General features: G+C 39.8%; 11 protein-coding genes and 2 non-coding genes across 67 annotated transcripts; 5 read left to right on the forward strand and 8 right to left on the reverse strand.

The window, feature by feature from the left end:
* ADORA1 (adenosine A1 receptor) lies at positions 904-41524 on the forward strand. Of its 14 annotated transcripts, none has more exons than XM_013977657.2 (4): positions 904-1183; positions 2365-2429; positions 19922-20048; positions 36838-38725. In XM_013977657.2, the coding sequence occupies exons 3-4, from the start codon at positions 20011-20013 to the stop codon at positions 37475-37477; spliced, it is 678 nt and encodes a 225-aa protein (XP_013833111.2). In that variant the 5' UTR covers positions 904-1183; positions 2365-2429; positions 19922-20010; the 3' UTR covers positions 37478-38725.
* MYBPH (myosin binding protein H) lies at positions 38064-50169 on the reverse strand. 3 transcript variants are annotated; one of them, XM_005653726.3, is made up of 11 exons: positions 47839-50169; positions 47597-47731; positions 46727-46894; positions 44189-44277; positions 43607-43802; positions 43286-43425; positions 42241-42400; positions 40579-40715; positions 40237-40423; positions 39850-39900; positions 38064-39359 (listed from the first exon to the last, which is right to left on the reverse strand). In XM_005653726.3, the coding sequence occupies exons 1-10, from the start codon at positions 48143-48145 to the stop codon at positions 39884-39886; spliced, it is 1536 nt and encodes a 511-aa protein (XP_005653783.1). In that variant the 5' UTR covers positions 48146-50169; the 3' UTR covers positions 38064-39359; positions 39850-39883.
* Positions 51166-60658, reverse strand: CHI3L1 (chitinase 3 like 1). The gene is given in 10 exon segments (NM_001001540.1): positions 51166-51804; positions 52004-52120; positions 52848-53030; positions 54309-54432; positions 56575-56696; positions 57455-57605; positions 58342-58398; positions 58900-59101; positions 60256-60285; positions 60568-60658. Coding segments are annotated over 10 exon segments (1152 nt in total). The 5' UTR covers positions 60593-60658; the 3' UTR covers positions 51166-51663.
* CHIT1 (chitinase 1) lies at positions 93340-107070 on the reverse strand. Its single transcript, XM_003130296.4, has 11 exons — positions 106998-107070; positions 105713-105742; positions 103551-103752; positions 102955-103011; positions 101224-101389; positions 100893-101017; positions 100095-100218; positions 96949-97134; positions 96279-96392; positions 94319-94445; positions 93340-93775 (listed from the first exon to the last, which is right to left on the reverse strand). The coding sequence occupies exons 1-11, from the start codon at positions 107020-107022 to the stop codon at positions 93531-93533; spliced, it is 1401 nt and encodes a 466-aa protein (XP_003130344.2). The 5' UTR covers positions 107023-107070; the 3' UTR covers positions 93340-93530.
* PRRC2C (proline rich coiled-coil 2C) lies at positions 138910-233180 on the forward strand. Of its 20 annotated transcripts, none has more exons than XM_021063629.1 (36): positions 138927-139172; positions 158346-158511; positions 160095-160272; positions 162261-162370; positions 163464-163589; positions 165421-165641; positions 169245-169327; positions 170280-170413; positions 170494-170581; positions 171612-171756; positions 173328-173381; positions 178724-179357; positions 187757-187926; positions 188378-188630; positions 189727-189937; positions 191591-193834; positions 195493-195701; positions 199234-199388; positions 200503-201397; positions 201825-201910; positions 208626-208814; positions 208955-209206; positions 211417-211509; positions 213577-213678; positions 217587-217788; positions 220050-220253; positions 221940-222052; positions 222305-222441; positions 225109-225340; positions 225560-225667; positions 226957-227175; positions 227571-227674; positions 228064-228190; positions 229024-229260; positions 230750-230802; positions 231243-233180. In XM_021063629.1, the coding sequence occupies exons 2-36, from the start codon at positions 158400-158402 to the stop codon at positions 231313-231315; spliced, it is 8553 nt and encodes a 2850-aa protein (XP_020919288.1). In that variant the 5' UTR covers positions 138927-139172; positions 158346-158399; the 3' UTR covers positions 231316-233180. The 20 variants fall into 20 exon arrangements, with proteins under 20 accessions (XP_005653792.1, XP_005653795.1, XP_003130351.3 ...); XM_005653740.3 differs by having other exon boundaries at positions 225560-225682; positions 231243-232942; XM_005653735.2 differs by lacking the exon at positions 230750-230802 and having other exon boundaries at positions 138910-139172; positions 160101-160272; positions 225560-225682.
* Positions 252995-264390, reverse strand: MYOC (myocilin). Of its 2 annotated transcripts, NM_213986.1 has the most exon segments (3): positions 253003-254352; positions 256000-256125; positions 263696-264357. In NM_213986.1, coding segments are annotated over 3 exon segments (1470 nt in total). In that variant the 5' UTR covers positions 264255-264357; the 3' UTR covers positions 253003-253567.
* VAMP4 (vesicle associated membrane protein 4) lies at positions 303975-340621 on the reverse strand. Of its 4 annotated transcripts, none has more exons than XM_021102024.1 (8): positions 340267-340355; positions 337053-337171; positions 328555-328601; positions 324817-324867; positions 316090-316190; positions 315088-315167; positions 311707-311758; positions 303975-308492 (listed from the first exon to the last, which is right to left on the reverse strand). In XM_021102024.1, the coding sequence occupies exons 2-8, from the start codon at positions 337116-337118 to the stop codon at positions 308464-308466; spliced, it is 426 nt and encodes a 141-aa protein (XP_020957683.1). In that variant the 5' UTR covers positions 337119-337171; positions 340267-340355; the 3' UTR covers positions 303975-308463. The 4 variants fall into 4 exon arrangements, with proteins under 4 accessions (XP_020957683.1, XP_013833079.1, XP_005653776.1 ...); XM_013977625.2 differs by lacking the exon at positions 340267-340355 and adding an exon at positions 339683-339911; NM_001244707.1 differs by lacking the exon at positions 340267-340355 and adding an exon at positions 340438-340593 and having other exon boundaries at positions 307871-308492.
* METTL13 (methyltransferase like 13) lies at positions 368119-383996 on the forward strand. Its single transcript, NM_001244726.1, is given in 8 exon segments — positions 368119-368584; positions 370080-370839; positions 372421-372620; positions 374411-374606; positions 377229-377396; positions 379261-379476; positions 381968-382099; positions 383516-383996. Coding segments are annotated over 8 exon segments (2100 nt in total). The 5' UTR covers positions 368119-368431; the 3' UTR covers positions 383791-383996.
* DNM3 (dynamin 3) lies at positions 428407-970877 on the forward strand. 15 transcript variants are annotated; one of them, XM_021063644.1, is made up of 23 exons: positions 428423-428757; positions 498208-498281; positions 555988-556137; positions 557344-557547; positions 590361-590459; positions 591103-591263; positions 594109-594251; positions 597798-597933; positions 600473-600540; positions 603872-604010; positions 618533-618619; positions 623621-623691; positions 635875-635926; positions 636764-636793; positions 682559-682672; positions 802677-802786; positions 858193-858304; positions 872865-872876; positions 931730-931894; positions 940211-940437; positions 940687-940923; positions 969533-969577; positions 970690-970860. In XM_021063644.1, exons 1-22 carry the CDS (start codon positions 428597-428599, stop codon positions 969552-969554), a joined length of 2574 nt encoding a protein of 857 aa, XP_020919303.1. In that variant the 5' UTR covers positions 428423-428596; the 3' UTR covers positions 969555-969577; positions 970690-970860. The 15 variants fall into 15 exon arrangements, with proteins under 15 accessions (XP_020919299.1, XP_020919296.1, XP_020919305.1 ...); XM_021063635.1 differs by lacking the exons at positions 969533-969577; positions 970690-970860 and adding an exon at positions 960819-965720 and having other exon boundaries at positions 428421-428757; XM_021063639.1 differs by lacking the exon at positions 969533-969577 and having other exon boundaries at positions 970690-970877.
* MIR214 (microRNA 214) lies at positions 693617-693726 on the reverse strand. Its single transcript, NR_038497.1, has one exon. It is a non-coding gene; the product is annotated as a microRNA 214 (primary transcript).
* MIR199A-1 (microRNA 199a-1) lies at positions 699408-699483 on the reverse strand. The gene has a single exon (NR_038596.1). It is a non-coding gene; the product is annotated as a microRNA 199a-1 (primary transcript).
* Positions 990420-993356, reverse strand: PIGC (phosphatidylinositol glycan anchor biosynthesis class C). 3 transcript variants are annotated; one of them, XM_005667778.3, is made up of 3 exons: positions 993297-993356; positions 992947-993172; positions 990420-991819 (listed from the first exon to the last, which is right to left on the reverse strand). In XM_005667778.3, exon 3 carries the CDS (start codon positions 991601-991603, stop codon positions 990710-990712), a length of 894 nt encoding a protein of 297 aa, XP_005667835.1. In that variant the 5' UTR covers positions 991604-991819; positions 992947-993172; positions 993297-993356; the 3' UTR covers positions 990420-990709. The 3 variants fall into 3 exon arrangements, with proteins under 3 accessions (XP_005667835.1, XP_005667836.1, NP_001161126.1); XM_005667779.3 differs by lacking the exon at positions 993297-993356 and adding an exon at positions 992598-992774 and having other exon boundaries at positions 992947-993009; NM_001167654.1 differs by lacking the exons at positions 992947-993172; positions 993297-993356 and having other exon boundaries at positions 990710-991603.
* C9H1orf105 (chromosome 9 C1orf105 homolog) lies at positions 994039-1015892 on the forward strand (the record flags this gene model as incomplete). The annotated part of the gene is made up of 6 exons (XM_021063651.1): positions 994039-994130; positions 997511-997601; positions 1006805-1006879; positions 1009467-1009534; positions 1012636-1012703; positions 1015519-1015892. Coding segments are annotated over 6 exons (540 nt in total), but the record flags the coding sequence as incomplete, so codon positions are not given.

Here is a 1074231-nt window from a genome sequence, read left to right on the forward strand (position 1 = left end):
CCTTTCCCAATATCCGTGAACTAGAATTTCTCAGGTCGGGATCTTTGTAGGGCACCTAGTCTGAGTGAGCATCTGCCCTGGGGTGGTCCTTAAGCAGTACCAGTGGCCCACCTAAACTAAAACTTCAGCAGGAGACAGCCAAGAGAGGGATCAGGATGGCACACAGTGGGGAGAGCACAGTGTTGGGAGTCAGGAACCTGATTTCTTACTCTGATCCTGCTAGGATTTGCTGTGGGAACTTGAAAAAGTCCTTTCCTTCTTCGAGTCTGCTTCTTTATCAGTAGCATTAGGAAATTGGAATGGATACCTTATGGCTTAAGTTCTGTGCTATGAAGAGAGGGAAGGAGGAAAGAAAAGGGGCACAAGGGGAAGTGACATTATTGGAGATGACCTTGAGAAGGTGGGTCACTTCTCTGAGCCTCAGTGCCCTCATCTGTAAAATGGAAATTGCTGATAGACTGAAAGGCGGTTCCGAAAGAGGAGAAAGGAATGTCATGACTCAGGAAAGAGCCTGCAAAGCAGTGTATGCAGGAAGGATGTTCGCTCCTAAGAACATGCAGGGGCTGATTTTAACGGAAGGCAGGATTTCAGGATTCAGGGGTTGGGGAGGTGCCAGGGCTTCCAACTGACTGGGCGGGGGGGGGGGGGGGGGGAGTGGAAAAGGGGAACATCCAGGAGTTTTGCAGGTGAGATGCCTTGCTTTGACCAGTGGAGGGATCACGGAATCCAGACCCGAGCTCCTGGGAATCCCACATTTGAGAAAGGAGAGAGCGATCCCAGGAAGGCTGCACCGCTGCCCACTCCTGAGAACGGATTCACACATCAGACGCTTCGAAAAGCTCACATTTTTTTTCCAGTTTTTCTCACCCAGAATCACTGCCTTTGTTTAGAGGAGGGGATGGAGGAGGAGACAGAGCCAGGAGGGAGGGGCCCGCGGGTGCCGCCGCTGCCGCCTCCGCCCCCTCAGGGTGTGCGGAGCCGGATTGCCACTCAGCTCCCGCGCCAGGGGCGACGGAAGCGCCTGGTGCCGGGGTCCAGTCGCATCCAGCTACCATCCCTCAGGACCCGACAGGCTGGCCCTGGATTCTCCAGGCATCCCCGGAGCCAACAGCTGCCGAAGGCGTCGAGGTGGGAGGGCGCTTGAACAGAACCGTCCAAGCCCTGCCAGTTTTAGTGGCCTTGGGTAAGTCTCAGTTCGCCTCCTGGGCATTCCCAGTGGGGATGCAGGAAAGGGCTGAAAGAGGCGATTAGAATGCCCCCTTGGAGCAGGGTGTGTGCAAGGGTGCCTGGCAGTGCTGGACCGGGACCGGGGTGTGCTAGGAAGCAGGCACCAGCAGCATCTCAGGTGGGTGGGTGCAGGGTTTGTGCGCGCGGCAAGCTGGGGAAAGGGGACGCCGCGCCCTAGCCTGCTGCTGGCCTCAGTCCCCCAGACCCACGTCTGCGAGCCCCGTCCCAGGTGCGAAACAGGGGCGCTACCTCTTTAAAAGCGTCCGGGCTGAGCCTCTGCCGCACCATGTGATTGCCTGAAAGGCCGGGCTGGGAGCGCTGCGGCGGGAGCCTGGAGGACGGTGAGCTGCCTTGTGGTGTCCGGAGCCCAGCCCTGCCTGGCGGGGCCGCGAGCCCTGGGCGGCACCAGGTGCCCGGAAGTTTGGGCACCGCCTCTGGAACTCCTTGGCCACCAGCAGACAGGATGGGAGCTCCCTGCATCCTGTTCTGTGGGCATGGGTAGGCAGAGCCAAGCATGGGGGACCCCTGTGGGGTGTGTGTGTGCTAGGAACTGCCTCACACCTGATAAAAAAGCCAGTGGAGGAGTGAGTGCTGCTATTTTAAGTTGTTGAATGGATCCTCTGAGGATGATTAGGGGAGGGAACAAAGATTAGGCAGAGAAAGTGTTAGGGTACCCCACCAGGCTGGGCAGGCACTGGATGTGCCAAGTGGGGTACACCCCAAAGGGCAGCTAGAGTTCCATAGCTGCCTGGGTTCCCCTCCCCCTCTAGGCAGGCCTTCCCACCCCAGACTTCCGTGACCACAGGTGCTTGCCTCCTGCCCCTTGGTGCTGCCTGCTGATGTGCCCAGCCTGTGCCCACCATGCCGCCCTCCATCTCGGCCTTCCAGGCCGCCTATATTGGCATCGAGGTGCTCATCGCCCTAGTCTCCGTGCCTGGGAACGTGCTGGTGATCTGGGCAGTGAAGGTGAACCAGGCACTGCGGGATGCTACCTTCTGCTTCATCGTGTCACTGGCAGTGGCTGATGTGGCAGTGGGTGCTCTGGTCATCCCACTTGCCATCCTCATCAACATTGGGCCACAGACCTACTTCCACACCTGCCTCATGGTCACCTGCCCTGTCCTCATCCTCACTCAGAGCTCCATCCTGGCCATGCTGGCAATTGCTGTCGACCGCTACCTCCGTGTCAAGATCCCGCTCAGGTGAGTCCAGAGCAGCTGAAGGTACCTGCCATGCCCCGTGTTGGGTGGCTTGAGGGTCATTTAGAGAAGGTAAAAGGTAGAGCGTAAGACCCCAAGTAACCAGATATTCTCTGGGCCATTGTTCCCCAGCCCTCACTCTGCCTTCCTATTCTCTGCTCTGCAGTACCCGGCTAAACTGCAGTTGAAATAGGAGAGAGCTGGGTGGCTGGAGGAATGTGAACATGGCAGTGCCCAGGACCCCAGGGCTGAAGCTGCTGCTCTTCTCCTGACTTGACCAGGGAACCCTGAGGCTGCCTGGCAGCCTAGGGTGGGGCCACCGAGACAGTCACAGTGAGTGCTAGGTGGGAGTAAGCTGAGCTCCACCAGTGGAGGGACGTGGAAGGGACGGCAGATTGCTCGGGTGGGCTGAGGGTAGATAGGAGTGCTGCTTTTCGACCCGGCCTAGACAGGTTTCCTGAAGACACTCTTCAGTTCCCTTGTTCTTTAGACATCTCTGTGCTAGCCAGCTCTTTGCTCCAGGGCCGTCCTGTTGAGCCCTAGCAATCTGATGACCTCTGCCCAACTCCCACTTATGGAATCTCTGTTGCAGGCAGGAGGAGGGAGAAATACAGGCTCCCAGTCTTAATATTCCTGTTTGGTTGCAAAACCGAGGTTCTTTATAGTTATGGCAGAGGCGCTTATGCTGTGTCCAGAGAGTACCAGGGTGGGTGGCCTAAGAGAGGCAGTCTTCTCATGCAGGTGTCCAATCCACATTAGGGCTCCTTCCCCGGGCCTGCCAGGCCAGGATCTCGTCACCAGGCAGTGCCTGGACCACCAAGTGCCAGCAAATGCCTGGGCACACTGCCAGCGCCGGCCTCACTGGGACACTCTTGTGGTGTGCTTGCCCCTTCTTTAAATCTTCTCCCCAGCAGATTCCCTTTCTACTGGGGAGTTCTGGCCATCTCCAGCACCTGCCATTCCTGGGGTAGCTTCCCTATCTGGGACATGTGGCCTCTGGCCGCATTTGGCACCTTGCCCAGGCAGGCCTATGGCATCCATGTTTCTCCTGTTTGCATAACATTTGTGCACATTTAATTTTTCAAAGCTTTTAAAATGCCCCATATTTTCCCCTCTTTTCACCATGATCCTGTAAGGGAGGTGAAGTAGGAGCTGGTAAAAGGGAAGCAGATCCAGAGACTCTCCCGAAGCTGGTTGGAAGCAGAGCCTTGATCCCACTGTCCCCCTTCCTTCCCGATTCCCCCACACCTCATCCCTCAGATGCCAGTCTCTCTGCCCTGTTCACTCCCCTCACAACCTCCAGGTTTTCCTGGCGAAGTTAGGTGAAAACTGCTGCTCAGGGGAGAAGGGAAGCCATGGAAGGCAGCCCAGAAGCCCGGTAAGCTCAGCCCCTGAGGGGCCTTCATGCTGCCATTAGTCCCAGGTCATGGCTGGGCTGTGCCAATAAAGCTGGTTTCAACCCATTAGAGTGGGCTGGGCCTCTGAGCCTGGCCATTATAACAAAGTGTTGCCACATTAGGAAAGTCATACAGATATGTGGATATAGGAAGGCTGCTTAAGAAATTCAGTCTACTGAGTGGTGCCAAGGCAAACCAAAGGCCTGGTCATGATGTGACGGCGGTCACGGGCCCACAGAATGTGCCCTGCTTGTCCTGTGGAGATGAGGATGGATGTGCTGGCAGGAACTGCAGGCTCATTCCTCCAAAAGGCAGTTTCTGTAGCTCCTTGCTCCAGCCTCAGAGAGCTAAGGGTCTTGAGGAGCGGTCTTTGGAGGGCCAAAGCAGGGGTGTACATAGAGGCTGAGAATACAGGCCTGGGTTCAAATCCTCTCTATGAATTCCTAGCTGTGTGATCTTGAAAAAGTCCCTTGTTAACCTGCAGTTTTACTTTTCACATCAGTAAAAGGAGACAATAATGATAGTACCTTCTTCCTGGGATGATTGGAAGACTATAATAAACTCCCTCATAAGTGCAATACACTTAGTATTAGATGCAAGCCATAAATGGTAGGTTTATATTTGTAGTTTTATTATCATTATTAACATATGGCTCCAAGTGGGTCTGAATAGAAAAGCCCTGTGCCACTGCACACACTCATGTTCTTATATAGCAACACCTATGCCCATACACACATGCACACACACAACACATCATATGTCCCAGGAGATGTCAAAGGACTATTCAATGATATTTATACATGGTTTTTGTCCCTCGCTAGATTGTCATGCGTCAAGGGCAGCCACCTGGGAGGCAACCACATTTTGTTCGTTTCTGCAATTTCTCCAGAACGCCTAGCATAGTGTCTGTCACACAGCAGACATTCAGTAAATGTCGACTGAATTGAATGAGTTTTCAGAGCTCACCCGCATGAGCCTCAGGCAGGCCTTCCAGCAATTTAACCTCTAATCTTCTTGCTGGGGCCTATGCCTTCCCAGGATTCTACCTCAGGGCCCAGACGGTGGCGGCCTCCACATCCACTCAGGTGACTCCTTCAGAGCCACACTCCAGCAGTACCTGAGAGAAGAGTCTTTCTCTTGAGTTAGAGAAAGGCTGCTGGAGCTAGCTTCCAAAACTGGGATCCTAGAGGCTAGGCTGAGGTGATGAGCCAGTCCAGCCCCTTTTTGATCATTGCCCAGGTTCCCCTGCAGAAGGAATAGCTGCTACCCTCTGGGCAGCTGAAGTCAGCAGGTTGCTGGGTCTGGGAGTCCACCTTTTCGCCGGAGGTCTCCACATGCCTGGCTCTCTGCCCTGACAAGCCCGTCGGGAGTGTGTGCAGCCCCAGGCATCTGGGAGTGATAGTGACCAAGCATCAGTGAGGGATGTTTGGGGCATTCAGTGACAGGTGTCATCTGGGTCCTTCACCAAGCAAGGGATGGTTTGATCTGTCCATCACAAATTTTAGTTCCTTCCACTTGGCAAAAAGCCAAGAGAAAAAAAAGGTTCGCATTGTGCAGTGTGATCCAATTACAAGAAAAAAAAGAAAAAAAAAAGCTTAAATTGTTGATTTATCCATAACCTGAGGTCATTTACATGTATTTTGCTGGTTATTTGCATAGCACCTCCACATGGCTTAGTAATTGATACCCTATTCTCCTCAGCTCCTACTTCTAGGGAATCTCCAGCATGCACTGCACCACCCCCTCACCCTGGGTTTTCTTTGTGGCACTCTGTGCCAGTTTGATACCTATTCCAAGAGGCTCATTATGGGGAGGAGCGCCAACCATGGGCTCCCTCACAAAAGCCCTCTCTGTGGGAAGGTCTGTGACCAGATAGGTTGAGGTGGGGTGAAGGGGTGATGGGTATTTGGGAGTCAGAAATATTTGAGTTTGAACCTTGCTTTGTTGCAAACTAGCTGTGCAACCTTGAATAAATTATTCAACCCCTCTGAGCCTCCTCTCCTCCCACAGCTCCCCCCATCAGTTTATCTAAAACTCAGATTCAGGCATTAGCCCAAATATCTTGTCGGAAGCAGAGACAGGGTTTGAAACCAGGTCAGTCTAACAGATGCCTTTAAGCAGTGAGCCCAGGTGCATTTTGAATCAGCCTCAAGAAACTGTAGGGTTTATGGAGGAGTTTCCTTAAAGATTTCAGTGGGGGTGATTTTTCTCCTTTGATTTTTGCCAGTGGCCTCTGCTCCAGTCCATACTTAGTGCCTCTTCCTCCCCCTTCACCTTCACTCCAGTGGGTGGTTGAGCCCTGGCAGTCCTGCCTTTGTCCAGAGCTGGAGGCCTGCCCAACTGGGCTGCTGACCAGAGAAGCACAGTGTGGAGTAGGGGAGGATGGTCTGTTGGCCAAGAGCTCTGACAGGAAAGAGATCTGGTAGATGAAGGTGGGTTTGCTTCGGGGGATCAATTCAGCCCCCTCCCCCACCAACTAACTGGGCTTTTCTTGACTGCTAAACTACATCCTGTGCTTGTACCCCTTCAGGCGACCACCTGTGGCCTCATGGTCCCAGAACAATTGCTCTCTAGGGGTGTCATCTGCTTTCAGCTGAGGTAGGCTCTCTCTAGCTCTTCTGTCTAAGGATGGGGATTAGTTATCAGCCTAGGGTGTCTGAGACAGAGAGGAGTGCTAGCAAGCCCTGCAGCCCAACTCCGTCACATTTGCAGAGGAGGAAACAGAGGCCTAGGGTTCCAGGATGTTCAAGGTCACTCAGCCACAGGCTCTTTTCTCCTCCCAATTCTGAGTCTTCCTCCCCAGCTTCTGAGTAAAAGGCAGTCACCCCTCAAGGAATAGAACAGAGAAATGCAGCCCCTACAAGTTAAGGCAGCAAATTAATGGTGGGCTTAGAGGGGGGAAATGACGGAAGGATGTCAGCTTTGTGATTATAAAGGTAATTTCTTTGTTCGAATTAGGGATGGGCTTCAGGTGGTTTTTTCTAAAGATCATGCTGGGCCATCTGGATTAGTGTCTGTGGTGAAAGCATCTCCCGGCTGGTATTGAAGAGGCTTCTAGGAAGCCTCTGAGAGCTTTAGGAGCAAGATGCTTGGGTGTGAGTGCTGCTTGGAAGCAGGGGAATGATTAAGACACCTTCTGGAGAACCGCTCTACCCAGAGGTCATAGGGTGGAGGCTTAGAGGCTGTGCCTTGACATTTGTCATTTATTTCTGAGCATAAAAGCAATCCATGTTTATTGTTAAATGTTTGAGAAATATAGAAAAGAATAAAGATGGCAAAATCACCAGTAATTCTATCATTACTACTGTTAACATTATGGTGTTCTAAGAAAATTTTTTCATGCAGATAGATAGATAGATGATAGATAGATAATTATTTTTATATAATTGAGTGCCTCCATGGTTTTTATATCCCACTTTATTCACTTAGTGTTATCTTATAAGCATTTCCCCCATGTCAGTAAAAAAAGATTTTGTAAGGATTTTTATAGTGGTATAATATCGTGTTGTCTTTTTATTCATCTTTTAGGTCTTAGCTAAAACAGCTCCTTCTTAGGGAGGACTCCTCTGACCCCCTCCTCACCTGGACCAGGTTAATTTCCTCTGTTAGGTACTCCGGTTGGATCTATTTCTCCCTCCCCATCTCTCCTGGCCCAGGTAGATTTTCTGGGCTTGGTAAGCACCAAAAGAGCCAGGACCACATATGCCGCATGCACATGTATCCCTCATGCCTGGCACAGAGTAGGCCTGCTGTAAACATTTTTTTTTAAAGAAATGATTATCATATTTTATTGGCTCATAATTTTGACTATTTAGATTGTTACTGATTTTTAATTTTTACAAATAATGCTGCAGTGATGCCCACAATTCACATTGTAGAATCAGGGCCAAGCCTAGAACTCTGGGTTGTGCGTCTTGGTAAATAGCAGACCTTCCATCTGTAAGGATTTTCTTATAAGGTTAAATATTTCCCAACTCCCTTTCCTCTAACTCTCCTTGTTTGTCCCACCGAATTTCGCCAAAACTGCAAATCGCCAGAGTGCCTCTGGCATTCCTCAGCCCATTTGCCCTGCTGGGCTCCGAAGAGCAGGACCATCTGGGTCCTGAGTCTGGTCCACATTGCTGGTCTCTACTCCCTGAGACCTGGGCATCCTTTTTCTTTGCCTTTTGGTTAGGAGAAAAGTACCTAGTGTAGAGGGCTTGGAGTGTGGTACTTCCTGGCCCCATTTTTCAGGGTGGTCACAGAACTGAGAGGAAGGAGGATACCTGGTTCCTTGAGCTGCGTGAATCACCCCTTCAGCCTCACCTTCCTTAATTCACGGCTACCAGCTGCTGTAGAACAAAGAAAAGGCTGGCAGCTGATGGTGGGATGGGGAGGGAAGGGGAAGCAGGAGGGTGAGCCTTGGCATTTATGTCGCCTTGGGAATACTGGCTTGGGGGCGGGCAGGGAGTTGGGAGCAACTGGCAGGGGGCTTCCCTGACCCAAAAGAAAAGGAGATTGGGTGTCTTATCCTGCAATGCTCCTCACCCCACAAGTTTTTTCCTTAGCAGGATTGTAGAGAGCTGTGGGGTTTAAGGAGCTGGAGGCATCAGTTTGTCTATTAGATAAACATGCTTTGAGCACTGACCATGTACCAGGTACTCTCTGGGACCTGTGGATACAAAGATGGGCAGGCTGGTCTGGTCTCTATCATTATCTGGTTCTTAGACACTGTTAGGACTGTGGATTCCTACAGACCAAGGTGGCCAAGTTAAAACTCCCAACCTGCCCATGGTAGGAGTTGGGGTGGCTGGAGACTGGCACCAGACACCTTGCAGTGCTTGGGCTGGGCAGCTGGACCCAACTCCACACACACTCTCTGCAGCCCTGGCCACGTAGCAAAAGACCTTTGGGACTGTTCCTGATGCCTGCCTTCAGAGCTTCCCTGTCCTTGAGGAGGGCAACTGGTCACCCTGATTTGTCTTCACATGCAGAGAGCCCTAATATAGAAAGATCTATTCATTCATTCATTCAGCAGTACTTATCAGGTGCCTCCTTTGTGCCAGGCATTGTTATGGATACTTGGGATATATTCATTAACAAAACAAAGGTCTCCTTAGAGTTTCCATGCTAATGAGTTGGCGGACAGATGCTAAATAATAAATATAATACAACAGGAGTTCCCATAGCGGCTCAGCTATAAGGACTCCAACTAGTATCCATGAGGACATGGGTTTGATCCCTGGCCTTGCTCAGTGGGTTAAGGATCTGGCATTGCTGTGGCTGTGGTGTAGGCTGGCAGCTGCAGCTTCGATTTGACCCCTAGGCTGGGAAGTTCCATATGCCATGGATGCAGCCCTAAAAAAAAAAAAAAAAAGACCAAAAAAAAATCTATAGTACCTCTATGTAGACTGTTATTAAGTGAAAAGAGTGTAGCAAATGGGATTGGGAATGCCAGGGTGGGGTGGAGAGAAATGTTTGCAGTTTTAAATGGTATGGTAAGAGAGGCGTCCTTGAGAAGCCTTTTGAGCAGTCTTGAGGCTGAGACTCTGCCTTGCAGATATTGGGAAAATATTCCACAGAGAAGAAATAATTAGAACAAAGGTGCTAGGAAAGGACCATACTCAAGTGTTTGAGGACTAGCAAGGAAGTCTGTGCGGCTGGGATAAAGGGGGAGGAGTGGTCGGAGATAGGGCTGGAAAGTTAATGAGCTTGGAAGCAGCTGAAAGGACATTGGCTTTTACTCTGAGAGAAATGGGAGCCATTGCAGATTTAGGGCAAGAAAGTGACATGATCTGACTTAAATTTTAAAGGCTCACACTGGCTGTTGTGTTAAGAATATGCTGTAGGGGTAGCATGCTGTAGGGACTAATTAGAAGCTATGGCAGTAAGTCAGGCAAGAGGAGGAAGGTGGCTTGAATCAGAATGATAGCAAGCAGAGGAGGTGATGAGAAGTGATTAATTCTGGATGTGCGTTTTCAGATTTTAACTTTTTATTCTTTTTTTTATTGAGGTAAAATGTTCATACAGTAAAGTGCATAAGTCTTGGAGTTCCCTTTGTGGCTCAGAGGTTAACAAACTCAACTAGGATCCATGAGGATGCAGGTTTGATCCCTGGCCTCACTCAGTGTGTTAAAGTTCCAGTGTTGCCATGAGCTGTGTAGGTTGCAGATGTGGCTCGGATCTGGCTTTGCTGTGGCTGTGATGTAGGCTGGCAGCTACAGATACATTTTGGGAACTTCCATATGCCATGGGTGCGGCCCTAAAATGGGGAGTGAAAAAAAAAAGGCATGAGTCTTAAATGTATAGGTCAATAAACTTTGCATGTGGATATATCTATGTATCCACCACCCAGATCAGTAGTTGGAACATTTTCAGTAATCTAGAAGGCTCCCTTGTGTCCCATCCAGTCAGTATTTTCCAAAAGGTAACCACTATTCTGACTTTTATCCCCATAGATTGATTTTACGTGTTCTTGAACTTTTATAAAGGGAATTGAGCAGTATAAACTCTCTTATGTATGCCTTCTGAAGCTTAAAATTATGTCTGAGATTCATCCCTATTATCAAATGAAGTAGTATGTTTTGGATTTTGTTTTTGTTTTTGTTTTTGTTTTTCTTCATTGCTGTTAGAATCCCATTATATACATGTGCCAGAATTTGTTTAAATTCTGGATGTATTTTGAAGAAAGAAAAAAGTTGCTTATGGATTTGATGTAGGGTGTCAAAGGAAGACAAGTCCAGTATGACCAAACTTTTAGTTCTAAGCAACTGGAAGTATGGAGTGGGCATTACCCAAGGTGGAAAAGTCTGCAGGTGATACAAGTTTGGAGAGTAATAAAAGGAGTTTGGATTTAGAAAGGTTGAGTTTGGAGTGTCTATTAAATACCTCAATGGAATGTTGAGCAGGCAGTTGGATGGACATACAAGGATGGAGTTCAGGAGAGAGGTCTGGGCTGGGGATATAAATGTGAGAGCTTTTGGCATATAGATGGTGTTTAAACCCGCAAAGCTGGATGAAATCCCCAAGAGAGAAAGTAGCAATAGAGAAGATGATGCAGATGACATGATACTATACATAGATAAGCCTAAAGATGCCCCAAGAAAGCTAGTAGAGCTCATCAATGAATTTGGTAAAGTCGCAGGACACAAAATTAATGTATAGAAATCTACTGTATTTCTATATTCTAAAAGCAAAGTATCAAAAAGAAGAATTAAGGAAATAATCTCATTTGCCATCACATCAAAAAGAATAAAATACCTGGGAATAAACCTACTTAAAAGGCAAAAAGCCTGGAGTTCTCATTGTGGCACAGTGGAAATGAATCCGACTAGGAACCATGAGGTTGCAGGTTTGATCCCTCGCCTTCTTCAGTGAGTTAAGGATCTGCACTTGCCATGAGCTGTGGTGTAAATTGCAAATGCAGCTCAGGTCCTGCGTTGCTGTGGCTGTGGTATAGGCTGGCAGCTGTAGCTCCAATTGAACCCCTAGCCTGGGAACCTCCATATGTTGTGGGTACAGTCCTAAAAAAGCAAAAAAAAAAAAAAAAGGCAAAAAACCTGTACTCTGGAAACTATAACACACTCATACAAGAAATTGAAGATGACACAAATAGATGGAAAAATATGCCCTGTTCTCGGATTGGAAGAATCAATATTGTTAAAATGAACATACTACCCAAGGCAATCTATAGATTCAGTGAAAGCCCTATCAAAATACCAATGGCATTTTTCATAGACCTGGGGTAAATAATTTTAGAATTTGTAAGGTAACGCAAAAAGATCCAGAATAGCCAAAACAATTTTGAGAAAGAATAGAGCTGGAGGAATCAGGCTTCCTGTCTTCAGACTATACCATAAAGGTACAGTAATCAAAACAGTATGGTAAGGGAGTTCCCATCATGGCACAGCAGAAATGAATCTGACTAGGAACCATGAGGATCCAGGTTCAATCCCTGGCCTTGCTCAGTGGGTTAAGGATCCAGCGTCACTGTGAGCTATGGTGTAGGTCGCAGACTTGGCCCTGATCCTGCATGGCTGTGGCTGTGGTGTAGGCTGGCAGCTGTAGCTCCAATTGGACCCCTAGCCTGGGAAACCTCCATGTGCTGTGGGTGCAGCCCTAAAAAGCGAAAACAAACAAACAAAACCAGTATGGTAATGGTACAAAAACAGACACATAGATCAATGGAACAGGATAGAGCCAGAAATAAGCCCAAGCACTTGCAGTTAACTAACCTATGACTAAGGAGGCAAGAATATACAATGGATAAAAAACAGTGCCTTCAATAAGTGTTGCTGGGAAAATTGGACAGCTACTGTAAAATAATGAAATTAGAGCACTCTCTAACACCATACACAAAAATAAACTCAAAATAGGTTAAAGACCTAAATGTGAAGCCAGATAATGTAAAACTCCTTGAAGAAAAAAATAGGCAGAATACTCTTTGACATAAATCACAGAAATTCTTTTTTGGATCTGTCTCCTAAAGGAAAGGAAATAAAAGCAAAAATAAACAAGTGGGACTTAATTAAACTTAAAGGATTTTGCATAGCAGAGGAAACCATCAACAAACCCAAAAGGCAGCCCACTTAATGGGAAAAAATATTTACAAATGATACGGCCAATAAGAACTAATATCTAACATATATAAACAGCTCATACAACTCAACATCAAAAAAACCAAGCAACCTGATTAAAAAATGGGCAGAAGTACTGAAAAGACATTTTTCCAAAGAGGATATGAAGATGGCCAACAGGCACATGAAAAGATGCTCAACATCACTAATCACCAGGGAAATGCAAATCAAAACCACAATGAGATATCAACTCACACCTGTCAGAATAGTTATCATCAAAAAGAGCACACATACAAGTGTTGGCAAGGATGTGAAAAAAAGGAGCCCTCCTACATTGTTGGTGGGAATGTAAATTGGTGCAGCCCCTGTGGAGAATAGTACGGAAGCTTCTCAAAAAAACTAAAAATAAAACTACCATGTGACCCAGCAATTCCACCCCTGGGTATATATCCAAAAACCCCAAAACAGTAATTCAAAAAGATGCATTCATCTAAATATTCATAGTGGCAGTACTTACAATTGCCGGAATATGGAAATAGCCTAAATGTGCATGAACAAATGAATGGATAAAGAAAATGTGTTATCTGTGTATACAATGAAATACTACTCAACCATAAAAAGAATGAAATGTTGCCATTTGCAGCAACATGGAGGACTTGGAGGGCATATACTAAGTTTAAAGAGTTGAAAAGAAAAACATACTGTATGATATTACTTATATGTGGAATCTAAAAAATACAACAAACTAGTGAATATAACATTTTAAAAAAGCAGATTCACAGATATAACAGAGAACAGACTAGTGGTTACCAGTACAGAGGAGCAAAATGGGGCAAGGAGGCACAAACTATTGGGTATAAAATAGGCTTAAAGATGTATTATTCAACATGGGGAATATAGCCAATATTCTGTAATAACTGTAAATGGAAAATAAGCTTTCAAAATTGTATAAAAATTTTTTAAAAGAAGAGGAGAGGACCAAGACTGAGCATTGAGAGGCTAGAGAGAGTGCTTTAATCAGCAAGAGGGACTGCAGGAGAGTCACAGACAGGAAGAAACCCAGTGCCCTAAGCATGGTGTCCTAGAAGCCAAGTATAGAGAGTATATCCAGGGGAAACAAGAGACTGGCTGTCAAATATTGCCACGTGGGTCAAGTGAGATGAGGACTGAGAATTACCATTGTATTTTGCAAGAGCCATGTTAATGTAGTGGTGGGAACAGAAAGCCTTATTGGAGAGGGCTCAAAAGAGAAGAGGAATGAAGTTGAAGGCAGCTAGCATAGATTACTCTTTTGAGGAATTTTGTTATAGAACGCAAAGTTGTGGATCAGGAGCTGTCAGGAGAAGTGGGAACAAGGCTTTTGTTTTGTTGTTTGCTAAGATAGGAGGTATATTAATATGTCTGTATAATGACTGAGATAACCCAGTAGAGAGTGCAAAATAAATGATAGGGCAAAAGAGAGAATTTCTGGATTGACATCCTTGTTTATAGGCAAGCAGGGATGGGACCTAGGACAGATAGGTCCTAGGGACTGGCTTTAGAGGAGCCCAGAGATCATCTAACAAGCCGGAAGGCAGCATGTGTGGGTGCAGATGCTGGGAGGTGAAGTTCTTTCTAAGTGTTTCAGTTGTCTTAGTGAAGTGGGAAGCAAGGTCATCAGCTGAGAGGGAGGAAGTGATGGATCGAGTAGCAAGTGTGAAATAATTCTTTAGGAAGTGGGAGAATGACTAGACTCAGAAAGTCTAGTATAACTGGGGGCAGCATTAAAGGCCCACCTAAAGTTTGAGGTGATAAATTTGTGTGTGCAGCTGCACAGGCATAGACATGGAGGAGGCAAAGAGTTCATTCCTTCACTAATTCAGAAGTGCCAGATTCCGTGCTAGGCATTAGGTCCAGAAGTCGGCCCTGGTCCCTGCCCTCATGGAATTTAGAACCTAGTTGGGTGGCGAGCCAAGACACAGATAAACAAGCCGGTAGCTACAGTTACAACTTGAGAAGAATTTGAGGAAGGAAGCCATCCTGGAATTCGTTGTGGCTAGCCCTTGCTGGCTTCTCCAAAGCCTGTGTTAGTGTCCAGAGAGACCCATGGGGCCCAAGGACTAAGATAGGGCCTTGTAGGCCTTGTGGTTCATGGTCAAGGGTTTGGATTGCATTCTAGGTGCACAGTAAAGCCCTTGAGTGCTTTAAGCAGGGAATGACATAAACCAAATTACAGTTTTTAAATGTCAAAAGTCCTTAACAAAATATTAGCAAATCAAATCCAGTGATACATAAAAAGGATAATACATCACAACCAAATAGGTTTTAGTCCATGCAAGTATGGTTTAACATTTGAAGAAAAAAAAAATCAATTGGTGTATTCACCACATTAACATAAGAAGGTCACCCTGTCTGCTGTGTGGAGGATGTCTTCTGGGGGGTGGGGGGGGAGGGGGACTGGTGGCCAGGGTGCAGATAAGAAAGGACAGTAGGAGAGCATGATGTAGGGGGGTTTTGGCAGGAAGGGAGCTGAAGAGGTGGTGAGTGATAGGGAAAACAGCAGATTCAAATATGTTGGAGTTAGAACCAACTGGCAGTGGACTGTCTGTGCAAAGTGGGAGACTGATCAAGTGTGAACCCCAGGATTAAGGCTGAAGCCACAGGGTGGATGATGGTACCATTTCTGGAGATTGAGAAGGGTGAGGAAGGGAGGAATGGGGGTGAGATTCAGATCCTAGCAGGTACTCAAGTGGAAGCGATATATTGGCAGGCCCACTGGTGGTCTCTCTCTTGCTTATTCCCCACTCTCCATCCCTTCCTGTGGTTCCCCCAGATGGACCCCTCCTCACAGAGTCCTTCAGATATCCAGCAAGTTTCCTGGGTGCCTCCAGCTTCTCCATCCCCTCTTCCCACCTCACTTCTCAGGAGGCTATTGGCTTTCTTAGGCTGAAACCACAGCAATAAGGACATGTGGCTTTGGACACCCTAAAGTTTCCGGAAGAAGGCAGCAGAGTTGGGGGTTCATCTTTCCTGCCAGGCTTTTATTCAGAATGAGACAGAGTAGTTTCTATGATAGGTGAGGTCCCCCAAGCCTCTGCCTATCCTCAGTCAGGTGGGCCCTCTCCTTAGATACTCTGTGCGCCTCCCCAGCCTCATTTCCCACCCTCATTGCTGGAGCCTCCTGGTGGCCTGGCACTGTGGACAGGTGAGTCCCCTACACAGTAGGTGTTCCTCCCCAGCTCCACAACAGGCTCTTCTCCTGGCTGCTAGATTGGCCCTTCGCTCAGTTTCAGCTAATGCCGCAGAGAAGATGGTCACCCAATAAGCAGGCAGTTATCAAGTATCAGCTCAGCCTAGCCCTGATGGGAGAGCAGGTAGGATGGGCGAGCCCCAAGGCTGACATAGGGCACACAGGGTCAGGGTCTCTGTCTCCATGGACTACTTGCAGAAGCACTGTCAGCTCTTCCATGCAGAAATGATCTCCTTTAGCCTTGTGTATCTGAGAAAGCTTCGCAGTGCAGTTGGCAGGGTTGGCCCAAGCCCTGAGAGCCAGACCTCGCAGCTCTCACCATGCAGCTTGCTCTCAGAGTCCACAGGCTTTCAATTCTCTGCTTCCCACCCCTGGGAGAGCAGGAGCCAAGACTACAGCAGGGCAAGAGCTGCTTCTCAGCCCTTTTTTTCCTATCTCAAAGGTACCAAGGGCTCTGATGCCCACTCACCCAGTTGGGATGGGAACTCACCCAGCAATGATTCTCTTGTGGGCACAGGAGAAAGGTTGCTGGAAAAAAGCCTTTCTACCCCAGATTATTTTTCCATTTTGTTTATTGAAGCATAATTGACTTAGAATATTACATTAGTTTCAGGTGTACAACAGAGCAGTTTTTTTTTATTTTTATACATTACAAAATAATCAGCAGGATAAGTCTAGTTATTGTCTGTCACCATACAAAGTTATTACAGTACTATTGACATATTTCCTCTGCTGTATATTACATCCCCATGACTTATTTTATCCCAGTTGTTTTTAATGATCACCTTTTCAGAGGGACATTTCTCTCCCTTGCTGTACGGAGGTACACCAGTGGAATAAAGTGTAAGAGAGAGCAGTCTTCCCAGACAGATGATTCAAGCACTTAGAATTGTGTTGTTTTGAAGTTGTTACTTAACCTTTCTGAGCTTCCATTTCCTCTTCTGTAAAACAGGCTTCTTATTACTTCCTTCCACAGGTTGTTATGAGGCTTAGAGATGAGATACACTCAGGGGCTAGCACATAGCAGGCACTCAGTAAGTAGAAGCTGTTACTCATGTGGATAATCCAAACTTGGTTTTCATTTACCACTTGTTATATGGCTGCTGTAGTCCCACTCGGATCAAGCCCTTGTTGGGATGAGCTGCACGTTCCGTGGGAGCAGGATGTGGTTTTCTCCATCTGCCTGGCTCACTATATTTCAGTACCTGACAGCACACACCTGGCTGGCACTTAGTAGGTGGCTGAATCAGTGTCCATGGGGGGAAGGAAGGCTTAGTGGGGGTGACTGAGTCACCAGGTTGGGAAGAAGTCAGTTGGCTATTTTATATTCACCCACAGAGGGTAATCGCAGGTACTGGAGAATGAAGGGTTATTTCAGTAAAACATCCCCAGGAAACCAGAAGAGTGAAGGGTCTCACTCCAACTTACCTGGCAAGTTACAGGGGGAGTAGCCTGATCTCTTGACCCCAGCTTAGCTCCCGTCGGTCCCCATGCTGCTCCTGTTTCTTTGAGGAAAGGGTACCACAGCCCCTCCTGAGCTCTGTCTGTCTTCTCCCGAGGGCCTCATCCTGCTTTTCCTGGAGGATTGGCATCTGAGGGAGTTGAAGCAAGAGCTCCCCTGGGGACTGGCGGCTCCATAAATCCTCTCTGGGGAAGAAAACATTCACAGTGTTTGGGAACTCCCTGTGCTCAGAAGACACACCTGCCACAGTGGTCCATCCTCTGCAGAGTGAACACAACACCCCCTACCCCACATCAGGGACTCCCGGGGCTGCCTTGATGAGAATGGCCCAGGAGGGAAGAGACACAGACACCACCCAGAGTGACTGTGTCAGGCCCAGGGGCTGCCAGTCTGGGAGCAGCCAGCAAGCCAGCAAGGGGTGTGAAGGCATGACACCTTCCCTCTGCCACCACCACCTTTCATCATGGCAGGAGGCCATGGCAGCTCCAGGCTCTGGGAGGGGAGCTATAGCTTTTTATTTTTAAAATCAAAAAATTAGGAGTTCCCGTCGTAGCGCAGTGGTTAACGAATCCGACTAGGAACCATGAGATTGCGGGTTCGGTCCCTGCCCTTGCTCAGTGGGTTAAAGATCCGGCGTTACCGTGAGCTGTGGTGTAGGTTGCAGACGTGGCTCGGATCCCGCGTTGCTGTGGCTCTGGCGTAGGCCGGTGGCTACAGCTCCGATTCAACCCCTAGCCTGGGAACCTCCATATGCCGCCGGAGCGGCCCAAGAAATAGCAACAACAACAACAAAAAGACAAAAAAAAAAAAAAAAAAAAAAAATTAGGTTCTGGGTTTCCAGACCTCTCATTTAATTCTGCTGGCTCACCCCTCCCCCCTCCCATCCCAATCTCTCATTCTAGGCCTAGGGAAGAGTCCCAACCAAGCTAATCTCTTTCCTGTTTGTGCCCACCCAGTCCTCATGCCCCACCCCCACCATTAATCCTCCTTGATGTAGGAACATAGTTTATATGTTGAAGGCAACAAGTGTTAGACCTGCCCTCACAGACACAGTCCCACGCTCTTGTGGGCGAGGCTGACAATTTACCAGCTGCCCTGTAGCAGGAGGCCTGAGCAAGCCTGGCCCACACACAGGCGCACAGTGATACTCCTCCAGCCAGTGATGCTCAGCCCCACCCTTCCTTTTGCCTGAGCTCAGAACTCACTTTCTCTGCTTCCTGCTCAGTTACATCTTAACTTGTCCAGGCCTTGGAGTTCAGGAGAAGAATGAAAGAAGAATATTTAGGAGTTCCCATCGTGGCTCAAAGGAAACAAATCGGACTAGCATCCATGAGGATGCAGGTTTGATCCCTGGCCTCACTCAGTGGGTTAAGGATCCAGCATTGCCATGAGCTGTGGTGTAGGTCGCAGATGTGGCTCGGATATGGTGTTGCTGTGTCTGTGGTGTAGGCCAGCAGCTACAGCTCTGATTCGACCCCTAGCCTGGGAACTTCCATATGCCACAGGTGTGCTCCCCAAAAAAGAAAGAAGAATATTTAACACCTAAGACCATGTCTTTGTTGTTGTTTTTTTTGTTTGTTTGTTTTTTGCTTTTTTTTTTTTTTTTTTTTTGGTCTTTTTGCCTTTTCTTGGGCCGCTCCCACGGCATATGGAGGTTTCCAAGCTAGGAGTCTAATCAGAGCTGTAGCCACCGGCCTACACCAGAGCTGCAGCAACATGGGATCCGAGCCGCATCTGCAACCTACACCACAGCTCACAGCAACCCCGGATCCTTAACCCACTGAGCAAGGCCAGGGATCGAACCCTCAACCTCATGGTTCCTAGTTGGATTCGTTAACCACTGCGCCATGACGGGAACTCCTAAGACCATGTCTTAAACACACACATACACACACAAACATACACCTCAGACAGCTGTTTCTTTCTCTTGTCTAATTCCTACTTATTATTTAAGTTAGCTCAGGAAGACTTCCTTGTTTTGTTGTGTTTATAGCTCTCCATGTCACTCACTAACACAGCCTCTGTCAGATTACAGTGAGCTAACTTCCCTCACTGGCCTGTGAGCAATTTGAGGGTGGGGTCCAAGCCTGTTCATCTCTTCTGCCCATTTTTGGTGTTCAGTGCCTGACCCGATGAATCAATAGATGAATGGTAATAGCAGAAAGTGACTCGTGAACACCTAATATTTGCTAGGCCCTGTGCTAATTTATATGGATTCCCACAATGTTATGAAAAGGGATTAATAGCATTTTATAGCAATAGTTATATTCCTATTTTCCACATTTTTTGAGAGATTAAACATCCTGTTATTAGTCCCATAGCAGCTAAGTGTAATTGGAATTAATGAATGAATAATTTAATGGATGAATGAAAAGACCTGTATTTGAGCCTTTTCTCCAACACTTGCTGCTGGGTGATTTGAAGTAAATCATTTACCCTGTTGGAGCTTAGTTTCCACATCTATAGAACGGGCACAATTCCTATCCCCACTGCAAAGAGTTGTCTGTAAGGCAGTGCTCTTGGAATAGGAGAGAAGAATGGCTTCATTGTTCAGGGGTGAGATGGTTCTGTGGCAGGGGAGGGGGAGGCAGGTCCCCCAACCCCCCACCCCAGTCTGTTCTCTGGCCTGCAATTCAGAGCACAGCCCAAGGGCTGGCCTGACTGTCTGGCACTGAGGTGGCAGAAGGAGCTAACATTGGCTGTAGGGCTGTGGGCATGTGAGTGGAGCAGAGCCCCGAGAGACAGACACAGCTGCAGCTGGGATCAGGAAGTGGGTGTTGCCCCATGCCTGGCAGAGGGACCGAGTTTGCCTTTGGAGCTGACGTTTAAAGAGAAAACCTCTTCCTTCTCAGGTGTCGTGCCACGCTGTCTACCATCTGCTGGAGCTGTAGACAGCTCCCGGCTGCTGGGAGCTGAGCCAGGCACCTCCAGCACTTGTGGAATGGAGGCTCCACACCAACAACTCCCTGACCACACTAGGTGGGGAAGTGGGTGGTATCTTGGGTTGGTGGGAAGGAATTACCAGTGACTGGATGTGCTGGCTGGTGCTGGGCTTTAGCGCCTCGATGACAGGCAGCTCCAGGTCCTCAAGGGGTCTGTGCAGGGGCACGTGTCACCTCCCACTGCTGACGTCCACACAGGCAAGGAGGGAACATTGTCTAGGTCCCAGTCTTCCCGTCAGAACATGACCTGACTCAGCTTGATCTGCTGTGAAGATTTGAAGAAAAAAAATATTCAAGGAAAACATCTGAGAGGAGAATCAAGGACAGGGGATCCCCCTCCCCATCCAGGGGAAAGTGATTCCCCAATTTGCCCAATACAGAGGGAGACTTGGAGCTAGGAACCCAGAGGCTGGAACTCAGGGCCCAGTCTGCCACTGTGTCCATTTGGACAAGCCATCTCGTTTCTCTGGCCCTGGGTCCTTATCAGTGAAGGGGGTTCACCATCCTTGCCCAACTTCCCAGGGTTGCTGCAAGGATCCAGTGAGCAGTGCGAGTGCTGAGTCTAATGAAGGTGGGGATGTTGAGAGCCACAGAATCCTGAGGGCCTCCCAACCCTGGTTCTGGCTACTTACTGCTCTATGACTCTCTGTGCCTCAATTTCTACATCTGTCAAATAGAAATAATGACATCTTCTACCTCATGGGATTGTTGAGAGGATTACACAGGAAAATAATGTAAACCCCCCATCTCTCCCCAGAGGGTTCACTCTTCCCCTTTCCTGCTATTTCGTGGGAGGGTGGGTGATGGATGGATAGCAGTGTGAGCACGTGCATGTATGTCTCTGTTGTGGTTGGGATGGACAGCTGACACACCCATCCACCAGCATGGCTTAAGGGGTTCCTTTACATGCATCCTTTACAAGCCTGCTGTTGGAGAGCGTGGCCTTGGGGACATGGCTGTGGCAGGGTTGGGAGTCACATAGCACTGTATAAGGTGCTCTGTCACTGTTCTGGGTACAGTGCCCGGGGTACCTCCCTCCCTTCTTCAGGCTCCTTCATGAACCTGGGGGCTGCTGGCAGGAGGGCATCCTGAGGAAGAAGGAAACATGAGGTCCCAGAGGAGAGGGAGCACCTGCCTGCCTAGTATCTCCTCAATGTCAGGAGCAGCACTAAGGACCTTCTTTGGTTGCATATTTAATTTTATTTAGCACTGAAAGGCTGCTATCAACACCATTTTCCAAGTAAAGAAATAGAGAACCAGGGAGGTAAAGGAACTTGCAGTTTGTTACCCAGCTAGTAAGTAACAAAACAGATTTGAACACCTGCCTGCCAAATCAAAGTGAATGTTATCTGTGATTACCACCGCCTCTGGCCACTATTCTCAAGGATGACCAGACTGTGGGAGACCACAGCCCCTGTCCGCAGGGAGCTTCTAAGCTGACATGAAGAGAGAACATAAGATTTTGAAGATAACAGAAGAAATCAGCTGAGTGAAGAGGGCTGAGATTTCTGGGACAGAGGCTGCTGGTGGGCACAGGCCTGGCCTGACCTGCAGCCTGGTTTCCTTTAGGCCCTGCCTGCTTTCTTGCAGGTTCTAGGGCCTGCACATGCTCCTTCGCACAGCTGCCTTGATCACAAGTGCAGGGAAGCTAAATCAGGAGGTGTTGCTAGCATCATAGCAGCAGAAATAATCCCATGCGGTCCATGGAAGTGAGAGCGGTGAAGATGGGCTGGAGAAGCTGCCCAGTCCTGGGGCTGAGTGCTGTGAGGGTTCAGGGAAGACTTTTCTGAAGTGGCATGTGTCTTGCAAGCAGCACTGGGCCAGAGGCAGAGGAACCTGGGTTCAGTCTCAGCCCAAACAGTCTCCAGCCAAGCAGTGGCCCCGGGCACACACCAAACCTTCCTGGGCCTCAGTTTTTCCATTTGTAAAATGGCACCAACAAAATCTGCCCTTTCTGTAACGCAAGCTGATGTGTAACAAGGAGGATCCCTGGTTGGAAGTGCTTTGTAAGGAGAGCTGTGCCATGCCAGTCTCATTTCACTGAGGTGGAGAGTCCCTTGCCTGCTCCCTTTTTCCTTGCCTGGCTCCCTGCCTTGTGGTGGAGGTGACTGTCCATTAAGAGAAATAGGTCACACAGGTGGTTTGTAAGGGACCTGGCAGGGATTGAGTTCCTATTTCCTGTAGGATCCAAGACAATGCCTTTCCTTTTTCTGGGCTCCTCAGATGACCTCCTCACCAAACAAGGATGGGGAGGGTTGCTTTTGTGCCAGCCATTAGCCTGAATGCCACTGGGCCCTGCTATTCACATACACTGCCATCTGAGAAGCTTGAACAATAAGGAATTCTGGGGAACTTAGACTATAACCCCTGCCCCTCAAAGTCCTTCCAGCCTCATGGAATGTGAGACACAAAACACTGGTTTGGGGGCTGGCTGGCCTAAGTTGCAATTCCAGTTCTGGCCACCAGCTGTGTGACCTTGACCGAGTTACCTCCTGCTCCTCCTCTGTGGAGCTGCTGCCTTCCTCCCAGGATGACTGTGAAAAGAGGAAAGACAGTAGGTAAAGCTCAATGCCAAATGGTTACTATAGAAACACTGGGAGGTGGGCTGGGCAGATAGCATCTCCATTTTAGATGAGGAAGCCAAGATTCTGAGAGGTGATGCAATCTGCTAACACAGTGAGTTAGATTCTGATTTGAACCCAGGCCTTCTAATGCCTGTCGACTGCCTGCCAGGCATTTGTTACCTTGAGCCTCTTGCTTCCCTGGCCAAATGGTGTGACTCTGTCAGAGACAGTGAGTACCAGCTATGGAGGTCAGAGAAGGGGGAGTCGTGGGTGGTCAGGCCTTTGTGGGATTTGAAAGTTGGTGGACCTTGAGTTGGACCTTCCAAATGACCCAGATTGTTAGTTTTACTGTCCGCTGAGGAAGGGAAGCCACTTTGGTGCCCCCATCCCATGGCTGCAGTGCCTGACCTGCCCATTCTTGCTGGTTGAATCCCTAAGGGCCATCATGTGCAGCAGTCTGCATTCCCTTTCTGAAGCTTGAGCTCAGCACTTTGAAGTTTTCATGAATGGTGGATGGGAAAAGGGGGGGGGCTTTGATTTAATAAGCTTCCTCCTCTCCCACACACTTCTTAATATGAGATTCCCTTATCCAAGGTCGTGGCAGATGTGAGTGATTTATTGGGTTTTGCAGAAGCGACTGGAAATGAGGTCATTGAACACCCCTCAGAGAAGCTGCCTCACCAGGCCCGTGCTCTGGGATGCTGCCAGTGGCTGCGCGCTGCTCCATCATCCTAGTGCAAATCACAGGGGTCCAGGCCAGCTCCCTGTAGAGGATGAGAACAGGCTGTTCCCTCCTCCTACCCAGAGCCAACAGTGAGAAGAAAGAGCTGGTCTTGCAGCAGGAGGAAATGTGGTTAGACTCTTCCTAGAACCACCTAATTAAGTGGCTTAATGAAGCTGGATATCTTAGAAAGGGTGACTGAGGCAGAATCTTGAAGTGGAAATCTCCAGGATTCTATGGAAGGCCCCTCATCTGGCTGAATGGAAAGCAGGCTCTCCTACCTGCCAGGAGGGATGTTGTAAAGGGAAGCAAAAAGCCTCAGGCTGGCTTCCTCTTACCCTTCTCCTTACTTTATTCATGTTTAACGTGATTATTGATACAATTGGATTAATACCTACGACGTTACAACTCTTTTCTATTCACTGGGTTTGTTGTTTGTTTCTCCCCCACCTCCTTTTTTTTTTTTTTTTTTTTTTTTTTTTCTGCCTTCTCTGGTTTGAAATGAGTGGTTTTTTTCCTTTTTTTTAATTATTTTTCTTTTTTCCATCATAGCTGGTTTACAGTGTTCTGTCAATTTTCTACTGTACAGCAAGATGACCCAGTCACACATGCATGTATACATTCTTCTTCTCACATTATCATGCTCCATCATAAGTGACTAGATGTAGTTCCCAGGGCTATACAGCAGTGAAATGAGTATTTTATATGAGTCTGTTTTCCTTTCTAAAAATAATATTGTGGCGTTCTCGTTGTGGCTCAGTGGGTTTGATTCCTGGCCCTGCTCAATGGGTTAAGGATCTGGCGTTGCCTTGAGCTGCGGCTTAGGTCGAAGATGCAGCTTGGATCTGGTACTTCTCTGCTGTGGCTGTGGCTATAGTGTAGGCTGGCAGCTGTAGCTCCCATTCAACCCCTATCCTGGGAATTTCCATATAGCACTGGTGTGCCCTAAAAAATAAATAAAAATAAAAATAGTATTGTGTGCCTCCTGTGTGCCAGGTACTATGGTAGGTGATGGGAATATAACACTGACCTAGACCTGACTCCTGCCCTGGGGGAACTTGCAGTTCTATGCTCAGGGAGCAAAATGGATAATTTTACTGATTGTCTCACATGGGGAAGAGGAGGGCATTGGCCCCCACCTTGATCCAGGAGATCCTGCTGCTGCATGCTGGCCCAGGAAGGGGAGTCTAAACCCACCCTGTATCTACCTGGGCAAGCCCAGGGCTTCTCCACCATCCACTGCATCAGGGCCTCCCCGACAGCTCATCTCTGGGACTGGGGCAGAAAAGAGGAAAATGTGGAGCAGGGAGTTTGAGGGTCAGGGTGGGGTAGGGCTGAGGCCTGGCAGCTGTTGCTAAACTCTTTGTGCTCCTGCCTATGTGGCTGCACTGGTTCACGGATTGGGCCTGGCCTGTGGCTTCATGCAAATGTTCTGAACACTTTAGGACTTAGTAGATTGGCTTGTCACAGGACACAAGACAAAGAAACAACAAGAGGCACCAAGAAGGAATGATGGGACACAGCTGGGTGCTGGGGCTCTTACTGCTGTTATTTGGGCTCCTAACCCCATCAATTTGGATGTGAGGTGGGGAGAAAGCCAGACCTGGAGAGTATGACTGCAGCTTCTTCCAAGTCCCAAGAGCAATACTGCCTTGGGTTGTGATGGAGCAGGAGGGACTGAAGTTAGATCTTGTGTAGGACTTTCTGATGTAAAAGTACAAGCTATGGGAATTGAGGGTGGGGGTGAGCCCTTTCTTTGGAAAGATTTCCAAGGTGGAAAGTCTCCCTGTCTTCTCTGTCCTCCCACAGCCTGCCGTCTGCTGCATCTTTTTCAGAGTAGAAAGCTAGATATTTTAAGGAGCCCTAAATGCCCAGGCAGCAAAAACAGAAGAAGAACCCAAGTCCTGGGAGAGCAGTTGCTTCTTTGAGGCGAGCCATCCCTGTCTCGCAGGCTGGGGAAGGTCTGGGCGGAGTAGCGCCTCTGACTCCAGTCTCTGGGCTCTAAGGCACTGGGTCTGCCACCTGGCTCTTAGAGGGCTTTTGCCTTTGGGCTGCTCTGGAGTCTGCATATTGTCAATCCCCTGGGGATGGATCATAGTCCCTTGAGGGAAACAGGCCTTCAGGAAGATGATGAGTACTCTGTGGTTCCAGACAGGCCAAGAGATGTGCAGAAGGAAGGTGAGAGAAAGGGCATAGGCTCCACCTGAGTCTTCCTGCCTGTCTCCAGTCTACAGTAGCCACTTACTCAAGAGAGCTTTATTGGGCTTAGCCAGGAAGTGTGGCTTCTCCAGGGCCCTCTGCAGGGTTTAGTGCTGGGCTCAGAAAGCTTGAATGTCCCCATCTGCTCCCCACCCCAGACTCAGAACAGGGAACACAGACCAATTCTGTACCAAGGTTGAGTGAGGTGGGAGAGCTGGCTGCAAAATAGATACTAAGGTCATGTGACCGGCCTTCCAAAGTGAAACAAATTAACTTTTCATTTGTCTCTGTCTCTGCAACCTGTTTTGTATCTCTACAGGAACTGACTGTATTTTTTGTGGTGTCAGGGATGTCCTTGAGTGGGGTGGGTGCAGTGATAATAGTAGGCACTAGTTGCCACTATTCACCACTTGCCTAGGTAAATTAATGCACTGATGCCATGGTCACAGTGAACCTGCCAAGCAAGTCATCTCCTCCCACTGTGTTGATATAAAACACTGTTGCAAGGAATTGTTACTTTGTCAAAGCTACAAACTATTAACTGGTGATGCCACAGAACTCTGACTCCCTAGCACTCATCATTCATTCATTCACTCACTCACAACAAATGCTTCTTTCTCTTCCCATGTTGCTCCCCATCTTCCTTTCATGGATCATGTGACTGGAGCATGAAATACTTAGAGGGAGGATTTCCTTCTGGGGAGTTGTAAGTGCCTTTCAGCTGCTGCCCCCCAGCTCCCCATCCCCAAACTGGTTTTCCGTGTTCCTCTGTTAGTGACTCTCCATATAACATGATCTGGCAGGAGTTCCTGATGTGGCTCAGCAGAAATAAACCCAATTAGTATCCGTGAGGATGCAGGTTCGATCCCTGGCCCTGCTTAGTGGATTAAGGATCCAACATTGCTGTGATTTGTGGTGTAGGTTGTGGCTTGGATCTGGTGTGGCTGTGGCTGTGGCTAGCTGCTATAGCTCTGATTTGATCCCTAGCCTGGGAACTCCCATATGCCATGGTATGGCCCTAAGAAGCAAAAAAAAAAAAAAAAAAAAAAAAAACCATCTGACACATTCTAGAAGAGGGGAACTTGACCTGCCAGGGCTTGGGGAACATCATTAGCCAGATGAAGATTTAGAGGGTTCCAAATGGAAAGAGTTTCACCCAAAGCCAGCTCACTCCCTCCCCACAGAGCTGGACCAGAACCCAGGTCCCGTGGCTCCCACCTCAGTAAGGTATTTCAAGGGAGACTGCCTCGCTATGAAGTCCTCATGCCACTGCTGACCACGCAGGCATCCATGGGCTGTATGGGCCCCTGCTCTCTGAGGCCCTGGGAGCTCTGCACATTTCCAGCTCCCTCCTGCCTTCACCTTCCTGGTGCACCAGCCAGGCAGCAGGATTCCTTGCCACCTCTCGAAAGTGACCACTGTCTGAGAGACCTATGGGGAATGATCCAGTCAGCTCCCTCTCCCTGTCACGTCAGGTGTTTCCACTTCATTGGAGAAGGAATTTGACTCCCTCTACCACCACAGTCATCCTGGTAAGGCCTCACTGCACCAGCCACTCATAGGTCATTAATGTATACGCACACAGGATGGTTTTTTCCGTACCAACGAATGAGTCAGAAAGTCTCCCACAGCAGGTGGGGCCATTGGCCTTGGTGTTTTTGCCCTCCTGGCCTTTATCCTCAGAGCTAGAGAGAATCAAATCTCAGAGCAGGAAATGGCCAGGAATGCTGAGGTCTGGGTCTGGTTTCCTGAATTTATGGTCCAGGTCAGACACCCTTGCCCCTGAGGGACCACCCTGTCACTCGGATATGGGGCTGCACTGGCCCCAGGAGTCAGAGGGCTGGGAGTGGGGAGGAGGTGGCCGCATCTCAAAATTACCCAAAGTTTATACAAGCGCAGTGCCTGGGCCACCTCTCATCTGTGTGGGGACATTCTGATGGGCCCTGGACTAGGAGAAAGAGTTGAGGATTTTAGGCAAACCTACTTTGAAAATATGCCTTCCTCAAACCTGAGAACCTCCCTCCAGCCCCTGCAGCCTCCTCTGGATCAGACCCACTGAGCAAAGGCCAGCCCCTCCTTGTAAAATGAGAGGAAGTGCAAAGAGGAGAAAGACTTTGTCACAGACACGCGAGCGGGGAGTAGAACTTGTGAAGTCCATTACCTGTGCCACCTTGGAGTCTGGGGACAATGCTAGGAACTTTGACCTTGTGTGTTTTAGCCTGGGCTGTTCTCCCGTCAGACTGGCACTCCCCCTGCCAGGGAGGGTGGGGGAAGTTGTTCAGAAAAGGGGACGTTACTGAGTCACATACATAGACATAATTGTATTTCCCACCAGGCTGTAGAGTTAATTGTCCTCAGAATGTGACCAGGAGTTATTTCCAAAGCCCATTACACTAATGACCTAATTAATTTATCCAGCTCTATTCTTTCAAGGAGTTCTAGTGTCTGCTTCCCCCTCCCTGTAGCCCTGCAGACTAGCCTGAGGGTGTTGGATGGATCCCCCTTGTATAGATTCATGACACTGATAGAGATGGTGAGTGATGCCACAGGACCTGAAGCCAGCAAGATTTGAGGCAGGATTCTTAGTACCCAGACATCCTGAACCTTCCCCAGGGTCCCTGATCCAGACTCCCCTGGGCAGTGTTCCTGTTAAATATATGGCCTCTGGAGTGTGCCCAGCGCCTTTGATTGTATCCAGGTTCCTCTTTCCTTTGAGAGGAAAAATTTCTCTGCAGGAAGTGCTGTAATAGTCTGAAAGCCTTACTTCCCTGGTCTTGAGATCCAAGTTTCCAGTTACAAGTGGCTGAGATCCTTGATAAGAAGGGAGACAAGGACAGAGGTAAGCAGAGCCGTGGAATATTGCCCCTTCTTAGATGTCAAGGAAGAGGAAAGGGAAGATGGAGTCAGTGCCTGTCTCCACGTTGCATAAAGATGTGGACCCCTCCTGCCCCCACAGAGCCCGAATGCCCAGTGCCTAGGTGAGGAGCGGGGCACAGCCAGGCTAAGGTCCTGCCCTGGTCTCCACAGTTCACAGGACACTTCTCCACCCCTTCAAACAAAACCATGTTTAGCCTTTTCCAACCTACCCTGTGGATTCTCTCTCTTCTGAGTTAACACATATTTATTAAGAGTCTGATGGGGAGTTTCATTGTGGCTTAGTGGGCTATGAACCCACCTAGTATCAGTGAGGATGCAGATTCAATCCGTGGCCTTGACCCCTGGTCTGGGAACTTCCATATGCTGTAGGTGCAGCCCTAAAAAGAAAAAAAAAAAAAGTCTGATCAATTCTCTCATCCCTCTGGCGGGGATTCTTTGTGATTACTGCACTCAATTCTTCCTGCTCTAACTTCATTGCTGAACACTTGGGATCTAACCAGGAACATGGAAATCACTTAGGTGTTTACAAGTGAGGACGTTTAATGCCAGAAATTGATCACATAGGTGATGAAGCATCTTAGAAGCCAAATGAGATAATGAAATAACTTGGATGTTAGCATCAACAGGAAGCTACCTCCAGGCTGAAGGACAAAGGGAGGAGGTGGTCCTGGATCCCAGGGGCTGCAAGGGGCAAGTGAAAGCTGGAACCATAGTGGACCTGTCTAGTGGGAGGTAGAGCCAAGGAAGAGACGTAACACTGCCTGAGACCCATCTACCACAGCGAGAGGGGTGGAAATATCCTTCCATCTCCTTCCTCCAGCACTCCAGTCCTCTGATGAACCCTAAGACCCAGAAGCTTGGGGAGCTATCCCAGAGGGGTAAGCCTCCAGCCTCTGTGACACAAGGCAGGGAAAGGAGAGAAAGCTAAAGACAGCTTCAGGTCCAGCATGTTCCAGTCTTGTTTGTGCAATGATGGAGCAACTTCTCTAGGCACCTTCCTCTGTCAGTCAGTTCTCCACTACCAAAGAAATTTTTTGGTATGGGATCTATGCTCAACCTTTCTCTTTTCACTGTCAAAGCTTCTTTCCTCCAAGGTCCCCTGGTCTGTTCATCACCAAATGGCATTCTGAGTTTTCCTGTTTGAAGGAGGCTTATTGTTCATGTTCTCAGAGTCAGCTTAAAAATCAGCCCCCAGGGGTGTCCAAGAAGAGCCCTCCTCTGGGGATGGAGGCAGGGAGAGGCCACCAGTCAGGCCTCCAACTGGAAGCAGTGTCCTCCATGGAAGGCATCTATCCATAGGCAAAGGACCAATGGAGAGCTCAGGCACTTCCTGGCTCTTGCTGGAGTTTAGCTTGAGATGGAGATACTACTTCTCTGGAAGACTGCAGGGAGGCTAGTTCTGGCCAGGGGAGCCTCTGGCGGTCTCGTTGTAGGGGCCAGCTCTGGGGCTCAGAGCTGCCATGTGTGTGTTGGAGGCTGGCTGGTGGCCTGGTGGCACTCATACCTTTCAGAAGAGGCCCGCTTCAGAGCAACCTTATGTCACAGGACCTAAGCAGGAACTAGTACTTATCTGGCTTAGCAGCAGATCCCCCACAGCTGTAGCCCAGAGAGGAATGAACAGGGAATGATTTTTCCCATCTGGGGCACTGTAATTGCTCCTAAGGCTATGGCTATGGCTTTTTAATCTCTCTCTAGTTGAGCACCTACCATTTAATCCTTATCTATGGTTCTTAGAGATGTATTCACATGGTACTCAGTCAATCATGAATGAGAAATAAATCATTTTTCGTTATCATTGAATAAAATGTACTTATCGAACAAATCCAAATGATTGAATAAATGGATGTATGGATTCATGTATCGGTTTTCACATGTATTTTTTCATTCATTCAGCAGATAATTATTGAGCACTGTTCTAGGTGCAGGGGATGTAGTGATGAACTTGCAAAAGAAAGTCTCTCCTAATGAAGCTTACCTTCCACTGGAGAGAAACAAATAATAAATTCATAAACATCTGTCAGTCTATATCTGCCTCCAGTTGAGAGAGGAAGAGAAAGGGGGTGGATGGATGGATTCAGACAGTTAGAAGTGATAAGGTCTATCAAGAGAATTAAAAGTGGCAGGAGACTATGTGACAGGAGCTCCTTTTGCCGGTGGTCAGGGAATCTTCTCTGAGGAGGTGACAGCTGAGCTGAGATGTAGATGAGGGGAAGAAGCCTTCCCAGTCCTCTCCAAGTTCAAAGACCCAGGTGGGAGGTGCACAGAAAGAGGTGTCCAGGAGGTCCACAGTGAGCACGGGGTGGGGTTGGGATTGGGGGTCAGACCCCTGGCAAGAGAGGCGCCAGGGAGGCTCAGGGACAGCGCCACCCTCCCCTCCGTGGTCGGGATCAAAACCCAGCAGCAGGAAGTTCCCAGTGTGGCTCAGCACTAACGAACCCAATTAGTATCCATGAGGACTCGGGTTGATCCCTGGCCTCGCTCAGTGGGTTAGGATCTGGTGTTGCTGTGAGCTTCAGTATAGGTCGAAGACACAGCTTAGGATCTGGTATTGCTGTGGCTGTGGTGTAGGCCAGCAGCTGCAGCTCTGGTTTGACCTCTAGCCCGGATGCAGCCCTAAAAAGCAAAAAACCCAACAAAACCAAAACAAACAAACCCTGAGCAGCAGCCTCATGGTGCTTTCTCTCACCTGGGCATCCAGACTCAGCAGCAGGCCCTGTTGTCTTGGTTCCCAAATACATCTCAAAGCCATACACTTCTCCTGGCTTCCCACTGCTGCCCACCAGAGCACACAGCCTCGTCTCCTGCCTGGACAGATAAAATAGGCTCCCTGCTGGTTTCTTGTTTCCCTGCTCCATACAACACATTCTCTGCACGGCCACTCAAGATATCTATCTTTTTTTTTTTTTTTTTTTCCCACTGTACAGCAAGGGGGTCAGGTTATCCTTACATGTATACATTACAATTGAGATATCTATCTTTTAAGAACAGAAATTGGGTCATGTTACTCTTTTGCTTACAGTGGCTTTCCCAGCACAGGGATAAACCTTGGAATCTTTCTTGTGACCTGCCCAGCCTCAGGTGGCCGTCCCTGAGCGTGTCTCTGACTGCCCCACCCTGGCCCCTGCCTTTACTCCCAGGATGCCCCTCACTAGCCTCTCTCTCCCTGAGCCCACTCCAGCCTTTACCTCGTGCCTGGCTGCCCTCGGAGGTCATCGTGCTCTCAGCTCAGCGTCTTCTCCCCAGAGAGGCCCATCCTGCCTGCTCACCCACCCACCCAAGTCAGCACACTCCACACCCAGCCACTCGCTCTCAGAGTCTTGATTGGTTTATTTCACTTGATTGGTCTTTTCACTCTGTAATGATCTGTTCATTGGTTTCTGGGTTGGTTTCTTATCCCCTGCCTCTACAACGTTACTTTCAATATTCTTGAGCCCTACCACTTGGAACTGGCACCTAAGGACCCCCCGGGAATGAAAGGGAGGCAGCCTCAGCTGCCTAGTTCACAGACAGCTGAACACCTGACCAGATTGTGAGCAGCTCAGTCTGAGGGCTACAAAGAGGTCAGACTTGAGCGAAGGGGAGGCTCCCAGGCAGTCTGCTGCCGTCTCCAGAACTGCCTGATCCGGGAGTTTCCTTGAAGCAGATGAGACCCACCATGAGCCCCCATCGTGGTCCATCTTCCTGGTTTGGGCTTGGTCAGATCTCAGTCTTAGAAATTCCATCTCTGCCTCTTATGCGCTGAGTGACCTTGGACATAGTTCATAATCCAAGTCTCAGTTACTGTAATTAGAAAATGAGAATAGGAGTTCCATTTGTGGCTCAGCGATTAACGAACCTGACTAGGAACCATGAGGTTGCAGGGTTGATCCCTGGCCTTGCTCAGTGGGTTAAGGATCCGGCATTGCCATGAGCTGTAGGTTGCAGACGTGCCTCGGATATGGTGTTGCTGTGTCTGTGGTGTAGGCTGGCAGCTGTAGCTCCAATTTGACTGTCTATAAAGTCAGTACCAGCACAGAAAAAGGATCAATAAATATTAGCTTTTATTAGCATTGTTTTTTTTTTGGGGGGGGGGGTGTTTGTTTGGCCATGCCTGAGGCATGTGGAAGTTCCCAGCCCAGGAATCGAACCTGTACCAAATAGTAACCTGCGCTGCTGCGGTGACAATGCCAGATCCTTAACCTGCTGTGCCGCAAAAGAATCTGACATTGTTACTATTATTGATCAATTATTATTTTTGAACATCCGCCTTCCTTAGCCTCCAGAGCAGCAGGGTGCCTCTCCTGTGGTAGCCCAGCCAGGGTATTCCCAGAAGTAGCAAAAGCCTCCTCTGCCTTGGCCTATCTGGGTGCAGGATTTGTGGCTCTCCTTGCCTAGTTTCTGCCTCTAAACCACACTAACTTTCACAGCAGGTAGGCTATGAAATACTTGTCTGTTCTGCTAGGCCTGCTCTCAGCAACCAAAGCCTCTGCTGCCTACATACTAAAGGTCTCCCTTTCCTCTTGGAGTCTCTGCCACCCCTCTGCTCTAAGTCTCAGTTTTTTCATGTTATCATCATCAGTAAGAAGATACTGACGAATAAAGTAGTTCATACTATGGAGTTAGTCTTATCTTGGCTTTAGCAATAACACACAGAGAGGGAGATTCTTAACCCAAAGGAACATCTCACCCATGGTGGGATTTGAGGCACACGAGGGAGCTTTGGAAGGGGGCGGGGCTCTCCTCATTCCTTCAGTGGCATCTTTAATGAGCTGTCTGCCCTGCTTGCCTGTGGCAGGGCTCCCCTTGGTGTCTCAGTGCCTCCATGCTGCTGCTTCCCTCCTGTGTCTGCCTGAGACTAACCCTCCAGAGGGGAGCCACCTCTCTGGCTAGTTCTCAGCATATCCCTGGGGTGATAAGGCTTTGGTCCAGGACTTGGGAGGGACAAGCATTTGAGGCACATTCAACATACCCTACCCCATGTGCACCCTGGGACTTGTAGCCTCTGCTTGTCTTTCCCACATGTAGGCAGAGGTGAGCTTCTCTCACAGCCCCGGGAGGCAGCCCTTCCTGTGAGAGCCTGCCCCACCTCAGCTAAGGTCCTGGATCCAGCCCTTTCCCACCATGGAGAAAATAGCAAGAAAAACAGATGAGAACTGATACCCTCAGCTACAGGGTCTGCTGGGACTTGGCCCTGGAGGAGCCCCAGGAAAGCTTTAACCCCAGGGCTCCAGGCAGTAGGAAGGGTGAGGGGAAGAGGAGAGGGAGACACCTCTCTAGCTAGAAGGTGCCCCCTGCTTCTCTCCTACTTGGGACACTGTCAGTGTTCACCTCCTCTCTTGGGGGATCACCATTGCCTAGACGTGGGGTCTGTGCTGGGACCCCCCTCCCCTCCTGCTGGCAATACCAGCAGTCACTTTGTCTACCCCCCTTCCTCTGGGCAGTACCACCTTTGAACAGACATTCCCATTTTAAAGCTCGTGTAGGAAGGGGACATCCCCAGTCTCTCAATCATCCACATCTAAACAGCCCACTGTCAGCCTGGTGCCCTGAGGATCAAGAGATCTGGGCAAGTTGTTGACCATTTCTGGACCTTGAGCTCCTAATCTGTGAAATGGGGATACCATTATGTGCTGTGCTCACCTTGCAGGTGGTTACAAGGATGACCTGAGACATGAATGTAAAAGGGCTTTGTAAGTGACAGATATGATGTAAACTGTAAGTGTGACAGGGGGCGCCTAGCCTCCAGCCTTTCTCCTGCAGCTGCAGCCCTAACCCCACCCACCTAGTGACAGCTGTGGCAGTGTCCTTTAGTCTTTTTCTCTTAACAGAATGATCTGTGTTCCTTTGGTCTCACCCCCTAGACTCACCCAGAGCTTCTTTCACCACAGGGCATGTGGGGAGCACTTTGAGCTCATCAGATACAAGCCCTGAGCCAGATGTTTGCAGAGCATTTGCTGAGCATCCAGAGAGACCAGTTTCCCAGGCGCTTGGAGGGTAGGAGCTCAGGCACGGGAATGTTGGTGGGTGCTCACATCACATGCTATCTCATCTGACGTGGGCCCACAGTTTCATGTTACAGAAGGATTGACCCAGCAGGTTGCAGACCCAGGGCCCAGACATGGGTCTCTGACACTGAAGAATGCACCGGGCTAGTAGCCTGCTGGGGTTCCAAGAGGCGGAAATGGGCTTTAGTTGCAGCAAGAGAGTAAGGATTAGCTCTCAGAAAACTTCGGAGAGGCACAAGCAAACTGGGCTACTTTCAAGGCCCCTTGGAGCTCTGGGGACACAAGGACACTGTGATTACTGAGTAGGGGACAGGGCACCGCACCGAAGATATCGAAGTCATCTAGCGGCCTTAGTTTCCCCACAGGAATGGTGAGATTGGAAGTGAGGTATCCAAGGTCCCTTCGAGTGCTTGCTTTCTAGATGGGGTGGGGTGCAGTCTGGTTTCTCCCCCCGCCCCCCGCCCCGACCCAAGGCATTCCCCTGTAAAGCCTTCCAGAAGTCCAGAGTGAGAGAGATCTTACATATCACTGCTGTGAAGGAGAAAGCCACAGTTCTGCAGTCATGGGACAGAAGAAAACAGAATCCAAGGGCAGCTCCCCCCACACACACACCCACAGGTCTCGGTGGCTATTTACAAGCTCACCAGGGCACTCCATCCATCTCAGAAGCCGCATTGGAAAATAACAACTGGGCAAGCTGCTGGGCTGAGCTAGCTCCTCGGCACAGAGCTGGGCGGGCCTCAGCCCTTGGCACTTGCTCCAAGGCCAGTGAATTGGCAGAGGACACACTGGCTGCGGCTGGGTTGGTTTAAAGAGAAGTGGGGAGCCCCTTGGAGCATCCTCTTAACCCTGGTAATGGGAGCAGGGGGAGACTCCCTGCTCAAGGGCAGCCTCATCTCTTTTCTGTGTCATTCTAATGTTTTCATCACAGAGTTCCTGTTACGGCTCAGTGGGTTAAGGACCCGACTCAGGGTCTGTGAGGATTCAGGGTTTGTTTTTTTTTTTCAGGGTTTGGGTTGTCTTTCCTCCTTATAGGGCCACACCAGTGGCATATGGAGGTTCCCAAGCTAGGGGTCTAATCGGAGCTGTAGCTGCCAGCCTACGCCAGAGCTACAGCAATGCCAGATCCAAGCCGCATCTGCGACCTACACCACAACTCACGGCAATGCCAGATCCTTAACCCACTGAGCCAGGCCAGGGATCAAACCCACAACAGCATGGTTCCTCGTCAAATTTGTTTCCACTGCACCACTGTGGGAACTCCGAGGATGTGGTTTTGATCCCTGGCCTCGCTCACTGGGTTAAAAGATCCAGCATTGCTGCAAGCTATGGTGTAGGTCACAGGTGTAGCTCAGATCCAGTGTTGCTTGGGAGTTGCTGTGGCGTGGGTGTAGGCTTAGGCGGCAGCTGCATCTCCAATTCGACACCTACCCTGGAAACTTCCAACACTGCAGGTGCAGCCCTTAAAAGAAAAGGAAAAAAAAAGGTTTTTATCTTCTTTGTGTGTCATGACACGAAAAAGGTTGATAGCTCTCTCTCTTGACATCGTCCTGTTTATCTCCTTCACATGCCATATCACAACCTCTGGTTGTCTTGTTTATTTATTTCCTTACATTTGTGTTATCTGTTTCTTCACCCAAAATGTGAGCTGCATAGAGGTAGGGATTATTTATCTTATTCCCAACACAGAGCCCAACGCCTGGCACAGAAAGCACACAAAAATGAATGAACGCACCCAAACATACCTAAATAGGAGTCCCTCCTATGTAGTATTTGCTCAGTGAACATCAGTTCTCTTCCCTGAGAATAATTCCCAATTAGCTTGGGGGTGGAAAGCTGGTTCTTGAACTCAGTCCCTCAGGAGATAAGCACTGTACAGTGACTGAAGGGGCAGAGAGGTGGGGTATGTGGGCAGAGATGGGACAGAGCCAATGCTGGGGCGGGGGGGAGGGGGATGGTGGGGAAGAGCTGGCCCCAGGGGAGGGATAATGTGTTAATCACCTGGTTGTTGTGGGCAGTGTAGATGTGTGTTAGGAAGCACAGGACAGCGCCGATACCCTCCACATGGTCTTGGGCAGAACACGTGTCTACGTTGAACCTCAGTTTCCTCAGCTGTCAAATGGGCCCTCATTCTGCTGGTGCTTTTCTACCCCATGAACACAAAGCACGATGCAAAGATAAGGTCTCTGGTGAGGGTGTGCCAAGTGCATGTGAGCAATTTTTACTTTGGTAATTTTAGTATAACTCCTAAAGGAGGTCGTTTGTTTTTTCTCCTATGATTTTTTTCCCACAGGAGACATGCACCAGTGCATTGCAAAGCTCTGCCCTAAATTTTAGATCCCGAAGGCTTGGCCTTCTAGCTGAAGACATGCACCTCCCCACTCCCTGGGTCCTGGCTGGGCAGGGGGCCTCCTCTTAGAAACCCTCAGGGACTGGGTGGGCTGAGGAAGGGGCCTCACGCTCTGCCCTCCTCTCCCCCAGGTACAAGACGGTGGTGACTCCCCGAAGGGCTGCGATGGCCATCGCTGGCTGCTGGGTTCTCTCCTTCCTGGTCGGCTTGACGCCTTTGTTCGGCTGGAACAACTTGAGTGAAGTGGAGCAGGACTGGGTGGCCAACGGCAGTGTGGGTGAGCCCCTGATCAAGTGCGAGTTCGAGAAGGTGATCAGCATGGAGTACATGGTCTATTTCAACTTCTTCGTCTGGGTGCTGCCCCCACTGCTGCTCATGGTCCTCATCTACCTGGAGGTCTTCTACCTTATCCGCAAGCAGCTCAATAAGAAGGTGTCAGCATCCTCGGGCGACCCGCAGAAGTACTATGGGAAGGAGCTGAAGATCGCCAAGTCACTGGCCCTCATCCTCTTCCTCTCTGCCCTTACCTGGCTGCCCCTACACATCCTTAACTGCATCGCCCTCTTCTGCCCTTCCTGCCACAAGTCCAGCATCCTCATCTACATCGCCATCTTCCTTACACACGGCAACTCGGCCATGAACCCCATCGTCTATGCCTTCCGCATCCAGAAGTTTCGGGTTACCTTCCTTAAGATTTGGAATGACCACTTCCGCTGCCAACCTGCACCTCCCATTGATGGGGATCCTCCAGAAGAGAGGCCAGATGACTAGACTCCACCTCCTGCTCCCACCTGCCCACATCTGGGGCATCTCAGCCCAGTCCTCACTTCCATACTGTCCCACTTGTCTCCCTTATCTCCCCGACTCTTCCCCACTGGGCTGCGGGCTGTGGGTGCCTTGCACCTCTGGGGCTTGGAGGAGGTTTGGGAGGGCAGTCCTTGGGGAAAGAACCAAGTAACCTGATGGGAGGAGGAAAGTTGTCTGGGTAGAGCCTGGGGACTCTGAGACTGCCAAGGGGCCCTGTGTCTGAGGGTGAGCTCAGCTCTCACAGCAGGCAGGGGAGTGTGCTTGTCTTAGGTGGTTGTGGTGTAGCCCTGGGACCAAGCTTAAGGAGAAAAGAAGATACCCACCAAGATGGAAGGAAGGAGAGAAGCTGGATATCCTGGCTTTCTTTCTCTCTTTTTCTCTAGGAAAAAGTGGCCAGAGCCACTGACAAGCAGGAATCAAGGAGCTTCAGTCCCCACCTGCCAGAACCCTGCGTTCCTGGCCATGCTGGGTGCCAGGGTGCCTGTTCTCCTTCACCTGGGTATCCTGGGGTTATACTTGGTAGAGGAAGAAAGAAAGAGTCCAGAAATAATTGCCAATATTTGTTTTATTCTCCACTAGCCCTTGGGACCTGAGTGGCAGCTCCAAGCCCCAGCGCTAGTGTGGAATGGTAGATGTGGACCTCAAGGAGCCACTAGGTGGCAGCATTGAGCCCTCATTCTTGCCTGAGCGTCCTAAGTGGGAGCCTGGTGGAGCCTGTCATCCGGGCCACCAGCTCCACCAGCCCCTGATGATGGGCCTGTACCCTCCTACGTGACACCCATCTCTGCTGCTTCTGGGCCAGATGGTGAGGAGAACTCCAGACATGCCAGCTTTGGGGAGCATTCTGCCTGCCAGGGGACGAGATGGATGAGGGAAAGCAGGCTGCCGTGGACAGTCTGGGATGAAGTGAGACAGGCTAGTCAGGCCAGAGGAGACTAGCCTCCTGAGTGTGTGGACAGGAAAGTCTTGCCAGCATTTACGTTCCCTCAGTAGCCCTGGAACTTAGCACAGTTTTCATGGGCTTTCTAGGCCTTTAGCCTAGACCCTTGGGGAAGGGTTCACTCCCTGCCAAGTCCAGAGCCCCTTATCAGAGGGGAGAGGGGCCAGGTTCCAAGTGTGAATAGCAACTCTAGGCCTTGCTTTCAGGCCCTTTCTTCTCTCAGATGTGGGATGTCCCCTGGCCCCCTGACTAATAAAAGATTGTGAAGCCTCCTGGAGAACGTAGCTACCACTGTCCAAGGGCTGCAGACAGCTTCGGCAGAAAAGAAGCAATGATGAGGGATGGAGGAGAAGTGAAGAGAGGTAGGATGTGGGGGTGATTGGAGCAAGGAGTGTTCCAGAGAAGGCCATGTCTGTTCCTATAGTTATCCTCTTAGGGGAGCAAACCCTAAATGTGAAAGGAGATCCTAAAAAATCTCATACCCGGCAAACACCCATAACGGCTTGCGTTCCCTCCCTCCAGCACCTTCCTCGTGGTGTCATAGGTGGAGACCCCCTCGTAGTGACACATTCAACATCCCCCTCATGGTGACACAGGGCCGTGCCCACACGGATGATGCTCACTGTCACAGAGGCCCCTGTACTGTAACACCACACACCTTTATTCAAGTGCTTCACGCCCAGCGCACTACTCTCTGCAGCAGTGCTCCAATCTTAGCACCTTCTGGGGCCCCTTGTGTCCAGGAAGCCTGGCCTGAGACCTGCTAGGCCCACTCTTGGGGGAGGAAGGGGGCTGGCAGGTACCAAGGAGCAAAGCCATCAGCTGTCACTGTGGAAACGGGAATCTGTGGTATCCGTGGAGCTTGATTCTAGGCCCGGCTGCCCTGACCCCTCAGGCCTGCAGCACCTGGCAGAGAACAGGTTTCATGAGCCCCTGCTGTTAGCGGAGCTGGGCTACCTGTGCCTGCTGAAGAGGTGAGATGGGGTGGGCAAAGCAGCACCCCTTCCCCTTCCCAGGCCTTCCTCCCTAAGGGCCCAAAGCCCAGGTCTGAGCTCTGCCCATTGGACATTTTCACTTGTCCAGAATCTCACCTGGGTAGGGAAGTCAGGGGGTGGTTAATGCCACCCACTGCATTAGGTCCAAGGGAATTCCCTGGCCTAAGGTCATTCTGAGCCAGGACTAGACCCTGCATGGTGTCCGTCCACTGCATCACCCACTTCAGGCCTCACTAGCATCAGCCTGCCCTGCAGTCTCTGGAACACTCTAGGACTGTGCCAGTGCATTGCCTGTGACTGCAGATGTGTACCTAGAGCTGAACGCCACCCCCTCTCACCCCCACCCCTGCTCCTGGCCTCCACTGGCAGGCGCAGCAGGGGGAGTACATGCAGCCACTCACCTTTCTCCTCATCACGGCCTCCTCCAGGGGCTCTTCAGTGTGTGGCTGAGGCTGGGAGAGACCCAAAGGTTAGAGCTCCAGAGGGGATGGGTGTCTGCTGGGGACCTGAGCAGGGGAGGGGGCTGAAGGGGGGTGAGTGAGGCTCACACCCTCACCCCAAGGATCCGTCTGTCCACAAGGTGGACTCTACCACCTCCTTTCCCCACACTGAGCCCTCCTTCCTCGTGGAAAGTCCTTCTGACCGCCCGACCTCAATCTTTACTGCTCCCTGTCTTGCCTTGATTTTCAGGGCTCAGCCCAGTGCTCTAGGCCACCAGAAGAGGTGGCTTCTCCTGTTCTCCCATCCATGGGAGGGTTTCTAAGGAGCATCCCCCCTCAAGCCCTCACCTTTGACCTCCAGCCGGCAGTCCACAGATGCCTCCCCCAGCACATTGATGGCCTTGCAGGTATAGACCCCGGAATCGAAGGGGCTGGGTTTCCGGATCTCCAGGGTACAGACACCTTGCTCAGAGATGGCCCGGTATTTGGGGTCACCCTGGATGTTCATCTTGTTTTTCATCCAGATGATCTTGGGCTGGGGGAGCAAGGTCAGAGGAGAACTCAGAAAGTTGTGGATTAGGTCAAGACTCTCGAAGGCCATCAGGCCATCCTCAGGCTTTGGCAGGGATGCCTGAGAAGATTCTTCAACCCCACTGCCCCCACCAGGGCACAGCAGGCCCTGCCCCTCACCTTGGGTGATGCTCGGACACTGCAGAAGAGCTGAGTACTGTAGCCAGGGGTAGAGATGTGGTCAGCCAGGGGTTGGGTGAATGAAGGGGCTTCTGAGAAGTCTCGCTCAACAAAGCTTTTAGGTTTGGCAACAATATCTGGTTTTAGGAGAGAAAGTGTGGTAATTTCGAGGTGACAGGAGGAGCCCTCTTAGGACTGACCTCATCTGTTTTCCTAAGTATCCCTACAGCTTACAGCTGGGTGTTTCATTGAATCTATACAGCATTCGCCCATAAGGGTAGGTTTGTCATCCCAGTTCACAGGTGGAAAACTGAAGCCCTTCATGGATGAGGGACTTGCACAGTATCACCTAGTGAGTTTGGGGCTTAAGGGGTGGAAGGTCATGTGATGACTATGGCTCTCTGGGCAGAGAGCTGGTGATCTGGAGGAATATTGAGGGCGGTGCCAATTCATTTCATCCTGCCTCCTCTGGAGCCTCCTGGCAGGACCCCAGTCCCCTAGGATCTCTGGGAAGCCAGGCACAGCCCACCTACAGGAACTTGGAGACAGAAGGTCTCAAAGGGGCAGAGAAAAGCCGAGACCATGGCTGGGCGAGTCAGAGAGGGGAACAGAGAGGAGTGGGCAGCAAAGCCAAAGAGTTGCAATGATCTTGGCTGAGGGTAGAGATGAAAAACCCCAGAGATTCCACATTTCTTTTCTGTTTGTCTTAGGAGAACTGACTGGCTTTCCTCTTTTAAACAAAAATGTATTCCTAATTCTGTGCAGCTCAGGCTAGTGTTTAAAAGAGCATGCTTTCTGCAGCCCACACAGACTCATGAAGGCGGGGGTGGGGGTGGGGGACTGGGAGCGTGCAGGGTGACAGGGAGAAAGGGCTTGGAATTTCACATTTGACGCAAGAGGGCCATGTGCCTGTGTGGAGACAGTAAATACCCATATCTCTCCTTCATCTTTGTGGCGTCATATTAGGGTCAGGAGGTTTGTGCTTTTAGCAGACTCGCCAGTCTGCCTATCCTTGTGCATTCCCTTCACAGTAGCTCCCTCGGGGACACGCACATGAAACCCAATGGCCACTATGACGTTGGCCATGTGGCATCTTTAGAATATGTGCACAGCCTCCCAGGGGGTGCTTCTTACCGGCATGGGTTTGCTCTGACATGTTTGTTACACTCAGTCAACCACATTCTTTTTTTTTTTGCCATTTCTTGGGCCGCTCCCATGGCATATGGAGGGGGTCGAACCAGAGCTGTAGCCGCTGGCCTACACCACAGCCACAGCAATGCGGGATCTGAGCCACGTCTGCAACCTACACCACAGCTCACGGCAACGCCAGATCCTTAACCCACTGAGCAAGGCCAGGGATCGAACCCGCAACCTCATGGTTCCTAGTCGGATTCATTAACCACTGAGCCACGACGGGAACTCCAACCACATCTATTTCTTTACAGTCCCTCCATATGAACGTGTGTGTGTGTGTGTGCACACGTACCAGCACTTGTGCCCCACGTAGCTGTGGAGAGAGCAGCAAAGATTATGGCAAGTGAACACCCACAAGAAACACACAAGGGAGGGTGGCTGACAGACACATCAAAGAAAAGGCAGAGACGGGGAGAAGGGCAGCATGACCAGGCCTGGCTTGGTTTCCAGTCCTGGGCCCAGACACACCTGTCTTCTGGATATGGGCGAGCTCTTTGGTGACAGCGGCCGAGTCACTGAGTCCACACAGGTTTTCCGAGAAGACCCGGAAGGAGTAAGAGTTGCCCACGATGAGGTCAGAGATGGTGCAGGTGGTCGGGTGGTAGCGCTCCAGCACCGTGAACCATTGCTGCAAGGACCCAGGCCCCGTCATGCACCCCCTGCCTTCGTCCTCCCTGCTGGCCCTGTGACCACTTCCTTAGAGGGGCTTATTCTATGCCCCATCCCTAGGAAGCACGACCATCCACGTTTGAGCCTAAGGGACTTTGAATTGGAAGGAGCCCTGGGAGGAGGTGACCTTTCTGGTGTCCTCAGGGAATTCTAGAGACTTCCTGGTTGAAATGTGGCTCAAGGACCTGCAAACTAAGAATCACCTGGGAGGAGTTGCCGTTGTGGCTCAGCGGAAACAAACCCAACTTAGTATCCATGAAGACGTGGGTTCAGTCCCTGGCCTCCCTTAGGAGATTAAGGATCCACGGTTGCCATGAACTGTGGTGAAGATCTCAGATGTGGCTCAGGTGTGGTGTTGCTGTGGCTATGGTGTAGGCCGGCAGCTACAGCTCCCATTCTACCCCAAGCCTGGGAACCTCCATATGCCATGGGTATGGCCCTAAAAAGACCAAAAAAAAAAAAAAAAAGAGAGAGAGAGAGAGAATCACCTGGGAATTTCATAGAAATTCAGGGTCTCAGCCCCCACCTCAGAGCTACTGAATTAAGATCTGCATTTTAGCCAGATTCCCAGGTAATTCATGTGTACCTTTCATTTTCAGAAGCACTGCTCTGGAGCTTGAAGGGCCTCTGAGAGTCCCCCTTGCAGTCCTCGGGAAGAGACTGAAGCCCAGAGAGGAAAGAGATTTGCCAAAAGCCACACAGGGAGTCAGGTTAGCAATAGACCAGAGCTCCTCAGTCTCTGGACTCTCAGTGGATGGGCCTTCCCAGCCACCTAGGCCACTCCCCCCACCACCGCCACACACAGCCCTTCCTCCTCCCCCTGGTCTGCTCTAGCAGGCCTCACCCCTGTCTTTTTGTCTGCCTTCTGCACTGTGTAGCCCAGGAGCTCTGTGTTGCCTGTGTCCTGGGGTGGTGTCCACTCAAGGGCAGCATTGCAGCCCCAGACGTCCAGTAGCCTGATGCTGCTGGGGGATCCGGGTTTCTCTGTAGGAACAGAGTGTTGGGGGGCGGGGTGAGGGGGAGAAGTGGGCTTGCTGAAAAATCCCCCCACCCAAGATCTGGCTCCCATCACTCTCCCTTGGCCTGACCCCGTCAGCCATCAGGTCTAGGGCAGGTGGGGCCTCGGGGTTCCCACAAGTCAGCCCCGTCTCCCTTGGCTCCATACCAATCACCAGGATGTCAATGGCTGCCTTAGCCTCCAGGCCTTCCAGCTGGACGGTGAGCTCGTAGCAGCCTGAGTCCGAGCGCTGGGCTGAGCGGATGAAGAGGATGGAGTCCTGGTCCCCAGTGCGCACGTTCACCCGCTGGCTGTCCAGGGCGTGGCCATTATGGGTCCATGAGGCCCGAGGCGTGGGATTCCCCTGGGAGGGCACAGACCTCTCAGAGTGGGTACAGAAGGTACCAGCAACCCACACTCACTCAGGTCCAGGGCTCTCTGAAGCTGTGCCCAGAAAAGACGGCCCCATCAGCCCTTCCTAGGAGGGGTGGCAGAGACTAGAGCCACAGGTGCCGCGCAGACCCCCATTCATCAAGTGTCTGACCAGGCCCTGGACCATCTGCCCTGTTCGCAGGCTGGAGAAACACAACTGAGTCAAGTGAACAAGAGAGGGAGATGAGGTCGTCTTGATGTGTGGCTCCCAGGCAGACCCCCATGGGGATCCCAACATTTCCTGGGGCTCCTCCAGCACTCCCAAATGGGGGCCTGATTTCCACCCGCGCTCTTACCCTGGGCAGGAGGCATACCCACCTGGAAGGGGATTTGCAGGTTAATTGCTTCTCCCACCTGACGGATATAGGTCTGACGAAGGTGGCGGGGAACACGGATCTTGGGGGCCTCTGTATTAAAGTAAGGGTCTAGGCTTAGCACAGTGGGGTGGGCGAGGGGGCTGCTGATTGGGGGCTTCTCTGGCAGGGGTAGGAGACAGCTGGTGAAGACTGCTGGCTGTGCAGGAGGGCTCCTGTGTGTGCTCTGAGGCTGCCTCCTTGTGGGAAAGGCAAAGTTCATGCCCCAGTTCCAGGGGCCCAAATCCCCTAAGGCCCTTGGGGAGTTGAGTGCCAGGAGGTTCCAGGAGGGCAGGGCCTCCACGGTGTGAACTGGTAGGCATCCTGGGCACTCCCTTGGCGCCACGACCCTGCCAGGCTGGGATTTGCCTTGCAGCCCAGGCATTCCTGGGCTCCAGATGGGCCCTGGCTGGCTCTCTGGCTCCCCCTAGTGGGAAGCAGGTGCTGCACCTGTCGCCTTGCATTCCTAGGAAGGATGACAGTGCTGTCTTTTCTCCCCCTGCCTTGTACCAGCTCAGGCCTTCAGAGAAGCCCCAGTGAGACCCATTTGCCCATTGCTGTCTCCAAGCCATATGGGAGGCTTGGGATATTTCCCTTTCTGAATGAAACCAGAGTAGACATACCCCCTTCCTTCTCTGTTCCCCCTCCCAGTACCTTTCAGTCTGATGGTTGGGAAGTCCTTCCTGACACCTTACTTCAGCCTTATGCTACAGTAGAGAACCACTTTCCTGACCATCACCAGATGCAACCGCTGAGGCTGTGAGCCTTCCAAGGGAAGCTGCAACAACCATGCCACCATCCCCCTGGGCGGGGGCAGGGGTGGTAGTGGCTGAGGCTCCTCGGTAGCAAACAGGTGGCAGCAGTTGGTCCGTGGCACACAGGGTGGAGAGGGAGGAGACAGTAAGAAGGAACACTGTGTCTCTGAGGATTAGCTGTGCAGGCACTTGGCCTGGGAGCATCAGGCCTGGAATGTTCCAGGGGCAGCTGCAGGGGGCCAGGCATGCTTGGCAGCTCCAGGTGGCTGTGGAGGGACAGCTGAGTAGCTGTGGATTCTGGACAGGGTCCCCACCCTTCCCTGCCCATGAGGAGGCCCTGCTGCTCCCTGTTTATTCATGGCCTCCTTCCCCTCTTCTCTCCAGGAAATCCCCTTCTCTCCTGCCAGAGGAATTTTAATGGAGTAGTGGGTGCTGAGTCTGGCTGGCTCCTTCAATGAAGGCTCTCAGAAACCTGCTCTCTACAGGCTCCCAGGGTCTGAGCTCCCCGGGCTCCCAGAGAAAGTCAAGGATGCATCTGCCCCAGCCAGGAGGGCTTCCTGGCACCTCCAGGCTAAAGTCAATGTGTCCATATTGAGCTGTCAAGAGGGGCCAGGTCTCACCCAGACTCAAAAAGTGCGAATGTCCTCTGGTTTTGAAAACCACTAGAGAAGACTCCCTGCTTACTGGTGGGACATGAGGGGCCTGTGTGGGAGTCAGGTTCTGAGGCCCCGTTAGTATGTTGGGTGACCTCCAAGGAGTCCTGGGGTGCCTTGGGACCTCCTTGGCTTGGATTGACTGGCCATGACAATCTACACTTCTACATTCTCTAGCCCTGTGGTTCCCACATCTCCAAGGCCTTAGGATTGAGAAGTATTTCCTTGAATCCAAACTTCACCCTTTTGTGGCTGTGAAGCCCCCTCTTTCTAGAAACCCTGTCCAGGACTATGGGGTCCCACTCTGGGAGACACAGGGGGCAACAAGGAGGAAGGTGGACAAGGCCTCAGGCCACCTGCTGGCCTATATCTCTCATCACCCTGGGGCTCTGGGCTGTCCCCAGAGACCTCAGATCAGACCAAATGACTCACTGCCATTAACAGACTGAAACCTGATCAGCCCTGGGACGGGAGCAAGGGTAGGCTTGAGGCTAATGCACCCTACAAATAGAAATCTTTGCAAGGGGACAGCAGCTGGCTTCCCAGGTTCCCAGTATGGCACTGGCCTCTGGGGATGGAGAAACTTTCACGGGCCTTTTGCAGGCATGCGTCTTCCTCCACTAGGGATGTGGTGCAGCAAGAGGCAAGGAAACACCTCTTTGTTTCAAAATTTGGGGGAGAATCTGGAACCCAAGCACTATGAAATGAGCTTCCGTGGTCTCTGATGGGATTAAGATTGGATAGGAGGAAGAACTGAATGACTCTAAGCACTGGGACCCTGAGGCAGGTGACCTGGGGAGCTTGAGCTTTCATTTCTGAGGGTCAAGAAGCCCTTCTCCCAACTCTTGGGGGCAGGGCCACTCAGGGAAATGGCCTCTTTGACCTCCAGAGGCCCCTTGCTGCTGAGGAACCTGGAGTTCTCTTGAGGCAAGATGGTGATAGCAGGTGGCTTGTGCACGTGAGTGTGGGATGGGGGAGAGGGCTGCCCTGCTCGCTTTGCCCATTGGCTTCAGTTTCTCCACCCATTAGACAAGGATCCTGGCAGTGGGGCGGGGGTAGGGGTGCGGTGCAAGAAGATGAAGGGATGAGCTTTACCAATGGTCTCTTGGATGTGGACAGGCTGATCCAGCACAGCCGGTGGGCCAGCCCCTGCAGAGCTCACCGCAGTCACACGCACGAAGAACTTGTCACCCAGAGCCAGGTTCCGCACGGTCTGCTGGGTCACCATCATGGGCCGGGTGTTCACAGGCACCCACTCCAAGGCTGAGGGAAATGAAGAGAGTGCATGGCCATGGCTCCATGGCCGTGGGCACCCTTCTCAGTGCAGCCACCCTTCTCAATGGTGATCGGAGGAAGCTGAAGTTTTGGAGCCTGCATTTCCCAACGCTCTCCCTCCCTGCCTCTTATTGTTAAATTGCATCAAAGACACCTGATGTTAGAGCCCTCAAGTGGTGACCAGAGAGAGTTGGACACATCTGCCAAGTCACACAGCAAGCTAGGGGCAAAGGCAGAGGCCAGGCTGAGCTTGACTGTCATGGAGATGGACAGCAGGACAGTGGCATCAGGAATTTGGCCAGAGACCCCGCCGCTGCCTATTTCTCTTCACTGTCTCCTCCTCTGACTTAGCCCTCCCCCTCAGTTTCTCTGCTCTCAGCCTTCTGCTTGCCCTCCCCAAGCAGTGTCCTGTGAGACTTAGCACAGCCTTCGTTCTCACGGAGCTGTGCCCCGGTGTCCCCAACTCTTCTTTCGGGAGCTCAAGGACAAGGGGCCTCCTTAGGTGGTTTGGACATCTTCCTGCTCTCAGAGGGGCATTGGTGGAGCAAGAAGCCTTGGGTGAGTGGGTTGAAAGCATTGCTTCTCCCATCCCTCCTCCTGGACTGACCCAACTGCAGAACTGGGGGCTTGTCCCTGCTGCCCTCCAATCCCCCCTCCCTGCGTGTATTCAGGGCTCAGCCCAGAGCTCACCTCCCTCTCGGCGGAGTTCCAGCACGTAGCCCTGGAAACCCAGCTTCCCTAGCCACTCCGGGGGCTCCCAGCTCACAGTCACCGAGCTATCACCCACGTCCTCCACGGCCAGCAGCAGCGGGGCACTGGGGACATCTGAGGGAGAAGCAGGGGAAGGGGAAGAGGTTCATGGCCAAAAGCTCTCCACCCACCACTCCCTGCCATGCCTGCCACCCTCCTCCACCTGTCCCCCCTCTTGTCACCTTCACTCCGAGGTGCTGGTTTACTGGCTGCTGGGGCATCGGGGGCAGGTACATGAGGGGCAGGTTCCTGTGGCTTGGGAGTCTGCTCTTCCCCCGTAGACTTCGGAGCTGCCACTTCTCCAGAGGGCTCTGTGGCGGGCACATTTGCAGATTCAGAGGCAGTCTCCTCTGGACCACAGTCGGGGGCCTCCAAGGTGGCTTTTCCTGTCATTGCTGGGGCTGGCTGAGGGGTCAGGCTGGAGTGTGCAGGGATTAGCAGTGGAGGGTCTGTGCTTCCAGGGTGCCTGGGACACCTAGGTCCAGGCATATATAGTCAGGGGGGCTGCCCCACCCCCAAGCAAGTGATTCCCAGCTGTGGGGTCAGGTCAGGCAGGGGGACCAGAGCGTGGGAGGAGCCTAAGCCAGGAATAGCTCTGGGGGAGGAACTGTAAGGGTCCCTTGAGGAGCACGGGACCTTGTCCATCACCCTGATTGGATCTCAGTAGCTGGGGTTCTGGTGCCCAGATGGGAGGAGGGTACAGATGGGTGAGATGGGACTTGCCGGGAGCCTGTGCCAGGGGTCAGGGCATTTGGGAACAAGAGCTTTCATCTGGAGAATAAACCCAGATCAAGCTCTGCATGTTTGGCTTCTGTGGGGCCCTTGTGCTCAAGGCTTCTCAGCTTGGGTGCTGGGGTCCAGACAGCCTGAAACAGGCTTCCCCAGAGAGCACTCCCTGCTTTGTTGCCAGGGAATTCCCACAATTCCCTGGTCCTCACGTTCCCAAGGAGCTTCACCTGTGCTGTGTGAGGTTGAGGGCCAAGAAAAGGAGGGCATTGGGATGCCTGAGGCGGGGATGATTGGAGGAGGATCTTAGGGCAATGGGACCCCAGGAAGGGAAACTAAGTCCCCTGGTCACCCAGCCTCCCCAACCCCTGGCCTGGCCCTTGGTCTCCCTCTCTGCTAAAGACAGCACCGTGAGAATCCCCCACCTAGCCCTTGAGGGTGGAATAAAGTCGTAAGGAAGATCTGGAAGAGAACTTGGAGGAGGACAGCACTCTGAGACTTCTAGAGGCTTCAAAGCAGGGCATGGCATGGACACGTACATGCCATGGGGAAAATGAGGCAGGCAGGACCAAATTGCTAGTCATTGAGTCATTCATCCAGTAAAACGTTAAGACTGGTGATGATTTAATAACCCTGAAAATAACATGTGTTAGGGAGGAGGGGGAGGAACGAGAACACCCATTGCTGGTGGGAGTGTAGATGGGAGCATTCTCTTTGGACAAAAGTGGGTGAGCATCTGGTCAAGTTGAAAATGTTCAAACTCTATGGCCCACCCCAGAAACCCTCACACCTGCACCCCAGGAGACACACATGCCAATGCTGACAGCAGTGTTGTCTGCAGTCGCCAAATCTGGAGAAAGCAGCCCTCCCTCAACAAGGGGATCCATAATTAACTGTGCAGTGTCTCTGCACCTAGAAACCAAAACTAGAATAAAAGCTTCAGCTACACGGGTGATCTAACAGACATAATGGGGAGCAAAAGGAGCTGGACACACAGAGTGGTGTGATTCCCACTCGTGTTCAATTCACACACAGGCGGCACCAGCTCTCTTCTTCAAGGGGCATCTCTACAAAAGAAGACAGGGAGAGTCAGGAGAGTGCTGGCCTCTGGGGGCAGCGACGGGGATGTATGTGATTGGAGCTCAGGGCCACTAATGAGGTCTTGATTCCTGTCCTGCGTAATGGTTACACAGGCTTTCACTATAAAGGAATTCTTTCAATTAAATAAATACATTTTATGCACTCTTCAGCATGGATGATATAGCTCACAACTGAAAAATAAATACACATGGAATTTATTTAGGGTCCTCAGCCACACATACCTTCTCCCCCTTCCCTGGGGCCAGGGGCACAGGAGTGTGGCCACATCTTACCACCTGCTGTCCTTGTTGAGGAGAGGCCACAGAGGGCCTGGGGAGCCTCCAGATCCTGCCCCGCTTGGGTGCCTATGCCCTTTGCCAGATGACAAATGTCCTGCCCAGTAGGGGGCGGGCCTTGGAGACCCGATCCCCATCCCTGGCCTCTGACTCTGCAGCTATAAGTGAATGTGACTAACTCTGCAGGACCCTGAGTCAGCCCTGCAGAGCCTGTCCCAGGATGGGGGAGGGTGGCCAGGGGAAGGGGGTGGGGGTTTGCTGCCCTGGAGAACTCACAGACCCTGGGGTTTCAAAGATCCCTATGTGGTGGGGTGGGCAGTGGGCTGGGATTAGGGAGTGCTTGGCCCACTGGCCAACAGTGACATGCCAGGTACCCCTAGAGGCTGTGGCCAAGTTCTTATTCCCTTTGCCTTGAGCAGGGCTGTGACCTTGGGATCGGTTGCATCTGCCCAGCTCCAGCTGGTTCAGATTTCAGGGAGGCTGATAGGTATTTCCTTCCCCACATCTCAAACCAGTGTCACAAGCCACTAGGCCAAGTCACAAATAATCTAAACATCAGGGAATAAATTCACCTTGGTTTTGGAATAAGCATCTATACTCTCTTTGGAGGTAAGTCATGTCCAAGGCTCTGGGAATTCACAGGAATTGGTGCTAACATCTTACTTCGTAAAGGCTGGCAGGCTGGCTGATCTTCTGAGCCCCTCCCGTCCCACCCATCTGCCCCACACCTCCTGTCCCCGGCTGAGCCGAGGAGCCCTGGTTTCTGCATAGGCTGCAGGCTGCTCATGTCCTGAGAGAGGAGAGACAGAGGGCTGGGCTCTAGTCCTGGGACTTCTGACAGATTTCAGTCCAGTAACAGAAAGGGCTCCTCTAAGGTAATGAGCAGCTGGCCACTGGGAGCATTGCGGGAGGCTGGAAGGCCACTTCTCACAGGCCCTACAGAGACTCCAGGTCTAGGATGGAGGGAGGGTATGTGAGGTAACATTGGTGTCTCCTTTTAGCCTTGAGAGACCAGGGTTAGGGCTCTCTAACCTGGCCCTATGTTGGCTCCTCCACCTCCCCAGGGTGAGAGAAGATGAAGGGTTGGGGTTAAAGGGCTTCCTTCCTGGTGCCTGCTAGCCTCTTGGAAACAGAAAAGGCTTCTTTCAACAAGCAACTGCATTAAGAAGTCTGGACAGCAATGCCTTGAAGATCTGGACGGCCACCAGCTACCTTGGGTGAAGTCTACGACTGATGGATCTGAGGATGCCGGCCTCCTTTCTGGGGCCCAGCAGAGAACAGGATGGTCTCATGTTCTGCAACTCAGGGCTCCTGAGCCTGAGAGGGGGGAATCCCGAAGAGCTGGGGGAGATGAGCCCAGTGGGTCCAGTGAGGCCACAGAGATAGACTGAAGCAAATGGCAACAAATGATGAGCGCTGGTGCTTTATTGAGCAGCTGCAGAATTAGGAAAGGAAGTGGGAGGGGGCCATGAGTATGTTTCTGGGTGAAAGTTTCAAGTCAGGCTTTGCAGAGGATATAATTAGTGTGGCTGCTGCTTCTTGTGAGATGGTTGGCTGTGTGGTGGTGGAGCTTGCCAAAATGGTGCCCCCTAGCACGGAGGACTGGGGGCAAGGGAGATGAAGAAATCTCCTTGGAGGGGGGAGCCTGGAGTCCCTGGGCATTCTCACTAGTCAGCAGGTGTGTGCTGACCCATGTCTTACATGGTGCCGGTCCTGCAGCACCACTCCTGCCTGCCTGTCCACTAGAGCTGCTCTCAGGTGGTAGAGCTGTGGCCTCTGCATGGGCCCCAGGGAGGGAGCCTGAGGCTCAGCAAGGGACCCATCAGGGCAGGTACTCCGACTCCTAGCCAGTGAGAGCCAAGGGGCAAGGGCCATCCCTGCCCCGCCATGTGCCAAGGACAGAGGCTACGCCGCAGCAAGCACATCCTTGATGGCACTGGTGAGAGGAAAGCGTAGGTTCTGCCCACAGAAGTTGCCCCGAAAGTCATCCAAGTCCAGGGTCCACACCATAGCACCAGCCAGCTGCCTGCTCTTCAGGTACTTTGCCTGGGAGGGAGACCCAGAGGGGGCAGAGTTGGGGTCCCAGGCCAGGGTGTATATGTGGGGAGTGTGCTATGTGGGCACCTCCCCAGGGGAGAGAAAAGTAGCCACCTGAGAGCCAAAAGACACCTGTAGCCCAGCCCCACCCTCAGGGCAAGGAGCTTCCCTCCCCCTCTTCATCCTGGGTGTGGTCTTAGGAACCTACCTTGTTTTTGACGCTCTCCTGGTCATCATACCCCACCCACTGGTTGCCCTTGGTGGCATAGGGGACCTGCTGGCCAAGGGGTCTACGGACTGTGGCTCCTTGGAGGAAGTCACAGATCTGAGCAGAGAAAACAGCAGGCGTGATATGGGGGACCGCGCTAGACTTTGCAGGTCACGGAAAAGCTGCCATTCCCCAAATCCCCTTCAGCCCCTCATTTCCTTCTGCAGGGTACACTTGCCCCTTGAACTGCAGGCTTCACTCAACTTGACTTAAAACAGTTGTAAATATCCCAGGGTTCTGTGACTGAGGGCATCAAGGGGACTCTAATTAGCTTCCTGCATCTTAAACAGGGATATGGGAAAAGGTGGGCTGACACTGAGGACTGGCCCAAGGCAGCACAGACAGCAGAGCTTGGGCCAAAATAGAAGAAACTGCCTCTTGTCTGGAGAGGGATGTAGACAGGATATGCCTGCCCCCCACCTCTCTCTTCACCAAAGTGCTGGATCTGCTGGAACTTTTTTTTTTTTCCCTACACTCAGGGTATGAAATTCCCCTGGCCACAGATCGAATCTGAGCTGCAGCTGCAACCTGCGCTGCAACTGCGACACCAGCCAGATCCTTTAACCCACTGTGCCTGCGCTGGGCTGGGGATTGAACCCATGCCTCCACAGCAACCCAAGCTGCTGCAGTCGGATTCTCAACCCACTGTGCCACAGCAGGAACTCCTGGAATTTTTCTTTTTTTAATTCCCAGTGGAGTAAAAGTGAGGGTGGGATAGGAGGCTTACCTTCCCCAGGGCTGCTGGCAGTGTGGGAAAACTTACCTCCCCCGCCTCAACTCATACCTCATAGTAGGCAAGGATCCCTTTCTCCTTGGTGAACCGGCCTGGTATTCCTGGCCCTGATGCCGGGGCTCCCACGTCTGTCTTGGAAGAGGCCAAAGTGAAGCTCCTCCCAAAAGTGGGGATACCCATCACCAGCTTATTGGCTGGGGCCCCCAGCCTCAGCACATAGCTCACAGCATAGTCCTGGATGTGGGTGAGGAAGGACAGGTTGAACAGTTAGGTGCTGGTGGTGCAGGAGGAGGAAGGCTGTGCAGATCGCACTGCTGCCTTGAAAGGTAGAGTGCTGGGTCATTTGGACTTCCCTCCTTTCTGGGGACCCGTAAGGTCAGTCTAAAATGCATTGTATAGGAGTTCGCATTGTGGCTCACTGGTAATGAACCCAATTAGTATCCTTGAGGATGCGGGTTTGATCCCTGGTTTTGCTCAATGGGTTAAAGGACCCAATGTTGCCATGAGCTGTGGTGTAGGTTGCAGATGTGGCTTGGATCCCATGTTACTGTGGCTGTGGTGTAGGCTGGCAGCTGCAGCTCATTTGACCCCTAGCCTGGGAACTTCCATATGCCTCAGGTGCAGCCCTAAAAATCAAAAAATAAACAGATAAAATGCATTGTATAGTTTCAATCTCAAAAATATCCTTTTAGGTATAGGAAGGGATTGGCAGTATCTGACAGTTGCAGAATTCAGGTGATTGGCTCAGGATACACAGCAAAATCTAGACTAGACTCTTGCTTTCTCAGCCCCCAGCCCCCTTTGTGTTCCCTCCCATCTGCCCTCTGCCTTCACTTGGCCCTCCCTGTAGGCCCAACAGGAGATGTCCTGATTCTTTTTTTTTTTAATAGTTGATTTACAATATTCTGTCAATTTCTGCCATATAGTAAAGTGACCCAGTCATACACACACACACACACACACATATATACACATATTCATATATATACACTCGTTTTCTCATATTAGCTTTCATCACGTTCTATCATAAGTAACCGGATGTAATTGCTTTTTGTTTGTTTGTTTGTTTGTTTGTTTTTTAGGGCTGCACTCATGGCATATGGAAGTTCCCAGGCTAGGGGTCGAATCAGAGCTACAGCTGTTGGTCCCACAGCCACAGCATCACAGGATCCAAGCTGCTTCTGTGACCTACACCACAGCTCATGGCAATGCCGGATCCTTAACCCACTGAGCAAGGCCAGGGATCAAACCCGCATCCTCAGGAATCCTAGCCAGGTTCATTAACTGCTGAGTCACTAAGGGAATGCCCTCCCTGTACTGATTCTTTAGGGACATGCCATCTCCCCAGTCCCTGAGCTTTGGAGATGCATAAACTGCGGCCTCAGTTTCCTCATCTGTGAAGTCATCCCTTGCAGGATTACTGAGGCGTAGAGAGGTTGGAGTGTGAGCTCCGTCAGGTGGCAGGTCTCTGTGGTACCCCCCACCCGACTCTCCCTCCACTGGGGCACTCACTGCATTGCTGAATCTGTCGGAACTTGCATCCCCCTGGCCTCGGAACAGGGGACTGTGGTGTCCTGTAGTTTGGCGCCAGGCACCGTGGAAGTCATAGGTCAAAAGGCTGATGAAGTCCAGGTGTCTGTGGAAGAGGGGATGGAGGAAAACGTGAAAAATTAAGAAGGTTCTTGGCCACACAGGCCCCACCCCAGGGGATGTGAGCAGGAGTAACAGGTAACCAGAAGAAACACATTAACCCCCAACCCAGTAGAACCTGGCAACTCACTGCCTAGGCTGCTGGACCACCTCACCTGTGCCATACTGGGGAGTGGGCTCAGAGCCCCACAAGTGCATTTAAGACAAGAACAGTGTTCTTCCGTTCTGCCCCCAGCACACAGTTAGGAGCTGGCCTCCATCTCACCTCACCCTCTCAACTTGGGCCACATTCACCTTGGTGAAAGCAGATTAAACGTGGCATCAACATTGATTGGTCAAAGGGGACCTGCTGTACAGCACAGGGAACTCTACCCAATAGTCTGTGATAATCTATGTGAGAAAAGAATCTGAAAGTGGAGTTCCTGTTGTGACTTAGAGTAATGAACCTGACTAGTATCCATGAGGACACGGGTTCGATTCCTGGCCTCGCTCAGTGGGTTAAGGATCTAGCATTGCCTTGGGCTGTGGCATAGGTCACAGACGCAGCTTGGTTCTGGTGTTGCCGTGGCTGTGGTGTAGGCCAGCAGCTGCAGCCCCGATTTGACCCCTAGCCTGGGAACTTTCATATGCTGCGGGTGCAGCCCTAAAAAAAAAAAAAAGAAAAGAAAAGAAAAAAGAATCTGAAAGTGAATGGATATGTGTACATGTATAACTGAATCACTCTGCTGTATAGCAGAAATGATCACTATGTTGTAAATCAAAAAAAAAAAATTTTTTTTAAAGTGAATGGAGTTCCTGTTGTGGCTCAGCAGAAATGAATCCGACTAGAAGCCATGAGGTTGCAGGTTTGATCCCTTGTTCAGTGGGTTAAGGATCCAATGTTGCTCTGAGCTGTGGTGCAGGTCGCAGGTGTGGCTCTGATCCTGCATCGCTGTGGCTATGATGTAGACCAGCAGCTGTAGCTTCGATTCAACCCCTAGACTGGGAACCTCCATATACTATGGGTACAGCCCTAAAAAGGAAAAAAAAAAATTGTAAATCAGCTCTACTTCAAGAAAAACTTTAAAAAATAAAATAAATACTTTAAGGACAAGTTCAAAAAAAAAAAAATAAGTTGCATCAACAGCCTTGTGCAGAAAGAGCAGGACCAAATGATGACCTGAACTTATGATTCCTTGTGGTGGGGAGATTGCCGCACATGCAGTTGGAAGGTCTCCTGTGGATTACATGAACATGAGTTTCAGGTGCTTGAGGCAAATGGTTGAGAGCCATCTCATTCCCACCTGCTAAGTGATCAATTAAAACACCTTGTCTACGTTTCCCTAAGACCCTAAAGAAGATTCTAAAGTCAGAGTGAAGAGGAGTTCCCATCATGGCGGAGAGGAAACAAATCCAACTAGGAACCATGAGGTTGCAGGTTTGATCCCTTGCTTCATTCAGTGGGTTAAGGATCTGGTGTTGCCGTGGGCTGTGGTGTGGCTCGGATCTGGCGTGGCTGTGGTGTAGGCCAGCAGCTGTAGCTCCAATTAAACCCCTAGCCTGGGAACCTCCACATTCCGTGGGTACAGCCCTTCGGGAAAAAAAGGAAAGTCAGAGTGAAGAGCTTTTGTTTCTTACTCTTGGGTTTCCTAAGACCCATGGCTTTGTTCCATGGGGACAGACTGTTTGACTGGGGACTGCTCATTCTCACATGCATTAGAGGGCTGGCTAGGAGGAGGGGCAAGGCAAACAGGAGAGGGGTCCCCTGCACCTTGTGGACCCCAGCAGTCTAGAAATGGAAGGAAGGGTTCCTGCTGTGTTGCCTCTCCAGAGACTAGCACTCTGCTCAGGCAGACGTGGAGCAATGCTTGTTACTGACTGGCTGTTTAACTTTCCCTACCTTCTCTTCCACAGATACATACATTCATAGCAACTGTCTCAACTGGTCAGCATAATACCCCAAGCGAAAAGGAAGAATAGGGATTATTATGCCCATTTGACAGATGGGGAGGCTGAGGCACAGAGAGGGAAAGTGACTTGAGTGTGCTCAGGGTCACACATCAAGCCTTTGGAGGAACTAGGACTGGAAGCCCAGTCTTCTGACTCAACATGGAATGGAGAGTGAGGGCAGAATGGGTTGGAGACTCACTGAGATATCTGGGCGATGTCATAGCCTCTGTCAATGGCGACCTTCCCTGCAGACACCGCTCCGCTGAGCAGAAGCCGCTCTGTTCCAGGCAGGGCTTCCCTTACAAACTCAGCCTTCATCTCCTGGTTGGGAGAGAAGCAAATGAGCACAAGCCTTATAGAGAAAGATCTCTGGGCACATCATTGGCCTTCCTGTCTGCCATCATCCCCAACTTGACTGGGGCTCAGTGGGAATGATAAAGTGGTTCCGTCCTCAGGCTCACCCATCCTTTTCCTTCAAAACTGTTTGGACCAATCTCCTCCCTACACCCCATGCAGACCTATCAACACTCAATTATTCTCTGTCCTGGAGGGTCCATAAAAATAGAGGGTGATCCCCCTTGGCCCACAGTTGATGTTGGAAGAAATTTGCCTGTTGGTCTGTGCCTTGTTCAAGCTTGTGCATGAGAACACAAAATTAAAACGATTTGTATTGTTTTTGTGAACGATTTGTTTAAATGATCACTATGTCCCTGGGGTAACTAGAGATGCTTGGGCTGCCCCAGATGGGGCTGTCTCCGATGCAGTGCATGCTGGAGAGTAGGCAGCATCCATGTGGGAATGAAGAGGGGCCAGTGATGCTCCCCTATCTGGGCAGAGAGGAGCGGGCACTCTGCTTAGTGACCTCTGCCTCTTAGAAGCCCTATCCATCTCCCACGGTGTCATGTGATTCTTCCTCGCTGGGTAAGATCTCAGGACACAGACCAGTTCGGGTCTTATCTCTGGTCCAGATCTCAGGATCCTGCAGCCAGGAGGCCTCAATCCTCCCTTGCCTGCCTCAGGAGAACATCCCTGAAGACAGCTTGTACCCTCCCTGTTCCTTTCCCCAACCCGACCAGCACCTTGACTAGAGTGGTGAGATGCCGCTTGTCTCTCCGCCCAGGGAAGATCCAGGCTAGGTCCAGTCCATCAAAGCCATGGGTCCGCAGGAATGGTGGCACCGACTTGATGAAAGTCCTGCGACTCTGAGTGTTGGAGGCTATTTTGGAAAATCTGGAACCGAAATCACCCCAATAGAATTCTCAGCACCAAAATGCTGAATGCCTCGGCCCTCTGGGGGTAGGTCTCTGGGACATATGGAGCCCAAACCCACACAGCTCTAAGAGGCCATGTTTGGGACAAGACCCATCTCTAGGCATCTTAGAGTGTACGCTTTGGAGCCAGATATCCTTGGATCTATCATCTACTATCCAAGACACATTGAGCAGGTTATAACCTGAGCCTCAGCTTCCTCATCTCTAAAATGGGCATAAATATATCACGTAGTGCTGTTATGAGGATTACATGTGATAATGGCTGGACAGGATGCATGACATGCATGGGAGCTCTCATGGCCATACCTTGTCCCCTTTTCAGAGCTCCTACTCTACCCACTCCATGAAGTCTTCCCAGGGCCTCCACTTCCAAATGTTTCCTTTCATTTCATCTCTCTCTTTCCAGCCCCTTCGGATAGTAGCCCCCAAATGTCTTTGCTTTCATGTCTGAGAAGCAGTTTAAAAGAGCATTTGCAGGAAATCAGAAGCCTTACCTTGCTGTGTGACTCTTGGCAAGTCCCTTTCCCTTTTGGGCTCTGATTTATTGGTTGTACATGAGGTAGACCCCTGAAAACCATTTAGGACCCTGTGCCTGACCAGTTTGGGATCCCCGTGACCACCTGCCCCACACATAGCAGGTGAGGAGAAACTTACGCCTCTTCCTACTCCATCATCCTCTGGGGAATGTGTCCTACCTTTGAGAACCAAAGTTCCATCCTCCAACAGACAGGAGGGTCTTCAGGTTGGGGTTCCTGTGGAGCACAGGGAAGCAGGAGGGTAGGGGTGAAGGGAAGTTGTTGGAGCATGGGGTGGCCCCATGTTTGGGAGGCTGTGGAAGGCTTCTAGCTTGGAGTGGGAGGTCCTTCCTTCCAACCCTGAGATTTAGTAGGCTAAGAACTGCTAAGTATTTGTGGCAGTTACTCCTAGGTATGCTGCCCAATTTCATTCCCTCCAATGGGGAAGCCAGGCTATGACAAAATAGAGCCATGAACACTCTGATGCTCCATGGAGAGGTGATGAGAGACATGCCTCCCTTTCCCAAGGGAGCTCAGCTGCACCTTCTTCTACAGTCTGCCTCTTTCAATAACCTGCCACTTCCCCTCATCACCTCCTCTCACTGAAGCCGAGGCCCTCCTACTCTCCACCCAGAGGGGAGTACTGAGGGCCATCCCCTTGGGCAGAGGGACTCTGCCCTGAAGCCAGCCCGGCTAACCCTCCATCTTCCTCCAGCCCTGGCCAGCCCATGGCCCAACCTGTTCTTGAGTGTGTTCAGTGTGTCATAGAGCGTCACATCATTCCACTCCAAGGTGTCAATCTCATTGTTGCTTATGTTGGCAAAGCTGTAGATGATGTGGGTGCAGAGGAAGGGGTCGATGGCATCTGGGAAGCAGCTCCCATCACCCTCCCGGTACTGAGACCAGCTGGTATAGTAGCAAACCAGCTTGTAGGCAGCACCTGAAGGAGAAGGCTAGGGTGGGGCCTGGGCCAGGATTGAGCCTGAGCCCCAAGCTGCACACCAATGGGATTTTAGGGGGCGGGATAGATGGACAGAATTGTGAGCAAAATTAGAATCCTAAATGAAAGGGTCTGGCTCAGGTGCCTCTGCCTTTTTGTTCTTGTTTGATGAAAATAAGGCCCTATTCCGGAGTTCCCATCATGGCACAGCAGAAACAAATCTGACTAGGAAACATGAGGTTGTGGATTTGATCCGTGGCCCCTCTCAGTGGGTTAAGGATCTGGCATTGCTGTGGCTGTGGTGTAGGCCAGTAGCTGTACCTCAGATTGAACCCCTAGCCTAGGAACTTCCATATGCCTCGGGTGCAGCCCTAAAAAGCAAAATAATAAGGTCAATTCTGAAAACGCTTAGAAAAGATCAAATGCAATGGATAAATATACTGCCAGGGTGGGGTGCGAGGGGAGCAGGCTGATGAATAAAGATGAAATGGGACCTGGTGCAAGTAAAGAAGGCTTCCTGGAGGCAGTGGCTTTGAAGGAGAGGAGGTGCCCAGTCTTCAACAGCCAGTGTCAGAAGACCCTGGCCTTCAGGGGAGATTCTCGCAGGACCTTCAGTGGAGTATTTGATCTGAGATTCTCTGGCTCATCTCTTCTCTGCCTTCCTGTGGGAGTGCCCCTAACTTGCAACCCACCCAGAACAGCAGTCCCTAGGCTCTCTTGGTCCATCCCTCAAGCTGGGGTACAATAGCTCAATGGATCAATTCCTCCTCTCCTCTCATTCTGATTTCTCCTGCTGCAAAGTAGGCCTCTTCTGCCCTCTGGCAGTGAGCATCCTTCATCGTTGCTGTCTCTGGGCTCCTGTTAGTGGTTCCCACCAGACCCTTAGTTGAAGACTTCACTGAATCTGAGTCTTTGAAAAATTTTAATTTTGAAATTGTTTAAATATATAGAAAAGTAGTAGAAAAGTAGGGAGTAGTAGTATGATAAACATCTATATACTCATTACCTCATCACCTGGGTTTAACAAATGCTAATATTTCTCAGCCATTTAAGCCACAGAAGAAATTGGAAACACACTCTGTCAGTGCTCAGGTCTCCTCCTCACAGCCCTTGCCACACCCACACCTCCTGGGACTTAAAAGGGGGTTACTTACAGCTCTGGAGCAGCACCAGGGCCACAAAACCTGAAAGGAAATGCAAGGTGAGACCACCTCCTGCAAGTATCTCCTGCCCATCCTTCTGCTCCCCATCACCGCACCCCCCCCCGCTACCCCTCCACCCCATCCCCGGCCCCCAGCCACCCCAATCAGGGAATCAAGGTCAAGGGCCTCCTCAGACCAGGCTCCTCCTCCCTCCCTCCCCATCTCTGCTTTCCACCCCCTTCCCTCTCCTTCCCACTGCCCCTCCCACTCTGCAGGTAGGAGGCCAGTCCCTCTGTGCAGTGGCTCAAGGGCCAACCCAGAGACCTGTCTGAGCCACCCTCAGACCCATCCTGGCTGTAGAAGAGGGGTGGCTGTGTGGCTTCTTCCTGTGCCGTCAGCCTCCTGCAGCCCACAGCGTAGGCAGGACACTTCCTCAGACCTTGAACTTCCTCTTATACCTGTCCCACTCCACTCCCCCACGCCCCACACCATCCCATTTATGGGAACTGAGCTATGTGTCAATGAAGGAACTACCAGGCTTGAAAGTGGTGGGGGTGGAGCCCTGCCACCAAGGCGATTGAGAAACCCTGGAGAGTTTTGAAAACTTGGGCCAGATCTCCCTGAGGCATCTGCCAGCAGAAGAGCTGTTAAGGCTATGATCTGGGGGCTCCCGGGGCCAGTGACTCAACCTCACACTCACTTTTCTCTGTTTTCTCACTGGCAGTTTCTGGGCTTTTCTGGCAGCTTCTACCTTTTCCTCTCCAGCACTCCATGCATCTAGGCCCTTGGCCGGGTTGAAACTGGTCACAATTGAGTTCTGTAATCCATGGTGCCCCAAACAAGGCTGCTATTTAGTCTCTCCCTGAGCCCAGCAGCACCCTGCCTGACCTACTCTCCTTCTCCAAGCTGTTTCCCACAGCCAGGCCTGAGAGTAGAGGGTCAGAGAGCAACTGATGTACAGATTATTTAAAGGAAAAGCTGGAGACAGTGGGAAATTCCCAAGAATGCTCTGAGACCTGGTGCTGTTTTTCTTCCTTTTTGAAAAGCCAGTGAAAATGAGTGAGAAAAGGAGTTCCCTCTGTGGCGCAACGGGATCAGTAGTGTCTTGGGAGTGCTGGGGTGTGGGTTCAATCCGCAGCTGGGCACAGTGGTTTAAAGATCTGGTTGCCACAGCTGTGGCTTAGGTCATGACTGCGGCTCAGAGATCTGATCCCTAGCTTAGGAATTCTATAGGACTCAGGGCGGCCAAAAATGAAGAAAAAAAAAAGGTGTGAGAAAGGATCTGGATCTGGCAAGACTGGGACTGCAACAAAGTAGCAAGGAGTAAAAATGAGACAACTTTTGATAACTTTTGATTTCCCCCAGGAGAGGTTAATCTCAGAAGATGAATAATCTCCATAACTTGAGCTCCTCTCTCTTGACATGCAAGCTCAACGAAGTTATCTCTTTCTAGATCCTTCAGTGATTTTGTATCACTCTTCAGATAAGAACAAACTTCTTTTTTTTTTGTTTTTGTTTTTGTTTTTGTCTTTTTCTAGGGCCACACCAGCGGCATATGGAGGTTCCCAGGGTAGGGGTCTAATTGGAGCTGCAGCTGCTGGCCTACACCACAGCTCACAGCAATGCCAGATCCTTAACCCATTGAGCAAGGACAAGGATTGAACCTGCAACCTCATGGTTCCTAGTCGGATTCGTTAACCACTGAGCCACGACAGGAACTCTAAGAACAAACTTCTTAACAAGCCTTTGCATGGTTTGTCCCCTGTTTGTGGAAACTTTTTGGCCAAAGATTCTGGTCAGCTCAATTCTTTGCAGGCTATATATTAATTAATAGATAGTGAGTGAAAGTTCTGAATTGCCAGCGTGGGTTGGAGGGCTTCTCAACAGATACCTTTATTTTTACAATAACATTAAGTAATAATCCGATGTTAGCCACATTGCTTTCACATCCCTCTCTTGGTGGTCTCTCCCTCTGTCCCCCTTCTCTTCCTTCCTCTTCCTATAAGACTGAAACAATTTCACCCCTTTATTGTAAGAGAAGAGGACAGAAGGTGGTTTGTCCAGAGTCATACTCACAAATGCTAAAGGGACATTGTTTCTCCCTGTTAAAGCAACAAGCTTTCTTTTGTAGCCTAAATGATTGACAACGGTGATAGTCCACGAAAACTTATCCTTGTTTGTTTGGGTGGTTGGGAAGTGAACTTCCTCTCATCCCTGATAGAAGTATTACAAAGTAGCAGGCATGCAAATTTTTTCCTAACAAAGTGCAGGATGCTAAGAAAACACCTATTTTCACCCTCTTTCTTTGTTAAGAATTATTTCATAGATTCAGAATGGCCCAAGCCTTGTCCTGTGCTCCCCCCAAACCAGTTTATTAATTCCGTAATGATGGAATTACATAATAATGATATCGTCATGACAAATATCCAAGACATCCCCTGGGCCTTCTCCAGCAGGATTGGCCAAAAGTCCCCAGGCACATCACCTCGCAGCCTCATCTCACATCATTCCATGCCCAGTTTACTCCCTCTAACCCGCCCATGCATGCCTTCTTTCAGATCCTTATATTCACTCTACTCTCTCTCACCTCAGGACCTTTGTATGTGCCATCTACTTGCCTGTCAATAACTATGATGGGCCTTTTTTTTTTTTTAAGCTATTTCTTGGGCCGCTCCCGCAGCATATGGAGGTTCCCAGGCTAGGGGTCTAATTGGAGCTGTAGTCACCGGCCTACACCAGAGCCACAGCAACGCGGGATCCGAGCCGCGTCTGCAACCTACACCACAGCTCACAGCTAACGCCAGATCCTTAACCCACTAAGCAAGGGCAGGGACCAAACCCTCAACCTCATGGTTCCTAGTCGAATTCGTTAACCACTGCGCCACGATGGGAACTCCGGGCCCAAGATTTTATACTGCTTGCAAGCCAGTGACACAGACAGCCACAGCCTCATGGATTCTGGCAGAAGACAAGACTCCTAGGTCAGAGACAAAGGATTTGTTCATGGCACAGCAAGCAGCAGGAACTTCATGTTTGCATCACTTCTTGTGAAAAAGAAACAGCTATTTTGAATGGCTACCTAGGCATTTTATAGTATAACACTGCTTACACCCAGAGTCTAGATATTTAGATAGGGATCCACGTTTAGGATACCTGCCATAATGTCCTGCTTTGCATCTTTTAAAATAGGTACTTATAGGAGTTCCCATCGTGGAACAGCGGAAATGATTCTGACTAGGAACCATCAGGTTGCAGGTTCAATCCCTGGCCTCACCCAGTGGGTTAAGAATCTGGCATTGCCATGAGCTGTGGTGTAGGTCGAAGACGCAGCTCGGATCTGATGTAGCTGTGGCTGTGGTGTAGGTTGGCAGCTGTAGGTCCGATTCAATCTCTAACCTGGAAACTTCCATGTGCCACAGGTGTGGCGCTAAGAAGCATAAATAAATAAATAAATAAATAAATAAATAAATAAAATAAAATAAAATAAGTACTTACAGTTGAGCTATCAAAAAGTTAGTGGGCTGCTCCCTCAAGCACCTTATAAGTAAAAACTGCTTGCTCTCTGTCTCCTGATGGCCTTTGACCCAGGACTGAGGACAGTCCCTCCCCTGGCTCATAGCCCACCCCCCTCCTCTGTTTCTAGAATCTGTAAGTAATAAATCTTGTCACTTTACTTCCTTTGAGTGAGTGTATTGAAACTATGCCTACTATCAAAATGGCCCAGGGTTTTCATTTCCCCAAAGTGGAAGCCTAGACCATAATGGAGCTGACTGCCCATCCTGTGTGGATGCTTGGTGCCTCCTCATTTGGCAGGTCATACCCTGCATATTCCTAAACACACCAGCTGAAGGTCGACTTAACACAGTTCCCTTGGACCCAAATTCCAGGAGGTGATGCTGGAGCAGCGCAAGAGATTCTGTGCATGCAGAGAGCAGCATCAGAGAAGAGGAACTCTGAGTTTAAGGAACCTGAATCTTCTATAATGAGCAGTAAATCTGCCTCTCCTTTCCCATGATGGGAGAGAATTTTTATTATACTGGTCAGTAAACAAGCCTGCCTTCTGCTCCAGGGGAAAATGCTATTTCTATCATACCAGGCTATTTGCTCTAAAAACATTGAGAAGTAGCACAGAAAAGGCAGCCAGAGCCTTTGGTCATACGACATGCAGCAATGCAAGAGACCCATGGAGAAATGTCTCCCAACACTGCCCTTCCTTTTTAAATTTTTTTTTCTACTTTTACTTTTTTACTTTTTAGGGCTGCATGTGCAACATGTGGAACTTCCCAGGAGTCGAATTGGAGCTGCAGCTGCCAGCCTACACCACAGCCACAGCAACACCAGATCCGAGCCACCTCTGTGTCTTAACACCATAGATCACAGAAACTTCAGATCCTTAACCCACTGAGCCAGGCCAGGGATCCAACCCACATCCTCATGGATACTAGTAGGATTCATTACTGCTGAGCCGCGACAGGAATTCTGCAATACCGCCCTTCTTTGACCAGTTCCCTCTTATTCATCCTTCCTACTGCAGCTCAGCAGGCATCTTCAGAAAAGGCAGGCCCTCTGGTGGGGAAAACCCCCTAATGGAGCTGTCAGAGTACTTTGTGCCTCTCTTTCTAGTACGTGACCCAGTTATAATTTTACATTTTGAATCGTGAGTGTGAATGTCTTATTAATATCTGCCTCTCTCACTAGACTGTGAACTCGGTAAAGACAAGGACTAGAGTATAGTATTTGCTTTTGTATCCATTCCTAACGTTTGACACATAGTAGATGCTTAGTAAAGGATGTATTGAGTGACTGAATGAATGATCTCAAGATTGCACATAATTCCAAACTCTTAAATCTTGAATTTGGAACCTGATATTCTAGAAATTTCATCTCTTTCAATAGCTTTTGTCACCCGGTGAACAACCAACTCAGGAGGTACAATGAAACTGCAAAACAAAACGTCCTGACTTAATCTTTCCCTGATCCAACCTTTCCAAGCCCTCATGCTACCCTCACTGCTCATTTGCTCATTTAATCAATGCTTAGTGAGAGTGGATAGTAGCCTTGCACCATGGGAGGTGGTAAAGGCAGAATCAGTGCCTATCCTCAAGAAGTATATGGTCTGGCAAAGAATATGGACATCAAACAAAGAATCACATAAATAAGTACTTTATTTCAACCGTGAAAAGTTCATCAAGGCCATTCTGAGGGTTAGAGACTTTATGAAAGTTGTGGGTGATCAGGGAAGGCCTGGGGAAATGATGTTTCAGCTGAGGTGAGAAGGAATGATAGGTGCTAGCCTGGCAAAAGCTTGTGAGGCAGGAGAAACAGAAAAAGCCTGGGGTGGGAAGAGGCTGCCATGTTCCAGGACCTTGAAGGATTCAAGAGTGGTTGAAGCATGGAGCTCCCGTTGTGGCTCAGCAGAAATGAATCTGACTAGCATCCACGAGGATGCAGATTTGATCCTTGGCCTCACTCTGTGGATTAATGATCTGGCATTGCCATGAGTTTAGGTGTAGGCTGTAGATGTGGCTCGGATCTGATGTCGCTATGGCTGTGGCATAGACAAGTGGCTACAGCTCCCATTCAACCCCTAGCATGGGAACCTCCATGTGCCTCAGGTGTGGCCTTAAAAAGACCAAAAAAAAAAAAGAAAAGAAAAGAGTGGTCGAAGCACAGGAATGGGGGCAAGGAAGGCACAAATGAGTCAGGAGCCTGCGGGTAAATAGACCCACCAGAGAGGACAATTTCCTGGGTCTCAGGAGCACCTCTTGTGCTTATTTTGAGGAACCGTTCCTTTTGCAGGGAGTGTCAGAGCCAATGAAGGTGGTGTTAACATCCCACCAAGTATTTGAGGGGAAGTTATTTATTTACAAGCAGGTCTCTTCCTCCAAATTCATTCCCAAGTCCTCAACTCCAGCATGGTATTAGCGTCAGCACACAGCAGATGCTGTTGAGGTCTCAGAGACAGAAACATTTAGACGAGAAAACAATTTACTGCAAAAAGTAAAAGGAAGTCCAACTTTAGAATGAAAGATTGGTTTGTCAAATACAAAACACAACAAGTATTAAAGGAAAAAAAAAAATGACCAAAGCTACCATGTTCATGGTAGAAATCAGCAGCTTGTTATTGATCTGGGTTCTTGACCTTCCTTAGTCATTAGAAATTGATAAGAGGCCAGGCAAGAAACTCAGGCAAAGAGTTCCTGTCGTGGCTCAGTGGTTAGCGGATCCAACTAGGAACCATGAGGTTGAGGGTTCGATCCCTGGCCTCGCTCAGTGGGTTAAGGATCTGGCATTGCCGTGAATTGTGGTGTAGGTTGCAGACGCGGCTTGGATCCCTCTTTGCTGTGGCTCTGGCATAGGCCAGTGGCTACAACTCCGATTAGCCCCCTAGCCTGGGAATCTCCATAAGCCGTGGGAGCGGCCCTAGAAAAGACAAAAAAGAAAAAGAAAAAGAAATTCAGGCAAGGCTTTATTGAGACCCCAGGTACAGCAAAGGGGAGTGAAAATAAGCAATAGATTCCCTTGCTCTCTCCTCAGGGACAGAGGGGGGAGCTGGTTTCTTATGTGGGGTGAGGGTAGGGATGGGTCCAGGAGTTAGGCCAGAGGGGTGGCTTAGGTTGTCTTCCCACCTCTTTGGGGGTGATGTGTGCAGGAGGCATGTGCAGTATCTGCTTTTGCTCTCCACTCTTCAGAAGTTGTAGGTTGGTTTTTTGTTTTGGGGTTTTTTGTTGGTTTTTTTTTTTTTTTTTTTTTTTTTTGTCTTTTTAGGGCTGTACCCTCAGCATATGGAGGTTCCCAGGCTAGGGGTCGAATCGGAGCGGCAGCCACCAGCCTACACCACAGCCACAGCAACACCGGATGGTTAACCCACTGAGCGAGGCCTGGGATTGAAGCTGCATCCACTGGATGCTAGTCAGATTCCTTTCCGCTGAGACACGACAGGAACTCCAGTAGTTGGTTTTTAAGGTTTTTTGGTATCTTCTGGTCCCTAATTTGCCCCAACTGTGCAAGCACACAGTTATGTTTAGTCCCTTATAGTTTTTTGTATTTTGTTGCTCCGGATGTTTATCCTGGTGCAAGCACTGCAGCAAAGGGCCCCAGGTCCCAGGTTCCAGCCCGTCTCATTCTCAAAGGCCCACCATATTCTCCAGATTAGCTTGTTAGCATAGTAAAAACCAGGGAGAAGATTATTTTTGTCAGAGAGTCCACATTGATGAGAAATAGTGAAGGTTTATTACTTTGGAGTCCTGAACAAGTCAGGATAACCTGTCGTTTGGGGTTTATCTCTACGTGCAGAATGTCCCCACCCTCACCCCCGTGTTACCCAGTCATGAATGAAGAAGAGCTAAGTCAGTTTTTGCTTCTGTGGTTTTTCTTTTCATGTGGGCAAGTTCTTGCTATTGAGATAACTTAAGTTGACAGTTTTCTGACTCAGTGTTATCGAATTGATAGTTCATTTTATGTGACTGAGGTTTATTTCCAAAGGCATAACAAGAAGTGATGTAACACATAAACACATTCTCTTTGGTGAACAGAACAAGAGCCACCTGTTATTGAGGCTGGAGAGAGAACTTCTGTCTGAAGATTTGTAAAACTCCTAGGGCTGGGAATACTTTTACATGTCAGAAAATTTTTGCTACACTTATTCTCACTGTTTTTTCTAAGATTCCCGTATTTGTTAATACTGTTGCCCTGCCAAGAAATGAACATTTTACTACCTGTGAGGCTGAAGTTTCATAAGTCATAAAGTTGTCCCAGAGAAGTTTTCCTGGAAGGACTTCATAGTTGTCATTCCCACATGTAAAATTCAGTCTTTGTTCCTTGATAATGGGCTTATCATACCTAATTAAGTAGAATTTTTGGCATAATTGATGTTCAGTTAATTATATTCTGGTAAGAAAAAGGAGAGTTCTTTTTTTTTTTTTTTTTTTTTTTTGTCTTTTTTGTCTTTTTTGCCGTTTCTTGGGCCGCTCCTGTGGTTTATGGAAGTTCCCAGGCTAGGAGTCGAATCAGAGCCATAGCCACTGGCCTATACCACAGCCACAGCAACGCAGGATCCGAGCCGAGTCTGCAACCTACACCACAGCTCACGGCAACCCCAGATTCTTAACCCACTGAGCAAGGCCAGGGATGGAACCCGCAACCTCATGGTTCCTAGTCAGATTCGTTAACCACTGAGCCACAATGGGAACTCCAGAAAAAGGAGAGTTCTTGATGAACCTATATAAATAATCTATCTGACCATAAGAAGTAAATGTTATATCAATTTGTTTGATTACATTGCCTCAAATTTATAAAAGAGGAAAATTGGCCATAAAAAGTATAGGATCTTAGTAAAGACACTTTCCATACTACTTAACCTGTGTTATCATTGTTTTGAATGGAAAGGTTCTAACAATTGTGTTGCGCTAATCAATCACCTGGAGAAGGTCCAATATAAACTATTTTTCATACCTCACCTTTTATAAGGTAAAAAGTAACTTGATCCTTAACCCACTGGGCATGGGCAGGAATCAAACCCATGTCTTCATGGATACTAGTCGGGTTTGTTACCACTGAGCCACAAACAGAACTGCATTACATCATAGGCATTTAAAGGCAAGAATTATAGCATTTTGTAAAAACACAGAAATTGGTAGTTATAATTATTAGAAACATGAACTCTTACAAAAAGAAGCTATTTTTATTAAAATGTAAAAACACACCAAAAGAACAGAGAGTTAACAGACTATGTTGATGATAAAAAGAGACTTCTGTTTTGGAATAGATTAAATTGATTATATATAGGCAGAAAAATCTCAGTAAAGAATACAATACTAATGAGTAAATTAATTCACATTGGGCTGACTTCATTTAAAAATTTAACACATATCACTATGCCTTTCAAACTTATTATTTGTAGCTATTTTAAACACAAGAAAATAAAGTTTACTTCCCTTCAGACCATCTAAGCTTATGGTATAACTTTAAATTTATTCCATATTATCTTTTCTTTTATACTTTGTCACAACTAGAACATCTTTAGTTTAGGATAAAATTATTCTTTTTTCCCCTTGATAAGCAAAAACACATCCATTATCTTGCACACACATCTTCCAACTGTCACAGTCATTTTGTACTTTTCTTAATACTCAGTGTGTACATTATCATAATCCAAAGGCATTTGTATAAGCTTTCAACCTGTTACTTCTGGCTATACTAGGATGTATTAAGTAACAGTAGGAGTGTTTTAAAAATTGTTGTTCAGGTATCCAAAGATAGTTTATTGCTACCTCAAATTAATACAGTATTAACTTAAGGACATAAAGTTATCTAAGGATATGGAAATTATAATTTAAGTTGACATATCAAGGCTGTCTTCTTTCAGCGTTCTATAAAATAATTTCAGAATTCCTGCTGTGGCACGAAGGGATTGGCAGTTTCCCTGCAGTGCCAGGACACAGGTTCAATCCCCAGCCCAGTACAGTGGGGTTCAGCATTGCCACAACTTTGGCATAGCTCACAGCTGTGGCTTGGATCTGATCCCTGGCCCAGGAACTCTATATGCTTCCAGGGAGGCCAAAAAAGAAAATAAATAAATCAAGTAAAATAATCTCCTTTTACAAAGATATTACTCATTATCAACTACTTAGCTGAACTTTTTATTTTGCAATTTTATAATCTTAAATAAATTGATGTTAAGGTGTATGGCCAGACAAAACAGTAGAGGAAATTTAGGCAATTCAAAATAATTGGGTTTTGACTCACTTGTCTGCCCACCCTTCCCCTGAGATCATATTCCTGCTTAAATAAATCCTCACTTTACTTTCTGGAAACAAAACAAAACAAAACAGAAAGCAATTGGGGTTTTCATGAGAAAATAAGCCCAGGAGTTACAAACTATAATAGTGTGTCTACATTATTTTTAAATGGTGGTAAAATCATTGTTTTTAAATGGTGGAGAAGACATAAAGTTGCTTTAAACCAAAATTATTAAATCAGGTTTTTTTTTCCTTAAGATTTTTATTTTAAGCCAGTGTTGTAGGCTTTTACTAGCTATTGGGACTATAATGAGTTATACACTTTAAAAAAGCATAAGGTGCTGTATATGATTGTGTCACTTTGCTGTACAAGAGAAATTGAAGAAACATTGTAAATCAACTATACTTTAATTTAAAAAATTTTTTTTAATCCAGAACTTTTGGATGAGGAAGAAGGCTCTGTATTAACAGAATCCCCACTGGCAGCAACATAAAACATATGAAGATGGAGAATTCTATCAATAGTCATAGAAACACACACACACAAAACCCAACCCCTTTTCTACTCTATATTCTCAAATGCCAGGAAATATCAGAATCCTCAAACAAACACATTTTCCCCCAAAAGACTACTGGGGACTAATGGCTATGTACCACTCCTGCGGGCACTAGTGTGGCCACAACCAACCATGTTCCATCAGAGTCAGAAACAAGATTGGCTGAGAATCAGCTTCAGTTCCATCACCTCACATGAGATTCCCCAGAGGAGTCAGGGAGGGATGAGCCAGGCACCAGGTCTGGACATGGTGCCCTGCAGGTTCCATGTATCTGTTGGTGTCAGTTGTCAAAGAAGGACTGGAGACTGATGCATTTAGAAAAGGGAAGAAAACATTCATTTGCAAAATCTGTGAATGAGTTGGCCTTCAGACAACTGGCTGGCCAAACACAAAGCACAAATAGTTAAAGGAAAACATTGCTAATGGCCAAGATGACCATGTTTCCATTAATCTATTCATGGTGGAAAAGAGCAGTTTTCTCACACAGTCATCATAGTCACATCAATCCCTCAGATGCCAGCATAGCACAACTTGGGGATCAAACTGTTTCTGTTAGGGAGTCCAAATTTCTGGAGAATAAGCAAGGCTTGCTATTTGGGGCCACCCCTGTTTGTTTGTTTTCCCCCTTTTTCCTGACTGTGGTGTGTATGTGCATGTTTAGTCATTTTGGAAACAGGGCAGTGTCAGCTTTTGTTTCTGCAGTGCCCAACACACATTTATTAAATTAACAGCAGTCCACAGTCCATTACAGGATACTGAAAACCATGGTGTCTCTGGAGAAGCCACCCGAAGATAGTGAACGAGTGGTTGTACAAGGTCACCTTGGCTGACCTGAAATCAGTTTCTGGGTTAGTAGACAGGCTGAGAAATGACCCAGGAGCCATTTCTCCCTGGACAGGTGGGACGGCCATGCCAGGAGTGAGAGTCGGGGGGTGGGTGTCTTTCTCTGAAGGGAGCAGTGGCTCCCTGCGGGTCTGTGTTCTGAGATATGAACTGGGAAGAGAAAGCCAGGTGAGGAACCACTCAAGATCTTGGGGCCAGCAGTCTTCACCTATCTAAGGGCATGCGTATTCTCCTCTAGGACCCATCTAGTTAAGGACAGGATGACCACACCAGTTGATCTCGGCGAGTCTCTGTCCAATGCCTCGGCTGGCTTGCTCCTCGCTCCCTGTCTCCGCTTCGCAGACCTCTCACGTTGGCGAGCTCCTCCCCCACCCCAGCACTCCGGCACCAACTCCCCACTTGAGTTTTCCTCTCCCTGCTTCCAGGCTTACCTCCTCCTCTTTCACCAAGCTCACATCTAATGGCTCTTTCCCCAACTCTGGCTTTACCACCACTGCCTCTTTGGTGATGTGTTTAGTGCCTGTGTGTTCCAGCTTTCCTCTCAGACTGGGAACTCGCTGAGGGAATAGGTTGTCTCTTTTCCAAATGCCGCCCACGGATCTCCCTGGAGGTAAATAAAGCCTCTCCACTCCTTCCCATCTCAGATCTGGTGCGTCCTAAGGGTCAGGATTTTGTTTCCTCTGCCAGCTTCACCACCATGTCTGTGCAGAGGTATGACTCTCCACAGCTCTCTTTAGCTCAAGGACCAAAGTCTCTGACAAATGTCTTTGGATGATGATGATGATGGTAGTGATGATTTCAAGCCACTGCTTTGAGGGGTGTCTAGCACTCATCTACAAAGTGAATTTAGAGGGGATTTTAGTGACTCTTCACTGGACCTCCCTTCCTTTCCAGGTGACAATCTTCATCTCCCATCCAGAACATTCTCCCCCTTTTCCTCTCATTTGGATATCCAGAGGTAAGTAAGAGTTACTATTCCTCTTTCTCCCTCTCTCTCTCTCCTTTATGGAGGCTCTAAATCTCACCTACAAATGTGTAGCTCCAACCTGTCTAAATAGCCATTTTCACCATAAGCAATGGTCCTCTCGTTGGGATGGCTTGTAATGCCAGGAGCGAAGAAGTGTTGGTAAAATATAAAACCATGGCCCCAGCGACCCCACGCCCACACTGTGCTGAGGAAGACTCAAAAGAACACTTTCCCTCTTATTCAGCTCTGCCCCTTGCTCACCTTGGGAACATTATTCTATCCCTTTGAGCCTCAGTTTCCCCCCAGGATTAAACGACTAAACTGTATGTAAGGGTTGCATGCAGTTTACCTTCCTTCACCACTCCCCACCTTAATTTCTGGCTCTTCTGTGGGATTTCCATCGTCTGCAGTTGAGATGTTTCTTGGCTTCCCCACTAAGTACTGAATTTGTGTAGCACTCGGGCAGAGCTACACAGATCTCATATCATAGCCAGGAGATGATTCAGAGAATAGTAAATTCTTTTAAGAGTCTTCAATACTGGAGTTCCCGTCGTGGCGCAGTGGTTAACAACTCTGACTAGGAACCATGAGGTTGAAGGTTCAACCCCTGGCCTTGCTCAGTGGGTTGAGGATCCAGTGTTGCCGTGAGCTGTGGTGTAGATTGCAGACACGGCTCGGATACCGAGTTGCTGTGGCTCTGGCATAGGCCTGATGAGACCCCTAGCTTGGGAACCTCCATATGCCACGGGAGCCGCCCTAGAAAAGGCAAAAAGACAAAAAAAAAAAAGACTCTTCAACACTAAAACAAGCAACTAGAAGCATCTATAGACCCTCAATCCTTAGAGATCTTAAGCTAGGCCCTTTGGCCTGAGATGAGATTAGATGAGATAACAAGGTCCCTTCTGGAGCCTGAAAAACGGATAAGGTTTGAAGAGAACAGATTATATATAAGAAGACTATGGTAGACAGAATAATGGTTCCCCAGAGTTACCCATATCCTAGTTCTCAAACCTGGGAACATAGTACCTTACATGCAAAAGGGGCTTTGAAGATGTGTCTAGGTCAAGAATCTTGAGATGGGGAGATTACTTCGGATTATCTTGTGAGCCTGCTGTAATCACAGAGTCCTTCAGACACAGAAAAGGAGATGTAATGAAGGAAGCAGAGGTTGGAGTGATCAGCTTTGAAGATGGAGGAAGGGGCCACAGGCCAAAGACTGCAGATGACTTCTTAAAGGTGAAAAAGGCAAGAAAATGGATTCCACCCTGGAGCCTCTAGAAGGAATGCAGCCCTGCTGACACCTTGATTTCAGCCCCATAAAACTTACTTTGGGAGTTCCCTTGTGGTGCAGAGGGTTAAGCATCCAGCATTGTCCCTCCAATGGCTCGGATCACTGCTGTGGCACAGGTTCAATCCCATACGTGGGAATTTCCAGTGTGGGTCATTCTGGCCCAGGAACTTCCACATGCCGCTAGTGCAGCCAAAAACAAATTTGCTTTGGATTTCTTAGCTCCAAAACTGTAAGAGAATAAATATGTGTCATCTAGAGCCACTAAAGTTTGTGGTAATTTGTTGCAGAAGCAGTAAGAAACTAACACAGAAATCGTTTTCTCCGGCTGGCAACAAGGAAACTAAGAATAGTTGACATTTCCAGGTCATTCATCCACTGGTGACAGAGCCTGCCCTAGAGCCCAGACTTCAGTTTTGTTTCACCAGGCACAGTCCAAAGCAGACCTGACTTCAGAGACAGTGAAAACATGCAGTGGCCTTGGAGAGGTGAAACCTTCATAGTGTGAAATGAATGCCTCTGATAAGTTGAAAGAGGCATTTCAGCTCCCTTAGTAAAAACAAACTCCAGGCAGGACTGTCAGAGTTGTTGCTTGGAGAAGAATTCCCATGTGGGAGAGGCACTGGGTCATGTGATCCCTGCTCCGTCCCTAGGATTCACTAGGATGCACCCTCCCCTCAAGAGACTATCACCAAGGTGCTGGGGACACTGGCTGTCCCTTAACACTCCAGCCCAGAAGGTGGCACACCTTCCCTCCGCAGAGCTGAGTCTGAGCCACAGCATTCAAATGAGACTCTAGGGAGGGCTGCAGTGTATCAGTGGGAAGTGCACAGGGAGATTTGGGCTCTTCCCCACCCCACCTGGTGAGCCCACAGGAAGGGCACAACCTCATAACCCCTGTTCAGGGAGGGGCAACTGCTCCCAAGCTGGGGCCAAGAGAACCAGGCCCAAGATACGGGAATCCCTCTCCTGTCTGCCTTAGACCAGTCTTCCCAGCTCTGATTTCCAAGATTTGCTCTTTCCCCCACTTAAATGCAGCCCTTCGTCCTATTGCTGAAACTCGGCCTCTCTTCGCCATTGCCGAATATAAACGTGGAGAAAGAGTTTTGGGTGAAGGAGAAAAAGTAGCTGCATTGCTTTGCCAGGCAAAGGGGGCCAGAGCAGGCTAATGCCTTAAAGACAGTACCCCCTTTGGGAGAGATTAGGAGGTGGGTTTTTTGTTTTTTTTGGGTTTTTTTTTTTTTTGTCTTTTATAGGAGGTGGGTTTTTTTTTTTTTTTTTTTTTTTTTTTTTTTGGGTTGTGTGTGTGTCTTTTTGCCTTTTCTAGGGCCGCACCCATGGCATATGGAGGTTCCCAGGATGCGGTCTAATTGGAGCTGTCGCCGCCAGCCTACACCACAGCCACAGCAACGCCACATCCGAGCCACGTCTGCGACCTACACCACAGCTCACTGCAACACCAGATCTTTAACCCACTGAGCGAGGCCAGAGATGGAACTCGCAACCTCATGGTTCCTAGTCAGATTCATTAACCACTGCGCCACGATGGGAGCTCCCCAAAGAGGTGGTTTTGATAGGGATGGAGTAGGCACAGGTAGTTGTAGAAGTCCCAGTAAAAGATCATAGATAGAGAGGCATATGGAGGTTCCCAAGATAGAACCTCCCAAACCTAGAGGACTTTGGGAGATCACGCTAAGTTAATTGCTCCAGAAAGGCATCAGAACAAGCCAGGCTTGGAGTTCCCATTTTGGCTCAGTGGAAACAAATCTGACTAGTATCCATAAGGATGAAGGTTCAATCCCTGGCCTTGCTCAGTGAGTTAAGGATCTGGTGTTGCCATGAGCTGTGGTGTAGGTCGCAGACATGGCTTGAATCTGGTGTTGCTGTGGCTGCAACAGCTCTGACTTGACCCCTAGCCTGGGAACCTCCATAAAATGAAATTTAAAAAACAAACAAACAAAAAAGAACCAGGCCAGCTTGTTTGACTAATGGAGGCACGAGATTTGCCTCAGGTTGTTGCGTAGGGGATGGAGTGAGGCCTGCATTCAGGTTCAGACCTAGAGCAGGAGTTTAAGGACCACCCTTCCGCTGATTTGAATACCGGATACCAAGAAGGAGCTACTCCCAGAAGGGAAGAGGCGGTCTTTTCCCACCCCACTCCCTTTGATGATAAAACTAGCCCACCTGATCTCCAGGGCAGAGCCTCCTTAACTGCCCTCCCGCTTGCATCTCTCGTAAGCGTCCTATCTTAATAAATCTATTTCTTGTCTATTGCTCTCACTGAATTCCTTCTGCTCCGAGGTATGAAGAACCTGAACCTCAGGGAGTCCAGCCACCCGGTGAGTGATTCTAATTTAAAACTGGGTTCGAGTCCCAATCTAGATTTTGGCTGGGTTCGAGTCCCGGCATGTCGGTATGAGTCCCCATCTGGGTTTAGGCTGCGTTCAAGTCTCAGTCTGTGTTCTGGCTAGGTTCAGGCCGTTAGTGCTGTCAGTTTCAGTTTTATGGTTTGGGGAGTGGAAAATAGGGCCCTGGATAAGGATCATGGTAGAGGCAAGGCTTGTGTTGTCTTTCAGAGCTGGTGTTTAGTGACCCTGGTTCTGGTGGTCCTCCTTCTTCCCAGAATGAAGAATGTTTCATCAAGTATTCTTCCATTTGATGGGGGTTTTAGTTCTGCAGAAAGGCTCAAAAATATTGTTCTGTATATTCCTTGCAGAGGAACCAGGACCCTGCCCCGAGGCTGCGCTCTTGTCTCCTGACTGCTCCCCCCTGGTCTCTGTATCCCCTCCCTTCTCTGATTGGCAACTGCCCTTTGGAACTCAGGGAAGGTCATGGAAGCTGACGCTCATTCCCTAAAAACAAGAAATGGAGGCCACAGAAAGGCTTGTGTGTAGCTCGGTTATAGTCCCAAGCCAACTCCTCTTCCCTTCCCTCTTCAGGGAGACTGGGCTCCTGACCTACAGACGTGACCTGGCTCACCATTCAGGCCACGAGTATGTCCCAGCCATCCTGTACCGTATCAGTTACACGTGTACACTGTTTGCTTAAAGCACTAAACTGTTCACTAGAGCCCAGGCATCTGTTGGTTGAAAAACATCACCCTGTCCATCCTGAAGGGGAGAGGAGCACATTTTATGGGTTCCAAATATTTGACACATACGATGCCGTCACCCTTTTGGCAATTCCTGGAATGGAGATACTGTTCTTATCCCGATTTTGCAGATGAGTGAACTGAGATTTGGAGAGGATAAGGAATTTGCCCAGAGACACACAGATGTTATATGTCAGAGCAATAACGTGAACCAGACTGTGGCCTTTCAACTATTGAGTGTGGGGGCGGTTTAAGAAAGGTTGCTCTCATGGGGAGAACAGGAAGAGAAGGGTAGAGTAGACAGATGGTAAGAAAACTCATGATACGTAGTCAGACAATAGAACAGGAGGGTTGAAATCAGGACTGTCCTAGATAACTGGTAAGATCCTGCCAAGAAAAGCAGTCAGGAGCTAACTATAGAGCACGACCATGTCGGCAGGAACTGTGTCGAGCCCTGGACTCTGCCACTTCTCCCTGTTGGTGATTTTCCATTCTCCCCACTGTTCCCTTGCCGTGACTAGCTTTTAAACCTTGAAACTGAAGGTGACAGCCAGGAAGCAGGTAGAAAGGGGTTTTTGTCCAGGCATGTAGCTAATTTTGGAGGAGAAACAAACTCCACAATATGGTGCTTGTGTGGGCAGTTTTGAGAAGGTGTAAAAACGAGAGGGGGGTGTGCTGAATCCCTGATGGTGTGGAAGGAGGAGGAGAAGAGCTCACAGGAGCTGGGACCCAGGGCTATACCTACCTGTTCTTTCAGGAAGCAGTTACTGAGCCTCTGTTAGGTGCCAAGTCCTAGGCTAAGCTGGGCGGGGTGAGGAGTGGGTGGGGGACTTCCTTTAGCTTGGATGGTCAGGGAGGCCTCTTTGGGAAGGTGAACTCAAGCTGAAATCTGATGGATGAAAGGGAGCTGGCCACATTCAAGAAGTGGGAAATGATCTAGGTAGAAAACACCATATGCAAAGCCTGAGAGGTGAGAAACAGCTCTGGTATTTAAAAAAAAAAAATGTAAGAGAAGGCCAGTGTGGCCAGAGTAGACTGAGCCAAAGGGAGAGAGGCAGGAGGCCCAGTAGAGAGAGAGGAAGGTCTGGGTTAGGGGGCCTTTATTTTTAATTTTTATTTTTTATTTTTTTCTTTCATATGGCCACAACAGTAGCATTTGGAAGTTCCTAGGCTAGAGGTCAAATCAGAGCTGTAGCTGCCAGGCTACACCATAGCCACAGCAACAAAGGATCCCAGCAGAGTCTGCGACCTACACCACAGCTCACGGCCACATTGGATCCTTAATTCGCTGAGTGAGGCAGGGGATTGAACCCGCATCCTCACGGAGGCTAGTCAGGTTCATTACCCTGAGCCACAACGGGAACTCCCTAGGAGGCCCTTATAAACCAGGGGAGGAGTTTCATTCTATGTGCAATCAGATGCCACTGAATGTTAAAGCAAGGAGGTACACAATAGTGTTACCGGAATCCAGGTTCTTGTATACAGAGCAGAAGAATAACTTCGTGAACACCCACAGGCAGCAAGCAAGCAAAAAGTCTTTATTACAGGAAAGCAAATAGCTCCCAGAACAGACACTGGAAAAATCCCCCTCTCTATTGTTCTATGGAGGTTTTTATTTCTTTTTCTTTTTCTTTTTCTTTTTCTTTTTTTTTTTTTTTTTTTTTTGTCTTTTTGCCTTTTCTAGGGCCTGCTCCCGCAGCATATGGAGGTTCCCAGGCTAGGGGTCTAATTAGAGCTGTAGCCACCGGCCTTCGCCAGAGCCACAGCAACGCGGGATCCAATCCGCATCTGCAACCTACACCACAGCTCACGGCAACACCAGATCCTTAACCCACTGAGCAAGGCCAGGGATCAAACCCGCAACCTCATGGTTCCTAGTCGGATTCGTTAACCACAGCGCCACGACGGGAACTCCTGGAGGTTTTTATTTCTTAAGGACAGGGATACCAACATGGGGTCCTTCTATCAGTTCTTCCCCCTAATGGCCTTGCACAGCACCTATATCGGGCCTCGTCCAATAGGGACTTTAGAGTTAGGGTGTGCTCCATGAGTTTTACGATCCTTTTGCTCTTCTTTCCCCTAGACTTAGAGGCACCACTCTTTACATTCTTTTGCTAACAGTCAAATGTATAGGTCAGGGGTTAATTCCCACCTCGACGTAAAACAAATGTATTTTCAATAATTAGTCTTTCAACAAGCAAGGACTGTTTGTCTTGATTAGTTTTTACAAATCTTAAACCGTGGGCATTAATCAGGGAATATATTGAAACCCATTTTCCTGCACTAACTACCTGAATTATTATTCTGCCTCAATAGGATTTGTTTTGAAAACCCACTCTTACTGCTCTGTTGAAAGTAGATATGGGAGTTCCCTTTGGGGCTCATCAGTTAACGAACCCGCCTAGGATCCATGAGGATGTGGGTTCGATCCCTGGCCTTGCTCAGTGGGTTAAGGATCTGGTGTTGCAGTGAGCTGTGGTGTAGGTTGCAGATGCGGCTTGGATCCTGTGTTGCTGTGGGTGTGGTATAGGCCATCAGCTGTAGCTCCAATTTGTTACCCCTACCCTGGGAACTTCCATATGCCGCAGGTACAGCCATAAACAGAAAAAAAAAAAAAACAAAAAAAAAAGGTATGGAGCAGGAAGAAGTGAGAGCATAAATAGCTATTAAAGAGGTACAGGCAAGAGATATTGTGGCCTGGACCAAGCAGGTGGGGATGGAGATGATGATAAGTGGGCAAATGAATGCTAGCCATTCATTGGAGGGAAAATTAACAACCTTGCTGATGAATTAGAGGTAAAGGGATGAGCGAAAAGGATGAATCAGGACCCACCTTGGGCTTCTACTTTTAGCAACTTGATGAGGATTGCAGTAATTTTCTAAAAAGTAAGGAACACTTGGTGTGAGGATAGATTTTTAAAACAAGGGGCTCTGTTTCAAGCATAGTGAAGATGAGTTGTTTACACTTCGTCTGAGTGGAGATGGCATGTAAGCTAGTAGATAGATGCATCTGGAGCTGAGAGGGGAGCCTTGGGCTGAAGATATGTAAGTGTGAGAGTCACTAGAATAATGATGCTATTTAAAGTCATGGGAATGGGTGAGATTATCTAGGCCCAGAAGGCAGAAGTCCCCTGTTACATTTAGAGATCAGACAGAGAGGAGAAAGTCAAGAAGGTTCAGCTGCAACTACTTCATTCACCCAAATATTTATCAAGCCTATAAGCTTGTTCCCACATGCCACAGATACTGGGGACACCAGGGTAGTGGAAGAGGCCCTTGCTCTCAAGGGTCCCTCAGTGTATGGGAGCAGGTATATGAGCTGGTAATTACAGTACAATGTAGTACCACAGAGATGGGCCCTAGAGAAGGGACAAGAAGATGGTCCAAGGTCTCAGGTCCCTGAAACTAGAGATGTGGGCAAGTCTGTAGTAGGGGCCCTGGGCCTCCAGAAGAGGAAGAGAAAGGACATAGAGGTTTGGAATTATTCCAGATCTGGTGGATCTCCCTTGAGACTCCCTGAGTCCCTGTGAGCCCAGCTTTTCCCCCATCCTCCACACCCTTGTCTTCCTCCACCAGCGACCCCACTGTTCATGTCAGCAACCACAGAGCCCTGCTCTGTTCTTCTTTTCCAGCCCCATCTTCAGTCCCCCAGGGCTCCACCCCTTCCCAGACAAGCTAGCACCCTTAGGAGGAGAACTGTTTTCTAAAAACAGGATTAGCTTCTTAGCAAAATGACCCTTAGGCTGGAGCCTTGCCCTCCATCAAGGCAGGGTGTTGTCTCAAAAACTGTTGCTTCGTTTCCTGTTGTTGAGAAATCATGTGTGTTGACCAGGTTGTTTTGCTCACTGCTTGAAGGAAAGAGAGAAATCTGTCTTACTGAGTTTCTCAGAGAGAAGCCAGGTCAGCCCCCTGTGACTGTAGGCGAGGACCCTCCACTCACTACCATCACTGCTCCCATCCACTTCTGAGTGTAGGGCTCTGGCTGCACTTGTTTACTTTGCTGCCAGGGTCACAGTGGCCACATGGCTCATTCTCCCATGGCTGTGTTCAGTCCATGAACCTAAGTCCACGGACGTGCACAGTTTGGTCCCAATCTCTCCTTCCACCCTTATCTTATGCTGCCTGCTTCCTGCACCCCAGGTCCAGTCAGTCTAGACAGGCCCTGGGGATCCTGGCTCTCAGTCCTTGCCTGAGTCATGCTCTGCCTCTGAGACTGAGAAAGGGCTGAACCCACCTTCAAGTCCTGTTTCAAATCTTAAATGACCCATAAATTCTGTGAAGTAAGCCACCCATTTTGGAAATGCAAACTCCTGAGTTTAACAAAGGTGTTAAACTCAGGAGTTTCAACACCATTGAAGCAAGGAAAGGACAAAGGAGCAGCTACAGAGGAGCTTTAGGTGTTCTCTCAAACCTGTGAGATGTCAGTGTTGCCAAGGGTGGAGCTTATCTGAAAAATTCAAGGAATTGTTTGAATTAAAGCCACACTTTTGGCTTGCAGAAGTTCTGGGAGCCAGGGATCAAACCCCTGCCACTGCAGTGACCCAAGACATACCAGTGACAGACAGGAATAAGATGGCAGAATAGAAGGACTGGAGCTCAACATCTCTCATAAAAAGAACAAAATTACAACCAAATGCTGAGCAACCTTCAACCAAATGGACTGGAAACTTTCAAAAAGATACCCTACTTCAGAAGACAAAGAGAAGGCCATATCAAGAGGTAGTAGGGGTGATTACATGATATAAGCAAAAACCGCATACCTCCCAGGTGGGAAGCCCCACAGACTGGAAGATAACTGTATCACAGAGACTCACCTACAGGAGTGAGAGCTCTGAGCCCCACGTCAAACCCCCACGCAAGGGGATCTGGCAATGGGAGAAAGAGCCCCTGGAGCATCTGGCATTGAAGGTCAGTGGGGCCTATGTGCAGGAGCTCCACAGGAATGGGGGAAGTGGAGACCCCATTCTTGAAAGGCACACACAAATTTTCACGTGCATTCGGTCTCGGGGCAAAACAAAGTCTCCATAGGAATCTGGGTTGGACCCAACTGCAGTTCTTGGTGTATCTCCTGGGAAAACAGGGGATGTATATAGCTTGTGTGGGGGAAGGAACTGGAGGTAAAGCTCTTGGGAATATTCATCAGCATGCCTTTCTCTGGAGGTGGCCATTTTGGGAAAATCTGGCCCCCTATCAGTGCTGAGAAGCCCCAGGCCAAACAACCCCACCCATCAGTAAACAGGCTGCCTAAAGACCCCCCAGGCACACAGTTGCCTCTAAGCTCACCCAGAGATAAAACTCCACCCACCAGAGGGATAGGAATCAGCCCCACCTACCAGTGGACAGGTACCAGTCCCTTCCATCAGGAAGCCTATAGCAAGCTCCTGTACCAACTTCAGCCACAAGGGGGGCAGACACCAGAAGTAAGAGAAGCTACAACTCTATTGTCTGCAAAAAGGTCACCACACCAAATACCTATAAAAATGAAAAGACAGAGAACTATAACCCAGATAAGGGAGAAAGAAAAAATCCCAGGAAAGCAGCTAAGTGATCAGGAGATTCTCAGCCTCCAGGAAAAAGACTTTAGACTGTTGATTCTGAAGATGATGCAAGACATTGGAAATAAACTGGAGGCAAAGATGGATAATTTACAGGAAACACTGAGCAAAGAAATACAAGATATAAAACTTAAGCAAGAAGAGATGCAAAATACATTAACTGAAATAAAAAATTCATTAGGAGTTCCCGTCGTGGCGCAGTAGTTAAGGAATCTGACTAGGAACCATGAGGTTGAAGGTTCGATCCCTGCCCTTGCTTAGTGGGTTAAGGATCCGGAATTGCCATGAGCTGTGGTGTAGGTTGCAGGCATGGCTTGGATCCTGCATTGCTGCAACTCTGGTGTAGGTGGGTGGCTACAGCTCCAATTGAACCCCTAGCCTTGGAACCTCCATATGCCACAGGAGAGGGCCTAGAAAAGGCAAAAAGACACACAGAAAAATTCCTTAGAAGCAGCTAACAGCAGAATACAGGAGGCAGAAGAACAAAAAAGTGAGGTGGAGGACAGATTAGTGGAAATCACTGATGCAGAACAGAAAAGGGAAAAAAGATTGAAAAGAAATGAAGACAGTCTAAGAGAACTCTGGGACAATGTTAAACACACCAACATCTGTATTATAGGGGTGCCAAAAGGAGAAGAGAGAGAGAAAGGGACAGAAAAAATATTCAAAGAGATAATAGCCAAAAACTTTCCTAACATGGGAAAGGAACCACTCACTCAAATCCAGGAAGTGCAACAAGTAGCATATAAAATAAACCCAAGGAGGAACACCCCAAGACACATGTTAATCAAACTGACCGAAATTAAAGACAAAGAGAAAATATAGAAGGTAGCTAGGGAAAAGAAACAAATAACATACAAGGGAACCCCAATAAGTTTATCAGCAGATTTTTCAGCAGAAACTCTGCAGGGGAGAAGGGAGTGGCATGATATACTTAAGTGATGAAAGGAAAAAACCTCCAACCAAGGTTACTTTACCCAGCAAAGCTCTCATTCAGATTTGAAGGAGAAATCAAAAGCTTTATAGATAAGCAAAAGCTAAGAGAATTCAGCGACACTAAACCAGCTTTACAACAAATACTAAAGGAACTTCTCTAGGCAGAAAAGAAGAGCTTTTTTTCTTTTCTTTTTTTTTTCTTTGTTTCAACCAGAAACAAAAATACCACAAATGACAAGGGTCACCAGTAAAGGCATACATATAGTAAAGATACAAAATCATCTACGCACAATTACTCTAGCAAAATCAGAAATCGTGAGAAGTGGAGGATACAAATGCAGGACACTGGAGATGCATTTGCAATTAAGAGACCAACAACTTAAAACAATCTCATATATATTGACTCATATAAAAACTTCAGATTAACTGCAAATCAAAAATCTACAATTGATGCACAGATAAGAAAAATCAACTCTAATAAAACACTAAAGATAGTCATCAAACCACAAGAGAAAAGAACAAGAGAAGAAGGGAAGAAAAAAGAGCAACAAAAACAAATCCGAAACAATTAATAAAATGGCAATAAGAACATACATATCAATAATTACCTTAAATGTTAATGGACTAAACACCCCAACCAAAAGACGTAGACTGGCTGAATGGATACAAAAACAAGACCCATATATATGCTGTCTTCAAGAGACCCTCTTCACTTCTAGGGACACATACAAATTGAAAGTGAGAGGATGGAAGAAAATATTCTATGCAAATGGGAATCAAAAGAAAGATGGAGTAGCAAAACTCCTATCAGAGAAAATAGACCTTAAAATGAAGAATATTTTAAGAGACAAGGAAGGACACTACATAATGACCAAAGGATCAATCCAAGAAGAAGATATAAAAATTTTAAATATCTATGCACCCAACATAGGATCACCACAATATATAAGCCAACTGCTAGCAACCTTAAAAGGAGAAATCAACAATAACACAATCATAGTGGGGGACTTTAACACCCTACTTACAACGATGGACAGATCATCCAGACAGAAAATCAATAAGGAAATGCAGGCCCTGAATGAAGCATTAGACCAGATGGACTTAATAGATATTTATAGGGCATTCCATCCAAAAGCAACAGAATACACATTCTTCTCAAGTGCACATGGAACATTCTCTAAGATTGACCACATCCTGGGCTACAAATCAAGCCTCAGTAACTTTAAGAAAATTGAAATCACTTCAAGCATCTTTTCCAACCACAATGCTATACAACTGGAAATCAACAAGAAAAAAACTGCAAAAAATACAAACACGTAGAGACTAAACATGATACTAAATGACCATGGATCACTGAAGAAATCAAAGAGGAAATTAAAAAATACCTAGCAGCAAGTGACAACAAAGATACGACACTCCAAAACCTATGGGATGCAGCAAAAGCAGTTCTAAGAGGAAAGTTTATAGCAATACAAGCCCACCTCAGGAAACAAGAAAAAGCTCAAATAAACAAGCTAACTTTACATCTAAAGCAGCTAGAGAGAGAACAGACAAGACCTAAAGTTAGTAGATGGAAAGAAATCATAAAGATCAGAGCAGAAATCAATGAAATAGAAACAAAGAAAACCATAGAAAAGATCAATGAAATGAAAAGCTGGTTCTTTGAAAAGATCAACAAAATTGATAAATCCTTAGTCAGACTTACCAAGAAAAAAAGAGACAGGACTCAAATCAATAAAATTAGAAATGAAAAAGGAGAAGTAATAACGGACATCACAGAAATACAAAGAATCATAAGAGACTACTATATGCAACTATGCACCAATAAAACAGAAAACCTAGAAGAAATGGACAAATTCTTAGAAAAGTACAGTCTTCCAAGACTAAACCAAGATGAAATAGAAAAGATGAACAGACCAATCACAAATACTGGAATTGAAACTGTGATTAAAAAACTTCCAACAAACAAAAGTCCAGGACCAGATGGCTTCACAGGTGAATTCTATCAAACATTTAGAGAAGAGCTAAGACCTATCCTTCTGAAACTATTCCAGAAAATTGCAGAGGAAGGGGTACTCCCAAACTCATTCTGTGAGGCTACCATCACCCAGATACCAAAACCAGACAAAGATACCACAAAAAAGAAAACTACAGGCCAATTTCACTGATGAACATCGAGGCAAAAATCCTCAACAAAATACTAGCAAACTGCATCAACAATATATTGAAAGGATTGTACATCATGATCAAGTGGGATTTATCCCAGGGATGCAACGGTTCTTCAATATCTGCAAATCAGTGTGATACACCACATTAACAAACTGAAGAATAAAAACCATATGATCCTCTCAATAGATTCGGAAAAAGCCTTTGACAAAATCCAACACCCATTTCTGATAACCCTTCAGAAAGTGGACATAGAGGGAACCTACCTCAACATAATAAAGGCCATATATGACAAATCCACAGCTAACATCATTGTCAATGGTGAAAAGCTGAAAGAATTCCTGCTGAGATCAGGAACAAGACAAGGGTGCCTGCTCTCGCCATTACTCTTCAACATAGTTTTGGAAGTCCTAGCCACAGCAATCAGAGAAGTAAAAGAAATAAAAGGAATCCATATTGGTAAGGAAGAAGTAAAACGATCACTATTTACATACGACATGATACTATACCTAGAGAATCCTAAAGAATCTACCAGAAAATGGAGTTCCTGTCGTGGCGCAGTGGTTAACGAATCCGACTAGGAACCATGAGGTTGCGGGTTCGGTCCCTGCCCTTGCTTAGTGGGTTAACGATCCGGCGTTGCCGTGAGCTGTGGTGTAGGTTGCAGACGTGGCTCGGATCCCACGTTGCTGTGGCTCTGGCGTAGGCTGGCAGCTACAGCTCCGATTCAACCCCTAGCCTGGGAACCTCCATATGCTGTGGCAGTGGCCCAAGAAATAGCAACAACAACAACAACAAAAGACAAAAAAAGACAAAAGACAAAAAAAAAAAAAAGAATCTACCAGAAAACTGTTAGAACTCATCCATGAATGTGCAAATTTGCAGGATTCAAAATTAATACACAGAAATCGATGGCATTTCTATACACTAACAATGAAAGATCAGAAAGAGAAATTAGGAAAGCAATCCCATTTACCATCACATTAATAAGAATAAAATACCTGTACTCTGAAAACTATAAGACACTGATGAAAGAAATCAAAGATGATACAAACAGGTGGAAAGACATATGATGCTGTTGGATTGGAAGAGTCAATTTTATGAAAATGACTATACTACCCAAGGCAACCTACAGATTCAATGCAATCCCTATCAAATTACCAAGAACATTTTTCACAGAACTAGAACAAAATATTTTAAAGTTTGTTTGGAAGCACAAAAGACCCAGAATAGCCAAAGACATCCTGAAAAAGAAAAATGAAGGTGAAGGAATCAGGCTCCCTGACTTCAGACTATACTACAAAGCAGCAGTCATCAAAACCATATGGTACTGGCATAAAGACAGGAATATAGATCAATGGAACAGGATAGAAAGCCCAGAATTAAACCCATGCACCTACAGTCATCTAATCTATGACAAACAGGGAAAAAATATACAATGGAGAAAAAACAGCATGTTCAATAAGTGGTGCTGGGAAAACTGGATGGCCACATGTAAAAGAATGAAATTAAAACATTTCCTAACACCACACAAAAAATAAACTCAAAATGGATTAAAGACCTAGATATAAGACCAGACACTATAAAACTCTTAGAGGAAAACAAAGGCCAAACACTCTCTGACATAAATGACAACATCTTCTCAGATCCACCACTTAGAGTAATGACAACAAAAACAAAAATAATGGGACTTAATTAAACTTAAAGTTTCTGTACAGCAAAGGAAACCCTAAAGAAAATGAAAAGACAACCCACAGAATGGGAGAAAACATTTGCAAATGAATCAACTGACAAGGGATTAATCTCCAAAATTTATAAATACTTCCTACTGCTCAACAACAAAAAAACAACCCCATCAAAAAATGGGCAGAAGATCTAAACAGATAATTCTCCAAAGAAGATATACAGATGGCCAAAAAACACATGAAAAGATGTTCAACATCACTCATCATTAGAGAAATGTAAATCAAAACCACTATGAGGTACCACCTTACACCAGCCAGAATGGCCATCATCAAAAAGTCTACAAACAATAAGTGCTGGAGAGGGTGTGGAGAAAAAGGAACCGTATTACACTGTTGGTGGGAATGTAAATTGGTGCAACCACTGTGGAAAACAGTATGGCAGTACCTTAGAAAACTAAAAATAGAACTACCATTTGATCCAGCAATCCCACTCTTGGGCATCTATCCAGAGAAAACCATGACTCGCAAAGACACATGTACTCCAGTGTTCATTGCAGCACTATTTACAATAGCCAAGACATGGAAACAACCTAAATGTCCATTGACAGAGAAGTGGAACAAGAAGCTGTGGTACATGTATGCAATGGAATATTACTCAGCCATTAAAAGGAATGAAATAATGGCAATTGTAGCAATATGGATGGACATAGAAATAATCATGCTAAGTGAAGTCAGTCAGACAATGAAACACCAACATCAAATGCTATCACTTACATGTGGAATCTACAAAAAGGACACAAAGAACTTCTTTGCAGAACAGATACTGACTCACAGACTTTGAAAAACTTATGGTTTCCAAATGAGACAGGTTGTAGGGTGGGAGGATGCACTGAGGGTTTGAAATGGAAATGCCTTAAAATTTGTTTGTGATGATTTTTGTACACACTATAAATGTAATAAAATTCATTAAGTAATAATAAAAAAAAAGGCCCATTTCAGTGCCGGCACCTCTATCTGTTAGAGCTCTCACCAACTACCCAACCAAAGAGCATTTCTCCTTCCTTTGCACACATTTGCTCTACTTTCATTGCTTATGGCTCATTTACTCTTGAATTATAATCATTCATGGGCATGCTTATTGCCCCTTCTAGACTCTATAAACTCCAGGAGAATAAGCCTTGAGTTTAGAGTCAAATCTCCTTTCTCTTCATCCACAGTTTCATCAAAGAGCATGAACAGGTCTATAGAATGGATGTTTGTTTTGCTTTTTGTTTGTTTGTTTTGGCTTTTTAGGGCTGCACTTGTGGCATATGGAGGCTCCCAGGCTAGGGGTCGAATCAGAGCTGTAGCTTCCAGCCTACACCACAGCAACACAGATCTGAGCCATGTTTGCAACCTATACCACAGCTCATGGCAACAGCGGACCCTTAACCCACTGAACAAGGCCAGGGATCAAATCCACATCCTCATGGATACTAGTCTGGTTCATTACTGTTGAGCCACAATGGGAACGGGAACTCCAAGTTTTGGTCAAAGTTGTAGTGGATGGAACATGAACTGATGTGGGAAATGCAGCCTAGGGCTTGATTTTATTGGTTCTCTGTGAAAATGCACCTCTCTGCTAAGAAGAGAGTCTATAAAGGGATAGAGAGCAATTTATTCATCCATCCATCCATCCAATCCTTCACCCATACATTTATTCAACAAACACTTATTAAGTATCTATGTACCAGAAAAAATGTTAGATGCTGGAGATATAGTACTAAGACTGATAAGTTCTTTCTTATGTGAGGATTCTGTTCTAGCACAGAAAGACAGATGATAAAGAAAACATCATGGAATTGTAAGTTCCATGATAAAAATAAGTCAGAATGATGTGGTAGTGTGACTGGGAAGTGTTTAAAAAGTCTTTTTCAAGAACAATACTTAAGGAGAGACCTGAAGGCTGAGCGTGGGTGGCCACAGGAAGGTCTGGGCATGAGCGGGTGCTGAAGGGAGAAACACAAAGCTTTGAGGTTGGGGAAGATGGAGAGAGAGATAGGATGAGTTTAATGGGTGCAAGGAATGAAAGGAAGGGAAGAGTGAATGGGTCATGGGGAAAAGGGGGGTGATGAACAAAGATAAGCAACAGTTCAATTGGGAGGTAAATGGTAATACAGCCAAAGAGAGATGGCATGGTGGATAGAGCTTTGGGCCAAGGTATGAATATGAGTCCTGATTCTAATTATGAAGAGTGTGTGAACTCAGGCAACTTTTCTGGGTCTTAGTTTCTCTATTTATAAGATATTGAAATTTTAGGAGTTCCCGTCATGGCTCAGTGGTTAACTGAATCTGACTAGGAACCGTGAGGTTGCGGGTTTGATCCCTGGCCTTGCTAAGTGGGTTAAGGATCCGGCATTGCCATGAGCTGTAGTGTAGGTTGCAGATGTGACTCAGATCCCGCATTGCTGTGGCTCTGGCATAGGCCTGTGGCTATAGCTCCAATTAGACCTCTAGCCTGGGAACCTCCATATGCCACGGGAGCAGCTCTAGAAAAGACAAAAAGCCAAAAAAAAAAAAAAATTGAAATTTTAGAGTTTTTGTGAAGATTAAATGATGTAATAGAAATAAGCACCTACCATGTTTACTCTTTATAAATGGTAACCTATGTGCAGGTAAAAACCCAAAGACCAGCATTACTAGGTTAGGGATGACCAGGAACACAAAGTCCAGAAGATGCGAGTTAGCAGCTGTCCTCGTGAGCCTTCCTCGCTCTCTCCTAACTTCATCTCTCTTTCTCCCTAAGCTTTCTCCTTCATCTTTTTTCTTAACTTTTTATCTTTCTTTTCTCCCATCACAAATTCCTTGCTTTTGCTTTCCTTCACATTATTTCAAGTTGCAGTGTCTCAACTGTCCAAAACTTGGAATGAAGACATACTTTAAAGTATTGACTATTTAATACAATCTTGTCTTCCTTTTAAAGTCAGGTATGTTTAATTCTCTCTCTTTTTTTTTTTTTTTTTTTTTGGCTTTTGGCCTTTTTGCCTTTTCTAGGGCCACTCCCGCGGCATATGGAGGTTCCCAGGCTAGGGGTTGAATCGGAGCTGTAGCCGCCGGCCTACACCGGAGCCACAGCAACGCGGGATCTGAGCCGAGTCTGTGACCTACACCACAGCTCACGGCAACACCAGATCCTTAACCCACTGAGCAAGGCCAGGGATTGAACCCGCAACCTCATGGTTCTTAGTCGGATTTGTTAACCACTGAGCCATGATGGGAACTCCAGGTATGTTTAATTCTTATACATTCTCCTAGTTAAAAAGAAGGAGGAGCAGCATCCACACCTAAATTAGGTAATTTTATATGATTATATGACCCTTGGGTGGATTTTTCTTTCCATTGAGGTCACTGTCTCTTAATAGAAAATGGCTCCTACATACTGGATTAAGGGATTGGAAAGAGATTGTCTCAAGGCATTTGAGGACTGGTGTGCCGAAAGATCTCTCCACCTCTGGGGAATGGAGGTCTGGATGCCCGCCAAAGGCCAGTGACCTCTGAATCACTCCACGGATGCTCTGGAACACAGCCAGAGTGCCATGCTCAGCTGCTGGCTGGCTTTGGCCCTGTGGCTGCCCCTGCAGATGTGAAAGAGATAGGAAGGCAGGGATAGGAGATAGGAAGGCAGGGAAGGCCTGGCTGGAGTCTGCTAATGAAGGTGGAGGCTCGAATAATGCGTAAAGACAGACTCTGGCAAAAAAAGGCCCCGCCCCAATGCAGCAGCTCCCATGGCCTGGCCAAGAACGCACAAGTTTCCCGTGCATGTGTGTGCATGTGCTTGTGTGTGTGTGTGAGAAAAACAGACAGAGAGACAGAAGTGGAGGAGGGAGCCACAGAGCCTGCCTCCCATATTCAGCTCAAGACTTATATTGAAAGAAGCTTTGGAATTCCCTTGTGGCTAAGCAGGTTAAGGATCTGGTTTTGTCACTGCAGTGGCTCAGGTCACTGGCGTGGCGCAGGTTCGATCCCTGGACTGGGAACTTCCACATGCTGTTGGTGTTACAAAAATGGGGCGGGGAGGGGAGGAAAGAAAGGGGTCTTTCAGTTGGGAGAGCAGGATGAAGGGACAATACTTAGGCGAAATGGAGGCTCCAGTCCTCCCCTGCTTTCCTGTTTCCTGGGAAGGGGTGCTCAGTGGTGACTAGCTGGGACCAGTAGGTCAAACCTGCCCACTGTAAAGTGACACTGAGGACTCAGAATGAGAAGTGACTTGCCCAAGGCTACACAGGGAGGTAAAGGTCTAGTATACTCTCTACCTTATCAAGTCACTTTCGGGTCTGGGTGACAGTGGTAGGAATATGATGGGGTGACCATCTCTCTGTACTCTGACTTTAGGCATCCTAGATGTCCAGCCTCAAGTCCTGCCCTGGCTCATATTACAGAATCTGAGCCCCTCATATGTGAGGTCTGCCTTTCAGTGGGGCAGGGCTGAGTGAAGAGCCCTGGGTTGTACTCTGAAAGGCAGCCCCTGACTTACGCATGGACACAGATAAGCCCCATGCGGCAAATCAAGAGCTAACTTTAAATAGGGTGAAGGTTTCCATCCCTTCACCAAATAAGGTCATATAAACAATTGCTACAGCTCAAGGATCTCAAATTTAACAGTCGGAAGGAGCTTAGGGAATGTGGTCTGGGCTGCTTTAGACATGTCTAGCTCCTCACTACCCCAGCTGCTCTGCTTCAGAGGAAGATCAGGGGCAAGTCATGGTCATGATGAAGGTTATGGGCAGTGAGTCCTTCTGCTCTTTCCCTCCAGATGCCTCCCCTTCTGTGTCCCTTCTTGGCATGTGGACTCCAAAAAAATGAAGGAGCTGAGGGGGTGGGAGGACTGGAAGAGTGTCCTCAGCTAAGCCTGGGCTCCTGGCTGCTTGGCGTTGTCAGTTTATTATTGGCCTGGGCAACAGCTGGGAATGGCAAGGACATTGTGAAGGAGGGAGTGGGGCGCTGGGGCCATCCTAAGCTCCCCAGATCTCTCAGGCCATATGGCAGGGGCCAAGAAGGAGAGGAGGAATGCCAGGAGTGCCTGGATGTGCTCTTCTCCCCACTCCCATGCTGAACAAAGTGAGGCTAAGCCCAAGAGGAATTCAACAGTGAGCCTTCAAAGATGGTGTTTTTCTACTTGAGATGTATTTTTAAAACATTTTTTTTTGCCTGAATGACTGAAATAATATTTGGCTTAATTAATTCATTTATGACTGGCTATCTTCCCTGATCGTGGGGAAATGGGTTTTATCTCTATCAGAAGATGACAGAAGGAGCTCTAGGAGTGCTTGTTAGCGGTGAAGATGCTTAGAAAAAGTAGCTGCCTGGACAGCATGATGTGGCAAGGCATTGAATGTGGTGCTCAGGGGACCCTTGAGCAGCTCCCCACTCCTGCCATAGCCTCCACCAGCCTCTCAGAGGCAGCTCCATCTAAAATGCTTTGCCATCCTTTTCCCTTTTATATCTCTTTTATCTGTCATTGTGCTGGTCGTACCCTTGTGAAGGGCCAGCTCCTCTCCTCTCTCCCCACCTGTCCCCATCCGCAGCTGCCTGCCTGGGTCCCATCCCCAAAACTAGCTTCAGTGATTGCATGGCAAGATGGACCATTAGCTTAGATGGAGATTTTCTTCTAATAAAATGACCAAGATTCAACCAAAAGCTTCAAAGACCATTTGGATTACTCTGTCCAAGATACTGTGTATACAGGCCCTTCTGGCACATTTTGGCCCGTTTAGGCCTCAGTTGTGGTCTCTGAACTGGGTTAGAATCAGTCTTCGGTTTAAATACCTATAAGGCGAGGGTAATAATTGTCTCTACCTCATCTGGCAAATGAGCACTTAGCAGGGTCTGGATTCTCCTTTTAATGCCGATGGCTGTGAGCAGAGCCCTCAAGGCAGGGGAATGCTCTTCTCTGCTGCCATCTAGTGTGCATCTTGGGAGTAACACCTGAGTGGAGGTCACAAGGAAAAGCCTAAAGGCTTCTTTTCCAGCCAGTGAAGAACTTGTCACATCCAGGGCTATGCTCCAGATGCAGTCATATGTGCCCTGGAAGCTGCACACTGGAATGTGGAGTCCTCAAGGCGATACCTGACACAGAATTTGGCACATCCTGAATGGCCCACCTTCTCACCTGGCTTTGACCTAGATATGCCTGTGTCACCACCACTCCCCTTGGCACCACTTCCTCAGGGTAGTTTTTAAACTAAGAGTGTGCTTAGACAGCATCTGTAACTCATCACATCTGGATGCAGTTGGATGTAAACCAAAGATTTATTTTTACCAAAAATAAGCAGCCCAGTAACCCATGACTGAGAACAGAAAGCTTGAATTTGGAAAGTCACAAGAAGCCAGATTGCATCTGCCACGGAGAGCTGGGGAAGTGGGCTGTGGAGGGGTCCTGGGTGCTTACCCAGGTGCTGGGGTCTATAGGGCCTTGGAGACTCAACTCCAGGTACAGCATTTGCAAGAGGAGCTGAACACCAGGCTCTTTGGGCAGCTTTGCTGGAACAGCCTCCCCTCTGCACAACTATAGTACCTGGACCGGTCCAGAGGGTTGGGGTAGAGACCATTAGCTTTGCCCTGGCAGAAAATGTCTTGTCCAAAGCTGGAGCCATGCTCAGCTTCAGAGGACTGGTCTGGTGCTAGAACTTCAGGCTCTGGTGGGCCTAAAGGCATGTAGGGAAGATCTGGAAAAACATCAATGATTCTGTTAAGGCTCATCCAAAAGACCCCAAACCCATAGGCCAAGCACAGAGGCAGCAGCTCATTACCCCATACCCTACAAGCAGGGCATAAGCAGATACCCCAGGCAGAGAACAGCCAGACAACAGCCCCAAACTACAGCTGGAGCACAGCTCAAGAGAAAACACTGGGGCTATGTGTGTCATAGGCAGTCAACAGCCAGCTAAGCCCAACCAAGTTTTGGTGAGGCCAGTGTGGTCTGGGTGCAAGCTTTCTCCTTGAGAAGAGAGGAGCCAGCTGCTCTTCCCAGGCTGAGGGCCCCCTAGAGGGAAGCCCTGGCTACCAACGCCCTGGGCTGGCATTGGTACAACCAGAAAGGAAGAAGAAGAGTGTGAAAAGTATCATTTCAATAGTTTCCTCAGCTCCTGGGCTGGGGATAAAATGTGGGAAATAACTATTTAGGGGCAAGAGCCAGGACCTGAGGTTCAGGAAGGGGCGTACATACGCTACCCTGAATTCTGCCTCTGGTCCCTGGCCCCCCTACTCACTCAGCTCCAACTGCAGTGTCTTAATGAGGGGATATCGTCCTTGGTTACAGAAGGAGCCAGCAAAGTCATCCATATCCAGTGTCCAGACCATGGCCCCGCCCAGTCTCTTCTGCTTCAGGCACCTCACCTGTGTAAGGAGCGAGATGCAGGAGGAAGAGCTCAGGGAAGTAGAGCCTAGAGCCTGCTTCCTCATCCAGGCAGGGCCCTCTTTTCTCCAGCACCCCCAAGCCCATGAGTCCTGTCCGCTGCCAGACAGGATTCTTTCTTGAATCCTCCTGTCCTGACACAAGCATGAGGGTGGAGATGTGAGGCGTCCATGGATATGTGGACTTCCTTAGGTTGGAAGCCTTAACATCTCAGCCTTTTCTGGGCTGCGCTGCTGTGTTTGGGGTACGGTGTGCTGGTTATGGTGAGTTCAGTTACCCTAGGGAATGACTGAGCTTCGCCAAAGATCTGAATCAACTCCTTGTCTTCTTTCTCCCTGAGGGCCTTCTCTCCTCCACCAGATCCCTGAGGCCTCCTCAGGGTATGGCTGTGTGTCCCCTCAGAGTGGTCTTCCCTGGCTCCTAACCCTGACAGAGGGCCATGGCTCACCTCTGGTGTGAGGCTGCGGTTCACAGATAGGGGTGGTCCAGAACTCTTGTCGGCCCCAGCCTTGCATCCAGCTGCCTCCCTTCCTACACCAGTGCTCACTCAGGGTTCCAGCTGAGGGTACATCCTGCTCTCAGAGGCCACCCCCCCTTTCCTCTCCATCATGTCTTTGTCTCTGTGCTTTCCTCCAGAGAAGCCCCACCTCCTCTGCTCGAAGACTTTCTCAAAATCCCTTCCACCGTGATCTCTTCTCTCATCTCCCCCAGCCAGATTCACTCTACCTCCCCAGTCCCTTCAGAGCACTTTGTCTACACCTTCAGAAGAACCTGCCATCATCTGCCCTGCAAAATAACTGACATGAGGGAGTTCCCATCGGGGCTCAGTGGTTAATGCCACGAATCCAACTAGGAACTATGAGGTTGCAGGTTCGAGCCCTGGCCTCAGTGGGTTAAGGATCCAGCATTGCTGTGGCTGTGACATAGGCTGACCCCTCCAATTAGACCCCTAGCATGGGAACCTCCATATGCCACAAGTTTGGCCCTAAAAAGACAAAAAACAAAATAAAAAGTAAATAAACAAATAACTGACATGAGATAAGCAGACGAATAAACAAATGCAGGCCCCTCTGCAGGTGCCAATGACCTCGTCAGGGAGAGAGGCATGGAGAGAAGTAGATGCACTCATGTTTCAAGCTACCAACATTGAGCGGGAGCGGAGGGATAGGGTCATATAAATAAACTGAAAGGTCTATAATTTGTGGTTTTACATTTTATTTTGTTTTAATTTTGGCCATGCCTGCAGCATGTCTAAGTTCCCCACACCAGGGATCAAACCCACACCACAGCGGTAACCAAAGACACAGCAGTGACAGTGTCAGCTCCTTAACCTATTGAGCTACCAGGGAACTCCAAAAGGTCTATAATTTGAACATGCACCAAAAATTGTGAATGGACTGAATAAAATTATATGCCTCGCTGTCCTCTTCATATGTCTGTAGAATCTGTGTTTAATACAATATAAATAGGAGTTCCCACATGGCTCAGTAGGTGAAGGATCTGGTGTTGTCAATTCTGTGGCTCAGGTCACTGCTACGGCACGGGTTTGATCTCTGGCCCAAAACTTCTTCGTGCCACAGATATGGCCAAATAAATAAATAATAAAATACAAATATTTTAGTGTAGAGCAATTTTTGGTCATTCTGCCTTAATAGGTGATAAAGATACAGTGTTATCACATGGAGATCTGTGAAATGCTAGGATATTTAAGAGGACATTGCTCCTTGAAGAGGTCCTGAATGCTGTCACTGATTGTTATTGACAGGCCTTAGGCCCACCCAGAACCACCCCCTCCCTGCAGGGCTGAGCCTTACCTTGGTTTTGAAGCTCTCCGTGTCATCAAAACCCACCCACTGGTTGCCCTGGAAGGCATAGGGCACCTTCTGTTCCTTGATTCTGTGCTCAGAAGCCCCCTTCCAGGAGCAGACCTGTAGGACCAGAGGGCAGAACTGGGAAGGAGGTGACTAGATACTTGTCATGAGGAGACCAGACATTGGACAACTCCTGTCTGAGAATCCTGGAGAACCTAGGAGGTTCTAGATGAGTGACCATGGATTCAATGAGGCACCTGGGCTTAGGAATAAATCCAAGATGACAGGCATGGGATGGAATTCCCCAGGCAGTATTCACTGTGCCTGGCATCCTCACTCAGAAACTGAAGGAGGGAGTTCCTATTGTGGCTCAGCAGGCTAAAAACCCAACTGGCATCCATGAGGATGTGAGTTCGATCCCCAGCCTTGCTCAGTGGGTTAAGGATCTGGTGTTGCCATAAGCTGTGGCATAGATCACAGATGCAGCCTGGGTCCTGCGTTGCTGTGGCTGTGGTGTAGGCCAGCAGCTGCAGTTCCAATTCGCCCCCTAGCGTGGGAACTTCCATATGCCACAGCTGTGGCCCTTAAAGGAAAAAAAGAAAAGAAAGAAAGAAACTGTAGGAGAACATGCCCCTGCTCCCCACAGATCTAGGGTGGCTTTGGGTTTTCCTACCTCAAAGTAGGCCAGCAGTCCTCCCTCTTTGGTGAAGGGGCCAGGAGTTCCAGGCCCTGTGGCTGGGACCCTTACCCCAGTGTCCAGTGAGGAGGCCAGGGTAAAGGACCGTCCATAGGTGGGCATACCAAGGATCAGTTTGTTGGCGGGAGTCCCTTTCTGCAGCCACTGTTGCACAGCAGAGTCCTGGTGGTAGAGGAGGGTCAGGGCTAATTTTTTTGCCTTCAGACTGGTTCTTGTCATCTGAGTCTGGGGCCTCCAGAGGAGTTTCATGGGCCTTTACTAGAGTTCCCACCCCGCCCCCCTCTTCTTTAGATCCTGTCTTAGACCCTCAACCCCAGTGAGAGAAGCTCAGGACCTAGAGCCAAGAGCATGGACTCTGGGGTCAGACAACCATTCGCCTGGTAAATATTGACTGATTGATTGGTACGTTTATAAATTTAAACTTATTTATTTATTTATAAATTTATTTATTTAGGAGTTCCCATCGTGGTGCAGTGGTTAACGAATCTAACTAGGAACCATGAGGTTGCGGGTTCGATACCTGGCCTCCCTCAGTGGGTTAAGGATCTGGCATTGCCGTGAGCTGTGGTGTAGGTCGCAGATGTGGCTCAGATCCCGCATTGCTGTGGCTCTGGCGTAGGCCGGTGGCTACAGCTCTGATTAGACCCCTAGCCTGGGAACCTCCATGTGCCACAGGAGTGGCCCTAGAAAAGACAAAAAACAAAAACGAAACAAACAAACAAAAAATTTATTTATTTATTAATGGCCCACTGTGTTCTAGGCACTGTCCTAGAATACCTCAGTACACAAAGATCCCTGCCTTGCTCAGCAAATTATTTCGTCCAGCTGAGCCTCTGGCTTTCAGTCTATAAGTGGAAATAATAAAAATATCTATCTCAGAGTTCCCATCATGGCACAACAGAAATGAATCTGACTAGGAACCATGAGGTTCCGGATTCAATCCCTAGTCTCGCTCAGTGGGTTAAGAATCTGGCATTGCTGTGAGCTGTGGTATAGGTGGCAGACAAAGCTCAGATCTGGCGTTGCTGTGGCTGTGGCATTTGACCTCTAGCCTGGGAACCTCCATTGGCCGTGGGTGCTGCCCTAAAAAGGCAAAAAAAAAAAAAAAAAAAAAAAAACTGGGGGTTCCCGTCATGGCGCAGTGGTTAACGAATCCGACTAGGAACCATGAGGTTGCTGGTTCAATCCCTGGCCTTGCTCAGTGGGTTAAGGATCCGGCGTTGCTGTGAGCTGTGGTGTAGGCTGCAGACGCAGCTCGGATCCCGTGTTGCTGTGGCTCTGGTGTAGGCCAGCAGCTGAAGCTCTGATTAGACCCCTAGCCTGGGAATCTCCATATGCCACAAAAGCGGCCCTAGAAATGGCAAAAAGACAAAAAAAAAAAAAAAAAAGAAAGAAAGAAAGAAATGCATGTATAAAGTCTGGCACAGTGTGAAAAGGAAAGCCTTAAGCATGATCTTTCCTATCACTGCTGTTTCACCTTCAGTACAAGAGCAGGAAGTGGTGTCTGTTTTATTTATCTCTGTATCCCCAGTGCCTAGAACAGTGCTTGGCACTTAGGTGATCAAATAGAACAAACAAGCACAGGGCTTCGTCCCAGTTCTACACAAGATCTTCCCCCATCACATATTACTTGACATGACACCCCCAGGCCTGTGACATGAGGAGGTACCCAATATAACTCTGCAGAATAAACAGATAATGAAGATTCTTCTCTCAAACCAAGATGATAAGATCACTTTCCCCAAGAAGCCACACTGTCGGAGTCCAGGTTTTTTAGTCACTCTCCAACCTCTTAGCACTTAGGAACAATTTTCACTGTATCAGTTTATGTGTATTTCTTTTTGCTGGTCTACATGATTTATCTTTGATCAGACTCAAGCTTTCTGAGGGCAGTGGGCAGAGCACCCTGCTAAGCTCTGTGGCATTTTTATGCATGTTTGGAAAAGTCACCCCTCTGGTTAGCAGCAACCTGGCAGGGCACACAGTATGGAGAGTGTGCAGGAGGAGAAAGGCCTTCTTTCCTGGTGTCAGTGGGACTTGAGCCCTCTCACCTCACAGCTTTGTATCTCTCCCCACTTGTCTGCAATGGCTTCGTCTGAAACCCACAGTATCCAGATCAGGGTGGAAGGGCTGGGCTCAGTGTGAGGTCTAGACACCTGGGTCAAGTGCCTGAAGACGTGCACTTTAGGAAAAGCACCCGACTAGTATCCATGAGGACATGGGTTCGACCCTGGCTTCATGCAGTAGGTTAAGGATCCAGCATTGCCACAAGCTATGGTGTGGGTTGCAGATGCGGCTCAGATACTGCGTTGCTATGGCTGTGGTGTAGGCCAGCAGCTGCAGCTCCAATTCAACCCCAGACTTGAAACTTACATATGCCTCGGGTGCAGCCCTAAAAAAAAAAAAATTTTAAGTGCACTTTATTCGTGTAAGAACCATGGAAGTCCTAAATGTGCCACCAGTTAACTCAAAAAGATGTAGGCTCCCCAGAATTAATAATAAACATTTTAATGTAGGGATTTTTGTTGTTATTTATGTTCAGAAAGAGAAATGGTATGGTCAATCCTGACATAAAACATAGGGTGGGCTTATAGAAAATGTCTAGCCTACTCAATAAGGAAGAGTTAGGCAGGCACTGCCACCCACTCCAGTCTAAAACCAAGCTTGCCCTTTCAAGGAACTGGGATGGGTCAGGGGTAGTTCTGCCCTGAGTGACACACCCTGAGATGTTAGCAACTTGGAAAAGCACTCGCCTCTGATAAAAACGTTCTGGAAGGTTAAGCCGTGATAAGGAATAAAAGTTAGCCATTGCCTTGAAGGAAATGGGAGTAGGAGCCATTTGTGCTGGAAACTCAAAGGCAGCTTCCCAATTAGTTGCTGGTTTGTTTGATGTTAGACTGATTTGCTGTGTCTAATATCAGCCAAGATGCTACACAGAAGTGGTTTCTCCTCGGCAGTGGTATGGGACAGGAAAATAAATAAGCATGAAAGAAACAAAAAGTCCTAACTTCTCCATGCCCTGCTTGGTATCCTGCTTTTGCCTTCCATAAGGTTCCTCAAGCTCCAGAGAGGCCACCTGTCAGGGCCTGTGCAAGGGGAGTCCTGCTTCATCTGACACCTGCCACATTGAATTCAGCTGCTGCCCCGCTCTCTCCCTGCCTCCTGTAGAGGGGGCTATGATGCCCGGTGGTCTTCTCCCACAAGCCATGGAAGTCATAGACCATGAGGCTGAGGAAGTCCAGGTTCCTGCAGGAAGGAAGAAGGGTGAGGGCTAGAGAGGAGGGTGGAGCCCTCCCCCTTCCTTGCTCCCCCCCGACACACACACACACACACACACACACACACACACACACACGGTTTGTGGCCTGGGAGAGAGTCTCGTGGTAAAGGGGGGCTCAAGCTTCTGGCTCTAAGAAAGGTGACATGGGCAGCACTGCCAGTCCCCCACCCCATCCAGGACACTCTCCTTCTTGGCAGCTCATGTCTTTAGTATCCTTCCCTCCCACAGGAGCTCTCCTCTCAGCACCTGTCAGGACAGAGTCCACTCAGGACACCTAGCGCTATTTCGCTGCTTTGAAGGGAACTCTAGCTCAGTGTTTCTCGAACTTTAGTCATGCATATAAATCACCTGGGAATCTCATTAAGGTACAGGTTCTGATTCAGTGTGCCTGGAATGGGAAGGATCATGACAGTGCATCCTCTTGGAGTGAGTTCTTGGAGTGAGTTTTAAGAGTGGGTTCTTAAGGGAAAGGGCAAGGCTCCAAAGAGGGGGACTCTGGAGTGGTGGAGAAGCAGAGAGTGAGTCTCCTGGGTCTGCCAGTGGTACCGGCAAGCCCCTTCTCCATTGTCGGGAAAGCTCAGCCTGCTTTTGGTCTTTCTGCAGAGAACAGCAGGGCCCACACCATTTGCCTGAGACTCACGGAGCAATTTGATCCACCTCATATCCAGCTTCTATACTGGGTCGTGCTGCTGAGACAGCTGCGCTCAGTAGGAGGCGTGCCTTCCCTGTGATCTGGGCTTCCTGCTTAAAGGCATTGGCCAGGTCCTGCAGAGGCAGCTCAGGGTGAAACACGGGCAGGGACCAAGTGGCCCTGGGAGCCCCAAGCAGATGTACCAACTCAGGAGTCTGAACAAACTGCCCACAGGGCTGGTCGGCACAATGCCAACACATGAGGCAGCTGAGCCTGGTGGCAGAGCAGCACCCACGTTGCCCCAGGCCAACTAGGTGACCCCTTCTCCACCCAGCCACACCTGCACCAGGGCTGTGAAGCGCTGCTTGTCTGAAGGGGGACTTACTCGGCTTCCTGGGTACTCCCAGTCAAGGTCAAGGCCATCAAAGCCATATTTGCGCAGAAACCTGATGGCTGAGTTGACAAAGGTGTGTCGGTTGTTGACTGTAGCCACCATGTCCGTGAACCTGTGCGGTGATGAAAAGCAGCATGGCCTCACTCTGGACTACAGGTTACGCTTCCTCAGAGGCCGCTGAGAAACCACTCAGGATATTGGCGCTCTGCTGTCTAGGCCAGGCGGGTGCTGGGAGAGGCTGCTGGGATGTTTGCTGGTGGGTTACAGGCCCAGCCGAGGAGAAGGGACAACCTAGAAGTGTGCTCTGTCCCCAAACATTGACACCACCAGGGACACACCGACTTTCTAGGAGCTCTGTTTCCCCAAAATTCCCTCCAGAAGCCTATCGCCACACCCCTGCCCAGAGATCTGTCCTACCCTGAATCAGAGCTGGCTGTCAACCTAGCTTGGAGTTTGAAAAAGGAAGAGGAATCAGTTTCTAAGATAAAGAGGAAGAGAAAAGTGCAGCAAGGTTAATGAGGATCGGGGTCAACTTGGGGGCCTGCCGCTCTAATTCCCTGGTAGGGTAACACGGTCATTTTTCTTCTCACTCTCATGTGTAGACTGCTCTGTGCTATTGCTGTTACTGTGACTAGTCCCCAGCTCTTTAAAATCCGTAAAGTGCCCTCAAAACCAACTCCCCACATTCTACTTTCCTGGTATCAGTCGTGGGTTTTTTTTTTTAATAGACTGTTCCTATTTTAATGTATTAATTTATTTAATAGCAATTCTTAGTGAGGTTCATGTGCCTGGGAACCCCAGGCTAAGAAACCAGGCATTTCAATGAAAAATCTATGTAAAAAGCAGTATTTTGGGAAGGCGAGTCATTAAGTATCATCAGGGTCTCAAAAGGGCTCATGATTCCAAAAAGTATTAGAAAGATTGGTTTAGCATTTGGGGGAACCAGGGTTCCCGTTGCGGTGCAGCGGAAACGAATCTGACTAGGAACCATGAGGTTGCGGGTTCGATCCCTGGCCTCACTCAGTGGGTTAAGGATCCAGCGTTGCCGTGAGCTGTGGTGTAGGCCAGCAGCTGTAGCTCCGATAAGAACCCTAGCCTGGGAATCTCCATATGTCGTGGGTGCAGACCTAAAAAAAAGACAAAAAAGATGAAAATAATAATAATAATAATAATTTGGGGGGCCACATATTCAGGACTTTCTAGGAAAAGTCTGGTTCCAAGTATACCATTCCTTTGTCTCCATAAACCATCAGAAATGTCCTAGGAATGTTAGTATTTTGTTATTTAAGCTCAGTCTCACAGACTGACTTTGATACTCAAAAGAGAAACAAAAATTGTCAGACATCCTGTTTCAGAGCTCAAAACTGTCTGGGATTAGTTGAGAACCTCCCTCTACCCATTTCATGGAGGAAGAGACCGAGGCTTGAAAAGAGGTCAGAGTCTTTGTGCTGCATTTAAAGCAAGACGTAATAGCTCAGCGCTAAGCCCACTCCACTGCCTCCCCATGTGGCACCAAGAACCCAGAAGGAAGGTCAGCCCCAGAGTCCACTCTTCCCTCCCCCTCCCCCTCCCCCTAGCCACCCCTTAGCCTGGTGGATTCCCTGACCCGGGGTCTCTGGCCAATGAGCCGGTTCCCTACCAGTGGCCCTGCCATACAGGTGCCCGCAGACAACTCACTTCTGAGTGCCGAAGTTCCAGCCCCCAATGGCCAGCAGTGTCTTCAGCTTGGGATTCCTGGGAAAGACAGAGAAGTGCCAGAATTTACCCAACCAGCTCCAGGGCTCACGTCACTACTGGGGAAGCAGGAGCCTGGCAGGGTCGAAGAGGGGAGGTGAGAGATATATAAATCCCTATGCCCAGAGCCTGTAGAAGAGGAGCCTACGTTAGGGAAGAAAAGACACGTTCCTGCCTTTGAGGACCTCTTATCAAGGAATTCAGAAAGTAAGAGGTCAGGGCAGAACATTTGAGAGGTTTTATTGAGGTGGTAATAACACTTGAGCTGAAAGACAGATTTTAGGAGAAAGAAGGGCTTTCACTTCCAGCAGGGGGAGGCAGTTTCACAATCCAGATTCCGCTGAGACCTAAAGTGGAAGTGTCTTTAAGCAGGCTCTATCTCCCTCCTCTTCCACATAAGCAGGAAAGCCCAGAGAGGGAATGAGACTTTCCCAATGCCACACAAAGTGTCTGCAATGGCTCGCGGCACTGGGGAAGGTTTCTGGCTCTGAGAGGAGGCACCAGCCTTCCTGCCTCCCACCCCCTCCACTACAGCTCACATCTTCTTCAGGCCATTGAAGTCTTTGTATAGCGCCTCATCATTCCACTCTGTGGAGCTGAGCTGGTGGTTGTTCATGCCAGCAAAGGCATAGATGAGATGGGTGCACAGATTGGGGTCCACATCCTTGGGCAAGAAGCGAGCAGCCCCCTCTCTGTACTGGGCCCAGTTGGTGAAGTAGCAGACCAGTTTTGCAGCAGAGCCTGGCCGGTTGGGGCAAAGGAAAGAAATAGCGATCAGAAGGGCCTGCCATGGACTGGCACCCTCTGCCTGGAGGCAGAACCCATGTCAGGCCAGAGGGTGTTAAACATGGCCCTTCACCTGCTGAAGGAAGGGAGGCAGAACTTTTAAAACAGCTTGGAAGACTTCAGAATGTTAATTAAAATGTAAACATAGGAAGTAGCAGAGAGGAGGCCCCAGTTACCAGCCCCCGGGTTTATGTTACTTTAGTCCTGCTTTAAAGAGATTTGCGTCTACTACCCTCCTGTAGAGAATCTATGTTTATTAACATCATTGACAAGGTTCTAATAAAGAGCGTATTTTCTCTAGGAAAAGGCAGCTTGTTTCTGGCATCTCGACAACATGTGAAATGGCTTTGCACGTAGGGGTGGGGGTTGTCTAGCAGTGATGGCTCCTCCAGCCACGCAGACTACAGTTATATGGTTTATATACACCAATATTTTATGCCAGGTGCTTGGCAGAATGGTGGGTTTGGAATATATCTTGTCTGTGGCCATGGTCTAGGCCCTAAATTTCCTTTTGCCCAGACAGGGTCTCTCTGCACCCTCCTCCAACCCCTTTGTGGCTGGATGAAGAGGGACAGCAGGGCCAAGTGGCATGAAGGAGGGTGTGTGGGAACCCAGAGCATGAGGGGCTGGCAGAGATGCCCCTTGGGCCATGGACTGGATAGGGTCACTAGCCCTAACTGGATGTCACCCAGGATGAAGCTTGCTCATGGGGATGGGAGGTGTAGCCTGGAGTGATATAGAAGGAAGACTGGTAAATTCTCCAAAGCAAAAGAAGGAAGGAGGGAATTAACTCAGAGAACACATCCCGGGGATCATCTAGAAAGGAGCCAGGAAGCTCTTTTATTCTGTATCATATCCTGCCATAACATATCAAATGTCATGCAGAGAGTTTTGTACTATAGTGGCAATAAGCTCTGGTGGTTAACAGTGGGGACTCTGGAGCTTCAATGCCTGGGCTGAAATCCCAACTCTGCAACTTTTTAGCCAGATAATTTAGCTTTCTCCTTCATAAAATAGGAATGATCCCTGTTCCTCTTTGAAGGACTATCACGTGGGCAGAGAGTTAATGTATGTAAAACACTCAGAACAGGGCTGGCAGATAGTAAGCTCTGTCCCTTAGTGCTTTATGTATATTAACTTCATCCACACAAAATTCTATTATCATAAACATATACTGTGCCATATCATAGCATTCCATATGACCAGAAGTAGCTTGGGCTAAAGCTTTTTAGGAAATCTTCAACCTCTCTCTCTTCCCCATGTTTGTTATTTCTCTGGCCCCTGGCTGTTCCCTCTGTGAGATGTAGAAGGGAAATGTGTGTCCAGTGCCACAGCCCAGCCTCAGGATGAGGGGCTGAGTATAGGGAGTAGGGTGGGGTGGGAAGGGAACCCAGGAGTCCAAGTTGCTAAAGATCACCCAGAGAGTTCTCTCCTCTTGCATGAGCAGGAGCCCATCCTGGCTCTCCCATGCTGCACATGCAATCAGTGCAACAGACACGGGATGACAGTGTTGTTCTTGCTGAGCCGTGGGACTAGGACATGGAGGGAGGGACACTCAAGCCAGTAATTAGAAACACTGCGCTATACACTGTAAAATGGGCTCAGGTGCCATGAGAGCACAGAGGTTGGAGCAAGTGACCTCAGGAAAGGCCAGAGAGAGGCTGAAATTTGTCGGCCCCACAGACATAGATGAGTTGAGCTAGTGGGTGAGGAGGCCAGAACCTTCTTGGGAGAAGGAACTGCAGGGCTAGTAAGGTGATAAGGACACTTGGGGGAAGCTGAGCTTTGGAGGAGAAATCTGGCAAGAGCTCTTGGGGTAGGAGTAAGGTTGGGGGAGTGAGTGGAAGAGGGTAGCCAAGCCAAGGGAATGGGGCTTAGGAAATCCGGGGCTAGTCTCAAGAAAGGTGCCACTTACCCCACTGGATCATCAGCAGCACCATCAAACCTGAATAGCACAAAAGAGAAGGGAGAGTTTACAATGACATTCTCACTTTCCCAGGCCCTGTTTAGTTACTGAAGCACGGGAGGTAGAGGTAGTCGGGGAGGAGTGGGCTCAGGACAATTTCCTACAAATCAAGCTTCTTCTGCCCAGAAGGGACCCAGGGGAAGGCCCAGAGCTGAAGGGAAGTTTCCATGAGCTGAGCCTGCTCCCTCTCTAGAGCATCAGTGGAAGGTGGTATGGATTTAGGAAGACTCTAGGAAAACCATTGGCTTTTAAGGTTTTTAGAAAGTTTCTCTTTTGGAACTAGAAGAAAACCTATGCTGGGCCTGGAAGGAGATAATTTGAAAGAGTTTGGCCAGACATTCCATCTCTCAGTAGCCCCTGTACCTTACAGCCACTATTTACTGCTTTGTGCTGCTTTCCTGCCACACCGCACAAGACGCTGGCTGAATTACCAACATCCTTGGAGACCTAGCGCTCAGCAGGACTCCTTTTGACATACATCTTTCACCCTTCTGATGACCTTGTGTTTTCCCATTAACCTAGTGAAACTTGCGTGAAAACTTGTGGGCGTTCCCTTTGTGGCTCAGTGGGTTACAGACCCAACTAGTAACTATGAGGACTGGGGTTCAAATCCCTGGCCTCGCTCAATGGGTTAAGGATCCAGCATTGCCCTGAGCTTTGGTGTGGGTCACAGATGTGGCTTGGATCCTGAGTTGCTCTGGCTGTGGTGTAGGCCAGCAGCTGCAGCTCTGACTTGATCCCTAGCCTGGGAACTTCCATATGCCTTAGGTGTGGCCCTAAAAAAGAAAATTAAAAAATTGTAAGGACACCCAGGATCATGGCCCCTGGCCACCCTTTGCTGGGCAACCAGCAGCAAGTTGAGGAAGAATCCCTTGGCAGTGGGTGCCTCTTGGAAAGCAGGAGCCCTAAGAACACAGGAGACACAAAACCAAACATGCTAAGGTGTTCACTGACTCTGGGCTTCCAGAACAGGAGGAAAAGTCATTTTCAGCCTTTTGAGAAATCTTTTCCTTGCAACACAAAGGCTCATGGGCTGAAAGACCCCAGAGGGATCCCACAGGAAAGGCAATGAAGGATTGCAAGCCAGGCAGCAGAGGAGGAATGAACTTGACCTTCCTAAGTTCTGAAAGCTCCCTCTTCCTTACTGATGGCCATGGAGCCATTTCACAGACACACCCTCACCTCCCCACAGCTCCAGGGGCCCAGCTCACACTCCCTGACAGCTCCCACTCACCTGCCCAGGCCACAGACCATACCATGGTGCTGGCACAGTGACAGACTCCAGTCCCAGCAACAAGCTACCCAGCACTGCCCCCCCTTTTATTGGGCCTCCCTGTCCCAGCACAGCCAGGGGTGTTGAAATCAGGTGGGGCAGAGGAAGGACACAGGACAGGGGATGTGGTATGGAGAGCTAGGGTGTCAAGCAGCATGGATTGGGCAAACCTGACACAATGGCCTTTAGCAACCCTTGGTTTTCTGGAACAATCACAGGGTGTAAACTGGGCTCTCATCATTGCCAAATCAGGAGGAAGAGGAAGGGAAGCGGGAAGTGTTTCTGAACTTTCTGCTAGAGGAGCATGATTCTGACTTTCTCTGTGTGGCTTGGTAAGGACCATGAGAGCTCACAGAGCCTGCCTCATGAGGCAAGGGAGCTGGCCTGCCTGCTCGCTTGGTCATGGCCTTCTCTGAAACTCATGTAACTTCTCTGTAAGATGATGGTGTTGCTGAGTTCCCATCGTGGCACAGTGGTTAATGAATCCGACTAGGAACCAAGAGGTTTCAGGTTCGATCCCTGGCCTCGCTCAATGGGTTAAGGATCCAGCATTGCCATGAGCTGTGGTGTAGGTCTCAGATGCGGCTCGGATCCTGCATTGCTGTGGCTCTGGCGTAGGCCAGCAGCTACAGCTCTGATTAGACCCCTAGCCTGGGAACCTCCATGTGCCATGGGAGCGGCTCAAGAAAAAGGCAAAAAGACAAAAAAAAAATAATAAAATAAAAAAAAAGATGATGGTGTTGCAAATACAGTTTATATTTTGTAAGGTATTTTTATTGCTATCCATGTGATATGCTTTTATATCCATTGAGAAAACTATATAATGATAACGCACCCACGGTACATGGAGGTTCCCAGGCTGGGGTCAAATCAGGAGCTGCAGCTGTGGCCTACACCACAGCCACAGCAACATCAGATCCAAGCTGTGTTTGTGAGCTCCAGCACAACTCATGGCAGCACCAGATCCTTAACCCACGGAGCAAGGCCAGGGATCAAACCCACATCCTCATGGATACTAGTCAGGTTCATTATCACTGAGCCACAAGGGGAACTCCTCTGCCTGTGTTTCTCGTAAGGAATAGTATGGACTTCTATTAGTTTCCTGTGGCTGCTATAACAAATTACCACAAACTCGGTGGCTTAAAACAACAAAAATGTATTCTCACAGTTTGGGAGCCCAGAAGTCTGAAATCAATGTGTTGGCAGGGCCGTACTTTCTCCAAAATTTATCAGGAAGGATCTGTCCTTGCCTCCTCCAGTGTCTGACAGCTTCTGGAGTTCCTTCTTTGTGGAAGCATCACCCAAGTGTCTGTCTGCATTCTCACGTGGCTTTTTCCTCTGTATCTTCTTCTTTTCTGCCTCTTACAAAAACCCCTGTCATTGAATTTAGGGCCCACCTAATCCAGCATGATCTCTTCTTGAGATTCCTACCTTAATTACATCTGCAAAAATCCTTATCCAAGTAAGGTCACATCCTGAGGTGCTGGCTGGAGATATTAGGGGGGACATCCCTGAGCCACTACAGGACCTAACTGGCACATGTTATTTATTATGTCTTGCAGATAATGGACCATGCACCCATGAACTCTGGGGTCCTGGAAAAATTCTGCAGCATCTGAGCAATCCAGTCCTTGGTCTTTGGCCTTCATGTGAGCGGCCTGGATGACTGAGCAGCAATGTCCAGTGGCAGCAGACTCCAGAGTCAGGTTGCCTGGGTTTGAATCCCAACTCTGCCATTTACTATCTGTGTAACCTCCAGCACGTTCCTTAATTTCTCTGGGTGTTGGTTTCTTCATCTGTAAAAAGAAGTCCTTAGAGGATTGTTGCAAAGGCACTGGTCACTGGCTGCTGTTATTCCTGGGGCTCCCTAGCCCACTTCTGCCCAGTCTCTGTGGGTGTCAGAGATCAGGGCTCTGGTAACCTCTATGAGGCCCCTGAGGGGTCAGACCTCTGTGCCCAGATGGACGGTCCTTATGTCCTCACCTTCCCTCTCACTTGATGATCTTGCAAAGGAGCCCATTCAGAGTCACCTGATGTCTATAGAAGTGCCTCAGGTCCTAGAATGTGGGCAGGAGGGGAAGGGTGAAGGTGGGGAATGAAAACTAGGAGACCTTGAGAAGCTTCTCCAGAGAGGCAGGTGGCCTCCTTATCTTGCCACCACCCCATATACACAACTGACCTGTCAGCTTTGAGGTTTCCTGATCATTTTCATGTCACCAAAAGGACCCTGCAGATTCTGAGTCACTCCAGATCCTGACCTGCCCCCAATCATCCAAGGTCTCTGCTGTGTCCAGTAACCTCACCATTAGCACCACTACCTTGGTTAATGCAGCTGTTTCTTTTCATCCCCCTGACCTATCTATTACTGTTATTCTCTCCTGAAGCAGCATGCTCCTTCCATCCTTGCCCTTATCTTAATTTGCAATTATGTAATTATTTTGTGATTTGCCAGGTCAAATGTGTATCTTTCTTACTAGACTGGAAGCCCCGAGAGTGGGAACCATGTCTGTCTGTTCACTACTGTGCACTGTATAATAGACCTCAACAATGTCTGAAAATATTGAGTCAATTGATGATTGAATGTTATTTCCTCAGTCCCCTCACCACTCAATGACAAGTGCTCAGTAAGTAGCTGGTTGATGTAAATGCACTATCTCCCTGCTCCCCCAAAACAAACCTCATCTATTAGTAGAAGCCATTCTTCCATATTGCAGTTGAGAAAGAGAAACCAAAGAACTTGCAAACTTGCTCAGAGCTTGAGTGGAGCTTCCCAGGCTCTTCCCTTTCCCGTCTGGCCATCTGCAGAAGGGCCCAAGTCCCAGGCAGGAGAGGACCTTGTGGGTGCTGGCTGCTGTGGCCTTTGGTCATGTTAAAAAGCAGAGCTGGGAGTCCTCACCGCCCTTTGGGGACAAAGGGCACACTGAGTCCTCTCTGGCCATGCAGGTTGCAGCCTTGCCTGTCCAAATGTCTGCTTGTTTCCTGATCCTGGGGGACCATGTCCCTGTGGAAGCTTCTTCTCTTACCACTAGTAACAGGTTTGAGCCTGAGGCAGTAGGCGTACAGTGGGTACCACACTGAGAGGGGAGGATTGGGTCTAGGTAGTGTGGGCCAAGACCCGAACTACAGGCCATCCAGTCCCCAAGCCTCTCCCCCACTGCCTCCTTCAGAGCCTCATATAACGTGTAGACTCCTTTCCTCCTCCTTTCTTCTCTCATTCTCACTCTCTTTCTCTCTCTCCCTCTCCCTCTGTCCTTTTATTTACTTCTACACTCAATTACTGGTGTAAAATAATGTGCATGGAATTCATTGCAACATTAAAAAAGCATAAGCCTGGAGTTGCCATTGTGGCTTAGCATGTTAAGAACTGGACATGGTGTGGGTTCAACCCCTGGACTCGCTCAGTGGGTTAAGGATCTGGCGTGGCCACAAGCTTGTGCCGTAGGTCACAGATGTATCTCAGATCCAGTGTTGCTGTGGCTGTGGTGTATCACATAGGAAGGTAAGTGCCACCAGGCCAGGAAATTATTTTAATGTTTTTATTTTGATATAATTTAAATTTACAGAAAAGTTTACAAGGATAAATTGATAGATTCAATATATTATTTACCTAAATTATTCAGTTGTTTACATTTATCCCATTGACTCCGTTGTCTTTATCTTTATCTTGTGCTGGCTCTCTCTCTTGTATGTATGTCTATATAAATGATTATGTACAGGAGTTCCCGTCGTGGCGCAGTGGTTAATGAATCCAACTAGGAACCATGAGGTTGCAGGTTCGATCCCTGGCCTCGCTCAATGGGTTAAGGATCCAGCATTGCCATGAACTGTGGTGTAGGTCACAGATGCGGCTCGGATCCCACATTGCTGTGGCTGTGGCGTAGGCCGGCAGCTACAGCTCTGATTAGACTCCTAGCCTGGGAACCTCCATATGCCCCGGGAGAAAAAGGCAAAAAGACAAAAAAAAAAAAAAAAAAAGATTATATACATATATGTAAACATATAATGTTTAAATAATATACAATTTATGATATAAAGAAAATGCGTGATAAATATATTGGTATTTATATTAATATATCATACATGTGTTATATATCAATTTATTATATATTAACATATATTCATATTATATTAATAATTATATAATATATTCATATATTGTGTTCTATATATCTAATTATAACATGTATTATCAAAATCTCAAAATTAAACATTTATACAGTATTTTTACTTAATTCACAGTCCATTTCAAATAACATCATTTGTTTTAATAGTGTCCTCTACAGCTTTTCTTTTCCTAATCCAGGGCCCAATTCAGGATCATGTGTTGCATTTAGTTTCCAGGTATCTTTAGTCTCTTTTAATCTAGAACAGCTTCTCAGTCTTTTTTTTTTTTCTTCCCCAGTTTTTCTTCATTTTGACATCTCTTAAGAGCTCAGGCCAGTTATTTTGTAGCTGCCCCTCAATTTGAGTTAGTCTAGTTCCTCATGATCAGATTATTTCAGCAGGAATACTGCAGAACTGATGTGTCCTCAGAGAGACAAGATGTTGCTCTGTCCCAAGGCTAGTGATGTTACCTCTCTCTCTCTTTCTCTCTCTCTCGGCCACACTTGTGGCATGCAGAAATTCCCTGGGACACGGGTTGAACCTGCACCACAGAAGTGACCTCAGCCACTTCAGTGACTGATGCTTGTGACTCTTGCTTAAAGTGGCATCCATCAAGTTTTTCCAAAAAGGGTATTTTCCATATTTCATTTACTGCTGTATTTCCAAAGCCTAGAAAAGTACCCGGCATATAGGCACTCAAAAAGGACATGTTGAATGAATGATTAAATGACTTCAACTCTGTGGAGTTGAAAAGACAAACAAAAGAGTTTCTTTTGTGGCTCAGTGGTAACAAACCTGACTAGTATCCATGAGGACGTGGGTTCGATCCCTGACCTTGCTCAGTGGGTTAAGGATCCAGTGTTGCCATGAGCTGCAGTGTAGGTCGAAGATGGGCTCAGATTCTGTGTCGCTGTGGCTATGGCATAGGCCAGCAGCTGAAACTCTGATTCGGTCCCTAGCCTGGGAACTTCCATATGCAGCAAATGCGGCTCTAAAAATACAAAAAAAAAAAAAAAAAGAAAGAAAGAAAGAAAAGACAAAGAGAAGGAAGAAGTAGAAGGACAAGAAAGAAGAGGAGTGGGGGAAAGCAGTATGCTTATCGAGTAGATCATCAGTAGGCACGTTTTAGGTTCATCAATATTATTCAGAGAATTTCCAGGACATTTGTATTAATAATAATGCCATCCATATAATGAGATTTCCAAACCCATTTATACTCTTGCTAGCATACTGAACATATCTTCTTTTTTTTTCTTTTTTTTTTTTTTTTTTTTGTCTTTTTGCTATTTCTTGGGCCGCTCCCGCGGCATATGGAGGTTCCCAGGCTATGGGTTGAGTCAGAGCTGTAGCCACTAGCCTACGCCAGAGCCACAGCAACGCTGGATCCGAGCCACCTCTGCAACCTACACCACAGCTCATGGCAACGCCGGATCGTTAACCCATTGAGAAAGGGCAGGGACCGAACCGCAACCTCAAGCTTCCTAGTCGGATTCATTAACCACTGCGCCACGATGGGAACTCCCTGAACATATTTTCTAATGTATTTCTTAGTGACATAGACTTGTTCCCAGTAATTACACCTTTTAAGATTATTTCAATCCTTAAAAGCATCTTCAACTATTTCAGGAGAAAATCTCCTTAATAATATATTAAAGAAATTCAGCAGTATGTTTCATAGGTCATCAACTTTTGTTGGAGTAAGCAAGCTTTCTCTTAAGTAAATATAATTTACTATTTACTTCAAGCCATCTCTGATTTGGTTTATTGTCTTGTAGCTATAAAACAAACAGTGTCCAAAAAAAAAAAAGGTCTCCTGCTGTGTAGCACTGGGAACTCTATCTAGTCACTTATGATGGAGCATGATATTGTAAGAAAAAGGAATGTATACATGTATGTGTAACTGGGTCACCCTGTTGTACAGTAGAAAATTGACAGAACACTGTAAACCAGCTTTAATGGAAAAAATTAAAACCATTATTAAAAAATGGCCATGGGAGTTCCCTAGTGTTCTAGCAGGTGGGGATTCAGTGTTGTCACTGCTGTGCCTTGGGTTGGATCCCTGAAGAAAAAAAAGGTCATATGTTCAACCGTCAAGATTTACAAATAAGTGAAGAGGAAATTTGTGTGAACTATTTTGTTTTAAATCATATTTTAAAAGCAATGTTGAAAGCAAAAATTTTAAGCTTGATTTTTTTTAACTGTCAACATAATTAATAGATTTTTACCCTGTGTAAAGAATAATTTCTTTTTCTTCTAATTAAAAAAAAATTACTGAAAAACTTAAATTATCTCTGCTATTATGAGCCTTTTCCCAGCTCTCCACAATGGAAAAAGAAGGTGGGGGAAGCCCTTATAAACAAGTCTGTGAAGTGGTGACTGTTTGAAAGCCAATCTTTCTAAAATAAAAATTTTCCAGGCTAACTGTTCAGTCCAGCAGGGATAAAAAAATTGTGTGCAGTTATTTCCCATATCCCTTTGGGACTTTATTATATACTCAGATAATGACATACTCAGCAGACAATATTCAACTGAATGATAGGTATATATTCTCTTATTTGTAAATTCTTTCATAAGAAAAATGCAATTCTCTTTATCTGCTATAAATGTGAACACCATAAAAATGAATTCTGCTAACATGGATTAAAAATTTAGATCGAGGTTCCTATTTTGTAAATGTTTCTTCATGCCTCTTCAAATAAATTAACATTTGGCCAGCAAAGTTATTTTCCCCCAATATGATGAAAAAGGGAGTAAACTTGGGAAACATCTACAAAAAAAAAATTAAAATTCCCTAAAAACTACATGTGGATATAATTACAAGAGGAATTTCATTCACATATAAATTTTTCTCAAGCAATGGTCTAGAGAGAAAAAATCATCTGTACATGAATAGTTTACACTCAATGGTCACATCTCACCTAAATGAGTGATTTTACTCCCACCAAATACTCTGAATTTTTTCCTGGAAGATTCGTGTGTTTGTTTGTTTGTTTTTGTTGTTTGTTTGTTTTTGTCTTTTTAGGACTGCACCCACAGCATACAAGATCCCCAGGCTAGGGGTCGACTTGGAGCTACAGCTGCCAGCCTACGCCACAGCCACAGCAACACCAGACCTGAGCCATAACTGTGACCTATACCAGAACTCACAGCAACACTGGATCCTTAACCCCCTTAGCAAGGCCCGAGATCGAACCCATATCCTCCTGGATACCAGTCAGGTTCGTTACCACTGAGCCATGATGGCAACTCCCAAATACTCTTCGATATACGCCAATTTAATTTTTTATGTTTCTACTCTGCAGTGTTGAGTCCCTCCCTGACCTTTAAGGCAGTGTTCCTTATTCGGTAATCATTCTTTCAATTTTAAATATATCAGGAAAGTAAGTTGCACAGAATTATCAAAGGAAGTGAAATAAATTCAGGCTGAAATAGAGCCAGAGTGACCAATGTTTCACTCATGAAAGAGTTTTTCAAATCCCAGGACAGCATCCTGGTTTTCCACTAAAGGGTATGGACAATGAAGGCCACTCTAATATCCAGGGATCTTCTTTTCTACATTTTCCTGAACAAAAAAAAGAAGTTCCAACCATTGCCATCCCAGTTAGACACAACAAGCGCTATTCTAACCATTTCAAGATGCCATTTTTATATACAGCAGCCCACAGGGAGCAGCACATAATAACATCATCCTCCTCCTCCCACCGCCCACTCCCTTCTGAGGGATGAAACACCGAAGAACGTGAACAAGTGCATAAGCCAATTTAAGAAATTGTGGGTGAGGTTAGAGGATGCAAAAGCTTCCAAACTCTTAGACTCCAAAACCATGGAAAACCTTGGTTCTAATCTGAAATGTCACGGCTCTTAGAATCTGAACTAGCCAGTTTGCCCTCAAACTTATTGGTAACTGATATCGTTAGTTCTCTTTACATATAAACCCTCACATTTTTATAGTCATTAAGAAAGAGAAACTGTGCTGTACAGCAAAAAATGGCACACCATTATAAATCAACTAGTTTAATGAAAATTTTTAAATTTTTTTAAAAAGGAAAGAACTTCACTTTGCAAAGAATTTTTTCCAGGAAAATTTTTGTGTAAATTATATTTATATCTATAACATGTAATTGAAATAAACTACCAAACCTAGAAATTTAAAGATTATGCAATATATTTCATCAATCACTATTAAATATTTAGTTAGGACAACTTGGTGCTTTGTACTCTGAAAATCTCTCTGTATTTGTTCACTTGTTTATTATCTATTTCCCACATCAGAATAAAAGCTCAGTAACTTCAAGAACATTTAAAGTTCCTCTGCCTTATCTACAGCATCAAGAACATAATAGAAGCTCAGTAAATATTTGCTGAGCAAATGAAAATGTGCCAGCGCCTAACAAAAATGTTTTTTCTCCCTCTAGAAAGCCAGCTGAGTATCTCTCTGCTGGCCATAAAATCCCAAACTGCTTTTACCTGAGTGGCAATCGCATTGCTTTATGGAGTTTGAACAACAGTTCACAACAAACTGGCTCAAAAATACTCCCAAGACTACAATTTGCTTTTGTTGTCAAGGTGCTCCCTTGGGCTACTCATCGTATTCCCTTGGTGCAAATCTGAGAGATACACAAGAGTGAGTTTAGACTCAATGTTAATTCATGGAAACCTTTGCAAGTTTTCAAATTATGATGTTAAAACTAAGAACCCACAGTTACTCTGACATAGACTGTGTTACCTCCACTCCAAAATATGAGCATCAGCAGATGCCCAGGGGAAGTGCTGAGCTAAGCTTGGCATTTTTGAAAGCAGAGCCAAATAGGGATTTTCCGTTGGTACGGTTAGCCCAGAAATGGAATTAGGCAATTTTAACCCATCTATCTCACCCTCTCTCGGCTTGCGTAGAGACTCACAGATGCAGGCGCTGCTCTGGCAGACAGTGGTTAATGGAACAATTGATTCTTCTGTGTGTAACCTGCTCCTAGGCACCAGTCTTCTCTTGCCATCAGTGCTTCTGCTTCCAACCTTACCCAGATTTCTGGATAATCTTTCTCTTCTCAGAGATTATCTTTGATGTTATTTTGACTTGATTTCATTCAGATAGAAATGGTAAAAAGTGTTTTCCAGACTTGCCTGATCATAAGAATATCTGGAATATTTATTTTTATTTATTTATTTATTTTGGTCTTTTCTGGGGCCAAACCTGCAGCATATGGAGGTTCCCAGGCTAGGGGTCTAATTGGAGCATACACCAGAGCCACAGCAACGCCAGATCCGAGCCACATCTGCAACTTACACCACAGTTCACAGCAATGCTGGATCCTTAACCTGCTGAGCAAGGCCAGGGATCGAACCCGAAACCTCATGGTTCCTAGTCGGATTCGTTAACCACTGTGCCATGATGGGAACTCCTGGAATATTTATTTTTAAATGTGGCTCATAACGAGCTTCCAGAGTAACCATAGCTATATAAATCAACAATCAAAGCTTCCTGGAAAGCATACAAAACAACAAGGAAGGCGTTCCCGTCGTGGCTCAGCAGAAGCAAATCTGACTATCATCCATGAGAATGCAGTTTTGATCCTTGGTCTAGCTCAGTGGGTTAAGTATTGGCATTGCCTCAAGCTGTGGTGTTGGTTGTAGATGTGGCTCAGATCTGGTGTTGCTGTGGCCATGGTGTAGGCCAGCAGCTACAGCTCCAATTGGACCCCCAGCCTGGGAACCTCCATATGCCTCAGATGCAGCCCTAAAAAGACAAAAAAAAAAAAAAAAAAAAAAAAAAAGCCAAGGAAAAGAATAATAGAACACAAAACCAAATATACAATTTGTATACACAAGTATTCGTAGCAGCATTATCCACAGTAGATTAAAAGTAGAAACAACCCAAATGTCCAACATAGATAAACAGAAAGTGGCATATACATACAGTGAGATACTGTTCTTTTAAAAAGGATGAAATTGATACAGGCTACAACATGGCTGAAACCAGCCAGACACAAAAGAGCAAGTATTATATGACTCCACTTATGTAAGGTATCTAGAGTACTCAAATTTATAGAGACAGAAAGTAAAAAATAGACCATCTTCCTTTCGGGGCAAGAGGCAGATGTGGAGTTAGTGTTTAATGGGTTACCAGAGTTTCGGACTGAAGTGATGACAAAGTTCTGTGGCGCAGCGGAAAAGAATCTGACTAAGAACTATGAGGTTTCAGGTTTGATCCCTGGCCTTGCTCAGTGAGTTAAGGATCTGGCGTTGCTGTGAGCTGTGGTGTAGGTCACAGACGCGGCTTGGATCTGACGTTGCTGTGGCTGTGGTTGTGGCTGGCAGCTGTAGCTCAGATTAGACACCTAGTCTGGGAACCTCCATATGCAGTGGGTGTGGCCCTAAAAAAAAAGTTCTGCAGATGGTTAGTGGTGACACTTGCACAATGATGTGAACACACAGAGTGTCACTAAAATGTACATTTTTAAATGGTTAAAATAGTAAATTTTATGTTATATATATTTACTACAATTTTTTAAAGCAAGCAAATACATAAACACTCCATTTTCTCTGAGACTAGGTAACCGATATAATCTGCAGATGCCAGAACATACCAGGGCAGCTAAAAGCAGTTGGGAATGGACAAAAGGGTGAGAGAGAGCCTCATATTAGACTCAGAAAATAGTGGGGAGAAAAAATCACTTTCTAAAGGTAAGAAACTTGGAGTTGCCGTCATGGCTTAGCAGAAATGAATCTGACTAGTATCCATGAAGCCAAAGGTTTGATCCTTGACCTCACTCAGTGGGTTAAGGATTTGGTGCTACCATGAGCTGTGGTGTAATTGAAGATGAGGCTTGGATCTGGCATGGCTGTGGCTGTGTCGTAGGCTGGCGGCTGCAGCTCTGATTAGACCCCTAGCCTGGGAACCTCTGTATGCCATGGGTGTGGCCCTACAAAGACCAAAAAAGTAAAGATGAGAAACTTACTCTGTAGCTCAAAGGCCCTATCACTTCTTTGCAGTAAGTGTTGTGGAAACTGGGATGAACAAGGCCCTAACCAGAAGCCTTCCTGGATACTGCATGGTCCAGAGAAGTTGGGGTGAAGGGACTCCCCAAAGAATTGCACAGCTAATCCAAATCTTTGGGAGCAGTATGTGTCTGTAGTAACAGAGGAGAATACCTTTGGGGTAAAAAAGCATCTTGCCTCTCTTGCTGTGCAAAAAGTGGTTTATGAACACCTAACTCATTCATTATTAGGCAATAATAAAAGGTTCTGGTGCATCATTGATATATATATGTGTGTGTGTGTGTATATATATATATATACTTTTTTTTTCCTAGTCTTTTTTAGGGCTGCACATGTGGCATATGGAGGTTCCCAGACTAGGGATCAAATTGGAGCTGCAGCTGCCAGCCTACACCACAGCTATAGCAATGCCAGATCCAAGCCTCATCTCACAGCAACACCAGATTCTTAACACACTGAGCAAGGCCAGGAATTGAACCTGCATCCTCATGGATCCTAGACAGATTCTTAACCCACTGAGCCACAGTGAGAACTCCCAAGGAGTTGTCTTATTGATGCTAGGAGAATATTTCTCTTTATGGTTAAGGAGCAGGTATTTCTGCTGATAAAGAAGGTTTGGTCAATACATAATACAGATACACAAACTCAATGGAGGGAGAGAGGAGGCCAAAGGACAGAGAAATTTTTTGTTTAAATTTTTCTTGTGGAGTTCCCATTGTGGCTCAGCAGAAACGAGTCTGACTAGCATCCATGAAGACGCAGGTTCGATCCCTGGCCTTGCTCAGTGGGTTAAGGATCTGGCATTGCCCTGAGCTGTGGTGTAGGTTGCAGCTGCAGCTCGAATCCCGAGTTGCTGTGGCAGTGGTGTAGGCCAGCAGCTGCAGTTCCAATTCGACCCTTAGCCTGGGAACCTCCATATGCTATGGGTGTGGCCCTAAAAAGACTAAATAAATAAATAAATTTTTCTTGTCTTACCACAAAATATGAATTTTATTTCACAAACACATCCTGGGGAAACTATTGGACTGAGAATAGAGACACAGAATCCTTTGGAGAGGCAGGCAAAAGATTAAATCTCTTATAAGGGAAAAAAATCAGGATGACTTCAGATTCCCCTCAGAAATATTCAATTCCAGAAGACTCTGTAGGTCTGATTGGATCCAGATTTCACTTGCTTAGTTTGTGGCTGAATTTGATAGTTCACCGATGAATTAATTTAACAAACATTTAGAAACCATTCAATAAATGTTTGTATATGTGGACAACAGAAGTGTCATCTGACAACCTATAATTTTTCTGAGGATTAAAATCACTTTCTATTTAATTTATATGCCCTTGGGAACTTCAGAAGCTCACAGATTAATGGGAAAGATGAATATGTAACCAACTATCACAGCACAATTTGATAAGGGTCAAAGTCAAGATAGTAACAATAGGGAAGGTGTGTTTGGGAATGGCAAGAATTTCAGTGAGAGGTGAAAGGGCCAGATCATTATAAAATTTGACCTTAAATTATTGGTGACAGACAGTCAATGAAGGGTTTTAACTTTGGGAGTAATAAGGAGAAAGTGTGGGTCTCTGTGTGCTGTGTACTCACATGTGTGGGATCTGATTCTTATTAGACTGATGCACAGGGATGAGTTAATCACACTTGTCAGGTCCATGGCATGTTATCATTTTCTTTTTTGTCCAAACAAAACTCTCCTCTAGCTTATTCTCTTTTTACCCTCATATTCTTTCTCATTTCACTTAACTCCTACCATATGCAATCATATTATTTTTAATGAAATTTTTTGTTATGAAATGTGCATGCATTTTTAATTATGTAAATGATAGTGTATCATATAGCTCTTTCTCTTTAGTGTGTTTTTTTTTAATACGGTTTTCGAATATATCCATATGGCTCTGTGTATACCTAATTTATTTATTATAGTTGCAATACAGTACATAAAAGTGTACATCCATTACCTTTTACTATTCACTCTCCACAAGTGATATATAACACCCAATTGATACAACCTTTCCCTCACTATCATACCAAAAAAGAAAAAAAAAAGCTACAATGAATATCCTCTTATGTGTTCTGTTACATAGTCATAGGAGACTTCCTTTGGAATATGTACTCAAGAGCAGAATTGCTGGTCACACAGTATGCATATATTAAATTTGACTAAATAGTGCCAGATTGCTCTCCAAAGCAGCGACACTGCTTTTTCATATTCTTTCCTTTGTTAACTTTATTTACTGAAATATTCAATTTTTGTCTTGGGTGTTTTTTGACCATGCTTGTGGCATGTGGAAGTTCCTAGACCAGGGATCGAACCCTTGCCAGTGACAATGCTGGATCCTTAATCTGCTGAGCCATCAGGGAACTCCAGAAATACTCAGTTTTGATATAATCACATTCGTCAGTTTTTTCCTTACAGTTGAGGCTTTTGCTTTCTTTAAAAAAAGAAGTCCTCTCGGACTCCAAATCACAAAGATACTCTCCTACATGTTCTTTAACTCTGTCATTTAACTTTTCACTATTAGATTTTTAATCATCCATAGTCCAGTCTTCATACAGTGTTAGGTGAGAATTCAGTTTTAATTTTCACTATATAGTGAGCCAACTTCCCCCAAATTAACTTTTTTAACAGTCTATTCTTTCTTCCTATTGGTGTGGGGGCAAATTTGATTTTTTGTTCTGCAGAGAAGATTAGAAGTAGGAGTGCCAGGTAAAATATACTTCTGTGGTCCAGATAGAAATAAGGATCTGACCAGGAGTTCCCATCGTGGCTTAGCAGTAATGAATCTGACTAGTATCCATGAGGATGCCGGTTCAATCCCTGGCCTCACTCAGTGGATTAAGGATCTGGCGTTGCCATGAGCTGTGGTGTGGGTTGAAGACGTGGCTTAGATCCTGAGTTGCTGGGGCTGTGCTGTAGGCCAGCGGCTGCAGCTCCGATTTGACTCTTAACCTGGGAACTTCCACATTCCGAGGCCATTAAAAAAGCCCTAAAAAGACAAAAAAAAAAAAAAAAAAAAAAGAACATGACCAAAGACAGTAGCTTGGGGATTTGGAGGATGGAGGAGAAGAGGTAGAGAAAGGTATCAGATTTGAGAGATATTTCTGAGGTCGGAAATGTGAGATGAAGGAGAAAGGAGTCAGAAACAACTGCAGAACATTCTGTGGTTAGAGATGCCACAGAGGCATCAAAAGCCTGTAGCCTGTCCTTTTTTTTTTGTCTTTTTAGGGCCACACCCATAGCATATAGAGGTTCCCAGGCTAGGGGTCGAATGGAGCTGCAGCCGCCAGCCTACACCACAGCCACAGCAACTCGGGATCCAAGCCACATCTGCGACCTACACCACAGCCCACGGCAACACCAGATCCTTAAGTCACTGAGTGAGGCCAGGGATCAAACCTGTGTTCTCATGGATACTAGTCAGGTTCATAACCTGCTGAGCCACAATGGGAACTCCCGCATCTTGTCTTTACTGAGGTAAGGATGAGAGTATGAGTAGGTTCTGAAGAGAAGAGACAATACTGTTGCAGAAGTGTTGAGATGGGGATGCCTGTAGACATGCTTTGGCCCACACATTATTTTATTTATTTATTTATTTATTACGTCTTTTTAGGGCTGCAGACATGGCACATGGAGATTCCCAGGCTAGGGGTCAAATCGGAGCTGTAGCTGCTGGCCTACACCACAGCTACAGTGACGCCAGATCCAAGCCGCATTTGCAAGCTACTCCACAGCTCACAGCAATGCTGGATCCTTAACCCACTGAGCGAGGTCAGGGATCAAACCCATGTCCTCATGGATACTAGTCAGGTTCGTTAATCACTAAGCCACGATGGGAACTTCAAACACATTATCTTAAAATGTGTGTATAGTTAAATAGTGTCACTTAACAACTGGGAGGTTTTATTTTAAAAGCCTATATTCAGCTCCTTTCAGAAGATCAGGACCACCATAATACCAAAACTGCATTTCCATCTGCAGCAGGTCAGCAGCTCCCACCAGTTAATGTAGCAGGAGCTCCCCAGATCACCACAGTTTACACTGGATCCTCAGTTCCTATAGACAATTCAGACTGGGATACTGGTATATGCAGAGTGATGCGGTGGGGGAAAAAATGGATGTCTGCATCAGATAGACTTAATTTGAATCCAGAGTTCAGCCATTTACTTAATTTTTCTAAACCTGTATCTCCTTGTTGCAAAATGGCAAAATGGGCAGAATATCTGTATTACAAGGGTTTAAGAGAGTTTAAAGAGAGAATGCATATAAGCTCAATAGCAATCGTTAGCAAATGATAGCTAGAAAAGAATTCAATTAAAAACTGGAAAGGTGATTCCAGAGCTGAGGAGAGAATCAGAGCTATGAGCCATGGATTGGAAAGGCAGTGGTGTATAGTTCTGTCCTATAATTCATGAGTTTCTTGATGACTATAATGTCAGAATCTCCTCTCTACTACAACCCTATCTTCACTTCTTTAAATCCCTAAAAGTTGACACATAGAAAAAATTTAATTAATGTCTGTGGAAAGAAGGGAAAGAGGAAGAATGCATAAAGGATCTGGAAAAAAAACAAAAACAAACAAAACAGGCATTTTCTTTCTTTTTTTTTTTCTTGAATGGGTGCACCGCAACATAGGGAAATTCCCAGGCCAGGAATTGAATATGTTGCAGCTGCGGCAATGCCAGAGCCTCAGAGGCAACCTGTGCCTCTGCAGCAATCAGAGTTACAGCAGTCGGATTCTTAACCCATTGTGCCACAGTGGGAACTCCAGGCATTTTCTTTCATTTGTAAAATAGAAGAAAAACAGAAGTTACCAACAAATTTGTTTCTGTCAACCCAGCCGCACCTCCTTGCCAATAAAAAGGCTAGCTAAGGCATACATTTTCACTCTGTACTCCCAGTTCCCAGGAAAAGATTGCAATAAGACACATTTAGTCATGCTGGCTGCAAAATATATCTCTAAGCCTCCCCAAGCAAATACTATTTGGACAGTATGTAATAGAAGTATTGCTATACATAATTAATAACACCAACAAAACCCAATCAAAGAATACAAAGACATAACAATTCTGATTTAGTGCAGAAAACATAAAAAAAAGATGATTTGTGGAAGCTGATTTATCTTTTTCTGTTGTGAAATATATATATTACATATTTATAGTTTTGAATTCTCCACGGCAACATTCAATTCCATAAACATATTTTTGCTAATGCTTATGCTAAACACATTTTAAATAGCCACAGTTATTTTGAATTCATTTCTTCAGGATACCCTGGTATTTACTCTTTTTATAGTAGGGAAAATTAAAGTTTCAAGTCTTCCCAATGTTCTAACACTAAATGTACCAAATGACACTGTTAGTGCGGTCCTATCTCACTCTTTGTAGCTAGGAAAAATAATCATATAAAGTTTGGAGTTCCCATTGCGGCTCAGCAGTAACAAACCGGACTAGCATCCCTGAGGATGGGGGTCGATCCCTGGCCTTGCTCAGTGGGTTAGGGATCCAGCATTGCCGTGAGCTATTGTGTGTGTTAAAGACGCAGCTTGGATGTGGCATCGCTGTGGCTGTGGCGCAAGCCAGAGGCTACAGCTCCAGTTTGATCCCTAGCCTGGGAACTTTCATATGCCACAAGTGTGGGCCTAAAAAGACCAAAGAAAAAGAAAAAAGAAATGTGACTTGCACAGTTCCCTGGTGGCTCAGTGGGTTAAGGATCCAGTGTTGTCACTGATGTGGTGCAGGTTCGATACCTTACCTGAGAACTTCTGCATGTCGCAGGTATGGTGCATACACACACACACACACACACACACACACACACACAAACGACTTGTTCTCGGTAACCAGGCATGGACTCCTTTGCCTCAGCAGTAACTGCACCAAGCATGAGTTATTCAATAAATGGTGCTAAGCTAATATCCATGAGCAAAGCATGAGAAGGGTCATTTTCATGATATTTATATTCTAGATGTGCTGGAAAGTTTGCCAAAAGAAAGATTTCTCAAAGAGGGAGAAGCAAAAATACGATATAGAATGTGTCACTGAGATAAACCTTCAAACATTTTTTTTTTGTGTGTGTTTTGTCTTTTGTCTTTGTTGTTGTTGTTGTTGTTGCTATTTCTTGGGCCGCTCCCGCGGCATATGGAGGTTCCCAGGCTAGGGGTTGAATCGGAGCTGTAGCCACCGGCCTACGCCAGAGCCACAGCAACGTGGGATCCGAGCCGCGTCTGCAACCTACACCACAGCTCACGGCAACGCCGGATCGTTAACCCACTGAGCAAGGGCAGGGACCGAACCTGCAACCTCATGGTTCCTAGTCGGATTCGTTAACCACTGCGCCACGACGGGAACTCCCCAAACATTTTTTTATTGTGGAAATTTTTTTAAATTCGTGAAAAGGAGTTTCCGTCGTGGCTCAGCGGAAACGAATCTGACTAGTGTCCATGAGAATGCAGGTTCGATCCCTGGCCTCACTCAGTGGGTTATGCATCCAGTGTTGCTGTAAACTGCAGTGTACCTAGCAGATGTTGCTCAGATTCTGTGTTGCTGTGTCTGTGGCTTAGGCCAGCAGCTACAGTTCCTATTTGACCCCTAGCCTGGGAACCTCCATATGCCACGAATGCAGCCCAAAAAATAAAACAAAATAAATAAAATTCGTGAAAAGGGAATACACTGAATCCCTATGTATCCATCACTTCCTTAAACAATTGACATTCTGTCATTCTTATTACATATGTATTTCCCCATTTGCTTTTTTTTTTTTTTTTTTTTTGGCTGGAATATTTTCTCTTTTTTAATTTTATTTTTTTAATTTTTAATTTTTTTATTTTTGCTTTTTAGGGCCACGCCTATGGCATATGGAAGTTCCCAGGCTAGGGGTCAAATTGGAGATACAGACACTGGACTACGCCACAGCCACAGCAACGCAGGATCTGAGCCACATCTATGACCTATACCACAGCTCACGGCAACGCCGGATTTTAACCCACTGAGCAAGGCCAGGGATCGAACCCAAAATCTCATGGTTCCTAGGCGGATTCGTTAACCACTGAGCACAACAGGAACTCCTTTTATTTTATTTTATTTTTCTTGGGGGGGGCTGGAATATTTTTAAAGCAAAACAGAGACACAGTATTATTTTACCTATAAATATTTCTATAATGTATTTCTAAGAGATGAGGATTTTTAAAACAACAAAACCACAATAACATGGCCATATCCTAAAAAATTAACAATAACAATAGGATAACATCTAGTCCAGAAGAAATTTAGCTCCATGGGAGTATTCATGAATGGATCAAGATCTCAAGTCTTTCAATAGGCTTTGATAGTTTTTCACTAAGGCTAAGAATTCAGAGGGAGAGAACTTCAAAACTTAAGATTGCAGTCTCATTTTTTTTTTCTTGTATTGCTTTACAAATACAAATCTGGATACTCATATTCCAGATGAGGATAAAAATAGTCTATGAATCAAAACCATTAGTCATATCCTGTTATTTGTAGTTATCTGTTTCTTCTTGATATTTTAATTCAAAAATCAGTTTAACATATTTAATCCCACTTTTTTTTCAGGGAAAAAATATTTTGGATTGATAGCGGAAATTTTAAACCGAAAGATAAACTTAAAGCTAAAGTAGAGTGGTTGTCAGAGCCTGTATCCTTGACCTTGGATGAAGTGCTTACTTAGTCACTTGGAAAGTCCTGTGTTAATTAATAGTCTGTCCTATGACTCAACTATCTACCACATAGAAATAGTATAAAAAAGTCTCAAAAAACTCACACCAAGAAATATAAAAATCACAAAAAATAAAGAAATGGTAATTGGGTGATAGGTCACACTACCCTCCACACTAAAAGCCGACACTGATAACAGGAATTTTGAAGCTTGTAAAAACATTTGGCTCTGAGTAAACTTAGTCAAAGTGAAGTACCAGAGTTTTACTTCCGTTGGAATGTTTAAAAAGACCACTCTACACACAGTAGGTACTCAATTTTTGCTGACTGGATTTAATGTTGGAACCAAATTCTTCCAGCACAGCAACTATTAACTTCCTGATCATGTAAAATACAATGGATATGTACTATTCCACACCGGAACTGAGCAGAGGTATTTTATCATACATGCCTTTGCTCTGCACTCAGCACTTTTTCTGCTATCCCAAATCTGTACATTCATATTCAGAGTTCATGCTGAATTTGTGTGGACTGAGACATCCAGCATCTCTATTTCACTCCTATTCCCAAATTTCAGGGAAGCTGGAGGATTGTCCACAGGGTGGGTGATAATGACGGCATTTTCTGGACCCTGAAAGGCACATATCAACACTTTATCTTTACACTAATTCTTCCAGATAGAGGGCCTACTTGGGAAGGAAGTCAGACCTCTCCAGACAATTCTATTTCATCTTTTCCTGGAATTCAGTAGACCTAAGTAGAGTTTATATTATCATGTATACTTCTAGTTACATACTAGCTTGTATGTAAACACATTCCATCAGCCCACATATTTGTCTACCAGAACATGTTCACTCCCAACAACAGTAATATGAATAAAACAATGGTGCATGGCCTCTCTTTGAAGCCTGAGGCTGTATTTTGCAGGAGAGATGATACAGGCAAATAATTTTATATTCTTTAGAGCCGAAATAAATCCACCAAAAAACAAAAAAGAAAAACAAAAACTGGTATAGGTCACATTTTCTTTATTGGCTATGCTCCTCTCCCAATCATCTTTGTGAAAACGAACAGTGCTTTCAGTATATTTGCTTTCCTAGAACAGTGCATCAGAATCACATAAAGAATGTTTTAAAAATATGAATTCCCAGCACCCCATCCCACCCCCAGCCCTTTATCAGAAATTGCAGACTGTTAGACTCAAAAGTCTGTGATCTTGGAGTCCCCTGGTGGCTCAGTAGGTTAAGAATCCGGTATTGGGATTAAGGATCCAGCGTTGCTGTGAGCTGTGGTGTAGATCGAAGACGTCCTCAGATCTAGTGTTGCTGTGGCTGTGGTGTAGGCCGGAGCTGTAGTTCCAATTCAGCCCCTAGCCTGGAAAACTCCATATGCTGCAGGTGTGGGCCTAAAAACCAAAAAAAAAAGTAAAATAAATAAAAATAAAATAAAATGGGGGTAGGGTGGGTGAAGAGAGGATTTCATCAAGTCAAGATTTTCAGGAAAGGCTGAAGAAAAAAAGATGATTGAGTTAGAACTGACCAAAGGAATTTGAATTGGGAGAAGAGGGCGGGTACCGTGTTCCAAGCACAGGGTACTGCAAATAGCAGGTTTGAGAGACTGAAAGAAGGTCAGTGTGGATGGACAAAGAGTGAGTAGATAAGAGAGACAGAGATAGAGGAATTAATAAAGGCTTATGTGTAAGTCCACAGACCACCTCAACAAACATTTAATAAGCTTCTACCACATCCCTGGTAGGTGTTGGGAATGCACATAGAATATGGCCTCTTCCTTCAGGAGTTTACTGGTAACTTCACAGTTATCTCCATGAACCTGCTATATCAAATAATTAAAATAAATCCTAAAAAATATTTCTCCTTCTCCTTGCCCCAAACCCTTATAGACTAAGTGCTACTTAGTAGGAAAATATCGAAGGCGAAGACAGAAATAAAATTAAGTCACAAAAAATTATAAACTGCAAAATCAACCTCTGCTTAGGAGAGAACAAAGTTTTCATTGTTGGTATATTCTATTACACTGTATTTGGTAAAATTCAGCATATGCATATATGCATGATGTATAAACATCCACCACACACATATGCATGTGCATTGAAAAGAGTGATATTATAATGTCACTATTCTAAAGATGAAATACAAATTTATTGGAGTTACTGCTGTGATGCAGTGGGTTAAGAATGTGACTGCAGTAGCTTGGGTTGCTTCGGAGGCCCTGCACAGTGGGTTAAAGGATCTGGCATGGCTGCAGGTGCAGTGTAGTTCACAGCTGTAGCAAAAGAAAAAAAAATCTGGCATTGTCACTGCTGTGTCTGGGGGTTGCTGCTGTGGCACAGGTTCTATCCCTGGCCCAGGAACTTCTGCATGCTGTCGGTGTGCCCCCGCCCGCCCAAAAAGACTGTATGATCTTTGCAATTCCTCAAACACTGTTTCTGTGCCAGCACCAATAATGTGTGAGAATCACTGCCAAGAATATCTAGAGCAGCATTCTACATATAGTCATTTTATATAAATGTTTGATGAATGAATAAGTCAAGATTGTGGAAAGAAGCAAATCCCTGAGCTCTAACCACACCCAAGCTCCACCGTCTAGGTATCTTCTAAATATCTTGCATCTTGTATTGTCTGGCCTAAATAGATACTGATTCAACTCTGATCTGTGTAACCTCACCCAACTTGACCTTGAGCAGCCTTCAACAATCCCAGTCTACTGAGAAACAGTGATAAGAGCTCTGTTTTTGGACCTCCTGGTGTGAGTTAAAGATCTGGGCATTGTCTCTGCCTGCAGCTGCTCGGGTGCTACTGAGATGCAGATTAGATCCCTGGGCCAGTGCAGTGGGTTAAGGATTCAGCTTAGTTTGCAGCTGTGGCTAGCATTTGATCCCTGACCCAGGAATTTCCATATACCTTGGGTGTGGCAAAACAAATAAACCAAAAAAAAACTGCTTTATTTTCACCCCTTGACTGGTAAGGTAAACTGACTGAAATCATAAACCCTAGCCTCACAGAAATTCCTCCTGGCACTCACTATACTTACTGGTTATCTACTATAGAATTTTATATGTCAGGCACAGCAGAGGTTACAAAATAATTACAAAGCTTGATACTTGCCTTTGAATAATTTACATTCAAAGCTGATAGGACAAAAGGTTGTGTCACATCCTGTGCCGAGAACTTTTTGATATCATCTTTTTTTTTTTTTTTTTAAGGGCCGCACCTGCAGCATATGGAGGTTCCCAGGCTAGGGGTCAAATCTGAGCTGTAGCTGCCAGCCTATGCCACAGCCACAGCAACACAGGAATCTGAGCCACATCTGCAACCTAAACCACAGCTCATGGCAATACTGTATCCTTAACCCACTGAGCAAGGTCAGGGATCGAACCTGCATCTTCATGGATGCTAGTCAGATTCATTAACTGCTCAGCCACGACGGGAATGCCTTAATAAATTTTATTCATTCCTCAGAGCAATTCTATAAGGGGAACAGTATTATTATATCTAATTATAGATGAAGAAATTGAGGCTTAAAGAGGTCAAATACCAAAATAAATACGTACATACATACAGAAATACATAAATTTAAATAAAGTAAATAAGTAAATAAAATACCATCTCAAGGTTGTATATTGGCAGAGTTTGTAATTTGAATTTCTCTTCTTTCTGATTCCAGAACTCAAGCTGCAGGCCCTAAACTATTACACACAGTGCAATGGAGATTGCTGTCCATTCATCATCCACTCCACAAGTATGTAATAAACATTTACCTTATACCAGGCCCTGGTATAGATGCAGATCACACAGGGTCTCTGTCTTCATACAGCTTCTAGTTTAATTAGAAAGGCAGATATGGAGTTCCCGCTGTGGCTCAGCTAACAAACCCAACTAGTATCCATGAGGATGTGGGTTCAATCCCTGCCTCCACTCAGTGGGTTAAGGATCTGGCATTGCTGTGAGCTGTGGTGTAAGTTGCAGATGCAACTCAGATCTGGCATTGCTGTGGTTGTGGCATAGGCTGGTAGCTACAGCTCCTATTCGACCCTTAGCCTGGGAACCTCCATGTGCCAAGGATGTGGCCCTAAAATGACAAAAAAAAAAAAAAAAAAAAAAAAAAGAAAGAAAGAAAGAAAAAGGCAGACATTTAACAGTAGGTGCAAATAGGATTATAAGGGAACTAGAGGATGTTATACAGAAGCCTGTAACCAGGAACTTATTTTGGTCTAAGGAGTCAGGAACTCCACTTCCTAGCAGCGTGATTTGGGGGAAATTACAGTTCCTTATTTGCAAAATAATGACAATAATACCAGTTACAGGTTTTGTGAGGGTTAAGAGGTATAATGTATGAAAGCACAGAAACTAACAAAAAGTAAGCTCTTGATAATCATAAATTAGCAGTTATTTAAAATATTCATTCATATTTAAGAATGTAGAAAAGCAGGGGTAAAACAGAGAAAAGAGCAGGAGAGGGAGAAGGAAGAAGAAGGGCAAAGGCCCTGAGACAAGAGGGGCAAAGCATCCCATAACTTGGTTTAAGATCCAGTCCTACCTGGCTAGAAAGTAGAGAGCCCTGTTAGAGACAGCTGGAAAGGTAGGTGAGGGACTACATCAAGCCTTCAGGTAAAGATTTTTATCTTTATACAAAGGCAATTGAAGCAAAGAAAGGAACTTGAGACGAAGAAACTTGTTGAGGTTCAAATTTTAAAAGATTAACCCAAGGAAGGGTGGAGAGAATTTCTGTCTCCACTTTCTTATTGTGTATATCTATATAAATGTATAGTTAAGTATATATTCACATACTTACATATGTATAAGTATATATGCATATGTATGTCAAAATGTATCAACTTGTTCACTCTATGCAGTATATTTTTGTCGAATATATCAATAAATCCATTAAACAATTATTTTAATACATAATTTTGATCAAGTTAATAAAGACAGACAAATTAGCAGCTGCAGAAATAGTCTACTTAGATAACAGGTGGGGAATTGGATTATGATGGTGGCAGCTGGTAGGAGAAAAAAAGGATTTGGGAGTTCCCGTCGTGGCGCAGTGGTTAACGAATCCGACTAGGAACCATGAGGTTGCAGGTTTGGTCCCTGCCCTATGCTCAGTGGGTTAACGATCCGGCGTTGCCGTGAGCTGTGGTGTAGGTTGCAGATGCGGCTCGGATCCCGCGTTGCTGTGGCTCTGGTGTAGGCCGGTGGCTACAGCTCCGATTCAACCCCTAGCCTGGGAACCTCCACATGCCGTGGGAGCGGCCCAAGAAATAGCAAAAAAAAAAAAAGGATTTGGAGATTGACTAAATATGGAGGGTATTGGATAAAGAAAAGAAAGGAATCTGGGGATTTTCCAGATTACTGGCTTGAGCATGCTGGGTAGATGATGATATTGCATGTTGGGTTCCCTGCAGAACAAACAAAAACTAACATGCAGAACTTTAGACTGCACTGGGAATCAACACCAGAAGGGGAGAAGGAAGCAGAATTAGACACACGGTTTGAGTAATGCATTAAAAATTCCCATTCCACTTATTTTCTGTGATCTGCTTAAAGGTGGATCCCTGTCATTAGGTCATCCTTGTGATCTAATAAAGTTCTCTGCAATACATACTTGCAAGATAGATGCCAATTCTCTAAAGCAAAATTCCCTCTAGGTTGATTTAAGGATATTTTCTCTTTTTAAAAAAATTATTTATTTATTTATTTACTTATTTATTTTGCTTTTTAGGGCCGCACCCGCGGCATATGGAGGTTCCCTGGCTAGGGGTCGAATCGGAGCTATAGCTCCTGGCCTATGCCACAGCCACAGCAATGCAGGATCTGAGCCACGTCTGGGGCCTACACCACAGCTCACTGCAACACTGGATCCTTAACCCACTGAGCGAGGCCAGGGATCGAACTTGCGTGCTCATGGATGCTAGTCAGATTCGTTAAACCGCTGAGCCACGATAGGAACTCCAGGAAATTTTCTTCTAATACAAGGTGACAACAGTTAGTCATGATTTGTTAACAATGCACTTCATCCCAATAAGCTCTTAAATCCTCAACTAGTACCATGGGCTGGTTGGCCAATCCAGAAATCACATTGCTAGAAAACACAACAGGCTATTGCTCATTGGTTTTTTTCTCTGCTGTTCCTGGAGAAAAACATCTTTTGCAACTATGGGTACTGAATTAATAATAACAATAATAATAATGAGCCAAAATTTTCTTTCATATTTTGACCATAGATAAAGGTCAAAATGTCAAGCAAATAACTAGAACTAATTTTGCATGGTACCATGTAAGCATAAATGCTTTCTTTTTACCTCCTTATTTCATAATATTGATAATGTTAGATAATTAATGCATTGCTGAATTGTTGTTTGAATTTTAAGGAGTGTTACTGGAGATTTCATTCTCTAAAACAGTAATCTAGTTTGTTTAGTGTTTTTAATTTTATCAGATAGATAACCACATTATAGATTATTTATTACTTAAAGATTTTAAGCAGCAATGTTTCTTGCTTTTAGTATTGATGTTAGTTCATTCAGTTGATTCAGACTGCAACTGAATGAGGGCATCAGCTTTGTCTGAAGTTATACTTCAGTTCAAACACCAACTCTAGTACAGATTAGCACTGTAAGTTCAAAGCAAATCCCTTATTCTTTTTGAACCCATTTTATAAACTGCATTGCAACTCTCCATGTAAAATGATATGTGTGAAGGACTCAGTGCTGGCCCCCTGTAAGCATGTGGTAATTTGCAGCTGTAACATAGTAGAAGTTAATGCAGCAATAACAGCCAAGTGAGAACCACAGCAAGGATGTGTTCAGCTGCTGCCAGTGGCCCCTCAGACCTCGCTTCTTGGTTTTCTGCAGCCTGGCTAACCCCTCAATATTAGAAGAACCTTCTCTCCTGGAATTCCCATCATGGCTCAGCTAGCATCCATGAGGATACAGATTCCATCCCTGGCCTTACTCAGTGGGTTAAGGATCCAGTGTTGCCATGAGCTGTGGTGTAGTGTGGTGTAGGTTGCAGATGAGGCTCGGATCCGGCATTGCTGTGGCTGTGATGTAGGCTGGCAGCTGTAGCTGCAATTAGACCCCTAGCCTGGGAATCTCCATATGCTGCAGGTGTGGTCCTAAAAAGATAAATAAATAAATTAATTAATAATAAATTAAAAGAACCATCTCTAGTATGAGACAAGGCTCCCTTCTGTTAGTGGTCTCCAGAAAGGGCATCTTCGAAGGCAGATTGTAGCCATCAAAATGAGGTTTTAATGTAGAAGAAACTGAGAACTAAGATCTACATCTCCTCTTCACTGTAGCCAAGTAGGACCGTGGACTACATCATCGGACCTTCAAGTACTAGAATCATGACAGTTTTGCGTGAGCAAATCGATTTGATTCATCATCCTACCAGCATTTTCCAAGGTTGGGCAGGTGGCCTGGGAACATGTGGTGCTATTTTATTAATCATTACAATGAGTAAGACTTTCCAATTAAGAGTGTCATATTGGTAATAATGAAATGAAGTTTCATACCACTGCAATTTACTCAGACTGTTAAATACTTTGAGGAGCTTTTTTTTTTTTTCCGATTCACTTTCAATCTCTATTCCTCTTTTCTCAAGACAGTGTCCTATAAACTTAATAACAATCCAGCCCCTCAAGCACCCTGCTTATTATTAATTCCCATTTGAAGCAATTATCTCACTGAGACTCCACCACTCAATATTTCTGAAATAACTGTTTAATTAACCCCAGCAGAAATAAGAACGGAGAATACAAAGAAACAAAATCTGAACTAGGCCTGAACTGCTGATACTTTGTTAAAGCATGAAATTCTCTTTTCCAATGGAAGCCTAAAAGTTATTCAAACTACCCAGACGCAGTGCTAACAAAGAAATGTACTATCATGAAATAATGCCATTTGCAGCAACATGGATCGACCTAGAGATTACGACACTAAGTGAAATAAATCAGAGAATGACAAATATATGATATCACTTATATGTGGAATCTTAAAAAATGATACAAATGAACTTATTTACAAGGCAGAAACAGACTCACACAAAAAAACAAATTTAGTTACCAAAGGGTAAGGGGTGGGGAAGGGATAAATTAAGTTTTGGGATTAACAGATCTACACTGCTTCATATAAAATAGATCAACAATAAGATCCTACTATATAGCACAGGCAACTGTATTCAATATCTTGTACTAACTTATAATGAAAAAGTATATATATGTATATGAAGCACTTTGCTATACACCAAAACTAGCACAACGTTGTAAGTCAACTATACTTCAATTTTTTAAAAATGTACTATTCAACCTTACTTCTCTTAATTACCATGTAGCAATAAATGATTTGATTTGGTGGTTCCATTTATACATTTTCCTTCCTTCCTTCTTTCTTTCTTTCTTTTTGGCCGCACCTGCAGTGTATGGAAGTTCCCCAGCTAGGGGTCAAATGGAGCTGCAGCTGTGGGCCACAGTCACAGCCACAGCAACGCCAGGTCCAAGCTTCATCTGTGACCTTCACCAAAGCTTGCAGCAACTCTAGATCCTTAACCCACTGAATGAGGCCAGGGACTCAAACCCACATCCTAACGGACACTATGTCAGGTTCTTAACTCACTGAGCCACAATAAGACTTCCTACACATTTTATATATAATTTGTCAGGCAGCAAAAAAGCAAAGGTGACATATATTTGAGAAATGGTACAGAGAGCAGCCAGAGTTACAATTTTAGAGGTAATAATTGAGTACTGCATTTATACACATCACCCATATCTCAAGTTTCTATTATTTGACCCAAAACATTAGGAAATCACCTTTTTGGTATCTTCAATTACCACCTGGCTAGTTTTCCTTGTAACCTTTTCTGCTCTGCATTCCCTAGACCCACTTTCTCGGGTCTGAGCCTTTTATCATTACTCACTTCCCGACTCAGGTGAGTAAACTCCAGCCTGAGGCAAAACTGTGAACAAGTAAGTCTCCTTCCTCCCTCTCCTTCCTCTTCTCCTTTTTTCTTCTCTATGATAGTCTCTGTTAATTAACAACACTATACTACCTTGAATTAAATCCACTGCTCCAAGAACTTAGTTTCTCCTCTCAGCTAAGAAATTTTGGGTGGATGGTAAATCCCAGTTAATTCAAATTTCATTGACATATGACTCGTGATAAATGAACAACACTTTTAGATGAAATGTACCTTTTATTCCATTATAAAAAGGGTTTGCTGAGTAAATTAATGTAGTCTGATAAAAAATAAAAATATTTATACTATTTTACAAATAATGTAACATTTTAATATAACATTTAATAATTTATTTAGGATATAACCTCTTACAAGTTGGCAACAGATAATTTTATGAAGCACTGGCAATATTTTCTCTTTATTAGCAAACTACAACCAACATCTGTTGAGGTTTATAAAATGAGATTATGTCTTCATACAATATTTGAGTATTATAATTTTCATTACATCAAATTTACACTATTTCACAATTTTACCAAACATGATTTGCTGGACCATTGGTGAAAAGATACCCAAATTGTCATGCGCACATAGACATTTAAGAAACACTACTACAGGAGTTTCCATCATGGTGCAGCAGAAACGAATCCAACTAGGAACCTTGAGGTCATGGGTTCCATCCCTGGCTCAGTGGGTTAAGGATGTGGCGTTGCTGTGAGCTGTGGTGTAGGTTGCAGACCCAGCTTGGATCTGGTGTTCTTTTGGCTGTGATGTAGGCCAGCAGCTATAGCTCTGATTAGACCCCTAGCCTGGGAACCTTCACATGCCATGGTTGCGGCCCTGAAAAAAATAAATAAAAATTTAAAAAAAAGAAACACTACTACTCATGAAGCATGTTATCTTCATTAGTTCTTCTAATTTTTCACCTCATCCCTCATAAATCTTTAGTACCTACAGCCTGATACAGTTACTCTCAATGAGACGGGTAGAGACTCAATAAAACCACTAGCAAATAAGGTTGGGAAAACACAAATAAAATAGGTCATATTGTTTGGAGAATCAATTTGTTTTCAGTAAGAAACTAGATTGCCTGATTCCATGTATCAATTGGCAATTTGATAATGTTGCCCTAAAATTAATGTTTAAAAAGCAGAACTGGAAATTAAATGCAAGTTTTCATTCAGCTGGTCATTTCATTTTGTTATGACAAATTTATCAATGCTGAAAGGGTGTAAAGAGAGATGCAAATAATCCAAAACAAAAAAAGTTTTAAAAAGAGTATTATTTGACTTTGGATACTGTACTAATATCTAGAGATTGCAGACAGAGATTCCCCCAAATATTGGAAATAAGAATAAGACAACTGCTTTCTGAGAGCTAAACTTTAAGATCACAGACAATGGATATGAGCAGAACTATATCAATCACCTTTAAAATATAAACTGGCCTGACTTGACTGTAACTTGTTTTTATTGAAGAATATTGCTGGAGTTCCCATCGTGGCTCAGTGGTTAACGGATCCAACTAGGAACCATGAGGTTGCCAGTTCGATCCCTGGCCTTGCTCAGTGGGTTAAGGACTCGGCGTTGCCATGAGCTGTGGTGTAGGTCGCAGACACAGCTTGAATCCTGTGTTGCTGTGGCTCTGGTGTAGGCTGGCAGCTACAGCTCCGAGTAGACCCCTAGCCTGGGAACCTCCATATGCCTCAGGAGCAGTACAAGAAATGGCAAAAAAAAAAAAAAAAAAGAATATTGCTAAGAGGTTTGGGTAGTCATGGAAACAGAGAAAAGAGCATAGGGGGCACTTCAGGGCCAGTGCCCATCCAAGTGCTGTCAGGGGAGAAGAGGTCCAAATCAACAGTATGGCACGATGTCTGTACTGTATTCGAGATCAATGTAGAAAGTTGTGACCATTGGAAACTGAGTATTTTTATCTTTGGGACAAAAATTGTCCTGTCATGAGGATAGATGAATCAAGAACAGTCTATACACACAACTCCACTTGTTCTGAATCTGTGCTTAACAAGCAGCCTTCAAATAACAACTCTGGTTCCCTGAGTAGGTTTGTCTACCTAGAAAATGTACTGGCTTTGTGGGGTAAAAAATGTAATTGTAATGTATACATGTAAGGATAACCTGACCCCCTTGCTGTACAGTGGGAAAATAAAAAAAAATAAAGAAAATGTACTAGCTTTGGAGTACTCGAGTCTTCAGAGATATAAATTATAACTCAGAAATTAATTACTGTTCTGGTTGTATATATCAGTCTAGTGACCTTGGTTAATGCAAGCTCATACGAGCTGTTCTACATTGCTAAAGAAAGGTATTTCTGTTCTAAGACACTCTAGTCCATATCCTCGAGTGTTCTGGAAAACTCACCAAAGTAATGCTTCCCTGTCTGCTCGGAGACAGTCAGCAGGCCTTTCCCTGACCACAATGGCCCTATATCAGTCAAGATTTTCCATTTCAAAAGATCATTGATATCAATGAGGTGGGGGTTGAGTGCTTATGATTTACCTCTCTTTATTATTTTACTTATTCTAACATTGCTACAGTGACACTTCCATGACCATAATGGGGTAGAAGATAGCTCAGACCTGGAGAGGAGGTGGCAGGTTAGCCTTAGATCTAAAATATGGGAGTTCCCTGGTGGCTTAGAGGGTTAAGGATCTGGTGTTGTCACTGCTGTGGCTAGGGCTCAGTACCTGGCCCAGGAACTTCCACATGGTGTGGGTGCTGGCAATAAAATAAACTGTAAATCATATATAAAGTGGATACAAAGTACCATTTACTACACATCCATCATGTGTTTAAACACAATATTATCAGCACTATAGTCCCTCACTTACAGACATCATCACCCCCTACATTACACTTGCCTGGTAAAACTCAGCATGAGTGAATCTTACTATCTGTCATCTCAGTGGCTGTACCAAAGAGCTGGCACTCTTGGAGAAATCATGTAAATAAACTGAATGACATATTTTACAAAGTGAGAAAACTGCATCGAAGAAATGTTAACTTACTCATATTACACAGCAATTAATAAGCAGAACTGGTCTTAACACCTGTTTGTTTTATTTTAAAGGCTTAAAAATATGTAATACCTTTTAAATCTTAAACACATGCTATATATATTCTAATATGCACACATTTATCATTTGTTTCTCATAATTTCATGACTCAAAAAATTTTCAAATTATTGAAAATCATATTTTTAAAAATCCGATGGCTCTAAGAAAATTATTGTCAACAAGTTTACTATTGTAAACATCTGAGTACATTTTAAAGTCTTTTTTCTCTGAATATGCATATATGTGTGTGTTTATAGCATATTTATGGCATAAGCATATTACATCTTAAGCAGTTCCCTGCTCTTTAAACATTACTCTGAATTTAATGGCTTCAAAACATTCCACAATATGAATGTATCATACTGCATTTATCTATATATATCTTTATCAACAGACAGGTTTTTGTATTATGAATATTCTGAATTATGTATGTACATTTCTGGAAAGTACAAAGATCTTGCCAATGTCAAGGTTAAAGATTATGCATAGTTTTTTGTTGTTGCTGTTGTTTTGTCTTTTTTTTAGGGCCACACCCGCACATGGAAGTTCCCGGAATAGGGGTCCAAACCGAGCCACAGCCGGCCTACACCACAGCCACAGGAATGCCAGGTCACATCCAGGTCTGCGACCCAGACCACAGCACACGTCAACCCCAGGATCCGTAATCCACTGAGCAAGGCTAGGGATGGAACCCGGTCCTCATGGATACGAGTCAGGTTCGTTACCGCTGAGCCACAACGGAACTCCCCGCATAGTTCAATTTTGATACACACTGCCAAACTGCTGTTCGAACCAATTCATACACCTATCCAGCACCTACAAGTGTGCTCATTTCGTTGAGACATGTCAACCTGTAACCGAGATCTCAAGAGTTCCTTGAGAGATCTCTGGCGAAACCTTTACCCTGTAACGTGAGCTCGGCTTGTAGGAACTCCCTCCGTCCAGCAAGAGGCGCCGTCGCTTTCCGCCGGGGTTGGGCCGCCACGGAGACCTCACGTGATGCAGCCGTCTCTGCGCCGAGGGGCGGTCTTGCGGGGATTTGCCTTACGTACGCCGCCGGATGACGTCGTACGTAGGGGCTGGCTAGCCGCCATCTTGCTTCTTTTTCTCGCTCGCTATCTCCCTCTTGGGAAGCAGCGAAAGTGCTTTGGCGGTTTGTCCATCTGCAGCTTCGGGTTCCGCGTCGCGTGGTCCTTCCAGCCGCCCCCTACCCCCAGTCTCCCTTCCCCCTTCCCTGATCAGAGCACGGCGGAGCCCCTAGACGTGCGCAAACACACTCAGCTTGACACTCACCCTGGCCGGTAAGAAAAGCGAGGGCGTAGGAGCTGCGATCAAAGCGGGCCCCATCCGGGAGGGCTGGCGAAGGGCGCCCTGGGACGTGGGAGCTCACCCCGACCCTGGCGCCCAGAAACTGGGGAGACTTGTGGCGAGGACCTTCGGCCCGGGCATCCCCTTCTCTTTGGCTACCCTCTTCTCTGTGCCTGGGAAACCTCGGCCTCTAGCTCGGGGAGCGGGAAACCCGAGTCAGACCCGCCCCATGTGGTCTGCAGCGTGAGTTCCGGACAGTCGGTCTTCTCCCACCCAGGCCCTGGGGGGTTAGGGCGTGGGGAATTAATGTGCGTTGCCGGGTAAAGGAAGGGAGTTTCCTTCCCGTGGGGCAGGCGGGTGCGAGGTCGCTTTCTGGCGTGGGGTTGCGTCCCCTGAACAACTCCAGGGCTCCTCTAAGGCCTTCAGTGCCTACCTCTTCTCCGTGTATGGGGAGGGTGAAATTTGCCGTGAGAAATGTGCGGGAGGGACAGGGTTAAACACCGGACTCGGTGAGAGGCTCTTGGGGGAATCAGGACCAGTCCTACTTCCGCTAGAGACGTGCTGCCCGAACTCCAAAGGCGGGTTCGGATAGTCTTTTCTCACCCTAGGCCTCTCCATCCCCTAACCTGCATGATGAATCCCACTCTGCATCTTTCTGTCTTTTGAGATAGATAGCTCCAGTATTGATGTTCCGGTAAAAGCCCCACTTCAGGACTTGAAGAAAGGGCATGGGAGGGCCAGTGAGAACGCTAATGAAGTCTTCCTTTGCTGGAGAGGAATGCGTCTAATACCTTTAAAGGGATGTATATTTGTTTTGACTTGATCTGAGCTTTTTTCGAGGTTTCCGACATGCCTGATGTTTGCTGGCTTCTAAAGCTACCCGGATTTCCGCATTGGCCGATCTTCAGCCTAGGTCCATAGATTGATAGCTCGCCAGGGTACTTGGAATTGTACAGTAGGCGGCTGTGCCGTAGGATTTTTATTTGGAATGCACCAGAAGAATCAGCATTCTTGATTAAGAGTTTGATAGTATACTCTTGCAAATAAAAACTATAGAGTGATACTTAAGTGCACACCAAGGCTAACTCCAGCATTTGTTAAAAGTAAATTTAACCTCCTCTGTTGGTAGTTAAGATGCTGTTCTGACTGGAGCCATTTTTTAGGTGTGTGTCACAGATGCACTGCAGCATCTTTCTGGCCCACCTCAAGTGCATTGATTCCCCCCCCTCCCCCGCAAAAAAAAAAAAAAAAAAGAGAAATTTGAGTTTTTAGCGTATAGTCAAATAGTAATTTGACTTTTCTACAATGGAATTTTCTACATTGGAATTTTTTGTATTTTGGTCTAGTAAGCTTCTACATGTGGCTGTTCTCCCTGCTCCATTAGTTGACCTTTTACTATGTACTCAGCACAGAAAAAGCCCTTTACACACATTCTCTTCGTTAATCCTATAGCAAGCCTTTAAGGGAGGTTCTATTATCATCCCCATTTTACAGATGAGGAAGTGAAATCTGAGAAAAAGTAGTTTGACCAAGGTCATACAGCAGTTATTGATGGTGCTGTATAGATTCAAACCCATATTGTCTAAACCCAAAGGGGATGCTGTAAGCTGTCAAACTGTCTCCCTGTTCTTTGTAATTTTGTGAGCTATAGTTAACTAAGATAAAGCCTTATTAACCATGTTTTTGTTTTGCTTGACTCAGTATAGAAACACTGTTGCATGTGAAGGTTAAAGTGTTGCAAGGTGTAACAAAGATTATAGCTACTCTGGCTATGGGATAGAGGCTAATTTTTGTACCTTCTTTTATTTAAAGCCCAGATGAGAAAAATTCTATAGTATGATAGATAATTAAAAATTTTTGATATCTGGTCTATATTATTGATAAAATATTTCCTCATCTGTGAAATGGTGATGATGATAATAACAGCAGTTTTTTCAAAGGCTTGCTGTAGAATTTTAAAAGATAATGTATGTAAAGGGCTTTTTTCTGTGTTCAGTACATAGTAAAAGGTCAACTAGTAGTGGAAGGAGAATGGCAGGATACTGGTAGAAGTAAACACTGTCTTTTAAGCAGTAGGTAATCTGTATAATTCTCTGAATGGTGTATACATTTCTTGGGAACTTAAAAAATTTTTCTTCTTTCCTTTTTCTTTTTTCTTTTTTTAGGCTTCTTAGCCTTAAATATCCTTTTTTTTTTTACACCTATATAAATGGATTTTGCTTCTTAAAGATTTCTTCATGTTCTAGAGGCAGTACCCCTGGAATCAGTGTATTGCACATAGCTGAAATAGAGAGTTCTAGCGCCTTCCAATCCCTCTGTCCCCTCTCTACTCCTTAATCCACAATTCCTACTGGTAAAATGTCTTTGAAGATTGTACTATGTCCTCCTCTCCCTCCAAGTGGTCTCCTTCCTACTCTTATCCCCTAAACACCAATTTGTAAGTCGTTTGAGTAACTTGCTATTTATGCCATATCTTGTGTAAGGCACAGATTGATCATTGATAAAATGTTAACACAAATTGGTATAGAACTCTATTCTTACATGAAGAAAACCCAAAAGTTGTGTCTGGGTGAGTTATGACTAAGATACTTTCAATCAAGCAAGACTTGTCACCTTATGAATATAGTAACAAAATGAAAGCTTATCTTTGTCTAAGTTAAGTGTTGCCTAGAAGTCTTGAGAATTAGTAAGTTAGCTTTGAGTCATAACATTTAAAAATTCTCAGTAATGCCATAGATGCATTAGTCAAAATGGGTAAAGGTCTTCTCTATACAGAGGGTAACTTAAGTAATTGTTTTATCATATGTGTCCCACCCTCCTCAAAGGCTAAATATAGTCTGACCTTTTTGTCAGGTATATTTCTAGTTATTGTTTTGCTCTAGATTGACAAAATGCCTGTCACATTTCTGGGCCTGTGTGTGCTCGTATTTGCTGGGAAATCAGACCAAACAAGGACTATTACTGAGTTTCAGCAGTTGTCTAGTTGGCAGACAGAAACTTTTATGTGGTTATTAGCATATAGTTGAACAAAATAGCAGTACAGTTTTTTCTGTCAGTGTAATATAATGTATTCACCCATATGTGGTGCTTCTACATTAAAGGAGGGTAGAACATAATCAGCATTTGTGGAGCATATCTAGTATTTAAAAAAAAAAAAACCTATTGTGTATTATTTACACAACATATTATCTATTAGTGTTCTATTTACTTGGTTTTGTTTTGTTTTTGTTTTTGTTTTTGTTTTGTTTTGCCATGGTGTGCAGCAGATTGATGTGGTATCTCAGTTACTGGGCCAGGGATTGAACCCAGGCTGCAGCAGTGAAAGTGTTGAATCCTAGCCACTAGACCACCAGGGAACTCTGTACTTGTCTGTGTTCTGATATTTGTTTGTTTTCTTTACTAAACTGTTTCCATGTCCTTATCACTTTTTACAGTGGTTGCCATATACTTGCAGTTTATTATATGTTATTGAATGAATGTGATTAGGAGATACTAAGAATAGACCCACAGCTAAGGTTCAACTGACAAAATACTCTGTCATTCCCTTCACTCCCCCCTTATTTACCTATTAGAATAGTATCAGATGCTTTCAGATAGTTTCTATTTGTATACTATGCATTGTGAGGTTTATTTGCATCACATTACCCTTCCTAGTTTTTAGATTTATTCAGTAAATATTAAAGATTCTTTTAATTTTGTAAGGCCCAGTGCATCAGAGGAAAATGGCTGTCAGTATGTTCACAGTCTTAAGAATTAATGTTAAAAGTTATGTGATCTTTGTATTCATACCAGAAGATAAAAATATACAAGTAGGTAATGGAAATTCCTGACAGAAAATTTATATATGGAAGATTATAAGTCAAGTGCCCATTTAATTACAGGTAAAGGCATGATGGCAGGAGAGACTAAGAATAATTGTAATTATTAATATTCAGTAAGCACTTACTTTGTCAACACTGAGCTAAGAACATGTTGTGGATTATTGCTTTCATTCCATACAGTAAGCTTAGAATGTGGATTTTATTCCCATTGCATAACTAGAAAATTAGGACCTAAAGAGATTTAGTAATTTGTTCAGTTACTTAGCTAGTAAGTGCGATTCAAATCACTGACCCAGAGTTTGAGTGCTTAACTTCAATATTACATGTATTTTCCAGTGGCCATTGTTTACCAAACTTAAGTCATTAGCAATTTTTACTTTCTTTTCTTTCTTTCTTTTTTTTTTTTTTTTTTTGGTCTTTTGTCTTTTTGTCTTTTGTTGTTGTTGTTGTTGCTATTTCTTGGGCTGCTCCCGCGGCATATGGAGGTTCCCAGGCTAGGGGTTGAATCGGAGCTGTAGCCACTGGCCTACACCAGAGCCACAGCAACGCAGGATCCGAGCCGCGTCTGCAACCTACACCACAGCTCACAGCAACGCCGGATCGTTAACCCACTGAGCAAGGGCAGGGACCGAACCCGCAACCTCATGGTTCCTAGTCGGATACGTTAACCTCTGCGCCACAACGGGAACTCCTTTACTTTATTTTCAAACCATCTGTCAATATTTTAATTTAGCTTACTCTCTTTTAATTAGGTGAATTTAAAAGAAAAGTTTACATCATTATTTTACAGTTTTTTTCCCCCTGAACATGTCTTAAAATAAACAAATAATTTTAAATATTCCTCTATGGACCACATAAAATCATCTAATACACCATCAGTAGTCATTTATATCCCACCCCTTGGGACATAACTGCTATAAGAAATAAATATTGGATAGGATCAGGCAACAGTTGGAATTAATGAAGGCCACAAGTGATGAAAGCGTAGAAATGGAATAGATTCATCAAATAAGAAATGGCAGCATTACAGGGGTTGATATATAAATTAGAGCCTCAACTACATACTTGAAACAACCATTTCCATGATGAACTGCAAAATGGAGTGGGTTTATTTGACAGAAATGTAACAGAATGCCTAAGACAATCTATGGCAAGAGAAGAAGAACAGGAATGAGTAATTGAAGAAAGACATCACTACAGAAATCAGGGTGGGGAATTGTCTTGTGGCGCAGCAGGTTAAGGATCCAGCATTGTCACTGCAGCGGCTTGAGTCACTGCTATGGCATGGGTTTGATCCTTTGCCCAGGAACTTCCACATACCATGAGTATGAACCCCCCTCCCCAAAAGAAAAGAAAATAAATCAGGGTGGAAGAGAATTATCTAAAAAAATAGAATCATTGGAGCCAAATGTAGCAGAGTTCAGAAAAGTAGATGAGAAATGGCTCTTGAATTTGGCTTCAGTGTTCCATGGTGACCCTCAGAATTTAAATCAAGTAGTGAGAGTAGGGAGGAATAAGTAGTGAGACCTCTTGATTTTTAGGTGTGTTGAATATTCAAAATGAGCTTTTGACGAGGAGTTTTAAAATCTAGGTTTAGTCCTTTTGTCAGTTTGTGCCAGCTGTTAAACTTTGGGGGCAAGTGACTTGCCTTCAAGTTTTAGATATACTGTATTCATCTGAGAAAGAAAGAAAACTGGTTTCCCTTTCTTAGAGATTGTTACAAAAATCTCATTAAATGTATTTCTGTACTTTATGAACTTAATATTCTTTGATATTACATGAGTCTTAAACACATTTAAAACAGAAAAGAGAACCATGAAAAGTAGAAAGTTGAAGATAAGGAATAGGTTCCCAGTGAGATTGGAAAATCCCCTCATGGATTCATATGTAGTTAGAGAATGGGTATCTGTGGAAGTTGATGATTGATCTTCCTTCCTCCTTTCCTAATGAATAATCTGACAGTGCAGGACTGCTGTATATGGTTGTACTATTTGTGCACTGCACAAAGATGCCAGGCTGCAGAAGGGAGCAAGGACTGAAATTCAGCCCATGCTAGGCTTGCAGAGTCCTGTGCCCGCCCTCCCAAGGCATCAGCACCCTAACCAAGAAGAGTAACTGTACCTTCCCAGACTGTTTTTCTATTTGCGCAGGGCCCTGTGTTGGCCAGTGGATGCTCTGAAAGGCTCTTTGAGGGGACATCAAGGGTTCATTTAGAACAACCTCAAAACCAATTGGGAGACTGGAGAAGTGGTCACTGGAAACAAAAAGCTTAGAATTTTTACCAAGGTGGGTTAAGTAGTTGCCCAACAGCAAGTGTAGAATTCCAGTTTATCCAGTGTATTTTTTTTTTTCTTCTTGGTTGCACCCATGGCATGTGAAAGTTCCTGCGCCAGGAATGGAACCTGAGCCAGAGCAGTGACAATCTTTAACTGCTAGGTAACCAATCCAGTGTATTTTAAAGATGGCATTGTAGCTTGTTAAATATTTCTGGTAATTGAGAAACAGTATATTAAAATACCATATATAGATTATCAACTTTCAAAGAGGAGATTATAGGAGTAAACTTTAATACAATTTAATTTCCAAAAAAACTATAATTTTTCAGTTCTGATTATAATTTACATTTTTGTCAATATGACTGTTGTTACGTGCCTGTATTTTTACTGTTTTTAATGTTAGGTTTAAATTTTGTACATTTTAATTGAAGAACATAATGTGAACAATTACTTCTGAAATGGGACAAATAGAAGAATTTTACTTTAAAAGCAGGGAAAAGATGTTATTGAAATAAGGCTTTTGACAGAGCCTGTTCCACATCTCTGTCAAAAGCCTCAAGGTTGGTTATATTGCTGTATGAGTGTTAAAATTTAGATTAAGAAAAATTGACCTTTGGAGTTACTGCTGTGGCACAGACAGATCCAGCTTGTCTGTGGATACACCAATTCTACACTCGGGCCCTGCACAGTGGGTTGAGGACCCTTCACTGCTGCACCTGTGGCGTAGGTCCATAGCTCCAGCTTGGATTTGATCCCTGGCCTGGGAACTTCCATATACCATAGGGGTGGCCCGGGGGTGGGGAGGGGAATTGGATTTTTTTGATTTACAATTCTTTAAGTATTGATATGTGTAGTTACATGAAGTCCGCACCACAATTAGGATACAGAATGTAGAAAGATGAATTAGCTCCCAACCCTAGAACCAGAGTCTTTTGACATTTTAGAGACAGAAAGTATTTCTCCTGCTGAAGAAAGAACTATTGAAAAAGGTTTTAAAAACTCAGGAGTAGTCTGTGTGTGCTAATTGCTTGATTTTCTGACCAGAAAAAAAAAAAAAATTCTTTGATTGTGTAGTTATATTTATGACAAATTTGAAAACACGGAAAAAATGAAAGTAGAAAGTAGGAGAGAGAGATGGTAGGTTTACATGTTTCAAGACAGAAGATTTAATGGCAGAAGAATAGAGCCAGTGCTTGGTGGGAAAAGATTCTAACCAATTCTCTACACTTAAATGTTGATTGATTGATAGATTGATTGGCTGCACCCCTGCAGTTCCCAGGCCAGGGATCTATTCTGTGGCAGCGACCCAAGCCAGCAGTGACAATGCTGGATCCTTAACCCACTGAGCCACAGGGAACTCCAACACAAAAAATTTTAAATTTCAGATTCTAGCCCTTAAAGGTAGCCCTTTAGTTATATAAAGGGTTTAGAATAATTCATGATGCTGGATGAGCATCTTGAAGAGAATGCTTCTCTTTTTCTCCTGTAATATCCAATATACTTACCTTGCAAAAAATAAAGTTGACTAAGAGACTATTTATACTTTAGTTTCTGTTTGCAATGTATATGTTTTGAAATGTTACCATTTATTAAGCTCATTAAGTACCAGACACCATCTTATACACACTTCAATCTCACAACACACTAGAAAGAAGCTATAGCCCACAGATGAGGAATTAAAAATCCAGATTTATATTTAATGACTAGGGGGAAATGCTTATGCCATAAGGTGCATGTGGAACAATTATCCTATAAAAACAGTTACTAAGTGTTAAAGGCTGAGATTTAAACTGAATCTGTTTTAAGAGAAGTAATTGTGTAATATGAACAGTTTTAAAATATTACAAGTTGTCAAAAATAGTGCTCTGGCAGTCACCTTATCAAATAATTGAGAGACAAATAGCTTTACTTTGCTAGAACAGTAACTTAGAGTACAGAAGATTTGATAGCTACATTTCTTTTCTGATTGTTAAGGCTGTCTTGGCCCCAGAAATTTAGTTCACATGTTTTAGCTTCTAAGAATAGCCTGACCCTTCTATTATTTTGATCAGAACTCCAACAGATTTATTTATATTACACTTTGTTTTAAAAATGACAATTTTTAATGTCTTTGCTGTACTGCTATTTGTAGTAGAGGCATTTGACATATGGTGATATTCATAATCATAGCATTATTATAGTGGCAAATATGATCTTAGAAATATTGGATGCCATTCTTTGTTTTTGTTGACGTGTGATTGATTTAAAATATTGTGTTAGCTTCAGGTGTACAACGAAGTGATTCGTGGAGTCCCCACTGTGGTTTAGTGGGTTAAGAATCAGACATAGTGTCTGTGAGAATGTAGGTTTGATCCCTGGCCTCATTCCGTGGGTTAAGGATCTAGCATTGCCATGAGGTGTGCTGTAGGTTGCAGATGCAGCTAGGATCCATTATGGCTCTGGCATAGGCTGGCAGCTGCAGCTCCAGTTTGGTTTTTGTTGTTGTTGTTTTGTTTTTTGTCTTTCTGCCTTTTCTAGGGCCGCACCCACGGCATGTGGAGGTTCCCAGGCTACGTGTCTAATCAGAGCTGTAGCCGATGGCCTACACCACAGCCACAGCAACTCAGATCCAAGCTGCGTATGCGACCTACGCCAAGCTAATGGCAACACCGGATCCTTAACCCACTGAGCAACGCCAGGGGTTGAGCCCGAATCCTCATGGTTCCTAGTCAGATTCGTTAACCACTGCGCCACGACAGGAACTCCTGCAGCTCCAATTTGATCCTCTAGGCTGGACACTTCCACATGCCGCAAGTGCCTCCCTAAAAAGAAAAAAAAAAGTGAAACACTGTAAATCAACTATACTTTATTTTATTTTTGTTTTTTAGGGCTACACCTGCGGCACAGGGACATTCCCTGGGCTAGGGGCCTAATTGGAGCTACAGCTACTGGCCTATGCCACAGCCACAGCAGTGCAAGATCTGAGCTGTGTTTTCGATCTACACCACAGCTCATGGCAACGCCAGATCTTTAACCCACTGAGTGAGGCCTGGGATCGAACCTGCAACCTCATGGTTCCTAGTCAGATTCGTTTCCGCTGTGCCATGACGGGAACGTCCAACTATACTTTAGTAATAATAATATGAAAATTAGAAAGTGATCCATATATAATTCTTTTCCATCGTAGGTTATTAGAAGATACTGAATATAGTTCCCTATGCTACACAGTAGGTCCTTGTTGTTTATCTGTTCTGTGTAGTAGTATGTATCTGTTAATTCCAAACTCCTAATTTATCCCTCTCTTCTTTCCCCTTTGGTAACCATAAGTTTGTTAGGGGTCAAGTCAGAGCTACAGCTGCTGGCCTAAGCCACAGCAACCTCAGATCCAAGCCTTGTCTGCGACCTACACTACAGCTCCTGGCAACACTGGATCCTTAACCTACTGAGGAAGGCCAGGGATCGAACCCCCAACCTCATGTTAACTAGTCAGATTCATTTCTGCTGCACCACAGTGGGAGCTCCTGTACCATTTTTTAAAGACTCTACATATAAGTGATACCATTGTCTTTGTCTGACTTGTTTAACTTAGTATGGTAATTTCTGGATATAGTCATGTTGCTGCAAATAGGCATTATGTCACTGTAGCTTTAAAATTACTAAGTAATTATAACAATTAGAGATGGAGGTGACCAGTTCAACCTCTCATTCAAAGCACGAATTACCTTTTAAAATATTTCTAATAAAGTCTTGTCTTGTCTTCGCTTGAATGTATCTGGTACCCAGGAGGACCCTGTAGTCAGCCTTTAATGTTCATATTTTAAAATCTTCTAAATTCGAAATATTTGAACACTGCAATAGCATTCAAACCTCTTTACTTTCTCTTGGCTTCCGTCATCTGCACCAGGATTTGGCTTTTTTTCAGAGCGCTTTTTTTTTTTTTTTTTTTTCCCACAAAGCAACAGTTATATATCTCTTCACAAGAGTTATTGTTTCTCTAGAACACAAAACAGACTCTGGGGATGGAACAGCAGGAGAGATAGGGAGGGATGTCTATTTCTTAGAAGCATCCTTTTCTCACATACCTCATGGCATTGGATGTAAATTTTGTGTCTCAGCAAAATTGACTGTCATTTCATTTCACAGCTCTTTGGGGTTGCTTGGCTAATGTTGCAGTAGAGAATGCTGTGGGTGAACTGAGCAGTGAGAAAGTTTTTATTTCGTATCCAGCTTAGTTTTTTTTTTTTCTTTTCCTTTTAATGTTTGTCTTAATGAAGCTCAGGATTGAGTGTAACATGCTAAACAATGTGATAAACACAAGTGAAACTCACAATTCCATATTTGTGCATTAGATTTCTATTAAAATAGCAATTTTTGTAAAGCAATGCTGTCACACTATTAGCTGTTATATACTGTGCTGTTTCATATGAAATAGGCTGGGTCTGTATTCTCTATTTATGATTTTTTTTTTTTTTTTTTGGTCTTTTTAGGGTTGCATCTGCAGCATATGGAGATTCCCAGGCTACGGGATGAATCAGAGCTGCAGATGCTAGCCTATGCCACAGCAGTGCTAGATCTGAGCTGCAGCTGCAGCCTACACCACAGCTCATGGCAATGCCAGATCCTCAGCCCACTGAGGCCATGGATCAAACCTGCATTCTCATGGATACTAGTCAGGTTCTTAACCTGGTGAGCCACAATTCCTGAAATTCTGTTCCTGAACTCTATGACTATGTAATTATTTATTCTTAAATCCAGTTTAATTCTGCCAAAGCTTCCAAGACCTAGTTTATTTTATTTTGGTTATTTTTTGTTTGCATCCGTGACATGTGGAAGTTCCTGGGCCAGGGATCTGGTGGTGCCACAGCAGCAACCTGAGGCACAGCAGTGACAATACCAAATCCTTAACGTGCTGTCCTACAAGAGAACTCCCTCTAAGACCTTTCTATATTTATTTATTTATTTATTTTATGAGCATTGCAACGTTTATTTCAGGTTCTCTCTTGGTTTTTGTTTTTTGTTTTTTGTTTTCTTCTTTTTTGCCATGCAGGCAGTATGTGGGAATTCCTGGGCCAGGGATTGAACCTACTCTGCACAGCAGCAACCAGAGCCACAGTGGTGAGAACACAGGAGCCTCAACCCACTAGGCCATCAGAGAACTACCCCTCTAAGACCTGTTTAAATCTTTAGAGTCATTGCATGCGTTGTTTCTCTTTCAGATGTGTTATGTGGTACCTACTTTCTAGATTTTTTTTTTTTTTTTTTTTTTTTTTACTTTCTAGGTCTTTATTCAAGTTTTCGACAAAAGACTTTGAAAGGGACAAGGTCTAATTAGTTTTTCTGGCCACATTACTTTATATTAACCATTCAACCATTCTTTTTTTTGTCTTTTTTTGTCTTTTTGCTTTCTCTAGGACCACACCCGTGGCATATGGAAGTTCCTAGGCTAAAGGTCTAATCGGAGCTGTAGCCGCAGGCCTATGCCACAGCCACAGCAACACCAGATGCAAGCCAGGTCTGCAGCCTACACCACAGCTCACAGCAATGCCAGATCCTTAACCCGCTGAGCGAGGCCAGGGATCAAACCCCAAACCTCATGGTTCCTAGTCGGATTTGTTAACCACTGAGCCACAACAGGAACTCTGACCATTCTTTGAATTTTTAACCTCAAATATTCTGTAATTCTCATTTGTTTTATATTTAAGTATTACATCAAGACTAGGGCTTTGATTAATTAATGTGTTTAAAATCAAGTGGTGGGGGAGTTAATCAAAATTAAACTTTTTAGGAAGGTAATATTTTGTGAACACTGATTGACCTAGAACTCAGAGGAATGTGGTGGATGTCTTCACTCTTTTATTTTAAATGGAAAATTTAGTTAGAATTTGAGTGATAAATAAAACGCTGTTTTCTAAAGTTAACATCAATCTCCTCTATCTTTGTTAGTTCTGGCTACCATGATCCCACCCTCATCACCTCACTTAACCCTAATTGCCTCACCCCCAAATCCTGTCTCCAGATACCATCAATCATGTTGTTAGTTAGGGCTTCCCCATGTGAATTTGGTGGGGGTGAGGGGAGACACAATTCAGTTCATAGTAACCCCCTTTTATAGTCTATGGTGCATTGATTCTTATGCTTTTTACATTATTATATTTCTTTTTTTTTTTTTTTTGCTATTTCTTTGGGCCGCTCCTGCGGCATATGGAGGTTCCCAGGCTAGGGGTCGAATCGGAGCTGTAGCCACCAGCCTACACCAGAGCCACAGCAACGCGGAATCTGAGCTGCGTCTGCAACCTACACCACAGCTCACAGCAATGCCGGATCGTTAACCCACTGAGCAAGGGCAGGGACCGAACCCACAACCTCTTGGTTCCTAGTCGGATTCAAGTTTTATTTCTTTAAGGTTGTTTTCTCATTGGTAAGTTTTGGTGACTTGGGCTTTGAGCTTTTCTTATTCACAATCTGATATTTGTTTACAATATTCAATATCTCTGGAGCTCATTTCTAAAATAAAAATTTGGTTTCAAGAGACATTACTAAATTAGAATGTATAGAACTTGGGTCCCTTTTTATGTTAGAAGTTGGAGAAATGTCAAAGATTACTTAGGGTTTTAAACTGGAGATTAGTGAAAACGATTATGGTGAAATTGAGAACATGTTTGAGAAAAGCAGATGAGCTTTTTTTTAGCTTTATTGAGGGAAGGGGAGTAATCCTAATCTCACAGAAGTGTAAAAAATGTACAAAGAATTTTTCTTAGTCCTTTATCCATATTCTCTAGTTATTAATAGTTTACCATATTTGTTTTATCATTCCCTGTGTGTACATGTACATATGCACACAGTCACACATATGTGTGCCTGACTCTTACCTTTTTTGTTTGGTTTTTGGCTGTGCCAGCTGCATGGAAGAAATTCCCAGGTGCTACTGCAGTGACAACACCAGATCCTTAACCCACTGAGCCCACTGAGCGAGGCTAGGGATTGAACCTGCGTCCTCATGGATACTAGTCGGGTTTGTTAACCACTGAGCCACAATAGGAACTCCAAAAAATGCTAGTTATTAACTAGCATTGCTCAAAGTCTAAGAACCTTGAATTTAGAGATATGATTACTTTCTCTTTCCTTAAACAGAGAAAGGGGCGTGTTATTCAAAAAGTTTTGTTTTTGCAGACTGACCCTCAGGCCTTAATGTTTTAAATTTTTAGGAACAGAGTAGACAGATAGTAAGATAAAAATATTCATAATAGCATCCAAATAATAAAAAGCTTTTCAAAATTAAAAGTGATACAAGTAGAGTATATAAGTCCTTTTGTTTCTTACTAACTGTGCCTCTGGGTTTTTTTGAAAAGTAGCTGGCAAATTTGAAGAGAAATGCTATTGAGCTTAGGTTTCAAGGGTTTTTTGAATTACTAATTTATGTAAGTTGTACAATTTTGTTACTTAAGATATGGTCTGCAGAATGCAGGCATTCATTTACTCAGCGATTGAGATTTTTTTTGAATTATTTTTTCCCTCCATTGGCTCTTTGTGGCATATAGAATAAACTTGAGGGCAATACTCCTTATCTTCTAGCATAAGAGGTTCTGCAAAATTTGACTTCTGCCTACTCTGACTTCCTGTCCTGCTTTGTTTCCCTCAGGCATGACCTTTACACTTGAACATTCCTCTCCCAGATCAAAATTAGTTTTTTTTTTTTTTTTGTCATTTGCAACTGTAGCTATACTTTAGAGACATGTGGGATTTTCAAAGAATACTGTTGCCAGCCGCAGCCCCAGAAATTGATTTAATTGGTCTAGCATAGGATCTGGACATAATAGTATTGTTTGCAATCAACCTGGATAAGTCTGCAGCCTGGGTTGAGAACCACTGACTGATTTTCCTAACTCATGTTCCCTTTTCATAGAGATCTTCCAGACCTTCACCATCCTATCTAAAGTCTCTTTCCTTTCTTTGATGTCCCTTTACCCAGTTGAGTTTTTTCTTTTTCTCTTCTTTGCCTTTTAGGGGTGCACCTGCAGCATATGCCACTTCCCAGTCTAGAGGTCTAATCAGAATTGTAGCCACTGGCCACAGCCACAGCCACACCAAATGCAAGCCAAGTCTGCAACCTACACCACAGCTCGTGCATGGCAACACCAGATCCTTAACTCACTGAACAAGGCCAGGGATCGAACTGGCGTCCTCATGATGCTGGTCAGGTTCGTTTCCGCTGAGCTGCGACAGGAACTCTTCCACATTATATTTTTAAAACAAAAGAAAAACCTCTGGTCAGAATTCAGTAGTTTCCCATTACTTCAGAGATAAAATTTAAAATCGTAATAGCCCCACTTCACCCAGCCTTCTCCTTCTCCTCCAACTCTCCCTTTCTTACCAGCTTCTTCTGTTTCACTAGCTTTTTTATTTTTGAACGTGATTAATGTATCAGTGCTTTGGGGCCTTTGTCTTTGCTTTTTCTTCAGCCTTGAAGCTGTCTGCTTCCCCTGTAGATCCAAGTTAGAAGCTCTCTTCTAAAAGGCTTTAGTGATCAACTAAAATAGTTCTACCTTTTCCTTTCTCTTATTTTATTTTGGTTTTATTTACAGCATTTGTCACCGTCTGAAATGATCTTATTTACCTGTTATTTGAGTCACCAAACTAGAAAGTAAGCCTCAGGAGAGCAGATTTTTATCCTATTCTCTTAATTGTCTGTGGAGCAGGGATTTTTCTCACAGCAAGCCTTAGATTCTCTAGCCACTATCTAATACTATCTACCTAGAGATAGCATCAGATCCCACAGATTAATAAGGGCTTAGCCCCACAGGAGACTGTCCCCTGCGACACCTCAGATGCCACTTCAGATACCAGTTGAAAGTCCAGGTTGTTACCTGTGCTTCTGACTATAAATCAGGTTTGATTAATTTGCTTGAGCAGTTCACAGAACTCAGGGAAACAATTTACTAGATCACCAGTTTATTACAGAGATACTAAAGGATATTGGTGAACAACCAACAACCGCATGAAGAGATATACAGGGCAGGGTCCAGAAAGAGTCCCAAGCATGTGAGCTTATTATATCCCTGTGTAGTTTGTGGTGCTGCAACTTTAATGGAGGCATGAATGATTAAATCATTGGCTGTTGGTAATTAATTCAATCAGCTCCTCTCCCCTCCCTGAAGGAGAGGGGGATGGTGTTGAAAATTCTAACTCTTTATAATCTCTTAGTTAATTGCCCTGGCAACCAGCCCCCATTCCCTGGGGTCACCACATTAACATATAGTCAGAAATAGTTGGGTTTTTTTTTTCCAGAAATAGTTGTTAAGGGACTTGTTACCAGTAACAAAAGACACCTTTATGTCTTATTTAGGAAATTGCAATGGTTTTAGCCATGTGCCAGAAATGAGGATGAAAACCAAATATAATTTACTTATAAATCGTGTCACGCCTTGCAATCTATACTCCACTTAACACTAAATTTGTACATATCTGTAACAACTTCATTTCTAATCAGTTGATCATCGTGTTCACTTCTTTAATTTCCCCTGATAGATTTGTATGGTAATATTCTTGTTTTCTTAGAATCTACGGGTCATTGATCTTTTTAAAAATATATTTTTTTGTTGACATATAATAAATCACTCATACCTTAAGTGTACTCTTTTCCCTAACACATCCTGAAACTCTTAGCACAATCAAGATAATGAACATCAAAAATTTTGCTGTTCCTTCCCATCCCTAGGCAATCACTGATCTGCTTCCTGTACTATAGATACCTTTGCGTTCTGTAGCATTGATTGCAAAAGCAGACAAAAACGCAACCTGAAGTTGAGAACTACGCTTTTTTTGGCAGACAAAATTGAGGCCTTAAGTCTGGAGGTAGCCTCTTAGATGATTCTGAGGGACCGCTCCAAAGAGATGAGGAAGGAGCCGGGATATATAGGACTTTTGCAATAAAATCCATCCAGGTAGTCAGAATATCAAAAGATTACTTTTTTTTTTTCCTTTTCATTTTACGGCCACACCTGCAGCTATACCACAGCCATGGCAACATCAGATCCGAGCCACATTTGCAACCTATGCTACAACTTGCTGCAACACCAGATCCTTAACCCAGTGAGGCCAGGGATTGAACCTATTCTCACAGAGACAGTGTCAGGTTGTTAACCTCCCGAGCCCACAGTGGGAACTCTAAAAGGTTACTGTTAATTTCTATCTAAAACCAACCTTTTCCCCATCCTGCATCTCCCCTCTGGTGTAGGTTAGGGACGACTGCAGTGTGGATACTGGCTTGATGGCCCCAACATCCTTTTACTGATGTGGTAGGCAACGTTTTCCACACTCAGTAGAATTTTATATAGACAACTTGAATGTTGTCGAGTGTATCAGTGGTTCATTTTTTGTTGTTGCTTGAGTAGTCCATTTTTGTATATACCACAGTACAGTTATCCAGTCACCTGTTGGTGAACAGTTGGGTTGTTTCTAGTTCTTACCTCTTACAAACTGTGAACCAGAGTACAAGTATAAGTCTTCATATAGACATTTGGTAGGGGTTTTTTTTGGGGGGGAGGTTGTCTTTTTAGGGCTGCATATGGAAGTTCCCAGGCCAGGGGTCTAATCGGAGCTATAGCTGCTGGCCTACGCCATAGCCACAGCAGTGCCAGATCTGAGCCACTCTGTGACCTACACCACAGCTCATGGCAACACCGGATCCCCAACCCACTGAGTGAGGCCAGGGATCGAACCGCAACCTCATGGTTCCTAGTCATATTCTTTTCCAATCTGCCACGATGGGAACTCTGGACATTATTTTCATTTCTCTTGTATGAACATTAGGAGTGGAATTGGGGGATTGTGTGGTTGGTGGATGTTTTTTCCTTTATAAGGAACTACCATGCTCATTTCCCAAGTGGTTATAACATTTTACGTTCCCATGAACAGGCTATTAGAGTTCCAATTCTTCCACATCCCTATCAACACTTGGTATAATTATTCCGTAATTTTAGCTGATACAGTAAAAGTATGGAGGTATCTTACTGTGGTTTAAATTTGCGTTTCCCAAATATGATAATGCTGAACATCTTCTTTACATGTGTTTATTTGCTGTTTGAATATCTCTGGTGAAGTGTCATATCCTGTGCCCCCTTTAAAAACTTGGGTTGTATGTTTTATTATTGAGTTTCTAAAGTTTTATATATATTCTGAATAAAAGTCCTTCATCAGATATATGATTTGGAGATTTTTTTCCCCTAAGAAATAGCTCATCTTCTCTTTTTCCATTGTATAAAAAAAGTGCAGTTTAGAAATTTCATCTTTTATGGACTGTGTTTTTAGTGTACTAAAAAGTCATAATCCACAGTCTCAAAGATTTTCTCCTGTGTTTTATATAGAAGTTTTAGTTTTAGGTTTTACGTTTTATCTACGGTCCTTTTTTTAAAAAAATGAGTGTTGCAAGAGTAGTTATGTTAAGAGAGGTTTGAGGATTCTTAGATGTTAAATTGCCATCAAGTTGACTTTTTCTTATATACATCAGTACTTTTTTTTTACATGAAGATCTCTTGATTCATAATTTTGTCATCTAGTCAATATGAATAGTCTTCTTGTCACTGTAGATGGATATTCTTCCTATGTATCTTTGTCCATGTTATTGGTGAAAATTGTCCACAGGATAGTTTCTGAAAGTGTAGCTCTCTTCACACCATCATCATTATTAGCATCCTTGGGATGTAATTAATTATATACACATTCTTACACATATGATAGCATGCTGAGTATTTATCTAATGTGGTTCTTTTGGTTGCAGATGGGTCCTCTTCACAACTTATTTCAAGGAAAGATGGTATATTGTAGGTGTATATTTGAAGCAGCTAAATGGTTACAGTTACTTCGGGAGGAGGTGGCAGATCCAGAAACCTTAATTTCCAGTCCAGTCTCACTTACTTCTGCATATCAATTTCTGAATCTGTAAAATCAGGATACTATATCATAAAGCTATTATGCAGAAATAATATGATAAATGTGAAGGTTATTGATGCATTTTATGGAACTATATACATACTGGGTGGCAGTTGATACATGTATAAAATCACATCTCTGCATGTGGTACTTATTTGTAATTGACAAATGTAAAACCAGTGATAAAATGATTTTTATGATGATAGGAATTCCTTGACTTTGAATGCTTTTTGCATTATATACTATTTTTTATTGTCTTCAGCTCCCATGCTTCACTTCTCAATGTTTTTAGCTGTTAATGGTTTCTTGGTAGAATTCACCACCTCCTGCTTTACTTCCACCCTTAAAAGAAAGCCAAAACAAACAAAAACACCCCTAATGTTGATAGACCTCATTAAAATGAAGGGAAATAGTATGAGGATTAGTTGTGTCTTTCCCTCCATTCATTAATAATAGTTTTTAATTATGTTACATTAGTTCCAGAGATGAACATTCTCTTTGTTCATTAAAGTACTACTTAATAACTTCTCATATACACAGAGACTTATTTTGACAAGTACACACCATTTCTTGAACACTTAACACCATAGCCATGAAATAGAATATGGTTTTTATGTACTTTGGGTTTATGAAGAAATGTTATACATATGCAGAGAAAATGATTTTTTTTCTATTCTAAACTGTTAAATTAATAGATCTTCGTTAGATATATACTGCCTGAAAAAGCAGGCATGGAATTGATAGGGAAATGTTATCCTTCTGTCATGTTTGGATTCTATATGTGTAAGCTTATCATGCCAGTTGTCTCAATCCTATTAAACTGAACAGTATTTGTTTATTAAATAGAAAGTCTCCTTAGAGTCACTATCTTTGGACTGTTCATGTCACTATGGATTAAAACTCTTCTTCATAGTTAGGTGTTACAAACTATAAATAATATGCTTACCAAGCATATGGCAGTTTAATTTTGTCACGTGTTGGTTGTTGGAATTTTACAGTATTGCTCAGCTCTATGAAATTATTATTGATGTGAATTATAAAAGACTGATTTCATTTCTCAGTGGTTTTATTTTTCAGAATCTCTGTGAACATTTGAATTTACTAAAAGTTTTTAGCTGATTCTAAAATTTTCCTCCTTATTTTTCTTATATGCGTCTTAAAGGCTGGTTTTAAGGGGTGTGGCAGGAGGTTCTGGACTCGATGAGTTTCCACCGAAATGTCGGAGAAGTCAGGCCAGAGCACAAAAGCAAAGGATGGGAAAAAGTATGCGACCCTCAGTTTATTTAATACTTACAAGGGTAAATCATTAGAAACTCAGAAAACTACAGGTGAGTAAAATTGGGTGGTATTTATGGGGTTTTTTGGTTATAATGGTTTTTATTTATTTATTTACTTACTTACTTAATTATTTTGGCTGGGCCTATGGTATGCAGAAGTTCCCAGGCCAGAGATCCAACCTGCACCACAGCAGCAACGAGCCACAGCAGTGATAGCACTGATTCTTAACCCTCTGAGCCACCAGGGAATGCCTATGGTTTTATTACTGTAAATGGCACACTAGAGCTATTGCTATTAGGAACTAGAGCAAACCTATGTCAGTGCAGCCCTATTTACATTGGGCTTTTTATGTACATACACATCTTTTAAGGGATATGAATTAATATTTTAAAATTGAAAGTTTATAAATATATTTTAAAATGTGTTTGTTACGGCGTTCTCTTGTGGCACAGAGGGTTAAGCACCCCATGTTGTCACTATAGCAGCTTATGTTGCTCCTGTGGCATAGGGTTTGATCCCTGGCCCAGGAGTAGAAATAAAAAGTGGCCAAAAAGTTAAAAAATAAAATGTTTATTTTTTTCCTGTTTGTTAGCAGCAGAAAGTAGAACTACGTTGTTCCAGAGGGGAAACTTGGTCAATAAGATTAATAGGCATGAAGCTATCTATATATTAATGAATTTATCTTAGCACTTTTAGTTAGAGGATAGATTCCTATGGTTTTTTGTTTTATTTTTTTTATACCTTGAACCCATTGTTTACAGTGAAGAGTGAAAACTGGACCATGTACACATGCTAATGCATGGTGCATTAACAATGTTCATTGGAGTTCCTGTTGTGGCTCAACAGTAATGAACCCAACTACAATCTGTGAGGATATGGGTTTGATCCCTGGCCTCTCTCACTGGGTTAAAGATCTGGTATTTCCATGAGCTGTGGTGTAGGTTGCAATTGTATCTTGGATCTTGTATGGCTGTGTCTGTGGCTGGTAGCTGTAGCTCCAATTCAAGACCTAGCCTGGGAACTTCCACATGCCACGTGTGTGGCTCTAAAAAGCAAAAAAAAAAAAAAAAAAAAAAAAAAAAAAAATGTTCATTAACATAAAGGCAGCATGTTTATTCTTTAACATGAGAAGTTTTTTTAATAATTCAATTAGTTTTATTTTTTATTATAGTTGATTTACAATGTTGTGTTAATTGCTCCTTTAGAGCATAGTGACTCAGTCATACAGATATATATTCTTTTTCTCATACTGTCTTCCATCATATTCTACCCCAAGAGATTGGACATAGTTCCCTGTGTTGTACAGTAGGACCCCATTGTAACAGGCAAAGTTTTGAGTTTAAAATAGATTCCCTGAAAAAATTATAAAACATTGTTAGTGTTTTCTTTTTCATAGTTTATAGGTTTGCTTGAATTGTTAGTATTTTTTACAGCATCTGTTCAATGGCTTGATAGTTTTTTTTAAATATAATTTCTACATTGTGTTATGTTGCAGGTGTGTGTCTTAGTTTTTAAAATTTTATCTTAAAATATTCAGAAATAATAATTCAAGATCCCATTATTTCCTATTGTCTTTCTATTTAGTTTTAAGAATAAAATAGTTACTAAGAAAGTTGATGTTATTGATCTTTAGTTGCAGCTCGACATGGATTACAGAGTCTTGGAAAAGTTGGTATTTCACGGCGTATGCCTCCGCCTGCTAACCTCCCAAGTCTCAAAGCAGAAAACAAAGGCAATGATCCTAATGTGAACATTGTACCTAAAGATGGCACAGGATGGGCATCAAAACAAGAGCAGCATGAAGAAGAAAAGTGAGTCAAAGTATACTAAACAATGAAACCATTCCAATTTCTTTGTGGGAACTTAGGTTTGAGTTCCTTGTATGTGCTAGGTGTTGTGCTATGTATATTACATGTCTCATGCCCTTTAAAGTCGTTTATATAGTCAACGTTTGTGCAATTTTTCCTGTGAGTGGGTTCAGTGACTATTTTCATGTGTCAGGGTAGAACAGATGACAGAATTGCTAATCATAGCTTTCCTTGTATCATTTACTGTGTCAGATTCCTCCTTCCTCTTCCATCCTCACCAATCATTTTCTTTCTAAAATGATTTGAGTTGATTCTGTTAAATTATTTCCATGAAATTAAGAATTTCTGTCTGCCCGATTCATTGAAAGTATGCCTGATACATATCATAGGTACTCAAGTAATATTTGAATGAATAAAGAATTAGTAGGAAAGTTTGATGGAATTAGTAATGTCCTTCTTAATCATTCATTCAGTAAAAACTTAGCATTCTGTATCAAGAATTATTCAAGACTCTTGGTTTATTGAATGAACAAAACCAAGTAGTAGTAGTTTGTTTTTGGTTTTGGTTTTTTTAGGTTTTGGGGGGTTTTTTTGAGGGTTTTTCTTTGACCACACCTACAACATTCGGAAATCAAGGCTGTGCCACAGCAGTAACAATGCTGGATCCTTAGCTCACTGTGCTACCAGGGAATTCCTAAATAGTAGTTTTTTTTGTTTTTTGGTTTTTTTTGTTTGTTTTTTTTTTGGTCTTTTTGCTATTTCTTTGGGCCGCTTCCGCGGCATATGGAGGTTCCCAGGCTAGGGGTCTAATTGGAGCTGTAGCAACCGGCCTACGCCAGAGCCACAGCAATGCAGGATCCGAGCCGCGTCTGAAACCTACACCACAGCTCACGGCAATGCCGGATCGTTAACCTCCTGAGCAAGGGCAGGGACCGAACCCGCACCCTCATGGTTCCTAGTCGGATTCGTTAACCACTGCGCCACGACGGGAACTCCAGTTTTTTTTTTAAATAAGACAAGCATATGAGTACTTGCCTACATCTATCACTAAATTTTTATATTCTGGTTTGGGGAGCTTTATATAATAAATATGACTACTTTGTAAAGCTTGTTAAAGACTTATTGTTCTCTACTTCTTATTCACAGAATTATTTTGTAGTAGCAAGTTAGTTTCAGGTCTGAGTCTACCAGAAATATATTGCACTTTTTAAGTCTATTAACTACCTTTTTCATTTTTAAGACTTAACTGATTACAAGTATTGTATAAAATTATAGACTCTTTTAAAACAGCTTTTACTCAGGGGGATGCATCAGGCAGGTTGCTTTTACCTCTTTTAAATAACAGTAATGTGTACAGTGGTGAACCTGTTGACTGCCAAATGGAGAGCTTCCTTAGCATTAGCGCCTGGCTAATCCCACCAATCCAGACTGTATGTATGCCTGTAATGTTATTTCTAACTATAAATATTCATTTTTTCTTTTCCTTTTTTTTTCTTTTTTTGGCCACACGGCATGCAGAAGTCCCCAGGCCAGAGTTATGATCCCATGCCACAGCAGCGACCTGAGTGCTTCAGTGACAACCTGCTGAGCCACAAGAGAACTTCTCATGTTCACTTTTTGTTAGCTTTATTCATTAATGAGTGTTTCTTTTCTTTCTTTCCTTCCCTCCCTCCCTCCTTCCCTCCCTCCCTCCTTCCTTCCCCTCTCCTCCTTTTCTTTTCTTTCTCCCTCCCTCCCTCTCTTTGTTTCTTTCTTTCTTCAAAATTAAGAATAGATCTGTCATCTCCACAGGTTATTCAAGGGTAGAAATGAAAGGGGATAAAATAGCTTACTTCATTTAAAGGAATGTTGCAGAGGGAAAATATTGTGTGGGGGTGTGCAACTATTAGTAAATGTGTAGCCAAAATAACTTGTATGCAAATTTAACATGCAATATTTTATTGTATGTAAACATATAATATCTGAAATAATGGATTCATATTTTTTTTAAGAGCACCAGAAGTTCCACCAGCACAACCAAAACCTGGGGTTACAGCTCCCCCAGAAGTAGCACCTGCTCCCAAATCATGGGCCAGTAACAAGCAAGGTGGGCAAGGAGATGGTAAGTGGACCTTAGCCTGGGGAAACTGGTTAGGTTTGACAGTTACTGAACAGCCATGCAGGAGATAAGGGGTGGATTATGGTGTTCTGGAGAGGGTAGAGAATATTGTCAAAAGATACAATCAGGCCTTAAAAAAATGGTCTTTTAAAAAGTCCCTTGGGCTAGTTAAATTTTAGTGTTATAGGCCATGTATGAGCGAGTAATAGGGAATAAAGAAGTCTTTAAGATACCCTCCACCCCAGTTATTTTGTCTTTACCCTAGATGACTAGACGAAACCTTGTGCCTTAAGGTGTGAGACACACAAGTACCAATACATTTGCCAGTTGCTTGAAATCATATTCATCTCCATCTGTGCCCCAAACCTCTTCTGTTTGAAACACAAAGCTTAAGATTTCCATGGTAGAGGAAAGTTAGAGAGTAGCCATAAAGCACAGTAGCTGTAATACTTCCCTCCCACATAGGATTGATGGTCACCCCAACAAAGTTTAATTTTCCCACTTGTAAAACATATCTATAAAGCATTGTATGGAAAAACCCATCTCAAGTTCCTCAAGCTAATAAAATCAGCTCTTTTAATTTATGGAAGTATAAAAATAAATAGGCACGTAGGTAGATAGGTGAATGAGTGAATAGTGAGGTGCAGTCAGTATCTCAGCAGTAAATTAAATGAAAGCATTTTAGCCTCACATGATACTTGTAGTGTTGATTCATAAATTCTATTTTAGTAATACTGCTTGAACTGTTCTTAGAGTTATTTATTAGCAAAGGAATTCGACTTGTATTAAAAGTGAAAGGAGTCATAATAAAAGAGAAACAGAAACGAAGTTCTCCTCACTTGCCTCATCATCTTTAATGAGTCCTCTGGAACAGTGTCTGACAGATTGCTTTCTTAGATTTGTATCTCCTCATGGCTGTTGATTAACTTTCCAAGGGATTTTAATTCTAGGTAAATTTAAAAGTTTTACAGATATGAACAGTCATCATTGAAATGCGCAATAAGTTATCCAAAAAAGACAGCTCTATCCTGGGAGGGTTTTTGAATTATCCTCAGTATAAAATTTACATGTAATTTTTTTTTTTTTTAATTTATAGGAATCCAGGTGAATAGTCATTTTCAGCAAGAATTTCCCAGCCTGCAGGCAGCTGGGGATCAGGAAAAAAAAGAAAAAGAAGCAAATGATGACAACTATGGGCCTGGACCCAGTTTACGCCCACCAAGTAAGAATACTTTCTATTTAATAAAATACAGAATGAGATCATATTTGTGTAATATAACCTTCTCTGTCTGCTATTGTATGTATGATGACTCACCTAGTTTGAAAAGGCAGATGATAACTATGGTTGCTTGCCATTCAACTGTGGTTTTTACTTGTAGAGCATTAGTTTAACTTGAGAACTTAATGGAAGTATAAGTCTTAGGTCTCATATCCAACCTATTGAATCAAAAGTGAGCATTTTCACAAGATGCCTAGGTAACTTGTTTGTGCAGCAATATTTGGTCATTTTTACAATAATAACATTTTTGAGCAAGCATCCCCCAATATGCAAATGTTTATTTATAAATTATACCCGTTTCTTTTTTCTTTTTTTGATTGTATCCGTGGCATGTGGAAGTTCCTGGGCCAGGAGTTGAACGCTTGCCATGGCAGTGACAATGCCAGATCCTTAACCTGCTGTGCCACCAGAGAACTCCCATTTCCTAGGCTGCTAATATTCAGGGATCCCTTGCTTTCTAAACTCAAACCAAAGAACCAGATCAATTTGAATATTAGGAGATACTTGTATTATGTACATTATAAAGCAAAATTTATAAGTAGAAATATAAAATATTTGATTTTTAAATGTCTTATTAATTATGTTAAATTCAGAGTGTTGTTATCACATACCTCAAAGGATCTTGTGGGAGGGAGGTTCCTCTTTAGAGTAATGGTTACAAATCCATGTTTCTGACAACCTGATGTATTTTGTATTTTTTTTTTGGTTCATTTCTTGGCAAGTCTGGGTAAATCGTCTTTGTAATTTTTATTTAATTTTTATTTTTAATTGCTGTAATGTGATTGATGAATTTGTAATAGGAATAAATGTGTCAGCTCCACCGTATTCTTGTTTATTTTCACTACTTATCTATTGTTGCATAACATATTTGGCTGCTAAAAACACCCGGTGAACTGAATTAGACTTAGCATTTCATATAGTATCTGAGGGTCAGGAATCTGACAGCCGCTTATTTGGGGGTTCTAGCTCAGGAACTCAACAAAATTGCAGTCATCTGGTGATGACTTGACTAGGGCTGCTGTTTCAACTCACTTATGGTGGCTCATTTGTGTGGGGGCAGCTCAAAACATGGCTTCCTCAGAAAAAATTAGGAGAGGCAGACAGATATCTCAGACCCAAGGTGGAAACCACTACCCTTTTCATAGCCTATTCTCAGAGAAGACATGCTGATACGTCTGCCTTATTTTGCAGGTTACACAGACCAATCCAGGTACACTATTGAGAGGGGGACTGTACAAGGTGTTACCAAGAGATAGAGACCATTCAGGCTGAACAGGGTTTCCTTGTAAAACCATTTATTTATTTGGTTAAGTGTAGTTGAATCAGATAATGCAGTCATAAAATCTGTTCCCTTGGGCATGGGTAACTAGCAGTAGTAGACTGAAAATAAATGGTAAGTATCACTGTCAACCCTTCTGTGTTATAGAACTCCCTCCCCCCCCCCCTTCCTTCAGGACATCTCAGGTATAACAGTGATTTTAATCTCTGTATCAAAAGTTGGTGAGGCTTTATAAGGAAGCTCTAATATTTTCTTTCCCCAACCTCATTGTTTGCTTTTGCTAACACCCTCTGAAGTATATACTCTCTGCTTTAGAAGCCATTGCTCTTGACTACCTCGACAGCTTCAAAGCCTGGATTTTTAGTACAGCCTAGATTAAACTTTTACTCTTCCTTCACTCTGCTTACTTGCTTAAATTTTCTTGAAATATGCCTGTTTTTGTTTGACCCCGTTCCATTCCTACATTTTTTTTCTTATTATCTGTCTTCATACCAGATGTTGCTTGTTGGAGAGATGGTGGTAAATCTGTTGGTTCACCTTTAACATCTGACCAAGATGAAAAGCCTGGCCAGGATGAAAGCGCAGCCGGAACATCAGAGCAAAATGATATTCTTAAAGTGGTGGAAAAGAGAATAGCTTGTGGTCCCCCACAGGCTAAACTGAATGGACAACAGCCTGCCCTCGCTTCCCAATACAGAGCTATGATGCCTCCTTATGTGAGTATTGTCATATCAGCAGGTGGTTAAATAAGATGTTTTTGATCTGAACTTGAAGAATTGGAATGGGAAAAAGTTTTCATTAACATATAACTAAAAATTAACATTTTGTTTGATTATGAATTTAGGAATCAAATCACAGAAAGTATCAGCAGTACCTCTGTTTTTATCCTTAATAGACATCGTAGATATTTTCGGATTTCCCATCGTGGCTCAGTGGTTAAAGAATCCGACTAGGAACCATGAGGTTGCGGATTCGATCCCTGGCCTTGCTCAGTGGGTTAAGAATCCGGCGTTGCCGTTAGCTGTGATGTAGGTTGCAGACGTGGCTCTGATCCCACGTTGCTGTGGCTCTGGCGTAGGCCGGCAGCTGTAGCCCCAATCGGACCCCTAGCTTGGGAACCTCCATATGCCGCGGGAGCAGCCCTAGAAAAGACCAAAAAAAAAAAAAAAATAGACATCGTAGATATTTTCATATCACATTACATTGTTTTTAGGTATTGCAAATATCGTTTGTACTCAGCATTGCTTCAAAATAGTTATTAGTGTTACTTAGTGAAACATACATTATTCTATCACAAATTTTTTAAAAAAAATATTGTGGCAAAAATAGAATTTTAGTATAATTATTTGCCTTAATATAACTGTGTTTTTGATGATGCATTTAAAGACATACCTGCCTTAGTTATAAAGTTTTTATTAGCTTACCTTTTAATTTTTTTTTCAACTTATTATGGAATACTTTTTCTTTCAATTTTTTTTGGCCACTCTTGCAGCATGTGGAAGTTCCCTAGCCAGGGATCGAACCAGAGCCGCAGCAGTGACCCAAGCCACTACAGATCCTTAACCCACTTTGCCACAAGGGACTCCTGTTATGGATTTTTTTTTTTTTTTTTTTTTTTGGTCTTTTTTTGCCTTTTCTAGGGCTGCTCCTGCGGCATATGGAGGTTCCCAGTCTAGGGGTCTAATCGAAGCTGTAGCTGCCGGCCTACACCAGAGCCACAGCAACGTGGGATCCGTGCTGTGTCTGCAACCTCCACCACTGCTCAGGGCAATGCCAGATCCTTAACCCCCTGAGCAAGGCCGTGGATCGAACCCACGACCTCATGGGTCCTAGTCGGATTCATTAACCACTGCGCCATAACGGGAACTCCTGGAATATTTTTAACATTTGCAAGAATACAAACCTGCTTCCTCCCATGTCTGCCATACATCTTTGACAGTATCGATTTGTGGTCCATCTTGTTTCACCTTTTTTCCACCACCTGGGATTACTAAACAAATTCTAGATGTGTCATCTCATCCATATATATTTTAGTTTGAATTTTTTTTTTTTGTCTTTTTTTTGTCTTTTTTTTTTTGTTGTTGTTGTTGCTGTTGCTATTTCTTGGGCCGCTCCCGCGGCATATGGAGGTTCCCAGGCTAGGGGTTGAATCGGAGCTGTAGCCACCGGCCTACTCCAGAGCCACAGCAACTCGGGATCCGAGCCGCGTCTGCAACCTACACCACAGCTCACGGCAACGCCGGATCGTTAACCCACTGAGCAAGGGCAGGGACCGAACCCGCACCCTCATGGTTCCTAGTCGGATTCGTTAACCACTGCGCCACGACGGGAACTCCTAGGTTGTATTTTAAAATATAAAAACTAGGGGGAAAATGCACATGGTATTATCATACCTAAAAAGAAAATTCTCTTTAAAATACCAAGTCAGTATTCCATTTTCATAACCTCTATTCTTGCAGAAGACCATTAATCTCAAAGGGAAGAACAATCTAGTTCATACATTTGTTTTTCTTAGGAGTTAACTCCTATATATTCAAGCTCTAACTACCCATGTTTTCTGTCGTGTTACTAAATTATCAAATATAATTACTTGTTAGATATTTTCTTTAAAAATTAGGGTTTATGGTAGAAATCACTCTTAGATGCTGATCTGACCTTGGATAACGATTCCCATCCAACTTCTTGTCTCCTAATAATTTTCACATTGTGCTTCCATTGGTCCCTAAATTTCCAGGTATAGGGGTCAGATGGGATAAGGGGAGGTGAGAGGGAGACCAGGTAAGCTTTGTTCCCAGTTTCATCAGTGAATTTATTCAAATAAAGTGTTTCAGTAATTAGCAAAAATGAAAACATTAAAACCATTATTTTATAGTGAAGACTTATAGTTGTTTCTACAGTTAATTTTGTGGAAAATCCCTAAATCTTAAACACTTACTATCACACGAAATTAATGCCTATGCTTGAATAATCAGCAGAAGGGTATAAGGCAGCTTAACCTATGAACATTTGCCTCCAGTAGTGTATTTGCTAACTTCAGTGTAGAAGTGCGATGCAACCAAAAATTCTCCAGAGTATCTCTCAAACAAAAAGCTTCCCCAGTTGAGTTTTAGCTGCTGCTCTAACCCTACTTAGAAATGTCTTCTTTACACAGCAGGATCATATAAATATAACCTTTCTTCAAGTATAAAGTAATTTCCTCATCTAATAGTTATTTTTTAAGAGAGAAAGTAATCTAATTCAGGATATAAATTATGTATTTAATGTAAACAATTTCATATTTTTAAAGATATATATGATTTAATTTGGATATAAGCAAATAATAAATAGCCAAGCACTATTTGACATTTCTACCTGTCCAAATCATAGAATGAATCCCTTGGCATTATTATTTGTCTTCATAATCTATCTTACAGATTCTCCTAAATTCAGCTTCTCAAAGCCAACTTCCCATAGGGCATCATCTTTTTTGTTTTGTTTTGTTTTTGTCTTTTTAGGCTGCACGCACAGCATATGGAGGTTCCCAGGCCAGGGGTCTAATCAGAGCTGTTGCTGCTGGCCTACGCCAGAGCCACAGCAATGCCAGATCCGAGCTGTGTCTGCAATCTACACCACAGCTTACGGTAACACCAGATTCTTAACCCACTGAACGAGGCCAGGGGTTGAACCCACAACCTCATGGTTTCTAGTTGGATTCATTTCCACTGTGTCACGAGACGGGAACTCAGAGAGCATCATTTTTGGTCCACCTTTATGTAATTACTAACTGTGCAGTAACTTGACTCAAAATATGCCTGTGTCCTACCCATAGAAAATCTCCCAGTTAGCTCCCACCCACCTCCTTCAACTCCTTTAGGTTATGGGCTATCCTTTATTCTGAACTGAGTTCCTATTTACCAACAAGTCTGCTTTCACTTAATCTACTTTTGCATTAGAATGAGGTCTCACATTATTTCCTTTCACATATTTGAATTTGGTTAAGAAAACTTTGCAGTTTTCTGGGGTGCGGGCATGTTGTCCTTTTTAGTTTTTCATTTTAATACAGTCTTTTTAAAAAATGTAACTTTGGGTGTAATGGGATAACAAGTTCTTAATATGATGTGTCCTAGTGATTACCTTTATTTGTAATGACTTGGTGAAAGAGTAGTCTTAGAAATGGCTTGTTATCGAGGGTCATCTATATGTATCTATACCAGTAGGTAAAATTAGTTATTTATTTTAATTACTTCTGTAAATTATAATTTTAGGATTAGTGTGATCTTTTTTACAAAAAAAAAATAACTGAGTAGCTAAATTTATAAATTTTTGTTTCCTTTGTTCAGATGTTTCAGCAATATCCAAGGATGGCCTATCCTCCTCTTCATGGTCCCATGAGGTTTCCACCTTCTTTATCTGAAACAAACAAGTAAGAATATTAAGTGATTAAAGTTTGCAAGGTGTATATATGCGCCTTAAGATTTTCTGGAGGTTGAGTGTATAATGGTGTTATATTTCTGTCCTCAAGGTACAGTTGCCATTAACAAGTAACTGGCTGACCTTTATAAGACAGAACAGAAAATATTATATTCTTCTTTTTTTTTTTTTTTTGTCTTTTTGCTATTTCTTGGGCCGCTCCCGTGGCATATGGAGGTTCCCAGGCTAGGGGTCCAATCAGAGCTATAGCCACCGGCCTATGCCAGAGCCACCAGCAACGCGGGATCCGAGCCGCGTCTGCAACCTACACCACAGCTCACCGCAACGCCGGATCGTTAACCCACTGAGCAAGGGCAGGGACCGAACCCGCAACCTCATGGTTCCTAGTCGGATTCGTTAACCACTGTGCACCACGGGAACTCCTTTTTGTTTTTTGTTTGTTTTTTTTTTAAATATTCTTCTAAAACTTTAAATCAATTGACATAAAATGATGAAAACTGAAAATCATGGTCTTAAAAAAATAGATGACACTTGCTTCTCCCTTATTCCTTCCATGATGTTGATAACCCCCCCATGTTTTTTTTTTAATCTAGGACTGGAGCATTCTCTTAAACGATGGGTTTTTTCTTAAAGTTTTTCCTTTTGAGATTAGTATTAGTCTTTAGCCATATTATCCTTTAACATACATTTGTTTTGTTCAGATGTTTGAAAACTTTGTCTGCATTAAATATCTGCATAAAAAATGTGTTATATATTGTCTTAAATTTATGTGTTAATTCTATACCTCTTTGCAGTCATATGAGGTGCAAAATAATTTGTATGTCATGCCATAGAAAGTAACACTGTTGAATTGAAATGAACCAAATTCCAGTCTTTTAATATTGTCCTAATTTAGTATCATTAAAACTTAATATTCTTTTCCTTTATAACCTGTCGTTGGTTAGAGGCCTTCGAGGAAGAGGCCCACCTCCTTCATGGGCCTCTGAGCCTGAACGCCCCTCCATCCTTAGTGCATCAGAACTGAAGGAGCTTGATAAATTTGATAACCTAGATGCTGAAGCTGATGAAGGTTGGGCAGGTAAGAGGCAAAGTTAATTAAGCACTTTTAGTTTTTAGATGCTTTGAAACAGCCAATCTGAGTTCTCCTCAATTTAACAGGTGCTCAGATGGAAGTAGATTATACAGAACAGCTAAATTTCAGTGATGATGATGAGCAAGGAAGTACTAGTCCTAAAGAGAACAGCAGGTAAGTTATGATTTTTACTAATAATAGCGTGAATTGATTGATGCTACAATACAAACCATATTTGCAAAGAGCTTCATTAATAGGTATTTGCTCCCTACTTACAGAATTTCTACATTCTACTCCAAAGGACTTTTACTGAGTAGGAAGGCAGTTAATGAGCCAGCTTTTTTAAAAGTACAGATAATCAAAGAATTGAGAGTTTGATGTTTCTGAAGAAAGTACATATATTTAAAAGGAAGATAACTTAGATGCTTGTCATCTAATTTGAGATATTTAGAGCGATAGTGTCAAGGACCATTTAAAACTTGTTACTTTCTTGACCTGATTAATATTTACAAAATTGGAGAAAAATTACTTGGGTTTCAACATCTGCTTCAAGTCTTAATTTCTTAAACTTAGCAAGGAGCAATAAGGTCTGGAAAACAGGAGCTCTTCATCTTTTTCTGGAATATAGGATCATCAGGGTCAAGATATGGCTTATGTAGCATAAAAGTTGGGCTCTTAAAATACACAGGAGTTTGCATGAACACATTGCTATAGTTTTTCAGCCATGATGTTATAATACACTGTTTCATGATTAGTTGTGAGATGCCTGTTATGTATTGTGACTTAAAATACTGTAGTTTGATTTCTCTTTCATTAAATCAGAATTGATTAGAATACATTAATTAATTATCTGGAATATTACTCAGTTGCATTCAGATGAGAGTTTGGGGGTAGATAATAGAAGATGGTGGAATCATATTTTATGTCAAATGTGAGTGTCCATATTTGACAAGTGATATATTGCACATTATATCTTATGATAATCTGGCCAATCCCAATCCCCATCACATGTAAATGTATAACATGTATTTCTCGAGTGAATAAACTAGCACTTCTGGGTTACAAAATCATCTCATGCCTTGTTACATTACCTCCTACCACCCTGAAAGTAATGTCTTTTTTACATTAAGAAATGTAAAATGCATTATCTATGGTATAGTCTGTCCACTGTATTTTTTATTTCACCTGGATTTTGATTCTTCAGTGAGGATCAAGATTCAAAAGGCTCTGAAAACACTGAAAACCGAAAAGAAGCAGATGAAGTTTACAACACTAAATCATCTTCTCAGATACCTGCCCAGCCACCTGTAGCAAAAGGTCCCTATGGGAAAGGACCTCCATTTAATCAGGTTTGTTGAACTCATGGAAATCCTTGTCACTATAGACAGATGACAAAGATGAATTAATCTCATAATCACAGAGTTGGAAAAAGACTTAAGGAAAGGGAAATATATGTTTTTTCTTAAATAGAGCTAGATCTAAACCATAGTTTTATTGCATAGTAACAGGAATGCATCAATACAGTGATGATAAATGATCAGTACAGTGAAAACTAAAGTTTCACTTTTTTTCCCCTTGAAACAGCGTGGTCATGTCAGAGTAGAGGGATAAATTGTTTTTCCAAACTAACTTAGCTACAGTGCTCTATGGTTTACTGATGCTTTGTACGTCCTAGTTAGTTAGTATTCATCTGTGAAACTGTGTGCTGAGTAGGGAAATCTATGAAGTCTGAGCCATTTTGAAGAATGTTATTTAAAAGGGGAAGTATGTGGGCAACAGATACACTGATTTTACTTCTAAGACGTAGCAAGAACTGCATTACCAAATGAAAATTAAAAAGGGCTATATCTTCCAAGTGTCACTTAATTCGCAGTATTCTTAGCATGTATTGATTGAATTCATGCAGAACAGAGCAGTTGGTGCCTTCAGGGAGATAAAAGTAAGTAGCAAACAGTCTCAGTGAAAAGAAAAGGAGAGAAAAAACTAGCAAGCGTTACAGCGTGATATGTACTATGTGCTGTGATAGAGTGCACATAGTTCTTGGAAAATTCTGTGTAAAAGATTTCACAAAAGACTTGATACTTGAAACAGGAGTTAACCAGTAAACAAAGGAAAGAGAGCGATTCCAAGCAGTGGAAGGAAACATGATGAGAATAGGAAAGTGTGGAGGAAGCATGGCCTAGTCAAGAAGTCCCCAGTAGTTTGTAGTTTGATAGGGGAGAGAAGTAAGAGAGCTGTGTAAGAACTAGTAGTTACTACGTTTTGTATACTATACAAAAAAGTTTGAATTTTATTCTTAAGGTATTGGTTCACCATTGCAAAATAAATTCAAATTCTGAAAAAGGATTTTTAAAGTAATTTTAAAAATAAAATCTGTGTTTTTTGTGACTTCTAACTTATTGGCATAATGGGGAATGATAAAAGAACAGAGGAGTATCATAGACTGTATCTTGATATTTTGATTTGTGTGTGTGTGTCCCTGATACATATGTTAACGAGTGAATATTGCACATTTAATATCTGTTTCCACTGTTTTAGATGTTTCTTTTCTTTATCTAAACCTCACGGGTTTAATTTGCCATTAGAAAAAAAAAAAGAACTGGGTTTACATAAATAAGAATTTGAAATTAGAGGCATACTTTTCTACAGCCATATTACCTGAGCTAGAATTCCAGAATTTGTACACTCGAGATTCTACTCTTAACAAAGTTAATTTGAGGTTGTAACCTTTTTGAAATGGCCAAGAAATTCTATTTATAGAACGTAAAGTTAGCTTGCAGTGAGTAATGTACTTTTATTTAAAAAGAGGTTAAAGATTTTTATTTTTTGTAATCTTTTGGTCTTTCTTAAAAGCAGTACATTCAGAAATATTTCAGATGGTTTTCAATCTTATTTTGTAAAAATCCTTTTTTAATAATAGGATCGAGGACCATCCTCACACTTGCCACCACCTCCAAAGTTGCTTGCACAGCAGGTAAATCTTAACTAAATTCTTGTTAATGGTCTGTATGTATTATTCATCCTATTTGTTTTAATGGAAAGGTTCTGTGTATGTTTCTAATTTATAATTTTTATGAAACAATTGGTGACTTGACCTTGTAGCTCCTGCATGTCTTCCTCTTTAGCCTGTCCCTCTTTCTTCTCAGGTGATGAGCATGCTCCTAATTTTTCTAAGAAAATAAGCGCCTTTTCTTCCCATTTCAGTAGGCTTCCTGTTCTGACTTTCTTCCTGTTGTCCTTGCTCCTGGGGACAACCCTTCTTATTCCCTAGATCCCATAATCTGTCATGTACTAATAACATTATTTCTCATCTCTAAAAAATGTTTAAAACACAACACTTCTTTACCTCCCACTACCCTCCACCCCCGCAGTGTCTTTCCTATATCCCTGTTCTCCTTCGTGGCAACATTGTTTTAGGGAGCTATTTATACTTACTGCCTTCACTTTTCTCATCTACCCTCTTCACTTATACTTTCATCTCCTACTATACCTCTGAAACTGTTATTATCAAGGTTAGTAATGACAATTCCGTCTTGCCAGATACAGTTCTCTTGTCTTCATTTACTTCGTCTCAGCAGCAGTTGACATAGTTAATCTCTTCATCCCTCTATCCTTCTTAAAACACTTTAAAAACTTGCTTTTGAGACATCACACTATTTTGTCCTCTTAAATTTATTCTCTTTCCGGACCTCTTGTCCTGATCTCTGAGTCATCCGGTACCCACTCAGTGTGTATCTTGAGCCCTTAAAACTGTATCCTGACTTCAAAAGTTGTATATTCAACAAATCAGCTCAGCATTTCCACTTGGACTTCTGATAGATATCTGACAGTTAATATGTCCAAACCATAACAAACCCCAACTCCCACACTTAGTTCTGCTACTTTCTTCCTCTGTCTTCCCTATCTTAGATAATGACATTGCCCAGGTTAAACCTGAAAGTGACTCTTTTTGTTTTGCTTTTTAGGGCCATACCTACGGCATATGGAAGTTGTCAGGCTAGGGGTCATATCGGAGCCACAATTGCCATCCTGCGCCATAGTCACAGCAATGCAAGATCCAAGCCACATCTGCAACCTACACCACAGCTCACGGCAATGACAGATCCCTGATCCACTTAGTGAGGGCAGGGATCAAACCTGCATCCTCATGGACACTAGTCAGATTCATTTCCACTGTGCCACAATGGGAACTCCCTGAAAGTCACTCCTAACCTTTCTTTTTTTTACCTTACATCCAGCCTAATCCATCAGCAAATGATGTTACCTCTACCTTTAGAATATATTCGTACACTGAATTCTTACTGTCTGCTCACCAAAGTACTACCTCTATCCCAAATTCTCCTTAACAGTAGATATAACTTTTAAAAAATAGATATAAATATATTAGGTCAGTTATTCCTTGCTCAGGTTCTTTTTATGGTTTTTAAGTTCTCTATTTATTTCATCTTTTCTCCCTTTCTGTTCTTGCCACACAAGCTTTTATTGCCATTGTTTTTATTTTACCCCCCGAGACATTTTATTTGCTGTTTTCTGTAACCAGAAGACTTTCCCTGAGGTTCTTCCTATGATCAAAATTTTTGTTAACATAGTAACTACTTCATAGGCTTCCCTAATCACTCTACTCTGATAGGTACACATAACATAACCATCATCATCATCTCCACCAGTTATTTTCCTTTTAACCGTCTGATGCTCTTTATAGCATTTCTGTACTCATGCAAGCTAAAACTAAAACATCTAGCAGAGGAATTTCTTTTGTGGAACAGTGGGTTAATGATCAATCTCATCTCTGTGGAGGCTCCAGCTTGATCCCTGGCCCAGCCCAGTAGGTTAAGGATCCAGCGTTGTTGCAGCTGTGACATTGATCACAGCTCCAGTTTGGAATTCGATCCCTAGCCTGGGAACTTCCATATGCTGTGGCTGTGGCCGAAAAAGAAAAAGGGAAAAAAAAAAAAAAAAAAAAAAAAAACTAGCAGAAAATGTAGAAGCATGAACTTGGGCCAACAGAAGTGTCTTAGATAAGACAAAAAAGGCAGGAATTAGAAAGAAAATAGAAATTAATGAGTTGGTCTTCGAAAAACATCTCTAAGGCATAAAAAAGATGTTACAGAAAAAAATATTAATCTGACAGTTTATATTGAGATTACCTAAGTGTATTTAAAAACCTTTACAACTCAATAATAAAACAACCCAAAAAATGATTTGAACATTCATTTCATAAAATAGGTATGTAAATGGCCAATAAACTCATGAAAAGATGTTCATTACTTTATTCACCAGGGACATGCAAATTAAAACCACGTTGAAATTTCTTACACAGCCAAAATTTAAAAGGCCGATGACACAAAATGTTGATGAGGATATAGAGCAGGTGACACCCTCATACAATGCTACTGGGGCTCTAAAACCTTATAATCACTTTGGAGAACATTTTGGCAGTTTCTTCTACAGTGAAACACATACCACATGACTCGGCAGTTCCACTCTTAGGGTTATCCTAGAGAAATAAAAACATACATTTACACAAAGATTTAGGCATGAATGCCCATAGCTGTTTTATTCCTCATTTAAAAAGTAGGAGTAGGAGTTTCCATTGTGGCTCAGTGGGTTAGTAACGTGACTGGTATCCATGAAGATGTGGGTTCGATCCCTGGCCTCCCTTAGGGGCTTAAGGAATCCGGCATTGCCCTGAGCTGTGGTCTAGGTTGCAGATGCAGCTCAGGTCCTGTGTTTCTATGACTGTGGAGTAGGCAGGCAGCTGCAGCTCCAATTTGCCCCCTAGCCTGCAACTTCCATATATCACAGGTGTGGCCCTTTAAAAAAAAAAAAAAGTTGTATGTCCATTTACAGATGAAACAGTATGCCTATGGTGGAATACTATCCAGCAGTAGAATGTAGCAAACTATCTCTATATACAGTGACCTCAAAACTATTACCCCGAAGTTCGCTTGTGGTACAGCGAATGGGTTAAGGATCTGGCATTGTCGCTACAGTGGCTCCGGTCACTGCTGTATCATGGGTTAGATCCCAGGCCGGGGAACTTCCACATGCTGTAGGCACAGCCAAAAAAGAGCTATTACCCTGGACACAAGAAGCCAGATACTAAAGAGACTATAACTTGATATATCCATTTATATGAAATTCTCAGAAAGGCGAAACTGTATTGTCACAAGTATATAACTAGGAGTTGCCCAGTGGCACAGTGGGTTAAGGATCTGGTATTGTTACTGCTGTGGTACAAATTAGATCCCTGACCACAGAACTTCCCCATGCCAAAAAAACCAAAAAAGTAGATCAGTGGTGGTTTGGGTCAGGGGTTCAGGCAGAGGACTGATGAACATCCTCTGTATGTTGATTGGGGCAGTAGTTACATGAGGGTGTCATTTTGGCCAAACTCATCAGATTATACAGTTAGGATATATGTATCACATTTTATGTAAATTATACTTGAAGGTGCTTTTTTTTTTAATGCTTTCTCTGTGAGTTTACAGCATAAAGTGCTTACATTTATATAGTTACTTGTTTTGCCACTTATCTTTGAGCTATAGATAAGTAACTGAACACCAGGTAGAGTAAAGCAGCTTTCCTAAGAGCACTGTTAGTAAATGGTAGAGTCTGGATTCATGGTTTTTGTTTTTATTTTTTTTAGTATTTAGTCCATTGTTTTTATCATCATTATTTTCTCTTTGTAGGAATGTTGACTGGTTACATGGCTTCATCCTAGTAGTAATTTAAAAAATACATACATATATATTTTATAATGTAATATATATTTTTATTTTATGGCTGCATTTTTGGCATATGGAAGTCCCCAGAACAGGGAATGAATTCAAGCCACAGCTGCGTTCTGTGCCACAGCTGTGGCAACACTGGATCCTTTAACCCACTGCCCCTGTGTTAAGGATTGAAGCCACACCTGTGCAGCAGTCTAAGCCTCTGCATTCGGATTCTTAACCCACTGCACCACGGCAGAACTCCAAAAATCAGTATTTTTGATAGAAAGATTTTTCAGTTCCTTTATGTTTCAGCTCTTCGTGTGCTTTTCCCGTTCTGCTTGTATTTGCATAGTTGCTGGCAGGGATTTCAGACTTTGTAGTAGTAATTGCTTTAGAACATATTAATTGAAAATTAGGAGTTCCTATTGTGGTGCACTGGAAACAAAAATCCAACTAGTGTCCATTGAGGATGCGAGTTTGATCCTTGGCCTTGCTGAGTGAGTCAGGGATCCAGTGTTGCCATGAGCTGTGGTATAGGTCGCAGGTGCGGCTTGGATCTTGCGTGTGGCTGTGGCTGTGGTGAGGGCTGGCAGCTGTAGCTCCAGTTCAACCCCTAGCCTGTGAACTTCTATATATGCTGGGAATCCAGCCCTAAAAAGCAAAAAAAAAAAAAAAATTTAAATGATTGAATCTCAGTCTGTCAGATGATTCTGATATTCAGCAATGGGATCTAGCAATGCCTTTCTGGATTTTTCAGTTTAAAAACAGAATTCTCTCCATAAGCTGATTTCTAGGAATGTTTCTTTTCCTCCAAGGTGGCAGCAGGAGCAGTGTTTCCATCTCCTTCACTTAGCTTCTTTGTGTGCTCTTTCCTTGTAACTGTACCTCAGTTTTCTTAGCATTTTCACATGGTGCCATGTTACATCTTTATGGACTCTTCTCCTTCTGTAGGCATCCCATCTCTGGCAGTTCCTGCTAAAGCATTCTCATTCTGAATTTCCTTTGTCTCTAAATTTAGATTTTGAAATTCATGTTATGACAGTCTGTTTGACCTAACAGATAACCGAGTGAGCAAATAATGTCTGGCATAATAAATAGGTACATACATGCTCAGTAAGTATTAGATGATTGGAATAATTATTCTGGAAACCTAGATTTACTATTTTCCCCATCTTGTTACTTGTTTGCACTTTAATGTGGGTTTTTTTTTTTCAGGGTTTTTTCTTTTTTTTTCTTTTTCTTTTTTTTTTTTTTTTTGCTTTTTAGGGCTGCACCCATGGCATATGGAGGTTCCCACACTAGGGGTTTAATTGGAGCTACGGGTGCCAGCCTATACCACAGCCACAGCAATGCCAGATCCAAGCCGCATCTGTGACCTACACCACAGCTCTCGGCGACACCAGATCCTTAACCCACTGAGTGAGGCCAGGGATCGAACCTGCAACATCATGATTCCTAGTCCAGTTCCTTTCTGCTGCACCACAATGGGAGCTCCTTCAGGAAAATTTTTGATGTTTTATGGAGGATTTTTCTCCCTCACTGTGTCTATGATATTTTCAGTGTGGTCATACTCATCTGATAATTTATCTTAATGTTTTAGCATCCTCCTCCAGACCGACAGGCAGCACCTGGAAGACCAGGCCCTTTCCCCCCCAAGCAACAGGTCCCAGATGAAGATGAAATATGGAAGCAAAGAAGACGACAACAGTCAGAACTTTCTGCAGCAGTGGAACGTGCTCGTAAACGGCGTGAAGAGGAAGAGCGAAGAATGGAAGAACAGAGGAAAGCAGCGTGTGCAGAGAAACTGAAACGATTGGATGAAAAGCTTGGCATAGTGGACAAACAACCCTCTCCAGAGGAAATTAGAGAAAGGGAGCGAGAAAAAGAACGAGAAAAAGAACGAGAACGTGAGAAAGAACTTGAAAAAGAACAAGAACGGGAGCGAGAGAAGGAGAGGGAAAAAGAAAGGGAAAGACAACAGGAGAAGGAAAAAGAACTGGAGCGAGAGCAGGAAAAACAGAGAGAAATGGAAAAGGAAAGAAAGCAAGAAAAAGAGAAAGAAATAGAACGGCAACAAGAAAAGGAAAAAGAACTGCAGGTGATGAAAGAACAGGAAAAGGAATGTGAACTGGAGAAGAAAGAAAGGGAGAAAATGGAAGAAAAAACTGAACACAGAGAACCTACTTTAGAGCCTATGGTAGAAAAACCAGAAAGTGAAAACAACTGTAATAAAGGTATGATAGTTTTGTTTGTTCTTATATAAGCTTTACAGAAGGCTTCGTTATTACTTATAGTGTGGATGTTGGATGTTTGTGTATTTTTAACATACGTAATCCAAATAAAAGTGGTGTATTTGGGGTAGAAATTGAATTTTATTGAATGCTTTACTATATGTTTTTCTATAATTTTTTGTTATAAAATATATATAAACAAAATTTTAGCATCTTAACCATTTTTAGGTGTACAGTTCAGTGGTATTAGAAACATTTATAATGAACCATCACGACCATTCATTTTCAGAACTCTCTTTATTTTGTAAAATTGAAATTCTATACCCACTAAACAATAACTCTTCCCCAGACTCTGGCTAGTGATTCTGCTTTCCTTCTGTATGATTTTGACTATTCTCAGAAGCTTATAGAAGTGGAATCATACAGTATTTTTCTTTTTGTAACTGGCTTTATATCACTTAGCATAATATCTTTAAGTTTCATACATATTGCAGAATTTTCTTGTTTTTTAGAGCTAATAATTCATATATATATATACATATATACACACACCACATTTTGCTTACCCAGACTGTTGATGGACACTTAGGTTGAGTTCGTTTTTTACCTATTTTGAATAATACTAATGTGATTGAAAGTGCACAAGTATCTCTGAGACCCTGATTTCATTTCTTTTGAGTACAGACGTCTTAGAGATGTTGAAGGTTTAGTTCCAGACCACTGCAGTAAAGCAGATATGGCAATAAAGGGAGTCACATGAATCTTTTGGTTTCCTGGTGCATATAAAAGTTTATGCTACTCTCTAGATTATTAAGTGTGAGGTAGCTTTCTGTCTAAAAAAATACATATATCCTAAAAATGCTTTATTGCTAATGCTAACCATCACTGAGCTTTCATTGAATCATGATAATTTTGTTGGGGTAAGGGAGAATCTTGCTTCAGTTTTGATGGTTGCTGACTGCGCAGGGTGGTGGCTGCTGAGGATTGAACTGGCTGTGGCAATTTCTTAAAATAAGATAACAATGGAGTTTCCTTTCATGAGTGATTTCTCTGTAGCATCAACGCTATTTGATAGCATTTACCCATAGTAGATCTTCTTTCAAAATTGGAGTTAGTTCTCTCAAACGCTGCTGATGCTTTACCCTTTTTTATTTTTTATTTATTTGTTTATTTATTTATTTATGTCTTTTTAGGGCCGCATCTGTGGCACATGGAGGTTCCCAGGCTGGTTCCAAGCTAATGGCCTACACCACAGCCACAGCAATGCCAGATTCAAGCTGAGTATGCAACCTGCACCACATCTCACTGCAATGTCGGATCCTTAACCCACTGAGTGAGGCCAGGGATCAAATCCACATCCTCATGAATACTAGCTAGGTTTATTACTGCTGAGCCATAATGGGAACTCCCCTGCCGATGCTTCATCAAGTTTATGCAATGTTCCGTTATCCTTGGTTATCATTTCAACAGTTTGTTACAGCATGTTCATCAGGAATAGATTCCATCTCAAGAAATCACGGTGTTCATCCATTGGAAGTAGCTCCTTATCCCTTCAAGTTTTATTATAAGATTGCAGCAGTTCAGTCACATCTGCAGGCTCTACTTCTAATTCTAATTAATTCTAATTAATTCTTGCTGTTTCCTTCTCATTTGTAGTTACTTCCTTCACTGCAGTCTTGAACCCCTCATAGTTATTCAGTACTAAGTTGAATAAAAGTGCACCCCAGGCACCCTTGTCTTCTTCCTGATCCTAGAGAAAAAAAAAGCTTTCAGTCTGACAACATTGAATGTGGTGTTAGCTGTGAGTTTCTCATAAGTGGCTTTTATTATGTTGAGGTAGTTCCCTTCTATTCCTAGTTTGGGTATTTTTATCATAAAAGTATGTTGAATGTTGTCAGATCCTTGTCTGTATTAATTTTGATGATCATGTTATTTTTCCTTCATTATGTCACTGTGTTATGTATTGATTGATATTTGTATGTTGAACCATCCTTGTGTATCCTCGGAATATATCCCACTTGGTAATGGTGTATAATCCTTTCAGTATACTGCTAAATTCTGTTTTCTACTATTTTGTTGAGAATTTTCGCATCAGTATTCATAAGATATTTGTAGTTTTCTTACAGTGCCCTTGTTTGACTTTGATATCAAGGTGATGCTTACCTTATAAATGAGTTAGGAAGTGTTCCCTCCTCTTCAGTTTTTTGGAAGAGTTTGAGAAAAATTGATGTTAGTTTTTTAGTCTTTTTTTTTTTTGCCTTTTTTAGGGCCACTCCCTCGGCATATGGAGGGTCCCAGGCCAGGGGTCTGATTGGAGCTGTAGCCGCCGGCCTACACCGGAGCCACAGCAACGCGGGATCTGAGCCGAGTCTGTGACCTACACCACAGCTCACGGCAACACCAGATCCTTAACCCACTGAGCAAGGGCAGGGATCGAATCTGCCACCTCGTGGTCCCTAGTCGGATTCGTTAACCACCGAGCCACAATAGGAACTCCTGATGTTAGGGGTTTTTTTGTTTGTTTTTTTGTTTTTGTCTTTTTGCCATTTCTTGGGCTGCTCTGGCAGCATATGGTGGTTCCCAGGCTAGGGGTCTAATCGGAGCTGTAACTACCAGCCTACTCCAGAGCCACAGCAACGCGGGATCCGAGCCGCGTCTGCAACCTACACCACAGCTCATGGCAACACCAGATCCTTAACCCCCTGAGCAAGGACAGGGATCGAACCTGCAACCTCATGGTTCCTAGTCGGATTCGTTAACCACTGCACCACAACGGGAACTCCAGTTTTTTTAATGTTTAGTGGAACCCATCACTGCAGCCATTAGGTCCAGGGCTTTTCTTTGCTGTAAGGTCTTTGGATACCAACTCAACCTCCTTACTAGTTAAAAGTCTATTCACATTTTCTATTTCTTTTTTTTTCTTTTTTCTAGAGCCTCACCCGTGGCATATGGAGGTTCCCAGGCTAGGGGTCCATTCAGAGCTACAGCTGCTGGCCTACATCACAGCCACAGCAACACAGGATCCAAGCCACGTCTGCCACCTACACCACAGCTCACGGCAATGCCAGATCCTTAACCCACTGAGCAAGGCCAGGGATGGAACCCACAACCTCATGGTTCCTAGTCGGATTTGTTTCCACTGTGCCACTATGGGAACTCCCACATTTTCTGTTTCTTCGCAACTTTATTATTGGTAGGTTTTTTGTTTTTTGGAGTTCATCATTTCATTTAGGTTATCTAATTTGTTGGTGTGCAGCTATCCAGTTTGTCGGTATATAGTTGTACATAATTCTCTCATAATCCTTTTTTTTTTTTTTGTCTTTTTGCCATTTCTTGGGCCGCTCTCGTGGCATATGGAGGTTCCCAGGCTAGGGGTCTAATCGGAGCTGTAGCCACTGGCCTACGCCAGAGCCACAGCAACGCGGGATCCGAGCCGCGTCTGCGACCTACACCACAGCTCATGGCAACGCTGGATCTTTAACCCACTGAGCAAGGGCAGGGATCGAACCCGCAACCTCATGGTTCCTAGTCGGATTCGTTAACCACTGCGCCACCACGGGAGCTCCTCATAATCCTTTTTATTTCTGTAGAATTGGCAGTGATGTCCCAATTTCCATTTCTAATTTTGATAATTTGAATCTTTTTTTTCTTAGTTCGCATTCCTAGCTAAAGATTTGTCAATTTTGTTGATCTTGTCGAAGAACCAACTTTTGTTTTCATTAATTTTTGTCTATTTTTCTACTCTCTATTTTATTGATCTCTGCAGTGACTTTTATTTCCCTTCTGGTAACACTGGGTTTAGTTTGTTCTTACTATCTTTAACTCCTTAAGTTGTAACTCTGGGTTATTGATTTGAGGTCTTAACTGTTTTTTAATACAAGCATCTATAGCTATAAATTCCCCCTTTGCTTTGCTTTTGCTGCATCCAATGTTTTGATATGCTGTGATTTTGTTTTCATTTATCTCTTAAGTGCTTTCCAATTTCCGTTGGCAATTTCTTTTTTTGATCTTTTAGTTGTTTAATAGTGTTTGCTTAATATCCACATATTTGTAAATTTTCCAGGTTTACTTCTGGTGATTTCTACCTTCATTTAATTGTGGTCAGAGAGGATACTTTATGTGATATCTATCTTTTAAAATCTTTTGAGGAAAAAAATTTTTTTAAATAAAATCTTTTGAAAGTTAATCTGTGACATAACATGGTCTGTCCTGGAAAATGTCCCATGTGCAATTGAGAAGAATGTATATTATGTTGTTGTTGGGTAGAATGTTCTGTGTATGTCTGTTGAATTTAGTTGGTTTATTAAGTCTTTTTTCCTTACCTTCTTCTGTATGGCTAATCTATCCATTATGGAGATTGGGATGGTGGAGCCTCTAATTATTAATGTAGTGCTATTTATCCCTTTAATTCCGTCAGTATTTTGTTTCATATGTTTTGATGGTCAGTTATTAGGTGTACAAATATTTATAATTGTTACCTTGCTGTGTTGAATCTTTTATTAGTTTTTGATTTTCTTTGTCTCTTGTACCTTTTTTTATTTACTAAGTCAGTTTAGTCTGATATTACTATAGCCACCTTCTTCTCTTTTGGTTTCTATTTCCATGGAATATATTTGTCCATCTTTTTATTGTCAGTCTATTTGCATCTTTTTTTTTTTTTTTTTTTGTCTTTTTGCCATTTCTTTGGCCTCTCCCCGCAGCATATGGAGGTTCCCAGGCTAGGGGTCGAATCAGAGCTGCAGCCATCGGCCTACACCAGAGCCACAGCAATGCGGGATCTGAGCTGCATCTGCAACCTATGCCACAGCTCACGGCAACACTGGATCCTTAACCTACTGAGCAAGGCCAGGGATCAAACCCGTAACCTCATGGTTCTTAGTCGGATTCGTTAACCACTGTGCCACGATGGGAGCTCCTATTTGCATCTTTGGATCTAAAGTGAGGGGTTTTGTTTGTTTGTTTGTTTTGGTTTGTTTTTTTGGTTTTTTGTCTTTTTAGTGCCACACCCGTGGCATATGGAGTTCCCAGGCTAGGGGTCAAATCAGAGCTACAGCTTCCAGCCTACACCACAGCCACAGCCACAGCCACAGCAACAAGGGATCCGAGCTGAATCTGCGACCTACACCAAAGGTCACGGCAATGCTGCATCCTTAACCCACTGAGCTAGGCCAGGGATTGAACCCGAAACCTCATGGTTGGTTCCTAGTCAGATTTGTTTCCGCTGAGCCACAACAGGAACTCCTAAAATGAGTTTCTTATAGATATCATTGTATAGTTAGGTGACTTTAAATTCTATTCTACCTGCAAAATCATATTGGCTTTATAGTTGGCAGGTGGCTGATTGTTCTACTCTTTTTCTGATTCGACGACATTTAACCAAATAAAATATTATTTGTTCACACGTGTTAATACCTCTAAAACTTAAGTTTAATAGAGCTTAATGGGAATTTCAGATTGTCATAATTAAATGAGTACTCTCAGTTCATAATTTTATATTTGTTTTTCTACCGGTTTCAATATAGTATCATTGATATGCCTTTCAAAAAAAGCCCTTTCCAGCTCTAATCAACTTTTTTGTTCTTCCTTAATTTGGCTTATAAACTCTAAATAGTAAAATTTTGCTACCAGAGTTCCTTTTGTGGCTCTGTGGGTTAAGGACCTGACATTGTCTCTTTGAAGATGTGGGTTCTATCCCTGGCCTTGCTCAGTGGGTTAAAGATCCAGTGTTGCTGTGACTGTGGTATAGGCTACACCTGCAGCTCAGATTTGACTCCCTAGCCCAGGAACTTCCGTGTGCTGCAGGTATGACTGTTAAAAAAAAAAAAAACTACAAACTTGCAAAGTTGTCTTAATGAATTAATAGCTTGCATTAATAGTGAGTTAAAATAGAAATAGTTTTACTTCAATATATTTTCTGTTGTGGAAATTTTTTTGACCTCAAAACCCAGGCTTTTTCTATAAAACCTTGCCACTTGAAATTATAAAGCTATTTAAAATTTTGCTTCAAGTTTTTATGTTCTGGGTTATGTTTGAACTCGGTCCTTAATGTAACTATAAAAAGAGTAAAAAAAAAAAAAAGAGAGATACAACCAGTGTAGATTATTTGTTTAGTTTATATTAAACATTCTAAAGCTAGATATTGATAATGGCCTTTTATTATACATTATAAGCACTTTGCTCAAAACACTCAAAAAAGTAAAGTAAAATTCTCACCACAGAAATGAAAAACATTGGTATGCTTTAAAACTGATGAATTCCGAAAGAGAACAGCCTTAGGGAATCTCATTCACAGTTAATGAGAAAGGACCATGGATTAGAAATAAGGAAATTGGAGTTGATATAGTGACTCAGCGGAAATGAATCTGACTAGCATCCATGAGGATGCAGGTTCGATTCCTGGTCTCAATCAGTGGATTAAGGATCTGGCATTGCCGTGAGCTGTGGTGTAGGTCCAAGACTTGGCTCAGATCTGGCATTGCTGTGGCTGTGGTGTAGGCCACTGGCCTTGGAACCACCATATGCCGTGGGTGTGACCCTAAAAAGCAAAAAAAAAAAAAAAAAAAAAGGAGAGTGAGAAATAAGAGAATTCAGTTTAGTCCAAGTTCTGCTAGTAAATACATTCATTGACCCTGATTAATTAACTGTGATGACCATATGTACATAAATTAATTCTGGTTTTGTTTTTAATAATCATGATTTAGTGGCACTTTTTTTTTAAACTCAGTGAATTTTATTATATTTATAGTTGTACAACAATCATCACTTTAGTGGCACCTTTATCTTCATTCACATTTTATGTGTCTTCTGATGGCAGTTTAATTTTAGCTAGGTTTATCAGTGAGATTTACTCTTGATTTTTAAGTGTTTCACCTACTTGGCTCTTTTCCCTCCAAGATTTTATTATTATTATAATTATTTATTATAACATTCTTAATATTGAATATAATACAAAGTGTGATTTGTGATTCTTTACTGCATTGTTTTACATTGGCATTACATTAGATTTCCTTTTAAAAATCCAACCCTAGGGAGTTCCCGTCGTGGCACAGTGGTTAATGAATCCGACTAGGAACCATGAGGTTGCGGGTTTGGTCCCTGCCCTTGCTCAGTGGGTTAACGATCCGGCGTTGCTGTGAGCTGTGGTGTAGGTTGCAGACGCGGCTCGGATCCCACGTTGCCGTGGCTCTGGCGTAGGCCGGTGGCTACAGCTTCGATTCAACCCCTAGCCTGGGAACCTCCATATGCCGCGGGAGCGGCCCAAGAAATAGCAACAACAACAACAAAAAAGACAAAAGATCAAAAAAAAAAAAAAAAAAAAAACCCAACCCTAATTCTCTGAAAAAAGAATTTATAACATGCATAGTGACAAATGACATTTTCTAGAATGAATATAGCTCTGTTTTTTATTTATTTTTTGCCTTTTAGGGCCACCTTTGGCATATGGAGGTTCCTGGGATAGGGGTCTAATTGGAGCTATAGCTGCCAGCCTATGCCACAGCCACAGCAACACCAGATCCGAGCCAGGTCTGCAACCTACACCACAGCTCACAGCAATACCGGATCCTTAACCCACTGAGCAAGGCCAGGGATTGAACCCTCAGCCTCATGGTTTCTAGTTGGATTCGTTTTTGCTGCATCCTGACAGAAACTCCAAATAATGATTTATATTTGAAAATAGCTAGTGATCAACCTGTTGTCATCAGATTTTGATTCATTAGTTTTCTTTATAGATAATCCCTTGACCAAAAAATATTTTTAAATAAACCAGTATATTTTATTTTATTTTTATTTTTTGGCTTTTTAGGGCCACACCCATGGCATAAGGAGGTTCCCAGGTGAGGGGGTTAAATCGGAGCTGCAGCTGCTGGCCTATGCCACAGCCACAGCAACACAGGATCCTAAACCACAGCTCACAGCAATGCTGGATCTTTAACCCAATGAGTGAGGCCAGAGCTCAAATCCGTAACCTCATGTTACTAGTCAGATTTGTTTCTGCTGCACCACAGCGGGAACTCCCAGTATGTTCTATTTTAAATATTTATAGGCCATTTGTTTTTTCATGTAAGCCCTAGTGCACCACAAGAAAATGTTGACGGTAGTGTTAATATTTACTGAAACAATGAAAAATAGGTAGTATTTGAAGTGGTTTATTATAACAAAATATCAAATACAGACTTTTGTGTGGTAAAGCATTTGGGCATGTGATTTCTGTCAATGTAATATTACCTCGTTGATAATTACCACTGTCAAAACGCAAAACAGTGTTTAAGAGTAAAGGATGCTTTTCTTCCTCATTAACTTTTAAAACACGTCAATCTAATAATTTTACTCTAATACGAACATCGTGTATTTGATAAGTATCATAGATGAATATCATTATCTTTCACTTTGTCTTTGGGCAGAGGATGACCCAGTTTTCTCTAGACAAGACAGCAATCGCAGTGAAAAAGAGACCACTCAAGCAGCACATGAAGCAGAACCAGAATCTGGATCTCAGCCTCGGCCTGCTGTATTATCTGGCTATTTTAAACAGTTTCAGAAGTCTTTACCACCACGATTCCAGCGGCAGCAGGTAACAATAAAAACATTTTATCTTGTACGTGTGATTAAAAAGGTCTGTTCAGTAGTCTGAGAAATAATTTGACATAAAACTCAAAATACACAAAGCACACAAATTTTCTCTGAAAAATTGCCCCTTTTAAATTAATGAAACATTTATTGAAATGGGTTTTACTATGAACTTCTATGTCATTCCTTTTTTTTTTTTTTTTCCTCTTTCTCATTAAAGAGACCTTCTTCCTTTTTAGGAAATGGTTTCTGTAGTGTAACTAATGAGTAATTAGTTGCTTAAGTCAAGTATAAGGCAAAATGTTATAACTTTTTTTGTTCTTTTGTCTTGCTCCTTCTCACTATCAAGTGTATTTTGAATTCTTTTCCCTCCATGATTCAGAAAAGCATATTTTCTGATATGATTGGTTACATTAATGTTTCGCATGTCTCAAGATGTTGGATCCTTTTTTAAGGAACAGATGAAACAACAGCAGTGGCAGCAGCAGCAGCAGCAGCAAGGTGTACTTCCACAAACAGTTCCTTCACAACCATCTAGTGGTGCTGTCCCTCCACCGCCACACAGACCTCTCTACCAGCCCATGCAGCCTCACCCTCAGCATTTGGCCTCTATGGGTTTTGATCCAAGGTGGCTCATGATGCAGTCATATATGGATCCACGCATGATATCAGGTAGACCAGCTATGGACATTCCACCCATTCATCCTGGTGAGTATATATATATATATATATATATATATTTTTTTTTTTTTTTTTTTTTTTTTTTTTTGGTCTTTTTAGGGCTGCATTTGCGGCATATGGAGGTTCCCAGGCTAGGGGTCCAGTCGGAGCTATAGCTGCCGGCCTATGCCAGAACCACAGCAACACCAGATCCAGGCCACATCTGCAATCCACACCACAGCTCACGGCAATGCTGGATCCTTAACCCACTGAGCAAGGCCAGGGATTGAACCTGCAACCTCATGGTTCCTAGTCAGATTCGTTTCCACTGTACCACAATGGGAACTCCCAAAATACTATATTTTCTCTTTTACAGATATCATTTAAAAATTTTCAGATGGAAAAGTATCTACTATCTTACAGTATCTATTTTTCACTACATTGTTTTTGTTATTTTAAGTGTTTCAGCATTTGAATTTTGTCCATGTTATATATTAACAGCTTTCCAACTTTTTCTGTCAGCATACCACTTGAGTTTCCTAACAGGTTATCGATAAACAAATAAATTAGCAGTCTTTATCACAATAAACCCAGATAATCCATTACCAAAATGGTATTGAGGAAAATTTAGTGATGATAAAAATATGATCACACATCCCATCTTGATTTTAAAATTTAAACTGAAATTTTAAAATTTAAGAGGCATAATTTAACAAGTTAATGGGAGTTTTCTTAGAAACTGTTTTCTCTGAACATGATCACTGTTAGTATAGTTCTCATAATATTTAACATGCATAGATTCAGAATGCTTGTTACCCGATTTTTATAGGCATTTTCTTTAAAGTAAAATAAGCTACTCTTGTGGTTTTGCTTGTTTTGCTTCCTTCCTAAATTTTTAAATCTCTTTAACAGCAACAGTAAAAATCTCATTCACAGAAAAACTCCATAGTTTTTGCTGATTATTTTATGAGTTAATCAGTTTTACTTGGCAAAAAGTTTCTTTGGTTTAAGAGTAGAGAATTCCAAAGAGTGAGTAATTAATAACCTAGAATAATTAATAACCTAGTGTTTATAATGATGTTTCCTTTGTTCCACCTACTCCTCCCCCCTAATATCTAATATCTTTTTCTGACCTTTTGTATAGGAATGATTCCACCTAAGCCATTAATGAGAAGAGATCAGGTGGAAGGAACACCGAACAATTCTGAGTCATTTGAGCACATAGCTCGAACTACAAGAGATCATGCTATTTCCCTCTCTGAGCCTCGTGTGATGTGGGGGTCAGATACCTATCCTCACACTGAGCCTCAACAGGCCACTACTCCCAAGGCGACAGAAGAACCTGAGGATGTCAGGTAATTATTTATTAGGAGACCAATAGAATATTGTGGGAAAATGAAAACTGTAGCCTCCTTGAAGATCATTCTGTTTTGGGACTGAGCCACAGATCAGATTTTCTCCATTTAGTATGCCTCATTTCATTTTAGGACATACATATTTTCTTTTTTTTTTTTTTTTTTTTTTTTACTTTTCTGTATTTATTGGGGCATTTTGTAACAGTACTGTACACTTAATTAAATGATGAAACTTAGTGGTGGATGTTAAAAATTGGTGAGATTTTGCTGTTGCTTAGGTGCTTGACATATATTAAGGCCAAGTTAAAGACAAATATTAATTTACAGAGTTACCCTGAAGTAGCAAACATTTGGTGATTTCTAATAATTTATAACTGTAAAGTTAGAACTTCTGCCCTTTTATGCAGTGCATTTTATGATGTTTTAAATTTTGATTCAGTGGGTAAGGTAGACTACTCTAGTGCGCTCCGGTTGTAAGTGGAAATTATTAGTTTTGGTGGATTAAAAATTCACATCAGCATTGTCTGAACTTCTTTTTCTTAAGGAATCAGCTTAATTTGTTTTTTGTATTGTTTTTGTTTTGTTTTGTTTTGTTTGTCTTTAGGGCCACACTTGGAAATGGAGGTTCCCAGGCTAGGGGTCCAATTGGAGCTGTTGCCACCGGCCTACACCAGGGCCACAGCAACACCAGATCCGAGCTGTGTCTTTGACCTACACCACAGCTCATAGCAACGCTGGATCCTTAACCTACTGAGCGAGGCCGGGGATTGAACCCACAACCTCATGGTTTCTAGTCGGATTTGTTTTTGCTGAGCCACGATGGGAACTCCAGCATTATTTGTTTTTAAGTGTATAATGCAATATTGTTAACTGTAAGCGTAATGTTGTACAATGGAACTCTAGAACTTTTTTATCTCGCACAATTGAAATTTTATACCCATTTAATTGCAACCCATTTCCCCCTTCCTCCCAGTCCCTGGCAGTCAAAATTCTGTTTTTTCGTGGATGAATATGATTACATTATATAGCATATATAAGTGGGATTGTGCAGTGTTTGTCCTTCTGTGACTGGCTTATTTCACTTGATGTAATGTCTTCATCCATGATGTAGCATATAACAGAATTTTTTTTTTTTTTTTTTTTTTTGTCTTTTTGCCTTTTCTAGGGCCGCTCCTGTGGCATATGGAGGTTCCCAGGCTAGGGGTCCAGTCGGAGCTGTAGCCACTGGCCTACGCCAGAGCCACGGCACCGTGGGATCCGAGCCTTGTCTGCGACCTACACCACAGCTCACGGTAACGCCGGATCTTTAACCCACTAAGCAAGGGCAGGGATCGAACCCACAACCTCATGGTTCCTAGTCGGATTTGTTAACCACTGCGCCACGACGGGAACTCCTTTTTTTTTTTAATGCTAAACATTCAGTTGTATGTATATACCACATTTTCTTAACCCATTCATCTGTCAGTGAACATTTAGGTTATTTACATCTCTTGGCTGTTTTGAATAATGTTGCACTAAATTTTTGTAGCAATATAAAGCTCTTTATGATTAGGATCCATTGTTTTGTTCTTAAATTAGAGGAATCACTTTGCTGTACACCTGTACGTGATATTTTGCCTTGATGGTAACATCTTTGAATTTTCATTTTCATAGACCTGAAGCCCCATTGGATCAGGAACAGATAACTGCTGCTTATCCTGTAGAACACAGTCAGTTAGAGGCTCATCCAAAAGCAGACTTCATCAGAGAATCAAGTGAGACAGAAGTTCAAAAGTTTTTAAGCAGATCAGTGGAGGACATTAGACCTCACCATACTGACACAAATAATCAGTCTGCTTGTTTTGATGTATCTGATCGAAAGACTATATCCACTCCTCAAGAAGAGCGAATTTCATCTGGAGAAACTCAGCCTGCCCGGAAAAGAAGTGTTTCCCATGGATCTAACCATACTCAAAAATCAGAGGAGCAGAGAAATGAACCATCTGCAAGCATTCCTAAAGTAACTGGCAGGTGCCTTGATTCAAAAGAACCAGCAGAAAGGCCAGAGGAAAAACCAAAAAAAGAGGGCTTTATACGATCTTCTGAAGGACCAAAACCTGAAAAACCATATAAGTCTAAATCAGAAACTCGTTGGGGCCCAAGACCAGGCTCTAACAGAAGAGAAGAAGGTAATGATAGGCCCGTGAGAAGATCAGGTCCTATTAAAAAACCTATACTTAGAGATATGAAAGAAGAACGAGAGCAAAGGAAGGAGAAAGAAGGAGAAAAGGGAGAAAAGGTCACTGAAAAAATTGCAAAACCTGAAAAGACAGAGAAGAAAGAACCTCTTCCTCCTCCCCCACCACCCGTGGCTCCAGTTCAGCCACAGTTGGTTCCACCACCACCTCAGCCAGAATCAGAGAAATTTCCTTCAGTGGAAACTTCAACACTGGTGCAAAAGCCACCTCAAGATACTGAAAAAGCTTTGGAACCTGTAAGTAATGTTGAAGTAGAGCCAGCAGCTAAAACTGTAAACCAGCAAACTGTCTCAGCACCAACGGTCAAGGAAGAAAAGCAACCAGAAAAAATCAGCAAAGACCTTGTTACAGAAAGAACTCGACCAGATTCAAGACCAGCAATTAAAAAAGAATCAACTTTACCCCCTAGGACCTATTGGAAAGAAGCAAGAGATAGAGATTGGTTTCCAGATCAAGGATACAGAGGTCGAGGCCGAGGTGAATATTACTCCAGAGGGCGAAGCTACAGAGGCTCTTATGGAGGGCGTGGGCGGGGCGGTAGAGGGCACACTCGAGATTATCCTCAGTATAGAGACAGTAAGCCACGAACGGAGCATGTGCCCCCAGGACCTCTCAGGCAGCGAGAAGAAAGTGAAACACGAAGTGAGAGCTCTGATTTTGAAGTTGTTCCCAAAAGAAGAAGGCAGCGTGGCTCAGAAACTGACACAGACAGTGAAGTTCATGAAAGTGCAAGTGACAAGGATAGTTTAAGCAAAGGTAAACTTCCCAAAAGAGAGGAACGGTCTGAAAACAAAAAACCTATAAAGCCTCAATCTTTCAAGCCTGAAAATCATGTCCGAATAGATAATAGACCTCTAGAAAAACCTTTTGTAAGGGATGATGATAAATCTAAACCAGGCTTCCTTCCTAAAGGAGAACCTACAAGGCGAGGCAGAGGGGGAACATTCAGACGTGGTGGAAGGGATCCTGGAGGTCGCCCGTCACGCCCTTCCACCTTACGAAGACCTGCCTATCGGGACAATCAGTGGAACCCAAGGCAGGCAGAAGTTCCTAAACCAGATGATGGAGAGCCACCAAGAAGACATGAGCAGTTTATTCCTATACCAGCAGATAAACGGCCTCCAAAATTTGAGCGAAAATTTGACCCAGCTAGAGAGAGGCCCCGAAGGCAGCGTCCTACCAGACCTCCAAGGCAAGATAAGCCTCCCCGATTTAGACGGCTAAGGGAGAGGGAGGCTGCTTCTAAAACCAGCGAGGTGGCAGTGCCTACAAATGGTACAGTTAATAATGTAGTTCAAGAACCAGTTAATACTGCTGGGGATATTTCTGGAAATAAGACACCAGACTTATCTAATCAGAACTCTTCAGATCAGGCAAATGAAGAATGGGAAACAGCTTCTGAAAGCAGTGATTTCAATGAGAGGCGCGAAAGGGATGAAAAAAAAAATGCTGATTTGAATGCACAGGTGGTTGTAAAGGCTGGAGAGAATGTTTTACCTCCAAAAAGAGAAATAGCAAAGAGAAGTTTTTCTAGTCAGAGACCTGGCATAGATCGCCAGAATCGGCGTGGCAATAATGGTCCACCCAAATCCGGAAGGAATTTCTCAGGTCCTAGAAATGAAAGGAGAAGTGGCCCACCATCAAAAAGTGGCAAGCGAGGGTGAGTACTTTGTTTTAGATATTATTACTTTTGCACCTTCAGGGAAGCTGAAAGTAGCCTTCTTGGTTGAACTGTGCAACCAAGTCTGTAGAGGGCCAGTTTTTTTCCAGTTTTGAAAGTGTAAGGGTGCTTAAGAAAGAGGTTAGTGTGTCTTAGCAGCCTTTGTCTGTTTTTAAATTTCCCAGAAGAGTCTTCTTAGGAATTTTTAGCTTTGGGAAAATCTACGCACCTAGTGTGGGACACATACAGTGTCTTCCATTTGGTAAGTCATACTGGTAAGTAAGCCTGCCTTTCTTGGCTTCGCTTTGGTAGACTGTGGTGTTCACAGGTGTCCTCTGGGACTTACAAATTAATGTTTTAACCTTATACTTTGTCACTCTTATCAGTTTCTAGAGAGTGAATGTTGAAACTTATATAAATTATATTCCCCTCTCACATTGCAAACCTACAATAAATGATACAGCTGAGAGGGCTAGAAAGCAAAGTCCTGCCCAACCACCAAGTCTACTGATAACATAAATACGATGCCACTGTAATTTTTAAAGATTTGTTAAGAAGAATTTTTCTAACCTATGCTAAACTTGGTCTGTTCTTTTTAAATATTAAAGCGTTTGTATAGTTATTTTTTTAATATATTTTTTTAGTACTAGGTAGCATTATAAAGCATTATTCCTAGTTTTAAATCTAGGCTCTGGTACTTACTGGTTGTATAAACTCTGCTTCCTCACCAGTAAAATGGAGAGAAAGTAATAGTACTTATAAAAAGAGAGTTCCTTGATGATTCAGTGGGTTAAGGATCTGATGTTATTACTGCTGTGGCACAAGGTAGATTCCTGGCATGGGAACTTCTGCGTGCTGTGGGTGTGGCCAAAAAGAAAATGCATGAAGGTTTAGTGACATATTTTTTAATTAGTTAACAACACCTGATATATAGTAAGCAACTATTATGGTGTACCTCGTTTTTTAAAGACCAGATTCCCAAATTTGCGGCCTAAGCTGGTAAGAAATTTATTCAGACAAAATAATATCTTAATCTGTATTGGTTAGTTACTTACACTTAACATTTGAGGTTACTACATCTGTCAGTGAAAATATTTTTACCTTCTGATAATTCAGAAAAAGGTCCAGGGACGTGATACTACAAGTTGTGTTTCTTGTATAAATAACTTTGGTTTCTGAAGTGAATGGTTTCCATGTTAAAACTTTTAATGTTTATTTTATATATAAATCTGATTGAACTTTTAGAAGGGCTATGCATATTATAAGCATAGAATGCTTTGAAATTTTTTTCATTTGTTGCCCACTAGTTTATACATTGGACTAGCTTGAATTAAAGAAATTTTCTGCAGTAAACAATGTTGATTAGCTCATTCACAATGTAATGGACACAGTAATAATAGACATAATAAGTACCTTTAGGGGATAATTAGAATTCTAGAATTTAATTGCTAAAAAGAACTCTAAGGAGCTAGTCTATCTCCTTTATTGGGTAGCTCAGTCTTAATGAAGTTGTACCCAATAAAAGTCATCAAAGCTTGTTGCTTTTCGAGTTTAGTGTCTTCTATCTCATTGTTATTTCTTCTTAGACTAAACTAAGAGCATTTTTATTTTGTTCAGTTATGTGGAGGTAGTAATATCTCAAATTATTATTTTTGTAGGCCATTTGATGACCAGTCAGCAGGCACAACTGGTGCTGATCCTGTCAATGGCAGCTCTGCACATCACCAGGAAGGAGCACCTAATGGTACAGGACAAAAGAACTCCAAAGATTCTACTGGGAAAAAAAGAGAAGACCCCAAACCAGGCCCTAAAAAACCCAAAGAGAAAGTGGATGCACTCTCACAGTTTGATCTCAACAACTATGCAAGTGCGTCTCAGGTCCCTTTTATCTATGTGTCTGTCTATCTGGCTGTTAAATTTAAGTAAATACTATAGTTAAAGAACTCACAAACAGTTGGGGAGTTCCGTAGCCTGGGAACCTTCACATGCCTCGGGTGCGGGCCTAAAAAGACCAAAAAAAAAAAAAAAAACCCCAAAACAACAGAGCATTAGACTTCAAGGTAGAGATAGAGGCTGGTTATCAATCACTGATATAGATTGAATTGAAATAATGCCAGCTTTGACATAGCCTTGAAGTTTAATAAAATTCTTATTAAAGAAGAGTTCCCTCATGGTGCAGTAGGTTAAAGACCTGGGCATTGTCACTGCAGTGGCTGGGGTTGCTGCTATAGTGTGGGCATAATTCTTGGCCAGGGAACTCCACATGCCATAGGCATGACCAAAATAAAATACTTCTCATTAAAGATAATCCACAGAGTTTCACTGTTTTTACTCTTAATACTCTTCTTTCAGTGTTAGAGATGTAGATGAGAATTTTCTTTCATTTAGTTGATATATACTAAATGTTAAATGGGCCCAGGACCTTGGCATTATTATCTCTAGACCAGCGGTTCTCAAAGTGTGGTCCTCAGACCATCAGCACAACCTGGAAATTTGTTAGAAATAAAAATCCTCGGCCCTACCCCAGACCTACTGAATCAGAAACTCTTGGAGTGTGAAGCAGTCTGTCTTTTAACAAGTTCTCCAGATGATTCTGATGCATGCAAACTTTTGCGAACTAATTTTAGATTACTGTTTTAGGATTCACATGAGAAAGAAATCAACTTATCTTGATTGCATGTTTTAAGAATTTTTAGATATTTAGAGCTCTTGTTCTCAATAAGGAGGATTCTGCACCCCAGGGGACATTTGGCAGCCTCTGTAGACTTGGTTTTTTTGGTGTTTTTGTTTTTTGTTTTTTTGTCTTTTTAGGGCCACACCCACAGCATATGGAGGTTGCCAGCCTAGGATTCCAGTCAGAGCTATAGCTGCTGGTCTACGCCACGGCCATAGCCATGCAGGATCCGAGCCGTGTATGAGACCTGCACCACAGCTCGTGGCATCGCTGCAGCACTGGATCCTTAACCCACTGAGAGAGGCCAGGGATCAAACCCACGTCCTGTCCTCATGGATGCTAGTCGGGTTCACAAACCACTGAGCCATGACAGGAACTCCCCTCTGTTGATATTTTGAGTATCATTACTGGTAGCTGGATACTACTAACATCTTAGTGGGTTTAGGTCAGGGATGCTGCTAAACATCCTGCAGGGCACAGGACAGCCAGCTCAAAATGTTAAGTGCTGAAGTTGAAAAGCTCAAACTTAGAGCAATTTAAAAAAAATCCATAGGAAGTTTGGATGCTAATCCTATTATGATAGGACTCTTCCATGAGAAGAGTCTAGCATCCATCTAAAACACAACAGTTGGAAAATGACAAGATTACAAAAGTCCACAAAACATGGCAAATTTGTCTTCTCAAATATTTGTTTACTAGTTTTTCTTCTTTCAAACAACTTTTGGAGTAGAGATTTTTCCAAAGTATTATATTACTGTATTAAGACATAGTATAAAAAGATAGGGAGTCTCTTATTTGATGGTGAAAATTGAGCTATTTGTTTTGACTTGTTAATTTTAAGAATCTTATCATAAATCTGAAATATTGGGGTTCAGGACATCTTTGAAATCCTTTGAAATTTGCTCATTGAGATGAGCAAATGATGAGCAAATTCTCCGTTTTATACAGTTAATTTCTCAAATGATTTAAAATACAAGTAGATGTATCATATAAATCAGAATCAATTGGTTTTTTCCTTTAAAATCAAATTTTTATTAGAAAAACGATAATAGTAATAGGTTTGTAAAGAGTAAAAGCCAGCTTTAGGATTTATTTTTTGTTTCCCTGTCAGTGTTTCTATAAATGCATATTTTTAGCTATTTAAAAATTGTTCGTAGGTAGATTCCCCATGACGCACTCCATGGTCATATTTTCTTGCAACCTCCTGCAAGTTAATCACCATTCTAAATTGCTATGTAGCATTCCCAAGTAAATAGCTACCTTTATTATGTGTGTTCCCCAGTGAAAATAAAATGAAAATAATTTATTTGGATTGCCTCACCCTTTTCTCTTTATTGTGTAAACATACCTGCAACCCCAAATCACATCACCTGGACTCTTAACTTTAAGGTACTAGGTAATGGATCTAGATTTCTTATACAGAATTTTGGGGGGGGCATCTTTTTAGGGCCACACCTGCGGCATGTGGGTGTTCCCAGGCTAGGGGTTGAATCCGGAGCTGTAGCTGCTGTCCTACGCCATAGCCATAACAGCTTGGAATCCAAGCTGAGTCTGTGACCTATACCACAGCTCACAGCAATGCCGGATCCTTAACCCACTGAGCAAGGCCAGAGATTGAACCCTGAGTCCTCATGGATCCTTGTTGGGTTCGTTACCTCTGAGCCACGATGGGAACTCCTAGAATAATTTTAACAAGATAGCCAGAATAATTGTTAGACAGTGAGTTGAAAGTATATCTTGAATTATTCTTCTGCTAAGTTATTATGATCTATGCCACTACATTCACATGGAACTTTTATGTATATTGTTTTTAATAGCTAGACATTGTAGACAGTGGTCTACATAAGGTAGAGGTACTGGAGTTGCCATCGTGGTGCAGTGGTTAATGAATACGACTAGGAACCATGAGGTTTCAGGTTTGATCCCTGGCCTTGCTCAGTGTGTTAAGGATCCGGCGTTGCCATGAGCTATGGTGTAGGTTGCAGACGCGGCTTGGATCCCGAGTTGCTGTGACTCTGGTGTAGGCCGGTGGCTACAGCTCCGATTCAACCCCTAGCCTGGGAACCTCCATATGCCTCGGGAGCGGCCCAAGAATAGGCAAAAAGCCAAAAAAAAAAAAAAAAAAAGACAGAGGCACTAAGACTCATTAGGCCAGCTTAGTTCTTAAGAATAGGAGGGATCGAAGAGTGAAATGATTTGACCAAGATCATTTGATTTTTTTTTTTTTTTAAGGCGTTACTGCTACATTGCTTAAGGAAAAAAACATATGTCATTTAAAGTAGGTAGTTTTAGGACTTTCATTTTTAACCTGTTTATGAAATCTTTTCGTAAATATATGAAATCTTCAAATGTTACTAGTGGTTCCCCCTTTTTCTTTTTTCCTTTTTTGGCTACCATGTGTCATACAGAGTTCCCAGGCCAGGGATCACATCCAGTTATGACCTACCCACAGCTAGAGCAATGCCAGATCCTTTAACCCACTGTGCCAGGCTGGGGATCAAATCTGAGTCCTAGAGCTGCAGAGATGCCCCTGATCCTGTTGTGCCATAGCAGGAACTCCTGTTGTTCATTTTATGGTGTGAAAAATGAGTTATCGTATGAGTTATAAGAAGTAGATCTTTGTCTTTTTTTCTTTTATTTATTTAATCACTACTGGACTAAACATTTCTATCTTTTCATTTGGAAAAAAAAAAGAAAATATTTAAATATTTTTCTGTACCCATAGGTGTTGTTATAATCGATGACCATCCTGAAGTAACGGTAGTTGAAGATCCTCAGTCAAATTTAAATGATGATGGTTTTACCGAAGTGGTATCCAAAAAACAACAAAAACGTCTACAGGATGAGGAACGCCGAAAGAAGGAAGAACAAATCATACAGGTTTGGTGTTTCAATTTGTTGGTAGTTATTTAGATTGTTGCCCAGAATATATTAGGAAATGGTCAAGCTTTCATTTCTGTCTACCTAAAAGGTCAAGGCTGTATTTATTATTCAAGTGTTGAGAATGACCTCACTTTTACAAATTTAAGCTCTTTAACCAGAATTGAGGTAAATTTTAAATAGAATACAATCACTGTAGCTCACAATTTGCCTTAGCGAGGACCATCTTTATTTCAAAACATGCGTAATTTGCCCACCTTATTGCATTGCAGAGTTAATTTTAAATTATCTTGGAAATCGAATGAACACACCTGCCATAATATCTAATAACTTGAAGGTTCTTGACCTATACAAGTTTCTGTTGTAATCTAAATTAGTTCATTTAAATACATAGTATGAATCACAGTAAGTTAATTCATTTAAGTCAACCCAAACACCCATTTTGCTAATTGCTAACACAGTACAAAAATAGAGCACATGGGTCATAGTGATAGAGAGCCCTAATAGAAGGCTTAAAAACAGGGAACACTAAAAATCCTATGTGGGTGGGATTTTTAAATTTAATTGAATAATCCTTGGGATTAGATATTTATTTACTTATTAAAGGAAGGTACATTAGTGCCTATATCCTATGTAGCATAATGCCCAGCAACACTCCCAGAATTAGTGTTTCTGTGGCAAACAGGAGTTGAATGAAATCAGTAACTTTTTGTCAGGTGGGGTCGGGTTTTGCTGCCAAGTGATTTAGTGTTGAATTTTTTTTTTAATGTTTTTTATTTTTTCCAATATAGTTGGTTTATAGTGTTCTGTCAACTGTACTTCCTTAATTTTTTGAATTTCAGAATTATGGAAAAAGATTGTGGACCTATAGATCAAGAATGTATAATACATATTTGTCTTTTTTTTTTTTTTTTTTCCCAAATAGCATCTTGGCTTCTTGTAATTAAAATCTCATTTAGCAACCTTGACATTTTTATTCTGTCGGGGACTTATTTTGAAAAGTAAAAGTGCTAAATTAGTATGTAGCTTTGTTGGAACTTCCATTCATGAACCATTATTTTCAGCTTTGTTATTGACCAAAAAAAAAAAAAATGATTCCTGCCAACTCTTTAAGGTTTGGAATAAAAAGAATGCAAGTGAAAAAGGAAGAAGTCAGACTTCCAAGCTCCCGCCAAGATTTGCCAAAAAACAGGCTACGGGGACCCAGCAAGCACAGCCTCCAGCCTCTGCTCTGGTCTCAGCTCCCGGTCCAGGTTCAACCTCAGCTCCTGTTCCAGCCACAACTTCAGCTCCAGTTCTAGCCTCAGCCCCAGCCCCAGTTCTAGCATCATCCTCGGCTCCAGTTTCAGCCCCAGCTGCAGTTCCAATCTTAACCTCCACCTCTGCTGCACTTCCAACATTAGCCTCTGCCTCAGCTCCAGTTCCAGCCCCAGCCTCCACCTCAGCTACAGCCACAGCCTCTTCTTCAGTTCCAGCTCCAACCCCAATCCTTGCCTCAGTTTCCACATCAGCTTCTGTCCCCATCCTTACCTCAGCCTCAATTCCCATCCTTGCTTCAGCCCTAGCACCAGCTTCAGTTCCATCTCCAGCTGTCTCAGCCCCAACTGTCCCCACATCAACCCCAGCTGCCCCTGCCTCAGCCTCCACTACCCCTGCCTCACTCCCAGCCCCAACCCCAACCCCAGCCCCAGCTCCAGCAGCAGCCCCAACCCCCGCCTCCACCCTAGTCCAAGTCCCAGCACTTCCCCCAGCTCCAGCCTCCACTGCCCCAGGCCAGACTCAGGGACAGATTCACAAAACAGTCCAGAGTCCGCTGCAGACTACAACACAGTCTTCAAAACAGCCACCTCCTTCAATTAGACTACCTTCAGCTCAGACACCTAATGGCACAGATTATGTCGCCACAGGAAAATCCATCCAGAGCTCACAGTCACATGGCACTCTTAAGACTGAATTATGGGATAACAAAGTGGCCCCACAAGCTGTACTGAATGACATCTCTAAGAAATGTAAGTATGCAGCAAAAAGTGAGGGTGGGGGAATGGCATGGGAATTTGGGGTTTGTTTTCAGTTTTATTTATATACTCACTATGTTCTTTTGTAGCCGTCTCTCTTTTTTTTTTTTTTTTTTTTTCCTTAGTAGGAAGCTGTAGTAGTAATCTTTTCCTAGCTTCCTTCTTAAAGCACTTGTTTTTAAGAAAATTGTGTTATACTTTTAACAGACATATTTTATGGGCACAACTTTGTGTTGATAAAACAATGTACAATGCTTTAGGGGGAGTTATGTTTATTTTGTCATGTGAGAATTTCTAAGTAACTATCTGAAAAGTCAGTTGTTTTATTGTATGCTGCCATTAAAAGGCAGGCTTAAATGGATTAAAGATTATTAGCTTCTAAGTTTTAATGGTCACATTTCCATTGGCTTCTCCCTTTCAGTAGGTCCCATTAGTCCACCACAGCCACCTTCAGTCAGTGCATGGAATAAGCCCCTAACATCATTTGGATCAGCTGCTTCATCAGAGGTAGGAATAGACTTAATGGCTTTTGTGGGGTTCCTGTGGCACTTTCCTTTAAAACAGTTTCTCAAACTTTGGCATGCCTAAGAATCACCTGGAGAGCTTCTTCTTCTTCTTCTCCTTCTTCTTCTTCTTCTTTTCAGGGCCGCACCCAAGGCATATGGAGGTTCCCAGCCTTAGGGGGTGGTATCAGAGCTGCAGCTGCTGGCCTGCACCACAGCCACAGCAATGCCAGATCCGAGCCACATCTGTGACCTACACCACAGCCGACATCAACGCTAGATCCTTAACCCACTGAGCGAGGCCAAGGATCGAACCTGCATCCTCGTGGATACCAGTCAGATTCATTTCTGCTGGGCCATGATGGGAACTCCCTGGAGAGCTTATTAAAGTACATTTCTGGGACCCATGCTCAAGAGTTTCTGATTCATTAGGTCTGGGTTGAGGCCTGAATACATTTCTAGTAAGTTCCCAAGTGGTGCTAATCATACTGAATCTCAATAGTTATAAGCTGCTTTTCACCTTTCGACATACATATTAAGCTTAACATTTTAAAAACTGTACTTTTAAGAAAAAAGTCCCTGTGATACGGAGAATATAAGTGCAATTACTATTTTCTGGACTGTTCTACTATATATTTAATATGGTATGAATGTTTGAATAATTAGTATAACTTAGGAGCAGAGTTTACAGGAATTGTACTAACATAATTTCTCAAATGTGTAATTTTGGTAAATAACTGTTTAGACCAGCAATTCTTTTTTTTTTTTTTTTTTTTTTTTTGTCTTTTTGCTATTTCTTGGGCCGCTCCTGCGGCATATGGGAGGTTCCCAGGCTAGGGGTCTAATCGGAGCTGTAACTACCAGCCTACGCCAGAGCCACAGCAACTCAGGGATCTGAGCCGTGTCTGCGACCTACACCACAGCTCACGGCAACGCCAGATCCTTAACCCACTAAGCAAGGCCAGGGATCGAATCCGCAACCTCATGGTTCCTAGTCGGATTCATTAACCACTGCGCCACGACGGGAACCCCCTAGACCAGCAATTCTTCATTGAACAAAAAAAATTTATTGAGCACTTGCAGTGTATCAGGCACTGTCCTAACTTGTGGCCTTACCAAAGGGGGGTGGTGGTATAAAAACAGAATAAAATCCCTGCACTCATGGGGCTTCCATTGCAGTGGGAAGAACTAACAATAAATAACACGATGTATTAAATGGTGATCAGTACTGAGGAGAAAAGCAAAGTAAGGAGGGTGTATAAGGAAATTCCCAGGGATCAAGGTGGCGGAGGAGTAAGATGTGGCACTTACTTTCTCCCACAAACACATTAAAAAAACCATCTAAGTATAGAATGACTGCACAGAACATCTACTGAATGCTGGCAGGAGACCTTAAACCTCCAAAAATGGCAAGAAATCCTCCACATAATGGCTAGAACAAAAGGAAAAAAAAGAGAGAAAGAAAATTCCCAAGGGATGGGAGACAATTTAAAATAAGGCAGCCAGGAAAGGCTACTTAGGTGACATTTGAAACACTTGGAGGAGGTAAGAGAGAGCATGCTGTTTAGTTATCTTAGAAAAAGTGAGTTCCTTGGTACAGAGAATAGCAAATACAAAAGCCTTGAGACAGAGCATGGCTGGTGTGTTTGAAGAACATCAGGGAGGTCTGTGTGGCTAAACTGAAGTAAGGGATAAAGAGAAAATAGATAAAGTTGGAAAGATAATAGATGGGGGATATGTTAGGGCCTTTGGGAGAGATAGAAAGGCAATAGATGGTTTTGAGAAAAAGATGGGATCTGACTTTTAAAAGACTACTGTTAAGTGGTCTGCTGAGAACAGTCTGGGGGGAGAGAGTCGACATTAGGATGGTGTTGTAGTAATCAAATGAAGATAACTTAAACCAGACCAGGGAAGTGACATTAAAAGAGGTGAGAAATAGTTGGGCTCTGGGGTATTTGAAGATAGAACCCACAGATTCACTGATGGATTAAATGTATGTGAGAAGGAGGCGTCAGAGTTATCTCCAAAGCTTTTGACTCGAGCAGCAAGAAAGGAATAGTTTCCCATCAGTTAAGATTGGGAGGATATAAAATGAATCATCATTGGGGAAGAAGAAAAGGGAGTTCAGTTTGGGACTTTGTTGGATTTAAGATGTATATTACATACCTAAGTGGAAATGTGTCAAGTAGGTAGTTGGATATAAGAATTTGTAGTTCAGAGAAGATGGTCTCGTTCGGCAGTATGAATTCAAAAATCATTGGGTGAGGTTGAAAGAGATCACCAAGGGAGAATGAGTTATAAGAGTACTCAGAAAAGAGAAGAGAATTAAAAGAAAAAAAGAGGAAAAAAATTCTTAGATGTGAGAGATGGAGAAGCTAAATGATGGGAAAAGTATCCTGGAATCCCAAGTGAAAGATAAGTTTAAAGAAAGAAGGATAAATCAAGTTGTCAAATGCTGCTGGAAGGTCAAATAAACAGATCCCGAGCATTGACAGCTGGCATTAACAGCTAGAGGTTGCTTGAGACTTTAACAAGAATAGTGTTGGAGCAGCAGGTGCCAAAGTGTGAATTTAAGAGAAAATGGGAGAAAAGATGAGTACATTTACCCCTTTCTATCCAAGGGTTTTTTGTTTTGGTTTGGTTTGGTTTTTTTGGGGGGAGGGGTCCTTTTTAGTGCAGCACCTGAGGCATATGGAAGTTCCCAGGCCAGGGGTTGAATCAGAGCTGTAACCGTGAGCCTGTACCACAGCCACAGCAATGCCAGAGCTGAGCTGCATCTTCGACCTACTGCACAGTGGCAATGCCAGATCCTTGACCCACTGAGCAAGACCAGGGATCAAACTCAAGTCCTCATGGATACTAGTCAGGTTCATTACTGCTGAGCCACTATGGGAACTCCATCCAAGGAGGTTTGAGTCCCCCCCATGGATACTAAACTCCAAGGATGCTCAAGTCTCATAAAATGATACAGTATGTTGCATATAATCATCTCTAGATTACAATTCCTAATACAAAGTAAGTGTTAGGTAAATACTTGCTGGTATGCAGCAAATTCAAGTTTTGCTTTTGGGGACTTTCTGGAATTTTTTTTTTTCTTTTTAATCCAGGGGTGGTAGAGCCCATGGATGATGAATGAAGGAGGGCCAACTAACTCTATAACACTCCTAGAGAAGTTGTGCTGTAAAGGGGAAGCTGAGAAATGTAGATGAAGATATAGCTGAGATATCTACCCCTGGGAAGTCTTCCCACTATCCTTATACCCCTAGTTCAGCTTTTTGACTTGGGTCTAGAGTAGTCCTCATCATCTGTTTTGATTTTTAAAGTTCTATAGAGAACTCTGTGTACAAGTAGAATTAAGAGTCACTGGATTCTATATTTAAGATCCTCAGTTTAGGAGTTCCTGTTGTGGCTCCATAGGTTAAGAACCCAGTGTCGTGTCCCTGAGGATGCGGGTTTGATCCCTGGCCTCACTCAGTGGGTTAAGGATCTGGTGGTGCCACATCGTAGCATAAGTCGCAATATGGCTGGAATGCAGTGTTGCTGTGGCCGTGATGTAGGCAGGCAGTTGCACCTCTGATTCAGCCCCTAGCCTGGGAACTTCCGTATGCGGCAGGTATGGCCATAAAAAGGGGAGAAAAATATATATATCCTCAGTTTAATCACTTTTCTTCTGTTGACATTATGATTAATTAGCATTTCTTATACAGAAAGTTATAGGTTTTTCATACTGATAAAAAGGATGGATTAGGAATTTTCTTTGTTTTGAATGGGTGTGCTGGTTTAATAATTTTGTTAAAATGTTTGGTCTAGGAGTTCCCGTCGTGGCGCAGTGGTTAACGAATCCGACTAGGAACCATGAGGTTGCGGGTTTGATCCCTGCCCTTGCTCAGTGGATTAAGGATCCTGCGTTGCTGTGGCTCTGGTGTAGGCCAGCAGCTACAGCTCGAATTAGATCCCTAGCCTGGGAACCTCCATATGCCGCAGGAGCGGCCCAAAGAAATAGCAAAAAGACAAAAAAAAAAAAAAAAAGTTTAGTCTAGGCTTTTTAATTGACATTAAAGTGCAGAAATAATAATCCCTCAGCTGCAATATTTTTGTTATAGACATTCTACTACAAATTTGTGATATTAAAAGGATGCTTACATTCTCCTCCAGCCACTTGGAGGAGTAAGATATTTAGTTGGTATTTCATTTTTCTCACACACATTTTTTTTCTCATCCTCTTTATGTTCTTTATGTCAGTTTCTGGATAGAATATTATTTTATCATCTCTCCTTGCCTTACATTTTATACACTTTTTTGTTTCAAAGGATATAATATTCTTAATGTCTCATGTTCTTTAATAATCCTATTAACTGTCAATCAATTTGCCTATTCGTTTAACTATTTATAAGTTCTTGTTTTTTATATAATTAATAGCTTTCAATCATTAAGTACTGTAGCATTCTGTTCTTCTAAGACTAATTGTACATTTATACTGAACTGACTATAAAATTTCAACATTGACTAAAACAGATGTTTATTCTAAGTTACATTGATAGATAATTTTCTTGTAGTTTGAAAGTGAATATTCAGATATTAAAAATAGATCTAGTAGTTTCCTTCAGGCCCAGTGGATTCAGGATTTGGTGTTGTCCCTGATTTGTCTCTGGTTATTGCTGTGGAATTATAAGACCAAGTCTTGAAGTTGAACTTTGTCTCCGGTGGGTTTGTTTGTTTGTTCTTCCATGAATAGATTAAGTGTAGCTTTCCTGGTTTCAGTTACCTGGAGTCAACCACAGCCAGAAAATATTATATGGAAAATTCCAGAAATAAACAAATTGTGCATACCTTTCTGAATTAATAGCTTGATGAAATCTCATGCCATCCTGCTTGGGACAAGAATCATCCCCTTATTCAGCATTCCTCCCCACCCACTACATTGTAGCCATCTTGGTTATCACATTGACCGATCATTTTGCTGTGCTTGTGTTCAAGTAACACTAACTTAATAATGGCCCCAAAGTGCAAGAGAGGTACTGCTGGTAATTTAGATGTTTTTCTTACTGTGTGTTTATAATTTAAACTGTGTCACAGTTATGTATATATAGGAAAAAACACAGTATATGTAGGGCTCAGTACTATCTGTGGTTTTGGGCATCTGCTGAGGGTCTTGTTCCATCTCCTTCAGATAATAGGGGACTGCTGTAGTTGTTATGAACATCCTCCGGTTTACAGAGCCCCATGTCACCTAGACTTCTGCTTGTCCATCTTCTACCACTGTTCCTAATATCTGCTGTGTTCCATCTGGCCTCGCCAGTTTGTTTGTTTGTTTGTTTGTTTATTTAGCCTTTCGGGGGCCACACGTGCGGCATATGGAAGTTCCCGGGCTAGGAGTCAGATAGGAGCTGCAGCTGCCAGTCTACATGACAGCCATAGCAATACTGGATCCTTAACCCACTGGGCAAGGCCAGGGATTGAACCCACATCCTTATGGATACTAGTCAAGTTTGTTGCCTCTGAGCCACAATGGGAACTCCCACTAGGTTTTTGTTGTTGTTGTTGTTTTAATTCTTGACATTTATATTAGGTGTTTGCTCTACCAGAAACATTTCCCACTGATCTTGCCTTTTTTTTTAAATTTTATTTATCTATTTTTGCTTTTTTTTTAAATTACTCAAATGAATTTATCACATCTGTAGTTGTATAATGATCATAACAATCTGATTTCACAGGATTTCCATCCCACAGCCCAAGCACATCCCCCCACCCCTGATCTTGTCTTTTTGATTCAATTTCAGCGTGACTTCCTAGGGACTTTTAAGTGGCTTAACTGTATTTTAGTTTTTGCATATCCCTTATCTAACTTTTTAGTTATTCATCCATTGTAATGCAAATTCTGCATGTTAGATTGATAATATCTGTCTGGATCAGTGCCTAACAAAGAGATGGTGCTACATAAATTAGCACTTTCATTGATAAATGGATTCCTAAGGTCCATGCACTCCATTACCAATCCAGAGTACTTCTTTGTATAAATTCACTTTATTTTCAAAACAAAAGTAGGTAACTCTGGAATTCCTATCTTTCTTTGCTCTCCCATTAATTCATTCACCTGTTTGTCACTGGTGGAGCCTCTAGGTATTTGTTGTTTTATATCTATTTTAACTTGAGGCTATAATTTGCCCTTAAATCCAGGGCATTAAAGCCAGGTCTTATAATACTTAAGTCTTACATTAGTTTTTATTTTATTAGCTTTTTTCCTAATAACAGAACAATGGTGTTTAAGATAATGATAATGTTCTCTTAAGACGTAGTGTCAGTTAATCTCAGATGTAGATTGCTTCACACTTCTGTTGTACTTTTTTTTTTTTTTTTTTTTCCTGTCTTTTTGCCTTTTCTAGGGCCGCTCCTGCAGCATATGGAGGTTCCCAGGCTCCATATCGGAGCTCCATACAGGTCCAATTGGAGCTGTAGACGCCGGGCTACCCCAGAGCCACAGCAACTCGGGATCCGAGCCTCGTCTGCGACCTACACCACAGCTCACAGCAATGCCAGATCTTTAACCCACTAAGCAAGGGCAGGGATCGAACCCACAACCTCATGGTTCCTAGTCGGATTCGTTAACCACTGCGCCACGACAGGAACTCCCTGTTGTACTTTTAAAATATGTTTTACTCTGTAAATCAGTCAAATTTGAACCCTGCTTTGAAGCAAATTTTTCAATGTTCTCTTACTAGGGAACAAAGAATAGTCAAGAAAGTGGAGTTGAAATTGGAATTGACACAATTCAGTTTGGTGCTCCAGCTTCTAATGGGAACGAAAATGAAATTGTTCCCGTGCTTTCAGAAAAAACTACTGACAAAATGTCTGAACCTAAAGAACAAAGGCAGAAGCAGCCACGGGCAGGCCCTATCAAAGCCCAGAAGGTAAAGACAATTCATGTTCCAGATATAATTGTATGAAAGCCACTAGCACTTATGGAGAATAAATAACAGCTTTAACATTGGGTTTAGTTTTCTTGAATATCTTTGATCATGATGTGTTTTGTCATAAACATTGAATTTAGCTTCCAGATTTGAGTCCAGTGGAAAACAAAGAACATAAACCTGGTCCTATTGGAAAGGAACGTTCATTGAAAAACAGAAAAGTAAAAGATGCCCAGCAGGTGGAGCCAGAAGGACAAGAGAAACCAAGCCCTGCTACAGTCAGAAGTACAGATCCTGTGACAACAAAGGAAACCAAAGCAGTTTCAGAAATATCTACTGAAATAGGAACAATGATTTCAGTATCATCCACAGAATATGGCACTAACGTAAAGGTAAGCAACATTGCCAGGTCAGGTGAACCAAATTAGGTCTAAAATGAGTGGGAAAAACAGCAACAGTATTTTTTTTCCTTTTTCTTGAGACATACAGTTCTGTGGCTTATATGAGTTATTATTCCTACAGAGAATACTTTATTTCATGGTGTGCATATGTGAGCTAAAGAAATTTCTACCATAAATTATTTCTTTCTGTGGAAACTTAATTCTGGACTATTGAGTAGTTTTTTGTTTGTTTGTTTTTGTCTTTTTGCCTTTTTCTAGAGCTGCTCCCGTGGCATGTTGAGGTTCCCAGGCTAGGGGTATAATCGGAGCTGTAGCCACCAGCCTACGACAGAGCCACAGCAAAGCCAGATCCGAGCCTCGTCTGCAACCTACACCACAGCTCACAGCAACGCCGGATCCTTAACCCACTGAGCAAGGCCAGGGATCAAACCCGCAACCTCTTGGCTCCTAGTTGGAGTCATTAACCACTGAGCCATGACAGGAACTCCTGGACTATTGAGTAATTTAAAGTGGAAAAAGATTTATGAGATTAGAATACTTTTCATGGGTTCGTAGACTTTGAAAGAATTACTCTGTGTTATTTTTTATTTTATCAATGGAGTTATAATGGAGCCCTCTTTATCTTGCCCACTGATGAGATTCTGAAGTTAGGAAATAAGATAAACTTTTAGTAACTCCAGTATAGCCAGTTTTCTTCCAAATTTGTTGGAACAGATCATGTTTCATTGGTTGAGCACCAGAGAAATGGTTGACTTCATTTAGGGACTATGGTTTTGTTTTGTTTTGTTTTTGATTTTTAGGGCCACACTTGAGGCATATGGAGGTTTCTAAGCTAGGGGTCGAATAGGAGCTACAGCTGCTGGCCTACATCACAGCCACAGCAACGTGGGATCCAAGCCAATGCCACCTACAGCACAGCTCATGGCACCGCCAGATCCTTAACCCCATTGAGTGAGGCCAGGGATCGAACCCTCAACCTCATGGTTCCTAGTTGGATTTGTTTCTGCTGTGCCACAATGGGAACTCCGCATTTAGGGACTATGTTGAATGAAAGATTCATATCTAAAAATACTCAGTAAGGCAAGATATACTGAGTGACGTATGGGACTAACACTTGTGGGAACAGCACATTTATATCTGCTATTTGGTGTTCACTCTGGGACATGTATTTATTGAGAATGGTAGATGGAATCTTTCATATTATTTGAATATTTTCCTCTTTTTAATTGTCGTACAACTCAGTGCATGGAAATAAAAAGCTGGTGTGATCCAGAGATTCATGATGATAAATAAGGAGTTTATCCTAAAACCTAATTAATTGTGATAACTGAAATCTTGATATTTATCCATATTTTTATTTTATTTTGAAGAAAATAAAATATCAATAGTTGAAAGTAAGATATAGATTGAGTATAAAAACCAACCAGAGGAGTTCCTGTCGTGGGGCAGTGGAATCGAATCTGACAAGGATCCATTAGGATTCGGGTTCAATCCCTGGTCTTGCTCAGTGGGTTAAGGAGCCGATGTTGCTCTGAGCTGTGGTGTAGGTCACAGAGAAAGCTCAGCTCTGGTGTGGCTGTGGCTGTGGCGTAGGCCAGCAGCTGTGGCTCTGATCCAACCCCCTAGCCTGGGAACTTCCATATGCTGCAAGCGCGGCCCTAAAAGGCAAAAAAAGAGAGAAAAACAACCAGAGTTCTTTTAGTAATCCACAGAAATAAATATTTGGTATTGTAACTAATACTACGCAGTATTTTTTTTTAAATGTATAGGACCCCAGCAGTGGTTGAAACGTGGGTCTGTGTTTATTTTATCCAACTGTTGGTCTTAAGATTTGTTGGGGTTTTTTTTGTTTTTGCTTTTTAGAGTCGCACCCTTCGGCATATGGAGCTTCCCAGGCTAGGAGTTCAATCAGAGCTGTAGCTGCCAGCCTACACCACAGCCACAGCAACTTAGGATCCTCAACCCACTGAGCGAGGCCAGGATTTGAACCTGCGTCCTCATGGATGCTAGTCAGATTCATTAACTGCTGAGCCACGATGGAACTCCCGATCTTTAAGATTTGAATGAGTTAAGTCTTGAGTTGAATCTGCTCCCCTCTCCTGCTTTCTTCTAAAACAACTTTACAACTATTAGGCTGTCATTAGAAAGTAACTCTTAAATTCAGTTTAAAACTTTTTTTTTTTCCTATTACTACTCCACAGGAATCTGTAACAGACTATACTACACCTTCTTCCTCTCTGCCTAACACTGTGGCTACTAATAATGCAAAGATGGAGGATACTTTGGTTAATAATGTAAGTAATCAACTTGAGATATGACAAATTTGGGTAGGAACCTGGCTATTGTTACATAATACATACTTTATGACCAGTATTTAACTCTTGGCAAAGAATTGACAGTAAGTTTGTATTAAGGAGCACTATAATATAATTAGGGGAAATAGAGCTGAGTTGTTGTTTTTCCCCGAAAGTCATCAGCCTTACATTTAATATCCAGGCTTGTGGTGCTCAGACTTGGTTTCATAAGCACTAATCTTATTAACCTAGTTTTGCTAAAAATTTTTGTTCTTAGCTTCCACATTCTATAGATTCTACATTTGGTTGGTAATTTTGTTCTTAAATGACACCTTTTTTTAACTCAGTGAAAACTATTCACTTAAAACAAAAAGACAATTATATTATTATGAAATATTTATGTGTATCTTTTGGAATTTAAAAAATTATACTGGACCTTAATCGTCATTCCTCTTGTGAGGACCAAGCTATAATGTATATGTTAGTACTTCAAAAACCTTTAAATGCTCTATGAAAAAGTGATAGTAAGTAATGTAAGATTAGTCTCCCAAAATCATCTATGTTATAATCTAAGGCTCTGTTAAATATCAGTAGAGTCCCTTGGAGTTCCCGTTGTGGCTCAGTGGTAACTAACCTGACTAATATCCATGAGGATGTGGGTTTGATCCCTGGCCTCATTCAGTGGGTTAAACTGTGGTGTAGATGTGGTGTAGATGTGGTGTAGGTGGTGCACTTATAGCTCGGATCCCATGTTACTGTGGCTGTGGTGTAGTCCAGCAGCTGCAATTGCAATTCAACCCCTAACGTGGGAACTTCCACATGCTGCAGGTATGACCCTAAAGAGCCAAAAAAAAAACTTCAGTATGGTCCAAAATTTTACCTAGTTCACTGGCTGACTGGGTGAAAAATTGAAGGCGAAAAAGTTAGGTAACCTTCATGGTAGAAGAGCGTTTTAGAGGTTATTTGTATGGCTCTTTTGTTTTGTAGGGCAGGTATGGTAGAGATTTGGTCATCTGCTCTCTTTTTAGAATATAACTCTATAATATACAATAACTTTTCTTTTTTAAAAAAATTCTTTACAGATGCATTTAAAGGTCTTGTAAAAGCCTTTAACTGTCATTTTAGGAATAAAAATCTCAATTATGTCTTACTATAATGTCTTTCCTATGTTTTTCTTTTCTTCCTTCTAGGTAGGTATATAGTCTTTTAGGTGAGATGCACTAGGGATCATTGAAGACACATTTGTAGTCCAGCTGAAGGACTTGTACCTTTTTTAGGGCCACACTCATGGCATATGGAGGTTCCCAGGCTAAGGGTTGAATTGGAGCTACAGCTGCTGGCCTCCACCACAGTCACAGCAATGCCAGATCTGAGCCACATCTGCAGCCTACACCACAGCTCACAGCAATGCCAGATCCTTAACCCACTGAACAAGGCCAGGGCTCGAACCTGTGTGCTCATGGATGCTAGTCAGATTCGATTCCACTGAGCCTGAGCCATGGTGGGTACTCCTACTTTTGTTCTTGAATCTCGTTATAAGAAAATTGACCAGATTGCCAGAAGGAGAACAGTTTATTTACCCTGTCATGTTAAATGCTTCTCAGAACCTGTGGATCCGGTAAATTGTGGAAATTATATTCCTTAGAGCTTTGCTATACAGTGTGTGGTCCATGGACCAGTAGCATCGGCATCACCTGGGAGCTTGTTTGAAAAGCAGAATTTCAGGCCTTACCCCAGGCCAACTGAATAAGAATCTGCATTTTGACAACACCCCCAGGTGTTTTGTTTAATACATTAAAATATAAGAAGCATGGCCTTTGAGTTTGTATTTGGAGCAGATTCTTTTTTCAGTTAATCTGTGCATGAATAAGCAGATACTCTCTTTTCAGAAGTTTGATTTAAGATGTCCAAAATTATCAGTTATTGTAAATATAGTGTAACACTAAGTCAGATATTCCTCTTGGCTCAGATGAAAAATAAATAACCTCAGAATACATTAGCCTTATCTTTAACTGTGCTTTTGTAGCAGACTTAGTTGAATTGTGATATGTGTTGCCTACTTTTCAGGTGCCCTTGCCCAACACCCTCCCCCTCCCTAAGAGGGAGACTATACAACAGAGCTCCAGCCTAACTTCAGTTCCTCCCACTACTTTCAGCCTCACCTTCAAGGTAGGTACAATATCCATCTCTGAAAAGTCCTTGATTATTGCATGCAAGGGGTCATAAATTAATAATACTTTTGGTATTTTTACTAGTTTTGTGTAATAAACAACAATACTAAGCTGAGGAAATGGAGCAATGTCAAATTATACCTTAAAATTTTATTTCTAATACCACATAGCAGTGACTTGATAGTGCCCTATTTAAAGTGAACTATCATGGAGTTCCCACTGTGGCACAGTGGAAATGAATCCGACTAGTATCCATGAGGATGCAGGTACGATCCCTGGCTTTGTTCAGTGGGTCCAGGAGCCAGCATCGTAGATCCCGTGTGGCTGTGGCTCTGGCATAGGCCAGCAGCTGTAGCTCAGATTTGACCCCTAGCCTGGAACTTCCATGAGCCGTGGCTGCGGCCCTGAAGAGCAAAAAAATAAAATAAAGTGAGCTATTATGCTTGTGAATTTTGTCTTAAAAATACAGGAGAGTATGTTATAGTTCATGTTTGTACTGAGTTCCTCTTAGAGGTCTTTAATGTGTTTGTGGGAGAAGGTGAGCATGTCATCTTATTCCTCCGCCATCTTGATCCTTCCCCTACCTCTTAGAGGTCCTAATAATTATAGAATATATTAGTTGTGTACAAAACAACTAACTTGATGTCGCATATTTTTTATCTTGAGCACCAATGATGGTAAAAATGCTAATTTTCTGTCTTTCCTATATGTCATGTGTGAATTGAATGAATGCGGTCTAACAGTGATTCAGAATATTTTTATGAAGATACAAATTTTTGAATAAGGGTCCAAAAGAGATTTACTTTTTTATTTATTTTTGGCCATGCCTGTGGCATGTGGAAGTTCCCAGGCCAGATACTGAACCTGCCCCATAGCAGCACCCCAGGCTGCAGCAGTGATGATGCCAGATCATTAACCCACCATGCTACAGGAGGACTCCAGCTTTTTTTTTTTTTAGTCTCCTACTATGTTTATAATTTTGAGCTTCATTACTAATACTTTTTTTATAATGGAGTTATTTTAGAGCATTTTAAACCAGTTGTTCACTTCAAGTTTGTTCAGTGTTTAAAAAGTATAGGTGTAGAATTAAGTGAGGATTTTTTTTTTCTTTAGGATTTTTTTGTATTTGTTTATCTCTTTGGTGCTCTTTGTTTAGTTTTATAATCTGGGCAAGTATTTAATCCTCTACTATATCAGGGCTTTCTCTTGCTGCACTGGTTGCCAGTGAATCTTTCTGATTATCTTCAGGAGAGGGAGAAACTAAGTTGTTTTATAATGTGGCCAGTGTTCCCACCCATCAGCACTGAGAAGCCCCAGACCAAACAATAATCCAGGTAGGATCACAGTTTCACCCATCAGTAAACAGGCTGCTTAAATACCTCCCCCAGGCACACAGCCGCCTCTAATCTCACCCAGAGACAAGCCCCACCCACCAGAGGGATAGGAATCAACCCCACCTACCACTGGGCAGGCACCAGCCCCTCCCATCAGGAAGCCTATAGCAAGCCCCCTATCAGCTTCAGCCACCAGCAGGGTAGACATCAGAAGTAAGAGAGACTGCAACTCTGTTATCTGCAAAAAGGAGACCTTACCAAAAACCTATAAAAATGAAAAGTCAGAGAACTATAACTCGGATAAGGAAATAAGAAAAAATCCCAGAAAAACAGCTAAGTGATCTGGAGATTATCAGCCTCCAGGAAAAAGACTTTTTTCTAAAAAGAAAAAAAAAATAGAATCTTAATTTTCCTACTGCTTATGAAATGAAGCCAAAGTGGCCTAAATATTATTCGAGTTTGATTAGCTATAGTTTATATTTTCCCTCTACAGTAAAACTGGTATAAAAGGCATTGTAGAAATTCTCATCGTGGCTCAGTGGTTAACGAATCTGACTAGGAACCATGAGGTTGCGAGTTTGATCCCTGGCCTCTGTCAGTGGGTTAAGGATCCAGCGCTGCCATGAGCTGTGGTGTAGGTTGCAGATGTGGCTCGGATCCCACGTTGCTATGCTCTGGCGGCTACAGCTCCGATTGGACCCCTAGCCTGGGAACCTCCATATGCCGTGGGAGTGGCCCTAGAAAAAGGCAAAAAGAGGAAAAAAAAAAAAAAAGAAAGGTATTGTAGTCTGTAAAATTGCTCTAAACCATAAGATCTCAGATAGTACAAGCAAATTGCATTTGTCTTAACTTCCTGAGTGGTGGTGTGGGGCTTTTTTTTTTTTTTTTTACCCTCTAAGACTTTTTGTTTTTTTAAAAAAATACATTTGAAACCAGAAAGGTGACTATGAAGAAAAGAAAAGAATCAAACAAACATAAAAGTGCGCAATGTTTTAAATTTGTAGTAATTAGTCACTAAGGAAAAGTTAATGTATATACAGTGTGTGTTTTGACGGGAAAGTAGAAAGAGACATAATATTTCTCACATTCTTAAACTTGAAAGTTGGTATCTCAGGGACCTACAAACTTGCCAGCAATGATATTCCAACTTTTTATTTGTGAAAAGTACCCTCGTGTAAGTCATTACAGCTGAATTTTATAGATTATCGTGGGTTTTTCCTCTGGGCTCAGTATTTTGACTAGTAGAACTAAAAACTTCAAAGTCTCAGTATCTGTTCCTTTTCTGTTCAAGGATAGTTGAGGATCTGTGCTCTTCAATTCAGTATCCACAAGCCACATGTAGTTATTGAGCACTTGAATGTGGCCAATCCAAGTTGAGGTGTGTGCTGTAAGTGTAAAATAAAATAGATGATGGATCTGAAATGTTAAATTTTTAAATTAAAACATCTCAGTTTTTTTTTGTTTGTTTGTTTGTTTTTCTTTCTTAGGGCCACATTTGCAGCATATGGAAGTTCCCAGGCCAGGGGTCAAATCAGCTGCAGCTGCTGGCCACAGCCACAGCAACATGGGATCCGAGCTGTGTCTGAAACCTACTGTACAGCTCACAGCAATGCTGGATCCTTAACCCACTGAGTGAGGTGAGGCCAGAGATCGAAGACTCATCCTCATGGATACTAGTCGGGTTCATAACCCGCTGAGCCACAACAGGAACTCCCAAAACATCTCAATTTTTATATTGATTATAGGCTTTAATTTTTTGGTTTTATTGGGTTGAATAAAATACATTACTAAAATTAGTTTTACCTCTTTATTTTTAAAGTGTGGCTACTGTAAAATTTTAAATTATACGTGGCTTGCATTTATATGTCCGTTGAATAGCTCTAGATAAAATAAGACCTGTTTCTGCCTTTTAAGAAACAAAACCTACAGGTAAAACCAGCAGCCACAAACAAATGGCAGCACTCAGTACCTGAAATGCTTGATGAGGTCTAGATGTGAAATAAGAATTATTTCCACTATACCCAAGCCTAAAACCTACTTGGTTACGTTGCCTTTTAAGGCACTGTAAACATACAACAGCCAAACAAAAGGTGCCTGTCACTTGGCATTTCAGAATTGTTGGCTTAAAAAGAAAGACTGGAGGGAATGGGTATTTGTGGAGGGTCTCTAGTGTCCTTCCTACGGGAATTAGAGCCCTAAGTCAGTCTTAACAGGGGTATGACATATCTGTTTGCTTATTTGCTGGTAGGAATGGGGTTCATGTTTAGATGATACAAGAGCTTTATATTTCACTGGTTTGCCAGTCTTCATCAAGCTCTCTACAAAGACAGTTAAAGCCCAGTGCCTCCCAGTTTGAGTAAAAGAGTAGTGATAAAGGGGGAAGTGAAAGGTTTGAAAGCCTTATGATCCTCATCTTCTATTTTTGTGGGTTTTGAAAGATTATATTTGGACTATATATATATATATATATATATATATATATATTTGTGTAGATAGGTATATTCTGTTAGCTGCAGTGATTTTATTTTTTTTTTATTTTTGCTTTTAAAAAAAAGTGTTCATTTTGTTGCAGATGGAGTCTGCACGTAAGGCATGGGAGAATTCTCCAAATGTAAGGGAAAAGGGATCTCCAGTAACTTCCACAGCACCTCCAATTGCAAGTGGCGTCAGCAGTAGTGCCAGTGGACCAAGCACTGCTAATTACAACTCATTCTCAAGTGCATCGATGCCTCAGATTCCTGTTGCTTCAGTCACTCCCACGACTTCACTATCAGGTAGAAGTCTTTTATACTTTTTCTTTAAATTTCCCAAATTATTTAAAAATTTCTTATGAGCTTTTCCTGTTTACCATCCCCCAAAATATTATTTATAAAAGAGGTAAGATTGTCCATGAGATAATTATCATCTGTTTTATAAATTTGCCGCATTTTACCTCCTCCCCTCTTTGCCCTCTCCCAGTTTTAGTTTGGCAAATATTTATTGATGACTTACTAAATTACTTTGCTTTCTTTATCTTCTCTTCTTCCTACCCCAACCCCCAAAACAGATACTAATAAGCAATTGGTAGGAAACTTTCTATCTTTTTCCTCTAAATTTTTTTGTAAATTTTGCCTTTTGATTTATATTACCTAACTCATATACAGCTAATTAGACCAATTCAGAAATAACACAGAATCATAAAGCTTTTAAATTTTTTATGATCTATATCTAATTTGAAGAAGCTCTTGCTCTAAATCTATTTTCTGGTGAAGAGTTAGGGGTAGAGAATTTCCAGCCTGTGTTATTTGAGTAGATCATAATTTGGGAGTTTGTTTTTAAGGGGAGCCCATCGGTACCCCAAGTTAGAAGATGTTTTTCTTTCTTAAATTTTTTTGCTAGTGTATAATCTTTTCTTTGAACTATCTCTCTCTCTCTCGTGTGGAGCTTTATTGTTCTTAAAGGATCAGAGAAGATATTTCAGAAATATTTGACTTAGGAAGGTGTACCCTTTTACCATATGTATAACTGTGTTTATTAAAAATAGAAATGTCATTTTAAGCTTTTCTAGTATTCTCTGTTTCCAGAACAGTGGGAAACTCCTTTCCAGCACATGTAAAATATGTCCAGAACAGAATTTACTTTCTTTGACTAGTTCTATTTAATGATTACAGTAATTATTTTCAATGTTCTGACTTTCTCTACTAGTTTTAAGGACCAGAAGAACTGGTCTTTGGGTTGTAATATAGTTATTTTGATACTATTTGCAATATGTATTAAGATAAACCCAGAGATACAAATCTAAACGAGTATTCCAACTGTAATTTTCCCCTCTTTAAACCCACTTGGCACTCCCCACCATCCATTTGCAAGGCATCTTCATTATGCTTCCCAGTGTGAGCCCCTGACTGCTTGGGTGGGTGGGCGTGAGGCTGTAAAGGTACCAGGGGGAGCATATGGTAGAAGATTAGGAGATAAGGGATGGGGAAGATTCCTGGTTCTTTCCTTGGAGCTCAGCTACTTTGTTTCCTTTGGATCTAGTTTCCCCACACTCCCCTCAACTAGGGTAAATTTTTAACAAGGACCTTCCTGCCCAGTCATTCTACTGGTAGAGGCTTAAATGGAAGAACAGAGGTATCTCAGTCTTGGTCCTCTCTTTGGCAGAACATCATTTGATGTCTGAAAATAATGATAACCACTCCATCTCTCTTTTGTATCAAATATCAGTATTGTCATTTTTCTCTAGTATTGCAGTCATTATAGCTAACTGATCAACAGAAATAATTGACCCTGCAAGATCTTAAGTTTTAGAATTCTACTTATTTATTCATAGTTTGTATGCTTTTAAGGTATTACTAAATATCAGTTTTTGCTGGTATATGTACAAGGAGAGAAAGGAAATAACCTTCAGTTTATATGACATTTTAAAAGCAATTTACATTTGTTTTTTATATTAATAATTATTCTAAGTAGCAGCACTTTGTCCTTCTATGTTCTTATGTCGATGCCTGGCCACTAATGGATGTTCAAATATTTATTTATAAATGAATGAAGCTCTGAAGATTATTATCCTTAAGGTGTTTTGCTAGAAAAGGGGGGGGGGAATCTAACCTTAAGTTTATGTGACTTTTTAGAAATAATTGTAATCTCTCAAGGCCCATTTATGTGCTTGTATTTATGCCTAGCCATAAATGAATGAGGTACTTAATTATCCTTTGTGATAATTAAAAACTAAATATTAGTTTGAGATTAAACTGTAACAATGCTGTCAGCTCTCAGCCTCCTTATTTTCTAAGTTTATTTTAAAATTTTCTCATTTTAATTTTCTGTTTATATTCAGATTTTATAGTCTTGTTTGCATTTGGTGTTGTGTATCTTCATTTTATAAGCCACCTCATAGCCACTTTTGGTCTGAGGTGTAGTATATAAATAAATGCATAATAAGTACATAGTGGACATAAATATTAATTTTCCAGTTCCTGCTTGGTGGCTGAGTTTACTGTGAACAACAGTGGTACTTTAATATTTCCCCCTTATTTTATCCATCTCCCAAATGTAGGAGCTGGTACATACACTACCTCTTCTTTGAGTACAAAATCTACAACTACATCAGACCCTCCTAATATTTGTAAAGTAAAACCCCAACAATTACAGACAAGCAGCCTGCCTTCTGCAAGTCATTTTTCACAGTTAAGTTGTATGCCTTCCCTTATTGCCCAGCAACAACAGAGTCCACAAGTCTATGTGTCTCAGTCTGCAGCAGGTAAGATTTTTAAGATTGAATATAAGGAATGTAGAAAATGAAGACATCTTAAGTGCTTATTTTTCTCTTCCCCTTTCAAGTTTAAATATTTTTTTTATCTGCTTTGCAAACATGTTTCCTCATAGGATTGCATGCTGTCTCTCTTTGATGAACATTCTGAGGCTCTTGGCAATTGTTTCTTGCACATATGTTACATTTAGTAGACAAATTAGTATCCAGTACAGTCCATATACATGGGTTCTGAGTCTACGGATTTAGCCAACAGTATATCAAAAATATTCAGGAAAAGAATTCCTGTTGTGGCACAGTGGTCAATGAATCTGACTAGGAACCATGAGGTTGCAGGTTCAATCCCTGGCTTTGCTCAGTGGGTTCAGAGTCTGGCGTTGCCGTGAGCCTGTGGTGTAGGTCGCAGACGTGACTTGGATCCCACGTTTTTGTGGCTCTGGCGTAGGTCGGCAGCTACAGCTCCAATTCGACCCCTAGCCTGGGAATATCCATATGCCGCAGGTGTGGCCCTAGAAAAGACAGAAAAAAAAATTTTTTTTTTCCAGGAAAAAATTACATAAAATTCCAAAAAATAAAGCTTTAATTTTCTGTACCCTGTTTACATAGCATTTACATTGTATTAGGTATTGTAAGTAATACAGAGATGATTTAAAGTACATGGGAGGATGTGCTTAGGTTATATTCATATGATGTACATTTTACATAAGAGACAGACTTGAGCATTTGCAGATTTTGTTATCTGACACCTGACAAAATTGATGATAAAGTTCGTGAGGAAGAACAAACCTAAGGACAATGAATAAGAAAAACATTATATACTCGAGGCGGGGCGGGGGGGGGGGTAACTTGTCCTGCTAATTATCACAGAGTTAATCTGAGTTAATGAATAACATTGAAAAATATTCAAGCTCACTGATGGTTTGAATTCAGAATAAAAGGACAGTGAAGCTATTTGTCTTCCCATGTGGGAAATACTAAGAAGATTGATAATACCCAGCACATTTAATACCTAGCACCTATAAGGATCACAGGTATTATTTTATGTGTACATACTCACTGTAGTAACAGTTTCAGTTTATCTATATGATAAGGTTCCAATTAATTAATCAAAGGTAAGTATACAGGGTGTTCATTATTGCAATAGTATTTATTAATGACAACAAATTAAAAACAATATGGGAAGTTCTCCAAAACATACTGTTGTATAAAAACGTTAACGCAAAGTAATATATATAAACAGAAATCTGTTAAGAATCTGTATACTAAATTCTTTTAATTATTGTCAGTTATTTTTGAAATACTTTGGTAAATTCTACTTGGTAAATCTGAAATGGGAGTGGATTTGGTGGTAAACAGACAGTTCATTTTCAGTTTTAGTGGATTGTGTAAAATTTTACTAATTTATACCCCAGTGGCAGAATGAATATGAGTGTGTATTTTTTCCTACCCCAAGTACTAGAGTTTCATTGTTTTAATTTGCATGTACCTGTTTGCTAGAAGGTTTGCATCTTTTTGCATTTGCATCATTTCACATTTCTAGTTTTTCCTTGACTGTATTAATTTTCAGAGGGCTCAACGTAATTTGAAATCTGCTACAAAGCTTGGTTTTTGGTTATTGATTTTAAAATTCTGGATTTTAAACACTTACTACTATTTGTTTTTCTTGCCAATCTCTAGCTCAAATCCCTGCTTTTTATATGGACACAAGTCATTTATTCAATACGCAACATGCACGATTGGCTCCACCTTCCTTGGCTCAGCAACAAGGCTTCCAACCAGGTCTCTCTCAGGTAAATATCATAGACTTCTTCCATCCTATATTTGTTTCTTGGCATATTTATGGTGTAATAGTATTTAGGACTTAATGTAGAACTAGTAATGGGTTGAAAGGAAATTTTAGATGTTTATATTTGGTTTGTTTGAAAAGGGAACTTTTCAGAGATAGCATTAATCTTTTGTTTCATATATCAAATTTTTATTTTTCCAGGTGTTATCATTTGTGTATATAATGTTCATGTATTATTTTTTTCATTACATTGTAGCCAACTTCAGTTCAGCAGATTCCAATCCCTATATATGCACCACTGCAAGGACAGCATCAAGCCCAACTGAGTCTGGGTGCTGGGCCTGCTGTTTCCCAGGCTCAGGAACTATTCAGTTCTTCACTTCAACCATATAGGTAAATGCTTTAAAATTATGTTTGTAGTGTTGGGAACAGGAGTTCCCGTAGTGGCGCAGTGGTTAACGAATCCGACTAGGAACCATGAGGTTGCGGGTTCAATCCCTGCCACTTGCTCAGTGGGTTAACGATCCAGCGTTGCCATGAGCTGTGGTGTAGGTTGCAGACGCGGCTCGGATCCTGCGTTGCTGTGTCTCTGGCATAGGCTGGTGGCTACAGCTCCAATTAGACCTCTAACCTGGGAAGCTCCATATGCCGTGGGAGCAGCCCAAGAAATGCCCAAAAAAAAAAAAAGTTGTGATGTTGGGAACAGCACAATTCCTGAGCCTTCTTGTCATATCCCTACCCCTCTTCTTCCCTCAAAAAGCTTTTATAGACTGCATTAAATAGTGTTGATTATATGTCATGATTGAGCCTCTGATAATTTCAGTCAGACTTTATTGAACAAAGTGAAGCCTTAAAGCCTCTTAAAGAGGAGGCTAACAACAATCCCATAAAAATTAGAAATCACAGAAAATAGCTGTTAAAGGACCTAAAAGTTGAAAATGCTATCTTGATGCTAACAGCTATAAATCCAGACCTGCTCTCTGTAAAAGCTGAGGCGTGGAAAATGACAACAGTATGTTAGGGGGCACAGGCCAGAGTGGAATACAATACAAGAGAGAAGTAGAGTGTCTGACAATGGAAGTGGTGATGAGTATGCTGAGTAGCATAGAGGAAACCATTCCTTTGAAAGATTTGCTGTAAATTATCTTTGTAATTAAGCAAGTAATGAAAATTGATCTTTATTGATCTTTCCTTATATATGATAGTTATTCAGCCCTTTATATGCACTAACTTACTTAGTTTTCACAAAACCGTATATAGTAGATTAAGTCATCCACAATTGACATTTGAAGAGGATGGGTTTTGTTTGTTTAACCTAATATTACATTTCAAATAAGTGGCAGAGCCTGGATTTAACCCAGGTTTTCTCTCATCTTCAACTTAATGAGATTGGAAGGATAAGGTGAGAATGAATGATAGCAGTGACAGCATAGCTCATTCATCATCATGGTATACCTGTCATTGATACTCTATGGACCTGTTGATACTTTATGACCCTAAACCATCAAAAAGAAAAATAAATTCCTTTCAGGACATCTAGTTTAAAGAAGGTTGCAAAATTAGGCATTTGCTTTTAGAAATTTGTTGTTGAAATGGTTCAAGTAGAATTTCCATAAGAAGTTAGCATCAGTGGTATAATTTACTTCTTTCAGATCACATGTTTTACTGCTAAAAGAAGGTAGGCTTGGCTGATCAAACTTTCTCAAAGGAGCAGAATTATTAATGAACTTAATAAATGTGGCTCTCACTTTCGTTTTAAACTTCAACAGATTTAGAAATAGCAAACAGATTTAATCTCACAAACCCATTTCCTTTTCGTTGGTACTGGCAGTTTGAAACATTGTTTTAAAAAGTTTGCAGCTGCTTTTCAGCTCTGTTAAAAAGTTCAGTGATCAATTAATGATGTCTTCCATGGGCATGATAGATGGATTAGCAATATACTGACATTCTGTATTTGTACCCCGTGTTTAATAATTGTCTTGAAAGAAGTACTTTTAAGATCAGACCTGTTCAATAAAAATATAATACAGGCTATGTATGTAATTGTGGCAAGTGGCTTCTTAGAAAGCACCAGTTTTGACTTTGAAGGTGGTTGTTTGTATCCCTACCACATCACTCTGCTGTTTCTTGCTCTTAAGCTAATTAGCATAGTGTTTACTAACAGAGGATCCTTGAATTAATTAATTTCTATCAGAACAGGGTGGTTTTAACAGCATACTTATGTTTTCACATTTTCTATTTGAGAGGAATTATATGTAGATATTGTAAAGATTACTTATGACCCTAGACTGGCATTTCTGCTCAGTGGATTTTGTTCCTACCGCAGGTGTGAAAATTCGATCCTCCATCACAGAAATAATAGGGCAGTCTGTGGTTAGATTTCAGCCTGTTATACACTGTAGTCACCATGCTATACATTACATTCCCATGATTTATTTTATAACAGAGGAGTTTTATGCCCTTTGGCCATACGACTGTGTTGCATATTTGAACTACTAAGAGAGTAGATCTTAAAAGTTCTCATAAGAAGGAAAAAAATGTTGTAAATATGTATGGTGACAGATGTTAACTTGACTTATTATTAGTCCATTGTACTTAAGTTAACAAAACAGAACTTTGTAGGTAATCCCAATGTGAACTACTACTCTGCTACATTCCATAGAGGTCTTGAGACCTCCTATATATGGGAAAGATGTGCACCCTCCCTTCCTACCTTGCTTCGTGTACCTGCAGCATGTGGAAGTTCCCAGGCTAGGGGTCAGATCAAAGCTGCAGCTGCCAGCCTACGCTACAGCCACGGCAACACCAGATCCTTAACCCACTGAGCGAGGCCACGGATCAGACCCACATCCTCATGGATATTAGTCAGATTCTTAACCCGCTAAGCCATAACAGGAACTCCCAGGACTCTAAATCTTGAAACAAGTGCTTTAGACATAGTCTGTATTCTCTGCCTTTTTAAATATGCTAATTAGAGTACCTGGTTATTTGGGATACTCATTCTTAAGATTCCAGATAGATTTGACTTCTAAAACACAAACCTTTTTAATGCTTCTGCAGATCCCAGCCAGCCTTCATGCAAAGCAATCTATCCCAGCCATCTGTGGTGCTTTCTGGTACTGCCATCCATAACTTTCCAGCTGTCCAACACCAGGAACTTGCCAAGGCACAGTCGGGTCTTGCCTTTCAACAAACGTCAAATACTCAGCCTATTCCAATATTGTATGAACATCAGCTGGGTCAGGCATCAGGACTAGGAGGTTCCCAGCTGATTGATACACATCTTCTTCAGGTAAGGCAGGGATCAGAATCACGTACTGTCTTTATTTTCCTATGCAGCAGATTATTTAAGGAAACAGTTTTTAAAGAAAAAATGTTTTTGACACCATGAAAAACCAAGATCTTCCTTTCTAATGCTAAAATTCTTAGAGATTGCTTTGAAGCCGTAACCTTGCTATCTGAATTGGAAGTTTTTTGTCTTACTGCTATTTTCTTACAAAATATTTTCTAGGCCAGAGCGAATCTTACCCAGGCTTCAAATCTTTATTCTGGACAAGTACAACAGCCTGGTCAGACAAATTTTTATAACACTGCCCAGTCACCGAGTGCTCTCCAGCAGGTAAACTATGGCATGGTAAATTTCCTTAATTTTCTTTATCATTTTTATTGTTGTTGTTTCTCTTGCTTTTGTTATTATTGGAGAATTTAAGTAGAACCAAGATGGGGAAGTGATGCGGTGATTTTAGTCTTTTCTCTGAGGTGTCCTAGGAATTCCATAGTGTCCACATGCTTCAGTCCTACACCACCCCTCTCCCCACCCCAGCTTGAATCGGTTATACTTTTTACCTCTTTTTAAAATGGATTCCATGTAATCATTTAACAAAAGATTCCACAGATATAAAAATCTGAAAACCATTGTCAGGATATGCAGTTACATGTGTCATAAATGCTTTGCCCATCTGCACTAGAGATGAAGGAAGGCTTTGAGGACCACCACACCAGTTAATGTAATACATAGGACTGTGTGGCAAAGCATGACAGAGTTAAATGACATTCACTTTTCTTAAGTATATGAATGCAATAATAATTTTCAGTGAAAATTCTATGTTTTTATGAAACTATCTCCTCCAGCAGTGTCATTAATCAGCTTACTCTGAAGTTGGTGGAAGACTGGAGGAGAGAGGCAAGCAACTTAGCATTTTCTCGTAGCTTTCTTTGGGGTGGCGTGGGTGGGGTTGTTTCACCCGTGACATGCAGAAACTCCCAAGTCTGGGATGGAACCTTTGCCACAGTAGTCCCAACACCAAATTTTTAACCACTAGGCCACCAAGGAATTCCTCTCATAGCTATTTTTGGTGGGTATTGAGGGTATGACAATTCAAAAAATATCGCATTATTGACATTTCAATTAAATAGTTTATATGAAAACTGGAATTTTTTTGAGTTTTTTTGTTTTGTTTTTTGTCAAAGCTCATTTTGACCACACAGTATAAAAATGTCTGGTAAAAATGAAAGTGGTAACCACTTTCCTAAATTGTATCATCTTGATTTTACTATATTTTATCTGATATATAGATTAATTCAAAGATAGTCTTAATTATTTCATGTATATATAATTTCTCCACTGCTAATCTGTTTTATTGTTGCACTTCTAGTAGAAGAAGGGAGATAGTTTTATTGAACTTTTATTCAACATTAATAAAAGAATGGAGATAGTTTTGTTGAGCTTTTAATAAAAGAATGGAGATAGTTACTAAGCAAAAACATTGATATGTGAAATATTTTAATAGATTGAAATATTCTGTTTAAAACCTTACTCAAAAGTATTTGAAGAGTCATGTATATAATTAAAAGGCATGTATACAAGTGGAAGCAAGTTGCTACAGTTTCTATTTGCTTATTTTCTAGGTTACAGTACCTTTACCAGCATCCCAGCTTTCCTTACCTAATTTTGGATCTACGGGGCAACCTTTAATTGCTCTGCCTCAGACTCTTCAGCCCCCATTACAGCATACCACCGCACAAGCACAGGCCCAGAGCCTGAGTCGTCCTGCACAAGTAAGCCAGCCTTTCAGGGGATTAATTCCTGCTGGAACACAGCATAGCATGATTGCAACCACAGGAAAAGTGAGTAAAGAGAAATTTGCCCACTTTCTTCAGGAATTTAAGGCCATCTGTGTAGTCTGTAAAAATAAAATGCATCAGTTTTAACTGCCCTCCAGGAAATGTCAAAGCTCAGTATATTTATTTTTTAGCTACTCACTGTTAATGTATTTGGCCCCCTTTGGTTTTTCCCTAATAACAAAAAATTCATAAATTTTGTGGAAGAATTGAATTTGCACAGTCTGTTAGACATTTCAGCCACAAATTTGGCCCTGATAATTCCATGATACTTAAAACCCAATAGGATTTTTGTACTCAGGTTCTTTGCTAGATGAAGTTATCATACATAGAATACTAAATCCAGCACTTTAGTTTATGGAGTTGTAGAAATGTTAAGTTTATTTTATACTCTTTTTCAGATGTCTGAAATGGAACTAAAAGCCTTTGGAAGTGGCATTGATATAAAGCCAGGCACACCGCCAATCAGCGGTAGAAGCACCACACCAACATCTAGTCCTTTCCGGTAAAATGGGCATTTAAATTCGCTTATAGAATTTCCAAATGACTGAGCCCATTTGTTAGATGTGTAAATGTCACCTTTCCTACATTAAGCACAAAATATTCTGATAATTTATCCAAAGTGTTAAGCTGTTAAATAATTAAGAACTTATTTGTTATACTCTATTTTAAGAAAAAAGTTTAACCCAGAGAAAAATATAGCTGCTTTGCCTTCTCCTGTCTGTCTTCACCTCCATTGTCTCTGGATCTGCTATCCTACTATTTGGTGACTAACTTTTGTAAATTTTCATCAACTACCAAGTATGATGAATCTGCCAAGATAATGTCTCTAAAAATCTACCAGCATTATTTATGTGGCACTCTTGTACTGACCAGTGATGGCTTCTTTCCAAGGGCTACTTCCACAAGTCCAAATAGCCAGTCCAGCAAGATGAACAGCATTGTCTATCAGAAGCAGTTCCAGTCAGCCCCTGCCACTGTGAGAATGACACAACCATTTCCTACACAGTTTGCACCCCAGGTGGGCAGATATAAGTGAGAAATGAGTATTATTTACTTGTAAGTGATTACTAATCTGGTTAATTCTGATTTTGTAATCTTGCCGTACTATAACCAACTTAGAAGCAGTTTTTAGTAAATTTTTGATGTTCAAATATACTCTCTACAGATTTTAACTAGACACAAGTAGTAACCATATGGTTCTAAAGCAGACAATAGAAATATAGTCAAAAGATTCCCCACACAGCTCTGATAATTTGTTTCAGTCCTGATCCTTTTATCTTTTTGAAGAAGTTGGCTTTTCAGAGAAGGGTCCCAGTGCTTAATATTTTCTAAGTTTAAAGTAGGGGTTTTTTTTTGGTTTGTTTTCTTTAAGATAACTCTACATAGTTGAGGTAGATACTCTAATTTATGTGTAAAAATGTTTGCTTCTCTTTCCTTTGCTGATCATATGGGAGGAATAACTAAAATTAATAAGAATTCTCACATACTTGTTGAATTAGTACTATTTTCATTTATCTTCAGATTATGTTTGGTATAGGTATGTGCCTTTTCTGCAGTTATATCTTTTTTAAAAGATATCCTAATAGCCTTTCTATCTCCCTTTCACAATTTGTAGCTGAAATGCTAGAATGAACTGAAGTGTCATAGCATGCTTTGCCTAATTTTTCTGTTAGATTCTCCAAGCATGGCCTGCTTGTTCTTGATCCTTGTGATAGAATGGCACAAACCCATACACTTCCTTTCACTAGCAGAATGGGCACAGATTTACTCTGGGATAAGCCAACCTGGTCTAGTTGGCAATTTTTTTTTTTTTAACAGTTCAATGTTGTATGTTTTGTTTTTTTCACTCAGATTCTCTCTCAGCCTAACCTGGTCCCTCCATTGGTAAGAGCCCCACATACTAACACCTTCCCAGCGCCTGTTCAGAGGCCACCAATGGCACTGGCCAGTCAGATGCCTCCTCCGCTGACCACAGGCCTCATGAGCCATGCTCGTTTGCCACATGTAGCCAGGGGTCCTTGTGGATCACTATCTGGAGTCAGAGGTAATCAGGCCCAGGCTGCGTTGAAGGCTGAACAAGACATGAAGGTTAGTACAGTGTTAACAGCCAACAGAGCAAGAATCTGTCTCTGAACCATGTCTTAAGATGCCTCTAGACCCGTAACCACGTATCCAGGCATTCATTGTCTTAGCCGATTTAATCAACTAACTACTTTTATTCATCCCCCCCCTTTTTTAATTTCCTTTTTGTTCTCCTATTCCCCCTCCCATTTTTTTTATGTTTTTGTTTTTTTGCAACTATAGTCAGCAAACAAGTTTAATAACATTTTAATTTAAACTGTGGCCAAATGAATTGCTTATAAAATAAATATTTGAGGGAGATCTGAGTTTAGCTGCTATGTTTTTTTGAAGAGCAAATAAGTAAAATGAATTATTATAGGCGTCCCCGTTTTCTTTTTTCTTTTTCTTTTCCCCTCCTTCCTACCCCATCTCCATCCCCTAATCCTGAAATATAAAGCATGGTTATGTGAAAACTCTGGAATGGGTAAGGCATATTACATATCTTGATTTTTCTTCCCTCCTAAGTCTTCCAAGTATAGTTTTCTTCTCAAACTGGTTTCATATGCTTTTTTTAATGTGTGCCATCTGAGATGGCCGTATTTCACAACAGATTGTATAGTTGTAGATGAAGAACTCAAAAAGCACTTTGGGATCCTTCATGATAAAAGGCACTGATTAACATGAAGTTTACTAATGCAGAAGGGTGCCTTTAGGAGTCTGTGTGGGGACAGTTTTTATAGCATAAATCTTACCTGTCTGCCTGTACAGCTAGCTGGTTTCTTTCTATATTATATTTACTTAGACTTGACTAGCGGGCCTAGTAGTTTTGCCAATTTTGTCACTACGTATCAGGTCAGACTAGAACAAAAAAAAACCTTACGGCCTTCAAAGGGAAAATGCCCATGATAATGCTTTACTCTTAATGAGAAACGTGTTTATGACAATCCTGTGAGAAAATTCGGTTGACTGACCAAAGTTTCTTTCTGGATTGATATCCCTTGTTGCTGATGAGTGATCAGATTTAAAGACTACCCTGCCATGAAACTCTTGTTAAATATTACCCACTTTTACTAAGGATGTGTGCCTAGGATAGCCATTCGTTCATAACTATTAAAAATACATCTTTGGGAACTATCTGGCTTTGATATCCAGTTCTTCTCCTGCCATCTTGGCACTTGATTTTCATACATGCCCATGGTGGAAATGGCATTAGAACTAACTAATGGGGTGGGGAAGGGTACAAATTTCATAAAAATTGCTTCAGAGCTTTGAATAGTACAGGTTACCTGTAGAACATAAAGGGCATTTGTTATGTGCAAGAGGTGTAGAAACTTTAGTTTTAATTGTGTATGTTACAGTGGTATAATTTACAGATTGACGTAAGTATATTCTTTGGGGGCACAGAGTCAATAAAACTAGGAAATAATTTTACCAGCTCAGAATGTGGTAGGAGCGATCAGAACTTAGTGATCAAGTGAAGTTGTAGTTACTAATTTCTGATGCTCTTCCCCTGCAGAAGAGAGCTGTGGGAAGAGGACTCAGCCACAAGACATTTGGTCCTAGGTGTTGGTAATGCCACAATATAAGTGCTTCCTTTTCATTTTATTGTAGACCACATATTGATAACTAGAAGTTTAAAGTATTACATATATGTTTTCAAATTTGCAAGCAGGCTCCCCAAATAAAATTTGATACTAATAAGCTTTGATCCAAAAAAGATAAAAACCAAGAGCAATTTCTATTTTATTGTTTTATAAAAGGGCAAACTTTGAAAAGATGGTGGGAGGTGGTCCTGTTCTTTTCAAATGTTTTTTGAAAAGTCACATGGAATATTTTCAAAGTTAGGAAGAAATCTATCCATTAAAAGCCGAAAGATCATTGAGGTACTTTGGGGACAAACCAACATGGGGAAGACTGATTTGTGATTGGTAAAAGAATTTGAATTGAGATTGAATGACAGGCTTTGGTAATACTGCAGCGTTTTCAGTTTCTGTTTCTCATTTTTTAAGGCAAAGCAGAGAGCAGAGGTTCTTCAGTCCACGCAACGGTTCTTCTCTGAACAGCAACAGAACAAACAGATAGGAAGCAAAGCCCAGAAAGTGGACAGTGATACAAGTAAACCTTCTGAAACACTGACAGACCCTCCTGGTGTCTGTCAGGAAAAAGTAGAAGAAAAGCCACCCCCTGCACCCACCATAGCCACCAAACCTGTTAGAACTGGACCAATCAAACCTCAGGCGATCAAAACTGAAGAAACAAAATCTTAAAGGCTATGGTTTATTGCAGAGGGTTGGGGAGGGGAGAAGGGAAAGAGGGAGAATGAAGTCAGATAATGCCAGTAGCCAAAAGGGTAAAGTGGTCTCTGACATTATCCTCTCCAGAGCCTAGAGGTGCACAAGGGACATAGGAGCAATTTACACTGACACACAGCTGCTACACCAGTAAAATGAGGCTTTGCCAGCTTGCACCCACTATGTAACATGCACTCTGTTGATGGCCATGCATCTTCAGTCAGAATTTATATATTCATATGTGCACACATTCCTGGAGTGCATATAACTTAGAACTAAAATCCTTATGGTTAGATAAAATACCAGAAATATGAGGGAAATAAACTGCAGAGAAATAGCTCAGCCCGAACAGTGTACTGATCTCAGTTAAGACATCAGATGTGATTTCTTTGCTCCCTTGTGTTCTTTTAATGTGGTGATATAGCATTTATAGGTTTGGTGGTGAAGAACAGAAGATAACTGGTGCTGGATAGAGGAGCCTTATTTTTTATTATGGCAGCTTGCTATTTTTATAACATGGTGATTGAGTTGAACACAATCAAAGTACAGTAACTGATCTCCCCTTCTTCCCGGATGAGTGAGCAGATGATGATATATTCATCCTCGAACATATCCATATGGGCAATGTTTGGCTACTGCTTCTGTTTGAAATGATGCTGTGTTTTGGTTGTGGCCTGAAGCTTTGAAGTGCTACTTGGCATCTCCTTTCTTCCATGGAGCTCTTAGCATTCAGAAACATCAGAGCTGGTCAAATACTAGTTAGGTCACCTGAGTCTTGCTTGCCTCTACAGAGTCATCTTTGTATGAATCCAGTGGTGGGTTTTGTTTATTTTTAAAACGGTTTTTAACTGATGTTCATGAAGAGCAGTGAGTACCTAGAGCTGTGCCACTAAAGAAAGGATATTCTATCTAAGAAGGTGCATTTCTGTACCAGAGCTGTGTCATAACCATCCTTTGGGCCCTCTGCTGGAAAAGTAGAATCAAGTCTCGAATAATGCCTTTTTAATTATATCCTCTAGTATTATAGATGTAGGACAGTACTGTATCATACCTCTGTGAATGTAAAATATCTTGTACCTGCTTTATGATATGTAGTAGTGACTGTGCTTTATCAGAGCTGTTTTTAATGACGTTATTCTAGAATGTTTTCTTTCCAGATGATGATTGAGAAGCTAATTAAAAAAAAATGGTGCCAGGTACCACGACAGTAACAAAATTTTGTTGTTTTCTGGGGTTTTGTTTTTTTACCTTTTTTTTTCTTTTTCTTTTTTTTTTTTTTAAATGGAGTGTGCTAGTTGTCTCTATAATTTTGTTCAGATGACTGCAGAACCTGGAAAAGCTATTGCTGCTATTGATGCATAACATACTGCTATTGGTCTTTTTATATAAATAAATAAATAAATCTATATATATATATACATATATATATAATTTGAATTTTTGGAAACTTTAGCTGTGCTGTCAACTTTGGAAAAAGTATCTCAGTTGTACCGTGTTGGGTTGGCATTGTACAGAAATTAACAGCCATATTGGTCTAGAAACGTTAAACATAATTTTTTCCATTTGTACAGGGGTAACGCACTGTATTAAATATGTAAGGTCTTATCTACATGGGTTTGATTACAGAAACTAATAAAGTATTCTCTAAATAATGAATCTTGGAGCTTCTTATCCATTCCTAAAATCTGAAGCAAGAAGTTTGTCAAGTACCAAAAAGAACAATCCAGACTGTATTATGCTCTAGGAAAAAATTATCATCCCAGAACTTGATTTCTGACTTTCAAGAAGTACAAAACTTATTCAGTCAAAATAAAGGTCGTTGAAGAGGATAATAGTCATGGCCCCTGTTCTCAGGGTAGCGATACTCATGTTGAAAACTGTCAAGAAGTTCCCTGGTGGCTCAGCAGGTTAAGGACCTGGCATTGTTACTGGTGTGGCATGAGTTTGATCCCTGGCCAGAGAACTTCTGCATGCAGCAGGTGCAGCCAAAAAAATAAAAGGAGGAAAAGAGAAATCTTTCTCATATTTTTGCTAGCATATTCATAGCCATCATCACCCACACAAGCAGAATGTAGGGCAATTTGTTTTACCATTTACTCAATTTGTGAAATATTGAAGGATTTCAGTTGCCTAAAATCCCATCTCGAGAACACATGGCTTCCAGACCCAGGTTTAGGAAAATTAGTAATCCAGTTACTGATAACCTGTGTGCCTTCTTTACTCACAGATACTGTGATTCTTAAACATTTAAAATACCCAAGTACCAATAAACTCTACCTTGATGTTCAAGATTTTCAGTCTCAGATTCTTCTGAAAATGTGCTCTAATTTGGTATGATGGTGAAGGTTGGGAACACAAACCTGTACCAAAATGCTATTGTCACTACGTATATTTGTCTTCTTGCCAACTCACTTCCATTACCACTGTCTCTAATGTTCTAATCCTCCTAAATTGTAGGACTTAGAGAGTGACCAGGTGTGTGCTGTTCAGTTGATTGTGTTAGCTTGAAACCTTTAATCCTTAGGCCCTTTACCAGCTAAGATGTACAGTGGGAAAAAAAATGGCAGTGAAAGTCTAGTCAGTGAAAGTAAGATATCTGTGTACACATATCTTCTCCAGTTGGTCATCTAAATCTTATCTCTTGAGTTCAACAGTAACCTAAAAGATATTTCAGCTAGAGGTTGACGATAGACTTGGTCACATAACCTCAGCATTCTCTGCCCTTTGAACTCCTCTGGTAAGGGAAAAGAGAACATATTTTTATCCTTAGTTAATAGCAAATTGTGTTTTATGATAGGAGAGTGTTAGGGGGGTATGGTTGGGGAATGAGAAGAGTATAGTTTGAAAAGGTGTTTAATTGTTTTCACAATACAGATTACAGAAAGTAAAGCTCAAGCATACATTTGGCTAGAGGCAAGATGTGGAAGGTGGAATGAGGAAACATCATAGGTTTGAAAAAGTAGACTGTCGGGAACCTAAATGTATGAGGTATTTTTTTCTAATAGGTCATCAGTGGTTTGTTTGTTTTATATAGCATATTACATAGCTTCTTAGCATTTTCAGTGTTTTCACATTCTCTTTCCAATCTCTTTTTCTCTCCATAGTCTGCAGTCTCTTTTTCTATCTAACCATGTTGACCTATTTGTGAAAAGCATCTTAATTATATTTTAGGTGCTTTACGAAATTTCAGCTGTAAAATTTTTGCTTGTAAAATTGAACAAGAGAACAAGACAATGATGTCTTAATGTTATACTGGCCATCTTAACACTTGCATGTTGTTTCTTTTACATTGCCAAAGAGAAGTGTTTCTTTTTCCTTGGCCCTTTTCCTTCCTTTTTGTGCTGATTTTCACACATTCAGTAGGGCTGAGTCCACTGTTGACACTCAAAGTAGTGACTCTATATTGTTTTCCTGAAATATCCAGTAGATGATGGCAATAAATTTCAAGCCAAGCATGCTATTGATTTTCAGCCTTTCTGTGGTAAGGTGACTATGATGTGATGTCACTTAGATTCTTTTTTTTTTTTTTTTGGTCTTTTTGCCATTTTCTTGGGTCCCTCCCATGGCATATGGAGGTTCCCAGGCTAGGGGTTGAATTGGAGCTGTAGCCTCCAGGCTACACCAGAGCCACAACAACGCAGAATCCAAGCCGTGTCTACAACCTACACCACAGCTCACGGCAACGCTGGATCCTTAACCCACTGAGCAAGGCCAGGGATCGAATCCGAGACCTCATGGTTCCTAGTCGGTTTCGCTAACCACTGAGCCACGACGGGAACTCCATGTCACTTAGATTCTTAATAGAAGCTCTCAGATCTTTCTAGGCTGGTGGCTGGTCAAAGTGAGAAATCAAAAAATGTGGATACTGTACTAGCATAATTTTAGGTATGTGTTTTCCATCCAACCTTTAGGTGACATCTTTGCCATTTCTTTGACATGTCTGCCAAACCAGAGTCTTTTACATATAGTGAGTATAGAATTTTCCTTGAATTTTTAGATACTTTGTTAGTTTTCCCCACACCTAATTTGACAAGAATTTTTAGAGTGAAAATTGGTAGAGATCAAGTAATGTAGACTTAAGCCTACTAGTTAGGGGCATTAGTCCATAATGTGTTATCTGGAAAGTGATTAAAGTTTGGGTAAAACTAATTTAGTCCGTATTCCAGTATGGAATTACTCCAAAGAATTATTTTCAAAAACATACCCATTTCCCTTGCTGAGACCATTGTACCATAAGAGAAGTAAATTTTACCCATACTAGAGAGTTTAAGGAAGAGATGAGATTCTAGACTAGTTAGGCAAGGGGTCATGTATCAACTGTGTCATGATGGGAATACTGAAAACAGGTCTTATTTACCTCAACATAGTGTAGTGAGGGAGGTGCAGATCCAGGTGGTAGCTTGAGTTCTTAAGTTTGCCATTACTGATACCTGACATTTATTTCCTGGGTCGCTCATTCTGTCTTCTTCCAGTCAAGCCCTCTCCCTTCCCTCTGCCATACATCTATCTATACTGCTTAACTTCTAAATATGATTGAGACCTAAAAGTATTTAGGCATTACTAATCTGGTCTTGTTTCTCACCATTGTGGAGGGTGGGGTGGGGGTGGCATGAAGAACGAAAAAATAGCTTTATTGCTTTGCCAGGCAAAGGAGGCAAGAGCAGGTTAATACCCTAAAGACTGTGCCCCACTTTGGGAAAGAATAGGAAGTGGTTTTATAGTTCAGGGGTAGAAAATAGGGTCACAGATAAGGATCTGGATAGATGCAAGCTTTCCTTCTTCAGAGCCGATGTTTAGTGGCCCCAGGGCTGGTTCTGGTGGTTCTTCTCTCTGGTTTTCTTTTGTTGGGGGTTTTAGTTGTGCAGAACTCAAAAGATATTGTTAGGTATATTCCTTGGAGAGGAACCAGAAACCTACCTCCAGGACTGCACTGTTGTTTGTTCCTCTGCATCCCCTCCCTTCCCTGATTAACAACTGTTGAGAATAGGTGTTGGACAAAAAAAGGGAGTAACTTTTTCACCATTTCTTGATACACTAGCTAATAAGTGGTATAATTTTTGTTCTTAATTTTTTTGTCTTTTTTTTTTTTTTTTTTTGCCTTTTCTAGGGCTGCTCCCACAGCATATGCAGGTTCCCAGGCAAGGGGTCTAATCTGAGCTGTTGCTGCCGGCCTACACCAGAACCACAGCACATGGGATCCAAGCTGCGTCTGTGACCTACACCACAGCTCACAGCAACGCCAGATCCTTAACCCACTGAGCCAGGCCAGGAATCGAACCCGCAACATCATGGTTCCTAGTCAGATTCGTTAACCGATGGACCACGATGGGAACTCCTAAGTGGTAGAATTGTATGTAAAGTTTGGTCTTTACTGGTTTCTGAGCAAAAAAAAAAAAAAAATCAGTAGTTTACTCATTTGAGATGAAAAGGGAACCCAGAAATGTGTTATTTATTAATCAGCCCCAGGGTTCCAGATGAATAAATCCCAGATTCAAGGATGATTTAAGAGGGCTAGAAAGAGGATAGACAGGTGTATTCTGGTCATCTGGAATTAAGATTTGTTTCCTCTTAAACATCTCAGCTACCAGAATTTTATATCTGGCTTAAAGTCTCATGGGTAAGAAACAGTTACTCAAAAACATTATTTGTTTGGCTGAGTGGTTCTTTGTTTTCTCTCAGCAGCCCAGAATCAAGGTATAGTTCAAGTGCTTCATTTTTTTGTTTTTGTTTTGTTTTCATCCTCCCAAAGGTATATTAGGACATAATCTTGGAGAACAGAATGGCCAGGTAGGACTCCCACACAAGGCAATCCCATTTTTAACCATGAGGAAAGGTACACAGTACTCCTCTATTTATTTCAGAAATAAGCATCATCGTTGCTAAGTCCTAAATGTTTAAAGCCAAAAAAAAAGCATGTTTCCCCCCTCCAAAGAGCTCAGTTTAGTCAAAAAAAGCTTTAGCAGAAGTGATATTTTGCTGGTAGTTTTAAGTTACTGAAGATGAAGGAGGGAGTGGGAGGGACTGGGAGTCTGGAGTTAATAGATGCAAACTATCGCATTCGGAGTGGATAAGCGATGAGATCCTGCTGTATAGCACAGGGAGCTATGCCTAGTGATGGAACATGATGAAGGATAAGGTGAGAAAAAGAATATATGTATATGTAACTGGGACACGTTGCTGTGCAGTAGAAATTGACACAACACTGTAAATCAACTATTAATGGAAAAAATTAAAATCATTTTTAAAAAAAGTTACTAAAGAGACAGGACCTGGCCACTAGTATCAGACCATGCTCACACTCCTGAAGTTCCCATCCACACCCCTAGTACAAACACTTCTCCCAAGTACATTTTGACCAGAGGATACAGAGAAAATAGCGATAATACAGAGTATTAATAATTAATAATACTCTCTTGGCCGCACATGTCCCAAAACGCTTCCTCCTTAGTTCTGCTATGTCTGCATGGAAGTAGTAAACACTTAAGAAACAGCCTGTGTGCCAGCCAGTCCCCATTGCCATGTATCAATTGTTGCCTCCAAATACCTTTACAAGGTAGGTAATGTTTTTATTCTCATTTACTCATGAATGAGACATAGATCATTTGCCCAAGGACATGCAGTACGTGTAGGAACCAGGATTTGGTCCAGGCAGTCTGATTCTCAAGGCATAAATTCTTAAATACTGAGCTGCAGTGCTATGAAAGCACTGTGCTTGAGGTTACTAAGAAAAACACAACGCATGTCTTTCCAGCTCTAAAATGGAAATGAAATAAAACATATATACATGTGTATGCACAATATGCCTGGTGTTTGGTGTGCTACGATAAAGTGATTAATTGATTACCTGCCTTACTGAATCTATATAGTTTAAACTAGTGTTCTTCAGAAAGCTGGAGTTTTCATATGGCTCAACGGGTTAAGGATCCAGCATTGTCACTGCCACAGCTTGTGTCGCTGCTGTGGTGCACATTCAGTCTCTGGCTTGGGAGCTTTCATGTGCTGTGGGCACAGCCAAAAAAAGAAAGCTGGAATTTCTAGCCCTTCCATTATGTGAGCATAAAATAAGTGTGCATCCTACAAGAAGACCCTTACCTGCATGCTGGTACCCTGATCTCAGCCTCCAGAACTAGATAATTGTGGAGGAGCAGCCAAGATGGTGGAGTAGAAGGATCCTAAGCTCACCTCTGAAGCGGTTGAAAATTACTACAATCTGGAGAGCAACCACCATTGAAAAATACTGAAACCCACCAAAAAAGAAAAGATTTTCTACAACTAAAGACATAAAGAATGAACCATAATGAGACCAGTAGGAGGGGCAGACCCGCCACATAATCAAATCCCATATCCCCCAGGTTGACAACCCACAAACTGATGAATAATTATATTACATTTTCTCTCGTAGGAGTGAGAGTTCTGAGTCCTGCATCAGGCCTCCCAACCTGGGGCTCTAGCACTGGGAAGATGACCCCCCAAGCATTTGGCTTTGAAAGCCAATGGATACTCGATTGCAGGAGATTCACAGGATTGGACACTGCACTCCTGAAGGGCACACATAAAATCTCCCGTGCACCAGGACCAAGGGCAAAAGCAATAATTTGATAGGAGCCTGGGCTGGACCTATCTGCTAGTCTTCTAGGGTCTCCAGGGGAGATGGGGGTCAGCTGTGGCTCACCCTGGGGACATAGACGTTGGTGGCAGATACGTCAAGGAGCATTCACATATGTGTGAGAATTCCTGGAGGCTCACATTTTGGCACCACCCAACACCCTGTAGGCTCCAGTGCTGGGATTCTAAGGCCAAACAACAAACTGGGCAGGGAGACAGCCCCACCCATCAGGCTGCCTAAGGACTCTAAGCCAGCAGCCACCTCTAGATATGAACCTAGTCAGAGCCCTGCCCACCAGAGGGCCAAGACCCAGCTCCACCCACTAGGGGGCAGGCACCAGCCCCTCTCACCAGCAAGACTGCACAAGCCTCTAGATTAGCCAGTGGACAGACACTAGAAGCAAGAAAACTATGGTCCTAAAGCCTACAGACCAAATAAAGGCCGGATCCTATCTTGGGACCAGCTGGCACCCAGACCTTAAGTGACAAAAGGGACTCACAGGACATCTATAGAGGGCCACTTCTCAAAGGCTGAGAAACATAACTAGCCCAGCACATACATAAAAATACAAATAGCAATTTAGACAAAATGAGGTGATAGGAATGTTTCAGATGAAGTAACAGGAGAAGACCCCAGAAGAAGAATTAAGTGTCTTAGGCTGGGTATGGGCAACGTACCCAAGAAGAAGTGCAGAGTAATGGTTGTAAAGATGATCAAAGAACTCGGGAGGAGAATGGATGCACACAGAGTGAGAAATTAGAAGCTTTTAACAAAGAATTACCAAATATAAAGAAGCACCGTACAGAACTGAAGAGTACAATAACAGAAATGAAAAGTACAGTAGAAGAAATCGATGGTATAACAAATGAGGCAGAAGAACAGATCAGTGATCTGGAAGACAGAGTGGTGGAAATTACCGCCACCAGCCAGAAAAAGAAAGAAGAAATGAGGACAGACCTCTGGGACAACATCGAATGGCTCAGCAGTTTAACAATCAGGCACTGTCACTGCTGTGGCTCCATTTGCTGCTGTGGTACAGATTTGATCTCTGGCCCAGGAGCTTCCACATATAGCAGGTGTGGCCTAAACAAATGAATGAATGGAGTACCCAAGGAAGGCATCACTGCACAGACAATATTGAACAAAGACTTGAAGGAGGAGAGGAAACAAGCTATGTAGATATTTGGGACAGCATATTCTAGGCAGGGGCAACAGCAAGTAGAAGCCTGGCTTGATGAGGGAGAGTAATAAATTTTGAAATCAGAGGAACTGGGAGTGAAGGAAGGAGGCTGCTTGTTATAAGCTTTGAAGGCCACTGCCAGGATTTTTGGCTTTTGCTCTGAGTAAAATGGAAAGGTATTGGAGAGTCTGGAGCAGAGGAGTAATATGACATTTTTAAAGGATTGATTTCTCTGACTGTATGTTGAAAGAGGGACAGGAATGAAAACAAGCAGTCCAGTCCAGAGGCTTTTGCAATTATTCATGCTAAAAATAAAGGTGAATTGTGGACCAGGAGGGAATAGTGAGGGTAGTGAGAAGCAGTTGGATTCTGGATATAACTTGAAGAGTTGAGTTCATAATCCATCTGCTGATAGATTGAATGTGAGTTTGGGAAAGAGAGCTATAAGACAAAGGTGACTTCTAGATTTGAGCCCTAAACAGATGTGGCTGCCATGAAGAGAAATGGGAAAACAGCCAGTGGAGCTGGTTTAAAGGAGCTGATCAAGAGTTCATTCTTGGACACATTGAGTTTAAATGTTTATTAGTAAATGGAGATGTCAAGTAGGCTGTTGATGTATCAGTCTGGAGTTCGGGAGAGAGATCTGGACTGGACAGACAGGACCTCGTCATCCTATAGATGGAATTAAATGATGTGACTAAATGAGACCAATAAAGAAATGAATGTAGAGAAGAGATTCAAGAATTGAGCATTCCATGCTCTAATGCTGAGTCTAAGAAGATGAGTCTCAGTTCCCATCGTGGCTCAGTAATTAACAAATCCGACTAGGAACCATGAGGTTGCAGGTTCGATCCCTGGCCTTGCTCAGTGAGTTAAGGATCCGGCGTTGCCATGAGCTGTGGTGTAGGTCACAGACGTTGCTCGGATCTGGCATTGCTGCGGCTGTGGTGTAGGCTGGCAGCTACAGCTCTGATTAGACCCCTAGCCTGTGAACCTCCTTATCCCAAGGGTGCGGCCCTAGAAAACATACACACACAAAAAGAAGATGAGAAGAAATAGGCAAAGGGAACTGAGAAAGAGTAACTACTGAGGTTGGAGCAAGAAGAGTGTGCTGCAGAGTTTCCTGGTGGCTCAGTGGGTTAAGGATCTGGCATTGTCACTACTGTGGCTCAGGTCACTGCTGTGGTACAAGTTTGATCTCTGGTCTGGGAACTTCCACATGCTGAAGGTTCGGCCAAACCAGACCCCCACTAAAAAGAAACAAAGAAAGAAAGAGAATAGTGTAATGATAGTGTTGTGTCAGAGTACCTGTTGCGGCTCAGTGGTTAACAAATATGACTAGCATCCATGAGGATGCAGGTTCAATCCCTGGCCTTACTCAGGGGTTAAGGATCCAGCATTGCTGTGGCTGAGGCATATGCCCAGCAGCTGTAGCTCCAGTTTGACCCCTAGCCTGGGAACTTCCATACGCCTTGGGTGCAGCCCTAAAAAGAAAGCGCGCACCCCCCACACACACACACACAATAGTGTAATGTTCTGGAAGTCAATGAGGAAATGTCTCAAGGAGTAGGGAATGATTTACTGTCCCAAACCACCACTGATGGTTAAGTGAGATGAGCAATATTTGGGTAAATCTTCACTGGAGTGGATTTGATAGCAAGTGAAAGGAAAGGAATTGAAATTGGTGAATATAAGCAACTCTTTCTCAAGAAATTTTTGTTGATCTGTCTTGTGGTAGAGAAAACTGTGTTCAAGAGAGAGTTTTAAGATGGGAGAAATAAGCTTTGTACACTGGTGGGAAAGATCTAGTAGAGAGGGGAAATTTGATACTCAGGCATAGAGGACTCCTGGAGTGAAGACCTGAAGTGGAGGAGAGAGGATGGAGTCAGGAGCCTGAGTGCAAGGGTTGGCTTCTGAAAAGAGTGCTCATCATTCATCTGTACTAATGAGGGAGAAGGCAAAGAATATGGCACAAAAGATAGAAGCTGGGTAGATGTGGTGGTGGTGGGTAGTTTTGGAGGTTCTTAGGATTGCTTTCATTTTCTTCAGCTGAAAATGAGAATTGGGAAGGAGGATTGGAGGCTTATGAAGAGATGAGATGGTATCTAGCTTGGGGTAAGTACCCACCTGAAGTTTGCAGTCATGAAGTTCAAGTGAGATGAGTCATCAAGCTGTGTGTTTTTCTCTAGCCATACACAGCTGCATGGGTAGAGGCGTCAAGAGGTAGTGAGTTGAGAATAACTTCAGCCAAGCAGGTGCACACTAGAGGGTGGGTCAGGGGAGCTGAGAGTGGACTGCAGGGACTCACATCCCATGTCACTGCTAATTATCCTATTGCCTCAGCTATGTGTACATGCCTATAAAAATTATACCCAGCTTCCCCATTTTAGAGAGACTGAGAATAAATATATCATGTTCAAGATGAACTAGATGTGCTAGAGCCATAGCCTTTGGCTGCTGTTAGGATGGCAGGAAAATATAGTTCCTAGAGGTGCCTCTTCTTTGGCCTTCCAGTTCAAGTCTTCCCACGAGGACCATAAGGGTAACCCACCCTGTCCCTCCAAGAGGACCCCCCTTTTTGATGAGCACATCCTCATGACAATCCCCTATCACTTGAGATATCCTTGGTCTATGTCCCATGCAACTAAGAGAACCTAACAGAGAAGTTTCAGTGCCCCTATTGTAAAATTAGTAATAATATTGGTAGTCACATATTTTTCTGTTGTTCCTAGAGCTTACACATTCTTGTTTAATTGTTATTTTGTGAGTGGAAAACCGTATTCATTATATGTGTGAAATTTGGGGCCAAGTAGGCTATGCTTTGAACCTCAGCTTTATCATATATTATGGCACAAGTAACAGCTGCCTTCCACTGTGATTTCATTATAGTTAATAGCAAGAAATGCAGGCTCTATTACCGCCAAACTGCTTTATTACCAGGGCTTCTCCTTACCTACCTGAAGTGTAAACTTCACATTTGGACATCAGGATTCAGAAACACATTTGAGATAAATGTGTAACATCATAAAGGATGGCTAGCATAGAAGGGAGGCATTTTTCCAGGTTCATGTTGCCATTAGTCACTTCCAATGGATCTGACAACAGCAGACTTCCCCAGGGTTCCTGCAAAAGAGCTCAGACTTTGTTCTCCAAAGTCCTTGGGCCCAAACAGCAACACACAAACCAAACTAAGAAATAAGTACAGCCACTGCATCCTTTCTGAAATTTACATCCAATAAATGCTTCTGATATATTCAAACACAATACAGAAATTTGTTTATATCAGACTTTAGTAATCACATGACTAAAGGAAACAGATGGGAGCACAATGCTATTGCAGGTTCTGAGTTAATTGAAGTAATCGTTGGGTTCCCACTAGGAACACAACACTGCCAAGCCCTGGGATAGGAGGCAAGGAAAAAAAAAAGGGGCTCCTGCTTTCAAAATATAATATAATTGGGTTTGTGAGGAAAAGGCTTACATTCATGGTATTAAATGAGGGGCAGCATACACATACTTAGGTTCATATTCATTCCTCGACTAAAAGTATATATATTGAAACATGGATTTTAAAAGGCCAAGCATTCCCTGGTGGCCTAGCAGTTAAAGGATTTGCTGTGGCACAGGTTTGATCCCTGGGCCGGAAACTTCTGCAGGCCATGGGTGTGGCCAAAAAATTTAAAAATAATAAATTAAAAATAAAAGGCAAGAAACAGATAAAATTAGGGACTTTTGCAAATACTTCTTCAATCCTCACAACTGCCCTAGGAGAGAGTGTTACTTCTCATTTGCAGGTAGGAGAGCCAAGGCTCACTGAAGCTAAATTGCTTGTCCAAGATCACTCAGCTCAAAGTGAGAGTCATGAGATCAATCAAGACTTTTCATTTCAAAGCCAAACACCTGCCACCTCAGCAGAAGTGCTGTGAGTCATCAGGAAGGAGCGGGATCAGTGATGGTGCTGGGAAAGGGTGCACGTGAATTAGTTTTTTAAATGTAGTCATTAAGTAGCAGGTCAAGCTGGCATACTCTCCAGCCTCTAAGCTGGTGCTTCCTTTTTGCCCTTCCCCTGCACTGCACTCAAGACCCATCCCTCCCTGTGACTTCTTTGGGGATTTCTCATCAAGGTCATTTCTGCAGGGAAAATCTGTGTCAGCTGCTACCTTCTAAGGCCTCGACCCATTAACCCATTAACTCAGGCTCCTGAGAGAGATTAGCTGTGGAGGGATTAAAAAAAAAGTAGGGAAGGCTGTGGTGGTGGTGGTGGTTTTGGCCTTTTCCTACTCTGAGGAGGTGGAGTAACTGATAGGTGGTTACAGAGTCTGTAATAAGGGCATTTCTTTCAAGACCATGAGCTGAGGTGTAAAAGGAATTATATCCTGTGCTGATCTGGGATCAAAATGTGAGTCAGTTGGGCTTCCTCCTAAGAACAAAACTTTCTAGCCAGAAGATCAGGCTGGTGGGCTCAGGCCGCTGCAATTTGTGTTCTGAGAATGGCCGTGTCACCAGAGAATGTGACCAGGTGTCTAGAAACCAGGCTGGTCTCTTATTTCTTTGCAAGTGGCTTAGCACGGAATGGGAGGGTGGCTTGGCTTTGTAGTGGAGTCTTTGAATATGGACAGTCCTAGGTTCAGATTCTAGCTCTGTGCCTCCTGAAGCTATCTAATTGCTCTACTGCTCAGTTTCCCCATAGGTTCAGTGGGTATCATAATAATTACCTTGCAAAATTACTGTTGTTAGTAGATAAGATACCTAGGACACCCCAGAGTGTCCGACACTAAATAGGTCCCACTCCTGCTATTTTTCTCCTCAATATCAAGCCTCCAGTGTCTCTGCCAGGTGCTTATCTGAACAAGTAGCCTTGTTAACTCCAGCTTTGTCCATGAACCTTTCCTGTTCTTTGGAAAATAAGTGCCCCAGGAAGAGCACTCTTTGCATGTGTCAGGCATGCCAAACAACCCTTGTGGGAAGGGCTCCAGAGAAGTGGTGCTCGTTAGAGGGGAAGCAGCTTGGGACAGGGCCTCGCTGTGCAACTTGGGGAGAGACAATTCACCTCTCTGGGTCTCCATTTCCTCAGTTGTTTCCTGGGGGGAACCAAAGCTGCCCTTGATTTCCACCTCGCAAGATTGAGGTAGTAATACCTCTTCTACCTAATGGCAGGGAGGCTCTTGCTCTCCCCCTCACAGCAGGTATTTGAGAAAATATCTGCCTTGTGAAACAGCGGTACTGGGGGAATGGGGTGTGGGGGTGGCAGTTGGAGACAGCTGTGTGGAGAACCCACTAAGAACATAGCAGTGAAAGTCCTCTGCAAACCCCGCCATGCTGGACCCAGGAAGAGCAGGCTTGATCACTGAAGCAGGTGCTTTTGTTTTAGATTCACAGGTGCAGTGAATCTCAATCCTCTGACTGCAAGGCTATGGCTGAGAAAGGCTGCATGGGCAACAGTATTAACCTTCTCTACAGAGATCTGGTCTCGGAGGTGAACAGGCGCAGAATCACCATGACCATGAGGTACTCCCAACCTCTTGGGGCGGGGCGGGGGGGGGAGGTTGGGATGGCACATACATGCTGATGCCCACCAAGCACCCGAAACTCCCCCAGATGCTGGTTTATGTAAATGTATTCAGTGTATTCATCCGTTGCAGGGAGGCAGGTTTTACGGATGAGAAAATGCTTTGTCGTCCACTGTCACATGGTCCTTCAACAGGCAATGATAAGGGTGCTGGGACGAACTTCAGATCAGTGTCTCCTAATTGGGAGGTGGGGATCACTTAGATAACCTGATGGAAGTTATGATGTACCCTCCCAGTATAGAAATGCATGACACTGCAAAGTTGGAGGATAGCATGGACTCCCTGAAACTTGTCCTCATTCCCAACTAGACTATAGGTTCCCCGCAGGCAAGGATGGTTTCTCTCCTTCACCACCATGGGCCTGGTGCCCACGACTATGCTAGCGTGCCCTGAGAAAGGGGAGATCTCAACAGCTTGTCTGGCCCAAAGAAGAGGGTTTGCCTGTGCTGCATGCCGGAGTTCTCAAATGAGTCCACTGCCTGACACCTTCCCCTGGCTGCAGGGTCAGTGGATAAAATACAGGATGCCTAATTAAATTTGAATTTTAGATCAACAACTAAAAGGTTTTTTTGGCCCAAGTATGTCTGTGTGATATTTGTGATAAACTTACAATTTAAAAAAAGTCATTTTTCTGAAATTCAAATATAATTGGGCATCCTGTATTTTCATTTGCTAAATCTGGCAAGCCTACGATGGCCACTGTGGGGTGTCCCCTCTCTGGTCTGAGATCCCCAGATCCAGGCGGGTACCTAAGACATCCCATATATAAAGATGAACAAGGAAAACATTAGGTCTCAAATTTATATGAAAACTGAACTCTGTTGATGATCAGCTAGATGCTGCCTCTTCCTGTGTGTCAAGAGGTCATGAATAGATTCTGACTTTCTCAACGTAAGGACAGAAGCTATAAAACTGGAGGAAGTCGGGGGGCTGCTTCACTCACAGCAAATGCCAACATGTTGCAGTTTGTCTTTGTGTGTTGAGGGGACTTAACTTTGTGGGTTAAATTATAGAATCTAGTCTTAATGAATGTAACCCTCAATGGAGATAAGTGGCTAACAAATGTCTGCAAAGGAACCTGAGTTGAAATAATCTAATGATGCAAATATGAATATTCAATTGGCAGAGTTGATACTTTTGTTTTGAGTTCTGTGGGTAGAGTATGAACTTAAAAATAGTGATTTTATTAAACCTGATAATTTGGCCAAAGAAAGAAACTATTGATTTGAAATAGGGACTTCTATCTAGAATCATTCACTATGCCTCTTGACCTTAGAGTTTATGGGATGTAAGATATTATTGATTTTTTAAAAATTATGTACAATTCTTTAGTTAATACAGGTAGGGAGACATTAAACCTTTACTGATGGGGCTATGTGGCAAACTTGACATGTCCAGTTAGACGGTGAGAGTGGGCATTGTCTCCAGTGGGCTGTGGTCTCTGTGCTCTAACATCCACTGAAGAAGGAAGAGGGTGTAGCTCATCTGGTTGGGGATCCAGCATTGTCACTGCTGTGGCTCAGGTTGCTGCTGTGCTGTGAGTTCAATCCCTGGTCTAGGAACTTCCACATGCCGTGGATGCAGCCAAAAAAGAAGGAAGAATTCTGATGATTCTGGGGGGTCTCCTAGCTTCTTCCTCTGTTACCTCCTCCCCATTCCCTCACATGCCTTCAGCAACATTAGGGATCAGCTCTGACTGGGAGATGTGACAGTGAACTTGAGGTCCGGATATCTGAGTTTGGATTCCAGTTCTGTCTTATACTGGTGACATGATCTGGGTAAATCACCTTCTATCTCAGCTTCTTCAGCTGAAAAACTTAATTGTGAGCTGTGATTGAGAATCTGAACATAGTTTTTAGTTAATTCCCAAGGCCCTGGAATGTTGTAGGTATTCAGGGAATAGTTAAATCTGAGCCTTTAATCACTTACCAGGTGAGTTGTATTCTTTTGAAGGCAGGGTTTGCCCAGCTCTGAGTAGAGTAGGAAAGCCAGATGATTCTAGGAGAAGGGGGAGAGGACCAGGTAGGCTGGGGGGCGGGGCGGGAAGGAGGTGAGAGAGGAGCGGGGACTAGGCAGAAAGGAGAGCTGAAATGACCATAGACTATCTGGAGTGCAGATAAAACCCTGAGGGAGAGCCTACCCTAGGCTGAATGTACAGAGAGCTGGCTGGTAGGGGTGGACCACAGCTACACTGGCTCCATGGGACCAGTAGAGAGGGTTAAGTTCTCTCCGAGAAGAGCAGACACACAGTTAAAATGTAAATAGCATACATCTCATTTTTGCCAGGTGATAGCCCTGAAAACATGGGTAGGTGAGTCAGGATGTCCTCTAAAATGTAAAGTGTTCTCTTTCGGTGCCAGGATCTGGGGGTTTGTTTTTTCTTCTTTTTAAAAGCCCCTCCTTGGAGTTCCTGTTGTGGTGCAGTGGTTAACGAATCCAACGAGGAACCATGAGGTTGCAGGTTCGATCCCTGGCCTCGCTCAGTGGGTTAAGGATCTGGCATTGCCGTGAGCTGTGGTGTAGGTTGCAGATGCAGCTCGAATCCCACGTTGCTGTGGCTCTGGTGTAGGCCAACGGCTACAGCTCCGACTAGACCCCTAGCCTGGGAACCTCCATATGCTGCGGGAGCGGCCCAAGAAATGGCAAAAAGACAAAAAATAAAATATAAAAATAAAATAAAATAAAAATAAAAGCCCCTCCTTATTTAAATGACATTCAGTGTGCCTCTCCTCCCAGAGAAGAGAAATTTACCAAGAAAAGTGATGAAGCGGGGGCAATACTCTCAGATGTGGATGCAGAGCAAGCCCCTCCTCCTAGCACAGCCGGTCCCGAAGTACCCCCAGCCCCACCTCCCTCTCCAGCTGAGGACGCCAAAGACTCCTCAGCTTCTAAAGCATCAGTCCTTTTGAAGTAAACCTTGACAGAATAACTCCAGAAAACAGTTTCCGTGAAGTCCTTGGTGTTGTCTTTGAAGAAGACTGTCTTGGAATAGCTTTGTTCTTTCCTAGTTTTCTTCTCCTGCAACCACTGTTGAGCACTGTGCTTACTCATGCACTTACAGTAATCCTTGGTTTCTCAAGCCACACCTCTGATTAATGTCTATATTTGGTCTTTAATTTATGTCACTCTGCAGAATACGTATGGTAGTCAGTTGTATTTGAATTAAAAAAAAAATGATCAAGCCTCAGTGTTTGTTACTAAATCTGGATGAGTGAAAAGTCCAGGCTTCTGTGAATTTAAAGACTTGAGCTGCAGAGAATGCTGAGGTGTTTGGGTTTTCAAAACTCGACCTTGGGGGAGTTCTCTTGTGGCAAATTGGAATAAGGATCCAGAGTTGTCACAGCAGCAGGTTAAGGATCTGGTGTTGTCACTGCTGTGTGTGGGTTCGATTCCTGGCCTGGGAACTTATATGTGCCATGGGCATGGCCAAAGAAAAAGAGGGAAAAAAACTTCAGAAGGAGGGGAAGGGGTTTGAAGGACCATCACTTTATTGCTAGTTGTTTCTGAGCAAGTCCCAGGATGTTATTCCTGTTCATTTGTTTGTTCAAAAAAAAAAAAAAAAAAATCCAGGGAGTTCCCACCATGGCACAGTGAGTTGGGAGTCTAACTGCAGCAGCTCCAGTGGCTCTAGAGGCACGGGATCGATCTCCAGCTTGGCATAGTGGGTTGAAGGATCCAGTGTTGCTGCAGCTATAGCTCGGTTTCAGTCCCTGGCCCAGGAATTTCCTTGTGCTGTGGATATGACCATAAAATTGAAGAAAAAGATTATAACACTTAGTTGTATATTTGAATAAAAAAAACTTAGATGCCCACAGGGTTGAACTGATTGTCTTAAATAAAAGTATTCAGTACCTACTGTGTGAGTTGGGCACTGGTCCAGGGACATATTATTGAGCAAAACGCCCCTGCCCCACAGAATTTACATTCCCGTAGAGGAAGACTGACAGTGAGTAAGTATGTCTACAACACATAACAATAAATGTCTGACAACATGGAACAATAAATTATGTTAGGAGATGATAAATGTAGTGGAAAAGACATTTTACAATAACGCAGGGTAAGAGAGATTAGAAGTGGCAGAGGAAGCATCAGGTCAGTTGCGGTTTTAATTTATTTTTATTTTTGTTTTTTTATCTTTTTAGAGCTGCACCTGCGGCATATGGAGGTTCTCAGGCTGGGGGTCGAATCAGCTGCAGCTGCTGGCCTACGCATCAGCCACAGCAATGCTAGATTTGAGCTGCATCTGTGGCCTACATCACAGCTCTTAGCAATGCCGAATCCTTAACCCACCGAGTGAGGCCAGGGATGGAACCTGAGTCCTCATGGATACTAATAGGGTTTGTTACTGCTGTGCCACCACGGGAGCTCCCCACTTGCGATTTTAAGTGGGGTGGTCTGGATAGGCCTCATTAGAAAGGTAATGTTTGAGTAAAATCTTGAGGACAGTGATAGAATTAGGCGTGAGGACATCAGGGATAGAGGAAAGAGCCAGTGAAAAGGCTATAAGACAGAAAAAGATGTGCCTGGTGTATTCAGGGGAGGGCAAGGCTTGGCTGCCGTAGAGTGAACCAGAGCCCAGTAGCAGAAGATGAAGCCACAAGTGGTGTGGGAAGGAGGTAGAGCCCATGGGGCTTTGTAAAGACTTTGAATGAGCTGGGAAGGCATGATCTAGCTGCTGTGTAGAGAACAGGCTCCATGAGGTGGGGGAAGAGAATCACTTCAGAGGCTACTGGAATAACCCAGGAGAAAGGCAATGATGATTTGGACAGGTAGCAGTTGGGGTGGTGAAAAATATGGTCAGATTCTATATATACGTATGTGTTTGAAGCTAGAACCCACAAAAGTTTCTGATAAGTTATGAGAGAGAAGAGTAAAGGATGACCCTGTGGTGTTTAAGCCTGAGCAGCTGGAGTTCCCTTCAAAGATGAGCAGATTGGATGTGTCTGGGCATGGGTGGGTAGGGAAACAGAAATTCCATTTTTGCTGGCTCGATATGGCCTCATAGACATTTAAAAAGAGATATCAGAGTTCCTGTGGTGGCTCAGCAGTTAACGAACCCATGAGGACGTGGGTTCGATCCCTGGCCTCGCTCAGTGGGTTAAGGATCTGGCATTGCTGTGAGCTGTGGTGTAGGTCACAGATGCAGCTCAGATCTGGCATTGCTGTGGCTGTGGTGTAGGCCGGTGGCTACAGCTCTGATTAGACCCCTAGCCTGGGATTCTCCATATGCTGCAGGTGCAGCCCTAAAAGACAAAAAAATAAAAAATAAAAATAAATAAATAAGAAGAGATATCAATTTGGCAAATGACTATGTGAATCTGGAGTTCAGGGGCAGTCTGGCCTAGAGATACAGATTTGAGGAGGACCTCAGCATAGAGAGAGCGCTTAAAGCCATGATGCTAGTTGAGATCACCAGAAGAATGAGTAGATAAACCCTAACGTGAGCCCAGGGCTATGCCAGTCTTAAGAGGTTTGGGCTGTGTGATAGTCAACTTTTGTGTCAACTTGACTGGACCAAAGGGTGCCCAGATTAAATATTATTTCTTGGTTTGTCTTTGAGGGTGTTTCTGGATGAGATTGAATCTGAACTGGTGGACCCAGGGTCGACTCTCCTCCTGAGAGTGGGCATCTGTTTAGGGACTGAAAGGAACAAAAATGTGAAGGGAGGAGGGATTCACCCCTTTTGCTCCCTGCTGCCCTGTTTGAGGTGCGACATTGGTTTTCTGCCCCTCCCTTGGGACGGATACCTTTGACTCCTTTCATTCTTAGACTTTCCTGGGTCTCCAGGTGGCAGATGGCAAGTTGTGGGACTTCTCCACAATTGCATGAGCCATTTCTTCATAATCTCTTTTTTACATCTACGCCTGTCATTATACCTATATACCTCCTATTGGTTCTATTTCTCTGGAGAACCCTGTCTAATATAGGCTAACAGGAGGAACCAGCAAAACAAAACAAAACAAAACCCAACAGAGGAGCAATCCATGGTGGGGGAGGAGTCTAATGTTCTGTAAGCTAAAAGCTACCTGCGGTAATAGTTTCCTTCTTCCCTTTTTCCTCTTTCCTTCACCTTCTTCCCTCCTGAAGCCAGAAGCACTAACTGATGGGAAAAAAAAAGGAAAAGTGGGCAGGGCTATGTGGGCAGGGTTTGCTTCACCTGTGTGTGCTGCAACCACTCGTCTCATCATCTTCCACTCTTCATTCAACACCTGGCAGCCAAAGGTGCTTAGAAGGGTAGATGTGGAGTTCCTGTCATAGCGCAGTGGTTAACGAATCCGACTAGGAACCATGAGGTTGCAGGTTCGGTCCCTGCCCTTGCTCAGTGGGTTAAGGATCCAGCGTTGCCATGAGCTGTGGTGTAGGTCGCAGACGCGGCTCGGATCCCACGTTGCTGTGGCCCTGGCGTAGGCTGGCAGCTGAAGCTCCGATTAGACCCCTAGCCTGGGAACCTCCATATGCTGCGGGAGTGGCCCAAGAAATGTCAAAAAGACAAAAAAAAAAAAAAGAAGGGTGGATAAGTTCATGCACTGCCTTCTGAGTTGTCTAGTCTTAAGAATTTGCAACAAGTAGAGTAGAGAGGAAATACCTGGTTACAATGAGATGAATTTTTTTCAACACAGCCTCCAATTCATATGTTAAAATAATAACCCCCCAGTTCCTCAGAATGTGACTGTCTTTGAAGACAGACTTTTAAAGAGGTAATTAAATTTAGGTAAAGAAGTAATTTTTAGGTAATTACATTTAGGTAAAAAGATAAATTCCTTAGTTTTGCTCACCCAAGGTTAGGGCTTACAAAATTCATAGCCATGACAGCAGATAAGAACCAAAATAAAGCTAGTGTGAATGAGGATAAGTTGAAGAAAAGATGAAAAGATTGTTCGAGAAGAACTGAAAACACCAGGAGATGGGAGTGGGGAGGTGTGTGTGCCTGGTGTCATCGTGGGCAGCACCTCAAAACCAGGTGCAAGCCTCTTAGTTACACACACACACACACACACACACACACATCCTAACTTCAGTATCCTTTAATCACAGCTCCCAACCCAAGGGAATGATCTGATCGTTGGAATCTGTACTCTTCTTTTCAGCAAAGTAAACCACAAAGTTCAAAGAGAACGTTATGTAAGATTATTTTATTTTACGAGGCAAAGGTTCTGTCATAGCCAACTGGATTCCACCTGAAGCATTAAAAGCCAACCATAGTAAACACACGTATGTTCAGCTCTGGCGCCAGAGGCCCTTCTCTTCCTTCAGAAGTGCTGCTGTTATTGTAGCTCACAGCAACCCGGCAACATGTGAGTGCAGGGGCTGGCCCTGGGTTCCACATGGGGCAAACCTGTTTTTCCCAAGTTCTTTTCTAAACCTATCCTCTTTAGCCAGTGAGGGCCAGTATTGTGGTTTTCAGGAAGAAACTATTACTCATTATGCGTTTGCCTCAAATCACCAAAAAACTCAAACTATCTTGGTTACATATCCCTTTAAAAGCTGACAGAAGAAAAGCATCTGTTATGATGGGAAACCCCAGCTTGCTCTTCCCACCCAGTGGGACGTGGTGACCATGCACATTCTCCAGGGTGAGTGCAAGCTTGAAAAGAGAAAAGCTCTGTGGGTGTTGCTGGCTGGCTCTCCCCTCAGGAGCCCGGACCATCATCCCCTTCTGCCTTTTTTGACAGCGCTTGGTGGCTTTTCACATCCGGGAGAGCCTGATGTCATAGGTGACCATGTTGAAGTTGTCCCAGGCGAAGAGCTTCTTCTCCAGGGGGTTGTAGTCTATCATGCTGCTGTACTCGTAGCGGTTCTTGAACGGGATGGTCAGGGCCTTGCTGCTGCCCGTGCTTGTGTCGTAGGCGAAGTTGATGGTAGCCTCAGGTGATGAATAGCTGCTGACGGTGTACAAGGTGCCACAGATGATGAAGGCGTTGGCGACGGACTGCTTACGGATGTTGGTCTCCCAGGTTCGCTCAAGCTCCAGATTCTCTGGGTTCAGTTTGGAGAGGACAATGGCGCCTTTGGCGGCCTCCGTGCTGTAGATGACCCAGAGACCTGTCTCATCCACTGCCAGGTCGATGTCAGTGTAGCCACCCCAGGAGTAGGGGAACTGTCCATGGTAGCCGGCTCCAGGGATTTCCTTCTCAGCCTTCAGGGTCTCGGTGCTCAGCTCATACCTGATCACCGTTCTGGAACTGGCGCCCTGGAAGTAGAGGCTGCCCTGGTACACCACGGCACCTGTGCTTTCCAGCCGCCTGGGCAGCACGTGCACCTTGGAAGGGTAGCCCTGCGCAAACTGGCTGATGCGGTCGTACTCAAAAACCTGGCGGATGTCCGTGCCCACTGTGTCGATCCTCCACGTGGTCTCCTGGGTATAGGGGTAGGTGGCCTTGGGGTCTCTCATCCACACGCCGTACTTGCCAGTGATTGTCTCGGCTGTTCTCAGAGTGACAGGCTCTCCTACCCAAACGAGTTCTCCACATCCTGGTGAATTAAAACAAAAACGGTGTGTCTACCATCTTTCCATGATGTGGAAGCATGGCAGAGCTAGAAGAAGTGAGAACCCCTGAGGCAGACCCTTGGGGTTTAAACCCAAGCTTTGCCACTGGCTGACTGTGTGACTTTCAATAAGTTGCCTGGCTTTCTAAGACTCAATTTTCTCCTTTGCAAAAGGGGCTGATCATAGTGGTTTGAGTAGTAGGGCTGTTGTAAGTTTTAAATGTAATTATACATGCTAAGTGATTGTATAAACACCTGCCAAATATTATATGAGCGCTATATGATATGAATTGAGCTATAACTGATCCTTTAACACCACAGGTTTGAACAGTATGGGGCCACTATATATGTGGATTTTTTTTTGTTCAATAAATTTTACTTCTATTTGGTATCAGTTATAAAGGTGGAAGATTCACAGAGGGCTTCACATTCTATTTGTAATATTTGACTTAAGGTGGGCAAAATCTCCTGGTGTTAATTATATTACTCTGTGATTTTCCTTTTTTTTCTTTTGCTTTTTAGGGCCACACCCGTAGCACATGGAAGTTCCCAGACTATGGGTTGAATCAAAGCTGAAGCTGCTGGCCTATGCCAAGCCACAGCAATGCAGGATCTGAGCCACTTCTGTGACCTGCACTTCAGCTCAGGGCAACACTGGATCCTTAACCCACTGAGCAAGGCCAGGGATTGAACCCATGTCATCATGGATACTAGTTGTGTTCGTTTCCACTGAGCCGTGACAGAAACTCCTCCTCTATGATTTTCCTGTCTGATTTATTATTTTTAAAAAATTAGACAATAATCAAGTCATAACAATCTCTATAAAACAAAGCTTTCCAAGTCCTTCCCCAAGGGACCATGTATTTCAGCCATCACTTTACTATACTAAAACTTGAATATAATTTTTTAAATGAAGATATGGTTGAGCACTTAGATTTATTTGAATCACAACAGATCTCTATATTTTAATGGGCATTTCAATTTCCTTACAGAAAGCAGAAACTCTTTGCTACCCATATCTCAGGGAATCATATTTGGAATATTTCAAAACTCCCCATCCTCATGCTTCCCCTTCTATACTAGCAATAATTGTCAATAACATGGATAGTCACTATTGCTGAAAACCAGAGTCTTTGTCTTAAAGTCAAGCTTTCAGGGAACACTTTGCAGAGGGGCAATTGTACTTTTCCTAGGTACCCAAAGTTCAGAAAAGATACCTTGAGTAACAGAGTGTATTGGGATGGCTCATGCTGTCCATCTGGCCCCAAGATAAAGACATGAAGGGTCTACTGAAAATGTCATTTTTTGCATTTTCAGGTGTAATCAATTCTTTGTGTTGACCAGGTAGATGAAACAGACACATCTGTCATTTTCCCCCAGTGCAGCCTAGTCCCCATCCCAAGTGTAGGTGATGCAATATAGAGCTTAGGTAGGGAGAGGCCACCTTCCTGCCAGTGTGCCCTGGAAAGGGAGCAGAAAACAGTTCTGTTCTTCCTCTTCCCTGCCTCTGCTTCCCGGGAGGTTACCTGTCCACCCCTATCTCCCTGATAGTGGGCTGACCAACTCCAAATACAGAATTAGACACAGATAAAGACCAGGTGGGTACAGAAGAGGAGAAATTTAACTCCATACCACTGCCTCCTTCTTCACTGCCGGAATGACCAGACACACTCTCCTTCAAGATTCGAGCAGCAGGAACCTCAGTTAACTCTGACTTCAGTTCTTGAAAGTCCAAGTTCTCCACATTCCATTTAGAAACTATATTAAAAGCAAGAGGCAAAATTGTATTGTGAGGAAAAAGGTCTAACAATAGACTAGGTTGAAGATGGGATTTTTTTTTTTGTCTTTTTGCCTTTTCTAGGGCTGCTCCCTCAGCATATGGAGGTTCCCAGACTAGGGTCCTAATCAGAGCTGCGACCTACACCACAGCTCATGGCAATGCCGGATCCTTAACACACTGAGCAAGGCCAGGGATCGAACCCGAAACCTCATGGTTCCTAGTCAGTTTCGTTAAACACTGAGCCACGACAGGAACTCCTGAAGATAGGATTTAAATAGGCTTCCAAAGATATGATGATGTTTGAGATTTGGTTTAAGATAATAAGTGGGGTGAGATTGTGGGGAGGGACCATGAAACAAGATTGAACTAAGTTTACAACTGTCAGAGCTGGGTGATGGATATGTTGGGATTTGTGTTATTCTCTCTACTTTCATGAATGTTTGAAAAATTCCATAGTACAAAGCTCATAAATAATAAATTGCATAGCAATGTCCCTCGCACAGAGTATTCAACATAAAGTAAATTAAAATAATTCCCACTAGAAGGTCTGATACATGAGTAGGTGGTGTTAAGAAGGGATATTGGAAAGATCCTTAGCTTCTTCTAGGATGCCTGAAATAATTCAACAATTGACAGTCCCCTGCATGACTTAAGCTTCTGTTTTCTTGTCATAATGCAAATGGTCTTGTAAGGAGGAAGATATTAAGCTTTACATGCTTTTCTGATATATTCGGTCAGATCCTTTTCCAAGATCAGTTTGGGACAAGGAAGAGAGTGTGCAGGATTCCTACTGGAATTTCGAGGAGAGTTTGAGGCATGGAGAAGGCAAGAGCTGTGGATGACACTGGCTAGACATTAAGTCATCACAGTGGGTCACACACTGCTACATTGATTTGAGATCGTGCGGAAGTTCTGAAACACTGAAAATAGCTTCTTCGTGAACAGAGGTGATTAACAGGTATTTATAGCTCTTTCCACATTTCAGAGAAGTTTTATATAAATTATTTATGTGCTCTGGTACCTTCACAAGTTTTAGAGAAATAGAATAAGGCTTTAGGACTATAATCTGCACCTAATTTAATTATTACACCACCACTTACTAAGTGACCCCTATGAGCTGGGTACCCTGCTAGACTCTTGCTATTATTACCTCTATTTCACATAACAGTCCTGAGAAGGAATATTATTATCTTCATTTTGCTGAAGAGGAAACTGAGGCTCAGAGAGGCTAAGTAGCTTGCCCAAGGTCACGAGTGGTGGGACTAGGACTTGACCCACATCTGCCAAGGTCATGGCAGTTGTGACCCTTTCTTTTATTTTTCATTTATTTATTTTTGGTTGCTTTTTAGGGCCACATCCATGCCATATGGGAGGTTCTCTGGCTGGGGGTTGAATCTGAGCTGTAGCTGCTGGCCTGTGCCACAGCTGCAGCAACTCAGAATCCAAGCCATGTCTGCAACCTATACCATAGCTCACAGCAACGCAGGATCCTTAACCCACCGAGCAAGGCCCGGGATCGAACCTGCATCCTAATGGATGCTAGTCAGATTCGTTAACCGCTAAGCCACTCTGGGAACTCCAGTTGTACACCTTTCCATCCTCTGGTAGGTATGCGTGTCAGCTTAAAAGGGATTCTCTAGGTGCTGAATGCACCTTCCCTAGATGCTCTCTGAAAAATAAGGCATTTTTCCTTTAAAAGGAGCACAATGTTAAGCTGAGTAGAGGGCGCTAGAGAGGCACTGTGAGGGAGCTGGTCTCTCCACAATGTTATGCAGGGGCTGGCAGCCTGACTGTGAGGACGTCTGGTGGCACCCCCTCAGGCAGAGTCCAGGACACGGTTCCTCTGTGATCTCACAGGCTTGGCCTGGCCATAACCTTTCCACAGCCCTCTCAACGCAGAACCCAGAGTCTCTGCATGAGGACCCCCGTGCTTTGCCGGCCTCCCCTGCTGGCTCAGCAGGGCTCCTGCAGCCTGTCCCAGACTCCCCTGGCTCCTTGCCTGCACTTAGGAGGTGGCCTTTCCAATTCCAGCCTGGGCTAACCAGCCAGAATCTCTGCTCTCTGATGGGATGAACCCCACCTTTTCAATGAGGTTGGAACCCATTCCAAGTTTATCCTTCCTCTGGTACCCTCCCTCAGCCCTGGTGTGCCATGTGGAGTTTACTTTATCTCATCTTACTCTTTAATCAGTTAATCCTTTCTATCAAACATCCCTGACTCGCTTGTTGTGTGGTTTCTGTTTCCTGCTTGAACACAGACTGCTACCACAAGCTCTGCGAGAGGCTCAAAGATACTGCTCAGCACTCTGGGGTGACCCACCCTGGAGCCTACTCAGATTCCAGTGGGGGCTCTCACACACCCACATAGCTCCCAGGTGGAGCACCAGAGAGCTGCTCTTCCTCCCCGAAGAAGCGGTACAACAAGTGCCTGGCTGGTGTCTAGTTCCTTTCCTGGTCCCACTAAGGCCCTCAGAACTCTGATCAAGAGGCCTTTCTCTCCCCTTTCACCCCCAAAACTCTTACATTGCTCTTTGTAGGAACCACACCTCATGTGCTTTCTTTGGAGTAAACAAGAACCACAATAAAACATAATGTCAGGGAATGGCTTCCAGAACGACCGTGAGGCCAGTTCTCAGTTGGCAGGTGGGATGGTTGGATTACAAGCCTGTTGGCTGCTGCTTGGCTGTGTTAGCCAGGAACACTTGGCAATGGCCGAAACTCCCAGAGTAGAGGCATCTGGCATGAGAACCGAAGCCTGTGGGAGAGGATGCAGGGCCCAAAGGCAGGGAATCCATTGTGTAAAGAGGCCTGGACTGGGCCAGAAGTTGTAGCTTCCTCTCTGAGCCTTAGCAGTCTTAGATCATGGAGTTCCCTGGTGGCCTAGTGGTTAAGGAGCCAGCATTGTCACTGCTATGGCACAGGTTTGATTGCTGGCCTGAGATCTTTGGTGTTCCTTGGGTGTGGCCAAAAAAAAAAAAAAAAAAAAAAGAACTCTTAGCTCAAACTATAAATGAAACAGTCTCAATAAAAAAATATCAAAACTAAAATTTCTCTGGAATGTTTCAAAATCACTCAAATTTCATTCTGAATGTGGGAGAAAAACAAAAAGAGGTTATGAAAAGATTAAGGACTATATTGTATCAGACAGCTGAACATTTTTAGGACTTTTGTTTGTTTCTATTAAAATTCAATCCTTCTGTGGTTGAAAAGTCCATGTCTGTTATAAAATTCAGGAAATATTTTCTTCATGCTTCATCCTATCTCCCTTAATTCTTATTGATAGACACATGCTAGAGAGTTAAACTTAGAAACCTGAATTCATTAACTCAGTTGCATTCCATACACACACACACACACACACACTCACACACACATATGGTACATAAACTTACATACCATATATATTTATATACTTATATATATGCAAATTATATTGTAATATTTTTGTAGTGGAGTTATTTTCTACCACTGCCCCAAAAGTTAGGTCAATATTATGTAAATGAGGAGGATGAAGGAAAAAGAAGGGTACCAACATAATCACAAGTTGTCACGAATTCTCTAGGAAAGTGAAGATTATCTAGCAGATTACTTTCCTGGGTGTCGCTCCAATGCATACACTTTCCAGAATCAGTGTGCGCTATAGAAACAAAAGCACATGTTGATGTTTTGATTGTCAAGTGGCAATTGTTTTGTTGCTGTTTTGCTTTGCTTTTTAGGGCAGCACCTGTGGCATACGGGGGTTCCCAGGCGAGGGGTCTAATCAGAGCTACAGCTGCTGGCCTATGCCTCAGCCACAGCAATGCAGGGTCCGAGCCACCTGTGACCTACACCACAGCTCAAAGCAAGCGAGGCCAGGGATCGAACCCACTAAGCGAGGCCAGGGATCGAACTCACAACCTCATGGTTCCTAGTCAGATTTGTTTCCTCTGAGCCACAATGGGAACTCTGTCCAATGGCATTTTTAAAGAATAGTGTGACGTGAGCAAAAGAAGTCTTTTGTAATTATCTTTGTAATTATGGGTGGTCGCTCTGTGCCAGCCACCATGCTGGATGCCTCCACATGGGGGAATTATTCTCCCCATCTGATAGGTGAGGAAGTGAAATCTGCAATGCTCATGCTAAGCCGCTGCTGTGCCCCTCCTGCGTATCTTGCCTACCTTTCTCCAGCCATTGCTGTGTCTACCTGCCTCCCACAGTTGGCACTTATCAGAACCTGCCTCAGCTGCCCTGCCCCAGCTTCTCTGACTCTGTGCCCATATCTGTGTGTCACAGGAGTGTGATACACATCAGGGGATGACCTGTGGCCAATAAAGTCTCAAATCTGGAGATAAATGCTGCCTTCCTCTGCTGGACGTGACACAGCTTCTCAGAAGTCGTGGTGGGGTAGAACCTTTGCCCCGTGGGGACAGCCACCACTCCTGGTTGGTTCTCCTTCCTTCCCTGCAGCACTCTCTTTACCCCTGATTCTCCTCCTCAGGATTGTGGCCCATATAAACACTGCACATGAGCCCTCATCCAGGCTTTGTTTTCTGGAAGGACCAGTTCAAAGCAGAGGAGAACTAAGGGGAGGGGAGGGCTTCTCTTGTGACGCTATAACCAACACTGGATTATTTTCAGTATTCTGTATTTTCCTCTTTGGGCTTGTTTAAAAGATGTCCAGACATTTCACTACAAAACTGTTACTACAAAATTATATATATATGTGTGTGTGTGTGTGAGTGTGTAGCTATATATATACATATATATCCCTGATCTCAATTCCATATCTATGTATACATGTACACACACACACATATATATATCCCTGATCTCATATATATATGTGTGTGTGTATATATATATCTGTACACATATATGTATATATCCCTGATCTCAGTTCAGGGATTGAACATGGGCTGTAGTGGTCAAAGGGCCGTATCCTAACCACCAGACCATCAGGGAACTCCCTATATGTGTATATTATTTCAACTCATACACACATATGCACAAACAAGTGATTTCCATGATTCTAAGGAGACTTTTTTCCATGTAATAATCACACGATAAAGAAAGTGGTGGTGACAGTTTTATAAGTGGAGTAAGAAAACATCCACCTTCTCAGGACTCTCCCCTGCTTCCTTGGCCTCACTAAGCCCTCACTCCCCTTACGCCCACCCTCCCTGCATAGAGCACACCTACACCTAAATCCCAGCCACCCCAAACACCCCTCCACCATCACATCCAGGACACTGAGGCACATCTTTTGTTCCAAGCAGTTCTTTCCCTGATGTTCAAATGACTCTTCTATCTTGCATCTTTAGATTCTATAAGCTAGAGGTCAATTCAGGGTCCTGAAGAGCCACTGAACTCGAGGAAGGGCCTGAGTTCTATTGCCGACTCTGCCGCTAGGGGGCTGGGAGACAGCAGGCTGCTGAGTGACTCTCTGGGCCTCAGTTTCCACATCTGTACAAATGAGCTAGAGGCATCAGATTCTCTCTGGGCCCCCTTTCCAGCTCTGCATTCTTGTGCTAATGTAATTTCCTGCTCAAAAAACCCACAGCTAGAAAAGAGCTTCCAAGTCTGGAGTTCACTATAATGGGCTGCTGCCTTTAGTTCAAAAGTAGAGCAGCTGGAAAGGACAAAAAGAAATATAAAATCAGAGAACGCATCAAATAAATTCCCAAAGACTTGTTAAATGACCACAAAACTATAAAAAAATTGCCTCTATTTTCAAACACACACACACACACACACACACACTCATAGGTTTTGTTCTTTCAGGTTACAGTGTGAAATACATAATGGCTCTTAACATTTCTATTAATAACGATTCATTTGTGCTCAAAGACCAAGTTCAACAAGTCTCAGCTCCACCCCTGATCAGCTGTTCAACCTGGGGTCCCTCAGCATTTCAGACCTTATTTTCCTTCATTCTAAAATTTAGAATTGGCTCTCTTTCAACTCTATCACTATAGGATTCTTTATACCTTAGAGTTATTTCATTTGAACCCATAAAAATTATTACTCACAGTAGGGGGATTTTTTTTTTGGTCGTGCCCTCAGCGTGTAAAAATTCCTCAGCCAAGAATCGAACTCTAGCCATAGCAGCGACCTGAGCTGCTACACTGGCAATGCTGGATCCTTAACCCACTGCTCTGTAAGGGAACTCCCACAGCAGGAATTTTCATTGCCATGTTACAGAGGAGGAAACAAAGGTACAGAGGCTAAAAAATTTGCCAGAGGTCACATCAGGAATTCACTCAGGTTTTTCGGTCTCAGACCTGTGCAGATCTTGCCTTTTATGCAGAAATCCTATTTAGAAAATAGTTTCCCTCATTTTATTTTGAAGATTTTCAAACCTTTAGAAAAGCTGAAAGAAAAGTACAATAACCCCACATGTGCTGTTCACTTAGATTCACCAATTGTTAATATTTTGTCACATTTGCATTCTTTTTCTTTCTCTCTTTATTTATTTAGTCTCTGCTGAACCATCTGAAGTAAACTGTAGCCATTCTGACACCTCACCCCTAAGTACTTGAGTATGTATCTCCTTAGAACATGGATATTCTTCATAACTACTATAGCATATTTCATCCAAGAAACTGAACATTAATTCAATAACACAATCTGACAAGTAGCGTATATTCAATTTTCTTCAAGGATCCCTTGTAGCTTTGTCCCCCTGGATGCAGGAGCCACTCCAGGGTCATGTACTGCATTTGGCCACCACATCTCTTCGGTCCCCATTAATCTAAAACAAGCCCCCCCCCCGACTCCTTTTCTTTCTTTCTTTCTTGATTTTGACATCCAGACTAATTGTCAATTAACTGGATTTACTTTCTTGTTTCTTTATGATTGGAAAACTTATTTAACAGCAAATATTGGGGAGCACAATGTCACAAAAAGTGACACAAATACTGTCTTCCTAAGTACTGAAAGAGTCCCCCTTCCCCCAGTGTGCACTCACGGACTCACCTTCTGGCTGGAGCCAAGATAAACACAACATCTCAGGTAGCAAAAGCTGCTTCAAAGTGACTTAAAAGCAGAGGTTCTCAGACTGGAACAAGAGCAGGAAATCTTCCAAAACAACATATTGAGGGCACCCACAAAGGGTTGCTGTCTCTTTATTTTGCCAAGGAAGGACATTAAAAAAGGGACCTTACCGCTTATCATCATTTCATAAATCTATTGTCGTTTCGTAAATAGAGGTCATTTTAACAACAAAGAATCAATCTCTGAACAGAGATTCACAAAAGGATAGTTTTCTAAAAAGGGTAGTTGGCAACTTGCTGCTGATCACACAGGCACCTCACCTTGTCCTTACATATTCCCATTGCACCATGGATTGTGAAAACTGTCAAGGGTAGGCACAAGAACCCAGAACTACTAACCTCAGCAGAACTCTCAGGAGCTAAACGACCAGCAATATGTGAAAGTGATTGCTTTGCCCTCTTTAATCTACACTGTGCTAGATGGGTGGTCTCTGGGAGAAAGGGGGAGGGCAAGAAGGACAGGCCTGGGTCACCTGTAACAGGTGCATGAACGTGTCACCTTCACCCCACATTCTTACCTTCCCTGGAGCCCAACGGCACATCCTGAGACATGCTGTGAGCCTGGGGACACTGGACCTTCAGCTTTGCTAACTCCTGGCTGCTGCTCTCCAACCTCCTGGCCAGATCCTCATTCTCTGTCTCCAGTTGCCTCTTCTCCTCCTCCAGAGCTGACTTGTCACGGGTGAGGTTGTTGTAAGTTGTCTCCAGCTCCCTGTTTTGAGTTTCCAGCTGTTCTCGCTCTCTCCTCAGGGTACCCAGCTCCTTCTCCAGCCCCTCCTGGGCCTCCCAGGGCCCGGTAGCCTGGCCCAAGATCAGCCGGTGAAGGAGAGCCTCCAGGGAGCTGAGCCGGGCTTTGGTGGACTCCAGGGCTGCACGCTGTTCGCTGCTGTCTCTCTGCAGGTCCTGGAGGGCTGACATGGTCTGGCCCTGCTCGGGGCAGCTGGACTCATTGGGGCTGGCCACCTTGAAGGTGTACTGGCATTGGCCACTCCGGTCATTGGCCTTCCACAGCTGGGCTGTCCTGGCCCCTGCACTCCACACCAGACAGGCCAGCAGCAGCAGCTGGACAGCTGGCATCTTGGGCCTGCAGCGGCAGCAATGTGCACAGAAGCCCTCAGTTCAGAGGCTGGGTGAGGCTGCCTCTGGAACTCTCCTCTGCGCTGTGAGGTGTCTGGATGGGTGGCCCTGCTGGTTCCTGCCCCAGCTCCACAGAAGTTTATATACATGGGGGGAGCCAGCCCTGCATGGGGGGAGAATGAGGTGGCCACATGAGGCCGGGTGGGGCTGTGCATAAGGGGGTGTTTCTATGCTGCCAGCAAGATACTTAGAAAATGAACTTACAGAGGTTATGTTTCGAATTTCTTTTAAAAAAAGACTGTCCCACTTTATGCACCCCACATCCCCATAATAGTCCTTTTGTCTCTACCTTATTTTCATACATACACTCAACACATGCCTACCTCATCCTGCATGTCTGCTTGTGTGCTGATTTCAACAAGGAATTTATTTCTAGTTTATATTTCCATGTTCTCTACAAACTTTATTGAGAACCTGCTTTATGTCAGGCATTGTTCTAGAAAACAGGGGCACAGATATGCCTAAGAAACAGTCCTCTGCCCTGTAGCAGAGACAGAGACAAATAAGAGCCAGTTAGAATATAAGGGCAGCATGCCACCAGGCTTCAGGGAATACTTATCCTATAAAAGTATTTGGAAGCCAAATTCTTCCCCTCACTTTTAAACAAGTGTGGGCATATCTTTGGGAGGACGTTTGGATTCCAGTCTTGCATCAATGCTAGCCTCTAGACTAGTTCTCATTCTGTGTGTGTGTGTACAAATGCCATCAACCTCACTGATGAAATCTGTGGAACCCTTCTCAGGAAGATGTTTTTAAATGTATCAAATATATAGGATTGCAAGGAGAACACATGATATTGAAATACCACTATCAATTTTTTAAATTTTAAATATACGCATCCTTTTAATTTAATTTATATTAAAAATAAGGTCTAGCTGGCGTGTCTAATTTCAAAGTAGCTTCAAGTGGCAATCCTATTGCATGCTATCTGCAAAAACTGCAATTAAATGTAAACGTCTGTGGCCTCTATTGGTGGCGACAAAGTTGCAGGTAGTGCTAAAACACTTTGGATTTATGACTAGATCATGATGGAATCAAATTTTTTTTTGCTTTTACTGTGGCACCAGTGGCATATTGAAGTTCCCAGGCTGGGGGCTGAATTGGAGCCGTAGCTGCAGGCCTATGCCAAAGCCATGCCAGATTGGAACCACATCTGTGACCTATGCTGCAGCTTGTGGCAATGCTGGATCCTTAATTCCCTTAGCGAGGTCAAGGATCAAACCCTCATCCTCATGGATACTAGTCAGGTTCTTAAACTGCTGAGCCACATGGGGGATTCCTAAAATGTTAAACCCAAATTTTAGTTTGAAGGTGGTAAAAATAAAGGTGTAACATTTTTTTCATATCCAAATTCATGGGCTATATGGACCCAGGTTAATAATCCCTACTTTGTATTAACAAACCTAAAGAGAAAAACAAAAAAACTAAAGAAGTGGAAAAAAAAAAAAAAACACTGCCAAACATGCCAAGAGAAGGACCATCTAATTCAGAATGTGTACTGCAGCCTCATTAGTAACTTTTAAAATAATATTTGCATTTGAGCAATTTGTGTTGTCTGATACCCATAACATCTTCAATATTTGTGAAGTGAATATTTCAGATGTCCCCTGGCCAGCTCACTGTGAGACTGGGAAATACATTTTGCTCTGAAGAGTCTATTCTTATTTGATTGATTCTAAAGTTAGATGTGCACTTGAGATACTTACAGATGGGTGTCTGTTTACTGCTGACTGAAGGGTAATGGTCTCAGTCCCTGAATCAGATAATAAACATTACCAGAATGAATTTTTTTTTTTTAAAAACAACATCAGCAAAAACAGATTTAAATATATTGGTTTTACTCTTAGGAATGTTTTCTTTCTGCTAAAAGGACTAAGATCATTTCTAGGCTGCCAATGCTATGGAAAAGAGGAAAAGAGTTCTGGACAAAGAGAATTTTAAGTAATTGTGCTGCCTTCAATTGGCTCAGGATTACTGTGCTCGTAAAGGAAGAACAGAAGACTAGAGGGCAGGTCTTCTGACTTTCCTTGAAGTGATTTCCGTTCTGAGATATGGCACTGCTTTGGATAATCCAGAAGTACACCGTCTATAATTCCCAGGGGTTTCCAGTCAGTCCCACTGCTCTTTAGGGAATTTTTATCTTTTTCATACATACTTTATCCCATTCTTTTATCTCCCCTAAGCTGCAGGCCAGTCACTGTTGAGCTGCGTGGGTGCCAGGCAGGGGTGAAAGAGTTTAATAACCCTTGGCATTTTTGCTTGTTCCAACCCTGTTTTTGAACACCAGGCAAAAGCAGTCATTCTCAGTGTTCTTTATAGTTCCTGGCAAATGCCATTGTGCTTAGGGAACGAAATGTGGTTGATGGGTGTGTTGACCTTTTCTCAGTTGCTGTGGTTCAGGTTCATTTCTTCCCCTGGAGCCTGATGTGATAAGGACTGACCAAGCACCCATACTGTGCCTTCCTCCACTGACCTGTCACCACCACCCCCACAACACCTCACTGCTCGAGCTCTGCCTGCTGCCCGCTCTCGGCATCTCCCTCTCAGCCTTCATGGAATGCCAGAGCCACAAGGGCACTTACAATGAAACTAAGGCCCAGACAAAGAGAGGAACTTACCCAAGGTCACACAGTCAATGAGTGGCAAAACTAGAAAGAAAACTGATGTCTTGGATTCCAGGGTTTTCCACCTTCTTGCATAAGCCAAGTCCACCCAAGTACCCACTAATTGCCCAGAGTACATGAAAGACTCCAGGCGCTTCCAGGAATCAGCACTCTAGGGAATGAGCTAGCTTCCTATATTCCCATTAAGTAAAGGCCTTTAGTGAAGGAAAACCTATGCATAACCATGAGTTTTCACAGCTGATTTTACAAAAGTGCATCCTTCCATGAAAGAGGATTATTTCCCTAAAAGCGGGAAAAAGGGCTCACTGGAACACACAGGAAACTCTCCAGCCCTGTGAACAGCAATAAACATCTGGTTGGCTTCCTCCTGCCCTTTTCGCCCTTCTGCATTTCACTGCCCTCTCCGCGCCAGCCCCCCTACTCCCCGCAGTCCCCTACTTCTGGAATTCTCCTGGACGTGGAGACATTTTTCCCCCTGAGGAAACACTGTCCACTCCAGATTGGTTGTTAGGCTTTGTGTTCCAGCTCCATTTCCTTTCTGGAGCCTGGAGCCAGGGAGTGTCCAATTCAGATGCTCCCAGCAGCCTGGAAAGTTGGAAAACTCTCAAGGGGTGTGTGCGGCCAACCGCAGAGCTGGGGTTGTGGCGGGAGCCTCAAGGAAGGCGCTGGCCTGGGGCATCCCATTCAAGATGGGGCGGCAGGGGGCGCTAGGGAGCAGCGTTCTTAAAAAGCATCCTGACATTTCTATTCAAGGTTGTGTTTATTCCCGTTCTTTTACCCTGAGATTTAAGCTAGTTGGCTACCGATTTTCTTCTGCAGTTCTTCCAAGTGAGACTGGAACCTTCATGAGGGTAGGGCTGAGACTATTTCACTCATCATTTGTGTCTTCAGGATCAGGCAGATGTAAGTGTTCAATACATTTTCAGTGGATGCCTGGATGCAGACATGATTCAAAAATTGAAAATAAAAGAGCCCTCAGGAATGAGAGAAAAGCCTCCGATTGTGCTGTTTCTGGGTGTCTGCTCAGGACCCACTGGGCACCACATTGGTGTCTGTGAGCAGGGCTCTCCCAGCTGAGAGGAAACCTTTGCTGGGGGCACTTTCTCCCCAGAAAGCACTCACATAGTCTCAAATGGGACTATTTCATGTATACCTTCATTTTGCTACAGATACGGAGGCTTCCTGCAAAACAGGGTGAATTAAAATGGTAACTGACTAGTAAGGACCAGGCAAGGGACTGATGAGAAGCAGCCATCTTAACCCGGGAGCTCAAGGCTTTTTGATGATTCATGGTTGAAATACATCAGTATTAAGCACCTGCTGTGTGCCAAGGACTGTGGCACATACAGGAATGTGTAAGAAGCATACCCTACCATCAAGGATCTCTCAAGCTGTAACACTAGGTAAGGCTAGCAGAGTAAGGTAAATGCTGGAGAAGCCTAGGGGAGGCAGGTGGCCCTTGTGAATAGCAAGGCTTCACAGGGGAGATGATTTGTAGTGGGTCCTAATGAGATGACATGTTTACAGTGGCACAGGCATTTGAGTTGTGACTTGGTTACAGGTTTGCCTTGGGTTCTTTATGTGTACCTTGTGTCTAATGACAAGGCATGCAGAATCACTTTCAGATTAATCATGTCTCATTCCTTTGTTGCTGCCTCCCACCACTCTTTGACCCAAAGCAGAAAGGAAGAGGAGGTCTTAAGTCAGGAGCCCTGCACATTCTTTTCCATTCAGCACTTGTCCAAGGGTTATCCATGCTGTTCAGGTGGGAGCTGGTCCTGGGCATTGGGGCATCCTTTTCCTGTTGAGAGAGAGAGACTTCCAAAGGCAGAACCCAGCAGCTGTAGCCACAAAGTAAAGCCTAGGAGCTTGTCCTTGCCTGGAGAAGAAGGCTTTTTTTTATGAGGCCTGGATGCGTATGGGGACAGTCCCCTGGGAAGTCCTGAGAGTTCCAAATGTTATGCTAGCATCTAGACCATGTCACACCACACTTAAATTATCACAATGCCATTGTTGGCAATTTTCAGCCCACAGATTTTACCACTAGTCCCGTGAAACCCCTATGAAGCTTTAGTATATGATATGGTAAGCTGATTTCCTTCCAGCTATTAATGAATAAGGTTTCTACTAGGTATGGAGGGAATATGGAGATATGAAAGGAAGCACAGAAAGAAAAAGTGAGACCTTTCAAAAAAATCAAACGGTAGCCCACTTTGAAAAAGAGCGTCAGACCTATGTTACAAAGGGCCTTGATAGATCAGGGTGGAGGAACTAGGCTTGTGAGGATCGTGATTTCTATAACCCATCAGGAACTGGGGTACAATATTCTTGTATTCCTGACTTTACAAAATCATTTCTCTTGTCTAAATTGATCATGTGCCACAATTCATATTTATCTTATATTTAAAGTGATTAAAATTAGTTCTCTTTTGTAAGTTGAGATTCCTTAAGAAAACTGGACCTATTAAAGGATTTAGGGTCCCTGCTAGCAGACCCTGCTGATTTGAATACACTCAGTGTTCTAGGTGCCTTTCAACTGTTACTGCTTGTTCTTTCATCTTTCCCTTAAAAGCCTGACTTAATCCAGTCAATGGTGTCTCCCAGTACAGGCGAGATGTTATGAACATGTTCAACCACTTTGTCATCCTCTGTTATTTAAACCTACCCCAATCCCATTTGCTTCCTACATTTGAAGAATTTTGATTTTGCTGTTATTTTTATGTCTTTGCTTGCCTTGCATTGCTGAGCTTGCCTCCTCACAGTGATGCTGTCTGGGTTTTTGTTTTTTTGGTTTTTTTTTTTTTTTGCTTTGTTTTTAAAATAAAGATCCCCTCTGGGATCTGATCAAATCATGTTTTTTATGTTTTTCTCATTTTTCCCTCAAGTTCACAAGGAAGTCCCTTCCTAAGCAACAGATACTTAATTATCAATTTGGAAATATCTTTTTCTGAGCTGTTTTCCTTATTCACTGACCTTTAGTTCTCATTATCATTTCCTGAAATTAAAAACAGGGGAAAATCTTATTTTCCATTATTATTTGCTCTCTTGGAAATTTACTGTGGACAAGTGCCATAAGGTGATCATGCTGGGTCTCTTGGCGCCTCTCTGATGGACTTACCTTATGGGATCTCATGCTTCCTGAAGGAAGAGCACCAGTCACTGAAAACAGAAGCAGATACAGCCCAAGCACTTTCCTGGCACTGATACTTGTCCTTGTCCTGATTCTTTATTATTCCACCAAAGACATACATCTGAATAAGGGCCAATGAGTTTATAGGACAACTTCCACATATCTTATTTAACCTCTCACAATAACCCAGAGGTAAACTGGGCAACATTCATAATTCTTCATTTAACAAGTGAAGACACTGTGAATCAAAGTGATTGACTGATTCTGTCAAGATCCTACAGATGGTAAAAGGGACCAGGATTTGAATAACAGCCTTCCCACTGCATCCAGCTTCTAAATTTAATGCTGTTGCAGGGAAGGCCTCAAGAATGAACTTTCCAGGGCTCTTCAGATGTTTCCCCTCCATCCGGTCTACTGACTGGCAACTGAAAGACTAGATTTGCCCGTACCTACGTCTGCTTTGGGTTGGCCCCACGGATGGGACAGTGTGTGCCATACTGTGTGGCCAGACCAGAAACAACGAGGCTGTGTGAGGCCTGCAGGTGTAACGCTTCCTTGGGATAAGCACAGAAATCCTTCTGTTTTAGTTTCAAGGTACAGATTCTCGTTCACATTTCCTTAAGAAAAAAGGGTGTGTGTGAGGGAAGTGCTGTGTAGGGAAGGAGACTATGGTAAGTGTTCTCCTAAATTGAAACTGAAACTGACCTGGTGAAGCATGACCGGGGGCACTGTTCTCCCTGCTTCTCAGGAACTGCGAGAACTCTCACAGTGGCTCGGTCTCTCCATGTGTCCACTCTCTTCTCTACTTTGTCAGTCTCATCCTGCTGACTTTAGCTTTCATCTGGTCCCTAATGTTCAGCCAGGCCTGAGCCTACCTCCCAGCCTATGACTCTGGTTACTAACTCAGTCTGTTTCCCAAAACACAATCTTGAGAGATTCATTTGGCTGAGAGCGCCTTCTTCGAAGCCGACCACACCAGTCAGAGGTTGTCTAGCTGCCCATTAAAGTTCTGCCCTTGAGGAGTTCCCATTGTGGCCCAGCAAAAACAAATCCAACTAGGAACCGTGAGGTTGTGGGTTTGATCCCTGGCCTCACTCAGTGGGTTAAGGATCCGGCATTGCCACGAGCTGTGGTGTAGGTCGCAGATGCAGCTCAGATCTGACGTTGCTGTGACTGTGGCATAGGCTAGCTGCTGTAGCCCTGATTGGACCCTAGCATGGGAATCTCCATATGCCTCTAGTGCTGCTCTAAAAAGCAGAAAAAAAAAAAAAAAAAAAAGTTCTGCCCTTGGGACAGAAACTCAACCTTAATCCATTCAATTATGTTTTGTGGAGGGGGATGAGGGGACTATTTAGAATAGAAAAGAAGTTCCCAGAATTCCCATCGTGGCTCAGCAGAAATGAATCTGACTAGTGTCCATGAGGACGTAGGTTCAATCCCTGGCCTTGCTCAGTGGGTTAAGGATCCAGCATCGCCACGAGCTGTGGTGTAGGTTGCAGATGTAGCTCAGATGTGGTGTTGCTGTGGCCATGGCATAGGCCAATGGCTACAGCTCCAATTCAACCCCTAGCCTGGGAACCTCCATATGTCCCAGGTGTAGCCCTAAAAGGACAAAATATAAAAAAAAAAAAGGAAAAGGAGTTCCCTCACCTACCAGCCTGGTAGTTAAGGACCTGCTTTATCACTGCTATGGCTCAGGGCAGGGCTATGGCACGTGTTCATCCCTGGCCCTAGAACTTTCAAATACCATGGGCACAGCCAAAAGAGAGAGAGAGAGAAAGAAAAGCCCACTGGCCTTATGATCATTCTGAGAGATAAGTACTATTAACCCCATCCTATAAAGGAGGAAACTGAAAATTAAGTCATTTATCAATCCATGAACCGGTTGAACACAGTCTAGCACCATGCCCTCGCATCTTCCACACCCCACATGCCACTTACTACTCACCCCCTGTTCTACCTCATCAAAATTACATAAAAATTAGACAATTTTAGGCCTGCTCTATATTAAGTTTATGCTGATTTTTTTCTGGCAGATAATTAGTATATACTTTACTTTCTGAGAAAAACTGAATTTTATCAATAGAAAATCATGAAAGGTTATTAAAATTTTCCCATTGTATTGCTTTTAATCTAAAAGTGGAAGATTAATAATCAGCCTGAACTTGTTTTAAGCGATTTGTTTGTTTGTTTGTTTTTGGCCCCACTTGCAACAGGTGGAAGTTCCCAGGCCAGGGATAAAGCTCACACCATATCTGTAACCAGAGCCATAGCAGTGATGATGCCAGATTCTTAACCCACTGAGCCACAAGGGAACTCCTTTGTGATTGTTAAATAACTTATCTTTAAATTTTATTTAACTTCTTCCAATCTTTTACGTTATTCCTCATATTTCTGCTCTATAGGAGTTAGTATATTATGGCAAAAAGAGGTTGGGACCTAGATATTTCCACATGGTCTGTATACTCCTTCTGTCCCTGAGGGCACTCGTCAACTGGCCGTGCCTCAGTATCTGCAGATTGAAATGCTTTCAGAACTCAGAAGGTTCTTTTGGAGATCAGATGCCAAATCAGCAAGACAGTCTTTAGAGCATGGCATCAGGATCTTTTTTTCTTTCTTTCTTTCTTTTTATGGCCACATCTGAGGCACATGGAAGTTCCTGGGCCAGGAGTCAAGTCATAGCTACTGCGGCCGGCCTGTGCACACACAGCCACCGCAACCCTGGATCCAAGCCACATTTGGTCTACCTATGCTGCAGTTTTTGGCAACACCAGATCCTTAACATACTGAGAGAGGCCAGGGATCGAACCTGCATCCTCATAGATACTAGTTGGGTTCTTAACCCACTGAGCCATCACAGGAACTCCTGCATCAGGAACTTGAATGCTCTTTATAACTCATCCTTACCTCAAGTGGAGCAAAGGAACCATGAGGATGAAAGTTTCTCCTGAATTCTTCCTGTGGGACATTGCTGGATGATACAAGGGCTATGAGTCATTTCTTGACACAATGGCCTCAATTGCACACTAGGTGTTTTACATATAGAGTCTATCATTCTTTTCACTACCCTTCCCGATGCTTACTAATTTCCTCACACGACTTCTGAATAAATTCAGTTTCTGAGTCTTAAAGAAAAACATGTTGGCAAGTACGGGAACTGAGACGTTCACCCAACTCTCCCCCCAGGGTCAGGGCTTCCTGTGTGACTGGTTTGTTCTGCCTTACTGGGGTAAATTTAAGTCAACTTACAGTTGATAAGTCCTCAGTGTGACCTGTATCATTAAAGAGAGGGATTTCATTACTGGAACATTTTGTCGTTCATTTCCTTTCTAAATTTTTTTATTCCACAGGGAACAGAAAATCTCTTCCCTGCTGATCAGTTAAATTCATGTAACAGATTTCAGTAAGTATGATTCAAAGGGTTTTTAATTAAGAAATCATTATGAAATAATTTATTTGTAAAGCTGGAACTATGATCTTCCCACCAGCAAAACTGAGTAATGAGAGAATGCCAAGGAGGCAGGCACACACATTCACTTGAAGTTGGCAGTTTGGCTTTCAGTGAGAACAGTTTGTCCTTTAAAAATCCAGTGCTGGTAGGTTATATCCAAAGCTCCAGGGGAAAAAGTTTGTCTCAAAAGAAAGAGGTATCTTCTTTCTGGCTTTTTGCCCTACATAAAAGTGGAAAAATATCAAATGCAGAAAATCAAGGAACGACCTTATGTCAGTGACCCCTGAGCATCCTGATGGGAATTAATTACGTGCCTTGCAGATTATCTGTGAATGTATTTCAGGTCCAGCGAGTTTCCTGAACAAGCTCCCAATCTCTCAGGCAACTTTCACAGAATCAGAATGATTTTACTCTTAGCACCAACAAGCCTGAAGAAAAAGGTAAATTCTGCCAGAAACAAAAATTAAAAACAAAACCAAGAACATAGGGCAGCCTGGGTTAAATGTAATTTTGCTTTTTTATTTTTTCAAGTTTATATCATTTTTTGTCATTGCAGCATTTAATGTTGATTCTGTACTCTTTCTGGAATATTGCTTCACTCTTGTTGCAGCAATATTGACATTCCCTGGGTCTCCTGTGCCCTTCTGACTGTTCCTCCTCTTTCTTAGCTGGGTTCTTTCCTTCCTTCTGCTCTATATCTATGGATACAAATTTCATATTATGGAGTTCCCGTCATGGCTCAGCAGAAACAAATCTGACTGGTATCCACGAGGTTGCAGGTTTGATCCCTAGCCTTGTTCAATGGGTCAAGGATCCAGCGTTGCCGTGAGCTGTGTGTAGGTTGCAGAGAGGGCTCGGAACCTGCATTGCTGTGGCTATTGTGTAGGCCGGAGGCTATTGCTCCAATTCTACCTCTAGCCTGAGAACCTCCATATGTCTCGGGTGTGGCCCTAAAAAGACAAAAAAAATGCAAGTTATAATGCATTTTATGTTTTAGATAATAATTATACCTCACCATGCATTGAGTGCCTGCTGTGTTCCAGACATTGTGCTGTGTACTTTATGTGCATTATCTGGTTTTACCTCACTGCATGTAGTCCTACAAGGCAGATGTTCTCATCGCTAGCTTATTGGTGAGGGAGCTTAGGTTCAGAGATGACCAGAAATTTACCCAAGTCACACATGTAGAAATTTGTGGAGCCAGGATTGAGAAAGATGACCCTCTGGCTCTTAAGCCTATGTTCCCCCTCTATGCCACCTGCTTGCCTTGCCCTGGCGTGTGGTCAGGTGGGCAGGATGGACTCATAGGCAGATGTTGACCTGGGCTATGTGTATGCAGCTAAGGGCAAGGTGGAGGATATGAATCAAGAATTACCGGAATGGGAGAAAAAAATAAGAGGTAATATCTAAGGTCTATTACTTTTTTAAAAATGGAAAAAATTTGGTGTGTTTATATGCTAAAGGGAAAGTGCCAGCAGAGCAGAAGTGTAAGAATTGACAATAATAGCGGCTGACACTTACTAAGCATAGCTGTGTGCCAGGGGCCATGCTAAACACTTTAGCAGGATTATATCACTAATCTTTCATAACACTTATAAAGTAGGTACTGTTATGACTGTGATATTTTACAGATGGGAAAAGTGAGGCTTTGTCTAAGATTATCCAATAAAAGTAATTTAAATAGAGGGGATCTGAGCCGCAGAGCTCAGGAATGCAGAGGTAGACGTCTTTCCTGGTGTGGAAGCCAAGCTTCTCTTTAAGGAGTACTCAGTAAATGCCAAAGCTTTATTTACATCACTTATGATATCCCTCAGGATAGGTAGATAAGACCTCAATCCCAATCCCCACATTAAAGGTAGAGAAAACTGAGCCTGTGTGGCTAGTGACTTGCTCCGATTATTCATCTTGTTTCTCTAAACACTGTCATGAATGATGATAAATGCAGGCTCTACATCCTCTAATCATTATCGGCATTTGTTTCCAACACTTCTCATCTAGGGAAGTGGAATGAGAATTCCTAGCTCAGGAAGTGATATGCTCAGAGCAATATTTCGGGATTGTTTGGCTGCACTGCCCTTCTAAAGAGGTTTGACTCAACTTATGTGGTCAAGATGCTGGCAATCATATCTTTGCTTTTGACAGTGGAATTCTTTTTTTTTTTTTAGCTTTTTAGGGCCATACCTGAGTCATATGGAGATTCCCAGGCTAGGGGTTGAATTGGAGCTAAAGCATCCAGCCTACACCACAGCCATAGCAACGAGGGATCCTTAACCCACTGAGTGAGGCCAGGGATCAAACCTGCATCCTCAAGGATCCTAGTCGGGTTCGTTAACCGATGAGCTCAGAAGGGAACTCCTGACCATGGAATTCTTTTTTGTCTTTTTGCCATTTCTTGGGCCGCTCCTGCGGCATATGGAGGTTCCCAGACTAGAGGTCGAATCGGATCTGTAGCCGGCGGCCTACGCCAGAGCCACGGCAACGCGGGATCCGAGCCGCGTCTGCAACCTACACCACAGCTCACAGCAACACCAGATCCTTAACCCACTGAGCAAGGCCAGAGATGGAACCCACAACCTCACGGTTCCTAGTCGGATTTGTTAACCACTGCGCCATGACAGGAACTCCCTTAATCTTACTTTTAATGATACAGGTATGGTACTGTTTGTGAAATGAACATCCATTTCACTGAATAAGGCAGCTGATTTTCTTTGCTAAAAATTGTGATGCATGGTATATTTTGTTTTAATTGTAAAAAGTTTCTGAAAATAATCAATCAGTAGTAATTGAAAAAATGTTGAAAGAGTATAAGAAATGTGATATAAACTTTTGATGAATGAGAATCTTAAAAGATCCCAACTAAAGACAGTCTGCATGCTATTAATTTTAGACTTAATTGACCAGCAACTAGTATCTGAAATGTTTGTGTTGGTTCCTATTTTCTAAAGCAAAATCCCATTATACACCTCATTTACCCTTTATCACAACTGATATATCACTTAAATACTTTCATCTACAAGTGACAGGAAACTTGGCTTAAATAGATGGAGGTTGGTTTTTCTCATTTAATGAGATTTTGTGAAGTGGCATTCTGGAACTGGGGTGGGATCTCAACAGTATCATCAGGAATCCATGTTCCTGCCACCTTCCACCTCACTATTCTTATAAGATTGTTGGCCTCTTGCCCTCACCATGTGACAGCTGCTCCAGGCATCACATCAGGTGTTTAAGGGTGGAAGAAGGAGGAAGGGAAGGAGCAGGCACTAGGGACAACTTTACTTTTATTAGAAAAGTAAAAACATTCCCCACAGGCTTTCATTGTCCAGAACTGTGTCACTCAGCCGACCTAGCTACAAAGGAGAGAGGAAAAGTGACCCTTTAGCTTCTCCAATGGAGTCTATAGTGAAGGTGAGCAAGAGTGAAGCATTTTGATGTGGAAGTCTGGTTAGCCAACCAGCAGTGTGGGCCACGTAGGATTCTTTTCATCTCCATGTACAGATGGGAAAGCTAGTGTACATACTGTTCACTCTGTCACAAAGAGCAGAGCTGGGGTACAAACTTAAGTCCCCTGATTCCAGCACCCATGTAATCTCCACTGGACTACCCAGTCTTTCTAATTCCTCTCAGGAAGAAGACAGCTCTCAAAGGTGTAGAGCAATGGGGGCATATTATTATTTTTGCTTTTTTTGCTTTTTAGGGCTGCACCTGCAGCAAATGGAGGTTCCCAGGCTAGGGGTCAAATCGGAGCTACAGCTGCCAGGCTATACCACAGCCACAGCAACACCAGATCTGAGCCACATCTGCAACCTACACCACAGCTTACAGCAATGATGGATCCTTAACCCACTGAGCAAGGCCAGGGATCAAACTTGCATCCTCATGGATGCTAATTAGATTCTTTTCCACTCCAGGGATATATTCTAAACAGATCAATTTTAAACCAGTAGCTTTATATCAGTATATCATATGATACCGTCATCATTATTGTTCAATAAATATCATTATTATTCTACTTTCATAAATATGTTTAACAACTAAGCTTAAGATGGATACAGCCCTAAAAAGCAAAAAACAAAACAAAACAAAACCCCAACCTCAAAGGCATAGCTTAAACAGCAATCAGATATGGATGAAGAGAAAGCTGATGAGCTGGAAAGTAATTTAAGTAAATTAGAAAATATTCCAAGATGGCACCATAGAGAAATAAAGAGATAGAAAATAGGACAGAAATTAAGGGGCTTGGGAAGAGCTGACATGTTCTTTTAATTTGTTTCTTAGATATTTTTTTTCCTTGATGAAAAAGAGGCTATTATAAGGCAATAAGCTCTTTAGGGTTTTTTTTTTTTTTTGGATTAAAATATAGTTGATTTACAATGTTGTGCCAATTTCTGCTGTACAGCCAAGTGACCCAATTGTGTGTGTGTGTGTGTGTGTGTGTGTGTGTGTGTGTGTGTATGTATGTATATATATATTCCCTAGTTCTTTAGTTTTTTTTATTTGAGAAACTAAAAAAAGAAAATTACATGGAGGGAAAGTCTTTTTTTTTTTTTTTGGTCTTTTGACCTTTTAGGGCCACATCTGCGGCATAAGGAGGTTCCCAGGCTAGGGGTCCAATCGGAGCTGTAGCCTCCGGCCTATGCCAGAGCCACAGCAACACCAGATCTGAGCCATGTCTTTGACCTACACCACAACTCACCGCAATGCTGGATCCTTAACACACTGAGCGAGGCCAAGGATCGAACCTGCAACCGTTTGGTTCCTAGTTGAATTCATTTCTGCTGCACCATGATGGGAACTCCAGGAAGGAAAGTCTTAAGGGATCTGGACTTTAGGTATGTCAGCATGCAACCTCATGAAAATTTCTTTTATTAGAGAATTAGAATAAATAGCAAGGCAATTAAATAAAGAATATAGTTGCTGTGAGGGCAGATGTAGTTAGGACAGACAAGCTATGTTTAGGCATTTGCTATCCAAACTCTAAATGGAAGAAATTAAAAAAAAATCTTTATGGGAGAATGAGATAAATAATAGTTAAATGGTGATATTTAATGCTTGAGTTTAATGTGATAGGACAGCCTAACTTGTACGTTGGTGAATATATTCCTTTAAGTCTTACTCCAAATATTTATTTATATTAAAGCAAAATAGTTGGGAGGGAAGTAGGAAGGTTAAGCTCATATTTGTATTTTTTGTTGTTAAATCATCCCGATTATTTCAGTCACATCTGGAGCAAGTTTACAATTGAGGACCCCTGCCAAATACAAGGGTCCAATATTTACTTGGAAATATCAACTACAGTCACAAGCAGAATGCCAAGAAGGAAATCATCAATCTCTTTAGAGCTGACTTGTATTTTCAATTATTACAGTACAGCAAGTATCTGATCACAATTTCCGCTCAGAAATAATATAAATTAGCCATGAATGGGCAAAGGCAGGAGATGCTAAGGATTAAATAGAGCATGAAGGCCTTTAGTAAGAAACAACCTGTTTACAAACATAGGGCTGGACAGCTTTTGGAAGTTGTCAAGCAACCATGGCCCCAACCAGGCTTTCTTGTAATAAAGTAAGGAAGGAAAAATATCATTCCAAATTTAAAAAGTAGATTGGTAAAAATTTTAGCAACGTGCTTCTGGGAAAGCTATTTTCTCTCCCCCTAACCTCCCCTCTTAAGTAGGGCATACTGTTCAGAAGTCAAAATCCGCTGGCCAAGTTTCTAGGATAAACAAGACTTTGTGGCTCTAGAATGAGCCCTGTCTTGGAAGCTGATTTAGTTTGGAAACCGGGGTGAAGGGAGAGGAAGAGGGGTTCTTAAATGAAAAGGAATATGAAATTTAAAAGTAAATAATGATTGGATTTCATTCCTGGCACCAGTAGTTCACCAGGCAACTGGGGGCACATATTACAAAATTCAAGCCAGTTTGGCTAAGCCCAGAGCTGGCTGTAGACTGAAGGAATCTCAAGTGTGTAAGCCATCAAGAAGTGGACTTGGGGAGTTCCCATGTGGCACAGGGAGTTAAGGATCCAGCATTGTCACTAAAGTGTCTCATGCCCCTGCTGTGGTGTGGTGGGCTCCACCCCTGGCTTGGAACTTCTGCATGCTCTGGGATCAGCACCCCCTCCCCCGAAAAAAGTGGGACTTGGGCTGTGGTTACAGAGGTGAGTTTTAGAAGAAAACATAAGATTTTGGGGAAAGTAGCATAATATAAACTTTGGGGGAAATGTATGCTTTTTAGGAAAAAACTAACAGTATTTAAGATACAGAATAAGATGTTCCATTGAATAAATTAGAAGAATCTGGTAAGTATCAGAAATGAAAGAAAACAAAGAAAATAAAGGTGGTTGTGGTTGTTGGCTGGTATTTGCTTGAAATGGAAGGCTTTAAAAGCTTTCTTTTAATTCTGCCTTTACAATGATGAAAAGGCCTCTTGATTCAAGAAAAGATGAAAAGTAAGTGTTTCATCTTAAAGAATAGTAGACAAGTTCAGGTTAGTGTTCATTAGCAAGATTGAGGGCTAAAGGGAAAGAGTTGCAAAATGATGATATTTTTCCAGTTTTCAAGATAAAAGAAGGCATTGTTCATTGAGCTAGTAACATTTTGTATTAACAAAATTATATTTTTTATAATTCTAAAAGTCTACTTTTTTGCCCTTCAGCTTATGGAGATATAAAGAACTTTGATTTGTTTTAAATGCTTTGAAATACAGTTCCAATGATAGCAGCAAGGTATAAAAATTAACAATGTTTTAAAAATTGTATACTCTGGGAGTCCTGTCGTGGCTCAGAAGTTAACGAACCTGACTAGTATCCATGGGGACTCGGGTTCGATCCCTTAGCAGGTTAAGGATCCGGCGTTGCCATGAGCTGTGGCGTAGGTCACAGATGTGGCTCGGATTCTGAGTTGCTGTGGCTGTGGTGTAGGCTGGCAGCTGCATCTCTGATTCAACCCCTAGCCTGGGAACTTCCACATGCTGGGGTGTGCCCTAAAAAGACGAAAAAAAAAAAAAAAAAGAAAAAAATTGTACAATCTGATGTAAAAGAGTCAATGGCAACCTAAGTTTTTCTTAATTGTGCGTTGTTTCTAAACCCTGTAAAAGATGAGTTTATCTTAGGATTTATCAACCACTCCACACTTGACATTTTGAGCCCGCTAATTCCCAGATGTGGGGGCTGTTTTGTGGATTTTGGAACATTTAGCAGCATCCCTGACCTCTCCCTACCAAACCCTAATAGCTTCCCCAACCCTAAGCTATGGCAACCAAAAACATCTCCAGATGTTGACAGATTGTCCTGAGGTCGGGGGCGGAGGTGGATGTGTGTGTAAAATCACCCCCAAGTGCAAATCACTAGTTTAAATAGTGTTGAGATAAACCACTTAAGATGCACCTTCTAATTACAGTAGAAATAAAGCAAACTTATTTTCTTAATAGATTTAGTCTCAATACTAGAGTGTTTGTGACAAAGTGACTGGCATTGAGATGATGCATATAAAGCACCTAGACTGTGGCTGTCACTGCTTGAGAACTTCAAAATGTTAGTGATGATAATGATGGCTCCCAAGAGGACAGAAAGAAAGAGGGGAGGAGGGTGAGGAAGGAGGAGGACGGAGAAGAGGGAGAGTGAGAGGATGATGACGACAGAGCATAGCCATACTTTCCAGGCTCGGAAGTGTGAGACTCTCAGGTGACACTGGGTCGGCGCTTGTGACCAGAAAGGACATAGTGGAGAGAGAGGCAGTCAGGTGGGGCTAGAAGGATTCGATGGGTTTTTCCTCAAATTTTTTGGTGTTCCTTGTTATAGTGATCTCTAAGGCTTAATTCCTTTACACACATGGCATTTTCTGGTCCCAAATAAGGTTGCTTTGGCTTTGTCAGGGCAGCTATCAAACAATTTGGATTTATTTCCAGGACAGATTGAGAGAAATAGATCTAATTATTCACTGATTCAGTTCATGCTTTAAATTTCCTCATATTGTATTTATATCTATTGATGTCCACATCCATTTTGCATGTAGATTCAAAAAAATATTATTGGATGTAAGGCACTCAGTAAATGCTGATTGCATATACTTTCATTAACTCAGAAGTGAAGGATCTTCTGAGGCAGATGTTGGCTTGTGCATTTAAAGAGTGGATCCCGCTGTGTAGCACTGAGAACTATATCTAGATACTTATGACGGAGCATGATAATGGGAGAAAAAAGTATGTGTACATGTATGTGTAACTGGGTACCCATGCTGTACAATGGAAAAAAAATAGTGTTGGGGAAATAACAATAAAATATACATATATATAAAAGAGCAGATGGGGGACTCAGAAAGTGTAAGCAAGTTAAGCTAGTTAAAGCTAGTTTAGTAAGTGAGTCTGGGATGATCTTCACATGTGAACACAGGTCTTTCTCCTCACAGGCCCACAGCTGTTTTTGCCACCCCACAGCTGCTCCTTGTGAATGTGTGGGCTTAAAACTCAGCAGAGGCAAACCACCCAACTCCTGAGAGATGGCAGATGGCCGACTTCCTCCTCATACTTCTCCTGCCTCGCACTTTTCCTCTATTCCTCCTGTCAGTCGCTGAGGCCTCTCAGTAACATCTTGCTGCGCCTCGTCCTGCCTCGGGAGCCAGACTTCAGGAGTTGGTGTGAAGTCGCACTTGGGGTCCCCGTTGCACCGAGCTACAACCCTCCCAACAACTGTGACAGTGGTGACGCATCTTGGTTTTGCACCAATTGCAGAGAGCAAGAAGGACACTTCAAGGGGCTATAGGACCTTGCTCTCTAGCCAGGCAGATATCGGCCAACAGGTAGATGTGAGTACAATTGGACTGATTTGAAACTGTCGACATGTCGATGGCAAGTCTGTGTGCCCCATGCACAGTGAGGCCAAACAACCCCAAAGGTTGGAGTTTGGGGCAGAGGAGGGTTTACTGTAGGGCCTTGCACAGAGACAGGGGGCTTGTGCCCCCCTCCCCAACTCCAAACTCACCAAAGGGTTTCAGTAAAGCATTTTTAAAGACTAGGTGAGAAAAGGAGGTCTCAGGATATGTGATCAGCTCTTGCACAATTCTCTGCTTGGCTGCTGGTGAGGTCACAGGGTGGTGTCACAGGGGTTATCAATCCTTGGGTGCCAGTAGGTCTGGGGGCAAGTTAACGTCTTCCATTTGGTGGAGGATTTCCATACCTGTAAAACAACTTAGGAAACTTATCTGAAACTTCAGAGAGGAGCTAAAGCAGAGGAATGGGGCAAGGGCCTGTCCTGGGAAGCCCCCTTAAAGTCCTGCTTGGTACAGATATAGTTTCTTCTCTTGGTAAATTGTTGCTACCCTGAGCCCTTGCCAGTCTTGCCCTAGTCCTAGGCCCATCTTCCCAAATATTTTAAAATATTTCTAATATTACCTTACTCAGGCTAGGGCTTTGAATAATTTTAGCTAACGACTGAGTTCTATTAAAAAATTGAGCTTGCAGGTCACACCAAGATGGGTGGAATATTAGGAGAGATTTGCCAATTAGATGGGATACATGGCTAGTAATTGGAACTGACTTCAGAGGATTGAGTTGGAAATACGATAGTAAATCTGAAGCTGAGTGTTGATGATAATCACTGCCTCAAAGGGAAAGGTGAGTGGAGAATAAAGAAAGAGGACAGTGCCTGGCACAGGGTGGTGTTCAATAAATACTGTGACTGAAACAAATAATTGAATACATGACTGCATGATAAGTAGAAGTACCACCTCAGGATATTTGTTTTTATGATGGTTGAACAAGATAATTAATCAGTGCAACACGTGAGAAGCACTTGGTTTATGTTGGTTTGGGCTAGGACACAAAGTTGAACCCAACCAAAGACTATGATTTAGACAGGAACATGAAGTTGAGAAATGAGAAACTGTATGCAGCAAGGAATTGATGGGCCAGAGAAAGGTCTGGTATTTTTTTTTTTTTTTTTTTTTTTTTTTGTCTTTGTAGGCTGTACCGGTAGCATATGGAGGTTGTCAGGCTAGGGGTCTAATCTAAGCTACAGCTGCTGGCCTATGCCACAGCCATGCAATGCCAGATCCGAGCTGCATCTGCAGCCTACACCACAGCTCACAGCAACATCAGATCCTTAACCCACTGAGCAAGGCCCGGGATCAAACCTGAAATCTCATGGTTCCTAGTCGGATTTGTTTCCCCTTGCCACGATGGGAACTCGGAAAGGACTGGTATTTTAAAGGAACTGAAAGATAATGAGCAGAGAATAAAAGCCACGACAGAGCTCAGGCATGTGAAAAAAATATCTCCTGATTCTGGTTTTAGCGGAAGTAGAACAACCAGCTCTATGAGTTAATTCTCCCACTATACTCGACCTTACTAAACTTACACTACTGAGCTCAACATGGGCCCCATTGTTTTCCCCCCCTTTTTGGCTGCATCCATGGCCAGGAATTGAACCCACGCTACAGTTGCAACTGGAGCCTGGCGGTGAACATGCCAGATCCTTAACCTCCTGCACCACCAGGGAACTCCATGGGCCCCATCTTCTAAGATAAATGTTGATGTTGAGAATGTGTAAATGCTCTAAGAGAGTGGCAGATGAGCAGGATCGACCTAATGGCTGTGTGACACCTGGCACTCTCAGAAGCACAGCACCTGGTTAAAAGCTATGTGACTGTCTTGAAATTTTTAGTAATTTTATCTTTGAACTTGTGTTTTGTAAGTGAAGTCCAATGGGAAAGAGCCCACTTGTGGGTGCTCATGTCTTCGAGCCTTGGGGTGTGTCCTTAGTCAGCACTGGTGGACATTACCTGATGTCTATGACACGATTAACTTGTTTTGAGTCTCACTGAACCCCCACGAATCGTGGGCCCCCTGATCCCTGTGCTGGTGTTTCACTTCAACATGTCTACAATGGCAGAGGTGACTGCAGCCACAAGAGGCCACACTATCCATCAGAACCAGACCTTGCTTGCAATGCAGAAAGAAGATGATGGCATTCCAAGAATAGGAATAACCTAGTAACCCTATCATATCCTTTCTTTCTTGGGTAACTTGACTGTATGAGGCAAGCCCTTATACTGAAAAGGATGATAAAAAAGGGAAGGGAAACATAAGGCCGCTCATAGTTCCTTTTCCTTTCAATCCTTCCTTTCTCATCATCAGGTAGAGAGTATTGGTAGAATGTGCACATATCAAGAAGTGAAACAAAATGTGTTGTGAAGCATGTTCATTGTTGTGATAAAAATGGAACATTGCATTTATGAGTCACAAAATACAAACTGTATTTTTGGTGATACCGCACATAAGACAAAAGCTCTTAAAATTTGTATTTAAAACTGGTGTTGTGTAAATGGTAGGATTCTTTCTGGCAGTTAAAATTTATTTTTAAAAAATATTATTAAATATAGTTGATTTATAATGTGTTAATTTCTGCTGTACAGAAAAGTGGTGTGTGTGTGTATATATATATATATATATATATATATATGTTTTTTTCATATTTTCCATTATGGTTTATCACAGGATAAATTGAATATAATTCCCTGTATAGATAAACAACTAGATTCTTCCCTTCCAGGAGTTTTATAATGTCTTATTTTTAAGTCTTTAATCCACTTTGAGTTTATTTTTGTGTATCGTGTGAAGGTGTGTTGTAACTTCATTGATATTCATACAGCTGCCCAGCTTTCCCATCACCACTTGCTAAAGGGACTGTCTTTTCCCCACTGAATATTTTTGTGTCTTTTGGTGAAGATTAATTGTCCATATAGATGTGTAGATTTGTTTCTGGGCTCTCTATTCTATTCCATTGATCCAAATGTCAGTTTTCTGCCAATACCATGCTGTTTTGATTACTGTAGCTTTTGTAGTATTGTCTGAAGTCTAGGAGAGTTATGCCTCCTGCTTTTTTTTCCCCTTAGGATTGCTTTGGCAATTCTGGGTCTTTTGTGGTTCCACATAAATTTTTGGTTTGTTCTAGTTCTGTGAAAAATGTCATGGGTAATTTAATAGGGATCACATTAAATCTTTAGATTGCTTTGGGTAGTGTGCTAGCAGTTAAAATTTTTCTTTACCTAGAATGGCAATTACATCTACTCTGCTTTTTAAAAATTATTTTTTGAAAAATTATAAAATATACAACATAAAATTTACTGTCTTAAGTATTTTTAAGTGCAATTCAGTGGCATTAAGTACTTCAACATTGTTGTTAAACACTGCCATCCATCTCTAGAACTCTTTTGTCTTATAAAACCAAAATTCTCTGCCCATTAAACAATCACTTCCTGGAGTTCCTGTCATGGCACAGTGGTTAACGAATCCAACTAGGAACCATGAGGTTGCGGGTTTGATCCCTGGCCTTGCTCAGTGGGTTAAGGATCTGGCATTGCTGTGAGCTGTGGTGTAGGTCACAGACGTGGCTTGGATCCCACGTTGCTGTGGTTCTGGCACAGGCCAGCAGCTACAGCTCTGATTAGACTTCTAGCCTGGGAACTTCCATATGCCATGGGAAGCGGCCCTAGAAAAGGCAAAAAGACAAACAAAACACAATCACTCCCTGTTATTCCCTCCTTCTAGCTCCTGGCAACCACCACTTTACTTTCAGTCTCTATGAATTTTGCTAGATACTTCATATAAACAGAATCATAGAATATCTGTTCTCTTGTGACTGTCTTATTCCATAATGTTTCACTTAGCATAATGTCCCCAAGGGTTCAGGCATATTGTAGCGTATCACCAGATTTCCTTCCTTTTTTAACGCTGAATAATTTGCCTTTGTATATACATACCATGTCATCTGTATCCATTCATCTCTTGATGGACATTTGTTTGCTTCTATCTCTTGGCTATTGAGAATATTGCTGCTATGAACATGGATGTACAAATATCAGTTCAAGTCCCTGCTTTCAATTCTTTGGTTATGTGCCCAGAAGTAGAATTGGTGGATCATATGGTAATTCTATTTTCAAATTTTTGAGGAACTGCCATAATATTTTCCTTAGTTGGTGCACGAATTTACATTTTCCTTAGTGGCTGCACCAATTTACATTCCCACCAACAGTGCACAAGGGTTCCCGTTTTTCCACATTACTTGCTAAAGGTTGTTATTTTCTTTTGTTAGTAGCCATCCTTTTTTTAAATAATGATTTTTATATTTTTCCATTATAGCTTGTTTACAGTGTTCTGTCAATTTTCTATTGTACAGCAAGGTTACCCAGTTACACATACATTTTTTTCCTACATACCATTCTCCATCATAAGGGACTAGATAGTAGCCAGCATAGTAGGTGTGAGTTGGTATCTCATTAGGGTTTTGATTTGCATTTCCCTAATGGTTATTGATGTTGATGCTGTTATACTTTTTTTTTTTTTTGCTTTTTAGGGCTGCCCCTAAGGCATAGGGAGGTTCCCAGGCTAGGGGTCAAATCAGAGCTATAGTTGCCGGCCTATACCACAGCCACAGCAACACCAGATCTGAGCCACATGTGTGACCTACACCACAACTCACAGCAAGGGCAGATCCTTAGCCCACTGAGGCCAGGTATCAAACCGTCAATCTCATGGTTCCTAGTCAGAATCGTTTCTACTGTACCACAATGGGAACTCTGACGCTGTTAAACTTAAGAACTTGATAAATAATTGTAAAGGAGGAAGCTTTACATATTAGTACTTTAATGTCCTTTTCTCTCTGCATTTTTTAAATTGAAGTATAGTTGATTTACAATTTTATGTTTTCAGGTATACAGCAAAGTGATTCAGTTTTATATATACATATATTTATAAATCTGTATTTCAGATTATTTTCCATTATATGTTTTTACAAGGTATTGAATATTTTCCCCTGCATTATACCGTAAATCCTATTGCTTATGTGTTTTAAATATGCGTAGTGTGTATATCTTAATCCCATACTCCTACTCCCTTTCTTTCTTCTTTGATAACCGTAAGATTTTAGTGTCTATGAATTTGTTTCTGTTTTGTAAATTCATTTTTATTATCTTTAGATTCCACGCATAAGTGGTATCATATAATATTTGTCTTTTTGAACAAGTTGCCCCACATTTTTATTCTGCACTGGATTCTGGAAATTGTCACCAGCTCTGCTGATGGGAAAAAGGAATAATTGAGAAAACGGTCTGGATAGCGACTTAACCCAAGTTTAGAAAATCTCTTTGCAAGGAGATAATGATCACTTGTTGCCCCTCACTCTTGACTATGGAAATAGAGAAAACAGACCTGGTGAGCTTTAGAGTTTGTTTATAAAGGAAAACCACCTAGCACAAAGTGATGCAGCTTGTAAAAGATGTGGTTGATTTCACATTAGATTTCAGTTTTTTTTTTTTTTTTTTTTTTTTTGTCTTTTGTCTTTTTAGAGCCTCACCCTTGGTGCCTAGAAACTCCCAGGCTAGGGGTCTAATCTGAGCTGTAGCCGCTGACCTACACCACAGCCAAAGCAATGCCAGATCTGAGCTGCATCTTCGAACTACACCACAGCTTATGGCAATGCCGGATCCTTAACCCACTGAGTGAGGCCAAGGATCAAACCTGTGTCCTCATGGATACTAGTCAGATTCATTTCCTGCTAAGCCACAGTGGGGTACTCCTGGATTTCAGCTTTGACTCTGTCATAGTCACCTGTGAAAATACTGGGTTAATTGTTAAATTCCTCTCTGAGCCCTGATTGGTCAGGAGGGCAGTGGGGGCAGGTCCTGAGATGGGGCCCTTGTTGTCTTGGAGGGTACTTGCCTTGTTTGAGGCTCTTGCAATGCTTTCAAACAAGCAGGAGTGAAGGGGGAAAAGGATACTTATCTGTCAGCCAGGAGAATTGGGCCATTTCTGCAGGCCTAGAAGTTATGGGGAATCTGAGGATTCAATATTCTCAAGTGCATCCAAGCAGCTATCCCCATTCCAAGTCTCTAGTCCTATTCCTTCCCACCCAAGACTCTTCTTGGGTGTACACTTGCCTAGGCTGAGGAGTCCTTCTTCGAAGTTGTGCCAACTCTTAGGGTTTAAGTCCTGGGCCTGATTGCAGCTCTCTTTTCTTCAGCCCCAGGAAATGAAGGTCTCTTTAAATATTTCCAAGGAGATTTTGATTCTCACATTTTGTTTGAAATTCATGATTGTTGCCCTGCACCTGCCTGTTAGGGGCTACATGGGGGCTCATTGTTGCACCTTCCATTTTTCTTTTCAAAGCTATGAGTGATTTGGGGCAGTTAGGTACCCTATTCCAGAATTACTCTAGAATCTGTACCTCTCAAACGCCAGAGATAAGGCATGAATTTATGCATCCTCTCCACCTGTATCACTTCCTCTTTACAGGAGGTGAACATTTTAGCAATTGCTTCCAGGAGCTATTGGTTTCAATTCCCCCCCTCCCCATCACCAGTGATGAGAACTATATTGCCCTCCAATCAGTGGGTGATCTAATTGAAGAATCTCATCCTTTAGAATTGGTTTTCTGGGACCACTCCTGGTACCAACCATTTTTAATTAGGTTTCTTAGAAACAGTCAAACCTAGGGGTTTAGGCTCATTTGTCTGCTTTAGGAGCACTCTTCTGGAGAAAGCCTGCACCGTAATAAGGGATGCAGGATAAGGAAAGAGAATTGGCTAAGCAAGGTTGTGGTATCTGGTAGAGTCTAGTCTCTGCTAATCCAAGAGGGTGTGTGTACAGCTCTGAAGCACACACACATCACGACATAAAATTGTCCCACTTTGAGACTCAAAGTCAGCCTTTTGAACTCCAGTATTAGTCAGGCATTGGCTCCAGGGTATGCTTGGGGGTGGGGCATGAGCTCCAGGTGAACTGCCCCGTGGCTGAAGGCAGTTCTCCAGAGAAGGAGGCAACTGTGAGCCATTAGCAGCCACCATTTACATATAGTAGCTGAGGAATAGGCAACTGGCATCAGATGTAGCTTCCACCCTGCTTTTGGATGGTGACTAGTATGGACTATTTCACTAGGACCCCTTACTCTCTTGTTTCTAGTTGGGTTTAAAACAAAACAAAAAAAACCCCAAAAAACCCAAAAAACAAACAAAAAAACACAGAGAGCCCTAGCACTGGATCACATAGAATGAAATCAAGGTTTCTATGCACCTGGCTTCCTCCCTGTAAGATCATCTTAGCTGACTGCATCCTTTGATCAAGTCAAGATAGCCCAGTCCTCATAACTGTCTCTTTCCAGGTTTTGGTAACCTCTCCGTTCCCTCATCCTTCAAACCTGAGTGTTACATTACCCCTTCTAGTTCCTTTAAGCCCTATCTACATTTTGTTAATAATCTCTTTATAAAATGTTTGTTGAATTATTTTGAGTGTGTTGTGACCTGTGGACTCTAATGCAGTATGCCACCCTGGCAGCAATTGATGTGATCAAGAAGATAAAAAGTTTTTACTCAAGTACACTAAGCATCCATCAAAGATTTTTAAGTAGCAGAGTGAAATGATCTGACTTTTCTTGAACTCTTAACTTTAATTTCTCTTAGCTGCATGTACCATGTAGGTTTTCCGGTAATTTTTCTCAAGAAAAGAGAACATTACATTTTTTGAGCCCTCATATTTCTAATACTGTGTGTGTTTGTGGTCTGCATGACTAAGGGATGACTGGTTGGGCATAAAATTCTTGAGTCATTGTTCTATCCTCTCAACTCTGTAGATACCTTTCTAGTATTCAGGAAAGAAGATGCTGGTGAATCTTATTTTTTATTCCATTTTTCCTGTCTCCATACCTACTGGATTGTCCCCTTGAATCTGGCAGCACTAACCTAGCCAGAACACAGACTGGGACTTGAACGCAAGTGCTAGGACTCGAACCCAGCCTAAACCCAGATTGGGACTTGAACCCACAGTTTTAAATTAGAATCACTCACCTGGTGTCTGGACTTACTGAGGTTCAGGTTCTTCCTGCCTCCGCACAGAGGGAATTCAGTGAGAGACAAAGTAATAAGCAAGAAATAGATTTATTAAAATAGGATGCTTGTGAGAGATGCAAGCTGTTGGGCAAGGAGGCTCTGCCCACCCCCCCACCCTGTGGGCTACAGTTTTATCATCCATGTGGAGTGGGGGTTGGAAAACAGGCTTCTTCCTCTTTTTTCAAGCAGTAGCTCCTCCTTAGTATGTGGTAAGGTGTATATTCAAATCAGTGTAAGGGCAGCACTCAACTCCTGCCCTTGATCTGAATCTGCAAGCAGGCTTCACCCCATCCCCCATCCAATGACCTGAGGCAATTCTCGCACCTCTACTCATCAAGCAAGCCTGCCCGGTTCTGAAGGCTTTCTTGAGCAATTATTAACTCAGCGTGGTCTCCCAACATCCCCTAGGTTTCCCTCACTGTCTATGGTCCCTTATTGGTACTTGAACAACTACCTGTGCCTACTCCATCCCTGTCACCCTGAAACCTATGATTTATATACTCTGCCACAAGGTACCTTAATGTATCTTTTCTTATATTTGACAAAATCTTTATCTCCTATAGGACTTTTTAAAAAGTTTTTTGACTGATTTGATGATGGCTTCTGATCCACGCTTTAAAGCGTTCTTCCACAGGCACACTATAGAATTCTTAGTAATTTTTTTTTTTTTCTCTTAGGTCTGTCATTACTCTCTCCATTTACATTTTTGGTCTTTGTCCTCTATGTTTTGTGCCAGCTTCTTTGGCCTCTGTTCCATACCTCTGATTTTCTTTAGTCAATTCTACTCCTCACTACTCCAATGAAAGGCTTAATAACTACATTGAATTTTGTTTACTGGCAATCCTTACTTATTTTAATTTGCTCCCTTTTTAGCTGATGTGTCTTTATGACTTCTTGTTTTATGTAAGACTTTCTGAATTATGGAGGCAATGTCTTGGATGCTGAGGTACTCTAAAAATTTAGTTTCTTGTAGTACATCTTTTCCAAAGTTACATTCTTTGCTGCCTCACGATAATTCACTCATTGCTTCAATTATTTAAGCACTTGATGAGATACTTGCTGTTTCAGTGAGTAGTTTGGGATAGACCTGAGAAAAAAGAGACAAAAAACTCTCTTCTCATGAAGCTTACATTTGGATGACAGGAGAAAGACAATAAAAAGGGATTATTGGATGGCTCAGTGGAAAGCTAGCATCCATGAGACTGTAGCTTCAATCCCTGGCCTCGCTCAGTGGGTTAACCATCTGGTGTTGCTGTAAACTGTGGTGTAGTTCACAGACACGGCTCAGATCTGGTGTGGTAGCTGTAGCTCCAATTCGACCCCTACCCCGGGAACCTCTACATGCTGCAGGTGTGGCCCTAAAAAAAAAAAAAAAAAAAAAAAAGGTTGGGATAATTAATTAGATACTACAAAATGTTGGAAAGGTTAAATGTTCCAGGAAAAACAAAGAGATTAAGAGGACTGGATGGTGCCCTCAGGGGAGACTTCATTTTGAAGGTGACATTTGCTCAAAGACTTGAAAGATGCCTGGGAATTCTTCATGCGGCTCTCTGAGGAAGAGCTTTTCAGGTGGTAGCTCAGTAAGTGCAAGGTGGGTCATGTAGGACTGTGCCTGGTGTGTCTGAGGAACAGTGAGGAGGCCAGTGGGGCTGCAGCACAGTGAATAGGGGAAGGAAGATAGGCAAAGAAGCCAGAAAGGTAACCTGGGGATATGTCAAAAGAGTTTTTGGCTCTTAGCTTAAAGAAGATGAAAAGTCATTGGACAGTTTTGAGCAAAGATACTATCTGATTGCATTCGAAGGAATCTTCTTCCACCATTCTGTTGAGAATAAGGGGAGAGGAGGAATGGTAGAAGAGAGATGAGTTAAAAACAAACAAACAAAACCCTTGCTGTATTTCAAGAAAGAGAAGATTAAAGTTAAGGACCGGGTGATCACAGTGGAGGTAATGGGAACTGGTCAGACCTCAGATATATTTTATAGGTAGAACTAGAAGGATTTCCCAACAAACTAGCTGTGAGTTTTGAGAGAAAGTAAGAGGTCAGTATAACGCCTTATTTTCAGCCTAAGCAGTTATGCAGATTCCATTATCATCTGGGATGGGAGAAAATGCTTGTGAAGTAGTTCAGATTAAAATTTTGTTTGGGACATGCTAAATTTGAAATGAATAGTAATGAAAATATCACACTGAAAATTTATTTTTTATTGAAGAATAGTTGATTTACAATATATTAGTTTCAGGTGTACAATATAATTCAAAATTTTTATAGATTTTATTCCATTTAAAGTTATTATAAAATATTGGCTATGTTGCTTGTGCTGAATAATATTCACTTGTACCTTATTTTATACATAGTAGTTTGTACCTCTTAATCCCCTGACCCTATTTGTCCTTCCCCTCTTCCCTCGCCCTATTGGTAACCACTAGTTTGTTCTTTAAATACATGATTCTGTTTTTTGTCATATTCACTGGTTTGTTGTATTTTTTAGATTCTGCATGTAAGTGATATCACACAGTATTTATCTTTCTTTGTCTGACTTACTTCACTTAGCGTAATGCCCTCAATTTCATTATATCGTTGCAAATGGAAAAATTTTTTTATGGCTGAGTAGTGTTCCAGTGTGTGTGTGTGTGTGTGTGTGTATTTTTAATTTTTTAATTTAATGAATTTTACTATATTTATTCTTATACTACCATCATCACAACCTAATTTTAGAACATTTCCATCCCAAACCCCCAGTCCACTCCTTCCTCCTCCTCACCTGTCCCCTTTGACAACCATAAGTTTTGTAGTTTGTGAGTCAATTTCTGTTCAGCAAATAAGTTCATTTGTACCCTTTGTTAAGATCCCACATATAGGAGTTCCCGTCGTGGCGCAGTGGTTAACGAATCCGACTAGGAACCATGAGGTTGCGGGTTCGGTCCCTGCCCTTGCTCAGTGGGTTAACGATCCGGCGTTGCCGTGAGCTGTGGTGTAGGTCGCAGACGTGGCTCGGATCCCGCGTTGCTGTGGCTCTGGCGTAGGCCGGTGGCCACAGCTCCGATTGGACCCCTAGCCTGGGAACCTCCATATGCCGCGGGAGCGGCCCAAGAAATAGCAACAACAACAACAAAAAGACAAAAGACAAAAAAAAAAAAAAGATCCCACATATAACTGATAGCATATGATATTTGTTTCTCACTGTCTGACTTATATGATAATTTCTAGGTCCATCCATGTTGCTTCAAATGCCATTATTTCATTCTTTTTTATGGCTAAGTAATATTCCATTGTACATGTGCACCACATCTTCTTAATCTACTCCTCTGTCAATGGACATTTAGGTGGCTTCCATGTGTTGGTTATTGTATAGAGTGCTGCAATGAACATTGGGGTGTATGTATCTTTTTCAAATTATCATTTCCTCTGGATAGATGGCGAGGGGTAGGATTGCTGGGTCATGTGGCAGTTCTATTTTTTTTTAATTTTTTTAGTTTTATTGAAATATAGTTAATTTACAAGACTGATAATTTCTTCTGTACAACAAAGTGACCCAGTCATATGTATACATATATCCATTCTCTGATTCTTTTCTCCCATAGATTATCACAGACTTTTTGATGATGGCCATTCTGGCTGGTGTAAGGTGGTACCTCATAGTAGTTTTGATTTGCATTTCTTAAATAATTAGTGACACTGAGCATCTCTTCATGTGTTTTTTGACCATCCGTATGTCTTCTTGGAGAAATGTCCACCCAGATCTTGTGTCCATTTGTTGATGGGGTTGTTTGCTTTTTCGGTATTGAGCTGCAGGAGGTGTTTATCTATTTTGCAGACTAATCCCTTGTCAGTTGCTTCATTTGCAAATATCTTCTCCCATTTAGTGTGTTGTCGTTTTGTTTTGTTTAGGTTTCCTTTGTTGCACAAAACTTTTAAGTTTAATTAGGTCCTATTTGTTTATTTTTATTTTTATTGTCTTTACTCTAGGAGGTGGATCTGAGAAGATATTTCTGTGGTTTATGTCAGAGAGTATTAGGGCTATGTTTTCCTCAAGGAGTTTTATAGTATCTAGTCTTAATATTTAGGTCATTAATCCACTTGAGTTTATTTTTATGTGTGGTTTTAGAGAGTGTTAGAATTTCATTCTTTTACATGCAGCTGTCCAGTTTTGCCAGCATCCCTTATTGAAGTAACTGTCTTTTCACCACTGTGTATTCTTGCTTCCTTTGTCTTAGATTAGTTGACCATAGGTGTGTGGGTTTATTTATTTATTAATTTTTTGTCTTTTGTCTTTTTTTTTTTTTGTTGTTGTTGTTGTTGCTATTTCTTGGGCCGCTCCCGCGGCATATGGAGGTTCCCAGGCTAGGGGTCGAATCGGAGCTGTAGCCACCGGCCTACGCCAGAGCCACAGCAACGCGGGATCCGAGCCACGTCTGCGACCTACACCACAGCTCACGGCAACGCCAGATCGTTAACCCACTGAGCAAGGGCAGGGACCGAACCCGCAACCTCATGGTTCCTAGTCGGATTTGTTAACCACTGCGCCACGACGGGAACTCCAGGTGTGTGGGTTTAATTCTGTTCCACTGGTCTATATTTCCGTTTTTTTTTTTGGTGCCAGTACCATACTGTTTTGATGACTGTAGCTTTGTAGTGTAGTCTGAGGTCAGGGACCCTGATTCCTCTAGCTCCATTTTTCTTTCTCAGGATTGCTTTGGCTATTCAAGTTCTTTTGTGTTTCCACACAAATTTTAAAATATTTTGTTGTAGTTCTGTGAAAAATGCCACTGGTAATTTGATAGCGCTTGCATTGAATCTTTAAACTGCCTTGTTGCATATAATCATTTTGACAATAATGATTCTTCCAGTCCAAGAGCATGGTATATCTTTCCATCTGTTTGTATTATCTTCAGTTTCCTTCATCAGCATCTTGTAGTTTTCACAGTACAGGTCTTTTGTCTCTTTAGGTAGGTTTATTCCTAGGTATTTTACTTTCTTTGATGCAATGGTAAATAGGATTATTTCCCTAATTTCTCTTTCTGATCTTTCATTGTTAGTATATAGAGATGCAACCTATTTCTGTGTATTAATTTTGTGTCCTGCAACTTTACCGAATTCACTGATGAGCTCTAACAGTTTTCTGGTATCATCTTTAGGACTTTCTGGGTATGGTATTTCATCTGCAAACAGTAATTGTTTTACTTCTTCCTTTTCAATTTGAATTCCTTTTAATTTCTTTTTATTCTCTGATGGCTGAGGCTAGGACTTCCAAATTATGTTTAATAGTGGCAAGAGCAGACATCCTTGTCTTGTTCCTGATTTTAGTTAGAATTCTTTCAGCTTTTCACCATTGAGAACAGTGTTAGCTGTGGATTTGACATATATGGCCTTTATTATGTTGAGGCAGGTTCCATCTATGCCCACTTTCTGGAGGTTTTTGTTTTTGTTTTAACTAAGGAATGGGTGTTGGATTTGTTTAAAGCTTTTTCTGCATCTATTGGGAGGATCATATTGTTTTTATTCAGATTGTTCGTGTGGTGTATCACACTGATTGATTTGTGGATGTTGAGAAATCCTTGCATCCCTAGGATAAATCCCACTTGATCATGGTGTACGATCCTTTTAATGTATTATTGGATTCAGTTTGCTAGTATTTTGTTGAAGATTTTTGCATCTATGTTCATTAGTGATATAAGCCTATAATTTTCTTTTTTGTGGTATTTTTGTCTGGTTTTGGTATTAGGGCAATGGTGGTCTCATAGAATGAGTTTGGGAGTGTTCCTTCCTCTAAAATTTTTTGGAATGTTTTTAGAAGGATAGGTGTTAACCCATCTCTAAATTTTTGGTAGAATTGGCCTGTGAAGACTCCTGGACTTTTGTTTGTTGGAAGTGGTTTTTTGTTTGTTTGTATTTAAATCACAGTTTCAATTTCAGTACTTGTGATTGGTCTGTTCAACTTTTCTAGTTTGTCTGGATTTAGTCTTGGAAGATTGTACTTTTCTAAGAATTTGTCCATTTCTTCTAGGTTGTCTGTTTTACTGGCATATAGTTGCTTGTAGTAGTTTCTTATCGTCTTTGTATTTTTGTGACATCCTTTGTAATTTCTCCATTTTCATTTCTGATTTTATTGACTTGAGTCTGCTTCCTTTTTTTTCTAAGGGTTTATAAATTTTGTTGATCTTTTCAAAGAACCAGCTTTTAGTTTCATTGATCTTTTCTATGGTTTTTTTCATTTCTATTTCATTTATTTCTGCTCTGATCTTTATGATTTCTTTCCTTCTGCTAATTTTGGGTTTTCTTTGTTCTTCTTTCTCTAGTTGCTTTAGGTGTAAATTTAGGATGTTTGAGATTTTTCTTGTTTCCTGAGGTAGGCTTGTATTGCTATTAAATTCCCTCTTGGAACTGCTCTGGCTGCATCCCGTAGGTTTTGGATTGTTTCGTCTTTGCTATCATACTTAGAATACTTGCTTAAATACGTAGAACACTTACTTCTAAGTATTTATTAATTTCCCCTTTGATTTCTTCAGTGATCCATTGGTTGTTTAGTAGCATGATGTTTAGTTTCCACATGTTTGTATTTTTCCATTTTTTTTTCTTTTTGTTGATTTCCAGTTGTATAGCACTGTGATTGGAAAGGATGCTTGATACAATTTCAATTTTCTTAAATTTACTTAGGCTTGGTTTGTGGCCAAGAATGTTATCTAGAGAATGTTACGTGTGCCCTTCAGAAGAATGTGTATTCTGTTGCTTTGGGATGGAATGTTCTATAAGTATCTATTAAGTATATCTGGTCTAATGCATCATTTAAGACCTGTGTTTGCTTGTTGATCCTTGTTGATTTTCTGTCTGGATGATATGTCCATTGCTGTAAGTGGGGTGTTCAAGGCCCCTGCTATTATTGTGTTGTTGTCAATATCTCCTTTTAAGGTTGTTAGCCATTGCCTTATATATTGAGGTGATCTTATGTTGGGTGCATATATATTTACAATTGTTGGATCTTGGATTGAGGCTTTGATCATTATGTAAGGACTTTCTTTGTCTCTTGTAATATTCTTTAAAGTCTATTTTGTCTGATGTGAGTATTGTTACTCCAGCTTTCTTTTGATTTCTGTTTGCATGGAATAGTTTCTTCCATCTTCTCACTTTCAATTTGCATGTGCCCCTAGAACTGAAGTGGGCCTCTTGAAAACAGCATATATATGGGTCTTGTTTTTGTATCCATTCAGCCAGTCCATGCCTTTTGGTTGGGGCATTTAGCCCATTTACATTTAAGGTTAATTATTGATATGTATGTTCTTATTGCCATTTAATTAATTGTTTTGGGTTTATTTTTGTTGGTCCTTTTTCTTCCCTTCTTCTCTTGTAGTTTGGGGACTATCTTTAGTGTTATGTTTGGACTGCTTTTTCTTATTTGTGTGTATCTATTGTAGATTTTTGGTTTTTAGTTGCCATGAAGTTTTGATCTAGAAGTCTATGTATATACAAGATTGTTTTAAGTTGTTGGTCTCTTAATTACAAGTGCATCTCCAGTATCCTGCATTTGTACCCTTCTCTTCTCATGACTTCTGGTTTTGTTAGCATAATCGTGTGTGGATGATTTCCTACCTTTACTATCTGTATGTCTTTACTGGTGAGCCTTGTCATTTGTAATATTTTTGTTTCTAGTTGCGGCCTTTTTTTTCCCCCACCTAGAGAAGTTCATTTAGTATTTGTTGTAAAGTTGGTTTAGTGGTGCTCAATTCTCTTGGCTTTTGCTTGTCTGTAAAGCTTTTGATTTCGCCTTCAAATCTGAATGAGTGAGAGCCTTGCTGAGTAGAGTAATCTTGGTTGGAGTTTTCTTCCTTTCATCACTTTAAGTATATTGTGCTATTCCCTTTCAGTTTCTGCTGAAAAATCTGACAATCATTTTATTGGTGTTTCCTAGTATGTTATTTGTTTATTTTCCCCAGCTACTTTCAATATTTTCTCTTTGTCTTTAATTTTGGTCAGTTCAATTAATACGTCTTGGTTTTTTCCTCCTTGGGTATATTTCATATGGTACTGGCTGTGCTTCCTGAACTTGCATGAGTGATTCCTTTCCCATGTTAGGGAAGTTTTTGGCTATTATCTCTTCAAATATTTTCTCTGGTCCTTTCTTTTTCTCTTCTCCTCTGGCACCCCTATAATACATATGTTGGTGCATTTAACGTTCTCCCAGAGTTCTCTTAAACTGTCTTCATTTCTTTTCAATCTTTTTTTTTTCTGTTCTATATTAATGATTCCCAGTAGTCTGTCTTCCACCTTGCTTATTCATTCTTCTGCCTCCTGTGTTCTGCTTTGGTTGCGTCTAGTGAATTTTAAAATTTCAGTTATTGTATTTTGCTTATCTGCTTAATCCTTAAATCTTCCATTTCTTTGTTCAATGTTTCCTGTAATTTATCAGTCTTTTCTTTGAGTTTATTTCCAAGATCTTGAATCATCTTGACTATCATTAGTCTAAAGTCTTTTTCAAGAAGGTTGGTAATTTCCAGATCACTTAGCTGTTTTTTTTTTTTTCCCTTGTACCCTTATCTGAGTCATAATCCTCTGCCTTTTCATTTTGTATAGATTTTTGGTGTGGTCTCCTTTTTGCAGAAAATAGGGGGGGTAGCCTCTCTTGCTTCTGATGTCTGCCCCCTTTGTGGCTGAAGTTGATACAGGGGCTGGCTGTGACTTTCTGATAGGAGATATTGGTGCCTAGCTTGCAGTCTATTTTGTTGAAGGTTGTTCAGCAGTTGGTTGTAATTTTGTTGCTTTTATGAGACAAGGTAAGCGCCATTCCTTCTACTCTGCCATCTTAATCCCCTGTCTACAGCAAAAATTATTTAAAGGTCTTTATAGAGCAACATCCAGACTCTATTGTTCTTTAAAAATTTCTTCTTTATTTATTTCTTCTCTGTTCTTTATGATTTCTTTCCTTCTACTAACTGTGGAATTTGTTCCTCTTTTTCTAGTTCCTTTAGGTGTAATTTTAAGTTGTTTACTTGAGAATTTTCTTCTTTCTTGAGGTAGACTTACATTGCTAAAAAAATTTCCTCTTAGAACTGTTTTTTGCTGCATCCCATATGTTGTGGATCAGTGTGTTGTTCTTTTTATTTGTCTCCAAGTATTTTTTTTTTGATTTGATTTCTTCAGCAATCCATTGGTTGTCTAGTAAAATATTGTTTAGCCTCCATATATTTATTTTTTGCAGGTTTTTTTCCTCACATTTGATTTCCAATCTCATTGTGTGTGGTCAGTAAAGATGCTTGATAAGATTTTGGTTTCTTTTTTCTTTTCTTTTTCTTTTTTGGCTGCACCCATGGCATGTGGATGTTCTTGGGCCAGGGATCGAACCCACACTGCAGGTGCAGCAACCCCAGATACTTAACCCACTGTCAAGGGAGTGTCCTGATTTTAGTTTTCTTAAATTTACTAAGACTTGTTTTGTGGCCTAACATATGATCTGTCCTGGAGAATTTTCCATGTGCATTGAAAATAACATACTCTGCTGCTTTTGGATGCAGTATTCTATATGTGCCTATTAAGCCCATTTGGTCTGATGTGTCATTTAAGGCATTGTTTCTTTATTCATTTTTCTGTCTGGATGATCTATTAGTCGATGTAAGTGGGGTGTTAAAGTCCCCTACTATTACTGTGTTACTGTCAATTTCTCCCTTTATGTCTTTTAATACTTGCTTTATATATTTAGCTGTTCCTATGTTGAATGTATATTATTTACCTTTTTTTTTTTTTTTTTTTTTTTGGTCTTTTTAGGACTGCACCTGTGGCAGGCTAGGGGTTGAATCAAATCTGTAGCTGCTGGCCTACACCACAGCCACAGCAATGTGGGATCCAAGCTGTGTGTGTGTGAACTACACCATAGCTCATGGCAATGTCAGGTCCTTAACCCACTGAGCAAGGCCATGGATTTAACCCATATCCTAATAGATACTAGTCAGGTTTGTTACAACTGAGCCACAATGGGAACCCCTATAGTTACAATTATTATATCTTCTTGGATTGATCCTTGGTCATTATGTAATGTTCTTCTTTGTCTCTTGTTACAGTCTTTGTCTTAAAGTGTATTTTGTTTGATATAAGGATTACTTCTGTTGTGGTAGGCTAACTACTGTGGGTGGTCTGGTAGACATGGCTGGCTCCTGGTCTGGTTGGTTGCAGGCCCTGCCTTGTGCAGAGGATACAGCTACTTGTTGGTGGGGCCAGGTCATAAAGTAGCTGGCTGTGGAACACTGTGTGTGTGTGTGTGTTGGGGGGGCGGGGTCAGGACTGATGCCAGCTTATTAGTGTGCAGCCAGGTTCTGAAGTAGGTGGTTGCAGGGCTAGGCTTCCTGGATTTAGTGTCAGCCTGCTGGTGGGTGGGGCTGGTTCCTGACATGGCTGGTATTATAGACACTGGGGTATCTCAAAGCTGGTGCTGGCCCACTGGTGAGTAGGACTGGATACCAGGGCAGCTGGCTGAGGGGGTCCATAGTGTCTTGGAGCTGGTGTCGGCCTAATGGTGGATTGGGAGACAGCTTGTGTAGGGGCCCTAAGGTTGGTGCTGGCCTGCTGATGGTTGGGCTGAATCCTGATATGGCAGGCTGCAGGGCTGTGGTGATCCTGGGGATGGTTTCACCTGCTGGTGGGTGGGGCTAGGGGCTAGGGGCTCAGGGAATCTGGTTCCTGCCCACTGGTGTATGATGCTGTTCCTGGAGCTGGCGATAGCTTATGGCCAGTCAGAGCTAGGTCCCAAGGTCTCTGGTTGCAGGGCCCTAGAAGTCTCAGTGATAGTGCTGAGGCACTGTATTTGGGACTAGGTCCTGGGCTCTCTGGTGGACATGTTTGTGTCCTAGGGAGGCTGTGGATTCAAGGAGTCTTGAGGCAGCCTGGTTGATAGGTGGGGCTGTGTCCCTCACCTGGCTGGTTGGGTTGAAGTCTCCATTACTGGTGCCAATATGCTGGTGGGCAAGGCCTCATGTACCAGTGCTAATAAGGTAGAGGGAGGACTCCAAAATGGTGCTTGCTAGCACCAGTGTCCACATGGTAGAAGGAGCTCCCTAAAATTGCTGCTGGTGTCTGTGCCCCCAGGGTGAGCGCTATATCCAGGAGGCTCTCCAAGATCAGCAGGTAGGTGATCCCAGAGCATGTGAGAATTTAGTGCATGCTATTTAAGAGTGGAGACTCATATTACTTATACTTGTCAAAATGTAAGCCCTGCTCTTCTTCAAAGCCAAATATCTGGAGGCTCATCTTCCTGGTTCAGGATGCCCAGGGTGGGGAGCCCAATATGGGGCTCAGACCCATTGCTGCTTAGGGAGAACCTCTGCAGTTGTAATTATCCTCTCATTTGTGCATTACCTACCTGGAGGTGTGGGGTCTTGACTGTAACACAGCACCATCCCTCCATCCATCTCATGGTTCATTCTTTATATTTTTAGTTGTAGGTAATCTTTTTTTTTCTTTTTCTTTTGGTCTTTTTTTTGCTATTTCTTGGGCTGCTGCCACGGCATATGGAGGTTCCCAGGCTAGGGGTCTAATCGGAGCTGTAGCCACCAGCCTACGCCAGAGCCACAGCAACGCGGAATCTGAGCTGCGTCTGCAACCTACATCACAGCTCACAGCAACGCCGGATCGTTAACCCACTGGGCAAGGGCAGGGATCAAACCCGCAACCTCATGGTTCCTAGTCGGATTTGTTAACCACTGCTCCACAACGGGAACTCCTAGTTGTAGGTAATCTTTTCTTGTAGATTCTGGTCTTTCTCATCAATAGTTACTCTCTAAAGAGTTTTAATTTTGGTGTGCTCATGAAAGGAGGTAAGCTCAGGGTCTTCCTACTCTGCCATCTTGGCCAAGTTCCTCTAGAATGTTGGATATAAGTCCATCTTCAGAAGCCAAGCAGGAGACATAAATTTGAGGTTTGTCATCACATAAATGCTACTTCAAATTCTAAGATTAGGTAATATTACCAAGGGGGATGCATGTGGAGATGTGTGATTCAGACCAAGAGCTGAATTCTGGAGCAGACCAATGTTAAGAGCTGAGGAAAAGAGGAGCAACCAGCAAGGTACAAAGTAACCAAACCCAAGACTCATGTATTAAGAAGAGAGCAATCAGCTGCATCGAATGCTGCTGATGTGAGGAGACGAGGGCTGAGACCAGACCCCTGGCTTCAGGGATCTGTGGTGATCCTGACGAGAGATAGTTTGATGGAGTGTGGAGGCAAGAGCTCAACTGAAGTGTTTAAGAGAATGAATGAAAACAAAAACAAAAACCCATGAAAAAGCAAGCACAGACACATTTTTCAAGGACCGTGGCTATAAAGAAGAGCAAAGAGGAAGTTCCCTTGTGGTGCAGTGGGTAAAGGACCCATCATCCCTGCAGCTATGGCATAGGTTGCAACTGTGGTGCAGGTTCAATTCCTGGTCCAAGAACTTCCATATGCCATGTGTGCAGGGGGTGGGAAGCAAAGATTTGAGGTGGAGGCTGACAAATGAAGTAGGAGGAAAGGTAGTTGGGGGGATTTTAAGAAGGAAGAGGCAACTGTGTACTTGTATTACGCTACTGGGGATGATCCAGGAGGATGCTCTCTTGCCCTTGTTAAGTGTGCTCATGGGCTCCAAGTGTAACTTTTTAGACATCATCAGATGAAATCCAGTCCTTCTGTTCAACCACACAGGGTAAGTGCACTGTCCTTGGCTGTTCAGTTATACAGTTGACTACTAGTCAAAACTATGCTTATCCCTGCAGCTGAAAAGCAGAGTATTGTTCACTGCTCCACAGAAGTTTCTAACACTCAACTGACATTCACAAAGTGTGACTCTGGATTCAGGTAGGATCTGACCTTCCCGCCTGGTTCTCTCACACACTGACTAGTTGGATTACAGTAAATGCCATCATTCTCAGAATGCACTTACCTGGTGCTTCCCATCTCTGTTCCTGGTTATATATCTCAGGGTACAACAAGCCTCCAATATCATCTCCTCCCTACACTTCTTTGGAGTATGCAAGAGGTAAAATTTAGCATGGAAGGAGGCTGAAGAGAATGAACACTGCTCTGGTTGCTTCTAAAAGCAGCACATGCTGCTGAGGGATGGGTGCTAGGTTTTCTGACTGAAACATGTACATGTAAGAGAAATTTGTCTGCCTTCCTCTTTCAAGTAGCTGTCACTGAGGTAAGGCATGAGTATCCCACCAATTCTTTATTCTGCAAGTGAGACTTAGTGATTTTTACCCTGAGAAATTCCTCCCAGATCCAATATGTTGGGCACTGGTCATGGTTTTTGGTGATAGAACACCTTTATCTCTTGTTTTTCTTCCATTACTTTATTGGAAAACTGGGGTGGATTAAGTCAGGGTGATTAGCCTGATGGCTATGTTTTAAAGTTAAGGCCACAGGCATTGCTCTGAACTGTGATGTATAGGCTGCAGATGTGGCTCAGATCTGGCATTGCTGTGGATGTCGTGTAGACTGGCAGCTGTATCTCTTATTTGACCCCTTGCCAGGGAACTCCCATGTGCTGCAGATTCAGCCCTAAAAAGGAAAAAAAAAAAAAAAAAGTTAAGGCCACAGGTACATGTACTGAATAAACCAAAATGCTTAATTTTATTTTCTATGAAATGGTTTATTTTACTATTTACCATGGAGGGGCTACAAATAAATATCTGGTATGAACACTAAGGACTAGGCAACACTGGTATAACAGTGGTTACGAAGACTTGGGAAAGGTACAGGATGGACATCATTTACATTGCTCGTATCCCCCTTAAAAACATCAAAGGCACTTATCAAAATGGTTAAATAGTGTAGAATTTTAAACAATGACATACACCCCAGGCATAAAACGAAATGCTTGAGCTTTCTTACAGTTTGATTTCTGACATGTTACTGACTAAAATCTGATTTGTGCAATTTACTTTGTAGCCTTAAAGTATTTAATTAATAGGTTATTTGATTTTAAGACTTTTCAAATGAAAATAACCTAATGGAGTACTATAATGTCAGAATTTTTCTTTACCCAATTTTTATAAGAAGCACTGCTATCTCCCAGTAAATGCAGTAGACCCCGTATTATGTCAATCATGTCATCCCTGCAGTAACGACCCGGATGCTGACGCACACTTAGGTACGAGCACACTTGGTGCCTTTGTGATTTCCTAGGCATGTTCACCTAGCAAGTGCCAGGTACAGAGCATCATGCTGGGTGCTGTGGGGACACAAATATGATGTGATCTGTGCTTTGCCAAGCTTACATGTGTCCCCCTTAATCAAGTCGGTCATGCTTTCCTTTCAGTTCCTACTGACTTGTTCCAAGCAGCTTCTTAAATAAAATAGGAGCCAGAATCACAATTTGTGTCACCTATCCCTTATTCTACTTGACCTTGAGAAAAAGAATAAGACCAACATAAACAGAAGCCCGAAGCCCTACATCAGTCTAAGGAATTTGTCTACGCCATGGGAAACACGGTGGATGGCTTGGTAAGTAGGGCACCTTTCAGCTCCAGACAGTGTCTCATTGCTTAGCGGCAATTTCCTAAACAAATGTAAGCACTATATTGCATTCAAAAACAAATGGATAAATGTAATTGGATTGATTCAGGTTTTGGTTCCCTACTTAGGGAAAAACTGGCTTCTATCACATTTCCAGGTGAAAACATAAAATGAAACTAATAAGAGTTTTCCTTGACTTATGAACACTGACTCAATGCATTAAAGACATCTTCTAATGGCGTTCACTCTCAACATGAAAAAAAATCTCTTGCATATTTTCTAATCATAGTATATATATATAGATGTAGACAGTGTGGGCAACAATGCTGACAGGCCATCAAGCATGTATAAGAGCGTACAGACAATGAGAAATCCTTTTTGCTCAGTTTGTACATATATAACCCTTTTCAGGATACCCACATGCTACACAGAATTGAAAGATGACAATTTGTGCTATAAAAAATGAAGTTATAGTTTTTCAAAGCAGAGTGATGGCACAGGGAGACTACAATAAGCAATCTACTGGAGGGCTAACAAACCTTTTTCTGTATTTGATATGTACTAATTACTCTGCCTCCATTTTGGATAATGTTCTAGAGGAGCCAAAAGGCCACAGGTACGGAGTTCCCTTCGTGACTCAGCGCATAACGAACCTGACTAGGATCGATGAGGATGTAAGTTCAATCTCTGGCCTTGCTCAGTAGGTTAAGGATCCGGTGTTGCTGTGAGCTGTGGTGTAGGTCACAGACGTGGCTCGGATCCCACGTTGCTGTGGCTGTGGCTTAGGTCAGCTGCTGTAACTCCAATGCGACCCCTAGCATGGGAACTTCCATATGCTGTGGGACAGTTGTGGCCCTAAAAAAACAAACAACGAAGAAACCCATAGGTATTACTAAGTTATAATCAGTAGGATTAATCACACAATTGCTGCACGGCAACAGATTTCAGTAGTTAAACATAAAATGAGGGTATGTTTTAAGCATTATAAAAATAGTGACCTGAATTTGCTGGGTATCACCTAGTACTCACAAAGCTACTCGAAGTTTTTTCTGTTATCTTCGTTGTTAAATAATAAAAGTTTTGATGGTGGGGAAACTTCATTTTTTAAGGGCAGATCATCTGAGCTGAAGGAAAAAGAATGATTAAGGAGGGAAGGAAGGTAGGCCTGGCATCAATTTGAACAGTGTATTTCTCTTTTTTTGAAGGCTCATGTCTCCAAGTTTAGAATAATAGCCATGTTAGCCATTTTAAGGTTCTCAAGATTAATGAAAACCAAGAAAGACTGAAATGATAAGCTGTGAATCAAGCCACCACTAGTACAAAGCTCTGAGTGACAAATCTGTCCCCAATATTCTCAGCAGCAATATATTTAAAATACAAAGAGAACGACATATATATATATATGATATTGTCATATAAATATTTGTTTTTCATGGCTAAATTTTTAAAAAATTTTACAATTTTATTTCTTTAAAAGCATAGTTTTATTAAAGAAACACTGGAAATGTGAATTCTTTGAGAAATAATCTTCATCTTCACCGATGATACGGAGAAACCAGACTTCTACACCAAATAATGGAAAATTAACCACTGGTGAGTCTAGTTCCAATCCCAAATAAAGGACACATATATACCTGTTGGGCCTGATTGGGTCCACTCATAGCATTTCCATTTCTGTAGTAGCTACTGAAATTCTAAAAATGCTCATTTTCCTGGTTATCATCCTCTGTCAAAGGGTTTAGTATTTATTAACTGACATTACAAAGAGTGAAGAGACCTCTGAGAAAACACTCCATAGTAGGTAAGACCTTTATCTCTTTTTAAATGTTCTTAGTGGACTATAATATTTAGTAGTTATATTTAGATCTTCATAACTTGCAAATGTCTTGAGTATTTCTTAATCTGCTTTCTCCCTTCAAATTTCTTTCCATTAAAAACAGAAAATTTTTGCACCTTAATACTAATGCTGTAGTATTAAAAAAAAATTCTGTTTCATACATTTTTGATATTAAAGTGACCACAATGAACCCTATAAGGATCATTTTTTCCTTATTTAAACACTGGTATTTCCTATTAATCTTATTTCAAATTTAGAGTTTTATATATATTGTGAGAATGTCCATGTACACAAGTTCCCACAGAACTTTGAATTTTACTATGAAACTTCCTCCTCGCACACATTAGAGGACTATGTATTTTCACTCTGACATGCTTAAACAACCCAAGGAGGCTGGCACATTTTCAAGTTAACTCTTTTTATCATTATAAAAACAGACTGAGATTAATGGTGACCTTGTCCTTTGGTTACTGACAAACTGCTTACCTAGACTCCTGACCCTTTACAGTCATTATTGTGGCTCATTTGACACTTGATTGTATGTATATCATGCATGACCCAGGAGATAACTAGACAATGCAAAAATAGCAAACTCTAAGCACATGACTTTGCTACTTTTCACACTTTTTGTAAAAGAGCTAGCTGACATTAAAGAGCTATTTACAAAAATTAGCAAGCAAGTTACTTGTGGATTTAATATACTCACATGAGGACTGGTCTTTCCTTATTGGAGGCTAACTGAAAATAAAGTGGACCATGACTTGTAGCTTTATGTTGATAATTTTCAAATACTCCAATGATGCTTTCCAATAATTTTTTTTGGTCTTTTTTGTCATTTCTAGGGCCGCACCCGTGGCACATGGAGGTTCCCAGGCTAGGGGTCCAATTGGAGCTGTAGCCGCCGGCCTACGCCAGAGCCACAGCTACACGGGATCCGAGCTGCGTCTGCGACCCACACCACATGGCTCACAGCAACACCGGATCCTTAACCCACTGAGCAAGGCCAGGGATTGAACCTGCAACCTCATGGTTCCTAGTTGGATTTGTTAACCACTGAGCCACGACAGGAACTCCCCAATAATTTTATTACTCGTTGTATGGTGCCATATTACGCTTTCACACTATTGAAATCTCCCATTTCCATAATCCAAACACCAAAAAATCACTACACATTTCCTTAAACAGTCAAAAACAGGTTTACTGGAATGTTTTTAGTTATAGCTGAAAGGCAGCAACGTTTATAACATTTAGCTTTTGCTATACCCATAAACCTGTGAAAATTGCTTGCAAAGCAATTGTAACATGAGAAAAATCTTGCAAAGATTGGTCGAATGGTTATACATGTCTTTCAGCATAATGATTTGGTACTCTACAGAGGCTCCCTGACCACCAGTCTGACTCCCAACTTGATGCAATGAATCCAAGTCTTTATGCCATTAAAATAACAGTATGAAATATTGTTATCAGTGTTAAATTATATACACAGATAGTGAACTGGCAAGTATCTAGTTTCAAATCAGACCCTTGGAATATGGTAAAATCGAGGTTGCTATTATCTTTGCCTTAAACATAATTATTAAAAACACATTTTGTTGGAAGGGGAGAAGATAACTGGATATTCTCAGTGCTCCAATTTGAAGTGACACTTGCCTCTTAATTTCTTGAAAAAGAAGCTTTGAAAGTTATATACATGGGTTTCATTTAAATTATGCAGCAATCTTTTATTACTGTCCCAGATTTTGTTTAATGAAGATCTGTCATCAAATCAAGTATGGTATTTCACAACTACAAGAACTGCAAGAGAAAAAATGAAAAAGAAACGTATCAAAATCAGATTCATATGCTGTGTTAGAAACAATATTCCTAAATGTAGCTGTGTCCATTCTGGAAACAGGTAATGATAACTTTTATCTGAAATGATAAACGGGAATGGAGAAGCAAAAATATAAAACAACCTTAATGTCTAACACTGGCATTTTGATCAGATTATGGTATCACTATAGCATAAAGCAAAAATATTTTTAAAATATTTAACAACATGGGAAAATACTTACAATATATTGTTTGGAAAAGTACATATATGATCTTAGTTTTTGAAATATTTGTTTATATGTTAGGAAAAGACAAAGTATATACAGTAGTTATATTAACAATAGCTCTCTGTGTGGGAAAATAACAGCTCTATTTCATTTTCTTCTTTATGCTATTCAACTTTCCATATGCTCAATTCTTTTTCATCTTGTTGTTTTTTTGTTTTTGTTTTTTGTTTTGTCTTTTGAGGGCCACACCCATGGCATATGGAGGTTCCCAGACTAGGGGTCCAATGGAAGCTGCAGCTGCTAGCCTATGCCACAGCCACAGCAACGTGGGATCTGAGCCACGTTTGTGACCCACACCACAGCTCATGGCAACGTCAGATCCTTAACCCACTGAGTGAAGCCAGGGATCGAACCTGCAACCTCATGGTTCCTGGTTGGATTCGTTTCTGCTGTGCCATGATGGGAACTCCCATATGCTCAATTCTTGATACTTGGAGTAGTTATGTTCTCTAAAGTCACCACAAACACTGAATGAGTGCATAATGAACTAGTGCTCTGAGGGGAAATACAGGGTTAAATTCCTGCAGGCCCTTGGATACATTTTTAAAAACCAATCAATACGTAACCTGGTTTTATATGTTCCTGTTTGAGAAAATCTATTTAATATTTACTGTTGACTCATTAACATTGAACTCATGGCCACACATCACACCTGAGCTTAGCTAATACGTGTATTTCCTCCCCAAGGCACATCACAGCCTTGTGCTTAACCCCACTAGACAGCACTTCAGTAACAGCGAAGTCACCCAGATGCACAAAAAATGTGAGAAACGTGGCATTAAACAGACCCTGAAGGACACCTGTTTACTTTGAGATGAAAGTAGAAGGCAGAGCATGACCTCGTTAGAATTAGCTGGGAACGTGCAGGTCAAAAGACTTAAAGTTTGCACTTCTCTTAATACATCAGCCAATGACTCCGAAAGCACTGGGGTAACTAATCAACGTTAGCTAGTGGAGGAATTAAAAAACACAGAATCCACAAGTGACTTTTCTTCGCAACAAAACCTTTTTTCTGTTTAAAAACAGTATTACCTGGAGTTCCCACCATGGCTCAGCAGGTTAAGGATTCTGTGTTGCCATAGCCGTGGCTCAGATTCAATTCCTGGCCCAGGAACTTCCATGTGTTATGGGTGCAGCCAAAAAAGAAGACTATCACCATGGGATTTTTCAAATGGTTATTCTGAGAGATACTTGCCAAATCTTAAAAAAAAAAATCTCAATAGGAGTTTCCACTGTGGCTCAGTAGATTAAGAAACCAACTGGTGTCTGTGACTTTGCTCAGTGAATTAAGGATCTGGTGGTGGTGTGAGCTGTGGTGTAGGTCGCAGAAGTGGCTCAGATCCTGCATTGCTGTGGCCGTGGTGTAGGCTGGCAGCTGCAGCTCTGATTTGACCCCTTGTCTGGGAACTTCCATAATGCTGCAGGTGTGACCATAAAATGGAAACAAAAACAAAGAAAAAGAAATCTCTGTAAACACAGATAAAGCAGCTTTAGAGAAAAGGAGACATTAAAAGTGATCCAACCAGAGAAAGACGAATGTAATAGCACTTACATGTGGAATCTAAAAAGTAACACAAATGCATCTATAATACAAAACAGAAAGTCTCACAGTCAAGAAAAATTTATCGTTAGCAAAGGAGAAAGGGAGGAGGGGAGGACAGATTAGGAGTATTCGATTAACGGATACAAACTACTATACGTAAAATAGATAACCAACAAGAATTTACTGTATATTATAAGATATTGAATATAGTTCTGTGCTAATCTATAATGGAAAATGTGTGAAAAAATCACTGAGCTGAATCAGTAATCTGATTCTGAATCAGTGCTCTTAATCACTTTGCTATATACCTGAAACTAACACAATATTATAAATTAATTGCAATAAAAATTTTTAAATGATATTTTAAAAAGAATATTAAGGAAAAAAGGGGCAAGAGTTATGCTTTAATGACTGAAATGAAGCTCAAATCTACAATAAAAATTATCATCTGGAGTGAATGGATAAAGAAGATGTGGTACACATGGACAATGGAATACTACCCAGCCAAAACACCCCCAAAATAGTGCTATTTAAAGCAGCCTGGATGGAACTAAAGATTATCATGCTAGTGAAGTCAGTCAGAAGGAGAAAGACAAATATCACATGATACCACTTGTAGAATTTAAAAAATGATACAAAAGAACCTATGTATGAAACAGACTCACAGACTCAGAGAACAAACTTGTGGTTGCCAAGGTGGAGAGGGCTTCGGGAGGGATGGAGTGGGAGGGTGGGGTTAGCAGACGTAAACTATTATATATGAAGGGGATAATCAACAAGATCCTACTACACAGCACAGAGAACTAGATTCAATGTCCTGTGATAAACTATAATGGAAAAGAATATTTTCAAAAAAGACTGCATGTGTACATCTGAGTAACTTTGCTGTATAGCAGAAATTAACACAACACTATCAATCAACTACTTCAAGAAAAAACTATCATCTGGAGAAGTTATCTGGATTTTTCTTCAAACACAATATTGCAAAATTCAATCTGCCATACCTAAACGTTAATAAATGGAAAATGAGTATTTGGTCCTGAGCATAATAGTAAACATATTTGGCCTCAATCACTGAGCCCTGCGTTTTGGGGACTGGGGTTGAGGGTAGGACAGGGGTGCTCTTTGAGTATCTGATGAAAGACATACTTTCTCCCATAAAAATGTACATATGCATATTCACATAAAATTTTACATATTGTTTCCAGAGAGCTATAGATTTAGTTTAAGAGCTCCTGACTGGGTCAGAAGTCATCACTCAATCCTAATATTAGTCATACTAAGTCAACTGAAAATAAAAAGGAAATTTAGGTAAACTTCAAAACAAATGATACCCCCCAAAATTAATAATCCAGTAAATACTTACTGATAATCACTAACAAAAGGATAGCAGCAACCAAAGCCATGATGGCTTTTATCTACAACACACAAAAATGCATAAGAAAGATGAATGTTTGACTTGTTAATAAAGACTGTTGTGCTATTTACCATATTACACTAACTCATCAGTGGACAGGTTCACCCCTTAAAAGGTTTCCAAATTTAGATTCTTCATAAATAACTTCATTTAATAAATAAGTTGCCTAAGAGCACTGTGTGTCAGTTCCCCAGTTAAGAGAGAAAACTTAAGATTAGTCCTTAGCTACTTAACACTTTAGGTTCACATCCTCTCTCTATAAAATTGTCACATTCCTCATTTAATCCTAAAATGCATAAATTATTTCATTTGATTTTCCTGATGAATTCAAATGAAAGCCTGTTTTTATCAAACATTTTCAGAGATAATCGATTCAAGATGGTTCAATCAGAAAAAAGACACCCAATTATTATTAACACAGGAAACAATCTGATGAGTATCACAAACAGCAACTAGGAGTAGCTAATGAAATGTTTCTAAAATAGAACTACTGGAGAAATTTTAGTGCCATTACATTCATGACAAGAACAAAAAACAGATTAAATGGAAGCTTTGCAATTTGAATATCAGGTGCCTATTAAAATTATTATTTATGGTATCCAAAAAGTGTAGAAACAGATTCAGATCAGATGGATAGAGGAGGTACATTTCCCATAGGTGTCTAGGTCCACATTATATTATCAAGTGACAAAGTGATCTTTAGTGACAAAGCGATTCAGAGAATATGTGGAAGACTTGCATTTTTTAAAAAAACTGAAAACATTTCTAAATTTGGAATTGCATAGCAGTTTTTCAACATTACCAAAAAATATATTAATTTGCCCTGTTAATCTGTGCTAGACTTAACATTTAAAAGATTTAGATGGAAATATCAATATTAATTTTAAAACACCTCAGTAAATAAAGTCTCAAACACTGGCCAGGAAATGTTTACAATCAAAAATGCCAGTTACATATTCATGCATGACCAAAGCGCTCTTCTTCCAAAGGACATGGACAAAAATCTGTTTCTCATTAAACATACAAGAGCCTCAGAGCCTCCTAAGATAGTTAAGTGTCAGTGATTCTCCCCACCTGTTGGATAATTTTGTTCACTTATTTTTTTGTCTTGTCTTTTTTAGGGCCGCACCCACAGCATATGGAGGTTCCCAGGCTAGGGATCCAATTGGAGCTGTAGCCGCTAGTCTATGCCACAGCCATAGCAACTCGGGATCCGAGCCACATCGGTAACCTACACCACAGCTCACAGCAATGCCAGATCCTAACCCACTGAGTGAAGCCAGGGATCAAACCCGTGTCCTCATGGATGCTAGTCAGGTTCATTAACCACTGAGCCACCACAGGAACTCCATCATTTATTTTTAAAGTTGGGTTTATTGAACATACTTTACATAGAATAAAATTCACTCTTTTAAAGTTCATTTTGAGGGGAGTTCCCGTCGTGGCTCAGTGGTTAACAAATCTGACTAGGAACCATGAGGCTGCGGGTTCGATCCCTGCCCTTGCTCAGTGGGTTAGGGATCTGGCATTGCTGTGAGCTGTGGTGTAGGTCGAAGAGGCGGCTTGGATCCCCTGCTGCTGTGGCTCTGGTATAGGCCAGCAGCTACAGGTCTGATTAGACCCCTAGCCTGGGAATCTCCATGTGCCGCGGGTGCAGCCCCAGGAAAGAAAAAAAAAAAGTTCATTTTGATGCATTTTGACAAACATGTAATTATCAACCACCACCACCACAGTCAAACAGAAGACTCTTTCATCACTCCAAAAAGTGCTCTCATGCCCTGCTATAGTCAATCTCTACCCCTCCACCTTTAGCCCTGGGCAACCTCTGATCTTTTTCCTGTCCCTATATCACTTTCATTAGCCCTTCCTAAATAAGCATAACTTAATCTGGAATATGGTAGTGATACAGAGACTATTTATAAGTATAAATTAAGGATATAATTCAACTTTTCCCCTTAAAAGTATACTATTTCTTTGATCTGGACCCCATAAAGTATAAAGTGAAAATCTTTAGATATGACCAGGCAAAATGCACATTATTTTATTAATGGGAATATGGGGAGAGAAGGTGAATGGCTCGTGGACCTTTTGTTCTTGCAATCTAGTCTCCACGATAGAAAATTTATTCACTAAAGAAAGTAGAAAATTTAAATTCTAGATGAGAGAATTGTTTCTTTCCCCATGTTCTATTTCTGAAAGTAAGTGAGTTAAACAGATAAACAAAACTGAATAAATCCAAGGCAACTCTTGGAAGAAGTCCTTAGCATATCATCAAGTTTTGAAAATTATTGCTAAACTTGAAAATGAGAGACTAAAAACAATGAGTTATATCTAAGATTTTCAACAAAGCCAAAAATGATACACAGTTCCAGGAGGAAAAAGAAAAGATCTGCTTATATGACATGAAATTTGCTATGAAATCTTAAGAGAAATAGTTTTCTGTTTAATAATTAGTAGCCGTACTTGATTTAAGGAGTAAATTCATTTGTATAAAATGTTTTATAGGAATGTATTAGCATATAAAGATTCCCATTGTTTTCCTTGTTACAAATTTTTCTTTTATATCTTATTTGGAATAACAGGACAGTGGGATTTTTTAAGCTCCATTTGCCATGTGGATTCTGACATATAAACTGGATTTACTTTTTCAACCCTTTTCAAATGAAAATTTTATTTTTCTCAAGTTGCATTCTACCTTTTATTTATTTATTTTTGTCTTTTTAGGGCCACATCCATGGCATATGAAGGTTCCCAGGCTAGGGGTCGAATCACAGCTACAGCTGCTGGCCTATGCTGCCACAACAATGCCAGATCCAAGCCTCATCTGCGACCCACACCACAGCTCACAGCAATGCCAGATCCTTAACCCACTGAGTGAGGCCAGCGATCGAACCTGCATCCTCATGGATACTAGTCAGGTTCATTAACCACCAAGCCATGATGGGAACTCGCAGTCTATGTTTTAAATAACTCTATGTAATGCTATAGGTTGTTCCAAAAAGATACTAATAATAAATTATAATATTTCTTACACGGTAAGTCTAGAGGTAGCTAAATTATTGATAAAATGTGGATTACTCTCTGTGAAGAAATCTACAAAAACATCCTTTTAGGCATTACTTGATTTCTTTAGTTATTTCTGTCTTAAAAGGTATTAATTCAACAAATATTTACTGAGCACCCACTGTGTCCCAGGTTCAGAAGATATACTAAGAAGCAAGACAGTTATAGGACCCGTCCTCACAGAATGTAGAAAGGCCCTTTCTTCTTTATGTCTTTGAGTACCACTGGATATGCAGCAACCTATCCAACATCTTCTGATTTACTTACTTTGCATCCGCGCCACCACATTTGCCTTCGAAGTTGTTTGGATCTGTTGCTAAAAGCTGTTGCATTATCCGATAAGCTTTCTATATCACATAGAGAATGAAGAGAAGGATTAAATGACCTAACAGGCGTCTTTTATATAGTCACACAAAGATAAAAAATATTAATTTCTACTTCTGCAAATCTATTCCCTTTTAAGCACAAAAACAGTATCTTTTCTCTCCTGCACTCACAAACTCTGGCATTCTTTAGTCTAGAAAAAAACCAAAAAGCAAAAAAAAGTGGCTGTAGGTTAGTTTGCTCAATCCACTTTTACAAAAAGAGTAAGAGAAGTCTTCCCAGGGCCTCACCACTTTCAAATAAATTTATGAATTATGGCAGAAAATACTCTTTAGAAATTCAAACACTTGGCACATCTATAGAAAAAAAATTTATACATGGAGAAGGCTAGATGCTTAGAAGATACCAAAAATGAATGATTTTGAAGCAAAACAATATGAATTTTAAAAAGTGGTTAAATAGGTTTTTTGGTTACACAAGTCTACCAAAGATTACTCAGATATTCATTCAGCCATTCGTCATTTAAACAATATGTGAATGCCCAATAAATGCCAGGAATTGTTATAAGTCAAAGACTAACATTAGTGAGTAAAGAAAGGTTGCTAAGCTGCCAGAGAAAGCATATGAGAATAAGTTTAACATAAGTGTTGAAAAGAAGTGATTAGACCTGTCCTTGAGATCAGGAGAAAGGACAGGAACATAATAGGACAAAACAAAAAAAATACTCTTTAACTCTTCAACAATGAACTTTTAATTTTTCCATTCTCAATTGATCGATTAAAGAAATACAACAAGATAATTCAAAGTAAAGGGAACTTAAGTTAAAACATTAAAATCATAAATGCCCTTTTTCCCATGTCAAGATTCCCAAACTTTGGCTAGAAAAGTGGGAGAATTATCAAAACACAGATTAATAATATCAAGAAATATATGAAGAGTCTGTACCTGATTTGTCCTGTAGTTCATCTAGTCTCTCCCCTCTTTCAATTACCTTTGTAATATTTTCTTGCATGACATCAATGACTTCATCCACCTGATTCTGAACACTAGTTTAAAAAAAGATTAAATATAATTTATTTCTCTTCTGTAAATTTTACAACTTTTGATATTTTCATTAGATATGATAGAAAAAGTAAGTTCCCAGAATTATTAAACTCTAAAAAGGTTAAGACTTGTAGCAATGTTCCTTCCATTTGAGTGCTTGAGTACTCAGGCAATTAAAAGATAATATGATATAAATAAAAGCAATATTTAACTTAAAGTTTATTCTTGGCCATTTCTGCAAATTAAATGCACTGTCAGAATGCTCAGTAACTATAGAATTTAGTCAAATAGCTTGACTCTAAGTAATGTTTCATCTTCTTTTCAACAGGCCGTTGAGACACCACATAGACACAGCTATACATGCAGGTCATACACTAAGGCTAATACAAAAACTTGCCCAGGAATGTAAGAAGCCTATAAAAAATATTTAGTTTTCAAAATGGAAAGGTACAATGTGTTCTAGGATACTACACTCATTGGGTACACTCATGGGTTTCCTCTTAAATAGAGTTTAAGACAATAACCACCACTCTGGAAGGTACTGAAGCGCTCATGAAGAAGCAAATAGGAAATATTTTTTTGTTGTTCTTCAAAATGAAAAAATGATTTTCTCCTTTATAGTAGGTGATTAGAGCCTGTTATAACCAAACTTCAGGATGTCCAATGAAGATTTATTCTAAATTCAAAATTTTAATAATTGGTTCTCAGCTGCCTACTCTCTCTCACAAGTTGCCCCTAGAGTACACAAACATAGAAATTTTGAATTATTTAAGTGTCTAGTTGCCATTTGTTGCTTCAATCATTAGACAAAATGTTACCTTAAAATTAGTTTATGAAATAAGTCATGCCAGTGAAATATTTATTTTTTGTGTGGATTTGTATCTTTGTTTCCAGTGAAATATTTAAAAGGAAAAAAATTAAATGAACTCACAGTTCTTACAACTGTCATAATAAAAACTTTAAAATTAAAAACTGTTTAAAGTGGATTACTAGCAACTATATAAATAAATATATATGTTTTAAATAAACTAGAATATGCAATTGTCCTTTCTAGTTGGGGAAGTGTGTCAATTTGTCAATTATCACCTAGGGATTTCATAGTGCACAGCTCCTCATGGCCCTCTATATTACTCCTCCAACTAACCAACTGAGTTGGGGGTGAGGCATGGTCATGTGTAATTTTGAAAGAGTTCTATCCCTTTCCTATCATGAAGCTATATCTTCAAAACCTTTGCTTTAGGAGTTCTCGTCGTGGCGCAGTGGAAACGAATCTGACTAGGAACCATGAGGTTGCAGGTTTGATCCCTGGCTTCACTCAGTGGGTTAAGGACCCAGCATTGCTGTGAGCTGTGGTGTAGGTCAGTCACAGACATGGCTTGGATCTGGCATTGCTGTGGCTGTGGTGGAGGTCGGTAGCTGTAGCTCCTATTAGACCCCTAGCCTGAGAACCTCCATATGCCACAGGTGCGGCCCTAAAAAGACAAAAGATAAAAAACAAAACAAAAAAACCCTTTGCTTTAAAAACAAAATGAAGGCCCATTTAGACAGTTTCAGAACTATTCTCAGATTCAAGAAGCAGTTACTATGTTTGGTGATAGTCACCTCCCTCTTATATTAAAAGCATTATGTACACCCACTGATGATCTGCACATAGACTTCAGGGTTCATCATAGCTTCCTAGAGTTCTGTGCCTCCCACAAAATCTACTACTGAAGTGTATAAAACTGAAGTGTAACCAAGCTAGGAGATGAACTGTCTTCTGCCCAAACAGATCTGAAACAGCCCCTGAATTCCTAAGATATCTTATTGCAACTCCGTGGCAGAGAGCTAAAGATGTAAAATCTTATACAAGAATAATGGGACAGGAGTTCCTGTAGTGGCTCAGTGGTTAAGGAATCCGATTAGGAACCATGAGGTTGCGGGTTCGATCCCTGGCCTCACTCAGTGGGTTAAGGATCCGGCATTGCCATGGGCTGTGGTGTAGGTTGCAGACGCGGCTCAGATCCCGCACTGCTGTGACTCTGGTGTAGGCCGTCGGCTACAGCTCCAATTGGACCCCTAGCCTCGGAACCTCCATATGCTGCAGGTGTGGCCCTGGCAAAGACCAAAAAAAAAAAAAAAAAAAAAAAAAAGAATAATGGGACAAATACTGAAGCAACTAATCAATTTATTCAATAAATAATTTTATATTTTTAAATTTTTTTTTCAGGGCTGCACCTGCGGTGTATGGAGGTGAGGGGAAACAGGAAATAAGCATGTAAATAAATAAATACTTGCACTTAGTGTTAAATGCTAAGGCTCAACAATGCAGAGACTGCCTATTTTCTCACTTTCGTAGCTCCAGTACCTGCAACATTGCTTGGGACAGATATATACTCCATATATAGCTGCTGAATAAGAGAACAATTTGGGTATAAGTCCTGCAAATCATACCCAGCTACTTGAGAAACAAATATGAGGCAGTGAATACAGAAGTCTCCATTTAACTATAATGGAAGCAGAGCTATTGTTCATCAAAGGCCAATCTTGACATTCTCAAGTAGTTATTTTCCATCACATACAAGAGATAATAGCCTAAAGTAAGGCACAGCAGGGTGGAAATGGACAAAATGTACTGCAGCTCCTACACGTGATCAGATACTAGCTATTACAGGTATTAATATATCTATTCTACATGTGATTTTAAAACAAAAGTAGAATAGCTGAAGGAATAATTATGGTCCCAGATCCCTATAAGTAAAGACTACACAATTATAGGCAGATTGATTAGAACAGAACTCATAAAATTCCAAATTCTTACTAGAATATCATAAACCTAGGGGTATTACCTCAATAACATGACACACATGTAATAAATCTTTTAGGCTAATGGGGAGCATCCAGCATCTTAATTTTTCTACCAAGTGATTAATAAAATACTGTTATTTCCTCCTTCACGTATTACTATCCAGTGGTGTAACATGCTTAATCCAGCTAATGTATAACCCTCATTCAATCATAAGATGATATATAATCTCATGACTGTGCTTCTATATTTTCAGATATTTCCATGCCCAGAACATAACTTTTATAGAAAAAAAGAAAATTATCTACTTCTTTAGTGTAATTTTTTTTAAGTGTAAAAACATGTATTTCCCCATGATCGTTTATATTTTCACAGCAGTTACAATACTTTGATTTCTCTCAGTATTTTATGTTGATCTTATCCTCATTATTATACCATCATACCTTAAAAACAGAGACTGTCCCACTAACCTGTTTCCCAGGTCATGTGAAATGTGCCTAGCAGAAAACTGGCATTTGACAAATATTTTCTGATTTGAATTAGGTATTTCATTTATTCAAAAATATTTACTAAAGGGTTATTATGTTTTCACTGAGGATACCAATGTGAATGTTATGAGCCTGATCCTCAGCAAGACTACAGTCTAGCGGAGAAGACCAGTAGCTAGCACTATACTATCATGTTAAATGCTATAGGAGCAGGAAGCCCATAGTACCAGTTGTGTAGCCCAGATGAATCCAGCCTGGACAGAGATAGCATCAAGATCATAGTGCTCTACAAATAACAAATGCTGGAGAGGGTGTGGAGAAAAGGAAACCCTCCTACATTGTTGGTGGGAATGTAAATTGGTACAACTACTATGGAGAACAGTATGAAGGTTCTTCAGAAAACTAAAAATACAACTATCATATGATGCAGCAATCCTGGGCATATATCCAGACAAAATTATAATTCAGAAGGATACATGAACCTGTATGTTCATAGCAGCACTATTCACAATAGCCAAGACATGGAAACAACCTAAACGTCTTTCAACAGATGAATGGATTAAGAAGATGTGGTACATATACAATGGAATACTACTCAGCCACGAAAAAGAACAAAATGTGATTTGCAGCAGCATGGATGCAAACAGATTATCATACTAAGTATGAGAAAGTCATGCTGAAGTCATAAGTCAGTATGAAGTAAGTCAGAAAGAGAAAGACAAATACCATATGATATCATGTACATGTGGAATCTCGAATATGGCACCAATGAACCTATCTACAAAATAGAAACAAGCTCAGGGACACAGAAAACAGACCTGTGATTGCCGAGGGGGAGGTGGGAGGGAGCGGGATGGACTTGGAGTTTGGGGTTAGTAGATGCAAACTACTACATTTAGAATGGATAAGCAATGAAGTTCTGCTTGTTCAGCACAGGGAACTATATCCAATCTCCTGGGATAGACCATGATGGAAGATAATATTAAAAAAAAGTATATGTATGTATGGCTGAGTCAATTTGCTGTACAGAAATTGGCACAACATTGTAAATCAACTCTAATTAAAACTGTTAAATAAAATTAAAAATAGAGATGGAGGGAGGCTATGTGCCAAGGAATATAGGCAGCATCTAAAAACTGGGAAAGATAAGGTAATGGATTCCCCCCAAGGGCCTCCAGAAGGGAATGCAGCCCTGCTGACACCTTCATTTTAGCCCAAGGAGACTCACATTAGGCTTCTGACTTGAAGGACCATATGAGAATATATTTATGCTATTTTATGCAAAAAAAAAAAAAAAGATCTTAGTGCTGTGAACTGGGCAGAGTAAAGAAAGATGGTGGGAAAGTCCTAGGCTAAAGGAATCAGATGAGCTATTTCAGGAACCAATGATTAACTAACTGGATATGGATGATGGAGTTGGGGCAACAAAAAGGGTAGAAGACTTCTAGATTTAGAATTTGAGCAACTGAGTGGATGCAGATGATAGTCATTAACTCAAATAGCAAATCAAGAACTCAAAGGAAAAGCAAGTTTTCGAAGGAGGGGCAGAGATTTGTATCACTTGCAGACAGAGTCATGTGGTAGAAGAGAGGACAGGGAAGAGAATATACCCAGGAAAAAAAAGATATGCAGAAAAAAGACATTTTAACACTGTTTTTAATCCTCCTTAGAGTCTGACAACACTGGTGTTCCTGACATGTCTCTAATTATCACCACTAATCAGGAAAGCTGCGTGTAGAGAGGCCAGGCTCTGGATGCAGACAATTCTTGGTTTGCAATTCAGTGCTATCACTTACTATGTATGTGGCTTTGCAAGTCACCTTACAAGCCTCTTTGGGCCTCATATTTTCTCATTTTTAAAATGAAGACGGTAATCTTTCCCTTATGAGAATTAGGTGTGACAGTGCTTTTTAAACACTTAGCATGGTTCCTAACGCTTAGCATGTGCTTAATGTCAGTGTTTTTCTATTAAGAAAAAAAAGTCCAGGAGTTCCCGTTGTGGCTCAGCAGTTAACGAATATGACTAGCATCCATGAGGACAAAGGTTTGATCCCTGGCCTTGCTCAGTGGGTTAAGGATCCGGCATTGCCGTGAGCTGTGGTGTAGGTTGTAGATGCAGCTTGGATCCTGCATTGCTGTGGCTGTGGTGCAGGCCAGCAGCTACAGCTCCAATTTGACCCCAAGCCTGGGAACCTCCATGTGCCCTGGGTGCAGCTCCAAAAAGCAAAAAAAACCCAAAAAAAACCAAAAAAAAAAAAAAAAAAAAAAAACAGCTCATGTTCTGCAATTCACACTCATCCCTTATTTTATAAAGAAAATATTTATTTTCATAGTTAACACCCCCATCTTGTGGCCTTTTCAGGTACTGTTGACAAAACAAGTTATGCTGTATTTTTGCAACTATTCATATATATATACAGTTATTCATCATGGAACATTTATTGGAGGCCTTATAAAGAAAGTTAAACTGATTGGACTAAGGCTATAGTTAGGAGATTTCCTACCTGTGGCAGAGAACGTCTACAATTCATTAAAGTGGCATTTATAATGCTATTATTTAATTTAAAACGCAAAGGAAACATTCCAAAGAGAATCATAGTTTTTCGTTTTTTGGCTGTACTGGTGCCATAGCAGTGACAATGCCAGATCCTTAACCCTCTAAGTCACTAGGAAACTCTGAGAATCATACATTTTATATAGGCATGTGAATATTTAAAATCTTTTTCCCCCAGAAAACCTCCCCTCAAAAGTAACATTGGAATACTAGAGAACCCATTAAAAAGACCTGCTGTATAGTATACAGAACTATCCTGAATATCCTGTAATAACTTATAATGGAAAGTCTGAAAAAAATATATAACTGAATCACAACATTGTAAATCAACTATACTTCAACTTTTAAAAGAAGTGATACCAGGCATTTTTGTGGGATTAATCTGTTATTAACACACCAACTGAATTCGAAAAGCAGTAATGCTGCTGATTCACACAGTCAAGAAACACCCTGTATGGAAATTTATACATTAAGTGGTGAAAACACACCTTAAAGAAACTCACCAGTGCTAGCAATTTTAGTTACTAAACTAATGCCAGGGATTTGTCCTTGGGCAAGTGGTGTGGCAGGATGTGCGCCCCCACCTTGGGCCATTTGGGGCACACCCTTGAGTCACACTCTGGTAAGATAAGCATTCATGAGGTTGTGCCAACAAGATTTAATTTGTGCATTTTGATGAGTGATCCCCTTCAAAGTAGGTCTGATAAGCCTTCAGCTTTAGAGTAAGAACCATTATACTTTCTCAACAACACCTACTGTTCTAAAAATCTGTGATTACCAAAGTTATTGTGGTAATTTAATATGCACATATACACATTCGTGTGTATGTGTGCTTGGCACTTACTAACAGACATATATTCTGTAATGCCCACTCTGCACAACTGGCACTGGTTTTGTGGTTCAGCTGGAAAGCCATACTCAAGAGACTCACTAGGCCATAGTCAATACCAGGCTCAGGCCTGCAGGTCATCAGGCAGGAAACAAAGCACACTGGCAGGAAAAAAACAGGTGTGACTTCAGTGGGGTCCTCTTCTCCAATGGCGGTTTAGATAGATATAGGAGTCACTCTGGCTCAGAGAAGGGTAACAACTCTGCCATGGCATCCTTGCAAACTTGAATGCTTTGTGATCCTTCCGGAACACAAGAAGATGCGTGGCTTACAAGGCCATCTCCCACTCACCCCCCCCCCCCCCCCCGCCTCTCCTAGAAGACTGTCATGGGCAGTTTCATAACACCTCCCAGGTTCTGATGGCATCTGAGGCTTTGTGCAGCATATATCCACAGACTATAAAACCACTTAGCTGCAATCTAGAATTGGCTCCTTCGTAACAGGGTACCCTACTCCTCATACCACAGCCACCTGGGCTCTTCTATTTGGGTATCATCATTTTTGGTGTGTAGGACAAGAATTGAAGGAGCTGGCACCTCTGGCTACTCTTCCTTTTACAATCTATGGAAATAATAAACTGTCTGAATGGAATGCAGCTCATTATACCTTTACTGGCCAAATCAGAGACTTGAAGCAGTAGAAACTCTCTCTTCTGTTGGCCTTGAGGAAGCACACACCATGGATTCTACAGCTGCAAGGAAGTGAATTCAGTCAACAACTACTTGAGTTGTTGGTGAGAAGCTTCAATTGAGATCGAGGCCCTGGTGACACCTTGTGAGACCCTGTACAGATGGCCCACCTAAGCAGTGACTGAACCCTGACCCATGGAAAATTTGAGATGATGAAGGTGTGTTGTTTTAGGCTGCTAGGTTGGGGTAACTTACTATGCAGCAACAGAAAATGAAAACCTCCCATTTAGTACTCAAACCAATTTGGTGGTGCCTTGGTTCTGCATTACAGAATCCACTAGCAAGGCTTAGGTGAAGTGTGGACCTGTATCTTCACACCAACAGCTACCTGATGAAAGCCCAAGTATGTCATCAGTAACCTAATAATACCCCATTGGAGGATCCCTCCCACTATGTGCCATCTACATCCAGATTTAGGGTAGCAACTACCCCTCCCTAGATGTGCAGAAGAGCCATTCAGTTTATAGCTATTTGTAGCTTGGTCAGTTTCCAGGGCTATTTAACTCTCCATTCATTCCTTCTCCCCCTTGTCAGGACTCATATACTTCTAACATGAAAAACATTTCACTATAGCATTACCCACCATCTACTACCAACAATACATATAGCAAAAGCTTTAAACTGAAAATCAATGAGCCATAAAACTTAGATCATTAAATGGGTTAGGATAAGTAATAGATATGAACAAATTCTGGAAGTATCCAAAAAATACTGTACTTCAGAAAACTAAATCTATATTACTTTTATTATGCTGAAAATAGCAATCAAGCTATAGATTTAAAACCAAAATAGGCCTTGAGATTATGCTAAGTGAATGGGTTTGATACATGGTAATAAAATTAAGAAAAACCAACAACCAAGAATTGCCTTTCCGTAGCTATAATTAAGAGGTAGCTTTGTGAAAATAATAGGAAAGACTGGGTTTTTACAACCTAGTAGTAATATTTAGTCTACATCTAGACTCAGCAAATTTTTCTCTAAAGGGACAGATAAAAGAGAGCTTAGATTTTGTGGGATGTAAGGTCTATGTCACAAATATTCAGATCTGTCATTGTAGTTTGAAAGCAGCCAAACGATAACAGGAATGGCTGTGTTCCAGTAAGACTCTATTTACAAAGGCAGGTGGCAGCCAGATTTGGCTCACAGGCTATAGTTTGCTAACCCCTGGTCCATAGGAAAATATATGATAATCATTTAAACAAATGAGTATCTCACAAACTTACTGCTTAATTTTATCATTTCTAGGTCCAAATCTTGGTCCAGATGGTCCCCTTCTGAAAACAAAACACCAAGTACATATTAATAATGAGAGTGTTAAAACAAACAAAAACCAAAACAGAAAATACACGCACAGAATTCTAAACATGGATTAACTATTTAAGGAACCACATTTTACTGGTATTGCTGGAAATGAATGATATATAATCATGTCTGTACCTCATTGCTATTTAGTGCCATCACAACCTGATTCTTCTTCTTCTTCTTTTTTATCTTTTATTTTAGGGCTATACCCACAGCATATGGAGATTCCCAGACCAGGGGTCGAATTGGAGCTGTAGCTTCCAGCCTATGCCACAGCCATAGCAATGCCAGATCTGAGCTGTGTCTGTGACCTGCACCACAGCTCACGGCCACACCGGATCCTTAACCCACTGGACGAGGGCAGGGATCGAACTTGAGTCCTCATGGATGCTAGTCAGATTCGTTTCTGCTGAACCACGATGTGAACTACTGATTCTTCTGAATGTTATCACTTTTAATATAATTCTTAGTCACAGGAAGTTCGAATCATTAAACTCTGAAATACCTTAACAACTAAAGTGTCAGTGACTATCACTAACTTTATGATCAATTATGAAACACCAGAAGAACAATTCACGTTGAATTTAGGCTTTAATGAAATACTACTTTTCGGGGATGGATACATAGAACAATCCATTCATGATACTAAAATTTTTCAAGTTTTTTTTTTTATTACTTACCTTAAACCAATGTAACTAAAGGGAAATATAAAAGTCTATGAAAATATTAATATTTCTCAAATTATTCTCTCTCCACTATAAGCAAGGGTATTGTTTAAACCAAGCCATTTTAATATTCTAGAAATGAAAGTTGTTGGATATTTTAAGTAATTCTCCTGATGATAGAGAGTAAGACATAAACTACAAGACTCAAGAAAGAATAGGTTCTATACCAATTAAACACTATCTCCCCATTCCCCCTTCTCCCAGCTCTTGGCAACCTCCATTCTACTTTGTGTCTCTAGGTATCTGACAACTCTAGGTGCCCCATGTAAGAAGAATCATGTAAAGAAGAATCATGTAAAATCTTTTGAGACCAGCTTCTTTCACTTAACATAATGCTTTCAAGGTTCATCCACATTGTGGCATATGTCAGAATTTCCTTCCTTTTTAAGACTGAGTACTATTCCCGTGTGTGTACATACCATATTTTGTTTATCTATCCATTGACAGACACTTGGGTTACTTCCACCTTTGGCAACTGGGAACAACCCTGCTATGGGTGTTGATTAATTTTCAAAAATTACTTCAGAATTTTATTCGCTCGGTCTCCCTCCTTCCTTTTTTTTTTTTTTTTTTTTTTTTAATTTTTGTCAAGAGCCTTTGTTCAGTGGTATCTCCCTTTCCATACACAGACAGAACCACAGCGTGTAGGAACTGCATTTTCTGTAGTCAGGCCTTTTGGAAGATGTACAGGATTATTTGGGCGTGAACCTCCAGTGCCTACTGCTGGCCTAAAAAGTTACTGTTTCTCACTTACATCAGGTAATCACTTAGTTAGCCAAAGCATCTGACCTTCTTTTCAATACTGAATTCTTTTTTGACAGGTACCTATTGCTCTAGTCTAATACTTATCACTGTAATTGGCACAGTGAGCAATTAGCTCTGTGACTCTGGAAATCTTGTTATCCGTCGGAAATTATTTCCCACTTCATCTGACCTCCCTGCCAGCAATGATACTACTTCCTGGATTTGCTTTCCATCCTGTAGGCTCTTTTTGTCTGTTGCTTCGTGGCTGTCAATTACTTTTTATAAAGTGCTTTTATTTGAAAAAACTCCACAATATTATAACCAAGAGGGAGGTAAATGTATGCTCCCAGGCATATCCCTCTACATTAACCTCCAGAGAAAAGCTCCTGACTTTGCAAACAAAACCTAGGCCTGTATGAGAGCCTTTTCTGGTTAAAACTGCAAAGGATTGATCAGGTTAATTAATTCTGACAGAGTATCAAGGCAATTCAATGGGGAAAGGATAATCTCATCAAGTGGAATAACTGGATAGCCATATTCCTCCCCCCACCACCCTGCAAATTATCCTTTACCCTTACCTAAATCATACATAGAAAAATTAATTACAGACCTAAATGTAAAAGCCAAAACTATAAAACTTCTGGAAGAAAACAAAGAAAATTTCAGACTTTAGGTTTAGAGAAGATTTCCAATGTAAGCAAAAATGATAAAAGAAAAAATTTAACAAATTGATTTCATCAAAATCAAAACTTTGACCTTCAAAAGATGCAGTTACAAAAATGAGATGATTAAGTTTCAGACTGGGAGTAAATATCTATAAAACACATATCTGTCAAAGAACTTGTATCTTAAATATGTTTAAAAAAACCCCACAACTTAATAAGAAGACAAATTTAGAACTGGGCAAAAGATTTTTTTTTTTTTTTGCTTTTTAAGGCTGCACCCGTGGCATATGGAGGTTCCCAGGCTAGGGGTCAAATCAGAGCTACAGTTGCCAGCCTATTCCGCAGCCGCAGCAACCCAAGATCTGAGTCGTGTCTGTGACCTACACCACAGCTCAAGGCAAGGCTGGATCCTTAACCCACTGAACAAGGCCAGGGATCGAACCTGCAACCTCATGGTTCCTAGTCAGATTCATTTCCGCTGTGCCATGATGGGAACTCCATAGAACGGGGCAAAAGATTTTAACATGTATTTTATCAAAGAAGATATGAAGATGACAAATATGCACAAAAATTATGTTCAGCATAATCTGTAAATAGGGAAATGCAAATTAAAACCATAATGAGATATCACTACACATCCATAAGAGTGGCTAAAATTAAAAGAATGACCATAGCCAGTGTTGATGAGGATTTAGAGCAACTAGAACTCCCATACAATGCTCCTAAGAATATAAAATGCTACACCACTCTGGAAAACAGCTATGAATATACATTAGTCATTTCACTCCTATTTACTCAAGAGAAAAATGAGAAGTTCTGGTTGTGGCACAGTGGAAACGAATCCAACTAATATCCATGAGGATGTGGGTTCGATCCCTGGCCTCATTCAGTGGGTTGGGGTTGCCGTGAGCTGTGGTGTAGGCTGACAGCTGTAGCTCCAATTCCACCCTCTAGCCTGGGAACATCCATATGCCACGGGTACAGCAAAAATAAATAAATAAATAAAAATGAAAGCTATAATAAGCAGAGAAAATGAACTATAAGTTCACACAAGAACGTGTACATGAATGTTTACAGCAGCTTCATTCGTTACAGCTAAAAACGAGAAATACCCCAAATAGCCATCAATGAGTGAATATGTGAATGAAGTGCGGCATGATCATACAATGGAATACCCCTCAGAAAAAAAGAAACAAACTACTGATATATGCGACACCATGGATGAACCTCAAAACAATTACGAAGAGTGAAATGAAGCCAGTAAAAAAAGAGACATACTGTAAGATTCCACCTACAAAAAAATTCTAGAAAATACGAACTACAGCGATAGAAGGCAGACCAGTGGTTGCCTGGGGACTGGGAGAGTGAGAGATTACCAAGAGGTATGAGGAAACTTTTGAGGCGATGGCTACGTTCATGATTTGATTCTGGTGTACAGTGAGTATGTCAAAAGTCATACTGTATACTTTTTATGTATTTTATTGCATGTCAGTTATACCTCAATGAAGCTATTTTAAAAACTTACAGAAAAAAGTCCTCTTCTTCATCTGAATCATCTTCTAAAAGATTTCTCTGTCAAAAAAAGAAAAAGACTTAAGTTTTCAGATTCAGAGGGGATTACAAACTAACAGTGGGCGGGGGGAGGAGGGGTAATGAAACAAGTTTTATCCTGGTGAAATTTCTAAACTCCAAGCTTCCAGATAGAGGGAAGAGTAATTACATGTGCTTTGCTGGAAGCTTAAAGATATGGAACCACACCTGCAGAGTTTCTAAGAAAAGGCTTACAGTATCAGAAACCTCTGACCGACCACAAGGCAGAGAGGTCTCCGAGGCTGACATGGGAGTAAGGAATGCAGACAATCAGGAAGGAGCAAGTCCCTTCCCCTCCCTCTGCCTTCCAGTCTCTCTCCATTGGCAGAACCTAAGAGGGAGCCAGGAGACAAAGGCAGTTGCAGAGTCTTAACTCCAGCATCAAAGAAAAGAGTACACAAGGTAGGTTCGGAGCTGAGAGACAGGGCTTTATAACTGGCATAGTCCACTTTCTAGCTACTCAGCCCACAAAGAGCCCTCTACACCTATTTGAACTTGCCAACAAAAGTAACTTCATACTTTCACCTTGTAAGATATAATTGTTTTCCTTAAAATGAGGAAGGTCTTTCCCAAAAGGGGAAGACAGAGTTCCAAAAGAGCAAAACCAGACCCTTCAGGCCTCCAAAAACTCAAATAGTATACAACTTGCAGGCAGAATAATGGCTCCCGAAAGATATCCACAAGCTAATTCCTGAAACCTGTGGATGTGTTTCCTTGCAAGGGAAAGGGGACTTTGCAGAAGTGATTAGTCAAGGATCTTGAGGTGGGAAGATCAATATGGATTAATCATGTGGGCCAAAAGTAATCACAAGAGTTCTTAAACAAAAGAGTGGCAGAAGTCTAAGAGACAGAGACAGAGGGGGCGAGAGAGAGGAAGGGAAATTAGAAGATGTTACACTGCTAGATTTAAAGATGTAGGAAGGAGCATGAGCCAAAGAGGTCAGGCAGCCTCTAAAAACCAGGAAAGGCACGGAAACAGCTTCTTCCCTATAAACTCCAGAAGGAACACAGATCTGCCAGCACCTTGATTTTAACCCAGTAAGACATATTTTGGAGTTCTGGTCACCAGAACTGTGAGAAATTTGTGGTAATTTGTTACAGCAACAATAGGAAGCAATACACCACCCATGTACCTTTTCTGAGGAAATTACTCAAGGAATTATATCAGCTACAAAGAACACTAAATCAGAACAAAGAACCTAAGGTGGTGATTGATACACTCAGTACCTCTAATAAAATGTGTGGTCAAATCAAAAGGATGATGATAATGTGGTTGTGAACTATAGAAAAGGAAAATGCATAATATAAAGAAAAACTTTTAAAGAATCTAAAACTTGTCTAACAAAATCCAAAAGTGGAGAGTAAAGCGAGGAACTAAAAGCAAAGTAACATGCTCATCTTGGTGGGTAGAGGAGTGGAGGAAGGAGGAAGAGGCTTAGAATGAAAAAGTAAAACTATAGAAGGGACATAGTTTCTGGCACATTGATAGAGAACAGAGATTTAAACATTACTGTGAACATATAAAGTTAATAAAAGAGAGAAAAGGAAAGAGGGAGAAAGGAAGGGAATTTTTAACTGCCTAGTGGTCCTGGGGCAGGGAGAAGATGTGGGAAAATAATCAGTTTCACAAAAAAAGTTAGGGAAAACGTAAGAAATATAATGAATATCACTATATCTACGTATAATAATAAATAATACACAAAAGTAAGAAAATGAAGAGAGATTTCCTGTTGTGGCTCAGCCGGTTAAGACTCGACTTGTATCCAGGAGGATGTGGGTTCAATCCTTGGTCTCACTCAGTGGGTTAAGGATCTGGCATTGCCACAAGCTGCAGCTCGGATCCAGTATTGCTGTAGCTGTTGCAAGCTCCAATTCAAGCCATAGCCCGGGAACTTCCCCATATGCTGCAGGTGCCGCCCCAAAAAGACTGGGAAAAAAAAAAAAAAAAAAAAAAAGAAAGGGAGAGAGAATATATTCAATATTCACGTTTGAGTGTCTTATATGCACTAGGCATTGTTCTAAGTATCAAGCACCAGCTTTGAACAAAACAGACAAGGCCTGAGCTCCTAGAGAAAAATATCTGGTAGTGTTAAGTGTTATGCAGAGAATTAAAATAGTGATGGGATAAAATGTGAAAGGGTGACTAAAAGAGATTAGGTTGTCCTAGAAAATTATTCTCAAAAGGTGAAATTTAGGCTGCCCTCCAAACAATAACAAAGATACAACCAAAGATCAGGATGAAAAGCATTTACTGCCAGCAGAGGGGCCAGTTAGCTCAGGAAAAGTCCAAATATATTATCATAATAAGTATGAATGGTTTGAACTCTCTATTAAAAACTATACATGATTAGAGTTCAAAATATTCCTGCCAATATCCATTTAAAAGAAATCTACCTAAAATAAATGTTAAATAAAGGATGAAAAAAGGATGTGAGAAATATGTATTAGCAAATTCTAACAAAAAGAATGTGAAAGTTAGCAAAAGTACTATGAAGAGAAATTTTAGGATAAAAGCGTTAAACAATCAATTAAGATTTTTACAATGACATGATGCATAATAACACCAAGACTGAAAAACAATGAATGTTTATATATACCAATATAGCTTCAAAATACATAAAGAAGAGCTGATCAAATTACAAGAAGAAACGGATATATTTAAAACCATAAGAAAGATTTAACACATCTTCGGGGATGGACGATAGACAAAGAAACAAATAACCTAGAACTTTGTACACAGTGAATATTATTTTCAAATATTTAAGAAATGAATAAGCCATAAAACAATTTTTAGAAATTCATTCTTTGGGCATAATGCAATGGAAATCAAAACAATAAAAGGAATTTTTTTTTTTGGTCTTTTGTCCTTTTTAGGGCTGCACCCATGGCATATGAAGGTTCCCAGGCTAGGGGTCTAGTTGGAGCTGTAGCCACCGGCCTACACCACAGCCACAGCAACTCGGGATCCAAGCCGCGTCTGCAACCTACACCACAGCTCACGGCAACGCCAGATCCTTAACCCACTGAGCAAGGCCAGGGATCGAATCCGCAAGACCATAGTTCCTAGTCGGATTTGTTTCCACTGTGCCACAACAGGAACTCCGAAAAAAGGAAATTTTAAAATACTCTTCTGCTAAAACGTCAAAATGTAAATGAAAATTTAACAGACTATTTAGAAATGAATGACACTGGGAACATTACAGAACAAAATCTGGAGAGTACGGTCACAGCAGTATTTACAGGAAAATCTGACCTTAAATCCATTTACTTATGAAATTACAAAGACTGAAAACATATAAAATAAGCATTTAACTCTTAAGATGGGCAAGTTATCCCTAAGTCACATGCAACCTCAGAAGCTCTAAAGAAAAAGATTCATGAATTTGATTACATAAAAATTTAAAACATAAAGAACATACAACATCATAAACAGGGTTAAATGGCAAGTAAGACTGGGAAAAAGTCTGCAATATACTTTTAGACTAAAAGTCTTATATGTTTATCATATAAAGATCTCTGACAAACCAGTAAAAAAAGATACCTTAGGAGTTCCTGCTGTGGCACAATGGGATTGGCATCGTCTCTGCAGTGCTAGGATGCAGGTTTGATTCATGACAGCTCAGTGGGTTAAGGAACCTATGTTGTTGCAACTGTGGCATAGATTGCAATTGCAGCTCGGATCTGATCTCTGGTGGGGGAACTCCATATGCCACGAGTATGGCCACAAAAAATAAAAATTATAGAAAGACTGTCAAAGGAAAGAAGTAGATAATTACTAATAGAAAAAGAAATGGCCAATGACCACAGGAAAAGATATTCAGGGAGATTCATTAATTAATTCCTTCAACAAGTGTTTCTTTCTTTCCTTTTTTTTTTTTTTTTTGGTCATTTTTAGGGCCACACCCACGGCATATGGAAGTTCCCAGGCTAGAGGTCGAATAGGAGCTGCAGCTACCAACTTACAGCATATCTGCAACCTATACCACAACTCACAGCAATGCCATATCCTTAACCCACTAAGTGGGGCAGGGATCAAACCCACATCCTCATGGATACTAGTTGGGTTTGTAGCAGCTGAGCCACAAGAGGAACTCCCAACAAATGTTTCTTAAATGCTATTCTAATAAGTAACAGACAATCATTACATTTTTGATAGAGTTTGCCTTAGATGATGATACTAAAGATAAAGTGTGTTTATCATAGTTATACCATGAGAAACACACATGAAAACCAATGTCTTTATACTCAGTGAACAAACACAAGTGCTAGGGATACAGTATCAAAAAGGGTAATAGGATATAATGAGATATCACTTCACACTCACAGGGCAGATTATAACAAGTGTTGGTGAGGAGAAAATGGTGATGAGGAGAAATCAGAAACTCTCATACTTTGCTGGGCGGGACTGTAAAAATTGCACAGCCACTTGGGAAAACAGTTTGGCAATTTCTCAAAAGGCTGTACAGTTACTATAATATTCAGCAATTCTACTCCTAGGTATTTGCCAAAGAGAAATAAAAACTTCTACTTGAATGTTCATAGCTGTGGTATTCATAATAGCCAAAAAGTGGAAATATTCCCGAATGTCCATCAACTGATGAGTGGATAAATAAAAGTGTGGTATAGCCATATAATGGAATATTATTCAGCAATAAAAAAGGATGAAATACTGATACATACTGCAACATGGATGAACTTGGAAAACCTATGCTAAGAAGCCATTTACTGTGTACTTCCACTTATATAAAATGTCCATAACAAACAAATCTAAAGATTTGTGATTTGCTAGAGCTGGAGGGATGAGGAATGGTAGATGACTGCTAAAAAGTAGAGTTTCTTTTTGGAATAATCTAAGTGTCCTAAAATTGATTGTGATAATGGCTCCACAATTCTGTACTGAATAGTAAATTCCAATGAATGGTACTATTTTAATGAGTGAATTTTACTGCATGTCACTTACATCTCAATATAGTTATCAAAAAAAGAGTAGTAGGAAAGAGAAACAAAACTTATAAAAGTTTTAAAAAGTAATTTATAGATTTTTAGAACCAATTAGTATTCAAATTTCATCATCTGATAAACATTCAAAAGGAGGTCTCTATTTTTTTTTTTTTTTTTGTCTTTTTGTCTTTTCTGGGGCCACACCCCCGGCATATGGAGGTTCTCAGGCTAGGGGTCTAATCAGAGCTGTAGCCACCAGCCTATGCCACAGCCACCGCTGCTGGAGGCTTGCCAGATATGCACGTATACAGGCTATAGTGAATCAAAGAAACTAGATGGCGCTTAAAGAATGACGCTAATCTAGGCTTGCAAAATACCTAAGACTTTCCCAGACCTCTGCGGGAAAGGGAGTGAGATGGGAAATGTACATCCTACGAGTGGCTGCTTGAAAGCCACTTGCCAAATACTCCAGATGTCATTGATGGAAAGCCATTGACATTCTTGTTCTCTTGACCAGAACCCTAAGGGAGTTGGAAGAAAGGGCGTAATAGCCTTAAGCATAAACAATATAATCTTTCTCTGGAGGGTTAATCATTTATAGCATCTATGAATACAAAGGTCTGTGCCTTGCATGTGTGTAGCCTTTATCAGTAACACTGTAAATGCCATATGTGATCCTGCAGGTACAAGGAAGTAGAAAATAGCAAATAAAAATCATGACTTGGCTCAGAGGGTTGTTGTTGCCTCTCGAAGGCAGTAGCCCCCTGATCTCCACTCTATTTCTTTGTCTCTTCTTTTTTAAATCTGCACCACCGCTGACTTTGGGACCTGAGTTGATGAACAGGTCTTGTCAAGTGGCGCCAGAACAGGGACCTAAAGCAGCTTACAGTCTACGAGACTATCAGAAAGGCGCTGACAGATGCGGGGAATTCTGGCTGAAGAAGCGACGGACTGGGAAAGTACCAAGAGGTGGGTATACCCCCGTGGATTTGAAAATCTGGGTAACAATGGGGCAATCTTCCTCTAAACATGCTGATTATATTCTTTTGTTGAAAACTTTACTACGAAGTTTGGGAGTAAAAGTGAAAGATGAAAAATTTCAAGAATTATTTGATGTCATACACAAACATTGTTATTGGTTAGATCCTGAGAAAGGCACATTGCGTTTAGAGGAATGGAAGGAGGTCATGCGTTGCTTGCGCCATGCTTATCATAGTGGGGAGTCAATACCTCTGAGTGTTTGGTCTTTATGTAATTTGATTTATACTACCTTGGCTCCTTCACAATCCGAAAATTGATTCTTCGGACTCAGAAAAGGAAGATATGCAAGAATATTTGTTAGTACATCAAGAGCAGGGTGAAGGTTTTAAATCTCCACATATTTGTGAAAAGTTGGATAGGGAATTTAAGGAAGAGTTCCCTTTTGCTCCCAAGCATCGATCTACTTATGGCACTTATGCCTTTCAAGCCCGACCTCTTCCTTTTTCTCCGATATCTCAGCCTCACAGCCACGCCAGATCCGAGCTGTGTTTATGACCTACACCACAGCTCACGGCAACACTGGATCCTTAACCCACTGAGCAAGGCCAGGGATCGAACCCACAACCTCATGGTTCCTAGTCCGATTTGTTAACCACTGAGCCACGATGGGAACTCAGAGGTCTCTATTTTTTTTTTTTAATTTTAATTTTTTTGTCTTTTTAGGGCCGCACCCATGGCAAATGGAAGCTCCCAGCTATGGGTCAAATTGGAGCTACAGCTGCCAGCCTACGCCACAGCCACACCAACGCTGGATTCCAGCCACATCTGCACCCTACACCACAGCTTACAGCAATGCCAGATCCTTAACCCAATGGGCAAGGCTAGGGATCGAACCTGCGTTCTCATGGATGCTAGTCAGATTCATTTCCACTGAGCCACGATGGGAACTCCAAGGAGGTCTCTATTTAAACAGACAATTTTTTCAATTCTGATATCCAGTATTCTATTTTTATAATAAATTGTGGTAGCAGCAATCAACAATGTAAAAAGAAAGTGTGATAGTTACAGCCTCAGTAGCAGAACTGAGACTATGTATCTTATATTGATAAAGGATATATATATATGGAGTTCATGTCATGGCTCAGTGGTTAACGAATCTGACTAGGAACCATGAGGTTGTGGGTTCAATCCCTGGCCTTGCTCAGTGGGTTGGGGATCCCCTGTTGCTGTGGCTGTGGCGTAACCCAGTGGCTATAGCTCCGACTCAACCCCTAGCCTGGGAACCTCCATATGCCACAGGAGCAGCCCAGGAAATGGCAAAAAAAAAAAAAAAAAAAAAAAAAAAAAAAAAAAAGAATATATATATATATATATATATATATAAAAACCTTGTTTTTGAAAGTTTACTAGCAATTAGTTTGGTGGATTCTACCTCCCTTCAAGCAAAACAAAAACAAAAGCTGCAGAACGACTGAGAATAAAGGGATGACAAATAATTCCTGGATTGTATTTCAAGGTACTTCTAAATCATAAGATGTTGAACAGAGTGTATATGAGGTCCTGAGATTGTGCAAAAAAGCAGCATTAAAACAAAAGTCAGGTAGACTATCGGCTCTCTAAGGGCAGGGACCATGCCCTCCAATTTTTAGCACAATGCCTAGCATGTAGTTGGTGGCCAATAAATGTCTGTTGTATGAATCAGCAAATGAAGGAATGGCAAGAAGATAGGAAGTGAGGGAGGGCTTAGGTTGCTGAATGAAGAAGAACAGCTCTAATTCCTTCCCTTGGTAAATACTTATTGATTACTTATTCTAAAAGTAACCTATCTAAAATATTCATATCAATGTTGTCTTCCAAAATGCTGCACAATTTCTAGATTTATACAAATCTGCATAGAATGTTCTGGAATAAACTAGAAACTGAACATTATTTAAAAGCTACTCTGGACTTTGAGAATCCTTTATCTACAGTTCCAAAATCTGAAAAGTTCTAAAAACCAAGAAATTTTATTAAGTTTGGAGCCAAAACTTATTTGGAGGAAAATATGACCTGAATTGATGTTGGCTAATTTACTTACATACTTAGTTAGAATAATAAGACATTTCACTGAGAAATGTTATTATGTTTGGAGATGCTAAAACGGCTGTTGTACAACGTGCATTTACCTTTGTAAAAATATGAAAAATTCTGGGAAACTCCACATTTGGCTCCAGACTTGTAAGATATTGTGTATTTGTACAAAATTTCCTTGAAAAGACTAGAAAGAAGCTGGAATGTAATTTGGTGAATAACGGAGTAGAATTTGGTCGGGTCCCCAGTCTAAGTAATATACACTTTTTAATGCTTATTATGACAAAAACAAATAGGATTAGAATATGACCATAAATGTTAACTTTTTCTAAAACAAATTATTTACAAAGGAAAGATATTTGAATCTTTCTTTTTTAAAGACTGACTCTGAACTTATCCTTTCAAATCAACTATAATAAAAAAATTTTTTAAAAAAAGTACCCTTTCACTTTTCACAGAACCAGTGACATCATCATCATTTAGGTGGCGCTTGAACTTGGGAGGCATTTTTCAAGTGAAGAAGTACTCTTCTACTTCCCAGCAGATTAAGTCTTCACCACCTTAAAGAGAACATAACTTTCATCAGATTTGAAGTTTTAGGATATAAGTACTGAAAACAGCATACAGGGCCCCTCACTACTCTAATTCTCTTTTAGTGAGCTGCTTAATGATTCAATTTTCTCATCTGTAAAATACTGATTTCTAGGCTTCTGCACAGTCAGAATGACCAAATCAGATTAATAAATACATGCAAAAACATTCTGTAAATTATAACTTTGTTCTGTTCTAAAGCATGACACTAGGTGCCCCAAGAAAAGGGATAATGGAGTTCCTGCTGTGGCTCAGTGGGTTAAGAACCTGACTAGTACCCATGAGGATGGGGGTTTGATCCCTGGCCTTGCTCAGTGGCTTAAGGATCCGGCATTGCCACAAGCTGCGGTATAGCTTGGAGATGGGGCTCAGATCTGGTGTGACTGTGGCTGTGGTGTAGGCCAGCAACTGCAGCTCCTGTTCAACTCCTAGTCTGGGAACTTCCATATGCTGCATGTTTGGCCCTAGAAAAAAGAAAAAAAGAAAAGGGATAAGTTTGAAAGGATTGGTTATACAGAGCCAGGTTTTGTTTTGTTTTTATTTTTATTTATTTTATTTTTTGTCTTTTTCCCTTTTCTAGAGCCACACCCGTGGCATATGGAGGTTCCTTGGCTAGGGGTCTAATCGGAGCTACAGCTGCCGACCTACACCACAGCCACAGCAATGCTAGATCCAAGCCACGTGTGTGACCTACAGCACAGCTCATGGCAATGCTGGATCCTTAACCCACTGAGCAAGGTCAGGGATCTAACCTGCAATCTCATGGTTCCTAGTCGGATTCGTTAACCACTGAGTCACGGTGGGAACCCCTGTTTTGTTTTTATATATGGCCACACCTGCAGCATATGGGATTTCCCCGGCCGGGGATCAAATGTGAGCCACAGCTGCAGTGTATGCCACAGCTACGGCAATGCCGGATCCTTTGACCCACTGTGCTGGGCCAGGGACTGAACCCGCATCTCCACAGTGACCTAAGCTGCTGCAGTCAGGTTCTTGACCCACTGTGCCACAGTGGGAATTCCAACAAAGTCAATTTTTTTGTTTGTTTTGCTATACAAAGTCTCATAGCCTTTTATATGCTAACATGCCCTGTGATTTTTTTTTTTTCAGGAAAATGCTTGAGTATGCAACATATTCAAAATTTTCTTGAGGAAAAGCTGATATATGAAAATATGAGTTTTTAGTATGATGGACTAGAAGATGGATAGATGAGAAAAGCTAAGGTGTACTGAATGTTTTACTATGTGTTAGGCACTGTGTTCAGTGATTAACACATATTTTCTTTTACTCTTTACAACATGCCTGGGAAGTAGACACTAAGAAACCAAGAGAAAACTAAGGCTTAGTAAAAGATAAGCAACTAATAGTGTTAATCGCTCTGTTGATTGAAACAGCAGAAACACAGGACTAAATTAACCAACTGCTGTGTATGATTGGTTTTAATGATCCAATTAGTTATCAGGTTACACACAGTTCTGTTCTGGAAAGACCACTTTCTTTTAACAACCCAGCAGCCCCCTTTTCCTTTCTATAAGAACACCCCTAAGATCTTTAAGTAGACATCAGTTTGTTGGTTAATATTACACACTTAAAAAAGAATAAACATGCCCAGAGTCCAGTTTCATAAACTAAATAAAGTAAAATTTTAAGTTGATTTCCCATCAAAACAAACTGATAAACACTTTGCTTTGGTATGAGACGATTTTCCAAACCAGAAACTTAAATCACCTGTAACAAAAACCAAATACTTGCTACCTAAGTTAATAGCTCTAGAGTTCTTCATTCCACAATATTTCTGTCACGTACATCTGGCATCTGACCCATTTATTCCTCGTACTTTGATTTCAGAATAACTCATTCAAGCAGAAATGTTACAGAATGCATGGAGAAACAGACAAGGGAAGCTACTGAAGCTTTTCTTTTAATTATATCTGTATTTTATTTATATTTTAAATCCTACAAAGGGGCTACTGCCATGTTCAAAAGCAAGTAACAGGCAGACTTACATAACATCTTTATGAAATATACAGTAGAGCTACAAGTTTAGTGATAAGCAAACCCAAAATCAGGTCCCATAATCCAAGGATCAGCCTCAGGAAGGCAAGAAATCACTGACAAACATAAAAGCCATCAGCAAAAGAACAGGCAGACTAACTGCTTGATGAACCACAGAGCAATTGGTATTTGTACCAAACAAGTAGAAGTAAACCATGCTCAGAAATTAGACTTATACATATTCTTTCTACCTAAGATTTCTCCTGCACAAAATACATATGAATTCAGGTGTTTGTGTCTAGGTATAAATGTAAAGAGCGCCTTCATGATGTATCTCAACACTGACTGGAGACACCAACACATTTTTAAAATGTCACATCACCATATGCTTTTTATGTCATCCTACGTTTACAATTTCATGTATGTATTTTTGAAGAGGCAGTACGTTCTGTATTCAATTGCTTTATACGTAATAAACTTCTAACCTGTTGTTTAATAAATGCTGTATTCTTTTTTGCTTTACAAAAACAAGCAAACCACAACTCCCAGTACTTCATTTCACAAAAAGCTTGAATCTGGCAGAGGCTTCCGTTTTCTCAGCCTCGTTCCCTTTCTGACTCCTCTTCCTCATCTCTCATCGACAGCCTGGTTCGTGCAGCTTCATGGAAATAACTGACTTGGTTGGCCAAAGCCTGGAGATATTATTCACAAAACCTGTCAAAGTGTAACATTCACCCCACCTTCCGGTCATTATAAATGTAGCGGAGTTGGCGCTCTCTCTCAAGCCTTTGAATAATGAAACAAATCCGTCTCTCCAGCAAGCAGCACTGTTCACCCCCTATACTCCATCGGTCGCACCAGGCCACGTCCCCCAACATCTGCTCCTACCTCTAGTCCTTTCTGCCCCAAGATACCTGCTCACACTCCGGGCTGACTCCCACTCTTCTGCAATCTTCCCCATCCTCGCCACTGTTCTCTTCCCATCTCCCCAGAGCACCCTACAATTCCTAATCTTCTCCCCCTTAAACCTCTCCCCCCCATTGCACACCCCAGTCCTTGTCATTCTTACTCAGGGCACCCCCGGTCCAACCCCTTTTCCCACTAGGGGTTCCCTCCACTACCCCCGAGGCTGGTCCCCCAGCCTGACGCGGACGTTGGGGGCGGCGGGGCAGGGAAGTCATCTCCGTTTCCTTCCTCCGCACATGAGCCCCTCCCTTCGGGACAAGGCGTGCGGCCGTACCTGAATCTCCCCGGTAGCTCTGAGCAGCTCTCCCGGGCGGGCAGCTCTGGGCGGGCGGGGGAAGGAGTGGGAAGCGGAGGGAGAAAACAGGGAGGGGGATACAGTGGGCGCGGACCCGGCGTCAGCCGCTCCGCCGCAGCTGCGCCCCCGCTCATCGAGTCGATCGGCGCTCCGCGTCCCGGCGCCAGGAGGAGGGGCGGGTCCAGGCCACGGAGATCATCGAGGGAGTCGATTCCGCGTGCAGCTTTCTATCCAGAGGTTTTTGCGGTCTCAGAGTTTACATCTGCATCCGCAGGATGGGCTTGTGCCTTAAGCGAGGAACAGTCGCGGGTTCCTGAGGTCCCAGCCGGGGTCGGGCGTTCAGGAGAGGTAGAGAAAGCTCTGAGAAGTCACCCAGGGGTGGGCGCTGAGGGCTTGATCCTGACTGGGGTTGATGAGGCGTTACTAAGATGGTGTTTTGTTGCTGGCTCCATCCCCTGGGCTAAGGAAGCGGAGCAGAAAAATGAGGATGGCTCAAAGCCCGAGGACCGGCTACAGCCTTTTCTGAAGTAACATCTGTGTGATCCCTTGTTTATAGAATCAGAGTTAGACTTGGAGGGAGATCTTAAGTGACCAGTCCAGTCTCCTTGTTTTAGACATTAGGAATCTCTGGTCCAAAGAGATTGACTTGAGGTTGCACAACTAGTTTGGACAGATCTGGGTCGAGGATTCGGTGTTCTTTCATCTGTTATTGTGGAGTCCTAACCTAAAATAACCGGGTCCAGACACCAGGTAGACACCAGAGCCTTCAGATTTGAGGTGGAAGATGACTCCTGCAGGGCCTTTCCACTGTTCTCTTGACTCCTCCTACCTCCTCTCCACCCAAATTAGTAGCATATTTAAGCCTGCAGTACCAGGGTTCAGTAATACAAAATAATTCTAGTTTTACCTTTGCTTTCCCTTATTTACCCATTCCTCCCACACACGCCCCAGCTGGATTGTTTTATCAATTTATTTCTACCAATTTGCTCCACTTTTTTTTTTTTTTTTTTTTTTTTTTACTAAATATGGCTCCTTTAATACAGTGTTTTTTGATTTAGTGTAATTTAAGCCAAACAAACACTAATTGAAATATACCTTAGGTAGGGTAATGACTCTCAGGTTAATGATGTAGAGAGTTGATTTTTTTTTTTTGGTTGGCGGGGCATGCGAAAGTTCCTGGGTCAGTGACTTGAGCCTCAGCAGTGACAATGCTGGATCTGTAACCCACTGAGCCATTGGGGAACTCCAAACTGAATCACCTGGAAAGCTTTAACAATGAGTGCCCATGCCTTTCTCTGAGATTCTAATTCAATTGGCCTGGGATGTTGAGAAACGGTGAGCCATAGGTTGTCAACCAAAGCTTCTGAAAGTCTGGTATTAGACTATCTGTGAGTCCACTACTCAGATCCAGGCTGACTTGGACTGAAATTGTCCACCTGGAAGGGAAGTTACTTCTACTATGTTTTTCTGCCTGGACATGAAGGTCAGACTACTGATACATAGATGACCCAGAAGTTTTTTATTTTTCGTTTGCCTTCTACGGTTGATTTTGTATCTGCATATCTGCTTGTTATTGGTACTTCCCTGCTTTGGTGACTCAGTCAATTAGAGCTTTAGCCAGTTACAGCCTCAGCCTTCTTACAGGACAGCTGAAGGCAATATGGTTATTGAGCTGGACTGACATGTCATTGTATAGCTTGTATGTATAAGCCATTCTTTTTGTTTTTAACCATAGTACTTTAGTTCTGCCAGATATTTTGGTATGATTGGTTTGGGAAAGGGTGATGCCAGCCCCACCACTCCATTGCCTGAACAAGCCCCTTTGATTATCCCCAACATTTCTGAAAGCTTAGAAAGTATCATTTTATAGTTAGTATGAATCAGATATGCCAGTTATCCTGAACGAATATAAATAGCCCTGGACCTAGAACCAGAATGGGGTTCCCATCTCAATAACTGGAATTATTTGATTATCTCCTACCCTATTTTCTCTTTCTTGAGCTCCAATTATTCACATATTGGTCCTCTAATTCTCTTTAAATTGTAGACCTTCATCCTTAACTGGGCCTGGTATCCTCCTAGACAGAAATCCTTTGTTTCACTCTTTCAAGACTAAGTCTCTTGGGACTGACTTGGAATAATCTATCTCTCTTTTTTTTTTTTTTTTTTTTTCGGTCTTTTTGCTATTTCTTTGGGCCACTCCCGCGGCATATGGAGGTTCCCAGGCTAGGGGTCAAATTAGAGCTATAGCCACCGGCCTACGCCAGAGCCACAGCAACGCAGGATCCGAGCCACGTCTGCAACCTACACCACAGCTCACGGCAACGCCAGATCGTTAACCCACTGAGCAAGGGCAGGGACCGAACCCGCAACCTCATGGTTCCTAGTCGGATTTGTTAACCACTGCGCCACGACAGGAACTCCCCTAAACTATCTCTTGATATGTTGTTGTTGAATGGTGAGACAAGCAAGATACAGAACAGTAGGTAGACTGCTTCCGTGTGAGCCACACACACACACACACACACAAACCAGGACTGGGAGTCTGGCATAGAAGGTGTTATGGACTGAATTGTGTCCTCCCCACCACCATCTCCATTCATATTTTGAAGCCCTAACCCAAATGTTACTGTGTTTGAAGATAGGGCCTTTAGGGAGATAATTAGATTTAAATGAGGCCATACAGGTGAGGCTTTAATCTAATAGGGCTGGTGTCCACACATGTGGGCACAGAGATGAAGCCTTGTAAGGACACATAGAGAAGATGGCTATCTACAAGCTGGGAAGAGAGTTCTTACCATAAATCAATGCTGGTGGCACCCTGATCTTGGACTTACTGCCTCCATAATTATAAAAAATAAAATTCTGTTGTTTAAGCCATCCTGTTCATGGTATTTTGTTATGGCAACCCCAGCAGACTAATAATAGAGAAGGGAAACCTTTCCTCCATGTGAGGCATTTTGTACCATTTGAATATTTTACCACGTGTACCACTTTTCAATTAAAAATAAAAAAAAAAAAAACCTACAGTAGAGGTTCTCTTTCCCACTGAAATCGGGACCAGTTGTCGGTCAGTTAATTTAAAAAGTCACTCATGTCTGGTATCTAATATACAGCACAAATGAACCTTTCCACAGAAAAGAAAATCATGAACTTGGAGAATAGACTTGTGGTTGCCCGGCGGGGGCGGGGGGGGGGGGAGAGTGGGAGGGATTGGGAGCTTGGGGTTAATGGATGCAAACTACTGCTTTTGGAATGGATTAACAATGAGATCCTGCTGTGTAGCACTGAGAACTATGTCTAAATACTTATAACGGAGTATGACAATGAGAGAAAAAATATGTATACATGTATGTGTAACTGGGTTTCCATGCTGTACAGTGGGGAAAAAATGTGTTGGGAAAATAACAAAAAAAATAAGAAGTCAGTGAAGGAGTTTTCATGGTGGCTCAGCAGATTAAGAACACTGTCTGTGAGGATGTGGGTTTAATCCCTGGCCTTGCTCAGTAGGTTAAGGATCTGGCAATGCTGCAAGCTATAGAATAGGTCAAAGTTGCGTCTCAGATCCAGAGTTACTGTGGCTGTAGCATAGGCCTACAGTTGCAGCTCTGCTTTGACCCCCTAGCCCAGGAACTTCCATATGTCACAGGTGGGCCATAAAAACAAAAACAAGTCAGTTAAGGAGTTTCCTGGTGGCCTAATCATTGGAGACTCAGCATTGTCACTACTCTGGCTGTTTTTTTCTCTGGCCAGGAAGCTTCTGCATGCCATGGGCGTGCCCTCCCCCACCTCAACATATATACTTTAACCTTTTTTTTTTTTTTTTTTTTTTTCGTCTTTTTGTTGTTGTTGTTGCTATTTCTTGGGCCGCTCCCGCGGCATATGGAGGTTCCCAGGCTAGGGGTCTAGTCGGAGCTGTAGCCACTGGCCTACGCCAGAGCCACAGCAACGCGGGATCCGAGCCGCGTCTGCAACCTACACCACAGCTCACGGCAACGCCAGATCGTTAACCCACTGAGCAAGGGCAGGGACCGAACCCGCAACCTCATGGTTCCTAGTCGGATTCGTTAAACACTGCGCCACGACGGGAACTCCGTACTTTAACCTTTTAATTTTATTTTTTTGGCCACACCCAAGGCACATGGAAGTTCCCAGGGCAGGGACTGATCCTGTGCCACAGCAGCAACCAGAGCCACAGTAGTGACAACAGTGGATCTTTTTAAGCCCTGTGCCACAGGGGAGTGCCCAACATTTTTATTTTTTATTATTATTTTTTTGTCTTTTTTTTTTTTTAGGGCCGCACCCGCAGCATATGGAGGTTCCCAGGCTAGGGGTCAAATTGGAGCTGTAGCTGCTGGCCTTCGTCAGAGGCACAGCAACGCGGGATCCGAGCCATGTCTGCGACCTACACCACAGCTCATGGCAACGCCGGATCCTTAACCCACTGAGCAAAGCCAGGGATCAAACCCACAACTTCATCATTCCTAGTGGAATTTGTTTCCGCTGCACCACAATGGGAACGCCAACGTTTTTATTTTTGAGTCAAATATAGTTATACATGTAGTCACTAATCTTTGAAGCAGGACCAAGACTTTTTATCTGAGCATAAATCTGTTGGTTAGAGCACCACATTGTCTTAAATTATAAATTGCATATTGTTTAAATTTTCAGTTTCATTTTCTTCAAAGCAAAGCAAGTGTTCAGACCTTCTTCGAAGGATTTTGGTGCCAAGTCAGTCTAGACTTTGAACAACTTTTTCCTAAATTTTACATATTTTTTACCTATATCTAGTTCTATAGTAATTTATTTGTTGTTCAACTTCATCAAGTTAGTTTTCATGGAAACAACTTTCTATTTCTTTTTCATTGGTTTGAATATTTAAATCCCATAAGTATAATGAGGCATAAATATTTTAGGTTACAAATGTAAACTGACTCTTATAAACCTACAGCTCAAGTGTTGGGGTGAGGGAGTGCATAAGTGTATCATATAGCTCACACATTAGCCTCTAACCTGCAAGTGCTCAGAGAGACTTGGTGTTATGCAAATATAATTAGGTTGTTTTATTTTTGATTTTGAAAGAACCTCAAACTTACCAAAGAATAAATTCAAAGAATTCTTGCAAACCCTTCATTCTGATTCACTAGCTATTGACGTTTTCTAATGCCAGTCTCAATTCCTAATTGAATTGCATGGCTCACAGTGTGAATGATACTGGAAGAGTTCAGCCAGGCCTCTCTCCTAGTAGAAGAAGCAACTGAGGGCTGGAGAGTGTGCTCAAGGGAGTTAACATTTCACTTCATTTGCTTTATTCTCTCTAAATATATATCCTCCCCACTTCTTTCCGCCCCCTAGTTATTTGAGAGTTACAGACATCATACCCCTTACCCCTAATACTTCAGGTGCATATACCTAAGAACTAGAACATTCCCTCCATAACTATGACACATTGTCAAATTCAGAAAACCTTAACACTGACATAATACTATTTTCTGTAAAGCAAACATTTTCAAAGTGCCAGTAGGCCAGTTGTGTCCTTTGTGGCATCAGTGAGTAGAGTTCACAGAGAGAATGGACAGTAATGAGTAACACAGCAAATAGGTTAAGTGGCATCTAGTTTTTAAAGACAGATCCCACTATGGTTTAATTTTTGTTAAGACTATGTAATAAAAAGAAATGCTACCTATGCTTTCCTCATGGAATTGTAGATCAGACATTGAAGATGGACTCAAAGATGATTTGTTCCTCTTCTGACTCTTCTTGATTTATTGATGTGACAAGTTCTAAGAATTTTATCTGGGAGTTCCCATTGTGGTTAAGCAGGTTAAGAACCTAACATAGCGTCCACAAGGATGTGGGTTCGATCCCTGGCATCGCTCAGTGAGTTAAGGATTCAGTGTTGCTGCAAGTTGCGGTGTAGTCTGCAGGTGCAGCTTGGATCTGGCTTTGTGCGGCTGCTGGCAGCTGCAGCTCTGATTCGACCCCTAGCCTGGGACTTCTATATGCCACAGTCACCACCTTAAAGAGAAAAAAGAAAGAAAAAAAATTTTTTCCCCACAAAGATGGCAATAATAGCAACTGTATAGTGATATACTCTAATGTGGAAATCAAGCTTTGGAGATGAATTATGTAATTTGTCCAATTTAAAGGAATGGTAAAGACAGGCACATTAGTAAATATTGCAGAGCTCTTAAGTTTAAATTAATGTGAGACAAATATTTCATTGAAATGGGCCACATGCTTTGGCCTGAAAAAAGAAATAAGACGGTTTATTTATTTATGTATTTAGTCTTTCTAGGGCTGCACCTGTGGCATATGGAAGTTCCCAAGCTAGGGGCTGAACCTGAGCTGTAGCTTCAGGCCTGCCCCACAGCCACAGCAATGCCAGATCCGAGCTGTGTCTGTGACCCACACCGCACCTCATGGTAACACCGGATCCTTTAACCCACTGTGTGAGGCCATGGATCAAACCCACATCCTCATGAATACTAGTTGGAATCTTAACTGCTGAGCCATAATGGGAATTCCTAGACAGTTTATTTTTAAAGCATGATAAAGGAGGAATCTCTCAGGTTTAATGTCTTGTGATGATCTCACATAATTAAGCAGACAGTCTGTTGAAGGTCGAACACAACTTTAATTTCTTGCTGAAGATAGTAATATTAATCTTGGGTGTTATATCAAAGTGAATAAATTCATCCATCAGCTATATGATAGGCATTCAGTTAAAGTCTGGGGATATAAAGATGGTAAACAGTATTTTCTGTCCTCTGAGAACTCAGAATCTTAAATAGAAACATAAGACTAAGCAACTATTGAAAACTGAGTAAAGTTCATTACAGATTCAAGTGAATAATGGAATATATACTCAAATACACACACATATATGCATACTTTTGGAAATAGAATCTAGTGTGAACTCTAATATCAAAAGTGAATTACCTGTTGGAATCTAACAGTAAATTAAAACCACAGATGGAATCAAGTAAAGATGCTAATACACCTTGGGTTAAGAGCATTGCTCTCCCTAGGTATGAAAAGGCAAGAGAAGGGTCAACAGAAAAAAGCAAGAGCCACAGTTCTAAGAAAGGGGCTATCTGGCAGGATCTAGGGTCCTAGATAGAGGAATCTTAGCCATAGTTAAGACAGCTGTGACCTATTTCTCCTCCCACTTGCCAAATAAATGAACCCATGGAAAAGCCAAAGTAAGGTGATAATGTCTGCCCTTTCCTTTATATATATATGCACTTCCTTTTTTCCCCTCATTTTTAAAAAGTTACATTTAAGTGTAGTTGATTTGTAATGTTGCAATACAGACATAAAGACCAATGGAACAGAATAGAGAATCCAGGAATAAACCCAGACACCTACAGTCAATTAATCTTTGACAAAGGAAGCAAGAATATAAAACGGGAAAAAGATAGTCTTTTCATCAAGTGGTGCTGGGAAAACTGGACAGCCACATGTAAATCAATGAAACTGGAATACAACCTCACACCATGCACAAAAATAAACTCAAATTAGCTTAAAGACTTAAATGTAAGACAAGACACCATCAAACTCCAAGAAGAGAACATAGGCAAAACATTCTCTGACATCAACCTTATAAATGTTTTCTCAGGTCTCCCAAGGCAACAGAAATAAAAGCACAAATAAACGAATGGGACCTCATCAAACTGACAGGCTTTTGCACAGCAAAGGAAACCATAATAAAAAAAAAAAGACAACTTACAGAATGGGAAAAAAAAATTTCAAATGATGCAACTGACAAGGGCTTAATCTCTAAAATACACAAACAACTTATACAACTCAACAGCAAAAAAGCCAACAACCCAATGGAAAAAATGGGCAAAAGACGTGAACAGACATTTCTCCAAAGAAGATACACAGATGGCCCACAAGCACATGAAAAAAATGCTCAACATCACTGATTATTAGAGAAATGCAAATCAAAACTACTATGAGGTACCACCTTGCACTAGTCAGAATGGCCATCATTAATAAGTCCACTAATAACAAATACTGGAGAGGGTGTGGAGAAAAGGGAACCCCCCCTACACTGCTGGGAATGTAAATTGGTACAACCACTATGGAAAACTGTATGGAGGTACCTTAGAAAACTAAATATAGAACTACCATATGACCCGGCAATCCCACTCTTGGGCATCTATCTAGACAAAACTTTCCTGGAAAAAGACACATGCACCCCTATATTCACTGCAGCACTATTCATAGTAGCCAAGACACGGAAACAACCTAAATGTCCATTGACAAATGATTGGATTAAGAAGATATGGTATATATACACAATGGAATACTACTCAGCCATAAAAAAGAACAAAAGAAAACCATCTGCAGCAACATGAATAGAACTAGAGACTCTCATACTAAGAGGAGTAAGTCAGAAAGACAAAGACAAATACTATATGATATCACTTATATCTGGAATCTAATATATGGCACAAATGAACCTTTCCAAAGAAAAGAAACTCGAGGACTTGGGGAATAGACCTGTGGTGCCAAGGGGGAGGGGGATGGAGTGGGCTGGACTGGGAATCTGGGGTTAATAGATGAAAACTATTGCCTTTGCAATGGATAAGCAATGAGACCCTGCTGTATAGTGAACTCTATCTAGTCACTTATGATGGACCATGATAATGTGAGAAAAAGAATGTATATATGTATGTGTGACTGGGTCACCTTGCTGTGCAGTAGAAAATTGACAGAACACTGTAAACCAGCTATGATGGAAAAAATAAAAGTACAATGTTGCAATAATTTCTGCTGTACTATTATGTGATTCAGTTTTGCACATACACATATCCATTCTTTTTCATATTCTTTTCCCATATAGGTTATCACAGAATATTGCGTAGTGTTCCCTGTGCTATACAGCAGGTCCCCGTTGACCATATATGCACTTTTCTTTGGAGAGAGTGTTTCAGGATTCCCAGAGCATAGGGATCCTCAACTTCAACTATTAGCTCTATAAAGAAGTATTCAAAGAAGAGTGTATATAAGGGAAAAGAAGCAGAATTTAGGAAAATGTCTGTTCTTAGGGGTGAGAAGATGAAGAGAGCCGTCAATGGGAAGTGGTCAGAGCAGCAGACAGAAGAAAAGAGAGAGGGTAGTGTAAAAGGAGAAGGAAGAATGGTTATTGGCATCAAAACTTCAGAGAATTTGGGAGTGGGGAAAAGGAACGGGGAATGAAGACTAGAAAAAGCCTTTAGAGGAGTTCCCTGGTGGCTCTGTGGGTTAAGGATCCAGCATTGTCACTGATGTGGCCTCTGTCGTGCTGCGGCACAAGTTTAATCCCTGGACCTGGAACTTCTGCATGCTGCAAATGTGGCCAAAAAAAAAAAAAAAAAAAAAAAAAAAAAAAAAAAAAGTAAAGAAAAAACACTTAGATTTGTTGACTCTCAGGCCATTACTGATCTTCAATGAAGTGATCATTACAGAAGTGGAAGCCATATTGTAAGAGCTGATTTTTAGAGGAAATGCAGATTATAGATTCATCTTTCAAGAAATTTAACTGTAAAGGGAAAAGGCACACTAAGTTGCACCTTCAGGCAGCAATAGTCAAGTTAAGAGTTGCCACTATGACACAATGGGATCGGCAGGGTCTCTGCAGCACTGGGATGCAGGTTCGATTCCCAGCCCAGTGCAGTGGGTTAAAGGATCCCATGTTGCCACAGCTGCAGTGTAGGTCAGAACTGTGGCTCAGATTTGGTCCCTGGCCCAGGAGCTCCATACACAGTGGGGTGGCCAAAAAAGAAATAACCATGTATATTTAGGAAAGGGGAGTAAGGAGTCACTGTGAGAGTGGTATTAAAAATGCAAATTTAAAAAAAGCCCAAGGGATGATGGGATGATGTCCCTAAAGAGATGGGGGGATCAGGGTTGGAGAGTAGCAGAGGTGAGCTCTGGACAAGATGGAGAGAGATTCCCTTTCCTGGAGGCAAGGGGAAGGAAGTGATTGATGATAAAGATTTTGAGATGGAAAAGATAGAAGTTAAGGGAACTATAGACTCAAAATGATCAGTAAAAGGCAAGCAAGGTCTTATGTGAAGGGTCAAAGAGGCAGCGTTGGAGTTGGGAGCTTAAAGAAAATGAAGAAGGTTTGGAACAGCTGCTGCAGCAAATAGGTCTTAGCAAAATGGGGAACTAAGGGAAGTTTTCCACAACTGCGAAGATGCAGGCTAGATTTTGACTGCCCCTTTACATCAAGGACTCTGTCTTAGATTCCTTCTTGCCTTCCACAGTACCTTGCACAGGGCAAGCACACGATACCTATTTATTGAAGTGACGCTAATTTTTTAAAGTTTGCTTTTGAATGAGAAGACGAGAAAAAAGAAAATAAGGGAAGTGAAAGCACAAGAGAATGTTTTGGGATCCTAGAAGCACTTTGCTGGCTTACTGACCTTCACACAGTCACTGGTTTCATTTCCCAAGCAGTGAAAGAGGGGGCATAGTCTCCGGCTCCTTATTATCTTTCAAGAATATCACAAGCTTTTAGTAAAATAATATTTATATATCTTTTGTTTACCTTATAAACAAGATAATATATGGGGGTTTGGGATGGAAATGTTCTAAAATTTGGTTGTGATGATGGTTGTACAACTGTAAATATAATAAAATTCATTAAATTAAAAAAATTTTAAAAACAAAAACAAGATAATATATAGTTTCTCCATTTGTATAAATTCCTTCTCTTCGCAGTTTTTTTTTATGATTACTAGTGGGCTAGCAAGAGTCTGGCCTCTTGACATTGATTTTCTTTTGGTATTTGAAGACAACAGAAAGGGAAAGAAAAAATATGAAAAATGAAAAACTGTGCCTTACAAAAATAAAATGAAGAACAAAAACCAGGGCAATTTGATTACTTTAAATCTTACTGGTCAATCTAGTTGTTTTTAAGTATTCAAATAATTTTTTTTTTTTTTTTTTGTCTTTCTGCCATTTCTTGGGCCGCTCCCGCGGCATATGGAGGTTCCCAGGCTAGGGGTCTAATCGGAGCTGTAGCTGCCAGCCTACGCCAGAGCCACAGCAACGCAGGATCCGAGCCGCGTCTGCGACCTACACCACAGCTCACGGCAACGCTGGAACCTTGACCCACTGAGCAAGGGCAGGGATCGAACCCACAACCTCATGGTTCCTAGTCGGATTCGTTAACCACTGCGCCACGACGGGAATTCCCTAAATAAATATTTATATTGGGATTCCATAGTCACATTACCTTATCAGTTTACCTGAAAGTGCACTTTAACGTCATAATCTATTTCTCAGATGTGCTTCCTCTTTGTATTTTACTGGAAAAGTGTAAACAAGCATAATGCTTTAATTAAAAAAAAAAAAAAAAAAAAGGAGTTCCCATCATGGTTCAGCGGTTTAAGAACTTAATATTCATGAGGATGTGGGTTCAATCTCTGGCCTCCCTCAGTGATAAGGATCCAGTGGTGCCGTGAGTTGTTGTGTAGGTCATAGATGCAGCTAGGATCTGTGTTGCTATGGCTGTGGTCTAGGCTGGCAGATATAGCTCCAACTGACTCCTAGCCTGGGGACTTCCATATGCCCCAGTGTGGCCCTAAAAAAAAATTTTAACTGGAAAACAATTTTGTGAATCATCCATGGCTTGCCATGTCATATTCAATTCTTCCCTATGTTGTGGTTGATCACATGTCTCTTTTAATAATTCATAATAAAACAGTCTTCCTTCTGGCTTTGGTTGTTTTGTTATTTTGAGTTTATTAAGCATGTAACTCTCCCCCACATTAAAAGAAAAAAAAGTATTTAACCAGAAAACTTCATAGCATCTTTTCTGTGATTCTGAATTCATCATGCTAGTTTACATTACAATGGACGCTTTAATGTTAGGCAGGTTCAAGTCTGAAATATGGCATACAAGATTAGGAGATGTATCTGGCCTCAAGCTCAATAACAATCATCCCTATGAAATAGTTTTAAGAAAACTTTTTGACAATCACCATGCTGCTTTTCTCCCCCAATCCTCTCTACATAGAATAATAAGTTTTCCAACTATTTTTTAAAACGCTGTGACAGTAAATTTAAGAACATTACCTGTGCCTAGAACTATTTTGAGAGAATTATTGACGAAGTAGTCTTTTTTAAAAAATTCTTATTGAAGTATAGTTGATTTACAATGTTAATTTCTGCCATACAGCAAAGTGATTCAGTTATATACATATACATGTATTTTTTTCATATTCTTTTCCACTATGGTTTATCACAGCATACTGAATATAGTACCCTGTGCTATGTAGAAAGACCCTGTTTTTATCCATCCCATATGTTGTTAGTTGGCATCTACCTAACATCTGTTAATCCCAAATTCCCAATCCATTCCTTCCCCATCCCCTACTTTCCCCTTGGCAACCTCAAGTCTGTTCTCTATGTCTGTGAGCCTGTTTCTGTTTCGTAGATAAGTTCATTTGTGTCATATTTTAGATTCCACAAATAAGTGATATCATGATATTTGTTTTTCTCTTTAAAAAAAAATTTTTTTTGGTTATGTCCATGGAATGTAGAAGTTTCCAGGCCAGGGACTGAACCTGTGTGCCACAGCAGTGACCTGAGCCACTGCAGTGATAACACCAAGTCTCTAACCCACTGTGCCACAAGGGAACTCCTTGAGGAGGTATTCCTAACTGAAGAATTCATCTTTATGTTTTGAAACCTGTTTATTGTAATGTACTACTAAGAGTTTACTCTTGAAGAAAAATGTGTATTTCCATTTTTAAGTTTGAGGTTTTTTTAATGTGTGCACAAATCCTCTGAGTCTGTACTAGATCTTGGGATTCTAGTACAGACATAGGGCTCCAGAGATGCAACTGATACATGTCCTGAGCCAGTGGCATCTTCTATGTGCACAGACAGATTTCCTCATCTGGTCTTGATTTCCCAGGCTAGTGGGATAAAGATAGATGTTCATTCCCTGGTGAAATTCTCCATCTTTACATCATATTTTCTTGACTATTTTAATCAAAGTCTTGACTGCTAATCTAATACCTGAATTACCTGTGGGCTGCTTTTTTTTTTTAATTTTATTTTTAGGGCTGCATCTGTGGCATATGGCAGTTCCTGGGCTAGGGGTCGAATTGGAGCTGCAGCTGCCAGCCTACCCCACAGCCACAGCCACAGCCACACCATATCTTCGACCTATGCTGTAATTTGCAGCAGTGCTGGATCCTTTAACCCACTGAGCAAGGCCAGGGATCAAACCCGCATCCTGATGGACACCATGTCAGGTTCTTAAATCGCTGAGCCATAATGGGAATTCCTGTGGGCTGCTTTCTATTATCTATTTTTTTCTTGGATTTTGCTGATATCACTTATCTCTTTGCATACCAAATAGTTTTTGAAATTCATTCAATATTGACTATTGAGTATAAAATAACCAAACATTAAAAATTAAGCATCAAATATGGAGTAAAAGAAAGAACATCTATGTGCTGTTATATTTCTCCAAAGAGGAATCACTCTCATCTCTGCTGGGTAGATAAAGATGCTAAGCGGAAAGTTTCTGAAAAAACAATGATCATATCATCTTAACCTACCACCCAAAGTAGCTTTAGAATTCAGCAAAATTGAGGAGAAACCCTCTGCGTCCCTCACATCTTCACTCCTCCCTTCTCCCTGAAATCCTGGCTCTCCAAGTGTTCAGTTTTGTCTCTTCAGTCATGTGAGAGCCCAAAGTGAAACTCGTTTGTTTGTTTTGTCCCCCAACAATGACCCTTGACCCAGGCGGAGCATCTTGCCGTGTACCCAGAATCTACAAGCACCTCCAAGGGAAAAAGAGGCTGGAAAAGGAAAAAAACTCACCATTTTGCTGGCATCTTGGTCCCTCCAGTCGTGTTGTTTCAACAGCTCTCAGATTTCTTTTCTAGAGATTCCTTTGATATTTATCTGGCTTTTCGACATATTCTCTTTTTATGTAAAAAAAAATTTTTGGCCACTCCCACGGCATGTGGACGTTCTTAGACCATGGATCAAACCCATGCCACACAAGCAACCAGAGCCTCTGCAGTGACAACACTGGATCCTTAACCCACTGTGCCACAGAGAACACCTCCATTTATTCTTAGAAGGAGAATTGGTGTGTGTCAATTTACTCCATTGGACCTGAAAGTAGAACTATATCTAAGTCACACAAACTACTCTAAAGAGAGAAGCTCACTTGCCATGACTACTCAAGAAAATGTAAGGGAGGGGTTTCAGATAAGGAGAGTTTTTTATATTCTCTTAGATACACGTGGGTAGTCAGAGCTCATTAGTTATTATAGGCTCTGGCTGGGAGGTGAGCCAGCGTGAGAAGATTCTGGCTTCTTCAGGCAATTAAGGCATATCTATTCAGCCTTGTTTAATCAGAAATACTTGAGTCAGCTCCTCTTCTGCCATATATTACCTAGTTGGTAGAAAGAAAAGAAACGGCTTACCATATATACACACACACATGAACATATACATATATATATACACACACATGTATATATGTGTATATATATAAGCTGTACCTCAGTCTTTTTATGCACAGTATGTGACATTTATCATTCCTATTTTCCTTTATTAGAGTTGTGAATGTTTCTATGTTATTCATTTTTAATCTTTTTTAAAGCAAAGAAAGTTCCACATCCTCTGCTCACACTCAGCCTTTAACACAATCCATAAAATTGGTCTCAGAGTCACAGTCACACTTCACTGATGTCGCAAATCACGAGGGCTCCACTATCATAGTTCCCTGCTTTAGGTGCTAAGGTCACAAGTGCCATATGAGCAGTTATTTAGAAAGAATGAAATTACGTCATCAAAATACCTTGAAGAGATACATTTCAAACTTTATTTGAGGATAAAAAGTTTAAGTGAAATAATAAATCTTTCCCTAACCACATTATTTGAAAATGTAGTCAAGTTTTTTCTATGGACCAAGCTGGCCTTGCTGGCTTATTCTTTACATAATTATAGATTTAAGGCAGAACCAAAAGTATAGGAAAAATTCTCATGACCATGAAGAATCATTCATGGCACGCCTATTAAGTGACAGGCACTGTGCATACAAATAAAGTATTAAATAATATCTCTAAATATTTGAAATAAAATATACAGAATTACAAAGGAAGAAAATTTGTAATGTTATAAAATGTTTTATTTTCTTTTTACAGCCACACCTGTGGCATATGAAAGTTTCCCAGGGCAGGGATTGAGTCAGAGTTGCAGCTGCTGGCCTCCACCATAGCCACAGCAACACCAGACTAGAGCTGCATCTGTGACTGTTCCGCAGCTTGCAGCAATGCTGGGTAGTTAGCCCACTGAGCAAGGCCAGGGATCAAACCCGAATCCTCACAGACACTATGTTGGGTCCTTAACCCACTGAGCCACAATGGGAACTCCCATAAAATATTTTAAAAGCAAAATACGTGATACACTAAGATAAATGCTTCTTTATTAACTCATTAAATAACAAAACCTAGTGTCAGGCCTAACATCTGCCATGATTTTAAATTAGCAATGAGCATAAATAATATTTCAGGATATCTATGACTGTAATGTGATGTGAAAATCTTAAGAGATTTCTACTAGTAACACAATCACTAGCGCTTTTGAGGGTTGGGGTAGCGGGGGGCTCCACTTTTAGTTGAAGGAAATGCTAATTTCTATTAGTGATTACTGAAAATAAAGATGTAATTTCTTTCCCATCCAAGTTCACAGACTTTCTGAATTCTATCCATGGGTCTTCAAGGGTCCCCAACTTGGAACTCCTGCTTCAGTATGTCATCCTCTTCTACAAAGAGTGGAAGGTCCTGAGGGTCCTGGGAAGTTTCTGAGGAAAGAACAGACAACTGTTTCTGCACCTATACATCCAGGCATGGAAGGCTGCCTTTCCTGATTAGAATACTTTTGCTTATTAACATAGTCACATCTCTGCCTTGCCCAAAGTCCTTACAGCATCCCTGAGAATCCTGGAGTTGGAGCGGACTTTCAAAGTCATCTGGAACAATCAAAATGTCCTGCCCTAAAAATAAAGGCTGAGTTCTTATTGTGTGTCAGGCCCTGTGCCATATACGTTACTGCACCTGAGTCTCACAGCAATTGTATGAGGCAGATATTATTATTGCCAATTTACATAGACTCATTTGTTCATTCAGAAAAAGTATCTTGGGCCTCTTTTGTATGTCTGTTGCTAAACTAGGTGTGTGTGGTTTAAATAAATACAGACACACCTGCTGTCCTCAGACTTTATCTTATAGCAGGAAAGAAGACAAAAAAAATCACATAGTTACATAATGTGATAAGTGTTTTTGAAAAGAATAAGCAAGTGGGTGAGAATGATATTCAAGGGGGACCTATTTCAACAGATAGGGTTGTCTCTCAAGGGAGATCTCTCCAAGTAGATAACATTTAAACTGAAGCTGGAAGTAGGAAAGAAACCGGTCACTTAAAAGCGAGGGAAAGAGGATCCCAGGCCCAGAGGATAGCAAGAGGAAAGCTCATTAAATAAGAAAGTTTGGCTGCTGCTTCTTTTTTGTTTTTAGGGCCGCACCTGTGGCTTATGGAAGTTCCCAGGTCAGGGGTCGAATAGGAGCTGTAGCTGCCGGCCTATGCCACAGACACAGCAATGTGGATCCGAGCAGCATCTGTGTCCTACACCATAGCTAACAGCACTGCTGGATCCTTACCACTGAGCGAAGCCAGAGATCGAACCCACACCCTCATGAATATCAGGTTCTTAACCCGCTAAGCCATGATGAGAACTCCTTTTTTTTTCTAAAGCCAAGCCCACAGCATGTGGAAGTTCCCAAGCCAGGGATGGAACCCATGTCACAGCAGTATCCAAGCTACCATGGCGGAAATACCAGATCCTTCACCTACTGTGCCACAAGAGAACTCCAAGTTTAGCTGGGTTTTTTTTGTTTGTTTGTTTGTTTTTTAGGGCCGCACCCGCAGCATATGGAGATTCCCAGGCTAGGGGTCTAATTGGAGCTACAGCTGCCGGCCTATGCCACAGCCACAGCAACACCAGATCTGAGCCATGTCTGCAACCTACACCACAATTGACAGCAATGCCAGATCATTAACCCACTGAGGCCAGGGATCGAACCCACAACCTCATGGTTCCTAGTCAGATTCTTTTCCATTGCACCACTATGGGAACTCTAAGTTTGGCATTTTTAAAATTTATTTTTAAATGGTGGTAGAAAACACATAACATAAAATGTATCATCTTAACCATTTTTTTTTTTTTTTGTCTCTTTGCTGTTTATTTGGGCCACTCCCGCGGCATGTGGAGGTTCCCAGGCTAGGGGTCTAATCGGAGCTATAGCTGCCAGCCTACGCCAGAGCCACAGCAATGCGGATCTGAGCCGCGTCTGCGACCTACACCACAGCTCATGGCAATGCCAGATCCTTAACCCACTGAGCAAGGGCAGGGACCGAACCCACAACCTCATGGTTCCTAGTCAGATTCATTAACCACTGCGCCACAACGGGAACTCCTGTCTTTTGTCTTTTTAGGGCCACAATCGCAGCATAAGGAGGTTCCCAGGCTAGGGGTCTAATCAGAGCTATAGCTGTCAGCCTATGCCACAGCCACAACAGTTGCAGATCTGAGATTTGTCTTCGACCCACACCACAGCTCATGGCAATGCGGGATCCTTAACCCACTCAGTGAGGCCAGGGATGGAACCCGCAACCTCATGTTTCCTAGTCAGATTTGTTTCCACTGCGCCACGATGGGAACTCCCATCTTAACCATTTTAAAGTGTATATATTTCAGTAGCGTTAATATATTCACATTATTGTGCAACAGATCTCTAGAATTTTTCACCTTGTAAAACTGAAACTCTGTACCCATTGACCAACTCCCTAGTCTTCCTTTTCCCAAACCCCTGGCGAAGATAACTGGACTTTGTTTCTATGCATTTGCCTATTTTGGATACCTCAGATAAGTGGAGTCATACAGTATTTGTCTTTTTTTGTCACTGGCTTATTTCGCATAGCACAATATTGTCATCCATGTTGTAGCATGTTAGAATTTCTATTTTTAAAATGTTAATATACTATTGTGTATGTATGCCCCACATTGTCTTCTTCCATTCATCCAACCGTGGATGAATGATTCATCCATCATTTGGGTTTCTCTACCTCTTGGCTATCATGAACAGTGCTGCTATGAACATGAGTCTGCAAATATCTTCTGGAGATCTTGCTTTCAACTCTTTTGGCTATATATCCAGAAGTGGGATACCTAGATCATATGGTAATTCAAGATTTAATTTTTTGAGCAAGCTCCTGTTTTTCATAGTGGCTGCACCAATTTACAGTCCCACCAACAGCACAGGGGTTCCGAATTCTCCACATCCTCAGCAACACTCATGAGGGCCCAGGCTGCCCAAGGCCTACTGAATGGATGCATACTACACAAAGACACAAGGTGAAGTTCAGAGTGGCCAGGGATTTGGGAGAGGGGAAGGGTTCTGGAGAAACCAGGTCACGGGAGCAGCATCTTGGTGATCAAGGCATATGCCTAATTCCCAAACCTTAACCTATCACAATGGGGAATATTCCCCTGAAGACAGGTCTCGAGGTTACTGGACTTCCTTGTAAGGGAAGGGCCAGGCAGACTGGCTGGAGCATTCTTCAGTAAGAGACACCTGGGGGCCTTAGTTCCTGGAAAGGCCCAGAATCCATCAGGCAACAAGTTCAAATGGGGACTTGTTTACTTCCAGTTTAAAGCTGCCACCTTGAAAGGATTTTCGGGGGGTGGGCTTCTTCCACCCTGGAGGTTATGCAAGTGGTGGGGACTGGCCTGAGAAAGCACCATAGACCTGGAAGTACCTGCAGACTCAAGGCTAGCTGACTGAGTGCATATTGGGCATGTGTGGGCCACCCAGGTCAGGGTAGCCATCTTACTATGGCTGTTAGCCTTGAGCTCTAACCCTCCCCCTTCCTCGAGGTAAGTTGCCCAGAGCAGTGCTATCCTTATCTTACTGAAAACCACCAGAAAAGAAAAATCAGACCCTACCGAAACTAGATAGAACCAGGGAGGCCAAAGATGGTAGAAAATCCGACCTCCAGTAGACATTGAGCCTCACTCTACATTCCTTGTAATACATTAGCATACTAAATAAAACACCCATCAGTGACAGGACACTTAACAATTGCCATGGAAATGCCAGAAGCACCCATACAAGGACTGAGAAGGGGTATTGTCCCAATTTGTTCTCAGATAAATCATGAATATTCCTCCTTCTCTTTATTCAATTCCCTCCCTTTTACCTATATTTATATATACCTGGTATCTCAATCCAACTTGGGCTGAGAGGTTGCTTTGTGAACTAGGTACCTGCCTCTCCATTCTCTTGCTATTGAATACAGCTTGTGCTGTTTCAGTCTCAGCAAGGGTTTTGCTATGGACTGTTTGAACCTGAACAGAAAAAGAACCTTCAAAGCAGGAGGCTTTGGCTGGGCTAGGGCCCAAGTGGAGCTCCATATGACCAACTCAGTAAGTCAGGAATCTGGAACAAGGCAGGTGTCAGGAGAGACTAGGACACAGAAGCAGGCTCTTAGGGGTATGAGGCATCTGCCTAATTCCAAGCCCTAACCTACACAAACATGCATATTCCCCCTGAAGGTAGGGCTGGAGGAATCTGGTCTTACCAGGGCATGGTTGGGCAGAGTATTCTCCAATAGGACAAACTTTAGAGCTATAATTTCTGGAGAAGCCCAGGACTCATCACACAGCATGTCAAATGGGGGCTGACTATCACCAGTTTAAAGGTGCCACCTCAGGGAGTTCTCTTGTTGGGCAGCTGGTTAAGGATTCAGGGTTATCACTACAGCAGCTTAGATCACTGCAGTGGAGTGGGTTTGATCTCTGGACCAGGGAACTTTCACATGCTATGGGCTTGGCCAAAAATAAAATAAAATAAAAAAGCTGCCACCTCAGTTTTTCAGGTGAAGAGCTCCATTCACCCTGGGGGTTATGCAGGCAGTTGGGGACTGGTCTGGGCTTTATAGACCTGGAGAGCCCTGGCTCCCCAAGGCTGGCTGAAGGGGTTCATATTGAGCATGATCATTCAGTAAAATCAGCTTGCCCAGGATATTAACCCCTTATCAGACACATGATTTGCAAATACTTACTCCTATCCCACAGGTTGACTTTTCACTCAGTTTATTGCTTTCTTTGATGTACAGAAGCTTGCTGAGTCCCATATGTATATATTTGCTTTGTGGTCTGTGTGCTTTTGGTGTCACATCCAAGAAGTCATTGCCAAATCCGAAGTTATGAAGCTTAATCCTATGTTTTCCTTCAGGGGCTTTATAGTTTTAGGTCTTAACTCAAAATGGATTAAATACATAAACATTATTTTTGTATATGGTGAGGATAAGGATCCAACTTCATTCTTTCGCATGTGGATATACCAAGGAGTGTGGCATTTTTGAAGATGATGGAGTTGGCTAGGGTGTCTGGAGCCTGGTAAACACAGAGAGTGGTAGAAGAGGAGATTGCAGGTATAGGCAGGATCTGGGTCATGAAAGAACTTTATAGGGCATGCGAAGAGTCTAGTTTTCATTCTCAACACATTGTGAAGCCACAGGAGATTGACAAGAAGAGATTTATATTTTTAAAAGAGCACTGGTTTACTCAAAAAGTTAAGCATAGAGTCATTATGCACCAGCAATTCCACTTTCAGATATATATCCTAGATAACTGATAATACACATTCATACAAAAACTTGTATGTGAATATTCATAGCAACATTATTCATAATAGCCAGAATGTGTCACAACTCAAATGTTTATCTATCAATGAAAAGATATACCACATTTTGTTTATCTGTGCAATTAAATATTATTTTCCTAACAGATGGAATGAAGTACTGTCCTGTGCTACAACATGGATGAACCTTGAAAACATTATGCTAAGAAGCCAGTTATAAAAGACTGCATACTATATGATTCCTTTTTTATGAACTCTCCAGAAGAGAAAATCTATAGAAACAGTAGGTTAATAATTGCAAGATGGTATAGGGAGGGGAAAATAGGACTAACTGCCAATAGGTAGGGGGTTTCTTTTGGGGATGATGTACATGTTCTGGAATTAGATAGTGGTGATGGCTGCATAGCCCTGTGAATACACTAAAACACACTGAAGTGTGCATTTTTAAATGGTGCATTTTGTTATGGTGAAGTATATCTCAATGGAAAAAAATGCTATATATATATATATATTTTTTAATCACTGCGGCTGCAGTGTGCTAAATGGACTGAGGTTGGGCAAAAGCAAAGGAGGCAAAGGAAGCCATTAGGCAAAGGATCAGAAGGCTAGACGTTGACCGTATTCACATACTGAGAAACTGATAGCTTTTCCTGATTCCACATCTCAGGTTCTTCACCTCTGTACTACATAGTTTCCTATTAAATGATTGAAATTTAAATTTAGCCAAGGGTCCCTTTTTTTGTCTTCTCTTGCCAGAAATGCCCACACCATATTTCCTGAGGACATTTCTCTGCTGAGCTTTCAAACACTAGGACTGCTGTTTGGATGAAATTTCCATTGGGGAAAACTTTTTCTTTCTTTGTGTCAGAATAATGAGTATAAAGGTACACTGCTCATAGATGAGATGAATTAAGGACACTAAAAAGTTCTGGCACCATAATTTGAGATTCTTCTTAGGGGAGGACCTTCTTCGCACTCTCCTGGCAAGAAAAGTGTTTTAGTTTTAGAGAAGCATTACATATTACTTCTTTGCTGGACTAAAGGGACTTTTCTTCTCCTGGTTCCTTTTAAGTTCTCTGAGTGCTAAGAAAATGTCTTAGGTGGAGCCGTTAAGAAATTTTTATTTATAAAATGGTATTTTAAAATTCTTTTCTTTGGTGGTAGAAAAATATTTTGTTACAGCTGAGGACAGAGAGCATCCAATAAAATGGGATCTATGACTACTGGTTTATAGGATATGTGCTGAGTGCTAGAGTTCTGTAAAAAACAACTTGTTTTCCAAGGGTTTTTTCTTTTCCTGGAAAATAACTGAAATTTAGCATTAGATTATGCAGAAGACATTGTAACAGCTTAACCTTGTAATGGTTCCCTGCATCCAGGCTGCAAAACACAAAGATGGGATCTAAAAGGAGGGCTTTGTGAGCCTCCTCATGTAGGTGCCTAAGGCACCAGGCACATTTCCTCATCTTTCCTGGCTTTCTAGTTTTCAAAATGTTATTGCCTACTGGCCTTAAAGGCAAACAACTTGCCATGTATGCTCAGCCTTCTGTCTTTCCCCCATAAAAGTGGACATAAATGCTTTGCAGACCATGCATATCAGAAAAGTAGTACACCTACAGATGTCTGCAGTGACAGAGTAGGAAACTACTGAACAAAGAATATGCTGGGAATCAAATATAATACCCAGAGGCAGGCTGGCCTGAATTCACTCAGTCATATATAACTTTTTTTCATTTATTTTTAATCAACTGGAATTTTGGTGTGTGCGTATGCGTGTGCACACGCACGCACTCTGTGTGTCTCCAACATGTGAATTCAAAGTAACATATGAGGAAATTCTCAGCAAATTGCAAGTGATGTATAAAAATACATCTTAGGAATCCAGTATCAGCTAAAGAATTACTTCTTAGGTGAACAATACCTTCAAAAAAGATTGATGCCAGCTCATAAAATGCTACATTATCCTAGGATGTGCCAAGACGTAAGAGACTACTTATTTCTTCTCAAATGTGGAAAACAAATCCATTTGCAAAGGAGACTTCCAGTATGAAATAGCTTCCAGCATTATATGAGGCACTCTTTGTACACTTCCCTTTAAACAGTTTTATATCACTCATGAAGCCTTTTCCTATCTTGGACCACTTGCTCCAACTGGACACTGCTGATGGAATTTGAGAAAAGTATGAGCCCTGGGATAGACACGCAGGGTGTGGAGACTGGCTTTTAGCTCTGGCTCTGGGTTTTATTACTGTGGCGACTGTAAATTCCTCATGACCACAGTCCTACAGATGACACCCCATCTCTTTCTACAGATGATTTCCCCGTCATCCAGAAGCCAATGTGGAAGCCATGAGTCCCTCAGTCTTTTACACCTTGTATACATCAAACGCTTCAGTTCTTCTAGGAAGATCTCTCATATTATCAGTTCTTTCCAGTTGTAACAAATCTGGTTCTCCATTGGCTTCTTGTAGCAGGACAAGTTTAATTTAAATGCTTGGAAAAGAAGAATTCTATATTTCTCAAAACCTGACCTTCAGAGTTCCCTGTTGGTGCAGTGGATCCAACATTGTCAAGGCTGTGGCTAAGGTCGCAGCTGTGGTACAGGTGCAGTCCCCAGCCCTGGAACTTCCACATGCTTTGGAGGCAGCCAAAAAACAAAAAGACAAAACAACAACAACAACAAAAAACAAACCACCACCACTACCACCACCAAAAATCCCTAAGCTTCACCTCAGGTTTCCTATCTTTTGCTGCTCTCCTCCCACTGTAACCTTCTATCCCACCACACACTCCCTCTCAGGTTTATGCTCTGTATTACTTTCCTGTTGCTACTGTAGCAAATTACCAAAAACTTAGCAACTCTGAACAATACAAATTTATTATCTTACCATTCTGGAAGTCAGAAGCCTGACAGACTCAACTAAAATCAAGGTGTTCACAGGGCTGTATATCCTCTAAAGCTCTAGAGGAGAATCCTTTTCCTTGACTTTATAGCTTCCAGAGGCGCTTTCCTTGGTTCATGACCCCCTCCTCCATCATCAAAACCAGTCACCGGAGCCAGTTCTTCTGGCCCTACCACCTCTCTGGCTCTCCCTCTTCTGTTTCCCTCTTCAACTTTTAAGGACCCTTGTGATTACACTGGACCTACCTGAGTAAACTAATATCCCTACTTTAATGTTGTCAGATTAGCCACCTTAATTCCCCTTTGCTGTGTAACCTAACACATACACAAATTCTGAGAATTAGGACATGGACATCTTGGGGGGGGCATTATTCTGCCTACCACATCCTCTATCCCATCCTCTGCCCCCCAAATTGTTGGAAATGCTTCTAACTATCTATTCCTCCTTTTGCAATTATCTTAGCAACAATCAACTAATTGAATATTGTTACCAAAAACTTTATGTTTCAATTAATAAAACTAACTGCAATTTATATATTCAGTGGTCTGGATTTATATTTTTAAGAAAAAAACCCCACAGTATTGAATGGGTTTATTTAAGTGCAGTTTGCATTTTAAGTCATATTGGTTTGAAAAGGTACATGAAACCCAATGTTCACAGCAGCATTATTTATAATTGCCAAGATATAGAGGCAACCTAAGTGAATCAACAGATTAATGGATTAAGAAGATGTGGTTTATATACAACGGAATACTATTCAGGCATAGCAAATAATGACATTTTTCCATTTGCAGCAACATGGATGGACTCTGAGGGCATTATGCTGAGTTTAATAAGTCAGAGAAAGACAAATACTGTATAATACCACTTACTTATATGTGGAATCTAAAAAGTATAGCAAACTAGTGAATATAATAACAAAAAAAAACCCAGACTCACAGATATAGAGAACTAGTGGTTACCAGCAGGGAGAGAGAAGGGAGGAGGGGCATTATAGGGGGAGGGGCTTAAGAGGTAGAAATCATTAGGTATAAAATAAGCAAGGATATATTATACCACACAGGGGATATAGCCAATATTTTCCAATAACTATAAATGGAGTATAACCTTAAAAACTTATGAATCACATATTTTACACCCATAACATATAATATTGTATAACTAAACCTCAATTTAAAAATGATACTGGTAACCATTCAGAAGATCCTCATAAAACACAAGGTATTTTAATATATAATTGGCTTAAATTAACTAATAATACTAATAATAACATATCTATTAATAACATTTTGTAGGCAAAAGTTCAGAGAAATGTTTTCAATTATGGGTATTTTAAAAGACTGAGTCTAAAATTATATCTAAAGTAGGAGTTCCCATGGTGGCTCAGTGGTTAACGAACCCAATTAGGATCCATGAGAACCTGGGTTCAATCCCTAGCCTCATTTAGTGGGTTAAGGATCCAACATTGCTGTGAGCTGTGGTATAGGTCGCAGACTTGGCTCGGATCTGGCACTGTTGTGGCTGTGGCTGTGGCTGGCAGCTATAGCTCCAATTCGACCCCTAGCCTGGGAACCTTCATATGCTGAGGGTGCAGCCCTAAAAAGACAAAAGACAAAAAATACATACATATATATATATATATACATACATATAAAGTATTTCTGCATTAGCCATTCTTATATTTTTAGGAAACTTCCCTAACATGTCTTAGCTTCAAGCGCCCTGATTGTTTCTTCGGCTTAAAGATGGGAGCTAGCACAGATGGAGACAGGTGAGTTACTTACACTTAGTCTGAGATGGTGCAAATAGCAACTGTATTTTTAGGGCATCAGATAAGGGGCTGGAGCTTGGGCTGTGATTGAAATCAAGTCTTACTGTCTTTACCAATATCATACTCTATTAGAATGGACAATAGAGACAGAGGGAAAAGAAGAAGCCAAAGATTCCTGAAGAGAACTCCAGAGGTGAAAACACCTCCTGGTTCTTATCTATGTCATCTTGTCACACTGGAACAAGTTTAGGTGTGCAGTATTTATGGAAGCAGTCAGGTTACAGACTGTTTTAAAATCGTTTTGCTCCTTCCTCAGGAAAGCTTTCTCTGGTCACCCCCTAAATCAGAATACGTCTCAAAGATATTTTCTCTTGTGGAATCTTACACTTCTTCTTCACTGCGCTTGTCACAAATGCTCATTACAGACTAATTTTTTAATCATTTGGTGTCTTTTCCGTATGATCGCTTTGCTTAGCACTGCACCCTTAGCTTTCACCACACTCTGACCAGGTTAGTCAATTTACATGTTTGTTGAATTGAATCAGTCTTGGAGGAGAGAGGATCAGTGGCTGTGTTACTGGTTTCTTTGGTATTGGGAGCACTTTAAGCACAGCATTCTCTGCTCTTAGTGCTTTCGAAAGAACCTACATCTCAACCACCAAGAACCTTGCATGATGTAGCAGCTGAAGCCACCATAGAGACTCCTCCCTGTTCACCTCATCTTGGGAAGACAGAAAATTATGTGAACTCAGCAAATGGTACATTAATACAGACTCTCTTTGATGTTCTTGTTGAGGACTTTTAAAACTGTGGAGCTGGAACCATATCCATTTTGATTTATCTATTAACAATTTTTTTTTTTTTTAATTGTGCCCACAGCATGCAGAAGTTCCTTGGCTAGGTATTGAACCTGGGTCCCCGCACTCCCAAGACACTGGTCGCTGATCCCACTGCACCCCAGTAGGAACTCCCCAAATGTAAATTTTAATCTTATCTGTTCCTGTGCTTTCTTACAGAAAATTCTCATGTACTTCTTTACCCTCAGAGAAGCACCCTTCCTCACCACCAACAAGGAGCACTGATGAAAGAAGTTTGATAATTTCATGCTGCTGATGAAAGAAATTTGACGATTTCTGAAAATTATCAGTGATCATGAGATAAACCCTCCCTTGTGTTATGAGTCACTTGCCTTTTTTTTTTTTTGCACCTTCTACACTGTGCACAAGCTGTCTATCAATAAAAAAGTTTGCTTGCCTAAGAGTCTTGTGGAAGCGGTATTCATTTCTATGGTATTCCTGTCCAAGAATCTGGAAAGAGCCAGGTAGCATACGCATTTTGTAAATTTCTCCTGCAAGTTATAACGCTGTGAAAAGCCCAATGATGCAGATAATTTAAAATAGTGCCCTTCACAAGAACTTTTTTAGGGTATTTTGATAAGATGAGCATCTGAAAGCACAGCGTGTTCATTAAACACATAAAATAAGCCCTAGTAACTATTTTTAGATGACATCAGAAGGACAACCTAAGGAGGCCTTTTACCAATGCATGCTTTGAGGGAAGGAGAAAGAGGGAAAGGACGCACATCTGAATACCTAATTGTTATTCTTTTCTCCTGAATTTTCATGTTATTACATTTAAAATTCTAGAACCTTGTATTTTGGTGCGGAAAAGGTACAGCCAAGTGCCATTCTCCTCCAAATTAAACCTGAATTATACAAGTAAATTTATTAAATTAAGGCAGGTGTGAGGCGGCAGATGCACAAGATTAACATGTTTGGAATGGGTAGTTTTCTTCTGCTAAGGACTGGCTCTTACTCATCCCTTGCCTCACTTCCTTCTAATCCACAGGTTTTTCTTTTCAGAGGCCTCTCCTCCAACGTGCTTACCGTCGGCCATGCTTAGCCCTGGTGTGGCTGGCTCACGATCAGAATCGGAGACGAGGCCGGCTAAGAGACAAAAGGAAAGCAAAACCCGCCTTCTGCCGGGGCTGGAAAGCCCAGAGCTGAAAAGGCTGCCCCCGCGCGGCTCCGGCGCTCCAGCCAAGGGCGAGGAGAGCCGAACCTCTTCGGCTCTGCCTCCGGACCCGGGCCCCGCCCCTTCCCGGCCCAGTACGTAAATAAACGCGACGAAACCGCCGGCGTGAGGCGAGTGTGTCGTAGCCAATGAGGTACCAGGAATGAAAATCGCTGACCAATGAGCTGCTGGGATGGTCTGGGCGGCCGACCAATCGTGGAGCCTCGCACCCGGATATGATTGTGGGTTCTGAAACCAAGCTCTGAAAAAGTGTGAGGGGCTTCCCACGTGGGGTAGGGGTTTTGGGCGCAGAGAGGGGGTGATCGTTGATTAGGTTTAGCGTCTGGCGCGTGTGGTGAGCGTATAAGGATTACCCCTTTGAGTTTTGAGTGTGTGTGTGTGGGGGGCTGGGGTGGTAAATCAATGTGGCTATTTGTCCGTGGAAAGAATTCCCGCTGCGGCGCCCCGGAGCCAGCGTTTAGAGAAGCCTCTCCGATGGTACCGCACAGGGAGTAGGAGAGTCTTGAAGAAGCCCCGTGGGCAGTGGGAATATGAATCTCTTACCTAAAAGCTCTAAAGAGTTTGGGTCCGTTGACTACTGGGAGAAGTTCTTCCAGCAGCGGGGAAAGAAAGCTTTTGAGTGGTATGGAACCTACCTGGAACTGTGCGGGGTGCTACACAAATACATCAAGCCCAGGGAAAAGGTAAGCGCGACCTGGCAGCCCTGTGTGTGCTCTGGAAGGTGTGATCTGATAACAGAAATTCTGCGCTTGGCAGACCGTTACAGGAGTGGGGGGCCCTCGCTGGGCCCATATTTTTAGGACTCCATGCAGCGTTACAGCCAACAGGCAATTACGAAATATCCTTTTAAAGAATTTCAGATAAACGCTTCCACCCCCAACTCACCCTTAAATTAATAACCCTGTTGTAAGGATGACTTATTTAGTAATGGGACCTAGATATCTCCTCCTAGTGAAGAAGTGTACTTCTGTCACAGTGCATCCCTGTGGAGCTGGCAGCACTTCTGGCTTTACTGATAAGTGAACATGTTATCAAACAGGTGTTGCAGGCCCACTGACTTTAAGGCACTGGGCTCAACCCTTAAGCCACAAGAGCATTTTAAACTGTGAGCACATTCCAAAAGTGAAAAAAAGTGGTAAATACAGTAATTGGAGTTTTGATAGAAGGGTTGTACTGGAAGTAGGGAAGAAAGAAGGGTAGAGAGCATTCAAGGAGGAAGCTTTAAGAGCCAAGCCTTATGCTGGGTGCTTTGTGTGTGCGTGCGTGCATGCGTGTATGTATGTATGTCTTGGTTCAATCATTGAATTCTCATTGAGTTGAGTGGTAGTACATAAATTCTACAGATGAAGAAAGAGGCTCTGTGAGCCAGTTTCTTGCCCAAGATCATCATATATGTAGTAAGTGGTCACGTGGGAATTTAAACTTAGGCCTACCTAACTCCAAAGCTTATGCATTGTCTCACTTCTTTCCAGAGATGACGACCTTGGGGCAGAATTTTGTTTTTTGTTTGTTTGTTTCCTCCATGGCATGTGGATGTTCCCAGGATTAAAGGATTAAACCCACACCAAGGCAGTGACCTAAGCCACAGCAGTGACACTGCCAGGTCCTTAACCTGCTGAGCCACCAGGGAACTCCTCAGGGCAGAATTTTGAAGGATCAATGGAAGATTGCTCCATAGAGAAGGAGGCAACAACCTGTGTTTTAAATTTGGCTTTAGAAAATAGCAGAATGTCATGGATTAGAGCTGAAGGCATGAGTGGAATCAGATTAGTCCAGATCCTGGTTTTCAATAGTGAAATAAATAGGAGATTTTTACTGTAACTACCATGACTTTCTATCAATTCTTGAGTAGTAAATGCTTGATTCAGAGAAAAGAACAACCATGATTAGTTTGTTTCTGCAGTTGATTAATAAATGCTTGATTGAGAGAAAAGAACAACCCTGGTTAGTCTGTTTCTGCATAACTTGCATTGTTACAGCTTTTGTTACTAGTGAGTTCCTCTAACCAGTTGTGGTCAAGTTGGAGCCTAGCATCAGCTCTGTAATGGTGCTCTCTCCTGATGGTAGCATCTCTGCCTTCTGAAAACACGCATCAGCCAAGGGGAGACTTGATTCCTTGAAGTACGTGAAGCTCATTCCTTTGCCTTGATCACCTCCATATTGTTTTTTTTCCCCCAGGTGCTGGTGATTGGGTGCGGTAACTCAGAGCTCAGTGAGCAGCTGTATGATGTGGGCTATCAGGATATAGTGAACATTGACATCAGTGAGGTCGTCATCAAGCAAATGAAGGAACGCAATGCCAGCCGACGGCCCCAGCTGAGCTTCTTGAAGATGGACATGACACAGATGGAATTTCCTGATGCCTCCTTCCAGGTGGTGTTGGACAAGGGCACCCTGGACGCTGTCCTGACAGATGAGGAGGAGAAGACCCTGCAGCAGGTGGACAGGATGCTGGCTGAGGTTGGCCGTGTCCTGCAGGTGGGCGGTCGCTACCTCTGCATCTCCCTGGCTCAGGCTCACGTCCTGAAGAAAGCAGTGGGTCACTTCTCTCGGGAGGGGTGGATGGTGAGGGTGCACCAGGTGGCCAACAGCCAGGACCAGCTGTTGGACTCAGAGCCTCGGTTCTCCCTGCCTGTCTTTGCCTTCATCATGACCAAGTTCAGGCCAGTCCCTGGCTCTGCCCTTCAGATCTTTGAGCTGTGTGCTCAGGAGCAGGGCAAGCCTGTGCGGCTGGAGAGTGCCGAGCGGCTGGCTGAGGCAGTGCGGGAGCGGCAGCAGTATGCCTGGCTGTGCAGCCAGCTGTACCGCAAGGCCGGGCTGGGGAGTGTGTCCCTGGACTTGTGCAATGGGGACACGGGGGAGCCACGCTACACCCTCCACGTGGTGGACAGCCCCACAGTGAAAGCATCGCGGGACAGTCATTTTGCCATTTTCATCAGTGAGTTGGGATTGCTCCCTCTCTTCCCTGGAGGGGCTGGCTTACAGGGGCTGGGGCTGGGGCTTTGTGGCTGAGTGTTATCTTGCAGGGGGCCATACTTTTAGAAGTTAGACTGACCGGGGTGGGAGGAAGGGGGAGTAGCAGCTCTTCAGCTGCCTGCTTGGATTTGACGTTTCTTTCTTCCCATCTTCCATGGCAAAGGCTTGATGAAGTGCCAGAATGGGATTGGTAGGGAGAAGGAGAATTAGTACAGATAAATTTAGGCAGGTCACACTTTGTGGAGATGTTATTTTGTAACATGGAGCAGTGGAAGCAAGGGAGCCTGTGAGCACCTTGATCTGGGGAAGTTTCTGTGCTTCTCTACTGAATTTAGAGAGACAGTACAGCTAAAGAAATGAACTCTGGAACCAGACTATTCATATTCCAGTCCTGGCTCAGTCACTTCCTGGTGGTGTAACATTAGACAAGTTAGTTTTCTTTTTGTGTCTCGGTTTCCTCATCTATAAACTGAGATTATAACTGTCCTATGTAGTTGTGAGAAGGGTAATAGACCTTAGAATGGTGCCTGGCACATGATGGATTTTACAGATGTTAGCATTACTATTGAAAGGGGTAAATGATACCAGATTCCACTTGGTAATGATCAAAAGAGAAAGGGTGAAGAAATGTTTTCACAAGTAGAATATTCTCTCTCTCTCTCTCTCTTTTTTTTTTTTTTTTTGGTCTTTTTGTCTTTTTAGGGCCACACCCGTGGTATATGGAGGTTCCCAGGCTAGGGGTCGAATCAGAGCCATAGCTGCCGACCTACACCACAGCCACAGCAACACGGGATCTGAGCCGAGTCAGATCCACAGCTCACAGCAACGCCGGATCCCTAACCCACTGAGCGAGGCCAGGGATCGAACCCGCATCCTCATGGATGCTAGCTGGGTTCGTTAACCGCTGAGCCATGACGGGAACTCCCATAAGTAGAATATTCTTAACAAGCATGAGGTGTTGATATGTCGTGCTGGTAATTTGTTTCCTGATGTCAAATCCATTTTTCCATGTATTTTTGTATCGTCAGTGTCCACCTGTGGGAATACATGGCACAGTGGACCTGAGCATGGAGTCTGGGGCTGGACTGCCTGGGTTTGAGCCCCAGCTTTGCCAGTTCCCAGCAGTGTGAACTTGAGCAAAGAATGTAACTTCTGTGTCTTAATGTCCTCATTTATAAAATGGGAATAATAATACTCCCTGCATCGCGGGCTCTTGTGAGGATTTGATTAGTTTCTGTTTGTAAACTGCTTGGGATAATTTGTAAAGTGTTAGTATTATTGCTGTTTTTCTTGCCCTGGGTACTTTCCTCCCTCCCCTTAAATACATGCTCACATTTCTTTTCCACACTGGGTCCTCCCATGGCTCTCCTGGCACCTTCTCTGTGGGCATTGTGCACTGGGAATTGATAGCCCCTTGGTAGGTCACAGTTAGAAGGGAAGCTGGGTCTGGCCGGCGGCTGGCTCTCTGCTACATGGGGCATATTTTGTCATGGGCTTTAAACACTTTTCCCTGGATTCCCCGTCAACAAATGCCTCTTTCCAGTCCCCCAGGGTCGGGAGACCGAATGGCTCTTCGGCATGGAGGAGGGCCGGAAGCAACTGGCAGCCAGTGCAGGCTTCAGAAGGTTGATCACAGTGGCCCTTCACCGAGGTCAGCAGTACGAGGGCATGGATAGCATCCAGGCTGAGCTCTCGGCCAGAGTCATGGAGCTGGCCCCAGCCGGAATGCCCGCCCAGCAGCAGGTAACAAAACTTTGGCAGCAGCTTTCATGGTTTTTGTGGAGAAGTCATATCAGCAGCCAGGAAGTCAGAGGGTGTCTTGGAAGGAGCTAGGACTAAGGTCTGTGGCCCTCATCTGTTCCTGGAGGGCATGTCAGGAACCATGAGTGAAGTGGGCAGAAATTACCTTCCCTTGGCCCAGGCAGTGAGAGGAAGGTGAGCGGTTGCCTTCAGCCCCACAGTAGCAGCTTCTGTGTCTGTGGAGCCTCGTAGATGGTAAGAAGTGCTCTCCACCTTGCAGGCTCCAGCTCTTCACACTGTGGATTACTCAGGCTGTGTTTCACCTAACCCACTTTACACGGGACTTCCTTGGCCATTGCTTCTTAGAACCATCATTCTCTGAGGTAGAATGGGAGCGGGCCAGTACAGCTCAGCATAATTTTCAAGATATTAACATTGCCGGTCTGGTATTTCACTGGGAAGGAAACAAAGCTTTTGCCAAAACAATGACATGGTATCATCAGTTGACAGTCTGTTTTGTCCTATCCTGGTAACATAACAAGGTAATTGACAGGTGACTTTATTGCAAGGATTTTATAGAAAGGAGTTTATCCTTCTTGGTGGATGGGCAAACCAAGGTACATGGAGGCTTGGTGCTGTAATAAAAGATCTAAAAGGAAGAACCCAAGCTACTGAGTTCCCAGCCTGTGGTTCTGCCCATTAAGGTGACGTGCTCACAGATGAATGTGGGTTTGATTCTTCCTGGAAGATTTTGGGTTTGGTGTCCAGAGAAACACAAGTCCTATGGGGGTTTGTGACCCTGCCCATTTGTGACCTTCCCTGACCAGTGCCTGTGTCTCTGCAAAGTCAGGAGTCCCTGGTGATTATTATTACTCTTGTAGGTCTTTGAGAAGAAATAGATGTTAAGATGGGAAAGGAAATGGAAAGTTTAGGGGGAAAATAATTTTTTTTCTCCTAATTTTTTCTCTTACTTGGAAAAATGTGGGGAAAAAATAAGAGCAGTAGTTTCTGCTGTGGCTTGATGGGATGGGGGCATCTGTACAGCACTGGGACTGGCACAGTGGGTTAAGGATCTGGCATTGCTGCAGCTGTGGTATAGGTTGTAAGTGGGCTCAGATTCAATCCCTGGTCTAGGAACTCCATATGCTGCAGGGCAGCCAAGATAAAAAAAAAATAAATAAATAAAAAGTAAGGAAGAAATGAAAAATAAAAAAGGAAAAAAAAGATGAGATTGACTGGAGGAAGGGAGAAATTTCTCCCAATTAGGAGTGGTTTCTTTCTTCCTGGATTTTTTTTTTTTTTCCTGGCTGCACCTGCAGTGTGCAAAAATTCCCAGGCCAAGGATTGAATCTTTGCCACAGCAGTGACCCAAGCCACTGTGCCACAAGTCCTAGATTTTCTTATCTTTATCCCTGTTCAGAGTCTTTCCTTCATGATTCTAGTCCTTTCCTGAGGATTCATTCTAACTTTAATTGTTCTGAACTATTGAAAGTCCTCTTAAGGATTACTGTTGGGAAACTCATATTTTTCTTACGTGGAACCAGCTGCATTTCACTGATGGTTTAGGGGACCTTTATTTGTTCAATTGCTTTTCAAAAAGGTGAATTAAACCTTTTGAGATCCATTCAAGTGCCCCAGAACAGTGCTTTAATATAATGGCAGATCCTTGGAGTTGTTGCTGCCCGGGGTCATGGTACTGGGCTTCCTCACATACACACAAGGGGAAGGGATTATAATTTATCCGATTTCTCAGTTGAGCTGGTGTTTTGACCACACCTCTGCTGTTCCTCCAGGTGCCCTTTCTGTCTGTGGGTGGGGACATCGGGGTCCGGACTGTTCAGCACCAAGACTGCAGCCCCTTGAGTGGTGACTACGTCATTGAGGACGTGCAGGGGGATGACAGGCGCTACTTTCGGCGGCTCATCTTCCTGAGCAACAGGAATGTGGTGCAGTCAGAAGCCAGGTTGCTAAAGGACGTGTCTCATAGAGGTGAGGTGTTGTGGGCACAGTGGTGGGGCCCAGGTGTACATGGCCTGGACAGTTTGGGGTGGTGAGAAAGACCTGGGAGCTTGGCAGAGCTGTAGGACAGACCTGCTACCTGTGAGCAGAGGCACTGGGCTCTCAGTCATCCTTTTATCATCAGAGTTCTTAGGGTGTCAGTGGTGATAAGCAAAAGGAGGCGGACTTCTGTTCTTGAGCAAAGCCCGCTCTGCAATGATAAGGAGTAGGGGTGGTGGTTACCCAATAAATGTGATGATCACTTTAATGCCTCCATTTTAAAGGCTGCCTGTTTTACAGGTTGCTCCATATGTGTCTGTAGATCAGTTGGCCTCTGTGAGGTGTGCTAGAAACATGGAGGGTGCAGGTGAGCCCTGCCCTCCTACGTGGTGCCACCTCCTAGCACTGGTTTCAGAGGGTTTCAGAGTTGGCGGGCGCCTTAGCGGTCATCTAGTCCAGTGCCATCCCAGTAGAACATTCTGCATCGGAGGAGATATTTAATATCTGGTCAGCTGTCCAGCAGGGCAGTCATTAACCATATATGGCTACTGAGCACTTGGAGCATTGCTGGTGTGACAGAGGAACTGAATCCTTAGTTTTATTTAATTCTGACTAACTTACATTTAAATGTTTTTAACATTTGCGTGTAAATGGCTACAGATTTGGACAGGGTAGATCTAGACCATGTTCTCTAGGATTCCCTTCAAGTGCTCTCCCAAGTGTTGCTCAGAAATGCCCACTAATGGGTAGAGCAGTAGTTTGTTTCCCCTGCTATTTTCTTGGGCTTGTGCATTTGTATTATAAAAGCAATACTTGCTCATTGTAATCAATTCACAAATCAAATGTATAGAGTAGAAAAAGTGAATGCTTCTCCCCTCCCCTTCTCCAGTACAACTTCCTTTTTGAGGCACAGACTCAGGCTGGAATCTGAAACTGAATCTCCTAATTCCTGGTTGTTTCCTTTGCCTCACCATGCTGTCCTGTTAGCAGGGCCATCTGGAAGGAAGGTGGGAGAGAGCATTCAGAAACCCATAGAGTCACGGGTTTGCCCAGAGACCAGGATTAGGTTACGCTCAGCAGGACAGTTTTCTCTTGAGGGTATGCCCTGGTCAGGTGCACCCATGTTTGTTGGGTACCTGTGCTGTCATTTGGTCACTCTGGCTACAGATTGGTTCAGTTTTGTCTCACCGAAAGCTCAGTAAAATTGCTTCAGAGAACATTTTTTTTTTCCCCCTATGGCCACACCCGTATGGAGATTCCCAGGCTAGGGGTCTAATCGGAGCTGTAGCTGCTGGCCTACGCCAGAGAGCCACAGCAACTCAGGATCTGAGCCGTGTCTGTGACCTACGCTACAGCTCACGGCAATGCCGGATCTTTAACCCACTGAGCAAGGCCAGGGATCGAACCCGCCACCTCATCGTTCCTTGTCGGATTCGTTAACCACTGAGCCACGATGGGAACTCCGCTTCAGAGGACATTTTGCCTCCCAATTTGGGTTTTGGCCTTTCCTTCCCACCGTTATTGTCAAGTTCCTAACCTTCTTAGTAATTCTCATGGGAGTGATCTCCTTCACAGATGTATTGGTGAGCAAGAAGGAGGGTGTGTTAAAAAGTGATTTAAAAGAGTTCCCTGGTGGCCTGGTGGTTAAAGATCTGGTGTTGTCACCTCTGTGGCTCCCGTTACTGCTGTAGCCTGGGTTGGATCCCTGACCTGGGAACTTCTGTTTGCTGGGGGTGTGACCCCGCCCCCCACAAATGATGTAACATCTCTGAAAAGCACACTGCCACTCACCCATCAGTGCCCAAAAGTGCTCTGGAGTATATCTGGTCCCTAGCAAACCCCAGGACCATCTGCTCACTCTGTCCTGGAGAAGTTGAGGGAGTAGATAGAGGGACAGTAGAGGGGCCTTTTGTAGAATATCCCCCCTTCTATGAACATTCGGATGTCCTTGTCTAGTGGGTTGGTGTGTGATACAGTAGAAAGATGAAAGGTATTAGAGACAGGCAGTCCCAGGTTTAAATCCTGGCTGCACTGCCTACTAATTCTGGGCCTAATTAATTAATAACTCTTCAGATCCTCAGTTTTTCCATTTGTCAAGAATTGAAATAGTGTTGTTACTAAAAGCTGCAAGAGTAAAAGACCTAGTATAGTAATTGGCATAGGGGAGGTAATTAGTAACTTTAGGTTCTTTTTCCCTGAAAGGGTTCATGAATCAACTTCCCTTCTCTTAGCTGCTTTGTATTTCTCAGAGGAGAGGCATTGGTACTCTTCTCTTGAGTTTTTGTAGAGTTTTGAGTTTTGGGGTGTTTCTTTGGCTCTTCCCTTTCCTGACTCTCTAGTATCCAGTGGTATGTGTTAAATGTTTAAAAACCATCCCTGGGGAAAAGAAGCCATGATATGTACTGTTTGCCAATTTCTGTGGCATAAAGATGGCCAGCATGGCCAGATTTCATGCTATCAGCATGTCAACCAATTGACAGAATTCCTGTGTATTTAGCATTGGGGTTCCTGAGTCTCAGTAAGCCAGCTTTAGTACATTGCTGCTGGTGTGCTTCGCTTTCCAAGGACAGTGTACCAGGCATATGACTTCATTCATCTCTGTCTCCCATCTAGCCCAGAAGAAGCGGAAAAAGGACAGGAAGAAGCAGCGGCCTACTGACACTCCAGAGGACCTCCCTGCAGCCCCGGGACAGTCCATCGATAAGAGCTACCTGTGCTGTGAACACCACAAAGCCATGATCGCTGGTCTTGCCCTGCTGAGGAACCCAGAGCTGCTCCTAGGTGAGGGCGATGCCACTGCCTTCCACAGTAGGGAGCATGTGAGACCACAGAGGTAACCAGTGTCTGCTGCCTTGCAGCTTAGGAACCATGATTACAGGCTGACAGATGCAGATATAGTCATATCTTCTTATTCCAAACATCTTCTAAGTTCATGAACATCCAAAGAAAGTTATTTATTTTCTCTCAAAGCCAAATTGTAATCTCAAAATGGCTCCAACTGCTGATATCTAAATTTTTTTTTTCTATTCATTCATTTAAAAAGTTAGTGTAAAATTAACTACAATTAAAAAAATTAGGAGTTCCTGTCATGGCTCAGTGGTTAACAAATCCAACTAGGAACCATAAAGTTGTGGGTTTGATCCCTGGCCTCGCTCAGTGGGTTAAGGATCCAGCGTTGCCGTGAGCTGTGGTGTGGGTTGCAGATGTGGCTCGGATCTGGTGTTGCTGTGGCTGTGGTGTAGACTGGTGGCTACAGCTCCAATTAGACCCCTAGCCTGGGAACCTCCATGTGCCGTGGGTGCAGCCCTAGAAAAGACAAAAAAAAAAAAAATTAATGTATAAAACACATTCGATGAGATCGATAAAGTACACAGAGTGAAGTTGTTCAGCTTGGTGAATTTTTGCATGTCTGTATACCCATGTAACCAGATGGAACGTTTAAAAATCACATCTCTGGAGAGACACCTTTGCATTTTAAGAGAATTTCTGGCTTTTCAATAATGCATTATTTGAGCTTCACATGCAATTCTATCTTGAATTTCTACTTTTTAAGAAAATCCATAGTATAGGTAGTATAATCATAACCTTATCGCTAAGATTAGGTTTGTATCTGACTATAGTAGCAAATAGAGTCATGTTTCTGTTTACTCTTGTAACCGTCTTTACCCAAAGTCCCTGCGTATGTCTTATTGGGACACCCTGTACTTTGGCTTATCTTGGTGTTGATGTATGTTCCTAGAGTATCAGTTCTCACGGTTTTTTGTTTTTTTTTTTGTTTTTTTTTTTGTTTTTTTGTCTTTTTGCCATTTCTAGGGCCGCTCCCGTGGCATATGAAGGTTCCCAGAATAGGGGTCGAACTGAAGCTGTAGCCACCGGCCTACGCCAGAGTCACAGCAACGCGGGATCCAAGCCACGTCTGCAACCTACACCATAGCTCACGGCAACACCAGATCCTTAACCCACTGAGCAAGGTCAGGGATCGAACCCACAACCTCATGGTTCCTAGTCAGATTCGTTAACCACTGAGCCATGACGGGAGCTCCTCAGTTCTTACGTTTAATCTTCAAGGTCTGTCTTCTTTTGGTGATTCTTTCCTGTTTCTTACCTTTTTTCCACGCCTCTGTGGTTGCTGTGATTTCTCTGTGCTTAGGTGTTCGATTTGGGTCTTTGTTTTCCTCTGATTTCTGGAACTTGGATGGATTGCTCTCACTTGGTTGATGTGTCTGAGAAGGCAGTTGTGGCCTTTGAGTTGAAAGCTGGGCAGAGGGCATCCCATCTGCCCTGCACTGTGATCATGAACAGGATGTTAGCCATTGTGCCTCCTGTTTCTTAGAGGGGTTCAATAATGCTTGTAGTGGGGACTGGTGCTATAATGTTAGCTAAGTGCTTTGGGATCTTTAAGGGGCCATAATACAGTGGTTCATCTTCTAGATCTAGTAAAGAAAGGATTGTGAGGCCAGGGTTGAGTTTCCAGATGTCAGATGACTCCTACATTTCTAGAAAGAGACAGGGGGGGTCAAGTCTCTAAATCTTGTATCCCCTGGGCAGAGCCAACAGTCTGACTCCCTCTTTTGCCCTCCCCAAGGCTGGTATGAAACTTGACAGTGAACAGATGATAAAGTGATGCTTTTATTCTTTATTACAGAGAGCCCCCTGGCATTACTGGTGGTAGGCCTGGGTGGGGGCAGCCTCCCCCTCTTTGTCCACGATCATTTCCCAAAGTCCTGCATCGATGCTGTGGAGATCGACCCCTCCATGTTGCAAGTGGCCACCCAGTGGTTTGGCTTCTCCCAGAGCAACCGGATGAAGGTCCACATTGCAGACGGCCTGGACTACATTACCAGTTTGGCAGGAGAAGAAGGTACTGCTCTGGAGGATTTGGAGGGCCGTTGAGAGCCGTGTTAGGGGTTAGGCTATAGCAACAAGTAAAACAGACTATTTCTTGCCCTGATGACACTAACAAACATGTGGGCCCCTCTTCTGAATCTCTTCTGATCCTGTAACCTTGCCACTTTCCTCGTAATTCCAAGAAGCCCAAAGTCTGTAGCTGAGTGAGGAAAGGGGAAGAAATATTGGGAGGGGGAGGTGTGTTTTATAAATCTTTCAGCTAGAGATGAAGCCAGAAATAGAGCAAAACAGCATTCATGTAGATGAGTGGTTCCAAACCGCAGGGGCCTTTGGCAATATCTGCAGGCACTTTTTTGTCGTGACCATTAGGTAGGGGTGCTTCTGGCATCTAACGGTTAGAGACCAAAGATGCTGCTAGATATCCTACAATGCACAGGTCAGCCACTGATAATAAAGAATTATCTGGCCCCAAATGTACCTAGTGATGAAGTTAAGAAATCTTGATGCAAAAGTTACTCTAATTGCCCTGCTGCTACTGGAATTAAGGCTCCATTTTGTTCTAATACTTTGTACCCCAGACTTGGACAAAAGGCATGGTAATGTTTTAGAATAGCTCCCCTGATCCTTCTGCAGCTTAATATCTAGGCTTCTGGTGACGGATGCTTTTCAGAGCTGAGCCCCTCAGGGAGAAGTCCGTTATGCTGGCTCATTCCTACGTGAACCTGGGGAGCCCAGGCCACCCAGCCTTCCCAGTCTGCTCATTCCATGATAGATGCTCTGGTTTTTGCTGAATTAGAATAACTTACAGGACGGGTGTGGCAAACCAGGATGCCTAGGGAAAGAATTTTGGTTTTGGGATGGATGCATGCTGCTTTCACTTAATTGCAAACTGAACTTTATCAGTTTCACAGTTTCCATTTCTGAGTCTAGGGCCAGTCTGGGGGCCCAGGCCCAAGATCATAATACCTGTGAAACATTTAAAATGGTGCCAAGTTCACAGCACTTACTCAATCCATGATACGTTGCTGCCATTATTACCCTTAAGTCAGTTTCGAACAGCTCTGGCCTTTGTCCCTAACAACCTTTCCGATTATTGGAGGACTCAGTAGTGCAGGTATGTGCTATGCTTGTCCTTAGACTTTGATGAGCCAGCATGTTCTGTTCGCTAAGAAACCAGAATCAGAGCTGTGCTATGAACAGTGATGGACATGCTGTTGTCCTCAGAAAATACTTACTAATTATTAAATAATCATTAGCTCCTCTCAAAGTTTGCTAAAAGCAAGTCATTTGTATTGCAGATCTACCCCTTGTAAAACTATTTAACATTATAGTAAGATCTAGGGTCAGATTCATCATTTCTTCCTCACTGATTGAGTGAAATCATTTCTTTCTTGAGCTAGCTATTGTTCAAATAACTTGAAAAGATACACTAGTTTTTTTTTCTTTTTTCTTTTTTTTTGTCTTTTTGTTGTTGTTGTTGTTGCTATTTCTTGGGCCGCTCCCGCGGCATGTGGAGGTTCCCAGGCTAGGGGTTGAATCGGAGCTGTAGCCACCGGCCTACGCCAGAGCCACAGCAACGTGGGATCTGAGCCGCGTCTGCAACCTACACCACAGCTCACGGCAACGCCGGATCGTTAACCCACTGAGCAAGGGCAGGGACCGAACCCGCAACCTCATGGTTCCTAGTCGGATTCGTTAACCACTGCGCCACGATGGGAACTCCAGATACACTAATTTTAATTTGAGAACATTTTCTCTGAGAAGGCAGCATATGCTGTTTCCCCGAGTTAAGTTAAATTTACCATTTGCTGGGTCAACCCTTAAAGGTAGAGACAGCTGCTTTGTTTAGGTCAATGTTCTCAACTCCGCATATAGAATTACCTGGGGGAGCTTAAGAGAAGTAGCAGGGCTTCCCATCTCCCCTCCCATCTGTTCCTTACCACCTCTGGGTTTTTAACTCAGTTGGTCATGACTGGAGCCCAGGATCTCTGAGTATTTAGAATTTTCCCATTTGACTCTAATGTTCTGCCAGGGTTGTAAATCAGTAGTATAGATGGGCCTTTGACTGAGTAATAATCATACTAGAGTGGACCCCAGTAATGTGTGTTCGTGGAAGGGGCTTTTTTTTTGGCCAAGCCCATGGCATGTGGATGTTCTGGGGCCAAGGATCGAACCTGCACCACAGCTCTGACCTGAGCCATAGCAGTGACAACACTGGATCCTTAACCTGCCACACGACTAAGGGAACTCCGGAAAGGGCTTTTAACGTGGAGGAAGAAGATGAGGTGAAGGCCCCATCCTAAATGCGGGCTACTGAGGGCAGAACCCCATGGCACGACTCCTGTGGATGGTGACATTAGTGCCCTTCTAGGCAAACTGCGTCCTCTGTGTCATCCTTCGGACTTAGCCGCCTGTGCCACCTCGGGTCACAGAGGAGATGTGGTTGGAATGTGAACGCTGTTATTTTATCTAAAAGACAAACACTCTTTGCTTCTCTTTCCCAGCACGGCCTCACTATGACGTCATAATGTTTGACGTGGACAGTAAGGACCCAACCCTGGGAATGAGTTGTCCTCCCCCAGCGTTTGTGGCCCAGCCTTTCCTGCAGAAGGTCAAAAGCATCTTGACTCCTGAAGGTATGAGGAGTAGAAGGTTGGGGAAGGAGGAGGAAGGAGGGATGGGTCCTTTAACGTAAATATTCTTTTTAATGAAAAATGCATGGAACACGCGCACAAGGAACACTGACCCCTTCCAGCACCCTGAAGTCCACCTCTTACCTCCTTTCAGCAACTCATTCTCCTTTCTTCACTTCTATCTGCACGGCTTCGTTTTGCTTGTTTTTGTTCTTTATATAAAAGGAATCATATGGGGAGTTCCCACTGTGGCGCAACAGGATCAGAGGCATCTCTGCTGCACCAGGACACAGGCTTTATCCCTGGCCCAGCACAGTGGGTTAAAGGATTATCAGAGCTGTGGCACAGGTCACAACTATGGCTTGGATCTGATCCCTGGCCCAGGAACTTCCACATGCTGCAGAGTGGCCAAAAGAGGAAAAAAAAAAAAAAAGAAGCACACGCACTGTTCTCTGTTTTCTTTGACTCAGCATGTTTGTGGGATTCACGCATAGTGTTGTATTGACATTATTCCCTTTTATTGCTGTGTAACATCATTGGTGACTATACCACAGTTCATCTCTCTATTCTGCTATTGGCAGTTGGGTTGTTTCCTGTCTGGGGCTTTTATAAGAAGTGCTGCCATTAACATTCTAGTGATGCCTTTGGGTGAACAGTGTGTGCGTGTCTCTTGGGCATAGATATGTTGTAATTACTAGATCACAGATTACATGTATGTCCAGTTTTTGAAGATGCTGCCACATGGTTTCACAAAGTAGTTGTAGCCATTCACAACCTCACTGGCAGGGTGACTCTAGTGGCCATTTGAATTCTTCCCACACTGGACTGGGCAGTGTGTTATTTCATCTTCATAGCAGCCTGTTTTCAGATGAAGAAACTGAGGTAGGGACTTACCAAGATGACATGAGATAAGAGCTTAGGTTCTAACTCAGGTCCTTGTGACTTCTTGACAGCTGGAGCTCTTCATCCACATGTTCACAGCCTCCCAGGTGTTTTGATTTGGTTGAGATACTGTGCTGAACAGGGTTAATTTAGAACCATAATTGTCACAAGTGAAGGTATGTGATATATATATTAAGAAGGTAATCTGTCTGTGGAATTGGTACTTTCTTGAGAGTATTAATTACTTCTTTCTCAAAGCAATTCTTTGTGTAACGGGAGAGTGGTGACATTGGGTAGCAGCACAGGAGAGCAAGGAGTTAGCTTGAAGTTTTCGCTCGGTTCACACATCCCCCATGCTTTTCTCTTCCTGCCTTTGTGTGCTGTGCATTCTCTGCAAACTCACTCTCACTGTAGGTGTTTTCCTTGATCCACCAGCCTTCCTGGGGCGGGAAGGCGTTTATTCGTCAGAGCTGAACCTTGTCTCCAACAGATCCCCTAAACCGCCATCATTCTAACTCTTTCCTTCCCACTCTGCAGGTGTCTTTATCCTCAACCTTGTGTGCCGAGACCTGGGGCTGAAGGACTCAGTGCTGGCTGGGCTCAAGGCAGTGTTCCCCCTCCTGTATGTCCGGCGAATTGAGGGTGAAGTAAACGAGATCCTGTTCTGTCAGCCACATCCTGAGCGGAAAGTTGCTACGCCAGAGCTTCTGGAAATGGCCCAGGCCTTGGAGCAGACCCTGAGGAAGCCTGGGAAGGGCTGGGATGACACATATGTCCTGTCAGACATGCTCAAAACTGTGAAGATTGTATGAGTGTCTGGACCAGGCAGTCTCTCAGCTTCCCGCCAGCCTGACCTTGGGCTCCTGGCCTGTCAGAGATCGAAGAAATACAATGCACAGTACTTTTGAAGCCCTGTATCTTTCTTAGTTTCATACTCAGCTGCACGTGACCTCCAGCTTGGTGAGGTTGCCTGAAGATGTGGGAAAATAAAGAAGTCCTTTCCATCCTGTCTTCCTCAGTACTGCTTGGGTTGATCTCCTTTGCTTCCTTCACCATGTCCTTGGGCAGGATTCCCTGCCAGAGCCCCCATCAGATGCTGATGCCTTAACGAGCATGCACTAAGCTCCTTAGGATTGGAGATGATTGAATGTGATTGCCAGTTCGCTTTGCTTGCTCCTTCTCTTGGTTCAGTAGGAATGATCTCAAGTGAGACAGCAGAGCATTCTGTCCCAAAAGACTATAAACAGAGTAGGACCTCTATGTGAGACAGACTTTTTTTTTTTTTTGTCTTGCCATTTCTTGGGCCACTCTTGCAGCATATGGAGGTTCCCAGGCTAGGGGTCGAATCGGAGTTGTAGCTGCCGACCTACGCCACAGCCACAGCAACACGGGATCCAAGCCGTGTCTGCGACCTACACCACAGCTCACAGCAATGCCGGATCCTGTGAGACAGATTTAAGAGAATATCTACTGTCGTCTTGCAGAAGGAATAGCCACTGACATGGCCCCAAGTTTTAAGAATCTGCTAACCCACTTCTACTTAACAGCTTTTCTCAAAGTCTAAGCCATCTGTTCTGCGGCAGTGGAGGAAGTGGATGTAACTGGCCCCATAACTGTGTGTCAAAGACTTAACCAGACTGAAGTCTCTGGTATTGGTTTTCTCACATTTACTGAGCAGCCGCTACATCCCAGAACCACTGTAAAGAGCTGTAATGGAAGTAAATTTGCTTTAAGAATGGCCCAAACCCACAAATTAGTAATAAAAAAATAACATGATCCAGGAATTTTTCTAAGTGATTTACTACACTGTCTGATTTAATCTGAGATAAAGGATAGTTAAAACTGCATCTAACCTGGGACAACATCATAAATCAACTGTACTTTAATTAAAAAAATATGTATTGGAGTTCCCATCGTGGCTTGGTGGTTAACAAATCCGACTAGGAACTGGGAGGTTGCAGGTTCATTCCCTGGCCTCAGTGGGTTAAGGATCTGGCATTGCTGTGAGCTGTGGTGTAGGTCACAGACGTGGCTTGGATCCCAAGTTGCTGTGGCTCTGGCGTAGGTCGGTGGCTACAGCTCCAATTAGACCCCCAGCTGGGAACCTCCATGTGCCGCAGGTGTGGCCCTAGAAAAGGCAAAAAGACAAAAATATTAAAAGGCAAGTAAATAAAAACAAATCTGCATTTAACCTCAAATCTCACTTGAGCCAGAAGTATCTTATCCATTGAAACTCTTAGGTCAGCAGTTCCAAGATTGGCTTGAATTTCATCTCTCCTAATAAGTAAGCCAAGGTTGACTTAATGAGCAGCACCATGAAAAACCCACACCCCAGCTCCTCTTCACAGGCCTTTTAGAATAGACTACCCTTTTAAGGCGAAGCATATTTCAAAAGTAGGTTGTCATCCTTACAAAATTGTGTCAGCCTGTTGAGAAGTGCTGTGTGTGCAGAGTAGTGTTTTTAGATCTTATCTGCTGGAATTACTAGGTGTTCAGGGGAGAGTCTTCCCTGAGCTGTATAAAGGGAAGGTGGTCTCTTGGCATCCCTGTAGCCTGGGGGCCTCAGCTTGGAAATTCTCTGTTGTTTTCTAACTGTAAACTCATGCAATATTAGGATAGGTTACAGAGGCACCTGTGGTCAGACCACCATCTAGTGCTGTGCAGATTTTGCAGCAGCAAGCTTGGTGGCACAGCCAAGCTAGGGAATTACTGGAATGATGACGAGGTCTCTATATGTCTTAGGAGGAATAGTCCAAGGATTTAGGTTCACTGGAGAGAAGCCTTCGTTGTGGGAAGAGGCACTCAGGGGCGATGATATAGTTGTCTTAAAATTTTTGAGGAGTTCCCGTCGTGGCGCAGTGGTTAACGAATCCGACTAGGAACCATGAGGTTGCAGGTTCGGTCCCTGCCCTTGCTCAGTGGGTTAAGGATCCGGCGTTGCCGTGAGCTGTGGTGTAGGTTGCAGACGCGGCTCAGATCCTGCGTTGCTGTGGCTCTGGCGTAGGCCAGCGGCTACAGCTCCGATCAGACCCCTAGCCTGGGAACCTCCACATGCCGCGGAAGCGGCCCAAAGAAATAGCAAAAAAAAAAAAAATTTTTTTTTGAAAGACTGGGGTACATAAGACTGAGGTTGGTTGCATATGCCCTCAAAGACTGAAGAAAGACCAATGGGCAGAAATTACAGTTGGGCAGCTTTCAGCTTAATTTTCTACAGAGACTTGTGCCAAGGGAGACCATTATGTTCACCTGGACATGTGATTCAAGCTTTTACTCAAACCCTAGTTTAACTTGATGAGTGGTGAGGAAAGGGTTTTTTGTGCACAAGATAATGTCTTTGGCCTGTATGCCATCTTCCCACTGAAGAGCTATTGACTTTCTTTTTTGGGGTGAGGGCAGGGGATTTCATTTTATTATGTATTTTAAGAAATTGAGGTGAAATTTGACATACAATGTTATATTATTTTCAGGTGTACACCATAATTATTCGGTAACAGTATATATTATGAAGTGATGAGAGCATACTATTTATTCACTATTGCGTTGATGACAGGCAAATGGGTCTTTATGAAAATTTTGCCTAACTTTAGGCATGTGAACTCCAGAGGACAGGGAGGCTTTAAACTCAGATTAAGTGTGAGGTGAGCCAGGTGTAAAACAAAAACGCTGGGATAAAGCCTACCGTAAACCATAGAATAAACACCCCATAAAAAAAAGCAGCAGCTGTTCTTTCAGCCAAGTGTTGTCCTGCAGGAGTTCTAGATCTTTTAAGAAAGCCAGAAATCCCAGGTGGATGTGTGTGTGAATATTAAAATATTGGCCAATCACAACACTTACAGAAAACATTTGGCCAGTAATTTGCATCTTTCACTACAGAAAGAATCTATCATACACCCAAGCTCTGAGTGAGCATAAAACAAGGAACAAGTTGGTAGCTAACAGTCTCAAAAGTCTGGAAAAATTCCATCTTGTGTTGTGACCTACATTTTTTTTTAAATGGCTACTCGAGTGGGGATGGTCCCACCACCTTTGTGGTAGTGTACAATTTAATTTCCTAAGGCCATCTGAGGACTGAATGAAAATATATTACATGACATCACCCCCCACTTCACACCAAGGCAAGCCCTGCAACAATGTAAAACTGGTGAGGCTGTCTGCTGCTCCTTCTACGCCACCCCCACACACCAACTTTTCAGTGTGTGCCTCCAATCTGCCTTCATGGCTCAGCTTGCTAACTGGGCCACTGCCTGAGTCCATCTTACCAGAAGACAAGTAGTTCTCAGCTGCACATTGGAGTCATCTGATATGATAGGTAGAATAGTAGTTCCTGGAGATGTTCTTGTCCTAATCCCAGAGACCGATGAATTTGTTACTTTACATGGCAAACGGTAATTAAGGTAGAAAAGCCAATGCCAGATTGATGTGATAAAGACGGTTGCTGGCTTTGAAGATGGAAGGAACTCCGCAGCCTCCAGAAGCGCGGAAAAGCTAAGAAAACTTTTTCTTCCCCAGAGCCTCCAGTAAGAAATGAAAATCAGTCAGTAACTTGATTTTAGCCCTGTGAAAAGGTAAGAAAACCTTTTCTCCCCCAGAGCCTCTAGTAAGAAATGAAAATCAGTCAGTAACTTGATTTTAGCCCTGTGAAAAGGTAAGAAAACCTTTTCTCCCCCAGAGCCTCCAGTAAGAAATGAAAATCAGTCAGTAACTTGATTTTAGCCCTGTGGGACCCTATTTCCAACATATGCACTATAATAAGATAATGCCTTTTTTGCTGTTTTCAGGCATTAAGTTTGTGATACATTGTTACAGCAGCAACAGGAAACATACCGGGAAAGGTGGGGGGGGGGTAAGAACATCTAAAATCTACTCTTTTGGCAACTTTGAAATATAAAGAATAGTAATATTAACTATGGTAACCATGTGTACATAATAGCCCCATGACTTGCTTATTTTGTAACTGGAATTTTACATCTTTTGATCCCCTAGACCCGTTTCACTACCACTGCTGCCACCCCCTCCCATTCCCCCCTCCCCTGGTCCTCTGACATCCACATAGAAGCAAGATTATACGGTATTTATTGCTCCTAGATTTATTTATTTATTTTGCTTAAGCATAATGCCCTCAAGGTCTATCCTTGCTGCAAATTGTGCTGCTTTGTTTTTTTTTCATGGTTGAAAATATTGAAAATATTCCTCTGCATGTGTCTATCTCACGTCTTCATTCATTCACTTAAGTTGTTTCCATGTGTTGGTTATTGTAAATAATGCCGCACTGAACATGAGAGTGCATATGTCTTTTTGGGTTATTGTTTTCATTTTCTTTAGAAAAATATCCAGTGGAATTGCTAAATTATAGGTAATTCTATTAACATTATTGAGGAACCTCTGTGCCATTTTCCATAGTGGCTGCACCAATTTGCATTCCCACTGGGAAACTTAAAAATAAGGCCTGGGCCCTACTATCAGGTATTTTGATTTAATTGGTCTGGATTCAGCCTGTGCATCAGAATTTTTAAAAGCCCTCTAGCTGATAATGTTGTGCCACCAAAAAGTTGAGGCCCATTGAGGTAGAGGTTCTGTGAGTGGCTATGGTCTTAGGTAAGGAGAATGAAGTTGCTATTCCCATCAGTAAATAGCAGCTTAGCTCTGAGATGGAAGCAGTAGCAGTCACTTGTTAATTTGAATATGCTCTTCCACGTTGTCTAGGAAAAATTGTTGAACCTTTACTTATATTCACAGTTAACTCGGAACACTCTCTGACACCAACTAGGTATCACACAATTCAATTCAAATTTGACACCACCTGCCTGTGGTTAGTGCAGACCACACAAGGCTACCTCCCTTTCTCCCCCACCCCGCCCCAACTGCTTCGGATGCCAGTCTCCAAATTTCAGGTCCAAGTTGTCGCCTGTGCTTTTGACCAACTGGCTATAAATCCAAGGTTCCCATGATCCTCTCCTCAGGTTTGATAATTTGCTAGACTGGCTCACGGAACTAAGAAAAACAGTTGGAGATTACCAGTTTATTATAAAAGAATACAACTCAGAACAGCCAGATAGACAGTGCAAGGTATGTGGGAAGGGGTGTGGAGCTTCCATGCCCTCTCTGGGCACCTCTCTGTGTTCCCCCATCCAAAAGCTCTCAGAACCCTGTGCTCGTGGGAGTTTATGGAGGCTTCATCATGTCGGCATGATTGATTATTAACTGCATGTCCAGCCCCTATCCCGTCCTCAGAGGATGAGGGGGTGGTGGTAGGGACGAAAATCCTAGCTACAATCATGGCTTTGCTACTGACTCAGGTTCTTGAACTTATTAATCAATAGGTTGTTAACAGGCCAGACAAGAAATTCAGGGAAGGCTTTACTGGGACTCAGTGCTGTAGCACGAGGGAGTGAGAAAAACTACCAGGTGCTCTTGCTTGTTCCCTGTGGTGGGTGGGCCAGTTGGTCCCTTAAAGGGGGTATAAGGGCAGGGGCCAATTGGTGGGTCAGGCCAGAGGGATGGCTTAGGTGGTCTGTGTGCGGGGATCATGCTCAGTGCCCTGCTTTTTCTCCTGGCACCTCCAAAGTGGCCGTTGGTTTCTGGTCTTTTTGTATCTTGTTGTTCATAATTTGTCCCAACTGCCCATGCGTGTAGTTATTTTTAGTTCCTTATAGTTTCTTCATATTCTACTGCTTGAGGAGATGTTTGTCCAGGTGCAAGCACTACAGTAAAAGGTCCTAGATCCCAGCGTATCTCAGCTGGGTCTCTTTGGTGATCAGCTCCCAACCAAGAACCTACCAAGAGTTGCCTCTTAGAACAAAAGGTGCTCCTATCACCCAGAAAATTGCGGGAGTTCTGTATCTGGAACTGGGGTCAGAGATACACACGTATATATAGGTATATTATTTCACACACCTATACACTGGTGCACACCTCAGCTCTTTGCCTTTTGAGTGGATGACAGTAGGGTGAGGAGTTGGCTTATGGTATGTGGTGATCTCTCCACATGGAAGCCACACTTTCTATTACAACTAGGCCCTGGGGTACGTCCTAAGGACTGCTTATTGAAGTTCAAAGAGTTTGGTAGAGTACACCATAGGTAAACCAGTTTTCCTCTTGTAGCTTGGCTTGCCCCTTGGTTTCTACAGGTTTATCAACAAGTAATGGTCAATAGGAAGCAGAATTCTTGAGGTTTTCTTTTTTTTTATATTCAATAGGCATTTTTGTTTGTTTGTTTATTTGTTTTGAGAGGCTGTTCTGTGCCAAACACCATGCCTGTGCTGAGGATATAGATGGAGGAAAGAGCTAACAGCTCCTGCTCTTATACAGCTCTCTGACAAATTGCAACACCTTAAGGAGTTTTGGACTCGGCCCGCCCACCCAACACACACAAGTTTGGAGGAATGCATAGAAGATGGTCAGGTGTTTGCTGAGAGTCTTTTTTTAGATCCTTGTTAGAACAGACAGGTAGGGGTCAAGTCTCAATAAAAACTGCCTCCTTAAAGTGATTGAAGGGGTGACAACTGTTTTGTTTTTCTGGCTCAGGTCTGAGCTGGTTCCTATGCTTCCCAGTAGATGGCACTAGAAATCACACTTACGTTTTGGGGTGTCTATAACATTTCCTTGAGAGGGGCACAGCTCTTTCAAGGACATGTTTCACCTGAACTATATTTCTTGCTTCTTTCTCTCATGTCTGAGGACAGACTCCTAGTTTGGCTATTTTTCTCTCTCTACCCAATACCCTACCCATTCTGCTCTGTCGTCATCGATCTTTTTTCCGTCTCATGCACATAAAGGATGATTTTTCTCCAGTTGAGGACTACAAGGGGGAGCATTGCTTGGAGGCAGAGATCCTTTTGCCCCACATGCAAAGAGCAATGGGATGATGCTAACAGGATGTGAAAGAGTTTAAATCGAGGAAGCGCATGAGAAGCAAAAATATAATATATATCTGGGCCTGAGCTGGCACCTCAAATTTCCTGCCAAAATATAAAGCCATTTCTAACACAGTAGTGAATTTGTAGGTAAGGGAAAGGTTGGCAAAAACAAAATTTGATTGAAATAATGGATTTGGGTATTTTTAAATGTAAGCCTGCCTGAAGTGGGTTGAACAATGGCTTCCCCTCCCCAAGAAATACCCAAGTCTTAACCCCTGGAATTTATACTTGTGACTTTATTTAGAAAAGGGTCTTTGTAGCTGTAACTAAGAATCTTGATGTTCCCATCATAGCTCAGTGGAAATTAATCTGACTAGTATTCATGAGGATGCAGGTTTGATCCCTGGCCTCGATCAGTGGGTTAAAGATCCGGCCTTGCCATTAGCTGCGGTGTAGCCTTGGATCCCAAGTTGCTGTGGTTATGGTATAGGCTGGCAGCTGTAGCTGTGATTCGACCCCTAGCTTGGGAACCTCCATATGCCTCGGGTGCAGCCACCCCCCCAACAAAAAAAAAAGAATCTTGAGATTATTCTGGATTGGGGAGCACTAAATCCCATGACAAGACCTTAGAATTGAGGGGGAAACAAAGACAGGAGAGACTCACAGGGGAGGAGACCATGTGAAGACGGAGGCAGATTGGAAAGATGCATCCACAGGCAAGGACCTTGCTAAACCCACCAAAAGCAAGGAAAGGGGCATAAAATGATTCTCCTTTAGAGCCTCCGGAAGGAACCAACCATGCCAACACCTTTAATGGGCCTTCTGGCTCCCTATTTGTGAAAGGATAAACTTCTGTAGTTTTAAGCCACTTGGTGATAATTTGGTTTGGCTGGCTCTGGAGAGGAATACAATTGCCTAAATGGGTCTTGTTTGTGTTGCTTCACAGAACCAGAGATTGTTTAGTCTCTGGACCATGTACTACCCACAGATGTGTTTAGTTTAGCCTTCATAGGACCTCGTATGTAAAATCTGGATTTCTGGCTTCTTTGGAAAACTTAGAAGCTCTGGCAATGCCGGACTCACATTCCCACTTGGCAAGAACCGGTGACCATCTATCCCTTTTAGATCAGTCATATTTGCTACAATTGCCACTGCTCCCTATATACCTCCTTCATGCATTTATGTTACATACCTGGTCCTGTGGGCATTCAAGAATGTAGCTCTGATCTATGCATCAGGGCTGGCAGGTTAAAAGACCCAATCCTCTCCTTTAGAATAAGAGAAAGTAAGTCCCTAGTTTTTGTAGTCAGTACTTAGGGAAGATTTTTATAGAATAGAACTGGGTAAGAGATGGTTCTAAAATTTGGTTGTTTAATAAAACCACATGAAAACCATTTACCATTTACCTATTCTGAATCACATCCCAGACCTACTGTATCAGAATCTTGGGTATGTGTTAGGAGTGATAGAGCAGGGCAGGAGAGGAGACCAGGAATCTGCATTTTTTAAAGCTCTCAAGTAATGCTGATAATAAACAGGCTGTAGAACAGCTGCTGTAGGGTATTATCTTCTAGGTCTAAAAAAATGGAGTGTCAACTTCTTATTCCACTGGAGATTTTTGAAGCATGTTGTTTTTAAAAGTCTTTTCTCAATAAAATTGGGATGATTTGCAGTGTTTTGCAGAGCTAAGGGCTTGAATGTATTAAATTCTTTGTATTTAAGTCTATACACATGAAAAGAGGCCAAAGTAGATCCTTTAATAAAAGCACAAAAACTAACAGCTGAGATGGTCTTGTGGACTTGTTGACCTGCTGAGGGGGCCTGCAGAGTATCATCTTCCAGGCATAGTACTGGTTGGGTTGGGATGTAATTTACAACTCTGAAACAACTATTTCTAGCTTTTCTGCCTTAATATAAGGCCTGGATCTCTACCAGCCTCCTGGGAATGATAGTAGATCACCAGAAGGAATGAATAAGGAAATGTGAGTGTATTTAAAGAAAGTTACTGGGTAACGTGAAGTTACCATAATTATGATCAAGGGAGGTTACATACATTTGGTGATTGTCCATTGCACTGCATACAAATTTAATTCACTGATAGCTTATTAAATGATTTTTCAATAAACATCTATTGACTGCCTACTATGTGCCAGGCACTGTTCTATTGCACTAGAAATACTGCAGTGAATAAAAGTTCCTGTTCTCATGAGTGTTACTTGATGATAAAAAAGCAAAAGATAGTTCAATTTGTATGTGTTAGATGCTTTTCATAGAAAGCATGATTTTTATATAGATTATATTAATTAATTTTAAGGTACCTATGTCAACATGTCCTGCAGAAAATCCATGTTGACCTCGCATTGAATGCTATTAGTTCGCCAAAGCCAAGAAGGGCAATTTTCAATTTTAAATTTCAGGGGTAGCACCAATTGAATATTTACATACCTACTACTCTCTGTAGTGTCTTATAGCTATCTCAGCATCTACTTCTCCACGGGAGAAAGAATAAGCCTTAGCCATTTGGAAACTGGACAACAGAAAAATTTGCTACATAAGGCCCTCTAAATGGGCTTGGGTCTCCAAAGCACCTTCTGGTTATCACATGGAAGATCCAGGTCTTAACTTCCAACCCAAAGCTGGTGATGTTACTCTTAACGTTGGCAATCGCAGCCAAGGTGGGGAAGGCTGGTTAATGTGTTACAAGTATAGACTGGACTGATTCCAGGTCATTCATTCATGAGAAAGGGCAGAACCAGGACTAGAACTTATAACTCTTGGCTTCCATTCTTGTTCTCTCTGCAATACCACGCCCACCATCTTCTGCCTTTGAGCATAAGAGTTTAGAACCCTAACAACATGAAGATCTTACAACGTTACTGCTTTGCTATCAAATCAAGATTAAGAGACTGAGAACGGTTGTAATGCCCTGGCAGAGTGCTTGATAAGCCCAAGAAGTGAGGCAGTAATAGAAAGGCATTGGTATAAAAGTTATGTGTTATCAAGACCCAGAGCTGCATTGGCTCCAGCTGTTGCCAGTCAGAGCAGAGCTCAGCTCACTCAGAACCAAGGCTTCAAGTAAGCATTTCAAGGCACTTGTTCCCTCATAATTAAAGTCAGCCCTTTAGGAGTTCTTGTCGTGGCTCAGCAGAAACAACTCTGACTAGCATCCATGAGGACACAGGTTTGGCCTCGTCAGTGGGTTAAGGATCCAGCATTGTTGTGAGCTGTGGTGTAGGTTGTAGACACGGCTTGGATCCTGCATTGTTGTGGCTGTGGTGTAGACCAGTGGCTACAGTTCTGGTTAGACCCCTAGCCTGGAAACCTACATATGCTGTAGGTGTGGCCCTAAAAAGAGATAAAGTCAGCCCTTTAGGATTTTCCTGAGCATTATGTTCATGTAGTTGAAATGAACTTATGTGACAGCCTACAGAACCCTGTGGTCTTTTTGGATGCATTTTGAAGGTAAGAATTTAGGAAAATACTACAAACTCACGATAACCTTATTTTCAAGCTATCTGAAAGTGATGAGAACACTCTGAAAAACCAATGTTTAAAGGTAGTGGGGAGCCGCAATCACAAGATAACTTATGTTTTCCTAATGTGTGCACTTAGATTGCTCTCTTGGAGATAATTCTCAGAACTCTTTTAGCTTCTTATGATGAGGTCTTCTTCCAATGGCTGTATCCCAAACCTCCTCTTTCCCACCAGTCTACAAGTTCAAGTGAGGCCATAATAATGAGGTGCAGATTCCCCCTCAACTTAACCGTAGGGTTCTATCCAATAAACCCATCGTGAAAAATATCATAGGTCAAAAATGCATTTGGAGATTTCCCGTTGTGACTCAGGGGGGAATAAACCCGATTGGTATCTGTGAGGATGTGGGTTTGATCCTTGGCCTAGCTCAGTGGATTGGGAATCTGGCGTTGTCAAGAGTGGTGGTAGAGGTCAAAGATGTTGCTTGGATTTTGCATGGCTGTGGTGTAGGCTGGCAGCTGCACCTTCAATTTGACCCCTAGCCTGGGAACTTCCATATGCCATGGGTGCAGCAAAAAGTGCAAAAAATAAAAAGTGCATTCAGTACACCTAACCCACCACACATGACAGCTTAGCCTAGCCTACCTCAAATGTACTTAGGGCATTTATATTTAATGATTTTGCCCAACTGTAGGCTAACATAAAACCTATTTGATAATAAAGTGTTTTCACCTTATGTAGTTCACTGAATGCTGTACTGAAAGGGAAAGACAGAATGGGTGTATGAGTGCAGAATGGTTGTGAGTGTATGGGGTTAACACCATGATGGTGAGAGCTGTGGTTTGATAACCTTGCCCAGCATCATCAGAAAGTATCTTACTACCTGTAGATAGCTTGGGAAAAGATCCAAATTCGAAGTCTGGTTTCTATAGAATTCATAGCATTTTGCATCATCGTAAAGTTGGGATATCATAAGTTGAAACATTGTAAGCTGGGACCACCTGTAACCATTCAAATTTCCTAAACTTCTTGCTTCTGTTTGCGTAATGAGTCTAAGCCCCACCCCACACCATCGGCTGGTTTTTAACATCGTTTCTTAACGTTCTGCTCTGGTCTCCCTCAGTCTACTCAGCTGAGGGTGGCCTGTACCCATTCTCCTGTTCTCTCCTTGAGAACGCTGGCCCCTGCCTCTCAGCACTCATGAAGCTGCAAAACACTCAAGATGCCAAAATGGCAAGGCATCACCTCCCACCCTCTCCGCATCAGAATCTCACTGGATCCTGTGCAGAAATGGGGAGGATTCCTTTCTGTCTCCTGTTTGTGGCTGTATTTCTTCATCTTCTAAAACAGTGCTGCTGGGGTCCGGGCTAGGTCTTTCAGGGGCTCCTCAGCTTCTGCCTGGGGTGGCTTGGGGTGGTACCAACTTCTCTGTACCAACTTTGCCTTCACAGACTCTACTCTTGCCTCACAAGTAAAGCAGTGTCTGCAGCCTTTAGATCTAGGCCTTTATCTGACATACTGGAGCCTCTTGGTTTCCTCTTTGTCAAGGTTTACGTGGGACCTATAGCAGATGGGGAGCCAGAGGTCACCATGCAGGTAAAAAGGAACAGGAATAGAAACTTTGCTCTTTCCTTCATATCTTCCTTCTTTCAGTGTTTATCAAGTACTAACCACACGCCAAACATTAAGCTGGGGCAGTAGACAAAATCAAGAACCTTACATTTTGATAAGCCACCGAATTGGGTTAGATTCCCAAAGACAGTTGCTCTGGGAGTTGAGGGTGGAGAGGAGAGATGACAGGCTGGCTTCTCTCACTGCCTGGCTTCAGGAGATATTGATGATACAGAGCTGCCAGCTTAGGAAAATTGAAAGCCAGGATGACTAAGCAGTTTAGCTCTTCAAAAATGGTTTCTGCCTTTTTTTTCTGGTGAGAAAAGATCCCTGTCCCCTACCCCAAGCCAGGAATTAAGGTCCTATTAGTTTATAGCTGTAAAACATAGTTCTTAAAGAAAACTAACATTTACCTATGACCTTCTCTGTGGGGAGTACCATACAAATATTATGTAATTTTTTTAAGAAGCGACTTTATTGAGGTATAATTGACAAACAATAACTGCACATGTTTAATTACACAATTTGATAGGTTTTAACACCTGCATACACTCATGAAGCCATCACCACAATCAAGATTATGAGCATGGCCTTGACCCTCAATTTCCTTATGTCTCTTTGTAATCCCTTGGTCCCAAGTCTTTCCACCCTTAGTCTTCTCATCGAGCAACCAATTGTGTTTTCTCTCCCTATAGATTAGTTTATATTTTCTAGAATTTTAACAGAATCATACAATATGCCCTCTTTTTTGTTTGACTAATATCACTCAGTGTATCTTGAGATTTATAACATTATTGTGTGTATCAATAGTTAATTCATTTTTGTTGATGCGGAATATTCTACTTGGAAGTTGTTTATCCATTCATCTGTTGACAAATATTTAAGTCATTTACAGTTTTGGTGATTAAAAATAAAGCTGTTATGTTTAAGTTTTTGAATGGACATATGCTTTCCTTTCTCTGAGGTAAATACCTAAGGGTAGATACTCCTAAAGTTAGTGTATATTGCACTTTGTAAGAAACTACTAAGCTGTTTTCCAAAGTGATTGTATTATCTTACATTTTTCACCAGCAGGGTATGAGAGCTCCAATTGCTCCACATCTTTGCTGACACTTAAGTTTAGTCAGTTGCTTAGTTTTGGACATTTTAATAGGTACGTAATGGTAATAGCTAATGATATGGAACATATTTTCATGTGTTTATTTGCTATGTGTGCATCTCCTTTGATCAAGTATCTTTTTTTTTTTTTTTTTTTGGTCTTTTTGCCATTTCTTTGGCCACTCCCGCGGGAGGTTCCCAGGCTAGGGGTCGAATCGGAGATGTAGCTGCCTGCCAGCAACGCAGGATCTGAGCCGCACCTGCGACCCACACCACAGCTCATGGCAATGCCAGGTCCTTAACCCACTGAGCAAGGCCAGGGATTGAACCCGCAAACTCATGGTTCCTAGTCGGATTTGTTAACCACTGAGCCACGACGGGAACTCCTGATGAAGCATCTTTTCAAATCTTTTGCCTATTCAAAAAGTTAGCTGTTATGCAGTTTTTAGAGTACTTTGCATATTCTAAACTTGTGTTTTTATCAAATATTAAGATTGGCAAATTTTCTCTCAGTCTGTGCTTTATCTTTTCCTTTTCTTAACAGTATCTTTTAAAGAGCAGACATCCTTTATTTCAATGAAGTATAGTTTATCAATTTATTCTTTTATGGATTGTGTCTTTGATTCATTTCTAAGCAATGTTTGGCAGCTAACTCAAGGTCCAAAGATTGTCTTCTCTCTCTAGAAATTTTTTTTTTGTCTTTTCGCTATTTCTTTGGGCCGCTTCTGCGGCATATGGAGGTTCCCAGGCTAGGGGTCTAATCGGAGCTGTAGCCACCGGCCTACGCCAGAGCCACAGCAACGCGGGATCCGAGCCGCGTCTGCAACCTACACCACAGCTCACGGCAACGCCAGATTGTTAACCCACTGAGCAAAGGCGGAGACCGAACCCGCAACCTCATGGTTCCTAGTCAGATTTGTTAACCACTGCACCACGACGGGAACTCCTCTCTAGAAGTTTTATAGTTTTAGGTTTTATATGTAGGTCTAGGATTCATTTTGAGTTAATTTGGTATGTGGTATGAAGTACAGATCAATTTTGAAATATATATTTATAAATATCCAATAATTTCTGTACTCTTTGGTGAAAAGACTATCTTTTTCTTCCAAAATTGCCTTTGCACTTTTGTCCAAATCAATTGTTCAAATATGTGTGGGTCTATTTCTGGACTCTATTCCGTCGATCTGTTTGTCTATCTTTATGCCAGTATCACTTAGTCTTGATGACTATAACTTTGAAATTAAAGTCCTGAAGTCAAATAGTATTAAGTCCTCCCAAACTATTCTTTTAAAAGTTGTTTTGGCTCTTGTAGGTCTTTTATGTTTCCACATGAATTTTAGAATCAGATTGTCAGTATTCACCCACAAAAGTAAAGTCTTCTGGGATTTTGATTGGGATTACGTTGAATCAATAGATCAATTTAAAAAGAGTTTACATAATTAAAATACTGAATCTTTTGATCCAAGAACACAGTGTATCTTTCTATTGCTTAGGTATTCTTTAATTTCTCTCAGCAATGTTTTATATGTATATATTTGTCTTTTTTAGGGCTGCACCTGAGGCATATGGAAGTTCCCAAGCTACGGTTTGAATCAGAGCTGTAGCTGTTGGCCTACTGCACAGCCACAGGAATGCGGGATCCAAGCCATATCTGTAACCTACATCACAGCTCACAGCAATGCTGGATCCTTAACTCACTGAGTGAGGCCAGGGATCGAACCCTCAGCCTCTTGGATACTCATCGGGTTCATTACTCCTGAGCCATGACAGCAACTCCTGTTTTATAATTTTTAATACACACTTTGGTCACATTATACACTTTTGTCAGATTTCTCTCTAAATATTTTATATTTTTAATTCTATTAGGCAGTATTTTAAATGTTAAATTTCTGTTTTTTTGCCAGCATAGAGAAATACTTCGATTTTTGTATATTGGGCCAAAATATCCTGAAACTTTGTTAAACTCATTTACACCAGTGGCTTTTTTTTTTTTTCTAGATTCCATAGGATCTTCTTCATAGACAATCATGTCACCTGTGAGTAGTGAGCTTGACTTCTTCTTTTCCAATTTTAAACTTTTTATGTTTGTATTGCCTTATTGGACTGGCTAGAATCTCCAGAACAATGTTGAGCAGAGTTGGTGAGAGCAAATGTACTTGCCTTGCTTCTGCTTATGGGAAAAACATTCCACTTTTCACCATTATGTATAAGGTTGGCTGTAAGTTTTGCAGAAATATCCTTTATCAGGTTGAGGAATTTGCCTTCTACTCAAGTTTACTAAGATTTTTTAAAATAGCAGAAATGGATGCTGGACATTTTCAAATAGCGATTTCTGTTCCTTTTTGGTCTGTTTAATATGACAAATTATATTAGTTGATTTTTTTTTTTAACTAGCCTTGCATTTCTGGGATAAATCCCACTTGGTTGTGATACCTTATCCTCTTAAAATATTGTTTGATTTGTTTTACTAAAATTTTCTTCAGAATTTTTACATTGATGTTCATGAAAAATAGCAGTCAATACTCTTTTCTTCTAATGTCTTTGCTGTTTTTGCTGTAAGTGTAATGCTGACTTTGTATAATGAATTGTGTACTCTTCCCTCCATTTTAATTATCTGGAGGCATTTGTATAGAATCAGAATTTTCTTCCTCTGGTACAACTCATTGGTGAATTTATTTGAGTCTGGAATTTCCTTTTGTGGAAGGGTTTCAACTACAAATTAGTTCCATTTATTTAAGAGATACAGAGATATTCAGGCTTCAAAATTTTTTTTTCGATTTTTTAAAGTTTTATTGAAGCATAGTTGATTTACAATGTTGTGATAATTTCTACTGTACAACTAAGTGACTCAGTTATACATGTACAAACATCCATTCTCTTTCAGATTCTTTTCCCACATAGACGATCACAAAATATTTAGTAGAGTTCTCTATGCTATACAGAAGGTCCACTTTGGCTAATCATTCCATATACTTTAGTGTGTAAATGCTAATTTCAAACCCCTAGTCCATCTCCACACACTACCCCCCCCAACCCCATCTCTCTTGGTAACCATAGTTTTTTTTCACAGTCTGAGTCTGTTTCTATTCTTCAGATAAGTTCGTTTGAATCTTTTAAGATTCCACATATAAGTGATATATGATATTTGTCTTTCACTGTCTAACTTCACTTAGGATGATAATCTCTAGTTCCATCCGTGAAGCTGCAAATGGCATTATTTCATTCTTTATGGCTGAGTAATATTCCATTGTATATATGTACCACATTTTCCTTATCCATTCGTCTGTTGATTGTCATTTAATTTGCTTCCATGTCTTGGCTATTATAAATACTCCTACACTGAACATTGGGGTGCATGTATCTTTTTCGAGTTATGGTTTTCTCTGGATAAATGCCCAGGAGTGGGATTACTGGATTGCATAGTAGTTCTATTTTTAGTTTTTTGAGGAACCTCCATACTGTTTTCCATAGTGTTTGCACCAATGTACATTCTCACTGACAGTGTAAGAGGGTTCCCTTTTCTCCATACCTTCTCTAGCATTTATTATCTGTAGACTTTTTGATGATGGCTATTCTGGCTGGTGTAAGTTGGTACCTCATAATAATTTTGATTTACATTTCTCTAATAATTAGTGATATTGAGCATCTTTTCATGTGTTTTTTGGCCATCTGTATGTTTTCTTTAGAGAAATGTCTGTTTAGATATTCTGCCCATCTTTTGACTGGGTTGTTTTTTTGATTTGAGCTGCAAGAGGTGTTTGTATATTTTGTAGATTAATCCCTTGTCAGTTGCTTGATTTGCCAATATTTTCTCCCATTCAGTGGGTTGTCTTTTTTGTTTCATTTATGGTTAGGTTTGCTGTGCAACAACTTTTAAGTTTAATTAGGTCCTATTTGTTTATTTTTGTTTTTATTGTCATCGCTCTAGGAGGTGGATCTGAGAAGATATTGCTGTGGTTTATGTCAAAGAGTGTCCAGCCTATGTTTTCCTCTAAGGGTTTTATAGTATCCAATTTTACATTTAGTTCTTTAATCCACTTGAATTTATTTTTGTGTATGGTTTTAGAGAATGTTCTAATTTCATTCTTTTACATGTGGGTGTCCAGTTTACCCATCACCACTTACTGAAGAGACTTTTCTTTATTGTATATTCCTGTCTCTTTGTCATAGATTAATTGACCATAGGTGCTTGGGTTTATTTCTGGGCTTTCTATCCTGTTCCACTGATCTATATTTCTGTTTTTTTGTGGCAGTACCATACTGTTTCTGATGACTATAGCTTTATGTATAGTCTGAAGTCAAAGAGCCTGATTCCTTCAGCTCCATTTTTCTTTCTCGGGATTGCTTTGTCTACTCAAAAAATTCTTCTTAAATGAGCTTTGGTAGTTTGTCATTAAACAAATTTCTCTCCCCTGCTATGGAGACTCCAGTTATATGCATCTTAGGATTCTTCAGGTTGTTCTATAGCTCAGTGATGCTCTGATCACTTTTTTTTTTTCATTCACTTTCTGTTTTATTTTTTACCACTCCTATTGTTAGGCCTTCAAATTCACTCACATTTTTTCTGCCATGTGTAATCTACCATTAATCCTATCCATCATATTTTTCATCCCAAATACTGTGGTTTTCATCTTTAGAAGTTTGATTTGGGTCTCTTATATCATACATATGTCAAATATATTTAACATTCCTCTAACTTCTTAAACATGTGAGGTATAACTATAATAATTGTTTTAATGTCCTTGTCTATCAATTGTATCAGCTGTCTTTTTTTTGGTGATTGATTTTGATTCTCCCCCACCCATTTTATGAGTTGTTTTTTTCTGCTTCTCTTCATGCTCGTTAATATTTGATTGGATGCTTCCTTCACATTGTGGATTTTACATTGTTAATATTTGATTTGATGCTTCCTTTCACATTGAATGGATATATAAGTATACCTATAAATATTCTTGAGTTTTGTTTTAGGACATAGTTAGGTTACTTGGAAATAGTTTAATCCATTTGAGTCATCGTTTAAAGTTTGTTAGTCAGAAACACAGAAGTGTTTTAGTGTAAGTTTGATTTTTTACCTTACTATTGAGGTAATATCCTTCTGAATAATTTACCTACTGCTCTGTAAATTATGAAGCTTTCCTTCGGAATAAAAGAAGTCTTTCTGATCCTATATGAACTCTTAGGATTGTTTTCCCTAATCTTCACAGTTCCATACTGAATACTTGAAGGGCCTATCTGCCTTGCAAACTCTGGTCACATGATCTCTCTGGAGTCCCATTTGTATCTTGAGCTCACAGAGTTGACCAGCCTGCACATTGATGCTGTGGCCTAGGAATGCTCTTAAAGCAGTAAGCTGGTTCTACCCTGGGGCTCACATCATTCATTTCCCATCAGCCATGAGTGGGTGAGCAGGTGGGCAGGCTGGCCCTGGCTGTGGTCAGAATGTTTCTGGAATGGATTTTTTTCTCTTATTGCCTGATGTCCAATGTCTTGAAAACCATTGTTTCATATATTTTGTCTTGTATTTCAGTTGTTTTAAGTGGGAGAGAAAATTTGGTCTCTATTACTCCATTTTGTTGGAAACTAATATCCACAACGTATAACTTAATCCTGATAACCTTACTTTACAATGAGTATTTTTTTGAATGTTTGTCATATCCTTATTCATAGTAGTCCCAAACTGGTAACAACATGAATTTTTTCCACAGATGAATAGATAAACAAGTTGTGTTATATTCATAAAATGAAAAGTGGAATGAACTACCAATACATGCAACACCATCGATAAAACTCAAAAAAAACTATACTCAGTGATAAAAGCCAGACACAAAAGAGAAACTACTAGATGATTCCCTATCTGCTTGAAATCTACAGTAGGTGGAAGTAATATATATCACTCTTTTCCTAAATCAGGGGAGAATTGGGATTAGCTAATAAGGGGTGAAGAGAACTTTGGGGAGTGATTAAAAAGGGCCTATATCATGTTGAATGATGCGTTTTTCAACTGTACACCTAAAATGGATACATTCACTTTTTCAACTTTATTGAAGTCAAAGTACTGTACCGTTCTCCCTTTATACATTTATAGTTTTATGATTCTGAGTAAGTTAAACAACTGAGCAACCATTACCCTAAAAGTTCCTCTCCTTCCCATACGTAGTTCACCCTCACCCATCCCCATCCCTGATGAATCACTGACCATGTTTTTATCTCTACAGTTTTGCTTTTTCTTGAAATTTCATGTAAATGAAATCGTGAAACACATAGACTTTTGTATCTGACTTCTTTTCATTCAGGATAATGTTTTTCAGGTTCATCCACACTGTGGCCCACATCAGTAGTACCTTCCTTTTAACAGTTGAATAGTATTCTGTTGTATGAACACACCACATTTTGGCCATCCCTTCTACAATGTTTATTTTTCTAATCCCCGTTTTGTTTTGTTTTTTTTTTTTTTTTTGGTCTTTTTGCTATGTATTGGGCCGCTCCCGCGGCATATAGAGGTTCCCAGGCTAGGGGTTGAATCGGAGCTGTAGCCACCGGCCTACGCCAGAGCCACAGCAATGCAGGATCTGAGCCGCGTCTGCAGCCTACACCACAGCTCACAGCAACGCCGGATCGTTAACCCACTGAGCAAGGTCAGGGACCGAACCCGCAACCTCATGGTTCCTAGTCGGATTCGTTAACCACTGTGCCACGATGGGAACTCCTAATCCCCATTTTTTACATGAGAAAATTTTGGTTCAGAGAGGTTTAGTTCTGAGCTAATTAAAGGTAAACCTGGGGCTTAAATTCAGGTGTGTTTCTTTCCAAAGCCTGAGTTCTTTCTACTCGGTCAGGCTCAAGGTATTGTCTGAAAGGCACTCAGGTCAGTCTCTGACTTCAATAAGTACGATCTTGGCAAGTCATACAAATTTTCTGTGTCAAGGGAACCTCTTACTTGCTCTGTTCCAGAGCTCCTCTTTAGGTCATGACTGACTCGTCTTCCTATAGGCCACATGTTTTCAGGCTGGTTTCCTGTCCCCTTTAGAGCAATAACCCTATCCAGTAAAGTTATTTTCCTTTAAAATTAATCCTCCCTCAAGAGCTTAGTGCAGTGCCTGGCACAAAGAAAGGTCCTCAATAAATGCTTACTGAGTGAATAAATCAATGGGTGCATGCATGATTGACTGGAGAAAAGGGTTCTGTCCCCTTCTGGCCTTCGGAGGGTCCCAGGCCGCTGCAGTCCCTGGGCACCAGTGAAATCACATTGACATCAGCCGGCCCAGGGTCTGGCTCCATTACGTCAAACAGGACCTCTAGTTCTCTTAAAACTCTTCCTCTACCCCAGTAACAGTACTTTTGAATCTTAGAAGTGTTCATGAAGGAATTAATGCTAAGTATTTTGAAATTTTGGGGAGAAAAGCATTAACTAGCATTATATAAATAGAAGGCAGTAATTTTTTTTGTTGTTGTTCTGTCAGTTCATAAACCAAGGTCTGAAATTCTGATTGTACTAGTTTTGGACTGTAAACGTCACCTGTTAGCAACAAAGTCATGCAATTCTGAAAAGGATATTTTTCTTCCTAGGATCCCTCTGGCTTAAACAGCACCTGCTGACCAGGTGATGAGATGATTCAGGGTCCCCTTCTGGCACACTCAGCCATTACAAGGAACACTTGCCTCCTAGGAGGTTCTGAGCAGTCCAGAAAATTCTGCTTAATTTTCCCCATACGATTCTTTTTTTCTTTAGGCATGGTGACATCCCCATTAATGCTTGATACCATAGAATGGTTAGTTTCAGAGGCTCACTTTTAGAACCCTTGGGAATCTAGTTAAATTTATGGAGGATATGCTGCATGCCCAGATTAGTGCTCTTATAGATTATTGGTGGTCTTTGGCTTTCTGTTTGGAGGATGTCTCACTCCTGAATTCCTCAGTCTGAGAAGAGAACACTGAATAACACCTTGGGACCTGGGAGGGTCAACGCTGGAAAGAGACTGGTATCTTAAAAGCTGCGGATAGTTTTAGAAATGCCCAAAAGATTCTCTGTCCTTTCTGATTTCCTGAAAGGCTTGAAGATGCAAGTGTTTGGAAATTAGTTCAGGTAAATCCAATAAAATACATACTATGATATAGGTACTTCAATTTGTATTTTAATTGCTTATTACAATTGATTCTTAAAAGTGGATATTTAATGTGTGTTAGTCATATCTACATGTTTATGCATTTCATATTTATAATAGTTATTTGACATAGATGGTAGCATTTTTTCCATTTCCCTCAGATGAGGAAACTGAAAAGTATTAAGCATTTACCAAACAAGTTAGAAACTGATATTTAATTAAAATTTGGTTTTCTGATTCTAGTTCCAATGTTCTTCTTGCCATACCCCTTTTTCTCAGTGGGATCTCTTTATGGGCCAGTAATGTTTGCTTTAGCTCTGGGATTTACCTAACCATAGCAGGCAGTATAGGTAGAAGAAAAAGCACTAACTTTGGCATTAGATAAACCTTATTTAAATCCTGGATCCATCACTTAAAAGCTTTGTGACTTTGAGGAAATCGCCTAACTTCTCTGACTCTGTTTCTTTACCCATAAAGATACAAGCACCTGCCTTCCAGGATTGTTTTGAATATTCTGAGATATTATGTATATAAATACTTGGCATACTAAATACACTGGGAGTAACAATTACTAGCCCTACAGTTCCCATTTTTTCCATGTGTCCTCTACTTGAAGCTTCATTCCATAAAATCTTCCCTTAGATTCATGAAGTCTGAAATAACATCTTTTTTTCTGAGTTACTTCAGCATTTACAACCTCTCCTGTTCAATTTAACAATTGTTTTATAATCTTAGTCTCAGTCTCTGACTAGTTTGGAAACTTTGGGGAACCACTGGACTAGGTCTGAGATCTCTGTATTATCTAGGTGTTGAATACATTCTAGGTATGCAATAAATTCCAGAGTGCAATGGCCTAGATTCTTTGGTAACTCTGGTAGTCACAGCAGAGAGCAGAAGGCAAGCTGTCCCAGTGCCATCCGTTTGTACTAAGATGTCCAGCTCCTGTTGTAGAGACTAAGAGGATAGAAGGCAGCCTTTGTGTGTCCCAGCACACCTGGCCAGGTGATTTGGGTTCTCTGTCTCATCTCTAGGTTTCTCAACCCATCATGACCTATGCACTGAGGCAAGATGGCAGAGAAACCAAACCATGAGTTTCAGAGCATCGGACTTTGAGTCTCACATTCATTCTGACTATCTTTGCATCCTGGGGCAAGTTTTGTCAGCTCTCTGAATCTATTTGCTCATTTTGAAAATGGGGATAATGGTCCTTTCCAGGGCTGTTGTAAAGATAAAATGAGCTTTACTTGGTGGAAGTGTTTAGTAAATGGTATTGTGCTATAATATGTTTTTTTAAATTCGTTTTTATTAAGGATTTGGATCCTTGTTTTCACTATTATAAAAAGACAGGGAAGAATAAAATGAATAAAAAGAGAGCTGGCTTGGAGGTAATCAAGTTGAGCTTATCTAGAGTCAGGGAAAAAAGGTGAGACCATTTTGGGGGAAGGGCACCCAAGGATACTAGCAAGTTTATGAGCCAAGTGCAGAGAAGGTCCCAGTCAGAAAAAGGCTTCTTTTTACAGAGCCTGGAATACTGTTGCAGCTAAGATGGTCTGAGGAATGTGAGGTGGAAGAGCAAGAAACAGTCATGATCTTGAGGGTCAGAGCTAGAGAAAGAGCCTGTGGAAGGAACAGAACCTGTGCTAACCCAAGGGGCCACGTGCCAGTGAGTGGTTGATATTAACCAAGCATATTATATACTAGGCACTGTGGTAAGTATTCCACAGGCTGCATCTCATTTAAGGTTCACAGCCACCTCTGCAGGCAATACTGCTGTCCCTGCTTTACTGGCGAAGAAACAGAATCTTAGAGAAGTTAAATCATCATAAGATCTGAATCTTGTTCTGCCTGAATCCTAACCCTGAAACATTATGTCCTACTCTCTTGAAACATATGAACTCATATCTATGCTTAGTTTGTTTCCCTACAAATATCTTACTTTGGAGTAAAAACGATGTCTGTATGTGAACTCACCAGGGTATGCAATCTGGCGACCTGGGTTGGGAGGTTGTTGCCCTGGAGAAGAGGAAATGCGGAAAGCCACAAGTCTAGAGATGCACACACACACACAGATGCACAGACACACATGTATACTGCACTTCATTTTTGTTGATTCCTTGGTCATCGTGGCAGCAACAATTTGCCAAAGGCAGTGATGAAAACCCTGATTAGCAGAGAGCAGGTGGAAGGTGGTGAATTTTGGATCGGGGACTGCCCTGTAGGAGCCCCATTTCTTCTCAGCAGTGTGGGTCAAGATCACAAGCTGTTCCCTGAGGCACGTTCACCTCTTCCTGGAACAGTGATTATTTCCAGAGCTCTGCAGGTCTTCTTATACATCCTGACCATCTCCTGGGATGTGACCCTAATATTTCATTCTTCGTACTGTTTATTAACTGAACATGACAGCATAGTTGGATAGGATGGGCCTCGGAGAGAAAGAGTTTCTTTTTTAAAAGAGCTGAAAGAATCATTTAATCTCCATGTGAAACAGATTTCTCGATTTAGGCCTCAAATCTTCTATTGAATTTCCTCTTTATGGAAATCAACTGAACCAGGTACAGAGATGAATAAGAAACAGCCCCTAAGTCTAATGTGAAAATGTAAATGTAATACACTGTGCTTATGACTAGAATAGAAGTTTCAACAATTAACCCTCCTTCAATTAGAAGAGATAACAAAAATAAAGTCATGAGCTTTCCTGTCTCTGGAAGTTTGAAGCAGATGCTGGTCATGACTGGATTCTTGTGTCCGATGGGGACATGGACTACATGACCTGAAAATAGTCACTTTCTGGGATGCTAAGACTGTTGACACAGGAGCTACAACATTGCGGTAGTTCTGGGGTTAAGGCAGAAGCAATATGGCAGATATTCCTGCTTATCTCCCCCCAATTAATTCTCTTTCCTAAGAGATTTAACTTTGTTCCATTTATGCCCACCTTAAGCTACTCAGCTTGCAACTAAGGCTGGCCTTGTTACATAGTTCTGACAGTGAGTTGCAAGATCAAGTCACCAAGGTGGGGACTTCTGAGAAAGTTTGTTAAACGGGGCTGAGTCATGTGGTAAATGCCTTTACAGCTTTTACTTCTTGTCTTTTGTCCCTTCTCCAATTTTTATTTTCTGCTAGGAGCATGACTGTGATGCTCAGAGGTGGAATAGACATTTTGTGACAAAAACTACTTTGCTAAATAAAGGTAATGGGACAGAAAAAGAGGAGAAAACTGTGTCTCTAGTGCCACCCCACATCCTCCTGAGCAGCCTCGATTCCACTTATGGGAATGTTTTGTCAAGGGAAAAAATAAACCACTATTTAGTTAAATTGTTGTAATTGAATGTGTTACTTTTTGCCAAATAAACTCTTCACTGATATACACAATACAGTAAAAACTATTACCTGGATTTGAATTCCTTTTTTCTTTTCAAAGTATTGTTAACTTAAAATATTGTGTTAGTTTCTGGCGTAGAGCAAAGTGATTCAGTTATACATATTCTTTTTCATATTCCTTTCCATTATGGTTTATTATAGGGTATTGGATATAGCTCCCTGTGCTATACAGTAGAGCCTTGTTGTTTATCTATTTTATGTATAGAGGTGTATATCTGCTAATCCCAAACTCCTAATTTCTCCCTCCCCCACCTCTCATCATTTTGGTAACCATAAGTTTGCCTTTTATGCCTGTGAGTATGTTTCTGTTTTGTAAATAAGTTCATTTGTATCATATTTTAGATTCCACATACAAGTGATAGCATACAATATCTGTATTTCTCTTTCTGACTTCATTTTGTATGATAACCCCTACGTCCATTAAACTCCTTTTTCGTCATCTGTTATCTTTGACATTAGGTAAGTTACATGGATCTCATGAAATATCCATCTCACCTATAATTGACATAGTACCTATCTTACAAGGCTACTGGAAAAATTAAGTGCATTGCCCGATACATGGAATGACCTCAATAGATGTTTCTTTGACTTTTATAGTTGGGTATTTCCTTAAGTTAAGCCCTTAAGGCTATTAGTAAAGATGCTCATTTTATGGATGAGAAGACTCCATAGCAGGGATGCACAAGACGATCCACTGATGTATGAAAAGAATTTATGTTTTTAACATTTCTATTTCGAGTGCATTTTATCTATAAGTACTAAAATACACAATCTAATTTATAAGTTAAAAAATTAAATATTTTCTGTGCATAATTTAAAAAAAAGTTTGGAGACCGCTGCAACAATTACTTGTGCTGCTTATGAGAAAAAGAAATTTCTGGACCCCACTGAATCAGCAGCTCCATGATTCAGGTACATTCCTAGAAATTTCATTAAAAAAACTGTCTAGGTGATTCTTACATTCACTTAAATTTTGGAACAATTAATAGAGGAATTTATCTTTATATCCCTGAAACTTGTGCCAATCTTCTCTAGAAGACAGAGCCCTTAATATTTTGTTCTTTTCTTGGATGCATATAGTAGCATAAGGCTGGCAGCTGCAGCTCTGATTCGACCCCTAGCCCAAGGAACTTCCACATGCCATTGGTGTGGTCCTAAAAAGAAAATAAATAGAGTGCTAAACTTAACTGAAAGATATAACAGGATGTATCTTGCTTTCTTTTGATTTTTTGTCTGGAGGTAAAGAACTATAAAAATTGAAACTTAAGTGATGAAATAGACACATCAGCAGAAAAATGGCTAAGGGTATGGAATTGAGGGACAGGTAGACCTAGGCTCAAATTCCCTTTTTACCAATAACTGTGTGACTTTGGCTAGGTAACTTAACTTCTCTGAGCCTCTTTTCATCTATAAAACACGCATGTGTGCATGTGCACACGTGCAGTTTCAGATTTTTTTTAAAGGGCTGTACCTGTGGCATAGGGAAGTTCCTAGGCTAGGGGTCAAATTGGAGCTGCCTCTGCCGACCTACACCACAGCCACAGCAATGCCAGATCCAGATCCAAGCCACATCTGTGACCTACATTACAGCCTGTGGCAACACCGGGTCTTTAACCCACTGAGCAAGGCTAGGGATCACACCCACATCCTCATGGATACTAGTCAGGCTCTTAACCTGCTGAGCCACAATGGGAACTCCCAGATGACTGATACAACAATTAAATGGGGCAACCAAAGTAAAGGTCTTAGAACAATGCCCGACAGCTAGTAATTACTTAGTGTTGTTTCACTGAACATGTTAATGTTCAACATGCTCTCTAGTCATCACAACAAAATTCCTGCAGTGGTACAGATCTCAAACTTATGAAAACTGAAAGAGCCTCAACTAAGAGAAGAATTGAGGAAGAGAGACTGGATTAGAAGCCAGTCAGCTGAGAGTCCTTGCCTCTCAAATTGAATTTCTTGCTGAAGCTATAATTGGAAGACAAGAGAAACAAAGCTTTGGAGTCCTGGATTCCCTGTAAAATGATTAAAGTGCAGTGCAGTGTTGGCTGATGGCTACATGCTTGTTATCTCAAAAGTGCAGCCCTTGTGAACCTCTATCTGATTCATTTTCAGCAATATGTTTTTTTGTGGGTGAGGTGGAAAGAGGAGAGATGACAGAAGGACATTGGTTGTATCCTCAAGTATTCTTTCCCATCAGTCCTCCAAATAGATTCCTAGTGCTTTTTAACTCACTGATTGCCAGGGAGCTGGGCGAAGAGGGGCATTGGCTTATTCAGCTTTTATGCAGCTCAGCACCCTGTTGACAACAATATGTGTCTGAGTCACAGGGGGTCAAGTGACTGCAGCTTCTCTGATGAGTCACTGTCTTGATTCCACTGATGTCCCAGTGGCTGGGGCTGACTTGTTTATTGAGAGCAATAGCTGTCTGCAGGTACAGACTCTTATGCTCCAGACCTCACCAGCAGAGCTAGCAGGCTTGATTGAGAGCTTTTGCACTCTTGCAAGGTCCTGATGCAGAACAGGTGGTAGGGGGGAAGCCCTATGTGATTGATTATGCCCCTTCTTTGGATTGGGTATTGCAGTGAGCACGTGTTTTAGATTGGGAAACCAAAGGATTGAGCAAGAGGTTGAAGATGTGAACAGTACTAACAGACATTGCTTAGGATCCTAGCAAGATAGATGGCATGTTCATACTGGGCAACTGAGCAGCACTGAATAGAAAGACTTTTTACAAAGTGTAGGTGGGGTTCAGGGAAATAACACAGGATGGTGTGGGGTCTCTTGGAAAGCAAGAGTTGGGAGACCTTACTAGGCTGAAGAAGCAAGGAGGAATTGAGAAGAGGAAAAGTATCGAGTGGGTCACCTGAGAGGAGCTGTGACAAACATTTAACAGTTGCAGTTGATGTTTGGTCAACCAACGGGAAGGAATAAGAGGAGTAAATACCCAACCTTATTCTCCTTCCACTCTCCCTTCTTAAGTCTTTCCACTGGCCAAATCTAACTGGAATCCAGCAAACAAGGGGGCTATTGAAGTAGGCTATAGAGGTCAGCCTCCTGGGGAAGGGGACAGTTGGAAAAGGAGGCGAATGGATCTGGGGTAGGGGACAAACAAAATAACTAGAACAACTTGAAAGCTAGACATCCTAGGTTCCTCTCTGGTTCTCAGTTTTGCTCATTAATAAAGTGCCAAAATGACTCTACCTACTTTCTTGTGAGAGAGAAATGAGATAATGTAGGTAAAAGGTTTTTGAAAAGCTCTGAAAAATTTTGTGAATATAAAGTTGTTGAATAGCTCCTATGTTTCAGGGAAGATAATGTCATAGTGACCAGAGTAAATTCCTTATTTCCAAGTTGATTTACCAGCCCTTCCTGACACCCTAAACATGGGGCAAAGGTGGGTGGGCTATAAAAAAGGTGATGACAGATACAAGGCATGCCACTTCTCCCTCAAAAGCCTGTACTATAGTTAGAAAGATACAAAGGTGTGTGTACTTCTTTACATACATATGAAATGTAAAGAAAGATACTATGTGAATACATACACACACAATCCGGTTACATACGCGAAATGAAGCAATACAGTTAGGAATGGTTAGAACTGGTTGGGGACAGTCAGAAAAGGTATTCCGAAGAATGGAGTTTGAGTTGGAAATTGGATCTTGAGGGTCCAGTCTTTGACTTGTCCAGGTTATTGAGTTGTTATTCTCTTCTCCTGTCTAGAAATAGGCTTTTTCAAAAAGAAGATGAAATATTTGAGTTCTTTCAACTTATAGCTTTGTTCTTATCTCCAGTGCTGGGCATGGTATTCTGAAGGTCCTCAAGAAGTGTTTGTTAATTGAATCAACAAAAGTATCTGTTATTTGTGCTTTCTTTTTTGGTGGGGGGAGGAGGATGCCACACATCATGTGGAAGTTCTCAGGCTAGGGATTGAACCCAAGCCACAGCAGTGACAATCCGGATTCTTAACCTGCTGTACCACAAGGGAACTCCTGTGCTATCTTTTTAAGTGAGAGGAGAGAATATGACAACAGTGCCTCCCTTTAGCATTGGTCTCTACAAGAATTCTTCCAAGGGAGTTGCAAAAAACCACTGCAGGCAAAAGAGGAGCCACAGTGAGTGAGCTTAGCATATGCTTTTGATAAGTGATTTGCATAAGATTAGTGTGTGCATAGACTGCAATTTTAGAAATTTCCAGACAGAAAACAACGGCTCTCTGGAAGATGTTTAGTTTTTTAACGCCTATGACATGCCAGACATGTTTCTCTTCGTCTTCTTTTCTGGGACTCCATAGAAAGAGATGATAGTCTCCTCAAATAGTCATCAGGTTATTAAAAGCTTAAAAACAGTGTTCAGCATTCAAGCACTTGTCACATAAATATTACTAGTCAAGGACTCGGGATGTAGCAGTAAAAGGGAATGTTAAAGTAACATTGTCCAAACTTCTTTGGGCAAATATCAGTGGCAATGATACTGGCATGGGACTGCTCAGAAACCCTGCTGTGAGTGCAGAAATCCTTGGCTCTCAGCCTATGGGGCACAACCTGGAGAACAGAGCCCTGGAGCAGTGCCGAGGCTTCTTAGGCTTTGAGATTGAGTCCACAGCGGGTAGGAGCTCTTGAAACAGACTGTAGGTTGTGGCATAAAAGCAGTCTGTACCTCCTACCATCTCCCTGAAGAAGAAAGAGGAGAGTGTTATCCACTCAGAAGCCCTAGAGCTGCAGAGGGAGTTTGTTTTGACTTCTCCTCTCCCCCAGGCTCAGGGCTAAGAGTGTGCAAGGCTGAAGCCAGACTTCCTATGACCAAAGAAAACTTGTGTCACACCTCAGCATTAAACACAGGACTTCCAAGGCCTGGTAAATGACCGTAAATGATAGGGAGTATATATGACCAGGCAGGCCCTCCCTGTTGAATTTTTTCCCATTTTTATTGAGGTAAAATTGACATAATGCAGAAGTAACCATTTTAAAATATACTATTCAGTACAATTCATTGGCATCTAGGACATTCACTATGTTGTATAACCATTACCACAATCTAATTCTAAGACATTTTCATCCTAAAAAAAAGGAAAATACTCCATGTCCATTAAGCAGTCACTCTTTTTTCCCCTCTGTCCAGACCCTGGTAACTGCCAACCTAGGTTTGATCTCTATGGAATTACTTTTTTTTTTTTTTTTTTTTTTCTCATTTCTTGGGCTACTCCCACAGCACATGGAGGTTCCCAGGCTAGGGGTCGAATCAGAGCTGTAGCCGCCGGCCTGTGCCAGAGCCACAGCAACGCGGGATCCGAGCCACGTCTGCGACCTACACCACAGCTCATGGCAATGCTGGATCCTTAACCCACTGAGCAAGGCCAGGGATCGAACCCGCAACCTCATGGTTCCTAGTCGGATTTGTTAACCACTGAGCCACAGTGGGAACTCCCTGGAATTATCTATTTTGGATATTACAAATAAATGGGAATCTACAACACGTGGCCTTTTATGTCTGGCTTTTTTCACTTTGCATAAAGTTTTTGAGGGTCATCCATGGTGTGGCATATATCATTACCTCATTCCTTTTTGTGGCTAGATAATATTCCATTGTATGGTTATACCACATTGTTTTTATCCATTCATCAGTTGATGGAAATTTGGGTTGCTTCTACCTTTTGGCTATTGTGAATAATGCTGCTATGAGATTTGTATGCCAGGTTTTTTTGTATACCTATTTTCAGGTTTGGGAGTATACATATCTAAGAATTGAATGGCTTACTAATATGATAGTTCTATGTTTAGCTTATTGAAGAAACACCTAACTATTTTCCATATCAGTAGCACTGACTTATAGTCCCACCATCCATGTAGGAGCGTTCCAATTTCTCCACAAATCTGCCAAGAAATTTCCTATTAAAATTTTTTAGTCATCCTATTGTGAGGTTTTTATTTGCATTTCTGTAGTGACTAATAATATTGGACATCTTTTCATTCCCTGTTTTCTTTTAACTCAATGGAAATATTTTAAAGTTATACCTTTCTGCCTTTGAGCTGAACTAAGTATAATTTAGATGGTAAATTTTCATGAGTAGATTTCTTTAGCTCTCTGAGTCTCATGAAGTCGGCTATTTGAAAATAAATCCTAATAAAAACTCCTGGATGATGGTGTGGTTATAGAGATAGATGAAGAACATTTTCAGAAGCAATATTTATTAAAACTATGCTATTAATGGACCATTAATTTACTTTTTTGCTCTGAAGATTTATTTTAAATTCTGCCCTAGGAAAATAAATGAGACAAATAGCAAATCTCCCACTCCATGGGCTTGAGTATCTCTTCAAATGGGAAGACTTAAACTGTTGAGTTTCAGTCCTGCCTTTGTTGCTGAGTGACCTCTGACACTTGACAACACTTCTCTGACTGGTGTTTTATATCAAGACAACCTTCTGTGCCTCATTTCCCATTGGCTCTAGTGTGTGGGATGATGATGAGCTGCCACAGGTGTTGGCAGGTCCCTTGGGAAATTCCAAGAAGAAATTCACAAGTGAAATCATTGTGAGTTCTGAGGATCTTTCCATATAAGCCATTTGTTTTGATACACCTGGCTGGGACTGGATTCCTCCTTCATTAGGGCCTTTCCTTTTTATGCTAACTTCTTGAGGCAAATGGACAGGTTAATGTGTTTCCAATTAGAAAAAGAGAAAATTGAGCATCCCCAGAATAGTCTCACATCACAGCTAGCTCTGTTAGCTACAAAAATAGGTCTACATTAAAACAGAGAAATGTGAAAAATGATATGAAAATAGAAACCATATTGTGTGCCACCTTCTTTGATAAGTAGGTTAACTCTTTAGAATTCTAAAGTTTAGAAGAGATAAGAAACTAAATAATATGCCACCAAGTTTCTAAATTGATTTAATATTGGCTTAGATATAGGGGTCATGTCTGTAATCAGGCCCTGATGGAGTTTGCTTGCTTGTAATTTTTTTCTTACTGCTAAAGCTCAATCTCTCATCCTTAATATTTAGCTTTTTCTCCCCAAATTGGGAAAATTCTGAAAAATTTTTTCAAACCCATGCCACAGTAGTGACCTAGGCCACTGCAGTGACAACACTGAATCCTTAAAAAGGGGACACCTGAAGTATTTTTCTTTTTTTCTGGCGTTTTAGGGTTGTACCTTTGGCAAATAGAAGTTTGCAGGCTAGGGACTGAATTGGAGCTGTAGCTGCTGGCCTACGCCACAGCTACAGCAACATGGGATCTAAGCTATGTCTGTGACCTACGCCACAGCTCACGGCAATGCTGGAACCTTAACCCACAGAGCGAGGCCTGGGATTGAACCCATGTCCTCATGAATACTAGTCAGGTTTTTTACTACTGAGCCACAAGGGGAACTCCCTCATGAGATAGTTTTAACTGACTTTATACAAAAACAATTTCAGTCCCGCTTTCAAGAATAATGATACTTTACTCATCCTGTCAATCATACTCAGCTTTCTCTGAGTTAATCACTTGGTCATTAGGGTCTTTGGCTGGGGGCCCCTGGAAAGCTGAACATGCATGCCTGAATGGAAATTATCAGAATAATTGTTTTTCCTGGAGACCCAGATATGTCAAAATGGTTATCTTTTTAGTCAGGAGAGAAGACTGATAAGGAGAGTTGATGGTGTCCAGGTCATAAGAAGTCTCCTAAAATCTGTTGTCTCTTCTCTGCCATCTTTTAACTCCTTTTAGCGACATTCTCTGGTCATTTTGCCAGAGAAATAAATCAGATCGATAACTAGTCACTGGATGAATTTGCTTTAGATGGTTAAATGTTTTTCTATGGATGAGTTACAAGAACTTTCCAGCTATGACCATTATATTTAGCAGAACTAGAAATTTCATTTCTGTAGTTTGCCACCTCTGGTTTTGTGTGTGTGTGTGTGTGTGTGTATGTGTGTGTGTGTGTGTGTGTGCTCGCGCGCGTCTTTTTAGGGCTGCACCCATGGCCTATGGAGGTTCCCAGGCTAGGGGTGGAATCAGAGCTGTAGCCACCAGCCTATCCCAGAGCTGCAGCAATGCCAGATCCGAGCTGCATCTGTGACCTACACCACAGCTCAAGGCAAGGCCAGATCCTTAACCCACTGAGCGAGGCCAGGGATCAAACCCACACCCTCATGTTTCCTAGTCGGATTCGTTTCCGCTATGGCACGATGGGAACTCCCCTTTTTTTTTTTATCATCCGCCTCTGTGTTGTCATAGTTGGATCTTACCATTCCTCTGTGAGACCTCAGGTGAAGTCTGCAATTGCACTGATTTTGAGTTGTCATTGGTTTTGAGTATTGTAAGACTGGGACATATATTAAGAATCTAAACCAACTATAATAGAAAGAGTAAAAATCATTATTTTTAAAAAGAATATATAGTGAGGTCTCATTCCTCCTTCTTATTGGGATATTGTTTGTTCAACAGAAATGTTCTCTTCTTCCTAGTAGGGTTGCAGATAAATACAGGCTACCCTGTTTTGATTCATATTTTACCTAAATCTGGCAACTCTCCTGGGCACTTAGCTAGATTATACTTCCCAGTATTTCTTGCTGTTGGGGGTGGCAGTGTGACTGAGATCGACCAGTGGATCATTTGTAGAAGTGATGTGGCATTTCCAGGACTGGCCCATAAAAACGTCCCATGTGTGCTCCTGCATGTTTTTTTCCTTTTTGTAATTGGGCTAGGATGTAAGAGGGATAAACTTCTAGGATGACTTTGGAAACTAGATGTTGAATTTAGCAGACTGACTGCCTCGAGGAAGACCATCCCATAACTTACTCACTTTTCTGTGCTGTGTGTGCAAGAAATACATTTTTATTGTATTTGGACAGTTATATATTTGCAGATCTATTATATGTGTCACCTAAGTAGTTTACTTAACCAATATATATATGCAGTGGGTTAAGTAATTTTATTGGTAACTAAATTGCTAGATAGAGAATTTAGTATGGAACAGCTACCTTAAGACAGGAATTATTTATAACTTCTAAAAGCAGTGCTATTAAGTGTGTCTCAATAGGCTTTTGCTATGTAATCATTGACTCTAAACACTTAGTGGGTTAAAAGAACAACAACCATTTTATTATTTCTCTCAGGTTCTGTGGGTCAGGAATTTGGGAAGAGCTTGGCTGATCAGAATATTATTATACTGATGTTCAGGTCAATTGGTATTTAATGTGGAAACCCATCTTGTGGAACCCATGATTTGTGCCGGAGAGGGAGGTTGGAAAGGTAGATGGTGTGATTCTGACCATCAGGAAGCTTATGATACTACTAGACTCACTCACATGGATAGGTACAAAATAATATAAAATTCCTAGTTAAGGTGTTAAAATCATTCATTCAACAAATGTTTAAACATCTACTCTGTCCCAGGTACTCTACTGGGAACTGGATAAATAACAGTGAACAAAAATAGACAAATTCCTTTCTTCATGGAGATTACTTTCAGGTGTGTGTGTTTGTGTGTGTGGAACAGATAACAAACAACTTTAAAAGTTAATATAGGATATTAGAAGATTCATGTTATGCAGGAAAATAAAAGAGGGAAAGAGGATAGAAATTATGTGTGAGGGAATACAATTTTAAGTGCAATGGTCAAGTAAAGTGTTCCTGAGAAAGTAACTTTTGAGCACAGACGTAGAAAGAAGTGAGAGGATAAGCCTCAGCATCATTTGAATAAAGAGTGTTTCTAGCAGAAGGAAGAGCAAGTGAGAAAGCGCCCATGGAGAAATGTGTTTGGTATTTTTTAAGGAAGAATGAGGAAGTCTGTGGCTGTAGCAAGGTGAGTGAAGGAGAGAGCTAGAGATAAAGGCAGAGGGGAAGAAGGATATGGGGGTGGGGGAGTCAGTAAAGAAGGGCCTTGTAGGTCTCTTAGTCTGAGTAATATGGGATACCAGTGGAGAGCTTTTTTTTTGAGGTAAGGGGCAACATATTGGGATTTATGTTTAAATGGATCACTTTTGCTACTGCATTTTGGGAATAGTTAGTAGGAGGGTCAAGATAGAAGTAGGACGTTCAGATAGGCTATGTAGTAATCTAGGTACTGGATGGCAGTACCTACACTAGGCTGTAGCAGCAAAGATGGTGAGAAGCAGTCAGATTCTAGATCTGTTTTGGAGGTAAAGCCAGTAAGATTTCTTGATGGACTGACTCTATGGTGTGTGAGATAAAGATGAAAGTCAGGGATGACCATGGTTTTTGCCTTAAGCAATGGGAAGGAGGGAGTTTCCACTAACTGAAATAGGTAAGAAAAAAAATCAAATGCTGAGAGAAAGATAGTATATTTATATGCTGATGGAATGATCCAATAGAGAAAGAAATTAGTGATGCTGTAAAGAAGAGAGAATTGTTGTAATTGAATAAAGAAGAGAGTAGCATCTAGTTCATACATGGAGATCCTGTCTTAGGAGTTTGGATGGTCCATTTATAGAGAAACTAGGGAAGGCGGAATATATGGCCTAGAAGCTGGGAGGTTGGCTTGATAGGAGCTAACAGAATTTCTCTTATTATTGATATTTTCTGTATGAAATGGGATATAAATCATCATTTTATAATGAGGATGGTGAAGAGACAGGGAGGTCTGATGAGAAAGGAGAAAATAGGAGATTGTCATCTAGGAGACTGAGTGAATGGACCATGGAAAGGCAAAGTACCAGGTATATTTGAGGGTCAGTTTCCTTATCAGCATCATGGTGTGTATTTTTTTTCTAGCCATGTTCATTTTTCTTGGGTATAGGTACAGGGTAGGAGGAGAGTTGGATTTTCCCAGGGCTGGGTTTTGCTAAGTAAGTGTGATAAACTGAGAGAGCAGCAGAAGGGTGGAGGGTATAAGCAAGAGAATGTTTACAATGATGAATCACGGCATTTAAACAGGATAAGGGAAGTGAGGACACAAAGAGGGTGAAAAACTGAACGGATGGTAGAAGTAATTGATTGTAGTTTCTAGTGAGTGAAGCTGATGGATTATTGCAGGTGGGCACTATCGTGACCTGGAAAGAGAAGTGGGTGTAGGTCTGAGTGTGGGATGTTTGCATCTGAGCTTATGGGTATTTGTAGATTTTGGTAATGACAAGGCCTAGGGATTGGCCCAAGGGAGGGAGATGGAATGAGATCCATTAGAGGACAAAATCACTTGAGGGAGGAGAATGAGAACAAAGAGGACAATGTTGAAATTGCCATCGACTTGGAAATCACTAAGAATTAAGATAAGCATGTAGTAGAGTGGCAATGAATCATGAACTGAAATCTTGAAAACATGAGGGAGAATGACCAAAAAGTTGGTAGATGCCTACAACAAGCAGAGGTGGGGGTGTTAATAGACATGATGTAGATTCAAAGCTGGAAAATTTTAGGTAAAGACAATGGTTTAGAAGCCATAATGAGGAGCACAGAGCATACCTGCCTCACTTTTGCTCTGCAGCATTTAGGGTGCCTGAGGAAGACAACAGCTACTCCTTGAGACCTCTCCAGGAGTGACAGGGTCCTCAGGGGCGGACCAGGTTTCTGTTAGTAACTTTGGAGAAAAGTTGAGGATAGAAGAGAATTTATTACTACTAATAGACTGTGGGAGGGGGCAGATGGCACAGTGGAGGGATTTCAGGAGTAGGGGGGAGATGGAGATGAAAGAGACGACCAGACTTAGGAAAATAAGAAAGGCTCTATATTTAAAGATTGTCAACCATAGTAGGAGAAAGTTCTTTCCCTTGGCTGCTTCTGACTGATGGTTCTGTGAACTAGGGCTCTGCCTGCAGCAGGTAATGTGTGTCCTAGTTCTCTCCTGTCTAAAATGGATCTAGCTCTTAGAACAGAGAGGAGAAGCAGGTAATAAAAAGAGCCCTGAGCCAACAAGGCATAATTAGACATTACTGTCTATCACCTCTCTAACCAATTGCTCTAAAAGAGATTTCTGTGATTTTCTGGTTCTGTTTGGATTGAGACATCCGGGTAGGACAGAAGAATCATTGAAGAGCCCATCCCATTTGCTTGAAAGACTTGGCAGTGGAAACTAGCCTCTTTGGATTGTGAGAGAAATTGTGTCAGTGGATAGAGGTCCAACACCGACAGTTAGATCCTTCTCTGACTAGCCACTGCTGAAAATAGGTTTTGAAAAGACAAAGAAGGAAGATTTCCCTGGTGGCCTAGCAATGAAAGATCCGATTGTTGCTGTTGTGGTGTGGGTTCAATCCCTGGCTCAGAAACTTCTGAATGCTGTAGGTGAAGCCCCCCCCCCCCAAAAAAAAGGAAGAAAAAAGAAAAGGGATTTTTATTAGGTTAGATGATAAATGGCTCATCTGAAACATGTGCACACGTATTCACAGAAAACGTAATTGGTTTTTTTTGTTGTTGCTGTCATGGCCTCCTTGGCAGAGCTGTCATTTTGCAGATGTCAATGGCCTGAAGGGGACTGCATCAGTGTGAGTGTGTGTGTGACAAATTCCTGTTCTGCAGCAGGATGTAAGCGGAGCATGCCCTAATGGAATCAGAGGCATTGTACACTGAGGTTGGAATTCAGTCTTCTCAGTTGAGTTTTTATTTTTCAGAACATATTTCTTCAGCAATAAGGTATTTTCTGGAAATTTTGGCAATAAAAGTAAATAAATTGCATAAGAGTGAGATGGGGTTTTACCTTTTATGTGATTTTTTTTCCCTTTCTGTTCTCTCAGCATGTATCAGCCAGCATTTGTACTTGTAAAGTAATTGTTGTGAGAAAGGAAGAAAAACAGAAAAAAAAATTTCTCTAGCTACTCAAAAGGAAGATTTTGAAGGTCATGTAGGAAAGTACAGAGAAGATTTTATCAGAATGACTGGTGCATGAGATAGTGATGTGATCGTAAAATCCTGGGTCTGCCATTTTGATCTTGTTTTTCCAGGTTCAGCTATGACACCTCGGGGTGTTGACTTCTCACAATGAGTTACTCTTTGGCAGACTTGAGAAAGGACTCCTTCTTAAATCTCAAAATATTTTTTGAAGACAAATGAGAATGCTAGCTGGGGAGGAGGGTCAGCAGGCTGAGGAAAACAGGGTAGAGTGGGAGTTCTGCCTCAGTGGTCTTCAAAGAAAGTAGAGAGATCTCCACAGGGAGTGGGGATTTTTAGAGATCCTTGGTTCCAGAGATACTGGGTTGCTTTGCAAAAATTTGACCAAGAATCTGAAAATTACGCTTGTGTCACTGGCTGCCTTGATTCTACTTTAAGCCCTTCTTAGCTATACATGGAGAATAGCAAAAGTTATAAAGGAATTAAGCTTTGTTGTAATTTCTCCGTGAAAGTCAATCTTGGCCCGTTTTTTTGCCACCTCTTAACATGCTGCTTTCTGGATGTTTTTACTTATTTGTGAAAACTCATCTTGCTTTCCATTAATTTGTCATGCTTGATTTCTAGTGAATTGTTACTTTCACCTGCACTTTCTGTTTGTTTTTTTCTGGGCTGATCCTAAGAGTGAACTCTTCCACAATTCTAAGCTACCAGATGAAAGAATCCTAAAATGGATGAGCTATAGAAATTGTAAGATACTTGAAGATATTTTCACAAATAAATCTTTATCACATAAGTCACTTTAAAATTAGAGTTAATAAAAACCTTTTGGTAATTAATAAATTTAAAATTCCTATGTAGGTTTGGATAATTATAAATAAAATGTCTAATAGTCACTTGGTACTATGAAGTTTATAGAATATTTTAGTATTCATTATTTGATTTCACAATGAAGTCTATGAATTAAGAGGAGTGGACATTAATATACCCATTTTTCAGGTGGAATTAAAGGGCTAGGAGGGTGAATCACGTAGCCAGTAGGAACTTATATCCCAATCTGCTGACTTAAGTTCACTGTAATTGAAATAATTTATAAAGATAAAACCTAGTCTTGTTTACAAGCAATATTTTACCATACATTCTAAAAAATTTATTTTTTAGAAGTTCTCATTGTGGCTTAGTGGTAACAAATCTGACTGGTATCCATGAGGATTCGGGTTCAATCCCTATCCTTGCTCAATGGGTTAAGGATCCAGTGTTGCTGTGGCTGTGGTGTTGGCTGTATAAAAAATTTTACACAATTTTTAAAGGTTACGCTCTACTTACAGTTGTTGTAAAATATTGGCCATATTCCCTGCATTGTACAATAAATCACTGTAGCCTGTCTTACGCCCAGTTGTTTATGTCTCCCACTCTCCCACCCCCTATACTGTTCCGCCCCCCTCCACTGGTAACCACTACTTTGTTCTGTTTGTGAGTCTGATTCTTTTTTGTTATATTCAGTTTTCATTTTTTAGACTCCACATATGTTTTCCTTGCACTTTTCAGTCTTAATATTAGGTTGCAGATGCAGGTTCTACCTTTTACTTGGTGCAAGATTTTCACATGGGGATCCAAGTACGGCCCCCTGAAGCACATCAGAGAACATCTCTGGAGGTTCTTATCTGTGTGGCATTGGCCAAGCCACCTCATCTCTCTAATTTCCCTGTTTCCTTAACAGAAAAGAGACTGGTGATGCTATCTTACTGTTAATACTTCAAAGGTACCTGTGTTTGTCCGATGAAATAACTGATGTGAAAAGGGTTTGTGGCTGCAGAGCAGTACCCAAAAGCTGTCAGTGTTGTTCGTCACCACTGTCTTTGGCAAAAGGTACAGGAGGGAGGGAACTGGGGTTCAATTGGGCCTCGCATGTATGATCAGGGTTGAACTTTTCTAGGGTTTGCACTTGCTCTGTGAAATGAGAGAGGAGACCTGGTGAAACAAGCAAAGCTGTCTTAGGGCGTTCTTACTCTGGCTCTTTCCACTCTTTTCCCCCTGCCCCCTCCCCAATCCCCTCCCTGAGCTGGCACTGTTGGCATATAATTTTTTCTAAGAGATAGTTGATAATAGGTTAAGGTATTTTTTTGCTCTTCTCCAAGGGATGTTTTCCCATTAACATAATACTCAGAAATCCCATTAGAAGGACTTTACATTGACAAAATTTTAGAGTCATGCAAGCTTCTTTTGGGGGTGGGGGGGGTAGGTTTTATATATATATATATATATATATATATAATTTTTTTTTTTTGGTCTTTTTGCCATTTCTGGGCCACTCCCGCGGCATATGGAGGTTCCCAGGCTAGGGGTCTAATCGGAGCTGTAGCCACTGGCCTACACCAGAACCACAGCAACGTGGGATCCAAGCCGCATCTGCGACCTACACCACAGCTCATGGCAATGCTGGATCCTTAACCCACCGAGCAAGGCCAGGGACCGAACCCGCAATCTCATGGTTCCTAGTCGGATTCGTTAACCACTGCGCCATGAGGGGAACTCTGGGGTAGGTTATATTTTTATGGATTATGGCTACCTACAACTAAGGTTGTCCCCAGACTTGAGACCATCATACTTTGTATTACTGTTTAATGTATTACCATTGCATAAATGCCAGATATTATTTATTTTTATTGCCATGTATTTTATGTAAAACTAAATGCATCATAGAGTTCAGTGAGTTTTGAGAGACATAGACAACCACATAACCACAACCACAGTCAAGACGGTTTCCACATGTCCCCTCGCAGTCAATCCCTTGTCCCCACCTTCGACTCGAGACTCCTTTCTGTCACTGTAGATTAGTTCTGCTTTGTCCATAATGTCGTATAAATGTATTCACATAAGATGTAATGTTATATCTGGCTTGTTGATGCCATAGATATGGCCTAAACTTTAGGCAAACAAAATTCCATGCCTGTAACTACTTTCCTACAATTGTGACTAGACTGCAGTTTTGTGTACTGAATGAACTCCTGGCATATATGATAGTCGATGGTGGCCTGGGCTTGTGACATTTTTGCTCTTTAAATCAGAAAGAAATGTTTCCTAATTTACAAATCTTAGTTATAGTTAACCATTTATCTGCTGCCAGTGGGTGGCAAGTTTTGGGGATGGGGAGCTTGTGGACTCCTGCTTTTATTTGCAAAGGTCTTTTAACCTTATGTTCTGCAACACTTTTTTTTGTTGATAAGCTGGTGTGTATACAAACCATTTATGGTTCAATAAAATGTCATTCATTCACCTTTTTAAATTGTAAGAGTAATTCATGCTCTTTGTAGAAAGTTTGAGACATAAAAGGAAAAGGACAGTAATTTTTCCTACCAGACTTTGTCATAGAGAATAACATTGAATTTCTTTTTTTCATTTTTAGGGTCGAACCCGCAGCACATGGAGGCTCCCAGGCTAGGGGTCCAATCGGAGCTACAGCTGCCAGCCTACACCACAGCCATAACAACTCCAGATCTGAGCTGCATCTGCAACCCACACCACAGCTCATGGCAACACCGGATCCCCAACCCACTGAGCAAGGCCAGGGATAGAACCCACAACCCCATTGTTCCTAGTCGAATGTATTTCTACCACGCCATGATGAGAACTCCAACACTGAATTTCTGGGCAGATTTCTTTCTAGTTTTTTTCCCTTTTATGTAGATATGATTATACTTTATGTAAAATTTTGTACCCTGCTCTTTAATATTTCCTTCATAGAATCTCTGTGTCATTAAAAAGGCTTCATAAACATAATTATAAATGGCTATTTATAGCATACCCTATATATATTTTAATAATATATACATATATATGAGAGAGATTCATAATTCAATAAATGAGAATTAAAAAGCACTAGGGAATCTTCCCCTTTAAAAGGAGTCCTGTGTGATTTCTGTTCTACTTTAGTATATATGGATTATATTTATAGCAGAACAGTTATACCTACTTGATAGAAGGAAACAAAAACTGGCTGCTAAATCAGACTTAGGTGATATAGAGAGTTCTTCATAAACCTTCTCTCTTCATACTTGAAACCTGCCTATTGGTATTTCTGTCCTGTCCTGTGTAGATTTAGCTGTGCTTCCATGAGACTACTGGTGAGTTTCCATCTGCCACATCTCAAATTGACAGAAGTGAGGGGGTAGGAGACTGGAGTGACACTTTCAGACCTATTTTGCTTCTTGATGACAGCTGATGAAAAATAATGGACAATAAAACTGGGAGTCTTGACCTTCTCACCACTCCTCTAGGCTAAAGGAAAGAAGTCCTGAGAGACATAAGTGTCAGCTGCAATGGCTACACTATGGAAAGTCTGTATATCTATATTGGATGTTCACTGGGTTAAACAGTACTCAAAAGATGCCTGCAGACATTGCAGTAAGATATATAATCTACCCATGAGATAACCTTTGGAGAAAGGACTGAAGGACTTGAGTGAGTCCTAAAAAATAAACAAAATACTATTGTCATCCAGTGATAATAACAGAGGACAACATGACAAATGCTTACATTTCCGTTCAGTTCTACTTCATGCATATTTATTAACCACTGGGTCAGGCACTGTGAGAAATATGTGGAATGTGCCTGATTAAAAAAAAAAAAAGAATCCCTGAATTCATATATTCAAATGTACTGTTCTTTGATAGGTTAAATTATTGTTTCTGGGGATGTTTTTACCATTCCAAAATTTTCTTTTTCACTAATCCTATAGGATCAAAGCTCCACCGTTATGGTCTTATTTAATCTTCCTTGCTTCTTTAAACACGGCCACACTGGGGTTTAGGGCTTCAACATGTGGATTTTAAGCAGACACAGTTCAGTCCATAGCATGCTTGGAACACATTACAAATTCAGATCTTGCCGTCAAGGAGTTTATCATTAGTTTTACTAGTTTTCTATGGCTGCTGTAACAAATTACTACAAACTTCATGGATCAAAACAACACAAATTTATTATCTTATATTTTGTAGGTTATAATGATTTGGGAACCAAGCTGAGATAGGGGATGAGGAAGAGAAAAAGGGAGTTAGAATGATTTCCAGATTCTGGACTGGGACTGGGTGGTAGTCTTACTGAGCAAGGGCCACACTGGAGGATGTATTTATTGGGACTCTTCTTTCTTTGATTACAGGTCAAACAATAAACAAATGGAATCAGGTTAGGCAAAGAGGGGGTTTATTTTAAGTTTATGAGGGGAGGCTGATTCATGGAACTCATGGCAGGATTGTAGCTGAGCCTCAGAGATGAAGTAGAATGAGGACACAAGTATATTAGGACTTCTCTTTGTTCCTCTCTCTTATTTTTCTCTTTCTCTAAAGACCAGGATCTTTGCGTCTCCCTTCTGTCGATGAAAACATTACTAACCATAGTTTCAGATTTTACACTTTATCTGTAGTTCTGTCCTTCAAAGACTGGTTGCCCCCCAACCCCATGAATTCCATAGTCCTTGGAAATAGGGCTCTGACTGATACAGCTTGGCTCAGTGCTCCCTTGGTGCATCAGGTTGTGGCCATAGCACAGTTGCCCTAGTGCGTTTTATTGTCATGACAGCTCTGGCTTCAACCAAATGGTAGCTGGAGGAGTGATTCTTGGAAAAAGCATGCAGGGAGATATTCCAATAGGTGTCCACTTACCTTGGAGAAGATTATGTGTTCTGTTTTGTCTTTCTCTTCTAGTACTTTTTTTTAAAGTTGAGGTATAATTTACAGTGAAATGTACAGATCTTATATGTTTAGTTTGCTGTGTTTTGGTAAATCTATACTAACACCCCAATCAAGATAGAGAACATTTCCATCACCTCTGAAAAGGTCTCTCATGCCTCTTGCAGTTGATCCCTATCCCTCAAGGGCAACCACTGCCCTGACTTCTATCACCATAGAATAGTTTTGCCTGTTTGAGAACTTCATATAAATGGAATCATATAATATGTACTTTTCTGGCTTCTTTCATTCAACGTAATGCATCTGAGATTCAGCTGAGTTGTTGCTGTATTGAAGTCTGATCCCCTTTGTATGCACATATCATACTTGTTGGTTCATTCACCTTTTGATGGACATTTGGGTTCTTAGTTTTCTGGTTATTATGGACATTTTTATAAGTCTTTTTGTGGTCAGAGGGAAATTTATAGTATTAAATGCTTAGGCTAAAAATGATGAGTTCAGCTTTGCATAAATTAAGTCAGAAGTACTTGTGGGACATTCAGGCAGTGAGGTCTAGCACAAACTGGATTTCAGTCCAGGCCCAGAAGAGAGGTGGGCAAGGAATTTAGATTCTGTAGTCTCTAGCCATATGTATAGTTAAAGTAACCGGGAAGCCCTCATGTAGGTAGAAAGGCCCGTGAATTACATACTAAGGAGTATTGAAGAGGATCCCTCTAAGGAGGCCCGTAGAAGCATGACTTAGTCTTTGTCTCTCCGTCACCAGTCACAGGACCAGATATACAGTCATTTCTTGGTTTGCTAAATCTAAGAGAATGAGTGCAGAGTACATGGTTATGGAGCCTGTAGAGGGAGATTCAGTAAGAGGAGAAATGGCACGAGAATTTTCAAAGAACAGAATGAGTTTGGTAGATTGAAGAGGAGGTGTGGTGCGGGGCAATAGGCGGGGCTAGGAGGACCAAGCTTGTAAAGTTAAATGATTAGGTAAGGTCAGACTGCGCAGGTCCTGAAATGTAAGAATTTAGACCCCATCCGGCCCGCAACCCCGAGCGTGGGCGTGAGAACAGGCGTGTTTCCTTTTGGGAGGTGCACTCCGGAGGCCGTGCACTGCTGGTGGCAGCTGAGGTGCTTTTACTGCCGCTGCCACTGCGACAGTGCTGAGTTGTTATTGGTGGCCGTGCTTTCCACTGGACTTTGGCTTCGTAGCTGTTGAAAGGGAACAGCGCCGCCGACTATTGCTGATTTCATGTTGTTTCCTGACTAAGTGTTGTTAACTCAGCCTATGAGTCTTGGTACAAAAGACAGAGGCGGTGGCATCTGGCCGCAGCTGGGAGGCAGTGCCTGCCCGCCGGGTTGGGACGTAGGGCTCGGAAGCTCAAGTCCGAGCAGCCGCCGAAGGCAGCGTGGCGGGGCGGTGGCGGAGCTGGAGCCAGGCCACGCCTCCACTCGCCCGCGCAGGCGCGTTTCGGGACCGTTGCTGTCAGGAGCGCACTAGAGGCCAGACCGCGGCGGGATCCGACGTCTGAGCTGGAACCGGCGGACTGAACGGAGCACGGCAGCTGCAGCTAGGGCGGTGCGGCCGGGGCTCCCCGCCAGGTCGCAGAGGCGAGCAGGGACTAGCGGGCAGCCGTCGGCGCAGGCACAATGGGGAACCGAGAGATGGAGGAGCTGATTCCTCTGGTGAACCGTCTGCAGGATGCCTTCTCAGCGCTGGGACAGAGCTGCCTGCTGGAGCTGCCGCAGATCGCTGTGGTGGGCGGCCAGAGCGCCGGCAAGAGCTCAGTGCTCGAGAACTTCGTGGGCAGGTGAGGGCGTGGGGGGTGGGGGCGACCCCGCTCCGGGCCGTTGGAGCGTGGACAGGCGGCGGGAGCTGGAGGTTAGACTGCGGGCTGCGGCGTAAAGGAGGGCTGAGCAGCGGTGTCCGTGAGGCGGGCGGGGTCGTCCCAGCTCCGGGCATCCTCCGTCCCTCCCCGCCTGGTGGCCCTCCTGTCTGCCTTTCATCCTGTGATACAAAGCCATTTCCTCCCGGTCCTCCGGTTGGAGAGTCGGGGGAGGGGGTCCGCCCTGAGATCGACTTCCCCCGCCCCGTGCGCGTTGCGCGCCAGCCTCGGGCGGTCGGGCAGCCCTGATGCAGAGCGCACCCGGGGCGCTTCCCAGTCCCCCTCTCCTGTTTTCCCGGCTCAGCATCATCCTCCTTTTCCTGTCAGCCTCCCCGACCCCCTTTCCTAGAGGCTGGGGGTTTATTCCCCCGCCTCCTCCCCCCCCCCTTGGAGATGCTTTCCTTCTCACCCTGCTTCTCGGCTCCTCTCAGCTGTCTACTGTTCGAGACAGTCGTCGCCTGCCTCTAGCAGGGGAGGCGGGGTGGGAGGAGAAAGGAACCGTTTGTTGTGGTGAAGCTTTAACGGGCCGACGCTTCCCCACCATTCTCCTCTTTGGGAGTGGGAGAATAAAAGGTTGTGTGTTTGCATGTGCACCTAGCCACAGCTCCAGGCATATGTCAGAGAAAGCGAGGCACAGACTCGGCGGGGGGTGGGGGGTGTAGACGTGGACATGTGTTGTCCAGGTGCCATGTCATTCCTGCATCATCTCGGAATGGACCAGCCAGCATCCTTCTCGCACTCTCTTCGCCCCCTCCCCCAGCATCATCTTCGGTTACCTAAGCTAGCTTTTATTTGTCCTGCGAGTCTTCAAGTTAACATGCTGTATCAAAATTACAGTTACGTGTTTTGAGTCACTCTTAATTCAGAAAAATCTAAATAATTAATTTTTTAAATTGGAAATCAGCGTTTTTTCCACTGAACAATTCATGAGGGATTTTTACCTTAATGGCCTTGCCTGAGGAGTGCACACGTTTGTTAAGAAAAGCCCATCGGAAAGAATTAAGAAAGCTGAAATCTGTTTCCTAGTAGTTAGCAGGTAGAAATGTACAGCAGCTGAGAGAGTGGGCTGGAGAGGGTACAATACAGAGATTGTACTTCACTCTTTTTACTTGGCTGGTTAGTGATTTAGGATTCAGAAGGTCGCTGGGTTTTTGTTGTTGTTGTTAAGGTTTGGTGATGTGTAAGATTTAGATAATTCATATCTTCTTTTGGAATGCTAGTATCCATAAAGTGTATATTCTTTTCTCTCAGATGATGCTCTCTCAGATGATACTCTTAGGGTTTTTTTTTTTTTTCTGTTTTAACTAGAAATCTAAGAAACCTAATTAAGAGTGAAATTGCTGACAGTTGGCTAATGTCTTTGACTAAGTCACAATCACTTTGCTTGGTTTTTATCATTAATTTGAATGATGAAAAAGGGATCATAAAGCATTTTGCCTTCGTCATCATAGACTTATGGTGAAGTGATAGAGGAATATGTGATTTCAAACATGTTCACACAGCAGTTACATACTCAAGGGTTTTACTTTTTTAATGTATTGCCAATGAAATTCATTAAATTTAAAGTGGTATCCATAGGGATAGTGAGGTTTGATGACATTGTATTTTTGGGTTTTTAAATTCCAGAGAATTTAACAGGGTGCTTTAATAGACATTTGAGTACTTTTGTCTTTTAAACTAATACTTAAAGATTAAAGTTGTAAGTAATTCAAATGCATTGGCCATATTTTATACATCTTTTGTTGGATGAGTCTGTATATTAAATGCATTGTGGCAAGAGCATTTGAACCTAATGTTAGTTTTATGCATGTATCTTAATTCTGTTTTCCAGATTTTCAAACCCTAACACATCCCTTAATGTGATAATAAAATTGTAAACATTTTTCTTCACTAGCTGTACTCCTCAAATGAGAATTTAAAAAAAAATCTGAAGGAGTAAAATATTTTAGCTTCAGCATATTTTTAGGATAGAATGAAAAATAGGAGCATCATAAATATATAAATCAGAGCATTTACCAGAATACATTAGTCATTTCTTATATTTTTTAAAGCTTTACCAATAATTACTGGTAGAATGTCAAATCAAAGAAAAGGATGGACATAAAGGGGAAAAAACTCATTTAAGAAATATAGCAAGGCTTTATTACCATAGAGATGACGCCTACCTAGCAGAGCTTGTATATTAGGAGAAAAATTTAATTAAAAAGGTCATTTGACTTTAATAAAGACTTCAATCATTGAATTATTGAGGAATCTAGTTTCTAATTATAAACCAACCTTAGGGAAAGAGGAATTCTCTACTTTGTTAGGAGATTCATTCTAGATGGAAAAAACTACTAGTATTATACTATAACCTTTTATCATTTCGTTAGCCAGAAATTTTTCGATTAAGATAAGATCCTTTAAGAATGAAACTTTCCTCTTTTACATATAGCTGTTTCATTTTAAGACTGACTTCTGTGCAGTTAGCGAATGCAGTTATAAAACAAGGGGTCATTACTCGTGTAAATTAATAATGTTTGCTAATCATTTAAGCTTGTTCTCTTCAACATAATGATACATTTTCTCAACATTTAACAATCCATGTTTAGTGGACTAATCATCTCTTCTCCTCTCTGTTTGCTTATATTGATTTTTTTGATACCACCGAATGAATTTGCATGTGAATACGTTACCTCATTTAACTGTAGCTCTAAAATTAAATTTTGGGGTGATGTGTTTGAGATTGTATGAATAAAACGAGTTGTGAATGAACTACTTGTTTGTGATTTTTATTGCTGAAGTGATGAATTTACATATTAATGTGATTTAGTATGAGTAATCAGATTGTTCTTTTGGATGTTCGGGTCAGATATACTCAGTGAGAGGCAGCTTAAGGTCTAATGAGTAGAAGCTGAGACTCATGGTCTGAATATAGGGGTTCACTAGATGGCTTGGGGTCTGCCCATTGATCTAGTGTGTACAGAAGAATTTATTCAACTACTTTTACATCCTTTTTTTTTTAAACAGTGCAGGGATATGATGGTGATGATAACAGCATTTATTGAGGGCTTCTTATGTATCAGGTGCTATTCTAGGTGCTGTAACGTAGATAATCTCATTGAATCCTCATAAAACCCTAAAGAGGAAGGTACTCCTGAGAGTTGCATTTTATAGAAGAGGAAATTCAGATTTAGAGAGTTTGAGTAATTGCTAAAGGCATATTTAGAAAATATGAATAACTTGCTGAAGGTGAATTTAATTTAACATGAAAACAGTGGCACTACGATTCAGTCTGAGGTATTTGGGCTCTATTGTGCTGTAAAACCTCTGTACTATATTGAACCCCCTTCCATATTGAGATTTGCCAATTTCTCTGATAAATACTTTGAACTTCTTTCTTTGATCACACTGAAAATCACCACCTAAATAAATAAGAAACTGCTATTATAAATTTTTTCGTGTTTATTTATGTATGTCTACTTCATTTCACAGAGGGTTTGAGGTAACCTTTTAGGCAGAAGCAACACTAGTAAAAAGATAAGTATATTTCTTTACCACATTAGACATTCTTGAAGGGACCTCTAGGATGTAATTGGGTTTTTTATTTTAGGATGTAATTGGGTTTTTTATTTTAGGATGTAATTGGGTTTTTTATTTAAGGATGTGTTTAGAGGGAATATAACTTGTTTATAGAGGTGTTAAGTGAGAACCGTACTAGTTGCTAATGTGCAAACATTTTTTTAATGATATACTTGTTAGAAACATTAGTTCTTCAGTGCTAATTTTATAGGCAGAGGATTCACATTGTTTTATTCTAGCCTGAATGATAAATAGACTTTCAGTTTTGTACAGATAGGATAAGTTTTTTTTTGATTAAGGGGGGCCAAATAAAAAGTTAAATTGGCTGTGTTGAGAGAGTTCGTTTCCATGAGGAAATGTCAAATAATGTATATTTGATTGTGAGGTTTCTAAAGATAATTTGCAGGAGAACCTTAAAAGAGAGCCATTTGATGCTGTTGTTGAACAGATATGACCAGATAATTTTTTTTTTTTTCCATTTTACAATTGCACCTGTGGCATGCTCAAGTTCCTGGGCTAGGGGTGGAATCAGAACTGCAGCTACAGGCCTGTGCCACAGCAACACAAGATCTGAACCACATGTGTGACCTGTGTAGCAGCTTACGGCAATGTTGGATCCTTAACGCACTGAGCGAGGCCAGGGATCGAATCCATATCCACGTGGACATTGTTAGGTTCTTAACCCACTGAGCCACAATGGAAACTCCAGATAATTTATTTTTTGGTCTTTTAGGACTGCACCCAAAGCATATGGAAGTTCCCAGGCTAGGCATCGAATCAGAGCTGTAGCTGTTGGCCTGTACCACAGCCACAGCAATGTGGGATCTGAGCTGCATCTGCGACCTACACTATAACTGGCGGCAGTGTCAGATCCTTAACCCACTGAACAAGGCTGGGGATTGAACCCGTGTCCTCATGGATACTAGACGGGTTTGTTACTGTTGAACCATGACAGGAACTCCCAGATAGTTTAAAAAAAATCCAAAGACATTTATATGACTTGGACAGATACGACTTTATTCTTAAATCTTTTGACTGCTTTCAAGAGAGTATTTAAAAATTGAGGAGGTAAGAGTTCTCTAATTGCAAATGGGACTAAGTAGAACTAAGCACGGAAGCATTCATATTAATTAGTAAACTTCTTAATTCATAATTACGTTGGTATTGAGGGGAAAAGATTATTTAAAATAGCAAAGCATCTGAATTTGTGTGTGTGTGTGTATATTTTTTTTATTGGTTGTGCCTGCAGCATGTGGAGATTCCCAAGCCAGGGGTCAAACCTGTGCTATAGTTGCGGCAATACCAGATCCTCAACCCGCTGTGCCACACAGGAACTTCCTAGTGAATATTTTTCAACAAATGGCTTCCAAATATTAAAGTTATTAGATAAATTGGCCCTAACAATAAAATATGATAATTGTTGAAAATCATACTTCATAGTCCCCAAGGATCTATTTAAATTATCAGAAATATAAACTTTGTTTCATCCAATAATGAATTGCTAAAACCTGAAGTTATGAAGATATTTTTGCCTAATTCACATTATGTAGGTTATCACAATTTTACAGTTGGAAGGATTTATAACAATCAATTTAATTATTAATATCTGACAAGCAAACAACTAGTAGAGGACTGGGTAGGATGTCTGTTTTGAAATTTACTTATGATGAACAAATATCAAAAAATGCACTGGAGTTCCCATCGTGGCTCAGCAGTTAACAGATCTGTCTAATATCCATGAGGACGTGGATTTGATCCCCTTGGCCTCGGATCCAGTTTTGCGCTGAGCTGTGACGTAGGTCGAAGACACAGCTTGGATCTGGCATTGTTGTGGCTGTGGTGTAGGCCAGTGGCTGCAGCTCCAATTCACCCCCTATCCTGGGAACTTCCATTTGCCATGAGTGCAAAGCTAAAAAGACAAAAGACAAAAAAAAAAAGCATTGGACTAACTTAAGAGTGAAGTTAGGCAAGCATAATTCAGAACTTTGAAGGAATGGAAACTTAGCAGTGGGTTATCAGTGGGGTCCTGCTGTATAGCGCAGAGAACTCTACCCAGTATTCTGTGATAATTTATGAGGGAAAAGAATCTGAGAAAGAGTAGATATGTGTATATGTATGACTGGGTCACTTTGTTGTACAGCAGAAATTATCACAACCTTGTAAATTAACAATATTTCAATAAAACTTAAAAATAATGAGCCATGATAGAGGGTAGGCTATTGAGTTCTCTATCAACGGGACCTACATTTAATATATTAGGTATTTGTCTTAGGTAGTAAGTACTTTGTACTGGGGCTAATAAGTAGAATTAAATTATGATGTTTTACTTATTATGATTAATTTTAAGAGAGGAATGCAAGCATCTAAAAGGAATAGATGAATTTTTCCTTTTCACCATAGCCAACTCAAGAGAACTCTGAGCCTAATGTACTGTATAAAATGATCTAATTTATTTTCTGTATGGCCACAGTTTTGCCTGTATCTGATTCTGCTTTGCATTTTCTCACACTCATAATTAATTTTAAAATTCTGATGGATTATGTTATACTAAACACATTTTTATAAAATGGAAGGAAGAAGGAGGACAGTATTTGTTTAGCCTTACTTGATAGTAGGCATGGAGGCTGTTACACACTTTCCATGCCTTCTGAACCTTTGTTGTTTTCACATCCCAGTGTCAATAAGGGAGGAAACTAGGGTTAGAGAGACAAATAATTTGTGCTGGGTCACATGGCTAGTAAGTGGCCAATCTGGGATTTAGTCTTGGATATGACTCTTGCTGATACTCTTGAGAAACATTGGCAAGTAAAGTCAATGAGTATGTATTATTGAGTTCTAAGTATACTGGATAAGAATATAGAAGGAAGTATGAATGTTTAGGAAGTGATGTCTATGTAAAAAGAGGCATGGCAGCAGAAGGAATAAAACCACAGCTTTCAAAGATCTTGTAAAATGAAGGTATTTTGCAGACTTAATGGGACAAAATACATTTCATCAGTTTATTTTTCCAAAAAAACCCACAATTATTAAAAACAACAGTTCTGAAATTGAATTGTGATATGATGGAAAGTAGACAATATTTGAGATACCAGTGTCATTTGGCAGCCAGTATCATTTTAGCTCAAGGCTGCGTGTACTGAAGTATCGATGTCAAAGCAGGGAGGTGGTGATCTGTGTCTCGGTGTTTGACTTGATAACAAGGCATTGAATTTAGATTGTCACTTTATCGCAAAGAGACACTGTATATTGGAGAGGGCCTGAGAGAAGAGGAGCAGGGAAAAGAAAAAAGGTTGGAGAGATTACAAATATAACTGGATGCATTGAGGGCAGGATAGATCAGACCAACTAAGGACATTAAGGCACTAATACTTAAGGGAGGTGAATTGCATGTTCTTTTTTAAGAATAAAGTGTTCAGTTAAAGTGGAGTAAATGGAAAACAAAACGTCAAGGAAAACGTTCTAAAGGCAAACCTGAGGATAGAATATATTTAGAAAGAGAAAAGAGTAAAGGCAGAGGGAAGGTTGACACTCAATGATTTGCATTATTGAGTTAAACTCTGTTCCACAAAACGAGTTTATTAATACCAGATTGGTGGTTTTTTTTTTTTTTTCTTTGTCCTGGTTGGCTTAGCTTTTTAAAAAAATTTTATATATATTTTTAAAATCAGTAGGGAATACTGGCCTTCACTAGGTTCTGTAACAAACTTGCTTAATTTTTGCTAACTTCTTGGAGCTACAGTAAGATACAGAGAAATGAGATTTGCCCAAGGTCAGAAATAGAATAACAGTTGAGTCCTGGAACTTGGTGTTCAGAACTGGGAGCCCTGTGGCATTTCATCCTCTTTTCTTCCTCCTGTTATTGTTTTAAAGTGACTGCCTTTCAGCCTCACCACCTCTCTTCCCATTCCCTTCCATTAGACCATCTGTCCTCTCCTTGATACTCCCCTCCATTACTCTATTATTTTTCTTGATGGTAGGCCAGCAGTAATAGTTTTTTTTTTTTTTTTTTTTCTCCTCCATACACAATAGGGTATGGAGACAGGGAGCAGAATTTTTCTTAGGCTTAGACCAGGAAATTTGGCTGAGATAATATACTCTAGAGTAAATTGTGACTGTTAGGAAACAAATGGGCTCAGAAGACTACATGAAATATTGTGGATGTTCTTGCATATTATTATTTTTTTCCCACCAGGTAGGCTTATCTAGAAAGTTGTGCCTGGAATGGTCACTGATTGGCTTTGTTTAAACCAGGAAAAGCTTCTTAAAAGTTGTGTATAAATAAATTATAGAAATGGAAAAGTTGGTGTTTAAAGAAATAGGTGAGATTTTTGGTAAATTAAAATGCATATTTGAATACTAAATCCTCACCTTTCAGTTTGCCTGTTTCATATCCTTACTTTTTTGTGTTTGTTTTCTTTGAGCCCCATTGATGTCATAGAAATTATTTTAGCAATTTTAAAAAGCATTAATGTGTTAAATTCTTAGTGTTAATAAAAAGACAAAATAATTGTTGAGGAAAAGGATGATTTATTTAATCCATGATTATATAAATGTTGCAGGGTTGCTTTAGATCTTGTTTTTCCTTTAACACTCCTGCTGAAGATGCTCTATATTCAGGAGTTAAAAGTGTGTGACTGAGTGCTTGTGAGTGTCTCATTTTCTTTTCCCTTAGTTTCAAGGTCATGATATCCCCAGGAATAATACATACATACCTATTAGGAATGCACAGGGCTTCTGAGGGACTTTGTTGTCTGTCATTTCAATGGCTTGAAATTGAAAAGACTAATCCATTTAAATAAGTGATTTGGGTGTCTAATCTTATTTATGATATTTGTTTTCTTAGATCCTCAAAAAACAGATATTTGAAAAGGAGTCATATTCTGGTAATCAAGTCCAGGCTTTGCTGACTGGTGTTTCAGTCCCACTTCTGACTCCAAACTGGTTACAAACATGGGTTCTCAGCAAGACGTTGAACTTCATTGGGACTTAATTTCCTCATTTGCAATATAGAGACAATAATATAGACTTCATTGTTTTATGTGTGAGTTCCAAGAAAGATGATGTAAAGTATATGGCCCAAAATAAGCATGTAGTAAATGATTGCTGTATTGTTGTGATTTATGAGAAAAAATATATTTTGTTGTTCACATGGCTAAATTATAATTCTCAGATATATTTGGTCTTCGTCCAAGGCTTCTGGCTCATAGCTCCCAAAAACTGTAGAATTTTCTAAGTGTGGAGAGTGATAAAGGCATATTTTTTAGGTTAGTGAGGCTCCCAAGGATGGGAGCTGGTCGCCAGTGGAGCCAGTTTTGTGAGTAGAGGGTTGGAACTTTCAGTTTCATCCTCTCAACCTTTAGTGTGGGGAGAGGGGCTTGAGGCTGAATCACTTGCCAATGGCTAGCGATTTAATTGATCATGACTGTATAAAAAGTTCAAAAATACAGGTCCAGAGAGCTTCCAGGTTGGTGAACATGTGTACACCTGGAGAGGGCATGGAAGCCTCTTGGCCTTTCCCTGTACCTTGTCTTATGCATCTCTTCCATATGGCTACTCTGGAGCTATATATATATCTTTTTAAAATACACCACTAATAAGTAAAACATTTCTTTGAGTTTTCTGAGCTGCTCTAGCAAATTGAACCAAGAAGGAGGTGGTGGGAAACTCCAGCCTGTAGCCTGTTGGTCAGAAATATAGGTAACGACCTAGCCTTGGGATTGGTGCCTGATGTTGCTGGAGAGGGCGGTCTTGTGGGACTGAGCTGTCAGCCTCTGGAATCTGATTTTTTCTCCAGGTGTAGATAGTGTCAGAATTGAGCTGAATTGTAGGACACCCAGTTCATGTCCAGAGCCCTGCTTGTTGTTTGGTGTGGGAAACTACCTCCCCATGTTGGAATTGGTGCCGGAACTCCTTTAATGGTTATTAGTTTTAGTCTTTTATCTAGAATGGACATTTCCAATTATTTTTAAAACAAAAGTGAATTTAGGGAAGAGGATAGATAGTAATGTGTAATGTGCCCAGTCTGTAATAATGCTTTCAATAAAATGTTGCTATTAGTTTAAGAGGTTTTTTTTTTTTTTTGCAGACTGGATATTTTCTAGTAAATTCAGGAGAGACAATAGATAGTAATGTGTATTTGCAAATTCTCTTGTGCATGTTGGAAAATTACATCTAACATCAAAATACTAACTCTTAGATCAGTCTAACAATGTATATTTGGGTCTTTTTCAAAGAAAGTATCACCCACATTTAGCAATACCTAGTGTGTTTTTTTTTTTTTTAACAGATATACACAACATAAATCCAGTTTGTTAACTCTTCCCTCCCAAGTACTTTTTATTTACTCTTTTTTAATCCTTACAGTATCCCTGAGAGCATATTGGGGCATGTTTTGTTTTGTTTTTTTCTGCTGTGCCCTTGGCATGTGGAAGTTCCCAGGTGGAAACCAAACCTACGCCACAGCAGCAACCTGAGCCACAGTGGTGACAATGCCAGGTCCTAAACCTGCTGAGCCACCAGGGAACTCCCAAAGCCATGTTTTACTAAGCTTAATTTAAAAATGTGGAAGATTGAGCCTCAGAAAAGTGAAGTGATATGCTAAGGTTTAAATGGCGATTATTGGAGTTCCTGTCGTGTCTTAGTGGTTAACGAATCCGACTAGGAACCATGAGGTTGCAGGTTTGATCCCTGCCCTTGCTCAGTGGGTTAAGGACCTGGCATTGCCATGAGCTGTGGTGTAGCTTACAGATGCGGCTTGGATCCTGAGTTGCTGTGGCTTTGATGTAGACCAGAGGCTACAGCTCCGATTAGACCCCTAGCCTGGGAACCTCCATATGCCGCGGGAGCGGCCCATGAAATGGCAAAAAGACCAAAAAAAAAAAATAAATAAAAAAAAAAAAAATAAAAAAAATAAAAATAAAAAAAGTAAATGGTGATTATTGGAGATAATGAGCATAGTAGAATTATTAGCAGAGATAATAGAATTAAAATGAATTTTTCTGAAATTATTTTCAGATATTCTCCTGGACAATGAATTTTAAGCAAAGTATTTGATTCTGTGATAATGGAATAAACAGTTCTTAGCCTGTCTTTATCTTTTGAAATGTTAGATGAAGTTGTAGGCAAAGATGGGGATGAAAGTGGGAAAAACAACTGAAAGAGTCTGACTGGAGAAGCAGGACTACTTAGCAGGAATATAAGCTAAGGCTGAGGTACAGAAATGTTCTATAGCCAAGAGATCAGGAAGTTAAGACAGAAAAATAATAGTGTCTGCAGAGTGTTATTAGACCGTAGGTACCAAAATCCTTGTAGTAGATGTCGAAGTAATACCCAATGGCTTTCTTTTCATTTAAAGATTCATATCCTGACTTGACTGACGTTTCCACAACTTGTTGACCTCCAATTTTAGCTCTGAGCTAGTTAACTGGTTCCATTTAGCATTACATTATCTTTTGTGTTACTAGGTGTGCCTCAGAAGCTTTGTGTAAGAATAGCTTTGGATTATCCAGCGGAGGCTTAGAACTTTGTATATATGTGTGTTTGTTTCTGTTTTCTAGTTAATAAAACCGAGGTCCATTCTTTTCATTTATTTAATGGAGAAGAAAAGACCCAGAATTTATTTTCATGGATCCTAGCATTCATGATTCTGTGTCCTACTTCTTGGACAGCAACCATTATGTGGTGAGACTTTTACATAGTCATCTAGAAATACCAACATAATTAACTGAGTACTGACTTCAGTCCTTGTAGATTCAATTTAAGAAACTTCATCTAGTCTCTTTACTTTATCCTAGAAAATATGAAGTTGTGGGGAGATACTTGATTTTATTGATTTACTTCAAGTATTATATTCTCCCAGAGGATTTTTTTTTTTTTTTCAAGTCAGCGAAGAAGGGAAGTAGTGGAAGGATCACGAGTCTCTTGCCTCAAGAGCAAGAGGGAGGAAGAAAGAAGCCTTGCTTAGTTGAGTTCCTATACTATACAAGGGAGATTGGAAGAAAAAACACAAATGGAATCTTACTGCTAAAGGAGTTAGGAATACTTGTGAGTTACTTGGTTTGAGGTGGATTTGATTTATACCCATGGTAGGTGTTTGTTAAAGAAATATCTGTTAAGCCAAGGCAACATGGCAGAAAATGAGAGCTGGGGTCGGAATGGTCTTTACTGTACAACTTTACTGTTGGAATGGTCAAAGAATGGTCTTTACTATGCTGGTCTTCTCAGCTCTCCCTTTCTGATTTAGAGGCCCCTCCTCAGTGGCCCTTGTTCATACTTCACTGTATGGGAATCTTATTATACATTTGGCTGCCTTGTCTGTCTGTTCAGCTGTTTGTATCTGTGTTTCATTTGTCATCAATAAATTGATTGAGAATGGGGTGGATGTTGTACTTAATCTCTGTTTTTCAAAATGTGGATGTGACCTATTAGTGGGACGTGATAACAATTTTTTTTTGGCTCTGCCCATGCATGTGGAAATTCCTGGTCCAGGGACTGAACCTGTAACTCAGTTGTAACCAGAGCCACAGCAGTGACAATGCCAGTTCCTTAACCCACTGAGTCACTAGGGAACTCTGACATTTATTTGATTTTTGAGGGCAGAGAGTTGAATAAACTTGTTTGGTTGTAGGTAGAAGGTTAGATCAGTTGAGAAAGAATATGCTTGAAAATTCTATTAGCAGGCGAATTTATTCACTCAGTCATTTACAGTCATATTTTAAGAGTCCACCACATGCCAGAAATTGTGTGAGGCTCTATGTACATAGTACCTTCTTGAAAGAACTTGGTGACCCAGAAATGCATAAGGGTTGATATACACTGTGCTGTTGTCAGGGTAACCAGGCTAACAATTTTTATGCAAGGCATTTGTTGGAATGTAATTGACTGGATTATGATGATGTCTCCAAATATTTGAAGAGTTGTTAATTGGAGAAGGATTAGATTGACTCTGTATGTCCCCAGAAGACAGAATTAGAACACATGGATGAGAGTTATAGGCAGAGAGCTTTAAACTTAACACTGGGGAGACTGCTCAACCCTGTGAAGCAGTAAATAAGTGTTCCATCACAGAAGGATAGAGGCTGGGAATTGAAAGACTGACTGGCTTCTTGGTATGGTATAGATGGGAGGCAGGTTGAACCTTTTTGAAGGTTCTTGACTTTGAAGGTTCTTTTTAACTTAAAAGTCTGTGATTTGGCTTGCAGGGTGTCAGAGAGAAATCTGGCTTTAAAAAATGTGTGCTTTCTGTAGACTATTTCTGGGTAAATAAGAAATGCCAGACATATAAAAGGGTTAAGAACTCCCTGGGTCTAGACTTTCTGGGCCTTCAAAGAATAGTGTGAATGTAAAGAAACTAGAATCTCTCACTGAATGGTGAATTCCATGAAGCAGCTATGGAGAGTGATGTTTTAGTGGTAAATTGTATTTATTCTTTGGAAAAAGAATGGACTAACAGCTTGATTTTAACGTCTTCTTTTCCTAACAACCCCACTTCCTCCAGTGGTATACTAGTATAGAAACATTAAAAAAAGAAAAAACCTCCATCATTTAGTGTTCTTTTTTATTTGTAAAATCTTCTGAGTCTAATACACATTGTAATTTCCTTATTCAGAACATCTTTTAGGGCCACACTTTCCTCTGTTCTCATTGTGAGTATTGTGGCCTAGGTCCTCCCATGACACGTGGATAACTGACAGCATCCTGCTCTTTCTGTTCCTTCATTTATCATTCATTCATTCCATGCTGATATTGCTGCTCTCAGTTTAATCCTCCAACACACAACTCTAATGCCTCTGTCCTTCTCAAGAACCTGCAGTTGTCACACACCTTTCAAAATCTCTGGTTTTCGAAATCTTCTACCTGTCTAGCTTTTGTTTTCTGTTCCTCCCAAAAGTGTTTTCCTGTCACTTTTCTCATCTTTTCCAAGAAGATGTGATATCAGACAGAATTTGGGTGACTTTAGAGGTAGAGTGCTTTGGATGGTTAAAGGAAAATATCCCATCTCCTTGGAGAGTCCAGGAAAGATTTCATGAATGAGGCAGGGTCTGAAATGAGCATGAAAGAATAAGAATTTGATAAGTTGAGATGGGGGGACAGGGAGAGGTCAGATGACAGCCTTCTCTGACCTCTCTATGACTTAGGGATTGTTCACTAAGTTTAGTTCCGTGGCTTTTTTTTTTTTAGCACTTCAGAGTTTCTGACTGACTTATTATGGTTTTTGATCCCAGACCCAGACTGCAAACTCTTTATTGGTATGTACTATAGTACCTTGTGCAATTCTGTTTTAGGTACTAAATTTGTATTGCGTTTTCACTAATCAAATTGCTGACCCAGCTTAAGATGGGCTGGTACTGGGCATAAAGATCCTGGCTTTTAGAAAGATATTTCTATATAACCCTTATATTGACTGTGTTTAATAAACTAATGCTCTTAGCTCCATTAAACTAATATTTGTAGCCCATGTGCCTTAGTTATTGAGTTATTCATTCTCTCACTTGTACTTCTCCACGAAATTTTAATTTTTAAAAATTAGAATTGTTGATTTATAATGTTGTATTAGTTTCAGATGTACAGGATAGTGGTTCTTTTTTTTTCAGATTATATTCCATTATAAATTATTATAAGATGTTGGATATAATTCTTTCATTTTCTTAATGATATAAATCTACGTATGATTCTCTTGTTTTAACATCTGCCCTCTTCAGCTGTTGGCTTAGCTCTTTCCCTCACTATCTTTCCAACCTTCACTATCTGAACTCTTGCTTTCTGAACCTAGAAACCAAATAGATTTGAATTTAGAAGGGATAATCATACTTGAAAGACTGGTCCACCCCAGCATTTCCCAGAGCAAATATATGTGTATATATGTGTACGATTTGCCTTGAGGAATTTGTCAAAATAAGGATTCCTGGGCTCCATTCATGGACATTAACTCGGGGGGTCTGGCGTTAAGTCAGAGGAATCCATGTTTTCAAATGCTCTTATGGTGATAAGCAGCCAGATTTGGGAGCTACTAATTACCATTTCCATAATTCCTATTACTTCTGCAGCTGTGGGTAAGGAGTGAAAGGTCTTCATTTCCCATCAGTACATTGAAACTGCCTTTGCCAAGGTCACTGATCTTCAAACAGCTTAATTTACTTTCTAAGTATTTCTGAAATTGATTGTCTATGTTTAATTCCTACTACCAGTAATACTTAATTCCTACAACCACTGGCCGAGTTTAAGTTGTCATCATTCATCTTCTGGACTATAGCAGTATACTTTATGCTTTCCCCATCTGTAACCCCAATCTAACTTCTGCATGACCATAGCATGATTGATAGGGAAGTACAATTAAGTGGTGTCACTATGTTGGTGAAAACATTTAGGCTCTTAATGCTAACAGCATAAAATTTAAGATTCTTGGCATGGCATAAAAGGTCTTGCATGGCCCAGCTTCTCCATTGTATCTGATATGCTTTGATCCAACAGTGATTCATGCCCTATATACATTCACCATGTCGTTTACATTTCTTTGCCTTTTTCTTGTAGATCCTTTTATAAGAATGGTATTATAGGAGTTCCCATCATGGCGCAGTGGTTAACGAATCCGACTAGGAACCATGAGGTTGCGGGTTCGGTCCCTGTCCTTGCTCAGTGGGTTAAGGATCCAGCGTTGCGGTGAGCTGTGGTGTAGGTTGCAGACACGGCTCGGATCCTGCGTTGCTGTGGCTCTGGCGTAGGCCGGTGGCTACAGCTCCGATTAGACCCCTAGCCTGGGAACCTCCATATGCCGTGAGAGAGGCCCAAGAAACAACAAAAAGACAAAAAAAAAAAAAAAAAAAAAAAAAAAGAGAGAGAGAGAGAGAGAAGAATGGTATTATAATCCTGGAATAACAAAATAAAAACAACCAAGTTGGAAGGACCCACACTTCCCAATTCTAAAACTTGCTATAAAACTGCGGTAATCAGAACAGTGTAGTTCTGGCATAAGTATAGACATTTGAATCAACTGAATAGAATTGAGACTCCAGGAATAAACAATTACATTTATGGTCAGTTAATTTATGCCTACTTGGAGTGAATTGAGAAGGGAATGGGCAGTAAGTAGGGACAGAGTCTATAGACAGCTCTTCTGAGAAAAAGTTGGAGGAGGGTCTGGGGCTAAGGGAGGATATATTTATATATATTTTGATGGGAGATATTAGAGCATTTTTGTTTGGTAGTGGGCATGATCTAGGAGAAGACATAGATGATGCAAGGAAGAGATATAGGAGAGAGGGTCAGAAAAGACTTGAGAAAATGCAGTGGGATGGAATCCAGAGGTTCTGTGGGGGAAGGCTTCTTTACAAGAGGAGGAGCTTCTTTACAAGAAGCAGCAGCTATTCTTCTCTATTCTGTAGCTACAAGAAGAGGTGCATAGAGTTGATAGGGGAGGATCAGGAAGTTCCAATTTGATAAGATGACAGCATTAGCTAATGGTAGAGTGGGAAGGAGAGGGAGGAATAAAGAGAAGATAGGAAAATGTGGGCAAAGACTATCTGAGGAAATGGGAGTGTGAGTTCAGTGGAGAAATATATTCAGAACATATATGAAATTGCCCTTTTCATAATTCAAATACAGTTAAGTGGATTTTCTAAAATGAAAGTTTTATCAAGTTACTCTACTGTTAAAATCCCTGTTACCCAGCTTTTTAGTGTGATATACTGTTTCCCTCATGGTTTGCCATCTGCTTCTGTCCATTCTCCTCTCCTGCTGCTCCTCCCATTCATTGTGGTATTTAGTCCTGCTGAACTATTTAGGGTCCCTAGAATGCATCAAGCCTTTTCATGTCTCCATGGCTTAACACATGTTCCTATCTACCTGGAAAGCTCTTTGGGTTCTCTTTTGCCTGCCTAACTCTACTTACCTTTCAAGACACACCTTTCATCTTTGTTGGAAGCCTTCACTGAGCTTACAAGTAGAAGCAGTTCACTAAATGTGTATGGAAAGAATGGAAAGGCTTAGAGCTCTGTTGAACTGATGATGAGCTCTTTGAATACAGAATTATCCAGAAAGGCAGTGTTGTGTGCACAAAAAGCCAAGGGCTTCTGAACTGAATGGCTTTCTGAGTTTGTTTCCTCATTTTCAGAATGGGGTTAATATACATTACCTCAGTTCCTCTTCCACAGTCTGAAAAGTGGGTTCTAAATGTCTAGGACATAGACTTCTCAGTAAGTGATAGTTGTAAATCTTTGGTTAAGCACTATTTTTAAATGTAGCAAAACATGCCTAAGAGATTGTCTCCATTCAAGGATCACAAGGACCCTTCCTGTATTTAAAGTGCTGCATTTTCTTGGCATGACACTTAAGGCAGATTGTGAAGACCTATAAGAAGGCTGTTTTTCCAAAAGGTAATATTTCTTCAGAATGACTTGTGGTTCTTCTAGTTAGGACCCGTGGGTGGGTTAATGGGGGAATGCATTTGGTGTAGAAGGAAAATTTGAATATTCACACTCTACCCTACATATTTTCCATTAAGGTCTCCAGCTGCCTGCACATTAAGGAGTTGTGCTGGTTAAGAGGACAGGACCTGGTAACTGGTTAAAAGAAGCTGACAGAGCTTATGATAAGGCTTGCCAGGGTGGAAGACAAACTCCCTGTGGTCTGTAGAACAGACAGAACTTGTGGAAGCATAGTGTGTTAAGTGGAGACCCCTAAGCTTGGAAAAGGGGCTTTCTTTTTAGGCTGGAACTAAGAAAAGCACAAAAAAGATCATAGTTTACACACATAATATACTTTCACAGACATCTGTATTGGGAATAGGGCATAACATTTATTGTTGAATTGTCATTATGTAGCTTGTTTATTAAGTAGCTTCTCTCTTTATAACTGATAGTTAAATCAAATACTTGTAAGTAGTGTTTTTTTTAAACACTTTGCATTATTATATTAGAGATGGTTTAATTTTCAGATTTTGTTTGCCAAAACTTTCTAATTCTTATTTGAAAAAAAATTTAACGTGTAGCTTGGAGTTTTAGAGTGAGAATCTTTGTGAGGCTAAATTTTGCTATAATGAAATAAATCATTCCTTAATTTCCTCTTTAAAACACTGATTTTAAAATTTAGCGGGTTATCTTAATTGGAGAGAACCATTCCTTTAATTCATAAGAACTTAGCTATCACCTCTGCAAATAAAACCATTTTAAGCTTAGATTTTAAAGATTTTCTTTCCCACAGAGGATTTGAGATGGTTTCCTACAAATCATATTTATTTGTTTATTCATTTTTTTTCCAACAAATATTTATGGAGGTATTCTACACATAACATGAAACAATAAAGAGTAGAAGAGGCATGACCAGAAAAAAAAAAAAAAAGAAAGAACTAAGATAAGACCAAGAAATGGAGAGGAGAAAATTTCCAAACATAAATATTATAATAGCGGAGTTGAAGACATGAAAACATGGTGGGGGAAAAGTGAAATATCACTTCATTTTATTAGAAAGGAGGAGGAAACATTCATAATCACGCAATGTCTCCTAGAGCTGAATCAAGAGCAATTTCCTCTATTTTATAACAACTGATAGTAACTTTCTTTCTCTTTCTCTGTGATCTCGCCCATTATCAGGGTTCAGATTGCCAGGTGACTTTGGAATCTTGAGCCTGGATCCCATTCCCATATTGCAGATGCATGCTGGAATTTCAACTTAAATGCTCATACTTTTACTAAGAGATCATCATCTTCCCGGATAGCTCATTTCCTATGTGTGCGGCTGATTTCTCTTAATCAACAAACCTTAAAACATTCATATTTTCCTCATCTCTCTGTCTCCACACCTAACTAAATGTGGGGGTTCTACTGCACCGGTGCCTTGGCATTCTGTTGGTGCCTTTTCATTTCTGTTGCTGTGGTCTCAGTTCAGAACTTAATGTTTTATAGCTTGTTTATAGCCTTGGTTCTTCCACTATCATGTTCTGTCTAAATTATCTTGAATCCTCTTGCCAGAGTTTTGTTAAAGGACAACTCTAGTCATCATCAACTCCTTTTGCCAACATAATAAAATCCTCACTCCTTGGCATGACATTTAAAGCTCTCCATGGTCTGGCCACCAACTGCTTTCCAGCAGAGTCTTCCATTCCCTTCACTCATACACTGTAGATACCATTCTCTGGAACGTTCCTTGTACAAATTTCTTTCCATTGTGTCATTACCGATACTATTTCCTCAATCTAGAATGAGTTTACTCTTCCTGTTTTCCTCATTTAACTTCCATGAATGAAAACCTCCCTGAGTGTTTACCGTAGACAAAGGATGTGCTCGCTATTGTGGATTCAGAGCTGAGAGTGATTACCCTTTCCCTCAAATACCTCATGGCTGTATCCAGAGGAATTAGTAAGTTGAAGTTAAGTATTGTTTCCTCTATGAAGCCTTTCTAATTTCCGAGTTTAAACTCTTTTTCTTTTTTTTTTTTTTTTAAAGCCCTATCTCCTATTTTTACAGCAGGCCCTATGGATATCCTGAATATTACAGTTTTATATGCCCCATGATGTTAGAAGCTTCTATGCACCACATTAGCTGCATACCTGACTAGTTTGTTGTGCAAATTGTTACTGGTTAACTAAGTGAAGAATACCTCTCTTCCTGCCTCTCCCATGATTACTTTATTTCACTGAAAAAAACCCAGGTTTTAATATGGATATTTATGCTTTGAACCTAAAATATTTGGAATATAGAAGTCACTTCTGTTCTAGGCTATAATAGATCAGATCCATGGTTCATCCAGTCCACGATTCTTCTGCTAATTGATGCTAAAGTAATGTACGATGGGGAGATGCTGGGTACATGGTTTTACTTTCATATGTTAATCCTAAACTAAACACCAAAGTATTTTTCATATATATGGTAGTGTATTTTTCTGCCTTTCCTTTGCATTTATTTTTATTTAAAACTTTTTATGGCATAATATATACTTCATGTCTATAATCCACTTTGGAAATTATTAACCAGCCCCATATTTACACGCTTGAGTGTCAAAGGGAATTCTTACTGTTCTAGTACTGGCATTTGTGGGTTCTACTTAAACGGTACCTTTGGTCATAAATCACATATTTATGTATCTATACTTACCATATTTTATTTAGCAAAGTTGCCACACTTTTAAGACAGACCATTATTTTATATATAGCTAAGAAAGAAAGAAAATCCACTGTCATTTAGACATATGCTTTCTTATCACTTAGAATTTTTGTTTTATACTTGCTAGAAAAGCTCTCAGACTTTAGAAAGATTTTTTTCATATGTCACCTTATGCATAAGTTGCAAGATATTAATAAATTGAGTAATTAATAAACTTCTTCACATTGGGTCCAACTCATTAATTACTCTTCAGTGCATGATGTTCGTGTTTTTCCACCCAACATCATTCCCCCTGCTGTGAAGAGTGTTGGTGGCAAACCTTTGAAAAGCACTTCTTGGTGGAATTAGAGTAGTGTTATTTCCTAAAAGACGGGATCTTTTAGAGCTGACTAGTTTTAGAATTCTTTGGTTCATGCCCTGGGACCCACCCTCTCTGGTGAGTGTGTCAAGTGGTGCCCTGAGCACAGCTCATGGCATGCCAGGCATTCATTTTCTCTCTGGTCAGCCCAGGCCAAGGGGCAGAAAGTGAAACGCCCTGAAGTACTTGGTACAAAGCCAAGTGATTTTTCCTGTTTTCAACCTCGACACTGTAGTCTGCGCATTGCGTGAATGAGTGGAAAATTTTGAGCAAGAAATAGCTTCTTGCCAGATCCATTTGAAATGCTCAAATCCACCTATTTAATGGCACCTTCATAGACATGCATAATTGAGTTAGAGATGACACATCTTAGCAATTTTTTAGTCAGAAAGAAAAGAGAATTAGCTTTCTTCTAAGTCAGCTGTGACTTGGCAACTTTAGTAAGCAAGGAGTAGCCTCTTTCTATTGAAAAACATTTTTAAAAAATTTTTTTCTCTTTCATTGATAGAGCAATTGCAGTATAAGAAGAAACAGAAGAAGCTTCTTGGTGTCCTTTATATAATTTTTCAGACTACAGTTGCAGGGCTAATTGTTCTTGCATATGCTTTTTTTTAGGGCTGTGTATTTGAACATCCCATGTTTGGTCTTTGGAGAAAACCATTTTGTGAATGCTTTTAGGTACAAACTACTTACTGTTTTCCCCTCTGAATTAAGCTATGTGAAAACACCTGGCACATAGCCCAAGTGTTATTCCCTTTGTATTCTCCATCTGGTGATACCCTCCACATGCCTGAGGAATGGTCATCTCTTTGTTCACAGCCTGGCCACGTAGGATCTTTGCAGAGTTCAAGTTTCCTGAGATCTCCAGTGTGTGCTTTTCACTCTTGCTCGTTTGCTTCTTCAGAGGCATTTCCTCATGAGGGAAGGAGGTCATTATATCTGTCACTTGTAGTTAACTGTTAAATTGTGCTGCTTTATTGTAGAATTTCTCTTCTCCAGTTTATACTAATCATGTTTTTTTTTTTTTTTTTTTTCCTGTATGCATATCCACATAGAAACTTAAGTAAGCTCTTGACCTGAAATTTTCTGGTTGTTTATTTTCTCTTTATCCATTTACTTAATTATAAATGGATTCATGTCATGATTGATACTCATTAGTTCTCACTGAGATATGATTCTGGGTTATTATCACTAAAATATTTTACTGCTCTACCTTATTTTTATTGTTTGAGAAATTAAAACTAACGCTTATAGGGGACCAATTTTTCATGCTACCTTAGGATGGAAAATTGGTTTATTACCAGTTACTTCCGGTTTAATTTAACCTTCAACTAGTTAAAGGTGGAAAATGATAATTTTTATATGGGCTCAAGTTAAAGTTTTTAAATTGAAGTATAATTGATTTACAATATTGTGTTAGTTTCTGGTGTACAGCAAAGTGATTCAATTATACATATATATATATATGTATATTCTTTTTCTTTCTTTTTTTTTAACTGCACCCATGGCATATGGAAGTTCCCAGACCCAGGACTGAATCTGAGCCACAGCTGCAACCTACACCACAGCCGCTGGGGATTGAACATGCACTGCCATAGACACAGTGCTGGATCCTTAACCCACTGGGCCACAGCGTGAACTCTGATAAATTATTTTTCATATCTGCTAATTAAAGTTAATTTTTAAATATGGGAAGTTCTGACATGTCCTGTAATTTGTTACAGTAGCTCATATCTGATATTCAGCTTTCTTCACTAGTCATTTAGATTTTAAAGCCATAATTAGGCACTATTGGTGGGAGTTACTAGAAGCACAGATTGTAGTGCCTAGGAAGACATAAATATGCATTGAAAAGTTTACCTTGCAGTCAGGGTTCTGATGGCTTGCTTCTGGGCTTACTTAAATATTGGTACATTTGCTAATATTTTTTCATTATTATGAAAATATTAAATTATAATGTCTGTTTGACATGAATTATCCCTTATATTCCTTGTTGGTTTAAAGTAAAATTTGGTGACATAATTTTTATGAAGGCTTTGTATATATTCATTAATAATACATGACTGAAGATAGACTTTAGGTAGCACCACCTGAAAGCTAATGTTTGTATTTTCATTGTCAGTTAACTGATGAACAGGGAGTTTTTAAAAACTCACTTGGAACTTGTAAACTTTTGAATTCTCTCATGCATTGTTCACTATTCTGCAGAAAGTTAACCCTAGTTGCCTGAAATAAAAAGTGAAGAGTTGATCTTTAGTAAAATGGTTTCTATTGAAATCTCACTATATACCAATCACTTTGCAAAACAGATTATGCATCAAAGATATATAGAATGGTCCATGCATTCAGACTTATAGGCTAACAGTCAAAAGTTTGCTCTAGATATTCTTATAAGCGATGGGACAGAGAGGGCCATTTGGGGTGGAGAGAGGTCAAGGAGGACCATTGCTTAGAAATGGAGCCATATAATGCACAATCATGTATGTTCTCACCATTCTATGCCCAGTGCCTAGAGCCACAAGAACAGATAGATACATTGCTGTTAGGAGTCTGTTTATCAAATGCTGAAAAATTCTTCGTAAATTTCCAACAAACAAACTACAGTCTTCTCCCAGTGTACATGGTAGTTTTATCTCCAGAAAATTCAATGTGTTGTCTAAGTTCTTGTTTATATATAAAACAGAATTAGGCTCCACCTCAGATAATTTCACCTATATGCTTGGATAATTTCACCTACATGGATTTGTAGCAAAAGATGGGAAAATTATGCAGGAAGCAGGGTAGTTGTTTAGTGTGTAAGACTCTTCTAAAAATTTAGGATGTTTAACATTCCCAGTTCTGCAATCACTGTGAAACATTTCCATGAATTTCCAAATTGTACTCCCTTGACAACCAGTGCCCTAGTGTTGTATCTGTGACTATGTAGCCTGTAAATCCTAATTCCCTTTTTTTGTTTAAATATTTTTGTTGTTGTTTTGCTTGTTTTTACCTACCAAAGAGAACATTTGAAATGTAATCCCCTAATAAGTCAGAAGTCATGCATTTATTAAATGTTTTCTCCAGAAAGATAGATTCTGTGGGTTTCAGAAGTATTAAATTCTTTGTTCCATTCAGTTTAGCCAACATTTGTTAAGCTAGGTACCATGCAGGTCTGGGCTATGGCTTCTGCCCTCATGTAGCTGACTTTTCCCATCGGGAAAGTCAGTTGTATGGAGAATTTGAGAGATGATAAAGCCTGTAGAGAGGCTTGAGGGAAAGTTAGGGGAAATGACAGAGATAGTCACATATGAGTTAGGTATTGAGTAAATATAATTTTAATAGGATTTTAAGAGGGTACTACTTTGTAACAGAAAGTTGAATTTGACATGACCTTTCAAGTCTGTATAATTTATACAGACTTTGCAATGAGTCTGTATATAGATAAAGCTTCTTTGCTATTCCCATTTCTACTTTTTTTTTTCTTTTTGCAGTTAACTTTTCTGTTTGTAGATAACTTTTCTGTTTGTCTTTACTTCTTTGTATCTTGGTCTTCCCAACTAGCTTTTAGGAATGGGAACCAAGCTTTAATCGTCATTGGATCTCCCATAGTGCTGAGCACAGAGTAGCCACTCAGTGAATATTGGACACATAATTTATATAGGAATGAAGGGATTATTCTTAGCTAGTAAATTTTTCTGTTTATTTTCCTATTAGCATTTTTTAGGAAAAGTGAAGTCAAGATGCTGTATTAGGACAGTAAGAGGTCAGCCGTAACCATTTTCAGCATGAAAGCCAAGGCCCAGTGGTACTCCGTCTCAGTTTGTAGAATCATGTTTTTTTTTCTCCTAGTCTCTTTAGGTAACAGAGCATTTGGAAAGCTAGTATCTGCTCTGGAATTTATAGAAAGTGCCACTCAGGAGGTCTCTTTCTGAGTATCTGTTTCTCATTCAGGTCTAATTTGGACAAGATGTTCTTTCTCACTTTGGAGTCAGTTAAAGAGCAAGAATTATAGCTGTGCTTTTTAATAGGTAAATTTGATAATATTTATAAAGCATGTTATAAACTGTAACAAAAATGATTATTCTTTGGCTGTTATTAAGATTGAGGGAGGAGTATAATCCTAGCAAGGAGGAGCAAAATAGTTATATAGTTACTCTTAGGGCCTGAGTCTTGTGTTTGCCATAATTTGTGAAGACACTTGATAAACTTTATGAACTCACATTTTACTGTTGTAGTTATTGGATGTGTTTGGATATTTAAAGATGTAATGGTGTCAGCCCTTTAAGGAATCCAGTTGAATCATACTTAAAGATGGAAAGATCTTAAATGAGATTCAGTTGCTGTGACATGTGATCTCTGTAGGTGACACATTTCTCATTAGTGCAAGGGTATGTATTCACAGGCCTGTTATAAGTTTTAAGGACACAGCTTGGCTTGTGATAGGTTTGCCATCTCCATAAATGTTTGCTATAAAATATTAAGTTATTTAAAACCCAAAATTCAGCAGATACTTATTAAACACCTATTATGTGTTAGACACCATTTTAAGAGCTAGAGAACAAAAACCATAAAGGAATCAAAGATTCCTCTTCTCTAGGAACTCCAATTCTAACTGCAGAGATGGATAAGTAAGGGGTGTAAGTAATTTACATGGCAGCTTACAGGATGTTTAGGACTATCCACCCAAGAAAAGATAAAAGCAAGGCATGGGGGATCAGTACTTCTCCAGGGGAAAGAGACAAAGACTTGGAGATGACAAGATTATCTGTGTCTCCAGAGTTGAGAACTGGCATTGCAAGTGCCAAAATAAATTACTTAAATTGGGAGAAACTGGTCCTGGACAAAGAACAAATAACTTTGGGAGTTGGAAGCTGATGTTTCTGCAAGAAGTATTCAGCCCCTTTGGTCTAAAGAACAGCTATTATGCTGTGAAAATGCCTGATGTTCTTAACTCTTAGGCCTAAAACATGTGAAAAGTTACTTTCTCCAGAAAGTAAGAAAAAATAATATTCTTTTATCTTCAATGACGGTAAAATAAGCATTCCTAATCGTATTATCAAATCTTTCTTTAGGAGCTATTTCCTTTACTTCCTGATGGGTTTTGCTCTAATCCAAACCAGAGGCACATTTATGCACCTCTCATTATATGACATTATTATAGTGTTTTTTTTTTTTTGAAAAAAGTTTCAGTTTTTCTCTTGAGTGTTACTTGACTACAGGAAAGGAATGTGAGAAGGCCTCTTACCACAGCTAAAGTACTATTAGGTTACCTTATCTATAAATGATAGTTCTTGTCCTGGAATTCACTTGAAAACTTAACATAAAATGAGCTCAGTTTTTTCATTTCCTAATCAGATGGCAGTTTTTCTATATTTTTAATATTGGATGTCACATCCATATACATAAATACAAACACATGTATTTTTCAGGTCTCTAGGTTTTCAGATACAAAATAAAAATGCTATTAATTTATGCATATATATATTTTGTATAGATATGTTTGTACCCACGCAAGCATTTTTAGTAATTAAGTTAATTTGTTCTCTTAATTGTGTGAAAGAATTGGGGAAACCATCAGTGTTTATAATTAAAGTTTCCTTAAAATTAAATTAATTATGGCATCTGTGAAGTCAAAATCATTTAATGTATCAGTGGTATCTGGGATAGTTCTTACATTTTTGATGTTGCAGTGAAAGAGTATGCAGTGAAAGATTGGATTTTCAAAAATAATTCGAGAGCTCTGATTTTATAATCAAGGTATGATACTCAAATGGTTCATTGCTTGTCACATTCACATGTGTGATTAGTGAGCCTAGATGACTTGCTGTCTTGCATTTATTCAGTGATTTCTAGAGTTCACATTTGCTTTGAATTGTGCATACTAAAGCTACTAAAAAAGCCAGTGCTATTCCATTGGACCTTCCCCCGTTGGCTGAAGTACTAATCGTGTCTCTTTTTGAAGACAAGTTGAAACATAGGATGTAAAAATCACACTTGCGAAAGTTAAAGCTGGACTTGGAAAGAATAGACGGAGCATTTACTAGCAAAATAGTGTTGTGCAGTGTTTAAGAGCATAGATCTGAGCCTGAACACCTGGTTCAAACCTTGCCTTGCTGCTTACTAGATGTGGCCAATCTTGGGCAAGTTACTTAAGCTTCTGGGCTTTAGTGTTTTCATCTGTGAAGTGATAATAATAATGGTAATACCTTCTAGAATCATTTTGAGGATTAATTGAATTGTTATTTGTAAAGCCCTTAGGACATAGTTTGTTAAATAAATATAAAAATAAACTGTAACTGCAATGTATACATCTAAGGATAACCTGACCCCCTTGCTGTACAGTGGGAAAATAAAAAAAAAAAAAATAAATAAATATAAAAATAAATATCATAGTAAAAGTCTAAAAAGACAGACTTCATGTTTTAAAGAAGAATACTTAAATATTTACTGATAAAACGGTGTGGTATCTGGGATTTGCTTCAAAATAATCTGGTAGGAGAGCGAGACATGGGAGTGAGTGAGAAAAGGGACGAAACAGGATTGTTCATGGGTTGATAATTTTCAAGTGGGATGTAGAAATGTTGGTTTATTACACTATTCTTTCTACTTTAAGCTTGGAATTTTCCAAATAAAAAGTCAAAACAACAAAAAAGGGCAGTTTTCTCCTTCCTATATCCTTTCATTCGTGCTTACTTTCCTTTCTTGCTTGCTTGCTTTCTCATTTTTTCCCCTCCCTCCCTCTTCATCATTCCTTATCTAAATCTGACACACTGTTGCTGGCTTTTTTGATATCGCTCAAATGCCACCTACTGTGAAGCCCTCCTTGATAACCCAGCCACATCCCATCTCTCCTCTCTGACTAGCCTAGCCCCAGGCCCTTCATGGGCTCCTGTACACTACTGCTTTGGGATTATCCCCAAGTGTTTCTTTTTCTTCTTCTAGGCGTAAGCTCCATGGGGGCAATGGATCATCATGTAATTCTTATAGCAAACACCTCGCACATCACATCTTAGTGGAACAAATGGCATCTGTTGACTGTAATTCAGAAGGAACATAAAGTTTGTGTCACAGTTGTTACTAAAGTACCATATTTCTGGATGAAAGATTATTATTAAGATTTTATAATGGTAGTTCCAAATAGAAATACTTGTGGCATTACATGATGTTTAGGGTATTTGATCTTTTCAAGGACTTCATTTGGAAAGTTAATGTTGCTTCAGGTTTTTAGCTAAGTTACAGAAATATCTTTTTAATTCTGGCATATCAGGGATCTGAACATGTGTGATATTTGTTTTTTTTTTTTTTTTTGTCTTTTGTCTTTTTGTTGTTGTTGTTGTTGTTGCTATTTCTTGGGCCGCTCCCGCGGCATATGGAGATTCCCAGGCTAGGGGTTGAATCGGAGCTGTAGCCACCGGCCTACGCCAGAGCCACAGCAACGCGGGATCCGAGCCGCGTCTGCAACCTACACCACAGCTCATGGCAACACCGGATCGTTAACCCACTGAGCAAGGGCAGGGACTGAACCCGCAACCTCATGGTTCCTAGTCGGATTCGTTAACCACTGCGCCACGACGGGAACTCATGATATTTGTTTTTTATTGTATGGTTATTAAAAGTAAGATTTTCTTTTCATCTGTCAATCCACATTATTTTTTCCATTTAAAGACTTTGGTGATGCAAAGAAGAGTCTAGTGTAAAGTTGGAAAAAGTTAATGTTGAAAACCTAAATCATAGAACTTTGTTTTGCTTCTGGGTATGCCTTGCAAACATAGAAATGCAGTAACCATACTTTTAGTCACCCAGCTCTCCCCAGTAGCACAGGTAAGGTTTTCATTAGATGTGTTCTTGAAACAGGGTATGTAAAACACATTTTGCTAAGTTAAAGTATATTTTAAACCCCCAAATTTTATGTCTATTAAACATGATCGTAACTGGAACCATTTTTATAAATCAGAGACTCTTTTAAAGCAAGAATTATAGTTAACCTCTCATTTAAATATTTCGTAATTCTCCTTGTTTATAAGTTGAACTTATCCAGTCTTTTCTTTACACTAAATCTTTTTTTTTTTTTTTTGGCTGAATTTAGTGAAATAAAACTCAAGGTAGCCAAGTAGTGAAATTGGGCTACCTTGAGTTTTACTTACATCTCCTTTCTATTTAGGTCCTCTATGGAGGTGCTAATTGCCAGTGAAATAGTTAAAAGATAATGCTAACAGCAAAGAGGAGTGCTAAAGGAAGGACACAGTCAATCTTTAAATAATAAAGTGTCTTAAAAAAAATCAAGAATGAGGTTATATTGCCTAACAGCATTATTGCCATGACTTTCTCAGTCGCAGTGGAGAGTGAGTCTCTGACTTTGATTTTCTCCACTCCCTGCTGCATTGCCTCCCCAGTGGCATGTTCTCATTAACCCAGTTCCTTGACCTTTAGCTACTACACTGAAGAATTCAAATTCACAAGAATTGAATTGCCTCATTCATATCTGCAAGGTTCGAGTCATGGTTAAGTTTTAGGCGGGATGTCTGATTATGAACTGGCTGCAAGTGAGAGTGGGTGTTCTTTAGTGAGGATGTGCACTTGCTAAGCCATATTGTATCATTCACTCCTTTACTCATTTAGCTTTTTCGTAGCACTAAGGACAGTAATTCCCAGTGTAGTCATTGTGACACCGTGTGCTGTCTTTGGCTGACTAATGAGATTCTGAGACAATTTAAAAATAGATTTTTCATTTAAAAAATATGCCGCATGAAATTATTAAGAAGAATGGAGGAGTAGGTATTAAAGATAAGATGTCCAACATTTCTTACAAATAAGGATTACTAAATTTGCAGAAGCTGTAATGAATTTTTTTTTGTTTTTTTTTTTTTTTTTTGTTTTTTACATGGGTCAAGTAAAGGTATGAGAACTTTTCTTCCTCACACTTTCTTTGTGATAGGGACCTTGTTCCCTATTCTTCTGTATCCTTCCTTGGCAGTTAATAAAGTGCTTTGTACAGATTAAATAATCAGGAAATATTAATTTAAAATTCCAATACATTTTTTGTAAGTTGGTTAAAATTCAAATTTGTTGGCAAATTGATAGGACTTTGGGAGTTTATTCATGAAAAATGCCTGCAACTGAAGCAGACTTCTCTCCTATACCAAGCATGCTTCTAGTAAAAGGATCTGTGTAACCACCTCTGTTTCTCCCATGAATTAAAGAATAGACTTGTGTTAAGTGACAGAGATAAAGGCAAACCCTGTTTATTCTATTGCTTTTCTGCTAAGTGTGAACCTGGAATGTACCATTGATCATCCAGGGCAGAAGCAGATCGCCAAGGCTTTATTTCTTTTATATTATTATTATTTTTTTTCATGGAAAGGTATGTCATTTGTACTTCATGGAAGGAAGAGTATTGCATTGATCCCTAGAGGTAATTGGTGCTGTTGGGACCTTTTATCAAGCAGATTCTTTTTTTTTTGTCTTTTTTGCTATTTCTTGGGCCGCTCCTGTGGCATATGGAGGTTCCCAGGCTAGGGGTCCAATCGGAGCTGTAGCCACCGACCTATGCCAGAGCCACAGGAACACAGGATCCGAGCCGCGTCTGCAACCTACACCACAGCTCACGGCAACGCTGGATCCTTAACCCACTGAGCAAGGCCATGGATCGAACCCGCAACCTCATGGTTCCTAGTCGGATTTGTTAACCACTGCGCCACGATGGGAACTCCAGATTCTTGATTAAAAAAAAAATTCTTGGTATATTCGTGACCTTTAAGGTCAAGTTATTTTTTTTTAAAATGAAAACAAACAAACATATATAAGTATATGAAAAACACAGAAACATCCTAAGGAAATTTTCCAACTGAGGAGATCCTCTGTCATTATGGGAAATTATACTCTTCTCACCTTTATATAAATTTCCTAAAATTTTAACCTGGAGCCCCCTATATTTTTTTGTCAGAGTGAGTCTAGTTGTACAATAAAAAAATAGATTTCGTGCTAATACATTTAATCTTTAACATTTTAATAATTCAGTTCCCCCAAATGAATGTACTTTTGGCTTATCTAATAGTTTGAATCACCTATATCATTCTGCCCATGCTCAGTTGATAACATGTATTCAGAGACTGGTGAATGAAAGGCACTGTTCTAGTTGTTCAAAGAAGAAAGGGTTAGAAGTAGTTAGAATGTCCTTTCTTGACTGCAGCTTTCAAACTTCAAATCATAACGAGTTTGAGTGAAAAATGACTCACTGTGTTGAGTAGCTGTGCTTTTAAAATCTAGTGTTCTTTTTGTTACTGCTTAGAGAAGAGAATGAGGAATTACATGGTGTATGCAGTTAGTGCTGTCTACTGAGAGACCACTTTGGATTACTTTGGATATTTGAAAGCATGAAAGTGTTCAGACAGGTGTATATGTTTCCATGTAATTATCTTAATATTGTGTATTCAGGAGTCGATTGCAGATGCACATAATGGAAAGAAACCACTCTAGCTATGCAACGAGAAAAAACATCTTCCAAGGGAATTGCTACCTTTGTTAAATTTAAGAAGCCGGGTACTCAGGAAGTCTCTTTGCCAACTTCTGGTTTCACCACCACTTTAACCACAACCAGGAGTCATGGAGCAACTGTCGTCTTCTAGAACATTCTACCTTAGTTGTGATTCACAATCAGACTGATGCCTGCCCTGTAAGCTTCAAAGCTGTTTGCTGCCTGTTGGATCTCTACCAGCCAAAACACACCTTGAGTGCTGCTTCTCTTCCACTAAACTTGATTCTGAATTCAGGTCTTATAGAAGTTCATCTGAAACCTAAACAGCACTGAGAATGCTCGTTACAAGGGAGTCTGGAAAATGAAGATTTTGGCATTTTAGCCTCTGCATTATAAGAAATCAAATGAGGAGACTGGAATAGAAGTTGAGCTAGCCAGTTGCTGTCTCTGCCACAAATGATCTTTGTCTTATTCCTTGTGATTTCTAGGAAATAAACTTAGAATTTGACTGATTAAATGAAGGAAATGTTTTTCAGATACAGACCTTATGTGTTTCATTTAGATATCCGTGTAGATTTTTAAAACAGATTTTTAAAAAAATAATCTTCAGTATCTATCAGTAATTAGTAATTACATGGTCTGATATGACAGCTGGAACCCAAGTATCTAGGTATATTTATAGTTTGTATTCCATATGTCTCCTTTTTAGATTGTGGCTATCTTTTGAAATTGAACTTTTCCCATTGGTGCTTATGCTAATGCATTTAATTGAGAATATTATTATTATTATTGTTATTATTTTGCCATAGAGAGCATTAAGTAGAGCAAATGGAGCACAAGTGGTATTAGTTTACTAACTTATTTAATTTTGTGACTTATGATATTGAATAGACAAGTACAGTGTAGAATGTGTTTAAGATAGAGCCCCTTCTTTAAGGAATTTAGCATTTAAGTAAATGGACAGTTATCATGCTATTTAACATGAAAATTCTGTTCAGTTTTGTCTTTTCATGTAGAACTAGGCAGAGGGGCTGAGGGGTGTGGTTTTCAGCTATACTTGGAAATACTTATATGACTGGGGAATTTTCAGGTGAGATAATAGGAGACTCCAGGCAGAGAGCCAGGCTGGGCCACAAGTGGCACCACAGAGTTAGGCAGTGCCTCGCAAGAGCTGGAGAGTCAGATCGAAGGCCACGAGTGAGTTATTATTTTGTGTATGTTGCTAAAATGGCAGCCTTCTCCATACAGTGTAGGTATGCAAATACCAGCACGCAGAGAGGCCCACTTTGATGTGTTGCCAAGCACCTTTTGCCTCTAGTGGGTACTGAGTGGGAGAGATTCCAGCCTCAGCCAAATCATCTGTTAGGAGAGCAACAGGATTAATGAAGGGATTTGTCCATCTCCTACCTTGATTTCTCCAGGGAGACAGTTGTGCTATTTGACCTGAAAACATCACATAATGTTTTAGGAACCACATATTAGAACTTTCTAGAAAATAAATTTGTGGTTACCAATCAAAGATTATTTCTTTTTAAATATATTTTTTTAGGTCTAGAATTATTTTTGACCTTATTTATTTATTTATTTTTGCTTTTTTTTAAGGGCCACACCCGTGGCATATGGAAGGTCCCAGGTTTGGAAACTTAGTAATTCTCTTGGGGTCTCTCATTCTTAAACAAGCTACTTGGGCTTTTTTACAGTACAGCCACAGGGGTTCCAAGAACACCAAGAGGGCAAACCTCTAATGTGCAAGAACTTGTCAAATTTTTACTTCTGCTACATTTGCTACTGTCTCATTGTCTGAAGCAAGTCATATGGCTGACCCCAGAGCTAGTGTGGGAGGGACTATCCAGGGGCGAGGATATGTGAACAAATGGGGCCATTACTGCAGCCTATCCACTGCAAGTTCCTTGGCATCAGAGTTACAACTTACCCATCTTTCTACCCTTAGCTTGTATTGTGTGTCTGGTATAAGTTAGATGCTTGGGAAACGTTGAACTGATCCGTGCAGTTATCTGATGACTCTAGCATCCCCCCCCCCCCCAAACTTGACTAATATCTAAGGTACAATGACAGCATTAAAGCAATGCTCTGGGGTGCCAAGCTTTTGGAGATTGGCTGTTGATCAGTTAGTTGATAAGGAAAATCTATGGAGAGAAGGCGGGTGTACACTTGGCATTTTTTTTAAAAAAATCTTAAATGGAATCCTAATGACCTTTATCTCCTAGGCAAAACATACGTACTTTTATAGTTATGTTGTACCCTTATTTTTTTTTTTTTTTTTTTTTTTTGTCAAAGGATGCCCTTACTGTTCACTTTAATTTGATTTTATTCTGTGACACAATTAAGGAGAGAGCACACCGTTGTGTTTAGATTGTGTTCTCTAGAGTCAAGGCCTTTCTGAAGAATTCTTGAAATTTCAAATAACTAGCAATAGCACCTCCCTTGAATATAAGCAGTGGGGACCTCTGTCCTAGTGCTAATACTTTAGAGGATCTTTCTGTCTTTTCTCTGGCTTCATGGGGCTGGGCATTGGAGGGGTAAAGGATGTGCTGAGGTTGTGGGGGGCACATGCTCACCTAGAGATTAAACCCTCTCTTCTTCTAAATTATGTTCCAGGTATCTCACTACAAAATCCCTCTGCCTGAATGGCCTTAAATTGCTTTCAGAACCAATGTGGGCCTCTGCTTTTTTAGTAGAGTTCTCCAATGTGAAGCTACCCCTCTGCCCCCACCCAGGCCCAAGAGATGGCCAAGGAGTAGCATTTGCTCAATGAGGGTTTTGGAGCAGATGGATCTTGGACTTTGGGTTGGGGGCCCATGACCTGGCTTTGGAGGCTCCTAAGAGTTTGGGGTGGAACTGAGAATATGACGAAATGTTGACAGACCCTAGGATAGGGGCCACTTTGCCTTGGACTACAAAGATGGTGAGTGGTCTGATCAGGAATCTCAGAAGGCTGTTTGTTAATAATATGGAATCTTCCAGGGGAACAAGAGCTGGACTTTCCTCTGTGTTTTGTCTGTTTTGTTTTAACTGAAGTATATTTGATGTACAGTATTATGAATTGCAGGTGTATGATACATATACAGGTGTACAATTCATAATTTTTATTATTTTTATTTTTTAAAATTTATTTATTTTTTTTGTCTTTTTTTTTTTTTTTGCCATTTCTTGGGCTGCTCCCGCGGCATATGGAGGTTCCCAGGCTAGGGGTCCAATCGGAGCTGTAGCCACCAGCCTACACCAGAGCCACAGCAACATGGGATCTGAGCCGCGTCTGCAGCCTTCACCACAGCTCATGGCAACGCCAGGTCCTTAACCCACTGAGCAAGGCCATGGATCGAACCTGCAACCTCATGGTTCCTAGTCAGATTCGTTAATCACTGCACCACAACGGGAACCCCTACAATTCATAATTTTTAAAGGTTATACTACATTTATAGTTATAAAATATTGGCTCTATTCCCTGTGTTGTACAATATATCCTTACAACTTATTTATTTTATACATATCAGTTTGTATGTCTTAATTCCCTACCCCTATCTTCCCAGCCCCGTTATCTCTCCTCACTAGTAACCACTAGTTTGTTCTCTATATCTGTGAGTTGGCTTCTTTTTTATTAATTTCACTAGCTTGTTATATCTTTTAATATTCCACATATAAGTGATACAGTATAGTATTTGTCTTTGTCTGGCTCATTTCATTTAGCATAAAACTCTCCAAGTCTCAGTGTTGTTGCAAATTTTCTTTTTTTTATGATGATTTTTATTTTTTTCCATTAGAGCTAATTTACAGTGTTCTGTCAATTTTCTGCTGCACAGCAAGGTGACCCAGTTACACATACATTTATACATTCTTTTTTCTCACATTATCATGTTCCATCACAAGTGACTAGACATAGTTCCCCGTGTTATATAGCAGGATCCCATTGCTTATCCATTCCAAAGGCTATAGTTTGCATCTATTAATTCCCAAATTCCCAGTCCCTCCTACTACGAAATTTCATTCTTCCTTATGGCTGAGTAGCATTACATTGTGTATAAGTATCACATATTTATCCATTCATCTGTCAGTGGACACTTAGATTGCTTCCATATCTTGGCAAATGTGAACAGTGCTGCTGTGAACATTGGGGTGCATATATTTTTTTGAATTAGTGTTTTTTTTTCAGCTATCTTCCCTGAAATGGAATTGCTGAATAAAATGGCAGTTCTATTTTTAGTTTATTCACAAACCTCCATTTTGTTTTCCTCAGTTACGGCATGGACTGGTATCTTGTGAATTCTGGGAGTTTTGACTTCTGAAATATAATGAGCTAAAAACTGATGCTTAACTTACCACATTTTAGGGCAGTAAATTAATTTGGTGTTTCTTTTTTGAAACACCAAAAATCATATGACTTCTGAAATATAATGAGCTAAAACTTGCTAAATAGATGCTTAACTTACTATATTTTAGGGGAGTAAATGAATTTGGTGTTTCTTTTGTGAGATTGAAAAGTTGGTTCTTATTAATAGCTGAAAAGGAGCTGAAAAGTTGGTTCCTATTAGTATATGACAAATATTATGAAATTGTATTCTCTCTTTTAGGAGAACTGTCATGTTGTTAAGCTGCTTCCTCTATACATGGTACAATCTTTGATTTGCAGGTTAAGTGATTAGTGTTGAAAGCTTCACAGATAGTAATCCAGCAGGTACCAAGTACCTGAGACTTTAATGTTTGCTTATAAATCAGATGACAATTTAATGGGTACTTATGGAGGATACTACTGGAGGTTCATCATAATGAGGCATTAAAATATTTTTAAGAAATGGAGAGCTTTGAGGACAAAGCAGATACAGGAAACAATTTGCAGGACTGGTGTTACTGTGGCTAAAATGAATTTTAATGCTGCCTTTTTTGTGTTCCTGCCTCTCCTCTGCTCTTAATTTTTTTTTTTTTTTTTTTTTTTTTTGTCTTTTTGCTATTTCTTTAGGCCGCTCCCGTGGCATGTGGAGGTTCCCAGGTTAGGGGTCGAATTGGAGCTGTAGCCAGCAGTCTATGCCAGAGCCACAGCAATGTGGGATCCGAGCCGAGTCTACAACCTACACCACAGCTCACGGCAACGCTGGATCGTTAACCCACTGAGCAAGGGCAGGGACCGAACCCGCAACCTCATGGTTCCTGGTTGAATTTGTTAACCACTGCACCACGACGGGAACTCCTTTTTTTTTTTAAAGGATTCCCATGGTCAGTCACATCCTGCCTGGAAAATTACCTTTGCCTTTGTCATTTACTTTATGCCTTTAGGAATTTAGATGATGTGGGAGATCCTAACAGAAGAGTTGGACTCAAAGCTCATTGTTTTCTGGATGTGTCTTAAATTTGAAATAAGAAAGGGCAAACATAAATTTCAGTCTTTATAATGTGAGGATTAGGTTAAGTCATTAGTGGTGAACATATGTCTAGTAATTTCATTTGCATGGCATTTGATTAATGGCTTCATTATAAACATTTCCTTAGATTCATATAGCTCTCTTTAAGTCAAATTATTTTTGCAAGTTAGCACACAGAGTTGTCATCTTTTCTGGTTTGCTGTTTGAAAGAGTCATTACACATCTCCTTACTAGAAAGTTATTTCCCATTGGCTGTAGTAGAATTATATTTTACTACGTTGTGATTGGATAATAACATATTATCATTAAATACATGAGCAGGAGAAGGTAGATTTATCAGGAAGTTAAAATACTGGATATGTAATTGCTCTGAGGGAAAACCCAATTGCTTGTGGGTTGTAGACAAGGTGCTTCCTATTTTCTGCTGGAGATTCTAAACTCGATTAGATTCAGGTCAGTAGACTTTTGCTGTTACTCATAGAATCAGAATTATATAGAGAGAAGGACTTTAGGAGTCATCTAATCCAACGCAACACCCTCATCAAAAAAATAAAGATATTGAGGTGTAAGGTCCCTTGTTCAAGGTCACACTGTAGTCAGAATCCAAGGACTATAGCCATGAGTTAGTGATCATTACTTCTAAATACAGAGAATATCTGCTCTTTGTTGATACTAGGTATACATTCTGGAGGCAGAATCTTTTAAATATTGTTTATTTTTAAAATTAATTAATTTTTTTTTGTCTTTTTGCCATTTTTTGGGCCACTCCCACGCCATATGTAGGTTCCCAGGCTAGGGGTCTAATTGGAGCTGTAGCAACCGGCCTACACCAGAGCCACAGCAACGCGGGATCCGAGCCGCGTCTGCAACGTACACTACAGCTCATGGCAACGCCGGGTCCTTAACCAACTGAGCAAGGCCGTGGATCGAACCCGCAACCTCATGGTTCCTAGTCGGATTTGTTAACCACTGAGCCACGACGGGAACTCCTAAATATGGTTTATTATTTAAAAGGTTTCAAAGATGCATGAACAGTAAAGCCAGTTCATAGCCTGTTGTTACAAGTTCTGTGGTTTGCCTTTATTATTATCAGGATATCTCAGGGTAGAAAAATCACCGCATTCTTTGTGAATCCTTTGCCAGTGATTTGTGGGACCCATAAAAGAAAGGTAAACTTTATATTTGTTTTGCTGTTAAACAGGTAATTCTTTCATAAAATCTCTTCTGTATTTTATTATTTCTTTGATAATTTATAAACACTTTTATGCAGCTACATATACATAAATGTGCATGCAGCCTGTTGATGTTAGAAAAGACTTGGATTTATTTCATTCACTATTATTCTATTATAACCCAATTGTTAAGTATCGTTAGTATATATTGTCTGATACATAGTTTTTTTCCCTTTGTCTTTTATTTTTCAATAGGAACACATGAAACCTTCAAGATATGTGTAAAACAATCCTTATAATCTGATTTTTGGAAGTCAGAAAGGATTGTGATTCCATTATGCTGTCGGTAACCTGTCTTTGTTGTTGGTTTAGGGCCGCACCTGCATCATACGGAAGTTCCCAGTCTAGGAGTCAAATTGGAGCTGCAGCTGGCAGCCTACCCCACAGCCTTAGCAATGCCAGATCCGAGCCGTGTCTTTGACCTACACTGCAGCTCATCACAACACTGGATCCTTAACCCATTGAGCGAGGCCAGGGATCAAACCCACCTCCTCATGAATACTAGTCAGGTTCTTTACTGTTAGCCACCATGGGAACTCCTGTAATCTGTCTTGTATTTTAAGACATGGTAAAGAAGTTCTAGGTTATCTCCTACTTAAGATTTTTCTTTTTATCCATTAGTTTTCCTTTTTTCTTATTCTGTTTATATACTTAGAAATCAGCTAGTTATTATCATTATATACTAAGAATTTAGAGGAAGTTTTGTTTTTCTTTATGATTAGGAAAAGCATTTGTGAAATGTGAAAAAATAGTAATGTTATATTTGCAGTAGAATTTTGAAGTCGGTTCCCAGGGCTCTACAGTGAAAAGATAGTGGAGCTGGGAATAAAACCAAGGTCATATGAAATTCTTTTTTTTTTAAGAGAAAGGAGAAATATTGTCATTTCTCCAGAGAACAAACTCTGTAGCTATTAGAAACAATTAAGAGTTCTTAATATAGATTATAAAACTGGCATAGATGCAAGAAATAATAGTGATGGGGAACTTTTAGCATCCTGATGTTGGCTAGGAGTCTGATTCTGCTAAAAGAAGAGGAAGGCAGCTTAATGGAAAGGACCTTGAAATAGGTTACACTTTCCATTTGCCTGACTGAGGAAACTTAAGTAAAAATTTAACTGTTCTCAGCCTTAGGGTGCTAAAACCTCTCTTTCCAAACTTCTAAGTTTATTATGAAGTTCAAATGTGGTAAGGCATGTGAAAGCACTGAAAATAGTACTGTACAGATGTGAGTCAGCATAAAGCCAGAGCATCTGATGTATTCTTCTCTTGTATGGTCAGTACTATCTCTCTTTGAAGGGGTAAGAAATAGTGGAGAGAATTGCCATTGTGTATCTTTTAATGACTGGCACAGAATGTATTGTACTATGGCCTTAAAAGGAATTCTAGGAGAAGGTGACTTTAATAGACTTGATGTTAAGGCAAGGCAGTACTGAGTATCATTTTTTTAAAAGTAGATTTTAAGAAGTTTAGAGAAAAAGTAGATATTTTAGAAGGCATTGTGAGTCATGAGGGCTGATGATAAAACATGAAATTCTGATAACTTACTTGTGAATGATCTAAACAAGAGAGAAAGGTGTATGGACAAAACCAGTGATATAGACAACTCTCTGAGCACAACATGTATGGAAAATATACAAAATATCAGTGGAGGAGCATATAACTAAAGAAAAGTACAAGCATGGCATTTATTAAAAATGGAATTGGTGACTTTCTTGTGGTAGAATTGGCTTTAAAATATGCATTTAATAGCACATATTTCAGAGTTAAAACAATGGCTTCTGGCTACTTTTTTACTCTGACTGGAAAAGAATTTCATAAGCAGGTTTAGGCAGGATAGTGTCAGGTAGGCTAAAATTGAGAATTAGCTGAAATTTATGAAAAGATTAGAGCAAACAAACTAGGAGAAAGCATTCTTGTTTGCTTTTTAAAATTAAAGCTCCTTCCAGATGATAGAGAAGGGGATAACGCTGCTTATTAGGAGGATGGAAAGCCTCCTTAAAGCTATTCTTCACTAAAAATATATTAACAGAGACTCTGCATACAAAGGATAGTTGTAGAAGGTGAAAGATTTGAATTTGAATATCTTATTTCTAGCATTACTATTTAATGTATTAAGTGTAGATGCTGTGCTTGCATCACTATGTTGGTGTGTCATAACCATCATGATCTGAGTTTAAGTCTCATTTTATGTTCCTCTACTTAGGATTTACCAGCCATTTGTAGTGAGAATGAGCTCTGAGAACTATGGTATATGAAAAAATTTTGGTGAGAAAAACTACAAGTGTACCAGCCTCTGTTCTCCAAATCATCCCTAATTATTTGCAATAGGATCAGTGAATCTAAGGTACAGTTCTTGAACAGTATGGAATTTACCAGAGAGAGAGGTAGTTGAACATTAAGGGTACCTTGTAGTTTGCCTGGGAACCCCTAGTAAAATCTCCCTTCCAAAGCTGATGTGTGGTGCCTTAAGGTGAGCTGTTGACTAGGCTGTGCTTTCTCATTTACATTTTATGTTCAAATTCTTTACAGCTCAGGTCAAAAGAGAAGAATGGAGCCTAGGTAGCAACCCCTTTTGTGAGGACGTATTTAAAGCTTAGTTTGATACTGTACTGTAAGAAGGAAACTAAAAATAATGTTCAGAGTGGATCTATTTTCCAGTTTTATTTTAAGATTTGGCTTGTTAAAAGTTTCTTCAGTCTTAAATGGGAGTACTTATTCTGTGAATTTATATTGAAGTAGCATTTCTGGCCAACCAGGAAAAAATGACTAGTTTGTTCATTTTCCTAGAAAACTAACAGATGCTTTCCTAGAGATCAAACATAATGAAATTCATTTAAAATTGAGTTAGTGACTTTCCTATAGTAAAATTGGCTTTAAAATATGCATTTAACAGAGCATATTTAAAAGTTAGAACAATGGCTACCAGCTGCTCTTTGAGCCTCTTATATTAAAAAGAACTCATATGCAGTTTTAGATGTCAGTTGAATTAACCTATGAGCAACTTCCAGTGGGGAAAGACATCATTAAATTGGCTCTTTTTTTCTTTTGACACAGCTCCTGCAAAGTGAGTTGGAGAATTATGAAGGTGACATAGTTGATGCTAGAATAGTAATAATACCTTCTAGTTTTGTATGTGTGTGTATGGAGGGGAAGGGTGTGTTTAAATCTATTTAGAAGGACATCTTTTTGGTCTTGATTATTAGACACCAGTCACATAAGCAAAAAATAAAGTCATGAACCCTGAATTAAAGGTAAAATAGCAATGGATGTAGTTTCCAAGAGTCATGCCACGTGGTTATGGGAAAATCTAATCGTAAAAATATATTGGTTTCTGAAAATTTTCCCATATAGTTGACTTTATATGTTTTGCAGCCAAATTGTGCTGAGATGGCCAACAACCCCCTCAAGAGAGGAGCATCAAAATAAAAAGATCACAGTGGTCAAAACATGAGATCTAAGAGCTTCCCATTTAGAAAGCTGAAAGTGGTTGATGCTAATGGATAGAATTAGAGCTAGGGCTGGTGATGATTTTGGTAATAATCATCATATGCAGTAAATTATTTGTCAATAAACTTAGAATTTTAGAACAGTTTTAGCTTTATAGAAATATTGCAGGGATAGTAAAGAGAATTCTCACAATAGTTTCCCCTATTAATTTTACATTGGTATGGTATATACTCTACAGATGTCAAGGTAGACCTTTAATGAGTAGAACAGATGTCAAACAATATTGATTTTTAAAAATTAAAGTCTGTGTTTTATTCAGATTTCCTATTTTTTATCTCATGCTCTCCTCTATTCCAGGATCCCATCCAGGATAGCACTCTGCATTTGATCATTGTGTCCGTTTAGACTCCGCTTGACTGTGATAGTTCATTAGACTTTCCTTGTTTTTGAGAATATTGATAATTTTGAGGAGTAGTGGTCAGGTATTTGGTAGACTGTCTCTTAATTGGGATCTAGCTGATGTACTTATGTGTTTTGGGGAGAAAGACTGCAGAGGGAAATTGCCGTTTTCATCACATCATGTCAAGGGCACATAATATCAACATGACTTATTACTGTTGGTGTTGACCGTTATCACCTGTCTGAGACAGAGTTGGCCAGGATTCTCCCTTTCCATACTGTCCTCTTTGGAAAGAAGTCACTTAAGAAGTACGAGTTTTGTTTCACTTCCCTGAGGGTGGATTCTTTGTATAAGTTATTAGAAATTTTTCTGCATGGCAGATTTGTTTGTTCTTCTCCCTTTATTTCTCCACTCAATCATTTATTTAAATCAGTATGGACTCATGGATATTTATTTTATACTTAGGGTTTCAATCCGATACTACTTTATTTTGTGGCTCACTGTTCCCTTGGGAGCTCTTTCAGTTGGTTTCCATGTCCCTTTGACTCATCATTTGTCCCATCATGTTGTGTGTGTGTGTGTGAGTGTTCTGAGCACTTTTTTACTTTCTATCACTGTAAAATGCTCGTCTTTTATATTTCCTGTTCTAGTCCCAGTATCAGCTATTTCTCCAAGAAACTCTGGTTCCTATTATTTGAAAGTGGTATTAGAAAACAAGATTTGGATGTTAGGTGTGCTCATTGCTACTGAGTTGCTTCTAGGTCTTCTCAACTGACAGAATGGGGAGATATGTATGCCTTTACTAACGCTTGTAGATGTACGTATCTATAAATATTTCTGTATGTGACCATCTGTGTCTATTTTAAACTAAATGAGTTCATACTTATGTCTTCAGCTCTAATCCATTACCACATGGATAATTGACCCTTTTCTCAATTAAGTTTTAAGTTATAAATATAGCTCATAATCCTAAATATGCAGTTATATTTTATATACTTGGTAAAGACTGTGACAGAACTGTAATTTTTCTCATAAAGTAGTTAAATGTTTACATTCCTTAATCCTCACCAAATGATTTGCATTTGCAAAGAATACATGTTAATCCAAATATATCCTACCCAGCGTTAGACTTACAGACAGTGTTAACTATGCATTAAAACCTCATAGACAGTGTAGGGAAATCTTGCTCTCTAGGGCCAACCTCTCTTAATTATACTTAATGTACTGCTTGCTGCTTGACTTCTTAGAGTCACAGGTCTTTTGGACCATCTTAAAGTTATCTTTGGATCACATCTTCTTTATGAAATAGGATTACATTTCTTCATTCAATAAATATACTTTTGAGCATCTTCTGTATGAGTAAAGGGCAGGGTTCCAAATGGTAGCTCAGCCATCTTCTGGGTGTCTAAAATGCTCTTGGAACCAGTGACTCCCAGACTGCTAAATTTTAAGAGAGAATTAAAGAAAAATGACATGGATGTAGCATTGTCACCTTTTTATTTTGTCAAGTCTGGATATTAAAAATGAACTACCAAACAAATAAGACTTTGATCAGGTAGGATTTGTTTTGCCCCTTCCAAATGTCAAATTTAAATTGCATATTATGTTCTTTTCTCTAATTAATAAAAGCTTTCCTCCAATCCACTTTTATTTGAAGTCTTTTTTCTTAAACAACTTTAGCTATTATCCTACTCTACAGATGTCAAGGGTAGACCTTTAATGAGTAGAACAGATGTCAGAAATTTGACAGTAGTGAATAATCATGTCTATCTCTTGTCAATCTTTTGATTCTAAGTAAGGGAAGATCTGTGGAGAATTGCTTCTTTGGGTGAAAAACTAGATTGGCTCATGCTATTCCATAGAGAATTATGGAATAATAATAATACCTGCTAAGTTAAAAAATGAATTCTCAAATCATCTTATTCGTTAATGTGAAGATACAGGATATCTAGCATCAGACAGGATGCTAGACTGTAACAATCTGGCATTTTCTACATTTTATAGATGAACATAATAAAAATAAGATATTCACCCTAACTGGCTAGTGGTAGAATTTAACCTTTGGCGTTCTGACTTTGTCTTAACCTTTTTATATATAATATAAAATATAATACATTGTTTATAATTTTATAAGCAATTATTTTAAAATCAGTACATTTCTCATTATCATTTTCATTTTGAACCTAGTTTCACAAGTAAGCATTTTTATCGGGTATGACAAGACAACATTTTCCAGACCTAGAGATCCAATAGATCTTGTACCATCACCTCTGAGACCTAGTAAGACTGAAATAAAAAAATTGTTCTAGGTCTTTAGGATAGAAATAAAAATTGAATATATTTATGAAGATACAGAGATTTATAGAATTTAATCAAGAGATGGCCACTTTATTCTCTGAAACTAGTTTTTTCCTTATTAAAGATGTTCATTCAAGAATATTTTAGGAGTTCCCGTCATGGCGCAGTGGTTAGCGAATCCGACTAGGAACCATGAGGTTGTGGGTTTGATCCCTGCCCTTGCCCAGTGGGTTGACAATCCGGCGTTGCCGTGAGCTGTGGTGTAGGTCGCAGACGCGGCTCGGATCCCATGTTGCTGTAGCTCTGGCAGAGGCTGGCAGCTATAGCTCCGATTCGACCCCTAGCCTGGGAACCTCCATAAACCGTGGGAACAGCCCAAGAAATGGCAAAAAGACAGAAAAAAAAAAAAAAGAATATTTTAAAAACACAGATTAAGTGATAACACAAAAATCAGTTCTAGTCAGTTAGAAGTTAAGTATTTTTAACATTTTGGCCTAGATTTAGCTTATATTATACTGTTATGCTATATGATTTAAAAATATAGGGATACATTTATTTTATGTAGAGAATACATTTTTTCATGTTATTAATTCTGTTATACTATATTTAATAATTATTAGTATTCAATGGTGTGATGGCTCCTCTTTTTGACTGTTTGTATTATTTCCAATCACAGTTTCACTTTAACTCTTGTTAATTCCACAGGAAGTTATGCTATTGACTCCTCTCCTGCCCCATACCAAGTATATGTTGTTTTAAAATCAGTTTTATAAAAACATGAAAGAAATTCTGTGGAAACAAAAAGGGAGAAGTATCTCCATATCGTAGTTTGTATTTCCAGTGGTATACCTAAAGGCATAATTGTTAGTAAAGCCTTATAAAATTGAAAAATAAACCTTTATGCTAACTGCCTTTTTAGGCGGAAGAGATGACGAGTTGCATTTGAAGCTACAGTGAAGCTGTAGGGCAGCAGTGCCCTTAAGTGCAGGGAATCACTGCTCTGGGACATGGTTCGCTTGCCCCGATAGGGTGCTGGCCAAGGCCTGTTTGCCATTAGCCCAGCTGAGATTGCAGTGGCCTCAGTTGTGTCAGCAGGAACAGAGCGGGCTTCATCTCTGCTCTTTGTCTCGGATTTGGTGCTGGTGTGCTGTCCTCGCTGCTGCCATGTGATGGCTCGTAAGCAGCCCTAGACACAGGATCTGTAACTCCTTTTGAAAGCTCTATTGTGAGATGCTGCTGAGTTTTAATGCAGAGGAGGTTTTTGCTAGCGTGTTACTTTTGGTTTCTTTCAAATGTGAATGTGCCTCCCTCTAAAGAATCCTAAGTAAGGAAGGCACCTAAAGGTTGAATTAAACTATCCTTCCCTTCAAGCCTCCTATAACAGAATAGTAGTGTAATAGAAAAGTAAATACTCAGATTTTTTTTTTCTACTTTGCATTGCAGTTAATTACCCCGAGAGAGGTGAAAAATAAGAGAGTAGGGTGGGAATCAGGGAAAGTTTCATAGATGAAATATTTGAATGGGGCCATAAAGAATGGGCAGGAATTTTGAGAGTAGAAACAGATGACAGGAAGCACAGAAATGTGAAGTTACTTAGGGTTTTTTTTTTTAATTCATTCATAAAATATTGAGGGTCTATGATGTACCAGGAATTACATAAGGATGAATTAGATATGGTTTCTGCCTGACAGTATGTTTGGGAAGGTGGAAAATAAACAAGCATATATAGTTGGCTCTATCATATAGATTTCCACAATAGTATGGAGTTCAGAGTTGGCATGTCATAGCCCAGCTTAGGCAGAGTAACAAAAGTCTTGGAGGGCTGATAACTGAGCTGAGTCTTGAGGGACCTGTGAGCCAGGGGTGGGGAGGATACTCCAGGCAGAGAAAACTGCATGTGTAAAAGCGAAGATTCAATAAAGAAGATGGAACCTACCAGGCACTACAAAAAGTCCAGTGTACAGCAAAAGAAGAGGCTGCAAAGGGGAGGAGGATTGGCAGTAAATAATTTGAGAGCTAAAGACAATAAAAGATGGGGGAGAATCAAGGGTAACTTCTAGTTTTGCCCTTGGTTGATGGGTTGGTGGTGCCATTCACGATTGCAGGAGATGAACAAGGAGGAGTAGATTGAGACATGACTGTGTTTGGTTTGGGACATGATGAGTCTGAAGTCCTTGTGACATACTGATAAAAGTAGAAGTCTGGAGTTCAGAAGAGAGATAGAGACTGCAGCTACCTGACTGGGAACCATTAGCAGGGAGGGGCCGAAACTACTGGGAGAATGTGTTGAGTCAGAAGATGGCTGGTGAAAACCCAGAAAGGACTAGACAGTGGAAGACACTGTGAGGAGGAGAGCAGTTGGGGGAAAAGCAGGAGGGAATGAAGTGAGGGAGATTAGCTGAGAAGAAAAGGAGAGCTGAAGAGAGGTCAGCTATATTAAGTGTTGCTAAAAAAAGAAGGAAGAGAAATTCTGGGAGTTCCATCGTTTTTAGAAATAAGGTCATTGGTGATTTTGGCGAGGGCAGTTTTAAGCAGGAAGTAGAAGATGGACTTGAATTTCAGTGTTCCAGGCATGCCTTCCAGGTCAAGGAAGCATGGTCTTAGAATCGTCTTTTAAGAAACTTGGCTGTAGAGGGCGTGGTAAGGGCTAAGAGCAGGTGAGAGAGGACCAGTGAAGAATGGAGAGAGATGGTGGTATTCCTTTGCTTGGTTTTTTTCCCGAAGAAATTTTTTTTTTATAAGAATCACTTGAGAGGGGAGGTTGAAAACAGAGGAGTCTGAGAGGATGTAAATTGCTGGATGGCTCAGAGGAGGATGGCAGGAAGGCGGGTCTGAACACAAATGCATAATTGTACTGTGATCTTTCTTTCAAAGATGTGTGAGTGATGTTAAATATACATACATCTGTACACAGACTTTATTCTAGGTGGGCTTTAACTCTATCTTTCGGTGTTTGTAATGTTAGCCCATTTCTAAGTCTTTACTCTTTTTGTGTTTTCCTCCAAAAGAATGAGATATGAGCTGTTTAATTTTCTGTCATCCCCAAATTCTTCCTCTCCTTCATTTAGCCTATGATCTAAACAAATATTATTTCCCCCGTAATATATATATATAGTCTTTTTGAGGGCAGCACCTGCGGCACATGGAGGTTCCCAGGCTAGGGGTCTAATTGGAGCTTTAGCCACCAGCCTATACCAGAGCCATAGCAACATGGGATCCGAGAGCGTCTGTGACCTACACCACAGCTGACGGCAACGCCGGATGGTCAACCCACTGGGCAAGGCCAGGGGTCGAACCCGCAACGTCATGGTTCCTAGTCAGATTTGTTAACCACTGTGCCACGACGGGAACTCCTCCCCCGTAATATATTCTGATTAACCTCTGTAAACAACTAGAGGATAAAATTTCTTGACATATTCCTCTCGACCTTTAGGGACATGCTCCTTTCAAGTGGGAGAGATCCCTAGAGAGAGAATCTCATGGGTAAAGCAACTTCTTTGGGGAGGCAGTTTTTTAAGAAAAAGTGCAAGACTGGAAATCAGAGAATCTGACTCCAGCTTCAGCTCTGACACCAGTGAACTCCTGTGAAGGTTTATGAGGCCCTTAACCCCTCTTTGTCTCTTTCCTCACTTGTAACATTGAATACTAAATGCATTGTACTTATGTCCTTTTCTGTTGAGAGAACTGAAATCAGTAACATATGTATGTTATCAATGCTTTGAAATGTACAGAATGCAGTGTTTATGAAAGAGGATATTATCCTACTTGTACTTCACCTGGCCAGAATTCAGAAATCCCGAAATTCATTGATCCCTAGTAATGACAGTTTAACAACGTCGTGCATTATGTGTAGAAAGCATTTTCACATCCTTGAGTTTCATAGAGCCCTGAAAGGCAGATGTAAAGAGGCAAAGGTGAAGAATTAAGGGGGCTCTGCATAGCGCAGGGAGATGTCGCACCCACTCTAAAACTCCTTCTAAGGGAACAGTAATAATAAAAGCTCACAATTTGTGTGGGATTATCAGGCTTTTTAAATATCTACAGTGGGCATTGCTGTGTTTTAGCATAATACAGTAGTTGGTGTTTCAAATGAAGACTTTATAAAAGAAATATTTAAATACTTGATAAATTAGTGATAGAGCTGATACCCCTCATGCAGAAGGTAAATTGTATACAAAACTTGGTGATAGATGAGGGGAATATCAGGGAAGCATCATATTATCAGTTCAAGTTTACATTTCCATGGCACATTAAAAAAATTTAAGTCTGTACTGCCCTGTGTGTTCATAAAAAGGTTAATCAATTCAGAATTTTTCAAGAATAAAACAACCTTATCCCAGACTCTACCCGGACTCTATCTCTTTTGACCCCGGAGAACACATTATCAGCTTTAGAGCAGCAATTATTTGTCTAATTCTGAGTTACAGTGTTCTTTCCATTTAATATCTTTAATTGAAATAGTAGCCTACAATAGAAATTAATAAAAATCAAATGTGGAATTTTCATCAGATCTCTTACTCCAGTTTTAGATTTCTTTCACCAGTTAAAAGAAATGAGTATTTTAATTATCCATTGAGAATTGGCATGAATCAAAATCAGACTTTTGTAAAATGAAAGTAAAAGCATTCATTATTGAATTGTGATAGCCCTGTTGACATTCAGGAAGGACAAGCCTTGAAACCACTAAGGTCCAAAATTCCTGACGTGAGAAATGTTTTTGTCTTTTATAAGCAAGCGTCTGAAATTTGGACAATGGATTAAAATCAAAGTAATGACTTGGAATGTTGTTGATTCTGGAGAAGTGTGTTCAGTGGTGATAATCTTTGTTAAAAAGGAGAGACTATTTATTTGATTGATGAAAGACTTAAATATCTCATGATTTTACTAACAATTGTTTCAGTGAACATTTGCTACTGTCTTCCACTGAAACTGACTTGCTGAACATTCCATAGCCTTGAGACAGTCATGTCAGAAGCAACATATTTTGGCCATTGACTTATCTGCTGGTAGCGACAGGTTGTCAGGTGTTTTTAGAGATTGGACATATAAAAGTACTGTTAGTGGTTAAAAACTGCTTGTATTTTCTTTTCTTTTTTTTTTCCCCTGGCCACTCCCATGCCATAAGGAAATTTCTGGGTCAGGGATCCAGTCTTGAGCTTCAGCTTTTGACCTATGCCATAGCTGCAGCAACATCAGATCCTTAACCCACTGCACTGGGCCAGGAATCAAACCCCCACCACCACAGAGACAATGCTGGATCATTAATCCATGGCACCTACAGTAGTTACATTAAGAAAAAACCGTTTATAGGGTTGAACTGGGATGAAAATGGGTTGATAGCATAAGGAGAAATTCTAATTGAAAAAAGATAACATTTTAATTTTATTATTGATTTCTCCTTTGTATTTGGTGCTGTCTTTCTGAATTTTATTTTTCCAGGGGTAACTTTTTCATTTAAAGTTATGCTCTAAGGCGGATGTTGAGAATAATACAGACTTATTTTTTTTTTCCTTTATGTGTTACAATTTTAGAGAGCTTTCCTAAGCTCTCTTCAGGACCAAACCCTTATTTTCTTTTAATCTTTTAATCTTTTGTCTTTTTTTTTTTTTTAATGGCTGTACCTGTGACACATGGAAGTTGCCAGGCCAGGGGTGGAATCTGAGCAGCAGCTGCAGCAACGCTGGGTCCCTTCAACCCACTGTGCCTGACTGGAGATAGAACCCACACCTCTGCAGAGACCTGGGCTACTGCAGTAGGATTCTTAACCCACTGTGCCACAGTGGGAACTCCTTAATCCATTGTGTTTTAATTGTAGCACATTGTTCTTTTTTTTTTTTTTTTTTTTGTCTTTTGTCTTTTTAGGGCCACATCTGCGGCATATGGAGGTTCCCAGGCTAGGGATCTAATCGGAGCTGTTGCTCACAGCCACAGCCACAGCAACACCAGATCCAAGCTGCGTCTGTGACTTACACCACAGCACCCAGCAACGCCGGATCCTTAACCCACTGAACCTGCAACCTCATGGTTCCTAGTCAGATTTGCTTCCGCTGCGCCACGAAGGGAACTCCTGTAGCACATTGTTAATGTGGGGATGAAGACATTTTGGTTGGAGGGTTTTTAAAAAAAATTTATTGGGGTATAGTTGACTTACAATGTTGTACTAGATTCAGGTTTATAGCAAAGCAAATCAGCCATACATATACATATATCCACTCTTTCCCCCCCCATATAAGTTATTACAGAACATTAAGCAGACCGACCTCCCTGTGCTATACAGTAGGTCTTTGTTAATTATCTTTTCCTTACTATAATAATCCCATCCCTCCAGTTTATTTCTCCTTAATACCCATCCCTCCTGTCACCCTAAATTTGACTTTGAAACCTGTCAGTTTGTTTCTTTTCTATAAATAACTTCTTTTGTATCATTTTTTATTAGATTCCACTTATAAGTGATATTATATTTGTCTTTGTCTGATTTCACTTAGTATGATAATTTCTAGATCTGTCCATGTTGTTGCAAATGGCATTAATTCTTTTTATGGCTGAGTAATATTCCATTGTATATATGTACTGCATCTTCTTTATTCACTCCTCTGTCCATGGACATATAGGTTGCTTCCATGTCTTGGCTATGTTTTTCTCTGGATATATGCCCAGGAATGGGCTTGCTAGATCACATAGTAGTTCTATATTTAGTTTTTTAAGGAACCTCCATATTGTTCTCCATAGTGGTTGTACCAGTTTACATACCCACCAACACTGTAGGAAGGTTCATTTTTAGCTACCCCCTCTCTAGTATTTATTGTTTGTAGACTTTTTGATGATGGGCATTCAGACTGGTATGAAGTGATACCTCATTGTAGTTTTGATTTGCATTTCTCTAATTATTAGTTGAGAATATTTTCATGAGCTTTTTGGTCATCTCTCTGTCCTCTTTGAAAAAATGTTTATTTAGATCATCTGACCATTTTTTGATTTGGTTTTTTTTCTTTTTTAATCTAAAACTGCATGAGATGTTTGTATTTTTTTTTTTTTTTTGGAAATTAATCCCTTGTCAGTTGCTTTATTTGCAAAGATTTTCTCCCATTCTGTGTGTTTTTTTTTTTTTTCATTTTGTTTATGGCTTCCTTTGCTGTGCAGAAGATTTTAAATTTAATTAGGTTTCATTTTTTTATTTTTGTTTATTTTCATTACTCTAGGAGATGGATCTGAAAAGATATTGTGGTGATTTATGTCAGAGTGTTCTGCCTATGTTTTCCTCTAGAAGTTTTATAGTATCTGGCCTTATGTTTAGGTAATCCATTTTGAGTTTATTTTTGTGTATGGTGTTAGAGAATGTTCTAATTTCATATTTTTACATGTAGCTGTCCAGTTTTACCAGCACCACTTATTGTAGAGATTGTCTTTTCTCCATTGTATATTCTTGCTTCCTTTGTCATGGATTACTTGACCTTAGGTGTGTGGGTTTATCTTGGGCTTTCTCTTCTGTTCCACTGATAGATATTTGTTTTTGTGTTTTGATTACCGTAGCTTTGTAGTATAGTCTGAAGTCTGCCATATGTGACAAACCCACAGCTAACATAATTTTCAATGGTAAAAACCTGAAAGAATTTCCACTAAGATCAGGAATAATGCAAGGATGTCCAATCTCACCACTTTTATTCAACATTGTATTAGAAGTCCTAGCCACAGTAATCAGGGAAGAAGAAGAAATAAAAGGAATCTAAATTGGAAAAGAAAAAGTAAAACTGTCACTGTTTGTAGATGACATGATGCTATACATAGAAAATCCTAAAAACACTGCCAGAAAATAAATAGAGCTTATCAATGAATTTGGTAAAGTTGTAGAATACAAATTTAGTACAGAGAAATCTCTTGCATTCCTATATATTAATAATGAAAGATCAGAGAGAAAAATTAAGGAAACAGTCCTATTTACCATTGCACCAAAAAGAATAAAATATCTAGGGGTAAACATACCTAAAGAGGCAAAAGACTGTACTCTGAAGACTACAAGACACTGATGAAGGAAATCAAAGATGACACAAACAGATGGGAAGATATACCATTCTCTTGGAATTGCAGAATTAATATTGTCAAAATTACCATACTACCCAAGATTTAGTGCAATTCCTATCAAATTACCAATGGCATTTTCACTGAACTAGAACAAAAATGTTTAAAAATTTGTATGGAAACACAAAAGACCTCGAATAGCCAAAGCAGTCTTGAAAAAGAAAAATGAAACTGGAGGAATCAGCCTCCTAGTCTTCAGACTGTACTCCAAAGCTATAGTAATCAAAACAATTTGGGTGGAAGTTTTAATTGAGCTTCGTATTTGAAAATTTAACTTTTAACACGTCATTTTTGGAAAAGGAGGTTTAAATAGACTTAAATTAAAAAAGAGATAATAGTGGAAATTCTACATAGGTCTTAAATACTTGAAACTTACAGTTTCCAAATGAGGCAGGTTGTGGGGGGGTGCACTTAGGGTTTGAGACGGAAGTGCTATAAAATTTGGTTGTGATGATTGTTATACACCTATAAATGTAATAAAATTCACTAGGTCTTAAATACTTGAAACTTACAGTTTCCAAATGAGGCAGGTTGTGGGGGGGTGCACTTAGGGTTTGAGACGGAAGTGCTATAAAATTTGGTTGTGATGATTGTTATACACCTATAAATGTAATAAAATTCACTAAGTAATTAAAAAAATGTTTACTGCCCTCCCCAAAAAAGAGTATAGGAACCAAAGAAACCATGACTCGAAAAGACACATGTACTCCAATGTTCATTGCAGCACTATATACAATAGCCAAGATATGGAAACAACCTAAATGTCCATCGACAGAGGAGTGGTTAAAGAAGATGTGGTACAAAAAAAAAAAAAAAAAAAAGATGTGGTACATATACACAATGGAATATTACTCAGCCATAAAAAGGAAAGAAATAAGGGCATTTTTAGCAACATGGAGGACCTAGAAATTATCATGCTAAGTGAAGTCTGTCAGACAATGAGGCACCAACATCAAATACTATCACTTACATGTGGAATCTAAAAAAAAGGACACAATGAACTTCTTTGCAGAACAGATACTGACTCACAGACTTTGAAAAACTTATGGTTTCCAAATGAGACAGGTTTTGGGGTAGGGTGGTGCACTGAGGGTTTGGGATGGAAGTGCCTTAAAATTTGTTTGTGATGATTGTTGTACACCTATAAACATAATAAAATTCATTGAGTAATTAAAAAAATAAAATTAAATTAAAAAAATTTTGCTTAAAAACTATTTAAAATGAAACTGAAAATAGAACTAGCATATGTCCCAGGAATTCCACTCCTGGGATTCTCAAATTGATTTTGGGGAGCAATTTCACTCCCCCCAAAACATTAATTTGAAAAGATACATGCACCCTAATGTTCACAGCAGCATTATTTACAATTGCCAAAATAAGAAGACAACCTAAATGTCCAACAGATGAATGGATAAATAAGATGTAGTACATGTATACAGTTGCATACTACTCAGCCATAAAAAATAAAGAAATTTTGCCATTTGCAGCAAACGGATGGACTTGGAGCATGTTATGCTAAGTGAAATAAGGTCAGACAAATACAAATGCTATATGATATCACTTTCATGTGAAATCTAAAAAAAATACACGAACTAGTGAATATAATAGAAAAGAAGCCAACTCACAGATATGGAGAACAAATGAGTGGTTACCAGTGGGGAGAGGAAAGGAGGAGGGTTAAGAAGTACCAACTATTTATAAAATAAGGTACAGGGATATGTTGTATGACATATACAACATATCCTTGTTTCTTGCTCACAGCTTCCAAAGCCTTGGAATTCCCTAAGTGATGAGAGCCTTAAAGGTACCTTTTGTTAGGTTTACGAAGTGACTTTTGGATTCCACCTAAGGATGGGGAATGGCTGTTAGGGAAACCAACCAGGTCTTAGGGGTTGGAACTTTTAATCACCCCTTGACATCAGAGGAGGGGTGGGGGCTAGAGGTTGGATCAGTCACCAATGGTTAAGGACGTAAGTGATCAGGGCTATAATGAAGCCTCCATAAAACCCCCAAAAGGACATGGTTCAGAGAGCTTTCAGGTTGGTGAACACCTGGAGATTTGGGTAGAGTAATACACCTGGTGAAGGCATGGAAGCTCCATGTCCTTTCTCCATACCTTGACTTTTGCAGCTCTTCTATCAGTCTGTTTCTGAATTATATGTTTTTATAGTAAACCATTAATCTAGTAAGTAAAATGTTTCTCTGAGTTCTGTGAGCTGCTGTAGTTTGAACCCAAGGAGAAGGTTGTGGGAACCTCTGACTTATAGCATGTAGGTCAGAAGCACAGGTAATAATTTGGGCTTGCAATTGGCATCTGAAGTGCAGAGGGGTGGGACAGTCTTATAGGACTAAATCCAATTTGTGGAATCTTCCTTGATTTCTAGGTAGATAGTGTCAGAATTCAGTTGAATTCTTGGGAATTCTGCTCATGTCAGAATTATTGTTAGTGTGGGAATCCCCTCATGTACCCCATACACATTGGAAATTGAGTTTCAGAACATTAAAAGATGCTAATCGTTTATATTTTATGGATATCTATTTTATTTTGGAAACTATGTTTTTGATTGGTCTTTTTTTTTTTCCTTTCTTGGCTGCCCTGTGGCATATGAATTCCCAGGCCAGAGATCAGATATGAGCTGCAGTTGTGACCTACACCACAGCTGTGGCAATGCCAGATTCTTTAACCCACTGTGCTGGGCTGGGGATTGAACCTGTGTGCTGCAGAGACACCAGTGATCCTGCTGTGTCACAGCAGGAACATCTATGCTATTTATATCAAAAATTCTTCTAGAAAATGTCCACCAGATGTGACTTCCTGGGTCTTCTGTTCTTTAAATATGTCTCTAACAAATAATCATAGCAATAGGAAGAAAAGGAGCTCATGTATATACATTATTTAAATTGAAGTATAGTTGATTTTATAATGTGTTAATTTCTGCTGTACAGAAGAGTGATTTAGTTATACACATACACATATATTATTTTTCTATATTCTTTTCCATTGTGGTTTATCATAGGATATTAAATATAGTTCCTTGTGCTGTACAGTGGGAGCTTATTATTAGGAGCTCACGTTTATTGAGGTCTTGCTATGTGCTCTATGCATGTTATTCTTTCAACAACCCTTTACAGTGTGTGATGGTGCTTTTATTTTACAGACCTAGATCTTGAGATTTAGAGAGCTCATAGCCAAGGTAATATAGACTTGATTAGCATAGAGCTGATATTCGAGCCCAATTCTTTTTGGAAACAAAGTTTGTCTGTGTCCCACCACATTGCGCTACAAGGCAGAAAAAATTCCAGGCAGGTCTAGTTTTAAATACCCCCAGAATCTTACCACCTCTCACCACCTTCACTGCCACCACCCTGATTCAACTTTCCATGCTGTTTTGCCTCTTTTATTCTACCGTCTTCTGTTTTCTTTACTTCTCTGTTTGACCCCTACAGTTTCTTTTTTAAAACAGTTTTATTGAAATGTAGTTAATTTACAAGACTGTGATAATTTCTGTTGAACAACAAAGTGACCCAGCCATACATATTCATATATCCATTCTCTCTCAGATTCTTTTCCCACATAGATTATCACAGAATACTGGTAGAATTCTCTGTGCTATATAGCAGGTCCCCATTGGCCAATCATTCCATAGACATCAGTGTGTATATGACAGTCCCAAACCCCCGTCATCCCTCCCACTCCCCACCTGTCCCCTTTGGTAACAATAAATTTTTCAAAGTCTAAGCTGAAGTGATCCTTTAAAATGAAAGTCACGTCAATAATTCCCAATTTCATAGAGAAGCAGGCCTCTCTTTCTTGCTCTGACCTAATCTCTGATTTCTTCCCTTGCTTATTCCATTCTCCTTTGCCAGGCACACATCTCCCCTGGATCTGCACAGCTAATTACTTCACTCCCTTAAGTCATTTTTTCATTGACTTAAACTGACCTGCTACTTAAATTTGCAACCCTGGGAATTCACTTGTGGTGCAGCGGGCTAAGGATCTGGCTTTGCCACTGCAGTGGCCTGGATTGCTGCTGTGGAGTGAGTGTTGTTCCCTGACACTGGTATTGCCAGATGCTGCAGATGCAGCCAAAAACAAACAAACAAACAAACAAAAACAAACCTGCAACCCCAATGGGACTGAATATACAATAATCTAGGACTTTCAAGCCTCTTGATAAAGTTCTTTAAAACTCTAAAATTCTTTGCTTCATTGTTAAACAGTAACTATTTTTTAAATGTTGAAATACAGAATTGTAATATATGTAAAATACCACAAATGCACAGGAAAAATATTCAATAATGAAAAAATAATTTATGCTGCATCATTTTATAGTATCACAACAATAATAAATACAAAACCTACGTAGACTGTCAAACATTAAATTTTGTGACATCTTCTGAGGACAGTCCTCATATTTTAAAGATGTAGAAAACTGTCTTTTACAGATTAAATGACATGTTGACGTCACAGCTGGAACCTAAGCTGGTTTTTTGACCAGCGCTCTTTAAACCACCTCCTCTCTCATTTTTGTGATATTGCCTGCCAAGATCCCGTGTTGCCATATACTTTTATATGTGGTTTGGGCTGTTAAAGACCTCTTTTCACAAGGACACACTGAACTATAGACTTTTACTATTATTGGTTTTGTTACTTGAAATTATAATTGGAACAATTAGAGATGCGTCAGTGGAAAGGCCATGAAAGAGGGCCATTAAGTGCTAATAAATGCCTCTCCTCATGGGGATGGAGATCTTTTCTTTTCTAAGTATTTGAGCTCTTTTCACTGGTGCTTTTAAGTGGCTAGAAATAACACTTGCCACACGCTTGTGGAATACTCTAGATGCCAGGGGATTCATTTCATTCTGTGTTTGAATTGAGTACACTGTGGTTGGAGAACTTTTGTTGGTTTAAGCTTTCATTCCATGTTTTTTATTAACCTTTCTCGTGGAAGCAGTAGAATAATACTGAGAATTTTAAGAGAACATAGTCTTTAGATGGCTCTTGACTTTCCAGGAAGCAGATGAGAAGGTTAAAGTTAAAGGTGTTTTGATATATTTTCCTTTTCATGTTACTCAAAACTTTAGATACAGTGTGACAAACTAAATCCAGTTTACCCTAAAGTCACATGTTTAAGGCTAGGAAAAGTTCATTAGAGATACTTGTGACTATGGAGTATGTATCCTGAAACAAATTTGGGTAATTCATTACTAAATAGATTTCAGAATAACTTAATATTTTTCTAATAATAATAATAATAATAATCATAGCAGCTAATATTTTTTGACCACTTATTCTGTTCTGTGTGTTACTATAAGTACTTCACTCTTTCTGCCTCTCATTTCAAAATGCAGAATCCAGAGCCCTAGAAAAAGCAAAAAGACAAAAAAACAAACAAACAAAAACAACAAAAAAAGCAAACCAAACAAAAAACCAAAATGCAGAATCCTCTGAAAAACAAATATTTCTGTAATTAATTTGGCAAAACTTATTTTGATCTAAGTGCATTTACTGGCACCTTTACCTGAGTGATATGAGGTTATTCACAGTTTGTCTTTATTTCTGTTAGTATGAATTTTCATTTGTTTTTTTGAAGATGTATTAGTCTATTTGATTTGGGGGTGCTGCTTCAGATTTCATTTCACAATGTAAATGTCATGCATCATTTTACTGTTCTCAAATAAGAAAAAAGTGAAAAAACTTTTTAGTTGAAGTGTGGTTATTTATAATGTGTTAGTTTCTGGTGTACAGCAAAGTGATTCAGTTTATATATATATATATATATTCATTCTTTTTATATGTATATATATTTATTCTTTTTCATATTCTTTCCCATTATAATTTATTACAGGATATTGAATTTAGTTCCCTGGGCCATACAGTAGGACTTTGTTGTTTATGTATTTTATATAGAGTAGTTTGTATCTGCTAAACTCAAACTCCTAATTTATCCCTCCCCCATCCCCGTTCCACTTTGGTAACCATAAATTTGTTATTTCTTTGTCTGAGTCTATTCCTCAAATTAGAAAAAAATTGAGTTGCATATCACATTTGGCCACCAGCATTTAAAGGATTGTATTATCTCTACCCACTCCCTCCCTGATGCCAACTTACAGTTGAGGAAACTGAGCCAGTTAGGCAGTGGATTCTGAATTCAAACCCAGGCACTTTAGAGCTAGAATCTGTGCTCTTAACCTCTGTGCTATACTTCCTTAAAAAATAAATATTTAGGGAGTTCCTGTTGTGGCACAGTGGAAATGAATCCAACTAGGAACCATGAGGTTGCGGATTCTATCCCTGGCCTCACTTAGTGAGTTAAGGCTCCAGTGTTGCTGTGAGCTGTGGTGTAGGTCGCAGATGTGTCTGGGATCCCATATTGCTTGGCTGTGATGTAGGCCAGTGGCTACAGCTCCAATTTGACCCCTAGCCTGGGAACCTCCATATGCTTCAGGTGTGGTCCTAAAATAAATGAATAAATGAATAAATAAATAAATATTTAAAAGCATTTCACAGAAATAATTATTACATTATTTACCTAATAAATCTCCATAAAGTTAAATTCAGATTTGAATAGAATCACTCCATTAGAATCTCTGTTCAGTTTCCTATCTTAAATGGCATCTTAAACGCTAATGACCATTGCTTTTTTTTTTTTTTTAGTAGATTCTGACAGCTCTGAAAATGTTTTGTCTTCAACCTAATGATCTGTTCTTCTTTGAACTTTAAAAATTTTCAGAAGCTATGTGCTTGTTTTTTAAAGCGTGTGGGTCTTACAAGAAAGAGTAAACATTGCTGCTGAGACAAATGATATTTTGAGATATTATATACTCTAAAGAAGGAAGCTGTCAGGCAGTTCAGTACAGCAGATAATTTGGACAGTAAAAAAAAACTGTCACTTAGTCATGCACTTTCAGTTTGCTGATTACTGGTGGACATGTAGTTTACGTATCATTCATGGTATATGCAAATGGGTAACATAGTCGAATGGGTATACTCAGAGAAATGTAGATTGGGAAAGTAATTCTAAGTTTACTCATTAATATGCCTTCTTTAGTCAGCAGAATTTATTGAGAAGTAAGCAGGAATTTTTTGAACTCTGTTATGTGCTTCCACTGGCTACTTGTAGTACATTTCAGGATTTAGAGCTATGAAAATATTTTTCCTAAATGTTCATTGGGAACATGGTTTCAGAGGTAACTTTTAAGATAAGAAATAGCTAAATATTTATGATGTGTATGTGTATTTTAAATGTATATGCATATATATCATCTGTTAGATATTGAGTGCTTTTCTTTTTTCTTTGGTTTACTTAATCTTTAAAATTTTTTATAATCAATGGATATTGAATCACAGAAAAAAGTCAGTTAAATAGACAAGAAAAAACACATTTCAAGTAAGAAAATAAAACAATAAACCACAATACATGATACCTATATCTCTAATTTGGAATGTTTGTGTATCTGTTTTTTAAAAATCACCCCTTAAAACTTATCTTCCTAATACGTTGTTTTAATTCCTAGAATGCTGACTTTCTGTGCTTACCAAGTCACCAAGGAGCACCTCTTTGTGCCAGGGGCTGTGCTAAATACTAGCCTTACAGAAATGAGGTTCCTGTCCTAGGGAGCTTGTCTAGGGGAGGGGATATGACTAGGGCTCATGTTACCTTGGAATAAAGAGGAGGAGCATCTAAATATACTGTCATATCTTTAAGGGTGAATTGGGTAAGGGCTTCTGTGGTAGAAGAGTCAACACAGGGGTCTGAAATTAGGGCAAAGTTACTTGGGGACCAGGAATAAAAGGTTTGTGAGGGGGGAAAGATTGGGTGAGGATTCTGTAGTATTAGAGAAGAAGCAGATTCAAGGACCCACTTAAATCCTTTCTTGATAGTTGGAAATCTGGTTCCCACTGACAAAAATACTGTCTGGTGTGGCTGTGGCTCTCTGGTCCACTTTAGTGGAGAAACTGACGTGTACCTTTTTGTTTTCAATTAAACACCTATTTTTTTCTTCCATCATCTTAGAAAAAGTGAAAACAGGAGAGTATAGTATTGGCTAGGGAGGCTTCTATTCTTATTCATGCTTTCCTTCCACCCCCCTTCCAAGAAACTGGCAATACACATTCAGGACCAAGGACAGTAATTGGTCAGTTCTCCAAGTTACGCCTTAGCAGAGGAGGGGTTTAAGTGGGCTGCCCAGACCAGCTTTGCCCTAGTCCTTGGATAAGTGTTCTCTTGCCATTGTTTCTCACTGGGTAGGTCTTCCACATACAGGCCTTTCCTAACCACTGTGGTGTCAGGGTACAAGGGTCTGAGATAAATGTGTGGGCTTCATGGAAAAGGGGCACAGGGTGCTTTTCAGCTTTTGATAGCCAGGTATTAGGCCTGCTTGTCTTTTTTGTTTTGTTTTGTTTTGTTTGTTTGTTTGTTTTTTTGGCTCTTTAGGGGCGCACCTGCAGCATATGAAGGTTCCCAGGCAGGTGTCGAATTGGAGCTGTAGCTGCTAGCCTACATCACAGCCATACCAATGCAGGATCCTAGCCAAGTCTATGTGACCTATACCACAGCTTATGGCAATGCTGGATTGAACCTGCATCCTCATGGACGCTCATCAGATTTGTTAACCGTAGAGCCACGATGGAAACTCCTTTTTTTTTTTTTTTTAAATGGCTACACCCATGGCACTTGAAAGTTCCTGGGCTAGGGATTGAATCTGAGCTGCAGCTGCAACCCAGACCACAGTTGTGGCAACAGCAGATCCTTTAACCCACTGCGCCAGGCTAGGGATCTAACCCACACCCTTCGCAGTGAGCGGAGCTTCTGAAGTTGGATTTTTAACCCACTGCGCCACAGTGGGAACTCCAGGCCTGCCTCTTAACTAGGCCATGTGAAGGTTACATATGGCCCAGCCTGTCTTTTCATGGTTATGAAGGGAATGTATTGGGGTTTGAGGCAGAGGCCCTCTGACCTTGCCCTTTCCACATGCCTCTCTTCTAGAAACTCTGTGGGGAGGAGTAACTGACAGAACTGAATGTTTAACATCCTGGGTTCTTGTATTCTTTGATCTGTAGCACATGTTCTTAATGGGGGTGAGATTGCCCCTAAGGAGGCAAAAATTGATTCTTGGGAGGCAAAAATCTTCTTTATGTATAAAGCATAGATGTACAAACAGCACCCATACTGATGTACAGGATATCTGGTATCAATTTAATGGGCGGAATTAATGGGGAACATATCTAATAAGGTTTCTTAGGCACACAATAATAAAAAAGAACAAAGATGAGAAACTTTATAAAGCATAGTGTCTCTCTTTTTCTTTCTCATGCTCTTTGTCAGGCAGTGCAAAGCTGGTTCAGTGGCTATATTGCCATCACTGCCCTGGACTCTTGTCTTTTTTGCTTTGCCATTATTCACCCACAGCTTTTATCTTCAAGGTTGCCTTGTGGTTTAAGACGATTGCTGCAGCCTTGCTCTCACGTATAACTGACAGGGAGAAGAAAGAGAATGGAGGGGCAAAAGGTACACATCAGCTAAGTCAGACACATTTAAAGGAACTGTGCTGTCACTCAACAGCCTCTAATTATATCTTACTAAAATTTAATTATGTGGACACTCCATTTATGAGGGAGGCTGAGAAGTATAGGTTAGTTTGTTTATTTACCCATTTAAGTTGGGCACATTGCCATTCTCAACAAAACTGGGATTCTCTTAATAAGGAATAACAGGCAAATGAATATTGGGCAGGCAACTAACAGTCTCTTTAGCTGTCTCCTTGTCATCCATTTGCATGGCAGTTACCCAGGGTAAGGTATAATCTGTGATTTGAGATAGAATGACAGCTAAGTGCCTCTACTTGATGCTAGGGCTCATTAATCTGGTGCTTTAAATTCGTAGCAAACTGACTTGGTGAATAAGCAAACAGAATGGATTAAATACGAAAGCATTAAGTTTTTGAGAGTTTCCTAGTGGAGAGAACACGTGGTATTTGTAAACTGAGAACTGGCTTCTTCATTCAGTTTACAGATCTCTGACACAGAAACTTTTGCAGTTTGAATGTTGCAATAGGAACCATTAATTATTGGTTAATTATACTTAATGAAAACATATTGCCTAGGAATTTTGAGTTTTGTGAATGAAAGGTAAATATTGAAATTTCTTAGATGTTAGTAAAAAATCATCGTGTTTCTTGTATTTGGATTTACAACTGTATTTTTCAAACAAAATCATGGTGGTATTTATCGAATACCTCAAATTATAGAGTAACTGATAGAAACAAAATGTGATCTTTTACAAAATCTGTAAGTGCCAATATTCTTACTGTGTGCCAAGAATTTAGGGAAAAAAAGGAAACTGCAGTGGAAAATTTCCAATTAAATGTGTGGATTTTGGCATAATTACTTCCTTCAGCAATTAAAGTGGCATTGTAGTGGCTGGCAAAGCTCCAAGATTAGGGCACGCAAACACAAAGCCATTTTAACAGTGCCATTGTGTTCAGTGTGTGGAATACATGACCTCAGTGTTTCTTCAGGCAGAGGTACGCAGTATTTGGCAGTGATCTGCCTATCTCTGTTTTTCTCTATCCTTCTTTTTCCTCTTTTCTTTTCTCTCTTTCTATTTATTTTTATTTATTTTTTATTTTTTAGTGTCAGTATTATATAGGCTATATTTTATGGCTTTTTCATTTTTTAAAGTTTTATTGAAGTATGGTTGATTTACATGTTTGTGATAATTTCTGCTGTGCAACAAAGTGATTCAGAAATGTATATACACACATCCATTCTCTTTCAGATTCTTTCCCCACATAGATTATCACAGAATATTGGGTAGAGTTCTCTGTGCTATATGGCAGGTGCCTATCTTTCTCTCTTTTTAAAATTAGGTTGTCATTTTTAAGAATTGTGAAATAATAATCCTACAGGAGTTATTTTGGAGGCACATAAAATTATATTTTAAGGATAATTTTTTTAGAAGAGATGCCTCTGTTTTTAAGGAATGATTTTAAAAAGTATATTGCCTCTTGGATTTTTAAATATATTGTTTCCTTCAAATTCTATTATGTGTCTTCAGATGTTCTGTACTATTGGCCTACCTGATGTTCTGTATTTTGTACTTTGATGAATACTGTTATATCTTAAGCATTCATAATAAAAATGTTGTTAATTTAAATCACCTTGGCAAATTACTGGTAGATTGAAAGTTATTTTAACTGTTCTTGCTGTCATGTAAGATACCACTTCAGTTGCCTGTCTGTTGGGGAATCAGATATGTGAATGTTTTCCTTCCATGTTTTGAACATATAGGGAAATGGGAAAACATCCTGAAAGAGTAGGTGGAAAATGTTAAAAATATTTAATACTTGGGCACTGAAGGAGGCCCAGGGGGGTGGGGAACTGGGGTGAGGGAGTAGACATGTTAAGTAGACCACTATGACAAGTGTTTGCTGAGAGCTTAGGTGGAAGAATGGATAGGGGGACTTCAAAAAAGGCTTCTCAGAAAGGAGATGTGAGGTTGAAGACTAAGTAGGCGGGAGACCATCCTGAGCGGGGAGCATGCGGTGTGCCAAGGAACATGCGTCAGAGTGCAGGTGCACAGCGAAACTTCCACCAGGCGGGCTGGACCTTTTTCTGCTTTGTTTACAGTTTGGATTTCATGCTAAAGACAATGGGAGTCATGCAATAATTTAGAGTCTAGAAATGATGTGATGGGACTTATGTTACTATTGAGGTTAGATTGGAGGGTGCTCAAATTGGATGTAGGGAAATTAATTGGGAGATTATTGTGGTAGTCTATATGAGAGTTAGTGGCACCTGGAGAGGCTATGGAAATAGAGAAGATGCATTTAAGGGATATTAAGGAAGAATCTGCTGGAATTGGTGACCAATTTGGAGCATGAAGATGAGGAAGATGGTGGATGAATGATTTCCAGGTATTTGGCTTGGCTGACATGTATGGATGCTGATGCTGTGGACTGTGATTGAGAATAAAGGAGGAGAAACATGTCAGATAGATGATAATGAGTTGAATTGTAGAGATTAGGTTTGAGACATCTAAGTGGAGGTTATCTAAGAGGCTAGTGTGACTTTGAGGATACCTCTGACTTCCATTATTTGACTTATTACTCTGGGGACACCTTCTAGTCTTCTAGTTAGTTCTACTTCTCTCGGGTGCTCATGAAGTGATGTTATTTTCCAGAGTCCACGTTCATCACTCTTCTCCACTCTGTTCCGACTCATCTATTCTCTTGACTTCAACAGCCTGCTCCATTGACGACTCACAAGTTATCTCTAGACAGGACTTTTATTCTGAGTTCCAGTTGCTCAGTCTAACCATGTACTTGTTGTCTTGATCTGGACAGTCTTCAGCTATCTAAAGATCAATATATCCTTACCTTCTCCCGTTTCTTTTATGGTATTGTATAGTCTGATGCTCAAGAACACAGATACTAAAGTTAGACTTTCTAGGTTTTAGTCCTGGATCTGTCACTTAGTAGCTTTGTGACCCAGAGAAAATTACATAGCCTTTTTGTGTCTCAGTGTCCTCATCTGTGATCTGAGAGTAACAATAATATCTACCTCATATGGTTGTTAAGAAGATCAAATAAAAATGATGCCTGAGGAGTTCTCATTGTGGTTCAGTGGTTTAGGAGCCTGACTAGTATCCATGAGGATGCGGGCAGGTTCAATCCCTGGCCTCCATCAGTGGGTTGAGGATCTGGTGTTGCCACAATTTGCAGCATAGGTCACAGGGGAGGCTCGGATCTGGCATTGCTGTGGTGCAGCCCTTAAAAGAGGAAAGAAAAAAAAAAAAAGAATGATGTCTTACACATGATAGACACTATATAAACATCAGCTGTAACCAGATCTTTCTGTTACAGAAAGATCTCTTCTGTTATCCTCTTCTGGTTAACGGCACTGATATTCAAATAGTTCCTCAAACCAGAAATCTGAGATTTATCTTAGATTCTCCATATCATTTCATTGCACATCAAATCGATCATTAAATCCTGTCACCTGGAGTTCCCATCGTGGCGCAGTGGTTAACGAATCCGACTAGGAACCATGAGGTTGCGGTTTGGTCCTGCCTGCTCAGTGGTAACGATCTGGCGTTGCGTGAGCTGTGGTGTAGGTGCAGACGCGGCTCGGATCCCGTTGCTGTGCTCTGCGTAGCCAGTGCTACAGCTCCGATTCGACCTTAGCTGGAACCTCCATATGCTGCGGAGTGCCAAAAATAGCAAAAGACAAAAAAAAAAAAAAAAAATCCTGTCACCTGTCCATTCTCTCTGTTGTCTTCTCTCCATCTCCACCATCTCACTGCCTTGGACCTAACCTTTATCATCTCCTTCTTCAATGGCTTATACTGGTTGGTGACTAGTCTCCTTGTCTTTTGTCTTTCTCCTTTTCAGCATTCTCTGTGGAGTATCCCATGAACTGTCAATCTGACACTTGAAACTCTTCAATATCTTCCTGTTTTCATAGGAAGAAAAAAAATACGGAGTTCCTGTTGTATTGTAGTAGACATGAATCCAGCTAGTATCCATGAGGACACAGGCTTCAATCCCTGGCCTTGCTCAGTGGGTTAAGCATCTGGCATTGCATGAGCTGTGGTATAGGTCGCAGACATGGCTCAGATCTTTCCTTGCTGTGGCGGTAGTATAGGCTGGCAGCTGTAGCTCTGATTTGGCACCTGGGAACTTCCATATTCCATGGGTTCAGCCCTAAAAAGAAAAAAAAAAAGAGGGGAGATACAAGTGAGGGCCTCTAAGGTCTCTTCCTGCTTCCTTCTTCAGACACTCCACCTCATCCTTTTATTTAATATTTAAAGTTCTTTAATGTTCTGTGTTATATAGATCTTACATGTCTCTGCACAACCTAATGCCCTGTGGAATGCCTCCTACCTTATATCTCTCTGAAATAGTTTCTGGCTGGCTCCCTAAGCAGAATAGATTTTTCCCTGCTCTGTGTTGATACTTCATTTTATGTGGAGCTTAACATTGTACCTATGGTTACTGTAATCATTTACACATCATTCCCCTCTAAGACTAATATCATTTGGCTTTGAATGAATTAGCTACATGAATTAACTTATAGGAGGTATGAGTTATACCTCTTGGCTTCAATCAAGGGCAGATGTTAAACATTTATTTACTAAACAGATCACCTGGTTAGTCATCGTTTACATCTATTTTGAAAAAAAGCATCTCTGTAGTTACTTTATTTGCTGCTAAGGGAAAAAATTCCTTTTAGCTTTGTTAGCACAACAAGTGTGCTCTCATTTTAGACTTCCAAAGATCAATCATTTCCCGATGGAGAATAATAGTATTTCTTGGTAACTAAGTTACCAGAAGTGCCAATGAGAAATATTATCAAGGTGATTCTTAGACCGTAGCATGGGAACTGTTCTCTAGTTTTTGTGTGGGGATCAGGAAACCATAAAAGAACATTGACTTATTGTCTGAAAACCAGCTGTTAAGACTGCATAACTTAATGCTTTATTGCAGTGTGTTGAGAGAAAAGAAAGGCATTTGAATTATAGCTGCTGTGTGGCATAGAGAGGGAAGCACACTCTTCCTAAAATCTGAACAGTCCAATCGTAAATGAGGTATTCATGCTAAAGAAGGGAGTCAGTTTAATACTGCTTACTTCCCAGATTGCTCTTCTCACTGTACCTTGAAGCCCATTTTGGAGGAAAATAGCACACAAATTTAAAATCACAGTAATGCTAAAAGTGCAGTCATTTTTCTGCATTAATTTAGCAAAGTAGTTTTTCCATAAGATGTACTTACAGGAAAACCAACCACTTATTACACAGAAAATAATAAAATTCAAATGGATGATTGTACTCAGTGACTAATGAATTATTCATAATTGTTTGTATCAGTGCCTTGCCTCCCTGTTGATGGAGGCAGGAAGGTGGATCTGAGCTTTGCAAACCAGTGCAGCTAGTCACCAAGGGGACAGTTCAGGTGGGGTTTGAGGTGCCTCCCCTCCAAACAGTATTCATGAAATGTTAAAAATTGTCTATAGGGGCTTTTTTTTAAAAGATGGAAGAATGCTTAAATATCAGGGAAAACACTCTTTGGCTGTATTGTAGCAATGATAACAGTATTGCATTTTTCTGTGCTGCTTAATTTTCTTAAAAGTTGCCATATGTTGCATTTCATTTGATTCATAGGATTATCTCAATTTAATAGTAAACTGAGATTTAGAGAATTTTGCCCACTCAGGGGCAGAACTGGGGCTCAAAGTGAGGTTACCTTATTTCATTTGAGGGCTCACTCCCTTAGGTTTTTACAGCAGGAGTGTGCTGGGCATATGGTTTTTATTGCTGCTGGATCACCAGAATGACATGAATCTTCAGGAGGCTAGATTAGTCACTCACGAAGAGAGGAGTTTCTCTGTTATGCTTTGTTGCACTCAGATACTCCTGTAAAGTCAGAAGAGACTTCCAAATAGCAGAATTTGGTTACCAAATCTTTTGACTTTTGGTGAGAATGTATGTGTTGGAGGTGGATTGGTGAGAGCCATGAAGGGGGCCAGTAAGTGTAAGAAGGAGACCGGATACCTGAAACCATTTATCACTCTCAAAGTTCTTGTTGCTTAATAAAAAAAAGTAGGGAAAAGTATTCGCTATACCTGTAGACTTACTTTTTTTTCTTCTTACTGCCACATTTGTGGCATATGGAAGTTCCCTGGCTAGGGGTCGAATCGGAGCTGCATCTGCCGGTCTATGCCACAGCCGAAGAAACTTGGGATCCAAGCTGCATCTGCTACCTATGCTGTAGCTTGCGGCAATGTCAGATTTTTAACCCACTGAGTGAGGCCAGGCATTGAACCCGCATCCTTACAGACACTATGTTAATCCCCCAAGCCAAACGGGAACTCCTGTAAGCTTATAAGTTTATGTTTTAGGCAAATGCATGATAATTACTTGTTATTTAAAATGTTTGATACGTTCTGTTTTACTTTAATAATGTGAAAACGGATTGTTACTAAATCTGCATTATAAATATATAGTCACAGGATGAGCTGAAACAGATGCAGCACAAAAGCATTAGTCAGCTAAATTCCTTCTTCCTTCCCTCCTTTCCTTCTTTCTTTTCTACATTTTTTTAAAAGAAAATATTCTATTGATTTGTTAATGGCATTATTCAGACATTTAAGAACTTATATTTTTCTTTGGCATCCATACATCCTAAAACCTCATTCATGAACCTAATAACACAAACAGATGGCCTCCAGCTCTTTGCCCTGGGGTTTTGCTTTTTCTTTTTATACATTTTGATTCTCGAATTAACGTCTTTTTAGTTCTGCACACAGAATAGACTTTCTCCTTGTTTTGATTAAATTTTAAGAAATTAATAAAACCATCCAAACTAGGAAATATTCTAAGATAGTTCCTGGAGAATATTAAAAGAGTATTTAATTATTTGTATTTAGATACTTTGAGAAGAAGAGAGTCGGTATCTCTCTTTTCTGTACTCCAGGATAGTTTATGTGCTCCCATCCTAATGGTTTTCTGTGTGAATGTGTATCTTTATCTTCCCATTAGATTTCATACTCGTGCTGTCTAATTAGTACAGGCCCATGGCCACATCATCTCTAGCACTTTCTAATTATTTGTTGAATAAATATTATTTCAGTCGGCATTTTTTTTTAGAGCAAAAACAAGTCTGTAATTTTACTATTCTCTATTTTATTCACATACTGTGACATTCCAAATGAAACTGACCCCTGGGAGTCAAGGAATAAGGTCATAACTTAGCCAAGAGGCCATAGAATTTATACTAGCATTTGCAAAATATGTAAGTTGTAAGTAAGGGAAATTTTATTAATTTTATTTCTGTAACTCTCTATTCTGAAGTATCAGTGGAGCTAAAGGCTTGGCTTTTGCAGCCTTCTCACTGGCCTTTACCAGGTGTATAAGTTGCTGTTCACTGAAATCCCATCTGTGTTGAAGCTCTGTTCTGCCACTTTTCCTACAAAACTCATAGTATGCCCCATGCCATTCATTACCCACTAAATTGTTGAGTAACATATCCCAGTTTAAGGCCAGTGATTCTCAAACCGCGGTGAGCATCAGAATCCCCTGGAGCTTGTTAAGACTGTAGATGCCACATCTCCCTAGAAAAATTCTGAAATCTGTAGGGTCAGTATGGATCCTAGGCATCTGTGGTTATAACACTTACTGGTGTTTCTGGAACCACTTTTCAGGAAAAATGCCGTTGAGTCAGACATTTATTTTGAGTGGAATGCTGTGGTTTTTTTTAAAAACGATTCCTCTAGAAGTTGTGAGGCATTCTAAATGTTTAAAAACCATTACGGGTATGCTTATGAATTCTCTTTGACATTGCAGAATCAAAACCGATTTATGTGGAATTGCAGATGTAATTATAAAATACTTTCTTTGCTCCAGTTTTATTGGTTTAGTGTATATTCATATGCCACTTTAAATACAATCTTTATTAAAAGTCTCTTTTTAATAAACTCTCATCTGTCAGGAATGAGAACAAAAAAATCAAATTGCGGTATTTTTGTGCTATTAATTTCTGCATACACAGTATTTATCTACACTTTTCTGTATGACCTTTTATTGGAGAAAAATGTTAGGTATTTAGAAGATACAATGTAATGTGCCTTTATTTCCTCTTATAATGGTCACTATTTAATATTACTAATATTGAAGCTGGATGGAGTGCTGAATTTTTTAATTACCAAAGTGTTTAGGATTAATTTCTACATTAAATTTTTTGTACATGTTGGTTATCTGAAAAAAAAAATGAATTGACAATACACAGTAATTTAATGCAAACCTTTATTAATTTCAGATAAATGAATGAGTTACATATTCCAGTGAGGTCATTATGACAATGAAAGTGGATTAATATTCAATATAAGGACCCTTCCCCATCCCCATTTTTATTTTTGCAGATGTTTCTTTTATGAGATGAATTTAGCATTCTTTAGATATGTGATGCTTCAAAAGGTTGGAAATTAGGAGACTTACTGTGGAACTTGACTTATAAACTTATAGGTGATCAGAATTCCTTAAAATGCCTTAATTTATCCTTTTTTTTTCTTTTCTTTTTTAGGGACTTTCTCCCTCGAGGGTCAGGCATTGTAACAAGACGCCCTCTGGTGCTGCAGCTTGTTACTTCGAAAGCAGGTAATGAATGTGGATGTTGCCACATGGATGAACATAGCCCATGGTACCTGTTGTTTGCATTCTTGAGTGTTTTTGTGCTGACTCTGCCATGGGTAGCTGTTTGTATTTCTGTCCAGAATGCTCCCTTCTTCATTGTTTTTTAGATTCCTTTTATTACATTAAAGGGAGAGTCTCACTTATTTTAATATATTTATATAATTTTATAGTATGGTATAACCACTAATATCCCTTTTGTATACTTCCTTCCTGTAGGTGTGTGAGTGTGTGTGTGTGTGTGTGTGTGTGTGTGTTTGGGAATTTTTAAAAGTAATTTATTATTGGAGTTCCTGTCATGGCCCAGTGGTTAACGAATCCGACTAGGAACCATGAGGTTGCGGGTTGGATCCCTGGCCTTGCTCAGTGGGTTAAGGATCCAACGTTGCCTGAGCTGTGGTGTAGGTTGCAGATGCGGCTCAGATCCCGCGTTGCTGTGGCTCTGGCATAGGCCGTAGGCCGGTGGCTGTGGCTCCAATTGGACTCCTGGCCTGGGATCTCCATATGCCGTGAGAGTGGCCCTAGAAAACGCAAAAAGATAAATAAAATAAAAGGTAATTTATTATCTATCTAATATCTGTATGCATATCTATAGTGTATCTGTGTTTATATCCATTTCTGTAATTAATGTGTTATTTTTGCCCCTTCTTTAACACCGTGATAATTTGATAGGCAAATGAGCCCTATTTTTTTTTTCTTTCTTTCTTTTTTCTTTTTTTTTGTTTTTAGTGCTTCACCTGTGGCTTATGGAAGTTCCCAGACTAGGGGTCGAATTGGAGCTGCAGCTGCTGGCCTCTGCCACAGCAATGCGGGACCCAAGATGCTTTTGCGACCTACACCACAGCTCACAACCGCTGGATCCTTAACCCACTGAAGCCAGGGATGGAACCCACATCCTCATGGATACTAGTGAGGTTTATAACCCACTGAGCCACAATGGGAACTCCTAATTTTATTTCTCAGTAACTGGCAATGTGGAATTTCTTTTGTGTGTTTGGTATTTGCATTTCTTCTTTTGTGAATTGGCTATTTTTATCTTTCCCAATTTCAAAAAAATTGAAGTATAGTTGATTTCCAATGTTGTTAGTTTCAGATATTCAGCAAAGTGATTCAGTTATACATAAGTATTTTTTTCAGATTATTTTCCTTTATAGGCTATTACAAAATAATGAGTATAGTTCCCTGTGCTATACAGCAGGTTCTTGTTGGTTATCTATTTTATATGTAGTAGTGGGTATATGTTAATCCCTAACTCCTAACATAACCATCTTTGTTCCTTTCCTCTTTGGTAACCATGAGTTTGTTTTCTATGTCTGAGGGTCTATTTCTGTTTTGTATATAAGTTCATTTCCCTCTAAGATTGGGAACAAAACAAGGATGTCCACTCTTGCCACTTGTATTCAGTATTGTACTGGAGGTTCTAGATGGGACAGTTGGGCAAGAGAAAAAAATAAAAGACATTGATACCGGAGAGGATAGAGTAAAATTATTTCTATTTGCAGATGATATGATCAAGTACATATAAATTTCTAAGGAATTCACTAAAAAACTATTAGAACTACAAACTAGTTCAGCAAGGTTGCAGGTTAAAAATAAGGATGCAAAAATCAATTGTATCTCAATACACTTGCAGTGCACAATCAAAAAATTAAGGCAAGAAAACACTTCTATTTATAGTGGCACCACACAGAATACACTTCTTAGGAATAAATTTAACAGGAGAGCAAAACTTATGCTCTGAAAACTACAAATTATTATTTGGTAATTGGGAAAATATCCCATGTTCACTGATTAGAAGATAATGTTAAGATGGCAGTACTTCCCAAATTGATAGATTCAATGCATCACTATCACAATTCAGCTAAGTTTTTGATAGAAAGTATAGGTATTTTAAACCATTTTTTAATGTAAAAAAATCTAAGTTTGATCCAAAGGAATGGAGTCAAATGCTATCCTTTGGAAAAAGTAAATTGCTTAAAGATCTGCATACTATTCTAAATTCTGGGGATATAGTAGTGACTAGGATGAAGTCTCTAGTCTGGTTATATAATTTTTAATGTACAGAAGTTTTACTCTTTATGGTTTTGTAAAATCTGTACATTTATGTTTAACAAAAAGTAAATATTTAGCATAAATTTTTCCCTTTCATACTTTTAAAGTTTAATGTTTAGTCTGAAATTTATTTTCTTTCTTAAAATATTTTTTTTTTTTAATGGCGACATCTGCAGCATATGGAAGTTCTTGGGTTAGGGATTGAATCTGAGCTGCAGCTGCATCCTATGCCCCAGGATTCTTTAACCAACTGTGCTGGACCACGGATTAGACCTGTGCCTTTGCAGTGACCTGAGCTGCTGCAATTGGATTCTTAATGTACTGCACCACAGTGAGAATCCTAAAATTTATCTTCATGTGTGCTTAAATAATTTTTGCACAATGTCCTCTATCTTATATTATGTTCTTTCAGCAATCTCTCATTTTTTTTTTTTCTGCTTTTTAGAGCTGCACCTGTGGCATGTGGAGGTTCCCAGACTAGGGGTCTATTTCGAGCTGTAGCCACCGGCCTGTGCCACAGCTGTAGCCATGCAGGATCCCAGCTGTGTCTGCGACCTACACCACAGCTCATGGCAATGCTGGATCGTTAACCCATTGAGCTAGGCCAGGGATCGAAGCCACAACCTCATGGTTACTAGTTGGATTTGTTCCTGCCACAACAGGAACTCCAGCAATCTCTTAATATCTTAAGAGTTTTACTGCAGTGTTTTACTGGGTTTATAATTTGCTTTAATATCTGTTAGGGCTTATAGTCCTCTCCTCATTTTTATTTTTATTTAGGGATTCTTTTCTGTTTGTGTCAAAGTTTAGGATAATTTTGTAAATACAAAACTATTGCCACTAGAATTATTTTGATTTTAATAGATTCATTAGAAAATAATCAATATCATTAACATATTCATTATTTTTTCCAATTCAGGGATCATGCTATTTCCTTTCATTTGCTCAAGTCTCCTTTTATTATTATTATTTAGCAAAATTCTTGATGGTCTTTATATGGCACCCATGTATTTCTAGTTAGGGTATTCATAATTTTTTTCTTGTGGCTTGAATACGGATTTTTTTCATTCTGTTTTCTAACCTCTAATTGCTGATCTATGTAAAAGCTGCTGTTTTTAGTTTTAATTTTTAAATTAACTGTCCTAACTCTACATTTGACAGATTAAAATATTTTTAATTGATTCTCTTGGTATTTTAATTATATAGTAATTTAATTTGCATTTCTTAATTTATTCAACAAATACTTATCATGCAAATACTGGAGTAGCTCAGAAAGGACACTTATTGACCAGAATATTAATAAGTTCATTGCAGTGGGGGTTTTGAGTATGACATGGGAAAGAAGTTCTTACATATTGAGCTCTTTGAGACGGTATGTCACATGCATCTTCCTTATACCTTTTTGTCAACAGTCTCTCAGTCTTGCCTCTTCTAAGCCCTTGACTATTTTTTCATTATTTCCCATTAATCAGTGAGGATCATATCTCCTCTCCCTCCTGTCTTTTTATGCAAAGCGGACTGGAAGTTCTTCCCTCAGGGAAAACTTACTGTCCCTGTAATCCTTCAAGAACCTCAAAATGGAGCTTTTGCATTGCAGCTGATGGTAGCTGAGAACTGTCTGTACCCCGTTTCTTTTACCCTAAAGGCACTGTTCATAGGAAAGTCTGGGGTATCACTACAGGCTTGGGTTGATGGAAGGCTAACAAAATGAAGCAAGGTGGGGATATATATCTCTTCTCATGCAGTATACTTGTGCCTTGAGATGCTACCTGGGGTAAGTTCCAGAAATAATATTTTCTCTTAATAGATTCATTTATTCAACCAACGTTTATTGATTGATTCCTGTGTTACAGGCAAATATCCCTGTCATCATGGAGCTTATATTCTTGGAGAGAAACCAACAATAAGGGGGGAAAAAAGGCAAAACAAACACATGGATGTTAGGTGATAAAGAAAGTGAGCATTTAAGCCATATTTGTGTAGGCATAGAGAAATTAGAAAGTTCTAAGATGCTTATATGTTTGGAGTTTAACAAGGAGGCCAGTAGGTCTAGAAGTAGAGTGAATGAAGAGGGGTAGTAGGAGATAGAGTAAGGAGGGACAATGTTGCTGAAAAAAAAAAAAAGCAGATTTGGTAGGGTCTTTTGGGCTAGGGACTTTGAAAGGGAACGTGAAAGAAGGATTAGACCCTTAAAGTACATGCCATTGAACACAAGGGAAAGAAATGATAGAGTGATTCAGGGATTTCAGAGTGGGTTAGGATAATTTCTTTTACTCATGAGGAGGATGAAGGGATACCTGTTCTGTTCCAACCAAATGGGAAGGGAAAAATGTGAGAGAAACTACAGGTAAATTTATGCTTTTAGTGGAATCCTCATTCGGTAACTTTTTTTTCTCTAGGAAAACTAGGAGAACAAGTATTTGCTGATAATTATTATTTTATCTTTTTATTTCCATTAGTATGTCACTCTAACGCCCTGTTGCAATGACCAGGACTTCCCGAACAATGTTGTGCCTCTTGTTTGATGAAAATACCTGTGTGTTAAGTTATGCATGTACTCTTTACTATTTGTTTTTTTCCTGGTAAGGAACTATTTTAGTTCTGATTTTTAAAATTTAAAAATCTAATGAATAGGTATGTAACTTTACTGAGTCACTTTGACACTTACTGAGATGATTTTTAAAAAACCCTTAATATGTTTACCCTTAAATTTACAGATTTCTTATTTAAGATGCTTGTTTAAGCATTCTAGCATTCCTAAGATGCATTTGATTATAGTAACTTATTCTTTTCTCTTACTGTTAAAGTAATTCCTCTAGATTACTTAGGTTATTTACATTTCTTTCTATACATATTTATCATTGTAAAGTTGTCAAATGAAAGCCATACTCGTCAGCATAAAATAAATCAAGTAACTTTCTGTCCTTTGACTTTTCTTCTATTAGCTTTTGATACTCTTAAAAAGCCAGTGATGCATTTGGTTTCTGTTCCCAATTAAGGAGGGCTGCTAGCTTGATTTTTTGCAAAAGGTTATGCGTTTGCCTCAGGGGTTCAGAGACAGCAGCCATGGGCAGTGAGAGCCTGGGTTAGGTTAAGCTTGAGGCTGTGGTTGTGCTGGGTCCAGAGGCATATAGGGAATATTCAGAATCATGTGGTTACTGAAATTTCTAATGCATATATTTTCCTGCCATAACCCCTGAAATGTTCATAAAAGAATTGCTAGCCCAGGCCAGTTGACTATAGAGAAATAATAATTTGCTGCCATTTTCGAGCATTAATTATATCTGAAGTGTGCAATTTTTCCCCCCTGTCTTTTTAGGGCCACACCCAAGTCATATGGAAGTTCTCAGGCTAGGGGTCGAATTGAATCAGGGCTGTGGCTGCCAGCCTATGCCACAGCCAAAGCAAGGCAGGATCCAAGCTGTATCTGCGACCTACACCACAGCTCACTGCAACGCCGGGTCCTTAACTCACTGAGTGATGCCAGGGATCGATCCTGTGTCCTCTTGGATACTAGTTGGGTTTGTTACCACCGAGCCACGCCGGGAATTCCATGAACTATTCAATTTGAAAATATTTTAATTTAATCTTCACAAGAACCTTCTGAAATATTATGATTCCTATTTTAGAAAAAGAGCCCCAGCAAGGTTAAGCTATTTGTCCAAGGCTACACTGTTGGTAGGATTTGGATTTGTTATTAGTATCTTCCTGTCACTGTTAATATTGCATTTTTTTTTAAATAAGAAACTCAAACTGCTTGATTTATATTTGCAGGACATACTTCATATTTTTATATTGTATTTTTTATGTGAAGGAGCACAAATATGTGATTATTAAATGTAGAAATTGTTTGGATAATTCGTAATTATCTTCTAATTTCCAACATAATGTCCATTCAGTAATATTTAACTGTTGTCTCCATCTTCTGCTGTACTAGTTGTGAAACCAAGCCAAAAATTAATTATGGATACTGTGTTTTGTTCTATGTAATTTGTTTTAGGACCTTTAGTACTTAGCACAGAGGGCATTCCAAGAAAACACACAGTGTTGTGAGAGAGGTGAGAAAAATCACTTCTTTCATTAACATTTTTAAGTGAGGTCCTGGTAGTTTGGTTTTAGAGAGAGAGATTTCTGAAGTACGGCTTGGGAGGACAAAAGTTGGACAAAGCATAGGTAAGGTGTTGGGTGAGGACTACAGTGTTGAGAACAAGGAAGTAGGAAGGTCTTCATAAGACAAGAAGACAGTTTTCAGTGCCTAGGGGCTTCCTCTGGTACCATGCTGAAACTCGGTTATGCCAGCTCCTTAGATCAGGCTGTGTACCTGTCTTCCCAGTGATGCCATGGTGGTAGCTTGAAGTTGCTCATGGTGGAAGAATTTACAGTATAGAAATCGGCAGATGTTACACATCAGGACTTTTTCCCCCCTGCAGTGACAGCTGGTAAACATTTACCAGCATACCACTGGTTTCATTCTTTGCAACACCTGATCTTACTGTTTACTGGTTAAATGGTATGTCAGACTGAGAAAGCAAATGTGTCTGAGTGTAATATTTTGATGAACTACTGAGTATTTGAAAAGTTCCCCTACTTTAAGAAGTGGTCCGTTTGGAATTTGATATGCCCCCTGAAGGGGAGGGTTTTTTTTAAGACACCAGAATCCAAGTCATTCTCTGTATTAAAAGTTAAGGACTTATACAAGTAAAGCCTGTAGGTCATGGTCAAGGATAAATGGTTTTGTTTTCTGTGAGAAGTTTTCTGTTAAGATATTCCCCTAAATGCTATTATATTCCCTCACTCTCCTTTACTTCTATGACATTAATGAAAGGAAGGAAGGTATTAAAAATCAGAAGTTACAAAATGAATACATTAAAGGTAATTTTTCAAATTACTGAAATATTCTTTCTTTTGTGAAAGATTTCCTTTTTGCTGACACCTTTCATGTATGTCAAATATAATGTTAATTCATCAAAATTTGATTTACCACCTTGGCATTGCATCTACCAAACAATATAGCATGTTTTAAAAACTGGCCAAGGCTTGTCATTTATTAGAGAATTGTTACTATTAAGTAGTTTGGGTCCTTGGTTAGCATTGCCGTTAATAACCATTTTAATAAAAAACCTCAGTAACGGAAATCTGAAAATTTGTTTCTGAGGCACCAGATAATTAACAGGAAGAGGTGGAGACACCAAGTTCAGGCAGCAGGTCTAAGAAGCAGCAGGAAGACTTGTGAAGGTGGCAAATCACTGTGGTCTGTGTCATGGGCTTCATGCTGGGGTCCGTTGTCAGGTCAGCATGGAGAGCACTCTGCGTCCTGGTAGAACTGAGCCAGCGGGCATTTGAGGCGATTGCTTGCTGCTACAGTAGCCAAAGAATAATTAATTCTGGAGAAAGACGTTAACTTTTCATTGAGGTGAGATATTTTAAAAAGTTTGTGTATTAGTTAGACTTTAAATCCTGATTTATGTGCAATGTCCGGGACTTATTCTCTAGTTTATTTTCATTTTACTTAAAAGATTTTTTTTTTTTATTATTTTCCCACTGTACAGCAAGGGGGTCAGGTCATCCTTAGATGTATACATTGCAGTTACAGTTTTTTCCCCCACCAAAAGATTTTTTTTGACCATGCCCATGGCAAGTGGGAGTTTCCTGGGCCCAGGCCACCACAGCAGTGACTCAAGCTGTTGCAGTGTCAACACAGGATCCTTAACGCGCTGCACAACAAGAGAACTCCTTTTTTTCTAGTTGAATAAATTAGACTGGCATATACTTAGTGGAAACATTCAAGTACTGTTTTGAATAACAACACTGGAAAGATTTTAAAACTACATACCTCATTTTGTTTTACATTTAAGTATCTGAATTTAATTAAAACTGATATTTTAGAGTGTTTTTGCAGAGGCTAAAATGTTTTTCTTTTCACTGTAACAAGTTAACCTCATAGTGAAAACAAATGTGATTTTTAACTGCAGCTTTGACCTTGTTCTGCTCCAGTGCTGGTTCCCTATTGCTTTCCATGTAAAGTACAGGTTACTGGAGTTCCCTCTGGTGGCTCAGTGATTTAAGAACCCAACTAGTATCCATGAGGATGTGGGCTCGATCCCTGGCCTCTCTCAGTGGGTTAAGGATCTGGTGTCACCATGAGCTGTGGTGTACGTCACAGATGTGGCTTGGATCCTGAGTTGCTGTGGCTATGGTGTAGGCTGGCAGCTGCAGCTCTGATTTGACTCCTAGCCTGGGAACTTTCATATGCCAAAGGTGTGCCCCTAAAAAGCAAAAAAAAAAAAAAACAACAAAAAAAAAAAGTACAGGGTACCACATAAAGTGCAGGTTCATTGTTTAAAGTTCTTTGAATATTATTCTTTTTTAAAATGATTTTTTCCCCATTAGAGCTGATTTACAGTTTCTGTCAGTTTTCTACTGTACAGCAAAGTGACCCAGTCACACAAACATATATACACTCTTTTTCTTACATTATCCTCCATCATGCTCCATCATAAGTGGCTAGATGTAGTTCCCAATGCCATGTAGCAGGATCTCATTGCTCATCCATTACAAAGGCAATAGTTTGCATCTATTGACCCTAGATTCCCAGTCCATCCTGCTCCCTCCCGCTCCCCCTTAGCAACCACAAGGCTGTTCTCCAAGTCCATGAGTTTCCCCCCCACCCCCTGTGGAAAGGTTCATTTATGCCAAATATTAGATTCCAGATATAAATGATATCGTATGATACTTGTCTTTCTCTTTCTGACTTACTTCACTTAGTATGAGAGTCTCTAGTTCCATCCATGTTGCTGCAAATGGCATTATTTTGTTCTTTTTATGGCTAAGTAGTATTCCTTTGTGGATATATATATATATATATATATATATATATCTCACTTCTTCCTAATCCAGTCTTCTGTTGATGGACATTTGGGTTGTTTCCATGTCTTGGCTATTGTGACTAGTGCTCCAATGCACATATGGGTGCATGTGTCTTTTTCAAGGAAGGGTTTGTCCAGATATATGCCCAAGAGTGGGATTGCTGGGTCATATGGTAGTTCTATATTTAGTTTTCTGAGGAAGCTCCATACTGTTTTCCACAGTGGTTGTACCAATTTACATTTCCACCAACAGTGAAGGAGCGTACCCTTGTCTCTACACCCTCTCCAGCATTTGTTATTTGTTGACTTATTAAAGATGGCCATTCTGCCTGGTGTGAGGTGGTACTTCATAGTAGTTTTGATTTGCATTTTTAATATGCTTAAAGTACTGTGCAGATTCCTAGGTATCATTCAGAGGTTTTGATTCAGCAGGTCTAGGGGTATGGCCCAGGATTCTGCATTTTATTTTATTTTTTTTCCCCTAGGGCCACACCCCATGGCATATGGAAATTCCCAGGCTATGTGTCAGATCCAAGCTGTAGCTGCCAGCCTATACCACAGCCACAGCAACACCCCATCTGAGTCACATCTGTGACCGACACCACAGCTCACAGCAATGCCAGATTCTTTAATCCACTGATCAAGGCCAGAGATTGAACTGCATCCTGATGGATAGTAGTTGGGTTCATTACCACTGAGCCGTGACAGGAACTCCTGGATTCTGCATTTTAAAGAACTACTTCTGGGTGCTTCTCAAGTTGTTGGTCTTTGGGTCACAGTTTGAGAAACACATATAACCATTTTATCTAATTATATCTCTGTTGTTTTCTTTTTCTAGATACTTTTCTTTCCTTCTTCCTTTTAATAGGATCTTTTTGTTGACGAATTTACCTGTCATTCTTTAAAAAGTCACCTAAATGGATTTCTCGCTGTAGTGCAATGGGTTAAGGATCTGGAGTTGTCTCTGTGGTGGCATGGGTTTGATCCCCAGGCCAGTGCAGTAGGTTAAGGATCCAGCATTGTTGTAGCTGTGGTGTAGGTTGTAGCTGTGGCTTGCATTCGATCCCTGGCCCAGGAAGTTCTATGTGCTGTGGGTGTAACTTGGAAAAAAAAAGTTGTTTAAATGTTTGGTCATGGCGTTTTTGTACAGGTACACTGTGCTTTCAGTGTAACAGGTACTCATTCAATTCCAAACTGTTCTCCTGCTGCCTGGGCATCTAGCTCAGATACCAGCACACCTGGCTCTAATGTTTCAAGAGCCCCGGGATCTTCATAGACTGTCAGAGGTTGTTGATCTAGTAACACCAAGTTTTGTTGTTAACCTTCCAGGTGTTAATGGAGAAATGTAAAAACCATCCAGGTGAAATCTCTGTAACAGCAGGTGCATATACACTCATCCCTTGGAGCTGGGGTCCTCCTCCTTAATTTTTTGTAAGCTCTGTGGAATGTCACAGAGTTATCAAGCACATAATTTTAATTATGGAAGATATTAATATCAAAAATAAATTAGAAATATTTAGTGGGGGAGTTAGACAATGGGGGGAATGTTAGGTTTTCCGAAAAGTTGGAGGATCACTGGCATGGAAGGTATCAAAGGAATTCACCTTTTTGGAGGATGCTTTGGGTTATTTTTTTCATGAATATTAGACACCATATAATAAGTGAACTTCTAAAAGTCCTAGGTGGAACAATATTCTTGTTAAATGGATAGAGATATTATAAACATCTCTGGATGTTTAGGGAGGCTGTAAGTATATATTAAGTAGGGCTATGTTTGAAATATTTCCACATTTATAACCTATTTCATAGAGAGACCAAATGGTTCTCATAAACCTTGTTTTTGAGGGGGGAAAAAGGTAGTTAATACTATTTGGGACTTTTATCCAGACCTATTTTGAATCTGGTTTGGTTGTTTTTTTCCTAAGTCACTGTTCTTTTATTTATTTTTTATTTTTTTTTCTTCTTTTAATATTTGTGTAACTCAAGAAATTAAACTTGTTCTTATGGATGGTTATTGGAATCTCACTGAGAATGACTGGTTATATTCATTTATTTTCTTTTTTCTTTCTGTTTTGCTTACAGCTCTCTGAAACTTATTTTCCATCAATTTTCTCTTGTTACCCTCCCCCCTTTTTTCTCAGTTTAATCACTGGCTACACATTTACTCGAGGACTTAGAATTTCTAGTAGCTCACTTATGTCTGTACCTTCCAGTACAAGTCAACAGCAATTTTCACTCAACCCTCAAAATTTAAAGTCAAGAAGCTATACTCAGCTAACCTGACCCATTCTTGTTTCTTCATGGTACATGACTGCCTTTTAACAACACATATCTTTCCATTTAGGACAAAAATGACTAAAAAAAAAGATGTTATATATTTCTCCTTAGAGAAAATGAAGAAATAATACATTTCAATAGAATTACCACTCCAGATTGTAAGGTTAACATTTGAGTTAGAAGTAATTTGTTATTTTTTAGGTCTTTCTTCTGTTTTAAGGAGAAAGTATTGAGGTTTGTAACTGCCTTGAGTTTCTAAGCCAAAAATTATAATTCTCTAACCTTAGACTCTTTTGGTCCATCAAATATTTGCTCCAGACTTACGACTACTTAAAGAGGTTAAATGGAAGAGAGAGATAACGTTCCTTAGTTTTGAGAGTTTTCTTTCTTTTCTTCTCTCTGCTCCCTTTTAAAAAAATGGGTTGTCTTAAAATAATTGATATTGAAGAGGATTAAAAGATAAGCTGTAACATTAATACCTGTTTAAATATGAGAGGAGGAGGTATGATTTTTTTTTATCGCTAAAAAATGTATAGACTTGGAGTTCCCGCATTGGTGCAGTGTGTTCGGCACGTCTTGGGAGCCCTAGGATGCAGGTTGGATCCTTGGTCCAGCACAGAGGGTTATTAAGGATCTGGAATTGCTTCAGCTGTGGCTTAGGTGACAACTGTGGCTGGGATCTGATCCCTAGCTTGGAAACTCCATGCGCCCATGGGGTGGCCAAAAAAGAAAAAAAAATAATTAAAAAAAAATGAATAGACTTGTTTTGCATAATGCCTGTGGCTACAGCCAGCTAATAATTGTTACTTAACTGCCCCTTACTACTCTCATTGTTTCCCTTTGGGCTTCTAACAACAGAAATCATAAATCACAGATGTCCTCTGTATTTGCATTTGCTAGATTAGTAAAGTAGTTGAGAATGCATTTTCTTTTCTTTCTCCTCCTCTCTGGCTTGTTTGACCCTTCCTACTGCCACGGGCTGCATCCTCTTCTCTGTGTAACACTGATGTCGTAGTCACTTGGTCAGCAGTGCAGGATGAGTAGTCTCATCTACTCTTGAATGATATGGTCTCAAGGTTTAAGAATCTGCTGGTTCTGTTGTCTGAACAGCATAGGAAAAGATCATAGTTGAGCTATTCTGCTGGTTTATAAGATGGTTTTGTATGAAGTGAAGGTGTTTGTTTTGCAGAATGAGCTAAAGTTATATTAGGTATTTTTCATTGTTAAAATTAAACTAATACAATTCAGTCTTCTGCAAGCTTGGTGGAATTTCTTCTCATTGTTTTCCCAAAGTATATTTGTTTTGTAAATTTTTATCTTCATGTTTTTGCCTTCATTCATTCATGTGTTCATTAAACAGATTTTAATGCCCACAATGTGCCACACAGAAATTTCCAGTTTGTCCTGCATACCGTGTTTCTTCAGTTTTTTTTTTTTTTTCTCTGTTGTTGGACTCTGGTTCGGATTATCAGTGTCGGAAAGTGAGACACATGAACATGGGGAGATCTCGACAAGGCTCTTTACTTCTGCAGAAGGGTGCGGGTACTCAAAAAGCACATGTGAAGAAGAAAAGACCCTCCCTATTCATCCTTAACGCAGATGATGTACCTGTCCCCTTCCCATTGGTCAGGTCAGGGTGTTGGCTAATTGAAACAAACTGTTGCTGGGAGAAGAGATAAAGAGGGGGTCACAGGAGGGCATCTCAGCTGAAACCAGAGCAAAGTGGAGTAACCAAGATTTCCTTTGATAGAAAAGACATATGTTACTTTCCACACTGTTATTCTCAGCTTGACTAATATTTAAAGAGAACCTATTTTTTAAATCTTTGCACTGGATGAAATTGTCTCTCCCATTTAACTTTAATTTTTATTGTTCCATTATGTAGGGATTTGAGGTTGTGCAGTATTTTACAAGTATTATGAAAAGTAAGACTGATGCATGGATCTCTGCAAGGTGTGTTGGAAGCAGTTTGAGTCTCTATTCTTTGGAGGGTCTTTAAGGCATGCCAACTATAATTTCCATTTTAAATATCCATGTGCCCTTGTTACTCGCAGTCCTTTTGATCAAAACCCTTTTTTGACATGTATATGATATATCTTAACTTTTCATCATTGTATTTAACATTTCCTTTTACTATATACCTTCCTACTGATGTCCATATTAGGTTCTATGTAGGCTTTTCAATGACCAGCAATTAGTGCAGAATTCAAAATAAATATATACATTCTTAAACACAGGTTTATTTTGATTCACCAGGTAGGTAGAATCTTGATGAACTGTTTAAATTGTTGCTGATGTTTTAAATAAGTCTTTTAAATATATTGTATCTTTGCTAAATTGTTAGGTATTCATAAAAGTAAATGCATAAAGAACACTTATTACACAGATTTTTTTTTAGCACCATTTCTCTATTCATATGAAAGCTATTCCTTTAATTTCCCCCTCTGTTGTTACTCTTTCCTTCAAGTATTTGACAGTGTGCCTATTCTCACCTGTCACACACCACAGCACAACCCGTTCTGTGTAGGGACAGTGCGTTATATATATCTTTGTACACCCCTCAGTAACCTAAAGAAGTCAAGGAGCCTAAGACATCAAATATCTTTCCCCAATATTTTATTCAGTAAATACTCAAGCCACTTGTATGGAATCTACTCTGTGTAGGATATGAAGAAATTATCTGAGGAAGGTCCACATACTACAGCTACCAAATGAGTGAGAATCATGGGTGTGAGTGATTAGAGGTTGGGCTTGGGGAACACTCCTCACAGTAAAAATTGGCTGTTCTTTTTTTTTTTTTTTTTTTTTTTTTTCTTTTCTTTTCTTTTTAGGGCTGCACCCACAGCACATGGAGGTTCCCAGGCTAGGGGTCTAATTGGAGCTACAGCTGCCAACCTACACCACAGCCACAGCAATGCCAGATCCAAGCCTCATCTGCGACCTACTCCACCGCTCACACCAATGCTGGATCCTTAACCCACTGAGCGAGTCCAGGGATCAAACCCGCAACCTCATGTTTCTTAGTTGGATTTGTTTATGCTGCGCCACGACAGGAACTTGAGGCTGTTCTTTTCTTTGTGCTTCCCTAGCCTCACATATAGACTTCTATCACGGAACTCATCTTGGTGTATTGTTAACTGATATATCAGTGTCCATCCTGCTAAGATCAGAGACCATTGCAGGAGGCTTGTTATCCTTATCTATAGAGCCACACCTGAGGTATTCTTTGTTTTACCCACATTACTAATTAGGAAGGAAATTTATTTTATTGAATGTCCTTCACCAACTCACACACTTTTCTTATTTTTATGTCAGTGCTGTCTTTTTATAATTATCCCCAACAGCAATGACTTTTAATAATATAAACAATAAAAAATAAGTAAGTTTCTTGTGGTTAAAGAAAAGCTGACAGGAATAAATACACATGTAATTGCATACATTTTTGCATAAGAAGAATTTGAGGAATAAGATTACTATTGTTTGTATTTTACTTTTTGGTTTTTCTTTTTTTAGGAGGTGATCTCTGTATTTTTGTTATACAAATATATTTGGATTTTTTGTTCATTTATTTGAGTTGATGGATACGTAAATGACTTAGAAGGCAAATACAGAGCAGATTTTGGACAAGTGGCTTGGGTATTTCCTGAGTAAGCTATTGGAGAAAGATATTTGATGTCTTGGTCCAGAATGTTTTCAAATGCTGCTTGCTTGATTTGGTTTTGTTTTGTCTTAAATGGAATAAGGCATCTGGGAGTATTTTTTTGTTTGGAGCCTGAACCTCAGGTGTGCGTACTACTCCCTAAAGTACTGGCATTGAATTTAGCCTCTTCTCAAGGAACCGTGAGTTCTAGTTAGTTGCAAGTAAAAATGGTAGAGATATATAGAAAACTTTTACGTGAAGAAGTAAGTGGAATGCAAAACTAAAACACTTATTTAAGTAACACAAACTTAAAGAAATAAAATAACAAGTGGTACCAGTGCAAGGGGATTAGATTAAATATTAGATTAATTGAAAATGTTCATTAATTCCGTGAATACTTACTGGGAGGTTCTCTGTAACATGAAGTGAACAAGGTAGGCAACTCTTGATTTTATAGAACAAGAAATACAATAAACAAAATTAAATCGGTAAATTACATAGTAATTAATCGGTAAATTACGTAGTGTTAAATGCTATGGAATAAAAATGCTCAAGGTAAAGGGATTGGGGTCATGGGTTGCAATTTCATATAGCTTTGGAAGGTAACAAAGGAGCTGAGGGATGAAACATATGGCTGTCTTGAGGAAGAGCATTCTAGGCAGAAGCTAGAGATAGTACAAAGCTCTAAGGTGGGCATATGCCTGGCTTACTGAGGAAAAGTGGGGTGACTGACCAGTGTGGCCTCTGTCAGAGGACATTCTTGTTTTCGTGTGTAATGGTTGAGAATTAGAGGTTTATTGGTTGATTTCTTGTACTGACTAGCAGGGAGTAATCATTTATTCCATGAATGTGTTACCAATTTTTCAAAGAAGAAAAATTCAGTGAAGTACATTTTAAGGAAAAAGTTGCTTAAAACAGGGGTCAGCAAGTTTTTTTCTCTAAAGACCCAGATATTTTAGACTCTGAAGGACATGCGATCTCTGTCTCAACTGCTCGACTCTCCTCTTGTGTCATGAAAGTGACCATAGACAATATGTAAATAAATGGGTGTGGCTGTGGTCCAATAAACTTGATTTATGGACTCTGACATTTGAATTTCATAGAATCCTCACACACCATAAAATATTCTTTTGATTTGTTTTCAGCTACTTAAAAAATAAAAACTATTCTTAGTTTAGGGGCTATAAAAACTGTTGGCAAATTGAGTTAGGTTCTAAGACCATAGTTGGCCAACCTCTGATTTAAAACACAACTAAGATTTTTTAATCAATATAGGACTTTATAGTGCTTAAGGGATATTAGTCTGAGAATCATTATTATTGCTCAATTTTGGAAATAGATTGTTTTGGCATGTGTTTATATTAAAGTTCTAATCTCCTATAAGAGTATGCTACATCATTGTCCTTTTCCAAAAAAGGGTGATGCAAAATTAGAAGAAACATCCAATTCTTTGCATTTTTTGGCTCATAGGGTTTTATTTATTTATTTATTTATTTATTTATTTATTTTTATTATTTTCCCACTGTACAGCAAGGGGGTCAGGTCATCCTTAGATGTATACATTGCAGTTACAGTTTTTTCCTCATAGGGTTTTATTTAGGTAATAATTTATTAAATGGACAATATATAGCAGAGATGGATGGATGGATAGAAAAACAGTTCATAAATAGAAGAATTAACCATTAAAAAAGTGTTAAACTTGGTAAGATGACAAATTCAAATGTTTTATAAAGGAGGATTTCAGAAAATGAATTCTTGCAACCCATACTTCATAATTGAAGTCACTTTCTTAAAGATCTTAGTAGTTATGAGAGGTTATTTCAAAAATCAAAAATTGGTGATATTTTCTGATTTGACAGTGGAGGAGTATAGGAATTTGACGGTAGAAGCAAAGAAAATGAAGTGGTAGAAGTTGGATTGGTGACCTAAGAGGTTTTTTTAATGGTTAGAAAACTACCAAAAAGTGCATTTTGAAAATTATTTCCATTTTTTATCTTGCTCTGAAACAAGGGGCTAAGATTGGGAACAAAGTTGGCAGTGGAATAGTCTGCAGTTAATAATTTCCATATATTTTTAATTTGAGGTATTGTGTTTCATCTCCGAAGTTCAATTTGCATTTGAAAAAATATTTCTCATTTCTTCCTCGTCAACTTCATGGTTTCTTTTCTTGAATATATAGAATTCCTCTTTTTAATTTGTTTCTATTCCTCTTGATTGAATTTTATCTTGTCTAAAGGTCGTATTTTTTCTGCTTGTTTCATGCCCGGTAATTTTTTTCCCTAGGATTTTTACTTATTTTGTTGTTTTATATGATTGCACCTGCTGCATATGTAAGTTCCCAGGCTAGGGGTCAAATTGGAGCTGCGGCTGTTGGCCTACACCACAGCCACAGCAATTCAGGATCCGAGCCTCATCTTTGATCTATACCACAGCTCACAGCAGTGCCAGATCCTTAACCTGCTGAGTGAGGCCAAGGATCAAACCTGTATCCTCATGGATACTAGTTGGGTTCATAACCTGCTGAGCCACAATGGGAACTCCTGACTTCTTTTATTTTTTAAATTTTATTGGAGTATAGTTGATTTACAATTTCGTGTTAGTTTCAGGTGTATAGCAAAGTGAATCAGTTATACATATATCCATTCTTTTTCAGATTCGTTTCCCATATAGGTTTTTACAGAATATTGAACAGAGTTTCCTGTACTATGCAGTAGGTCCTTGTAGTCATCTGTTTTATACATGGTAGTATATATATGTTAATTCCAAACTCCTAATTTATCCCCATCCCCATCTTTCCTTTTTAGTGACCATAAATTTGATTTTGAAGTTGTGAGTCTATTTCTGTTTTGTAAAATAAGTTCATCTGTGTCATTTTTTATCATCTATATCACTTTTTTTTATTAGATTCCACATATATATTTGTCTTTCACCATCTGACTTACTTTGCTTACTATGACAATCTCTAGTTCCACTCGTGTTGCTACAAATGGCATTATTTCATTCTTTTTTATGGCTGAATAATATTGTATATATGTCCTACATCTTCTTTACTAATTTATCTGTTGATGGACACATAGATTGCTTCCATGTCTTGGCTATTGTGAATAGTGCTGCAATGAACATTGGGGTGCATGTATCTTTTCAAATTATGGTTTTCTCCAGAGAGATGCCCAGGAGTAGGGTTGCTGGATCATATGGTACTTCTATATTTAGTTATTTAAGGAACCTCCATACTTTTATTCATAGTGGCTATAGCAATTTACATTCATCAACAGTGTTGGAAAGTTCCTTTTTCTTCACACCTTCTCCAGCAGAGGTTATATACTTTTTTTTTTTTTTTTGGTCTTTTTGCCATTTCTAGGGCCGCTCCTATGGCATATGGAGGTTCCCAGGCTAGGGGTCTAATTGGAGCTGTGTCCGCTGGCCTACACCAGAGACACTGTAACACGGGGATCCAAGCCGTGTCTGCAACCTACACCACAGCTCATGGCAACGCCAGATCCTTAACCCACTGAGCAAGGCCAGGGATCAACCCCGCAACCTCATGGTTCCTAGTCGGATTCACTAACCACTGAGCTATGACGGGAACTCCAAGAGGGTATATACTTTTTGATGATAGTCATTCTGTGAGGTTATACCTCATTGTAGTTTTAATTTGCATTTCTCTAATAATTAGTCATGTTGAGCATCTTTTCATGTGCTTTTTGGTCACCTGCCTGTCTTCTTTGGAGAAATATTTATTTAAATCTTCTGCTCATTTTTTTTAAAATTGATATAGAGCTCATGCTTGGTAATCTTGATTGAATATTGGACATCGTGAATTTCATGTACTGGATATTGTTTTAGTAATTTTGGACTTTGTTCTCATATGCAGTTAACAGGCATCCATTTGATCTCTTTGAAGCTTGCATTTAAAATTTGTTAGGATGGCTCCAGAGCAGACTTCAGTCTAGGGGCAAACTTGACCTCATTATTGACTTTATTTGAAGTCCCGGATATTGGTGGTATTTCCACTCTTGCTCATTGGAACACCAACTACTGCACGCATTTTGTGTGCAGTGTCATTCCTCCTACTCCTTTCTAGGGGTTCTCTCCTCCAAACTCCGTATTGTTGTTATGTGCATTCACCGATGGGGGACTCAGGGGACTCTTCTTCGGGTCTCTGGAATATTCTGTGTAGCCACCTTCTCTTCAGTATTTCACTCCACAAAATTCTAGATGCCTTGGCTTCCTTGAAATCCTCTTCCAAGTTAAAAGCACCAGATTCACTACAATCTTGATGATGCCTCTGAGCTACTATAAGGATATAAAGTCCAGATATGTTCAGGTAACTGAGGGTTTTCTGCCAGGCTGTAAGGTAAAGGCATCACCAGGGACTTTGAATTGCAAAAGGACTTGGATTTGGTAGTTGTCATGTTTAGAACTTCACATTAAAATGCACTTCCATTAGACTCTGCAGATGGTTACCACTAAGACGGCCGTGTTTGTCAGGGGATAGGTCAATCTTAGAAGAATTGCATCAGGACTATTTATTGGTGTTTACTTTATCAGCTCTTGGCTGTTGAAAAGACTCTGCCAAAGTTGGTCTTCTAAGCATAATGGCAGGACTAGTAGGGAAAACTCACTTGGTTCATGAGCCCTCTTCTCACTCTAAGGATTATACATCTATATACATCTATCTGAAATAGATGGCCTTGCTGCAGTTATTCTAACCAGAGTGGGAGTTAAATGTTAGCCAATACCAAGACTAAGAACCTCACAAGGATATAAACATATTACATAAGTATGTGGTTCATATCTATAATTTTAAGTTAAAATTAAGCTAATAATCAAGAAAGGGAGTATTAGATGAAAAAGCAAATGAATAACCCCTTGGTGATAAGAGCCATCCCATACAGAGAGTTGATATCTGGGGTACCACCTGTGTATTTCCGCAGGCTTGAAGGAGATGAGGGGAGCTCTGCTAAGCTAATGCTGATTAATAAGCATCTTTTCCCTTCTGACTTGTTGGCTAGATAATAAGGTAGCTATGAAATTCTGATAAGTGTGTGTGTGAATATGCTCAATACTATACAGTTTAGTGACCTGTCCATTACACAACCATTTCAGTTGGTGGCAGTGTTGGGATTACCATGAAATGACATCTATCAGAAGTGGGACAGGAGGAATGGGGAGTAGATACCTGTTACTCTGATGGCAGCTTGGTGATAAACAGGTGGGGTTTGTGGTTCCTGTGGAGCAGGGGGCTACATTTGGACTGAGGCTTCATTTCTTTTCTTTATGGCTTTAGCCTTAGCCTCAGCTCAAGAGTTGTAATTGATAGGACTTGTGTGTATGCCTGCTGTACTGCCCTTAGGTTAATTTCTCATGGCAAGTTTTGTGTGTATAGGGAAAGGGGTGTGCTTTAGCCATCAAGCCATCTAATTAGACTAGCCTTCGATATTTTAAAAAAGTGTTACTCATAGTTTGTGTTTTAATTTCAGTATGACAGGATGAGAAAAATCAGTGCTTCACAGCAAATACTGGAACTCTTTTATTTGACTTTACTTTCAAAAGTTTATCAGCAATAATATTAGGTATATATAAAACAATAACTTTCCTTAGTGTTTATGTAGAATTTCAAAATTTATTTAAGATAAAATAATAAAGTAGTTAATGAAATTAAGTTTGTTTCCTTTGGCCCCAGCCTGGCATATCTATATTCATTTTTACTCCTTATGGTATCTCATATCTCCCAGGTGCCTGAGTTTTTGTATCCTATTTGTACCTGGAAAGGCTTCCCAAGAGCATCTGATAAGTTCATTTACACTCAGATACAAGTAACTGATACAGTTTAAAGTGTTAATATCCCAAAGTTCTTCTCATTTTAACAGAAAAAAAATGAGAAGCCTTGTATTATAGAATTAATCTCTCCTTGAGGAGTTTTCTCTTGGGAAGGAGAGAAGTTTTGTTTATTTGTTTTTAATCTGGAGGGGCTTTTTCAAGCTCTTAAGACTATACCAGCTAGGTGGCTACAGCTGTGCTTCTAGCTAAGGTTAGCACCTGAAGTAATTCCATCTTCTGTTAGTTCAGAATGCTTTGTAAATTATTTCTGACCTTTAACGTATACTACTTGTAGTAAACAGACAGAATTTTAATCTGATGACAGATGATGAAAGAAATACACCATTTTAGAGAAGTAAAATAACGTATTTGAAAATACTTGGAAAAATGTTAATGCGTTGTACAAACACATTTTTATTGGTGAATTGTTTCAGCCTTGACAATTTAAGCAGTCTCACTAAATTTTTAATCAAGGTACTAATTTATAATGGATAAGGAGAGTAGGAGAAGTAAATACTGAAATGTTTTAGAAATGAGTTGGGTTAAGAACTCTGGTACTTTTATTTAAGTGCCTAAGTTAAACCATTTTTTTTGAGGGGGGGAGTTCCGGGTGTTTGGGCATGGAAGAGTAATATGATAGACTGTCAAATGACTAATGCCAAGGTGAAAATGTCCACCTTTATATGTATAAGCTCACATCTGAATGAGCTTCTCATTGATCTGATCATTTTTAGAGAGAAAAAGGAAGGCAGCTCTTCTCTGATAACATGGGGAATTGAAAGAAGTGCTGCCAAGGAAAATAGCTGCTACATGTTAACTGGTTCTGCTGGAACTCCTGCTAACATACTTCCTCAAACAAATGAGTTTCCTGAAGGAGCCAAATTCTTAAATGGTAATCTCACCAAGACACGCAGTAGCTCCTGTGGATAAAACAGAATCCAGATAGAGGAAGTACTAAGGTCAAGATTTGTAAGCTACAACTAAATTATGAAAACTATTCTACTTCCTAGTATTCAGGCATTCAAGAGCTCTGAAAATATGCTGTATTATGTGACTTCCTCAATTATGTAATTTGTTTAGGCATATTGGTTAGGAAGTGAAAATATAGCTACCTCACTTAGATTTTATCTTTTTTTTTGTATTAAAGAGGATATTCTTATTTATTATGATATTTTCAAAAGAAAAAAGCATCAAAGTTACTAAAAATTCATATCATGTTATTTTTTTGTAATTAAAGGGCAATCTTAGGAATTTACTCTTTCATGAAATAAATAGCTGCCCCACTTGTAAAATATTAATATGGGAAGGTGTGGAATAGGTTTGAGATATCACAAGATGTTACTGATTGTTCCAGTAATGGAAGCACAGTATTTTACCAATATATGCTCCTAGTTTTAGCTAAATGTGTGAATAGAAATGTTTGAGGTGGTTCTCTATCCAGGGACAAAGACCAGTAGTTAACAAGGGTAGGGTAGGGAGAGTAGAACTGCTAGTGACAGCATAATGAGGGAGGGCAAATAAGCACATGAAGAGATGTTCAACATCAGTAGTTGCTAGGGAAATTCGTATTAAAACCAAAAGGAGATGTCACTCTGTACCTCTTAGAATGTCTAAAATTAAAAAGACTGGCCATACGAAGTGTTGATTAGGATATAGAGGCATTGAAATATCCATACTCTTGGTGTCTAATGCAAAATGGTACAACCACTTTGGAAAACAGTTTGGCACTTTAAAAGTTAAAGGTACGGCTACTTGTATGACCAGCCATTCCACTCAAGAGAAACTGATGTGTTTGTCTTTACAAAGACGCAAATAGTCAAAAAAATGGAAACAGCTAAAATTGGGTTCATCAGCAGGTAAATGGATAAACATGTTGTGACATCCATACAATGGGATACAGCTCAGCAATAAAAGAGAATGAACAGTGGATACACTCAGCAGCATGGATGAATCTCAGAATAGTTATGCAGTGTGAAAAAAGCCAGTGCAAGAGTATATGTTATATGATTCAAAAATTCTAGAAAATGGAGACCAATCTGTAGTGACAGCACATCAGTGGTTTTGGAGAAGGATGGTCAGAAGGAAGGCATTTCAGTGAGGAAACTTTTGGGGAGATGGATATGCTCTTTATCTTGATTGTAGTGATGGTTTCCTAGGTGTGTATCCACATGTCAAAACATCAAATTGTATACTGAAAATGTATGTGATTTACTGTTGTGATGGTTAATTTTATGGCATCTTTACTAGGCTAAGGGATGCCTAGATAGCTGGTAAAACATTATTTCTGGCTATGTCTGTGAGAGCGGTCTTTTTATTTCTGGCTATGTCTGTGAGAGCGTCTTCTGAAGAAAAGTTAGCATTTGAACTGGTAGACTGAATAAAGAAAATCACCGTCGCCAGTTTGGGTGGGCATTCCACCTTACCCTGTGTTTCTCAGGCCTTCTGGCGTGCACTGCAGCTATACTACCAGCTTTCCTGGCTTCCAGCTTGCAGATGGGTCTTTTCAGTTTCCATAATTGCGTGACCCAATCCTGCATAATAAATCTCTTTCTTACATCTATATTCTACTTATCCCATTCCTCTGGAGAATCTTGACTAATACAATTATATATCAGTTTTATCTCGGTAGAGCTGTTAAAAATGCGTGTTAATCTACTCAATCTCTCTCAGTTTGTGGCTTAGTTGTATACAGAAGCCACTGCTTATTTGGGGGATGGGGAAAGGAGGGTATACCATGCCATCCTGCTCATGCTTTGATTTCTGTGCTATTTCCTCCAAAAATGTTAGGTAATAAACACAATGTGACTAATCACATATATACTTTCCCAAGTTTAAATTCTCTTCAAGTCCCATTATCTGCTGAGTCCTTAGTTCAGACAATGAGACTTGGTGGTTGCTTTATTGGTTGTATTGATCCTGGCAATTGATCTTCCCTCTTGTTTATTTTGTTTTATTTTATTTTTCTTTCTTCACTTAAAACATGATGGCTGCTTTGATAGAATTCAACATTTTGTCTCAAGGTAGGCAAATCTTTTATTTCTGCCTGTTTTCATGAATATAGGACTTGGTGCCTACTTGGTTATAAATGGCAAAATATTGAAACAGAAACCAAATTTGGAAATATTTTACATGGAATGCTCTGCATTATAAAAGCTTTATATGTCGTCTCTTTGCTTTTCTGTTCCCAAAGTGTGCTTATATTTGGCAAAAGCATTCTGATTCTCTGAAGCTTTGATTTATTTGTAAAGAAAGTCGTTTCTGAGTAATCAGATTTCTCAAGAGGCAGATTTTCTGCTCAGGCAGCAAAACTTGGCATAAGAAAATGGTATTGCTCATTTGTTGTGTGACCTTGGTCAGTGCATTGCATTTGGGGCTTTAGTTTACTGTTCTTTGACGTATATGTGGTGTCCTAGTACTGCAAGCTAATTTTGTGAATTTTTTTGGTAGTAGTTTCCCAATGTATTCTCTCTTTTTTTGTTAGGTTGTGCATTCTTCATTCAGGGTCTTTTCTTTCTCACATATTGTGTTGTACCATACTGAAATGGCTTGGGTGGTAATGACAGTGATGCCTAATTAGAAAGAAGACATTAGAATAATAAAAAATTTGATGTCCTCTGAAAGTTAGTATACAAAAATCAACAAAAATTTGATTTCCTCTGAAAATTAGTATGTAAAAATCAAGTAAGTATTAATACTTACTTAGTAGATTAAAAAATGTGTTTTCTTCTCCCCAGGTCAACCAGAACTATTTGTTTATTTGATGCATCACCACATACTTGTATAGTTTTCCCAGTACTTGCAAGGCCTGATGAGCCTATGAGTCAAGTAAAGCCATAGTTTCTGTATTTGGGGGGGAGGGCGGCACAGGCAAAATTAATAATTCAGTGATAAGCTGTGTGTCTGCGATTCTAAATATGAAAGGAGTTCAAATTTGGTTTAAGTCACTGGAGAAGTTGCTGTGATCTGATCTGATATATACTTCAAATAAATAGAGGGGATGCTGGATGATGTTGTAGGAGGAGAGACAGAATTAAAGTTAGGTCTTGAAGGTGGGATACTTAGGATTCAGTGAGCAGACCTCTCCTTCCACATTGATGATGGGGCTGACTTGGCAGCGTGAGGCCAGGTTAGGCAGAATATTGGAAACTTGGTAGAGGAGTTTGGAATTTTGTGCTAAAGGCAAAAGCCATTCTAGATTTCTGAGCAGGGAAATATATGAGTAAAAAAAATTTAAGAATCCTATTGTTAGAGAACCATTGACTGAAACTGCCCACCTTAGCGAGGCGTGATAATAACTGCTTGCCTGAGTTGCCTCACAGCAGGAGGCCCTGATAGGGAATATGGTGCTGCTCTGAAAACTAATCAGGAGGGTTTGGGAGGGGCTAGTAGGAGGGAGGAGATGACTAACCTCCCAGAATCTTTGGCCCTGGAATCCATCTAGGTTGAGAGAAGGACCTGGAAAAACCTTGAGCCAGACCAAATATGGGTGAAGCAAGATGATTGGCCACAGACAACCCAGAAATTAACTTCATTACCATAAGACTTGAGGCTGTGAGCCATGAGGCTAAGCAGTTCTCCTGGGTTTCCTTACCCTGCTGTTCTTTGCCTGGGCACCCCTTTCCAATAAAGTCTTTGGCTTTGTTAGTATGTGTGTCTCCTCAGACAATTCCTTTCTGGGTTTTAGACAAGAGCCCACACTCAGGCCCTGGAAGGGTTCCCCGTGGCATGCTGAAGTTCCTGGCTATGGTTTGAACCCGTGCCACAGCAGTGACCCAAACTGCTGCAGTGATGACACTGAGTCCTTAACCCACTGCTCTACAAGGGATCTCCTGCGATCCATCTTGACCACTTGGGGAACTTGGCAAGTTCACCTGCTGATAGGACCATACCCAGTGGCTACTGCTGGTACCCTTTTGTCCCTGGTCTCTTCCTAATGCAGACAACTGACCAGAGTGCCCTGACTGGGTAAGGAACAAAAGACTTTGTTGACCGCTTTCCCGTTCCTTCTCCCTTTCTTTTCAACCCCCACCTATTTTACCCTCTTTCTTTTTTCTGTCCTGACACAGGAGTCTGGTTGAAGGGCTTCAGTTATCAGAGGGCTGGAGTCTGATTGCCTTTGGTGGGCAGAGAACTCAAATTCTGGTTTCTAGTTGGGCCGCGTTCCTGTCCTCTCTTCTTGTAAGCCCACAGAAAAGTTCTGTAATGCCTGGGCATCTGCAGGTAGTTGGGGAGGTCCGTAATGCCACCCTTTTTGTCCCTCCTCATTCTCTCCTTCTTTCAATCTGACTTCCTTTCCACCCTTTGAAATCTTTGAAGACAGGAAATATTTCCGTTTACTCTGTCAGTATTTGGATCTGAAGCTCTGTGTCTCTGTAGGAGGTGTTCTGAGAGACTGCAGTTTTGTATTTAAGAGAGTGTGTGATTAGGATGGCCATGCCTGTATGTGTTTTGTACTTTGTGTTCTGTGTTGTGATTTGTGATCACATTAGTTTTGGGACAGAGATATTTTATTATAGGTTTATATTGAACTTGCTGTCCAGTACACTGCCCGATCTTTTTTCTTTTTTCTACTTTGCTTGAATCTTCTTCTTGTTATTGATTTAAGAGCAGAACTCTACATTTATTACAATAGTAAATTTCTTTTGTTCATTTCACTGATGATTCCAGCCTCCTGAGTTAATTTTCGGTCCTGTTTTCTGTTTTCCAGTTTGGTTACAGTTCCTCCTTTGCAGTTGTAATAAGCTTACCATCTAACCATCCCAGATCTCTAGGGGAAATAGTGCTTGTTAGAATAGGCTCTAGGACCTTATGAAATAGTCAAAGACCTTGTTCCCTTCTCATACATTTCTTAACTATCTTTGACTTCTGGGTGCCTGGTATTATTCCTTAATGACAAAATAGAAAATAAAATCCTCTTAAGGGATAGTGAAGTGGCTATCAACCCTAATGCTATTAAATCACTTTGCTGCTTAGGACTCTCACAGTCCCTGTGGGGGCAGTGAGATGTTATATATGATCACCTTTCATTTCAATTAGCATGCTTGCTCTTTCCCACAAGAGGAGCTTTAGTCCTGAGTGATGAGTCCAGAAGATTCTAAATCATACCAGTTGGAAAACACTACTAGAAAATGGATGATTTTTAATGAAAACATTTTTATATTGTGACATTTCAAGTAGAACAACCAGGATTGAGGAAGGGACCACACTTTGTTACGCAATTTTTTTTTCTGAGATACCTAAAAATATGTTCTTAGCAGAGAGTTAATGAATTAACAGTGATTTGATGCTAGGGAGTTCTGTTTTAGTTAGGGATATTTAGCTTACTAATAAATAGTTACCATGATTTGAAGGTGGAGAAGTTCTGTTAGAATAGCTTAAATTGATACTCTCTTTTTAAAACACCTGTCTTAGCATGTTAAAAATTTGAAGTACTTATATGGGTAGTACTACTATGTAATAGCAAACTTCAACTTGTAGTTCCAGATGGGTGGGCTCTTAGCTCTTACTGTTTTATGAGTCAGTGAGTTGCTGAATAATTATCTCTTAGCCAGGGAGAAGTTACCATAAATGTATGGTCTGTATAAATGAATGGCTTAATGGCATGAAGGTTATGCAGAACTGAACTTTAGAAAATTTGACAAATATGCATTTATATATAAAACACGATAAACCTGATCATTTCAAAAATAATGCTCTTTCATAGTTACACAGAATAATTATAGAATAAATTATTTGGTTCAATATATACTGAGTGTATTGTATGTTTCAGGCTCTATGGCAGATACAGAGGAGGCAGAAATGAATATGAGGTAATCTTGGACCTGTGGCAGTTCAGAGACTTAAAAAGCACAGAATGGCCAATAAAATGATAAAGCTACCATCATAACAATGGCAATAACCATAACTATAAGCATATCTAATATGACACTATAAAGTCATATCTCATTTTACTGCACTTAATAGATGTGAAGTGTGTTTTTTTTTGCAAAGCGAAGGTTTGTGGCAGCCCTGTGTTGAGCAAGTCTTGGCACTGTTTGTCTAATAGCATTTGCTTACTTTATGTCTCTGTGTCATATTTTGGTAATTCTTGCAATGTTTCAAACTTTTTTTCCCCTTTTTTTCTCTTTAATTAAAAAAATTTTTTTATTGTTATCTCCCCCAACACATTTATTTCCCCACTGTACAGCATGAGAACCCAGTTACACATGCATGTGTACATAATTTTTTTCTCCCATTGTATCTAGACATAGTTCTGTTGTAAGTATCTAGACATAGTTCTCAGTGCTACACAGCAGGATCTCATTGTTAATCCATTCCAAAAGCAATGGCTTGCATCTGTTAACCCCGACTTCCCAATCCATCCCACTCCCTCTCCCTCCCCCCCGGGCAACCACAAGTCTATTCTCTAAGTCCATGATTTTCTTTTCTGTGGAAAGGTTCATTTGTGTTGTATATTAGATACCAGATACGAGTGATATCATATGGTATTTGTCGTTCTCTTTCTGACTTACTTCTCTCAGTTTTAGAGTCTCTAGTTCCATCCATGTTGCTGCAAATGGCATTATTTCGTTCTTTTTATGGCTAAATAGTATTCCATTGTGTATATATATATCACATCTTCCTAATGCAATCATCTGTCGATGGGCATTTGGGTTGTTTCCATGTCTTGGCTATTGTGAATAGAGCTGCAATGAACATGCGAGTGCAGGTGTCTTTTTTTTTTTTTCGTCTTTTTTCCTTTTCTAGGGCCGCTTCCTGTGGCACTGGAGGTTCCCAGGCTAGGGGTCTAATTGGAGCTGTAGCCACCGGCCTACGCCAGCGCCATAGCAACACAGGGTCCAAGCCGCGTCTGTGACCTACACCACAGCTCACAGCAACTCTGGATCCTTAACCCACTGAGCAAGGCCAGGGATCGAACCCGCAACCTCATGGTTCCTAGTCGGAATTGTTAACCACTGCGCCATGACGGGAATTCCCAGGTGTCTTTTTTAAGTAGAGTTTTGTCTGGATAGATGCCCAAGAGTGGGATTGCTGGATCATATGGTAGTTCTGTGAATAGATTTCTAAGGTACCTCCATACTATTCTCCATAGTGGCTGTACCAGCTTACATTCCCACCAACAGTGCAGGGGGGTTCCTTTTTATCTACACCCCCTCCAGCACTTGTTATTTGTGGACTTATTAATGATGGCCATTCTGACTGTTGCGAGGTGGTATCTCATGGTAGTTTTGATTTGCATTTCTCTAATAATCAGGGATGTTGAGCATTTTTTCATGTGCTTGTTGGCCATCTGTACATCTTCTTTGGAAAAATGTCTATTCAGGTCTTTTGCCCATTTTTCCATTGGGTTGGTTTTTTTGCTGTTGAGTTGTATTAATTGCTTGTATATTTTAGAGATTAAGCCCTTGTCAGTTGTATCACTTGAAGCTATTTTCTCCCATTCTGTAAGTTGTCTTTTTGTTTTCTTTTTGGTTTCCTTTGCTGTGCAAAAGGTTGTTAGTTTGAATAAGTCCCATTGGTTTATTTTTGCTTTTATTTCTGTTGCTTTGGGAGAATGACCTGAGAAAACATTTGTAAGGTTGATGTCAGAAATGTTTTGCTTATGTTCTTTTCCAGGAGCTTGATGGTGTCTTGTCTTATACTTAGCTCTTTCAGCCATTTTGAGTTTATTTTTGTGCATTGTGTGAGGGTGTGTTCTAGTTTCATTGATTTGCATGTAGCTATCCAGGTTTCCCAGCAATTCTTGCTGAATAGACTGTCTTTTTCCCATTTTATATTCTTGCCTCCTTTGTCAAGGAAATAGACCATAGGTGTCAGGATTTATTTCTGCATTCTCTGTTCTGTTTCATTGGTCTGTATGTCTGTTTTGGTACCAGTACCACGTTGTCTTGATGACCGTGGCTTTGTAATATTGCTTGAGGTCTGGGAGAGTTATGCCTTCTGCTTGGTTTTTGTTTCTCAGGATTGCTTTGTCAATTCTGGATCTTTCATGGTTCCATATAAATTTTTGCATTGTTTGTTCTAGTTCTGTGAAAAATGTCCTGGGTAATTTGATAGGGATTGCATTGAATCTGTAGATCGCTTTGGGTAGTACGGCCATTTTTACCATATTAATTTTTCCATTCAGGAGCATGGAATATCTTTCCATTTCTTTACATCTTCTTTACTTTCCTTGATTAATGTTTTATAGTTCTTGGCATATGGGTCCTTTACCTTCTTGGTCAGGTGTATTCCCAGGTATTTGACTTTTTGAGGTGTAATTTTAAAAGGTATTGTGTTTTTGTATTCCTTTTCTAAAGTTTCATTATTAGTATACAGAAATACGACTGATTTCTGAACGTTAATCTTATATCCCGCTACTTTGCTGAATTTGTTGATCAGTTCAAGTAGTTTTGGGGTTGAGTCTTTAGGGTTTTCTATATATAGTATCAAGTCATCTGCATACAGTGTCAGTTTTACCTCTTGTCTTCCTATTTGGATGCCTTTTATTTCTTTTGTTTGTCCGATTGTTGTGGCTAGGAGTTTCAGTACTATGCTGCATGGCAGTGGTGAGAGTGGGCATCCCTGTCTTGTTTCAGATTTGAGTGAGAAGGCTTTCAATTTTTCTCCATTGAGTATTATATTTGCTGTGGGTTTGTCATAAGTGGCTTTGATTATGTTGAGGTATGTTCCCTCTATACCCACTTGGGTGAGAGTTTTTATCGTGAACGGATGTTGGATTTTGTCAAATCCTTTTTTGCATCTATCAAGATAATTATGCAGTTTTTGACTTTTCTTTTGTTGATGTGGTGTATGACGTTGATTGAGTTGTGTATGTTGAACCATCCTTGTGAACCTGGGATGAATCCCACCTGGTCATGGTGTACAATCTTTTTGATATATTGTTGGATTAGGTTGGCTAAAATTTTGTTGAGAATTTTTGCGTCTATATTCATCAAAGATATTTTCCTGGAGTTTTCTTTTTTGGTGGTATCTATGTCTGGTTTTGGAATGAGGGTGATGGTAGCATCATAGAATGTCTTTGGGGTTTCCAACTTTTTCATTGTTATTACATTTGCTATGGTGACTTGTGATCTGTGATCTTATATGTTACTATTATAATCATTTTAGGGTACCACAAACTGTGCCCAAAGAAGGCCGACTTAATAGATAAATGTTGTGGGTGTTCTGAATGCTTTACTGATCAGTCATTCCCCCATCTCTCTCCCCTTGGGCCTCCATATTCCCTGAGATACAACAGTGTTAGGCCAATTAATATCCCTGCAGTGGCCCCTAAATGTTCAAGTGAAAGGAAGAATTACATGTCTTTCATTTTAAATCAAAAGCTAGAAATTATTAAGTTTAGTGAGGAAGATATGTTGAAAGCTGAGATTAGTTGAAAGCTAGGTATCTTGTGCCAGATAGCACAGTTGTGACTGCAAAGGAAAAGTTCTCGAAGGAACTTAAAATGGGTTACTCCCTTGAACACATGAATGATAAGCTTGAACACATGAGTGAGAGTGATAAGAAAGTGATATATTTGATATAGAGAAAGTTTTTAATGATCTGGATAGAAGATCAGATCAATCACAACATTCCCTTGAGTCAAAGCCTAATCCAGAGAAAAACCCTGATCTCTTTGATTCTGTGAAGGCTGAGAGAGGTGAGGAAGCTGCAGAAAAGTTTGAAGGTAGCAGAGATGGTTTCATGAGGTTTAATGAAAGAAGACTTCCCCATGAAAGTGCAAGGTGAAGCAGTAAGTGCTGATGTAGAAGCTACAGCAAGTTATCCTGAAGATCTAGCTGAGATAATTAAGGTGGCTACACTAAACAGTAAGTGTCAGTGTAGATAAAACAGCCTTCTATTAATAGCTAGAGAGGAGAAGTCAATGCCTGGCTTCAAAGAACAGGCTGACTGTTAGGAGCTAATGCGTCTGGTGACTTTAAGTTGAAGCCAGTGCTCATTTACCCATTCTGAAAATCTTAGGACCCTTAAGATTTATGCTAAGTCTACCCTGCCTGTACTCCATAAATGGAACAACCAAGCCTGGATGACAGCACATCTCTTTACAACATGGTTTACTGGATATTTTAAGCCCACCATTGAGATCTACTACTCAGAAAAAGAGATTCCTTTCAAAATATTACTGCTCATTGACAATGAACCTGGTTACCAAAGAGCTCTGATAGAGATGTACAATGAGATTCATGTTGTTCTCATGCCTGTTAATACAATATCCATTACGCAGCCCATGGATCAAGGGTTGATTTTCAACTTTCTTTTTTTTTTTTTTTTGGTCTTTTCTAGGGCTGCACCCACGGCGTATGGAGGTTCCCAGGCTAGGGGTCTAATCAGAGCCTTGGCTGCTGGCCTACACCACAGCCACAGCAATGCATGATCTGAGCTGTGTGTGACCTATATCACAGCTCATGGCAATGCTAGATCCTTAACCCACCGAGCAAGGCCAGGGATCGAACCTGCGCCTCATGGTTCCTAGTCGGATTTGCTAACCACTGAGCCATGATGAGAACTCCTGATTTCAACTTTCATGTCTTATTATTTAAGAAATACATTTTTAAGGCTATAGCTGCTCTTTTAGGTGATTCCTCTAAAGGATCTGGGCAAAGTCCATTGAAAAACTTCTGGATAGTATTCAGCATTTTAGATGCCATAAGAACATTTGTGATTCATGGGAAGAGGTCAAAATGTCAATAATAACACAAGTTTGGAAGAAGCTGGTTCCAACCTAATGACTGACTTTGGGGGGTTCAAGGTTTCAGTGGAGGAAGTAACTGCAGAGGTGATGGAAGTAGCAAGAGAACTAGAATGTAGAGCTTGAAGATGTGACTAAATTGCTGCAATCTCATGATAAAGCTTGAAGGATGAGAAGTTATTTCTTATGGATGATCAAAGAATGTGATTTCTTAACATGGAATCTACTCCTAGTGAAGTTGCTGTGAAGATTGTTGAAATGACGACAAATAATTTAGAATATTACATAAATTTAGTTCATACGCAGTGGCAAGGTTTAAGAGGATTGACTTCAATTTTAAAAGTCCTATTGTGGGTAAAATGCTATCAAACAGTATTGATGCTACAGAGAAATCATTTGTGAAAGGAAGAGTCGATTGATGAGGCAAGCTTTATTGTTATCTTATTTTTAATAATTGCCACACCCACTCCACCTTCAGCAAATAGCACCCTGATCAGTCAGCAGCCATCAATGTTGAGGCAAGACCCTCTAGCAAAAAGATTAGGACTCACTGAAAACTCAGATGATGGTTACCATATTTTAGCAATGAAGTATTTTTAAATTAAGGCATGTACAATATTTCTTTATTCATGATGCTACTGCCTACTTAATACACGACAATATAGTATAAGCATAACTTTTATATGCACTAAGAAGCCAAAAAATTTGTGTAGCTTGCTTTGTTGCATTATATACCTTACTGTGGTGGTCTGGAACTAAACCTGAAGTCTCTAAGGTATGCCTCTAGAAGAGAGATACCTGACATAACAGATAAGGAGAATGGTAGCATCAAAGGAAAATTTTCTGTTGAAGAGATGCCTAAGCTGAATATTAATGAGTAGGATCTAAATAAGTGATGGTGTGTATGTGTTTGGAAGACCACAAAAAATAGGTGAGATATTCCTGGAAGTGAGTTGGAGCAAAAGCTCAAGTTGAGAAATACAGTGAAGTTGCTGAACTATATAGTGTTCATGTAAGTGGGAGACTGGGGGGCAATACATGAGGAGCCTGTGGACAATGGAGAACCCTCAAAGTTGTTAGAGTGAGGCGAGAGAGTGTGGTCAGCTTACATGCTGATGGGTCACCATGATGGTGAAGAGGAGGGTGGACTGAACAGGGCAAGACTGAGAGTAAGACTCCGGGAGTAAGCTGCCCAGGTGACAGATGACAAGGGCACCTTACTTGGAGTTGGTAAAGATTTAGAATGGAGTCAAGAGATTTTTAGAAAATAAAGTCAAATAGATATATCCACCTTACATATCTTTTGTTGTGTGTATCGAACAACATATATTTTCTATTAATATTATAAATTATATATTTTTAAAATTACTAATTCTTATGAAGGAATATGTAAAACTAAAACTAGTTAATTGCGGCCATATGCTTTAACATGGATGAATCCTACAGGCATAATGTTGATTGAATAAAGCAAGTCCCAGGTAAATGACATCATTTTTGTAAAGCTCAAAAATAAGCAAAACTAAACAACGTTTTGAGGTATTGTTTAGAGTTGCACACATGTGTAATCAATCAATATAAAAAATGAAATATTAAAAGCAGAAATTAAGGATGATGGTTATCTCTCACGGAGGGAGACATGAGGGAAAGGATATGGAATGGGGAAGTACATAGGTGGATGGAGTGGTATTGGACCGTTCTGGTTCTTGTGTTGGAGGTGGGTTTATGGATGCTGGTTTTATTGTTATTAATCATTATGTGTGTTTCATTAATTACTTATGTATTCTTTTGTATTATTAAATATTATATTAAAAATATAATAAAGGGAAAATAGGTTGAAACAAGAGCATGATATCTCCGAATTTCTAGCTTGGATTACTGGGTCAATGATGGTGATGACAAGTAAACAGAAAGTTGGGGGTTTATTTGGGGAAAATGGTATGCTGTGGTGCTTGAAGCACATTCAAACAGATGGCTGTTCAAGTCTGCAGCTTGGGGGAGAAATCTCTGCTAGAAATGTAGATTTGGAGGTCACACATATACAGTTGTTTGTTCGAATCAAAACATGGATGAAATTTCCTAGGAAGAAATGGGAAAAGCAGTGAATAAGAAGGGCATTCTAGGGAGCACCAGCATTTAAGTATCAGGAGAGAGAGAAACTCATGCAGAAAAGGAATGGATTGAAAGATAGGGGGAAAACCTAGAGGGGGCATCCTGAAAGAAGCCACTGGGGTATAGTTTCCTGAAGGATGGGGTTATTATCAGTGTCAGGTGCAAATGGGCCATTTAATAAGATGAAGCCTGGAGTTGAGAGGCTCTGCTCACTTTGGAGCTCTGTTTCAGAGTATTAGGGGCAGAAATCAACTGCAGTGAGGGGGGCATTGGGTACAGAGGGTGTAGAGGAATGTTTGCAGAAATATGATTGTACTGAGTTTAATACTGTCCTCCTAAATTTGTGTCAACTTCAGAATGTGACCTTATTTCAAAATACGGTCTTGTAGTCAAGTTAAGGTGAGGAATCAAGTAAAATCTCGGTTAGAATGGGTCCTAATCCAATGACTTTTGTCCTTACATGATGAGAAAAATTTGGACACAGACACACAGGGAAAATGCCATATGACAACAGCAGCAGACGATGCATCCACAAGCCAAGAGTGCCAAGGATTGCTGGCAGCCACCAGAAGCTAAGAGAGTGTTATAGAACAGATTCTCCACTAGAGCATTCAGAGAGGGCATGGTTGTGCTGACTTTTGGAATTCTATACCACAGACCTGAAACAATAACATTTTTCTTGTTTTAAGACACCTAGTATGTGACTCTTTGTTAACAGCAGCCCTAGGAAACACATACACTGAGGGATAGCTGGAGTGCTATCTAGCTAATAAGGGAGCTCTGCTTATTATAGGATGGATAAGATGTGCATATTTTCAGAGCAAGAGAAGGTTCTGGAGAGTGGGAAAGGATAAAGATCAAGGAGAGGTAGGAAACACGTGTAAAGCACAATCCTGGAGGTCCCAAGAGGACGAGGGGTCAAGAGTCCTGGTAGAGAGTTGACTTTGAAATGAAAACTCTATACTCTGTGACAAGAAGAATGAAGGCAGGGTTGGGTGAGGTAATAGTTAAGTTTGTAGGTAAGAAGACAGGAAGGTAAGAAAGAGCACCTTTGATGACCTCAGTTTTGTTAGAGGTAAATTTTGTTGAGCATGAGGATGTGGTAGGGGTGCAGATGAGGTTGGTTAAGTTACAAGAAGTAGTGGAGATTTGTAGTAGTTATTAAGGATGACGAAGCTGACCAGAGACAACCTGTGATTGACAGTACTTAGCTCAGAGATCATTCATTTGTACCAAAGCTGGACTATACTGCTGTGAGATAGCTTCAGATAGTGCTCAGACTCACAGTATCACAACAAGAAAAGTAACTTCTGGAGTAGGGGTTTTGTATGATAGATGGAATGAAGGCATAGAAGTGCAAAGGAGAAGGAAGAGGATGCTGGATGAGAGGATGGGTCACCCATTCAGCAGTGAATTTGACTGGCTAGAAAGGAAGAACAGAGGACAGAGGGAGTGAGAGACTTGAAAGAAAGATTGTGGTAACAAGAGCTGTCATGATAGTAGCTAGAAACATGTGCTTTTGATCCTTTCATTTTCGACAAAGTATGGCCATTGTCATCTGTGAAATTGTAATATCATTATACTCAAAACTGATGTAAAATGGAAAATAATGTGTATTGGCGAGAGTGGCAAAATTGGAACTCTTGTGCATTACTGGTAAGAATGTAAAATGGTGCAGCCACTGGAAAACAGTTTGGTGGTACCTCAAAAAGCAAACACAGGATACAACAATTTGACTTCTGGTTATATACTCAAAAGACTTGAAAGAAGGGACTCAGACACACACTTGTACACCAGTATTCATTGCACTTGCCAAAAGGTTAAAACAATGCAACAGATGAATGGATAAACAAAATGTTTTATATACATACGATAGAATATTATTCAGCCATGAAAATGATTGCAATCTGATATGTGTTGCATATGGATGAACCTTAAAATGTTATGCTAAGTACAGTAAAACAAAATAACAAATATTTTATGATTCTACTTATATGGGCTACCTAGAATAGCCAAATTCATAGAGACAGAAAGTGGAGTAGAGGTTACCAGGGGCTGGGGGAAAAGAGAAATGGGAAGTTATTTAATGGGTACAGAGTTTCTGTTTAGAATGATGAAAAAAATCTGTAAATAGTGGTGATCGTTATGTGACATTGTGAATGTACTTACCGCCACTGAATTGTACAGTAAAAAATGGTTACAATCACACCGATTAGGATAATGAAAATATACTGGCGACACCAAATGCTGTTGAGGATGTAGAGCACCAAGAACTCTCATTCATTGATGGTGGGAATACGAAAGTGTACAGCCGCTTTGGAAGACAGTTGAGGTTCTTACGTAACTAACCTGTACTCTTACCATAAGATCTAGCAATTACAGTCCTTGGTATTTACTCAAAGGAGTTGAAAACCTATGTTCACACAAAACCCTGCACATGATATTTATAACATCTTTATTTATAGTTGCCAAAACTTGGAAGAAACCAACGTAGGTGAATGGATACATAAATAGGCACACCCAGATGATGGATTATTCAGTGCTGAAAAGAAATGAGCTATCCAGCCATGAGAAGAAAGATGTGGAGAAAACTTAAATATATCTTACTAAGTGAATGAAGCCAATGTCAAAATGTTACATACTGTATGATTTTAACTATAACTTCTGGAAAAGGCAAAACCATGGAGACAGTAAAAAGATCAGTGGCTGCCAAGGGTTGTGGGGGAGGGAAGGATGAATTCAGGCAGAGCACAGAAGATTTTTAGATCGTGAAACTATTCTGTGTGCTACTGTAATGATGGATACATGTCATCATACATTTGTCCAAATCCATAGGATGCATACCAGGAAGAGTGAACCCTAATGTAAACTATGGAATGTTGGTGATTATGTGCCAATACAGGTTCATTGACTGGAACAAATGTACCACTCTGGTGGGGGATTTTGCTATTGAAGGGGGGGTATGTGTTTGTGGGGATAGGAGGTTTAGGGGAACACCCTGTGTTTTCCATTAAATTTTTCTGTGAACCTAAAACTTCTCTAAAATTAAGGTTTTATTTTATGGTGTTTATTTTAAGGAGTTTCTGCTGTGGTGCATTGGGTTAAGGATCTGACTGCAGTGGCTTAGGGTCACTGTGGAGGTTCGATCCCCAGCTTGGCACAGTGGGTTGAAAGATCTACTGTTGCTGCAGCTGTGGCATAGGTTGCAGCTGTGTCTCAGATTCAGTCCCTGGCCTAAGAACTTCCATATGTTGTGGGTGTGGCCATAAAAAAGTGGTTAAAATGATAATGTTATGTATATATTCGCACACATAAGCAAAACCCCTAAAATATAAAAGAGGTGTTTTTCAAAGCTGTTAATTTTATTAAGAATCCCTTGATTTGTGGCATCTTATCACATAATTAGAAACTATACTTGGTGTTTTGGGGGATGTATTATTTTAAGTGAAACCAGTAAGAGTTGAGTAAGCAGGACACAGGAGGGGTAGAAAGGCCTCATCTCACTGGGTCTCCTCAGTGATTTCTCTCCCTTGGGAACCTTCACTGTGAGGCCCTTGGTAGAAGCCTCTATTTTTCTGACCATCTGGTCCACACAGACACTCCCCGTTGGAGTCTTTGCCCTCCCTGGTGGCCTTCCTGAACAACACGAAAATGTCTCTTGAGTTGCTTCTTTTCCCGTGTGGCCCTCATCTGGTCCATGGGAAATGCCCAGGCTTCCTGTCCTTTGCCCTGTTGCTGTGGTTGTGCAGCCTGGAAGGTCTACCACGGGACAAGCTTCCCTGGCTTGCCTGAACACTAGGTTCTTGAAAGGTCTGTCACTTGGTATGAGGTATGGAATAGGGCACCTTCCCCCACTGCCCCTCATGGCTCCTGAATGGGGCCTGGGGGCTTGGTCACTAAGTTTTTCAAAGAAATCTCTTCAAAAATGCTCACTTATCCTCACCCTTTTATTATTACATTTTTATTTTTAATTTTTTTTTACTATGCTCACAGCATGTGGAAGTTCCTGGGCCAGAGATTGTATCCTTGCCACAGAAGTGACCAGAGCTGCTGTAGTGACAACATGGGATTCTTGTGCCACAGAGAACTGCTGTTATATTTTTAGAAGTGTTGAGGGGGCCCAAGAGGTATTAAAAAATCATATCTGAGGTATTTCCTGTGTCATTTCTTCCTATGGTGTTTATCTCATACCTGAAGATTTCCATTGTAACTAAAAATTCTTTTCCATGCGGTTGCAGGGGCTTGTTGCGGTGAAATGAACTAGAGACCAAGGCTCTTATAGTTCCACTATGTCCTGGTTTTGTGACTTTGTAAAGAAATGATTTAAGCTTTTTGATGATCGCTTCACATAAAATGGATGTGAAGATTAAAGATCAAAAGTACCTGAAGCTGCTTTGAACATTATACATGTGCTATACATGTGCAGAATGCTCTGTTGTTAGTTCAGAAGACTTTCTCTGCTGTTGAGGCTTCTAATGAAAATGATTCTGTAATCATGATACTCAGAACTTCATTTTTTTTTTCTTTTTATACTAAATTGTTAGTCTTGAGGGAGTGTTAAGTGGGCATGGAAGTCCATTCTTTGCATTTGTTTAATAAGCTATACTGAGGAAAAATGAGAGTCGCTTTACATATTGTTTTAATTTTCCTATTGGAACACATAAATTTTTACTGTATCAAGGTAAATTTGAAGTACCAAATGCACAATTATATTGTGTAATCTAACTGTGCACTTTAGTGATTACACCTGGAGCTTGTAGGGACCTGCCTCAGATTCTGTCTGTATTCATGTCATTTAGCTTTGATGGAAGAAAGCCGTAAAACTAGTTATAGAAAAATAATAACGCTTATTATTACAATTATTTTACTAGATGCATTTGTATGGCACTTAGCATATATGTGCTTACCAGGCGCTTATCTAAGTGCTGTGCATATACTGACTTATCTTCACAACAATCCTATGAGGTAGCTGATGTTGTTATTATTATTATTATTATTATTCCCATTTTACATAGTAGGAATGAGGCCCAGAGAAGTTATAGTCCACCCAGGATAATAATACCTACTTTCATTGTTGTTGTGGGTATTAACATGAGATAATGTATCGGTGAATAAAAGCTTGATGTTTGATTCTCAGTAGTTTATAATTTATTCTAAGGGTCAGAAGTTACTAATTATACAAGTCCATGTGACTTTGGACTTGCACGTGGGCAAAACCACAGATTGATGCTGAAACAGATAAAAATAAGCACCTTTTCTTATTTGGCCTATGTGATTCCTTTCTTTTGCATCCTACTCCTGTTTTTACTTCATATATGTATTATTTGGAAGCCCCCTAAATTGTTATATCTTAGAATAATTTTTTAAAGAAATCCAGTAACAAACTCAGAATTAATTAAAGAATAATAAAGGTGAGATCATAAATATTAAAAATTTTAAGGTTAACTTTTAGTAAATCTAATGTAATTAACCTTTATGAGATATTATTCATATTAGTATTACCATTTTACTTAGGAGGAACCTGAGGTACAGAGAAGTTACAGTTTAGCTGAGATAATATTACTTATTTCCCAGGATTATTGTCCTTATTAACAGGAGTTAATGTGTATTAGTTTATTTTTGTGTCTGTATTTTGCAACAGAGTAAGAATATGTGTATAAAATAAGTTTTTGGATTCAAATTCTAGTCTAAATGTGATAAACAATTTTTGGTAAGATGTATAATTACCCTCCAAATTGCCTTTGAAATGAGTATGAATGCAGTTCCATTTCATACAGGTACAGCATTCTAAAATCAGCTTTTAAGAGTTCTCTTATGGTGCAGAAGGTTAAAGATCAGGCATTGTCACTGGAGTGGCTTGGGTCATTGCTGTGGTACAAGTTTGATCCCTGGCCTGGAAACCACTCCTGTCCCCAATAAATAAAAATAAAATCTTTTTTTTTTTTTTTTTTTGCTTTTTAGGGCCGCATCCACGGCATATGGAGGTTCCCAGGCTAGGGATCCGTTTGGAGCTGCAGTGCACAGCCACAGCAACATTAGATCTAAGCTGCTTCTGCAACCTACATTACAGCTCATGGCAAGGCCAGATCTTTAACCCACTGAGTGAGGCCAGGGTTCGAATCCGCAACCTCATTGTTCCTATTCAGTTTCGTCTCTGCTGCACCATGACAGGAACTCCTAAAATCAGTTTTTAAGGCCAAGATGGATTATAGTCAAAATCACCATTAGGACCACAAAGCACAATACTTAAATATATGTTGTGTCCAGAATTATCTTTTTTTTTTTTTTTTTTTTTTTTGCCTTTTCTAGGGCTGCTTCTTGTGGCATATGGAGGTTCCCAGGCTAGGGGTCTAATCGGAGCTGTAGCTGCCAGCCTACACCAGAGCCACAGCAACATGGGATCCTAGCCGCATCTGCGACCTACACCACAGCTTATGGCAACTCCGGATCCTTAACCTACTGAGCAAGGCCATGGATTGAACCCACAACTTCATGGTTCCTAGTCAAATTCGTTAACCACTGTGCCACGGCGGGAACTCCATAAAATATGTTTTTTAAATTGGATATTTGTTGTTATTTGCCTGGCCGGTTTATTCCCAACTCCCTTTTGCATTTTCACTTTGGTGCTTTTGTTATCCTCTGTTTTAGTTTTATGTGTTCACTTTTCTCTTCTTGGCTTTCTCCCAATTCTATCTATTCTCTTAAATCTAGCTTGCATTCAGCTCTTTCCATACATCCACACCAGCCTAAAAAGACTACTTCTGTTTCTAAATCCATGAGGCACCAAGGTGCACCATTTATTTGTCAGTTACTCATGGTAGTTTTTTTCTATCCTGTGATCTTATTTAAATCTTTTGCTTAACTTTTACAAGTTTATCTTCTTTCTCCCATTTGGGTAAGTTCTTAAAGATTGTGAGTTATAGCGTAACACTTTGTGTCATCTATGGAAGTAGTTGCTATTAGTAGATTTTCATATAGCCAGAAAACTCAACTCCCAGTTGAAAGGCTGTATTTTATTATCATGGAATGGAAAACCAGTCTCACCTGTGTAACCTAAGAAGCATGATGTGTAAATGAAGACTTGCTCACTAAGGAAATAAAAAAACCTTATCATAAAAGCACAGGTTTTTGAAGACTGAAAATATAATATTTTTGTTGTATTAAATTTATTGCTAAAATGAAGTCCAGAGAGCAATAACATACTCTTGAGAGTCTTATCCGGAGCTTTTCTCTATAACTGATTAGACCAGATAGAGAGGAGGTGGCTTGTAAAAAGATTCTAAATAGATCTGTTCAGAAGATTTTGCTCCATAGTGTTGATTCATACTGAATGAGGAATGAAAGATACTGGAAGTTCTAAAGTCCTGAAAGGGACGGCCTAGGCCTCATGCACCTTTGAAAAATGCTGAATAGTAGGTCACTTTTAACTTGGAATTCTTCATTCATTTATTCTTTTAATCATTTCTATATCCTTAAGGTGTTAAGTCAAGATGCAAATGATACTGTCCCTGTTCTCTTAGCACTTTTGTTGTAGTATTGGAGATAAGACATACAAACTGTGAGTTCCCTGGTGGCTCAGCAGGTTAAGGATCTAGCATTGTCACTGCTGTGGCATGGGTTTGATCCCTGGCCCAGGAACTTCCCCATGCCACAGATGCAGCCAAAAAAAAAAAAAAAAAGGACATATAAACAAATAGTTCCTAGGCTATGGGATATGTAATACATATTATATGAGTATTCTTAAACACATTACCTTGCATAGAGAGTCTTTGTTTCTTTCCACCTGTAAAATTACATGAGTTGTATATTCACAGAAGAGAAAAACATTCCTCATAGTGGAGTGATCAAAGGAAGTTTTTGGTGGAAATGATCTTTGTGTAGTAATATTTTGATAGGCACAGATCATAATCATGATAATGTTGCAAACCATTTATTGAGTGTTTGTTTGCTATGCAGGAGTCATTATATTAGGTGCTAATTTAATCCTGTGAGGAAGAGGGTACCTCAGAGTTGTCTATGAATACCCTGAAATTATACTAAAAATCCTATGTATAGGTAAGTTTGTACATTTTTATGGAGAAAACTTCTAGAACTTCCAGAAACACAATCGTGGTAGAGAGTAGCATGTGTGATTCTTGGACTTTGAGAAATGTACACATAGGTGGGTGGCAGGGTGGGTGTTGAGGTCAGAGATGCTGTGGAAGATCAAGAATTGGATGCTTGTAGGAGGAGAGAGCTTGCAGTAGTGAAAAGCAGTCCAGAATTGTTAACGGATTGTCATTGGGAGTCAGAACGGATTTAAATCCTGGACTGCTACCTCCTAGCTGTGTGATCCCAGGCAACTTACTTATTCTCTCTCAATCTAAGACCTCTGCCTTTTAGATCAGCTGTTACATATTTATTTACAATTTCTTTGGTTATTTTTGAAACTAAGGGCTTACTATGTGTTAAATGGTTTCTTTCATTTATTTTTTGCTATATATATTTACATGATGTATTCTTTGATTATGTAATGTAAGTTTGAGACCATCTTAATATTCACTGGAGAATAGTCGTTGGGAGAACTTTGATGAAGAAATAGATATGGCCATACTCTTGTCCTTAGAGCAAACTATGAATGAGACACTATTTACAGAGGAAGGAACTGAAGGTCTGGTAGGGTAAATAAGTTACCAAATCACATGATGAAGAAATGGAAGGACCTTCAAGCTCAGGTCTGCAAAGTCTTAAGCACTCATGTTCTTTTTTTTTTAATTTTTAAAATTTATTTTTATTTTAATTTTTATTTATTTTTTGCCTGTTTTCTAAGGGCCGCACCTGCAGCACATGGCGGTTTCCAGGCTAGGGGTGCAATCGGAGCTGCAGCTGCCAAACCTATGCCGAAGCCACAGCAACACGGGATCCGAGCTGCATCTGCAACCTACACCACAGCTCACGGCAATGCCAGATCCTTAACCCACTGAGCAAGGCCAGGGATCGAACCCGCAACCTCATGGTTCTTAGTCGGATTTGTTAACCACTGAGCCATGACAGGAACTCCCTAATTTATTTATTTTTATTACTCAAATAAATTTATCACATCTGTGGTTGTATAATGATCATCACAATCCAGTTTCACAGGATTTCCATCCCATAACCCAAGCACATCCCCCCACCCCCCAAACTGTCTCCTCTGGACACCATACGTTTTTCAGTGTCTATGAGTCAGCATCTGTTCTGCCAAGAAGTTCAGTCTGTCCTTTTTTCAGATTCTACATGTCAGTGAAAGCATTGATGTTGGTGTCTCATTGTATGGCTAACTTCACTTAGCATGATAATTTCTAGGTCCATCCATGTTGCTAAAAATGCTGGTATATTGTTCATTTTAATGGCTGAGTAATATTCCATTGTGTACATGTACCACATCTTCTTGATCTACTCCTCTGTCGATGGACATTTAGGTTGTTTCCATGTCTTGGCTATTGCAAATAGTGCTGCAGTGAACATCGGAGTACATGTGTCTTGGTGAGTTGTGGTTTTCTCTGGATAGATGCCCAGGAGTGGGATTGCTGGATCAAATGGTAGTTCTAGTTTTAGTTTTCTAAGGAATCTCCATACTGTTTTCCACAGTGGTTGCACCAATTGACAATCCCACCAATGGTGTAAGAGTTCCTTTTTCTCCACACCCTCTCCAGCACTTATTGTTTGTAGACTTTTGGATGATGGCCATTCTGGCTGGTGTAAGGTGGTACCTCATCATGGTTTTGATTTGCATCTCTCTAATAACGAGTGATGTTGAACATCTTTTCATGTGTTTTTTGGCCATCTGTATATCTTCTTTGGAGAACTGTCTGTTTAGATCTTCTGCCTATTTTTTGATGAGGTTTTTTTTTTTTTTTTTTTTTTTTTTTTTTTTTTGGTATGGAGCTTCAGAAGGTGTTTATAAATTCTGGAGATTAATCCCTTGTCAGTTGATTCACTTGCAAAGATTTTCTCCCATTCTGTGGGTTGTCTTTTTGTTTTGTTTAGGGTTTCCTTTGCTGTGCAGGAGCACTCGTGTTCTTGACTACAGAATACTGTGCAGTTTAACGACCCTACAAGAGCATTCACAAGAGGAAACCTACTTTACTTTAGGGGTGATTTACATATAGATTTTGTGTTTGAAAGAGAAGGGATACAGATATTCTACACAGGTTTTTCTAATGTTTTGAAACTATTAAGAGGGGCTATCAAGTAATAGGGCATATTTTCAAATCCGTTTTTCGTGTGATGACACATTTGGATGATCAAGTAGTTAATACATTGTTACTGAGATTATATTCCTTTTCTTTTTTTTGGCTGTGCCTGTGGCATGTGGAAGTTCCAGGGCCAGGGATCAAACCCATGCCACATCAGTGACCCGAGCCACTGCAGTGACAATGCTGGATCCTTCACCTGCTGAGCCACATGGGAGCTCTGAGATTATAATCTTCATTGTGATCCATGTGATATATTCATATTCGAGAACCCTCTGCAATGATTGAGCTTATTTTTCAAGCAAGATGATTTTTTTATCATATGTTTTTACTGATTGTCCTTTTTCTGACTCTTATAATTTTATTTTTTTTTTGCAAAAGTAATTGATTCCATGCATGTTTGAGCCCCTTTTAAAGAAGGTGAGTGTCCCTGTGAGTTTTCTATTTATTAAGCTCCTATTGAGATAATTGGTGACTATTGTAGCTAAACATTAATTTATATGCAATTTGAGTTGGAAAAACCATAATACTGGGTTTCAGATGAGAACTTTATTTTTTCTTTATAGGTACATTTTGTTTAGCATCATTTAAACTGTTCACATACGAGTCTCTGCTGTGGCTCGGTGGGCAAAGAACTGGACGTAGTGTCCATGAGGATGTGGGTTCAATCCCTGGCCTCCCTCAGTGGATTAAGAATCTGGAGTAGCTGTGAGCTATGGAGTAGATCACAGATGTGGCTTGGATCTAGTGTTGGTGTGGCTGTGGTGTAGGCTGCAGCTGTAGCTCTAATTTGACCCCCTGGTCCAAGAATTTCCATATGTGACAGGTGTGGCTGTAAAGAAGAAGAAGAAAAAAAAACTGATCATATAATGCATTGGGTTTTGCTAAATTATGAATGTTCTTATAAGAATCCCTTGGGATTAAATAAAAATTACTTAAGGTGGACCTTAAAATATTTTAAATTTACTTATCTCCATTTAGATAGGTCCAAAACTAATTGGCCAGTTCTATTAATTGAGTTTTTTCTTCATACTAGGGACAATATTTAGTTTTCTCCTTCCCTTCCTCCTTTCCTGTCTCTCTTCCTTTCCCTTTTTAAGTTTTCAAGAAATGATTGGATTGACTCTATTGCTGAGTCATAGAATAATTTTTGCAATTTATGAAGAAAAGGCATCTTGTCAGAGTTACTTTACATTTTAGTTTTATCATCAGTTTTGAATGTTATTCCCAAGAAATTTCACATATTCATATATTCTTTTTCATTTGTTCAGACTTTTATTGCAAAGATATGTACTCTCATTACCAAGCTATACCATACTGACTCTGACTACTTAGTACTTGGTCCATAATTGATAATAAGTATTTTTGTATTACTCTCTACAACACTGAAGTGATTTTATCTAATAAGACAGAGTTTAGAGGAGATGTAACTCTCATTTACAAGAGTCTGTGCTTTTGTTAACATTTAATGCATTTAGCAGAGCAGGCATTCAGGAGAAAATTTCTATGCTTTTAGCTAAACATGTTGTGTATGTATATGTGTGTGTTTATGCAAGCTTGGGCCAGAGGAGAAAACTTTGAGTAATGCTGCAAATACTGTAGATAAAGATTAAAAAATTAAATTGTTTTGTAGAAATTGACAGGCTGATTCTAACATTCTTAGGAAATGCAAAGGACCCATAGTAACTAAAACACCTTTAAAATATAAAAGCAAAGTTGGAGAATGAACACTACCTGATTAAAACTTGTTACAGAGCTGCAGTAATCAAGGTAGTTTGACATTGGTATAGACAAGTAGGTCAATGACACAGAACAGAGTTCAGAAATGGACCTACAGATACGCAGACAACTGGTTTTTGGTAAAAGTGGAAAGGTAATTCAATGAATAAAGGGGGGTATTTTTAATACATGATTTTGGAAAGATTGACTATTCATATGTAAAAAATGAACTTCTATTTATACCTTTCACCGTATATAAAAAGTTAAGTTGGCTTTCCAACTCATAATGACCTTCAGGAATTTGTCATGAAGACACTTGAGGAGCTTACCAAGTACATAAAGTGTTTTTTTTTTTTTTTTTTTTTTTTTGCCTTTTAAGTCCATACCTGTGGCATATGCAGGGTTCCAGGCCAAGGGTTGAATTGGAGCTACAGCTGCTGGTCTATGCCACAGCCACAGCAATGCAGGATCCTAGCTGTGTCTGTGACCTACACCATAGCTCATGGCAATGCGGGATCCTTGACCCACTGAGCGAGGCGGCCAGGGATCAAACCTGCAACCTTATGGTTCCTGGTTGGATTCCTTTCTGCTGTGCCATGACGGGAACTCCACATTAAGATATTATTAAAATATTTAGATGTAATAGTGCTGCTGACAAGTTGTTTGTAGAAGCTTATACTCATAGATAAAAGCCTTTAGTCAAGTTGCAGATGTATCTGGCAATATATATTGTAGTTTGATGCTGTCTTTGAGAATTTTAAAAAAATTGCATATTTATGCACTTGTTCTAATACTGCTTAAATCTTACATGCGTCATTCCTTGTTTATAAGATTCTATGGGGAAATATTTTCATTTTGCAAATCTTAGACTTTCCATTTTATTTTTCTGTATAGAAAATTACTTGAACTGTCTGTATCACTCGAACTTTCTGTAGTACTCGAACTTTCTGTATTACTTGAACTTTCTGTATTACTCAAACTTTCATGACAAATTCTAGTGTTTTACTCTTAATTACATATTTTTACTTGGCAGATCACTTTATTTTTTTTGTCTTACTAAAACAAGAAATAACACTGAAATATTTGCTGTTTCTGAAATTGTCCTTTCATTTACTCTTTAATACTGTAATAGCTCACTTATTTGGAAACCTCTTTTCAGTTTTGAAACTTAGTTGTTTATCAGGAGAAGCTAAAAGAGCCTTATGCAGTCAAAATTAATATTACAAAGTCTGTAATCTAAAGCTCACATTTTCAGGGTCATGACCTTACTCTGGGCATTTCCAGTCTTAATTTAGACTCAGACTATATATACTAGGCTATTGGACTTCTCAGTCTAGAGTAAAACATAAAGCTGCAAGTTAGAATGGGAATATGGCTTAAGAACAGATGCATTTTCAACAGTAAGAAGTGACAGCTATAAACCTGATACAAGGGAAGAGACACAATTAAAAAAAACATAAGAAATATAAATTTTAAGTTAACAAGGCAACTGATAGTGAAAATCATTGAAATAACAAGAAATATTTTAATTGCATTATATATAGAACTTCGTTTAAGGATAGAGGAAATTATATAATGCATACATGATTTCTGTAAGTGCCAGTACTTACTTTGCCCTTTCAACAGATCTTAAGACTATTGATTATTTTCTCTTTGAAACATATACTATTCTTTTGGCTTCCATGATGCCAAATACTCCTGGTTTTTGTTCTGTCTCTTTGGCCCCTTTCTCTCTTTGGCTAATGTGTTACCTTCCCCCCGGCCTTTAAGGTTTGCACCAACCCAAGGCTCCTTTCTGTGTTGTTTGGTATCTTCCCTTAGGCAGTCTCTTCTACGCCCTGGCTTCTGTTAACAACTCACGCACCTTATGACTCTCATGTTTATAGCTCCTGGGCTCAACTCCAGACACTTATTTCCAGCTGATTGCTTGAAACTCTATTTGAATGTCTCAAAGATGTCAAACTCAATATGTCAAAAGCCATATTTATGATCATTTTCTTCTCAATACCCACAAACCTCAAGTATCTGCCAGGGTTTATTTGTTGATGGATTCATTCAGTTACTTATTAATTTATTATTTAATTATATGTGTGTGTGTGTATGTATATGTATGTGTGTATATATATATATCCAATAGATGCAATTCACTGTTTTTGGTACTGGGAGTACACAATTTTCCTGTTCTTATAGAGCTTATATTCCAGTGAGTGAAGACAGGCAATAAAAAGCAAGTAAGAAAATCTTCAGGTAGTGATTATGTGCACTGGAGAAAATAAACTGGATGATGTGATATAATGTGACTGAGCTGCTACTTTTCTTTGCCTGATCAAGAAGGCGCTCTAAATCAGAGATGACATTTTGGATGAGAAGTAAATGACGAGAAGGAGCCACACTTGTAAAGATCTGGGCGAAGGGCATTCCAGAAGATGAGTAGCTTGTAGAGGGGCCCTGGGGTGGAAACAGACTTGGTGCTCTTGAAAAGCAAAAAGGAGGGTGTTATAGCAGAAATATTTTGAGCACAGAGGGTAGAAATAGTATTACAGATAGAGGTAGGTAGAGGTCAGACTCTCTAGGACTTTGTAGCCTGGGGAGAAGAATTTGGATATTTCTGACTGCTTTGGAAAACTAATAAAAATTTTTATAAAGGGAAGAGACATATCTGACATATGTTTTGGGACGATCTCTTTAGCTGCCAGATAGAGAATGGATTCAGTGGAGCAAGAGTGGAATCAGGAAGACCAGTGGGATGCTTTTATGGTAGTCAAGGTAACAGGTGGTATCTTCTTAGAAGGAGGATGGTACAGTGGAGGCAGTGAGAAGACAATTGTGAGAGAGAGAGAGCTGAGGAAAATAAGGATGTAAAATAACTCTGTCTTTTGAGTGCCTGATTTAGTGGTAGTTTCAATAATTGAGATGTGGAAGGCTGGGAGGAAGGGTATGTGTCGATGTTTGGAGAGGAAGGCAATGGGGAATTAAAACTTTGGTTTGGGGCAGTTCCCTTGGGGCACAGCAGGTTAAAGATTTGGGGTTGCCACAGCTGTGGCACAGGTTTCAGCTTTGGCGTGAGTTTGATCCCTGGCCTGGGAATTACCACATGCTGTGGGTGTAGCAATTTTTTTTTTTTTTAAGTGGCCAGAAAAACCCCTTTGGTTTTGGACATGGTAATTTTGAGATATCCGTTAGATGTCCAAGTGGAAATGCCAATTAAAGATTAGAATTAGAGTGCTTGAGACATGAATTTGGGGAGATGGGCATATATATAAAATTTTAAAGGCCAGTAAATTAAATGAGAGAAAATAGGATATCCATCTAAGAGAGAGGCTAGAGATGACAAAAAGAGAATAGGTCTAGAAGGAAGTCTAGCTGCACTCCAGTATTTGGAAGTGGAGAAGAAGAGGAACAATGAGCAAAAGATATGGAGAAGGATCCAATGGTGAGGAAGGAGAAAAGTCAGGAAAGTTGGAAGAATGGGAGTTAGTAGAATATTTCAAGGAAGAAGAGGAAAATCATGTCAGATAATGCTGAGACTTAGAAGAATTATCCACTTTGCAATTTTTGGCCAAGTGCTTGATGCACTGCTTATTTGGTTTCAGTATTTAGAATATAGTTTATCTCTTGATTGTGTTTTATGTGGAAACGATGATTATGATATGGAGTTGATTTTTGTTACACTCTGAGCTCCTCCTGAAAAATTATGAAACTAAAATCGAGCTATGTAGGTATTGCAGCCTCTGAGTCTCTGATTATTATTTTGGGGACTCATGGTAGAATGTTCCATACAAATTCTTATTGCTGGAGAGATTTCTGTCACATGCTAGTCTTGGTCTCATGTGCCAGCACTATTCTGAGGCCACTTAATACTCACCAGTAGGCTCTGCCTCACCCATGCTTTAGACCAGCCCAGCTCTTAGGCTAGAAAACTATACAGGCCACCATTGAACAGTAAATATCAGGAAAGCATTGTTATTCGTCTCTTGACCCTGAAGTCTATGTGAGTGGCTTTGTATTTCTGTGTAAAAGGCTCTACCTTCTATTTCATGACTGAATTCTCCCCTTGGACTGAATTCTTCTGCCTTGGACCATCAGGCTCACTTGGGTCTGGAGTTCTGTTTTGGTCCCCTCCTCTGACTCAGGAGTACCAGAGCCCTGATCCCAAACCCTAGTCTCTGTGGCTGATCTCTGATACCTGCTGGACCCACCTTTTGTCTGTGGTGACATCTTGGCCCTACTTGTTCCGACCCCAGCCCATTGTTCTTCATCCTCTGAGACCCCTATCTTTTACCCACTGTTGGACTTGCTCAGGTTGTTTGCTTCTTTAGATTTCTTCTTCCTTTTTTTTTTTTTTTTAAACTGCCAGATTTCCCTGTTTACCCTAGGAGACCACTGAGTTCTGCTTTATACCTGGGTCTATATAATTCATATCTAACTTACCCTGTTGATTACTTAACTACAGTTCTAGGCTCTTGGCTTCAGTTTGGAAGGACTTGAAGGCTTGATGGAAACATTTTCCCCAAATTGCTCAGTGGTATGCAAAGTAGGCTTTTTTTTTTTTTTTAAGAAGAAATCTATAGGTGCTCTTTACTCCAAATAGTATAGGCATCAGGGAAACATAGATGAGTAAAATGTAGTCTCTGCCTTTAAGGAAATATGTTTTTAAATGTAGTCATACTAGATGATTTTCATAGCCAGTGGATTCAGCTGTTGCATTGAGAACCTGTGTCTCATGTACTCCATTTTCATTGGAGCCCTATGCTTACAAAACATTGCTATTAAAACATTTTAGTGGAGTTATCGTTGTGGCTCAGTGGTCATGAACCCAGCTAGTATCCACGAAGATGTGGGTTTGATCCCTGGCCTTGTTCAACAGGTTAAGGATCCGGTGTTACCGTGAGCTGTGGTGTAGGTCGCAGACCCGGCTCAGATCCTGAGCTTCTGTGACTGTGGTGTAGGACAGCAACTGCAGCTCTGATTCAACCCCATATGGGAACTTCCATATGCTGCGGGTGAGGCCCTAAAAAAGACAAATTTTTTTAGAAATAAAATTCCAGATAAAGTGTTAAGGACCTCAGTTCTTAGAATAAAGATTGGCTAGAGGTTATATGTATGTGTTCCATAGTTGTTTTTTCTACTTAACCTTGATTAATTGAAACATATGCGTATTTTCCCCATAGAAGGGCCATATTGGAAATATTTAAATTCTTATGGTCATGCTGTGCTTTTCACAGATGACTGGAATGATGCCCAGGCTTAAGCCATATCATCCTTCCCCCAAATAATTTGTCAGCTGTTTAACCTAGTGTTATTTGTTTTTCATGATCAGCAGAAATGACAGTGCTAAAATGTTTTATAGGAAAAAAAGAATAAAATACAGTGGTAGCTTTGATTTTTTAATATCCTCTCCCCCCAAATCATTTTTTGATATAAAAATGTATCTTAATGTTTGTTTCAAATGTAGGCTATTTTTAACATTGGGAAACCAGGAAAAATTTTAAAAACTTGGAGTCTTATTTTGTGAAACTGAAAACACACTATGGATTTCAGCAGATAGGTTCTACTGACACTCAGTAGAATTTCATGGATGCATTATCAGGCTTTTAATGCTTATGTGCACATAGCCTTCATTCTTTATATGAGCTTGTGGCTAAGAGATTTAATCACTCTCTATTCAGATTGAACTTGGGCTGAAGCCTGGAATTGTTTGAGAAAGAGATCATTTATGTGCCTGACTACCAAGCATTCAGAGTGAAAGGAACACTGAGAACATGCCAAGAGAGCTTGTACCAGTGGAAATTGTACCTTTCTATAAGAAAGAATGTATCTCAGGACCATAAGATGAGATTCGTTAGGCCTTCAGACGTATTAGTTTACTATAGTATAAAAGTCTCAGAAGACACACATTTACCAGCTCTTAAAAAGTCTAGCTATTGAAAAGCTAGTGCAGCCTGTCCCATAGAGTTGGTTTGGGTGTTAGAATTTCCTTCATCCCCCAAATCCTGTGAACATTCTTCTTCAGAGGTGAGTATAGTAAGTAATTAATTGCTTTTGTGATAATCCTTTCCAAGACTTTCATTGATAATTTTGTCTTTGGATAGCAGGCGGTAAAGCTGTGACCTTTAAATTCTGCTTACTATGTTGCTAGTAGCACTCACCTTATTGACGGTGTAATCCTGTAGCGTGAATTGTGAAGTATGGTTATGGTTGCCATGCTTTTCTAATTGGAATGCAGTCTATGTGGTCTGACAATTATCCCTGTACTGTTAGTGACAAGAGGACATAGACCTTTGAGTCCCTGGATTTGGGAGGAGGACATATTAGAGGAAGCTCCTTTCTGTTAACTAAGATTAGATTATCCCTGAATTTTTCTGTCCTATAGAATGTATTATTTCCCAGGAAGCCCTTTGAGATCCATAGCGAAAGGGATTTTGTGGATCTTGCCCCATTAGTCCTTCTGATATGCTGGGCAGGTGTGAAGGTTTGACTCCCAGTAATGGACATAGTTTAGACCCAAGTTGACATTCCTACTATGGTTATGCTTTGGTCATTGATTTAAGATCACTCTATGGGTATATGTGTATGTGTGTGATGTATTTTGTGGTATAAACAATACTATTTGTAGGGCTTAACCAGTGAGAATACATGCAGAAATATATTTAAAAACGTTTTATTACAGTTGAAGTACAGTGTTGTGCCAATTTCTGCTGTACATCAAAGTGACCCAGTCCCTCTCTGTCACACACACACACACACACACACACACACACACTCCCTTTCTTATATTATCTTCCATCATGGTCTGTCTCAAGAAGAAATATTTTTTAAAGATTTAAAATGACTAGAAAATAGGATCAATCCCCATTTTCACCTGATGAATTTCATATGCTTCCCCCACCATCAGTTCTACCTGTTTGTCTCATCCATCAATATTCATTATTGTGTTTCCTTCCTGTTTCCATTGATGAACTGGAATGTTCCTTTCCAGTGCTTCCCATCTCCTTTTCCTGAAGACATCATTTCAGCATGTGTCCCTTCTTACTTGTGCATCATCAGCTCTCCCTCAGGACTGGATGAATACCATCAGCCTGTGAACATGCTATTAGTTTGCTCATCTTTATAAAACCCTCTCTTGACTTCATATCCCTCTCCTGATGCCCTCTCACTTCTTTCCTCTCCTTTACAATGCAACTTCTTAAAGGAATTGTCTACAACCAGTCTCCTTTTCCTTTCCTCCCATTCTCTCTGATATCTATTCCACCCCACTCCACTGTAACAGTGCTTTTTCAGCATCCTGAAAGTCCCTCAGGTTGCCCAATTTTATGATCCATGCTTTGTTCTCATTCTTACCTGACATGTTGGAGTAGAAAGTCTCCTTTCATGAAACATCCTCTTTCCATGACTTTGAGTCGCCTCTCTCTGGGTTTTTCTCCTATCTTGTCGACCACTCCAGCTTACTTTCCATTTCCTGACTGCTAAACGTTGGAAAACCAAGGGGCCAGTGCTCTGACCTCTTCCTTATCTAAGATTCTCACATAGTGATCTCATTCCCTTGCCTAACTGTAATGAATTCCAAATATATATCTCTAGCTTAGACTTCTCTCTAGATGAGTCGCTCACATTTTCAGCCCCAAAGGCATTTTTGTGCTAATTAGAAAAAGCTACCTTTTCCTCAAGCCCTTGACTGCCATCTTCTGGAAAAATTTCAGAGTAGAAATTTATTACTTATCTTATGATACCAATGTGAATTATGCCTCTTTCAGCTGCTTGATCCTCAGCCGTTAGCAGCGGTTCCGTTTCTCCATGTGGGTGGCATGTAGTAGGTATCACAAGCTCAGTGGTTCCCAAACTGAACTCTTAATCCCCAGTCCCATCTTCCTGACACCTTTCTTTTCTTTTCTTGAATAGAAGTAGTCTTTCCTATTAAAAATTCTTCCCGTTGCTGAGGTCAAACTCCTTGAAGTTAGCCTCAACTCCTCTTTCTCCCATACCCCTCCTTTAATCCTTCAGCAAATCCTGATGGTTTTTCCTTCAGATACCTCAGAATGTAACCACTTCTCACTACTCCCACTGCTCCCACCCAGGTCCAAGTTCTATCATCTCACCATTATTATTCGGATAGCCAGCTTCTTCTCTTATGCCTCATTGTCTTTTCTCAACACAGCAGTTCAATTATTTATTTAAAACCTAGTTCACGTCATGTTTCCCCTTCTCCCTAAATCCTCAAAGGGCTCTACCATTCATTTAGAGTAAAAACCAAAGTCTTTAAAGTGGCCCACAGGCCCTACACCATCCAGGTCTGTACCACAGCTCTGACCTCATCTCCCACCCCTCTCCCCATGCTCTGTGCTCAGGCATGTTGCCCTCCTTCCTCTTCCTCTAATATATGCCAAGAGTGCCTCAGGCACCATGCCAGGATCTTCTTATGTAAAGCATGGCTTCTTAAGTCTTTGCTCAGATGTCAATTTATCGTATTGGAGAAGCCTTCCTCGACCAACACATTTAACGAAGCGACTCCCCTTCCGCAGTATTTAGTATCTCCCTTCTCAGTTTTCTCCATAGCATTTATCGTCTGGCACATACATTATTTACTGTTTCATCTCGCTAAAATCTATGCTTCATGAGGCTAAAGACTAATTTTTACCCCTCTACTATATCCCAAGTTTCTAAAACAATTCCTGACAAGGAACTCAATAAATAATAAAAGAATGAACACCAACATCCCTAAATCTCTCTGTGGAACCCTATCCTTAAAAAGACACGAAGGTTTGGAATGGTCCTTCACAATTCCAGTTTCTCAATTCCAAGATAAAAGCATTTTCAGAAGTCCCAGAATGAATTTAAAATCTAATTTGAAAACTGCATTGACTTTAAAGCTTTCTGGAAGGGACTTAGTTTACCATAGAGAAAGCAAGTCGGCGCCATCTAGTGGCAACAAGAGAAGTATACATTTGTGTTACTTGAATTAGTGATTAGAAACATAATTGAAAAAGTAGTCTTTGATCCTTATTAATCTATGAAGATAATTACAGTGCTCTCAGGTTTACATTCTCAAAAGTTTGCATTTTCCACAGAATATGTTGAATTTTGAAAAAGTACTGTTTTGTTTCTTCTAAATTATTTATTACTTATTTTTACTTCCAAATTTTTGTTTTTTAGGATCTGACATTCATTGTTCCTCTTTATTTTTCTAAATGTTTTATCCTCTACTTCTCTTTAAACTCTTACATGTTACTGTCCTAGCTACAGAGTGGGTAAATAAAGGCTCTATCTTTTAAAGGTTGATATTCTAATAGAAACAGCACCTCTGAGAGTAAACATCTGAAAGAACATGCCATATGATGCAGTCATCTCTTCAGGCCAGGCTTCTGAAGGCTACTGAAGCTTAATTATTGTGTATGCTTCCACCGTTGAGGCATGAGCTTTTGGGAGTCCTAGCTTGCTGTCGTTCAGGAAGTGGAACTTATTACTGTATGGAGAAACGAAGACAGAAAAATATTCACGTCCACCCACATTGACAGGAAAGACAGAAATTAAGTAAAGTCTCTGACCGTCATGCTCACATTCAAAACGTTAGGTCATTACAGTTCTTTGGAAAATTAAAGCAGAAATTCATTAGTTCTACCTCAGGAGCCTGTGACCTTTCTAGTCCTGAGTTAGCTGGAGGGGGCCTGGGAAATTTGTGTCTGCCACCAAGAGGCCTGAGCAATGATCAGACAAACTAAGAAAGGATATCGGATAAGCAGAGGGTGTTGGGGGGGGCGGGTAGGTGTGGAGAGGAACTCTGTATGCCAAAGCTCAGATTAGTCCCAGACTTTTCAAATGGAAGAGGACTTTTTGTCTGAGAAGCTCCAGGGGGTAAAGGTTGGACCAAGGAAATGTGATAAGAAAACAAATCTCATACCAACATTAAGAAACATTTTCCAATAAGGTTTTTTTTTTTTCCCCAAAGAGATCAAATCCTCGGTTCCCCATCGGTGGGAAGGTCCAAGCAGAGGCTAGATGAAAACCTGCCAGGGTTTTTTTTTTGACGCTATTAAGAGTCTCTGATTCTCTGAATGACCTTGCTTTCTCTGTATACACCAAAACCCTCTTCACTCTTCAGTACTCACTTCATACCCCATTTGTTTTTTTGGACACTGCTTTTTGAAGCCATCTTTCCTATCTTTGTGTTTCCTTTCACTTTAGATCTAGATCAGCACTTACTTCATGCTACCTGTGTTCACTGATGCTAGGCTATTTGAAGACAGGGGACCACATCTTGTAGTTGTCTCCCTATTGGGCTTGCCATGTAGTAGGTGAAGGTTAAATATTTATGGTAGAGAATGGTAGAAAGACTACCAAAAATTGTTTCAGCTGATATCTGGGCCCAAGATACTTAGCCTTAGTCTAACTCTTCAGCCCAAGATACTTAGCCTTAGTCTAATTTTTCAGCTAGTTGTTAGGGAAATTAAAATATTTGTTAAGTCTGTTCCCTTGTTAAAATTATAAAATTTTATAATTTTATAGTTCTTGTAGTATCAGTTCTCTTTTTTTTGAGATGTGTTATTTATCATACACTTGACACCACTGGAAGCTGATACAGAAGTTGATAGTACAACAGTTTTAAGATGTTTCCGAATTTAAAAAAAACCTAATTTTATATTATGTAGTTATTTTAGAATTTTTCCTTCTGCCTATAGATACTGACTTTTTAAAAAAAAAAAGATTGCAGGTAAATAGTTTTTTTGATATAATATTTTTTTTGAGAAAATATCTTTTTAATTACAGAATTTTGTATTGTATTTTGAATAGTATATTTTAAAGCTAAAATGTTCCACATTTTTAAGAAGAATTAAGCGAACTTTGTTTCTAAATCGTCTTTCCTTCTGAAGCTATATTTATATAATTTAGCATTCCATCATAATAAAGTGGTGATATTGAAAAAGGACATGCTAATAGGATTAGTAAGTAGGCTTTTTGTGTATCCTGCATCTAATTTCTTTGACAATTGGTTGCTGTTATTTTATCAGAGGCCCCAAATTCTCTTTATTTAATGGGCTAGATGGTTTCAGCACTGCTTATAACACTTAATTGCTTCTCTGCAAATTAGAAAATTTAGCATTCTTAGCATTTGTGCTATGTTTAATATTTCTAAAGTATTGTGCTTCTTAGTAACTGCTGTGTTCTCTAATTGTGATGGCTGAAAAGACAATATTAGATACTTTGACTTGTAATTAAAGAAGCATTGTTTCCTTGTAATTACTGCTAGAGTACATGAAATTTAGGTTGTATTAATTTATCTTTGTAGAATATGCTGAATTTCTACATTGCAAAGGAAAAAAATTTACAGATTTTGATGAAGTTCGCCATGAGATTGAAGTAGAAACAGATCGAGTAACTGGGATGAATAAAGGCATTTCCTCCGTACCCATTAATTTACGAGTCTATTCCCCACATGGTAAGTAAAATAACGAAATTCCAAATTCTTGTACTCGAAAATTTCCACTATATTAATCAATGTACATTATTTATGGACTATGGTTTGTTTTCTCAAAAAAATACCAAGTTTCTAGGGTTATGCTTAGTCACTTCTGTAAACAGTATGACCCAACAGCTCATCGATTTATTTATGGGGAGGCAGGAGGAGATGACTTTTAAAAGAGAAATTAATAATTCATTTAAAAAAGGTTTACTTTGAACTTTCAGAAGTCTAAAGAGATATGCATGAAAACTTCCATTTTTAATATCTTCATTCTTTGCAGAAGTCTTAGGGGTGCATGGTTCTATGGTTGAGTCTTCCCTCATGAATCTTCTTCCAGTCCTGTATATTCCTATTTAGTCTCTTCCTGAGGAATCAACTGGGATTTTTTTTTTTCCAGATTGTCAGCAGAAACTTATAAATCACATAACTAGTTCATAACTCAGATACATTCAAGAATAGCCTCCATTCTGACTTATATTTTAGTGGGGCAGATTTTGATCTCTGATCTTATATCCAGCTCTGTTGCTTTTAAAAAGGAGCATGAATGACATACACTCAATTATGACTTCCCAAGAGGATATGGTGGCAACATTTTTGTGTGCATAGAGAGGGATAGCCAGGTCAGGGCTGGAGTCACTGACTCAGTAGTGTCCTGCACTCCCAAATGGTGCTACAGGAATCTGGCTCTATAACCTGCACACTAACCTCAAGACCCCATGAGGTTCATGGCTTTCCAATAGACTACGTGGTCAATACTGTAAATAACATAAGATGCTTTTAAAGGGAAGCACAAATCTTACCCTGAGAATTTTTATACCATTTGAAGGCAAAGTGCAAGACTGAGAGACAGCATATTCAGTTATTGTTCAGTATTTGAATTTCATCCCCCCCCCGGTTAAAGATATGACAGATCTCTGAGAAAACTATTAGGTATGCAAATCAGTGCCTGTTAAATCATGCTGAAATGATCATTTGAACAAGCACAATCATATCATAAAAACAGAGAAAACTTGCAAAACCATTTTGAATTCTGTTTTTTTGTTCTATGCATGTGAATTAGAGTTCTGCAGATACGTATAAAGCTCAACTTGTTTTATTTCTACTAAAACGATGATTCTGTGTTGTTGATATATTTCAGCCTTGAGGTTGTATGTAAGACCTTTTTTCCCCCTTTCTGCATAGTGTTAAATCTAACCCTCATCGACCTACCTGGAATTACTAAAGTGCCTGTGGGAGATCAGCCACCAGATATTGAGTACCAGATCAGAGAAATGATTATGCAGTTCATTACCCGGGAGAACTGTCTGATTTTGGCTGTTACCCCAGCCAACACCGATCTTGCAAACTCAGATGCATTGAAGCTAGCTAAAGAAGTTGATCCTCAAGGTGAGTGTGTGGCCCATAGATGAAAAGGAATTAGTTTAAAATTTTAAGAGTTGGGGTATATTGAATATATTTCAAAGTAACACAAATTCTCATAACTTGATTTCACTATTAATTAGCAATTGTTAACATTGTTAGATCTTTTGAATTTGAGTTAGAAAGAAAAATATGTTTTTGTACTTAAGATGTAGAAAGAAAAATATGGGGAATATAGCCTAAATCTATATAAATGAATGTAAAATTAGTTGAGATCTAAGAAAATGGACATTTCTAATGTTATGAACTACTTATTTTAAGATCTGATAAAAGAAATTTCTAATACAGAATTCAGATACTCCCCTTAGTTATTAAAGAGTTATCTGAATATACTTCCAATAAAAACATCTTTTCTGTTTTTTGGGGTTTTTTTTCTTTTAAAATAGGAAGTTCTTTTAATGCATGTAAGATTATTTAGTTTATAATTATTTGACATATATTATAAAAGCAAAGACCTACCTGTTATTGGCATTTAAGAATCTAAAGAGTCCCTTATTTATGCTATTGTTTGCTTTTTTTTTCTTTCTCTTAGCTGAGTAATCATTTATCCACAGGGGACCTCAGTAATGGGTCTTTGCATGTGTGTTTAAGAAATTATGGAAGGGCACTTAGCAGTGTGTCCTTTCAAGATGGAGATGCATCTTCTCCAAGTCTAGGAATTAAAAAAAAAAAATAGTTTGCCCCATTTTCTGTGGTCTCTTTATCTGAAATTCTTATTGTTGTCATGTTAAAACACCTAGATTAAACCTTTTTTTTAAAATTTCTCTTTTATCAATAATTTGTCCTTTTGTTCTACTTTTTGGAAGGTTTATTCCTTTATCTTCAGCTCCTCTAATTAATTTTTCATGTCTGATATCATTTTAAAAGTTCCTACAGCATTTTCTTATTTTGTAAATGTCATTTTAATTTTTTAAAATAGCGTCATGTTCTTGGTTTCTCTAGTGCAATATTTTCTCTAAAGATTTTAATGAGCGCTTTTTGAGGTTTTCCTTTTGTATTCTACCATGTCTGTGAGTCCTTTTTTTCCCCTGGTTGTTTGTTTTGGTCATTGCCTTTGATGTCAGAGGCCTTTTTCAAATGATTGGTGGTCTTTTGCTGCATGGGTAGATGTTAAGAGTAGAGCACTAAAAACCTGATAGAAGCTCTGCGTATGCTTGAAAGGGATTCAGTTGCTAATAGGCTTTTCCATAGGGTGCTTGGGCTGGGACCTGGTCATTTTGTTAGGAAACTTTCTCAGCTGCTGTTAAATTCTTTGAGTATTTTCTCTTGAGCTGGTCTTGTATAAGCCTGATGTCCAGTGGTCTTAGGGTTATGAGGAAGAATTGAGTTCTTGGGGGCAGGTGGTGTGGTTCTCATTATTCAGCATGTAGACTTCTTAGTAATCCCTCTGCTTTCATAATGACGTTCCTGAAGGTCTTCTTGAGTCCAAAGTCCCCTCTGGTTCATCCTCTTCTGAAAGTAAATATTCAGTGTTCTGCTGAGGTTGAGGAGGAATAACCGTGTGATTATGCAAGATAGGAAAAAGGTTCTGGTGGACCCTTAAATTTAACAGCCAGCTATATAATTTTTCACCCAGTTCTTCTATTTTCAATTCTTCCTACACTAGCCTTGGTGCCCTTAGTTCTTGAACCTTTGCAGTGTTCTGCAATAATGATTGGTTTACTTCTTGTAAACTTACTCGAACAAACCTGAGATTGGTCCTTAGAACGAAACAGGTAGATGTTCCAGATGGCTGGATGGGACTATCACTATGATTCCTTCTTCAGCACCAGTGGCTTGGAAGAGCCAGATGATGGATTGGGGCTGGAGTCTAGTTATAAATATGATGCTAAAAACTCCTGTCTCAGAGGCCTTCTTGTCCCACAAGAAACAAAACCAGATTATCTGATTGAAACAAAGATGGCGGAGTTCCCGTCGTGGCGCAGTGGTTAACGAATCCGACTAGGAACCATGAGGTTGCGGGTTCGATCCCTGCCCTTGCTCAGTGGGTTAACGATCCGGCGTTGCCGTGAGCTGTGGTGTAGGTTGCAGACGCGGCTCGGATCCCGCGTTGCTGTGGCTCTGGCGTAGGCCGGTGGCTACAGCTCTGATTCAACCCCTAGCCTGGGAACCTCCATATGCCGCAGGAGCAGCCCAAGAAATAGCAACAACAACAACAAAAAAAGACAAAAGACAAAAAAAAAAAAAAAAAAGAAACAAAGATGGCACTTCCATCAGTGGTTTTTAGCAAGTGCAGCACAATTCAAATCCCTGAAAAGTCCACTCTTACTTCATGGAGGAGTGCAAATAATATCTTCCAGTCTGTCTCCCATAAGTCTGTATCCAAAAAGTTAAATGAGGCTTTTTTCCCCCTGTCGTAGACCTGACTTATTTTACAAGCTTATTTTTATTAGCTACCACTTAAAAATTGCCCTGTGGGAGTTTCCACTGTGGCTCAGTGGGTTAAGAACCAGACTAGTATCCATGAGTAAGCGGGTTTGATCCCTGGCCTTGTTTAGTGGGTTAAGGATCTGGCATTGCCACAAGCTGTGGTGTAGGTTGCAGACGCAGCTCAGATCTGGAGTTGCTGTGGCTGTGGTGTAGGCTGGCAACTGCAGCTCTGATTCGACCCCTACCCTGGGAACTTCCATATGCTGCAGGTGCAGCCGTAAATTAAAAAAAAAAAAAAAATTGCCCTGTAAATGTTTATGAACTTACTCCAAATGACCCTCATTTTTTATGACTCATTGTAACTCCTGCTTTGTCAAAGATAGAACCTCATTACCCCATTTTTTTGTATCCTGTATATGGTAGTCCTAAGAACAGATTTTTGAAAGTTTTGCTGACAATTCACAGATAATTTTGCAGATAATTGATAATTTTCCAGAAATAGAGAAAATACTGAATGCTACCATGTGCCACTTTCTTGTCTATTGACGCTTATATAGTGATTGCTAAGGAGGACAAATTCATTGCCTGAAAGATCTTAGTAAGTGCAACTTTTGGTTTTGTTATTAGAAGTTCCTTGCTAACCTCAGGCTTAATTATTTATTTTCTCATCATTATTTCATTTCTCACACTCCTGAACACTGTTATATTCAAGAAGCTTGAGGTTTGTATGATGATTAGATCTTCACTAGAGACTCACTTTTGGCATTTGCAATGCGGCTTTGGCTTGTGCTAACATCACTCAAGTTCCCAAAGAAGAGGTTGAATTTTTGCCCAAAGCAATAGGGGTCACAATGTGGTAAAATTATTAAAATAGAGAAAAGAGGAAGCTGTAGGACTCTATGAAAGACGAGTTTAGAATATAATATATACAGATAGGTGTATTGGGGTTGACCCTTGATGTATCCTCTGTGCCCTCCTAGTCATTCTATGGGAAGACTGAATCATTCTAATGTTGGATTCATAGGTCTAGTTTTCCTTATAATTACAACTTGGGTTAAAAGAAAGAAAATCGGTGACATCAGCTTTGGTTATTTAGGTGTGTATTGCTTAATTTCACCATGTTTGTGAATTTCTCAAATTCTCTTCTGTTGTTTTCTAATTTCATTCATGTGATGAGAGAACATACTTTGTATTATTTCAGTCCTTTTAAATTTATTGATACTTGATTTATGGCTGAACATGTGATCTATCATGGAGAGTGTTCCATGTGCATTTGAGAAAAATGCATTTTCTTCTGTTGTTTGGTAGAGTGTCTGATAGATGTTTTTTAGGTCTATTTGGTTTGTAGTACTATTCAAATTTTCTGTTTCCTTCTTGGTCTTCTGTCTGGTTGTTCTCTTCTTGAAAATGAGATATTAAAGTCTCACATTATTGCTGATGAATTATCTATTTCTCCCTTCAATTGTGTCAATTTTTGCTCTATATTTTAGGGCTCTCTTGTTAGGTATCTTTATACTTCTTATGTCTTCTTGATGGAGTGACCTTTTGATCATTATAAAATGTTCTTTTTTGTCTCTGGTAACAATTTTTATCTTAAATTCTGTTTTGTTTGGTGTAGCTACTCTTTTTTTTTTTTTTTTTTTGGTCTTTTTTGTCTTTTGTTGTTGTTGTTGCTATTTCTTGGGCCGCTCCCGTGGCATATGGAGGTTCCCAGGCTAGGGGTTGAATCAGAGCTGTAGCCACCGGCCTACGCCAGAGCCACAGCAACGCGGGATCCGAGCCACATCTGCAACCTACACCACAGCTCACGGCAACGCTGGATCGTTAACCCACTGAGCAAGGGCAGGGACCGAACCCGTAACCTCATGGTTCCTAGTCGGATTCGTTAACCACTGCGCCATGACGGGAACTCCCGCTACTCTCTTTTTTAATTCTCTAACCCTTTTGGTTACTATCTTCTTGGTGTATCTTTTTCCATCCTTTACCTACTTAGCTCCTTGAATATAAAATGTGTCTCTTGTAGACAGCATATAGTTGGATCAGCTTTTAAGAAACTCATTGTACCAATCAATATGTGCCTTTCGATTTGAGTGTTAATCCATTTCCATGTAACTACTGAATGTAGAATTTATGCCTATCATTTTTCTGTTTTCTATATGTGTTATTCTTTTCTGTTTTTCTGTTTATTACCGTATTTTTGTTAAAGCATATTTTCTAGTATATCATTTTAATCATCTTGTAATTTATTTTAGTATTTTGAAGTTATTTTCTTAGTGGCTGGCATGAGATTACAATTAACCTCTCATAACAGCCTGCTTCAGATGAATAGCAATTAAATTTCAACAGTATGCAAAATTTTTGCTTCTGTATAGCTCCATTCCCTCCCTTTCCTTTGTGTTATGATTGTTCTACAAATGACGTCTTTATATATCATATGCCCATCAACACAGACATAATTGGTGCTTTTATGCAGTTGTTTGTTAGATTAGATAGAAAAAGTTCAATAAACTATATAGATACATTTATATATTTTTTATATTTACCTCTATACAGTTGTCCTTTGGTATCCATGGGGGATTATTTCCAGGACCTCCAGTGGATACATACCCCAAACTGCAGATGCCCAAGTTCCTTGTATAAAGCAGTGTAGTATTTGAATATAACCTACGTACATCCTCCTGCATACTTTAAATTATCTCTGAATTACTTATAATCCCTAATACGATATAAATACTATGTAAGTAGTTTCTGGTGTGTGATAAATTCAAGTCTTCATTTTGGGAACTCTGGAAGTTGTTTTTTTTTTTTTTTTTTTTTTTTTTTCTATTTTTGATCTACAGTTGGTTGAATCCATGAATGTGGAAACCATGGATACAGAGGGTCAACTTAGTTAACTTCACCAGTGTTCTTTATTTCTTTGTGTGGATTGGAGTTACTATCTAGTGTCTTTTCATTTTAGCCTGAAGGGCTTCAGCTAGTATCTGTTATGGGGTAAATTTTCTAGTGAGGGATTCTTTCAGTTTTTATTTATCTGGGCAATCTCTTAACTTCTCTTTAACTTTTTTTTTTTTTTTTTTTTTTTTTTTTTTTTCACGCTGGTGACAGGTGATTAATAATTTCTCCAAGCACCTCTGTCTTTTGTCTTTTTTTTTTTTTTGTTGTTATTGTTGCTATTTCTTGGCGCTCCCGGCATATGGAGTTCCAGGCTAGGGTTGAATCGGAGCTGTAGCCACCGGCCTACGCCAGAGCCACAGCAACGCGGATCCGAGCCGCGTCTGCAACCTACACCACAGCTCACGGCAACGCCGGATCGTTAACCCACTGAGCAAGGCAGGACCAACCCGCAACCTCATGGTTCCTAGTCGGATTCGTTAACCACTGCGCCACGACGGGAACTCCCTCTTTAACTTTTGAAGAAAGTTCTTAGTTGTAGTCTTTCTTTCACCATTTTGAGTATATCTCCTCACTGCCTTCTGACCTCTGTAGTTTTTGATGAGAAGTCATCTGCTAATATCATTGAGGAGCCCTTGAACATTATGAATCTCTTCTCTCTTGCTCTCTGAAGATTTCCTTTTTTATCTTTTGAATGTTTATGATGTTTATAGATGAATATCTTTGATTTTTATTCTCTTTGGAGTTTGTTGATTTTTTTGTATGTGTACATTGATTTTTTGGTCAAATTTTAGACATTTGCAGCCTTCATTTATTTAACTATTCTTTACTCCCCTTCTCTTTATGAGATTCCATTAAATGTATTTGGTACTTTTGATGTATCATACAGCTCTCTGGGGCTATGTTCATTTACTTCTTTATGTTTTTGCTCTTTCTGAGCCTCAAATGGGAGAAACAATCTGAATTTACCTGTCTTCAGGTTTGCTGAGTATTTCTTTTACCTGATCAGATCTGCTCTTGAATCTCTCCAGGGAATTTTTTATTTTATTTTATTTTATTTTTGTCTTTTGTCTTTTGTTGTTGTTGTTGCTATTTCTTGGGCCGCTCCCGTGGCATATGGAGGTTCCCAGGCCAGGGGTTGAATCAGAGCTGTAGCCACCGGCCTATGCCAGAGCCACAGCAACGTGGGATCCGAGCCGCGTCTGCAACCTACACCACAGCTCACGGCAACGCCGGATCGTTAACCCACTGAGCAAGGGCAGGGATCGAACCCGTAACCTCATGGTTCCTAGTCGGATTCGTTAACCACTGCGCCACGACGGGAACTCCTCTCCAGGGAATTTTAAAATTCCTATTATTTCAGTTTCCACCTTCATAATTTCTATTTATTTAAAATAACTTCTGTATCTTTATTGATACTCTATATTTGGTGAAACACCATTCTCTTCTTATTTAGATACGGCTTCCTTTAGTTTTTTGAACATATTTAAAATAGCTGCTTGAACATCTGTGTTTGAGTTTACTCAGAGGCAGTTTCTACTGAATGCTTATCTTCCTGTGTATGAGACTTACTTTCTTTGCATGTCTTATAATATTTTGTTGAAAATGGAACATTTTAAGTAATATATTGTGGCCACACCCCAAATCAGAGTCATTTCTTTCCCCAGTGTTTGTTTTTGTTGTTGTTTATTATTGTTGTTGTGGTTATTTGTTAGCTTAGTAATTTTCCTAAATTAATTCTGTAAGTCTCTATTCTTTATTGTGTGGGGTCATTAAGATACTTACTCAAAATCTTCTTATTGGTCAGTTAATTATTGGACAAGATTTTCTCAAATGCTTAGGGTCAAGAAGTCTTCCAGCAAGTGCAGAAGGGTTTGATGTGCATTTTGGAATATGCTTTTAGTGCTCTGGCAGTTTTTTAGCTCTGCCTTAACCTCCACATCCTGCTTATGTAAAGCCTTAAGGTTAGGCAGAGGTGAGAGTTCGGTCCTTGTGAGGTCTTTCCTGAGAATGTGCATAGTCCCAGACATACATGTAGCCTTCTAGATTCTAGATTATACAAAATTCAAAGGACCTTATGGTTATTTCATTCTCTGATTTTCCTTTTAAGTTTTTCGGTCACTTTTTTTTTTCCTCCAACTGTTATTGCTGCCTAAGGCAGCAGTGATATTAAACAGTTACTACTGACTGTTTTCAGTATACTTCATCGGAGAAAAGCTATTGGTACTGAGTAAGCTCTGAGTCAGGGCCAAATAAAGAAAAGCTCTATGAATAGATATTTTTAGAGAATTACTAGGCAGGTTAAATAATTATAGTTCTCTAAAAGTTGTATTTTTGGTGTATTTCAACCTCATTTTGTCCCTTCTAATAGTTGCTGGCTGCTGGCTTTCACTGTGATTGTGAAAGGAGAGGGAAATGGGAATAAGGAAAGTTAAAACATCACGAATCTCTGTTCTTCTTGTGATCCAGAATTTTTGTTGAATAAATGCCCTTCAATTTGTTGTAAGCCTTTGGTTACTCTTGAGAGTTCTGAAAAAGCTGATTTTGATAATTTTTTTGCCAGTATTCTTATTGCTTTTATGGAGGAATGTTCTTTTCAGAGGTACTTATTCCACCATCCCTTATTCCATTCCAATATTCTTCATTTTAATCTTAAATAACTTTAATAATCAGGAAATTTTCATATAGAATACAGCTGAATTAGAATCTGGTTGTGGCATCTCTTACCCTGTTAGTCTTCAGCATTGATTTGGTTGGCTTGGAAGCGACCTGTTTTTATCACTTCATGTATGTCTCTCCTGAAGTTTTACCATTAGCTAAAGATGATGACCTATTTAGATAATGGGGGCCACTCTTTTTGTTTCGTTTTGTTTTTCATTTTTTAAAGTTTTATCGAAGTATAGTTGATTTACAATGTGATAATTTCCTGATGTACCACAAAGAGATTCGTCTATATATGTACACACAGAGGATGATTCTTAATTCAAGGTATCCGAATTGCAGTCTTATCCACCAAGGTACATAATTATATATTTTTATGAGGGGTGGTCTATTTTAGGCAGTAGGTACTTTGCACTAAATTAAGCCTATTTGATAGGGACAGTTCATTTTCACCTAAGCAGGACTCAAGTCTATTTGAATATATGCTTGAGAAGGATGTTTATGTTGAGATGTTAACTATATATTATTTGCATAATGTAATTAAAATAAAATCTTTTATAAAATAAATGTTACTGTAATGCTGGGATATAGCTATATATGTTTTATATAAGTTTCATGATGAATTATTCTAATATACATAGAATGTCACAAATTTATAAGGTCAGGGTCATATCTTACATCATTTGTGAAAAATGTCTTTACTGACTAAATGAGCATTTTTAACAAAACCAAGGTGAATGGCTACATTATTTAAAAGGTCAAATCCCTATTGTTAAGAATTACATAATAATTTATATATATTTTTCCTGGTATAGGGGTCTTAACTTTTCAAAGTACTCTTTTTTTTCTTTTTTTCTTTTTGTCTTTTTGCCATTTCTTGGGCCGCTCCCGCGGCATATGGAGGTTCCCAGGCCAGGGGTTGAATCGGAGCTGTAGCCACCAGCCTACACCAGAGCCACAGCAACGCAGGATCCGAGCCGCGTCTGCAACCTACACCACAGCTCACGGCAACGCTGGATCGTTAACCCACTGAGCAAGGGCAGGGACCGAGCCCGCAACCTCATGGTTCCTAGTCGGATTCGTTAACCACTGAGCCACGACGGGAACTCCTCAAAGTACTCTTAACATACCTTGGTTTCACCAGAATACTGTGAAGTTGGTTGGGATGAGGTCCTATTTTGGGTTGAAGAAATTTACTCAGGAGACATACACAGTGTTGAATAAGATGCCTGCAATCACATCGTGCATTTGTGGTGGCCCCTTCCTCCTTATCTAGTGCTCCTTCTATTTCATCAGACCACACTTCAGTTAATTGCCTTGTTAAAGGGTATAGATGAAAGAACACAGATGTGTTACTTTCTGGTTGTATGTTCTTGGACAGGTTATTTAACTTTGAATTTTATTACCTCAACTCTAAAATGACATGAAATTGTAATAAATCTTATCTCAAAATGTTGCTATGATAGTTAAATAAGATAAATTTATTTGTGAAGATAACTCTAACGCTAAATGGCTAGCCAAATGCTCGCAATTCTGACTGAAGGCCAGATGGCTGGGACATTACGGGATGTGCATGTTCAACATTGTTTTGTATTTGAGGAATAAATATTTAAATCAGAATAAAAACCCAAACAAATGCTAGTAATACTTTCCTCTTGAAAATGTTCAAAGGATACTGCTTTGTTATCCCTACCCCCTTTGTTTAGGGCCACACTTGTGGCATACGGAGGTTCCCAGGCTAGGGGTTTAGTTGAAGCTGTAGCTGCTGGCCTACACCACAGCCACAGCAACACCAGATCTGAGCTGCGTCTGCGACCTACACCACAGCTCACGGCAATGCTGGATCCCTAACCAACTGAGAGAGGCAAAGGATCGAACCTGCATCCTCATGGATCGTAGTCATATTTGTTTCCACTGGGCCACGACAGGAACTCCACTACTTTGTTATTTATTGTATGTAATTTATAGTAATAATAAACTTATAAAACAATGCATCATTCTGTAATTCAAATTGCTGTCTATACTAATATAAATTAATTAGACTTGATAATACTTAGAATTATAATAGAATCATTTTGAATATTTTAATAATGTTTCATAAAAATAATAATAATTTCAAATTCACCTTCAAGTTACTAGATTAACTGTAGGTGAAAGAAGACCTTATCTGGGTTGGGGCTGGAAGGAGGGTTGTCCTTAATGTCTCTTGATGTATTTAGGGCATTGTGCCAGCTGCTGCTCATAAATTTAGAGTGAAAGGGGCAGACTAGAATTCTTACTATGGATTGCTAGGATTCTCACCGTGGAGAGACTGCACTGATTCCCCTAAGGAACATTTCCTCCAGCTATTTACAAATTCTACTCAGGTACATTAAGAATTCAATCACTGCCTTAGTGAGTTAGTTCATTAATTTGTTGTTCAGTAGACATTTATGAAGCATCTATTGATAAAAATGCTCAAGGTCAATAGTGTTAGTTCTAAATGCTGGATCACCAGTGGAGTATTTCGACTAAGTAGATGCTTAGTACATACTTCTGATTATTTTTGTTGCTCTCTACTACTTAAAGAAAATGAGCTATTTGTTTGCATGGCATGTTCTCTTATGTGTGAGGTCATACAAGTCCCCAGAAAAAGGTATAGAGAGGATCTGCTTTATGAAATTAACATTTTCATATTTGAGGGGATGTGATTTGACTCATAGCATATATTAAGTCAAGTGAAATGAGTTGTATAATAACACCTTGTGTCATATATTATAACCTTAAATTAAGTTTCCTGTCAGGTAGGTGTCATTGCCCAGTTTTATATAAGAGGAGCCAAGCTTAGAGAAGCTGTATATAACTTGCTCACAGTTAGACAGCTGGTAAGTAGCAGAATCATGATATGAGCCCACCTATCCCTGATACTAGTGTCTATCTTTCTCATGCAACTGTGTTTTAAACACTTTATTTGGGGATAATTGTGAAGATATGTTATATTTTTGTAAAATTAGAGCTTGATAATGTAGTTTGATGGTACCAAACCTGGTGAAACATTGTTAAGTTGAATTAGGTTTGCTTTATAATTCTTTTTTTTAAGACAGAGGTTTATTAGAATATTCTGCATCAATGTGTTGTGACCCCTTAACAAACTTAAAGACTGAACTTCTAGAGCAAATATTATAAATGCTAGATAAAAAAATGGTTTGGGAGAGTTCCTGCTTATATTTTCTCATGATTGCTCCTTCATTATTCCCCGAAAGCACTCAGTGAACATTATATTCAACTGGTTTAATGTGATTTTCACTTTTCATATCAGTTTTCAGTATGGTTATGTTGCCTTAACTAATTATAAAAGATCATTGTAGTTGCTTGTTCATTTATTCAACAAATAGTTAATGAACGACTACTATATGCCATGTACCATTTTGAGCATCATGAATACAGTTCGGCAAAACAAATTCTTGGCCTTGTGGAATTCACATTCTAATGGAAGAAACAAACAAAATGACAGATAAATGATTACTTTAATATCTGGTGGTGACGAGTGCTTATGAGGAAAAAAGAGATAAGGGAAGAGAGAGTGATTGGGAATTTTAGGCAGACAGTCTGTGAAAGCAGCATTTGAGCAGAGAACTGCAAAGTGATGGAATATCTGAAGGGGGAGCATTCCAGGTAAAGGGGACTGCAAGCACAAAGAATTGGGAGTTGAACTGGCTTGACGTGTTAAGCGACAGCAAGGAGGCCATCTAGGGGAGAGCTCTGTGAGAGGAAGAGAAGTACTTTCTGCTATCAGAGTGGTAGGTGGGCCCAGATCATGTGGAGTCTTCCGGGCCATGACAGAGACTTGTGTTTTGTTCCAAGTGTGATGAGTATCCACTAGAGGGTTTGAGGGTAGAGAGATAAGATCTGATTTATGTCTTCATAGGTCGGTCTGGCTGCTGTGAGAAGAAATGACTAAAAGAGGGGGCATGAGTATAAACAAGGAGATCAGTTGGATTACCCCTTCAAAGAAGTTCCGTGGGGAGAGAGACGATGTGGCTTAGAATAACAGAGCAACAGTACAGAGGGGAAACCCTGTCAGATTCAATATAAATTTTGAAAGTAGAGCTGCTAGTTTACTGATGGCTTGCTGTGAGTAAAATAAAGGAGTCAAAGATGACTCCATGGGTTTTAACTAAAGGGACAGGTTAAATGGTGATGCCATTTAGTAAGATTGGGAATATTAGGAGAGAAACATATTTAGGGGAGAATCAGGTGTTCTCTTGTGGACATGTGAAGTTTGGAATGTTTATTAGACACCTATGTGGTGTTAGAGATTGGAATTTAAGCGAGAGTTTCAAGCTGGAGTTATGACTCTGGGAGCTATCAGCCCAGACATGGTATAGTGAGTTGAATTGTATCCCCTCAAAAAATGTGTCTAAAGTCTAATCCCCTTGCCTCTGAATGTGTCCTTATTTGGCAACAGGGTCTTTGCAAAGGTAATTAGGTTAAGAATCTTGGGGGAGTTCCCATTGTGGCTTAGCAGAAACAAATCTGACTAGTATCCATGAAGACACAGGTTCGATCCCTGGCCTCTCTCAGTGGGTTAAGGATCTGGCATTGCCATGAACTGTGGCATAGGTCGCAGACACGGCTCAGATCCCATGTTGCTGTGGCTGTGGTGTAGGCCAGTGGCTACAGCTCTGATTGAACCCCTAGCCTGGGAACCTCCATACGCCACGGGTGTGACCCCCCAAAACAAACAAACAAAAAAAAAAGAATCTTGAGATGAGGTAATCCTTGATTTACAATGCTTCCGAAATCCAATGTCTAGTGTCTGTGTAGGAGAAAAGAGAGGGAGGTTTGGGAGAGATACGGAGAAGGCCATGCCAAGTTGGAGGCAGAGATTGGAACTAGGCTGGCAGCCAAGGAATTCCAAGAGCCTCCAGAAGTTAGGAAAGGCAAGGAAGGGTCCTCCTCTAGAGTTTTGTGGGAATGATTATGACCCTGCTGACACCTTAATTTCAGATTCCTGAGCACCAGAACTGCGAGAAAATAAATTCCTATTGTGTTTAAATCACCACTTTGTGGTAATTTGTTGTGACATCCCTAAGGAGCTAATTCAGATAATATCTAATTTTTTGAGACTAGTTGATAAATGTAGATTAGAGTAGGAAGACCAAGGAAGCAGTGCTGGGGCCCTCCGGTATTTTAGTAGTGGTGGAGGTGAGGAGAAAAAGCAAAGGGGACTGAGAAGTGGTAGAAACCCGAGTAGGTATGGTATTCCAGAATCCATGGGAAAAGAGGGTTTCAAAAGGACATTGTGGGAATCCCCTGGTGACCTTGCAAGTAAGGATCTGGCTTTGTCCCTGCTGTGGCTCACCAAGATCCCTAGCCTGGGAGCTTTTGCATGCCAAGGGCGCGGCCAAAAACAAAAGCTAGAAGGACATTGTGATTGTGCCAAAAGCGGCTGAGAGATGAAGTGGGTGATTTGGTAGGTCAAGGCCGATTCCATTCCTCAGACGTTGTAAGGAAGCCCAATAACACAGTAAGAAATGACACATAGGAATTGCTAAGTATAGGGTAATAGGATTTCCCTTACATTGTAGTGAAGTGGTGCACCTAATAGAATGGCATAAAAGACAGTGCATCCATATTTCTTTGCCTCTCTGACTTGCCTTGTCTCACAGCTATTACTCAGCTTCAGACTTATAGTACTCCTCTGTGAGGAACCAGGGAAGTGCTGAGAAGCTGAATCCATTCAGGTGCTTGAATTCTTGGTGTATAAATTCTTTCCATTGCTTCCTGGAAGATTAAGTAGTAAACAGAAAGAAAACAGCCTTGAACTGGGTCTAATCATCATTACTTTCAATTTTTGTATCCAAACCAGACTTCCATGTTCTCATCTAATGGAGATGAGGGTAGAAAATTAACCATTGGATTTGGTACATGAAAGTCATTGCTGACCTTGATGAATAGGGTTTGGTAGGAAAGTCTCTTATGAGAAAGTTCAAAAGAAACTTGGATATAAGGAAGTGCAGACAGAATACAGACAGCTTTTCCAAGTTTTATTGTAGAGGAAAGCAGAAAAATGGGACACTAATAGTTTAAGTTCAGGGGAATTTTTTTTTTTTTTTTTGACCACCCTGTGGCATATGGAGTTTCTGGGCCAGGGATCAGATCTGAGCTGTAGTTGCAACCTATCTGCAGCTGCAGCAATGCTGGATCCTTAACCCACTGTGCAGAGCTAGGGATTCAACCTGCATCCCAGCACTACAGAGACACTGCCCATCCTGATGTGCCACAGTGGGACCTCCAAGGGAATGTTTTTTGAAAGATTGGGGATAATAATAGCATGATTGTGTGTTGATAAGAATGGACCAGAAGAGAGAGAAAATTGGTAAAGAAAATAGAGATGGCATAAATGTAGGGGAAGCAGGATAAAGATTGGATAAATAGATGAGACTAATTCTTGATTAAGGGAAGTGGAGATATTATATGGGGCACCTGTGGTAGTCCTTGCTGTAAGAAGAGAACTGGATTGTTCTCCATTTTAAGAATAGGAAAGGCAGAGGATATGGTTATAGACAAAGTTGGTTAGATCGATTGGTGGAGAGAAGGCTTTTAATATACTGAGTTTATTTATGATGGTGTAATATCCACCTATCCTGAGAAGTTCTAATAGTCATATAGTTAAGACACCATGTTTACACTGCTGTTCAACATGGCTAGAAGTGACACTAACATCTCTGTGTTTTATAGGTACTGCTATAACCTAGCTGAGCAGTTTGTCATGAAGAGGTACTCACACTTTCTGTATAAAAAGCAGAAGAGTTAGTCCCAACAGTGATATTGATTTATTACTTGAGCATGAGTTCATTACCCATGAAGACACTCATTGTGCCTTTTATCTTTTGGGCACAGCAGTATTTTAGCATTTACCTATAAAGCTTGTCGTCTACAATAGCTGTTCAAAGCCCTCACTTAGGAGGCACATGTGTCTGGAAATTCCTTTTATGGTGACTTACTTCACAGCAAATGAATTTCATTTCTAAATCTAGCATGACCAGAGGTCTTCCTGAAGTATAAAAAACACTCCAAGAGGAGAGTTAGACCTCTTTGGGAAAGAGGGCACCATTTTCTCTTGAGGTGAAATTTGTGAATTGGTTAGAATTTACCAGGAAGCTGGAGGCAGACTTTTTTTGTTTTATGGACGTGTGTCCAACCTACCTCCTCGAGGTTTTGCCTTTCCTCAGGTCTCCCTCTTCAATCTGGAAAAAGTTAAAAGTCTGTAGGTGATGTAAGCTGATACTCATTGACCTTTGGCAACACTTAGCAGTTGCCAAAGCATTTACTTTTCTGTCTGTTATGGAGATGCTAGAGATGCTGTTCAGTCCAACAGAAGCGCCAAGCTTCCAGGCATTAAGCCAGCATTCAGAATATGGTGAATATATTTATAAAATGCAAATGTAAGAGCAATCCATGGAGAAAATCTATTTTCCAGCCAGTGTCTATGTCTTTGCAGCTCTTTTTTCCTAATTGGATTCCCATTTTACCTTGACATTCTTTTTTTTTTTTTAATTTTTTTTATTATTTATTTATTTATTTTTGTCTTTCTGTCTTTTCTAGTGCTGCACTCATGGCATGTGGAGGTTTCCAGGCTAGGGGTCTAATCAGAGCCATAGCCGCTGGCTTACGCCAGAGCCACAGCAACACGGGATCCGACCTACACCACAGCTCACGGCAACGCTGGATCCTTCACCCACTGAGCAAGGCCGGGGATCGAACCCACAACCTCATGGTTCCTAGTCGGATTCGTTAACCACTGAGCCATGACGGGAACTCCTACCTTGACATTCTTAGATTAAATTCTTGACCGTATTAAAAAGAATTAATACAGTTGTCCTTTGGTACCCCTGTGGAATTGCTTCCAAGAGCCCTCACAGATACCAAAATCCACAGATGTTCAAGTCTTTACATAAAACAGCATAGTCCACCCTCCTCACCTGTAGGTTTTCATCCACAGATATAGATGATGGACTGTAGATATTAAGTAATTGAATCAAGAGTACAAACCCTGATATTGAGTCAGTTAATATTTGTGAAGCTATCTTATTCTTTAAGAAGAAATAACTTAGTGTGTTAACTCATAGAAGGCGTGTTTTGACTTCTTAAGGGATATGCTTTTGGGCTTATCTTTCACATGAGTGAGACTCTTAAATTTTTTTTTTTCAAATGGAGAAAGTGCTAGAAATAGAGGCTAAAACCAAAACATTTGAACCAAAAACTTTGAAAAAGTTGTTTTACATCAGTCCTGCCCGATCGTTCTTTTAACATCTACTATGTACTAGGCTTGAACAAGGATTGTGTTGGATGTCTGCTCTAGCGAAGGGGACCACGGATACACATGACTTTACAGTGCGATCAGGACTTTGATAGGAGGTATATGGACTATATCATTATAGTACTATACTCTGAAGTCTGAGAATTATGGATGCATGTTTCAATTTCATGTTTCTATTTTGCATTTGTACTTGAATTTCAGAGTTTCATGCATTCACAGCTTGAGTGAATATGTTGAATCTTATGTTAGTAATCAGCCCCTTTACAAAGAGAGTAGTTTGTCCGAGGTTGATAAATAGGCTTGCCTAAGCGTAGAGATGAATTTCCATTTAAGCTTTAAAAATGCGTGTTGTCTTAGAATTATATCTAAGATTATATATATACACAGAAATTATTGTATTCAGATTTATGTATATCATAGAAAAGTAAGTTGAACCCTAGAATTGGAAATGCAACAAAAAATTCATCCTATAGGATTAAAAACGCTTTTTTTTTTTTTTTTTTTTTTACAAAAATGTGTTCTACTTGGTATACTGTTTTTATTGGGAAAAACAGAATAGCCTTTATTATGAATTTTACTCTGAAAAAGAAAGAGAATAGATTTAGGACTTGAATATAGATATGTCTATAAATATATGTTTAATTCTTTTTAAAAATAAGAATGAGAGAGAAAAATGTGAAGCCATTGGCAACAGTGAACATGCTATTAAAATGGAACTTATTATTGTCATCAAGATTTTATCAGTGTGACAGACCACTAGTGTGGATTACTAAAACTGACATGTTCAGTGCTTTTACCACTGGGGGTCACTGTGAAGTCGTTGCTTGAACAAAGCTAAAATTTCCCTTTGTGGCATTTGAATGTAGAAATTTGAATGTGGAAAAGAATGACTGTTTATGAAAGACTAAATAATATAGAAGAAGTAAAACATTCTTTCTTTCCCTCAGTTGCATATTACTGATAATGAATCTTAAGAATTTTCTTTATATTGGTATATGGATAACTGTTGCATTGCTAATCAGAGTGAAAATGTTTAATTAATGGGACTTTAGCTTTATAGAACAATTGTGTTCTCATAACTTTATGTTTCAAAATTCAAAGACATTTCAAACACAAGTAATAGTTACCTATGCAATTGAATCTTACTCTATTGAATATTGAATTCTGATATGGCCCCAGGCTTCTAACATTCCCATTAGCGTAGTAGCTCTTTTAAAAGTTGCTGTAGAAACGTATTCTAGAATCCATCACCAGAATATCTGTTCAAACCAGATCTGTATATTTTGTTGTCTATTAAGAAAAATGTGACTATTAAAAGAAAACTCTTCTAAATTTCTATAAGATCTTTATTTTTCCTGGCTTTTGTAATCTCTTTGTTCCACCCTCTCTCCCTCGCTCTATTTTACTTTCCTTTCTCTTCCCTTTTTTTTTTTTCTGTCCAATATTTCTTGAATGCTTGCTATGATCCTTGAGTAGGAAAACAATTTCTTCCATTGAGACAAGCATGAAGTAAGAAATTTAGTACCTGTAGGTGGAGGTTCATTTTTAGATAACTGGAGTGTCATTTGAGTAATTTATTACCTATAGATATAGAGTTTTTTTCTTTTACATAAGAAGCCAGGCTACAGGCTGAGAAAGAACTGGGAGACTGGGGCGGGGGATTGGAGGATAAGAGAGAAGGGGGTTGTATAAGATGTTTGTGGAGAAAGGTATTTTGGACAGCCACTGTGGGGAAAGAGAAGGAGAAAGTGGAACTCATTGAAGACTCCACTGAGGCCAGAGCCTTTTGCAACAAGCCTTAGGACTGGACTGTATGATTCCCAGAAACACGTAGAAGCTAGGGATTTGGAGAAGCAAATACCCAGATTGTTTTTGGGTTAACGTTCTGCAGGATCAGTTGGATGAAAGACAAAGTGGGCAAAAGAGTTGAGTATATTGGAAAAATAATAGAAAGATGAACTGTGAAATCCTTAGAAGAAGGGAAGAAAGTGAAACCAAAAAGAACTTGTAAGTTTGGGGGGAAAATCGAATGGTTCAGGGTTGAGAATCTGGATAAGATTGAAGAATAGCAGTGCATTATTCATGGTAGGTGAGTGAAGGAATTGGAAGAATAGGAATTTGTGGTTAGAATATTAGAGTTTATGATTTAGAGCTGGAATAAATCCAGGTTATAAATGTCCAGGACATGGTCATGGAAGGAAATTGCTAAAATGATGTGCAGGTGATAATCATTGAATAGAAGCGCTCAGGAAACTAAATACATGAGAAACGGATACCTCATCCTCATATACATTGATGTTGACTGGACAATGGTGGAACTAAGAGTGGTGAAGAAGACCATGATGCTGAAAGCTTCAATAAAGTGTGTATGTGTGTGCATGCGCGCGTGTGTGTTGACAACGGGTATCTGAGCGTTTGGTAGATGACAGCGGCAAGAACAGAGGGCACTGTAACCAGGTGATATAAAACTCCAAAGAAATATTTTTTATGAAAAGGTAGATGATTTTGGTTTGGAACAGAACTGAGGAGTAGGAAAACCTTATTAATCTTCATTCTCCTTTCCTTCACCTGAGGGGTATGAAGGAAAGAACTGGATTTAAATGAAGGCAAGGAGGTGAGAGCTATTGTTTGGACCAGAACATGAGTATGTTGGAGTAATTTGGTAACAATAAAGACTGTTCCAGATGGCACAGTGAGAGGGTTGGCAGAAAGGCAGCAAGGGGAGAAGTGGGCAGCTGTCAAAATGGAAATACAAGCTGTTCTGCTGAAATAACTGAGATGCATTCTTAAGAAATGTTGCCTTAATAGACATTACATTAATAAAAGCATAAGACGTATAAAAATTATGTTTGAAACAGTACAGCTTAGTGGTTAATTGTACAAACTCTGGAGCCAAACTGCCTAGGTTTGAATCTTGGCTCCACCTCTTACTAGTTTTGTGATCTTGGGCAAATTTCCTAATATTTCCACACCTTAATTTACTCATCTGTAAAATGGGGATAGCAATGTAAGATTGTTATGAAATTAAATGAATTAATATCTGCATAGTACTTAGAAAAGTACTTTGCACTTAAATAAGCTTTATAAAAGTATTACCTAAAATTAGTATGTTTCTATGGTTAAAAAGTAGGTTTGTGGCTGTATAATATCAGACTAATAGTTATTTTTCCTACAGGGATTTCTGTTATAAAAGCCAATAGTTGTTGCATTTTCTGGAAGTTTATAGCTGTTAAATTGAAATCTTTCTCAGCAAAGTTAAACTTTGCTTTCTACTTTTTCTTACCTGTCTTTTAGGGTTGCCAACATTATCACTTGTCCAAGGCTCCTTACACATTCATGTGTTGTTACCTTTATATAACCCATGATGACGATGCGCAAAACCAGAGCCAATTGCATTACATGCAGTTGGGTGCATGGCGTGTGTGTGTGTATGTGAACCATGGTTTCTGATAATGGTGCCTCTAGCGATCTATATAATGTGTATCATGTTTCTGTTTAGTAGGTCCCAGCAGAGCCCATGGCCTTAATAGAAACTTTTGCTGTAGGAGAAATTCCTCCTATTCAGAAGAGGAGACATGACCCAAGAAGCTTGCATGCGGTTTGAAAGTGAAGGGTGATGTTAAAGGAGAGATCTTGGTGTTATCAACTAGTTCCAAGTTAACCAGCTGGAACTTCCGTTAAGTCTCCATGCTATTGCCAATAGAATCCCTGGATGGTGTTCTGGACCAGAACACTTTGTGGTCAGCAGTCAACAGCTTGAGCTATCAGTTCAGGATTCCAAACAGTTTGCTGAGGGTTCTGGGTAGAATGTTATTGGTTATTGTCTGCAGTAAAACCCCCTGTAAGAGAAAGGTATGAGTGGGAAATATGTAATAGTCCCATGTCCACAACAGTGATGGAATCCTACTGGCATGCATTGTGAAGACGTCCTACCCTGCAGTGAAAGAAGTTTCTTAATTAAATCCTAAATGTGCTTTCTGGGAGGAAGTCCCTTGTCCACTGTCCATTGGTCTCTCAGGGCTCTACCTTCTGGGAGTTTCTTCCTTGCATTTTCCTCCATGACATATCTGAAGTGGAACTGAGGGATTATGATCTTCTCCAGAGATGCACAGCTTTCATAGCCTATTGTATGCTTGTAGAAACTTGGAGCCATAAAAGTTGTTTTAAGTCTCAAACTGTCAAAGACATTTTCAGGCCAGGCTTTTTGTTTCTTTGGGAATGCAATTTCTTAAAAAGAAAAAACTTATTACGGCTTAACTCTCTGCTTCTAGTTAATTCCATGTACAAATAATTACATAGAAGCTTTCTCCTAGACATAGATCTTAGATCTGTTTTGTTTGTTTGTCTCCTTGCCATGAGTCCTCTTCCCCCACCCCTCTTCTCTCTCTTTCACCTTGTGGTTACCTTGAGGCTACCTGGGTGAGGCTATAGGCTTGGGTAGGGTGGTATGCATTTTAAGTATAAAGTTTGATGAGATTTGACAAAAATATACATACATACAACTACCACCACAACTAAGATACAGAACATTTCTATCATCTACACAGGGTCCCTTGTATTCCTTTCCAGTCAGTCCTACGCTAGTCCCCCACTCCCGGCTCCAGGAAACCGCTGGTCTGCTTTTCATCACTCACTATACATTAGATTTGTCTTCAGAGTTTTATATAAAATGGAATCATACAGTAAGGACTCTTGGTGTCTAGCTTCTTCTGATCAGCATGTTTTTGAGATTCATCCATGCTGTTGCCTGTTTTAGTTTATTCTTTTAAATTGGTTAATAGTATTTCACTGTGTGCTGTGCCACATATTGTTGATTTGTTTACCTCTTGATGGAACTTTAGTTTTCTTTAATTTTGGCTGAGTACATATCAGGCTGCTACAAGTATTTATGTACAAGTTTTCTATGTTCATATGTTTTTATTCACTTGGGAAAATAGTTAAGAGTGGATTTGCTGGGTAAGCGCATGTTTAATATTTTTAAGAAACCACCAAGCTCTTCTCCAAAGTGATTGTACAACTTTTATTCCCAGCAGCAATATAGAAGTGCTTCATTTGCTCCACATGTTGGTATTGTTAGTTTTATTTTAACTGTAGTCATTGTAATGCCTATGTAGTGGTATTGATTTGCATTTCCCTGATGATTCATGATGCTAAACATCATTTCATGCCCTAATAGGCCATTTGTAAATTTTCTTTGGTGAGGTGTCTGTTCAATTCTTTTGTTTATGTTAAATTCTTCTTAATATTAAATTATGAAGTTTAAAAATTTCTGATGCAAATATTTTATGTAATGCAAATATTTTTCTCAGTCTATAGCTTACTGGTAAAATCCTTTCCATATCTTTTAAAGGGCAAGTTTTAATTTTGATGATGTACAATTTATTAATTTTAAAAATGTAATCTACATTTTTTATCTTAAGAAAGATTTGCCTAATCCAGATTTGCAAAGATTTTTGTCCTGTGTTTTCTTCTAGAAGTTTTGTAGTTTTAGCCTTAAATTTAGGTCTGTGATCCTTTTTTTGGTGTATTGTTTAAAATGAAGAAGGGTCAGAATTCATTATTTTCCATATGTATATACAATTATTTCAGCACCATTTATTTTGAACAGACTTTCCTTTCTCCATTGAATTACATTGACATCTTTGTCCAAAACCAGTTACTTGGGTGTAATCTATAATACTGGACTCTATTCTGTCCAGTTGATCTGTTTGTCTATTCTGTGTCAATATCACTGTCTTAATGACTGTAGCTTTATAATAAGCCCTGAGAGCAATTAATGCAAGTTTTATTCATTATTTCTTTCTTTATAATAGATACTTTGTATTTTCATTGGAATTTTTTAAATCAGCTTGTTAGTTTCTACAAAAAAAAACTTACTGGGACTTTGTCTACAATTACATCAAATCTATAGCTTTTGCTGTCTGATATGCTAGCCAGTAGCCATATGTGGCTATTAAAGTTAAAATTAACTAAAACCAAAAAAATTAATTCCTCAGTCATGCCTCACTTACAGTGCTTAATAACTACAAGTTACTTATTGCCTTTGTATTGGAAAGCTCACATATCAGACATTTACATTATTGTAGTAACTTCTGTTGAACAGTGTTGCTATGGACCAATTTGCAGAGAACTGACTTAATAGCATTGAATGCCTCGGTCAATGAACATTTTTTTTTTTCCATTTATTTAGGTCTTCTTTATGGTGTATTATAGTTTTCAGCGGACATGTCTTGCATGTATTTTATCAAACTTATGCTTATGCATTTTATGATTTGGGATGTTCTTGTAAATAGTTAAATTTTTTTGCCTTTCCAATTTTTTACTGCCAGTATATATATACGTACAATTTATTTTTGTATTTTGACCTTATATTCTGTGATCTCAAACCACTTATTAATTCTGATAGCCTTATATTCTGTGGTCTCAATCCACTTTTTAACTATGATAGCCTTTCGTAGAGTCTTTAAAATATTCTACATGTATACTCTTGTTCTTTGAGAGTAAAGACAGTTCTGTTCTTTTCTTTGTAACCTTATGCATTTGAATTGTTATTCTTGCTTTGTTTAACTGGCTAGAACCTTTAGTATAATATTGAATTGAAGAGTGAGAGTAGATAATTTTATTGACCTTTTCAAATAATCAGCATTTGGTTTAATTGTTTATGTCTATTATCTGTATTCTATTTCATTTATTACTACTCTTATTTCCTTACTTCTACTTCCTTTGGGTTTAATATATTATTCTCTCTGTAGCTTCATAAGGTTGAAGCTTAGATCTTTTTAAAGCTTTCTTATTTGGTAATAGTAATATATTAAGCTATAAATTTTTATATTTTTTATTAAAGTATATTTGATTTACAGGATTGTGCCAATTTCTGCTATAAAGCAAGGTGACCCAGTCATTCACATGTATACCCACATACACAGTCCTTTTCTTATATTATCTTCCATCATGATCTATCCCAAAAGACTGGATATAGTTCCCTGTGTATATAGTTGGACCTCACTGCTTATCCATTCTAAATGCAGTAGTTTATATCTACTAACCCCCCAAATCCCAGTCCATCCCATTCCTTCCTCTTTCTCATTTGGCAACTATAAGCCTTTCCCTTAGGTCTGTGAGTTTCTGTTTTGTAGGGAAGTTCACTTGTGCTATATTTTAGATTCCACATATAAGTGATATCATATGGGTATAAATTTTCCTGTGAGTTCTTAATTAGCTATATACTATAAATTTTGATAAGTTGTACTTTTGTTTTATTTAATTTTAAGTATTTAAAAATTTCCTTGTGACTTCCTTTTTGACTCATGGTATTTTAGACATATGTTGTTCAGTTTCCTAATATTTTAGCATTTTCCAGGTAACTTTCTGATAGTAATTTTGGTATGATTTTATTCCTTGTAAATACTGAGATTTATTTGTTAGTACTACATATGGTCCATTTTGATGTATGACCAGTGTGCATTTGATAAGGCTATATTCTAATGTTATTATCTTCTTCTGTAGATGTCATATAGACATCTGTGCATATTCTTATTTGCTTATTACAGGCATAACTTGAAATATTGCAGATTTAGTTCTAGATCACTGCAACAAAACCAATATTTGAATAAAGCAAGTTATACAAGTTTTTTGGCCTCCTAGTGCATGTAAACGTTATGTTTATACTATAGTCTATTAAGTGTGCAGTGGCATTATGTCCAAAAAAAACTACATACTTTAAAAAATGCTTTATTGATAAAAATGCTAACAATCATCTGACAATGCAGGGTTGCCACAAACCTTCAATTTATTAAAAAGTACACTATATGCAAGGTACAATAAAAGCACAGTAAAATGAAGTATGTCTGTGTTTTCACATTTTATTTAATATCCTTGAATGTTTTCTGCATGTTTTTAATAGTTATTTTAATGTCATCTGTGAATTCAGAGTTTATAAATGAAATACTGTTAAACTGATTCACCACCCCTCCCCCATTTTATGGTCACATTTTCCTTCTTCTTTGTGTCTGGTGATTTTTGTTTGAATGCTGGATATTTTTAACTTTATTGAGTTCTGAGTTTTATTGTATTATTTTAGAATATATTGGACTTTTTTTTATCAGGTAGTTACATTACTTGCAGATCAGTTACATTTTTTGAACCTGATTTTTAGGTTTTTTTAAAAGGATGGGTCTGCAGTAACCTTTACTGAGGTTTGGCCCTTCTGGTATATAACTAAACAGGTCTCTTCATTGCAGCATGTGGGGACTTAATGACTCCCAGCTCCATGTGTGCTCTGGGAATTGTTTGGTTTAGAGCTCCCTGGCAGTTGTTTTTTTCCTAGCCTTGGGGGGTTTTACCTTAGGCATGCATGCATTCTGAGACTCAAGGAGACCTCTATGCACATTTGTAGAGCTCTTTCTATTCATAGCTCCCTTTTATCTGGTATGCTATACTATAAATCTGTGTTGGCCTCTTGAAATCCAATTTATGTCTCTTCAACTAAGCAGGACTGCTGGAATCTCTTTGAATTTTTCCTCCATGCATTGTAGTCCAGAAATTGCCTCTAAGTAGAAGCTGAATAATTGTATGACATATTTTGTTTCTCTTCTCTCAAGTATCGTAGTCCTATACAACCTGTTGTTTCATATCAGAAAACAATTACTTAATATATTTTATCAGTTTTATAGTTTACAGCTGAAAGGTGAGATGTATCTGAACTGTTACTCTTTTAAGCTAGAAAAAGAAATTACTGAGTTCCATTGCTTAACAGAAAATTCTTAGTGGACCTTTGTTTCTCAGTCCTTTTAATCTATTATTTTCTTGAGTTACAAGAACAATTAGCTTTTCAACCATTAGAAGACCCAGATTTCTAGTGTCTCTCTAGTCCTTTCTCTTTCTGCTCACACAATGATAAATTTCTTTTGTGAACTCGTCTCTTAAATACTTTGTTTAAGCAGCAAAGAACAATTAAGACAAACTAATATTCTATATTTTATTATAAACTAATATTTATAATCGCATTAGGCATTTAGCCTGCCTTACGTGGGATAGGTTTACATAATACACAGCTATTGAATAACATGAAACTTTCCAAGTTGCTATACTTGTTTCTTTGCTGCCTATCTTGCTAAGCTAGGTCTTCGTTATTGTAGTAGCTCTCTTCTTCTGAGTACCACTGTTTGTACTGATATACAGTAATAAATAGACTGAAATAATGTAATGATGCAAACAGAAGTGTCTATGTGGAGTGGATTTTCAGGGTAGTGTGGTGTTTCTTGTCTGTGACATAATTGGGATGGCCAGATACTTCTACTTGTCCCCCTCAAGGACTGAGGGATTTTGGTTAGATCCAGCAAGTAGAAGGTGAAAGAGCTAGCAAGAGAACATGTGGGAAATTATATAGACCAAACCTAAACATGGCACATGTCACTCTGCCCACATGCCACTGGCTAGAACTCAGTTATAGGCATTTTATAAGGGATATTATAACTCAGTTTTAAGGGAGATTTGGAAATATAGTTAAGCTTTGTGCCAAGGAAGAAGAAGAAAGTGGATTGAGGTGGAAAAAAACATGGAGATTTAAGTATACAGTGGTCCCGCTTATCCATGGGGGATACGTTCTAAGACCCCCAGTAGATGATGGAAACCATGGAAAGTACTAACACCTAAATATACTATATACTATGTTTTTTCCTATACGTACATATTTGAACTGTAAAACTAGCATGAATTTCTTTTTCCTTCACAATTTCATGGAAAAAAGATTGATACCATTGATCTTTGCAACCTTGGCATATTATTATTTTTCTTATTGAGAACTTTTGCCTTTTCATTTAAAGGAAGCACTTTACAGCTTCACTTTGGCATACCAAATTGCCAGCACCACTACTTTTGTGCTTTGGGGCTGTTACTAAGTGAAATAAGGGTTCACAAGCATTAAGATACTAATAACCAAGAGGGCTACTGGGTAACAAACAAGTGAGATAAGCTGGACAAAGGGATGATTCACATGGGCTGATGGGGCATGATGGTGGGAGATTTCATCATGTTACTCAGAACAGTACTCAGTTTAAAACTTATAAATTTTTTTTCTGGAATTTTTCATGTAATATTTTTGGACCACAGACTGGTGGTAAAAGTGAAACCACAAAAAAAGGGGGAAACTGCTGAATATGGACTTTTTCTCTTTTGTATTTTCATGCCTTAGTCTGTTTTGGAGCACAGATTCTCAGCGAAAGACCACTCTATATCTAAATTTTCTTATCTTTGAAGTAATTCTTTTTTCTTTCCTTCCCTTATCTCCTTTCTCCCTTTCTTCTGTTTCTCATCTCCCCTCCTTCTATAAATATTAAATCTTTCAAGTATTTGGGTAGATTCTGGGCCTGGATTGGTGAGCATGATAGAGTCTCTGCTTCCACAGCAACAGTAATTTTTGTGTTTTCTATTTTCTTAATATTTTACCTATCATCACATGCAATAACATTACCGGATGACTCCTAAAGTGAAAACTGTTATTCAGAATTGTTGGGAGTAACAAGAAAATAATGTTAATGGAAAACTTATAGGAAAAAAAGATGAAACTATTCCCATTCATCACTGATTGCTTTCAGAAATAAAATATTCCACAATCTTTGCCAAACAGAAAGAACAACATTTACTTCAACTCCCCACTCCCCCAAATCCCACCAAAATCCAAAGCAAAAAAAAAAGCATTAACTGAAGGACATCTAATTTCCTAAGTCTGTTTTTAATTTTACTGTATACATGTTTACAGTAACTTTTCATTGATTTTGTTTTTCATTGCTGTTGTTTCAGTGTACACAGCGTTCCAGATTACTTTTCTGGCAACTGCTAATGTGGTTCGTGGCTTGGTTTTGTCCCATTTCTTAATTAGATGAAATAACACACTACTTATAATTTAGTTGCGTATATAAATGGAAGAAACAGCAATGTTCTTATAGGAAAATCACTGTGTTGACAACAAACCTAGGTAACATGGTAGAATGGCATCATATTTCTTTTTTTGGAATTTGTTATTTCAATTCCTGTCTAAACCTAAGAAAAATAAGTATGCTTTTTAAACTCATTATTCTTTGATAAATAAACATTTATTGAGTTCCCACGCTGTGTTTGGTTACCTATATTAATTGCTTGAAAAATGTAGATTAGATGTTGTCCTAATTCCTGAAGAGATTGTGACTTAGTGGGTAAGACAGGCAAATAAGCAGATTCCTAGTGTCATATAAGAAATGTGATTTCACTGTACACAGAGAGCTTTCAAGGTGTAGAGAAAAGGTTTCAAACTTAGACTTGTGGGAGCCTGATTAAGGACATGCAGGAAAGGTCTTTAAGGTATTTCAAAGGATGAGTAGGAGATGACTGAAAAGAGAAGAATAATTGGAGCTGAGGGGGATAGCGTTATGAAGGTGAAGAGGCAAGAATGCATAAACACATGGAGAATTGCAACTCGTTGAGTGTGACAAGAGTTTAGGCTTGGAATAGAGTTGGGAGGAAGTGGTGGGAAACAAAATTGGTAAGATCACAACCTTCATTTATTGAGTGGCTTTTTATGTACCAAGAACTTTCCATGCATTATGTTATTTAATTTTCTTTAATTAATAGATTTTATTTTTTAGAGCAATTTTACAGGTTCACAGGAAGACTGAGCAGAAGGTGCAGAGTTCCCATGTATGTCTTGTCCCCACACATGCATAAACTTTCCAGTTACCAATATTTCCCACCAGACTAGTGCGCTTCCTACGGTTGACACATTATCATCACTTAGCGCTCATAGTTGATGTTAGGGTTCACTTTTGGTGGTATACACTCTGAGTTTGGACAAATGTATAATGACGTGTATCCATCACTGTAATATCACACAGAGTAGTTTTCACTGCCATGAAAAATATCTGTGCTCCACCTTTTCATCCCTGCCTCCCCTAACTCCAGCAACCACTGATTTTTTTTTTTATTGTCTCCACAGTTTTGCTTTCCCAGCAGGTCGTATAGTTGGAATCATACACCATATAGCGTTTTTACATTGTTGTCTTTCACTTAGTAACATGAATTTAAGGCTGTTTAAATTTTTCATGACTTTTAGTAAGAACTTTCTGTCCCTTGCTCACTTCTTCCAGCTCTGGATTACTGATTTCTAAAGACTACCACTCTTTACCTTTTTAACTTTCTTTTGATATTTCTCTCCATATTTAAGGATTTGGCTGTCTTATATTCCTCTCCCATGCCCATACCTCCCCAATTCTACTAATATATTTTGGCAAATGAATATTATGATTCTGAAAATATTCACAACGGAGTACAGATGTGTTAAATTATGATTAAATTTCCTTTCTTGCATGATACTGCTTGTTTTTGAAGTCGATAGTTTTTTTTTTTTGCATAGTATTCTATATATCTATCTATGTGTTTCCAATCTCTCCTACAGAAGTTTGAATCTCTTAATACTTTCAGAAACATTGGGCTTCAGAATATTCTTTCATTTTCTTTCTTTTTTTTTCTTGACGAGGGAATATGTCTCTTCAATAATCTTTATTCTCTTATTCTGATAGATTTTGATTGCTCTCCTGGCCTTATTCTGGGATCAACAATATCCTGAAAATTCCCATATTTTTCTGGCTATATTGGATTTCTTGCTTCCTGGATTTCATACCTACTCTTTGTTAGTTTATTCCCAGGTTTGGTGTGACACATCCTTTAGAAGTTTCAATAAATAAGTAAAAAGGAGAAAGGGAAGTAAATATTTTGAGATTTTTGCATGTATGAAAATATCCTTTTCTATTGTCCTGTTTTTGCTAGTTTGGAATTGTAGGCTAATCTTTCTCTTGGAATTTTGAAAACATTGCTCTGCTGGTTTTTAGTTTACAGTTTGCTGCTAGAAAGACTGATGCTATAATGATTGGCAAACTTTTTAAAAGAATAGCTTTCTTTTTTGGAGTTCCCATTATGGCGCAGTGGAAATGAATCCATCTAGTATACAGGCTGGATCCCTAGCCTCACTTAGTGCGTTAAGGATCTGCATTGCTGTGGCTGTGGTGTAGGCCGGCAGCTATAACTCCGATTCGAACCCTAGCCTGGGTACTTCCATTTGCTGCAGGTGTGGCCCTTAAAAAAAAAAAAAAGAAAGAAAGAAAGAAGAGAATAACTTTCTTTTTTAACTTCTTTGGGAGTTTTTTAGGATATTATATCTGTTCCCAGTGTTATGACTCTTATACTGATGTGACATGTTGTATTGTTTGTATGTGTGAGTGTGTTTCATGTTGTGTCGGGCACTTGATGGATTCATTCAGTCCCTAAATTAACCTTTCACTTATAGGACATTTAATTGACTAGTATGTCCCCAAACACCCCCCAAATCTTTCTGCTTAGTGTTTTCTCTCTTATTGGAATACCGATTATTCAGATATCGGGTCTTCTGGATCATTTCTCTAGGTTAAAAAAATTTTTTCCTTTCCTATTATTTACACTTTTTCTTTTGTTTTCTGGAAGGGCTCCTAACTTTGCACTCCAACATTTTTGTTTTTGCACTCATGTTCTTAATTACTGAGAGTTCTTTTTGTTGGCAGATTTCCTTTTATGACATTCTATTTTTGTTTCATAAATGAGAAGACCTCTTCTTTCTCTCTGAGAATATTAATAAAAATAATAGAGTTTTCTTCATATTTTGTATTATCTTTGTCTTCTTCAAGTTCTGTTTTATAATGTTTGTTTGTTTTGGTCTCATTAGAGAGTTTCCTTGGCTCTCTCTTCATATTTAAAGGTGAAATATTATCAGGTGGTTGGAAGTTCTTTGTGAGTATGCTTGAATTATCGAATGATAGACTTCACAGCAGGATGATTTATTGGGCTGTTTTAATTGTTCATCTGAATATCAATATCTGTGTTTTTCTCTTGTAATGGTTAACTTCCTCACATCATTGGTCCAATCTCTTGCTTGCAGTGGTTAAAGTCTGACAGCCATCTCTTTTTTGAAGTCAAATTAGGAAACTGGACTGGGAAGGGGGTCCTGCCATTATTTACTATGTGGAGTTTTACTTAACCACTCTCTTTTAATACCTGATACCCCCTAACCGGGCCAGGTACCCATGAGTTCAGAGTTTTTCTGGTTCAATATTTCCAGAGAGTAAACTTGTACTGTCCTGCCAGAATGGACCAGGGCAGCTCCTTGCTATGTTTTCCATGGAAATTTGACGGAATTTCCGCCCAGTGCTTCTATTTTCAGATTCAACTGCCACCACCACTCTCCAGTGTTTTCAGAGCTATTGGTCTCCTAGGTTTTTTTTTTTTTTTTTCCTCATTTTTTCAAAGTTTTATTGAAGTATATTTAATTTACAGTGTTGTGATAATTTCTGCTATATAGCAGTGATTCAATTATACACATACACACATCCATTCCTTTTCAGATGTGATTGTGGTGTATGGAATGACTGTGCTGACAAGGTTCTGCTCTATAGATACATAGCATGGGGAACTCTACCAAATATTCTATGATGATCTATGTAAGAAAAAGGTCCCCTAGGTCTTGAATCTTTTTGAGATGCTGTGATGTAAATTATTCAGCTTTTGGGCTTCCCCTATTGTTAGCTTTTTTGGGTATAGTTTTCCTCTGATCTGTTAAGTGAGTTAACAGTCATCCTGCTGGGTTTCCAGCTTCAAAAATTTTCTACATTCCTCTCCCATTTTCTTCAGTCTCCTTGGTTTAAGCTTTTTAAATTGTAAAAAATTATTTTTACTCTGGAAAGCAGTATATTGGTTAAAAGCAAGGACTCTGGAACTAGACTGCACAGATCCACTTCTTGTATGACACTGGGAAAGTTATTTAATCTCTCTCTGCCTTAGTTTCCTCATCTTAAAAAATTAGTAGTTGGAATACTTTTTAGGGTTAAATTACTTAAGACATGTAAAGCATTTAAAAACCACAGCTGGTGGAGTTCTCTTGTGGCTCAGCAGGTTAAGAACCCAACATAGTGTCCGTGAGGGTTCTGGACTCACTCAGTGGGTTAAGAATCCCGGGTTGCCACAGTCTGCAGTGTAGGTCACAGATGTGGCTTGGATTTGGTGTTGCTGTAGCTGTGGCATAGGGTGGCAGCTGCAGCTCTCATCAACCCCTAGCCTGGGAACTTCCATGTCCTGCAAGGTGCAGCTATAAAAAGAAAAAAATGAAATAAAACCATAGCTGGTGTAATAAATATTAGCCATTATTATTCAGGTGGTCTCAGGTAAAAGATAAAGGCTTGTTTTGAATTAACCATGTTTAATTGGAAATTCAAAGAAAGGCACTTAAAAAGATGAAGGTAAAAACGGTTCATTTTTTTTTTTTTTCTAATGATGGAAGCAAAGAACAAATACAATATACCTGAAAGCTACATAAAACGTTTAGGTTTTTATGTTATTTTATTACCTTGGAGATTGTGATTTCCAACCATTTTATTTTACAGATGAGGAAAACTGAGACCCATAGAGTTAAGTGACTTGCCTTGAAACTAGAATCCAAGGTTCAGAATTCCTAGTTCAGTCTTCTTTCTATTAAGTCGTATTTCCTTTTCTAAGGAACAGTGAGTGAATGCTGTGAGACTTGTGATTTGATTTTTGGTAATGCCAGTATCCTATACCTAATTTTTTAATTTATTTATTTTTTTACCTCAAGTGCTCAAAATTGGGTCAATAATAAGCTTTGGTTTATGACACAGCCTCATCAATGGTCCATATGTGGTCTATTTTGGGATTTATTTGTTTTAAATAATGGAATATATAAAAATTAAAACATCATCCATATTGTGTGCAATCCTTGGGAGGAAAATTTAAATGTGTAATTTCCACATGTGTGTGATACAAAAATAAACTCATACATTTAAAAGTATTTTGGTGGTGCAGTTATTTTTTTCAACTGAAGTATAGTTGATTTACAGTGTTCTATTAATTTCTGCTGTACAGCAAAGTGATTCATCCATCTATGCACACACATACATATGCATGTACATACATATACGCATTTTAAAAAATATTCTTTTCCATTATGGTTTATCACAGGATATTGAATATAGTTCCCTGTGCTATATTGTTGTTATCCACTCTCTATATAAATTTTTGCATCTGCTAACTACAAACTCTTACTCCATCCCTCTTCCTTCTTCCCTCCCCCTTGGCAACCATAAGTCTGTTTTCTATGCCTGTGAGTCTGTTTCTGCTACATGGATAAGTTCATTTGTGTTGTATTTTAGATTCTACATGTAAGTAACATCATATAGTATTTGTCTTTCTCTTTCTGACTTACTTCACTTAGTGTGATAATCTCTAGTTCTATCCATAACTATTTGTATTTTCTGTCTTAAATCAAAAGTTATCTTATGGATGGGTGATTTTGCAACTCTTTGCTTCATCCTGTTAAAATTCACCAGACTGGAGTAGCAGTGAATTGGAAGACAAAGTAAGATGGAGAGGGACAGGAAAAGGACCAGGAATATGAGTTCTTTGCAGTAGCATTGAGATATGTATCTCTGAAATTTGTTAGTCTTATGCAAATTATGTAATGTTGGATTTGTTTGTGATGTAGGTCTAAGAACCATTGGCGTCATCACTAAACTGGATCTTATGGATGAAGGAACAGATGCTCGGGATGTTCTAGAGAACAAGCTGCTGCCGCTCCGCAGGGGTAATGTACTGTGTCCTATATGGGACTTCCTTTGATGATGTGGCAGAGAAACAACTGGGAAAGCAATGGGAGGCTGGGTTTTAATGCCTCCACAGTTGTGAGGAATGGATTTATGATTAGCTATACAGTTTAACCATGCATTTAGTTAACCATTTAACATTAGTTATGCATTTCTACCACAGAATGGCACAGTGTTCCCAGATGACATATTAAAAATTACCCAAAGGGAGAACTATTCCTTAAAATAATAGGAGTAAAAGAACAGGAAAAGGAAGGGGTTTGACGGGAGGGTATAAATATTCATCATAGACTGCATGAATGTATAGTGTTCTGTTTTAAGTCTGACTTATTTACTTTTCCTGCTATATGACAAAACTGCTTAGAGATTTACTCTGTTTAAATGCACACACCTTTTAAGGGTAAAGGACAATATTTTGTTAATGCTGAAAAAATCTACATTAGCCATGTCAGATGGCCTTTGTTAAACACTGATGTTTCAAATTGAGTTTTGTAAAGGGATCCATTTCCCAGGCCCTAAATTAATTTTGATTTTCTTATTTAGACTTTAAAATTTCCCCAGAATAAGAAACCAATTTCCCTAGAAATGATGTCCCAAACTCCATTCGTGTGTGTTTTGTTTTAGGTTACATTGGGGTGGTAAACAGAAGCCAGAAGGACATAGATGGGAAGAAGGACATAAAGGCTGCCATGTTGGCAGAAAGGAAATTTTTTCTCTCACACCCGGCTTATAGGCATATTGCTGATCGGATGGGGACCCCACACCTGCAGAAGGTCCTTAATCAGGTAAAAACAGTTTTTAAGCAACAAGAACAATAATAAGATACACAAGCTCCAAATAAAATGTTGGAGTTAATATTTCTTATTTTTATATTCTCTTTTTCTGAAATAAGACATTTAGCTTAAATGATATAAACTAAAAATATGACTATGAATACTTAGATCCACACAGTTACTATTATAAGTAATCAGAATCCACCTTAATATTATTGAAAGAACAGTGTTCAAAACAGAAGTGCAGAAATATGTGTACATTTTAGCATATGTTTACTTATAATATGTAGCTGCTTTAAGGAATCAAACATGTTTTAGAGACGGAACATGCAAGAACCATGATATTCTCTCAATATATTCGGTACTGGTAAACTCTTCTTAGATTACTGTTTTCATGCCTATGTTGGCATAAAAAAATATGAATAAACTTTAAAAAAGTGAAAAATCACTAATATGATTAGAAAGATAAAGTTAGAAACAAATTCAGTTATGAATACTGGAAAAGTAGAAAAGATATGATTGACTATTTGGTTACTACAGGTGACCCCTAAAATATGATATAATTGATTCTGATTGACTGAAAATTGAATAAATGTTAAACTGAAGATCTTTCATTTCCTGGATAATCATTTTCTCTTTATTGCTTCAAGGATCTTCATACTGTTTTTGAAGTTAGAATAATTTCATTGCTAGTTTAATGTGTACCGACACCTCTGACCCTGAGGGATTGTTATTATGACAAAAACTGGAAAAGATCATGGCATTTTTGACTAATTGAAAGGAATGTTATTATGGCTGGAGGGCAGAGAGTGGGGGAATGTGTTATAACATATGAAGTTGGAGATGCAGGCAGCGGCCGTGTCCTGCAGCATTTGCAGGCTCTTATCCTAAGAGCAATGGGGAGTCAGTTATTCAAGGAATCTAAGAAGATAAGAATCTAGGCATATCTACGGGTTAAAGATTATGGTGTTAGCAGATACTAAGATCAAGAGTAGACTTGAGAAGACTACTTAGGAGTCACAATGAGAATTGATGGAAGCTTGGTCTTAAGGCCAGTAGAGATGAAAAAAAAAAAAAAAGATTTGAGGAATGTTTAGGAAAATTGAGAACTTGCTGTAAGATTAGCTCTGGTAGGTGATGGAGAGGTAATGTCAAGGATAACTCCTAAGTTCCCACATTGTTATGAAGTCACCAAGATGGAAAACCCTGAAGGGAATATTATGTGCTTGATTTCAGATATGCTGAGGTTGAGATGTTGTTGACACTTCCAAGAGGAGAAGTCAGGGAGGTGATCTAACACATACATCCAACAGCAAAGCAGAAGAAATCTGGTCTTTGGATAACATGTTTGCAGCCATGGGTGTTTGATATTTATTGAAACCATGGATGGAATAAGATTGCCTTAGTAGAGAACAGGCAGTGAGCAAAGAAGAGGTGTAGGACCCAGATTCGAGGAATATCAATATTTACAGATATTGTGGAGGAGGACAGTTTGGCAAAGGAGATAGAGAAGGTAAGTTCAGAAAAGTTAGGAGAAAAATGAGAGGAGCCAGACTTCTGAAAGCCGAGGAAAGAAGTGTTGTAGAAAGCCAAGGGTGGTCTGTGGTATGATTCAGCTATTGAGATATATGAGAAACAAACGGAAACCAAGCGTTTTGATTATTTACCACTCACATGGCAGTCAGCTGGCTGCTGGTTTCTTGTGGTTACTGTTACTCTGAGATTTGGGGGTCTGTGTCTGTGGCATTGCCACTGGGAATACCATTGTCTCCTTTCTTTTGTTTTCTGCTTCAGAGCTGTAATAGCAGCATATGCCAGGGAAAAATGTGATAAAATGGCAAGGATAAAATATAGGTATGAACTACTGACAAAAAATTAGATTTCTTGAATAGATATATCCAGGTAACCTCAGATAAACATAAAAATGATTTAAAATCGTTCTTCAGTCAGTCTGAGTCTGTTTACTATTACCCTGACTTTTTTTCTTTTTCCTGCATTTTTTCCAAAGTTTGCATTCTCTTCTTCTCTTGATTCTGAATTTATTCCTTAAGCAGTTCAAGCAGATGATCTTTTTTTCCCCCTCCTTTTAATTTAGACTGTTCTTTAATTGCTTTGTAATAATACACAGAACATCAGGCAGAGAGCTAACCAGTCTGGGTTTATAGTCCTCCCTTTGTTCTTAGCTAATCGTGTATTGTTAGAAAATCACTTAGAGAATTTTTCATCAGATTGAGCTTGAGGTGCCAGTGGATGATCTCGGTGGAAATGCCAAGGTGATGGTTAGTTAGGAGACAATCAGCAGTAAAGCTTTTTGTGTGGTACCTGAGGAAGGTGTAAGTCAGTACCAACCACAGTTGGACTGGGGCCTAATGGTGGAAGGGAGAGGAAACACCTGCCTGAGTTACAGAACAGAGAGGAAGTTAAGAGCTGACAGGTAACTGAGCTTCACCAGTGGTGAGAGAACTCCGGCAGCACCCGTAACTTGCCACTTCTTTCATTCACACCACACTCTAACTAAAGGTTCCTTTTGACAAGGTAGCTGATCTGATAAATCAATCCATGCTAAGGTGTTATTAGGTAGCCTAGTTGGTGACATGAGCTACCTTTTAACAGGGTATCCCAGACATAAAGATATAACCCAAGCAGGTGACTTTAGCTGAAGGAATTTTGAACATCATAGGGCAGTGGAGGAGATGGTTGGAGCTACTTCTCACTGCCTACTTACACAATTGGTCTCGTATGTGCATATGGCCCCCAAAATTTTGAATGATCAGGAAAACAGTGAAGGCTGTTTCTGTCCTCTGAGTTAACCTGCGGTCTGTGATATGTGTGTATGATTTCATTTTGTTTTATTTAGCAACTTACCAACCACATCAGAGACACCCTGCCCAACTTCAGGAACAAACTGCAGGGACAGTTGCTGTCCATAGAACACGAAGTAGAAGCCTACAAAAACTTCAAGCCAGAAGACCCCACCAGGAAGACCAAAGCATTGCTTCAGTGAGTCACTTTTCTCTTCCCATCTTGAGCATTTTAAATTGATTTCTTCAGTTTGCTTTTTCCTTAGTCCATTTGTCATGCTGTTTTCTAGGTTTCATAGAAGCAGCAAGTAAAGTGTATGAAGCTTTGTGTATGCTTTATATTGGGCCTTGAATCATTGTTTTCGTGAAGAATAATTGCTGATCTTAATTCTGTTATTATAAATTTAATCAATTGACCTTTCCTACACCCAGATTTATTGTGTTTTTATTTTTGGGGCCAGTAAATAAACAATACCAACAGTGAAAACTCAGCAGTTTTTTTTTTTTTTTTTTTTATGCTTAGTCTTTACAAGTGGGCTAAGTTTCTGCTGAAAATATCATCTGGTCTCACTTTTACTTATTTTTTATTGTTCAATTATTTCATGTCATCTATCTATGTGTATTTTTCAGTGCAATGAGAACCAAGGATTTAACTTAAAAAATACAGACAATAAGGGGACATTTAAATTTCTTTTTACTTTTTGGTAATGCTTTTTAATGTAGCCCTTTAAAAGCACAAATGTGAAAACTGCCAAGTATCTTTTTACTTCTTTATGAAGTAAAGTACTTCTTATCCTCGGGTTATTAGATTTATCCCTGAGGGTTCTTAGGTTAGGACACAGAGTTGTTGGAGAATTGCCAGGCCCTTATGTCTTTTACCCTCATTCCTCCTTTCAGCCCCTTTCAGTTCCATCTGTCCTTTTATCCTTGTGCTGCAACTTGCCTCAAGTCTCTCTCCAGCAGAAGACCCCCACTGACCAGCTTACTTTCCAGGACACCTGACGTCCATCTCTAAGGATGATGCTTACCACTTCTTGTGACCCCTTACTCCTTCTGCAATCTTGTAATCAAAATACCCTTATTCTGGCCTTTAAAATGCACAACATAATTCCTTTTCTTTGTGCAGAGGTTTCTAAATGTTCCGATTACTTAAGTGACATATTAAATGCATCATTGTATCTTCCTCCATTAAAAAATTGTCATATGTAGAAAAGAATTTTTCTTGGTTTTGAGTATGTCCTAGTTTATCTTTTTCTTTTACTCTTGGCTTTGGTTAAGCTCCTATTAAAACCTCTTCAAGTTACAGAGAAAGGAAAATTATTTCTGTTTAGGCCCTAGGTCATCATCAAAAGAAACTGTTCTCTTTGCAAAGACTGGGCCTTGCCTCTGTAATTCTATTGGACTCATATTACAATTTTCTGCAGCCAGATTCTTCCCTTGTAGGGAACTGATTCAGCTCCTTTCCTTTCTTTCTTCCTCCTCCTTCTCTCCCTCCCTTTCTACCTTCCATATTGCCTGCTCTTTTTTTTTTTTTTTTTTTTGTCTTTTTGCTATTTCTTGGGCCGCTCCCGTGGCATATGGAGGTTCCCAGGCTAGGGGTCTAATCGGAGCTGTATTCTCCGGCCTACGCCAGAGCCACAGCAACGGGGGATCCGAGCCGCGTCTGCAACCTACACCACAGCTCACGGCAACGCCGGATCGTTAACCCACTGAGCAAGGGCAGGGACCGAACCCACAACCTCATGGTTCCTAGTCGGATTCGTTAACCACTGCGCCACGACGGGAACTCCTTGCCTGCTCTTATCTCTGTGCATTACACTTGATGTCTGGCCCTGTGCTATCCACTGGGGCTTCAGCAAGGGATAAGATTTTTGCCTTCAAGAAGACGTCATAGTATAGCAAGAGAAACAGACATATAAGTAACTTTGTTAAAATCTGATAAATGCTACATTTCTGGTAATTATAAAATATTAAGGAATCCCAGATGAAGAGCAGTTACATGGGAGTAAGAGTACGAATTCAGAGAGATCCTGAAATATGGGAGGAGTTTGTTAGGTGGCAAAAGGAGGTTAAGAGAATAGTGTGAACCTCTGAGCAGCTTGTTCTAGTCGACCAGGTGGCTGGGATATAGGATATGCAGAAAGCAGTGACTAGAGGTAAATTTTCAAAAGTTTCCCAGTGTTCCTTACCTTTCCAGGTGTTTCAAATTAGATTAACATTAGCATATACATGAATATAGCTATATCCAATTATGGTCTAGCTTTTCCGACCTAAATATTTGCAGTTACCTTTTTTTCTTTTTTTTTCTTTTTTTTTAAAAAGGGCTGCACCTACTGCATATGGAGGTTCCCAGGCTAGGGATCTAATTGGAGCTGTAGCTGCTGGCTTACTCCAGAGCTACAGCAACGCCAGATCCGAGCCATGTCTGTGACCTACACCACAGCTCATGGCAACGCCAGATCCTTAACCACTGAGCAAGGCCAGGGATCGAACCTACAACCTCATGGTTCCTAGTCAGATTCATTTCCACTGCGCCACGACAGGGAGTCCCTAGTTGCAGTTACTTTTAATTCATCCATGATTTTGATGAAAGAGCATAAAAGATGCAAACTTTAGATGGTTTGAATTGTGTTATTAGGTTTTGAATTTGAAAGTAGTGCCAGTATGTCAAAATTAGAGTTTCTAAAGCTAGTAATCACAAATACAAGTAGTCAGTTTTCCCCTATAATATATGTTTTTTGTATCAACCACCCTGAGGTAATTTATTTCTTCATTGATCTTATTGAATACCTCTTCTATGCTGAGACAGGGGAAGTAAATAAAATGCATGGTCCTTGCCCTTAGAAGAGGGACTGATAAATGAACAATGGTGATATACTCTGCTAAGTGCTTTGTTGAAAGTATACTGAGGAAGCTGAGGAGGGAGCCCTTCATCCGGGTGGCAAAGAGTGGTGAAGGTGGGTAGGACCATGGGTCATGGGATGTTTCCTGGGAAAACTAATGCTCGAGCTGAGTCTTGACGGACAGATGAAAGTTAGCCAGACAAAGAAGCACAAGGCAGAGCAGAAAGGAAAACAAGTGTAAAAGTGTAGAGACTTGGTGCATGTGGGGAACTGTGATACAGCTTGGAAGCTGAGTGGGGATGAGTGGTAAGAAACAGGGCAAACAGGGCCAGACCATGGAGAGTCTTAGGTGATGGGGTCAGGAGATTTAATTTTACTAAACTCTGAGGAGTCATTGAAAAACAAGGCTGGTGCTAGTTGTAAAGGTGCATGGGTGGAGGCCACAAATTTGCATTGTTTAGCACAGTGAGGTCTCTGATGCTGGGGCCCAGAAAGAGAATAGCTCATGAAGTGAGACAGTGGGAGACTAAGTGATTGTGATGCCACAAGAGTCATGGCTCATTTGACTATTATACATCAAGTTGTATTGCTTAACTTTCATTCTTAATTTAGGTGTTTTTAAATACCATTTCATGTTTGCAACTAAATGGACAGAATGCATTTAATGACACAGATGTTTCAAATATATATCTTTTAAATTAAATGTCTAAAATAAATCTTAATAACGTGTACTTCATATTGTTACATTTTGCATGCTGAATAGAGTGCAATGTTAATTCTGCCAGTAGGTGCCACTAAGAACCCCAGGAAAAGAATTTTGAGGGATAACCGTAGCAAATTAAAATGAAAAACATGAAGCCTTGTAACCTTAACTTAAATTTATTTCTCTTTCACAATTATAGGATGGTTCAGCAATTTGCTGTGGACTTTGAGAAGAGAATTGAAGGGTCAGGGGATCAAGTAGATACACTGGAGCTCTCAGGGGGTGCTAAAATCAATCGTATTTTCCATGAACGCTTTCCTTTTGAGATAGTAAAGGTTAGTACCATATATTGTTCTTTTTCCCTTTGTCTCATTTCATTTCTATGTAACTGTTCATAAAATGTTATGTGAGTGGTATGGGACTAAGGTGATTCTTTAAATGAAAGCCTCCACACTTAACTAATGAAATTTAGAGAGCAATATTTTCTTACTGATTTTATTTAATGGAATTGAATGACATTTGAAATAATTCAACAACTGCTAATTGGTTCCTATGATGTTTATTTATTGTCTAATTAATTTCAAAATATTTCTTGAGCACCTACTGTGTACCAGTGAGCTAGGTGCTGGGGATCAAGACAGAGACACCGTCTGGTGGGAGAAGGCAGAAAATTAACAAATAGGCAAAGTAGGAATATATCAAGTATATTATTATGTAGCATAGTGTGAGAGAAATGGGAGATGGATAGCCACTTTGGGTGGAATGTTCGGGCAAGGTCTCTCTGACTGCGGGATCTTTAAAGCATGACCAGAATGACATGAAGAGGTCAGCCGTAAGGATCTGGAGGAAGAAGGTTGTCCAAGGCCAGAAGTCAAAGACAAGGCCCTAAGGCAAGCACCCATAGAGCAGGTGAGGAACCCTTGAGGCTGGTGCAGAGCTGGTGAAGGAGAAGGTAGAGAAAACGAATTCAGAGGAAGAATGTGCCCAGTTTAGGCAGGGCTTTCTAGGTTGCTGTGAGGTGTTTACATTTAACAATGGGAAGTCAGAGGAGAGTTTTAAGCAAAGGTGTGACCTGATTTGGTTGGTGATTTAAAAAGAACACTATGTGGATTGGATTGTAAAGGGACAAGGGTGGATTCAGGAAGACAAGTAAGGTGAGTTAAACAGCAGGGGCAGAGCCGAGGTGGATCCCTTTCTGTGGGGCCTGAAACCTGTATAATTTGGGGGGCTCCCTTGAAGAAGAAGAAGAATACAAAATTATGAACACACAGGCACAGGTCTTGGAAGGAACTTATGCAAGGAAGAAGCCCTAAAACTTATAAACTTCTTTAGCTTTATAGTAAAAATGCCTCAGAAGAGAGGCTTGAGAGGAGAGGTGCATTTGTGATTTTGATGGTAATGGCAGTAGGAGTTGGTTTGATATGGGAGATGCAAGAAAGAGACGAGTCAAGATGACTCCCAAGATTTTGTCTTGCAAACTGAGAGTTAGTGCCCAGAAGAGGAGGGGAACTGAGGAAAAGCTCAGTGTTAAGTTATGAATCAAGGGTTCTGTTTTGGGTATGTTAAGTTTGAAAGGCCCAATAGGCAGCTGCATAGTTTTAGGGACCATGTTACTTGCCTCACATACGGAGGTGGGTGCTTATGTCTTGGTGTAGGAGGCTGATGGGTAAATAGACAGTTTCATTAAAATGTGCTGATATATAAAGTGATAAACTTCAGTACAGGGTGCTATGGAAACACAGCCCGTGAACATGAATCCCAGCCCAACAGTGTAAGAGAGCCTGGCTCCTGAGCTCAGTTAAGAAGGATGAACAGCTGGTTAAGCAGGAAAGGTGGGTTGGGGTTGGGGGGAAGATTGTTCCAGACAGAAATGGAGGAATAGTAAAGGCTGAGAGGTGGAGGCACAGGATGTGGATAGGGAACTAAAGTGATTCCTAAAGTGTGAGGGGGACAATGGACATGCAGAGGCTGGAGAGGCCAAATCTCAGAAGTCAGCGACTGAACCAAATTTTCTCTTGATATCCCTTCTAGTTCTAAGCTCAGTGGCACTTTGATCCTACTTCCAAATAAATTTAAGTTACCTAGGACTTCTGGGAAACTTTTATACAGTAATCTATCCTGTATTGGATTGGCAAAATATTATTAATTTCCTCTTATAAAGAGGCTTTGCATTCAGATGGTTAAAATGTCCAGGGAGAAAAGATAACCATTGTTTTTTTTTTTGTCCTTTTAGGGCCGCACCCACGGCATATGGAGGTTCCCAGGCCAGGGGTCCAATCGGAGCTACAGCTGCCAGCCTACGCCACAGCCACAGCAACGCCAGATCTGAACCATGTCTGTGACCTACACCACAGCTGACAGCAACACCGGATCCTTAACCCACTGGACGAGGCCAGGGATCAAACCCTCAACCTCAGGGTTCCTAATCGGATTCATTTCTGCTGTGCCATGACGGGAACTCTGAGATAACCATTGTTAATCTCAGCATAGCTGCACTGCTATTGTACATTGGGTGACACTGTTATTTGTGTGTTTGTCTGGAAATACCTTTACTACATTCAGCAAAAGAATGAAGAATTATATATCTCACATGAATGGCCAGCTTTGTGTCCAGAAGGCATCCTTTATGCATAGCACTCCTTATCTATAATAGAGTTAAAATCCATTGCAGTAAAACTTCCAGAAATCCCTAATGTTCTGTGTTGCCTTGACTTTATGTAAACTGATGTTTTGACCATCTGGGTTTAGGTTAGGAAAGACATGAGTATCCATTTATTAATGATAGAGTCACGTTATTCTCATTCTTTAATATTCAACAATATTATTATTCAAAAGAATTAAGTGTCATAACTGTGGTTCATTTTACATCTGCAGATGGAGTTCAATGAGAAAGAATTACGAAGAGAAATAAGCTATGCAATCAAAAACATACATGGTATCAGGCAAGTGCTTCACATTTTCCTTGTCTTCAGTTCAAGATACTAAAAAAAATTAATGTTTATAAATGGCTAGTCAAGTAGCCTTTTCATCATCTGAGCAGAGTAGAGTATTGAAGTTTGGTGAGAAATAGGAAATCCTCATTTGGGTTCAGTGGTAATTTCTAGTATGGTTATACTCCAGTCTTTTTTAGTTAAGCAACCAAAACCCTTTCTGCACTCACAACACTGTGCTCTGAAAAAGAGGAGATTTACTGATGAGCAAAACCTTGTTCTTCAGGGCTGTACATTTTAGGGATGGAGGCCAGATTTGCTCGTAAGTGATATAACTGATCATTACTTACCCAGAGACAGGACAGATTAATTTTGACCGGATTTATGAAGCAAGGTTGGGCAAGATTAATGAAGGTGGTTACAGTAGAGTCAAACCTTGCCTGTTTAGAGAACAAGAATGATTTTAACAGGCTTAGGTGCCTGTGTGTATACACATGGGGTTGGGGGTGGGTGGTAGGAGGCAATGTAATGAGATGTGAGAGGATGGAGATTGTTGAGGCTTCAGCAGAAAAGAAGGGGTTGAAAGTGTAGGGATTACTGTGAGCCAAGGCATGGAGGTGGCGAAGGGCAACATGTATTCATTGAGCAGGGAACCATGTGTTTGGACTGGAGTTAGGAATGAAGATAGGGGGGCAGAGAGATGTGAAGCTGGGAGTAGAACTTTTGCCTAAATTCACTTGTGTGTAAAGTGGGATGATTCTTTAAAGAACTGGGATAAGAAAATAAATGAATTTAAAGCACACATTTCTTGACTTCATGTCCAGTGTAATGGAGCATAGGTTAAATTGAGGTGTCCTGAATTCAAGGTAAGAAGACTTAGGCTGCCTACTTCATGATATCTCACATGAAGGAGGGGTCCCCAGTCTATTGGCTGGTTGTATCTCAGCTTCTGCCTCTGGGCCAACTCTAGACTGTTTTGGAACAGAGGCTGATACAGCAAAGATGGACACTGAGTATGCATGTGATAGTGATTTTCCAAAGGAGTTATTCCATTTGAATTATCTACCCTTTCAAACTTTAGAAAGTCTGCTTGACAAGCCTCAAATAAAATGGGTAAATATGCATTCAGAAAGTAAAAAGGAGAAAACATCTACAACTACATCTGAAGCTTTTTTCTTAACTGTCATCAGGTTTCCAAGTTCCCTCTCCCTCAAATCTAGAACACATTTGACATAGAAACTACGTCTTGCTTTTTAGCTGGGCAGAGCTAGTATTCCAACATGTCAATCTGATAAATGCAGTGGAACCAAATCACATTTTTTGAGGGGATCATAGAGTATTTTAATTTAACCCAAACAGTACTTTTACTTGGCTTTTACAACTCCTTACCAGTAACATTTTTGTCGAATATAACTGCAAAATCCCCATAATTCAGGACTGTAGATTTCAGATTTATGTGCACACTAACAGAAGAGGTTTGTTGTTACTATTATTCTGGAGTTAATTTGCCTACAAGATGATAAGATGTGCACAATGTCCTGCATAAGACCTACTAATAGTGTGATTATTTAAGCCCTTAAATACAGTTAATTTGAAAAGTTTTGTTCCCAGTTGATTCGGTTAGATATTTGAGTAATAGAAACCATCTTTACTCACTCACAGAGGACCTGGTGGTCCTTCTTTGTTTTGCTAACACTGAGTGCCAGTGATGAGCAAAGGATCCCTCCTTGTGGGGAAAGCAAAGATAAGTACAATAATGACTCTTCCTACCACTGTAGTAATAGGTTTAAAATATGTGCTCAGACCACTGCAGTGCAAAATAGGATGTTGGGGTTTGGGGAAGGAAGACCTTGTCAGTGGCAGCACTGAAGAAGGCAAGCTATAGGAAGTGGTTGCTTTTGATCCAGTCTTTGAAGCACAGGTGGAATTTGGACAGACTGAAATTGTGGGAAAAGGTGAAATGAATATCATAGATGAAGGAGACACAAAATATGAGGCTGAATATGTTTGTGGAAAGGCAAATGGCCTGGTTTGGCTGAAACATAGCCTGCATGAAAGGAAAGAAGAAAATAACTACAAAGGAAGACAGGGGAAATTTTTTAATGCCTGACTAAACTTCTTTCCCCAAAGAGGTACCATGAAATTGAATGTTGAAGGAGGAGAAGGTAATCAGATGAGGGGGAGTGAGGAGGGTCTAGAAGGGGGAGAATCAACTACCAGTACCTGGAGCCTGCATGACTTTGTGAATTTATAATAATAACAAATGATAACAAAAATGGGCATGGCACACATCAGGCGTCAGGGTCCCTCTTATTACAGCTGTTTCTCCATTGACCTTTTGTTTAAATGTGAGTAGTCACTTTTCACTCTTTATGAAACACATACGCACATATAAACCTGCTTTCCTGAGCTCATGCACAGCAGCAGGAAAGCATCGTTATGATACCAGTTTGAATTAATTCCAGCAAAATGAAAAGATGCTTGATTTTTGTTATCATTTGTTATTATTATAAATTCACAGTTTAGGCATTCTGGCTCCCAAGCTGGTTCTAGTCAAATGCCCTATTTTTCCTCCAGAACACTAGGGCTCAAACTGGGAACCACTGAGCTCACTATAGTATAGCTCTCCTGGAAAGAACAGATTGTTTAGTCCAGGAAGACTGCTATGTCAGTGTTCAAAAAGTGAGAATCATTTCCTACCTCAGAAAAGTCAAGAGAGGATTGCTTTTGGAATACTTTAAAAATGGAAATGTAAAGATAGGATACCATTTCTATTGTAGCATTCCTTTTTATTGCTGTGGAACACTGAGCTGAGACAAATGACAAATACTAGTTAGACGTTACAATCTGGACTTGAAAGCATTTTAGGAATTGGTTTTAGGTAATGGTAATTGTCTGTAAATGTATTAAAGATAATATTACAAATTATACTGTGGATATGATAAAAAAAAAAACTTTGTAACTTTTAAACAAGTGTATTTGTGGAGTTCCCACTGTAGCTCATTGGGTTAAGAATCTGACTCATATCTATGAGGATGTGGGTTTGATCCCTGGCCTCACACAGTGGGTTAAGGATTCCATGTTGCCTCAAGCTGGGGTATAGCTTGCAGGCATGGCTTGGATCCTGTGTTGCTGTGGTGTGAGCCGGCAGCTGCAGCTCTGATTCGACACCTAGCCTGGGAATGTCCGTGTGCCACAGGTGCGGCCATAAAAAGAAAAAAAAAGTAAATAGGGTATTATATGCTTACTTTAAGTAGCATGCTAGTTAAAACATTTGTCAAAAGAGTATTGAATATCATTCAATTTAAAATATCTAACATGCTGCTTTTTTTCTTATACTTAGGACAGGGTTGTTTACTCCAGACATGGCATTTGAAGCAATAGTCAAAAAACAAATTGTAAAGCTGAAAGGGCCTTCCCTGAAGAGTGTAGATCTGGTAATACAAGAATTAATCAACACTGTCAAGAAGTGTACCAAAAAAGTAAGTTTGAGTTACATAACTTTCCAACCAGTAACTACGTGGCTTCCCCATCTTTCCGACCCTGCCTCTCTTTCCCTGACCCCCTACTTTGTCACAGAAGGTTGTGTGTTTGCTCAAGAGGAAGGTAGCGAGAAGTACTCAGGGGGAATTGCTTTCATGATAGATGGGCACGTTGACTTTAACACCCCATTCCAAATACGGTTGCTTAAACCAGAAAGCATATAGAGTATATTTGAATCAGCTACTTGCATCACTGTTGTCTTAATCAGATAACGTCACTTTAGAACAATTAGGTGACTGCTCTAAGTCAGTTTTGCCTACGGTGCACAGATGGGAGTAATTGATGGGGAAAGGGAATCATTGATACCGAATGTATTGAAAGGTAATTCTTTTCATTTTTAAATGAATTCCACTTGAACCTGGATGTTCTGGGAAGGGGTGTAGTAGTGAAGAGCCCAGGCTTTGAGGTCTGGTTATCTAGATCCAAATCCTGGCTCCACTGTTTACTTGCTGCATGACCTGAGTATCATGCTTAATCTTTGTAGTCTTGTTAATGTCTCTGTGGAAACGGGCATAGTAGTAATAATTATAATAATAATATCACTGCAGTGAAGATTAAACAGGATGTTGTCTGAAACCCATGGGGCACTTAACATATTGATTAACCACAGTAAGGGCTCAGTAAATGGTTAATTTCTCAGTGGCTATAGTAGCACTCAGTATTTTTCGTCTTATAGTATGTATTGACTCTATGATGGAGAGCAGTGGGGGAGAGACTTCTCAATCTGGGGGCTCTTCACTGAGGAGCTTGGAGGAATTGTACTGGATTCCATCCATTCCGTAGGGACACGAAAATATAAAAAGAGAATTGGAAAATATAAAAAGAGAATTAGTGAGGATGTTAGGACAGGGTAGGCCTCTCCTTGTGACAGTTAGCATTGTTACTTTGATCATTTTTTGAAAATAGGTATACTTTTAACTTTGTTAGCTTTGTTACGCTTCCCTTTCTGTGTGGCTTCTATGAGTGACCTCCCTGAAAAACTGGTAGTAAGAAAGACAATGAGAGACACAGAGCTAGAAATGAGTATGAATTTTGTTTCCTAGTTACCTGGCAGAAAAACTCAGATACAGAAAAGATGTAAGTACTGAAAGAGGAGAGCAGGTAAAAATTAGGAATTTAGGATTGTTAGTACTAAAAGAAAAATGAGTTAAACAGAACTAGCTTGGGGACCAGAAGTGGCTCTAGAGCTTCAGACCCCTTTTCTAGACCTCTTAACTATTCTTACACTTGTTCCTTAAAGTCCAATTTTCTCTTCTCTAAGATAGGGAAAGCCATAGGTGTTAAGGAACTGAGGAAAGGTGAAAAAATGCAGAGGGAAGAAAAAAAATCTCTCTGCCAGATCTTCATTTGGAGCCTTGAAGCCATTTAATAATATTTCACATCCCTGCTGTCCTTGCCTGTACCTCAAAATGCAACCAGTCTCATCATCTCTGTAGTATTGGCCTCCTTATATCTGACTTGGTGAATTAACCGATAATTGCATTCTCTCCTTAAACACAGGGATTGGCCCCCTGAGCACACAGATGTCTCCTTTAGCTTCTCTTTACGTTGTCCATGCACTCCTGTTCCCACCTGTTAAACTTTTTCCCAATGGCCCATGGTGTTGTGGTTGTCCCCAAACCTGATTAGCCAGTTGTACTTATTATTTTAATTATGTAGTTTAAATGAAGAGCAAATAAATTGACCGACTAAGAAAAGACTTTGAATTTTGTTCCTATAAAAACTCAGCTTGGAAATGATTTGATAAATGTTTGCTGCAAAGCTTTGCCTAGGTGTGGGTAGAACAAGGTTCAAAGGATGTGGGGGGCATTATAAAGATCTAGATGGGCTCTGCATTCAGAATATTTCCCAAGTGTCTTCAGGTTTCCCCTCTACTTTAAAGAAAGCAAAACTGGAAATCATAGATGAAGGATGTGGTTTATGTAAGACAGAAGACACATAACTACAGTCAGCAGATCCATATGCAGAGAACAGGCCTTGGCCTTACATCAAAAGATTGGCACATGTGTGTACATTTATGTTTTAAGTTATATAAAGTGTTTATGGTATGTATGAATCATTTTTTTTTTATCATTTCCCATTGTAGCCAACTTACTGGAAAACCAACAGTCGGTCCTGATGGCATGGGATGAGACAACTTGTTCCCGGACTTTTTGGCTTTTATTCTTTGCTCTCCACTCTTTGAACCTCCCTTTCCATTAAGCTCTCTAGATCAGTGGTGGTTGTATATTTGTACTGTCTTCTCAAAAACATTTTATGTGTTGCCCTGAGTAAAACCCAGCTTTCTCCTTGAGATTATTGTTTATCCTGGAGCTCCCTTCACTGAAGGATATTTATTTGGCCCAAACTCAAAGAACCTAAGGTCCTGGATCAGGCATGGCCTACTTCTCCCTTTGTGGCTTCCAGACATTATTTGTTCACCTTCCTATAAAAGTCTCCTTTAAGGGCCAGGTATTACTAGCTCTGCTACCCTTTTCCCTTCTATTCACTGTCACCATCAAATCCTGTTGACTCCTTGCATTCATCAAGGTAGTTAGAACATGGCTTACATTTTTCTCTTCATCCTAAATTCACCTTCAACTTGGGTGACTTCAGCAGCGGCTTTTTTTTTTTTTTGTCTTTTTTTTTTTCTTTTTAGGGCCACACCCACGGCATATGGAGATTCATAGGCTAGGGGTCAATTGGAGCTATAGCCTCTGGTCTATACCACAGCCATAGCAATGCCAGATCCGAGCTGCGTCTGTGACCTATACCACAGTCACGGCAATGCCAGATCCTTAGCCCGCTGAGCGCGGCCAGGAATCAAACCTGCGTCCTCATGGATGCTGGTCAGATTCGTTTCTGCTGAGCCATGATGGGAACTCCTTGTTTTTTGGAAATCTTTGATTCCAGTGTTTCTCTATTCATTCAACACTAGCATCACACTTCCATGACTTTTTCTGGTCCTTGTCATTGTGGAAAAATATTCTACAAAGAGATTCTTCAGAAATTTCAAACTCAAAATCTAGGATTTTGAGAATACTGATTATCCCCTTCTACCCGCTTTAAGGTTTTAAATCTGTTGGAAAATTAGAAGAAAAGCTTAAAAAAATTGAAATTTAGTCTCCACTTTGCTGCTGATAAATCTAGATTGGAAGACATGGCTGGGTCTTGCTGCTGAAGTGGGAGACCCCTGTTAGTCCTTCTCCAGCAATAGACCTCAGAGCCCACGGTGGTGGGGAGTGAGATGTACACCCAGAAGCAACTCAGCATGTTTTGGCTTATTCACGTCGAGGGGCCTCTATAGTGAGAGTCTCATGTGAGCAGTGACATGGTGTGCCCACCCCACGTGAGAGCTGTGGGCCAACACCACCTGACCTATCAGCATGCCATCTTTTATCTTTTCTCTTTTTTCTTTCCTGCAAGGTGGACAAAATAACCAGAGCTTCTCCCGTAGTACTTTCTCAAGAGGGCAGAAATATTGGTGGAATTTCCTACTTTATGAATGAGGCGTGAAGGATGTTGGGGAGAAGGAAAGGAGAGAGCAGTTCTTCCCTGTACCTAAAATTCTGCCACAGGCTCCTACCCTTTCAACTCTCTCTCACTCCTATAACCAGTCATTAAACTCAAAGAGACCTTTAGACCTTTGGCTTCTGTTTTGTTTTGTTTTGTTTTCTAGCTACCTGTTTCTTCCTGATTTTATTATCTTTTCTGACCATTGTATCAGTCTGGGCCCATCCAGAAGAGAGAAATCACACAGGAGTTTGCACAGGGAACACTTACTATCAAAAAAAAAGTATTAACTATAACAGGAATTTAGAGAAATGAGGGATTGACTAGTAAGTTAAGAGCATGACTGATTATAGGGATAGAAGCTGTAAGGAGCAGGTGCTAAGGAACATCCAGGGAAGAGGGCCCTGCCCAGGGCTAAGATTGGACTTCCTTGAGGAGGGCACAGATGTGGCTTTCTGAATCACAGGAAAGTTGCTGGAGTGTTATGCTGTTGAACATGCTGGAAGTCTGACTGCTCTCTGGAACATGCTGGGAGAGAAAAAGCTGTCCTCAGGGAGGTGTCTCACAGGAGGCACTCTGCTACCAACTGTTCAAGGTGGAAGTAGGGGTGTGGACTGGGGGAATGTGGCTGCCTTGCACTGCAAGAGCCTGCTCCAGCCTACCTTTTCCTTCTGCAGCACCTCTCCTGACAAAGCTTCCCATGGTGCCAGCCAGCAAATGAATACTACTTAAAGGGTCCAGAATTATTTTTACAGAGCGGGCAAGAAGGTTGAATTTGCAGCTGAGAGGCATCACATTGACAAACCAGTACATTTACCTTTAACTTTCTGATCTATTACTTCATTCCACTTGGATTAACTTTGCCACCCATTGAAGCTCTAAGCCTGGTCAAATTTATTCTTTGTCTTTATGCCCCTATCCCCCACATTGCTGAAGAGCTTGGAGATAATCGCCTGTCTGTGTGGATTAGTGTCACAGTCTATCCAGTCTTCAGCATTACATTAGTTAGTAACTTCCAGTGATCGCCACAATAGTGAGGTTAAACTTTTAACACTCCAAGATGCTTTGCTTATCACTTTCAGTAATGATTTCACAGAGAAGATAGGGGCTACAAATGGGAATGTTGATTTCTAACCCCCAAATTTACCTGTATTCCCAGCCATGCTCCTCCTTTTCTCTGTCTCTGTGGAAGTATTAGTCTCGACCAAGGCTGGGCTTCTATCTGTCCTCTCACATCCTTAAGGAACTTACTCTTTGGATTCTTCTGTTTTCTGAATCATCACTTTCTCCATCACATTTGAAAATAAATCAATATATAAATAAATTTATGTCTCTCAACTTAAAAGTAACAAAATCATGTCCTCTGCATTATTCCTCTCCTTTTCTCCATGGCCAACCTTCTTGGGGAAAAAAGTAGTTTATGCTTGCTATATCTTTACTTTCTCACCTCCAGTTAACTCCTTAACCCTCTGAAAGTTGGCTTCCATCCACCACTCTATGGAAATAACTTTGGCAAATGTTAACCAGAGACTTGATTGCCAGATCGAGTGGACACTCTTATTCCCCTTACTGTATTCCACTCCCATTTTGAAGCTGATACCCTTGTCTCTTGGGTTCTCATCCATCTTTATCATGATTCTTCCTTCATCTCTTTCAAGAGTTTATCCACCTTTGCCTCCCTCTAAATACCCAAGTCCTGCAGAATTTGCTCCTGGATTTTCTTCCCTTCTCTTTCCCTTTCCCTTGGCAGATTGTATCTCCCATAGTTCAGCTACCACTTAAATCATTGCCGATTTTCAAATCTGTACCTCCAGCCCAAGCCTCTTAATTGAAACTGTCTGCAGTCTACTGCAGCTACTTTCTTTTCTTATTTAAGGCCCTAAACAGTTTTTTCTTCTCAAACTAAATTACTCCAGTGGCCTCTTAAGTGATCTTACTACTTCTAGTTTGGTCATCTTCAAATTCATCCTCCTCACTGTTGTCAAAATGGCCCTTCTAAAATATGTGCACATATTTTGCCTGTCCCCTCAAAATTATTCCAGGGCTCCTTATATCTTAAGAAAGTTCAAGTCATTTACAATTATGTTTACTTTCACCATCTGATCCCTGAATCCAGCTACATCTGTTGTCACTTTTTGCTTGCTTCAGCCATTCTAAATGACTTGTGCTATTCACAAAAATTTTTGGTGCCTTTAACATTTGCACATGTGATTTTGTTTGTTTAGAAAATCTCCTTTCCCCTCTGTTCTTCACCTGCTGTAACCCTTCGATTTTTAAGATACTGCTCAATCATTATTTTTCCTGCAGGGCCTTGGTGAGCCATTTCCTGGTCTCCATGCTCACTCCCTTCTCAGTGCTTTAATTGTTGCCCTGTATTTACCCCTATCATAGCAATTATGATACTGCATTACAATTTGTAATTTATTTGTTTAGGAGAATGCCTCCTCTTGCTGATTTATCTTTGTATCCTGGACACCTAACACAATAACTAACTCTACATAAGAGGCATTCTAGGAATTACCTTCGTGGCTCAGGGATTAACGAAACCAACTAGGATCCATGAGGATGGAGGTTTGATCCCTGGCCTCGCTCAGTGGGTTAAGGATCTGGCATTGTGGTGAGCTGTGGTATAGGTCTCAGACAAAGCTTGGATTCTGCATTGCAGTGGCTGTGGTGTAGGCTGGCAGCTGCAGCTCCGATTCGAGTCCTAGTCTGGAAACCTCCATATGCCACGAGTGTGGCCCTAAAAAGACCAAAAAAGAAAAAAAAAAAAGAGATTCTATAAATGGTTATTAACAATTTTATTTTATTTATTTATTTATTTATTTATTTATTTATTTGTTGTTGTTGTTGTTGTTGTTGTTGGTATTTCTTGGGCCGCTCCCGCGGCATATGGAGGTTCCCAGGCTAGGGGTCGAATCGGAGCTGTAGCCACCAGCCTACGCCAGAGCCACAGCAACGCGGGATCCGAGCCGCGTCTGCAACCTACACCACAGCTCACGGCAACGCCGGATCGTTAACCCACTGAGCAAGGGCAGGGATCGAACCCGCAACCTCATGGTTCCAAGTCGGATTCGTTAACCACTGCGCCACGACGGGAACTCCCCTTATTTTATTTTATTTATTATTTTTTTTTTTTGTCAATTTTAAATGTTCTGTAGTTATCCTGATGCTAAAGAAATCTGTACTTGGTTTAAAAAGAATATTTTAGTCACTCCTTTTAAAATGATAAAGTTTGGACAGATTTTCTTTCAAATATCTATACTCTTCCTTATTCTGCAGTTTGGTGTTCTTGACTTTTGGCCTTATTCTATTTTCCACTTCTTTTCCTTTAAAACAGGTCTAATTAAAATCTTCTGCAAAACAAAATAATCCTAATTAAAGTTGAATATGCCAAGACTTAATTACTTGGCCACTTTTGAAGATGAGCCATAGATAAGCTGACCATATAATTTATTGTCCAATACAGGAAATGACTGAGGTTGAAAGGGGGAGTGATTGATACTTTCACTGGAGTGATATGCCCAGGCAATCTGAAATGTATAGTTACTCTCACTGTACTGTGAATATATGTATAGAAAGAACTTAAACCAGTATTTTCATTTATAGTTCCTCCTGTTGAATTTCTTATGTGTAAAATATTTAACCTTTTTTCTTAAGCCACATAAATAAACATCAGTGAAAAACACGGGATTTTGTGTGTGTTCATATAACAAAGCTAACCTAGGGGAATACACTTTTTGGGTGTTTTCTCACTGTTGTCTCTGGGGCACTGGAGGACAAGACAGGGATATTCGAGTTTTATGAGCCATTTGGCTTCACTCCAGGGACATCTCAACTGTGGAATTTTTCTGGTGGGCATCATCTTTCAGCTGCTTTTCTCTACCTCCTCTTATCCAGAACTTCTTTGCAGTGTCTTGAACAGCTTTGCAGGAAGCACTGAAAGGAACATCTTGTTTTTTTTAAACCACAGTTTAGCAACTGTGCCATTTATTGGACTCTTGGGAAGTTGCATTCTCGGATCACCATCATACCAATTAATTGATTTTTTTCCCCCCTGCTTAGAAAAAAGAAAAAGCTTTTGCAAGGAAATAAAAGAGATATGTTAGTTGTCTCTTAGAAGTACTGGGGAAGATTTTTCATTAAAAAGTGCTGTTAGAAGAAGTGCTGAATTTTGTGACATGTTAGGTAAGTAGCTATCTGGCCCTGAGTACACATAACTAGGCGAGTGATCCAAAGACCTCATCATGGTTTTCAAGGCCCTGCATGATCTTTTCATCTCTCAACTCCTCCCGTCTCCTTCCCCACAGTTCACTCCAGCTACACAGGTTTCCTCGTTTCTTCAACAGGTTAGGGAGATGTGATGGCAAAGCCTTTGCATTTCTCATTCTCAGTGTTGGAAATGCTCTCCCTCAAGATAGCTACATGGGTTGCATCCTAGCTCCTTTTAGGTCTCTTCTCAAATGCCTCATAATCAGAGTCTTCCTCTGACTTTTCTGTCTGTAATTGTACATGCCTCTCTTTGAGCACACACACACCACTCATCTACTAAACTTTTTCTTTGCAGCATATATAACCACATAATTTACACCATATATGTCTTTTGTTTTTGTTACTGTTATTGGACAGTAAAGGGACTTAGAGAACGTAAACTCTGGCAAAGTAGGGACTTGGTTTGTTAAGCTCATCCCTCTGTTCACAACCCCTAAGTGGCCAGGTTTTCAATAATAATTTTTGAATGAATAATTTAAAAGATAAAGGAATCATATTTCACTGATATGTCAGGTGTTGATCAGTTTGGGTAAAGTAGCCACTTGAGTACCTTCCACAAAAGTTCGTAGAATAGCTGGAAAGCATCAGGCTCAAGTAAAATTTTCCTTTAGGTCTGGATATTTCTTCTCTGGTTTTCACTCTGTACATAAAGACTTGGATTTCACTTCCTCTAATGCTGGCTGTCCAGTCAAACATTCTGTGCTGTGCTTTGCATACAGCAGATGTCTCCTGTAATGGGCCAAGTACTCGGGTTTCAAATCCGGCTGAGTTTTAAAGTTTGAATCATTTATTGGGTTTTATATGAAAATCAGTCCTGGGACTTGACTTTTAAGAGATAGGAATCTCACCCTTTAATTTCACAATTCTCTAAAAGATTAGTGATCTTTGCAATTAATTCTTAATTTATAATTTACCCTGGCCCCTGCCTTTCCTCTTACCGTCTGTATGATTTTTCTTGTTCAGTTTTAAGCACTCAATAATATGTCTACCAGAGGTAAGTGTGGAAAGAATAGCAATGAAAACCTGATTATTGTCTTCAGGTATTGTTTTGACCCAGCACCAACCCCACCTTGCCCTCCTGGCTGGATGTTTTCTGAATTACTTAGACTATGGCTCTTCTGACTGCCTTTCAGCTTTGTTTCACTCAAGGCTGGCCATTTAATTCTTTAGCATCTGCTAAATACCAGTAGCATTCTCTTCATTTCTCTGTTTAGAAGAAATGATGAGATCAGATATGTGATGGAGAACATAATAACTTCGCATATATTTTCTATCACAGACCTCACCATTTCTCTGTCATCTGTAGAAAACATTTAAGGTTTGGGATTTTCCCACTTGGAGAAGGAGGAATACCGTATTTCTTTCTCTCTGAGTACTTTACCCAGGGCTACCTGGATGGGATCTGACACTCTTCCCCTTTTTACCAACTTTACTTGGATCTTCCTTGGCTTACTATCTGCCACTCCTAAAGTATAGAATCCTGTGTAGCACTGGGAATTATATCTAGTCACTTACGATGGAGCATGATAGTGTGAGAAAAAAGAATGTATATATGTATGTGTGACTGGGTTACCTTGGTGTATGGTAGAAAATTGACAGAACACTATAAGCCAGCTATAATGAAAAAAAAAATCAGTATATATTAAAAAAACAAAAAACAAAACAAATCATTAAAAAGAAAAAACCAGAATTTTCCCAGTTACTCTTGTGCAGTTTCTTGATCTCTTAATACTAGAATTGTTGCTCATCTTTGATCACTTTTGTAAATGTGGATAATTCTGTTTTTTCTTTTTTTGTAACAAATGTCTTGTGCCAAAATAGGTATTAACTTATGCTACATACAAATTAAAAGTCACTAGGGGTTTTTTGGTCAGATTTTAATGAATGTAAATGGAATAAAATTATTGTATGATTTATAAGCAGTAAAGCCATTACTGCTACTCAGTTTGTAGTGATTGGCCAACATTGGACTGTTTATAACATTTTGATCAAAATAGAGCCTATATTTTTAGGTCAGCCAAACCAATCAACTCAAGTCATGCACGTAAAAGGTTTGTTCTGATTTTAGTTTATTTTCTCAGTCATGTTTGGTATGGAACTATGAACAGATGGTTACCTAATAACCTGAGTCTCTGCTTAAGGCATTCGACTAGTTACTCTTGAAGATATAGAAATCTTGCCTGGTCTTGTGCGTATTCCAAAAGAAACCTAATAGCCTGGCTCTCATGATCTGATTAATCAATAGTTAACCAATATTATATGTGTATTTTTTTTATTGAATAGAAATGTCTTTCAAGTGATTTTTTTTTTCCTCTAGGGAAAAATGTGGTCCATACTTAAAATTAAATTTTTATATTGAGGTCCCATCAAAATAATTGAACATTACCCTAAATAATACTTAAAACATTGGATTTTATTAAAACATGTTTTTGTATTTAAAACATTTATGGTGCTACTTTCTCTCAAGACATGTATAGTTAAAATTTTCTCTTAGAATTTATATTTAAAGTTTTGATTCCTAAATATGTATGTACTATATTATTTTACCATTGAACCTTCCTTATTATTGAAGAATATTCAATATAACTATAAGTAGATTAAAAAAATTAGAAGTAATTTTTCATTTACTAGATGTTCAGCTTTGTCTGGAAGCTTTCTTGTTATTGGTTAAACATCCAATTGTCTGACTCCCTCTCAGAGCAGATTTAGCCACTTACTGCTTTGTGTTTCTCCTTGCTTTTTATTAAATATTTCTCTTCTATGACAATTTATCTGTATAGTCAACTTGCTCCTCAAGACTGTAAGGTTTTATTATCAGGTGCTTTGATGCAATTTGAGCACAGAGCTGGCCTATGGCAGATACCCAATGAATGTTTGTTGAATGAATGATGTGAAATATATTTAGGAATATAAAATTATTATTCTAATAGCAAAGCCTTAATTCATTGATCCTATATAAATCAATTTGCAGAATATTTAAATAATTAATAAAGGAATCAAAACCTAATAGTGATTTATAAGTCAATATTATTTTGGCATATGTAATTAAATTTTTTAATGACAAAATAAACACATTTTTATTATTGTAAGTTTTTAATTCAACATCCAGAGCAAAAGGGACTGAAAATGATAATGACTTAAGTGGTTGAGGAAATTGGTTGAATCTTAAGAGACGTAGAAGAGAGGTGAGGGATTGAAGTGAGCAAATAGTCACCATCTTAATAAAGCTAAGTTGAGTGTCATGCAGACTGAACCAGAACTTTGCTAAATGAGCTAATGAATGGGTGGCAGAAACCCTACTCAGAAATCATTTTGAATGTCAGTAGGATTTTCTCTTTTTTCCTTCCTTCCTTCTATATGTGTTATGAAGACCTGAGACTGGAGAATTACGTTTGGGAGCTGGCAGTTACAACCAGCATTTTAACTTTTACTCTCCCATAACCTTTTTTACACTTCTACAGACCTTTCAAGATCAACCAGTTAGAAACCATACTGGCTTCATTACTGCCTTTCAGTAATGCCTCCACCTTCCATGGTTTACTGTCTCCTTCAGTGTTTCTCCTCCTTTGCCTCCATGAGGGCAGTTGTTCTAGTTTGTTCTCTTTCCCTTTTGTTTGACTTTGGAATTTAGTCTCATTTACTTCCAGTTGTCTCAGTTGTATATACAAAAAGAGGGCTCTGGTGGGTTCCTTTCCTGGTGAAACTGAACTTTGAAAGATTATGAGACACACACACTGAATCAATCCTCCTTCCAAGGGAAGTAAATAGGAGGGTTCTTAGATGTTTCTACTTCATGGGATACTTTTGTCATTTTGGTCTTTTCTTGACTTATTAGCAGCTGCATACTAGCTTGGGGTCCTTCAGCTATCAAGTATTTAGTTTTGAATAAATATTTATATTGCCACTCTTTGGTGTTTTAGACATAATCTGCTGTAATCCATTTTCTAAATGCTGCTCGAGGCATAACCATCTTACTCAGTGGACAACTGATTCGTAGTAATTGCTCGTGCAGTCACTTCTCTGCAGGAGTGTGGTTCTCTATTATCATAGCTGTCATCAAAAGCAGGTGTGCACTGGAGTGCAGAGGAGGAACAGTTTCTCTGGCCTAGTGCAAACTAATGGTCAGGGTCAGATGTACCACCTCAGTTTGCGTTTAGTTGAGGAGAAGGACAAGTATTCATTAGCTATCCCTTCCATACTTAGAAATTTTTTATATGCCTCACAAAAAATAACTCTTATGCTCTGTATTCTCAGAGTATAAGAGGAGTTCTGGGATGATAGAGCTTTCCCTGGAGAATGTTTCTGAAACTCGAAATGGAAACTCCATTCGTATCTTGAAGTTATTCATGAAATTATCTCCTAAATGAGTACACATCTCAGGATTCAGCTAGGAGTCTTAGTAAGGGGGTCTCATGAAGAAACACCGGGCTGTGAATTTTGAGGTGACCAGTGCAGCTCTAATGATGTAGTTATAAAACTACTCTACGTTCATTGTAGAAAAATGTAGAAAATGTATATAGGAAAAAAATTAGGTGTAAGCCCATCATTCAAAGAGGTTGTCGCTATTGCTATTTTGTAGTATTTATGTAGATCTTTTTCCACGCCCAGACGGCAGACTTACAGCATTAGGTGGTTTAGTGTTTATATGTGATTTCGATCATGATGATTCCATGAAGTAATACAGTTTGTTTGTCTTGCCAAGACATTGATGTGCATCACTCATGCTATAAAGTTGGTGTGCACAATGACCCCGTGACCATGGAGCAGTCACATCTCAGGGAGGCCTAGCTTACAGGTTAGAGGAAATACTATGTACTACAATATTACTCAATAATTTTGGAATTTTTAAGGTTTTGGGCTTTGTTCTTAAAAGATACAAAGGGTGTGTGGTGGCCTGTGACTGTAAGTGTGTGTATACTTGTGTGTAATCTCATTATGTATTTGGTAGCCTGATTATCTTCACCAAATGTCGCATTATAGACATTTTATGATGTTATTAGATATTATTTATAAATTAGTGTTAAAAATCAAATATTAGATATTATTTGGAGTGGCTTATTATATCCCATTAGTGGACCTACCTTAATTTATTTAATATCATTGAATATTTAAAAAGTTTATAGAGTTATGTTTATTTGTATTATTGTTGCTATTCCAAGTAATACTCTGATGCATTTCCTTATTATTTTAGCTCAGAATCCAGAATTAGGTTGATGTATGTGTGTGTCTTAAGATTTTTGATACATATTGCCAAATCGCTCAACAGAAAGTTATTCTCATTGGCATCCCTTCAGCATGTTTAAACAGTGTTAGTCTCAGTGTATCTTTACCTACATTAAGTCTTATAAAAATAATTATGGCAGTTTGACCACATAATACCTATTATCTTTTTTGCATTATTCTGATGATTTGTGCAGTTTAATATTTTTCTTCTGCTTATTGACCATTTCATTTCTTTTTAAATTAAATCATGTTTTTTGCCTGTTTTTATGAGACGTTTGTGTTAGTCTTATTAATTCTCAAGTGCTTTTCACAATAAATGGAATTATCTTTGCCCATCCTAAGCCATGGATTTACTCAGTTCTCTCCATTTCAATTGCTGTTGTCCCAATCCAAATCCCATTATTTTCCATCTGAATTGCTTCAGAAGCCAGAATTCCTAACAGGTCTGCAAGGATCTACCTGATCTAGCCCCTGTTTATCTTTCTAAAGACCCCCTCACTGTCTGCACTGACCTTCCTTTAATTCTTTTCGTACTCATTGTCCCTGTCCTCCAGCACCTTCATACACGTCTCTGTGATTGGCAAGCTCCAACTTTCTAACAGCCATGCCCACACAACTTTACCCAACTAAGCCCTCTTCCTAGTTAGGCTTCCTTAAACATCCTCATAGCATCCTTTTCTTTTCCTTCCTTCCACTGAAAACAACCATAATTCATTCATTTGGTTTTGCAGACTGATTTTTGGACAATTACCTGCACAATTTAGATGGAGTAAGTGATTGGCATGCACTGTTTCTACAGTTTTGCCAAAAACATGCACACAAAACCATATCTATTAGAGAATTTTAAAAAATGATCTCTGTGGTTCATGGAATGAATCATCCTCAAAAAGTAATGGATAAGACCACGAAGTCTGGAGTCCAGGAGCTTGGATTGGGATCCTGGACCTGCCTGTTTTGAACTGTGTGGTCTTGGGCAAGTCACTTGACCTCTGTGTGCTTTACTTACCTCTTCTGTAAAGTGGAGCTAATAATCAGATCTATCTTTCATGACTGTTGTGAATTTCAAATGAGGTAATTCATGCAGTGTTTAGCACAGGACCTGGAACATGGTAAGCACTCTATAAATGTTTGTCATTATCCTCCTTTTCATCCTAATTTCTGTCTTCTGCATCTTTGAACTTTATTAAGTGCTAACTCTGTACAGCATAGTGCTTGATGGTGTCTGGGTGTCTGTTTTCTTTGTAGGGAATTCCTCTGCTGGATTTGAAGTGTTTCATCTCAGATAGTGTAGTTACTTGTGGTTGTAGTTTGTGGGGTCTCTCCTGTCACTCTGCTTTTCTTCTTTAGGATATTTTACTTCTGCTTATAGAATGGTAATGCACGCCTTTTGGAATATAACATAACTTATCTCTGCTTCTTTTGGGGTGGTATAACTATTTGAGTATTAACACTCAGATCTCTTTTTTCTTGACAGCTGGCAAACTTCCCCAGACTCTGTGAGGAAACGGAAAGGATCGTTGCTAACCACATTCGTGAGCGAGAAGGGAAGACAAAGGACCAGGTGAGGAGAGGTCTTCCCTGGTGAGCAGGGTCCTTGAGGGAAGGTCTCTCCAAGGTTGTCTGGTGGTCTTCCATCCCTGAATGGAAAAAAGAGAGCTGAGAACACCACCACATGTTTATCTTTACTTATTTATGAATTTTATACATGTGTTGCTATACTAACATGTTGTGTTAGTATAAACAAATATAAAGATTAGAAGGATGGCATTTAAAAAGCAGTAATATGAGTTCCATTAATTTTAAAATATAAACAAATATAAAGATTTAGAATATAAATAAAGATTTTAGATGGATGACATTTAAAAAGCAGCAATATGAGTTCCATTAATTTTAAAATATAAACAAATATAAAGATTTAAAATATAAACAAATATAAAAATTTTAGAAGGATGACATTTAAAAGCAGTAATATGAGTTCCATTAATTTTTTATTCAACGCTCCATGTAGTATCATGTGCACCCCTAGCACGTACACACCCTGCTTTGAAAACCACTAATCCAGAAACATACCACATTTTTTCTTTAAGACAGGGCTTCTTAACTTTTAATGGGCCCACAGATGGGCACCAGGATATTCATAAATTCCTAAAATGTTTTGCAAAATGTTTAGTGTTTTTATTTTTTTTCCCTGAGAATGGATAAAGCTGTTCATAACCTTAACTGAAAAAATAAAAATGTGTAGTAACAGCTCTTTTGAACATTTATAACTATTTCATAAATGCTTAAGGAGTGGGACCTTGAAATTGTCTTTGAATCTTTCTGTGAATTTGGAGATTATTTTCAAGTTAAGAGAATTCATTAAAAGAGTTAAGGACTACATGAAAATAATAAAAGCTTCCTAAATTTAAGTGGATGTTTTCTTAGTTACTTATAAAACATTATAATGGGAAACACAAAGGTTTTCAGATGCTTTTCCATTCCAGGACACAGCTGTGAGTGTGACAGCACAGAGAGGACCCTGGACTCAGGCCATATATCTGCCACAAAATAACAGCATGTTCTTGAGCAAATCACTTCTCAGATGGTGATTTTCTCATGTACAGTGTTGAAATGTTGATCTATATGATATCTGAAGTCCACTATAAGATTTTGTGGTTCTTGGGTGAGTTGGAGAGGAAGAGAGGCAGAACTGGGGAAAAGGAGGAAGGAAAAATAGGATTGAGAGAGAGAGACAGACAGACAGATAGACACTAAGCATGGGGAGAGAGACACATACCTCATGCCTCGGAGGGTATGTGCAGGGTTGGGGTGGGTATGGAGGAGAAAGTGAAGAAGTAGGGATGGAGGCCCTGCAGGTTGGGGTGTTTGTGAATGACTGCTAACAATCTGCTGCTCTCTGCTTGAACTTTGGGATTCATTGCTGCTAGTTTTTATCATTGTGTTTTGAAAGTTAACTAACCATTATTCATAGTTTTCGCTTGTTTTTCAACTTTCCCACGCATGGAGTATTCACAAGAGCCAAAAACGGAGAAAATAGGCCTTGTGACTTAGTGGAGATAAACAAATCAATGTTAACTCATGAGCCTGCGAAATCAAGCCTAGGTCCAGATATACAACCTGAGACTAGAAGTTCCCCCCACACCTAATGTCACAGCCACTGCTGGGCTGAGAAAACTTAAGTTCTGGCATCAGCTGTACTTCTGACCTCAAGTAAATAAGATAACTATTTTAATTTGTGTTTTTATCCTAAAAATTCGAATGATAATGTATCCTACTTAACTCTTAGGATCCTGTGTAAAAACATTACTGAGGAAAAAGTAGTATAGTTATCTTTATTTTTAAAATTTAAAAAAAATTTTTTGTCTTTTTAGGGCCATACCTTTGGCATATGGAGGTTCCCAGGCTAGGGGAAGCCACAGCTTGAATCGAAGCCACAGCAACATCAGATCAGAGCTGCATCTGTGACCTACACCATGGCTCACAGCAACGCTGGATCCTTAGCTCACTGAGCAAGGCCAGGGATCGAACCCACGTCCTCATGAATACTAGTCATATTTGTTTCCGCTGAGCCATGATGGGAACAATGTATAATTATTATCTTAATAATCTTTGTCTTCATATCTAAATCAGTTGTTAACTTCATGTTTCATGTTTCACAGTTTTTGCTTTACTGAAGTGACATATGCAAACAGTATTGTAATTGACTCTGAGTTTCAAGTGCTTGAGTTCGAATCCAAGCTCTACCATTTACTTTCTGCGTAAACAAACAATTTATTTAATACTTTTACACTTCAGTGTCCCCATTTGAAAGTGGAGTTACAGCGGTTGTTAACTCATAGGCATTTTGTGAGGAAATAATCCAGTTATAGTTCTTAGTCTTTGTTAATTTTGTTTTTGTTGTTATTCCTAAAGAGGTAGGACACAGTAGATTTCAAGGGAAACTGGACTTTCTTCCATCTGTATTTCTGATATAGTGATTAATTCCTTCCCTAAGTGGGAGTTTAGGGATGGAATGAGCATCTTGCTTCTGTGTGACTATCTCGGGGGGCCTGGTCTAACTGTTAATCAACTGCCTGAAGAAGCTGGTGCTTGCCCCCTCTGACATGGACCTGTGGGGGCTAGTAAAAACATGTCTGTTTTTGGTAATGAGAACATGTCAGTTACATAGATCTCAGATTTGCATTCTGAACTCCGTGCTGCTTTAGGCCATAAGTTACTACTGAAGTAGCTGGTCAGAGAGCGACCCATTTCCTTAGGCCTCTGTACCAGAATTGCTTGAGGTATGCTCGTAGTATTTTTGAAATGGAAGTATTACCAACCTCTGCTCTGGAAACTTTGTGGGGGGAAAATTCTTTAGAATTAAAAATATGGAAAATCATAAATCTGTCTGTGAACTTTTTTCTAAAACAAAGGTTTTTTGAACATGGGTGTGTGCCTTGCTGTTATTCCAGGTGCTTTCATACGTGTAATTGCATACTGAAATGGTTGACTTTGTGGGTGATTACTGCTACCTGGGGTAGCTTTACTTTTCTTCAACTAAATATTCAATAACCGTGACTGAGAAAAGCAGTGAGAAACTCTGAGAAAATGAAAAAAATGAGAAAAAATGTACTGTTTTCCTTTTCATCCCCCACATGCAACGTGGCTTTTTTCCTAGGATGAACACAGACTCCCAGTTTCCAGGAATATGAAAGAGAACAGCCATAGTTGTTATTTTTCTTCCACTTTTTCCCTATACTTCTGTCCAAGTTAATGTGTGTGAACATCCAAGATACCCGTGACAACCTTTGGCAGTGTTGAGAATTTTCTAGATATTTTGCTCTTTATGGTGGCAACAGTTTATTTGTGTTTAAATATTTTGGTTTATTGATACAAACTCCTGGCCAAATGGATTTGGGGTATTGTATTTACTAGAATCTGGCTTTATTATAGGGAGTGTAGAGGCAGTGCCACAAATAATCTAATAATGATCACTCCTCCTAAGTCTTCAGTTTTTTTTTTTTTTTTTTTTTTTTATTAAGAAACAGAACTCTATGAAACTTTTTCATAGAAATGTGATATTGTTGACCCAGTAGTGACTGGGCCTTGACTTTTTGTTTGTTAGTGAGGATGAGTTCAGGGTGATCCATTTATTCTTTTGTGGTAGGTACTCTTGGAACTCACAGCAGGATTTGGTCAGATGGACCAACTGAGATTAGCCATAAAAGCAAAGGCTTAGAGCCCATAGCATTGGGTCGTGAGTGAGAAATAGTGATACTTGGCCACATACTAATTATATGGGAATAAAATGCTCCCTTTAAAGCAACCTGTTCTTTAAGACTAGTAGATAGTTACAAAATGTACAGCCACAAATATTTATTAGGGAGTTCCCATTGCGGCTCAGCAGGTTAAGAATCAGACTGGTATCCATGAGGTGTGGGTTTGATCCCTGGCCTTTCTCAGTAGGTCCAGCATCGCCGTGAGCTGTGGTGTAGGTCGCAGACGCGGTTCTGATCTGGCATTGCTGTGGCTGTGGCAGAGGCCGGCAGCTGCAGCTCTGATTCAGCTCCTCTCCTGGGAAGTTCCTTATGTGGTTGTTAAAAAAAAAAAAAATTATCAGGCACCTGTCATGTGTAGTCATGCCAGATTCTGGGGATAAGATGGTGAACAAGACAAATATAATCTCTGCTTCCTTGTAGCCTATAATCTTTCAGGGAAGCAAAACAAACAAAATACCATACCAATAGTTAATTACATATGTGGCAGACATGCAAAGAAAAGTATAGACTGTAATATGTAAAAAATATACTTATGAAATATAGACTATCTGAGTGTAATGGCATGATCCAGCTGGGTTTAGGTGAGGATGTGGGGTGAGGATCAGGGAAGGCTTTCCTGAGGAGGCACCATCTGTGGAGCACTTTATGGACTATGCGAGTGAATTGTTACAATGAGTGCTATGATGCACTCAAAGGTCACCTTCAGTGAAGGCTATTGATCCTAAGGAGGCTTTCTATTTATTTGTATATTGCCGTTTGTAGTTGATTGATGAGATGCTTCCCCTGCTTACCTAGAGGGAGCTTAAAGAGATAGAAGAGGAGAGGAAAAACAAGAGCTGCTATTGCTCTTTTGTGGCTAATATGTGGTGTCTACAGGGTCAAGAAGCTCTGAGCAGCCCCTCCATGACCTTCTTGCCATATGATTTTTTAAATACACTTGTCTTTTTGAACATCATACCTACATTTCGGGGGAATAGAATAATTCTAGATTTGGTGTTTAAGTTGGCAAAGAGTGCATGCCTAAACGCTATAATGTCATTGTCATCATGTGCATTATGACTCAGATTTTTCACAAAGATTTTTAGTTTCTGAATTTAGAGTAAAAATTATGAGAGCCTAATGAGAAAAATTAATGTAACTTTTCAATCTAACTGAAGCATCCTTTTATTCTTATTTTTATTTTTTTTTTTTAGGGCCGCATCCTTTTAAAAATGAAAGATAAATGATTTGCAGGCAATTACTGAATTTAGTGTTTGAGAATATTTAAGAGGGGTTTTCACTGAAGTGATCTCTTTGACTTATAGGTACTGCTATTGATTGACATCCAAGTCTCCTACATCAATACCAACCATGAAGATTTCATTGGCTTTGCAAAGTACGTGAAACCCTTGATTGTCACACACATTCCTCCTGCTGGTTTGTCTCAAATGAACATTGTGAATTTCTAATACAACCTCACCATCTTTTAAGAGTGTATTCTGTGTCAGGATTAACTCTGAGTTAACCTCCTGAGGAGGTCTGAGCCTCATGGCTGTGGGGTCATACTCTCTGGATAAAAGAGTTGCTTCTTTATAGTGCAGCATGGGAAGTCACGTAACTCAGCATGTAGCTCAGATTCTCACTGTGTTTGGGTGATGATCTGCAGTTTGTGCTTGAGCTTCCATAGATAAGTACTAACTGATGCACATTTAAATATGTTTGGGAAAGAAGTTCCTTTGTGATGCAGCAGGTTAAGAATCCAGTGGTGTCTTTGCAGCAGCAGCCTGGGTCATTGCTGTGGTATGGTTTTGATCCCTAGGCCCAGGAATTTGCACATACTGTAGGCACCACCAAAAAAAAAAAATGTTCAGGAACAATTTCTCGCATAAATTTGAAATAGCAAGCATAAGTCATAAGATACAAGCTATGTGGGTATCTCTAAATCAAAATATAGAAGCCTATATTTATATATTATAAATATAGAAGCCTATATTTACATATTATAAATATAATTATATATTATTTATATATTTTATAAAAAAACTGTTCTTTGTGAACTTTAATGTAATCTTTTTGGATGAACATTCTCTTTTCTATAAAGTATATTTTATATATGTTTAACTCGTATGATATTCTCTCATACCTGTATTCTGTTATATTCTAATATTCCATTGTTGTATTCACAGATATTGTCAGGTTAACATTATTTAATTATTCAAGGTTGGTTATTTATTGTGTGACATTTTTAAGACCCTGAATTTACTATTTTCCCCTAGCCCTTTAGTGGAATCAATTTTTATTACTTTTAAAGAATTCAGATTCTAACTCTAAAATGTATTTTGTGGCATGTAGGTGGTTCCCACTTCAAGTATATAAAATAGTTTATTTTATATAAAATGTAAAGAGGCCTATGCAGTGCTACTTATACTGTGCATTCAAGAACAGAGACAAATTAAAAAAACAACACAATGTAAAACTGGACAGATATAGTTTTAAATTTTGACTTAGAAGAAACAGGTATTTAGATCATGCGATCTAAACTAAACAGTGGCCTAAGGAATTTATAGGCACGTTTTAGGGAGGAAAGTCTCAATTATCCAATGGAAAATTGTTTCATGCTAAACCTGGCCTAACCAGTAGTGTACATACATTTTGCATCCAAGGATTATTACTATTGTGTGGCACATGAGTTTTTCTCAATTGTTTTCTGCCTGTGACTTAATGTGTAAAGTTGTTAGAACACAGCAATGAACAGGTTCCTTTCGTCAGTTGTCTTTAGAGCCACACTGCCCACTCTAACTAGATAGGTGTTTACTTCGCAGACATTTCATGCAGACTTGCACCCCTCTCTTCTATTCCCTATGGCTCTCACTCTCTGCTCATTTCCTTCTGGAAAATCACCAGTGGGAAGAAACCTAGACCTTGATATACCTTCTTGTCCCTAGGCCTGGAAGGGGGGGACCTGAGAATTTCTACCTGGTTTTCAGCATGGTCAGTGAACTCCATGTAGCCTGTGCCAAGCTCTACTCTAGTTGCCATGGGAAAAAAATACAAGAAAAAGAAAAAATGTCTTTTGGAGATTGCCTAATAATTGAGAAGTATAGAGAAACACATGTAAAAATTTAAACTGACACATTCGCCATTTATTTCACTTGCTTCCTTGCGGAATTTAAAAGAAAAAGAAATCCTTGACTTATTTGAAATAACAGGAATGCTGCCTTTCATGTTGATTTTTATTGGTTACAAAAGCCAATTCGATTCTTATAAAAATGTAGCAGATGTAGATATTAACTTGACACCATGACTTAAAAGTGAAAAGTTTGTTGCAGCACTGTCCTGTTGTGGTGTCCTAATTCAAAAAGGAAACATAGAAAAAAATCATAATCACTTTGGAAAGATCCAAGTTTTGAACATGTTTTGCAACCAGAGCTACAGTTTAAATTTCACCCCTATACTCTCCTCGAAATGTTTCCTTCCTAGATTACCCTTTTATTCCTTTTTGAAGATAAGTGGTCCAGAATTTGTTTTCTCCAATAAATTTTAATCTTTTCTGCCTCAGAAGCTGTTGAATCAAAATATTATATTGACTGGGTTTTCAAAGGCATATAATTTTGCAAATGAAAATACTTCAAGCACAGCTCTTTGGTACAGTCTCTCTGTAAGTCCAGTGACTGCCCTGTTTTTCCAGCAGTGAGATAGATGATGAACCTCTGTGATGTTGAGGGACTGTAAGGAAGCATTGTTCAAAATGCTTTAGAAACCCAGCAACTTTGCAAATTTGTCATCAAAACTGCACACCCAAAGTTCATTGTGAAGTACTGGTCTGGGAGTTAGTAGTCTGCATTATTTTTCTAGGGTTTGCCACTGATGAGGTTTGGGTTTTGACAAGTCACTTAGCCTCTCTGTATCTCAGTTTATTGCTCTATCAAATGGAATAATAAAACATTCCCTGTCTTGTATACCTTTCAGGATTGTTGAAAGATCAAATTAACGAAGTTATGTGAAAGTGCTTTTGAAAACTGTGGTGTAGTCTGTAAAAGTGAGAAAGTACCCTTCCCACACACATACACATATGGGAATTTGATTTTACAAGATGCACTATTTAACTTCATTATAGCATTTTTTTAGTGACTAGAGTATGATTGCCACTGAAAGATTTGTTTTTAGTTGTTGATGTTATCTCCAAATGTAATGTTTTGTGCTGAGACTCAAAGGTAAATGTTCTTTGCATTTGTATGCTCAGTTGGAGTACATTTCAGTGTGACATGGGATAATTATGATGATGAAGAAATGTTTATTTCAAAATCACTTTGAGGGGTTGTATTTTTTGTGTGCTTTTAAAAATTAAAAAAATATGGTTGTAGCTATAAATTTTAAAGTTGGCAGGGATGCTGTTTCCATCAAGGAAGAAAAGTCAAGCCATATTTGAAGACAATTATGTAAGTATTTTTAAGTTCTGAAGATAGAAAGTTAGTCTTCAGTTGAGGACAATAAGCGTTAGTCTCGTGAGATTTTTAGAAATTTGCCAAAAGAAGAGGACTGCCCCCTTGAATTTATAGGATGGTGATGTACAGAGTATTTTACACATGTCTTTTTTTTTCAGCTGGGATGACTTTTTGTTCTAAAAATTACCCCCAAAAGGAAAACAAATTGCTAAAATTAGATTAACGGAAAAGTCTCAGAGTAGTGTTCAGATTATCTCCAAATTCTTCTTTCTGCTATTGAGTTTATTCTGCCCTGTTGACTATGTGGAACTTTTTTAATCTCCCAGCTATTTTTGTTAAACATGGACGATAAAATGTGTACCATGTGTCATGTGTCCAAGTAAGTGCTGCTGTGGGCTTGCTCGGAACTTCCAGATTTCTGAAGGCGTGATTTTTTTTTTTTTTTTTCAACTGTAATAGAGTTTCCAAACCTGAAAGTTTAGTATTCCATAAGAAAATGTCAACTTTTCTTTTGACTTAAGGATTTTAATTTATCATTCTTCCCTGTTGGGGGAAAAAAAAAAAACAACCCACAAAACCTACATTCTATTTTTCTTAACATAATTAGGTTTTTTTTTTTTTTTTTTATTTAAGAAAACAAGCTCGTCCAGTTGTTCCTTCATGTACTTCCCCTTTCTCAGTAGTCCTGTTGTTGGAATAGAAAGGCAGGCTTATTAGCTGAATGCCTTGGGAAGTGAACTTTCACATTCTTGTGCTCTTCTCCATTTCCATGGGCACAGTTTGCCTTATTTGTTACTTATGAGTTACTAAGATTTATGCAGTCCAGTGGTTTAAGAGAAAAAATGGGCTCCAGATACACACTGTTAGAATAACATCTCTATGCCACAAGCAGCCGACCAAGGTCTGTTTTTCAATCTGCTGAGTAGGTCTCAACACCTGTTTTCTCACAGTAGAAAGGATACAGTGTACAGATTTCAGTTCTTGTTACATGAGCACCATGAAAAGTCTATGGGTTGTAACATTCCTTATATCTCTTTCCTGATCCTCTGGAATGCCTCCATTACCATTTTACTAAACGCAGTATATGTGAACCTTGACACCAAATTCCAGAACAATCTTGGTCTTTCCCTTTGCATTCTTTTTTTATGTGTTTGTAATACATAATCATATTCCATTAAATGATGTTTCTAGTTTCTGTTCTTACATGAGAATGTTCTTTCTCTTGTGAAGTTAAAACTTAGGTATTAGATTATAACAGGATCCTTCCCTTTTTTGGGGGTCATACCCATAGCATAAAGAAGTTCCTGGGCCAGGGATTGAACCCAGCCACAGCAGTGACAACACTGGATCCTTAATTTGCTACCACAAGGGGTCTCCAATAGGATCCTTCTTTTGAGTCGTTTTTTTGTTTTTGTTTTTGTTTTCTTTTTTTAAGGGCTGCAGGTGTGGCATGCGGAAGGACCTAGCCTAAGGGTCGAATCATAGCTACAGCTGCTGGCCTATGCCATAGCCACAGCCATAGCAACAGCAACACAGGATCTGAGTCAGGTCCGTGACCTACACCACATTTCACAGCAACACCAGATGCTAAACCCACTAAGTGAGGCCGGGTATCGAACTCGCATCCTCATGGATGCTATTTGGGTTTGTTACTGCTGAGTCACGACAGGAACTCCCTTGATTCATTTTACAGTTTAACAATTAAATGCTTCTTTGCCTATTGGGACTGCTATGAGGTAGAAATACAGGATTGAGCAACTTGCAAAGACATCATTAGTATCATTTGTTTAAATAAGATATAAATTCCAATGTTTCAAGTGTTATTTTGAAAATAAGTGGACTTCCACTTTTTCCTTTTATTCTCAAATCTGTTATTTTGAACTTTATCTTCATCCCTAAAATGAATCTTTGGAGATGAGTCATCTTTTTTTTAGAGGCCCCAAGTTCTGCAGCGTTTTCTTGCATAATATTTAGCCTGAGAGGTCACTAAAGATCCTGAAGGGGCAGTCGATATCATGTAGTTTCAACTCCCTTTGGCTTCAATTTGATTGGATGGAGTCAAGCCTACATATGATAAGTTGCACTCTTGGGACTTTCAACAAGTGTTTATAATCTTCTTGGGATAATATAAAAGAATATTCTAAAAGAGTTTCTTTTCTCCAGAGCAGTGCTGTCTAATAGAACTTTCTGAGAAGATGGAACTGTTTCATAACTTGTGCTGTCCAATACAGTAATCACTAGTTCCATATGCCTATTGAGTAGCTGAAATGTGGCTAGTAAAACAGAAGAGATGAGAAAAAAATTAAATTTTAATTCATTAAAATTTAAATTCAAATAGCCACATCTGGCTACCAGCTACTGTATTGGATGGCACAGTTCTAGAATATGGTGAATCCAGCTAATTGCTCTGGGTCCTTTAATGAGCCATACTTTATTGAGAGTTTGGTGGTCGCCTACAGTGGTGGCTACAAGAGAAGAAAAAGGAGGTAACTCTGTTAGCTGCTATTAAACAAACCCCATGGCTGAGGAATATACAGTCAACTCTTCTCTGTCACTGAAGTATGAAAGATGGATTTTCCCTCCCACTGATTTAGTCTGTAGGTTGCCATGTTGCTAGTAATTTCTCCTTCATGGTTACAACTGACATTTCTTTTAATTCCAAGTCTTCTCTACAAACTGAGCCTGGTAGTAGAGGGGGAGGTACACCTTGACCTTTGTCATGGAATCTGCATCTCTTAGGGACTCTATTTCTTTGATTCCTTGATCCCCATTTGGTTTGACTTAGAGTTGGCACTCCTCTTTCTTGTTTCTCACTTCTCTTTCACTTTTCAGCCCACTGTAGTCTTGTTTCTACCACAGTGCTCTATTGAGCCTGCTTTTGGCCAGGACCAAACATTTAATCCATTGGACAACTGAGTCCTTCATGTGACACCATTACCTACTCTTGTTGAAGAGACTTATTCCTTTGCCTCAGTAACCCTCCGCTGTCTCCTGGCTTTGGGCTTTCTTCTCTAGCCACTCCACTCCTTATTTTGGGGCTCTTTATCCTTCAATCATGGTTTAAGAACTACTTTTTTTATCAGCATTCTTCTGTAGACCCTCTTCTTTTCTTACTGCACTGTCCCTGCTTGGTATTATTCACTACGTTGGTTTCGGTTATCAGCTTTATCTGATGCTTCCACATCTGGATCTCCATTCCAGAGTCTTTTCTTGGCCTGTGTACCACATTCAACTACATACTGGTATTTCTACTTGCATATTCTAGGGAAGCCGCAACCCATTATCCCTAAATTAAATTCATCATCTGATTTTATAATTTCTGCCTCTCTTATTACAATTGTTCCCTCTCTCTGTGGGTGGCAACTTCCAGTTGCTTAAACTAGAAAACTGAGTGTCATTCTTTACTCCTTGTTCCCTCATCTTTGTTTCCTTTCATCTTATCATATCCATTTGTCTCTACCTCTATAATATTTTTTGAATTTGTCTATTTCTTCCTATCATCATTGCTACTACTAAAGTTAGTCTTCTTTTGGTTGAGTTACTACAGCAGTCTCCTTGCCTCTTGTCATGTTCTTTCTCATTCCTTCTGGGATTCCTGTTACTTTCAGAATAAAGTCTGAAATCATTAGTGTGGTTTCCAAGGCCCTGTAGAATCTGTCTTTTGTTTACCTCTTCAGCCTATTATTACTATTATTACTATTCCTCTCTGTCCCATCTGCCAACTCTGTGCTCCAGCCAGACTGGCCACTTTTGTTTTTTTACTTTATTTTTTTTTTAAATTGTAGTACAGTTGATTTACAATGCTGTGTTAATTTCTGCTGTGCAGCAAAGTGATTTGGCTGTACATTCTTTTTAATATTATTATCCTATATGACTTATCACAAGATACTGAATATAGTTTCCTGTGCTACATAGTAGGCCTTGCTGTTTATCCATCTTGTATATAATAGTTTATATCTGTTAATCCTAAACATCTAATCCATCCCTCCCCTTTGGCAACCACAGGTCTGTTCTCTATGTCTGTGAGTCTGTTTCTGTTTCATAGATAAGTTCGTTGTGCCATATTTTAGATTCCACATATAAGTGATATCATATGGTATTTGTCTTGCTTTCTGACTTCACTTAGTACGATAATCTCTAAGTCCATCCATGTTGCTGCAAATGGCACTATTTTATTCTTTTTTTGCAGGCTGGCCACTTTTGGATTTTGAAATGTAGCATACTCTTGCTATAGCACATGTCTATGGCACATTTCTTCAAATTATTTCAATTTCTTGCTGCAGATAAACATTAAGAATTTGATTATAAATAACCCTGGTATAAAAATACAATTGTATAAATATTAAGAAACTACCTTAAACAGTGCTAAGTAATCTCACTGGTGAGAAAGGTAGAAATGCCAATTAATGCAACATGCTGTTGGCCATCAGGGAGTTAGAGGCCTGCCTATAATACAATCCTGTTTATGGAATACAGACACAGACCAAGAGGTTGGGGAGTTTATGGGAAGGAGAGATAACTGGAGGTTTCTAAGAAGGCATAATTCAGAAATGATACTTGTTTTGACTTTGAAGGCTGGGCAAGACTCCAGCAGTCGGGGGTAGGGGGGTGTCAAGGCTGTCTGCTTCCTGTCTTCTCTGGTTCAGAGTCAATACTGCCTATTTCAGGAAGGTAATTTTTAATAAAACACTGCTTTGATCATGCTGTTTTCTGGCTCAGAAACTTTGAATACTTTCTGCTGCCTTCAGTGTAATGATCAAATTTTCTGTAATTGGCCAAAATATAGAATTATTGTACTAGGTGGCCTTTAAAGTCATTTATAAACCTGAGTCTATGGTCATGAAATTTTTGCCATAATAGTTTTACTTTCTACAACTTCCCTACATGCCCCATCTTTCTACCTCCTGGATTTTGCTTAAATTACACCATTCTCTTGAAATGCAATTGATTTTCTTTCTCTATTAAAATTGTGCTTTTCTTCAAGTGTTCTATGTAAGTCTCAGATCATATCAGACCAAAATGATCTTTATTGTCTCTGAACATTCAGAGTAATTACTATGCATAGAATTTATTTGATAAATGGTCACACACAACCCTTAGCTGTGGTTTTACTACAATCTTCTATTGCATATGCACATGGACATGCATAGAAACATATGTGCAAAAAATCTTTTTTGAAGATAACATGGATTATTTTTCTTTGAATGTCTTTCACTGTGGTCTTATTTTTACAAAAATTTAAACCTTGTATAGTTTCAAAATCATTATGTCTCAGAGCATTAAAGTAATTTGGTTTTATGTTTTTTAATGTTCTAATGAAGTCTTCCACAGTGACTTGTGTGTAGTACAGTTTTATATGATTAATAATAAGCATACACACACATAATAATATATGGGGTAATTATATCTCACATTTGAAAGGGAAGCACATTTTCTGACATTCTAATACAGCCTCACATGTTTATTCTTATAGAACTTATTCTTCATTATTTGTGTTTTGTATATCACTATCCACATTAAGTAAATTATAGGCTCTGATTACAAGGACCATACCTTATGCATGTTTGTATTTTTCAAGTGCTTTGCAGATATTTGTTACCCTAAAATTTTTTACTTATGTCAAATTAAAATATTATATATAGGTGTGTTTTACAATAGTGCAGAGGTAACCAATTAAGGACCTATCACCAAGAATATGTCCAAAGACTCAAACTAACTTGTAAGTCCTTATGTGGCTTTCTGAGAACACGTTTTTAAATAAGTATTTGAAATACTCTCAGTTATCATTGCATTCCTAAGAATTATGATAAAGGATGTTTTCTAACTAGGCAGCTTATTTTTACTATGTGACTTATGGAGTAACTTTAAGTGCCTAAATACATCATTAAGAGCAGTGTCTTTGGATTTATGGGGCCTGTTGCTGCAAAAAAGATTATTTTTTAGGTGAAAAGTAAAGGTAATTTAGTGTTTGTTCTAATGCTAATATTTGAGATTGGGTTATAAAATAAATCTGTTTTCCCCCCCGAATATTCTTACAAGTGATAGTTCCTAAATATGCATTATTGAGTAGATGGAAATTCTGTCAGTGGATAGTGTCTTCACCTAGTGAATCTCATGAGCTTCTGAGAGTAACTTTGCATCTCAAGGAATCTTGGATCTAAAAGGAACTTAAAAAACAGCTAGTACAGTTCCCCCACCCCTTGTCTCTGTCTCTCTGTCTCTTAACACACACATGTGTTACAGCCAAGAAACTAAGGTCCATTTAGGTCATACTCTTTGCCTAAGGTGGCACAGGAGTCACAGCAATCTCTGTTTCTGTTGCTTTATATTGAGTTTCCTCTCTCTTATGTGATTTTTAAGGGAATCTGTATATAATTTGAAGGCCCCTAGAAATTCACTGACTCCAAAATAAGCACCTGTAGGTCTGCCATAGTTTGAAGTTATCACTAGTAGTCAGTGATTTATTTTAAAATACTTCCTCTTTTAAAAACTCTAAAAATACAAGTATAATGCTTGGGAGATACAGCCATACTCATGAAGAAGACATCACATTTTCATAGTAGTTTTCCCATTTCTTCTGAAAAAAGGGAAAAGCCTGGAGATACTTGGAGAAAGAAAGCATAGGATCTGAAGACTCAGGAAGAGTGGTACTTGAGACACACTGTGAGCATCAGGGCATGGTGGGCAGTCAGAGGGGCAGTGTAGGCACATCAGACGCCTGAGCACAGACAGACACAACCTTCACCTCGTTCATAACCTCACCACAAAAACCTGAATAATTTAGATTTGGATTATATAGAGAAATGGTTGGAAAAAGAGGAATTTCGTGGTGATTAAGGGAATTAAGCATTTAACTGAAGACTAGAAAAATAACAAAAAGAAATGAGGAAAGAAGAAAGAAGCTAGATTCTGAAATTAGCAAATTGAAAAAGAAAGATACACACAAAGTATCTTCAGTTATCAAATACAGTGTGACCTTTCAGCACCCACCCCTTACTCACCCTCAGTTGAAAGTACTTATAGTTTTTTATGAGTTTGAGTGAAGGGAAGCAGCTTCAATACATCATGGGAGATTATAAAAGATTGCCATTTTGAACAGCTCTTCTAAGTGTGGTGTTGAATTCTGACTAGCTGCTGAGCCATGATATTCCACCACTTTAAACAGCTGATAGATGGCTTTATCTCTTCTCTGTTTTAGATTATTTCATTGATCTGCAAAACAGCTTCTATAAACTGCTAAATTACTAGTTAGAGGGCTCAGTATCACTAGTTTTCTCAGAATAACCAAAATAGATTGAGTTTTCTTGTGTTTATATGTGTTTACTCATGGACTCACCAAAAGAAACCCTTCGTTCTTTTGAGGGATAGAGTAACACAGTGCCTAATCGTGAGAACTCGGGGGTTAAATTGTCAGGGTCATGTCTGGCTCTTATCCCCTCTCTGCTCATGTTGTAATGGTGTCAAGCCTCATTGGATTTCTCATTCAACAGATGGTTGTTGAAGCCAACTTTGTGCCAGGTAGTTTCTAGGCACTGTGGATACAGTAGTGAATGAAACAGGCAAAAACAGGCACCCCCTGCTCACAAGAAGCTTTGATTATGGAGAGACAGAGAGAAACAATACACACACACACACACACATAAACAAATCAGCAAACTGTATAGTAGGTTTGAAGGTGAAAGATGACATAGAGAAAACTGGAGCAATATAAAGGGGATGCCAATCCTGGAGGAAGGGAGGGATTCACTTTTGAATAGGTTGGTCATGGTAGGTCTCACTGAAAAGACACACTTGAACAAAGACTTGAAGAAAGTGAGCCTCGGAACCATGCAGATATATGAAGGAAGTGTATGTTTTAGGCTGATGGAGCGGCTGGCATATAAAGGCTTTGAGGTGAGAATATGCCTGGTGGGTTCAAAAAGAAAAAAAAAATCAGTATCACTGGACCTTTCTAATGAATGAGGTGGAGAAGAAGAGGAGGTGAGTCAAAGAGGCAGAGAGTGGGGTCAAGGGCCTTGTAGGCCATTGTAAGAATTTTGACTTTTACCCTGAGTGTAATTGTATTGCATAGCAATAGAGGGTTTTGAGCAGAAGAGTGTCAGGAAACCACTTTTAAAAGTATCACTCTGGCTTCTGTGTTTAGAATAGATATTAAGGGAACAATGTATAAGGAGAGACTAAAGAATAAATTATTGCAACAGTGCAAGTGGGAGATAATACGGTTTGAACCAAGGTGGTAGCAATGGAAGTGGTAAAAAATACTGAATTTTAAATACATTTTAAGAAGTAGAGTCAATAGCATTTGCTGATGATTTGATGTGGAGGTGAGATAAAGAGGAACCAAGGATTTTGGCTTAAGCACTTGGAAATATGGAATTACCACTAATTATGAAGGGGAAGAATGTGGGTGGGGCAGGATTTAGGCAGGACATCATGAATTCAGTTTTGGCAGATTAAGTTTGAATTACCCATTAGACATCCAAGTGGAAATGTTGAATTGTTGAGAACATATATGAGTCTAGAATTGGGGAGTTAGGTCCAAGCTGGAGATGCACTATAGGAGTTTTTAGAATCCAGTGGAATTCAAAGTAATGAGATTATACAAGTTCACAAAGAGTTTGGGACCTGGAGTTAGACTACTTAGTACCAGCATTTGTTTGAGTAATTTTGGGAAAGCCACTTAGCTTCTCTGTGACTCATTCCCTCTATCAGTAAAATGAAAAGACTAATATTACTACTTTACAGGGTTAAAATTAAGATTAAATCATTAATATCTGTAAAGCACTTAGGACATGGAATATACTCAAAAATTCTTAACCATCAATTTGCAGTACAACTATTCTGTACCTGTGGTACGTCATAAATACTTGCATTGACTTATTGTTATTAATGCAGCAATACAGCATTTCTTCCTGTGGTGTATTATTTTTGGTTTGTGATTATTATTAATTGGTTCTACAGGTTCCGCTGAGTTGGTATTGCTTCCAGAATGAAACTGACCTGGGTTTTTTAATATGAGCTCTGCCTCAGTTATGGGTGTATTTTTATTGTCTATATTTTAGTATCTGTTACTTGTTTAGAAAAAAAAAAAACCTATGAGTTTCTTCAGTGCTGCTCTCCTTTGCTTTTCTCAGTGCTCAGCAGAGGAGCAGTCAGGTTCACAAGAAAAACACAATTGGAAATCAGGTAGGAATTGTTTAAAGGAATCAGTGCATGCATGCCCCCCCAAGAATTTGAACTAAATTGCTTGATTGACTCTTTTTTAAAATGCAAATTAATCGTGTGCAAATTTTGCTGGAAATGCAGCTTTTTGCTTTGATTTTGCTTTTAAAGTTTTTGGAGTGAATTGCATTTTTTTGTTTTGTTTTTGTTTTTGCTATTTTATGCAGTTAACCGTATTGATTTATTTTAAATAACTTTTCTGCTATTTGCTCTGCTTTTCAAATTTGACTCCGTGTGTCCTACTTTGCTTGCTTACATTACCCCTAAATTTGACTTAACATCGAATCCCTGAGTCAGTTTAAGGTTAAAATATGGTGAGTAGTTGCATGAGCTTTCTGGTGCTGCTGACTAGTTCACACATTTGCACAGCTTGATAACAGTGAAGGGACAGCTCATAAGGAAGGCAGTTGTTGCATTTAAGATTTAATATCTGCCACACCAAATCCTGTTGGTTAATGAAAACGTTAATTCCTAAGAAGATCTGATCTTTTCAGTTTTTGTGTTTTGGGCTGACCAGCTGTCTCTGACTAATAGCGCTCTGCAGAGATTGCATTAACTCTGACAGTTTGCTGTTTCTTTTATGTTTTATGTGATAATGAATATTTGCATTGTTATTTCTTTTCAAGTCAAAACAATGATGATTTTATAGTTTTTTTTAAATTCAGAGGTACAATTATTGAACAAATTGAAACCTCTGCTCTAGAATTTTTTCCATTGTTTTGAAAGGAGAAGAGGTAATAACAGACTTTATTTTAAAAACTTTTTTTCTGAACTAAAGCATATAATTCTTTGCTATTTCAGGGAACCAATCTTCCGCCTTCAAGGCAAATTGTACGAGCTAAGTTCTGTAAGCTTTACTGTTGCTTTTTCATTTAGCTTCCCAAGGGCACAGTTTGTCTTTAACAGATTAACTCAACTAGCGCTTGCTACTAATTTTTTAAACTTAGATTGTCTTGTCATAACACCCTATCATTGAAATATAAATCCTCTTAAGAGGGTTCATCCCTTCACTGCTAATAACTTGCTGTGATTGAAAGGTATGAACTAGTAAATTCTAAAATGCTGTAATAATAAACTTTTAACACTGTGGGTGCTTTGATATTTCTCTAATTTTAATGAGCCTTAAAATAATTAAAATTATTAATGTCCTTCTTCTCTGTCCTTTTATGCTATGTTGTTATAAGGTGTATGCCTTTCTCTTCCCCTTGTATGATAATATTTCCAATAAATGTAGATGCACTTCTAAAAGGTGGGTGAATATTAAACATCTGATTTTGATGTATCTGTTGACAAATGTATCTAATCCCAATTACTTGTATTTATTTTTTAAATAATAAAACAAAAAGCAAAATTATATCAATTTATAATTTATATGGTTTTACAGCTGAAGTTTTTAAAACCAGATACAATATCGTCACTTAATGGAAGTGTAAAGATACTGTCAAATTATTAACATAGCATTAAAAAAAATTACACTCATTTCAACCATGGATGAAGCAGCCTCAAAGTCTTTCTTCCAGCAATGCTCAAGTTGAAATGAGATTCGAGGTTGGGTCTATTCCCTTCCTCATGATGTTTTGGAAGAAACAAACTTTGGATCTGGATACTCTTGGGTTCAGATTCTCCTCTGTCACTTAGTGGCCATTTGGCCTTGGACCAACTGAAACAGAGTTTGCCCCATTGTATGATGAGAGGAATAGAAAATAACTCTGTAGGGTCATTGTGGGACTGGGAACTAGCCTACATAATGAGGTTTGCATTGGGGTACTGGGTATGTACTCTGTAAAGTGTAGAAACCTTGCTCTCAGGAGGAAGGTGCTGCTTCTTGAAACTTTGGGGAAAAAATATGAAATATAAGAAAATTAGGAAAGTTATAAAATGAGAACAATGAAACTTTTGGGAAAATTAGAAGCCATGGCAAATTATTCTGAAGATTACAATGCCTAGAAATAGGCTGGGTGTGGTGTAATGGATCCATGTATAAAATTTTCCTCATGGCCAGAAGCTTTAGCTCATAGAAGTTTATACTTATTGGAAAAGTAATAGTCTGGTGGCATAAATGCAGACTTTAAATCAGACCTGAATGGAAACTCGAAACAGTTTTCAGTTGCATTGCTTCTAAATGCTAAAATCATGCTACTTGTGTTTCTCTGCCTTTACTTTCACTGAGTACTTCAAAGCCCATACATTATGGAAGTTTTATAACTCAAGATAATAGAATTGGGGTGAGTGTTATAATAGAATACAGATTCCTTTTCCAAAACTTCTGGGGCCAGATGTGCCCTGAAGGTAAGAACTTTCTGGATTTTAGAAGAGTATTTCATGTATCACATATTATGCAATATTCTTGTGGGGTCAAAGGCAGCAACCTGTAATTAAACACATTGTATTTCTGCAGTGAAACAAATGAATAGGTACACTAAGTAAACTAAATGAAAGACATAAATATTTTCAAATCAGGACAGGTTTTGCTGCCAGATTTGTTGTTTTAACCTTTCACTTTGCAAGTAAGAGGTTTATGAACCTGAATATCTTATTTTCCAGAATCAAATCCAATAATTAAAACACAATATAAATAATCCTTTATTGTTTTTTTTCCCTGCTTAGCAGAAATGAACCATAATGACTTGAAACCATTTCTTTATGAATCTGAATAAGTGAGGTTGATTTAGGTTTGTAATAAAAAACAATTTTTGCCTATCAAGAAGCACAAAGCCAGGGAGCCTTGGAGCCCAGCCTGCTAACTGATGTTTGCTTTTATGGTTGGTGGGGTTGAAATATTGTGTACTGCCTTGACAAGAGCTTTATCCATTCTGATATCCTCTTAGGGCTCCTGATTATAAGAGATGGCCATGCTGAATCTGTTATGAAATATTTTAGAAGGGTTTAAAGAAAGATAAATTCCTCTTTAAAGTCTAAATCCCCATTTGTTTTTGTCTGCCTAGAAATTTGTCTTCTTTAGAAGTTTTGCAGGCTGATGTCAACAAATGTATGGAAAAAAAAATGTGAGCACACAATTAGCCTAAAGTTGCACTGCCCAGAAATTTAAGCTTAAACTACATTCATCCCTTATCATATGTGTTTTCGAAACCTATGGGTGTTAAAAGCTCTGGTAGATGTTAGAAGTGAATGATGAATAAATCATGGGCCCTTCTGTCAGGGCACTCATATCCCAGTGGGGATGATGGTAAGTAATAGAAGTCTGTCCCTTTTTTTTTTTTTTCCCAAGGCTAACACCTTCTGATCCTTCAAGCCTCACTGTAATATCACTTCTGTAAGAGGCTGGCCCTGACTGTTGACTCAAAAGTGACCTTTCCTCCCTAATATCTTATCATTATCTGTTATTCTGTTACTTGTTTATAATTTTTTGTTTTCTTTCACTAGGACCTAAGCTCCATTAAAGCTATTTTGTTGTGTGATGTTAAAAGCAGTGGGGTATCACTGTAAGGTTTTAAGTGCAAACAACATTTTAGAGAGGTCATTCTGTCTCTAATGTGGAGAAAGGTTTTGAAGAGAGGACGAGGTTAGAAAAAGGAGACTAGTTGGGACGCTATTGCAGACAAATGATTATGGTGGTCTGGGCTAGCTAAGCTCTGTGAACTAGATTTGAGGAAGAGCTGATGAATTCAGGAGACATGAAGTAAGAAGATTCTAAAGGATGTGTGATAAACTGAATGTTGAGGGGAAGGCTGGGGATTATCTTCAGTGCTGTCCAGATATCTGATTTAGGCACAGATGAGATGGTGGTGCTCTTCAAGGAGAAGAGAATCTAGAGAGAGACTTAGATTTGGATTCAAAGTGAGGAAGTGTAGATAAGTTGAGTGTGAGTCACTGTGGAAGACTGGAGTAAAAATGTCCAGTGGGAAGTTAAGTAAAATTGTCTAGACTGCAGAAGGGACAGAGAACTATTTATTTCCAAAGTAGTGGAGAACCACTGAAAGATTTCCAATAGGGAAGGGGTGCCATCTGATTTATATCTTGAAAGATCTGTGTATTATCCATATGAAGTGTTTGGGAGAATAAAACTAGATACATGGAAACCGGTGAAGATGTTTTTGAAATAATTCAGCTAAGAAAATACAAATGTCTGTAGCAGGAGGTATGTGGGAGGACAGATTCAAAATGTATTTAGAGGATGGAAAGAGTTAAAATGATTGTGGAATTGAGGGGAGTGTGTTCAGTTATTCTCCCAGGCAATGACTAAGGAGATCTCAGGACAGAGGGAGTAAAGGTGGAGGAGGAGCGGATTTCAGATTAGGTTGGGAGAGGTGGTGATTTCAGTTTCAGATACATTTTTTGTGTGTGTGCCTATTGGAGGCATTGGTGGAGTTTGAGGTTCAAGATTTGTCTAGACTGAAGATAGGAATTTTATAGTTGTCGATGCGTACATGGAATTTGAAGCCATGGAATAGATGAGACCACTCTAGAGGACGAGAAGCCATGGAATAGATGAGACCACTCTAGAGGACGAGAGCATAGAAGGAAATGTGGGATTTAAAGGATTAAAGGAAAAAGAAGAGTTGGGACAGAACAAGGACCTGAAAAGGAGTCTAAGAAGTGGTAAGAGAGGTGGGAGAACTTGGAGAGTAGTAGAATGAGTGCCAAGGGAAGAGAATATTTCAAAGAGGATATGGTCAAATATTTCCAAGAACTCCAGAAACATTGGGTAAGTTGTCAAATGGGTGTACTGGTAGACGATCCTGTGCAGTGTTGGGACCACCCAAAGTAGTACCAGTCTTCTTGGTCTAGTGAATTGCTTTTCTACTCCACAGATGGAAGGTAGAACAAAGTTGAGAAAGCAGATGATGGAATTAATACCCTGAACGAGGTTTTTCTAGGGAGGGAGGCAGCATGAGTTGATGAGTTAAAGATTTGAAATAAAAGGTAGATTGTATAATCTAACACAAATGGTTTTGACTGATATATTAGGGCATTAGTCAGGCGAGGTTAACCAAGTATCAAACAACCCCAGAATTTCAGTAGCTTAATAACAATTTAATTCACTCTGCTGTAACAATCTAGTAGAAGTCATGGGGCTGGAGTGGGGCATCCCAGCTTCACATGGTCAGTCTTGGGCCTTCATATTCTCTTTATTCTTCAAACAGCTGGGAAAGAGAAAGTAGCCTGAGTGAAAACGGTTTGAAAGGAACAGCCCAGAAATGTCACACATCCTGTCCATTTCCATTCCATTGACCAGAACTCAGTCATATGGCCACTCCTAACTGCAGAGAAAGCAGGAAAATATAATCTGAGCTTGTTTTTGGGAAAAAGAAAAGATGAAAGATGATGTTGACTGAAAATTAAAAGAAAATCCGCAAATCAGGGCACTGGGGTCTTTTTGGAATTAGAGAAAATGTGTACCAGGATTAAGAGGAAGAAAATGGTAGGATTGGAGGTTGATGTCAGTGAGTGGGATGTTGTATCTCAAGATTTAAGAGGGAAGAGAATGCCACCTTAAAGTCATAGATGTTTTTGGAATAAGAAGGAACAGACACTGGAGGATGGAAATGACAAAGGATAGCTACAGATGTTTTTGGAGTGTTGTTTTTCTTCAGGAGGTCTGGGTAGTAAAGAGAAATTGGGATGAAATTTTCTAGATTTGAATGTGCCAGGACTTACTGAGGCCAGAAAGATTGCTGTGACATTTGTGACTGATAATCCAACTGTAAAAATCTAGAGCAGGAAGGCATTGCTGACTTGCTTCTTGGCCCAGACACATCCAACTGCAATTGTGTAACTAGGAAGACCTTTTTCTTAGGCAGGGAGCAGAGCAGGTGCTTTCAGGATACTTTCCAGTTCTGGGCTATCAGGGTATCTCCTAGTACTGGACTTGTTGTCTGTTTTGTTTCCTACCAATGTGCCTTCTGTTGATCTACTTTTAAAATGGAATATGACTGGCTTTCCCAAACCTGCAAGTCTCCAGATAACTGGATTCTCAACATTTTTGAATTGTTAGGCTATAAGTGAAAAAGACCTTTCTTATCAACACAGGATCTGTTCCCTCCCTACTTTCTGAAAGCTAGTTTTAGTAGACACTAGTCTCTTCCTTAGGACCCCCTATAGCTCTAAAATAATCACCATATTCCAACATTCTAAAATTTCCCTACCAAGTCTCCTAGTTCTTCAGTCTCTTGAAAGTAATAGTTTGAGACCACTGTTAAAAGAGCTGAGAGTTTAATCAGCTATTTTACAACTGGGTAACAAAGATTGCAACTGGGTTACAATAGAGGGCTCCTCACAGCCCTCCTTCCTTCTTTGGCCACTCAGCTAGTTCCAGCTTTCAGAATCTGTCACTTTTAATTCCCACACTCACTTGACTTCCTGGTACCAATATCTGTATCAGGATTCTTTCCGATGTAAATTTCAGAGGATCTCAATTTAAATGATCTTGGAGAAAAGAGAGTTAATTAGTTTATAGGATTGAACATTTCAGAGATAAGAGTTAAGTACTGTTTAATAGTGTCCACACGAACTGATTGATTTGATGAACTGTGATGAATTAGATAAACTCCAGTTTTTGGTTTTGCTTCTTTGCTGTTGGCTCCATTCTTGGGCGCCCCCAAATTGCAATATGACAGCCAGAGGCTTATCCTTCTAGAGGATAATCCCTAGTTAGAATCCAGCAGAAATAAACAATCTTTCTCCCAGAATTCTCAGAAAAACTCTCAAGGCTCACTCTGATTGGGCAGGCTTGGATCACGTGCTCATTCCTGAACCAATTACTGTGACCAGAGAATGAGATGTACTGATTGGCTTAGGCCAGATCACGTGGACTAGAAGTCAGGATGGACTCCTTTCCACCTGACCTCAGAGCTCTTGTTAGAAGACAGAATAGATGCTGAAGGAGATGCATCAGAGATGATGGCTACAGGTATTTGTTGAACATTGTTTTCAGAGCAACTTAATTTGGATAATAGGATTCTTGTGTATTTTGTCTTCTTAAAATAATGTAAGATTTTTTTAACATTTCATTATTAAAACCCTATATTCATTTTTTTGATTAAATTTAATAATTTTCCCAATTTGTCCTGTAACTTTCTATCTCCTTCTTCCTTCTCTTTCTTTTTAAAAAATAATTTTATGACTATACTAACTTAAGAAGTAGTATAGTGCAATGGCTTTTAGAGCTGGAGTTGTGAAGCAATTACGTGACCAGGAGGAAATTATTTAATCTTCCTGTTTCTCAGGTTTCTAATTTATAATACGATGATAAGAATAGTAATTGCTTCATAAGGTTTTTGTAAGTATTAAATGAAATAATACAAGTTAGGTACCTAGAACAGGACCTGGCTGATAGTAAATGGTACATAAAGTACTTCCTATTATTTTTGTTGCTGCTATTGTTGTATATTTGTATCATTCTGTTAGTCTTCAAGAATGATAGTAAAATATTTGCTTTTATTTACAAATTCAAATTTTTCCTCCTTGGAAGTGGGAAGAATGCTACAAAGCGACAATGAAATCTGCATATCCAGTAATGCTTCATTGATTAATTTTTATTGAAGCATACCTGATGTACCATATTATATAAGTTGCAGGTGTACAGTATAGTGATTAACAATTTTTAAAGGTTATAGTCCATTTATAATTATTATAAAATATTGGTTATAATCTGTGTATTACAGTATGTCCTTGTAGTTTATTTTATATGTAATAGTTTAATTCCCTTAATTCTCTCCCCCTAGATTGTCCCTTCCCCTTTCTCCTCCCTCTCCCCAGTGGTTAACCACTAGTTTTTTCTCTATTTCTGTTTCTTTTTTATTATATTCACTAGTTTGTTATATTTTTAATATTTTACAAATAAGTAATATCATACAACATTTGTCTTTTGACAATAAGTATTTGACTTATTTCACTTAGTATAATACCCTCCAAATTTATCCATATTGTTACAAATGGCAAAATTTTGTTCTTTTTATGGCTGAGTAGTATTCCATGTGTATATATACCACATATCCTTAATCCATTGAGCAATTGATGGACACAGGTTGCTTCCATATCTTGACAGTTGTAAATGAACATTGAGGTACATGTATCTTTTCAAGTTAATGTTTGTTTTTTTCAGATATATACCCAGAAGTGGAACTGCTGGGTCGTGTCGTAGTTCTAGATTTAGTTTTTGAGAAATCTACATACTGTTTTCCAGTATTTGTGGCTACACCAATTTATGTTCCCAAACAGTCTGCAAGCATTCCCTTTTCTCCACATCCTCACCAAAATTGTTTGTTTTTTTGTTGTTGTTTTAAATTTTTTTCAAAAATTATTTTATTGAAATAGAGTTGATTTATAATGTTAACTTCTGCTGTGCAGTGAAGAGACTCAGTTATACATGTATATGTGTGTGTATAAATATTTATGTATATAAAATACACACATTGTTTTTTAATATTATTTTCCTTCATGGTATATATCCAAGGAGACTGGATATAGTTTCCTGTGCTATACCATAGGACCTCATTGTTTATCCATTCTAAATTTAAGAGTTTGCATTTACTAACTCCACACTCCCAGTCCATCTCACTCCCTTCCCCAACCCCCTTGGCTACCATAAATCTGTTCTCTATATCCCTGAATCTGTTTCTGTTTTGAAGATAGGTTCATTTTCGCCATATTTTTTTTCCATTTTTTTTATTACTCAAATGAATTTATCACATCTGTAGTTGTATAATGATCATAACAATGTGATTTCACAGAATTTCCATCCCACAGCCCAAGCACATCCCCCACCCCCCAAACTCTCTCCTCCGGAGACCATAAGTTTTTCAATGTCTGTGAGTCAGCATCTGTTCTGCAAAGAAGTTCCGTCTGTCCTTTTTTCAGATTCCACATGTCCGTGAAAGCATTTGATGTTGGTGTCTCATTGTATGGCTGACTTCACTTAGCATGATAGTTTCTAGGTCCATCCATGTTGCTAAAAATGCTGGTATTTCATTCTTTTTGATGGCTGAGTAATATTCCACTGTGTATATGCACCACATCTTCTGGATCCACTCCTCTGTCGATGGACAATTAGGTTGTTTCCATGTCTTGGCTATTGTAAATAGTTCTGCAATGAACATTGGAGTACATGTGTCTTTGAGAGTCGTGGTTTTCTCTGGATAGATGCCCAGGAGTGGGATTGCTGGATCAAATGGTAGTTCTATGTTTAGTTTTCTGAGGAATCTCCATACTGCTTTCCACAGTGGTTGCACCAATTTACAATCCCACCACCAGTGTACTAGGGTTCCTTTTTCTCCACAGCCTCTCCAGCACTTATTGTTTGTAGACTTTTGGATGATGGCCATTCTGGCTGGTGTAAGGTGGTACCTCATCGTGGTTTTGATTTGCATTTCTCTAATAATGAGTGATGTTGAACATCTTTTCATGTGTTTTTTGGCCATCTGTATGTCTTCTTTGGAGAAGTGTCTGTTTAGATCTTCTGCCCATTTTTGGATGGGTGCCATATTTTTTTTATTTTATTTTAGGGCCACACCCATGGCATATGAAAGTTCCCAGGCTAGGGGTCGAATGGGAGCTGCAGCTGCCAGCCTATGCCACAGCCACAGCCACATGGGATCTGAGCTGCATCTATGACCTATACCATAGCTCACTGCAATGCTGGATCCCTAACCCAATGAGTGAGGCCAGGGATTGAACCTGTACCCTGACGGATATTAGATTCATTTCTGTTGCACCACAATGGGAACTCCTTTGCCATATTTTAGATTCCACATATAAATGGTATCATATGGTATTTGTCTTTTTCTTTATGACTCACTTCACTTAGTATGAGAAGCTCTAGTTGCATCCATTTGCTGCAAATGGCAGTATTTCATTCTTTTTTATGGCTGAAGAGTATTCCATTATATATATGTACCACATCTTAATCCATTCATCTGTGATGGACATTTACATTGCTTCCATGTCTCAGTTATTGTGAATAGTACTGCAGTGAACACAGGGATGCATATATCTTTTTGAATTATAGTTTTGTCTGGATATATGCCGAGGAGTGGGATTGCTGAATCATATGGTAATTCTATTTTTAAGTTCCTAGGGAAATTCCATACTGTTCTCCACAGTGGTTACACCAACTAACATTCCCACCAACAATGTAGGGGAGGGTTTCTTTTTCTCCACATCCTGTTAAGCATTTTGTTATTTTTAGTCTTATTAATGATGGCCATTCTGACATGTATAAAGTGGTATAACCAGGTGTGGTTATGGGTACTTTACACACATTAACCCATTAACTCCTCCCAATCGCCTTAAGAGGTAGGCACCCTCATTATTTCAATTTTACAGGTAAGGAAAATGAGACATGGAAAGGCCAAGCAATGTGTCCAGCCATACACATTCTAGCTGACAGCACCAGAATTCATCATCACATCCATGCAATTTTATTCTAGACCCTGTTCTCTTAATTACAGTGTTTACTGCTTCTAGTAGTTTGTAAATTGCATCAAGAATCTTATTTATTACTCTCAATGATGGCAAGCCACATCATTTCAATCATTCACTTTTTTATTTCTTATATTTTTTCTTAATCCAAAGCTGATTGATCCTTTGATCATTATGTAATGATCTTCTTTGTCCCTTAAAATATTCTTCATTTTAAAGTCTATTTTGTCTGATATGAGTATTGCTACTCCAGCTTTCTTTTGATCCCTGTTTGCATGAAATATTTTCTTCTGTCCTCTCACTTTCAATATGTATGTGTCCCTAGAAGTGAAGTGGGTCCCTAGAAGCATATATATGGGTCTCGTTTTTGTATCCATTTGGCCAGTCTGTGTCTTTTGGTTGGGGCATCTAGTCCATTAACATTTAAGGTAGTTATTGGTATGTATGTTCTTATTGCCATTTTATTAATTGCTTTGGATTTGTTTTTGTTGCTCTTTTTCTTTCCTTCTTCTCATGTTCTCTCCTCTTCTGGTTTGATGACTATCTTTAGTGATGCATTTGAGTTGATTTTTCTCTGTTTGTGTATCAATTGTAGATTTTTGGTTTGCAGTTATTCTGAAATTTTGATATAAGTGTCTATATGTATATGAGATTGTTTTAAGTTATTTTTCTCTTAATTGCAAGTTCATCTCCCATGTCCTGCATTTGTACCCACCTCTTCTCATGATTTCTGATTTTGGTGGTATAATTGTGCATGGATGATTTCATATAGTTGCTGTATATATATCTTTACTGGTGAGCCTTGTCATTTGTGGAATTTTTGTTTCCTGTTGCTGTCTTTTCTTTTCTGCCTAGAGAGGTTCCTTTAGTATTTGTTACAAGGCTGCTTTATTGTTGCTGAATTCTCTCAGCTTTTGCTTATCTGTGAAGGTTTTGATTTCTCCTTCAAATCTGAATGAGAGCCTTGCTGGGCAAAGTAATCTTGATTGGAGGTTTTTTCCTTTCATCACGTTAAGTATATCATGCCAATCCCTTCTGGCCTGCAGAGTTTCAGCTGAAAAATCTGCCGATAACCTTTTTGAGGTTCCCTTGTATGTTATTTGTTTCTTTTCCCTAGCTACTTTCACGATTTTCTCTTTGTCTTTAATTTTGGTCAGTTTGATTAATATGTGTCTCAGTGTATTCCTCCTTGGGTTTATTTTATATGGTGCTCGTTGTGCTTCCTGGATTTGAGTGAGTGGTTCCTTTCCCATGTTAGGGAACTTTTCAGCTATTATTTCTTGGAATATTTTTTCTGTCCCCTTCTCTCTCTCTTCTCCTTCTGGCACCCCTATAATATGGATGCTGGTGCGTTTAATGTTGTCCCAGAGTTCTCTGAGACTCTCTTCATTTGTTTTCAATTTTTTTTTCTCTTTTCTGTTCCACATCCGTAATTTCTGCGAATCTGTCCTTCACCTCACTTATTCGTTCTTCTGCCTCCTGTATTCTGCTGTTAGCCACTTCTAGTGAATTTTTTATTTCAGTTATTGTATTTTGCATCTCTTCTTGTTTAAGTTTGATATCTTGTATGTCTTTGCTCAGTGTTTCCTGTAAGTTATCCATCTTTGCCTCCAGTTTATTTCCAATGTCTTGCATCATCTTCAGCATCAACCGTCTAAAGTCTTTTTCCTGGAGGCTGAGAATCTCCTCATGGCTTAGCTGATTTTCTGGGGTTTTTCCTTTCTCCCTCATCTGAGTTATAGTCCTCTGTCTTTTCATTTTTATAGGTTTTTGGTGTGGTGACCTTTTTACAGATAATAGGGTTGTAACCTCTCTTGCTTCTGGTGTCTGCCCCCCTTGTGGCTGAAGTTGGTATGGGGGCTTGCTATAGGCTTCCTGATGGGAGGAGCTGATGCCTGCCCACTGGTAGGTGGAGTTGATTCTAATCCCTGTGGTGGGTGGGGCTTAGTCTCTGGATGGGTTTAGAGGCAGCTATGTGCCTGAGGGGTCTTTAGGTAGCCTGTTTACTGAGGGGCGGGGCTGTGATCCCACCTGGATTGTTGTTTGCCCTGGGGCTTCTCAGTGCTGACTGATGGGTGGGGCCAGATTTTGCCAAAATGGCCACCTCCAGAGAAAGGCATGGCTGCTGAATATTCCAGAGAGCTTTGCTTCCAATGTCCTTCCCTCACAACAATCCACATTCACCCCTGTTTTCCCAGAAGGTCCTCCAAGAACTGTGGTCAGGTTTGACCCAGATTCCTATGGAGCCTTTGCTTTGCCCTGGGACCCAGTGCACATGAAAGTCTGTGTGTGCCTTTTAAGAGTGGGGTCTCCATTTCCCCAGTCTCGTAGAGCTCCTGTGCCCAAGCCCCACTGGCCTTCAATGCCAGATGCTCCAGGGGCTCTTTCTCCCAGTGACAGATCCCCACACGTGGGAGTTTGATGTGGGGCTCAGAACTCTCACTCCTGTAGGTGAGTCTGTGAATCGATTAGTTTCCAGTCTGTGGGGCTTCCCACCCGGGAGGTATCCGGTTGTTTATATCACGAAATTTCCCCTCCTACCTTTTGATGTGTCCTTCTCTTTGTCTTCTGGAGTAGGATGTCTTTTTTAAGGTTTCTGGTCCGTTTGGTTGATGATTGCTCAGCCTTTAGTTGTGAATTTTGTTGTTTTTAGCAGAGAAGTTGAGCTCCAGTCCTTCTATTCACCATCTTAATCCCATCTCCAATTGAAAGCTGATTGATTCTGAATAGAATGAACTTGGGCTTGTGAAAATTAATCTGATTAATTTAGTAATATGGGCTTCCAGAGCAGAATAGCAAACACCTGGTGAATTACACAACAAACATTTCTCATATTCTGGAGGCTGGAAGTTCAAGATCAGAGTGCCAGCATGGCTTGGTTCTTGGTAAGGGCCCTCTTCCTGTTTATGTTCTCACATGGCCTTCCTTGGTGCATGAAGCGAGGGATCACATGTCTCCTCTTTTTATAAGGGTATTAATTCTGTTGTGGCATCTCCATCCTCATGGTCTCAATTTACCCTCATTAACTCTCCCTTTGAGGGCTAGGATTTCAACATGTAAATTTTGAGGGATCACAAACATTCAGTTCACTGCCCTCATCAAAGGTGAAAAACTGTCGTAGCTGTTCGAATGTATTTCCTTTTTGTCCCTTAATTCTATGAAAATATTTCTGGAAGGACCAATCCATAGCTTATGAAATACAACAAACTTTATTTTAATAAAATAGATGATGGAGTCCATGAAAGCCACACTTGGTGACATGTATGACCTACTCTTTGTTCAGTATCATTTAAATCTAGACCTCTACCAGAAGTAGCACTTACTGTATGCATAATGATTTTTTTCCAGAAAATATAAAAATGGGCTTTCTGTATTTTTACAGCTAAGTTGCATCTTAATTGAGGATGTAGGGCTTAAAATCAGGGAGGAGAAAAATATTCTATCTTTTCAAAATTGCCTTGGAAAATCTCTTTCGTAGGCAGACTCTAGCCCCGCCGTTTAGCTGTGGTCTTTCCTTTGGGCAGTTGAAACCTGGTCTTGTTTCACCAGGGAAATGGGCACCTGGGCAAGCTAGTGTTTCTCCTCTTGCCTCTCTCCTGCTGTCTCATAGCCACCCTTTTCCCTTCCTGCTTTTCTCCCTCTGTCTCTTTTGTCTTCCCTGCCTGTCTTCCCTACCACTGTCTCTCTCTCCCTCGCCCGTTTTTTTGAAACAAAATATGATGTATTTGATTCCAAGTAATTTAAATGCCTATGTGATTTGAATTCCCTGGAATTTTTGTAACATGTAAAATTTTATTTTCTCCCACTATTATTAACCACTGTAATTTCAGACCTGAATGTTCCCCTGAATTATCAGATAAATGATAACTTAGTGTCTTCCTGTTTATGACTATTTTTAGTGTTTATGGACTTTAGGATTGTGTCATTTCCTTGGTCCGGGCTATGTAGCTCTCATTGGCTTAATTTCCATTTCTGTAATCTTCACTCCACATCTCAGAGAAGAAGTTTCCACTCTATTCCTACACAGTCACCTAGGAGGAGTTCCACATAAGTTCATACTATCTAGGCCAGCACCAAACTTGCTGGTTTTCTCCCTCAGATGCATCTGTCTTGGGCAAACCTGAGAGAGACCCATGCAGGCCCTTCCTTCTCTCATTCCTGCCTATACCATCCCTTACTGCTCCTGATTCCAGGCCTGGGATGTGCCAGTGGCTAGCTCGTGGATGTCTTACCCAAGTCTCCTACAACTTCATTGTAGAAGAGCTGCTCCCATTTCCATTCCTTACCAACCAGCTCATTGTCTAATACTTTAGCCATGGCTTTTTAAATAGTCAAGGATAGAGCTGCTACTCTAAAACAGCAGAAACTACTCCTCAAGTTTTCTTTAGTTCTTGCTTCAGTCTTTCCCTTATGTGCACCGTATAGCTTATGTAGCACAAAATTTCAGCATAATCTGATTTTGAAGCTTTATTTTCATTTATTACACAAGAGATATGTGAACACATTTTCATTGTGGAAAAAAGTAACATAGGTCAGGAGTTCCCATCATGGCTCAGGGGTTAACAAATCCAACTAGGAACCATGAGGTTGTGGGTTTGATCCGTGGCCTTGCTCAGTGGGTTAAGGATCTGGCGTTGCCGTGAGCTGCGGTGTAGGTTGCAGATGTGGCTTGGATCTGGTGTTGCTGTGGCTGTGGTGTAGGCCGGTGGCTATAGCTCCGATTAGAGCCCAGCCTGGGAACCTCCATATGCTGTGCATGCAGCCCCAGAAAAGACAGAAAAGACAAAAAAAAAAAAGTAACACAGGTCAAGTAAATATACCCTTGACCTTTACCTTGTCCCATTCTCCTCCATAGCTATAACTAGTGTTAGCATTTTGGAGCATATATACATATATACATGAACACCCAAATTTGTACATACACAGATAAGCAAACGTTTACCTATGTATACACATATTTTAAAACATAAAACTCGTCACATATTGTACATATTTTCTGCTGTAGTTGTTAGCTCCGCAAAGGCACCAGCTTGCGTCTCTTCTGTTCGTTGATATATCTGCAACATCTAGAACCTGATGCTCAGTAAAGACATTTGAAGATGAACTTTATCCACTTAATGATATGTCTTAGAAATCTTTTCATGTAAGTATACAGAAGAAAATGAGATTTCTTTTACTGACATATAGTATCATTGTATATTCCACAATGTAGATGTGCCAGAGTAAATTTAACCATTCCTCTAAGGATAGGCATTTGTGTGGTTTCCAGTTTTTCCAAAACAATTGAATGAGTTTATAGAGCTAACAACTATTTATGCAAGTGCCTGGATCCCTAGTACTGGATACTTATCATTTTATGTAATTATATAATTTTGAATAATCTGAAGGAAAGAGTACTATATTGTTTTGATTTTGTTTCACTAATTTCAAGTTATAGAGCAGCCTCTCAGATACTTAATAGACATTCATATCCTCTCATATGAAATGTCTGATTATGTCCTTTGCTCATGTTAAAGGGTTCATTTATGTTATTTTCTCATTGATTTTTAGAATTTTTTATAGTCTAAATATTAGTTTTATATTATGTATAGTACAAATATGTTTATCACTTGTTTAACTTTTGTATATTATAAAGTAAAAATTATAATTTTGATTTAAACAAATTTAAAATTTTTGTGGCATTTTTATTTTATCATATTTTTTCTAATAGTTTTATAGGTTTTTACAGATAGCCCTATGAAAATGAAAATTATTTTCTTAATGATCACATACACATATCCTATTAAAGCTCAGTAACTTGTATGTAATTTACTAGTGAGAGACATTTTTTATGCATGTTGACCATGTGTTCTTTCCTTTTTTTAAATAAATTTTTTTATTTTTAATTTTTTATTAAATAATAGTTGATTTAAAATGTGCCAATTTCTTCTGTAGAGCAAAATGACTCATACACATGTGTATATGTATATATCTACACATATACCACATATATATACATATTCTCTTTTATATTCTTTTCATCGTGGTCTATCCCAGGAGATTGGCTATAGTTCTCTGTGCTATACAGTAGGATCTTATTGTTTATCCCTTTTTTTTTTTAACTCAGTCAGTTTTGTTACATTTATATTTGTACAATGATCACCACAACCAGTTTTATAGCATTTCCACCCCAAACCCCCGGCCCACTCCCCCACCCCCATGTATCTCCCTTGGAAACCATAGGTTTTCAAAGTCTGTGAGTCAGTATCTATTATGCAAAGAAGTTCGTTGTGTCCTTTTGTTAGATTCCACATGTAAGTGATAGCATATGACATCAGTGTCTCACTGTCTAACTTCACTTAGCATGATAATTTCTAGGTCCATCCATGTTGGTGCAAATGCTGTTATTTCTTTCCTTTTAATGGATGAATAACATTCCATTGTGTATATGCACCACATCTTCTTTATCCACTCCTCTGCTGAGGGACATTTAGGTTGGTTCCATGTCTTGGCTATTGTATATAGTGCTGCATTCAACATTGGAATACATGTATCTTTGTGTGAGTCATGGTCTTCTCTGGATAGATGCCTAGGAGCAGGGTTGCTGGATCAAATGGTAGTTCTATTTTTAGTTTCTGAGGAATCTTCACACTGGTTTCCACAGGGGTTGTATCAATTTAGATTCCCACCAACAGTGTAATAGAGTTCCCTTTTCTCCATGCCCTCCCCAGGACTTATTGTTTGTAGATTTTTTGATGATGGCCATTCTGGCTGATGTAAGGTGGTACCTCATAGTAGTTTTTTTTTTGTCCTCATAGTAGTTTTGATTTGAGTTTCTGTAATAATTAGTGATGTTGCACATCTTTTCATGTGTTTTTTGGCCATCTGTATATCATCTTTGGAGAATTGTCTGTTTTGATCTTCTGCCCATTTTTTGATGGGATTATTTGTTTTTCTTGGTATTGAGCTGCAGAAGGTATTTATAAATTTTGGAGATTAAGCCCTTGTCAGTCACTTCATTTGCAAATATTTTTTCCCATTCTGTGGGTTGTCTATTTGTTTTATTTTGGGTTTCCTTTGCTTTGCAGAAACTTTTAAGTTTAATTAAGTCCCATTTGTTTATTTTTGTTTTTATTGTCATTATTCTAGGAGGTGCATCTGAGAATGTTTATCTTTTTTAAATGTAATAATTTGATCTACTCACCCCACACTCCTTCTTGGCAATTGCATATCTATTCGCTCTGTCCCTGGGTCTGTTTATGTTTCATAGACAGTTTCATTTGTCCCATATTTTAGATTCCATGTGTAAGTGATATCATATAGTATTCGGCTTTCTCTTTCTGACTTCTCTTATTGCATTTGATGTTGTGAATGGCATTATTTTGTTCTTTTTTATGGCTTAGTAATATTCCATTGTGTATGTGTTCCACATCTTCTTAATCCCTTCATCATTGATGGACATTTAGGCTGTTTCCATGTCTTGGCTAATTGTGAATAGTGCTACATTGAACATAGGGGAGCATGTATATTTTAGAATTATAAAAGCTTTTATTATGTTGAGACATGTTCCCTCTGTATCCACTTTGTAAGAGTTTTCATCATGAATGGACATTGAATATTGTCAAATGCTTTTTTTTTTGCATCTGTTAATGTAATCATGTGGTTTTTGACTTTTGTTAATATGGTGTATTACATTGATTGATTTGCATATGTTGAACTATGCTTGTAAACTTGGGATGAAATCCACTTGGTCGTGGTGTATGACCTTTTTTTATGTGTTGTTGGATTTAAGTTGCTAAAATTTGTTTGAGAATTTTTGCATCTATATTCATCAAAGATATTGGCTTATAATTTTCCTTTTTTGGTAGTATCTTTTTAGGCTTTGGCATTAGGGTGATGATGGTTTCATTGAATATCTTTGGGAGTGGTACCTCCTCTTCAGTCTTTCAGAAGAGCTTGTGAAAGATCAGTAGAAGTTCTTTGTATGTGTAGTAGAATTCCTCTGTGAAGCCATCTGGTCCTGGACTTTTTTTTTTTGCAGAGAGCATTTTTTTTTCCTTTTTAAATATAGATTCTATTTCACTTTTAGTGGTTGATCTGTTCAAATTCTTTCTTCTTCTGAGTTTTTTTTTTTTTTTCATTTTAGAGTCACACATGTGGCATATGGAAGTTAGGGGTCAAAAAGGAGCTGTAGCTGCCTGCCTATGCCACAGCCACAGCAACATCAGATCCGAAGATTTGAACTATGTCTGTAGCCCACACCACAGCTCACGGCAATGCCGGATCCTTAACCCACTAAGTGAGGCCAGGGATGGAATATGCATCTTCATGGATACTAGTCAGATTCATTACCAGTGAGCCACAGGGGAAGTCCAAAATTATCTATTCCTTCTTGATTCAATTTTGGTGAGCTGTATGTTTCTAGAAAGTTGTCCAATTCTTCTAGGTTGTCAAGTTTATTGACGTATAATTGTTCATAATATTCTCTTACTGTTTTTTGTAATTCTGTGGTATCAGTTGAGATTTTTCCTTTTTCATTTCTTATTTTGTTTATTTGAGTTCTCTTTCCTTTCTTCATGGTGAGACTGGCCAGAGGTTTATCAGTTTTATTTACCATTTAAAAGAAACAGCTCTTGGCTTTATTGATTTTTTTCCTTTTGCTTTTAATCTCTTTTTTATTAATTTACCCCTGATCTTTATTATTCCTTCCTTCTACTGACTTTAGGTTTTGTTTTTTCTTCTTTTCTAATTCTTAAATTATTTTAATTGAAATATGGTTGTTTTAAAACTTGTCAATTTCTGCTGTATTTTTAAAAACCAATTAATTATAGTTGTTCCTTTTTAAATCTTTTTAAGTGGTAATTTAGTTTGTTTATTTGAGATTTTTCCTATTTTTGAAGGAAGGCCTAAGTCATGAACTTACCTCTAAGAAATGCTTTTGCGGCATCCCATAGATTTGGTATGGTTATGTTTTTATTGTCATTTGTCTCAAGGTAGTTTTTAATTTCTTTTTTGATTTCCTGGTTGACTCATTGGTTTTTTAGTAGCATGTTGTTTAGTCTCCATGTAGTTGTTTTTTTCTCATTACTTTTCCTGTGGTTGACTTCTGGTTTCTTGCTGTTATTGTCAGAGAAGATGCTTGAAATAATTTCAGCACTCTTAAATTTTCCAGGTTAGTTATGTGCCCTAGTATGTAGTCAGTCCTAGAGAATGTTACATGTGCACTTGAAAAGAATGTATATCCTCTTTTTTTGGATGTAATGTCCTGAAAATATCAATTAAGTCCAACTGTTCTGTTGTATCATTTAGGATCTCTGTTGCCTCATTGATTTTCTGTGTAGAAAGTCTGTCCATTGATATGAGTAGGATACTAAAGTCTCCTGTTATTGTATTCTCATCAGTCTCTCCCTTTATGTCTATTAGCCTTTGTTTTATATATTTGGGTGCTCCTATATTAGGTGCATATAGGTTGACAAGTGTAAAATTCTCTTGTTGAATTGATCCTTTTATCATTAAGTAATGTCCTTTATCTTTATGGTCTCTGTTTTAAAGTCTGTTTTGTCTGATATGATTATTGCAACTCCTGCTTTCTTGTCAGTACTATTTGTATGAAATGTCTTTTTCCATTCCCTCACTTTCAATCTGTGTGTGTTCTTTGTCCTCAGGTAAGTCTCTTGCTGGCAGTATATTGTAGGGTCTTTTTTTTTTTCTTTAGTCTGTCACTCTATGTCTTTGGAGTGGAGTATTCAGTCCATTGACATTTAAGGTAACTATTGATATATTATGTATTTATTGCTGTTTTAAACCTTGTTTTCCTGTTGATTCCATGTTTCTTCTTTATTCCTTTCTTTTTCTTTTTGTGCTTTGATAATTTCCTCTATTTTATGCTTGTGTCCTATTCTTGTGGTTTTTGTGAATCTATTGTATGTTTTTGACTTATGGCTGCCCTATTTTTCGATGTTAACCCCTTCCTATCTGTTGACTTTAATCTGATAGTCATATAGGCTCAAACGCATTTTAAAAAAAGAGTCTAGATTTCCTTACTCTCATTCCCCATGTTTTATAATTTTTATTTCCTTTTTAGCATCTTAATGTTTATCCCTTTGCTGTTCCCTAGTGTTTATCATTGCTTTCACAATTTTTTTTCCTTCTTTATCTGTGTACTGGCTTTTATAAGTGATTACTATCCAATTGTGATTTCCTCCTTCCTATGTCTTCTTGTTTCTTTTCTCTTTAGAAGAGACCCTTCAATATTTCTTTTGGGGTATGTTTAATATTGCTGTGTTCTTTAATTATTGCTTGTATAAGAAATGATTGGTTCTCCTCCTATTAAAAATGATAATCTTGCTGGGTAGAGTATTCTAGGTTGCATATTTTTCTCTTTCAGAACTTTGAATATATCTTGCCACTCCCTTCTGGCCTGTGGTATTTCTGTAGAGAAACCAGCTGATAGCTTTATGTGGGTTCCCTTGTAATTAACTCCTTGCTTTTCTCTTGCTGCCTTTAGAATCTTCTTTAACTTTTGCTATTTTTATTACAACATGTCTTAGTGTAGGTCTCTTTGGGTTCAACTTGTTTGTAGCCCTCTGTGTTTCCTGTATCTGGATATCTGTTTCCTTCTTCAGATTTGAAAATATTTTCACCCATAATTTCTTCAAATATATTTTCAATCCCCTCTCCTTTTTCTTCTTCTGGAATTCCTATTATGTGTAGATTGGCACACTTTATATTATCCCATGGATCTCTTATATTGCTTTAATTTTTCTTTTTCTTTTTTTTTCCTTTGGCTGTCTGCTGTCCTGATTGGGTGATTTCTATTATTCTATCTTCCAAGTCACTTATTTGTTTCTCTGCATTATTCATTATTCTGCTCTTCACTACCTTTTGCTCAACCTTCATCTTGTCAAATGAATTTTCTAATTTTTCTTTATTCCTCCTTATACTTTCTAGTTCCTTTTTACAGTAATCTGCATTTCTGTTGATAGCCTTTCTTAACTCCTTCAGTATTTTCATTACATCCTTTTGAACTTGGTGCATATTAGACTGAAGAGGTCTGTTTCATTGTTTGCTCCTTCAGGGGAATTCTCCTGTTCTTTTAACTGGAAATGGTTCCTCTGCTTCTTTAATTTGCTTATCTTTCTCTTATTCTATGAGTTTAGGGAAAAAACAGTTATTTACTGTAGTCTTGCAGGGCTATTTATATGTGGAAACATCCCTGGGTACGTTGTGTGGGTTTACTATTTTTTTGCTGTGAGGGCTGCTTTAGGTTTGGATGTTTGCTAACTCTTTCCCTTTCTCTTTCCCCAGTGTGTATAGTCCATTGTATCTGTTATCCCCTTGATAGGGGGCTTGCCCATGTGCACTTCCAGGGAGGTGGGGTTAAGGGGTTGTTCTCAGTTACAGTACCCTTGGCAGTTGTAGTAACCCCCAGGGAGGTGGGGGCTATGGGTGGAGCCTGGTCTCAGGACCCTCAGTAGGGGTTGCAGCAGTGGTATGCTGTACACACTCTGTGGGGAGTGGTAGTTGGCACCTGGTTTTGAGACCTTCACCACTGATTGCAACCCCTGAGGAGGTGGTGGTGATAAGAGGTGCCCAGTTACAGGTCCCTCAGCAGTGGTGGTTTTTGGGGCATGCACATTCCCAGGGAGGTGGGTGCAGTGGGCAGCACCAGTTGCAAGGCCCTTGGCAGCAGCTGTAGCAGCAGCAGGCTATGTGAACTCCCAGGGAGGTAGCAGTGGAAGATGGTGCCTGATTGTGAGACCCTTGTTGATCGCGGCTCACATTCACCTCTGGTGTCTGAGATGGTTGCTATGGATTGCTCCCACTCCTATAGCCTGGGTACCTGGTACCCTGCTCCCTGAGGGTCCCTGCAGACAGAAAAGTAAGTTGCTATTGCAGTCCTGCCCCCTCCTTTTGCACTCCGCAGTAGCATCACCTTGCTTCTCTGGCAGGCCCAGGCTTCCTCCTACATACCCTACCCTCCTCAGGCTGTTACTACACAGCCAATCCTAGTCCTCTCCCTAGAACTGACCTCCAAAGCCCAAGTCTCAGCACCCAGACCCCACCTGCTGTGGTGAATGAGTTTCTCATGCTGGGTGACAGCACTAACCTCTGTGCAGCTCTCTCTTCATTTTGTCCTCCTCAGCCTGGCTGCTGCAGTTTTCTTCTAGGCTTTGAAACTCCCCCCACTCTGATCTCCCTGCTGATCTCCCTGCCTGTCACGAGGCCTCTCAGTGTGCAGAAACCTTTCTTCTTTCACAGCTCCCTCCCAGGGCTGCTGGTCCCATCCTGATTCTTTTCTCTCTCTGCTCTCTTTTTTTTCCTTTAGTCCTACTTACATAGGTGGAGATTTTCTTGCCCTTTTGGAAATCTGAGGTCTTCTGCCAGTGTTCAGTAGATGTTCTGTGAGAATTGTTCTATATGTAGATTTTTTTTTTTTATGTGTTTGTGGAAGGAGAGCTCCACATGCTGCTCCTCTGCCGTCTTGTTCCAATCCCTCCCTAGTATTCTTCTTTTCTCAATAAAACGTTCATGTCTTTGCTTATTGTCTATTTGAATTTTTTTTTTTACTTTTTGACTTTTAACAGTTTTTTTTGCAATAATGACATTGATCTTTTGTCACATTTATTAACAATTTTTCTCATTTTCTTGTGTATGGTTTTTTTTGGGGGGAGACACACATGTGTGGCATATGGAAGTTCCCAGATGAGGGGTCGAATAAGAGCTGCAGCTGCTGGCCTATACCACAGCCACAACAACGCAGGATCTGAGCTGTTTCTGCAATCTACACTATAGCTCAAGGCAATGCTGGATGCTTAACTCACTGAGTAAGGCCAGTGATCAAACCTGCATCCTTATGGATACTAGTCAGGTTCGTTACTGCTGAGCCACAAAGGAAACTCCTTTTGTGTATGTTTTAATTTTACTTACCAGGGTTTTTTTAGGTAAAAGTTTAAAACCAAGTTTTGTAGTAATATATGTTACTACTCTTTTTTTCTCTCATTTTTTCCATTGCTTTTATGTTTTGAGAGGTAGTGTTCACCTCAAGAACAATTAAATATTCACCTCTGTACTTAAAGCATTTTTTGAAACCAGTATTGACATTTATCTCTGTAATCTATTTGGAATTTATCATGGCACATGGTAAGAGGTAAGGCACTAGCTTGATGGGCAGAGTGTAGGGATTAAGAGCCTGACTGTCAGGCTTCAAAATTTGGCTCTGCCACTCACCAGCTATGAGCAAGTTACTTAACATCTCTGTGCCTCAGTTTTCTCATTTCCAAAAGGGATGTGGTTATTACATCCACTTGTTAGAGTTAATGGGGTTAAACACATTGGTTCATGAAAAGCGTTTTGTACATTGTAACAACTCAGTGATTTTTGGCAATGGCAATAATAATTACTATTAATTTGATTCCAAAGGAGCAAATATCTAAATATAATTTTTTCTTTTCCTTTCTTTTCTTTTTAGGGTCACACCTGTGGCATATGAAATTTCCCAGGCTAGGGGTCAAGTCGAAGCTGTGGCTACTGGCCTATGCCACAACCATAGCAGCACCATATGTGAACTGCATCTATGACCTACATCACAACTTCGGCAACACTGGATCCTTAACCCACTGAGTGAGGCCAGGGATCAAACCCACATCCTCATGGATACTAGTCAGGATCTTAATCCACTGAGCCACAATAGGAACTCCTAAATATAATTTTGAATGAGACATACCATCATTCAAATGTGATTGTATACTAATGGCAATAATAATAGTAATAATTGTAGCAGCTCACATTTCTTGCAAGCTAACTCTGTGGCCTGGTATTGCATTAAGTGTTCTTACATCAACATATGTAGTTCTCCAACAACCATGTAAAGTAGGTTCCATTATTCTAATTTTATAAATGATGTAACTGAAGTTTAGAAAGTTAAATAGTTCATCCTAAGTCATAGAGTGGATAAATGGCAGAATTCTAGCCTCAGTCCAGGTTATGGACAAACTTTTATCCTAGGATCTGTATCTGGGTTTTTTTTTTTTTTTATTCTGTCCTTCCATTTGTTGATTTTTGTGCGGTGACACATTTCTTAATTGTCGCAGCTGCCTAATACATTTTAATATCTGCTAGGTGATTGTCTTTCATTACTCTTTTTTAAACAAAATGCATTTTGCTTTTGTAGATTACTCCATTATGTTGTCATGTCCCAAGGACAGTTCTATTTGAATTTTGATGAGATATTTGTATGAATTAATAGGGGAAAAAGTCACATTTTTTCATGCTTTTTTATTCCATCCAAGCAGATGATGATTCCTTCTGTTTATTATAATTCCGTTTTCTTCCCTTTAATATAGGTAAATTCACATTTCTTGTTAAAATATAAAATGACTGGGAATACTCTTTTGTTGTAATTAAAGATGGAATGTTTTTCAACTATATTTTCTAACTAGTACTATAAAATGAAAACTATTATTTTTGAAGCATTTATATTTGTGTCTGGAATTTACTAGATTCTCTAGTAGTTTTTAATTTAATTTTTGTTTTGTGAAATTGTATCTTTTATTTATATTTTAATATAGTATTTTTTCAGAACATTATTAAATTTAGTGATTTTCTTAGCTTTTTTATTTTTTTTTTAAAACCCTGTCTCTGCACTTCAACTGGGCATCGGAGGACAGAGGACAGAGTTTTTTTTTTTTTTTTTGGTCTTTTTACCATTTCTTGGGCTGCTCCCACGGCATATGGGAGGTTCCCAGGCTGGGGGTCTAATCAGAGCTGTAGCTGCTGGCCTACACCAGAGCCACAGCAACACGGGATCCGAGCCGCGTCTGCAACCTACACCACAGCTCACGGCAACGCCGGATCATTAACCCACTGAGCAAGGCCAGGGATCGAACCCGCAACCTCATGGTTCCTAGTCAGATTCATTAACCACTGCGCCATGATGGGAACTCCCCAGCTTTTTAAAATCTTGATGGGAGTGTTTATGATTTGATGTTAGCTTTTTGTTTAAAATACATTTATTGTGATAAATTTCTCTATTCTTCTGCAACTGAGAGTTTCAGAAATGAGCCTTGAATTTCGTTGAGATGATCATGGTCTTGCATATTGAACAAATTACACATAATTTGTTATATTGATAGATTTACTAATTTATTATATTGATAGATTTATTAACCATCTTTGCTTTCCTATTTCGTAATTAGAGGGTGATTCTTTTGCCATTGAATTAGTTTTCCTATTTAATATCAGATTAATATATTTTACCTATAAATAGTTATTTATAAGAATAAATATATTTATAAATGAATAAGTGAAACAAATGCATGACTATGCAATACAATTAAAATTCCTAGTGAAAGAGAAATGTTACAGAAACTGAAGAGAAAAGAATACTATTGTATGCCTCATTCCTCATTGTCTCAATTTGCTTGCTAAAGCAAGAGGCTGAGCTGTTTGTTGAGAGCCAGGGGAGTGGGACTTGCAGGTTACATGGGAATCTTAAGAAGATGGTGAAACTAGGTATAGTTACCAAATAGAATGTAAAGAGGAGCAAAAGGGCTTTTCAGCTATTGGCCATACTGTGGTCTCACCACCCATTCACACTCTGAGGCTCCAGTGTAGAGATGCTAATTTCTTTGATATACTGATAGAACCCCACTCCCTTCAATTTAGCAAAGGGATTAGCAAAGAACAAGTCATGGTTCCTTTGTCTTTTTTTTTTTTGTCTTTTTAAGGCCTCACCCGTGGCATATGGAGGTTCCCAGGCCAAGGGTCCAATCAGAGCTGCAGCCCCCAGCCTATGCCACAGTCACAGCAACACCAGATCCAAGTCGCATCTGCAACCTACACTGGAGCTCACAGCAACGCTGGATCCCCAACCCATTGATCGAGGCCAGCGATCCAACGCACAACCTCATGGTTCCTAGTCGGATTCATTTCCACTGCACCATGATGGGAACTCCCAGCAAAGAACAAGTCAAAAACCTCACTGACAAAAAAGGTGCCATGGGATCTTTTGTTAGTGATGATGTCCTTGTCCTCTATCAGAAGATCCTTTTAAACAGATGCCACTGGTTCACTATCACAGTGAAAATAGAAGTAAACAGAAGCTGAGAAATTCTTGTATGTATTTCCAATAGAACTCTTTTGTTACTTTTGTTCATTACTTCCCATATTGAAATCAAATCCACCCAACATAAATATGTCCCGAATTCATCACAACCAAGGCAAATTGCTATTTCTATCCCTCAAGCACAAATCATTTCATACTCAGTGCAGTAACATTATAGTACTTTTCCTGAGTTATATTATTTAGCCTAGGATCCTCAAAATGCAGAGACATCTTTACATTCTTAAGATATTTCATTGAGAGTCCTGAGATGTGTGTTCACGGGAAAAAAAAAAAATGCTCGTGCTGACCATGTTGTTTAGACAGGAGGACTTGGCCATTAGCTCTGTGGGTTCCAGTCTAAACATCAGTCCTAGATCACTGCTTTGTTTTGAGTCTAATTGTCATGTACCTAAATGCCAGAGCATCTATCCCAGCATTAGTGTAAATTGCTGGGACTTTTTAATCATAATTAAAAAAAATTTTGTTTTGTAATGGGATAATTCCATTTGAGAATAATTGTATTTTTTTTTCTCAAAATATCTGAGGTTCTCAGATTTCCCAGAGAGTAGCTTTACATGTCAGTTCAAAATTTTATTTGCCCTAAGTGCTCCACCTCTTTGTAAAGTTACTACTTGTATTCTCTCTTAAGACATTTCAGTGAACAGATCTCTAATAGCCTCTGTGGAATCAAATTAACTTTTCCTCAGGAGTAGTTTGTGTGGTATGAGAATATTGTGATTTAATCACAGTAGTTCCAGTAGATTAAAAGAGTTAATGCTGGTCTCAGATTTATCTGAAAAATCCTGAAAAGAGAAGTGTGGGGTTTTTTTTCTTAGCAGCATATAAATAAAACTTATCAGGGCTGATCACTTGAACAAAATGTAAACATGTAGGGCTTTAGCTAAACTAAGAAATAAAGTGTCTTACCCCTAAAGTTACTATGAAATCTCTTTGACTCGGCACCCAACCCATTCCGACCTCAGGGAATTCTGTTAGGCTGAATTCTCCTGGATGAATGTCCCCACTCTGGGAAATGAGTGTCCTGGTTTCATAATTGAACCTAAGTTCCTTGAAACTTTCTTTTGTACTGTGCTCTTGCCTCACCAAATAATTGGCTGGAGTTTTTGTCCTGATTCCTGGTGAGGTTATTTACACTCTCAGCTTGTGATGGATGGCCCCTGTGGGTAGATTATTCAATGCTCTGCCATTTATGTTGCCTGGATAGAATGCTACTTGGGAATAGTGTATATAAATAAAAATGGACTTGAGAAATGTGAATTTGAATATGAAATTCAGTCATCCTAAGAATTTGTTTCTAAGGCCTATGATTATACTTTGTTTGCAGTATAATATGAATTTTTTACCTATGGAGTTCTGCCACCTTCAGTTCCTTTTCTCAGTTTTAATTCAAGTCTCTATTGACTTTTCATAATTTTTTTTTATGAGAAAGCACTGTCATAACTAAAATGTGAGTTTAATAGTCATTTTATCGTTTCCTGCCCCAGTTGACTAAATATCATCTTCTTAATTAGGGTAAGAAATTTTTAGTGAACATTTGTGTTCAGTTTTTTTCTTTTCAAGAATCTTTTCCTTCTCCAGCAATTCTGGTCTTCCTGTTGACCTGCTGTAAAGTGGAGGAGGGGAAAAGGAAAAGGAGGATTTGTTTTTGAGAACTCAACTATCTATAAATGACTTCCTCTTGTTTGGTACATCCATTTGCAGGGTTTCATTTTCAAATGCCTGGTTGCAGGATCCATGTCCTGGAGGAAGGAACCGTGTCATCCTTCACTCATCCTGTGCACATAGCTTGACCACTGCTCCGAATATTATCTCCTATCACTTCTGGCATTTCTTGTGCTTCTCCCCTTCCTGAAGTTCATAATTCATGTCACTGATTTCCGGTGCATACAGAGTCAGGTTCTAGAAATATGAGACAATTTTAAAATTACAGATGCAAAGCCTAGTGTTTGAGCCAACATCTGCAACTAGTTTACGGGATTAAGCAAAATAGCTGCCTTGGATGACTGATATTTACCAGGGCCTCTCCATTTCCCATCAGGAATTAGAATGCCTGTTACTTATATGTTCTTCAGTTTTCAACAGAAATCAGGATTTCATCTGTTACATACCTCATTTTATTAAGTTTCCTCACAGAGTATCTTAAGTTACCGCCAATTTTCAATTAGTCATGATTAAGGAAGTCAGGAAGAATATGGGTAATTAAAATCCACAAATAATTAAAAGAATTACTTTAACCAGAATTCAACACTCTCTCCTAAAACTTTTTTGCTGAAATTACAAGCAAGTATAACATCTGATGTGATTTTTGTTTTGTTTTGTTTCGGTGCAAACAGAAGAATCTGAACATGCCACTCCCTTACTTACAAGCACTCGAAAGTACTTCTGTAATTGAGGATAAAGTCTAAACTTTAACATCCATTATCCAAGGAGTTCCTGTCGTGGCTCAGCAGAAACAAATCCGACTAGGAACCACGAGGTTGTGGGTTCGATCCCTGGCCTCACTCAGTGGGTGGGTTAAGGATCCGGTGTTGCCATGAGCTGTGGTGTAGGTCGCAGATGCGGCTCAGATCTGGCCGCAGCCTGGGAACTAACATATGCTGCAGGTGCAGGCCCTAAAAAGCAAAAAAAAAAAAAAAAAAAAAAAAAAAAAATACATTATCTGCTGCCTGCCAGCTTCTCTTCTCTTCTCTTGCCACTAGCACTCTTGAATCCTGTGCTCTAGCAACAGTGACCTTGAGTCAGTGCCCTCAGTGGTCCCAGCTCTTTCCCTGCTGGTGCTTTTGATGCACTGTTACCTGTGCTTGGTGCAGCTTCTGTTTTTGCTTGAGTAGCATCTCCTCATTTTCCTTAGTTTATCACTTCCTTAGGCATGCTTTCTCTATCTTCTGTAGTATTTTCAGCCCTCTGCTGTATGTTCCCATGAGAGTCTGTCCCTTTCTCACTCACTGTTTACCTATTTCCTTGTTTAATGTTATTTCCCCTGCTCGCCTGTAAGCTGAGATCAGGACCAGTAGTTACCATGTTCACTGCTATATTCTCCATGTCTAACTTAGACCCTACTCATGATGGGGTGTCCAAAAAATAACTGTTCAATGAGGGAAAGAATTATGTTTTTAAATCTGGAGGTAAATGACCAGAGTAAATGCTTTCTAAGATACTGCTATGTTAACATTCAGGAGGGAACATCTAGAATATATTAAAGGAGCTTATTAACTTTGAACATTACTTTTTGTCACCCAGAGGAAAAAAAATGGCTCTCAATTTATAATCGTTACCCAGAGATGAAATTGCTTATGGTGATTATTCAAGTTTCCCCCCTAAATACATCACCCCAAAAATGATTACATATAGCTCTAGAGTGTGATTCTGAATATAGTAAATTCCAATCTTATAAAGAAACTGATTTACACTTGATTTTTTTTTTCTGTCTTTTTTTGCCATTTCTTGGGCTGCTCCTGTGGCATATGGAGGTTTCCAGGCTAGGGGTCGAATCAGAGCTGTAGCCACCCGTCTACACCAGAGCCACAGCAACATGGGATCCAAGCCGTGTCTGCAACCTATACCACAGCTCACGGCAACGCCAGATCCTTAACCCACTGAGCAAGGCCAGGGATCGAACCTGCAACCTCATGGTTCCTAGTTGGATTCGTTAACCACTGAGCCATGATGGGAACTCCCGATTTACACTTGATTAAATTTAGAGCTAACCACTCAGTTTTGAATTGTATTTGCACTCCAGTAGATGCTATTGTCATTTTAGATAGGAGAGTTCTTCATTTATCATCTTTGATCTTTACTCAGTAGATGTCTCCTAGACATTGTGACAGTACAGTATGCCTGCTACACATTTATAGAAAGCCCTTGGTATTGGTGTTCCCCTTGGTTTAGAGCCTTTATACCAATAATTTATGACTAACCTGTGATGTACAGAAAGTGTAAGTATTTCAAAGGAGCATAAAGCACAGTTAGTTTCCACTTTGATAATAATACCTATCATTTATTGAAAATATACCAGATATCAAACATTCTGCTGAGTACTTTCATGTTGAATGAATGTTCATTCATCTCACTTAATAGTCACAACATCTAATTTGAAATTGGGACTATTAACTCCAATTCTCAGATTTAAAAAAAATGAGGCTTGGTTAGATTAAGCAACTTGCCTGAGTTCATATGTCTAGTAAATGGCCAAACTTACATATAAATCCCAAAGTCTATGCTTTCAACTTAGCTGTAATCTTATTGGGATAATGAGAGCAAAGCAAACACAATTGTTAGTAATTCAAAACAAGATGATGTAAGTACTGAATTCAGATAATGAATAAAATAAATATTCAGAGAAGAAAGAGATCCATGATGGACTACTGGAGCTTCTTTATTGCTTATTAAAATAGTATCACAAAAAAGGAAGTTCCCTTGTGGCACAGTGGGTTAAGGATCTGGCATTGTCAATGCAGAGGCTTAGGTTACTGCAGTGGCATGGGTTTGATCCCTGGCTTGGGAATTTTTATATGCTGTAGGTGCAGCCGGAAAAAAAAATAGTATCACAGATTCCATTTTTTTCTTGGAATGTTATATTACCCAGAAAACTGATGCATGTTTTTGTACTTCTCCCTGTTACTCTCTGGCACGTTTGATTTTTTAAAATAATCATATCGTCAAATTAGCTACCACTTTTTGAATGGCTGTTTTGTATGAGGCAGTGTGTTAGGTGCTTTGTTCTTCAGAAATTCTTTTTAACTTGACAGGTTGAAGGACAGCACAGCTTCTTGCTTCTCATTATGGGCCCAAATTTCCATGATCTCCTTTAAAACATTATGTCTTTGATGTATATTTTCTTCATTGGTCAATTACTAACTTTAAAAAATTTTGGGGAGTTCCCGTCGTGGCGCAGTGGTTAACGAATCCGACTAGGAACCATGAGGTTGCGGGTTCGGTCCCTGCCCTTGCTTCGTGGGTTAACGATCCGGCGTTGCTGTGAGCTGTGGTGTAGGTTGCAGACGCGGCTCGGATCCCACGTTGCTGTGGCTCTGGCGTAGGCCGGTGGCTACAGCTCCGATTCAACCCCTATCCTGGGAACCTCCATATGCCGCGGGAGCGGCCCAAGAAATAGCAACAACAACAACAACAAAAAAGACAAAAAAAAAAAAAAAAAAAAAAATTTTGGAAGAATTTTTTTCTACATTTAGAAGATATTTTGAAAGCATTGATTCATTGCATGAAATCGGGGTTGCATGGGCGACCTTCAACTTTGTCACTCATCCGTTGCAATCTGGCTGCTTCTCCTCTCCTTCAAGCCACAGAAACAAGGCTTGGCAAAGTTGTACAGCCAGCATGTATCATTCAAATATTGAATGTTTTCATGCCATTTCTAACTGCTCCCTCAAGTGCCTGCCCGTAATTAGAGATGCTGAGTTTCTTCTCTCAGAAGTCCTCTAACTTCCCCTTTATCCAGAAGTTAGAGGCAAAGGTCTGGTTCAGAAAGCGACCTCCAGTACCCACCTCTAGCACTTGACCCCTTTACCCTTTCAGATTGGTTAAGATGATGACATAATAGTTAATTATTTTTAATATTTTCTCTTCAATAACCCCATATTACCCAAACCAGTGAATAAGCTTTTACTTTGAATGTTACTTTTCCTCATGGTGTCATTTGACCTTTTCAACCCTTTTGCTTTATTAAAACATTCTCTTCTACTGACCTCTGTTCTTTCTCCCACCCTTCTAGGTTCTTTCTCATCTCTCTCCTTTGTAGGTTCCTCTCCACCCAACCCTAATCTGTTGGCTTTCCTTGAGATGAGATTCAGTGCTCAGTCTTCTTTTCTCGAGCTCTCACTTTATGTCATTTTTTTCATACCTATGGTTTCAGTCACATCCACTATCAACAATTCAAAAAATCAGAATTTCGTTCGTGGCTCAGCTGTTAACAAACCCGACTAAGATCCATGAGGATGTGAGTTCGATTCTTGGCCTCGCTCACTGGGTTAAGGATCCGGCGTTGCTATGAGCTGTGGTGTAGGTCACAGCTGTGGCTCAGACCCCACATTGCTGTGGCTGTGGCGAAGGCTGGCAGCTATATCTCTGATTAGACCCCTAGCCTGGGAACCTCCATATGCTGTTGGTGAGGCCCTAAAATAGCAAAAAAACAAAACAAAACAAAAAAAACGAACAAAAAAAACCAATTCAAAAATCTGTGTATCTGTTGGTAACTTCTCTGTGGCAGTGGTTTATTTCATATGTTCTTTTTTTTTGGCTGTGCTCACTTCATATAGAAGTTCTGGGGCCAGTGATTGAACCCACACCATAACATCAGCAGGAGCCATAGCAATGACAATGCCAAACCCTTACCCTGCTGAGTCTCCAGGGAACTCCCACGTGTTCACATCTTGACGTGTCCAGACTAAACCCATGACTCGTTCCTTCCATAAAATAGTCCTTTTCCCCTCTCTCTCTCAGAGAATTTGCCTCCATAGACTGTCCAGTTTCAGAAATTCATCCTTGACATCTTATTCTCTCTCATATTTCATCCCCAATTTATCACTGTCATATTAATTTTTTCCCTAAATACTCCTCAAATCTGTCCACTTCTTTATATCTCCATTTCCACCACTTTTGTCAGAGTCGGCATCATCTATGACTTAAGATTCTATCCTTAGGATTCTGTCTGATCTCCCTGCATCCTTTCTCCTATCTCTAACCTCTTTACTCAACCAGATCTAGAAAAGGGAATGTCTCATGATGCAAATCTTGTGTTGCTGCCCTACTTTAAACACTTCAAAGGCTTCCTGTTCCTCTCAGGATAAAGACCAAACTTCTTCACATAAATTATACGACCAAGCATGGTTTGGCCCCCTCTCCAGGCTTGTCTCGCATTAGGCCCACTCTCGCTTTCTGTGCTATGGCCATCCCATTCCCCACTCCCAGCCCACACCCTCCATATGTTAGTGCAAGGGCTCAAATCTTCAAGGATATACCTCATGCAGTCAGAGCTCTCTTAAAATACTAAACTACTTCTTGTCAGCACTAGCCACAGCTATAATTTCACATTTATCTGTGTGAGTCTTTGCTTAGTGTCTGTTCCCCCATTTGTCTGTAAGCTTCATGAAGTTCTGGGAATGTGCCTGGTTTTTTTTTGTTTGTTTTTGTTTGTTTGTTGTTGTTGTTTTCATTGTTGTTCTTTGTTTATCCTTGTATTTTTTGTGTGCTGCCCGACACACTAAATGAACTAATGAACTAATAAATATTGACAAAGGTACTTTTTTCTTCTTAAAGAAGCTCTCTGGATTCTTTTTAGTAAAATATCCAAATTCTACTCAGATCTTGCTAATTATATGGTATCTTTTCCTTTCTCTGTGTGTATTTTCGTCCTTGAATGTGAGAAATAAATGACGGGCTTAGTTCTTATTCTGTTTTGTATCATTTAGAATCTCTTCCACATGGAGGGTTCTCTTTAACTTCAAAGGAAGCTCTGCACATGGAAAAGATACACAGGAAAAAAAGTGAAAAAAGTAGAGCCCTGATTTTCATCATGGTTAATGGCCTGGATCTTGTTGAGGTTTAGGTGAATAAGTTCTGAGAATAAACAGCTCACTCCTTGTGAATTCTTCAGAAATAGCTGTGCATGTGGCAGAAATAATGCATAAACAAGCAGTTGGGAAAATTCTGGGTATCAATGAAAAAGGAAGAAATTCTTTAGGAGCAGTTTTGAGAATTGATGTAATAGCCTAGTGAGCCACAGAGGCATGAAAAATGCACTCATTATGTTAGCATGGGCCAATGTTCTGGAAGTAAGACTCAATGGAATGGGTTTCAGGTGCTTTTTGGGGGGAAGAATGAATGGACACTGATGGAGGCACCATAGAAGTAGTCCTTGTAGAGTTGAGTGGTCCAGAAAGAAAGTGGGAAGGGAGCTTATTTCATGAAACAGTTCTGTTTAACCTACAGAATTTCATTTATGTGGTTATACTTCAAATTTGTACTCATGTTTTTAGGTGAAGCTTGATTTTTACGAAGAAACTAGAAATTTCTTATATTTCTGGCAGCTGTATATTCAAAGAAAAAGAGGATTTGATATGAATATTAAATGTCAGCTTATTTACAGTCAGTTTTTATTGAACACTATTAATGTGTTTTCAATCAGGTCAGCTCCTTTTTAAAAAATAATCAAGCTTATTTCATGATCATCTCCCATGTAATGTTCCATGTGCTATAGAGTTATCTCATAACCTGGTTATTTGTAATCTACCTCAGTTTTCCAGCACGCTGTGTTCATTATACATTAAAAGGAATCTTAAGTGATTGCCTCTCTTAAGCAAGCAATAACATGATGGCAACTTATTTTTTATTTTATTTTATTTTTGTCTTTTTGCCTTTTCTAGGGCTGCTTCTGCGGCATATGAGGTTCCCAGGCTAGGAGTCTAATCAGAGCTATAGCCACTGGCCTACACCAGAGCCACAGCAATGTTGGATCCGAGCTGAGTCTGCAGCCTACACCACAGCTCATGGCAACGCCAGATCCTTAACCCACTGAGCAAGGCCAGGGATCAAACCCGCAACCTCATGGTTCCTTGTCAGATTTGTTAACCACTGAGCTATGACGGGAACTCCGCAACTTACATTTTTAATGCTGTGAATATTGTAGGAAAATATGGAAAATACAGGAAAATTGAAGGAGGAAATAAATATAACTTTATATCTTACCACTAATTTTCAGTCACAACTGACATTTTGTTATATACTACAGTCTTTTTTTCTATCTTTATATTAACAACTAGAACCAAAATTATGTGATATTTAATATTAACAAGTTCTGATCTAAGATCTTTAAATCTATTAAATCATATTTTTTCACAACAGCTCTGTGTTACAGACATTATTATCCCGTGTTATGTAAGAGAAAATCGAGAGAAAGAGACTCACCCAGTGTCACCCAGTTAGCAAATGTTGTAACTAGGAGGCAGCCTACATAGTCTGACTCCAGAGTCCTGCCCAGTATTAGCACTCCCTGGCAAGAATGTTATCTCACATTGTAATATAGGTGTTCATTCTCAGCTTAATTTAACATCAGATGATTATATCATAATATGCTAACCAGTTACCAGTCAGGCAAATAGCTTGTTTCCAGTTGCTTGCTGTTAGAAACAGTACTGGAGCCAATATCCTGGTATTTGTTGTGAATTAAAAGCTGGGGCTCTGAAATCAGACAACCAGAAATGTTCTATTTTATGTGGGTGCTAAGGTGTTGAATCCTCTGAGTGTGCTCTGCAAAATGGGGCAAAATGGAAGGAAGCCTGTTGGCTGTGTGATAGGAGCCTAATTGTAGTTTTCTCATCTGTCACATAAGGAAAATATTACCTCCCTCAGCAGATTACTATGTGGATTACAAGAAATAATAGGCATAGAGCTCTTAGCACAATTCCTGGCACAAATAATGTTTAGTAAATGTTAGCTATTATTTTCCTTGAATTCCTAGAAGTGGAGTCAAACTGTATTCTTAACTTTGCCTATTTCAGATACTTACAAAACTCTGTGCTCCAATTTCCTAGAAAGTTAGGTCTGTGAGAGGAACATCCAAACAAAAATGTCACTTAGCCAATTCATTTGTAGTAGTATTTTATAGAGTCTTGAGAAGAAAACAGTATTTCATCAAATATTTGATTAATTTGAGTTTTAATTTGATTATTCTTTAAATCTCTCTAGATAGCCTTCACCTTCTTTGTTTCTACAGCTTCTTTATCCTAATCATAAGTTCATCAGATGTGCAAATCTACTTTTCACATTATGTCAGCCCACTAATAACACAACCTGGGCATAGTTATGTTGCTCTCATTTGTGATCAATGGGGCAGGGCAGCTGGTACAGTGTCTGGTCCATCATAGGCATTCAGTCCATATCGGTGACTAACTTATCAACTGTCTTAGGTGAGAAAGACCTCTGAATGCTTTCCTGGATTAACCTTATCCCTTAAAACTGCAGTCATGAACCCCTTTCTTCCTCAGAGTGTGTGCCCTCTGTGGGCAGGCTAGCTCCCAAGTGGAATAGGGAAGACAGTGGGGGAGGGGATGGCCCTGGACTACACTTCCTTTTTATCCTTCTAGATTTACCAGTCTCAGAAGTCACTTTCCTCTGTCACTTTCCTTTACCACGAGTGGAATGAGTGAGGAAACAACAGGAGTGCCTCTTCATCCCCCAGCCATTGGCAGTATTTCTCAGCTTTCCTTCACCTTTTATTCCATTGAGTTTTATCATTAAATCAGTGGTTAACTTGGGGTGTGAGTAACCCCCTTTGGAGAAAGAGAGTAGCAGTCTATCAGTCCTGCTCCTGTCTTCTAGAAACCTCTCCTAGAAAGCAAATCATGGCTCCTTTGGCGATCCTCCTAGGACCACTAGTGGATAGAGGGCTCTGAGATGGGTCCAAATAGCGCATCAGTAAAATTCACTGCAAGGCTAGGTTGTACCCTAGGTTAAATGTTTCCTCCCTATTTTCTGTTTCAAATTACATGCAGTGGTATTATTTCACTAGCCTATCAGTGATCACGTGACATCATTAATATATTCTAATATACTCAGTAGTAAAATGTTAACAAAATAGGCATGTCCTCAGTGTGACTATGAACTCCCTCATAATATAAGTTCTCAGAAAATAAAGTCCAAGGATTACATTCCTAAAGGAGTTTGCAAAGTCTAAGATGCTTCTGGAACATTAAAATCTTCTCCCAATTCTTGCTTTCTGGGTCTCAGCCAGAGGTTCTCTTTCCCAGGTGGAGTTGGGGTTCTTTCAGCAGCAGCAGCACACCGAGCTGGCCTCCATAAGAATGAGTTGTTCCTTCTAGGCTTTTGAAGTTAAAATAGTCTCTTATATTCCTGACTTCATAAATATCTCAGAGAGTGGGACACGAAAGATAATCCCAGCCCTTGTTCCACAGCCAGCAAATTAAACAGGACTAATAGATTCCCTAGTTTTTACAATTATCTCAGGCTGTGTTGTGTTCCCAAACCCTTTTCTCAGACAGCCACCAACTATTGCAGACATTCAGACGTATCTGAATGAGGAAGAAGGTAGAAAGAAAAATATCTTCCTGGTTTTAGTCCTATCTTGCTGTCAGTTTTTTTTTTTTTTTCCTAGTTTATGAACCTATAAATGTACTGTGGGAAATCTCTTCCTAAGAAGCTAATTTTGCCACTATGAACTTACCTTAAAGGGGGAAAGCCACCCATACATATAATCTCTGAGAAGAACACTTAAAACATTGCTATTTCAAAGTTTAGGACTTTGTAGCCAAGGCAGCCCCAGTCACCAGGTCTAATTTGAGTTACCTTCCTTTCCTGTGCAGCGTCTTCAAAACCGTGTACTTTCCTTTTGCTTTTGTGTTTCCCCTTCTGTCCTTGTTACCTAATTTCTTCATCTAAGGAGACTCTCTCCTGTTTTTATAATTAATGCAGAGACAGTTTGAGAACGTGTGCTGGGGTGGGAGGTGGGGTTGCTCTTGAGTCTGTAACTAGGCAGTACAAGTTAGGATGAGCTCCTCACAGTCCTCCTCACCGCCTCCCCCCCGCCCCCCCCGCCTGGGGAAAAGGATGGCACTGAAGGCAACTAATCCAACCTTTCCTACTTCCTACCTAATGAAGTAAAGCTAGAACCTCAGGAGTGCTCTGTGACATACATGTGACCCTCAGCTGCCTTACAGTTTAAAAGTAGTAAATCTAAATCTGTCTTCTAAATCAGGCCCATATATGGAAAGACTTTTCTCCCTATAGTTGAATTCTTGCCCCAGGCACACTCATTTAGGAAAATCCCCATTGGCCAAATTCAAGGATAAGCAGCCTATATCCTAAGGATGCCTGTGCTCACAACCAGTTGAGTGCCCTGCCTGACCTGTGCCTTTGCCGAGTCTTTGCAGCTCTGCTGTGATTACCATTAGCCCTGTGGTGTTTGAACTACCTTCATGGAAAAAGTTTCTCAGCTATGGTTAAAACCTTTTGTAAACTACCAAAGTCAAAATATTTCTGGTTACAACCTCCACACAGGCTGCAACAGTTAAAAGCCAGATGCAGAGCTGAGAAAAACTTGTATGGTCTGCTATAAGTAAGGCCAAGGTCAAAACACCCTGCTTAAGAAGTTCAGGGCCCAGAGCTTTGGCTATATTAGAGCGTTTCCACATGTACTGTTTTCTTCCCATAATTTTATTCCTTGTCTATATATTAATTTTATGATCCAGTGTGCTGGCCAGATGTTGAAGTCTGATCTTGTCCCTAACATAGATTTTGCCAAACCTAATAAGTCCTGACTTTTCATAGTGAGAAGGAAGTAACTAGAACATATACACTGTACAGTAGGCTAGCTGATAGAAGGGGCTGGGCTACTCCACTCTCCCTGTTCCACTTTTAATATATCTGTATTTGGCAAAAGAAGCATGGGTGATATTTATAGCAATAAATATTAAAAAATGGTTTGCATCAAGCCTTACAAATAAGACATGCCCTTTTAGTTCTCAAGACCCCTGCCAGTCGTATAATTATGCTCTCGTTTACTTGAATACTTAAGACAGAATTCGATAGTCAAACACTAAGAGGCTGTAATGGCTATTGTGCTAAATGTTAATGGATTTATTTTTGTAGCTTTAAATTTGAATACAAAATTAACATATCTTTCTCTATGAAGAGATGCCAATCACATTTATCTTAATAGTCTTTTTAAATTTAATTATTCTGTTGTCCATCTCTTCTTCTTTTTCTTCCTTACTTTCTTTTGTTTTGTTCTATTAATTTTTCCCTTAGTATTCTTGGGTTCCTTTTTTTTTTTTTTTTTTTTAGGGCCACACCTGCAGCATGTGGAAGTTTCCTGTCTAGGGGCTGAATTGGAGCTGCAGCTGACAGGCCTATGCCACAGCCGCAGGAATGAAGGATCAGTCTCCTCTGCGACCTATACCACAGCTCACAGCAATGCCAGATCCTTACGCCACTGAGCAAGGCCAGGGATTGAACTGCATCTTCATGGATACTAGTCCAGTTCATAGCCCACTGAGCTACAACGGGAACTCCCTCTCTTAGGTTTTGACTATTTTCCCTTAATGCATGACTTTTCTTATCTCATTCTATTTTTTCCCTTGATTTTGTGATTTACCTGTCCCTCAGTTCTTTTGTAAAAATGTACATTAGGAATTACTTTTCTCATTTCTTATTTTGAGCTGTTTGTCATTTGGGGAAAAAAAGTCCATTTGTAGCAAATATGCCTACCCCCAATGGAAGGGTTGGGATTAGACCAGAGCTTCTTAAACTTTTTATGACAGCTACTTGCTGACAGCATTCAGTGCGGAACACATTTCCATGATTCTTATGAACGGATGTGGGCCATGTGTACTCAGTAGGGTAGCTGTAATCTTCTTTTTCTCCAAGTGTGAAAGTTTATTGCAGTTAAAATGACTAATGTCATTGAATATAATCTCTTCTAGTTATTTTTTATGTCAATTCTTTGCAAATTTCATTTTAACCTATGTAAACCCTGTAACTCAATTGAATATAAGCACTGGACTAAGTGATATTTAATAAATATCCTTTTTGGCTATAACATTCAATACATCCAGAAGTAGTGGTGCATCTTTGAGGATTGAATCCAGCATTGCCAATAAGGTCAGGGAATTTATTGCTTCACATCATCTTAAATTTCCAAAACTCTATTCCTGCCTTTATTTAGGTAGTATCTGTGTTTTTTTTCCTTCCCCCATTTTCTACCTCCTTATTAGTCCCCTTTTGGCCTCATTTCTCTGCTTGGCCTAGATTAAATGGATAACCACCTATGTTATTCTCTTGCCCCAAACCCTGGACGTGGGTCACTTGGGTCCAAAAATTCAGAAGCCTGGATCATTTTCCAGTTTACCTTCTCTTTTTATACATCAAGTATGCTGTGTGCTGCTGGAGCCAATAATGCCACCATGTTGCTTGTGTCACTGCAGGTTATGTCTTCGTTCTCAGCTTTTAGCCATTATTTTTAAGACCTTGTATTTTTAGAGCAGTTTTATGTTTATGACAAAATTGAAAGGCAGGCACAGAGATTTTTTTATATTCCCCCTGGCCCCACACATGTATAGTCTCCCTCATTATCAATATCACTTGGCAGAGTGTTACTTTTTTTTTTTTAATCAAGGATGAACCTACACTGCCACATCATAATCACCCAAAGACCATAGTTTACCTTAGGGTTTACTATTTCTGTTGTACATTCTATGACTTTGGGAAAAAGTATAATGATGTATATCTATCTTTTTAATATCAGAGTATTTTTAGTACCCTAAAAATTCTACATGCTCTGCCTATTTGTCTGTCCCTTCACAACTACTAATCTATTGTCTCCATAGTTTTACCTTTTCCAGAATGTCATATAGTTGGAATCATACAGAATCTAGGCTTTAAGATCGACTTTTCTCACTTACTAACATGTATTTAAGATTCTCCATGTTGGAGTTCCCACTGTGGCACAATGGGATCATTGGTGTTTCTGGAGTGCTGAGACACAGGTTTAATACCTGGCTTGGCACAGTGGGTTAAGGATTTGGCATTGCCACAGCTGTGGTGTAGGTTACAACTGAAGCTCAGATCTGATCCCTGGCCAGGAACTTCATATGCTGTGGGGCAGCCAAAATAATAAAAATGAAAGTAAAGGATTCCTCATGTCTTTTTATGGCTTGATAGCTAATTTATTTTAGCACTGAATAGTATTCCATTATCTGGGTGTGCCATGGTTTATTTATCCATTCATCTACTGAAGGACATCTCATTTGCTTCCAAATTTTGGCAATTGTGAATAAAGCTACTATAAACGTATGTGTGTGTGTGTATATAAGTTTTCACCTCCTTTGAATACTAAAGATTGTGATTGTTGGATCACATGGGGAGAGTATATTTAGGTTTGTAAGAAAACACCAAACTGTCTTCCAAAGTCCTTCCCACCAGCCGTGTATGAACGTTCCTGTCATTCCACATCCTCACCAGCATCTGGTGTTGTCAGTGTTCCAGATTTTAGTCATTCTAATAGGTGTGTAGTGGTATCTCATTGTTTTACTTTGCATTTCCCTGATGATATGATAGTAAGAATCTTTTCATGTGTTCATTTGCCCTCTGTATATCCTCAGTAAGGTGCGTTAAAGTCTTTGACCCATTTTTAAATTGTTTTTTTCTTATTAATTGAGTTTTAATAGTTCTTTGTATATTTTGGTTAACAGTCCTTTATCACATGTCTTTTGCAAGTATTTCCCCCTAAATGTGTTACTTGTCTTTTGATTCTCTTGATACTGCTTTTTGCCGAGCAGATGTTTTTAATTCTAATGAAGTCCAGATTACCAATTATTTCTTTCATGGGTTGTGTCTTTGGTGTTGTATGTAAAGAAGCATCGGTCATACTCAAGGGCATCTAGATTTTCTCCTGTATTATCTTGTAAGAGTTTTATAGTGTTGTGCTTTGTCAATCATTTTTGTTTGTTTGCTTTTACTAACTGTAGTTGTATTGTCTCTGTCATTTACTTACTGATTGTCACAGTGCTTCACACTATCCTCAAGCCTTCTTTCCATCTTCTCACCCTCCCTTTCCTATAGATAATTCAATCTGTTTGCTTATCAAAAGAAATGGAAAGGTGAAATATAACCTTTCTAAACCTTCTAACCTTTTCAACTCATAGGCCTTTATCTAACCTCAGCCTTCTACCCTCCAAAGCTTCACAGGATGAGGTAGCTCCATTCCTGTTCAGGGACAGCCCCTCCTTGTGCTTTTCATGTCATCCACTCACATCTTCTTTGTTCTGTTTCTTTTTTCCTGTATCACCAACCTCTTAGTCTGTACTATTATTTCTCCTCAAGTAATAAATATGGTTGCTTCTTGCCCATACCGAAAAAAAAAAAAAAAAATTCCCAAATGAAAAAAACAGCAGGAGCAACAAAAACAACAACAAAACACCTCCTTTGATTCTGTGCCTATTCTGGTTTTAACTGGCTTTCATCCTCTGGAAAGAGTTCTCTTGAGTCATTTTCTCCATTTTTTACTTCTCATTCACTTTTCAACCAGTGAGTTCTGACTCATCCCAGCACCTCACTTAGCTGGCATAGCTAAAGACACTGTGACATCTGCATTGCACTTTACATGTCCCTTTCTGTGCTGAACCTGACACTCCAAAGCACAGAGTCCTTGAAATTTGTTTTGCCTTTGGTTTCCATAACCTCACTGCTTGTATTTCTCTGTCATTCTTTTCTAGAGACTTTGCTGACCACCATTTTTTTTTTTTTTTTTTTTTTTGGCCATACCCGAGGCATGTGTAAATTCCTAGGCCAGGGATCCAACGTATGCCACAGCAGTTGCAATACCAAGTCCTTAACCTGCTACACCATGAGGGAACTCCCTGACCACTTCTTAAATGTTAGTATTTTCCCCAAGATTCCACTATGAGCCACTGCTGTATCACACAGTTTTAACTGTCACCTATGTGAATATGCTGATGCCTAGTCTACATGTCCAGTCCTATTATCTCCATTTTGTTTCAGAAGTCAGGTCACACATAGTTGCCTGACGCTCTGTGTTTCCCACATGTGCCTCAGATTCAGCGTGGCCTTGGCTGAATTTATTGTCAATGCCCCCACTTCCAAAACTTCATGCTCTTCCTCTATTCCTCCTGACTTAGTAGCCACATGAGTTTCAGAATGATTCTAGGACAGCACAATGTCCAATAAATGCAAGCCACATATATAATGTAAAAATTTTTCAATAACCACATTAAAACATAAGAGGCAAGTGAAATGAATACTGAGAACAGAACTTATTTAACCCAATATATCTAAAATGTTATTTGAACTTGCGATAAATCTTAAGACAGAGATAGTTTACATTTCTTTTGTACTAAGTTTTCAAAATCCAGTGTGCATTTTATACTTATCACACACGTGAGTTAGAACTAGTTACTAGGGCTCAGTAAACATACTTGGCTAGTGACTACTGTACAGTGCAGTTCTAAAGTCTTTACATTCATCAATCCCCTTCTTGTATAGTCATAAGTCCTGTTGATTTTTATCTCCTAGTGTTTCTCCAGTAGATTTATTTATTTTCATGCTCTCTACATCATGGCTTTACTTTACACCTTAGTCATTTCTTACTTGGGTTATTGCAAATAGGGTACATAACCTAGTTTGTCTCAGGGAGCATGAAAAATTCACTGGAATGCAGGAGGATATAGTAGAACATCTGCATACATATTTTTATCTAGAAAATAAAACAGTTGAGATTTATTAGTATTTAACTGTCATTCTGTATCACAGAGAAGTCAATAATAAAGATATAAATGTAACAAAATGTATTTCCCCCAAAATGAAAAAAATTAAAATATTTTATCTTATATCATACTTTCATATTTCTTTGTGTATTTCTATGGATATATGCAGTTTATTATTACAATAGTCATATGTACTTAAAAATCAATTTAAATATGCACTTGGAATTTATTTTGGAACTGCCAAATTTTATTAACAAAATTTGGGGTCTACTGAACTGGATCCTCTCTGGCTTTACCCTATTCACCACTCCAGCCTCAACTTCTTTGTCCCACCTCAAATTTACTGCTTCGAAGTGGCTCTTTCATATTTTGTTCTTGTTTTTCCTTCATGGAAAATAAACAAACCAGCGAGCAAACTACTTCCTGACCTAACTGTAATTCTCTTCCAGGCTCTCCTGAGCTACCATGTGTCCAAGGAAACCTCTTAACATTTCTTAAGTTGTGTCCAGTGCTCCTTCTCTTGCTTAGAATACATCTTTTACTATACCGTTATATCGAAATGATCTCTTTATGGATCTCCGTCCCTTACAAAACTGTAAAACTCTTGAGGGCAGGGGTGTGTCATCATCACTCTTTTTCATCTTGACATGTGATAGGTTCTTAAATGTTTGTTTGAGTTCCCATTGTGGCACAGCAGAAATGAATCCAATAAGTATCCATGAGGATGTGGGTTCGACCCCTGGCCTCACTCCTTAAGGATTCAGTGTTGCCATGGGTAGTGGTGTGGGTCTCAGATGTAGCTTGGATCCCACATTGCTGTGGCTATGGTGTAGATCAGCATCTGTAGCTCCAATTCAACACCTAGCCTGAGAACCCCATATGCCTCGGGTGTGGCCCTAAAAAAGGCAAAAAAAAAAAAAAGTAATGTTTGTTGAACTAAATTCATGACTCTTCTTGATGAAGCCAGCCTGTTATGTCAATGGGTGAAATAGTGATTTTTCTTACTGCAATTTGTGGAGTACCTGGAAGACTTTCTCTTTATCCAATGATGCTTGATAAAATTAAATAGTAAATACACTTTCATTAAGTGCCATGATTAGTACACTCTTTGTAAGCCCTGATGGTGTGGATAACAGTCTTATGTGGAGATGATCAGTTCCTTCTTACTAAAAATTAAATGAGATTATTTGCTCTAAGGAGAATGTATATGTGCAATAATCTTCAAACTTCGGTATGAATAAGAATCACCTTGGGACATGTTAAAATGTAGATTCTTGGGTTTTCTATCTATGTATTCCGATTCATTTGGACTTGCAGGTATCCCAAGTGTCTGTATTTTTAAAAAGCATCCCAATGATTATAATAAAGCTGGCAGAAACCATACTTGGAGAAGTCTCATTTCCTTTTTTTCTGAAGTAGAGGGAAGAAGGAGTAATTTTGAACATTGGAAAAAATTGCCTTAGTCTGGGCCTGGAATGGGGTTTTATTTGGGGGTCTATGAAAGTTATAGAGTTAAAAAGGACACCGGGCACTTGGGAGATGCTGAAATACAGAATCAAGGGTGACAGGGACTGGGAGTGTAGAAAGAGGCTTGGAAGGTCAATAATGACCTCATCTTATTTCACTATTTTCCCTAGAATTGACTGGCCTTCCTTCTTCAACTAGAAAATTAAAAAATAAAACATAAATATAAATATAGAGATAAAATATTATTACTAAGGTACTTTAATTATCCTTTAGGAACTGATACTTGGTCATTCAGTAGCAATTTTAAAAAATATTTTGGGATGTCTGGGATAATGAACAATGTAGGGATAGCCTGATTTTTGACATTTTGAACAATATCATACAGTTCCATATAGTATTTAATTTCTATGACAACAGAAATTAGCTAGCATAGAGGAGACAGCGAACTATGCCATATGGAAAACAGAATTCAACTTTACAACAGAAAAAACTAGATTTTCACTTAAATGCCATTTATAGATAATTCCTATCAAATCTGTAATCCAAGTTGTTAATGTTTTAAAATTTAAAGGATGTTTAAAGATTTTTATGAAGATTCTATGAATGTTTTGGCTTGGCAAATAACAACCAGAAGTAGATGGATAAATCTAGACCATTTAAAAAACTCCAAACTTTTAATTTTAGCCAACCGTTTCAGCTTTCTCTCTCATTCAGCCTTCTTCATAGCTGTTAAAAAGGAACTAATTGGTTGACTTGAGTTTTTTCTTTTCACCATTTGGTGGCCAGTCCCTGGTGGGAGTCCTAATGAGATGCAAACTAGGCAAACAAATGGGCCAGTGGGCTGGAAGGGGATAAGAGACAGTGGGCATGGAGAGTCTATTGTTGTTCATCCAATCAACTAAGTATATTTTAATTGTAGTAGCCGTGCCATAAATAGGCCTGGCACAAACCTATTAGACTGCCTTATTTTGCTCCTGTCTGTTTCAGTTGCTCTGCTTTTGCCATTCATACAAGTCCACGATTTTGATTTTGTTCATGTGATGGGAGATTTCCTTCCCTCTGGTTGTCTGTGCTTTTGGAAGATATATTATTTTGAATACTGTAATAGAGGTTGAGCTTTGAGGGAACAATGCCGGTTTTTGTTTGTTTGTTTGTTTGTTGTGGTTTATGCCTGTGGCATGTGAAAGTTCCCAGGCAGGGAATCGAACCCTGTGGCACAGCAGTGACTGGGGCTGCTGCAATGGCAACACTGGATCCTTAACCTGCTGTGCCTCAAGGGAACTCCATGCTGTTCTCATTGTATCTTGTATCTTGTTTTTAGCTAAGTGCAAGACTTGTGTTCCACATTGGCTCATGTTAAACTAAATGTGCCTGCTGATCTGTGCTCTCTTGAAGGTGATTCGAAAGGGATGGCTAACCATCAGCAACATTGGCATCATGAAAGGAGGCTCTAAGGGATACTGGTTCGTCCTTACTGCTGAAAGCTTGTCGTGGTACAAAGATGATGAGGTAAGCCATGGATGTGATAGAACTTTTTAAATTAAAATGTTTCTATCTCAAATTAATTGATATTATTGTGATCCACAATTTCGAGACACCAGTGATTTTCTTTCAGTAAGACTTAGCTTGGGATGTTTGTTTGAGGAAATGTAGTTTTTTTCTTCAGAGGTTTTAAATTTTACAATAGTCCTGTCAGATATCTTTGATTTCTTTGATGTAGTCGCATGTTTGTCTACCTGAAGAAATGGAATTATGGATGAGGAGTTGAAAACTTCCTTTTTTGTAATAATGGCAAAGTACCGATATAGTGAGAGCAATTTTTGTTAAATGTGTTGAATATACTCAAGTTAATAGAGCATCATAAGAGCAAAATTAATAACAGTGATGCAGAATTAATAAAGCATTTTGGAATTATTGCTGTGACATCTGTATTAAATGACAGGCTTTTGAAAATGTCTAAATCACTAGTCTTCAAGTGAGTCCCAGATGATTGTTTATATGAATTTTTTTCTTTGAGAATTTGATATCTATGTAAAAGCATGAATTACGATAATTATGGTGTTCTGGTTCATGTTAGATGTTAATAATTTTGGTCCTGTGACTTATTACTCATTTAAATCTGATAGCTAGAAAAGAACACCAAAAAAAAAAAAAATCAGTCTTGCAGAGCTATTAAAGTGCTATATAGTGATACTGGTAAATTTGGGAGGGCATGGATGGAAATTAAACAGGGTTTTGGAAATTTTAATAGCTCTGGCCTGACCTGAGAAGTTTTCGGTGCTTGTAATGCAGCATACAAACATTGGCTAAGGATACTCTGTGATAGCAAAACTATTTACAGGTGAGATTGTGTCAGTTGTATTTGTCCATAAAGGGCAATCCTTTCAGAGTTAAAAGTCCTTCTACTCTTGGCTTGATTTTTTTTTTTCCATCTTTTGAAAGCTCTGAAAGGTGCTTTTGTTGGTTGTAGGAGGAAAAGGTTTGTGTCCTATGTAGTTCTTTGTTTCCTAAGTGCTGTAGTGTGTTGAATAAATATCAGATCATCCTTTGATGACCACTAAATTTTCTACAGTAAAGGAAATCAAATCTTATAGACATGTCCAAAGAACTACTCAAAAGTTTTATTTCAGATTTTTACGTCATATATTTTACTGACTTCAGCCAAATGTAGAATTGGTCATTGTGAGTCTGAGCATTAGTAATGGTTTCTTTCCTGTGCCGGCTGCTTAGATATTTCTGTCTTTCTGTGGAAGCTCCAGTGTTTAAAGACCACAGCTGTAGGAACTCTTGGGATGCTTGCCTAGATATAAACATCAGTAAATAGATTATCTTCTTTTGTTTTCAGTTGCCCTACTAGATCTTATCTTAGATACATTTTATTTACAAGGATTTAGATCCTCATGTGTATACATTTAAATACATATTGGTCTTAGGGCCTTTCTCGGTTATTGTAAGGAAAGCAAAGGATTTTGCTCAGGAATAGTAATAGTAATAGCTAATATTTTATATTTGTTAATCAACTCATTTAATCCACATTATAACCCTAAGGATAAGTAGTGTTATTATTCCCATTTTTAAGATGAGTAAGTAAAGAAAAAAAAAGTTACAACCTTTTGAAGTCATTTCTATATAATTCAGTATCCCTTATGGCAGAAGACTTGGTGTTGATGAGGATAACTAACTTGCCAAGGTCTCATAGCTAGCTGGGGGCAAAGCAGAAATTTGAGCACGGGCTGTCTGGCTCCAGAGCTTATGCCTTCAACCACAAATGAAGGTAAGAATCTCTGAGATGCTGGAGTTTTCCAAGCCAACCTCATCCACTGGGGATTTATTAAGATGAGTTCCAGGCATCCCAGCCTTGACCTTTCCCCGGGTGTTCCTATCAGGGGCTCTGAAGTCTTTGGGATTGGCTACTGCTGATGGAATGGGGCTTCAGGGTGTTTTTATGTTTGGCTGTGTGGGTACTGAGACAAGCCCATTGGAAGGCACATGATACTCCCCGCAGGGAAGGAAAAGGCTTTGAGAGCATGGTGAGCTCATGGTCACCAGTCAGCCCTTCCTCTCTGCTATAAATTCAGAATAACTTTTTACAAAATCTCTGCCACTTAAGCTCCCTCATGAGCACTTGTTATAACACAAAGAAAATACATATGTGCAGTTATAATATTAACTGAGTGCCAGGGAACATTTTATTAAAGATATATGTGATTGGGTGTTTTGGGGGGAATGGGTGGGATAATAAGGCTCCTCTGAAGAAAAGAGGTCAGTGAGCTAGAAATTGATGAGGGAGGGACCTTTAGATTGGGTATTTGGGAGGAAGTAACATTGGAGCCGAGACTGGAATGATGAACTGTGTAGAAGATTGTGTTGATGAGTGTTCCAGGGTGAGAGTATAAAACTCCCAGGGTGGAAGTGGACAGGAAGCCAGTGGCTGAGATGTAGGAGCAATAAGAGAGAGAAGTAGGAAACAAAATCAGACGTACTTTGTCAGGCTCCACCCAATGATTTGGATTTTATTTCAAAGATACTTGAAAACCATTGGCCTGTATCAATAGGATGTGACCTGATTAGATTTATTTTAAAAAGATTATGCTGGGTGCTGGATTGGCCTGACATGTGGGATGGAATGTGTGTATGGAGGGAGTGGGTGGAAAGAATAGAAGAAGGGAGACCAGCTAGGAGATCGTATTGTGGTTCAGGCGAGAGAAGATGGTGGCTTATAGTGGCTGGAGAGGAAAGTTCAGTTTAGGGCAGCAAATTGATGGGCCCCAAACATCTACACTGTGCTCATTAGCTACTGTTACTCATTAAAAACTCTGCTCAAGAAAACAGGAAATTTTCCAAATGGTAATGCCTGACTCATGACCCCTGTCTTCAGGGTATTTGTGTCAACAGGGCAGAGGGTTCTTCCCCTGGAGCCATCTACTACCCCTTGGCTACCACCACTCAGTGGTTCTCTAGGTTTTTTGTGTTTTTTTGCTTTTTAGGGTTGCGCCTATGGCATATGGAAGTTCCCAGGCTAGGGGTCAAATTGGAGCTGAAGCTGCCGGCCTACACCAGAGCCACAGCGATGTAGAAGCCAAGCCACATCTGAGACCTACACCACAGCTCATGGCAGTGCTGAATCTTTAACTCACTGAGTGAGGCCAGGGATCAAACCCACGTCCTCATGATTGCTAGTCGGATTCGTTACCGTTGAGCTATGACAGGAACTCCCAGTGGTTCTCTATGCTGCTCCGTTACTCTTGCCAGCGATTCCTCCCATCACAGACCACTTCTGTGCCTGCCATCAGGGAAAAAGGGAGAGGGCAGCACTGTTCCTTGCTCTTTACCAGTATTCAACAACTAGCTATTAGTGTCTGCTGAGAGCGGCTGCTAGAACGGAGGGTATGGGGAAAGGAGGTCAGGAGAAATGTCAGGAGGGTGGGCATAGAGGTCATCTCTGGCCTCTTGAATTTGTACCCTGAATCCTCATCCTTTAACAGCAGTGTTTTAAGGATTCTTTGGGCCACACCTGCAGCTTGCAGAAGTTCCTGGGCCAGGTATTGAACCCGTGCCACAGCAGTGACAATGCTGGATCCTTGACCTGCTGAGCCACCAGGGAACTCCCCTCAGCAATGTTTTAAATGATGCTTAGATTTCGTACATATCTGGCTCCCATAGTTTAACTACACATAGATTAAACATACTTCTGTGGGCAACTTTGAAAACCCCAAATTTAGAATTTTCCTTTGTGAAAATAAGCATGAGTTCTTACTCAGCTTTTGGAGTCAGTTTGTTGGTAAGTTGAGTGCTTGTACTTTGTTCCCATGGTATCTGTCACAGTTACACCTACATATTTAGGAAATCCTGCTACATGACAATATATCTCTTTTAGTCAAGTAAATATGACACTGTAAATGTTAAGTTAGCTATGGATTTATCATTTATTTAATAATATTAGATATTCATGAAGGATTTCCATTTGTTTCTGTGTTCTTTCATCTTCCTACTTTCTTTTGTAATTAGACAGATATGTTTTCATTATAACCTAATTGGCTGTTGAATAAATAGCACATATTATGTCACGTTAATAGACAAAGTTTTATATAACTTATGACAGGTTTGTAATAAATGACTTATGAAATATATTTGTCATTAAAGAACAATGATTCATGCTATTTTTAGGGTGACATTAGTTGAACAAAAGGCCTTATAAACCATATGCTTTGTGCATTGAAAAGGGTAAGGTGTTGGAGAATGTGAATTTGCTGTGACCAACTGTCAATATTGGGACAAAACAGATTTCTCTGAGCCTCAGTCTTTACTTACCAAATGGGGACTGTTGCTGACCAACTCGCCTCATGGGAATTTGCGAGACTGAGAAATCATATATTAATTAGTACAGTTATAAACTTTTAGGTATCACATTCATATATTTATTCTTGTCATTGCAAGTAATACTATGCTCTGCTACTATAATGTTATTCTTTGACGCATGTCTTCTATTTCCAAATGTCTTTGTCATTTCATATTATGAGATATGATGTGTGGGGTCTGGGAGTTTTCAGCAGAGAATAGTAAGTTTCAGACAGTAACAGGGAACTCTGACCCCATTCCTTCAGTGAGACTTTTCCATGCTGCCTTCCTTACAGCCTGTGGGTTAGGGGTGATAAAATCAAACTGGATGATTTCCTATCCAAGATCACAGAGGCAACAACATGATAACCCTATGCAATAATTTTAAGCTAGAGTTGACATGAGGGTAATAATAGAGCCCCAGCATTTTCCTGGTTTCTCCTCACCCTTAATGGATCTATCTACCCTGTGCTTAAATTTTTGGTGGATTCATGAACACCCTCAAACATATATGAACTGCACTTTTTGAACCATTATTCTACACTAATGTTATTTGTAATGTTACGGACAGATTATTTCATTTTATTTTATTATTAGGGCCCACCCGTGGCACATGGAAGTTCCCAGGCTAGGAGTTTGAGTTGGAGCTACAGCTGCCAGTCTACACCACAGTCACAGCAACGCCATATTCAAGCCACATCTGCTACCTGCACACCTCACAGCAGCACCACATCCTTAACCCACAGAGTGAGGCCAGGGATTGAACCTGCATCCTGGTGGATGCTAGTTGGGTTTGTTATCACTGAGCCACAATGGGAACTTCTACAGATGATTTTAATAGAAAGGTTTCCACCTGTGTCCCAGGCAATATTATTTCCACATGTTATCTTCAGAGAAGCCATATAATACAGTGTGGTTATAGAAAAAATAATCTATATACCTAACTATATGTGTTATCCTCTAGCATTACTCTAAAATTGGAGCTCTCTGCAGCATAAAAAGAAGTAGACCATGTTGTACAGGGTTAGATATTTTATGACTAATTACCTAGGAGATTTACCCAAACCTGACTGTCCTTCTAAATCATTCTCCAGTACCACCCAACTCTGAAATTCCATCTACAAGTGGGCCTGGACACATCTCTAGGGGTTGCATAGGCCTCTTTCTGGGTTCATCCTCTCCAGGGCATTCTGTCACCGTGCATACCCCAATTCAAGGAGGAGCAGTTTATGGGGGTGACGACAGCTTGTGTGTCTGCATATATCCCTTGGGATCTTAGATGGATGATATTCCGCTCCTTTGATTTTTATCAAAATAATAACATAAGGATATTTTTAGTTCTTATTTTTTACTATGAATCTAAAGAAGAATACAGCAATTCAAACAACCTCAAATAGAATGTTAGCTGACCCTCTGCAAAGCAGTTTTTAATCAGTGGGGCATCCCATTTGGGTGTGTCACTAGCAGCTCTCGCCTTGTGCTGGCCCAGGCCAGTGGGCGTACAGTGGCTTCTCTTTTTCTCTTCCTCTTCCTATCTCTCCCCTCAATGGTGTCAGTCTGGATTGTCCCAAATCAAGGTGTTTCCTCATTCTATTATCTATATCCGTTAAGCTTTTCTTAGCATCTAGTCCAGGCTTGTTGCAGGCTTAACTTTGTATATCCAAATTAGTCAGAATGCTCAACCAAAACCAATGGGCTTCTGAGTAATAAGATGCTCCCTAGTTCTAAAGTAACTGTGGTTGTAAAGAATATCTCCACTATTCATGCTGCCTGCTTAAACCTATGAAGCCCAGGTCTTAGTCTAAATGATAATCTTGATGATGATGATGATCATCCCTGGCTAACATTTATTGAATATTTATAGTTTACCAGATGCTGAGCTAGGTCAGTCCTTGATTTACATTCTCCATTTTAGAAATGAAGATTGGAACTCAGAGTGAGTGAGTAATTTAGCCAGCTATTAAGTATCAGTGCTGTGCTCTTAATCACCTGGACATTGCCCAACATATATTTCCTGAGAACCTGTTATGTACCAGACACTATCCTAGTCAGTAAGGATAAAATGGACAGCAAGGTACTTGCCCTTATGAAGGATATTTCCTGATAAAGAAATGTAAACAATGAGGAACCGCTATGAGATTCGTATTACAAACTATGAAAAAAATAAATCCTTTGACTTAAGAAGTAGTGTCTGGGATGGAAAACACATCATGGGGGTGGGGGGGGGACCTTAAACTGAGTGGTCAGAGAAGATTGGTGTTAATACCTAGGGCAAGAGTGAGCCTGATGGATTTAAGAAACTGAATTGAGGGCACAGGGATGGGAACAAATAGAGAAAAGGACTCTATAAAGATTAAGGATTTTGATCCTAAGAGTAATGAGAAGCCTTTGAAGTTTTTAAGATGGAGAATCACACAATAAGATTTAAAATTTTTATTGATCTTTTTGATTTCCATGTAAAGACAAAACTGGAGGAGCACAAAACTGGATTGGGGAGTTGTTGGAAAGCTATTGCTGTGGGATATGTAAATGATAATGGTAGCTTGGGCTGGGTGGAATCAAGGAAACTGATAGAAATGAATGAATTTAAGAGATTTTTTTCAAAAGATGAGAACTGACAAAACTTACTACATATGCTAAGTACTGGTTGTGTGTATGAGTTCCTGCTAAACTGTAAGCCTCTTGTGACACAAACCACTGTCTTGTTCCATGTTCTACCACCAATAGACAAGGCACTGATAGGTGGCACTAAATAAATATTGGCTGAATGAAGATGTGAGTGAGCAAATAAATAATTAGGTACAGCATAATAATTCATCCTATCCTGGTTCTTAAGTGCCTAAACCAAATTATTGAATTACAGGGTAAAATAACCCTGAGAGGTAGATTGTCTTAAAATTTTCTCAGTTGTCATTGTTGAAGGTTAATGGATTTTTTTTTCTTTCTCCTCTGACTATATAACTTCCTAGATTGAAGATAATTTAAGCAGAAAATTTCCTGATGTCATTTTCATATATTATAAATATATTTTGTAGAGTTCTTTGAAGGGATTTAGAAAAGAGCAAGACATTGGAATAAAATAGAAACTATCATTTAAAAGGATTTCGAATTTAGGTAGTTTTATATTAATACTTTAAAAAGAGATTTGGGAAAAAAGTGATGGCTTTTATTTAAAATACTACAAAATAAGGGAGTTCTCATTGTGGCCCAGTGGAAACGAACCCGACTGGTATCCATGAGGGTATAGAATCAATCCCTGGCCTCATTTAGTGGGTTGGGGATCTCGTGTTGCTGTGATCTGCCGTGTAGGCTGCAGATGTGGCTCGGATCCTATGTTGCTGTGGCTGTGGCATAGTAGGCTGGCAGCTGTAGCTTGGACTCGACCTCTAGCCTGGGAACTTCCATATGCTGCAGGCACGCCCCTAAAAAGCAAAATAAATAAATACATAAATAAATCCAAAATAAAAATTTAAAAGCATAGAATATTCTGATTCAAGGAGAAAAGAGTCCTATTTTTCTTAATATCCATGAGAAAGATGCTTAAAAAAGATTGTTAAAAATATCTAAAAAAGGGGAACTGCTAATTTATGTATAATGAAAGCACATAGCCAATATTTATTCTCTTTATATAGTCCAGCATGAAGATTAAAATCATAATGGAATACTCCTAGGAAAGTAGAGTAATGCAACAGAAGCATTTCCAGTGGAAATGTACTAACCTTACAGTATTAAAGAAAATCCAAAGTCTGCATTGAAATAAGGACATTCTTTGGACTCTTAAAAATTTGCAGGCCTCATTTTTGTGGGTTGAAGTGTTTGGATAACTTGATAAGGAGATTATATAATTCCCTTATAGGGATATTTACTTAGTATTGTTTTTATTATGTAGCTGTAACAGATGACAAATGTAACTTCAGTAATAGGAAGCAAAATGACAGCTACATCCCTGGATGGTCAAAGTTGTGAAACTGAGAAGTTATAGAATTCTTCAGCTCTTTCCATTTGCACTTATACTTTCAAGATTCTGTTTCTGGCTAGGTCTGCATGCTCCCCGTGATGAGGTCAGGATTGACCCATGATCACTAGTCACACTTCTTGATGGGTTGTTTTAGTTAGCCAAAACTTAGATATTTTTATTTTAAAAGTCTCAATAAATATAAAACTTTGAAACATTTATGTTACTTAAAATTCTTCATGAGTACAGTTGTGAGTGTGTTTTCTCACATACATAAGCTATCTTATGTTATGCTTTCTAATGTGGGGTTGTTTCCTGTAAACATTTCCACATCTAGTGTGATACGAAGATTTATAATTTTGAAAAATATATGGTATTATTCAACAAACCATAATGGTAAATTCTATTTCAAACATATTAAAAATACGAGTAGACCCAAATGCACTCCCTTATGTACATTATTTGTTGTGCTCAGAAGTTTATGATGGAAGAAAAATACTACTCTTTTTATTACCCTTTCCTGGAGGAGTAAAACTTTGAAATGTGCCTTGCTAAGTTAAAAAAAAAAAAAAAAAAAAAAAAAAAAAGTAATACCGGTAAGTTAACTTAATACTTCAAGAGAAAATTATTTGAAACGTCATCCTGGAGTGGCTCATTAAAGGATGACTGTGCTGGCCTCCTTAGCTTTCCCTTTTGAGTTCGGTGGAATGAAACAGTCTTCTCTAGGTTCTGGCCCAGCTATTGTGTCATCCCAGGAGCTCTGAAGCACTGTCCTGGCAGTGCCTTGCAGGGTCCAGTAGAATGACCCATCTGTGGACTCCTGTCTGAGGCATTTGCTACAGGTTACATAAAGCATTTAAAATTGAGTGATACTCTGCAAATATTCTGTGAGACATTTTAAAATTGTCTTCCTGTTTATATTTTACATTTTGTGAACTGTTGTTTAGGACTTTATCGCTAGTCATGGGACTCTTATTTAAGGTAAACACCTTCAGTGCACAGTGTGTTTTGCAGTAGGGTATTTTAGCAGGTGACTTATTTCCTTAGGCCAGATTGTTAAATGTAAGGTTTTAGCCTTAATCATATTTTTACTTATTAGTTTTACCCAGTCACTGTTGTGGTGGTGGTGGTTGTTTTAAAACAACAGGTTTGGTAAAATATCATATATAAAGTAGAAATTTTGAACCTTGTGGAGATTTTAGCCTTAGGACAAAATCTCTCATTTTAAAACTGAAATATCTGAATAATAAATTTGCTTTAGTCCAAAATATAAACTTGAAGTGTTTAGTTAGGTTAAAAAAACCCCAAAATTTTGGATAGTATTATGCAACATTTTTTAAAGCTTGACTAGAATCTTTCTAAGAAAGATGAAAATTAATTTTAAGTACTGAAGTTAAAACATTTTAGTGAACCAAATCAAGGTTGACGAATTTCTAATTTTACCCATCTCCCCACTATATACCCTCGAGTATTTGAAATATTCATATAAACAAGCAAACCCTGGTTATTTCACTCTGATAGTTCACAATATGTAAACTGAAGTTTGGACGTTTCCTCAAAAGATATGGGAAAATATACACTACATATCCATTAATCCCTTTCCTTGTTTTTTTTTTTTTTTTTTTTTGAAAATTATTGAACAGTCTAAACATTTCAAGGATTTGAAAGTTTCCAGTGAATAGGACCATGTATTCTATGTGAGTGCATTGGCCCCATAAATTCCACCCTTAGAATTGTAGTTCCTTCTTAATGAAACAATGGCAGTAATAAATCCATGTGCATCATGACACTTGGAAATATTAAAGCTTCAATTTCAGCTTTCTATATATCAAAAGAAGAGAAGCAAACTATCCTGATACATTTGAAAATTATGTTGGAAATACTCTTCTAACTATGTTTTACCCAGAGCCAAACCAGGAGAGTTTAACTCAAAATACATAATCCCTTGAAATATTACCCCTTGGCTCTTTTTTTTTCCTTCCTCTTTCTCTTAAAAACAGTAACAAAAAATGGTTCTGGATTTTGTTTTATTTGCTAAAAATGTACACAATGTCAGATATTGACAATTTATATATTAGTATTTTATAGGAACCATAGTTCTTGGTGAATATATATATGTATATTTATGTGCCTATATTCGTGTGTTATGTTCTTGTATACTAAGTGATGTTTCAATGTTACAATCATTTTTGAGTTATTGTAATCAATGTGAATATCATGTTTTTTTCAAATCTGTAAACAAGAAGTCACGATAAAGAAAGCTAAACTGAATTGGAGTAGAATTATTAGAATCACCTACTCTTTGTCAAGCATCAGACTGAAGTTACATTATTTTGTTATATTTATTATGGGGTGCTGCAAAGCTGTGTACAATAAATGTCAAGGGTAATAATTTACTGACAACAATTAGGAAAAGAGAACTATAGAAAGCACAGGAACATTTTCAGAAATGGGTTTTATTATATTTCATAAGCACCACTCACTTTACTTTTGGTGGGTTTCAATATTTGAATCAAAAGAAAATAATAATAATAATACATACGAGTTAAGAAACCAACAGATTAAAACCCCAGGCCCCCACATCCCTCATTTTGGTTGTAGCTCTTGGTGTAGATGCTATGGTGTGAGGGCTGCTTTCTTTCAATGGCTGGTTGTCTTTCAGGCTGGGTTGTCATGTGACTGCCTGTCTGTGCCTGCTGTACAGGTGAGCGGATGTTCTGCACAGCAAGTGTAGACAGGCAGACACATGACAACTCCGTCCAGCCAGGCCCTTGGTTCCTTCGGGTTTCCTTTGGTCATGGGCAGATACAATCAGTCTGTTTTCCAGATTTGGTGATTTTGGAGGGTCAGGGGAAAGGGAGAAAAACACACAATAGAATTAAACATTAAAACATTATAGAACTAAAAACAAGTTAGACTTTTAACTTTATTCAGAAAGTACACTTATACATTTGTTCCAATGTACTAACATGGATAATTGACATAACAGAAAACTCACATTGAAATGTTAAGGAAAAAACAACCAAAAAAAAAAAAAAAAAAAAAAAACACCCCAAACTAAACATAAGGTTTATTCTTAATTCCAATTCATATAACTACTGGCCCACATGCAGTCAGAGTTCAGAGTAATTGAACCAGATGTTTTTCCTCTTCGTAAAAACTCTGCATATTTTGAAACTGAAGTTAAAGATAAAGACTATGTTTATACATGGTTCTTGCAGTAGATAAGTACCACAACCTTGCTCATGAAAAAGAAACTTGTCATTTGCATGGAAACGTCATCCATTCTCAAAGTAATTAATGAGCCTAATGTATTTGACAATTCAACCAGCAGACTTTGATATCTCATGCCTCGATGGTGGGAATTTTACAAGGGGGTGTATTTTTTTCAATATTTTATTAAGCAAGAGGAACTTATTTAAATTTCTCATATTCTTTTTAATGCCAAATTTTTAAGTATGGATGTGAAAACCAAATAAAGAGCAGTTGTGAGTTTAAGTTCTCCTCCTCTTAGTTAACTACAGGGCTGTACCATGAGTCAAAAGGATAAAAACTAAAAAGTTGCTACCCACAGGGATGCTCACAATGCATTTTGGACATTGTTAGTGTAATGTAGTACAAAATAATATCTTAAACACAGAAGAGGAAATTTCATTTCATGTCCAAAAAAGCAAAACTAGACCCTTTGCATAATTTCCTTATAATTCATATAAGAAAGAGTTAATGGTGTTAAATATACAGTCAGAAAATTTAATTCTGGTGAGTCGAGGATAATTCTATTGGTTGTTTTAATACAAATGATCAATTCATATAGAAGCGATATTTAACAAATCCTCCTGCCCTTTAAAAAATAAAATATCCAGGTAGTCAAAATGCCAATAAATGGCATTTAAAAAAACAAAACAAAACAAAACCTTATCATCTAAGGAGTATGGACTTAGGGATTTTTTCCTAAGAATTTTAAGGAAAACGCATAGTTTGTTATTTCCCTTTAATTGCAGAATTCTGAGAAAATAGCAAATAGAAAGTTTATAGAACGCAAAATAGTTTTTAGAGACTAAAGACAGTTTTCTACACATCTGAACTTTTATGTAGTGATTAGATATGGTACAGTTTTAAGAAAGAGTTGATCAATGCAACTTTCCATTTATTTGTTTAATTTCAAAAAATAAATGTTGATTCTGTTTCTGGTCATCACTTCTGAGTAGAGGACTTATTTTTTTCCTTGACAGAACCAAAAACATCAGTAAACTTGGCTGCTACTTAAATAATTACAAGGCCAAAGTATGCAAAAACAAATACCTTAAGAAACTAGTTATTGTTGCTGCATTCAGTGCAACAGAAAATGTGTATGAAGTAATTCACTTACAAAGAGAATATCGGTGGAAATTTAAAGTTACTATAATTCTGTATGGCTTTCCCTCTCTTTCCCATAAATAATTTGATCCAGTTAACTCTGCTCAATTAAAGGAATGGTGCATGCAACCTGAAAAAACAGAGAAAAATATTTATGAGTTACGTTATCCTTTAATATGAAACAGTTCTATTAAACAAAGATACCCCAATATATTTGAGCCTGAAAAACCATAACTGCTTTTCAGGGGGAAAGTTCTTGCTGAAAAGTGATTTTATTTTATTCATCAGACTTTTGGACAATTTATGTTTCTAATAGATTTTAAAAACACAATTTTAGTAAATTATGTGGCATACATAAATTTTTGTTTTTGTTGAACTTGCCTCTAAGCTTTTTAAAAATGTAGAAAACTGAAAAAGCATTTAAGATTTTTTTTCTATTTTCTAAACGACACAATGAATATTAATTCATCATCACTGAAAATACTAGCTGAAATATAATGGGCTATTTATATTATTATCATACCATGTAATTTTTAATATGGTTACTATTTCTTACTTCTTTCTTTTATTTATTACTTTAAGAGAGAAATGTTAAAAAAGAATAATTTTCTAAGCCTTCTACAGCAAAATTATACCAAAGAAACTCCAGGAAACTGGCTGTCACAATTCAGGAAATTCAAAATTAAGATTTAATTATTTTCCTTAATTTACTTCATTATCTCTATTTATTAAAACTGATAAAAATCTTGAGATGTTCACAAAATAGGTAAATATTTCTATCTACATGATTTGTAGCACACAACATTAAAAAGACAGAAGAAACTAAGTAAGAAAGTTTCAATCTTTATTGAGGAATTTCCTGCCTTCTCTTAGGTTAAAGACTGACTTCTAGCTATTTTAAGCTACAATTTATGAGAGATGATCTCTTATGTACTATTTAGATATTATTGAGATGGGTGGGATAGTCTCCTTAGAGAAGAGGACAGTGGGTTGTTTTTAAAGAGCAAATCTCTTGTAGAATAATCAAAAGCTTTGGCTTCTCTTTAATAATGATGGACGCTGGTGGATGAGTGAAGTTTTTTACATTATCAAGTTGTATTTTTTTTTTATTTCATGTATAATATCTTTAAGACTTCACCGGGGGTCGGGGGTGGGGAGGGAAGACAGGGAGGGGGGAGAAAATTCCTTCATTAGTTTTGTGCCTGAACCCTTTCCCACAGAGTGAAAAACGTGGGTGGTCTGTAGGGTGAGAAGTGGGGGTAGGTAGTCTATTTTGGTTTTTAAAAAATATAAACACATTATCTCTGCCAAAAGCTCAAATGCCAAGCAGGAAGGGCTTTAAACCAATTGACTGATTTAAAGAAAGTGATCAGTGTGAAATTTTGTCCCATTGTAAATAAACTTTCTTTGGTTTTGAGATCTATGGCTTAAAAAAGGGATGGGAGTTGAAAATGTAAATAAACATTTTCATATTGATCCTTTTCCAATTAACAAATGATTATGTTGAAGCTTAGTGGAAAAAAAATTCTTATAATTCAGCATCTAGTCTAATTTATCAATCACCATGCACTAAAATGCAAAATAGTACTGAGTTTCTATGAAGTACAGTTTGGACAGGCCTTGCAAGCAGTTGTGTTTTTCTGACGATGTACAATATTTAATTTTAATACCAACACTTACCATCATATCCAGGGTGGTTTTAGTTGAAGATATTCATTGTTGGTTAGTTTCCTCTGGAATAGATCCCATGATCCCTAAAATATTTGTATATTTCCTTATAAAGTAATATCAAAATAAAGTTAAACATTATTCTAATTATCCTAGAAATAGATAAAGTTATTTACGACACATGTATATACATGTTGGTATATATACTGGCGCATAAACTAACATCCTTCCTTCAGTCAGCAGTAGTTTTTAATGTGAGCTTTTACTTTTGGTTTTTAATTTAGTTCATACAGTTGAAAAATAAGTACTGTTCCTTCCCATTTATTAAAAGTTTGCATCAAAAATGGGTAGTCAGAACTCCAGGGAGAATGTGCAGGGGCTTCTCGGCTACCCCTCTGCAAGTTCATTCTTATGTTCCTACTCCTGTACTTACGCCAAGGACGCCCTCCGCTCCCCTCTGTCTCTAGACTAAAAGTCATCCTAAGGGAGAAAATAGGTGAGGAACCAGTGGTGGTGGGTTAGTTTCTTTGAAACAAAAGGGCCACTTACTATGAAAAAAGACATGTAAGTGAAACATACATGAAATGAAAGCAAGTGGGAAATTCAGTCATTTCTATGGAGCAAAAAACTGAATAGAATTTCAATATTTGAGAAATCTTAAATATTGCCAAAGTACCTTATAGCTATTTTCTTTAGTAACTGTATCAAGTAGTAAAAATATTTCTTGAAAAATAAGCTTCCTTAAGGTTATCTAAGAGTTTTTTTTTTCAGTTTTCCTATGTGAAAAGTAGATTTTTAAAATCTCATTTGTTTTATTAAAAATAATGAATATGTAAGTTTCCAAGGGACAATAGGAAAAAAAAAAAGGGATGACATTATTCTATCGTCTAAATGGAGACAATAGCTAAAATAAATCCTTTCATTTTATATTTTAACTAAAAACCATGAATAAAAGAAAACTTTTATGTTCTTTGTACCAGTTTTGGAATGATCAAAGGAGTAATTTTTAAAATAAATTTCTTTGACCAAAAGATAACTTGGGGAACCTTTGGTAAGAAAATATTTTGCCAAAGAGAACTTGTGAAAATTTCTGAATTGTGGCAAAATGTGTGCTTTAGAAAATGATGTGTTAAGGAACCAGTGTAACTTTACAGAATTAAAAGAGGACAAAAGAGGTTTACCTTCATTTTTCACAAAGGCCTATAGAACAGCCATTTTCATTATATAGAATTATTTTGAGGGTAGATATAATAGAGGCTGAGGCAGTAACATTTTTTCCAGAACTTTCTTTAGGGGACCCGTCTCTAAAGTTCAGCATGGATCGTATTGCAACCCAGACTTTCTCTATTATTCTCTCTATTGGGATTTCATTCAACTTGAGGGTTTTCCTCCCTCCCATCTTCCTCCCCCTCTCCCACCCTCCTTCACCCCCAGGACAGCTGGAAACTGACCAAAGAAAACTTTGCTTTCGTTTACAAATTCCTTTTTTATCAGTGGGTTTCTAGACAAAGTACCTTATCATTTTAAGTGCTCCGAGAAATAGATGCATTGTAAAATACAGCCACGAGGACTCAGCTGACCAGCGATTATCAGCCGTTCTTGGATTTTTAAAAAATGTAACACAGAGATATATATTGGGACTATCAGAAGATAGAGGTTTCTATTCCCTGATTTATTTGGTTGCTGACTCAATAAGTTTTGGATTGGTGCTGTTTTCTGGACCAGTCCCATCTGAATTGTCTGGTAGGCAAAAACCTGGCAGCTTCTTCTTTTATTGTTAGGCACTATTATTCCTAATATTTAAAATTTAAGAAAAGCACTGTTCATATAGCATTTAAAAAATAGCACATATTCTTCACTTTGAGGCAAAATGGATTCAATCCTGGGATGTTAAGAGTTATATTACAGCACTCATCCAGATAAGTTTTTAGGTGTCTGTATTACTAACTTCAACAATTCAAAACTCGCCTCATCAAATTGTTCTTAAGTGTTTGGAGACCTTTCATATTTCATTCTGAAGTGGGAAAACCTTTCACCTTAAGACAATACTTGACTTAAATTTTTCAGAAGTTGAATAACATCTAGTAAATCTCTATGCACCACACATTATTGCTCTTTTAAAACTAAATGCAGGGCTATCCCTCACACATATACCTCAGCTTCTCTTGCATGTGAAAGCAAATCATTGGCTCCCCACCTAGGCTCTCCTGGTCACAGCCCAGGTGAGCAGTCAAGAAGGCCTTACCCACAGGTCTTCCCTCGAGCAGTCCTTTCTCGGCAGTGTCCCCGAGGGCGTCCTGGTCCCTAGTGTGCAAAACCTGTGAAGAAAAACACTGGATATGAGATTCAAAAAAGGAACAAACAAATGTCTTCTCCTTGGAAACAGCAACTTTTGTCCCCAGCTGTCCATGGCGTTGCTTTCCCTTGCCCAGTCTAACCAATGTGCAGACTACTGTACAACGGCATTGTCCTGAACAGGTAGTCTGAACACTGGGGCGACGGAGCAGGATCTCCAGAAGCTTCCATCTATGTACTTAAAATCCTCTCCCGGTCTTTGGGAAAAGCCTCCCTTCCTGCACCAGGGGTTGCATTCAGCTTCCCCCCCTGAATTCTGCTGCCCTGACTGAGACTCAAGGGCTGTGATTTCCAGTCTTGACGTGGCACATTTGCTGCAGACTGGGGAACTGGCAATGAATTTAGGACCAGGAAAAGGGGGAGGGCTGGGCTGGAGAGTCCATATATGGGATGATGTCACCCTGGGGAGGTTTGGGTATGCGCTGTGCCGCTGGAGAGACCGCTAGAATCGCCTGCTCTCAGACATGGGTCTGTGCATAAAATGGTACCAGATGTTTTAGTATAATGTTAAGCAGTCATTTCATCTTCAGGCCAGATTTTTTTCCTCAACTGGGCAGGAAGTGGGCCCCAGTATGGAAAAGCTGTAAAAAAAAAAAAAAAAAAAGAGTCGAGATGTACAGTTCTGCTGTGGCCAACTGAAAGTGAGTTAGTGTAGAAGTACAAATTTGCTGTCCGATCCAGGCTAGAAAAGCAATTTGAAGATAGAGGGTAGATAAAAAAGTAAACAGAAAGTTGAACACTGGAAGCCAGGGCTCATTTGGAAACCTTTTTGAGCTTTCCTGTGGTACTTTATTTTCTGGTATTTCACTCGTCAGAAAGGGCAGATAAGTTCATTTTTTTTTTTTCTTCCTCTCTCTCTCTCTCTCTCACTCTCTCCCCCCCTCTCCCTCTCCCTCCCTCTCTCTCTCTCTCTCTCTCTCTCTCTCTCTCTCTGTCCCCCTCTCCCTCTCTCTCTCTTTCTCTCTTTCCCTCCTCCTCCTGTCTGTTGGATCTGTCAGCGGCTTGCAGGCTGCTCTAGACTTGAACAGTAATTATAGCAACTTCCTGAAAGTGAAGCCCCCATGAAAAGTCTGGAGAAATGTTCTTTGTCATGGCCTCTCCATGAGTAATTAGTTCCACATGTGGCCTTCCTCGTTTCCCTCAGCGATTTTGGCTGGCTCTCCAAATGCTGTGCTATATAGCTTGACCTAAAGAAATGTAAAAGTTTGGATTTCAAGCCTCCTCTGTGAAATAATGACCCTGGTCTCCTAACAAATTGCCTCTGGTAGATCCATGCTATTAGGTACAGCACTGTTTTTCACTAGTAATTCCTGTTTCTGTGTTACTTGTTACTTTTGTTTCATTTCAATAGTATTCTGCTGCTTAGTTTTATCGCCAGTTAACTAAATCTGTTGAAATTTGCCAAGAACTGCTTGACCAAAGGTTGTACCATATCAACCCACTGACAACTAATTTTCTTCTTTTGTTGTTGTTTTCATTATATATACTGTTGAATATTCTGAGTGTACAGGTCTCTGACTTTCCCTCCATAGTATTCTGATTGAAATTCGAGTTGCCTCAAACAAGAGCTTGATTAATTGCCCTTCCAGAAATCAAAATGTGAGAAAATTCCTAGGTAGCTTCCAAATTTGATTTGAGTATCCAAACTAAAAAAACCTAAAACTCTTTAAAGAATGATAGCCAAAACAATTCATTTCTACTGACCTTCTGCAATACTTTTTAGAAGCAGAAAAATCTCTTTTAAATACATGGTGTTGAATATTTCAAAAGGCTTCAAGTGAGACCTGTCTTATGGCTTTCATTTTCATTAAATGCCTTCTTTTGAATGAACATACCATTAAAGGGTTCAAAAGTTATTACAAGTCCTGCTTACCTGGAGAGGAAGATTAAGTAAGATAAAAATGAATTATCCAGCAGTTTAGGATGGAAATAAGAGATTAACATTAGGTACATCATTCATAGAAAGATTTAAATCATCAGTGGAAATTCAGAGGGATTATCTCAGATCACTGTATCACTGCTTCCAAGCTTGTGTCTTCAGGGCCTATTCCACAGTGGTTGGGCCAGCCCAGTATGCCTCAACTTCTTTTTTTTCTCTGTCCCTGCTTTACAGTATGACATAATACTGGAAATATTAAAGTGTGACTACATAGCATATAATAGGCTCATTACATGTGGATACCAACTTCTGTTCTTTTTAAATATCTATATGTTTATTCACAGATCACCATAGAAGAGCCACGAGCCAGTGGAACAATAGTCAGTTAAGAATCCAGCATTCCAGGTGTGGGCTTGTTTCAGCCACAAATAGTGAAAACCTTTCCTCTGGCCTCTTCTGTTTGTATTGATGAAACATGCCTTGGGAATTTTCAGTAAAACAAATGAAAGGTGATTCTGATCAGCCCGCTCCATGATTTTATTTTAGTTCACGTATCTATACTTTTTTCAAATATAGGAAAAACGTCTTTCTCAAATAGGGGTTTTTTTATGACACTTTATGTAAGAAACTCAATTTTATCCTTATCTTTCCTGCTTTTGAAGCATATCAAGTGATTTTTCTACAAAAGCAATTATAAAAGTTGTGTTCCCCTTGGCATATATGCCCATCTCACTGGGCTTCAGAATGAGCAGTGTTTTAGAGTTATTTTTCTTCCAAATAGTTCAACAGATGTTTATTGTTGCCTACTCATGTGCTAGTCACAGTGCCAGGGACTGGCATTAAGATTAAGAAGATATTCCTGCCCTCAAAGAGCTTGCTCATACTTACTTCTGTTAGGAATGGTAATCTATGATCAAGTTCAATCTAAAAAGTCTGCCATGCATTTATGGAAAGCCCTTGTCATTTGCTTGGAAGGGGCCTGAGGATTTTCTCTGTCTGTAAATTATTAGTTAAATTCTAAAATGTGATGGGCTCTAAAAAGCAAAGTTAGACACGACAAAGACTTGCCTTTGAGACGTGCCTAATGTTATTTACCTTGGTTATTTCAAAATGTATTGACCAAAGTGATTGTTTGAATCAGTGGATGGTTTTTGGTGAGTGACTACAAAATTTGCTTTTTTTAAAAATGTCATGGAAGGAAAACACTGTTTTAGTTGGTTATCGTTCCCAAGCTTGGCATAATTTTTTTTTTTCTTTTCTTTTTAGGGCCACACCCATGATATATGGAGGTCCCAGGCAAGGGGTCGAATTGGATCTGTAGCCACTGGCCTACACCACAGCCACAGTAACGCAGGGTCTGAGCCTCCTCTGTGACCTACACCACAGCTCATGGCAATGCCAGATCCTTAACACACTGAGCTAGGCCAGGGATCGAACCCACAACCTTATGGTTCCTAGTCAGATTGATTTCCTTTAGAAATTCTCACATCGAAACCAGGACTGAGTCTTGTTTCTTTGTCCTTGTAACTACTGTTTGCAACTAGAGTCTTTTGTGACATCATGGTATGCGTAGTTCAGATAGTGTTTATACAGCTTTTTGTTTTGTTATAAGATTAGTACATGGGCATTATAAAAGTTAAATAATAGAAAAGATGTGAAGACAAAGTTAATCATCTTTCCCTCCAATCTCCTAACCTTCTCTGCTTTTTCAAATTAATGGCAACAGTTTGGTGTGATTTCTTTTACCCCCCTTCTCAAAGCTCATTTTATAGCTTCTTTACAGATTAAAAAAACTTTTTACATATACTCTATCCATTTCTTATAATAACCTTGTGGGGTAAGTTTTATCAACAGTCCCATTTTATTGATATGAAATTGAGGGTCAGCGAGGTTAAGCATATTGCTTTGTGGAATTACAGTAAGCGGCAAAACTCAACTTTTTTCTAATTTAGAGGTGTGTGCTCAGAAGCATATTGTCAGCCCACATAGATAAATGTTTTCCCCTACTGAATGCTATAGCACTTACATTTCCTGTTATAATTTGTCAGTTATCTGCTGCCTTCTTTTAGTTTTGTACTAAAATGTTATTATTATTTCACACATTTGGATTTTCCCACCAAATAGAGTATGTTAATTGAAGGCAGGAAAGATGTTTTTATACTTTAACTAGCCTAAAGTAAACTATTCAGTAATACATTCAGTCAACTATCCAAAGAATGAGTAAAGGCTACATAGTATGCCTTTGGTTTCTGATCAAACTTGTATCATGATAGTAATTCAAGAATTAAAGCTGTCTTATTTATTATCTTAAATGGAAAACATGGTGCAATTTTAACATTATATATACTATAATTATGTATTAGATTGTGCTGTTTTTTTTTTTTTTTTTCCCCGGAAGTAATTGCGAATATTGGGCCGGCCATATTTCCTTGCTTATTTTTGGCCTTCTAATCTTCTGGAAGCATCCTGTGTAGCTATCGGTCATATAATCTTGTGTGAAAAGCAGGATCTAACCAAGATGTGGCGTTTCCTCTCTTGTTGTTTTCTCCTCCCCACTTTGTATTTGAGATAAAAATCTAGTTGACCCCAGTTCATTGCAAATTAGGGAAGATAGCCTCACTTAGTTTGACTTCATGTTGTGTGGATTAGCACTTTTTTTTTTTTTTTAATTGGAGGCAATGCTGTTTTCTAATTGCCAGTCAATTTCCTGTATTGTCAGGGCCTGAAAAGACTGGGAGATTTGTTGTAGCAAAGCTTTTCTCTTTTCTCTCGTTCCCTGACTCTCAAACAAATGGCTGCCTTCAGGTCACTGCAGTGAAGTGCCTTCTTAGCCAGAGATGCAACATCAGAAGCTGTAAAATAGAGGAGAAATAGTCCAAAAGAGTTAACAGATTTTTCTTCAGCAACTAAAAAAGAAGTTAGATTAGAACAGCTATAAATCATAAGCTTAATACAACTGATTTTACAGTCTTCAAAAAGCTTGCAAAAGGCAAACACTGTGAGAGAGTTGATTTTAAAACCTACATTTACTAATGCATGTTTTGTTTTGCGCGTCTCTAGAATTTCCATTGCTGAATCTGTTTATTTAGAAACCAGCCCCTCACCAATAGCAGTATATATTTTATGAACATTCTTTCCTCAAATCAATTGAGAAAGATAAAGTTACGTCTTTGAGTTTTACTAACCAGTGGCGTGCACAGCAGCCATTTCTATATTTCAGTAACATAATACATCCGGCCGACAAACCTTACAAACTCTGGCCCTATTGAAAACCAGTCGCATGAAGGTAAATATATGATTTATGACTCCAGTAAAATTTGAAGCACTGTCTTAACATCTTTAGGGGGAGACAAGATGAAGGGATTGGAAAATTGGTGCTGGCCTTTTCAGGGAGATTTTAAGTGAGAGGCGTACTAGGAATGCAGTTTTTTGCCTGCTTCAACCCCCAAAAGCTGACGAGCATCATCTGAATGCTATGTGCTATGAACTCTCATCGAATTCCACGTTATAATCCGACTTTAAAATGAGTGTTGGCTCACTTGGATGAGAGAAATATGGTGTCCTGGGGTCACTGACAATTTTAGAATATTGACTCCTGATGTCTTTTGGCAACACCAATAGTTTATTTCCTTAGCACAACTCAGAAACGAGCATGCATGATAGCAAAAAGGAAAAAAAAAATCTGTATGTGCATCACATTAAGACTCAGAAACCACATTTTGCAGGGGTAGAAAAGGTATCCTTTCTGTGGCTGGAGGTGCTAGCAAAGCATATTGGCTCTGTATATTCATGCGGAGAGCTTTCTGCTTTAACCAGAATACCTGCAATAATGCAGTAAGTCATTATGGAGGCTCCGAGTCTTTAAGTGATGAGAGACATACCTGCATAATACATGGCACAGTATCTGTGTTTTAGGCTTTATAATCTTTTGGTTTATCCAGAGGGAAATACAAATTATATGAAGTGCTAAAAGAATTCAATTGAACATAAATCTGTTTAGTTGAGAATATTATAGATGCCTTTACTGGCTTCCCAATTCTGTTCATTCTCTAGAGAATTTAAGGGATATATGAGACCATGTTAAAATACTTCTATGCATGTCACCATGGGAAGTTGCTTTACCTTTATAGACAAACAAAAGCACATGGTGTATAAATTTTAATGCATGCTGAAAATTTATGTGTTTCAATTGAGTATTAATCACATATCTTTATAAGAGCACTTATTTGCATTTTAATCAACCAAAAATTGCTTCAGTTTGCCATGCAGAATGAGATTACATAACTTCATTGACACTGAGGACTGCAGTGCAGAAGCTGAAGAGAAAGGAAAGTGAACTGTTCCCTAATTGTTTCTTTTTGATGCCACTTTTTTTTTGGGGGGGGTCACTTATTTTATACCAAGCCTCTGTGCTAGAGTTTTTCACATGTGACATAATGTAATCCAATAACCATGAAAGGTAGATTTTTCTCCAAGGTTGCAGATGAAGTGGAAGCTCCAGGAGGAGGCAGTGCAATGTGATGGTTTTGAAGCTAAAGGGCGTGGGTTTGAATCCTGGTTTCACGACTTACTGTTTGGTAACCTTGGCGATTATTTAACTACAGTATTCTGAGCTCTTGTTTCCTCATCTGTAAAATAGTGTTTCTCTGAAGACTGTAAGGGGTGAGAAAAGCTTGGATCAGGGCTGCCTGGAGAAAGGCCTCACTCATATATAGGTTAGGTGCGGCAGTCAGGGTGCAGCCTGTCCGCCACTGTGATTCAGATACTGACTTTCTTTCTGTTCAAAACCACCTCCTGTGACTCCAAAGCACAAGCAACAGCAAGTACTATTCTGGAAGAGAGTGTTATTTTCTTCAATGCATTTGTAATCTCATTGGATAAATAAATCATTTGTGTGTAAAACAAATAAAAGTAAAAGAAAATACTTGATTCAGAAAGAAAGACAACAGGATTTTTTAAAAACATTTTAGTGGTAGAGGCTTCTTAAGATAACCTTTTGGAGAATCTCTTTGAAAAGCCAAAAGTAACCTTCCTTTCCTTTGAGTTTTTCTGCTTTTAGCATAGTTTTGCACACATATAATAAAACACATATGTGTATATGAATGTGTAAGCATGTGTATGTATATGTGTACATATATATATATGTATATACTTTGTAAAATACATGTTTTTAAAAGACTTTTAGATAGCTATATCTATATATACTTATAAACTAGACCAGATTTCTATATAGAATTACTAACATCAAAATCAATTCTTTTCCCTTTTTAAAAGCTAGAACATGGGCAGTGTTTTTTGTAATCTTAGATGTTAGTTTTAGCATGTGCACATTTCAGACTTTTCTAAAAAAGTTGTGCCTGCCTGAGCTTTATAGCAACAGCTGAAGGTTAACAAGTGAAAATTAGTAGGAAATGCCTTTGTAATTTTGCAAATGCAACACATTAAGGGGATTGATTTCTCTACAGGTGAAGGTGTCACTGATTGCTTTAAAAACTGCTCACACACTTTGTGTAATACTCTTTGTTTTTTATTTGGGAACAATCAGTTTACACCCAACCTTCTGCCTTGTAACAAACTGCATGCACTCCTCTAGTGCATGCTACTTCATTTCCATTTCACCTTTGTTTTTTCAAGAAAGAACTAGTCTTGCATTTTATTGGTCAGAATGGATTATGGTGGCTTTTGAAATACTGGCTTGTTTTGCTGGGTAACTAGTAGATTTTTAAATAGTTTTTTTTTTTTTTCTTTCTTTAAGGGACCTGGACCCGACTCAAAATGTTTGGGGGTGGCCTCAGGTGCTGACTGGCTCACTGTGTGTGTAAAGCTGGAGCCTATTCTTAGAGTTCACTTTGCATTTTCAGGGCTCATGAAATTACCATTGAGAAGCTCACTAAAGAACTAAAAGAACTTAGAGTTCTTTTTATTTTTTCCCTTCAAATTTTCGAAACAGAGAAAACAAGAACCAGAATAAGTGGTATAAGATGAATCCTGATTTTTCTAAAAGTAATTACTTGCCTTCTGCCAGTACTGAAGCAAGTGTGAGAATTGTTATACTTACCTCCCTTTTTTTCAAAATTCCAGTGCATGAAATTTTCAGTACTACATTTCAGTTAGTTAATTTTTGGAAAGTTGAGTCTCCCCCGCCAATCTTTTCTTTTCTTTTTTAAACCATTAACAAAGTACGAGAAAGCTAATGGGAGTTGATTTTCCAGTGAATTTTGCCTTGTTTTCCAAATCAATCTTAATTTGAATTTCATCTTTACCTTCTGATCATGAAATAATTGGTGTTAGTCACCCAGTAATACTCATACTGGCTAGCTTGGGTCCAATTTGTTAATGTAAATTCTAACTTCATTTTAATATTGTTTAATATGATTTTGCTTTGACAGTATTTTGTGTATTCAGACTCGTTTAGATGAATGCCACTTCTATTGCATTCTTACACTATCTTGTTTTCAGTGCATTTATCTGTTGTGTATGTATGCAGGTTCCTCGGATGTTTCAAATCTCCCACTTAAAACTGTTCTTAACATGGTACATATCTCTTTCACATTCAGTAAAGCAAACTCAGTGAGTTTTTTGTGTCTGTGTGTGCTGATGGAAAGTGTTTGGAAAGGCCATGGAAAACCTGTTCATTGTAAAATAATTGTCATAATACAGTTCCCTTTGCTTACCTATATCTATAGAAGTTTGGAATTAGCATTTTTGTGAAACCACTAAAGCCAAGTTGCTCAGTACCTAGAGCAGAAGATATTTGGTGATTTAGTATTTGTACAGATTTAATTAATTATACTTGATTTCAAAATTTCACCTTTCTTGTACACATTTCTTTGCTTTCTGCTTTCTTGGATACAACTGAGGTATAAAAGAAGGAGCACCAGGATTGACTGGTTCTAGTTCAGCTCTGACATTTTCTCATTTGTCAAATAAGGCAGGTTGGGAGGAGGTGGTTGGGAGAAAGCCTGAATTAGATGATAGTGACAAAATAAATTGGGATGTTCTTGAAGACATTTCTTTAACAACCCATACAGCAATTAGAGAATGGTCATGGTGCTGCCTTGGAACTGGTAGATGTGGTGCTACAGCAAATAGCATTCCCATCATTGGTAACTTTTGTGGTGCTGTTGAATGTTTAAAGAGAGGAAAAAAAAAAAACAAACCCCAAAAAACAAAAAAAAAAACCACACATGAAAAGATGTTCAACATCACTCATTATTAGAGAAATGTGAATCAAAACCACTATGAGGTACCACCTTACACCAGCCAGAATGACCATCATCAAAAAGTCTACAAACAATAAGTGCTGGAGAGGGTATAGAGAAAAAGGAACCCTATTACATTGTTGGTGGGAATGTAAGTTAGTGCAACCACTGTGGAACACACTATGGAGATTCCGCAGAAAACTGAAAATAGAACTACCATTTGACCCAGCAATCACACTCCTGGGTATCCATCCAGAGAAACCATGACTTGAAAAGACACATGTACTCCAGTGTTGATTGTATCACTCTATACAATAGCCAGGACATGGAAGCAATCTATATGCCCATTGACAGAGGTGTGGATAAAGAAGATGTGGTATATATATACAATAGAATGTTACTCAGCAACATGGATGGACCTAGAAATTATCATGCTAGGTGAAGTCAGTCAGACAATGAGACATCAACATCAAATGCTGTCACTTACATGTGGAACCTAAAGAAAAGGACACAATGAACTTCTTTGCAGAACAGATACTGACTCACAGACTTCGAAAAACTTATGGTTTCCAAATGAGACAGTTTGGGGTTAGGGGGATGCACTGAGGGTTTGGGATGGAAATGCTTTAAAATTTGGTCGTGAAGATTGTTGCATACCTATAAATGTAATAGAATTCATTGAGTAATTTAAAAAAAAGAGGAAGGTCAGAGAATATTAATTAAACTAGCTGTTTTGTCAAAAGGCATGTGTTAATGTAATGTATCATACTCTATCTCTACCAAGTGATCAAAAGGCATTCAGAAGCATAGGCTTATTGTTAACTTTTTTTCCTTTCCTCTCCTCCTCTTTCCTACTTTTGTCTCTACCCTTCCTCTGCTGAGTGTGAGGCTTTCTGTAGCTCTCCCCTCTTCTCTGCAGCCCCAATTCTTCCTGTTTCTTCTTTAGGAAACAGAATTGGAATTGAGCTACCAGTGAAAATATGTGTTAGACTGTTCAGTGAGATTTTTTTTTTCTCTCCTTGAATTTTCAGTCAGATTAATTTAACCCTGTGTGTGCATTGCTTAAAAATAAATAGCTCCCAAACCAAATTGTTTTTATACTTTCCCATAGCCTTTAAAATAATTCTCCTCTGAAGCAGTGACTTTTTATTTTTTTTTCATCACTGTTAAATGTCCTCAGAAAGGCGAAGAGAGAATGGTGGAGTTTTAGATTGATCACACCATTTTACTTTAAATTAACTTTCTCATGGCTCCAGAGAATATTGCATACCAGATATTTCCACATAACCATATAGACCTCATTATCCATTCCATCATTCATCCATTTGTTGTTTGTGATCTGCTGATTCATCTCAGACTTTTGCTTGACTTGTTCTGATGTTTATGTCTCATCTTTTTCTCTTGATTATAAACTCCTTGAAGGCAGGGGCCGTGCCTCTAGTTCCTATGTATGCTATACAATACCTTCCCAAATGAAATAAGGTTAATAAACACATATTGATCAATCAGAGACTTTCTTGAATGTGAAAGGTCAAAGAAAGGAGATTCCTTCTTAAGTAAGAATCAAGGCCACCCAAATCACCTTCCTAGATTACATTTTTAATGACTTTATTTACCTTTACAAGGACTTTAAATGTAAACTACATTGCAGAATGCTATAATGCTCAGGCCATTTGTAGTGCATTTGAGAGGGTGCTTAGAATGTGCCACAAAATGCTACAGATGCCATCTTACTTAAAAGTCACTCAAGGAAGAATTTTTTAGATGAACGTCTGCTGGGAAATGACTGCCAGGAGAAATGTGGAAACCACATGAAATTCACTACATAAAGAAATCTGGTTTCCATTTCTACACTGCATTTTATGCTAGCAGGAAGAAGATAAACAAGCTGTTTAAAACTTAAGTGAATGGCAAAGGGATTAAATTTTAAAATCCTGTATCGTAAATGTATTTTGGAATTTGTGAAATTTAATCCCATCTCATAGGATCCTTTAAGAAGGGAGAAAATATGTTGAGTCTTCTAGTCTTAGATATCTCAACAGAAAGGATGAGTAATTTTGCTTCCCACTGATAAGTAGTAATACAACTGTAACATTTGTCTCAGTTGAAATTGAAACGAAAGTCTCATTCTAGTTTTTGGTAGGCAGACATTATTTTGAGAGTGAGAAAGGGAAGAAAGCAAAACCTCTTTTTGGGTTAGTTTTAGATAATTTCTTCTAGGGACAGGAGAATTTTACTCCACTGTTTTAACTTAGCTATGTAAAACTTGATATGAATAGGTGAGTGAATAGAATGGATGGGAGAAGGAGGGTTGAGTGTTTTTTCAGAAAAATATTCTGGAGATTCTTTTTTAGTTTTCTACTTAGTAGCCCTTATACAATTTAAATATATTATAAAGTTGGCATTTAAGGATGAATAAACATGATTAAGATAAGTAGATTTTGAATGGTAAAAATGTTAGCATTTAAAGCATAAAGACCAGTCATTCACATTGTCACATTGTGACTTCCTTTTAATAAACATGACCAGACCATACATAACTATGTTTAGGAGGAACACACCTGCATTTCTGAATTCAGTGGGCCTTGTGCTTTGAAAACAAAAGCAAAAACAAAAACATGGGCTCAAGAAGATTATAAAATTAAGTTGATTATATACTTGAGTAGATGAAAACTTTTCCTTCCACAGCTTGTATTTTCTACCTTATGTTTGAAAAGGGAGGCTAAGTTGTTTAAGGCTTATTTTACATAGTCTTCTCTAACAGGGTGTTTGGAGGGGTTGTTTTGTTTTGCTTCTTACTATTTTAACTTCCAAAACTTTTAGCTGGCTCCATTTAGTAACTAATACATAATTTGTCTAGGCCTACATTCATAGCCAAGGTGTCTTATGTCCTTGGAAAGTGCCGTTTTTAAGATAAGATGTAAAAACAAACTTCTAGTCACTCCATTCATTTGTTCTCTCATTCACTCATTTACTCCATACATAAACATTCATCAGACTCCTACTATGTTACAGACACCACTGGAGACAGAAAGATAAATAACTCAGAATTCATGCCTTCAAGGAGTTTGTTTGACGTGACTTAAAGGGCAAAAACAGTTATTAAAAAGAGAATAATTTCAGTCTTTTGGGTAAATATATATTTACAAAAATGCTCAGGTTTATCTAACAGTATTATATTATCTGTTTTTTTGTTTGTTTGTTTGTTTTTTGTTTTTGTCTTTTTGCCATTTCTTGGGCCGCTCCCGTGGCATATGGAGGTTCCCAGGCTAGGGGTCGAATTGGAGCTGTGGCTGCCAGCCTACGCCAGAGCCACAGCAACGTGGGATTCGAGCTGCGTCTGCAACCTACACCACAGCTCACGGCAACGCCACATCCCTAACCCACTGAGCAAGGCCAGGGATCCAACCCGCAACCTCAAGGTTCCTAGTCAGATTCGTGAACCACTGTGCCACCACAGGAACTTCATATTATCTGTTTAAATACTACTAAACTAGACTTTTTGTTTTTTGTTTCAAGTTAAGCAGTGGAATAGTGGTTGAGTGCATAAACTGTAGAACTAGATGGCCTGGCTATGTATCCAGCTCCACCACTTAACTTTGCTATGTGACTTTGGGATTATTATTCGTCATCCTTGTGAGCTGTGGTGTAGGTTGCAGACACGGCTCCGATCCCACGTTGCTGTGGCTGTGGTGTAGGCCAGTGGCTACAGCTCCAGTCGACCCCTAGCACTTAATAAATGTTAGCTTCAGGGATGATTTTCAAGATATTAAACAACCAGTGCAGTAGGGGCACCAAACACCTAGAACTGCTGTTGGCTGTGAAATCTGATATAACCACACCAGTGCGTATGGTCCAGATCAGCTCAGTTAGCCCCTATTGCTATTATTGTTTCTACTTGAAACTTCTGAAGCAAGCCTTATGCCTCATCTCCATCCCATCCTGTGGACCATGACTCTGAGCCAGGCTCTGTGGAGCTCACAGATGTGGAGTTGCTAGGTGCCTGTGGCTCATATTTTTGAAGTCTTTTTATTTTTAAGTAACTAGATTATGATAGTGTAGGCTTTATTCTTTTGGTTATTTTTTTCTTCTTTTTCTCTGCTTCTCCTTTCCATTACTCTTTCCCTCTTTCTCTTCATCCTTCCTCTCCTCCCTCCCTTCTTCTTATAAGAAGAAAATAATATCTAAAGCTAGCTGCCTCACATTTTTTTTTAGAAAGGGATGTATACCATAAATAAATTTACCTTTTTTTATAGTAATTGGTCAACAGTTTGTAGTAAGGGTAGAATGGACGAGCATTGGGGGAAGTTAAAAGACATGGTGTACAAAAGACTTTGTCATTTTGTGGTCATAATACCTGAGTTTAAACATTGCCACTTACTAATTGCTTAACTGTAGTTAACTCACTTGATCTCTCTGTGTTACATTTCTCCAGCTATTAAAATTTGGATGATAACAGAACCTTTCTTATTGGGTGCTGTGACGATTAAACAAGGTAATACTTATCAAGCATTTAGAACATAAGTTTCCATACATTCATTTAATTATGCTTATTAAGCATTTAGGATATAGTTAGCATTGAATAAGTTTACTTAATTTTATTCAGCAGATATTTAGAGTACTTACTGTGCACCGGATACTATTCTAGGCATTGGAGATACAACAGATAAAAATCCCTGCCCTTGTGACAGTGCAGTGCAATGGGAAAAAAAAAATTAAAGCAGGAAAAGGAAGTAGAGAATCTAGGAAATGGGTTTCAATGTAAAATGGGGTGGTTAGGAAACATGATAGTGAAGAAAACATGCACAAGTGGTGAGGGTATGAACATGCGGACTGCTGGGGAAAGAGCCTTTCTGGTATAGAAGGAACAGACTCTGAGGCAAGACTATGCCTGAAGGTCAGTGGGCCTGGAAAAGAAAGAGAAAATAGGAGGAGGTGAAGTTGGTGCTAGAGACCTACTTCAGACCTAAGCCATACAATGACAGGCATAGAGAAGGGGGATCAGAGATGTACCAGAGAAGGCTTCTCAGAGGGGAAAGCTAGAAAAAAGACTTTTAGTTTCTGCTGATTAAAAAAACAAAAGTTTTGGCTAATCTGGGAACCTCCATATGCCATGGGTGTGGCCCTTAAAAAAAAAAGGCTTTTGGGAGTTCCCTTTGTGGCACAGTAGAAGCAAATCCAATTAGAATCCATGACGATGCGGGTTCAATCCCTGGCCTTGTTCAGTGGGGTCAGGGATCTGGTATGGCCATGAGCTATGGTGTAGGTTGCAGACTTGGCTTGGATCTGGCATTGCTGTGGCTGTGGTGTAGGCCAGTGGCTGCAGCTCCAATTCGATCCCTAGCCTGGGAACTTCCATAGGCCATGCGTGTGGCCCTGAAAAGCAAACAAAACAAAACAAAACAAAACATAAGAAAAAGTTTTGGAGTTCTGGTGTAGCTCAGTGGCTTAAAGACCTAATGGTGTCTCTGTGCAGAATGTAGTTTCAGTCCCTGGCCTCACTCAGGGGGCTAAGGATCCAACATTGCCATAAACCAAGGCATAGGTCACAGATATAACTTGGATCTGGTGTGGCTCTGGTATAGGCCAAAGCTGCAGCTCCTGTTCTACCCCAGCTAGGGAACTTTCCATGTGCTGCAAGTGCAGCCATAAAAAGAAAAAAAAAGTGTTTCTCAGAGTTCCTATGTGGGTCAGTAGCTTAAGGGTCTGGTGTTGTCACTGCCATGGGTGCAGGTTTGATTCCCTGGCCTGGGAACTTCTGCATGCTGTAGGCATGGGCCAAAAAACAAACAAACAAACAAACAAAAATCCTAATTAATAGAAGCAAACCACTGATAAAATCTTTTTTTTTTTTTTTTTGTCTTTTTAGGGTTGTACCCGCAACATATGGAGGTTCCCAGGCAACTGGTCGAATTAGAGCTGTAGCTGCTGGCCTATGCCACTGCCACAGCCACAGCAATGTCAGATCCAAGCTGCATCCACGGCCTACACCACAGCCCATAGCAACAAGGATCCTTAACCCACTGAGCAAGGCCAAGGATCAAACGTGCATCCTCATGGATGCTAATCAGATTTGTTTCCGATGAGCCATGATGGGAACCCTCACTGATAAAATCTTAAAGTGCAAATTTAAAATTTCTCTATACACTATATAGGTAAAACTCTATGAGGTTTTCAGAGACAAATAAAAATATACAATTAAAATAATAGTTTTGATGTATAATAAAAAAATTGATATTTAAAAAAATAAAAAGTACATACTATTAAATAAAAGATTCCCTAGCACTATAATTTTGAATTACAATTACAAGCATCATGGCTTGATAAACTCAATGTTGCTTTAAATATTAAAGTCATAGTCTTTTGTGTGAGTAATCTTGATGTTCCAGTGGTTTTCTTCTTTATGCCCATGATCAAGCTTTAAACATGAGTTGTTTAAATTCAAAAATATATATGCACTCCATTCTTCACAGCAGCACTATTTATAGTAGCTAAGACATGGAAGCAACCTAAATGTCCATCGACAGAGGAATGGAAAAAGATGGGACACACACACACACACACACACACACACACACAGGAATATTACTTGGCCATAAAAAAGAATGAAATGATACCATTTGCAGCAACATGGATGGACCTAGAGATGATCACATTAAATGAAGTAAGTCAGGTAGAGAAAGACAAATATCATATGAGATTACTTATTTATGGACTCTTAAAAACTATATGAATGAGCATGTTTACAAAACAGACTGAGAGCCACAGAAAAACACAATTACAGTTACCAAAGGGGATAGTGGGTATGGGGAGGAAATAAATTAGGAGTTTGGTATTAACATATACACACTGCTGTATTTAAAATAGGTAACCAGGAGTTCCCGTCGTGGTGCAGTGGTTAACGAATCCGACTAGGAACCATGAGGTTGCGGGTTCGATCCCTGCCCTTGCTCAGTGGGTTAACGATCTGGCGTTGCCGTGAGCTGTGGTGTAGGTTGCAGACGCGGCTCGGATCCTGCGTTGCTGTGGCTCTGGCGTAGGCCGGTGGCTACAGCTCCGATTCGACCCCTAGCCTGGGAACCTCCACATGCCGCAGGAGCGGCCCAAGAAATAGCAACAACAACAACAAAAGACAAAAAGACAAAAACAAAAAAAAAAACGAAAAAAAAACAAAAAAAAAAATAAAATAGGTAACCAATAAGGACCTACTTTATAGAGTGCACACATGCACGCACACACACACATACACACACTGAATCACTTTACACAACATTGTAAATTAACTGTACTTCAATAAAACAGTAAAAAAATAAAAACCATAATCATAAGAGTAGTTTTTCTGGCTGGTGTGTATACCTGATTTCATACTCACCAATAATGGTACAAAATAAAGGGGCATATGAGTCAAGTCATTTAAATGGTCATGTGCTTTCTTTGGAAAATTTTCTTGCCATTTGAGACCCATTGGCATTACTAATTAATTTCTACCTCTTTTAGCTTTCTATTCTATGCCAAGTTATGCAAAAAGGTGGTAGGATGGACAAAAGGGGCATCTCAAGAAAGAACAAGGACACTGTTAGGTTCATCAGACTATCAGATGTCCTCATTGGCTCATGTTTTTGTTTGTTTTATCAGGTAATCTCTTTAGATGATGCTATTGTGTTTCAGCTACAGTAAATTCATCTCACAGTTACAATCCAAGACTGCAGTGGTGAATATGCCCTGGCTCACATAGAGCTAAACTTATTTTTCACATCAATTGGACCTCCTCAAGAAGTTAGCATTATGTATAAACCTGTTACTTGACCTTCCAAAAGTGAATGAGCTTCAGTTCTCAGTTGATTTTCATGAAATCTACTGTAAGAAGTGAATGATGTGTTCCTCCGTTGAGTGACACAGCATAGAATATTAGGAGACTTTTGGTTCTACTCCTGACTTCAGTATTATCCTGCAGCAGGAATTTGGCCATATGTGTGCTCTCTGTTAATGAATGTCCTGAGTGTCTCTGTGAAATAGACGCAAAATATCAGCTAATAGCCTTAATAGATTTTTACTAAGGGACTATACAAACTTCTTAGTCTGGTATGTACATTACTTTCAAAAATCATAACAATTATTCTATTATTAATAGGTTGAAATACACTGTTTAAAACAGAATGGATTAATTAACTTGGTTTAGACACTGGATTATTTACTCTTTTTTATCAATGATTTTGATGACTGAACTCAGAGTAAGTTCATTAGTCTTTGGATGATAATTAAGTAGTGACGTTATCCTCCTGTATGGTCTGAATAGAAAGTGGCACTTGTTTAGTTAAACAATTGAATAAAAAGTAGAATGCAGTTCAGGAGAAATGAATGTTGACACAGGGCTGAACAGAGCAAACCAAGACCCCATTGTTACTGTGGACCATTTTTTAGCTTAACTTCAGCATTACAGGACTCTTTTTAAGAGGTTTACCACAACATTAGAATGAAATAATAAGGATGTGAACTAAATCAAAAAGTATTGCTGGAATGGGGTGGATGGACGATATGATATATATCAACCAAGAATAGTGCTTCCCCTCTGCTTGGCATTGGCCACATTTATTTAATGAGACATGATTCCATTTAATGTTCACATTCTAAGAGAGGTATGAAAAATTTGAGTATACCACAGATGAGCAGCTAAAGTGATTGGGCTTGTAATCTGGCAGGATGAAGATGGGGTCAAGGAGTGTAAGTTTAAGAAAGAAGTTGTTGTTTTGACTGGGGAAAAGCTTAACATCATCTTAACTACCTGTAAATAAATTAGTTCCGTGTAAGAAGGATGTTCACCCACACTTCATCTTCCAAAGGGAAAGTAAACAAAATAAATTAGTGTAAATTGCTACCAGAGACTTAGATTGAACGAAAGAAAGAACTCCATGGAAGCGTTTGCTGTTAAAACTCTAGGAAGTACTATCATGATAAGTTATGAATTTTCTCTGTTATTATCTTTTTAAAATGGAGTTTATCTATCTGCTGGGATGATTACTTACCTTGTTTCTTAAAAGCATGATTTTCTAAGGCAGTTTTTTGGCCAAAGTGTATTAGCAAAGGAATTGAAAAATTGGCTCTGTCTTCATTGTCATTTTGTTAAATTTCTTGCTATTCATGTACTTCAAAGCATTCATTCAGCAAGTATATATTGGGCATGAACTTATGTTAGTAAATGTTTTTATAATAGTAGGAAATAGCAACATAGGAAGTTATTGTCATTGAAAAATGCATAATATATTGTCTAAACTCTGCTTTTGATTATTTATATGGAGTTTCATTTAAAGAAAATAGTGCAAACCTACTATGCTCTAATAACATATCTGTTGTTGCTTAATTATCAGCTTTCAGATTTCTCTAAGAGAATTCATGATTTATTAGTTCAAAAAATATCATTTTTGGTCCTTTAAGAGACATAAGGGTTGCTTTCCAAACATTTGGCAATAAATTCTGACCTCTTGATAATGTTAGGTAGCTTAATGTAAGATGTTGTCATGGTAGCAATTGCTCAGAAACACAAATAGACAAAACACATGAAAGACGGCTTTCTAATGTATTTCTCCTGCTTTAAAAATATTGTAGTCAGGCGTGAGAAAGATACTTTCTCTTTGAATACCTTTTTATATTTTTTGAATTTTGAACTAAATGAATATATTGTCCATAAAATGTTATAATAGGAAACAAATTTTTAAATACTTGTTTTGTAATTAAAATTTCTTACAGATTCTTCTTTCAAAGTGAAAAAAAAAATGGTTTCTCAGAGCAATTCAATCTATCTTAACCAATACTCAGATCATTACATGAGAGTGTTACTCTTTTCATTGTTTTCAGGGCTTCAAGAAAGGTGGCTTGAGTAATAGATGTAGAGGACATTTTGAGAATGAATACCTGTTAACTCTTTTAAATATTTTACCTGATAGAAAAGCATCTGTCTTTTTCAAGGCACTTACATAAGCAAGTATCTGGTAGGATTCTCCCTCTTGATGAAAACAGGTGTTCTTTAGACTTTACATTGAATGAACCAATTTTTCAAATAAGAAAAGAAAGTATAGTTAGAAACAATTGAACAGTAGCTCTACTTCCTCATCATGATAAAGGGACAGGGGAGAAACTAACATTCTCTTTTCTTTTCTCTTTGAGAACTTTCTATGTGTCAGGTAATAAAATACAAGCTAAAGCAATAGGCAGTATTAAGGCTTAGGGTGCTGTAACTTAGTATTATGACTAGAGGACCAGAAATACCCTAATCCTCCAGAGACCACAGCAGCCACTCCCCTAGTGGTTTCTGAAGGAATAATGGCAAAGAAAAGTAAAATAGCACCTCATTATTTGCTGGGGATTTGGCCACAAACCCCAGCACAAAGAACTCTGACCAGCTGGGTCAGACCACCTATCTGGAGCAGCCACTTTCCGGAGGTGGCGAGGCCTAATAGCTTCAAACTAAAGGAGACCTCTTCTAACCTAAAATCCATACTACATTTTACCTCTTATCACACTCCAACCAGATATAAGAAAGAATCAAGGGAGACTGATGTGTTTGGACTTGGGGGAAATGAACCTTGGCCCTAAAGATGCCAAGTACAGGGGGAGGATGTAAACCAGAGGGGGAACCATGCACGTGCACACTGCTGGGTTCCTGTTTACCCTTTAGCAAGTGTGGCCCAGTCTACCATACCACAGCAACTCCTCCTCCTGGATGGGTGTGGTGGGGACAGGTGGTGTGGGAGGAAGGTGGTTGGGAGAGTGGTCTTAAAGGGTAAGTTCTCCTAAGGGCAACAGGCTTGGCAAACGCCGACAGTGGTGAAAAGTAAATGAGCCACACTGCTGCTTTTGTTTCAGCGTCCAAGGCACACATCTCTTGTGTTTATACTAATGGCACATGCAACTCTTTGTCCTGGGGCTGAGGACTTGGCACAAATGCAACTTTGTCATTTCAACCAAGTTTACAATGTAGGCTCATGATCCAGTTTCAGTGACTGGCCATTTTCAGTCTATCCAAAGAAGCAATTTTGTAAGTCTTGTTATATGGAGGTATGTGTTAAAGACCTAGCTGGTCTTTAACCAGATTAATCTTTCAAAAATACAGCTTTATTGGGTGAAGATGGATGGGAACTTTCTGTACTGTTTTTCCAACTCTTAGGTAAGTCTAAAATTATCTCAAAATAAAAAGTGTTTTTTGTTTTTTTTTTTAAAGTAGAAAATGAAAGACCAAGACAGTAATGTGTTTCAGGGGGAAAAAAGGTGAAAGTGTAAGTCTTTAAGGGAATAAAGATATTACTACATGTTTAATATATCAAAAAAAAAAAAAGGGCTTTAATGTTGCCACACTGCTCAAAAACTTTAGTGAATGAATTCCAGTAATTTATAGGATTCAGTTCCAGCTCTTTAGCCTTGGGATTCAAAAACCTTTTAACCCATGCCCCAGTCTACCTTTCCTATATGATAAGTTACTGTTACCTACCCTGCTGCAAATCTCTAGCCAAACCGGGCTCCTCGCTGACCTTCAATAGGGATATCCCTATAGGATGACCCCCATCCTTCTATCTCATGAAATCTACAGCAACCCTGTAGGGTACCTAAAATCTCACTTCTTCCAGAAAGCCTTCTCTGAATACCCTCAGTTCAAGGTAATATCTTGTTCTTCTGTATTTTTAAAGTAAATAGGACATCTAAAACTTTAATGCTTCTGTTTATTAAAACCTCTTATTTTTAATATCAATTTTATGTGTATATGTCTCATCTCTCTACTAGAATTTTTAAGCTGCTCGAAATCAGGACTTTATGTATTTTTGAAATTCCCCACATTGCTTAGAATATTTATTCATTCCATAAATTTTTATCAACTATCTTTTATGTGCCAGGCATTGTGCTAGATGCTGGGAATATGAGGCAAAATTAAAACGTTTCTTAAGGAAGACTTTTTAAAGTCTTTTTAGGTCCTCACCTGTGGCATATGGAGGTTCCCAGACTAGGGCTCAAATCAGAGCTATGGCCGTTGGCCTATGCCACAGTCACAGCAACGCCAGATCTGAGCCATGTCTGCAAGCTATAACACAGCTCACGGCAACACAGGATCCTTAACCCACTGAGCAAGGCTAGGGATCAAACCTGTGTGCTCATGGATACTAGTCAGATTCATTTCCGCTGAGCCACGACGGGAACTCCAAGGAAGACTTTCTTGTTTCCCCCTGGCCAACTTAGTTGGAAGGTCTCTCTTTTGGGCTCCCATTGCATCTTGCCTTTACTACTATCTTACTTAGAAGTATCATTCAATATTGTTTGTTGGATTCTGCATCTGTCTTTTCCTCTAGACTGCAAGCACCTTAAGGATAGGCACTTGGTTATTTTCATCATATCCCCCATACTCAGAATAGTGCATGTGGCTGTGCTCAGTATATGTGCACTGATTGAGACAATTGCAAGGAAACTGAAGCTGAAGGTCATGCATGGTTAATTGGTGGGATAATTATGATTGAGGCCCTCTCTTAAATAGGTCATTAGCTCTTAAGCAAGCTGTCAGAGAATCACAGTCTTAAGATTTTCTTGATCTTCTCTCCAATCAATGTATACTTTTAGTCATGATCAATAGATCATTACAAACATGTGTTATGACACAGAATTTACATATACAGTGATGTGGATACATTGGCTTCACAGTGGTCACTATACAAATCTATAGATATATGAACTTTTGAATTCTAGGAATGAGTGCAGCCAACTCAATAATAATCTCTAGCAACAAGTATCAAGTCGACATTAGACCTGAATCCCTTGAAGGCAAGGAATCTAATGTGGGTTTTAAAACATTTTTGTATCCCAAATGTCTAACATAAACTAAGTGCCTAGAACATAGTATGTGCTCAATGAATGTTTGTGGAATTAATAGTTTGAATAATTTGGGCATTCCCATCATGGCTCAGTGGAAATGAATCTGACTGGCATCCATGAGGACACAGGTTCCATCCCTGGCCTCCCTCAGTGGATTAAGGATCCGGCGTGGCTGTGAGCTGTGGTGTAGGTTTTAGACATGGCTCCTATGTGGTGTTGCTGTGGCTGTGGCGTAGGCCAGCAGCTACAGCTCTGATCCGACCCCTAGGCTGGGAACCTCCATATGGCGCAGGTATGGCTCTAAAAAGACCAAAAAAAAAAAAAATTTGAATAATTACACTTCCTCTCCCCACCCTACATCATTTTTTCATTTGCCGTTTTAATTTCTTATGGTTTTATCTGAGCTTCTGAAAATGGAACTTACCGACTTGAATTTCCTTCTATTCTCCCCACCTTTGTGCTCTAAAATCCTGAAATGACTAACTGGGAGCTCAGAGAATGAATAAGAGCAACAAAGAGTTATGTCATCCAGAAATTAATATTCAGATCTGTATAAATGTCAATGGATTGAGTTTTTACTGGGTTTTAAACTGAAAATTGCTCATTACTTACTAACAGAAAAACCTGTCATGACTCTTTTACATAATTGAGGTCCTCACTTACTTCTAGGAACAAATAGGCACATAGTTTACTTTAGAAGAATTTATCAAAATCAGTGTACTGAAAACTTAAACCCAGCTACAGTTTCTTGGCTCGTATTGCTCCAGAATATCTCAAAAGAAGTAAGTTTTTAAACTTGTCTTGATAACTTATATTACCACAGTAAGATTTTTTTTTTAAGTGCAGTTTCCTGCAAAGTGCCAATTAATTCATGATGCTTTGAGGGTTTGAGTTCTTCAGATAAAAGAAAGACTACAAAGGGAAAGCATGAACATACCATTTCCGGGAATAATTACACTCTTAAGATTTCATGGATGTTATACTGCTTCCCTGAACATTAGCAGAGCTTTGCCCTATTTCAGAATAAAACAAGCATTTCCTTATTGTTTTAACCACCTATCTATTATAATTCACTCTGCAATGGCTTGCAGTGGGTGCCAGGTGAATATTCGTTGAATAAATGCATGTCTTTTCTGATTATTAGTTGTTCATTATGATCTTCTTCTTGTTTTTTGTTTTTGTTTTTCTTTCCCAGTCTATTCTTGAAGGGTTAATTACCCTGCAAAGGAAAAAATAAGAACATCTTTTATTCCCCATTATGCTCCACATAGCTTCCTGTATTTGTTAACACAAAGGCTAGAAGGAACAGTCCATATTTTAACAAAAGGTTCACTGATCATGGCAGGATGGATGCTTTAAATGGAGCTGAGTACACCGTTGTTCTATTATCAAGACAATTGCCTAATTGAGAACAGTTCTCTGGAAGAATTCCAAGTATGTGTCTGGATTACCATAGGGTGCTGGGGTGATTAGAGTTGCTCATGAGCAACCTATGCCCTGGCTTGTCTCCACAGTGCAATTGAAGTATATGGGATCCCTGAAGGACATGACTTAGTTGAAAGTGTTCTCTTCCTGTTCTAGCCTCTCTTTGCCTCCTTGGAAGTATTAAATGCACAGCAGATCTCTGCACTGGAAGCCCTAATAGATTTGCAAGGTGTCCCCAGCCTTCTCCATATGGGACTAGCCCTCCATCCCCACAGTCTTAGTGCTCCTAGAGACCTGCATTGATGACCACTTATAGACATTTTAAAATCAGGTATAAGTGTATCAAGTTCTACAAGTCAGGCTGCAATAAACGTTGGTGGATGAATTCACACTAGTGCTCCAAGAGATGAAAATTGGCATATGTTCTGGGATGAGTATGATTCTTTTGCATTTGAATTTGAAAAGTCTAGTGGCTCAAATATTTATAAGTGGCTGATAAAAAGTCATAGGTGGTAAGAAAAAAAAAATAGTGGTAGTCTTTGCCTCTTTTACTTTTAAATGATTATTCCCATAGCTCCGGTTTCACCTAACTGACAAGTTTTTGCCATAATATGTCTTATTCAGTTATCATCACCATGAAATTTCTATTATAAGACAGACTCCTTCCCTGTTTCTGCACTTTGTCCAGGGTGAAATTCAGTATCGAGTGGCATTTCCCTCACTCCAAATACTTTTAAGAAAAAGAGTCTCTTTCAATTCTGCATCAACATGAGTGGGCTGAGGTTAGCATTGAATGGGTCAGACATTCTTTTATTTGCCCCTCAGGTTCCCAGTTACTCAAAGTCCTACCTTCCCTGCTATATTTCTGTGACTGCTGTTTCTCAGAAGAAAAATACTATGTTATTTTCATGAAATCATGAAGAATCATATAATCTTTTCATTCTCTCATCTGAGCTTAAATCTCAGCAAAAACAACTTTTTGCCTAAGGATATTTAGTTTTCAAGTGGTTTAACTATGGCTGACTTTTTGGCTTGTAAACTCTCTAAATGACCACTAATTCCAATAAGCCTTGTCCAAGCTGTCCTTTAAAATATTCTAGTTAACTTGAGTCCTGGAGATAAAAAGTTAATCTGGAGATAGTTACCTTGAGTTTGAGGGTAAGAAGAAACTTTAGAAAAGTCTTACATGACTTGAGAGAAAACTTCACAAATAAACCTGATTTAGTAGGAAGAGTGTATTTGCAGCTATGGATACAGACTCAAATTATTCCATTTACTGACTGGGTGACAATGGTCTAGTTATTATTTGATGTGAACATCAGTTTTCATAGCTGTGAAATTATTTGTTGTGATATTTAAATAAAATACCTATACTTTTTTTTTTCTTCTTTTAAAATAAATTTGACTTTCAGTTTTTATAGCACCAAAGAACTGAGAACAAAACCAGTAATACATTGTTTTATAGTATGAGAAGAAAAACTTCTTGCAGCTCTGTTTATAAGCTTAGTTTGCGTTTTTTCTAAGTGTGTTTAGGAAGCAGGTTTGGAAGGAGTTAGAAATCTATGTACTGCAGAGAAAATTAGCTTCTCCATAAATGTTTTCAGAGAGGAAGAATTAGTAGAAAAATATCACAAGAAAAGAAATGAGAGAGCTTTTTGGTTTTGTTCTATTTATGTTTAAATTCATATACATTAAACATTTGGTTCATGTTAAATGCATTATTTTTTATGTCTTCACAGTAACCTCAAGTGGAGGTACCATTAATATTCTCCCTTGATAGATGAGGAAATAGGTTTGGAGAGTCAGGTACTGTACTTCACGGTCTCACAGCTAGTAAAATGGCAAAGCTGCTATTTGAACATGGGGGTGTTGAACTCCAGCTTTTAACAACTAACTGGGAGTGCAGAGGTGAAGTGGGCCTGGCTCTGAAGCTAGGCTACCACTTACTCACTATGAGACCTGGGACCTTAATCTCTCTGTGCCTCTTCAGTTTCATATCTAAATAATGAAAATAGGATTAACTGAGTTAATACATACAGAGCTCATAACATCTGATTAGCACTTCATTGTTAATTGGTGATCTCATCAGCAGTATTATTACAGTTATTTTCTAAAGACAGTCACATTGGAGTGATTTGTTTAAAATTTATCAGTGGCACATCATAATATTCTTGTTTTGGTTTTCTTGCTGAAGGAGCCAGGGAACATTTGAGTCGGACCTCTACTCTCACATGAATTCTTAGATTCCATATTGGAAGAAGGCTGGTGCATTGTGCCTTTTGGTAACCAAATCAGAAAGAAAGAAAATCAAATTTCTGAGTTACAAGGGATCATATCAGCTCTGTCTTCGTTTTATGCTGATAAACTAAAATAGAAAAAGACCTAACTGAGGTGATATTTCTACACTGTTGAGAATATAGCAATGTTATTTTTCATCAGCCTGGAGATTTAACTTCTGCCCATCATTGAATGCACAGTTTCTTTCTGTATCTTGGTGTCATATTTCTGTTCCTTTTCAACATAACTTCTGAGAAATAGGGATTGATTAGTTTTGTGCCTCAAAGGATTTACCTCCAGTCCAAAGGAAGCTGTGAGGAACAGCATATAATTTCAGAGAGAAGAGAGTTTGGGGAGTTCCTATGGTGGCTCAGCAGTAACGAATCTGACCAGTATCCATGAGGACACGAGTTTGATCCTTGGCCTTGTTCAGTGGTTTAGGATCCTGCGTTGCTGTGAGCTGTGGTGTAGATCGCAGACTTGGCTCATATCTGGGGTTGCTGTGGCTGTAGTGTAGTCTGGCAGCTGTGACCTTAGAAAAAGCTAAAAAATTTTTTTTTTAAAAAAAGGAAGAGAGTTTGTAACTTATGATAATAATTAAGTAGTGATGATATTGATTCTTTTGCATCATACTTATTCTGTATTATCTTCTTTATTCAGGTTAAGCTATTTTGGTTTTCTGGGAACATATAAATAATAGAATGATTTTTACCTAGTCATTATAATCATTTTACTAAATAATTTATTACTTTCTATTTAAACATAGAATTTAATGTTATATGATAAATGTATATGAGTAGAATAAAAAAGTGAGGTTACCTGAGTCAAAATTTACCACTTCGGGTGGGGTTGACTATGTAGAAGGAAGAGAAATACATTGGATATGTGTTTTTTTTTTCTGAAATTCTTATTTATATGTCATTCGAAGTGGTTGAGTAGAGGAACTGTATACGGAATACCACTACTCTGCGAGACCTCAGTACCAGTTTTTCCTTGGTGGCAAGTGAGGAGATGCAAACATACTTTGGAAAATGTACTCATTTCAACCTTAGAAAAAATAGGCTGATGACACATATTCATCAGTGTTTGTTAAATTGACTTAACCAGTATTTGTTGTATAATCATCTAGAGTTGTGCTGATTTCTGTATCCAGATGATAGGTATAAGCAAATAGGGCAGTGCCAAGAAAAATCCTATAAATAGCAGTACCTGAGTCTTTATTCTCTCCATTGTAGAAGGAAGCTCAGAAGCGGAGATGTATAGTTATACTCCAGACACAAGAAATAATCTCAAATATAGAGGCTTGGGAACATGAAAGAGTGATATATTAAGGGCATATTACGTGTGACTAGAGAACAGCACCCAGAGCTTGGAGTAAGAGGTGCTTGCTATTTATGAATGAATAAATATTTGTTGAAGAAATAAAGAGGGTGCCTTGAGAATGATGGGAAACGTGTGTGGAATGTGAAGGGGAGCTTTGCTATAAGAGCTGAAATTTATTCCTACTGGTAAGTGGTTCATAGCCAGCATATTGCTGCTTCCCATTGAGGAAGACCACCTTCACAGGTGGGCTTCCAAGACTTCCCTTTCTCATTTTTCTACATCTCTGAGTACATGCTGTTCTGCTGAGGTCTGTCAGCCTTAAGCTGAATTGTGGGTTTTGTGATAGAGTATAGAGAAGGATTATAGATGTAAATAGAGCATGTAAATAGATGGTGAGTCACGGTTGTAGGTGGGGGAGAGATCTTGAGGGGGGTTGAACCAGGAAACAATGTGATCAGGATAGTGTGTTAGAGACTTTATTCTGGTAGACATGTGGAGAATGGATTTAATTCAGTTGAAACTGGACATAAGGAGAATGTTTAAGAAATGAATGTTATTTGTTTGAAAAATGATGGATGTTGTAACTAAGGCACTGGCAATGATGACAGGGAGAAGGGAAAGGAAGAGATAAAAAAGGACTGAAACCATGGTTAGATTTAATGCTTTAAATTAATGATTAAAAGTATTAAAGCTGAGAATTTACAGTTAAGAGAATTCTTAGCATTCATGTTTGCCTTTAAAAGGTTCAATAGTCATTAAATTTTCTAGGCCTACAATTTTATATTTTCAAAATGAATATAAAAATGTATTCATCCTTAAATGGATATAGCTACAGTTTAAGTCTTCTGGATCATACAGCCGGGACCAAGCCCTCACAACAATATTTAGAGTCCACATACCTCAGAAGAAATTAGTGTCCTAAATGCTGAACTTGAAATCATGATGAAGCAATAGTGGTCTCATAACCTTATGTTATTAGAAAAACTAGATTTATTGATTTTACTGATAGAAATATTTAAAATGATGCGATTCTTTACAGCATATGCTCTGTGGAAAATGAAGGGAAACTATTATGCTTTTAAATATTAGAGAATATTTCTTAAAGGACTATGGTTGAACCTTAAACAGATTTGATGATTGAGTATAGAATTGAGGGTTTTTTTTTTTTTTTTTCATTTTTTTTCCTGGGCTTGAGTCCACCAGCTTGGGAAGGAAATATAAATTAATGGAGCATAACTTTAAATTTTAAATACAAGGTTTTGAGACTTTTCATGCTTAACTGTGGATCCATTGTGAAATGAATATGCTCTGTTTTGAAATAAATGTGTCCATAAATGAATGGAGATTTGAGACCAAAAGCACTTTTTTCCTTGGCAACATCTGAGACTTGGATACCAGCTCTTGATTTTCACTGTTTTGTTTAGAAGAGACTGACAAGTTACACCTTGGTGATTTATCTTCCTTGGCTGACATTTTTGAACAAATCCCTTACTGTGTTATACTTAGAGTAGGTATCATGCTTAATGTTTCCTTTTCTTACTGTTTAATATTACTTGTTAATTTACCTTACATCGAAGAAAGAGTGCTCAAAAGTCCACTCTAAGAGAAAAGTCTAACGATAAAAGGTTGATAGACTCATAAGGGTGGCACACAGACTCAAATAGATAATTTATTTTTTATTTTGTTTTGTGTTTTCATAAATGGATGAAAGATATTGCTGTGTTCCAGGTTTACTCTAATAAAAGTACTTACGATACGCACTCACTGTGAATATCAACAAGCACTTATTAAGAAATGAGATATCACAAAAAGGCTCAAAATGATACCATTATCTAAGTTGCTTTTTTTCTTTCAAGAAGGGATACTTAAATAGTGAGATTATTTACTTATGGAAGTACTGATTTTTTATTTTTTATTTTTAGGGCCTCACTCATGGCATGTGGGAGTTCCCAGGATACGGGTTGAATCGTAGCTACAGCCACTGGCCTACACCACAGCCACAAGAACGTGGGATTTCAGCTGCATCTGTAACCTACACTACAGCTCACGGCTCACAGCAGTGCCAGATCCCCGACCCACTGAGCAAAGCGAGGGATTGAACCCTTATCCTCATGGATACTCAGATCCGTTTCTGCTGAGCCACAACAGGAATTCCCTGGAAGTACTGTTTGTTTGTTTTTTTTTTGTCTTTTGTCTTTGTAGTGCTGCACCCATGGGATTTGGAGGTTCCCAGGCTAGGGAGCTAATCAGAGCTACAGCTGCAGGCCTACACCACAGCCACAGCAATGCCAGATCTGAGCCGCATCTGCGACCTGTACCACAGCTCATGGCAATGCTGGATCTTTAACCCACTGAGGAAGGCCAGAGATTGAACCTGCAACCTCATGGTTCCTAGTCGGATTTGTTTCTTCTGCACCATGATGGGAACTCCAAGAAAGTAGTGATTTTTAAAAATTCTTGTCTTGGTTCTTGTTCCTCAGGATTGCTTTGGCAATTCTGGGTCTTTTGTGGTTCCATATAAATTTTTGGATTGTTTGTTCTAGTTCTGTGAAAAATGTCATGGGCAATTTGATAGGGACTGCATTGAATCTGTAGATTGCTTTGGGTAGTATGGCCATTTTTGCAATATTAATTTTTCCAACCCAGGAGCACGGTATGTCTTTCCATTTCTTTGAACCCTCTTTAATTTCCTCAATTAATGTTTTATAATTCTCAGCATATAAGTCTTTCACCTCCTTGGCAGGTTTATTCCCAGGTATTTGATTTTTTGGGATGCAATTTTAAAAGATAATGTATTTTTATATTCCTTTTCTAATATTTCATTGTTAGTATACAGAAATACAACTGATTTCTGAATGTTAATCTTATATCCTGCTACTTTGCTGAATTCATTGATCAGTTGGACTAGTTTTTGGGTTGAGGTTTTCTATATATAGTCCTTAGGGTTTTCTATATATAGTAGCATGTCATCTGCATACAGTGACAATTTTGCCTCTTCTCTTCCAATTTGGATACTTTTTATTTCTTTTGTTTGATTGCTGTGGCTAGGACTTCCAATCCTATGTTGAATAGCAGTGGTGAGAGTGAGCATCCTTGTCTTGTACCAGATTTTAGTGGGAAGGCTTTCAGCTTTCCTCCATTGAGTATTATGTTTGCTTGGGTTTGTTGTAAATGGCTTTTATTTATTATGTTAAGCTAAGAGTTTTTATCATGAATGAATGTTGGACTTTGTCCAATGCTTTTTCTGCATCTATTAAGATGATTATGTGGTTTTTGACTTTTCTTTTGTTTATGTGGTGTATGATGTTTGATTTGCATATGTTGAACCATCCTTGTGAACTGGGATGAATCCCACTTGGTCGTGGTGTATTTTTTTTTTTTTTTTTTTTTACATGCTGTTGGATTTGGGTGGCTAAATTTTTGTTGAGAATTTTTGCATTCATCAAAGATATTGGCCTATAGTTTTCTTTTTTGGTGATATCTTTGTCTGGTTTCTGTACTAGGGTGATGGTGGCATCATAGAATGTCTTTGGGAGTGTTCCTTCTTCTTCAACCTTTTGGAAAAGTTTAATGAGGAAGAGTATAAGTTCCTCTTTGTATGTTAGGTAAAATTCACCTATGAAGCCAACCGGTCCTGGATTTTATTTGTAGGAGTGTTTTTTATGAAATAATCAATTTCATTTCTAGTGATCAGTCTGTTCAGTTGATCTATTTCTTCTTGTTTCAGTTTTGGCAGGCTATTAGTCTCTAGAAAGTTGTCCATTCATCTAGGTTGTCAAATTTGTTAGCATACAGTTGTTCATAGTATACTCTCATGGTTTTTTATATTTCTGCAGTATCCATTGTGATTTTTTCCTTTTTCATTCTTATTTTGTTTATTTGGGTTTTTTCTCTCCTCTTCTTGGTGATCTGGCCAGAGGTTTGTCAATTTTGTTTACCTTTTCAAAGAACCAACTCTTGGTTTTATTGATTTTTTTTCTATTGTTTTTTGAATCTCTGTTTTATTAATTTCTACTCTGATCTTTATGATTTCCTTCCTTCTGCTGACTTTAGGTTTTGTTTCTTCTTCTTTTTCTAATTCATTTAGGTGGTGGGTTAAGGTGTCTATGTGGGATTTTTCTTCTTTTTTGAGGAAGGCCTATACTGCTGTGAATTTCCCTCTGAGCATTGCTTTTGTAGCATCCCATAGATTTTGATTGGTTGTGTCTAACTTATCATTTGTCTTGATATTTTTTAATTTCCTTCTTGATTTCCTTATTGACCCATTGGTTTTTAGTAGCATGTTGTTTAGTCTCCATGTAGTTAGTTTTTTCTCATTTCTTTTCCTGGGGTTGATTTCTAGTTTCATGCCATTGTGGTCAGAGAGGATACTTAAAATAATTCCCATACTCTTAAATTTGTTGAGGTGAGTGACAAAGCAGGAGGCATAACTCTCTCAGACTTCAGACAATATTACAAAGCCACAGTAATCAAGACAGTGTGGTACTGGTACCAAAACAGACATACAGACAAATGGAACAGAATAGAGAACCCAGAAATAAACCTAGACACCTATGGTCAATTAATCTCTGACAAAGGAGGCAAGAATATAAATTGGGAAAAAGACGGTCTTTTCAGCAGGTGTTGCAGGGAAAACTGGATAGCTGCATGTAAATCAGTGAAACTGGAACACACCCTCACACCATGCACAAAAATAAACTCAAAATGGCTTGAATACTTAAATGTAAGACAAGATACCATCAAACTCCTAGAAGAGAACATAGGCAAAACATTATCTGACATCAACCTTACAAATGTTTTCTCAGGGCAGTGTCCCAAAGCAAAAATAAAAATAAAAGCAAAAATAAACAAATGGGACCTAATCAAACTGACAAGTTTTTGCACAGCAAAGGAAACCAAAAAGACAACTTACAGAATGGGAAAAAGTAATTTCAAATGATGCAACTGACAAGGGCTTAATCTCTAAAATATACAAGCAACTTATACAACTAAACAGCAAAAAAGCCAACAACCTAACGGAAAAATGGGCAAAAGGCCTGAATAGACATTTATCCAAGGAAGATATACAGATGGCCAACAAGCACATGAAACAATGCTCAACATCCCTGATTATTAGAGAAATGCAAATCAAAACTACCATGAGATACCACCTCACACCAGTAAGAATGTCCATCATTAATAAATCCACAAATAACAAATGCTGGAGGGGGTGTGGAGAAAAGGGAACCCTCCTACACTGTTGGTAGGAATGTAAATTGGTACAACCAATATGGAGAACAGTATGGAGGTACCTTAGAAAAGTATACTTAGAGCTACCACATGACCTAGCAATCCCACTCTTGGGCATATATCTGGACAAAACTTTCCTTGAAAAAGACACATGCATCCGTATGTTCATTGCAGCACTATTCACAACAGCCAAGATATGGAAACAACCTAAATGTCCATCAACAGACGATTGGATTCAGAAGAGGTGGTATATATACACAATGGACTACCACTCAGCCATAAAAAAGAATGAAATAATGCCATTTGCAGCAACATGGATGGAACTAGAGATTCTCATAGTGAGTGAAGTAAGTCAGAAAGAGAAAGACAAATACCATATGATATCACTTATATCTGGAATCTAATATACAGCACAAACAAACCTTTCCACAGAAAAGAAACTCATGGACTTGGGAGAATAGACTTGTTGTTGCCCATCAGGAGAGGGAGAGAGTGGGATGGATTGGGAACTGGGGGTTAATAGAAGCAGATGATTGCCTTTGTAATGGATAAGCAATGAGGTCCTGCTGTATAGCACTGGCAACTGTACCAAGTCACTTATGATGGAGCACAATAATATGAGAAAAAATAATATATACATGTATGTGTAACTGAGTCACCTTGCTGTACACTAGAAATTTGACAGAAAACACTGTAAACCAGCTATAATGGAAAAAATAAAAATTATTATAAAATAAAAAAATAAAAATTCTTATCTAATTCACGTGGAGTCAATTTAGCTTGTTAAAGCTTGCCACATTCTAATAAGACAACTGCCAAAGAATTATATTTGTAATAACAGTCTTTCTGTTTCATTTGCCCCACACTCTCTTCTGACTTTGCTGAGACACTTTCCAAATCATTGTCACTGCTTATACAGGATATAAGATAATATGACTAGATTAGCACAAATGTATTCCCACTTTTGGAAAAATAGCAATATTCTGACTGTGAATCAGTCAGATTCCTTTTTGAATGCCTTTCAAACAATAGTCCTCTTATATCCATTGCACGTGCACCTTGATTTTCCTCTTTAATTTTAAAAGTGATAGCACATAAACTGATATAGTAGGCGAATCATGTATTTGGTGACACAAAACTTATGGCTAATGATTCATTAATTAATAATTATTGAGTACTTAACTATAGTAACAGGTTATGCCATGGGAAAAACTGAGTAAAAATATAGTCCTTATTTCCTGAAGATCTAACCATATCATATGGAAGTATCCATTCGTGTGTGTGAGTGTGTGCGTGTGTGTGTAGCCTAGTTCCCAGGCTAGGGGTTGAATCAGAGCTGCAGCTTCCAGCCTATGCCACAGCTGCAGCAACACCAGATCCGAGCAGTGTCTGGGACCTCACCACAGCTTGTGGCAACAGTGGATCCTTGACCCACTGAGTAAGGCCAGGGATCGAATCCATATCCTCATGGATAGTAATTGGGTTTGTAACCCTCTGAGCCACAACGGGAATTCCCTCCATTCATATATTTAATTTCAGTGATATTAGAAAATGCATGTTATTTGAAACCAAATGAGTGACATACATAGTATGTACAAATAAGAGATTGGAAAGGCAGGATCAAGAAGGAGGGGGAATAAGACATGGTGCTCATCTTCTCCCACACACACATCAAAAAAAATCTACATGTAGAAAAATGTGCACAGAACGTCTACTGAACGCTGGCAGAAGACCTTAAACCTCCAAGAAGGGCAAGAAACCCTCCATAATACTGGGCAGAACAAAAGGAAAACAGAGAGAAATCAGGACGGGACCAGCACTCCTGAGAGGAAGCTGTGAAAGAGGAAAGGAACCCACACCCTAGGAAGCCACCTACTCATGCGGCGATCACTCAAGACAGAGGGACCTCAAAGCCACAGAGAAAAGCACAACAGCTAGACTGAGGAGGGCAAAGCAGAGAGAGAGAGCCGTAAAGACCATTGGTACCACCATTCCCGGACATCACTGCCTGAGATGCTTGGGCAGGGTCTGGGTGCTGAGACTCAGGCTCCAGAGGTCAGTTCCAGGAAGAGGACTAAGGTTGGCAGAATGTAGATAGCCTGAGGGAGCTAGGGTGTAGTGTGCCAAGGGTTTGGGAGCAGAGCGCCACAGCTGAGGGAACCCAGGAGAAGGTCTGGGCTGGCAGGAGAAGCAAGGTGCTATTGTTGGTACAGTCAATGATCTCTCTACATGCCCATGTATAATCCCCTCTTACATTGTACCAGGGTTTTGATCTGTGTGACTGTGGTAGATTCAATAAAGTCCTGCTTCCACCTCCTTAGCCCAAACATGTGTGTGCCCTAATCTTTAGATCCTGTATATATGCTATATTATATGGCAGAAGGGACTTCTCATAAATGATTTGTGAAGAAATTAAGGATTTTGAGCTGGGAAAATTATCTTCGATTATCTGGATGAGCCCAGTGTAATCACAGGTCCCAGTAAGAGGGACGCAGTACCCTTAGTGTTAGGAATAAGATATAAAGATGGAAACAGAGGTCCAGAGAGGAGAGAGGATGCTACCCTACTGACTGGCTTTGGAGGAAGATAGAGGAAAGGACTACAAGCCAAGGAATGTGGGTGGCTTCTAGAAGCTAGCTGGAAAACAAAGAATTCTCTCCTAGTACCTTCGAAAGAATAGTAGTCCTGCTAACTCATTTTAGACTTCTGCTCCCCAAAACTATAAGGTAATAAATTTGTGTCACTTAAAGCCACCAAGTTTGTTACAGCAGCAGTAGGAAAAAAATATATGGGCCAACAGAATATGGCAGAAGTAAAGGTATGTCACTTCTGAGACAATTACATTATAAAAGACTACAGCTTCAATCTTGGGCTCTCTAGTTCTTGGATAACCTACTGTGGGAGAGGTTAGCTTCCATGTCACCAGGACACACAGGTGGCCTATGGAGAGGCCAATGTGGCAAGGAACTGAGGTTTCCAGCCAGTGGCCAACAAGGAAATGAGGCCTGTCTATCGCCATATGAGCAATCTTGGAAGCAAATTTCTGCCTAGTTGAACCTTCAGAGGACTGCGGTTCCACCCAGCAGTGTGACTGCAATCCATGGGAGACTCTGAGCCAGATTCACCTAGATAAGCCAATCACAGATTCCTGACCCACAGAAACTGTGAGATAATAAATATTATTTTAAGCTGCTTAGTTTGGGGACAGTTTGCTGTGCAGCAAAGGATAACTATACAGCGTTGAAACGGTAGGTTGAGGAGAGATTGTTGAAGGTTTGCTCAGCAGGGAACTCTTGAAAGTTTTTGATATAGGAAGTAACAATCTCAAAACAATAACAAGATTTATTGGTTTGGATATGTTAGAGAAAGGGGAGGTTGGGGGGAAGAAAAATAGATATAGTAATATTAGGGATAGTGAAATTAGATATAGCAATGAAAGCCTGTTCCAGGGTTATGAATGTAAGAAGGAAAAGGAAAGAACACAGGTAAAACTATGAAAGAGAGAGAGAAACACAACCTGACATGCTATAGCATCCAATTGATGTTATGGAGAAATCAATGAAAAGTAAGAATAGTTGACTGGGTTTGATCATTAGTTGATCATTAATGATATTTAGGATTTCATTATCAATACAATGGTAAAGATAGAAGCCAAATTGAAGGAGGTCAAAGGGGTGACTTTCTGGAGATGAAATGGAATCAGTAGAATCTAAGTCATACTTCCAGCTCCCTGGGCATGACTACATCACTGTATGTCTCAGTCCATAAAACAGAACAAAAATACTGATCTCTTCCTAGCCTAAGATACAAGGAGTGCTTTGAGCTGCCAGGCGATATACTGTAAATACAGGACATTAATAGTAGATATCAGCGTGTACTTTGAGTGAAACTAGACTTGAGGATTGATGACTGAAATAGATGGTTTGTGGAGTCTACTTTCAGATTGTCATCTCTAATTTTGCATTAATATAAAGCATCCCCCCTTCTGGACTGGAATTCAGAGTTGTTGTTTATTATTAGTGGTGACTGTCATTTGTGACCTTTAGTTTATGTGTCATGAGGTGGAATTTGGTAATTGGTGGTCTTGCAAACCTTTTCTGACTAGTCCTGCTGGGTCTCAATTTTGACAGGTTGTTATTCCCACTAGGTTTTAATCAGATGTAGAATTTGGTGTATTATTAGTACTCTCACAGTGCCATTCAGAAAACCAAAATAAATTAATAGATATGAACATGCTTTACAAAGTTGAAGAAGTCATGTAAGTATTATGTTTGTCATCATTATTAAAATGATTAGAAATATTATTCTATTAAAATAATATTGCAACTGCTGCATTCGAGATGTCGTTGAAAAGCGATGGAGAAGTTTTTTGCTGTGGTTTATTTCAGCTTCTATATACCTGTGAACTTTCTAAGAATAATATGTGTACAGGAAATATTTATAAATATATGTGTTATAATTATGCTATACTTAATCATTTGGATTGTTGGTGACTTGAATTCTGGACTTACCTTCTCAGCATAGTATGGATTCAATAATTTTTTAGATATAACCTGTACATACTGGGTAAGAAATACTTCTTCATATCTCACCTCTAAATCTCCACACTAACCTTGTCAGGAGGTGCTACTACCTTTTTATATGTAAAGAACTAAGGCTCTGAGGGATTAATTACTTTTTGTCTATGGTATATGTAGCAGAGATTTGAATCTATCATTGGAGCACCGCAGTTAGGTAATGCAAACTCGGGCAAGGAAAGTCGGTTTGCTTAGTTAAAATATAATTGTGTCTGTAAATAGTGTATCAATATCACATCATGTCTCAGAGTCACATTTGCATTGTTTTGGAAGCAGCATTGTCTTCTTTTACCAGATCTCTCTTGCCTTTAGCATGAACACCTGACAGTCTACCATGTAGGAATCTAATTTTTGTGAACTAATTCCAGTAACCTAATATATGTAAAGGGTAAGCTATTATATTTTAGGGGTTTTTAATATAGAGCCAGGAGTAGAGCGTAAGATGGTTAGTGATGTTTTGTGGAATCCAACATCTGTTTATGCTTCATGCCTCACTGATTTTCTTGCCAACCTTCATGTCATTCATTTGATCCTCACCATCATCCTTTGAAGAAGATAGGCCTGATTTTTTCCCTATAGGGGTGCGTGTGATTTTCTGAGCAAACTTCAAATATGTCTACATAAAAAAGATTCTGATAGACAAAAGTCTAAGGACAAGCGTATCTAATGCAATAACTGCAATACCTCTTATTGCTCACATATCTAAGACATCATTGTGGATTATAGTTTGTTTTAGGTGAAACTTCTCATCATTTGGCATAACTGAGGAAAACAGGGGAGTATAAAAAGTTTCTTTCCTTTTCCTACAGGGATATCATGCATTTATTTGAGCCCTAATTATTACTCAGAGGAATCCTGCACACTTCTCCAGTGGTTGTGCTTTTGTGGAGAGTTGAAAGAGAAGCTGCCCATATCTTTGCCATGGTGGTATTACCAAATGCAGAACTTTGGCCCAGGACACTCTTCTGGGTTATGTAATGAGTGGAAATTTGTCCACCTATGGCATGTGTTGTTTACTTGTGAAAAGGTCGCAGTGTCTGATAGGCTTGTTTCCTAGTCATGTATGTAAATTATATCAAACAATGATAAATTGTCTAGTTACTAACATTTAAAAATTAGTTTTTCATTGTCAACCAGCATTTACTGAGTACCTGCCAAGTGCAGCTGTAATGCCAGGCTCTGGGAAACACAGCTCTTCCTCCATTTGGCTCATAATCTAGATTGTGAATTTCAAACATCAGGACAAGTGGTTTCAAGTTTCATTTTTCATATAGTAGTTGTTTAAGTGTGATTGGTCTACTATAAAAAAAAAAAAGCATAGCATGGGTGGCTTATAAATAACAGAAACTTATTTATGAGAGTTTTTGAGTCTAGAAGTCCAAGATCAAGGCAGCTGGCTTCTCTCTGTGTCCTTTCAGTGGCAGAAGGTGTGGGGGAGTTCTCTGGGATCTCTTTTATAAGGGCACGAATCCCATTTAGTGGGGCTCCACCCTTACAACCTAATCACTCCCTAAAGGCCCCACCTCCTAGTACCATCGCATTGGGGGGTTAGATTTCAATATATTAATTCTGGGGGATACAGACATTTAGATCCTAGCAGTGGTTTTGAAGGCGTCCGAGATTTCTCAAAATATAATTTGTAAAAAATGTTTTTTCACCATCTCTCAGATAAATGTTTTCTTTTGGCAAAGGTGATTTTAATTGTTGGAACACTTCCAGGACAAGGAACACACTCTGTTGACACCACGATCAGAAGAAAACAGGCATACAATGAGGAGCCACAAACTCTTCATTGTACTCTTGATGAATCCTTTCGTATGCTTTAGAACAGTTGAGTTCATACATACATCTTTCTAGTAGGGCAATTCTCTGAAAGATTATACTACTTTCTTTATGTACAATGTCAGTGCCACAATATTAAACAGAGATGAAATATGGGTCTGTGCTTTCCTTCTTAAAAATGTGAATGTATTTCTCCATAGAGTTGTTTTGTAGCTCTCTGGCTATTAAAGCAGTGCCCAGCTCCAGGCCTACAGACCACTGACACACAATTAATCTCACAAATTTATGAATGCCAAAAGCATGGAGCAAAATGAAAACAACTGGGGGAATGTTTAAGGGAAATAATTGGACTGTATCCAGATGTGCATGTGTAAAACATCACCCCTTAACTCCTCCCCCATATCCTGTCTGAAGACAGGATTTTTTTTTTTTTTCAAAAATAAACTGAGATTATTTAAAAAAAAGTAGGGGTCTCTGACTGAAACCAAGGTGGCAAAGCCAGGCGGAACATTATCGTGTATGTTTCTGGTGTCTTTGATTTTTAATTATCTCAGTCTGCCTTATGGCTGTTCTTGGTGGCTGTTGCCACAACTTCATGCCTTCCATCTGAAAAATATGTGAGAGTTTTCAAGAATGTTAATTTTCTTGAGTTTGAGGTTGTCATAAACTATAAACTTTTTACTGTTAGAAACAGGCAACATTAAATTGTCCAGTATGGCGAAGGTTGTTAAGATGAGCAGTGAAGTGTGGTTACAAGAGAAAAGAAGTGTGAGAGCATTTATGGATTTTGTTTGTTGATTAGTCGAAGACCAGCCAGAGGAGCTAAAGAGAAAAAATAAAAAGAATTTGTCTCTATGCTGTTTAGCTCACTAGATAAAGCATAAAAATGGAGGTAATAGTGGTCTTGCATACATGAAATTAATTCAGGGCCTGGCATCACCAGGTGTGGGAAACTACAGAGCAGGGATGCTCTGAGTAAGAATCTTTGCATGTTGGTATCCAACCATCACGTGTATCTTAAATGTATGAGAGATGAAGCAAGAAGGAACACCTTTAGTTTAAATGTCAAGAAATAGGTCCTTGAAAACAGTAACCAAATCCAACCACAAATCCAGCTAATTTTACTAGTGGAGTTTTCTCCGTAGACTTACTTTTCTCTTGCTCTTTATAAGAAAAAAGTAAAGATGAAATGAAATGGTAATGAACCTGCTTAGAAGTACTCATTAAGGTAGAGCATATAAAGACCTCCTGCCTGCATGCCTCTCTCTCTGCAGTCCCTGGAGACCTTCTGTGGGGATTAGAACTCCCAGCCTCATTTAGGCATAATCTCGAGATTGGATTTCTGTTTTTATTCAGAAAGGGAAAACAAAGTACAGAAATTTTAAATACCTAATTTTTTATTCCACTTTAGAAAGGATTAAGGACCCCAGTTCTCAATGTTTCTGTAGTTGCCAGTAGATTTCTATCATAAAACTTCAATATTAGAATATTGTCAGCCCTTCATTTTTGAGGATAAGCATCGACTATTGAATATTCCAATTGTGAAATAATTATCCAGTCTAAAGCCTAATTTTAATATCATTATTGCTAAAAATAATTTCCATAAAAAAGGAATTTGTTCATTTTCTCAGCTCCTTTACCAAAGGGAATTGGATGGAGAAAGGCATTGTCCTGTGCCAGATTCCAGGGTCTTGGTGGGAAGCAATGGACCCAGCGAGGGAAAGTAGATGAGAAGATCACTTGTTGATAAATATATATACACATACAGCACTTTCTCTATACCATGCCTACTATTTCCCTCCGTATCATCTCCACACATACCTGATAGGAATGTATTTCAGTTAGCCAGTTTCGATTTTCAATGCAAATAATTTCTGAGAATATTAGATATATTGGTTTTACCATATGTAAAATCTTACGGATATATAATTTCATGATGTGGAAAATAATCCTATATTATCCGAAGTTTTAAAAAAACAGTTAAATTAACATAAATTAAAGTTTGAAGTCTTCAGTGAAAGCTTGGTGAATAAATACTCCAGTCCTATGTGTGTAGCAGTTTAAGGAAAATATAATGACTTTGAGTTTCAAAACCCCAATACAGTAAATATTACAGATGTTTTTAGTAAGGATTGCGCTTGGTATGGCAGATGATAAAATCTTCAACTCCTGGAATGGCAAAACACATCTGTTGCCTAAAATCACTGGTAATTATTTGATAATTCATTCAAACATATTTCTGGAGAAAGAGAACAATGTTGTAGCAATGACTAGATTATGCTTAAAACAAGGACAACCACAACAACAACAGCAAAATCTGGGTTCTTGTGGACTCAGTCGTACCACTTAGTTGGTAAAGTTTTGCTGTTATTAGTTGCTTTGCTTCGGTGAGCCTGTTCTCTCTGTGGTGAGATTGGGAGCTCCTCCCGCTCACTTCACGTATTCAGAATGTCATTACACTTGTTGTTGCATCCCTGCAAAGTCCTTTACCCCTCCCTACCACTCACCTAAATCAGCTCCTGCTGTAGTCTTCCTCTGGAAAACACCACCTTTAATCAGACTTTTTTTGTTTGTTTGTTTTTTTATTCAAGCCAAAAAGTTAGGAGTAATCTTCCATCGTCCCCTCTTTCCATCCTAATCCATTGCCAAGTCCTGCTGATTGTATCTCGAAATGTGCCTCAAATCCACCTCTTCAGCCCCACTGTCACTAGCCCTGTCCATGCTGTGGTCATTGCTCATCTAGATGGCCACAGTGCCATCATTATCTCCCTCCACTGTTTCCCTCTGCACCTGATCACATCCCAGACTGATCTTTTATTTATTTATTTTTTTTGTCTTTTGTCTTTTGTTGTTGTTGTTGCTATTTCTTGGGCCGCTCCTGCAGCATATGGAGGTTCCCAGGCTAAGGGTCCAATCGGAGCTGTAGCCACCGGCCTACGCCAGAGCCACAGCAACGCGGGATCCGAGCCGCGTCTGCAACCTACACCACAGCTCACGGCAACGCTGGATCGTTAACCCACTGAGCAAGGGCAGGGACCGAACCCGCAACCTCATGGTTCCTAGTCGGATTCGTTAACCACTGCGCCACGACGGGAACTCCCCAGACTGATCTTTTAAATGCAGCAGTCAGATCTCATCTCTCTCTTGCTTAAAATATTGCAGTGGTGTCAGTCACCCTTAGGACAAAATACAAAATCTTTAATTTGACCCCCACACCCTTGTCCCTTACTACCTCTTTGCCTTCATCAGCATTTCCTTGCCCCTCTCTCTCCCTACTCTTGCTACACCAGCCTCTTTCCCATTATTCCTTTGAGTAGCACTTCTTCCCACTCTAGTGCCTTTCAGCTTTAAGATCCCACATAAATGTGGCCTTTTTCAGAGAAGATTTCTCTGATTTCCACTTTCTGTCTAAATTAGACTTCCTTCGTCATACTCTCTCATGACACTTTCTTTTTTCCTTAGAGCACTTATTCTAATATATAATTACATACTTATTTGTGTATTTTTTCCCTGGTGCTAAACCCAGGGGGCTAAGATCCTTACCTTTATTGTTGGCTGCTGAATCTGGAAGGCAGACGTACTGCCTGCATGTAGAAGGCTCTTGAATGGCACTCTGCCACGTGCTGGGAATGCAAAGTTAATTTTGCCTTAATGCCTGGCCTCAAGAAACTTACTGTCACTTTATGAGAAAGAAAGGTGAACAAGAATTACTTGGAATTATTCTGTAGCTCAGAGAGATCTTTAAAATGACTTTTGAGATCAGAAGAAATTTCTCTTTTAAGCACTTATACAGAAGTATTCTCATGTCTTAAGAGAAGTCTCTTCTCAGTGGGAAGGGATATTAATACTTCAGGCCATTAATTGATTACTACTACTGGATTACACAGGAGCATCTATTATATTTTTAGAGTGGAATCTACCACTAAACCAGAAAATTTGCTAGCTGTATTAAGCATTTGTCGCTATTTATTCTTTTGTGTGTGTGTATTTTGTGTGAATCTTTGTGTATATCCATGTGTGTAGGAACATTATATCCATAAGGTTCTGTTCTATGAGAGGGAAAACATCCTTTTTGGTGAATGCTGCTCTGGCTTCCAGAATCCCTGCAGAGGACAAAAGGAGAATGCAGGATGTAAGGGGAGGTATCTCAATCTAATATGGATATAGAAATAGATGTAAAGAATAGATTGAAATAGTTGTCTCTTTCAATATAAAGTATGTATAAAGTGAGCTGCTTGAATATACACAGCTCTGTGAAAATTTTTAAAATTCTCCCATTAAAGGATGTTAAAAACGCCTAGGACCTCAAGTGAGCCCAAGCACATTGATATGGGATTTTGATCTATATTCAAAATTTAGCATCAGACAACCTGAATATTAAGTAAAGAAAAGTAGTCACAAAACAAATATGGAGAATATTACATTTATAACAGTTTAAATTGTATAGCTTTTCAAAAACATACCTACTGTGTAAAATAAAACCCATCCATAGAGGTACAACCGTTTTTCCCACAGTGGAGAAGCTGATCATTGCAAAATGGGGATTTAGAATTGATTTCATTTAGAAATTGAGAAATTTGGAAATGTTTATTCTCCCTGCTAAACATCGCTGATTGCTGTACAATTATAAATATAATAAAATTCATCAAGTTAGAAAAAATAAACATCACTCTCAGCACAGTCTAGCCGCATGGTGGGGAGAGCATGGCGATACCTCAGAGCATCTCTCCAGGCTAGGTGCTGAGGACCAAATCCCTCTTTCGGAAACTCCCCATTTCCAATTAAACCCTGCTTCTCTTCATACTGTCTACTTTATAAGACAAATCCTTATGGGAGGTGTAAGTCTGGGTGTAGGAAAGAAGGAGAGCATCTTAGAATTTATTGAGTACTGAATCTGGGCCATGCACTTGACATATACATTCCCTTGCAATCTTGTGTTTTCCCCATTTAAAAAAAGCAGAATCCAAGACTGAGAGAGGTTGAATACACTTCCTGAATCCTCTTTTACATGAGTGAATTGCAGAGCTGAGATCTAACTCCCCAGTTGGTCTGCTTATAAATCCATGTTCTCTCCTTTTCATGCTCTACACCTTACAGTAAATTAATTCATGAGATGCTTTCTCAACCGATGAGAGTTAGAACAGCAAGAGAGCACTCTACATCTGGAATAGATGGAGCTGTGATTTAAAAAAGGGGGGAGGGAGGGGACAAGAAAGCAGAAACGATGCTGGAGCACCTTGACACAGTCCATAAGGAGTAGTTCCTCTGGGCCCTGCTTGTCAGTGGGTTTTGCTCTTTGCCTCAGGGGGCTCAAATAGACTCTGGGAACCAAAGTAGATGACACTGAAGGAAGCTCCTGATGTATCCTTCTTTATTTGCATCAGTAATGAGATTGAAAGTCTCCCTTGGTATGTGAATACCTGGAATTAAAAGACTACAAATAGGCAGACAGGCTGTTTACTCTAGCTTTCCTGTTTACATTTGTTCCAGCTGTATTCTCTCACTGGGAAATAAAATTGGACTGAAGAGAAAAAAGATGAGTAGATGCCAAAGGGAAGTGAAACTCAATTTTGAAAGCAGAACCATTTTTACATTTAAGTTAAACTGTGGGTTTAAAACATGAAATTCTCTCTTGGAAACCATCGTGGGTGGAGTGCATTTGTAACAGAGCTTCACCAAATTCATTCTATATGCTTGGCAGAAATAAGAGCCAAATTCCAAAGGGTCTCTAAGGAAAGCTAGGACACACTGAATTCAGAATTCAAAATCCCCTCCGAATAGAGGATTTTTAATGTTCGTGCACTTAGGAATCATTCTTTTAGAGTATTGTAATTGTTTAGCCATTTTGCAACATTCTACTGTATGTATATTGCAAATACTACTTCACAGCTAGATAAAAAAGACTACTAAATAATTGAGTTAAATCAGTTCACTTTAGATGGTTTTGAAACTAAAAATAAGATAATGTGGAAGAGTTTACTGATTAGTTTCCATTATCATAATAAATTTATAGAAATGTCTTAAGCCATATTTTGATTTTTTTTGGTCTGAGGAATTTGGCCCATCCTCAAATAAAAATTATGCTTTAATTCCAAGTGCTCTTACTATGAACAGTTGTTGAATTTTACAGTGTTTTATAATTGGCTCTGCCTCTTAGTAAAACTTACTTGCAAGGTAAAATGACAGAGATGTGAGAAGCAAGGAAACCAAAAGTTGTTAATCAGTAAATGCAATAAAAGTGAGAATAAGCAAAAATGTCATTTTAACTTGCTTTCTGGGAAGACGTTCCAGAGATTGGGGGATGACAGAACATCTTTTGACTGCTTAGGGTCCAAAAGGGAGTAAGGGCTTCAGACTTTTGAAGCTGTTTTTGCTTACAACCAAATTTACCTCAAAGTGCAGAGTTCATAAGAGTTAATTTAAATGTCGGTTACAAATTCCAAGAAATGTGGAGATATAAACCAGAAAGACAACATGACCTAGAGAGCTGAACGGGGGTTTGGGAATGTGGATTCTGATGTTGACTCTGTGTCAATGTTTTTGTTCTTTAACTTTTTTTTTTTTTAAACCTAGAAGTGTTGAAATACCGCTTCTATTCTGCTGACCCCCTTAACGTAGTTCCAAATGCAGATAAAATTGACCATACTTACTTTTGTTTTTCTGGGGAATAATATGGAAGGACAATGTCCCCCTTTTTTGAAGGCAGTGTGGGGTTAGAGCAAAGTTTCAGGCATTTCTGAGAGGTCTAGGATCCAGGCACCTGCCTATGGCACCTGCCTATGAATGCAAATGTTGCTACCTCCTGCATTTCCAAGGTACTTTTGCCCTCTGGTGATGGTCATCAGCCCAGCAGTAGAAATCAGATTCATTTGATAAAAGTTTTTGGGGCAGCCTTTGCCAGCTTCTGAGTATACTCTATCTGTACTAGTGGTTCTTAAACTTTAGGTTCACATACCCATTTGAGAACATCATAAGAGTCATGGACCTTTTCCTTGGAGCATTGCACCCAGTCACAAAAAGACTTCCAAAAGTTCTCCAGCCTGGAGGCCTGTTTGTGGACCATGGATTGTAAGCCTTAGCTCCACAGGGTTAATTTCCCTAAACTCTGAAAATATCACCATCCAGATTATCTTCTCTAAGCAAGGAGCTACTCCTCTTGGCCATGAAGTCACCTTAATGGAGAAAGCAAACATCTGTGCACTGTAATCTGTTCTCTTCATATTCTGTCAATCTCTGCCTCTCCTCTGAGGTATCAGAAGACTCCCCCCGAGATCGTTATTTTTGCTAAGGTCTGGTCTTAGCTTTGAGCAGGTCTGTTTTTCTTCCTCCTCCTCTTCTTCTTTTTTTTTTTTTTTGCATCAGAATTCTATCCATCTTCATGACCTGACCTGCTGTATTCTCTTCTCCCACCTGCCTTCCTTCAGCAGAAGCCCAGAATGACCACTCTGCCAGTGATTTCTAATGCCATTTACACTTGGTACAATCCATGAGGGTGATTATTCTCTTTTTTCTTATTTTTAAATTAATTGTTACTATGAAATATTCTAAATATATTTATATGAATGGAAAACAGAAATGCTACCTGTTTAAATAAATCTTAGCATTATGGCATATTTGCATCAGATCCTTAAAACAATAATTACAGTTATAATGAAGGTCTACTGCACTGCTGTTGGGAACCCTTCTTCTTACTTCCCCAGTGGTAACTACTGTTATTTCCAGGCATGGTTAATCCTTTACACTGACAATTTTTTTTTTCCCAAGTGTAAATCTGATCTCTCCAATGAGACTATAATTCCTTGAGAACTTAGTCTTAGTCTTCTTTTGGTTTGTCCCACAGTGTTTGGCTCAGTACTCAGGGTCTTTAATAAATGACTATAGAAGCATGCATGTTGGATTGTTTCATTCTTGGCACTTCTTTGCTTTAAGGTTCTCCTCCATCTTCTTGGTCCTCAAGGATAGCTTACATCTTTTATCTGAAATTTCGGAAGACAGCGTCTTTCCTATTTTTTTCTCTTGTTTACGGAGAAAAAAACTCACACTAAATTTTACATTCCTCTTGGTATTCTGTTGCTCTTAACTTTTCCTATTTCCTTATAAAAGGCATAATTCTTATCCTTTTGTCTCTATTTATTTGTAGGTGTGGGGAAATAGTGTTTCTTTAATTTACCCGGTGCTTTATTCAGATAGTATAAAATATATGTAACTGTGATTAAATAGACAAATTCATTTTATTCCCCCAAATATTGTTGCTTTACCTTATATGTTTCTATGCTTGTAAAATACACCAGTTTGTCCCTCTTAGCAGTCCTGATTTACACCCATTTGACAGGAAAGCTAAATGACATCTCAGGCAGCAGAGCTAGGGATGAGACTGTGGTCTCCAGATTTCTATTCTTTTCACCAACCATTATGCATTACTATGGTAGAATATTAGCTATAACAGCTACTAATCGCATTTAAAGATTTGACATTGTTTGGGGGTACTTTACATTAACTCCTCAAAGTAGGTGGTTTATCATCCTAGGTTACAGTTACCCAAACAGAGGCTCAGACTGAAAGGAATGGCTTAAAGACGTAGCTAGTAATTTGTACTACTAATAAAGACAATGATAACAGCTCACATTTTATAATGCTTAGCAAGTGTGCCAAGCACTAATCTATGGATTTTACAGAAATTAATTTACAATTACATTTTTAGGCACAAACTTCTATCTTTATTTCATAGATGAAGAAAATGAGCAAAGAGAAGTTAAGTTACTTGCTTAAAATGATTCAGCTGGTAAATGTTGGAAGGAATTTAAAATCCTGCTAGCCTGGTACCAGAATCATTGTGCTGTTACCTCCCACTCACGGAAACAGAATTTTAATCTTGAAAGTGAACACGCTTGTCATTATGCCTCTAGACTCTTCTGCACTATAATTCCTTTTCTAATTTGTTATAAATATAGAAATATTTACTCAACTTTAGAGTTTTATTCTAGTTTCTCATTCTTTTGGCCTGGAATGTCTTTTACCAAATGATTATCTGATTAACCCTTTAAAACCCAGCTAGCCATCTCTGTTACTGTACCTGTGTTCTGGAGCTCTTTCTTCCCTCTCTCCAAGAGTTAACCACTCTGTTAAATATTCTACTTTTGAACCATAAGGTTGCATTTTAAAAAATCAATAGACTTTTTTTTTTTTGTTTTTGTTTTGCCACATCCATGGCATATGGAGGTTCCCAGGCTAGGGGTGGAATCAGAGCCACAACTGCTGACCTGAGCTGCATCCACCACACCACAGCAATGCCAGATCTGAGCTGCATCCGTGACCTGCACCATAGCTTGTGGCAATAACAGATCCTTAACCAAATGAGTGAGGCCAGGGATCGAACCTCAACCTGAATCTTTATGGATACTAGTTGGGTTCTTAACCTGCCCACAATGGGAACTCTGGAAAAAAATCAGTAGACTTTTTAGAATAATTTTAAGTCTACAGAAGAATTGAGCAGACAGCACAGAGTTCCCTTATATTTACTTTCCTTACACATTTTTTTTTTGTATTTTTCACATCTTTCATTAGTGTGAAACATTTGTTACAGTTGCTGAAGCAATATTGCTACATCATCAGCTGTATTATTAACTATTATTATTAACTAAAGTGTATTGTTTACATTATGGTTCACCCTGGTGTTGTACATTCTATGGATTTTGACAAATGCCTGATACTATGGATCCACCATTACAGTTTCTGTGTTCTAAACACTCCCTGTGTCTCACGAATTCATCCTTCTTCCACTTCTCTCCTCCAAACCCCTGACAACCACTCACTGATCTTTTTGCTGTCTTTATAGTTTTGCCTTTTCAGAGTGTCATTCAATTGGAATCATACAGTATGCAGCCTTTTCACACATGCTTCCCTCAGTTAACAATATGCATTTAAAGTTCCATAAGTTCCATAAATATGGAATCATAAGGTTCCACAAATAAGAAATAACATTTCTTTTTGTTACTGAATAACGTTCCATTGTATGGACATGTACAGTTTATGTATTCACCTATAGGGCAAGATCTTGGATGTTTCCTCACTTTGTCAGTTATGAAAAAAGCTTCCATAAACATGTGCAGGTTTTAGTGTGAATGTAAGCTTTCAGCTCATTTGGGTAAATGCCAAAGAGCATGATTGCTGGATCATAAGTAAGAGCATGATTGTCTATACCATTTTGCATTCTCACCAGCAATGAATGTGAGCTCCTGTTAGTCCACATCCTCACCACTATTTGATATTATCAGGTTTTAGGAGGGGGTATTTTAACCATTCGAAAAGTTATGTAGTGGTACCTCATTGTTTTAATATGCAAGTCCCTGAGGACATGTGATGTTGAGCTCTTTTCTTATGCTTATTTGACATCTGTATTATCTTCATTGATGAGAATGCTTAGGTCTTTCATCCATTTTTATTTTTATTTACTTGATCATTTTTCAGGGCTGCACCTATGGCATATGGAAGTTCCCAGGCTTGGGGTCAAATCAGAGCTGCAGCTGCCGACCTACACCACAGCCACAGCAATGTAGGATCTGAGCCACAACTGCAACCTACACTGCAACTCCTGGCAATGCCAGATCCTTAACCCACTGAGTGATGCCAGGGATCAGACCCGCATCCTCATGGATACTAGTCAGGTTCATTACCACTGAGCCACAATGGGAACTCCTCACCTACTTTTAAACTGAATTGCTTCTTTTCTTATTGTTAAGTTTTAATTGTATATTTTGGATACCAGTCCTTTATTAGGTTTGTGTTTTGCAAGTATTTTCTCCTAGCCTGTCCTTTCATTATCTTTATAGTATCTTTCACGTAACAGATTTTTTTTTTTTTAAATTTAATGAAGTCCAATTTAGCTTTTTCTTTCTTTCACGGATTATGTTTTGGGTATTGTATCTAAAAACTCATCACTCAACCCAAGGTCATCTGTATTTTCTCCTATATTATTTTCCAAATGTTTTAGTTTTGTGTTTTTCCTTTAATTTTATGATCCATTTTTAGTTAATTTTTGTGAAAATGTAAGATCAGTGTATTGGTGTAGTGTTCTTTCATGTGCATGTCCAGTCATTTCAGCACCATTTGTTAAAAAGATCATCCTTCCTCCACTGAATTGCCTTTGCTCCTTTGTCAAAGGTCAATTAAATGCATTTATGTGAGTCCTTTTCTGGGCTTTCTGCCCGTTCTATGATCTACTTGTCTATTATCTCACTAATACCACACTCTCTTGATTACTCTAGCTTTATGGTAAGTCTTTTTTTTTTTTTTTTTTTTTTTTTTTTTTTTTGTCTTTTTGCCTTTTCTGGGGCTGCTCCTGCGGCATATAGAGGTTCCCAGGCTAGAGGTCTAATCCCTGGAGCTGGAGCTGCCGGCCTACACCAGAGCCATAGCAACGCAGGATCCAAGCTGCACCTACAACCTACACCACAGTCCATGGCAAACTGGATCCTTAACCCACTAAGCGAGGTCAGGGATCGAACCCGCAACCTCATGGTTCCTAGTCGGATTCTTTAACCACTGCGCCACAACGGGAACTCCTCATTTGCTTTTCTTATCTTATTACATTACCTAGGAATTCTAGCATGGTATGGAATAGAACATTTAGAAAGGGAGTATTTTTACCTGGTCCAGATCTTGGCAGGATTCATTATCTAGTTCTTCTTCACTGAGTATGATGTTAGCTCTATGTTTATTGTAGGTATTTTGTTATCAAGTTGAAAAAGTTCCCCTCTATTCCTAGTTTGCTAGAGTTATCATGAGTCGGTGTTGGATTTTGTCAAATGCTTTTTCTGCATTTATTGATATGATCATATGATATTTTTTTGCTCTCTAACTGTTGATTCAAGGGATTAAATTAATTGGTTTTTGAGTATTAAACCAACCTTACATAACTGGAATAAATCCCTCTTGATCATGGTGTGTAATTCTTTTTGAGCATTGTTGAATTTTATTTACTAATATTGCTTTGAGAATTTTCGCATCTATATTAGTGAGTGATATTAGTCTTTGGTTTTCCTTTCTTGTAATGATTTCATATGCTTTCAGTTTTAAAGTAATGCTGTCCTCGTAGAATCAGTTAGGAAGTGTTCTCTCTCTCTGTTTTTAGCAAGAGATTGTAGGGAACAGACATTATCTCTTCTTTAAACATTTGGTAGAATTCACCAGTGAAATCATCTAGGCCTAGTGCTTTAATTTTTGGGGAAAAGTTACTAATTATTAACTGAATTTATTTAACAGATATAGGGTATTCAAATTGTCCATTTCTCTTTGTGTGAGTTTTAGTAGGTTGTATCTTTCACGGAATTGATTACTCAAATATTCTATTTATAAACCAAATATCTACTTTTTATATGACATATTTCATACTTTATTAATGCATATATGTGTTTTCTTCTGCTAAAGTGTGGGGTTCTTGAGAGTACAGACTGTGATTTTAAATTTTGCATCCCAAAGACTTGGTGCAATGACTGGGCCATTTCACTGAAGGCTGAATACGATGCCTGAAATTCTCCAAAATGGCAAATGGATATAATAACTACACACAAGAATACCACAGCTCTAAGAACATGATATTATATTATTAATGTTGTAAACATTTTCACTTTACGATAGACTAAACTACCGGGTCTTTTTAACTGGTTTGGTTCTGTGGTAAATTTTAATGTTATCAACTCTACCCAGTTTACTGTTTGAGAGAAGGCTGGTTGAAGGAGTGTAATAAAAAATAACATTTATCACTGCAGGAAGGATTAATAACGTTATAAGAATGTGATTCGTCTCTTAACCCTATTTCTAGAAATTATCTGTTGCATAAAACAGAACACACCTGAATAGACGCAATAACATATAACCTGAGCCTTCTGGGGAGAACTGGTCATTAAAAATTACAAAACAGGAAGTTAGACTTGTAATTTAAACTTTGGTCTAGTCTTGGGCTATGATCAAATATTATGTTTGGGACAAAAAAAATGAGCTGGAAGTTCTCTTTAATCTCTGCTCTGATCTGCTAACTACTATTGTGTAACTGAGGTACCTTGTGTTCCCCAAAGGGTGAGCCACAGGCTGCTTTCTCCAGATCCCATGTTTAGATTGCTTGCAAGCCCTCAAGTGCTACATCCGCTGAGACTCAGTGTTGCATTTCATTGATGTGTTCAGGCTCTTTTGGTCAGAGAAACCTAAGCGTAAACATAGTGCTGACAAGTCTGGGTCATGGAGCGGTTTTTGGTCGCTGAACTGCCCAAGCAGGTTATTAGGGAACAACATTTTAGCAGTAGCAGCAAGTTGTTTATATGATATCTGATCCCAGACATTTTGCATGTGTTCAACACTATATGAATCTATTTTTGAGACTTACGATGGTTATGGTAAACAATCAGATTTCCTGAGAAGTTGACTCTTGTTATTATTTCTCTTAGATTTATCACATTATTCATCTGTATATCTTCTCTGTAGCCTATAAAGTTTACTTTTGTATAACAGGTTTTTTTTTTTTAATAATACATGTTAAAAAATGTTTAGTTCCGGCATTTTATTAAATAATAGTATTCTATATGAGTTGGTACCAGAGTATGATGTTTGCGGTTCCTTAGTTGCAAAGCTGTGTGGTATAATTGATAAATTCTGATATAAGTTTGATTGCTAAATATGTTATTTATATAGTATGTAATGTTTGCAGGGCTGTTTAACCAGTTTGATTTCGGTCACTATAAACTGGAACAAACTGTGTGCCATGTTTTTAATGGTCATAAAGACCTTTGATATTTTTCAAGTAAACTGCCTTGTATGAAGGATTTTGTTGCCATTAGACACATATTTCGTAATAAAAAGTAAGCTTGACATGAGGCATTTAAAAAAAAACTAATCAAATTTGGGTTTGTGCCTTCAGTTTTGAATGCTTTTGTGTGTAACATTTCTCCACTCATATTTGTGTTCTTCCTCCTTAGATCTTTACCCAAAAAATGAGTGTAGTGCTTTCTTACACTTGGCTCATAGAGGGTTTATGTCCTTCTGCATACTGAGGTTTTATTGTGATGAGAAAGATTTTCTTAGCAGTATGTAATATTTCCCAGTGCTGTGGCACATTTTGACAAGGACCATATGTGCTGCATTTCTTTTGTATAATTGAGCCATGTTGAGGAAACATCACAATATAATGGCCTTTGCGAATTTATTTTGAAATTTGAAACTGGTAAATGTTTTTCATTTTATTGTTTTTAATAACACTGTGTCTTCTAGGACCATAGCTTTTTTGCATAAACTGATGCAAACAGTGTGTTAATTCTGTTCAAAAACAACACACCCAGTAGTGTTAATACAAGACTGAAGGGACTAATAGTGCCCCTAGAATGACAGTTTGGGGACCTAAGGTTAATTATTTCTGTATTTTCAGACTTGAATTCTTTCTACTTCAATAGAGTCAAATTTCTATTCCCTTGGGCATTGCTACTTGAATGACTTGCAGGCATCTGAAATCCAGCGCATCCAAAACTCAATTTGTTTATTTCCGCCTTTACTTCCAGGCCCTGCAAACCTTTCGGTCTCCTACATGTTCTTTCTTAGCTAATAGCCTCTGTAGCTGCACAATTCTCCCAAATTGCAGACCTCCTCAGAGTCATCACTAATAGATCTCTTTCTGCAGGCCCTACATCAAGTTGTCTTCAAATCTTGACTGTCCTTTCCATCTCAAATACCACCCTTCCTCTTGGTCTTCTGGCTTGGGTCACATTCTTACCATAACTCTCCTGGATAAAAAATAGAACAGCCCCCTGAATGTTCCATCTTCCACACCACCTTGTGATTCTTTTTTTTTTTTGACTGCCTCACAGCATATAGAGTTACTGGGCCAGGTGTCAGATCTGAGTCACAGTTATGACCTACGCTGCGCCTTTGGCAATGCAGTTAACCTACTGTGCCTGCCCAGGAATTGAACCTGTGTCATGGTGGCAGAGACACCACTGATCCCATTGCATCATGGTGGGAATTCCCACATTGTGATTCTTAAAACACAAGGGTGATCCTGTCACTTTGCTGGGTAAAAACCTTTGTTGCCCTTTGATTCTCCATAATAAGAGCAGTGTTTTACAAAGTATGGGTTGCAAACTATTATTGAGTAGTGAGTTAATGTTAGTGACTTAGTGGAACTTTTTAAAGTGTCATAAATAAAATAGCAGAGTGTATCACATTTTATAAAGATATTGTTCTGTGAGACTCTGCTCTAGTTGTATTTATATAAACATGCATGTGTTCGGGTACTCTTTTATGATGTAAAATGTATATCTGATCATGGGTTATAGTCATGAAAGTTTTAAAAGTCATCAGCATAGAGAATAAAGTTCAATCCTTTTGTCAAAGCAATACAGTGACTTTTATAATCAGTTCAGTTTACCTTCCTACTGTCACCTCCAGCTGACTCTTCAAAAAAGCCTATCCTTATTACTACTTCAAGAACTCACCATATTTCCCTAGCATGAATTTTGCCTTTACACAAACTAGTTCCTTTAAAGGAAGTGGCAGTTCTAAAAGTTTTCGGTTTAAAGAGGTCTAAGGATCCCTTTAAACTCTGAAGAGGAATTCAGCACTTCCCAAAAATCTTTGTGCGGACTATAGACTATATTGGTATGTAACACACTGGAAAGTAAAATGGAGTATTTTTAAAAATATGTATTAATTTCTTTAAAGTAATAATAAATCCATTATGTGCTGTCCCAAGTAATATATTTTTGTAAAAAATAACTTTATTTTCCAAAACATATAAAATTAGAAGAATGACATTGTTTTGCCATTTTGCAAATCTCTTTTATGTTTGCCTTGATAGAAAACATAAATTCTCATATCTGCTTCTGCATTTAATCTGTCACTATGTGTTATTTAGTTCAAGGATATGAAGAAAATCCTGGTTCTAACAGATATGTAGTTAGAAAAGGTTCAAACATTTTAGTAACACTTTCAAATAATTTTGTAGATATTCTTCTTTAATACTACACCCAAAACTCAACACGTGGTAATTTCTTAAGGTTAGGCATAATGTAGATCTGAAATCATACCAATTAACTTTTTCTCATCTCTAACATTAAAATAGACATTGCTTTATCTCATTTGCACTTTGAATAGATCTTTTACCTATGCATGATTTTGTAATGTCATGCAATGGTTATTTGGGAAATATTGGTTCTTTGAATGGTATGTAGATCTTCCAAAAGTTCATCTATTTTATTACACAATGTCAAAAAATCACTTTGGTTAATATCACCATGGATTGCATCAACTAAGACTTTAAGTCTTGGTAAACTGGCAAGCTTACTGTGGCAGCTATGTTTTCTAAAAATTTTTTTTGTCTTTTTGTCACTTTAGGGCTGCACCCACAGGCATATGGAGGTTCCCAGGCTAGGGATTGAATTGGAGCTGTGGCTGCCACCTATGCCACAGCCACAGCAACGCTGGATCTGAGCTGTGTTTGCGACCTACACCACAGCACAAGGCAACACCAGATCCTTAAGCCCCTGAGTGAGGCCAGGGATAGAACCTGCATCCTCATGGATACTAGTTGGGTTTGTTAACCACTGAGCCATGACGGGAACACCTAAAATTTTGATTTTTACATAAAAGCACTCATTTTATGATTAGCAACTAATGCTATTACTTGTCTTTTCATGAAATGTTGTACAACTGAATCAAAGTTTCCTGGAACAGTGACCTAACAGCCTGTGATACATTGGAATTACTGTAGTTTGTCTGTCAGTGATTCTTTCAAGTAAAAATTGTTCCATGGAAAAAGCACAACTCAAACATTACACAAGTGTTTTTCTTTGAAACACCTGTTGAAGTGTGGGATATAGAAGGGTTCTGTGTACACGTCTTCATTTCTTCACACAGAATATTAAAAGGCCCATACTGAACAGTCAGAATTTTTAATATATATTTTTATATAATTTTAATATATGTGTATATATTGTCTTTTTAGGGCCACACCCGTGGCATTTGGAAGTTCCCAGGCAAGGGGTTTAATTGGAGCTGTAGCTGCTGGCCTATGCCACAGCCAGAACAATGCGGGATCTGAGCCATGTCTGTAACCTAAGCTCACAACAAGGCTGAATCCTTAACCCAGTGAGCAAGGCCGAGGATTGAACCTGTGTCTTCATGGATACTAGTTGGGTTCGTTACCACTGAGCCGCAAAGGGAACCCCATAAAATAATTTTTACTAATTTATTAAGGATATTCCTAAGTGAATCTGACTCTGTTTTTTTTTTTTTTTTTTTTTTCCTCAGTGCCTGGCATTGAGGAATATGACTGCTAATGAAGTTTGGTTCTCAGGCTTAATTTTGGCTAAGGCATTGGCAGTTTTACCAGCAGTACTCCTGTATCATCAGTACAAACATCAACACAATGAAAAAGACAATGAATGCATTAGTTATTATTAAAATAATTTTGGCCATGTGGGCCTTTCATGTAGGCATCCTGCAAGGGGTCTTGCTCATTCCCAGGTAACTGTGGCTTACACTTTGAGAACTATTGATTTGAAATCTTCTCTAAGCTCTTTATTTGCTTGGAAAATTTGTCCTAAAATCTTAAGATAATGTTCAACACTCATGTCCTTGGTGAAGCCTCCTGAAGTGCCCCAGGCTTATTTGTCACTTCTGAATTCTGCTTATAGCTCCTACTCTGTTTCCCTTTACCCATGAAGTACAGCTAGTAGGAGCTAGGGTTATTTCTTTCCCACTCTGCAACGACTGGTGATGCTCAGGGTGTATTAACAAGCAGCAAGACTGCTCACTCTGTTCTCTATGCTGATTTTTGTTATTTTCCCTCAAGTCTGTCATGGAGTCAAAAGGGGAATAATTACCTGCCTTCCATTTTCTGAGGCAAGCAAGAACATTTTGCCAACATATCTTTAGTGCCACTCCCACAGGCATTAAGGAAATACTGATATGACACTTAAGGTTCCGGCGCCCATTTATAGTATTGATATCATGACGCCGATGTGACAAACACCAGAATCTTTCTGTTCAGTAAGGATGTGAACATTTCCCTGTGTCCTTTGGTGCATGCCTTGATACAGGTCAAGAGGAAATTTGGATAACTCTACCCTAACTGAAGCTATCCTTGGGTCTTCTAGTCTCCTATTAGATCAGTTTAATGGGACTTTATTTGACTATTTTTTAGACTTCTATTCCTTGCATTTATTCAGGAAACATTTAGTCAGCATCTTTTATGTGCCGGACACTATGCTAGGTGCTCAGGATACAAAGGTGAGCAGGACATGACCTTGCCCTCCAGGTGATATGATAGGAGAATGGAAGAAAGGCATCTGGTTTTGGTTCTCAGATTATAGTGCTTGTATTTCTTATAATTTGAGAGTTAAGGGTTTTTCAAAGTATATTTTGTGAATAAAAGCTTAAATTGTAGTGGTCATTTTAGATGCTTCTGTTGTGGATGTCCTCTCCCTGTATTTAAACTAGTTTTGAGTTAGTTATTTGGAAATTCAAGGTTCAGAGTGAGGCTTCTAAAATAAAGGAAATCACATTCCTTATCACTTACAAAGTTATATCATAGTATCTCAGGATTAAACTTAAACCTTGTATTGAATTCAGGCTTTTTAGCAACACAGAGAAAGTATGCAGTTAAGTATAAAAAAAACCTTAAAAAAGAACACTCTACATTTGTTTTCATTAAGAATTATATAGTAATATTGCTCAATATATATAGTTTTATGAAGCAAGTGGAAAAAAAAAAATCCTTGCCTGTCCAAAGAGCTCACTATTTATTTAATGAGGAGATAGACCAAGTAGAAAAAAATGTTTGTAAAATTCCAAGTCAGAATTATGATTGAGAGTGACTTAACTACAATTTTCAATTCATTCCCAAGGGTAGAAAGAGAGGAAGCCAAGAGTGAAGGCTACAAAGTAGACACAGCAGAGCTGCTGGCTTTCCTCTTTTGAGTTTAAGGACCTACTTCCAAAGTTAGTCCCTGTGTATTGTTCCTAGATCATATTTTGCTAATGTGATACCTAATTTTATGTGTCTACTTGACTGGGCTACAATACATAAATATTTGGTCAAACATCAGTCTAAATGTTGTGTTGAAAGTTTTTTTTTTTTTTTTTTGAGATTAACATTTAAGTCAGTAGATCTGAAAAAGCAGGTTATTCTCCATAATGTGGGTAGGCCCCATCTAAGAAGAGACATACAGACTACCTTTGGACTTGAGCTGCAACATCAGCCCTTCCCTGGGTCTCCAGCCTGACACCCTGCTCTGTAGATTTTGGACTTGCCAATGTCCACAATGTTGTGGACCAGTTCATTAAAATAAATCTCTTTTCCTCTGTCTCTATGCCTATCTCTCCTTGTCTCTGTCTTCTCTCTCTGTCTGTGTGTATGCTTCTTCTCTCTTTCTATCTCCCTCTCTCTACACACACACTTTCAGAGCCTATTGGTACTGTCTCTCTAGAAAACCCTAGCCAATACAGCTGGCCTGTCCACATTTTTGGTCTTATATTAGTCTGGTGAGTAAGAGGCTGCCCTTAAGTACTGTCTAGTCCTTGACCCTGTGAAGCTTAGGCTCATAGAAATCATAATGATGTAACATTTCAAATCACAGTATAGATTTCAAATAACTTCAACATTTGTGCATAAAAACTGTTCCCATAGAAGTATTCAGAAGCAGTGAGCACTAGGGATGTGTGGGAAAAGAAAATATGTTAAACTACATGGACCATGGTAGAAAGGAAGTCCTGGGGGAGAAGTAATAGGAGGGAAGGCCCTCTTATAAGATGAATTAAACCCCCAATTCATATGTTGAAGCTCTTACCCTCAGTGCCTCAGAATATGAATGACTATATTTGGAGATAGTGTTTAAAGAGATGATTGAGTTAAAATGAGTTCATTAAGTGGACTCTAATCCAGTATGAGTGTGGCCTTATAAGAAGAGGAAATTTGGACATCAAAGATACATCAGGGGTACCCACGGAGAAAGGACCATGTGAAGACATAGCAAGAAGTCGGTGATCTGCAAGTCAAGGAGAGAGCCCCAGGAGAAATCAGTCCTACTGACACCTTGATCTTGGACTTCTAGTCTCTAGAACTATGAGAAAATAAATATCTGTTGTTGAAGCCACCCACCCTGTGGTATTTTGTTGTGGCAGCCCGAGTAAACTAATACAGCTCTAAGGGTGAACACCGATGACTTTTCAACTTTGCTTAAGGCTGGGCATGATCTTGGTGTGTCAGACATTTTTGTTCATCCAGAAGCCAAGTCAGTGGATCTCAAGAACTGCCTTGGATGGGCTGCACTTGCTGGTCATGACTGGCTTAAGAGAGGCCAAGCTGATCGTTGCTGTTTGCATTAAGGCAGGGAGGGGATTCTGAAACCACCTAGGGAGAGAACTCCAGTACCTCTCCTAAGAGCCCTATAGCAACAGACACTGAGTCTGACCTCCTGCCCAGGTCCTTGCCTACCCGCAGCTGCAGCTCCGGATAAGTCAGCTCAGGCCAGGGGCATCTCAAGCAGCCCAGGGATTTTTTTTCAGCCTAGTATTTTTGAGGCCATTTTTCATCACCTGGAAAATGCATTTACTGAAATCCAGGTTTAAATAGCTAAAAAAATTCATAAAACTGGATTTTTTTTTGATATTTAAACAATGCTTTATTTTTTAAAATTATTTTTATTTTTTCCATATGGAGAACAGACTGTGGTTGCCAAGGGAGAGGGGGAGGGAGTGGAATGGACTGGGAATTTGGTGTTAATAAATGTAAACTATTGCCTTTGGAATGGATAAGCAATGAGATCCTGCTGTATAGCACTGGGAACTATATCTAGTCACTTTGGAGTGTGATAATGTGGAGTTATTTTTTTAAAAACATTACTGATTATGAGATGATATAACCATCAAAAATACACTAGTCAATGATCACTTATTTGTTGCTTTGCCGTTTTAATAATAATTACATAACGTTAGTATTGTAGCTAACACATATTGTGTTTATCATATACCAAACACCTTTGCATTCTGAGCTCTTTACAGATGTTGACTTAGAAGCATTTTGACATAGACTATCTCATTTGATTCTTGTAATAAAGCTGTAAGTTAGACAAGGCAGGTGTTATTCCCATTTTGTAGATGAAAAAATTGCGACTCTGAAAAATTCAATGATTTCCTCAAGGTCACCCTGCTGGTAGATGGCAGAGTTTGAAGCATAATCCAGTTCTTCAGATTCCTAAATTAGTGCTTTTTCCAAATCTCTTCTCGGTAAATAGCATCAAATATTTTATAAACATAATCAAGAGCTTGCAAGCATGCCTGTCTTTGCCTCCTTAGGTTCTGAACAAAGAAATGTGAGAATCAGTAAGATAAGGAAAATGGCTATTACCGCCCTTTAAGACTGCAAACTTTCAGCCCTTGCAGGAAGGATTGGGAGTAAAGAACGAATTCCAAGAAGCACACTCTCTCTCACACCAGGAGCTGTATTGATTGGAGAACACAATGAAACTAAGCTGGAGCTAAAGCAAAAAGGGAATTTTAAGCCAATACAAGAATAATAAAGACATTATAAAGTTACATCTGAACAAATCAGAAAAACTATAATGGGAACTATGATAAAACATGAAATAAAAAGACTAAGAAAACTTTCTTTCACTTATTTCATTGGTTAAGATGGATTCGATTTACAGGAGGCAAAATATGTCCCCCTAAAACTATGCCTTAGAGAGAAGAAAAAGAATAACATATGTCTGTGCAAAATCTGAGTCTCTAACATACATCTGTATGTTCTTAATGATAGAAGCTATGTCAGTTGCTATACTCAGGTTTCATTCCCAGCCACAGCAAAAGACTCTTGTGAGGGAGGTTTAAAGCCAGACTAGGCAGAGAAAGAAATGGTTAAAGAGCACTTGTTAAACCCACTGATTTCAGCCACCATCCCTTAAGTCATAACTGCTGAGCAAATTTAAGATTGCTGTTGCAGTAAAAGGGCAGTTGAGTAAGCAGAGCTACCTCTTATTGTTTCCAAAAATTAAAAAAATATGATCATAATACTTTTTGATGATTTCAGTATCTGGGGAAAGGATAGACTCTACTCTGCCAGTAAAGACACTTAGGAAGCAAAATAACATTATTGCTTAACCAAAATCTTGATTAACTAATTGAAGCTTCAGACAGGAAAAAATAAATAAATAAATAAAAAAACCAACAACAGAGGGGGAAACTTTTCTGTTGCTCATCACTTGGTAATTACTATTATTTTCCATAACCTAGGCAACTCGGCTGTCTAAGAAACAAAATCCAGCTGAAACTGAACTTAAAAAAGTTTTCCTTTTACATTTTTTTAAGACCCAGAGCAGGATCACTGTCATCCTAAAGTCCCTCCTGGATGTCTGGAAAAAGTCTTAGAGTCTGGGAGACATTCCAAAATATGTGCAGTGACCATTGCCACAGGCGTGAACTTCTTAATGTGTTTTGCAGAAATCTCCACCACAATGAAAATGATTACTGTCTGAAAGGATTTTTTCCCCTTTTTTAAAATAGCAAGCAGCTAGAATATGCTTTTTAATATTTTATTACATCCTTAAATATCTCATGTGGATTGAATATGACTGGAGAAAGTTGCTGCTCTGAGTTTGATATACAATGTCTAGTTAAATTTTTTAATTGATATTTTTAAGTGAATGGATAAAGGAGATACTCTAGATCTATGAAGACTACACATCCAAAATTGTATTGATTGCTAAAACTTGAGTTTCTGTCCAGTCTTCTGCTGCAGATACTGAAATAAGGTCAGAGAATACATGTGAAGAAATGGCTTTTCAAGGAACAGGTGGAAATTGAAAAGAAAATGGAACCTGGAGTTTTGTGAGTCTGTCTGTCTTGTAAACATAGTATTTATGAGGATGGAGGAGGGTGTGGGAGGACTTGTTGTCATGATTTTACATAATCAGATCAAATTGTTCAAATTCTGTAGTGCTTGCTATTCATTGCAGTGAAGCAAAAGAGTGAATTTGTAGGTAACAGGTGATAATATGGGTTTTATTCACCTAAGCAAATAATTGCAGCAGAAGTGTCGTCAGGCTTATTCTAATGTCACATAGAAAAAAGTCTGATGAATCAAGAGATGGGAAAGTGCAGGAAAGATACTGGAATCATAATAAAGAAGGGAAATCAATTGTGAGATTTCTCATTCTTGTTTTCATGGCAGTTTCCATATTCCTGTGAGAAGCTTGAAGGTTGCTCTGTCTCTGGTATCAATCATACCTTAGCCAGACAGCAAACTAGGGCTGGTCACTGCAGCTGGAAGATTTCTTCCTGACAATGATTCATGCGAGCCAATTGTCAGAAGTTTTAAAGTTCTTAAATAGAAGCTGATGTTTGTCTTTTACTGTTGTGCAGTCACTGAAGAGGTTTCATATATGAAATAGCTTTGCAGAAAAATAAGTCTACCCCTTATCTTTAAACAAGGCTTGCCTCAGAAATCATCTACTCGTTCATGGGGCATGACATTTTCTGAGTATTTCATGTTTCATGTACCTGTGTGATGAAATTCTTTTTCTTACAGTACATAGGTTACCATAGGAGAAGGTATAGGATATGCTATTTCATAAGCCCAAACTTTATTTTATGTTGTCATGAGAGACTAAAAAGGCAGGAAAAAATTATGTATTTAACTTACGGTCTTTGAAATTATTCATTAACATCATGTGCTGATTTTAGTATATAAGAAGGGATGGTCAAATACTTCTAATCCAGGCTGCACACCTGGGTTCAGAAACAGGAAAGATAAAAGGTGGAAGACCCCCTAGTCAGATTAGTATTGAAAAGTTTTTACTTCTTTATACCTCTCCTGTCAACCCAAGCATCCTTCCATATGAAATCAAATATTTTAGCCTTGGAGCAAACCTTAAAGATCGTAATAATCAAACATCCTTTTTGATAGATAGAAGAAACTAAGGCTTAGAAAGGTTAATTAGCTAAGTTTCCCCAGGTCAAATAACCACTTGGAAGAAAATCAATCTCAGGATATGGGTTTGCAGCCTGCCAAGTCCAGGTTTCTTTCTTTTCTTCCCACACACTGTCCCCTGCACCTAACTTTTCCCTGAAAGGCAGGAGAGCAGTGGCAGTATCTCCACTGTTGGCATCATCCAGGCAGAGCAGTATGTTCTTTTAGAGGGAGCTTCTTGCATACAAACCAACTGTACTTCAGGCCAAGGGAACCAGAAATGACAGGCTTGCCTTACTTTACTCTGTATCTGCCTCAGAGATTACTTTTTTGAGAAAATGCTTTGACATGGTGAATTAAAAGGCATTGTTAGAAGTGGATACAAAGAGGATGGCATTTGGGGTACTGATAATGTTGATTCTTGATCTGGTGCTGGTTACATGGGAACTCCAGTTTGTGAAAATTCTGTGAGCTATGCATTTCTGGACACTTCAATAAGAAGTTTAAACATTTTATAGGATAATTAAAATTTGTTTTTAAGGAAAGCATGTTGGCATCAAAGAAATTGAATATTACTGGAAATTATTTACACATATATTTAAAAAATTTAAAACAAAAATTTCAACAAAAACAATCATCATTGTTTGACATGACCAGAGTTACTATAGTAAAGGCAAATTTAATCTATTTTTTTTCTGATAGAAAGTTTTTCTGGATGCTAGATCTTTCCTTCATAATGTATAAATGCTGAAAAAGAAATTTAAAAACAAAATCTGTTAAATACTTACTTTGTCTTCTTTTTATGGGAATTATTCTAAATTATAGCTAGCTCAAAGCTTTTTTCATTAGAACTTGTAATATATGTCTAGATATTTAAGAAATCTATTTCAAAACTTCATGGTATCCCATTATAATTTCTGTGGAGAAAAAGAAAACTTAGAAGTTGGCTTGGCTGGATAAAATGTTGTTTTAGCTATGTAACTATTTTCATTAACAAAGAAATGTTTATGTATATATACAGACATATATATGTGTATACACACAACACAGAATTAGAATATGATAATTATACTTTACCACTAAAGCTCCATTGGACATATTTGAGTGACTTTGTGATGAGTCAGAAGCATTTTAGGATATTATAGCACTTTAATTATTGTATACTAGATCAATATTCTATAGCTATGAAAAATGGCCAGGAACAAGATGGAATATAAATTTGGAAGTAAAGGTACTTAGTTGGAGAGACAGCGAAAATAAAGACAACTGTGTTTGCATAGTGAAAAAAAAAGCATAATAGTGTGTGTAGGTATAGAGAGACTGTTGAAAAAATGAACTCTTATTAATTGTTGAAAATCAGCTATTCTTTTCAGTAGTATGAGAGAGAAAATAAGAGAATACTTGAAATCAATACATTTGAAATGAGTCTTCTTTTCTGTTTCCAACTTATAGTGGAGGGCATATTAATCAGAAAAATGATCAAATAGACAAAAATCCAGAAAGGATATCTTTGGCATAAGGTACCTGAGTGATCAATCCCTATTTCATATAGATTCACTGATGTTGAGAGGAACTAAATACTGTTAAGAAACTGAGGAAGTTCCCATGTGGTGCAGTGGGTTAAGGATCTGGCTGTAGGGACTAGGGTTCGATCCCTGGTCTGGGAACTTCTATATGCCATGGGTGTGCCTCCCCCCAGAAAAGAGAAACTGATACCAATTTCATTAACAATATGCAAATATTTTTATGTTTCAAATATACCTACTCAGCAGATATCAAGTAAGCACATTTAAAGTTGATCCTGTGTTCCCAGTAACTGGCTAATATGAGTAGACTGTTTTAATGGTAATTATTTGTAAGCTTGTTGGGCAGGGACCATTTCTACCACAGTTTTGAATAGCAGCTTGAATCCTGTTGGCTTCTAAAATATGTTAAATAGCAATGCTCTCTGGGGATGTTGGCATCTGGTAACTTTTCTTTGACATGCAAACTGAAATTTTTGGCTACAGTAGTTTGTGCATTTGCCCCTTCCACGCTCTCTACGTACATCAAATAAATCATGCTTACTGGAAGATAGAATGATTTCTGAATGTCCATGAACCCAAAGGGGAAGACGTAGACTTAGGGATTTTTTTCAAGCTCCAATCTTTATGAAATATGTGTGTTTTAGATTAAGAAGCAACACAAAAGTTAAAAATCAGGGACCCAAATTTGCTAGAGCAAAATTTGGATGATTAAAGAATGAACTAAATAAAGCCAAATGGGATAGAGTAATAGCTAAAATAATACCACATTTTAAGAAGAATAAAACTGTAAATTTCCCCCTTCAAATTCTACTTTTCCATCGGTCGAGCTTAATACTTGTTCATCTTTTCTTAATGGAAACTAAGAGATAATCCTTATGACTCCTTATGAAACAGAGCCAGGGTGACTGTCTCATTGAAAACCTAGCCATAGAACCACTGTGGGAATTGTTATGCCTATGACTTAATTCTGATTTTGAACACATTGGCTCTTATAAATCCTGGAGAGTTATAAAATCTTGAGCCATTTTTTTCTAAGATACCTGATAATTCCATTGGTAATATACACTTAATGCTGTAGAAAAAAAAGAGGAAGGGCCAAGATCATCTGTACAAACTCTTGTCAGAGAAATAAAGGCCTCATAGGAGGACCTGAATAAAATCAAGAAATTTAGCCATTTAGTTGCTAAAATAAGATGTAGAATTCTAGAATTTATCCAAATATAGACTTTTAATATACTGAGGAATCATATTTCAGAATATCTTCTCCATTCCAAAGTCTTTTTTCCCTTGGAAGATTTGTATATATCTTATACAATTTGACCCTAAAAATGTTCTCCTTTTTTTTTTTTGGAGTTTTTAGAGTCAACTCTGTGATAAAATTTGAAGTACTTTGATGCCCTTATCAATAGTTTTATCTGAGACATGTTCAACCGTAGCAGTGATTACCTGGCATATATTGTTGAGGCATTGATCTGCTTATTCCTAAAAAAAAAAAAAAAAAAAAATACAAAGCTTCCCCCCACCCCAGTTTTAAAAATCAAGGTCAAAACCTGGCTTCTTCGTTGATAATAGATGATTTAGTATGATCAGACAAAGGCTTCAACTCATCAGATTACATCAGAAACCAGATGTTTATTCTGGAGTCAAAGTTCAAAAGGTTAAAATGACTCGTAGACACTCCAAGCCAAATTAGAGAAAACTGATTAATTCCTGTCAAATGTTTCTTTCTTATAAATGAGACTTAACTCCTTGGGCAAGTATAACATCCTTTTCACCTTTATGATCACCAAAATTTCGTTAGAGAAGAAATAAGAGAAACAATATATATGTATACACACACGTATTGGACACACCCGTGTGTGTGTATTTTTTTAAAATCTCATATTCCAACCACTCAAAGCAATTGTTGAATATATGTATCATCTTGGTTTATACCCAGATTTCATGTCCAGGATAAGCCATGTTTTTCACATAAATATTTTCCCATATTAGATATGTACCTAGATATTGACCATAACCGTGGATTCTTAACATGACATTAAAATTTCATTTCACTATTAGAAAATCATAATGTGTTATTTTTTTTTCACCAAATCCTTTCCAAGTTTCACAAGAACTTCATTTTATTAATTGAGCTGTTATATCTATGATTATTTGTTTCAACGGACATGGAATCCTTCCTAGAAAAAAAAAAAATGTTGAATTAGAATTACAGCTCAGAAGCAGTCACCCATACAGTCATACTAATAGAAGCTGTGAACTTTACTTGTCTTCTTATACCCATTCATATAATGTCACCACTATTCCCTGAAACATGGAGAAGCAGAGACTTCTTTCTAAGTTTAAATACTTTCTTTGATTCTCTTCTTGCTGCTGCATCCTTTCTTACAGGAGCAGCAGTATAAGAGGCTATTTTTGGAAATCCAAAACCAAAACAGTGGTTGGGAAGTCATGTGTTAGGTGTGGTTAGGGCCTGTCAACCAGCTATGCTCAGTCCTTTACCCTCTGAAATATTTGAAAGCTCCTAGTGGGTCCTCTGATGTAGACGTGAGCAAAAATTCAATAGGACAAAGATTTAAACGTGCTCTGGGCTTCTTTTCTATTAGAGATGTATTCCCTGGTTGAATTTTGGCTTCACACTTTATTTTCTTCTGCTCACTGCCTCTTATTGCATCACTTATTTATTTTTTCATTCTTTCTTTCTTCTTCTCCTTACTAATTTTGTTTTTGAAAATTCAATTCATTTTTTGCTATAGAATATTTTGTATGCTAGGCAGTGTTCCATTTCTGCCATGTTTTTCCCCCACAATCTGTCAACCAAACCTTATTCTATAGTTGACTTCCCCTTGAGAAAAAGAAAAAGAGACAAAGTTTTTCAAACAAGTGTATGAAGCAGTAGTGGGGGAATCACCGTGATTGCATTTGGAAACACAGACTTCATGTCTTCATTTAAAAACAAAAATTTATGGCTGTATTGTGGTATATGGAAATTCCCGGGCCAGTGATTGAAGCTGAGCTACAGCAGCAAGATTCTTTCACCTGCTGTGCCAGGCCAGGGATTGAACCCTCACCTCTGCAGAGACCTGAGCTGCTGCAGTTGGATTCTTATCCCACTGTGCCACAGCAGGGGCTCCCATGACTTCATAATTTTTATCATCTTTTAAATTAGAGTGGTCAACAGTGTATATTTCCGGATGTGTATTTTGTGTGTGTGTGTGTGTGTGTGTGTGTGTGTGTAATTGTAGAATATTTTTCTTATTACTGAAACAGATTCTGGACTATAATGATATCATCTGGTCATCTGCTAATTGAAATAATTCCTGCATGTTTGAAGGCAACAGAGGATCTGTGAACTTGTAAAATTTCTTTATCTTTTATAGACATAATCATCATGGCAAACCATTACAGAGGGATGGATAGCAGGAGAGTAAAAGGAAAACAATAGCATATTGAGCCAGGCTCTTAAGAAAGGCTGTGGGTTAAGAATCTAATGTTGTCACTGCAGTGGCTTGTGTTGCTGCTGTGACACCGGTTTGATCCCTGGTCCAGGAGATTCTACATGCTGTGGGCACAGCCAAAATTAAAAAAAGAAAAAAAAAAAGAAAAACCATTAATAATAGCTATGTAGCTCAATCAGAATTGAATGGTGAGACTGATAGAAACTGGTTTGGGTTTGGATTAAGTACCTGAAGAAGTTGTTTTTGTTTTTATTATGTTACTCTGGTAAGATTAAAATTAACCTGAGTAAGGGTAAGGAGGACTGAGAAATTGATGTTACTTGTTTCATTGTAACAAGCTAAAGAAGATAAATTTTGCAAATTTTTAAAGTAAAACCTGGTTTGTGCCTAACGTGAAGTTATTTGTAATCGTTATAGGACTGTTCACATAATTTACTGTGGAAACACTTATGTGTGGGTTTTGCAGCATGTGATATATACATAATATTACCTTTGTAAATTCTGAAAAGTTCTGAATTCTGAAACATATGTGATTCCAAAAACTTCAGATAAAGAATTACAAACCATTGGAAGGAAAACTGGAAGGGGAATTGTGAGTGAGCTAAAAACTTCAATAGAGGAAATCAGTAACTATTTTGTAAAATGCTTAAATCAAGAAGTAAAAGTATATGCATGTTATATAGGGTTATGGACCAGACAATTTAGTTAGAAATTCAAATAAATTTCCCTTTGAAGTAGAGTGGAATGGGGTGGGAGATTTTCTTCTCATCCCATGCTCTTAAGAACTCTTTGGACTGTTACTGCATGTATGTATTATTTAGGCTTAAATAAATTAATTTCTTCAACAAACTTGCTTTTTTGTACAATATTATAGGTGATATATCTCAAAAGGTAAAAAATTAAAAGCTTCAAGAAATAATATGCAAAATAGACTGTAAACAATAAAACATACTACAAAAAAAGTAAGTGATAATTTAGCTATGCAGAGAAGAGAATGACTCCTGTTTTTAGAACTAAGAGTGTAAGTAGCTGAAAAAGTCTGTGTTTATGGGGAGATGGACCTGGTGGACTGTCAGGGAAGGAAGAGGGGAGTGAGGCAGAAGAGTCTTCAAAATGATGACTTGTTGGAGCTGAAAGGTCTCAATCCAAGAGGTTTAAGAGGGAGATGGAAATGGGGGGAAAGATACCGGAAAGTTTATAACGGAGAACATATTTCCACACCTTTCTGGTAGACAGGGAAAACCAATCTGCAGCTCCCTAATTTAGATCTATCTTCAGACAGATCTAACAACAACAACAAAACCTATCTGAACAGCTTCTTATCTGTTAGGGAGGGGAGAAAAAAAATGCATCTTCCGTAGGAAATCTAGGTTAATTAATTTTACTTTCAATTAAAAGACTCTGAAACATAAGCAAGAAGGTTTTTAAAGAAACTGAGTATAAAGTCAACTTTTTCCAGATTGCTAATTAAATGTATGACATAAGTGAAACATGGCTCATCTGACCAGGATCCCAAAGTAGATGAGCTAACTAAATCTCACAGGTGGTCCCTAAGGACAGCCTTCAACCCAGAATTCATTGCCCTAATCCAGCCTAAATATTTTAAGGGCGTGAACAAATATGATGAGGTCATTGATGAGAAAGGGTTCTTTGGTTCCATCCTCATCTTGGCAGCTGTGGCAGCTGTGATATCTCTTCAGACACCCAGATTATAGGTTAAACCCTCAAGTTGAGCCTTTGAGTTTTAGAAGGAGATAGAAATTTCTTGAAATAGGCTTTTGATGCAGCAGAAATGATGGCATAGGAGCTGTATGCAAAATTATTACAATGGGAGTGACCAGAAACATTGTCAATTAAAATAATATACAAAGACTTAATTTAAAAAATAGGTAATGAAGACAACTCTCCAAAGAGAACTTAACAACAACACAAAAAATGCCTCAAGTCCATGTCGAGTTAAGAGTGTACATGGGAGTGGCAGTGAGGCCTCTGACAGGTGGCAGGGGAAATAAGTTGACAGATGAGCTTTACATTTCTTGAAAACTCTGTCTTTATCTCACAGTTCACAGAGGTGGATGGAAAGGGAGCAGATGTCAGAAACAGCAGTGCTTCTCAGGGAAGATTAAGTGGTAGAGGAAATGAAGATCACATTACCAAATAAGACAAGAAGGGAAAGCAGTGTGTCTAAATGGAATTGGATGGAATGGCCAGGTGGAATGTGAATCTGAAATTTGAGGAGATATCACACTAAAGCAGTGAACATCAAGCTATCACAATGTATCTGGTTGGGATTCCATTAATTGGTGACAATTATGGGTGCTTCATTTATTTGTTAATAAAATAGTGCCATGGAGGATAAGACAATTAAATTATTTTTTATATAAGTATATTTGATTTACAATGTTGTTAGTTTCTGATATAAAGCAAAGTTGATTCAATCATTTTTATACATTCTTATAGATATTCTTTTCCATTAGGGTTTATTACAGGATATTAAATACAGTTTCCTGAACTCTATTGTTGTTTATCTATTTCATATATAGTAGTTTATATCTGTGAATCCCAAACTCCTAATGTAGCCCTCCTCCTTCCCTTTCCCCTCTGGTAACCATGAGTTTGTTTCTATGTCTGAGTCTCTTTCTGTTTTGTAAATAAGTTCATGTGTATGGTATTTTAGATTCCACATGTCAATGATATCATATGATCATATTATGGTCATTGTATTTCTGACTTCACTTAGTATGGCAGTCTCTAGGTCTGTCCATGTTGCTGCGAATAACATTAAGGAAAATTACATTTTTAACTTTTAGACATGTATATTGTTTTATTTCAGAAATTATGGGAAGTTGAAAGTGTTGTTGCAATGTGTGGAAAGAACTAGGATTTAGGAAGATTTGGGGTTAACATAAGAATTGATGAAATCACAATACGTTACTTTTCATTCATTCTTTCCCCCCTCATTCCACTTCCCTTCTCTCCCTTTATTTCTTCATCTGTTCTTATTGGGATGGGGAACGTGTGGGAAGTCACAAATGTTATTCAAATACAATTTATTATTAAGGGTATTGCCCACGTTATTATTATATGAGTATGGATTCAGTAAGCAAACATTTGTATAAGAAATGTAATCAATTAGATTCCTAGTCCACATATTAAAGATCTTTTCAACTAAAGGAACTTGAGGCTGGAATTTAAAAGACCTGACGGCTAGTTCTTAGTTTTCTCCTAGTTAGCACTATGACCTCAGGAAAGTCACATGCCTTCTTCGGCTGTTAATTTCTGTAGATAGAAATCTGAGATAATATCAGATATTGAATGTTCTTGGTGGTTTGAATACCATAGTAAGTGGTGATTCTAGTTAAAGCAGATGGCATTCACTGTAATCATAGAAAGGGAAAGGATGGCTCCAAGAACAGAAAGTTATCTTAGTAAAGGAGTTCCTACATTTTTATCTATTCATTCTACTAATGCTAATTAGACATGAGTGTGATTTTCTATGCCTGGGAATGTGTTTCTTCCAGATATACACATTGCTCATTCTTTTGACTCCTTTAGGTCTTCACTTAATGGCCATCTTCTCGTGAGGCTTTTCTTTTTCCCTATTTAAAATTGTACATATATGCGCATACATACATACACAAACACACCACACCCTTTATCTGGAATTCTCTGTCTCCCCATTTTATGTTTTATTTTTCTCCGTAACACTCCCAATTTTCTTATATTCTGAAAATTCCACTTGTTTATTTCATTTTTTATATCCCCCCCACTAGAAAGTAAGATGAATGCAAGGAATCTGCTTTGTTTAGTACTGTGACTTTAACACATAAAATAGAATTTATTGCATATTCAGCCCTCAGTAATATTAAATTCTTGGTCATCAAATAGCTGAGGGATTCTAGACTGGTTGTGAGTATATTGCTTAACTGGGAATGGATAGGGAAACTAGGAAAGTCAGAGGTGGTAGTGGGTCCATAACTGTGATTTTCAAGTGTTCTGAGCAATAGGATCTTTGCTTTAGATGAAAACTTATGTAGAGGCTCCTATAAAAAGAGAGTAAGCACAGACCTAGTCTGAGTGAAGCAGGTGAATGGAGTAAGGCCTACCCTGCTGCATCCTCAAGGTGGCCCCTAAAGAGGCTCTGAACAGATTTACCCAAGTTTACCTAATCTCAAAAACACTCGGATTACTTACTAAAAATATAAGTTCCCTGGCACCTCCCCTGGTAAGGAATGAGAGTATAGCAAGAAGTAGATAAAGAGGCAGAGGTTCATATCAAGGAAGGTGACAGTAGGTAACATGGAAGGGTAAGGATTTAAGAGGTTGAGCAGAAAGGTAGGTTAGCAAAAGGGCAGTGGGGTCTAGTAAGTAAGTAATTTTAAGGTGGTCATTCACACTTGTCTCCCACAAGAGAAGGATTAAATTAGATCTTGGTTTGGGTTGAGAATCAGATATGTTTAAAAAGAGAAAAACAAAGCCATATTTAGGGGTTTGTTTTGTTGAATTTTATTATTGACAATGGCGCCAAAGAACCAACATACAACCACTTGAACTAAATAGAACTTCAGAGCGTTCTAAACATTCAAACATGTGATGGAAAGAAAATTCCATTGGTCAAAGATCTCAGAAGAGACATAACTCACTCATTCATTAAACACTAGTACACAAACATAATCTAGAATAACATGTATTCATATTTCTTGTTTTTTCATATTAAAAAATAAATGTCTTTTTCTATCAGCAGAACGTAATCAATTATCTGATTTAAGTTCTGAAGCCTCTCCAGACACATCTGCAGGTCCCATTGTATACTCATTCTTTGGTGAAAAATACCCATATATCCTATATCTTTTCACTCATCAATCCTTATAGTTCTTTGCATTCATAGAAATAAGTCTGAGTTTCTTCTGAGAACATCATATCCTCAAAACTACATAAAATAGAGAATTCTCTTTTCCTCATTATCCTAGTTGCTTTTGGATGTTTCAGACTCTCAGTATCAAAATATCCAAAATGGAACTCATAGCCTCACTGAACCCATGGCTTATCCCCATCTATTATTCCCTATCTAGTGAACATCATCTCTCTGTCCAATCTATCCACCAAACCCCTGTTAGTTTTCAAAATAGTTTTCAAATATACACATTCTTCTTCTTACTCTCCAACTTGAGTGCAAGCTACTGTTTTCTTCTTCCTTAACTCCTGTAATAGGTTCCTACCTGTTCTACTGTCTACTTCTTGCAGACATTCTCTAAATTCTTGGGAGTCTGCTGTAGGAGTAGCTCTGTCAGTCACTTCTTTGATGTTTTCAATGCCCTTAGGCCATTTCATCATCTTTTTATCAGGGCCATTGAAGCATCCGGCATCCCAGTTGCTATTCCAGCTTTTAGTCTCTGCCTTCTTCTATTTATCGAATATTCTAATACCATTTTAATCTTCATAGAGCATCCATATTTGCCGACTGCCTTGTTGCTTGTTGAATTCGATTCGAACTTCTTAATTTAGCATTCTCTTCACCAGAAATACCCTGTTCTTATACTTATGCCTATCAAAATACTGGTCACCCTTCAAGACTCTTGAAGCTTTTCCTGTCCTTCCTTCAGCTTGATGAGGCCATTCTGTCCTTTGAACTCATATAGACCCAACATGCTCTCTTACTATAGATGATAGACGTCCTTGAAAGCAGAGCTTCACTTTTATATCTCCACCTTGCATTGTCCCTTCCACACAGATAATACTCCGTGCACTTAGTGAATTTTAATGCATTTTATTGGAATGGTTTTTTAGGCCTTGAGTCCCAGAAAAGAGCTAATTATGCTATTCATGTTAGTATTCTGGAGTTCTGTAATAATCAAATGGAAACCACCCCACTTATGAAAGCATAGCTTCACTCTGTTTTATTTCAAAGTAAGCCAGGTTCTTTTACCATCAGAGAGGAAAAAGGGGGATTAAACTGAAATTAATGTTTTGATGAAGATGAGGCAGATGGTAAATTGACCCGAGGGAAGCCAAAAAAAAAAAAAAAAAAAATCAACTTGCCACATGTTAGCAACAGAGACTCTTCATGATTGATGTTCAGTGACTCGGAAATTCTCTTCAGGGCAAACTGCATTTTCACTGCTTACCCACATACATTCTGAGACATAGATTAATTTCAAAACAAGAATTTAAAGCTATAAGAAACTTAGACATCAACTTAGTTTGTGTTTTTCAAACTTCTCTCTCTCCTTTTTTTGTTTTTAAGCATTAGAACGCTTTTTTCAATCAAAATCTTCTGTGAAATTCCATTATATGAAATAAACAAAAATAGAGGATTTGGTTTTGGTTTTGGTTTTGGTTTTGGTTAAAGCAGGGTGGGAGCCAGGGATCCAGCCCTCTTGCCTTGGGGATCTCCAGTTTCCACATCAGCCCCTGAAGCATGTCCAAGGAAACCCTGGAATGCTGATGATGTAAATTGGAAAGCCAAGGATCTGCTCTCACCTTATGCTCCTTACGTGAGGATGCAGGTTCAGAGAGATTACATGACATGCCTAGACTTAGAGAATTGTTCTGTGGTAGACCCAGGACTACAACTCAGTTTCTTGCTCTCCAATACAATACTATCCTCCCATTTCACCATGCTATTCTCTTTAGTGGCACATACCTCCTTCTAGTCCCTCAATTTAGTTTTTATTTTTCCCCATGGCAGTAGATTTGAACAAAAACTTCTGAAGTTCTTAAGTATTATTATTATTATTATTAAACTATAGTTAATTTACAACATTTCTTCTCTTTCTGTCATGCAGCAAACTGACCCGATCACACATAGTTCCCTGTGCTCTACAGTAAGGCCCCATTGCCCGTCCATCCCACTCCTTCCCCTGTCCTTCTGGGAACCACAAGTCTGCTCTCCTTGGCAGTGATCTGTTTCTGTTTTGTAGAAAGGATCATCTGTGCCATATTTTAGATTCCACAAATAAGTAATGACATATGGTTTTTGTCTTTTTCTTTCTGGCTTACTTCACTTAGAGTGTGAGAATCTCTAGTTCCATCTGTGTTGCTGCAAATGGCATTATTTTGTTCTCCTTTATGGCTGAGTAGTATTCCATTGTATGTATCTTCTTAATCCATTCATCCGTCAATGTACATTTAGTTTGTTTCTATGTCTTGGCTATTGTGTATAGCACTGCAATGAACATAGGGATGCATGTGTCTTTTTTCATGTCTGGATATATGCCTAGGAGTGGGATTTCTGGATAACATGGTAGTTCTATGTTTAGTTTTCTGAGGTACCTCCATACTATTTTCCACAGTGGTTGTACCAATTTACATTCTCACCAGTAGTGAAGGAGGGTACCCTTGTCTCCACACCCTCTCCAGCATTTGTTATTTGTTGGCTTGTTAATGATGGCCATTCTGACCAGTGTGAGGTGGTAGCTCATTATAGTTTTAATTTGCATTTCTCTAATAATTAGCGATGTTGAGCATTTTTTCATATGCCTATTGGCTATTTGTATGCATTCTTTGGAAAAGTGTATATTTAGATCTTCTGCCCATTTTTCAATTGGGTTGTTTGTTTTTTTGCTGTTAAGTTGTATGAGCTATTTGTATATTTTAGATATTAGGCCCTTGTCTGTTGCATCATTTGCAAAGATTTTCTCCCATTCTGTGGGTTGTCTTTTCATGCTTTTAATGGTTTCCTTTGCTGTGCAAAGGCTTTTAAATTTGACTAGGCCCCATTGGTTTGTGTCTTTATTGTCACTATTCTAGAAGGTGGATCAGATAAGATGTTGCTGTAATTTATGTCAAAGAGCATTCTCCCTATGTTTTCCTCTAAGGGTTTTGTAGTATCTGGCCTTATATTTAGTTTATTTCCGTTTATTTTTGTGTATGGTGTTAGAGAGTGCTTTATTTCCGTTCTTTTACATGTAGCTGTCCAGTTTTCACAGCACCATTTATTGAAGAGACTATCTTTCTTCCACTTGTTCTTGCCTCCTTTGTCATAGATTAGTTGACTGTAGGTTCTTGAGTTTATTTCTAGGCTTTCTATCCTGTTCTATTGACTTATATTTCTGTTTTTGTGCCAGTACCATATTGTTTTGAAAACTATAGCTTTATAGTATTGTATGAAGTCAGGAAGCTTGTTTCCTCCATTTTCGTTTTTCTTTTTCAATATTGCTTTAGCTATTTGGGGTCTCCTGTGTTTCCATACAAATTTTAAAATATTCTGTTCTAGTTCTGTGAAGAATGTCCTTAGTAAATTGATAGGGATTGCACTGAATCTGTAGATTGCCTTGGCTAGTATAGTCATTTTACAATATTGATTCTTCCAATCTAAGATCATGGTATATCTATCTTTCTATCCATTTGTTGTCTTTGATTTCTTTCATCAAGATCTTATAGTTTTCAGAGTATAAATTTTTGTCTCTTTAGGTAGGTTTACTCCTAGATATTTTATTCTTTTTGATGCAGTTGTAAATGATTTCTCTGATTTCTCTTTCTCATCTTTCATTGTTATTATATAGAAATGCAGAGTTCCTGTCATGGCACAGTGGTTAACAAATCCAACTAGGAACCATGAGGTTGTGGGTTCGAGCCCTGGCCATGCTCAGTGGGTTAAGGATCCAGCATTGCCGTGAGCTGTGGTGTAGGTCACAGATGTGGCTCAGATCCTGCATTGCTGTGGCTCTGGTGGAGGCCGGCAGCTACAGCTCTGATTAGACCCCTAGCCTGGGAACCTCCATATGCCATGAGAGTGGCGCTAGAAAAGGCAAAAAGATGAAAAAAAAGAAAAAAAAAGAAATGCAGTTGATATCTGTGTATTAATTTTGTGCCTGCAAGTTTGCCAAATTCATTGATGAGTTCTAACTTAGAAGTTTTCTGGTGCTGTCTTAGGGTTTTCTAAGTATAGAATCATGTCATCCACAAACAGTGATAGTTTTACTTCTTCTTTTCCAATTTGTATTCCTTTTATTTCTTTTTCTTCTTTGCTGTAGCTAGGACTTCCAAAACTATGTTTAATAATAGTGGTAAAAGTGGACATCCTTATCTTGTTCCTGATTTTAGTGGAAATGTTTTCAGTTTTTCACCACTGAGAATGATGTTAGCTTTGGGTTTTTCATATATGGTTTTTATGTTGAGATAGGTTCCTTCTATGCCCACTCTCTGGAGAGTTTTTATCAGAAAAAGCTACTAAATTTTGTCCAAAGCCTTTTTTGCAGCTATTGAGATGATCATATGGTTTTTATTTTTCAGTTTGTTGATGTGGTGTATCACATTGGTTGATTTATGGATATTGAGGAATCCTTGCATCCCTGGAATAAATCCCACTTGATCATTGTGTATGATCCTTTTAATATATATTTGGATTTGGTTTGCTAGTATTTTGTTGAAGATTGTTGCATCTGTGTTCATCAGTAATATTGGTCTGTAATTTTCTTTTTTTGTGGTATCTTTGTCTGATTTTGGTATCAGGGTGATGATGGCCTCAGAATGAGCTTGGGAGTGTTCCTTCTGCTATTTTTTGAAAGAGTTTCAAAAGGTGTTAACTCTTCTCTGAATGTTTGATAGAATTCACCTGTGTAGCCATCAGGTCCTGGACTTTTGTCTTTTGAAAGGTTTTTAATCACATTTTCAGTTTCAGTACTTGTAATTGGTATGTTCACATCTTCAGTTTATTACTGGTTCAGTCTTGGTAGGTTGTAGCTTTGTAAGAATTTGTTCATTTCTTCTAGGTTGTCCATTTTATTGGCATATAGTTCCTTATAGTAGTCTCTTATGATCCTCTATATTTCTGTGGAGTCAGTTGTAATGTCTCCTTTGTCATTTCTAATTATTTTGATTTGAGCCCTCTCCCTTTTTTCCCAAGGGTTTATCAATTTTATCAATTTTGATCTTTTCAAAGTACCAACTTTTGGTTTCATTGATCTTCTCCATTGTTTTCTTTGTTTCTATTTTATTTCTGCTTTGATCTTCATGATTTCTTTCCTTCTGCTAATTGTGGGCGTTTTCTGTTCCCCACTATGGAAAAGCCCAAGATGTGAGATATCCTGGAGAATGTTCCATGTGCACTTGAGAAGAATGTGTATTCTGCTGCTTTGGGATTGAAAGTTCTATAAGTATCAGTTAAATCTCCCTGGTCTAGCGTTTCATTTAAGGTCTGTGTTTCCTTGTTGATTCTCTGTCTGGATGATCTGTCCCTTGATGTAAGTGGGGTGTTAAAGTCCCCCACTATTATTTTGTTATCTTTTAATATTTTCTCTGGCCCTTTCTCTTTCTCTTCTCCTTCTGGAACGCCTATGATGTGTATGCTGGTACATTTAATGCTGTCCCAGAGATCTCTCAGATGCTCCTCAGTTCTTTTCACTCTTTTTTCTTTATTTTTTTTTCCATGGAAGTGATTTCCACCACTGTTTTCCATGGCAAATATTTCTTCTTCTGCCTCTGTTATCCTGCTGCTGATTCCTGCTAGTGTATTCTTTATTTCAGATATTGTGCTATCCATCCTAGTTTTCTTGTTCTTTAGGTCTTGTAGGTCTTTATTAAACATTTCTCATAACTTCTCTATCTGTGTCTCCATTTTTTTCCAAGTTTTGGATAATCTTTACTATCATCACTCTGAATTCTTTTTCAGGTAGATTACCTATCTCCTCTTCATTAGTGCTTGTGTGTGTGTGTGTGTGTTTGTCTTGTTTCTTTGTCTGAAAGCTATTTCTTTGTCATCTCATAGTGTCTAACTTTCTATATTTATTGTCCCCTTGATTATAGGTATGTAGATGCAGCAGTTGGTGTCTCATCTTGGAGTCTCAGGGTGGTAGTGACTCACATGTACCTAGAGCATGTGATGGAAACAGTGATATTATGCTAACTCTCTTAAATCCAGGTGGCTATTAGGAACAGGGTTTGTGTGGGTATTGGCTGTGGTTTGCAGTTCTCGCTTTTGTGGCAAGGGCTGGGGGTTCAGGAATGGCTCTTGTGACCCCTCTTGCTTCTAGGTATCTCTCAGGAAGTTTTCCTGTAATTGTCAGCAGTTGATCTTGCAGTCCCTCCCTTTATCAGGGAGGCTCTAGGGACTTCTCTCTGTACCCTGGGGGCATTCTCTGTAGCTCTGGAGGCAGGAGTCACTCCTTAACTGTTGCTAAGAGGCTTTCTCTATAGCCATAAGGCCTGCACCCTTCTGGCAGTCCCTCCTCTACTGGGCTGATGGTAGAGTGCTCCCTGTGGCCATTGTGAAACAAAAGCTTTCAGCAGCAGATCCCTCTCAGCTCCTTTGGCCATGTAACATATGCTGCTTCACAGTCCCCTGTTTGATTGTTGGCAGAGATCATGGAGCTTGTGCTATTCCCAAAATCATTCTGCAAATCTGCTGAGCTGTTTGTGTCTCCTGGCTGTGTGCATTGTTTCCAAGTTCATTTTGCCCCTTCCCTGGGCCTTTTTAGGTTTTCTACCTGCCCATCTGGCCTTTCGTGACTCTCAGGATCCTTTGTGCCATTTCCAAGTTCACTTTCTCCTCCCATTATGCAGATTATGGCTTTACACCCGCCCACCAGGCCTTCTGTGACTCCTAGGATCTTTTGCACTGTTTCTGAAATAGCTTTACCAGTTCATTGGGTTCTTCACAGCTCTCCACCTGCCCAGAAAGCTCCTTGTGGATTTCCAGGATCCTTCATGCTGCTTCCAAGATATTATTTCTCCATCCCCTAGGCAAATTATGGCACTGTGCAGACTCCCAGGATATTCCCCTGTTTCTGAGGTAATTTTCTCCACCTCATAGAAAGATTGCAGCTCCATCTAGGAGGCCCCTTGCAGAATCCCACCCCTCTGAGCAACTTCAAAAATAGCCTTCTCAACCCCCTAGGTAAATTGTGGCTCTCTGTTAGCTCAGGAGGTTCCTTGCAGAATCTTGGGCAGTCCATGTTGTTTCCACAGTCACCTTCTGTCTGCTAGGCAAATTGCAGTTGTGTGCCCACTCAGAAGGTCCCTTTCAGACTCCCAGGGTCTTTCCCTGTTTCCGAGCTAACTTTCTCTGTGTCTTAAGAAGATCACTGCTTTGTGTCCGCCTAGGAGGCCCCTTGCGGAATCCCGCCCCTCTGCGCTGCTTCAAAGATAACTTTCTTTACCCTCTAGGTAAATTTCAGCTCTGCACTGGGCCCTGTGGTCCTTTGTGGACTTTCAGGATCCAGAATCTTTATGCTGTTTCTGAAATAACTTTCTCCACCCCCTATGCAAATTGTGGCTCACTGCTCAGGGGGCCACTTGTGGAATGCTGCCCATCTGCACTGTTTCTAAAATTGCCTTCTGTCCCCTAAGGAAAACAGGGCTCTCCACCTGCATACTGGGCTATCTGTGATCCCCTGAGCCTTCTGCACTGTTACAGCAGTAGCTTCAGTGTTCCCCTGCCCAGCTGCAGGGTGGTATCGCACTGTTTGGGCTATTCCCTGGTTCCCTCTGCTTGCTCCACATTCTCTGTAGCCTTAAGGGCTATGGGTTGCTCCACAACTTCTGCTAAGCAGCTACTGCTCGAGGGTAGAGCCCAGAGCTGGAGAAGCTGGGGTCTTGCAGTCTGAGAGCACTTGCAGGGGGTAAAGCTATAGTGGAGGATCCCACTCCTTCTCTCCAACACCCCCTAACAATGGCACCTAGCCTCCAAGCCCAACTGGGGTTCCTCAGCTTACAGCTTCAAATGGGGTCACTCTAGATTCTAGTCCATCCAAGGCTGTCTCTGCACTACCAATCCTAGATTTTCCCCAGATTTTTGTCTGAGTATGATCTCCAAAGCTGGAGTGTCAGTTCCTGGCCTCTGGCCACCCCAGCTTATGGTTGGGGAGTGCAGGGCAGTGACACTGACCATTTGTAGAAGACCGTTTCTATTTTAACTGCTTTACACCGATTGCTGTGTTCTCTTCCAGTACTCCAAAGTTCTTCCTCTGTCTTGGCTGGTCTCCTCACTGGTTTGGGAGACTTCCCAGGGTACACAGTTTTTTTGTTTTTTCTTTTCTAGCTCCCTCCCAGAGGCGAAGGTCCTGACCTGCTTTGTTTCTCCTCTTCTCTCCATTCTTCTTTTCCTCCCTCTCCTCCCTGTCTCCTTGGCCCCTGGAAATTACCATTTTCTTCTCTCAGTCTAAGAGTTTGACTGTTTTACATATGTCATATAAGTGGATTCAGCAGCCACAGTTCTGGGAATTATCCAAAAGATTTAAACTCAAGATTTCAAAGAGGTTTAGCATCCTAACGTTCATGGCAGTGCTATTCACAATAGCCAAGACGTGGAAATACGTGTCCATTGATAGGTGAATATGTGTATATGTAATAGAGTATTATTCAGCCTTAAAAAATTAGGAAATTTTGCAATATGCAGCAACATGGATGAACCCTGAAGACATCGTGCTAATCGAGGTAAGCCAGATAGAGAAGGACAGAAACTTCATGATTACTCTAATGCGAGGTATCTATAATGGTCAAAATACTTTTTTTATTTTAAAGTCACTTTTTATTGAAAACATCTGAGATTAGGAAGTCTTTAAAAATTCAAGATCCTAGCATCTAGGATAAACCACTATTAATCCTTCCTTTGGACACTTCTCTTTTGAATGTAAATGCATGAATTTATATAATTTAATATATATGTTCTCTGAATATTACAGTTATTAACTTTTAGTCATATGTTGCCAGTTCTTTTTCTCAAATTGTTACGTGTTTTTCAGTCCATTATTTTGCCATGAAGAAATATTTCACATCCATGAGACACTTTATGTCTTTAGGTTTTGTGTCAAATATCAAAAATTAGGTTTGTTTTTGTTTTTAACTCCTGTCTTACCAGAATCATCACTTAAACTGTACTCTTGGACTTTGAGTTTTTGACTCATCTAAAAGTTTTTGGGGGAGAGATGGAAGCCAGTTCTTCTAAAATGATTTATTCAAAAATCTGATTTGCAATGCCACCTGAATCACAAACTAAATTCTCAGATATGTTTCACTCTTTACTATGTGCTTTTTCTATTCAGCTGATCTGCTGGTGGACTTTTACAACAGACGTGTGATGTTTCTCGCTATAATTTTTATATTAGATTTAAATTTTCATATTAGAAGGTTATATTATTTCTGATTACATTTGTTCTTTTTTGTGTTTTAGAAGTTTCCTGGCTCCTCTCAACTGTTTATTCTGCCAATTAAATCTAGAATCATTTTTTCAGGTTACCTCTTCCAAAATTATACTGAAAAGTTTCTCTAAGATTATATTATAGTTATTAAATTTTAGGAGAATTTACAACCTTAAGTATTAGAGTTTCCTCTTCAAGATCTGTTTCTCATTTTATTTTAGCTTTGTCCCTCAGCATAATTTTGTAAATTTATTCATACGGTACTGCACATTTCCTGTTAGATTTACTCCCAAGTATTTTCTCTTGCATACCCTACATTCATTTAGTGATTGATTTGAAGTACTATCTGACAAATTGAGTCTGCTGTGCGAATATGAATTTTTTAAAAATTTCTATTAACAGTTGTCACCAAAGACCTCTCCTTTTGCGATTTTACAATATGCATCACAGTTTTCCCAAGCAGGTCAAATAGTACCTCAGACTCCTTTAAACAGTGGGTCATTTCTGGATAACATCCCTCACCTATATGCGCCATTAAAAAACATATTTGGCCAAGATTTCACTATAAATTATTCAGAGAGTTAGGTTTTCATTATTTTTCTAGTCTTACCTAAAGAAGAAACACAAGTGGAAAGTCCTTGACTATGCAAACTCACTAGGGCTAAAAAATAAATACTCTAAATTCAGTCAAACAACCATTACATTTAATTCCCATTTATCTAGCAAAAAATTATTGAGGCTTTTATGTTCAAAGTTCTAAAAGTAGAAACATCACTCTGCAGACTCATTGTCTAGTTCTAAAAACAGATGAAACAAATAATTGAAATACATGTTCTGAACAATTAAATCTGATAAAGTTAGTGAGAGCTTGAAATCAAACGGCAGTTTAAAACCTAATGACTCTGTGTGTGTATGTGTGTGTGTGTGCGCGCGCGTGCACGCGCATGCATGTGTGCATCAGTAGCACTTATTTGTAATGAATAGCACACTCAGACAGAAAGATGCCTGGCTAAGGCAGGTTTCTGTAAGGTATAACTGTTAACTCTTTTTCCCACTCTGCAAACAAAAATGTTGTCAGTAATGATGAGGTTAGCCCTACCCTATTTATAAGTTCTAATTCTAGCAATAACTTTTGGAATTTTAAAACTCAAGTGTTTAGTAAAAAGATTTGGGGAGAATGATTAAGTTCATGGGTCTAGAGTAAGAGCTGTATCCTTTTTATTACATTGCTATGTATGTACATTACAATGAAGTAGAGTATAATAAAATATACACACTCACGCATGAATGTTGGGTTTCTTAGGTAAACTTCCAGCTTCTCCTCACTAAGCAACTGGTTGGGAGAATACTTCTTTCATTGTCCAAGTTGTGCTGATTCTTCTCTGTAAGCACCACAGTTTTCTCATCCTACACTGGTCTGTGCTAGGACATCACACTCTGTTGTTTTAAGTTCACTATTTCTATATACAGAAAACTCTCATCTTTTGATTTTGTACTTGTTCAGAGATCCATCTCCAGTGTCACTAGAGTTTTGTTTTGTGCTTTACTTCCTTCACTGGGGGAGTCAAAACTATGGGCCTGCTTAACCTGTCACCCTCATGATTGCTTTGCCATGTCGTGATTTTTTTTTTTGGACACCTTATGTTCTGAGAACACTGTGTATGCTGAGCTCTATCCTGTGTGAAAATGAGCCACATTTTTTTTTGTGTGTGTCTTTTTTGCCTTTTTTTTTTAGGGCCGCACCTGTGACATGTGGAGGTTCCCAGGCTAGAGGTCTAGTTGGAGTTGTTGCTGTCAGCCTATCCCAGAGCTACAGCAGTACCAGATCCGAGCTGTGTCTGTCTGCGACATACACTACAGCTCATGGCAATGCCAGATCCTTAATCACTAAGGGAGCCCAAGGATAGAACCTGCAAACTCATGGTTCCTAGTAGGATAGGTTTCCACTTGCCATGACGGGAACTCCCACCTTTTTTTTTTTTTTTTTTTTACTTTGTGGGAATAAAGCTCTTGTTTGGCAAGCAAGCTAAAAAATTGTCTTTTCTCCATTGGACAGAATTATGCATGTGATCACACACCTGTGGAGTTCCATGAAATAATAGCCCCTTTTTAACACAGCAGGAGCTCTTGGTATTAACTATTTAACCCAGTTGATTTTTGAGAATTTTGCTAAAGCTCTGCTTCCCTTTCATCCACACAGTATGTGTATATTTACCAAAATCTGCATATTGTTTTGGGGAATTGATTGCTTTTCTAGGAACCCCCATGCTCTGGTGCTCTATTGACTCCAGGAAAGGACCCTTTGTTTAACCATTTCACTTCCACTATCATGTAGAACACATGCAGTTTGAAAAGTAGAAAAAAAATATATGTACTAATGGAACGTTTTAATAAAGTTAGAATGGTCCTTTAAGTGAATTTTTGCCTTTTCAAGGGCTGCACCCACGGCATATGGAGGTTCCCAGGCTAGGGGTCTAATTGGAGCTGTAGCTGCAGGCCCACACCAGAGCCATAGCAACGCGGGACCTGAGGCGCGTCTGCAACCTACACCAGAGCTCACGGAAACACCGGATCCTTAACAAACTAAGCAAGGCCGGGAATTGAACCTGCAACCCCATGGTTCCTAGTCACATTCGTTAACCACTGAGCCACTGTGGGAACTCCAAGTAAATGTTATTTTATGTGCAGTTTCTTTTTAAACAAAATTGCAGCCTGCGGGTTAAATATCCATGGGAATATCTCTCCCAGACATGCCTATAATATGTCCTCTGCTTCCACATTCTCTCTTTAACTAATTTCAACCCAGTCCACGCAGGTTCTGTTCCTACTCTCCCCCAAAACACTTCTCATGGTTATCAGTTCCCTATATCTTGGCCCATGTAATGGTTACTTTTCTCTTCACATCTTACTGTATTTCTTAGAAACAGCAAATATAAGTCACCTTTCCCTCCATCTTAGAACACATTCTCCTCTCTTCCTGGTTTTTCTTACTAGCTCTCTAATATCTTTCGACTGCTTATTTCTCCTCTCTGCCTCCAAATGTTGAAGTGACCTGGGCCATCTCTTCTTCTCTGTCTACACAAACACTCTCTAGCTGAAGTAATCTAGGTTTTTTTTAGCATTAAATACCACCTATATGCCCTATTTTTATGATTACCGTATCTCTAGGTCTGAACTCCAAATTTGGATATCCAACCACTTCCGGATATATATATATATATGTATGTATATATATATATATATATACACACACAAATATTTCAGTGTCTAATCAGCATCTTAAATTTAACTTTCCAAAACAGAACTCAACCTATGTTGTCCCATATTCTTTTTTTACTCTTACTGTGTAATTGTTGCTAGATTCTTTAATATGTAAAAGTTCACTTTAGAATTACAGATGAATTTATTCCTACATAAGAGTTTTACAATTACAAATGATGTATGGGAACAAGAGTCTTTATCTTAGTCGTAGGCAGACATAAAAGTTTGCCTTCGATTTCTTTTATTTTTCCCACGCCCCTCTTACATCTAATTCAGCTTCCCTGATTGTCATTTTAATACCTAGGTTTTCTTTCTCTATTTTTTATTTTTCATAATGCCTCATTGAAAAGTTTTTTTTTTTTAATTCCATCCTTTTTCTAATCATCCTCCTAAAGGGATGGATTTTAATTCACATTAAAAAAAAGTGCTTATAGGAGTTCCCATTGTGGCTCAGTGGGTTAAGGACCTGATGTTGTCTCTGTAAGGATGTGGGTTTGATCCCTGGCTTGGCTCAGTGGGTTAAGGATCTGGCATTGCCTCGAGCTGTGGTGTAGGCTGCAGATGTGACTGAGATCCAGGGTTGCAGTGGTTGTGGCAACGTCTGCAGCTGCAGCTCCGGTTTGACCCCTAGCCCGGGAACTTCCATGTGTTGCAGATGCAGCCATAAAAAGAAAAAAAAATGCTTATAATTCCTAAAATGTTAAATATAGGTAAATGTAGAATATAATTTCTTGTAAGGGGAACTTATAATTGATAGCTACTGTAATGCCAGTGTATAAGGTTATATTGAGGAACAGAGAGGTTGCAAAAATGGTTTCTAAACTTACATACTACAAAAACTGGTTGTAATTTTTATGCATTAAAAAATTGATGTTGGAGTTCCCATCGTGGTGCAGTGGAAATGAATCCGACTAGAAACCAGGAGGTGTGGGTTTGATCCCTGACCTCGCTCAGCGGGTTAAGGATCTGGTGTTGCTATGAGCTGTGGTGTAGGTCACAGACGCGGCTCGGATACCACATTGCTGTGGCTCTGGCGTAGACTGGCAGCTGTAGCTCCGATTAGACCCCTAGCCTGGGAACCTCCATATGCTATGGGTGTGGCCCAAGAAAGACAAAAGAACAACAACAAAAAAAGTTGATGTTATTATCACTACTGAAAATGAATTTAATATATCAGTTCAATTATATCCAGTAGTTATAGAGCGTGTGTCTTATATAAAGCTAGGAGCTGTAAACATAGAGAAAATTTAGAGTTACTTAAGGAGTTCACTGTCAAGGAGGGGAGATAGATAAACAAGTAAATAAAAAAGACAGCAGAAAAAGTACAATAACAAAGACATATAGGAGATAAAGTGGAGGCAGACAAGAGGGTGTGAATGGCTGCAATGGAGAGGGTGTGTCCATCAGGCAGCAGCTCAAGCAAAAAACAGAGGTGCTGTCCTTCATTTTTCCCTCTACCCAGTTCAAGTTCAGGATCTGTTTACTCTACTCCAGGGGTTGAAAACCTTTTAAGAGACAGATAGTTAATATTTTAGGCTTTGCAGGCCACATGTGGTTGCTGTCACATTTTCTTCTTATCTCTCTCTTTTTTTTTTTCAAAACCATTTAACATAGTAAAAAATCATTCTTAGCTATGAACACAAGCTAGGGCCAGATTTAGCCCCTGGGGCTGTAGTTTGCCAACAACTGCTTTCCTCCAAAACCTTTTCCCAAACCCAGTCACTGCTCTCTTCAACTACTATCCTAGTTGGAAAGACCACTGTCTTTTTCCTGCACTACTGCATCAGTCTCTTACTTGATTTCTTGATTCTACTCTTGACTCTTCCTAATTCACACTCTGCAAAGTGGCCAAAAGATCTTTTGAATTATATATATCACTTCCCATGTCAAGGAAGCCTTCCGTGATGAACCTATAAAAAATAATGCCTTTTAATATTAGTATAATACTTAAAACTGAGGGTTTGGTGGAGGAGAGGTGGTATTTCCAGAAGAGCAATATAATTCTCACCATTCTTTTTTTTTTTTTAAAGTATGTGCTACTGTTACTAACACGGTTAAAATAAGAAGCAATCTGAGATTTATCTTTTTATATAATGAAATATAATTATCCTGAATAATGAAAGTAATTGATAAAATTGTAAATAACCATTGAATTTAATTGTAAATAACTCAGTAAATATTTAAGCTTAGCAGGACCAAGAGGAAGGTGGAGGAGGAAGGGGGCACAGGGCAGGGAAGAGGAGAGTACATAGTCTTTCATCTAAAGTGGGATAAAACTCAGTGTTTGTATCTACATTGTTTCTCTCTCTTTGGGTTGCTCTGGGTCTTCACTGGTCTGGTCCTGTGTTAAATTTTTTCTATGTTGTAAGTGAGCTCTATTTGTGAAAATCTCCACAACCCCTACTCCCTTCTGTTACTTTCTACCCAATTTTTGACAATGTCTTTTCTTATCCTTAACAGCACTTTTTTCTGCTTTGTTCTTCCTTCCTCTTCCTTTGATTCACCAATTCTTCTTTCACGAAGGGCCTAACCTGCTTCTGTCTTTTCCCAGGTGTGTCTTATTCTTCCACAGCACTATTTTTGAACCACACAGCTCAACATTTTACCAACTCACCTTCTTAAAGGAAGCAGATAACTGGAGTTCCCATCGTGGCGCAGTGGTTAACGAATCTGACTAGGAACCATGAGGTTGCGGGTTTTTATCCCTGGCCTTGCTCAGTGGGTTAGGGATCCGGCGTTGCCATAACCTGAGGTGTAGGTTGCAGACGTGGCTTGGATTCCACGTTGCTGTGTCTCTGGCATAGGCCGGCGACTACAGCTTCAATTTGACCTCTAGCCTGGGAACCTCCATATGCTTCCAGAGCGGCACTAGAAAAGGCAAAAAGACAAAAAAAAAAAAAAAAAAAAAGGGAAGCAGTTAACACTTGCAGCAAAAATTAAAATTAAACATAAATTCAGTTACACATATCATGGAGATATTTTCAAGAGTTACCTTTTTAAATAATATATTCTTTTTCTCAAAAGATGAAAATGCTTTTTTTCATCTATTGCCTCTTTGTTCCCATAAAGTTAAGTTTATTTGTTTTAATTTTTCAGTTTAAGAATTGAGTTTGGGTCTTATTATGCCTGCTTTACATAGGGTGAAACTGAAGTCCAGAGCAGGAAGGCAGTCCCCTCAAGGACCCCCAGGGTGTGTTCCAGCCAAGGCTGGGCCTCGCAGGTTCTGTGGCCTAGAACTGCATTTTTTCTCCTGATTTTGCTGAGAGCAACTAGAAATTAAAGTAATTTCTAATTTCTGCTTCAAGTTATTTATCAGTCAAGGTCATTTGTTTTACTTATTTTGACCATATCATCCCTTTGAAGAGAATTCCAAACACATTCCTCCTAAACCCATGTTTCTCAAATTTGGGTAATGTGCAAACACCCTTTAAAAGGAAAGAATCCTCATCAATTATGAGCATAGGCAAACGATTTTTATTCGTAATATTACTTATGTACGACTACAAGTTTATGTTAACTATCTACAGAGGTAAAAGAATCCTACTCTTGGTTTTTAAAATCCAGTTAGTAGGATTTCCCATTGTGGCACAGCAGAAATGAATCTGACTAGTATCCATGAGTGTGTAGGTTCGATCCCTGGCCTTGCTCAGTGGGCCTGGGGTCTGGCATTGCCATGAGCTGTGTTGTAGGTCGAAGATGTGGCTCAGATACCGAGTTGCTGTGTCTGTGGTGTAGGCTGGCAGCCATAGCTCCGATTTGACTCCTAGTCTGGGAACCTCCGTATGCCAGCTCTAAAAAGCAAAAAGCAAAAAAAAAAAAAAAAAAAAAAAAAATCCAGTTGGTAATAAACAGGACAAATGGAGTGAAAGGAGGGGCTTGGGATGCAGCAGAGAGAAATTTACAAACTAGGCAGCCAGAAAAACAGCCAGCCCTGGCCATCTTGGTGTGGAAATATTGGAGAAGAGAAACTGTCTGCAGTGGAGAAGTTTGAAGAAAGAAAACAAACCTTTCCTGCTTTTTATTTTCCTAGCCAATCTTGAGACTCTTGCTTATTTTTTTTTTAAGTTTAAGAACATATCTGTAATAAAAAGTAGATGATTCTTTAGTTATGGAATTTCATTTTCATATATCTTTCAGAATTTGCACTCCCCACCAAGTTATTTCCTTGATCCATTCTGTGCAATCCAGTGTGGGAGTGAGGGAGAGGAATCAGTATTGCCTCTTGACCTTCGGTCACATTTCCTCTCTCTAGCTATGCACCTAGTGGCATAATAGTTCTGGATTTCCTACAAGCCTTCCTTGAGTAGGAGAGCATAGTTTTTTATTTTGTTTTTGGTTTTTTTTTGACGTTTTAGGGCCACAACCTGTGGCATATGGAGGTTCCCAGGCTAGGGGTCTAATTGGAGCTCTTGCTGCTGGCCTACGCCAGAGCCACAGCAACACCAGATCCAAGCTGAGTCTGCAACCTACACCATGTAGGCATGTAATTAACTTATTATTTTTCCCTCATAGTTCTATAGCTTACGAGTGTAAAAGCTTACTATAGTAAACATGTTGAAGAAACACCTTACTGTGTTTATGGATGGGAAGAGGATGGCTAATAAGGTATTCCCCAAGGGAAGTAAACAAACAACAGGAATCCCTGAATTCATTGACCTCTGTGTGATCTCTAATCCCTTACACTCCCTATGAAGATGAATTATCACCTCCATATAGAGATAAAATAAGGCTTAGAGAAGTCAAGTAACTTGCCTGGGTTCACACGGTTAGTATCAGAGCTCCTATGTGAACTGTGCCTTAACTCCAAACCATGTGTGTGTCCTTTCTCCTGACACATTGGTCCTTGTTTCTCAGAGACTGGGAATAGAGCTGTCTGTGCACACAGTGAAAGCAGGGAGCACTTCCAGTTTAGGTAGCGTTAGTTCCTTCTAAAGGCCACTTCGCTCTCCTTCTCTGGCTTCCCTCCGCTCACTCCTTTCTCCTTCCCTGTGCTGACTACTTTTTAAAAATCTCCCCTCCCCCACAAAGCAGTGGGGGAGGGTAGGAGTCATGATTAGGATTGATAAAGAAGAACTATTGCTGATCTTTTCCACTTATCCAAGCCTGTTTCTGGGTAGACACGTGTTTGAGCCAATAGCGGTGCACAGACCACCAGCTGTGCTCAGAGCAACCCAGCCAAATGTTGTCTTAAGTCCAGGGCTGCTTCTCAGAAGGCGCATAGAAGGGGCCCCCTTTTTCCCGTTCCCATCTTGAGGCTGCACTCCTTGGAGCGCAGCGAGAAGGGCTCTCACTAAAGTACAGAGGGCATGATACTCAGCTCTCCTTTTCAAACAGATTGTTTCCTTCTCAGAAGGAGCCTCCTTGACTTATGTTAATATCAGCACAGGGATAGGGGTGTGCAGCTTAATGGTAAACAGGATTTCAGAAGAGCTTGCTAATTTGGTTGAACACTCAGTTCTGTTGCTTTTTTCTTTAGTGCTGCCTCTTTTTGAATATTTCTTTACTGAAATGATAGGGAGGAGAGAGGAAAATTAAGCTTTGATTTTTGTTTGTAGCTTGGTGACAAATGATGGGGGTAAAATTTAAACCATTCATCTACTGAGTTCTGGGAATTGTCAGAGGATTTTATTTATACATGCCTTTCTGACCCCCATTTTCTCAGATAAGTAAAAATTATGCTGCATTTGTAAACAAGGTGCTTTTATTGAGTTGAACTTTTACAAGAGTATGGTATCTTTAGCCAAAATAACCCTTTTATTTAATATAGTTATACCCAAAGGGCTATACCTGTAGAATTTTGTGTGATTAATAAGCGCTTGAAAGCATTTCAAAGTAAGCATAATTTCAGAGTTTGTGGGATCTCTTAAAATCACTTTGTAATTTAACGTGCAACCATAGATGTCAAAATTGAGGGCTATTACTACGAAGATTTCATATCATATCACATATCTTTTCATGTAAACCAGTGACTATTCCACACTTGAAACTTTCCCTTTAAAAAAAAAATATAAATTGTGTTGCCTTGGAACTCAGAAAGAAGTGAGGAAATGAGACCATGTGGTATTTGAAATATGCTGATTTTAAAGTGCTTGCACTGTTTTGCCATGCTGAGTAAATTTTTTCCTCCCTAGTAACTGAAAAAGTATAAAACACAAACTAAGTCCCTATACTTGGCTTACTAGTAAAATTTGACCTATGAAATTCACTGCTATTGTAGAGATAGTTTATAATAGTTTATGAACATACATGCCACCAGGAATTTTTCTTTCTGTTTTATTCATATCTGTTAACTTAGTTTGTTTCTTACAAAGCTGCTCAAATGTTCCCACCTACCCCTTGAATTTTCAAATTAAAATTTCTCATACATGTTACTTCTCATATATATAATTTTTTCCTGGCTAAAGACTCTTTCCCTTAGTGAAAAGTCCTGGAAACTCATAACTACATGTCCATCTCTCTCATTCTCTCTCTCTCTCTCTCTCTCTCTCTCTCTCTCACACACACACACACACACACACACACACACACACACAACACCACTCAAACTCATGCTCATGCTCACACACATACTAACAGTCACTTCATATAGTTTCTTAAAATGAAGTATTAAAATGAGAAATGCTATTGTTGTGCTTTACTGGCTATCATCTTTTAACTAAGATGATAATATACGTTGACGGGATATTGCTACTGTACTTTCAGAGCTCTTAATTGTCAACAACAGAATCAACTCTACCTACTTTAAGCAGAAAAACCTTAAATAAGGAGGAATGAATTGCTTAAAGAACTACTGGGAGGGAAAAACTATAGATATAGGCTGAGAGTCCAGCAGTGGTTCTCCAAATTGAATTTCAGAAATTGGGTTGCCAGGAAGCCGCTGTCTCCACCAGTCTGGAGGTGACACAACCAGAAAGTCACCCTATATTTTATAGCCCCCGATCCAGAGCCATATCACCTCTGCCATGATCCAGGCCAACAAAACAGGTGCTACAGACTCTGTCTCTCTCCAGTGTGGCTCATTTCTGAATCAAGTCATATATGAGCACAGCAGATTGGGTGAAACTAGGTCTCATCTGGAGCCCTTGCTATAAGAACAAGATTGGGAAGAAAAGCAGAGTTTTGAATTGAATTCAAACTTTACAAGGAGATTGGAACAGGCATTGAGATAGCCCATCCTCAGAATCCACTTCAGTTAAAGGCTGTGATATATCTAATCTGTGGTGATTATGTGCCATTCTGCTACTTAGAAATTCGATGTGTGAGTAAGGCTTGAGGAATATAGGACCTCTCCTGTAAGGTGATCAGGTAGCAAGCTGGCTTTTTCATTGAAATGTTAGGATATAGAGCATTTTCTCCGAGACCCCCAGAGAAGAACAGTCCAATGTCCTCCTATCTGACCTAGGCATAGAAATCAGTCTAGTCGCTGGAATTCTGGGGGAGGGCAGGAAAGGGAGCTGAAGGACAGCATTTCACTATAAAGGCTTTCACTAAATTTTCTTGTTTTTATCCCATGTTTGCTGTTCACCCTGCCTGGTCTCCCTGGGTACAACATTTCTTTTTTTTTTTCTCTAAGGAAAGCCTCTGGTTTTCTGCTGGGGGTAAGAAATGGACTGCCATGTTTAGGGAGGGGCCCTTTGTCATCAGTTGTTCTGTGTACTTCTGTATATAGCTCTCTCTGATCCTCCCAAAACTGTGTCCCTTGGTGCCCAGTACCAGGTGCCTCCAAGGGCAAGACAGGATCCAAATGAGTGGCTTCTCCTCCATTCTCTCCCCCTTTAGGTATTAGGAGGCAATAATTCCCTCCTGTGTGCTGAGTTACTGAATGTTCCTCTGTTGGCTTTCTCTCTTCCAAAGATTTTGGGAAATCTCTTGTCCATTGTTTCCTCCCCTCCCATTTGCTTTGTTCTTGTGGATCAATATCTTTTTGGTCTTTTACCATTATTGTCGTGGGTCTGGGTGAGGGAAAGGAGATATATGCATGCACTCAATTTACCGTGCTAAACCATAAGTCCTTTATTTATTTATTTATTTATTTATTTATTTATTTATTTATTTATTTATCTTTTTAGAGCCATGCCCATGCCATATGAAAGTTCCCAGGCTAGGAGTCAAATCGGAGCTTCAGCTGCCAGTCTATGCCATAGCAACACCAGATCCTTAACCTACCGAACAAGGCCATGGATCGAACCAGCATCCTCAGGGATACTAGCCGAGTTCATTACCACTGAGCCACAACGGGAACTCCCATAAGTCCTTTAAATTTATTCTTTAGTTTGCTTATCATATCTGTCTTGTACACTGTTAATCTTGTATGTACAAATACTCATGAATATTGCTTTAGATATAAGGATTAATGTGGAGATTAAGTGTAAATATTTAAGAATAAAATCATTAGTGTTCTCACTTTTGAATTATAAAAGTAACTTTTAGTGAGGGCTGAGGGGAGTCCACCTTTTGAGGGTATTAAATATACTTGAAATTATAGGGCAATATATAGGCTAAGTGAAAAAAAAAGTGGTATTGCCCAAGAATGCCATGAGGATGGAGGAGGGAGCCCTCCAGTGGGCTCTTATGGCCAGACAGGCTTCCTGGAGGAGGTGGAAATTTAATGAGACTCTGAAGAGAGAGAAGGAGCCAGGAAAAGAGCAGTGTCTCCAGTTGGGTAATGGCAAGTGTGACTGTATTTCCCTTACCCAATAGAGATATTCCAGTGTGTAGCTGCAGTTAAGGACCTGAGTGGATGCCAGGGTGGCAGCCATGAGACCAGTGGCATATAAACCACGGAGTTTTTTTGGACCTACAAGGACAGTCCATCAAAAGGATATGTAGACAGTTTCTTCAGTTCCCAAGAAAAAAATCTAAGTAAGTACTATATACTTGCAACATGCTGGCTCACAGAGGTTGTTTACTATTCAAAATTTAATTCTAATTAAAGCTGATATTAAAGCCCAGCTAAAAAGGTGGGTAGTTTATGAGTTTCATACTTGTATATCTCTATAGTTAATAACTTCTTAATAGCAATAAACACCAGATTTTATTTTTCAACAGCATGTGGAACTAGTAATCTGGTATTCTCAATATTTTTGTATCCTTTTTTTTTTCTTTGCTATTTTGATTACTTTATAACTCACTCAATCATATCTGAGTCCTTAATCTAGGCAAAGCACCATGCCAGCCTATGAGGACACTTGGGCATGTGTGCATTCAACACTTTTTGGAATGTCACTATGCAATGAAAAATAATAAGGAAACAGTTGCTTCTCTCAAAGACTTGATGCTTTGATAAGGAATTCAGGACACAGAGTAGCAGGGGAGCAAGATATGATTAACACAGAAGGATTAACAGCAGTAATATAGGTAATGATAGTAGTGGATGTGCTCTTTCCTTTAGGAATTTGCCTTGTATTTGGAAAGGCAGAGCATACACACACTTAAGTGAAACTTTTGAACACTCAGAAAATAAGACAAAAGCATACAGTAATGTAGTACAAACCAAGCACTTGTGTTGGGGGATCAGACTTGGGTGGGAGGAATCCCAGAAATGGTAGAGGAAGCCTAAGTGCCATGCCTGGCCACAGCAGGGGCTTCTGATTGTTCACGAGCATTGCATACTTGGGTGAGGTTTGGTGGACATCGAAGTGCCCAATCAGGCGGGCAGGGCATGGCAGAAGTGGTTTGAACTGGAAGGGTTTGCTATATTGAACCCGTGGTTCTGAGAGAGAGAATTGCTCGGTTGGAAGTGACCAGGAGCTAGATGGAGCTAGTTGGCATAAGGGACTGAAAAGGATGAGGAGAATCAAGTTCCAGGAAAACTGGAGGTGAGAGCATAACCCTGGTACTCTGGGAACATCTGGAGGATAAGGCTGGCTGGTGGACCAGACTCTGGAGGAAACCCAGGCCTGCGTACTAGTCCTTAGTCCTTGCAACTGCTTTTCTTAGAGGCAACTTCAGGGTGAGAGAATGACTCTTAAAGGGCAGGTTTTTTTCATAGTCCCATGCCTGCTTCAGCTGAGGAGCAGTGCTTTCCATCTACTTAAAACAGTGGGCTTTGGTGTCAGAGTTTTTTTTTAAAGGATTCCATTGATTTAAAAATAATAAGTCAACAAATAGGATGGGGAAGAAAAAGAAGACAAAAATGAGACCTACAATGCTTGAAGAAAAAATGTCCATTGAGGTAGAAAGAGTAATATTTTGCAGGGGTTTTGAAGGAAGAGAAACAGAGTGGCAAATAGGCATCAGTAGTTGTAGTGGAGGAAATAGTATAGACAAAGAGAAGAAGATACGATTGGATGTGTCCTGTGTAGAAAGTGAAAAGGCATTAACTTTCCTAGAAAGCTGGAGTTCCATGGTTGGTGGAGTGGGTATGCTGAGGAATTTGAGTTTACTCTGAAGGACAATGCAGTGTCATCCTGGAAGATGAAGCGAAGTGAGGGTGGAAAGCATGATGAATATGTACGCTTTCATAACTCTTTTGTGTCAGTTTCTCAAATCACGACAGGCTTATGTTAATTTATGGGGGCATCACATTTGTCTTGGCCCTGATCCCCACCCAGAAACCCAGGATAATGTCTCCGGTTTCCCTGTTTGCAAACATTCTGGCCACAGTGTATCAAGGGAAAAAGAAAACTTTGTCAGGAAAAAAATATTGATCAACATCATTAACTCTTGAGCAATAAGCAGATTATAATAATTGAATGTCCCACAGTATCTCATGAGCTTTCAGTATTCTGCAAAAACATTTAGAGCCCCTGGATATGGGATCTTCACAATTTGCACTAATCTATGGGCTACTGGCCTGTTTTTAGACTAGAGTCTTGGGTGCCCATCATTCTGCCTCCTCCTTTGCCTGGCACCTCAGTCCCACCCTTGTGGCCTCCACACATTATTGGTGTGGTTATGTCATAGGAATGTTTCGTTCACTGCTAGCAGAATGGTGGCACCGAGGGGGAACAAATAAATGTCAGCTTCTCAACAGGAGAAGAGACGTAGCAAATTAGGAGTATACCATATGGCAGTTGTGATAATAGAAATATACATGAAATATTATTGAGTATGAGAAAAGGAGTGGTCAAAACTAGGAAACTTTGCTCTAGTGAAGCAGTTATTCTCAGCAGCATGGAAGGTTCTGTTAGTCTGTCATGGAATCTGTTTCTCATCGGAATATTAATTAGCCTGAGAAATATTGCCATGATGTTTTAAAATATTAGAGCAAGCCAGTGAAGAATTATAACAAATATTACATATTTTAAAAATAATTTTGTCACCAATATTACATAATTCAAAAATATATTTGAGGAGTTACTTGGTGGCCTAGCAGTTAAGAACTCAGCATTCTCACTATTGTGGCTTAAGTTCAATCCCTGGCTGGAGAATTTCCACATGTTATGGGCACAACCAAATTAAATAAATAAATAAATAAAATATATTTGGTGCCCTTACTGGATTTTTCATATATTTCCCCTTAATCTTTGTAATTTAATCTCTTTTATATTCTATTTTTTAAAACTTTACAACAGTTCTTACCTGTTCAGGGTAGTATATCTACTGCATTTTGTTTTTGTATTGTTTTAAAGTATGTTAGATTGTCACAGTATATTTATATGTTCAGGCCATGAGGGTTTTTTGTTGTTTTGTTTTGTTTTGTTTTGCTTTTTATGGCTGCACCCACAGCATATGGAGGTTCCCAGGCTAGGGGTCCAATTGAAGCTACAGCTGCCAGACTATGCCACAGCCACAGCAACATCAGATCCGAGCCATGTGATCTACACTGCAGCTCATGGCAACGCCAGATCCTTAACCCATTAAGTGAGGCCAGCGATCGAACCTGCAACCTCATGGGTCCTGGTTGGATTTGTTTCTGCTGCACCACGATAGGAACTCCAGAGATTTTTTTTTTTATGAATCAAACCAAATATATTGGTGTAGGCTAGTAAAACTTCACCTAACAAACTATGTGATACTAAGCAAAAAACTTTAAATTAATTCAGAATAAATCTTTGAGGCATTAAAAATATATTTTCATATTCACATCTCGTTAGATATTTTTTTTTTGTCTGTGCCCATAGCATGTGGAAGTTCCTAGGCCAGGGATTGGACCCAAGCCACTGCAGTGGCAATGCCAGATCCTTAACCCACTGTCACAAGGAAACTCCTGGTTAGATCATTTTTAACATAATAGTATAGGAAGACATAATAGGAAAAATAGTATAGGTGCAACATAGTCGTAAAATTCCATCATGTTGGTATTTTATTTGTGATGCACCATTAACAATCAACAATGTTGTTAAGCAACATCTGTTTATGCAGCAGTCTGACAACAATTAAAACACAAAAGAATTATAACACAATCCTTGCCTTCAAGGAACTTCCAATCTGCTTGCAGAGGCAAGCTGAACATAAATTTAAAATGTCATCCTTTATAATCTATGACAAAAATTATGGAAGATTTGAGAGCTATACAGAGGTCTATGACTTGCTGTAATCAGAGTAGGCTTCATGGAGGAGGTGGAACTTGACATAAATTTCAAGGCTGCTAGTATTTGCTTTCTTGCAGGCAAGAAGGCATTCTTAGCAAGTAGAAGCAATACAAGCAAAGGCAGAAGGGTAAAGCTACCCATGGTAGTCAATCTAAACTTTATAAAGTTTTAATGATCAAAAACAATGCCATCAAAGCATCTTATACAGGTCCCCCCCCCCATGGAATTTTTAATTAATTCTTAAAATATATGTGACTATCAAATATTTTACTCATCATTTGGCTTTGGTTATCAGACTTTCTCAAATCTAACAATTGTGTACATTTCAATGACCCTATGCTAGGCATTATAATATAAGGAAATGAGGAAGGAGTTTTTTCGTGTGTTTTTTTTGTTTTTGTTTTTGTCTTTTTTTCTTTTCTAGAGCCACACCCGTGACATATGGAGGTTCCCAGGCTAGGGGTTGAATCAGAGCTGTAGCCTCTGGCCTACACCAGAGCCAGAGCAAGCAGGATCCGAACCGCATCTGTGACCTACACCACAGCTCACGGCAATGCCAGATCCTTAACCCACTGAGTGAGGTCAGGGATCAAACCTGCAACCTTTTGGTTCCTTGTCAGCTTGTTAACCACTGAGCCACAACGGGAACTCTGAGGAAGGAGTTTTGATTTTATCCTTGAAGATGTTGTTGCCTTATTAGTGAGAAAGATGCACAAATAAAATGATTTAATGTAGTTATCAAAGCATAGCCACTCAAATATTCCCCAAGTTATTAAATTCTCTCCACATGAATCACCAATTTCCCATCCTTTGCATATGTAAGAGCTACTCCTTCACACACTTAATCCTCTCCTCATACCAATTTTAGCTCCTTCCAGCAACCAAGTTATATTGATGACGCTCTGCCACTTAGAAGCCATCACTGGGCACTTGCACTACATCTGTCCCTCATTGATTCTTTTGTTTTCTTTCAAGGTCAATGAACACATACTGTGTGGCTCTATCTTAATTCCCACCTCCTTTCGATCTGATTCCTCTGCTTTCACCACTCATAGTTAGGTTACTTCCATCTCAGACCAAACTGTTTCACACATTAATGCCTCCTTTTTTGGCCTTTTCTATTTCTCTTTTGTCTAACTCTTGCCAAGTTATTGCAAGGAAAAAATACTCTCTCTCTCATGTTCCCTCTCTTTGAACAAAGAATCCTGATCACCTTTGCTGCCTCCCATACAAATAGCACTGGTAACATATTGAGAAAAGAAAAGGCACTATGTTTAAAAAATGAAGAAGAGGAAGAGATCCCATTGTGGCACAGGGGAAACGTATCCAACTAGTAACCATTAAGTTGCAGGTTCGACCCCTGGCCTCGCTCAGTGGGTTAAGGATCCAGCATTGCTATGAGCTGTGATGTAGGTCGCAGACGCGGCTCAGATCCTGTGTTGCTGTGGCTGTGGTGTAGGCTGGTAGCTGTAGATCCAATTTGACCCCTAGCCTGGGAACCTCCCTGTGTCATGGGTGTGCCCCCCCCAAAATAAAGAAGAAAAGAATGGTGTTAAATCAGTGACATCAGCTTTTGAAGGTTTTGATAGTATATAGATAAATTTCTTTCTGAATCTCCACTAAAATATCTTTCTCTAGGAGTTCCCAATGTAGCACAGTGAGTTAAGAACCTGACTGTAGTAGCTTGGCTCACTGCGGAGGTTCAGGTTCAGTCCCAGCCCAGAACAGTGGGTTTAAGATCTGGCATTGCCACATCTGTGGGGTAGGTCACAGTTGTTGCTTGGATTCAGTCCCTAGCTCGGAAACTTCCATATGCCATGGGTGCAGCCATTGGGGGAAAAAAAAATTTCTCTAGAATCTTGCAAATGCATCCTCAAATTTGTCTATTAAAGATAAAATGTTTAAAATACCAAATTCTACTTCTTGTTTATTTATACATTTTGCAACAAACACGCTCTACTTTTTTGCTTTTCTTTGCAATTGTAACCTACTTCAACAATAAAATTGACAAAACATTCTGAGTTCCACATGACAACCTTGACAGAAATTTTTTAATGTAGTGCATTTACAAGATAAAGATGTCTTATATAAGGTGTATAGGGATACGTTATTTTATTGTGCTCCTCAGATAATGTGTGTATTTTTCTTTTTTTGAACAAATTGAAGGTTTGTAACAACCTTATGTTGTCAGATGATGGTTAGTATTTTTAAACAATAAAGTGCTTTTATTTTTTATTTTTTAAAATTTTTAATTATTTTTATTTTTTATTTTTTTGGGCCACCTCTGTGGCACGTGGAGGTTTCCAGGCTAGGGGTCAACTTGGAGCTACAGCTTCCAGCCTATGCCACAACCACAGCAACGGCAGATCCAAGCTGTGTCTGTGACCTACACTGCAGCTCACAGCAACACCGGATCCTTAACCCACCAAACAAGGCCAGGGATCGAACCTGTGTTCTCAGATTCGTTTCTGCTGAGCCATGACAGGAACTCCAATAAAGTACTTTTAAATTAAGGTAAGTACATTGTTTTTTTTTTTTTTTTCCTATATAATGCTATTGCATTAGGCTCTACCTAACAGTGTAAACATAGCTTTCATGTGCACTGGGAAACCATAAAATCATTTGACTTGCTTTATTGTGATATTTGCTTCATTGAGGTAGTCTGGAGCTAAACCCTTAATATCTCTAAGGTATTCCTGTAGTAGAAAATGAATAGAATAGACAATACCTATTGTGTATTGAAAGGAGATGGGGGAGTGACACAGACAATTAAAAACCTGGGAAAACTTTTTTTCACAAAAGATAGAATTTGAGCTCACCTCTGCATTTTAAACTGGTGTGATAGGGAGAAGTTGAAAGGGTATCTCAAACTGGCCAAGGTGTATTTGGTTGAAAAGGAGACTTCTTATGGAAGACTAAAGGAGATTTTGACAAATCAGGATGGAACCAATTTATAGGTGTTTTTCAATTTCATATTAAGGGGTTTCGTGGAATTTCTTCCATAAATAATGGAGAGCTATGAAAGTTTTGAGGGACTGTAATGAATCTGACAGAGTAGTTTCAGAAAATTGCCCTCCTTGGTGATGTTAGAGGAATTAGAAGACAGGAAGCCTACATCAGAGGTCATTTATAACCACACACTTGTGAGATGCCAGGGACCTGGATTAATGTAGTAGGAATGTCAAACAATGGGAGCTCTGACAAATGCTTCAAACGCAATGCAGCATAGTCTTAATGTAATAGAGGAGGTGAAGGAAGACAGTACATTGGAAGTGGTAGTGAGGTTTCTGATTGGGTGACTGTGAGAAAGATAAATACACCTGATGACAGAAACCGGAGGTCAGAAGAGAAAATGGGATGGATGAGAAGAAGGAAAGTGATGATAGGTACATGGGCTCATCACTGTCAGTAAAAAGTTAATGTGAGCCATACTTGTCATTTTAAATTGTCCAGCAGCCACATTCAAAACAGTAAAAATAAACAGATGAAATTTATCTGTTTATTTGCTCCAATATATTCAAAGTAGTATCATCTCAACACCTAATCAATATGAAAGTATTAATGATGTAGTTTGTATTCTTTTTCTCATACCAAGTCTTAGAAATCTGGTCTGTATGTAGCACATGGAGTACATCCTAGTTCGACTAGCTGCATTTCAAGTTCTTGGTAGTCACCTGTAGCTAGAGGCTGCCATATTGAACACTGTATTATTAGACAGTTTAATAGAACTAACAAAGAATATGTAGCAAATACTTCAATTAAACTGGTGCTAAAGACTCACCACATTTTGGAAATTAAAATACTCTTTATCCTTTTCTGTTTCTTTTGCTTATTTTAGTTATTTCATATTCAAGATGTTCTTTTAGCATAACATATATTCCCAAAAGCACCAAGAATTTTAGAACTATCCCCAGTATGCTGTTTAATTACAGTCTCATTTAATTCTCCATCTGACTTACAACTTTAATTAAACAAATCAGTCTGAATATTCTTATTTCTTTGTCAGTCTTAAAACTTTATTACGAAATAATTTAGCAATATGTCCTCAAAAATCTTGGATAAATGACATTTAGTGCTTTGGAAATGAAACTACATTTTTTGTTTCCCTGTCTGCGTATGTGTGTATTTCTCCAGTGTTTAATGTCTGATGTAAACTTGTGGAGTTCACTATATGCTAAAGAATGCAGTACAAAAGGGAGCCTGCTTCTATAGAAAACATGCCAAGGACATTGTGTTCCATCTTTACAATGAAATGCAGATTTCCCGTTAAAAGGCAAATCCATCATTTCAAAAGGTTGAATAGGATGTTGCTTTAAAAAAATCCAGCTGCGTAAATTTAGGGCATTGAAAAACATTCAGTAAAAAAAAAAAATGTTCCTTGGGTTTCAACCATTTTCATTTAATTATGTATTGAGTAGCTTTTCATTCAGGCTATGATCTTGCCTTTTAGAATTCTATCCTAAAATAGTCTGACAAATCTGTCAAACAAGTTAGACTCAACTATGATTCTTCATTTCTTTAAATTATGTATTTTGCTATTAGAATATCCTTATGTTTGCTAATAGATTGTTGATTTTTATATAACAAATATTGGAATCTTCTTACAGTGCTTTGTGTTTTTATGTTTATTCTTGGGCTTCTCCCAGTCCCATTCAGTTTCTTTTATGTTGTTTGGGGTTTGGTTTTTGTTTGTTATCTTCTTTGAAGAACTTGCCTGCCAGGGAAGCCATTTTGTTCGCTAGCCAGCTTCCTTCAACTTCTTTAGTCATCTGTTTCTCTCTGCCTCACAAGTCTAATATGCTCTGCACAAATTTTCCATGATTAATTTAAAAATAAGAAGTGGCAAAGCCAGTGATTGTTCTTGCAATGACACTCTCTGATGTCTGGAGAGAGCATGGCCCCACAAGCTGGAGAGGGAGCACAGGAGAGTGATGCTCCACACTACTGAGCTAGACAAATTCTCAAGGAAATGCTGTTGGAACTGCAGGAGCAAAAAGGCTTATATCAGATATATCTGTACAGTGCATATAGTTCCCACAGCCATTAGTAGTTGTTTATTAAAAGTCCTGGCTAGATCTCCATGCTCTTCTCTGGAGTCTAGACAGTCATTTCCTCAGGACTATCACCAGAAACATACAGAGGACTACTGTTTAACAAGGACTGTGCTAAAGTGCTCCAGGCAATAGATATTGACTAGATTTCTTAAACTGACTGGCTCTCTCCCACTATACTGGTTGTTAGGCATTTATACATATGATAATATTGCTCCTGGGCCAGTACTTAAAAGTAAATATTTCTAATAATTCTTTGGCATCCAATATGTTTTACTAAGATTAACTTGGTCTCATTTGCAGACCTCCGCTCTCCAGTGTCCATATTCTTCCTAAAGAATTAATTCTAAAAAGAGAATTTGTTCTAATTAGTATTAGTTCACTTCAAAGGGGTTCTTTTTTTTTTTTTTCCTGAAAGAACTGGACAATTTAACCGAATAATTTTTTTTTTGGACCCACACTTATTCGAGACCCAAATGAAGGAAGTATTTTCTGTGCTTTATGATAGTTTATAGGGGGTATTTCATACTAGGGTCCTTGTGCTTCCAGTCTCCTGCCAGCTCTGGCTATCAAAACTGCTTAGGCTACAAATAAAATATGAAATGAAATCCATCTGGCATTTCTCATTGAATTAGGACCAGAACATTTTTGTTAAATATTAACAGATGGCTAAATTTTTAATATCAAACTAACATTTTAAAACATCTAAGGGGACCCACATGAGGAAGAAAGGATAGATAACCATGTGTTTTCTCCATCCCTGAGCCCTTTCTTCCTCTGCACTTTCCCTCCCCTCATTCTTCTGACCCACATGTTGAGAACCATTTGTGTCTCCTATCTCAGATAATTTTTATTCCTTGGTAACTTGTATCACAATAGTGCACAATGGTATCAAAATAACTCAGGTGATTTGTTGGCGCGATGGTATCAAAATAACTCAGGTGATTTGTTGCCATGGACATGCTTCAAGATCTTTTTCTCAATTCTTTCTCTCTCAATAGGAAAAAGAAAAGAAGTATATGCTTCCCTTGGACAATTTGAAAGTTCGGGATGTGGAAAAGAGCTTTATGTCTAGCAAGCACATCTTTGCACTCTTTAATACAGAACAAAGGTAAGAAGATGAAGCAACTCTTGTCTTTAGATTTTTTTTCCCTTGAGTTTCTATGTGGTCCAAAGATCATATTTACAAGATTTCTTTTGGTCCCACCTTGAAATTTGTTAACTCTTAAGTTCTCATTTCATTTATTTTGTATTTTTAGATTGTGGATTAAAAAAATTTAAACTTAGAATAAAGAGGATCTTCAGGTACTAATTAGCCTTTCCAGCAGGCACCCAAATCATGATGCTTCCATTCTTAAACTAGATTTTGATGCTTTAAAGTCTTCTTTGTCTGGAATTTATTTGTTTACATACATATAAATTACTCAGTTTTATTTTTAATAGTGTCTGTCTAGTATGGATGGATAGCCCTGAAGACCTTCTCATATATATTATCACTAAATTCTTGCTTCAGTGAATAGAATTATTCAGTTAATGTGAATACAAATGTATTGCTCTTTACAGTTTTTCAAAGCACTGCTTACATTCATTGCCTGGTTATTTTAACAATTAGGGTAAAAGAGTACTGTGGTTACCATTTCATAAATGAGAAATGTAACTCAGAGAGGTTGACTGACTCTTAAGATCACAAAATTAGCCCTGAAATTTGGACTGATTATCATGCAGTGCCATAGTTGTTCACTGATACTAAACAGTAAAGTTAAATAAACAAATAGGTAGGTAACAGAGGATAGGGTAGAGAGATGTAAAAAGGCTACAACTAGGCACAAATAGTAAAGGAGATCTTTTCCAAATGGAATTGTTAGAGGAAAAAGCTAATTAGTTTCTATGAGTCAGTTATTAAGAGACTGAGTCATCAGGTGGCAGGATCTAATTTTAACCCATCTCTCCAGACCTTTTATCTTTATTTAGCAGTGAAGTTTGTTGATTAGGTTCAGTGACTGGCCCAGGGTCAATCACACAGTAAATCAAAATAGGAACAACAACAACAGCAACTACATTCCCAGTCAGTTGCTCAGAGTGACTCATTATACAAAAATAGTTAGAAAAACCACAAGAGCAGAGCATTTAAAGAATCAAGGGAAACAAAAATTAAATACAACTCCCCTACCAAATACTGAGATGGAATTTTATTAAAGACTTGGTATTATTTGAGAGCAGCTTGCAAAAAGATACTGAAAATGATAAAGAATAAATAAGTTCCCTGGAGAGAGCAGTAGTGTGTCTTCCTACCAATCTCAGTACTGTTTACATACCTTCCTCAGAGCAGTGGGAATTGGGAGGTCCTAAAAGAATCCTTAGGGGTGTGCTCAGCCCTCTTGCCTGAACACAGGATAGGAAGAGTGATTACCACACAGGAGGTCAAATTAAATTTGAGTTCTTGGTTAACCAGGAAAATTCAGGTTATAAAAGGGCAGAATATAAAGTGAAAAAATCAGACAATGGTAGAGCATTGGTTTAGACAAAATACAACTGTGAATTTTAAAGAGAACAAAAGACACAAAAATAAAAAAAACTCTGGGCTTCTAAACATCTAGGTATTCTGGAATCCTAGACTTGTCAGAAGGTATTGAACTCTTTACCCACTTCTCAAGACCTTTATGCAAGTATGTCCTGTCTACAGGCACTTTCACCATTGCCTTTTCCTCTGAAATCTCAATTACTTTCAGTTATTTTTGTACTGGCCAGGCCTTCCAATACAATGTTGAATAGTTGGGCATCTTTGTTTTGTTTATGATTTTAAGAAAAATTATTGCACAGTTTTATACCTAAGTATTTTCTGATAGGTACTGGTATCAGGTAAAGAAGATCCCTTGGATTCCTAGTTACTGAGGTTTCTCTTTTAATCATGGATGGGTTTGAATTTTATCAAGTGCTTTTTTTTCCTCTATGATTTTTTCTTTAATCTGTTATGTGGTGAAATGTATTAATAGACCTTCATATATTAAACCATTCTGTATCTTCTGGGATTAAACCTAATTAAGTTATGATGTGTTATTATTTATTACATGACCCTGACTTAAGTTTGCCAGCATTTTATTTAGACTTTTGTGTCTATGTTCATAAATAAGATTTACCCACACATTTTTTTATACTGTCTCTGCCTGGTTTTCTTATCAAGGTTCTGTTAGCTTCATAACCAAAGTGGAAATAAGTTCTTAATGTTCTTTGGAACATTTTGTATAAGGCAGGGATTAACTCTTAACTGATTGGTAGAACTCGCCCTTAAAATCATCTGTCTAGCCCTGATGGACAGTTTTAATAAATAGACTTTTAACTAGTGATTTAATGTGTTTAATAAATATAGATTTATTCAGATTTTCTATTTTTTTCCATGAGTCAGTTTAGACAAATTATACGTTTTGTAGGAAATTGTTTTTCTGTTCATTTAAAAATATATTAGCACCAAGTATTTCTTTTATTAAATGATTTTTATTTTTTCCATTATAGTTGGTTTACTATGTTCTGTCAATTTTCTGCTATACAGCAAAGTGCCTCAGTCACACACACACACACACACACACATGCATATATATATATTTCTTTTTCTCACATTATTCCCCATATATTCCATCACAAGTGACTATATATACTTCCCTGTGCTGTACAGCAGTATCTCATTACTTATCCATTCCAAATGCAATAGTTTGCATATATTAACTCCAGACTCCCAGTCCATCTCACACCCTCTCCCTCCCCCTTGGTAACCACACATCTGTTCTCCAAGTCCATGAGTTTCTTTTCTGTGGAAAGGTTCGTTTGTGCCATATATTCGATTCCAGATATCAGTGATATCATATGGCATTTGTCTTTCTTTTTCTGACTTACTTCCCTTAGTATGAGAGTCTGTAGTTACATCCATGTTGCTGCAAATGGCATTATTTTGTTCTCTTTTATGGCTGAGCAGTATTCCATTGTGTATGTATATGACATCTTCTTAATCCATTCATCTGTTGATGGACATTTGGGTTGTTTCCATGTCTTGGCTATTGTAAGTATATACTGGCACCAAGTATTTCTTAATGTTCTATTTTTTTCAAATCTCTGTTGTATCTAAAAAAAATAAAATATTTTATTTCTAATATTAATAAAACTTACTTTTTAAACTCTGATAGCTCTCAGAATTTTATCTATTTCCAGAGAATTACCTTTTGCTTTTGAACCTCTATTGAATATATTTTATCTATTTCGAGAATATCTTCTCTCCATTTCCTAACTTCTATTTTCTCTTTGTTTACTTTTTAGCTCTTTTTTTCTAACTTCATAATTTACATGAGTAGCTCATCATTTTTATCCTGTCTTTTTCTTATATGTGCTTATGAATGTATAGATTTCCCTCTAGGTAGTCTTTAGATGCTCATCACAAACTCTAAAATGTAATACTTTTGTTATCATTACATTATATTTCCTCTGATCTGTTCCCATAATTTCCATTATGATTTTTTTCTTTGAGTTGTTTAGAACTGTGTTTTATATTTTACAGTGCATGGTATTGTTTTGTTATTGATTTCTTTTTATATATATATTTTATTACTGAAATGAATTTATCACATCTGTAGTTGTGTAATGATCATAACAATCCAATTTTATAGGATTTCCATCCCATAACCCAAGCACACACCCCCACCCCCCAAACTCTCTCCTCCAGAGACCATAAGTTTTTCAATGTCTGTGAGTCAGCATCTCTTCTGCAAAGAAGTTCCGTCTGTCCTTTTTTCAGATTCCATATGTCAGTGAAAGCATTTGATGTTGGTGTCTCATTGTATGGCTGACTTCACTTAGCATGATCATTTCTATGTCCATCCATGTTGCTAAAAATGCTGGTATTTCGTTCATTTTAATGGCTGAGTAATATTCCATTGTATATATGTACCACCTTTTCTTGATCCACTCTGTTGATGGACATTTAGGTTGTTTCCATGTCTTGGTTATTGCAAATAGTGCTGCAGTGAACATCAGAGTACATGCGGCTTTGAGAGTCGTGGTTTTCTCTGGATAGATGCCCAGGAGTGGGATTACGGGATCAACTGGTAGATCTATTTTTATTTTTCTGAGGCATCTCCATACTGTTTTCCACAGTGGTTGCACCAATTTACAATCCCACCAGCAGTGTACTAGGGTTCTTTTTCTCCACACCCTCTCCATCACTTATTGTGTGTAGACTTTTGGATGATGGCCATTCTGGCTGGTGTAAGGTGGTACCTCATTGTGGTTCTGATTTGCATTTCTCTAATAATGAGTGACGCTGAACATCTTTTCATGTGTTTTTTGGCCATCCGTATGTCTTCTTTGGAGAACTGTCTGTTTAGATCTTCTGCCCATTTTTTGGTGGGGTTGTTTGTTTTTTTAGTATGGAGCTGCAGAAGCTGTTTATAAATTTTGGAGATTAATCCCTTGTCAGTTGATTCACTTGCAAAGATTTTCTCCCATTCTGTGGGTTGTCTTTTTGTGTTGTTTCGGGTTTCCTTTGATGTGCAGAAACTTTGAAGTTTGAGTAGGTCCCATTTGTTTATTTTTGTTTTTATTGTCATTACTCTAAGAGGTGGATCTGAGAAGATGTTGCTGTCGTTTGTCAGAGAATGTCTGGCCTATGTTTTCCTCTAAGAGTTTTATAGTATCTGGTCTTATATCTAGGTCTTTAATCCATTTTGAGTTTATTTTTGTGATTGGTGTTAGGAAATGTTCTAATTTCATTCTTTTCCATGTGGCTGTCCATTTTTCCCAGCACCACTTATTGAATAAGCTGCCCTCTCTCCATTGTATAGTCTTGCTTCCTTTGTCATAGATGAGTTGGCTGTAGGTGCGGGGTTTAATTCTGGGCTTTCTATCCTGTTCCACTGACCTATATTTCTGTCTTTGTGCCAGTACCATGCGGTTTTTATGATTGTTGCTTTATAGTATAGTCTGAAGTCCAGGAGTCTGATTCCTCCAGTTCCATTTTTCTTTTTCAGGATGTCTTTGGCTATTCTGGGTATTTTGTACTTCCAAACAAACTTTAAAATATTTTGTTTGAGTTCTGTGACAAATGTCCTCAGTAATTTGATAGGGATTTCATTGAATCTGTAGATTGCCTTGGGTAGTATAGTCATTTTGATAATATTAACTCTTCTAATCCACGAGCATGGTATATCTTTCCATCTATTTGTGTCATCTTTGATTTCTTTCATCAGTGGCTTGTAGTTTTCAGAGTACAGGTCTTTTGTTTCTTTAGGTAGGTTTACTCCTAGGTATTTTATTCTTTTGATTGCGATGATAAACGGGATTGCTTTCCTAATTTCTCTTTATGCTCTTTCATTGTTAGTGTATAGAAATGCCATCGATTTCTGTGTATTAATTTTGTATCCTGCAACTTTGCCAAATTCATGGATGAACTCTAACAGTTTTCTAGTAGATTCTTTAGGATTCTCTAGGTATAGTATCATGTCATCTGCAAATAGCGATAGTTTTACTTCTTCCTTTCCAATTTGGATTCCTTTTATTTCTTTTACTTCTCTGATTGCTGTGGCTAGGACTTCCAGAACTATGTTGAAGAGTAGTGGCGAGAGCGGACATCCTTGTCTTGTTCCTGATCTCAGCGGGAATTCTTTCAGCTTTTCACCATTGAGAATGATGTTCGCTGTGGGTTTGTCACATATGGCCTTTATTACGTTGAGGTAGTTTCCCTCTATGCCCACTTTCTGAAGGGTTTTGATCAGAAATGGGTGTTGGATTTTGTCAAAGGCTTTTTCCGCGTCTATTGAGAGGATCATATGGTTTTGATTCTTCAGTTTGTCAATGTGGTGTATCACACTGATGGATTTGCAGATATTGAAGAACCCTTGCATCCCTGGGATAAATCCCACTTGATCATGATGTACAATCCTTTTAATGTATTGTTGGATGCAGTTTCCTAGTATTTTGTTGAGGATTGTTGCATCGATGTTAATGAGTGAAATTGGCCTGTAATTTTCTTTTTTTGTGGTATTGTTGTCTGGTTTTGGTACCAGGGTGACGGTGGCCTCATAGAATGAGTTTGGGAGTATCCCTTCCTCTGCAATTTTTTGAAATAGTTTCAGAAGGATAGGTGTTAAGTCATCTCTAATTGTTTGATAGAATTCGCCTGTGAAGCTGTCTGGTCCTGGACTTTTTTTTGTTGAAATATTTTTAATCACAGTTTTAATTTCAGTTCTTGTGTTGGGTCCATTCATCTTTTCTATTTCATCTTGGTTTAGTCTTGGAAGATTGTACTTTTCTAAGAATGTGTCCATTTCTTCTGTGTTTTCTGTTTTATTGACGTATAGTTGCATATAGTAGTCTCTATGATCTTTTGTATTTCTGTGATGTCCGTTATTACTTCCCATTTTTCATTTCTAATTTTATTGATTTGAGTCCTCCTCTTTTTTGCTTGATAAGTCTGGCTAAGTGTATATCAATTTTGTTGATCTTTTCAAAGAACCAGCTTTTCATTTCACTGATCTTTTCTATGGTTTTCTTTGTTACTATTTCATTGATTTCAGCTCTGATCTTTATGATTTCATTCCTTCTACTAACTTTATGTCTTGTCTGTTTTTCTCTCTCATGCTGCTTTACATGTAAAGTTAGCTTGTTCCTTTGAGCTTTTTCTTGTTTCCTGAGGTGGGCTTGTATTGGTATAAACTTTCCGCTTAGAATGGCTTTTGCTGCCTCCGATAGGTTTTGGAGTGTCCTATCTTTGTTGTCATTTGCTTCTAGGTATTTTTTAATTTCCTCTTTGATTTCTTCAGTGATCCATTAGTTGTTTAGTAGCATGTTGTTTAGTCTCCAAGTGTTATGATTTTTGCAGTTTTTTTTTCTTGTCTCTGATTTCTAGTTGTACAGCATTGTGGTTGGAAAAGATGCTTGATATGATTTTAATTTTCTTAAAGTTACCGAGGTTGGATTTGTAGCCCAGGATGTGATCAATCTTAGAGAATGTTCAATGTGCACTTGAGAAGAATGCTGCTTTTGGATGGAATGTCCTATAAATATCTATTAAGTCCATCTGGGTTAATGCATCATTCAGGGTCTATATTTCCTTATTGATTTTCTGTCTGGTTGATCTGTCCATTGTTGTAACTGGGGTGTTAAAGTCCCCCACTATGACTGTGTTATTGTTGATTTGTCCTTTTAAGGTTGTTAGCAGTTGCCTTGTATATTGTGGTGAACCTATGTTGGGTGCATAGATATTTAAATTTATTATATCTTCTTCTTGGATTGATCCTTTGATCATTATGTAATGACCTTCTTTGTCCCTTAAAATAGTCTTCATTTTAAAGTCTATTTTTTTCTGATATGAGTATTGCTACTCCAGCTCTCTTTTGATCCCCGTTTACATGAAATATTTTCTTCTGTCCTCTCACTTTCAATTTGTATGTGTCCCTAGAAGTGAAGTGGGTCTCTTGAAGACAGCATGTATATGGGTCTTGTTTTTGTATCCATTCAGCCAGTCTATGTCTTTTTGTTGGGGCATTTAGTCCATTAACATTTAAGGTAGTTATTGGTATGTATGTTCTTATTGCTGTTTTATTGGATTTGTTTTTATTGCTCTTTTTTCTTTCCTTCTTCTCATGTTCTCTCCTCTTCTGGTTTGATGACTATCTTTCATGTTGTATTTGAGTTGATTTTTCTTTGTTGGTGTATTGATTGTAGATTTTTGGTTTGCAGTTATTCTGAAATTTTGATATAAGTGTCTATATGTATATGAGATTGTTTTAAGTTGTTCTCTTAATTGCAACTTCATCTCCCGTGTCCTGCATTTGTACCCACCTCTTCTCATGATTTCTGATTTTGGTGGTATAATTGTGCATGGATGATTTCATATAGTTACTGTATATATATCTTTACTGGTGAGCCTTGTCATTTGTGGAATTTTTGTTTCCTGTTGCTGTCTTTTCTTTTCTGCCTGGAGAGGTTCCTTTAGTATTTGTTACAAGGCTGCTTTATTGTTGCTGAATTCTCTCAGCTTTTGCTTATCTGTGAAGGTTTTGATTTCTCCTTCAAATCTGAATGAGAGCCTTGCTGGGCAAAGTAATCTTGATTGGAGGTTTTTTCCTTTCATCACGTTAAGTATATCATGCCAATCCCTTCTGGCCTGCAGAGTTTCAGCTGAAAAATCTGCCGATAACCTTTTTGAGGTTCCCTTGTATGTTATTTGTTTCTTTTCCCTAGCTACTTTCACGATTTTCTCTTTGTCTTTAATTTTGGTCAGTTTGATTAAGATGTGTCTCAGTGTATTCCTCCTTGGGTTTATTTTATATGGTGCTCGTTGTGCTTCCTGGATTTGAGTGAGTGGTTCCTTTCCCATGTTAGGGAACTTTTCAGCTATTATTTCTTGGAATATTTTTTCTGTCCCCTTCTCTCTCTCTTCTCCTTCTGGCACCCCTATAATATGGATGCTGGTGCGTTTAATGTTGTCCCAGAGTTCTCTGAGACTCTCTTCATTTGTTTTCAATTTTTTTTTCTCTTTTCTGTTCCACATCCGTAATTTCTGCGAATCTGTCCTTCACCTCGCTTATTCGTTCTTCTGCCTCCTGTATTCTGCTGTTAGCCACTTCTAGTGAATTTTTTATTTCAGTTATTGTATTTTGCATCTCTTCTTGTTTAAGTTTGATATCTTGTATGTCTTTGCTCAGTGTTTCCTGTAAGTTATCCATCTTTGCCTCCAGTTTATTTCCAATGTCTTGCATCATCTTCAGCATCAACCGTCTAAAGTCTTTTTCCTGGAGGCTGAGAATCTCCTCATGGCTTAGCTGATTTTCTGGGGTTTTTCCTTTCTCCCTCATCTGAGTTATAGTCCTCTGTCTTTTCATTTTTATAGGTTTTTGGTGTGGTGACCTTTTTTGCAGATAATAGGGTTGTAGCCTCTCTTGCTTCTGGTGTCTGCCCCCCTTGTGGCTGAAGTTGGTATGGGGGCTTGCTGTAGGCTTCCTGATGGGAGGAGCTGATGCCTGCCCACTGGTAGGTGGAGTTGATTCTAATCCCTGTGGTGGGTGGGGCTTAGTCTCTGGATGGGATTAGAGGCAGCTATGTGCCTGAGGGGTCTTTAGGTAGCCTGTTTACTGAGGGGCGGGGCTGTGATCCCACCCGGATTGTTTGCCCTGAGACTTCTCAGTGCTGACTGACTGACTGACTGACAAGTGGGCCGTGTTTTCCCAAAATGGCCACCTCCCGAGAAAGGCACTGCTACTGAATATTCCTGAGAGCTTTGCTTCCAATGTCCTTCCCTCACAACAAGCCACATTCACCCCTGTTTTCCCAGAAGGTCCTCCAAGAACTGTGGTCAGGTTTGACCCAGATTCCTATGGAGCCTTTGCTTTGCCCTGGGACCCAGTGCACATGAAAGTCTGTGTGTGCCTTTTAAGAGTGGGGTCTCCATTTCCCCCTGTCCCGTGGAGCTCCTGTGCCCAAGCCCCACTGGCCTTCAATGCCAGATGCTCCAGGGGCTCTTTCTCCCAGTACCAGATTCCCCACACGTGAGAGTTTGATGTGGGGCTCAGAACTCTCACTCCTTTAGGTGAGTCTCTGTGAATCAGTTAGTTTCCAGTCTGTGGGGCTTTCCACCCAGGAGGTATGGGTTGTTTATATCACGAAATTTCCCCTCCTACCTCTTGATGTGGCCTTCTCTTTGTCTTCTGGAATAGGATGTCTTTTTTAAGGTTTCTGGTCCATTTGGTTGATGATTGCTCAGCCTTTAGTTGTGAATTTTGTTGTTTTTAGGAGAGAAGTTGAGCTCAAGACCTTCTATTCCACCATCTTAATCTCATCTCTTGTAATTGATTTCTAACTTAATTATATTGTGGGCAGAGAATATGGTCTAGTGCATGATGAATTTTTATAAATATTTCATGTATGCTTGAGAAGAATGTGTTTACTTAGAAGTATATAGTTCCATGAAAGTTCATTGAATTATACTTGTTACCTTATCCAATCTCTAGTGACTATCTTTTTAAATCTTGATTAATTCAAACACTTAACAAGTATATATTAGACAGCTGTTACATGCCAAACACTGCTCCATATACTTAAAATACATCCATGAATAAAATAGACAAAGATGATACATTTAGATTACATTCTAGAGAGGGGTGGTGGCAGGGAGAGAGATAAAAGCCATAAAGAATGTTACTTTAATAGAAGGATGTTAAAAATTTCACTTCGTGATGTCAGCTTCATTATTCTAGTAAGTCTGCCATTTTTTGCTTTATATTTCCGAGGCCAGTCTAAGAATCTACTATATTCTTACAAATTTGGGATTCTTTTATCTTCCTGGTGACCTGTAAAAAAATCATTTTGTGGAAAATTTTTTATTTCTAACATTTCTTTGCCTTAAAATTTATTTTGTCTGATTTTAATATAGCTAAATACCTTTCTTTTGTATAATATTTGCTTGGTTTATCTTTTTTACTTCCTTTTGCCATTAACCTTTCTGTGTTTTTATTAAGTATTTCTCTTTTATAACAGTTGTAGGTGCATTTCTTTGCTTTTAATCTAACATGAGATCTCTTTCTTTTAACTAGTGAGTTTATCCCATTTATACTTCTATTGTGATTACTAATTTATGGAATTTATTTGAACATCCTGTTTTAATCTTTGTCTTTACCCTGTCTTTTCTGTACTTGTTTCCCCCTTTTCTTTGCTGATTTATTTTTCTTTAATTTAGGTTAACTAAATTTTTCCCTTGGTTTGGAATTTATACATTTTATTTTTATTCTTTTAGACATCCCTTTAATATATTTACCTTAAAGTTTGATGTTAATCACTCTACACTCTTTCCAAAATGACCTCAAAACAAATTAGCTCCATCAATTATCTCCTAATCTCCATGTTATTATTACCCAGTATTTGAATTCCACCTTACATTTTACCAGCGTACTGATATTGTAAACTGATTCACACAAGCATTGCTTATTTAGATTTGTTGACATGATTGCCAATGTATTTGTTCACTTTCTTCTTGCATCCCAGTGTTTAATTTTCCTTCGTTCTCTTTCGCACTGAAGAATAGCCTTTAAAGATCGCTTTAGTGGGTGCTGCTTGATTGTAAATCTCAGTTTGGTATTTGGGTTTTTTTTTTTTTCACCCTCAATTTTGAATAATAATTTAGTTGATTATTGTATTATAGATTGATAGTTCTTTCACCTCTTATCTTTGAAGTCTTTATTCCCTTATTTTCTCACTTCAGCTCGGCCAGTCTAATTACTGCTCGTTTTTTAGCTTCACCTGTGTTTTCTCACTGGATGATTTTAAGATCACTTTTCTCTTTGATATACTGAAGTTTCAGTATGATATGTTTATGTGTGTGTGTGTGTGTGTTGCCTTATATTTCCTGCTTGAGATTCATCATTTCCTAAACCTTAGAATTTATGATATTCATAAAATCTGAAAATCAGTACATCATTATATATTTGACTTTTTTAAATTGAAGTATAATTGATTTAAAACATTGTGTTAGTTTCAGTTATACAACAAGTTATTTGGTTTTATGTATGTATACATACACGTGTGTATGTGTGTTTGTGTGTGTATATATGTTTATATGTATACATGCAGATAGATAGATATTTTTTTCTGATTCTTTTCCATTATAGGTTATTACAAGATGTTGAATATAGCTCTCCTTGTGCTATATAGTAAATCACTTTTGCTTATCCATTTTATATGGTAGTGTGTATCTGTTAATCCCAAACTCCTAATTTATCCCTCCTGCGCTTTGCTTTTGGTAACTATAAGTTTATTTTCTCTAAGTGTCTGTTTCTGTTTTGTAAATAAATTCATATGTGCTATTGTTTAGGTTCCATGTATAAGTGATATCATATGATATTTGTCTTTGTCTGACTTAACTTCATTTAGAATGATAATCTCTAGGTCCATCCATGTTGTTTCACATGGCATTATTTCATTCTTTTTTATGGCTGGGTAATATTCCACTATGTGTGCATATATGTGTGTATATCACATCTTCTTTATCCATTTATATAATAATGAACACTTACATTGCTTCCATGTCTTGGCTGTTGTAAATAGTGCTGCTGTGAACATTAGGGTATGTGTATCTTTTTGAATTAAGAGTTTTCTTTTTTCCAGATACATGCCCAGGAGAGGGATTGCTGAACCATATGGTAACTCCATTTTTAGGTTTTTTGGTTCGTTTTTTGTTTTGCTTTTTAGAGCTATACCTGCAGCCTAGAAGTTCCTAGGCTAGGGGTCAAATCAGAGCTGCAGCTGCTGGCCTTCACCACAGCCACAGCAACACGAGATCCGAGTTACATCTGCATCCTACACCACAACTCATAGCAACACCAGATCCTTAACCCCCTGAGTGAGGCCAGGGATTGAACTTGCATTCTCATGGATACTAGTCAGGTTCATAACCCTCTGAGCCACAGTGGGGACTCCCATTTTGAGTTTTTTGAGGAACCTCCATTCTGTTTTCCATAGTGGCTGTACTAATTTATATTCCCACCAACAATGTAGGAGGGTTCCCTTTTCTCCACATCATCTCCAACATTTATTGTTTCTAGACTTTGTAATGGTGGCCGTTCTGACTGATGTGAGGCGATACTTCATTGCACATTTCTCTAATAATTAGCAATGTTGGCCATATCTATGTCTTAGGAGAAATGTCTATTTAAATCTTCTGCCCATTAAAAAACAAAAACAAAACAAAATAAACCTGCCCATTTTTCAATTGAGTTATTTGTTCTTTTGATAAGGAGTTGTATGAGCTGTTTATATATATTGAAAATTAAGTTCTTGTTGGTCACATTGTTTCCAGATTTTTTTCTCCCATTGCATAAGTTGTCTGTTCATTTTACTTTGGTTCCCTTTGTTGTGAAAAAGCTAAGTTTGATTAGTTCCTATTTGCATATTTTTGCTTTTATTTCTTCTCCTTTGGGAGACCGACCTAAGGAAACCTTGCTACAATTTATGTGAGAGAATGTTTTGACTATGTTCTCTTCTAGGAGTTCTATCGTGTCCTGTCTTATATTTAAGTCTTTAAGCCATTTTGAGTTTATTTCTGTATATGGTCTGAGGGAGTGTTCTAATAACTTCATTGCTTTACATGCAGGTGTCCAGCTTTCCCATCATTTGCTGAAGGGACTGTCTTTTCTCCATTGTCTATTCTTGCCTCCTTTAATGAAGATTAATTGACTATATAGGTGTGGGGGTTTATTTCTGGGCTATTGATCTATCTGTCTGATTTTGTGCCAGTACCACACTGTTTTGATGACTGTACCTTTGTAGTATCATCTGAAGAATAGAAGGGTTATACTTTCACCTTTGTTCTTTTTCCTGAGGATTGCTTTGGCAATTCTGGATATTTTTTGGTTCTGTATAAATTTTAGAATTGTTTGTTCTAGTCCTGTGAAAAATGTCATGGGTGATTTTGTAGGTACTGCATTAGAGTACTTTGGGTAGTATGGCCATTTTAACAATATTTCTTTCAACCCAAGAGCATGGGATATCTAAACATTTCCTTGAATCATCTTCAATTTCCTTTATCAGTGTCTTCTAGTTCTCAGTGTATAACTCACCTCCTTGGTTAGAGTTATTTCTAGGTATTTTGTTGTTGTTGTTTTGATTTAAACAGGATTATCCTAGCTGCATCTGCGACCTGTGCTGCAGCTTGTGGCAACACCAGATCCTTAACCCACTAAACGCAGCTAGGGCTCAGACACTCATCCTCACAGACACTATGTTGGGTTCTTAACCTGTTAAGCTATAATGGAAATCTGAATTTGGATATATTTTATTTCCTTTTCTTGTCTCATTGCTGTGGCTAGGACTTCCAATACTATATTGAAGAGAAGTGGTGAGAGTGGATATCCTTGTCTTGTTCCAGATTTTAGCAGAAAAGCTTTCAGCTTTTAACTTTTGAGTATTATGTTGGCTGTGGGTTTGTCATAAATGACTTTTATTTTGTTGAGATATGTTCCCTTTATACCCACTTTGGCGAAAGTTTTTATCATAAATAGATATTGAATTTTACCAAATGCTTTTTTTGCATCTGTTGAGATGATCATGTGGTCTTTGTCTTTTCTTTTGTCGATGTGATATATCACATTGATTGATTTGAGTATGTTGAACCTTCCTTGTGACCCTGCAATGAATACAGTTTGATCATGGTGTATGATGCTTTTTATGTTTTGCTAGATTTGGTTTGATAAGATTTTGTTGAGGATTTTTGCACCTATATTCATTAATGATATTGTCCTGTAATTCTCTTTTTTGATAGGTCTTGATTTGGTTTTGGTATCAGGGTAATGGTGGCTTTACTGAATGACTTTGAGAGTGTTCCCTCCACTTCAGTCTCTTGAAAGAGTTTGAGAAGAATTAGTATATAGGTTCTCCTTTGTTTGATAGAATTCCCCAGTGAAGCCATCCTAGACGTTTGTTTTCAGGGAGTTTTTTCATTTGTTTTTTGGTTTTTGGTTACAAATTCTATTTCACTTGGAGTGATTGTTCTGTTTAAATTATCTACTTCTGGAGTTCCATCATGGCTCAGTGGTTAACGAATCTGACTAGGAATGATGAGGTTGTGGGTTTGATCCCTGGCCTTGCTCAGTGGGTTAAGGATCTGGTGTTGCCATGAACTGTGGTATGGGTTGCAGACGTGGCTCGGATCTGGCATAGGCTGGCAGCTACAGCTCCAATTAGGCCCCTAGTCTGGGAAACTCCATATGCTGTGGGTACCATCCCTGGAAAGACAAAAAAAAAAACAATAATCTACTTCTTCTTGATTTAATTTTGGTGGGCTATATGTTTCTAGAAGCTTGTCCATTTCTTCTAGGTTGTCCCATTTGTTGGCATATAAATGTCATAGTATTCACTTATGTTTTGTGTGGGTGTATGTTCTGTAGTATCAGTTGTAATTTCTTCTCTTTCATTTCTTATTTTGTTTATTTGGGTCTTCTCTCTTTTCTTCTTGGTTAGCCCAGCCAGAGATTTTGTTTATCCTTTCCAAAAAAAAAAAAAAAAGCCCTTGGTTAGATTTAGTTTAGTTTTTCTTTTTTTTTTTAAAAAAAGCCTCTATTATATTTATTTCCTCGCTGATTTGCTGATTTATTTCCTTCCTTCTGCCAACTTTAGGTCTTGTTTGCTCTTTCTGTAATTCTTTTAAGTAGTAGTTAGATTGTTTACCTGAGATTTTTTTCTTGTTTTTTGAGGAATACTCATATTGCTGTAAGCTTCTCTCTTAGGACTCTTTTACTACATCCCTTAGATTTTCTAAGGTTGTGTTTTATCATTTGTCTTGAGGTATATTTTGATGTCCTCATTGACCTGTTGTTTTTTTAAGTATATTGTTTAGTCTTCATGTAATCATTTTTTTCTCATTTATTTTTCTGTGGTTGATTTCTAGTTTGATCCTCTTGAGGGCAGAAAAGATGCTTGAAATAACTTCTATTCTCTTAAATTTGTTGAGGCCTAGTATGTGGTTTGTCCTAGAGAAAGCTCCATGAGTGTTTGAAAAGGTGTATATTGTGGTGTTCTTTTAAATGTAATGTCCTATAGATAGCAATTAAGTTTAACTATTGAATCATTTAGCATCTCTGTTGCCTTATTGATTTTCTGTTTGAAAGTTCTGTTTATTGATATCAGTGGAATGTTAAAGCCTACTGTTATTGCAGTCTCATCAATTTCTCCTTTTATGTCTATTTAGGGTTTGTTTTATACATTTAGGTGCTCCTGCATTGGGTACATGTATGTTAATGTGTGTAATATCTTCTAGTATTGATCCTTTTCTCATTATATACTATCTTTATCTTTTTAACGGCCTTTTTAAAAAAGTCTGTTTTGTCTGATATGAGTATTACTGTACCTGCTTTCTTGTCATTTCCATTTGCATGAAACATCTTTTTCCACCTCCACCTCACTTTCAGTCTATGTGTGTCCTTTGCCCTCCAGTGGGTCTCTTTTAGGCAGTGTATTGTAGTCTCCTGCTTTATTGTCCATTCTGCCACTTTATGTCTTTTGATCCATTGATACATTGACACTTAAGGTAATTATTGATATGTATTTATTGCCATTTTAAATCTTGTTTTCCAGTTAATTTTATATTTCTTTTTTGTTTCTTTCTTGTTCTGTATGTTTTTTCTTTTGTATTATAATTAAGTCCTGTTTTTGGTTTTTGTGAATCTATTCTATCTTTTTGATTTGTGGTTACCTTGGTTTTCAAGTATGTTAGCCATTATTGTATCTACTTGCTTTAGACTGTTAGTCATATAAGCTGAAACACATTCTTTAAAAAAATCTAAATTTTCTTACTCTCCTTCCCCAGATTCTATGATTTTGATGTCTTTTTTTTTTACATCTTCGTGTTTATCCTTTTTGCTGTTCCTTGTAGTTATAATTACTGTTAGACTTTTTTGATTTTTTAAAATCTGTATACTGATTTAAGTGGTTTAGTTTCATATTGTGATTTTCTCTTTCCTGTAGATTCTTGCTTCCTTTATATTTGGCGAAGACCTTTCAATATTTCTTTTAGCATAGGGTTAATATTCTTGTATTCTTTTAATTTTTGCTTGTCTGAGAAATTATTTTTCTCTCCTTCTATTATAAATGATAATCTTTCTAGGTAGTGTATCATAGATTGAAGGTTTTTCCCTTTTAGGATTTTGAATATATCTTGCCACTCCCTTCTCTCCTGTAACATTTCTGTAGAAAAACTGATAACCTTATTAGGATTTCCTTGTAACTTTTTCTCTTGCTGCCTTTAGAATTATCTCTTTATCTTTAACTTTTGCCATTTCAATTATGATATGTCTTGGAGTAAGTCTGAATTCATCCTCTTTGGGACCCTCTGTGCTTCCTGTACCTAGGTATCTGTTTCCTTCTTTAGGTTTGGGAAACTTCAGCCATAATTTCTTCAAGTATATTTTCAATCCTCTTTTCTCGTTCTTCTCCCTGTGTGATTCCTATTATGCATAGATTAGCATGCTTTATATTATCCCTTAAATATCATATGCTGCTTTCATTTTTTAATTTATTTTTTTATCTGCCGTTTTGATTGGATAATTTCCATTATTCTATCTTCCAGGTCACTTATTTGTTCTTCTACATTATTTAATTTGCTATTTATTGCCTTTAGTTTTCTTTTCATCTACGTGATTGAGTTCTCTAATTTTGATTGGCTCTTTTTTATAGTTTCTAGTTCCTTGTTACAGTGATCTGCATTTCTATTGATCTTCTCTCTTAATTCCTTCAGCAGTTTTATTACCTCCTTTTTGAACTCAGGATTTGTTAGTCTGGGGAGGTCTTTTTCATTGTTCTTTCAGGGGATTTCTCTTTTTCTTTTAATTGGGAATAGTTCTGCTTTTTCATTTTACTCTGACCCTATGAATTTTGAGAACAGTTATCTATTGTGATTTTTAAGGGCTATTTTTATGTGGGAGTGATGCTGTTTAGATTATAAGAGTCTAATATTTCAGGGGCTTTTGGTATGGATGTTTACTCCATTTTTCCTCAGGGTACGCTGGTCCTTGCCACCTTAATAGGGGATATGTTTGGTATTGTGGTGACCAAAGCCTACACTAGATGATAGGTGGTGTCTCTTCTTTGCTCTGTGGAGGAGGATACCCTTTTCTTGGTGTGGAACTCTTGGAGAAGAGAAACTGCCTGAATGGAGAGGTTTGAAGAAAGAAAACAAACCTTTCCTACTTTTCCTAGCCAATCTTGAGACTCTTGCTAATTTTTTTTTAAAGTTTAAGAATATATCTGTAATGAAAAGTAGATGGTTCCTTCACCCTGGGAAGCTCCATTGCTACCTGGGAGGTCTGGTTTAGTTATGGAATTTAATTTTTGTATTTCTTTCAGAACTTGCACTCCTTCCAAGAAATTTACAAGCAAGGCAGCCATCTTGGTGTGGAAATTTCCTTGATCCATTCTGTGCAATCAGTTGTGGGAGTGAGGGAGAGGAATCAGTATCGCATCTTAGCCTGTGGTCATGTTTCCTCTCTCTAGCTATGCACTTAGTGGCGTAGTTCTGGATTTCCTACAAACCTTCCTTGAATAAGAAAGCATAGTATGGTGAAGGAACCTTTCTTCTTTCACACCTCTTTCCCAGCAGCACAGGTCCTGTCCCAATTCTTCTCCATTTTCTCTTCATCTTACATGGGGATCTTTCTTGCAGCTTTGGTTGCATGAATCTTTTCAGGCTTTCAGTAGGTATTCTGTGAGATATGTTCCATGTATAGATGTATTTTTGATGTGTTTGTGGGAGGAGATGAGCTTCATGTCCCCCTGCTCTTCCATCTTAATCTCTCTCCATATCTCTCTGACTTTTGTTACTTCTCTGTTCTTTCTTGTTTCTCCTTCTAGAGAAGAATTCCTATTAGACATGTATGTATTAAAACATTTCATCCTGTCCTTCATATTTTAAACTCTCAACCTTGTGCATATCTCCTTGTGGCTTATTTTGGGTTATTTCTTTAGTTCTGCTTTCTAGTTTACTCATATCTTCTTTATCTTTGAATAGGCCAGAACAATCTTGCTAGCAAACTTTCTTTGCTAGTGGACAAATTTTTTTTTCTCAATCTTTCCTTTTTCTGAGGATATGGCCTTTGAAGAGTCCTGGTTCTCACATAAATCCCAAGATTGTGTTTCCTATTCTTTTGTGGCTACTGAAATCCAAGAATTTTGGTTACTGAAACTGACACTGGCAAAGAGATAAAGTATATATTTCCTCTAGGCTTGTTTTTCAGCAATTCTAGATGTGTTGTAGGAAAGAATCTTACAATTTTCCATTCTGCCATTTTGGTTGAAATGAAATGGTCTTTTATTACATCAAAACACAAAACTATGTCCCTGACTTCTTTTAGAATGGAGAGTTTCATAAAAGTGAACCAGAAGGTCAACCTAGGAGTTCTCTGAGTTTAAAAACATGAATGTTTTACAAACAAATTAGGGAAGAGTAGTTCTTATTCTCTCATTCATTTTCTCAATAAATACTTATTTTGTTTTCATTCTAAAATGTTAGTCATTTCTGCATTATCAGCTCTGTATATCAGTATTGGTACTCTAAATGAAATATAAGATGTCACCTTGTTTTACATGACATTTGCAATCAGTGAGTGTCATACAATGTTCATTTTTCACTGATCTTAAGATAGAAATTTTAATAAATCAATAAAGAGATTAAAAATGTAGAAAAAGTAGTCTAGTTGAGGGGATCTTATACATGAAACAAATGGGTTATAGTGTATAAGGTAACATTTAAACAAATTTTGTGATCTTGTATTCCATTCCAGTACTTAAGTGATGGAGGAGCAGAGAGCATAGGTTTTAGCCACAAGCAGTAGTCAACATCATAGTTTATTCTCATTGGGTCTTGGCATGAATTGATGGAGAGGAAATAGAAAGGAATATCCCAAAGAGGGAATAGTATTAGTCAAAGCAAATGGATGGGAAATGTTGCTTACTCTATTGCCAGTCTTTTCTGGATGAGATGAAGTTAGTTTCAGAGGCAGGATAAGCCCTATGTTAGAACAAAATTCAGTTTTCTTCCATAGGGTATAATGAACTGGACTTATCCATGTAAGTTTATGTATTTTAATATTTCATGTAAAAGGAAAACCACATCTGTCAAAAGCCTATATGCTTATTAGAATTCTCTCAACTGTACTTGAATAATATTCTTTTCTCCACTTCCATTGATTCTGAGGTTATGTTCCTTTTTTTTTCTTTTTCTGAGATAAACTCTTAAGAGAAATGTTCTCTTTTCTTGCCTTTAGATGAATTTATCCTTGATTAATTTAGCAGAGATTGTATACGCTTCTGTTGCTTTGTATTCTTCATCCCTGTGTTCTACTGCAGTGTTTAAGATCAGTTTAGCCATACAGCTGACCCATGTAAGATGCATTGGCCTAGGACTTAGAGTTTCTATGTGAATATTATGGTTGGCACCCATATAGATGTAAAATACCATGGCTTTTTAGGGTTTTCTGAGACTTTAGAGATAATCTTGTCTGCCCTCCTGACCTCACAGGTTAAGTTTTCACCTATAAGAGTTAAATGCTTTCCTCATGTCAAAAAGCAGTTGATGATAGAACTGGAACTCAGGTCTAATGTCTGCTGATCCAGGGCTCTTTCTGACACAGTCATTTTTTATATTAACTATGAATAGGAATTCCACCTAATATTTTAATTGAAACTGAATTGTTCCTTTTGGTGAAGGTATTTCAATTTGCTATTAGGTCTTACAAAATTCCGTGGAACAATTTTGAGTCTTGTTGGCAAAGCCCAACATGGAACTGATCAGTACCCTTGCTATAGTTCTTGAAAAACTGTGTAAGCCTTGTATCACAGCATTATTCTTAAGAGCTTTCCAGTTGCTATTTCAGTTTTTCAACATAAAGTTTAAAACAGTCATTCTGTAGCTCCCAATCATCAGGTGTATGAGAACTGACACATAGAACATTCTTTTTAAAAAGCCTCCAGTGTCCAGGCGAATTAATATGATCTTCATGAGTCTAGTGACCAGGTTTTTGAGCCATTCTAAAGTGTTTTAGTGCTAAGATTTTTATAAATGAAAGGAATTGTTACTAGTTGCAGTAACTTCAGCACTTGAAGAGAGTGAATTTCACACCTATCCTGATTTAGCCCACAAAAAAATTCAGATAAGAATATGCACCCCCAGCCCTCCTCTGAGCCTTTCAAAGATGGCATCATGGATACCTAGGGAGACTCTAAGTTACAATATTTGGTTCTTAACCTGAATCACTTACAAAATCTAAGTTAAAAGATTCCTAAACTTCTTTATGGCGAGGTCTAAACTGAAGATTAGAATGTTCCCCCAGATTTTTGTTCCATTTGATTTTGTTAGAAATACCATGTTTTCTCTGGTGGAAGCACATTTAGATAATGCATTCACTGTGCTGGTCTTTGCTCTCCCGAGGCAGGCATTGGCTTTTAAGGTCATGCTAAGGTCCATTTGATCACAGATATGTCAGCTCTGGGAGCCAGCAGAGATCTGTGTCTGTCCAGGGGTGTTGTAGCACAAACACGTGGTATTTTCAGAGTACCCCTTGGGGTTGTCCAGCTCTGTTTTCTTTTAAATTAAGGCATTCTTTCTTTGTCGCTCCTTTGTAGCTTCAATTCAGGATATAGTTTATCAGCATTACCGTGTTCCAGTTCACCCCCCCCCTTTTTCCTTCAGAAAGTGATTTTAGGATGTTTGACTACTCCCCTCAGTCCCCAGCACATTGCTGACACTCAATAAATGTCAAATAACACTGCACTATAGCGAGTGTGGGCTCTTTAGGCATTTTGAAAGAATGGCTCTTTATTCTCATTGTTGAGTGGTATATTTTTCCAGTTGTTAGCTGCAAAGGAATTGGAGTTAGGTTTTCCATTTATATACCTTTATGGTTATGTTACTATATTGAGACGTGCTTAGAGTTTAAGCTGTTTGGAAAAGTGCTTAATTAAACAAATATGCTGCGAAAGAGGTGGCATGCAATGCCTTGTGTAAAAGGTCATGTCTTTGTTGGTTGTGGTGGAGTGTCAAATCTATATTAAAAGGGAAGCAATTACTCTTCCATAAATAGGGATGGCACAAGTTCATATTTACTGGAAATTCAGTAGAGTAAAAACATGTAGTATTTGGTACTAGGAAATGAAATATTGTGTAAAGAATACAATGCAATTAAGCTTGTGTTTGGAAGTTATTTTATTTCATTTTACCCTCGATGGTTGTCAAAAGAATGTTTAAGACATTCCTTATTGCCTCATAGAATACTGAGGATTGTTTATCTTCTGGATATTCTCGTTCAAGATTTCTTTGTCAGATGAAGATTCCGTTAGTAACCTGTCTTTCAGTCCAAGCTGAGTAATGCAGTGTGTGTCATCCTTCACTTTCTCATGGAGTGTGGAAGGGTCATCTTCCACATAGCTGCGTTTGTAATACCCTCTAACTTTGAGTACTTAGTGGAGGGGAAGAAAAGCAGTTTGAGAGTAAAAACTGTCACTCTCAGTTGACTTATCCAGTTCATTTACCCTTTCTGTACTCTTCTTCTACAAGATGTGATATAAAGATGTCGTTTTCCCCATACTTAGTATTTAAAAAAATGCCATTCAGTATGAGATCAACTGGAGTCTGATGTGTTGTCCTGAAGGACACATAAGTAAACTGGTATTAATCAAGCATCAGTTTTATTGCTGTGAGAACTGCTTAGTGCATTTAAGTAACAGAATGTGTTAAGGCAACATTTTAACACTGTATCCTTCTTTCTAGCTTTAACACAACCTAAGTAAATTAATTAAAATGTAATACTATCATTGATATTTATCTCCACTGCTAGATTACTTTCCATGAGGGAGAGGCTGTTTGTCTTGTTCATTGCTTTATCCCCAGAGCCTAACACAGTACCTGGTGATTGTGAGGGTTCATGACATGAGTGAATGGAAAAAGTAGATTAATATTAAATTTTCTCCTCTGTTATATAGAGAAAATACATATAATGCCAATTGCCAATAAAAAGTACTCTATAGGTAAGCTCTAGATAGGCCTGTAGCCTCAGATCTGAGTGGGCTAAAAATGGAGATAAAGATGAAAACTCCTAGAGGAAATAGTTTTAGCACAAAAAGAATCTCTCATTTAAAAGTAAGAACCTGAGGAGTTCCCTGGTGGCCTAGCAGTTAAAGATCCAGTGTTGTCACTGCTGTGGCATGGGTTTGATCCCTGGTGCGGGAATTTCCACATGCAGCAGATGCAGCCCAAAAAAAGAGAGTAAGAATCTGAGAATTTTCACTTATATACGAACTGTATAAATGGGTTTTATTTGAATTTAATAGAACAGAATTCCATGGCAATTTAGGAAAAAAAATATAGATGTTTTATTGTAAATCATCTCAACTTTGTTCCATAATTGTACTATTATTTAAAAATTTTTGTAGATATCTATACTCAGCTTTCTAAATCACTTCTTCAGCTCTCACAAAGTATTAACAAATTTCTCTTATATACAGAACTTTTGAAAGTTAGGAAGATAGCCAGAAAACAGGATGTTAGTTTTCTATTCACAAGATTTTGGTCCTTATTGTTTCTGCTAGAATTGTTAGGTTCATATGGGTCAGACAGAGATTTGAGGACTTTTGCAGAGTTATTGATTGTGAGTTCACAATATGACAGTAATGTTTATTTCCTCTATAAATTTAAAAAGATAAACCCTGAGCTTTCCCTGTCGAGCAGTTGGAGAGGAGTACGTGTTTAGCAAGTCAATAAAAGGACACTTTATATCTTGAAAGCTGTTAAATTCAAATCTTTGAACCAAAGAACTCTGTTTTTGTGGCCACTCTCTTCCTTTGTTCCAGTCTCTCACTGCAAAGATATTTGTTGTCATATGGTTCTGATCTTGCATATTACAATGGTTTCCCAATTCTCGCTACTGCATCTTTTCCCTTTATGAGTATCTCTCTGGTTGTGAAATAGCATCATTAGGAAATCCTAGGTACATCAGAGAGGAGGGTCAAAAATGTTTTCAAAGGGGAGCCTAGAGAGAGATGGATTGGAGAACCAAAATTGTCTACCCTTTTGATTTATTTAATTCATCAACTATATAAATACAGAAATCAAATATGATTTGGTAATATTTTTGTGAACTAAGTCTGTGACAATTGATTTCACAGCTAAGATGAATTCTCATGGAAGCCAACATAATTGCTTGAGTATGAAATGTCTGTGGCTTGAAGCAATCAATTTAAATTCTTTTCTTACTTGTTTTTAAATTAAACTCTGAAATGAAATAGGAGTCTGATGCCCTACTTGGATGACTGTTTCTGCCTTTTCTGAGGGAGAAAAATAGTAAGTTAGTGCTTTTCAGCTTTTTCAAATGTCATTAAAAGGCTTTGGAGAAATTCTTCATGCTTAAAACACCTGTGTGTAGTCCATATCCATTTTTCTAGGGGTATTAGGCATTGTTGCTCCCTGGGAGCCTTTGCGTAGTTCAAACAGAGGGATTGCTAGGCTAGACTCTGCCACTTAGATTCAGTTGCTTTCTTCTCCAGGATTTAAACTAGAGTTGTATCTTAAGCCATTGGTAGCGCCAGCAGAGATTTTGCTCAGCTTTTGAGGCATTCATGTTCAGAAGGTTTCCATCCAAGGGCTGTCTTGATGAATGAGCCCAACACGGCTGTGTAAAGTTCAAGAACAAAAAGAAATTATGTCCTTCACAGCAAGTTTACTCTTCTTCTAGGATTTCAGAACAAACACATTGCCAGCTCCCCACCTACTTCCCGGAACAACTATTTGCTGATGGGCAGTCCCCTCCCCCTAATACCCCCTTCAGACAAACACTGTGGCTTGGGACAGACATGTGCTTCCATTTGGGGACCATAAATGACCCCAACTGGGTTCATTAATGATAGGAGAGCAGCTGCTAGTTGCAGACATGTTACAGAAAAATATATGCTTGGTTCTAAGACTCAGCCTTTAAAAGAGACGCTGTAGTGGTTGAGCTGCAAGAGAAAGTCTGACACATCATCATTACAAGAGACGGTACCAATGATTCAATATTTTAAAATATGTGATTGTTTATAAATAAGACTGTATTGCTAGTTTTTGTTTAAAAATTAACATTTCCTTTGAAAACTAATTAGTCATGCTAAAGAAGTGGATTCAGGTATTAACTGGCTTGTCTCGTGCTTTTAAAGAATGGTTTACCTTCTGGTTATTTATGGTAAGGACAGAAATAAAGTGAGTTGTATGCTACAGCTTATGTAGTGTGGTGGTGATTTGGTGACGGTGGGGCATCCACAAGCTGAAGCCAGCAGGGCGATAGCCAAGGGTGCAGATATTTAAGTTAGCAACCTGCGTGGAGCGCTCGTAAGAGGTGAATAAGCAGGGGTGTGAAAATTTCTCTAGCTGGGTCTAACTTGGAGGAAATTTCTAAACACTTAAATTTCTCTGGCAGTCTTAGAGGCCTCCCAAGAACAAAAGTAAGGAAAACTATGAGCATGTTTTACTGACTATTAGAATATCAGGTTTTTAGAGCTGACCTATACAATATTATATAACAATCTACACATTGAAGAAGAAACATACATCAAATAGGAGAATGAACAAAAAAAGTCTGAAAAGGGTTATTATTGAAATCTATTGCTACTTAAATCCAGTTACAATGAACAGTGCATCTATGGCACTCACTCTCTGGCAGACACAATGTTTTCCATTATTACCAGTGTTACTATATACTATCCTGATGTATTACTGAGGCAGTAACACCTTGCCTAGAGGTTCTTGAATTTGAAGTTGGGGGGAAAAAGCCTTTAAATAAAAGTAATACACGGATGTTTAAAGCTCCTTGAAAATCACCAATCTCCCTCAAATCATGCACTCAAGAATATTAATTATAAGCCTGTTTTTTAATAATATCCATTTACAAATCAGAAATCTTTTTGCGACCTAACATTGCATGTGTAATATATTTTTATTTTTCCTCAGTTGATTTACTGTGAAACCAACTTACCCATAAAGAATGTCCTTAGTGACTATACCTGCTGAGAGAAAATATTGTGAAGGTTTTAATTATATACCTTGCATATAAATTATATTATTCTTCCTTGGTTTGCTGCATTCAGAGGGAAACTATTTACTGGCATGTGCAATTAATTTTAATTAACACACACAGCCTTAGTAAAGGAAACTGACATGGCACAAGCCTTGGTAGAAAATGTTAGTCACACTCTGCAACTAACTCTGAGCAGATGCATGGTTTCATAAAGAAAATATTTACAAAGACTAACTGGAGCGAGTTTTTTCCTCTTCTTTTCTTTTTCTAATTTTGAAACCGCCTATGTTTATTTCTTAAAACCTGAGGAAAATACTATTCATATAAAGGAACAGTTTCAAAAAATGCAATTGCAGAGAGTAGTTTTGACTATTAAGATACAGTATCTGCCTTTGATATCAGTGTGTTAAATCCTCCTACTTTAAACCTCTTGTAGGTCAAAGCATGAGTGCTATATGTTAAATTACTAGATATTATCCCAAACTCATTTTAGTAATAGAATGAAATAAATGCTTGAAACTTGGTTGCTCTGTTAGTGCCCTAAGGTAGTTTAAACATTTCTGTGTTTTGATGACACATTGTGATCTTTTAAAAACAAATTGGTCATCTAAGACCTATATCAATGGCCTTCATTTTTTTGTCTGATGACCCCTTTCCATTCTTAAAAATTACTGAAGACTTCAAAGAGGCTTTTGTTTATATGGATTGTGTGGATTAACGTATCACAAATTCTGTAAGTCTGTTGACTTCACATTATAGCTTAAAATTGGTTATATTGAAAGTATTTATACCATGGAAATTGGCAAATGCTGCAAACCACAGCTTTCTGGAAAGTTAGTTGTTGAACATTTATTAGCACACTGCCAGTCATATCCATTGTTAACAATTAAAATGAAACACTAAAAATATTAAATTTAAATCAATTAAAAATAATAGTAATGAATCTACTGCATATTAACATAAATACTGTGTTTTTATGGAAAAATATTTTTTAAAGTATCGGAAGAGTGGCATTATTTTTTACAATTTTGCAAATTTCTTTAATGTGTAGCTTAATGAAAGGCAGCTGAATTCTTATATCTCCTTCTGCTTTCAATCTGTTGCAATATGTTGTTTTGATTGAAGTATATGAAGAAAATTTGGCCTCACACAGATATATATTTAGAAAGGGGAGAGAATTTTAATCGCCTTTTTGCATACTTGAGGATTTTCTTCTTTGATACCTCATCAAAATTCTACAAGTGATAGTTTCCAAAGTGTTAGTTCCAATGTGGAGTCAAGTTATATTGATGAACTTTTTATATTGTTACCTTAATCCATTGGTCTATTGTGCACTTTAAATGGATCTTTTATTTAAGAGTGATTTTGTAACATCATATATTTTGTCATTTGGAAGTTATCGGTTATTGATTTATGCAGATCTCAATGTTTACACATTTCATTGCATGCTATTTAAAAATTACATTCATTAATATTACCATCAGTCTCATTGAAATGGGGAGCTGTCAAGCCCTTGGTAGGAGATACAATGTTTCCAAAATTCTAAGGCTAAATTTTATCATTGTTTGCAAATATTGTTATCTTTCTCTAAATGATGGGCTCATTTTGTTCATTTTTGAGAAAATTTCTGCCAAAAACTCAGGTTTTCTTAACTATATATTTACATCAGGCTTCCAAGTAAAAATAACATCCTATGTTTCAAGTACTGAAGTACAGTTTAATTGCACAACTGCCTTTGCTTGAGAAAACCACTTCAGTACGCAGCAGAAGTGCTTATTGGACTTCCCATTTTTGACATAGAATATTACAGAGATGTATACTCAGGTTCTGGATTTAACAAAAATCAATATTTTTACTACTTCATTAAGATAGCCTTAAGCGAAACTGGCTTTTTTTTTTTTTTTTTTTTTTGGAACTGTCATTTCGTGGCAGTGAAGACTGTAATGATTCTCAGTGTTCGTGACACCGTCTTGATTGGTGCTAAGTCACCCATCCTTGCTCTTGCATCATCAGTGCAAATATTAACAAGCTTGTTGCAAGATAAATCATGACATTCAACAAAAATTAGTCTATATGTTTTACTATTTCAGCAACACTTGTTGATAAGTATTTGTATGAAAAAGCAAAGGTTTTTGAGAGTCAGTTAGTACTGATACCAGACAAATATAAATCGTTCTTTAGATTTGTCCACTTTAAGGAAAAAGTATAATTCTACAGATGAGTTTCTTAATTCATTTCATGTTAGCAAACAAATCTTTAATTGGGCAAGTTACTCTATCATTGGAAAATGACAGTAATTTCTTTTTACTGACTTTTTAATCCAGTAATATCAAATACAAAATTTTTTATAATGTCAAATACAAAATTTTTATTTATTAGCCTCTCAGCTATAGTATGATCTTCTCTAGCTGTTGCAGTATGATGACTTATCCCATAAAATGCTTCAAGGGCTTTTTCATTTCTACTTTGAAAGCTCTAATAACCATGTTTGGATTTCAAAGAACATATCATGTCTTTGATTAAAATATGCGATTTTTTTTATATGTCCAATGGTTGGTCTCAAAATGATGCTGTAACTTAACTGGCATTATAATACTATTCAAAAGTGTTCAGTTGCATAAGACAGGAAGGTAAATGATAAACATCTCTAAAGCCAAAGGAAAGGAGTAGCTTTCGTCCTGCTTTTATTTCCTACTTATATACAACAAAAAATGTGTATTATATGTTTGTATATCTCCACATAGACACGAGGGAAACTTGAGGGTTTCAAATTAACAATTTACTAGATCATAATGAGGTTCCAAAGATTGTAGTGGGTATAAATGAAAATAGCTGTTAATACACAGTAGAAATACTGAGAAAAGTTAATCTCTGAAAAACACACATACTTCCTTTGAAAATTCTAGACATGAGAGTGCACAAGCTCATCTTCCATCACCACCTAAGTGATGACATCATCACAAGTCATCACAGCTTCTGGCAAACTCTTCTGTATATCCGTAACAAATGAAAGTGAAAAATAAGCTGATATTATTATAAAAATTTTTTCACCTGAAAACCCCTGGAAGGGTCTCGAGGACTCCAGAAATCCCCAGGCAGTACTCTGAGAACTGCAAGTTAGGCAAAACATGATATAATGATTTAGTGGTATGACACCAATATAAGGTTTATTTCCATGCAGTGATGGTGTTATTTACTGCATAAATATGTCTATTGGTTGCTTCAAAACTTAGAGTTTTGAAGAACCAATTTGCACTGATTACTAGATTAGATTTATACACATGTCCTACACAGTGTGTTAAAACAGGTGAAAACGTAACACATCTGGAAAGTCAAACTCGTTTCAGGCCAAGTTGAGAGATTTACTTTAGCAATCAAAACCATGCCATTCAGTCTCCTCTCACTCACCCCCTAAAATAAAATCCAAAACAGATATGGAATTTCCCAAACATTTGTTTACTCTCCTTATCTACCACTGCTCTTTTATCAGTGATATTGCTGATAAAGATGGTGCCAGTGAGGGACATTATCAAATAGCTTTGGGTTAAAAGGAGGTGAAGATGTTGGAAATGTGTTCATTTCTGAGAAGGCTGTGTGGAAATTCAGATGTGACTAAAGAGAATAGCCTTATCACCAAGAACATAGACACTTACCCTGCCCTCTAATTCTGTCCTAAAGTGAAAGGAACCAGGGCCTCAGTCCCAAATGAGAGAACTCCTTTGGTAATCTGGGAAAAGATATCAAATATACCCTTTCTTCTTCCCCTTCACTATGACAAGTTTGAGAAGTGATGAAAGGTAGGAAATGTTGAGCTGCTGTTAAACAAGTTTTTACAAAATTCTATGTATGTAAAGGATTATTTGGTCAATATACTTCATCTTGAGTCAAAACACTCAGAAATATAAAGTAGAGAATTTTCTCCTAAAGCCCAAATTTTCAAGCTTTCTATAGTAAAACAAAAACAAAAACTTAAAAAAATTTTGTTTTCAATCTCTTCAGACCAATATATAATGTCACTGCACAACCAATATTCAACTTAAACTGCATGTGTCTCACCTCATGAGTTTGACAACAGCCTGACTGGTCTAAATCCTGCTCAATAAAACTCATCTAGCGATCATGGCTTAGATGTCAGGCAGTGTCAGGCTACTACAAAAGCTTCCAGCTGCTTCTTCTCAGGTTCCATACTTTAAATGTATTGCAAACCAGTGACAAGCAGTCACTCAGGCACTGCTCTGATGTTGGCCATCACAAATACAGGGTTGAATTTGCCAGACACACTCCCTTGTAGAGGTTAATTATTGTGAGACAGTTATGGCGTGTCATTTGTGTAGCTGTTGCTAGATACACAGTGGAGCTAGTTATAGTGAATGCTCAACAGATAGAATCATTCGAAGTATACATTATTTATGTCTCAGATTAGTGCCCATGGTCCAGATACTGATTTTGTCTTTTCCTATAAAACACAAAATGATGATAAATTACTGGAGAGACCAAATGCATGCAATGAATTCATTTCTAGTTTTTAAATTTTTTATTGAAGTATAGTTGATATACTATATATAAGTTACAGGTGTGCAATATAGTAATTCACAATTTTTAAAGGTTATACTCCATTTATTGTTACGCTAGAATATTGGCTACATTCCCTGTGTTGTTAAAATATATCCTTGTAGCTTATTTTATACATGATAGTTTGTACCTCTTAGTCGCCTACCCCTGTTATTGCCCCTCCCCTCCCCCTCCGTCCTGGTAACCACTGATTTGTTCTCCTGTGGTTTCTTCTTATACATGTATTGTAAATAAAGAGAAAGAAACATGAAGAAGATACTGGTCTTTTCAACTTTCCTAGTCTTTTTAAAACCATTTCGCCCTGCTGACTTCTTTTGCCTTTCTCCAAAGAAGCAGTTTTTTTTTCTAACACATGCCATGACTGGTGTAAGACTTTGAAAACAAATACTGATTTCTAGTCCTTAGAAATCCAGGTAGTGTACTTAAGCCAGAGGCCTGAGAAAGGAAACTGTCAGCCACTGTTAGTCCTTTAGAGCTCCTGGCTCCCCTGAGGACACCTGTATATAGTTTCTTAAAAATCATATGTTGTTGGAATTCTGATGGCCTAGTGGTTAAAGGAGCCAGTGTTGTCAATGCCATGGCTCAGGTTTGATGCCTGGCCTAGAAACTTCCACATACCATGGTGGCAGCCCCCCAAAATCATGTATTGTTATAAGATAATTTTCACTTCCCAACAGACTTATTCCCAAAGGGCATTTCCTTACCAAATCATTTTATGTTTAACCTGGAATTTTATGGTTTACCATTTATGTCTTAAGAAAAGCATGAAATTTATCTTAGGGAGTTGAATGATTCACATTCTTTATTGCCTTTCTAGAGGGTCTAATTCATAATGGGTAAAAGTGACTCTGAGAAAGATATAAGGTCATCATCAGAAAGATGTGTTTAGTATTTTTAATATTTTTATGTATTACATATATTTTATGTTTTTATTACAGCTTTTTAAAAGTAGAATGGGCAACTTAGGAGCTAGCAAGCCTCCCCCATCGCCAGAGCACTTTGAGCAGAAGCTAAATAAAAACTTATTGGTTCCATCCATGTTGCTGCAAATGGCATTATTTCATTCTTTTTAATGGCTGAGTGGTAGTCCATTGTGTATATATACCACATCTTCCCAATCCATCATAGGTCAATGGACATTTGGGTTGCTTCCATGTCTTGGCTATTGTGAATAGTGCTGCAATGAACATGCGGGTGCATGTGTCTTTTTCAAGGAAAGTTTTGTCTAGATAGATGCCCAAGAGCGGGATTGCTGGGTCATAGGTTAGTTCTATGTATAGTTTTCTAAGGTACCTCCATACTGTTTTCCATAGTGGTTGTACCAGCTTACATTCCCACCAACAGTGCAGGAGGGTTCTCTTTTCTCCACAGCCCCTTCAGCATTTGTTATTTGTGGATGGCCATTCTGACTGGTGCAGGTGGTGTCTCGTGGTAGTTTTGATTTGCATTTCTCTAATAATCAGGGATGTTGAGCATTTTTTCATGTGCTTGTTGGCCATCTGTATATCTTCCTTGGAAAAATGGATGGAACTAGAGACTCTCATACTGAGTGAAGTTAAGTCAGAAAGAGAAAGACAAATACCATATGATATCACTCATATCTGGAATCTAATATACGGCACAAATGAACGTTTCCACAGAAAAGGAAATCATGGACTTGGACTTGGAGAATAGACTTGTGGTTGCCAAGGGAAGGGGGAGGGAGTGGGATGAATGAGTGCTTGGGGTTAATAGATGCAGACTATTGCTTTTGGAATGGATTAGGAATGAGATCCTGCTGTGTAACACTGGAAACTATGTCTGGTCCCTTGTGATGGAGCATGATACTGTGAGAAAAAAGAATGTATACATGTATGTGTAACTGGGTCACCATGCTGTATAGTAGAAAACTGACAGAACACTGTAAACCAGCTATAATGGAAAAAAATTAAAATCTTAAAAAATTTTTGTAACTTTCAAAATAAAAATAAAAATTTATTAGTAGAGGGATCATAATTTATCATCACTTTTGGGAGCAAAAGGGGGCACTATTAATAATTATTATACCTAGCAATAAACCAAGATGGTCTGCACCAAAGGGATGAATGGTCAACCATGTTGATGAGGTCATACAGGAAAGTCCTGCCTCATGGGGAAATTTGGTTTAGGTGACCTCTATGGTACACCCCAACTTAACTACATAAAACCTGTTTTATTCAAAATTATTTCCCTTTAATTTTTTATGATTGCTTGTTTTGTTTGTAGTCACTAAATAGGGTGGAATGCAAAGTGCATTATTCAGCAGTAGAGTTTTAACTATGTTTGGCAAGATTTTTGTGTAAATTGTGCTGTACTTCTTTTAAACCTTTTAACACAAAAATTACACACACGCAAATATTCCAATGTATATGTAAGTTAAATTGCTAATTTATTAATGGCACATTCTCCAGCTGTCCTTTATGAGTGAGAGTTAGTTTATTATTATTTTATTTTCTAGTTTCAAATGTGATACTTATTATTGCTACTTTCAGTTTGCCTCTGGGATTGTTCTTATGAATTGGAGGATCAGGTTGTTTCCAGTATCAGAAATGGAGATTCTCATTTTCATATTAGGTAAACTGGTGTGAATTATAATAAACAGTGAGAACTGAAAGTTAGGCAAAGGCAAGATAGTTTCTTTGAGAGGAAAGTATGCCAACTAGTCTGTGAGCTTTGGGGGAGGCTAAGTATATGGCAATAAAGAATAATAAGTGGATATACAACATGAGGAGTATGGCTAATGTTTTGTAATAACTATCAATTGAGTGTATCCTTTAAAATTATATTAAAAATTTAAAAACAAAATTAAAAAAGAATAATCAATGGATAACTAAATATTTAAGTTTTCAAATAGCCATTAGGAAAGTTTCACTATAAAGTTTATGAAATTGAGTTTTTGTTTTTTTAACTGTAGCTAGGCAACTCTCTTTAAGGAAGTAGGCTGAGGGTGGAAATTAGCGAATGTGTAAGCACTTTATCAAACTTCTAATGTGCTGGGGTCTATGGTAGGGGTTAGAGGAAAAAAAAAAGATCCTTGTTCTCTGCATTCATGACTTTCATAGTATATTGGGATGAGGTGAGTATTTCCATTCGTAGTATAGATATACTATTCTCAATAAATGAGATTTCCCAGCATCCTAATTTCCTAGATTTCCACTGCACAAACCCATCTTAACATCTGTGTAAAGAATCCGAAATACATTGCAAAAAAATTCAAATTCTGTAGATCTTTCTCCCTTGGGCAATGAAAAAACAATCTTTAGAAGACCTCACAGGGCTTTAGTAATAAGCAGGAAAATGGCAGACAAATTGCAATGTGGGAAAACATGAGGTGTCATGTATTAGAGGAAAATGACCTAAACTCTTAAGACTCTTGGAATCTGGTTTAGTGGAGTGAGTACAAAAAACCTAGGAGTCTCTGCTGACTAGCCCTGAAAGTATCTAGCAACATATTGATGCGCTGCAGCAAATATCATTAAGAATTGAAAATGTCTGGCTTTTATACAAAATCATGGTGTTTTGTATAACATCACATTAAAACATCACATTAAAAACTTCTCAGTCAATTGCACAAAAACATAAAATGTCAAAAGTCAAGGTCTTAACAGGTGAACATTAAAATAATTAATGGGCTAGAATTACCTTGCCTATCATAGCAAAAGGATTAGGATGATTTATTCTCTAAAAAATGAGAGATTTTTTTAAAGTGTTGATGTCATTAGATTATGTAACTGTGATTTTCTGCCATGAAATTTTAAACGACTAGAATGAGGAGGGACCTTTGGATAAAAATACAGACTGCACGGCAGTCCTGTCAATTATAGACCTTAGTAGATTACATTCACTTCAAGGAGTGGTGCAGCTACATCTCAAGCAATTTATACAAAATTATGGCTGTATCAAAAATTAGCCTGTTCCTGAAATAATGCATCTCTGAGCTTAGAGACTGATTGTAAGGGAGACCTCTTTGCCTTTTATGCTATGTTTCCTGCTTTCTCTCTCACAAGTGGAAAGCTGTTGTAGATCCTAGATTTGACACAGAGTCATTCTTTTCTTGTACTCTGTTCCAAGTACAGTAGACTTAAAATGGCAAAGTGCTTATAAAAATTACTCTACAGTCTGTTTTCCTTAGATGTGTAAATGATTCTTTTCCTTGCCTAGGGTCGATATTTCCTAAATTTTTATCACAATTTATTATTTGTGGCCACTTTGCCAGGAGTGCATATTACCGTTACTATTTCATAATAAGTAACACATACAGTTGACTTCAGGGAAATGTTCAACTACTCATCCGTTGACATGCTATGGAAGAGAAGGCAAGTTTCTGTGATTCATTAGCCCTTTTTTTCATAAACACCCCTGCTTAATCCTGCCTTCAGTTAAAAATCAGGAGCATCAGCATGTGACTTATTGCATAAGTGTACAGACTCAGCCTTTGTCACATGGCACCACTGGTTTCACTGCCTTTCATGTTCTACTGTGTTTCCATGGTGAACCCTCAGCACATGCTGCCTAGAGAAAAACCCCAGCAGCTTGTAGTGATTGATTTTTTTGGAGGTTAAAATGTCTTTCTCCTGTAGTTTCTGTTATCACTGTGACTTCCTGGGCTATGAGGTCAGTCTCCCCATGCTTAACCTGAGGAGGCAGGCCAGATTTCTTGTTGCTGAGATTTGCTTTGCTTATTTTCACTAGCAATCTGGTTTTATAAACATAATCCTACCAGAATGTGTGTCATTTTTTTTTCCTTTCAGTGTAGGCACTGAATGAATGTAGATGTTGAAAAAGAGTTTTTGCGACATCACCTTTGGAGGGTATGATTCATTTATGAGAAGGCTTGAGAATGATTATTTTTTTGCTGGATTGAAAACTAATAAGGAGCATTGTAAATTCCTTTTAATATACTGATGTTGATAGTAGAAGCTTATTCACTTAAAATATACAGGTTTTAAAAAAATGTTTAATTAATGAACTATGGTAGTAGTCTAGTGTAAGAGCCAGTGCTGGGGCTTTTATGTCTTTGCCTAGGCAATGTAGCATGTAGGTGTTTGTACTTGAATAATTTCCAAATCAGCACAGAACCACTAGCAAACTCATGACTTGGTCCATTTACACTGCTGTTGTCAATTCAGTCTTGATCTTCAGAGTGAGATGCTGAGTGCTTTGGTCACCAGTGTCACTGTGTAACAATATCGAGAGCATCCTTGCTCCATCCACACACTGGAGATCCTGACTGCATACATCCAACTCTTCTCTTTGTCCAGGACTTCACATTCATATCCTATCACCTACCTGTCATTCTCGATCTAGAACTGAACTCCCAGTCTCCCCAGACATGCTCCTTCTCCAGTCTCCCAGGAACACAGAGTCACCCGTGATTCCTCTCTTACCCACACTTTTCACAACTAGTTCCTCAGAAAAAATATGATGGCCTTCTTTGGAGATATATATATATGATATCTTCTTACCACCTCTGCCTCTCCAACCTCATCATCTGCTGTCTGGACTTCTGCAGCAGCCTTCTCCTTGGTCTCTTTCTTCTCTTGATGTACTAGAGTTAGCATGTTCATCACACAGCTGCCAGAGAGATATTTCAGGCATAAATGAATCCTGTTATACACCTCTGATTAAATTCCTTCAGTGTCTTGATATTACATTTAGTAAAAAAATCTAAACTTATTATTATGGCTTATGAGGCCCTTCATTACCTAGCTTCTGGATACTTCTCTGAACTCATTTCCAACTAACCTCCCCTCACCCTTTTTCACCATGCTCCAATAATACTGGCCTTCTTACTGTTTCTTGAATATGTTAAGCTCGATCCTGTCTGAGGGCCTTCGCATTTGTCTGGAGTTTTCCTCCAGAAATTCGTACAAGTCTTACCCCCTTCTTAAATTTATGACTCCTTTCAAATGTCATCACCTCATTTTCTGACTACCCTCTCTAAAAAAGCAATTGCATAATTTTGTCCCCTCTCCTGCTCTGTTTTGTGCATAACACATTACTTACTGATATTTTTACTCTTTTTTTTTTGTCTTCCCCATTTGAATGTAAGTTTTGTGAAACAAGAATTTAATCTCGTTTGTTCACTGCTATATCCTCAGTGCCCAGAACAGTACCTGGCGTATAGTACTTATTCTGGAGTGACTAAGTGAATGAATGAGTGAATGAGTAACTGAATGGATTTTGGAGTTGTTTATTATCATCCTTGAGCTTGCTGCCTGATGAATTATTTCCTCAGTCTTAAGCTTTAGTCAACTTATATTTAATGGTAACTGCATGTTCTGTGAAGGTATTAAAAATCTGAATAATTGTGTAGAACTTTCTAGTTTTTAATTCATTTTAGCATATGTTGATTTTGTTGAACATTAGGTAGCTATCCGAAAGAGATTCCAGATTAATATTAAGAGGGTACAAAAAATAAATCCATGAAAAGCTTGTAAGGAGAGACACTAAAACATGAAATTATTAAAGTTAATAGTATCCAAGTTTTGCATACACACACACACAATGAAATATGAAAGGAATAGTTTAAGTCAAGCATTATTAATTAAGTTATCATGAAATAATGTTGTGAATGAGCTAAAAGGATTAGACTGAAAGAGAATTCCACATATGAAGACTGGAATATGGGAAGTCTTGGTCAAAGACAGAAAACAGTATTCAGGGAACAGCAAGTTTTGCTTTGATAGGAAGAAATTTTTTGTAACTGGCAGTTATGAAAACTGAATATGATAAGATTTCCTCTGTGTGTGATAATGGGGAGAGAGAATGTGTCAGCAGAATTAAATTGGAGAAAGTTTTGAAGGTGGTCTGAAAAAATTTTGAAGCTAGGAAACAAGGAACTCCTCCACATTTTTAGAAGGGAGTTGATAGTAGCGAGGAGAAGAATATGTTTCTAATGAACCACAGTGTAGACTGAAAGGAGGTGAGTTGAAGCACATGGAAAGGAGCCTGGGATGTTGTTGGAATGGTCTAAGAGATGGTAAAATGTCAGAGTTCCACATGGACCATCCACTTGGAATTGGTTTCCTTTCTCCAAGGTCCACAAATGAATCATCGCAATGGCAGTCTCTCAAGAGTCACTAGGAAAATGGTACCCCATATTGAGATTAGGTAACCTGTGAGCCAGTATCCCCATTTTCCTCAATTTAAGTATGGTTAAAACAGGCTGAGTTAGAAGGCAATGCATTTCCTGGTCCAGTTCTTTGCTTCCACAGAGAGTTTTAGAGCCCAAAGTGTTGCAAATTGTTTAGCACTATAAATTACTCTATAAATAGCTATTACACTTAATATAAGTAATAATGACTAATTTTTAAAGTATAGCAAACTAGATCTTAGTATTTTCTTTCTGAGTCAAACTAGTGTGCAGACTCAACTTCATAATTTACTATAGTACTGTTCTTGAAAGTTTGCTTCTTTATTTGATGGTATTGTAGTTTTTTCTTAATCAGTGATATTTTGAAACATATAATGTATTCTTTGACCGCATTTCTTTGCTCTGAGATTTTAGAATTATATTACATTGGGATTAAGAGACCAAGAGATGTCAAATTTCATCTCTAAGCAAGATCTGTCTAAATATATTAGCAAGATGAAAAATCTATTATACTTGCCTCCATGAGTGTTTATCCTAGTGTTTTTTACCAAGCACTGGACAAAGAACTATGGAGGAGCTGAAGTTTGTGATTGATCTTGTCCACAGCTCATCCTCCCTGCTCATTCTGTCCACCTTCTTCAGTATTTCTTTCTCTGTTAGTTACCTCATTGCGACGTTGCCTTGTGAACTAATAGCTTTCTCCAGGAACATTTGGGTTTTAATGGTAATTACTACCAGGTACCATGCTAAGTACTTTGCCTATGTTATTTCAAATCCTTAAAATCCCTCTTAAATAGTACTATCCTCAGTTACCAACAAGGAAATTGAGACTGAGAACTTGAGTAATTTGCTCAAATTTACAAAACTAACACATGGTTAACAAGTTCCAGAGTGAATGATTATAAAGTCTTTGAGTTTTCTGTCACATCATACAATGATTCTTATAGAAACCTAAAGCTCTCAAGAGTCAAAAGAATGAAACTTCCAGAAACAAAACTGGTTGGTGAAAGTTTTAATAGGGGGTAAAAATAAAAAAATAGGATAACTGTTCACCTATTCCACATATTTAAAAGTCACTCTGATTTTATTTCTATCAGGAGGCATCTTTAGTTAGATGCTAGGCTTAAGTCTACCTGGAGATAATAGTCTCAGATTCCTTATTTGCAGATACAGTTCATCATTCTTGTCTGATAACTTATATAGCCAGTATAAACCCACATGTGTCCCTCATATGGAAAGAGAAGAAAAGGACAGTCCTCCAGCCTAGGCACGTGGACAGCTTAAGGGGCTGTCTCAGACTTGAGTTTCATCTTTGGGTCAGACCTTTTTTTATGCCCACACAGCTCCAGCTACATGGCATCAACCCGTACCTGTTTACTCCAGAGCTTCTTTCTTCCCACCAGCCACCTTATATCCTTGCTAGCTATGAGGGAGACCTGGCTATCAGAGGTTTGCTTGAATTACTGGAAAATTCTTCCACATGGCTCTGTGCCACATTTTCTCTGTTTTTCTATCAGCAGCAATGGCTAAAATGCAAGGGGCTTTATAGTACTACAGACAATGCTTTGCCTGCTAGTTTCAACTTGAAAACATTTCTGCCTGGCCTTTTAACCTCATCTGTCTTCTCTCAGTCACCTTGGAGGCTCTCTCAAGCTCCTTCATGAATGGACTCTCTCACTTTAGTTTCATTCCAAAATTGGGCACAGTGGTTGGCAGGACTTGGCCAATGAAGAGTACAGGGCAGCAATTACCTATATTTTTTGTTTGCAACTGATTCTTGATTCCTACTTCCTGAAAGCTGTTTTAGTTATTCCTGTCTATTCTTATAGAAAACCATCTTAATTTTGATTTTATTGATATTTAGAGGGATCATTTTCTAAGTTTAGCAAGGAAAGAGATAAATTACACCAGGAAAAGGCTATGTTTTCTTCTTCCCCAGCTAAAAAGAGATTTGGGGTTGCCTTTGTGTTTTCCTTGTTGTTAAAAATGCACAATTGCTTGTTTTGCGATAGGGTTTTGTTCTGTATTATATGCAATTTTCTCTTTTATATCTTTTTTCCTTTAAAATTAAATCCAGTAAAATGTGAAAGAAAGAGAAGTGAAGTAATCTTCACAGCTGCTGAGTTTTCCTGGAAGGCAAAGACATCTCAATTTTAGTTAGTCGTAAAACATGAAATCATTGTTCTTTCAGACAGCTGTCCACTCTTTTGTAATGTCCATTTTTTAGCAGCAATTTTCAAAAGCCATGAGGAGCTTTGTAAAGATTTCATTTATCTGGGTTGTGAATTATTTTCAGCCTTTTGAGTAATTGTTAAAATGATGAAACTTACTATACTAAAACAGATGCAAGGTTTTTCTTTTGTTGTTTAGGGGGAAGAGGGGAAATGTCATTGGGAAACTAGGACTTACTTGGTACCTTGATAGTGAACTCTGAATAAATGACTGTTAGTGTCTCAGCATGCCATTCACCATCAATTTTTGTATGTACTGCCAGAATATAAGCTTCATGAAAATAGGGTCCTTGTCTGTCTTACTCGCCAGGTGTCCCTCAAGGCCTAGCGCATTACCTGGCACATAGATATTTATCAAACAAATACATCAATAAATTAATACCATAAGAACCATTATACAGAATAACATGTCATGTAACCAGTTACATAATTCGTTCATCCTTCCATTATATTTTACATGACACCTGGTGTGGAAGTCTTCCTTAATAGAAACTTTTAAGTTTGAAGATCTGTCTCACAGTCTCTACCATTTTTATTAGTCTATTATGGATCTTTCCACTTAGGATTTTATGTAAATCAGCTCTGACACTTCATATTTCTGCCACCTGTAAGAGTAATAAGTTCTTTAAACAGAAGGTATAGTTCAACTCAAATGATATATAAGTAAGCCTTAAGGGGAGCACAGAAAAGAGGATAATTTATGTAATTAATGTGACCTGGGGAAGATTCAGAGGAGGTAATATTTGAGTTGAGACTAAGGGATGAGTAGAAGTTTGCCAGGTGGTAAAGAAGGCAGGAGGACAGAGGCAACATTACATGAAAAGGCCCGAAGGATGAAAGGGCATGCTAAGGATTCCTTGGTCATAGAACCACCACCATCATCATCATTACCTTCTGCATAAATATTACTTCTACACATAAGATAGAGGTTGCCATTGAAGTGCTTGATTATTTTCATTCTGATTTATTTTCTCTGAAGAGTCATTTATAGCCATTATACTGCAAGTTTTGAGTGTACCTAAAATGGCTTCCCCAAACAATTCACTGAATAGACAAGCATCCTGCATATCATATTTTTACAAACCCTTTCCAGCAAGGAGACTGATGTGTGTGTATACAATTTTGGGGCCTTAAACAATTTCGTGCACCTGGTTGTATGCTGCTCATCCCAGTCCTAGTATCACTTAAGAGAACCAGTGAGGTGCTGCAGAACCAGGATGGAAGAGATGCTGGCTATCTGAGTGGAGCTACAAAGCATTGCAGAGTTCCCTAGTGCACCCAGGATAACTTTTTGTAGCCTCAAACACAACAGTGGCATGAAGACCTGTCTTTCCATGTGTTAAAGACTCATACAAGGAGTTCCTGTCATGGCGCAGTGGAAATGAATCCCACTAGGAACCATGAAGTTTCAGGTTCTATCCCTGGCCTTGCTCAGTGGGTTAAGGATCTGGCGTTGCCGTGAGCTGTGGTATAGGTCGCAGGTGCAGCTCGGATCCTGCATTGCTGTGGCTGTGTTGTAGGCCAGCAGCTGTACCTCTGATTTGACACCGAGCCTGGGAACCTCCATATTCTGTGGGTGCAGCCTAAAAAGTGAAAAAAAAAGTGTCATGCAAAACTTTGAAAAATGAGTTCATTTGACTTTGCTATAACTTAATATGATTAAAAATAATAATAACAATGTCAATACATAATACTCCTAGAATAATTTGAAAGACTTATTTTGTGAGGAGCCATTATGTAAAACCATGCCAGTCTCTCATCCTACCAAAATTTTTCTCTATTCTCTTTAATGGCATCTCAATACTGACCAAGTTATTCAGATATCCTCACCCCAATCCCAGGCTCCGAGCATTCTCATCAAACCCTCTCTAGATGTTTGGTGGCTATGAAATGAATCTATAACTCCATATTATCTCACTTTGTTGGTTTTTGGCTTCTTGGCCCTTGCTATGCCTTCTGGGATTAGATGGCACTTCTCCTCTGTTGGTAGTTACTCATAAATCTTATTTTTTATAACTTTTAAAATCTCTTTTTAAATTTATATAATAATTATTACTATTAGTTAGTCATTAACCCAAATAAAAGATCCTACATAAAATAAAATCTCAAATAATACATGCTAAAGGGAATGAGACCAGGCTAGTGCAGAGTGGGCAGCATTTTCTTCCTAGTTCATGATGACGCATCACATTGGGGACTGATGGCTGCCCTATATTTATCACTCAGATTTTATGTATGTATGTATGTATGTATTTATTTTTAGTGATTTTTTTTCCATTATTGCTGGTTTACAGTGTTCTGTTAATTTTCAACTGTACAGCAAGGTGACCAGTCAGACACACACACACACACATACACACACTCACTCAGATTTTAGAAATGCTGAGCTTACACAGATCACTACCCCAACCTCTTCTGACCTAATAAATGGGCCAGAAAGAATAATTGTGGTTCCCTCTCTGCTTTTTTCACCAGTTGCCTTTTATTCCCTTATGAAGTTTTTTCGTTGCTTTGGGCTAAATGAAATTTGGATTGCAACAGCTTTTTTTTTAATGACATTGTAATATTGGCTGAGTTGCCTGCTATTGGTTATGCCCAAGAAGACACATCACCTGTGGCTATTTGGCTTGTCCTCCTATGGGAAAATACTTAATGAGGCTAATAAGATGTAGTAAAATAAAATAAACATTCACATGGCACCCAGCATCACAGCCACATGTAATTTGGTTATTATTTATTATCCTGAGACACCAGTCTCACATCTCCAACTGCCTACTGGGCATTTTCGCTCAGAAGGCCTTTTGTCACTTCCTGTTTAACCCATCTGAAACCAAAACCACTATCCTCTCTTCAAAGCTATCCCTCACTGTTGGAGTTTTAGGAGGCCAATAAATCACAGCCTTTTGTTCCCATCTTCAGTTAAAGTTTGTTGTTGTTGTTGCTGTTTTTAGAACCACAGGAAACAAACAGATAAGGCATGAAACAAATAGGTCTAGATCTGTGGCCAGGTGTCTTGCTAATACTTCAGCCCCCAGTAATAAAAGTCATAGCTGAGCAACCATACACTTCTCCCAGGGCAGAGCTCACCAGAACATCTTGGAATGAGAGAAAGAAATGCATGTGTCCTACAGGCACAAGCTTGCTCAATTTCTCTTTTATAACATGCCAATCAAATCAGTCAGTTCTCTTTTGCTGGGGAAACAATGAAGTCTGGGGAAGAAAGGCCAAGAGCAGAAGCACCTTCAAGAAGCCAGGAGATCAGTTTTCTACTAAGGAATTCAAACTTTTCTATTTTTATTTAGATTACATTCTTAATTTGTGTGACATCAGATTATTTTAGCATTTGAGCATAAGGAAGAATATTTAGATATTAAATATTCTATATTGGGAGAATTTCCACCACTTAAATTGTAATCTGCCTTCTTCATGAACGTTTTCATCACAAATAAGACCCCACAGCTACCACCAAAACTCATACTTTCAGCTTTTATCATGACTGTGATTAACATTGACATGGACTTGGCACCATGGCTATTGGCAGCCAGAGAAAGTCAGAAGTGATGGTGACTCAGCTGATTCTGCAGCTGCACTTACAGTAAGTGTGTTTTGCAATGCTCTTATATTTTAAAATATTTTTTCTAAAAATTAAATTTTTCAGTTTATATTTTTATTTCTTCATTTTTTTCCTCTTTGTCAAGAAAAGAAAATATCAAAGATTGAACATCAAAGATTTGTGCCCTTTATCTTAATACAATGGGAGTCATTGATGGGACTGGGTTTGGTTGTAGAATGGAGAGTAGGAGAGAAACAAATATAGAAGTTAAGAGTTTTGTGTAGAAATCCAGGTGAAAGGTGATAGTATCCTGAACTAGAATGGAGGCAGTGGAGTTGAAATAAAAGAAATGGTCAGAAAGGACAGATTGGAGCTGAAATGGGGGAGAAAGAGACATCCAGAATGACGCTTATCTAGCACAAGCAAGTAGACAGAGGAAACACCATTTACTAATACAAGGAAACTTTGGAGGAAGAGAAGATTTGAGAGTAATATTTGGAAGGTGGAAATATCCAGAATGTAACTGTAGCTTAGAGGAGGGATCTGTGAGTAATCAACTTATATTTGGTACTGAATGCAAGTGGTCTCTTGATTGTATGCCTGATAGAAAATTCTTTTAGGAAAAACCCTACTTGGTCGTTGTAGCTGGATCTTTTTCCTAGTATTGAGGTATAATTGATGTATAACATTTATATTAGTTTCAGGTGTTCAACGTAATGATTTGACATATGTATATATTGAGAAATGAATACCACAAGTTGAGTTAACTTCCATTCTAATCTGTGGGAGGTGATAATCTCATTATGTTTTTGATTTACATTTCCCTGATGTTTAGTCATGTTGAGCACCTTTTCATGTACCTGTTTGTCAGGATGTCTTCTTTGGAAAAATGCCTATTCAGTTCCTCTGCCCATTTTTAAAATCAAATTGGTTTCTTACTGTTGAGAATTATGTTCTTTTTATATTTTAGATATTAACCCCTTATCAAATAAATAATTTACAAATATTTTCTCCCATTAAGTAGGAGAAGTCTTGGCTCCCTTTTTTAAATTAACTGGCCATGTCCGTGTGGGCATATTTTTAGACTCACTGTTATATTGATCTTTGTGTCTGTATTCCCCCCAACCCCCAGCATGTGGAGTTCCCAGGCCAGGGATCAAATCTGAGCCTCAGTTGCAACCTAAGCCACAGGTGCAACAATGCTGGATTCCTAACCACTGCGCCAGGCTAGGGATCAGCCCTGAGCCCCAGCACTTTCAAGACTCTGCAGCTGCCAACCCATTGTGCCACAGCAGGATCTCCTCTTTTTGTCCATTTTTTTATGTTAATATTATGCTCTTCAGATTACTATAACTTTGGACTTAGTTTGAAATCAGGGAGCACGATGCCTCTAGCTTTGTTCTTCTTTCTCAAGATTGTGTTGACTATTTCAGGTGATTCTTTTAAATATTTTATAACTTTCAATTTCTAGAATAATTTTTAAAAATTTTACATCTTTATTCATAGGTGAGATTATTTTATAGAGACATATCCCAAACTTTGGTCCTTAAGTGTATACCTGCCTCATGAGAAGTTCAAGAAATAAAAAAGTCTATGGTTAAATAAACTTGAAGAATTTTGCTTAGCTTGTCCATTTCTTGGAGATTTAAAATGGGTATTGGCCTATTAATGTTTATGAGATATCTTGCATAAAAGAATTTTCCCTTAAAATTAGGAAAGATAGACCTATAAAACTCTGAAGAAAAGTTTTAATTTTTTCCAGTTTATCGTGTGGATATTGGTCAGTTGTGATTTTATGATTCTCATTTCATATTTTCCTAGAAATTGTATCTATCATTGATATTTATAAATTTACTATCATAAAAGTATATTTAGCACCTCTTAAAATAATTTAACTTCCCCCTATAAAATTATGTCTCATTTCTGATTTTGATGTTTTTCTCATCTTTTATTTACTAGGAATTACAGAGCTCTGTTTTGTTATTTGATTCATCAAAGAACAGATCCTTAAGTTTGCCAATGATAATTCAGTTTTCCATCATTAGTTCCTGACTTTATTATAGCCTATATTTTACTCTAATTAATTTTATGATTTTTTACCTTGTTAAATTCAATACTGACAATGAATTTTGCTTCTTATTTAAAATAATAAGATATACATGACTATGATTTTGCTTCAGAATAGAATTTTGGCTACATATCTTAAGTTTCAGTCTGGCATATAGTGTTACTTTGTCTATGTAGCAGATAGTGTATAATTATACTTTTAAGTTGCTATTTCACATAATTTGGGGGGTCCTTTATTTTAAGTGGTATGTGGTTCTTTTTTACTTTTATCATAATTTCTGGTTTTTATTGCACTGTTTCTTACTATAAGTATATTAAATCAGAAATGTTCTCTGTGAGATATAAGGATAATTTATAATAATAGCTTATGCAATTTATGTTATTGAAATTGCAGCTTTGATTCTCAATTTATTACATTTTGGTATCATTCACTCATTGTCAGTAGTTTTTGAAGTATTTTATTTTATTTTATTTTTTGTCTTTTTAGTGCCATCCCCACAGCATATGGAGGTTCCCAGGCTAGGGGTCAAATCAGAGCTAAAGCCACTGGCCTACGCCATAGCCACAGAAACACGGCATTTGAGTCTTTTCTGTGACATACACCACAGCTCATGGCAATGCCAGATTGCTGACCCACTGAGCAAGGCCAGGGATCAAAGCCACATCCTCATGGATACTAGTTGGATTCGTTTCCATTGAGCCATGACAGGAACTCCATTTTTGAAGGATTTTAGATGCCAAGGAAAGAGCAAAAGAGTAGTTACACAACAATATTATTTTGAGCACCTACTATCTAATGTAAATGCTGGAAATACATTGATGAACACTCAGCAGTCCATCAGTGAAATTATGTTGCAGTTTTAGGAGCATGAACAAGGGAAAATGAGCTTGGAAAGGTAGATCAGTCATGGCAAGAAGTTTGGATTTTTTTTTACTGGTCACAGTGGGAAGTCTTTGGAAGATTATAAACAAGATAGTAATACAATATATGATCACTGCGGCTTCTGTATGGAGAGCAGAGCAAGAGAAGTGTCAAGGAAATGTAACAGTCTTCCAGATGAGAGTCTACAGTTCGGTATAGAGGTCTGGAGTTATCTACATTTAAATAGTATTGAAAACCATTAGACAGAGATCATCTTGGAGAAAGTATAGACCATCAAAGAGCTTGGGGCATTCCCAAATTTTAAAGACTAACAAAGGAAGAGAAGACAGCAAAAGTTATTCAAAAGATGTAGTTAGGAGGCATGCTAGTATGCCATATGAATGATCCTTAGTAGAAAGGAAGAAATTGTTCAACTAGAAGAAAAAGGGAATGATTATAGGAAGACATTAGAAGAGATGCAACCCATTGTATAACTTGAAGGTTATACAAAAGGAAGGCAGAACCTGTGGTTACTAATGCTGGTAGTGTGGTGGATTTGCTGGAAAGAAAATAGATCATTCTCATCAGATGGTATGTTTTTCCTATGAAGTATCAGGCAATATTATTAGCTAAGTGTGAATGGCAGATGGTGTATTAGAAATTCAAGGGAAGAAAAGGTATGAGGTAATCTTCTAGTACAGTGAGAAAGCATATTGATTACAGAATTATAGTAGGGAAGTCTGAAAAAGCTAGGTGCCCATTTGATGTTAGCAGTTATACATTTGAAGTGAGTATAATCATCACAGTTGTATAGTTTTTCTCTTGGATTCTTTAGCAACTTGAATGCAGGAGCTGAGTAAGACAATAATTCACTCTTAGTTTTATTAGGTGAATAAAATGGTGAAGGAATAGAATTTAAGGTTTGCAAGAGTAGTTATAATGCTAAACAGAGTGTTCACGGAAGGGAAGCCATAAGGAGGGTGATAACAAGTGGGATGTGGCAGGATCAGTGGATCAGTAAAAAAAAAAAAAGTCCACAGAGAGGTTGTTGTCCATGTTCAAAAGGGAGAATAAAGTGGAAATTTGGTTGATGAGTTTATCATCCATATATTTTCTATAATTAATTATAAAATTGGTATTATATTTATTTAGAAGGGATATAAGTGATCAATAGGAACTTTCTTTTAATCTTGAAAACAGGTTGAACCGAACTCCAAAACTGATTTTTTTTTTTTGCATTTTAGAGCCACCATACCCATGGCATATAGAAGTTCCCAGGCTAAGAGTCGAATCAGAGCTACAGCTGCTGACCTATATCACAGTCACAGCAATGCCAAATCCAAGCTGTGTCTGTGATCTACACCACAGCTCATGGCAAGGGATCCTTAACCCACTGAGCAAGGCCAGGAATCAAACCTGCATCCTCACAGGTACTAGTCAGGTTCATTACTGCTGAGCCACAATGGGAACTCCCTAGACTGCAAATTTTAATAGAATGGAGTAGATATAATATACTTAGACCTTATAATAGTCTTTTGATACAGGCATGAAGGGAAATATACATGACTTGGTAGTCCATTTGTGATGGACTATGATTAAATCTCAAGTCTTACTGTTGATTCCCATTGGGTACAAGTTAATGGAACATGTAATTATCATCTAGGATCTTTTTGAGTTTTATTTCTAGGTCTATAATATGATTACTGATGACTCTGATAATGATATGGGAATATTATAAATATGCAGATAATGCAGAATAGGAAGAGTTGTGAATATATTATTTGCCAGAATCCAGACTCAAAACATCTGAGCAGACTGATAAATAGGCCAAAACCAACCAGATGAAATGTAATAATGCTAAGGGTAAATTGTACTGTGTTTTAAAAAGTCTATATGCATTCAGTCCAGGAGAGGTTTAGTTTTTTAGGAGGTCAATTGCAAAGGACCTAAAGGCAGTGAAAATAATGCATAAGAATAATTTTTATATTTTATGTATTTTACTTGTGTATTTACCTGATGCTGGACATGGTGTGAAATAAGATCTTCACGCATATAACCTTGTTTTATTATCATAGTAAGCTTGAGCTAGATATTATTATCCCAAAGTTATAGATGAGTAAACAGAAATTCAGAGAGATTTCCTTACCAATGTTAATATACAATAATAAATGGCACAGACTGGATTTCCGTAGGTGTTAATGATCTTTACTATATTCTACTACATTTTACTTATCTTAGTAAAAGTTTACTGTCCATAAAGCAGGCAAAAATTCCACCTAACTTCTTCATTGCTTATGAATAATTATGTATCCAGTGATTTGTGATCAATTGCTGGCATCTCATTTTCAGAAAGTCCATTTAAAATAGAGCAATTTCACAAGAATGCATAAGGATGCTGTGTTATCTAGAAACCTCTTCATATGAGAAACATTTGGGAAAATTGGCAAATGGGTTGACTTGGGGACTAGAAGACTTGTGATACACTTAATATCTGGTCTCAGGTGTTTGAAGTCTGTCAGAGGCAAGGAAATTGAACTTCACATTTTTAACATCTTATGAATGAAAGACATTCTTATGATACGAATGAAAGTTTTTATATATAAAATATATATATACATACACATATTCAAAAACATGGGCTTATCATATGGTCATGTTGTCTTCAGTGTAATACCTAAAACCTTTTATCTATGGGATAAAATTTCTTATGCTCATTTTCAATATTGAGATGAATTTTATTTTTTCAAACTGTCAGACACATAGTGCAGCTTGATTGCATAGTGAAATGATTTAGAAGCTCATATCTACATGATTGCCACTGAAATAGACTAAACAAAAAAAAATGCAGTCAGTACAAATTGCTGTGGGTTATCTATACAGCTACAGCATGTGGTGAGAACCTGGAAGCTACATCCACAGAATTTATGAGACTTCCAGTAAATCAACTCAGTTCAGTATTTTAGACCTGTGTCCAACTCTCCTTGGATGTCTAGACACAGCCTAAGATGAGGCTTCAAAAATGGGTAAAAATGAAGCAGCCAAAGCCACCAGAAGCCTTTGACCCTCTTCTAATGTTTCAACCAGATAATTATTTTCCCTCTCAAGAATTTGGCTATCCTTCGAGGGGGAAAAAATCAAAATTTTCCATGTGAAGAGCCCCTGAAAGGAAATACTCTGGAGAAAGGTCAATAAGAATAGGCCAAAGCTGAATTCTTCAGATCTGCTTAGAGAGTGTGGAAAGACTGTACCCTCTCTACTTTTCTCTTGCTTTCCTGCTGGCCAAAAGCTCCATGGCATTGGTCCAGCTTTGCCTTTACCATACCTTTACATCTTAAAGGAACTCATACAGCATAGCAGAAATGCCTCAGATGGAAACCTAAGCGGTAACTAAAAGTTATGGCAGAGAAGTAATTAGATAATTAAAAACTGATATATTTTGATTCCATCAAGATAATCCATTACCCTTTCTGCTCTGTAACAAATATATGATCTTTCAAATTTTTGAACAATGAACTGTCATGCTGGAGAGTATATTTCCTTTAAAGATGCCCCACTTTAATTAAAATTACTCATTCTGCTTATTGTGTTTGTCTTTCAAACTGTTTTAATCTTAGGTTTTCTGTAAAAAGTTAAGGATCCAGTCAAAAATGAAAAAGTTGATTTTAAAACTAAGCACAGTCCAAGTTCATTCTGTAGTTCATTTATTCACTGATTCATTTGTTCAATACATTCAACTAATATTTGTTTTATGGAAGCTACATGCCAAGGACTATGGTAGGCTCAGGTTGGACCATATATTACCTGTGCAATTTTGGGCAAGCCACCTATTCTCTCTGTCTCAGTTTCTTCAACTGTAAAACAGCTGTATGTCCAACTTTGCAGGGTTGCTATGAAGATTAAATTGGGTGATTTCTCTTATAAAATGGTGAAAAATTAGAAGTTTTTCTTTTGTCTTTCTCTGTCCATTGTTATATCCAAAAAAATCATACAGAGCAGAGATAGAAAGTCTCAAAAAAAAAAAAAAGCTGGAAAGTGAAAATGTCAATAAACTATTTGCAAGACTAATGGAGTGAACTGGATTGAAATCCTGTGAGTGAAAAATGCTTTACCCTGAGTAAGAAAAATGTGACAAAACCATAAAACAATAAAAATTTCTTTGTTTACTGACTGAATCAATGTGAGAAATGTAGATACCACATCGACCAGAAATTCTTATAGCCAACTCTACTTTGAGACCAACTCAAAAAATGAATCCAAGAATTTACAAATAGGAAAGTTCAGGTGGAAAATGTCTGACGGTAAATATTTATTAAAGTTAAATATATGGAGTTCTATCTAAATAATTGCTTAAGCGTAACAACATTGAATACACAAGAAAAAAGAAAAGGAGACTCTTAGAGAAATGTGAAAACAGTAATTCAGAAATGATATCTAGGTCAATATTTCTAAACATATTAGCAAATGTGATGAGATACTGTGGAAAATTAAACCTTCCAGATCTCTCAATAAGCCAGGAATTATTATTTTATTCCTAAATTTTGTATACAAAAGTTTTGTTTATGGAAATGAATTCAAGAATGATTTGAGAAACTTTAATGTAGTCATTTACCTAAAGAAATGAAAACCACTTAAAAAAATAGAAACCAGAAGGGCAATTTCATTTATCGATATACAAAAACGAAACAGTAAAGAGAAAAAAATGGAAACCAGACAGGCAATTTCATTTATCAATATACAAAAAGCAAACAGTAAAGAGCATTTTAAAAAGGGGGGCATAAGTCAAAATGATGAAACTTAACAGCTATAGCAAGAAATGAACATGATTAAAACTTTCTTAATTGTAGGATGTGATTTTCAAATTGGGATGAAAAAATAAAACCCTACCATATGTTAGCATTTATAACATTTTATTTCTTTTTGAAAAGTGGAAAAAAAAGAATGTAAGCAAAAGAGTAAAACAAAGATAAGTCAGGCAGAAGCGAGTTAAAAAATGAGAAATTACTATAATAATATACAAAAAGTATGTAATGAAATCAGAAGAACATTATTTTCATAAATTTATAAAAGTGCTCACCTCCCTAGCAAAAATATTAAAGTTTTGATGGAGAATTACTTTTAAATTACAAAATTTGCGAAGGTATTTTATAGGTAATAGTTACTGTTTTTATGGGTGTGATGATGTTCATTATTCAATATTTATTGAATACCTACTAGCACTTAGTTACTAGGATCTAGGAGTATACTATAATCAAATCAACACATCCAAGTATGCCTTCCGATATATGAAGATCTTATTTCATGCTATTCCATAAGATTTTATAATTTTCTTAATTTAAAAAATTATTCCTGGAATTCCAGTCATGGCTCAGTAGAAACACCCAACCTGACCAGCATCCACGAGGACGCAGGTTCGATCCCTGGCCTGGCTCTGGGTTAAGGATATGGCATTGCTGTGAGCTGTGGTGTATTTTGCAGACATGGCTCAGATCTGGTATTGCTGTGGCTGTGAGGTAGGCCAGTGGCTACAGCTCCAATTTGACCCCTAGCTTGGGAACCTCCATATGCTGTGGGTGCAGCCCTAAAAATACAGAAAAACAACAACAACAAAAATTCTGTATTGTATAGACTTTCTCCTAATGTGAATGGAGCATTTTCCCATTGCTATGTTATTTGGTGTACGGAGAAAATGAATTGATTTTTGTATATTTGTCTTGCAGTCAATGTTATCCTTTTAAACAAGCATTTTATTAATTCCAGTAATGTTTTAGAAAAGCCACTTGGATTTTCCAATTCTTGAGTTATTTTTGATTATTTATAATTTTTAGGATTTTATTAATTACGCCTAAGTTCTTAGTTTTGACATAAGAGTGTATAAAATATTTGGGAGTTCACGTCATGGCGCATTGGTTAACGAATCCCACTAGGAACCATGAGGCTGCGGATTCGATCCCTGGCCTCGCTCAGTGGGTTAAGGATCCCGCGTTGCCCTGAGCTGTGGTGTAGGTTGCAGTCGCGGCTCCGATCCCGCGTTGCTGTGGCTATGGCGTAGGCCGGCAGCTACAACTCCGATTAGACTCCAAGCCTGGGAACTCCATATGCTGCAGGAAGCGGCCCTAGAAAAGGCAAAAAGACAAAAAAAAAAAAAAAAAAATGTATAAAATATTTGATTTAATTTTCTCAATTTCCTATATATTTGGAGGTATGTATTCTGTCCCTTTGTGTTTGTGATCTTGTATACTTTTGTTTTCTCCCCTAATTAGGATTTTAAATGTATTATCTATTAGAAAAAAGGAAAATACTTATGAATGTCTTTATGCTTTATGTTATTTAACATTCCTGTTTCATTAACGTTGGCTTTAATATATGATAATTTCCTTGCTTGGCTTATTTTTTCATCATAATTTTATAGTTTCTATAGATGAATATTAACTTTTTTTCTTTTTTCTCTAAATGATGAACATATTCAAAGCCATAAATTTCCTACAGTGTTTGCTGTGTTCCATTGGTTGGATGCGATATGCTTACATTTTTTTTATTACTTTATAAATAATTTACAATTTTATTTTGGTTTCTTGTATAATACAAGGATTATCTAGAAATGTGTTGAAGCATTTTTTTAAGACTTTTTAAGAAATTATTATTTTCTTTTTTAAGACCAAAGAATGTGATTTATACAGTTTCTCTTTTTAAATATTTCTTAAAGCTAATATTGTATATGTATGTAGATCCAAGTGTATGACAGATTTTTGTAAATGGTTTGTGGATGATGAAAAATCTTTATCTTCTATTTAAGCAATAAAGTAATCTATTAAATTTATGTCATCAAATAGTACTGTTCATTTCTTTTATGTGTTTACTTATCTTTGTTTACTATATCTAATTTGAAAAAAGCCGTATTAAATTTTTTTCATATTTATATTTTATGCAATAGTTATTTCAAGTTTATTTTAATAACATTTGCTTTATTTGCGTATCTACTATGTTATTTGGTGCAAACAGGTTTATGAGTATTTTTCCAGTCTTTGTAAATTAATATCATTATGTAATATTTCTTTTTGTTCTATTTAGTGCTTTGAAATTGTTTATTCTGTTCAGTACTTTTAAATTCTATCTCACCTATATTAATATTGCCATTCATACATTTTTATTTCTTTGTTTTGTGGTTGTCTGATATCTCTTTTCTTACTCCTTTAATTTTGCAAATAACATATGACTAGGCCTTATTTTTTTAAACCTAAATTAACTGTTCAGCTGAGAGAATTCAGTTCATTTTTATTAATTTAGCAATTAATATATTTAATGTTATTCCCATTGCCTTATTAAAATTTCTCATTTTGTTATTTCATCTTAATTTTTTGTTGATTTTATCAAGGCTGTTAATTTTTATTATTTTTCTTTATAATCTGTACTTTTAATTTCATTAATAATTACATTCATCAGTACATAGCCCTATTTTTCCATGAGGCAAATTATCAAACATTTCTCTCCCAAGACACTTTCTTCTCCTACCTTTTTTCTTGCCCACTTCTCTCAACAATATGAGACCTCTAGGATCTCTTTGCTTTACCACTCTTGATCCTTCATTTATCAGAGGAGACCTTGGGAGCATCTTTATTTCTTTCCACGCTCCCCCAAGTTTTGGACTGTTTGAATTTCTGTTGCAGTGTATCTCTTATACTTTAAGAGTCTTATTTAGTTCTTATGTTGCAACTCTTAGGTGGTCTATCATTATTTTAATTTGGCTGTATGGATATGCCAAGTTTTGTTGCTCACCACTGTTTTCACTTCTCTTAGTTTTTCTTCACCTTGAACACTCTCTGCAGGTTCACTCAGTGTTGTTACAATCCTAATACTGTATTAGGATCTTCCTCACATTGGCTATGTGGTGATATCCTGACTGGAGGTAGGACACTGAGTCTGTAGATCTAAGAGTCCATGAATATTATTTCATTACTGTCTGCCTTTTGAATGTTCAGTCTAGTGCCAGTCTAATTCTTTTTCCTTTGTAAGCAACTTGCTGTTTCTTTACAGAAGACTTTGAAATGTTTTCTTTATCTCAGAGCTCAGGAATTATATTAGCTTATGTCTATGTGAGATCTTTTCTCACCAATTCTTCCTGAAACAGCACTCTCAATGTACAGATTTGGATCTTTCTAAAAATCAGGATGTGTCTTTTTAAAATAGTTTCCTGGGAATGCCCATCGTGGCCCAGTGGTACTGAACCCGACTAGTAGCCATGAGGATACAGGTTTGATCCCTGGCCTTGCTCAGTGGGTTAAGGACCTGGCATTGCCATGAGCTGTGGTGTATTTTGCAGACATGGCTCAGATTCCGAGTTGGTGTGGCTGTGGTGTAGGCTGGCAGCTACAGATCCCATTTGACCTCTAGCTTAGGAACTTCCATATGCCATGGGTATGGCCCTAAAAAGACCAAAAATATATATATATTTTTTTTCAATAAAAACAAGTTTCTTTTTTTTTAATTATTTTTCTCTTCCCATCTTCCTTTCTTTTTCAAGAACTTCTATTATTTACAGGCTGGATGTTCTGAGTCTTTCCTCCATATTTCTCTTAATTTATATTTTTCTAATCCTCCTACTGGAACTTAAAATCTAATTCTTATCTCATCATTGATCATCTTTTCCTTAAACTTATGTATTCAATATTTTAACTTAATTCCAGACATCTTTTTAATACCCTTTTTTTCTTTTTCATATACTTATTATTCTTCCACTACCCCAACAGTTCTCTTTTGTTGATGGACTACTCTGATTGCCTTCTTTCTGTCTCTACCTATTAGACCTCTTTAGATGTCCTTTCGTTTTCCTTTGTTCCTTGTGGCACAGATTCAATGGCTGGGTACTTTAAATGCACTGGTCCCATGGGAAGGGACAGACATCTTAGTCATCATGGCCAGAATTAGCAGTTTGAGGCACCTAGAGAGAGACTTTCTTCTGCGTTAGGTTAGAGAAAACTCACTCCCTCCATGCTTCCTTAGGGCCAAAGGATAGACACACTCAGGGTCCTGTGATCATTGAGGGTCAGCTCTCCTGAAGCACTACACATGTTGGTCCTTGCCTTAGAGTTCTGATGTGGTCCAAAAGCTCTTTTCATAATATTGGTGACCATTTCTAATTTGAATCTGGCATAGTATTTTAATTTTTTAAGATTATTGCTGTATATTTTAAAGCCTTATGAGCCACTTAGACATGTAAATTAGTTTCAAAAATTAATTAGACAATAACAAATCCATTCCCCTCAGAACAATTCCCCATCTGTTGGCACTCAGTGTATCATGTTTAAAGCATTCGTATTTCCTTCCCTTCTTATTTCTTAGCAGTGTAAATAATTCTAAATTCTTTAATTTTTTTAATTGTATAATACATTCATGTTGGAATTTTCTAATTATTTTAAATATAATAAATGTGTTTTGTCTTTCTCCAGTTGACTGTCAGATAACTTTCCATTTGGACTGTCATTTTTATTATCATTGTTTGCAGGAATATTCATTTTGAATTTGGTTCAAAACTGAAAGTATGATTTTTTTTTTGACTCCAGGAATGTATACAAAGACTATCGCTTCCTTGAGCTGGCATGTGATTCACAGGAGGATGTAGACAGCTGGAAGGCATCCCTACTAAGAGCTGGGGTTTATCCTGATAAGTCTTTAGTAAGTTGGATATGTCTATTTTTTTTAATTATCTCTTATTTTAAAATTTATTAATAATTGAAATTATTAAGAAAACATAATTCTGCATACTATATGCTGGAGAAACTCATTATCATTTGACTTAATTAATTCATCATAGTTTTAACCAACACTTTGCTTGTGTTTCTTTTTATCCACTAGATTTCTGTTTTAAGAAGTTTATCAGTATATTCTCAACTTTGCCATAAAACATAACATACGTAGTCTCAAAGCAAGAGAGAGTTTCTTTGTTTTAATGTAAAATTTTATTTTCCTTCGTACTCTATTCTACAGTTGTTATAGTATTCATATAAGCAATTAACATTCTTCATATAGTCATAGCATATATGTCAATCATAACACTATTTCATATTCTTTAAAGTGTACTTTTTTTTTTTTATAAAAAGCTACCTCCTTTCATTATGTCTGTAGAACCAGCATCCAAAATTAAACTCTGGGTAATGTCATTGTGAGTATAAAAGAACAAAAAAATACTATATTGCTACTCCCACTTATCTTTATTAATATACTTCAAGTATCTTGGAAACACGTCTCTTCATTCGAGTTAATAAACAGACCTTCTATTTGTGTTCTTTGGAAAATGTAATATTACACAGACTAGTCTGGATTTAAACGTCAGAATTCCCACTCAACATTTGTACACACACCATTAAAGAGGCTGTGATGAGTGGCTCTCACTGCTTGCTTCCTCCTCCTGAGCAGTTGTACTATCCAGGTTCTCCTCAGAAGTTAAGAACTGAGACTTAGCTTTGAGGATTTAGTCCAGCTTGACCCTTGTGGTCCTTCTGTTAGCTCTGGATCAGTGATCATGCACAAGGTGGGTTATTTCTAGGCCCCAAATAGAGATGGAATCTTCTCATGGGAAAGTCTGAGATATGGGCACAATTGAAGCAACTCAAGGGAATTTTGGACCTGACCCTCTCCCTGAGGTTACACTGCAATTTAACAAAGTTCCAGGGGCAAAGGACAGAAGATTTGTGCCAAAAGCTTCTCTTCATTGCTGTTATTTTAGCTCTCACGTAAACCCTTAATCCCATCTCAACCTACAGTTGACTGGTTACAACTAAAACAATGAACCCCCTATGACACACCCTCTGCCCTCCAAATGAGGTAAAACCAGACCCCTTCCAGGTGATAACCAGGAACAGAGTTATCTTCTGTACCACTTCTATTTTCTTTGTTAATTCTAATCATTACTTATTACTCTTTCTTATCCAGTGATGGTAGTGTGTTTAATTTCATAAACATGTATATATTAAAAATGTACATATACTTAATTTTTAATTCATTCATTTTGCAAAAGTTCATCGAGCACATACTTTTTGCCAGGCATCTTTCTAGGCACCAGTGACACTGAGGTGAAGAGTGAAGTCCTTTCCCCAAGAAACAGATGTTAAACAAGTGAACCAATAACTATATAATTGTGTAGTATAATTAATACTATAAAAAATCAATTGAAGGGACAGTGAAAGTGAGGGGAAAGTGAGCTTTATTTTAAGTAAAGTTGATCAGGGAAGGCCCCTTTGAAGAGCTGACATTTGAGTAGGTTCCTGAAGGATGTGGGGGAGTAAATGATATGAAAGGCTGATGAAGAGTGCTATGGCAGAGGACTAGCAAGTGCAAAGCCAGCTCAATGTCTTAGAAGAGCAAGAAGAAATCAGTGTGTCTGGACACAATGAGGGCAAACAAAAGAAGTTGATGACATAGCTCTTGAAGAGAGTGGTGAGCATTTCAGCTTTATTTGGGGTGAGATAGGAAGCTCTTGGAGGGTTTCAAGCCAGTTAGTGACATGATAAGACATTTTTAAAAGACCATTATGGCCAGGTGTTATGAGAAGCAGTACAACATGTGGGTTGAAGCACACACTTTAGCATGCAGCTACCTAAATGGAAATTCCTGATGCTCATATTACAAGCTGTCAGATTTGGGAGAAGGTTTTTTCTTTCAAGAGTCCCATGTCTAAATGGAGATAATGAGAATCTCCTGAAGTATGGTTGACAGAGTTAAATGAGATAATGCAGGGAAAAAACTTAACTGGATAAACACAAGTGAGTACTCTATTTTTATTTATAATGATGATAATAAGTATTATATTTTTATCACAGAGTACTTACTTAAGGAAGTAGAGGAGAGTTAAAGCACTGTGGACATTATAATACAGCCCATTGAGATTGTAAATACTTTATGCTATTTTCTATCTTCCAGATATACTTGGTTATAAAAAATATCTGCCTGTGTGTGTATTTGTGTGTGTATGTGTGTGTGTGTGTGTGTCTTCCTTCCAAGGAACTGTAATGTTTATGAAAGTGTTTTAAGTCATGATTTTTGTCAACTAAACTTATTTTAAGTGCACTAGACAAGTTTGCTTTTTTAAAAAATTATGTACTGCATCTCTTGTGAGGGAAAACCTGTCTTGGAAAAGCAAAATTACCCATCCCTCTGTGAAATGTTTTTATAAATCTGAATTTTCATGTTTCCATAAACATAAAAAGAAAATGATCAATGAAATATTTACTATTTTTTATTAGAATGCTCAATTTTAAGTAAATCTTGAGTTGCCCTACATAAAATGTTTTGATTATTTTCAAAGTTTTGTTTATTAACACACATTTAGTACAGTTGCTTAGAAAATGAGACAAAGGAGCTTTTTACTACATGCCAAAGACATGACAGGAAATTAAGCTTGGCAATGTGCCATGAACATTGCTTTTCTCAGTTTTCATCATAAACAATATTTGCATTTCTTATGCACCATGTATTTCTACAGGTTATATTACACGATTGCTTGACTTTAAATGGCAGCTAACTACTGAAGGAAATCTAAGTAGAATGCTTATCCAAACATTGCATTTCACGAACACTCTTAGGTTTGGGGAAAGTGATACTTTTAGGTACAGTTATTCCTAATTTAGAAATATTTGATGAAGAAGTCAGAATAACCTAATAACAGATGTCTCTAAGTAAATTTTTAGGACTTCTAGTGTTTTTTGTTTTTGTATCAATAAACCATTGAGTCAACAGCAAATCAATCAAAACCCACCCCAACAATGAAACATTTATGTGTCCAAATTGATATGAGTCTAGACTCAAAAACTACTTTCTACATGAGAAAATCTCTATTCTGACTAGAAAAATATTGTACATAGATCATTTTTCTAAGTTGTATAAGTTTGGCTTCCTTTAGATAAGTAACCACACCCAAATTTTAATGAATTGATCTTTTGGACAATTTTTTTTCAACTGTTTGCATAATTTTTATAACATGCTTTTCTTCATATCTTTTTCTGTCATATCCTCATGAGAAATGTTTTTAATGTCGCGCATATCATAATATCCTGCTATCACATTCCTTCTATCTCTTAGGTCATTTCTCAGAGTTTTATACCAATTTTTTTCTTTCTTCCCTCCCCTTTCACCATCTTCTCCCACTTCCTTTCTTCCTTTCATCCATCATTGTTTTGGTGGACCCTAAAGATTTAAAGATAAAAAGGGAGGCACTTCTTACTCTATAAGGAGCTCCAAGTCTAGTGGAAGACAGAGATTCAAATAGATAACTATTGTGCAGTGTGATTTAAAAAAGAAACTACAGTGGAAATCTATATAAAGTACAACAGCCCAGCTATATTCCTGTGTGGATTTTCTAATTGCCTTCTGTTTCACCATGTGCATTTTCCAATTACCTTCAGCCCCTTAAATTCTCTTCATCTAAAGCTAAATGTAGATGTCTTATCTGAGCACTATAATAGATGGCCCTAAAGTGGAAGTGAGGAGCCCTGAATTCAGTTTTCCATTGTGCTACTGACTTATTCCGTGAACTTAGACATAATATCTCTGAGCCACAACTTTAGCATTCTACCTTCGCATTCTACCTAAGTATTCATCACCTGAGGTTTCTGGCCAGCAGAATACTTTAAAAATATGTTTAAATCTGAACTTGGATTTAGCAGAATTTTTTTTTTATTTCACTTTACTTTGGCGATTACATTGAAATCATAGTCAATATAAAATTGTTAAATAAGTGTATAGGATTTTACACAGTTTCAAAGTAAAGATGTTTCTAATGGAATTACTCTTTTTTGGTTTTGTTTTTTACGGATGAGACATTCCTTCAAAGATGTGGGGAAAGTTGAAACAGGAGTGGAGACTGAAACCAAGTCCCCCTAAAACTGAGTTCCTCTGCTAAATTTATGATTAACCTATCTATCCAAAACTTTATTCGCTTTGTCTTCTGCACCATTTCTCCCTCGAGCTTAAGGAGCAGCAAAAAGTGCATGTATGCATATCAATAGCTACAGGCTACAATTTAAAAACTTTAAAATATGGGGTGGGATCAAGATGGCAGAGGAGTAAGACATGATGCTCAACCTCTCCCACAAACACATCAAAAAAAAAAAAAAAAAACCCGTCTACCTAAAGGATTCTCACAGAACATCTACTAAATGCTGGAAAAGGACCCTAAACCTCCAAAAAGGGCAAGAAACCCTCCATATAACTGGTTAGGACAAAAGGGGGAAAAAAGAGAGAGAAAGAAATCAGGATGGGACTAGCACTCTTGAGAGGGAGCCGTGAAAGAGGAAAGGAACCCACACCCTGGGAAGCCACCTGACTGATGGGGAGATCAGTGGATACAGAGGGACCTCAAAGCCACAGAGAAAAGCACAACAGCTGGACTGAGGAGGGCAAAGCAGAGAGAGAGCCACAAAGACCATCAGTACCCCTGCCCCTGACACCACAGCCTGAGATGCTTGGGTGAGGGCTGGGTGCTGAGACTCAGGCTCCTGAGGTCTGTTCTGGGGAGAGGATTAGAATTGGTGTCATGGAGGCAGCATGAGGGAGCTAGGGAGCAGTGCACCACAGCTGAGGGAAGCAGGGAGGAAGTCTGGGCCCACAGGAGAAGCAAGGGCCTATCGGTGGGGAGGGCAAGAAAAGTAGGGGTGGACCACCATAGGAATATCTTTCTCTGTGCACACATGGGCTGTCAGAGGTAGGGGCCTACAGGCAGCAGGACACCTCTTGCATGGGCTAAGCATGACAGGGCTCTTCTTGCATTGTCTACAGGCAGTGGAGGCAAACTACCAAAGTTATCTTTGACTCCAGAGGTGGGTGTGGTCTGCCATCACTAGGGGTCCATGAACAGGCACCACTTGCAGCCTCAGTCATCTCAGAGGTCAGCAGAGAGGAGGGCACTGCAACCAAGCACCACCCATTCTTGGTGTCACTCCCCTGGGAATGCACACACCCTGCTGCTGCCACTGCCAGATGCTCCAAGCATCACCTAAACCTGCTTGGGCCTCACTGCCACTTCCCAGGGCCCTGCAGTGAGGAGCATGCTGTGCCAACTTCCTTTGGGCCCTTGCTACTGTCAAGAGCCCAGCAACCATGCACAGGCCACAGCCCTGCCCATTGCCCCCATCTCCCTGGAAGAATGTTCAGCACCCTATCAAGGGGATAACAGCCTGTATACACTGAGGAAGATACAGAAAACATCCAAACACTCACACCAAAAATAAATATTAAGTCATCATGAAATGCCCAGGGGCACTCTTGAATATAAATAGCCTTCCAAGGCTACAGTAGTTGGATTCCCTAAACTCACAGAACAAGAAAAATACAAGCAAAATGAAGAAGCTCAGGAACCATTGCCAGTTAAAAGAACAGGAGTATTCCTCTGAAGGAGCAAACAATGAAACAAATCTCTGCAGTCTAACAGCGAATTCAAAAAAGGAGTTAGTGAAAATACTGAGGGAATGAAAGCAAATATTAAGGAATTTGGAGCAGATATGAACAGTAATGAAGATTACTTTAGAAAGGAACTAGAAAATATAAGGAGGAGGCAAGAAAAATTAGAAAATTCATTTTCAGAGATGCAAACTGAGTTAAAGTCACTGAAAAGCAGAATGAATTATGCAGAGGAATAAATTAATGACTTGGAAGATAGAACAGTGGAAATCAACCAATCAGTACAGCAGACAGAAAGCCAAATGAAAAAATGTAAGAGTAATATAAGAGATCTGTGGGATAATATAAAGTGAACCAATCTACACATAATAGGGATTTCCAGAAGGAAAAGAAAAAGAAAAGGGGATTGAAAATATATTTAAAGAAATTATGGCTGAAAACTTTCCAAATCTAAAGGAAACAGATATCAAGATAAAGGAAGCAGAAAGGGCCCCAAACAAGTTGAACCCAAACAGGCCCATACCAAGACATATTATAATAACAATGGCAAAAGTTAAAAATCAAGGGAGGATTCCAAAGGCAGCAAGAGCAAAACAAATAATAATAAGGGAACCTGCCCCATAAGGCTATCAGCTGATTTCTCTACAGAAGCGTTAAGGCCAGAAGGAAGTGGCAAGATATGTTCAAAGTTCTGAAAGGGAAAAATATGCAGCCTAGAATACTCTGCCCAACAAGAATATAATTTAAAATAGAAGGAGAAATAAAGGAGTTCTCCAACAAACAAAAACTGGACGAATACAGCAATACTAAATCCATTCTAAAAGAAATACTGAAAGGACTTCTTTAAATAAAAAAAGAAATAAGAAATAGTATAAAAGAAATCACAATTGGAAAGTAATCACTTAAATTAGCCAGTATACAGAACTAAAAGGAAAACAAAACAAAACAAAACAAAACAAAAACAAGCTATTATAGAAGTGACAATAAACACAAGGAACAGCAAAAGGATCAACATGAAGATGTTAAAAAAGACATCAAAATCATAAAATGTGGGAAAGGAAAGTGAGAAAATCTAGACTCTTTTTTTCTAGATTGTGTTTGAGCCTATATGACTATCAGACTAAACCAAGCAGATATATTTGACAAACAGGGCAACCACAAATCCAAACCAAAAAAACTAAAAAGAAGAGGACACAAGCATAAAATAAAGGGAAATCATCCAACCAAAAAGAAAAGAAAAAAAAAGTAACAAGGCAGAAGCATAGAATCAACTGCAAAACAAGGTTTAAAATGGCAATAAATACATACTTATCAATAATTATCTTAACTGTCAATGGACTGAATGCTCCAATCAAAAAGCATAGGGTGGAAGACCGGATAAAAAAACAAAAGCCTACAATATGTTGCCTACAAGAGACTTACCTTAGAACAAAGGATACATACAGATTGAAAGTGAGGGATGGAAAAAGATATTTCATGCAAATGGAAAATGACAGGAAGGCAGGAGTTGTAATATGTATATCAAACAAAATAGACTGTAAAATGAAGGCCATGGAGTTCCGGTCGTGGCTCAGTGGTTAATGAATCCGACTAGGAACTGTCAGGTTGTGGGTTTGATCCCTGGCCTTGTTCAGTGGGCTAAGGATCCAATGTTGCCATGAACTGTGGTGTAGGTTGCAGACACGGCTCAGATCCTGTGTTGCTGTGGCTGTGGCATAGGCCAGCGGATACAGCTCTAATTAAACCCCTATCTGGGAACCTCTATATGCCAGGGGTGTGGCCCTAGAAAAGACAAAATAAATAAGTAAATAAATAAATAAATAAAATGAAGGCCATAAAGAAAGACAAAGAAGGACCCTATTTAATGACAAAAGGATCCATTCAAAAAGAGGATATTACACTCATTAATATGTATGCCCCTAATATAGGAGTACCCAAATACATACAACAAATACAGACATAAAAGGAGAAATTGATAGGAATACAATAATGGTAGGAGACTCACCCACTCACATCAAGGGACAGATCCTCTAGACAGAAAATCAGTAAGGCAACAGAGATCCTAAATGATGCAATGGAAAATTCAGGCTTACTTGATATTTTTAGGACATTACATCCAAAAAGATCAGAATATACATTAGTTTCAAGTGCACATGGAACATTCTCAAGGATTGACCACATACTGGGGCACAAAACTAACCTCAACAAATTTAAGAGTATAGAAATAATTTCAAGTATCTTCTCTGACCACAATGGTAAGAAACTAGAAATCAGCTCTAGGAAAAGAAATGAGAAAAGACTGACTGCATGGATACTAAACAACGTGCTTCTGAAAAACCAGTGGGTCAATGAGGAAATCAAAAGGAAATTTTAAAAATACCTGGAGACAAATGATAATGAAAACACAACCATTCAAAATCTATAAGATGCTGCAAAAGCAATGCTTAGAGGGAAGTTCATAGCAATACAGACCTTCTTCAGAAAAGAAGAAAAATCTCAAATTGACAACTTAACCCACTACCTAGAAGAATTAGTAAAAGAATAACAAGCAAAACCTAAACTCAGCAGAAGAAAGGAAATCATAAAAATCAGAAAGGAAATCCATAAAATAGAGATTCAAAAAAAAATAGAAAAAAACCAATAAAACCAAGAGCTTGTTCTTTGAAAAGGTAAATAAAATTGACAAATCTCTGGCCAGACTCACCAAGAAGAGGAGACAAAGAACTCAAACAAAATAAGAAATGAAAATGGAGAAATCTCAACAGATACTGCAGAAATACAAAAACCATAAGAGAATACTATGAAGTTATATGACAACAAATTTGACAAGTTAGAAGATATGGACAACTTTCTAGAGACATTCAGCCCACCAAAACTGAATCAAGAAGAAATATATCAACTGAACAGACTGATCACTAGAAATGAAATTGAATATGTCATAAAAAACACTTCCTACAAAAAAAAAGTACAGGACCAGATGCCTTCACAAGTGAATTCTACCAAACATAGAAAGAAGAACTCATACCCATCCTTCTTAAACTTTTCCAAAAGGCTGAAGAAGAAGGATTACTCCCAAAGACATTCTGTGAAACCACCATCACCCTAATACCAAAACCAGACAAAGATACTACCAAAAAAGAAAATTATAGGCCAATATCTTTGATGAATATAGACACGAATATTCTCAACAAAATTTTACCCAACCAAATCCAATAGCATGTAAAAAAGATCATACACCATGACCAAGTGAGATTATGCCCAAGTTCACAAAGATGGTTTGACATATGCAAATAAATCAACATCATATGCCACATTAACAAAAGAAAATTCAAAAACCATATGATCACCTCAATAGATGCAGAAAAAGCATTTGACGAAATCCAACATCCATTCATGAGAAAAACTTTTATGAAAGTGGATATAGAGTGAATGTATCTTAACATTAGAAGAGCCATTTATCACAAACCCATAGCTAATATAATACTCAATGGAGAATAGTGAAACCCTTCCCACTAAAATCTTGAACAAGATAAGAATGCCCACTCTCACTTTTATTCAGCCTAGTATTGGAAGTCCTATTCACAGCAATCAGACAAACAGAAGAAATAAAAGGTATTAAAATTGGAAGAGTTAAAATTGTTACTGTATGCATATGACATGGATACTATATGTAGAAAGCCCTGAGGACTCCACACAAAAATTACTTGAACTGATCAAAAAATTTGGTAAAGTAGCAGAATACAAGATTAACATTCAGGAATTGGTTGCATTTCTGTATTATAACAATGAAATATTAGAAAAGGATTATAAAAATACAATACCTTTTAAAATCACACCCAAAAAAGTTAAATACCTAGGAATAAATCTGACCAAGGAGGTGAAAGACATATACTATAAGAACTATAAACCATTAATCAAGTAAATTTAAAGAGGAGTCAAAGAAATGAAAAGATATTCCATGCTCCTAGATTGGAAGAATTAGTATCATTAAAATGGCCATACTACCCAAAGCAATCTACAGATTCAATCAATCCCTATCAAATTACCCATGATATTTTTCACAGAACTACAACAAACAATCCAAAAATTTTTATGGAACAATAAAAGACCCAGAATTGCCAAAACAACCCTGAAGGGAAAAAAAACAACCAGGAGACATAACTCTCCCAGACTTCAAACAATATTACCAAGCTACAGTAATCAAGACAGTGTGGTACTGATACGAAAACAGACATTCAGACCAATGGAACAGAACAGAGAACCCAGAAATAAACCCAGACACCTATGGTCAATTAATTTTTGACAAAGGAGGCAATAATATAAAATGGGAAAAAAACAAACAGTGTCTTCAGCAAGTGGTGCTGGGAAAACTGGGCAGCTGCATGTAAATCAATGAAAGTAGAACTTACCATCACACCATGAACAAAAATAAACTCAAAATGGCTTAAAGACTTAAACATAAGACAAGACACCAGAAAACTCTTATATGAGAATTTAGGCAAAACATTCTCTGACACCAATCTTACAAATTTTTTTTAGGTCAGTCTCCCAAAGCAATAGAAATAAAAACAAAAATAAACCAATGACACCTAGTCAAACTTACAAGCTTTCATACAGCAAAGGATATGATTAAAAAAAAAAAAAAAAAGACAACCTATGGTATGGGAGAAAATAGTTTCAAATGATGCAACCAACAAGGGCTCAACCTCCAAAATATACAGACAACTCATACAACTCAACAGCAAACAACCCAGTTTAAAAATGGGCAAAAGACCTAAGTAGACGTTTCTCCAAAGACATACAAATGGGCAACAGGTACATGAAAAAATGCTCAACATCACTATATTATTAGAGAAATGCAAATCAAAACTACAGTGAGGTACCACTTCACACCAGTCAAAATGGCCATCATTAACAAGTCAACAAATAACAAATGCTGGAGAGGGTGTGAAGAAAGGGGTATGTACCTCCTTTACTGTTAGTGGGAATGTAAATTGGTACCACCACTATGGAAAACAGTATGGAGGGACATCAGAAAATGAAATATCAACTACCTTATGATCTAGCAATCCCACTCCTAGGCATATATCCAGACTTTGAAAAAGACACATGTACCCCCTAAGTTCATTGCAGCGCTATCCACAATAACCAAAACATGGAAACAATCTTAATGTCCATTGACAGATGAATGGATTAAGAATATGTGGTACATATATGCAATGGAATACTACTCAGCCATTAAAAAGAACAAAATAATGCCATTTGCAGCAATATGGATGGAACTAGAAACTCTAATACTAAGTGAAGTAAGAAAAAAATAATACATGATATCACTTACATGTGGAATCTAATATATGGCACAAAGGAACTTATCTACAGAAAGAAGCAAACTTATGGACATGGAGAGCAGACTTGTGGTTGCCAAGAGGAAGGGAAGGGAGGGGGATGGACTGGGAGTTTGGGATAAGTAGATGCAAACTATTGCATTTGGAGTGGGTAAGCAATGAGATCCTGCTGTATAGCACAGGGAACTCTATTTAATCACTTGTGATGGAACATGATGGAGGATGATGTGAGGAAAAGAATGTATACGTATATATAACTGGGTTACTTTATAGCAGAAATTAACAGAACATTGTAAATCAACTATAATAAAAAAATAAAAACTTAAAAAATACTATTTTACTTGCTCATGTATATAAATTTTTCCTGCAAGTGTGAATACAAATAAATATAAATTTAATTAAATATCTGAAGAACACGATGTGACAAATGATTGATTTCTCTGGCACAGTTTTATTGCCTTATGATTTAATTTATATATAACTACAAAGAAATTCCCAATTCTTTGAACATTTTGTGTGCATTTAAAATGAGGTAGACTTTAAGTCAAATCCACTTGCATTGGAATCTTGATCCTTCCATTTATGAGCCATGTGGCCCAGGCAACTTACTTTACCCTCCAGTCATTTATTCTTCTCTATACTCCAAATAATAATCTCTTTTTTCTGAGTGATTTTATAGGACCAAATGAATACTGTTGCACATTGCATCTAGCTCGGTGCCTACAACTGAATGAATGTAGTCAACGTCATGTAGCCTTCATTGTTGTTATTGTCATTAATGTAATCGTGAAGCCGGAATTCTGAGGTTAATAGTTCCCTTTTCTTTGGAAACTATCAGTGAGAATTTCCCCAACTGTGGGATGAGGACAACAAAATGCTCAGAGAAGTCTCGAGGTTATGCTGTTCTGTGGACAGGCTGGCTTGGAAGGCTCCATCAGCTAGTCAGGAGGGAGCCGTAGAGGCTGTCAGGGGAAATGAAAATTCATAAGCCTATCCTCAGGTGTTGGTTGGCTGGCTATCTGAAAGAAGCAGCTCCCAAATTCGTGCATGTACTGAAGCTAAATTTGGTGCAGATTGTTTTGCATGTTTGCTAAGTCAAACCTCAACTTTTTACAAGGTTTTTTAGCTGCATAGATAGCTGGTCCTCCCTCTAGAGTATGATTTCTTAATAGATGAAAAATGACAGTAGAAAGTGAAGCACCCTGGAACTTCACTACACCTCTGAATTCAGGACTCTTCCAGGCATAATTCATGATTTAGGACTGCCTTGGAGGCTGAACCTTCCCATAATAAAAGTCTTTTGGGGACATCAGAAAGTCTTTTTGGCTATATTCTACAACTGGACTTTTCTCTGTGTCAAATGACACTTAGGGGATAAGGTCTGTGTATCACTCAATGGTGATGAGGAATGGCCCCAGACTCCCATAAATATTTATTAACATGGTAATGACCACTCTCATGCATATACCCAGCAGTCTCATGCACAAGGCTGAAGATGCTCTTGCTAGCCCTGCTCTGCATAGCTTCATTCTTAGCTTATTCAGCAGCACTTCCCACAGAAATTAGAGCAGCTACATGACCAGTTCCAAAGACTTTAGTTTTTCTTCAATGGAGATATTTCAAGGATCTAAATATAAATGCTGCCACACAGAGTAGTGGAGGAATTATAAAGCATTTAGTGTTTGCCAGTCATGACTATTCTGCCTTTCTCAGAATAGACAATTGGGAAATGATTGAAGGAAACAAAAAAATGGCAAAGCCACCCCACATCCTCTGCTTGTACACTTCTTGTATTTAAGGATTAAGGCCCCCTGCTCTGTGACATCACTGTTGCCACTACAAACAGAACCATCTGCCACGGAGCAGGGAAGCCAGTCATTCCCTAATGTGCAGAAATACTTGGTTGAACTCCTGAAACTTATTTGGTACATCAAAAGCTGCACTGCTGTGGAATGCAATAAACCCCATCTGTTTGAGGTATTTTCAGCAATACTGCACTTCTTTGGAGAACTGGGGTCCCATTATTCTCTAATATAGAACTTTATTCCTGATAAAATTCCCCATAGGGATCTTTATTGCCTTATTGAATTATTGGCATATTCTTTACAAAAGACCCTTTTTTCCCCAACTTCATTCATCCTTGTACAATTATTTATGTATCACATAAACCAATGGTTAATGGTTATATCATGGCAAATCACTGTGTCAAAAAGTTTCTCTACACTATTTTATCAGTGTCTTTAAATTTATGTTTTTATTAAATATGATGGCCATGATGGTACTTGAATTAGACATTTCCCCAGAGTCATCAATTGACGTTGTTTTCCAGAAAATACACTCTCCTGTGATCATTGCCTAGCTGTTCTTTAGAAGACTTCTGTATATATTGCTTCCCCCCACACATGGTCTCTCAAAACTAAATGCCAGATCTCCAGCCCAACCTCTTACTCCACCCTGTGCTCAGGCTCTTCCACAGATGCACACACTTTGCTCACAGCTCTCTGCAACTCTGCATCTCAGCAGAGAGAGAAATTCCTTCTGGGCCCCTTGTGAGAGGAGTTCAGATCTGTTCCCTGCCCATATCCCATCACGTCTCCCCCACAGGATCTGACCTTGAGAGGACTCGGCTGCCCTGGGAGTAATGAATCACCGTTTTATTTTTTTAAGCCATATGTGAGTTAAATTGTTTGATGTAAATCATACTCCTGCAGCTCCAGTTTGAAACAGGAGAGCCATTTGCCTGCCGCCTGTCGCTGTCTGCTCTCTGTGTCTCTATCCAGAGTGTCCCTTTTAGAAATGACTACATTTTTGTGACTAATCTTTCCAAACCCATTTTCTTGAATGTGGACCAGTGTTTATTTTGACTGCCTCCCCACTATACAGTTTTTGCTTCCCATGCCAACCCAAGACAAAACTCATAATTTGCAAAATAAAGGAATGGTACAGATGGAGCGCTTAACTTGGTCTGCTTCCCCTGTCTCCCTTGAACCACCCACTCCTTTCCTCTGCTCTTTTTCTTTCTTTCTTTTCTTTTTTTTTTAACCATCTTCTTCGAAGCCAAGGATGCGATGTTTGTTTAAAAATGCATTGGCTGATGAAATTTTCCACTGCTTGGCATGTTGGAGGAGGGACTGTCAGGAAAGGGCAAGCCGACATACTAAATACTTTGCCTTTCATGCTAACAGTTCACTTATTACCAATTCAAACCAATGCTTTTTGGCCAGTTTCCCGTACTTTCAGTATTTCAAGTAGAAAGAAAGGGGGAAAATCTCTGTCATCATTTTGTGCTGTTATAAATGTATGATTTCATTTAATATAAGCAGATTCTTTGACTTGTCCATGAGCTCTGATTATGTATGTGTATGAATGGGATGTCAGTGAATGGTTAAATTATTTGTTTGGATTTTGCTCTAGCATGAAAAACCTCGTGATTTTAAAATAAATTTATGTTTAACATATTTCTTCTTCATTTTTTTTCCTTGCGGCTACATGCACAGGGGAACAACAAAGTAAGTTCTTTGTCCTACTGCAGCTCCTCTATCTTTCCAGCCCCTACCCCCTTTCTGCATGTGCCTGGACGAGGGTATTTTCATGCATTTTGAAATGACCAATGCCTGTGACAATGCACAGAAAATGGAGGGTGTGCAAATTTTGGAGGAAACAAAGCTTGGACTACCATCATGGCTGTTCATTTTTGACCTTTTAGAAGGGAAATATCATATTCCTCAGGATTGGTTATTGGACAGTGCAGAGAGGTTGTTCTTATAAGGAAATAGATCAACACTGAGAGCAAAGATTATGGAGATTTAATAATGAGGACTCTTCTGCAGAAAGGGTACAACAGTCTGATGAAACAGTGCAGCTGAAGTTTTTGACCAAAAATCAAAGCTCTCATGTTAATGTGCAGTTATAAAAACCCTGAACTGGAGTCTTAAATAGCAGGATGACTGGCTTTGTTGGTGAAACTGAACTAGATCAGTGCTCTGGCTTTGAAGGTGCCTTAAAATGGATGGAGGAGGGTGGGGTCAACATTTGCCTTGGCTTCTGCACCCTTGATGTATTCCAGCTGGATGGAAGCAGGAGGGTGTGGGGAATGGAGGGGAAGACTGAAATGAGTATGATAGATTTGTGAAACCAGGCAACACACACAAATGATGGAAGTTATTTAAATGTTGTTATAGTAAATAAATGAGTAATTTAGTAGTGCATAGGGTTGCTAGCTTGTTAAAATTTTAATTTAATTTTTTCAAAAGATTAGAACTATGTCTCACTTTAGTTATGTAATAGTAATGTAGTTGGGGAAGTTGCTCTTAAGTTTAGCAGAGTGATTATTTTTCTTTTTTTTTCCCCCTATGGAAAATTATTAGTGCTTCATCCTACCAGGTGGCCCACTTAAAATGGGCCTCATTGAATACAATAAGAATTTAAAAGAATCTGTTATGGAAGGGTCTGCTGGCATATTTAAAACAGCTGGAATTCATCAAAATTGCTATTCATAAGCCATACATATAGAATTTAAAACAAATGTGGGAAATCTTCAAGTTTAATTTGATGGAATGTGCCATTATGGAATAAGTTGATATAGATATTTGGTGTTGAAATGCGTCACTTTATAAACTTATATCTTGCTATAACTGCTTATGACCCAAGTAATAATATTTAATAAAGTTAAAAATAATATAATAAAAGTACAAGATAGGCATTTGTGAAGGAGTAAAGGGGTGAACTCAGCCCACTAATAGTTTACTTTTTAAGACAGAAGGTGACTTATGAAATTGATGAAAAATTTCTTCCACAAAGGAAAGGATCATATTTCTAACTAATATTATCGGTATTGGATAAAACATTTTAGTTCTTATACCATATAATGTATTTTAATTCTGGAGTAGTAAATGTGCCTGATCCTGGTCACTTATATGACACTGACATTTCTCTGTCTAGAATTTCATGTACTGCATCTCTTGTTTGTTTAAGTAGCCTTGAGCTATGTGAGTACACTAAGAGTAAGCCTATGCATGCTGAAGGTCACGGAACCAGCTTCTGACATTTTAGGGAGGTGCTAACCATTCAAGAAGCATTTATTATTTGCCTCTTTCACTAGTGTTTCACTGATGACTTAAAGGCATTCATGAAGTTCCCCAAAGAAAACACTTCTTCTCCGTAGAAGGACTCATCTATATGTTGTAACTTGTTTGGTCAGGTTCTGGGAAAGTTTAATGGAATTTACTGATTCTCAAACCATTATACAAGAGTCAAAACAACTCAAGCATTCTAAGTTGCTGTCTGTTAAGGCTACCTATTGGATGGTGCAGAAGGCCCTCCAGGTCTCCTGGCACCTGGAGCCACCATCCGTATTGGGAACACTTGGTACAATGCTGTGGGAATCTTTGGGTGCCAACTAGAGTTAAAGTGTTGATTGAGGAGTGCCAAAGATGCAAGCACTTCCTGTTTTGATTTTTAATTGAAGAGTTGCTTCTTTAGAGGAGCTGTTGCTAATTGCCCTTATTCCTTAATTCTTTGTTGCTTATGTTATGAAAAAGTAATAGTTTGTAAATATATATGACTAATACTTTTAAAATATCGTCATTATACTGACCTCGGACTCTGGCACAAAAGAGCCTCCTCAAATCACAAACAGCACATCTGAATGCTATTTTCCTTTAGCTTAGAATTTCAGTATAAATGGAAAACACTGGAATACAAGCTGTGCTGTCTCCAGAGTATAGATCTGGAGTCTTCAAAAGGAGAATATGAGATTCTTTTTTCCCTTTCATGCTGGAATTCTCATTCTAAGTTGTCCCCAAGGCAACATACCTGACTTGTTGCCTGCCATATACATGAGCCAGCTGTAAAAGGTGACTCATTTCAGACTCACAAAGGCTAATTGTTTATTTAGTGAATGGCATTTCATTATTTATGATACTAACCAGACACTAAAGAGAATGAAGCCTGCTCAATTCATGTTTCCCCAGATGAAAAAGATGAATGGATTCATCTTCCTACCTATGTTAAGTGTAGTGCACACACACATATATACATATACACACATATATTATAAGAAATATGTAACTATGCATTTTCTCAGTGACAGCTAAATTGATCTGCTTCATTCACCTTTGGATTATGCTTAGAGTTTGGGAACTAATCCTCTACACTCCAAGAAAAAGAGCATCTACAGAGATAGATAGATTTACATGATAGGACAAAACACCCAGAGTCTTATTCTTCCTTGAACAATTCTATGTACTTTGTTATTTCTCCTTAAAAAGGTGATTTTCCTGATGTGTGGTGATCGCAGTTGGTCAGGAAAATTTCTCCTTCCAGGCCCATTCCTTATTTTTCTTTTGAAAATGTTTTTCTCTTGGCATAGCGATACCCTAAATTGTCTCGGGTAGAATCTGTCTCCTCCTTAGAGGGGTTTACCTACACCAAGGATTCCAAGTCAGTATCTTCCATGGTAAGACCATAATCTAGGACTCTCTGTATCAGTTTGGGGAATGTGAACAAATATAATACAGTAACAGGGAGGTTTGGGGTTTTTTGTTTATTTGGTTTGTTTGTTGAGCATACATGTAAATCAGAATGTCATTTTCAGAAGTGAGGTCTTCAGGTAAAAAAGAAATCTTCATATTTTGTCCTAGAGAAAAGACATTTAATTTCCTTCATTAATTTGATGTCCTTGCTTGGTAGCCATTTCTAGAAATTTAATAAACATTTGGTGTTACTTCTTTATTAAAGACTCTGAGTTTTGGTTAAATATCTCTGGTATTAAATTAGGCAAATTGAAGGTTAAAATAAACCTCTAAAATATAAACAATAAAATACTGTAACAAAAGCTCTCAAATTTCTTAATGATGTTGGTATAGAAACACAAATGAAACCTAAAAAGAATCCCAGGTTCAGAAATGAATACTCCAGGGAATTTCCATTGTGGCTCAGCAGGTTACAAACTTGACTAGTATCCGTGAGGATGCAGGTTCAATCTCTGGCCTTGCTCAGGGGGTTAAGGATCCAGCGTTGCCATGAGTTGTGACATAGGTCACAGATGTGGCTCAGATCCCGTGTTGCTGTGGCTGCAGCTCTAATTTGACCCCTAGCCTGGGAACTTCCATGTGCTACAGGGCAACCCTACAAAAAAGAAAAAAAAAAATTGAATACTTGAAAAAATTTTGACTTAAAGCTACATTTATTTAATCTCCTCTCTTGTGAAACTTCTATTACCTTTGAGAAATAAATTTACTGTCACCTTACTTAATTTCAGTCTTTTTAAACTATAAAGAATTCTTGTATGTCCTCTAGCAGAAGTATGAAGTTGAATGCCCTGATTGGAGAGAAGGAACATTTGAAAAGGAGAAATAGAACTGAAACGTGATAAAACATGTTAAAAATATGTAATATTAAAAATAACATTTTTAACTAAGTTCTAGTTTGGTTAAATGCAATAATTTTATACATAGTGAAAGGCTTTGATATACAAGAAAAGAAGGAAAGAAAATCCATTTTGAACACCTGTATTAACAATATTTTAAAAATACTTTGTCTAGCAATTTTCCATCACTTGATAAGTGGACATTGTCAGCCTCCTTTCATGGGAAAAGTGGTTATTATCTAGAGTACTGATGTTGGCGATCCATTGGATTCTAGCCATCATTTGCAAGGACAGGGTGTGCCAAATCAAATGGCACCAAAATATATGAACACTGAAGAAGACAGATATTAAATCCATGTTAATTTGTTTTGTCTCTTATGCCAGATCTTCAACTCCTAAATTCCTGTTCTTGGTCATATGTGAGAAAGTATATAGGTAGGCACTGAAAATCCATAATGGAACCTGAAAGTGGCTTTTTGATGGTCTGTTATAACCTTGGTAGATGAAGGGATAAACAGTATAGTGTCAGAAGGTATATTTCCTCTCTAATATTAAGAATGACTAAAAGAGGAGTTCCTTAGTGACTCAGCAGGTTGAGGATCTGGCATTGCCACTACTGTGGTTTGGATTGCTGCAATGGTGTGGGTTTGATCCCTGGCCCCAGAACATGCCATGGGCATGACCAGAAAGAAAAAGATAAAAAATAAAATGACTGAAAAAACATCTCTAAGTAGTTTCGGTACAGTCAGCTCAATTGGGGTTATTTATTTTCTTTGGATAATGTATGTTCTTTCCTTGATTTTCTTGAAGTAGTTTAGCAAATTTATTTCCATGGGATTTAAGGAGATCCCATCTGATCCACTTAATTTATGCACAACCCAGTAAGAATATCACTAAAGTTAAAAGAAGGAATGAAAAATCACTGGCCTCAAAGTGTTATTTTAGTTCTATGTGCATATAAAAATGAACTGTCTATATCAGTCACTGCAACACGAATAAACCCTGGCTTCTTTTTTGGCAAACCAGTCTTAAAAGAGCATTGTTAATGCCTAGTTTTTAAAGCCCCAACGTTTACTTTCAAACACTTGGAGAAAAGAACAGTTTAACTGAGGGCAAAAATCTTAGATAAGTGAGTTGGAATCTATATTATATCCCCAAATTTATTAATCTTGCCAAATAGACTGCATACGGAAGCAAGAATCGAAAGCTCACTCACTGTTGGTGATAGGACAGGAATCTCTGAAGGATGTTCTGGGCTTATTTACATATTTTTATTTTCTCTCTTGTTTCTGAAAAGAAGTGACTTCCGAAGTTCCTGTCATGGCACAGTGGTTAATGAATCCGACTAGGAACCATGAGGTTGCGGGTTCGATCCCTGGCCTTGCTCAGTGGGTTAAGGATCCGGCGTTGCCGTGAGCTGTGGTGTAGATTGCAGACATGCTCGGATCCTGCGTTGCTATGGCTCTGGTGTAGGTCAGTGGCTACAGCTCCGATTAGACCCCTAGCCTGGGAACCTCCATATGCTGTGGGAGTGGCCCTAGAAAAGGCAAAAAGATGAAACAAAACAAAACAAAAGTGACTTCCCTCTAGTTAATGAGAAATAAGAGAATAATGTCTTACATCACAGCTTTTGACTTATTTTTTCTCACAGTATTTTTTAAAATTTGTTACTGAAGTAACAAATTTACAGTTGATTTACAGTGTTGTGCCACTTTCTGCTGTACAGCAAAGTGACTCAGTCATATATACATACACATATATTCTTTTTTTAATATTATTTTCCATCATGGTCTATCCCAGGAAATTGAATAGAGTTCCTGGTGCTATACAGTAGGACCTTTTGTTTATCCATTCTAAATGTAATAATTTGTATTTACTAACCCCAAACTCCCAGTCCACCCCACTCCCCTTTGGCAACCACTCTGCTCTCTATGCCCTTGAGTCTGTTTCTGTTTTGTGAATAGGTTCATTTGTGCCGCATATTAGATTCCACAAATAAGCAATAGCATGTGTTATTTGTCTTTCTCTTTCTAATTTACTTCACTCACTGTGAGAATCTCTAGTTGCATCCATGTTGCTGCAAATGACATTTTGTTCTTTTTTATAGCTGAGTAGTATTCCATTGTATATATGTACCATATCTTCTTAATCCATTCATCTGTTGATGGACAATTAGGTTGTTTCCATGTCTTGGTTATTGTGAATAGTGCTGCTATGCACATAGGGGAACATGTATCTTTTAGAATTATAGTTTTGTCCAGACACACGCCCAGAAGTGAGATGGCTGGATCATATGGTAGTTAATATTTTTAGTTTTCTGAGGAACCTCCATACTATTTTCCATAATTATTGTACCAATTTAAGTTCCCACCAACAGTGTAGGAGGGTTCCTTTTTCTCCACATCCCCTCCAGCATTTGTCATTTGTAGACTTATTAATGATAACCACTCTGCCCAGTGTGAGGTGGTACTTCACTGTAGTTTTGATTTGCATTTCTCTAATAATTAGTGATGTTGAGCATCTTTTCATGTTCCATCTTGCCATCTGTCATTATCCCTTTGATAAGAGTGTGCAGGTACATGGCCTACACGTGTTTCCAGAGAGCTGAGGGCAGTGGGCAGCCCTTGCAGATGTCACCTGGTTGCTGGGTCTTTGGCAGTGGCAGCATCCCATGGGGGTGGGCAGGTGGTGGTGGAAGGCCGTCCTAATTTCAGGGCCCTTAGCAGTGGCAGTGGCCCCCAGGGAGGTGAGAGCAGCAGGTGACACTCAAGTTTCAGGGCTTTCTGTGGTGGTGACCCCTAGGGTGACTGGGGCAGTAGGTGATGCCTGGTCACGGGACCCTTAGTGGTGGCAGGAAGCACCTACCTCTGGAGTCTAAGATGGCTGCAGTGGTTTGCATTCATCCCCATACCCTGCACAAGAGGTTCCCTGCCACCTGAGAGCCTGTGCTTGTGCAGAGAACGTTCCTATGGCAATCCCACCACCACTCCTCCTCTTACACTCCCAAATAGTGGTGCCCTGCTTCTCTGGCAGGCCCAGGCCTCCTCCTGCACTCCCTTGGCCATGGCTCACCACTCCCTAGCCCTCTCAGACTATTTTCACACAGCCAGCGCTAGTTCTCTCCCTGGAACTGACCTTAAAAGCCCCAGCTTCAGCACCGAGACCCACCTAAGTATCTCAGACCCACTGGAGTCTGCCCGGTGGTGGTACCAATTGTCTTCATGGCTCTCTCTCTGCTTTGCCCTCCTCAGGCTGGCTGCTCATTTCTCTGAGGCCTCAGGGCTCTCCCTCCATTCTGGTTGATCTCCCTGCCAGTGAAGTACCCTCCCAGTATATGGATTCCTTTCCTCTTTTCATAGCTCCATTTCAGGTGTGCTGGTCCCATCCTGATTCCTCTTTCCTCTTCTCACCGAACTTTAGATATCTTTTTAATGCCCTGTGATATTTTTGAAAGGAATTGGTTTAACACTGCCCCCAAATAAAAGAAATTATGTTTCTGTTTTGAAAAAATGCTGTCATCAAGTATGGCTTTGGAACTTTCATTGTGATAAGTTTTACTTTGCAATGTAAGCCCTTACAGAAGCATTTTTAATCAAAAAGTAGAAATTTATTGCTTTCGTTAATGTATCTTAATGTGGTTATCATAGAGTACAGTGCAATCATATAGAATCACTGTAGTTAAAAGAGTTTAAAATCCTTCTCCCTATCTTTAGCAGATCAGCTGGGCAAAAATCAAAATGAAAAAAGATGTGATTGGTATAGGAATTAAGGTTGATTCAAAAGATATGTATGTACATACTTAAAAGCTATATAAACATTGGATGTCTAATAAGCTTTAGAAAACTAGAGATACATAGCAAACTTTAAGTGAGAAAACCTATCTACTTAGAAATTTAAAAATACACTCTGAAAATGGATCCAAATGGAAATTAATGCTTAATGTAAAGACTTTTTGAAGTATAATAACAAGTATAGTGAAAACACTATATGGGAAATATTATAAGATATGTCCAGTGTTATATACAAAGAAATGTTAATAATTTTAAATAGAATTCTTATTTACTTATTTACTTTTTTTTTAATATATTTTTTTTATTTTCCCACTGTACAGCAAGGGGGTCAGGTTATCCTTACATGTATACATTACAATTACATTTTTTCCCCCACCCTTTCTTCTGTTGCAACATGAGTATCTAGACAAAGTTCTCAATGCTATTCAGCAGGATCTCCTTGTAAATCTCTTCTAAGTTGTGTCTGATAAGCCCAAGCTCCCGATCCCTCCCACTCCCTCCCCCTCCCATCAGGCAGCCACAAGTCTCTTCTCCAAGTCCATGATTTTCTTTTCTGAGGAGATGTTCATTTGTGCTGGATATTAGATTCCAGTTATAAGTGATATCATATGGTATTTGTCTTTGTCTTTCTGGCTCATTTCACTCAGTATGAGATTCTCTAGTTCCATCCATGTTGCTGCAAATGGCATTATGTCATTCTTTTTTATGGCTGAGTAGTATTCCATTGTGTATATATACCTTTTTTTTTATGGCTGCACTCATGGCACATGGAAGTTTCAAGGCCAAGGATTGATTCCCAGCCTCAGCTACAGCAACACCAGATCTTTTAACCCACTGTACAGGGCCAGGGATTGAACCTGTACCTCCAAAGCAACCCAAGCCACTGCAGTCAGATTCTTAACCTACTACACCACAGTGGGAACTCCTAGAATTCTTATTTTAGTAGAGGTAAATAAACCTAAAAGGTAGGAAAGAAAGCAACAACAACAGCAAATCTAAGGAAAGAAAGAAATTAATGGTTAGAGGAAAAATTAATGAATTAGAAAATAGTGAAAAAAAAGAGCAAGCATAAAACTACATGAAAATTTAAAGTGTTCGCATGGGACAAAAAAGAGTAAACAGTTAAAAAGTATATGACAAATTAGTAAACTATATAAAGGATTAAATGTCCTCAAAATAGAATTGTTTCTATTCAGTTCATTTAACATATAACAAAAACTAGCCTTTTGGGGAAAAAAGAAATCTGGCCAAATCAATAGACATTCAAGACCAAAAAATAAAAAATAAAAGACTGATAACTAGATTTAAAAAAAAGGTTCAGTATCCATTAACAAGCAGGACTTGTAAATTAAAATAGCTGCCCAGACATCATTTTTGAGCTTTTAGATTATGAAAAAATGTTAAAGAATGGTTGTGATAGAGGTAATGAAGAAGTTATCCTTATGTACTTATGCACCACATGCGGCGGAGTGTACACACAAACTTTCTGGAGGGTGGCCAGTTTGGTGATAGGCATCAAATCAAAGGCCTTTGTTATATGCCAACCTTTCAGCCAAGCAATTCCATTTCTCAAAATTTATTTTTATCAAATACTTTGATAGTTGTAAAGATATTCATTAAAAAATGATTTGGAAATATTATTCATAATTACCAATGTTTAAACTATATCAATATCCATTATAAGTAATTGATTAAATTGAGTGTGGTACATCCATGAAATTCTATGAAGCAAATTGTTTAAAATAAAGATGTATATGTATATGTAAAAATATAAATACATCAATTGCAGTGGATATTTTCATGATAAATTAACTGAAAAAAAAAATCCACTGTGGATATCATAATCCTATTTTTGTTTTAAAAATTTTGCAGAGGATGATATTTACATGTGTATGATTGCACGTAGAAGTCCTTCAAAGATGCACACCAAAATGTTAATTGTATAGGCAATAGTAAATCTTGTTCCCATGTCATTTTCTCGATAACTTTCTTTTGTACAGTTTTCAAAAAAAAAGATTTTAAGACACACAAAAATGAAAAAGAGGAAGAAATTTAAGTGAAGGATTGTAAGAAAGAAACAAATATAAAATGATGAAAATAATATTCGGAAGGAGCAATATAGAGCATAAACTTTATAGGATAGTAAAAGTTAAGTAAATAATGGAAATTAATCATCTGAGACTACAAACTTGGCATAAATATGTAATATTATTATTATTCTGTAATGAATACACAGATTTTAACTCCTTTCCCTTTCCCTTGCCAGTGCAATATGTTATTTTCCTCATTGAATTACGTATTGTTGAAGGACCATGTTATGAATCTTTGAACACTCACCTTCCCTTGTTGCCCTATGATTCTCAATTGTGTCTTTGTTTGAAATGCTCAGACTCCATGGTGCCCAGCTTCCCCAGCTTCCTGGATCATTCATTCTTCCTTAAGTTCCAGTTTTGTACCTGTCAGCACTGTCGCCCACTATGACTATGTTGTGCATAATGTACAAATAATGTATATTATCAGGGAGCCATACCATAGCCTCATTTCTGGCCTTTAGTCTTCCACTTTTTAAAAAATCTAATTGAGGTTTAAAGATGAAGACATCATATTAGACTAATGAAGATTATTTTGTAAAATTTAAGAGTTGATTAACTGTCTTTGAATCCAGTCATTTATGTAACAAAATGTATAATCTGAAAATTGAAAAGCAGGATGTCTGGGATCACAGTTTGTGTCTGGGATCAGAAGTACTGGGATCAGAATTTGAGACTCAACTAAGAAATGCTCCTCTTGAGGGTAAAACCATCCTTTTGATTTCAGAGAATCACACTGGTCATTAAATATTGACTCTGTGTTTGCTTGGCTCCCTACCAGACACCTCCCGTTCAAACAAGAACCAAAAGTCTTAGAGATATAAAGTATCTGATTCCTCTGTACCATGTTTAAGCACAAATCGATTAAGGCTGATGGTAATAAAAGCCACCGACTTAATCTTACTCTAAAGAATAAACAGGATTAAAATAAAAAGTTAAAACTGAAGAAAACATTTCAACATATATGGCAGGCAAACAATTAATATCTTATTTTTGTCCAAGTTAAAGAATTCTTAGAAATCAATAAGAAAATACAGTAATAAAGATAAAAGAGAAAAGTGTGTTTAGAGGCAAAGTGGGACGGCTGCTTGAGTCAGTGCAGAGAGAGATGATGATGGCTTGACTTAGTGTCATAGCAGTGGTGATAGTGAGAAGCGGTTGGATTTAGGATATATTTTGGTGGTAGAGCCGCACCTTTAAGATTTGCTGATGGATTGGATTTGGAAAGTAAGAGAAAGAGTAAAATAAAAAACATTACTGGACCTTGAACAACAGGTGCGTGTTAGTGCCATAAAGTGAGTAGTAAATGGGGAAAGGAGAAAATGGAGTGGGTCGTTTCATTTTGACCATATTAAATTTGGAATCCTAGTACACTTCAGTGTTTAGTCAGAATAGTTTGTTATATTGCTATAACAAAACTCCCAAAGTCTGGTGGCTTAAAACTGCAAGATTTGTTTCTTGCACATGCTACACATGCATCTCAAGTTGTCTGGCCTTCTGCTCCTTGTTATTCTCACTTCAGGGCTCAACGCTCAAAGGATTACTGTTGATCAGCATAACTGAGGGTATGAATGAAAAATTACACAGTCACTGATTTCCTCTGCCGTGATGATGACACCTAGACTCAAATGGACAGGAAGTATTACCTTACCAAATACCTTAGAGGAGAATCAAAGCATCAAAATGGAGATGCCTTCTAAGGCAGTTAAATGTATAAGTCTAAGTTCAGAGAAGAGATCTTCAGACAGAGATTTGGAAGTCATTAGATATTTTAAACCTTGGCACCTAAGGAGAAAGTATAGAATCAAAAAGAAGATAGCTGAGGATAGAATTGTCTAGTCTTTAGAAATACAGTTGAAGAGGAGAAACCAGTAGAAGAGACTGAGAAAAAACCGGTGTGTGTGGTTGCGTGTGTGTGTGTGTGTGTGTGTGTGTGTACATATGGACATTTCTGTATGTGTTTGTAAGAGGATAGAGAAAGGTATGCAACATGGGTTTGAAGAAAAGTTAGGAATTATTTTTAGCTTCTTTAGACATCTGTGTGTTAACTTATTTGTTGCTGTACCTATGTATTATCACTACAAACTTAGAAATGCAATAAGGTGAGAAAAGATTTTGTAAAGAAAGTATATGGAGGGAAGTAGAGGTGGGAGCAGTAACTTTTAGGTAGGCTGAGCAAGTGAGTATGAGGCATTTTGTAGGAAGCTAGGAAAAGGCCAGGTGAACATATTCCTGAACCAGTCAGTAATGATAATTACTGCATGGAGGCCATATACTTGCATATTAAAATTTAAACATTTCGGGAGTTCGCTGGTGGTACAAGGGGTTACTTATCCAGCATTGTCACTGCTGTGGCGTGGGTTCTTTCTTTGGCCCAGGGACTTCTACATGCTGAGCGTGTGGCCAAAACATTCTGAATGAGTGGAGCGGTTAGACAAGTATTCCAGGACAAAACCTAAATTAAGTCACTGAGGGCAGTTAGGACTCTAGTTTTTTAAGAAACGATAAAGACTAGCATGTTTTAAACTTAAAACTGTGTTCTTTTTCTGAAGCATTTGCATTTTGTGTCCCTCACTATGATGGACATTATTTTAATCCGGAGTTAGGAATGCATTTCCTTTATTTATTGGGATATACAGAATCTAGTAAAAATTTTTAAATGACCAGCATAGTAGTATTTAAATGATTATTTAGAAAATATATTTAATTACATGCCCCTTAATTGAATCAGCCCTAAAATGGATAAGGCTAGTGTTATACGGGGATATAACACAAAATGAGACACTAAAGACTAACTTTACATAATGACAACACACATTCTTCAGCAAAAATTATTATTGACCAAGTTTTTAATTGAAGGAATTTCTAATGTGGACATTTTCATTTTGCTCTTTGAAGTCATTAGCCATTAGTCTCACCAGTTTTCTCATTTTATGTCACATGGCTTCAAAGAGAAGTGTTAGTGACACTTCAAGTAATTAGGCCAAAGGTGGGAGGTGGGGGTAGAGTTTGATACAAAGAACAAAATAGACCTTAAAAAAAAAAAAAGATCAGCTTGTTTAAATCTTTCTGTCACTGCAATTATCCCCTGAAGTAAGAAATTGAAAAAAAAAATGCATTAGTTCCACTTAGATCAGTGGTTCTGAACTAAGGATGATTTTGCTCCTGGGGACATCTGACAATATCTAGACATTTTTGGTTGTTGGACTGGGGAGGTATGACTGGAATCCAGTGGGCGGAAGCCAATATCCTGTTATTTACAGTGTTAAAGTTAATAAACCTTGACCTAGTTTGAAATAAGTATGCAAAATCCTCTTACCAAATTTAGCCTATGAAGATTCGGACCTATGACCTTCACTAATTGAGCCAAATTCACCTAAGATTGGTTGAAGAACTGGAATCTATTCAGACTGGAAACTCTGGTTATAAGCAGTCCCTACCTCCCATTATGCTTTATCAGTACCTGCTTCATACGAAAACTATTCCTTGGCCTTTGATTCAATGGGCTGCCTTAGAAAGTATCACAGTAACTGAAAAGATTTTCAGATATGGGCTTGTATACTTGGACAAGTGGTGCAAGGTCAGTAACTGTGTTACAAAGAATTGCCTTCACCAACACTTTTTTTTGTGAACATATGTCTTTCATTAAATACGAAAAACCCAATTTTTATAAATTTGGGTAACTTTTATGTGCTTCCACTAAAAGCCTATTTCAAAATTGGATTTCCATGAAAACAGAAAAAAAGTTAAAAATCTTACTATATTTAAGCACTAGAAGAAGACATAAAATTGGGCTCAGTAAAGTACAGTTAAATTCTGAGTCTCTATCAAGAAAAACTTTACTAATGTTCCAATGTAAGCATCATTATTCTTCACTTTCCATGTGGTCCAATGATTATCAAGCAGAAACTTTTCTTGACTAAGGTATGGAATGTACTGTCTGCCAATAAAGTTTTCTTTTAAGCCACTTTAAGATGGCTAAGACATCCAGACCCAAAGATAAAGCCACCCACATCAATTTGCTCAGCCCATTTAAAAACAGAGTTTGTCAAGCATTAAAACATAAACCTTGATACTCTTAACTTTTTTTAATGTGACAAAATTACTGAAGTCAGTTACAGAAGCCAAGTTTTATGAAGGCAATTAACAATTTTACATTTCCATTCATGTGAAGTGCTGAAAGGGTTATAATTAGGATAGATTACACAAGTGTAGAAGTATAAATTTTATAGGATTATAGATTTGTAGAATACAAATATCATATCAGAGAGTAGCAGACATCTAAATTTCAGCTTGTATTCTATAAAATGACATGGTGGTTGTGGTCCAGGAATAGGTTCTTAACAAAGACAATGTATTACAACTGCTTAACAAATAGGAAGGCCTCCCCAAAAGTGAAAAAGCAATATTTAAATTTTAAATACTAGACAAGGAACATTAGGCACAAGTTTGGAAGAACAGCATTTTTATATTGGTTAATTTGTGTGATATTCTTTGTTACATTTCTTGGTTTATTATTATTTTCTGTCTTCCTAACTGTACTTCAGACTCCATGAAGACAAGATCCCCTCTGTGATTTTTGTACCATAATATATCCCTAGAACTTGGGACGTAATAGGTAGTGAACAGTATTTGTGCAGTGATTCGGTCAATGAATATAAATGATGGAAGAAACAAGTACAAACTGTGACCTTCAACACAGAGTTTTGACACCAGATGTAGGTGAAATTGCAAAGGAAGGAAATCAGGGGGAAAATAAGAAGAGAGAAGGAAAAGTTTGTGACACTGAGACTGAAATAGCTTCCAAAATCTCTAACCATCAACTTGTTCACCATGATTCATTTACCTCAAATTACTGTAACCGATTTTCCAGTCTACATTTAAGTTTTTATATTGCCAGACTATTTACACACCTCATTCTTCAGGGGTAGGCACAATAAAATGCTAATGAAATAAATTATTAGAGTTTTTCCCCAGTAGTATACATTAAATCCCTGCTCTATCCAGGTATTTTGTACCCTGGGAGAAAAAAAGAACTTCTTTATGTTAATTCTCTCAAAATAAAGATAGTAACATTACTATAAAAAGGAAAACCCTCAGAATTGCTTCACTTCTTTATCCTTTCTTTTCGTACTCCCAAGTGGTCCTTCTCTTTGATAAGGCTATCTCTTTGGCGTATATTTAGGGCTTCACTTAGTTATTTCCATGTCTTAGTTTATTCTTTCTTACTTTTTCTTAGATAAATAGGTAGGTAGGTAGTTGGATGCATAGAGATACCGGTAGATTTGTGTATATCTTTGTCTATATTTATATAGACTTTTCTTTTTGCCTACCTGCTTTCCCATTCAAAAAACTGTGTATTTATCTCTTTCCTTTCACACTAATTATCTTTAAATCAGCTCATGTAATCCTCACAACCATCCTGGCAGGCAGTGATTCCCTGCTGGGGGCATTTGGCAATATGTGGAGACATTTGTGACTGTCACAGCTGGGTTGAGGGGTGCTACTGGCATCTAGTGGGTAGAGGCGAGGGATGCCACTAAACATGCTATAAGGCACAGGACAGCCCTCTACAACAAAGAATTAGCCAGTCTAAAATATCAGTAGTACTGCTGTTGAGAATCCCTGCTGGAAAATAAACATTATCTTCTCTATTCTAAAGATGAAGAACATGAGGTTAGTAAAGTTGGCAAACTAGCCAAAGATCACATATCCAATAAGTGAAGGAGTCAGGATTTAATTCAAATCCAGTTTTGAATTCAGAGTTCATGAACTTTCTAATAAACACACTCAGTTTCAATCTAATTCTCATTATTGTACGTAAATTTAGAGTAAACATCTTAGTGTCTAATTCCTCATACTCAGTTCTGATTATTTCCTTAGAGCAGACTTGTAGAAGTGGAATTGGTATCAAAAGGAATGAATAATTATACTGTTCTTGATGACTTTCCTCAAAGATTAAATCAATTCCCATTCCTCACATCTCGCCTAACCATGACAATGAGTATTTCAGGTTTTTTTCATACTTAATCTTTGTCAATGTGATCATTTGCGTTTCCCTTAAAAACACAACAAAACAAAACCTCCCTGTTGCTCAGATAATCTCCTTTAACTGCAATCCTATTGACCCTCCTAATTAGAACAACGAAGTGCAGAGTTTTGAAGCTCCAGTGTGATCTGAAATCCCAGTTCTGCCATTTGATAGCGGGGAGATGTTCCTCAGGTTACTCTGAGCCTCTCTCATTTGTTGAATGGAGCTTAATGACAGTCTCTACTTCTCAAAGACCAAATGAGCTAACACTTGTGTTGTAAAACAGTGGTAGGAACAAAGTCAGTTCTTAAAAGGTGCTGGCTGTCGTCAATATTATTTTTGTGCTTGCGTGGTCTTTTAAGCTTTGTTAAAGTGCTGTGGGTTTGGACTGAGTAGTTGCACTGACTCCCACTAATTATCCTCTTTTTCCAAATATCACCTCTTTTCTAAGCTGTTTACTAAGGGCCTCATTACTTGCTAATGCCATGAAAAGCATCAATTGGACTCCCTATTGCCAAGCTACTGCTTGGCATTTACCTTCAGAATTTGTTCGTGGCCTGTCTTTGCTCCTGGGTATTATCATGTCATAGTGTATATCATATCATACTATAAACCATCTCCATCTAGGTATTACAGATTATCATCCTCAGTAGTTCTCTGATTTTTTTTTATTTTCTTACATAAAAGTTCTGTATAACAGCATTTCCCAAAGTATACTCAGCCTATTTAAAGGAGAAACAAATGTTTTGATGATCAGAAATGTTTGGGTTACATTGTATTCTTTCTCCTCTGATGAGAAACTGAGTACATTAGCATTTTTCAAAATTTGAGAGTCCTGGAATAAGAAAACATGTAGATGTGCTTGACACTGCAATTCTTGAACTTATTTTTTCAAATAATATCCCTCCCCCCATTTTTTAGAAACAACCCCTCTCATCATCTTGTGAAATCAATGTTGGACAAGGAACACTTGCAGAACAGGCAGAAGGACTATAACATAGGGTTTCTCACCATGGCCAGTTTGTTTGTTAAAAATGTAAACTCTTGGGCCACCCCAAAGTCTTCTGAATTTGAATATTTGAGGACGGCACCTGGGAACATGCATTTTAAATAAGCTGCCAGGGTAATTTTATAACCACTGAAGTTTTGTTGTTTTTTTTTTTTATTTTTATTTTTTCCATTATACCTGGTTTACAGTTTTCTGTCAATTTTCTACTGTACAGCAGGGTGATCCAGTCACAAATACACATATATACATTCCTTTTTTTTCACATTATCATGCTCCATCATAAGTGACCCCAGTGCTATACAGCAGGATCTCATTGCTTATCCATGCCATGCCAAAGGCAATAGTTTGCATCTATTAACCCCAAATTCTCAGTCCATCCCACTCCCTCCCCCTTGGCAACCACAAGTCCGTTCTCCATGTCCATGATTTTCTTTTCTGTGGAAAGGTTCATTTGTGCCATATATTAGATTCCAGATATAAGCGGTACCTCTGAGGTTTTAGAATGAGTACTGTAGGTACTAACAATAGCCCTAGTGTAAGGTGCAAACGCTATTAATATTTCCCTTCTGTCACATCAAGGAAGATTTTACAACCATAATCCTTAATTTTACTGTGAGGTATATGGACATAATATTGAGAATTGTGCCTTAAGCCAAGGTTTACCAGAAATTCAGCTTTCTCATTACACCCCTTCCTGGGTGCCTATCAGCTGTGAGCAATAGCAGATCATTTTGCCCCTAGTGAGACAGCCTTTAAATGGATTCTGTTCGCAGCTCTGACACTGATGGTGAGGAATTGTTACTTTTTCTCATTGAAAATGACTGTTGGCGGTCCTGAGGCTGGAAAGAAGATCTAGAGAGGCCCAATACATTTCTTCATGGCACAGAATCAGAGCAGCCACAGGCCACCAGGCGTGCCCTGAGGGCTCAAACCAGCTCACTCTTTTCTGTATATTTGTTTGTTCAGTAAAGTTATTACCATATCTCTTTGTACTTTGTGCTAAGAAGCTCTGAAAATTTCCAGGGAGTTTTCCAGATGAGGCTAAGTGTATAACTCATACTTCATTTTGGTTTTAAGTTCAGAATGAAAGTGAATCTGAACTTGACACACATAAATAGTAGAAAGTTTATTTGTACAGGTTTATAGTTTTCATTTTTTTTTCTTTTTTCCTTTTACCTTTTGCTTTTTAGAACTGTTCTGCTAAATAACATTAACTTGTTAAAAAGTATGTTCACATTTTCCCTCTTTGGTGATTTCCATACTTTGTACCCTGCCAAGTTCACCTGTGATGTTCATTGACACTTGTTTTTCTGAATAGAATATAAAGCTTGATTGATTCAAAGGAGAGTTGAGGGAAACCTCTGCTTGTGAAATATTTTGGTATGTTAAGTTGTTCCTTTTCAATGTGTAGAAGACTATTCCATTCTTGAAATTATTTTAGAGTCTACCTTTAACTAAATTTCCTTCCTGACTTCTGACTGTAGTGAAAGTTTGCATTTATTGCCCTTGAAGACAAGTACAGGGTGATTATCTTCTTGAAAATTTTTACCCAAACTGTATTATCTATTTCCATGTTTCCACCAATCTGTTTCTAGATGTTTGCATTGGCTTATATTGCCTTAGAAACCTCACCTCTGACACTCTTACCCTTGCCCTGTTAGCATTAGATGGTCATCTGCTGAGAAAGTAATGGTGACCTAACCTGGCAGGTTATCTGCTCCATCAAAATACTGCAGTTTGAAATAGTCCTTTTCATGCAATCCATAGGGGTCAAGGCATCCAAAGGTGCAATGAACACTTGGCCTTCTACCACATTTCAGGGCAACAGCTTCCTGAATCTTCTCCCTAACTTTAGGGAGCCAGTGTACTTGCCTGGATTTCTCCAGGTAACTTCCTAGTCTCTGATAGATGAGAACAACCTGAGAGCCAGCCTTCTTTTACACATCATTCCTGCTTGTTCTCTCTGTTGGAGTTCAATGTCATTTATTATTTCTCTAATTTTACATCAGTTCAGTTCATTAAACCTTTATCAAGAACTTGCTGGGTGTCAAGAATGCAAAAATTACTAAGTCCACAATTTGTGTCCTTAAGGAGCTCACTATCTGAAACTTACGATACAGGGAGGTAAAAGGTGTGCACAGAAATCATTGGCTCATGGGGAGCATGCAGCAGCCTGTGGGATGGGTAGGGAAGGCAGCCTAATGGGTAAGAACTAACTGGTGAGGCCAGGCATGGTGGGACTGATGCCTAAACAGCAGTCAGGGGATCAAGTCACTAGTGCAGTGTACTTCACTCTATGCCATCGAGAAGCTATGAAAGGTCAGAACAATGTTTTAGACTGTTTAGTCTAGCAGCAGTGTGAAGGATAAATTTAATGGGAGCCAGGAGACCCATCAGGAGATTCTCATTGCAGTCGAGGAGAGAGGTTGTGAGGGTCTGAACCAAGAAGAGTTTGAAGGAACAGATGATTAGGTAAATGAAAACTATGCCACCTCCCAATCTTTTGGGTTAGATGCATTCTGAGAATTTAGGTTGTCATCTGAATCAAATATAGGTTGACACATTTCCATATATTCTAAGTTGTGGGTCGACAGCCTTTTCTTCTCAGGGGAGGCACCACTCTGTCCCCATTTCTGGTTCCAACTTTTGTTTGTTTGTTCCTGTCTTCTAGACTGGTCTCCTGCCCACCTCACACTGGGCTGCTCTGCAGCTCTGACCATTAAGGTTTATGCTGACCACTTGGATGAACTTTTCCTAATTACAGCCCTTGACAAACTCTGAGTACTCACCATGAGTTTTACCTTCTGTATGTTACAAAGTGAAAGAGAAATTAGAGTAATAGCATTAACCATTTTTCATTGATTTTAAGGGGCTAGGGTTTGTTCTCAATCAGTGCAATGAATGAGTTTTTTTTTTTTTTTTTTTTTTAAGAATCAAGCATGTTGTAGAAGTTGTGATCCAGTACAGTCTTTTGTGCTTTATTTGTTGCCTCTTCATAATCTGTAAAGCTCTTGTTTTTGTTTCTTCTCCTAATAGAGGCCAGTTCCTTTGTTCTTTTCCCTTTACATTTCTTTCTTTCTTTTTTTTTTTTTTCCCTCCTTACCTCTTTTAGGATCCTGAGAGAGTGGTTTAAAATGGGAAATTCTTTGAGACCTGCAAAATATATTTTCCCCACTGAGTTAAAAAACTCCGTAGTTATAAACTTGGTTTAATGTGGTCAGTTTTATCACAGATCAGGCCTGCCCAAGGCAAGGGAGCTCAGCCAGTAATTTGGGAAGCCTTTGAAGCCACATGCACATGTATACATTAACCTCCGAAGCTAACCATAATTTTAATTAACATAAAATAATCTAAAGACATGCTGATTAGACACCGTGTGGCTTGAACAAAGCATTCTGGGCAGGGGGTTGGGGATAGAGAACTTTGACCATTCCTATCCCCAACAGACAGGGCTTTCTTTAATCATTTAGAAGCACATTTTATTTTGCTCAACCTTGTTTTTTTCCTTGCAAGATGTTCTTAGAGACCAAAAACAACAAAATTCCTAAAGCTTTTGCTAATTAAAAAGAGAGGAACTGAAACTGTTATAGATTATGTCAGTTAAACCTCAGAGTAGAAAAAAAAAAAAAGTAGAACTCCAGATCTCTTTCAAAGCATGTGATTTATACCATATTCCAGTAAATTGAAGCAGGCCGAGAACTTTTCATTCATTTCTCTTGTATGTCATGTGGGCCACACTTCGAGCTGTTGGTTCTCCTAGGGACAAAGCAGGAAGAATTAACTCGAGCCAGTGCTGCTTTTTATGATATGTGGTTTTGAGTTTCAGGGCAGTGGAGTGCAGTGTGAATCATGGAGGGAACCGACTGAAAAATCCTCAACCCTGTAACAAAAAGCAGATTTTTTTCCACATTTCTTCCAAGTTGTTATTTCGCATGCAAGTCTGAGATACAAAATATTCTGTAAAACTGTAAGGAAGCTGCAGTAGTTCTTGCCGTTTGGGGGTTTCCCAAAGAGAATCGTGTTCAGAATGTTCCCTTTTTTGCCAAAAGATTTATTATGTGGACTGAAGGGCCCAACGAAACAGACAACACCATCTCCATTTTATTATACATGTTATTTACTGGGGTTTCCCTGAAGAAAGCTTAAGAATTCTTTCCCCATGAGTCACTGACCAAGTGATTGTTTTTTTAAAATATAAACTTTCCTTCAGCTGGTCAATTTGGAACACAGTCCTCCCATTCTCTGTTCACTTTGGGGCTGCTTTGCCTTCATCTGTAAATAATCACGTCGATAGCCAAATCGAGCGGTTTGAACATAGTCAGTTTCTTTCTGTTTAACACTCAGGTTTAAGAAATCAACAGCCTGGTCAGGCAGGATTCAGAGGACTTTCTCCTCTGAATATGACCTACATAGTTATATTTTCACTGCTTTGGCAAAATGCCTCTCCTTGGTTTAACTTCTGCTGGAATGACTGGGATGGGAAGTCGTGTTCCTTCTCACCAAGAATTGGTGGTGGTCACTATGCCCAGGTCACATTACCTTTTTACCTTTAGGAGTGGGTTAGATGATGTTGCCTTTGACTCTCGTTGTCATCTTCTTGAATAAGACACTGTAATGATTCTCCTTGCTGGTAGCTGAATTTTCTAATTAAATATTGACACCTTAACAAATATGTCAACATGACCGTTAATCAGAGTTAGCTTTTTCTCCATAAAAATAGCCCTATCATTGCAATCATCTATTCTCAAGGAACAATGTTATTTTAGAGAATATTTCTGAACCCCTTCCCACCCACTTTCCCAGTGGCTATAAGAAGCCTGCTGATGCCAGCTGAGTGGTCTAGAGTGCCTGCTAATTACCTCCTTCCACAGCTTTTGATTTTGAGCCCAACTGATGGCGCCAGAGGCTGAACCACAGTCAGATCTACAGGCCCTGATTTGCCAAATGGAATCTATGCAGTTTGTTTCCTTTCTCGCAGTGTTTTTATGATGGACTCAGCTCAAACTGGAAATAGGCTAGGAATTACTTCAGGATATTAATGGATGATGGTTTAAATTTTGAGAAAAACAGCCTTCAAAATTCTAGTTCCATTGCCCATGTATGTATGTGTGCGTTCACAAAAGGATACATATAAAAATATCACAAAATTTACTTTTATGAAAATATTGCCATTCTTTTATTTTCCACCAAATACGCTAACATCAAAGCCTTTCTGAATACTTTACATTTTATAGCCAGATAAAGGTTTTAATCCATTGTCTGTTGATGACTAATGTGTAGGGTCTCCAAATCATATGTGCATAGAATTTTTTGCTAAACTGGCATTCTTTACAAATATACTTTAGGAGTTTCCTGATAGCTCAGTGGGTTAAGGATCCAGTATTGTCATTGTGGTTTCAACCCCTGGCCCGGGAACTCCCACATGCCTCAGACGTGGCCCAAAAAAATTTTTTTAAATATATACCTCAGAAAATAAAACATTATTGTATGCATAGAGGAATAAGAATTCCCTCTCCAAGAGATTCACAGGAGTTATCGCCTGAAACCTTAATAGCTATCTCTCCATTTGATAGAAAAGAAACACAAAACTAGTTTCATCATCTTTAAAAATGTTTGTTCCTCTAAAAGACTTTTTGGGCTGTATATTGCTTTCTCATTTAAGTTCTCTTTAGAAAGCAGAATTGATTATGCTAAAGAAAATAATGTGAGAAGACAAAACAGTTCTGAGACAACTGTGAGTTAAAGGTTTCCTAAGTGAACTAATCGCTTTTCTTCCTCTTAATTTGGCTCCAAAGGCATTTGTTGTACAGTGGTAATAAGGCAACCATTTCAAACTCTATACAGCAGAGTGAATGGAAAGTTAGCTCTCAGTTTTCTTTATTGATGGGAAGTTGGAAAACTATGCATCTTTATTTATTTATTTATTTTGCCTTTTTGGGCCATACCTGTGGCATTTGGAAGTTCCCCAGGCTAAGGGCTGAATTGGAGCTGCAGCTGCCATCCTACACCACAGCCACAGCAATGTGGCCTACAAGCCTCATCTGCAACCTACACCACAGCTTATGGCCATGCCGGATCCTTAACCCACTGAACAAGGCCAGGGATCAAACGCATGTCCTCATGGCTACTAGTCAGGTTAGTTACCACTGAGCCACAGTGGGAACTCCCAAAATTATGCATAATTTAAAGAGCAGATAATCTAAACCACACCACAAGCGCGAGCGCGCATTTCACACACACACACACACACACACACCCTATTAACCACTAGAATAATTCTTCCTCATCACATTTACCAAACCTTTAAGTATAGCTATGCCCACTTGGCTCACTTATTTATCCCATAGATATTTGGTTAGCATCTTCACGTGTCTAGCACAGTGCTTCATGCTGGGTATAAATCCTCAAAGATTCCCTGTTCTCAAAGAGCTCCCAGCCTAGTAGTAGGGGAGGCTGATAAGAAAGCCTTTTATGATCGCCTTTTATGATCATTGCTGTAATATGTCTGTTAGAGAGCATAGATGAGAAGTGCCTAATTATGGTTTCCTGATAAGCAAGGTTGTGGATCAGAAAATGTTTTTAAAAGGAAATGACTTTGGGGGTTCCCTTTGTGGCTCAGCAGTAACAAACCTGACTAGTATCCATGAGGACATGGGTTCAATCCCTGGCCTTGCTCAGCAGGTTAAAGGATCAGGCATTGCCTTGAGCTGTGGTATAGGTTGCAGGTGTGGCTCGGATCCCACATTGCTGTGGATGTGGCTTAGGCTGGAGGCCACAGCTCTGATTCTGCTCCTAGCCTGGGAACTTCCCTATGTCACAGGTGCAGCCCTAAACACACACACACACACACACACGCACACGCACACGCACACACACAAAGGAAATGACTTTTGAAATGAGTTTTGAAGGGTACAGTTAAGAATCTGAGAGAACACTGGAGAAAAGGGAGTAGATCCTGGACAGAGGAATAGTATAAGTAAAAATTCAGAGAAATGAGAGTGTGCTAGGAGAACTGAAGGTAGATAGCTATGGCTGCATGAAGTTTGAATGAAGATAAGCAGGGGAGGTAGACAGAGCACAAATCTTGCTGGGCTTTGTGTGCCATGGGCAAGAGTTTAGATTTTATCCTGAGAGCACTATGGAGTCACTGATGGAATTAAAACATGGGACCACCTTTATATTTTATAAAAATGTTATACTAAGACTGGGCACATCTGTTAAGATATAGGACTTGAGCTTAGGGAGTTGTTGCAATAGAAAATGAATGGTGAAATGGAGACAGACAGACTTCTATTTTAAACAGGGTGACAGGTTGACCAGATACCCTGATGGACACCCCAACACAATTAGAGTTAAAATGCTGAATGTAATACATAAAATGTGTTTTTAAATACATTGTCAAATGGATTGAAAAGAAAGGATTCACAGAGGCCAGAAAATAAAATGAAAGCAAGAACCCTGGGAGGTGAGCAAATTCTAGAACTGGTTTTCATTCTGAGTTTTTCACCCAAACTCTAGAGATCTTGAGTCTCTATCATGGTGGCCAAAGAAGACCTGGGGAACAAGTGTAAAGCTTAGGACATTACCATTTTGAAGGAGTCTAACAGAAGATGTCATATAGGCTGACATTACCAAAAACTGCAACCTTAGTATAATGACATAACTAAAAATAAACTCAATGTCCAGAATGGTGAAGCAAGGAAATGATCCTTTATAGACCTTGACGCTAAAGGGAAGGACAGTAATGATAATGATAAGCCTTTATAGACTATATAACTGCTAATCTGCCCTCATATGACTGTAAAGTCTGAATTGACACTACCTGTGTTGTGTGCAAAACCTCAAATACTGAATTTAATTTTCCTGGATTAGTAGTACCCCTGAGGAACTAGCGGAAGCAAAAATAAATCATCCCTGGAAAAATACAAGTTTAATCCAGATCTTAACTCCTTCAGACAGAGTTCCAAGGAAAATGAATAGTTCACTAGGAAGAAAGGAATGGCATAGGGAAAACAAGCCACTACTGAGAACCAAGAAAAACAACAGGTAGGGAAATCAGACCATTAAGAAAAGATATTGGAGTTATTAGGCACAGAAATAAATTAAAACGTTTGATATGTTTAAGAAGTAAAAGAAGCTTGTAAGTATGCACAAGAAAGATCAAGCAGATTGGTGGGGTAGGAGGAGTAACTGCTAGAAATGAAATGCAATCCTTGAAATGAAAAATTCAATCAAAAAATGCAAAGAAGCAAATGAGATACAACTGAATAAAGGATTAGTGAACTGGAAAATCTGTAGTGACATGAATACACTGACCAAAATAAAGCTCAGACCAAAATAAAACCCAAAAATTGAGATCATACATTGAGTAGGTCTGTCTAATCAGAGTTCTAGAAACAGAATGGAGAAAAGGCAGTGTTCAAAAAAACTATGGCAGAATATTCTCAGTAGCACTGTTTATACTAATGAAAATTTGGAAACAGTCTAAATCGCCATCAATAGAAGGGTAAATGAATAAATTGTAGTATTTTTCACAGTGGCGTTTTATACAGCATCCCAAACAAGTGAACTACAGTACATTTAACGGTAGGCATGAATTAGCAATATAAGTGAAAAAAGATTATACAGAGAAATTCCTTCTATAAGATTAAAATAACTTATTAAAAGCAGCTCTTTAAAACCACATATAGAGATACAATAAAACAATAATAAAAGGAAAGTAAGGGAATGATGATTGTTTTCACTGATGGTTAACTTGGAGGACAGAGATGAGGATGAGTTGGTAGAAGGAAGCCTGTGAGTAGATACAGTTATTTAAAAAGTAGTAGCTTTTGTTCTGAGTAATGAATTCACAAGTGCTTATTACATTATAAAAATAACTAATTTAAAAGCTAAGTAAATAAATAAAATTGGTTCATAGACTGATCAATGATGAAAGTGTGCAATAATCCAATTCTGTATACTGGAAGTTTATTGAGGAAGATGGGAGGAGAGCGAGGAAAGAGAAAGAGAGGAGAAAGAGAGAAAAAGGCAGAGAATTTCCTAAAATTGTTGAAATCCACCAATTCTCAGATGCAGAAAACACAGCAAATCTTAAATAGAACTGAATAATGATGGTACTAAAAACACACTTCAGTACATCATAATGAAACTATAAGACAAAAAGATCTTAAAAGAGGCCAGAAGACTAGATCACCTAAAAGAAAGTGGAATTAGGTTGACTACTGATAAGTTAACATTTAAATATCATTGGATTGATAAATGGTAGAGCCAAGACTCAAGTCCATATTCTGCCAAAATTTATCACTCAGCTATATATAGAATATTTTGTTCATCATAATATTTTGTTCATCAAACCAGAAAAGTAACAGAATCAAGGAAGTTAAAAATTTGAAAAGCTGGGGGAAAACTTAGTGGTAATCTGCTTCACATATGAAAATTTCAGTAAAACTTTCATAAGTATAAGAGAGACTAGAGAGTAACATTTGTTTAATGCCTAGATTTGTGTCAGGCATTATGCTGGTGTTTTAAAAATCTCATTCAGTTCTCACAACAAATATTTATGGGTTGCAGTTCTTTTTTTTCCTTTTTGTGGTAGAAGAGACTACAGCTTGGAGAGATTAAATAACTTACCCAATTTCACAGAGCTGGCAAATGTTAAATTCAAATTCTGGGGAAGTGCAATCAGCCCTGCCCAACCTCCCCATCTTCCCAGTAGCATTTTCAGTAAATAAATCATGCAATTTGTATTAGCTAAGGTGTCAAACAGAACAATTTCTGGGTAACCTTCCAATACCACCACTCCACTCACAGTATCAAGGGCTCCTGACCCCAGAGACATGCCTAGGAAGATCAGTTCTCCCTTTGCACTTTCCCACTTAGATACTGTACCAATTTCTCTACCACATGTTCAGTTATCCATGTAAAGTATAATGACTATTATCTACGGGTGCGATGGTTTTGAATCCTGGCTCTTACACTTAGACAAATTATTGAATCCATGCGAGCCTCAGTTTCCTCGTATGCAAATTGGAAAATAACATAAACCCCTCAAGAGTTGTTGGGATGATTAAATGAGAAAATAAAGTCGATGAAGCCCTTAGTTCACTTCCTGACACTTAGAAGTCTTCAGTAAGTGATTGCTGCTGCTCTTGTTAGATCTTGTGCAGGTACAGAGACGGCTTTTATGGTCAGTGGTACTAATTTTCCCTTCCTAGTTTGCCTCAGAATAAATGAGCCATCTTTATTTAATCTGTTGTTCTAGTCTTGATAGATAGTCTTGGCCTAGTTGTCAATTTTAGATCATTTTAATAAGCAAATAATTATAAAATATCCTGTTCTGAATTTCACCTTAAGGTAGTATGCATACAATGATACATTACCAAATACCCATTTTCTAAATTAAAAAAATTTTTTTAAATTGCAAAGTTTAATCCCCTGGGTTGAATTCTCTATAATGGAATAAATGAAGACAATGTCACTAAGCTTCTAAAGAATATATATGTTATTTAGATGAGTTTGGCTAAAGAGTATTTTTGCCTTCAGGATTTATTTTTCTGAATTAAATGGTTATGCACATTTAAATGATACAATGATTTATGAAGGGGATTGCTATGCTTCTGGGAGTTAGAAACAGAAAAGCACTAAATCCACTTGTATATAAACAACTCGTCCTAAGGCCAGAAGACAAGAAAAAAAATTAAAATGAATCAGGAAACCTGTACATTATGTGATATGTGGCCACAGTATACACAAGATGCTAAATTGGTGTTGATTTCTGAAACTAAAGAAAGAAATGCCCATTTTCTCAAATTGTACAAATTTGATAAACCTAATAGGCAGAAAGTTTTATATTTTACCTTTCAACTAATCATTTTATCATTTTTTTCAAAGAAAATTATAATTGCTATTTTAGAATATCTTTCTTCTGGTTGATTAGCGACAGTTGACTTGGCATTTCTGTCCTCCTGTACGACTTTTTGGTATGGTAATAACATTGTGAAGTTCCTTATATTTTTCATACCCTTCCATCTTATCTTATTAGTGTCTTGTGTAGGTGGACTCTTCCTCCTGCTAATGACTTAATATGTTCATGAATCCAGAAAAGTAGATTTTTTTTTCTTTTGCAAATAATATTCTGTGCCACTTTATTTATGTAGCATCCACACTTTTAGAAGATTGATTAACTATCACGGTATAAGTGGAGAGGAAGAAAAGAAGTACTTAGCTTTTGAAGAAAAATTAATATAAAAAATAATTCTCCTAGGAGCACAGCCATACTTAAAATATCTAGATTGACTATTAGACTCTCAGAGACCAGGGTATTCTAGAGGACTGATTGGAGTGGAAAAAAGCTTCAGTTCCTACTCATGTTACATTTTCTTTGAAAAAAAGAATTTTGCTCTCTTTTACACAAGATGCAATTCAAGAGATCTTTTTATATCAGCAGGGAGCTCATCTATCTGCATAGCCTCGGTACCTGACGGCTGTTAACAGCATAACAAAACACTGCTGAACAGTTCAGGATGCAGGGATAAGGAATATCATTCTATCATTCCCAACTGAAACAACATCAGAAAATGTAGGCAGCTAAATAGAATTATCCAAAATGGAGCCTGTCTGAAATTCCAAGTCTCCCGGAGACAAAAGTACTATTCACCTTTTCTTCCTTCTTAAGGCTGAAATTCATTTGCATCCACTGACATCCTTTAAATTATGACCCTCCTGGGAAAGGCCGAACCCCCTGTAGAACACTTAAAAACATTCAGTTGTTTCTGATCTGACCTATGTTGTTTGTAGTTCCCCTGACTCATATTTTAGTATCCCAGCAAAGAAAAATTGCTGCCAGAAATATAGCAAATGTTTACTATCTAGATTCTCTTGGTTTTAGGGACTTCCTGTGGCAATTTAAAAATTTTAGATATCTACTTTATGCTTGAAAGGTCATAATTCCAGAAGTCCGCCTTTTATCTTACCCTTGAGAATGATAAATCTAATCGAATTTCTTGTGCCCAGCGAAAATGCAAAATGGAAACTAGCAGGTTCCCAAAATTCAGCTACAGGGAAATGGATGGCTTTCTCCAAATATCTGTTAAAATTTTACTATAAGAAATGCTAGGATTTATTTTAAGTAAAGTTGTTTGGCAACAAGAATTTAGCACTTTCAAAGCAGCCACATGGTCTGTTACCCAGAACTCCCTTAAAGACTGCTTTGCCGAGGCTGTTCGACATCTGTCAGCATTTTCAGCATAAACCATCGGCTCAAAAAAATTCTTCAGGCTGAAACTTGATATATCAGGTCTCAGCTCAGGAGTTTTTATGTATATTCAGGAAAATAAGTTCAGCTGTTTTTAAGTTAGAGCTTTAGAAAAAAAAATCTAATATTTCAAGACTCACTTTTAGTTTATACATAGGTAAAGGAAAACAGACTTCTTCCAAACTAAAATGAATGGGAAACATCTAAACAATTTGATAGTCATGAAGTTTTCTTCACATTGTATTGCTGAAACAGGATGTCTTTATTGGAGCTATGGTGACCACATTCTTAGTAGGATGGTATATGGAACCCTGCCCGGCATTAATTCCGGAGGTCAGAATGTGCCCACCTCTTGGCAGCTGAGGATGAATGGTTTAAGCGACAAATTCCAATCCTTCAGCTTCCCAGATCATTGTACAGCCAGAGACTAATACAATAAACAGCAGTTTGCCAAGAGGAATCGTGATCCACTGGTGAATTGCGGTTTTGCACAGCTTCGACATACATTATCTTGACATCTAAAATTACTTCTCAGAGTACAGCTGTGTGTGTGATACTGGACTTCATTCCACTGAATGATCCCATGCAGTCCACTTACAACAGGAATGCACTTTTGAACCAAAAACTGTCACTACAAATCTCTTTGTGCAAGAATTCACAAAGAGTTTCAGTTTATTGGTTTGCAAGGATTTGCCTATGAAGGTAAAGAGATTGTATCTTAAATGTGTTATTGCTTACAAGATGGAAAAGTCATTTCAGTGAATGAACTCTTGATATGAATATTTTTAATTGGCTATTTGTAATGTGAAATTTTTTTCTTTTTATATGAATATTAACTGAAAATAGAAAGTCAAGGAATGAGCCATCCTTCAAGATACCAGTCCTCTGCACCAGGGTCAGTGTTGCAGAAATGTTTTGAATTAAAGATTCCTTAAGCCACTACAGCATAACCACCAGGAAAAAAACCTCAAAAACAAACAAAACTGTACTAAAACTGAGTATAGAGTATATATATATATACACACACATATATATATATACACTCACACATTCACACACACACACACACACACACACACACACACACACACACACATATCCCCCCTGCCCTAATCACAGAGTCTTCTATTCCAATAGAATTTGCTTCCCCATGGAGATGGGAAAATGCCCCAGTTTTTTGGACTGATTTGTGGTTATTTAACACTGAACTTAGAGCTTTGAAAGCTGAATTTCAATTCTAGCACTTAAACTTATATTGTTTGCCCTTTGAAAAATTATGCATCTTTTTGGCTCTTAATTTCTGAAAAAGGAGATAAGCCTACCTATGTTACAAGTTTGGTCAAAACCTCAAAACAAATTATGTGAGTAAAATAATTTCAAAATTGTATACCTCACATTTATACAAAGTACATATCCACATTTCTACAAATAGTACATAGTATTGTTACTAGCATCAGAGGAAACTAGAAATCTAAATTACGTGGAACCCAAATAAAATTTGACAGACGAATGGTGGTTAGGATGTAAATTGCTTTTAGTATCAACCTTTGATTTACTTACTCATGGTTTACAAAAATCTTTTGTAAGGATCAATAACATTGTGAAATAGCTAATAACAGATCAACACATAGTAGTAGCAATACACAATGTGTTGACGTGTGTGTCTGTGGTATATATAACATTTTTGCTATAGAATACTCTGAGGAGGAAGAGAAGATAGCATCAATCAAAGCTCTCCAATGGTTATTATTTTTAAACTCTACTAATCTTAGGATCATTTTGAAAGACATGTGAACTTTGATTTCCAGCAGTATTTTAGACTAGTCAACTTGATTTCAGAACATCCGGAAATATCAAGAACAGTGTGAAAAGTGCTCTTTTTTATTCCTGATTGAGCTCCTAAGAAATGTGAGAAAACCCTGGGGTGAAGAAATGAAGAGGAGCCTGGAAAGCAGAGGGTAGAGCCTGTGGTGAACCTACAGCTGTCCATGAGGCATTTGCCATTACTGTACCCAAACTTGGGGTTTACATAATCGTATTGGGATAGAAGAACAGCCTTCACCCAGAACCAATTGGAAAATTGAAACCAAGACCCAGGCAGTTAGCAGGGCCCTCAAAGAGATACACCTTCAATGAAATGGTAGATCAGGAAAAATCTATTTGTCAGTAATCTCAGCCTGGGTTCTGGGTCAAAGGAAAGAATATTCTTTTTTGAGAATCCATTTTATCACTGTCATGTGATTTAGAGTTTGAATGTGTACAATTTGCATAGTCAAGCAGAACAAAAGCTGAGAAATTAACTTACAGTGGACCCAGGTTGGAAGCAGTTCTGGGAGCCTGTAGAAACATAAATATTCTCCAGAAGAACATGTCCTCACATCACACCTAATAGGATTCACACAAATAAAAAAATATATAAATACACAATCCAGCATTTGAAAGGAAGCCATCATAAATGAATCAAGAGAATAACAAACTGCAGAAAGGATGCTGAACTATGTTTAAAATGTTTAAAGAAATAAAAAAGCAAGTCACAAACTTGAGAAAGGAACACCTTTTTAAAAAAAGACTGCATATTTTTAAAAGAACCAAATAGATGTATTAGAAATGAAAAATGCAATTATTGAAATTAAAATTTTATGAACAGATTAAACAGTTGATGAGACTAAGTAAAATGGATTGTATACAGTGGTACGCTGATAACTGTTTAATAAGTAGCTCTCCGGGGGGTGGGAAAAAAACCCTGTTATGAGCTTTTACCAATTTCCATGGTATACCTACTCCCACCATGGCCCATTTTAATCTGCCAGTGTGACGACAGTGAATGCAGACTTGGGAAGAGATAGCCAAGTGGGTTGCCATAAGCTACTACGAGCCAGTTTCGATGTACAACTGGATGTATAACTGGATAAGTTATGTGGAATATAGCACAGAGAGGCAGAGAAATAGGAAATGTGTATAAGACATAAGGGATAGCATGAGAAAGTCTGACTTAACTGTAATCATTAATGTAATTCATACATTCTAACGTGTATGGGCACCACAGAAAACATGCAGAAACACATTGTCATGAAATTACAGAACACCAAAGACAAAGAGACCATGTCAGAAACATCCAGATAAAAAAGAGAGATCAACTTCCAAAGAACAAGAGTTAAGACTTCTTAAGAGCAACAATGGAAACAAGAAATAATAGATTACTCTTCAAAGTACAGAGAGAAACACAGTTAATCTTTTAGAACTAAGTAACCTAATTATGTTAAATAAATATTATTGTTATTATTATTTAATTTTAGTTTAAAGCAAAGGTATAATAGGAGTTCCCAAGTGGCACAGCAGGTTGAGGATCCAGCATTGTCACTACAATGGCTTGGGTCACTGCTATGCTGTGGGTTCAACCCCTGGCCCCAAAACTTTTACCTGTCATGGGTATGGCCAAAAAAAAAGAAAAAGAAAAAGCACAAAGTGAAGGTTTAATAAAGGCATTTCAAACAACAAAAGCAGAGTTTATCACCAATAGATACACACAAAAGAAACTTCTTAAAGAGGTATTTTAGGAGAAGGAAAATTATTCAGAAGGAATATGGGCAAAGGAATAGGTAAACATTGAGGTAAACCTAAGCTGACATAAAAACAGCAATAATAATAATGTCTGGTAATTAAAAGCCATGTTAACAGTGAGTTTTATTTTCCCACAAATGCTAAACAGCTTTTTATTCTACCACTTAGAAGTTTTAATCATCTTTTGTTTACTTTTGACATGAAAAATCAGGAAAAAAAATGTTAAACATTGTGGTAAAAGATTTACTTGTTTTCGTCCAAGTTACACTTTGCTAAAAACATACTAACTCTTTGGGTAGGTTTTTAATTTGTGATAAAAGATCCATAGAACACTCTCTTTTATACTCTCCCACTACTCTGTAGATGGTCTCCAACTTAACGATGGTTCTCTTACGATTTCTTAGGATGGTGAAAAAGCAAAACACATTCAGTGGACACAGTGCCTTGAGTTTTGAAGTTTGATCTTTTCCTGCATTAGCAATATGAAATTATAATACGCTCTTGATGCTGGAGCCCCAGAATCATGAGATTGAACAACTCACACACTTATAAGCATTCCACACTCAAACAGCTATTCTGTCTTTCACTTTCAGTACAGTATTCAATAAATTCATGAGATACTCAACACTTTATTATAAATTAGGCTTTGTGTTAGAAAATTTTGCCCAACTGTAGGCTAATGTAAGTGTTCTGAGCACATTTAAGGTAGACTAGGCTAAACTGTCATGTTGGTAAGTTAGGTGTATTAAGTGCCTTTTCAACTTAGAATATTTTCGACTTATAATAAGTTTGTCAGGAAGTAACTCCATTGTAAGTCAAGGAAGATCTGCACTTCACTTCTGACGCCAGATGTGTGGGTTTTCCACACATTAAGCAATTCTGTGACACCAGCTGGGTGTCCTACAATTTAACTCAACTCTGACATTATCTACCTGGAAATGGTATCAGATTCCACAAGTTAAGGGCTCAGTTTCCCAAGACTGCTCTCCTTCCTCCACCTTGCACCCCCCAGATGCCAATCAAAAGTCCAAGTTGTCACCTGCTGTATAGATCACAAGTTTCCACAAATCTGTACTCCCATTAGATAATTTGTTAGAGAGGTTCACAGAATTCAGAAACACTTTACTTACTAGATTACTGGCGGGGGGCAGGGGGGTATTGTGTTTTGGTATAAAAGGCTATAACTTAAGAACAGCCAGATGGAAGAGTTGCATAGGGCAAGGTTCGGGGAAAGGGTTCAGAGCTTCCATGCGTTCCCTGGGTGAGCCACAAGGTTGTTTCCACTGATAACCAGTGAAAAACTCCTTAAAAGTTTTACAGAAAGTCCTTAGGAGCTTTACAAAGGTCAGGTGAAGTTGAAAGGGATTTGTTATGAATAACAAAAGGCACCTTTGTAGCTCTTAACGCATTGGAAATTCCTAAAGTTTTAGGAGCTATACCAAGAAGGAGACTAAAACCAATTGAGTATTTCTTATAAGTCATAATATCACAACACTTCCAATTTAAATGGATATATATTTATTTATAGCTGATTGATCTTTGGCAATCAACTTTGTTAGTCCTATGTCATTATCTAGAAAGGATTTTCAATTTAGGGTGAACTGGGAAAAACACTATACTTTATTGGAAGTTGAGAGCCTTTGTTTCTTCCTACCCACATGCTGGTGACTTTACCACTATGAGAGTTATGTACACACTCTACTCACACAAAAAAAAGAAGGGTTATTTAATTCTAGTCTCCAATAAAAGGATCAGGGCTCCTTGGGGAAATTACAGGACTGGAGCAGAGAAAGTACAAAATGAGCCTGGAATAGGTATGGTGCCAGAAAGTAAGTTCTCAGAAAATGATGGGGAACATCTTAAGGATATGGGGGCAACTTGAAGGGGGTTTCCGGTGACTAAATGTGGGATAATTTCAGCAAAAGAATAATGATAGTAATGGATTATAACCTGTAGAATCCATACTTACATAAATAAATAATTGAATAAATAATCAAGTGAAAGGGTATGGAAAACTCTTTCTTACAATACAATTCCACGTAATATATTTATAAGATAGAAAATCATCCTTTGCAAAACACCGCAATAATAACGGATTCTCTCTAGAATCATCAATGGATGCTCAAGTTAGTAGGTGAAAGTATGGTGAGAAACAGGATATTTACCCACAAAATAGCCTCAAAATATCACCCCAAGATACTGATTCCAAAAATACAAAACCAGAAACCTTGCAGTAGAGAAACCTGGTAGATGCCTTCTTAACCAAGCGCTCAAAGTTAACCTTACTAGTAACAGATAGATCACCAGCACATGTCTCCTGATATAATGCACTGAGGAGGATGTCTCACTTAGGTGGCTTTCTTGACAGAAATATATAACCTGCATTAATAATGAAGAAAGCTCAGGCAAACTCAAATTGAGAGATACTCTGCAAAATTACTAGTCAATATTCTTCAAAATTTCCTGACTGACTGTGGTTGTGTGGTTTCTTAAGATGTTAACATTTAAGGAAGCTAAGTGAAGAGTATATAGGAATTGATTAATTTTGCAATCTTTTTATATGAGTGTAACTATTTCAAGAAGAAAATTTGTTTAAAAACCAAAGATAGGGTTAAGCTAGTTTCCCAAGTCCTCTCCAACCTCTCTCATTCTCAGAAAGGCCATTTATTAGGTACCTCCTCTCCCAGCTCTATCCAGAGACATCTGTGCATGGCTTAGGTAGAAGGGGGCCAAGTGCAAGGCTAAAAAGGAAGGAAGCAGTTTAAGTCTGAAGCACAAGGTCCCTACTGTGTTGACTCAGCATGGTAGAGGCTATTAAAATGCCATCTTTTTCTCCCTCCCACTCCTCTCTCTCTTCCTCTACCTCCATACTCCACATCCCAGACTGCTTTTAATCCTATTGGGAGGATGTACAGGGAGAAAGAGAGAAAAAATAATGAATGGCTGTATTCCTTGGCACATGAATAACAGTTTCCCTTTTGGGGCTTCAAGAATAAAAAATGAGAGGCTTTTAATCTTGCTAACTTGTGCGAGTGTGTGTGTGTGTATGTGTGTGTGCGTGTATACACATGTGTAGATAAAAATGTAAATTACCACTGTGGGAAGAATAATGCTGATTTTCAGAATCTACTGAAGTGAAAGAAAGCATTATTCCAGAATGAGGTGTGTTAGAGGCCAGTGGGAAAAGGAACAGCAGATGATTTTGTTTAGAGCTGGGTGAATTAGGAAATACCCTTTTCATGGCTAACTCTAAAGAGATGAGCTGTTGTTGCCAAGATGTGTTTATCAAATGTCTGGGCCATCTCACAGGATGTGAAATTTGGTTTAGCCATGTACAATAGCTCTGTATTTTTTCTTTAGCCTAATCTCAGCAAGACTCACAGTCAGCTGCCTCCCACCAGAATACAACAGCAACAAGGACAACAAAACCGGATGAAAACAGCAGAGTAAATGTTGACAGGAAGCGTGTCGCGATCCAGCATTGCTTTTTAGAAAGAATCTCTCAGTTTGATCGTTCTCATAAGCGAACTCCAGACGGCTTTTCTTAGGATAAAATAAATTGAAGTGAGAAGAGAATATTGCCGTTGGTAATTCCTTCTACTTAAGAAAAAAAAAAAAGCAGGCAAAATTTTCATGTTCCTGTTGACTCCCTCATGGGTCCAACAAGCTATGGAAATGGTGCGAGGCAAAGCCACAGATAGAATATTCAGGTGTGAATTCAGACCACATGCCTCACTACTTGTGCTTCTTGCTGGAGCAGCTTGTTTTCAGTGAGCTGGCCTCCTTCTGGTTAATCGCTTGGCCGGTGAGATTCCACCAGCTTGCCTCTCTTGTGACTCTGACCGAGCCTTGGGGCATCGTTGAATTTATATTAAAAATCAGTTGGGCATCTGTGCGCACACACACACACACACACACACACACACACACCCTCACTCTCTCTCTCTCTCTCTCACACACACACACACACACTTAATAAGCATCCAGTTGTGCGCTTCCCTCTATAGTGATGGCGCTGCTGGCTGTTTGTGTGTTGTTTTTGGCTTTGAGGTCTGAGAGACCAGCCAGCCGTTGTGTAAGCACAGTCTGTCTGAATTGCTTCAGGGCTAACTGCCTTCTTAGAAGTCCTCTCGCTTGCTGTTCATTATTTTGCCAGCAAACTGTTACTATTGTTAATTTAAGATACCTCAATCTACCTTTTCTGTACCATATGATGGTGAAGTATAGAAAAGAGTAGTCTTTTTAAAATACAAGCTTATTTTTGGTCTTCATTTCTATAACTTGGGATAGGGGTTTTAAGTCAGTGTAGGACTTAACAAATTTGCTAAATTTAATACAGAATTTAGGGCTGGGGTTAATACTAAACTTCTGCTCGTGCTGTTCTAAAAACTTCTGGTGTGTGTGCCTTTTTATTTTTTGCACATCATACAGTCTATTCAGAAAAAAAATTTTTTGAAAAACACATTAAGTAGCTCTTGGCAGAAGGTCAAAACCAGCATTGCAGGGAAGGTATTTAAAAGTCTTTTAAGTGTGGCTATTTGTATAAGCAATAACCGAACATTTCTTATGACTAGGGAGGACTATTTTCACAATCTTTCATGGAAATATTTCTAGACGATTTTTGTGGCTCTTTTCCTTGAGCTCATTTATTTGCTTTTGCTTTAGAACAGAGCATTTTAATGAGGAGTTTTATGAGCCTAACCTGCGTTCTGCAAGCTCCACATGACTGGATTCCTGTTACACATAACCTTTGCCCTATTTTCCGTTAAAACACAAGACTTTCCTATAATCAACTTTGTACTAAGACCTTGGAAGAAAGAATGCAACAGACACTTCAGTCTACTATTTAGCTCCCTAAAAGTAATATGTTGTTAAAATATTTGTTGTTCCTTGTTTTAAAAATTATACAAACTAATAGTTTAATCACAAATTTTGTCCTCTTTTTTTGAAGATGCTTATATCCTCATCTGTTCCATACCTTTACCTAGTCCAATCTCACCATATCCATCTGAGAAATACCTTATTTAGCCTGTCTTTATAATCCACTGAAGCAGGTACAAAGGCAAGATGAACCCCAAATCATTTAGGAATCATTAGGAACTTTGAAAAAAATAATCGGCATGGTGTTTTTCAAGCTGCTGTATAACTGCCAGTGCCAGAAAGTTCCTTTTTATGACAAAGCTAGATAACCATCTGATACTCCTTGACTCCTTCTCTTTGTGTTTTCACTCAGAGGTAGAAAAATTATTTTCCATCTTAAACATGGTATCCTAGATATTTTTTGTATAGAAAAACTTTTTTTTTCTCTGACCTGAAAAATACAAATTCGTTTAATTTTTTTCTTCCAAGTCCACTTTCAGTGTTTTAATCAGTTTTATTGATGTCTGCTAAACATTCAAGTTCTCCCTTTCATTTGAGCAGGATGCAGAACCCCTGGAAGGGTCTCACCCTTTGGAGAACAATGGAGCCATTGTTGTTGGGCACACTCAGCTCCCCTCTTGGTCATGCATTCCAGCCATGTTTGCCTTTTAAAACTATACTATGGGTTTAAGGTAGTCATTATAACACCTAGCTCTTTTTCTGCCCTCCTTACTTCAGCCAATCTGCCCTCATCTTATAATCTTGTTTACTTTCTCTTTTTAGAACAAGGAGCGCACTCTTTAAAACAGAGTGAAGTAAGTTTTGGGTAAATGAAAGGAAATCTGCTTCACATAGCGAGTTATAAACTTATGGAACTCATTAGTCCCTAAAGGTGGTGCTGGCAGGAAATGTAAATGAATTAAAAAACCTCTTAGCCAAATTTATGAATGAGAGCCATAAATGGCTACTAAGAAAACCAGGGCTATGCCTGAGTTTTACAACTGAAGTCACAGAGTTGCTCCAAGGTCCCCCCCACCCCCGCCCCCGCAGCCCCCCAGGAGGTCTCTGACCTTGGGTCTGGCCTGAGGATCCTGAGCACCCCTTGTCCTCTCAGCACTTGTCTCTCCTTGGTCTAACTCAGGCATAGAAAGACCCTGTTCTGGGATGGGCAACTTTCTTTTTGAAATAACTTTTTTTTTTTTTTTGGTAGCTTTTCCTTTACCCTTCAACCATCTGCCTACCACAGTGCCAATTATGACTGTCAGTTAAGGAATGGTGACGTCTGTCCAGTGGAAACTAGCTGAGATCACATTTGGATCTTAAAACATAGATACTCTCTTTTATGTAAAGTCAGACCCTTCTTTTTCTTGGGAATTTTCAGGCCTGAGACCATAAATAGCATTTTTACTCCATTCTGTACTCTATTCTCCCTCCTAACTTCAATCCCCTAACCCCTTCTGCTTTTCCCAGATCTACATCTGCAGAGGTTTTCTCCATCTCAGTCACAGTCTTCTATACTGGAAATATGGACATAACATTGTACATGTATCTTGCAGTCAATTTTGTATACAGTCTGTCACTTCTTTTTTTGTTTTGTTTTGGTTTTTTGGGTTTTTGGGTGTTTTGTTTTGTTTTGTTTTGTTTTGTTTTGTTTTGCTTTTATAGGGCCAATCCTGCAGCACATGGAAGTTCCCAGGCTGGGGGTTGAATCAGAGCTGCAGCTGCTTGCCGCTGCCACTGCCACAGCCACAGCCACAGCAACACCAGATCCGAGCCATATCTGTGACCTACACCACAGCTTGCAGCAACACTGGATCCTTCAACCCACTGAGCATGGCCAGAGATCGAACCTACATCCTTGTGGATAGTAGTTGGGTTCATTTCAGGGAACCACAACAGGAACTCCTTTATTGTTCTTTCTAAGGATGCCTTTAAGATCCATTATTATTCTCCATTTTTATAGCCACTTACTTGATCCAGACTTTCATCATCTCAAACATAATTTACTACCGTAGACAATAATTGGTCTCCCTGCTTCCAGTTTCATCCTCCTTGGATAAATTCCTATGAGCAGCTGCCATAGTAATCTTCCTAAAACCCCATTTGATCACATTCTTTCCGGCGACAGTGCCTAACCACCACATCACATCTCATCTCTTTGGTCTAACTGGAGTTCTCCACACTCAGAGGCCATACATTTCCTTCACTCAGTTCAACCATATCTCCTTCCACTCAACATGCTTGTCACCATGACCTTCCCAATATTTTCCCAAACATATCAAGCTAGTTTCTACCTCCATCCCCATTGTTCCCCTTGTCTGCATGCCGTCTTGAAGTCTGCATGCCCCAGTACAACCAGGTCTTTCTGTTGCCTCGTCTGGCTCCTGAAAACTCTAGATCTCTCTCCTCTCTTTGAAAGCAAGCCACACTTAGAGGCTCTATCACACAGCTTAGCACTTATTACATGCTGTTACTGTGACACAGTGTTTCCTGCCTATTAATTGGCTCCTCCCTCAATGGGTAGCAAACTTTTTAGGAGCACACACTGTGTTGTGTTCTTCCCTTTAACCTACCAGGGGGCCTAGTATATTTTTCATCATATATTCTGTGTTTAATAGGTAGTATGAATTAATTACAGTAAGTATCTATTCTTCAGTAAACTGGTTTAGGTGAAGATAAAGACTCTACAAGGACAATAGGAAATAGAGTTTAACACTATATATAAGGGGGCACTTTTCACTCTGTAATATTAGTATCTAGTCTACATATTAGTTTTGATATAGATGCCGCTTTCTAACTCAAAAATAGTCAGTTAAAAAAGTAAAATTGAGCCTCTAAATCTAAGTACTAAATTATAGGAAATACAAGGGACATAAGAACACATTAAATGATACACAAGTAGATTCAATCTACAAAATCCAGACTGGGGAGTAGGATAGAACCTACAGGACAAATGACTCTATGTTCTTATAAGACAGCAATGGATTATAAGAGAAAGAAGAGACGTCTAAAGATTGAAATAAACCTAAGAGATAAATCTGCAAATCACAGTGAATAGACTTACATGGACTCCAATTTAAACACATAAACTTAAAAACATTTTTTTTACAAAGACAGTTGAGGAAATGTAATGTGAACAGTGAATATTTCTAATGTTAAGAAATTGTTACTAATATTTTAGGTATAGTAATAGTATTGTGGTTATCTTTATAAAGGGTCCTTCTCTTTTAGGGATACATTCTGAAATATTCATAGATAAAATTATATGATGTTGGAGTTTGCCCAGAATACTTGAGGAGAATGGTGGAAAAGGATGGCCATGTAGTGAATTTGGAGCAAGTAATGAACTTCCACAAGTTAATTTATATTATTCTCTCTACTCTCTACATGTATTTTATTTTTTTAATTTTTTATATATATATATATTTATTACTCAAATGAATTTATCACATCTGCGGTTGTATAATGATCATAACAATCTGATTTCACAGGATTTCCATCCCACAGCCCGAGGACATCCCCCCACCCCCAAACTGTCTCCTCCGGAGACCATAAGTTTTTCAATGTCTGTGAGTCAGCATCTCTTCTGCAAAGAAGTTTGGTCTGTCCTTTTTTCAGATTCCACATGTCAGTGAAAGCATTTGATGTTGGTGTCTCATTGTATGGCTGACGTCACTTAGCATGATAGTTTCTAGGTCCATCCATGTTGCTAAAAATGCTGGTATTTCGTTCTTTTTGATGGCGAGTAATATTCCATTGTGTATATGTACCACCTCTTCTGGACCCACTCCTCTGTTGATGCACATTTAGGTTGTTTCCATGTCTTGGCTATTGTAAATAGTGCTGCAGTGAACATCAGAGTACATGTGTCTTTGCGAGTCGTGGTTTTCTCTGGATAGATGCCCAGGAGTGGGATTGCTAGATCAAATGGTAGTTCTATGTTTAGTTTTCTGAGGAATCTCCATACTGTTTTCCACAGTGGTTGCACCAATTGATAATCCCACCAACAGTGTACTAGGGTTCCTTTTTCTCCACACCCTCTCCGGCACTTATTGTTTGTGAACTTTTGGATGATGGCCATTCTGGCTGGTGTAAGGTGGTATCTCATCATGGTTTTGATTTGCATTTCTCTAATAATGAGTGATGTTGAACATCTTTTCATGTGTTTCTCGGCATGTGTATGTCTTCTTTGGAGAATTGTCTGTTTAGATCTTTTGCCCATTTTTGGATGGGGTTATTTGTTTTTTTGGTATGGAGCTGCAGAAGGTATCTATAAATTTTGGAGATTAATCCCTTGTCAGTCGATTCATTTGCAAAGATTTTCTCCCATTCTGTGGGTTGTCTTTTTGTGTTGTTTAGGGTTTCCTTTGATGTGCAGAAACTTTGAAGTTTGATTAGGTCCCATTTGTTTATTTTTCTTTTTATTGTCAATACTCTGATAGGTGGATCTGAGAAGATATTGCTGTCATTTATGTCAGAGAGTGTTTAGCCTATGTTTTCCTCTAGGAGTTTTATAATGTCTGGTCTTATATCTAGGTCTTTAATCCATTTGGAGTTTATTTTTGTGTATGGTGTTAGAAGTGTTCTAATTTCATTCTTTTCCATGTGGCTGTCCAGTTTTCCCAAGGACAGCTTATTAAACAAGCTATCCTTTCTCCATTGTATAGTCTTGCTTCCTTTGTCATAGATTAGTTGGCTGTAAGTGCATGGGTTTAATTCTGGGCTTTCTATCCTGTTCCACTGATCTATATTTCTGTCTTTGTGCCAATACCATGCAGTTTTGACGACTGTTGCTTTGTAGTATAGTCTGAAGTCCAGGAGCCTGTTTCCTCCAGCTCCATTTTTCTTTTTCAGGATGTCTTTGGCTATTCTGTGACTTTTGTGCTTCCACACAAACTTTAAAATATTTTGTTCGAGTTCTGTGAAAATGTCCTTGGTAATTTGATAGGGATTGCATTGAATCTGTAGATTGCCTTGGGTGGTATAGTCATTTTGATAATATTAACTCTTCCAATCCACGAGCATGGTATATCTTTCCATCTATTTGTGTCATCTTTGATTTCTTTCATCAGTGGCTTGTAGTTTTCAGAGTACAGGTCTTTTGTTTCTTTAGGTAGGTTTACTCCTAGGTATTTTATTCTTTTGGATGCAATGGTAAATGGGATTGCTTCCCTAATTTCCTTTTCTGCTTTTTCATTGTTAGTATATAGAAACGCTATCGATTTCTGTGTATTGATTTTGTATCCTGCAACTTTGCCAAATTCATGGATGAGCTCTAACAGTTTTCTGGTAGAGTCTTTAGGATTCTCTAGGTATAGTATCATGTCATCTGCAAATAGCAATAGTTTTACTTCTTCCTTTCCAATTTGGATTCCTTTTATTTCTTTTACTTCTCTGATTGCTGTGGCTAGGACTTCCAGAACTATGTTGAAGAGTAGTGGCGAGAGCGGACATCCTTGCCTTGTTCCTGATCTCAGCGGGAATTCTTTCAGCTTTTCACCATTGAGAATGATATTCGCTGTGGGTTTGTCGTATATGGCCTTTATCATGTTGAGGTAGGTTCCTGTTATGCCCACTTTCTGAAGGGTTTAGATCAGAAATGGGTGTTGAATTTTGTCAAAGGCTTTTTCCGCGTCTATTGAGAGGATCATATGGTTTTGATTCTTCAGTTTGTCAATGTGGTGTATCACACTGATGGATTTGCAGATATTGAAGAACCCTTGCATCCCTGGGATAAATCCCACTTGATCATGATGTACAATCCTTTTAATGTATTGTTGGATGTGGTTTACTAGTATTTTTTGAGGATTTTTGCATCGATGTTCATCAGTGAAATTGGCCTGTAGTTTTCTTTTTTTGTGGAGTCTTTGTCTGGTTTTGGTACCAGGGTGACGGTGGCCTCATAGAATGAGTTTGGGAGTATCCCTTCTTCTGCAATTTTTTGAAATGGTTTCAGAAGGAGAGGTGTTAGCTCTTCTCTAAATGTTTGATAGAAATCTACATGTATTTTAAATACTTTCACATGTATTTAAAGTTTCTCAAAGAAAAAGATTTTTTAAATAGTCAATGCTGTTAAGCAATTCTTTTAAAATATTTTTAGTGTAACAATGGTATCAGGGTTATGGCGTTTTTTTGTTTGCTTATTTGTTTTTGCTTTTTAGAGCTGAACCTGAGGCATATGGAGGTTCCCAGGCTAGGGGTTGAAGCGGAGGTACAGCTCCAGCCTACGCCATAGCCACAGCAACATCGGATCCAAGCCAAGTCTGTGACCTACATCACAGCTCATGGCAATGCTGCATTCTTAACCCACTGAGCGAGGCCAGGGATTGAAGTGCAACTTCATGATTCCTAGTCGGATTTGTTTCTGCTGCGCCACGATGGGAACTCCAGGGTTATGTTTTTTTTTGAAAAGGAGGCTTCATCTTTTAGAAGTAACCAATGGAAATATTAAGTGCCTGAAATGGTAAAATATAGAGTCATTAGAACATTATAGTTTTTAAAATTATTGTAAAACTAAAACACAACATTTTTACATTATCAGTGAAATAATTTCTTTTCCCCAAGAAAAGAAACTACAAGGTGATAAACAATATTTTAGAAAGTTATTTAAACCCTGCTCTGTATTTTACCTACTTTTACCCAAAGATTATGCCAGTTTCCAAGTAAAACCATGAGTTGTACATCCTGTTTATGAGTACATATGGAAGAGTAAAAATAACCCAACACTAGGCTGTAAGTAGCTATAATCCTCAATGATATAGGATTTGTCACAAGAGTGACAAATAACCAAAGCCATTTGGTTATATTCCAGTTAACATCAGCCTTTGGTGGATATGCACTGTTACATGCTAACACAGTCTAGATTTAAAAAAATAATAATACACAGGTTTTCCCTAGTATCAGTTTAATTAGTAAATTCAATCTTAGCCCGCTGATGAATTTTTCAATGAGGCCATGATTGTTAGCAAATATATTTGATTGGGGAAGAAGGAGAGGCTTGTCTCTGAGATTAAGATATTCGTGAGCAACAAAATTTAGTCATTAAGATAAAATCAGATCCCAGCTGATTATCTGGAAAATCCACAAGTTAGAACAATTATTTGTAGATGAATAAGAATTGAATGTGTTACAATACCTTCATCATTTCAAGGCAAGAAGGAAGGAAGGAAAGAAGGAATAAAGGAGGGAGCAATCTAATGATTTTCCTATTAGCTCTTTATTTATTAGTTTGCTGGGGCTGTCATAACAGAGTACCACATCCTAAGTGGCTTAAACAACAGAAACTTGTTTTTTCACAATTCTGGAAGATAGAAATCTGAGCTTAGTGTGTTAGTGGGATTAGTTTTGTCTAAGATCTCTCTCACGGGCTTGTAGATAGCAATCTTCTCTCTGTTATCACCTGGTCCTCCTTCTGTGTGTCCTGTGTCCAAATTTTCTCTCCTTATCAGGATACCAGTCATATTGGATTAAGGCATACCCTTAAGATCTGATTTTAACTTAATTACCACTTTAGAGAACCTGTCTTCAAATGCAGTCCCATTCTGAGGTACTGGGAATAGGACTTGAACAAAGCAATTTTGGGCGGATATAACTTAGCCCATAAACACATGTCAAAATGATAATATTTTTTATATATTTGGTTAAATAAAACATTATTAAAATGCATTTCACTTATTTTGCTTTACTTTTTAATGTGGCTACAGAAATGTGGCTTGCATTATATTCCTATTGGAAAATGCTGTATTTTATTTCTTCGGAATGTTAAAACACTGTTTCCAGCACCTGTTGAAGGAGTAAGAAAAAGTTCTAATTCTGAATAAATTTTTCATGTTCTATTTATTTTCACTTTTATTACTCAGTTTTACCTAAGTACTGCCAATGAGCAAAAGCAGTGAGGTGGTACCTAAAGAGCATAAAATGTGCACAAGGCAAATTAGATCAGAGTTCTCTTTGGATCTTAGTCTCCTTATGATCTCAGGCACATCTCTTCCCCTCTCTGTGCTTTCATTTCTTCTTCCTAAAAAAGAGAGAAGAAGAATGGCTAAAATTTATTGAGGTTTTATTGTGTGTCAAGAGTTCTGAATTTCTACCCTGGTGATTTATTTAATCCACACAATAACCCTTTGAAGGATAATAATGATAATAGGTAAAATTATTACTCTATTTGATGGAAATTTGAAGCGCAGAGTCCTACCAAGTTCCTAGAGTTAGTAAGTGGTAAAATCAAGTGGTCTAATTTCATCACATCCCTCCTATACCATCTCTTTATTATAAGATTGTTTTGAGGATCAACTTAGATAGCGTCTGTGAATGCATTTAAAAATTATTGACAGTTTTTTGGTTTGTTTTCCTAGAAATAATGCAGAAAAAGCTATTGTTTTTCTCTTTTGATCATCCAATCTATATATCTCCCTTGACTGCCTGGTAATTTCAAGGCTAAAAGAAGTGATTATATCTGTATTTTTAATACATTATTGAATCACAGCTGTTTAATTCAAAAATCATTATATCTATTTTCCTTTGAAAGTGTGATTATGAATTGAGCAGATATAAATAATTGACAGAGGGAATATCATAGTACTCTCTAATAATAGCATTTCTAGGAATTTTGAAGCCATGATTAGGAAAAAGAGAAATTGGGGGGAAATTGTGAATACATGCATTAATACATTTTCTTAGCAATATTTATATCTCTAATATAAAATTACCTTGTTGTTCTGTAATGGAACAACTTGATCTGGTCATTAAAAAAGCGTTGTTTGGAACCTTAAATTCATCAGTGTTTGTTAGTGACTGTAGTCTGATTTTTGCTCCTAAACCACTTTTAAAACAGTCTAGGAGAAGAAAGTTTTTAAGAAACCACATAAATTTTTCTCCGTGCCTCAAGTCTGTAAATAAAATATTTACAGATTTTATTTAAACAAACCTCAGTACAATTTCATGTATAGAAACTTTAAAATATTACAGAATTTTTCTCATAGTAATTGTACCTTTTAATTAAGCTTACCTTAGAATATTTTTACTTTTTGTTATAAATGAAGCCATAAGTTGCTGATCTTTAAGCAATCCTACCTCTTATAACTTTTACAACTTTGTGAGAAGTGGAAAAAATTTGATAGCCGAAGCAAACATTAGGATTAAAGTGAAGCAAAGTAAGTTTTTTAAAAATCTATGTTCCATCCTCCATATTGTTAACCAGGCAACCCACACACATACACAATTTCAGAAGAGGGATAGACAGAAGTAACAAAAGAGAATAAACTCCAAAATCAATACCTATAACTTCTGGTACATAGACCTTTGTCCAGTCAATCTTATTTTCAGTATCAGTAGTTTCGTTATATTCAGTATATTTTATTTTTATCTTCATAAACCAAAAATTTGCCTAAATTGAGACAAACTTCTTTGCATTTTAGTTTATTACTTAATTGAGAATGAGTATGTACAAAGACAGAAGTTCTGGTTTTTGGCAACTTTGGAAATACCTTTCCAGTTCCAGTGTGCATGCTGTCTATTTGGTGATCCAGACAGATATGGTCCAGTGCAATCACCAGAAATGTTCTTTTTTTGAACATTGGAAACAATAAATTTGCAACAGCTCAACCTGACAAATTTTTCTGATGTCACTTTCACCTGTCATATCAATAGAAATGAACCTAAATTTTCTACAGCAGCTTTTAGATATTTTATCTGTATCATCTGGTAAGGCTCTTGGGCTCTGGAATATCTGAGAAGGTGTCACTAACTCCTCTGTAGGGATGACTGAAAAAGTCAACTCAATTCCTTTGGGAATTGTGTAGTAGAATCCAGTTGACAGCTTTATCAACTATAGTGTACAGTGGCTCTTAGAGAAAAAACTGTAGCTGCTTCTTTAAAGGCTTCATCATTTTTTTTCTATACTCTTAAGGGAAGTAATGATTCTACCCAAAGAGTTCTACACATTGGGTGTTTTTAACCCATTGCATTATCTCTTTTTTTGTATCTTTTTTACATGTTTTTCCATATTAAACAAGTGATACTGTATTAACATTGAACTTTTAAGGTTTACTCCTACTATAAGGATAAAGCCACTGCATATCTATGCTATTATTTTATTATATAGTTTATCTATTCTGACCTCCCATGCTGCTTCCACACTATTTGAATTTTATTGTCCCTGCCTTCTCTAGGACTTAACTAACTTTACTATAATGCATCATTCCTCATCCATGTAAACATTTTTGAAGAACAAAGCAACAGACAGGTTTTGTTTTATAATAGTTATGATTTTTCTTTCATACCTTTGTCCATCTTTCAGTCGTTATAAAAAGACCTATTGTTTTATTGTACGGACCTTATAACCCCTTAATACTCTGATTCTAAAGTGAATGAGCTTTAAGAATATCTGTTAAATAAATGGCAAGATGGATATAATAGTTTAATATTTCTCTGCAGTTATGCATTTTCAGATAAGAAAAGTAGAATGCCTACAGCGTAGATTACTCTTGTGAGATGGTCATTTTCCCCCTAATCTTCAGGTATAGTCTTCTTATAAGTGCAGCCACTCATATTTTCCTTGTGATTGTAATATTTGACTAATTAAGTATGAAACATTTATGCTGATAGTGATGTTATCGAATTAGCAGCAGAAAAATAGTCACTCTGAATTAAAGAACCTTCATCATGATCAGTTCATGAAGAATGGTTTTATGTCTATAAGGCATTTCTCACAGGATTTTATTTAGTTATTCTAGTAGCATTTGAAAGCACATGTTTCATTTCAGGATATATACAGATCATTTTTGTGGGTGGGGTGAGCATCAACCCCACCACAATCAAAGACAGAGAAGAGGTAATACGTAGCAGGGAAAAGGATACATTTTGTCTTCAGAATACCTGTATTGATCCCTATTCTACCACTTATTAACTAAATGACTTTAAGCAAGTGAGTTAGTTTTGCTGGCTCCTCATCTGTAAAATGCGAATAACAACAACATAATATCTACTTCATAAAATGTCCATATAATTAAATGTATTAATATATGTAAATCAGTTTGAAAACTACCTGACATTTTACTGTCATCTCGTGAGATTTTTTTCTCATCATAGCTTTCAATGTAAAAATGTTTCCATATTTAGGAAATTGGTCTACCAGTTTGGTTGAAGAAAAAAAGAAAAATATAGCCCATTAACTAACATATGTGGTAATGTACTATGAATGCATCAGTGCAGTATCTTTTAAAAATCACCTAAGCATAGTTTTAGCTCTATGACTTTCACTTTTTTGTTGAGATTTCAGATTTTCCATAAATCATTATGATCCCTGTCTTCAAGAAACTTTCATTTTGGTTAGGGAAATGGACATTTTTATACCTAAGGCACAAGACAGAAGATAAAATGTCTAAACAGAATGTTCAGAGGATACTGTGTTTTAGCTGCAGCATTTAAAGATGTGTTATGTTCCCACCAAACTATGAAGGATAAACAGGGGGAAGTGGAAGAAAACAAATTTTAGACTGAGAGAACATCATGAATATTTAGGTGTTTTATTCATTTGGACTCTTTAGTTTATAAGTAACAAATTAAATTCAAGCATAACAATTTTTAATTTTATTTTTATTAGAGAATAGTTGATTTACAGTGTTGTCAATTTCTGCTGTACAGCAGAGTGACCCAGTCATATATCCTTTTTCTGTGTTATCTTCCATCATGGTCTATCCCAAGAACTGGAAATAGTTCCCGGTGCACAATCCAGAAGTAGATAGAGCTGTCACAGCTGGTTCCAGACATTCCAATAATGTCTTTAAATATCCTCACCTCTCCATGTCTCAACGTGCACTTTTCTGTGTTGACTTCATTCACTGGCAGGTTTGACCCCTCTTCACTCTGAACAGGCCTTCCCTCAGGCTTACATCTTTCATCCTGACTGAAAGGGAGCTTCTCCTTCCTAACAGCTCTGACACACGTGATGTGATTGACTTTGCTTGGTCACATGCCAGCTGTCCTCACAGAAGCCAGGCTGGTTGGGTGTATAGAGGGATTTGGCCTGATGGGCAGAGTCCCATCTAACTGCTAGTACTGGGAGCTGGGGAGAGGAGGCTTCACAAATATATTTGGTCTACCAACAGAGGATGGATGGCAAGATCTTGTGAGAGAATAGAAAACATCAAGAGAGATTATTTTTATGCTCATCTCTCTCTCCTTTATAGAACGCTGTAAAGTAAAGGTAAGTCGTTAGAATAGCACCGTTATAACTCCCCATCACACTCTCCTCTATCTGTCTCTCTGAATTCTTAAGCATCTAAAACTACCCGAGGCAATGTAACATTGAATCACATAGCATTTTATAATCTATAGTGAGATTGTGTATTAGGGTTCTCCAGAGAAATAAAATCAATAGGATATATGTGTATATGTATGTTTTATGTATGCCTCTATCTATCTATCTAGTTATCAATAGATCGATCGATCGATCTATCTATCTATGGGCAGGCAGGCTGGAGACCCAGGAGAGGTCTGAAGGCCAGACCTCTTGACTTGACCCAGACTTGACCCAGTTCAAGTCTGAAGGCAATCTGCTGTAGAAGCAGGAAGAGCCCATGTTGCAAGTGAAGTCTGAAGGCAGTCTGCTGGAGAATTCTCTCTTTCTGGGAGAAGCTAATCTTTTTGTCTTGTTCAGGCCTTCATCTGATTGTCTAAGGCCCACCCACATCATGGACAGTCTGCTTTATTCAAAAGTCCACTAGTTTAGATGTTAATCTCATTAAAAAACACTCTCACAGAAACATCCAGGATAATTATTGTCAAATATCTGGGCATTCCATGGCCCAGCCAAGTTGACATTCAAAATTAACCATCACAGATTATTTTTTATGTTTACCCTTCTTTTATCTGCTCCCATTTTCTAGAGGTTTTTTTTCTCTTTGGAAATATTCTAGTTCCTGTTTTGCTGTTCTAAAGAAATGTTACAATTATTTTTTCACCAAAAAGGAAATTTATATCAGTTGATTCCAATTCTAGACCTTTTTAGGAAAAAGTTTTCTTTATGACAAAGTTAAATTTTAAGCAGATATTTTTCCCAACAGTTAATACTTGAAAAATAGTTTTGGCCCTTTTGAAATTATTAATATTATCTAAAATTAAAAATGGTGGTGAGAGAAAGAAATCATTTAAATTGTTCTGTTTAGACTGTTTATTGTTGGGATTAAAGGTTGCTTTTTATGGTAAGCAAACTCAGTATATAAAGATGGGAGTTCCTGCTATAGCACAGCAGGTTAAGGATCCATTGTTGCCGCAGTTGTGGTGTACATCTGGGGCTCAGATATGCTCAGCTTCTATATGCTGCAGGTGTGGCCAAATAAATAAAGACTGAAATCTTTTAAATATAAATATACCCAATTGCAGGAAGAATTTTCTGTAAGACTGTTTAAGCAGCAGCATTCAATAATGTGTTTAAAATATTTGATATTTAATTTTTAATATTTATTAACTTCTCTGTTATATATAGCAACATAGGCCTTTAGATTAAAAAGCCTAGGTTGGAATTATTATACTTCTAGGAGGACCCCAGGACAGAGTATGTAAGTTTTCGTATTTCTTGAAGAATCCTCATAGCCACTTCTTTTCAGTTGCGGATAAAAGCAGCTGTTTCAGTGCAACTTAAATGCAAATGCAATGACTGCCAATTGTATAAGGGAAGTCCTCCTACCCCTTATTCCTCCAAATCCATTATTCTTTGCTTTCACCATCCAGGTTATTTATATGGAGACTTAAACATATGTGGCACCAGACAGAAATATACTGTTAGGCAGCTGTTGGGCTGAGTGAGAGCTTTATATATACATACACACACACACACACACACACACAGACACACGCATATACATCATAATTAAGATAGGTTTGTATTTTTAATCAGGTAATTGTCTTTAAAATACTGAGGTTTTTTCTTTTTTCTTTTTTTTTTTTTTTTTTTTTTTTTTTTTTTTTTGTCTTTTTGCCTTTTCTGGGGCCGCTCCCGTGGCATATGGAGATTCCCAGGCTAGGGGTTGAATCAGAGCTGTAGCCGCCAGCCTATGCCAGAGCCACAGCAACTCAGAATCGGAGCCGCAACTGCAACGTACACCACAGCTCGCCACAGCAACGCCAGGTCCTTAACCCACTGAGCAAGGCCAGGGATAGAACCTGCAACCTCATGGTTCCTAGTCAGATTCGTTAACCACTGTGCCACAATGGGAACTACCCTGAGTTGTTTTTTAATGGCTGTTGAATATCACATTAATCTTACCTAGTTTTGTAATGTGTATCATGATGCTATTTAGAGGTGAAAATCTATAGAGAGAATAAAAAGGTAAAAATAGGTAAAAGGGAAGAGTCAGGGAAGAATAAAACTGGAAACAACCAAAGCAAAGTCAGGTCCTGCCTGCTACCATAGTTTTTATCCAATGGATAACCTGGATTGGATTAGGCTCAGTGTTTTCCCCGGTATTAGGGATGTTTCTTACCGATTGGGGATACAAATAGATGCCCCCTTTTCTTCCCAGCATTTTGATTACAAATATGGCTCAGATCTGTGGACATCCTCAGACTGGGTCACTAGGATCTTTATATCAGTTGAAATGCAATTCTCTACACAAATAGTCATTTATCTGTGCATGGAGAACTCAGTTCTAGGAATTCAGGCTCATACCTTGTGATGACACCCCAGTCTCACTTGCTGAGGTTCCTTCTGAAACAGGGACCCAGTCCTTCAGGAAAGGGCCTGGATTGTTTTGTTTGTTTGTTTTCTCCTTTATTCACAACATTTATGAAGCTCTTGCTATTTGTAAGGCACTATGCTAAGTACGTGGGATAAAATAATGAGCATGTTCTCTCAGTCCATCTTTGAAATCTCACCCAACCCTGAAGGTACATCTCACACATGGGGAAGCCCACTGTACTTGATCTCACCTGGCCTGCCCTTTGGATCACTGACTCATCTGACACTGAGTACTGTGTGGTTTTAGACTTCCTTTATATCTCTCACAGTCCACATGATACACTCAATAAACATCTATTGAATTAATAATGAAACACCTATCCTGGAGTGCCAGAATATAGCCTAGACTATCCTCAAAAGCTTCCTGGAGCCTGTTTCCCTCATAGTTTTTTTTTTTTTTATGACTAGTTTGGTTGCCTGACTTTCTAGCCCCTGCAAATTAGAAGTGAACAACTGGGAGTGGGGAAAGATTTTTAGTGAAACATTCTCCATAATGCAGGGCTGGAAAATTCAAAGCAGTGTTACCATGGTAACAGTATTTTCATAATGATGACCTGCTTACTAAGAAAACTCAAGTGGTATTTTTTACTCTTCGATTAAGGTCATGGAGAACTGTATAATAATCATAAGATGCTTTAAAAGAGGCAAGCATTGGTTATCTGGAAAAATCACTTATGTAGATTTATAGATCATCTCCCAAAGTTCTCCACTGGTGAGAAGAGATGAAGCAAACCATACACCCCGCCTTAGCTCTATAGTATGTTTATGTGCATATTATTGCCAGGATATTTTGGATTTCTATTATTCCACTCTTAAAGAGTTGCAGTCACCAGACTTATGTAGATTGCTTCAATGATCCTCAAAGAACCCTATGAAACAATTAAGAAATTTAAGGAAAGGAAGAAACAAAAGCAAAACACATGAAAAACAGATATCCTGATCAAGCCCAGAGCTTCTATTTAAGGTATGGTGGAAATTATTTCTTATTTAGCTCCTTCATTTTTTTACTTGTTAAAGTTTCAAGACTTTAGGAGAGAATTTTTACATTAAAATTTTATAAAGCAGCCTATTTCTTGAATACTGTGCAAATAATACTAATTTTTAAAAACAATTTTATATTTGTAGTGCTATGTTATTTTTGATTGTTTAAATTGCATTGGATTTCTCAAAAACTGCTTTTTAAAAATTTGCAGTAAGAAGGCCTGTCCATTGTATTTTTCATAAGAAAGCTGGTTTTCACAATATTATTGCCATTTTGTAAACAGCATCAATGAACCTGCACATAAAAGGTTAAATGTTTGCAGACTATTCTTTTTTGCCTCAAAGATCAGAGACAAATTACTATTTTTATTTTACATTCCCTTGATGAGGATAATGATAAACAGCTGTCACTTCAGTGCTTAGACTGCAGAGAATCCTATTGCAATCCTATAATTTAAACAAAGAAAAAAATACATAGCCATACACAGTATACATACAGAAAAGAGTATGACAGAGAATTTCCTTAAGGCTGGGCTTAGAGAAAAGGGAGCATTTGCTCTCTGCAGTTACTCAGTTAAAAGAAAATTTTCATGTCTGTATATTTTTCCCATTGATCTTAGACATATTAGAAGGGGCAATTACTCTTTCTTTCTAAAATCAGGAAAAAAAAATAAATTTGCATTTTGAATTCTCTGACTCATCATATCCATGGTATCATCAGAGTCGTTAAGATTTGTATGTGACTACATGTCTACTAGTATTTCCAAAAACTAAAGAGAATTTCTAATTGTTTTACCAGTTATTTTGGAATACTTCTAATTTTTTTCAATGTTTTGAATTAAACTGGTTAGTGTTCTCCATTCACGCTGACACTTTGCTTATAAATTGCACCTGATTTCAAAAAGCGGCAGTCAATGTCTTTTGCGTATTTTGATATGTAAAAATTAAAGCAAGGCTAAATATTAAGAATAGTATGAAGTGGGGAAATTCAGTGTTTCTGTGTGATAATAGGGATGGTGATATACTTTTCCTGGTATTTCATATTGCTGGAGATTCTTTTTTCTTTTTTTTTCACGGCCACACCCACAGCATTTTGAAGTTCCAGGGCCAGGGATCAAAACCAAGCTGCTGCTGAAACATAAGCCGCAACTGCGGCAAGAGTGGATCGTTTAACCCACTGCACTGAGCTGGGGACTGAACCCTTGCCTTAGCAGCAACTCAGGCCTCTGCAGGTTCTTAACCCACTGCACCACAAGAGGAACTCCAAGATTCTTTTAATAAATACCATTTATCTCGATTTTCTCTTTTGGCTCATTTATTTGTTTTTACAAATTTCAGTATTTAAATATCTTTTTCCTAGAAACTCCTTTTACATTCATTATTTTATCTGTGAAACTGACTTGATATATTATGGATGTTTCCCTGTTTGATGATACCTTTTGATTTTTTTATACCTAAGAAAAAAAAATCAATTTCACATTATATTCATCTTATATTTATTGAACACATTTCAGCTCTCAGAGCCTCAGAATTCCCTTACATTGATGGTAATAATTCTGTTCACCTCTTAAGGTTGTGGTATGAATCTTCTGTGTAAAGTGCTTATTTAGCACGGTACCTAGAACACAGTAAGTGCTCAATAAATGTTTCTGAGAGAGGTAATATATTGACACTGAAATGCCATCACCCTCCTGCTGTACAATACAACAGTGAAATTCCAATATGGGTCAGATCAGAGAGACAAACAGGAATTGTATTTTATCCATTATGGAGGTTTATATTGCTTTATGTAGATGTTTTCCTCACAAAGCTATAGATCATGTGTTCTCACTTACATACATATTTTAGTAATCGTTTTATCATTCTCACTATGGTTAAGTAATAGTGGATCCTAATTCATCAACTTGGGATTTCCCTGGCCTCCAGTTTCTCTAACAAGGAGGCACTCTTGGAGACCCCACAATGCACTGGGGCAGCTTCCTTGATTTAGGTAAACCCTTTTGTAGTGTTAATTCCTCCTCCTTCTCTGGTGCTTCAGGCTCTGCACTAGGTGCTGAGAAAGGAGAGATAAACAAGACTCCAGAGTCTAATGGGGTAGAAGCATAAAACTAGACTACATACTAAATAATAAAAGGTAGTACAAGACAGAGATGAAGTACCGTGCAGCAAGGGGTGAAGTGTCTGGGCACCAATGGGAAGCTTGTCTAGAAGAGGTAATGGTGGAGCTGGATTTGAAAGATGAATGGTTTTCACAGATGAGAGGAGAGGATCCCAGGCAAAGGGACTAGCTTGCAGAAAACATGGCAGTATTAAAATAAATGGTTTGCCACTTCATGTAGAAGATGTTGAATTGAAAATGTACTTTAAGATTTTTATTTTTTCAATTATAGTCAATTTACAGTTTTCTGTCAACTTCTACTGTATGGCAAAATGACCCAGTCATAGACATATATATATATACATTCTTTTACTCACATTATCCTCCATCATGCTCCATCACAAGTGACCAGATATAGTTCCCGGTGCTATACAGCAGGATCTCATTGCTTATCTACTCCAGAGGCAATAGTTTGCATCTGTTAACCCCAGACTTCCAGTCCATCCCACTCCCTCCTCTTCCCCTTGGCAACCACAAGTCTGTTCTCCAAGTCCATGAGTTTCTTTTCTGTGGAAAGGTTCATTTGTGCTGTATGTTAGATTCCAGATATAAGTGATATCATATGGTATTTGTCTTTCTCTTTCTGACTTCACTTAGTATGAGAGTCTTTAGTTCCATCCATGTTGCTACAAATGGCATTATTTTGTTCTTTTTATGGCTAAGTAGTATTCCATTGCGTGTTTATGCTACATCTTCTCAATCCATTCATCTGTGGTTGAACATTTAGGTTGTGTCCATGTCTTGGCTATTGTGAATATTGCTGTGATGATCGTACGGGTGCATGTATCTTTTTCAAGGAAAATTTTGTCTGGATATATGCCCAAAAGTGGGATGGCTGGGTCATACGATAGTTCTATATTTAGTTTTATATTTAGTACCTCCATACTGTTTTCCATAGTGGTTGTACCAATTAACATTCCCACCAACAGTGCAGGAGGGTTCTCGCTTCTCCACACCCTCTCCAGCCTTTGTTATTTGTTGTCTTGTTAATCATGGCCATTCTGACTGGTGTGAGGTAGTACCTCATTGTAGTTTTGATTTGCATTTCTCTAATAATTAGTGATATTGAGCATTTTTTTCATGTGCCTGTTGGCCATCCATATGTCTTCTTTGGAAAAATGTCTATTCATGTCTTCTGTTCATTTTTCAATTGGGTTGGTAGGTTTTTTTGCTGTTGAGTTGTATAAGTAGTTTATATATCTTAGAGATTAAGCCCTTGTCAGTTGCATTGTTTAAAACTATTTTCTCCCATTCCATAGATTGTCTTTTTGGTTTTTTTTTTTTTGAAAATGTCTTCTGCTCAAATTTTTCATTTTAATTTTTATAATGTGTAGTGAGAATCAAACAGCTCTCTCTCTCTCTTTTTTTTTTTTTTTTTTGTTTTTTTGCTTTTTAGGGAGGCACCAGAGGCATATGAATGTTCCCAGGATAGGAGTCAAATCAGAGCTGCAGCTGCCAGCCTATGCCACAGTCACAGCAACTTGGGATCCAAGCCGAATCTGTGACCTATATCACAACTCATGGCAATGCCAGGTCCCCAACCCACTGAGTGAGGCCAGGGATCAAACCTGCATCCTCATGGATACTAGTTGGGTTCATAACCTGCTGAGCCACAGTGGGAACTCTAGCTCTCTCTTATTCATTAATATTCAAAAAAGAAAGAAGCTAACATTTATTGAACACCCACAGGCCTTTGGCTAGGTTACTTCCTATGCCTTATCCCATTTAGCTTCCACAGTTTTCCCCATTTTAAATTGTATCCCCATATTAATGAGTCTCAGTCACCCTAAATGAGTAAGGTGCAACCACACAACCAGTGCATGATAAAGCCTGAGTTTGAACCTAAAATTTTCACTTTCAAATACAATACCCTTAAAACAATGTCACAGTTAACACTGATTCTTAGAATTTGGGCTCAGTGTGGATCCCAATATGCAGTGGTTTTTATGGCCTTGAAAGAAATTTGGGGGCATGATTGGTTTTTTCAATGCCATAGCTCTTCCCTCTATCACTTTTCCACCTCATTAGTTTTTTACCTTTTTATCCAGGTCCTATTGTGATTATATCACAAATTAATAACAAAATAAAGAACTATGTAAGACCCGATTTAATTCTTTCTTTCAGTGACCAAAGTCCATTTAAAGAGAAATAGTATAGGGAAGCAACTCTCATTTTTGAAACTTCCAATCCTCTCTCTTGCCATAATGTCAGTAAGATGCCTCAGAAATGTCCTCCAGTCGTCCTCCTGAAGTATGGGATAAGACTCTCAGGACTGGAAAATGACTGACGTGTTTTAGAGCGAGCACGTATTATTTTAATATTTTGAAGGTGTTAGAAGAGCAACAGAAGCCTATATAAATGTTTAGAACTAATTTCTATTTTTGTCATGGTTGATTTTGTGGCCTACAAATATGCCTTTCACACATACGTATTGATTCAAAGTTAAAGCTTGTCATTTATAGATCCACTTAAGCGATTCAGCACAGTGTTTTGCAGAGAACTGATTGGATAATTGAAAACCTGGCAGATCAAAGTATGTACATTTCCAAAGAAAAGCACTTCATGTCCATATTGGAAGCAATAAGTTATTTCCTTTTTTTTTTTTTTTTTGCATTCGTAATTAAATCTTTCCAAATGCTAGAAAGTAGCCAGACCACTAACAATATTTGTATCATGTTCTGGGGCTTAGATGGTTCAACCTGACTTGAAATGGAGACCATTTGTTCCAAATTGATTTCAATGCCAAGCCAATAGGTCAGCCCTTAATGATGAAGATGCCATTCCAGCCCAGCCTCTGGTGGATAAGCCAAAATTAATTAACTCAAGTCGCATAGTATAGAAAACAGATGCTTCTCTCATGTTGCACAAATAAATTCTTTGTGTATGGATGTGTTCTGTTTTATTCAAAGAATAACAAGTTGGAAGTTAAAATTATAAGGTTTTCACAATAGAGCCAGTCTTTAGTAGTGATGATAGAAGCATGAATTTATGTAACAAATTCCAGCAAGTGCGTGGAAAAACGAATTATCCTCTGTATCTCTTATTTTGGCTCCAGGCCAGGCCTAGGAGATTTAGTTTTAAATCTGGACTGATCCAAGTGCTGATCCATTCCAGAGCAGACCTAGGAGTTCCAGAACAACAGCAAGGTTATTTCTAATCTATAGGATCCCTGGAGACCCCTCCCAGAAGTTTGCATCTGCATCATATGTTTGGATTCAGTTCTTTGGCCAGCTTGCACATGGTCTAAGATTAGATTGTTCTCTAGAGGTATGTTGTTAGGTGCACTGTTTATCTGGTTATTCATCTAAACATTCATTCAGAATTATAATACTTGCTTTTCCTCGATCATGGGTATGATCTCTTTCGGAATTTATGGCTGTTTGGTAAGATTAAAGATGTTACCATCTAGTATTACCACTCCAGATTTAGTACACAGAAGTCCATCAGCTGATAATGTCTTTTTTTTTCTTCTTCTGAATAAAATGTGAAATAATCTACGTTTTCCTTCCTTTCTGTTAGACTGAAAATGATGAGAATGGCCAAGCCGAAAATTTCTCCATGGACCCACAGTTGGAGAGGCAAGTGGAGACCATTCGCAACCTCGTGGACTCCTACATGTCTATTATCAACAAATGCATCCGAGACCTAATTCCCAAAACAATAATGCACCTTATGATCAATAATGTAAGTGATTATGAACTGTCTTATTTTAACTTCTAACCCATCCTAGTGTGGAAAGTGCTCACACTCTCTTCAGCTTCTGTATGGTGTTTTCTGGATAGTTGAGATACTTATTACCCACATTTATCATTTTTCATTACAAGGGATAAGTGACTGACCAGTGGAAGAGAACTTAGGAAAGAAAACATAAAACTTCTAGCTACAGTGTCTTGCTATTCTCTATTGGCAGTCTCCAGAAGAATATGAATTTGCTTACAATAAAGCAGAACAAAAAAACTATAGTCAGGGTATAAACTAGTTGCAAAGACAGCAATAAAGCCAGATACCCTGGCTCCTAGACTTTAAATTTAAATTGTAAATTTTTTTAAACTTTAATTTTTTTTGCCTTGAACTCAGAGCAAAAGATATGTACACACAGAATATGGTAATATTATTTTCACCTTCTAAAAATTATGGAATGCCATTTTAATCCGGAAAGGGCCTTTTTGCCCTATCACCTTGGATGCAAAGTCCAAGCACCTTTTCTTTTCTAAGGTAAAAGTGATAGAGCCACAGATCTCAATGTTCCTGCTAACATTATAGATCAACTATGATTCAATAAAAATGGGGGAAAAAAGTTCCCGCTAGACTGGCCATCAGTTGATCTGTATTGCCTACAATCTCTCCCTTTTCATGGTTATTTTTATAGCTGTCAGAATATAATACTTAAATTGCATGGTCTGGTTTGGTTCTTTTGGTAGCTACTCTGTTAAAGTACAAATATCACAATTTGAGAACTTATCTTTTAGATAAGATAGGCTGTAATGGAGTGTTTCATAGCAGGCTTTTCTAGCTCTTGAAAAGTAAGACTCCTATAATTTTATTTCCAGTTATCTTCTAAGGAGGACACCTTTTTATTTAAACTGATGACATATTACGAGCATTTGCTTGTAACAAATAAAAATTAGATGGTAAAGTACTGACAAGAGCCCCACTAGAACTCAGGAGAAGCCTAGATCCTATACTTGGTTCTGCTGCAGACTCTCTTAACCTAAGACAGAACCCACACCTTCTTTCTATGTCCTCCATAGGTAAAAAATGAATCATAGAAAAAGTATCTGGCCTAGGGATTTGTTCCTAAAGATGGTACATATGGAAGTACAATGAAAAGTATCATTGTAAGAAACTAATATGGTTGCCAAGTTAAGAATTATAAGTAACCATTATCCATATTTTAAGATTCTTTTCAAAATTCTATTTCTAAATATGAGAGTTCATTTCTTATTCATGATCTGGGCCTTCCTTGACTTTAAGAAGCCCTAGCCAGGTGAGCAATCTTATTTTTAACTCAGTTTTCATATACCTCTTGTTTATTCAAACAAGGTTAGTAATATGCTTTGAAGTATCAGTGGCAGGTAGACATTATATTGGGAATAGATTAGAAACTATAAATTATATTCTGAAGCTTGGCCTCTGGCCTGCTGTGTGACCTGAAGCAAATCTTTAGGTCCCTCTGAGTTTAGGCCCCTCTGAGTTGAAGTCAGTCACTTCTAAAACTATACTAAGAACCCTGAGCTGCCCTGCAGAATTGTCAGAGAACATAATAAATGTGACTGTGTGCCATTTTGAAAAATATAAAGTACTAAACAAATAGTCTGTGTATTTTTTAAATTAACCTCTTAACTTCACTTAAATGAGTTCAGGTTGTTTTGCTGTGGTATCCAGGCACTTGCTTGTTTAAACATTTTCCTGATTAAGTATCATTTATCTTTTCACTGTTTTACCGAGAGTCATTAGTGCTGCCATCAGTTCAAACGCTGCTCTGCTCTGCACTATATTAAATCATCAGCACAGGAAATAGCACTTCCTGTCTATAGCTGTGAGGGTAGCTTGACATAAATTAGTTAAAAAGGGAAAAAAAAAAAAAAAAAACCCTATTGCAGATCTATCCTACTTTCACCTTCTCAAGAAAAACACACAACACACAGAGAAAGACAAAGAAACGTGAGGGGTAATTGCCCTCATTCCTCACTGGTGCGCTCACTTGCTTTATGAAAGGGTGAACTCCCCACCTACAGGGTATTATCCAGGGAAGTAAAGTTCTGCTAATTGTCTTGAGGGAGACCTCACATATTAGAGTCATGAGAAAGAAGAGTTCAATTAGGATTTTACCTCTAAGGTCAAACCTTGCAGCAGAGATTAATAAGACCATGAAGAAAGCAAAAACATCATGTAATGCTGGCTTCTTATGAAATTATGGTTATCTTTGTTTATATCTTACAGAAAATAGTCGTCCTATGTCTAGGATGACTGCTTTTCTTTGAGTATTATTTTATCTGCTTTTTAAGTATATATGTTAAAATATATAGTTTTATATATTACATATATATTTAAACTTTATATACGTGTAATTATGTATATGAAAAATACAGATTGCTTTTTTAAAAGATGCTTATATCCTTATGGCATCTTGTTGTACAGAATGTCTGAGCCCTTTCTGTTCGTTCCAAAAGTATCCTGTTAAGTGCAAGAAACAGTAACACAGTGAACACCGAGCACTGTGTCATGCAAATATGTTGATTTTTTATTTGACTTAAATCTTCAAGTGAGAGAATTAATCATAGAATCACAGCAAGAAAACATACTTTGACTCCTCATTCTGAATTCTATCTCCTTTACCCTGCTGTTTCTATAGATGGCTGTGGATGAAAAAGCTAGCTGTTGCTCCAGAACCAATCAATGCCTAAAACCTGGTCCTCTGTTGGCTATCACTATTGAAAGCAGCACTGTGCCCTTTCCTCTTTGAAATGGGAATGGCTACTCTGCCCTCTGAAAAAGAATATATTTCAGCCAACTTTCATAAATTTCAGAATTTGGTGGGCAGTTTCCTTTGAAAGTTTACATTAAGAGTTCTGCCACTCAAGTCTCCATATGGAATTGTTTAAGAAGTTTAAAGCCAGCAGTAAATGCCTTGCCTCAGACATACTGTAAGCCTTTGTCTATTGAAATGCAGCAGCTGTTTCATTGCTTAAACATACCAGGTAACAGCAGCACAAAGAAATAGCAAGTTTATGACAGGCGGTTGTTCTGGACAGGCTACAGTCAAAGCAGCAGAGTTTTGTCCGGGACTTTAAAATTCATATACACATAACACCCCATTGCAAGAACATTTTGATGGCCTCTTCTCTGTAGCTCACACCACCAGAAGTTCTCCATCATCAGAGAATTGGGGAAGTGGATCCAGCTTTATCCGAGGAGTGTTTGTAGCAAAGTAGCACATAATTCTATGTTTGAACCCACAGAACAACCACCTGTTGGGTACTCATGATTTTGACCAGATTCAAAATGAAGAAACTGAGGCCAAGAGAGGTTGTGACTTGTTCAAGATCATACAGCCAGGGGGCTGAGGGTGGCAGAGTCAGGACTAAAACTCACATCTTCTCAGTCACAATCTGAGAGTCTTTCTACTTCACCATTAGATAGTGCATCTGGCAAAACCTAGAAAACTAGCAGCCAGTTTTCTCAAACTAGGGGCTCCAATCCTCATAGCATGTACACAAAGCTATTTTCCCGGGGGGGGGGTCATTTTACTCCAAGATTTAATTAGGGTCTGTTTGACTATGAGAAACAATGTTTTGAATCTTAACTAGTAATTTATTGTTCCTTATATTCGAACAAACCCAGATAATACGAAATGTAATGTAAAATTTTTATGGAAATTTTTAAGAACCAAATATGAAACCTAGAGGCATTTCACACTTGGAGCCTGTGCCCCAGGACCCCTGAGTGAGGCCCACATTCACTCTCCTTGGTCATTGGCACTTTGGTAGAAAATTAGTAACATGTGCCCTCGTTTTAAAACTGACCGTAACTTTAATTTGAATAGAGTCATTTTAAATGTTCATTATTTGAGGGCAAAGTACATCTTAAATACTAGAGCACTCTTTTGTTTCCACGGGCCAAGAATTCTGCATCCTGCTCAAGAAACAGATCCCAACGATGACCCAGAAGCCCACACTTGCTCCCCCTCCCCCCCACCCCCACCAAGGATTATACTCCTGTTTTCTTATACCACAGATGAGTTCTGCCTGGCCTTGAACTTTGAAATCAGCAGTAGATGCTTTTTTGTGTCTAACTTCTTTGCTCAACTTTTGTAAGTCAAAGATGGTACTTTTTAAGAAGGAAACCTTCTCTGGGTCTTTAGCAAAATGAAACCCCTGGGAAATGGAAAGGAGACCTAAGTAGAAATGAGAGAATTGTGAGCTCTCAAAGAATCACAAAGTTCGAACCAAGCCCCCCTCCAAAACTAACAAAATTAAACCTCTCAATTAAATTTTTACATGTGTATGCATGTGAATGAGAGCTATCGCTGTCCAATGCTGTAGCACCCCCTCTAGCAATAAAGAGATTTTAAGCAAATGGTCTCCTTGGTAACTGAATTATATGAAAAATTCTATGTCTTTGCTCTTTGTGAGACAAATATGATAACCACTACATTACAGAAACACCTTGTCTCTTCTATTTATAAAGGCTTTAAAAGAGTCTTAGTAATAAAGACAAAGAAAGTTAAAGATCCAAAAATACTGCAGGTTGCTAGAGAAGGGTTAAAGTAAGAAAGAGGAAAACATGTGGAACGTTTTTAATGACCTCACATTCCTTTACACTGAGCAGAACGACATGGTGCAGTAATGCCTGTTTATCTTGCCTGTGGAGTTTGAACTGAAATGAGATTTTGTGCATGAGAATTTTTTTGTATGTGAACCATACAAAGATGTATAGGCTATAAGGTGTTATAATTAAAGGATAAATATTATTTCAAATTTCACATCCAAGCATAATTAGTTTATGTCATTTTCTTGTGAGATATTTTCTAAATGCTGTCATCTAAAAGGGATCCACTTGGCCTCCAGTTGTGCAGAATCCTTGATTTAAATATTTGTACCACGTAAATACAAACTGCTCAGAAAGTCCCTGAAGTGTCTGGAAATTCCCCGAAGTCCCCCTACCTTTGTTCCAGTTGTAGCTTTACAAAGCTAGGCTAGCATGAGAAGAGGAGACTTTCTAAAATATTTCTGAAGTGCAAAATGTTAACTTATGCTCTACATTGAACTCACTTGATGTCAGCACTATTGTACTAGCTTTCTATTTGTTCTTCTGCCTCTACATACCCAATGCCAAGTTTGATTGTATCCTGTAAAAAGAACAGCTTTTGTTGATGGAGTGCTGACTAAACAATAGGCATCACACTAGCTAATTTATATTCCCCCTTTCACTGAATCCTTGCAACAATTCTTGAGGCAGCTCCTACCATTAGCCTCATTTTACAGATCAAGAATCTGAAACTCAAAGAGGTTATTTGTCTAAGAACAGTAAGTGTTAGCACTAGAACTCAAATTCAGAGCTGTCTGATTCCAAAGAATATGCCCTTAACCACTGGGCTATATTGCCGTTTTCTCTCATGCTAATATTATTTACATTATTTCAGAATATTGCCAAATCTTTTGGATAGTAGGCAGGTTTTAGTGTGTAACATTTTGATGTAGAAGAGTTGATTCAAGGCAGATCTTTGATCAAAATGCTGAAACAGGCTCTTATTATTTTATTTTGTGGTTCGTTTGACAGTTGCTTCTTAATTCAGATCTGCTTTAAATCTATTCTTGGAAAGACCTTTTTTTAAAAAAAAAAATTGTGTTTAGTAGATTCTAAGTAATACTCCAGGAAAATGTAAAGTTTCGAAAGTGCTTAACCCAACTGATGGTCAATGCCAGGAAACTTGTCTGGTTTTGAGTTTGGAGTCGCAGCATCTCTCCAAGTGCACACACACACCCCAGAATGGAAGATTTGTGCAAATGTGCATGACTCCCTGGGTACCTGCAAGTGTGTTTAGCAGTAAATAAATCTTCAAGGAGGGGAATGAAATATTCCTTAAGCCAAATGTACTGTCTTTTCTCTAAATCTGACTTTCTTTGACTTCCACTTACCCAGACCTCAATTCTTGAGATGTCTTTGTTTCTTCCTTGTGCTTCACATCCAAACAGCACCAAGTCCAGTTGGTTTTTCCTTTATAATGTCATTTAGATGTGCCCATATTTTCCATTACACTGCAACCTTGATAAGTTAAACCCTTATTGTTCTCATAAATGACCTGCTGTGGCCTCCTAACAGAGTTCTTTATCTCCACTACCACCTTTGCAAATTCTTTTCCAATCACAGCCAGATTGGTTTCCCTAAAACTCTCTTTTATTATTTTACTTACTTGTTTAAAAGCCTTCCATGATTTCCCATTGCCAAGTGGATAAAGTTCAAACAGTTTTCCTTGGCATTCAAGGTCGTCACATCTGGCCCCAGATTACCTGGCCAAATTTACCTTCCATAACTATCACACATAAACCTTCTGTTCCACCAGACAGTTGCCTGAATATGTCTTGTAGATAGATTACTTCCACATTTGAATCACTCCTGGTTTACAAAATAAGTGCAGAGAACACTTTTTTTTTTTTTTTGCTATTTCTTTGGGCCGCTCCCACGGCATGTGGAGGTTCCCAGGCTAGGGGTCGAATTGGAGCTGTAGACACCGGCCTATGCCAGAGCCACAGCAATGCGGGATCCGAGCCGTGTCTGCAACCTACACCACAGCTCACTGCAACGCCGGATCCTTAACCCACTGAGCAAGGGCAGAGACCGAACCCGCAACCTCATGGTTCCTAGTCGGATTCGTTAACCACTGCTCCACGACGGGAACTCCAGAGAACACTTTTTATTTTATCACAACAATGCCAGGGTTTAGCTGAATTTTCTGATTAGTAATATTATTTACATAGTTTAATACCCTTAAAAAATAGGGAAGCTATGTGTTTTAGAATCTCGTCATCTCTGAGTTACAAATTTAACTACAACCCAGGAATTTTGAGCATGTGACAGGTGTTCTGTTGTCTGCTTGAATTTGTGATAATTAAATTTACTGGCCTTTGGCCTTTCTCAGAGAGACCCAAGGGCTCTAGGTAAGCATTAGCTTTCTCATGTAACGCAGACACTGAAAAAATCCAAGTTGGTTTCTTTTTCTAGGCTTAAGTTAATTGGTGTGCTTGTTCGCCACTCTAAAATAATGATGCTTAAACGTAAATTGTCTTTTCTAAGCACTCAAAGTGAGGCAAAGGGGTAATGGAAAGAACACTAGATTTCAAGTCAGAAGATTTGGAGTTCAACTTAATGTTAAGTGACTTTGGACAAGTTGCTTAAACTCTCTGAACTTCAGTTCCTTCACCTGTAAAATTGGGATATTTAAGTATATTTAATAAGTATGCAGTGAGAATTAGGTCAGATAATATTCAAAGGCACTTGGAATCACATTTTATTAATTCTCACTTTTTTTTCACATTTCTGACACAAAGACTCATGTGACACCCAATGACATCTTGACATTCTGTTGTTGTTTAGTTGATGGTGTTTGTTTCTTTCTTGGTGGCACATAAAAGGGTGGTGTGTCTTAAAATCAGTGCTGTCTTAGACTTGATGAAATATGGTGATTGGTTCTCTCTCCCTCAAGGCTGCATGACATATGCACCCTCTGCATTCTCATCCTGCCACAAAATGCCCCACCCCTAAGACTCATACAAATTGTTCATATTTTAGTGTGTTTTCATACACCTGTTAACTGTGGAACCTTATGTCAGACCTCATCACAGTTAAGCTCCAGAAAGCAGAGAATGCATCACTCAAAAAAAAACCCAACTTGCATAATTATATATGATTCTGTCTTTAATAAATATTGCCCTATTGGTGTTAATTCCATTTTTGAGACAACAATGAAACCTGGGATCTTACTAGTAGTCCAGTGACTTTGGTAAAAATCTATGTGTAGGGCTGAGGATACCAAGGAATGCATAAATTGTGTTACAACATAGGTTTCCCTATGTCACTGTGTCCTCTCAGACATACTGCAGCTTACCTCCTCATACCTTCTGTCCTCTATAAGCCAGGCAGCCTCAGGCAACATCTTGGAAATGCTTGTACAGCCAACAGACCTTGTTCTGGGGATGGCAAAGTTTGGCGCTCTTATCAACTCATCTGTGGTTTTCTTTACTGTTGATAGTTGTAAGATATAGGGGGAAACTGTTCCTGGCACCAATACTGAGGATTAGGAGGTTGATGAAGAAAATAAGAGTAAATAGATGCATGATGAAAAAAAAAGAATGACAGTAACAACAACAAAAACAGATGCACGATGCATTTCCTTTTCCCAGAATGGGCTTTTGTGAACTGTCCACAGGCTCTGAACCAGTTTAATCATTCAATCACTCACGCATTACCACTTTTTACTTTTCTGTGGTGACCTGACAGGTTAAAGACTTCATAAATTCTGAGCTCCTAGCACAGTTATATTCTTCAGAGGACCAAAATACTCTGATGGAGGAATCTGCAGAGCAGGCACAGCGCCGAGATGAGATGCTTCGAATGTACCAAGCCCTTAAAGAAGCCCTTGTGGTCATCGGGGACATCAACACCGCCACTACGTTCACGCCAGCACCACCTCCTGTGGACGACTCCTGGATACAGCATTCCCGCAGGTAGGAAGGTGACTGGGTCACCTGAGGCCTCCCAGCTTGTCCAGTTCATTTTGTGAATGTGCTTCCCTTAAGTAAGATGAACCTAAAGAAAAAAGAAGGGAAAAGATATTTAAGTCCAGCAGTGAGAGAGAGGGTCAGATGATCCTAACTCCTTTTAAAACCAAGCACAGTATATCCTTGCAGTGGAATATTACGCAGCTATCAAAAAGAATAAGTTCTGTAAGTACTGAAATTGGTCTCTGTCCCCAGGTCCCCCCCTCCAAGCCCCACCACCCAGAGAAGGCCAACACTGAGTGCACCCCTCCCACGGCCTGCTTCCGGCCGGGGGCCGGCACCTGCCATCCCTTCCCCTGGACCTCACTCCGGGGCACCCCCAGTACCATTCCGGCCCGGCCCGCTACCTCCCTTCCCCAACAGCAGCGACTCGTTCGGGGCACCTCCACAGGTTCCGTCACGGCCCACCAGGGCCCCCCCAAGTGTACCAAGGTGAGTGTTGAGTGCACGGCCAAAATCGGGATGGGGGCAGGGGGATGCCCTTCAGTTCTCTTCTTATAGCATAACAGACAAAATTGACTTGGAAAAGAAAATGGCAAAGATTCTGTTATAACGTTGCAGTTTTCCCCTGGGAGGGGCATCCTAGGAAGATGGCTAAGCCTGTGACATCCTTTAGAAACCGGTATGTGGCCAGAACTCTCCTTTCTCAACTGGCACAAACTAAATGGGACCAGAGAAACCTGGGTCCAAATGAATGACGTTTTGGCAGCTGTTTGAAACTTTTGACGGAGAGCTTTGAAATGAAAGAGCTGGTGGCTGGGCTGCTGCAAGCTGTGTGCTCCCTAGATCATGAGCGCATCGAGCTAAGGCCTGGCCTTCTCTCTTACCAAAGGGATTCTAGAAAACCACTGACTTCAAGTAGTATTAGCCCTCTGAACTCTGATCCTTGAAACCAATATTATTAAATTTAATGTAGGCCAGATAGAAACATGGCTGATTAATCTGCAATTCTTTTTTAAAAATTATGCATAGAAATTTAAAAACGACATATGATTGCTTTGTGCAGTCTCTCAACCATATATATATATATATATATATATATATATGTAAGATAGAATATTGTATATTTGAATAATACATTTTGGCATTTGTAAGCAGATTTTCAGGCTTAATTGTGAAACAAAATAGCTAACAAATAGATGGAACTTAAAACATGTATACATATAGTTGAAGCTATATTCTCACCTTCGTACATTTATAGTTAATAGATGTACAATATGTATACATAGAAGATTTTGAAAAGAGGGGGAATTAGGATTTTTTTCTCAAGGTGAGAAATTTTAAAAGGAAAGAAAATAGCCCATACAAAAAGTTATTTTTTTAGAAGTTCAATTCAGAGGATTAAAATATTTGGATGCTCCATGAAGGAAAATCTTACTATACATGTACTGTAAAAAGAGAAGTGACTTCTGCCCACCCATAAAGCCTGAGTCACCTCATCCTCTGATTATGGTGCTTATGTTTATTTTGATCTTCAGGCTGTTGCATGTAGTAGAAAAGAAGGGCATCTTAAACCACTAAACAAAGGGAGATGTAACAGGAGTAGGGGGGATGTGGAATCAGAAGACCTGCTTTGCCACAGGCCCTGGGCAAATCCTTTAACTGAGCCAGGCGTTCCTCATCTCTGAAATAAAGACATAACAAGGTTGTTGCCCAAATCATATGAGACGAGGTATTTCAAAGTCTCACAAACTGGAAGGCACTGTTGTTGTTACTGTCATCATCACTTTGTCCCCATCAAAGAGGATGTTATGTATTCTCAAACCTATATTTTTTTTTCTTTAACCTCAATAGGTTTGGTTCATAATTTATTGGAACTGAGCTAAATTTCTAGTAATAACAACAAACACAGTAGCTAAGAATAATATGTGAGCTCTCAACATATGCTAGGCACTGTCCTAAGGGCTTCGCAGGTACATTTTTATTTAATGCTCACAACAACCCCATGCGATAGATTATTATCCATTTTACACATAAGGCACAGAGGTTAAGCAGCTTCCCCAAGGCGGTTCAACCAGGCACTAATAGAGCTGGGCTTTAATCCCCAGCAGTCTGATCCAGAGCCCGGTTTCCTAACCACAATATCAGAGTTTCTCCACCTCAGCAGTACTGACATGTTTGTTGTGGGAGCTGTACTGTGCATGCTATGATGTTTAGCAGCATCCTGGCCTCTTCCCACTGGGTAGTAGCCACACTCCCCCAGTTGTAACCACTAAAAATGTCTTCAGACATTGCCTCCGGTGGGCAGGTAGCGTATAAAATCTCCCTCCCCTTGAGAACCACTGCACTGCAGTATTAAAAGGTCGTCCCTTCCATGTAAACAAGTATGAAGACCAGCATTGAGCTTCACTACAAGCAAGATTAAATGATTGTTTTAGGAAATTTCAAATTGACTGGGAAAGGGTCTGCCGTTGTGCAAAGAAGGTGTAGCGGCCATGGGGGTAGGGGTGTTGGGAGGAGGAAAATGGGAGTCCCATACAGGAGCCTTGAAGTCAGCTACTTTGTCTGTTTCGCTATTAGAAGGAACCTGAGCAACCTAGTGGCGCATGTCCTCAGGAATGAACATGCATGTCTTTGCCTGCTCGCTTGGCTGCTTTACCTCTTGGTTTCAGATAAGCTGGCTTGCCGGTACCCTACAGAGATACTGCTGAATGCTAAATTGATTTGTAAAGCTGGGTGGAGTCACCCTTGGTATTTCCGAGCTCACACTCAGAAGGTGGTGGGCAGGAATCAGGCTCTGGGACCTGTGCTGGAGAGGGGAAGCCGCCAGATTTCAGGCATCTTGCACTGGGGCATTTATAGGACAACAGTTGTGTTATTCAAAATTTCAGAGTATTCTCAAGTTAGAGCCAGGCTTAACTTGATCTGGCCTTACAAAGAGTCTCAAATGTAAAACAGAAATGAGGGTTCAGAGTAAAAGAGGAAAGTTGGTTGTTTTCTGCTGAGCCTCCAATTTTCAGCGCCAGTTCAGCGCATTGGGAGGGAAATCCTGGGGGGTTGGGGTCACCTGAGAAAGAGCAAGAAAGAAAGACTCTGTCAGGATCCTTGTGCCTATTAAAGTTTAGCTTTAGATGGAGAATTCTGACCACATAAAGTCTGTTTTTAATAAAAGCCAGAGCAGGAATCCTACCAAATGCAAGCCAGAAATAGGGTTTAAGATTTCAAAAAAAGAGAGAGAGAGAGAAAAGGAAAGAGAGACAAAGATAGAAAGAAAGAAAGAAAGAAAGAAAGAAAGAAAGAAAGAAAGAGCTGAGGGAAACTCTCGTTGAAACTTCACCTTGTTCTATTTATTTATATACTCTCTTTTCCCTTCATGCTTTGCCTCCATTTTCTCTATTAAAAACGTAAAAAAAAAAAACAAAAAAACTTGAAATGCCATTATCCATCATCTCCAGAAAAACAACCCTTAGCTTTCCAAGAAGGAAGTTCAATTTTTTTTTCCAGTTCTTTGCTTTCTTAAGGGCCCTTTCTCCCTTTTATCTGAAACCAGAAACTCATAACGTGACAAGACAGCACAAGCTGTGTCCCGCCGGCTCCCTGTTGGGCTTTAATATCACAAAGGCAAAAACTGAACTATTAGAGGCAAAAGATTCTGCCGTTCGGCATGTGCCTCTGCATAGTTTTCTTCTGGATAACTGGAGATTTCATTAGCAAGTTATGATCTTCACTTTTCAGAGTAGATATTGATTGTAACCCTATTCTGATGCAATGAAATCACTTGCAATTGTACAGACACCATGAACATTCTGCTTTTTTTTTAGAAAAAAAGATTATTATTATATCTTTCCATTCCAATAAGAGGAAGGAGAGGGGCTGATGGAGTCATTTTTGGCCCAGTTTTTCTCAGCTGCTCAAGCTGTTCCGGTTTATGTGTGAAGAGTCTTTCAGTGAGGGAGCTAGAAATATTGCAAACTACGTGCTTGTTTTAATTAATTCCACCTGAAGAAGGGGAGCATCTCTATCCCAAAAAGACTCACCAGTGTAAATGCTTCTGTCATTAGTAAGTTGAGTGTACGTAAATCTGATTTGTGGAACATTTTCTGTTGCCAGAATGTTTGGTGTGTACCTCCCCTTCTCACCTCCATCTACTTCTCTGAAGGGGCTGAAACCCAGTTGAAAAATCCCAGCCAGTCTCGTCCTTGTTCAGCAAGATGATCTTAAACAGACATCAGTACCTCTTTAGGGGCCCTATTCTCTTACTTGAAGATCCTAATCTTCACCAAACACTAACTGTAGGACTGATGTCACTATTTTCGATTACAGCTTCTTAAAATTAGCTAATTGGGAATCACAGCCTTTGACATTAACAGAACAAATTAACTGAATCAGAGTGTTTTTTCTGGCAACACCCGACCCTGGCATTATTTGACTCATTTGTCTTCCCCCCTTTCCTGGGACTAAGCTATTTGCAAGGGTCAAAAGTGAAGAAGGGAGGGAGGAAGGGTCTCTATCCAAGGAAAAGCAAACCCCATTTACCTCATCCCCCAGTCTTCTATTTTTTAAAAAAGAAATGTTTTTGAAAAGTAAAAGTCCTTTCTGTTAACCACCCTTGTTGCCAAGTCTGATAGTGGCTTTTATAATGGCAAGAGTGAATCAGAAGGAAAGTTTGGCTTTTACTCTAGCTCATCCACATGACAGAAGCACAATGTGGAAACCAAGGAATGCTTTACTGAGAGTCTCTGGAGAGCCCCTGGGTGAAGCTGGTGTCCCTGCAGTGCAGAAACAGCCCTGGAGTAGAGTAGCATTAGGATGATTGCAGGGCTTCCTACTTATGCTCCTTCCATGACTCCTAAGATTTCCCTGATTTTACCTGGCACACTTTAAGAGTCTCATCCCAGTCCCACATTCTTAGTCATTTACCACCAAACTCAATGGCCAAAGATACATCAATTTCGCTACACAAAGAGACAAGCCAGGCATTCACGTTCTTTTCTTTACAGAGGCAGAAGCCATTTGGATGTGGTTTTCTTTACAATTTAGGTGAATCTTATTTTAAATGTTTGCCCTTGATGCTCTTCTGTGATCTGTCTCCTTTACCTATTTTATATGTTGATTTGATTGACAACACAGAATCCCTCTCATTCAGAAATAAGGTCTCCCTGTTTTGTTTTGTTTTCAGCCAGTCCCCCAAATTTTGAGTAAGAACAAACCCATGATTCTTATGAGTGTGTCTTTGCATCCCTAACATCAAGGTTTGGTGCCACGAAGGACGAAGCTGCCGAGCCTTGAAGTCGTGGGCTCAGGGTTCACAAACAGTTAAGCGGCTTGTGTGCCTATCCTGTGTCTGATTCCCCAGCAATCATGTACTGGAAACATCCTGACTTACTCCCTCCTCGACAGCCCTCTAAAAGTATGACTTCTTTTAGCAGCTGAGTGTCTTTGGACAAATGATGAATTCATCTCGTGATTTCTGTTTCAGCCATGAGCTTTCTATTTTCCTCAACATCCTTCCCCTTTAAAACAAACACATAAATTTATGATTAGGTGTTGTGATTTTTTTCAGGGAACAGTTTTTATATTTAGCAACTGGATTTAAAAGTCAAGCAAGGATTTTTTAAAAGTGTAATTGCCGAGAATAGAAACAACTTTGAGGTATTCTTTATGATTCTTAATATCTAAGGCATCTCATGAGGTTACTGTGTTACAAAATTTGTCACTGAAATCCCAAATGTAATTAATAACTTGTTGCAGGTTTAACATGAATTGTCATAATGCTTAACATATTTTAATGAAAATAGGAATTTGGCTACAAGCTGCTCACTAAAGAAAATGTCCAATTTAATTTGAGCCCCTCAGTTAAATATTTCATCAAAATCATTCAAATGCCACAATGATTCTGGTTGTAACCTAATAATTCACTGAAGTGAATCGATGGTTAATGTCAAAGGTTTTCATTCTTCAGGTCTTGGTTTCACTCTGGTTCAAGTGAAAATAAAATTAGTCTGGTGGTTTCCTTTTTGGGTCTAGCAAACTTGAGTCTACTTTACACAAACATCTCCATCCCGCCACAGTCCAGAATGACTGGCAGACTGTTTAGGCAAGACCCAGGAATTTGGGAGCTTTGCAAATGTGTCAAGGTAGATGTCAGATTGCCTTTCCCTTTTTATTGTGCCCTTTAGCTTACCTTTCCAAACATCCCAAGTTGCAGGAGAGTACAAGAAAAAGGAGAATAGGAAAGGATCTACATGAGGCAAATACAAACAACAAGAAGTGCAGATAGGCAGGGGAGGCAGTAAATATAACAATATACGGCTGCTGGCCCGTGGTAAAGTGGCACTGAGTTATTAACGGAACACAACTGTTTCCACATCCCATGACAAAAAATAGCAAATAGCTCTGTCATTGTTCTCATTTGGGACTCTAAATTGCTAAGTTTCAGTACTGCAGGGAAAGCCCTTCTGAGTTTCAGGGGACCCAGCCCTGCCCCTGGCTTCACCTGATTAAGGAAGACAGCCAAGACGGGAGTCTGGCAAGAGAGCCACTGACCAGTGAAAAATGCACAGTTGATAATTATTATTCTTCCCGTAGCCAGTCAGCAGCAAACTGTCACCAGTCGGAATCTGCTGAATGTTCCTATATACAAGTTGATGTCAGCTCAAAGAAAAGAAAAGAAAACAGTTCTACCCAGTGTAAGCAGACCCATGGTCTTGTAGACACACGAAGGCTAATACTTCTCTTTTATCCCTGCCCTCTTTTATCTCCCTTGCTGTAAGAAGAGACTGATTTTACAGGGAAAGTCTTCACGTTCAGGCAGTTATTGTCAGATGGCATGTTTTTTAGTGACTCCAGAGATTCATGGCACAACGTGATCCATGGCTTTTGCACCTTTAAATTTTAATCTAAACGGCAAACTCCAAGAGTGAGCTGCTGGGCGCTTCTTCCTCCCTTCTGACTTATCAGCTACAAGGAAAAATGAGAAGTGAAATTTAGCTTACTAGAGCTGCTTTAGCCGATAAACAGCCAGGAAATTAAAGACGAAAATGTAAATGCTGCGTCTTTCACTCAGAATGTGCTCTACATGCCCACCTCCAGCAACATGAGAAAGGAGCTGAGGATTTAGCTGAGGGTTTGATGGCTTTTGTCTGCTTGTCATAACTTGATTTCTGCTTAAACATAGAATTTTTAAATGCCCGACATTGAAACCTTTAGCTTACTCTAGCCAACATATTGTAACCCTTGACTAGGGGAGCCTCTGAATCTAAACACGTATTTACACCCTTTAGTTGCCAAATGAAATCCATCTGGCTTACCAAGTGCTGCTGCCAAAAGAATATTACACTTTTGGTCTGGCCAGTATTTTTAAGTGCGGGGGAAGGGGGAGGGCGGCCTTGGAGAGGCCTTGGGTTTGTGAGAATCTGCATGTGTATTGATGCCACATTATCGGTATTAGATCATATGGCAGTTCTGACCAGAAAGAGAATTCCTACAGAGAGCAAAGTTGAAAGCCACAACGAATTGAGGAATTGAGGCAACCTCATCTTGGCATGATGCTTTCCTTTCTTTCTGGCTACTTTTCAGGCATCAGAGCCACATGATAGGCAAACCCGCAAATAGCAAGTACTCTAATTTCTGGAATTATTTTAACCATTCCCATAAACATCAGGAAATGTCCACTCCTGTTTTCCAGTCAAAATTATCTGCTCACATGAATTGTAGAAAGAACACATTCCATCGAAAGATCAGGGGGAAAAAATGCTTAATCAAAATGGCAAATAGTAAAATTCTCAATCACTCATGGTCAATGACAAGACCAGGCCTTCTTGAATTTAATTGCTCAGACACATGGAGAATTCCAGATCTTTACAGAGTCAGCATTTTTCCCCAATGGGGTTAGTTTAAAGCCTGAAAAACAGGGTATTATTGTTCTTGCTGCTCTTATGGGAAGACAGTCCATGAGCAAGTTTATATAAAATTTAGAAATAAGCTGTACTCCCTCCCTGGTTTTGTTGTTGTTGTTGTCGTTGCTGCTGTTGTTTGTAGCAAGGCTGGTGAACCAACTGAGAGAGAGAAAGGTCAAGACTAGGTAACCACCAATTAGATATACCACCATAAGTGAATCCCTAACCTTCCTCTGGCAATTTTGAAAACCAAGAGAAAGGGGACCTCAGGTGCCTTTGAATATGATTTGGGAAATAATCTTATTTTATAATCAGATATATCAGTTGCCTCCACCATGTAAATATTACCTATATTAGGTTTCAGATTTCCATGAGCAGCCTTGTCTAAATTTCAGTATATATTGCACTCATCTAGGATGAGACCTTCGATGAGAGTAAGAGATAAGAAAGCCTTTTTCAGGATATTTTGTAGCCCAGAGAATCTGAAAAGGAATCACTCCACTTGGGAATGGGTAATTATGTAAGATAAATCCTGTACCATGTGTATTTTTAAAGTTTATGTTAGGATTACTCTCAAAGCCAATTTTAAGAGTGAATGAAGTTTTTCCCTCAAATAAATCTCCCCCTAGTCTCATGCTTAAGGGTCTTTGCCAGAAAGTCTGCACCCGGCTTTGCCTTTAGACCACTATTCATGGAGGAAAAGCTATAAAAACTGAGGAAAATGTCTACTTATTTTTAAAACAACTGGAATTTCTTTTTGCTTCTTAGTAGTATTGGAAAATATTTTAATAACTAAAATAATAAAACTTCATGTGAAACAAATTCTACCTTAATTATTGCCTCTTGGGGTGGAAAATTAAAGAAACATTAATAAATGTGTTAACTAGAGAAACCACTGCAGTAATTTCCCTCCACGTATCTGGGTCTAAAGTCAAAATAAAACCCATGCTGTACATATCCTTTGAGAGAACGCAAACTTAGAGTTTTAGCTCTAACAATAGTAGTTTCAGAACACTCAGGACTGAGATTAATAGACCAGAAAAATCCCTGTGATTCATCAGCAGACTTTGATTAACCTACTTAAATGCTTTATAGTTCATTTTAGGAATCTGTAATGAGGGACGATGATATGATTGCTTAATTTGTTTTAATATTTCAAACACTCTAAATTACCCCCTTACCATCTTAATACTTGAAAACGAATAAGTATTCGAAAACTCATTTTAAAGCATCGTATCTTTGAATAAACATATTGAAATGGTGTTTCTCACTTTTGCTTAAAACTTTGGTGTGTGATTGATGACCTCTTGTAGGTTTCCTTCTTTTTTACTACCCTCGCCTCCTTCCATCCGGGACATTTTCTCTTTGATATGCAGTGTTTACTCAATCTTCTAGGTGACCAAACAACACTTGGGGCACTTGTACTAATAACTATTGCTGCTATGTTGTTCCTGTCCCTGTAGAGCAAGAAGTCTCAGTGAAATATTCTTGAGAGTCAACAAGGAATCTTTGCAATTTACGAGTCCTTTCATAGTCTCCGTAGACTGTTCAGTATTCTGTCTAAATGTAGTTATTTTTTTATCATGAGAGTTAGCTTTTCTATTTTCGTCTATGGATTTCATACCACTTATTAAAGCGCATTTTATGTTGTAAAAATATGTGGCTAGAATAATGAAGGTAACACTGACCCTTGTCTCCAGTCCAGAAAGCAAATCAGAAAAGCAAGGCTTTAGGACATTTCTCTTTACGGTATTCTCATTGCACTCCTGCTTTGCACCCTAGTCTTTCTGAGTCCGCTTGTCTCGCACTTGGGCCCTACACCCAATCATACAGGACAGTCTTCCTTTGGTTACTCCGGCCGGACACCTGCCTTCTAGCTGTGTTTGGCGGGCCAGCAGGATGAGGTAATAATCAGAAGAAAATGTTCTGGTTCTTTGGCCTCATCTGCACACAACATTATTCAAAACAGTTTTCTGTGAGTGAGAACAGAGTTGCTTTGAGATCCTACAGTGCAGCATTCTGTGGGGGTTAGGAAGAACAAAACTGTAAACTTTTTTGATACCTTCTAGAATAATAGAAATATAAATTATTTCTGCCCTTGCCCATGCTCTCAGTGATGTTTACAGACAGATAGATGTAGAAATGGAAACCTTTCCTTTGTAAACATTCTGGCTTTACTCTCTTCAGGTCCCGCCATCTCCTTAAGCACAGCTCCCAGGGTCATTACAGCAGTGTTTTCCTAAAAGCATCTTTTGTGGACTATTTCTCCAAGATGATGGCAGTCTTTGTAAGACAGATGCCTAAAAGACATATGGTTTTCATAGATTTTTCTGTCTAGACTAGCTTTATTTAGTGACTTTGGGTCTGAATTGGTCTAGTTAAAGTTTCTGTAGGAGCTTGTATAAAATTTTTAAATGTGGGCACACTGCATTTACCATTAAGGTGTAAAACAAAAAGTTTGACTTCTTATTGGCGAGTGAGTAAAAGGGATGGGTTGAAAATTTCCTTCGGGTTAAGTAATTCTGATCATCCTGTATGCTCAGCCGTTCATTCCTCTCCCACAGCACTGTCCAAAATGGAAAGGCTTACCCTAAAAATCCAGTAACTCTTAAATTCATATGCTTCTCACTCTTTTTTCTGAATAAATTCTTTGTATTCCAGTTGTGTGTGTGTGTGTGTGTGTGTGTGTATGTGTGTTAGAAAGCTCTAATTCCTTCTGCAGACTCTTTACATGGCCCAAGGGACATATGATTCCTTGCCCTTTTAGCACCAGTTTTTACAAACACAGCATTTCCCTCATTTTAAAAAAGCGCCCAACAAGCCACTGAGTAAAGGAAACGAACATTCAGGAATTTTTGTATGCGCCTTCAAACGCCGATGAAATTTTCGTTTTAAAATGTGGTTTTTGAGCCTGTGTCAAAGACTCATTTAGAAACAATATGACCCTTCAGGAGGAAAAGAATAGTTTCTAGACTTGCCAAGAAATCGGCCTTTTGCTCTCTGTTTTGTAAGAGCTAACACCACACATCCATTCCCAGTTTAACTGCATATCAGAACGAAGAGGCTCATGGAAGGGAGAAAATGTGGGCTGTTCTGTCTCCACCAGTCTCATCACTTGGCTTCGCACTAAGCATTTAATTGGACTCGGTCACATATTTGTCCACTGACATGGCAGCTTGCAAGGCACACTGCCTCTCTGTTTTTCTGTTTGCTTTCAGCTTTTTTGTTTTTAAATTTTTAAATCTAAGGCATGTTAGAGCTCCTCCTGCTGGAATCTTTCTTTCTAAGTCCCTGGGATTCTAATTAGTAAACGGTAACTCATCTCTGTTTTTTCCACTCACACTGATACAAGTGACCAGAAAATGCCACGTGGTGCATTTAAAACTGGCCTTTTAATTCATGGTGTATACAGGTCAGGCAGAAATGAAATGCTGGTACAACATAAACTCTAAGTCTTCAAATTTCTCATGCTCAGTTTTTTGTTGTTGTTGTGGTTACAAAAATAAGAGAATTAGAAAGTTAACTTTCACATCAGTATTTATATTTACATATTTACCTTCTAGAGGTAAGACCCTAAGTCACATACTCATGCCAGAAGGATTCTTGCTCTCTATCAGAAAGGGGCAGAGGGTCTTTTCCAGCTTTCCAAAGCAGAAATTAATTTTGCAGTTTTGTACTAGATCCAAGGTGTTGCCTTTCCCCTCTTTATCTTAGCTTCTCTTTCTTCTTCTCCCTGACTTGAGATGACAAAGGAGTGTGCATCTCCAAAGTGGAAGTTTGCCTCTCCCAGTAGCTAGTCCTTAGCACCTCCTTCCCAACCTCTCCTCCTTCCCCCAAAAGTCTGAGTTGGCCAACCCCTTCCCCTGGTGCCTGGGGTGGGAGTGAGGGGAAGGGCAGGGAGAAGAGGACAGAAGCAGATGAAGAGGGTTAGAAATAGTTTTACCCCAGCTACCATCAATGGGACTAGGTTTCTCCATACAGCATGTAAGTTCTTGGAGATCTCTCTGGGGGTTTCTTGAAAGAAAGAAGAGGTAGAGAGGGAGAGAGAAGGGAGGAAGGGAAGAGGGTGGAGAAAGAGAGAGAGAGAAAATCATCAGAGGGGACACTGCCTAAATTCATCCAACAGCCATGAGCATGTAAATCTCTTTAAAAACCACATCCTTTCTCTCTGTGTAGTTTTCTCATCACTGTATTCTGTAACCTTCTGCTTCTTTGCATATCTTTTAGTCTTCTGTACCCAGCTTATCTGTGTCAGTGATATAGTACAGAGGCTAAAATACAAAAATTAATCTCAAAAATAATGCTTTTTAGGAATCATATTTTAAAACAACTAAAAACCCTCTAAAGGCATTTGTTTCATAAATTAGGACTTGGAGCAAAACAAGTAATTTTGCCACTTGTGATAAAGAATAAGACAACACTTGATTCTCAAACTGACAGTGACTGCTTTTTCGAATTTTTTTCTCCCCCTTCATACATACTGCCTCCTATTCCTGGAATGCCATCCCCCTCAACTTTTCCCGTTTTCTTCAAGTCCTCCTAACCCCCAACCTCTTTCTATCTCCAGTCTGAGACTCCAGGTGTCCCTGAAACTCTTGAGGCATAATCCTGCCATGGCACTTACCCCACTGTGGTCACTGTTGACATGCCTTTCTTCCCAACTCAACTAAAAACTCTTGGAACAGTGACTTTCTTTCTGTACCTCTCACTCTTAATACAGTACCTAGAATGTAAACAAGGCTTATCGAGAGAAAGAAAGAAAATAAAATGAGTTAGTGTGCAATGCTCAATCAAAATTTATTTTTAGAATGAGCCCAATGTTTAATGTATACTAGGGAACAATTTAAACACACACACTTTCTCTCTTGCTGTATCTTAGTGTAAACCTTGCCTGGCTGAATGCTACTGTAAAATTCTTCTTTCAGATCATAAACTGAGCAGAATTAATGTGGGCAAATCATCCCTTAAGCTACCTTTTTTGCTGCAACCATAGAAGTGGATTTATCTGAGTCATCCGTGTGGGTGAAATCCAAGTCAGACATTTAAAATAAAGAAAGTGTGGCAAGGTAGATTATATTACCATTTATCTCAGAGACTAATTTGTACAATATATTATATGTTTGTGTCATCAAATAAAAATTGTGAACTGTTTTTCTCCTTATGTTCTTATTTCAAGTCCCATCAATTGATTCATACTTTCCCAATGACATACATTATAAAATCATGGGTTCATTTTCACAGGGGAAGAAATCCTGGCTCTAAAATGTAGCAAGAATCATACTAGAGAATTTTTTTTAATCCTTTAAATGGACTCCAAGTTCTATGTTCTTTCCAACTTCTACTGTAAACTATTCTTGGAGAGTATTGGCTCACTCTGTTACTCAAGCCGAAAAGGCCAAAAATATGCTGGATATCATCCTATAGTATTTTTGATAATAAATTACAAAATATCTTCCATGTGGACAAAATCGTGACTGTTTATAACATTTTTCTGAACTTAGCCTTAGACCTTTTAGATATGTCCAACCTGTTTTTTTGAATAAATGCTTAAAATAAGCAAAGTGCAATACAGTGCTGAAATTTAAAATACTATGCTCCATAATCTGTTCTCTTAGAGCAGGCATTAGCAAGAGGAAGTCCTGAGGCATAGTTAGTTGCCCTTCCATTTCATTGGGGTGCACACTCCTGTCTGATTTGTCCTTGGGGATATTCACTCATTGATGTTCTTGAACTCCTGGTTGGGACACTGCCCCCTGTGGGTGCTGTGGAAAGTTGCAAGAAGGGTAGGGAGTAATAATCCGGTCATAGGAAGTTTATAATGTTGTTCAGATGATTAACCATTGTATATATGCCTTAAACTTTGGAAAATGAACAAGGATTAAATAATTCAAGAGGGTCTTGAAGAAGCATGGCACTTAATTTCCTGGGAGGGAGACCCCACGCAGCTGATGGATGCTACCAGAGTCATTTTTGCCTGGAGCCACTCCGGATCTGAATGCAGCAAGAATGCCTGTGGGAGGCATTCTTCATGATTTTAGAAAACTCAGCAACAATTCTTGGTTTTGTTCTCTTTTGTCTTCTAAATTCATCAGGGAGTTCCCATTGTGGCACACTAGAAATAAATCCGACTAGTATCCATGAGGATGAAGGTTCAATCCCTGGCCTTGCCCAGTGGGTTAAGGATCTGGCATTGTGGTGAGCTGTTGTGTAGGCTGCAAATGTGGCTAGGATCCTGCATTGCTCTGGCTGTGGTGTAGGCCATCAGCTGTAGCTCCGATTCAACCCCTAGCCTGGGAATTTCCATGTGTTGTGGGTGCGGCACTAAAAATAAAAAAAGGGGGGAAGTTCATCAGATGTAGCCCCCAAGAAGAGATTATTTACTTCTTGTGCTTAGGTAGACAAAACCCTTCTTTTTTTTTTGACCCATTTCATCAATAAGATTAAAAATGGACAAGTTGATATCAGATTCTTATGACTCCTAGAAACCTGAGATGCATAACTCTCATGATCCAAAATGCAATTACACGTAAGTTAAATTTTGAGACAGTTTTATTTTATCTCACATTTTCCAAAAGATCATAATTTTTTTTTTTTTGTCTTTTATAGGGCTGCACCTACAGCATATGGAGGTTCCCAGGCTAGGGTCTAATTGGAGCTGTAGCCACTGGCCTATGCCAGAGCCACATCAACGCAGGATCCGAGCTGCTCACAGCAATGCTGGATTCTTAACCCACTGAGTGAGGCCAGGGATTGAACCCACAACCTCATGGATCCTAGTTGGATTTGTTAACCACTGCTTCACGACTGGAACTCCCAGTTTTATTTTAAAAGCTTCAGTTATATCTAATGAGTAGAACTTGTGGTATAAATGAAGCCTATTACATTTCCTTTTTTATGCAAATAATTATCATTTTAGGCAGATATCATTCTTCCAGAAGTATTAGTCTCTGCCGGTTTTTTTTTTTTTTTTTTGGTCGCCGCAAGGCACATGAAATTCCTGGGCCATGGATCAGATCCAAGCCATAGCTGTGACCTACACAGCAGCTACAGTAACACCAGATCCTTAACCCATTGTGCCAGGCCAGGAATCAAACCTGCTTCCCAGTGCTTCAGAGACACCGCTGATCCCATTGCAACACAGCAGGAACCCCAATCTTTGTGTATTTTTTGAGAATTTCCTTTGTTTTCTTAAATTTGGGTCCATCTAGCTAATAAGGTTCGATTTCAGTCACACTCTCTCCAAAGGTGAGAATTTGGAATGCATGGTTAGATATGCTCAGTTTCTATACCTGCTGCCATTTTCATGAACAGATAACAAGCTTCCATAAACAAGTGGTTATTCTGATGATGAGTAACAAGAAAACTACCATAGTATAATATCTTTGTCTTTACAAAATAAACCTAAAATTGATTTGACCATGCTTAATTCTAATTTCCCAAGTATCAAAGTATTTCTACCATTTCTTTGTCTTTCTTAAGAATTTTTCCAGCCCTTCCTATTTTTGCTCTTACTTTATCTGGCAATGAACTGCTCAGAAAGCAAGGACAAGATCTTAAAACAATTTTCAAAGCATAGTCCAGGACCAGCAGCATCAGCATAATCTGGGCACTCCCTAGAAATATCTCACCCCTTTAGAAATTGTGTGTGGGACCTAGAAACCTGCATTTTAACAAGGCCCCCAGGGAATCCTGAGGCACAGTCCAGTTGGAGAACCATAGCCTTACAACATGCTGATGTAACTGCCCAATAAAAAGAATCCTAGCCTGGGGATCGCAATACCTTGGTTTGAGCAGAGGAATGGAGCCTCAGCTACATAGACTCAGTCTGGCTCACACACTTACCAGATAAATAAATCCCACTTTCCACCTTGAGGAGGAATAAGGGCAGGGACAGAAAGACCAAGCCTTTTCAGTGATTAGTGTTATGCCATCAGGAAGCAAGGAGCTAGAGGAAAGGCAATTTGCATCCTTACCACCTGCTACTGATATACCTCTGCTAAGACTGGTGTCACCTCATGAACACTCAGAAGCAAAGAAGACTGGATGAAAATTTAATTCTTTCATTCTTAGAAGAGAATTGAATGAGAAAATAAGACAACTGTTGGGTTCTCTCTTATCAGCATAGCCAGTTTCTCACCGACCGTACCACCCACCCCGAGTGAGCATTTGACCTTACAAAATTTGTCATTATCCAAAGTACATTTGTCATTGTGCTGTAAATGGTCTATCCCTGCAGCTACAAATGCAATGTCAAGTATTGCGTCTTTCCCTTTGATTTGGAAGTAGAAACATGGCTCTTCTGTCATAACCATAAACCTCCCACATACACATGGTGTTTCAATAAACACTAAGTGATGCAAGATGCTCCATTTCAATATAATAGGTTATTTAATGAAGCCCATCACTGCACAAAGCAAAGGAGAAAAAATTTAGTACAAAACAAGTAACACTGCTTGGCCCAAAACAAACTGTCTTATGAGGTGAATGTCTTTGGAAACTCTTTGAATGGTTAGGAACTGAACCAATGAGATGAACCTTAACTGTAAACCTTAAATTTTTTTTCTGGTGTTGAAGTTGGCAAACATTTAACATGACTTATTAAGAAAATTCACACTGAACAAAATCATGCTCCTCTGGAATTGCTTTCTATGCAGATTATTTGGGGGTTTATTGTTTTAGAAATAAAAGGATGCACATTTCTTCTGGAAGGGTTGATGGGCTTTTTAGGGTTTTTAATTACTAAGCACCACATAGGTTACTTTAACCTGAAATGAGGCATATTTTAAAGATGTCATAATTATTTTAGGAGAACATGATGGGAATTTTTTACCTTTCACTTTTTTTCAATCATTAGTTCACCACACAAGTGTGCAGTACCAATTCAGTACAATAACCTAGGGACTCCCTTAAAAAGTTCATGATGGATAGTTTTTCCTGTTTTATTTATTTGAAAGAAAAAATGCCATGAGCCAAAGACAACACTGAGTTCTGGGATATGGTGGTGATAAGACAAACAAAAGGCCTGGCACATAGCAGAAGGGTATATTCTCCTGATCTCCTGCCTTGCTTTCTTTCTGCAATTGCTCATTACTGTAGATTTTCTCTTGTCCAATTGGTATGGGAGGAGATTAATGATAAGTTGCTGTGCCATCAGAGTTTTTCAGGCTTTCTGTTCTCTATTCCCACCATTGAACTTGTCCCTTCCATCCTCACCACTTAACTTCTAGTTTCTTTAACTCCACTGAGACCTGAATTCTCTTATGACTCCCAAACTTTACATACCAGAGTTAAAATCATATTTGCCCCTTCTTTGACCACATTATTGTATTTTAAAGCTCCAAGAATATATTCTCAGTGTCTGAATTACAAAATTTTGCCCCATTTTTTTCCACTCAAATGGGATGCTATAGTAAAACTTCTTGTGCACTTGTCTCATCTCTTTCTTTTTCCGCTATGAATAGATTTTGAGTTTTTAAAGATCATGCAGCATGATACAGTCCTCATAATACATGCTCAATAAATAATGCCTGTAGTGCATAACTGGAAGGCATGTTACAGATCATCTAGTTTGAGTCTCCTGTGTCAGAGATGAGAAAACTGAACCTTGGAAATCTTTATATAACCAGATTCATGGTTATATAAATTGGCAATTAAAGCTAGAATTCACACCTTTTGACTTCTGTGCAAAGTTGCTGCCTCAGATATAAACCTCTGGAGTTCCCATCATGGCTCAGTGGTTAACAAACCCAACTAGTATCCATGAGGACTCAGGTTCAATCCCTGGCCTTGCTCCGTGGATTAAGGATCTGGCATTGCTGTGGCTGTGGCATAGGCCAGCAACTACAGCTCCAATTTGACTCCTAGCCTGGGAACCTCCATACGCCGTGGGTGCGGCCCTAAAAAGACAAAAGACTATATATATATATCTGACAAATGCCTCAAAAGTTTGCATTTATGGCCTCATTGGCTCACTTTGACTTACTCCATCCTATAACCTGGCTAAACATCTTTGTGTAGGTACTTTTCAATCATTCATTTATTTGTCTACTAGTTAATGCATATTTATTCACTGCCTTCTAATTATACTAAATGCTGAATATACATAATAAATACAGAGTATGTAGTCTCTGCACTCAAGAAATTTGCAATCTATTGGAAGACACAGGCAATAATCTAATAAGTAAGTACATAAGGACAAACATGGCTAAATGCCATTAAATACATAAAACTATGAAGTGATGTGGACTGGTGGTTGGAAACTATAAGATGGTCAGGAAGTGTTGAGGAATGACAAGCAAAGAACAAAAGGAAAAGAAGAGAATTCAATTTGCATTCCTTTTTCTCTTGGCTACAACCCTTGGTTAAAGCTATCACATATGCATGAAAACAGTTTCCAACCCACCATGCCATACTGTATTCTGCCTTTCACTGCACTTGTAGTTTAAGATTCACTTTTTTCAAATAAAATCCTCTAAGTCCATTCCATTATTGAGCCTTCTGCTAGTTTCTCATTTTCAAGTTGAAATTCTGGCCAATCCCTTACCCCCTTAGCTGCTTAACTAACTTTATTTATTCAGTTGTCAAACATTCACTGGCTGAATGACAGGCACTGAGCTAGAAACTTCAGGAACATGAAGATGAGTAAGACACAGCCCATTTCTAATCAGTAGAAATAAACATATAAACCTAATTCTAAAATATACTGAGATGCTACAGAAACCACTGTATCAGGATAGGGGAATAGGTCAGCGAAGACTTCACCAAGATGAGTGTTAAATGATGAACAAAAGAACACTGAGAATGTAATTGAAGACAAGACCATCCTAAACACTCTGTGAAACAAGGCAAGTAGACATGACCTCTGGCCTCTGGAAACCTCACATCAAAGGAGAAAGTGATGTAGGTTCAAATTCAGGACATAGGTTAAACAAATATGGCCATTGTAATGAAAATGAGCAATATGCTAGTGAAAGGGCAGGTGTTTTTGCATAGTCATAAGTGAAAAGGAAATTATGGGAGCATTTTTCCCAGCAGGAAATTGCCAGAACATTTCAGATAGCCATAGCAGCCCGTAGCCTTTCTGAAGGAATAGGACTAATTTGTTTACTCAAATTAAACAGCTAATAGTGATTGGTTTAGTTTCATAAGTGTGCCTATAAAAAAAGTATCTCTAAATACACTTTCAAAAATCAAGTGCCCACTTAGTAATGAGACTAGTATAAGAGGTTAAACTGAAATGTACCTTTCTAAGGAAACCTTTCTTCTAAAGCCTCTTAGACATATTTCAAGTGCAGGAGGCAAAAGAAACTCTACTAATACCTATGAGTTTGTGCATAAGTGGTTGGTATTTTCATCATTAATCAACAGTATCTCTTTTGCTTTGATTTTCCGTGACCATCTAATTTTATTTTATAGCTTCGTAATTTTTTAACGTTTCATAGCAGTTTTCCTTAACTTTTCTAATTTCACTCCTTCATCCCAAGAAAGAACATTTGATGTGATCAATTTAGTATTTCCAGTACAGAAGAAAATTGCATGACATAACTGTTTTTCAAGAAGGGATCTTTCTGAAAAAGTCAATGGAAGAGTTTTATCAAGAAAGATTTCAATTTGTAGAATTTGTTGAATTGTGTTGGTTATAAACATTACTCTCTGAGAGATATGAAGTCAAGTATACACACAAAAAGCTTATTAATACATTTAGGAAATAAATGTATGAGTTTGGGAAATAAAGAGTATTAATTGGTAACATTGAGATTCTCAGATACAGTAATGTTTCATTATTTGGAGTTTGTTTATTCAGCAACCTCAGCTATTAGAAACACTATTCATTACATGGGCAATACTTCTACTAAGAATAAAACTTTTAGGACCCCAATAGGACCCCAATAGGAATAGAGCCTATGCGGTTTACTCAAGCACTCACCCTGAGCCTGTTTGCACTTATTGCAGAGAATCCTAAAAACCTCAATTTCCTAGTGCCCTGCAAATTAGAAGTAAAATATAGAACAAGTTGGAGAAAGCTACCACAAAAGGCAATGAGAAGTGATAACTAACATCCTGACAGGGAGAAAAAGAGGAAGAATATTACATAAAGGAAAGTAAAAATTCAAACCCCATCAGTCTCTGAGACGTAAATACCTTATTAGTTCCAGGGATAGGCTTAACAGTACAGTTCATATTTTATTGCCTGAGAAATATGCAGTGCATTTCACACGGCTTTTAAGAGATTCGATATTTTTATCATTTTAGTATTGGGAGCGATGACTTCAGTTTTTAGCAAAATTTACATGTAAAAATTATGTCCTTTTCATTAGAAAATGCTAGATAAATGAAAGGTGACAGTATAAATTATTACAGATGGCAACCACTCCTGCTGGCCTGTCTGTGCATGAGCATGTGTGTGATGGCTCTTTCTCAGTGTCTTTGGGACAACTTTCTGCTAGATATTCTACTTGTTTCTTTACCTTTCTCTTTCTCTCTTTCTAGCCGGAGACCACCCCCATCACCAACTCGTCCCACTATAATCCGTCCACTAGAATCCTCCCTGTTAGACTAAACGAAGTGTCTGGCATGGCAATTAATTACTAATGAATTATGCGAGAGCAAAATATTTGATAACTGTTGCAGTAAATCATGAGTAGTCGCATGTGTGGACATCAGTAGGCAAGTAACCAGTTTTACTAATGCATTCACTGCTCACCTTCATTGCTCATGGTATGTCAAACTTTGGGGGTTTGACTCTTGAAAACTGCTGACTCTTTGAGGCTTTATATGTCGTATCGACCAAGGTAGGTTGTTTGACAGCCCTCTGCTTTGAGGACCATTGGCCTGCCCTGGCGTATATGTGGAATTGCTTTGACAAGTTTCGCAGGTTACGTACCAGATAGCCCATTCGATATAATTCTGAAGAGATAAGAGATAGTGGGCTTATACCTAAATGATACATATTTATTTCCCCACATTCTGTTTTGACTAATGGAAATTATGTTGTCTGTTATTAATGTTTCTGTCTACTCCACAGTTACCTTTTTTAGATACTCTTTCCTTCCCCCTTATTCCATAAGACTACTAGAAGTGATTTTTTTTAAATTTAGAATTCCTTAAATATAAAACTTTTCCAGAAGCACGAGGTAGTTTGCAAAGGAAAAGTTAATGTGTTGCTTGCTCTAGAGGGCTTCTCATGCCAATGCATTTTGCTTCATGCTAGAAGCATATTCAACAGTGAATCAAAGCTTGTTTTTGGTAGTCAGCAAATTTAGCAAGTTAGTTTCAAAGTTCTAGGAAGAAGCAAAATATCACACCTCTAGAAGCATCCAGACAAACGTCATGTCTTTATTCACTTATGTGCTTACCTCCTCATAGGTTATAGTGAAGGCTGATAGGGAAAATATTTAATTTTGTATATGGATCTAATTTGGGGATAAGTACACTTTGGCACTAATTCCAGTTGGTTTATTTAGTTAGTTAATTGGAGCAAAAATGTTTCTCTTTCCATGCTAATATGTAATTCTCCCATGTAAAAATTTAGCCTACCTTTAAAACAGGTTTAATGTAACTTATTGTCCATTCTAGGCTTTCTGGATAAATCCAAGTCTTACTGTGGGATAACCATATTGAAAGAATGGAACCTGGAATGGAAAGAAAAGTCATTTAGTATGTGATGCCTTGGTTTAAGAGCAGAGCTCACACTCCTACGGCCAGACAGCTTCAGTGTCTCTTTCCCAGTCATTCCAGAAAATGGTATTAAGACACTGAGATTTAAAGCAAATCGGCAAATTCTAACATTTCTAGAACTTACAAGAGCAGCTTAGCCTGGGGGTTAATAGTTCAGTCTCGAGGCTGAGTTTTGGACTACCTAGGACTTGATGATTAGGTTGTAGGAAGCAGCCAGAAGCCAACTGGAATTCTGTCTGCTAACTGTTCCCAGACAGCACACCAAGTATTCACTGAACAGTTGTATCCCATGACACTATTTCATATTCTACAGAAGTAAATCAGTTTTAACCAGCTGAAATGTCTGCCTTTGAAAGCAGCAAACATGATTTGTATGTTAACTTAACTTTAATTTCCTGTGTGGTTTATATCCAAAGCAGACACCCATAAAGTATGAAGGAAAAACTTTTTAACCGTTATTAAAAAGAGAACTTGCCAAGTTGAATGGCATTGTTTTGAACTTATTCTAAAGGGTTAAAACTAGCCCATTTAGGCAAACATCAGAGAATACAATATTCACAAAAGATGCATTTCAACTTTTAAATTGCAAGTGATTGTATAAGGAATGCCACCCTAAATCTTCTTATTTTTCCTCATGGAAAAATTAACGGTGAATGAAACGGGTGTGCAAGATACATACTGTATTTTTAAAATAGTATTGCAACTAAATGGAAATATGTTAAGCATACATCCATAGTAAAATGAATAGTCTACAGTGGTATCTTTTCATAAAATTTCCTCTTAAGATTCCTTTTGCTTCTTCTTTTGAATTCTCTAAAATAGGCAGCTAACGGGTTGTATACTTCAGGGTTTGGCTTTGTGCTTGCTATATGTGGTTTAGCATTTTGCTGTATTTCAAAAATTTCCTTCGGTTAAAGGAAAATATTGTGGATAACCACTAGTGTGTTCTTAGATCAGCACAAACCATGTCAAAGAAAATTGGAATTTTTTTCCAAGTTTCTTTGCACTAATTTCATGCAGTCATAAACAATGGCATTTGTTACCTTTGGCTTTTGCTCTCAGATTGTTATCCCACAGTTTCACTGTCCTAATTGTCTCTTCTTATGTGTACGCTTTTGTTTTATTTTACTTCTAAGTTATTTCTAATAGAACCCTGCTGCCCCTGGAATTTCAGCCGTCATGTTGGAGAATATTTTCAGTTTACTGCAGTGCTGTGTCCTATGATTAGTATTAACCCCATTTCCCAAAGGGTTTACATTCTGCTAAAAAGAGACGCCCATGTAAAATGTAAAAAAAAAAAAAAAAAGTAAAAGTCAGAGGCTCTAGGATGTGCAATTTGAAGTACAGCATTCATATCAGGCCTTAAGATGGGAGTGTAACTTAATAAGTTTTCTACATGTTTCCCATACACTTCAAATCTTTCATTTAACTTCCTCCTGATTGCTCTGATTTGTCTACACAACAGATGTAGCTCCATCATGTCTAGTACAATAAAACATACAGTGCTTTTAGGATTTGGAAAAATAAACTATATGTTTATTTGAAAGGTAAATCTATTTTATTGTCATATGCTAAACCTTGCATGCTTATTGACTAATTGGAATAACCATTTACTCAACTGTGGACAGAGGATTGAAATAGTATTGAGTTAGAACAGATATATGACATTTTCAGAAATCGTCTGCCAAGATTACTCCTCTGAATATTGCTTTTAGCTGTGTTTTGTAACATAGAAAAGCAGTAGGGTCTGTTTAATTAGCAAATTGCCTACTTGTTCAGATACAACTCATACTGTTCCAAAATATAATAAAACCAAGTTCCTGTAATATAACTATAAGCCTTCTGGTCTTAGAATTAAAAAGTAGTCATATAGACTCATTTTATGACTTTTAAGTATACTGTAGCCATAATTCTTAAATATGAAATGGGACCCAATACCAGTATGTGATAACTGTTGATGTTTTCTGTGTACATACACATTTTCTATGCATGTGCCTCTATGTATACAGTATATACATAGTAAATTTGTTTCTAGAAGTACATGTATTTTGTGCCCCTTTGGTAAGTAGGTTTAAAATCACTTGTTAAAATGCCACAAGCATGAGTGTGATTGTATGTGTATTGTATATACATGTATGTGTGTAAATATTTATGTATACATGTGCTTCGTATGTGTGCATATGAATATATTTTTTAAACTGTGCCAATATAAGCATTAGCTTTATATCTTCCATAATACATGATAACAGTGGTTCATGTCTCATAACATTCATGAGGTATACAAAATTTTCTCCATATCGTATTCATTCTGAGAGGCACAAGTCTCAGAATTTCCATGACAACATGGTAGAATAACATCCACAGGCATTTATTGACATCTAAATTCACAGCATTGCTGTTGAAGAAGAAATTATCTTTGCCAATATAGCTCAATATAGTAAATGTAAGCTCCAGAAACCTACTTAAAGATCTTCGATTAGAATTATAAATTATCCTTGGATTGCTGTGCTGCATCTTAAAAAGCCAAGTTGGTTTATATTGTCATTTGTCTCTGTATGGTAAAGGTCAAAATATAAAGTAGAGGGACACAGTAGTGGATTTTTCTGAGTAAATTTGCTTAAAATGAGAGGAAGAAGCTATGTGATACCTCAGAGGCAGGTCATCCATCCACTTTGTCAGGTAACCATTTTTAATTTGACCAACAATATATTTATTTGAAATTGACAAGAATCTCCTTAACATTGAGAATAAAGCTTATGTAGTAGATATCTGAACTATGGAACCCAGTGAAAGAATATTTGAGACTCAAGCCCTGAGTTTTATATCATTTCACCAAGACTTCACGCTGTGAGCTCAGAGTTTCGTGTGAATGAAGCTAGATGATTTCCAAGAAACAATTATTGGTTCACTGGATCACTCATTCCTTTCTTAACAGCTCAATTGTATCTTCTAGATAATCTTCAGTCATCCTGTCTAGTTGATATGTTTAAAATTATGTGGTGCTCCGTATTGTGAGAGTTTAAGAATACTTTGAAGCATATGTAGTATATGCATTGCTATTTGTATAAAATGTGTAAGGATTTGTGTATGTATGAGAGCAAGAGAGAGGAACTCAAGGGAGTTTCTTGTTTATCTTAAGACCTGTTCATACTGGTATATTGGTGACACTTCTCACCTTTCTGGTCTGGGGTTTCACACATGGCTCAGCTCAAGGCTTCATTTCTTTTTCATTTGTACCCTCAAATTCTATAATGTAATGTTTTTAAAACTGTGATAAAATTACTATGTTTAACCTCTTGCATCGTCTGTTGCCAATTTGATAAAAATGATACCTTCCAACCAGAAATGCCACCATGACTTGATTTGTGTTCAATTTCATATGTACAGCCTTTGTTTTGCTTGCCTGTCTATGTTTCTTTTCTCTCCCTTTTCTGAATCACACTCCTATTTTGCTTTTTTTATATAAAGAAACAGCCTACAGAAGCAAAATCTTGTCTTCTCTGTGGATTCTTTAATTACTTTGAGCCAGATCACTCTCCACTGTCTTCTTGGCACTTTCAGGATTTCTTAATGCTGATATATGGATGGATTCTGTGAATTGAATTTTTGAAGCAAGTTCCTAAAACCTGTATCATTCTTGAAGGTCACATGTACCTATTGTGAAAATGTGAAGCTGTATTTCTGAACCTGAAATAAATGATAACATTTGAAGGATTTCCCCCTTCCTCATTCTTATATATATTAGAGTCACGTCTATGCTTATCAAGATCTGAGACTTGTAAATATTTATAACTCCTTTGATACAGTTGGCCCAGAATTTCTAATACAGAGAATGTTAGCATTTGGCATTGCTGTCATTAATTTGGGAAAGGATGAGATTTTTAAAGGGAGCAAATTGGACAAATTAAAGGTGAGAGAGTGGGAGACGTTACACTCCTGTTCAGAAGTCATTGTTGTACTAGGTTAAGAAGGACGTATCTTTGGCCGCCAGAGGGTGCGAAGTGACACTTGCCAAGAAGCACTGTGACATTTTGCTATTGAAAAGGAGGTGATCCTGAAAAACTAAAAGTAGAAGGAGAGAATGCTCTGCCTACCAAAGGCATTTCTTGCAGTAAGTAATTGAGCTCCTGTCTCAACAGTAAGCCTTCATTGTTGACTCAGTGGGCACCGATTGAGGTGAGAAGTTTCCCCAATATTAAGAAAATGGAAGGGTGTTCAGTATCTATACATGTCCTTATCCTGAGTTTCCAGATAATAGATTAAGATTCCTTGTTATACAAGAGTTTTGATGATGAGCCTCTTTATCACCTGCATAGATCCAGAGTGTGCCATCTAAAAGCAGAAGACAGGAATGAGGGAGGAAGGTGTTTGTTTACTTTCTCTTTGTGTTCAGGATATGCTCTTTGTGAAAAGATAAATTGAAAAGATTGTTGGGCTAATATACACTTTTCTGTTGGAATTTCTTTCCATATTCATTAGTGGAGCAATGAATGCCTTCAAAGGAAGCTTCTTAATGGAAGAAAGAGCCTGTGACTTATGCTGTTCACTTGTGGGTTATGTGTGTGTGTGTGATTATATATTCAGAATAGTTCCTGACAGAAATTACCAAAACCAGGAGTTCCCTGGTGGCTCAGTGCATTTAGGGTCCAGTGTTGTCACTGCTTTGGCTCAGGTTGCTTCTGTGGTGCGGTTTGATCCCAGGCCCTGGAACTTTTATATACCCCAGGCACAGCCAAAAAAAAAACCAAAAACAAAAAATCAAAACCAAACAACCTTATTGTAACTATTTGGCAAATTTCCATTTGTATTTAAAAATAGTTCCAACATCAGTGTTACAAAAGGGGAAGACATTACAGAAGCTTTAATATCAGATTGCAGGGTTAGAGTCTCCATTTTTCCCAGACTTTTTTGACCATCAGTGCTTTGTTCGTAGAGCATTTGATAGGACTAGTGTTCTGCGGTACATGCCTTAGGAAATACTGCTTAGTGGCTTTATGCCAGAGGGAAGAGGCATTGAGTGAGATTATTCTAGTACAGACTGTCACTAACAAAACCTTGGCGGATAAAATCAAGTGTCATAGCAACCAGAGCTCCCACCTCAGGGCCATCCTCCTGGAGCTCCAGTGCTTTGTCACCACTGTGTCTGAGACCCAAGGAAGTAGGTCACATAGGAGCAGGAGGTGTGAAAGCAGATGCAAGGAGTCCTAGGGAGCCTTGTGGAAGACTCAGATAATTTTCAATATTACTTTTTCTCTCTTATTCTCCAAAAAAAGAGCTTCTTTAGTTACATCACGCCCATCATATTCTTATAAAGGGAGGGATCTAGGCTGACGTAAAAGTGAAGATCATCAGAAATTCCCCTTGTGGCTCAGCGGAAACGAATCCGACTAGTAACCATGAGGTTGCAGGTTCGATCCCTGGCTTTGCTTAGTGGATTAAGGATCTAGCCTTGCTGTGAGCTGTGGTGTAGGTCCTGCATTGCTGTGGTTGTGGCATAGACCTGCAGCTGTAGGGCCGATTCAACCCCAAGCCTGGGAACCTCCATATGCCTCAAGTGCAGTCCTAAAAAGCAAAAAAAAAAAAAAAAAAAAAAAAAGTGAAGATCATCAGAGAAGCATTGAGAAGAATGACTGTTCTTATTGCCTTTCTTGTCTCACTTTCCCAAGCCTTCAGGCTCACCAGTAAGTTATCTAAGTGATGGGCAAAGAAAACAAGCAGAGAATGCTTTGTGAGATTGTAACGGACAAGAAAAAAGTTCTAAGGAAGGCCTTCCCAGGGATCTTGCTCTCGAGGAGCGTCACCTAAGAACAGATTGCAGTGATACAGAAGAACTTATTTATAAAACAGAAACAAACTCAAGGATTTTGAAATTAAACTTAGGAATACCAAAGGAGAAACTTTGGGTGGGTGGGGGGAATGGCTGCATTGGGAGGATAGGATTAACATAAACACCACTATATATCAAGTAGATAACACAAGGACCTATTGTATAGTGAAGGGAGGTTTACTCAATGTTTCTAATAGCCTATGGTGTGGGGAGAATGGATATATGTATATGTGTAACTAATCCACTTTGCTGAAATCATGATGCTCCTATGACATTGTAAATCAGATATACCCCAGTAAAATTTTAAAAAGAACTGATTGAAGCATTGAGGTAGAATAACAAGAGTGTGGATAATTCATCATTCTTATTAATAATGAGTTCTCTGTTTGGCCGCACCCACAGTATATGGAAGTTCCTGAGTCAAGGACTGAATTCGAGCCATGGTTGCAACCTACACCACACCTACAGCAACCCAGATCCTTAACCTGCTCTGCTAGAATGGGGATACAACCCGAGCCTTTTCAGTGACCCGAGCTCCTGATGTTGGATTCATAACCCACTGTGCCACAGCAGGAACTCCAATAATGGGGTCTTTTATATATGAATTACGCTCATGTTCCCACACACAGCTTTTCCTGCCACCTTAACTTGCTGTTTTGGCCAAACAATTCTTTGCAGTTATTTTTCAGAAAGCTTAAGAAGGCATAACCTGAAACTATAATCTTGAGTAGGTAGAGTTTGCTTGTATGATGAAGGCTAGCATGTATTAGCAACTTAGTATCCCAACTCAGTGTTCCGAACTCAGTGACATTTTCATGTTAGCTGTGGCCACGGTATAAGGTACCTTTGTAGCCCTTCATATAAAATGCCCTGGTATTTTCACACTTCTAGCACATTTTGCCTTCAAGCACTTCAGCCTTGTTAAGTAATATAGAGAATTCTGGAAGAGAACTAATGAAAACTCAAACTGCCAAGATCCATAATAAAATTAACTCTGAGCTGCTATACTGCGTCATCATCAACAATGATCTTTTGGCAGTGAGAGGAAAGTTAGAAACAGGATTGAGTGAGGAGGGAAAGAAAGGAGCTAGGGGATAAATGGCCCTCTGATGTTTGAGGCAAATATTCTAGCTGTCCGTGAAATATATTCCAAGACATAAAGTTTCGGAGCCTGTCTCTGGACTAGAACACCAAACTGGCTCAAACAGGAAAATGCTTTGGCATATGCTGACAAAATGTCCCTTTAGCACTGTGGACTTGCTGTTCAGTTTAATGGCTCACCTCCCCACCCTGCTGGGGTAATTAAGGTGTTCCAAAGCCCCTTCAGAACTCAAAAATAGTTTCTGTTTGCTGGGCAGGTGATAAATCTCATTGAGCCTGACAGGAATTTAATTACACTTTCTTCATGAAAACACCAGGGATACCCATTACCTGGATCTCTAAAGCTAAAGGCTCGCAGACCCCCCGCAGTTGAAAGGTTACGGACCAATAACAAGTTCTTCATCATTTAAATGGATGGGAGGCCTCCTTAAGTGCAGCCAGCTTAAATTGGACCAAAGAAAAATTGGTCTTGGACTTTGAGGAAGGTAAGATCGTTTTTCACCACTGCTTAGAAACAGCCAGGTCAGTGTGGCTCCATTAACAGCTCCTGGAAGATGAAAAAGCAGTTTGTTTTTGTTTTTGTTTTTGTTTTTCATAGACCTTATTGCTCCACTCACTGAAGTGTTACAGAAGTAGGATGGAAGTGAGTATGTTGTTGCATACCTGAATGGGTAGCCAGAAAGAAGTCTCCCCAGGGAGCAGGGTCCTGAACTAACCTCACAGTTCTGTGGCTTGCTGTAATGTGGGGCTCATTACCAATTGTGCTGGAAAGAGGAAATTAAATATAGACTGCTGGAAACCAGTGGGAAAGCTTCATTGGGCCTGCTGTTTTCCTACTTACAGAGCTGTCCATGGCCACGTAGAGCTTCCTGTATCTTCCTAGTTGCACATCATCCAGAGACATTGATGTCAAAATGAAGCACAACTCTGAACCCTTATTTCACAGTCAGTGGCTCTGATAAAGTGCAAGCCAGGCGAGGGAGAAAGAGCCAGCAAATGAAATTTCATTTATGCTGGACCCAGTGCAGAATAAATAAGAACTTCAGTTGCACCTTACACTGAGACAGAGGCAAATCTTACAAAATCCTGGGGTCACTGTGGACCAGACAGAGCCTCATAATTTGCCTAGGCCTGGAAAGACTATCACATCAGGATTTTCACCTGGAGGAAATTCCTATTTACAAATCCTTTTCTCCCAGATTGACCCCAGCTATTTTCTGCATTGTGGTTACATTGCTCCTTTGACCTCTTGCTGCCTTCTACTTTCCCAAATCTTAAAAAAGAAAATTTCACCTGGCATGTTTCTATATCAGCTCTCTCCCCCACCCAATGGAGACTTCACAACATTTATTGAAATCTTTGGAAATAACTAAATGTCACAAAATCAGGGTTGGGAAACAAATACTCAAGTTGTGAAGGTATGTGGCTCTGGTACTGCTCCCAGTTCTCCTGGATATGATTGCATGGGTTTATCATACCAGGGTACAAACTAATAAGGTTTTGGAGTGGGCTCAAGTGGCCCAGACCTAGCACCTGGCTGCTGGCCAGGAAACATCCTAGGAGCTGCTTACTATGTCATGTGGTTCTCTCTCACTTCCCCTGCATGTCTGCATGGTTTTTGTCTGATTTGAATTTAATTTTTGTGGGATAGTTTTGCATGCTCTTATTTGGATTTATTTTTCTAATTTAAACATTGTTTTCTTCCTCTGCATGTGTTTTTCTTTTCGTTATTTTGTTTTGTTTTGTTTTCACTAGGCGACCCCCTCCTGCAGTTCCAGAACGACCATCCTAACCCCCATCATTCATCTCCTTTTGTTTCCGACAACATGTCCATCCGTGGTATTTAAAAACCTTCTGTTTGCACTATATGTCATATGTACATAAAAACTTTTATTTTTGATCCATGTCTGTAATAAAAACAAATTTTATTCTATATAAAAAAATGAAATGTGTTTTGTTTCTTTTTCTAAAGAAGACTCAAATTAAGATAGGAGTTTGTTTCACCTAAAAGCAGGTAAAGTGAAAAATAAGTAATTTGATCTTTTTAAGAGGCTCAGATTGAAAATGATTGATTTTTAAGTTCTTAAAGCATTGTGATTTAGGATTCTCTTTGGCAGAGAATAATAATCTATCTTCGATTGAAATGTCTGTCCACTGGAAGGGTAAAAGATGAAGTAAAAATCCTAGGTGTCTAGAAAAAACACAGGGGGCCAAACAACTTCAAGTTGCCTTCAAAACCTCATTAATAATGGCAATTGCACCAAGACTTTTTTTTCTATTTTTGTTGTTTTTCTAGAAGATAAAAATGTAAGACTATGGGAGAAATTATAAGTTTGAAACATTTAAATCTCATTCATTCTATCTGGCAAATTCAGGGGAGAAAACACATCAGTCAAATAAAAGTAAAAGGCAAGGAGACGTTGCCACCTTGAGAAGAAAGATTCTTAATGATGTCAGTAGAATAAGAAGAATTGAGTCTATGTAAGTTTGCAGGCAAAGAGAACATTTTTTAATACCTTAATCCTCAAATAACCACCCCAACACTGAAATTGTAAGCTGTCATTAAAGACAAATCTGAAAGATTTATCCAAATAAAATATTTATCATTAAGGTAATATAGTCCATCCTTTGAAATATGTGATCTGAAATATGTGATCCCAAAGATTCTAGATTTCATTTAGAATTTTCTTTTTGAAGATTTACATGGTATAAATTTGAGTTTAAAAGGATGTCCTCTTGGATGACATCACCTCTGATTATGCCTCACCTTAGCATATTAAGACAAAAAACTACAGGACAGGGAATTAAGACGGCGGAATAGAAGGACTGGAGCTCAACTTCTCTCATAAAAACAACAAAGTTACAACAAATGCTGAACAACCTTCAACCAAATGGACTGGAAACTTTCAAAAAGATAACCTACTCCAGAAGACAACGAGGAAGCCACATCAAGAGATAGGCGCCATTACGTGATATAAGCAATCCCATACCTGCAGGGTGGGAAGCTCACAGACTGGAAAGTAACTGTACCACAGAGACTCACCTACAGGAGTGAGAGTTCTGAGCCCCATGTCAGGTCCCCAAGCCTGAGGATCTAGCAATGGGAGAAAGAGCCCCCAGAGTATCTGGCCTGGAAGGCCAGTTGAGCTTGTGTGAAGGAGCTCTATGGGACTGGGGGAAATGGAGACCCCATTCTTGAAAGGTTCACACAGACTTTCATGCACCAGGTCCCAGGACAAAGCAGTGGCTCCATAGGAATCTGGGTCAGACCTGACTACAGTTCTTGGAGGATCTCCTGGGAAAACAGGGCGGGGGGGGTGACTATTTCATTGTGGGGGGGATATTGGAGGCAAAGATCTCAGGAATATTAATCAGTGTGTGCTCCTCTAGAAGTGACCATTTTATGAAAATCTTGCCCCACCCATCAGAGCTGAGAAGCCCCAGGCCAAACAATAATCCAGGTGGGATCACAGCCCCACCCCCTTCAGTAAATAGGCCACCTACAGACCCGCAGGCACACAGCCACCTCTAATCTCACCCAGAGACAAAGCCTCACCCACCAGAGGGATAGAAATCAGCCCCATGTACCTGTGGACAGGCACCAGTCCCTCCCATCAGGAAGCCTACAGCAAGCCCCTGTACCAACTTCAGCCACAAGGGGGGAAAACACCAGAAGTAAGAGAAGCTACAACTCTATTGTCTGCAAAAAAGGAGACCATACCAAAAACCTATAATATGAAAAGGCAGAGAACTATAATTCAGATAAGGAAGCAAGAAAAAAAACCCGGAAAAACAGCTAAGTGATCTGGAGATTATCAGCCTTCGGGAAAGACTAGACTGATGATGCTGAGGATGATGCAAGACATTGGAAATAAACCAGAGGCAAAGACTGATAATTTATAGCCAACATGGAGCAAAGAAATAGAAGACTTAAAGCTTAAGCAAGCAGAGATGCAAAAATACAATAACTGAAATAAAAAATTCATTGGAAGCAACCAACAGCAGAATACAGGAGGCAGAAGAATGAATAACTGAGATGGAGGACAGACTAGTGGAAATCACTGATGTGGAACAAAAAAGAGAAAAAAAGGTTGAAAAGAAATGAAGAGCGTCTCAGAGAACTCTAGGACAACATTAAACTCACCAACATCCATATTATAGGGGTGCCAGAAGGAGAAGAGAGAGTGAAAGGGACAGAAAAAAATTCAAAGAGATAATAGCCAAAAACTTCTCCAACATGGGAAAGGAACCACTCACTTAAATCCAGGAAGAACAACAAGTACCATATATAATAAACCCAAGGGGGAACACCCAAGGAGAAATCGAAAGCTTTACATAAGCAAAAGCTAAGAGAATTCAGCAACAATAAACCAGCCTTACAACAAATACTAAAGGAACTTCTCGAGGCAGAAAAGAAAAGGCCACAACTAGAAACAAAAATACAACAAATGACAAGGCTTATAAGTAAAGGCATATTTACAGTAAAGGTAGGAAATCATCCACACGTGAATATCCTACCAAAACCAGAAATCATGAGAAGAGGAGGGTACAAATACAGGACACTGGAGGTGCACTTGCAGTTAAGAGACCAACAACTTAAAACAATCTTGTATATGTATAGACTCCTATATCAAAACTTCAGGGTAACTGCAAACCAAAAATCTACAATTGATATACAAATAAGAAACATCAACTCAAATACAACACTAAAGATAGTCATCAACCACAAGAGAAGAGAACAAGAGAAGTAGGGAAGAAAAAAGAGCAACAAAACCAAATCCAAAACAGTTAAGAACATACATATCAGTAATTACCTTAAATGTAAATGGACTAAATGCCCCAACAAAAAGACATAGACTGGCTGAATGGATACAAAAACAAGATCCATATACATGCTGTCTTCAAGACACCCACTTCACTTCTAGGGACACATACAAATTTAAAGTGAGAGGATGGAAGAAAATATTCCATGCAAATGGGAATCAAAAGAAAACTGGAGTAGCAATACTCACATCAGACAAAGTAGACCTTAAAATAAAGAATATTATAAGAGACAAAGAAGGACATTACATAATGATCAAAGGATCAATCTAAGAAGAAGATATAACAATTGGAAATATATGTGCACCCAACACAGGATCACCTCAATGTATAAGGCAACTGCTAACAACCTTAAAAGGAGAAATTGACAATAGCACAATAATAGTGGGGGACTTTAGCATCCCACTTACATCAATGGACAGATCATCCATACAGACAATCAACAAGGAAACACAGGCCCTAAATGAAGCATTAGACAAAATGGACGTAATAAATATTTATAGGACATTCCATCCCAAAGCAGCAGAATACACATTCTTCTCATGCACATGGAACATTCTCTAGGATAGATCACATTCTGGGCCACAAATCAAGTCTTGGTATCTTTAAGAAAATTGAAATCATATCAAGCATCTTCTCTGACCACAATGCTATACAACTGGATATCATTCACAAGGAAAAAACTGCAAAAAACACAAACACGTGGAGACTAAACAACATGCTACTAAACAACCAATGGATAACTGAAGAAAAATTAAAGAAGAAATTAAAAAACACCTAGAAGCAAATGACAGCAAAGATACAACACTCCAAAACCTATGGGATGGAGCAAAAGCAGTTCTAAGAGGGAAGTTTATAGCAATACAGGCCTACCTCAGGAAACAAGAAAAAGCTCAAACAATCTAGCTTTACATCTAAAGCAGCTAGATAGAGAAGAGACAAGATCTTAAAGTTAGCAGAAAGAAATAAATCATAAAGATCAGAGCAGAAATCAATGAAATAGAAATGAAGAAAACCTATAAAAGATCAATGAAACTAAAAGCTGGTTATTTGAAAAGATCAAAAAAATTGATATACCCTTAGCCAGACTTATCAAGAAAAAAAGAGGACTCAAATCAATAAAATTAGAAATGAAAAAGGAGAAGTAACAATGGACATCACAGAAATACAAAGGATCATGAGACTACTACATGCAACTATATGACAATAAAATGGAAATCCTAGAAAAAATGGACAAATTCTTAGAAAAGTACAATCTTCCAAGACTAAACCAAGATGAAATAGAAAAGATGAATGGACCAATCACAAGAACTGAAATTGAAACTGTGATTAAAAATTTTCTTGGGAGTTCCTGTCGTGGCGCAGTGGTTAACGAATCCGACTAGGAACCATGAGGTTGAGGGTTCGGTCCCTGCCCTTGCTCAGTGGGTTAACGATCCGGCGTTGCCGTGAGCTGTGGTGTAGGTTGCAGACGCGGCTCGGATCCGCGTTGCTGTGGCTCTGGCGTAGGCCGGTGGCTACAGCTCTGATTCAACCCCTAGCCTGGGAACCTCCATGTGCCACAGGAGCGGCCCAAGAAATAGCAACAACAACAACAACAACAAAAGACAAAAGAAAAAAAAATTTTTTTCCTGGACTTTCCAGAAGTCCAGGACCAGATGGCTTCACAGGCGAATTCTTTCAAACATTTGGAGAAGAGCTAAAACCTATCTCCTTCTGAAACTATTCCAAAAAACTGCAGAGGGAGGAAGACTCCCAAATTCATTATGTGAGGACATCACCCTGATACCAAAAACCAAAGATACCCCCCAAAAAAAATTTTATAGGCCAATTTCACTGATGAACATCAAAGCAAAAATCCTCAACAAAATACTAGCAAACTGCATCCAACAATACATTAAAAGGATTGTACATCATGATCAAGTGGGATTTATCCCAGGGATACAAGGGTTCTTCAATATCTGCAAATCCATCAGTGTGACACACCACATTAACAAGCTAAAGAATAAAAACCAAATGATCCTCTCAATAGATGAAGAAAAAGCCTTTGACAAAATCCAACACCCATTTCTGATAAAAAACCCTTCAGAAAGTGGGCATAGAGGGAACCTACCTCAACATAATAAAGGCCATATATGACAAATCCAGAGCTAACATCATTGTCAATGGTGAAAAGCTTAAAGAATTCCCACTGAGGAATCTGAGAAAAGGACAGACTGAACATCTTTGCAGAACAGATGCTGACTCATAGACACTGAAAAACTTATGGTCTCTGGAGGAGGCAGTTTGGGGGGTGGCGGTATGCACTTGGGCTGTGGGATGGAAATCCTGTGAAATTAGACTGTTATGATCATTATACAGCTACAGATGTAATAAATTCATTTGAGTAATAAAAAATAAAATAAAATAAAATAAAAGAATTCCCACTGAGATCAGGAAAAAGACAAGGATGTCCACACTTGACACTACTCTTCAACATAGTTTTGGAAGTTTTAGCTACAGCAATCAGAGAAGTAAAGGAAATAAAAGGAATCCAAATGCGACAGCAAGAAGTAAAACTATTGCTATTTGCTGATGACATGGTACTATACTTAGAAAATCCTAAAGAATCTACCAGAAAACTGTTAGAGCTCATCCATGAATTTGGCAAGGTCGCAGGATACAAAATTAATACACAGAAATCAACTGCATTTCTACATACTAACAATGAAAGATCGGAAAGAGAAATTAGGGAAATGATCCCATTTACCATTGCATCAAAAAGAATAAAATAGTTAGGAATAAACCTACCTAAAGAGAGAAAAGACCTGTACTCTGAAAACTATAAGACATTGATGAAAGAAATCAAAGATGACACAAACAGATGGAAAGACATACCATGCTCTTAGACTGGAAGAATCAATATTATCAAAATGACTATATTGCCCAAGGCAGTCTTCAGATTCAATGCAACCCCTATCAAATTACCAAGGACATTTTTCACAGAACTAGAACAAAATATTTTAAAGTTTGTTTGGAAGCACAAAAGACCCAGAATAGCCAAAGCCATCCTGAGAAAGAAAAACGGAGCTGGAGGAATCAGGCTCCCAGACTTCAGACTATACTACAAAGTAACTGTCATCAAAATTGTATGGTACTGGCACAAAGTCTGAAATATGGATCGGTGGAACAGTATAGAAAGCCTAGAATTAAATCCTCACACCTACAGTCAACTAATCTATGACAAAGGAAGCAAGACTATACAATGGAGAAAAGATAGCCCCTTCAATAAGTGGTGCTGGGAAAACTGGACAGCCACATGTAAAAGAATGAAATTAGAACATTTCCTAACACCATTCACAAAAATAAACTCAAAATGGATTAAAGACCTAAATATAAGACCAGATACTATAAAACTCTTAGAGGAAAGCATAGGCCAGACACTCTCTGACATAAATGACAGCAACATCTTCTCAGATCCACCTCTTAGAGTAATGACAGTAAAAACAAAAATAAACAAATGGGACTTAATTAAACTTCAAAGTTTCTGCACATCAAAGGAAACCCTAAACAAAACAAAAAGACAATCCACAGAATAGGAGAAAATATTTGCAAAGAAAGTGACTGATAAAGGCTTAATCTCCAAAATTTATAAACACCTTCTGCATCTCAATACCAAAAAACAAACAACCCCATCAAAAAAATGGCAGAAGATCTAAACAGACAGTTCTCCAAAGAAGATATACAGATGGCCAAAAAACACATGAAAAGATGTTCAACATCACTCATTATTAGAGAAATGCAAATCAAAACCACGATGAGGTACCACCTTACACCAGCCAGAATGGCCATCATCCAAAAGTCTACAAACAGTAAGTGCTGGAGAGGGTGTGGAGAAAAGGGAACCCTATTACACTGTTGGTGGGAATGTAAATTGGTACAACCCCTGTGGAAAACCGTATGGAGATTCCTCCGAAAACTAAAAATAGAACTACCATTTTATCCAGCACCCCCACTCCTGGGCATCTATCCAGAGAAAACCATGACTCAAAATGATACATGTACTCCAATGTTCATTGCAGCACTACATACAATAGCCAAGACCTGGAAGCAACCTAAATGTCCATCGACAGAGGAGTGGATAAAGAAGATGTGGTACATGTACACAATGGAATATTACTCAGCCATTAAAAGGAAAGAAATAATGGCATTTGCAGCAACATGGATGGACTAGAAATTATCATGCTAAGTGAAGTCAGTCATACAATGAGATACCAGCATCAAATGCTATCACTTACATGTGGAATGTAAGAAAAGGACACAATGAACTTCTTTGCAGAACAGATACTGACTCACAGACTTTGAAAAACATGGTTTCCAAATGAGACAGGTTGGGTGGGTGGATGCACTGGGGGTTTGGGAAGGAAAAGCTGCAAAATTTGGCTGTGATGATCTTTGTACAACTATAAATGTAATAAAATTCACTGAGTGATATAAAATGAATAAATTATCTATCTATCTATCTACCTACCCATCTATCTATCTACAGGATAGGAAAGGCAAGCACCTTGATCAGGACTTGGTGTTTCACTCACTTCCTGGCTCACCTGGACAAGTCCTGGCAAGAGGCAGTGCTGATGACATGGGTGGGAACCTCAGTTCAACCATGGGGACCCCTCTTTCTATGGCGCCTAAAAATCTTTTTTAAGGACTAGGTTCTCCTCCCCAAAATGCAAAACCAGTTTATTTCTCAAGGGAAAAACTTCATAATGGCACATTACATCCACATATACTTGTATCCCAGGTCCACTGACCTTGCATTAGAAGCACTAGTAGAGGAAATTCAAAGGTGCCAAAGCAAGGGATCAACTGAAGCTCAAGTTTACCTGGAAGCTGCTGAGTTGATGCAAAATATTGCAGGGCTCATAGTCTGTGGCCCTTTCCTTCACCTCCAGTCCAGGCATTTGATGTTTTTAATCAGTATTCTTATGGTAGCATTCTCATCCGATACCATTCTCAGCTCAATGGACACGATGTCTCTGGATTATATACACCACCTCCTCAAATGCAGTTGCAGGTGGTCAATGGGAGGGTTTTCATCGATTCATCTTTTTTAAGTGTTTGGTACTTTTCCACCTTGTCTTAAACTTGAACCTGTTTTTATGTGCAGTGTTACACCATTTAGATCTTTAAAATTTTAGATTGACCCGATGACCATGAGAAAGGAAAGCTCAAGTCATAGCAGAATGAAAGAAACAACTTGCTGACAACCTTACTCAACATGCAGGTATGGCCCTGTCCTCACATTTAATAGGTGAGAAGAAAGGGGAAAGGAGGAGAAGGGAAGGGAAGCAAGCAGCCTGGCATAGAATTAAACTATGCTGAAGTTTGTTCATGTTCTTTACTGTTCAGAGTGGTTCTGTGTTTCATAATATCCCCTTTCAGCTCTCCTGCCCCCACCTCCACCCTCAATATTAGATAGAAAGCTGGCAAAGTAAGTTAGTTTTTCAAAGTGGCCTCAGGATCATTGGGAGGAACAAACTAATATATCCTTAATGAACATAATATTTCTAAGTATTCTCCTTTTATGCATCAAACATGTATTGAATTCATAAGGATATCTTAGTTATTGGGAACACCAGAGAAGTCATAGGACAAAAGTACCTGACAGAATAGCTAAATAAGCAATTATAGGATAGAGCTAGGACAGGAGAAGATGTGGGTCATTTCTCCAGGAAGAAGTGTTCCTGACTTCTGGCTGAAGCAGCTATTTGAGTCCTAGAACCAGATTATCCACATGACCCAAAGCCTGCTAATGTTCCAGAACATGGTGACTCTGACCCCTGACAAAGAGAGAAACAATAGAACCCATTCCAGCCAATCAGAAACCGAATTTTTCCTTTCTAATGGAATAAAATAATACAAGACTCCAAATCATAGAAGTGGTGGTTAAGAAAGACATCGTGATATTGAAATTGAGTAGTCTGTTAACTTTGCTTTGGCTTCTAACAAAAAGGCTGTAGGTTCGGAAGGTACTCTGCAGCATCTTCCACTGGATACGGTGAGGAGAGTGAGAGTAACCCGGGTCTCCAGCTCGAAACACCCAGGACACCTTGGAGATGAAGAAAAGAGAACTAAAGGTAGGAAAAAATAAACAAAACTTCCCATCTCTTCCTTAGGGAGTTCCACTGGTAAATAAATGTCTCCAAGCCTTGGGAGCCACATATACACTGAAGGGTGTTTCAGCAAACATCCTATAAGTTGAAAGAAGGTAAAGAAATAACCGCTGTTATTCATGTATGATCATGAATGCCTCCAGTGGGTTTGGAGGACTATCCTTGAGTCCTCTTTATTCAAGAAATTGAAAAATGCTGTACTTGCCAACATCTGTTTTATAACTCAGCACTAAGTATGATTTAAACAAACAAACAAACAAAAAACTCAGAAAATTGATATTGGAATACTTTAGTTCAGGTCCACGAGATTCTGAAATAAACCTTTGCAACTGTGAATCCATTTTAAAGACACAAACTTCATCCCCAGAAAGAAAAGATGGCTGAAAAAGAAAAAACTTTCTGTAGGCTTTTATAAGACTACAGAGTCTATATCAGAATAAATCAAATGGAGTATGTGCCAGCACACCACTACATGTCCACATTGAAAGGGATATATCAGCTGCCTCTGCTACCATAGTATATGCCTGTTTTTGTTTTTGTTTTTATATACTACAAGTTACTATCAAATTGCAATACTGTCAACATATTAAGATAGGATTTGATGGCAGGTGGTTAGATGAGTCAAGACTATAAACTGCTACTCCTCTACTGTTTTTAATCAAATCCCATTTTACAGTACATTATATTAAGTCCCAATTCCTAGCCCCAGTTTACACCTTCAGTGATCCTTATGAATGAAAACCATGAGCAGGGGCCAGGCCCAAGGTAGAGACAGCCTTAGGAAACCCGACCGCCCAAGGGGACCAAGGAGAAGGAAGGATCCTCAAGGCAGTAACAAAGAAGTCACTGAAGCCGGCCCGCCCTCTCAAAACAGCTGTTAACAAAGTATATTTTTGAAGCTCCTTATAACACTGTGAAAAACTAGTCTTTGGGGCTCTTAAGGGCTAGTCCTAGTCCTCCTCCCCACGGGTACATCTCAGAGGCAGCGGAGAGCAAGTTGGAGCCAAGGAGACAGTTCCTTCTGCCTGCTGCTTTTTTCCCTTTGAAAGACAAAAATACATTCAGCTACATACAAAAAAGCTGCCTGGGGCCCTAAAGATCTGTTTATTTTGCAATTTAGAAAGAGGAGTTCCCTTCGTGGCTCAGCAGATAGACGAACCTGACTAGTATCCATAGGGATTCAGGTTCGATCCCTGGCCTCGCTCAGTAGGTTAGGATCCCGTGTTGCCATGAGCTGTGGTGTAGATTGCAGACAGGGCTCAGCTCCTGAGTTGCTATGGCTGTGGTGTAGGCTGACAGCTTCAGCTCTGATTCGCCCCCTAGCCTGAGAACCTCCATATGCCACAGGTACGGCCCTGACAAGACAAAAAAAAAAAAAAAGAAGAAAGAAAGAAAGAAAGAATGAGAGGCCCACAGTGTTCTCACCACCCAGAGTCCAAATGTTCCCAGGGCCTGCGCAAGGCCACAGGGCCATCCTGGGCATGAGCACTGTGCCAGCAGAGCTTGGGAAAGCAGGAGCAGCTCCCCAAAGCTGGCTTTCTCAGAGGTCTGAGGGATGGGTTTCCCTCACCCACAGCATTGGTGAAATCCACATGCTCCATCACCCAATCAAAATCATGGTCAAGGGACTGGAGAACTAGTCCTAAAGGAACAAGACCTCACACAGGCTGATCCTGAGTGTCATTTGAAACCCAGGTGCCAGGTGGAACCAGATGGCGGCAGAAAGGGCCATTTGCCTTCCTAGGCTACTTCCTCTGGCACTCTCACCCCGCATTACCTGATGGGCGCAAGGAGGCATCAGTACCATGGTGTTGCCAGGCCCTTGGTGCCGAGTACATGTTGGTCTGTTGAGAAAAAGAGACCACCTCATCTCCGGGGAGTTCTCCTGTTAGTCACAGTACTATACCTGGGAAGAAAATGCTGTTTTGATTTGGCTGATGATTGCCATTGTTTCCCAAGGTAAACAAGCCAATATTAATTTGCACCTGCAAGATGTAAAAGACAAAAGATGCCAAAAGCACTGGCACTTGTCTAAGCTAGCTTGGCTTCCACAGAACTTCAGCTCTTCCCACTCTGCCCCTCGCCTGCAGCCAAGCTCACCAGAGCCTTCTCAGTGGTCAGAGGAGCCTGCCTCTTCAGGCCCAGTGGTTCACAGGACCTCGGGCAAACCCTGGCTCTCACTTCAGCTCTGATCCCTCTCTCCAGAATCAAACTTTCTAGAACACTACACATGGCACCGTCCCACTGTTGGAAGTTTGCATGGTTCTCAGGAAATTTGTTATTAGCCCCAAAAGAGTGCATTAGACAGAGAATTAGCACATGAATCCTATTAGAGAGCAAACAAACAAAAACCCTGTTCACGATGAAAGGAGGACACCTACACACTCAAACCACACCTTCCTCAAGCTAAAATGGAGGCCCCAGAAATCTCCCCATTGCTCCCCATCAACACTCACATTCTCATCCTCTGCCTTGAATCCACTGGGACTCACCCAGCTCTCATCCCAGCTGAGGTCAGTCAGCCGAGAACCTCTAGGTGCTGGGTCACCCTCCTCCCGGGACTCCACTTGCCAGTCTGTATGGAGATTGGAGGCTGCCTCTACTCCATGGTTTTCTCCCACCTCCCAACTTCTGAAACCTTTACCTGGTTCCCTCTATAATTCACTGCCCGTGACCAGCAGACTTCTCAATATCTTCAGCCTCTCCTCTGGGTGCGTCCCTCCCCTTCTTGCTCTAAGGACACTGCTTTCTTTCTGGGCAGCCTTCTTAGGAGAGGGTTCTTGTCTCCCACATCCTTCACACTGCTGAACCTCAGTTGGGGTAGGTATCCTTGTTTTTCATCTTTCAGACCATTCTTCCTCCATCCTCCCTAAAACCCTCAGCTTTGTACCTCATGCATCGAACTATAGTACATACCCCTCATTGTTACATTTATCTACCAACCTCCAGTTCATTTTCCTTTATTCCTTGATTTTAGCTCCTGTTTCAGTGTCACTCACTCCAGTATCATTCCTGTCATAATTCTTGGGGATTTCCAACACCCCACCCCCATCCCTCTTCTCATTTCCTTGGACTTCATTCCTTCAGTAATGTTGCCTTCCACCCTACCTCACCTAGTCACTCCCAAGGTCATAGCTTTGTCTTTATCTATTCTCAGACCTTTACTTCCTATCTTTCAATCCCTTTGAACCACCAATCCATTGACCTTTGCCCTGTCCCTCACCCCCCTGTCCTTCACTCTTGAGGTTCACTCTCCTTCTCAGCCAAATTAAATTCAATGGTCAATCATTATAGTCATGCCCATGTTTATCTACCCTTCTCCCTTGCCCTTCTCTCAATCTCATAAAATCACCACCCTGAGGAAACTCACTCCATCTACTCTGGTTTGCACTCACATAGCTGTATATGGTCAGGAAACACACACACACACACACACACACACACACACACACACACACACACACCCCTTAATTAGTTTCACTTTAAATTCATGACTGCTATTCTCAAGCAAGCCCTTACTACTGCTGGGACTTTTACCAAGCATCCCTACTCCATTCACTCTCCCAACACCCTACACTGTTTCCTACCTCCTCACTCCATCACTTTGCCCTTGCTCTCTCTCACAGCTCAGCTAATACTTTTCCTCCTACTTCCTTGAGAAAAATTGAAGCAGTCAGAAAAGAATTTCCAAAGAGTCCCATCACCTCATCTCCCCACTAACCATCTACCCACTCATCAGCATCTGTAGCTGTAAACTCTGCCTTCCTATTTGTTACCATAGCCACTTGTCAATTATCCTTCCCCTTCTAAAGCCAGTCCCTCCGAGTGTGCGTGTGCGTTACGTCCCATCACTTCTCACTTGCTCAAGAATAGCACCCTAGCAATAAAGTCTTCCCTTTCTCACATCAACTTTTCTTTCTACTGTTTCATTTCCAATAAGTATGCAAGCATGCAAATTATTTCTCCCATCTTAGAAAAAAAGCTCCTTGTCCTCACCTCCCTTTTCAATGTCTGTCCTATTTCCTGGCTCCGCTTTGGTGCCAAACTTCCTGCTACTCCAATTTCTCTTCTCTTATTCTCTCTTAAAACCCACTTCAAATAGGCTTTAATTTTCACCACTCCACCAAAAAATGTTCCTTTAAGGGATACCAGTTACCTCCTCCTTGCTAAATCCAATGGTCAGTTCTCAGTCCTTGCTTTCTTGATTTATCAGATTCTAATGTGATCACAGTTGATCACCCCCTCTTCCTTGAGCCATCTGCACTGGCTTCCAGGATCTCAACTCTCGATTTTTCTGCTGCCTCTGTGGTCATGCTCTCCAAATCATTTTGCTTGTTCTTTCCGCCAACATTTTACTTTGGAGTTCTTAGTCCTCTTCTCTATATAAATGTCCTTGGTGATGTCATCCACTCACATATCATTAAATGCCATTTATATATCACATAGCATTAAATTCCATTTTTATACCAACAAGTCTTAAATTTATATTTCCATCCCATACATTGCTCCTAAAATCCAAACTCTATCTCCAACTCCCTACTTAGCATTTCAGCTGGGATGTCTACAATACATTTCATGCCCTACATGCCCCAAACTGAACTCCTGATCTTCCTCCCCAGAATCTTCACCCACATTCCCTTGGCCCCTGTCTCAATTGATATCATCTCCATCTTCTAATTTGCTCAGGCCAAAAACTTTACAAGTCACTTATAATTCCTCTTTGTGTTCATACTCTACCTCTAATATGTCAGGAAGCTCTTGAGTCTACTTTCAGATTACATCCAGAATGTGACTATTTTTCACCACTTCCTTTGCTATCACTCTGCTCTGAGACACCATCATCCCCTGCTTGGATTAATATCAGAGCCTCCTAATGCTTCTTCCTGCTTCTACTCTTATCCCACAGCAGCCAGAATAAGCCTGTTGAAATTTATGTAAGATCATGTCCCTCTTTTTCTCCAAGACCCTCCAGCGGTTCCCATCTCAGAGTAAAAGCCAGAGTCCTTTTAATAGCCTACAATGTCCTACATGACCCAGCCTCCCACACCCCTTTCTGGCCTCATCTTTTCTGTCCCTGCTTGTTCCTCCTTGGCTACTCCTGGCTATTCTGCAAACAGGCAGTCTTCCACCAGGACCTTTGTATCCCCTCCTCCCTCTGCCTGGAATGCTCCTCCCCTGAGACTCTGGATAATTCCTTCACCTTCTTCCAGTTTTGGGTTACATGTTACCTTTTCCATGAAACCGACCCTGACCCCCTTATTGAATACCATTGCTACTTTTTTTCTTTTTCCAGTAGCACTTAACTTCTACTTACGTTTATTGTCTGCCTCCTCCTTCCTGAGTGTAAGTTCCACTAAGTCGAGGAACTTTGTCCTTTTTACTCATAGATTTATCTTAAGGACACAGAACAAATGGTATCTGCAATAATGTTCAGTAAATATCTGTTGAATGCATACATTCCTGCAGCTAAATGTCATAAAATGTGAAGGATAGAAAGTAAACGAGGTAGGCCTAAGTGAACAATAAATGTTTTAATAAATAGATGTTGGGGGAAGAGAATAATGGATAAAGGTGATAATGAAGGGCTTGGCAAAGGATTAAGAGCAATTGCCTACCAGTTAGCCTTTGGCCCTGGATGCAGTTCAACTGTTAGTAAAGCAACGTTTCATCCCAAATTGGCACCAAAACCTTAAGCAAGTTCCTGACTCACTCTCTCAGTCTCAGTACTTGTAAGATGAAAATATTTACAAGACTATTATGAAACAATGTATATAAAGTGCCAAGCACAGTGCATGATACACATTGGGTGCTTGAAAATGTAGCTATTATAATTTATAAAATCCCAGTGTGCAATTTACTTCCCAAATTTATGGGGATCTCAGATGGTATAGTTATTTCCCAAACCACAATTCAGCAAGAATTCCAAGATTTATATTGAATTTCATTATAAAAAGGAATATCAATGACTTCCACCAGATGGCACTGTGTCCCAGTCCTGCTTCCCTACATTTAAAGGGTTTGAAATATTGTAAAATTGTGAGACTGATGCCCTCTGCTGGTTGTTTTTGTTTTTCTTGACCCTGAACCTTTCGCTTAAAGATGTAAATGATGGCGCCATATGCTTCTTCTAACATGCTCAGTGAAATTCTTACATCCATAATTTAAGCCAGCTGCCCAAAAGCACACTCAAAAGTTTACAGTGTGACATAGCATACAGCGTAACACTAACATCAGTCTGATGGCCACACAGAACCACTGCGGTGTGGCAACACTCAGATCCCTGCAGGCATTCTAGCCAAATGCCAATCATTCCTCACGCCACAAAACCAGGCATACCTGCTGCCCTGCAGCTCTACCTCTCCTTGGTCCTCCTGTCTCTACTGTAATCCCCGGTACCATTTTGGAAGGATGGGCAAAACCTGCCTTCCCATTCCTTCTTCTTGGTTCTTACTTGCCACCACCACCCTCCAGCCTTACTTATAACTTAGGGTAATAAGAGAGCTGGGAGGAAGGAGTACAGCTGTTTATGCAAACAAGTATTTGACAGGTTGGCATTTTAATTCCAATACTACTATAACCTTCTCCCTCTCCTTTCCCCTCCCCATCCACATACACACACCATAATATTCTCTGGAAATTTAAATCATTAATATCCTACTTGTACCCTTTCAGTGTGTTTTTTTTTTTTTAATTTTAATTTTGGGCTTTTTAGGGTTGCACCCGCGGCATATGGAGATTCCCAGGCTTAGGGGTCAAATTGGAGCTACAGCTGCCAGCCTACACCACAACCACAGCAACGCCGGATCCTTAAGTCACTGAGCGAGACCAGGGATCAAACCCATAAGCTCATGGTTCCTAGTCGGATTCGTTTTCACTGTGCCATAATGGGAACTCCAGTGTGATTTAAATTTAAAAGACTGACTGGATTAATGTGCCTGAGTGGTAACTTTCCTGAGAACAGTCACATGAGGCCAGCCCAGTCATTCAGGCCTGCATCCCTCTACCAGCAGCCACCAAAAGAAGCTGCCATGAGCTTCAACTTGCCTCAGGCAGCGACAGCTATGATTTCTTAACTCTTTCTTACAAAACATTAATGGTTTTATTTGCGTTTTTTCCCCAAATTTTTGGAACCCATTTATATCCATGGCTCATGAAAATTCTTGAAGTTACATGTAACAAATGAATAAAACTATTTTCTCATTTTTTCTTAAATTTGCCCTGCTCAAACTTCAAAGGGTGTCTCCTTCCCCTATAAGTCATAATTTGGTGAGCAAACAATATCTACTTTCACCCTTAACAGGTTTATAGACAATGACTGTATCTCTTTGGAGCCTCCCTTCCAGGCTGTGTGGTATGCTCTTCTCTAATCTGTTTTCATAGGCCAGCCTCCTTTTCCTCTGATTCCTACCATTTTGGTTATTCCAGTTTTCCTTCTGTGACCAATTTCCTTTCTCTTCTTCTTTAATGGCTGCACCCATTGCATATGGAAGTTCCTGGGTCAAGATCCAAGCAACACTGGATTCTTTAACCCACTGTGCAGGTCCAGGGATCGAACCCATGCCTCCACAGTGACCCACACCACTGCAATTGGATTCTTAAGCCACTGCACCATGGTGGGAACGCCTTGTGATCCATTTCTAATTCCACTATAGCCTGGAACTCTGTACAAAGAATTCCAAGCACAAAAGCACTGGATTCTGTTTAGATCTCAACCTTCTAGCTAATGCCCAGAATTTTGAGCCAGTGTCCTTCAGAAACTACATATGGAACACCTTAGCTTGGGTATACCATCTCAGGTACCTCGAACTTTGCGTGTTCCATTATTTTCTCATCCAGTTCACCTTCAAACCTATTACTGTTTTCTCATGGTATTGTTATTGGAAACACAAATCCACTCAAGGCAGCAGCCTCCCAGTCATCCTCCTCCCCCTTCCATCTTTCAACATGAATTGACCAAGTTCTGAAAATCCCTCTCATCAGAACCCATATCTCCTTTGCCCACTGTCACCACTCTTAGTCCAGACTCTCATTTTTCACTATTGCACAAGAATCCCCCATGCTTAGCCTCCATAATACAGCCTGAACACTGCTCCCAGAATTTTACACACACACACACACACACACACACACACACACACATTTGTTAGGAACCCTAAACCCCTTATCAAAAGCTCCTTAATTTACAGGTTCCAATAATTCAAGGTATTCAGCACTCTCAGACCTCAGCCTCTCACTATGGCCCACCATTCTGTGCTTCTCTCCACTGCCAGAATGCACTGAGGCCCTGTGCTCTTGGGCATAGACGCTATTCACTCTGGTTGGAATATCCTTCTCCACACAGCCACCTCTTTTCTATCTGAACTGAATCTGCTGCCCAACCTGTACCCTCACATCCAACCCACAATACTCCATCCCCTGCCACCTCCACACTGAACCTTTACAACCACTAGATTGAACAGAATCAGGACTAGGGTAATTCCAAATACTATATAGTGTGACAGAGCTGAAAATGACAGCAGACACATTCATTCATCCTGCTAAGGAAGTATTCTTAAAAGTGATTCAAATTTGGGGAGCTTTCTGCTCACCAACATGTTGCTATGTGAGTTCCCTAAAATTGATCATTGGACACATTCAAATAAGCCAAATGTATAAAAACATTAAAAAAATCTTATACAACTCTCTACTACATTCAACCACTACCCCTTGGCCCTGTTCCTGATATGGATGATATAATTATGAGCCAACTCTGGTCAGTCAAGGCATGAGCCAGACCCAACACAGGCAGATGGATGCTCTGAGTTCTACACGTCAGTCTCTAAAACCCCTCCCTCCACATCAGTCAGTGTCCTTGGACTGTGAAATTAATCTAACTGGCTTTAGGGAAAACTACCATCCTAACCCTGAAACACTACAGTCATCAGTCCAAATTAAAACCAGACTAAGAATGTGAGGTGCCAGATCTGAAGACAGAGGTTGCCAATCCTGTTCAAGACTTTTGAGAAAAACAAAAAAACACTACTTCTTAGGAATACCACTGCCCTGATGAAACTTCTGACTTGAAATTAATTTCCAGTGAGAAGGGATAGTACAGGAGTTTGCCCCAAATGAATTTTTATGAAGAACCAGCTATTCCTGGAGGTGTCTGATACATTTTGCACTCTCTGCCCTCTTTAAGTCTCCCTACATGTCAGCTCAAAAACAATAGCTAACACATTCAGAGCTGTGTCTGACATTCTTCAAAGCACTTTTCATACACATCATTTACTCATCACAGTCCTAGAGGTAGTTTCATTCCCATTTCACAGATGAAAAAAATGAGACAAAGAACACTTGATTCATTGGCTCAAGATATAATAACCTACTCCCTCCTTAGATAAGCTGAATTGCTCATTACTTGCGTATAAAGCCTAATATTCAGACCCCTGTTAAATCTCCCATTCCAACTTTTCCTCAAATCCTTGTAACTCCCATTGAACTCTTCCCCTTCCTTATGCTCCTGCTAAGAGCATACATGGTGCACTGCACAGTGGTAGTCACATTTTGCATACATGTTATCAGGTCTGATTTAAATTTGACAGCACTTACAAGTCAGATTGTAATTGTAATTACAATTACAGCTATGGTGACTTCATTTAAACTTTACCTGGACTCCTAAGGATTATGAAGCCAGGACAAAGTTCTGACTAGAAACAGTCAGCCAGAACAGAGCAGTGATTACCTTCTTTGGACAGGGCATGCCATCTGCAGTTTTCCAGCTGCCATTAGTCACACAAAGCATGCTAGCTTCACTTGCTCATTGCTGACCTGCCTCCTAAAGGTCTTTGCTACTTTGCCCTCAAATCATCTTTTGCTTAAGAGAATTCCACTTAACCTCCAAGACTAAACTCAAATGCCATCTCCTCTAATATTTCCTCATCACTCCAGCTTGCTTTGACCTCCTGCCTCTTTGATCCCCCTAGCATTTTGCTTATGTATTATGATACATCACACTCCCCTTGCAGTTAATTACATACATGCTTCTAGAACTGAGTAGAAACTCTAGTCAGTTAGGTGACCAATTCTGTGATCTGAGGCAACAAAACTGGATATAGCATCCAGGGTCCTAGGATTTGAGCTGGAGATAAATAACAGAGCCTGCATTTAGTACACAGAAAAAGGCAGACAGAAGTGACTTTACATGCACACATATTTTTTTTCTCTCTCTCTTTTAGTGCCGCACTCATGGCATATGGAGGTTTCTAGGCTAGGAATCCAATTGGAGCTGTAGCCGCTGGCCTACACCACAGCCACAGCAATGCCAGATCCGAGCCTCATCTGTGACCTATACCACAGCTCATGGCAACGCCAGATTCTTAACCCACTGAGCAAGGCCAGGGGTCGAATCTGCGTCCTCATGGATATTAGTCAGATTCGTTTCCACTGAGCCACGACAGGAAATCCACACACATATTCTTTGTGTCCCTTTTGTCTGTCTTCTGCTTACAGAAAAATTGTGAGACAACTTGATGGATGTGTTGTTAATTTTTTTAATAGATAGAAACCACATCACTTCATTTGTTACATTGAATGAGAGGCAATAATTGAAGAGGGCCCCACAAAGCTTTTCCCGCCACAAAATAACAGAAAGGATAAGCACCTTCACCACCCAAGCCTTTGGTTAACTTTTTCTTTTGATTTCTGATCTCCCACCCACATCAGCATGCTGCTTCCAGAATGGAATTCTGCCTTCGAATCTTATACTAGTTGGAGGGCTAGTCTATCAGTTTGTCTTAGTAACAGAATGGAAGTCACCAAACTCAGCTGAGGAACCTGGACAAGTCTTCTTTGATTTCAGCCTCATCCCAAGGCCCATGAATGTTCTCTTTAAACAGCTGCAAGCGAATGAGGTAGAAAGGACAGAGACATGAGATGGAAACCAGCAGAAGGGCAAAGAGTATGGCTCCCACAACACTAATGGACAGGAGGCCTCCCAAGGCTGAAAATGCAAAAAGCAGTGTGACTCCCACATAACTGCAGGGAGTACATGCCTTCAGTTTTTTCTGTAACATGGGCCACAGGGCAAAAATCTGGATGGCAAATGTCACCATGATGAAGGCATGTAGGGACCGGGGCAGGCGTGAGGCAAGGCAGACAGAAGCAAAGATGGCCATGTTCAAGGACAGTGTGCTGGATACAATGGCAGCATTGGCACCATAGTCAAAGAAGATGAGGTGGCCCAATAGCATGAAGACTGACATGGCATAGATGGTGTCAGTGCTGACAGACTCTGTCAGGGTCTTCAGCACCGGTGAAAAGCCGTATGTGAAAGTAATGAAAACTAGGGCACTCTTCAAGTCAGCCCACCGGGTCCGCCCACTCTTCTTCCGTCCTTCACCTCCATCAATGAGATCAAACAAAACATAGCCAATCAATGAAGAGGCCAGGCCAGTCCCGAAAAGCCAGTGGGGTGCCAGAAGACCCTCATCCATATACCACCAGATAACCACAAAAACACAGACACTGCATAGCTGCTGGATCACCACACTGGACTCAAATACTACAGCCCAATACTGGTATTTCCGGGCATAGATGTTTTTCCGGAGCTCTTCCAGGAACCTTCGGTCCACATAGTTATCAGGAAAGGGCTGTCGCTCATACAAGACCTTCTGCCACTTGGCCTCTTTGGTGTTAGTTACAGGCTGTGAACACATTATCCTTTTGCTCAAACTCAGGCTAGTTCAATCTCCGTTGTAGAAGTCCATGTGGTTCTTGTTCTTTATAAAGTTTTGAAATAAGACCTCTCTGGAAATTTCATGTTGAATGTGGTTGATATGGTACCAACCTTCCCTTGCTTTCAAAGGCAGAACCCAGGCTAGACCTTTAGTAGATGAGTTTGTTCTCTGAGGCAGGACAATATAGCCAAGTTCCTAGAAAAAGAGAGACTGTGAATCTATGAATGTTGTGAAAGGTCAAGGGTAGGACTGAGTTAAAATCAAACCAACTTATTGGGTTATCATAAGCTTATTAGAAGTCTGAACAAAATATATATGGTGGCCATCATGTAACTGAGGACATTAAAATTTCATTTCAGATTTTACATTATAATCCCTTAGCAGCTACCATTTGTCAAGAGTGCATACTATGTACTAAGAGCCTTACGTAGCTTCTTTCATTTAATCTCCACAATCCTGGAGATTAACCCAACTAATAAAGCAGCAATTCAAAGTGCTTAGGTAACTTTAGCCCAAGTTAACAGTGGTAATTAGTGGAGCCAGATTCAAAGGAAACTTCTTTCCCAAAGGCTTCACATGTCTCCCTCTAAACTAGTTCTTAACTCAGGGGTTCACATATCCCTGAGGTCTATGGATGGGCTTCAGACCCTTCAACAACCCTCCCAGTCAATGCATATTTGTAGTTGTAATTTATGCAGATTTCTAAGGCTAGGATCCAAAGCTTTTACTGGGTTCTCAGAGGCATCTATTACTGAAAAAAGTTACCGGTCTAAAAACAAAAACCTCATAATAATAAAGGTACAAGCTCTAAGGTTTATTTAACTAAAGCCAAGGACTGGAGATTCTTAATCCCTTGACCGAGTTTAGCAGCCTTAAAAAGAGTTATCATTCTACTTATTTAACGCGAAACTCTAGGAAGGATCGGAGATAATGATCTCCTTTCCACTACTGCAAAACTAAGAGTCAGAAATACCAAGATCATCCAGCAGGTCTGCGAAGAAAATTCTTATGGCCCGACCTTACGTCTTCCATGGAGACCATGATAGGTTTTGCTTCACAAACCAGACGCCCTGGGAGGCTCCCTCACCGCAGCAGGGACCCCAGCCCCGGCATCTCACGGCCGCCGCAGGGGGCTGGAGGGTCCCAGGCGCTGAAAAGGGCAACGCCCGCCCGCTGGGTCGGGGACAGGGCTGGGGAGGGGGTGGGGAAGGGGAGGGTGTCCCCGAGGGTGTACCCCGCCCGCCGCCACCCCTCACCCAGCCTCGGCCCTGCGGGGGATGGCGGAGGAGGCCCGGAAATACTGACTCCCACTCGGAACCCACCTGCCCGCGAGTTCCTAGGGGTGCGCGGCCGGGCGAGGGCGGCCGCCCGCCTCCTTCCCCATCCGGGGCGCCGGGGTCGCGCCGGCGGCCGAGCACTTCCGGGGCCGCCACAACCTCTGCGGCCAGAGCGTCCTTCCTCTGCCCGCGCGGCCTTGAGGTCACTGCTGCCCCCTCCTGGCCGCGCAAGGGAACTCCCGGCTCCTCTCCCTAGAAGAATGGGTGATGCCTGGAAAGCAAATCCTGGACATGGAGATTGGGATTTGGCACCAGAAAGGCAAAGGACAGAGGCTGGACTGGGAGAAGAGAGATTATAATGGCTACTTTGATCGCGCTCTATTATGAAACCAGACCTTCGGCTAGGGACTTTCGAAGCATCCATGAATACACTAGACACATTCACTAAATTTCTGCAAGTATCAAGCACTGCTGTAGGTGCTAGTGATACAGCAGCTAAGCAATAGAAAAAAAAAAAAATTCCTGCCCTCGTGGAACTTTCTGACTCATGCATTGATCTGTGAAGTGATAATAATGTCGTCCTTTCGCGGAAGACAAAACTGATGCTGGGAGAGGTTGTGACTTGTCCAAGGCCATGCTGCTGGAAAGTGGATTAGTCAATATCAACATCCACTTGTTTTACAGCTTCATTAACCAAGACTGACATCCAGTTGTCTGTAGCTTCAAAGTACAGTTCTTTCTTCTTTGTCTCCTAGAAGGGATGAGGGAGAAGGGCCCTGTGACTGAAAGCAGCCAAACACTTAGAATAGGAGGCTGATAAAGTTCAGTTGAAGTCATGGACATTTTAGAGGATACATAAACAGCTAGGAATAATGAAGAAGCAAAGGGATATAGTAGACACAAAAGTCAGAAAACCTAAATTCACTCACTAGCTGTGTGACTTAGCAAATCACACTAAGATTTGATTTCTTCATCTGTAAAATGGAGATAACACTGTTTACTCTTGGGAGAGTCAACAGGGTCAAATACAAAACTTAAAAATGTTTTATAAAGTGTTGACTGCACTGACTTTGGTCATCCTAACAATGGCAATGGTCGGGAGGAATAAATCCTGCAAAATGATCTCTTTCCATTTCTCTCCAGGTTTCTGTTCCAAGATTTGACAAGACTCCCTGGTTTAGCAAGGCCAGCCTCACGAACAAGCCATTAATACTCAGCCTCCCCAAAAGGTAATAGCTCAGCCACTGAGAGCAAAGGTCTCAAGAAAGACCTCATAGAAGATGATTTCTTAAGAGTTAGGGGCAATTATTCAAGGGGCACAGCTGGTCGGTTGAGGGAAAGAAGTAAAGTGCTAAAAAATCAGAAATGGTCAAGGTTTCTGAGACAAAAGTGAGCCCTGAGAATTGGCCTGGCTGAAGAAGGCCAATTAACCTTCCTCTGTACCACCACAACTAAACAATACAAGAGAATTTTTGGGAGTTCCCTTTATGGCTCAGTGGCTTGAGAGTCTGATATAGTGTCTGTGAGGATGTGGGCTCAAACCCGGGCCTTGCTCGGTGGGTTAAGGGTCTGGCATTGCTGCAAGCTGCAGCGTAGGTCACAGATGCGACTGGATCATGACTGGTGTGGGACTTCGATTGCAGCTCTGATTTGACCCCTAGCCCAGAAGCCTCCATGTGCTGCAGGTACAGCCATTAAAAAAAAAAAGAGAAAGGGGGAAAAAGGAAGAAAAATATATACAAAAGAATTCTACCCATAGGCACTGACTTTCAAAAAACTTCCATCCTCTTCATCATTTTACCTTTTCTCCTCGCATTAGTTTGAAATTTACAAATTTTAACTGCGACCTATGCTGCAGCTGTGGCAAAGCCAGATCCTTAACCCACTGTGTGGGGCCAGAGATTGAACCCTCACTTCCATCTGGACCTGAGCGACTACAGTTCAGATTCTTAAGCCACAGTGGGAACTCCTCCTCCCCCAGTTTCGATGCTTGAATTTGGTGACAGACACCGGGCTGGAAGGGGGGAATGAAAGGGAGGGTAGGTAAGAGGTTCACGTAGGGGTGAATGGGAGAAATCAGGGAAGATTAAGGAAAGGGCAGGCCAGGAGACAGGTCCATAGGCACATCATAGATGAAAAGTTGGCTCCCTGGCATGTAACGTCATTTGCTAGAAAGACTATACTCTCTGAAAAGAGTTCCCCTGTTGGTAGCTGTCACATACCCTCCTGCCATGAATAAATGACTCTCCATGAGGAATACTCTCTCCTCATCCCCCTTCCAATAACAGGTACCTTTGCTTTGTCCGATGCACTTTTTAAAAACCACATTCTCAGTAAGCAGCTAGACAGTTCTGTGTATTTTCAGAGCACCTATGAAGTACTTGTTGTTCGGTTTTGTTTTGTTTTGTTTTGTTTTTCATAGCTTTGAATATATTTGAACTCTAGCTACTGTCTTAGTATAAAGCAGCAATCCTAGATTGAGTAAACCTGAAGGCTTGTTTATTAAAAAAAAAACACAGGTGACTTAGTTCGTATTAAGAGTTAGTACCTCAAGGATCAGCATGGGTAATGACAATTTAGCACCTGTTAATTAGGGGCAGGTACAAATTTGCACGACAATGACAGATGGATGACATAAATGAGTAGATCTGGCCTAAAGGGAATTGTAGTGAAGGGGAGATCACCTCCCTCCGAGAGGGACAGTCTGCCTCTACCTACTCAATGTTACCAGAAAGTATGTGAACCCAGTGGCCAGATCTGCTGGTTTTTCCAGCAGTGGTGGAAATATGGACTTTTATGTGCAATGGCTAGGGTCTAAAGAGGGTAATATCCCACTTTCCTATCCCACCCCCATACCCCTCAGACCTACCCCTGCAGCCAGAAGCGAAGCATCTTTGTGCATAGCTCTCTCACCCCCCAGCTACCTCATTCCTCGATTGAACAAGCCTTTGGCAGGAGGTGTGGAAGGGGGCATAAAGTGGGGGGCCCTGGAGTGTCAGAGGGGACAGCCATCTGGGAAGGGACACAGGAGTGTTCCCTCCAGCCAGCCAGACTTGAGCTGGTTGCAAGGAGAAATGACCTCACACAACCTGAGGCTTTACTCATGTCTGTACTGGGAGGACTTGGGGAGTCATCTAAACTCTTGTTAAGAGAAATGGCACTCACCTACCTCACAAGAATTCTAAGACTCCTGGACAGCACCTGTGAGGTGCCCTGAGCTTTCAGAAGGACAAGATAGGAATGGAAAATCCTTTGAAAGGATGCTTTAAGTACCTACAATTCTTGAGAACTGTAAACTCATCTGACCAAAGCTCTGAGTCCCAAGCTGTTTATTTTGGCAAAACCCCTTTCTGAGAACTTGGTTAGAAAGTTCTGAATGTGTCTGAAGTATTACCTAGCTTTGGACAAGCAGTCCCAACACAGAACAGTCTGAAAAAGAGGAACATTTAGTGAAATGTGCTCAGAGCACCCTTAATTGTGAGCTCTGGGAACACGCCTGGGGGCTTAGAGGAGGGGAGACCCAGTTCTGAAGGTCACTGCCTTCAGACCGCTTCCTTCCAGGGGGACTCTCAGTTTGGCCTGATGGTGCTGAAGCCACAACCATCATCAGTCTTGAAAGCTCTCAGGTCACACTGAGGTCCTATTTGTATGAGATGATTATGTGCTGAACTGCTGTTCTAAAGTGGCCTCTGGTCTCTCCTGGCCAGCTCTTGGGTGTCAAGTCCAAGGCCAGCTGTTCACATATCATAGACAAAGGCAGTGAAGGAGTTGGCTCAGACCCAACTCCCTGCTCTCCCGGGGCCCAGGGAAATGGTGGGAGAAATAAAACAAATGCCTTGTGCACATCAAACTCCTTGCACATGCCTTTGTTATAAATGAATAATGGACAATGAAATCTTTCCTCATGAGAGAGGAGAGGTTGTTCTTGGCAGAACCGCCGGCATTCTGAGTGAGTTTCCATTTCTTGGAGGCCAGGGCATGTACAGAGCTGCACACAAGGGCTGTTTACGAGGTCCAGGCCCTGCACACCTTGGCTCCTTAGACTGTAATAAAATGAACCATAGCAGCCAGCAAGGTGGGTCGTGCTGTGAGGAGAACGGGTAAAATCTCTGCAGCATCTCTGCCTCACCTTCTGCCTGGAAAGAAAGAATGTTCTGGAAGAAAACTGGAGGGAGAAGATGTTCCATGGGAGCAAATGGTGGATTGTTTCTGGGTGCGGGGACAGAAACTCTGAGAAAGCAGGCCAGGCAGAAAGGACTGCTCTGGTTAAACACTAGTAACTTCTGCATGGGCTTTTCCAAGAAGGAACTCTGGGGTGCATTTCTCCTTATACAGCTGCTTTCATGAACACATTTTTTTTCTGGCCTTATTTGCACAGTCTCCAACCATCCACGACTGGCGCTGGTTAGTTCAAAACCAAAAGGACAGAGAAGCCAGAGTGACTAAAGAGAGAAAATCTTGTGGCAGCTCCAAAGTGGCTCGGAGTCCTTCAGGATCAGGGTGGGGAGCAAGTCCTTGGGTGTTCCTGGAGTTTTCTCTGAAACAGCCAGGGACCTGGCTCTCCTAACCTGGACTACGGTTCTAACTCACTCTTGTTTTGATTATTCAGATATCCTCAATCCTCTGCCACTTTTTTGGGTTCATCCAAGAAGGATAAGAATTTGCCAATTTTGTTCCAAGTGCCAGATATCGTATCGAAGGTACTCAATTTTTTTTTTTTAATTGAAAAGAAACCCATAGCTGGTTCTAGGATGACAGAGAAAGTGAATGCAAAGGCATTTCCTACCTCCCTAGCACAGCCTGAGTCTGGAACGTCATCATTGTTCAAGAGGTTTGTTCTATGAGATGAATGAACACCCCCTCACGTGGTCCTGAGCATCTTAGGGCTCCCCCCACCACCACCCTCCACTAGAACTAAGAATAAAGGCATCAGGTTAGAATCATCAAAAAGGGAACACCCCCCCCCCACTACACACACACACACCCCTCCCTGCCAAATTCACATTGAGAGATCTTCCCTGAGAACTTCAGAAGCTGCTTCTCAGCCTGTGTCCAGAACCAATCCTCCTTTCTGGAGTCTTTAACCCCCTTCCACCACCGCCATGAATCCCTCTGCTTCCCACCTACAACCCTCTAAACCCATGGAAGCTCACATGAGGACCTCCTCCCCTCCTCTCTCCTCAGAGGAATCCTCTCCACTGGGGGACACTGGCTGTGCTCCACAGGGGGTTCCCCACATTAGGGGCTCTTTTGCAGTGAGTACCGACCCCAGGCAGAGAAAGACAGAGGGCACTTGGGAACGTGAGCAGTTTCTTCACCGCAACAATCACAGGTCAGACACACAGGACTACCGAAAGCAGCAGTTGAAGGGCACAGGGCCCCCGTCACAGCCAGAGCCAGGCGTGATCCACGGTTAGGGCGAGCCCTCGTTTCAGTGGCTAAGTGCTTACGAAGCTCTTGTTATTTGGTTGAAGACAGATGCAGAGGTGAGTACGTCAGATGCCACCTACGCTAACGAGTGGGCGGACGGCCAGGTACCCAACCGCGGAACAAGTGTCAGAGGGAGAGGGGCAAAGTACTTGCGGGAGGAGGTGGGAGGAAAGGTCATCTGCAGGCTGGGGGAGGGGTGAGCGGAGATGGAGTGAGGGAATGATCAAGAGGGGGGTGGCGTCTGCACTGGATCTGGAAGATATTTCCACATGCGGAGGAAGAGCCGGGGGGAGGGGGGCAACGACGTGGGGATTAAGCGCGCGAGGAGTGCTTGAAGAACATCAAAGAATCAGGCTGCCCAGAGCTCGGGCTAAGGTGGGAGGGAACCAAGGACGGGCGTGGACCCCACCAGGACGCGGAGAGGATGTGTTGGTTTACAAGCACATGAGTGGCAAAGTCAGGGCTGTGCTTGAGCGTCAAGCACGAATCCCCCTAACGTCCTGGACTGGACCGGCAAGTCGGTAAAGCATGCACGGAGGGGCCTGAGCGGAGACCGCACTGACTCGGCGGTTGCTGCAGAGGCCCAAGAAGCTTTCTAGTCCCTCAGTCTCTGAACTTCTTATGGAGGCGGGCTCTCCCCTGCCCCCGAGCGCCTTCTCGTCCCAGGTTTGGCCTGGATCTCGGTGTACCGTGCCAGTCGGAGGCACTAAGACTCTAGGCACCAGCCTGGCAGGGCTGGAGGCAGGGGAGAAAAGCATCAATGACGAGGAAGGCCAGCGGGAAGTCCGCCTTCCAGAGGGCGTAGCGTTTCATAGCTGCAATAGTCATACGTGGCCGCTAGATGGAAGCCAAGAGCAACAACTTCCGCGGCCTGGCCAATAAATAGGCAGATCCGGAGGCGAGTCTTTGGGTGGATCCAGATGGTCATGAGTCCGTAGCTCCTGCTGGGAAAGGGAACTCAGGTACCTTTCCCCCTCCCCCTAACCTTCACCCTCTCTGTCACCCCCTCACCCTCACCGTGTCGGGGCTGCTTGGAAGGGCACGCAGATGGAGAGGAGGCAAAATTTTACATTAGCCATCTTTGAGTTTGTGCCTGGGCCTGAGCATTAAATTGACCGATTAACGGAAAAGCGTACAAATTTATTTACTGTAAGTTTCCCTATGAGCCTTCATAAGGATATGAAGACCCAAAGTGGCAAAACCTGAATGTTTTTATAGTACTTCAAAAAAAAAAAAAAAAAAAAAAAAGGCAGTTGTGTAAAGGTAATTAAACTGTGGGAAGGCAAAGGAGGATAAGGATTGTTTTAACAAGTTCTCTCTGTACAGAATTCTCTTGGCTCCAACATCTTGTCCTTGATGATAAGAATGTTACTCCTGGTACTGGGAGGACATCTAACATGTAGGGTTTTAGCTCATGCTTTTAAGAAGAAAATGAGGAGGGTGAGAGCCCCCTTCTTGCACCTGCTGGTTTGTCAAAGTGTCTTAGCTCAAAATGATGGTTAGGCCAAAGTGGCAGGTGTGGGGGAGGCATATTCTGCCACCTTCATGGGGACCTGGGATCCCTGTTCTGTTGGGTTTTCAGGTAGGACCCTCACGTCAGATCCTTGCCTGCCGTACAGACCTCCTCAGGTCTGAGTCTAGCCCTCAGAGTCACCTGCGAGCATGAGGCCTGCATGTGTGTGCTGTTCCTTTCTGGAAAGAAAATATGTTGTATCTCATGGAAGTGGAATGCACTATCTCTATCTCTTCCTTACTCTTCCACGTCAGGAACCCAGCAGGAGGCTGCAGTAGCCCTGCAGCCAACAAGAGGTTCTGGACCCTGGGCACAGGTACAAAGTTCCTGCCACCTGGCTCCCTTCCTCCTCACCATCCCAGGTCCAAGGGCAGAACTTTGAACATCCACATTCCAAGTGGCTTTTCTCTCCTGTGCTCAGAGGCACAGGAATGTCTGTGTGTTTGGAGCACCATGCCTTGGTGAATAGACAGAGAAGAAACAGAGGCTCAGAGAGGGAAAAACAGAGAGAGCAAAACACAGAGAGAGGTCAGGGGACAACAAAGACCAAAAAAGGAAGCAGGAGAGGAGAGGCAGAGTGACAAAGTATAAAAACAGAAAATGAAGACAGAAATGATGCCTAAACAGTTCCCCATTTAAACACCTGTGGAGCAGCTTCTTTATCAGGCATGACTTTCACCTGCCTTTTCAAGGTATCGATTCAGGACAACTCAGGATGCCCAGAAAGAGGAATGTGAACCATAATAATTACATAATCAAGGCCAGGAAGTGACTTACTTAGAACTCAAGTCAGGCAAAGCCACATTGGGGGCAATAGGGAACCTTTGCCTGCTTGCAGGGTTGGCTGTGACTGAGGCCCCAAGAGGGTAGAAAGTATCACCCCCCCATTCCTGCCCCCAACCCCTCCACTCTCCTTGATCTGGCTTTGTCGTTCCAGTCTGACGAGTCTGGGGAAAGAGGAGCTCATTGTTGACATTGCCTTTAGCAGACCTGGGACAAACACTGTGCAGCAGGAGAGACGTGGCTGGGAACACATACAGGAGGTGACTTCCAGTTTCTCACCACTGAGAGCTTATTTCTCTCATTGACTCTCAGTTTCTGAAAATTCATGACCACCACGGAATCCACACCCACACTCCCCATTCCTTCTCCTGTTTATGTTGAATTATCACACTGAGTTCCTGTTGTGATGTAGCAGAAACGAATCTGACTAGGAACCACAAGGTTGCAGGTTCGATCCCTGACCTTGCTCAGTGGATTAAAGATCTGAGTTTGCCGTGAGCTGTGGTGTAGTTTGCAGACACGGCTTGGATCCTGGGTTGCTGTGGCTCTGGTGTAGGCTGGCAGCTGTAGCTCCGATTTGACCCCTAGCTTGGGAACCTCCATGTGCAGCAGGCGTGGTCCTAAAAAAGAGGCAAAAACAAACAAAAAAAACGTGTATAACAACAAATACAACTTTTTTTTTTTGGCCACATCTGCAGCATATGGAAGTTCCCAGGCTTGGGATTGACTCTAAGCCACAGCCGCAGCAGCTGTGATGTACGCCACAGCTGCAGCAACTTGGGGTCCTTAACCCACTGCACTGGGCTGGAGATTGAACCTATACCACCACAGCAACCTAGCTGCTGCAATTGGATTCTTAACCCACTGTGCCACAGTGGGAACACCCAACCACAAACTCAACTTTTAAAGGGAAGTACTGATGAAAACCATTGACCTGAAATAACCATCTAGATATAATAATTATATACAAAATGAAGTAAAAACCAAGTTTAACAAGTCTGAATAGTAGGTATATGTCTGCCCATCACATCATGTATATTTGCTATTTTCCCTAGTGAACAGTAAGGGTTTTGAAAATAATTATGTTCAGCTTTATTCTTTAATTGAGGGGTACTGTCAGAGAGCAGGAAAATGTGTAATTATCACAGAGGTTTTTTTTTGTTTTGTTTTGAATATTGAAAATATCTCCCTGACCACTACAGGCTATAGTAATCCTATAGGAATCATTATGTCTTCACATAGATCCTAAGAGTCCACTCTCCCCCTGAGGAAAGTTGGTCTTTCTTTGATCCTTTATCCAAGGATCTTTCTGGATGATGGAAACTAAATATCTGTGCTCCTGGCAAATCTCTTAAGCTTTCTGGGCCACAGTTTCCTCACTCTGTGTTCACTGAAAAAGTTAAAGTAGACCCCCAAGCGGGGTTCTCAGGTAAGGCAGGAGGGGGGGAGGAGGAAAGGAATGGAGGTGTCAGGCCAGATGGGAGGCAGACTTGTCAGTGCCCCTCAAATCATGCTTGTGGTGGCTATTTTTAAAATCACCATCTGGTGCTTACATTTTTCAGTTTTTGTTATGTGGACAGGTGTGTGTGAGAGAGAAAAACAGGAGAGAAAGAGGAAGGAAGAGGGAGACGCATCATTCTGTTTCTCTCCCCAAATTCAAGGAGGCCAAGGACTTGAGCCAGGAGCCAGACTTTAGGAACCTGAGCAGATACTGACCTCAGACATGAGGGTGTTTCCAGCTGTGAAATGTGAAGAACAGGCTTTGGCTTCTGGGGCCTGGCTGCATTCTACGTTGTGGCTTGGCCCAGCTCTCCCTTCATGCTGCCATCTGCTATCCTGGGGACAGCGGCTCGGGAAATTAGAGCCCTGTGAGCATTTTAGAGCCCCTTTTCTTGATGGCCCTGACCCTACAGATGATACAACCAGGGGCCTGTTCTCTGAACGGCTGGCCAGTTCACTCTCCATTCATGCTAGTGTGCTGAGCAGGCCTGAAGGACACAGAAAGCAAGATGGAGACGGTGCAGAGGGAAAAGGCCTTGGTTTCAGGGTGGAGGGAGGAAGCTGAGGCCCAGAAAGGACACAGAATCCCAAGATCGAAGTTCCACATCAAAGATGTTTTCACCTCTACACGGGAAGTGTGGGCAGGATTAGAATTGGCCTCTGGCCTTTGGCTGCAGACACCAGCAGCAGCAGGGGGAAGGGAGCCCCAGAGTGGTTCTGTGACTGACCACAGTCAAGTCTCTTTGCCAGGTCTGGAACTGGGCAATTTGCCTCCCAGCCGCTGCTTTCTCTCAGAACTTTATGCAGATGAATTTGTTGTACACGAATGTCTAGCAGTGTTTCCTTGAAGACAGTGTTGTTATACCAGTGATCTTCACACGTGTATCTTTTTTCTTAGGTATTTACATACATACATGTATGCTGGTTATGTCTGATAGTTTAAAATGTTTACCGTGACTCATTCATTCAAACAACACACGGTGAATGTCTGCTCGGTGCCTATTCTGAAATGGGTTCTAGATTCCTGTCCCATTTCAGGGCACTGCTCCCTTTAAAACTTGTGTTTGTTGTTAAATGTGTTTGATTATTATAAGCAGGAGAATGACTTAGGAGTGTGCAGGGTTGTTTCCATAGTGGTCACGAGCTTTCAAAATGTGAGAGTCAATAAGAAAGACATAATCAAAAGAGTTCTTGGTGGTGAGACAATTGAAAGTCAGCCTCTTATACAACCAAAGGCGTGAGATACATTTTTACTCTTAAACAACTCTCATCCTGGAGGAAACAAACAATCATTTAAAAATAATTAAAAGAATAACAGTACAGATTGCAACGATGGAACCAGAGAGGCAGGCACCTGGTTGAGGGGTCAGGAGAAAGATTTTCTGAGAAGGAAACATCTAGGGAGCTCCCACTGTGGCTCAGCGGAAGCGAATCTGTAGTATCCATGAGAATATGGGTTCGATCCCTGGCCTTGCTCACTGGTTCCGGGATCCGGCCTTGCCATGAGCTGTGGTGTATGTCACAGATGCTGCTTGGATCCCACACTGCTGTGGCTGTGGTGTAGACCAGCAGCTGCAGCTCCAATTTGACCCCTAGCCTGGGAACTTCACTGTGCCATGGGTGAGGCCCTTAAAAAAAAAAAAAAAAAAAAAAAGAGAGAAAGAAACATCTAATCTGTGGCGTAAAGGAAGGGAGTTAACAAGGTCAGATAGGGAAATATATGTGCCATTTTTTCCCTCCATCCTTCCAGGGAATGACAGTCAGCATGGTTATGGGACTGGGCTCAGAGGTTCGCTGTCCATAACCTAGCAAGCTCCTGCTATGTGCCTTGCATTTCTCTCACTTATGTTTGTTGCTTGGTGTGCAATGAACCCTGTGATTCCAATCCCATAGGGTCTAAGTATTCTCATGCAGAAGCCAGAAGTCTGGATAAGGTGACAGAATCAAATGCAGGAAAGACAAACATCTGGTTCCAACTCTACTATAAACACACCTGCCCAAGGACCCTCCCACCTCACCTCCGCCCTCCCAGGTGGTCCACATCCTTTCAGACCAAGCACAGATGCCACTTCCAGAAGCCTGTCCTAATTCCTCCACTGGGATGTGGTCTCTCTCTTTGCTGAAGGCTCAGGAGTATCCCGGCTCCTTCGCTGATATCTAGTCCATCCACCCTTGACTCACCTTTTCAGAGAAATGTCTTTATCTCAGAACTCAAAGATGTGAGGGACAGAGAGGAAAGCCTGGGCCCAGTAGATGCCACCCCACCATGGTATCAGGGAAGGTGAGGTAGAAGGTTAAATCAACCCAGAGGAGCAGAGGCATCAGGACAGGGTGGAGGGGGTCCTCTCTAGCCTCATTTCTCACCCCCTACCCCTGCCTAGACAACTGGCCATTCCAGGCTGTCCTCACTTACCTGAAGTGGAGTTGCCAGGTCTTTTTTTTTTTTTTTTTTTTTTGGTTATAGTAACATTCTAATTTTTTTACTTTATTGGAGTATCACTGACTTACAATGTTGTGTTAATTTCAGGTGTACAGCAAAGTGAATCAGTTATACATATACATATATCCATGCTTTTTTCCCATTTAGGTTGTTACAGAATACTGAGTAGATTCCCCTGTGCTGTACAGTAGGTCTATTTTATATACAGGAGCGTGTACACGTTAATCCCAACCTCCTAATTTATCCCTCCTCCCACCAGAGTTTCCCCTTTGGTAAATTTAATTTTGGAATCTGTGTGTTTGTTTCTGTTTTATAGATAAGTTCTTTTGTATCATTTTGATTAGATCCCAGATATAAGTGATGTTGTGTGGTATTTGTCTTTGTCTGACTTCCCTTGCTATGACAATCTCTGGGTCCATCCATGTTGCCGAACATGGCATTATTTCAGTCTTTATTGCCAAGCCATTCTTCCGTGTCGTCTCACAGTGTTCCTAGGTTGGAATGCCCTCCCCCTTCCTTGCTCACCCTCCCAACACCTACCCAAGTACTGCCTGTCCTTTTAACCCTCCTCTGACGCTTCCCTCACCCCCCCACCCCCCACCAGGTGAGCTCGACTCCTTTTTTCTGCCTCCCTGTGTGGCTTCAGTACATTTCCACCTTCAACACCATGCACTTCTTGGTACTCGGTCTTCTGGGTGGCGAGCAGCTTGATGTCAGAAGCTGTGTCTTCCTTATCTCAGTGTCCCCAGACAAATACATGAGTCTGTATTCTTCCCTGGTCTTCCTTAGGGCTGGAACCTTCTTCTTCATCCTTGCGATGCCATCACAGCACCCTCCATGTGGCAGCTTCACAATGATGGTTTGTTGTGGAATGAATGAGTCTAGTCATTCCCACGCAGACTTTTACACGCCAACCCATAACATGGGGATACTGACTTGATTCTTTGAAAATGGCCTATAAATATGAAATGTATTTTAAATATTTCTCAAAAGAATCCAACTTGGTGCATGGTTTACAGTCTTCAAGCTCCCAGTAGGGCCTCACCCAAGCGCCATGTCTCTCTCAGGACAGTCCAGCAAAGGTCACCTTAGAAGAAACACCCTGGGCTCACCCCACGCTGCCCAGATATATTCCTCCTCATCCTGTTCTGCACACCTCCCAGGGCAGCAGGAATGGGTCAGGGTACAACACGCACATCTGCCGTGATAGGTCACTGAGTGGATCAGATGGAAGAGAAGCCTTCAGCTCCTAGTGATCCTCTGCTATCCCTGGGCCCTCCTAACCCCACATCCCACGCTTCCTATGAAGCTGTCTCACATTCTGATGTCAGTGTGAATGTAGAAAGAGGTGAGAGAGAATCCCCTGTCAGATGGTAACCTCAAACTGTCATTTGCTCCCTAACCAAGCTTTCACCAGTGATGAGTGAGAACCCTGTGTTTCAGGTGTAAACGCTCTGAGGCCCACCCATCTGCCCTTTGGCAGAAATTGAGTCAGAAAGAAAGCAGAGGTTGCTTAGAGCGTACAGACTCTCCCACTCTCCCTGCACTGGTGCTTTCTTTGCGTTGCTGGGATGGCCTCCCTAGAGTGGGGAGGAGGATCAGGACCCACACACCAGCTCCAGTTCTGCCTGGGGCTTAATCGGTGGCTCTCAGGAGGTTCGGAAGGGCCAAGTGGTGCTGGACAACGTAGGCTTGAGAGCTGATGTCAGGCCAGAGTGAAGGCATCAAGAGAGGAGGATAGTGTTTCAGAGGGACAAGTGGAAGGAGGTTGACAGAAGAGATGTCTTCTCTTAATTTTTCTCAGACCATCAAAAGTCCTCCCTAGTCCACATGGTGGAGCTTCTGTATGAAATGTGAGAAATGTGTTACCTACGAGAGAGCGCAGTCCCTCACACTGCATGCTCTGGTTGGAAAGAGTGACCTGGCTGGATTTCCACCCACGGCCCCATCCCCCTCTGCCACCTGTCTTATTCCTGTACCACCACGTGCAGGGGCCCTAGGCCACCATGGAGTCTGAGGCTCTCTCCCTCCTGCCTAAACCATCTCTGAATTTACCAGCTGCAGCCAAACCTGGGTGGTTCAGCTTCCACCTGGGATGGCGCCAAGACCAGAGTGTCCCTCTCTGCTTCATGGAAGAAATAACTGTTAGCTTTCTCACCCCTCCATCCCTCACCCACTTCTTTGCTGCCTCGGATACCCCACCACTTCCTCACCTCTCTGTCTCTCTCTCCCCACAGGTTGGGGGGAACCAGAGCGATCCCATGCTGATCAGAAAGAAGCAGATGTGCTCTACGTGTCGAGAAATGAAAGTGGTAGGTGAGAGGATGGCAGATGCAGGTGTAGATCTCCCCAGGCACAGCACTACCCTTTCCCCACCAGAGCCCAGCAGAGAGAGATGATGGTGCCTCCCCTTGCAGGGAAGGCTGCAAATGAGCACTTGCTGGTGCTCAGAGCACCGCACCTGACATGATACAATAAACCTCCCCATTTTTAAGAAACCAAAGGTGAAGCAAGGCAGGCTGGGCCAGAGGGGGAGAGATGAGATGAACCACTCTGCTTTGTGTTGTCTGGGTAGCTGCGCCCTGCAAAAGTGCCAGAGGTTATGGAGCTTTTCTGCCCCTTAACACATCTCCAGCCCAACCCATGTGCTCATGACGCCATCTCCCTCTAGCATCACAGCTATGAAACATCAGCTTCACCTTGGGGTTTGTCATAAATTTAGTTATCGCCTCAGGGGAAAAGCTGGGGAGAGATGCTCTGGTATTTCCTACCTGTGGGTTGTGTTACCTGGGGGTGGGGGATGGAGTGGGGGTGGGTGTAGGGAAAGAAAGGCTGTCAAAGGGACATGGGTGCTACAAGGACAAAGCTCTGCCAGAGGTGCTGGAGAAAGAGGTGTTTTTCAGGAGGCTACTGCTCACGTTGGAGTTAGGAATGGATCAGTCTAGGAAGTGGGGTTAGGGGCCATCAGACCAAGCACTGGGCTCTGGTGGAAGGTTACTTGAGCTGAGGGTTAGGTATGGGTTTGGGAGGGGTCTCTTCAATTCTAATAGCCTGTGATTCTCCTTTGACTTGGGGAGGAAGGTGGGCCTAGATGTGCAGAAAGAGGAAAAGCAAGGAGGTGAAGACAAACAGGAGACACCAGAGACTCCTTTGATGAGTTCATGGCAAAAATGTTTCCCACCAGCAAGCACCTCCCTGGGTTTGTGAAGCTGTGTGGGATTTGGAAATGTAACTGATGCTGCTGACAGAGGCGTGCCTGGATGTTGCAATCTCTGTTCGTGTCCTGCATGATTAGGATCGTGGTGTTCAGTGTGAGCATCGACTGTGATCTGGGAAATGGGGGTTGAGGTTTCTCCTGGTTTTATTCCTGGAATCACTTGTGTCCCACATTTAGAATGCCCTGACCCCAGCCCTATGCTGGCCCTGGCCAGCTGGCTTGCCTGAGACCCTGGCAGCTCTTCTCTGTCTCAAAACCTCTTTTCTGACCTTTGCTCTTGCCCAAACCTGCCTGGGGTGAAAGGACACTGTGGTTTTACCATTCGATGCAGATGCCCAAAGGAAGGGCCTTAGACCCCAAATGCCCAAGGATAACATCCCTACTGCTGTCATAACTGGGGGGGGGGGGGCACACAGAGCCTAGTGGGAAACAACGGGAGGTTAGAAAATAAGCATGGGATACCCTTACCTCAGTCTGCGCTGGAGCAGCTCACCCTCTTCCAGACGGGGGATAGTAGGGGGACAGTTCATCTCCTGTGGTCACTGAGACTCCCCCTGCCCCATTCTCAGCTGGGGGCTGAGCAGAGATGCTGGAAAGATATAAAAACACTCCTAAAAATAGAAGGCATTTCCTCAACTTGAAATTGGGTATCTACAAAAAAACCCATAGCCAACATTGGACTCTATGGGGAAAGATAGGACGTTTTCCCCTAAGATGAGGGGCAAGACCAGGATGTGCACTCTTGTTGCTTCTGTTTGCCATGGTACTGTGCATCCTAGTCAGGACAATTAAGGCAAGAAAAAGAAATGAAAGGCATCCGGGTTAGAAAGAAAAACAGGAGTTCCCTTTGTGGCTTAGTAGAAACAAACCCAACCAGTATCCATGAGGATGTGGGTTCTACCCGTGGCCTCACTTAGTGGGTTAAGGATCCGGCATTGCCAGGGCTGTGGTGTAGGTTGCAGACTCAGCTCGGATCTGGCATGGCTGTGGCTGTGGCATAGGCCAGCAGCTGAAGCTCTTATTCAACCCCTAGCCTAGGAACCTCCATATGCCCTGGGTATGGCCCTAAAAAAAAAAAAAAAGAGAGAGAGAGAGAGAGAAAGTAAAAAAGAAAAAAAAGAAAACATCAAACTATATTTGCAGATGATATGATTTTATATAAATCCTAAGGGAACCACAGAAAAGTTTACTAGCACTGACGAATGAGGACAGCAGAGTTATAGGCCACAAGATAAATGTGCAAGAGATAATCTTATTTCTATATGTTAGCAATGGACAATCCAAAAATGAAATTGAGAAAACAATTCCATTTATCATAACACTAAAAAATTAAAATAGTGGCTTAGTAGATTAAGAACCCAGTGGTTCCTGGCCTCACTCAGTGGGTTAAAGATCTGGCATTGCCATGGTCACAGATGTGGCTGGGATCTGTGTTGCTCTGGATGTGGCACAGGCCAGCAGCTGCAGCTCTAACTCAGCCCCTAGCCTGGAACTTACATAGGCCTCAGGTGTGGCTGTAAAAAGAAAAAAATTTAAAATACTTAGTAATAAATTTAACAGAGAGGAAAAAATGATGCACGAATGACTCATTAAATACAACTCGAGTTTGCTAAGATGGTGTGTTACTTCTTTAAATTAGAATGCAGTTTTGGACATTGTCTACATAAGACTTTCTTCTGTAGGTACAACCAAGAACTATGGTAATCCCAGACGATCTGAAACTATCCTTTGCAAATATTGTGAGTCATAGGTAAGTCAAGGGTTTAAGTCAGGACATAGCTTTAATTCTGGCTATATCTGCTTGGGGACACAGGATAATGAAATGAGAGATGTAATTAGTAAAATGTTTAGGAATGCTTGAGGGATGAGCTTCGGGAGTGGTTTCATTTTCTGGTTAAAGAACACAGACAAAAAAAGTTGTTTTATACCTTTTTGCTTGAAAATAGCTGTAGAAACTATAATCTTTCTACCTTTGTAAGAACAGTACATGGAATAGGATAGGAGATTTCTTTGATAACTTAGGCAGAAAGAAATGCAAATTATCCATGTAGATGACATATCTAATTCATAAGGCACAGGAGATTATATATAATTTGACTTGAGTCTACTTTTAGAAACTAAAATTACTGTTATCAGTTTGTTTGGTTGTCATTTGCTCTTTCTTACCAAGTATATCAGAAATAGGAGTTCCCGCCATGGCTCAGTGGTTAACAAATCTGACTAGCATCCATGAAGTTCTATCCCTGGCCTTGCTCAGTGGGTTAAGGATCTGGCATTGCTGTGAGCCATGGTGTAGGTTGCAGATGAGGCTGGGATCCTGCAACTACAGCTCCAATTTGATCCCTAGCCTGGGAACCTCCATATGCCATGGATGCAGCCCTAAAAAGTAACAAACAAAAAAACAAAACAAAGTACATCAGAAATAAAATTCAGTCATAGTTTGGTTAGGTGGATTTCAGGGTTTTTTTTTTTCTTCATTTAACTACCAGACAAGAAAGAAGGATTCAGTTTTCACTTTATTAAAAGTATTCAAAGTATGGAGTCACCTCAAATAAAGTAGTATATTTATCGGTAAAGCTGGAATTGCCTTGCAGTAGATGGTCAAAATGTAAACATATAGTCACCCTTATACATGACCAATCAAAAAATCTGTATGTGATCTAATGGCAATCTTTAATTTTTTTCCTCATACAGAGAGTAATGACTTGGGAAAATAAATAGGTCTTTTGTAACCTTATGATGGACAGCAGTAGATGTTATGTTTCCCTATATGAGCTCAGAGCCATTTGTACAAACTAAGATGTAGACTCAGATGCATCGAAACTGTGTCCTGGGGAGTTCCTGCTGTGGCTCAGCGAGTTAAGAACCCAACATAGTTGGACTCAGGTTCGATCCCTGGCCTTTCTCAGTGGATTAAGGGTCTGGCATTTCTGCAAACTGTGGTGTAGGTTGTGGATGCAGCTCAGATCCCATGTTACTGTGGCTGTGGAGCAGGCTGGCAGCTGTAGCTCTGATTTGACCCCTAGCCTAGGAACTTCCATGTGCCAGGTGCAGCCATAAATTTTTTTTTTAATTTAAAACAATAGATAAAAGACTTTTTAAAAGATAGGGGGAAAAAAAATAAAGTCCTGGCCCAAGTAGACAAGGTCATGGAGGAAATGGGCATTTGAGCAAGGCAGGCTCCAGCAGTAAAAACATTAACCTGCACCCACTCTGTACTTTATGTGTTCTTATATCAGATCACAATAAAAGTAATTCTCATAAACATTCTTTACAGAACTTTAAATGGAAAACTGAACTATTTAAACTCAAGAATTTCTGAGCCAAAGTTCACTCTGGTATGAAAGAGACTTTTGAAATGTTTTGTCTCATTTTTTTTGTTTATTTTGTTTTGCTTTTTAGGGCCAAACCCGTGGCATATGGAGGTTCCCAGGCTAGGGGTCAAATCAGAGCTACAGCTGCTGGCCCACGCCACAGCCACAGCAGTGCAGGATCTGAGCCATGTCTATGATCTACACACTACAGCTCACGGCATTGCCAGACCCCTGACCCACTGAGCAAGGCCAGGGATCGAACCTGCATCCTCATGGATACTAGTGGGATTTGTTTCTGCTATGCCATGATGGGAACTCCTTGTCTCAATTTATTTATCTTTCAAGTTTAGTACTTTAAAGAAAGTCGTACATCCTGAATCATTAATTGGTTTTATTTTAAGCAAGCTTTTATTCCTTTAAAGAAGCTAAGACCAAGGGTTGAACCAATCCTAAAATCAACCGTAGCCAGAATTATTATTAGATTGGTCATTTTTTTTTCCCATTGTGATGAGGAAAAGCATAGTACTTCTGTTTTGTTTCAGATTAACTAGTGTGGCTATAAAGTCCTGGTTCTGTTTGTAGCTTCTAAAATCTGTGCTCACAGTTTTTTGGTCTCACCACCTATATAGGTAGGTGGAGTATTCTCACTGAAATAATTGGTTTTTTACATGACTTTAATTATAGCCATTTTTGGAATTAAATGATGTTTGCTGATTTAAAGGAAGGAAGGAAGAGAGAGAGGAAATAAATATGAATGGATATATGTGTATTTGTTGAATTATAGTGTAGACAGATCTTAACTATTTAGTCTTACAAATAACACATTCCTGTTTGCCCAAAATGGAATGAGACTTTTTCTTAGTTCCAGTGAGTCCTCCAATGTCAATTGAATAAAATAAACTGATTGGACTGGCCACATTTTTTGGTAGCAAAGTGGAAATAATCTTGGAAAATCTTTGTGGAAATAAATAGCATGAAATAAGTGTAGATAGCCATCCAAGTTAACAGATTTGTCAGTCCTTAGAAATAAAACAATTTAAACTAATGTAGAAATGGTTTGAGATTACACATTTTGGTTGAGGGTCATTTCTGCAGTCTTAGCCACCAGGAAAAATAGGAAATAATCAAGATGTTTTCTCTAAAATTGGAAGACTCTAACCAAAATATTCTCAGTTTTGCATTTGAAGGATAGACTACTGATCTGAAAGAGTTGTTAGTTTTTTTTTCCCCGAGAACTGGAGGATTTTCTCCTTAATCCCTTCTATTTTCAGACCATACAGTGTTCTGACAGTGGGATAAAACATTTTTTTAAATGAAGGCTTTATCAAAATCCAGAAAAATACCACTAAAGTAGAAAGAGCTCTGGAAGTAGTGGTCTTTGGCCCAACATCTCACACAGCTGCAAAGTGTTCTGAGCATCAGGGTAACAGGTGCTGGGGTCAAGAGACCATCTGTGTTTTAAAATGGATAAAGACACATTCCTTTCCACCAAGCCCTAGCCAAATCACTGATGTGTACTCTTGCTTCTTCCAATCAGAATGATGAGCCTTCATCCACCAAAAGCCCAGACTGTACCCAGACCTTCTTGTGGTGACATCCCAACAGGTTTGCTTTCTTTTGGAGTACTTGTAGGGGGAGACAGACCACCCGCAGAGTCAGATAATGAAAGGTTTAATCCCTAAGATAATTTCTATTTTTTAATAATGATTTTTATTTTTTCCATTATAACTGGCTAAATTTTCTGAATGAATCCCCATTCTCTATCCCTTCTCTTTCACATACTCTGTTTTAACCTGATTGATTGGTCCACAGCTCTCCCTTCACTCCAGTTCTACCTGTAAGTTAGGAAGGGAAGTGCATTTCCCATACCCCTGGAATGGCCTCCCCAAGCCCCGAGGCTCCCTAAAAATACCTGCCTTCACTCAGCAGCTGCTCAGTGCTATTCTTATTTTCACTTGCTGATAATAGAAAAAAGGACAGTGACTCTATCTCCAGCTTCAACACCAAGTCTTATCTTTTAGAGAAGCCAGCACTGGGCTGGCAATGGGGGTACTGGGTCATTCTTTGGAGGGATGTAATTCCAGGGTTTAGTGCAGTATAGGCTGCCACTTTAGTAACTTTGTCCATATTCTCATTTTTTCCTGTATTAACTAAAGCCATGTTCAGTTTTTCTTTTATTTGATACACACAGTAAGGAAAATCAAGATCACTTTCTTTACTCTGTACAAATGGGAAAATCTAAGCTCTATCCTGGGAGGTTGCAGGGGATCTAGAGCCAGAACTGAACTGAGAAGTCATCAAGAAACGAAATATGAGGATAGAAGGGATGTCTTGAAGGGGTATCAAAATGGGAGACCAAAAAGTCATGTCACACTCAAGTGACAGCTGAGGTTTGGAGATACCATTCTAGGGAGTGGAAGACTGCTAGTTACAACCCCTTCTTATATATCCAAAAATATTGGCCTAGATCATGGCTCTCATTTAGCCAAAGTAGACTGAAGATCCAAGAGCAGAGAGCATGCGCCCATGAAAGATCCCCCCAACTGCCTGCAACCACCTTATTCTCCTGAATCCCATAGAACACTGGGTAACAACATGTGCAGTTAGCTTCAAGGTTCATTCTGAGTTTCCCTTGAACCTGGATTTTTTTCAGGTTTACCTCACAAAGGAGTGAACCACACATGCACACACATGCACATACTCATACACAATTACATGCCGCTACCTCAGCAAGAATGTTTATTTTTGATTCTACCGGACAACTTGATAAGATGCCTTTCATCAATTCATTAACCCTGGGAATGGGTAATTGTATTTCCATTACCAATATAAGATCTAGACTCAGTGCGTGTACATTAGCACATAAATGTTCTTGATAGACCTGGTTCCTGCCCATAGCATTAATCCAAAGACAGCAGTCTTGGAGGAGGGGCTTCAGGGAGAGGGCTCATGGAGCTGAAGCTTAGAGATCTAAGGTTCATTCCAGTCACAACCCTTCTGAGCTGATCTTTCCTCTTGTGTGTGCTCTCTGAGGTCAAAGAAAAAGCCTAGGAGCAAAGGGACCTGGGTTCAGAACTTAGTCTTGCTTGACAGGTTTGGCCACATTGTTGAAACTCCCTGGGCTTCTGTGTTCCCACCTGTAAAACTAGAGAAGCATTTTGCCCACCCTCACCACTCAGTACAAGCAGCTTTCACCTTTGATCGACCCAGAAAAAGTGCTGATACTGCCCCATCCTCACTGGTTTATAAAGCTTAGACATGTCCTTGTATAGGATGCATTGCTCATTGCTGCCACCCTGTGTGCTGTGTAGCCTGTGGACATACTGCAGAAGCCAAATGACTGACTCATCCCAGTGGCCATCACTTCCAATGACTGTCTAACATTTTATTAATCACAACAGTGATTTCTGCTATTTTTCTGGGCTGACCTCAATATGTTATCAGTAATTATTAGTGAGAACTCAGTAAATAGAAAGAGCCTATCTCTGCAGGTGATGGAGTTGCTTATGGGTTTGTTTCTCTTGACTTTGGCCTTGAGTCCAGAGTTCCGTTACACAGGCTCTGGTACAGCTGCTAACCACCTGACATAGGTCTACCACCTGGCCCAATGGTGAGATGTGGTATAAAGAGTTAGGATTAATGAAATCTGGATTCTGGTCCTCAGTCCACCAGTGCTTTTGATCCTGGACCTCTGTTTCCTCTTCATTACAAGCAGTGAGACTGAATAGGGTCCTAGGTTTGTGATCTTGTGACATGTCTTAGCTCTCAGTCAACTGGACTAAGGAGCTTGTTCCAGAGATTTCAGGCTTCCAATTCCCTTAGTCATTCAGTGACTTCCCATAGGAAGATGTTACTTCATGCACTGACTTACTTTCCTTCACAATGTGTCTTCTGGAAAAGTTGAATATTAACCAACTGTTGTATATAAATTGGTATTCGAAGAAGAGGTCAGAATGGTGAGGATTTTAAGGAGCCCTGAAATAAATGAGTTCATAAAAGAAAGGTTCCTTTTGAAATGCAAGTACCTCTCCCTACTGCAGCCTTTTATAAGATCATGTTTGTTTGAGGAGCGGAACCATACACGTTTCCCCGAAAAGTCTTCTGAGGATTGAGTCCTCTTTTCCCTTTGACTCGTGGTACAACCCCAGACATACTTTACCTTCATTTATAATTTAATTGGCAATGTCCCCAAATATTTGAATTTTGCTTCTAAGCACTCCTTTCTGGCCCCTTTGACAAGATATGTAAAAGCATAAATGTTGTGGGGGATAAGATGGTTCTATTAAAAGGGATTCTCATGTGAATTTTGGAAGCTGTTTTATATGGTTCAAGAAGTCCTTTGTGACTGTAAGTATTTTGAGTAGTTTTTAAAAATAGAATCTAAGAAGCCCTTGTCCTTCCTTCCTGTGTTGTCCTCCAGAGAACATTCAATACAGACTGCCCATCCTGGGCCCCAGGACAGCTGTCTTCCACGGACTGCTGTCAGATGCCTACCAATCTCTGCAGGAGACACAGCTCTCACCCCTGCCCAGAAAGGAGCCAGTCGGCAAGACCGTGAGGCAGTGAGTGGCCGGAGTTTATCACCTCTAGACTCTCAGGGAGAAAGCAACCTAACCAAGCCAGTTTCTGACACTGATGCCCTCTCATAACTTCCTCTTAAGCACAAAAAAGATGACTCAATTTTGCCTTCCTAACTGTTGCTAGAATTCTAGCTCTTGCTGTTACCTTATTACTCATTTCTCCTAAAGACAAAATGGTTTAATATACATGATTATAAAGATGAGTTGACTAAAATGAAGCGTATTGAGTGCTGCTCATTTTATTTTGTGGAAGATTATAACATGCAATATTTTTCTGTTGCTAAGACATGAATTTCCTGTGAAAATTGGTTTTTGTTTTTTTTTTCTTCAAGGTAGGGGGACAGAGGTTCTAGGAGGTTCCTCATGAGTTCAGCCTAGTAATAAAGGAGAGATATGGAGGTCACCCTCTGTCCTTATCTCTGTCAGTTAACTCTGGTAGATGACAGAATATACTGTGATGCAGTAACTGGAAAATGGCAGGTGATTAGCTGTTGCCACCCTTGAGGGCAAGAACACTATCTTTCTTTCCTCATGTCACCTTCTTTAGAGCCTGGCATATAACAGATGTTCATCTAGTGTGTGTTCTGTCAAATCCAAACTAAATGCTTGGATTTGGCAGTTTGGTTACTTTGTTGGAAGATGTATAACTTCCAGCTCTGTCATCATCCCTATGTGTGAGAGAGATAAAGGAAGATTCTCAGCTTGTAAATATTATGTTTATGAGCACATATGCTCCATGCCCAGCTTCAGGAGGGCTCATATAAAAAAGGCCCTTTTTGAGTTCTCATCATGGCTCAGTGGTAACGAACCCAACTAGTATCCACGAGGGTGCAGATTCAATCCCTAGCCCTGATCAGTGTGTTTAGGATCTGGCATTGCTGTGAGGTGTGGTGTAGGTCACAGACATGGCTGGGATTCCGGTTGCTATGGCCATGGTGTAGGTCGGCAGCTGCAGCTCTGATGTGACTCCTAGCCTGGGAACTTCCACATGCTGCAGGTGTGGCCCTAAAAATTAAAAAAAAAAAAAAGCAACAAAAAATCCTTTCCATTGCTTAGGAGGCAGTGGTCTTATGGGATCCCACAGTCCTGACTAAATGGGTATTAGACCAACATGTGAGAATCAGCCTCTGTGCTGACTGTGTTTAAAGAATGGACTTTAGAAATCTCTAGCAAATGGCCTGGTGACTAAACTGACCTCATTTCTTGTGCACACAAACCCCCAAACCAGAAAAGCTTGCTTGCTTGCCCTATATTCCTGGTCTGCTATGGAGATTCTTGGTTTCAGTTCATTTAGAGTTCAAGAACTCCAAAAATAGCACACACATCCTTTCAAGGTGATGGCTATATGCATGAATTATGATCCCATTTCAGCTAATTGTCAGAGGACAGACGAATCACAGACAAAAATGTTTCCTTCTCTCTCTCTCTCTCTCTTTTTTTTTTTTTTTTTTTTTTTTTTTGCAAATTAGCATAGCCAGGAAAAGGCTTTGGGGCACCTATACCTACATACACATCAGGGGGAGGATATGTACCTCCAGCACAATTATTTAGAGCTTTTGAGGTAATCTGAATATTTTATACCTAGGTAGGTAGAACTCTTCCTAAATCTCATTAAATCCTTATCTAGACTACCTGGTGTTTCCAAAAATCTCTTTGGAAAACAATAACTTTCTAGCACTTGCTAGTGTTCTAGTATGGTAACTGAAAATGATGGGCTCTGTCATGGTTCTTAAAATATTTGGTCTTAGGAACCCTTTTGCATTCCTAGATATTAAGTGGGTTATATCCACTGACATTTATCATTAGAAATTAAAGTGAAAAAATTTTAAAACACAACAGTATACAAGTATACCTTACAGTTCTGTCAGAGTGATAACATTGTCACATGTCATGTAGCCTCTGGCAAATTCCACTGTACCCTTGAGAGATAAGAAAAGTAAGAAAGGCAAAGAACAGCTCAGTATTACTAGGAAAATAATTTTGACCTCACAGAAATCCCAAAAAGGATTTCAGAGACTCCAGGGGTCTCTAGACCCCTTTGAGGACTTCCAGGGTGTGTAATATACCCTTGTGTCACCAGCCTTCCCAGGACAGGGATGCAGGATGCTTTATTTACTCACCCACCTGAGAGATCTGGTTCCTTGGCAGAGATATTAGAAAGCAGCGGCAGATTTTCAAAGTTTGGTGATATTAACTTTTAACATCATTTATCTCCCTTTACTCACATCGTCTGTTCACAACCTTAACTTTATTTCTCAGATAGTGACCTGGTGGGAATAGGATGGCTTGACCAGTTGGCACAAGAACTCTAGTTGCCTTCGAACTCTCATTTCTCTATATGAATGCTTGTTAGCTTATTTGCTTTTGGTTAGTATGAACTCATTTCCCAGAATCTGAAGCCCAAACCTGACATTACTATGACCTTAGCCCACTAGTGATGTCCCATCAACAGTTTTGTTGAACAAGTAGCCAGCTGGCAAATTTGCTTTACGTATCCTGGAGAGTAATGGCACCGAGGGCAAATGTCCGAGACTAGGAAGTCCAGCTCTTGACAAACTTCTCCACATGACCAACCCAATACCACCTTTCAGTTTAAACTTACAAAGAGATCTACATGGATGCTGCCTGATTTTTTTCTACCCATAATATGTTTATAAGAAATCACTTTACATGTGCCAAACTTTGCTTCTTTTTGTACTGCGAGAGTCAAGTGATCAACTCTGCCATCTTCCTTAGTGCAATCTTTTCTGTGCTGAGTTGGATCCTTGGAGGTAATAATCTGGACTTGTCAGTTATTATTTTACCTACTGCACGTTACTAAGCTTTATCCAAAGAATTCTCATAAATGGGCCACGATAATGTCTTCATGGTAAAAACCTACTTGATGTTATTCCTGATTCAAAGTCATGTACAGTTCAGATTAATTTTTAACATGGATAATCTTGGGTAGATTTGTTTGTCTCAAGGCTAAAGCCTGATTTTGCTGTTTTAAAAATAAATGACTCTTGTTGTAATAAAAATCCCCAGACATGAGTTAGACTTACTCCTACTCTTTTATCTTTTTTCACCTCAATTAGGGGACTTAAAAACCAATCAGTCAGCACAATTCCTTTGCTGCCAGGAATGGAGCAGAATGCTATGTTTAGGAGAATCTATGCAAAAAAAAAAAAAAGTAACACAAAGCCATTGTCACCTCCAGTCTCCAGTTTCACTTTGTAAAATCCTGCAGGCCTTTCCTGCCTTGTGCCCTTCTCAGGATCAATTATATTTTCCCTGGACCCTGACTGTCAAAGCTCACAGGAGGCCTGTCAGAGGTTTTTTGGCTCCTGGGCCCTGTGGTATCACATCTTTCTGAAAATGTCCAAGAACTATATAACTCCAAGGAACAGAGGTGTAACAAGTTTGGCAGAATGGCCTTGGCTCCTCCTAAGGAAAGCCCTGCCAGGAGTGTTCTGTGGGGGGCTAGTTACTCAGGGAAGGGCTGAGGGACGAGGAGGGCACGTCCCAACAGAATATGGACCATTTCCAAGAAGGGGAGGAAGCATGGACTTGTTTCTATTAATACATTTCTAAACTAAAGCCTTTAAGAATCAAGATTAGAAAATTTAAATTAGAAAATTTAGAAATGGAAAAATTTAAGTAATCTCTAGAGAAAACTAGGATGATCAATCCTGTTTCAACCATGTCCCCTTCAAACCCATCTTAACTTAGCACCTTAATAAGTACTGTGCCTGTTTCATACGTGTCATTCTTATCTGTCTAGAAAAAATGTGTCACTTCATGAGGATGAGAACAAGATCTCCTGCTCCCACTATATCCCCACGGGAGCTACTTGGACACATATTCAATACATACTTAGAATTAAGAAAAGTCCATTTTTCAGTTACTAAGTAATAGGAGAAAATAGGAGGTGAGATCCTTGCATTTGGGGCTCTGAGGATACAAAGGATTTAGGTATTAGGACCTTGATGTTGAGTAACTTTTAATTTTAATTGAAGGAAAAACATATACACACAAATGAAGAGCACGTGTAGAAGCCAGTGTGGGACTAAGCATGAGTTACTATAAACTGAATCCAGGGTGGTTGCAGCAATAACACTCTCCATGGCACCAACCGTCCAGCTCTCTGGACAGGAACAAAGATGCAATTGTGTGACCTTGTCAGGAAAGTTGGTCAGAGGAGAAAGCCATATTCACCCACACAGGATGTTATCTCTCTCTTTCTTTGCAGAGTCTTTGGCAAGAAGCTTAACTGCCTGGCCAGTGAAGTGCGGTATAGTGGCATTAGGCATTGGCAAATGTTGGCAGTTATGAGGAAAACTTGTTCCTGAACCTCTTGGGATTGGCCTCTACTTAGTCCTGTGTAGCAGTGGTTATGCTATGGGATGTCACGTGGCTAGAGAGTCAGGAAAGCTTGCTTCTTAGAGTCTCACATTGAGAAAATTACATGAAGAGTAAGATGTGTCTAAACAACAAGAAAAATGCTGGTTAACATTAGCTGTCTTTCGGCAGTGAAACTGAATGCCTGGAAGACAGGAATTGGCAGAAGTAGATTTTTCATGGTATACCCTTAATTACTCTTTGAATTTTAAAACACATGAATGTTTCATTGACTCTAAAACAAAATAAGAGGAAATAAATTTAAAAAAAAATTGAAAAGTTGACAGGATCTTTCTAACTTTGGAATTAGAAAGTTGATAAACTATCAATGTAATTGCTTGTTTTTCTGATAGACAACGCGGTCCTTGCATACTGCAAATTCAGGCAAGCATCCAGATCAAAGATAAATTTTATCTCTGGCCCTTGAAGGTTTTGCTACTGAAATGCTAGTTCTGGCAAATAGTAACAAATGTCTCATTTTAAACTTTTCAGAGCAGTTCACTTATTTTTCCCCTCTGGAGTTTACCAGTGTTCTCCTACCATTAAACAGGACCGTACTGTTCCATACAATGCTGTCCATTTAGCAAACACAGTCTTGCCCTGGGCACCTCTGCAAAAAAACAAAACAAAACAAATAAACAAACAAACAAAAACAGTGCTTCATTTTATTACAACATGTGCACCTGCTTCTTTTTTATAGCGTTGCCCACATGGGACTAGTTTCTTGCACAAAACCCTTGAGATATTTTTTTTTTGTAAAACCCTTGAAATATTTGATGGTATGGCCATGTTTCCCTTAGTTTGTCTGTCTTTTTTTTTTCTTCCTTTCTTTACTTATTTATTGAAGTATAGTTGATTTATAATATTTTGTTGGTTTCAGGTGTATAGCAAAGTGGTTCAGATATATATTCTTTTCCATTGTAGGTTATTACAAGATATTGAATATAGTTTCTGGTGCTATACAGTAAACCCTTGTAGTTGATCTATTTTACATATGGTAATGTATATTTGTTCATCCCATACTCCCTAATTTATCCCTCCCACTCCCTTTTCCTCTTTGGCAACCATAGGTTTGCTTTCTATCTGTTGAATCTGTTTTTTTATAAATATTGTTGTATTTTAGATTCCATATGTAAGTGATATCATGTGGTGTTTGTGTTTCTCTTTCTGACTTACTTGGTATGGTAATCTCTAGGTCTATCCATGTTGCTGCAAATGCCTTTATTTCATTCTTTTTATGGCTGAGTAATATTCTGCTATATATATGTACCACATTTTCTTTATCCATTCCTCTGCTGAGGGACATTTAGTTTGCTTCCATGTCTTGGCTATTGTGAATAGTGCTGCTATGAACCTTGGGGTGATGTATCTTTTTGAATTAGAGTTTTCACCTTTTCTGGATATTTGCCCAGGAGTGGGATTTGCTGGATCATATGGTAGTTCTATTTTTAGTTTTTTAAGGAACTTTGTAGACTGTTTTCCACAGCAGTTGTACTAACTTAAATTCCTACCAATAGTGTCGGAGGGTTCTCTTTTCTCCACACCCTCTCCAGCATTTGTTGTTTATGTACATTTTGACTCTTAGTGTTTTTTAAACTTACACTTCCCAGGTTCTTTGGCCCATATGACATGACCTAGTTATCCTTTCTGGACCCACCCAAGTGCCACTCAAAACAAGGTACCTAGTGTAGAATCTAAAACTCCAGATGTGGAGTTCCCATCATGGCTCAGTGGAAATGAATTTGACTAGTACCATGAGGATGCAGGTTCAATCCCTGGCCTTGCTCAGTGGGTTAAGGATCTGGCATTGCCATCAGCTGTGGTGTAAGTTGCAGATGTGGCTTGGATCTGGCATTGCTGTGGCTGTGGTGTAGGCCATCAGCTGTAGCTCCGACTCAACCCCTAGCCTGGGAATTTCCATATGCTGTGGGTGCAGCCCTAAAAAGATGAAAAACAAAAACAACTCCAGATGTGACCTGGCCAAATGTGGTCATGTGACTATCACCCTCTCTGGATCTTCTGCTTCTAGAAATGATACTAAAAGGGCAATAGTTGTCCTAGCAGCCATGTCACTTCATTCTCTCACATTGACCTGCCACCAACAAAAGCCTTTTTGTCCTTTAGTGAGAATAGCTGTTCTGAACACTTTCCTCAGGATGCTCATCTTAAAAAAAAACAAAAAACAAAAAACAAAAAAAAAAAAACCTGTATACATGACTGTGTTCTTCTTTATTAAGCTTCCCCTGACTAGATTCTAGCCTGACAGTCTGTTTGAATCTCTACTCCATCAATTAGTCCTTACAGGAGTTCCTGTCATGGCTCAGTGGTTATCGAATCCGACTGGAAACCATGAGGTTGCAGGTTTGATCCCTGGCCTCACTCAGTGGGTTAAGGATCCAGTGTTGCCATGAGCTGTGGTGTAGGTCGCAGACTCAGCTTGGATGCTGTGTTGCTGTGGCTGTGGCGTAGGCCGGCAGCTCCAGCTCCGATTAGACCCCTAGCCTGGGAATCTCCATATGCTGCAAGAGTGGCCCTAAAAAGACAAAAGACCAAAAAAAAAAAAAAATAGTCCTTCCAAGTGTGATGATCTGGATCTGTCCTCTTCTTTAATCTCTATTTTATTATGAAAACATTAAAATACACAAGTAATAGGACTAATAGCACAAAGAGCACCTCTATGTCTTCCACCTAGGGTCTAAAATTGTCAATATTTTCCTGCATTTCCTCCATTTAATATTGTTTTGCTGAATCATTTTTAAAATAAAGACATCATGACATTTTACCACTAATAGTTCATTTTACCACTGGTAGCTTTCCCCTTCCCCCTACCAAAAATTCTCCTTCAAAAGATAATGACAGCCATTATCACACGTTACAAAAATGAATAATAATTCCTAATTGTCTTCTCCATTTGTGCACATTCAAATTTCCAGTTTGTTTCCAACATATCTGTTATGACATTAAGCAAAGCCAAATCAAATTAAGGTGACACATTGTATTTTTGCCTCTTTTAATCTAAAAAACCCCAATAGCTCAACTTCTTTTTTTCAATGCATTACCAGTCAAAGAGATGAATCTAATAATTTTGTAGAATTCCAAAGACCTCTTTAAATACTGTCTTCCTGTTGGTAATTTCAAGTGCTGCTAACATAAGAACCATTTATTGAATAATTATTAATTTTTCTTTTCTATTAAACAAATTCATATGTAACTACCAATTAGAGCTTCTGATAAGCACAAGATAACATCTGACCATATTGGGTTGATACAACCACAAGGAAAAACCCAGAATTGTGATACTTTATAGTTGTGTAACTTTGGCCAAGTTACTTAATCCCTGTGAGTCTTGGTTTCCTGTAATGAAATTAAAGTATTTGCCTCAATAATAATAGCAGCATATATAGTAAAATTGGAAGGATATATAGATTAGCATGGCTCCTGCACAAGAATGACGTACAAATTTGTGAAGAGTTCCATATTTTTAAAGCTAAGCTCATGTATATTTATTAGATATTGTAAAATACCCCTTCATAAGAGTTTTCTAATTTATATTATCACCAAAATGTATACAAGTGCCTGTTTCTGTCAGCTTTAATAACATTTGTAACAGTTTTTACTCTTAAACTAATTTTAGAGATGAGAAATTCTGTGTAATTGAAATTTGTATTTCTCAGATTAGGAGACCTAACATGTTTGCAATGTGTTTAAGGGCCATTTTTATATATATATATTTTTTGTAAATTTTCTGTTTAGCTTTTAAACTTATTTTACTATCATGACCCATTAACTTTTAAAGAATAAAATATTTAATTATCCAAATGACAAAAAAAAAAAATTCTTGTAAGAATTGATACAGTAGCATGGTTTCCATTTAAAGCCCTCTAATTCAAGGAGAAAACGTTTTCATTTTACATTTGGAAATCTGACTCTCGAAACTAACATGTATCAAACCCTTACTGTACGCTGGTAAAGAGGGTGATCAGATGAGCATTTATCGTGTTCCCTATTACATGCTGAACACTCTTTGTGTGTTTACATTTCACCTTTCCAGTGACCCTACAAAATAGGGTTATTACCCCCATTATGTGAATGAGGGAATTGAACTCACAAAGGTTAAATAACTTGCCCAGGTTCACACCAAGTTGGGAATTGAACCAAGGCCTTTCTGAGCACATAGTTGAAACTCCTTTCACTACCCTGCTCTGCCTCTTTGATTGTGAACAATGCCCATTTCTTTCTTTCTTTCTTTTTTTTTTTTTTCTTTTTTCTCTTTTCTTTTTATAGGCATACCTGTGGCAAATGGAAGTTCCTGGGCTAGGGGTCAAATCAGTGCTGCAGCTGCTGACCTGTGCTACAGCCATGGCATCACTGGATCTGAGCCACATCTGGGTCCTGTGCCCATAGCTCATAGCAATGCCAGATCCTTAACCCACTGAGCGAGGGCAGGGATTAAACCTGCATCCTCACAGAGACTATGTCAGGTTCTTAACCCAAAGAGCCACAACAGGAACTCCCAACAGTGCCCATTTCTTGCTCAACATGGTATATCTAAAATTTCCTACCAGTCAGTCATCTCAACCTTAGTAAAGTCCAAAGTAGCAATTCCTCTGTGGTGAGAGATAAAACTAGCTGCAAACCACGGGCAAACCAAGCCTCATCTTTTGGGGTTTTCCCAGGGTGGGAAATGCTTGCTTGCTCCAGGCCTAGGCTTCTTTTCTCTCAGCCTGTTAGATGACCAGGGTCATTGGCGTGTGTCATGTCATTGGAGTGGAAGGCAAGGAGGGGCCAGAAGGAGCCAAGTTCTGGGCATGAAACTTGCCCCCCATGACAGACAAAGCTTGGGAAGTGGATGGTAGAAGGTAGGAAGGCAGGCTAGACCCAGGAGTGTGGCAGAGTCAGTGGAGGAGTCTTCTAGCTGTCAACCCTGGTATTCTGGTCCATGGTTGGAACCCAAAGTGGAGGAAAGTGGTTGTGGGGAGGGAGGCGGGGGTATGGGTGTGGTGCAGGAAGGGGGTACTTGGAAACATCGAGTAAGAGTTCATCATCTTGGAAGTCTGGCTAACTATGATTAAGCCCTGTCTCTGAACAAGGTTCAGAGGGCTGCGCACAGAAAGGAGTCTGGCCAGAGCAAAACTAGGAAGCCTAAGGCTGCCCAGGAGGAACATATCATGACCTAGGGCAAGGTGTGCAGTTAGAAAGTGCATTCAATATTTTACTATTTTGCAGATACATATATGTAAAAGAAAATAATCTTATTGTGTTAAAATACGAAATAATGAAAGTCGATCTGGCAAAGTCTTTTTAGCTGGTGAGGGTGTACAGAAACTAGAGTCTAGCTAAAAACTATTAGTTCTCCTTTGCACATTAGTGACTTTCAAGGGGGTTGTGAAATTTTTATGTTAAAAAAAAGAGGGTGTCAGTTTCAATTTTGAGAAGTGCTTGGAAAGTAGATGAGAAATGAGTCCAGTTCTGGGGATAGGCTCTATTGCCCCCAACGGCAGTGAGTTAGCCTGGGACTTCTCTCCATTTGCTTTACTTTATTCATTCATTCATTCATTTCTATTTTTTATTTGTTTGTCTATTTTATTGGTGCAGCAATAATTTCTTATATCTATTCCAAGGCGGAACTAAAGAAATATGTGTATTTGGTCCAGTAATCTTACTAATGTTCAGGCCTGATCTTTAAATCTTGTCATTATAATTAAATCTCTGTCTGGAATCCAGGGGGAGTTGACAATGCTGTTCTTTGATGCCCTTTGTGTAGTTCTTGGCAGGGAGTTATTATTTTAATATACACATTAAAAGTTACTCTCCAGGTGTTCTCTAACTTGGCTGAGAACCAAATAAGAAACTAAACTTCTATTCCAGCAGGGACTTTGGAGTTATAAGAAAAGTATTTTTTCTCACCAGGAAAAGAGAGATAATTTTCTACACTCAGTAGAATATTAAGTTTTAGAATCTTATTCCCTGGAGAGCTTTAAGGATCTGACAGATGCACCAGATCTGTGCTGTCCGTGAGTTCAGTGAGGACCAGTTGATCTTTGATGATGGGGAATGGTTGGGGTTACTCTTTCAGTCTTTGGGTTCTACAATGAAATGAAGATTCACCAGGACTATTTCTAGGTTATTTAAATGTAATACCATGTAAATTGTTATAATATATAAATATAAAACACTTATAAAATCAGATGTGCAACATTTTGAACATTTTCTGTTACTAAGACTTTAATGCTTAAAGGACTTTAAATAAGTAAAACAAGATTTTTCCCTTAAATTGAAGGAAAAAATAACAGAGAGACAAAGAAGGAGGAAATGGAGGAAGAAAAGAAGTGAGGGGTCCTAGGTTTATATAGCTGCACAAAGGACAGGAATAAAGTTATCACTGATTTAAGACATTAATTGAGTATCTTTTCATATGCCTATTGGCCATCCATATGTCTTTTTGGAGAAATGTCTATTTAGGTCTTCTGCCCTTTTTCAATTGGATTATTTGGTTTTTTGTTGTGGAGTGGTATGAGTTGTTTGTATATTTTGGAAATTAGACCCTTGTCAGTTGCATCATTTGCAAAGATTAACATTATTTTTGATCTTGCTGGTTCTAGCAGTCATTACTGATTATGAAGATAATCCAAATGAGTGACTGTATAACCATTTAATGAATATGGTGATTAATCTTTTTCAATGAAAGATTTGTGCACGTATATGCCCAGCAGTGGAATTGATGGATCATATGGTAGCTCTATATTTAGTTTCCTGAGATACTTCCATACTGCTTTCCATAGTGGTTGTACCAATTTACATTCCTACCAACAGTGGGGGAGGGTACCTTTTTCTCTACACCCTTATGTTCATTGCAGCACTATTCACAATAGCCAAGGCAAGGAAACAACCTAAATGTCCATCAACAGATGAATGGATTAAGAAGATGTAGTACATATATGCAATGGAATAGTACTCAGCCATAAAAAAGACAAACTAATGCCCTTTGTAGCAACATGGATGGATCTAGAGATCCTCATACTAAGCGAAGTAAGCCAGAAAGAGAAAGACAAATACCATATGATGTCACTTATTTGTGGGATCTAAAATATGGAACAGATGATCCTATTTAAAAACAACAAACACAAAACAGAAACAAATCATGGCCAAGAAGAGCATACTTAGGGTTTTCAAGGGGGAAAGGGAAGGGAGTGGAATGGATGGGCATTTGGGGGGTTTTTTAGATGCAAACTGTTGTATCTGGAATGGATGGGCAATGGGATCCTACTATACAGCATAGGGAAATATGTGTGATTGGGTCACTTTGTTGTACACTAGAACTTGAAAAAACATTGTAAATCAACTATACTTTAATAATAGTAATAAAATTAAAAAAATATGGTCATTAAAATTTTTAAATTCAATTTATTTAAGCCCCCCCAAATCTACCCATTTCTTTTATTCTCCTTTTCCCTTTGCCTTTTGTAACCACCAATCTGTTCTCTGTTACTTATGAACTTGAGTTTTTGTTTTTGCTTTTTTCTCATGTTCCATATAAAAAAGGTCATATGCTATTTGTCTTTCTATTTTACTTAGAAATAGGCTTATTTCTAACTTATTTTACTTAGCATAAGTGGTCCATCATGTTATTGCATATGGCAAGATTTTTATTCTTTTTATGGCTGAATAATAGTCCAGTGTGTGTGTGTGTTTGTGTGTGTTTGCATGCGTGTGTGTGTGCGTGTGTGTGTATAGATCACAATTTCTCTATTCATTCTTCCACTGATGGATATTTAAAGTTGTTTCAGTATCTTAGCTATTGCAAATAATGCTGAAATTAATGGGGGGGTGCAGCTATCTTTTCAATTGAGTGTCTTTGTTTTCTTTAGATAAATACCCAGAAGTGGAATACTAGATCATGTGGTAGTTTTATTTTTAGTTTTATAAGGAACTTCCATACTGTTTTCATGGTTGTACCAATGTGCATTTCTACTAACAGTGCCCAAGAGTTCCCTTTTCTCTATGTCTCAGCCAACACTTGTTATTTTTTGGTGTGTGTGTGTGTGTGTGTGTGTGTGTGTGTGTGTGATGATAGCCAATCTGATAGATGTGAGGTGATATCTCACTGTGGCTTTGATTGGCATTTCCATGGGGATTAATGATGTTGAGCATCTTTCCATATACCTTAGCCATCTGTATGTCTTTGGAAAAATGTCTTTTCCGAGAAGGATTTTTTAAATCAGGTTGTTTGGGATTTTTTTCTATTGAGTTGTATGAGTTATTCTGTAATTTTGGGTATTAGCTCCTTATTGGATATATGATTTGCAATTATTTTCTCCTGTTCAGTAGGTTGCCTTTCCATTTTGTTGATGGTTTCCTTTGCTGTGCAGAAGCTTTTTAGTTTGATGTAGTCCCATTTATTTATTTTTTCTTTTGTTATTTTTGCTTCTGGTATCATATTCAAAAAATAAGCTGGTATCAAGGAGCTCACTGCCTATGTTCTCTTATAGGAGTTTTGTGGTTTCAGGTCTTAGGTTCAAGTCTTTAATCCATTTTTAGTTAATGTTTGGCATGGGTGGTATAAGGTAGTATCCGGCTTCATTCTTTTACATGTGGCTGACCAATTTTCTCAATACCATTTATTGAAAAGACCGTCCTTTTCCCATTGTATATTCCTGGCTCCTTTGTTGTAAATTAATTGACCATGAATGCATGGGTTTTTTCTGGGCTCTCTGTTCTGTTCCATTGACCTGTGCCATTTGCTTTACTTTAATTCAGTGAGCATTTTGTGAAAACCTACTACGCAATAGGCATTATGTTGAGTGCCATTGATCTAACCGTGAATATGATCATTTTCTGTTCCTAAGAAGTTTGTGATTTAATTGAACAGTAGAGGTATGTTGACAGATTATCACAATAAATTAATTCACCCTTAGTAGGGGAGATAAATAATAAATAAATGATGTATGAGGGCCCCCACCTCCCCTCACCGGCAACCTCCCTTCCAGGGAGAAAATTTGGATCCACATATACTGAAATGTAGTTACACTTCATAAACATTTGGAGTCACTATCCTAGCTGTGCTTGGGCCTTTGATGTGTTCCCCTAAGGTATAGGTCTCATTGGTGTTATACCTCTTCCCCAGGCATTCAGGCTCCAAATTTTCCTGCAGTCCATAGTAATAATAATAATGGTATTATATCAGTCAGGTTAGATTCCTATTCTTTTCTGATTGACTGTAGATGATGAACTAGTCTTTTCACTTGTTCCCACATCCTTTGTCAATGGCCTTCTCCCAGCTGTGACACCCTCATTCCACATACCCATCTCATGTTCCATCCCTTAGGCTTTTAATTAATCACTGTATGTTGCCCTATCCAAGATTCTATCAATGAAAAGACCTACCGTTATTTTATATACTAATAAAGAAAAAATGCCCAAGATGAAGAATATTGGGAGACCCCCATAGAAAGCTGAGACACCGGAGTTCCCGTCGTGGCGCAGTGGTTAACGAATCCGACTAGGAACCATGAGGTTGCGGGTTCGGTCCCTGGCCTTGCTCAGTGGGTTGGGGATCCGGCATTGCCGTGAGCTATGGTGTAGGTTGCAGACGTGGCTCGGATCCCGTGATGCTGTGGCTCTGGCGTAGGCCGGTGGCTACAGCTCCAATTGGACCCCTAGCCTGGGAACCTCCATATGCCAGGGGAGCGGCCCTATAAAAGGCAAAAAGACAAAAACAAAAACCACAACCAAAAAACCAAAAAAAAAAAAAAGAAAGCTGAGACACCAAAGAGCCACACGATCAATACAGAGGTAAACAAGAAATAAACTTACCACACAGAAACAGCAAAAAAATCCTGCATGCCTCAGTGTTGGCACCAGTGGAGAGAAGGTGAGAAACGTCTCATCTGAGAAATTAAATGACCAACTGGCACTCATACAAGTGATCTAAATTCACACTGCTAGTGTGGCCCACATACTCTCAATCTGAGAATTTAATTTGGAGTGGTGTTACACTAACCAGGAGAAGCAAAAGTAAATTCTCTCAACTGAGATTCTCACTGCCCATATGATGGCCCACAAACTCTAGCAATAATCAAAATCAGTGCATTCTAATGCGACCAAAGATTACTGGACATCTGGTAGATGTCACTGTGTAAGGATCTAGACTATAGTTTCTTTCCTGTAAGTTTAAATATGAAGGTAATATTTTGTCTATTGTGACCATTCCAAAATTACAGATGGAGAAACCAAGGTTTACATAGCACATCAACCATGGCCCTGAGGTGCTCATTTAGGGTTCCCCAAAGCTACTTCTTTTTCCCTGAAAGATTACAACTTGGTTTGTCCAGCATCTTAGGCCCTTTCTAAAATGAGGGTGGGCTAGATGGTAAAGTATCATGAGGCCATCTACAGATGTGAAGATAAGCTGCTGGCTCCTGACTTGTACTATTGACAGAACCTCCCTTGAGACTAACTCTGGGCTCTATAACTGGAAGTTAAATGTGCTGGTAAAGGTTTTGAGAGGAACCACTAAAACTATTATAAAAGAGGAATTAGGTAGGAAGGGTAAAATTCTGTTATTTCTTTACTTTTTTTTCTTTTCTTTTTTAACCAAAAGGAATTCCAGAGACCATCTAGCCCAGTTCTTCAGGCCATCTGGCAGGGCTGCTATCATATCAGATTTTTGCATTGCTCAACCTTTTGCATAAACTCTGGTTAAATGCTCTCTCTTCAGAGAAATCCCCTTGATTATCTCATCTATCATAACCTGCCAACAACTCAAGATGCTTAATCCTTTATTCTGCTTCTTGTATGTATGTGTTTTTTTAGGGCCACACCCACGGCATATGGAAGTTCCCAGGCTAGGGGTCCAATTGGAGCTGTAGCTTCTGACCTACACCACAGCCACAGGAATGCCAGATCTGGACCACATCTGCAACCTACACCACAGCTCAGGGCAATGCCAGATCCTTAACCCTCTGAGCAATGTCAGGGATTGAACCCGCGTCCTCATGGATACTAGTCGGATTCTTTAACACTGAGCCATGACAGGAACTCTTTCTGCTTCTTTTAATCATAGCAATTATCACTCTCTGATACTGTCTGGAGTGATTATTCACTTTCTTTTTTGCCCATCTATCCTACTAGAATATTAGGACCTTGTTCAACCAGCTCCATAAACCCAGAGCCAGAACAATACCCCTAAAATTAAAACTCAAAAATATTTGTTGAATGGCTGAACAGTACATGACTCAATAAAGAAAATAAGGACAGGAGCTGTAATTATTTCAATTACAGACCAATAAAATGCCATATCAGGTTTAGACTAGGTATTAAATGATTTGTTTTCTCTGAGGAGATAGCTGTAATATTTCTGTATCACAGCTCTTAGCATAGTGCCTGCCATTTACAAGGCCCTCAGTAAATGTTTGCTCGATGAAAGAATGTGTGTCATATACTCCTTAATGATGAGCTGCTTTAATTATCTGAAAACAGTGAAAAGGCTAGGAATGGAATTCAGGGGACTTTTAGGGAAGAAGAAGAGATTCAAGATGTCATGGTTGTTTATGTTCCTCTTGTTAAAGAAACAAGGAACGTTATAAAATCTTCCAGGAGGGCTTCAAAAATCAGAGCACATTCCCTTGACTGGGGTGCCTGTGCATCTGCCCCAGAATGAGGGATAAACCAACTGGTCTTTCCAGCATCTTCCTGCCTTGTGATATTCTGAATTATTATTGGACACTGAAAAACTACTCGTTTGTCATTCAGCAAGCATTTACAAAGTGCCTCTAAGTGCCAGAGAAGAGCCAGGATCCTTTGGTTGCAAGTGACAGGACCTCAATTCATACAATTTTTTTTTAATGGAAATGCACATAAAGGATGCTGGGTTTTCTCCCAGAACAACCAAGCCACAAAATGGACAGGGAAGTACCAGACTCCAGGAAACTAAATACGGTGTATATTCTTTCTCTACCTTTTCCCTTCTTCCTGGTGTTGTCTTTTTCCTTCTCCTTCTGCAGATGCCTATTTCCACGTAGTGGAAAACCTGACCACAGGCATCTTCTAAACTTTATGGCTTAAAGCTTTTGGCCACTGTGGTTCCAAGCTGAAAAATCCAAGGGAAGGCACCTAGCACAACTTGGAAGGGCACCCTTTCAAATCAAGCCATCAATTATGACCATTAGGATGAGATTAAATAAGAACTCTGTAAAGATACAGTGTGTCCAGAGAGACAGTTTTCAAAGGAAGTGGGTGGGGCTGAGCAGGTGATAACCATATATACTCACCATGGCTGGGCACTGTGTTGGACACTGGTCAAAGATGACTCAGCCTTTATACCTAAGGCCAAGGTGTCATCAGCTACTGCTCTATACAAAAATGCAGGAAGTCTGAATGAGGTGCTGTGTTTGGAAACAGCTGAGATTGGCATCGCTCTAAGAAGGCTGCCTTTCTTTCTTTCTTGGCAAAAGGCACATCCTGTCTCTCTGGTTCAGAAGGTTGACCTGTTCTTTGGAGCTAGTGATGACTGTGGAGGTAAAGGTGATTGTTAAGGAACTGGTTTGTCAACACTTGGGAATCTGGAAAAAAGGTCATTCTGACACTCCTGGGGATGAGCATGAGCAGGTAGAGTAGACGAAGAGAAGGAGAGAAAGAAAAGGGAGAGAAAACAAGAGAAGAGTGTAGTTAATGGAGTGAATGTAAATTTAATGTAAAATTAACTCCAAATCGTACTTCCTCAGAGCTCTCAATGTCTTCTCCATTGAAGAATGAGAAAGATAGGCTCTCCTGAAAACTCCTGAGACTGTAAAGCTTTCTGGTCTGGGACTCTCTGATCACAGACTGTCCCTTCTACTCTGAGGCTCTGCCTGCTCAGTGCCTCCCGCAGAGCAGTGCCTGGTTGGAAAGGGGGTATGAAACTGAATGAGCTATTTATGGCCCTGCTTTGTTTCCATGACAACTGATCCTCAAGCATTGCATTTAGGCCCCTGTAATTCACACCTTCCCAAGGAAGAATCTGTATGTTTGGGGAAGGGATGAAATTGGCTTATAGTCACATAGCTGGGCTTTTCAGAAATTCTCCAAGGGGATGACATTTCATTTAGAGATATTTCTGTTTTCAATGCTTAAAGAAACAGTAATTCTTTTTAAATGATTTGAAATCAAAATTCTTCACTTGCCCCATTAGAAAGTGGCCACAACCCAAGAACTCCCAAAAAGGCCTATAAGAACAGCACAGGCTAGAGTATGCCTTGTTAATTGTTAGATGGGAAAGTAGGAGGACGTGACGCATGGGTGGCAGCTGGCTCAGCCAGATAGCCCAAGTCAAGAACCATCTCTCCTCTCCCTAAACCAGAGTGACCATTTGCAGAACTGGAGCATTTCAGAGGAAGAAGTGTCTTAAGATATCCTGCAAGTCAAGAGACACAGGTGTCAAGAGTCACAGAGACAGAGGTGTCCAGGGACATACAGATGGCAAACATCCATATTGTAAGAATTTCAGAGACTGACTCTGAGTCTCTCCATTAGGCTTGAAGGAAGAGGCCATGACCTAACCATCCCCCTATATCTAGCCAGCATGGTGCCTGGCACAGAGCAGGTACTCAGTAAGTTTTGATTGACTGAATGAAAGTAATATTTGATATTTGCAAGCATATCTCAGGAGCTATACACAATCTGGCACTTCCTAAGAACACCAAACTTGCTCTCTAGAAATGAAGTAATTGGAGTTTCGGTTGTGGCTCAGCAGTAATGAACATGACTAGTATCTATGAGGATGTCAATTTGACCCCTGGCCTTGCTTAGTGGGTTAAGGATCTGGTGTTGCTGTGAGCCGTGGGATGTCACAGACACAGCTCAGATCAAGCATTGTTGTGGTATAGGCCGTGTGTATACCAGCAGCTGTAGCTCTGATTTGACCCCTCGCCTGGGAACTTCCATATACTGCAGGTGAGGCCTCCCCCCCAAAAAAAAGAAATATTTTTAAAATTGTTTAAATTATCCCTCATTCAGTGCTGATTGATGTGTCTTAATTGTGCTCTGTGTTAACTAGGAATTTGTTTCCCAAAAACTGGCCCTAAGGGAAATAGAAGAAATTAGTTCTCTCTCTAAAGGAGGAACAACTCATTCTGGAATTCAGAAACTGAGCTGCGGGTAGGAGTTCCTGTGGATTCCCAGCAAAGCTCAAGATTGAAATAAAGAGAAATGCCTTGCCAGTTATCTTTACTAAGGGACCATGAAACCACTGTAGAAAGGTAGAAACAGAGTCTACTCAGCATGGAATTCTCTGTGGTTTCCTTCCTATTTGTAACCCCCCTAGACCTTCTATAATCGAAAGCTGGGTTTTTCACAAAGTCAGACTTCTTGTTTGTGTGTGTGACACTGGCTTAACAACAAAGAAAAAATAAGCTCTGAGAACTGACATTTGCTGATGAAGACCAACAAGAGAAGGCGTGTTTATAGCTTAGTGGCTGAGAGCAGGGGCGCTGGTGGCAGCCTGCCTAGATTTGTACCCTGATACTACACCTTCCTGCCGCCACACGGCTTTGGGCAAGACCGTTGTGAGACTGAAATGCATTGTATCAAGAGAAGTGCTCAAAATATGCCTGGCACGTGATAAGTAATCAATATTGATAAATCTTACTGTTATATTATTTTTAAATGCTTCCTAAGCCACAATTTTAATAAGGCCATTCTGCTGCTTAAAATACTTCAGTGGCTCCTTGATTTCCCTAGATGAACTGCAAGTTCTTCAGTATGGCTGCAGACTATTCTGGGGCTGGCTTCCATTTATCCATCCCCTGCCTCTCCTCCCTGATCAAACCCTAAGCTCCAGCTTTACTTCGAGCTCTTTGAAGTGCTTTGTCCTCCTACCACATGTTCTCTTTCTTCTGCAGAAACACCCTTTCCCCACTATTCCCCAGGTAGAATCTAATTGTCTTTAAACTAGCTCAGATCTCTCTCCTCTTCCAGGAGGTTCCCCCTAGCGTAACAGTGTGGCTTAGGAACCCCTCCCAAAAGCTCTTCTATCCCCTTCTTCTACTTTATCACATTCCTAATGTACTCAGCACACATCTTTCCTTCTTCCCCTTCATGGACTATGTGCTCCTTTGTGAAAAGAAGTGGCGTCTTATCCAATATATCCTCAGCATGTATCACAGAGCAAGTATACCCAAAAATGCTTGGTATCTTAAGAACAGAGGTGGTTTACACATGAAATATCCTAGAAAAACCAGCAAGGTTCAAGAACTGAAGCCCAGAAGAGAGACAAATAGAGAAAATCTGTAATTCCCTCAACCCTCTACTCACTCCTGCATTCTCCCATTTGCAGGCCTGGGATTCACTCCTTTTTATTTTCCATTCTCAAGTCCCCCTTAAGAGAATGCCAGGAGTTACCTTCTCTGATGACACAGGTCTTTGAGAGTTACCTGAGCCTACTTTCTTTCCTGTGAACAACCACAGCAGCAACTCTGATCCTCAACGGAAATTCAGAGCAGTCACGGTTTCGGGTCCTTTTAAGCTGATTTTGTGTCTTAGAGGTAAGAGATCCAAGGCTTTCCATTATCTAGACAATGCAGAGCCTATATTTTGGACTAGCCAGTACTGAATAAATAATAAGCACTTGCTTTTCCCTTTTCTAAGAGTCTATGAGAGCCACAATTAATCCTTTAAATGCTCCTGTTACACATTGGTTAGGGAAGTGACAGCTCAAGGTCATTCATCAGGTCAGCAACAGAACTGGGAGGTACAAGGGTCATACAATGCAAGCCAGTCTCTTTTTTCCTGTGGCATCTTTCATTCTGGACACAGAACTATGGAATTAAAATCAGAACAGGGGGCAAGCTAATGAGGAAATTATATGTTTGAACAAGGTTTTAAAATAAACAAATGATAAATAAAATTTAATGGGATCCCTATGAACCTATTCCCAGCAGTCTGGAAAGCACTAACAAAAGCAATTACCCCAAGTTATCCCAGGGAATTACCCTACTGTGTTCATTTCATTGGCATGAAGGAAAAAAAAAAAAAAAAAAAAAAAAAAAAAAAAAAAAAAAAAAACAAACAAACCCCAAGGCTCTAGTGTAAGGATTAGGAGAAGAGAAAGAGGAAGAAAAGTATTTCTAAAGAATCAGGGCTTTGATTTTTCTGCCATTTAGCAAAGATTTTATTTTAAGATGAATTGGTTACAAGCTTCTGAAATATCTTTCTTAGGATATTGGTTCAGGGCAAGTGGAAGAGACTTTAACGTATTTGGATCTCAAGTGTGAATAGACCCAAAGCTTTCTACCTGTCTCTGCTATAGAGAGAAAACTGGTCAGGGAGCTTCTCAAAGTTAATGAAGTCTCTTCTAGTCCAGAAAGCATATGTCGCTTATCTTTATAGCTCTCATTCTACTACAAGGTCTGCCATTGAGCAGATGCTCAGCAAATTTTGCTGAAAAAGTTGTGAATGCATAGCATGTTTAGCAAAGGAATCATAGTCTTTTATTTTTAGTTCTCAAAGAAAAAGGAGCCCTGATTTGTAGCATTTGCCAATTTCTGTGGTGTAAATACTCCAGCATTTACCACTTTCAGCAAGGTTACTTTCACATTACCAAGGGCTTAACAACAAACCCATAAAATTTCTAAAAATTTAATAATTTGTTATTGTGACCAGTAGAAGCCAACTCCAGAACAACCAGGGTTGTGATGGTATAATCTTGGCAGCCTGTGTATACAAAGGCAGGGAAGTGCTGAGGTTTTCAGTATATTTAGCCCTTGGGGTTGAGTGGGGGAAGGCGGGTTCTATAGAAAGCTAGAAATGCCTTGAGAACAGAAATTCTGCATTGCGATGAGGCCTCTGCATAGGAAAGCACATCGGTCATGTCCTGGGGGAACTGCCAAGGGCCAGACCCCTGAGTGGATGGGGGAAGGTGAGAACCAGGCCAGCAGGGCTCTTTAAAGCACATGCCTCCCCCTACCTCACAATCAGACGTCACTGAAAAGACAGCTCTCAGCCTCCTCGTCTATTCCCAGATTTAGTTCGACATCACTCACCTCAGTCTACTTTTTATGTGTCCCTTGGTCCTACTCTTGGTCTTCCTTGCATTCGCTGCACTATTATTCTTGTGCTCCTTTCCTAAGATCTTCCTTTGGAATCATCCTGCTTGTCTAGGTCAGCGCCACTCAGTTTAGCGTAAGAGGTATCACAAAATCTGAGAAGTCAAGTGGTCAGACCCGTTCGTTCACTTACTGGCTATGTGACTTTGGGAATGTGACTTGACGTCTTTAAGCCCCAGCTTCCTCATCTGCATCCCCATTTTATGAGTGTTGCAAGGCAAAAATGAGAACATTCATGACAAATTCCTAGCAAATATCTTGGTGGCAGATGCTTAAATATGTTACTCTTCTCAACATTACGTCTATCCTTGACATTTGTGTTGTTATCAGTAGAAGTGAAGTTTCCAGGGCACGTCTATGGGGTGATGCCCCCATTCCAGCCCCCGCCCACCTTTCCTCCAGAGGTTCCCATGGCCAAGGTCCCCGAGCAAAGTGTTGATAAAATGCTTAATGTGAAAAGATGCAGTGAAATCAACGCCAAACCTACTTTCAAGCTTAGAACCATATAAAAGTCTGTCCTTTGAGATGCCCTGCAAGTTTGTCTTGGTTAAGAAAACCCTTAATGACTTTTTGATTTTTCTTGTGCTGTGCTTTGTTATTGCTAACATACAAGTCTGTCTAGAAAACACACTTCTTTTTAAAAAATTTACCCTGGATGAACACTGATTTCTTGGCCTGTAAAATGAATAATGACCATTGTAACAATGTTGGGAATGAAGTAGTTTTATAGTTTGTTTCTTCTCTAAGAAGCTGAAATAGGGATAGGCAAGATGGCTTGGTACCGCTTTTAATTAAAGATCAGTATGGAGTCCTGCTTGAAAGCCCTACCTTTTTTCGCTTCCCTCCATTTATTCTGGGGAAATAGCCAAGCTCCTGAAATAGGGCAGATGCTGGTTGGATTTGTCAGGTCTGGATGCCCTTGAAACTGCAGCTGAACTCATCTGTCAGGATCAGAGGTTTGAGCTTAACTTCAAGGTCAAAAGTGTTTTTGAATTTTCCAAGATCCATGAAAAGAGATTCCATGTATGCAGTCATATGCTGCCTGATATGTCAGGAAGTGAAACTATCTGTTCTAGGTACTCTGACAACAGACTTTATAGGCGTATGAAAAATCTGGAGAAGGCAGGAGAGGCTGGGAATAAAGGCCAAGAGGAGTACTTGGGGTTTTCCACTGGGCAGGAAAAGTCACTGCTCAGGGTCAGCAGTGTTAGGGCTCCTGACAGCGCCATTACCGTTGTGTTCTACTCCATCCAAAGCTTATCCCTGTCCTCCTTCCCAAAGCCCTCCCTCTAATTCTCACCCTCCTTCCCCTTACCCTGCAGACTTTTTCAGTGTTCAATTTCAGAATGGTTGAGAGGGGACTACATTTGGCAAAAAATTCCTACAGGCTTTGCACAGGTGTCTGTATTCCATTTCCATCAGATAGTTACTTTGTCACATGTTGGATCCTGCCTGTTGCTGTAAGGGCAGCACGGAGCTGATCCAATATTCCCACTGTCATCATTAAGTCCTCAGCCCTGCCCTTGATCAGTGAATCTGGATTTTTCAAGTTCAAATTCAATTTTCTGAAGAACCTTAAGAATCATGACCTGCAGAGGTAGAAGGGGAAGGTCCAGAGATGGAAAGTCCTCAGAGGTCATCTTGCCCAATGCCAGAAGCCCCAGCCCACTTACAGCATTCCTCACAGGGTTGCTGGCCTTTGGTTAAACACCAGATGACAGAGGTTGCCTCTTTAGAAGGAAAAAGAATGCGTGGGAAACAGGAATGAAAAGGAGACTAACCTTTCGTACAGATTTTTTTTTTTTATTCTTTTTGAATTTCATCCTGTTGCATTTATTACCTATTCAAAAAAAAAAAAAAGCAAATTAGATATTTTGAAAATGTCAGTGTGAGGAAATTCATTACCCCATAGAGCAGATCATTCTACTTCAAATGGCTGGAACTGGTAGACAGTTGTTTCTCTTGCTGAGCTGAAATCAGTTTTTGTGTGGCTTCTGCTTTCCTCCCCTCCCCTCATGGTAAGTCATACAGAGCCAGCCCTCTCCTCTTCGGCATCCAAAAAAATGAAAATAAAACAAAACCAAAAAACCCTCAAATATTTGAAGACAATCATTCTACTTTCTTTTTGTGATTTCCTCTTGAATGACAGAAAGGTCACCTACTTTGCTACATTAGATATCTCGGCTAGAGGGACTAGAGGGAAAGTAAACTAATTTTTGCATTTGTGAAAAAAAAGAAAAGAAATTGGTCCACAGATGAGTTTACCTCGTGCTGTCTTGTTAAATCTGCCCTCCACTGCTCACTGAGGAGTGATGATTGGTAGAGGCAAATTTTACTCCAAAATAAAGCAGTAGCTCTGGTCTTGTTTAACTTCCCAGCCCGAGGGGAGGCAAAGAGAGGCTCCCTTTGGTGGTAAACACCAGCTACCTAGCAGCTACAGAAAAGTTTCATGAGCTTTCAAAATAGATTACAAAGCATTTGGAGGAGGGGAAATGCCTATTACCATATCACAGAAGTTTCACACGGGCTTTAATCCAGAAGTTTTTTTTATAAAGCCAATAAAATCAAGGGACTAAATTTAAGGGCACTGTTCTTGGATTGAAAAGACAATGGAGAGGCCTGGAGCTTTGTGCCCAATGCCTTTCTTCATTTTTATTATCATTTTAGCAAGTATTTCCTCTCCTACCCTCCCACCCCCCACTCCTGTCAAGTGCCCAGAACTGTGCTAAAATACAGGGGAAGCACCGTGTTATGTACCCTGCCTTCAAAGAGCGTATATTCATCCTAAGGAGGCTATATGCATGTAAAAGCAATGAAGGAAGAATACAAGACTGATTCGACTTGGCCAGAGAGTAACCAGTCTCCCAGGGCAGCACTCAGACCCTGGAGTCCTTCTTTTGCAGAGGCTCACGTAGGCACCCCCACAGACCATGTGCCTTCCCAGGCCTGAATATTGTCTTCATTTCCTCTCTCCTACAGCAAAGGACCCTACTGACCTATTAGGAAATGATCTTAGAGGTATCTATCCACTTATAAAAGAGGTATCCTCCCACCTACCCAGATATCCTTTTAACCTGGTTTCCTTTATGGCCAAGGGAATAGAAGAGAAAGTCTGTAATTATGATGTTTGATAAGTGGGCCCAGAGAGATTTGTCTGCTAGCGGCATATCTTTAAGGCTCAGATGCAGGCCAGGATGTTGTTTGCCCCTAGGAGATGGCAAATCCTATAATGCCTTGCTTAGCCAGCCTGTGGCTGTCCTGAACCCCTCATCAGCATGGGAAAGCCCCGCTGGAAAGCTGGTCTTTTGGGGCCCCTGCTTACCTTATGAGAATTGTAACCACAGGAAGAACTAGGTATCTAGAAAGGCATTACACTGGACAGGGAGTCCTTCTGTGTAAGGACTTTTATGTCCTTTTGTCTCCACTCAAGCACACCTCTTATTCATCCAGTCTGGACACACTGGCAGGCACCTCTTGTTTGCCCAACTCAATCAGCTCACTCGCAGTTTAAGCTGGAGCACGACAAACATATTCTCACCCCAATGTTTACCACTAACCAAGCCAAACAACTCCATAAGCGTCTGTTTCCTGCCTTTTATTGTTCTCCTGGTACGAATTGGGCTTTCCACTTGCAGAAGGCCCATGGTGCTGAGCATGGCCAAGACAGGGTGGGCGCACACAAAACACCACTCAGTAAATTTCAGGGATTACCTCCTATCAGCCGGGTGCTGTGCTTGGCACTGAGAGATGATGAGTGAGGTGCTTATGCCTTCACAGTGAGGCAAGGAGGCAGATAAGGAAGCAAGCCATGGTGCCAAATCATGGTAAGAACTGGGGCTGGGCGGGCCCTAGACCCCCTGGGAGGTGAGACAGAGCATGGGTTAGAACTGAATGATGAGACCTTGTATCTCAGAATAATTTCTTATAGCCAGAGACTTCTGAAGATTTCACTTAATTTAATGATGGTGGTTAATACCAATTCGTATTTCACATTTAGCCCTCTGTCCTGATCTATGAAAAGACAGCTTGAAATGTGTGGAGGTCAGGAAAAGCATCAGCCCAGCTTCTATCCCCTCCCCTCCAGCTCTGGTGGAAAAACAAAGGCCACTAGCAAGTGTCAGTCATGCAGGAATGTGCTGGTGCAGCTCAGGGGCTTGGAGCATCTTTTCTCCTCTCTCTTTCCCTCCTCTTTTGGTCTGGTGAGCTTGCAAACACTCTGCATTCTCAGAGCTGCCCCTGTCAGGTCTCATACAGGCCTTCTTGCTTAACCGGGCATAACACCGCATTGCTTTCCTGCAGGCAGCCTCCCTGGCTACCCCCGTGTGCGCCTCTTCACTGCGCATGCCCTGGGGCCCTCAGAACTGTGACAGCTCCCTGGAGGCAGAAAGTCTGATCTCCTGTGGGAGGACCTAAACACGAGATGAGATGCAGGATGGGATTGTAGCTTTTTCCATAGGACCCAGAAGGAAGCAGGATGGTTCATCCTCTTAGGCAAGTCCTTACACTCTCAAAAGAAGGCAAAGGAACTTCAGATCTGTGTTTCTATAGCAAAAGTAACTGGCATTCTTAGATGTTCAAATGGAAGTTTAACATGGACTATCTCACTTAATCCAAACTATAATCTTATAAGGCATTGGCAATTTTTTTTTCTCCGTGCCTCAGTGTCCCTATTATCCTTCTTAGGGATGTTAACGAACTACCTCATTGTCTCAGGAAGATTAAATAAATAGTAAGTACATGGAACTGTGCCTGGCATATGTAAGTTAAAGAAGATGTATTTATGATTGTGAGGAATCTGGGGCACAGAGGCAAAATGATTTGGCCAGGATCACATAGCTGATAAATGAGGCCAGGATTAAAACCCAGGCAGTCTGACCCCTGAGCCTGACCTCCTAATGGCAGCACTACCCACCCAGCAGCTCTGCTCCATAGAAGGATTAAGAATGACAAGAAACCAGTGACTTTGGGTTGCTAGAGAGAAGATAGGAAACCCCTTCGGTTGGGCAAACCAGTGGTCATCAGAATCTGCTCCCCAAGCAGCATCCTCAGCACATCCTAGGGGCTTGTTAGAAATGCATGTCTTCAGGCCCCATCCCAGCTACTGAATCTGAATCTCTGGGGTGAAGCCAGAATGCTCTGTTTTCAGGAGCCCTCCCGGTGATTCTGGGGCGTGCTAGAACCCAGGAAGCACCGGTGGAGACTCCCAGCTCTGTTATCTTGCACCTACCATTCGCCCATGCTCCATGAATGAACCACATCTCAACCACATTGTGGTGAGCCATCTCTCCCCCACCACTGGGGGAGGGGGTTTAGAAGAGGCTTAGCTGAGGGCTGGCTGCAGAGAGGCTGGTAGAGGCCTCCGCTGCCCTCAGTCTTTTGTTGGAGAGCAGATGGCAGTGTGACTTTCTGAGGTCTCACCTTGAATATTCCCTCCAGTAAAGAAACAATCCTCGGAGTTCCTGTCGTGGCGCAGTGGTTAACGAATCCGACCAGGAACCATGAGGTTGCGGGTTCGATCCCTGCCCTTGCTCAGTGGGTTAAGGATCCGGCGTTGCCGTGAGCTGTGGTGTAGGTTGCAGACATGGCTCGGATCCCGCATTGCTGTGGCTCTGGCATAGGCTGGCAGCTACAGCTCCGATTAGACCCCTAGCCTGGGAAACTCCATATGCTGTGGGAGGGGCCCTAGAAAAGGCAAAAAGACAAAAAAAAAAAAAAAAAAGAAACAATCCTCTCAAGAAATGAATCTCTACAAATGTGGATTAATTTGGCCTCTTGGCCACATCACACAGAGGCCCCAGTTATCAGAAACACTAGGTCACAGTGGAGAAAATAAATCTGATACCCCAGTTTTGGTGGTGGTTATTGATATCCCCCTAAAATTGACCAAAATTAGAGTTTAAGAGCCAGAAAAGCTAAAAAGTGACCAAATGCATTCTGCCCCTTAAGGAGTGTATCTATGTGGTGTGGGTGGGGGATGGGCAGAGGTATAACCAAGGCTACTGTAGGTTTCAGTGAGGTTTCATAAAGGCAGTTACAGGGAGTTCCCTTCGTGGCTCAGAGATTAAGGAACATAACTGGGATCCATGAGGATGCTGGTTCGATAGCTGGCCTTGCTCAGTAGGCTGGGGATCTGGTGTTGCTGTGAGCTGTGGTGTAGGTTACAGACTTGGATTGGATCCTGCATTGCTGTGGCTGTGGTGTGGGCCAGCAGCTGTAGCTCTGATTTGACACCTAGCCTGGGAACTTCCATATGCCACAAGGGCAGCCCTAAAAAACAAACAAATAAATAAAGGCCCGTGGGTGGGCATGGGGAGCTGTCTAAATTACGTTCTTTAGCAATTTGATATTCTTGAACGCCTTCTACCTGGCCCAGTCTGCAGCAGTAATGTCTAGAGGGCTGTAAAGAGAATTATTGTGATTACTTAATACTGTCCTTTTCCAGCACATGCCCTGTGCCAGGCACTATTCATTTTGCATGTGTTAACCCTTAATTCTCATAAGTCTTAAAATAGGCATCATTTTTTTCATCTTCCTATCAAAGATGGATTTAAAAATATTGACGCTCAAAGAAATTAAGTAATTTACCTAGGAACAAACAGCAACCCATTGGGGGAGCTGGGGTTAGAACCCAGGTTGGAATACATTGGAATACAGCAGGCCTGATGATGCAATTCCACCTCTTGGGCAGAGTCCGTGCCATGCCAGGGGAGGGGAAAAGAGGGAGAGTGGGGAGTAGAGCAGATCAGAAACAAAGGCCCTCAGCCCATTCTGGAGCCAGACTCACTCCCTGACGCTGCCTCAGCCAAACTGCCACATCAGTCCTCTGGACTGGAGTTTGACACTCACAACCTATTCATCAGAGTCAGGTGACAGTGACACATGCTGTCCTTTGCCAGGGGGCATCCTGAGACAGGTATCGAAGTCCAACCTCCAGCACTGTGCTGCACCTCCCCTGACTGAGACCACAGCTCAGGAAGGTGCCAGCTGGCAGAGCTTCCCAGCTGTGGGGAGTTTTGCTCAGGCTCTGCCTGCCTCTCTGCTCAATAGAAATGGGCCCCTGAGCTGGACGACCTGCCCCAAGGCAGGGGCCTGTTGCTCCTTGGCAGCTATTTTGGCTGAGGAGGCTGGGTTGACGGGTGTAACCTCGTGTTCCCCTGCTTGCCCACCCTTCCCAGCAGACAATTAGAGATTTCTCACTGTGAGTCTTTCTTCCTGGGCACTTCATAGGGAGGGAGAACCACCTTCTGGCTTTCTCTGGGGTGAGAAAATTGAAAGCTGACTGGCCTCAAGGCACATGTCAGAGTTCCCAGGACACGGCCAGCTCACCTGGTCTGATCAGTGGCCTCTCCTGACAAGGGGCCAATTGACTTTCAGAACAGCAATGCCACTGAAAGCAAATTGCCTCTTTTTAAGGAACACAAGGTGTTTCATGGGTGGGATTGATCTCCTTCCTTCTTCAGATGCAGGAATGTGGAGGACTTTCATGCCCTTTTGACAGAGCAGGATATTTGGGTCACCCCTTTGCAGAGGAGCTGACTCATTTATAAAACTCTGCTGATGCTTGAGGGAATTGCTGGTGTGTGGGGGGGTGCAGGACCCGTGATACTGTGGTTGCTTTCTGAGCACGGGAGTACGTACTATGGATCAACCCTGTTATTGCTGGGCAGTGAGTGCTCAGATTTGCAATTCCTGGCCTCTGAACAATGTGTGTTTTGTCTCCTTGTTTGAAGCCAATTTTAAACATAAATGTATGTAGGGAAAAAAAAATCATGTTTTTCCTATTGGATAGGCTAAAAAAACTGGCAAGGATACAAGGAGCCCTTGTAACCTGGACCAGGATCTGAGGAAAGGCTCCTTACCCAGAGGAGGACTGTGGAATAAACTGTTCCTTCCACCAGGGCTGGCCCAGCCCCCAGGCAGAGCTGAGGGAAGAGATGAATAAAACCCGAGGTCTGGAAGAGCTGGTGGGGCCTCCCAGAGTCATCAAGTCCACCTCATACTTAAACCATTCTGGATCATTTAGCCTAAAATCCATCAGTCCTTAAACACCTTCTCTCATCTCCTCAGGGAAGATGTTTTCCTCAGGCCCCGGTTTCCTGGCAGTTTCTGCCTTTCACTTTTGAGGGTTTGTGTTTCTTCTGGTGTTAAAGACGGCCCATTTGAAAAGCAGGCTGGCAAGCTTTCCTTCAGAGTTGGCTTTGAGCCCAGGGATCCCTGATCCTACACTGGAAGCACCCCAGGTTATCCTGGAAACTACTGGTGCAAATCTTTAAGGAGCACCTTCTATACACCAGACTTGATCTGGGCTCTGGAGATACATCAATGAACCAAACAATTATCCTGCCCTCACAGAGCCTACATCCTAGTAAACAGAAATATGATTAAAATTTTAAATATGGTAGATTGGGAAGTGATGATTGCTATGGGAAAAAAAGTGCAACAGGGATGAGAAATAAGCAAGGAGACTGATAAGAGACATGAGGACCTAAGGGGACCCAAATCAGGTGTAAGTCATGGGATGGGGTTGTCTTTTGGCCTGAATGCCACTGCTCTCCCTTCACCCAGCTCCTGCACTTTTAGCAAGAGCTCCTTCTAAGACCTGCCTCTCTTGATTCTTCTGTTCCTCTTAGATATCAAATACTATGTCTTTTCCTCTCCACCTCAAATTCTCCTGATTTTCAAGCCCAGCCTCATTGCAGCTCCTCTGATCTGCCCCTTCTCTGAGCTCCATAAAAACATAAGCTGTGCAAGTGCTACTTGATCTCATCTTGTCTTCTGTGGTTCTGTAAGTGTCTCTTCAATAGCCTTTTCAACTTGGTGAAAGCTGTGACAGAAGGAGACTGAGCTCTCAGCCTATGGCTTTGAATATAGGACACCTTTGGTCATCACACTAAGTGGCTTCAGTGCAATTTGCTAGGAGAGGACTCCTCATTCCCTTCCAGGAAGATGCAGCTTTTTCTACTCAAGGCCTAACCACTCCCGCAAGCTCTCTTAGCAGAAATTCTATCTGATATGAATTTACTGGTTTTCCCTCTCCTCAAAACATAATCTATATTTTCACCATCTCTTTCCTGCTTAAGAAGAATTAGTGCTAATTTTGTCCAAGACTAATTGCTTCATCTATGCTTTCCTATCATGGCCGCTCATGGCTCTGAGACATTGTTCTTTTCATTATCCAGAAATTCTTATTTATTTTCCTAAAGTAGTGGCTCCCTCGTCTTAGTATCTCAGCAAGTTGAAGTCTTCCCCATTAAACATAAGAAAAAAACCATTGTACTTATTCCTCAAGCTATGACCAAATCATTCCAGAGGGAAAAGCGAGTTAGAAACTGGACTCGAACTAGGTTGCCTAGTTGTTTAAATATCAGTATTTGTTCTGTTGGTAACTGTGGGTTTGGGCAACTTACCTAACCATTCATGCCTTAATCTCCTCATCTTATATGGCACAAATTAATATTTCCACAGAAAAGAAATTCATGGACTTGGAGAACAGACTTGTGGTTGCCAAGGGGGAGGGAGAGGGAGTGGGATAGACTGGGAATCGGGAGTTAATAGATGCAAACCATTGCATTTGGAATGACTAAGCGATAAGATCCTACTGTGTAGCACAGGGAGCTATAGCTAGTCATTTATGATGGAACATGATGGAGAATAATGTGAGAAAGAGAATGTATATATATATATATATATATGTATGACTGGGTCACTTTGCTGTACAGTAGAAATTGACAGTACACTGTAAATCAACTATAATGGAAAAAATAAAAATCATTAAAAACATAAAAATAACAATTGCTGCAACTCAAAAAAATCTCATTTTTAAGAATGGGGATAATCATAAATAACAGCTATGTCATTGAGTAGTGCTGAGGATTAAACAGATATTTTGTAAACCACTTAGAACAGGGTCTGATACATGGTAAATGCTACGTAATTGTTTTTTTAATTAAAATACGTAATTATTAAGTGTTAGCTATTATTACTTCTTTCATTTCTTTGGTCTTATTTCTTCCTAAAGCTACCATCCTGTCTATTGCTTTCAGCACCACATTTCTCAAAAGGATAGCTTATGTTGGAGACTCTCCACTAATTGCCTCACTATTTCCTCATGTCTCTTTCATTCCTCAGCTCATTATAATATTGAAACCACCCTCTTCAAAACTGCAAAGACACCTTCAATTGCAAATCCAATCTCTTTTCATTTCATTTGCCTTCTAGTATCCGATTTAGAGTCTCTTCCTCCCTTTTGTTTCTCTGCCAATCTAGCTTCTACTCAGCCACCCCCTTTCCACGCACTTCATCCTTAATGCAGGCCCTCCCAAAGGTTCTCCTTGGCCTCTTCTTATGCTCCACCCTCTCCCTGGTGGTGTAATCCACAGTCCTGCCTTCAATTATTGCCTACATGCCATTGATTGTCACACTTGCTAGGCCTGATGTTTTCCCCTGAGTACCAGCCCAAAAGCCTGACTGGCCAGAGAGATGGTCTATGAAATATTCAATTACAGCATGTAAATCTTCTCCCTCTCATGTGTTGCTGCAAGTCTTTGTTGTTCTCTACCTGTCCATGCCTTTGCAGTTTATGCATTGGTTGTCACCTCCCTTAACTCAGTTGTTCCGTACAATGATCCTAAGAGCACTACTTGATTAATGATTTAGTAAGTCTTAATTTAGATGAGTCTTCTTTTCCCAACTGACAAAATGGGCACATTGCCAATTCTTTTTAAGAAAGGGTGATATAGGAGTTTCCTGTGGCTTATTGGGTTGAGGATCCAGCATTGGCACTGCTGTGGTGCAGGCGTAGCCAAAAAGAAAAAAGAAAAAAAGAAAAGAAAAAGAAAAAGGATGGTATAATTCCTTTTTAAAAAAGAAGACAATGAGCCTCATGAAGGCTAAACAACTTGTCCAAGGTGTTGGAAGAGTTAAATGCAATAGAATGTATCATAGAAGCTTCATGGGCCATAAAAACATCATGTAAATACAAGGTGTTCATAATAATTAATAAAACATTAAAATTTTGGTGATACAGCAAACATGGTGAATGTCAAGAGAAGTATTAAGTGTACCAAAATACAGAGGGGAGAGAGATCAATTAGTTAGGGATGATAAGCATCTTGAAGATTTGTCGAAATCAAGAGAAGAATGGGTGAGTTAGATTTGTTTGATGATCTTCTAAATGACCAGAGGCGAAGTCTAGCAGTTGTCAACCTAATTGGGCCTGGACGGGCTCCACTCAGAGACTCTGTCCCTGCCTCTTCGATTTTCCAAGTGCTACACTGTCACTAATGATGTCCCACCATTATTTGATAAAGTAATTGAGACAGTCTTAATTGGAAATACTCCTTACCCAGACTGGCGAAATGGACATATTGCCACTTCTTTTAAGGTCTATTGTGAGGATTAGTGAGGTTACACTTGTACAGGGCTTGAGTTCCTACTAAGTAGAATACTGAACAAATACTGAGCATCGTCACTATTTAATCCAACTGACGTTACTTTTAATAGCTACTCATGAAAAGTGATATCTTGAAAACTAGGCCTGAAATTGTTAACAGCTATGAGCTGTCCAGCTACAAAAATCAGTGGGTGCACCTTTACCTAAAAATGTAGTCACAGAAGGAAATATTGCCAGTCTACTCTGACAGTTGTGAAATATAACACATTTATGTTCAGACCACTAAGAAGTCCTGTTCCAGGTGGGCTGTAGAGAGGCCACTTCTCTTCCTGAGTGACCATCAGATGATGTTCAGGCAGTACCCCAGCCTGGGCAGCTTTGTCCCAAGATCAGGGACAAAAAGGCTAGAAAGAATAGAGCTGATACCAACTTCCCAGCAACTTCATAATTTGTTGAAGAGGTAATAAAGCTTTGTTTCACAAATTGTAGCATCTGAATTAGAACATGGCGAGAGGCTTCTCCTGGGGCCCCATATCTGCCCTGTGGGTTGCAGTGGATGTAAAGCACAGGGATTGGAGGTAGAGAACTGAGTCACTAACAGGGAATATTTCATTTAAGGTTCTGGGTTTAAGGCTATAAACATCCAGCCTCTTTGTATAGGACCTATTGGTGCCACTAGCTTTTCTCAAGTGTCTCCTGCTTCCTGCTCACTTCCTTGAGCACCCCACCTATAAGGAACACACACCTGGAACAACAGGATCAAAAGACTCCTGAAGCTTCATAGCAGGAGAGCTAGATGGTAGGAGGGCCAGCTGGAGAGGTTCTCATCTCTACAGCCAAAGGGGGTGTGGGGAAAACACCTACAACAAGGTATAGCTAGGCAGTGACATGCTTAACCTAGGTTTTTTTTTTCTTTCTTTTTTTTTTTAACCACTTGCTTTCAGTTGAAAAGGAACACGTAGCCTATGATATCAAAAGTATTATCACTCAGACCTCTGCAGTCAGGGTAATTAACTGACAGCCTCAGCTGCTCCTCTGAATGCCCCACCATCGTCCTGCTGAGGCCATACTTCCTACAGCCTGCTCCCAGCCACTGACAAAGCACATGGGTGTAATGAGGCAAGCCCATTCCTGCAAGACCTGGGACTTTTCCAGTAGGTGGCTCTGGCTCAAGGACATCCTAGCATCTTGACCAAACTTTTCTTGGAACTGTGCTGCCATAGACTCTTCCTACCCTTTTGTCCTTCCTTCCTTCACAGTTGTCAGATCTGCATCATGGTCTGAAAGCTCTCCCCACCTTCTGCTCCTTCCTCCTTTATCATTCACAGGCACTGACTCCAGTGAATCTCTTTCACATCTAATCCTCCCTTGGACCTGCTCAGAGGACCTGAACTAGCACAATCATTAACAATAAAATAGATGTTGCATTCTCTGTGGAGGGTGCTCTACCAAGACCAAGGGATGGAGGAAGCGTACAAAGAGATACAGGCCATAGTCCCTACTCTCAGGGAGCCTTTCACTGAATAGGTAATGTGAATCCCACATACATCATGAAGAAAAATAAAAAGAAGCATATGCCTCTAACGGGATACTGTAATTGCTTACTTACATGATTATTTCCTTTTCTGTGTCTCAGTGGCAACAGTGTTTTTATACCATAAGTCAAGACTCATTAGGGTTACAGCATAAAGTATCATAGATTGTAAATTAACTATACTTCAATAAAACTTTAAAAATAAAAAAACAAAACAACAAAAAAAGACTATTAGGGGCTGTAAAATCATGGCATTGGGTCACAACCAGCACCATTTAAAACAAAATAGAAGATATCAGAAGGCAGCATACATAATAAATACTATATTGTGAAACTTATATCTATTTATACATGTATTTTCACAAATATATGTGTGTAATATATTATGATATAAAATATATTTCTTACTGGAAGACCATTAAGAAATTTTGAAAGTGAGTAAACAAGACCACAAGCTCTCTAAGGTAAGTACAGTGTCCTTATTCAGGGCTGCAGTCCCAGTGTCTAGAGAAGTACCTGATTATATGTAGGGACTCAATAAATGTTTGTTGAGTGTGTGTGCTTTTTGACGATTAACTCTAGATGTCAATTCGACTGGGCTTAGTGATGTCTAAATAGCTGGTAAATGTGACTTTTGGCTGTGTCTGTGAGGGTGTTTCTGGGACAGATTAGCATGTGAATTGACAAAGTTGAGAAAAGAAGATCACGCTCACCAATGCAGGTGGACACCGTCCCATCCCTTGAGGGCTTGAATAGAGCAAGATGGTAGAGAAAGGGCAAATCTGATCTCTACTTGAGCTGGGACATCCTTTTTCTCCTGCCTTCAGACTTGGGGGCTTTTGATTCCCAGGGCTTTGCAGCTGGATGAACTTACACCAGTGGTTCCCCTGGTTCACAGGCCTTTGGCTGTGACTTCACCATTTGCTTTCCTGGGCCTCCGACTGGCAGACAATAGACTGTGGGACTTCTAGCCTCTATAATCACATGAGCCAATCCCTTGCAATAAATCTCTTCTAAAAATCTATCTATCCTATTGGTTCTATTTCTCTGAAGAAGCCCTCCTAATACATAACTGAATTAAGAAAAAAAAAAATGAGAGTCTCTTCACAGAGGAGAGGAAACCTGAGTTAGACCTTGAAAAAAATAAAAAGGCTAGGTTTTAAAAAAGGAGAGGAAAAGGAAGAACCAGGTTGGTGGGGGGGCCTGATATGAACAGAGAATCAAAGTCAAGATGCTCATGATATAATAGGGAGATTAAGTAGACCAGTTATTTTGGCTTAATGTCCATCAGTATGCAAAGAAATAAGGAAGGAAGGAGTTGGCCAGAAATGTATGTCAGAGAGGCCAACACACTGCTCCAAGCATGCTTTTTTGCAATAAGGTGATAAGGATAATGATAATGATGAAATCATACCCGGAACTTGCACAAGACAACTTTAAAAGGTCTCAAAGCATGTTACTATGCTGCATTATCCATCTTGATAATTCTGTGACGCAGGTTCAGGGAAGTTGTCAATCATCTCTATTATGTACATAGGGAAACCTAGAGAGAAGCAGTGAGAGTATCTTAATTCCATATTGCTACAGTGAGCCAGTTGGAGTTATTTGTCTGAAATGCAGTTGCTCCATTTCAGCTACCTCTTCTGGGGCCAGTCTTCATTGTTAATATATGTCCTAATTCCCATTTTCGTATAAGTCCGAGATGCTTATTTCTTCCAGGCAACTAACTGGACTTAAAGCTACTTCTCTACCTTGTCCCTTGGAAAGGTGAACTAGTTATGTCTTTTTTTCTTTTCTTTCTTTTTTAATTTTTTTTAGTAGTATACAAGTATTTCTCACTAACATCTAAAATGAAATCTTTGTGTCCAAAGGTAATAGAGCCAAATGTCACATGGGTTTTAAAGTGAATTTCCGGTATAATATAGATTCATTCTGTTAGTCTACTGGAATCTTTTGCCTTTGAATTCTTCCCATCACGTTCTCTCTCTTTGCACTGTTCCTTTGCCCCTCCTCCGCCTCCTACCACCAGTAAGACATGATGCATAATCTCAGATACTGATCACCAAATTTAGTGAGAAAACTGGTCTACAAACCTCCTCAGCCTCCAGTTACTGCTTCTGATTCTTCATGGCCCACTGTAGCAGACTGGATTTCTAACCCAAGAGCTCCTTAGAGATCATTTTACCTGCTGTAGGGAAAATGCAAAAGTCAGTTATGGCTTCTCCTGGTTTACCCAGAGCTCAGTTGAGTAGCAGCCTAGCTTTGACGACTTCAGGGTCACCTGAGCTTGCCAGGAGTTTCCTAGTCATATTTTATCTGCTTTATAAAGCCAATCAATATTCCTCCCATTGATTGTATGTAGACTTCTATTGTGTCAGGATTATTCAGATTAAGTCGATAAAGATAAGCAATGACATGATCAGCCATGGCTTGTACTTTATTTCCAAGTTCTCTCTAAGCTAAATTGGCCTTTCTTTTTTTAAAATTTTTTTGAAATTTGATATGAAATTTATTTATTTATTTTCGAATTCACCTAAAGCAGTCAACAATGAGACAGACCTCTGCAGTCTGACAGACTTGGAGTTCAAAAGGGTGAAAATACCATGAAAAAAAGTGAAAATACGGAAGGAATTATGAGAAGATATGAACGTAACGCAGAATCCCTCAGAAAGAAACTAGAAAATATAAGGAGGAGCCAAGAAAAACCAGAAAATTCATTTGCAGTGGTACAAACTGAGCTAAGGACAGTAAAAACCAAAATGAATAATGCAAATTTGGCCATTCTTAATGCTAAAAGGGCAACAGAATGTATCAAAAAGAGCATCAGCTCTGGAGTCCTGCTGGGTTTCCAGTTCTGCTGCACCGCCTGGCTTGTAACTGTGGACTTGGCCTTTACATAACCCCTTTGAGTCAGATACCACTTCAGTCTTTCTCTTCATTGCCAAGCAGAGTGCTAGACACAAAGTTCATCCTCCACTAGTTCCTGTGGACTTGATGTGACTGACCTCACTACAGGACACTGTAGCAAGTTGAAAGCTTCTTCTCCAAAGCTGTAGCTAGGTCAAAGTCATCAGGGAGCAAAAGGGTCACTGGCCATAGGAATGGTTTCTGCAGCAGTTGAACATTTGTTAATATTTTCCTCTTCCAGTTCTCCTAGGACTTTCTTCTACCTGATGGAGCACTCTCTGGAGTTGAAAGAACTTGGAGGTGGTACTGGAGGATGGGTCATACTCTCAGGGAAACTCAAAGATTCTGTCAGAGCCCTGCTCCTCCCTTATGACACTGACAGTGACTAGAATAGGAAGAAATGAAAAACTGAAACACTCATTTCTTAAAAGGTAAAGCCAAGGGAGAAGGTCCCTAAGGGACATGAGACCTTCTGGTATTTATATGGGGAGCACTGTTGGAAGAGCAGCAAGAATGCTATAAGGATGATAGCATGGCCCTTCCCTTTCTTACCAGCTCTCCTGCCACTTCCCCACATATGTGCCAAGATCCAGACATACTGGACTACGTGCAATTTCCTGAAGTGCCTGTGGTTGTTTTTGTTGTTGTTGTTGTTGTTTTTGCCTCTAAGCTTTTATCTCTGCCATTATTCTGACTTACTATTTGCCCTACTCATGCCAAACTTCCTGCTATTTACCCTTCTGGGAGCAGCTTGATATCAATTCCCCTCTTCTTGTTAGCCTGCTTCCTCATCACCACCTCAGACTATGATCTTATAAGACCTTCTCCCTATATTCATATGCCCAAGTGATATCATAATTTTTATTTTTAAAATTTTCATTAGAATATAGTTGATTTATAGTGTCAATTTCTGTGGTACAGCATAGTGAACCAGTCATATATATACACACACACACACACACACACACACACATACACACATTCGTTTTCTCATACTATCTTCCATCATGTTCTACCCCAAGAAATTGGATGTAATACACTGTGCTATACAGCAAGACCTCATCACTTATCCGTTCTAAATGTAATAGTTTGCATCTACCAACACCCAACTCCCAATCCATCCCACTTCCTCTCCCTCTCCCCCTTGGCAACCACAAGTCTGTTCTCTATGTTTGTGAACCGTTTCTGTTTTGTAGATAGGATCATCTGTGCCATATTTTAGATTCCACGTATAAGTCATAGCATATGGTATATATCTATCTCTGTATGACTTACTTCACTTAGTATGAGACTTAGTTGCTTCCAGGTTGCTGCAAATGGCCTTATTTTTGTTCTTTTCCATGGCTGAGTTGTATTCCATTGTACATATGTACCACATCTTTTTGATCCATTCATCTGTTGATGGACCTTTATGTTGCTTCCATGTTTTGGCTATTGTGAATAGTGCCACAGTGAACATAGGGGTGCATGTTAATTTATAATCACAATTGGCCATTCCCAGGATGATGATGATGAAATTCTAGGTGCCATCTACCAAGAGCTTTCTATGTTCCAGTCCTATATTTTATGTCAGTAATTGTCACGCCAACCTTGTAGAGTAGGACTGTTAGTCCCACTTTATAGGTGTGGAAAATGAAGCTTAAAAAGGCTTTGTCTGTGTTTATACAGTTCATAAGAGGTAGGGTCAGGGTGAGAACACAGGTCTGGTTTTCAACCATGGGGCTGTGCACAATTTGAAATCATATCTTTCATCTTTGTATCCTCAGTGTCTAGTAGAAGAGTGCCTGGAGTGAAGCAGCTGCCAATAGTTGTCCAATAATACATTTGATAAACAAGTGAATGAATGGCAATGAATTGCCATTGTAGTCAGATTTGACTCAGATCTGATAATCTCAATATATATTTTCTGTCCTGGGATATACATTTTAGAGAAACAGTTAAGTCTGAATAAAAAGGTACTTCAAGGGCATCAGGGAGAGAATATTTCATAACTTGGCTCTAAGTACATTAAACATGATTGGACAGGACTGAGTTACTGGGATAGATAGCTTCATAAAGTGGGTCAAGTATCCCATGAGGAAATGGATATAGATAAATTGTATTTAATCTCAGGAATGCCTCCAAAAGGTTTAACAGAGTCTAACATTCTGCTGAGCCAGGGCCTTGGGCAAGTAGCTTAGATTTATATGCAATGTAAATAAGCGGCCCCTGGTAGAAGCTAAAATTTCCAGCCAGAAAGGCTGCTTGTAAAGCAGATCTGAATCTATAAGGGAAAAGAATCTGGGAAAAAAAAAAAAAAAAGGTATTTGTGTATATGTAACTGAATCACTGTGTGGGAGAGCAGAAATTAACACAAGATTGTAAATCAACTATACTTCGATAAAACTTTAAAAAATAAAGAAAACAAACAAGAAAAGTGGATCTGGACTTAGAACAAGTTTGAAGCAGTTCTTCTGTTGGAGGAGGACAAAAGAACAGGTCATTTTTGGTGGCAATAACAAAACCAGAAGAGAAGAAGCTTAGAATGGCCTTATCTGCATTTCTACAGTAAATAAAAGGCAGAGTCAGGATGAGAACACAGCTCTATCTAAGTCTGATTTTCACCACTGCATCATTCAGTGCCTCCCCACCCCTGCATTAACCCACCCCTGGCACCAGATGATTAGTGGCAGATGGTTGGTTAGAATATGCCAACTTCCCAGAGTTCCTGCCTCTCAAGAAATTGTTCTCCTCTACAGAAGGCAGACTTCAAGGAACCAGTAACTACTTTAAGCTTCCTTGTGGAGAAGTCAAACAAGAGAATATTTCTTCTTGTTCCTTGGGGAAATTCCTCCTACAAAAAAAAAAAATATCCCTTTGTCAATTTTTCATGGAATTTGAATTTCCCATTCTGGCTGGGTCCCAAGCGTCTTTTTTAGCGCTGACTTCTATCAGAATTAAGCACAAACGGGTCCTAATACAACTCATGAAAATGCACTTTTCCCCACTTGGGCAAAATAGAGATGAGAAGACCAACTAGAACTGTCTGCTCTTCTCAAGCAGAAAATAAGTAACAATCCCAGAGCATATCGGTTACCATAGAACTTGTCTTCTCTTCCCAATCTTCTCTAAGGATAGTCCGCCTCCCTTGATGCCCTGCAACTTCAGATAAATTACGTATTTTCTTTCTTTCTTTTTTTTTTTTTTTTTGTCTTTTTAGGGCTACATCCATGGCATATGGAAATTCCCAGGCTAGGGGTCGAATTCAAGCTGCAGCTGTTGGCCTAGACCACAGCCGCAGTAATGCCAGATCCGAGCTGCACTTGTGACCTACACTATGGCTCATAGCAATGCTAGATTCTTAACCCACTGAGTGAGGCCACAGATGGAACCCATGTCCTCATGGATACTAGTCGAGTTTGTTACCACGGAGCCGTGAAGGAGCTCCATTTACTTGTCTTCTAGTTCAAGGTAGGCAAAGTGTATTTGTGATCATGGTTTTTGTTAGAGATTAAATCTTTCTTCGGGATCTAATCTGTTACCTCCGAATTTGCTATTGTAGCTCTCTTCAATTTTCCTTATTGAATTATAATGATCTTACATTCGGGCTCTAGGATTATAGGCAATCATAAAACCCCAGGCTTGGAAATTGCTTAGGTAGGGGTTCTGAGAGTGAAGTTCTATAGACAATAAAATCATTCATTCATTCAACGTTTTTTAAAAGTGTAGTATATGCTAGGCAGAGTGCTATGGGGCTATGGATATGAATAATATATTTCTCTACACTCAATGGTTATAGTCTACTGGAGACTTTAGAGGAATTCCATTTTTTTTTTTTTTTCCGCTTTTTAGGGCTGCACATGTGGCACATGGATTTTCCCAAGCTAGGGGTTGAATGGGAGCTACAGCTGCTGGCCTATGCCGTAGCAACTCTAGATCCGAGCTACATCTGTGACCTACACCACAGCTCACAACAATGCCGATCCTTAACCCACTGAGAAAGGCCAGGGATTGAACATGTGTCCTCATGGATCCTAGTCAGATTCGTTACTGCTGAGCCACAATGGGAACCCCAAGGAGGAGGAATTCCTATTTTATGGTTTAGTGGACTTCCTACTTTAAAGTCATTTGGAAAATAAATAAATAAATAAATAAAAGTCATTTGGTGGTTGCCAGGGACTGGAGGTGTGGGAAATCTGGAGATGTTGTTTAAGGGCACAAACTTCTAATCCGTAGATAATTCATGGAGATCTAATGCACAGTGTAGTCAATATAGACAACAATAGTATTTTAAAATTCAAAGTTGCTAAAAGACTAGATCTTAATTGTTCCCACCATAAAAGAAGTGATAATTATGTGACACAATAGAGGTGTTAACTAATGCTAAGGTGGTGATCATATTGCCACATATAACTGTGTCAAATAAACATATTGTACCTCTGAAACTCACACAGTGTTATATGTCAATCATATTTCAGTTTTTAGAAAGTCCTTTGGTTTCATTTCAAATCAGAATACATCCAGTCACTGAGGTTGTCTTCTTGGAGGATCACATTGCTGCCATGGGGTTTAGATTCAAATACATATATTTTAATTAAAAAATTCACCTGGAGTTCCTGTCGTGGCACAGCAGAAACAAATCCGACAAGAAACCATGAGGTTGTGGGTTTAATCCCTGGCCTCACTCAGTGGGTTCAGGATCTGGCGTTGCCATGAGCTGTGGTGTAGTTTGCAGACGTGGCTCAGATCTGACGTTGTTGTGGCTGTGGCTGTGGCTCTGGTGTAGGCCGGCAGCTGTAGCTCCAATTAGACCCCTAGCCTGGGAACCTCCATATGCCACAAGTGTGGCCCTAAAGAGCAAAATAAATAAATAAATAAATAAATAAATAAATAAATAAATTCACCTAAAGTTTTAGGAAAATTATGAAGTAATTACTGTGATGCAAAGAGACTACATGAGGTAAGTATATCTGCTTACTAGAAAGATCAATTCCTGATCAGTAGAATTGGTGGCATGGAATCTCAGCGATTTATTCCTGGATTGACAGTAGATAATATATATGAAAGTATCTTTACATTTATGAAGGGAAAACATGGCTGTTGTTATTATTACACAGTACTCTATAAACGTCTGTGCCAGTGGGCATTTCATGTGATTGGATATGAGTCTGGAGACCTGGCCATTCAGTAACTAAGAATGATATGTGGAATTTTCTTGAACTTTGGAATTTTCTTAAACTTGTTTGCTTATGAGATGTGGTTATGTCTAATCTACCTGCCTTCCTGAGTGGAATTGATGATCAAATGAGATCATGAGAACTGAAGAGGTAGACACCGTCTTTCCCCCCTACCTGGTAATCAGTATCTCAAGTTCATTTGCAACCTCCTGTTCCACAGAGAGCAAGTGCAGAAGGAGGGAAGTGAGATAAAGGGGATCACTTTCTTCCAGTGAGTCTCTGTGAAGAGAGAAGAAGGGGTAGATAATGTGGTTTCTTAGTTCACCATCCTCCTGAGTATGAGTCTCGGTGGATCACTAGCCTTTGACACAACAGAAGCAGGTTTTCTCAGAAACTGAAGCGTATTTCCCTGCTTCTGCCTAGAACATCAACATTTATTGTCTGCCTCATGAAAGACAGTGGGCTTTGAAGATGAAAAATGAACAGACCCTGCCTGCCAGTAAAACTGCACAGGGGAGGAGTTCCCGTCGTGGCTCAGTGGTTAGCGAATCCGACTAGGAACCATGAGGTTGCGGGTTCCATCCCTGGCCTTGCTCAGTGGGTTAGGGATCCGGTGTTGCCGTGAGCTGTGGTGTAGGTGACAGACATGGCTCGGATCCCGCATTGCTGTGGCTCTGGCGTAGGCTGGCAGCTACAGCTCCGATTAGGCCCCTATCCTGGGAACCTCCATATGCCATGGGAGTGGGCCAAGAAATGGCAAAAAGACCAAAAACAAAAACAAAACAAAACTGCACAGAGGAGGCGACCCCTAGCAGAGGTTTCAGAGAGGAGTGGTTCCCAAGACAGATAATGGGAAGAGAGATCTTCATCAGTTAATTGTGTCAGGATCAAGATTAATTTGGAAGCTTTAGAAGAACAAAGTTGAATGATTGTTCTTATCACTGGACAAGGTGTGTCAGGGCTGGCTTTCCTTTCCTCAGAGTGAAACAAAGATCTTGAAAGCAAGGAAGGCGCTCCATTATCCTGGGTGATGTGATTATTCTTGAAACTTCACATCTGAGAAAGTTTGGGAATGAAATCCCAATCAAGATTGGAATGAGATCTAGAAAAGAAATAAAATGATAAAGAGAACACTGGAAAGTAACAGAAATAGATAGACAACGTCAGGGGAATTTGTAATGGAGGAGGCATGGCAGATCATGGCATGGACTCAACAAATAAGCCATGTATTCACTTTGCAGCAATTATGTTACTAATTAGTATGAAGATGATCTAAGTGAAAGATTTTAAAAAGCTAACATACAGATTCATTTCAAGTTCTTGACTAATGTGTTATTTTGCTTAGATCTTCTTTTATAATGTCTAATTGTTACTATCCAGGGCTCTTGGCCTCCTTAATCAATAGAAATTGATAAGTAGCCAGACAAGAACTTCAAGCAAGGCCTTACTGGGGTCCCTGTTGCAGCAGGAGGGAGCAAAAACAAGCAGCAGTTTCCCTTGCTTGCTCACTCCTCCAGATGGGGGTTTGGGGAGTTCCTTAAATGAGGTGAGGATAGGGGTGGGTCCAGGGGTTGGCCCAGAGGGGCAGCTTAGATGATTTGCCTCCCCCTTTGATGGTGTTGTATGCAGGGGGCATACATAGTACCCTGATTTTGCTCCTAACACCCTGCTTTGTTCTCAGCTCTTTAGAAGTGGAAGTTGGTCTGTTTGTTTTTTATGTCTTGTTTTCCATAATTTGCCCTAACTGTGCAGGCATGCAGTTATTTTTAGTCCTTTATAGTTTCTCTGTATTTTGTTGCTTGAGATGTTTGTCCAGGTGCAAACACTGCAGCCCCTGTAGCAAAGGGTCCCAGGTCCCAGCCTGCTCATAATTATAATCAGGGCTGAGACTAAATCTAGTAACATTGAATATGGAATAGAGGAAAACTTGTAATTAATCTTCTTTTTCTACAACCCTTTTTAGTACTTTACTCCCCTGTATATTTGGGGACAGAACAAAATCTGCCTACCCTGGTGAAAATTCTGTGTCCAAACCTCTTCCTCCCCTACATACACCATCAGCACTTGGGTTCTGGATCTAATTGCAGCACAGTGCTGAGGAAGAGAACTAGTGAATCAACAGCAATTGAGCCTCCATTAAAGAAGAAAATGGAGCTGATCAAGAGACAGAGATGGATTTAAAAGAAGAGAACCAGGGAGACCAAAAGGGGAATGAGGTTTAACAAAGACATGGCGAACCACTGAGGAGAGTTGGATTGAGTGATTACAGTTGATGAGCTGAGTAGAATGAGAGAAAAGACAGAATGCAACATGTTAAGGAAAAGAAAACCAGCCCCTGAAGAAATGGAGACAGAGGTATAAAAATAATGATGATAACCAGTGTTTATTGGGGAGCTTAGTTTTTTGTCTAGTACACTTGGCACATGTTATGTCCTTACAGAGACCCTATAAAATAGGTACTACAATCATCCCCATGGTAGATGAGCAAATTGCAGCACAGACTGAACAGTAATTTATGCAAGTTAATTTACTACCTTACTGATAATCTGGAACTGATGAAGCTCAGATTCAAACTCAGATCTGTCCAACTCTTGACTGCAAATTTATTGTGCTCTCACTCTAGGTTTGTTTGCTTCAGAGGAATTAAATAGTTCATATGTATCTCATGAGGAGAATGTGGTTTGGGGGAACTTTCTGTTAAGATAAGGATGATATAAGGATTTATGGGGGCAGATAGGAAAGGGGCAGTGGAGATGGAGACTGAAGATGCAAAGAGATGAGTCTAACTTATGGAAACTTGCAACTGATGGAATAAAATTTCCCAAGGATAGAAAGGGCTCTGCTTACAAATACAGCTGGACAAGTTAAGACCTAAGAAAAGGAAGAAAATTGTTATTGGGTTTGATGATTAGGAAATAATTTTGTTTGAAATAGCTTTCAAACTTAGATTTCACAGAGGAAGCCAGGTATTAACAAATATTCAGTAGTTCCTCAGATGAGTTATGCACCCTGTCAAATAGAGTCAAAAACAGCATTGCTTGTCATTTCTAATTATTCTCTAGATGCTGGTTATAATGATGAGAAACAGTTTATCAGTACTCAAAATGTTTACATTGCTCTGTTCATCTGAGAAATGATCTTATTCAGATAGTCTCTGGATAGGTAGGGCCTGTCAATTGGAATTCTTTTGAATTCAAGGGTCAGGAACCCAGCTGGAACTAGCTTAAGTAAAAGAGGATTGCCTTGTCTCATACAGCCAGAACCCAGGAAGGACAGGGGTGTAACCAGCCTTGGGAGAACTGGAAAATGGGGCTTGACTACCAGCAGAATGCTCTGTCCTTTATCTCTGTTCCTCTCTGCTGCTGATTTCACATACTTCTACTCCAGGATACAAGCTGTCCTTAGGTTCATTCTCTATCCTTTCCCTACCAGAAAGATAGAAAGGCATTTCTCCCAAGCTCCAGAGTGAAAATGCCAGGGAAGGGCTCAGAGTGTGCTAAGCTGGGTCATGTGCCCCCTCATGGGGACAGTCAGTGACCAGGGGATGGAGGTCAACTCCCATCCAGACCACCTGGGGCCAGGTGCAAGGTGGGGAGATTCACTTCCTCAAAAAGACGGAAATGCTGTTTCCAGAAGAAAGAAGTGGGGATGGTCAGAAGCAAATAACAAAATTCTACTGGTGTAGTCAGTCCCTTTACTGATGGGAAAAGTTAAGCACAGAAGCATTAGAAAATTTACTCATAGGTTTCGTGAGTCAGAACTGACAGTAGATGCAGTTTGTTTTACTAATCTTGCTGCAAAATTGTTCTGGCTATTGTGGTAAAAGCTGCATTTGGTTTTAGCTGTAATTGCTGCTCTTCTCCAGTTATGTTCTTTGTAAGCAAGTAACAGTATGTGACGAGCAATATGTACTTCTGGATCTATCCTCAAGAGTCAGCTCCCCTCTTCTCCACAGAAACTAGTAGGAAAATACTCATAACAAATTTACTCTGGACCAGCAAGACTCTACTTGCTTCAGGCCTGTCTTCACCTGGATTATTCATAGTGATCTCAGAGAGAGCCCCACCTGCAGAGTCATAATGAGTGAGCTAAGGGATAGGAAACTTCACCTCCACCTGGTCTGCTGACACAAGCCTTTGAGCTATCAATTCATCTTGCATGGTCCATTTAAAGTGAGAACTTGCTCTTGCATTTGGAGTGGATAAGCAATGAGATTCTGCTATATAGCCCAAGGAACTGTATCTGACCACTTGTGATGGAATATGATGGAGGATAATATGAAAAGAAGAATGTATATATATGTATAACTGGGTCACTTTGCTGTACAGCAGAAATTGACAGAATACTGTACATCAACTATAATAATTTTTTTTTTTTTTTTTTTTTTTTGCTATTTCTTGGGCCGCTCCCGCGGCATATGGAGGTTCCCAGGCTAGGGGTCCAATTGGAGCTATAGCCACCGGCCTACGCCAGAGCCACAGCAACGTGGGATCCAAGCCGCATCTGCGACCTACACCACAGCTCACGGCAACGCCGGATCGTTAACCCACTGAGCAAGGGCAGGGACCGAACCCGAAACCTCATGGTTCCTAGTCGGATTCGTTAACCACTGCGCGACGACAGGAACTCCTATAATAATTTTTTTAATTTAAAAAAATAAGTAAGAACTTACTTTCTCCCCAGACATGAAAATATAGATATGTAGGCTCTCTAGAATATGGACAATCATATGTCCAATTTGTACCTCTCAGCTTTAAATACGTTAAAGAAATTGACATATTTCACATAACTTAAGGGTATTTTTCACCTTGTTAATGAAAGGAATTTGTGAAAGTAATTATTGAATGCTTAGAAGAAAGCCGAACATCAGAATTATCTTTGTAGGCAGAGCTCTTGGAAATGTGTATAAGAAAGGGAGACAACATGGACTTAAAAAATAATGCTTCTGTCTGATTTATTGTGTGCAGATCTTAGGCTGGAAAGCTGAAAAAATTCATTGAGGAAAACTCACTTCTTTGCTTCATTGTTGAGAAAATAAAAGGAACTTTTCTGTTAACCTCCAGATTAGTAAGGACAGCACACAGAACATGTTCCTCAACTAGCAGAATGGCTTTTAGGACTAAAAATAGTCCTAATGGTTATTTTTCAAGCATTTTGTGTTCTCTTCCACCCAGTGATTCAGATTCAGATTCAATTGACTGCTCCCTCCTGGCACTTTGCATGATGCTCCCATAACTTCGTTTGATTCTCATTTCAACTTCAATGGCGTCTCAGCATTCTCATTTTACAGAGACATAGGGAAATTAAGAGCCTTAAGTAAGGCCTCATCAGTGTTGACTGAAGGGCTGGGGTTCTGGCATCAGAATCTGTTTTTTTTCTGATACCATGACCTGGTCCCCTTCTTCTGACCCTGGTCTCCATTGTATCAGAGTCAGCAAGTTAAATCAACAGTTAGGTATTCCATAGCAGTAGGAGTGGGAGTGAGAAGAATAGTCTTTCTTTGCTAGTTTTCATTTTATGAACACAAAATTAAGCAGTTTGCAGAGAAATAACAAAGAATAGCGCAACCATAACTTGAGTAGTCATGCGGCATGATTAAAGACCATCTGTTCTTTCCCACGTCTTTGTGTGTGTGTTTGCTTTTTGCAGTGTCAACAAGTTCTCTGTGTGGCCAAAAGGTGTGAAAGATGAAACACAGCAGGTTGGAATTAAAGGACTGAATAGAGATGGACCATCCCCCTACTCATGGAATTTTATTTACTCGTTGAAAGCCTCATGTAACACGTGTTCAAAGACAGCTGGGTCTTGGAAGAAGTGATATTACCCTGGTGATATCAGAAGGTCATAGAGCTGTGTGGGACCTTAAGATAAACACTTCTGCACAGCCTGTCCCAATCAATACACAATTTGCCAACTTCACATGAAATGTCATTTGGCAAATAAAAAATGTTCTCTTAGGGAAACATAAGATGGATACATACTGGTGATTTTACCTACAATTAAAATAGAGTCATTAATTGGATAATTCAGGAAAAAAAATCAGTTATTCCTTATCACAACACTGTAATACTAAAGCTAATTTCACTTTTGTATTTACCCTTCCTGGGGACATCACTGCCTTTAGGATGCATCCCTTTGGCTCCTGTGATCTCTCTCTCTCTCTCTCTTTTTTTTGTTTTTGTTTGTTTGTTTTTAGGGCCACACCTGCAGCACATGGAAGTTCTCAGGCTAGGGGTCTAATCAGAACTACAGCTGCCAGCCTGTACCTCAGCCACAGCAACACCGGATCTGAGCCGTGTCTGCGAACTACACCACAGCTCACGGCAACACAGGATCTCCAACCCACTGAACCAGGCCAGGGCTCGAACCTGTGTCCCCACGGACACTAGTTGGATTCGTTTCCACTGTGCCACAAAGGGAACTCTCCTGGGATCTCTTTTGATGAATGACAGTTGTCAGGAGTTGGAATGCCTGACGTTGTGTCTTATTTTGAAGATGGTGGCCCTTGGCAGCAGGGTTGCATGGTGCTTGTTTGTCCTTTTATGCACTCCCTGCTGGTGTCTGAATGTTCAAATAAACATGCTAAGAACAAAGTAAGTATGCTGAGGAAGAACCATTTCTCTGAACCCGGGTGCTCCCCAGTTACTTTTGGTACAAAAGACAGACCCTGGGGACTTGCTTCCTGATTATGCATTTTCAGTTTCTTAATCCACTGCAACAGGAAGGCAGGCGACTAGGCCTTGTTTCCTAAGATGCATTATTTTTGTCAACTCATTGCTCCTATCGCTATTCAGCTTCTAGCTTTTTACATTCTTAAATAAATCCCTTTTTCTAAAAAAAAAAAAAAAAAAAAAAAAAAAAGTCATGCCCCTAAACTGTCCATTTATTGCTGCCAGTAAAAGCAAGTAATTAAAAAGGAAAGAGATGTAGGCTCTCTTCCACTGCTCACTAGGCCTCCTACAACTATAGGTCAACTCTTCCAAGCTTGTTTTTCTGGAACATGCAGGAGAACAGAGAAATGGCTTTGTGAGGGTTACCACAACAAGTTGCAGGACGGGCCTCATTCCTAATCACTCCTTTTCCCCAGGCTCCTCATCTCTCCTCCTTTTCTCTCCCCTTTTCCCTTGTCTATATTCTCCCTCCTTCCTTCTCTCCCTCTAATATGTTTTTACCTGGGCGGGTTTGTGATATTGTAAGAATACTAAGATTAATGAAATAATATTTGAGTGTTCTGATGACCTCAAAGGAAGGCTCTTTGCATTTCCTAGTTCTCTTGTAATTAATGGTCTTCTCTTAGGAGTAAACTGTTTAACCTATCAAACAAATCAGTTTTTCTCCGGTAAGGTAACCATCTGCTGATCTTTGACAGGTAAGAGATGTATTAGGTGATTTTTTTTTTCAAGATCAAGGCCAAGAATCTATATTGACTTCTCTCAGCAAAGAAATGGAAATAATTCCAGAAGTTCCCTTCATGGCTCAGAGGTTAACAAACCCAACTAGGATCCATGAGGATGTGAGTTCGATCCTTAGTCTAGCTCAGTGGGCTGGGGATCCGGCGTTGGCATAAGCTGTGGTGTAGGACACAGACAAGGCTTGGATCCCCCGTTGCTGTGGCTGTGGTGTAGGCCGGTGGTAGCTACAGCTCCGATTCGACCCCTAGCCTGGGAACCTCCATATGTCACAAGCATGGCGCTAAAATAGCAACAACAACAAAAACAAATGGAAATAATTCCACCCAGGAAAGCTTTCCCTGGGCAAAGAGGAGAGCAGTACTACTGGGGGAGGCAGCTTTCAAGGCCTTGTAAAACCTGCTGTGTACCTTTCCAGCCTATCATTCTCAGACAGGTCAGCAGCCTGTGAATTGAACTTCTTTCTCTTTCCTTAGTGTGAGGCATACCTCCAGACCTTAGCTTGTACACTTCCCACTGCCTGCAGAGCACCATCCCATAGCAGCAACACGACAGGCACACAGGCAGCATAGCGGTTCACGTGCTCCTTCTGCCAGGAAAAGTGCATCCATGCTTTGAGGCCCAGTCGTAGGCCCATCTCTTCCTCTGCCTTCCTTGAGTAGCTCAGCTTGCTCCATCCCTTCTCTTCTTCTCTGATCACCTGCAGCATTTACTCTGGGTCGGGCGAAAGTTCATCTCTGTGATGAAAATACACTGGCACTGAAACAGAATATGACCCGCTTGATAAAATTTAGCAAGTTTTGAAAAAGTGGTATGCATGTGTGTGTCTTAGTGAATAAGCTGAAGGCTGAGAGGGTGGGGAGAAGAGAGGATGAACACAGAGAGAAGTGATGAAAATATCACCTTCTGGTCCTGATTACATATCTTATAGAACCTCTCTCTTCAGAGCTGTGATAATTCTCTCTCTCTTCACTTTGGCCTTTATCCTGCAGCTGTTGGTCTTATAGATGTAGAAACTCACCAGGGCTTCTCAAACCTCAGTTCAATATTTTGAAAACATCTTTCAGTTTGGAGAGAGCCTCTCTCTCTCTTTCTCCTCCCCTCTCTTTCTTTATCTCTCCTCCAAATGCCAAAATGTCCACTAAATTGCACTTACTGTTTAAGTGCTGCTGCATTTGGCTCCTTCTGCATCCTCTTGGCCAGTACTAAAAACTGAATAGTTTATATTCTCCCTTTCCTTCTCCAGCCTTTTCCTGAAAGTTCTAACTTGATGTTGGAACAGTTTCAGGCAGTCTCCATCCCATCCTGCAGTCTAGTCTGCCTGTATGCTGAAGCCTTTGACACATCAAACAAAATTGCCTAGTGCTTTCGTTCTCTAATGTGTACATACATACCCTTACCATGTCATGATAATATACTCTGGAGATAAAATGTGAACATTAAAAAGCTGTTTTGAATACCCAATTTTACTTCTATAATAAAGACGTATTTGCAGGGTTCCCGTTGTGGCTCAGTGTTAACGAACCCGACTAGGATCCAAAAGGATCCGGATTCGATCCCTGGCCTCATTCAGTGTGTTAAGAATCCAGCGTTGCTGTGAGCTGTGGTATAGGTTGCAGACATGGCTCGGATCTGGCATTGCTGTGACTGTGGCTGTGGTGGGCAGCTGTAGCTCTGATTTGACCCCTAGCCTGGGAACTTCCATATGCCGCAGGTGTGGCCCTAAAAAGCAAAGAATAAAAATAAAAAAAAAGACATATTTGTGAAAGATAATGTAGGCCTTATAATACATTCGTTCAGATAAAATCCTAAAGGTATTCATACTGTATATATATTCATATATGTATATATATGTATTCATAGCCATATACATGTTAGATTTATAATAATTAAAAACGTATGTGGTTTTGAGATGAAATAACAATGAAACAAACATCAAAAGTATTAGTAGTGAAACTTTCCTTCCTTCCTTTCTTCTCATCTTTTCCTTTCTTTCAGCAAATATTTAGTGTATGCCACATATGTATTTGGTGTTGTAGGGAATAGAAAGATTGAAATACTGATCTCTTCCCTGAAGTCATTTTCAATCTTGTTAGAAAGATAGGGCATAATGGAAAAATGATATGATGTAGATATCATATGTTAAAAGATAAATACATAAAATGTCCTGAAGTAATTAATATGTGATTGCATAGCAAATAAGTGCTATATCTTGAGGTAGACATCTCTGTGGGTTGGGTGATCCTAGCAGGCTTCCTGGAGGAGGAAGAGCTTCAGCTGGGCAGAAAAGAGTAGCCTGGGACAATTCTGGTGGAGGGAACTAAACTAAATGATGGATGGGGAGACTATGCGGGATTACAATGTTGCGTTGATAGTGTGATCTCCATCATGTCCTGAAAATACACATTTAGAAAAAGGAAAGAAAAGAAATATAGAAAAATATTAACCATGGTTGACTTTGAGCAGAGGGATTGTTTGTTTGTTTGTTTATTTATATTCTTTTTAGGGCTGCACCTGAGGCATATGGAAGTTTCCAGGTTAGGGGTCAAATTGGGGCTATAGGTGCCAGCCTATACCACAGCCACAGCAATGCAGGATCCAGGCCACATCTGCAACCTATGTCACAGCTTGCAGCTTGTAGCAATGCAGGATCCTTAACCCACTGAGTGAGGCCAGGTCTCAAACCCGTATCCTCATGGATACTAGTTGGGTTTGTTACCACTGAGCCACAAGGGGAACTCTGAGCAGAGGGATTATTGTTTTCTTGGTATTTGTCTGGTATTTTGGTATTTGGTATTTTGGTATTTGGTTTTGGCATTTTTCCAAATTAACTATCATGAACCTAAAAAATGTAAAAATGATATGTAATGAAATCTTGAAAAATCATGCATCAATTTCTGTTGACTTTTTGTTCACAAATATTCTTGTGAGAATACAGGATTCTCTCTCTTATGTTCATAACAGGCCATCCAATTATTTTTCTCACAGAAATATGGGGGCAATTTCCATAATTCATGTTTTGTTCTATAGCTTAGGTAACTTTTTTGTTCTCTTCCTTTCATTGTATTAACCATTGTTCCAGTTGCTGTCTGTGTAGTAAAACCATCCCAAAACTCAGTGGTGTAAAGCAATGCCTTTTTGTGCTTATGGATTCTGTGGGTCAGACATAAGGACAAGGCACATGGGAGGTTTGGTCTTTGCTCCTCGATGTCTGGGTCCTTCTCTGGAAGATTGAAAGGCTTGGACTGACTTGATAGCTGGTGGCTGGAATTCTCTGAAGGCTCATTCACTCAGACATCTGGCAATGGATGCTGGCTTTTGGCTGGAATCTAAGCAGAGGCTATTGGTCTAAATACCTACATGTGACCTCCCTCTGTTGTCTGGGCTTCCTTATGATATGGAGGTTGTTTTCTGAGGGTGTGTCCAAGTAAGACAGAGAGCCACGCAGAATCCCTATCTCCTTTTACGGTCTTTTATGGCATAGCCCTGGATAGCACAGAGCCTCACTGTCACCGCTTCCTATTTATAGAGGCAGTCATAAAGCCCACCTCCCCAGTGCTTGCAAGGGGAGGAGAGTTAGACCCTGCTCTTCATCGTGGAGTGGCAAGGTTCCAGAAGAACATGTGGAACTGAAAGAATTTTCGGAAAGTACATTCTACCCCCGCCATTTTCATACTTTCTCTTGAGGTTAAGGCAGTTGTACCCAATTACTGCTGAAAAAGCCAGATAAGCCACAGATTTCCAGGCCCCAGAACTGTTTTAGATGATGAGCCCCTTCGTTCAGTGATACCAAGAATTTGCTGCAAGAATTTGCTCTCCCACTAGAGAAGGAAAGGTCTCAGCTTCCTTAGGAATGATTCAGTTAAAATAGTCCAGGAACTGCTGTTTATTTTATTAATATGCTGACTAAGACCAAAAAGTTCTATGAAGAGAGTCTCTGTCTTGTTGAAGTTTACATTCTATGTTTTATTTATGTATAGAGCTATAAAGCCATTACTTGAGTGTGGAAGGACAAAACAGACTCAACAGAGGGAGCTTAGAAAAAGAGCAGGGAAAGAAGGAATGTAAGTACATAAGGAGACAGGACTGGTGGAAGGAGCTTTTAAAATATCTTCCATTCATTGTTGCCAAGTGCAAAATCTTTGTTGATAGTAGTTGGGTCTTGGTAGGTAGCAGATAGCAGATGATCCTCATATAATTCTGCTTAGGTCTGTGAGAAGCATTGGTAAAATAAAAAAAAGTGACTGCAGCCTCAGAAAGTATACTTGTCAGGGAGAGAGGGTGGAAAGAAAATCATATACATGATATACTTTACTTTTTCTGCTCTACCATGAGAATGCGAGTTGTCCATTCATCAGAGTGATGGTGCTTCTAAAACGTTGAGTGAGATTAAAAAGAAATAAAGTTCACCAAGATTCCCTGCAGCCACACTCAAGAGTTCAGTACAATGGAGATGTTTTATTTAGCCTTGGAAAGATAATGTCTCAAGGAGCCCAGGGAAGAATGCTTTGGAACAGTGTTTCCAAACTTATTTGACAACAAAAGCCACCTATTAAGTACAGACTTCCTGGAGATTCTGATTTGGTGTTTCTGGGGCAGGCTTAGGAAACTATACTTTTTTACTTTTACAGAGGAAACTTTGGGAAATCGAGATTTAGGAGAAATTGCAATTGACCCAAAATGAATGAAACCCCAAATACTGCCTGTGCAAGTAAAAGCAAAAATGGAAGCACAGATAAGTAGATGATTTGTACACCTTTCACAAATTGGCTGAATCTACATTGGCAATGTTGCAGATAAATATAATAAAAACTGAATTAATTCAAACTACTCTGTCCATCTGTCAAGATATTTCCAGCAAACATGAGTCTCTGACTGAAAGGTATATATAAATCTGCAATTGTGCAGATAAGTGCATCACTTTAATTTTTTAACCTATAAGTAGGTTCTGGAGAAGGGTAAAATTAAAAACATGCAATATTTAAAACTGACCAAAATTATTTTAAAGGTTTCAAAACTTCTACTCATAGTGATCAAAAATCCCTTTCTTCTTCATCCTTATTCTTCCACAATAAGCTTTTTTTCTTCTTTTCAAACTTAATGTATAATTTTTCTTTTTAATGGTATCTTGCAAGATAGGACTTTACTGACAGTCATAATAAAGTTCAATAAAGGCTGAATGTTTCTAAACCTTGTAAAAAAGTCATACTTTCATGTTCTGTCTCCGAAGTCATATGATAAAGATTGTACTGCTTAATTGTAGTTTGGCTTTTTAAAAAAAATTGTAGTTGTAGTTTTAATTGGAAGAGTGCACATAAAAGCTCTAACTCTGAATAAAGGATGCCCGGTAAATTTAAATATCCCACTTTGTGATTCATGGTTGTCATTACTATTATCATCTTCCTAGTTAGACTTGATTGAATGGCTCCTCTGAGCCAAGAATAATGCTGAGTGTTGTGGGGAATATGGGGTGAAATAAGATACTTCCCATCCCTCCCGAGAAGGACAACTAACTATTGTGCAAGTCAGAATGTAATAATCCATACTATGAAGTTCACAAAATGGAGATTTTGCACAGCAGGGATCTGCCAGAGTAAAAGACTTTATGGAGAAAGTGGCTTTTGAGCTGTCTGCCTGCAAAAAGTTTCTATAAAAATGCAATATCCTCACCAGTTTCTCAACCTTCCCTAGACGCATCCTTGTTACTCTTCATTAATTATTTGGTGTTGTGAAATAATTAATGTTTAATGCTTTCCTATGGAACAAACTTCCCTAATGAGTTCAGTTAAATGGTTTGAGTGGTTCCAGTGCAAGGAATGGTAAGTTGTCAAATTTCTGCAATACTAGTTTACCTTGACTATCATGCAGATCCTGCAGAGATCTATAGACCGACCCACTTTAATATCCCATTATCTCCCTGTGCAAAATAAAAGAGGAGACATTATTTCATCTTCACAATTCAGGCCTCAAAACAGGATAATGACTGACTGAGGTGAAGTAAGTAGGCCTCAGTTATCCAGGTTGTAACTTCACTTAATAGAACTATTAGAAAGATGGTTTAAAAATATAACAGAAAGGAGAAATTTTCAGGTGTGGAAAAAATTACATTTAAAACACTAAATAGGTGGTTCTGAAAGCAGGAGCAGCAGGGAGAGGTCTAGTGATGATTTCCTATTCTAAAAGAAAAATAATCATTAGGAAAATGTTCATTTGCCCCACGCTCTATTTTAATTATCTTCTTGCATTCGACACACGTTTTCAAGTCTAAGTACTGAATGGAACAATTGTGAAATCTACACATTAGAGCAGATAGTTAACTTTGTTCCATGTATTTAGTATATACGAATGGGAAAGGAAGAAATATTAAAACATGAAAAATATGAACTTATTTTGCCACAAATCACAAACACTATAAAATTCAAAGTTATACATTCATAAAAGAATCAAATAGTTCTAACAAAGTTATGAAAAAAGCAATTCCCTACTGACTTCCTCCTATTTCTCCCTGTTCAAAATTGAACTGTTTTTATTGCTTATAGTCAGAGTGGTTTTTTTGGGTTGTTTGGTTTTTTTGTTTGTTTGCTTTTTGGCTGTGCTCACAGAATGTGAAAGTTCCCAGGCCAGGGATGTAACCTACCCCATAGCAGTGACAACCCCAGATCCTTAACCCACTGATCCACTTAACCAGGAAACCCCTATGGTCAGTTATTTTGATATTTACTTCCTTGCCCTAAATAGCTTAAGTCATTCTTTATTTTTGTTTTTCCAAGTTTTAGGCATTACTGGTTGGCTTTCTCCTATGGAACACTGAAGATTTTGCTCTTTTTCCTTGTTCCAGACCAATAACTCTTAATAGAGACCTATAATTCTTCCAAGCCTCCCATCTTTCTGATGTATTTCTATCATAATTTTGATTAAGTTTAACTTCATTATTTGTTATTAAGATCATGTAAATGCTGTTGACAGATGAAACTTTCCTATTTAAAAAAATTTTTTTTGTTTTAGCTTTCTAAGTGCTTTTCACTAATTCAGCTATCTTTTCACAAGTGTGTTAATTTCCCAAGTCACTCAGATGCAGTAGATATTCTGTCAGCATCATCTTCTTGAAGAGGTCTCTCCCAGTGTCTTTTGACCTGCTTCAATCCACAGGGGCTGCATCCTAGGCCTGGCACTCAGCTGCCATGCTGGGTTCCTCCTTCACTCTCACCCTGGGGATCCCCTTCACCTTTATCCTCTAGCTGGATTTCCTGTTTGCTATATCCAGTGTCTTCATTTTTGGTGTCCTACCTTATTTTGGTAGAGTCAAATCCCCTTTCATGAGAAATGCTGTATAGCAGATAAATTTATCAAGAGCTTGACTGTCTCAAAATATTTTTATTCCCCCTGATGCCTGGCAGTTGATTAATGGCTTGGATGAGCTTAAAATTCTTGATTGGAAATAACCTTCCTTGAGTATTTTGAAGACACTACTCCATTGTCTTTCACTTTCTCATGTAAATGTAGAGAAGTCTGAAACTATTAATTCCCAACACTTTGTGTTTGGTCTGTTTGTCTCTCCTATTTCTAAAACATCTGTGATCATCTTTTTGCCTCCAATGTCAAATTTCACAATGATGCACCTCAGTGTTGGTCATTTTTATCCAGTGCACTGGACACCTAGACTAGAAAACTTTCAATATGGAAACTCTCGACTCTAAGAAAATGTCTTGAAAATTGTTTACCTCATCTCTGTCTTTTCTCTTCTTCTCTTACAGGTATCCTGAACCTCCTATATTAGTCCTTTATTTTTTTGTCTACTTTCTAGATGATTTCTGCAATTTTATCTTCCAATTTTTCTACTGAGTTTTTATTTCATAGCTTTACTTTGCAAGAGATACTGTTGTTCCTGACATGCTCCTTTTTTAGAGTATCCTGCTCCTATGTTATGGCAGTAATAGCAGGCAATGTTAGAATTTCTCTTTTTAAGTTTTCTTCTCACTGCATAGTCTTTTCATCTTCTACTACAAGTTGTTTATTTTTCCTGGTTTGTTTTAGTCTCTACCCATCATGTTAGAGTATTTTCTTATGCCTGGTAGTCATTAGTTATCTGCTCCTTTTAAAGAATGGGGCACTAAAAAGCTGATTGGATACTCTGAGTACATGGCTGGAACTTGACTATGACTTTTCCTGTAATGTGAACCTGTTGGAAGAACTCAGATCTGAGAATCTCTTGGGGCTTTCCTCTTGGGATAATCAAACTCCTCAGAGAACTCTCTTCCAATCTCCCTCTTAGAGAATGAGAGACTAGATGCCAGTCAGGAAGATGGCTGGGGTCTCAGCATCAAGTTTATATCCATACTTCCCCCAAAATTTCTATTATAAAATTTTTAATAGAAAAAAGTTTAAGGAATAGTGTAATAACTACCTGTAGATCCTCCATCTAGGTTCAATAATAGTTAACAGTTACTCTTATTTGTTCTTGCTCTCTCTCTCTGAACTGCTGAAAGTAAGATGCTGTCGCTATGACATTTCAGTCTTCAATATTTTAGTATGCATCTTCTTAAAGTAAGGACATTTCTGGAGATCCCTTGTGGTGCAGTGGGTTAAGGATTCTGCCTTGTCATTGCAGCATCTTGGGTAACTGCTATGGTGTGAGTTTGATCCCTGGCCCAGGAACTTCCACATGATGTGAACATAGCCAAAAAAAAAAAAAAAAAA

This window comes from Sus scrofa, chromosome 9, assembly GCF_000003025.6.
Source record: "Sus scrofa isolate TJ Tabasco breed Duroc chromosome 9, Sscrofa11.1, whole genome shotgun sequence".
NCBI lineage: Eukaryota > Metazoa > Chordata > Mammalia > Artiodactyla > Suidae > Sus > Sus scrofa.

Coding starts and splice junctions, on each gene's coding strand:
- ADORA1 (XM_021102258.1), top strand. CDS start 2,213: ATGCTACCTTCTGCTTCATCGTGTCACTGGCAGTGGCTGATGTGGCAG. Junction 2,430..19,921: donor CGTGTCAAGATCCCGCTCAG/GTGAGTCCAGAG, acceptor CTTCCTTCTCAG/GTGTCGTGCCACGCTGTCTA. Junction 20,049..36,837: donor CAACTCCCTGACCACACTAG/GTGGGGAAGTGG, acceptor CCTCTCCCCCAG/GTACAAGACGGTGGTGACTC.
- MYBPH (XM_005653726.3), bottom strand. CDS start 48,145: ATGCCTGGACCTAGGTGTCCCAGGCACCCTGGAAGCACAGACCCTCCA. Junction 47,732..47,838: donor ACCAGCACCTCGGAGTGAAG/GTGACAAGAGGG, acceptor CTTCTCCCTCAG/ATGTCCCCAGTGCCCCGCTG. Junction 42,401..43,285: donor AGGCAGACAAAAAGACAGGG/GTGAGGCCTGCT, acceptor GGGTCCTTGCAG/CAATGGTTCACGGTGCTGGA.
- CHIT1 (XM_003130296.4), bottom strand. CDS start 107,022: ATGGTATGGTCTGTGGCCTGGGCAG. Junction 103,753..105,712: donor GCTGCTGATGATCCAGTGGG/GTAAGTGGCACC, acceptor CCAACCGGCCAG/GCTCTGCTGCAAAACTGGTC. Junction 96,393..96,948: donor GACTGCTGGCCTACTTTGAG/GTAGGAAAACCC, acceptor CTGGTCCTACAG/GTCTGCTCCTGGAAGGGGGC.
- PRRC2C (XM_005653732.2), top strand. CDS start 158,400: ATGTCGGAGAAGTCAGGCCAGAGCACAAAAGCAAAGGATGGGAAAAAG. Junction 171,757..173,327: donor AAGGACCTCCATTTAATCAG/GTTTGTTGAACT, acceptor TTTTAATAATAG/GATCGAGGACCATCCTCACA. Junction 208,815..208,954: donor GCCCTATCAAAGCCCAGAAG/GTAAAGACAATT, acceptor CATTGAATTTAG/CTTCCAGATTTGAGTCCAGT.
- MYOC (XM_013977636.2), bottom strand. CDS start 264,254: ATGCCAGCTGTCCAGCTGCTGCTGCTGGCCTGTCTGGTGTGGAGTGCA. Junction 254,353..263,695: donor GCCGTTGGGCTCCAGGGAAG/GTAAGAATGTGG, acceptor TTAATTCACCAG/GATGTGGAGAACTCGTTTGG.
- VAMP4 (XM_021102024.1), bottom strand. CDS start 337,118: ATGCCTCCCAAGTTCAAGCGCCACCTAAATGATGATGATGTCACTGGT. Junction 328,602..337,052: donor GTTCTGTGAAAAGTGAAAGG/GTACTTTTTTTA, acceptor TTTTTTTGACAG/AGAAATCTTTTAGAAGATGA. Junction 311,759..315,087: donor TGTGGTGGCGCGGATGCAAA/GTAAGTAAATCA, acceptor TGTGTGTTGTAG/ATAAAAGCCATCATGGCTTT.
- DNM3 (XM_021063635.1), top strand. CDS start 428,597: ATGGGGAACCGAGAGATGGAGGAGCTGATTCCTCTGGTGAACCGTCTG. Junction 591,264..594,108: donor TGCAGAAGGTCCTTAATCAG/GTAAAAACAGTT, acceptor TGTTTTATTTAG/CAACTTACCAACCACATCAG. Junction 635,927..636,763: donor AAAACACAATTGGAAATCAG/GTAGGAATTGTT, acceptor TTGCTATTTCAG/GGAACCAATCTTCCGCCTTC.
- PIGC (XM_005667778.3), bottom strand. CDS start 991,603: ATGTGTTCACAGCCTGTAACTAACACCAAAGAGGCCAAGTGGCAGAAG.